At 39.5% G+C, this 1,098,753-nt stretch overlaps 30 protein-coding genes and 3 long non-coding RNA genes across 59 annotated transcripts; 14 read left to right on the top strand and 19 right to left on the bottom strand.

Annotated features, from left to right (window-relative positions):
* Positions 1-1,742: 1,742 nt before the first annotated feature.
* On the bottom strand, positions 1,743-47,923 carry LOC121938034 (guanine nucleotide-binding protein G(q) subunit alpha-like). 2 transcript variants are annotated; one of them, XM_042481331.2, is made up of 7 exons: positions 46,722-47,923; positions 19,654-19,838; positions 17,762-17,916; positions 15,655-15,783; positions 11,437-11,566; positions 7,488-7,641; positions 1,743-6,246 (listed from the first exon to the last, which is right to left on the bottom strand). In XM_042481331.2, the coding sequence occupies exons 1-7, from the start codon at positions 46,855-46,857 to the stop codon at positions 6,056-6,058; spliced, it is 1,080 nt and encodes a 359-aa protein (XP_042337265.1). In that variant the 5' UTR covers positions 46,858-47,923; the 3' UTR covers positions 1,743-6,055. The 2 variants fall into 2 exon arrangements, with proteins under 2 accessions (XP_042337265.1, XP_042337258.1); XM_042481324.2 differs by lacking the exon at positions 15,655-15,783 and adding an exon at positions 14,951-15,079.
* A 9,735-nt stretch (positions 47,924-57,658) lies between these two features.
* gna15.1 (guanine nucleotide binding protein (G protein), alpha 15 (Gq class), tandem duplicate 1) lies at positions 57,659-79,585 on the top strand. 2 transcript variants are annotated; one of them, XM_042481301.2, is made up of 8 exons: positions 57,659-57,917; positions 58,260-58,422; positions 64,636-64,820; positions 65,617-65,771; positions 68,339-68,467; positions 70,051-70,180; positions 70,777-70,930; positions 75,568-79,585. In XM_042481301.2, exons 2-8 carry the CDS (start codon positions 58,272-58,274, stop codon positions 75,771-75,773), a joined length of 1,110 nt encoding a protein of 369 aa, XP_042337235.1. In that variant the 5' UTR covers positions 57,659-57,917; positions 58,260-58,271; the 3' UTR covers positions 75,774-79,585. The 2 variants fall into 2 exon arrangements, with proteins under 2 accessions (XP_042337235.1, XP_042337228.1); XM_042481294.2 differs by having other exon boundaries at positions 58,249-58,422.
* A 736-nt stretch (positions 79,586-80,321) lies between these two features.
* Positions 80,322-126,653, bottom strand: LOC148189580 (uncharacterized). The gene is made up of 4 exons (XR_015776543.1): positions 126,360-126,653; positions 123,514-123,685; positions 113,116-113,241; positions 80,322-80,439 (listed from the first exon to the last, which is right to left on the bottom strand). It is a non-coding gene; the product is annotated as an uncharacterized LOC148189580 (long non-coding RNA).
* A 3,023-nt stretch (positions 126,654-129,676) lies between these two features.
* On the bottom strand, positions 129,677-150,021 carry LOC121937861 (C2 calcium-dependent domain-containing protein 4C). 2 transcript variants are annotated; one of them, XM_042481162.2, is made up of 7 exons: positions 149,902-150,021; positions 149,600-149,646; positions 149,097-149,136; positions 146,443-146,643; positions 143,144-143,234; positions 138,424-138,638; positions 129,677-137,550 (listed from the first exon to the last, which is right to left on the bottom strand). In XM_042481162.2, the coding sequence occupies exon 7, from the start codon at positions 137,491-137,493 to the stop codon at positions 136,249-136,251; it is 1,245 nt and encodes a 414-aa protein (XP_042337096.1). In that variant the 5' UTR covers positions 137,494-137,550; positions 138,424-138,638; positions 143,144-143,234; positions 146,443-146,643; positions 149,097-149,136; positions 149,600-149,646; positions 149,902-150,021; the 3' UTR covers positions 129,677-136,248. The 2 variants fall into 2 exon arrangements, with proteins under 2 accessions (XP_042337096.1, XP_087933918.1); XM_088077792.1 differs by lacking the exon at positions 149,902-150,021 and having other exon boundaries at positions 138,424-143,234; positions 149,600-149,860.
* Positions 150,022-150,036: 15 nt separating this feature from the next.
* Positions 150,037-173,562, bottom strand: cdc34a (cell division cycle 34 homolog (S. cerevisiae) a). Its single transcript, XM_042481276.2, has 5 exons — positions 173,082-173,562; positions 158,833-158,919; positions 158,048-158,145; positions 154,387-154,521; positions 150,037-153,876 (listed from the first exon to the last, which is right to left on the bottom strand). Exons 1-5 carry the CDS (start codon positions 173,262-173,264, stop codon positions 153,654-153,656), a joined length of 726 nt encoding a protein of 241 aa, XP_042337210.1. The 5' UTR covers positions 173,265-173,562; the 3' UTR covers positions 150,037-153,653.
* Positions 173,563-175,344: 1,782 nt separating this feature from the next.
* On the bottom strand, positions 175,345-211,352 carry ap3d1 (adaptor related protein complex 3 subunit delta 1). 5 transcript variants are annotated; one of them, XM_042481231.2, is made up of 35 exons: positions 211,019-211,352; positions 205,836-205,931; positions 204,427-204,507; positions 204,016-204,096; positions 203,789-203,896; positions 203,522-203,651; positions 202,716-202,855; positions 201,528-201,601; positions 201,356-201,405; positions 201,130-201,179; positions 200,684-200,732; positions 198,096-198,241; positions 196,930-197,078; positions 196,579-196,809; positions 195,276-195,507; positions 194,962-195,107; positions 193,392-193,533; positions 193,002-193,073; positions 192,046-192,121; positions 191,575-191,774; positions 190,442-190,515; positions 190,060-190,083; positions 188,449-188,617; positions 188,106-188,249; positions 187,619-187,672; positions 185,836-185,952; positions 185,412-185,567; positions 183,979-184,026; positions 183,305-183,325; positions 182,776-182,965; positions 182,473-182,561; positions 181,397-181,482; positions 180,821-180,942; positions 179,343-179,422; positions 175,345-179,222 (listed from the first exon to the last, which is right to left on the bottom strand). In XM_042481231.2, exons 1-35 carry the CDS (start codon positions 211,112-211,114, stop codon positions 179,127-179,129), a joined length of 3,819 nt encoding a protein of 1,272 aa, XP_042337165.1. In that variant the 5' UTR covers positions 211,115-211,352; the 3' UTR covers positions 175,345-179,126. The 5 variants fall into 5 exon arrangements, with proteins under 5 accessions (XP_042337165.1, XP_042337172.1, XP_042337185.1 ...); XM_042481238.2 differs by lacking the exon at positions 183,305-183,325; XM_042481251.2 differs by lacking the exon at positions 187,619-187,672.
* A 2,444-nt stretch (positions 211,353-213,796) lies between these two features.
* On the bottom strand, positions 213,797-223,791 carry hdgfl2 (HDGF like 2). Of its 2 annotated transcripts, none has more exons than XM_042484087.2 (16): positions 223,559-223,791; positions 223,003-223,079; positions 221,903-222,044; positions 220,821-221,015; positions 220,014-220,136; positions 219,864-219,932; positions 219,567-219,753; positions 219,336-219,420; positions 218,938-219,235; positions 217,917-218,050; positions 217,743-217,810; positions 217,509-217,579; positions 217,316-217,417; positions 216,328-216,484; positions 216,110-216,227; positions 213,797-214,958 (listed from the first exon to the last, which is right to left on the bottom strand). In XM_042484087.2, exons 1-16 carry the CDS (start codon positions 223,628-223,630, stop codon positions 214,859-214,861), a joined length of 1,998 nt encoding a protein of 665 aa, XP_042340021.2. In that variant the 5' UTR covers positions 223,631-223,791; the 3' UTR covers positions 213,797-214,858. The 2 variants fall into 2 exon arrangements, with proteins under 2 accessions (XP_042340021.2, XP_042340022.2); XM_042484088.2 differs by having other exon boundaries at positions 219,573-219,753; positions 223,559-223,790.
* A 1,925-nt stretch (positions 223,792-225,716) lies between these two features.
* fh (fumarate hydratase) lies at positions 225,717-227,864 on the top strand. Its single transcript, XM_042481208.2, has one exon. The coding sequence runs from the start codon at positions 225,786-225,788 to the stop codon at positions 227,283-227,285; it is 1,500 nt and encodes a 499-aa protein (XP_042337142.1). The 5' UTR covers positions 225,717-225,785; the 3' UTR covers positions 227,286-227,864.
* A 564-nt stretch (positions 227,865-228,428) lies between these two features.
* On the bottom strand, positions 228,429-232,235 carry fam32a (family with sequence similarity 32 member A). The gene is made up of 4 exons (XM_042481218.2): positions 232,082-232,235; positions 230,391-230,535; positions 228,870-228,923; positions 228,429-228,679 (listed from the first exon to the last, which is right to left on the bottom strand). The coding sequence occupies exons 1-4, from the start codon at positions 232,153-232,155 to the stop codon at positions 228,611-228,613; spliced, it is 342 nt and encodes a 113-aa protein (XP_042337152.1). The 5' UTR covers positions 232,156-232,235; the 3' UTR covers positions 228,429-228,610.
* A 972-nt stretch (positions 232,236-233,207) lies between these two features.
* Positions 233,208-245,546, bottom strand: safb (scaffold attachment factor B). Its single transcript, XM_042481197.2, has 21 exons — positions 245,269-245,546; positions 244,852-244,948; positions 243,301-243,365; positions 242,965-243,168; positions 242,807-242,866; positions 242,413-242,452; positions 241,168-241,621; positions 240,755-240,798; positions 240,561-240,667; positions 240,303-240,452; positions 239,225-239,313; positions 238,987-239,036; positions 238,804-238,883; positions 238,452-238,594; positions 238,068-238,182; positions 237,655-237,851; positions 237,032-237,209; positions 236,042-236,124; positions 235,885-235,943; positions 234,175-234,229; positions 233,208-234,052 (listed from the first exon to the last, which is right to left on the bottom strand). Exons 1-21 carry the CDS (start codon positions 245,419-245,421, stop codon positions 233,935-233,937), a joined length of 2,541 nt encoding a protein of 846 aa, XP_042337131.1. The 5' UTR covers positions 245,422-245,546; the 3' UTR covers positions 233,208-233,934.
* A 715-nt stretch (positions 245,547-246,261) lies between these two features.
* Positions 246,262-256,159, bottom strand: malt2 (MALT paracaspase 2). Of its 3 annotated transcripts, none has more exons than XM_088077791.1 (18): positions 256,102-256,159; positions 255,659-255,991; positions 255,425-255,580; positions 254,128-254,294; positions 253,167-253,297; positions 252,912-253,068; positions 251,910-252,097; positions 251,485-251,581; positions 251,199-251,249; positions 250,455-250,547; positions 250,135-250,338; positions 249,302-249,479; positions 249,146-249,220; positions 248,876-249,003; positions 248,152-248,301; positions 247,864-248,021; positions 247,610-247,747; positions 246,262-247,022 (listed from the first exon to the last, which is right to left on the bottom strand). In XM_088077791.1, the coding sequence occupies exons 3-18, from the start codon at positions 255,559-255,561 to the stop codon at positions 246,579-246,581; spliced, it is 2,496 nt and encodes an 831-aa protein (XP_087933917.1). In that variant the 5' UTR covers positions 255,562-255,580; positions 255,659-255,991; positions 256,102-256,159; the 3' UTR covers positions 246,262-246,578. The 3 variants fall into 3 exon arrangements, with proteins under 3 accessions (XP_087933917.1, XP_042340091.1, XP_042340093.1); XM_042484157.2 differs by lacking the exon at positions 256,102-256,159 and having other exon boundaries at positions 255,659-255,761; positions 255,957-256,095; XM_042484159.2 differs by lacking the exon at positions 256,102-256,159 and having other exon boundaries at positions 255,659-255,761; positions 255,853-256,092.
* Positions 256,160-257,336: 1,177 nt separating this feature from the next.
* Positions 257,337-261,608, bottom strand: mrpl54 (mitochondrial ribosomal protein L54). Its single transcript, XM_042483819.2, has 3 exons — positions 261,401-261,608; positions 259,927-260,083; positions 257,337-259,114 (listed from the first exon to the last, which is right to left on the bottom strand). The coding sequence occupies exons 1-3, from the start codon at positions 261,525-261,527 to the stop codon at positions 258,982-258,984; spliced, it is 417 nt and encodes a 138-aa protein (XP_042339753.2). The 5' UTR covers positions 261,528-261,608; the 3' UTR covers positions 257,337-258,981.
* A 12,955-nt stretch (positions 261,609-274,563) lies between these two features.
* On the top strand, positions 274,564-283,961 carry lpla (lipoprotein lipase a). The gene is made up of 10 exons (XM_042481139.2): positions 274,564-274,812; positions 275,706-275,911; positions 276,672-276,851; positions 277,489-277,600; positions 278,903-279,145; positions 280,177-280,419; positions 281,154-281,274; positions 281,463-281,645; positions 281,763-281,870; positions 282,605-283,961. The coding sequence occupies exons 1-10, from the start codon at positions 274,713-274,715 to the stop codon at positions 282,654-282,656; spliced, it is 1,548 nt and encodes a 515-aa protein (XP_042337073.2). The 5' UTR covers positions 274,564-274,712; the 3' UTR covers positions 282,657-283,961.
* LOC121937813 (disintegrin and metalloproteinase domain-containing protein 10) lies at positions 278,075-345,112 on the bottom strand. 5 transcript variants are annotated; one of them, XR_006105208.2, is made up of 19 exons: positions 344,903-345,112; positions 343,276-343,423; positions 342,942-343,060; positions 342,373-342,528; positions 333,210-333,295; positions 332,248-332,370; positions 324,999-325,091; positions 324,574-324,742; positions 316,777-316,940; positions 312,362-312,533; positions 312,058-312,202; positions 310,952-311,135; positions 307,952-308,051; positions 307,346-307,566; positions 303,544-303,705; positions 296,723-296,941; positions 287,252-287,342; positions 278,900-279,037; positions 278,075-278,179 (listed from the first exon to the last, which is right to left on the bottom strand). XR_006105208.2 is itself a non-coding variant. In XM_042481124.2 (15 exons), exons 1-15 carry the CDS (start codon positions 344,961-344,963, stop codon positions 303,601-303,603), a joined length of 2,046 nt encoding a protein of 681 aa, XP_042337058.2. In that variant the 5' UTR covers positions 344,964-345,112; the 3' UTR covers positions 300,392-303,600. The 5 variants fall into 5 exon arrangements, 1 of the variants encoding a protein (XP_042337058.2); XR_015776635.1 differs by lacking the exon at positions 296,723-296,941; XR_015776637.1 differs by lacking the exon at positions 342,373-342,528.
* On the top strand, positions 293,927-301,454 carry lpl2a (lipoprotein lipase 2 a). The gene is made up of 10 exons (XM_042481148.2): positions 293,927-294,169; positions 295,047-295,243; positions 295,578-295,757; positions 296,531-296,642; positions 296,739-296,972; positions 297,526-297,768; positions 298,079-298,199; positions 298,445-298,663; positions 299,317-299,424; positions 299,510-301,454. Exons 1-10 carry the CDS (start codon positions 294,070-294,072, stop codon positions 299,529-299,531), a joined length of 1,536 nt encoding a protein of 511 aa, XP_042337082.2. The 5' UTR covers positions 293,927-294,069; the 3' UTR covers positions 299,532-301,454.
* Positions 345,025-364,027, top strand: LOC148189579 (uncharacterized). Its single transcript, XR_015776638.1, has 4 exons — positions 345,025-345,156; positions 358,554-358,640; positions 358,746-358,859; positions 363,960-364,027. It is a non-coding gene; the product is annotated as an uncharacterized LOC148189579 (long non-coding RNA).
* A 2,532-nt stretch (positions 364,028-366,559) lies between these two features.
* Positions 366,560-400,274, top strand: tpm4a (tropomyosin 4a). 4 transcript variants are annotated; one of them, XM_088077788.1, is made up of 9 exons: positions 366,560-366,889; positions 369,221-369,346; positions 391,241-391,374; positions 391,778-391,895; positions 392,012-392,082; positions 392,182-392,257; positions 394,569-394,631; positions 395,720-395,789; positions 398,510-400,274. In XM_088077788.1, the coding sequence occupies exons 1-9, from the start codon at positions 366,776-366,778 to the stop codon at positions 398,590-398,592; spliced, it is 855 nt and encodes a 284-aa protein (XP_087933914.1). In that variant the 5' UTR covers positions 366,560-366,775; the 3' UTR covers positions 398,593-400,274. The 4 variants fall into 4 exon arrangements, with proteins under 4 accessions (XP_087933914.1, XP_087933913.1, XP_087933916.1 ...); XM_088077787.1 differs by lacking the exon at positions 398,510-400,274 and adding an exon at positions 397,020-397,246 and having other exon boundaries at positions 366,561-366,889; XM_088077790.1 differs by lacking the exons at positions 366,560-366,889; positions 369,221-369,346 and adding an exon at positions 375,606-376,133.
* Positions 400,108-402,397, bottom strand: LOC121937793 (small ribosomal subunit protein eS27-like). The gene is made up of 4 exons (XM_042481115.2): positions 402,245-402,397; positions 401,690-401,795; positions 401,489-401,599; positions 400,108-401,351 (listed from the first exon to the last, which is right to left on the bottom strand). Exons 1-4 carry the CDS (start codon positions 402,248-402,250, stop codon positions 401,323-401,325), a joined length of 252 nt encoding a protein of 83 aa, XP_042337049.1. The 5' UTR covers positions 402,251-402,397; the 3' UTR covers positions 400,108-401,322.
* A 1,498-nt stretch (positions 402,398-403,895) lies between these two features.
* LOC121937783 (ras-related protein Rab-8A) lies at positions 403,896-414,321 on the top strand. The gene is made up of 8 exons (XM_042481106.2): positions 403,896-404,106; positions 404,607-404,667; positions 407,824-407,884; positions 408,319-408,396; positions 408,573-408,662; positions 409,917-409,982; positions 410,579-410,629; positions 411,296-414,321. Exons 1-8 carry the CDS (start codon positions 403,983-403,985, stop codon positions 411,383-411,385), a joined length of 621 nt encoding a protein of 206 aa, XP_042337040.1. The 5' UTR covers positions 403,896-403,982; the 3' UTR covers positions 411,386-414,321.
* On the top strand, positions 413,539-422,551 carry hsh2d (hematopoietic SH2 domain containing). Of its 2 annotated transcripts, none has more exons than XM_088077786.1 (8): positions 413,539-413,680; positions 415,546-415,666; positions 415,876-415,931; positions 416,411-416,572; positions 418,798-418,887; positions 418,982-419,147; positions 419,484-419,732; positions 421,519-422,551. In XM_088077786.1, exons 4-8 carry the CDS (start codon positions 416,445-416,447, stop codon positions 421,879-421,881), a joined length of 996 nt encoding a protein of 331 aa, XP_087933912.1. In that variant the 5' UTR covers positions 413,539-413,680; positions 415,546-415,666; positions 415,876-415,931; positions 416,411-416,444; the 3' UTR covers positions 421,882-422,551. The 2 variants fall into 2 exon arrangements, with proteins under 2 accessions (XP_087933912.1, XP_042337031.2); XM_042481097.2 differs by having other exon boundaries at positions 415,845-415,931.
* A 1,862-nt stretch (positions 422,552-424,413) lies between these two features.
* Positions 424,414-432,842, top strand: tax1bp3 (Tax1 (human T-cell leukemia virus type I) binding protein 3). The gene is made up of 4 exons (XM_042484024.2): positions 424,414-424,620; positions 426,802-426,921; positions 429,580-429,657; positions 429,829-432,842. Exons 1-4 carry the CDS (start codon positions 424,582-424,584, stop codon positions 429,976-429,978), a joined length of 387 nt encoding a protein of 128 aa, XP_042339958.1. The 5' UTR covers positions 424,414-424,581; the 3' UTR covers positions 429,979-432,842.
* A 146-nt stretch (positions 432,843-432,988) lies between these two features.
* Positions 432,989-452,330, top strand: slc1a6 (solute carrier family 1 member 6). 4 transcript variants are annotated; one of them, XM_042481079.2, is made up of 12 exons: positions 432,989-436,773; positions 436,895-436,977; positions 442,776-443,042; positions 443,150-443,287; positions 443,375-443,582; positions 444,619-444,661; positions 444,929-445,057; positions 445,275-445,459; positions 446,665-446,898; positions 447,355-447,549; positions 448,528-448,662; positions 450,518-452,330. In XM_042481079.2, exons 3-12 carry the CDS (start codon positions 442,820-442,822, stop codon positions 450,714-450,716), a joined length of 1,689 nt encoding a protein of 562 aa, XP_042337013.2. In that variant the 5' UTR covers positions 432,989-436,773; positions 436,895-436,977; positions 442,776-442,819; the 3' UTR covers positions 450,717-452,330. The 4 variants fall into 4 exon arrangements, with proteins under 4 accessions (XP_042337013.2, XP_087933911.1, XP_042337004.2 ...); XM_088077785.1 differs by lacking the exons at positions 432,989-436,773; positions 436,895-436,977 and adding an exon at positions 438,692-438,776; XM_042481070.2 differs by lacking the exons at positions 432,989-436,773; positions 436,895-436,977 and adding an exon at positions 440,759-440,963.
* Positions 452,331-454,309: 1,979 nt separating this feature from the next.
* Positions 454,310-459,337, bottom strand: ccl44 (chemokine (C-C motif) ligand 44). The gene is made up of 5 exons (XM_042483877.2): positions 459,155-459,337; positions 457,327-457,456; positions 456,487-456,634; positions 455,422-455,500; positions 454,310-455,302 (listed from the first exon to the last, which is right to left on the bottom strand). The coding sequence occupies exons 1-4, from the start codon at positions 459,216-459,218 to the stop codon at positions 455,462-455,464; spliced, it is 381 nt and encodes a 126-aa protein (XP_042339811.1). The 5' UTR covers positions 459,219-459,337; the 3' UTR covers positions 454,310-455,302; positions 455,422-455,461.
* A 9,692-nt stretch (positions 459,338-469,029) lies between these two features.
* On the top strand, positions 469,030-489,978 carry LOC121941382 (serine/threonine-protein kinase NIM1). Its single transcript, XM_042484171.2, has 5 exons — positions 469,030-469,448; positions 477,848-477,946; positions 481,013-481,318; positions 482,430-482,698; positions 485,645-489,978. The coding sequence occupies exons 2-5, from the start codon at positions 477,925-477,927 to the stop codon at positions 486,395-486,397; spliced, it is 1,350 nt and encodes a 449-aa protein (XP_042340105.1). The 5' UTR covers positions 469,030-469,448; positions 477,848-477,924; the 3' UTR covers positions 486,398-489,978.
* Positions 472,815-475,546, bottom strand: pole4 (polymerase (DNA-directed), epsilon 4, accessory subunit). Its single transcript, XM_042484015.2, has 4 exons — positions 475,166-475,546; positions 473,670-473,754; positions 473,331-473,372; positions 472,815-473,096 (listed from the first exon to the last, which is right to left on the bottom strand). Exons 1-4 carry the CDS (start codon positions 475,412-475,414, stop codon positions 473,083-473,085), a joined length of 390 nt encoding a protein of 129 aa, XP_042339949.2. The 5' UTR covers positions 475,415-475,546; the 3' UTR covers positions 472,815-473,082.
* Positions 489,979-494,048: 4,070 nt separating the features above from the next.
* Positions 494,049-496,904, bottom strand: ccl25b (chemokine (C-C motif) ligand 25b). Its single transcript, XM_088077784.1, has 5 exons — positions 496,771-496,904; positions 496,267-496,354; positions 494,944-495,061; positions 494,605-494,716; positions 494,049-494,517 (listed from the first exon to the last, which is right to left on the bottom strand). The coding sequence occupies exons 2-4, from the start codon at positions 496,328-496,330 to the stop codon at positions 494,605-494,607; spliced, it is 294 nt and encodes a 97-aa protein (XP_087933910.1). The 5' UTR covers positions 496,331-496,354; positions 496,771-496,904; the 3' UTR covers positions 494,049-494,517.
* Positions 496,905-499,589: 2,685 nt separating this feature from the next.
* On the bottom strand, positions 499,590-501,977 carry LOC121941425 (uncharacterized). Its single transcript, XR_006105743.2, has 5 exons — positions 501,843-501,977; positions 501,383-501,459; positions 500,651-500,756; positions 500,345-500,441; positions 499,590-500,251 (listed from the first exon to the last, which is right to left on the bottom strand). It is a non-coding gene; the product is annotated as an uncharacterized LOC121941425 (long non-coding RNA).
* A 4,144-nt stretch (positions 501,978-506,121) lies between these two features.
* On the top strand, positions 506,122-515,137 carry gclm (glutamate-cysteine ligase, modifier subunit). The gene is made up of 7 exons (XM_042514263.2): positions 506,122-506,472; positions 508,079-508,141; positions 509,961-510,045; positions 510,917-510,973; positions 511,077-511,279; positions 512,758-512,872; positions 513,898-515,137. Exons 1-7 carry the CDS (start codon positions 506,335-506,337, stop codon positions 514,065-514,067), a joined length of 831 nt encoding a protein of 276 aa, XP_042370197.1. The 5' UTR covers positions 506,122-506,334; the 3' UTR covers positions 514,068-515,137.
* Positions 515,138-515,616: 479 nt separating this feature from the next.
* On the top strand, positions 515,617-523,953 carry dnttip2 (deoxynucleotidyltransferase, terminal, interacting protein 2). The gene is made up of 7 exons (XM_042484062.2): positions 515,617-515,766; positions 517,496-519,612; positions 521,300-521,438; positions 521,666-521,761; positions 522,070-522,234; positions 523,175-523,284; positions 523,543-523,953. The coding sequence occupies exons 1-7, from the start codon at positions 515,692-515,694 to the stop codon at positions 523,634-523,636; spliced, it is 2,796 nt and encodes a 931-aa protein (XP_042339996.2). The 5' UTR covers positions 515,617-515,691; the 3' UTR covers positions 523,637-523,953.
* A 53,213-nt stretch (positions 523,954-577,166) lies between these two features.
* spata6 (spermatogenesis associated 6) lies at positions 577,167-594,934 on the bottom strand. Of its 2 annotated transcripts, XM_042483873.2 has the most exons (11): positions 594,765-594,934; positions 593,335-593,472; positions 592,796-592,844; positions 592,627-592,668; positions 592,363-592,487; positions 589,034-589,114; positions 585,231-585,674; positions 583,789-583,891; positions 583,068-583,108; positions 582,454-582,608; positions 577,389-579,343 (listed from the first exon to the last, which is right to left on the bottom strand). In XM_042483873.2, the coding sequence occupies exons 1-11, from the start codon at positions 594,846-594,848 to the stop codon at positions 579,226-579,228; spliced, it is 1,380 nt and encodes a 459-aa protein (XP_042339807.2). In that variant the 5' UTR covers positions 594,849-594,934; the 3' UTR covers positions 577,389-579,225. The 2 variants fall into 2 exon arrangements, with proteins under 2 accessions (XP_087933909.1, XP_042339807.2); XM_088077783.1 differs by lacking the exon at positions 585,231-585,674 and having other exon boundaries at positions 577,167-579,343.
* Positions 594,935-595,202: 268 nt separating this feature from the next.
* On the bottom strand, positions 595,203-1,092,537 carry agbl4 (AGBL carboxypeptidase 4). Of its 2 annotated transcripts, XM_088077779.1 has the most exons (16): positions 1,092,410-1,092,537; positions 1,092,058-1,092,128; positions 1,091,384-1,091,454; positions 1,002,372-1,002,485; positions 933,052-933,174; positions 907,211-907,335; positions 797,711-797,805; positions 751,238-751,454; positions 707,251-707,290; positions 632,429-632,518; positions 629,992-630,106; positions 626,911-627,022; positions 610,113-610,265; positions 605,883-606,045; positions 596,630-596,723; positions 595,203-596,468 (listed from the first exon to the last, which is right to left on the bottom strand). In XM_088077779.1, the coding sequence occupies exons 4-16, from the start codon at positions 1,002,472-1,002,474 to the stop codon at positions 596,363-596,365; spliced, it is 1,536 nt and encodes a 511-aa protein (XP_087933905.1). In that variant the 5' UTR covers positions 1,002,475-1,002,485; positions 1,091,384-1,091,454; positions 1,092,058-1,092,128; positions 1,092,410-1,092,537; the 3' UTR covers positions 595,203-596,362. The 2 variants fall into 2 exon arrangements, with proteins under 2 accessions (XP_087933905.1, XP_087933906.1); XM_088077780.1 differs by lacking the exons at positions 1,002,372-1,002,485; positions 1,091,384-1,091,454; positions 1,092,058-1,092,128; positions 1,092,410-1,092,537 and adding an exon at positions 934,882-934,930.
* Positions 668,791-686,950, bottom strand: bend5 (BEN domain containing 5). 3 transcript variants are annotated; one of them, XM_088077777.1, is made up of 7 exons: positions 685,269-686,948; positions 685,087-685,145; positions 683,805-683,935; positions 682,439-682,916; positions 680,941-681,089; positions 676,292-676,505; positions 668,791-676,047 (listed from the first exon to the last, which is right to left on the bottom strand). In XM_088077777.1, exons 3-7 carry the CDS (start codon positions 683,904-683,906, stop codon positions 675,851-675,853), a joined length of 1,140 nt encoding a protein of 379 aa, XP_087933903.1. In that variant the 5' UTR covers positions 683,907-683,935; positions 685,087-685,145; positions 685,269-686,948; the 3' UTR covers positions 668,791-675,850. The 3 variants fall into 3 exon arrangements, with proteins under 3 accessions (XP_087933903.1, XP_042336937.1, XP_087933904.1); XM_042481003.2 differs by having other exon boundaries at positions 685,087-686,950; XM_088077778.1 differs by lacking the exons at positions 685,087-685,145; positions 685,269-686,948 and adding an exon at positions 684,022-684,143.
* elavl4 (ELAV like neuron-specific RNA binding protein 4) lies at positions 941,472-1,038,252 on the top strand. Of its 2 annotated transcripts, XM_088077781.1 has the most exons (9): positions 941,472-942,123; positions 942,796-942,936; positions 977,293-977,379; positions 982,262-982,508; positions 1,001,106-1,001,209; positions 1,006,846-1,006,999; positions 1,023,137-1,023,362; positions 1,030,543-1,030,581; positions 1,033,607-1,038,252. In XM_088077781.1, exons 1-9 carry the CDS (start codon positions 942,076-942,078, stop codon positions 1,033,932-1,033,934), a joined length of 1,374 nt encoding a protein of 457 aa, XP_087933907.1. In that variant the 5' UTR covers positions 941,472-942,075; the 3' UTR covers positions 1,033,935-1,038,252. The 2 variants fall into 2 exon arrangements, with proteins under 2 accessions (XP_087933907.1, XP_087933908.1); XM_088077782.1 differs by lacking the exon at positions 1,030,543-1,030,581.
* Positions 1,092,538-1,098,753: the final 6,216 nt, after the last annotated feature.

Genomic DNA, 1,098,753 nt, shown 5'->3' with positions numbered 1-1,098,753 from the left:
TTAATTAATTAGAGTTAAGGTTTAAATTAATAAGGAAGCGGTTGATTAAAATTCAGTGGCTTGTGGAGAAGAGGTGGGATTAAATAAATTTGTACTTCTCACTCAAATGTGTTAACCAAGTCATCATGTGTTTGGCCATTTCTTTTGCTTTATGTTTTTATTGTCTGTAACTTTATTTGTGTGTCTGCTTGTTTGTATAATCATTTCGCTATCTTCTTTTATATGTTTGAAATAAATAAAAAATCAAAATTACAAATCATTTACTGTTACAATGCTTATAATATGTTAGTATGCCAGCATATATATTATATATTTGTGACCTTGGAATTATTATTACCAGTACTAATATTATTTACATGCATATTTATCATTACAGTACTTTGAAAACATCTCAGAACTGATGAAAAAATCATACTGATATAATTTCTTTTACCAAATATATAATGGACTAATATTAAACATATGGTGTTAACAACAGTAAATATTTATCCTTATTTATTTCACACACACACACAAAAATCATCTTAATATCACTACTTTTACCATAAAAGGCCAATTCAACTGTTTGGTAAGACATGGTTTTAAACAGTAAAACAAATATTTGTAAGTAGGATTTTTTTTTACTGTTTAAAACCATGTTGCTATATGTATTTGACAGTTAGTTGTTATCTCAAAAAGGCAAGATCTGAGGTTTATTAGAAGTAAACAGACATGCCTCCTCAAAGTACATTTAAACCCACTGAACTAATGGAGACCGGTTCCTGAAGTGAGGTTTTCACCTGCTGTGTGATTAATTATAGTCCCGTGCAACTTCTATTTATGTGGAATATACAGTATATAGATAGAAGTCCCTTGCATGTCTGCACTGAAATTAATAGAAATCCCTACAGTTTTATTGCTTATTTCAAGGTATGTTCTACAATTTTTTGAAGAAACAGTAGTCCCATGTGCCTAAAGACAAAAAAATGGCTGCGTTTTAGAAACTACAGGAAGAACAGTCAAATATTCGGTATCAGCTAATTCATATTAGGTTCAAGATCAAAGATATGCACTTAGGTATGCAGTGTAAAAAAAAATCTCATACAGAAAATATTTACAAAGCACAATTTTAGCATTTTCTTACTGTTTTCCGTGTGTGTGTGTGTGTGTGTGTGTTTTTAATATTAAGGGATGACCTGTAAAATTATGGCAGTTATTCAATATTCTGGCAGTTATTCAATAAGTATACACACCTTCTAGTAATTTTTAAAAAACATGAGGAGGCAATAAGCATCTGGAGAATAAATTACCTCAAATTAGCAAGAATTAGAAAAAAGTAAATGAAAAGTACCTGAATTAAAGAAAGTCAAGAACAAACATGAAAATTACCAAAAAAAAATTAAAATAAAAAAAGGACAGCTGAAAGACAAACAAGAAAATGACTTTGAAAAGGTGCTTAGAATTAATTATAATTTGTAATATAATTTTAAACATAATTTTAACTATCATTTTTCCCTAGTTTTTTGTAAATTAAATCGAATTTCTCTTAATTGGCAGGACATCTCTTGCTAAGTTGCTCACTGCCTTTTTCCCCCACGTTTTAAATAAAACCAAGTTACTCAGGTACCAAAGGTTTAAGCACTCGTAAAAGGTTTTCTGAACGCAGCACAAGAAAAGTGACGTCAATCCAGGTTTCGAAGCATGAAACACAATACATGAGAAAAAATGTCCACTTCTAAAGGAAACGTACGAGGATGCAATAAGAGAGTATAGGAACATATTTTATTCCAATTTAAAACATTTAAAGGAGAAGGCTATGAAAATCATTTTCATGTTTGAATGAGGTTCAGGCAACAGTGGTTGAAATGAAACATACAAAAGAGAAATATGGCTAAAATACTGTAAATCAATAACCATTAGGACCCTTTTCATGAGGGCGTTGCATGAATACAGTATCTCACCCACCCACTCCCTCCCCAACCTGACAAACACATGCAATTAAAATGACATTTATCTTAAAAACAGCAGTTCATCATTAATCTTAAATATAGAATAAAATTGTCCTTTTTTTTTAGTTAATTAATCACATACGTAAGTGTTTATTTGTTTTAAAAACTGGACCATGAAATTCACAGGCCCTCTGATTTTTCACAACATTGGCACTTGTTAAGAGTCTGGCTTTACAAAGAAAGGGGATTGGCACACTCATTGTACATAATTTACATTTGGTATACTTAAAAAAAAAAAGAAGAAGAAAAAAAAATCAAACAAAAATACATTACTTTCAATTTGTACACCACTACACAAAGTTTATTTTTAACTGTTTTAAAAAAGTCTGTCATCTTAAGTGGTCCTAAATACACGTGTTAAGGTGTGTCAACCTTACAAAAGAAACAAAAGATGCAAAGATAGCTTTTAATATCACTGCATGTCCATCCCTCTAATCAGAATGGATCTCAAGCATAATAAGCAATAGCCGTCAAAAGTGTACACATACATACACACACGCATACGCGCACACTTCAGAGTACCAACGAGCGTGCTTGAACGAACATCTAAGTTGCATGAACGCAGGCCCATTGCAGTGGTGCAGTTTCAGTGCCTTCGACCCAGGGAAAGAATACACAGTCCAATCAAGTACGGGAGAAGAGAGCGGAGAATGGCGGACATGTAAACACACAGCAGTCACCTACTCAAGATCATAACCACCAAAATATTATAATGACCGTTTCAGTACCTTCACTTGGCAAGTCTTTCAATAAATACATTAATACTGAGGCTTAACACACAAGCTTCATTTAGGAAAAAGACACCATAATGGAAAATTGATCTAAAAACTACAGAGCTCTGGGTCGGGTTACGACAAATTGTGAATTTTTCCATATCTTTTCTGTGGCTGACTGATTTTGTTTGGCACATTGCTTTGTACTGGATTGTCGTACAAACCTCCACAATGCAGAATAAAGCAGATACAGTACAAATCAACGCAAAGAGTTTTTAACACATGACCCAGCCCTGCTCCTGGCTCTTATCACTGGTAGTGTAACCATGTGACCTTTTCTGTGCTGGTCCTGCGGCTGTGAGGGGCTAACCACACAAGAAAATCAATACAACAAACAAAATGTCACACTGCGCTGACTTGCGTCACCAACAACATGAACTTCTGTAAGAGATTGAGTTTAAAAAGCATCACCTAATATACACGGGAAAAAACTGGTCAAGAAAAGGCCTTTAAATGTTGGCTGAAGCACCAAAGATTGACTCACTACCAATACGTGCTGGAAACACAATTTATCGGCCGAAATAACTTTCAAAAACCGAGGTTTGCAACACCTCCAATATTGTTTCAACTCATAGAAAATGATGGCACTTAGCATAAATATATCCCTTCTTCTTTAAGAGTTTCAGGATGCACGAAGGCTAAATGGAGATGATGGCTTTATCAACACAAAACTGGGTGCATGTGACTATATTCAAGGTCAAGTAATAGCAGCAGATTATGCTGCTTTTCTGTATTTTTTTTTAATTCAAGCTGGAAATCTTAAGTTAAGATGCACAAAAGGAGTTTGGCAAGATCTGTTATATAATTTTTTTTCTTTTTGATGTTTTATCTGACCTTTTTAACTCTTTCAACGTGCGCAAAAAGGTCAAAATGTCCTGAACATTCCCTTTATTCTGACACCACCACAGCCAAAGCCAACATGGAAACACTACCAATGACAAGATAAGCCGAAAATGCATAACCACATGGTGGAAAAATATTACAAAGCTAAGAAGATCATCACATAACTGATAAGAATGTAAGGATAGTTAGATTAGAGACCGAAAATGTGCTATTGCACCTTGGGAAACTCCACTTCTTTTGACGTTAGCCATTCTCCTCCTCTAAAAGGCAAAAAGATGGTGAACAAAGAGCCAAACAGCCACCAGACTTCCCTCGGGAATATCGTGTAGGCATCTGTGGACTGCTGCATTCCTCCCTCACTGAACCTGCGGCCATCACCCTCAACGGGATGTCAACACACTCTTGATTCATAGCCCCCCCACCCCAACACTCGTTAATTAATTGCACCTTTTGCTCTATGCCATCCATAGAGTCCTTTCATTTCTACCAAAGCTGCTAGTAGTAGCCCTTGTGATGAAAAAGTTATGAAAACTTACCTGAATTACATTGTGAAGACAAAAATAGCCATCTATCAACGCTCAGCTTAATGGAATATTTAAACAACTATCAGGCAAGAGACACGATATGGGATTGGTACCAATAGCCAACACATATCCTTAAAAATTACAAAAAAAAATGCAAGCATCCTTTAACAGTAAATATTCAACCACTAAGTTTTTTGTCTGTTTTCATTTTCCTATTTGCATAAAGCACAACCCTGACATGGAAACAGTGTTTTTTTTTTCCATTGTCAAGCATTTCAAAACAGAACTGCAACAACTAAATATATGAAGTATCATTAGAAAGATAGAACACTTGTCCATAAAATAGTTTTGATATTTTACAGCAGTATAAAATCTCCTCCTGTCTCCTCGGTTGGAAAAACGTAGAGCTGAAACTACGGAGGAAGTCTCATTTACTGTATCAACAACACGCAGATCTGATTGATAAATTAGACATACAAAAAAGAACTATTTACTCTTTTGCTATCCGTTACAGTTTATCAAACGTTGGCCGAATAATATGGCAAAGTAAAGTGGATTACGGAGAGAAGCCATATGGATGATCAAGACCAACTTGTGACTTATTAAGCGAACTGGCAGCGCAAAAACGTTATTTCATCTACGACTGACTATTGCACTGTACTAATCTGGTATCATCATCTGTGCACAGGACGATTATTCTCACCATCGAGGGGAACAAAGAAATCACAGTACTAATACACGTGTGATTCAGACAACAGTCGACATAAAAATGCCACACAAAGTGAGTAGTTATGTCATCAACATCTGAATGATCCACTTAATTAATTAAGCACTTAATTTTGGCAATTTCCAAAGTTGTTTTGCTAGTATCTGAACCACTTAAGGGATGAACAGGATCCTGGCAATGTAATTACATTTACAGAAACAAAAGTAGGTGGAATTAATTTGGCCATGTGACACAAAATGACAGGGGAGTTGGTATACAGTATGTAAATACTGGTAGTCTTGTCTTTTAATTTTGTTTTAATAATGTATGCTAACACTTTAAAATGAGGGGCAGTGTAAAAGGAAACATTCCTTTGAGTAGTCATCTTCAATTTAATTTTAATCGGAGAACAATAGCAGTAATAATATAACCAAGAAGTTAACATAGCTGCGAATATTTAGTCTGCAGAGAGTCACCTCTGTGTAGCCCTCACTGTGTGTGAGCAGCATGAAAACTTTATTTACATTCAACAGAGCTTCTGTGCTCTGATTTGGGGCAGGGTTAACAAAATAAAATACAAAATTCAAGACTCAAGTGGGACCAAGTACCTCACTGCACCCCAGCACTGCCTGATACTATATTCCTATCATCATAATTAGTTACCCTTTGCAGAGGAGCGGAGTCCAGCTTGGCCTTGTGTCCTGTTGTAGTGTGTAGCATGCATGGGTTAAATAAGAAGAAGGGGAGAGAGCCCTTTGTCCATAAAAGCTTACCCAGAGAAGGCCCTCTACCCACCTCGAACACACAAACACTGGTGATAATGTAGTGTAAAGAAAGAAAAAAAGTGAGCCGCACCAAGAGCCAAGAGGAACCCCGGAGCGGACTAAAAAACCCCAAGAGAGGGGGACAAATGGAGGGAGTGTTATATTTGTGTTTGTACAAGAGGAGCAATTATTAGAGCCACAAAACAGATAACCTTTTTTTTTTTTTTTTCAAATGGGCAAACCAACAACCAAAGGGCTAAGTGTAGAGTGGAGACAGAATGTGGATAGTGTTGGTCTGGTAAAGTATGAAGTTTGACTCTTTAAAGCAGCAGTGTGTTTCATGCAGATGTGTGTGTTTCTAAAAGTGGACTCTGCATTGTGTGTGTGTGTGTGTGTGTGTGTGTGTGGGGGGGCTGCAGGTCTCTCTCCCTCTCCCTCTGTGTTTCCGTTTCTCTTTTCACACCAGGTTGTATTCTTTGAGGTTGAGCTGCAGGATGGTGTCTTTGACGGCGGCAAAGACGAAGCGGATGTTCTCCGTGTCGGTGGCACATGTGAAATGGGAGTAGATGATCTTGTCACTGTCTGGGTTCAAGTCCACAAACATCTTCAAGATGAACTCACGGCCCGCTTGGGCGTCCCGCTGGGGACCTGGGAGACAAACAGATTATTTTTTAGGTTGTACTCAGCATCAAAGTGGTATATTTTTAAAGGAAATGTTGCAATATTTTAACCTGGACCCTATTTTCCCGTGTTTTTTTTTTTTTTTTTGTCTAAGTGACTAATGGAGGCATCATTTTTTAAAAATGATCCAGTATTGATAGAGACTGTAGAAAAAGCAGTGGTGAAACAGGCTGGAATGTAACCACCTAGGGCAGGCATGTCAAACTGGTCCACAGGGGGGCCGGTGTGGCTGCAGGTTTTGTTTCCAACCAAGTAGCAGCACACCAGACTTGACTCATTTAATCAACTGATCTCCGTCTTCAGACAGTTGATTGGTCAAACTGTGTGCTCTTGGTTGGTTGGCACAAAAACCTGCAGCCACACCGGCCCCCCTGTGGACCAGTTTGTCAGACACTCCTAATGACAATCTGAGCCGGTCTGTGGCATAAACAAGCATTTTTAGTGGACGGAAATTGACGGTCCACAATTGCCCACAGGAATTACACTGCAGCAGACTCTTAATACTGGACCAATATTGTTCAAAAATGACATTCTAAAATTGTTGGATCCATTAGTTACTTAGGGTCCAGGTTGAAAAATACTTAAGTTTCCCTTTAACTTTTATTGTTCTCTTTTACCATTTTATCAGTTTTTCATTTCAGCATTCCTCAGTGTGGGTTAAAATATAAGCATCCTTTACAGTTAAATAGAAAACAACTGATAAGGAGGACAAAAAAATCCCTTCTGAATGAAACGTTTCCATTCTGTGATTTTTGTCAGTTTGCATTGTAGTACAGCCTTATAACCAGGTGGTGTCACTACAGAATCAAAAATATAAGTGAAAGGTTTCTGTGTGGATGAAGTTATAGATCAAAGGTGAAAGAAAATCTGTTAGGATACTAATGAGCTAGTTTGATGTTTATAACAGTAAACAGCCTTTAAAAACTGTTAATTACTGGCTAAAAGTAGACTGAAAATAACTAAACGATGACAGTATTACTGACAGAGCTTGATCTATGGCTCAACTTCTCACCTGCATGTTTAATTCATTAAATGAATCCTGGAATTGGATTCACTGCTGAGGCTCAGCTAACAGCATTGTCTTACACTTCACAACCTTTCGGATGGAAAGACTTTATAAAATGCGTGTTGTAGTTGAGATGTCACTGAAAGTAAAAGGTCAGACAGATTAAAAAACAAAAAAACAAAAAAAAAAAAAAACAACCTACCGTCAAACTCTGGGAAGTAGTCGACCAGGTGAGAATACATGATCTTCTCCTCCAGCAGGTCCTTCTTGTTGAGGAAGAGGATGACGGAGGAGTTTTGGAACCAAGGATATGTGATGATGGTCCTGAACAGAGCTTTACTCTCCTCCATACGATTCTAACAAGAGGAAGTGAAAGAGTAGGGAAACGGAAATAAGGTTAGGTATGTATTCAGAAAACAAAACTTTTTAGTTGTTTTGTGCTTGATTCTTACTCTACACAGTAAATGCAATAAATAAACTGATTTTATTCCAGGCTCTAACTTAATGGTTTCCCAGTGTCCCAAGAAAAAAATGATCACGGATGATAAATATAAAGATATATTTTAGGACTTCACTGATGTTAGGTTTACCTTGTTTAAAAAAAAAAATACAACTGAGGTTAAACCATAACATTAATCCAAAACTGTCAATGTAGAATTGAGAGAGTACACAGTTCATGAGTGTGTGTACACTGTCTCTCTCTCTCTCTCTCACACACACACACACACACACACACACACACACACACACACCCACACACACACACACACACACACACACACACACACACACACACACAGAGCAAGAATATGAACTGCAACACTGACATCTGAAAGCAGTGTACCTGTCGCATCTGTCAGGTAGTTACAATGGCCTTCTGCAGGAGTCAGATTTTACACTTTCTAGGGTCACGGGTGACCCAACCGGCCAAACAAAATACGGAAAAGACAAAGTTATAGACGGGGACAAACTACAACCACGCTGTCTGTTGGTCTCTTATTCTCTCATCTGAGCATGCCGGAAAGGTGGTCTTCTCACCTGTGCACACGTGTCCACACACCCAGTGCTCACCCAGACAGAAAGATTTTTATTATTATTATAACTGTGCATTGATTCCAAATATCGGTTATCAGCCTCATTAACTACTAATAATCGGTATTGGGCCTGAAAAACTATTATCGGTCAACCCATACTTTTTTTGACACAAAACATTAGCTTGCTGGCATCACTTGGACTGCAGCATTTACAGTGAAGACAGTGTATTGTAGCAACAGATGAGAAATAGTCAAGGAACACTTAAGATAGTCAAAACAACCCCCAAAAAATGGCACGAGACTTTCTCTTTTAATTGATCCAGGCACGTTCCAAACATAAGATTGTGTGTATCTAGCAAATCTAGAAAGTGGAGCTGGAGACGTTCTCATAAACATGTCAAACATGTCTCCTCTTCTTCTTTCTTATCTCAGCTCTTGCCAGCATCACTCTCTCAGTTTAGACTTATCAAGTCATAAGGCGATCCCGAACAGACTTGACCTGACGAAATCAAAGACATTTGAAAACAATCTTGTCAGGCTCCGACTGGTCTGAAGGGTCAAAGTCTCGGCCTCGAGCCTGTCAACACGACCGGATAATCTCTTGAGTCTGTGATGCCTAACCGCTGCCCGGCCTTGTCTTAGCCTTCAACCGCTAAGAAACAGAGCTCATAACAGCATCAAAATGTTCCAGTGGGGCCTAACCACCTGCGACTATGTGTCACATTACCAGAAAATAAAATGAAACCTGCAGAAATGAAAACATATTTCTGCCCTAGTGTGTACAATAAGGCCCTGCACCTGAGCAGGCCCGGTGAAGATAAAGTACAACGTGTGTGTGTGTGTGTGTGTGTGTGTGTGTGTGTGTGTGTGTGTGTGTGTGTGTGTGTGTGTGTGCGTGTGTGCATTAACAAACTGTTGCCAGGGTGGACAAACATCAGCATTATTTACCACGAAGCTGTAGCGACGTACAGCAGATACAGTGAGTCAAGCTGGCAGCTGTGTCTGGATTATGAAACCCAGCTGTCATATGACCAGGTCAGAGAAAGGGTCTGTTGTCAGGAGCGGAGCAGAGGGCATACAGGGGCTGATCACATTAACTTTATTAGTGATAATTCTATCTGAACAGTCAGAGCTGATGACAGGGACAAAGTAAATTAACATGGAGTAAAGACAAAAGACCTCTTGTCTCTTTGTTACGAGAGACTCATCAACAGGCATGACTGTGCGTACCGTGTCTGTGTGTGTACATGCTGGGGTACACTCAGTTACATAAACCCCTCTGACACATCTATGTCCTCCAATTCAGAGGCATTTTCTATACGAATGTGACAAATGGCAGTTAAATAGAATACATAAATCAGAAAACTGCATTTTTACAACTTGCTGCTTAACTGACAAAAACAGGTACGGTTGCTTTAAACTTGACCTCACTGGTTTTTGACCGCATATGAGAAACGCGAAAAGGTGCCAAATTATGACCTTAGAAAGTTGATAAGGTGAATGTGTTAGCAAACAGTTGCTAAATTACACATCAAGCAGACAGAGATCAACATACGCACGTATATGAAGTTGTATTTCTGGCAACCTGAACAATGTAAGTCTAACATTCACTCTACTTTTAACTCTGTTTTGGTCACCACCAACTCCTGAGAGAAACATCTGGGGCTGTATTCACAAACATTAAAATATAATCCTGTGCACCTTTTCCACCAATATGGAACGGGTTCCGTTTCAGTTCCTGCATCTGATTTTGAAGCATTCAGAGAATTTTGGCCAAAAATACATCGGTCTGGAACCCGAAAACTAGTATCCTAGCTAAAACAAAAAAACAGCTGATTTTCTGAACCTGAAGTGCGAGTCGTGACAACATCAGTGAGTGTGTCATATTGTTCAGGGTGGAAAAGAGGACGGAGGAGGCAACAATAGAGACACTAAGTGAGGAATCATCAAAAAAAGAACATGCAGTGGGACCATTAATAGTTGGTTTGTTCCTTTTTTGATAAAAATATAAAATGAAATAGCTGCAATGACAGAAAAAAGGTTTGGAGGTAACCAATGCGAAACACTATCTTGCTAGTACTGTTTACTTAAGTTTTGCACAATGCCGCACGTTAAAAAAATTGGTGGAAACGTTGGAAAAAAACAGAGCTAATTTGGTGCAGAATTGGTATCAGAGAGCTCCTAACCTAGCCTAAAACATTTCAAGAAAGGAGTCCGAGGTTTAGGGTGATTTAGGAACATTTTCAGAGCAACTCTGAGCAAAGCGGGGACAGAAATTTCCCCCTTGTGGTTGACCCGGCTGATGGGTATGACATAATCTTTTAACAGATGTGATTGGTTGCCTTTTTATGAGTCTGCAAGTTGTGGACACCCAGTGGAAATGAAATGAACTGTGCCACAACATGAGACTGTGAAACTGTTGACATTATTTGTGTGATCACTGCTGATGGAAAGTTGTGACGACCCCAATTCATCACTGCTGCACTGTCACATTTTCGTGGTGCAAAATATCTGTGATCTCATCTCTAATGAGATAAACCAAAAACATAACCCCTGCACGGTCTAATCTGTAGCGTATCATTAACTCGTCTTTTTGCCATTTTCCCCTCTGATTAATAAACTCCTAAGCTGCTTACAAGTCCTCCTCCCTACTCAGTTTTTCACCTTAGGAGCTTAAAGGCAGAGATGCTTTGTGAATAACTTTGTTCTCGATGAGGATCTTTTTTTAACTGTACAGAGAAATTCTTGGAAAAAGTCATCGTTCTAATAGTTTTATTAGAATTTAATCCCTAGGAGCAACACTTTGTACTAGAAAGCGTGTGAATACGGCCCCTGGATCGTTCATCAGCTCGCTAACTTTGTCTGTTTGCTGAGCAGGTAGCTTTAGTGTTCAGTTCAACTGAGCTTTTGTACAGAAAACAGCTGCCCGTTGATGCTGGAAATTACGTTGAATGTTTGCACTTTAAGTTTAAATCTCCAGTTCCAGCTGTAGGAGATTCAACAGGCTGTTTAGAAAGCTGATTTTAAAGTGAAAAACCTGCAAGTGTCTTGTGATGAGTGATTGTGTGTGCACTCAACTATTAAGAAATCCGAATGATTTCTGTGACGCAGTCTTACCTCGTTGTCTGACTCCACCAGGACCTGGTCGTACTCACTGAGCGCCACCAGGAACATGATGGAGGTGACGTTCTCAAAGCAGTGGATCCACTTCCTCCTCTCTGACCTCTGACCACCCACGTCCACCATCCTGGTCGGAGCACGATGGGATGAGATGGAGGGCCGCCAAACAGCAAGCACAAGCAATCACATGAATAAGAGGAAATGACAATTAGCTCTAACTCTATCACCCAGAGTCTTTAGATCTTCACTGTAGCATATTAGGGTGAGCATGCATTTTAAATATTATCTGAAATAATTTTATGTTTTTTGTTAATCCCTGAAGCCAGGAGCCAAAGGACCTGTGTCACTTCAAAGACAAGAATAGGATTTTCAAGTGGAAAATGTATCAGCGCAAAGAGGCATTCATCTTGTAAACTGTCTCCTAGATTTTTCTTTTTCATTTACACTAAGCTTTGTATCTCGTGGTGGTCAATCAATACCTGCCACGGCCAGCGTGGTTTGACTATTGTTACTACTTTAACATAACATCTAATGAGTCCAGCGCAGTTCAAGCCAAACACCCCTTTAGCACTGAGAATATAAACAAAAGAAACGTGAACAGAGAATCTGCAGCGTGAATCACGGAGAGGACAGAGCTTCTTTACAGTGGACCAAAATAACTACAAGGAAGTGTATGTGTGCGAACAAACAATGCCATCCTCCTCTCCTTTCTCTGCAAAGCAGATGCAGTAGAGTCCATACAGGGGATGGAAAGTAGTACAAAATATTTGCTTGTTTAGAAGTGCCTAAAAAGGTGCTAAATGTGAAGAGGAGCAACAGATAAAGGTTGGAGGAGTACAAGAGTTGACAGAAGAGATGAGGAAATAAAGTGGTGCTGGAATGAGTCGTAAAACTCGGAAATGACTTAGCATTTTGGCATTCCCGGTTCCCCAATCTCAAAGTCTACAGGCTTTTTTGAATGTCTTTTTGGTTAGATGCCTGAAATAAGGTCTGTGGTAAACAAAAGCTTAAGATACTTTCATGTTTTGTTCTACGACATAAAATACCCCAATCATGAAATCTGAAGCTTTTACAAGTCTTTAAAATAGTGGTTGCTAACAACCAGCTAAATGAAACTACAGTGCGTCATCAAAGATGGCTTTACAGCCTTGTTGTGGTGGTGAACAAAAGTCAGGGAGTACTTGGTTTATTATCTAACATTAGCTCTTTATTTCCAGCAATTGCATTTAAAAATTGTGATGTCTATTTGTGAAGATTATCTTGCTGAACAAAACTTGTAAGTATCAAAAACATTTGTTTGCCAAAGAGCTTATTTTCTGCCATAATCCAAAATGTTTTACGAGGGAACCAGGGCGATGCAAACTTCTGCACTGGCCTACGAAAAACGACATCCCTGCAGCACTCTATTAAAGAATTGGGAAATGAAGACAGAAATATTGAAGAATGCAAGGGTGGGAAACATGGATCGACTCTTGGTTAATATGGTTATAATGTACACATTTTTGTTTGGATGAGTTTTTGTCAAATTGGTAAAACAACCAAGCAAAAGTAAATAATTCTAATTAAATTAGACTGAAGAGCTAAGGTTGTTAGATAAGAAGCTTCTAGCAAAAATCCAAACTGTAATGAATGAATTGAACTGACTGTGCTCATGAGTTAAGTCATCTGAGGTCTCTATTCCAGAGATTTTAGCCAATATTATTCAAAAGCTAAACAGTGAAACTTTGATCACACATCACAAAGGTGAATCCAGTCAGTGATTCTGCCAGAAGGAAGGAGGGCATTGATAAATGGAGTCCTCCAGAAGAAACAGCCTAAAATAAAACTCCTTCACATCAGACGACCTCCTTTTTTCCCCTAGCAAGGATGAGTGACCTACTTAGTACGATAAGCTCTCCTATGTTGGATAAGCCAAGTGAAATGACATTTTCTGTGACTTCAAAAGCCAATTAAAAGAGAAGGAAGCAAGCCTAATGGAGATGTGTGTCTATGAAAGGCTTCCTTGTTGCAGCTACGGCCCTGATAATGGCAAGCAGAGGCAGTTTAATGCTACATGTGCTTGTAACCATACAAGAGTTTGAGGCCGAGGAACTTCTCATCCTGCATCAAGTACGCTTCATGTTTAATTACAGGAATATGACGGCTCGTTCTCATAAATCACTAAACTAAGAAAGCTCAATAATTGTGCTCTTCTTCCAATAAAACCTGACACCTCACATTCATTCCCACTTCATATTCGTATTTTCGGTCTCTTAACACAAAATTGATGTCATTGAGAGCATGTAGTGATTCACCATCAGCAGCGCAGCCAAGCAGAGTAGAGCCTATCGGCAAGCTGCAGCAGGGCTGCTGGGAACCTCTTCAGCACAACCTCATTGCAAGCAGAGTTATTTCTAGCCTTGCCAAGCGTAGGAGGGGGCTGACATGATGGCTTCCTATCGATTCGCACTCTTCTGTAATCGCTCTTGTTCCCTGGGTCCAACTCTATCTCCTCATCTTCTCTCTCTCTCTTTGCAAGAGGAGGAGGAAGGGAAGCTGCTCTACGTATTGGTGGCGGGTCCTAAGACTGTCTCTATGCCAAGTCCTGGAGGCTGTGTGTCTCGACTACACAGAAAAACTGTGAAGGACTATTATGTAAAAATACTGCCTTTGAGAAGTTTCTGAAATGAAAGGCTTGTACGGCTTGGGCACTGTCATAAAGCATCAATATTTAATTACTGACTTAACTTCATTTTACAATTACTCATTTATCCAGGCCGGTTTTATTGTGCCAAACTACGAACTACAGTCAAGTGACAATAGAGATACATGTAGGGGCTAAGGTTACATCTAACGATTTATTTTCATGACAAATTATTCTGTCTATATAGCTGCATAGAAATTATCAGAAAATGGTGAAACATGTGAGTAACAATTTCTCCGAGATAATGTCATTAAGTTTCTTGTTTTGTCTTACTAACATGCAGATATTCAGTGTGGCACCCCAGTACCACTCCAAACGGGACCTCTAACTGCCACTTTTTTTACATTAAAAGCTTTCAACTGGCAAATCATGTTGTGTCTTTTATTGTATTGCAGCCCCCCAAAAATGCATCCATTTGTCACCAAGTTAGCGCTAACTGGGGTCAATCATTAAAAAATGTGTTTGTTGAAGTAAGTACATATGCTGTTACCATGGTAACTATTGGTATCCCCAAATCAACCAGGACTGAAATCTTGAGGAATACAACTTAAAATGATGAACCAGTTAACAAAATAGTTAAATAACTGCGACTGACTGGTCGTTTCAGCTCTAGTAGCATTTGCATTTACACTGCACATTGAACGTACTGCTATAACAGAATGAGTTGGGGATACAATCAGACAAAAATGGGGACATAAAACATTGCTGAAGGTGACATATAAACATGCTGATTCAGACTTAAGATGGCCTTCTGGATTTTAAAATGAAACATAACACTAGTAGGGTACAGACTGGGGTTAGTCAAAGTAGTATAGTTCTTCTTTCTACCTGAAAATGATGCTTTGCAAGTCGAAAGGGTATTCTATGATCCCAGTGGTTGGGATTCGAACCCTAAGCACGTCCTGTTGGGTTGGTAGATAGGACGGTTCAGCAATACGATCCAGATCACTTAGATAGCTAGAGACAGGAAGGACAAAGACAGAGAGAGGGAGGAAAGAGAAAGTGAAGCATAACAGCAGATACAGCACACCCCCGCCAAAAGCAAGTGGAACAGTCCAGATGTAACCACAGAAAACCATTCCCAAGAGTTATGAGGGGATTAGGTGACGTTTTGTACCTCTACCCCCAAATTCTCTCTTAGAAATTGAGCTTCATCCTTGATGGCAGCTCCCAAAGACAAAACATTCCTCATTTTTATGCTCAGCTTCTCCTCACAATGCATACTGTGAGAGTCTGGGGAAGAGGGAACTTTTAACTCGACTCCAAAAAAATGATTTAGCACTCAAGAGGCCAACTTTGACTGCCTGGGTGAAAATAAAAATGACTGTTTTCTAAAGAGTCTTGACAGGAGGGGGGGCTGTTCTTGAGGCCAGTCTTTGAGAGTGTACCATCAGGGATGTGTTAAAGTGCTGAGCCCTGCTGTGCAGCGCAGGGTAGATGGAGACAGCGGCATCGACGGTTTCCAACTGGCTGACAAACTGTCGAGCAGCTAGCCAACCAGTGACATCATCGGCAGCACTTGACACCAGTACCTGAAGATAATATTCTCCAGGTCAAATGGGTACTCAATGATGCCGGTGGTAGGCACTCGAACCCGCAGCACGTCCTGCTGTGTGGGCACGTACCCCGCTGCTGCTATTCGTTCTAAATCGTTAAGGTAACTGTGGAAGGGGAGGGAACATATGACAAAGAAAAAAACGAGGGCAAAACCACCAGTTTCAACAGTGCAAGACCACATGCAGATGTGTAACTCAACACAGAACACAGCTTTCTGCTAAAAAACACATACAATTAAAAAACAACTTTCAAACAAATATACATAATCTCTGTGAACAGATGTCTGCATATTAGGGCTGGGTGATATGGCTCAAAAATAATACTGCAATATTTTTTAGGCTACATCGCAATACGCAATATATATTTTGATATTGTGAAATCTCCTCAAAATACAAGATTAGGAAATGTACTACAGTGAAAATGAAGTGGCTAATGTCATAATAAACTTAAAGTGTTATTATAATAAAGTTAAATAAAGTACTGTCAGTAAAGTTACCTAAAGAGTGGTTATAATAAAGTTAAATAAAATACTGTTCTAATGAAGTCAAATAACATACTGCAGTAATTTAAAAAAATCAAAGCAGAACCAATGGTGCTTTTATTTTGAAGCACCCGACTCGTACTCAGACCGGAAGTGTTGATGTTTTTGATGTGAACGTGAAGCTTCAAGTCAAGAGTTAGCAGTGAGCAGAAAGTTACTGTTGCCGCAATGTCTAAACATAAAGACTACACTGAGCATAAAATGAACATCTCTCTCATTTGCATATTAATAATATTTGCAAGTCGCACTGGTGCTCCATGGTTGCAAAATGCAACTAAGTAGTCGCCTACTGGAGCCTTAAAGATACAAAAACACACATCTCACCCTCTCATACTTCCGTTTAACTCATAAATTTTTTACCACAGTGCCGTTAAACGTGATGACTTCTTCACACAAGCCTTTCCAGCTCTGACACCATCTCTCAGGAGAAAGTGGTCTGGGTGGGCTTAGGAGTGTTTGTGATATATCATGTTTGGGAGGCTTTTTTTGTGTGTTTCTGTAAGATGCAGAGAGCCATAAGAGAGAGTGAGAGAGCCATAATGTCAAAGAGTCTCATGTTGGTGGCTTAAAAAAATTCTGTGACAATTTATACTCAATGTTTGCAATGTAGTGAATGCACATATCTCACATGAAACAAGTCACGATACAGTGAGTATATTCGATATATCGCCCACCCCTACTACATATGAATGCAGAATCTGAAGGTAACAGGACAGGGTTTTGATATTGGAAGCATTCGGGTTTCCGTGTGTATGCTGAGTGGGACTGACCAATCACATTACAGTGGGCATTGGGTGCATGCAGGTAAGCACTCCATGTAGGGAGCAAAAGAGGCAGGACGCACTAGCTGAAATGCAATCTTGGAACCCATCTGATGACAATTTAGCTTTTTATGAGGTTTTTTTTTTTATTTATCTTTATTAATGTGAACATATCTGTTTAAAGAGGTCAGCCGATATGACTAGCACATAAAGGAGGAAGTGTGTTTTGACAGTGTAGCCAGCTATTATCCATATCACGGATAATAGCTGGCTTCACTGGAGCCCTAAAAACACTGGCCGTTCCCCCGCAGCTTTATCGACATTAGAACAAGCTGATGGGTTCTGAGATTGAGCGAGCAGTTGTTCATACGCTAATTAATCTTTAAATATATGCATATAAGCTTGAATTTATTTCCAAATCCTCAACTTTTTAAGGAGCCATATTATAGACTGATGCAGAAATACGCTTCAAAATCATTGGCAGTTGCCAACATTTCCTCCTTTCCCCGACTCTCCATCTGTCTAAACTCTTTCCCCTTCCACCAGTCTAGAGCATGTTAACACAAGTACATAACTGCTGAAAATGGTCTATTAACATCTTTTAAATGTGTCTGGCATTTCGTCCCTAGTGTCGACACTATGGGAACGGTTATTTAGCTGTTTCATTACATCACATTAGATATCTTGAAGGTCACAGTTACAAAGTGATAGTGCTTCTCCACATCTACACATAAAGCAAATTATCAGTCATTTCAGCAGATTAATAGATTGCAGACGTACTATTTGGTTGAGTCGGAGAGCTGGTACTCTCTCCTGCGATCATAGGCCTCCTGGATGCCAGGGTCAGCCCACAGCATCTTTATTGCACTGATGTACGGCTGCTCAAATGACGAAACCTTCTCCACGTCCACCTCGCGCACAACCTGGGCATTATTCTGTGGGAACAAGAAGCACAGCAGAAAAGCACAATTTTAAAGACATACCAATTTAGTAACTGAGGCTGTTATGCAAAATCAATTGAGAGAAATTCACAAGTGTTAGCCTCCAAATGTTTAAGTGGGTGGCATCAGGTGCTTTCTTGGTAAATTACGACTAAAAAGTCTGGGGGGATATGATGTCTTTCTAAACTGGCACTTTTACTACCTCTACAGTGCTATATTTCTGGAGGTATACATGTCTTACCTGGCTGGTGGATGGATTATCTTTGAAAAGGAGAAATGGAGAAAATTGGAGCAAAAACAAAAGAGTTGCATTTAAATTTTTGTTCAGTATACATATATAACCCCATTTGTAAAAATATATAGTATGTTAACTGTGTTCAGTCACAGTTTATTTATTTATGATTAATTTAATGTGGTTTGCATGAGATTTAAGCACTGGTTACAAGCCTTGCTGACAACAGTGGGCAGATGTTTCAGAGGAGATTGAATGAGAATTCACATTTTGATAGAAAGTGGACTCTGATGCTTGAACGAAGTAATATGTCCATTAAGTAGACACTGAACTTCTGTCTGCTTGTCAAGTACAAATCAACCATAAATGCACACTGAGTTTGTTTTTTTTCTTTTCAGATACATTTGCAAAAAACAAAACAAAAAAGAGATGTTGCGCACAGAGACCTTGCACGCTGAGTTTGATGCGTTTTACTGTTATATTCATTGCGAAAATTCACAACACGAGACACATCTCCCTTGCTGTCTTGTGTGTGACCCGTTCCTCTGTCTTGTTGCAGATGTGTCCTGCTGCCACATTTTATTCAGTTAATTGGTCAAACAACTCTCTAAAAGCTTTTGACGGATGCGAAAAACACAGAAAGTCATACCCGTTCCGAAAACTTTGATGACGGATGAAAGTTTCAGATTGTATTTGTTTTTAGACATGCAACAATTTCGGACAAAAAAATCGTGCAAAGGCCTTAAGAATTTGTTTTGTCACTGGAAGCAATTTGTCCCTTTGCTAGCATTAAATGGAGGCGAATGGGAGGAGAATATTCGCCGGTGTTAATTTTGTACGTGTGATCATGCCCTTTAAGTATTTTGTCGACATTAGCTTAGTTAAGGTGAGATCCTTAAATCATAAGTAAATAAATTAAAGGGATAATGTTATAAAAGTTTAAAAAAGTGATCAAATCACTGCAGCAACACTATAGCCTGTATTATCTACAATGCAACTGGACAACTGACAGTTACGTCAGAAGTTTCAGTGAGTTGTGCTCGTAGCCTCAAGAAGAGATGAAGGAACAGACTGCAGATATCTAATAACTTCTCTTTAACTCCACACTGTGTGGGTGTGTTTTTTTAAGATTTTCATTGACAGTAACCAAACAAGGCTCCAACTCTCATATCAGGTTCTAAATCAAACATATCTAAAATGGGATAAAATCCAAAATGAGCCCTGCCCACCAAACCAGCAAGAAAGAGAAAAAAAGACATTTATAAACCTCAAATGTTAAAAACGTTCTGAACCACTGCAGAAAATAATGTTGACTTGTAGGATCCAATTATTCATAGTAAGAAACTTATTGAGAAAATAAGCTTTCAGGGTCTTTAACCATTACAATGAGTTAGTAATTTCAATAGCTGGTCAGCGATATATGTGCCTTTCAAACAAGTTTCACAAAATATTTGCATGTGGAAAAAAGATTAGATAGATAACACCCTAACAGTACGCACCTTGTTCTGCTCGTACTTGTACGGGATCTTGAGTGTCTCAGTTGCACGGATCATGGCCTGCATTGAGGTGAAGATGTTCTGGTAGACCAGTTTGGTGAAGCCCTTCTTATCCTCATCTGTGTAGCCTGACCCATGGATTATTCTCATCTGCTTGATAAAGGTGCTCTTGCCGCTCTCTCCAGTACCTGAGAGGAAGACAAAAGACACAGGAGGTTAGCCAAAAGCTGGAAAAAGGTCATAAATAGGGATGCAAAAATTGTGAAATTCTGAGCATGCCAATACATATGTTTCAAATAATAATTTGGCTGAAAGCTGATACTGATTTTTTTTTTTTTTGTAACTGTTGCTTATTTAGTTTTTATTGTTATTTATTCCCCCTGACAGGAAAACAAATAAATCTTAATTATAAACCAGTTTTTAAGTCCTTAATGATTTCCTCTCTGATATGCACTTTAATATTGCTGTGAAAACACCAACAAATTCCTATTTCAAACAACTACATTTATTTAAGTTTTTTCTCCAAAAACTGCATTTTATGAGATTACATTTGAACACAACATGAGTTTGTTATAATTTATCATTATTACTAAATAAACCTTAAACGCATCATAATGTCAATGCAACCTCCGTCAGCTGTTACTGGCTGCTAACAGCCAACGCTATCTGGCTCTCTTCGTGCTGATTTTAACACTTTTTTCCCCCGATGTAGCACAATCAGGGGAACAATACTGTGTGTCCCCTGACAACACGATGGGGAGTTTACTGCGTTCTTTTGTCCTGAAAAATTTCCTGGGAATATCTCTTTTTTTTTCCCAACACATTTTCTATTGTCAAGTTTTGGAACTGCTTTTTAGCCTGCACAAAATAGATGTGACACAACAGAAAAACATCGTCCACAGCCATCGACGAATGCCATCTTATTTACCGATAGGCCAGGGGTATTGAACCAAGCCATTGCTGGCTGATACTGATGTGCGGCCGAAAAATGGATGCATCCCTAATCATAATGCAGAGAGGAACTTGCTGACAGTGTGAGAAGGTGAGACAGTCTTCTCCCCACACTGGTCATGACCCAGAAAAGACAGTTATAGAGTAATCCTCTAGTGCTGACAACTGGAGACCGATGAAAAACTAAGACGTAGTGATAATTATGGTGTGCAGATAAATTTGGAACATTAAAGAGAGTGTGATGTGAGACCTCCTCACTGAAGTTTAGCAGTAGTGGATTCAAACATTAAAAAAAAAGGGCAACATCACAAAACCCAAAGACAAGCTCTAATCCATCCACCCTCATCAAACAAATCAATTAAAAATACAACAGACGACATCACAGTAGCAGTAGCTCTTCAACATTAATTCAGTCAGCAAATGTATTTCTGAAAGCAAACAGTCAGTAAACTGTTCTCAGCAAAGCATAATTCTAAATTGGTCAAATTGTAGCCTTTTCATATAAAGCCATATTTCTGTGGTACTAAACTCCGTGCGACACGCTCACCCTGTCTGTCCACCTCAATCCTGCTGCTGATACACAAGGCAGTGAAGGAATCCACACCATCATGCCCCCAGGCAGCGGGCCAGACCTCAGTGCCAACTCAGTCTCTGTGTTTTACCAGTACAGGAGGCTCAGCTGAACCTGCCATTCTTCCATATCGTGCCAGCTCCTGGTCCCCTTATTGTTAAATTATGTCTTCGTTCTATTAAAAACAGTAAAATTTTATCAGTATCTTAAAAAAAAAAAAAAATCTTGGTCATCTTGGTTTTAGTGTCCCAAAATGTGCACTCTAACAATGAAATGTAATCATTGTTTTGGCCAGGGTTAGCACAGAGGCCCGACTGACTGTCTGGGTTAGTGGAGCAGCCCAGAGTAACCGCATGAGGGCTGCACGGCTCACCTCAGCTCAACAAAGAGCCGGGTAAACTGAGTTCACTTCTCCAGTTTTGTGTCACAGTGACCATGCATGTGCACAAGTGCATAAACAACCTGAAAGATCAAGTCATAGAGAAGGAAACTTGCTTGCACATGCAGATAAAGAAAATCCACAGATCCCTCTCACGACCTTTAGCTTCCCACAAGAGCTTCCAGGTTCTGTATCTGTAAGGACAATTTCAGGGACAGAGGGGACGCCAGAGTCAGGATGAAACCATCAGGGACTGAACACTGTGGTCACCAACCAAAGAGAAACATTTAAAAGACAAGGCAGGTAGCGGTCTCACCCAAAATCAACCTCTTTTTTTCACTATGCAGCTCTCCCTCTAGAGCAATCCTTCTCTCTTCCACCCCCATTCCACCACCTATTTTCTTCCTCTACATCCCTGCTCGAGCTCTCCACCACTCATCTCTCCATCTCACTTCTCCCAACATTCACGTCTGAGTCACTGCAGCTTCAGCAACACCTATTCTCTGTCGTTTCTACCTTTCACTCTCGTCTTCATTTCACTCATCTCAACCGGAGCTGCTACTGAAAACTATTACCTATCATGTGAAGTAATAAACAGATTACTTTTTCTACAAACCAAAAAATTACAGTTTGAATTATTTGTTAAAGCATTTAAAGTGCCCAACAAACGTTAAAACAGTGATGTCCCTTATATTGCTGACAGTGTGTTGTTTGAAAAGTTAGAAATTCCAAACACATTTGATTTAAATCAAGAATGCACAATATTGGATTTTTTGCTGATATCCCACATGCTGATATATAACAACTTATTTGGCCGATATACGGACATTTTTCCCCAAAACTAATTTTAGTGATCATCAGGCCTTTTCTGTAGTGAAATTTACATCATATTGTGTATACTCTTATCATGATGGCGTGAAATGCAATGCTTTTCAGTGGCAGAAGTATTCATTCATTGTGCAAAATATGGTAATACTTCAGCTTAAGGTTGATGTTTTGTACATGTTCAATTTGTCAGTGTTAATGTCAATTGTGCTATCGGCAGAAATCAGCATGTTGGCCGATTCCGATATTTCATTTTAAAGACAATATCTGCCAATACTAAAAGGTGCCAATATTATCGTGCAATCTTAATTTCAGTTAGTAATGTCTGCTATGTTGATTGACATTTTAAAGTTGCATTTAATCTCAATTACCACACAGACGGTACATGCAAACTAAAATATCAACATATCCATACATGTAGACGCAGCATAAACAGAACTACATGCAAGTCTTTTTTGCTGTATATTAAGCCTTTAAGAGCATCACCCAAACAGTATGCCCTGCACAGGAGCACAGGATCGACAGCACGGATCTCTGTATCTTTTATCCCTGAAGTGAACTGAAGCTTCTTGCTGGCAGGTGAAATAACACTAACAGCCTTCATCAATGCTGGAGGCTCTGTGAGGCTATAAATAGATCTTTGTCTTTGTTCAGTGTGTTAACATGCTAACATTTGAGAATTAATAATAAACAGACAGTGCAGCTAAAGCTCATGAGAAGGTCATTCATTTTAGTATTTAGTCGTAAACCAAAGTATTGGACAAATTCAAATTTCAGTAAGTCACTCAAAGTCACATGTCAACCTCATGGTTGGGCTCGAGGAAAAGTTAGTAGGATTCATGGTCTGGGGTCGGCACATTCTCACTCCTAACTCTTCAAATACCAAAGCTTGTTCAGTGGCCGTATACGTCAAACTGTGACGCTTTAAATCCCCATACAGCGTCAGTTTTGGATGCTCAGGAACAGACTATTACATGCATATTGTCTTTTCAAAATAAACTTTTGTCATCCCGGACTTTAAATATAAACTGAAACCAACGTAGGTTTTCTTTGTTTTAAGGTTTAGGCAACAAAAGTACTTGGTAAGATTTAGACAGAGGATCATAGTTTGGCTTAAAATAAGTTACTAATAAAATAAGTGTTTTTAATTAACAGAGGATAACTTGACCTATTACACATGCATCACGTTACATAAGTCACCTAACAATAACCCTACGTAGTTAAAATAAGTCAGTGTTGACTTTTGGTTTCACAAGGGACAGCGGTCTCCAAATGAAAGTCCTGTGTTTGTTTAACCCATGACCACCACGCCCTGAGTGGATTTTCTCGCTCTTTATACTATGTCAGTTGCTTGGAGTATAGAATGATGACGTCGCTCGCTGCGTCTCGTACACAGCCTTAAGGGAACCTTAGTGCGCTGTTATCAGAGAACAAAGGCTGAAGGACCAAGTGTCAGTATTTGAGGAATTGGGACTGAATATACACTGCTGGGGGCCATCAGTATCTGAACAAAATGTTCGCACACATTTCCATTGACAAAATTTCAAAACTTTTCCACGACTTTTCAAGGACCCTGGGAAAAATTCAATTTTGGAAAAGCATCCACATCACTGTGTCTGCTGTAGTTGCTGGACAGTTACAGTACTTTTTTATGCACACACACTGAGGAGTCTCACCATCCATTTACAAATGTAATGTGCACGTTTTCCATTTGTATCAAGCAGCAGATAAGTTGCTCTTGTTAATTTGTCTTACTTGACACAGCATGTCTTTTCATACTACTATTATGCATTGCAATGCCAATGCTGAAATGATAAATTGAAGCATATTAGAGATACATTATGTCAACAGCTTACTTGCAGAAAATAAATGCGCTGTTATGTTAAATTACATGGACGGTTATCCCCAGGTGATTATTGTAACAATTACTTTCATTGCATACACAACAACTTTCATGATTTTTCAAAACCTCTTACTGATTACTACTAATTCGATGACTTTTCCAGGCCTGGAAAATGAGTGTTAAATTCCATGACTTTCCCAGGTTTTCCATGACCGTGGGAACCCTGATAGTAATCCACCTGTTTTTCAGTCTAAACCAAAGTAGTGGGCTAAAATGGTGGCGCGTCCAAGATAACCATCCACAGAGCCAAACACAGATGGGACACTGTGTGTACTGAAGGGGACACATGGTGGACTACAGCCTCCACTGTGTCCAACAGATCAGATTAGGGCTGTGCAATGTCGTCTAACATTTCATATTATGCTATATCGTTCATTTTCGTTTACATCATCTGATATCACTTTGCTTTCCTCTGTGAAGCCAAGGGGGCGTCTACACCAAACCCGACATGAGCCGGGTCCTTCAAAATAAAAGCACCATGGATTCCACTTTGATTTATTTAATTACAACAATACTTTAACTTTACTATAACTGTACTTCATTTAATCTAATACTTCATTTTATTTAACATTATAACAGTATTTCAATCTACTCAATTATAACAGTAGTTTATGTAACTTTACTTTATGGCAGTAGCTACCTTATTTGTAACTGTAGTTCATTGAATAATTTTGTATTTTAGAAGTTTAAAGTAGTTTAGAGGCCATTTTAAAATAACTGGGTATATATTGTGCATCGTGATACAGCCTAAAAACATCCTGATATTATTTTAAAGCCACGCTGCCCTGCCATAGAGTGAATCAATATTGAAAGCAAAGTTTCAGTGGCAATACCAAATTAAGAGAAAAAGGAAACACTAGAATACAAACAAACAAAAACACAAGTGACTGATAGTGTTTACAGCCACATTGTTAGGACAGAACTGTAGTGGCTGATTAGATAAAGGAATGTGCTCTGTGTGATAAAGTACAGCTGGTATTCCCAAGGCAAAGTAGCTGAAATGTCTTCCAAGGATGACGAGAGTCAAGTTTGACTGTCGCTGACAGAAGAGCTCAGTTGAGTGTACAGTGAAGGAGTGCCCTGAGCAGCGCCTGCCCTCCAACCAGACAGGATCTTTCACTGTGGAAAGCAGGTCAGGCAACATTGGAGTTTCCCCTTCAGACAGAGTATGTCTTTGAGAGAGGGACATAAATAGCAATTGTCAAGACACAGCACTGGAGAGTTCACTTTCTCATTGACTAAAGATCACAAAAGAAAGGAGGGCTGTTAGCGGGATGTGAGGGAGTAAGAAAAGAAAAATACAGAGGGTACAATTTCTCTGCTTTCATAATCATCAAGCAAAGAAACAGAATTAACATCAAAAAGATTCATCAGCTCTGTTGCTTAATAATGTGCGGATGTGTATTCATGCGTATTTTAATTTTACAAACACGCACAACCAGAGGAGAGGGGCATGTCTTGCAGGCATGATCAGCTTAATTCAACAGATCCCATTGTTCTCCTGCCTAACTGGAAAACCCAGCAGAAGCATTTCTCACGGACAAGCTACTGTACATTCGCTGGAGCTACTCCTGAGGGGTAAAGCTAGTTCCCATGGCAACTCCAGCACTGGACTCATAAATACATGGCAGAAAACACCAGCTGATAGGCCCAGCTGATAGGCTTCAGTACGTCTCCACAGAGCCCAGTCAAACATGCAACTTCAGCGTGCATTTCTTAATCCCACAACATCCTCAGCCAGGACTCTACTCTCAGCCTATGGGAATTAAAAGTTATGAAAGCATATAATACACATTAAGATCTGAATCTCACAAGCATAGTATTCTCCTCTGAATATTGGGTACTTGAACTGTTTGTGTTCCCCCTTTATGCACCCATGGCTAAAACAAGACTGTTGCTGCTGAGGATTTTTTCTTTAATGAGACTTGGGGGGGGGTTAAAAGACGAAGAGGAGAGGAGTCCATCGTGTCTCTTCAGAAACTAATGTTATGGTTTTTTGTGCTACGCTTCATTTTCAGGTCAGTTCACACACCTGTGATTAAAGCATAAACAAGAAACTTTGTGCTCTCCTGATAATGTAAGCACGATAATTATAACAACAAGCACGGAGAAGATGTCAACAATGAAACAACACCCGTCACAGATAAGGGATTTTCATTCTCCGAACGGAAAACAGTCCTGAGAATCTGATGTGAATATCATACAAGCCTTCTGTGGCAGCGCCTGACTTTGAAGCCAATTTCACATAGTCACCAAATGTGGAATTACAACTTCTGGGTCCGTCACGTGATGACGAGGACTCACATTTGGAAACTACTGCTGCGTTCACACTGAATCAAGGAAACAACAGACAGAAAAGCTGGAAATAATTTTAGTGGATGAGAGCAGGATGGAAACATTAGGTGAGGCCTGCAGAGAATTCTGTCAATGTTTACAGTGAACGGCATTGCCGTTAAAAGCTGAACTACTTTTTACTTAAGTGGGATGAGCTCCTTTTTGGTCTTTTCCTTTTAAGATCTACAAATATTAAAACTAAATATTTATTTGGAATACTGGCTGCTACTAAAAGAAATTCAGCCAGATGCCACATCCATAGAGAATTGGAATAATACGATTTATATATTTATATCTTTGTAATGGAAAGAATGACCTTTTCTGTGAGGCTTCAGGAAACTAAATTTAAGGAAAGAAGTGGGAAATATGTTTCCCTGAAACTCCCACCCAACTCCCAAACCCCATCCCTGCTTTTTTGTTTAAATATGTTTATTTAATTCTTTATTTTTATTTATGTATCTCAAATGCAAGACAGCTCATATATATTTTTTTTTTTGTAACAAAATAGCAACTGAAGCCAAATAAAGAAAAATGTCCACCATGAGGCATTTATAACTGGATGTTATATAGCTCCCTCACACAAGAAGAAAAACAGGCAATCTGGAAAATTACTTGAAAAATTACATAAAATAATAAACATAAAACATTTTATTTATTGAATTCCAGTCTTTGTGAACAATACGGCATCACAATTGCAACATACTGTCATGCATGTTTCTTTTTATCGTCCTGCCATCCTGTCGGGCTCCCTGTCTGTTTTTTCCGAGACGTCCAGAAAGTGTTTGTCTGCCGAATACCTTCCATGTGATCGCAGCATAATTCCTCCACAGTAAAACACAGTTAACACATCATTTTGAGTCAACCTTTGGACAACATTGTACATCATGTTATCGCCAGTGGTCATGTAAGTCAAGTTTTTTTTTTTTTAATCGTTAATATACGCAGTTGATACATTATGGTCCCATGTACCATAGACCCTGAGCAATTACAAAGTCTCCAACACAGCAAAGCCGCGGGGAACAGGATGAGGAGAAGCTAAACAATCACACGTCCGTGACCGTTAACCGAAGGAGAACCGTGTCACTCTGCCCGCATCATGCACTGACCAGGGTATTAGTCATTCTGCTAAATAACCATTAACTAACAAAGAACAGGAAAAAAAGAGTTGAAACAGATCCTTTTTATCAGGTCGTGCCAGCTGGAGGCCACGGCAGACATTTCATCTGTGGTTTACATGAAGAGTAATAATCTGAAGCAGAGTTTGGCGTCCACGCTGAAAGGGGCAGAACAAAGGAGAGACACAAACGGGAGAGGAAGGAGGTGCAAAGTGTGACAAAGTGAAGGAAAATGGAGCACTAAGTAAATGATTCCTTAAAACTTCGCCAAGCACATCAAACAGGAAGCTATGTCCACTTGAAGCTCAGTGTTGGGAAAGGTTTGCTGAAGGCCTGTCGGACTGTACAGGAACTGAATGACTGAGCGACTGTCTAGTGGCTCTTTTGTCGTGTAGGAACTTCTCCAGGAACTTTTTTTTTTTTTTTTTGGAAAAATAACCTGGAGGAGCAGAGAACTGAGATGAGTTCCTGGGTTGCAGCCATTTGTTTACACAGCACATCATCCGATAGCAAGCAAGCACTAACTGCATCATTATCAGTAACAACATACAGTTACTTCAGTACTGTACTTCATATTTCTAATCCAAAATATTTTAAGGGAACATGATGTACTTATTCAACTGCATGTCCATGTCAGCTATGGTTACGAGCTAGTAGCTACGTCACAGATTGAGATTTTGCACACTAAACCTTAATTTATATGTACTGTCATAGATTAATCTGTCAAACCCCCTGAAGTATTTTAAATTAGCTCCAACCTGACCAGCTGCAACATTTAAGTTCAGCTGTAGTGAAACTGTAAAATAATCAGAAATAACACTGACAGGGAATATTCTGCTTTATAATCCATTTAGCTGTTAATTCTTCTGTACTTAGGCTTCCCAATTTCTCTCACACACTTTCATTTGTTTGTAGCGGCCCACCACGATTAAAACGACTGTACTGGGCTGTTCATTCGTACCACTATTGGGATACATATACCAATTGGTTACACTGGGCACTGACGGAGCAATGAAAGTGAAACCGAATGCTTCATTGTGGCAGGTCTAAAAGTTTGCTTTCTGCTTTTTCTTGCAGCTGCTCCTCTCATCTGTCGATCTGAATCAACAGTTAAATTATCCACGTCTCAACCATCACTAACTGCTGCTGAGGAAACATAAAATCATGAAGAGCTCTGCCTGTGGTGTGTTCACAAACCAGCAAAACGTCTGAACTTAGAGACGAGGCAAAGAGTGATTTAAAAGGGACAGAGACACACGCACACGTGAAGTTTGCTGTTTTACTTCTAATGAAGTATAATTACATTGTGGAATTGCTACCTTGAATTAAGTAAACTATCTGAATACTTCTCCATGTCCATTTCCAATCCTAATATTAATAATGATATTAGGATCAGGCACGGATATTTCCTTAATGTAGTTAAACGACATTTACTAGGCAGGCTTCACTCCTGTTTTTTAAGGGGAGAAATAATAGGGGAGAGTCAGTGAGCCAAGGGAAACTGAAACATGCAAATGGGTGCCAAATCAAACAAAGCATCTAAGTAAGGTGTTAGACCACTAACAACGTAAACCACAAACAGCTTCAGCGCTCTTTCATGTAGCTTCTAAAAAGTCTCTGATATTAGTACTATCAAGGATGTGTAATTCAACGCAATAAAGTACACTGTTACAACAGAAATATACAGCGGGAAAAACATTTGTTTTGTGTTTGTGGTGCTTTCAAAAATCCTTTCCACATCTGCTAATCTCCCTGATCTAACATTACACTTGCCCAAAAGTGAGTCACAGAGCACAACACAAATGACCTAAAACAGACAGTCATTGCTACTCTATTGTCTGTATAATTTGCCTAATCTTTGCTGTTCTTGAGATGTAGTGGAAACATCAATATACTTAAGGAACTTTAGTACCACTTAGCTCCTGAAACTTTCAGCAAAGGGCTGACTGATTGATTGCAGGGTCTGAAACTGACACCGGCCATGCGCCAAACGAGGGTAGATTTTCCATTTGGTCAGTAAATCTCAGAGAGCTATCCACCATCGCCACCCTTGTAGGTAAATAGTCATGAAATAAAAAACTAGGCTGAGAGTCCTTATTGTGTTCTGGTGTCATTTACGGGTGTGCTGCTCTGTTGCTCCTCTGCTATCAGTGTCAGACTCTCTCTCTCTCACACACACACACACACACACACACACACAAACACACACAAACAGATGTGTTTTTACGCACAACTCAAGTGCTTAGAGTTTTGCGGCACTCAGACATCAGATATTCTGCTACATTACTACATGACAGTAATAATAATGATGATAATAATAATGTTGTTGTTGTTGTTGTTGTAAAATACAAATATGGAGGCACTATAGTTTGGACCACAAAAAAATATTTATTCATGGCCTCCTACATTGTCAAAAAAAGTGCAATGCAGCTGCATTACGTCCGTTTTTACTTTTCATAAGAAAAGCCCAAGACATATACACCACATCAGCTCTTACCGAAGGGGACTTATTCACATGCTGAGGCTGTGGTGATAAGTTCAATATATTAAAATAATTTTGCATCAAATTGGCCTCTTCTTTAAGTTTGTATTCAGCATAATACCTAGTTAACTCAGAGGAATATACTGAAATAAATGTACCTGTGACACAAAATGCCAATTTATAAAAATATATATATTTGGCTGTGGTCCCAGATACCAGTCCCATTGGCCAGTGAGTCAAAAAGTTTATTTCAGACACTGACCGCTTCAGCATCTGCAGACTAAAAACACTATATGCACAACTTTACCGTCTGTAATTAGACTGAGTGGCATTGTCCTAATAATACTTGGATTTCCATATTGGCAAGACGCTGCAGTGTGAAGCTGCCAGTGTGTGTGTGTGTGAGAAAGATAAAAAATTGTTTCATATTCATTTCCCATGTCACTGTTCCTGTCACGAGATGGAACTCGTCCACCCGCACCAATCCTCCTCCCACTGGTTATATGTATAGCTACAGAGACAAGACCACAGGGGACACATAAAAGAAAAGGAAATTAGAAATAGGTGGATAGAAGGAACAAGACAGTGGAGATTAACAGTGTACTGTATTTTATACCACTTCCACTAAAGCAGTGCAAGTACAAAAAGCATTTTGTTGTATATTAAAAAAAGTCATTCTTTTATAAAAATGGATGGACATGATAAAAGCAACATCTATTACTTTAAAATAAAACAACCTTGAAATTACGGCTACAACTGACAAATATTTTCATTATAAATTATCTGCCAATTATTTCATTTTTCTTTTGAGTAATGGATTATTTGGTCTATAAAAAGTCAGAAAAAAGTGACACATCGAGGAGTGGTTTTAAAGTGCATTATTTTGGCCAAACAACAATCCAAAACAAAAAGACATTTAGTTTACCACTACTGAAATAACAAAAACTACCAAACATTTACATTTAAGAAGTTGAAATTACTGATTTTTGGAAAAGTTTCACTTTAAGAAAATTTACAAATTTGTAATGTTTTGTTGATCGTCTATTGGTTTCACCGAGCACTCGCTTCAGCTCTCCGTGGGTTAAAATCTATGCACATTTTTGCAATTTGTTAACAGGAGGACATATATAAACACTATACATTGGTAATTTGTTGTTGAGTTGCTTTAGATAGCATTGTATTACCAAGAGTTCCTAGGTTACATTACACTGTAAAGCACTCCTATAATTTTGTCCCAGCTGTGCATGCCTCACATGCCACAGCTCATGCACAGATCTTGTATTGTCTGTCAGGCTTCTCATTTTCTGTCCAGTTCTGCAGCTGAAATATGGGTTGACCAGCAGCTGCATGGGTCGCTGCATTGGTTGGTTGGTTGGTTGGTTGACCACAAAAATTTCGCCAACCTTTGACAGACAGTTTTTGCCCTTGGAGGCTGTAATTTGGCGAGGAGGTCAAGTAAGTGTGTGAAGGTGTGTGTTGTTGTTAATGCCAACTGGCTAAAAGAGGGCTGGGCAATATGAGTGGCCTATCGCAAAAAGACGCCAAACTTCCAAACGTATTCACACACCCAAGATTTTGTGGACAGATTGCTCATGAGACAAAGGACTGCTGTTTCACTGTTCATGACTGATAAAAAGGGGCAATACATATACATGGTCATAGCTATTGCAAATTTTCCCATGTTTGTTTATTTACAGGAGCAAAAAAAAAAACATCTGAACAAATGCTGGTAGGAGTCTGAATAAATTTAAATTTCTCCTACAAGTGTAAAATAACCTGCCTGTGGAACATATCTTTGGCCCGTTAATCAGCTTCAGAAAACTTGAATTGGCCTTTAATTAAAAACATATCCTTCTCTTTGCTCAAAATGAAGCAGATGGACTTGTAGGCACCGACAAGACACCTGCCAACTAACCGTGCATGTCCCTTTGGCATTTACAGCTACATCTTCATCTACTCACTTCAAAGATGGTCTGAATGACGGGGGTGGGAGGGATGGGGACCAGAGCCTTTCCTGTGCTGCATGTGAATGTTTGAAATGTGTCTACATGGAGCCAGTGAACTATAAGAGCACATGTAGATCTATGCTGAAAGAAAAATGAGACAGAGACAGAGAGAGAGAGAGAGGGGGGCAGAGAGCTCAGGATCTCTATTCCAGTTTTGAGAAAATTCCTGGCATACTTTTCCTTCTAAAGGACTTAAATGTCAATTTAATCATTTTGCCTATTTTGGTTCTCATTTAATCAAAATACTAGTTGTACTGGAGGAGCAGTATTTCCCACTGGACAGACATTTAGCAGTTTGCAATTCCTCAACTAATTGTGAGCCGTCCTCAGCTTCACTTCCTTCTTCCTAGTCCAAGACTGAGTTGGGAACTTGCCCACGGCTGATGTGTTGCTGTGTAAACATACAAAGGGACTTTGAAGCTTTTTGTCTTTTTAGGTATCCAGAGCCATTTGATTTTCGTACGCACACACGGACAGGCACTCAACTGATAAAACAAGACCTACAACTTCTAGATATGATTTTCATATCTGATTAAGACCGCGTCATGAGTACTCAGTCACTACACTGAAAAAAAGCCACAGTTTAATTGAACAATTCAGTCTTTTTCTAAACTTTACAAAAACATCTGTCTTAAAGTCCCAACCCTCTGCTATAGACCATAGACATGAAACAAGACAAAAGGCGTTATGAGACGTTTTTAACGGGACTATACGTGTCTGCAACACCGAGCCAGACAGGCGGCGACATGAGGAGCACTGGGCAGTCTTTCACAGGCCTGACTGCCACATAACTGCCGAAACTCTGGGTGTGTCAACATCAGTTTGCTCAACCAACAGAGCCGCCAGACAAACAGTGCAGAACTACGAACACCTACCTGTCCTGCCTTCGTACCACACTGTGAAACTCAATCTTTCATCTACCAGGCGCAGAAGCTCAGGACTGCGCACATATGAAAAAACATACTTGGATGGCTGCTGCAGTGCAGGTATACTTACACAAGTCCTTCTTATTCATTGAGGAACAATAACATGATAATTAAAGATTATTTTAAATTCTACAAAAACTAAAAAATAAAATAAAAACCTGCCATGTCTTTTCCTTTAGGTTGGAGGTAATTTCCTTCTATGCTGATCTGCAGCATTTTTCATTGCATGGTACACCCGTTAATATAAATAAAGTGGACAAAAAAATGAAAAATGCAATTCAACAGCAACAATAACTACAACCCCCCAAATGATCATAATGTTCTAAAACAGCTTAAAACTTAAGACTGCACTGGTTTTATCTGCCTAAAACACTGGCCACAGAGTGCACTTTGCTCTTATGGGAACACAAACATTTAAGATAAACTATGCATAACATTACAGAATATTTATTATGAATATGTGTATGTTTTACACTGAACAGGCGAGGCCGAGACGGTTTACCATCACATTTTGAGACTCAATCATACCTGATAGTACAGCAAATGCTTTGAAAAAGGCTGAAAACTAGACAAACTACGCTCGTTTAACATTACCCAGTGTATAGAAAACCAATATCACACTGGGACAAACTCAATACATTTCCACAAAGGAGATGTGAAATCGACTCTATCGACCAACGTATTCTTGCCCATGTTAGTTATTTCATTTTTTAAAAATTCCCCCACTGTGTGTGTTCATGTGCTGTCCCCTTAAAAACATACTACCGTGTGTGTAGTCACGTGACTCCTTCCCGTCCAGTCCGCAACATTGAAGACCTCAAACATTTAGCCCACTGAGCAGCTTATATCAAAGAAAAGTGCAGTGTCAGTGTCTGCCGTTTGGACACGTTTTGGCTTCAGTGAAGACGACATCGAACAAAAACAAGTCAAGTATAAACACAGCGAAAAAACAGGGACCACAGTTAAAACCACCAATATGTTTCACCATGTGGAGCACGATCACGTTACCAAATATGAGCAGTGCATGGCTCAAAAAAAGAGAGAGACTAACAAGCGCCCAGCAACAAGTGCCTCCTCATAGCAGCTGTCCATTACACAAGCATTTACAAATGCTACACAATATAAAAACGATTCAAGATAACGCTTTTTTTTAAGGGAACTTGTTTTTCATATCAGTTCTAAAATGTGACCTTTTTCATAAGACGTTTTCATTCCAAGCGTTGTGCTTTGATTTCAATTGTTCGAAATATTCAATAAATAACAATGGTTTGTGATTTTAAAATAATTGAAGGAAACACACAAAGATAGCACATGCACTCTTTCATTAGAAAAAAAAAAAGGCCAGCTTCAAAAGTTGAGCATATTTACAGTAGAAACTCTGTCAGTGAACTATAAGGGCAAAAAACACAAAATAATCATTCATTAATCATAATCAAGGTAACATGTTCAATTAATCTTGATTTGAGGTAATCACAATTCCTTCCACTGTGGGCTCGAGCTACATCATTAACATAAGATGCTGTCTTATGCTCTCGTAGTATAATCTATGTGTTGTAATTAATCCTCTTTTATAGGTAATTTACTCATTGATTTAGTCATGTTTCAATCAAAAATACAAAGTATTCTCTCTTTCCAGCTTCTCAAATGTGAGGATTTACTTATTTTTATTTTTTTTTATCTATGACAGTAAATTTAATATGTTTAGGTTTTCGACTGCTGGTTATACAAAACAAGCAAACTCAGGACATCATAGTGAGCTTGAGAAATTGCTTTGTATAACTTTAACATTTCGTAGCTTGGTTTTTATGCTTATTCTGTCTGACAAAACTGTCAAAAAACCCAAAGTATTAAAATTAAGTATGACAATGAAAAGCAGTAAAGCCTAAAAGAAAATGACCTACTAGCCTTCACAAATATCAATTAACCAAATAACCAAATAACCATTTCAGCAATACTCTGAAAGACAACTTGAATCACCAAATGCCTTCAGCAATCAATACAACGTTGGATCACCAGTGGCTGGCAATGCTTCTTGTTGACAGGAAAAAGAGCAACAGAAGTCATTTTGGGTCAAGACATAAATAGGCTGGATGTCCTGGCTGTAATTTATTAAGCAGCGTAATGAAAACGTATTAAGTATCCCACTGACAGCTGTGATGTACAGCCAGGTTGCGAGAGTTTGATCTGTTTAGACACAATTTACTGCCAAGTGGAACAGAACTGAAAGTGCATGTGATTCTCGTGGTGGATAGAAAACTATTTCAATACAAACTAATATGAATTTGGCTAAACCATCTGGCAGTTAGTTGGCACAGTCACACCAGAGTGCCAGGTCAGGCTGTGTGAGTCTGGCAATTTGAGATTTCTGGGAAATAAGCTCACGTGGGTGATGATTAGCATTATCATCCTTGGCTGAGAGTCAGTCAGTGCTGTTAAGACTTACAGCTGTGGGAGTAAGGATACGGGAAGGCATCAGCCAACTCTGCCTTCAGCAGTGCTGTTGTGCCTATGAGGATAGCTGAGGTGCCACAGGGCAGCCCTATGATGGCTCACGATGCCACTGTACACACACACACACACGTGTCTGTTGGGTCATTTTATACTCTCAGTGTGTGGGTTGTTAATCTGTACTGTCTGCAATTTTGTTATTTCTACAAAACTCTGCCATGCTGGCCGTTACCTTGGCAGCAGCTAACAGGGCTCCAAATAAATATGGCTAACACGGGGCTTATCTGCTTGGCTTACTGAAAGACTTACTAAGAGAAACCATAATAGGCGTAGGTAGGCTCCACGCATGAGACATCCTTGGGTGTTGCCAAAAAACAAACACTCATTAACCCAGATACTACCGACCTGTTTGAGCGGTGTGCACATTGACAGATGAAGTGTGTGCTCAGTGTGTGTGTGTGTGTGTGCGTGTGCATATGTGTGTATACAGCATCCTGACTCCCATTTCAATTATGAGTTCAGGTAAATATCCTGTGCTGCCCGGCGGCCTTAGCTCGTTCAGGTGTACAGAATGCGCTCCTGATGTCGTGGATTTGAATCCAGCTCAGCTGATAGATGCCCTCTTTTTTTTAACATTTCATAGGGAGCATTCACGACCAAAAGCGTTTAATGCCCAAATAGGCAGAATCCATGTAACCGGTGAGTAATAAAACTACATCAAGGATCCAGCTACTTTAGCTCAGACCTTGGATGTTTTCTGTTATTTTGCTGGTATGTGACAGGGGTCATTCATAAGCCCTTTTTACAGAGACACGACGCCACGACGTCCCTTCTTTACACTGCCTTTGGATCTTTACACAGAACCAAACCATGGCGGTATCATGCCGCCCCTGCATCTGACTTTACATAGCATGCTGGAATTCAAGAAAGACACTGTGGCATCTGGCTCTAGTGTGACATTTAACACACACACCAGGCAGCGCTTTCTTAACTGTAACTTTCTTAACAAAGACATAACATGGTAATAACAAACGGTACCGCCCCTGTTATACGGCAGCTGATCTCGTCCTCTGCTCAGAGGTTGAGGAGGTGCTAGACTTCACTGTTTACCCAGTTTGCAGACATTTCAATAGCATTTCTTCTTCCTCGAGTTAGATGCTAGCTGCTGCTAGCTGCTTTTTAAATCTCCCGGCGGAGGGTCGCACACACAACATGTCGTAAAAATGTCACACCTGTTCTGTCTGTGGTCCTGATGTTGATGTTACTGCTGGCTGAAAGATGAGACAACTCAGCTCCATCATTCAGCAATTATATCTTTTATACACAAAAGCAAGGCAGAATAATGGCGTGATATTTCGGCCTTGAACAGACAGTTTGAAAGGGGCTATGGAGATGAACTCCCAGATAATTGTCACCTGACCAGCTCTATGAACCTTTGTAGCGTCTTTCAGCTCATTTTGGGGGTTTTGTGGCTGCGACTTCACTGTTTCATTTCAGTCTTAGCACTGTCATAGTGTCACTTTCAGCTGAGGCAGGAAACTGTTTTGAGCACAAAAAGCTCTAAAAACCCAGTGCACGTTACCTTCACAGCACCAAACAGCAGACATACGCGCCAGCAACTAGCTGGTGAACATAGTCGAGCATCAGGCAGCTAAAGAGAAACACAACTCCAAATGAATGATAATGTTTCTCTGTATCTACTAGATGTGTAAACAGGCAACAATTTGTAACCATTATTTTGCATCAAAATATACTTGTATCTGTGGTAACTTCAACATCTACAATAATACTGAATTCAACTTCACTGAGCGGTTATTTAAAACTTAAGGATATTTCCTATTTTATGGTCGAGCTGTATGTAGAAACATTATGGATAGGATTTGTTTAACTATTTTTTTAGCAACTGCCTAAAGGCCCAGACACACTAAATCGACATCAAAGAACTAATGGCGGCAAAAACCAACTGTTGCATCACCTCACTTCGCCTGTGTCTGTGTGTGAAAAATTGCACAAGAACAGACTGCAAAGACGACAGCCAACGGCACGTATGCTCTTCACCTGCATTAGAGGAATTACCCCTCCATACCAGCAAACGGCGGTCGTCTGTATTGGCCATTAAAAAAGGGAAACTGGAAGTGTGTGATGACATTGGTTAGCCAGTTAGGACATTAATGACCCAACCTGATGTAGAAAGATAATAAGGTGCACCAGTGCACAATAACACAAACCACCAGGAAACGTTTCTGCCAAAAGGCTCAACGGCTAAAGAAAAATAACCTTGTATAACATGTTTCTTTCGAAACACACTCCCTCTTGACTTTAGCCGTTTGTTTACTTTCCCCATATCTGTTTCTCTTCTGGTGATCTGAGCTGATCTGCCAATCAGACGGGCTCTGCTGTGTCCGATGTCGATTCAACATGCTGAATCGCCTTGGGAAAAGCTGACAACCGTGCGGGACACACCACAAAGACTGGGGAGACAGACGCCCACCAACGGCCAAACACTGACAGACGGCTGACTGAGAGGCTGACCCAACTCGGTGTATCAGGGCCCAAGACAAAAGTTAATCAGCAACAAAGTTAAAAATTAGGCTCTCAGCTTCTCATTTCCTATTTTAAAACTATACAAACTATCCCATTTGACTAGAATGGGTCAAATGGACAGGTTGACATTGTTAATCTTGTGTATTACTTTATAGGTGCAACATATATTTCCTGTGTATCTTTTGAATTATTTTTTTTTGTTTGTTTTTAATTCTATTTCTATATTGTGTTTAACAAATTGTAATTTTACTTGACAGTTATGTATGTATTTTTATCATTTTATTTATTTGCTGTTATGAGTAGGGAGGGGAATACATGGGGGATATTTCTGCTTGAAAAGACACAAAATTTGTACTCCTGTACTTTACTATTGTGAATTTTTGAAAAAAAAAAAAAAGGTTTAAAAAAATTAGGCTATGTGGAAAGTGTTTATATTAACTCATGCATGAAATATTAGTTCTCATTCATTGAGATTTTCTTTTTTAAAGAGGGTGACGGTCCAAGTGTGCATGCTCACAGAGTCATACACCCCCAACCAGCTTTTACTGAGCTGATATCTGTTGATATTTATATGGTGCCTCTTTCACAAAATGTACAAAAATATAGGCTAAAAAAAAACTTGGGATCAAGTTGAAACCCATAGCATAACATACTGAAACCATGGCAACCATTACACTTACTATTCACATCCCCCAAAGCATCATGGGAACTGTAGTTCGAATGTATCCCAAATACAAGACAAAGAATAATGATAAGAGTGATAATAGTAACATTTTTGTGTTGCACTGCCTTTTTCTGACATTAGTATGGCTGGTCTTAATTTCGGGCGATTCACCTTTGCTATGATAACTTGAACTTGATAACTTGCTGAAAACCCTACACTTGCCTGGTGACCCAACAGCGTTTCCTAAAAGCTCTAGACACTGTTATCAAGAGGTGATATTTGGCTGTTATGGCTATAAAACAACGAGGTGCAGCAATTTATTTGTCAGAGACAAAGGTCCTGTTTATTTGTTTATTTGTCAGGTCCTCAACATACACGCTGACTTCACAATTTTAGACTAAGGAAAAGGACGGAAACACAAGAGATGACACTATATATTATTAAGCTTGTAAAATCTATTACTCAATATATTTTTATTAACAATATAGTGTTATTTTCTGTTATTCAATACCACATTTGAAGCAAGTTAAATTCCCAAGATGCCTGATCTGTAAAGGGTGTTACAGTACAAACACATATGCAAAGAAGAGGAAAATAAACATAGCATTTGTGCAGTACTAAAATTAGTACATGTTTTACAGGTTTCTCATCCATATGAATGACTTAACCTTCAGTCAACAGTGGATCCACACTGGAAAAGTTAAAGTCTCTGTAACTAGTTATTGTTTGCTTCCTGCCACGATGCACAACATAACTTCTTTTCCTCGCAATATTTTTATGGAGTTCTTTAATATTATGACATATTTTTCAATGTTTTAAGAAAGAACTTCAGTCTTTCTAACAATAAATCACATTGGGACATTGAGTTTCTTGTTATTATAGAATAACTTGGTATGAAATAACCCTAAGAAAAATATATCACAAGAACATGAAAATATACTGTCATAACAAGAAAAGAGATTTTTTTTCATAGAAAGCGCTTATTACTGATTACTGTCAGTCTCCTGCCGTTGCAAAGGAACCTAACTTATTATCACATCCTCTGTACACTTAAGTGTGCATCTGCCAATTTCAGTTAGGGAAGCTACTAATTTGAAATTCAACATCAGCAGTTCGACACGGCTGCACTAACAAACACTGTCATTCCCACATTTTGGGGGAAAAAAGGCCTTATTTACTGAAGACAGCTCACAAACTGGCGTTGTTACTGCAGCTCGCTGGGCTCCGTCTGTACACATTTAATTACTTGTGACTTTCATTAGCTGCAGAGCAGGCAGCAGAGCACTCCTCTGAACTGGGCTCTTCCTCATCCTAAATGTCTACCATGCGTGAGCTAACCACACCACTGAAGAAAACCAGCCTGTTCCCGAAAAAAGCTGGAATAATTTCCTTTAAGCGTCACACAAAACCAGCAATCTACCTTATAAGTCACAGATAAGTATTTCATACTGCATCGGACCAAACTATAGCCATTTAATAAAAAAGTTTAAAACTCCATAACAACGTAATCACCACAGGTAAGTCAGAGAAATATAGAGGCTGAATATTTCCAGCTGAAAAAATGAAATATTAGTAGGCAAAATCACCAAAGCTTTCATTGTTAACGCGTGAACGAACAGCTGCTGGGGATCACTGTTTGCACGGTCCTGTTTAAATATATCTAAAATAAGAGCCATAAAAACTAGAGCATTCATTCCTTTTGCAACAGAAAGGTAAAGCCTCTATCTTTCCTGTCATTAAGTCATGATCTTATGCTACATTATCTTACGCGCTGTGCAGACATGATATTTTGCCAGAATTATGCCGCTATTTCTCCATGGTTGTCGCGCAAAACCGTTGTGTTGTGTTGTGTTGTGTTCACATCACATCACATCACATCACATCATATAATAATACTATACTATACTAGATAGATAGATAGATAGATAGATTGATATTGATCTAAAATAAAAAAACATAATAGCTAGCAGCAGAATGCAAAGGGTTCTGTTTTCCACGTCATCACGTTGTACGCTCGTACTGATGCCCTTGTGCTATTTTATGTGTCATGCAACACCATACGTAAATGCACGGTGGCACCAGAGAGAGCAAATGATTTCATAATGTACCTAGTTTAAATAACTTATGGAACGATAACAAATATTTCATGATTCTGTAATTATAAATCTTTTAGATCAATGTTTTATTTTATAAAATCTGATGAAAATTAGATTATTGAAATGGCACGGGTGGGCCATTTCTGTTGCAGAGCAAATAGAACACAACAGCAAAAGAAACCCTGCGAAATCTTAAATAAAAAGGTGGACAGGGGCATGGTTTTCCCCGTTTTGATTTCAAAGATCCGAACTGAATTTCTTTTTTTTGCTGTTGTTTTTTGGTCTTTTGGGGCAGGGGGGGATTATGTGAAATTCATCATGCTGCCGTCTTGGCCAAGACTCCCTTGAAAAAGAGATTTTGAATCTCAGAGGGAATATTCCTGGTTAAATAAAATAAATAAAGTATATAGGGTAAAAGTTGATTATTTCTGTCCCAAATCAGCAACAAAAATATGAAATCCATCAGTGACTTGAAGAAGTCACAAGCCACTGTAGAGAAAAGACTCAAGATGTGACATGCAGCCAAAAACACAATAAAAAGCTACACTATGCGTGAAGGTCTATAAAAGGATCAAAAAGGTCCATAATAGGTTCCAAATGAAGCGAGACAACCAGAGTGCACTACAACTCACTCTGTGGTGCTTAGATCCTTTTTACACAGGCCCAAATACTGTGACAGCAGACTCCCACCACAAGCTGAAACAAAAATGCAATTTGTACTTGAGCATTTTTGTCGAATAAAAATTGCGGTTGCGAGGACGGAAGAGGGATGTCTTCCAAATCAATCTCTTTCAATGAGTCACCATCTCATCTGTGAGCAGGAAAAGAAGGACAATAACAATATGTTTCTCCGCCAACAACACTTTTATATTTCTAATCAATGTTTGGCAATATGTTGGCCAACTGAGTCAACAGATGCCTTTTGCGAGGTGCCAACCATGAACTGTTTCAGCCATTTTACGAGTGGAGAAGCGGTGCTTAATGTCGCATTGCATTCAGTCACACTGAGAGGTCTTATTTCATCAAAATATCGACATATTCTTGTAGTTTGATATCTTTTATTTTGCATAAATCCGGATTATTGCGGACGATGACAGACTGAGGTCTTGTTGACAAAGGAACTGGTGCTTAGCAATATTCATAAGCCACTCTGACTATTTCACCAGCCAAATATAGTTAGAAGTATCTAAAGTCCAACCAATAAATCTCTAACATTTTTTTTTAATTTCTCAAATATCAATCATGGTATTGGCCTCAAAAATCCAGAATCTGTCATGCTGTAGTAGTATCTAACAATCCTTTAATCAAAGGCCCCATTTACACTTTATATGCAATTTAATGCACTTTAGTTTAAGCTTAGGCGCACACATCGCCTGAAGGGCTTCCTTTCAGAAAAGGATTTTTTAGGTAAGATTAGGAAAAAGGTTTCGAATGGGTTAAAAGGGGTCGATTTCTAATAGAAAGAGCTTCTGGCAGAAAACCATCTTGGCAGACTTCTGCCATGTGCACTTCATGACTGTCAAAGCTTTTGCTCTGAGTGCACTTTCATCAGTTTTCCACAGTGAAGAGGCATGGTAGTTAGACCCACCCTATTGGGTACATTTTTGTTTTTGGACATGAGTTTGTCCACTTAAATGGTAATATATTTTAGCATTATTTAATTGTACATATTTTCCAATATAACATAATGATTGGCCAATTTGAGAATTTATCAGCAGTCAGGTAGAAAGAATTTGAAAATCTGTAGACAAGTCTAGTCCAGCAGTACAATGAGCACAAATCTAAGTGTATCTTCATAAAATGATCATTTAAAAAAAATGAAGATCAATTAAAAAGTAAATTAGCCAAAAAGGCGAAAGTACAAAAAATACAAATAAAAATCCTGTAGGTTTAATCTTAGGGTTAAGACAAAGAGTAAGTAAATCAACACTTTTTTAAGTTACGGTTTTGCTGGTTTATCCAAAAAGTGACGAGAGGACCCAATGCAGGCCAATGAGAATGCACATTAGACACACAACACTGTGTGATGCAGGAGGTAAGGCACCGCCGCCAGGCAAGACCCCGCATTTTTAGGGAAGTCTCCCTCATGGGCTCGCACTCATGACACTTATTCTACGGATCAATGCTCTCTCACATACAGATCATGCTGCGCTGATCAGTAATCAGATAAACACTACAGCATACGTTCAGTGTGACCACATGTTTGGAAAGTGATGGAGCCGCTTTAATGGAAGAGCAGAGATGGAAGAGAAGAACGTCGGCTTATTTCTGTGTATGTTTCATTTTTCATTTTCAGTTTCATTTTCAATTTTACGCCTTTTCAACATCTGGCTAGATTGCTCAAATCAACATCTGAACTAAATAATCGGATGAAGACTCAATAAGTTTGTGTGTGCAAGGAAGCTCCGTTTCATTGTGTGTATTAATAGGACGCAGGACTTTGTGTGTCTGCTGAAAAGCTACCATGAGAAGTTGTCAAAAACATCCACAATTTTGACTCCATCTGCCTCCACGAAACAAATCTGTAAACTGGTTGTTTTTGGGTCTGCTAAGCTCAAACAGGGTTAAAGGACAGTTATGGAGATGTTGTCCTGGCCCACGAGTTGTTCCACTGACATCCATTATATAATGTTTCTGTGCATCAAGGGTTTCTCAATTGCTCTTTCTGATGAGCTATTATGGTCATATTCTAAGCTTAATAGTACCCACTGCTGTATTTGCTTGTAAAAGTTTGAACATCTGCTTGCAGAGCTATAACAATTTTTTTTTTTTTTTTAGCAATCAGCATGTGCAGCTCCCTCCATGACAATGATAATATGTCTCATACATGTGAAATGTTTGAGAACAGAGTCAAGAACGGTTATCTCTTATAAGCTAGGATTCCTTTCGGCGTTGGAAGTAGTTTTTGCAAATGTGAGCGAGCATAGTGAAAACCAGAAAGTGTGAATTCAGTCACTTGTGACAACAAAGCACAGACTTCACTAAAGTTTACTTAAAGCACAATTCTGAATCCTTTCTAGTTCTAGTGATGCTGTTTGTAGTAACTACTAAACCTGGACTTAATGGTAATGTGCAACAAACAAAATAGCAGATTTTGCCATCGGTATAATACAACGCAAAAATGCACAATGGCTCTGCTACCGTTCGTTTAACAAGAGAAATTGTCTGTGGATGGCACGGCCTATTCTCCACAGAACAGTTATTTCCCAGAGTGGGCCACCTCAGCAAAGGCCTTTTTCTAGACCAGACACCAAGAGAACACTGTCTCCCTTGAAGCAGACTTAATTAAAACCAACTCTTTTTCTTTATTTAAGCCACGTTTTACAGGCAGATAAAACTAAAGGGATGTGGAAGACGACTACAGGAACAAAGGGAACTGCTGACAGCTGGTTGTGAGAAGCTTTACTCAACCAAACTCATGCTTGATAATCTATCTCAGATCTCAGAATAAGTCCTGACTACTAACAAACATGTGAAACTTTAAACTTCACAGTATAAACAAGTAGATACATGACTTTAAACAAGCAACTTCAAATGTTACAACCCATTTGCTAATGCAGTAGTGTGTTTTAAAACTTGTAGCAAAGGTACACAGTACCCAAAATGAAGCCTGAATAACCATCGCATAACTACGCTGCGAGGCCGACGTGAAGTCAGATACCTTTAACAAGCCTCGTGTAAGTAAAGAGCCTTCAGGAAGTGAAGACAATGTTCTGCCTCTGTTGTCTTGTGAGTGGTCTTAAGCGTGTCTTGTGTAAACGCTTGTCATCAATCTGACAGTCAATCAAACGGCTTTTTTTTTTGAGCCTTGAAGGTAAAAGAGAAACAAGAGGACTATGACACAAGCTGTGATTAGATTATTAGCTGAGGAGTTTTTTTCCTGTCCACCTCTCCATTAAATGATAGTTTGGAAGGAGGTGGTATATGTACTGGTAGAAATTTCATTCAAAGAAAATTGTATATATAGTATATGAGTACAAGGCGTCTACAGGTTTCAGATACTTAAATTCAATGTTTTTAAAACCTTTTAAAATATTTGAAACCATATTTAAGACTGATTTTTGGACAAATCATCTTTCTCTTATTCAGGCCTTGCAGGTAAGTATAAAGGTAGGCAAGTAATCCATAAACAATGTAGTTACCTGCAGAGGGAGGTTTTATGTAGGAATAATGTTATTAGAGTGAGTGAGGTAAATCTACATTTTGCCAATAGATAAGTGCAAGTAAAGTAAAAAATAAAGCATTATGTTTAATGGTGGGTTTAAAGATTTGTAACAGAAATGTGGACTTTCATGCAGAGAAGCTTGACTTGTGTTTAATAAAAAAAGAAATTAAAGAGGCAAATAAATAAAACTAATATAGTGTTTGTAGCAAATAACACCTCACAAATTCAATTTTAATGGTCCCAGGTGATGCTCATTTTCAGGTTAATACTTGCATTTGGGCTTTCTATTAGAACATGTTATATGCTTTAATGTAAAAAAAACAAACATGATTTTTCTCATATTGTCTGCCTGAATATACCTGTATTCACCCTCTGTCTGAACCACTCCATTTTAGTGCCTTTCTCTTTAAGTCCCCCTCCAAAGGACCTTTATTTGGTTGGGAAAAGTTATGTTTAATGCACCACAGAAAGTGTGAAATGAAAACAAAAATTAATTACAAAATAATTACCAGAATTTGGTTTATATACACATTGTTGCTGACTGGGCACACATCTGGCACCAGATCAAACAGGAGAAAACAAACCTTGAAACTAGTTGCACATCGTTTTGAGGAAATATGTAATTCAACCTGGAAACCGTAACACAACGGTGTATGCCGTTTTGAGGTTGAATGTGTGTACCTGGTCTTCTGCATCTGTGCTCTCGGTGTCTTTGCACCGCCACTGAAGCTGAGAAATGACTGTTATGGCACCACATCAACAGTTTCTACTATTTACATAGAGTACATGTGACATCACAACTTCCATAAAGCCCCAACAGCTTGTTTAATGGCACAGTTTTTGAATACAGACTGTGTGCCTTTCTCTGTGGATTAACGTTTAACCCTTTGATGCCTGGATTGACATCGCTTTTCTTGTGGTGTGTTCAGATGCCCTCACAAGTATTTAAAGCTTTCAGATCTTAGCAAAGTGGTTTGCTCTCTTTTGAAAAGATGGGAAAAACAGGCAGTTAGCAACTTGGCAAGAACTGCTTTGCAAATTTCAAGATCATAATTGTATATTAAACATTGTTTGGCAGAAGTATTAATATTTTTAAGCACTTTCTTTTCAAGTCATTTTGTTTGCTTGATTAACTTTTTTGTATTGTTTCCCTCCTAATATTTAGATAATTTTCTTATACTTTTTTTGGCTAATTTTTGTTCATTTCTTCTAAGTCGCTTATTGCCTTTTTTCCATGTTTTTGAAAGAATTTAAATTTTCTCAGGTTTCAAGGGGTTAAATACTTTCCTAGTATTTGAATAGCACATATATATATATATATATGCTTTAAGGCCTAATATTTATTAAATTGAATTTGAGACTTTTTAAGGACCTGCAGACATCCTGAAATAAGCTCCCTGGGTCACTGTCTGCTCTCAGCTCTTCCTCTAGTCGCTCCCGTTACACTGGAAACACCGTCTGAACAATATCCTAAATTTGATTTGCCTATCACATCACAAACAAATCCTGTGGTGACCAGGGGTTATGTGGCTGGTGCAATTGTGGGTGCATTGGTAGGCATGCAAAACCTTTACAAAGCAATCAAATCAAAAGCCTTGGCAGGTTTGTGTGCGTATCAGAGGCAGAGATGAAGTGTCCAGCAGAAAGATCATGCAGACTTACCCAGCAGAAGCAGTTTCAGCTCCCGTCTTGCATCCCTCTTGTCTCGCCGGAGCTGTTTCTCGATCTCAGCGTTGATCCGTTTGGACTCCTTCGCCTCTTCACTCAGGCAACAAGCCATCATGGAGTCTAAAGTCATCACCGCATGAGCTGAAAAGCCCGTCTGACAGGGGGCACCGGGCTACACCTCACACAAAGTATCAAATAAATGAGCAACAGGCCGTTTGCAATAAGTTATATCCAGATAATGGAGCTGGGGAGGCTTTCTGCTCGGTGCACACTCTGGCCTTTCCTTGTTGATGGTAAAACTGCTGTCAAGTGTCAAATATTTGACAGCTTAGGCAAAGTCTTGTGTAAATCCTCAGGCTACAGGGATTGACCGCTGATCACAGAAAATTTGCAATGCAACATGTCCGCAAACATCTCAGATGGCAAGCGAAGGTGTAAAAAAAACATTTTATTTGATGCAGCTCCCAGAAAGAGCTGGAATTAGTTTGGGTGACGTTAACTAGCCTGTGAGCTAAATGCTGCTAACCAAGCTAACAAGTTAATGGATTTCCACCAATCCGCGTTGCTAGTTAGCCTGATAATACTCGTAAAAAAAAAAAACGTTTTTAATTGCTATTTACTAACTTCGGTCCCAGAGACAGAGGGACACCACTGGCTGCCACATTTGTCCAATCCCTCTGCCGGCCGAGTACAAGGCTAGCCGCCCCGAAACCAACACTGTACGCCCGCGCAGTGACAATGAGCGCCCGTCAAACTGTCCATCTACTGAACAAACACAAAGGCTAGCCCGCTGTGTCAACAACTCGACAAACGATAGCACTTGTAGCAATCCGACTTTTAAAAAAAAATATCGCTTTCCAAATTGGAGCAGCTATCCTCTTGCAGTCCGAGGCACCCAGTGACCAGCGTAGCGAAATGGGCAGGCTAACTGTTAGCTAGCTCGATTAGCTCAGCTAGACATCCCTGGAAATGCAGCCAACTGGCTAAAAACCAGAAACCTCGGCCTGACAGAGGACCTTCATTGTCTTCAGCTAGTGTTCACCAAAACACCTCACCAGCACCAAATCCTCAAAATGCCAAAACGTCTATCTGACAGTCAAATGGACCCCTGTAGTCCGTGCATTTTAACGCTCCTGGTGTTTTTTCCTGGTGGTGATGGCTCTTCGTCACCCACTCCTCAGCCCCGGTGTGGCGCTGCTGCTGACGTCGCTTGGGATATAATTGATCGACAGGAGGCAGAGTGAATGAAATCAGAGCTTGTGGGCGTTTAAGGCGGGTCTTTGCCGGATGGTTAAGTTCCCAAGTTTGCTTGAGAGGGAGTCTTCCTCTCGGAGGCGTGTCAGAGAAGGCAACTGACATTTGGCTGCACGGGCAACGCCCATCTCCTGTCAGCGACCTGCACAGCCACACTGAGCTCATCCCTGTTTGACTCTGTTAATCTTTACTGCTGAATCCAAGAGTTTCACAAGTTCACTTCTAAAAGCATTCAAACATCTGTCTGCGGACACACTCAATAACTGCAATATTTGGTGCAATATTTAGACGACAGCAATCCTCTGTGCAAGTATTCAAATGCACAATATATATTCCTCCAACTCTTGGATGTAGTTTATATTTAAGATGTGACAAATTATTGTATATATTCTTACTGTATTCTTACATATGTATATCTCTAATGTACATTGTAGCATTGCACACGTTTACATTTTTTTTATGTTTTGAAATTACTAGTTTTATACATTGTGTTGTAGCACAAGTCAGTTTTATGTTGAAAACACTTTTTATATTTTTACACACTTTACACACTCAGCACATTATCCAGATTTTAATTTAAATATCAACATATTAGTGCTAATTGTCAATTATTGTATTTCTTTACATTTTTGTTTACACACTCAGAGATTTATACTTTTTTAATATTTAAATGTTGTGCTAATTGGTTACTATTACTGTGTTAATATTTGTACATAGCCTACTTGTGTTTGTACATATTTCCACTTGCTATACTTTTCTATGCTGGCATCAGAGAGACTGTAACAAACCACAGTATCCCCCTGGAAATCAAGAAAGTATTTCTGATTTCTGATTACCAAGATCCAGGACTCCCACTGACACAGGCAGGCCTTTGGTACTGGTGGATGAAGTACCTGCAAGCCATACTTGAGTAAAAGTACAAACAGCTCACCAGAAAATAACTTTGGTAGAAGTTAAAGTCAAAAGTATCTGATATTTATTGCACTTAAGCATCAAAAGTAATCTTACGATGTTCAATGTACTCAAGTTTTGAAGGTAAAAGTACAAGTACATGCTGGTAGCAATGAAGAAAACAGTCAGACTTTTCAGAATGAGGTTTATTTCTGTTTGGCATTTACACCACTTTAAAAAGGAGCCAACATTACACGAAAAAACAAACTCTTTCCCTCCCATTCCTTCATCTGTCTTACTGTCCTTTCCTCCCTTTTTCCCCTTTTTGTAGTAAGTAACTAAGATGCTCAGGGTAAATTTAGTGGAGTAAAAGTGCACATTCTATTTAAAAAAAGTAGTGAAGTAAAGGTGAAAGCACAGATGTTCCCAAAAAAATACTTTAGTACTGTACAGAGTATTACTACTTTACACCACCAGCTCTTGGCATATTTCAGTGGTCTTTTATTTTTTAGCAGTTCATTATTTGATCTCTTTGTGGGCCAAAGAGATCGAATTAACCAGTTTTTGCAACAAAAAAAAAAGAAAAAGAAAATATAATAAAAAGAATCTCTAAAAAACCCTTTAACAGAAAAATGGTAGAAACTTCAGGAAGAGCAGCTGAGGAGGGATCCCTCTTCAGGACTTACAGACATATAATAAATGGCATGTGTACAGAATAGAGCGACATAATTAAATTAAAGTAATCCAGCACCTAAATTCATATCAATTAGTTAAAATTGGAGAGTCATATGTTGTAAAGCCCTCTGAGGCAAATTTGATTTGTGATATTGAGCTAGAGTATTGATTTGAATTTTTCTGTGAAAAAAACACATTTACTTTTACATTTTTAAGTCTAATTTTAGGCTACTGTACATTTTTACTTAAGTAGGACTTTTGATACAGTAATAGTTTTACATTTTTGTATTAATACTTTTAATTCATTAAAATATCTGAGTATTTCTTCCACCACTTTCTGCACAACAGAGCTTGGTGCTGCTTTTCATGCCCAAATGGTACCAAAATGATCAAGAAACATGTCAAAATGTCAAAAAGTGACAATATACTCGTTCCTCAATATCTCTGGCTTTGGCCAAAAAAAACACTTTGTCAACAAGCAAAACAGGTAATATCACACACACTGTCAATATTTGAAGTGGCTCTTCCCGTTAGGTTTCCAGTAAACCAAAACAGAAAACTTATTTACTTTGTAGTGTGACACATAAGATCAAGTCAAATAAAAGGGTTTATCAGCTCTAGATCAACAGAACAATTTGTTCTCATACAGATTTTCATGATCCTGAGTCATTTAACACTTATAATAACTGCAGCTTTAATCAGCTGAATGTCTATATACAGTATTTTTCTTGTTTCTGATAGTACATCTATATACTTTAAATTTCTCAAATAATTCATGTTAAGTTTTTAAATTTTTTGCAGTTACAGCGGTGGAAAAAGTATTAAGGACCTTTGTGGTTATACCACACTATAAAAATCACTGTTAGTAAATTAGGTCCTAGATTCAACTTTTTACTTCATTAAAAGGAAAGTTATGTACAAAAACGATAGGCTATATATATATGTGTGTGTGTGTGTGTGTATGTACGTATATTTCCCTCTGGAATGTAGAGTAGTAGAAGTACAACAGCAGAATGTAAACAGTAAAGTCTGTCAGTATTTACATTGGGCTACTTGAGTAAATGTCGTTACTTTCCACAACTCATTTACATACGTGGCTGCAGAGCATCCTGTTGTGGTGGTGGTTCAGAGTTAGTGAGTAGTAATTTTGTCAACATACAGTTGAGGAGGGAGTATTCAAATTCTTCACTTCATTAACAATGCCACAATGCAAAAATACTGTTACCAGTACTACAATATTAAGACTATTGTGTATTTTAAATATCAAAAGTAAAACTTGTTATGCAAAATTGTCCCTATCAGAGCATTGTATAATTATATAATTTATAATATCATCAGAACCCGGCGCTCAAGCAAATTAAGCAGCTGTTTAGGTCCCCTGTGGCCAGCAGGGGCCTCCAGAAACAGTTGACATATCTTAAGCAGAGTCAGGTGGTACTACGCTCACTATACAAGTTGCGTAGGCTCTGCAAAAATACGCACTTATCAAAATAGGTGTGTTTAAAGCTTCAACGGTAAACTGTTCTTTTCGAGTTTGATGCCCATAAAACTCAGTATAAATGCAATTTATGTGAGCTTAAATTAATATTTACAATACACACGTTGGTCCATTGCTATGTTAAGTGGCCACACATGACAAAAAGGGCATCCTGCAAACCAAATCAGCTCAGGCCTTCTAAAAATCTAGGTCTGGCCCTGAATATCATTCATCATATATCAAATTACTAGTATAAGCCAATCCAATTGGCAGTTCAGTGCCATCCCTGGAATTTAATGCTTCTGACCTCCCAGCAGGGCAGAAATTTTAGGTTTCTTACTAAGTTGTTCTTATTATTGTGTTTATATGGAAAGCTGGGATGAAAATCAAGATGCAGTTAAAAAATTGTGTCTCACACTCGTACTATACTCAACCCTGTGGGGCCTCTGAAGGGTCGCAGTGGGATTTTTGATTTCCTGAACTACTTTTGAATTCCCTTCCCTCCCTCCTAATACAAATTTTATTGCAAGGAAATGCAAAAAGGGTTTAAAGTGGCAACTTAGAAATTGTAAAGCTTGAGAACCTAAAAATTGCACTTAGGTACAGCGTTTGAGTAAATGTTGTTAGTTACTTTCCTCCCCTGAAAAGTGAAGTTATTAACTTTGAAATGTTTTTGTTTGTTTGTTTTAAATGGATGCAGACATAAAAATTCTTGTAAGCAGTTTCACTCTTCATTGTGGAATTCACAAAAGCACGAATGACAAATTCCTCTTCTACGTCACTTAACGACTTATCAACCATCCTGTTATTGACAGGATGGTTGATAAGTCTTCTTTGATGGTGATTATGACAAAACATTTCTTTCCAGCTGTAACCACTGAATCACAAGTGCATCACTCTAAATATAACGTGAATGAGCTGGCAGAACACTGTTGAGCCAAGTGACATCTTGTGGACATAAGATGTAGTCGCAACAGTGGGGTTCAATTAAACAGAATTTAAGGATCTGGTAAAAATGTTAAAATATCCTTACATAAAAAGAAATACTCTGTCTGACCTCTATCAGAGCCTCTTTCTTTGTTTTTTCAGGAAATAAACAAAAATCAAATCAACAACCCCTAAACATATATTTTCTTTTTAAAACAGATATTAAGTTGAAAATGTTTGCTGATTTAAAGATTAAACTCTCTGAAGCTCAAATCCCAAATCTCATGATGTAGATTAAAAGCATGAAGCACATCACATATCAAAAAACTCGTCCTTGGGACGTCGGAACAATCAGGAGACTCCTCAGTGATGACTCATGATATTACGGCCTGACCTGCTCAGATGTCAGCAGGCTGTAACTCATGACACCATCGTACAGGAATTCACTCTGATGTCTGTCATATCATTCAACCAACAAACACTGTTTATATATTTCAGGTACAGTTTTCACATATTATTCTTATTTATCATAAGTTTCTTTTGTTTTGTTTCTTTAACCCGTTTTTTTCTCCTTTTTAATTATTTGTTCATGTGTCTGCACGCTTGTCCAGGTATAGTTCTCTAAGATTAAGACAATATTAATATTATGTAAAAGCCTTTGTAATGTAGTGTAAAATACGATGCACTGTATATATTGCATATGTATGTCTATAAATTATTAAAAGAAAAACTTGTAGGGCAGTGGTTCCCAACCTACCACGGGGTCTCAAGATAAAAAATGGACAGCAAAGATGAAAAATATTGTTCTGCTAAACAAATTTTTAATTATTGTTATTGCTTTTTGGTATAACTGCTCACAATTCATATACAGACTACAGTATTACCTAATGAGGTCATGAACCAAAAAGGTTGTGAACTATTCTGATTTATTAACAACTGAAGGAGCCGACAGAGGACGGAGCCATATATATCTATGAACAGAGCGGGTCCTAGTCTACGGCGTTCACCATTTTGTCACACCATCGTTCTACAGTAGCCCAGAGCGGACAAACCAAATACTGGGCCCTTTTACACTCCCTGTTAAAGGCGGGAATATCACACTGTTATGTCATCTCATCGCTTTGTGTGTAAGGTACATCATAGAGTGGAGAAACAGAGTTGTGTGTGACATTGCACAGCTATTAGCCCTAACACGTATGTTAAATGTCACACTAGAGGCAGATGCTGTTGTGTTACATGTCAATCCCGTCACGCCTCTTTTGCTTCTGCGATGCCAGCATGCTCTCTACAATCACACACTGGGCAGTATGATGCTGCCAGTGTTTGTTTGTGTGTAAAAATGAAAAGGCGGCATAAAGAAGGCACAATATCACAAGGGATGCTGGCTCTAGATAGGGTTATTTGCATTTTCGTGTCAGCCACCATAGTCCTTCTACACGCTTGGTACATGAAGGAAGTTTCAATTGGTTGCAATCTGGCAATTCACCACTAGATGCCACTAAATCCTACATATTAGACCTGTAAAGAGCTTTTGCTCCGGGTAAAAAGTGTAGGTAGTGTATGAGGTGAAATCTCATAAGCAAGTTAAATGTTTGATTTTCTTCGTGCATTCCTCAAACCAATAATGCCTTGTTTTAAGGTTTATGTTGCTGAACATCAGTTTGAGTGCAGGAGTGAACATGAGAGGAGACAAACTGTGTCGCTCCATCGTCTCCAGTGTGTCACAGTGTCAGATTAATCATTGATCATTGTCTGTTTCCCACAGCAGCAGAGACAGAGGACAAAGTCTCCTTACGCTTCCTGTTTGCCTCTCTGCTACTGTGGCTCCTGTAAGAAGTCAAGATGATACAGCACCGGCAGAACTGACCTAATTATACAATGTGATCAGATTCACCTCTGCTGTCAGGGGAGCATGACAGATCTCAAACTTCCCGTAACTTCAAGGATGAGGCATGTACTTTCCTCTTACTGTCAGTCCACGCCCACTCACTACGCAAGATTCCCCACCGCCCTTTCTATCTTTCTCCGTTTTCTTTCTTATTGTTATTCCCTCTCTCCCCCACCCTCCCTGAATTTCTTGCTTTCTTAACATCAATTTAATCCTGTCAAATTGTCTTTTAATACAGCTTTAACACCAGAGCAGGGGGAGTATGAAATCCTAAAGAAATTTGAGTTAAACAAAAAAAATGTTTAAGCAAAAATACACATGATACTATATATATATAACAATGTAATAACACATTTTCTATCATGAAAAAAACGTCAAAAACAGTTTTTACATGTAGCATTTATAGTATTTTCATAAAACTCTGAACACAGCAACACAAACATACTTTCATTCAGTGGTTCCCAACTAGTCCAGGAACAGACTTCTCCTTAAACATTAGTTCAAGTTCTACACATACGAAATGAAAACATATTCAATGTTTATATTTCACAAGAACACACACACAACACAATGCAAGGTTAAACAGAAAATGGTACTTCAGAGAGGAAAAAAAGCCCTGTGTTGACTATTGACTGTACTACAAAACAAAGTTGTCGGGTGGTTTTTTTTTGTTTGTTTTTTAACTTGGCACATTCATGAGTCACTTGTGGTCCTCTAGAATGGACCTGCACACCACTTTTACATCGCGGCCCACCAGTTTGGAACCACTTTTATAATTCATATGAATAGCCTATTATACATATTTTTCATATAAACTGACTTTCTAAGAACCAAGTGCACTGATTTAACTTATTTCTTCAGCAAAAACACCCACCAGGGATACATTATGTGCTACTCTTAAACTATACGTTGTATGTCTCACACACACACACACACACACACACACACATACATACACACACTTCAAAGGGCCAGCCTGGTTTACAGTCACAACACCTCTGTAGCCTATAACAAAAGTTCATCATGCAATATACATTACGCTTTATACACCTATAATATAACACTACACAGACCCCTCGGTCCACACACACACACCCCTCTTGGTCTCTCACCTTGTTGCCATGACAACGCGGAGCTCAGGTGATCTCAATATCTGAGACCATGAAAGTCTGGAACAACCGGTTCTGCAGGCTAAGACAAAAGATTGACACCCAAATAAGCCTAGCAGCCGAGGAGGAGCGACAGAATACCTGTTGTGCACTTCATCTCTGCTCTGAAAACACTCTCAGGGTGATTCATAACCTGCTGCGCGGTGAAAAATCACTCTGATATTCTTGTATGACTCCTAAAGAGAATTTCGATATGTTTGATCACGCAGGAATGAGCTTATAGAGGCTTTCCTGTATTAACCTGTATAGACTTCTACTATTCTTTTACGATTTATGGTGTTTAAAGTTGAATATTTTGAATTCAGATCATCTTGTAAATTTTCCAAATGTAGGCCTACTAAGCACACACAACAAATACAATATTAAGCTAGTAAAACGTTATGAGGTGAAATCTGGAAACGTATAGTTGAACATTTCAGCATATTATAATTAATAATAATTTGGTAAATCTTGTGTGTGTCCGTGATTTTGCTCGAGCTCAGCTGAAATATGAAGCAGGGAGCCTCTGCAGCCGAAACCTTATCACTCATTCATGCAGCTGTCAAATCAAACTCAATGAAAGAACAACAACTTCCTTTGATAGCTTTTCAAAATAATACTGTTTATGACCCGGCACAGCACTTCCGCTGAGACTTACAGAGAACACCATTGAGTAAAATATCAAATAGTCATACAGAGATGATCTGTATTTATATATATATATATATATATATATATATATATATATATATATATATATATATATATATATATATATATATATATATATATATATAAAAGCTCAAAGTTTGTTTTATTTATTTATTTTTAATTATGCTTGCATGCACATGCAAGACATGCACATACAGGCCATAATAAATTGCATGCGAAAACAAACATCAAATGCAACAAAAAATAAATAACATGAACAATTGGTATTTTCAGTCTAAATGATTAGCCTTTTTGCCCCTTTTTGAGATAAACTCTCTTACAATAACTTAAAAAAACAGACTCCAATAGCATCCTAAAAGGTTTCCAATGATTTTTCCGAGACACGTGAATTGATTCTGAAGTCAGAAATATTTCCATGTCCCCAGAACAAAGTAAATGTCTTGCTAAGACTATAACAGTTACCTTTTTAAAAGGAAATACAACTGCAAATGTTTAGTACGTGTAATGGCTTAATGGCTGGATTTGTGTTTTCTGGAATATGTTTTCTTCCTTTTTTTTGTCATTCGTTTGTTTAATGGGGTGTGCAGTTTTTTGTTTTGTCAGTTTACTTGCTTTCTTTTAGTGAGCTTTTTGTGTGAACATGCTGGTTTTGTTTACCTTTTTGTAAAAACAAGAGTATCGCAATAACCTGTCAGACTCTGAAGTTTTTATCTCAGTGTCAAAAATCAAAGACAGCATGAACTGGGAACTTACATCCTCAGCTATATAGTCAGACATCAGCTATTGTATCAAGTTTGCTGTCAACGCATGCAACGGTTTCGGCTGCACCAACAACATTGTGTGCATCTGTTCACATAATGCAGGCGTCATGCAGACGTTATGCAAGACTCGTGACCAGATTATTTACTTTGGGACAATATACCAGAGGAGTGGTCAGTATCAACAATGAATCACATACTGGGGCAGAAATCTACAGCTGCACTATCCTTCACTATGGATACAACTCATTCAGCATGTTTTGTCACAGTTCACTGTGTTTTGCTTACATATAACATGCTTTGTTAAAAGTAAGTCAGTCATTCAAAACATCAGTTATGTAAACATCACAAGAGTGTACTCAAGGTGCATAAAATAGCTGTATGAGTTATCTCATGTATTATACTAATTGATAATTCTGGACAATGCATTAATGTGTAAGCAGAATTTTAATGTTGTAGCCTATTGAGGTGGGGCTTCCTATGATCATAGCCTACATTTTGCTTGTAAAATTTTAGTCTAGTAATCTGTTGTACTGACATAAAAAGCACATTATTTACCTCTGATATCAAAGTGTAAAGTTAATAAAAAGTTTAAAGTAGATTGAAACCACAATACATGGGTAAAGTACAGGTATCATCAAGTTATATTTGAGTACAGTACTTTGTAAATGGAATTAATTGGTTAACCACCATTCATATGTGATGCTTTTTTTTAAATTTTTTTACAGTATTCAAAATCCAGCAGTTTAGTCCTTTTTATCATCTTTAAGTTTCTTTAAGGCTTGACTGTCAGTTTTGGGAAAGACTACTTTCAAAATGTGGTAGGTTACAGATTAGAAGGTCCCCTGTTAAAAGTTAGGGCTAATAAGTGTTGGGTAGTAATTAAATAAAAAATAAATAAATGCAATTGTAATCAGTTAAAGTCCATGATAATAAAAAAGAGACACAATTATCTATGGTACTAGCAGCTACATCACTCAGCTATGACATTAAAAATTTTACAAATGCTAACAACTAAAAATTTTCTTCAGCCAACATTTTGTTAAAAGTCTTAGTATCTTTTGTTAAATTTATTTCGGTTGGTAGCGTGTTCCACATTTTTTGGAAAAAAGTTGACTGCCCCAATATCAAACAACATGCTCTTATTTTATAGGCACGACTCTTAAACTTCCGGCGCTACTGCGGTTTTTTGCCGCTCTCTTGCCGCAGCGGCGCCCAGAGCGCATTCCTGCTGCAGAGCGTCTTCAAGCGGACCACAGAGGCGGCACATTCCTCTGTAGGCGCGGTGGACTTTCCCGAGCTACAGGTTGTTTCGCGTGGGCTGAAAATAAGTTGTTTTACCTCCGTGTCAGTGGGGTAATGACGCTGCTCGTGCGCTTCAGCGACAGTCGCGGTTAGCTGAAGTGGGCGGTGGGACAGACACGGTGGGACATGGACCGCGAGGAGCAACCAGAGTGTGTACCTGCTCGTTTTCAGAGAGTGTGACGGACTGATTTGGAGGTGAGGAGCTTTATTGTTTTGTTTGTAACTCCTAAACTTCTATTGGAGAAAGATAAGTTTATTTAAAAAATGAATCAAGGTGGTTTTAAGAGCTGCTGTTACACTGTAACCTAAAGGTGTGAAACACCATTTAAAGTTAAACTCTGACCTGTTTACATAGGCATTGATTACATTTTTCAACCACTGTGTCAGAGATTTCCGGGGGTGTGTGTTAGACACAGTCCTGACAGGTTTAGTGAGTTTGAGTAAAAATCGAGGAGCATCAAATGGACACCGGAGCTTATTATTCAGTGCTTACGGCTCATTACACACAGCTGATTATTTATTACAGTTTAATTTCAGTGTTTTTGTGCCATGGCGGGCTGCTGGCACTGGTGCCACCGCACGTGTGTGTGCTGTCTGTCCGAGGAGGAGAAGAAGACCATCGCAGTGGACAAAGAGATCCAGAGGATCCTCAAGCAGCAGAAGAAGAAGGAGAGAAGGGAAATTAAAATCCTCCTGCTGGGTCAGTGACTGCACACAGAGCACCTTTGTTCATGCTTTACACTAATAATGGTAGCATGAGGCCCGAAAATATGTATTTAGGCTAAATGTATTCAAACGTTGAAACCTGGTCAAATTGGCTTTACTTTTGAAAAAAAAAACAAAAAAAACATGGGAATAAGGCAATGAGAAACTTGGGAACAAATGACAAGAAATTAGTTAGAAGTACAAAAAAACCCTGATAATTAGCCTGAAACTACGGAAAAGTAAAAAAAAAAAAATTTTTTTTCACAATTTATAATAATTCTGTGAAATAATTTTAAATATATAACTATCGTAGATGTTAATATAGTTCTCAGAATATTTTTTCCCTAGATTTTTTAAAAGTATTTTTAAAAAAAAAGTTTTTTTAAAAGTATTTTTAAAAAATCTACGAATTTCTAAATGTCTTGCCATTTGTGGGACACTTATTACCAAGTTGCTCATTGCAGTTTTTCCCCATGTTTCTGAAAGAAATAAAAAGTAATTTGCTCAGAGTTCAAAGGTTTACATTGTGAAAGGCGTCTGAATGCAGCACAAAAAAAGTGATGTCGCTCCAGGTTTCAAAGGGTTAAACAAATCAAATAAACCAAAAAATCCAAGAGGAAACTATAAAGAAACGCCCTTTTATGCACATTAAAATCTGCTTGGCCTGTTTGGTAACCCGCAGCCAAGTGAGAAAACTATGTCAGGCATGTGTCACCATGTGAGTATGTAAAGTATGGTCCAGGTTGAGGATTGGCTGTACCTGAAAAAACCACAGAAACCTACGAGCCGACTCCACAGCTGGTCGGATGACTTTTCTAACTGACCTGATTGTCAGCAGCGGATTAGCAGCTTTTGTTTTGATGCTTAAATGGAGGCAGATAAAGCCAGCTGACAGAGTGTTAAAAGTGGATTAAAAGGGATATTAGAGTTGAGCGATATAGAGAAAATACCTCAATATCAACATTACAGGGTTGATTATTTGTGCTTTCACTTATAAAATGACATTTTTAATCAGTAATCATCAATAATGTGAATATAGGGAGAAGTGGGTAGAGGCAAATAATAGAATAGTCTGGTATGTTCAGAAAAATACTTCATTTTACTGTAATGCAGCTTTTAAAACCAAGAAAAGACACATTATATTATGCAATCCAAAAATCTAAGCCATGTCTCTTATCACGATATCAATATAAAATCAATATATTGCTCAACCCAGAGCTGAAACCATAAGTTGACAAATCAAGAAAGTTTATCTGCATTTAGATCGATTAACTGTTTAACAAAAAAGACCAAATATTTCCTCTTTCCATCATCTCAGTCTCGCCGCTTTAAGACTGTCAGTCCGATTCTGAACAAAAAGCAATTTGAAGATTTCAGACAATAATTGAATTAAATGTCAATAAATAAATAAATCAAGAAACTTGGCAAAATTGGCAGATTAACTGATGAGGAAAATAAATGATACTTGCAGCCCAGCTGAAACTTTTCTGCTAAATACGGACCTACAATTTTCTCGTTTTATTTTGAAGTCATTAACACAGATGCAATCTTCACTATAAATGCTTTCAGAGCAATACAGACAAAATGTTTATCCTAATCATCCCTGCAGTTTCTCAGTATTGATATTAAACAAAAGTATTCAAAATCACGTCAAAAAGTTGGATTCATTATTTTTTTGTGTCTTACGATGGAACAAAATAAATTTTAAAAAAAGAGAAAAGTAGCACATTTCTACATTTTTAAAGCTGAAACCAGTTAATTTTTATTCATTTATTTTTTTAATTTATAATTGACTCTAAAGATTAATCAATTATCAGATGTTTTGATTTATTTTCTTTCGATTGACTATTAATTTATCCTTTTTTTTTTGACAATAACAACATCTTGATATGACAGGTGTACAGGTGGTTTCCTACAGTTTTTTATTGTTTTATTGTGAAGGTGGGCAACCTCACTTAAAACAAAGATCACCGTAGCGTAAACCACATCGTAAAAATTAATACAGTCTTGACATAAAACATCGAGAGGCAGTATTTCACATGGTAAATACATCTTGTTTAGTGAAATATCAGATCAAACACCTCCGCTAAATTACCTGGGGGAAATACGACGAAACAGTAAACAATAATTCTGTATTATTGCCCAGCCTTATTTCTTGTAACACTGCGGAGTTAGACAGTGAACAAATGTTTGTGTACAGGAACACGACTGTCAATAAAACCACGTTGACAGCGTTTTCTTTCAGCACGGTTTTGTTTGAGGATTATTCCTCGAAAGCGGTGTTGAGAAATAACAGGAAGTGTTTGGTGGAATCATAAAAGTTTAGGTTTCCTCTTAAAGGCAGCTGATTTAATCACACACGTCCAAAGAGCACCAGACGGCGCTCGAAACAGGAACTAAATCACGACTTAAAGTCAACCTCTCCATACGTGAGTGTGTGTGTGTGTGTGTGTGCGTAGACAAACTCTCAACTTGTTTTTCTTTTTATCTCCGAGGCTGAAAACAAACGGCGAAGAGAAAACATGCATCTATTAGAGAAACGTCCGGTTTACTGGTTTTCCTCTCGGGGTTAACTTTTCACCCCTCCACTGCAGAGCCAGCTGAGAAAAGATGCTGTCGTGACTCACAGTATAGTTTGTTGAAATTCAGCTTCTAATAATTTTGATTTTGCCGTGCGTGAGCAAAATGGTGATGAATGGAATTAATGGTTTATTGTTGTTTTAGATATATTTTTCAAAACATTAGTCCAGCATTTCTGAGAACCTAGCTATTCACTCAAAGTGGACACAGACAAGTTTTATTTTCTTTAAAATATAATTACAAAGTAATTATTGGTTGCACAATGCAACAGCAATGGAATAATGACACCATCTGCTTTTAGACTTTCACTATGCACTGCTGTCTGCCACCCGGTGCAATCAGGAAAATAAAGGCTTGATTTATGGCACCAAAGAAGCGTATTAACCATTGTGTAACCAAAACAGAAGGATAGGGCTTTTGTTTTCTCTGGCAGCGATGGGTAGCTATCCCTAGCTACCAAAGGGAATTAATTGAAGTTATTTGCAGTTTGGTGCAAGTAGGAGACAGAGGAACAACCTAAATTTGGATAGACAACAGACTCTTGTGAAAACGGAAACCAATCCGGTTGTGTTTGCCTCAGTGGCACCAATAATAAAACGTGGAAATGTTAAGGGCTGAAAAGCTGTCTGTTTCCAAGGCATGTTATTGCTACTAATTAATTAACGCTTGTGCTTTCCTGTTACGACATCTCAAAATGTCAATTCATGCAAATATTATCACCTCATACAGTTGTAATGGCGGGCATGTTTAAAAAAAACAAAAACACAACTGCTTACATCCAGCAGAAACAGAGCAGCAATAAAGCCCTAAAAAAAAACCTGCCTGTCAGTGCATGAGCGTCGCCGAACCTGTTGTTTGTTTTTTCTGTGCCCATGTTAACACTTTAGAGCAGCTACACTCCCTGTGTGAGAAGTGTTTGTCAGTTGCGTCTCAGCTGCCTGTCAGCCGCGGCACATCTAAAGAAATGGTGGCTCGCTGTTTTTTTCCGTGTGCGGTTGTCAGCAGAAATATACAGTAAAAACAGCCTTTTGATAATCATGTTGACTCTATACCACCTTCAACTTCAGATTAAAAGTCTCTCTCTGTCACAGAGATGATGAAATACAAAGATGTCTGCGTTACTCAAACTTTCCTGCTCCCATTTCAAAATAAAAGTCCTCTGACAACATTTCTGTCAGCAGCATCCCATCAGTTGCTGACACAAGGCATTTTATTTGACATATTTGCAGAGCCGTGTTAGTGACAAAGCAGGAGCTTGCACGACTTAAATGAGTGGAATTCGTGCTTATAAATGTGGAAACACTTAGCAGCTGACAGCCCTGCAGAAGCATCACAGCCGCAGCGCTTCCAGTGTGAACACCACGAGCGTGCAACATGCTGCAGTTCGGCAAGGCTGCCATCACATACTGCTCATGCAGCCGGTGTGTTTCTGGTGTAACACTCACCTAGAGTCGTGATTTTGGTGACCACGTTAAATTCACTCTTCTTTTAGCTCTGCTTTGGTCTCCACCGACTCCACAGAGAAATATCTGGCTCTTTAGCTGCTACATGCTTCACCAGGTTCTCCAGCTGGTTGCAAAGCTTGTGTGCTGTTTGGTGCTGAGCAGGTAGTTTACAGTGTGAGCTTTTATGAAAGAACCAACACATTAAAGTTGTAGACTTTAAAACCAAAACAATGAGCTGAAAGACGCTAAAATACTCAGCAGAGCTGAGGGGTAATTCTTCTGGGGATCATTGCTGTGTGTGGCACATATCAATATTTCAGACCAATTATCCTCATAAACAGTGGAACTAAACTGAGGTAAAGTGTTTAGAGCTCCTCTAACATTTCCTCATTCCAGACATATTTCCACCTGATGCTTCTGTGGAGAAACTTCTGACAGGTATCAGCGTCTTTAGTGAACATTTTGAAATCACTTTTGTCTATCTGTTTTGTAAATCACACGTACAGTTCAGTCTCAGGACAAACATTCATATCTACAGGAACTTTAGAGTTCTCAGTTCACGTTTTTTATGTTTGATTATTGCAGTTTCATATGAGATGTATCTTGAAAAGCCATTTCTAACCTCTCCTGCACAATGTTCAAACTTTTTAAATTCTTACTGTCTTGTCTATATACATATATGTGCAAATAAATACACAGAACTAAATTGAACCTGAGCTACATGTCTTCCAACTGTGGGAGGAGGCTAGAACAGCTGGCACCAGATACAAAAAACTCTGTAGATTCACCACTGAAACAGTGTGTACACACAAAGACCAAAATATGAATGCACATTCTTTTTTGTCAAATTTATAAAGCTGCACATACGCCTGATTCTGTTTTTATAAGTCTCAGTTGTTTTGATACTGGATGCACAAGCCTAATTTCCTCACCCACAGTTAGCCATAAATGGATGTAGAAACATCCTTAAACATCTGTTTGCAAATCAATACGTTTGCGCCCCAAACTCGAACCCGTCATTGAGAAATACGGCAAAGAAAGTACAATTTCAACTACTGTGTCATCACCAGAGCAGCTGTCATCACGCACGGCTGTGGCTAACGTCCAAACCGCTGATTCATCACATTTCTGCAAATATCATCCCAGTTATATCTTAATGATCATTATTATTATTAAACATCAGAAGGATGATCAATGATTCATTCATAGCCCTTGTGTAGAAACTGACTTTACAAAGTGCGTCACAAGAATAAAATTTAACAATCATTAACAGAGAAATTAATGGAAATAAATAGTGCTGAAATTAAGCTCTTATAAATAATTTTAAACAAAATTCATAAATATGCCTTTGATTGACATTTTAGAGAACACTATGTAGTCTGTAAAAAAAACACTAATATTGAAATTGAAAAAAAAACAACCCTTAAAACTATTTTATTTGTCTTTCAACTTATTTTGTATGTCCTTCATTATATCACCTGCAGCTGTCTCAGCTAAAACTGTGTGTACGTCTGATCTGAAGTCTACATGACACGCAAACATCCTCACTGCATATTTCTTACTTTATAAATATCGGTTCATGTATAGCAAGAGCTGTGGAAAATTATTCAATATGAAAGTATTTGAATGTCATCATGTATAATAATAGCAACGCGTGAATGTATGATTCATCCATTTTCATAGTTTAGGTATTTGCTTCAGTGTCTAAATTTAAACGTGAGGAATGAAGAGTGTCGAAAGGTTAAGATACTGTGAGATCAGAACCTTGCAGATGTTTCGACTCTGATGTTGGACACATCTGTATGATGTGAGGAATACTCTTTATAAGGCTGAATCATTGCTCTGTTATTACAACTTTTTTAGTCTCTGTTCATGCACATGCTGTACCAAGAGCTTCTCCGGTCCGATTTATGTTGTCATTAAACTTATATACTCAAATAAGATTAACCGTGGCTCATTAAGTTTATATTATTCATCAAAATGAAGACTGACCAAGAATACAAGTTTTTTCCACATAGGAAAAGGCGTACACATGGTTACTGAGTGTACGCATCATTCATACACTCATAAAGACAAAGGTGGAGCTCCTTGATGTGAGGATGATAACCACTCAGCTGCCCTGTTGATACAATTGTATTTTACATAATAAGTAGTTATTATGATGTTTCCGTTTGTTGACTCAGGCACTGGCGAGAGCGGAAAAACCACATTCATCCGACAGATGAGGATCATCCACGGACGAGGCTTCTCAGAGGAAGAGAGGAGGACCTTCGCCAAATGCATCTACCAGAACATCTTTACAGCCATGAAGGCCATGACGGGAGCCATGACCACACTCAAAATCCCCTACTTCAAGCCAGAGAACGAGGTAGGCACAAAACACGGAGCAAAACACACTGAGACTCACACAGACGTCATCACAGGTGTGCGGGCATCAGGGCATTTGCACTCACCGGAGCCACGAAATGATGCCCACATTTAACAAGAAGCATTGAACACAGAAACGTACACTCGGCATGTTGTAGTCTATAAACAGAAGCTGGCAGCATCACCATAAACACAAGGAACGCCTGCAACAGTCAGATAAGTTTGTTAAACCTTTGAAACCTAAACAAACTGGATTGATTTCTTTCAAAAACATGGAAGGGATACAATGAGCAACCTGAAAAGAAACGGCCAAAAAGTAAAAAGTTACAAGAAAAATACCTGAAAATAAGCAAACAAAATAAATAATAAAGAAAGAAGATTATGACCTTAAGCATGTGCTAAAAAATAAAATAAAATTAAAAAATAACAATATTTTTCTGTAATATAATTTTAAATATACGGTTAAAGGGGGTAACAAATTTAGTCTGAACCCTTTTCCCTGTTTTTTGATTAATGTCTAATCATTTCCCCACGGGTAATTTAAGCCATTTTCTTGTCACCTTTCACATTTTTTTTTTTTTTTGCAATTTGCAAGACACTTCTCTCTAAATTGCTCATTCCCATGTTTTCGAAAGAAATCAAACCAATTTTCTCAGGTCTGAGGTTTGATATGCTCTTAAAATGCATCCAATCGTAGCACAATAAAACTGATGTCGATCCAGGTTCTAAAGGGTTAAACTTCAGAAACATGGTACAGTACAAAAATCTGATACACCAAGTCTCTCGCTGTCCTCCAGATCTATGCAAAGTGGCTGCAGGACATAAACACGGTTCAGATCTCCCAGATGGATAAAGGCTACGTGGACGCAATCCGCCGCCTGTGGGCAGATTCAGGCCTCCGGGTCTGTTACAGCCGCCGCTGCGAGTACCAGCTCCTGGACTCCACAGAATAGTGAGTATCTGTGTCACTGTGGAAGTCAAAACTCTCTGACTGTACCACACCCTGAGTCATGGCTGGTAATCACAGAGTATCACCTGAACAAACACTGTCACAACAACCTGCCGAAAGTGATATCACATTACAGAAATCTGCGATAGACGGTGCTCAAGACACGAGCAAATATGAATCGAATAAACTTTTATTGTTCGCTTAATTAACTGTTTAGAATAGCTGTAAAGTGGAGTGATACATGCGTTGTTAAAAAGTCCCTGTGCTGCTGTACTGTATACCAGCGCTCACGAAATGCCTCTCGACCAGTTAAAATTGCTTGGTTGAAACTAACTGTTGTATAAACAGCAATATTCACACAAACCATCATCCTGATATCAAACAGGCATGAACCAGATAATCAGAGCATAATACTGAGGCCTACACTTCCAGAAGTTAAAGCTACAGTTGGTAGATTTAATGAAAATAACTTTTTGTCATAGTTGCTGAAGCTGTTGCGATATTCTGAAAGAAGCACAAAGACAGAGAGTCTGAATAAAAGTCATGTCCCTCCTCCTCTTCTTTTAATTTTGATTTTTTTATTGATTCCTTCAGACAGATGAAGCAGCAACATCATGATAGCAATAATAATAATAATAATCATCATCATCATGATTTTTTTAAAAAAGGAGGAATTGATGAATAAAATTAAGAAGAAGCACGTTGAGTGTTTAGTCTGGAAGGAAACTATTTTATATTTTCTCCCCAATCTCACCCCACCCAGCCAGTCGAACAAGGTGCACTGCAGACGATTTTGTATTCAATAGGTTTATCTTGGTTTAGGTTTCCTTGATCTGTGTTAGAAAGGGTTCCCACATTTCTGTGCAAGTGTCCAGATTCCCATTTATTTTGTAAGATCAACCGTTCATAAGAGGCAGTTTCTGATAAGGTTGACCTCTTCTTACTTCTCAAAGCATTCGGTAGAATCAGACTGCGGCGTACCAGAAACAACCAATCAGAGCAAAGGAGTCTCTAACACAGATGTCGAGCATGTGAATGACGGCTTGTGATCTGCGGTCGCACTGTAAAACTAGACAGAGCTGATCAGATATGGATCAGCTGTGCTGCCGATTTCAAAACGTGTTCAGAAACATATTTGAACTGTAAAATGAGAAAGTTCGTGACCCATGTTAGTCGACTAAAGTACCAAGCACTATCCACTGGCTGGGCCAACTTTCTCATTTTATAGCTAAACAGTAACTAAAATGTGTTTCTGAAAACATTTGAGGCAAGAAAGAGGCAACACAGTAACAGAATCCTGATTCATATTTGATCAGTGTTTCCTAGTTTGACAATTCAAGATCGGTGATTGACATGATTGACAGGTGCTCTACAGACTCCTTGGCTCTGATTGGATGTTTTCTTTTACGCGAGGTAATGACATTAGAAACATTACAAGGCGATCGAGGAGGCAGAGGAGTATGATTGTCACATTTAGCGCTGCATGGATGTAATAACAGTTTCAGTGATTATGAAGATGATTGTAGGCTTATTTAGTAATTATATATTTTTTATAAAAGTTACACACTGTAGCTTTAAATACTATATCTGTAAGCAAGGACACCACTGCTATAATAACGTCAAAAGAGAATGTGTGGTGACTTATTGTTTTATTGTTTGGATATGCCAAATCTGACCTTTGTACCAGAACTGACAAGCACTCACAGCAAAAGAAATGGCCATTTAAATGTGTTTTTTTTTAAGCTTGCTCTCTAGATTTCTTTTTAAATTAAAAAATATTTTTTGTTTTGATCTTAAGACGTTTCATGACAGTATCTTAAAAGAAGGGACACTTTTATTAGTAATATGACCATGTTTTGTTTTTAGCCCTACATGAATGTTTGTCATCACAGCACTCAGATGACGTTTTACACTTGTATTTTTTTACTGAGACCACTGGAGGGGGCTAGTTCTTCACAGACTGCTCTGTAATCAGCTATTTTTCAGCCACGTTGAAACCACCAGTTGATCAAAGAGTATTTGAAGAAGCGCTTTCAACTGTCTTGAGGGATTGGCTACACTGATCATCTTTTAAACTGATAAGAAAAACCTGAATAAGTGGCTGAATATCACAGAGTTACTCTGAGACCGCGTCTCTTTTAATCAACACGAAAAGACTTAACATACGGTAGGGGTGAGCCTTATACTCTAAAGTGTCACAGAACAAAAGGCTCAGCCTGCCTGTGTTTTCTCTCTTTTCTATTGCTGTCCTGTCCCGTGTTTACCCAGCAGCTCAATCATCACAGTGTGTGCATGATAAGAGACAGGCAGTAGCTAATGACAGCTTGTATCAACACCGGCCATAAAGCCCTCGGCTGCACACAGGCTGATATGGACTCAGTCCACTCCCTTCTTGTTTTTTTTAATCACCGTTTTTTTTATCATCACATATCTTGTGTCACTTTGGTTTGTTTAACGCGGTCGAGGCTCGATGTGCTGTAAACACACACAATATGTTTTACTAAACGTCCCCTGTTGTGTCAAACAGACTCTGTAACAACACTGTAAAACTGTCCTCTTCTCTCCTCCAGCTACATGAGCAACTTAGACCGAATCGCCGCCCCAGACTACATCCCCACAGAACAGGACGTGCTGCGGGTTCGATTCCCCACCACGGGCATCCACGACTACGCCTTCACCATCAAGAACATCACACTAAGGTGACTGGTTTTCAGATTACTAACCTGTCAGAGGGTTTAAATCTAATACCGGCACTATTCACGGCACTGTGAAAAAAATACTACAGACTCTCACAGAGGCTTCGTCTGCTCGCGTCTGTTTGACTCACATTTCTGACTGAATCGGCACAAAGCTCCTGCTGGGAAGTGAGGTGTAGCACTCTGGGTTTATTTATAACGCGTTGGTATTGTTTTTTTCTGAAACTAGAGGGGATCTGACAACAGCTCAGCAGACAAAGATCAAAGTTTACTTTTGAGAAACATTATGTTCCCCAATGAAATGACACCTGCTCTTAAATCAGGAGGTATGACTCAGAACTATAATAATCCAAACTAAAGAAAACGTTTGTCTTGGCTCTGTACTCCAGCACACTGGATCTGACAAATGAATGGTTTTATTACTGTGTCATGCATGCCATGAACACATATTCATACAAGCCAGATCCAGCACTCATTTTAAAAACAATACTACAAAACAAGTCCAAAAATAAAGAAAACAAATCGGAATAATTGTCAGCGGATACATTTTTCGACCACAAAAGGCTGAATAAATCCCTAATAAAAACATTTCTCATATAATACTGAAGGAATCAAGAGTAAATACTATAAATAGTCCATACTGACTTCTTTTCGAGGTGTTTGAGACAAAATTATCTAACTTAAACTCAAAATTAAAGAGCCACTCCAATTTTTGATTATTATTATACTATTATCTTTAAAATTTGAGACCTGGATCAACATACTTTTTTTTCAGATGCCTTTCATAAGCACTTCCAAAACATGAAGAAAAAGCCAATAAGCAAGAAATTGGTTAAAGGTGACAAGAAAATGAGCTGAAAAAATTGTTAGGAGCCATCACAGGAAAAATGTCCAGAAAACCATATTTATGATTATACATCATAAACTATGTTGCAAGATATATGTATGTAATATATGTATATTATTATATGTACCTCGCACTTTCTTCAGGTAATTTCTTTGTTCATTGTTGTTTTTTACTTCTCATTTCTTGATCATTTTTATGCAATTTTCCTGTAACCTTTTTTTGTTAATTTTTGGGTCATTCATAGGGTGCTCCCTGCCTTCTGCCTACCTTTTTGAAAGAAATCAAGCCTATTTGCTCAGGTCTCAAAGGGTCAAGGTAAACTGACCTTTTATAAACACCATCTAGGGTGAAGACTTTTAGAAACTCCATTTTCAGTGTTCACGTCGTCAGGGAATACTGAGTGACTGGCTTGTAACGTCAGAGTGTGCGCTGTTATCTCCTTTTTGAAGCATCACGCGTGAAGTATCATTGAGCGCAATGGAGGACGTGACCAAAATGGTGCTGGTTCTAACCCTAACAAGACTTTTTCTTCAGGCAATAGCTTTTTTTCCAGGCTTCGGTTAAGATTATGTCACCGCACGTTGGTTTGGCTTACATTTGACAGCGCTTCAATTGTGTTTTCATGTTGTCATTTGGACTGAGATTTTTTAAATAATAATGCTTTCAAATTGTTCCCCAAACTGTTTTTTTTTCTTGCCCTTTTTAACTCCTGCATCCTCCCCGCTCTGCTCCCTGACAGGATTGTGGACGTGGGCGGTCAGAAGTCAGAGCGTCGGAAGTGGATTCACTGTTTTGAAAACGTCACCTCCCTCATCTTCCTGGCCTCCCTGAGCGAGTACGACCAGGTCCTGGAGGAGCGAGAGACGATCGTAAGAGCACTGAGAAATCTGTCTGTGTGTCCCTCACTCGTTTGCAACTGTGGAGGGTGGACGAGAAAGTTGAAACAACCTCGTATATCTCAACTCAACTTTATAAGCACATCTCACGACACTTCAAAACCAGATGACATCCTAACCTTTTCTCACTGCGTTCATTTCATCCTTTCACCAGCAGGTTTCACTCTTGCACAAGTAAACCTCCTCCCTCTCCTCCCTCTCCTCCCTCTCCATCTCCCCCCTCTCTCCTCAGCCTCTCCAGCCCTCTGCCGCCTTCTGTCCATTCCTCCCTCCCATGCTGTCACTAAGCCGTTTATCTCTCTCTGCCACTTTTTGCTCTGCCAACACATTCATTAACCTCCACAGTGGGCCCTGTGCTCCTCCAGACCCCCCTAACCCCCCTCCCTTTTAAAGGACTGCTGTCCTCTCTGCTTCATCCTCATCCATCCAAGTCCATCTAGCCATCCCCGAGAACTCGTGTTTTTTCTGTCTCAACCCAAAACCATCTCTCAAAAGCGTATTAGTTTAATCCTTTTATCTCCAACACCCCTGGCGGCAGCCTCCAGCATGATATCTGTTTCTGTCTTCAGAACCGCATGGACGAGAGTCTGGCTCTGTTCTACACCACCATCCATTCTCCCTGGTTCTTCAACACTTCCATCATCCTCTTCCTCAACAAGACTGACATCCTGGCTGACAAAATCCAGACCTCTGACCTGCAGAAATACTTCCCAAGCTTCACAGGTAAGCTGTGGATGCATGTGAGTGCGTTTGTTTTCATTTTGAGGTTACTAAAAGCCACCACTTTCCAGACTACAATATGTCAACCATGATGTTGACATTTTGATTTCTTCATGAAAAGTCTCAGCGACAACTTGTTTGATTGCCGTGAAATTTAGTTCAAACATTTAAGATGAATCCGGATGACTTAACTATAACAGCGATCCCTCTAACAGGGTTCGTACAGATAACGGCAAGTCAAGTTCCACGATTTTCAAGAAGTTTTGCAAGCACTAATTATTATTTTCAAAGAGGAAATCATTTCTCCACAACCATCTGTTGAAAAACATCCTGTGGCTGACAGCCCGTTGGTGCACCAGTCTCTTACCGATCATATGGCATTTGACAATAATTGCAAGCACGACTCTTCTTGGCTTCCTAGTTTAAATCACTTATCTAACTCATTTCAGAAAAGAAATTATACCAACAACAACCAACAACACAAGACACACTTTTGTTTTCCACAGTTACTTTGGTTGTTCCACCATCTTTACGCTCTAAATGCAGACAGTGTTATTATTCTGTAGCCTTTATATTGTGCACAAGTTATTGATAAAAACTTGTATGATTCCACTTTAAGGCTTCTTGTAGCTCCAAAAACAGGTAAACTTTCAGTCTCAGCCTCAGCTGCACTGTATGTTTGGTGCCCTTTATCAGGCGTTTGCATGTAATGTTGTCACAACACTGGAATTTAAAATATTAATATTTGATACTACTTGGGAAAAAATGACAGCATAATATTAAAAATTGTTATTAAAAGGTAAATATAACAAAGACTAAAATGTGATGACTGATTTTTCTTATTAGCAGAGGACATTTAAAAAGTATTTTACCACTTTATGCAGCAGAAAGATGCATATAGCCTACTTAAAATTGGAGCTGCATGAACAGAGCAAACAGAAAAAAAGGGCTGTGGCATTTGCTTCTGCTCCAAAATTATAAAACCTACAATTACCAGAATGCATTGCACTGCCCTGGACCAATAAATGCTCCTGCTGGTGGGTGATGCAATGCAAACTCATCTGTTTGGCACAATGGCAGATGGCTGGGAACAAACGTTGTATGACAGTTAAACAGAAAGATTAAATATGTTTCTGAAAACATTTGAGGCAAAAACAGAATCTTTGTTAATATTTGACCTTCACTGCTTAGTTTTACAGTTTGAGAGAGAAAAAAGGTCAAGTCTGTTTCATTTAGGGGGGAGCAGGGATATCTGGGCACTGGTTAGATGGCGGGAAGTTTCAAAGAAGCAACATTAACATTATAACTATTGTTCTATATTTTACAGGCTGAACTATGAATCTATTAATCAAAAAAAAAGAACTAGAGACAAATCGCAAAACGAGATTTTTGTATACATGCAAGGGTTTTAGGCAGTTTTGGGTTAAATATTGGTAGGCACACTGACAACAACTCAGATTTCACATTTTAAAACCAAATTCAACACTTACGCAAAACTCAAAGTTGAGGTTCAAACATTCAAACAAGAAAGGACGTGATGATGAGGGAGCAGAGCCTAGATAGTGACAGGATTCATTGTCTGCAGGTTCCTCATCACGTTGAGGACAGAGTCATGTCCAGGAGGGTCACAATGTTTTTTCCACCTCCAGCCCGTGTTGCTTTGGGCACGCAGCTATTTCATCACATCCCGCAGCACCCACTGATGTGTCATTTCAAAAAAATAATTTGCAGAGTGATTTTAGCCCCAGTGCGTCCCTGACTCTGGACCCTCCATCAGTGTCCGGGTGTCAGCAAAGCCAGCAATCATTCAAGATTTTTTAGTTTCCATTATTTCCTCCTCTCTGCACACACACATACATAAACACATTTTCAAATGAGTCACTTCCAGGTACTTGGTGTGCTTAATGATGTGGCTGCAGCCTTTAGCTCTGCTGGTGTGAAAGGCTGCAGACCGCTGCCCTCAGAGTCCCCACCTCTCCCCACCACCTCCACCTCCACCCTCTCTCCCTCTGTTACCCATGGCAACCACAGACTGAGCTTCCCGCAAGCCATGCACCCCCAACAAACCCCTGCTTGTGCGTGTATGAGGTGTGTGAGCAATGTGGGAATCAGTGTGTGTGTGTGTGTGTGTGTGCGCGTGTGCAGTACGCCAACTGTGTTTTACCATCAGCGTTAGCACAGTAAAATAATGACTCATACTGGGTCAAGCCCCTTGATGTCAGTTTAACCTTAACGGCAACTCGCAGCAGTTCCTACCTCTGACTGCTGTGTGCCGTCGTGTTACTGTGTGGCCCTTCATACGACATGTGAAGGCTACCGTTGTCACGCAGCCCTGCGGTCCGCCACCATGTTGACACAGTGAGAAGCGTGGTGAGCTGCACTAGTGCGGAAATGATCATGCAATTAAATGATTAGTCTGTTGACACAAATCTAATGGATTTATCTTCCCAAGCATAAATTCCAGTCAGTAGATCTATGTGCAGAAACTGAAATAATGAGTACAAAGTTGTATGTATATTATCTATTATATGCAAGTTATCATACATACTCAATTTTTTCACATTTTATTGGGATTTTTGACATGGAAATAGGTTAGAAGTATACAGCTCTTAATTTAAAAAACAACAATGCAATCAGATCACTGCTCAGCATCGTCCAATATGCAAGTTTGGGTATCATTTCTAAAAAATTGTGGAAAATGGCTGTAAAAATTTCGAACAGCCCAGGATGATTATTTGATGCTTTATTTGACACATAGTGCCAGAAAAAATTAAAATACTGGAACCAAAACATGTTTGGCATTTTCATGGAAAAAAAAAAAAACTAAAACACTTATTTAATTATGTTTTTTACCAATTTGTTTGTTTTCATTTTGAGTAAAATATCTATCTAAAATATCTTAGGGACTGTTATTATTATCATTATTATTGTTGTCATTATTATTATTATTATAACTTTTAATAATCACTTTATTCATATAGCACGATAGTCGAACCTAACAGCCACTTGGAAGACGTCACTAAAAACGTTTGATGGGAAATTTGCAATATTTTTGGACATTAGTAGTAGTTTTAGTTAGTTTATATATTAATTGAAAGAATGGACCTAAATAATAATGTAGAATAGTGATGAATAAGTTGCAGTAATAATAAATGGGGCCCCTCTGTTCCTTCTCCTGTCGTCGCTGAGTAATGGTGTTGTGATGTTTCAAAGTTTTTATTAAACAGGCTGTTTTTCAGTGTGTTGCTTTCTCGACATCCTGATGACATGACAGAGGTAGTAATCTGGTAATAACCAGGTTGTATTTTCTGCAATAATAAACAAGAAAATCCACTAAAATGACCATCAGCTTTAACAATCGATTCCTGCGGTGATGAAAACTCCCTGTAATCATCTTTTCACTCAGTTTGCACTTGTGAGCTGTAACTACTGTTTATCCAACAAAATTACACCAGCCGGGAAATTATAAAGCACAACTTTTTCTCAGGTGACAAAGTTGTTGAGAGTGAAGAGGGGCTAAGTTTCCTTATTACAGCCTTATTTGTGATTTTGGTTATAATACTGCCGCATTAAAACTAAATGTAGTATTACTGAATTTACAGATGCACACAAATCCTGCGTGTTGACTATAATTTACTCTAATCAGCAACTGCATATATACTCTAATTTTGGTGGGAAAAGGGCATAAAATAACATTTCTTGATGTCTCATCATCGTCTTCTTCCTCTCCAGTTTTTCAAATTACTGAACCCATACTAAGGCTGCAACTAACCATTATTTTATTACTGATTAATCAACTGATTATTGTCTCGATTAATTGTCTGGGTCATAAAATATAAGAAAATTTTGAAATAATGTTAGTCTCCTACAAGATGACTTCTTTGTGGTTTTCCTACAGCTTAATGCAAATTAGATTAAAGATTAATTAATTAATTAATTAATTTAAGGCTTTTTAATAAAAAAAAAAAATATATTTTGACCAAAACCCAAAATTGAAAAGAAAAAACAATTATGAGCCGGTATAAATTGCATAGGGTGAATTTTGCCTGAATATTTATCACACCATAAAACTTGATTTTTGTTGATGTCAATGCAAGCAGCATTCAGTAAATTATCATTTTAAGATTTTACAGTACAAAGCCAGAAAAAATAAAATAAAATCCTACCTCCTATGTCCATGCATTTTAAGACATCTCCAAAGATTTATTTTGAAAATTTTAATACTAATTAAGGCCTCATTTTTAGATAAATTAATTCATTGCCTTTAAAGACTCTTTAAGGATACATGGGAATCCTGTCTTTGAATCACTTGTTTTGACTTTGACAATTTTTAAAGATTATCACATAGGACAAGGAAAACACTTGGAGGATTTGTTATTTTTGCTTAAAAAAATGCTGATTAACTTTTTGTTGATTGCCTAATCAATCAATTTTATTGATATATTCTACACTTTCAAACTTCTTTTAAGACTTTCGAATGGGAGCATCTGTAACTAAAGGCAATTTCCCCTCGGGGATCAATAAAGTATTTCTGATTCTGATTCTGATTCTAATCGATTCTTTCAGCTTTGGTCCCAATCCCATTTAATATCTTGCCTTTTCGTTGCCCCCTTTCATCCCTCACCTCCTTCTCTCCACAGGTAAGAGGCAGGACCCCGAGGATGCTAAGAACTACATCCGCAAGATGTACGAGCAGCAGGCCGTCAACCGGGACAACAGGGACGAGTGGAAGACTCTCTACCCACATTTCACCTGCGCCACAGACACCAACAACATCCGCAGGGTGTTCAGCGACATCAAGGACACAGTGCTGCTCAAGTCTCTCAGGGACTACGGAGTCATCTGAACTTTACACAGCGGTGAAAAACAGTGACTCTTTACACTGTCTGCACTATGTACCACTGAAGGCCAAAATGTTGCTTCTTTTATATATTTTTTTCTAAAGCCTGAGACAGTCAGACCTTTGCCCATCATTCATGCTTCTGCCAACACCTCCGCCTCTTCCTCCCTCATCGGGTTTTAATGCAGAAGCTAGGTGGAGAACAAAGGGACAAGTTTTCTCTCACCTTCACCACCATCACTACTCCACACTCTCCTCCTCCTCCTTTCAAGTAGAAAACATGAAGACGCTCAGGGAGATTGGGAGACGCAACAAGACTTGAGTGACTTTAGTAATCACCCTCAGGTCTCTCAGCCAGTAGCTTTTTCCACCCATTTTGAGTGTTTGGGTCACGCAGTGACTGAATTGAACCATAATTGTAGCAGGAGCACAGATACTATGAAGTGCTGCGCTGCTATTAAAGGAGTAATGACTTTTTTACAAGTGGAGATTGGGCCACGCTTGGGTTCACCACCCTGTCACTCGCATTTTAATCGCTGTGTTTGAATCCACCAGGTAAATTCAGGCTCAAACACAAACTGTTTCTATTTTGCAACGTAAATGAAAACATGTGAGTTACTGCTCCTTTTGTTATCAGACATCTTAATTCAAGGGATTTTCTCTCAGTGATTAACGTCAGAGTCTTCGATTGTTTCACAAACACTGTGCTCCTGTCAGAGAGCCAAAATACCAATTGATTACAGTTATCTCACACTGGCAATATTCCTATCTGCTCGTCTACTCCAATTATTATGCAACTGTGTAACCAAGGTCTTTCGAGTCTTTCTCACGGTGCCCTAACAGCAGTTTATGATAACATTGTTACATTCACCTCCAGTTAATTGCTCTCTATGAGTTAAATAGTTTATTATGCAACTCCCTGTTACATGTGGATGAAATACAGACGGCAAATTTACAAAGAACGGATCGCACCCGCTGAGAGCACTTTGACTTGTGCATAACTTGCAAACACTTTCTGCCTCATCTCGATGTCCGATTCACAAAAGATTTTTGATGTAATGATATCACAGCCCAAACACGCCCATAAAGTTTTACAGATGAGTGCCTTTTGTGCATCTGATTGCAAATTATCTATTTGGCGAAGTATAAATTTTGCCGTCGAAGCCAATAACACAGTGTGCAGAACAGCAGAGAGAAAAGGAAAACTATTTTTTTCAGACAGTGAGCTATAGATCCTGATGAGATTTAAAATTCCATATTTAATATTCTCTGAAGAAGCCAAAAATTTCACTGTAACTGCATGTGGCTATCAGTGCTGATATGTTTGAACTGAACTGTTTTTGTAAAGAGGTTCATTTGCATATAGAGGGGCCAATTTTGCGCCAAACGTAGTCATGTTAACTCATTTAAAATGTCCAAGTAGCACAGAAATGCTATTTGCTTTGCAGCACAGGTAGAGGTGCAATACTCCTTTAAAGGTACTTTCTGAATTATATACTTTTACATTTTTTGTTACATATTTTTGCAGATTTTGGCAGCAGCACAATCTTTTTGTGAATTATAAAATATAGAAAGAGAAGATACACTTATGAGGGTATTGTGATAGTTATTAAAGCAGAATTAGTCATTATTTTATTTTAACTTGACTACTTATATAAGACAGGTGTTGCTTGTCATTACAAAGCCACGAAGAATGAACAGTTAACTCTACAGGTCCTGCTGAAATTTCTGTTCACTCATAGCAGCCAACGGCAGAAAAAAAATACTACCACTGCACGCTACCTGCCCAGCAAAAAATGAACAGACAGACATAATTAGCACCTAGCTGGTGAATATAATGAAGCATTCAGCAGCTAAAAAGACAGATATTACCGCCAGTTGGTGGAGAATAAAAGCAGAGCTAAAAGGAGTGAATGTTGGACTTTCATTCACCAGGCCGACAGAATAACAACTAAATGAATGCTAATGTTACTCTGTAACTGCTAGATGTGTAAATGGGTGACAGTTTGCTGACAAGTTTGCCTTATAAAATTAAAAAGTGTCTTGAGCTTGTTTCTGCTGCCCCAAAGTGCCTAAAAAAGCAGTGAAATCTGGAGTGCAGGACTTTTACATAAATAAATGTCCGTTACATTCAAGTCCTTCCCAGAGGAGTTGATACTATGCTGACTAACTCTATCGCCTCCAGGGAAAGCTCTCTGTATTTTGCAGCATGCCAGAGTAGTGGTGTCTGTGGCGTCTTTCACATGCTGGTGCACCGGAAGTGATGCGTTTAGTGTCAACCAGCCAGAGCTAAAGGGGTTAGGAAGGCACAAATATGGCAGAAGCTATGGCAGAAAATCTTTGGAGGCATCCAAGGAAAGTTTCTGGAGTATATGCTCCAGATAAAAGAGAAGGGAAAACAAGCTCACCTGCATACAGTATTTGTGAAATTACTCTTACTGCCAAAGCAACACCGTCTCGTCCTGTCTTGTCAAATACTGCCACTTTGTGTACCTCCACGTCTAAATATGATGTGCGAGGTAACCTCCTGCATCTGTTTTAGACGTTTTGGAACGATGTCTCAGTTCATGCTTCTTACATGCATTGCATCTTTTCAAAGTGCAATTTTGTTTTCATAGGAAATGTGCAGTTTCTGCTCAATACATGCGTGCAGTGTTTTTCAAAATTCACTTACAAGTTACAACTTCGGTAAAACACTTTATTTTTCAGCGTTTTGTTTCCCTGGGTTTTGGGAACAAATGCACATGGTTATGTTTAGAAAAAAATATCAAGTAAACAGCGGACCTGCCTGCCCTATGGGGAATTTCTAGCTCTTTACATCACCGAAGTTGCTGTTAAAAACTGCTGCCTCAGGGTGCTTCTCATACCGTCACGAAGGGTGCCTTTTTCACATGGGTGTCTGACACCAACATGACTCACAAAGCAGCGGTATTTGACGACTTAGGAGTGAGAACGGGCTGGCCAAAGCAGGGAGATAAAAGTTCCACACTCAAGCTTGAAGTGTTTGAATGTCTGTTTTTCACTGTGTCAAAAACAGAGTTAGTCATGGTCTCTGAAATGTGCCTGTTCTGCACCGCTCAGCACAATCAATACACTACATTTAAATCAATACAGTGAATATGAGCATAAATCGCAGCTGGAGGCTGACAAGTCTGAAAAGGTCACAAGTGAAGGAACTGAAAGGTGTTTGAGGAAACAGCTCGATTCACACGGCGAGTTCAAATCAACGATGGTGGGGAAAAAATCCAGCTGGGTAAAGGATAAAGAATATTAATATGAGGTGGAAGCATGAACTCTCCGTTTGTCCTATTTATATCAGTGTGTGGAGAGGGGAATTTTATAATATTAATCACAGACATGAGTGCGACCCCCCTGTGAGCCTCATTGAGTGTTGAGTGGAAAATGACATTGAAATTCATTAAATTAACGGGCCGTGATGGAGGCTGACATGAGTGTGTCTGTTATGTGGTTTTGGCTGCTCTTTTGTTGATTGTATATAAAATGTTTTGATCTCTACACTGCTACAGATGTGGTAGCTATATTGTTGAAACTTTTTGACGCCTTCAAACAAACGTGTAATTTACTGAACATTGACCGATTACTACTTTTGATTAAGTTTTAACTGCTGTATTTTTTAAAACTGTTTACCAACAACACATAAAACTGTGATTGTGTAGTGAACTACTTCTCCGTACTGGGACACCTCCTCTCATACGGTGACAGTGGATTATTTTGTGTAGTCTCCGGTGGAGGATGTGGGCAAATGTTGTTTTTTTTTTGTTTTTTTAGTTAATATTAAAAACAAACTTTCAAACACACACCCCTCTGTTTGCTTTTGTCTGTCTCCCCTCGCACTTATGGACAGAGAGTGTGTGTGATGTGTCACCAAGACAAACTCGGGCTCGAAGCCGGTAATCATACGCATGCTACGACTCGCAGTTTGCAAATAAAACACAGCAGAATTTGCCTAGGATTGACACTTTGGATATTTCCACACTGTACTGTACACACTGTACTGCTGTGAGGATTCCTCTGTAAACATCGAAAACTTTCACCATATTCAGTCTAAAAATGGACATTTGACAGTTGAGGGCAGTTCAGGCTTTACGCCGTCAGATGACCGTTGTGTAAACTGCTAGATTCCTTCATCCTGCTGGCAGCAAAGTAGTTCCTCGTTAGTGTCGAGTGACAAATTGCTTTTCTAGAGCGGGAAACCATTTGGGGTTTTTGTTTTTAGCGGGAATCCACCGACCACAAAAGTACACGCCACATGACACATGTTTACATAACAAATATTACACAGACAGAGAGTGACGCATGCCTCATACTGTAATACACACGCACATAAACACACACGCACACTGTGGCTTGTAGCGGCTGTCAGAGCACCACAGGAGTGTGAAAGTGTGATCCTGTGGCCCTGGTGTCTGTCAGTCTCAACCAGATGACTTGACATTCTCAAGTGTCTGTGTGTGTGTGTGTGTGTGTGTGTGTGTGTGTGTGTGTGTGTGTGTGTGTGTGTGCGTGTGCGTGCGTGCGTGTGTGTGTGTGTACCTCTTGAGACAGTAACAGGGCGCCGGCAGTCCTTCTGCCTCAGTCTCACAGCTCTGTCTGCAGGGAAGCTGCCTTGTTACTCCTGAAGACCTGAAGACCTTTTTTCCTGCTCTGGCATCTAAAAATAAAGTCAGAGGAGATGCTGAAAACACTGTCAAGATAAAAAAAAAAAAAAGCAGTTCAGGTGAATACCCATCCTGCAGAGGACACTAATGCTGCGTGCATAGAAAACAGGTTGCCACAATGTCATTATAGCTTATATATGGACAATTTCTGTACTTAGAAGTGAAGCAAGTTGCTGGAAACCAGTAAAATTACTCATGAAGCTCCGCCCACCTTCAGCCAATATCCCTGCCGTCAATTAACCATGGATAAACAAAACACGATAACAAGTAGGAGGGGACACTGAAAATACTGCCGTTATTCAAATGAATATCCATCTTCTGGAGGACACTAATGCTGCAATCACACAATGTGGCAGGATAAGGAAAAAAAGGAAAAGTTATTCTGATTAGTATTAATGTATGACTCTAAGATGGTTACCTCCATTGCTGGCTTTGTCGGCTATGTCAGTTTATATTTTTTTCCTGTGTAATATTTAACACAAACGTTCGCACACCAGATAAACGTGCTTATTTGGGTTATTGGGTTCGCTGCATGACATTTGCTTTTCGTTAAACTAACTGAGTTCTGATATGTTTTGATAGTTGTTCAGTAGAAAGCAATAGTTCCTACATGAATCTGCTCACAACAAGGCCTGTGGATAATCATGCGTAAAGGGGTCGTGATTTCTGGAAAGAAACGCCGCTGTTTTTTTTTAAATGCATTTTTCTGGTGCTTTAAGCACCACAAGCCAAGTGTCATCTAGTTCCATGACACCGGCGAGAAGGCAGACATCTCTACGGGCTTTATCTCCAACACCTGGCAACTCACAATAAAACAATCTAGACTGATAAACAGCACCACAGGTCAGAGGAAAAATATGATTTTTTTTATTTGGGGGTGACTTACTTATCAGCTGCAGAGGATTATGAAAAGATAACGTGTGTGATGTTTTTGTCTTAAGTATCAAAGCATAAAAACTGATGCAGTCAGCCATCTCGATCAGCTGTCACAGAGTCGCACACTGAAACTCTAAACGCAGGTCAAACTGATCATCTAAGTATTGATCATATATGTTCACCTTATTAACCCTTTAAAACCTGAAACTAAGTCTGACTTCTTTTAAAAGCATGGGCAGAAAACAGTAAGAAACACAACAAGACATGGCCCAAAACTTGGCAGAGAATTTGTTAAGAAAAAAAAGTAACAAGAAAGTAAGAAAAATAAAAATTAAATTTATGGTTGAAACAATTACAAGTGTAGTTTTCTGGACATTTTTCCCTTGAATTTTTTTTAATTGTTCCTCTTTTAAAAAAAAAAAAAAAAAAATTAAGTCATTTTCTTGTCACATTTTACTCATTTCTTACAATTTGAGAGAACTCCAAATTGCTTACTACATTTTTCCTTATGTTTTCAAAAGAAATCAAACCAATTTACTTGGGTTTTAAATATCTTGTGTAAGGCAGCTTAACACTGCACAAAAGAAAATTTAATGTCAATTCAGGTCTCAAGGGGTTCAAATCCAGGGAAAGAAAACATTTGTTTTGTTTCCACATGGAGGAAGCCTTAATAACTGACTTAAATCCTCTGCAGGAGCTCTCACAGAATGGGCTCCGCTTTGGGGCGGACTCAATTTTGCATGGCTGACATTTGAATCATTGTTCCTCCAGGACCATGTTTGCCAGTCTCCTAAATATTGGCTGTGCTGGAGAGGATCAGTGGATTTGACAACAGGTGGGAACCTGGGCCTCGGTGGCCTTTCCTGATAATTAGGGATTGGTTTATGTAAATCTCAAACGCCATCCCCACAAACTCCCTTAGAAGACACTGCTGCTGCTGCTGTTCCCCATCAACCCCGCTCATCTCGGCTGAAGCCAAGCTTTCATTTCCTCACCTCTCATGGGTGCGAATCAATGGGGGAAAAGTCCAGCAGCTTGTGTGATCTGTGCAGAAGCAGAGCTGAGATGTATTGCGCAGGTTAGCCAGTGGGCTTTTTAAAACCTATTTTGCTGCCTGGTTTGTTGCTATGGACTGTCTGTTGCTGATAAGAGCCGGTCAAAGCTTTTCCATTTCCACCAATGTTCCTCAAAGCAGATACACGCCCACCGTGCACTTATCAAACACACGCTGCACATATACAGATGCACACACAGATTCTGCAATCACACACACCGCAATCACAACAATAACCCGTCAAGATTAGAGTCTAAAATAGCTGCAATAATGTAAACACCAGCAGAACACAAAGACTCCCAATACAAAGCACCTGTGGCAAAGTGCGGCTGTTCATGTTCAGAAAGATGCAGATTTAACTGCGCTGTGATTGCCAAAGCTGCGGTTTGTGATGTTGAACTGGATTGCATCACTGTATATTGTAAGATGTTGCTGTTATTGTGCGCCCACCCTGTACCTTTTCACTGTGGAAAGGGAGATGCGTTTTTCAGCGGGTCTTTTCAAAGCCATCGCAGCATATGGGCACAAAGAAAAAAAGGTGCTTATCAGCAGAAGAAATGAATCAATTTGCCAGCATGAATCACCACTCGCTTTCCCAAAACAGCTCCAGCATTTGCGGCAGCAGCTGGCCCTTTGTACCCTCACTGTGTGCTGTTTCACACACATTGCTCAACTCAGAGGGGGCAGCAGTCTGAGTGCTGAGCATCAATAAATGATAAAATAATCAATAAATCCTTCAAGATCTTGACCTGGTTTGACAAGAAGCTCAGTGTCTGTCATTACTGAAAACCGTTAGGTAGAATTTCTTTTATCAAGTAATGAAATCTAAAGTAATGTTGCTGTTTTCCTCTTTTTACGCTCTGTAACCATTACGCTTATTGGTTTATTGTTTGTTGTTGGAGACACAGCTAATAATTCAGCTGCAGAACATGGTGATGAGAAACATGATGGCATTGATGATGAAAATGGACAAACAGCTAACAAATAACAAGATGAAAAAGAGGGGGAAAAAACATGTCCTCAGCAGCACCTGGTTCGGACTGCACCTTGTGCATAAATGAGTTTTTGAGGAATTGCTGTAGGGCTTTGGTTTAATAATGTAGAGGAGGGAGCAACACAAAATGTTCCCAATTAAAATGAAGATGAATTGGAGCAGCGGGTTCCCTGTTGCGGCTCTACTTCTGAATGTGTCTCTAAATCTCTGCCATACAGGCAGGTCATTAAGCACTAAAGACTGCTCTGGTCCCGCGGCGGCGGCGGCGCAGCCAGAACACATCACATCCCTCTCGCTGTGTACTGTACACCAGAGCCACGAAGCTGTGCCGGGCGGAGGAGGAGGAGGAGGAGGAGGAGGAGGAGGAGGAGGAGGAGGGAGCTCAGAGAGTTTGATGTGGTGGAGTTACTTAATATTCATAATTCAAGTGTCTTATGCTGCACTGTGAAACTTGTATCAAACTGCCTTCATTTCTTTTTGATTTTTATTTTCACCAAAGGAGAAGATTTTTTTTAACTTGGACGAGGAATAATCTATGAAATTAAAGTTGAAAATCCCAAATACTGAATTTCTGAGGTTGGTAAATTTCTTGGAAAAAACTGTAATTGGACATAAATTAGAATAAAAATAAAGAAAAGTGTTTAGCTAGAACGGGAGAACAGGGTTGGTCACCACACTTTTTACTCTCATTTGAACCCCCCAAAAACTGTATCCCTAATAGATTCCCCTTCAATGTGTAATGGAAGCCTTAAATGTCAAGTATGAATAGAGTGACCTTACTCTCTTTAAGCTTATTTCATTCAAAATATATGGACTGTCAAATATGTCTTGTGCACTTGTGACAATCATCCCCATCATGAGTTTGGTAGTCAGTCACACACGATGGGGTTGGTTGTCCCTATGTTCTTTTAATGGGGGACGGGGAAATGGAAGCAATCCTAAAAAGGAATTTAAAAAATTCAATTTGATTGAAATTTTTCATTGACATGCAGCAGCCTAACCAGTATGGAAGACTGAAACTGAAAAAATCAGAAATAAATGAATTAATCAAAGCTGCAAGCAGCAATGAACGGGCCCTCGCACCTTAGCACGCGTCGGGGCTACTTTCTGGACTCGGCGTCCAGTATCAAATTACGTAGTCCTGTTTTGTTTGATTTTTTAAACAATGATTATCTTACAAAACAAAATCATTTACAATTCAGTAAATTCTATTTACACATCTTTCTAATATCGCAAAATTAAAGAAAGATTTAAAATAGACAATATAAACCTCTATTAGGATTACATTTAATTAGGTGCTTCATAGAAGTAAAAAGAAATACTGTAAATAACCGATATAATTTGAAAGTGTTTTGAGCCATACAAAATGTCCCAAATTAACTGAAAACAGAAAGTCTGATGCAGAAAGGCAAATTTAGCAGAAAACAGAGTTTTAATGGATATTTAAAGGAGGTTATTTAGGTAATGAGCTGAATTTAAAGACAGAGTCTGATCCAGGGCTTCTTGACTTTTAAGTCCAGAACTGTGGACGACTATTTCACTTCATTTAAGGCCCGGAAAGTCTGATGTGATAATCGGAGATTGAAGTGATTTGATCAATAAACCATCAGTTGTTCCTAACAGCTCAAACATGTCCGCTGTATTAACATATAACAGGCAACTGAGTTTTGTTCTGCAGCTGTGGTGTCTTTGTGCATCACACAAGCCTTTTGTGTCTCTTTCTGTCTCTTTTTTGTGTTTCTTTCTTTTCTTCTTGTCTTTGTCACTCTGCGTGGTGCCACTCTGATCACTTCATCTAATGGAGCACAAAGCTAAAGGAAGACAAAGACTGCCGATCATCTTGTCTTATCTCCTTTGGGGCTCAATGTTACAGCATAACACACACACACACACACACACACACACACACACACACACACACAGAGTTATTCACAGAAATGTATCTTAAGTCTTCTTCACCTCACTCTTCCCACGCAAATACTTAACGGCAAAGTTTACAAAAAAGTTATTTTTCCAGTCGGCCAGACACTCAGTGAGCTATACGCTGTTTACCCCATTATCGTCCCTGACCGCTGACACCAAATCAAATGGAAAAGAACACACACATATATTTGTAGCCGGGGGAGAGGCTGCCGAGATATGAGATCCAGATCAGGTCAGCAGCTTGGCCCTTCTAAATTGAGAATTGTCTTGGTGCGGCCCACCCCCCCGAGGGAATACGTCGGCTGGTCTGGTCTGGTTTAGAGCAGCAGTTCAGTCTGTAAAATACCTTAAAAAATCCTAGTTGTAGTACTCTGCAGGGAGCAACCCAGTTTGTCTGGAGTGATGGTGGGGGAGCGAGTGTGTCGATGTGTAAAAAAGGGAGTGTTTACAAGTGTGTGTTTAATAAAAAGGCAGCCTGGAAAACCACAGCGTGGTCAAAAGATAATTTGCAGAAATCCCTCTGTTTGCTTGCTGATGAAAGGATCCATCTATCAGTGTAAACACAGACCTGGATACAGTGCTGGAGGCAGTACCCCGAAAGTTCTTCATTGGTGCTTCAAGTCAAATAACATTGAACTGCCCATTATAAAATTTCCTGTATAATCGGCATTGCTTCCGCACAGTGCGGCCCCTCGAGCAGCCAACTTCTGGTTAAGTGTCTGCTGACTTGAAAGGGATAAAAGACTTTTGTAATTCTATTGGACTGACCAGATCAAATTCTGAGAATGAAATAAGCAATTTGCGTTAAGTTATGATGCTCCAAAAATGTACCCACTGATTTCCATACGTCCGGGCAAAAGTCTGTTTGGGCCACGTCACATCACGTGATGGAGTACAAAAATTGGCTTCAAAGCCCAGTGCACTTCCTTGGGGTTTAGCAAGAGAAAACACACAGTGTGTCATGTTAAAGATAATGTTTCATGTGGCGTTGCTATGACGATCAGCTAAGAAATTTGCAAAGGAAAATTAAACTGAGAAATGTATCTGGTACCAAAAGTGAGTCAAGTCAAGCCGAACCACACAGCAGAAATGAGGCATGATAGCATCCGGACTTGGCTTCCTCGATGCACAGCAATACTACCAAGTGAAGGTACAAGGCAAAAACGCTTTTTTGCTGTTGTTGCTTTTTTTAAAAAAATATCTATTGAACTTTTTTCTACTTAAACAATGCCACCTATCATCATCAAATCAAATGACTCATGTACACACACACACACACACACATACATATATACACACACACGTATGTATATACTTCACATCGTGATTTGTCTGTCTGTAGTCTCTTCACTTTGCAGCATATGTCTCAGTCGTGTTGTTGTTGTGTCACTAAAACACCAAAAATGAGTTAGTTAGTTAATGATATTTTATTTTATTTTAAAGTTCCTGTAAGCAGCAGCCTAAGCTACCGTAGGTAGCCATAAATGCTAACAACTGCCGCTGACAGTGGGCTATGTTAGTATAACAAATACTTTTGCCTTTGCTCTTGCGTTTTTGATCCATTTCTTCTTAATGTGAAGGACTCCTAAGATCGACAGGCCTGCTGTGCTTTGTCACTGTTGCCAAGCTTTGATTAGACGATGCTGTTCTGGAGGAGGAGTTTAGCAAATGGTCAGTTGATAGTAAGAAGTTATCACATTGTTTGTAAAATCTTCCTGCAGCCAGCTCAGATTTCAGCTCCTGATGGAAACTTAGATCACAACTTTAAATGATCAGATGTAGCAGGATCAAGGACAAATGTAATTTCGTTTTCTTTAAACTTTATTTAAAAAATGACTAATAAATCTACCTTCTACCTTCTTCTACCTTAAAACTGCGTCTGCAGATTAGTTATCATTCCATACTGTCATGATGTGAAACCGGCCGACGTGCTTTGAAACATGATCAGAGTGTGAGTGGTGAAATAGACAAAAATTGAATTAACAAAAAGAAGCAATAACGCAGGTGACGTTGGAGATAATAGTTAGGGAACTAAAACATGGCAGTGGACGGGATTAATAGCACCAGAATAAAAAAACGTGTCTGCATGTGTTCTCCCATAATTTGCCTGCATGACGTGCGTGTGCGACTGACTGGCAAAGCTGCTGAGGGGAGGTAAACCTCTCCACGTGTGAGTGCTGCACAGGCTCCTGAAATGTGATAGAAGTAATTATGGCACTCAGCGGTGCATGTAGAAAACGCAGATAACGCTGGCTCTCTGAGAGAACTCTTCAGCGGTGGCTCTGCTCGTCTGTCCTGCACAATTACAGGCTGAGGAGGAAGCCTGACACTTCTTCAGTGAACCACTTTAATGTACTTGTGGCTCCTCAGACGCTGTAACTCGGTATTCAGATTTCATTTACATAAAAAGAACAGATAACGCATTTCAAGCGCAAATGAAGTCTTGTGCAGCCAGTTACACATTTTACTGTCACTGTATTGTTTAACTTTAACCATTTTCATAACCTGATTACTTCTAAAATCTTAATTAATCTGTAATTATCTAGATTTTGCACACACAAAGACAGTTTGCATCGTCTTCTATGATACGTTGGCATCATATTTGATTGTAGTAATTAGTACTATTAAGTGATTGTCATTGGGCTGATGTTGTTTTCCAGTAATTGGCTTAAATACTCAAAAGCACCACTTGAATTTGATTTTTTTTTATGCAAGAGTTTGGTTCAGTGGTCGCAAAAATTCCTATTTCTTTTAACCCCTTGAAACCTGAGCAAATAGGTGAGATTTCTTTCAAAACATGGGAAGAAGGCGATGAGCAATGACAGAAGAAATGGCCCAAAAATTAGCAAGAAAAGAAATTAGTTAAAAGTACAACTAATTACCTGAAAAAAAAACATTTAAAAGTCAAAAAGAAATGAAAAGAAAGAAAAAAAAAACACAAAAATCACTGGCAAAATGCTTAAAATTATAATAACTTTGTAACATAATTTTAAATATGTAATTCTGATAATTATAAATAGAGGTTTTCCTTGGCTTTTTCTTTTTTCCCCTCAACATTTCTCCCCAAGTCTTTTTTTTAAAATAATTTTCTAAATCAACTAATTTGTGAAACATCTATTACCAAGCAATGTCCCATATTTTTGAGAGGAATCACACCACTCAAGGTTCAGAGGTTTAAATAGGCATCTGAAAGCAGCACAAGAAAAGTGTCAGTCCACATTTCAGAGAGTCAAGACTGCAGTCGATACCTTATATGCACCACCTATTATATTGTATTCTTCATGCAGTATAATAAGTAGGTAACGCTGCGTAACTTGCACAGAATGAAACGAGGCAAAGTACAAACCCAACAAATAAGTCAGTACATCAGTTACTCATCCACTATGTGTTATTTCTGCGAGCCAGACTACCAGCGTGTGACTACTTATTTGTCCTTGCAGCTGCAGGGAGTTTGCTGTAGTTCTGTGTTTCTTTCCAGAGGGGAGAGATGTGAATTCGAGACAGATGGTGTGTATGCGGAGGCTGATGTTTCCACCAGCATATTCTACCACCTGGGAGCCAGAAAGAGCCCGAGTGCCACAAACTTTTTGTCCCTAGGTAACAATTTCCCTAAGTATCACATTATTGCACTGTGCCAAGGCACAGTTATGCAGCAGAGACTGAAGAAGATGATTCAAGTTGCCAAAATGTTACAACTTTTTAATGAGAATCAGCTGTTTAACATCGTCTTCTACTTTTGACTTTGTCTTTTTCTCTCCTTCTCTTTTTAAATGCAAGTAAATTTGTAATTAAAATCTTATAGATGTTGCTGAACTACTGTTTCGTTCTTCATTGCTACTTTTACTGAGGATGTGGGAAATTCTCCATTAATTAAATTAATTAAATTAATAAAATACCTCAAACACAAGCGGCATCCTCCTGGGCTGAAAACTGAAGCAACATGGAAGTGCCAAAAGCTGTAGTTCCTCTAACGGCCACTTGAGGCTGACTCCAAAAGCATGTCAGTCCCCAGAAATGCCCACATTAAAAGTGCTTTACAGAAGCATAAACATGTTAAAAGCCAGATAAGAAAAACTATTTGTTCTCTATATTTAATTTCAACAATCATGACAATTGTACGGGGGATGAATTTCTTTTTAACTGTTGTTAAGGCTTAAAGTTACGAATATAATTAAGGGCGTGGACACTTTGAGTGGCAGTTAGATGCCATCTGTTAGTAAGTCACTATAACAACCCAAAATTGACAAAATATAGGCGTAATCGTAGCCGTCGCTATTTCAGTGTGTATTCAGTTTATGAAGGTTAACTGTAACATTTCAGTGGCCTAAAAAAGGCTTGTACAGTGCTTGATTGTACTTAAAGACCCTCTCAGGAATAGGATATCCATTTTTTTAAAAAAAAGTAGCCTGCAGTTTGTGTTAAGGTTTTGAGCTGATTTTTCTTTAGTAAAAATTAGCTTGAGCATTGTCATGGTTAACCTTTAAATGCACCATGCTAGTCAAACTAGCAGCTAGCATTAGGGTTATCTTCGCCCTCTTATCCAAATATGGTCACTTTTGGTTTACAGACTGCATAAAATAATGAATTTAGCTACCATGATCTCACCTATTGGTTTGTGGACTCCTGTTATGAAGCCTCAAGACTGAAGTCGCCATCTTGTTTTCTTGTTTTGGAGCCAGAAGTGACCATAATTTGGACGAGAGGTTGGAGCTGTGGAGGAGCGCGGGGGGAACTTCCTCACAGACTGTAGTCACTCGAGCAGTCACACCCTAAATTAAGTATAAGTATAACTTAAGTACCCTAAGTATAACTTAGGTGTATAAATGTCATAAATGTTGGAATTAGCTATAGAGACAAAAACTTTTTTGCACCTGGCTGTAAACATGTTTATTTCTGCTTTAAAGTTGGGCATTTTAACATGGGGGTCTGTATGGGGATTGACTCTGTTTTAGAGTCAACCTCAAGTATTTTTGGCACTTCCACTTTGATTTCACTTTTCAACCACGCAGGTTCTTACTTGTTCTGTCTCTAAACAACCTAGATGGCGACGGCAAAAACGCCAATCTTGAGGCTTCGAAACAGGAGTCACTAAACCAATGGGTGGCTTCATTGTGATTACGTCGATTATTTTACACAGTCCTCGCTCCAACAGCAACAACAAACGTGATAACAACCAGTCCCATAAACTGAATAGATAAAACCTTATTTTAGAGTTTATAATAAAAAAAAAAAAACAATTAAAAACCTCTTTATCTGGTGGCATGTTGCTTTATTTTTGTTTTTTTAACAAGTAAATATCTGGAATGGGCTGACAAACAGTGCAGGTGGAGAGTATGAAAATAAATGACGGTTTTGTTTTATGGTGTTTTGGCACATACAGTATGAAGATGTGTTTGTCATTATGACTTTAAGGTAAATAACAATCTAGAACCAGAAAGCATAAGTCCTATAAATCAGATCTCTGTAGGAATATGGCGGTACAGGAGTGCAGAAATGACATCATCATCAATGTGTCTTTCCGGCCCAGAGGGCGGGCTCCTAATCTTAGCTGCATGACAGCCTTCAGGATAATAACTTGCACCCACACACGGCCTTTGTTCTTGTCCTTTGTCTGGGTCCACAGCAGGGGGAGGAAGTGGGAAAGGCGAATAATGGAGCTCTGGACTGGTGTCCTGCCGGAGCAGGAGTACAGCACGCTAAATGATGCGTCATTATAGCAATTCCATAATGGCGATCTAATTGGGCTCAGGCGATGCCGCAGCGGCATTTCACGTCAATCATTTCTTTTTCTGGCACTGTCTCTTTCTCAGGCTGCTCTTCCTGCCCTGCCTCCACTTGTTTTGTTACCAGTGTTTCTGCACCTGCTCATATCCCACAGTTTTATTCTTCCATCTTTCACCTTCTCCTCCTCCTCCTCCTCCTCCACATTCTCAGTCTTTCTGCTCTCGTGAATGACGAAGCGACGTCACAGACAGATACAGGAAAGAACAACGAATGTGTTTCTCAGTGCAGGAGACTCAGGAGAACCACTGTGCGTGTGATGACTGAAGAATCTGTAGTATGTCGGCGAACGGTGAGCAGGAGGCTGAATATGTGCACCATGTGTCAAAGGCTAAGAATCAGCGCTGAGTTACTCAAAAGCCTCTCAGCACAGAGGCTGAGATTTCCTGCTGTATGTCAAACTACATGAAGTGTTTATGATCAACTCAAGTCAATCCTCAGAAATTCAATTCAATTTAAACATCTTTATTATTATTCTGAGGAAGACAAGAAAAACACTGAAAGCTATATTTCCAAAATAATTTGTCATTCAACCATAAGGGTTAGTTACCGTTCACCTTTGAACCAATATTGACAGATTCATTAACAATGAAAATAATCTTTGGTTGCAGACCTAAATGAAAGCATATTTGTTGAGCCAACAGAGTGGCTGTAATCAGCTCTGGCGGCCGTGTTGCAGGCAAAAAGTGGCACACTTTCTCACCCGGATGCACTCTCAGATACCAAAATTTGGCATCAGTTGATTTCATGAGAACGAGTACTCCATAGCTCGGTCAGGACCCGCGTTCTGCACCCAGCCCTGTAAACCATCCCTACTGGTAAACAGCCACATCTTTCCAACTTCACTCAGTTTGAAAATCAGACTTTCTTTAACACATTTGTTTCTACTCCGACAACACAATCAAATATCTTTCTCAGACTTTGCACAGTTCCTCCAGAGCAACTAAAGACATTATACACCTGTTTTCACAGACTGGGAAGGCTTCCTCCAGGTAACTAAAGTGAACTTTATGAGAAAATTCTGTACCGTGCCCCAATTAACCCAACCTGCATGGCAGGGGGAACAAAAAAGACTCCAGCCAGCAGATTCTGGTCCACTGTGCCAACAAAAACAAAGAAGCCATAAAAAGGGATGACTTACACAAATATATACCCTTTAATTAATGCATACAAATTCACTATCAGCCTTAATCATGTTTTAACTCAAACAAGGTCCTGTTGTGCTGTCTAAACAGAAAACTGTTGATTTGTTGGTGGTACGTAGTTGCATGGTCACTAGGACTCCATGCCTCTCCACCACCTTTACATCGGTAACCATAGTGACCCTCATGGTGTCATAAATGACGTTTTGTATTTGTTTATGATTCAATGTTCTCTCGCTCATGATGTCAAATCAGTTACACGAGAAAATAAACTACCAAGAGATAAAACAGGTTACGTTCATTAAAGTGTCCCTGCTTAAAATGAAGGTGTCAGAGGTCTAAGATAAAGTAAAGCAATAAAGTAAAGAAAATCTATTTTTTACCAGTTTCATAAGTCCTTAGTCCTTTTGTGTCTCTGAGAGCATCTTAAAAACTAAACGCAGATGTTCACTGTAATTTCGGCAGACGTAGTGGCTTTGCTCCAACATGTTCCTGCGTCCCACAGAACGCAGAGCAATTAAACTGGATTTTCTGTTGGTGCAGTTTTCTTTAAGTATTAATCAGCCTTTTCTTTGTCTGCTCAGCCATAGTGGTTATCAGCGTTTGGGTTAATTAACCTCCTCGTTCTTATATTTAGTTTCAAAAAGTCTTTAGCTGCTTTAAAAATTGTAAAACATATTTCAGTGTATGCCGGTAGAGTATTCCCAAGAGACAGGAGAAATCTGCTGATATAAAACAAAAAAAAACTCCAAGATGAGATAAAAAAAGGTGCAATATGTCTGTATATTACATTATAAGGTGTTCAGTCATTCAACAATGAGGTAAAATAAATTCACTTTGTGACTGACGGGCTCACTGCAGTCTTTTGTCATTAATGGCTTCATTTCTCACAGGCAGTACTGACACATGCTGAGATGTGATGTGACAGGGATGTCATGTTGGTTTGCAGAGCTCAGGCTGACTGAGTGTCACAGTCACATGTACGAGCAATTACAGCTGCAAGTGTCAGCAAACAGAGGAGCAATTCAGGCATGACGAAAACAAACATCTTAAAGTTTCAGCCTTTTTTAAAAAAGAAATCGACAAAATTATGAAGTAAGATGTCCCATCATTCATACATTTGTTAGAAGTTATACCTAAAGACAGATACAGTATAGATCAGAGGTATATACTGAGGATACTTTTGTTGATGGCCAAGAAAATTATAACGGTGAACTGGAAGGATGCAAAACCACCAACTAAAACCCAGTGAACAGATGCAGAGGCTCAAAAGGGTTAACACAATGAAACAAATGACGGCAAGACTGCAACTGAAAACACTTTTATACAAAGGTGGACTCGAGTTACATAATATCTGTAAGTTTAATCAAGTAGAGTGAGTTGTTGTAATATATTGTATTATAATGAAATATTATTCAAAATACCAGTATTGTGTTTTCTCTTCTGCTTTAAATCTGTTCTGTAATTATCTGATTTAACTTATCTAATTGTTCACTTAAGTATATTGTTTATTATTATATTATGTTTTATTTTTTTTAATATATCATTTTTAGTGATGTTATGTAATGGAGTAATAATACTTGGTTAAAGTACCTGAGTACCTGTATTTTGCTTGAGTTTTTCTATTTCTGTAAACTTTCTCTTTTCTAAATAAAATGTAAGCTTTCACTTAACTACATTTCCCTTTGGCAATTTAGTTACTAGTCTATAGGGAAAGAACTGCGGAAGGGAGGAGGAGAGGAAGGGAGGAGGGGACGGATGGACGAATGAAGGAATGAGAGGGGAAAAAGAATACTTGATTTTGTTCTTTAAATCCTTTAAGTTGCACAAAATGCCTTTTTTTCAAACGTGATGTTTTAAGGTATGTGACGTAAAAATAAACTTCCTTCTCTCTAAAATTCTTACTTCTTGCTTTTTTATTTACAGCATTTAGCTTTGCTTTCAATACTTAAGTACATTTAATAAAATAAAATTACTTTTGATACTTAAGTAAAGACAATATCAGACACTAAGAGTTTTACTCAAGTAATATTCTAATAGATAACTTTAACTTTTACCAAAGACAATTTTCGATTAAGAAATCTGCACTATTAATCAAGACTTGAGAAATCCTATGTCGGGAAACATATTTTTTGGAAAAATAAAGAAAAGAAAGAAACACTAAATAGAAAGTATAAGCATCAGGCCCTCTGACTGAAACCTTCACCTTTGCTTGTTGTCAATGCTTTGCTGCATTTGTAACCACATCAGCGTACATCCAACTCTTAACATGCACAAAGTATTTTGTTCTTTGTCCTTATTCTAAAAAAGGCAATATTCCAATTAATGTGTTTATATGAATAGCAAAAATGAATATTCCTGTTTAGATGAAGCCCTGCATACTCCTATCAACATGCGCTAACATGTCTTTGATCACATCAAAGTCCGATCGTATTTCACTTAACTACATCAACACAACTTCACAACGGGCGGATCCAGGCCTGGAGTCAACAGGTCAGAGGTTTTCAGAGGTCACTACGGACGAGGAGAAGCTAATTATGAAGGCGGAAAACAACAAAATTATTTATGACACCACACATCCTTTTTATAAGGACAACCATAGAAAGGAAATGGCCTGGAACACAATATCGGGAGTTATGGGAGTGGATGGTGAGTTATTATCAATTAGCTTCTGTACGGATATAATGTGCGTGATTCTGTAATTACCGCTGGATGTCCTTGGTCTCACCGCTCCAGCTGATCTGGCAGTGCTGCGCCGTGCCACACTCAAACCGCAACCAGTGGGAATGAGCGAGCACGGAGCAAAACCGCAGCTGAACCATTACGCACATGCAAGCTGTGGAAATCCAGGGTAACCAATTCCACTCATAGAGTAGGGCAGGTTTTCCTTTGACTGTTACAGGACTCACAAATGTGCGTCCTGCAAACTGTTGCTGAGTTGGTTTGTGGACAACATATCCATGACAACACACAGAGCTGACCTTAAACAGACAAGACTGCAGTAAAAACCCCAACTGACATGTTAAAAGAATGTCCTAAAAACCAAATATCAGCATATCCTACTTGACTTAACTCGAAATTGCTACATTCGGAAAAAAAATGCCTAATTCGGATAATCCAAATGGAATATGCTGTTTATATGACCTGTGTGAAGTTCTGAATACTGTCATATTCAGAACCTGTAAACGAAGTTGTTAGAGTGTACTGCAGTATACCTGTATATCACGGGAAAAAGCTGAAAAGTTAGACCACCACCATCAGCAAAAAGATAATAAGGAGGTGTAAAATTTCACAGACATTTCACTCATTCATTGTCACATAACTTTTTTTAGGTATACTGTGCAGGAATCGTCAGTTACTGTTTGTAAACACAAAAGGAAGAAAACTGTCTACAGTTTTATTAACATTCAAACTTCTGATTGACTGATTATACAGAAGCTTAGCGTGAAGTTCTTATGTAGGCGAATTCAAGAGAACCAGTAAGGTCGTATCATTTTTTTGCTCCCCATAATAAAAACGATTAGAAATTCATGATCCCTTCTCTGCGGGGGAAACTGAAAACATTTGATTCACTGATTCGATGTCTCTCTGCTCGGCGGCATGGTGCACGGCGTCTGCTGAGGGTGTAATTATAGAGATAGATGAATATACTGTAAGGGTATAATTACCTCTAGTGAAGATTCACTGCAACAGAGCCCAACAAAAGTGTGTGTATGTGGCTGAATTAAGGGGTTGTGACAGTGCGTCTGTAACCTGCGTGCATCAGAGTAGGTACAGCGCTCGGTGGGCTATTTACATATCGCACACTGATGGCTGTTTGATTACACAAGGTGGATGAGCCTGACCTTTATTTTTGTATGAGAGGTGTTATGAGGCCACTGCCATATTGTGAATGGCTGTGACACATGAATACCGATAGATTCAAAAATGTACATTTGCAGAAAAAAAAGAATTACTGCCTCCGTGTACCAGTCAAGTTGCATTTACAGTTTACATCCATGTCTGTGAAAACATAGATGCTCCACGCACACGTTCCTCCCTGCAGCACAGAAGATCTATACAATCAGCATAGTTTTAGGGTGGACATCCAAGATTAGTGTCACCAATGAAGTACCTGACCAAATGTCTTCCCTTCGGTTCCTGAGATATGATATTGACTAATGCTGTTGTTGCAGAACATTATGATGTCAAAACTGTCAACCCTACAATATCGGAATATCGACATCGAGGTTTTCAGTCAAAAATATTGTGATATTTGATTTTCTCCGTATCACCCAGACCTAACTGGGTAATTAAGTTATTTAGTGACAGCTAGTTTATGAAACTGAAAATATATAAACATCGCAATACTTTTACCAGTGGGCCATAGGTTCAATCACAGTTGTCATTCCTGGTTTGGCGATAGATAGCGACTAAACAGACAAATATTTCTTAAAGACTGCTACTTTTAGCAACGAAAACCAGTTAAGCAACTTAACTTCGTCACTGCAGAATAAAAGCAGAAAAGTGACAACTGCAGTTGCAACGGTGTGAGACTTTTAAGGTATGATAACCGTATCAGAAACCATCACAGTTTCCCACTATCACAGTACATGTTATTACATAATTACTAATATATCAATATTTTGGTTGAGCAAATGCTTTATTCTAATTGACACTTGGAACCACTTTGTTGATGGAAACACATGTAAAGTCTGACTGGCAACTGAGAAGAAAAGGAAATGCACACATGCTGGTTAGATTTTACCACAGTATGCATTGAAACTGGTATAGTTACTATGTTCTTCTATACACACCAGCTAAAACCAGCAAGAGCAGCATTAAGATGATAAAGATAGACACAGACGGAGAGAGAGGAGGAAACACTGAGACCTCAGATGAGTGAGGAGCAGAGGGGGTTGGGGTGGGTATTAAAATGCACTCTCGACCTTTCAAAGCAAGACATTATGGAGCACTTACCCGTACCAAACAACACTGTAATAACATTTTCCAGGCGGCTCTGGGTGACCTGCAGGGCCATGTTGTGTATTTGTGCATCTGTGTGTGAACTTGAGCATAAGGTGTAACCAGCATTCATGTATTAGAGAAACAGCATTTGCAAGCAATACGTAAAAAAAAATTTAAAGGGTTATTTTTTAAATGATCATTATCTTGAAAACAGCATGTTGTATTTATATAAACATAACATGCACTTACACATGTACCTGAAATGTAGCTGCACATTAAGGCACACATACTGCATCGCTCATCTAAATATCATGCTCATAAAACAACTGTCTCTACTTTCACACCATCTTCTAACGCCTCCTCTGCGCTGTTGGCCCAAACTAACAATGGCACATTTTAATTAAGGACGGAGGGTAACCCGAGTACACGGCTGATAAACTGTGACACAATGGATCCTCTTTATATTACAACTGTTGAATAATGAGCTTCGGGTCGTGCTTTCGCTGCCACTGAATAACCCGTGTTTGGGAAAAGGTTCGGCTGTCATCTCGCCTGCAGTGCTGAATCCCTCTGCAGCAAAGAGAGAAATCCCACAATAAAGCACTGGGTAAATTCACCCCTGTGTATAGAGGCAGGAGACACTACAGGGTGAAATGTAATCCTAAAAATCCACAAGCGACCACAGAGGAACCTCTTCGTCTCACAGGCTCCAGATATCACTCTCCCTCTAACTTTGCCAGAGGCGGAGGACTCGCTGTGTACCTGCAGCAGAGCATCAGATAGGCTCCTCTGTTTCCTGTCCTGCTCTCTGTCAGAGTAATAACAAACCTCTGTGGGCCAATTACAGCAGCTTTCATGGCTGTGATTGGATCAGTGAGCTTTGATGTGACAAGAAAAAGCACATGCCAATGTCAATATTGTATTACTGTGATACTGCAGCAGATTTATATGATTAGTGTATTGTAAACTCTTATTATTTGTTAGAAACCGTTTTGTTGGATCCCAAAATGTTCATCGCTTGTTCTTTTTTTAAAAACAATTACCTCTCTGTCCTCGGGGGCGCTAAGATTTAAGGAGTCTTTCTCTGTTGATGATAATGTGGAGTTTGCAATTTAAGCAGTACAGCTGATTTCATCACTTGATGAGCTTCACTGTCTTCAAAACACTAAAATCGCTGCAGCTGTCGGGTTTGGAAAAGTTGTGGATCAGTGAAATCAGCAGAGAGAAATTCCCTAACGCAAAGAGGCTTTCGCTTTTTATCTCCACAGTGGCTGACTTAGTTTATACGAGTCATCAATCTCTCACATGAGCGTCATTAAAGCAGCTTCTCACCCACTGACCGGCATCTAAATCAAAATGAAATGTTTATTTTTTCTCATTAAGGCAAGGTGGAAGCTGTTTTATCATTGTTTTAAATGACTATTAATTTTCAATCATTCATATTGAGCATTTATTTTAAAAGGCCTGTACAGCTGCTGTACTCTAATTAAGGATCATTCAGTAGTTGTAAGTTGGCTGAAAAGTAATAACTCTGTAGATCCCAAAAATGTTGTGTGCTCCTGGCAAGTTACTCAGTCAGTGCTAACTGGTTAGAGCAAGTTACACCAAAATATAACATTTCTGTAACGAATAGACAAACTATGACAGTTTGTTATTGGTAAAAACACTTATTGTCTTCAAGCAGAATAAAATGTGTTTTTGTTTTTTGCACTGTACTATTCCCCTATCTGAGTGCAGTGACTTTTCATCACTGTATGTGACCAAGAAATAGTCTGGCATATAAAACCCCTTAAAAAAGACTTATAATTAGGAAGAAATAGAATGTGCTTGTACAGCCTGTCATTGGCTGTCTGTTTCAGACGGTAAAACTCTTCCTTCCTGTTAGCAGTTTTCACATCCATATTTCTATGTGAAATTAGCAAATTTTCCATATAACCAACTTCCTTCCTGACACAGTTTTGTAAGAACACTATCTATCCTTAGCACCGCCCTAGATTATTGTGATTGATTTAAAGAAATACGAACAACCCAAAGCTTTTATGCCCCCTTACCGAGGAATTATGATGGGTTCAGCCAAGCCTTTCTTCTGCGCTGGCACAGTGTGAGATCAGTCTGGGTAATGTGAGACTAAAGTGGACTAAATAAAAAAGTTATGACTAGGGGTCGACCAATATTGTTTTTTCAGAGTGGATAACAATTATTAGTAGTTATTGAGACGGATAACTAATATTTGGAACTGATGCATTTACAATAAAAATGAAAATCTTTCTGTCAACTGTTAGAATTTGAATGTGACAAACTCCAACACAAAACTTTGTTTAAATGCCCGTGGCAAATGTTCAATCAAAACTGAATCATTCAACATCATATACAAGTTCCCAGCATTTTTTTTCTAAAAAGTCAAGTGCAAATTCAAATGAGAAATTCTTGAAAAAAAATAGCTCCCTGAGGTTTTACAAAGTAAAAGTTCCTCCCATGCTGACACTTCCTTTGCACTATTAAATTGGTTTATTTTACTGGGGATCATTAAAATAAAACACAGAAACAGAAAACTGTCAAAATGCCAAATATCGGCTCAATAATCAGCCGATTGGTTAATTAGTGAGCTTTGGAGGTGCTGGTAGGATGATATCATTGGCGACAGCCAGTGCTAAGCTAACCTGCTGTTGGCTATAGCTTCATATTTACCTCAAATATATTAATCTTCTCATCTGACCATTGACAGAGAAGCTAATGAGCGTATTTCTCAAAACGAAGATTGCTCTGAGCTTTAGTTCTCAATTTCATACAAGCATGCCAACATTTTTATAAGTGAATCTTTCTGGTAACACAAAGCCAGTATCACCACAGTCAACACCAATACATGTTATTAAAACAAGCTAATGCATTCATTTGATGGTTTACAGTATGAAGTGAATGTATCATTATTGGACCACTTCTTAACACACTTTTATTACCACCAAATGATTTGCCAAACACTGTTTTTACAATTCTCAGTTAAGTATTTAATCACATGTATGCTAAAACAATTTTATCAAAAGTGGCAAATTGAAAATATGAAGCATCTCAACTTGTTACATGTTGAATATTTTGCACCCAAACTATTTGCGAAACACTTTCACGGTTCAGTTTTTAATGGTGAGTATCTAATCCTGAATGGTTCATGTTCGGTCATTATTCTCTTTTGGGTAATCTCACTGAAAACTGACACTTTCCTGGTCTAATCCTCACAGTCTGCTGCTGCGGCTCCAAACCAGAATGACATTCGGCTTTTAGAGATAACGAGGTTTCCCTTCTTCTCTCCTTCATCATCGGAGGTGTAATTAGACAGGTAATGGAGAGGGTAGCAGCTCTGGGCCCATCGTTTTTAATCAAAAGAGTCATAAGAATGCAAATACTGACCCTTTGTTGACTCAGATGCCTAAAAGACTGATATCATTTTAACTTTTAAAGCAGGGGAGAGACACCAGAGCCCGGCACAGTGAATTCAGATGATGATACACACTTCTTAATTCACAGGAGGAGGAGGAATGTTATGAGTCGCCCCGCATGAATAAAATGGGTAATAAAACTGGCAATGAGGGAGTGATGAAGCTTTTGGCCTCCCTCCCGCCCACCTACTTCAAAGCCAGTCCGCCCACTCCTCTTCCCACTCATGAAATGGCACAGACTGTCTGACTTTCTTCATCTAGTCCGGTGTCTCTCTATCTTGCTCTTTCATTTTCCATCATCCCATCTCTCTTTCTACCTCTCCGCCCCTCTCTCCCCCCACCTGTGTCTGTCAGTCTCAGTCTTTCTCCCTCTTATCAGTCAGGCAGTGAAGCATGGGGAAACTGTCTGCAGCAAGACAACAGCAGGGGAGCATGGGGCCGTGAAATGCATGGAGCTGAGACTTAAGTGACTACAGAGTGACTGCATTAAGGGCTTTAGACTGTAATAAAAGTTTGACTTAAGGTGTAAGGATGGATGTTAAAAGCTGAGCGTGAGCTCAGAGTGCTACAGGAGAAACAGCAAAGCTCCTTGTTTCCATATTGAGGTTTAAACTCAATTTCAAACGCTGAAGATAGAAGATAAAGAAGCCACTGTGAATTCATAAAGTCATGCTCAGTTGGAGGAAATCACGTCACCTTGAGTGCAATACTGTATAAAATCTGGAGCTAATGGACAGAGCACTTTGCATGATTAAACAACAGTGTGTTCATGTGCAGGAGGACATTTAAAAGACATTAATTAAACCTTTACAATCAGTGCAAATGAACAATCAACACAGTTCATAAAGTGCGGCAATTCCAAGGACACACTAAATACACACAGCCGAGAGACGTCGCTACACTGTAAAAACTGACCTCATAAAACAGCCAGATGAAAATGTCAACAATATATGAATATGAACATGAATATTTCACATTTTCACATCATAACTATCATCAAATGTCTCTAGAGTGGCAGTTATCAATCCTACCTGTCTGTTAATCGGCAGTGTTTATTTAACAAGTTAATACAATTTTGTGTCTGAAAAGTGTTGTTTCTCTTTAAGTCCCAAATTGAAGCTGAGAAAGGTCGATCTGCAACTAGACAGAAACACTTGCAGCCTAACCGCACCAACTCTATTTAAACAGCCACGAAAATATGGTGCCAAGTCACCAGAAGCACATAAAATAAAGAGGCATGCTAAAAAATATTTTTGTCATTGATATCTTACAGTAAGCTTGCTGTTCTGTTTTGCTTTTGTTACACCAACTAACTAAAAAATGTTGTCACTGATGTTAGAGTTTTTACTGTTCTTATCTTCATTAAAAATATTTTTAATCTTGTAATTTAATTTTTTTTATATTTTTCTCCCCGTGGTATCGAAAATGGCGTCGAGTATTGAGTATTTTTCTGCGCATCAGTACAGCTAAGAAGAAGAAGAACTGTATTTTTGGCTTGTGGGTTAACTACCACTTTAAATCAGTTCTCTTTAATATTCCTGGTTTTTGGATTTATTCAGCAGCTATGGTGCAATGTTTTACTCCCACTGGCAACAAAGAAGTCTTCTGACTTTGCTCCAGCTGTGGTTTGGATCTCTGACTGATTAATTTCCATAGTAACAGCGGCTGATGCTCATGGATATTGTAGATATTGGCCATCAGTAACATATCATACTGATAAATATCAAGGGGACTCCTGTGTTTCTGGGTCGATAAACATCGGGGATTTGATTTGAAGAAATCTTATTTTACCTATAAATCAACGAATCATAGAAAGGGCAGTGTATTGTCCTAAATTCATTTCACAAACTGAGAGTGTAACGGTTTGATGATGCCATCCAGGATAATTAGAAACCACAACATTAATGCAGCCACTTATAATGAGAGCACAGCTGTTTTAACACAAGCAGCAGGTCGCCACACACTCTTTTGTCCATCTGCGGGTTCTTTCTTTCTATTAGTTCATTATTTTTAGTTTGATTCTCATATTTTATTTAACAGGTGCAGCTCTGCTAAATTATACTGTCATTATGTTAAGCTATAATCTAAACAGTGTTACCACGGCAACCGTCAACAGTGAGCAAATGAGAGTGTGATGTAATTTCAACACAATACAGATACCCTACAGCCGTGACACAGTGAGGGGATAGGGGGTATCTGTGTGTGTGTGTGTGTGTGTGTGTGTGTGTGTGTGTGTGCGTGCATGTGTGTGTGTGTGTGTGTGTGTGTGTGTGTGTGTGTGTGTGTGTGTGCGCGCGCGTGTGTGCGTGCGTGCAGACAAGAGGTGAAATTAAAGAGGGGATTTGAAGAAGAGATGGAGCAAAAAGGGGGGGTATGAGGCTGAGAAAACACAGAGATAATGTTCCCTGTGGGGGAGAGAGGAGGGGTGAGGAGGACAAGTGAGAGAGACGAGTATTAGATTCTAATGAAAAATCTGCCTGCAGGTATTCATCATATCTGCGGGCAGATCATTTCACAAGCGACAGAGGAACACTGATGTATTCAGGGCGATTGTTTTTGACACAGAAGCTAACTGTTGCTGTTTGAAAGCACATTAATGTTTCCCTGCCTGAGGAGAAATTCCAGTATGTTTCAGTGTGGGTCTTTGGCCATTGCGACTATTGGTCATGCTAACTTTGCACTCGACCCCTAAGTTGTAGAGATGACACACTTGGAAAATCTAGACATGTGCTCCCATCTGTGTGAGAGCTGTGGTCAACCACAGACAAAATCGATCTAATTAAATTCTACCTAATTTTCAACTAACAGCCCAATCGCCAGAAAAAAAGGTTGGCATTTTATATTTACAACTACAAATACCCTCAAGGGCCATATTCAGACATTGCGTTCACGAAAACAAGACGTTTGCAAAGTCGCAGTAACCTTGACCTTTAAAAACTGACAAGGTCACAGTGACCTTCACCTTTGACCTCTGCTCACTAAATTCTAATCAGTTTATGTGTCTGGTTTTTTTTTTTTGAGAAATTGTGTTCACAAGAACAGACAAAAGCAAGGTCACTTCGCCCTTTACCTTTAACCTATGACCACCAAAATCTAATTAGCTTAGCTTAGCTTAAGTCCAAATGTCAATTTTAAAGGAATTCCGTCGCGGTCTGAAAATATTGTGTTCACTAGAATGTACCAGACGGACAGACAACCCAAAAACATAATGCCTCCAGCCTTGGTCTACTGCAGACACTGAGGCGTAAAAATGTTAATTTCCAACCCTGGATACAAATTCTGCCCCCAGCATCATTTTAGTAACGTCTGGGCTTCTGCCCGAGCAGCAAAATATGACGAGTAGGGACGAGACCATGTTGTCCATGTGGTCAAAAACACTGATTTCAGTACATATGAAGCAATCAAAGTCTTTTTGGGGACACTTTTATCTGTTACCTCTGTTGAAGTGAAAAACTAATATTGGTTCAGTAGCATGCATACAGCTCACTTGGTCAGCAATCCAAAGTAGAAAAAGGTGCTTAGCTGTCATTATTTTGATAACTGAACAAAACTACTTCTCTCATCCCCGAAATGGTTTTGTTGGGGTCGGGTCACGTGGGTTGAACACCTCTTGACGGTAGAGTTGGGTCCTATTGTTAAAGGTAGTGGCAGCAATTCCTCACTTTCCTTCTATATCACAGAGATCATGCTGGTTCATTCAGAGTTAATGTCTACACGGACTGTCATCAAAGCCAGTGATAAGAAAGCACAGGCTGGATTTCACCCCCTGGTCACAGCAACTGATTCAACCACAAAAGCTGAGACACCCTGAAAGAAAGATCCAGACAAAGAACATTTTCCTGTCTTAACTCCGGGGAAGAAGCCACAAGGTCAAATTGGAGGGATTTCTAAAAACCAAACAGTCCACAACGTTTGTCATGACAAGTTGACAAACCATTCACTGTAAGTTCAGGCTTTTCTGTGCACTACGATCCATTGTTTGAATCGAAAACCTGCTTGCAGGTGGTTAGAACTGTCTCTCCAGCAGCATTTATGTATGTAAAATTAATAGGACACCAGTGTTGGGGTCGTTTCTCAAAAGGTGTTACACATTACTCATTATTAGTTATATTTTTTAAAAGTTATATCATTACGCTGCTTGTTACTCCCTGCTAACGATAATCTGTTACACTACTCATTATATTAGTTGCAAAAATGGTTACTGCAACCTTTTTTCCTGAAAATTCAGACTTTTCATGTGCCTCTCTGTGTGAATTTCAGGGTAATATATGAAAAATGCACTAAGACTAAATGGCTTGTGAATGTTTTATTTACGTGACAATCTTCTGTTGCCTGTGACCAGCACTTTTGCATGGATCTGTCTTAAAGACGGAGAGTCAAACCTGGAGATACACTGCAAAATCTGACAAGTTGATCTTACTTAAAAAAATCTTGGAAAGATAACTATTCATCTTGATTTATGTTTACTAGATATCTATTTATTGAATTTTCTCAACATTTAGCTGTATTTATTAAATTTTGTCAAGTTGTTGCAACTTAAAAATGACAATTCAAAATACCTTGTTCTTGTGTTAACCAGGTTAGTCTGACTTAACTTGATCATCACAAAGAGGATTTTGCCAATGATTAAATTGGGGGATCTGCAAGTTCTGTTTTGTTAACATGTTTAAGAAAATACAAATATGAGTTTGCCACCAGCAGGATATACTGTAGATATATAGCACAGTAAACATGCTTTTTTCAAGTTGCTAAAGGTTAGAAAGATTGACTAAATTAAATTTGACATTTTTAACTTGCAACAACTTCACAAAATTAGGAAAATATGACTAAATTTTGAGCAAACTTAACAATTAGATATAAAGTTAGCATAAATTAAGACCAACAGTTATAATTACTCAAATTTTTCAAGGCAATCTTGTTAGTAGTGGTAGGCAACATTTCATTCACCACATATCCAGCCACAACCATCTTTAGCTCTCTCAGTTAAAGCCTGTAGCTTCACACTGTTGCACTGTCTGTTGTAGTTGTTGTTTCAGGAGGTTTGAGGTCATGTTTCTTGCAGTGTGAAGAACCTTAGTACGACTATCTGCAGCAACAGTGTTATTGTCGTCTTTCCTCACGACAAAACCAAAATAATGAAAATATTTCCAGCGGCTGAAGGTAGGCATTTCCATTTTCCTAATTAGCTTTGTGCTTTTTGATGTGCATGCACAGCGCAATGATTACTATGAATCCACTGCTGTGATTAATTGTTGTATTTTAAATCAGTGGTGGGGTGATCAAAAGTAATGTTGTAACGAGATATTTGGTTTTGGGGTAAGTAGATTAATATCACTGAATATAAGTAATTTGTTAAACTACTCTTTACTGGAAAATTATTATTACTGTAAAATATTACTAGTAACACGTTACTGCCCGACGACACAGATGTCAGTTGTGTTGGAACGCAGTGAAAGATGAGACTGATCAATTAAAATTTTATTCTTGAGGAGGCAATTTTCATTCGAAAAAGTCATGACTTTATGTTTTAAACTGAGTCTGTTCGTAAAATCACAGATGATGTAAAGCACCGCCTTAAAAGACAGACAAAGGTGATGTAAGACCTAAAAAAAAGTATATAAATAGTGAACAATACTGCAATTTTGTGAGGAAAAAAATCAGTGAGAGGGATATTGTGAAGAGGTGAAGAGAGTGATCTCAAATGGATTCAGGTTGATGCAGCTGTTACTCTGAAGTAAAACCTCAGTCTTCTTGGCCAGACGCTTTGCGGATATTTTATGTTCTGCATGTAAGCTCACACAGGTCTATTATTTGTCCTTTGTGCTGAGAGTTCTTGCTTTGGCTCTCAAGCTGCAGTTAATACGTCAAACATGCCATGGAGGTCACAAATATATTGAGCAAGACCTTTATACTTCAGAGGACCGCACAGTGCCTCTCACAGACAATAAACAAAGCCTGAAGTATGTTGTGTGTCCTGCATTTATTCTGTCTATTTATAACTGAGAGCAAGATGTTTTTCTCTCTGAAAAAAAAAAACAGCCCTTTTCCACAAAGTAACAGCTAAGAAAGTTGTGAAAGGATGTCGCAGACACATGGGGATTGGTTTGAGGTCTATATATTCAAAAGTGAGCAAGCTTTTAAAATCAGACATATGAGAAGTAGCTTCATGTCAATATATTTAAAATTAGAAAGCTATTGAAATCACAACCTCGAAATGCGTGTATTTATGGCATTAGATAACTGGTAATGGTGCTAAGAGATTCACAAATGCTTTTTAACAGCTGTGAAACTTATAAAAGGATGGCACAGACACATATTGGCTTATTTTAATTCCAAACAAACTGGTATGCTTTGATGGGATAATTCAACTTCTAGAACATATTCTTCAGGTAATCCTTCGATGGGCATGAAATCAGCTTTATTTAGTTATATAATTTGGTGATTATTGAATTTACACTTAGTAATCTGTCAAACAACTTTGGCTCTGCAGTGCATATTTTTGGTTTGACGAATAATTCCCACAGATCCCTGAGATATTTCAACTTTATCTGCACGATGCATTTTTCTTGTGTCCAGGTCAGAGTTGTGCACCAACAGTCACCTACAGCGTTACGGGATTTCTAAATCTTTTGACGCACTGATTTGTTTTTATTAATTCACCCATACTTGTCTTAACACTTAAATACTGCAGGTGGAATTTATGGAAATCATATAGATCTGATGAAAGTATCCGAAATGTCAAGCAACTGAAAACCAGACATAACATTATTAAAAAAGACATTATCACTCCTTCCCACAAAGATCAATAGTAAATTAAGAAAGGCACAAACTGTCTAGATATAATAGCACAGGTAGGTAATATTTTAAGCACTTCCTCAGTTTGACATTTTACAGAACATAACAGAGAACAGTGGGTGAATAAAATGATTTTAAAAAAATCAATTAGACTTCATGGAAATGTAAGACAGCAGTATGAAATGCACGCTTGTTGATCCAGCAGGGTTCCATCTCAAACGCCGGGACACAATTTGGTAATATACTCCTCATGTGATTTTCAAGACTTCAATTAGCTTTGCAAGAGTGCCACAAAGTGTGCTCTTTTAAGAGTTGTTATTGCACACAGTGAAAAACACATTTGAAGATCTGCCTCCAAAAAGAGAAATTTAATATAAAATAAAAAATAAATGGAGTGCAGCTCATTAAAGGCGTTACTCAGCTACAGTCTTTTTGGTTTATCTTTATCGATGTTGCTTGTAATTGTGAAAAGTACTGCACATTATCATATGGTACATTATGCATCACCTAAAAAGGTGAATTCTAAAAAGCTGCTGCTGCTGCAAAGTGAAGCTCAAATGTGAGTGCTAAATCAGAGGAAAAGTGACAGACTTATTAAGCCGGGTTGCAAAGGAAATCTATACTCCCTCGTCTGTCTGCTTTTTAGGAACACATGGCCCCTCAGCTCAGCAGAGAAAAAGCAATCCAAATCTGTATCTAATCCCCTCATCGCTCCCTTAAATCTGCAGCCAGAGACCATGCGACCAGATAAGACTAGAGGAAAGAGAGGGAGGAGAAGCAGAGCAAAGAAAAGAAGAAAAAGGAGAAGGTGGACAAATATCAGACAAATAGCAGACAAACCAGAGATGCAACAGATTGAGATAAAACATCACAATGGAAAAATTGGAGTTTAAAAAATATCAAACTGTACATGTAGGTCTTAAAGGATTAGTTTGACGTTTTAGGAAATATGCCTATGAGGGAGCATTTCATGAGTACAGTTAGCTTAGGGCTACGCGTAAGACGAAATATATCGAATATATCATTCCATATTATGCTATATTGTTTATATGGTTTACATCATCTAATAATGATTTGAGTCCGTCCTTGTGGCCGAGGCGGCGTCTACACAATGCACAGCACCCAAACAAACAAACATGGAGGAGCTGGAAAGCGATACTGAACGTAGAGATTCAGCACAAGACACTGACACGGACTGGTCTACTCAAAATGAGGAGGACCTCGGACCCAAAAGAGGGGCTACTTCTGTCGTTTTGACCAGATTTGGATATGAAAAGTCAGACACAGAAGTAGGGCTGGGTGCATGTACTCGATGCATCGTGGCTTGTTCCACGTGTGATGTATAAAATGACTTTATAAACTGTCGGTCTCCTGGGTTTGCCCTGCGTTTGTTTTACCCGTCCACCACTTAAACCTGCATCCTTCCTGCTCTGTTCCCGTCAGTGTATTGGTCACATGATCATAGCCTTCCTGATCTCGTGGGTTATATATAAAATACTGGCTTATCATTATTATGTGGGTTGTGTACAAATTGTGGTGAAATAATTTTGGTAGGTATGAGTACAAACAGTGCATGGGAACAGCCCGTTTGGCTTAATATCAAACTGGTTTGACATTTTTTTACAACAGCCCAGCCTGGGGCTCGCTACTGGCTGTAGTTTAGTTCCCTCAATCTAACCAGCGCCTTAATATCCCTGACGGATTACTCAAATTAATGCAAAACATGTCAGGCAGAGTTTTGGCTCTTTGGCTTTTGTTTAAACTAGAGTTGGTGCGTCTGGATTTTCTTATGGCCCGCCACCAATTCTGCCACCGCAGACACAAAAGGTACAAAGGCAGATCAAGAGAAGGGCTCGCCTGTCTCATTCACAAAGTCAGACCAAAATCCAATGAAACGCTATAAAGAGGCCGTGCTGATCAAATATATATCAAGATTATGTCACTGCACTCACCTAAAATATTATTATAAGTGAGTTTGTGCACAGGAGGTGGGCACCGTACTGCTTCCCGGATAGCAAAAACTGGCAGAAAAATGGAGCTCAAACTTTAAAACTAAGCAGTGCTGATCAAATATAAACCAAGATTCTGTAACTGAGTTGCATATTTCTCCCCTAAAATGTTTTAGAAGCATGTTTTAGCTTACCATTTCACTGTAATACGAGATAGTTTCTTGTACTGGCCGCCATTGTATCACACGTACGTCACCAAACAGCAGGAAGGTTTCTTAGTCTGGTGCTGTGAAGTGCTTTCTAGTAGTTAAAGGTTTTCTAACATCTGAGCAAAAATGTCCTTTTTCTCCTTTCTCTGGTCATGTAGCACCAATTTCAAAAGTATTTGCATCTTTCCATTGCATATGTCCCACTTTTATTACAAGACCATCTCTCCAGCAGTGTGTATTTCGTATTTCGGAATGAGGTTTTGCATATTAAGCAGCACAAAATAATAATTTCATAGTGAAATATAATCAAAACCAACTGTTGGGTTCTTTGGGCTCATAGAGACTGAATATCATTTTGTCCAGCATCGTCTGAAAAAACATGAGCACAGAATGTGCAGTCATTTGTCTCTGCATGTTTTCAGGATTTTTGTAGACACCAACAAGCTGTGCCCACCTAAAATAGTGAAATATCACACCATGTCCTTCACATGGAGTTAAAAGAGCAATCGGGTCTCACAAAAAGTCCACATCTTTCCCCGGCTCCCCTTCTGCTGGTTAATTTCATGCTGCCTGGTGAGATGGGGGCTCAGGACAGACTTAACTGTAACAGAAAATCAAACCATCTCAGAATAGACGCCTGGAATAAACACGCAAACCTGAAATAAGAGCAATAATTAATTTATGTATTAGCCTGCTGGACAAGGGGGCAGGGAAACACCGAGGACAAACTGCTCGTCTATAACAAAAACTAATTGATTAATTGATTAGTTGACTGGCAAAAAACTACTTTTATAATTTAATTATAGTTTTAGGGTTTTATTAAGCAATAAGACAAATATTTGCTGGTTTCATGCTTTTTAAATGTGGGAATTTGATGCTTTTCTTTGTCAAACATGATTATGACTGACATGAGGATTGTTGGCTGGATAAACCATAGCATTTGAAGACGTCACCAGGGCACGTTAGACTTTTTTCTGGCATTTTATTGACAAAACAATGAAACCAGAAAATAATGGGTGGGTTTACTGACGATTAAAAAGAATCAGCCCTATAATCAAAACACATGAGCCGGTATTTTCAGGCTATTCAAAAAAAGAAAAATTAGACACAGCGAGCTGAGACCATCACTATCAACACCATCACACTCAATCCCCAAATGCAGCTGGAGGTCTGATTCTCATCCGTGCCTCTCACAGCTCTGTGACCAATCAATACATTTAAGCCCCTCTGCCCTCGGCCCGGTGCAAGCGAATGAATACACTCAGAAGCAAAGAGGCTGCTCGCTTTCCTCCTGCAAGTCATGAAATTGGCTCGGCTGCAAGTAGACAGGGCGGAGTCATCTGTATGTACGTTTGTCTGAGTGTCAGGACCCAGCACATTTTCTCATCAATAACTCAAAGCAGCAAAATGACACAAGTTGAAAAATTGTACATTAAGTTGATGGAAAACTTTTACTGAATGTTTTCTTTCTCTCTGTAGTCGGAAATAAAAGCAAAACAAACATGGAGAATGAGTGTCCTATGCTCTGTAACTTTGAACACAAAGATGGATGAATAACGTGCAGTCCATCCTAATCTCTGTTCACTCACTGATAATTATCAGCAATAAAGTCTCCACCTTTGTCGCATTCAAGGAAAAAACTTCACTTCCTGTGAAGTTACCATGACATGCACACTTTCCGAACACCCACACTACAGCAGTGATGTAATTGACTCCCACTGACTGAAACCACAATGAATGTGAGGGAGATTTTTTTTTCCATCTCCTTGACAGGTACCCATTGTGCAACTTGAAAGGAGCTCATGCTTACAGGCGTCCCTTCACAACCCTATAAGTGACGTCACAGACATTACACATACTTTTTCCTAAGTGGGAACTGCAACATGAGCTCTTCAGTACCTATTGTGCCACTTTGTGAAAACATCTGAGCCCGCAGCTGTTGTGTGCTAAATGTTGATGCTAAAAGCCAGTGTTAATCACCAAAAGCCCATTAGCAACAGGTAAGGGTCTCGCCTTGGCCGGGTTCTCAAGCCATGGCAACAAGCAGTTAGTGAGTTAGCCAACTAGAATATGTCCTCCCACATTACAGTCCAAATCCTCTTTACACACTGCAGGGAACACAATCTGCTGGTTGCAAGTATGTAACTAACAAACTAGTGAACTTACGAGTGCCTGTAATTTACCAGAGTGCTGACAAATTAATAAATGTGAATGGACTGCACTTGAACAGCAGTTTTTCTAGTCATTTCTGACCATTTAATCCCACATTCTCCCATCCACACACACATTCATACACTGACAGCCAAGGCTACTGTACATGGTGCCACCTGCTTCTCAGTTTTTCAGACCATTGACCCGCACTCACACACTGACGGAGCAGCCATCAGGGGTTCAGTATCTTGCCCGTGGATACTTCGACATGATGACTGGAGAAGCCGGGGATCAAACCACCAACCTTCCAATTAGAGAATGACCAGCTTTACCTCTGAGCCGTAAGCCCCCGTCTGCCAATCTGTGCAATAACTCTTTAACATTTATGACAAAAAGGATGTCGAATCACAGCCACAGACAGTAGTGACAAAAATTAAATATCCACTTCAGTATAGCAACCAATGCCGAGCAGATGTTAAAAGTTATGTTTCAGGTCGAGTGATGCCGACGTCCTGTCCTACCGACCTTTAGATTACTTTTTCCCTCCCATTTGTAGCATTTAAAAGTCTGATGGATGCCGTCTCTTACATTTATTCCGACATGTCTGTTGTGGTCACTTTTCGTCTTGTTCTAAAGTGGTCGTACTTCGTGGTACATTATGATATATATTTTTTTATTGCTTAAAAAAACAATTTCTTAAAGAGAAAAAAATAGACCTTTTACACATTTAAAAGTTATCTACTATAAATTTGTGACTGACAGAGTAGGTAAAGACGGGGGAAAAGCAAATTACAATATAAAAACAGACAAATAGACAAACTGAATGCTTCATTTTTTTCTACTGTGAAAAAATAGAGGTCCACACACCAGGGAGCTCCCCTTAAAGGATTTTATCCTACGAAAAATAAGTGATGTTTCAAGCTAAAAAAAAACCGCTCTTCCTCAGACTCAAGACTCATTTTTTTCTACTAAAACAAAAATGACGAAAAAAGAATAACAGATCAACAATCAGAAACGTTTGTATTTTCCAATATATTCCATCTGTTTGGTAATTTTATGTAAGTGTAAAAAAAGATAATACTCCTCATGTACCTCTTGCTGAAAGCGGCTAACGGTGCCAACAGTGTGAACAGTGCTAATAACCTGGGGGGCGATTAACTAGCTAGTGGGATACACACACAGGGACTCGTGCTAACATGCGCACGTAGCTGGACCAGCTACTACAACAAAGAACAGAGAAGCTCTGGTTACACACAGAGAGGTAACGTGACTTCCCTCTCAGGACGCCATGACTCCCCTAAATGTTTTCATAACACATGGCAGTTTGTTGCTATGTAAATGCTCTGAATGTCACATGTAGAGCCTTTAACATGGAAGAAGCTGCCATCTGTCAATAGGTCTGTGTGTGTTTGCTTACCTTGATAACGACAGTATATGACTGTATGCAGCCAGGAGGGAAAGATACATAAGAGCCAGGAAATGGCACCCGAGTGTGTCAACTGGTTTGTTATGTTCACCCTTCACCATCCGTCTCCACGTCACCCTGTGCGAGAAAAACAAATGAATACTGTTATCATCACCAAACACTGTATTCCTGTCCTCCTAAGTGCTTATCACAGTGGCTGCACGGACTTTTTTTAGAGGCAAAAACAATGTTTTCTAGGCACTGATGTTTGTACTCATGTGCATGTGTCTGTTCACATGAATATGTCATACGTCATACCTATCCATTGTCGATGATGGAGGTACAGCAGATTTTCTGAAGCATCTATTCACTAATGCTCCTTCAATTAGAGTCTTTGTTGTGGTAATCACACCTCTGGCGTCTGGGCCTCGAATTATCATCACTGGCCCTCATTTAGTTACAACGCCTAATTTTCTTTTTTGCCTCTTCAGCCCAGCAGCGCAAGCACACATCAACACCGAGGTGTAAGGTGCTGTTTTTTTTTAACATCAAAATCAAATGGTATAACTTGATACAGACAATGATTGCGCACTGAAGTTTCTTTCTCTCTCTCTTCAATGTATTCTCATAAAATGGTTTATAATATATCTTATACATTAATACAATGATATTGCATATACACAAATTACTTGGACATGATTACATGTGATGTATACAAATTGTGATGCTTTACTTTTTGTAGGTATACATACGAGCAATGCATGAGAGCAGCCTGGCTAGCTGTGGCTAGTTTTGTGCTGGAAAATGGCAAATATTTCTTATTATATATTATATTTTCTTTGGTAGAAAGTGTTGTTTCCTGCACCCGCACTTCAGCAATAAAAACTGACGCCGAGTAAAAGCATTGCTGCTGTCTGGCATGACAGGGAAGACGAATCAGATGCTGATGAGACAGGCACATTGTGTTTGTCTTTTTTAATAAACAAAGTTCTCTTTTGACTGTTCACTTTGAATCTACTTAATCAAACTACGGCATTCATCTATTAAATAAAGTGTGGGTCTGTCTACATACAGTCCAGTACAATTTGTATTCAGAAGTACATCTGATCTCAAACATTAGAATAAACCCACAGAAGTATAATCACTGTGTATTTTAGTTGCACAAAGTAAAGAGCAATGTGACTAATCCGGTGAGTAAATCCCGAACATTTGAACATTTAATTCCTATCACATTTCTAAAGTGACATGATATATGACTTTGTCATTGGGATGTGTAAGGGATGGTGTATGGCGTGTTACCAAGGCTAGACACCTGTCAAGCTGGAGACCACTTGTCGAGACCATCAAACAACAGGTTGTTGTTGTTTTACTGAGACATTGCAGGACCGGTATTGTGCCCCCAAAACTGAGTGTTTTAAGCCAAAACATTATCTTTGCCAAGCGAAGGAGTTCAAATACCTCTGGGACTTGTGTATGAGCGAGGGTATAATGGGGCGTGAGATAGACAGGCAATTTGGCGCCAAGAGGAACATTGCCAGTATTGATTCTGAGTGCCCCAGAGACGACGTTTCCCTGTAGGACGGCGTGGAAGGTAGCACTGCCCTCGTCAAAAAGCCAACGGTATTTTTCCATTGGAGTTTTAATTATTGCAGAAAATAAGCTCTGTGGCAAACATATTATATGTACACGTTTTGTTCAGCAGGATTAACTTCACAAATAAAAAATTAGGATTTTTGAAGCCCAAATGCAATCCCCTACAAGTAAAACGCTAACATTAGACTGCAATTGAACTACACCACATTTGCATTTATTGACATCACCACGTGTTCGGCACAGTCTGTGATGATGTTCTGTAGTTTCATTTAGCCTCTTGTTAGCCGTATTTTAAGCACCCTGCCAAAAACACATTTAAAAAACCCACTGACTTCAAGACAAGGAAACTAGAGGTCCTTAACTGCTACCTCATTTTCGGGTGTTAGGACTTATTACTGGGGTACTCGACAGGGTCGATATAGCCCTGCACTCTGCCAGTTGTTGACATGATGACATAAAATCGGTTAATACAAATCAATATTACAATGTTTGATTTCTTCAAGCATCTTTACCATGACTTAACATCTGTAACATCAACATGTCATACAAACATGCAGAGAAACCTTTCACTTGTGTGAAACATTCATCATATTTATATTGTTCAATTCAAAACCAATTGCATGCAGGATTTCTACAAAGGCACTTCATTTTTTAAAAATTTCAAAATTCAACACATTTAGAAAACATCACTCCATTTTTCCACATTTTTTTTTGAAGGACTTTTGAAGGAAAGTTTCTGTGTATCTTCACGCAGTTTGCAAAAAAAAAACAAAAAACAGTTTCTACGTTGTCAGGAACATAAAACTGTCCCAATAAGCACCCTCCAGAGTTTCCATGAAAACCTTCTCAGCAGGAGCTTTGGTGTCAATTTAAAAACCCTCTTTCAACTCGCTCATTAAAAGAGGTGACAGGCAGAATTAGGAGCCCCAATCTGACATTTCCTGCCACACAACACAATTAATTAACGAGTAAGGCAATAACTGGAAAAACAAATATAAGACAGTTAATCACTTTCTTATTTATAAATCCAACGGTTCACTTCATTCTCTTGTCTCAAACCTCGTTTGTCTACAGAAGGTACAGGAAGTGAGAATCTCTGAGTTTGAGGATTCAACTTCACTCTGACTTCAAACACCCACTCGCCTGTCACTAAGGACCTCAGTGCGACTTACACTGAATCAGAGGATGTAAGCTGATGTTCCAGCAAATCTACCTGGTGGGGGCAGATCACAAAGATCATTAAACGTTAACAGTAATAGTGATGTATAATTTATCAGGGGAAGATGACACAACAGACGTTTGTATGTTCGCTCTGAAACTGATAATCACGTACTCTGTGCAATTCAGAGCTTTTAAAGTCTTAAAGTGTTGAAAAAAGTAACTTTGTGAAGCCCTGGTATTAATAAAAAGATCAGCAGGACTGTGAAGTAAATCAGCGATGTCATGAGTCATACATGAAACTGTGAAAGAAAATTTACAAAATGAGTAACTTAACAGCAGGAATGAAACTATTTCACCTAAATGAGGTGGATATCAATGAGACATTTTCAAGGTTTTAACAGCCTCTCTGTTTCCTTTTTTGAACAATCTGGTTGACAAGGACATAAAGGCATTATTAAAGGATCAGAAATTGTTTTAATCAGATGAGTCAAGACCAGGTTATGGTGAGATGACACGTAATTTTAATGAGAAACTGCACTGAAATGTTGTATTTCTATCCAAATTACAAACATCGTTTAAAGAACCAATTAAAATCCACCTTGAAGGCCACATTAGTTTTACCGCAATAATGCATCCAGACCGTAGAAAACTTTTTGTTCATTCAGTATTAGTAGTAGTAGCAGTATTAGTATTAGTTAAACATTCGATAACTTAATAGCAGCTGAAAATCTTATTTTTGCAGTCCTCCAATGGTTTATAACACCTTGCTGCAGTAATGTGCAGAAATGTCCATACTCAAGGTACGTCAGTAGTACACCATGGCAACGCTGTTAATGGGGATTAAACTGAATTTAAACTGTCGAACAGACCGTGCAGTGAAACACAGGTTGATTTTTATTCAGCTTAATCTCATCAAGGCTTATTGCTGGTTTACAAACTAAATCACTATTTCAATCTTTTGATTTTGATTATTTTGGCCTAATATCAGTTAGCACAAAATGTAAATTATTTTCTTAACCGGGGTTCCTACAGCTTAAGGTAAGTGTAATTTTACAGACGTTTTTATTGCCACTCAGAAGTAATTCTAAGATCATTTTTACCGTAACCAAAACTGAAAAAGAAAATTTAACCTTAATAAGTAAATATAATTTTGCCCAGATACTTATGTAACACAAAACATTACTCTTTGGTGCAAGAGGCATTGACCTATTATTTTTTTATAGTTCCCAATTGTTTTAAAAATGCAAAGTCAGAAATTAAAGATTCATAAAATCCTACTTTCCATGTATTAGTATTTTTTGGACTTCTGAAAGACTGATCCAAGAAATTAAATACCGATTAAGGCCTTATTATTACATTGATGAATTCAATGCCTTTTAAAACTTTTCAAGGAACTGCAGGAATAAGCGATGAGGATGCAGATGCCATGCAGTTTATATTTTATCTCAAATTTAAAAATGACACATAGTAGTTTTTTTTTAAAGAGCAGTTACTGCTATTTGGACTCAAAGTGCTGAAAATTTCAGCCCAATAAAAAAATGCTTTGCAATTATCGGCCATGTCAAGACAGCTCTCGCACAGATGCATGAAAAAAATTAATGTGGTTTTTTTTTTCATATATTTTCAGGATTTCTCAAAATTTTAAGCTTGTTACGGCTTCATTATTCCTAAAATCGTGTCAACAGCTCTTAATTCTGAAAAGCATAAATAACTGATGACACTTTGTGTTGAAGTCAGTGCAGCACTGGTGAGTCAACAACAAATAAACACTCTTTCTTCAGAATTAGCTGTGAGTGCTCAGAGATGCTAATGTTGCCATTGGCGTCATCTGTTTTCACAAGAAAGATGAAGAAAGCAGATGTGGGCAGACGTGAAGCAGCCAGGTGAGGCTCTTCCCCCTTCATGTCCCGAGGACCTGGTTACATTCACAAAGCGACCTTGTGTAATATACTCATTCTCTCCATCCCTCCCTCGCTCTATATGACACCTGCTCATTTGAAAGCTAATTCTCTTTGATTTCATGGAGCAGTGTGTTGATAAAGGGTCGGGACAACGCACAGTCCGTCCTCTTTCCCTGCATCTCTAATTAAGATCCTGGTGCTGCAGCACTGATGTTAATTCACAGGTGTCTGCTGCCTGCCAGTCACCATGGCAACCCCAAGGTATGCTGTCTAATCCATAACACACACATTTTTTTTTTCCCCACCTCTTATCAGGACTGATTAATCTAGACAATAAACAATGCTCGTTGTGGCATGAGAGGCCTGGCGCTGATTTTTGTTGAACAGGAAATTGAGGCTGAATCTGATTAAAGTCGGATCTTTAAGTGCATTCTGGATTTTAAACAAGCTAAAGTTTTGCTCATGAAAGAGCACTAAAGCCCCTTAGCTGCCCTACTTCCCTGGATGTTTACTCAGGCCATGCAGTGTGGATGTGCAGCTGTATGTTACTAAAAATATACTGTTTTTCTCAGATTGATGAGCTCACTATCATGGAAATTCAGGGTTGAATCATCTCAGCACACTATCCTTCTCTTTCATCACCCAGTAGTCTTTATTAATCTCTGTAATTGCTGCTTTCTCTGTAGTTCCAGCGTTACAAAAATCTATAGTACAGCCCTGAATCATGTTACATCTCACTTATCAAATAGCCAAACATCTTCAGCTGCACAGTTGAAAACTGATACTCTCGTTTTTGAAGTTGGCAGATATTCATGAGGAGAACAGATAGTGTGAGCTGTGTGAGATGGAAGAGGTGGAAAGTGAATCCCAATTTCTTTTGAACTGTACACACTTTAATGATTCAAGAGTGTCTGTTTTCCATGAAACCTCAGGACATACACCTGAAATATGGAGGTGTACGATAATCCAAAAACTGACTGGTTCCAACCTGCGGCTTTTTGCTGTATGTCATCTCTGCCTTTCACTCTATATGCTGTCATGTATAATAAATGGGAAAGCCCCCAAAATAAACTTGAACAAAATAAAAAAGTAACAGTAATTAAACAAATTCAATCAGATTAGGTGGCGATTAATTTAATTGTTGACAACTAATCAAATAAACATTGCAGCTTTGCTGTGCAGTATTATACATCACATGCTCTGTCGTTTATAAATGACAATTTATGAATATGGTTGAAAGCATTAAGATCTAAAACCGTGACAAAAAAGATTCTTTATTTTGAGACTTTATGCATTTTTGTTTAAAAAATGTAAATGCTTCATGTTTAATACATGACTTTGATAAATTTAAATAAAGGATTAATTCATGCATTTTGTAACGTGTATTTCTTACACTGACAACGTCTAAGACCATTGTCTCCAGCTGACTCTGTCAGACTTTTTTTTTTTTTAATTACCCCCCTTTATGTTAATTGCACAGTTTGGTCTGTACAGCAGCTTTTGTCTTTAAATCGAATGCTCACAAAGAGCCTCTTTCATCTCAGCTCGAGGTCGAGACCCAAAATGTCAATCACAAAGCCATGTTATATTGCTTTTTCCTGCGAAGCTGTGACAAGGACAGAGGTTTAAAGAGGGACATGAAGATGAAACTGTGTCATGTGCGCTGTTGATAAGGACATCATGTCAGGATGTTGTCACTCTGTTGGAAGAGCTGAATAATTTGCTGCTTTAAGAGAGAACAAACAGTACAGTACCTCCCTCAATATCCTCCTAATACGAGAGATTGGGGAGGAAAATAGCCCTCGCCTCGTCTACAGGGTGTTGATGACTAGTTAATGAAACTGCTTTCATTTCCTTTCAACCAGTTTATTGTTTTTTCATTGGAAAGGGAAGTCAATGCAATTCTATTTCCATAATAAAAATCAATAGAGATGGGCTTTTTCCTGTCCTTTATTTGACAGTGACAAATCAGGGAAGACAAATGCATACAATATTTTTCATCCCTGCACCTCCTCCATCACTGCTGCGATGTAATGGGGAATAAAAAGGTGGGAAAACCACAATGAATATTGATTGTTCTGTTTCAATAAAGATGAATCTTAATATATCAGTCAATAACGTCCTTATATGACACAACATCCAACATGAATAATGACGCCAATAATCTTTCCCCATGAGCTTTATAGTCATTTTAGCAGTAACTCCACGTGAGAAGATGCCAACACTTTTGAATGGTAAATATCTGAATTTAACCGTTTATTCTATCCATTCTAAAGCTGCAATTGATTAATAAATTCATTAATGAACACAAAATTAATTGGCGACTAAAGTTTTTTTTTTATAGAAATTCATTGGTCCCAGTTTCTCAACCGTGAAAATGTTCTGGTTTCCATACTCTTATTGACAAATCACAAACCTCAAAATATTAGTTATTGAATTGCTTTAAAGCTACATTATAAATTGGTGGTATTCTGAATACAGTTACTTACTTACTACTTTGCTGTGTCCTGACTGAATGCAGTGAACAACACAGCGCTGTAGTGATGCACGGCCGACCCCCTGACCTGCAGGCTTGGTGATCTTAGATAGGATAAGATTAACTTTATTTATCCCCAAAGGGGAAACTCATTTGCCACTTGGGCTGGGCAATTTATCGAAAAGTAATCAGAACCGACTAAAAAGCAATACTTTGTTCCAGATGCATTAAATGCACCTAATTTGCACTAAACCTCGACTGCTCTGCTCAGCCGCACTTTATCACAGCGTTCCAGCGGTTTGATGCTTTTAACCAACACACGCATCTTTTTTATTCGGTTGTTTGCTGAAACTGTTGTGATTAATGTTCCGCGGCCTCCTCTGTGTCGCGTTTCTGCCTGTTACTGTTAATAAAATGAATTTATAACTTCAGAAAATCAGTATTGAAACGATTGGCAGCCGTGTGTTTGCGAAAACAAATGACAGCGGTGCGTGCTCAACGAACGTGACCCGTCACCCTTATGTCAACATGGGCTTTCACCAAACGTGATTGGCTGTAAGGAGATCATGTGAGAAGTGATGCGTAAACAAGGATGTAGGAGACACAAAATGAGTTCAAATAAGACGTGTGAACTAAACTAAGTGCTTGCTGTGAGTGCTTTTTGTTTCCCGGCCAATTTTCTTTTAGAAAAATACAAAATAATTTGTCATCAACCCCCAATAAAATTCAGAAACTGTCAATTGTTCTACAAATTTCCCTGCTCAGTTTGTAGGAAACATCAACGAGACCTGCTTCATCAACATCGCCGGGTCCTGCATTCACACATTAGACTGTAATTTATTTCTTTGTTTTTTTCCAGTATTTTGTTCATATTGCAAAGAATGTTTGCTATTAAAGTGACAGCTCAACAGGCTGTGGAGAAAATTTGAATCTTTCAGTTATCAGTGAGGAGGAGATTTGAATAGATCAAACAATAAGCCTATTTTTGGCTTATTCTGGCAAAAGTACAAGGCCAGAAATAGCAAAAAACTAACACAAAATTCCAAATGTCCGACTTCCTGTTGGGTTTGGGAGGTGGGTCCAAGAGGCTTTTTTGTGCGTATTGGCATGACACATTAGTGTACCAAGTTTCAGAATTCTAGGTAACTACATAGCTGTTGGGGCTACACATTAGGGGGTGCTCTGGAGCTAATTTGCCACACCCAATTCCGAAACCACCAAAATACGAAATTTTTCGCCAGCCCGGACGTGCGTACCAAGAATCATGAGTTTCTGAGCATGTTTAGACCTCCAAAAATGCGATTTATTGGAGAGAAAAATAATAATAATTCCTTGCATTCCAAGAGAGTCCTTGCACCGTTCAGGCCTCGGGCTCCTTTGTCTTATCTACATTAAGAATAAGGTGGGCTTCCTCACACCATACGTCAAAACTGTCCACTTCTTTTATTTAAGCTGAATGGTCATTAATAAAAGAAAATATTGCGGGTTTTGGGTGGGGCAGGTTATAAAATGACAAAGCAGCGTTCTGATTAAGTCGTTAAAATTTACAGAAACATTTCGCAATAATCCAGTTTATTCTTTCTCTTCCCTTCTCCTTTCTGTCTCTCTCACACAACAAGCAGCTGTCGCAGCTGTTAAGGTCCGACATACTTCTCCTGTCCAGTAAAAATATTTCCCTCTGTAAACATGTGGATCTAACGCTGTGTTCTCACAGCGACCAAGAGTCTCTCAGTCCACACTGACTCCATTAAAGAAGTTAGCATCAACTTTACAGATCAAATGATTCACTGATCAATTTATCAAGAAAATAGTTGATAGAAATTTACAATGAAAATAATTCCAGCCCTAATTCAGCCAGATAAAAGACATAATAACATGCCTAAACGAACATATCAAATGACACAGAAACATCCGTCGATGTGTTCGTGTCACCTGTAAAGGCTCATTACACAGACTCCCTGCGTGCTTCAGCCCACTCCAAACGCTCAGAAAATGTCTTTTCTGCAACACTGACCACCTGATGTTCCGGATGCCCCCCTCCAGTTTACCCTTTTTTCCCTTCAAATGTCCCCTAGGTTGCTATGGTAACACCTACACATGGGTTTGACAGCCCTATTGACTCCAGTTTTCAGCTCTCAAATTCTTTAAAGCTGAAGTGTGTCCTACGAATGCCACAGTTGAGCCGCGTTGCTGGTGGCTGCAGGGACGGACATTTCAGTGGTTAGAGCCGCTGGCAGCCTACATTGACAGGGTCATTCGAGGTCGGGCCAACAAAGGAGCATTAATGGTGCTGAATGGCAGGCGATAAATACAGCACAAATGGGATACTCTCCTACATGTAATACGCGACTCTCATTAATCCATGTTTATCTAATATATATTTGTTTAACTGCAGAGTTCCTGTTACGTCTGACTGAAGAGTGAATACCAACTGACCCCTCACTATAGAGTAATCCAATAATGAGTCCTAAAAGCCGAAAAAAAAGTTTCATTTCATCTCCTCCCTCATCTCAAGGTTTTTTTTTAACGTGTCTTTGGTTAGCTTTAGAGACTTTCACATTTGGCTCTATGACATAAATTACGTCAGTAAATACGCGACTCTGACCTCTGAAGCTTTTATGTGTCTTAAAAAAGATGGTTGCTAACAAGTGGCTAAATGAGACTACTGATCATCATCCCGCAGAGCCGCGGTGAACACATCTTTACAGCCTTGTTGTGGTGGAGACATTAAATCATGCAAATGTGGTTTAGTTCATTTATAGCCTGTTAGCGTTTTATTTCTGGAAATTGCATTTAGGACTCAAAAAAACTAAAATTGGTGTTCATTTGCTATCTTGCTGAACAAAACATGTAAGTATCATTTGTGCGTCTGGGCCTGATACATAAGTGTACCACGTTTCGTAATTGTAGGTCAAACTGGCCATTGGGGCTACAAGTTAGGAGGCACTGTGGAGTCAATCTGCCATGCCCGTTTCCGAAACCACAGAAATAGGACATTTTTTTCGCCGGACGTGTGGCCGGTGCTCGGGCACTAAAAAAAATAATTCCTTGGATTTCGATAAAGCCTCGCGACCGCCTGCGGTCGGTGCTTGGGACTTAAAAATAAAAACAATTGCAATAATCAGAGTCATGATCGTAGTATTAATACTAAGAATTTATGGCGCACTTTTTAAGAGGCACATTAGGGCTTTAAGAAAGCAGCATATTAAGCTTTTAAAAGCAAACATAAATAAAACAATAATGAGAAAAGAAAACCTTTCTCTGCATAAAAGCCAGTACCGTTAGGATGTGCTTTTAGTCGTCCATCATCTGAACATTGTCGTTTCATCACAGCAGACTCTCGTCAATAACACCAGCCATCGCATCATCACAGAGCCGAAGAGAAGTAGTCGTCTTCTCCTAAGTCCTTATGAAGTCTCCCTCGCATCTTTCTTTGACCTTGTGATGTTTTCTGTGGAAGTGAAGGAAAAGTGGTTAGGAAAGTGGATAATTCGAACTTTTCAACCACAGCCTAATACTTTCTACCACTCTAGATGCAATTAGTCAAAATTCCCGCAGTGCAACAAGTCTTCCACCACTGCATTGGTTTTAGGTGTTTTTAGTGTACAGTGCCTCTGACAGTTGGCTAAAACACACTCACACACCATTGATTAAAGACCAAACTAGATTTCATCTTTTGTTTGAGGATTAACTCTGAAAGGGAAAACACGGCGTGATACAATTATACAAGATCGCAATTAAGCAATACTCAACCCATCTACACACACACACACACACACACACACACACACACACACACACACACACACACACACACACTTGTTTCATTCCTTCACTCAGCAAATGCTCTGCTCTGCGGTTGCCATAGTAATCTCAAAGCCAATAACAGCCCTAAACCTTTCCTCCCTCAAGTCAAGAAAGCCAACGATGGAAATTGCCCCAATCAAATTTGCCCTACAGAGTAGAGGTTTTCATTGCTGCCGCCACATCACACCCCGAACCTGCACCCATTCTCCCAGACGTCGAGCCTCCATTGTGTTTCCCCCCCATCCTCCACCCTACTCAGGAGGAGACAGCATTATAAATCAATTTACAAGCTGGGAGAGACATCCGGCAGAGGATAGAAATGAACAATGGCAGATGAAGGATATTGGAAAACATTTTCTTGCCGCCACAGAAAGCGGGTGTAGGCAGTGGCATCGTCTCGTGTGCAGCTGGCACGGGAAACCTAATAGTGTTTTTGTGTGTGTGATGAATTGGGTACTAGGAATGAGGGGAGAGGAAGAAGATGTGCACGGGTCTGTTCCTTGTGTGGTATCCTGAATAATAAATAGAACAGTTCAGTCATGGCTGGAAAAGTTGTTTGAGGTAACTCAGTTCTTCAGTGGGGTGGTGGTTGTGGAGGAGACAAAGAGTCACCTCATTTGACCACTAGAAACTCAAAAAAGCTTAATGTATTCATCAGTAGGTGTAGGGTTTCCAGCACCTGTCTGTCTCTCAGGATGAGACCTGTGGCCATGAGGACGTGCTGCCAACTTTCAAACTGCTGAGTTTTACTAAAGAGAGCTGTTTAAACGATGATAGACTCACATTTAAAGCAGTAATTATTCATTTTTAAGCCAGCGGCTCGGCTCCAGGGATGTCAGACAGCCACTGACTTCTGCACGGGCCCAAAAGCAGGAACCAAACCTGGGAAAAAGCCACACCTGAGACCCTAAACCACCCTGAGATTAAGTCGATATGTTTGTCATCTCTTTTTTAAAATACAAAGATATATGATTGCTTTAAAGAGGCTTTCTCACATGTAAACAAGAATTAACATCTTGCATGCCTTGCTTCAATTTAAGCCTGTTACATGCATTGTGACTTTTTAAAATACATTTCTGTTTTCACAGAAAATGTACAATTTCTGCTCTATAAACGCATACAGTCATTTTCAAAATAAACTCTGATAAAAACACCTAATATGTACATTGTGCAACTAAAGCATTTGGTTATGTTTAGAAAATAACATCATGGTTTGGCTCAACATTCAACATAAGAGAGGGTGAACCATGGATTAAAACAGAATAAACATTATCTTCTATATACATTACTGTGCGAAAGTCTTTGGCCAACACAGATTTGCTGTTTTAGTAAAGCTGTAGTCAAAAAAAACCAGAACAAAAAGGCTTCATATACTCAAGTCAATATATAGTATGAAATGTGAAATTGTACAACCATAACAAAGTGTAGCTCAAACAATCAATACTGACCTTTGGACATGTTTTGAATGCAACCAGATATAAATACACCAGAAGATTGTAAATTTCATACTATCTGCCCAAGAGAGTTCAAGACATGCTTGGTGCAAAGGGAGGTCACATTGAATACTTGCAACTTTAGCCTGTTGAAGTTGTTTTAATCTTAAACATTTGTGTTTATAATACTGTATACATATTTAGTGTCTGCCCTGGTTGTATTTTAGTAAAAAGGGCTACTGAGAAATAATGTATAATCATAATAATCTTAGTAAGATAACAAAGTTCATGGTGGCCTAAGACTTTTGCACATTGCTGTGTGTAAGAAAATGATAAAAAATAAACATCCTGGTGTCTGATGCTGAAATCACTGATTAAGCGTCAGTATTTGACGAGTTGGGAATGAGAAAGAATTGGCCAACAAGTCAAGTTGCAGTTTAGATCCAAGTCTGTTCACTCTTTGTAGTGACTTTGAATGAATTAAATATACGTTTTTAAGTGCATGCTATTTTTGGAAGAAAAAAGGTTATCACTACTTTAGTAATAGATAAAACTGCTGAAACTCTTCACTTACAGACTATTTTATCAGAAGAGTTTGTGGTGGACTACCAGAGGAACAGGACTGAACACAAAGTGACAGTGAAGAAGTTTTCAAATAAAAATGTTGCTGCAAAGACGCTAAAAACAACAATAAACAGTCGGCAAAGTTACAAGATTGACAACCAAGATTAGTGTCACCAATTCTGATAACACCAAAAAAACGCTTTTAATTACCAGTCATGTGTATTTGCTGAACATTATGATGCCACAGCGAAGTTGGACAGAAAATGTCATTACCAGCATTAATGTTACACTGTGGCTTTTTAAAATAGTAAATTATCTTACCGGTTAGTTGATCAACTTCGCCAGAAAAACGGAGCACACCTGACAACCGTCATAGTTATGATCCAGAGGACGAAGACCGGCAGTTTTTATCTCTTCTCACAACAAGGTTAAAATGTTTCCACGCCGCTGTGTCCTCCCCGAATCACCGGGAGCAAAAAAAAAAAGAAGAAAAATACCTCCTTTTTAGACACTTTGTTTCTGTATTTCGCTAGCTGTGCGACGGATTAGCTGCTAGCTTGATCTGGCCGCAATGTATTTGTTCCCGCTTCCCAGCGGGCATTGCGTAGTGCAACACGTGACTCTCACCGTCGCAGATGATTGGCTGAGAGGTTTGCGTGCATTAAATTGTTTTCTGAACGTTTAGACAGGAATATCGTGAATTAAAACTATTAATTTATTGAATTATGGAGCCAGATCATGGCCAAAAGGTCTGTTGATATGTAAAAAAAAAAAAAAAAGTGATCTTTCAAGTTTTGATCTTGAATTTTTTTTTTTCAAAATAAAAATAAGTGTAGGAAAAGGTTCATTTCGATTCAAATGTAATTTTGATTTAATTCTTATATTCTTTTGAATACCATATTTATATTTAATTTTCATCTATATATAATGTCATATTTAAGGCCCTTTTTTTACTTTTTTAAGTTGCAGGTTTTATGTTTTCAATTATTTTGTTTGTTTTTTACTTTGAAATCTTCTTTTCATTTTCAGATCGTATTTTTCGGTTTCCCTCTCTTCAGCTTTGAAAAGCTCCACCATGTTCATTAGCTATTAGTTGACTTCACCTGTCATGTGGGGCTCGGCAGTAGTGTTCAGCGGGTTTGTCAAAGCTTTTATTCTGAAACAATGCTGAATGAAAGCATGGAGAGTGAAATTAAATGTGAAACAATGTGAGCTGACAGACATAAAAATGTTGATGGCAGTATGGGAAACTGCAGCTTTGGGTGATACTTTTCTGGTCATGAGGACAAGCAGCCACTTTCACATTATATACTGAGGCTATTGGTAATGTAAGAAGGGCGATTACTTTCTTAAAAAGGCCAAATGAGCATGCAGAGGCACAGAAAATGTGACAGTGGCAGCAGTTATTATGGGTGTTTCCCTGGTGTGTAACAGCTCCTGCCTCCTGTCTCCTCCTGCCTCCCACGCACTTCCTCTCCAAATAGGCAGCTCCAAGACAGACTCCTCCCTGAGGCTAATGGTGATGGTGCAGTACTTTTACCCAGCTAATTACAGACAGCATGGCGGAGATGAGATGTTTAATATCTCTGTTTGTGTTCGCTGTTAATGCTAAGAAGAGGGGCCACAGTTGAAAACTCTGTTGGATATGGGATTTTAAGTGGAAGATGTCATTAACAAGATTTGGGGTTAGTCTAAGGGAGTTAGAGTGTCACATTACTGTGGTGAATCAAGTAATTAGGAAGACGGAGAGAGCAGAGGCAGAGCAGAGCTGAGGTGATGCTGTCCCGACTGAAAGTGTTACAGATTTAGTCAAAGTCAGAGGAGAGCTTGAGGGGTGCGGGAATGTTTTCATCCTCTCAGTCATTAGCAAAGACATCCTCCTTATTCATAATGTGCTAATAAATGTCTGTATATCTGCCTCAGTTAAAATACTGAGATGCCAACCTGCACTTTATATTTTAACACTGGTAGCCTATTTTTATTTAGATTTTCCGTGATGTAAAATAGCGTTTTGCAATCATAAAACACATCACATAACAAATAAGTACGATCTTGACACAGTACAAAAGAGAGAGAATGAAAAAAGTAAAATAGATACAAATAAAAGAAAATTATTAAAAAAGTAAGACTGCTCCTCATATGTTAATCTACTGTAAAACATCAGGTAGAAGCCTAGTGCCAAATAAATGCCCTGTCCCTTTTAGGAGCCCCGGTGTGGCGACACACTTTGACAATTAAAAATGATCTGCATTATGTATTCAGCATGATTTTACAGAATTATTATAATTTCTAAGGATTTTTTTCAGGTCATTTCTTGCTTTGTATGTGTGTATTTTTAAATTTTCTCTTTTTTGTCCTTTTTTTTGAGGAGGGCGGTGGTGTTGGCAAATTTTCAAGTAATTTTCTGGTACATGGGTCATTTCCTCTTTTGTTGCTCAGTCCCTTCTTCCCATGTTTTTGGGGGGAAAAAATAAGCCAATTTGCAAGGGTTTCAACTGGTTTAATCAATAATTTGATTGTATTTCCCATGTTTGAGTACCAGCTTTATGTGTAAAAAAAATAAAAGCCCATCCCATATAGACGCCTGTCCCTGTTGAGGTCAATGATTTAAGCAAAAAATAGCCAGAGCTATTAATTGAAGTTTTACGTTATACAAAATTGAGTACATTAATAACAATAATTGCTCAAGTATTTAAAAGATGTTGACTTTGACTTTATCTTTGATATCAGTATAGAAACCTAACTGGAATAAGCTTCAACAGAATAAGCTGAGAAAGGTGATGAGTAACATTATAGGCGAGCAGCAGTCAGACAGTTTAAATAAAGGAGTCTGGCAAAACGAAAACAAAAAAGAGTTTACTTTAAAGTGGTGGTATTAAATCTTTGAAATTAATTTAAGCATTTCAGTATGTGCAATAAAATCAGTTAATTTTCCTTCTCTGTTATTACCAGCAGGACATCCTGTTTGTTTATGTCTAATTATTTCCTTTATACGTGGTTTAATTTGTTTAGTCACTGATATCATTTATTGTTTTAAGGGGTATTGGATTTTAGTAATAGTGCTTTTATCTTGTTTATGGCTGCAGCGTAGCCTCACAGCAATACATAATATGGACATGTCCTTTTAACAGAGCGTTATGTGGAGGTGGGCCCAAAAAGGGATAAAATTACGTGCTGGTAACACAAAAACAGTGTCAGTGCAAAGTCTATAACGAATGGTCACAGTTTGGTTGGGATAAGGAAAAAAGAAACATTCAGGTTTAGAGATCAAGAAAAATATTTGGTTAAGATTAGGAAAAGATCATAGTTTTGATTAAAATTACTACTTCACCCACTAATCACTGTGTCTTTGGCAGAAAAGTATGAAACTCGGCATGACTCACTTGGCATGATTGTGGTGAGGAAACTTATTACGTGGAAGTCAGACTGCACGCTGACATTTGACATGTGGACAAAAGTGCTAATTAATGTATTGTACTTCAGAAGGTTAAAGTTCTCTACCAAGAATAAGACTAAAAGTGTTAATATTGCAATATTAACACTTTGTAATTCTACTCACTTAATACAGATATCGTCACCTCATCTAAAAATAAGTGCAGTGATGAACCGTAAATCAATAACGACATATGCAGAGATGCTGTGGAACTTTTCCTTTAATGTAAGTATTTCACACCCATAAACACAATTAGTAAACAGCTGTTAGTGTTTGTAGCATCACAGTAAAAACTACTTGCACAGGCCGGACACACAACAAGAACAGCAACAGAGCGTGAAATCCAGCTTCCATTGTTATCTAAGTCTGTGCAGAAATGAAGAGATTTCAGTGTCAAGTAGCGGATGGGCACTTTTCAGTTTTCAGAGAGATCCTGTCAAGACAGGGAGACTTGAGGGACACTTATATAGCATATATACAGTTCATTGAACATTCATTCAGCTGTGACTGTCACTTAAATACAACATCCAGCTGATCCCCACTCTCAGTCTCTCACACACACTAACACTTCACTCAATTCTCATTTTAAATGTTATCAGTCCTCTGCCTCTTATTTAATTAAACAGCTATCGAGTGCAGGGATACAGGGACTGACTTCCACCTGCCGGCTGGGTAATGGGAAAGTAAATCTGGTAAATCCTCTGTGGATCAAACAAAGGTCAACATTTAAAATACCGCACTATCAGCCTGACTCCGGGGATGTGATGTCTGTTTGTTGGTACAACACAACAATGTATAAAAACGAATTGCCATAACATTTGGTATACATATTCATGGTCCTCAGAGGGTAAATTCTGACATTGCATTAACGCCGTCAACAGGTGAAAAATCCCACTTGTCTAAAATTTCTGTTTTCAGAACACCTTTAAAAGGGTAGTTTGTATTTTTGTTGCTAAGATTAAGTCACTATGCTATCACAAATGAAACTCTGTAAAACTGTAACTTGTCATTCTATCACTGAAAGTTGCACAGTGGCGCATAAAGCAAAAAAAAGTTCATCTTCCTGTGTACAGAATTACCCAGTTTCTCCACATTCATGGTAGAGCAGCTGCATCAGAGACTTTCGCCGGCAGAGCTGTTAACGTAAATGGGGATAAATTATTTAATTGTGTTTCTCTTTTAGACTTTTGAAATGTTATCAGACCAAAGAGATAAAATCCAGATAGTAAACTACTCATTTTGCTGGGGTTAGAAAATTGGCTTGATTTATGTCAAAAAACACAGTAAGAAGTTAAAAGTTACACTTCTAAATTTCAATTACCTGAAATTTAGCAACAAAAAAGGTAAAAAAAAAGAACATAATTTTTCTCTCTCTATTAAGATACTCATTTTCTTTTTAGCAATTTTTTCAAAAGAAAATAAACCAATAAGCTGAGGTTTAAACTTTGAAAGTCATATGAACGCAGCACAGGATAACTGACTGTTTATCAGGATGTTTTGTTTTTTTTAAGATAGTTCAACAAATCACAGGGGAAAAATATGGGACTGTTTCATTTTATAAGTGGGAATACTGGGGCTCTTAACATTGTCCAGTATATTTATGTTAGAGATGTGCACTGAGCCTCTAGCTCAGCTCAAAATCTATCGCAAGAGCAATAAAATGTACACAAACCAGTTCATCACAAATCTCCTGCTCATGACAGCAAAAAGTGATGCAACTCTGTGCTGCTATGGAGTCAAATGTGAAACTTAATGCCTAATTTTTTTCTCCAGTTTCTATCTTTACTGAAACCAGTTAAAAGCAGGAAATGAAATATGACTCTAAGTCAAAAATGGGCTTATATATGTATATATGCAGATTTTTTTTGAGTTTGCGGCAAAGAAAGAAAGTCAAAGAAAAACTTAAGATATAAGCCTTTAGATATATTTACTGGTCCAACCATTTGCAGAATGTGAATTTGTGACAAGGCCTGGCCAGATGTAGTCATATGACTGTTTATTGTTTTTTTCTCCCTGTATTTCCATTCAATGATAAGCCACATGAAAACAGTCAAAGCAATTATTAATATATCAACAACAGGACTCTGTTGGACAGTTTGCAGAACACATCACCCAAATTTCAGGTCTTACATCTGGTGATATCGTTAGAAACATTCGCGTCGGCAGCAAATCCTCATCTAGAATCAGAGCACAAGGACTGCACAATATGAATCCACTGAATTTCATCACGGGTACTACTGAAGTATGTTAGTCATGCTAGAAGGAACCTCAGGAAGGGTTCAGTAACGACGGTGTAGGAAGTCTGAGTAGAAAATACAATAACTGTACGAGCAGGCACTGTATGTTTACAACAGATCACTGACTTTCACACCATAACAGAGCCAACCAGCAGCGTCACTGTGAGTAACGTATATAGAGCTTATATCAAGAACAGTGCAACAAGTGAGCTACAAACACCAGGCGAGAGTAATCCTCTCAGAATTAAACCCAAGCTTTGGGGCAGTGTGTCAGACACCGCAGTCATTTGCATCACTCTGATGTCTCTTTTCTGTCTGTAGTCGTCCGCTCAAAGAGGCGAGAGCTGCTGTTTTAATGTCGAAACACACACACACACACACACACACACACACACACACACGCTGCAAAATCTGACAAGCTCATCTTACTCAAATAATCTGAGAAACCAAAGCAAATATAACTATTCTCACATTACGTGTACTTTCCATATATACGTTTTACTTAAAATTTTGTTATATTTCCTTTAGGTAAATTAACTTGTTCTTTTTTATGCGATGGCAACTTAATCAAAGCCAATAACTCTGGCTTGGCTGAACAGTTGCATTTACTCTTTAGTATTCAGGAAACTGATTGCTTATGATAACTAACGTAAGGGCAACAAAGAATGATCAGTTTGCAGAATTATTTTCATTTCAGCCAAACGCTATTCTGAGCATCTTAAGACAAGACTAGTGTTTGTGGACGCAAACGAAATAATAATTATTATTTTGGTTATATATCAAAGCAAATCCACTTTTAAGCCTTTAAAAAAAATCTTTAAAAAAACAAACAAATAACTAAATATTCAGACCGAATCTTTCTCTTTGACTTTACTTAAGATTTCAACAGGACTCCACGTAAAGCCGTTTTATCACAAACATCAATACCCAAAAAAAGTTTCAGCCAGGCTACGAAATGGATGAAACAATCCATCAAACTTGCATATTATGCACATGAACTGAAACTGTAAAAACAATAAAAATAGTGCTATTAATCAGTATTCTGCTGGTTGCAAACAATCAATCACACGTGTATATTCTTAAACATGTTAACAAAACAGAACTTGCAACACTTACAGACATCCAAACTCCTCCACATGCAAAATCCTTTTTGTCGTGACACAAAATACATAAAACTGTTCAGTGAAGTCCAGCTAAATTGCTTTACATAGAAACTTAAGTTGCTATCAATTAGAAAGAAAAACTTAATTCACTTGACACTTTTAAGTTGCAACAACTTCACAAAATTAAGTAATACAACTAAATTTAAGTAAACTTAAAGATTGGATACAGAATAAACATAAATCAAAACTAAAAGTTATATTTACATACCTTTATCAAGGCAGTTGGTTTTCTAGATTTTTTAAAAAGTAAGATCAGCATGTGAGATTACAGTGTATTATTGTTTTTCTTGTTGCTTTGTTTTCTTTCTTTCTGTCTTTCTTTTTTTTTGCCTCCTTCCCCACAGGGCTTCATAGAAACAGACATAATTAAAATGCCTCTCATCAGCACTTCTCACTCGCTGCTGGTGCATAATTGGCATTTCGCTGACAAATGTAGAAACTATCTATACAGTACAAACCCAACACGTTTCAAACCATTTAAAAGCATTTTACAAAATACTACATGTACATAGAAAAACAACAACTTTGGACAAAATGTCATGCTAATCAAAACACACACTCTCTCTCTCTCACACACACACTCACAAACAGTACATCGTAAGGCTTTGGGGTTTCATAAAACTTTGAGCACATCATGCAAACACCAGTGACATATTGGTGCCATGCAACTGGTTCTCTGCACTGTGACTCGAGTGCTCTGTTCTTCTCATATGAGACATTTAATACATTTGCATGCACACAATCACGGTATTTGTCCACTGCCAATAATACTAGGCAGCAGCCTGGTTGCATAAACTGACGACTGTTGAATTCTGTTTACATGACGGACGTGTTTCATTTACACTGTAAAAAAGTGGGACTTTTCATCACCTTTTTTTCTCGTCCCACTGCTAAGAAAATTAACCAAAAAGAAGGGAAAGCTGTAAAATCCTGCCCTTCAGGTGCTACTTTAAGACAGAAATAGAGAAATATCTGATGTTTGACTAAAGCTGAAAGGCTGTGACTATAAACTCCTAAACTCAGCCTCTCAGTTGCTCTTGCTGTTGAGAATCTGTGCAGAATAACTGTGACGGCGTCGCCAACCAGTCTGAATGCAGAGTGAAGATGTGGCGAGAGCTTGTTGCCTGGTTGCACAAGATTTAATCAAGGTGCCCACACTGGAGCATGTGTGACGTGCACACAGGTCGTTCATAAAGCTCATGAGATTTCAACCAAACAGAAATTAAGTATCTATAAATAAAGGAAGGGATTTTCTCATATATCCTGCAAACACTTTTATCTTCTCCACATTCATTGATTCAGCGAGTTCGATTTCATGCAGTTAAAGATAGAACTGGTGGCTACTGAAGACATTAAAAACCACGTACCTCACATTGCATGAATTTCTGTCTATAATTTCATTTTAAAGTTTGTTTTTTTTAAAGTGCAGGAAGAATATTTCGACCTGTTTCCAATGAGAGTCGTAGTAGTACTCTATATCATGCAACAACTTGAGCCACAATGCACTTTAAACCCGCGGCTGCCATTTTTTAATTGATATTTCACTTCATGTTCTCATTATTATTACCATTTACGGTCAGAGTTATTTGTCACTGTTTTATTTTGTCATTATTTGTGGTTTTTACCTTGTTTTTATCTTGACTTTATGTTGTAACTTTCATTTCATGTTTTATTATGTTTGGGCGTAGCTGTCAGCCTGAGAGGAACCAAACATTTATTTGTCATTGTACATCTACGATGACAAAGTGTTAAAATGTTTCAAAAATTGATTTGCATAAGAAACAGGTTGAAATATTCTTCATCTGTTAAAAGAAAAATAGACTTTAAAGGGGCCCCGTGGAGTTTTTGACCACCAGTAGTGCTGTGGAGTAATTATTGTGTGAGGTTTGTTTTGTGCACACGATGCCGCAGTTTACATCCTGTGTAAATTTCTGTGTGTTTCTTACTGAACTATGCTACATCGCCTCTACAATCTCTGGTGTAACTGCTCAGTTTCGTCTGTATCTAACAGCACAAATACGGACAAAATGGACACAGAGTACGGACAGAGGACTGCGTACGTCTGCGTATGTTAAGTTGAGTTTAAATGAGCCCTAAGGCCCTGTCTACTATTATACAGATATCTTTGAAAATGTATATTTTTCTTTATGTTTTGACCTCTCATCCAAACACGAACAGAGTTTTGGGAGGAGGTGAAACGTCAAATGTCATGTGGACAGAAAGGGGAAAAAAATCTGATTTAAAATATCTGTATACATGTAGACAAAGCCTGAATGTTTGTTAGTTTACAAGCAGGGTTTGGGTGTCTACGTTGGTTAGGTTGTCTCTTTTTGTTGTTGTGTTCTCCTTCTTTTTTTCTATCATGTTTTTTTTTAAATAAATCCTAAAAGAGAATGGTGTCTGTATTAGTTTCGTAAATGCACTTATTATCTTCATATTGCATTTGTATATTTACCAATAATTTCTATTTGTATATATTTGCTAATGCATTGTGCAAATGTATTTCAATAAAATGCTTTAAATAGAAAACTCCATGGGGAACCTTTAACTTTAATGTTACTTTAATTTAAAAAAAAATTACAAAACTTTTTTGTGGCACACAAATCTTACCGGAGTTCTACTTTCTTAGTATACAGAAATACACTGACATTATCAGATCATATGACTTTCCTTTTTTTAATTCTATTTTTATCATGTGCATGTAAATGTGACTATTGTCGCTGCTCTGTTTGTCCCTCACTCTCCCCCATAGGAGGTGGGGCCATGGCAACTGGGATGAAAGGGTCATTTGCACCTCAGGATGTAGTGCTGCTTCAAAGCTCCAATTCACAAAAGCATCTTTGTGCTGAACGCACACTGCAGCTGATGCAGAATCACATCCTGTGCTGCTGTGGATTCAGATCATATTACAATAATAAAACCATGCCGCACATGACCAAGGACACCGAGACGGTCTGGTGCACAGGTGTCGTCCAACCTTTGAACCAGAAATGGCTCAGGAAGTTGGCAGGGAGATACGTGCTGAAAAAAACCCTTTCATCTGTCAAATCATCTGTTGCTGTCAAGACTGGCCGGGTCTAATGAGCATTCATTATTTGGATGAAGGAACTGGGCAAACTTTGACCATCATAAATCCTTCATCAATCAACAGGTTCATTTTCTGAGCTCGGCAGTGTTTTCAGATCTTAGAAGAAAGCTCCTCTTTCCCTCTGGGAGTATATTTCAATTACTGGAAACCCTTCCTTATTCTCGCCCTTCATCATAATGTTCACTGTTTTCATCTAGTGGATGAAAAAGGGCAGTTGAATAGAAACCAGTGCAAACATCTAATTTAAGTGTCCTTGTTTTTGCCTCTTTGATCTCCAGGTCCCACGACTTTAAACTCCCGAGAGCAGCTTTGTCAGAGGCACCTCTCGCTCTCCCAGCAGGTTGTCCCTCTTGAGGCTCGTGCCTTTGTTCACCACCTTGAACTTCACCGACAGGTTCTTCACCTGCACCGAGCTTATCGAGTCAAAGAAGAAGTCCTCGTTGAAGACCGGGTTGCGGCTGTTCTTGATGATGTTGCTCCTTTGCTTCTGCAGCTTGCCCGGGTTCAGGTAGACGGACACGCAGCAGTTGATGCTCTTGATGTCAAAGTGCTTGTCGTAAAGACTCTCCGCTGCCAGGACGCGGATGAGCAGGCGGGACGTGCTGGAGTCGTAGTTGGCGCTGATCCTCACCGACCCACCTTTGTGCAGGTTGATGGTGTGCTCCCGAGTGAGCCCGTGGTCTGACGCACCAGCGCCGTGGCAGGAGGGGACGTGAAGCCGTCGCTGAATGTTGGGGCTGGGTTCGGCTGAGCTGCACTCGTCTGTGGAGAGGGAGCTGTGGCGAGCAAACGTCCGCTTGGCTTTGACGACTTTGGCCTGCGTCTCGTGGGTGAAGATCTTGAGCAGGGAGGCGGAGCGGGAGAGCAGTGGAGAGCTAAAGGGAGAGGATTCGGCCGAGGAGCAGGTGTCACTCTCCCCTCCACTGAAGTACCGATACGGATTTATGTGAGAAGTGTTGCAGTCAGCTGGGTTCAGGTGGTTCCCCCCTTCACTGCTTCTCCCCTGGATCTTTCTCTGGGTGTTCGGGGAGGTGATGGGACTGGTGAGCTCGCAGTGGAACAGGGACTCTTTACGGCGAGTGTGTGGGCTCTCCTTTAGAGTCGCAAAACCATAAGGTGTTTGAGTCTTGGGCACATAAGGCAGGGACATTGCCGTCTGCGACTGGGGGTCTGCATTGGTGTCTCCGACATCATCAGCACTCTCTATCTGTATGATGTGACGGTTCGCTGCTCTCAGCAAATTCTTAGTGTCTCCTGCGAGCTTGGCCACCAGGCGCGGACTTCTTGGGCTGCTGATCTTCTTCCCACTGCCGATTGTTTGCTCTGAAGTCGAGGGTTGCAGTCCTTCTTTGGGCTTTACGTTAGGAATCTCAGGTTCTGGGGGTCCAGTGACTAGCTTCGGAGGAATGAAGAAGTCTGGGATCTTGTCGGGGGTGAGGACGTTGCTGTAGGCGACACCTTTCTTGTCTCCGTTTTCTCCCTGACGCAGCACGCCGGTCTCCACCGACCCGCGGATCTTATCCAGAACCCACATGGTCCCACCAGGCAGTGGGATGTGTGGGCTGTGTGGAGTCAAGGTAGTCAGGTGTGTCTGAAATTAATAACACACAGAGGGGGAGATGCAAATGATCAGAGGATGGTAACTCCTGAGGGAGCAGAGAGATAAAAATAAAACCAAGGTGTTGCTCTGATGATGCAGACTATGATGAAACTTGAAGTACTTAAAGGATGGAGACAGAATAAACAGAAAATATTGCAGTTTGCTCAATCCAAGTTTAATTTAGGGAGCCACACATGGTGCGGAGTAAAAGCTCTGGCAACGATACTATAGCTTGAAAGAAGGCTTTGTTTGAAGAACTGCTTGTTTTAGGAAAGGGGACCTAACAGAAAACATGTCTCAACAGGCAGCAATGTGAAGTCTTTGAACAGACAAATGTTACAAAATCAATCAAAATTCAACTATATTACAACATTTGCATGGTTTTACACAGATTTACAGGTAGTTTAAATAGAATAAGTCTAGGAATAAACAAGTTGCAATCTTTATTTAATCATTTATCAGCATTGTATTAAAATAAAATGTGTGCTCCCCCTTTGTTTGCATGCATTTTAAATTACAAAAAAAAAAAAAAAAATCAAATTTACTTCTGGCTTCCCCTTGTGCTAAAAAAATATAAAAACTACAAGGAACGTCATAAAAAATATTTTTTAGACGATTTTGCCAAATTAAAATATATTAATATTCCTAAAATGATCTTTCTGCTTCTGCATATCAAATGAATGAATTAGTTTTAAGCAAAAAAAAAAAAGTTGAAATATAAAAGTTACTAACGAAAATTCCTTGCAACAGGTGCAAGGCTTCCTCCAACTGCGCACCACTCCGTTTTCCAAACAAAAAAAAAAACATCATAAAGGGTTTAACACACTGCTCCTGTCTGCAGAAATGTATAAATAACATACTCACAGCACTACAGAAAGACACACGCTCGTCTTTGTCCCCTCACTCCGGCAGTAACAGGTGTTTTCTCCCCGGGTAAGCCTGTGCGCTCCGCGGCGCTGCTCTGCGCCCTCACACGGTCTCAGCTCCGGAGCGCCTGCAGTGCGCTTTATAGACGGCTCCGGGCTGCAGCTGACCAATAAGATCAACCTGTGCGTTTCCGTGTTTCCCAGCAGAACCAACTGGAAAACACACTGGTTACATATCAGAGGTAGAGGAAGCTGACAGGTGGCTGTAATGTTTTTAACCTGCAGCGACTGCTCCAAATCATGATGTTTTAGGGACTGTTCTGTATTTATAAGAGGGGAGGGGAGGATGCAAAACGGGGGAGGCAATTTTTTTAAGGCACTGGGGAGGGAGTTTTTTTGTTTAGGAGTGGACATACAACTTTAAATGGTCTTTTGGATTTATTTTAAACGCGCGCAAGTTGGTTTAAACCTTTGAAACCAGGAGTGACAACACTTTTCTTGTGCTGCTTTCAGATGCCCTTCACAAGTATTTAAAGCACTGGACTGTGATAACATTGGTGAGGTTTTTTTTTAGGAAAAAGGCAAGAAAAGTAGCAGATTTAGAAAATTATTGTTTTTTAATGTCTTGGGGAAAAACGAAAAAAAGCTAGGAAAAAACCATATTTATAATTACCACTATATATTTGAAATTATATTACAGTATTCTTATACGTACTAAAGCACTCATTCTTAGTCATGTTTAACTTTTAAGACTTTCTTTTTTTTTTTTTTACTTTTTTCTTTTTATTGATTTTCAGGCAATTTTCTTGACATAAACTGTGAAATATGGTTACTCATGGTGGAAGGAGGGTCGTGCATTTCTCCCAGTCACTTAGGGAAGCTCGGGGCAAAGTATTTGTGGCTCTGGAGATATTCATGATATTAAAAAGAAAAAAAGAAAGAAAAAACACAGTCCCAACCCAGTGCCCCCCGACTTACAGAAATGTTTGCTTTGCATGTACTCAGTCTCATAATTTGGGTATAAAATCTCACAGTTACTCTGCTTTACTCATCTGGTTGTCCCCAGGGTTAAAAACAGTTAATTGATTTCACTCTGTTGCGTCAATCGTTGGGCCTAACGTCACTCTTTCTCTGAAATCAAGCTTTCGACCGAGAAAAAAGACGTGACACTTTGTTCCTGCGGCTCAAGCCTCATCAGAAAAGAGGCAAATTTGTTTTTTCCCCACTTGCACCGACAGCACAGAGCTTTTGTGTGTCAGTTAATAAATCATCAAATAAAATAAGATTGTTTGACCTGGAAAAGCGCACGCAGCTGAGCAGACAATACTGCACGGTGGAGCACATGCACCTGTGTGCTTAAATTCGATTTGCAGCTTCTCCTGTTTTTTTTTTTTCTTTTTTCTGTCTTCGGGTTTCAACCGACTGATCAGTTTCCCTGGAAACTTTGCTATGGCAACAAATACATTTTCCTGTCTAAAATAAGGAGGGCCCCACTGACTTCATTGATCTGCAGGACAAAAAAGCACTTTATTTGTCCAGATTGCTTGGATTTTTGAGTCAACTGCCATGTAACCCTGTGGACTGAGAGGGACACAGCGGCTGCTTTATCAGAGATCAGTTGCTCGGAGCCAATAGCTGCGCTGCATTGACTTGACAATAAGGGATTTAAAAATGTCCTGATTTCAGCTGTGAGAGTCAATAGCTGGTGACAGCGAGGACAGAAGCTTTACAAACAGCTGATAAAAACAGTTAATGTGAAAAGCCCTGGGAAAGGCGTCAGCGCTGCCTGTCTCTGCTTCACTGAGATGGAGAACTAGATGAATTTATCTTACTTATGTTCTCTATTGTCTCCTAAAACTATCTGGAGTTGCAACTTTTGGTCACATGGACTGTTTTTTAATGTTCTTTCTCGAGCCTGCACTGTCTATGGTGAAAGTGCTTTTAGAGTTTTTGCACCGTCATCTAGGTGTCTGCTGCAGAGTCACCTTAGACTAGACTCTATTATCAGTCTGGGAGGTTTTCAAAACAGCATTAAGGATCTTTTGAACACTGAATGCACATGTTCGGTCTCTAAACGCTGCTAATTGGCTGTTTGTTTTACGTTTGCTGCTTGTTGCTTGTGTGTGACTTTTTTATTGCTCTTTGTTACTTTTGCTGTTGTGTTTTTAGTCTGTTTGTTCTTAAATGAGAAGTTCCTCATGCTGCTGTCTCGGACAAGACTGCATTGGAAAATGAGATTCTGAATCTCAATGGGACTATTCCTGGTTAAATTAAGATTAAATGAAAATAGAGTAAAATTTCAGCCTTTTTCAAAGCCCAGCTGATGTAGAGAACTTTTACTTCCGATGAATCTTTATTTGGACCAATAAAAGAATAACTCTGTGAGTTTCAGTTAACCTTATCAGTATTATCTGATCAGTATCATGGTATAATGATATACCAGGTAATTTAGAAATACCAATGGTATGTTTTTCAACACCGTTCTAAATACAGGTGCTCCTTTTTCTATTATACTTATTGGTGTGGTGCACAGCACGCACCACTAAAGCTCAGTCTCCAGTCTCTACTGGTGGAGCAGTCAACTGAGCTGAAAGACACCTCGTGGTGTAAGGAGAAGTGAAAGGACTGTAAACAGCTGGCGGCTAGAAACGGCAGAGAGAGACCGTGGGGAAAAACGGCATGTTTTTTTTTTTTTTTTACATCTAACTTGGTTAATTAAGGATTTATTTCAACCAAACCGTAGGTGGGGATTGTTAGAACAGCGGACTTACTAACTAGATTCCTAGCAAGAGTACCCAAGACCATTTGGATGTTTTTTTTTTGTTTGTTTCTGTTGAGTTTTAATGAAGTGTGTTTTATGATTAATTAAGGAGGTAATTAAGCCTCATCACTCTTGCCAGAAAGAGAGATAGTTGAATTCAAAAGGTGCACAGTTGTATTTCACTGGTTAATAAGGAAAATAAGTGTGAGTTTTAATTTTCTTAGCAGTTTGTGGATTTTTATTGTGTATTTATTTGTCTGAAAAGCTGAATGTAAGTTGCACCGCACACTTAAACCTTCATATTCGTATAAATTTCAGGAAGGTATGATGTATCCCAAGATAACAAAATAATTAACTTGTGATCAGGTGAACGGTCTTTGTCATTGTATATATTTTATGTTTTTGTATTTATATTTGTATTATTTGCACCTTAGCTGTTGTTATATTTGCACCTTCCAATCATCTAGTTGTTATATTTGCTATGTACTGTTTTTGATATTTGCCATAAGTTTGCTTGTCAGCTGTTATTTTAATCCTTGTAGCCTATATTGCACTCTTGTATCTACACTCCTCCAAGCATTGCATTGCATCTGCTGCACAGCAATTTTCCACAGCAGACTCTTGGAATTTGTCTACATAATTTAGTCTGGCCCAAGAGGTGGACAAACCAGCTGGTGCACATTTCTATCTGTGGAGACACATCGCTAACATGTGTGTAAAAGTCAGCTGATCTGCTTAATCAGGACTCTGTGTGTGTGTGTGTGTGTGTGTGTGTGTGTGTGTGTGTGTGTGTGTGTGTGTGTTTTGACCAAACAACCACAAAACTGTTATCATGGGACTTTTGATTGGAATATTGCTAAAATCCTGATTGATGCAAAGAAACATGCAGTAGTGGAAGAATACCTGGATCTTTTATAATTAAAAGTAATGATAAAAATAGTACTCTTTATGTAGAATTTGGCCCATTTCAGAATAACATAATCACACTGGATTAGAATTACTGATGCATGATGTGTTGATAATGTTGCAGCTGGTGACACTGGAGCTTATTTCTATTATTTCAGATTTTGCTAGGTGGCTTAATTTATATTAATACATCAGAATTTATTGGTTAATCTTATTTTTATATTAAAATTCAGAATCTATAAAGTATCTATTAACCAGTGTTGGGGATTAACAAGTTACAGTAATTAAAACACAAAAGAATGTAACTGTAATCAGTTAAAGTTACTGAGAAAAAAAAATGTAATTAATTTACAGCTACTAATCAAAATGTTAGTGACAAATTTGAGCAGAACCTTTATGCACTTGTGTTTTTAGGTCTTTTAAGTTTTATTGCCTCATTTAAAACATTTGTTTCAGTAATCAAAAAGTATTTGATAAAATAAAGTAATTAAAACTGTAACATAACTCATTACATTTTTAACAGGATAACCAGTAATCTCTAACCTATTTTATATTAATACACCACAATTTACTAGTTGATTTTATTTTGTATTAATAATAAGAATTTGTAAAGTAACTAAATGAATGTAGTGGAGTAAAAGTACCTTATTTCCCTTCAAGATGGAGTGGAGTAGAAGTAAAAAGTAGCATAAAATCGAAATAGTCAAGTACAAGTAAAGCACTGAAGTAAATGAACTTAATTACATTTTACTACTGGAAATATGTGATCTATTTTTTCGAGTGGGGCCTCACTCACTTCACACAGGTGAGAAAAGCAAACATATGAATGTTGTTTTTAGAGACTTAAGGTGGTGGCAGCAAAGTCAACTGAAAGATCAGCCTCCACCCAAACACGCTCTCAGAAACACACTGCAAACGTAACAGTAAGTAGGTTTGCATGACATTTGTCTCGACATTCAAAAACAATCCAACAGACGTGCACACACATTCAACATTTACCAGCCCACATGCAAACATGTCTGTTTATCTGTGCGTATGTGCAAATACTCACATGTAGAAATCCGGCTCCGGAGAGAAGATAAACCTGTGACATCACATTCCTCGCCAGGTGATGAAAGTGAACCCAGATAATGCAGTTCAACCTACAGCGACCAGGACACACATCAGGACACTTTCAGTATGGCATGAGAACCATGTCAGCTATTCCAGCTCTGAGTGGAGATAATTACACGCCTCGCCTTCTGAGGTCTTCTCAGGGGTCATTGTCTGATGTAATCAACCTGTGAAATGAACCATTTACCATATAGATTGCAGAAACAGATTCGAGCCCTCACCCACTGCTGTCTGTCAGCTAAAGCCAGCCAACGCTCACTCAACATCCTTAAGACACTCAATCCATCACGACGCTCCCCTGAAACATATTTTAAAAGGTTTCAGTGCTAAAAAAAAATCAGAATCAGCAGCAGTTTTGCAATTTTTACTTCCCTAAGACTCACTGATGACAAGATTAGTTTACTTAATGATGCAACTGATTTTCTTTGAGTACAGTTGTTCAGGAGAAAATGCGCATCCAAGTTTCCAAAGAATCAAAGTCACATCTTCAAATTGTTTGTTTTGCGTAACCACAACCTAAAACAGAGAAAACACTGTATGAGGTCTGTATGAAATAACTTTTTGATGATGATTTATGTAGATGTTTAATAATGCACCATATATTTTCTGCATTAGAGCTTTAAAAAGTCTAGTGTTTTCCCCATGTCTACAAAAACTACTTGTAAATAATAAATTAAAAATAGGAACAAGTGCTTGAAAAAGGTCTTTATGGATTATCAAACTGGCGTGATAATGGTAGGCATAAATGTCCACTAATTAGGGAGACGAAGAGATTTGAGAGCAAAATCCGCCGATTGTTATTGTTTACAAAGTGCTGCCAACTCATGTGTTATATGTTACACTAGAGGCCAAAACTGTTGTGTTTAACATCATGCCTGTCACACCTCTTTTGGTTCCATGATGCTGGCATGCTATTTAAAATCACACACTGGAGCGGCACGATACCATTGTTGTTTGGATCTGTGTAAGAGTGCAAAGGCGGCGTAAAAAAGGGATTTAGTAGCGACTCTACAGCACGATCTCTGTCTTTGAAGGACTAATGCTTCAAAACTACAGCTCACTATAGAACCCAAGGTGTTTTTACAGGATAAATATCCTTTATTTAATTTTTTAAAAATTAAAAACCACTTTATAAATACAACATAAATGAAAAAATAAGTAAGTTTATTAAAATGGAAAGAATATCTGCTGAGGATTAAATGAATGTCATCGTACTCCATGCTCACACTGTTAACAGCTCCCTTTACGAAATAATGAGATCGGTACACAAGCGTCTGTGAATCTTCAGCATCTGAGACGAGCAGAGCCAGGGAAAAGGTTAATGTGTCTGTTCTGCTCTCATTAAGAGGCCGAACCTTGCATCTCTGTCAGCCTGAAAATGTGAGGAGCGCTGAGCCTATAACAAACCCGAAACTACCCAAGTGCAGTTCCTCAGTGAACAATACAGAAGTGTTTCAGAGTGGCTCAACTCGCTCGTTCTCTCGGTGGATAGACGAATGTAACTACTGCTGGAAGAAAAGTAATCGCATCTTTGACTTAAGTAAAGGCAGCAATACCAGTGTTAGTTAAACTGTGCTACCGGTGGCGTAAAGTGGTACATTTACTCAAGTATTGTACTTGAATGAATACTTCACCCCCCCCCAAACAACCATTTGTGTATAAATTACTCTCCCCGTGTGGAATAAAACTTTGTTTTTTTTTTATATCTCCCCGGTGGAAGAAAAATCCAAAAACAGAAAAACTTCTTGATAAATTGTAGTCATAAGGGTCCACATTAAACAACAGCAAAACTGTATCAAATCATACCGTTTACAAACTCTCACACAGCAAATAAATTATAATTCAAGTGTCACTTAAAAACCGCAGTGTTTAAGATTTTAGGGGATTTAATGGCATCTCCGATGAGGAGTGCAGATTGCAACCAACTTAAATGTTTCCTGGTTAGAATGAAAAATAAGGGAAACTTTATTGTCTACAAATGTGAAAATCTGCCTTTTAGTTTCCCCATAATACACATAAATGACATGCCCTAAGAACATAAAAAAACATCTTTAAAAAGACAGCAACACATTCCATGTAAAAAGTATAAAAATAGGTCTGTGATACACATTCAAATAAATATAATTTACAATGAATAATTATTCATGTTGTGCAAAAACCTGCAGCAAAGTCTCATGATCACAGGTACGAGTCCACGTACAATTTTCACCTCGACAGCACACGGGGAAAAGATTTCTTGTAGATATTTCTATTCACTGCCGCAAGTCTGTAACGCCTCCCTGAGGGTAAGAGTTCGAATTCACTGTGTGGTGGACGAGAACGGTCGCCAATCAGTCTTTTAACCTCACTTCTAGTGAGTTCTTTGTATATGCAACCTCGATGCCTAAATTTCTTCAGTGTTTAGGTTTTTACTTGGCACTAAATTATCTCTTCCTCTCCAAAACAGACCAGATGACTTAAACGCATATAAACACTGAATAAAGGAGTTTCTTTTTCTTTTTCTTTTTTTTAATTCCTCCTAGTTTTTCATGTTTTTCCACACTTTTGGAGTACCTGGATTTCCTTCCTGTCTATCCTGTTGGTTCCCGTTTAACATGAGCACTCAACAAGTTTTTGACCTTCATTGGATTATAGTCTACAGCGCAACCAGTGATCTCGCTCCTTTTCTTCACATCAAAATATATTTTAAGAACCAAAGTACACAGTACTTATTATTGAGAATGGCCCATTTCATAATGATGTACATTATTGGATTATAATTATTGAAACATTCATTAGTGCATCACTCTCATGTTGCAGCTGATTAAGGTGCAATTTAACTAATTCTAGGCCTCCTGCTGGGTGTCTTCTGAAATTCCCTCATTGTCTTCCTGGAAGGACAGGAAGTGCGTGTTGCGACCGGTACGTAGAAACAAGACCGCCAGACTGAGCTCTGCGGGAGGTCTGCTGCACCTCCAGGTTTTGCCCAGTCGTTCCATTTTACAGTGTGTGTGTGTGTGTGTGTGTGTGTGTGACTCTTAACACAAATGATCACTCATTATGGTCGACACGTCATAGGGTCCATTTTTACCCCACTCTCTCTCATTGTTGCCATCCATCTTTCTTCTTCCTGCCAACCCGCTTCCACACAACTTCTGTTGCCTTGGAGACATCTCATATCCTGACATATGGATCAACCCCCGACTCTCCTCCTCCTCTCCTCCATCACTCTCCTCCTCTCATCTCACATTTCCTCACCTCTCCGGTCTGTTGCAGTTCACACAGTTCCCTCGTTGCTCGGGACGTCCAGCTCCCCGCAGGTCACCGAGGGCTCTGAGTCGGCTGAAGCCCAGAGGTCTGCTGCCAAACCGCCAGCTGGAGCAGGTGGGACGAGGTCACAGACAGAGCGAGAGAGAGGGCCTCGGGTTGTAACATCTGGCTCTGATCCACGTTTACACCCTGCAGTTTAAACAGAGTGTTAGCCTTTTCACTGTGCAAAGTATGAAAGAAACCACAGAGAGAGAACCTGCAAATGCCAGGATCATTTCAGCGGCTTCCTCATTCTGGTCCACCGAACTGGCATTTAGATTGGACACATGCAGGGCAAAATGTCAAACCTGCCGCCACAGGAAACAAATTTAATGGAGTTGTTGTATCTGTGAGCGGAGAGAAGGATGGGAAGACTTGGGAGCTCAGGGCAGAGGGAGTAAAATGTAACATCTGACAAGCTGATCTGATTTAAAAGAATCTTTGAAACCTGTTGTCTTGAAAAAGTAAATAGAACTATTAATCTTAATTTATCTTTGCATTTAATTGCCAAGTTTACTCAAAATTTAGCTGTATTTACTAAGTTTTGTTGCAACTTAAATATGAAAACTCAAATTACCTTGTTCTTTTGAAGTGTTAGCAACTTCAGTAGTTTAGTTCAGTTCAGAGCTTTTATTGCCCCTCAAGGGGAATTTGATCTGCAGTTTGGGGTACCTAAGAATTTAAAAATACAATAAACATGCACACAGAACATCATGGCAGCACACAACCAAAATTGATTAAAAGAAATCCCGATCAGCAATAAAATTTAAAGAAAAAGTATCAATGAAGGTCGTCTACGAGTGTCAGCAAAAGAAGTAAGCTCAGTCAACCACTAAAAAAAATAAATTAAAATATAGAAATGTCAATAAAAGTGGTGATCACAGTGATTTCCAATACACATCAATACCAAGTTAGTCTGACTGAACTCGATCATGACAGAGGATTTTGCCAATAAAAAAGTTAGGCGATCTGTAAGATCTGTTTTGTTAACATGTTTAAGAAAATACAAATATGACTGACTAGCAGAATACAAATATAAAGCGGGTTAAACTCAGTTCACAGAAGTTGCTAAAACTTAGAAAGATCACTTTTAATTAAGCTTGTCATTTTTAAGTAGCAACAACTTCAAAAATTTAAGTTAATATGACTAACTTTTAAGTAGAAGTAAACATAAATTAAAACTAATAGCTATATTTACTCACATTTTTCAAGACCATCAATTTCCTTGATTTTTTAAAAAAAAGTAAAATCAACTTGTCAGGTTTTACAGTGTGGTAAGATTACACACACAGTTTTCCTGAAACACCAGCGTACACCTATACTTCCTTTAGGGCAGATTGATGTTTTTAATTTTCCAGATTAGGCATAGGTGGGGTCACATTTACCAGAAAGAAAGTGGAGATAATAAACCCTATAACTCGCGTGTAGGAGCAGCATATAAGGGTGCAGCAGGTGAGTTATACCAGCGGTCTGTCCACAGAGTCACAGTGGGTGATTGGAAAAGTGGAAATAACCTGCGGATAGTTTGGCACTTTGATGAGAGGGTGAAATATATGGCCCATATTACCTTCCCTCTGTGTCTGCGTATTAAAGGAAATGTCAGCGCCCCCTACTGGAGAACAAAGGCAGGGAAACAATTTGGGCTTCAGCTTGTGGTGGAGATTACAGAATCAGAGATTTGAGCTGAGAAAACAAGACAAATACACATCTAGTGGAATGATGTTAATATGAGAGGAGATAAAACTGCACGCATGTCAAAGATAATTTGACTCTTGAAAACTGGATCGACATCAGTTTTCTTGTGCAGCCCTCAGACGCCTTTCACAAGCATTTAAACTGAAATGTGATTGTTAATATGAAACATGAGAAAATTGATTTGATTTCTTCTTAAAAATAAACAAAAAAAAAGAGCACTATGCAACCTGGCATGAAATGTCCAGAAAATTGCAACAATGACAATGACAAGAAAATGACCTGAAATTATCTAAAAAAAAATAATAATAAAAAAAAAGAGAGAGAGAGCGAGAGAGAGAATCATTAGAAAATGATCAATTAACTGTAGGGAAATATCAAGAAAACAATATTTAAAAATTATTATAATTATGCATTTAAAATTAGATGAGGTTACAGAAATGTATGTATTCATTGTTTGTATTTATATATTTTTTTTGTTTGTTTTATTTTTGCACTTTTCAGGTAATTTCCAGGTTGTTTTTCTAATTTACATCTATTTTCAGATCATTTTCTTGTAACTTTTTGCCAGTTTCTTGGTCATTTCTTGTTTAGTTGCTTTCTTTCCATATTGCTTTTTGAAAGAAATCAAGCCAATCTGCTCGGTTACACCTTGTATCTTTGCTGTCACACACGTTTACGATCAGCTCAAATGTAAAAAGAAACAAGCTGTTGCTGCCCCCCACAGGCAGGAAGCAGTCACAAGAGGAACATAGTATACAAACAGAGATGTAATTCACACAAATTAAGGATTAGAGCAGAGGAAAAATATACACAAGACCAAGTCACATCAACTCATTTGTCTCCACTAAGAAAAAGTTATTGCCCTCTTGTGTTTTTGTTATTCAGACAAGAACAAACAAACGTCTCACCTCAGTTTTCCTGCAGGATCACATTCATTCCTAAAAGCATCTGAGAGAAAAGACACATGGACAGGAACCTTTATTACTTTCTTGAAAATAGCTGCATTGCCCAATAAGTTGGATCTATCAAAAACAACTTTATCTGCTAGTGAAACAAAACAGTCCTCTCCGTCTCCAGTAAAGCTGAACAGACAGGAAACACGAAACACAAGAAGGCTTCAACCTTTAGTTCAACAGATATTTTAAAAGTTTGTTTGATTTAAGTCTATTTTATGTGTGACTTGTTTATGATAGATTTCTGGTGTTAAACATTCACTTAAAAGCATGTTTAAATGACGTCTATGGCTCAGTAGGTCTTTTAATAATGGATAAATGCTGCTAGGTTATTGTGCATCTCAAACTTCAATCAAAAGTTTTCTTTCATGCAGAGAAAAGAAAATTAGGAGCGATGATTTGCATTCGTCTCTGGCAAAGCAGCACTACATTAACTAGTGAAGCAGCCATGGACTTACAGAATATGCAGAAATGTCTTCCCATGTCTTCCAGGACTTTGCACTTTCTAGAGCAAAGAAGAAAACAGAAGACAAGGAAAAAGAAACCATGTTAACCACTTTAAAAGTAGTTTCCCAATTCCCTCTTGTATTGGATAAAACCACGGAAAGCATCAGGAAATCCTTTAAAAGTCTCCACCACCCTCTGAGTTCAGCAGGGTGACTACTGTGTACAGCTCTCATCATGTACTTTCCTCACACTGTAGTTAAGGTTTTTGAAGAACCATTACATGAAAGTGGAGAGCGAAGAACACGAGTCTTACCGCTCAGAGCTCGCCCAGAGTTTCATTCACTCACGCCATTTCAGTGTCTATAAGAGAACACAGAAAAGAGACAATCAGACCTTTAAAACTCATTTACCCAAAACCTTCAAAAAAAAAAAATTAAATCAGACAATATCTAATAAAGATCTTTATTTCAGATTTTAAATAGATTTACAAACCATAAGAAAAAAGAAAATATAAACAAGAAAAAAAAAACAAAACAAAAAAAAAAAAACATCAAGTGATCGTCAAATATCCACATGTGCATATCAAGGTAGAGATTGTAAACAGTCCTTTGAAGCCAAAAAGTGAGACTCCCCGGGGTCAGGTTCACAAAGCTGGAAAATGTTTGTTTGTTGGTTGTTTTGTTTTTGTTTTCCTGAGGTTCTTGTAGTTTTCTGTAATTAACTGCTGGGTTTTTTTTCCCTCAATAATGCTGCCAACAATAAGAGCTCAGGGAACTGGAGGACGAGTGGGGAGGAAAAGACAATAAAAGTAACAGTGGTTTGACAATAAATGAGATCCCATTCACCTCAAAACATCAAAACAGAGGGGGAGGATCATTCATAGGCTGTGGGATGGACGTCAGGCAATAATTAAGTGTTGGTAACTCATGTCCGAGCACTCAGGGCCTGATACAAGGCTAGAATATTCACTGTGTGGTGTGTCAATTTGGTTCTGCATCATTTTTCTGCCGTCAATAAGTTGGTAGATTTAGTCCTTCCTCTGATCAATCCTGGGTTTTCAACAATCAGGTCAAAATTCATTTAACACATATTTAAATAGAAAACATTGCAGCTCACACCACATTTTGGAAATAAAAGATTACATCAAAACAGTAAAAGAAGCCCCCCTCCCAAACAAAATAAATGGACAACCCTCAGCCCATTCACAATGCAACAGTTTTTAGATAAAATCGAGCAGAGGACCTTTGCCCCCTGGACACAACCCCGACCCTTATAGCAGACCTAAAACCACAAACACATCATAACAGCATGCTAGTGAAGAACCACATTCTCCTGTTCATGCTCAAAGATCAACCCCGTCCCGTCCCATTTCTGCTTCTTCTCCGCACTTCTCAGCACATCTTAGAAACGATCAGTGAATATTCACACACACAGAGGAAACATGGTTACAGTGAGGATTTCACATGACGCTGAAGTTAGGCTCCCATTCAGCAGTTAAGGGAAGATTTAAGGGGGATTCATTTGCCTAAAGAGCAATTCTCTGCTTTATTTACCTCCTGCTGAGGTGACAGCATATTAGAGTTTTCAGTAAAGCCTCAACGTTGTCTGAAACCCACTTTCAGATTTGTGAAACCTTTGAACTTGTGAAAATGCATAAAAGGAACATTTCACTGCATTTCTCACATGTAGACCACATTGAACCAGGTCTCTCTTGAAAACCACTTGTACTTAATCTGGACAAGATTATCCAAGACAGACTAAAGATGATCTCAACTACAGTTTTAGATTTGTGAAACCTATATTCTATGTGTGAAAATGGGAAAAAAAGGCACATCACTGCATTCATCACGTTGACCACATTAAACCAGGTCTCTCCCAAAAACCACTATACCTAGACAAGTCAAATATGGACTAGATTATCCAAAAAAGGTTAAAGATTATTTATTGGATTTGTGATACTTATATTCTATTTGCAATAATGCAGAAATGGACAAAATCACAAAAACGCTGTAAAATATCCTTTTTTTTTTTTTGCATTTTGACAAATAGAATAAAGGTTTCACAAATTTGAATTCATGTTGTAAATAATCTTTGGCCTCTCTTAGAAAACCTAGTCCAGATTTGACCCAGGTTTTTGATCTGGACCTGGTCTTATGTGGTCTACATGTAAAAAATGTAGTGATATCTCCGTTTTTGCATCTACACAAGTGCAATAAAGGTTTCATAAGATCTAAAAGTGGGTTTTAGACAGCGTTAAGGGTTTACTTGAAATGCCTAACATGCTTTCACCACAGTCAGAGGTGCAAAAAGCCAAGGATCAGTCTTTCAGAGTTGCAAATTACCTTCCCCTTAAGTCTACGGTTAATTGCTGAATGAGAGAGTAACTTCAGCGTCCAGGATTTCATCGTAAATACTGCTGGATGGCGGTTAACGTGTCTTGAGTGTGCAGCTCCCGGCAGTTAGGAGAAACTGCAGGGGCCTCTGACAGTGTAGACTGAAAACAACCCCCTCTGCGTGTTCATCAGGCCATTTTCATTCTTCTGAATCACTCGCACTGCTACACGATCTCCTCTGAGGTAACAGGGTTCATTGATTCAGGTGAGTCAAGATGGCTGCGGCCCAGTCGAGCATTTCAGAGGGGAGGGGGGGGAGAAAAAAAATGTACACCAAAAAGCCACCACTAGGGGGCGAGCTCGGATGAAGGTTAGTGTACAATCTTCTGCTCTGGAGACTTGTGCTACTCTGGAGTTAGAATAACAAGGAACGCAGAGACGAATCATGTCCATCTCTGAGCAAAAGTCCGTCCAAAGCCCTCACATGTTGTGAGCTGGAGTTCAGGTCAGACTGTTGAAAGGCTCAGCTTCACTGCCACGTTTAAAGCACTGCATATTAAGAAGGTTCAAGCACTGACTGCATAGGGTATTTTTAATACAGTACATTGGATTTCATGAGCAGCAGCAGGCTCAGCTAGCTGTTTCTTAATGCATCCAGGCCACTAGTAGCACGTGCTTGTTTGATGAAGGCTGCGTGGCAGTCGGACGTTTGTGGGATTCTGATCTACATTCCAGTCTTCGGTTCAGCTGTCGAACACCTTTCTCACTGCTATAAATAAGTTTGTTCCATCAGGAGGGCGCTGTTTGCACCCACCTGAGACCTTGTGAGCTTCAATATCTCCCTCTGCCACCTCTGTGTGTCAGGCTGCTTCGACGCGCTGTGTACACGGTCTGTCCCACAAGTCATTTCGGTCTGTGATAACAGAGAGTGAGGGAAGGCACAAGGGAGTGTGAACAGCTTCTTTTTTTCTTTTCTTTTCTTTTTTTTTTTTTTTAAACTTCCCTATTTGGAGCAGCACAAGCCCTGGGGGCTCAAAAAGGTCAGAGGTGAAGCATGGCCGCCAGCTAAACCAGAGGTCACACACATGGCTCAGAGACGGAAGTCACTCGGCTTTTCAAAACACGCAGACCGTGCGCCAATTTTCTTAAATTTGCTTCCCTTGCAAATGCTCCGTGCTTGTGTGATCTGATCTGACCTGTGACGTTACATTTCTCCCTGCTGCTGATGTCGAGAAAAGGCGTGACCGCTGCTCCGCCAAATTTTCTGCAAGAAACTTGGCCACCAGACGGGCTTTGTTGCGCTCAAAGCCGAAGGAAGGAACAGGTCTCTGAGCTAAAACTGTGTAAATTTAGTTATCAGTGCAGACAAGCAGAAGCAGATGAGGAAGTGCTATTACTGTAAGTTGTGCTGCTGTGTGTGTGTGTATTGTGTGTAACCTCTACTCAGACAACAAAATGGAAAAAATAAAAATAAACATGTAAGAAACAAACAAAAACAACTCTGTAGCTTTCTTTTCTTCGATGCATCAGGTTTTAGTGTGCATACTGTGACTGCACATGTGACAGAAGGTGTGCTAAGTGAGGATGACGAGGGGTCGATTCAGGACGAAGAGGGGCGGGGAATTAAAGTTCAGTCAATGACGAGAGAAGAAGGTGTGTGTGTTTGTGTGTGTGTGTGTGTGTGTGTGTGTGTGTGTGTGTGTGGAGGGTGGGGGCAAGTGGAGTGACGAGGTCAGGAGTCCTCGGTGCCCGAGTCGTCGTCATCGTAGCAACAGTCCTCGTTGTCGTCCTCGTCGTCATCCTCCAGTTCCTCGTCGTCATAGTAGTCATCGTATAAGAGGTTGGAGCCGTCGTCTGTGGGCGGGACTTGGGTGCGGACACAATACTCGTCCAACGTGACGGGAACCTTGACGCCGTCCCGCTCTGCGTCTGCTTTGGTAGCCAACACCTGTTTCCTGTGAGGCAGAGAGACAGAAGAAAAAAAATTAAATAAAAAACTTAATTTACAAAGTGTTTTTTTTTTAAACAAAGTTACAAAGTGCTTTACAAAGTTGATCACAGATTTAGGACAATTCCAGATTTAAGCAAAATAAATCGGGAAATTCCAAGAAAAACAAAGACAGCGACTCCAACAATAACATAAATACCATCAATAAAGCAGATCAGCAAATAGTACCCAAAACATTGTATTGACGTATATAAAAAATCAGACAATTGGAATAAAACAAGAATAAAAAGGAAACTGATGACATATCAACATGATAACAATAGTGCTAATAAAATCAGACATGTTTAAAATGAACAGTGTGCTACAATTAACGATCCTTTTTTGAACGGATACGTTTTAAGAAGTGATTTAAAAGATGTCAGTGATTCTGCAGCGCTGGTACTCTGTGTACCTGCTACACTGACAAGCTCCCATTTAAAGTGTGAAGAGTACCGTGTTTTTTTTTTTCTCTGGGTACCTGATGATCTCGATGTACTCTCTGTCCTTGCCCTTGCTGTCCCTCCACTTGCGGTACATGACGGATGCGTCCACGTTGGCCGGGGAGAAAGTGTTGGGCTCGTTCAGCAAAGAGATCACGCTGAGCAGGATGGTCCTGAGAGAGACGTCAGAGAGCGGAGAGAGATTAAAATACAGGAAAGTAATACAGGTGGAGGACAGGGGAAGCAAAGGAGCACAGGGTGGGGACGGGAAGATGGAGGTAAGATGAGACAACAGACATTGAGAATGCAGGACAAAGACGTGTAGAAAGAAAGAAAGAAAGAAAGAAAGAAAAAGAAAGGAAGGACACATGGACGAAGAGAGACAGAGAGACAGAGAGGGGGACACGTTAAGGTTAGGGTCTGCTAAAACCCCAGCAGGGTCTGACATTACCGGTACGGTACGTATGTAACAGTTTACGTCAGGCACCACCAGACACCATTTGAAACAATGGACCGACATCACTTTTAATGTGCTTTTAAAATTAGGGAAAAATGTCCAGAAAACAATATTTATAATTATCATAATTGTTTTGCATTATTATTATTTAAGCATTTTTTTCCAGGTCATTTCATTGTTTTCTCTTTTGTTTGCCAAATTCTAGGTACTTTTCTTTTACTTTTAACACTGTTTTTTTAAAATTAAATTAATTAATTAATTAATTTATTGAGACCATATGTTTTGTTTATTTTCAAAACAACTTGCAGGTATAAATCAAGCAATGAGCGCCGTCAATAACAAAGGAAATACATGTTTTACATTCCCTTGACAAATTGAATAACAAAAGAGAGAAAGAAGGAAAATAAATAAATAAATAAATAAATAACATACACCTGCTCCCCCAACCCTAACCCACCCTTCCCCATGGGTCTGTCTCCAACTTCCATTTCACATATACAGTGTTTCTTACATGTTCACCATAAAAGAAATAAATTGATAGGTTTAACAAAGAAGTATGAATACAAATTCATATCATATTTCTAGCTAAGTTGCGTGCCTCCTCCTTTGCCTCGAGCATAACGTGTCCTGCACCATTCATCCTGGCAACAGAGCGCTCCAGAGATAAAACCTCAGTTAAAGAATAAATCCACTGTTGAACGGGAGGATTGTGGGGATTATTTATTTATTTTTTTTTTTACTAATTTTTGGTTCATTTCATCCTTAGTTGCTCACTACATTCTTACTATGTTTTTGAAAGAAACCTAGCAAATTTGCTCAGGTTTCAAAGGGTTAAAGAGTTACATTATTTTATCCCTGCTGTTTATTTGTATTCTGTTTTAAATATTTATATTCTTCTTTTATTCTATACACATTTATTTATATATATTTTTTTTATTTGGTTTGTTTGCTCTTCGTGTTTAAAAAAAAAGTGGAGATTTTGAGACAAGTGGACAATGAAATGCATCATAATTTTTGTTGAAATACACATGCGGAAGGCTAAATGCATTATGGGATGTGCTTTTAGCCCACAGGAACGGCGGCAGGCGGACTAAAAAGTCTGATGAAAAGCAGCTGTAATACTGTGCTGTGAATGTACCTGCGGTCCTTGGTTTGGACGTACATGCAAACACCTATTTAAAATTAAGCACATGCCTCCTGACCTTTTCTGTCTAAATAATACATAAATGACATTTCTAAAGGATAAAAACATAGAAAACAGCAACTGTGGTGTTTTGTATATTTTTGTGTATTCACATTTCATATCAATATATCAAATATTTCATATTTTCTGGGGCCTGTAAAACTCTAATATACTTGCCTCGAGTCCAGTGGGAGGAAAATGTTATGTTGGACACTACCCAGTACATCCATTTATCTCTGCTGTCATCTGTTAAATTTAGCTCCGAGAGCCGCTCATTAAAGATACTGACAGACAATGGTATCATAAATCTTTTATACTTCACTGTGACTCAGGTGAATTCACTTGTTTTACTTGTGATCTACCATCAGCTCTCCTTTTTCTCTGAGACACAATGTGAGACTGATTTTGTTGTTGTGAGTGTCTGCTCAGGGGCGACAGAGGGCCTATTACTGTGGACACAGTTATATCCAGCTATGAGTCATTGTGTTTGTACATAATGCATAAAAGAAAAAGCTGCAGAGGTTGAATAAACAAACCTATGTCAAGTAAATATATGAGATAAAGGGATATGAATTATACATCATGCTTGTTTCCTGCACTTTCACTGCAGCAGGTTGGTTAGCTGAGAGAAGATCTCAAACTTCATATTATGTCCATGAACAGGCCAGCCAATACTTACAGATTATTAGCCAATAATCACTCAAACACCGCTGCTTTTACATACAACATAACCTGAGATACACAACAAATGGGAAGGGCTCAGGAAAATCAATACAGCTTAATATCACGATATTTTGCATGGCAATATTGTATCAATACCCAAGTATCGATTTTTCAATAATATGAATTGTTGATCTTGCCAACTTTTGGTTGACAAGAATAATCAAATCAAGTGCTTTTTCAGTCCACTATTTTGCTGTGATGAAAAAGATGAGGTGACGTGAGATGAAGAGACCGAAAACTTGCAGTTGAAAAAAGGTAATGAATCACAAAATATCATAATACATGTCCTTGCAATACTTGCTTTGCAAATACAGCATTAATTATCACAGTAACATTGTATGATGGCATGGCACTGCCTCTGAAGCTTCCACGATTCCACGTTTAGTGCCAGCCAAATTTGTTAATGTCAGTGTGCCTACCTGCTCCGCCTTTGTTTGTGGGTGCAGTTGCTGGAATTTGTCTTTTTTATATGAAATTGAATAATGCAGTGTCATTTAATTCCTGTTTGTTGATCTTATATATTGTTTCTATAGTATTTTTGTATCGTCTGCTTTATATGCAGTAAGCTATGGACTTTTTTCTGTGTTCCTAACAAAGTCATTATCATCATAATTATTATTATGTGATGAAACATGTATTGAGTACTGAGTATCGAGCATCATGATAATATTGCATCGTGGGGCCTCGTGATTCTCACACCTACAAATGGGGGGGGGGGACAACAAAAAAAACCTTGAAAATTAAGTGTGTATCTGGCATCAAATCTGTCTTTTTAAACAGTCATGTTATTTTAAAACGACAATACCCCCACAAGAATGAACTACAGACAGTTTCAAGTCTTTGCAGGTTGACTGTCATACCACAACAAGATGATTCCAGGCAAACCAGGGCTGCCTGCAAGGCAGGAAAAACACATCAATCTCAGTGCTGCTAGGTAGAAAAGAAATCTGTCGAAAAGCTTAGCAGGCAGTCACTCAGTAATGCTTACTTCCAGCAGTTTGTATTTGCAAAAAATGGGCAACAAGCTGCATAAACACTTGCATGGTATGTTAAGCCTTTACCCTGTTTTGGCTGGTGCACCATGAGGCAAAGGGGCTAGTGAGGACAGCAGGAGGAGGGTAGTACTGTAACATCACGTAAAGGTGCAAAGATACTACTTCTTTTGCACCGTGGACAGTGCCAAAAGATAAAGAGATAGATGACTGGATTTGGGGAGAGGCCGTTTAAAAGAAGGTTCAAATAATTATGTTTAAGGAGACAGAAAACAGATCGTTTTGTGTACATTGTTCTTTAAGAAACAACTGAGCGCAGAGTTGAGAACATGACGTTCGCGTACCTGACGTTCTGTGTAGGGTTCCACCTCTCTGAAGGCAACTCTCCGCTCTGAGGGTCGTCCACTGGTGGGTGCAGGATAGAGATGCATACATCCCCGTTCTAGGGACACAAGAGCCGACATGTTGAGATGACTTTAGTTATTACTAATCAGATACAGTCAAGATTTAAATACTAAGGTTGAACACTCTCCTACAGTTTGTCTTTAAAACGTGGAGCGACACTAGTTTTCTCATGCTGCATTCAGATGCCATTCGCAAATATTTAAAGCTTTGAAAGCCGAGGTAATTGGTTTGACTTCTTTTAAAAAAAAATACATGGAAAAAGGCAATGAGCTACTGGGTAAAAATGGCCCAGAAAATGCAAGAAATTAACAGATCTAGTAAATTATTTTTCAAAAAGCTGGGGAAAATTTCAAGAGAAATATATTTATGCTGGTCATAATTACATATTTAAAATATTAAATATAGAGAATTATTATGATTTTTAGCTGTTTATTGAAGGCTGATTGTTTTAATTTGTTTTAATTTATTTATTTAGCTAATTTTGAGGTATTTTTCTTGTACTTTTTATAAATTTCTTGCTAACTTCTGGGTAATTTCTTACCTTCTTTCCATCTTATTGAAAGAAATCAGGCCAATTTGCCCAGGTTAGAAAATTTTTCCAAGATCTATTGTTAACTTATACTCATGTACACCCCACATATATGACACTAGCTAACTAGTGTATTGTTAAAGGCTATGATGAGCCTCTGTATGTTTTGTGTAAGGATTTAGTAGATAGAGTTACCTCATAAATGTTGGGGTGCCACATTTTGGTGAGGAAGCGGAAGGCAGGTGGAGAGTACGGGTAGTCGACGGGGAACTTGATCCGAGCCTGAGGGCGAGAGAAGACACATATTAGCAACGTGAGAGGCAGGCAGTTTACCAACACTTTGCCCTTTGCCAACAGACAAGTCATGACGACTTCCTTCCAAATTACTGCTTGTTTTTCAAGAACAATTTCCAGCGCTTAGGTCAAAAGAGCCCAACTGTCTCAAATGTACTCGAAAAGTAAAAGGGCGATCCCTTTAACTATAGTTAGGCTGCTTTTGGCGCACAAGGGGTGTCGTTTGCTTAAAGAAAACCTACAGTGTGTATTTAATCCACACATACTCCTGCAAAAACACACTCTGCTTGTGGATGCAGTCTCCCAGGGATAACTAAATCCAGAATGCAAGTCTGTACAATGCCGCAGAAGCTACACACACACACTCACACTCACTCACACACACACACACACACACACACACAAGGACAGCTGCTGGGAGAGAGAGGGTGCTTCATTCTAAACGTTTTTCTTCACAAAGACCTCTGTTAGCAGCACTGGTGTCAACAAGCAGCTGCTGAATGAAGAGCTCCACAATCGTGCTGATCAGCGTCAATAGTGATTGAAAGAAACCTATAAATAGGAGCTGTAGAGTCATGGCAAACCCTACTGAGGTGGCTGAGCATGGAGGAGCTAATGACAGTGTAATGTAATATGGTGTGGAGGAAGGGAGGGAGGTTTGCAGTGCATTCAGCTGCCGAGTGTGTGGAGCTTAGAGACACACCGATGGGTGGGGGGGTTCTGGTATAAAGACATCGTGGGGGTTTGTCCTCTCCAGCTGTCACTGCTGCAACCCAAGACAATCCACTACTCACACCCGAGTTCTGCTATTATATGTCCTCACACTAAAACCACACCCACTATATAAATGCTACTGTGTAGAGATCCCCTCCTCCCGTTCCATAAGGCGAGCCATGGGTGGGAAGGAGGGGGAGACACTCCGACTACACTGATTACACACACGCACGTCACTCACAGCATGAAACCTTCTGCTGACCCCCCCCCCATCCCAACCCACCTCTGTCATATACATACACACACTTGCTCACATTTGCTGATTCGGCATGGTCAGCTGGTCCTCGCCACAGTGAACCGTCACGCGGGTGGAGGGGGATCGGCTGCATGGGAGAAGGGAGGTGGTGGAGTGGTAGCAGAGAGGAAAGGGGGGGGGGATTTCATTTGGAATAAAAGGGGTTGTGCTTGTGCTTAACATTAAGGTCTTATCCCTCCTTGCGTGCAGTGCAGCATTTAAACCCGAGTGGACGTAGCATCAACATATATCAGCGCTTAGACCTGTTAACGGCCACAGAATCTGCTTTTTAGGGTCTGTTGTCTTTAAAGAAAGGTTGGGCGATATGGCTCTATAATGTAATAATATGTCTGGGTATTTTTACGACAGCAATATTCTTGGAAATATGAAAAAATACAGAAAAATACTTTAGGATTCATTTAAGAAACATACAAACAACAAAATGTGTGTTTAAGTTTTATATGTCAGCATAAACATAACAGTTTGCCTTCAGATTTTCAATAAAAACACAACAAAAAATATCATTAAGTTCTTTAGTTTGTAAAAAAAAAAAACTGTAACCCAGTGTTCAGATTCAATATGAAATATAAATAATACAATAAAATACAATTGCACATCTAAACAGTTGTCAAATACAAAAATTTAACTTTCGAAACCTGGAGTTTTCCCTAGCCTTTTAAAAATAATTTTGTAAATCTAATTTCTTGCAATCTATGGAACATTTCTTACCAAGTTGCTCATTGCCTTCATCCCATTTTTTGAAAGAAATCGCTTATTTGCTCAGGTTTCAAAGGGTAAATTTGGGGAGAGAGAGAGATGCTATGCTGCTGCCAGAAGAGCCGCTGACTGAATTTGATCTGAGCGGTGAGTCGCTAAAAGAGACGGAAAAGTCTGAAGCTGTTCATAAAACATTCGGGACGCTCAGGCCTGGCGATACCAATACTGAATTCCCTTTTTCCCACGGTGGAGGCGGTAACAATATCGCTTTCAGCCGTGCTTTTTATTGCCTCGTGTAACATATGCCATCCTTATGTCAACAAGTTGAAATATTTCTATCATCACAATATGAATTTTTCTCATCATATTACAAATTACACCTATATTATCATGAACGATATGATATGGCACGCCACTAATTTAAAGTTTGTCAATATGTCCCGATTTTCCATACAAGGGCAGCATTTTTTTTGTACGTTGGGTCTTAAGTGACCCCAATTTGCAGAAAAAAAACTGCTCCCAAAATATAAAAACCAGAGCAGAGAGGAAACACTGATACAGTCCTGAGAGAATGCCGCCTGTAGGAAAAAAAAAAAAAAAAAATCCCTGGGTCTGACTGACCCTGCCAAAAAGCTGGCGGCCCTTCACAGTGCAGAGTTCAAGCCAACATTGTACACTTTACAGGCTGGAAGCAGTGCAACACATAGCAGCCAACCAGGAGGAGGGAAGAGGAAGAAGAGGGAACAACAGCGAGAGCGGAGTTTGTCTTCCAAAACAACATCAGCATCAAGATTTTATCTGTTTCCTGGCTGAGAACTGGGTGAAGATATGGTGTATGTTTGGGAAACCTCAATGCCTCCACATCACGTCCAAAGTGCGGTCATTCAGCATTACTTTTAGAAAACATTTGGTCCTGTTCAAAGCGGGATGGAAACGGTGTAAAAGAAAACTAGGGAGCGTTCCACTGAACGGAAAGCTGTGCCAACACTCCCAGCAGGCAAAGTGGTTCATCTTTGTTTTCCAGGTTTGATTTTCCAACAAAACATTGCGTGAATGAAAAGCTCTTCAGCAGTTTGACTTGTGGGAGCCCCAGACGTCTTTAGTTTTCTGGCATTGTTATACAGTTTTTTTTTTAAATCTCCCAAACACTCCACCAAAATCTAATTCCTTTGGCAAAGAACTGCCTATACAACCTGTTTTATTTTTCAACTTTTTTATATCTTGGAATCAAAATGAAAAAATAAAGAGTCCATTATTTTGGTCAGGCAAACCAGAGAAACCGAACTCTGTGGTGTTACCAGACAAACGGTACCAACTACACAGAATTTCTTTCATTTCATGAGATTAGGGTTGTGCCATAATATATTGTCCACAATAACTCAGGTTTAATTATTAATATAAGAAAAATTGTGATAATGGCAATATTTTAACTTGTTGACACAATGATCAGCGCTAACATGGTACAGCAATAAGAGTGGAGGAGAAATAGCAGCGAGGACAGGCCCAGGAGGAGAAAACAACTCAATCATTTATATATATGTTGTTTTTCTATTTGGCAACTATTTAGTTGCATACTTTCTGATCATTTTGATTTTGTTGTAATATTTATATTTTATACGGAATCTAAATCTCACTTTAAGTTACTGTTTTTGTTTACAAACTAAAAAACAGAGATCTTTTTTTCAGTTTTGACTTAATATTTGAAGGCAAACTAAATTTATGTTGAGACCCAAGTATTAACTCTTTCCGTTAAATAGCTTCATTCGTCACAATCCTGCAAGTCTGAACGCAAGGCACAAGTAAAGCAGGAAGGTGGGGTCATGCATTCAGGATAAGCATGAGCATTGATCCTTTTGAGAAGGTGAGAGCATGATTTCACAACGCAGCTTACCAGGAGGCCTTAAAGGGATAGTTTGGGTTTTTTTTCAGTGAGGTTGTATAAGACACTTATGTAAAGTCAGTATAACAGGCAATACATACAGACAAAATTTAGAGCTCCATAACAGTAACATGACAAAGTCAGGAGGCCAGTGAAGGAGAGTAAAATATATGTGAACATGTGGTTTGACCAGCACAAAAATAAATCTAAAACCATTGGAATTTCAGAGCACTTGCTCCTCAAGGTCTGTCTGGGAAATGGGTGTTATAGGCTGTACTGCAGACCCTAAAACTACCACTATCGTAGTGTTAAGGCTAAAGCAGTCTCATTTGTACCGTCCATATATTATGTAATAGTGATACTGTTAAAATAATCATGTCAGAGCTTATCATATTTTCAGTGAAAAATTATGCTGACATTCTTTGGCTTGTCAGTGTTTAAAATAAATGTTTCAGATAAATTAGATCCGGGTAGCAGTGGTGGTGTTCAGCCTGCAGTAAGTCCCACAGAGCCAGGACACTGCCAGCTGTGAGAGAGAGCGCATCGACGCAGGCCATTACTAAATATAATGTTTTCTAACATTTACTAGAAATGTTTAAGTAGGGGTGGGCGATATGGCTTTAAAATAATATCACAATATTTTTAGGCTATATCGGGATACATGATATATATCTTAGTATTTTGAAATCGTCTTTAAACTTCTCAAGTACAAAATCATTTAATGAACTACAGTTATAATAAAGTGAAATAAAGTAGCAATTGCCATAAAATAGTTACATGACCACTGTAACAGTAACGTTTGATAAAATAGTGTTATAATGTTAAATAAACTATAGAGCTCTGCAAAAGCCTTGCTTTTTGTGTGTGTGTCTGTGGGACGCAGAGAGCCATACGAGAGAGATGGGAAAATGAAATGCAGATGCAAGTATCATGTTGGTCGCCAACAAAAAACAATGAGACAATTTACACTCGATGTTTGCCATAAAGTAATTTTATCGTATACGAAACAAGCCGCAATGCATTGAGTATATTTGATTTATCGCACACTACTATTTTCAAGTGAATAAGGTATATGGGTGCAAATACTATGCCAGTCAAAATATGGTCATATCAATTCTCCCCCACCTCCGCCAGTAATATCGCTGTACCGCCAGTCTACGCTGTCTCTAACTTGCGGGCTGAGACCTGACGTAAGATTTGATGGCAGCCTCTGGTCATGGCCACATTGATAAATGCCAAGCTTTACATTGAAATTAGAGTACACCATGTTTTGTCGTATGTTCGTTTAATAAACGAGTCCCACTATGTCTCCAATACTGGGAAGGACTTTGTGCTTCGGAAACAGCAGCTCAAAGAAGATCTCTGCCCATCACAAAATGCTAACCTCAGTACACTTGCTGCAACATGCTACAGCTGACTTGCATGTCATGCCTCATAATTGGATTGAGCACAGAATTAACAGCATCCACGGTCAAAAGGTGAGTGACCCTGAACAGCTCATTTGAAGTGCAGCCAATTTCCTGCCAAGCACGCAAAAACGGGCTCTGAAAGGCTCGTTACAGGTAATGCAAGATCAATGTCGTCTTTCTGAGAAAACCTTGGATTGTGAGCCGTCTTGAAGAGAGAACAGTGACGAGAGTGAACGCACCCACCCTGTGGAAAATGATGAAGTAAACCAGGTCAATTCAAAGACCCTGAACAGAACAAATCATTCTGTTCTCCCTGAGCACTTCTTTACCTTCTCTACAGACCTTATCCTCACACACACACACACACACACACACACACACACACACACACACACACACACACACACACACACGCACTGAATGACGAGGTCCTTGTGTCGAGCAAATTCCATACTCTAACACACATGTAGAGGTCCCAGAGATTATCATTTTCGTACCCAGCAGGCCCCAGCCTCATTAGTTTAAAGAAGTATTTCACCGAAATAAAGAAGTACCTCACATAAAACTAGGCCGTCTCTACAGGAGAGAAAAATACTTTCCAAACTGGTGCAACGTGACCAGAGAAAACAGAGAAAAAGGGTGCTTTTGCTCAAGAGGTAGACAACCTACAACTACCAGAATGCTACGCTCACGCTAGCGGGTGACGTAATGTGGACTTCCAACAATGGCAGCTGGCCGGATCTCATATTACAGTTAAACAGTGAGCTAAATATGTTTCTGAAAATATTTGAGGAATACGCAACTCAGTAACATACTCTTGGTTTATAGTTGATCAGTGCTGCTTAGTTTTACTGTTTGATCTCCGTTTCTTCAGCCTCGGATTTCACTGTTCTGGAAGCAGTGTGGTGCCCACTTCCTGTTCACAAACTCTCGCCATTACAGCATTAAAATATGTTTCTGAAAACATTTTAGTAGAGAAATACACAGTGCATGTAAATAACCTTCATTTATATTCAATCAGTACTACCTAGTTTTACTGTTTGATTGGATTTTGGTCCAAATTGAGAGAGAGAGAGAGGTGCGAGTGTGCCTCTTGATCAGATGTATACTCTTTGAGATGGTGGCTGGCAACAGGCAAAACGAAAATGCGGAAGTACAGTCTATGGTTCGAGCAACAGCCCCAAGAGCCTGCGAAACTCACAGAGCGGTGAGGAGGGATATCTACAGGGTTCCTACAGCTTATGGCAAGTTAGTAAAATACTTTTTAATAGTTTTTTTAATGCCACTTGGAAATTAAATTCAAAACCAATTTTATAATTTCCAAAACTGAAGAACAAAAGAAACTTGAACCCTAACTCTAACATTTATGGTGTTGATGTATGCATACTCGCGTGAGACCAGTGAGAGCCCACGATTATCTGCACGCCAGTGTTTACATGCTACCTGGAAGCCTCAGCCACAAACAGTAGTTTTAAATCTGTCAGAGGTACTTGTTGTTTGCTGCTAACTCCACATGTCTCTCTCTGTGTGTGGGGCAGGCTTTTAGGTAGCATGTAAACACTAGTGTGCAGATACTGTGAGCGTGCATACGTGAATACGGCTCCCACACTAGGAGCCTCAGGCACAGACTACAGGAAGGCTAAAAACATGACCACCAGTGACATTTTTCAAAACAACTTGACATGTCGGGGCTTCAGGACACTTGGGTTACTTCTGAAGAGCAGACATTTTGTGGTTTTGTTATGTATTTTTGTGAAATCCTGGTCACCATTTGTTTTAATTGTTTGGGGGATGTGTGCACCTTTTCTCCATGAAACTCTGGTTCTGTTATGTGGACTATAAAACTAAAACTACTAAAACCAAACTTTCCATCGGCACGAGGGTGAGTGGATAATGACGGAATTTTACGATCCCTTTAAGGTCTTATTTATAGATGAATGAATGAATTTAATGCCTTTGTCAAGGATCCACGGGAAACTTTTATCTAGGCGCTGCTTCGATGAAGGAAAGTCTACCACAGTTCATGTACACACACTACCGTCATTGTTTTGATACAAAGCCGGCAACGTATCCCTCATACCCAGGAGGACAACGTTGAGCAGAGGGACAAGGATCAACAAACTGATTCTTCAAACAGCCAGCAGAGCCATGTTTCACCAGTGGCCCATACAGGAAGCGAAAAAGAACACATGGTTTCAAGGGACGGTTATAACTGTCTACCGGGGCCTCACGCTCACCTCTATTCACAGCAGGCTCTCCTTTCAAAAGGGGCACCACTGCAAGGAAGGGCTCTGCCTGCTCTTGATCTGGCAGTTTCTGTATTCCCTCTTCTTTCCTCTGCTCTGCTCTTGTTTCTCTGTGACACAGCCAGAAGGGAAACATGACTCTGGCAGGTCGGCCGTGCTCGGCCCAGCCAAGCCCTCTGCAGCCGGGTTCTAGTCATCTTGCCTGTGCCTCTCCACTGCTAACTGCGAGGCTAACATGGAGCCGGTAGCATGCAGCCGAGGAGAAAGGAAGAAAGACACAGAGTCAGCTGCTCAACACAACCGAGTGTCTGACACTAAAAAAGACAGACAGGCCTGGGCCAAAACTAAAGGGCAACACCCCTCTTTTTCATGTTTGCTGCGAAGAAGCAGTCTGTCTGTGGTTAGTGAGCCACCCGAGAACGCCACATGACTGAGATATGAAAAATGCACTGTCTCGCAGTATATTTCGAATTGAAGAGACCCCATTTACGTCATAATTACATGCAACAAAAATGACAATTAAGGCTGCCAGGTGCTGACACAGCAGCACTTCAAACACGGTCACCCATCCAGTTTCACAGATCCTCCTCCGCAGCTCCCTCACCACGCACGCACACACACACACACACACACACACACACTCAGAGCATAGTCTCTGTTGTTCATCAGCGTGACTGTAACCTTACAGTTGTGGCTATAAAGCACAGTGCCTTTTTTGCAAAAGCGCGCAGGAAGAAGTCAAATGTGCCAAATGAGAACTGGCAGACTCTGCTGTCACAGGAAAAGCAATGCCGTAGTAACCAAGGGGAGTTTATGGACCTGCACACGTCTTTATGGCCGTCCTTGTTGTTTTATTAACCCAATAAGCCGATCAACATGGAGAGCACAGAAGCACAGTAATGTGGCAGGTTTTGTGTTTTATATTCATCCAGGAGGTTCACACCACACTGGAGCTGACAGAACAACTATATATATTTATAAAACTAAATAAAAACCCTACAGAGGTTGCTTTTCTTTATTTTTTTCCAAATAATAAGTATGGGTTCAGAGAACCTTAGAGTTCAGCAATAACCAAAAGATGAGTTTTTGCATTGTACAGATATGGAACTAATACTTGACAAAACAAATCAAAACTTTGGATGTGATCTAATTTAGGCCATGTACTGTTTGAGCCTTTTTGGGGCCATAAACAGCAAAGGCCCCTTTAAAAGTACAGTAATAAATTTTGCGTAGTTGAGGAGGAAGTTTATTTGAACAGAGATCTAAATAACTGTGTAGTAGGTCACAGTAATCAGAAAAGTACTTCGATTCGCTATATTTTCACATATTCTTGTTATTTTAAGGCGGATGTATTGCAAGTATCAGACAATAGTGCAAGCACTCACAAAGAGCGAAACTGCAGTTCCTGATTGGGGATCCGAATAGGGTTGCAATGGTATAAGATTGCGATAACAGTCTCAGAAAATATTGCAATTTCATGGTATTACATAATTAATAATATTATCAGTCAGAATGACCCCTAAATAGATAAAAACAGACGATAAGTTTAGAACAGGATGGACAAATGTTTTATCGCTATAAAAAAAGACCTGAAACATTTTTTTAAATGGAAGTACATGTCAAAAGTCTCCTTTCTGAAAATAACTAAAACGAAGGTGAGATTTTTTTTTTCAATATTGTAGATAAGCAAATACGCACGGTATGATAATCGTCAGTTTTCATGTCACAGTATACTTTAAAACTGGTATATCACTGAAACCCTAGACCCAAATCAGATGTTTTGAGAAGTAAAAAAAATCTAAAAAAAAAAGCCCAAACTGTAATGTGCTTGCTTGGCAATTTTTTTTTTTTCTCCAAATGACACATTGAATCTGGCACATATGCTGGTGTGTTTTTCGGGGGAATGACGTTGATATGAGGGTGGCTGTCTCACTTCTTGATTTTGTAAGACTTCCCCGGGGTCAAGAAAGTAAGAGAAGACAGAGATGTTAAAAAGCAAAAGCAAAAAGAGCTGACAGAGACGAACAGTCACATCCCAGAGATCTACATGAAGACACGCTTAGATTACTAAAACAATTTTTATGTTTTGCTCATAATTATGAGACACACTCAAAAAAAAGTTTAAGTGGTCTTACAAACTCAAAAAAATGAAACAAAAATGGGGTTAAGGGTTAAGCCTCAGATTAACAATGCATTTCACTGAACTGAGTAAGCAGTTAAAACCTCATGGTCACATTATCATCTGGGTGTTTTAACTGAATATGTACAACAACAACACACACAATGAGTCACTGTCCAAACACTCCTTAAAGTCTGTACTTTGAGTCAAAGCAACCCAGTTAATCTTCTTCATACATGTCCAAGGACCACTGCTGGCTATGGGACTGACTGGCCGTCTGCCAGTAATCATCAGACACTCAAAGCCTGGAGGGATACTTCACATGACAAAGCAGAATTCGCACACACAAAGGACCTTAAAAGGACCAGTGTGTAAGATGTCAAATATATTATAATAAGTATGTTTTCTTTGGTGTATAATAAATAAGAATTGTTTTATTCTCCTTACCTCAGAATGTGCAATTTAGATCTAAATAGGAAGCGAGGCCCAAGTTTATAGAGATCGACATGTTGAAATGCAATGTTCCTACAGTAGCCCAGAGCAGTCAAACCAAACACAGGCTCCAGATACGGCCATTCGCTTCTCTGCGTCGGCCCCTGTAGTAAGAATCCCGAAATTCAGTGAGCAGCACCGGAGTTACACGATTTGTAATGTAAAAAGTGCTTTTTTTAGCGCTTGTAGCGTTTAACATCACTGGATCAGTTTGTTTTTGAGCGAAGATACCTTTGTGGGTAATTCGGCTTTTGGTGAAAATATCCTGAACGTTTGGATCTTAAGTTATCAGAGAGAAAAGGCGACTTCACATTAGCATGTGTTAGACTCGCAGCCCGCAGCGACATACCATAACTATGGGATTTCTTCGTTGGATTTTGGATCATTGCAGGAAATAAGCTCTGTGGTAAACAAGTGTTTATGATACTTACAGATTTTGTTTAGCGAGATTATCTTCACTAATGAGCACCACTCTCAGGATTTTTGAATTTTGAAATAAAAAACTACTGCTAGGCTAAACTGGACTGCACTGCGGTCGTGTTGCCACCACAGTTAGGCTAAAAGGCTGTGTTCAGCGCAGTTTTTGTGTGAAAATGTTCTGTAGTCTCATTTAGTCACTTCTTAGCAACTGCCTTTTTTAGGACACAGAAAAGCATCAAAGTCCACCAGTGAGGTATTTACTGACAAACTGAACAAAATGTGAAAGTCTCTGCAGATAGTGTTTTCCACAACCTTATTTCAGACTTCTAGGCAAAAACACATAAAAAAAACAACAACATTTGACTTTGAGACAAGAGAACCGGAGACGCTGAAATGCTAACAGATTTCCAGGTTTTACAACTCATTAAAAGAGGTTCTCTGTGTCCCAGAACCAATTAATGGATGTCAGTATCAGCGTGTACTGTGAGACCAACAGGTCAAGTTATTATGCTGGGGGACTGTGTTTACTTGTGTTTTGGATCCAGGAAAGTTATATAACGCTGCTTGAACGACATTTTAATATGTCTCAGTCTTGTGTGTGCCTGCAGTGATAATGCATTTGTCATGGTGTGACTATTTGAGAAACACCCATGTGAAATAAATACCTGACTCAGCCAGGTTTCGAATGACGTCATCACCTGCCCTGTTTCCAAAGAATAGGCAGCTGCAGCATGATGGTTTGTTTGGGTAACCTGGATCAGAACAGGGTGGTGTATTTTTTTCTCTTTTTTTTGTTTGAATATGGCAAACTGGTTGGATGGAAACCCAGCAGAGAACAATGAGTCACAACCATGCGGTGGATTTCACAGCCAGGCTGTGCATTCCTGGCCCGACAAAGGAATCCTGTACACAGCACCCACACGGACACACTGAGCACAGTCTACAGAAGCTTGGCCGGGGCCCTCTGGTTGTATTCGCAGGCTTGAAAAAGACCTGAGGCAAAATTAACAAGCTTCTCAAGAACTGGACGAACAAAGCACTTTACGGCGGAAGTGATGGTTTAAAATGAGAGAGCGGTTATAATATGCTGTATAATATGAACACAGTGGGAGCATTTACCAATACATTACAGTTTAGCTAGAAATATGACTAATGCGAGTTTTAGCATTATGCACTAAAGCGCTTGTAACGAGACCATGTACAACTGGAATATGTTGTTGTTTTTGTTTGCTACTCGGACAAATTCTTTCAAGGCCCTGACCTACATTGTTTTTGTCTTTTTCTCAGACAGACAGGACCATTATGCCACCTTAATAAAAGCTCGTTATTTTTTTTGTTTGATGTCCAATAGAACAACTATGTAGGGCAAGTTGAAGCAGCAACAGGGCTTTACTTGACTTTGCCAGACAAATTAATAAATCAAAGTGCTTTATAGGATAAATAACAACATTATCATAAGGTTTGAGTGAGCCACAATCCCCCTCTGTGTTTTGTAATATCTTAAGTTGTTTTTTTTACACATTTATATTGGTTTGAGACCAGTCAACTGTGGAGTCTGTTATGGCAACAAATGCAAAGCTATTCAGGTATATATATATATATACAATGTAGTTGTGTGGCTTCGAGATGGGCTTGAGCGAGATGAAAATTGGGTACTGTAGCTGCAACAGAACTATACAAAAGCCAGTAGATAACAGGTCGAGGGGTCACAGCCACAGTGGCATGAAAATGAATGTAAAGCCCACCATCCTGCTACTCTAAAAAGATCTTACAATTAAGCATTAAGTGCTTTTTTCACCCAAGAAAATTCAGCAGTTAATAAGTTAGTGGAGGCTTTGTAAAGTGCCAGCCCTCCATGTCAATAAGAGAAATACCCATAAACAGGAAAACATATCTGTGAAACCAACACATCTTTGCTCTCAAGGGAGGAAGTGGCTAGAAAACAAAATATTGGCTTATGAGTTACCACACACAAGCCACATGTATGTATTAGGGGTGGGGGAATAATGGATACAGCATAGTATAGCAATACTTTTGTGAAGCAATATCCTATTGTTACAAAGGCGCCAAGTAATGCTATTTTTTTATTATATCAATTTTTAATATTACAAATACACATGAAACTTTTGCTAGCTAATTATAATGTAATATACAGTAGTGGATGAAGTACCTGAAAGCCTTACTTTGGTAGAAGACAATTACTTTGGTAGAAGTTAAAAGTCCTAAAGTATCTGATAATTACCATACTTATACTGTAAGCATAAAAAGTCATTTTATGATATTAAATGTACTGAGGTATTAAAGTAAATTCTTTTAACAAAAAAGTACACAGATAAAGTTTATTTCTTTTTAAACATACACCACTTTTAAAATGGAGTGTACATTACTCTTGCAGAAAAATACGGTCTGTTTTTCACAACTTGAAGAAAAGGATTTCCTTTCTTATTTTGTGGTAAGTCACTTAAAGGCTTAGGGGAAATGAGGTGGAGTAAAAGTATACTGTTTATTTAGGAAACGTAGTGGAGTTAAAGTGAAGGGTGACAGAAACATAAAAAACTAAAATAAAGTACAGATACTCCCAAAAAATACTCAAACATTGTGACAAAGTAATTATACTTTGTTATATTACACCACCTATAACATAATTATATAATTGATTGCTTTATCAGTGCCACTCAGGTTTTAAGTTTAAGACCAAATTTCTAATGACCAAAATTGAAGGGCAATTTTATTTTGCAAAAAAGTTTATTTTAACAGAAATGTGACTTTTTTTCGTCCAGTGAAAACTTAAGATTATCTACATCAAATGTTTAAAAAAAAAAAAGGTAACCCTTTTTAGAGTGAAACATGTGGAAGACAAAAACACATTCTCATTAAAGGTATGTATTTGGTTTACCAAAAGAAGTGGGAAATATCTGCCGTTTCTGGACGGTTTTCTTGGTGACTTTGTGGTTTTCACTCTGCATGTGAGATTCCACTGCTTGAATTCCCATCATGACAAGTTTCCGAAGAGGAATTTATTACATTTTTTTATCAAAAAAAGTAGATGTAACAAAATATTTTGAAATTTTGCTATGCAACGTCAGATTTATTTATTTATTTATTTTTTATAAAATCCTACTTTCCATGTCTGAGCATTTTAACTTTTGACATTCTAATTTAAGTCAATTTTATACCAGTTAAGGACAAATTTTATGATATACGAATTCAACGCCTTGGAAACCTAATTATTGTCCAGCATGTCCCAGCACGTTTAAAATTACAATGACATTGTATCGTGATTTATGTATCGTGATAATATCGTATCGTGAAGCCTCGTATGAAGCAAGGTTGCCATACATTATGGATTTTGCTCATTAACACATGCAAACAAAAAAGCCCATGGCTGCTGATTAGTGCTGATAGGGAAATGATTGAATTAGTTAGATATAGAGCTTGGCTACACCGTAACATTAAAGCTTGTGGCGGTTATGCTAACAACCTTTTGTTTAACGTGAACACAAAAGTAACTCTGTCAAACACGATCATGTGCTGACTGTCACAACAGGGGACCTCAGTGAACCTCTATTTTAAAGAAAAATAACCCACAGAAAAAAGAAAAGCTTTTGAGGCTGGCATTAAATTGAAATAACACTGGTTGAGTGACTTAAAGTTGAACAAAGATGTTTTGTCACGTTAAACAGGGAACACAATTAGCCAAGTTAGCTTTGTTAACTGTTACCTGCTGCTGTTGAGGACGGTTAATTTGAGGCTAAGGTTGACAGTTGGGCTCTCCTCTGTGGGTAAATTACTTAAATGTGGGCTTTATCTAGCAGCTAAAGAACAATAGATCGACTGCTAGCTAACATTAGCTACTCACCTTAAAATATCCACCCTCGTAGTGAGTATTTGGGGGTCCGAATATCGCTACTTCCCAGTTGTACATGTCCGACTCGTCCACCAAAGTTATCTTGAAGCCTTCGACTGGCTCATCTTGGAGACTTTTCATCTCCAGCATTAGTGCTTTTTGGGAACTGGCTACATGATGTCCATGCTGAGCCATATTCCACAACGATTTGTATAAATATATCGGCGACCCACCACAGCTGTGACGGCGGAGAAGGACAAAGCTAGCTCGGTTCAAACAATAGCTACCAGCGGGAGGACGGAGCTCCGAGCACAGGAACGCGTTTGTGTTGGTTTCCGTTAGTGTGGCTCCAAAACAGGATCTACAAATCGCGACGGGGCTTTATTTGGTCAGAGCTGGTGCGGCTTCCTCTGTTGTTGTGAACAATCCCGGGGAGCCCCAGTTATTAACGACCATCTAACCCTGCTGCTGTCAACGCTCACACGGCGTCCAATCTGCATCCGGCTAAACGTTTCAAAATAAAGCCACTATTTTTTTTTTTCGAACATCCGTTTTTGTTTCATATTTTATATCTTGCAACTTCAAATTTGTGATTATTGTAATTATTGTTATTAACGTTGTATATACCACAGTAGAATGACTAACTCCGACTTTGACTCAAGAGTTACCTCTAACTAAATGCAGTCACTTAGGGACTGTTCTCTATTTATCAGAGGAGGGGGTGGCTGGTGCGTGACTTGTTTTTCTTTTGTTGACACTCCCTGGAGCTAGTTTTAGTTTAGTTTAGTAAGTTGCAGTAAAATGTAAAACAGTAAAACTTCAGTTAATAGCCCGGGCTATTAATTGCTTTATCTGCTTATATTTAGGACATACATCTGTGTTGGAAGGGCTTTTAATTCCTGTCACACAAAACTGTTGCTCAGCAAAGATGGGAAATACAAATTGCTCAATTAAACCTCTTTTTTGCATCTTGTTTACTAAGCCAGTATTACTGTCTTCTTTGGCGCTCATGGTTTCAGTATGACTGACTTGTAGAGAATCTTATCAAGCTAACCGTGTGTGTGTTATCAAGCTAAGCATGTCCATATTGACTAAAGTTTAACCTTCTATATTTGTATGTGCGATCTAAGCAGCTAACTAATGTTAGCTCTAACGAGTACCAAAAAAAAACTTGAGAAAAAGGAATAGCACCGTAAATGGGCCTCTAATTGCAAATGCAACTAAAGAAAGCATTGATTAAAAAAATATATTAGACAAAGCTACACATTTTCTTTTGAATTTTTGACAGCTCAGCTGACATTTTTACACATTTTATATATTTTCATCTCTGCAATAGTGACTTGAAGGTACAATATTTGTTTGCAACAGTGTCTTAACTGTACAATTGGCACAATTAATTCAACTATAGAAATACAGTTATTTAAAGGTGCAACATTCTTCTCTTGAATGTAATATTTAACATGTTGCACATACTGTATATTATTTTTATTCTTACCCCTACTTATGTATATCTTGTGCGTTATAGTGTTATACAAATGTAATTTTTCCCCCAAATGTATGTAATTAAATGGTTTTATACATTGTAATGTCGCATAAGGCACATATTTTCCATTTTCTCACACTTTACACACTCAGCATATCATACATATTTTAGATTTTTAAATACTTACATACTGATGTAAATATTGTAGCATATTGCACTTATGTTATTTTTCCATAGCTCTTTCTAGTCTACTACCACTTCTACTACTAGTACTACTACTACTACTACTACTCCAAGTCGGGCTTTTATTTTGAAAGTGAAAATGGGAAACTTATCCCGGTTAGCGTGACAGTGATGCTAACGAAAGCTAGCACATCTCCTGTTTCGGGTGTGTTACTAACACACATAAAAAACGGTCGTCTGAGCGACATTTGCGTTTAAAGAATCGAATTCAGCATGAAATGATAAAAAATAAAACGCACGGCTTTGTTGGTTGAACTTTACTAAACTCAGCTGCTAGCTGTCAGTCAATTAAACGGTCTCGATTACTTCTGTTGTCACGCAAAGCTTTCTGGGAATTGAAGTTTAAAGCAATACATGTAGTTGATCACACATGGAGTGTTTATGTGCCAACAACAGTCTCTGTGAAAAATATATAAAATATAAAAAAACCTCATACCTCCTCCACACACATTATTCTATTACCCATCTGTTCTCTTCTCATAAACAGAATATATTTTGCACATGTAGGTGTTTATGGCTTCACTGAAACACAAAAAAATGACTACAAAAGCTTCTTACAGCCTTTATTTTTAATTCGGGTGGACTTTCTTTAAAGGGAATGTAGATAATTTATGTTGTCCCCTTTAAAACATTTACATTGTACAGCTTGATAATGGAATATGGAGAAATAAAAAGACAGGACCTTCCAAAGTCAAAGTCATATGAGAGTATATTTCAATGTCACAAGCCAAACTTGGTAAAATAACTCACTACAACTGAACCAATAGAGATTTAAGACAGAGTGGGTTGCCTCTCAGTACACTGCTTCACGTGACCTGTTTTACTTAATATTCGGAGCCCCATGCCCTCGGTGTCATGACACCAAATATAACCCCCATCCTTCCCCCTGTGTATAATAATTTAAAACATTCAACGATAGCATTTTTTAAAATTGTCTGAACTGAGAATAGATAAAAACACAATACCATCAAAAATAGAGAATGGTCAAGTAAGTAAACTTCATTAAAAAAACTATAAAGAAAAAAGGACAAAATGGAATGACAAGTTTTTCTTTGTGTAAGCATGTCAATGGAAGAGAAATAAAAAGGAAATAAAAAGTGTACATTCCTAATCATGCAATATACAAATTTTAATCAAATATGCACAGAAGGATGATCGGAATCAGGACAATGTATGATTAGGGGAGGTTTTTTTTCTGTTACATCAGTCATTTTCAGGAACAGGGAATACATATACTTATTTTCTATTGACATTCCTGAAATACAGCTGATCACTTCTGTATTCAGACTCTACCACTGGACAGAAGAGCTCGTGGAATGGCTGACCGGATGGTTCGGTCACAGACATCATTATCATAGTTGTTATCTACAAAAGCAGACATGTGAGGAGGGCCTTACCAGTAAATATGATCAGAGACGCAACCAAGTCAGTTTTTATCTTGCTACTACAAGGTTGAGTCGTGCTGGATCGGGTAGTGACGTCAGACATGAATGACAAAAACTAAAACATCAAGTACCTCTGAGAGAGTTCAAAGAGGCGGCCGTTACAAAAAAAATGGCCATCCATGTTCATAACAATGCACAAAAAAGTGGCAAGGCAGTTTCTGAAGGGAGAAGAAACACTGAGGGTGTATGCAGCTACTGTGATGCAACGTCAAGGTGGCACGGGCGTAAATGTTTCACATGAAAACAGACAAAACTGCACCCTGCTGTTGACAGAGTGGAAGCCATGTTGCCTAATACTGATTGAAAGAGAACTGGAAACCACTGAGCGACAAGCAGCCTCTGCTTACAGAGAGAACTTGCAACCTGAAGGATTTAAAGTAAAGACAGGTTGATAGTGTAACTGTGTCGTCCCTTAGAAAAAGGAGGCAGGACTGTCAGCTCTCTTTACACCAGATTATTGTGTCAATATAAAATGAGACAACACGCTCACTTAAACTTTTTTTTAAGACTGGGTGCTGAAACCTCAAAGTAGAAATTAATGATGTTAAGATCAAGACAGTGCCCCAATTGTTATATTTATTATTGCGAAATGGACGTTTTAGGCCAGACGCCTTTCCTAAGCGTGTAAATTGGCAGCGTAACATTGCCAATGTCCATGTGGTAATAATTAAAATTATAATCAGAGTGCTGTCCCGATCTTTGCTTTACTAGATTATTGTGTCACTAACTTGACACCATAGCGACACAAATAAGGGCCCTCAGCATCATGGCTGTTTCATGGAAATAACAGTATCCTTCTAAGTATTACAGTTATAAAACACCTTCTTTACAAACTGTGAGTTGAAGAAGAGGCCGATGAAAGTGGCACTGCCTGACAGTGACTGTCCTGTGGTGATATCTCACATTACGCTGCACACTTGTTCTCTGGAGTTTCATTTTAACATTTTAAAACACTGCCTTCAAATTAATCTTTTTTTTAAAGGAGTGATGTGTTAGAAGTTCTTGGGGAGTCAGAGAGCCTGTTTAGACCTGGTATTTACACGTGATTCGTCGATCAGAACAAAAGTGGACTGCCGAGACACATCGTCGTTCACGCCTGTGTCTATCATGCATCTCCAGCTGACCACTTGTGTTCAGATTTTTTTACTGACCCACACACAGGTATGACACCCACACTTCTGTGAGTACAGCTGCAGATAACGCCATGCTCAGAATTTGACACACCTCCCTCCATGGGGCAAAACACTTTGTCAAACTCAACATAAAATAGATAAGTTATAGAGCATTAAAACCACCACATCCTGGACTCATGATGTTGTCCTTAGCCACTTTTCCACTGCCTGTGCAAGGCGGGAATGCTGGAAATTTAAAAGTAGCTATCAGCAGTTAGTGGCTTACTCAAAGGAGAAGAGGAGCGGCTATAAATGTCTGCAAATTGCAAAAACAATGAGATTTGGGAGAGAATGAGATCAGCCGCCATACAATAAATATGGTAAATGATTGTTATTACCTTGTTATGCCATTGTTATTGTTTAGAAAGCGCTGTCGACACATGTTTTATGTCACACTTGAAGCTGATGCTGCTGTGGTACATGTCATGCCTCTTTTGATTACGGGATGCCATCATGCAGTCGATAATCACACACTGGAGCTGCATGATTCTACCATTATTTGGTTCTGTGTAAAAATGCAAAGGTGGCATGAAAAAGGGATTTTGTAGCAGCCTTAAAGCGCAATTTCTGTAGCGGGAAGTGGTTTGAGTAATTGCATCACAATGTGTCCTCACAGTCTTTTACACTTGTATTTGGTGGTGTCCGCTTGTGATCTGATCGCCCAAAACGCATGTTGATACCAGGTTTAAACCGGGTCAAACTGTAGCTAAGCACAGTTGATGAGGGAGCAGATATTTGGGGAAGGAGGTGGGGCTCCACAAGACTCATGAAGCGCTGGAGTAGGTCAGTGTGCACAGCTGAGGCACAGAGCAAAACCACTGATCTACTGTACAAATCACCCGTAGTGCCACACAAGGATTGTGTTGAATTAACAAGAGGAGATTTGCTCTGAGCCAAAAGGCAAGTAGGGCAACAGAAGTTTAAACTCCATGCCTTATATGTAGCTGTGGTTCCATCTCTGCACTATTCGAGCTGCAGGTGCTCAGTGCCTGGCGTTCTCCAGTCACCAAGTCAGTGATGGGTGAGCAGGTTAGAGTCCCCAGTTTTTCCAGCTAGAACCAGTCTGAGAAAGAGTCAGTCACATGGTTTTTCCCAGGCCTAAAAAGCCGAGCAGCACGCACACTGATGTTTAGTGGGCAGAAAGAAGAGGGCGAGACGAAGGCGCAGACAGGTTTCAGACAAAAATAAGAAAAAAGAAGACAAAACAAACAAAAAGCAAACCAAAGACAAAACCTTCCAAACAGTAAAATCACAATTCAACCATCAACAGTAAAAGTCCAGTTGTCAACGTTACATTACATGACTGTCACAGACTGAATTGCCAACAGAGTGAAGGGAGATACACAGAAAAAGAGCAGAGGACGCAGGGCATCCAGAAACAGGAGCTCAGTACAGAGTCAGAGTGGCTGTTGGGAGTTTGAAATCCAGGGAGGTAAAGATGAAAAGTGCGTTGCAGAGAAGACGGCGAACGTACACAGTGAGTCTGTAAAACAACATCAAGTGTTGGGGAGTGACCACAGAGCTCAGAGTGCAGAGCGACAATCACCGAAGAAGAAGGTAAGAGGATAGAAATGTTGCGAATCTGAGGACTAATAAATAGGGCGATACTGGAAGTGCCAGCCGCAGTGTTTTATAACATGATTATGTTGTGTTTCAGCGAGGGAGGGGGGTGGCATGGAGAGGTCGGGGGGCACCCTGGGGCTGTCGGACACAATCAGCACTGAGAGAAGGTCTGCTTGATCTCATCCAGCACATTCCCAAGCAGCGTCGGCTCGTCACATTTAGCATCGATGGACACTGTCTGACCAGACTGAGAGGAAGAAGAGAGAAAATCAAGGTCATGATCCAAAAGCCCACTTAAAAACATATTTATTTGTTATGAAAATTTTAATTGCAGAGGATAAAGGAGGAGTTTCATTTGTTCACTCACAGTTTTGACCAGCAGACAGACGTGGTGACCCTGGATAGACCTGCTGTACATGGAGGCACAGGAGTCGATCCTCTCCACAACTAAACCAACAAGACAAAAAGAGCAAGTGTCAGAAACACTCAGAACAACTGAAATCATATGATCTGATTACTCTGATCATAATCTGTGAGTAACGTTCACCATCAGAAAAACATGCTAAACCACAGAATGAGAGTAGAACAGACATTCACAATGATATGAACATAGCAGGATGCAGGGTTCCCACACATTTTCATGGATGACATTTCAAAACTTTTTCAGTCACTGTTTTTCTTGCCCCGTATTTTTCAAACAATTTGGATCTAAAATCTATGAGAACATAATTTCAACGAAGTGGCATACATGAGGGGAAAGAAGGAATGTGGTGAGAAAATGAAGAAACATATGTGATGGTAAACAAAAGGTCACATCCACTCATTAGAGCTGCGTCCTATCAACAGCCACAGAAAATAAATTTGCCCTTATGTAACATTACTTGGAAGGTTATCCAGATGATTACTGTAACAATTTCATGACACAAAAAAAAAAATTACAAGAATTTTCAGGCCTGGAAAACAGAATTATGAAATTCCATGACTTTTCCAGGTTTTTCCATGACCCTGAGAAACCTGTGGATCATCACAGCGGTGGCTGCTGTTTATTGTTTATTTTGACTAAACAAGAGCTGGTGAAGTTGGTGTACTGCTCATGTTTATCACTTTGTGCCCTTCTCTAAATTTAGACATTTTTGTGGGTCTGTGAATGCAGCAGAGGCGAAACCCATCATGACTTTTTTCTATCCCTCAGAGCTGATCAGGTAAGACTGATGGAAGAGAGGAGCGGCTGCTGCAGAGTGAGTAAAAATAAACTTTCAGACTCAGATCAGTAAATGGTTATTTCTCAATTTCACTGCGCCTGTAGTTCTGCTGCTCTGTCTGTGACAACAGTATGCTCTGCGCTCTGACAGTGAACGGTCATGCTCCAAAAATACAAAATCTATTTGTGGCAGCACCTGTTTTTATTGTGGCAGTCCGCCACAAAAAACAAATGTGTGGAGAAACTCTTGCGATTTACATTAAGTTAAAAAGACAATTATGTTAACAGTCTTAGTTTGGTGAAAGAAATGAGAAATGTTGTACAGCTGTATTTTTATCTTTAGTAAGGAAATTAAAGAATAGGCCAATACAGAGTTCTCAAACTTGTGAATGTGACACACTTTACAGCACCACTGCCTTCTGTTGTTAACAACTAACAACAATCACCATTTTCTTTTGTACTGATCAAACGAGCACAACAAACAGTTTAATGTGTGTTTTATTCTCATTCTGTTTTTTTATATACTTTCCTATGATTCTCACACAGTCCTGAAAAGAGCTGTAGTGCTGAATTCTCTACGTAAAACTGTTGATTCTTTTTTTTTTTTAAAACCAATATAAAATGGCCTTGATGTGTATTTGTACCAGAGAAATGGTGGTGGAAGCAGATCCTGGCCAGTAGATGGTGGAAGGGCATGTTGACTCCCTCCAGTCTGACAGAGCTGCACTTCAGGTCGCCCGACTCAAGCAGCTTTGCAAATGCATCACTGGCCAAACAAAACAAAAGGAACTCAGTTTTTAGTTTCTCTCGACGAAAACATGACAAAGAGCTAAGACAACTCGGAAACTAACAATCAAACATAAATTACATTTACTGCAGATATTCATTATCCCCAGATGATGATATGGTAAGGTTTTTTGGTGACTCACTGACTTTTCCTCTCGTGTCACCGTCAGTCATACATTTCCAATTTTACACAGAAAATATAAGAATCTACTCTGCAGGCTGACATAAAATTTACTCCATTTCCTTTGAAACATAAAACCGACTCTGTTAGGAACATTTTACTTTGAATTTGCAGAGAACATTTTTGGGTAAAGGTGCAAAAATGCTAAATTTTAATGATCGGTCTGAAGAGCTCCTAAAGAATGCAAGAAATGGTCAGTATGTAGTTTTTCACCATTATAATGTGGGTTGTACTGTCATGTGAATACACCAACCTGTAACATGGAGTAGTGATTAGGTAGGAGGTGCAGGTAAAGTGCAGTTTGAAGTCCAGTTTTTCATGAGTGGAGGAGTCCTCATTCTGCAGACACACAACAACAAATACAGAAAATCAATAACAAAGTAACGTGGCCCTTGAACGATTCTCTGTGGGCCTTCAGACCTGCAAAGAGATTTGGGTGAAGGGTTGATTTCCAAAGTGAAACCTGGAGCTGGTGAGTATTCCTTGGCTTGTTTAAGTAAACAGCCTCTGAACTGCTATGCCACCCTGCTGCCCCCCGAATGTTTTTGACATGAGTAGAATTAACAAAATGGGAACATAACTTTAAAGGCCCTTTTCCACTGGAGAAAAACCCACCAGCACCCAACAACATCTGGCTTTTGTATTTTAAGAGAAATGTTACAATCAGCGTTTATTTCCAGGACAAATTACTCTGCAGCAGTGAGGAGTATACACTGGCTTTTCACTCCTTTTCCGGAGCAATGCAATGACACGCCCTTACACAATACCAGGCGTCTCCGTCCAAGAAATACACGAACATTAAAATGAGTCTGCAACGAGTTTAAAAGAGTGACTGAATAAGTCAGAGATATAATTAAGAACTGACCCCAGTAACATTTTCATTGGCCTCCATGCTGCTTTCTACTGTTTACCAGCCTGTTTTCCACTACATTTATGACATCAAATATGACACAAAAAACAAACAAAAAAAACCAGAAAGGCAGACTTATCTAGGGCTATCAACTATTTTTAGCTGTTTTTTTCCACATTTAATAAATCTGCATATATACAAAGATTTGGGTGGATAAAGGGTATAACAAATCCAAGCAAACTCTGTAATATCTACCGTTTTTCAGTCTATGTTACACATGTTGCAGATGACAGCGGCACAATAAAAATATTATTGACAAAGTGTAGAATATGAGAGCATTTAAAAAAATAACATTAACTACACTTTAGGGAAGCTATGGTTGGTTTCTAATATGGTATCAAAACATATTATGTTTCTTTTAGGGTTTTTTTTGTCATTTGCATTTTGACTTGAGTATATGTGTGTGTGTTCCTCCTCACCTTTACTATGAAGGTGAGGGTTCCCTTCAGTTTCTGTGGCATTACGATGCTCTGCACGGTGAAGACGAACCGCGCCTCATTGGACACCCCTGAGGCACAAGAGAAAAGTTCACAGCCAAGTAATCAGACTTTATAAAACTTACAAAAGTGAGGCTTAAAATAGTCTGAGGTACACACTACTTCAAAACATTACAGTAAACCCAATGACTCAATGGCCCAATGCACATAACAGAGAAATCTGTATGTTGTTTATCTGTATTGTTCAGGTAATTTGACTCTTGTATTTTGCAGATTATCACTAACCAGGTGGAAGTTGAAAGGGGACGGTGAGGCCATCATGTGGACCCGACCCCTCTGGTCTCTGCAGCTTGGAGTTCAGGGAATCCAGGACGTTGAACTCCATGGATTTGAGGAAACTGTCACACTTGTTTTCAAATATAACAGACACCACCACCTGACTGCCATCCTGCAGGTTTCCTTGGATGTCGTTCACCTTTGTGGGAGGAAAAAGAGAGTAATTTTATTAAATAAATGCATTTGCCCTGGGAATGACTAACTCAGGCTGACTAATCCTCCCTCCTTGTATTTCACCGAGGGAAGATTGTTTAGAGAAGACAAACAGTACACACAGCAAATTTGATTCATAAACCTGTCACCAAAGCACACATCACTGTTTCCAGGAAACCAGTCGAAGCACAAGGAGAAAACCACAAGGACAGAATCATTCTCAGAAACGGAGTCTGCCTCTGAGGCCGATCCATGAAGAGCAACAAGGACAGAGTAAAGCACATCTAGAAAAGAGTTTTGTCATTGACAGAATGTTAACTAGTACCTGATCGGCATCCTCCATCATCTTTAAAGAGAGGGAGAGAGAAGGAGAGGATCTGCATGCATTGTTTTTTTACTGCCACTCTTGTCTCTGATAACTTTCACAATAATAAAAAGCCTAAACATGAACATTAAGATGATCGTTTCCACATTTGTCCACACAGAGGAACAGTGTTAAGGTTAGAATTTGCCCAGTGTTGAGGGAAAATTCAGGATTTTCCATGACCTAGATCTCAATAACGCCTTACTTATTTTTTATTTTGACACAATTACACAGCACAACAACGGGGTCGCTTAGGGGCAAACATCACATGTGGTCCGATGATCAAACACATTTTTTCCTTTTCACTGAGCAGACAGAAGTGTGTTCTGTAATCTGGCAAGCAAGCCCGTGTCTTTTCATCCTCCCTCTGCCATATTAAGTGAGTAAAAGAATGTAAACATGATTAAATCAGGTAGATAAACAACACAATCTGATGATGTTCGACCCATTCATGTGATGCTCTGTCGGAGGATTCTGGATATGGCTTTAGTTATAATAAATTAAATTAGTGAATTAAATTATGGCCAAAATGAGGCAAAATATTGGACAAAACAAGTAAGGATTAATGAGCAAATAAATAATTTTTTGAGCGTTGGTAAAAGTCACTTCTTCAGCACAATCCTGCCATCACTCACCATCTTGATGTAGGAGTTCTCAGCCAGCAGGCAGTAATTGGACATGGGCTGAAAGGAGAGAAGAGCTCAGGTCAGGGCAGGCATTCTCTGTCACTCTGTATGCTAACTAGGCAACAGGAGCTGGTTCGACCTGGTCGATGCATAACAAGCAAGGCAGAGTGTGTGTGTGTGTGTGTGTGTGTGTGTGTGTGTGTGTGTGTGTGTGTGTGTGTGTGTGTGTAGTGGTCAGGGGGTCTACCCAGTGGAGCTAAGAGGCAAAGATCAGAATGATGATAAATTTTACAAGCTAAATGCACCATCACATTATTTGTAGCTTTGAAGCCACTGACTTTTTACTTGTTTTTTTTTCTCTAAATGCATAAAACAAGAGTCCGTTCCATTTTTCTGGGAAGTCAGACTTTCTGAGTTTCCACACAGCAATTTCGACAGTAACGCCACCTAAAGTCAGGTTTCCAACTCAAAAAGTTGTCTGTTACAATCGGCATTTTTTCAACGACAAATTACTATATAGTGTATATTGGCTCCAGCTGTGATGGTTTTGATCACAGTGACGGAAAAACTACACCGTATTTTTCACTCATTTTCCAGCGCAATGCGATGACACGCCCTTACACAATACCAGGCGTTTCCATCCAAACACACAAACGCCTTTAAAATGAATCTGCACCGGGTTTAAAAGAGAGACTGAATAAGTCAGAGATATAATTAAGACGAAACCCCAGAAACATTTTCACTGGCCTCCATGCTGCTTTCTACTGTTTACTAGCCTATTTGCTGCCCTCATTTCTGACACCAAATATGACACAACAGTAAAAAAACAAAACAAACCAAAAAAACCCATAAAGGCATACTTATCTGGGCCATTTGGTCATGAATGATAGTACATTTTACTGCCCAAGTGCACCATCAAATTATTTGTAGCTTTGAAGTCATTGACTTGTGACTTTTTTTTCTCTCTACATAAAATAAGATTTTTTTTGGATAGTCAGAATTTCTGACCTCACCAACCCTGATCTCATAATCCAATGTGGCTGTACGCACATCAACAGTAGTAAAAGTTCTAGTAATATACAGTTTATTACCACTTCTGTCATTTTTGTGTCTCGCTAAAACAGTCATACACACAGTCGTGTCAAACTTTGATCTGTTGTCATGCTGTCATGGTGATTATGGGTGCAAAAATACAGTGTAATGCATTCTTATCGACTGGTATTGCTAACCACGTCTAACCTGGGCTGAACTAGAATTGCTAGCAACATCTTGTTTTTCCGGCATGTTCTACTGAAATCATCTCAGGTGTGACGTTATTCCCACCTTTGGCTTCTGAGGTAAATAGAAGCAGCATAAAACCTGCTATTCTCAGTGTGCTGAATGATTTCATTCACACTTCTGGTTGAGGTTAGGCTGTGAAATGCTGATTAAAAAACACTGACCGGCAGAGGCTCTTCCTCCTCCACAGTGCCATTTTGCACTGACTCCTCTTCACCTCCTTCACTGTGGTGATGATGATGATGATGCTTCTTCTTCTTTTTCTTCTCTTTCTCTTCCTTCTCCTTTTTCTGCTTCTTCTTCTTGTGTTTGGAGGACTTCTAATAATTGAAATCCAACAAGGAAGGGGCAGACAATTTATTAGATATTCTCGAGGTTGAAAACTGAATTTGTAAAGAATCATGGCTCCTGGTGGAGATATTCCTCCAGAGACTCTGTAAGAACTAGCAGGTCCCTGGTACATCATTTACACAAACGTGTGAGAATAAGAGCTGCTAATGTGCTGCATCCCGTCAGGTCACTGTGAACTCGAATCTCCGTGGCCAAACTTTCTACTTCACAATTATCGCTTCATCGGTGGTGACTCACCGTCTCCTCCATCTCGGTGTCTTTGGGCTCATCGGGCTCGGAGTCTGGCGCTGTGCCAGAGGCCGCCTCAGGCACGGGGGCTGCTTCTGCTTCTGCTGCTGCTACTGTTGCTACTTCCTGTGCAGACACACACCACCAGAAAAAAAAAACACATGAAGGTATTAGCAGTGAGCAACCGTAGCATGTGACACATACAGTAGTGATTGCCACTTCTGTGTTGATAGAGGTAAGTGAAGTTAGTGAGTTTACTCATTCATTAAAGTCATTCACGATCGGCTGCGACCTACGAGCTCTTTGATACCGGAAACATAAACCTGATTTGCTAAAACCAAGTGCATTACATGCAGCACTGCTAACCAGTCAAAAAGTTAAACCACAAAATTGCCTGCCTGTGAAACCAACAAGTTTGTTGTGTCTGTGGATATTTGTAAATGTGCAGTGGCTTTGTTTTGGGCTGTTGGATCGACTGCATTAACCAGTAACACGAGCTGCTGCTAACTGATTTGATTTACAGGATACTAGTGAGAGCCTGCATGTATTCTATAGGAAGCTCCTTATGGTTCAAATCTGTGATGCTAGCGTGACAGCCAATACAAAAACATGTCTTCCACATGGACATGTCAAGGCATGTCTTTTAAATGTAGTTTTCTAGGTCAAAGGTGCTTTTACTGTAGGGGTTCACAGCTCACATGATTAAAAACAGAATTCCTAAAAGCAAAGTTAAAATGCAAGCTGTGTTTCAGGAGAAGTGTGATATTTTGAGGAACACAGTTATTCCCTTTATTGCTGAAAGTTAAACAAGAAGATTGATGCCATGCTCTTATCTGTCCATTTAATATGGAGGTGGAGCTTTAAGTCTTGGCTTAACATAAAGACTGAAAATGGGGGAAATAGCAAGTCTGACTCTATCAGAAGGAAACAAATCCTTGATCTCAAGCAGTCAAGTAATTTTTCAAATGCTTTTCATTAAAAAACAAAGTTTAAAAGTGAAAAGGGTTGCTACATTTATCTGTGCATTACCGCAACCAACTGCAGGACTGGTAAATACACTGCCTGTGCGCATGCATGTGCATTAAAACAAAATAGGGACTAACTCACAACAACAAAGCTCCACCGCACTACTAGTAACCCAAAATTCCACATGGTAACTTTAACTCTGCCCTACTTCCAGGAATCTTTTTGGAATCTTTGTAAATTATATTTTCTGTCTCTCTGTGTACAACTTTGACATTCAAAAGGTCAAACAGAAACAAGGACGAGCACGGCCCCACATGTGATCATGGAGGAAGCAGTCAGAGGACACATGTGGCAATGCGGTGGCGACAGGAACACAAGAAACTGACTCCAGGCCACATTCCAGGGAGCCTCAGACAACCTCCGCTCACTTGTCACCACCACCAACACAACAATAACGACATCTACTTAAGACCGACACGACACCCAGCGAACAAAACAAAAGCTGAGGAAGGGAACCATGGGCATTGTGAGAAACATTCGCACATACTGTGAACACAGGCATACATACACACATGCTGGAAAAAAAATAGGAAGGCTGGAGAATGAGAGAGGAAAGTGTTATGTGACCTGTGAAAGAGAGGAAGTCGTGTCAAAAAGGTGAGGTGAGGTGAAGAAAATATAAACTGTAAAGCAACAGAGAGAGAACATATGGCAACCCCCCCGCCCAAAAAAAGAACATATGAGGTAGATCAATAAAACATGGAGTTATGAAAGATAGATAAGAAAGAGAGATATATTGAGAAGGGGAGAGGGGGGACGACTCAACCTGGGTGTTAGAGGGCACTGGAGCGTTTGAGAGCCAGAAATCCAGATCCGAAACCTAGAAGAGGCAGGGAGGGAGAGGAGTGCGAGGAGGTGAGAGGGGTGAGGGCCAAACAGGTTCAGTATCTTTCTACTATTCATGGAAATGGATACAGAGATTACGCTGTTCTATTTCATGAATAAATCAAGTATTTGGCAACAGACTGCGCTGTCGGCTATGAGGAAACGGATACTTGATCACTAAAGCTGATTGAAAGACAGGCTGGGAGGAAGCAATGGTAGTGTTGAGTCAATGAAAATGATCAGATATCTGTATGCATGTACCCTTTAAGCAGAAATTGTAGACTACATATATCATAATACATTTTTAATCATAAATGATATATCAGATTATCTAATTTAATGAGAAGTCTGGGTCAGATCAGATTTGACATATAATCTCTGTTGCTAGGTAGGAAACATCCTCGCTCCGCCCTTTTGTGAGGACATACCTCAGCACTGGTGGAGGTGGGCGGTGCAGCCACCTCGCTAGCTTCTTCTGATTGGACCACAGGCTCGTCTGCCTGACCCCCGAGAAGATCCTCCCCCTTGTCTTCATGTTTGTGTTTCTTCTTCTTCTTCTCTTCTTTGCTCTTCTACAAAAACAGGAGAACCAATTCAGCTCTGTGTCAGTTGAAAACAACAACCTCTGACTCATCTCGTCATAATGGTTGACAGCTCCTTGTTGTTTTTCCCCCTCGCTCAAACCGCTCCATAAATCTGATTTACTGGTTTTAACAAGCAGTTTTTAGACAGAATACGGCGAGTGTGGTTTCCAAAACATTTTACCCTCACCTTCCTATCCCGGTCTTTATCCTTCTTCTTCTCTCTCTTTTCTTTGCTGCTCTTCTTCTTGGGCTCCTGTGAAGCGGCACTCTCTGCGTCTCCATCTTCAGCTGGGCTTTTGAGAGCCTCCGCTGCGCGGTGTGACCGGACGGGCAGCTTCTCACTGTCAGCCAGTGGCCTGGACAAACAAAGATGCACAAATACACACATTGACTTTGTTTAGATGAGGGCTTATGAGATGATCATGGTCCACCTGGAATTGTTGCCATCATCCGAAAAAACATCTTTACTTTCTTTTACTTAGATACTTTTTGTTTTGTAATGAGTATTTATCTGTTGGAAAAGGTGAACAAGGACTGAAGGGTGCAGCAATCTACCGTACTCAGGCACATTTTCTGCACTGTGCAGCAGCCAGGTCTCATTCAAAGCGTTGCATGAAGCCATTCCTCTGGCAGAGCTAGAAGCACTTGAACTTCCCAGACAGCTAAAAGCTACACCAATAAATTCCTCCATATTGAACTGATAAGAGCCGTCAAGCTTATTTTCCCCAAGCCTGACCCTTTAAAGCAATAACCAAATGCACTGCAGCCCCCTGCTGGTTATTCTCTATAAAAAACACACCACTTTTTGGCATAATGCTTGTGTGTGTGTGTTTACACTGTTTTTATTTTCAGTTAAGCTTTTCTTAGTTATAATATGCATAACATAATATGCATTTATTATTTGGGCTTTAACTTCTTAAAAACTGCCTTGTTTTGTTATTTTTATTTTACTGAGGGAAATATTCATTGAAAGAAGAAGCCATGACAGAAATGTATGTTCTGCAGACAGATGTTTCCTACAGATGTTTCCAATACATTCTTAAGAATCTCTACTCATCTTCATTTCTTAGTCTTAAACATGAGTTTGACCTCATTACATAAAAGTATCTGTAAATGATCTACCATAAATCACAGCATTTGTCTAAGGGCACATGTGCTTGTTATTTCCACCAAGGGCAGGCAAGGAGAATCCACTTAAAAAACAGCTGGTTAGAATTTGGAGGCCGAGCTCTAGGAAGATCCGGGAAATGTGAGCAAAAGAACTATAGTACCTAACTCCTGGGATGAGTTTCCTAAAAGCATATTGATGCTAATGGAAAAACAAGTGCCAAAATGCTTTTAGGAGCTTATTCCAGGAGGACAGGTAGGGAAGGATTATGTCCTGAGAACATCAGCAGCAGCCAGTTTTAAGTTATTTTTTTTCTATGAAACAATGTGACAGTAATCAAAGATATATTCTCTTTGGAAGACAAAACAACTGTACAACAGTTTCTTTAGAAATAGGGTAATATGCTGCTGATATTGTCAAGCTTATAAAAGATTTAGAAAAAAAGAAGCAGGGTAAAGAGAAAATGGATATGGAGTATACATTAGGTTAAAGGCTGCAATCAATAGATATTGGAAATACTGGGAAAGAAGAGCTAAATGAGGGAGCAAATACTGCGCACTCCGAATGAGGAAAGAAAGGACAGCTATGTTAGAGAGGGGAGCAAGACAGCTACTTGGAGAGAGAGAAAGAGACAGAGAGGCAATCCATGAACAGTCAGAGCCGCAGTCCTTTAGCTGGGGTGCTACTCACCTTCGCCCAGCCATCTCCACCAAGCTGCCCACACAAAGAGGCAGTGATGGGTGTGTGGAGGCATAGAAAAGAGGAAGCAGAAAGCAGACCGCCATGAGAAGAAGTGAGAGGAGGGAAAGGGCCAAGTCACATCAGCTGTGACTCTAAGGCCGGGACGGTCAGGAAATAATCAGGCTGAGAAAACATCCAAATTTAGAAAAAGTCATACAAGATCGAGCTCTAAATTTGGACTGAGAATCACAGTTTTAACGATTGGTTGAGGCTCAGTCAGATATGTAAATGATGGGTTTCAGCAACTCAGACAGTGTGTGCTTATGTCAAGAGTAACATTCAGACGAGGGTCAGATCATGTGTAGAATACATATACATAGCGTAGACTCACTTGTCAAGGTCGATGTCCAGGGCTTTATGAGGGTCATTGGGATCTTTGTCGTCATCATCACTGGGTAAGGCATTCTGAAATCAATGAAACAGAATTATAACTCTCGAAATGAATCTACATCCACAACACACAGACTGTGTGATCTGCTGAGATATTGACTTTCAGAGTCAGAGAACCAAAAAAAGGAGTGATTATAGTATTTAATTCCGATATGTGTCCACACTCAGACTTATGAATAACTGTGCTTTGGGTAATAATAAGGTCAAAGTGATGTGTAATAGGTCTGCACAAGTATGATGACAACATACCAGGTGACACGTACATTAATTTAAGCACTGTAATACAGTTATCTTTTCATTAGTTCTTGACTTAAAACTTAACTTGGATTTATTTCATCATTGGAGCAATATGCATTTAAGATAATCACCGGCACACAGGGTACAAAATTAACACCATCCATTGGCCAAATATGCAAGGGGCTTATGGTTTGCTTCACTTAACAGTCAAAATTACACTGGTAATTTGTTTTGCTGGTAAAATTTGGACATCAACTAGCCATTTAGCCAGTGACAGAGAGTTTAATTTTGCACCCTGCCTGCAAATGTATTTTTGTATCTGTTTGGGACGAGGAAAACAACAGAAAGCATTTCCAGAGTGTAACAGCAGTCACAGACTGTGACGACAATCTGTAGTGTTGGTTTCGGCTGTTTTCTCTCTTGTGCGTGGCTGCTCGTAAACGGAAAAAATAAAATGGCCGAATAATAATGTAAAGTGATCCACCGCGTCACTTAAGCTAGCACTATAAACAGAGACACGTTCCACGTGTTGATATTCCCAGATTATCATGCCTGTCTTGATAAAGTGCTCCGGGCAGCCTTTTTTTCCAGCTCGATCTCCGGAGCAAACAATGCTTTGACCAGGTGCAGCTTACTGTATTACGACACACATTTTTGCAAATCAATGTATTTCTGCAATCTATAACATCAATGACGTTGATGAGTTGCCCATGCCCTAGTAAATTTTAGTCTCATGTATAAGGCAAAATACCAATGCAATCAATGTGTTTTATTACTATGAGTCAGGGTGCCTGTCAGTTCTAAATACTTTATGATTATGATGTTTCTGGAGCGTACCTCTGGCATCTCCTCGGTAACAATGTCGACCATGTGTGCAGGCGTGATGTCCTCCTCGCTCTCTGGGCCTGAATCGTGTTTCTTCCCTCGTCCGCTGCGCTTTTCTTTCCTCTTCTTCTTTTCCTTCTTCTTCTTCTCTGCTCTCTCTTTCTGCCGACGTTCCTCCTCCAGTTTCACATACTGGTCAGACATAGGCAGACCTTTGGGACAAAAGAAACATTTATTATGCCTCAGATTTTAATAATCAGACAATTATTAATAGAAAATCCAGTAGAGAAGGTAAATACAGAAGAGAAGCGAGTTTATTTGCATTTTTTAAAAAATGCCTGAACCATGACAGTATCTTCATGATATTGCAGCATGATGTTGGAGACGATGGCAGAAAAGTCAGCCATTTTTATTTGTATCATTTTGAAAGTTGCAATTGTGAAATGAGTGTTTTGTTATGGATTTTAAAACAGTGTGTGTTACCTGGGACTTTGAGAGGCACACTGAGGTCAATTTGCACGACTGGGATGTGCTCCACTCCAGGGGCCTCCTGGTACACCTGCGCAGGGGAAACATTCGTTTAAAACACACTTGTTAGTTTATATATTTCAAACACAAGACACACTACATGTACCGTAAAACTTTAGTTATAAGCCTAGTCTCAATTTAACGCCCGCTCCCTTTTACTGGCCGGGTGTGGCGACACAAACAAGGTTGTTGGCTACGCACTGGAGGTAAAGTTAGTTAGCTGCTTAGATAACACATACAATATGTATATATGTTTAAACTTTTGTCAATATGAACATGCTACACGCATGGTTAGCATGGCAGGTAGTTTTATCAGCATAGTAAATAAGAGAGATGCAAAAAAAGTGATTAGTAGATGTAGAAGACCATCTTTATAAAAGCTAGGGAAAATTGTCCAGTCAACTATATTCATAATTTCATATTTAAAATTATTTTACAGAATGATTATAATTCTTAAGATCTTTTTTTCCAGGTATTTCTCACTTTGTATTTTTTTGTTTTACTTTGTTTGTTTGTTATTTGGGTTTTTGTTTAGGTTGTTTGGTTCAGGTAGTTTTCTTCTGGGTCATTTCTTCTTCTGTTGCTCATTACATTCTTCCCATGTTAATGAAAAACATAAATAAACAAAACCAATTTGCCCAGGTCTCAAAAGGTTAAATAAATAATTTGATTGTATTTCCCCTTTTTGCTGAACAACAGTTTTGTGTGAAAGGAAATAAAAGCCCATCCCATACAGCAGCCTGTCCAAAATATTAGCCTGTTGAGTTCAATCATTTAAGCAAATCACAGCCTGGGCTATTAATTGAAGTTCTGTGGTATATAATATGCTGCAGTTATTACAGAGCAGATGCAACAGAGACACATAAAGCCAGTCTAGAAAACAGACTCTTGTGATGAGTGGGAAAGCACACCTTTTGAGAGGATGGCGAGGCCTTGATGTAGAATGGGTTGTTGGCTTGCTCCTGCTTTCTGGCTTCTCTCCTCTGGGAGACAGAAAAAAAATAGTCACATGAATTAATCAATGAAGGCACAGCCTACCTCAGTTTAGCATGAGAGGGGAACCTCATGGGAAGGCAGATTCACAGTAAAACTTAGACAAAGTCAATATTGTTTTGAAGATGTGGAAAAACACCTGAAAAACACCTTCATATCCAATTCTTGCATTATATATGAATGTTTTGACTATTTCCAGTTACAAGGGGGAAATATAGATAAATATGTACATACATGAATGTGAATCTATACTATTCACGGAAGAATTTTGCTTGTTCATTTCAACAATGGTTCATCGACCAGCTCACCCTTGCCAGCTCCTTCTCGTCCACCTCTGTGTGACGGGGGCGGGAGTGTTTGGGCTCCTCCTTGGCAAAAATAGCCTTGGGCTGCTCATCCTCAGACTCGCTCTCAGACGGAGGCTCGTTGATCCAGGCATCCAAGTCAAGACTGCACAAACAGACTCAGTTACACTTCACTGGTCTCACAGAGACATGCAAGTTTCCGCTTATCTCGGTGGTTGACCACAACAGTATAAACATTTTTTTCTTTGATTTTATATACTCTACTTTTATGCTTTTTTATGCTTATTTTATTAATAATGTCAGTGGGTTATATTTTATTTTCCATTTTATGTTATGCACTCTGTGCACTAAATTTTCATCCTTATTTTATCTTAGTCTTACTAGTATTATCAACTGGATTTTACCCATTTGAAGATGCATTCTATTTATTCTGTTCTGATTTTATTTTATTTTTACATGCAGGTTTTTTATGTCTTTTTGTCTTTGATGTATTTCTGATGTGAAGCACTTGGTGCATTTAATTTCTTTCTTGTAAAGCACATTGGGCTGCATTTCTTGTGTGGAAGGTGCTTTACAAATAAAGTTTATAACTATTATTATTATGGATTTCACTAAACAAGATTAGAGATGCAGTCATGTCAAACTATGTAATACTATGGTTTTAAAGAGGACCTATTATGACTATTTTCAGGTTTATACTTTTATTTTGTGTTTGTACTAGAACATGTTTACATGCTTTAATTTTCAAAAAACACTTATTTTCTTCACACTGTCTGTGCTGGAACACCTGTATTCACCCTTTGTCTGGGACGCTCACTTTAGCTCCTGTCTCTTTAAACCCCTCTCCCCAAAAAGCCCTGTCTGCTTTGATTAGTCAGTGTTTCTGGGTTTTTTAAATCTGCGCTTTTGGCGTCTATGACACGCCTTTGCAGCTGGGGGAATGACTTTGACAGAGTATAGTGGCAATTTCTACCACGAAAAAAATTACCAATTAAAGCCTCTAAACACAACTGGACATGTTCTAGTAGGTAAATGATCTGGAATCTGGGAGAAATTTGTATCGGCAGCCAAGAGGCAGGTGGTGAGACAGGTAAAAATACAAATAAATGATCCAGGAAGTCTCAAATTACTGCAGACAACCACAGAAAAATACCAAGGCACTCCCTCTTCAGGTAAAATAATCTCATACATTTATACTTCTAGAATAGGAAATAAAAAAATCAACGCAATCGCATTTAGGTCATAATCATTGCTCATGAACTATCTGCACTAATCTGACACTTCCTTATCTTGTTTTTTTTACTTGTAGTAATGTACCTGGAGCAGATGACGTCAGCTTGTAGCCAAGGCAGGAAAAACACTTGGACACAGAGTTTTCAGAACGGTCTAAAGCGTTAAGGTTTTGCTCACAGGGATTACGTCTACATTTAAGATTATCTCTTTATTTGAAGTTTTAGGCACATTTAGTATAAATCCAACACTGTACCATTATATATATATTTATGGCAGAAGATATGAAAAAGCATTACAGGCTTTGATCTGAGTCTGTTCATGATATGCTGAGCCAACTCACCCTTCGGGAACAGGCACTTTCTTCTGTGCCTTGGGGGCTACAGGGTTGAGTTCTCCAGCGAACAGAGCGATGACTTCCTCTGCGACTTCGACCTCCTTCTGTTGCAGTTTCTGGATGTACTTGACCAGCTGCAGGATGCAAGACGCCTGAGGACAGGACAGAAGGTGAGACACACAGAGAAGATTAGCAGAGTCATTTATCTGATTTGTAAACGGTGTGTTACTTTATGACGTATATGATGCCAAAGTTTGAAGGGTAAAAAGTAAGAATTTTTGTTATGGTTTGGGCAAAAGAAATCCAGCTCTGACTCTTACCCTCTCCTGCACCTCCAGGTTGGCGCTCTGGACGAACAGCGGCAGCCTGTCAATCATCAGCTGACTGGTTTCCTGCGCTGCTGTGCTGTCTGTGTTCCCCTCCTGGCTCTTCAGCACGGTGGCAAACAGCTTGGCTGCATTCTGCACATACACTGCCTGGATGTGGCCCGGTAGGGTGGCCACCTTAGGCCGCAGCATGGCCTCTAGTGTCTGCATCGGGTTCTCCAGGTGTCTAAGGAGAGGAGGTGGATTTAGAGCAGGGATGTGCGTGATTAGTCAGGTATTTTATTAAACACTGCTACACTGCTGAGCTAAATGAGATAGGTGCTTAGGCTTGTCATTTGTTTGGCAAAAAGGAGCTCCAGAGAATCCTGGATGCGTGCGTGTGTGTGCGTGTGTGCGTGCGTGCGTGCGTGCGTGTTTGTTTGCCTAAAATTTCAGCAACATTTAAAATACAATTTGATTATAATACATTGTATTGTATGTGAATTCATTTCAAATGGCTCTTGAGATATGCACAATATTTTTCAGTGCATTGTTTAACCTTTTGAATAAATTACGCTCAATTATGGGTGTTTCTAACCATTTTCTTTCGTTTAGACCAGTCAACAAGTAAAAATTAAAACTTCCATTAAATGCAAGGGAAATGAGCTGTTAGAAATATCTTTAATTTAGAGAAGAGCCTCAATGAAAACTGCACTGAATCTCAATACTGATGCAATTTGCAGCATAGCACTGATGAAATATTTCATGATTATTTCATGAAAAAAAAAAAAGGTTTCAAACAAAACAGCAAAAAGGTTTGAAAATGCCTCTATCAACCAAAATAACCTAAACATCAGAAGTTTCCAAACATGTAACTACAAATGGGAATCCTATCACTTACATGCAATTTGAAATTGAAGTTGTTTGTTACTTTTGACAAGTAAAAAAAAATAACGCAAATGTCAATGAGTCTAATTTAGAGGCACATTTCAGCACTGCAGTGTGGGCAAAGAGCTGTCACTCAGGTATGGCTGGGCTTGCTTGTATTTGGATGATAAAAGAGGACGGAAACACAGAGGTGAGAGGAACAGTATCTGAACTAAGCTGTCAGTAATCTCTCTGTGGATTCATTGTCACAGGCAGCTGGGTAATGGGACACCTTATTATCGTCATAATACAGTCGTGAAATTTTCATGCAGGGTAATCATGGTCAGTCAAAAAAGGCTGTTGACAAAAAAAATTTAGTCACAGTTCTCGTTAAACTAACACTAATATCCGCTTATACCGGTGTGCATCCCAATGAGATGAATCAACGTACTCTGAGAATTCTCCGCAGATCCAGGCTGCTGCATATAACACTTCACAGATGCCCTTTCGCTGCACGTTGCCTGTCAAAAGGTGGGCGTTGTCCAGCAGAGTGGCCATCTGGGCAACAGCAAAGACCCGGATGGCTTTGACCCGGATAGCCACGTCCAGCATCTGAGAGGCAATGAGGTGGCCGTGCCGTGTGCCCTCTAACCGGGTCAGCTCCACCAGGATACTGATGTACCTGTCAAGCAGATATCGGGAGGTGCAAAATCATGCCATAGAGTCAAGTGAAGTAACATCAAACAAGAGTTAACAGAATAAGGAGCAAAATATAAGACAATGCTGGTGTGGTGTGACTGACCATTCGAAGTTGGTGATGTACTGGTAGTTGCTCTGACTGCAGATGTCGATGATCTTGGTGAGGAGTTCATCCCTGTAGGTGGTTCCTTCTGCTTTGTCCACATGCAGCATCAGCTTCTTAACAATCTCCATCAAGTTCTTTTTGGATACCTAAAAGAGAAGCGATCACATTTACACATATGTATGCAAACGTTTAAAACATTATGTATTCAACTGATGCAGGGAGAGACAGAACATCCTCAAAAAAGCTTTAAAAGTAAGAGAACGCAACCGAATATTTTGAACAGTGAATACATCACACAATTTTTACATGATATGACATCACTTAATAGCACACAACCACTGGGTAGGCTTGCCACTGTAGTCGGTGTTACCTTGTCTGTACACAGTATTTAGACATTCACCAATGATATTACTTGCACATAACCCCCCAGTTGTTTTGCATTTGTTATTTGTTTTTTAAAATATAAATAAAACCGATTTAGTTTACTTTCGCTTTTCAGTGCCCACATTCATTGCAAAAAAAACCCTCTACTTTGTAAAATACTAAGCATGTTATCAAAGCTGAGTTGGACAACTATAAACTGAAAGTATCTGCTCCGTACAGCGACAGAGTGGCAGCACAGAGCTCTGCTAGAAGCCAGGAACTTATGCACAAATAAACATTAATGCCCACGCTATCAGGGTGACTACCACACAAACATGAGGATGACAGAGGAAGAAGCAATCATCCTCAGGTAGAGAGCACATCCCGTGAGAGAAGAGGGAGATGACAAAGAAAGAGAGCTGCTGCCAAGCCCAAAAGAAAAAGAACTTTAGCAAGATTATTAAAAGCACGCGTTGCCACAGTCACACCAATTGTTACTGTTCTGTTTTGTTTGAAAGACATGAAGATCTAACATTAAAAATCAAAAGTGCGCTAAATAAAATGAGAGTCATCTGTCCATATATTTTCATGCAAAATATCTAGTGTAATTGGTAACACCTGTTTCATAAATTTAGATTTGCAGGCGGAAGGTAAGCGAACATACAAGCAAATTTTACACCAAAATGAGCTCTGTTGACTACATCCCATTTTGGCTATTGTAATGATTCCTTCAAGTTCTTAATAAACATTTAATCACAAAAAAATAACTGAATTAACTGAAAAAATTGATTTATTCATACCATGCCATAGAGCAGGTCCAGAGCTCTCAGGCGGATGGACTCGTCCTTGTCATCCAGACACTGGAGTATGAGGTCCTTATGAGACTGCACAGACTTGGGGTGGGTCTTCAGGATCTTTGACATGGCCAGCAGGCCCAGGTACTTCACTACAAAAGCAAACATGGCCTTAGCGCATTTTTTAAAACAAACATATGTGGACCCTTAGCTTTCTGCACCCAAGCAAGTAAAAGAATATTTACTTTTATCAGCTGACATTATTCTCCACATTAACATCAAAGTACGTTCTTATAATATTTTCCAACTCAAGTTCTAGCATTTATAAATTGGATTATTCTTACATGATTGCGACTGCAGTTACACAACAAATACAAAACCTGTTTGTGGAAAAACTACTTTTTTTTGGAGATTCATGATTTCTAGAAAACTCTTTGAAAACTGGATTACTTGTTCAAAAATGACAATTTATACTATATTTAATACTACTAACTACCTACTGTATTACCCTATAGCTTGTGATTCTTTGAGATCTAGCTTGCTGCATTCGGAAAATATTTATTTGTGAAAATAATATGAAAAAATGACTGTTGCTTTATCTTCCATCGCACAATCTATAGAACGCAAATGGAAATGACACAAATTAATAAAAAAGGAAAGGAACACAAAACATACAGAACAATGGAAAAGACACACAAACATAAACACACGGTACAACACACACATACTGGACACAGTAGTTTTGATTTATCCTTGTCGTTTTTCCTGCTCACCAAATTGATTTTTTTTTAAAAGATTCAGAAATCTGCTGAGTCACCGCTTTCTGTTGATCAACAAATTTGGCAGAGACAAATGCCTCTCAGGTTCTCGGATCAATAAGTGTGTGTGGTTGGTATTGACCTTGGGGGTGAGGTGAGGCTGGTCACTGCAGTGAATACATTGCAGAAATGACCAGGGACGTGGCCTCAGTGCAGCTGTAGGAGACACTCAAAGTACCTCTGAGATGGAAAAGTGACAGCAGCAGTTCAGTAAAGTGCAACTTTCTCTCAGCGAGAAAGGCACATTTGAGTGATGAAATGTGAGATGGACAAATAAAACATTTCGAAGATCGTTTAGTAAACTGCTGCCTTCAGTCCATCCATTTCCAGGTTTCTGTCTGTTCATTAAAAATGCTCCTGGCACAGCTACATATCACCACTACTCTACTGCAGCTGGTGTTTGCATCAAACATCTCAAACAGTGAATTCAGCACTTACACATCCTCACCTTTTCGGACTGCAATGCATCTAATGCATTAAGAATGATATTGTGGGTTTGTCACCTGATTTTCCATTTAGACAATTAAACTTAGCTTGCATAAAATGTTTTTCAACAATGTTGGCCTTCCAATATGGCCTCTTTCATTAAGAATACTTCACCCACAAAATGACCACTTTTACAGCAATTACTCACTATGTTATGTAGAATTTGTGAAGAAAAAATCGTTTTTCTTGCATGCCTCACAGTAAACAAAGAATCTTTAAAATTAAGATTTTTAAAGAATTGAAGTAAATGGGAACCACGTTTAACAACTGATAAACTATATGAAAATACTGGTTGACAAACTCACACACATGCTTTTTTGCTGAGACGTGAGGATACAAAAAAACGTCGGGAGCCCTGAGTGTGCCTGAACACACGTGTGTGTGTATGAGCTCCGCTTGAGCAGAGTTTAAACACACACATGCACAGGCACACCACTTGTCTGTGCATTAGACGATTTGTACCGACATGTTTTAAACTGTAATATTTTACCAAAAATGCATGTGTTGGGGGAATACTGAGCGTAAGACTGAATAAATGAAACTTTTACTGAAAATTTTACTGAAGGACTTGGTGTGTAAACTGAATGTTTTGATATAGTTTGGCTGTTGTCAAACGTTATCCCAGTTTATTTCAATTTGTAAAGAATATTCACTTATTTGGATTCTTCGTTCACCATGAAAGAATACAGGAAAAAACAGTTTTCTTCACAAAGTCAAGGTAATACACAGTGAGTAGTACATATACAAATGGTCATTTTGCAGGTAGAGTATTTATTTTACAGCCTTACAGCTGTTACTTTATCCTCCTAACAACAGGTACTGTGAAAGGATAAAGAAAAACCTAAAACCACAACAAAGTTCTAAGTCTACTCCACACACAAAACTAAGTATGGGTGTCCAGATAACTCGAATGGCTGGATAACATATTCTCAGCTCCAACGTGAAGCGTGCAAGAGATTGTATTTATAGAGCCACGCCTGATGTTTGAGTATAGCAAACTGGCAACTTTTAACCCTTTCAAATTGAAGCAACAAACCAGGAAAAACTCCACTGAGAGTTGTTCATTTTATGGGTCAAACACTGGATTTGTGTGTGAAACTGGCAGTGACTTCAGTGAAATGATATTCTAAGTAGGGCCCCTAATTGAGTAAGGGACTATAATAATGTTCGAGTTATCCAGAGTCAGGGGGTCTACGTTGTTGTTGTCTAAGAGGGCTGACTGTTCCACATAGTCAGAAACACGCAGACAATGAGAAAATGACACACTGCAGGCATTGACAGAGGGCTCACAGTTCTGGTCCGAGTCTTCTATCAGGATGCGCAGTTTCTGCACACAGAGCTGAAAAAGAGAAAGAGAGAGAGAGAGCAAGAGAAAAGGAGCCATTAACATCACTGTAAACCTTTCCACACCAGTTTTAGTCTTGTTATGTGGACACACTTCAACAAAAAAAAATAAATGAGACAAACAAAAGTGGGAGAAAAGGGGCTTATATTTGAGGTTAAAATGATTTTTTTCATGCGTTACTGAGACTCACAACAACTGAAAGCAAAAAAAGAAACAGCTTCATGAGTCCTACTGGCCTGTTTTATAGCTACTGTGTCTTTATTTTAAATATGTTTGAGAGACTTATGAACTGAAAGAAGCATGCATTGTGGTTCAACTGGGGTGGAAAGGGTTATGAACAATATTTAACCAAATGAAAGTGCAGATGGAGGAGTGGACCTCAGAGGCTTACCTGGATACTAGCACTGTGGTTCGGCATCCCAGAGGACAAAGAAATCAACACTGCAATGTGGGACAAAAAAGAATTTAGATCCGAATGTTGACTTAACATTTTGTGAGAAGAAAAAAAGACTTCAAGCTGTGATTGTAACTTCTACAAAAAGGAACTGAAATAGATTGAAACACATATTGAACTGAATTGTGTCACTATAATGCACACATTGAAACGCAGTACTGACCTGCAATCACAGTGTTGACACATTCATACAGCAGAGACATGGCAGAGGTACTGTGAGGGACGAGGAGAGGGAAAGAAACAGAGAGAAGTAGTGCGGATTATTATTGATATGCTCATAAGATCCAACAGCTTTAAAGATCTGAGGTTTTTTTCATTGAGGGGTTTCATCTCACCTGTGGATTAAGTTTGTCAGAGGTTCGATCAGCTTCTTCCCCAACCGTGGCTCCAGAGGCGTGAGCGCACCAAACTGTAAAACAGCAAACAGATTGCCATGACGCACAGAAAATTCATATTAGAATTTACACTTTCGACTATTAATGTTCTTATCTGGGTTTTTTAAATGTAAATGCCCACTCAGCCCTGGGCAGTGACAAACCGTAGGTTAGGATGCTGATAATATCAATAACCACTGAAGGGCCTGATTCGGATCTTTGAAGTGGGGTTGTACGACGTACTTACACATTGTCAATTTATTACCTACAGTAACAGGCATTGCTCTCTTCAAAGAAACCAGGCTCCTTTGATAAAAAAGGCAATTTTACCTCTCAGAGTGTGGGAGTTGCAACTCTACCGTTGCCTTGGTTGGTTAGGTTGTTTTTATTACTGTGTGACTTTCGGATCCGAACTAACGTGGCGTCCACAGCAGTATATTGCTTAGCCTGTGTTGCACTTATAAGGAATATAGCGGATTTTCAAAGTCAATAATACATAATTTTTTATGTTGCAATGTCATCATGCAGCAACCTATGGGCTTGGGAAAATAGTATTTTGCCAACTCTATATAAATGGTGTGACCAAAATTTGAATAGTCGTATTTGAATACACAAGGAACACTAGTGGGAAGCAGCAGAATGATATTAAAAAAAAAAAAAAATAAAAAATAAAAGTGGACCAGCCCTTTAACTTAACTCTCTTTTCAGAAACACAGATGGATAAATAAAGGCCTCATATTGTAAAAAGGTGCCATGAATTACTGGTAATGAACCGGTAACAACTGTAAGAGATGTGAACTTGTTTTACTTTAAAAAGGTGAGCAGTGACTCTGTTAAAAAAAACCAAAAAAAAAAACCCAATTTGCTATGCAACGCAACCTATCATGTGACCTCAATGTATTTTGGTCAACTGAGGAGAATGCTGGTGTGGGTAGAAGTATCAGTTCCTCTTTTATGATAGATGTATCCCTGTATGATTGGTGCAATACTGCAAGAGTCATATAAAACGGTTGCTTTGTGGCACACAGTATGTAGCAAGTTGCTGTTCATACATAGGAATAAAAGCATGGCAGCAATATAAGACCAAATGTAATATTTCCACACCAAATCCAGAAACTCTTATGAGTTACCTGTATCCTGTTGACTCACCAGCTTGATGATCTTAATGAGAACCCAGTTATTAGTAGAGGAGGTCATGAGTTTGAAGAAGAGGGGGGCCAAAGACAGGTAGTTCTTGGGATTTCTCCGAGCCAGCTCACAGATAACATTTACTGCGGCAGACTGGACACCTAAAGATGACCAAAAAATAAAAAGTAATTAGAATAGAAGTTCAAACACATAATTTATTCAACTGAAATAAAACTTAAAAAACTGCAATGTATGTGTTTATTTAAGGTTAGGGTAATAAGTGTGCCTAAAATACAATTATGAGAATATAGCAATAAAACCCAGGCAAAGGAAAAAAGTTTAAATCTGTCGAATCTCCGCTGTACGGACAAAATTGACAAAATATTTTCATAAGATGCATTCTTTTCATTAAGATGCATAACCATTTTTTATGCCTTCATAAGTGGTGAACATTTTAAGAAAAAGCAGAGAAGGAGGGGTTTTTTTAATGTCCTTTTGACAACAGTTGAAAGTAATGTTAACAACAAACCACTCACAGAATTTCAGCCTAGTAAATATTGTCTCACAGATGTGAAATGAGAAAATGTGACACCACAGACACAGTTCTGGTCAAAAGCCATTTAAGGGAATAAACGTCCTGTGAGATGTTTTTGTCCGTGCAGCAGAAATAGTCCTGCGAGTTGTTGAATATTCCCAGACAGCCTTGGCAGTATCACAAATGAGCCTCCCTTAATCTCATATTCTTACTTGCTGAATATTTCATAGGGTTCAGGTGACAAAGCACAAGCTTCCTACGTAACGGCTGAGTGCAGCATCCTTCCTGATACCTGGGTCTGGGTCCTCCAGTTTCTCCTTGAGCCTGGGGAAAGCAGGTCGCAGGGACTCTGGGTACTTTAGAAACACCTTGTACATGATCAGCACCGCTTTCTTTCTGATGTAAGGTTTAGTGTGGGACATCTAGGGTGGGGGAAAAAGTAGAGAAAGTACAGATGATTGTGATCAAACTGGAAAAAAAGGTTCGGGAGCCAGAAAAAAAAACCTAAAGAGCACAAGGCCTGGTTGGTAAACCTCTTGACATACTCTCCATGACTCACCAGTGTCATGATGTCATTGGCCAGGTCTCGAGCCAGGTCAGGGGTCACAAAACAAGAGAGACCAGTGAGGGCAACACCTGTGTCATACTGGTTGGGGCTGCTGAGATCCTGAGAGAGAAAAAGAAGAAAAAAAATATAGAAAGATAGTCTACAAAACAGAAAAGGTTGTCTAAGAAATAATTGACAGTGAGATGTCCACAGAGCGTGCAGAGGAGAATAACACTGACCTTTCGGATCTGATTGGTTGTCAGCATGATGACATCGGTGCTCTCGTGAAAGCACTGCGAGGCCGCAAGGTAGCCAATCCTCTGTAGGAAGAGAGAAAACATTCTGTGCTGCATTTCAACTGTGCTTTCACACTGTATATTTCAGTACGATGCTATTATTACAAACACTCATCAAGCTGCGGCAGTTCCATGGAGATTTACCTGCACAGTACACAATGTGACTATTCCTTGTGCTATTTTTGGCTGAGTATCTATGTGGAGAAATTAACTTAAACTCAACAACAAAGGACAGTTTCTGAGACACGCGTATCTAAAACCTACACTTGGGCGTACACAACAGTCATAAGTTGAATCCACAAAAAGTGACCAGGAGCTGTATTTCCAGGGCGAGTGATAATATTCCAGTCGTACCTTGTACGTGAACTTGGAGGAGCTCATGACTTCAACGATGTTGAAAGCGGCCCAGCTGACATCATAGCCCAGCATCTGAAGCTGTATCACGGAAAAGAAAAGGGAGAGTGATGTGGGTGACTGAAAGGAGCAGAGGAGCTCTAAGCTGTCTCTGTGTTGTGCAGAGAGGCTAAATGATTTGAGCTGAAAGCTCTCAAAAGTGGGCACAGATGCCAATTGCAACAAGATATCTAAGACTAAAATGTGGGCCTTTGCTATAAATAGAAAGAGTGCTTTCATTTAAACAGAAATTGTGCACCGTTCTTAATAAGTGTTGGCTGCCAGCTATTAGGCTGCGTTGAGACTAAGTTTCAACTACAAAAAAAACATTTGTACATGCAGTCTAGTACCAGTTTTATGATAATGTTTTAAGTGGTTTCACACTGTTCACTTCTGTTAGCTACTGATGAAGCCTTGAGCTGAAACAATGGGCTCTGACCAGCATGATGCTGATTGAATAGAAAAGATAATATACAAAGAACAAAGTCAGTGTGCAGCTCCTTTTTACAGTTATCACAACCAGACCGAATTTTCCATTGCGTGCATGTAAATGCAACATGTCAGCCTTGCAGTGTATGAAACTGTTTGAGCATATTAGAGAGCACCAAATTTCATTTATTTCTCACCTGCTTTAGAGTCATATCACAAACCACATACTTATAAACAGGGTTCCCAAAGCTTAAGGCATAATACATCCAAGACTTTTTTAATGCCATTCTGAATGAAATTTAAGACTAATTTTACAATAACTGAAATTACAAAACAAACAAATTTTGCCCAAATGTTTATAGTAATTTAAAACATGTTTTTTTGTTGGTTCCACTACCCTGATCTGCCAAAAGTTAATGCAAGTATTTGGTTAACTATTAAAAAAAAGAATAAATAAATATATGTTGCCAATTATTTTGAAATGTAACAATGCAACGTAAGAAAAAAAGGATTCACAGACTGCATTTTTTTAAGATTCTGAAAGATTGACTTAAGGTATTTTAATACTAATTAACGCCTTATCTTTAACGCCGTAACGCTAAGGGTCCACAGGGACTCTGTGTAAATTGCTTATTAATCTAATCTTACCTGTTCTGTTTGGTGTATATTCTTCTTTGTTCATCTTGGGTGTTAAATATGGAATTGATTGCTCTGACGGTGCTATCTATAAGAATTAAGAGACTCTGGCATTGTTTTAGTGAGTTATACCTCTTATCACACACTCTGTGTATCAGTCCAAAGAAGCACAGGTGGGCTTACACTGAGAGCCCAGCAATAATGTGTGGCATCTATTATTATGTGAATCAGTGCGTATGTACCGAAGAGAGCGGAAAGATATAGAGAGAGCCAGTGATTCTGAGGAGGGTGTTGAGAGATCTTACGTAGGTGAGCTTGCACACAGCATTGGCTTTGACAGCGATGTTGTCCTGCTTGAGCTCCTGTTTGATCTCATCGATGCATGTGGAGATGTACTTGGCCTGAGGGCAGACAAAGGAGAGGACAAACAACAGACACCAGATCAGATTAGGTGGAGTGATATCCGGATTGGGAGGCTGCTACCAAGCACCAGGAAAAAGCTGAAAAAACCCTGGTCTGTGTGTTGCTGCTATCCAAGTCACCAGCCAGCAGATGTGGGGATGAGTAATTGTTTTGCAGGTTTCAAGTCAAATCTCGTCAGACAAGTCGTACACTTTATCCTTGACTTTATAAAGTTGGAACAATCATGACTCACAGGTGTTAATGTCAATGTTTTGATTTTTTTCTTTGATTGTCAGAGTATGCTTCACAACCTGTCATTTTGAGGTCCTGTTCCAAGTTTTGGTTGAGATATGGCATGTGGTTTGGCTTGTAGGCCTAGAACATTTCCTTTCCTAATAACCAATACTGTAACACATTAAATGGTGCAACTTGTCTGTGAGATTCTCTGTTAGCATAGCCCGAAAGATGGATCATGCTAAAATAAGTATTTCACAGATATAAAGAAGGCCCTCACATAATACTAAGCTGTCTCTGCAGTAAAAAGAAAGAAATACTTTTAAAATTGGTGCTACGCGACCAGATAAAACAGAAAAAAGGGTCCTTTTGTTCGAGAGGTAGAAAACCTACAACTACCAGAATGCTGTGCGCCTGATGATAAACGGTTAACTAAAAACATGTTTCTGAAAACGCTTGAGGCGAGAAATAGACAACTCAGTAACAGAAACTTGGTTTATATTTGTGTTTATATCAGTGTTACTTTGTTTTAGCATTTGATCTACATTTTTTCAGCCTCTGTTTTCACTGTGCAGGAAACAGTGTGGCGCACACTTTCTATTCATTAACTCTCACCATTACAGCACAACAGGGCATTAAAATATGTTTTTTAAACACATTTTAAGCAAGAAAAAGGCAGTGCAGTAACATAATCTTGGTTTACATCTGATCAGCACTGCCTAGGTTTATCGTGTGTTATAATTTTGGTCTGAGTTTGAGAGACAGAGAGAGAGGCTGGTAAGTCTTTCGATCAGCTGTATTTGTGATGACAGCTGGCAATACGAAAATTTGATAGTACAGCCTGTATTTTGAGCAACAGTCCCAAGAGCAAACGAAAGTTTCCCCAGGGTATGTGGAGGAATATCTAGGCACAGGTTAGATGGAGGAAAGTCTACCACAGGTCATCTACACATACTACTTACACTGTTTTGATACAAAGCTGGTAGAAAATTGACAAAGTAACCATTTAAAGCACACTACACAAGAGCTCAGATCTGAGAAAACACTGCTAACAGTTATAGTAATGCGCTTACAGAGCAAAAAACAATAAACACGAGCAAAAGACTCATTTCTATAATTTCAATTACATGGCTGCTAAACACAGGTTATTTTATGCAAGTCCTCAGGTAACAGGTGACTCAACAGCTCGCCCATCCTCTAAAGCATTTTAACAAATGACCGCTTGCAGAAGCCTCACGCCTGAATAAATGAATGAATAAATAGCTGTTCTTATAACCCCTGTTGTAATACAGTAGATTTCCAAAAATAGAGAGTGGAAGGCACTTTTCATTCAACAGAGGAGGGCAAGCTTGGTTAGATAGAGCAATCAGTCAACCATTGTTGGGAGAAGCAACCTTGCAAAACAAACACATAGCTCTGTAGAGTGTGAGTGCGTGCTGGTCATGTGTGTGCAGTCATGAGACAGCACAGTGACAGGAGGAGGTAGAGGGGAAGGGGGGAGACTGAGCTCTGCTGCTGCTGCTGCTGCTGCTCCTGGAGAAACTAGCAGGGCTGGAGGGCGGGCAGGGAGAGATTCAAACCAAGATCACCAGACACACACACAGTGCTTCTGCATCACACTCGTCTTAAATGACCAATACAGAGCCCATTGAAATAACTGAGATATTTGTCAGAGGTCCAACAAAGACAACCTTTCAGCCAACAACGCTGACTGAGCTGGAGGTAAACTGGAAGGCCTAGACTTTCCGAGCAAAAAAATGAGTAGCTGAAGCTAACAAGTACATACTAAAATTACAGATAGGCCTAAAATATTACTGGTAATCTCACAGAAGTACACTCTAGGACATCCTCACAATACTTTATCTACAATATGCCTGCTGTTCCAAAGGCGTGGGAGGGAGAGTGAATGAATGAACAGTGCAGAGACTCCGCACACACGTGAAAAGCAAACTGTGGGCTGGCCAGGAAAAAGTCAACACACACTCAGGCGTGCACACACACACTCACAGTTTATTAATATTTCAGCAAACTGTCCACTGTTGACTGGGCAACCACCACCTTATCTGGGCTACCCAGGTTGGGTTACAGCTGGTGAACATCTCAGCAGCAAATTCACTGAATCAAGAGATCAAGCATTGACGGGCTCAAACAACATAGCTAATCTAAATGCCTGATTTTTTAGAAAAAAAATGTGGCACGAATGTAAGTTGAGGGAGGGTAGTTATATGCACATCACGTAGGTGCAAGGCTATCAAAAAACAGCTCATATGAGGAAAAAAGTGACACCTGCACACTTACTCCATGCCACATAAGTTTAATTAAGACAATGTTGCGATTCTACTTTGATCTTCATCAGTTAGAAATGTTTGAAAAGATGAAACCACACCTATATTTATACATAACGCACAACAATAGGTAGGTGGCAGGTGTGGTTGACCATATGAACCACTCAGGGTGGTAAAACAATGGACAATCAACAATTCTATAAATTGCATAATAAATGCATAGAAGAAATACATCGGGAAAGAAAAACAGTGATGTCGAGGCCATATTATAAGACATCAAACATATCTCAATAGATTAAAACATCATATAAAGATTCTTTATATCAAAATACATTAAACTGTATCATCAGTCTACATCACCTGTGTTCAAAATTGGATTAAATTAAGAGTAATCTCCAAAAAGACACCTAAAAATATCATATTCTAATGAAGGATAAATGGTCATATTCCAATAAAGGAATACAGTCAAATAAGAGAAGACACACACCGGTTATATTAACAAACCAACACATTTTCAGTTATTCGTGTGTGTCAGAGACTAGAAAAACACACACACTAAGAGTCCTCACAATAAAACCACTGTTATTAATTTTAAAGAAGATGTTTGATCTCATACTCTTGATTTAAACCTCTGGGTGTAAGAGTTTGGAGAGTGAAAATATAGAAACTCTCTCTCTCTCTCTGAAATAAGAGTATAACAGAGATCCAAGTAGGATCAAAACGTTGTATTCATTAAACGTGTGTAGTTTGGAGTAAGTGTGCAGGCATTACTGAATTCCTCAGGACACAAATGAAACATAATTCCAGGCCAAATGTGCACATAGCTGATAGGATTTGATGATTTCGCCCATTTGTACATTGTAGGGGTTGACTTATATGTTTTTTTGGGGCCGATACCAATACTTCTTATTAGTACTTAATGTGACCGATAACCAATATTTGGAACTGATATGCATTTACAATCAAAATGAAAATATTTTGGTCGAAATTTAGAATTTGAAATATAACAAAATCCAACACAAAACTTTGTTTAAATGCCTTTAGCAAACGTTTTATCAAAACTGAAATTTTCATTCATCATTAAAACAAAACGCTGGTACATATATCTGCACCTATATATATATATACTACATATATTTGCGATAATCTGTCCACCCATAATCGAAACGCTGTCCTGATTGAACTTGTGTGGCAGAGTACTCTTTGTCCTCTCAGATTATAAATACTGTTTTGGTAAAATCATCATCATTAAAAGACGAGACAGAGTGTATTGGAGCGTACATCGATACATAACGCGCAGAATTGCACTGTTGGAAGATATTCCTTCTTCGTTTTGTTTCTTCTTTTTCTTTTCTTTTTGTGTGGCATGAAGTAAGTGTGCAGGCCTCACTTTTTTTTCTCGAGACACAAATGTAGAACATTATTCCTTGCAAAATGTGTACATAGCTGGTTAGATCTGATGGTTTAGCCTCTGCTTGTAAATTGGATTTAAATTGAGATGGTAAGCAAATCTGCCACGTTGAGAAAGTAAAGACTACCAGAAGCTGCCCTCAGGTTAGACACGCTAGCTCTAAATTTCACACCTGTCCTACAGCTTGAGACAGGTGAGCTCTGTGCAACAATCCAGTGATCCTGCCTCGCACCCACCACCTCCATCCACCTGACATAGAATTTTTTACAGCAAGGTTAAACACAGCAAACACAGAGCTTGTAAGAAGAGCAGGCTGGTGTGAGAAATGGAAACGTGGCTGTCCCAAACAGTGCCCTCTAACGGCCCATCCCACCACCCACCCCGCTGCTCCCACTCAGGTTGTGATGATCCTGTCATCACCCACAAAGCTGTGACAGGGATGACATCACCTTCAATCACTGATGGGATGTTTAAAAACGAGTTTATGCAAAATGCAATTTTATGTCAACATCCACAACGGTTATACGTGCATTTGTAAGCTCAGAGCGAACCAAATAGGCAAGTTAGGCCTATAAACAGTCTGACATTTGCTAATGTAATCAATCAGAGCATCACATCATCCATTCAACAGTGGGGTGACTCTGGTGTCCTAAACTCAATTAAGCAGACTGAAGACTTCTTGATACGTATCCTCAAATTATAATTCACTAAAAGCCAATTGGTTGATTAACTAATATTAGCAATAAGTTACTAAATGGTATGATCTCGGTTATACTAACTTCACCCGGTGAATTGTGATTATCTATCGAGCTGCTTCCTCTGTTTGTCAGTTAGCTACGTTTGCTAGCTGTCAGTTACAACTCTTCATTAAATATCCCCCCAAAAAAATATGACACTTACGTTACATGAAAGTTAGCACCAACACGAAAGTCCTAGCTTGTTATTTAGCAAACGTTAAGTTAGCATTAGCCGCTAAAAACCGACTGTTTTGACTGACTGTTAGCTAGCGGTTGAAATGACTGAGCGCTAATTTAACTAGCGTTAGCAGTTAGCTAGCTGCTCAACGATAACGGTAACGGCAGAGAGCTAAAAACATAAATGAAATGTGACGGTGAAAATGTCCCCGGTGAGAGCGGTTGCTCGTTGGTGGTTTTACCTCATCTTCCTTGTGATTCCTAATGCCACGTACTAAATCCTGAAGATTTTTATCGAACATCCGATCGATGCTCCCTTTGACAATCTTCAGAGCCATGTCTGCCTTTGACTTGTACCGCTGTCGTCCTGCGGGGGCCAAGCGCCTTCCAGAGGTCTAGTGGGTGCCGACCGACCCTCTAGACTGTCTCTCATCCACCCGGGTACCGTGCGTGCAGGGTCCGCTGCTGTTTACCGAGCCCGGGCAGATGAAGCTGAGGCCGGACGGGGCGTCCTGTGCTGTGCAGAGACGCTGGCAACGGATCAGTGTAGGAAATGGCTGACAAAATGGCGTCTTATGTCAGCTGACTTGAGTATTAAGCGAGACTCTCATATGGGAATCAGCGGAATTAAAGGTCCAGTCCACCCGTTTAACATCACAGTTTCATGACACAGTAAAGCAGGGGTCTGCAACCTTTGCTATCAAAAGAGCCATTTCTGGCCCAAAACAAACAAAAAAAATCTGTCTGGAGCCGCAGGTAACACAACACATATAATATATAATATAATAGACTTTATTACAGACTCAATGGTCCAGATAAGAGCAAGACAATATATACAAAAGATATAAAAGACACATAGAAGTACCATACACAACATATTCACAATGCTATAAGATCACTTATAAAAAAAAAACAAGTAAAAAGTCAAACTAGCCTATCAATATTATTAATGGGTCTATATGAGCATTCATTAATGTTTTACCACTATTTATTATTTTTTGTTACATTAACTTTGCAGTGTTGGTGGTAAAAATTAAAAGATCCATTCATGCACTATTATTATTATTACTATTATTATTATCTATATGCATTATTAACTTCTCTGTTTTCCTCTGAGACTTCTCCAATCTTGGATTTGGAATCCATAGCTAGTCAAGCTTTTTTGATTCAGGAGCATCCACCGCTTTTGAAATTTGGCAAAATTAAGCAGAAAAGGCACCAATGCCACAGAAATATGATGCATATTTTAGTTAATGAAATGCTAATACATTTTCATATTCTGTGTACAGGCTACATATTTTTGCAATTGAAAAATTGAATGAAAATCTTTAAAAAAAATAATTGTCATTCAGTTCCATATAATTTTTAGTCAGAGACACAGGAGCCACTGGAGAGAGCCTAGAGCCACATGCGGCAGGGGTAGGCACCCTGCAGTAAAGTAAAAATAATATCTTATTAGATAAATAAAAGACACTGTCGCTTTGTTTCTGTTATAATTACTCATAATATTGGCAACTTTTGTGACTGAGCCCAATGAAATGTTAACCACTTTAGGGACTGTTGTTAATTTATCAGAGGATGGGGGTGGCTGGGATGTGATTTTTTTTTTTTTAATCCACCCCAAAGAATTTTTTTTATTATTATTTGAGCCTCCCTGAGTGGGTTTGTTCCATTTTCGCACTGGCGTATGCCTGCCTTGTGCCGAATAGGCAGAGTCTGGACACCATTTCACAGGTACTGTAGCTGGCAGATTCACCAGACCTGCCTGCTAAAATTGTGCTTTGAAAGCGCTGTATACATCACCATGACCAAATGTCCTGTACAAACGTAAACAAGTCAATAAATATTGATAAAACAGTGAACTATTTAAACTGTTTTGTCAGCTGACAGTTTCGTGACAGATTTCACTACATCTAAACTGCTTCCCTGACCTTTGCCCTTATACGTTGAGCGGTACATTGGCACACTGAAATGGAGTGCACCCAGTGACGTGGGGAGAAATGCATGACCCTCCTTCCACCTGAATTTAATTGTTAGATTTTAAAAACGTACCTTTTGCTGTTTGAAATGTTGAAAAGAAGAGTTGAAAAGAAAACTTGGTTTTGTACTCCTTGCATATGCTGGTTAGTTGGGGCAAACTTTATTTTTGGCAAGTTTTAGATGAGACGTGAGGAGTAAAGTGATTTTAATGAAATATCATTAAATATTTTAAGCTTGGATTTGGTTGTTTTTTTCGGGCCCGAAGCATTTGTTCCACATTATGTTCAAGCTCCATCAGAAATTTTAAATCCAGCGATAATTTCCATGGTTCAAAATGTTTCCATGATATTTTACCCCGTTTCCATGACTTTGTGTAAGTTAAACATTTCAGCCGTCATCTAGCTTCATGTCAACCATGTGCCGTTTCAGCTGTTATGAAGCAAAGCACAAGATTTTCAATTGGTAAATGAAAAACAACATTAAACACGTTTTGGGATTTTTATGAACATGTTTTGAAAAATATTTCAAACAATATATATTCAAAACTTTTCTAAAACAATCTGTTGATTCCAAACCATTTCCAGGCCTGGAGAACTATTTTTCCTAATTACATAACTTCTCTGGGAATTTCATGACCGTGGAAACCCTAAATTTCTGTTTTTACAGTTTCTGGCCATGACAAATGATGTAATTTGGGCAATTAAAAAAAATCAGTAGTAAAATAAATACAAAATACACAAGTTGTGCCAAATAAAAAAAAAAGTCCCTCCCAAGTGCTTGAAAAATATTTGACATGCCTCCCCCTTGCTGCACCACCCCCTCCACTCTCATCAATAACAAACAGTCCCTAACAAGCCTACAGTAAGTGCAGTTAGTGGGCTATCTTGCATACAGGAAAATTGACTATCAATTTAGCGCCACAAACCTCAAAACAACCTACTATATACTGATACAGTTGTTGGTAAAACAATGTTTTATACAAACACACAGATAGTATTAAAAGCAACATTTACACTACTAGAAATGAGATAGAAACAAAACCATGCTGAGATTTTTATTCAAGTCTCAACTAAGTGATAGAAATGCTTTACCAATTTACATAGCACTAAAAACACCTGTTGTATGCATGTGACAGGAAAATGTCAAAATAGGCTGCAGCTACATGAGATCTCAATAGCTTTTAAGGGCAGTTTTCTGTCTGTACAGTTAATCCATTTATTACGCAAGTTACTGAAAGCGGACACTACAGGGGAGACGAGAGTGCAAGGTGTTTAACTCCACAGCAGTTATTATTTTAGACAAAACTGTAAATGCAAATATTTGCAAACAAGGCTATAAAAAAGTAGGTGGACCTCAGTTGTAAAACAGTTTTAAGTGACTCAATTAATGGCTTTACATTTCAGACTGGATTAACTGGATCAAGACCAGATAATAATAAAAAAATACTTAACATAAAAGACTCACAAATATTACTTTACCACTCCCACAATGTCATACACACAGACAAGAGGCCTTCGTGATGTTTTGTAGGCTTTATAAAAAGCCAACAGATGTACGGGCTGCACAAAATCTTCCAAGCGAAAAAAAAAGAAGAAAAAACAATGGCATGGCTCCTTTTTCCCACGAGAATCAATGAAGTTTCATTTCGTACTACCCCCGCCTAAATTCCGGTAAGAAGTGCTAAGAATGTGATCGTTAATTATACATACGGTATGAAAAGAAGAGTTCATGTGGTAGAAAGAACAAAGTAGCCAGTAGAAGGAGTACACGGTGAAGATCCAGGACGGGCCAAAAGTTGTATAAAAGAAAAAGTACATTTCAGAAATAAAAAGGAGTTTGCACAGCGCCACAAACTATCACACTAATAAGCTTTCCTTTTTGCTGTGATAAATAATGGACCGAACGCTTTGAGCGACAGGGCCTTCTGGTTTGATATCATTATGGTACAAAATGTCCAAAACATTAACGTTGATGTAACAGATACGGTAGGAAATGCTGGGTGTGTGTTTGCGGTGTTGTTGAGTCAGGAGCACTGTATGACGTCAAACAAAGAGGCCACTGTCTTTAGCACTTGGTCCACTGCAGTGGTGGTTTGAGGTCTTTCAGCTTTCCACAGCGGGAGGTTCCGTCTCTGCAGAGATGGAGTTGTCTCCGTCTTCATACGTGTGAAGCTGTCGTTCAGCAGGACTGTCCGGGCTCCGTCTAAAAAGACAGTACATCACTCTCAAACACTGCTGTGATTCAGCCATGAGTGCTTGTATGTAAACTATTTAACAGTCTCACTAAGAAATGCCTTTACGAAAAAATATACAATATAGAATGCGTTATCAAAATGCATCAATTTACTTGAAAAAAATATAAAGTATAATGCGTTGTAAAAAAAACAAAAAAAAAGTGCAAAAAAATCTGCATAAAATATATGGTAAAAAAAACAATTGTCAGCGCTATGTAATGAAAATGAAATAAAAGTAACTTCATAAAATAAACAGATAAACAAACAATATGTATAAAAATAAACAAATAAAAATAAAACAAATATTCAAAAATCTAGTAACAAAATTAAAAATGTATGGTAGCAAAAACCAAATAATGTAACATGATGAAAATAGAATTGAATAGAATTAATTGAAATACTTAAATGCATTGTATAAAAACATTTGTATTAAATGAATGAATGAATGAATGAATCCACAGACCTTGTGAGCAGTTTCATGTAGGAACTATTTTCTTCTACCAAACTACAACGGCAAACCGAATCACCACGCAGAAGGAAGCGTGAGTCTGCTCGCTAACCAAGCACCATAGAGCTCGCCGGCGTCACGGCTCAGCCGAACAGAATACCACTTATGTGAACATCTCACACTGTTACGAACACGAGCCTCTCGTCCATGAGTACATTCATGCTTCCTTTGGTGCTGTGATATGGTTTGTGGGTGTAGTTCGGCAGAAAGAAAATAGTTCCCTTCCTAAAACTGCTCACAACAACGTCTGTGGATTATCTTGAGTAACCAGGTCATGATTTCAGGAAAGAGACACTGCTGTTGAGTTTTTCAAATGTATTTTTTTGAGTTTGAAAGTGGAATAATACGTATTTTGGGGTGTACTGTCCCTTAAAACAGAGGATGCTTACATAGGGTACTTTGAGGTTAATAAATGGGTCTTAGAGCTACACAAAGTGCGGAGTGAAGATGTAAAATGGTTCTGCTTAAACATGAATACAGTATTTTTCCAAGGAAATTCCTGACTTTTTCACTGTCCATGAGCCAACATCTGCTTTCATATCCTGTTGGTCGCCCATGAGAATATCAAGTAGAGCAAAGATGCTGCAAAGACACTTCACATGCTATAATCACCTGTTTGGACTTGAAGCAGTGTTGTCATTATTCTCCTCGTGGGCAGGCGATTTTGGATTTTCTTCTACCTCCATATCATCTTTTTTCTCTTCTGATTCCCCATTTACTGGAGTGGAGTCTAGAAAATTCAAGTCCAGGTTACACCGAGAAAAATTCAAATACAACACACTGTAGGTGACATTTAACAAAGATTAGATTCCAGGGTTTGAAGTTTTTACCTGTGTTTTGTGTTTCCTTCTCTTCATCCTCTGGCTCCTTGTCCTGTGTTTGAGGTTTAGCTGCCACTTCCATCTTTCCAACAAAGCGAAGTTTTAACTTGTTGTAGACCTCACTTGCTTTTTCCATGACTGCATTGCTGGCTTTATACCGCCGGATCTACATTTTCCAGAACAAAATAAAAACACATGAAAGAAGTTGCAAATAGCGTTGATAATTTAGATGCACATTTGAGTGAACAAATAAAGTTTATAAACACATCTACACATGTAAAATGATTTTTTTAAAATTGAGTTATTAAAAACCACAGTAGACATGGCAAACTATAGTTCCCCAATATTTCTGCTCACATTTTATCATCTCAAACGCAGCATTAAACAGTGTATTAGTGTATTATTCATCGATCATTAATACTCTGGAAAGCAGCTGGTAACACTGTGAGACCTCACTTTTTCAAGTTTAATGTCCCTAAAATAACGCTGTTTTATATTCAGAATAGAGCGGTACACTTGACATCAAAAAGTACATAATAGATTAAACTGGGACACCGTGTCATATATGCTTTTTTCTATTATGTTAACTGTGGGGACCAAATTATCAGCAGAGGACTTTTCCTCTCCTAAACAAATGGACCAGGTGATTAAACCGATAAAAACGCAGTCAAATAATATAGTTTCACATTTAAAAAATGTGTTTTTCTACACTGCTCATTGTGGAGAGGCTGCTAACTAGAAGTACTTGTCTGCTCTGTACTGCTGTACAAACATGGCACAATCCACAGACGAGGACCCGCTCCCTAAGTGGATATAAAAGGATCATCTAAGGTAACAAAAACACAATGTATATTATCTTCAGTTGATTATATACTGTAGAAAACCTACTAATTTTATCATATTCTATTTCTGCCAATATATCCACCAATGTACTTAACACTGGACTTGCACGCAAGACAGATTTACAAACAGTTTTACTAAAGACAAGAAAATGCACCTTTTTTAGTGTGGCGATAACTTCAGCGTTCTTGTGGAGGATCTGGCTGGTGACAGGCACGGCTGCAAGTTCATCCAGGGCTTGTAGACACCGGTTTATGTCCTGAGAACACACAAAAATCAGTTTCTGAGTCCACATAAAAACACAGACAGATGGGAAACCGTATTTAGCCAAAATCATAGATGCAACTTACAGGGTTGTCCACTTTGAGTGCAAACTTTATGTCAGTGTGGAGTTTCTGTAGCTTTTCTTCTGGCGATGGCTCTGCATATCGACACACGGTGCAACAGTCAATATTCTGTACTGAACTTCCACTTACCCTCTCACAAAAACAATAAACATTGCACAGTTACAGTCAATAAAAATATGTTTCCAGCAGACGATGATTGCAGTGAACAAGCTGAGTGCGACTGTATGAGACACTGACCCTTTTTCTTTTCCACTTTCCTCTCTGGCGGCCTCTCTGGTTTGCGTTTAGGTTTTTCGGGCTTAGGCCTGACAGATAGAGAGAGGGAACTCTGTGATCTGTGTACATTATATTTTAATGAGGTTCGTCTAATGAGGTTTGCATACGGTAGTCTGTTCCCCATTGTGCACTCACCTCATTCTGGACTTCTCCTCTGGCCGTCTGGCTTTCTTCTCTTTTACCTCTTTCTCCTTTCTTTCTTTTCTCTCCTTCTCTTTCTTTATTCTTGCCTTCTTCTGGTTGTCGGGCTTCTTGGATGACTTCTTGACCTGTTGATGGAAAAACCAAAAGAAGTTGAATGTGTCAGCGTCAACTGCCGTCAAATTACTTTGAATAAAGCAAAATGTAACCCCCCGGTTACACCAAGAGCGTGTTCAATGGCGTTATGTTTGCGGCACTGTTTTTCTCCGTCTCACATGGCTCGGGAGCGTCCTGCCAGCTGATACGGTAAAACTTGCTGAGATTGTGCTCATTTGTCATTTTCCCCTGATTTCGTGGTCATTTTTGCTGGATTTTTGTGATTCCACCATGGCTGAATAGGCTACATATATACTTGTGTTCCATTTCTGTCTGTTTAAATTCTGTTTGTTTATGTTTTTACCCACTGTGTTGTGCTGCAGCCTACAGTCCCGCCAACAGCGAAGTGGATCAAAGAATTTTGGCCGAGTTTCAGTCAACAGACGTGCTCATCTTGATAATTATACAGATCAGTATAAAAAAAAAAAATCTAGTTATGCATTGAATAACTGAAGATTTGCGGCTGTGTTTTAGTTAAAACATATCCATCTTAATAATTATACAGATAAGATAGATACGTAGGAGATCTGAACTTTTTTTTGTTCAAAATACAGTGGTGCAAGGCGTTTTATTTTGAAGATTAACCGGATGCAATGCTGCTTAACTTCCTGCCTGGTACGATCTGCTCTGTGCAGCTTGACATGGCTGCTGTCCGTCTCCGGCAAAAAAAAAATACTTGGTGCGTTATTTTATGCTCCAAAGAGCGACGAGCCGCATCTGGGACGCTGCTGAGACATTCCCAGGTCCGCTGTCTAGAATATCCGTGACTCCGTAGGCTGTGCCATGGCCGTAACTCGCCGTTGACAGACCTGGTGGGACTTAAGGGTATCACATAATTTTTTTTAGTAAGCAACTGTACCTCAGTTGGTGCCGGAGAATCAGAGTCAGAGGGCGCAGGGATCGGCGGTGGAGGGGGTTTCTTGGACTTCTTCAGCGGGTGATCATCTACACCTTCATCTGAGCTGCTGCTGCTGTCACTGTCGCTCCCTTTTTTACCCTTGTCTTTGTCTTTTTTCTTTTGCTCCTCTTCCTCCTTCTCTCTCTCACGTAGCCTGCGGAGCTCCTCCGCCTCCTCCTTTTTCCGGCGCTCCTCCAGCTCTCGTCTGCGTTCCTCATCTCGTTTCTTCCATTCACTGATGCGGTCGGTATCACTGTCACTGCGAAAACAAAGATCGATCATTATGCTGCCTCTTACAGCGAGCTGGTATGTACCTCAGTGGTGCACGAACGGGGGGAAAAATCTGTAGACAGCCTGACCTGTCACTGTCGGAGGAGGATGAGGGTGCTCGTTTTGCCGGGGCAGGTTTGGGTTTCCGTGCACGAGGCTTTGGTGCTGGCTTTTCTGTGGGTTTGGAAACAATAAGCAGATAAAAGCAATAAGCAAAAAAAAAAGTCATGAAATTCTCAATTTTATAACCAAACAACACTGATCTCTACAATTTTGGGTAGAGCTGAAATTGATAAATTCGATCTGAAAGGAGATTGAACCTGAACCTTTCTTGCGTGGCTGTGGGCCCTTCCTAGGAGGTGGATCTGAGTCCGAGTCAGACTTCGAGCCAGAGTGGGATTCAGAGCCAGACAGAGCTGGTCGAGGCTTCTCGTCCTCTGAGTCGCTGTCCGCTGCTTTTTTCTCTGACCCTGATCCCGAGTCTGAGTCCGAGCCAGACGAAGCCTTCTGCAACATCACAGAGTAAAGAGGATAATTGAGTTGGAGACAAAGGAAGGAGTTACAGACGACCATGACAGAAGCAATACTCAAAATGTGCAAGGGAGCTGATGGTTCACCTTTTTCTTCCCTCTGCCTCCTGCTTTCTTTCCGCCTCGTCCACCAATTTTCTTCTCTGGAGTAAAATCCTGTTGAAAGTAACATTTATAGACTGTGAAGTCAGATACGACAATCAGAGCATGTTGTGCATATCTGTGTTATGTAATCACCTGGTCACTGTTCTTGCCACCGTCGGACTCTGAAGGTGTGGGGTCTGATTCAGAGGGGGATCCACTCTCCTCTTCATCTCTGTCACTGGATGAGCCGCGAGCCTTTTTTGGAGGGGGAGGCCGCTAAAATGGAAAACACAAGCATTCAAGTGGAAGAAATGAACTTCATAAGCAGCTCTCACAATCACTTGTTTCAGCCAAACAATGTGACCTGTCAAACTCGCACTCAAAAAGGAAAAAAGTGCTCATTGTGTTGATAACCCCTGATATAAACAAGGAAGCTACCACTTATTTCAGTAATTGGATTTTACTTTTTTTTATTCCTGCTGTCTAATTTTATTTTATGTATTTTTAATTCTGTATATTTTTTTTTTTTTTTTTTTTTTTTTTTTAGATATTTTATTGTCTTATTTTTGTAATTTCCTGTCTTGCAAAACGTTATGTATAGTTGTTTGTGTTTAAACTGCGTCTGCGTTTTATATTCATTTGCTATGTGAAGCTCTTTGGACTGCATGCTTGTATGAAAGGTGCTACATAAATAAAGTTGAGTTAAACAGTTGTCTATTTTTTCTTCCTCCTGTTTATATTTTTACAAAAGCGAACTCTCAGTAAATATCTAACCATTGTTAACTGATATCTGTGGTGCCGCAGACGACACTTGGTCGTCTAAGTGCAGCATTTTTGGGCTCATAATGTGACCAAGAATGCCATTTTCTGTTCAGCTCAACACACAGTTATAGTGTCCAATTACTCAAAGGCTATTTAGCTGAAATATGTTATTTAATTAAAAAATTAAACATCAATTACCTTAACAGGTGGCGGTGGCTTTCGCTTCACTCCTCCTCCTCCTCCTCCCCTTCCTTGGTCTTCACTCCCTGAATCGGAGTCAACCTCACTTCCTGAGTCTGCTTTCTGAGGCACGGGGGCATCTTCCTCATCGTCATCCTCATCATCACTTCCTCCTCCGGCGTTGTTGCCCTCGCTGTCAGACGAGCTGGCTGGCTGCAGACGAACCATGATAAGAGGATTAACACAAATTTCGTGACAGTTTATTACGTTTCGTCGACAGTTTGCCTCAGAAAGTGAAATGACACATGGGGACAGAGTTTCCGAAACAGAAGTGAACCACAGAAGCTGCAGTAAACATCACACCGTAAAGCACTAATGTGCAGGATTTAATGGCAACTAGTGGTGAGGTTCACAATTAGTTCTTGACTTTTTGTTTGACTTTTCCAAACCTTTCTCTGTTTCTATTTTATCATTTCTGCCTTTGCTTGTCTGTTAGGGCACTTTGTAAACATTCGTTTTTTTAAGGTGCTATATAAATAAAGTTATTATTATTATGAATTATAAGGAAAAATCTTTTGATTTGACATCCTCAAAGGAAAACACCACCTAAATTAAGGATTCCAATATATCATTTCCATGGCCAAGGAAATCCCAATCAATATTTGTGAAGATAAGCTACTCTCTCTGAAAGCCAGAAACCAGAGACGCAGGTGATATCAAAGGGTACAAAGTCTGGAGCTGCTCCATAGACAATGAAAGGGAGCCTGATTTAATGGATCCACGGTTTTCTTTTTTATACCCAAACGAGCTTTATTCTGTCGTGCCGTTCTCAGTTCTGAAACAGAAAATGGTCCCGTATATTCAGAACATCGTCGAAAACATCTTTCCCAATTCACTGTCAATGAAACAGCTCCAGAAATTATACTCAATGATATCACAATGTTGATTTTTTGTTGATCTTTGATTAGAGAGAGTTGTTCATATCTATTTAGACTCTTTTAGACCATAAGAACAACATGAATGAATTTTGAAAATACACAAGGTAATGTTGAACTGTGGATACTTCAGAATTAAGGATTTCTGACATCAGGCTGACTTACTACAGGCGGGGCGCTGTAGGAGGCATGTGGATTGTTCTGGATCTCCCATAAACCTTCGTTGAATCCCTTCCTTTTGTTGGGCTTTCCATAGCGTTCACTGTATTTTTCATAGGCAAAAAGGTCCTTTGCTGCAAGGAATGCTCTGTGAAACAGCGAGATAAAAGAAAATGTGAACAGTTGAACTGCTTAACAATGTTATAATTACACAACAGTCTCCCATTAGTATGCTTTACACTGACTTGAGAGGAGCAGACTGTGCCACCTAGTGATGGATTAATATACTGCAGGTGCCATCTTGTCAAACAGATGGCGTCTAGTGCCAGATCAGACATATCAACACATCCCTCAAAAACATACTGCACACTCCGACTGATGCAAGTCAATAGTTGACAGTGAACCTTTGGAAAAGAATAAAGTGTATGAGAGCAGACTGACAAGCAGCTGCGTAAGATAAAAGTGGTGATTTGTTTCACACCATTGCTCTCAAAGAGGATGTCATGCAAACCAACAAATGAGTCAAGGGCCTAAATTTGTAATTGTGCACAGACAATTCAACCATGAATGACAAAAAAGCAACTTTGAAACCTTGAGCGACATCACTTTTCTTCACTAAAACCCTGAGCAAATAGGTGCTTTTATTTCCAAAAACAGAATAAAGCAATACAGCTTAGCAATAAATGTGCCACAAATAGAAAAAAATGTTATAGATTTATAAATTTATTTTTAAAAAGGTTGAAAAAATGTCTAGGGAAAAAAAGTAATATAACTAGGGGGAAACTACATGTATAGCAAATTATCATAATTATGTTACAGATTTTTTTAAACACTTGTTTGCAGGTCATTTCATTTTTTAAGTTATTTATTAATCATTTATTTTTATTGGTTCTGTTATTAATTTCCTGCTGATTTTTGGGTCACTTCCTCTGTTAATCATTACCTTCTTCCCATGTTTTTAAAAAAACAAAGCTGAGTGCTAAATTTTCTTTTTGTCACATGCAGAAAAAAAATCAAATACATTTGCAGTAATTTAGGTTTAAACCAGATCATGCATACATGAAAGTTATTTCAATAAATACTGATAACTACAGCACTGTACTCACGTTTCATGTGTCCCAAAGAAGAAAATTGGGATTTTGTTAGGAGGTGGTTTCACTGCCCCATCAGCAACATCTTCAATCTGTGAACAAGCAAGACTTTCATGAAAAAAAAAAAAAAAGCAGCAAGGGAGTCAAAGACGCTGGTAGCATGTATTTACGCGGGTTATATCTGGAAAACAAAACAATACAGACTTTTTATTTGATTAAAATTGTGGATACGTAGTGTTTTATTATAAGAAGAGGTCTCGCTATCTAAGAAAAAAACGGCAGTAATCTCAAACGTCATTTCCAAAATATCGTTAGCTTCGCTGCTGTACGTTTCCACGCAGATTAATGATAGGCCAACAGCATCTCATGCAAATTATGCAGCTTGCACACTGCCCGTGGGCCTGAAACTCAGCCTGTCAGCGCAACAAAATATAAGTTATGTACGTGTGTGATTAGTATCCATGTCAGACAGTGTCGTGGATACACAGAGAACCTTCTCCAGCGTCCCATGCAGAGCAGCTCATCCCCTCCGCCCCTCCGGCTGCTGCCGCTGCTAACGTTACTTGCTTACCCTGGCTGGCCAGTGGGGGTACCCCTTCATTTTAGCGAAGACCAGGTCTCCGGGCTGGAAGTTGTGTGGCATTGTCCCGCTCCTCGGTGCAGCCTGGGTTCAAAAACTATTCGGCTGCGTAGCCTTTCTGTGTCTCTTTTGCTTTTTTTTTCCAGGTCGACGCGAAACCTGGAAACGATGGGGTTAGCTAGCAAGCTAACAGTACACTAACGTTACCGCGAGAAGAGACGGCGGAGGAAGATAGCAACAACGCACTGACGACTTCCGGTGAAATAACGCACGTAGTCTTCAAAATAAAGGACTGTCCTCGATATAAAAACATTGTTAGGAAATAAAATACTTTTTAACCATTGAATGAAAATGCAGTGGATTGTTTTTTGATAATATAAACCAGTCTCTGAAGTCATAACATTGAATCTAACTAATATCTAATTGGGATATACGATATTACTCCAAAAGTACAAACTGGCATTGCATGTTTTCAGTATAAAAAAAATAAAAAGAAAAAAAGCTCAATACCTACAGAAAACCGCTGACTATACAGAAAAGACTGAGGATGGGAGGAAAGTAGCCTACAGCACAGAATGGGAATGTTTTTTTAATTTTATTGGTCATTTTTTGTTGAAACATGAACATCAAGTATTGATTTGTTTTTAAATACATACATTATTAATATTGCAAATCGCCTTCTATAATAATAATGATGATAATAATAATAAAAAGAAGAAGAATTTAAAAGATGTGCTTCCAGTGAGGTAGACAGTACAGCCTGTCTGTCCATCCATCCATCTATCCATCCATCCATCAATCCATCCATCCATCCATCCATCAATCCATCTTAAGTGCCTTTCAGTCCACTATAAATATTTTGTTGCAATAAAAATGATTGAAATGAGAAACTTATTAGATAGTCTTATTAGATAAAACTGATGCTGACAAAGTTTTTCTTTGGGTACATAATAGAGAAGAGGTAGAAAAGAGGTAATAAATAATTATATATAGCCATATATTTTGTTGCGATACTCAGCATATCGAAACACCTTTAAAATCGCAATGATATTGTATTGCAGGTTAGGTATCATGACAATTGCATATGCTGGGTCCTAGATTCTACTGTACAAGGAATTTGTTTTGATATTTTGGTACCTAGACAAGAAGAGCTGGGCAGTAATGTAAAACATATATTCTAGGGTATGTGCAACAGTTTACAGTATTAAGGATTAAAAAAAAAAGTACAGCAATAGTAGTCCCAAAGATGTGCGTCCATGTAAAGTATAGGCTTTAGAAAAATGTGAATACCGTAGAAACACTTTCAGGTGTTGATGATTTTCCAAACAACTTTGCTGCTATTGTTATTATATATTGGTTAATACAATATTATATAAAGATATAAAGAATACCAAAGAAAACATACAAAAAAAGGACAGGACATTGGCTGTTTCTATGCCAATATCACAAAATCCATACGTGTACCACATCTCACATAGATATTAGCACCTACAAAAACACAGTTTACACAGTGCAGTCCCAACTGAAGTCAGCCAATAATGCTGAAAAAAAAAGGCCAGGCGAGAGTTAAAGCAGAATAAAACAGGAGATTAGAGGTGGAAGCATGTTAGAAAACTATAGTAAAAAAATAAAGGCAGTAGACACAGAACATTAATAAAAATGCTAATAATAAGCAGGTTAGAGACATAATGAAAAGATAAGTTAAAAGATAAATGTGAGGATAAAATTAAAAGATAAACAAAAGTCACTGATGTCCTCCTTTAGCCAGCTGAATAAATTGAATATTTACATTCAATTTATTCAACTGCCTAAAGGAGATCAGTGACTTCTTTTAAATGATTTCTGAAAACCCTTTTTATAGACTTGCTTCTACATAATGTTGTTTTTTAACTTCTCTTAATTTTATCTGTGCAACTTTACATATTTTAATTACTTAAAAAAACATTTTAAATTAATAAAATTATGTAAAATTGCTTACTTTTATACGACAAAGTTAACTGTTATGACGGAAATACAATCGCGCAATGTTGTGAGACGCTTGATTGATCCGGATGAAGCAGCCGGATCATTTGCGCTCGATACGACAATCACAGCGGAAGTCCCTCCTGTCTCGCGTCTCTATTGGCTGTCTCTCCATCAGTTTCCTCTTCACCCAATGACAGATCACACTGTGGACGGCTGCGTTGACCTCCCCCGGATTCACCTCTAATGTGGAGCCATGTTTCGGTCTTTGAGACGCGTCCAGCAGTTTAACTGCAACCTCCTGACTTTGCAAAGAGTCAGCGTCAACTCCAAACTCCTCTTCTGCACCTCCAGGATGGCCGCCTCACAGTTCAGGATCGAGCGGGACACGTTTGGTGAGCTCAAGGTCCCAGCGGACAAGTACTACGGCGCCCAGACTGTCAGATCCACTATGAACTTCAAGATAGGGGGACCAAGTGAGAGAATGCCGATCCAAGTGATCAAGGCCTTCGGGATCCTGAAGAGAGCGGCCGCTGAGGTAAACAAGGAGTTCGGCCTGGACCCAAAGATAGCAGATGCGATCATCCAGGCTGCAGATGAGGTTTCAGCTGGTAAACTGGACGATCATTTCCCTCTGGTGGTGTGGCAGACTGGATCAGGGACTCAGAGCAACATGAACGTCAATGAGGTGATCAGCAACAGAGCTATTGAGATCCTAGGAGGCAAACTGGGCTCCAAGGACCCTGTGCACCCAAATGATCATGTCAACAAGAGTCAGAGCTCCAATGACACCTTCCCCACCGCCATGCACATTGCTGCAGCCACAGAGGTCCACCACGTCCTGCTGCCCGGCCTGCAGACGCTGCACGACGCCCTGGCTGCCAAGGCTGCAGAGTTCAAAGACATCATCAAGATTGGACGCACTCACACCCAGGATGCTGTGCCACTCTCGCTCGGACAGGAGTTCAGCGGGTATGTTCAGCAGGTGAAGTACAGCATTGAGAGAGTGAAGGCGGCCATGCCCAGGGTGTACGAGCTGGCAGCAGGCGGCACCGCAGTCGGGACTGGACTCAACACCCGCATTGGCTTTGCCGAGAAAGTAGCGTCCACTGTTGCTTCTCTCACAGGCCTTCCATTTGTCACCGCTCCCAACAAGTTCGAAGCTCTGGCGGCCCATGATGCTCTGGTGGAGCTGAGTGGAGCTCTGAATACAGTCGCTGTCAGCATGATGAAGATCGCCAATGACATTCGCTTCCTGGGGTCAGGACCCCGATCAGGCCTTGGGGAGCTCATCTTACCAGAGAACGAACCAGGAAGCAGCATCATGCCCGGCAAGGTGAACCCAACTCAGTGTGAGGCCATGACCATGGTGGCAGCCCAGGTCATGGGAAACCACGTCGCAGTCACCATCGGAGGAAGCAACGGACACTTTGAGCTCAACGTCTTCAAACCCATGATGGTCAAGAACGTGCTGAACTCGGCTCGGCTGCTCGGCGACGCATCGGTCTCCTTCACCAATAACTGCGTGGTGGGCATCGAGGCCAACACGGAGAGGATCAACAAGCTCATGAACGAGTCTCTCATGTTGGTCACAGCGCTCAATCCTCACATCGGCTACGACAAAGCCGCCACCATCGCCAAGACGGCTCACAAGAAGGGCTCCACGCTGAAGGCCGTGGCCGTGGAGCTGGGCTACCTCACCGAGGAGCAGTTTGACCAGTGGGTGAAGCCGAGTGAAATGCTGGGGCCAAAGTGAACTCTGACAACACAACAAGCACAACAAAACGAAGAAAATACATTTTCTTATGAAAAAACTGTCTCTGGTTAAATCAAAGAGATTGAACTGTGCAAACAAAACACTCTGAATCCCGAGCATCTCTTGTCTCATAATGCACATTTTGAGAATCCCTCGCTTTTGTTTGATGCATCTGCTTCTGTTTTTTCATACAGGCGGCGTCAAACAAACACTGTAATGCTCTTGTCATTGGTAACAGCGAATCCACCAGCTGGATTGACAATTACATATTTTAAGATCAAGATCTGTCACACGGTGTTTATACTTTAAGTTGCAATGTGTTCATAATGGTTCAACCAGTTGGTCCACATCACAAGTATGTTTTACTGTCAGCACATTTTTTTTGTGGGAGTAAAATGTGCACTTGTTGGTTTTAGTATTTAAAGTCTTAAATACTTTTTGATTGTGAGTTGGTACCTTCAGATGTTCACACTGCCATCTCAAATGATTCAACATGAACCTCGTATGCTCTGGTTTACAGTATGTGTGCCATTTGTGCAGCTCCTGATCAATTAAATATATATTCACTCAAATCAAGTATGTTCTGGTTTCTGGCATTTTATTTATTATTTATTTATTATTATCTATATAACTATTTTAATTACATCATTAAAGTTACGTAACTTATTACATGTGATTACTTTTTTAACAAATGTTTTGAACTGGACAATAAAGCCAAAAAACCCATCAGCAAGAGGCATTCCTGCACAGCAAAAAGATGCAAAGCAACAATGTTATACAATTTTTCAACAAAAAGAATTTATCTAAATATAAACCCTTTATTGACATTGGTTACTAACTGTATTTAAATTACAATTGTATTTATCAGTAACAGCATCTCATTACTATTAAATTTATTGTGTAATTTAATCAGAAATACTTCATTTATCTCCGTGGGAAACTGGTTACAGTCAATCTGATGAAAAGCATAGAGATTTATATTAGTAGAAATAAGCACAAGTATAACGTATGTAAAAATATAAAAATTTGCAACATGCTACAAAATTTACACTAGTATTTTTTACAAATATAAACTTGTATAATGTGTTGAGTTTAAGTGTAATTGCATGTCACTATAACAGAAAAAGACTTGCAGAAGATAACTTGTTAACTCAAATCTTTTATTGTATACACCAGAAATTCAAACATAATAATGACTGAATGCCAACTAAAGAAATGTCACTCAAAATACGTAAAATTAAGCAAGCAAAAACGTAATGTGCAAGACTTTTGTACAAGTGATGAAAAATAAAAAAACAACAACAAAATGACCATTCGCTCCTCTTCTATTTGGTCCAGCTGACCTTTGGGATATCATAATGTTCTGTCAGGGTGTCAAGGTGACGATTGAAATCCTGCAAATTAACAAAACAATAAACGATAGTTCAATTTAGCAGCCATTTCTCTGTCTGTAAATCTGAAATCATTTCATCTGCAGTGTATATTTTACAGACATGAATGCATGTATCATTTTTTTAAATAACGTAGATATACACAGTATACTGATCACCCAAAATTATGTCTGCTGCGTGTGATATGTCTTACCTCGACTCTGTGTTTGTGTGTCTTTGATGCTTTGTTCAAGATCCTCTCCATTTGCTTTAGGGAAAGAGAGACAAAGAGAAATTAACTAAATAAGAAACCAAAAATATATATACATTCTCATCATAATGTCATAAATTTAGGAACACCAAACAGCCTCAGAAATCCCTACCAGTATAACACTAAACAATGACTACATTTAAACCAACAGCAGCACTGCAAAACAGCTGAGGTTTTTGACAGTGTCACCTGTTGGCAATAAATCACATGCTAAAACTGCATTACTGCTACGAAAAACACTGCAACTGCCCGGAAAATGTTCTGAAAGCGTAATGGATATGCGTTATATTCAACCATTATCCTATATTTTGAGCAGTAGCTGTAATAGTGTTTCGCCATGTTTCTGCTCTACCATATACAATGTCGCAACATTCACTGTTTCAAATACTGAACTTTGTCCTTTAAGTAGAAAAGATAAACATTGTCATGGCGTGAGGACTAATAAACTGAGTTTGTCAAACATCAATAACCGTACCTGAAGCGAAAAAGCAGTTTTTTTTAACTGTTTCAGGTTGGGATTACTCTGCTGTGCTAGGATCTCTTTCAACATTATTTCCATTATAATCAGCGCTTTGGTTGAACAGCAAAGTTCAAAACAGCTAATAAGTTAATAATCTACAACTCACATATGGATAATTTGGGGGTTTCTGTTCCACTGCAGCATTGCTTGATATGAAGCCAAGTGTCCAAAATCTTCATTTGCCAAACTGCATGCCTGCAAAGTTTTATATCCAAAAGATCTAGTGTCTTTTTTTTTTTTTAGGAGTTGACAGATTATCGGCCTGGCCTATTATTTGGAGCCAATATTTGACATTTTGCAAGTTATCTGTGTCTGCATTTTATTTAAATGATCGCCAATAAAATTAATTAATTAATTAAAAAGGGCAAAGAAAGTGTCAGCATAGGAGGACCTTTAATGTGCAAAACCCCATGGAGCTATTTTTATTTATTAATTTCTTTTTTTTAGAGTTCACTTTATTTTAAAAAAAAATATGATGTTCAATGTTTCAGATTTGATCAAACATTTGCTTAAGGCATTTTAACAAAGTTTTGTGTTGGAGTTTGTTATATTCCAAATTGTTAATACTGACAGAAAGATTTTCATTCTTATTGTAAATTCATATCGGTTCCAAATATCAGTTATCGGTCTCATTAACTACTAATTAACGGTATCTGTATAAGCCCTAAAAAAAAAACCCTGACAAAAACCCCACTGTGTGCATTGAACAATTTGAGAAAAATAGTGTACTTAATACTGGATTGTGTTGAAGTATGGACCCTAAAACTGATGTGGCATTGAAGCTAGCAGTGCTGAAGACGTACGGCTTTTTGGTTTATTGTAAGCTTATTATAAGTTCCCTTCTGTAAAGTTCAACTTCTATAGCCTATAACATTTATGAGCTATGTCTCTGCCTGAAACCAATCACTGCAGCTTTGTAATGCTTAAGAAATATAATAACTTACCCTCTTCTCTTGCATCTTGTCAAAGGCAAGTTGTGCCGGTGTTCTTTTGTCAACATATGCTTTCTTGGTGTTCACCTCCTCATCATTCTGACTGGTCGCGACCTGCTCCAGACGATGCTTACTCTCTTTATCCTTCTTCTTCTTCCTGAGAAAAATAAAGATAGTAAACGTTAGCTGATCAGTGGCTTGTCAACCACTCCCATTAACAGACAAGGACAGAGAAAGATGATCACACTTTTGCAGACACATGATCAAAAGTAGGCGTCTAAACAGTGGTCTGGATAGACTCTAAATTGCCAAAGTGAAGGATATCTACTTAACGTGCGTCTTGTGTTCAAGGCTTTGGAAACTATTCCTTGCCCTAATGAATACTGCTGCTAGTATCTACACTCATATATGTATGTTGTCAAGGCATCTTTACTATGTACTGTCATTCTTTTAACAAATATTACGCCAAACACAGAATTATAATTCTATCACATTTCGAAAGAATTCAAAGCAGACTTGACTTTGATTTTCATACAAATTACTCTTTTGTAATTCTCTTTTTATTGGTTTATTTAAACCTACGAAAACAAAATACAAAACCAAATGAATGTAAGACCTTTTAATCATGTGAAAAGGAGAAATAAACCAATAAACAGATAATGAATTAAAAAAATTAAACAATTTAAAAAATAAATTAAATGAACACGTAAATAGGTGGGAAAAAAGAAAAGGGTAGATGAGTTATTAAAAAATTATAGGATAAAATAAGGGTAGAAAATAAGTAGAGAGAGGCGAACAAAAAACACATTCTGTAGACAGGGGTATTGGATCGAAACATACATACAAAGACAATAGGCGACTAGTTACTGGTGCTGTCACGATACCAAAATATGATAATTAGTTACACTACAAAGTGTATCTGATACTTTTTCACAAAAAGTCAGGTCTGATACTTTTATACACCATCAATTTAGTCAAATTTTCAATGAAGGTCTCCTTCTGGTTTCTCATTCTCTCTATTACATAAATACTGTATATCACATTAATCCATAGTCAACACTGGATATTTCTTTTTTTAATGCTATTTCTTGGGTAAAGATTTCTTACAGGCCATAAATACTATTCTTAACAGGTGTTTATCCATTCACTTTCATACAATTAATTCCAAGAAAATAAGACCCAGCTATATATTTAACTTTTACAGCATGTCCACGATATAAAAATACAAGTTCCTGAAATGTTTGGAGATGCTGTTTTGACCGAGTTTAGATATGATGACATCGTATTTACACCATAGACTGCATATGAATTTATATACAGTATAAAGACACATATACTGTATATAAATATGTATACACTCTATATTGTTTTAACTTAGCTAACCCCAAATTAACTTTACTTGCTAGGCTACTGTTTAATGTCACAACTTTGACTCTTCATATTGTCTCGACAGATAAAGAACCCCGATAAGACCAGAAGGTTACCACTCCACAATGCTATTTTGACAATAAATTTGCCAAAAAAAATATAACTCACATAATCTCAGTAAACGTAGCTGTTGTTTTATTAGCAAACATGCTAACATTAGCAGCCACGCCAGATTACCAGGCGCTTTCACCAGCTACGACTGTCTTCTGAAATAGCCCCATCGATTAAAACACGTCTTCTCTTACAAAACTGTTAAAAGATGGCAACAGACTTACTTTTTTCCAGCTGAAATGCTCCCAACACCTTTTATTTTCAGGGCACTCTTCTGAACGGTGGCGTACTCAGACATTTTCGGGAAGCTCTCTGTCGTCTTCTTCTGCTTTGTTATTGAAGTAGCTGACACACAGACGGCGGTGCTGCCACCTGTCGGCCTGAGCGTCTACAGCACCAGCAAAGTTATCCTGGCAGTGCTAAAAAAAACATGGGTGTAAAACCATGGATCTATTATAAAAAAAAAAAAACTCCACAAACTTCACGTTTGATCCATACAAAAGTGTATAGCTGCCACTCTAGAATAAAAAATCAGTTTCGCATTATAACGTGAAAAGTTTCTCTGTGACTGGGAGAGACTTCTAAACTGGAGTAAATCGTGGTGTAGAGTCAATATTATCATTAAAATACCATTTTCACTGTCTATTTCTGCTGACGTAAAGTATAAATTATCACGTTAAAACGAGAAACTTTTCATGTTATAAGGTGAAACTGATTTGTATTTTTATTCTAGAGTGGCAGCAATACGCCTCTGTAGATCCAGGTGAAAAACAGTTTAATTATGTGATCTAATGCTATTTCAGAATACTTTTTTTTTTTTTTTTTTACTTATGAATGACCCATTTTCAAGATTTGATTAAATCCCTGAAATCTGACGAGTACTTCTGAACAAGATGGCCCAGGAACGAGTAAAATGCCACACTGAGCTGGCAAATCTGGCAACTCACCTACTCAAATGAGCCAGTGGTAAAAAGAATTAAAAACATTTTTTTTTTGTGGAAATGACTGAAATCGTGAAGAAATGAGGCATCTGAAGGGAGAATGTCATACCACTGTCAATATGCACAAATGTTTGCTGCTTTACTTCTATGTCAATCTGTGTCCTTATTTCGAATCATTTACTTAAAGATTAAAAATGACATCTAAGTTCAGTCTTTTTTGTTATTTGATTAGCACTAATTAAAGCATTTGTATAAGGGGAAGTAGATTTCTGACCCACTTTTTCAACTAGTAAGTAAGAGAGAAAAAAAAAGAACATTGTTGAACCCTTTAAGGAAAAGACAATCATAACACTTATGCAGAAAAAAAACACACTTAAGTTACATAAAGTGTCAGCTGCAACATCACACATTATATTTTGTTTTTATAACAGACTTTAATTAATAGATTGTGAACACATACACGCTCCTGGGGCATTTATTACCATTAACCAACAATCGCACAAATCAAATACTATTTACAATACAACTGAAAATTAAAAAGAAATCTGACAAGCATGTATAACCAGAATGTGACATATAGGCTAAAAAACCCTTTTCTTCAGCAGCAAATGTTGTATCTTGTAACATCTTTTTGACAAAGGTCAAAAAGGAGCCTCAAGCTATGAAAAAATGAACTCTGACAGAGGCAGAAAACTTCCACAACGCTTCTGACATAAACTGGGATACAGAGAAGACTGAGGTGAGGTCCGTGGACCCAGGTGTCTATAAAACATCTGAATTTACAACACAGAGCTCCGACGTGACTCTTCAACACAGCTGCCAACCTGCATATAAAACACATCGTTGGCAAGCAGACGGTACTGTTTTACAAACAAGGTAGGTTGGACTGAATGATAACTACGAGGCAGGAGATCACAATGTCTCTCACACACACAAACACACACACACACACACACACACACACAGAAAAACAGGGAGAGGTGACCAGAAAAATAAAGGTCTCCATCAAAAATGGATTGGAATTGTGTCCAAAAAAGGTTTCCTGACTTTAAAAAAACGTACAAAACAAGATGGCCACATCCTTCACGACGTGACCTCCTGAAACAGTCCCGCTGCTGTCTTCACGCAGACAGACTTCAGTAGCGTCGGCCAAAAGCTCCACCCTGCAGCCCGCTGCCCTGCATCAGCTGGTTCTGTCTGTTGAGAGCTCCAGACAGAGACTGAGACGTTCCCGTGTTCATGTAGCTTCCGCGGCTGGTGAAGGAAAACAAACGCACAGTGACTGTTACAAACTGCACAGACTGCTTACGTGATCTTAAATTGGTCTTAAAAAGGGATAATATCAAAAATGAGGAATGAACCCAGGTTATATTCACCTTGCCATTCCTCCACGTGCCATGTGGCTCTGGCCTGGGATGGCACCGTCTCTACCTGAGGGGGGAAGAAAAACACCATCAGACATGTAGACCGGAGTAGTTACACGCCTGCTTTTACATTAAGAACACAATAAAAGCTGCGTTTACACTGCCTGTTCAAGGCGGGAATATCACGCTGTTATGCTTCCCCGCTGTTCAGTATACAATGTCCGATCACGGAAAGTGGAGGGACAGAGTGGGCGTTGAGGTGAGGGTGTGACGTTTAGATTACACATTATGTTGGTGACCACAGATTTAAACAGCAGCAATTAGCTGCTAATTCAAAGTAGAAGAAGAACAGCGGTCTTAAAGGACTGCAAATTAAGAAAACGATGAGTTTCGGGAGTTTCTTACCCTCCGAGGAAATGAAATCAGCTGTCATATAACAGAGAAGGTAAATGAATGTGATTGCCATGTTATGCAATTGTTTGTTTTTCATGAATGTTTTTTATATATTTAACTGGATATCTCACTGTTCATTTCTATGTAATTGAAACGTTAACACATTCATTACATATACATTCCCTATTTTCAAAATAAAGGTTGTATGACAATATTTCATAATAAAAAAAAAAACATTAAATTGCAAAACAATCACAATGTAGAGGAAATAAATAAACAATTAAATATATTTTAAAAATAAAAATAAATAATTAAATAAATAAATAAAAACCTTCACAGTCTGTTAAGCTGTTTTTTCTTGTTTAGAAAGTTATATGTGACATATAACATATGTTATATGTACATATCAAATACTATTATATGTTATATGTCACACTAGACCGCTTTTGATTGCTGGTTGCCACGCTGCAGTGCATAATCACAAACTGGGGAGGAGTAATGCTGCCGTTGTTTGGTTCTGTGTAAAAATGCAAAGAGGCATAGAAAAGGGACTTTGTTGCAGCCCTATAACGTGATTGATTTGTAAAAGCGGCTAGTCTATAAATGTTGTGGAAGCCAAATTTTAAGTGTCTTACACCTGCTTTCTTTGTAAGAGCCAGCAGGTGGAAAATCTACTTGTTGTAACGAGATGATTGTATAAAAGTCAAAGAAAATGCTCTACTGCTCACTAAGTTATTACCTCAGTTTTTAAGTTTTCCTAACAAGTTTGTCGCTTTTTTCAAATCTAAAATTATGCTCTCATTTTGACTAAAATAGATGATAAGGTCGTAGATACTTCAGTGTTGTGGCTCCCTTGCAATTGACAAATATGTCATAAATATGACAAATATGTGGATCGCTGGCACATTTAAACAGCTGTGAACTTGTTTTTGGTTGTTGTCCATGTTTTGTTTTGTTTTTAATCACAGAACTTTGACTCTCAGTCACATCCAGCCTTCACTCGTTCACAGCTCCACCCTCTCATCCAAATACGGCCTCACCTGTCTCCAAAAAACAACAAAGGGATTACCAAAATGGTAAATTTGATTTTTCAGAGTTGTGATCCAGAAACTAATGGATGAAGTCACAGTGGCTACATACACTTCTTTTATACAGTCTGTGGATACAAACCATAGTTTCAGGACATGTCAGACCATTTCCCTTCAGGCTGCTGATATATCTGTGCCATCTGCCGCTTCAGTCCTCAGAAGGCAAAACTTCAGTATCCAAAAAGCAGTCGGTATAATTAGCAGTAAAATCATCGCACATATAAACAACAAGTATACGTACTTTGCCATGTTCTGTCTCCATCCATCTTCCGACTAGAGTCCCAGTCTCGACCTCCATCCCTAAAGACAAACAAAAATTATTTTCACATTACATTGGACATTATTTAAGTTTTGCAGTGGCTTGAGTCAAAGCCAATGCCGATTACAATGGTGCTCACCTCGGGTTGATGCGTTTATCATAGCCTCCGCTCCAGGAGTCTCGGCTGTCTCTGCCATGTCTGTCTGACCTGTCTGAGAAGTGCTGAAAGAAGAGACACGATGTAGTCAGATTTCATTCATTGTGTGTTTCCGCACGTTAACATTTCCACATCGTTGCAATGGTGAGCTTGTATCGTTTTCATGTGCACTGGTATTTGAGTCCGTCACACTTGACGCCAGCAACCCTCTCTATTGTTTCCTTCCTAAAAACATGTTTTATCAGTAAACTAGATATATAGCCACATGGTTGTATGTAGGGTTGGAGACTTATTTGTCCACCTGCCACTGTAGCTGGTGGATACCAAAATCTAGCAGCCACTTAGTAGATTACCATTGGGTTTTTTTTTGGCTGGTGAGCGACAAAAATATAGCAGCCATTCACATATTTTACCAGCATTTATCTGGTGGCATTTTCCAACCTGGATGTGCCTCCGCACACCAGTCAAGGTTCACTTACAGCCCCCAAGGTTCCCGAGTCACAGTCAAAAACATGTTTTATCACCGTGACCTTGACTTTTCACCTTCAACCACAAGATTCTATTCGGTTCATTTTTAAGTCCAAGTGGACGTTTTGATATTGTGTTCACAAAAATGGGACAGGTGCAGGGACACAGTGACCTTGATCAATTCATCCTTGAGTCCACTTGAACGATTGTGCGGAATTTGAGAAAATTCCCTGAAGATGTTTTTGAGTTATTGTGCGCACAAAAATTAGGTCAGTGTGACCTTTAACGTTTGACCACTAAAATTTAATCAGGTCATTGTTGAGTCCAAGTGAATGTGTGTGCGAAGTCTGAACAAATCCCCTCGAGGCGTTTTTTTGAGATATCGCATTCAACAAGAACGGGCCACTTCCGTACAGACGGACAACACGGAAAACATAATGCGTCCGGACTCGGCTATCGCCAAGGCGTAAAAACGCATCTAAAATTTAGTGAGTCGCCTCTTACCGAACCATCTCTGTCTGCACCGATGCTGCGAGTGTTGTCCCGCCTGTCCATCATCATGTCGTCTTGGTAACGGCCCCGGTCTCTGTGGTCAAAGTCCTGATAACGTTCTTGTCGACCGAAGTCTGAGCGGCTGTAACGGTCATCCAAAGCCACGCGCTTGTCAGGCCAGTCGTCTTTCCTGAAAGAGCAGCAAAATGAGAAGTTCATCAGCTGAGCTGCTCTGTAGTGAATCTGATATATTCACAAATACTGAAGCTCTCACACTGAGCACTGTTATATCTTGCAGTTTTATAACTGCATTTGGCAGCCTTTCATTCAACACTCACAGAAGTAAGGAGCACGACTTTGTGACCGTCGATAATTTATGTTCCCTTTGTCATCATCCACTTCTTACCATACTATATTTTACTTTTTAAAATTTTTCTCATTTATGTAACACAGCAGCTCCAAGCCTGACAAAAAACACAGGCTGCTTCTTTTGTTAAAGCGTGTAAAAAATTAAATGACTTTTCCAACTTTTACTTAATCCATGACTTTTCTAGACCTGGAAAGCGTGTTTGGGAAATTCCATGACCTTTCCAAGTTTTTCATGACCACTGGACTTAATTTCCGTCATTATTTACCTGCCATCCATGTCATAAGGCCTCTTAATGGGGCGTCGGTCCTGTTCGTATCTCAGCTGCTCCTGCTGCCGTCGCAGCTCTTCACGCTCTCTGAGGATCCTTTCCTGCTCGCGCCGCCTCTCGTATTCTATGCGTAGCCTTTCCCGCTCCAAGAACTGCCGCTCCATCCGGTCTGCATCAAGTCGCTGCTTCTCAGCCTGGGAGTCAACACATTCATGGGTGAGTCATTAACACGAAATTTGTTGGAAAGTTAGGCCAATAATGACATAATTGACATTTGGGAGAAAAATTATAAACAGAAATTTCTATTAACGTTGCAGCAGAGAAAATGTGATGCAGAAACACTGACAGCAATGCAGTGAGAGAGAGAAAAAAAGGAAATCCCCTGTTTGAAATAAGTAATCTCACAGTACCTCCAGCCAGTTTCTCTTCCTGATCAAGTGTTTTCTCTCCTCTCTCTCTCGAAACAGACGGATCCGCTCGCGCTCGCGGTCCGGGCGGTTGTCACGGTCGCCGCGGTCCCGGTCACTGAAAGAAGACGGCAAAGATCAATCTCTCAGCACCACATGTGTTGTTCTGGAAGAGTTCATACAGGTTTTCTAGTGTCCTGTGTAAAATCATACTGTACAAAGGTCTTATGTTCAGCCTTCACCAAAACAAACAGCAACGGTGCTGTAAAGATATTTCCTGTGGATCTTCACAAGTTAATTTAACTACAAAAAATGTATCTTTAGCAATACTTGTGTTTTATTGAGCCCTGTGTCAGGTATTTGCTCACAGCTCCGTGTGATCCTTACGTGACTCTGCGCCTCTCCACCTCTCTGATCTCCCTCTCTCGTTGTCTCTGTCGCTCCCTCTCTCTCTGCTCCTTGATTTGGTCAAACGACAGGATGTCTTTCTTCTCCTTACTGCTTGACTTGCGGTCTCGGCTCTTTGAGCTCTGGAGAAAGGAGAAAAGGGGGAAAAACGTTAGAGAAAAGTTTCAGGAGGTCAAAATAAAATCCGTCCTGCAGATTTAAATGAGGAGTGCTGTTTGTGAGGGTAAAAATGTATCCAGTCTCCATGTTAAAAGTGACCTTCTGTGTGGATCTAAAAGACCAGGCTTTCTTTTAGTGCTGCATCTCAAGAGGAAGAACTTTTTTCACTTACTCGCTCCTTGCTTTTAGTTTTGACGCTGATGACAGGCTCTCCTTTTGACTTGTCCATAACGACAGTCCTCTCATTTCGCCCTGTCAAACGCACACAACTGATGTTGTTAAGATTATGTTTAAGTTATTCAGAGAGCTGATCAACGTGACACGCAGAAGCTAGAAATCGTTTAACATTTCTCACCTTTGCCATCTTTTCCGTCTCCCTCAGGCTTCTCCTCCTTTCCTTCAGATCTGCAGAAAACATGAACAGTATGAGCTCTAATCAACACACACTTTGATCAGCAGTTTAATGAATTGTTTACTTTTCTTCCATGTAGTTGATAACTGCGTGAGGAAGCTCTCACTGTGGTGGCTATAGGTTACCAGAATTTTTAGTAAGACATTTACTCAAACACGCAGCGGCTTATAAGCGGTCTTACTTGGAGTCAGAGGAGTGTCTCCTCTCACTGCCAGACTTCTTGGTGTCAGTCTTGTCTGCTGGCTTCTTCCCCGCAGGCTCGTTTTTAGCCTAAAATGTTTTAACAGGAACGTGTTTACTCACAAAAGTGGAAGGAACAGAGTAGATTTCACACTAATCATGTCATACAAAAACATAGACCAATATCACCTCTTGTTAATTTTTAACTGAAGTTACTTTTGTGCCAAAAGACACTGTCATCCTTTACAAAACATCAAATGAAATGTGTTGCCAGGCCAAATATTTTCCACTCACACTTCCTCTTAGTTCAGGCTCTACAATAGACCTGAAGCAGGAAATTGACAAATACCTACACGTTCAGTAAAACTTTGCCAGGCGACTTGAGGAGCCACACTAAAGCTTACAACAGCTTTGTTAGGCTCTCTTTTCTTTTATCTGCTGTTAATCTTAATCAAGTGAGTGAATGCTTACAGCAGCACAAAGACTTTCATAGAGATTATGAACAGACTCACACTCATCCAGCTGCCTAATGACTTTATTGTCTGTATGAGTTTCAAACATAGCTGTCAATAAACAAAATTACACCATCGCCAGGTGAATCTGATCAACCTACCAGCCACAGTGGCGGGTTAACAAAAGGGGCATTTAACATTTGTGAGATGTCAAATATTTGACCAGGCTGCAGCTGCGCCACGCTCGGGCTGCACCACTGTCACTCAAGCCGATCGCCGCCACTCCAAAAAATGCTTGTGCCACAGTGGGTTTCAGATGCCTAATTCTGCGAATACACACTCACGTTTGCATACACAGTCACACATACACACAAACTAACACTCATAATTTGTCTCGATCTTTTTGCCGTTTATTGCTGACTTTATTGTATATTGTTTGCATCAAAGTATTGTGATTTATTGTATTACTTGTAATTTATTGTATTACCTTCGCTGAGATATTTCTTACCTCTCTGGCACCTGTTTCTGTGCGTTCTTTTTGACCCGTTTTCTGATACTGTTTTTAATGGTGCGAATAAATAAATGAAAAATGAAATCGGATATGTAATGAATGACTCCAACACTCACCCGCTCCACAGAGATCATCCTGCCATGCAGCTCAGTCCTGTGAAGGTGGCTGATACACTTGGTGGCTTCCTCTGTGGAAGACATGGTGACAAAACCGTAGCAGCGAGCCCCGGGGCTCTTGGCGTTGGTCACCACCTTAGCTCCGACGACCTGCAGATTAGTAACGACCAGTTAATGAGAGAAATGTAGATCAGATATAAGAGATCTGTTCATTCTTGGCAGGTTGTCTACGGTGAGGGATAGTTTGCAATAACTAACCTTGCCATATTTGCTGAAGAGAGTCTTCAGATCTGTCGCTCTGGTGGTGGAAGAGAGACCACTGACCCACAGATTCCTGCTACTGCTTGCGGCAGCACTTCCAGCGGCTACACACAAATACACAATAAAATTAATCAGCATGCACCTGCTGAATTTGAACAACCAAAAAAAAAAAAAAAAAAAAAACCTCTCACCTTTTTCATCTTTTGACTCAGTCTTGCCATCTTTCTCCTCAGAGCTAGAGACAAAGAAAAAAAAAAAGCAATAAACATACAGCAGTGAGGATACCTGGTCACTCTGCTCAAACAGATGTATATGCCCAAGTGTTTTATGGGATAAACATAACTGACAGTGACCAGCCCATCATGTACCATGGTGCAGTGATTTAACAGTGGAAAAATGGGAACATTACCCTACGGCAATCCCAATACATTACTCGTCAATGGGTAATAAAGTGAGATAGGTGAGTGTAAAGAATGACAAATGAAAACAGACAAATGCACGAAACATTTTTACCTCCAAAAGAGCATCCAAATTTTGCTAGCACAAAGGAGCCAATGCAACAGAGATAGCCATTTTGGTTTCTAGTAGACAGAAAGCAACAAACCTCTTTTTCTGAGCATCGCCCTCTACAGAAGAGGACTCTTTCACTGTGGAGGCTGAGTCCGCAGCAGCTTTCTCTTCTGTCTTCTCATCCTCCTCACCCTTCTTAGACCCCATTTCTGAATCAACAGTTTCACCCACAGCGCCCTGTTCGCTTACACTAACAGCCTGCGAGCTTTCGTTTTCAGCGTCAAATGTCTCTTCTGGGGCTTTCTGTGCGTCCCCAACCTCTTTGGTGTCGGCGTCCCCGACCTCTTTGGCGTCAGTCTCCACAACATCCCGCATGTCGCTCTCCACATCTCCAGAGGCGGCCTTGTTGGACTTGGCACCGGTGTCGGACACATTGTCTTCCCCTCCGGCGGTGGCGGCTTGCTCTTCTTCAGGGCTCGTCTCGTGGCTCTGGTGCTGATCTTCGTTAAGTGGCTCAGATAAACAAGACCCGGCTACTTTGTCATTTTCTACGGATTTAACAGGAATAGAATGGCACAGAGTTTAATCACTTCTGAAACACAGCAATGGTTAACGAGGAACTGGCAAGGCCTGGATTAGGAACGTCATGACCACTGGCCTGTGCTCTTAGAACTATGTATTAAAACGATGAAGTAGACCCTAACGAGAGACTGGAAGAGAACCCAAAGGCTGAGGGACAACCAGGCAACTAGTGTGGCTAACACTCTGGCTCATTTTTGCAAGCTGAACCACTTCACTGTGTTCACCTGATCCAAAGCAGACAAAAGAGTTCAGTGCTGAAGAGAGCCACAAGATCAGCAGTGCAGCAGCAGATTCTCGCTGCAGTCCATCTTCTTTCAGCCTTTGACTTTCCCAGTGTCCATTTGGTGATGACCAGAACTTCAGTTCAAGTCCAGCAGTTTCAAATCCATCTGATTTCTGAGTCAAGTGTCCTCAAAAAGTCGTAATAGTCGACAAATCTTGGTAGATCTTCTTTGTCTCGTTCTTCGTGTGGCAACCTAGAAACACTGCAATCACCTACAACACCTCTCTGACCATGACATTTAATTGCTGTCCATGTGCATCAAATTGTTAACCACCGCTATTTCACTACTGCAAGAACATAACTGACAACAATGACATTATGAAGTATGGTTAATCAAATTTCAACACATAGCCAGCAATTCTCTTTGGGCTTCCAGTCTCTCTTCCTGGTTGAAACTAAACAAAGTGTTTGCATTCCACGCTAAACACTGTTAAAAGATGCCTCCACCTTTTTATAAACCATCTTTTACAGTACCTGTTACTTCGTTCACGTCGTCCGCCTCCGGATCCCGAGTCTGAAAGAAAAGAACGGCATCTTAATGAATGTGACTTTGACATTTAAATTACTGCAACTTCACAGCCTTCACATACAGATGTGGACCAATTTGTTGGTACACTTACAGCTCATTGAAACAATTCTTCATTCCTTATAATTGTTTCATGTTTACCTGTGTTCCTTTGGTATTTTGTAAGTAAATGTTGTTTGTTGTTTGTTTTCATTAAATATGGAATCAACAATATTGGATGTCAATTACTTTTGTCAGTGTAAAGTTATTTCAGAGAAAATTGTGGGTTCTTCTGTTTTCATGGAAGGGTACCAACAAATTTGTCCACGTCTGTACATGAAAAATGATTGCGAGTGGACGTACCGTATTGATTGACGAGCATGTCATAAATTCCTCCCGTTCTTCCATCTGGGATTCATCCATCTGTTGAAATAGATACAAATACAGTTTCATTAAAACTCTCCTGTTAGACATGATAAAGGATATAAACCAGTAGACACACTTCTAGTCTAGTTTCTCACCTCTGGACCGAGTGCTTCATCTTCTGTCTCGAGGGTCTTGTTGTTGTGTTCGTCATTTAACAACGCGTCTTCATCAGAGGGAAAATTTGCGGCATCCTCCTCCTCATCGTCGTCGTCCTCAGCTGGTATCCCGTTGTCATTCTCTGTCTCATCCAAAACGTTCATGTCGAGGATGTCCATTTCCTGCATGTTCTCGTGATAACCCTGATGAAAAAGAAAGGAGGGAATTAAGCAAAATTGCAACAGCAATATCCAGAACTTCCCAGTTGTTAAGGAGGCCGTCCATTTCTGCACAAGCATCACGTCTGCTTAAAGGTTCAAGCTCAGCAAACTCACATGGCCATCACGGGAATCCTCCTCCATAGTGCCGTCTTCTGGTTCATCATTTTCTTGCTTTGTATCTACAGAAAATATGCATTTAGTTAAGATCAAGTGTTCATTTGGGTGTCTCATGCTGTGTCCACACTACGAGCGACACAACAACAGGTTACTTATTATTTTCAATGGAAGCTGAAGACATGAAGCTACAAACTGATGACACTTGTTGCTGCAAACGGGCGCGACGGGCTACAAGTTGAGTTGTCCACTGTTTTTCCAGCGTTCCAAAGACACAGGAAAGTCATATGTTCATCATATGTTTTTGTTTCTACAAGGTTCCCACAGACGGGGTCAAATTCAAGAAATTTCAAGTACTTTTTTCAAACACTCATTCTTATTTTTTAAGGATGAAATTATTTTCTCCACAGCCACATTATTTTCTCCACAATTTAAGTGATGAATCAGAGCCATAGAAGGAGTTAATGCTCAGTAGTTTTTACTTACAAGGAATTTGCTTTGGTTTTCGGTGCATACAGTAACATTTACCATAAACATACTAAGAGGAATAAAAACTGGATAAAATTCTGCACCACAATAACTCAGATATAGAACAGATATGTAGAATAAGAAATACAAAGATACTTTTAAAAAGTACTATTGCATATAAAAAATATGTACGACACTGTTTCAGAAAAAAACTGTTCAGTTTTGTGCAGGATGTGCAAAAACATTATACTGAGGATATTAACTATGTGCAAAGATAATAGTGCATTTATACTGTTTGTTCATGCTTTCTGTCTAAATTGACGCATTATGCAGGGTTCCCACACATTTTCATGGACAAAAGTTTCAAACTTTTCCATGACTTTCAAGGATACATAATAAAGAACTTTTTTCCCGATGTTTTTCAAACACATCAGACACAAACTCAAGATTCACACAGGATTTCAGCTAATTGACATATAGGAAAAGAGAGGAAGAAAACGGCAAACCATTACGATGGTAAACAAAGTGCACATTAGAGCTATTTATTGTTAAGCTGACAGCTATAGAAAATGAATAGGCCGTTATGGGACATTATTTTGAAGGTTACAGAACATTATTGTAGAAATAATTGTAAACATCAAAATTCCATGAGTTTTCCAAAACTTTAAATGATTTTGACCAAATTCACGACTTTTTCAGGTCTGGAAAATACAGTGCTGAAAGACGGGAACCCTGATTATGTGACTTTTTATGACGAATATGTTACACCTGTCTGCAACCACATTTCCCCTGTGCAGGATAATTAATTTTAACTGTTGTTTTGCTAAGCATCTTCATTAGGGATATATTTTCAGTGTTTTTTGGAGAGGATTAAACTTTATTTTGATTGTGAAGGTTGGGTGGAGAACAGCTGTCAGTGACACAATAAAATATGACAACAACTTAGCACATAAATACAGCCAGAGGACTGTAAGTTTCGTTTCGATTTAACAGAAATCGATAAAACAAAGTGTGTGTCAGACTGTACGGACATTTACAATGTCGCTTAAATAATGTACATTTAGTTTATTATGCAAACTTTACCTTTAGATGAGCGTTTAGGTGTAGCATTAGGTTTCTTTGGGGTTGACTCCGGTGCGAGAATAATCTCATCAGGATTTCCTCCCTCTTCCTCGATTGCCTTTATGGAGATACGAATACTTTAACAGATAGTACAAATCTGAAGTACTTTCAAGCGTAAACCAAACATGATAAATCTAACTTTTAAATATATAAAAAGCCATGTAAATTAAAGCAGTTAGCTGTGGCGCAAACATTAGCTCGAGGGTTAGCGCTAGCTAGCACACACTCCGGGGCCTCGTAAGCTAACGTAGCTTCACGTTTAGCGTTTGTTTCATTGTTTTGGTAAAGTTCACTCGTGAGGACACATCAAACAGACGTCTGCAGTGCTTGTGCTAATAAAATTCAGTGCCTGAGTCAATAGGTGAGAGGTTATGAGACCTTTTTGAGTCGCTCGGACAGCACGCTCTTGACGCCCGTGGTGTCCAGGTTTCGTTTCTTCAGCTCGGCCTTCAGGTCGATAACTCTCAGCTCGGACAGTTTGCGGACCTCTGCACCCTCCGGGACCTCCACGTGTGCTGATGGGTCAGCCATCGTGCTGAAAATCTCTCCTCAGATTGAATTAATCCCGTTTTGCACTTTATCCACTATTGCTGCACTGCGAATAGACGCAGCCGGTCTGCAAGTCTGCAAAATGGAGACCGTGCAGAGCCAGTTGACGTTAATACGCATGCGCAGTACAGTCACAGTGCGGTCTGTGTTTAGGGACTGTTCTTTATTTATTAGAGAAGTAGGGTTGCAGGGGTGAACCTTTGTTGGTCTGTTTTTTACCCTTCCCAAAGTATAAATGACTCCATGCATGATCCCTCCTCCACCAAAAATTTAGATTTTAAAATCTTTGGATGAGATGGGAGAAGATGCCCTGGTTAACAACAAAGTCAAATTATTGTAAAATTTTAAACTATATTTGGATATGATTAAAGCATATGCAGGGTGATGATACGTAAACCAACAAATTGTTGGGAGAAATGCATTGGTAGAGTAGCTAATTTTGTTGTTACAGCAGAAAAATGAAAATCTGATCTGCCCTGATTGTGGGGCAGTTTGACTAACTATGTACGAAATAATCTAATTAAGTAGTTGATAAAAACTGTGTTTTTTCACTTCTGTTGTGCATGCTGGTATGTTAGTGCAACACTTTTGGCAAAATTTAATGTTTGACATATAGAATAGAATAATTTCTTTAAAATATCACTATCTTAAGCTTTGTTTTGTTTTTTTGTTTTGTTTTGGGTTTTTTTTTTTGACATAAGAATTTGTCCTACATAATGTTTTCAAGAACTGGATTTTTGAAGATCCAACAATAGTAACTGTTATTACAGTTTTTTCTTCAAACACTGGCAGTAAAATACATACAGATGAAAATTTACAAGCTTCATCTTGAAACGATATGTTTTATTTCCGCTTTCTTAGAATCAGAACACATACTGAACTCAATGTGCATTATCTTTACTTTTTCAGTGCTTTAACATGTATCAATTTTTTTTATAGAAATCTTTATATAACATTACAAAATCTTAATGCATAGATAAAACAAAGATAACAGCTAAACTGGCCACATACAGTGATCTGAGTTTTGGGTCGATTTTCCTGAAAATTCACAAGCTTTTTCTTATCTTTTCATCTTTTGTGTTCATTTTGTACAGCTGATGCTGATGAGTTTGTTGGTTTAATCATTGGTTTCATGATGATTAGTGAGAATGAAAGTTGTACATGTCACTAAATTTGTAGGTTGTCTCATTTACTTGGCTGTGGGGCAAGCTTTTGCAGGCAACAAGAGGTTTAGGTGCATCATATAATTCAGGACTGTCAATCTCCTCTGGAATATTGGCACTCCTGGATGAATTCGGAGAGTCAATGACGGAGGATGCTCTGGCAGTTTGGGCGCGATACGTCAGTGTATCTAAGGCTGAACCAGCGGAGGCAAAAGCCTCAGTAAAGGAAGAGCACTCAGGCACGTCGAGGGAGTCGAAGCTGAAGGAGGAGGATGCGGAGCAGGCGCGAGGTGGTCGTGGCTCGTGCAGGTTGAGTTTGGAGACCAACGGTTTACCAACTGTCACTGGTTTCCTTTCCTGTACTTCCTCATCCATGTTAGAATAAGTGTAATGAAGGCAGACGGTGAATGTGAGCTCCCTCTATAAAGAAATTGAAGAGCAAAATGTGTTTTTTAGCTTTAGAGAAAAAAAATACAAAAAGGTTTTTCTGCTCTGAGTTCTGCCATAAAACACAATGAAATATCACTCAAAATAGGACAGTAAAGTAATTAAACATACTTAAATTGGACTGAATTAGACTTATCAAAATGTATTCCCATTTTTGACATAAATGTGCTTTTTTTAATGGTGATTTTTTTTTTAAAAAAAAGAAAATTATCTAGTAATAATTTGACTTTTTATATCTTTCCTTTTTACTCTTTTATTGTAAATTTCTATCCTTTATTATGTTTTAATTTATCGATTTTAGCTTGTCGGTTTTATTGATCTTTTAATTCATTCTTTTATTCTGTTTCAATTGTGTTTAATATTATTATTATTAATAATATTATTTCTGTGTTTACTGCTAATATTCTTTGAACTGTATTTACTCTTACTGGTAATGGCTGTTATTGTTACTTTTGTTTTGTAATTCTTCTTCTCTTGTTAAATTCTACTTTGAATTTGGTCTGGCCTTAGTTCGAAATTACTGTTTGGCTCTTAAAAACTTTCAATTTCAAGTGTCTGACCTTGAGTCTCTGCAGGCATCGGATGCGTGTGTACAGACTCGGGACCTCCGGGGAAGGAAGATTTTCCTTGATCAATAACAAACTGCCGGCCTCAAGCAGAGTCTCCTGGTTACTCTTCTTCAGATCGATGTCCACATCCTGTCAAATTAACACAAAATGCAGAGTAAGAGTGTGCAGTGCTATCACAGGCCAGGACAAATGCCTCTCTGTGTCTTCAAAATCTAAAATCTTCGTGTTGATATCAACTAACAAACCTCAGAGAAGTCAGTAAGCTGAGCACAGCAGGAAACTATTTCTTTGGGTTTCTCGACTATCCGAGTGTAGATGACCATGACGTTGGAGAACTCCGCAGCAAACCCGAGCTGAACCTTCACCCCGCAGTCAAAATGCAGCCAGTGGCTCTTTGGCAGAACTATGAAGAAAGACGTTTGAATTTAAGTACACTTTACTCTTAAAGAGAAAAATGTTTTCTGACAACTTTACCAAAGCAATCTACAAAAATAGTTATAACTCTTTTAATATGTGTGTGAAAAGAGGAGTACCGTGAGCAACAGCCCACTGCAGGTTTCGAGCTGAATGGGATGCAGAACATTCAGATGTCTGAATCTGGTCGGTGAGGGAACGTCGTTCAGACAGATTACTGCGGAGCTCCAGAGCCTGCCTTCCTCGCGTGATCTCGCAGCGGCCCATGTCTGGGAAGCAGATAGTAAATAGATGTTAATATACAAGCTGCATTAAACTATGTGTGTTCCTTCACCAGTTAATGCTGTAACATGACATGAGAAGAATGTGGCAACATGCTTAAAATGTTCAACCCAGAGCAACATTTTTTAGGTATAGTTCACTTACAGATTTGTCCCCAGTATACATATTTCTTCACAGAAACTGTACAACTAGTTGTGTGTTCAACCATTTCACAACTAGATATGCTGCTATGTGGTTGTATGCCTCCGCGCACCAGTGAAATTGCACTTACAGTTTACTGGTAAAACATGGATACTTCACACAAAGAGGATCTTTGAGTCATGGCCAAAAACGTGTTATGAGGCCGCTGTGACCAATATAAAAAACTAAAAAAAAAAGCCATAAAAGAGCTGCATGCCATTTTTAGGTTGCATGATGCAAAGTAATCTGACCCAATGACTTTAGATACACAGGATCATCTCAAACATGAAAACGTCAGGTGTAAGCATATTTTCCATGCAACACAGATAGATTATTTCCCGCTTAAAGATCTCATACTTCACATATGTGCGCTCCACACACCTTCAGCCACTCTGTCCAGCATGACTGTCACCTTCTCATCTTCACAAACTCGCCGTTTCAGGAAGCTTATGAAGATGCCGTTCGACACATCTTCCCTCTTCACTTCATATGCTTCAGCGTCGACGCATCTGAACACAACAAGTTACTCGAGTTTTAGCCTTAAGTGGGGAGACTCATTCAAATGTGTGTTTATTCTATCATTTCAAACACTGGATGAGGTGAATTATCACACCAACATAGTTTGTAAATGAAGAGAGTCAACAAACTTACGTGGCATATCCAAACACTATGTTTGCTGTCACCTTGAGCAGTCCTGGTTGTACTATGACATCATCGTATAAGTTTCTAAAAAAAAAAAAAAAAAAAACATAGGAGAGTAAATATATATAGCAGATGATGATTTTTCATTTAAAAAAATGTTCATACCTTTTGCGGCACATGTCCAGCAGAAATACATTAAGTCCAGTCTCTTTCTCCTGCATCCTGGTGAGTATATTCTGCACACACAAACAGTGCTCTGAGGTATAGGAGGCCGGTGCATCGATGGGAACCATGAAACTATTGCCGTAATTCTCATAACCATGACCAGCAAAGTATAGCAAGCCTGTGGAGAGAAAGACAGAGAACTACTGTCACATTTAATGAACTGTGTCATAAGCTTAATGATCCCACAATGTAAAAAGTCAGATTTCCATTACTTTTTAAATATAAAGCAGATATAGGTGCTATATAAAAACTATGAAAGTGTCAAAACGCTCAAGTGCACATAGTCTATAGTCAAAAACTGTGCCATAAACGAGCGCTCAGGACTTCTGTAAAGTTGTGATTTAACAATGACACTATAGACTGTATCAAACTTGAAACATAAAAACTCAAAAATTGGTTTATAAAGACAGAAAGTGTTGTTACAGCCATTCCTCCCGCTTTCAACAGAGGGTGAGTGCAGGTATATTCAGGGAGACAAAAGGAGAAAAATACTGTGTTTTTGAACATTAAAGCATGTACAAAATATTCTAGTAGAAACCTCAAATACAAGTATGAACCTGAAAATGAACATAATATGGGACCTTAAAGTCGGCACAGATGCTTGAGCAGATTCTTAGTCTTGTAATTTTAATGCTGGTAAAAAAAAAATCTTGTTTTAAATATGCATTTAGTCAGTTGTATATTACATTTTATTATGTTACAGTCTTTAACAGTACAGACACATATTTAAAACTAGCTTTGAACATGTTGAACATATTAGACTAGAGACCAACCATAGACTCCCTTGTCGAGCAGCAGGAGGAACTCTGTGACAGCGCTGTGCATCTCCTGCCAGTTGAGGTCGAGCAGGGAAACCACCTTGAAGTCCATTTGTCTGAGCAGGTTGGTCAACTCGTGGACATCAGCGATGGGAGCACTCAGCTGAGTGTGGTAGACGTAGTTCATGTTGCCAATTAGGAGAGCAACTTTGTCTGTGGCTGTGGAGGGGAAAGATCATCATGTCAGAACCAGTAACATAAATAAAAGGTGTAACGTACATATTTACAGGGCAGATTTTTATTCGCTGTACTCTATTTGTTTGCATAAAACTCACCATAGAATTGCCTGGCTGATGGAGGTGGATTGGCTATCTGTTGTAGGGGATTTATTCCTGGGCTGTAGCTTGACCTTTGGACTTCCTGTGAGTCTGTCAATACCAACATGGAAAAATATAAATACATTTTATAAAATCTTTTGCTTTTTAATGTCTATTTTTTCTCAATTTAATTTAATTTAATGTAACTGTCCTTCAGCATTGTGCGACATTCTACTATAAGTCATCAATATAACTATTATATTGTTGCACCAAGTGTTCTGTGGTATAAACATCCTTCTTATTATGTGATTTATTATTTGTACTGTGGGCTTGTGGGGATGATGTGGAGGTGAAGTGGTAAATGCCATGTATGCATGTTATGATCGTGTCCACTGAAATGTATTGATCGTATGTTTTGTGTTGGACCCCCTCGAAAAACGACATTGTTAATCTCAAGGGGCTGTCTGCTAAAAAACTTTTATGTTAATAATGATCATTTCTGCACCACTTGGTAACCACAAATACTGAATGCATTGCTTTCCTTTGATCGGTCCACAACTCATCTCAAAGAGTAACAGTTTGAAGATTTCAATGTACGTGTGCACGCAAGCACATTAGTTCCTTTGACACACAAAGTAAGCCTTGCACTGATAACAAAAAACAGGAAGCTAGCTGTCCTGATGCATACAAGGACAAGGGAACTAAAATCAGACTCTAGTTCCTTTGTTCTCTCCATATATTCAATCAGAATATAAATAATACCTAGGCCACGATCAACTTCTACCCAGGAGGAGTCAGTGATGGAACTGGGGCCTGCATGAAAGTGCAAAACAGGAAGTTATTCACTGCACAGGACTGTGTCCTAGTGTAACACTGAGCCTATACATGTCTTATGTGAGATTAAATGCTGGTCTATATATGTTTACAACTTCCTCAAAAGTAAAAAATATTCATTCATTTATCAGTCGTCTTTTTACAACTTCCTCGATAGTTCCCATTATTTATCTGACATTCTGAACATAGACAAAGAAATGCGGCCGGGTCTCACCAATCGTGACTGTTGCTGTGTCACTCCACGCCTCGTGATACAAGTTAAATATTTTGCATTTGTACTGTCCTCTGTGTGCTGTGGTCACACATGGAATCTACGGGGAATACAGGAGGAAACATCAGCTACACATGGCATACTGAGATGGTGATCAAATGTGACAATTGGTTATCAATTGTATTTTGATTAAAAACAGTCCACAGACGCATTGGTTTGAACAAACAAATTTACTTTCGTATGCTGATGAACAAATAGTTACATATTAACAAACTTTTATTTAGTTTACGATACCCTATAATTTATGATGAAAGCACAATGTTTTGTATTTTTTGTCTTGGTTGTGAAGCTTTTCCCCTCAGACAAAACCCCCCATAATATTTTCTAATACCATTGCAGTTCACAGCAGACTCTGAAAATACACTTACCTTGAGTGAACGTGTCTTTTGTTGTGTCATTGGCTCTGTGTTGTGGTACCACTCATACTGTGCAGGAGGGTTGGCCTCTGCATTGCACTCCAGGAACAGAGTGTCGCCCTCAGACACAGCCTGAGACTGAGGCTGCTGGATGATTTGTAGCCCGCTCACGGACCCTGGAAACAGACTGCTACTGCAACCTGAGGTGACAAGATTTACCAGGACATAAATAACATGCCATTATATGAAAAAAGTTGCACTAAGAGTTTACATCCATGTCTGTGAAAACATGGATGCCTCAGACACAGAAAATCTATACAAACAACACAGTTTCAAGGTGCTTCTTGGGTTATGGCCAAAAACATGTTTCATGAGGTCAGCGTGACATTGACCTTTGACCTTCGACCCCCAGATTCTAATCAGTTCATTCTTGAGTCCAAGTGGACTCATTTTGCGTTCGCGGAAATGAGACAGATGCAAGGTCACAGTAACCTTGACCTTTGACCACAAAGATCTAATCAGTTCATCCTTGAGTCTACTTGAATGTTTGTGCCAAATTTGAGGAAATTCCCTCAAGGTGTTCTTGAGATATCGCGCTCACAAGAATATGATGAATGCAAGGTCACTGTGACTTTGACGTTTGACCTATGACCACCAAAATCTAGTCAGATCATTGTTGAGTCCGAGTGAATGTATGTTCAAAATTTCAAGAAATTCCCTCAAGGCGTTCCGACAACTCGAAAGCTTAATGCCCCGGCGCCAGCGATGGCCAAGGCCGGATAATGAAAAGGTCACTGCAGATAAATAAACCACCACATAGGTCTGGTGGGTCGTATGTGAGAGGATTTTCTTCATATCAGTTTATTCATTGTTCTTTTTAAGGAAATGAGATATCACGTTCACAAGAATGTGCCGGAGGGACATACGGATGGGCGTGCCTCCAGCCTTGGCTATCACGCGGAGGGCATAAAAAAAATCAGAGAAGCAAAGAGATCAGCAGGAGGAGAGAGGAACCTGTACTGGGACCGGCAGACTGCACAAAGCGAACTTGAGCCCACTCGGAGAAGACACAGTTTTCTCCATGGTGGACCCTGCAGATGTAGTGACCCTGGTGGGCTGGGACTAAAGGACACAGAACCAGCTCTGGTGTACTCCCTGTCTCGTCCAAAATCTAAATCAAGGAAATAATCAACCAATGACTAATTTATTACTGACATTTGTGTGTGTGTGTGTAAACATCTGTAATCGTGTAATCAAGGTTTGACTGACCTCCTCTTTGCCTCTGAACCACTGGTAGCTGAGTCCGGGGGGGCCAGTGGCTCTGCAGGTCAACACCACCTGACTCCCCACGGTGGCCTGCTGGGTCTGTGGCTGCACTGTGATCTGGATCAGCTCTGCCACTACCACACACACACACACACACACACACACACACACACACACACACACACACACACACACACACACACACACACACACAGCATAAACAATCATGCACAGACACGAAGAAACAGAACACAGGTATTTTTTTTTTTTTAGATGTGGAGCATCAAGCACTAACTTGTAAAAGTTGATTACATTTTACGGTAGGTGCTCCAGGGGACGGGGGTCAGAGGACGCTAAGGAAATCATTGACTTAGTTCTATTTTATATGTTTTTATTTTCTTTTAGTTTTAGCACATTTATTGTTTTAGTGTTTTGGTCTTGTTTTAACTGCTATTTCCTCCATCTGTTAAATTATTATTTAAAATTCTTCTTTACAAACTGAAATGAGCAATGACATAACAATATGATATAAACATACTTGAAATAAAGTCTTGCTATCAAGCATGCGTCAAAATGTACACACTGAGAAGGATCTATTCACACATTTAGCATTAGAACATTGTACAGAGGTGTACTGAAGCAATGGAGCACTTGCAGGTAGACCCCTAAAGTGAAGTGAGAAATGCTCAACATGTGACCATGAACACCTTCAGACACACAAACATACACTCTGTATTTAATGTGATATTGCAACTGGGTGTTAAAGAAAAAAACTTGGCATTACAGCCTGATTCAAAGCAACAAATCTACAGACAAATGCCGATATCTGCACCATTAAGCAGAATAGCCTCGATCCAACAGACCCAAGTTGATTTCAGGGCTTTAGATTTTTACTGTTGAAGAGTAATTTCCCTTTTTCTATACATTTGCATATGTGTGGCGCCCCCTGTCACTTCTTCCTTACCTGTGGTGGTGAGATACTGCACAGCTTCCTGGTGGCCCATCTTCCTCAGGCAGTGGAGCAGGAAGTCCAGGGAGCAGGAACGATCAGCGAGCCGAGCGAGGAGGGTGCGTCCAGGGCTGCCTGTAGCGCTCAGCACCTGGAGTGAGCAGCTGGTCAGCTCGCTCTCGCTGCAGAGAGGGAATTCAGTCACCAGTGTTTAGTCAGTCTGTCAGTGTGGTAGTGACAGTTCATGGAGCCCAGTGCAGGGGAGGGCCCAGAAAACTTGCAGGAGTGTGCAGTATGATGGAGGAACAAACATGTTTTTCAAGAGTGTGGGTTTCACTCTAACATTGGGGATTATTTAAATGAAATGAGGGCTTTGGGGGATGTCCCCAGAAAATTTTGAGCATCAAACACTTAATTTCCTGTAATCAGGTGATTAATTTATAGTATGAATGTCTTGAATTTCTTTTCAAAATAAAAGTTCTTTTCTATTTTTATGTTTTTATTGGGGTGACAAATAGTGTTGTGGTGCTCGAGATTGGTCGTGGTCTCAAGACCACTTTTGGGAGGGTCTCAGTCTCGTCTTGTAATCGAATGCATTTTGGCTCTTGCATTGGTCTCGGACGCAGCAGACTTTTTAATTTTTAATCACGACCGGTCGAGACAACAACCAATTTATTTAAGATAATTACTGTGATTGGATGTAAAATGTATTTCTTCAAATCCAGCCAAGTTTTTTTTGACTGTGTATTATTTAATACAGGTTTTTAGGTTATTTATTACTATTAACTCATAAGGTCTATTTTAGCTAATATTATTTATTCTGTACGCTGCTGGACCTGGGAAACAAATTTAGTTTCTTCATGTTTTCAACATGTTCTGAATGACAATAAACTGAACTGAACTGATCTGAAGTGAACTGACCAGTCTCAGTAAAAATGTGTCCGAGACCAAGACAAGACCAAAAAATGTTCGATTCTGAGACAGGGCGGAAACCATCTAAAAGTGATCCTGAGACTGGTCTCCAAGACCTATCTCAAGTACTAAAACACTAGGCCTTATACCCTAAAATCCTAGTAACGCCCCTGCACACATGGGGCTGCTGCCACTGGCCCCTGGCCTCCTGACATTTTGCAAAAGTGGCCCCCAGGCAAAGTAAGTCGAGTAGCCAACACCAAAGAAAGTCTTTGTACTACAGAAGGAAATAAATGTTCAGAAGAGTTATTGTTGTGATGACAAAGATGTGGAAGTAATGTGAATAACTTGTAGAGCTGTTTTTTTTTTGTGTGTGTGTGTGATACCTTCAGTGTCTCACCTGCAGCGGAACCTCGGCTGCTCGGACACCGCACCGGCCAGCTGCCTCCATCCGCAGCTGGAGTTGTCCATCATCGCTGACAGCCTGTTCAGGACTTGTTCACTCAGAGTGGCGATGCTCATTTTCCACTCCTCCATCGGTGGAAAACACAGATACCTACCGGGCAAACAGCGACTTTAAAGTGAAACTGTATGCTCCGATATTTGCCCTCAAAAGACAGCGACGACAACTTACGACAGAGCTCTGATTGCTGAATGAATCTCCCACTTGCTCGCCCACACGGTTTGTGCGCCACAAAAGTGCAGTTTGTAAACACAGGCTCGGTGTTTAATGAACACTGGTGGCGCGGAGGAAAGGAGGTGTTAGTCTTGTTTGGGAAATTTGTAAGAAATAACAGCGAAGCTATAAAATAAAAGCTGTATTCATACCAAATTAAACACCACCACGTCGATTAATAGCTGCGCTGCCACTTGCCGCTTCCGCCATGAACATGCAAACTGTAACTTTGGTCAAAGTCGTGAAGAAAACTTACCGATTTAAACGAGTACAGACCGGTTTAAAATCCAGCTGAAGAGAGAAAGAGAAACGAAAGCCTTCTTTTAAAAAACAAAACAAAACAAAAAACATAAAAAGAGCAGTGTGAGGCAGGTTTCACCCCATCGGTTTTCCAATCTTACATGATTTTTTTGTTCCCCAGATGATTTGCTTCTGATTTCGGTTCCTCATTTCTGCCATCCCCGGACATTTGCATGAAGCGTTGTCATAGCAACATCATTTATTGACGCTACTGACGATACTATTATCCTAAATTTACGACGTGTTAACCCAGAAGTGTTTCTTATTAAAAGCTTAGGCTTTAACTGACTAAGTCTGTCATAAAGTAAATTATTTATCATATATTCCAGATTCATGTTATGCTGATTAAAGGTCCTTTATTATGCTCATTATTAGGTTCTTGTAGTTTGGGTTTCTATTATAACACAGACCTAACGAAAAACAGACTGCTTTAATTGGGGGGTAATGAGAGATTTTGGTGGGCAATATGAGTTATTCTTTAGGTACATATGCTGAACTGTGTCATGGTCTAATTCAAAGCTTTTTGATAAACAAACTCCTAATAAAGGAACCAACTAAATCATAGAAATGTCAAAAAATCAGAGAAAAGTCCCCAAATCCTGGAAACTCCTTAAATGCTAGAAATATCCTAAAACCGTAGAGACATGTATGGGCAAGTTGAGTGTCCTTGCTTTAGTGACAATAACTGCTCAAAGTGAGCATTTTTTGAGTAGCTAATATTATTATTATTTTTAAAAACTTGTTAATTTGACTCTACATTTGGGAGACAAATGAAGGCTTTCTTTTTTTGTTCCATCTACATTTTTTTTTTCTTTTCCAAAATGCAAAAGTCCATCAATATAGTAAATTGTTTGAACTGGCAACAGAAATTCACTTCTGGACTTAAAAATTGTGTGTGTGCTATCCCAAAACTAAATATTGTCTGCAAGGTATTTTTGGTTTTGAATTCATAGTTCCTAGTAAGCTTTTTCTGTTGAACAGTTGTAAGGTGTATAACTGGGTTGTTAAGGTTGGGTTTTTCAAATTATTCATGTTATTTTATGTGCTATTTAATGAAAAAGCTGCATCTACAGCAATTCCCCTGTTTGCCGGACAAGGCGGAGATGACATTTGTTTTATGTTAGCAGTACATGAAACAGAGAGACAAACAAAAACTGCAGTTAAATTGGAAAAAAAGAAAACTGTGGTCCTATTTAGGCATTTCTAGAGGTTTGCAGCATATTCAACAAGATTTTCATTCGATAGGTTCTACGAGGAAGTCAGTGCATTCAGTGGGTTGTTCTGTGAATGTATTGTGACAACATGCAGCAATGCACTGAGATTAGACAGAAAGAAATCACTTTGTATACTTATATATTTTTAAAAGCAAGTACTCCAGTATTTTCAAGTGATATTTCAACTCAGAAACTTCCACTTGTATTGGATTACTTGTATTAAGGAATAGAGTTGTGTACCTTATCCACCACTGTTTACTAGTAAATAAAACCCACATTTTCTCATGCTGTCTGCCTGAATATACCTATCTTCTGTCAGAAACATCCAGTTTTGGTATATTTCTTTTTAAACTCCCCTTCCTGAAAAAGCCAATCTGCTCTGACCGGTCAGCGTTTCAGTCATCCACATCAGTGCCATGGATGTATTAAGAGACCTGGAATGGATCAAATCCTTTTTGTAAAAAAAAGCCAATAAGTTCACGGGGGATGAAATGCTAAAGAAAATTGTATCCACTGATTTACAGAAGTCTCTGTCAGTGTGTAAGTCAATCAGAATTAAGCATTTTTGGGCATCACGTGACGAACCCCAGAAACTGCAGAGCCACTGTTTGGCCATTACGAGCTTCAAAGCCTGGCGTACTTCCTGGAGGCCTGATTGGCGATGTTGTTGTCACTCCTTCAACAAGACTGCAGCGGAGGGAATGACTGTAGAGACACGGATTACCTTCATGGACTGTTTCACTGAAATGCACTGGTAAGCAACAGCTTGAGTCTGTTTACTTTCTGTCAGCTAACGTCACTCACATTCGATATAAAACATTCAAACTGGAATTTTAAAAGGGCCCATTTACAATGTTTATGTTTCAAGTTGGAAACTATACAGTATACTTATGACATCACAACTTTACAAAAATCTCCTTTAAAGGTAGTTTCTACATAAACACTTTGTGAATTTCTCTGTAGACAGTATTTATACTATACTATACCTGCTTTTTACTAAACAAATACATGGAAGTGTGACTTTTAACATGATGGGACCTTTATTAAAGAACAACTGAAAAGGCAGAATTTTAAGTTTGTTTATGAACTCCTATTTGCAATATATATATATATATATATATATATATATATATATATATATATATATATATATATATATATATATATATATATATAGTGTGAGTGATTTATGGAAATCTAAGGAGGCCATTTCTCTTCAGACATAGATGAAAAAAAACAACATAAAAATTAGTTAGTTACAAATTAATTCAATGCGATGCAATATCCCTGAACCAAAACTGTATAAAACAAACTTTCTGAAACTGACAAATCAATCTCAGGTCCATTTAGCAGCTGCAGAGGATTTTTCGATCAGATCACATGATTTTTAGAAAATGTCCAAAATTTACGACAGCGTATTCAAATACCACCTGCTGAAGAAGACTGTGCCAAACGATGGAAAACACACTGCTACACGGATTTACTGGCGAAGCTTTTTTATCAGCTACTTTTTCTGGTCGTGTGATCGAATGCATTACATTGTGAGTGTTGGTTCCTTGTTTACCCTGATTTTAACAAAGCCAACAAGAAATTTTAGTCGTATTGTCACCAGAGGGCCGCTGACTAAGCTGCTGGAAGTGGCAGCGAGTTGGTTTTATAATATTTCATTCAAGAAGCTGAGCTCTGGCTCTGAATATATTCTGTCAGGTGATTCAGTCTGAAGCGTACCACTTCACAGAAGAAGCCCTCTGTTAGTCCAGTGAGCGCCTAAAACTTCCGTCCTTTTTGTAGTCTATTGGAACGCCAAATGTTCTCCTTCCTCAGACGCCTCCAGTATTTCCAGTCGTCCTGCTCCATCTCCTGCAGCTTTTTGGGCGCACCCAGGTTCACCTGGAACAACCTGAGTGAATGAAAGAGAGGGGCGTCCGATCAGTGAAGACACGTCAGGATCAGCTGTTTGGCTAAGTATGTTTGGGCACACTGGGAATTGAAGTTTCTTTTTATAACCCGGGGCGCCAGAGCATAAGTTACATAAGTTAACTTAAAGTAAGGATCCACATTTGAGTAAAAGACCTGCTGACTACAGAAAAACACATTCACTTGTATGGCAAGTCCATTTAAAATTTAATCAGTAGAGCTGACAATAAGTGATTTAGTTTTTACTGGCAGAAATGACATTTTGGTGTGTCAAAATGTCAATTTTACCAGTTAAATTGTTGATTTAAAATGATTGTAAAATAACTGTGATGTTACAAATACATTTTCACGTGCAGAAATTACATGTTGTCTTGTCAAAACTGATTAACAGATACTTTACATTAATTTTAGATACCAGCATCCTTTTTTACAAGTAAGAATAAATTCTTAGTAAAATGATAATAATAATACATTTTTTTTGTAATGCACTTTACATTTGGAACAAATCTCAAAGTTCTGGGGGATAAAGGCATTAGCATACAAAACAGATTAAAACAACCAAAATAAAAGCATATTTAAAAATCATAAAACATAAGAAGGAAAAAAAGAACTGTGACGAGTGGAAATGAAATTTCCCATTTCAGATATCATATGACTTGTGCAGTTTTAACCTGCTTTTCTCAACAGATATCAACATAAATGCGACAAAATACATAAAGAGTTTATTCTAAATTATTGTGAGAGAAAGCAATAGATTTAAAAAAATGGCAGAAAAAAAGAAAGATGTGCCCTCACCACTCTGGGTATTGCTCAGGAGGCTTCAGCTGCGGGTCTTCTCCTTCCTTAAAGATATTAACCCCCACTGCATACGAGGTGAGTCTGACGGGGTCTTTACACACCTCTGGACCTTTCAGCTCCTCTTTCACCATGGTTTTACCTTTCCCTTTGGCCACTGAGAATAAGCCACAGACATTTTTCCTTATAATAATGATTTAATGGCATATACAGAGACACACTGTGAAAGAATAATACGAAAACAGTTATCCACCTTTTATTATCCACCGTCGGTCACATGCAAAAAAGAAAACTAAGTGTGTTTCAGCTCAACTCTACACATATGTCTCATAACCTCAGCTAATGTACAACTTGAGCATTTTAATAAACTCATTAGAGATTTTTTTCTCTCTTATTTTTCTTAGCAGTTTTGAAACAGAACATATTCGGTGTTCAATACATTCAGTTTGCATGTAAAGTGGCAAATGACCAGAATTTACAAATGAAAATAATAAGACAAGTAAGCGCAGATCATTACTTCAGTAATAGCAATCACACACCAGACACACAAAAGAGAAATAAAATAGACTCACACAGGGGTTAAAAGTAAAGTAAAGTTGTCAGATTTGCATAAAGTACTCGTTTTGATTAGTTTTTTTTTCATTACATATTGTTTTAAGATATGCATCTAGATCTGACTTTTTAAAAGTGGTATAAGAGGACAATTAAAAACAAACGGAATATAAATTTTAACTAAAATAATGAGCAAATTAATTATATACTGTTGGTTTTCAAAAAAATTCTGATTTTTAAAAAAAATATATAATTAACAAATCAGGTTCTTTGAGAGAAATGTTCTTGCCAAAATGTCTCATGACATCTGACTGAAAATCAATCCAGAAGATAGTCACGTGTACACATTTAGAAAATAGATGTTCTGCTTCGGAATGGTAACAACTAATCGATTGATTACGATCGATTCAGAATTTAATCGAACATGTGCTGCAATATGTCGCTGTATGCTTTGATTGAGGAAAAATGCAATTGGTATTCTTTAAAATAAGCAAAGTTTTTTGTTTTTTTCCCCCACATAACTTTTAATCGATCGTTAATTTTGCTTGTAATCAATCGAGGAACGTGCTCACAATTTGCAGCCCTGGTTTTAATGTCTGCGAGGAGGCGCAACTGGCATTAATAGCATGAACATATCTATAAATAATAGAACTTGAAGTATAATATCTGTGTATAATTTTTAAAAAAAACTTCTTATGTTGGCATCACATATTTGTAAGGAAGAGTAAATAGTCTTTCATGTCTCACCATCATGAGTCCTGTCTGTCCATTTATATTTAACAGGTGCTACTGCTCTCGGAATAAGTGAATTTGCAAATACTGATTTTTTATTATTTTTTTTATTTTTATTTTTCTAAAAAAAGGAGACTTCATCCACAGTGATGCTGTAACTGACTGGCTGGTAAATGTCGTATTTACTCACCGGGTTTCTTCGCGTATCCGCACGACTGTATGCTGTTTAAGACGTTTGTCCTGCACAGCGACGTTGTCACGTTGGATGTGATGCATTTAGTAAACGTGACTATCCTAAATAAACTGTACCCTGACATTTTTTTTACTGTAGGTTACAGCAACACACAACCCACCATGCTACAGTTTGACATTCATAGTTACTTCAACTTCCGTTTTCTGCTTTGTGTTTGACTCTGTGGAAAATCATCCACTGCCCCTCTGTGGACGGGAAGACACACTGCAAGAAGACTGATGTAAAAATCACAGGGTAGAGTTACCTCAATGAATAAAAAAATATTTTTCATCTTTTTGCTTTTTCACCCTGACTCGTAATTTGATAGGCCTTCCCTTTCTTTTTTTAATTTTTAATTTTTTTTTTTGGAAAAAGTTCACAAATCATGCAAATCCAGATGACAAAAAGACTAGGTGCTGGACAAGAGATAACACAAGAAAAGAAAAAAAAACTTTTATATGTCATTTAATTTAATTATTCAATAATGACAAACAGATTTTTGTTTATTTATAGCTAATGAGCCTTTTTGGCTTTAGAAGTTGTTAATATTATAGATAAACTTGTCAGTAAGAAAAGCAAAGGTGGAAATAGTGAAACTATTGATGACTGAATTCCATTTTGATGCTTTAACTTCAGTGGAGTGACGAATTTAGTTCATCAAAACCAGTTACATTGAATTGGATTTGCCACAGTGTTAGCCACATTGAGCAGGCCCGAGATCCCAGTGGACAATAATCACAACTCCAATAATGAGAGCCATGGCATGGGATGAGTTACTGTTTATAGCAAGTGTGGCCAAATATTTTTGATTGTGGGTAATTATACAGAAAAATATAAGGAGTCCTCAACAACAATAGTAAATGCTGAGTTTTCAACCAATTACATGGGTGGAAAATCAAAGTTTCTACACCAGAAAAGCCCAAATGCCACAGAAAATATATTTATTTTAAATCCAAATTACTATGCAACACTACCAAACAATTTAACGATAGACATTACTGTTGTGCCCACATTTCTTAAAGTATTTTGTCTTTTTATGCCCACTGCCACATTTACTGATGTAAATGTTTTTATCGTCTACAATAAATCATTTTACATAAAATAGTGAGATCCACTGTTCAGATTTCAAAGTGCGATGGCAGTGCTTGATAATAGTTGTTAATCAAGATGACAGTAAAATTGTGTTTAAACACAGCTATGCAATGTACATGCATTGCAAACTATTGAAAAAATTCTCAACCCATATGTCAATTTACTATTAAAATTTTGACCATTTCAAACTGGCAGTTTGCTGCAGTTGACCTGGGGGCTATAATTTTGCAGTCCCTGGTCTATAGTATGTATCAGACTAATGGAGTCGAAGATGAGGAGTATTGTTGCTGACTGATTATGGTGTCCATCCACATAACACTGTGATTCTGTAACCTTTAACAGCACCACATACAGTGAACACGGGCACTCAGATGGCTGTTCTGACACCCTGAAACTTTTCCAAATGTCATAGGGAGAGTTACTCAACAAGTCCGATGAGGATGGATGTATTTCACATATCTTCTAGACCTCCAGCCTAGACTGAAGAAATGAGGTGAAAAGCGAGTGGCTGAAACAGCAAACCCAGTGGGTGGCCTGGGAGAAGTGGAGTTCAGCAATGTCATCTCTTGTCAGTCACCTCAGTAAGTGTTGCAGGGAACATTCTCGCTCTCATATGTGTTTAAATGTTTTATTGCAACAGGATTTGATTTGGACTGTGATGATCTTGACTCGACCTCTGTACTTCATACTCAGAAGTCATAAGTGCATCACATATCAGTGTGGGCTGAGACATGATCTCCAAATATAGCATCTTCTTCACTCTAACTTCCCTGGCTCTTATCTGTTAATGGCTCCAAGTTCCTTTTCTACAGATGGAGTTCCTCTCTACTAACAGATACTTTCCACCTTCAGCACACTGCGTCCCACTCATCATGAAGCACAAGTGATGACTTGTAGTGTACGTATATAACTGGGAAAGTACTCTGTGGTAATTGACTCTTCTGGTGTAGAAACTTTAATTTTCCACCTGGTTGAAAACTGAGCATTTACTATTGTTTGGTCTGTGACTCCTTATATTTTTCTTTATAATTAATTAATGTTTGGCCACACCTGCTATAAACAGTCACTCATCCCAAGCCGTAGCTACTCCTGTCAGTATTGGAGTTATGAATATTGTCCACTGGGATCTCGGGCTCATGCATTTAATTTAAGCCTCACATTAAACAGTTAAAATTGGTAGATAGCTGAATGATATTGCTGCATATTTCTTGCATATTTTGTAGATTTTGCAGTTGGATTTGACAGCTTGGACAAACTTTTAACTGATAAAATGTTATGTATCTTGTGGTGAAACAGGTGTTATGTGAAATCTGCAGGTCTGCAGCTACAGTTACTAGCAACAGAGGCATTTAGCACGGTTAATATAAGGGATGAACAAATCAGCTTTTTTCTTTCTTAAAATCAAAATTGCTGTATGGCTTACTACAATTTTCAATATATGTTAATGGAAAAATTTGTGTGCAAATACCGATCCCCACAAAAACCAGACCATAATTCTTTTCTTAAATATGCTTTTCAATTTCAGTGAGAATAGTAATGTAAAAAAACAAGAGATAATTTCCTTTAATCAAATGTATGCATTTACCTTTACCTTGCTCTTTCAAGGAGAAATAGACGAACAACCAAAGGTGATTCCTAATTTTAATATCAGTTCTTAGAAAACTTTGAATGCAAGCTGTTCCCATTTTCCTCTGTCATTCTCTTTTTGTCCACCAGAGGGTATTATGCAACTATAAACTGAAGCCAGAACTGATTACTTCACTATATCTTAGGCATTTAGTAGATGTTCTTTTGCATATTAATTATCAGTGAATGCAACTATAAAATCAACTAAAATGCATTTACATAAGAACAACAGTGAAGACTGAGGGTTGCACACACTGCATGCATTCATTAGTTACACCAACAACTCTTCCATCCATAACAGCAGTGCTATAAAAGTGAGAAATGTAGGCAGAAGATAAGGGCAGAGAGGACATGACTTGTGGGTGATCAGAACATAAACCAGTGGCCCCTTCTCCTCTTGCCCTGACTGACCCTCCCCAGCACTGCAAATAGTCTGCCAGATGTACAAACCAACAGCTTAAATCAACATAACCACAACCACTGAGGAACACACTGAGTGAGAGACGGTTGCAGACATGTTACCTGGACACAAACACACTTTTGGTCATTTCCAAACTCTTACAATAAGGTCAGTATTAAAGGAATGTGTAGCATTGATCTTTGGTGTCACCCCCGTGCTGTGAAACATCATTTATCCAGATTCCTGGACTCTGGAATGTGTGTTTATTTTTTATGTTGTCTGTCCCGAAGAGTTGAAGTCTCCTCCATGTTTCTGTTGTGTCTCTGTCCTATCTGTTCCTTTTTCTCTGTATCTACATCACTATCTATTACACAGAATCACAAACCCATTGCATGCAGATATGTAGCAGAGATGTTTTTTCAAGAGAGGTAATCATAGAGTTTATTTATATGTGATTAATGTAGTGTATGATATGTGGAGGGTCTGGAAGGTAATGTGATGATGACAGCAGGTGTTGGAGCCTCACCTACATCCTGCATGTGAGAAACAAACATAATGGAGTTCACATCATATCACACAGCAGGTTTTCAGTCAGACCTTCTGTGTGTCCGCCTCTCAATCAGTGCATATGAATGTGAGACGCTGAGGCGACGTAGTAATGTTTGAGTTGCATGTTTGCATTTGCAGGCTTGTTCATGTGCCTGAGCTCCTTTTCTGTGTTAGTCTGCAAGGCACCAGACCTGAGACCGCCTCAGGTGGATCCACCAGGAGCTTCCTCGGACAGCTGAGGGAAAACAAAGCTGAGACAACATTCTTCTTATGTTTCAACAGAACTGAAGCTCAGAACAACAGTAAGACCTGCAGGGTTCCTGCAGAGCATCAGTGCTGTGGGCCAGAAAAAAAATGCAGAAAAAGAGGCAGATTAAAATATAAATAGTGGATCAAGATGTTGGATCTACGCTCTTTTGTTTCAGCCTGCCAGATTTCTGCCAACAAATGTGTTTTGAGAATATTTTTGTTGAATTGATGCCCATAAAATCACGAAGTTCTTACATGATTTGAAAACAATACAACCAAGTACAGAAAAATAGCTTATTTTTTTAGGCTTTATGCAACTACTTTCTTATATGCATGGAGGCCTTTGCATGAATGCATGAATGCATTTTGACATGTCACAGTTTAAACAGTAGAGGCGCAACTATTAGAATTAATGATGGCTGATTTTGTTGTATCCTGCATGGCTGACTGTCACTCTCACCAAAGCACTTGATTAGAAATGAGTCATTGTTAATGTTATTAATAAAAACCTGTACTTTTCCCACTAGACCTTTACATGGGCTGATATGAGATATTTTTATTAAAACAAAACATTGACACAATAAAGACATTTTATATTTAAATGAGATATTTCATAATTTTTTAGCCTGTTTGTGATCAGACAATTAAGCAAAACCGCAAACAGATATTTGATAACAAGCAACGATAGGACAACACGGATGGACGCCAGCGGAAATTCTTCATCTGGTGGAGGTGTGCTGCCAGAATGATGATCCCGAGCTTCTCACAGTCATTCGTGCAGAGCACTCATGCCAGGCTGCTTGGGCAGTGGCACGAGAGGAATGATGTAAAGTCAGTTTCATGCCTGCCAAAGACATTGCGCTAAGACAGCAGCCAGACTGATGAAACGAGAGTGAAGACCAAATTTGAGCCAAGACGGGTTGTCACAGTCCAAGACCTGGAGCTGAAGAGTCAGACATATAGCTTATGTCATTCGGGACTGCAAGAGGGACGCTAAACATTCAGAGAAAAGTCTGTCACCAAATGTTCTGTGGTTTCTGAGTAATTTCCTAGTTATAATGGGCCTAAAAATAATCTTCAGTGGTCCTCTCAGCCTTTAATTTGGGCTATTCCTTTAACATATGGTCGCACAAGGAACCATACATATGACTTAATTAAAGACTTAGTAAATCAATTTACCCATAATATCCCATGTAACATCACATTCACACTTTACTCACTGCCCCAGCATGTTCTCAGTCAAGATAAGGTTGCAAAAGTATTCAAACAATTTAAAAAGGAAAGTCAGCACAAATTGCAACCCCAAGACACTGGCATCATCTGGAGCAGCTGAAATCCCAAAATGATGAAATGACTTTTTTTTGGACATCAGTGAGTTGAGAAAGTCTGGTCTGACTAGACTGGTGCTGACTGCTGCACGCACAGCGACCCCAGTTGTCTCCCTTTACAGCAGCATCACCACCAGCTGCCTCCATGCATGAAACATAGGACTCATTCAGGCTTCTGGTCTGCTGCATTCCACTCATAACATACGAGTAAACCCACCAACACACATGTGCAACAGCCCTTATGTAATGTACAGGCATGAAATTGTGACGTAGAAGCTTGACTGAGCAGACAGAGTTACTGGATGTGCATGTCAGCCTGCACCATCTGGATATATGTGTGCTTGTGTGCGTATCACTGTCAGGACTTTGTGCACAGTTGCATGAATCTATTACAACAAGAAAGTGTGCTGAAGAACAGTGGAAGCTCTGTATGACCTGATTTACAGAGGACACCCTGCAACAGATGTACAGCCTCAAAACCATATGTTCCTCTGTGTGTGTGTTTATGTACAGTACATGTATAAACGCATACACACTGTATGTGAATTTACAGGCACATGTCTTATCTGACCAGCAGACAAAAATGTCCTCGTGCTCTGTAGCAGTGCCATGTTCGGGTTTGGTAGCTGCACATGGACTTAGGTTTCATATAGCTCTAAATATATATTGTTTTATAGATGTCAAACATGATATATGGTAATACATATCTTCCTACTGCTCACATTAGGTCACCCATGCTGGCAAACTCTCCTCAGTGAGATCACCTCACTGAGTTTTAAACTTTACAAAATAAAGCACGCTCAGTCGATTTTCCCAGAAGCACTCCCAGTTTAGCATTGAACTCCTAAAACATTGTCAGACTCATGATTTGATCAAAATCGATGCAGCAGAACCAAGAACATTCTTAGTTTTTTCTCCATATATTGTTCTTCCTTGTCAAAACCTGGCGCTTACATGCCTAATCTAACTGGGAGGCAAAAATATCTTGTTCCTTAGTGGAGTTTGGCTTCTGTACATGGACTTAAGTTTCATATATATCTATATATAGTTTTATATATATGTCAAACATGATATAGGAGGAGGTTGATACTCCTGGCTTTCTACCGATCTCACGAGCATTATCTTTATGAGGGAAAAACGTCTCACAGCGAGACCACAGAGATGATATTATCTGCTTTTTTGCTTGCAAAACTATTTAAGATTCACGCACGTCCAGAAAAACTAAAGTTTGGACATTTCTCTACATGTTGCATTCTCAAATACTGTAAACATAATCTTCAAAATTCCACATTTTGACAGATCTTCCCAGGAAGAGTATTGTTGATTCTTCTTTTCCTGTGAAGCTCTGTGTTTGTTATCTTGCTGGCTCACTTACTGGAAAGTGAGGACCGAAAGCTTCCTAAAAGGGGCACAAACACACTTTACAGTGTACAGTGGCTACAAATAAGAGACACGCTTAGTGTATGTTAGATATAAACATCTAAACGTCTCACACGCAATACATGAATCAATTAGTTTCCTCGTTAAACTGCTGGTGCGAGTGTGTAACACAACCTCTTCATGTCACCCTTGAATAGAGAAATAAAATACAGCCCTCCTCACACACTTGCGACTTTCTGTGGCTCTTTTATGACCTTACTGCGTCTTTAGTAGGAGGCTCGTAAAAGACTCCCTCCGAGGGCCTTTCTTTCTGTCTGTCCTGCCCGACAACTCTGTTTCTTCGTCTAATGGATTCTGAATGGGTAATTAAAGTTTAAATTCACTCTGCTGTCAGATAACAGAGCTTTCTCTTTAGCTTTCATGCTGCAAATGTAAAATAAAATTTACGACTGGTAAAACCACGATTCATGAGGTTTTTTTTTTTTTTTTAAAAAACTTGACATTATTTTCTCTCCAGCTGGCTTCAAGGTTTGAGCAGAGAATCCCTGAAGGTCTTTTTTCGGTCCTGTTGTGTCTTGTCAGTGGTGGCCATGAAAGACAGTGGAAACATTCAGATAAAGGGGAACACAATGTGATCATGAAAAACAGTGAGAGGATGGCCTTGTTCAGGGATACAGTTTCAGCAACAGAGAAAAATATGGCATTGTAACCCAAAATCAAAACTCAGGTAGGTTATAAAAGAGCAATGTGATGGATTTAGAGGCATTTAGCAGTGAGAATTGCAGATTGCCCCCAGCTGAAACTTCTCCAATGTGACAAGTGTGAGCTCCTGCATAAAAATCCTTTGGTGGTAGTTACTCAGGAGATTTTTATCACAAGCTTAATAATCCCTAAAGGTCTCTTCCTCTCGAAAACAAATGGACCAGGTGACTTCAACCGGTAGAAACACTGAACACAGCAGTTTCACGTTACAAATGTGTTTGTCTTCCGATACTGTTTGGCTGCTTGTCACAGAAGTGCTGCGAACTACAGTGACTGCTGTGAAAATGCAAATGGCCATATCTTAAGTGAGTGTTTGGTTTGTCTGTTCTGGGTTACCGTAGAAACATGGCGGTGCAACATGGCGGACTCCACGAATGAGGACTCGTTCCTTCTGGAGACATAAATGGTTTATTATAGGGTAACAAAAAGCACAATGATTCTTATTTTCTGGTGATTATACACAGAAGCAACTACTTACTATATTATAATCCATTTCTGCCAATATATCGCTTCATTCCACACACTGGACCTTTAAAAGTCATCAGAAAACACTCAGCAAACATGAAAATCAGCAGCCACATCACCTTCCTGCAGGCTGTGGATCTTTAGTTTGGAAGTCACATACTGTACACACATGGTATTACCTCTCCGAAACACAGGAGGCCGCACGCCAAGGTGCATATTTATGCTGCGTCGTCCTCTGAAACTTTATCCCTGTTTTTCCAAAATCAGCTTTCTCAGACTGAGTCAGCAGGATGCACATTGAGGACTCCACCGTTCAAAGTGCACGGCTGCAAACACACATTTATGAGGTTTATGTCTCACTTTCAGAGATTTCATGTAAGCCAAACTGACTGAGTGTTGTGATTTAGTATTTAAATTACAGTGACTAGATCCGTGACTAGCCTGTGTTTGCCACAATAAAAAAATTGGAGGCGAGAGACAGATGGAAATAGAAACAGATAAGAAAACAGATGGAATGTCAACACCACCACAAACATTCGCCAGATTATACGAATTAGTCTGTGCATCTCAATGCTGCTCTGCACTTTTTGCATGCTACAACCGACGTAATCTCCCATGAGTGCAAACAGAGGAATGTGAAACAAATGTGCAGCCTTTAAGGTTTCACAAGAAAAAAAGCAGTAACAGGAAAGTGAAGGAATTCCTCCCCAGCAGGAAATCTATGTTCTCTCTGCAGTGATCTTTTAATTTCCTCAGCAGGTTTCAGGCTCAAAGCCAGACTAATTGCATCTCAAAGGGACTGAATGACATTAATCTGGGACATATCAGACCAGTATATGGGCCAGAACACCTCCGGCAGTCTGTCTGCTCCACGGTCTACCTGTTGTTACCATCAGCTGTCTGCCTGTCTTAAATCAGCTGCTGCTCACATTCCTCTCCCTTCTTTATCTCTCTACATCTCTCTCCCTTTCCCCCCCCCGATAATCACACCAAGTTTTAAAACTCTTTAAGCCATTTAAGATGCCGCTGCCAGGGTGTGTCTCATACAGGATGTGCCCTGTCGTTCATCACTGTGAGTCAGCCCCGGGGGTCAAATACAGTAACTACTGTGACTGTGCAGATGGAGAATCACAGGCTGGGGGATGGGAGGTGCTCCTTTCTCTAATCACTGGGTTGGGCCTGTTGAGCTGGCCATAAGCATCACCTTCCTCACAATCACTGACATGCACACAAACTTACATAGGCATACATATACTTTAACATGTAAGACAGAAGAAATTACAGAGTATATATAGAGAAAAAAAATATAGAGCAGCAGTTAATTACTGAGGACGTTGAGGTTCAATCGTGCAGAAAATGGTCATAAAGAAAAGTGAATCAGTGTCTTCATTTTTTTGGGGGGGGGGTTACCCAAACTACCAAAACACACACTGTTTAATTGCCTTGAGATTTTAATGACTTTCTCTAACTTTTTGAGAATTGCTCATAAACATGATGATGTTTGAGAATTCTGCTACAGAAAATGTCACAGTTCTTCTGTTTGATGTCTCAGAGACTCCAGCTGTAAAACATCAAACCAGCCAAGTTACAGTTACAGTTCACATATGTCTTTTACATAGACTTATAGCCATGGCAACAGACAATGCTTCAAATACTGATGATTCGGTAAAGGAGCTACATATTCTAAAATGTGGATGCATTTACACACATCTTCAACCCAGCAGCACAAAGGATCTAAACAATCAGCAAAGTTTCAAGATCAACGCCCAACACTACTGTCAACAATTCATTATCTGACCAAATGACTCCCCTTCTGTTCCTGAGAAATGGCATGAAATTTTGGCCTAAAATGTGCTTTTTCAGGACATTATGATGTCATAGTGAAGTTGACCTTTGTCCTTTTGGACATAAAATGTCATCACTTCATCATGTTATTCTGTCACACATTTGAGTGAAATTTCGTCATAATTAGCACATGAATTTCTGAGTTATGGCCAAAAACGTGTTTAATGAGGTCAAAGTGACCTTTGATCACCAAAATCTAATCGGTCCATAGTGGATGAGTCCAAGTGGACATTTGTGCCAAATCTGGAAATGATCCCTCTGCAAGTTTAACCACAGAAACCTTGCAACAACTTTTACTTCCTCTAGTTTGTCAAGTCTGATCACAACAGCTTACAGTGACCTTTGACCACCAAATTTAATCAGCTCATCTTTGAGTCCAAGTGGACGTTTGTGCCAAATCTGAAAATATACCCTGCAGGTTTATCTGTGGAAACATTGTTCTAGATTAGTTTAAGTTTAATTACCACAGGTGACAGTGACCTTGATGTTTGGAACAACAACGAAATCAGTTCAACCTTGAGTCCAAGTGGACGTTTGTGCCAAATTTAAAGAAATTCCTTCAAGGTGTTCTTAAAAATGGGATGGACAGCCAACCTGAAAACATTATGCCTCTGGCCACACCTGTCACTGGAGGCATAAAAACAAAGCCTTCCTAAGTCTTTGACTGGTGTCGACTTGACTTTTCTTATTTTATCACCTTCATTAAAAGTAAAAGATTGAGATTCAGATCCATTTGTGGGAAAGAGAACAATAGTGCTTAGTATGTTTCTACACGTTGTGTTTTAAAGAGGTTAGAAGAAAAGAAAAAAAAATATTTGAGGGAACAAATAATTGGTGGATTATGCAATCTTATGCATGTAGGAAAATAAGACAAAAACTCCCCTCTGGCTTCTTCCACATGGTCAAAGCTATACCATATGTGTGCACAGTAAATTTCCTGGTGGTAAATGTTTCTCAGACAATAAAAAGGTAACTTTAGTGTGTCTGTGGAGATTTTTTTTCTCTCATGGCAACACAGAACATATTAAACACAACAGCCCACACTTTGGGTCGTGCTCTGCATGTGATATCTTAATCAAATTTTTTTCACTTTCTCTCAGCAGGTTTTGGAGGAATCATATATCTGGAAATTAAATGACACAGTAGGGGGGATCACACAGGAATGATTCTCTGAAAAACTAATGTATGTCACGTTTAATAACAATGAAACTTCAATGTGTAATGTGGACTCAGTGTGCTGACATCAGAGGACACAATGTACAATAGTACGAGGATGGAGAAATATCTAGGCTAGAGGTCGATCTGTTTTTGTTGTCCTCAGTTTTGAGAGAAAACACAAGTGTAAAAGATTCTCACGCAGGTGTTTTGGCATGAAACCCATCATAAAACCCAGACACATGGGCTCAGACACTTTTCTCTCATGCCTGTTCTGAAACCCACATGTGTTTGTGATTTATCTGGAGTTTCTGAGTTTCCTCGGTGCCCCAAAGTCCTGCAAAGGGGGTTTGTTTAACTGCCACCATAAAGAATGTGCAGAGCATCCTCACATCTTGTTTTCATTTCACATGACATGATAGAGACAGGAATGAGCTTTTTAAAAATGTATTTCTTTTAAAATTTTCAAGTTTCATTTTTGTATGCAGTCCCAGGGCACAGGATGAGACACAGAGGTTTCATTTTGTGACCCAGTTGAGCCCCTAGTGGGAGATGGGGCTTTTAAAAACACCCGCGCTGTTCAGAAGATCAGGTTAAGATGCAGTGGTGGATCCTCCAAGACGACAGAGGCGCCGGTCCAGAGGGGCCACCACGATTACCCCGCCCAAACTTTCGAGTGTTTTAAAACTGATCCGACATAAGTGAGTGTATGTAGAGAGTGTTAAAGTAATAGGAAAGAAGCCACTCGGGACACTGAGAAAAAAAAGAAAAAGAAGAAGATGAAATGTACACATTTGCACACATAACAACAACATAATCTGGTTTTCTCATTAGCTCTTCTCCTCTTGCTGGTTTATACGATAAATGTAAAAGACAAGTGCTAATACTACCACTACTACTACTTCTAATACTACTACTAATAGTAATAATAATAATAATAATAATAATAATAATAATAGTAATAATAATAATATTATTATTTTGGGAGAGGGGTGCCAGGAAAAGCTTGCCCAGGGTGCTGAATGTGGTTGGCACTGTCAGGCCACACAATGACACCAGGTAACTAATTGATCATAAGATTTAAATCTTTATAAAATTAAACAGTTGACATAATAAACATCAGTGAATTGTGAGTAATTCATTAATTTCATTCATTCATCGAGAAGGACATCTGGAGCTGAAGAGGTTTCGTATATATTTGGATGAGAAAATGTCCAAGTATATATTTTTTTAGATTACTGTGTTTTTATCTTATTGGTTGTGTATCTTGGATGTACCCAGGACTCCTGGAGAGCAGTAGCTTACTGACAATGAGTAAATTATCCTGGTGAAATCAAATTATTTGACACTGAATTGCAAGTAAAAAAAAACATAAATTTACTTTACATAGTATTATTGTACTCGACTCTGTAATCGCTGCACATAAGTTTAACTTCGAGGTACTCTCCTTCCATTTAGTGTGTACATCACAGTTCAGAGGGAAATATTTCACTTTTAATTACATTTTTTTGACAGCTATTGTTACTTATTACTTTATAAGTTAGTTTACATAGAAAACATACGATGAGCTTGTAAAATGTTATTTTTTAGATCGAAGAACAAAATCATAACCTCAACAAACAAAGTAGTAAAACTAAGTAGTAGTAGAAGTAGTAGAAGTAGTGAACTAAGTAGTAAAATTCGATTGAGGCTATACATCAATACATCAGTAGTACAATGTAATGATATAACACGTAATAATTCACAAACTGGGATTTTTCCTGCATTAAGTACTTTGGATGGGCTGCTTTAGGTATATTTTACCGATAATACTTCTATACTTTTACTTGAGTAACATTGTCAGTGCAGGACTTTTAGTTTAATGTGTGCAGAAAAGAAAACAAACAAAAAAGTTAAATATTTACACACATAAAGTATTTCTTTTTAAAACAGCTTAACATGAGTCATTAAAATGCAAGATTTATTTCTACAATAAAAAAATTTTAAAAATAAAAAAAGTTTGAAGCAACTTTCCTGTAGCTTTTTGAAAAAAACCTAAGTAGCTAATTGATGGCTGATAATTGACATTAAAGACACCGTTTTAATGAAAGTTACTGTGCGAGTCCTGCGCGCTGCAGCCGGACAGCTCTGCTGTGAGGAGGGTTGTGAATGACCTTCCTCCAGTGATTCAGAGCTGATGGGACAAAGTTTAACTCCGCCCTCCAACATCCAGCCAATCATGTTCAAATATTCAAATGAGCCACCCATAAAGATGACTTGGAGCGGCAACTGTGACAGACCATAAGCAACTTTACTCTCAAACTGCCACTCCATTACACTTTGTGTTTTAAAACTTCTATAAGAGCTTGGATTAACAACCATCATCCAGATTTTTTTTTTTATTCAGGATATTTAAGAGAGAAAAAAACTTCTCAATAATATGGGAAAAGAAAATATCTGCTTTTTGTCTGTTTGGATAATTTTGGGAAAAATCTTTGCAACTTTTTCTTCTGAACCCGAACTCACCACCACTGTGTTTGGTAAGAGACACTATCAGTGCGTTTGTGTTTTTTATTTATTTTTGTGATTCATGTGCAGCTCTGTGATGAAATAATCAAATTCAGGTTAATTAATGCATCCGTGTTGACCGAGAGTAACCCCGTGAATCGCAGTTCAGGTCTGCAGGTCTGCATCCGATTTCATACCATTCAGGTCCATGTGTGCATGAAGAAAAGCAGGCCTTTTGTCTGCAGAAAGAGCAGAGGAAAAAAACATCAGATATGAAAACCGGAGAGTTTTAAAATGTAATTTAATTGCATTCATTTTAAGGTTAAAATACAAAAAAATGCAAGTATTTATTGTTTAATTAGAATAACTTTAACCTCCTAATGACCTTTTCCCACCAAAAACCATTTAGCCTTTTTTTTTTTCTAAAAGACATTTTAAATAAAAAAACTGGACTCAGAGGAATGATCTAATGAGTTAATACGTTTTTATCCAGTTTAGATCAACATAACTGAACTAAATCTCTTGAGGAATTTATGGCTCTGAACAATATTTTGGGGTTTTATTCCTTTTTTGCTGGTAGAAATGCAGTGGAGACAAAAGGGGGCGACACTGCCATACCTTATGCCTCTCCCAGTTGTCTCACTTTGCTTTAATAGTGGTCACTTACTGTGATAGAGAAAAGCAGCAAGGTTTGGAAATATGCATTAAAAATGTGTTTATTTTGTCTTCTCTAAGTCAATATGTGATAAAAATTACTGCCTGATTTCTTGTATGGATGCAAAGAACTGGAAGGTGTTATAATAATGTTATTAATGCACTTTTCCTCTGCCCTTCCTGATTTTTGCATGCAATCCTTTAAATTTCTGCCATACTCCGATATATTCTAATAATTCACTGTATTCTGTTTGTGTGTTTGTTGTGGCAGTAAACAGCACAGTCACCGCTACTCCCCTGCCGACCACCACTGAATGGATCACAGACTACACGGACATTGTGACCAAGTTCTCCCTGCGCTCTGCAGAATCTGCAGAAGATGACCTCTGCTACCTTGTGCCCGGAGAGCCTGAAAGCATCGAGGAGTGTGAATACAGACCAGAATCACAGACGTTCATTGTGATTCATGGCTGGACGGTACGTCAAACTGAATGTAAAATTGAATTGGTGTGCTCTAAAACTGTAAAAAAACATAAAAAGATCACAAGTATTGAAGCAGGTCTATCCAATGGATGCCTCATTTCTTGTGTAATGTGTATGTAGGTAATGTACACAGTTTGTTTCAGAAGACCTCCAACGTCCCTTTGACTCTAAACAAGTTTATATCCTGGTCATAATATAAAGTTTGAGTCTCACCAAAACTGATTACAAATGTTCAGGGTTCTTACGATCATTGAAAACCTGGAAAAGTCATGGAATTTAACAATCATGTTTTCCAGGCCTGGAAATGTCATATAATTAGTTATAATCATTGAACGTTTTGGAAAAGTCATGGACAATTTATTATGCAATTTATTATGCATCTTATGTGCATTGAAATGGACACAGTGATCTTTTGAGGATAACCTTCCATGTTACGTAACATAACAGCCTATTTTATGTAGCTGTCAAAGTGACATCGCCATAATGTCCATGAAAATGTGCGGAAACCTCCGCAGTCCAAACCGATGAGCATCCGTACGGCACAGTGAGACACATTTCAGAGCAGACAGAGTGAGAGCAGTGAGTTTACTCTGCACACAGTCTATGCATCTCCTCCTATAATGTGATTTAGATTCAGTCATGCAACAAGATTCAAACCTGATGACACCTTGGCTTCCCTCCAACTGCGGGACACAGAATGAATACATCACGCCACCCTGCAGCTGACCTCAGACATGTGTGTGTGTTACTATAGGTGACGGGGATGTTCGAGAGCTGGGTGCCCAAGTTGGTGTCCGCCCTCTACGACCGCGTGCCCAGTGCCAACGTGATTGTGGTGGACTGGCTGACCCGCGCCAACCAGCACTACCCGACCTCTGCAGCCTACACCAAGCTAGTGGGCCGCGATGTGGCCAAGTTTGTTTCATGGATTCAAGTGAGTTTTTCTTTTATTGAAAAGCATCCAAGCTGACTGTCAGCTGGCTAACAGCTGGATCATATTCTCTACATCCTCTTTGTTAAAAAGTGGATTTGGCTGACTGAAATTTTGATCACCATTTTTTTTCATTATACGTTAATCTGCCAAAAAAAGAAATTAGAGCAGCCAACAATCGATGACAAATTTGTATCTGATGATGTAATGTTTTTGAACCCAGCGGTGCTCCTGCGGATATGTTACCCTACTGGTTATGATTTTAAACGCCTTATAAAAGCTTTTTATAGCTGCGTCTGTGGCTCACGGCAGCCTCTCTTTACAAGGCTCAGTATTTAGTGGAGCGCAGCCTTTGTTTTAACAACTTCAAGGCAAAAAGGGGTTTTGGCATAAACACTTTGAACTGTTTGTCCTTTGTATACATCACTTCCAAGTTTAAAGCAAAGTTTTGGCAAAAATTACACAAATGAATCCCTACTTGGATTATGTCCCAAACTCTATTTGAACAGAGTGCTGCAGCACTCTGCCAGATTCAGCTTACTATTAAACCCTCCAGCTTGTCTGCCGCATTCACTTTAAACTGTTTTAAGGCATGTCGACATGTTCCTTTGGCACATCTCATCCATCACCTCCCTTTCAGAGAGAGCTGCAGTTGCCCTGGGAGAGGATTCATCTGCTCGGCTACAGTCTGGGAGCACATGTGGCTGGGATTGCTGGAGACCTCACTGACCATAAAATCAGCAGGATCACAGGTGAGAACACAACCAATGGATCATCATCTACTTACATTACATACAGATAAACAGCAAAGATGTATTTAATACCAAATAAATGTATGAGCATGTGTATTGTGTTTAAGCTAGAAGCATTTCGATATACACTATTAATGTTTAAATTTAGTCTCTGAGCCAATGAATTCATGCGTGCAAACACGCCATACCATACTGTAATGTAATATATGCGCCCTGCTCGTAAAAACAACACAGCACCCCAGTGAAATAAAATCTGCCGGCCATTACATTCCTGAACTGTATTGTATGTGTGCATGAAGCCAGTTGGTGCCTGTTAGCGGCGACCAATACACAGTGTCAGAAGTTTATCGAGGTTTGAAATCTCGCTCTGTTTGCTTTAAAGCCAAAACGAATCCACAATCACAGCTTCACATTGTTCTGAGCTGCAGTGGATCTGCCAGAGCTGCACATGGAGAAGAGAGATGATTTACTCACATTTTGGAAAAGAGACATTCCTCTCTGCTTTTGTGTGTCTTTATCCAGAGGTGTGGACTCGAGTCACGTGACCTGGACTTGAGCTAGACCTGAGTCTAGCCTGACCTGACAAAAGAAAAAAAAAAGATACTTAACTTGGACTTCACTTGGTCTTGAGCATTTTAAATTGAAAATACTTTTTACCTTTTCTCAAGCCCAAAGATTAAAAAGGAAACAAATAAAAAATTATGCCATGAATCAATGAATTTCCTGAACCAACTAACATGAACACTACTTATTACGAGCATTTTAGCACGTTATTTCTCAGATCAACTTTATTTGAACCAGTCTGACAGCATGCAATCACATTGCAAAAAAAAGATACCAAAGATCATTATTTTGTGTACAAAAACGTGCAGGGTGAAAATTAACAGATAGAAACACAGCAATTACTATGTTCGATATTTGAAGTTGCACAGAGAATGGTGAGCTGAGGCTAATATTAACATATTTAGCGACGTGATGCTTGGCTAAAGATAGCTTCATAGCTAAGTAACTTTTTAACAAACTTCCTTTCACAAATTTTAAAAAGCTATCATGATTTTTGTAAATTTATTGTACGATTATTCTGTTCTTAAAATGGCATTACATGTGCTGAAGAGTGCATTGTGACTTGATTACAACTCGAAATTTAAAGTTTATGACTCTGGACTTGAGCGCATGGACCTGAGACTTACTTGCGACTTGTAAGACAATGACTCGGTCCCACATCTATTATCCACCCAGTTACTCTATACCAGCACAAACAAATTCTTCCAATTCATCTAAAATCAACTTTCACTCTACCAGGTCTGGATCCTGCTGGTCCGACCTTCGAGCACGCCGACAACCAGAACACTCTGTCCCGAGATGACGCCCAGTTTGTGGACGTCCTGCACACCAACACCAGGGGATCCCCAGGCCGCAGCATTGGCATCCAAAGACCTGTGGGCCACATCGACATTTACCCCAACGGAGGCACTTTCCAGCCAGGCTGCGACATCCAGAACACCTTGCTGGGGATCGCACAGGCAGGCATCAAGGGCTTCCATGGTATGTACTCCAAATACTGCTCGCTGTTTGTTCCTTACAACATTGAGATGATGCTTTGGGTTGTGTTTCAGTGTATATACTGTAAACTAAACTTCAACTGCATGACCTGGTGGTATGTTGGCATATACCTGCCTTATTATTAGACTCCAGTGCTCAGTTATGGACTCCAAGTGTCTTTCATAGACAGTTTATGCCCTTGGATTTATTTCTCGTGTTTTGAAACTGGCAATAGTTTTGTGTAAGTGATTATAGCTCAAATTTAGGGAGAACCTGTTGCTCCGTTTGCTTAGACCTGATGTTACCGATCTTCTTTTTGCAACAACAGTCTTGTAAACCATCAATATAGCCTTATGTAACTTTACACGGTGTAAACAGAGACTTTGACTCTATAAAAGCTTTAATTAAAATACGTTTGCCTCCAGTCATAACGCCTACAGATTCATAGTATATCCGCCAGCTGCTGTAAGTGTTTTAACCCTTTGAAACCTCAGCACATTAGCCTGATTTCTTTCAAAAACATGGAGAGAAGGTAATGAGCAACTTAACAAGAAATGAACCATAATCATACCATTATCAAAAAATTAGCAAAAATAAAAAGAAAATTACCTGGAGCAAAAAGAAAAGAAAAGAAAAACAAACAAAAAAGATAAGGAAAAAAAAGTGACATCATTTTAAATAAGAAATTTTCTGGTCATTTTTCTGTCACCCTTTGCTATTTTCTTGCAGTTTGCAGGGAATTTCTTGCCAAGTTGCTAATGCCCATTTTTTTCCGTTTTTGAAATGAATCAGCCAATTTACTCGGTTTTAAAAGATTTTTATGGTTGTGAAAGTTGTCTGAATGCAGCCCAAGAAAACTGATGTCTGTCCAGGTTTAAAGGGGTTAACTAAATAAGGCAGAACTAAGTGCGAAAAGCCACCTGGGTCCAAACTGACATGTAAAAAAAAGCCACATACAAAAGGAACACAGCTTTTCTGTTTGCATGATGTCATTTGAGAGATGTTTTAAAGCTTCTGTTCTCTGTGTGTTGCAGATATGGGCCAGATCGTCAAATGCTCCCACGAGCGCTCCATCCACCTGTTCATCGACTCGCTGCTGAACACCCAGCAGCAGAGCATGGCCTACCGCTGCAGCACTAGGGAAGCCTTCAACAAGGGGCTGTGCCTCAGCTGCAGGAAGAACCGCTGCAACAAGATTGGCTACAACATCAACAAAGTGCGCTCGCCACGCAGCGCCACGATGTACCTCAAGACTCGGGAAATTATGCCTTACAAAGGTAAGGGAAAAAAAATCACATAGGGAGGCGTTTGTAGGTTTAGTGTTTGCTTCTGTACAAGAAAATAGAAGAATTACTTTGTGCTATTGTGGAAAAGTCTGGCTGAGTTTATGTACTTTACTAAGGATTAGTGAGAGTTGAGTTAATTGACGCACATACCGCAACTGAAGTAATCCTCAGAGTGTGAGCTGCTGTTCTTGAATAGTGTGGATGTGGCGACTCGGAGCTCTCACACACACACACACACACACACACACACACACACACACACACACACACACACTCACACACTCACTCACACACACACATACAGTGCTGCAGGCAGACGTGTACAACAAGTAGCAAGCATTCAGGAGTTCACATGAAGAAGAGGTCAGGGGTATTTTAGTGGCGTTGGGTATGCAAAGGTAACGCGACACTGGACGTGACACACTCTCGATGGAAAAGTTCGTTCAAGAATTGTAATTTGGAAACCGTATGTTTTTTTTTGTTTGCAAAGGCAAGCATGTTTAGTAATTGTAAAGTTCTGATTATTTACAGTACGAGGGTGTGTGGATGTAAACAGGATTTAGCACAAATCTGTGTTTGAATGCAGCACTGACAGTCACATGAAGACAGAGAAGTGTTACGTCAGAGTATTAAACTAACTTTAAGTAGTGGTAAGAGCCTGTTACTTAGAACATGTCAACCTCGAGAGCGTAAGTCTAAAACATGAACTTTTTCTCCTGTTATAGTTTTCCACTATCAAGGGAAGATACATTTCTTCAGTAAGGACCCACTGAGCTTCACCCAGCAGCCGATGAAGATTTCTTTGTATGGAACCCACGGAGAGAAGGAGGACATTCCCTTCGTCCTGTACGTACACCAAACAGAACAACTTTTTAGCATCCGCAACAGTGTTTTCAATTATTCTGACCCTAAATAAACACCATAAATTCCCTCGTGCTGCATATGTCACACACACATACCAGGGATACCGCTATGTAAGACAGTTCAAGCTAAGCTGCCGACCTTTGTACTTTACTCTTCCTTTCACCCCGCAGGCCGGACCTGAACGGTAACAGTACTCAGTCCTTCCTCGTCACCACCGACGTCGACATCGGAGACCTGATGATTGTGAAGCTGCGTTGGGAGAAGGACGCGATCATCAGCTGGTCAGACTGGTGGGGCAGCAGCAAATTCCACATCCGCAAACTGCGCATCAAGTCTGGAGAGAAACAATCCAAGTAAGTTATTGGTCACCATCACAAATATATTATGGTTTAAAATAAACAACAATTGGTTCAGTGGCACATAAATTTACTCTATTTTATTAATTTTAAGTTTTCTCTGTGTGACTTCAGGGTGATCTTCAGCGCAAAGGAAGGAGAGTTTGCCTACCTCGTCAGAGGAGGAGAACCGGGAGTCTTTGTCAAGTCAAAAGAAGACAACAGGAGCCGTAAAGAAAAATTGTAAGTTGAGGAGAAGCTACTTTTGTGGAGCCTTAGATTTATTGCCAGTTATTAAATGAACAGTTCAGTTTGTCTCAAGTGGGGCTGCATGGATTTTTATCCAAAGACAGAATATTAGATACAGATGTCTGCACGTCCCCAGTTTGGAGAAGCAGACTGGAGTCAGACACAGAAGCTAAGTAATGTACTGCTGTGGAGGGGTCAGCAACCAAAGAAAGTCCCACCTAAAACAATCAATATAAGTTTGAGTTTGTACTTTACTGAGAGTATTTTCACCACTTTACCTTCTTGTCAGACAGTGATTTCCAATTGAAAAATGAAGTTGTTGCAATCAAGGCAGCCGTAGACCAGCAGCTTTTGTGGTCAGGGAGCTAAAATTACGTTTTTTGCCACAGAGTGTGACTTTGAAGAGAGCATGGATGGCGAACTGAAGCCGTTACCAGCTTTTCCGTCATAAAGGGCCGTCTGACAGAAAGATAAAGCAGTGAAAATACTGTTGACATAGGGTACACTTAAACTGATTTTTTTTTAGGTGTGACTTTTTTAGGTGGCGTAAATACATTTTCTTGCTGCTGACTGATACCTACTGTATGTAATACACTGTCTTTGGATGAGTAACCCTTACAATCCCAATTCCAAAAATCTGAACTATCCCTTTAATTAATGTTTTTAAAAATCAGTTTTTTTCAGAGGCATAAGCTCTCCTGTTCACTGTTGTCTTTTCTTCTTTCCAGGATGCACAAGCTGAAAACTCAGGGCAGTCTTTTCGGGCAGAACGACGCTTGAGGTTGCACTTGAACACATGCAGAGCATTAATGTCTCCACACGTAGCCAAAGACGGACAGCACACAGCAACACTGGGAAAGCCTTTGCAAGTAACTGGACATATACTGAACTTTCTTTTTCCTTATTTTCCTCCCTTTGTGTATCATGACTTCAGCTCCCAGTTCAACCAACACAACCTCATCTATTGTGCTGGAAACCAGTCTGCACACTCAAGCTCTCTCCTGTCTCTACGCATGTTCTGCTGCTGAAAAATGTTACAAGTTTCTTTGTAATGATGTGCTCACTTTCAGTGGCTCTTACTGCATATCTTTGTAATCATTTGTTTATGCTTTTGTAGCCCACATGTACTGTTTATATTGATTTTGATGTATTTTCAACCCCTAAAGTGGTGTGTTTTCTTTGCCTTTGTGAACTTGGGTCATTGTATAAATGATTTAGAGTGATAGGCATATTTTAGGCACATCTTTTTGTTATTTTATTTTTATTTCCTAAACGTGCAAAATGATCATTTTGTCCCTAATGTTTGTCTCGACCGAACCACTAATTTCCAACAATTGACAGGGACCAAAGAAGTATTTACTATCTACTGAACGGAGAATCACAGCAGTCTTTGTAAATACTTTTTAAAATCAGTATTATATATATATTTTTATTGAATATGAGTGATGTGTTAATATCTGATCCCTTGAAGCCTTACTTGTTCTTTGATGGTGTTTTGGTTATTGTGTCACTGGTCACTTTAAACGGCTTTCAGTCCCCTTCAGCCATTTAGACGTTAAGGTCACTGAGATTAGGGTCCAACAGGGATATACACTTTTAAGTTTGGGTAATTTTTTTTCATGAAACTAAATCCAGTGATGGTGAGATGCTCCTTAATGACATCATGAATGGATCAACAGTGTCTCACCTGCAACAGTTTACCTCAGTGATGAATTCTGCCTACGAACATGCCCTTATTCTGAAAGGTCAAAGGTTATAAAATTGCTGAAAATAAAAATGCATGCCTCTGTAATTTGTGATGGACTGGCCTACATAATAGCCATAATACATCTCAGAAACACTTCTTATTGTATTTATTGAATGTACATTTATATATTTGTATATTAAGCTGTGATATATTTTGGCAGGCTTCTATTGTTGACTGTATTTTTATAAATGAAGCGTTTTGTGATTTTTATGCACCTGGCTTTGGAAAGATCGATCAAATTGGTCTCCATGCCGGCTGTTCGGAGCATTTATGAACTGAAATGCAGTGCACTGTATAAATAAAGAGCCCAGGATGGTTTAATAAAGAGATAAACCACATATTCCTGACTGCTCATGTTGCTTTCAGATAATTAGTAACCCTTTGATACCTGAGCAAATTGGCATGATTTATTTCACAAACATGGGAAGAGGGCGATTCGATAAGACATGGCCCCAAAATTAGCAAGAATTAGTGAAAATTTGCAAGAAAATTACCAATTAACACGCAATAGAAAAGTAACAAACAAACAAAACAAAATGACCTCAAGAAAGTAATGAATACATATCTTTTTTTCTTTTTTCTGTAACTTAACTGTAATTATATAATTTGGTGAATTGTAATTATAGTTTTCTGCCCCTCCCCCTTCTTTGATAATATCTAATAATCCCCCCAGCTAATTTTCATATCATTTCTTTATCACCTTTTACTATTTTTCTTTTTGTGGTTTGCAGGACATTTAATGCCAAGTTGCTCGTTATGTGTTTTTTTTCTGTGTTTTTGAAAGAAATTGAAACAATTTTTTCAAGTTTCAAAGGTTTAAATACGAGTGAAAAGCATCTAAATGCAGCACAAGAACTGATGTCCACTCAGCTGTTAAAGGGTTAAATCAACTAAAGGCTGTGGACCTGTATTGGAGATAAAGTCTTCACTCACCATTTTGTGAATGGGAAACGCAGCTTGGAACATGTGTAAGCTTGGCCAAGAACTTCCACATCAATCAGATGCAAAACATCTGCCAGGTAGCAACTTGTCAATTTCAAAAGCAGGTGAAAATATTTAAATATCACTGATGACAGATGATCCCTCTGAGGGATCCACATGAGCACCTGGAGGCTGACAGCTCTTTGATTGATTAAGTAGTTAAGCTACCAAAGGGAAATATGAAAACTGGAAAATCTCAATGTGAAAAATCATTTTAAAAGAGCTTAGTATCAGACTATACTACTTGCTATACAAACTTTGGTAATCTAAATTTTTATTGTATTTTTATTGATGCAAAAATCCACTTTGCTTCAATCAGTGTCAGTGCAAACTGTTATGTCAACTAATCACTAAACACACACAGACTGTACATGTTTTATGATGATTCTGATTTGTATTGAGTTTAATTTATTTGCACCAGGCGTGATTCCAGCTCCTGTAAAGAGAGCTCACATCACAAATAACAAAAACCCACACTGAGCAACTTGAGTTAAAGGCACCCGGTGGAGTTTTTTTTTATTGTGACACATTTTGAGTTGCACCCAATGTTTCTCACCAGAACACAATGTTCAGAGTGTATCCTTGTGGTTTGAGAAACATGTTCAGTGCTTTTATTTTCCAAAGCCCATAGCTAAAGATTTTCAGTTCATGACATCTAAATTTGTAAACTGATACAGAAAAGGCACAAATTGGTGCATAAAAAGTACAATGCAGGACATTGTGTTTGATGCTGATATTTTTCTGGTGGAGGGCCATCAAACATAAACTGCAAAAATAATAAATGGAGTTTTAATTTCAGACATCACCATCTTGGTTTTTTGAAACCAAAAGTGATCATATTTGAGCAAGAGGGTGGGGCAGTGGAGGAGCGAGGATGGGTCTGACTGAGAGGTCAAGGATCAGCAGAAAGCCTGTCACTAAAAGCAGCCCCACCCTCACTTATACGTAACTTCATTAATAAAACGCAAATGGTTGAGTTATAAAAAAAAATCACCCACTGTACAGTTGTCATGAAGGGGGAAATTAGCTATGGAGACTAAAACCGCTTTTTGCACCAGGCTGTAAACATGTTTATTTATGCTGTAAAATCTGGCATTTTAACATGGAGGTTTATGGGGATTGATTCCCTTTTGGAGCCAGCCTCAAGTGGCCATTTGAGGAACTGTAGTTTTTGGCGCTTCTTCGTTGGCTTCATTTTTTAGCCCCAGAGGTTGACGCTTGCCCTCAAAACCCCCCTTTTTAAATTTTTTTCGAAACCTGTGCTCTAACCAAAGCCTGTTCTCTAAATGCATCACTCACTTTTCATGCTCACATTTGTTTACAGTGTTTTCTGCATTTTAATATAATGGTTTTATGGCCGACAATATCAGTGTAAAATATATTGCATCTTTTGGATTGACTGATATCTTAAGTGGTACACATATGTCTAGTCCTTAAGGGGTTAATCTGGTGACAGTTTATGAGATTAGTTAACCCATTTTAAACTAATCCCTGAAAATGACCAGTTCCCATCAAATAGCCTGTTTTGAGACAATGCTATCGATGCTAATGTGGTAACAATAACAGGAGCACAAACTGTGCCTGATTCTCAAGTCCAAACTGCACAACCCACAAATGTCTATTAAACGTCCTTTAATATGAATACATTGTGGCTCTGTTTATACTGCAGATGGCGAACCTTAGGTCACATGGACCATCTCAACCACATGGATGTAACTTGGACTCTTCTGATATTTTGTTAACAAGACAACCTTTTGTCTGATGTCAACATCAGAACAAGCTTTTCAGCTTTGTTTTAATCAATAAAAGTGTTTACACAGGCTGCACAACGGCTCACATTTCACTTTAAGCAAGTATCTGCGACTCAATGTATATATCTACAACACTGGTTGATCAGCACTTTGTACATTTTATACTCTGCCTAAATGCATACTACATATTGAAGGACTGCCTATAACTACTAGACACTGTGTACTATGCTCTATATTGACAAAAAAAGGGAAGTAGCTCATTAGACATCGCTCCGCAGTGCCACAAGTGATGAAAAGCCCCTTAGTGTGTCTTTAAATAGGATGTTATTGATACTGTGGAGCTGAACTATCTCTTGCTCTTGTCATTCAACTGTGCAAGCTGTGCTTGTCAAATTTGAAAGACTTTATCCATCAGCCAACATCTGAAGCCACTTAAAGTCCAAACCCCAACCTGTTTTAATAATATAGGATTATGACTGGTTGTTACCACTAAGCCAGCTTTGCTAAAATGAAAAACATATTATGAAACACAACCAATGCACAGTATGAGTAAGAGAAAAAAAAATGTATTTTCTATTTCTTGAGTTTGTGGATTAGTTCTGCTGAAAGAGATCCCCACTCGACTGTGTGTTGCACAACATTTGGGATCTGAACAAAATTAAAGAGGTGGAGAACTGTATGATAAGTAACTAATATTGCTTTTATTTTTGTCTGAGATCATTCTGGCTGACACTTCATCTGCTCCTCAGCTCATGGCTTTTTACAGCTGATCATACAATGGTGATGTAGTCTTGTGGTGCAGAGCAGGAGTGCAGGAGACTACAGGAACTCAAATGGTGTCCAACCAAGCAAACTACATGACTAAACTGAAAAACAGGACTTTAATACAAACTCACCTGATAAGGGGATGAAGTGCAGGTGGAGAAAAAGTGCATGGAGGCTCAGGTGAGGGGAATGAGCTGATGAGGCAGGAGAACAGGCAGAGAGCTGTTTGGGAAAAAATGAGGAGCAGAGAGGACTAATGAGACTGATGCAGGACAGGTGTGTAGAGTCAGCATAGGAACACAGGAGGGGAAAACACAGTAAACTGCAACCCCAATCCCAGAAAATGCAATCCTCTTAATAATAAACTGACAGAGTGATAAAAAGGACAGACTATTATGGCAACTTATATGAGTGTATAACAGATACTCAGTCCAGTCTTCCCAAAAAGTCTGAGGGCTCCAGGACACATCAGACTGTGCCTGATGCAGCATCACACCCTATGATCACCACTGATCGATACAATTATGATTTCTGGCACCAAATAAATTCAATTAAAAAATAAAAAACATGCAGAGAAAGGCAAAATACTTGGGTGTACATGGGTTTTTTACACATGGGGAAAATAGACTAGAGACCCCTTTCCTATTGCCAGTAGACCAAAGCCGCGTACACAGCTCTGCAGTAGACGAGAATGCCTTTGTGTAATGATAATAATAAAAATAATAGTAATTACAAAAGCAGTAAAACTTTTTGTTAAATTTTACCCTGCAGCAGCTGACATCCTTTGTAACACTATAAGATAGTTACATTTCGATAATAATAACACCAAGTAAAAATGAATGCAGTTATCAGCATCATACTGCCCCGAAAACAACTGTGTAAAATGCAATTTTAGCAAAATGTCTACTGCTTCCGCACTACTACAGATACACTGTGGAAACATTCCCTCATGACTTTGTGTTGTTAGTGGATGGGTGTTGTTGAGGCCACAAGGATGACTTTTTAAACCTGATCTGAAGCCTGCACTAACACGCAGCCTGACTCTGAGCTGACCCAGTGTGTTTGTTTTTGACCAGCAAAATACATCACAGAGACACACGAGACTCGTATTTGTACATGCGATAATGTGCCATTCTTAGAAATCAGTTAAGGAAATAAGTCTTGGAAAAGCACATTAAAGATATTTTGTTGTTTCCAATCTTTGTGGAGGAGTTACAGCTTGTCCACTCTCCCTCTCTGCTGGCACCAACAAATCTCTGCTGTAGAGGTCTGAGTGTCCAATTTGCTCTGCTCTTCATCACCTCCTTGACGCCACTTCTGACTCTTTCCCCGTGGGACAACGGTATCAGTGGGAATAAAAATGCTGTTACTATTTTTCGAGGAAAATGTCGTCATGCTCATAGAAGAGAAACAACTCATGAAGCCAGCTGCTCCGGGCAAAGTCTTGTGTGTTTTTGTGTGTGTGTGTTACACTGTGCAGACTGCACTTCTTGCACGGAATTGAACATCCAATATTTTGCAGTTTTCACAATTTTGTTCTCAGATGAACAAAGGCTTGTCACTCAGAGTTTTTTGCTGATAGCTGCAGGTTAGTTAGTTAAGTAAGAAGAATGTTGCATGCGGTCCACTAGAGCCTGACTGAACCAAACACCAGCTCTTTCTCCTCCTATAAAAAACGGCTTCAGGTGCTGCAAACCTGCTTGACTGGATGAAAGTGGAAGGATGTTTAGTAAAGAAAGTCAGTCGTAAAAAAGTCGTCGAACTCATCTGCTATCAATCTGACAACAATTCACTTCTGGGGGAAATGTCCAATATTTTGGGGGTCTGGTGTTGTCAGTGGATATCATGGATATCTGGGCCAAGACTTCCTTGTTTACGAATCTCTATAAACAGATATCTGCATACATTTTAAAAAGATGATAAGATAAACTGTTGTCAGACAACAGGCAGTGGAGATTGAATTTGGGACAATGCTTTCTACCTCTCTTATTCTCCACACCAACTGTTTACCTGCATGTTATTAGTTAATATTACTAGGACTACAAACCAAATGGAAACCAGAATGTTTCTGTTACCAAAAATGCATTCATATACAGATATCTGTTTGTAAAGATTACCAAAGGCGGAGAAAGATGTCATAAACATGCAAGGCTCAGTCCAAACCTTGGGGGTGCTGGGACATGTTTTCAAGCCATTTGAGATAATACCGTATCAAAAAATCTGTCCATCATTTGGTTAAAAAAAAGTATCATCCTGTATTTACACCACATCCTATTATATATTCAACAGTTCTCCAACTATCTGAATTTTTATCCTTCAGTTTTTTTTTTTTTTGCAATTTATGTTGGAAATGTCCTCAATATCATCAAAATAAGTCCTTTGCTAAATTCTTATGTTCTAAATACTGACATCTAAACCTATGAATGCCAGCAAAAATGCCACTCAACTGAGTCAATTGCAAGTGCCCTCTTAGTCACAGGTTGTACATAAACCAAAAAAATAAAATGATGTCTTTACAGTAGAGAGTGTGTTTACTCGGCTCGCAGCTTACAAAAAAAGATAAAACTTATTTTTTTAAAGTATTTTTTCGGTCAGACTAGTCAGCGTCATATATTTTTTTCAGTATGACCATGGTGATTCTTCCTCAGGCCGAGATTTGGGAGGTTTATCAATGATGACGCTGTCGCTATGTTAGCACTGAGCTAAGCCTGATATTTTTTTGCTCATGCACTTCACAAAGTTGAAAGGTCAAGTGTGGTGGTTGCATTGCCTGAGCGTGCCCTCCCAGCAGTCAGGATTAAAGTTAAGTTGACAGGGGCCAGGTCAAGCAGGGTTCAATACAGTGGAAGAGCAATGGAAAAATACAAACAACAACAACAACAACAACAACAACAACAACAACAACAACAACAACACTCCTTAAATGCAAAAAAATGGCAAAAAAAGAACTAATTTAACTACTTGAATCACTTTACAAATATGAACTACCAGCAAGTTACTGAAAAATGAAATTAAACTACGAGTTGACATGAGTTCACCACTGCCCAAACCCTAACCCTGACTTTGCGTCTAAAGAGCTTTAATTCAAAACAGAAGATGATAAATTTGGGAGTAATAGCAGTTTCCAATTATGTGTGTTTTCTGAATCAAGCTGTCCTTTTTATGCTGCCGTCACTCTGGAATTGTCACCCATTTAACTGATTATTGGTTTCAGTGCCTGTGATCTTTATTGTGCAATTGACCTTCACAGCCACAAGCTTGTAACTTTTCAACCACTGCCTCATCGGCAATCAGCCCAGTTTGTCTTGGCAACTCGAGCTGCAGTTTTGGGCAACAAATCAGCCGCTGAAGCCAGCTACTCGTGCCCGAACTTTAACACATAATCCTCAGCTGGCATGTAACAACATTTTTTACCCCGTTAGTGAGTGAAACGCTTTATGCAATAGGTCAGAGGTCGGACTTTTGAAGTAATGGAAACTTTAGCTTAATGATGAATTGTAATACACATCGTTCAAATGCTGCTAATGCTTCATATCAAGAATGTTGGTCACATGCCAGGAGTCTGGGCACTGAAGCCTGACTTTTACACCAATAATAATGTAATACTTTGCTAAAATCTAGTAAGTTATTCCATTTGCAAATATTAGACATTATTGAAATATTCAGCATTCAAATTGTTGGTAACAAGTACGTACATTCTTCCATATTTATAAAAAAGTTCAACGCAGTGTTTTAAATCACATCAGTTTTCTTTAGATGGGTTCAGATGCAGCCTTTCACAAGTAATTGAACCTGCGATACATGAGAAAATTGGTTTGATTTAAAAAAAAAAAAAAATAGTAAAAGAAAAAGATCAAATAATTAGGGGAAAATATGAAAAAAAAGTATTTATAATTATCATAATTATAAATTTAAAATTAGGTTACAGAAAAAAAGTTTTTAATTATTATTGTTATTTACATTTACATTTTTATTTTTTTTTTAAATTTTCCTGTTTTTTTGTGCCTTTTTGTTGTTTTTTTAAGGTGATTTTCTGCCTGATTTCTTGCAAATTGTTGGGTTATTTCGTAGTTGCACAATGCCTTCTGTCCATACTTTTGAAAGAAATTGAGCCAATTTTCTCAGGTTAAAAACCGCCAAAAATGGAGAGATGCCTGTGAGCTCGCTGAAGCACTCAACTTGAGCTGCACTGATTCATGCACATGTCATATGTCACTCTCCACATGCCATCTACAAAACACACCCTCCCATGTGGTGGTCTATTTAGGCTGCAAACATTTCCCATCTTGACCGCAGCCTTGTCAGTGCTGCTATTACTGCCTGCTCTTTCAGCCCCACGTCCATCACAGCGAGCATCCACCTCAGGATCCTGCAGGAAGATATTTAATCATCACTTCCAAATATCTCATGTAAACATATCTGCAGGGAGTGATGAGGCCAGAGTCAAAACTCTCTCTCTGCAAAACCCTTTGTTTCTGCCATTGAAATAACGATTTCAAATGTAAGTTGTTTGACTGAATTTGGTTTGGTTTCAATATCAAAACTTTCCTGGATCATTAACCAAGCAAGTAAAATAACTGATAAAACCCAAACTTTACTGTTAGTATAGCAGCTGAAATGAAAGCCACCCATATTACAAAAGATCCCACTCACCCTCTGCATAAGACTTTTGTGGTACTACCATCGGGCCGCCGCTATAAAGTCCCCTTGGCCAAGAAAAACACACAAAAAAACTTTTTAATTCCCTCTCCCATAAACATCTTAAATAAAAGGTAATGATACACATCTACATAAACAATATGCCACTATGCCACTTTGCATATAGCAGTTATACTTTGTACTCTGTCTAAATTATTTGTATTATTGGTTCTGTTTTTAGGAACACACGCTGTATGTTTATTGTTTGTTTTGCACTGCATGTTCAGCCACATCTGAGACGATTTTCTGTCACAACAGACCACAAAGTTTTCTGAATATGAATCCTTTTTTTCATACTATATGTGAGTCAAGTTATAGAAGTGCGATGCTTAATCACCAATAACGCAAATGAATGACCATATTTTTACAAAACAACAGAACGTGCTAGAACCCTTGAGCTTTTAGCACAGTAAAATTATACTATGTGTGTATCCTCGGCATTCTCTCTCCTATATCTGCTCTCTGGTGCCATGACAACAGCAGATCAGTGAAAAGGGGCCCCAAAATGCCCTTAAGAGGCCCCTTATGTCCCGCCAAGCTGCTTGTGTCTAGAATGTCAGGGGGAGCCGGCCGTGTAGGTAACCGGTGATGTATATTCTAAGTTTGTCCGCCTCAGTGAACAACAGAAGCTCCTCTGCTGAAAAACAGTCATGACCTGCTGCTCCAGCCTGCGTCACACAAACTGACTGTAAATACTGACAACAGAACAAAACACAGATCTCAAAGTTCATCGGAGATTTCAGACTAAATATACGGAACTTTATCTCATACAAATAACTAATATTGTTGTGTAAAGTCTGGTACAGTGATTAAATAAGGAAGAAAACAGATAAGCGTTTTACCTTAGAGACATTTTAACATGAACCAAACAATACATGGAGCGCCAGTGTGGAAGTACTTTGGTCTTATTTTAATCAAATGTATTTTTAATTGATTATTACTTAAGTGTTACAGTAATCTTTCATATATTAGGATTTAAAATACATTTGTTCTGTTTGATTTCCTAATCAATTGACTTAGTAAATTCAAAACTGGTTGAAACATCCTCCTTTCGGGCACATAAGAACAAATTTGCTGTTGCAATTTGAAAGGAAATTTCAATCTCCAAATTTATTTAACTTAAAGGCTGCAGTCAGTTTGTGCTGACTGTCATTCTTGTCTTGTTCATTAATTTTGTTTAACTTATCATATCCAATACAACCGCAAAATGTCATTTGTTTTAACCACAAATCCAGGGGATGTACAAAGCATAAGGGCTTGGGAAAATTGAAATTGCTGAAATAAATAAATTATAATGTAATTTAATAATAAAATGTATTAGATTAAATCAAAATGATTACTTACCAAAAGAGCCCAATTTGCATGTCTCTGAGCACAAAGATTTGTCACTTTTTGTGGATAAAAATGGCACAAAATGTTAGGTTTTGGTTAAGAAATCCAATTTGCATTTTTATTATATTTTACTGTCATGTTCACTAAAAACCCTAATCCTAACCCAGAGACCAGAGGGCCCTAACAAACTGCTTATATTGCATAATGAGTTGGGTTGACTCATCTTTTTAAAACCTTATTATACCTTTCCAGTGTTTTACCATTTCAAATATCTTTTTCATTTTCTGTGTTTCAAATATAAACGTTTTTCATTGTTTTCAATGACTCGTTTCTTGCATCTCTTTTGCTGTATTTTCCATCTTTTGTGAAATTTGCTCAACAAATAACGTTGTTAAATTATAATAAAAAAATAAAGATAATAACTACATATATTCTAATAATAATAATAATAATAATAATAATTATTTATTTATTTATTTATTTTTCCTTTTCTCAGCTGGTGAAATTATCATTCAGTCAATGACTGATTAATGACAGGCAAACAGGAGAGCATTAATTTGCTGTATTTTACTCCTCCTGTCAGGACGGTTATGAAGCTAAAAACACCAATAATAGTGTGTTTTTTTGTATAAGAAGCTGTCCTGCCAACCACTGTTGTAAACTCTTGTCATAAAGCAGTGTAATGATTTACCCTACACATAATTTTCCATTCCCCGCCCGGAGGTCAGCAGCCAATAGCTTGTCAGCGTTGCTATTTAAGACGCGGACAGTTCAAGGTGGTTCAGATATCAGCGCTCTGCGCGCAACAGGACGCACTGAGGAGGAATACACACGCTCTTCCGCTGCCAGATCACAGTGATTGAAATTAATTATTGGAGACTTTTTTTTCTCTCTCTGAAAGGACACATCTGTCAAAGAAATGAGAGCGTGGCGGGTTCGGTTTCTGTATTTTCTGGTGTTGAATGCAGCTGTGCAGTATGTGACGTCTCTGGAGGAAGAGCTCGCTGATTCTATTTTTGGTGAGTTTAAACATTTACTCTGACACACAGACACACACACAGACACACACACAGACATCGACACACGCCTGTGTAAAACTGGAGCATTTAGCGGTGCAGATAGTGGCGGTGGAAAGTCATGTATTAAATAAATGTGTCTCATTTACGCGCACTGTACTTGTGTGTGAGGAGTGTGTGACTTGTGTGTTTGAACTCTGGGAATATCATTAACGGTTTAACTAGATACGATGTATCACGTGTGTATGACTAAACTTGTGGTTTTTGGCGAATGCCCAACTTCTAATCACTACTATTGGCTGTGAGAAACAATATGGAAACTCTTTTTAACTTTCAGAGAGCACCGGAGTAACTAAACATTTAGACTTCTGAATGAAGAACTGAGTTATCTTTTGCAGTTATGATACTTTATGTTTACAATATGCCCATAAACTGTGTCTTCATTTTCATAATGTAAAGTCTTAAGTGTTTGTGTGGGTCCTGCATCCAGATCCCCACCCCCCACCCTGAAAACCAACACAGCCCCAGTTGAGTTGAGTCAGCTGACTGTGTCAGGGCCACTGAAACTCGGGCAGATTATAGTCGGTGAGGTGGCAGGAACAAAGCTGGGAAAAGCTCTCTGTGGTTTCTATGGAGCTCAGTCTGACCAAGTGAACCCCTGTAACCCCTGATCTTGTCTAAGGTGGAAGCTCATTTACTGAGGGGCCCCCCTAAGGGGCCAAGGCTTATTGGAGCCAGTCACTCAGTTAGCTAGTCAGGCGTCTCCGACCTCCCAGCCAGAACATTAGATCAGGTTTACTCACAAAAACACCAGCCTGACAGAGGCCTTTTTCCAAGCTTCTGACGCATCTGTTCATCTGTCGACCATCCTCTCTTTCAGGTAACTTCCTCGACCCTCTGAAAGACCTGTTCAACCACAAGGATGACAGCAATCAAACTGTCGCCAAATTCTCCCTCCGCAAACCATCTCATCCCGATGATGACCTGTGCTACATCGTTCCCGGTGACCCTGACTCCCTGACAGCCTGCACCTTCAACAGCACCTCCAAAACCTTCCTAGTGATCCACGGGTGGACGGTGAGTGAGAAGCTTCAGCCTGTTGTGACCTGCCCCTCTTGAAAACGCCCACGGGCCTTGTTCACTTGAATTTCTTTTGGTTTAGAAAAAAAAACAAAAAAAAACACCTGTGACTCATAGTGTGTCATTACTTCACCAAATTCCAGTGTCATTTAGTCTCGTCAAATTCACAACTTTCTCGACAAGCAGCGACATGTTGTAGTTGATAAGAACATGCCGTGAAGATGAACTGGACTGGAGGTGGCTGTGGTTCTGAATTTCCTTAAATTAATATCAGTTTTATTTGTACTAATGACCTTGTTGACCTTAAACATCTTGACCGTCTTTTCCACAGCTGAGTGGGTTGTTTGAAAGCTGGGTGGCGAAGCTGGTGTCAGCGCTGTACAACAGAGAGCAGACGGCCAACGTCATCGTGGTGGACTGGCTCACCTCGGCACAGAACCACTATGTGGTCGCAGCTCAGAACACCAAAGCAGTGGGACACGAGATTGCTCGCTTCATTGACTGGATCGAGGTCAGTGGGATCCAAAATTTACAGATTTTACCCGATATGTTTACAGTCATCTCTTTTAAACTTGTACACAGTTGTCATTGCATTTGAATGATCTCTGACACAAGAACACTGGGCCCAAAACACATCTGGCATGGATCACGAGGACACTATTATCTGTATTTGTATTCAGAAAGGGCAGAGTTTAAGTCAGATGTGGGTGGAGTTTTCAGTAGAAACAGGTGAGATCTAACATGGACGTTGTTATTTTAAGCCCAAAATTGTTACTAAAGTTGCTTGTTAGAAAATAATTTACAGGACAGCCTCAGAGTTGAGCTTCATATCATTTTGGATTGCTAGAAAACGAGACTGACCACAGATTGTCCACAGCTACCAAAATGAGGATTTTTCTTCATCACCAGTTGACACAATTTACTGGAATGACACTTATACTAAAAAGTACCGAATACTCATCGGAGTATTCAGCTCAACCCTAATAAAATAATTAGTAATGACTTTTTATAGCTTAGAACTGTAAAAACTCAGTTCATTAGTTTTTCAACTCACTAAAGAATAAACAAACCTGTATTTTAAAATGCCGGTATTACAACAAAGCCTAACACTTACAGATAATTTACCATGAGTAACTTCATCCTGTCTTAATATGCCTCATGGTAAAATAGTACTGTTCTGATGAAGTCAGTAGTCACTTTGTGACAGGATGTCTTTCTTAAACGCTGAAAAAAACATAGTCTCACTGATTCCCTAAACCATATGTTCATGACTATAATTTAAAGGAAACCACCAACATGCCTCTGGAGAACATCCATCTGATCGGCTACAGCCTCGGAGCTCATGTGGCGGGATTCGCTGGTAGCCATGCAACCAATAAAGTCGGAAGAATTACTGGTAAAAAAAACGTTACGCTTGATAACACATGTTGCAGTTGGTAAAATATCAGTTAGTTGTAAATTGATTGGTTATTTTACCTTTTCCTGTCTACAGGTCTGGACCCAGCTGGTCCTGACTTCGAGGGGGAGCATGCTCACAGGCGTCTGTCCCCTGATGATGCTCACTTCGTGGACGTCCTCCACACTTTCACGCGAGGCTCCCTGGGGCTCAGCATCGGGATCCAGCAGCCTGTCGGCCATGTGGACATTTATCCCAACGGAGGCAGCTTCCAGCCGGGCTGCAACCTCAGGGGGGCCCTGGAGAAGATTGCTAACTTAGGGTTATTTGGTGAGAACGACTTATAATTTAACTGTAAACTTCAATGTGACTTAAAACTAAAGTTTTTTTCTGATGCATATTTCTCCCTCAAAGATTTCTGAAATACTTTGCAAATGAGAACTAAACTGTTAATGGCCGAAACAACAGATATGCCTGTTTCGAAACAGGCAGACATCCTCAAAGTTAGTATTATATTATTATATTACTACCCATTAGGCAATGAGGTATCTTTTGTAATGAAATTAAAATGCACATTTTTGTGATTATTACTACAAACACACAGTACATAGTCCAGCAACTCCAATAACCCTGGAGCTACCTCCTGCTTGTCTCAGCACTGAACACTGTTAGTTGCACAATGAAACCATTCAGGCCTCTCTGAAAATGAACAGAAGGGCTCCAAACACGCCTGAGGAAAGGTCAGACACAATACCAGTCTTTTTCAGCAGAGGAGGTTGGTCGGTAAAGTAAATCAGTCTAAAGTGTGGCCGGTAAAGGAATGTAAAAGTTTAAAAAAAGACATAATCATGTCATTAAACATGGTCCCCTCTTTCCTCCTCAGCTATCACCGATGCAGTGAAGTGTGAACACGAGCGCTCGATCCACCTTTTCATCGACTCTCTGCTGAACGAGCGAGAAGCGGCCAAGGCCTATAGATGTGGCAGCAACGACATGTTTGACCGCGGCATGTGTCTCAATTGCCGCAAAAGCCGCTGCAACGCGGTGGGCTACGACATCAGCAAGGTCCGCAAGGCGCGCAACGTTCAGATGTACACCAAGACACGAGCCACCATGCCTTTCAGAGGTCAGTGGACTTTATCAGTATTTGTCTACATTGTTGAAGCGGATTGTTCAGTTTGTGCCAAAGTTGCGAAAATTTCTGTCTGAGTCAGATGAACTAATAATATTGCAAAAGCAAAGTCTAATGTCTGAGAAATATTGTTCTGATTAAAAAGGGATTTATAGACTGTCTGAGCTCAACAGTTTCCGGTGGCTTTCGGGGCAAAAGTCTGATCACCCGCAGCTTAGTCTTGCAAAACTAAAACTAAATTGGCTTCCCTCACATCAGCCTGCGTGCATGTTTAAAATCTTCCAAATGCTCTCTTGCTCTGCAGTTTACCACTATCAGCTGAAGATCCACTTCTCCAGTAAGGTGAATCGCTCAGAGATGGAGCCGTCACTCACCGTCTCACTGTACGGAACAAAGGGAGAGACTGAAAACCTTGAGCTTAAACTGTGAGTGATTTAAAAACCTCAGTTCAAAGAATCACAGCTCTGTGACTTGCATGTGGGAAGTTATGAGTTGTTTTGTCACACAGTAGTCAGAGGAAACAGTGTGGAGTAATCGCAGACTTGGCAGCATCCGTGGGGTTACATCATCGTGACTTATGGTGCAGAGTTTATGAGGCTAAGCTTATCAAAATATATTCCCTCTGGCTTCGTGTACAATACTAACACCTCTTTCTATTTTCATCTGGCAGGAAGGAGAAAATAGCGACAAATAAGACACATTCATTTCTGCTGGTGACGGAGAAAGATATCGGGGATCTGTTGATGGTGAAGTTCAAATGGGAGGAGACAAACGGGTGGTCAGCATCCAACATGCTGAAGATGGTTTCCTCGTGGTGGTCAGGTGACTCAGACAGTGCCGACATGGAAGTTCACAAAATTCGCATCAGAGCTGGAGAGACCCAACAAAAGTAAGATGTGCTATATTATGAAAAAGACCCCCAAAAAACCCACACGATTTCGGCATTATTTATAGCTGTGGTAGTAGAAGTAGTGGTAATAGAGTGGTGTCCTAAAAGTCCTAAAACGCGGAAGTCCGTTAGCCTTTTAGCACTTGCGTTTCCTTTGTCTTAAAGTCTATCGGTTTTTTGAATGGGTTTTTGGTAAAATGCCTTAAATAAGGTCTGTGGTTAACACAGGCCGAAGATATTTAGACGTTTTGTTCTGCAACATAAAATATGTTCGCTTTAACACAATTTTTGAACTTTTAAGGTTTTACTCGTCTTAAAAAAGGCGGTTGCTAACAAGTGGCTACATGGGACTACAGTGTTTGTCGGTGACGTCAGACGTCATCACACCGGTCACAGACACTCATTAAAACCACTTGTCCACTGTTATAGCTTTACAGAGTTGCACTCGAACTTGTAGATTTATCTGTTTATAGTATTTTTTGACGAGGGAACCAGTGCGACGCTAACTTTCTGGTTGGCCTTCAAAAAAACGTCATCACTTCACCACACTATAGTACAAAGCTCCAACATTGTAAGCCTTATCTTGCCAATGATGAAGCTGTGTCAGAAGCGCTCACACAGATCTGTTGTGTTTTCTGAATTTTTTTTCTCAGGATGGTGTTCTGTATAAAAGATCGTGAAGCTCTGAAATTAGCACAAGAGGTCATATTTGTTAGATGTAAGGATGCGTGGAGGACAAACTCAAAACGAACTCCAAAAAGGTAAGTTAACCATCTGGATTTTTTACAGCCATCATCGACATTACTGTGAACGCTTTTAAGTAAAAACACTTTTCTCCGTCTGCAGAGTAACTCTGAAAAACCACTGACATCGACGTCACTGTTGAACGCCCTTCAGTCCATTTCAGCACTTAAAAGTAAATAATTTATAACTTATTTTATTCTTCATGCGATACAAAACTCTCACCGCCTTGTATATATCCATAGAAGTTTATTTAAAACAATATTTGTGTGAATGTTGTAAAGTATTTTGTAAATATCTGTTTTTATGACACGTAACTGTAACTCTGTTGCACAAAAAGTCAATCTTTGGTGCGTGTTTTGTATCCAAAGAGACAGACGCTCGTCACTTCAGAGCCTCACAAACTGAGAGGTGTGACTGACTGGATTTGCCTTTACAGTTCTTGAGGTGCTGATGTCCCATTGTGTAAAATACCTCAAGTTAAGTTTTGTGGTTATATATTAGTGCTCAATGTGAAGAATAAGACCTCTGTGTCCATGGAGGTTTAAATAAGCAACCTAATCGCCAGAAAAAATGTTAGAATTGTATGTTTCTGCAAACTACAGATTTGTTAGTTTTGAATCTTGTTATGTTTCAGATACACTCTACAATTCAACAGTGCTGTGGTTAATGTGTTGTACAATTTGGGCGCAAAAACCACTTAGTTATGGTTAGGAAAAGATTATGTTTTGGCTTAAAATACCCAGTGTTGGTTGCATAATCTTGGCTAGAAAAGCAGCAATGTCCCTTTAAAAAGAATAGTTTTTTTGTACCTCTGTCCCCGCCTGAAACTCAGCTGTGTCTCAGTAAAAAAAAAAAGTGCCTTTCAGTGTCGCAATCCCCACTGGAAAAGCAGTGATAACTCAGTTAATACAAATCTTTTCTGCTTCAGTTGTAGTTGATAAGCAGTGATATCTTGGTGCAAAACAACTGTCTTTCATAGCGCTATCCCTACTGGAAAAACAACTGGTTGCTACAAAATACCCAAGTTTGGTGCCTAAAAAGCAGCTTAAAAAACAAAAACACACTAAATCACAAATGATTTTATAGTTTGTTGATTTCGAACAGTGGCCTGCAGCTTGGCAGGTCTCGTCCCCTCCACTCCCCCGATGACAAAGTCAGATCATATATGAGAAGTGCTGATACATGTAAATGTAATGTATTCATGGTTTGCAGAAACATACAATGCTAATATTTTCTTCTGGGCTGCCAAAAGAGGAGAAAAAATAACTTCTAAAACGAGTTTCTTAAGGTATTTTATGCAATTGGGTCTGGTGTATTTACCTTTATGTATTATCTGACTAACAGAGCATTCACCACTGTGGCTCACAGGGCTTTACGTGGCTGTGAGACCTGTAGCAATGTGCCTTACTGTAGCCAGAAGTAAGCTGTCTTACAAACTTGTCTTAACTTAGCTGTTTTTCACCTCAGTGTGCTTTATTGTTGTTATTCTATGAACTCTGTGACTTTTACCGAGACATCTGAACATGCAAACATTGTTTAAAACACTTTTTTACTGCTACACTTCTGCAAGATGTTACTTTGAAGCTGTTACCTCAAAGAAGCACCTGTCATAATGTCTACCATAGTTTTATTAAAGTACAGTCAATATCAATGTTGTCCTTTTGTTTTACAGTCTCTTTGACTGCACTTTCTTCTGTGCATATGACTTTTTAAATCTTAACTAAAGCTCTTTTACTCATCACACCCCTGGCTCTTTAGAGATCGGTACCGTAATCATTGTGACTTCATTTCCACCGACTTTAAAAATGTGGAGATATTTTAAATTTGCACTGAAAACAGGAGAAGAGATTGCTAAACCAAGTTACTTGTACAGTTATGTAAATACCAGGTGATAGATTTTGCAGTATGGGACACTGTTAGTTGTTTTTACCTTTTGATGAATTTAATCTGTAAAACATGCATTTCTATAATCTTTTGTACATATTTGTAAATACTCATTGTACTGTGTAAATTCTTTAATAAACCAAAATTACTATCTGAAAGGTCATCCTGAGCCTGACTTTTATTTTCTAACTTTGTTTTTTTATGCTAAACTTACTCAATCATGAAAATGTTCTTTTGTTATCGCTTGGGTTTACCAGCTCAAGGTTTTTTTTTTTTTTTTTAATCATTTTCTTATTTATTATCAGGACAAAAACCAGTGTGTGATCCAAACATTTTTAACAGTTTAAACAGATTTTGATACAAAAGCGCAAGGCATTGTTAAATTATACAAAATAAGCTGTGTGATTTCTTCACGTCCTTGTAGTTGTGACGCCATTGTGTTTGGCTCGGTGTGTCAAGGTGACCCAGGAGATAGACCCGATCAAGATACTTCAGAAAAAAGTGAAGAGAGCTTTTGATAAGTTATGACAATCATTGGTGGAGGAAGTGTTCAGATCATTTACTTGAATAAAAGAACAACAATCTAACAGTACTCAAGTTAAAATTCTGCCATTAAAATATTACCTAAGTATGCACACAGGTACCAGTTAAACATATATATAAAATTAGTTTTAACTACTTAAGACATCACTAAGTTTTCTGTTTTTACTGACCCTTTGTGGTATTTCCTAGCAGTGTTTGAGCTACAAACCCCACGTTTTTCATCAACCCGTCCCTGCTTTTCCAGTGACTTTTGTGCCACCAGATTTTACGCCTAAACACAATCTTTTCCTAAACATAACCAAGTGGTTTTAGTGTCTAAACCAAACTACACATTCACAACAGTGCTGTTGACAAATGTAACATATCTAAAACATTTGTTCGGGCAGTTGGGTTGTCTAACAGCATGGAGTGTTAATTTTCAGAGAAAAAGGACTTCGGAGCAATGGGCGAGTGTTTTTGGGATATTGGGCTGTCAGATAAAATGGGTTATCCAATGGGATACTGTTAGGACTAACAAGGCTTCAGAATTGTGTGAGTTGGAACATAAAAGCATTTAAGTTGTACACTAGTACTTCTTGAGATGACAAACATGTTCACGGTCGCTTTATTAGCGGTGTAAACTTTAAAATTTAAGTGACAGTATTTCGGCCAAATGACCTGTCAAGACGTCCATCAGTTTCCGCTTGTTTTTTTCACTCTCACTCCGATGATATTAAAGTTGGTGAAGTCTCACTGTGATTGAAAGCTGTGTAGTCATTAATAAAAGTATTGCACACACAAAATGACCATTTGCAAATCGGTTAGTCAAACTGTGTTACCTCGAACTCGTGCAGCATAATCCAAGCCTTGTTTATTCAGTCATATGCTCAGTACTCCCCAAACACATGCATATTCACTCAAATTCTTCCACAAGTGAAACTTATCTATACTCTCTTCAAAGCAAGACTCCAAAATGAAGTACTGAGTATATGACTGGATAAATGAGACTTGGATTAAACTGCATGAGTTGTCAGAGAGTTTGTAAATGTATATTTTAATATAATTTTTTTGTCGTTTAACCCAATCAATCAATAAATCAAAATGCTCGCCATTTTCATTGGATGAATTCAAGAAAAGCAGTTTTCTCCACAAATTCCAGGTAACGCAGCATGAGTAATTGATTTATAAATGTGCATTTTGTGGGTGGAGAATTGCTTTAAGGCTGAAATTAGCGCTCAAGTTCAAACATAAAAGTCAGGATGCTGCAGGGCAAAACAAGAGAGTCTCTCAAGTCTTTGCAGGGGCAGGTGTCTTTAAATTACTGTTGCGTTAATGCTATGTGGACCTAAAGGGGCTGACTCATCGGCAGATTATGAGACAGGGGGCCCCTTGGCCCAGACATGCAGAAGGTCCAACCACCTTTCCTACATATGTTAAAAACACACTTACTTTATGAATGTTTTTTTGCTTTTTTTGTTGTTGTTTGGTGTGTCTTTGTAGACATTACACATCTCTCTATAGTTTTGTCTCTTGTTATGGTAATTTTGTGTCTTTTGAGGTTGTCTTGCTCATTATGGTAGTTGTTGTGCAATTCTCTTTGTGTGTCTTTGCAATTGTTTTGCATTTCTCTGCTGTCATTTTGTAATGGAAACCCGCCTAGTGTCTCCAACACGTCCATATCACACACAGTTTAGCACTGCATTTTAAAATCCAAAATGAATGAATCCTACTGAATTCTGCGTCGTCATGATGCACTCTCAGAGGTGACAAGGATCAAAATTCAGAGGTCACTCAAACTCATCGGTTTCCAGCTTGCGGCCGCAGAGGCAGATGGTGCAGCCCATCACTGCAGACAGAGTCAGGATTGCAAGCAAGATGGCCCACCAGTAAACCTGCAGAGGATGAATAAATACAGAGTATGAGAATTTTGATAACTGTTGACTGGATTTTTTATTTGAAAAAAAAAAAAAGCTTCAGCTTCCGTGATTATATGCAGAAAAGCTAAAGGAGTGTAATACAACGAACCTATCCAACTGGCTTGGCACTGTATCCAAACAGAATAAAAAAATACAACACTTGACATTTCAATAATCACTTCATTTGAAAAAGTTTTCAGTGAGGAATGCTATACAGAGAATAAACAGTAGCTGTCTGAGACAAAAAAGAGGAGAAACAGCACAAGTGATAAATACTGAGTTAAATTAAAATAGGACTGCAACAACAAAGAAATTCAAAATGTCAAGACTTGAGAGTAATTTGCTGGAAAATCTGTTGTGACTTCATGTGTTTCTGAGCTGTTCTCCCTTTTCTCTCTCCTGTGGCTCTGCCCAGGTGTGCTGCGTTGCCTGACGAGGTGCACCAGGTGAGCAGAGAGGACTCTGGTGTGGGGACTGATGTCTTTCTGGCTCTCAGCCTGGGGTTTTATTGTCTTGTTTGCATGTTTTATGTGAAAAATCATGGATTTGATTGTTTTTAACATTTTTTATGTGGTTATTTTGGGTCAGTGGTGGTGTGTTGTTCGCCCCATAAGGCCGTCAAAGTGTGGTAACACAAATATTTCTATGAAGTCAAAATGTCAACCCACATACAGTGTGAACTATTTATTATTCAGGAAACTGTTAGTATTAGGTAATTTATATATTTGGTGTCACATTCTTGGTTGAACTTGGTTTGAACTTTGTTGTTTGTATCGACAGTGATAGTTACATTATAGAATGAGTCAGCATACTTTGCTGTAGGTGTGGTAAAACAACACAATTGTGTTAGGGATCATTTCTGTCTCCACTGAAACTGATGGTTGATTTTTGAGGGGCTCTTTAAACCAAATGGTGAATTCCTGATTCTCCACGCTGTCCTGGGGAACGAAACCTCAAAGAAAGCTACAAATGAAACATCGAAGACAGCTGAACGTCGTGGCAAAAGGTTTAACAAACACACTGAGCTGAGGACGTGACCCTAGGCAAACATCTGCTGTAGCAAACACGATGTCTGCAGGCTGCAGCTGTAGAATACAGTAAATGACAAATTTCCAACCGCATATTTGATGCTGAAACATTGTGTCTGACCCGATGCTCTCAAAACCACTGATCAAGTCAGTTGAGTCTATGACTCAACATTATGTCCAAATCTATAGTTTAATACATGAACATCTTATTGATTAAGATTTTTGTGCACGATTAGACATAATATTTCTTTTGAAAAGTTAAAGTTATAATAGAAACTCATTAACATCTGGGAATAGGTTGTTTAAAAGGGGCAGCTGAAACACTGATTAGATGTACACTGTGGAGCTTTCACTGTAAACAAATGTGTTTACATTCACGCTGTGTATGCTTAAGGCTTTCCAAAAATGTTGGATGCACACTGTTTCCTTTTAGATACATTATCACCAGCAGCTGTTTCAGCTTGATATAGCAAAAATGTACAGCATAAGATATTTTGTAATGCACATGTAAACGTGATCCCACAGTGCCACTAGTAGTCAAAAACTCAGCAGGGTGCCTTTAAAGTGGAATCATGCAACATCTGCTAAACAACGACCTCTGGGACCATGTGATAATTACTATATAATGGTAAATGCCACAAAATATAGTTTAGTATCCTAGCTCAAGTACAGAAGATTCACAGTTTAAGCAGACTGTTACACAACCATATCTATAGCGTTTTATTAGGCCCATTTCACACAGCACTGAGTGTGTTGTTTTTTTATGTCGGTGCCCATGTTATCAAGCTAGAGCATTTACACAGCCCGCCCGAGCAGCGCTTGTCAGGCGCGCCTCAGCTGTAGCACATCTAAAGAAATGGTTGTTAAACGATTTTTTACACACGTCGCACACATTTGTCAGCAGATACAGACAGTACTAATAGCTGCGGGCAGTGACGCAGCAGTGACGTTGCAACAACGCTGCATGTGTGAACACCACCCGCATGAAACACGCTGCAGCTCGGCGAGGCTGACGTCCCATGCTCCTGATGCGCACTGTGTGAAATGGGTCTCAGTCTCAAAACCAGGCGCCTGCATGAGATACACAGAACAGTATACACACGCACAATAGCATCCTTGTGAAGGAGCATTTCAATTTAACATACACAAATGATGACCCTTGACCTTTCCTATGCACTTGCAACTTTGCAACATTCGCTCGCTTGTCAGGTTGAAGTGGGGATGGAGGAGGCAGTGGCTGATGTACCGCTGCAGAGCAGTTGCAAGCACATTGAGAGCATAGACTGTACATTAAGGCAGACAACCACCCCTGCTCATTGCATGTGGATGTGCCCGCTGCCTTCCGGCTGTTTCTTGGGAGGATATGGATACTGCTCTGTATGCTGGCATCACATGCATGCACCTGGTTTTTATGTGCACAGGTTTTGAGTATAATTAAACGGCATAAATATCTAAAGTTTACTAACATCAGCTACCATGAGCTACTAATCATATAAGGCCAAGTTAAGACTGAAGCAGTGCATCACACTGAGTAATGGTGCGTTTCATTGCTTACAAATTCAGCTTTTCATTCATTAAGATGTGCTCACAGAGAGAGTAGGCATTTTTTTTGGTCTCTACAAACTTCTGAAGGTAATATGTGGCTCTGTCTTCCAAGCTAGACACTAACTTTGTCGGTCTGTTGCTCCGTGCTGAACATATGGTGTCCAGAGGCTGAAAACATTGCTGTGAGAGCGGTAACAATGAACCAAAACATTGGATGCGGACCGCTAAACAATGAGCTGTGGAGCATTATGAAGCAGTGTGGAGGTGCAGATTTAGGTGACAGTTCTCAGTTCATCACTATGAACAATTTGATCCATTGTTGTTAGGAATGTTGGGCTTATTTTGGCATTAGCTGTTCTTCACCTTTACAGATTTGTGCAAAATGTAAGCACTATTTTTGAAATGTCGATAAATCACAGTTGCGAGATGACTGAGTTTTCATTGAGTGATGTTATGCGACTTCTCCTCTCATGATAATATTCCAGGAGGCATGGCAATGGATGTTCAAATCATTAGTAGGTTATTTCTATTGCAGCCACCACACTAGTGGTAATTATTTCCAGTTAAAGGCTACGTAGGCGTGTTATGCAAGTAATAATGTAAAGGGAAGCCCCTTGTCTTGGGGAACGGCCACATGAGGGATTTCTGGGAGGTGATATAGTCACAGAGGGAGTTGTGGATTCAAAAGTTCAGGATGATACGCTCAACTGTTGAAGAGTTATGTGATGCAATAACACCTCTTGTAGTGCCTGCTGCATCATGCGTGAGCGAGTCAGTTCCTACCTATAAAAGTGAAAGAAATGTTTCTATTGCAGTTTTCGAATGGCCTGAATTACCACCTCAACCGAGTGGAAATATTTTTTTGCAATAAATGGGAGTTTATTCCAAATTGACATCTTTCCATTAGGAGTATTTTATATTCCCAATTTCAATTTGCGCAATTAGACAGTTCATGGAAACCTGCCAACTGACATCCTCCATCTTTTTCATATACTGTGTCTTATGTATGTGTGATCATTGAACAAATGACAGGAAGCCCTCACCTTCATCCACTCTGCTATGTCATCGTAGTCATCCAAATTAAGAAAGGAGTTTTTCAGTCTTGCTATGGGGCCGTCGGCATCCAGCAGACGACACACTTGGAATTTGTCGCAGTAACCTCGGTTCCCTGAACACGGAGCCCCGCCGACCAGCGGCAACACCTTCTTCTGGAAGAAATGGGACAGCACGGAGGAGGTGGTGCTGGCACACGTCTCAGGCTTATCTGCCATTGACACATAGAAAAACACATTAGATATACTCTAATACATATCATATATCTGCTTAAAGTCACTATATGTTTAATTTGAACACTTTAGCAGTATCATTTTTCTACAAACAAAAAGAAAAGGAATTTGAGAAATGAAACGACTTAAAAACATAGAAACCAAAAAAACAAAGCATCGGGGAGAAGCCTGCCAAACGTGATTAAGAAAACACCTCATGTCTCACTTTGTGTACAGACCGTTGTATCAGATGGTGTCTAATGGAAAACAATCATCTAAGTACAAAGTGCCTACATGATTGTACAAATTGACACAGGGTGACATGTTTGGACAAAAAGCATAAACACATTCCTCAGTGGTGAGGACACATCGGCCTGTAGTTACCCGGCTGCTGGCAGCACATGTGGCATTTCTCCTTCATTGAGTCTCCCGGACAGTCGCACTGCTGCAGGCTGTGCTTCATACACACGGACTCGACACAGGCCTGCAGAGAGTTAGTATCATTAAGAAGAAGATTTTGCTCATTTTGACATCCCAAATTCTGGATAAACCTGAGTTACGCTTAAGCCCCCCAAAATATTGAAAAAAATAAATAAATAAAAGCTAATGAAGGTAAAAGTATAAAGTATGTTGTGTCTAGTTCCAGGCATTCATTCCTTTCCACTTCTGGATGACATAAAATCAATAGTTATGCAACACAGGATGCCTATTAACACACACAATATAATAAAGACACATTTCAGTACAGATTTTATGCTCTCTCTGGTGGATTACACAACTTACTGTATCTTATATCCCCTCACAGCTGACTCACAGGACATAATGTGCTATAGTGTAACATTAAGGGCATAATCTGGAACATTCTGTATGAACCATGTACTCAAACTCTTAGATCAGCTGCATCAGTTCTGATGCCACAAAATATCCATAAGCAACCACACTTTGCTCATCATCCATACTGTTAAACTGTTTTTGTATATATTGGATTGCACCTTATTTGCACTTTACTCTCAGCTGGCCACCAGTGTTGTTAGATGTTGACATTTGGTTGAATTTAGGTTGTGACATCCGGTGATCAGACAGATGACACTGATATTTTGGTGAATTCAAGTTGTGTTGTTAAATTACCAAAATTCACCATCTTTCAAATGTCTAATGCTGGAGTCATCTTGACATAGAAAAATAACATTTGGTTGTGCGGAGAAGACGACCCATCGTCTGCAAAATGTTAAAGTACAGACAACTTTAAAGCCTACTGTCCTTAGATATTTAAAATATTGTTTAAAATATCTGATTTTCAATCCACCTTTACTTTAACTTCTGTCCAGCAGTAGAGTCCAACATCTTTGATGTCATATTAATGTTTGGTGCCAGCTAAAACTGATAGCTAGTTTCCTATTTAGAATATTTTATACGTGTTTGTTATATATTTGCTTTCTTTTTTGCTTTTGTTATTTTAGTCCTTGCATATTTCACTCTTTGTATCTGCACCATCCCAACTTGATTACCCTCAAGTTTAATCTCTCATCTGTTATGCGACCTGTCACTTATCTACTAAAGCCTCACTGTTCAACTACTGCAGAAAGTCTTTTTTTCCATCCAGTTGCTTTCTGTTTGCTTCGTAAATTGCTTGTAATTCTGCCTTTATGAATTGTTTTTGCGTCATCACTTTTTTTTTATTTGCTCCTCAGGTGTCAGGTTGCTGAGGATGGGTGTGGTTAGTTGTTGTCCAAGGGCAGGATCAAAGTTATATGTTTACTTTTTTGTTTATTTCCTATTTCTGACTTGTGATTAGTATTTGGTTTAAGAGTTTGTTGGTCACAGTGGGACGCTGTCTGAAGGGGTGATTTATCTGTCTGTGCTCTCTCTCTGCAGGCAGGTGATCGTTAGGCAAACAGGTAACACCTGATGGTGTTTAAGGTCTTGTGCAGCTGGTAGCTCGGTCTGTGGCTGACTCTCTACTTTGCTTTGGTTATGTTGCTTTAGTTATGTGTTTTTGCTTTTATACACCTCTACAACACTGGCATACATTTTCTATTCATGCATCACATACACTACTGACACAACTGACTTCCACACTCCACACTGTAAATACTGAGTCAATCTTTAATTTGTCAAATGTATTTTGTATTGAATTAATCTATTTTGTTTGACTGTGCCATGATGTGTCTAAAGGATGCATGGAGGTTTTTAGGCTGTGACATTTACAACGTTTGAAATGGACATATCTATTTTTGTATGTAAAAGGAGTATAAATGAGCCCTAAGACATTAATTAGAAAAAAGGTCTCACAAATATAAGACTTCCTTTTGCTTACGACCCTATATCCATGTTTGCTAATTTTGCATTTTACTAACATATTGCACAATACATTTGGCAACAGATAAAGGAGATATCTTGTTTATAGAGCTGAAGTTACACAAAATGAATTAAAAGATTAATAGATTAATAGATTTATTTACTTAGAACAGGTTAATCTGTGGCCAACACTTTGTAATGTGAGTTTTTTGCTCCATGTGTAAGGTTTTTCCACATTTAAGGCTGACATAAATTTGGAGTTTGAAGTGTTGTGAAAACTGAACCAAACTTTAGTCTGAACTCGATTTATTTGTACAGGGTGCATCACTTTTCCTGTTTTCTGTTAACTTGATTCTTAGAAAGATTTGAGCCTTCAGCCGAAAGTGAGTCAACTGAAAAAATTTATGATTAAATTGAACGCTCTAATGAAAACCCCACCTTCATTTTTGGAGCAGGTTTTCTTGGATTATAACATTACCACATCCCTCTTTTCCACTTGTTATGTTCCTGAGATCATCAGAGGTTAACAAAGTTAGCACCTCTGGAGAGTCATAAATCTTGAAAAACACACAGCTGGAATAAATTCCTCGCCTCTCCTGCTGAGAGGACAGTGTATCATCACAGGACGTTTCATGACGATGGGAATCTGTTCAAGGCTTTTAGTTAGTCTGAAATTATTGCCTCCTAGTAACATGGATCTTTTCTTAGTAATCCTGTGTTGTAATAGTACATTTGTTTACAAATAAAGAGGAACGTGGGCACATTTAGCGGACATCTGATTGAATCCAGAAGGTTTTCCACGTCATGTTGCTGATATAAAAACAGGAAGCACTTCACGTGACACTGAATCTGTTTCACAATATCATGATAAATGATATTCTGTGAATAGACTACTCCTTTAACTTTAAGATTGTATTTATGCAAAAGTTTCTCAGTATTCAAAAAAATTAAATTTTAACTAAACCTTTAAACTCAACATAGATAATATTTTTTCCTCTGGGCCAGTTTTGCCATCGCGGAACACTTTTGGTTTTTTGGGTAAGCTAGTTGAGTAACATGGTGATGTGGTGGATGTGGCTGCCTCACCCCGTTCAGACAGACACGCGTGCCCTGACTGCAGACAGTAAGGTTTTCCTTGGCGCTTGGCTGTGGGCAGAACGGGGAGAGGCCCGAACACACGGCCTCTTTCTGACAGTCTGTCTCCTCATCACAGCTCTGACCCACAGGCTTAAACCCACAGTCCTGAGCGCAGCACAGGCCCTGACTCGGACTGAATGAAAACATCATACACAAATAGTCGACATATAAACAACCAACACGTTCTCATCCCAAGTCGTCACATGGAGCCACTTTGCAGTTGACTTCTGCATCTACGTATTACTCTAGGTATCCTTCTGTGTCTGCTGTTTATGTTCTGGGATTCTACTACTTTGATGTCAACACAAACACATGGTGGGATTATGTGGCACATGGTTATGTTAAGGCAACAGCACATGGCAACCAATGCTGGGACGTCAACAAACACATGCTGGCACATGGTTAAGATTAGGTGTTGGAAGGACTCTCACATGAAAGTCCAGGATTTGTTGTACCCATCCACTGCCTCTCCTACCTGCCCCATAGGCCCCCTCATACTCCTTATATTATATCGTTACTGGTGGCATTTCGACCTGACACCATTCTGCGGCGTATCCATACGGACACTACAGGTTTCGTTTGGCCACATTCTTCAGTGACCAAACCCGTCTTCATGTCATGCTGCAGCAGCAAGTCCCGTTTGGCTGTCCACTGGCCTATAGTAACAAAGCAACTGGTGTGGTCCAGTCGTTTTTTCGGTTGACGCCATCCAGCAATGTGTCATGCAGGTGCAAAAGGTTGCTTTTGGCATTGGGGCCTTACACCGAAAGCACTACAACAGCGGCACTATTTGACGAGATCGTAATGAGAACAGACTGCAACAACACAAAGACACATTAAGAAAATAGAACATCAACATAATAGTTTAGATAAATGCAGTGAGCTGCTTTAATCAAAAGTGATGAAAATGGGAAATTAATTTTAACCTCAAAAGCCTAGAAAACTAAAACATTGCTAATATACTATAAATGTTACATGCAACATATTATCCTAAAACATAAAGTGTGTAAATTTCGGTTTTGAAGGTTTCATGCTCACTCTGATGTTCTGTGTACCTGCAGACTTTACCAGGCTTGAGGCGACACTGGAGTCCTGCAGCCTGTTTGGCGCTGAAGCAGCAGAGATCTGAGTCGTTTTGACCGACATCGCACTCCTCACCATCCTCGACAATCAGATTTCCACAGATGGGCTGATCACTGACTGACCATAAAAAACAGACATGCAGATAAACACGCACCAGTAAACACACACACACACAATGTAGAATTATTTACTGTGACAAATGCACAGTGTAAATATTTGGCCAGCGGCTCTGCACGCAGCACGCAGCATGCAGCTGTTTGATCTGATCTCCCTCACCCACAAAGCAGTCATCCTTCTTCAGCTTCAGGATCCTGCTGATGTGTTCGATACTGCAGGGCGAGAACTTGTCGTTGTTTTCACGCAAGTCACCTGTAGCTTCAGGGTACATCAGATACCTGCCTTTACCACCCCTGGAGCCGAGGTTTCCACAGTTCGAGCCATCATCGTGCTGGAACAAGCGGAAATAACTTCTAAATTATTTGTTTTTCCAGATATAATGTATCAACACACTGGGAACATGGAATTAGTTGTTATTTGGACATTTCCTTTGAAAAGCACCGTGGAGAGGAACAGCATGATGATCTAACAAAGCTGAAGCCATTTGTTTCCAACCTTGTCACAGCTAATCATCGCAGGCAGTAAAAGTGTTTTTTGTGAAGCCCATGTGCAATTATTTTAGGCCCTTTCTGAATGTGCAAAAAGACATTTTTTCTGTGTCTTTAGAGTTATCTTTGTTATATTTTTAAATAAAGAACATGTCCTTTTTGCAGTCAAAAGATTTCCCTGGAATCTGATGGCCATGAAACAGCAGAGGAATGTCGCGTTCCACATGTGGGACACAGAGAGCAAAACAGAGCACTTTGGTCAGATATTTGTCAAACATTTTCTGGAACTCTTGTTTTCCGGATGTCAGACTCACTGGTGAATTAAGAGACCATGAGACAGGCATAAATTGATGTAAACACATATGGAGGAAACATGTTTTTGATGTGGGTATTTCTGCATCTGTCTTTGATTAATTTAATAAATGTAATTTTAATGTATTCACTTTATCTGTCAGTATCTGCAGCTCTGGGGTTAACAGTGTCACAGCACATGTTGGTGCTGTTACACAAATAGTACATTTATTTTTGTTTTAATTGTTTTTTGTTGGCATTATATGGTTTCACAAAGGATTTTACATTTACTGCTGCAGTAATTAACAATAACAAGAGCAGTGGAAAGCAATAACAAAAGCCAAGTGTGGGTATAGATCAGTACTGTCCTGCGCCAGTTTGCAGATTTCCTGCCTTTCCTGTTTACTTCTTTGACACCTGTAGTGGTTTTACAGATGCTGTTACCTAAGGCATAACCTAGATACAGTTTTAAGATAAACAACCCATCAAGAAAATGCACAAATGTTGGATCTGCAAAGCATCTCAATCTCAATGCAAAACAAGTTAAAAGACGTCTAATAATCTTGTGGCAACTATTTTGATAAATGATTAACTGTTTCACGTTTCTTTTAAGCCAGACATTATCAGGTTCTAGTTACAACAATGTAAGAACTTTCGTCTTTTGTTTGTCCTTTACAATTTAAAACTGAATATTGGTCGAACATTTAAAAGTGGGAAATCAATCTAAGTCTTCTCTATTTTCTTACATTTTATAGCCAAAACTTTTTACGATTATTTCAGCTAACTATTATTTAATTTAATCCAAAAATGATTTTTGTATTGATAAATTAAAAAAAAAACATTGGTCACTGCCCTAATTTAATCAGAGTCAGAAATATAAAATACTGTAGTGTTTTTAGGGATACATTAGGACATTTTACAGCAGTTTCAGTATTTGAGTATAGAGGAATTAATTAATTAAGAAATTAAGAACAATATATAAACCCAGGAGCAAGAGCACAAAAGAAGAAATAATGCATTTCCTATTTACAACCACAGCTTAGTCAACTCAACAAGTGGACAGACACAGTTACCATCTATTTTGATATATAATTTATCGTTAAAGTAAATTTTCATGCAAAAAGGTAAAAACTGATTGTCTGCCACTCACATATGGAGATTTCCTGCTTGTATCATAATAAACTGAACATTTTCGAGTTTTGGACCAACAAAAGACATTTGAAGACACCACTTTGAACTTAAAGAAACATTTCTCACTATTTTCTGACATTTTATAGACCAAACGATTAATCCAGAAAATAACCAGCAGATTTGAACTATTTGATAATGATAATAATCATCTGTTGCAGCATTTACTATATAATTGATCTTTCTCTTGAGCAGCAAATTGATTTATAGCACATATTTCTAAAAGCCAGTGTATGCATGTTTACTTTCAAGGGAAGTAGGCCAAAGGTCAAACCAGCTCTTTACCCAAAATTGTCTCTGCATCACAGCCCACACCTCTCTATCCTCCACCGTGCCTTGCTACAAATCTCAGGTGGGCCTGTGCTCAGATCTAACTCATGTGCTTCATCCAGCTTGTCTGATCTGGAAACAATAAGACATGGCTGTCACTGGAGCCTGGACACTGCGCTCTTCCGATAGTTTAACTCATAAAAAGCATGCAGGGTCTGAGACAGCAGAACTAATCAGCTCAGGAGCGCCTCAGAGGACTCTTTGGTCTGTGGAAGTGTGAATAACAGAGGGCAGGGTGAAAAAAGACGGAGGAGCACTGTCGGCATTTTGGGCAGTGGGGGAAAGGTTGCAGGTGTTAGTGGCCCTCACACATGGAGAGAGGAGCATATATGTGTGTGTTTATATAAGCTGTGTGTTTATATGGAGTAGGATGTAAATGAAAATAAAAAGAGATTATCTGTAGAGAGAGAAATCCTGCTGTTCTCTTATTTCAGATTATCCAGTGAGGCTGAGCCAACAGTCTGTGAATCAAACCAGTCAATACAGGCCAAGGTCTCTAATGCCCACATAAGTGAATCATTCACTCGCAATTTGTTCCGGTGCGATGCAAACAGCCATGTATGCCCTGTGAGAATATCTGAGGTAAGTCCAAATTTTGAATCACAGGGAATGGTCATGTTTAATTATCATTCAGTACACAACCCACGTGGTATTATGTTAGTGTCCGGTTCACTGGGGCACCAAAAAGGGTTTCAAGATAAAACTGGTTAAGTTGAACAAACATCCAAAATACTCAACAAAAGCACAGTGGAGAATGATTGGTCCATTTACACAAACAGGAGACATTCTGACATGTTATGGGAGGAAATCACAGGTGTAACTAATAACGTTAACGATGGCTACATTCAGTAACCCTGTTGATTTAGCGAGCTTTCACAGGATTCTGCAACCGGAGCACTTTGCAATGCACCCGTAGGTAATATCATGAATCAAACTTGTAAATATCCTGCTATTGAAAGTTAAATGTCTGCTAAAACATCCACACCAGAACAACAGTTTGGCTTTTTAACAATTACTATACTAAAGAATATTATTTTAAAGGAAAAATCCACCCTAAATCAGACTTCATGTTTTGCAATTTCTGTGATTTTGGACAGCAACTGTCAACATTTGTCACCCTAAACTAACAATACACCCTAATATGTGCTTGAATGTATGACTTTGCCATGTTTTTGTTGAAGTTGGTGACTTTTATTATGTAGGCGGCAGAATTTTAGTTTGAAATATTATATGAAAATTATATGAATGCAGGGTACAAATACTATCCTCAAAGATATACTATGCAATATTTCCCTCAAAAACAAATATAGACTCATACAAAAGTATTCTGGCTGGGAATTTCTTCATATCATCTGCAACAACGTTGTGCGACTGTAATTGTTTTCACCTTGTGATTCTGTGTGTAATCATGGCAAAATGTGGTCCAGGTGATACCAATTTTAGTAGGAACCACCACAGAAGCGGTTTGCCAGGTGTTGATAAGACTGTACATCTGTATACTAGGATAAGATAGAAGATTACAAGTTTTTTTCAGATACCAGTGCTAAATGTATACTTTTATAATGGTGCCGGTGCCTAAATGGTGATGGAATTAATACTTCAAAAAACATCAGCTGACGCCGTTATATAATGGCTTTTGTTTTTCCAAAGATGAATTTGTAGTTGAAATTGAACAATATATTACTTTTTAACAGTGTAATGTATACTTAAATATATAAATATAAAACACTAATAACCAATTCATGAAGGCCTTACTCCTTCATACAATAAATAAAATCTAACCCAATATCAACAATATAACACTAAATGACAGATAAATACTAATAAAAGCAAAATAATTTTGAGATTGGATCAATAACAGATTTTGTCAATGTGATAATGTCACAGTTGAGAAAGATGTAGTCCTGAAACTTTACAGGTGTGCAGAAGAGATCAAATGAAGGTTGAGTTTGAAGACTGGCGCGGTCCGAGCAGCATGTACCGAAGTTGTGGTAAAGGAAGTAGGAAGGGAGCTATTGGCTCCCCCACTTTATGCACCTGGCAGACATTTGCTTTAAATTGCAGATTTATCACAGCTGGAGTGATTCCAATGATTTTTAGTTTATCATCTTATTTTGCGATGTTCAGGGTGTTCCTGGGCACATTGCTGAGGACAGACTGTAAGCCACATGCACCCCAAAGAGAGCTACTACAGGAGGAAAACACAAGTATATAGCCCCCCCCTTTACATTTTTAGTACATATTTAGTATTTCGTAAACTCTGTGATGGTGACTGACCGGAGATCCCAGGCTGTGACCGAGCTCATGAGCGAAGGTCAGTTGGACTTGTGGAGCAGGTATGTAATGTCCGTAGTTCTGAATTGTGACCAGGCCGGTGTTCTTGGTGATGGTCCCGCCCTTTTGAAGGTTGATCTGCTTTGAACATATTCCTCCTGCGTTACCTGAAGTGCACACAGATGAGAGGATAAACATGGAGTTGAATCTCCACTCTGGTCATGTAGCATAAATGATTGTCTTCTGTTGTTTCTTTACTTCTTTACTATTCACAATATGTGGTTTAAGTATTTTACTTAGTTAAGAATAGGCATTGTGCTGCAAGAAGATGGAAGATTAAGGTTTTGATAAATTTGAGAGCTCATGAACTATTATTCCAACTCTGTTAATACTTCAGATTTCACAGAACTAATGAAAGCATACCTTCTTGTCACTTTGCTCTACAGTATACTTACATAAGTGACCTTGCGCTACTGGAAATACCTTAAACCAACAATGCTTTGCTACTGAAGCGTTATCGATCTCAGAGGCCCCAGGTCAGGGAGGTGCAGACAGACAGACCGACAGACCTGCTTAGCTCCTCTAGTTTTACATCAAAGCCTGCAGAGCCATTTGGCCCCCAATAATCTCCACCTGCCTTTGGGTTTACGTAATGTCCCTGAAAGCCATTCCCACAATCACAAACAGCTGGACACATTCACATGGATGGATGGCTTGGTTGTGACATCAGCTTTCAGCTGGCCAGCCAGAGGACTGGTTTTACAGAAACCAGCCTGATTGGTCAAGCTGAGCACCTATGATAAGGTTTCTCTGAGAGACTGCTCATGGATTTGAGTAAAGTGGTCAGACTTGGCCTCAGAAAGTTTGGCGAGACCACTCCTTAAATTCATAATATCTCAGACTTAATACTTCACTACCCAAATGATAATTTGTATAATAATTACTCAGCCCAGTTTTATGATGATATTTGTGAAGAATCTTTGTTTTTCTCTTTTGCCTCAATAGTGAATGAAGAATCAAAAAACTGAGAAGTCGTCTTGAAGAATTAAAGTCATAGGGGGCCACATTCAACAACAGCAAAACTATCTCTTTGCAAACTCTCACACAATTTGTGCGGTATAATCCAAATCTCATTTATCCACTCACATGCTCAAGGCCGACTCCGTTGACAAAAACATTCATTTTACCTCGCTTAAAAATAAGAGTTGCTTATCTTCTGCTGCTTTGAACAGTTAGTTTATTTGTGTTACTGTGAGACTTTTGTGTTTTAGAGGGTTAGTTTGGGTTCATCAAAGGTGAATAACAACACAAACAAACTCAATGATCAAAGCAGCTGTAGACCAGCTGCTCCTGTGTTCAGTGAGGTAAAATGATTAGTTTCACTTTTAGTTCCCTGTTAGACAGGGCTGTCTGTTTGGGAATTACTGAGCATACGACTGGTTAAATGAGTCTTAGATGATGCTGTACGTGTTGTGTGATCATTTGTTAACAGATGTTTCAATATAGTTTTGCATTTATTAACGTGGTTGCTGATTACTTAAATTCATCAAGAATTTTCTCAGTTTTGGGATTCTTTGCTCGACATGGAGACACGCGAGACAAACAAAAAGTTATTTTCACAAATTAAACAAGAAGTAGATGAAGTTTCCTTTAAACAGAGTAGATACCTCTCATTGTACAACTATATTCCAAAAATCGACAAAATACTGAACCTTGGAAGATGCTAAGCAACTGTACCTCTAAGCCCAATAACAAACTATATCTAACAGTATCCACAACAAACTCTATTCATGCTCTTCCTCATCCATCTTCATTTTCTCAGCACCTATTGCCATCAACAAGTCTTTCAATCAGCTGCCGTGGGAGTAACCTCCATGTGTTCATCCTCTCTCTTCATTGGCTCCTTACATTTGTGCCTATACCCATGTGCGCTTTGGGTTGGAGGTCTCAGCAATTCCCATGCAGTCACGTGAATTTTATGTAACACCTCTTACACAATATTGCCTATACCATTTTGAGGGGCAAGGCTCGTGAGCTGTATGTCTGTTTAAGATATTCAATGCCTGTTTCAGAGAAATGTGAGTTCACAGTGTGTCATTGAGGACTGTGGGAGCCCGTTGTGGGCATCCGGATCTCCACTAGCATGTTATTCTTACACAGTGGGTGTAAAGTGACGTACAGGAACAGTGAGGGACGATTGGAGGTTGAAAAACAAAAACAAAAGTGCCCCTTTATCTGTGCAGGTGTAGAAACAATGAGGGTACTGTAGGGGTGAGGGGCAAAGGCAAGGCTGTTACACTACCATCATATGTCAGGTGAAGGAAACTGCTAGTTACAATACAGTAACCTGAGACTATTTTATCCCTTTGTGTTTGATATCACATGATGGCTTTTGCCAGAAAAGAGAAGCTTTGGAGGAAAATCTGTGGGAAAATGTGAAGAAATGTCATTATTATTTATGCTCTGCAAAAAGAGGGCGGTTTCATATCCAAAACTTGTCAGAAAAGACCCCCTTGGCCGTGTTAATCAAGTATTCTGGATGCATTTCTCCCACATTCTCAGCTTTTGACCTAAAATGGCCTCCCCTTGTGGGCTATTCAAGGAGCTGGGTTTCCTAGAAAGAGCTTCCTTTAGAAGACTGAGCTGTGGTTTCTGGCAGCGTGAGCAGAGAGGGGCTGCAAATTTGTCCCCTCCTCCAACCTCTCCCGTCTTTGCCACAGAAAGGAGTCGCAGTGAAAGACTCCTATTATTAGTTCACTTTACAAACACAGTCCCGAGAAACAAGCAAGCCTCCAGAAAACTTACACATAATGCAAACACTCAGCACCAGGAGGAAACATACACACTGTGACACCTTCTTCAAGAGATATTTGGTCATAAAGTATCAATGAACATCACAGTCAAACACAGACTCTCACACACACACACACACACTTTCACACGGTTAAATACGAGCAATCACAATAGTAAATGGGCAGTCTTTCCTTGGATAAACAAGCAGGGGGATTCCATGTTTCCCAAAAACACCTTTAAGAAGAAAAACAGACACAGCAGGTGATATGACCGCCAAAAACATCGACTGAAGTTCTCAGAAAAGGGGATGTACCCTGGATGTCTACCAAAAGTACAGTAAAATAATGTGACTGCCTCTGGTAACTTCCTGTCACTGCTCTATTTGTCTCCAGAGTTCATTGACCTGCACGTTGCAAATCTGAATAGGATTTATTCACAGTGTTGTGAGAACAATTTGACCTTTTTGTTGCTTGAAGACAAAAGACTGGAATGCATTACAGATTTTATTCAACCTGGGACTTATTTTGGGTGTTTTTACTAATGCTGATAACAGTTGTGATAAAATTTTCTGCACTCTCCACAAGAAACTAGGTTGATCGGACAGTACACATTGAATCAGAACAATGGGGAAAAATCACAGGCACTGACCAAGAAACAGTCACCAGCTTGTACATCAAAACTCATCCTCCAAAAATAAGAAACAAATGTACAGTATAGTGCACAAATTTGATTTACTAATTTCAATCAACTGTTTTAATTTGACTTAATTGTTTAATCTGTCACAATCAAATGTGTTTTACTCTCATTATGTTATTGCGTCTGAAACAGATGACAAATAATCCTCAAAATTTAAAAGACAAGTGGTAACTTTTATGAAAATAACTTTGTGTCATATTTGCTGAGACTGTCACTATTTTCCAAAAGAAATACATGAGACAGATAGTCCATGAAGAAAAAAAATCACTCTCCTCTTCCTACTGCTTCTCATAGCATTTGCTAGAAGGGCTCACCAAAAACAACCAATAAGAGTCTCTAACGCAGCAAAATCATGTCAATCACTGCTCATGAACTGCAGTCACACTGTCAAACTAGACAGTGCTGATCAAATATGAATCAAGATTCTGTTACTGCATTGCTTATTTCTTGCCTCGGATGTTTTCAGAAACATTTTTTTTATTGTACTGTTTAGCTGTAAATGAGAAGTTTGGCACAGCTGCTGGGCGGTGCTTGTTACACTGTCAAACTGTATCCATCATGGCAGCCAGGCCACTAATTTACTTATTTTACAGCTAAACAGTACACTAAAATATGTTTCTCAAAACATTTTAAGGTGAGAAACAGGTAATGCAGCTACATTTACAGTTGTGTTAGAGACTCCTCAGCTCTGATTGGTTGTTTTTGTCCACCTGCAGTAAGACCATTAGATAAATGAGTAGAATGCGTTTCTCAGATCAGCAAATATCAAATTCATTAAAGTGACAGTAGCTTTAATGTATTGGATTGTAAGCGTAGAGAGACTTCATATTTTTAGGTTTCAGCTGCCTGTAATTTACAATGAAAGTAGTATTATCGCTCAGAGGAAGAGACTTTCATCGATCCAAACATCCATTATTTGTTTATGTAACTTTGTGCACTCAGTCAAAGACAAAGAAGTATTGTCCGATGGGCACAACTGTGGAGGTTTAAAGGTTAATTAAAAACCAACAATTCCAGGATATATATTTATGGTAACTTTGTTATTTTAGTCTTTATGAATGGGTGCTCCCAAAAGGATAATCATACTACCACACGGCTGCCAGCAAACTAAAAAAGAAACACTGAAAATACCCAACATATTGTGTGGAAAATTACTATTTGTTCCTCAATTAGTTTCAGGAGAAGCTGGAATGTTACCGGTGAGAAAGCTCAAGTGGCACGAGATGTTTCAGCCCCAACCCCCGACCCCCACTGACGTATGAACACACAACTTGGAGAGGTTGGAGGAGGAGGTCCAAGTGATTGATGGCAGTTGTGTGCACATATGTGTGTTGAAGGGTGCACATACTGCTGTAGCTGTAGTGGCGTTGGTGTCTTTGAGTTTATGGTCGCGTGGTTAATGGGCCTTCTATTTCCCAAGACCAGTAATAAAGTGGTGGAAGTGGGTGGCGACGCTGAGGTTGTATCTGTTTCTGGAGGTCAAACATTATCCACGTTTAATACTCTGCTCATTCCTTAGGGCAGTCACATGATACTGAAATGTCACCGCCATTATCCACAATGTGTGTGTGTGTGTGTGTTTGTGTATGTGTGCCTCACGTGAGATGTCACCATGGTGATCAAGCCGTGGAATGCAGTCAGCAATGCTCGCTAAGACGTCTGGGAGTGGTTTGTGTGTCCTGTGTGTGTGTGTTTGTGTGTGTCAAAGGTTCATTGCTCCCTAATCACATGTCATTGTGGTGGTCTGCTCTCACACCCCTCCGTTTAGCCAATCAAAAGCTGCGTCTGAGTGAATGTCATAGAGACAAGCAGGAAGAACCTCGCACCAAAACAATTCACGACATACGTGTCCAACTTCCTCCACCAAAACAATAACACCACACTCACGCACACGCACACACACACTCAGAGTCACCAGACCTGAGAGGCTGATTGTTGTTATTTTGTAGTGAATGTGTGTATGTAGGTCATCGAATAAAATGTCCTAAAAATGAAATGTAAGTCGATGAAAAGCTTGTGAAGTTAGGATTGAATGTTTCAAATCTTAAGGATCCAAAAAGCGATACTACAACTAATTCGGTAAAACATTTTAACTAGTAAATACCACGATCACACTTTCCCCATTATGCATTATCAAAGTAAATATACACTGATTTGCATAAATATCCAGAACAAAACATGAAATAAAGTCAGGTTCAAACACCAGAGGGTAAGGCACTTTCTTATGCAAATTGCTGGGGATTGTTAGTTGAGGAATTCACTCACGTTTTGCATTTGGACTCTTTCAAAACAATGCTTATATAAAAGGCCTGAAACGGGACCTGAATAATTCCTGCACTCTATGTGCCACAACAAAATTGATTTCGAAAAACTGAAGGAGACTTGCATGTTTTTTGCTGCACTTCCTGCAATGCCACTTTTTACACGTTGAGTTTTACTTTTCTACAAGTTTTTTTGTTATATCAATGTCAGTGCAGCTGAATTCAGGCTGATTCTAGACAATCCATAGGCCTTTTTCACAGCAAACAATTTGACCTGTTATTGTAGAAAATGCACAGGCGTTACCAATGATATTAACGATGGCTCTGTTGTAATTTCTCCAATGGGAGAGTGACAGTGAGACAAGCAAGATACTGAGATCAAAGCAGCTTAATGGATTTCAGCCATCCTTAATATTATCATACATACCTGTGATGATCCTACTATGACATGTCGAAATGTCTTCGGTGAAAAAAAGCCTTTTACCCCTGATTCACCTCAATTTCGGGTTACATATTTCACGCTGATCTGGAAACTTTGAGTGTGTGTAGGAGTGGTAAATGTGACCTCTGGCGAGTGTGTGTCAAATGAAAGCCAGTGAGCGCTGGGAGCCAGAGAAGGCGCAGCGCTCTGACAGGTCAACAGAGATTCATGCAGAGATTCACACGGTGAGGCAGAGCAGCAAAACATTATTTCACTTTCCAGGTCTCATACTTTTCAACACGGGCAGACTCATATTTGTTTTACGTTTCGCTTCAGCATGTGCTTGCAAACTCTCAAATTGGTTTCGTCCGTCCAAAGGCTACAATTAGATCATAGATCTGTTCAATGTATTCCATTAAATAACAATTAAGCCTTTCTAGTTGTGCTTTTGGGAGTTTAAAAGACTTTCATTAAAGATACAGTCAATTACTTTGACAAGACTTTGGTTCATGTTAAGTTTTAGGTGAAGGCTTTAGGCAATTTAACCCACTTACACACATTTGTTTATGGGGATACGGTTTCAACACCCTTAAAGCTCTTTAGTAGATTTAAGTTTGTTGAAATGATCTAATGTCTGACCATAACATATTTACTGTGTTTCACAAGGTATATGATGTTAACACTACAATGTAATTTATGGATAAATTGCTCCACATCAAATGAAAATATTTGAGATTACTTACTTACTATACACAGGCCTACAGTGTGTGTAGGCTACTGAAGTTTTTTTTTTAAATAATTTATACATAAACAGACACAAGATATTGTGACAAAGAACATAAAAATGTAAAATTAAAGCTTTACTACGTAAATTAAAAAAATCATTCCAGTTGCCAGAAATAAATGTCGGCATATTACGTTTCTGCAAACCACGGATAAGTTAGATATGTACATTTCATATGTATCAATGTTTCTAAAGCAGTCTAAGCAGATTTTTTTTCTATTTGAGCTGACTTTGTCATTGGGATGTGGAGGGGATCGCGGATGGAAGAGTAATTTTTGAGACCAACAAATAATAACAATAATTGTTTTATGGTAACTTTTCACTGCATTTTCACTAGTGTTGCACCAAACCTGGGTGTTTTTCACGGACCCGTCCCTGCTTTCCAGTGGCTTTTGTACCACCAAATGCAGGTGTTTAAGCCAAAACATCACATATATGTCAAAGTAGTGTTTGTGCCTAAACCTAAACCACACCTTCACCATAGTATTGTTGAGAAACGTATAGTTTTATTGTATCAGCTTTTTCTTCGGCCTAATCCACACAGGTATTTATATAAAAAAAAAACACACTCAAAGCTCTATCCCAATGAAAATGTAAAAACGCAGTTTTTTAGTTTTACAAAAGGTCAGTTTTCTGTGACCTAAAAAGCAGTTTGCATGTGGACGTGAGGGCAAAAGAGAAGTAGCTATGTTTTTATATATACCTGTGTGAATGTAGACTAGGCTTTTATCAGCATCGGCCTACAAGCAAAATAATAAGTAGTATTTTTTATCAGTGCAGCACCTGAATGTATGTGTGGTTCTTGTGTGAGTGCATGTATTTGTGTCACAGTGAGTGTGACTCACCAGGCTTGCCCTCAAAGGCGAGTCCCAGCGTCCCGCTGTAGTCTCTGTCAGTGAGCACATAGGCCAGACAGAAGTCGTTCCAGTTACTCTCAGCATACAGCCTCAGCAGTTTCTCAGGCCCGATGTAAAGAGGGTTCAGGGGATTGTTTTTTTCATCCTCTGTCATCACCTGGAGAGAGACAAGCAGACACACTGATCATTCTGAGGCTGTGAGTCTGTCCGCATTTGATTGTCACTGTTGGAAGAAGATATAGCTAAAGGCACCATCTAAGACTGTTGCATAAACCCAATTATCTCAAAGTCAGAACATGTTTGTGAAATCAAATTAAATATTTGAAGGCCAGCATTAATGGACCTGCATCGAAAGTGCCTTACTTTCACATTTTGGACAATCATGTCATTGTTTGAGTGCAGGAGCATCTTACCTGGAGGGATTTTACTTTAAAGTTGATCAGCTTGATTCCATCGAAGTCCACTTTGTCGTAGATGTCATTCACAGCTCGCATGTAGGAGTGAATCTGAGAATAACACACATTCATGTTATAAAACACCCAGTAACATCTACACACACACACACACACACACACACACACACACACACACACACACACACAGGAATGGGCTTACAGTTCAATCTGACATTTTTTGGACTAGACAAGGCTTTGGAACTTTGGTCAAAAAATACAAATCCAGTATGGAGAAGGTCACATATTTTAGGGGACATAGACATAAGAAAAACCCTTTTTGAGTGGAGGGGGACTTTAAGCATTTTTTCCTTTTAACATTATACTTGACTCGCCCTGAACTGCCCTATCTGCGCGATACATTAAACAGATTCACACATCTTCAACCGAGTTTTGATCGTGATTCATAACTGTGCCATATGAGCTAATTAGTCAAGTGGGTTTATGCAAAGTGTTTCCAGTGTGGGTGGCACAGCCGGTCACACACTCAGACAGGCACGTGCAAACCAGTCACATGTGAAGGTCTAAGTCTATACAGCAGGGTGCGAGCTTACAGTAGAGCCCGCTGCTGAGAATTTCCATAAAGATAAATATTGACACCTTGGACACCAGAGACACAGAAACCAGGTCAGCAGTGATTGACAATGGCATTTTGTCTATTGACACTCAAAGATCACATCACGGCATCACTTACAGTACATTTTCTCACCGAGCGCAACAAAGTTCTGGCACTGGACCAGGGTCAATAACATGTGTGTGTGTTTAAAGTGGAAAGAATCTGAGGAGGTGCAGAGGAGGTGATGAGAGGACGGACAGCAGGAGGAAGGCCAGAGAGAATAATAGCATGGCCACAATAAACAGCAAAGGACACTCAATAACTGACCTTGCTTTGATCACAAAGAGATTTAATTAAGAAAGCACAAATGTGAAAGTTGTTCCAAACTGAATCTGGATCAGATGCCGAGAAGACAAATCTAGCATAATGAGACCAGATTAAACATCTGAAATGTTATAATTTCGTATCAAATATGGAATGCAATAATAAAGACTGTTTATTGGTTTTAATTTAGGGAAAGTTACAAAGTGTTTATGTTTAAGATAAGTCCCTCGATTCCCACATCAGTGCATGTCTAAACTCAGTATCAGGAAGGCATCTTATGACCTCTGACCCTGTAGATGAGCTGTTTGTCCAGACAGAGAGACTTCAACAGACACTTAAATCATTGTTATCTGTCTTTTTGCACTGAGGCAATGCAGGCGTGCCAGCAGAAAAGCAGCTAAAAACTCAGTATGTGACTCAAATCTGAGTTCAGTGTAGGTCAGCCAACACTAAAACCAAGATCGGTATTAAACTGGAAATTAAAAATGCATTCTTCTTCATCAACTTTGCAAGGGTGAATTCAGATTTGTTTTCCATCTTCTAAAAGTCAGACAAATGATTTCCACCCACCCACCAGTGAGGCTCTGAGGCTGCTGCGGAAATTTTGCTGCACTAATAAGGTCAAAGGTCAAGAGAGCAGGACAAAGGGTTAAAAATGTTGGACATTTTAAATGTAATAAGCTACCTCAGAGTTCACAGAGTGCATTTAAGATCCAGTGTGTGGGATTAAGAAGGATGTAATGACAGAAATTGTTCTTTTGTGTATAATCACCTGAAAATGTAAATCATCATGTTTTTGCTAGTTTAAAAAAAAAAGTGTTTATATCTACTATGGAGCTGGTCCTTGTCAATGAAGTCCACCATGTATCGCTGCCATGGTTTTTCAGAGGCCGAAAATGGATACTTGCTCTACATAACGTAATTCTAACAAGTTCTCATTCCAAGTCATCACATATTGTCGCTTTGCAGTTCACTTCTGCGTCTACATGTTATGCTCAACGTATCGTATCCTTCTTTGTCTGCTATTAACGTTTGCTGCTACTGTGATGTCAACACAAGCACATAGTGGGATCCTACTGCTCGTGGTTATGTTTAAGCAACAAAAGCACATGGCAACCAATGCCAGGACGTAAACAAAAAGCACATGCTGGCATGAATGGCTGGGATTAAGCAAAATACACCCATTGTGAGATGTCGGAAAAAAACATCACATTCAGACGGGAAGCAAACACTGTTATTGTTTGATCCATCCACCGCCCCTCCCACCCATCTATAGGGACCTTTGTACTCCTTGTATTATGTTGTTACTGTTGTCACCCCCAAATGTGCAGAATAGTGTCAGAAAAACACAGATTTTTAAAATAAAATTGCTTTGTTCAGGGTTTTTACCGGTTTTAATCACTTTATCCATTTATTTCAGAGGAAAAGTCCTCTGCAGATAATTCGGCTCCTGGTAAAAACCTCCTGAACAATGAACACAGAATCAAATCTAATTTCAGCTGGTTGCAAACAGCAATCCTCACTAGTAGATGCAACAAATTCCAACAAGTCTCAAAAATTGAACGTTTAAATGTAAGAGGGAGAACATGAAATTTTCAAATCAGGTTGTATTATTGCTAATTAGTACTTTCTATGGAGAACATCTACCATGCATGCTTCTGCAGCTTGTCCTCAGGTGGCACTTATCGGGTTGTGGCTTAATACTGAAGGTGCTGAAGAACAGGAGGTGACCGGTCCTGCTTGTTCAATCATGTGGACTGGCGGCTCTGTGCCAGGCCTTTTACACCTGGCACAGACTGCACAGAGCCTTATTAGGCCAAGTGTCTGTAATCCATAAGCCACTGTGTTCTCAGAGGGCGACAAGGTACTTAACTTCCTGCTTACTGTGCAACAGCCTCGTGTGTGTGCATCTGTGTGGGCGATGGCATGTGGTGCTTTCATCAGCCTCAGAGCGGCAACAGCTTGACCCTTCATTTAGTGTTGTAAAATATGTCAATGGTAATAATGCACTTCTGCAAAACAAACTGTGATCCTCTCATGTCCTTTGAGACAGTAGATATACTGGTCATTAGATGGAAACTGGGCAAAAAAAAATAAACGTTTTGATAACACTTTCTATGAGGACCATACCCATAATGAATTATGATGGCATTCATGGTGAATTATAATGCATTTATAATGCTTTATGAATACACTCATAAACACACATAATGCTTACTGATGTCATAAACCATTATATTTTTGACTTACAATGATTTATAAGTGGAAAGGGTCTTGTGGATGCTCTTCACTTGTTAAAAACTTGAGGCTGAATGCTGGGGCTTATAATGTATTATAAATATCTTTACTCACTAGGGGTGTGAATCTTTCAGTATCTCACGATTCGATTCAGTTCGGTTCTGATTCTTGGGGTCATGATTAAATTCAGAATCAATTCAAAACGATCAAAATATAGGAGGTGTAACTACTCCAGTCTGTTTTGCCAGTGGCATATTATGTTATGAAAGCAATGTGTGTATGAAATTATGGAGGTTTTATCATGTACAAGCTTTTTGTTGTAGAAAACCTTTCTCCCAAGTATTGGGAATCAGAAAGTGAAAAAATTAACATTGTAATTATTATAGTTAAAAAAAAATGGACATACTTTTCCAAAAAAAGTCCCATCGTTTTGTTTGCAGTTGTTTGTGTGTCCCATTATCTGTGCCATTCTGCAAAGCAGCTCCTATCTGTGATGCTGCAGAGAGCCACATCACACTCCTGACACTTCAGAGACTGCCTGCAATGAACACAGAGTTTACATCCATGAGGCCCTCCTGCTTGTTAGACTGTCTCCTGATACCCTTGTCTCATAATTATTATTATTATTATTATTATTATTATTATTATTATTATTATTATAGGGGCTACCACACTTCATTCTAATGCATGAGGCGCTACCAATAACAGAGCGACAGACACAGGATTACACCAATCACAGTGCAGTTTGCTTCAGATGACGTGTGGCAATGAAAGCGGATACAAAGCGTCGGTCGGTCTTCCGATTGGTGGACAAGACCAAAACAAATCTCTGACCTCTCTCCAAAGGAACTATGGGAAACCAATATGGCGTTTAGCATCGATGCTAATGTACTCTTTTCATCGAAATATTGATAAAATATGGACGGAAGACACCCGATATCGGATCTATCATTATGGATTTATTGAACAAGGTCCCGTAAAAACACCCGAATTCCAGGGCTGAATAGAGAGGCTTCTTAAAGAGCTACGATGAATCGCTTTGAACGGCACAGTCAGCAGCTTCCACTGGCGAAAAACGTAAGGCGACCCGACAATCGGTCTCAAAATTAGTAAGACTTTTCTAAATAATACAAATTAGAGGGTTACGAATCGACGTTTATGATTTTGAATCCATCCTGAGTCGTTAAAAACGAGAATGGAGATTCTAGAGAATACTCACTTATTCACATATTAACAATTAACTGTAGTAAGGACTCATAGTGTGATATAACAGTCCATGCTGTATCAAAAGTTATCGTTGTATGCGTTAAGTAAAGTGAGGTACATATTGATGCATTAATAAGAATTTATACTTCATCATAATGTTTCATTGTATGTGTTAAGTAAAGTGTAATCATTTTCATGCATAAGAAAATATGCTGCGTCATACGTGATTAATGCGTACCATACACTTGACCTCTTTGAAAATGCATCTAAAAGACAGTTGGAGAGTTTTTAGCCACCGAATTAGATTTCACAAAGACTGGGAATCTTGTGTCAGAGGTGGACAGAAACTGTTGCAGCCCAAAGTGAATATGCTATATGCTGTAGCTATCTAGCTACCTAAACACTGTCCCCTTACCAAACAGGCTATCTGCAAGCTAAGTTAGCTAAACTGGACATGCAGGCTAAATTAGCCAGACACTGGGACGTTTGCTATTAGCCTACAAGCTAACCGTATAATTTAGCCGAAGATTGCTTTGTAAAAAAAATACATGACTACTTGATATATGAATTTTGAAGCTAGCAATATTAAATTGAACCATACGGTTATCTTGCAGGCTAATGGTAAGGTAGCTAAAGTTGTAAGTTGTAAGTTAGCTTGCTACATTTAAACATTAAAACTTGACATTTAAACTTACATTTTAGAGTTGCATCTCTGTCCACGTCTTTCTCCTCCAGTGCTTAGTATTACAAACGGGATGCCATGTCAAAGAGGCACTCTTTATTACCGCTTAAATCCACTTTGTCCCCTTTCCACAAAAAAACCGAGGCCGTTTTTTTCCCGGGCATGTTCCGTCTGCTCCCGCCCTACTGTGCTGTGATTGGCTGGTAGTCTGTAATACTGTGCTGTGATTGGCTACCACTCGTTGCCTCCAATTTTACTTTTCAGTCAGTTGAACAGTTCATATTTGCATATTTAGCTACGTTTGTCTTTGACCGTGGGAAAGGAGGACAATGTCGAGCTAAGAAGGACATAAGATTTCTTCTTTGACATGGCTTCACATTTTGTACCGTGTTAGAGTGGAGAAGAAAAAGTGGACAGCGACTGCTGCAGCCCCTGAAATCCCTGGTAAGTATGCTGTATGCTGTAAACTAGCCAGCAAACCACTGTCGGGTCTACCTGTGAGCTAACATTAGCTGCTGGATTATTTGCTAATAGCCTGCAAGCTAACTGTATGTTTGAACTTAAAATTGCTAGCTTCAGAAATTATATCATGTATCCATGTAAATGAGTGGAGCTAGAAATCTTCAGCTTAGATGTATGTTTAGCTTGTAGGCTATGAAACATTATGACGCATAAATTTGTATAAATGTGTCAATATGCACCTCACTTTACTTAACGCATACAATGATAACTTATGATACAGCGTAGACTGTTATATCATAGTATGAGTACTTACTACAGTAACTTGTTGATGTGTGAATAAGTGAGTATAGCTATTTATAATGCATTATAAGCCCCAGCATTCAACCTATAGTTTACAAGTCAAGAGCATCCATAAGATCCTTTCCACTTATAAATCATTATAAGTCAAATCTATAATGGTTTATGATGATTGATATAGTGCACCGCTAAGCATTATGTGTGTTTATGAGTGTATTCATACAGCATTAAAAATGCATTATAATTCACCATTAATGCCGCCATAATGCATTATAGATGTAGTCTTCATAGAAAGCATTACCAAAGTTTCAGTCGTGATCAAAATGCCAGCCTAATAGGGGATTAATAGAAATACTGACATATTTAACAAGGACATTCATTAACAAACTGTAACTGAGATCACAATCTGCTCATGTAACTGTAGGTCAGTTAAATAAAAACAAAAAATCTGCATTAAACATTTTTAAATTCAGTATTTGGGATCCTTTTCTTGGTTGGTATTTTGAAACAAGATAAAATAAGAAAGATCTCTGATCTTGTGCCAAATGACGCAACCTGCGTATAGTTTGATTTATCAAGATAGGACTCGCGTGACCTTTGATTGCAGCGCCGTGCACCCAAAATCCAGGATGCAGTACTCATTGATAGATTTGTAAACAAAGCATGCTCATCTCAGCCAACAGCAGAGGAAATTCTGTTGTGATGTAATGTTCCTGTTGGATGTTCCATCACACAGAAATGCCCCGGCGTACACTGTGTTCTCCGAGACATCAGGCAGCTCAGGTATCAGCAGCATCTGAGTGCCTCACTCTGAACATGGTGACATGCTGGCTTGAGAAAAATAGGACAAAAAATCTGAACTTTAAACCTCACTGACCTCTATTTTTAGCTAAAAGCGGAATAAGTATTGTCAGTGTTTTTGTGTTCGTGTCTTAACCCTTTTGACAGCAGGTTTGAAAAACGTGTTATCTCAGTGTGTATCAAATATAAAACATAATGTATTTGCCACGGAAAAAGATTAACCCTCTGAAAGCTGGACTGACATAGCTTTTCTTTTGCTGCTTTCAGTTGCCTTTCACAAGCATTTAAACTTCTGAAACCTGAGCAATTGGTTCGATTTCTTTCAAAAAAGTAAAAGGCATTAAACATCTTCTTAAGAAATGTTACACAAATTGCAAGAAATTAGTTGTTTTAGAAAATAACTTTTTTAAAAAGCTAAGAAAAAATTGTCAAGGAGTCTTGTTTGCTGTGTTAGTTATTTATTTTCTTTCTTTCTTTTAGAAATTTTCAGGTAATTTTATTGTACTTTTTACTGATTTCTTGCAAATTTTTGTGTCAATTATTCTTTTGTTGCTCATTTCCTTTCGATGATTTTGAAATAATCAAGCCAGTTTACTCAGGTTTCAAAGAGTTAAAGATAGGGGTAAGGGTTTAACCTCAGTCACCTGCGCTATGACAGCCGCAACTGATTTGAACTTCTTGTAGTAGTAGTGGTCAGCGTGAATGTGGAGCAGGCAGCTGGTCTTTGACTCATCCACTGTTCTCTTCCCTCGGCTCACTGGCGCCTTCTGTGGGTGAAATTTGCAGAAACATGATAATAAATATTTTTAAAGGGGAAATAATCTGGGAGGCAGATTTGAAACCTGTTTACAAATCACCTGCATGTACTTGAACCTCTCCTCATATTTAGTTGATATTTTTCATTATTTTGAAGGTGTGAGTTCACGAAGCCCTCAAAACATCAGGACATGATGTAAGAATAACTGGAATGCCACAAGTCCAAGTTGGAGATGGGACGCCAATGGTCCATTGGGAACAACATCTGTTTAGACCATTTCATGGCCGAACAGTGGAAATGATCTCCACCGGCAGGTATGTTGATAAAAATGGATCCATACCAATGTCTCGACATCCATTGTTGAGATTGAACAGTGGGACCACAACCCAGTTGGTGAAAAGTTAACAAATAGAGCACCCAAGGGAGAGATTAGTTTAATAGATTTGGCAGATGTTTATTCCATCATACCTGATTCTATAATCTCAGTCAAGGTCATCCAGTTGGTTTTACTTTGCAGGAGTCAATTTATTCTGTAAATATGTTTAAGCCTTCAAGGAAGCAGCTCAGCTTTCTGTGTTTTCTGTATCTTACACCTCTGTTACTGTCATAGCATCCTGATCCCTGTTATTTGCTCCTGATGACTCAACGGGCAAAATAAAAAGTGACCAAAATGAAAAAGGTCACTTATATTTACAGATGAATCAGACACATTGCCTTAGAGAAATGTTTCTGGTACAGGAGTTAATTGGCTATAAATGGTTTTGCAGAGGAGGAAATGTTGAGGGTGAGGACAGAAAAAGAAAGCAAGGCAGAGGGTGCTTAAGTGTTTTTGTGCCTGGACTGTCCTACCTCATCAGGGCTGAGGCTTTGGGCGCGGAGGTTAAGATGTTGTGCAGCACAGAATCCATCAGAGCCAGTTCTCTTGGATGGTAAAACTAAAGAGAAACAAACAGAGACCGTTTGATACATACAAAATAAAAGCATAGATTCTTTGATGTACATATTAGAACAACACGTTGTCATCGTAACTCATCAAATATCAAAGCTTGGTCACTGGACTTTCACATCTACATATGACACGCTAGTTATTCTCCTGCATCTGTTGTTGACCTTGTGAAATGCCTTGTTAATTTACACCTGTTACATGCATTGTTTTTTTTCAAAACACTTTCACTTTCACAGAATATCTACTGTTTCTTCTTGTTACATGCATACGTTGGCAAAACATCTCATATCTACATTCACAATAAAACTTAAAATATAAGCCTAGTCCTAATTAGACGCCAAGTCTCATCGTTCTCATCGTAACTCATCAAATATCAAAGCATTTTTACAAATAAACACCTGTCCCAATTAGAGGCCTTTTATATTTTATTATTAATTTTATATTAATTCTTTGGATGTATAAAACCGGGTTGTTGGCTACTTGCTGGAGCTAAGTTAGCTGCATAGATTGCACTTACAAATATAAATGTTCAAATTTTTGCCAGTATGGACATAATACACAGTTAGCTTGGTAAGATTCTCCACTATTCAATTATTTAGTTCATTTTACTGAAACCATGAACCAAGACAGTATTACCGGCATGGTAAACAAGAGAGATGCAAAAAGGAGGTTTAAATAAACAATGTTGATTGTATTTCCCATCTTTGCTGAGTAACTGTTTTGTGCGAAAGGAATTAAAAGCATGTCCCATATAGACGTGTGTTCCAAATGTAAGCCTGTTGAGTTCAGTGAGTAGATGTGTGCATATGTCGGTAGGTGAAAATTATAGGGTGACTAGCCCAAAAAAGGGTCTAAGAGGCCTTATGTGGCAGCTTTTATAACAACTGGGAGCACTGGGCCCTGGCATAGACTGCATAAAAATAATGTACTTAGCCATCGTGAAACCGCCCACTGGTTTGTTAACTCCTGTTTTGAAACCTCGAGTATGACATTTTGAGTCAAATCGTGGCAGAAGTGACCATACTTAGACTAGAGTGTGGAGCTGTGGTGGAGCAAGAAATTGATCTGTGGATCTGTTTATTTCTGCTGTAAAGTTGGGCAATTTAACATGTGGGTCTTTGGGGACTGACACGTGTTTTGAGCCAGCCTCAAGTGGCCATTAGAAGAACTAAATTTTTTTAGTCTCACACTCTCCTTTAGTCAAACACCCATAGATTCAGGGAGATACCCACAGCAAAGAAAACACTGTCCCCAATAATTTTGGACATATCCTATAAATGAGTGAACACATCAATGACTCACTTTAATGTGGGCGTACCGTGTCCCAAATAAAACAGTGCTTACCAATCATAATAAATAACTGAACAGAGATCAAACACGGTGTTCCATTGAACCCACTCCTATTTTTGTTGGAGCAAACAGGACATTGTGAAAGATTGGCTCACGAATAAACGTGATGTGGACCAGGGCCACAGTCTGATCTCTGAACAAAAATGATTTGTTTGTGCTGAAACCATTACTCAAGATCTGCCGTTGTGTGTGTGTTAAACCAGGAGCAATGATCAGGCGAGGCAGTGCTGATTTAAATATCACAGACATGATCATGTCAAATCAATGAAGAGAATTTAATCAAGAGCATTCGTGCTTTGTTTCCATGTCTTTCCCGACATGTCAAGGTCTTACATGCAGAGTAAGTCAAGTTGGTCTTGTGACTTCTCTTGTTTACTCAACAGGTCCATAAGGTCACAATTATTGCTTTATAACCCCAGTCAGAGAAAAGATGAAAGACTTGTTTCCTGGAGCCTAAATTTACTACTTTCCGGATTTAAGACACAAAAGTCCATGTTATTTATTCCTACTTTCCCAAACTGGAAACAACAAACCAGTTTTTTTTAATTGACAAAGTGAATGTGTACAAACATCAATACTACATTGAAGTATTTTTCTTATTTTTTACAACAAATGAATATGATATACACTAAAAAACTTAGTATTTTAGGCTTCCATATGCTGGTGGGCCATCATGATAAGACTATGCATAATATGATGTGAGATCCACAACAGAAGGTACTTAACGATCACTAAAACTAGGTGGGGAAAAAAAGTGGATATACTGATAGAGGTATCAGTCAGCGGCCAAATGACTTGTTATATATCAGCATATCAGACATCAGCAAAAACAAAACAAAATAAAACAAAACAGATAACAATATTGTGCATTCCCACTTTTAAACATTTTCTTATACAGAACAATTTAAAACAATAAGTGCATATATACTATTTTGAAATTGGCTCCTTAGTGACCAGCACAGCAAGCAACATTAACAGAAGCAACCTCAGACTCAAACACTTTATAAATAGAGGACCTGCATTTAGAAATCAGCGCTGTGGTCGGGAATGGGAGCTGTGGGGGCAGCCTGTGTGGAAAACACTGTGATAGCTGCTGGTTTGATTTCACTAAAACAACATCATCGTCTGAGATTTGCAACAGCTCTGGGACGGCTGCCTTGTTCAGATTGGTGCAATAATCAAAGGATTGCAGTCAAGGGAGGCTTTACATTTGCAGAAACTGGCGCGTCTTGTCACACTGGCAAAGACACAGAATTCCACAAAAATGCACAGAGCCAAAAGGACATTTTTGCAACAGAGTGTATTAGGTTTATGGTCAGGGACTATGGGGGGGTGCACATGAATATGTATGAAAGGATGTGATGTAAAGTGCACTGCTGCAAAATATTTCAGAATAATGTAAAAATAATGTAAACAATAAGTCCCAGTGGGATGCAGCAGAACTCCTGTGGTTATGCTCTAATGTTAATGGAAAGAAAACAAACTTTTCCAGCTACATCTGTGTGGACAAAAATGGGCTTACAGTAGAGTCACATGACATAATAATCACTCTCACATGTCGTTTGCAGTAATGTGAGAGTGACAGAATCAGGCAATGTTTGCCCATTAACTAGTGACCCATAACAACTTCAAGGGGTAATGCAAAGTGTGTCCATAGGCATGTATGCGTGTGCATGTATGAGCGTGTGAAACACTCATTCAGCAGTGTAACATCCCCCTGGATCAGATTTGGGCCTAGAGTAAGGGAGAGGCAACACATGATTGGATCACACCATCCTACGAAAGTGCTGCAGCCAATCACAAAGCAGTAATTCTTTCTATACATGGTGGAGTGGGGGTGGGTTGTGGGGGTGGAGGCCTAAATGCCGGGCGTCGACCCACTGACGGAATTATTTCCAGACCTCATTTCATGTTCTCACTCTCCCTCTCTCCTAGTTTGTTTCTGTGTCTGTTCCTTCTCCAGTACACTGCAGGAGATACATGTTTCTGGCCTGTGTTGCCAAAGGTATTTCTTTTTTTTATTTTATTAATTTGTCAATTAAAAAGTGACCTATCATGCTTCATAACAGTTACAAACAATCAGAGCAAGACCTGATGGGAAAGCTGATTTCCCAAGTGAGAAATCAGTGTCATATTTCAGTTCAGACTCACATTCCCAGCAGCTGTTGGAAACCAGTCCAGTTAAGAGAGGGATAAAAAACTTAAACCAGAGCCTTTTTAACCTCGTTCCAGCTTTTAGTATTAGTGATCAAGGTCTGCAGCTGCATCATAGGTACCCAACAGAAAAGTCTGTCTGATTTTTGTTGTAAACAGTTGTTACAGAAAGCAAAATCTATTTCGACTGACAGCACCTACACCGCTTAGCGTTTCAGACCTTAAATACCTACTCGCCAAAACCAACAGATACAATCACTACTAATACTGTCAGCCATTTCACTGCTGACCTCCAACAGAAACTGGTGAATTAATTTGACCAATACCACCATGCTTGCTAAACATTGCTTTTTTAAGTCATTTTTTACTCTATGTTTTTACTTTTTTATGTGTTGTACTTAATTGTCTAGTGTGTGTTAGCTTGTACCTTTTTTATTTTTTTTACTGTTGTCACCGCTGTACAATCAATTGTCCCTCTGGGGACAACTGAAGGTTTACTTGACTGAGCAACTGGAGTTTGAGCAACTTATGGACAAAAAAAATCAAAATATCACTTCACCTTCAGCCTTTGACTCTTGCTTTTGTGCATACTGTTGCATGATGATAAGCAGTGTTGGGCTGTAACCAGTTACATGCAACTGTGTTACATAATTAAATAACAAAAAGTATTCTGTTATAGTTACTGAGAAAATATGCAATTAATTACAGTTACTAATCACAATGTTGCTGATTACAAAAAGTTACAACCAAAAGTATTCTTTTCTGTAGAAAGCTTGTATGTAGAACTCAAGATTCATTCTGTTGCTTTGCATTTTTTCGCCGTGCAGGAATGCTCTCTTTTGACACATTTATGGGCAATGCGGGCCCAAATCACTGGGACAGATTTGAGTAGGGTGGAGAGTACACACACCCAAAAAACTTTTACAAGTGCTGGATCAAAAGAAATCTAACTAAGGCAAGAATCAGACAGGGGATCTGCACACTGTATTAAAAGCTTTGTAACATTTAGATGTACAAATATAACAGATCTTCATCAGACGTCACATCACCGTGACAAAGCAGAATAAGCAATTGATAGTCACAAAACGTTTGTCACTCAGGTGATGATTGATGATTGATTGAGAGTCAGTCTCTTAGGTTGGATCATTTGGAACAGAGTTTTATGAAAAGTGTTTTCTCTGGATTATTTGTGATACATTTGACTGGTGTGTTGTTTTTTTCATTTATATGCCTGTATAATATTGATTTTGATGTTTCTGGTTCCTTTTCATAGAGGAATTGGAAACATTGTGGGAGTATTAGAAAAATGTGAGTGCAAAACCATCCAAGGTGGGATAGCTTACAGCTGTCTCTACATCTGCACAGGATCCATTTATCTGGCAGTGTGCACTAAAATTTTGAGTGTTGTTTTGAGTGGTTGTCTTGTTTAAACGTTTGCACCACCTCTTGTCTGCCAGTGTGCATTGCTCTAATTAAGTCTGTCATGCCTGCAACCAGGCGACCTCACAAAGGCAGGTGGCCATGTCATTGGATGAGAATGCCTTTCGGTGCTGGAAATTCAACAATATTTTTCTTCTGAAATCAGCAAAGTGCTGTAACATTAATGGACAGCTTATAACTGTTTACCAGGGGTGAAAATATTGAAATGCTTGATTTGAAACCTTAGGAAACATCTGAAAGTAAGTTTATGGTCACATAAGAAAAGTAATCAAAGTAAATGTAATAAGTTACATTACCTTCATGAAGACATTAAAATAGATACACTACTTATTCAATTTTGAACAGGGAAATTAGTGATCTTTAATCCAACACATTTCAAAAGTAATGTGGTGGTTCAGGAGCTTAGTTTCTTGGCAGGAACAACACTGGCTAAAAAAAGGACATTGACTTTTGAAATGCTCCCTTTTGCCCCAGGATATGTCTAAACTGCGGAGGCACCTTTTTGCACTTATGTTCTTCCCCTAGTGCCTCATGAACAACTCATGGGTCATGCCCTCACGTCCTCTCACGTGCCACACTGGTTGGCTCAAGTGCAAAATGACCCTAAACCTAAATATAACACTAAACTCTGAGTGTCATAGAAGTCTTCCTAACTTCCCATGGGGGAGTCTGTGCATGCCACTTCTCAGGACGCATGTCCACTGCTCCGATTAATCCTCTGATCTATTAAACCACAAGGCTCAAGTGTTCTTGCAAATAACAAGATTCACACGCTTGGTGGAAGATTTTCTGCTTAGTCCAGATTTTATGCCTCATGTAGTCCAGATATCCCATATCAACTGCATCCTCCCTATTTACGCAAGTAATGACGCCTCTGTGAAGTGAAAGGCTGCTTTCCACTTGGTTTGATACTGTACGGCTGTCAGGGAACAATCACCCTTTTAGCAACTATAAAAGCTGTTTCTTTGGTGCAATTGCAAAAAAACTGATAACCTTAAACCGTTGCTGCAACACTGAAAGTTGCGCCGATGACCCAAATCTTTCTTAGATTTTCCAAACTTGTATAATGTAATTAGCTAATGAATCCCATGAAGAAATATATGTTTTAAGAATTATTTACACAATTATTAAACTTAAGACTGGACAGATTTTTACATGCTGAATCTCAAAGTTCTGGTCAAGGTTTCCAAGCAGCATACTATAACAAATGCTGAAGGGAAATACAAAGTAGTCACTTTGCAGATAACTTCACTGAAACTACTTCCTGATTGTAAAATCAAACAACAATTAATAGCCCTGGAGTTAAACATTAAGAGATTCCCAGTGATATTTTAAGTGTATGTTTCTCTTGATTAATCTCAAGGAAGTATGAGAATAATAAAACCAGGGTGTAACAATAAACAATACACCAGGGTGTGACTACACACACAGACAGACAGATACATGCTTCTTTTTCTCTCTCCTAACTTTGTAAGCTGACTGCGGATGTTCAGTCTTTTAGTTCAATAAACCAGATTTTGCCACAATATTCTTGAGTCAATTGTATAGTTGCTGTCAATTTTAAAAATTGTTCTCTCTGCTGTTGTCAGTTGTCAATTTAGTGCAAAATCAATGCATAATATAATAATATATATAATATGTATCATAGCAATGTTTCTAACATAACATACTTAGTGTTACATGTATATAAGCTGACTTCTTTTATTGGGAGGTAGAGGGAATGTGTATGTCATAGTACCCATAGTACTATGTGGTGCAGACCACTGTTCAAGTCCAACAAACAACAAATATGCAAGAGACATCACAAAACTTCCAGTGCCGATTGTTGCACCAAAACTGGGTATTTTAAGCCAAAAAAAATAATCTTTTCCTGACCATCACCACATGGTTGTCACGATCTGTTGTGTCTTGATTATTTCTGACTTTGGAGAAAACTGGACTAAGTGTCTGTTTCAGACTCATTCAAGTTGTCTTCAGTAGTTAGTTTGTCTTTCTTTTCACTTGGTTATTTATTATTAAGATGATTGTTTTTTCTTTGATTTTGGGATTCAGTTTCTTGTGTTCACCCCCTCCTGTGCTGACTCTACACACCTGCCCTGCATCAGCCTCGTTAGTCCTTCCCTGCTCCTCAGTTTTTCTCAAACAGCTCTCTGCCTGTTCTTCTGCCTCATCACCTCATTCTCCTCACCTGAGCCTCTCTGCCCTTTACCTCCACCTGCACTTCATCCCCTCGTCAGACTAGTTTGTACTGAAGTCCTTGATATGATCCTGTGATGTTCAGTTGGTGTTTTCTTGAACTAAAAAGTGACCATTTGTGTCCCTGTTGCCTGCAGTCTTCTGAACACTTGCTCTGCTTTTAATGACTGGTTTTTGTCCTAACCACAGCATTTTCAAAATGTAAAGTTTTAACATATGCACTATATAATAATATACAAATATTCAATATTTGTGGCTGGCAGAACTGTACAATGCCAACATTTATTCTGGCGACTGAGCTGCACCTCCAGGTCTCATCACATCCAACACTCAGGGTTCCCTCCATCATCATAAGCACCTCTTCACATCATATCCAGATCTTCTGCCACTTCATCTCTTTACCACCACCACCAGTGTCTAGGCTCCATCCAGAGACAGTCCTGTACTAACCATGGAATGATGTTCTCCATACCATTCATTTTTACTGTTTATCATTTAATATTTAAAATTTGCTATTAATTTTTTCAAAATATTGTTTTTTGAGCAGAACTAGCAGGTGGGGATTGTGATTAGGTATCCTGATGTCATCACACTTTATTTTGTTGTAAAATGGCCACCGCCCTTTGCGTCCCAGATTTGAGAGACCTCATGTCACCTCACATCCCAAGGGAGTGAAGTATCCTTATATAACCTTTGTTTCCCTCGTGCGGACGACAACTACAGGAAGTGTAAACACACACAGGAGTAGACACATTATGTCAGCCTCCGGTCGTCCCAATTTACCACTCGTTGGGAAGCATTGATTGTTTATTGAAATATCATGTGCCAAGTGTTTAACAGCTTCCTGCAGATATGCAGGCCTGTGAATGAAAGAACAGGATGTTGTCAGCTGCAACGTTATCTCATGTAACTGTTGCCGCATTCATGAAAGGGTCTGAAGACAGGCGGGAGGCATAGGAGGAAGGCAGACATGGAGTCTGTGTAAACTTAAGGACAAACATGGGGAGGCGGGGTTGGCATGATCTGTACGGTTTCCAGGAAACGTTTTCTTAGAAATAATCTTATTCTGATGCACGTGCACATGCAGACGAGGAAACGCATTCAGATAGAAATGCACATACACATTGAAACAAAACATTTTGACAGCTCTCAGTAATTACTGCCATATGGAAAAACCGTAAGCGGACACAAGCCAACGAAGAGTTTGTTTGCAGTGCCTTCAAACCCTGCAAGATACTCCGCATGATCCTCATTTCTTCTCTCCTTTCCCCTTAGATACTCATGTCCTTCTCCTCCTTTGTTCTCCTCATCTTTCACCTTCATACCTTCCTCCTTCCTTTCACCCCCGCCTCTCCTCCCCCTCTTTCAAAAGTCACACCATCTTCGGTTTATCTTTTCTCTGGCCTGTGTCCAGGAAGGGTGCCAACACCCCTACAGAACTGTAAATAGGTTCTGCTGTTATAACCCCACTCTTGCAACAACGAGGTAAGGATAGTTCATTGACTCCTGGTAACCCTAACTCAAGGGTTAGTTAGTTCATACTGGAGCTCAAGGCTACAGATACTGAATGAGAACAGTACAATGAGGTTAGAAACAGAAGGGAGTTGTATGTTATGTGAGACTACAGACCCAAGAGGGCCATAAATCAAACTTTTGGGGAGATCTACAGTAGAAAGGAATTTCTTGTTGTGCTCTTGCCATTACCACCGAATGGCCAAGAAAAGCAACTGAGGTTATGGGGTGTTGTTTTGACAATTCCAGCCTGCAGATGCTCAAGCTTTAGAGTTAAATTTGTCATCCTGGACACTGGGGCCAATTGAAATGACTATCGAGTAAATATAAGCTTGAAAATATGTGCAATTTTTGAATATGAATGCAATTTTTTGAAAACTTTTTCCTAAAAAAAAGGGGGGGAGGGTGTCTTACCCATGTCGTCCTCATTGTAGATTATAGAGTGGTGATCCGTTTGGTTGCTGGTGTATCTGTTTACTGGCTCTATATGGTAGGTCCCATTGTCTGTATGGATGGTTCCCTCAAACTGACCCTGTAACACTGAGCCATGGCAGACTGAACCATGTTCACCTGCAGGACCAGGTCAAGAGAGATAACATTGCCTTGGTTAAAGTGACAATGTGCAGTGATAACTGAGGTATAGAGACAGACAGACAGAATATATAGATATCATACTGACTTATAAACTGATGAGATACAAACTTTATAATAAGGGTTAGCATTTAGAAATACAAGAGGTGAGATATGTGGCAAGCCTGAGGCAGTTCAATACGTTTTACATTGGTCTTCAATCCTCAATAGTCAGGAATGTTTTCCCACAAACTGATTTGAATTTAAATCTGTTATCCAGATGTTTTAGTCACACCATAGAAATTATAAATGACTGTTGACATTGGGTGATTACACACTTTATGCTATTAATATAGACTTGAATCACAAGTAAACTGGAGCCCTATTGGTCCATGCATCCCAGTCATACCTACCATCCAGTGTCCCTGAATATATGTGGGAGAGATCAGCTGATGTGGAACCATTTACACTGACCAGCACGAAATTTTTAGAAAACACTGATGCATCATGTTTCAAACGCAGATGGAAAGTCCTGCACGAAACAGAGAAACAAACAGCTCATAGATGTGGTCAAGACTTTGTAGTGTAATGGAAGGTAGTCAGAATAATCAACTGCAGGCAACTATGACCAATTAATTGTTGACATGTATTATGGGTTGAGAAACAGGAGAATACTGTCTAGCCAGACTTTGTGTGTTTAAGAGGGCTTTTGAAGCAATTGCCAGAATTATAAAAATGTTAAGTTACCTGTTGAAAGCAGTGAGGTCCAGATGAAGTGTGTATTCCTGAGGCTGTGAGGCTCTCCTGGCTCTCAGGTGCTTCCTATGGAGATCCTCTCTGTCATATGACAAGCTCTCATAACGCTTTATGTATGGACTAATGTCACTTACAGCACCTAGTAAAAAAGGAATAAATTCAAGTCAATTCACATTCTCATACCTCACTGGGAAACCAGACAAGTATGGACACTTTCACCGAAAGTTTATCATCTTTAGTGAACCAATTGCTGCAGCACCTGACATCAAAAAATCAGCCTCTATGCAGATGACAAATTGTTGTACTTACAAGATTTATACATGTCAGTGCAAGAAATCATCTTAATCAACACTCTTACTCCAATTTTACATTGAACAATAAGCTAAATCCGAAATATTCCTCTTTGAAAATGATTGGAATTTTTGCCACAAATTAGGTCGGGTTTTAGTCATTGGTTTACTAAAACAACTTGTTTGGGAAAGGTTAAGGGCAAAAAAATTTTTTTAAAAAAAGCTGTTAAGCTATTTTAAGCTCATTCATTTATGTTATTACTTATTTCTTTTCATTTTTCTCAACAAGATGTAGTAAGGTTAAAATTAGAAACAACACGTCCAGAAAATACCATGATGCTGTGGTTTTTACATCTATTTGACAAGGTTTTTTTTTAATGTTTGCCAATACTATATACTATTGGCACTGAATGTTGTTTATCAGAAAATAATATAAAGGATATTTTAAAAGTCATTAAGGGTTTAATTGATTATTATGTGTGTTAATAGAAAAAATATAAACACAAACAGTACAGAAAACATACTAATTGTAACCTACATCATAGTCATAAATTACTTTAAACGATAATTCATGTGATTTTGCCTTACTCCTTTTAGTTCCTCTTGTTTACCACTCCATACATGTTAATGTTTTTGCAAATTTATAACACACCCTTGATTTTGATGTTGCAAATGAAAAAGCTTTATCATATGGCAATACGTTTTTGTTTATTTGTTTTTTGTTCATCTGTCTATCTTGAGCCACATCATGAAATCTGACGAGCATGTTCATGTTTCCGATGACCAAACCAAGACACCAAAAAAGTGTGATTTTATCCCCTTGCCACCGTCAGACTAATTTGGACTGCCCTTATACTGTGTGATTGGTCATTGGACCGAGTGCTGGCTGTGAAAGTGCTGACTAAGCAGGAAAAACCTTGGAAGAGGCTTGCGTTGTCCTGTACAAGGTGTTATTACTTACTTTCTGTCGCCCCTCCTAAGTGAATCCCATGTACCTAAACCCTTAATAAACGGGTGTTCCCCATTAATCACATCTAAGTGTCTACATCACTGGCAGTGTTCGCATGAAGGATCCTGTCTGCAACATTCCTGAGAGGACAGGTCAAGACATGTCTGAGCCCAGAAGCGGCCAGTCTGTCACAGCAGCCGAAACTGCATACTTATACAAACACATGCACACCCGCACCGACTTACACTTACTTAGTTAGACACACACACACACACACACACACACAAACACACATACACATGGCTATTCAGGGGGTAGAGTTAAGAAATACCTTTCATTCAGGTACACACATACACACACACACTCATCTGCACACTACCTGTAATCCGCCAAAGGCTGTCGACCAACAACAGCAGCAGCCAGTAGTGTTGAACTCCCATGGTCTCCTCATTGGTGTATTTTTGTTTACATTCCCTTTTAGTGTTTTTTCTTTCTCCTCCTTCGCTCCCCCTAGACTTTCTTTATCATCCCATTTGACTTTACTTCTCTCCTCACCAGCTTCGTTCCTGTGGTCTTCCCACCCTGGAATGTGACTATTTGCGAAGGTGAAGCCAGAGGAGATACAAGCTGACAGTAAGAGGCATATTCAGACTTGTTTGGTAGCAAGTTATGAGTGATCTGCTCAGGTAAAGAAGGGCTTTGAAATACAGTTGCATAGGGACTATTCTTCGAAAAAGTAGAAATGTTGTGGTAAAGATGGAAAGTGATATGAACACTTGCAATTACTGTGAATTTAAGTTCCTTTAAATAGAGGAATAATCTGAAGTTAAACCCCTAGAAGTTGCTCAGCAGCCAGCAGTACAATACAGTAACTGTGTCAAGCAACAAAGCAAAGAGGATATTTGTAAAAACAACCTGCTTGTTCATGGATAAAAAAGTGGCTGACTTATACAGCAATGCTAGTAAACACCTAGAAAGCTGTGCACACTTGTGCTTTGAGAATGCTAATGTCAGCATGCCAGTATGACCATGCTTACATGCTTATGTTAAGCAGGAATAATGTTAATCCCGGTAACCACCATATTTAATGTGTTAACATGCAAACATTTGCTAATTATCACTAATTACAAAGTACAGATGAGACCGATGGCAATGTCATTAGTTTTGCAGGTATTGGACAAATATGTTTTGACCTGATTATTTTGCTAGATGAAATGTGAAGGGCACCAAATTTAACATAATTATTGGGACACATTTTATGGTATCAATCAAACACACATAAATAAAACCACGTCATTGGGAATCACTGAGGTTGTTGTTGGATTTATGCTCTGAGGACCTGCGAATGTCTGTAGCAAAGCGAATTTCATGGTTAGTTGAGATATTTTAGTCTGGACCAAAGTGGTAGACAATCCGACTTATTACGAGACAATTACCTATATGATTTGCTTTTGTATAGGGCCTAATCTTCTAACGACTCAAAGCATTTTCACAGTGCATGCCACATTCACCTACTGGCACACACTGTCACGGCTGAGGTTACCTATGCATTCAGCCACCTGCAGCAACAGCACAGTATGATTCAGTATTTTGCCCAAGGACTGAAATAGCAGGGAAAAGAGCCACCTACCTTCCAGTTAGTGAACAACCTGCTATATCTCTTGAGCTCCAGTCGCACACTGCGGATCTAAAAAGAGCTCACATCACTTCATCATTGATAATGAATGCCAAATTTTGAACTTTGATTAATTTTCTCTATATCCTGACAAAGGAAGAGGCCTCCCACAGGTCTTATTTTTACACTCTTGTGTGGTAGAGAAAGTCCCGAAATGGTTCCAAATATGAGAAGGAAGCAATCATTTATATGACTCACACAATGTCAAAAGTATGTCGTGGGCTCATTCTGAACAAAGTGCAATGGTTTTAGGTAATTTTTGGGAACAATAAGCTCTGGAAAGGAAATGGGTCACCATTTGACCTGGAAAGATGACAAACTAAAACTAAGGTTTTGCAACTTTTTGTAGAAGTCACCTCTATGTATGTACTTCTGCATTGGTGGAAAGCACCAGGTTTGCAGAACAGGAAAGTAAAGAGAAAATCTTACATAATTTATTTTTTATCTGTATCTGTGTTTCCATTGCACTGTTAAGTAACCTCTAGTGTGTTGCATAAGAAATGTACACATTTCCAGATTTTGGTGCTATAGTGGTTCACTGGCCTCCAAACATACAGTATTTTTGGATACAGCCGAGATACTGCAGAGGGAGACTTTAAAGTGTACCAGCAGTATAACCACACCAAATTGTTGCTCCACAGGAGCCCAATTACTCACTGAACCACACCAAATCACTGCAGCTTCCCTTGTAAAATGATCAAAATCACGTATAACTTAGGCAGTTCACGGATGAGAAAGCCTTGAAAACATTTATCCTGCTGTTAGTGCCGATATAGAAGGGTTTGCAGAGATCTTTCTAGAGTAAAAATCAACATATATCAAATGTTTGCAGGCACCAAACCCGCACTTGTAAATGTTTCCTAAAATCTGTAAAGGCTTGTTTCATCCAAGAAGAAGCCAGTGGGGGATGATAGTTTATGACAATGTGCAGCAAGTAAATCATGTTTGAGACCAGATACTCATAAACCACACTGACTATATGCACACAGATTGAATTAAATAACTCAATAAGTTATGTTTTATTTCTCAGGGTCACTTGATCTTTAGCATAAAAGCTTTATGACTCTGATCTGATTAGGAGGTTTGATTCTGATCTTGATGCATGTGACCTGACTGTCATAAAGACGATGACATAACGTCCTCGCCCGCCTATTACAGTGCTAGTCATGTCTGTGCTGGGTCACATCCAACCACAGATGTCACACTTCTGACACCGCAGACAGGCTCTTGGACGCTACGACAGACAACATACTACACCAGTGACTTTACTCCCTTAGGTCAGTGTTTAACGGTCTGGTTTAGAGCCTAACCTCCCCCTGTCCTTTAATCATTTACCCTTCGCCTTCCCCCACAAACTCCTGCTTCACACCAATTGGCTAAGAAGGGATCACCCGTAGAAGAGTTGTGACATCAACGATTCAGACACACCCACGAGTACAGGCTTGCACAAAAATGCAGACACTCACACATTTCTGTATGGAGGTTGACTACTTGCAACTTAACACCATCATGTATCTCTCGTGTTGTTCTAGTCTAGTGAGTCCCTATTTAAAAAATATTTTAATGATTTTTGATATTTTAAGAGGTTTTGCATGTGCATCTCAAAAATACGTGACAATAAAATAAAAATGCAACAAAAAGTTGCAATTGTGCATTGAACACCTGTAAAACTTTTACTCCTTCTGAAGAGCCCTCGTTAAACTTTTATTTGTTGCTGTCATTACCTCTATTTTAGAGTGTGGAAAGGTAACTCTAGGACGTTGACTTTAGATGGAAAGGTAATTGATACACTTGTGAAATGTGGTCATGCTCATAGTTGTTCTGCTTGAGCACATTTCAAAGAGCTACAATAACAGATTCTTCACGCTGAGGAAGCATTCAGAAGTGAAACCTATACTTTTTTCCCAAGTGTTTCCCAAATGCTTGGATCTCGTACAACAATGGCAAACTCTTACATGTAGTAAAATGAAAAAGAAATCATTTTCAGACTGTAACAGATCCTGGCAGTTCTGGGAAAGCGTCCACATATAGATTCTCTACTCTCTACATTTGAGATTCATGTGCGTTACTATTATGCAGGATGTGAAGTTTTCATGAGGTTTCCTCTCTGCTTGACTGAAATATCTTCATGGGGGTTTCTGGTTGCCTTTGAGGCTAATTCAAACCAACACTACACATGACATCCAATCCCACCCCACAAATGTCTCGGTATTTAGTGCCTGACAAAGGATCATGGGATAATTAGTGCGACTGCAGGCCCTTAGCAGGTTTCTTTGCTTCTCCAAGGGTTCATAGGCTATGGGAATTATCAAATCACATCGTTCTGCTGACACAGCCAATGGGTAACCCCTTCACGGAGCTGACCCATTTCACAAAGGGCCACGGCTTTCCCTTTCTTCATGCCCGGGCACCGCACAATATCCAGTCTGTGTCGCACTACATAATGAGTGCATTGTATTCAATGCATTGACATAGATCTGAGTTAAGCAGATAAGCTCGCTGCCATCTATGTCTGTCTTGTTGTTGATGCATCTATCTGATGCCTTCGCTCGGACTCTGACAGCTGAGACTAACCGTATGTTTGACCACCATGGTAATCAAATACATATTATTGTGAATTGACCACTTTTACACTCATACTGTTTTTCCATAACTGCTTTTGGCCGAGCTGAGTCAAACTGTGCTGTACAATTTGCATTTCTATTATCAGTTTAGACTCACTGTGCCACGCCAAGTGGGTCCAAAAGCACAAACATCAGCCCTCAAACAGGTAGCGGTGATGTCTCACCAACTGCAGCCCACCTCTAAAGTCCCCCCGTCTTCCCCTTGAATCAAGCTGTGTGTTGTGATTCTTCACTCACCTCTGTCAGTGCGGGAGACTAGAGACAAAGATGTTATTTAAAGTCTCTGTGTGAGATACTCCTAGTACTTTCGAAGCTTCTAAATGAATCTCTGTGGTTTGGAGTTTAATTTCTGTGCTGTGTCCCTATTTCTATTTTACATGTCTGCTTTATTTCCATGTTCACTTTCCGGGTTAGAGTTACCATAACTTTTATTGTTATTACCATTGAAGAAGACAATTCCCAAAACGTTAAAATATCTTCATATTGCAGCTTCAGAAATAAAATGGAAAAAGAGATTTAAACAAATTTTTTTGAGAAAAATTATCATAGTTATCATAGTCATATGTTAAAAAAATTCTCAAAAAAGTCAGATTTGGAAGTCATTTGAAGGTTATTTGTAACAGTAAACTTCACAGAGGTGAAACCTCTCAGTTCAGAAGAAGACAGGAAGCCCACACAAGCACTGAGCTTTACTGCAGCAGTCAGTCCACTTGCAATGCAATGCCTCCCTCTAGAGAGAGCCTCTAAAATGAACCATTGAGACCAAAGAGCTACATGGACTAGTCACTCATATGCAGTTTTGTGACCCGTTTTATTGCTGTTTTTAGTGTGCATCTTAAAAATGACTTCCATTTTAATAGCTTAATATTTGACACACATTTAATTTGCTACTGCCACTACACCCACTTATGTTTCATGTTACTTTTCCAAATAGTAGATAAGTGGGTGCAGTCAGGATGAATTGGGAAACAGTGGCAAGCAGTGACTAAATGGACAGTGCCCTCTGATTGGTACGAGTGCAGACATGTGCCAAAAGTAATGTTTGTTTATTGATATTTCGTAAAGCATTTTAAATTCTGCATACAGCACTATCTCAAAGTTCTCAATATCTCACTTGACTGAGAGGACAAACAGTAGATTTTGAAGGTGAAGCTTACACCCCCATCTATATAAGTTTTACTCTGTGCCATCCTGGGCACAAGGTCATGACGTCAACAGCTACCCAAAACAAATCAGACGTTGATTTTTGGACAGAAGATAAGAGAAAAACTGCAAGACTATCAGCAGAGATAGGAACAGACTCTGCCCAATAAACTAACATCAGGATAAACTGTATTTGGTATGACTCTGCTGTTTGTAAAACATATCGATTCACCTTGACACATGCAAAAGTACAGTGCAGCCTGTGTCATGTTGAAAGATTTGACTTTATGTTAAAAGCTGAAAGAAAAGAAACAATAGTAAACACAGCTAGTTCTAATTCCGCACATAATACACACATTTACCACATTGAATTTTTGCATTACAAAAGAGTAAGTGTATAAGATACAGTCTCACAGCCACTTGATCAGTTATGCTTTAAAAAAATAGTGTAGTGGTGGTAGTAACAATATCGACATATATTTTTACTACTTTGTTTTATTTGACTAGTAGAAAAAAAACAGTTTGCCATTATGCAATGATTATCTTTCTAGTTGATCGAGCACAAAAGCTCAGTGTCAATGATACTTTGAGCGACAGACTGACGCAAAAGGGAGCTTCCTTTCTGATGAAACTGGGACTATAGTATCGACTTTTAAATGGACTGGAAGCAACACTTGACTGTACTGATTTTTACTGGAGTGGTTTCATTTTTTTCTACACTTAATACTATCTAACCAAGATTAAAGATGCCATAATCACATAAAACATGTCACATATTGGCTTTTACCCCCCTGTTCCCCCTTTGATTGAAGCAGTTGTTTTCTTTACATGTGAGTATGAACATGAGTATAGACAGAGCGTGAGGTGAAAAAGACAAATATCTCCACTGACACGTGTTCAATCTCTCACACACAGAAATAAAAATAAAACAAAATTGTATTTGATTAAAATACACCTGTAATCTTACATATGTCACTCATTTGAGAATATAATCAGAACTTTAGTTGACCACAAGAACTCAAGTATTAGTGTACTATTTGTTTGTTGAAAAAAAACATTTTGTCCTCAATGAGGAATTTCTAATAAGTAACAACATGCGCTTCAAGTGTGTCTCACCCACTGATTACTGATCAGCAACAGCTGTCGGTGATCTGGTGTATAACAAGCCTTTATTCCTCAGCAGACAGTTTGAAACTGGACTAGCTGAATTGAAATTAGTGAGTATTATATTCTTGTTTACACCTATACCTGTTCAGCACGAACAGTTTTAAAAATATGTTATCAGTTTCTAATTGAAACTGGGGCAAAAGTTTAATGAATAAAGTTTTATGTCATCCAATGCATGGAGACTTCAAACTTTGTGGGGACCTTGTACCTCATTTCCATATTTCTAAACTGACTCATTTTGAGTTTAATGCATCTGTTTATGAAGTCTGTTTTCGTACGTGGATTTCACTTGCAAGAAAAAGATGCTTAAAACAAACAAGCAAGTCTAGTTTCCTGTTTCACCTCTTGACAATTGTGATACTCTTTAAGCCCACAAGAGAGAGCTGCTCACACACTTTGAGTGATTACATTTTGTGAACAAGCAGTGAGGAACAGAAGGGGTAAAAAGAAAGAGGCAACTTACAATGGAAACCAGTAATATTTTCCAGCAGGGAGAATGGGTGTGACACGGCAAAAGTAAAAAAAAAAAGCTGACTCAAAATAAAACTTCAACACTGATTTTAAAACAGTTAAGGATGAAAGGGAAAACAGGGAATACATTATAACAGCTACTATAACATAATATAAATCTATATAAAAGGCCTTTGTGCGTGTGTGCGTGTTTGTGCGTGTGTGTGTGCGTGTGCGTGTGTGTGTGTGCGTGTGCGTGCATGAACTCCTTTGTTTATACTTCTGATGACAAATGACCCCCTTCCATTAGTCCCTAAATGAAGCCATATGTCTAACAGCATGTGGGCGAGGCTAAAAGACACAGACCGTGTGTTAGAGCCAAACACACACACAAACACACACTATGGTCAGCAGCGCCACCCAACATATTATTCATATGCGTGTGTAATAGTTTTTCATTCATTTGTTCATTTAAAATAATGGCATTTAGCCAAAGTTTAAGACTATTTAAAGTGCTACCAGCTCTAGAAAGTGCAAAGACGTAACAATATTTCTGTGGCTTCGGTATGTGTCACACAGGTACTAAAAAAGTGAAAATTGAACACATGTGTGTGCTAATTAGTTGAGGATGAAACTGTTAGAAATGTGTGTGTGATTTTACAGAAAGCTGAAGCAAGGGAGGGACTTTTGTGTCCTGACGTGGGTGGAAAGTTCAGTCGCACATTGGGAAACCAGGAGAGCATTTTTAGGCCAGGCTGGTGTCCAGGTTGCACATCTGGGGGAGTTCCTTTCAAATTCAGACTTTAATGTGAGCAGCCAGAGGAGGGAGCACGGGAGGGGGGTGAGAAGAGAAAGTTTTGGGGAGCTTAAAGTGGAGGCAGGGAGCAGTGTTTTGGATGAGGTGCTGCTGGGGTCAGAGAGAGTGAAGTTCAGCCAAGAGGGAGTTACAGTAAGACTACAGTTTGGATAAGGAGCTTGACTCAAAATGTGAATGTTCAACAGCTGTTTGATTTGATCCATTTCATGTGAGATTTAACAGCAGCGTTCAGCAGATGCTTCTCACACAGTCCTCATGTGCTCCCCTCACCTCCTCGTGTCCCTTTCTGTTTCATTTCTAATCCAGGAAGGGTGTTAATCACTCATACTGTGACCTTTGACCTCTGATGACTATGTTGGCAGCAGGAGTACCTCACATAGCTGTGCTATACTGGCAGCTATCAGCAGCCTATCAGCAGAATGGCTGCATGATAACGTCATGCGTTCTTCCTGAATGGGCTCTTAAGTCTGGCACCGAGATAACCTCGCTGCTTTGTTAAACTGTTAACAGCTTTGCCCTTGTATTCTTACCTTTTACAAAGACACAAGGTCTATTTGAATACTGTGTGCATTAACAAGAAAGTATATTCTCGAATGCATATCTGTAGCTTACAGAGTTTGAAGCATGTATTTGCTTTAAAAGCTGCACTAATCAATGTTTCTATATGAACAATGGGTCCAATGTGCGTAGTGTGCAAGATGTTGATTGCAGTGAAAAACCAATGGAGAATTATTACATAACTCTGCAGTTCCCCTCAGCTCCACAGAGCTTTATAGCCTGTTTAAGCTAATTGTTTTGGTTTTACTGCCCACAGCTTTACTGTTTGTTTTCCAGCCACAGCGGGCAGCAACTGGTTTCAGTGAAAAGCTCAGATAAACCCACTGTGTGCACACTGCTCAGTACCAAACAGCAGATAAAGTTAGCAAATAAAACTAGTGACAAGCTGGTGTCGAATGGCGAGTATTAAACATATTTTTTCTGGAGACCAAAACAGAGCTAGAAATGCAATGAATATTGGTCTTGACACGCAACAAAAATAAATAGACAGGCATAAGTAACTTTACAAGACCATATTATGTCAAATATGCAGGATATTTAGCAGCAACATGAAGGTGTTTGTGTCTGAGAATAAGTGTTGTGCTCTTCTGCTGATCACATACAAGTGGCAACCTCAGAGGCTAGGAAATGAAGGCAAAGCTTAGGTCCCCAAAACTGCAATTCCTAAAATGTCCACTTGAGGCTGGCTCCAAAACAGAGTCAATTCCCATAGACTCTCATGCGCTATACCCAACTTTACAGCAGAAATACACATTTTTACAGCCTGCTACAGATAAATTGTGTTAGTCTCTTAAACTAATTTCAACATTCATGACAACTTTACAGGTGGTAAATTTTGATATGGCTCATCCGATTACATTTTATTAAGGCTTCAAGTTTAACGTCATGCATATTTGAGGGTGTGGCCCATGAGTGACAGGCTGTCTGCTGATAGCATAGCATCTTCTTGAAACCACTTTGACCTTATGTTGGCAGCAGGATAATAAGCTCACCTCCCAGACCTGTATTTCCAGGGCTGACACAGACCCTCAGTTGTACTATAAATGGAACCACGAATGCATCCATGTGAGTGCAGCCCTTCATGTCTGAGCCTTAACATTCATCACAAATCATATTAACTTATAGTAACTGCATCATTTCTTAGTGGCGAGCAACATGAATTTATGATACAGTCTGTCTTATATTAACTAATGTGGTATCATCATTGCTCATGCAAAACTTTAACATGTTTTTTTTACACTTAAAGATGTTGATTTAAAAAAAATAAATTAATGCAGCTTTAAACAACCAAAGTGAACAGAAATTATAACTGCACAGAGGCACACAAGCTTTGCAAATATTTGTGTTTGGATTTAAATGAGATCTATTGTAATATAAAATACACTTTTATTTATGATTTCAATAGTCTTTCTTTCCCACTTCATCACACCAGGTGCAAAGTGAGATAAGTTTTGATTCCTCTCTCTCCTCAGCCACCAGAAAAGGTTCACTGTATATGTCTCCCTGTCTGCTTCCCCTCTTCCTGTCAGTTCCTCTCTCATGAATGAGTGTGATGAGGTGATAAACACTCTGAATAACTGGTGCAGGACAGGCTCTCGTTACAGCCATTCAACCACAGGGATCTTTATTTACACATCCGCTGTGAGCAATGTCAAAGAGGCAAATGTTAGGCCAGATAATGGAGGGCAAGATGAGGCAGTACCAAAGCATGGACACACACACAAACACGCACAGTGTTTGGTGATGGTGTAGGCAATAAAAGGAACTGAGAGTTGAGTTAACATGTTGTCATGGCCTCATTGGGGCAGCGCCCGGAGCAAGAGTCACACAATACAAAGTCTTCCAGAGGTTGGCAAGCACGCACACACAATCTTGTACCTCCCACTTTGTGAGGACCCTCGATGACATAATGCATTCCCAAGTCCCTTATCCCTTAACCATCACAACTTAAGGCCTTACCCGACCCTAATTGTAACCTGAACCTTAAAATCAAGTCTTAACCTGCAAACAGGACTTTGAAGAAGTGAGGACTGGACAAAATTTTCTCACTTTCCAAAACTGTCCTCAGGGGGGTAAACTGTGCTTCAGTCCCCACTATATAACAAATAAAGGTACACACACACAAACATACACACACTCACATTTTGTATGCCTTATTTTAATCCACAAATATATGAGATTCAAACATTTGCAGAGGTCACAAGCTTTTAGGCAATCTTGCTCTTCTTTGGGTCAACCTGCAAACTGTAACTCACTGTTTCCACAGTTTCTCTAAAATACTATACAGTCAGCCCTCCGTTAAAACAAGAAACTGGTCAGATGGGGTGTGTTGCTTCAGGCACTGGTGAAACATGGAATTTGATCTAGGAGGTCCATTTTGAGCGACAGATTCATAAATCTGAAAGCTTTACAGACGCCAAAAGGCTGCATATTTGTTTGTTGAACTTAGGATTTTGAAACTCTAGAAAATGATTACAGTCAAAATTAGGAGTGGGGGAAAAAATCAATAGACCATAGTGCCACAGTACTTTGTGAGGCAATTTTGTATCGATACACAGATTTTTACAAATAAAAATTCAACTTTTGGTAGCCTTATAGAAGAATAAAATCAACTGCTTACCAGTTGACTAGATATATTTTTACTGCAATTAAAATAATAGAGGAGAGAAACTTTATCACCACGTCATTTGAAGCCAGAATCTGTGCAGTAGTGATCTCTGCAGTCAATGTCCCCCAATACACCGGTCCAACCCAATGGAAAGCAGCATCATTGATCATGAACACACTGACTCGCTCACACAGCTTTCAGTCATTAAATAACTATTTAAAACTAAAATTATGAGAAAAACAGACTCTAAAACAAATGGCAGTGTCATGACAACTGCCTAAATGACAGAAACCATCTTTGGGAAACATTTTATTGAGTGTGCACTTTTAGTTTAGTTTAGTGTGGCCCATGCCAAAGTGGGTGGAGTCTGACCTATACTGCAGCAAGTCACCAGGGGGCGATCCAGATTTTTTTGGCTTCCCTCTTTTGGAGCTGTCAAGTCATCCATCTTTATGTACAGTCTATGTTTCCACCCCTAGTGAATATTTTATTATATATTTTAAACAGCCTGTGGTGTTAATGTTACAAAGTAATCCACCAGGAATCAAGTACTTGATTGGCCAATGCAGTGTCTTTCCAAATCAGATCACATCATCCCATCCTGAGGGGGCGTGAATGTCTGAAGAGAGGTCAGAGAATCACCACAATCAGAGGGCTTCATCCTCTGGGAACCATGAATGTCTGTAATAAATTTCATGGAAATCTATCAAATAGTTGTTGAGATATTTCAGTCTGGACCACAGACTGACATTACAAACCCTACAGCTATGCTGCTAAAACTTATTCTTGGCCTTCATAAATAAAACAACAAGCAACAAGAGTGTTACAGATGTCACAACATAGGTTGTGAGAGACATTTAACCATCCTGGCAATGCACATGGATGTTGTAAATAATAGCATGTATTGGTCTTTGACAGCAATGGCAGCTAAATCATGCTGTATGCACATACGCAAAGCTAATACTTTTGCTTATTACTATGAACCAACAGAGATTAATAACCTAAAGTTGTGTAACTCTCTTGACAACACACTAATTTCCCATAATGACTTAGTGCATAGATGCATCTTGTGTTTACACTTGCTTTAAATTGCAGATAATTTTCCCATGTGGAAGAAATGCATGGGGTCTGTTTCCCACACTCCTCTCCACTTCATATGACTCAGACAGACGTCTGAATGTCTCTCATCTCTTTTCATCAGGTCAGCGGCTTTGCCATAAAGATACAGTCACAACCAGAACTAATGTGTGCCTTCAGTCATAAAGCTATGATAGTAAAATGTTATGAAAATGTGAGTTATGGCTAACCACATCACATGAAAATGTCTGCACTCTAAATGCTTAACTCACTTACAAAAAGAGGAAAATACAGGGAAATTCTCCTCCTTCCAAGTTTTTATCTGCGATTAAAAGTATTTTGTTCTGTGAAACTTTTCATAAAGTCTTTCCTCACTCACAGGCTTCCACCCTGCTTTCCTCTGCTCTTTCTGTAGCTTTAAATGTGACTATATCTTAGCCCTATTCCCTAGTGAGAAGAGTTTTGGGTAGTTTTTTACCTTAAAAGGCCATGTGGAGTGGAGCTCTGGTTTCCTGTGGGAGGGCTTTTCTCTGTCTGACTCTGAAGCTGGAGGCCGGGCCCATCCTCATCCTCTCTCACCCTCATGGCTTCAGTCACTCCCACTTACACACACACACACACACACACACACACACACACATGCTCGCCTTCCTTTTTACACTCCCAGCCAAGTGGTGAAATCCAGCTACAGCCAGATGTGCGTGTATGAGTGTGTGTTCATGTGTGTGATCCATGCTGACCTCCTTACTTAACAGGAGGTGAACACACGGTCACACAGGAAAATAAGGTAATGAAAGAGGCGTAAAGAGGGAAGTAAGAAAGAAAGGAAAAGGGTGGCGGGAATTAAAGTGTAGGGAGGAGACAGGAAGAAAATGAGAGGCACTACGAATGTGTGGAGCGGTGATAATGAACACAACTTTATGGGACTGTAGATCATTTGAGGCTGAAGCTGCTGCACGCCTCAGCTCCCTGCATCCTCTCCCTCAACAGGCGGTTTGTCAGTTAGTCTGTCAGTTGGTCAGATAGTAAGTAAGAGGGTATTGTCCTTATAAGGTCAGTGCTGAAGACCAGGCTGCACTGGTGATCTGTAGGCCAGAGCTGCAGCTGCTGGTTTGTCACCACCCTGTCAGCATGAAGTCATAACTATCACAAACTGTACCCAGTCTGACTTTCTCTATTTCCTTTTGACTGTGCTTTCGTAGGTGTTCTTGTTCTGTTATTGTGTCTCTGTTTCTGTCTCAATTTAAAGGGACAGTTCAACCCCAAAAATAAAAAGACACGTTTTTCCTCTTAACTGTTGTGCTGTTTATATCAATCTAGATTGTTTTGGTGTGAACTGGATTGGTGGAGATATTGGCTTGTAGTCAAGTCTTCCCTCGAATATCAACGTGATCTCATCCATATTTGTTAAATTGATAAATAGGTAAGGGGAAAAATATGTATTTTTTATTTGGGGGTGAACTGCCCCTATATTGACATACATTTATACTACTTTGTTTTATTTGACTATTAGGAAAAAACTGTCCCTTTAATGCAATGCAAATAATCTTAGGGCTGTACCATTGGTGATCTGGATACCAAGTTGATTTACAGACTAAGTAGACAGTATATAATGTTAGCTATGTTCTGAATGTTTGTTTTCAATACAGTAGATGTAGAGGCCCTGGTGTATACTGCATATATGTGTACCAGGGCTTCCTGGAAAACAGTTTTGACACTGAGCGAATGGTGAAAATATAGGAGAATACAGCCGATGATAGTGGTTTCAAGCATTTTCAAAAAGTAATCACCAGATTAAAGTGTTTTTTAAGCAACACATTACGTATACAAATTCTAAACTAATTTCGTTATCTGTCTCTGTGTCATCTTTTTTTCTGTCTGTCTCCGCCTTCATCTGTTCTTCCACTGCAGATATGTGATGTGTCATCCATGAATGAGTCTGGAATGTTCTCATCTGTTTTACGCAGACGAAGGTGTTGCATAATCAGAAATTCACAGGTATGGGGATTATAGTGTATTGTGTAAAAACACATTTTTGATCTAGATTATTTGGAAAATGTTACAAGACGATACATTTCACAAATATGATTGTCCAAAACTTAGATTTCAGGCTTATGAAAACATCAGACCTACACCGCATTTCTCATGCACAAAGTGAAGTGAGACTTGCAGCTTGCAGTAAAATACGTCAACCTCCCTGATCTCCGCACCTCACATGTGAGTATTGAGATTCCTGTGTATGCTCCGGTATTCAGTTCTCACCATCTAAACCTGAACTGCTGGTTTTTGTTTCCAGGTGGCATGACAATAACTCTTCATCAGCATGTTGACTTATTGTGCACCCATTACAGACTTAGTTAGCTGTGCAAGTATTTTATAGAAGTGGTGGAAATAATTGGGAGCATTAAAAACCTGACGGACTTGTCCTTTTGACTGAGGATAATTAAATGCAAATTGTGCGCAACAACACATTCAAAAGGGCATCTGGTTTTTTGCACAGATGAAGATTTCTTGATGATGATGATGACGTTAAGAAGAAGATGAAATTGTGAAACTGTCCAATGCGCACCCTCTGACATCTTTCTATGTTTTTGCATGTTTGTCATCTCTTCCTCATCAGTACTACCAGCAATGATGAGCTGCAGTCTTACTTCTGAATGGTTGGTTATGATCCAAACATCTGTGAAATGCCTGATGAGGAGGTGTGTGTATGTGTGTGTATGTGTGTGTGTGTGTGAGTAAGTAGGAGAGTGAGCAGGTGTGTCATGACATCATTGCAGGCAGCGCAGAAATTCATTGTGATATAGGAAACATGCCTCTGCTTGTACAGAATAATTGCTAAAGCGGAGATGCATCTCACTGTCTGAGTGTGTGTGTGAGTGTGTGCATCACCAGAGTCCAGGTGGTGTCTTGTCTATGTTAGTCATGATGTATGTTTCCACCCCAAGGCTTTGCAGTAGGAGTTAACCCTTTGGAACTTGGATTGACATCAGTTTTGTTCAAAAGCATTTAAACCTGACCTAAGAATATTAGTTTGATTTCTTTTGAAAAAGGCGATGAGTGACTTGACAAAAAAATTCAAAGCAATTTCTAAAAAAAAATAGTAAAAGGTGACAAGAAATTGGCTTGAAAATGATCTCTGAGGAGATAATTCGATAATTTGTAAATAGTGAAAATGTACAGAAAACTATATTCAGGATTCCTATAACTGTATTTAAAATTGTGCATCTTGAGTCATTTATTTTCTTAACTTTTTTTCTTATTTTCTGGTAATTTTCTTGTAATATTTTACTAATTACTGCTAATTTTTGGGCCATTTCCTGCTGAGTTGCTCATTGCCTTCTTGCCATATGTTTTTTTTTTGAAGAAACCAAGGCAATTTGCTCATGTTTCAAAGGGTTAACAAAGAGGACCTTGTGATCTACTGCAGAAACTGGAGCCTCATTTGTGTTGAGATGCCTTTCTGTTTAGTTTTCAGGACACCAGTACAGAGTCCTCCTGCTCATCGTCTCCAACATGCCCTGCTCTCCGTCATAAATTCAAAACATAGATTTCAATTGGCTGCTCAAATTGCATTTGCAAAATATCTTTATGTTTAGTCTGGGCCCCTCCGCAGCATTTCTGTGGCTGAGCAGCAGTAAGAGGAAACATAGCTGGAACATTGGGAGAGGATATTGAAAACACTAAATTATACTCTTGAATTACTGGCTGAGAGGCTGCGTGGAACATGGCAACATTCATAAAGTGTGTGCAGGAGACGTACAGCAGAAGCCTCACAAATCACTGCTGTTAGTGCTGCTCACATTTAGGACAGAGGAGACGCTTTCAGGGGCAGATATAACTGATGTAATAGAATCATGGAAAATAGTAGGATATATATATATATATATATATATAATATTACTAAAAAAACACCATCGTACATTAAGGCTGTAAAATAGCTACATTTTCGTCATTTTACTTCACTTAACTTGTAATTCTAATATTCCTTTACACCCAGGCGCTCTTTTAGTTTGTGTTTTTAGCCACACTGCTTGCATGGCTTTAGGGATGGCAATGTCAGTCAACGAGCATTCATTTTTCATACTAATGCCTACGAAAAGTAATGCACTATAATTTGTATATAACCCACATAATCATGAGTCAGGAGACTGAGGTCACTGCATTACAGACTGACCTCCTTAATTTGAAATAGCAAAGAAGGGAGTAGAGCGATGTTGTGTAAAGCCGGGAGCGGTCGGAGTGGATGGACGAGTCCAACAAACCCAAAACTTTGACATAGGAAACAGGATATGTGTCTCTTGTGAAATTGAAAGTCAACATTGGATTATTTAAAGTAACATACATATGTAATGTCACTTTGTCAGTCTTTTCTTAAATATAGAGTAACCGGTGGGGACCCTAATTCATACTGTTTTGTGAGCAAATGTTGCAGTTTGTATGTAGATCAGTCGATCATTTTGGTCCGGACTGAAATCTTTCAATATTTACTGGATTTATTGTCATAACATTTTGCACAGGCATTCATAATCCTCAGAGGAGAAATCCTTGAGCCTGTTTATATTTGTTGTTAACATGTGTTTTGTGTAATCCAATAATAAGTGGACAGTTCTAAATACAAGTGTAAACAACCTCGGAGACACACTGTAATCCAATCCCTCAAATCACATTCAAAGCTGTGTCTAATAAGTCCTGGGCCACATTTAATGAACACTTACTCAGCTGCCGTCCTTGCTTATCTGGCGCCCCACTGGATAAGCAAACTTTGGTGGTGCAGATGCACAGACGCAGAGCTGAAGGATTGTCTCTGAAGCCACTCTACCTCCAGCTAACAGTCAGTTCAACGTCTGCTCGATTAGTACGAGCTACCACAGCAGCAGCAGCTGTTAAATGATCCCAGAAAACTCACACAGATTCATTCATTTATTCATTTTAAATAGTTAAAGGCTGTAACTATGTACAGCACTTCAAACATCCAAACAAACAACAGCACAGTTCTTTGTTAATGGAAATGATTGTCTGTTTAATAGAGCAGTGAGATCCAATCACAAGTGGTCACATGAGACAGATTGACATATTGACATATTCTAATACCAGGTGAGAACAAACAGCTTTTCAGTTGTGATCAGATCACCCAAGACACATGTTAACATGAGGTATACACAGGATCACTGATGTTGATCACCCAACTTTAGCCCAATCATTAGGTTGTTCCTTTGGTTCTGAGTGCAATTTCAAGATAAATATTGAATGAATTGCCTTGAAATTTACTGACATAAAGCTCCCTCATCCAAACCAAATCATACAAAAAATAAATCTCATTATTTGTCCTGCAAGCTGTCGCAATGTAAAGAAAAATGTAACAATCCATGCCGCCATTTAGTTTATTCATCTGAGCTTTAGAGTACATAGCATGAAGCAAAACCACACAACAGTTAAACCTAGTCTGGGTTAATCCCTCCAAAATTGTAAACAACTCTTTGTTTTGAGTGTGGATCACGCCACCTTGAAGCCGTTGCTTCTGTTTGCATTATGAACCACACCGAAGTCACAACAGCTTCCAACAGTCAAGCAACAACAATACAGAGCCTCTGCTTATCACTTAGCATTGTTGTTTAAGCTGCAGTCACCTTGAAATGCTGCCAGACACTTAGCAACAGTTGACTGCTGTTGTTCTGTACAGATCACGTGACCGGACAAGTTTAGCTAAATGGATGATTATGGGATATTTTTCTCCTCACCCATTAGTTTGTCTCTGGCCGTGTCTCCTGCTCCACAGGAGGAGGGACGGTTTGGTTGTGGATTGGTTTTGCACTCCTCCACATAGACACCACAAACAGCTGAAACTCCCATCAGCGGCTGAAAGCAGAGCAGTGTTTCAGCAGGGTTTTTCCTCACACTATGCAACACATTTACTCCTAATAAAACCCTGTTGAGAAACCTATTTAGGATATTGGCCATTTGCTTTATCCTGACTTTTATTTCTGAATGATTTGAAGGTAAAGAGAGCAGGAGCTTTGAATCCAAACCTGATGTTTTATGAAGGATCGGACAGGGAGGTGGAGTGGTCAGAAGGTCTGCATTCCACCGGTCATAACAGATCTGTGCAAATTATGCCATGTTATGTAATACACTCTTTACATTGGTAGCAATAACGCCTGCAGTTCTTCAAAACATCTGTCTCAGAATGCCAGAAATATGGATTTATAGTAGGTGTTAATAGTAATAAACACTGTCATTTTGATAATAGTCAATACTGACTGCAGTTATAGTTCCAGTGGTTATATAACAGTCAGGGGCTGCAGCTGAATTTGGCCTGTATATAAACAAATGTAAAAGAAAAAAGTCCTAAGAGAAAAAAATGTATAAGTGGTTGTCCTGCGTGAGCAGAGCGACAAATAAGAGACAACTGGTCAGATGTAATGTTAGAAAGTATCTTTGACACACCCCTGCTGTTGCACACATCAGTAGGATTTGGTAGCTGGAAAGCTGCGGTGCATTGTCACATTTCTTTAAGTTCCTTACACAGACTGATGGTTTACCAGCTATCTGAGCAATTTCCTTTATTTGTTATCTTGGTTATTCTGGTGAAGTGCAGCTGCCAAGATACTAAACGCCAACACACAGTGGCTCAAAGATTAAATGTGTGGAAGCCGGTCGCACCTCCTGATTCTATGTTAAAACTTAGCCGACAACATGTGAAATATATTTAAACTACATATCTCGACATTAAAAAAGGTTGCACCACACAATCTAGTTTTAATACTGAAATGAATTGTGACATGCTAAAAGTTAACACACAGTGACTGCCAGGTGTAACTTTTAACTAAACCCACTGACAATGTGAATGTTAGATGCTAATTCGTAATCTGTTTAACCCTTTGAAACCTGGATCAACATCGGTTTTCTTGTGATGAATTCAAATGCATTTCACAAGCTTTTTACCCCTTTGAAACCTGAACAAAAATGGTTTGGCTTCATTTGAAAAAATGGGGGAAAAAGGTAGTGACCAAATTGATAAGAAATTAGAAAACGATGATGATGAGAATGAGGATCATTAGAAAATGTATCCAAAATTAGACAAAAGTGTCCAGATAAAGATTATTTATAATTCTAATATCATTTTATTTAAAATTATGACAAAGAAAGCACTCTTTATAGTTTTATTTATCTTTTTTTTTTGTTGTTTTTCTCTCTTTTTTGCTTATCTATAGGTCATTTTCTTGTAAGTTCTTTACTAATTGTTATGCTAATTATTGGGCATACTACTCCCTTTCTGGAGCCAGTACTTAGTTTGTCTGTTCTGGGCTACTGTAGAAACATGGTGGCGCAAGATGGCGGACTCTGTGGACAACAACCTGCTCACCAGATACAAATGGCTCATTATAAGGTAAGAATAACACTTCACACACACACTTAACACAGTTCCTTTTGTTTTCAGACAAATTACAGAAAACTGTTTCTGTGGTAGTTCAGTAGGCCCCTTCAGCACCACATTTTTCCATGAGGACACACACGGACAGAAGTGAAAACAATACCAGCCTCACTTTCCTGCCTGGTAAATATAGTCTAAATATCTCACCTGATATTGCATTTAAATGTTTAATAATGATGTCAACTGGGAAGATTTTAAATCACTATTTTCACTAAAAATACACAAAACCTAACCTCAAATACAAAACCTTATACTAATTAAAATTGCTAAGCTAACACTAAATATAGCATGAGCAAAGTTAGCATAATCATCCAATATGAGTGCTTTTAATTACAAAAGATTCATTTTCCTTCATGTAGTTAGATATTTTTGAAATACCTATGGTTGTTAGCCCAAAATAAAGTTATACTTACAAATTATGTTACAGTTCATTACAGTGGCTCACTGTTCACAGAACTGATATACTTGGATGGGATGAAGTTTACTAGCAGCTGATTTACATAAATCTTTACTAGTTAACACATTTTTAAAAAAGTTTTAATAATTTAGTCAATCAAGGGTTTGCAACTATTTTGTATTCCAAACAAAGTTAGAGCTACACATCACTAACTTTGTTTGGAATACAAAATAGTTCAGCTCAGCCCTCATTGTCTTTGTCTTTGTGTGTACATTCATATCCATGGATCTCCTCCTTTAAGGGCCGTCCATCTGTCCACATATCTGTCTCTTTGTGTGCAACTGTGGACACTGGTCTCCATTGTTCACATAAACTCTGATTCTCAGGCTGCTTTCATCCCTCACTCACCAAACTCAAATATCAGGTGCACAGAGCTCAGGGCTCAAATTTCAGATGGTTTTTCATAACTTCTCACAATTTCTGACACATTTTCGTTTCTGCTGCCTCTAATGATCACATAAAAAAAAAAAAAAACAACATACAGGAGCCACCAGAGTCACCTACATCACATAATTATAAAACCAAAACAGCTCATTGGATAGATTTTGTGTCTCTTCGGGTCATTTTGTGGCCCCTTTGTGGTTGTTTTGCATCACTTTATGACAACTTTATATTTCTCTCTTTTGTCTCTTTGGTTGCTCTGCATCGTGTTATGATTATTTTGTTTCTCTTTGTTGTTGTTTGTCTCTGGTTGATTTGCCTGCTTTTGTGGTTGTTTTGCATCTCTTTGTAATTAATTTGTGTCTTTGTAATTAATTTGTTGGCATCATTTTGAGTCTTTTGTTTGGTTTTTTTGCATCACGTTATGATTATTTTATGTCTCTTTGTTGTTGTTGCTGTTGTTGTTGTTGTTGTTTGTGTGTCTCTGTGGTTGATTTCCCTGCTTTTGTGGTTGTTTTACATCTCTGTGAATACTTCTGTGTCTTTGGGGTCATTTTGTGTTTTTTTGTGTTTTTTGGGTCTCTGATCATTTTGGATCTTTGTGGTTGTTTTGCATCATGTTCTGATTATTTTGTCTCTTTATTGTTATTGTTGTGTGTCTCTGGGGTCATTTTGTGTCTCTTTGTGGTAATTGTGTCTGTTTTTTGTGTCTTTGCAGTTCCTTTGCATCTTTTTGTTTTCTTTTTGAGTCTCTTCCTGGTCAGTAAGTGTTTATTTGAGTAAAATTTTGTAGGTGAAGGCCACGGCGGCCCCTAACATTTTGGCCCTGTGCCTGGTAGGCCCGTTTAGTAATCCACTCATGGCTTGTACCATCATACCACCTCACAGAGAAGTACAACTGAGTAAAACAAACTAATTCCTGAGAAAATATTACTCACTTAATTTAATCCCTAATCATCGCTGTTTGCATCTGTTGTCCATGCCAACTAGTTTTCTGCTTTTCTTTCAGACCACATTATGGTCTCTGTTTGGTTAGTTAAAGTCTCCTTTAATCCTAGTGAATTTAGGCAGAACCACGCCTTTGGCTTTAATGCTCAAATATTATGAAAGTGTGATTACAGCATGGGAACTTTCTCCATCAATCTTTATCTCTCAAACTCTCCCTCCCTCTGCTTTGAATTTTACTCCCTCTCATCCTCTTATATACACATTCTGAGTGGACAGAGTGGAGGACCTGAGTGTGAGATGTTGTGTGTGCCAGCGGGACTCTTTATCCATTGACAGGAGGTTAAATGTGGAAACAGGACCTGCAGTCCTCTCCTCTCTCCCTGAAAACATAACAAACCAAATAAGGAGATCAGCCACGTTTGAAGGGTGAGTGAGTGGAGTGGAGAAGCCAGACCGAGCCTTAGAAAGACCTTGGGCGGGTGGTTTGATAGGGTGGAGTGTGTGTCTGAGAGAGTGATAGTCACGGAGTCGGGGATGGAGGGGAAGCAGAGTGGTGAGTGAAGGAGCAATGGATGGAGAGGATGGAGAGAAAGGATGAAAAGAGGGAGGGAGGGGTGAAAACATGGGGGAGGAGGTGGTGATCAGAGACTGGAGGCAGGTTCTGTTACTGTTTAAATAACTACCCATATAGGGATCAACTCTGCATCTCTGTTCACAGCTCTCTCTGTCTCCTTCCTACTCTCTCCTTCTTTCTGTCTCTCTCTCTTTTCCTGTTTCTCTGCAGCTTTGTTGGACTTCAGCTCTCTACGGTACCGTACGAAAGACCGAATCTCCTACATCTCAACACAGAAGGAGACTTTTTGAAGCTGCATTTTCACATCTCAGAGAAGGAGATCCAACCAAGCAGGCACCATGGAGGCCATCAAGAAGAAGATGCAGATGCTGAAACTTGACAAGGAGAACGCCATCGACCGGGCAGAGCAGGCAGAGACGGACAAGAAGGCAGCTGAGGACAAATGCAAGCAGGTGGGAATGAAAGAGGAGAGCAGAGAGGGATGGATGGGTCAGTGGTGATGACAGAGACAGTGTCAGAGATGCTGTTATTGATAACTTAAAAAGCAATCAAATAGTATCATTTTAAGGATCAAGGATTCTTTATTGTCATTCCAGCCATGCAATACATGAGAAGAACAAAATTTAGTACACAAGTCTCTGTGATCTTTAAATAACAGAATAGTCAAAAACACTTGGTGAGCAAATTAGTCATTAAATAAATAAATAAATAAATAGATAAAGTGAGCAGTGCAGTATGTAGACAGTACAATCCTAAAATCTAAAGAACAGAGAAACATTTATCAAAGTGCCCTGAGGAAAATATTAAATATAATTAAAATATTAAAATCACAATAAAAGTCTATTAATGTAGCAGCACTTCAGGATCAAAAAGGCAGTTCAGAAAGGCAATGTGGTCCAGTTAATCTATCTTACAGCATCCGGGAAGAAGCCAAAATAAGGAAGAGCAAAGGAATAAATTGGTGCTCATTAATGGTTAATGAGCTGCGAAAACGTATTTGTAAAAAAAAAAGGAAAAAAGGTCCTCCAGAGTCTGCATAATGCATGCATAAGGTTTTCCTTTAAGGCATTTTGCTTTATCTAGTTCTTAAGTTAATCATCATACCAGACATACCTTTAAGGAAACTGTCTGTAAATGCTTCCCATTTATCCATATTACATTCCTCACAGCTAATTTACTGTTCTCCTTTGCCATAATAGAGCTAAAAATAAATATAAATACCGCTCAGAGACTGGATTGTAAATTCAACAAATGTTCGTGACAGTATGTGAAACACAAACACCTCCTTAAAAGGCCAGGCAATGCTCTTAGGATAAGCTCTCGAAACTTTGTGTTAGAGCATGGTGTACTTCAGTTCCAGCTAAAATTCATCACCTAATAGCAAGAACAAATCCAGGCGTCCTTAAATATAAACACCAACCTCTCCAGCATGATTGATTTCAGAGTCCTCAAACCACCTGAACAACGCAAACAACAAATACTGAAAGTAATCACTATCTGAGTGTAGTAACAATAGGTCGGTGTTAATGCTGTTTACAGTGAGGCTCAAAGAAAGCTTATCAACCCCCCTTAAAATGGTTTGGACCACTTCAGGTGATGAGACCACCCAGGATCAGGATTTGATCTCTGGGGAGGAAAAGTGGTTACATCCCTCCCTCCAGGACCAGTTTGAGGAGAGCCAACGGAGTGTCTGTCTGTCATGAAGCTTGACAGGTGTATCCAAAACAGGACACATCACACACACTCATAAGAAGCATGCAAATGGATACATGTGGACACACAAATGGGAGATTAAACATGCGTCCATGGTCCCAGGCGTCTGTGTGTTCTCACTGATAACAGCTGTATTTTTAGACACGAGGAGAGCATGACAGTGTGGAATTCAGTGGGATTCTCAGAAGTACTTCATGGGCTCAGGAGGGAGCACTGATTAGGGGGAACAATTAACCCTGTGAGAGCTTACTGTCTTTGTGTGTGTGCGTGTGTGTGAGAGAGAAAGAGAGAGAGAGGATTGGGCTCTGCATACCAGGGTTCATGTCTTGAGAGACTGATAGTCAACCATTACCATTTAAATGTTCCCAAACATCATAAAGGCGATAAGACTGCTTTTTTATCTCCAGTAACGACGTCCCGTCACACTGAATCATTATTGATGCCCAGTTCAAACAAACCTAAAATAATGGATTGATTTTATCACTGAGCTCATATCAGCAGGGTTTTTTAAACTGCTGAATGTTTTGAGAGAAAAACTGATCCAGGGGTTACTACCGTCATTTAACCTTTGTTAGAGTGAGATCTGTTTAAGTAAAAGGGAATAAAATAGAACAAAAAAAGACCCAAAATGAACAGAACAGAACAGAATAGACCATGTCATTGCTATTCTATTGCTATGGCAACAGCTTTGGTCCCTGTTTACTTGTTGTCAGCTACTGATTTAACAAACATTCTAACAGGAAATACACTTGGCCCCATTATGAATGTTTATGTTGTCATGTTTGTGAACAGATCAGAATGCAATAAAATGGAATCAAACAGAACGGAAGTAGAATGGAACGGAACAGGACAGAATACAATAAACCAAAATAGAAGAGGATAGAACAGAACAAAATGGAATGAAAATGAATGGAATGAAATTGAACAAAACAAAACAAAGTAGAAAAGAATAGAATGGAACAGAATAGACTGAAATGACATGGAATACAATGGAATGAAATTGAACAAAACAAAAACAAAACGTTGAATAGCATAGAGCAGAACTGGACTAACAGTGTTTCCTGTTGCAGCTGGAGGAGGAACTGATGGACCTCCAGAAGAAGATGAAGCAGACAGAGGATGAACTGGACAAATTCTCCGAAGGCCTGAAAGAAGCCCAGGAGAAACTGGAGCTGTCTGAGAAGACGGCTGCAGACGTGAGTGAATGTTCACACACTCATACTGTGCAGACACACACACACACACACACACACACACACACACACACACAAGCAGGAGGGTATGGGTCAGCTGAGTTTCACTTCACTTGACTAGAAATGTGAAATAAAAGTGCCATTCCTGTACAGTAATAATGATAAAGTGGTACTTCCAATGGAATCAAGAGTTTGAATATTGACAAGAGTCCTGTGTCCATGTCCTTAATTACTTGCTTTTTCCGACTTTGACACACGTTACCATGGCACTACTGAAAACCAGAGCTCATTATTCCACAGCTGGATGGTTCCAAGCCAGCGCCAGCTGTGGGTTTACTTTGATCCACAATGATGGTTTGGAGCACTTCAGAGACGGTTACATTCCTGTGCAGCCACTCCTGAAAGATGAGTGCACGGATAAACTGTAGCCCCCTCACCCAAACACACGTGCACACACACACACACGCAAACATATCTTCACTTAGGTCCCTCAAAACCAGCAAACCAGAGCAGTAAGAGTTACCAGACGAACCACACTGCTGGGGTCATAAACCTTATTTATTTATCAAAATGTATAGTGTGACAGCTCTGACAGCTTGTGTACGTGTAAACTTTGCTATAATGACAACAGCATGACAGAAGTATGAAAGTAATGCTTTGCTTTTATTGTTATTTGTCATGTGATTAACACACAGCCAGACTTTCCATGTCATATACTGTAGCTGTTGATATCGAGTGTTGGACACTTTAATGCTAGTTTATTTGTACGATTGAGGTGCTTAAATTTCAAAAGGAAATGCTATACTTATTTACTCCTCTACATCTATCCAAAAGTAGTTAAAATTACCGTGTAAATCAAGATTCTTTCATACAAAACATGTATCATATTCTATGAGCCGTAATCGGCTCATAAAAAATGATATCTTATTAAAGATTAAATAACCCAACAGCAAAAAATGTAGTTAAATTTGGCTTCAGCTCCTGTAGCTATAAAAGTAAAATGCTCCTCATACATTAATGTATCATTAATAATAATAATTCAATAATACAACAATAGGGGATGTTTCCATTCCTAACTAGTATATTTACTTTGGCTGCTAAATAACTTAAGTTACAATCTTGGTTTTGTTTTTCATTTTTTTTTTGGCATTATCTTTGGCAGTAAGTAGCAATTGCAGGTGTGTTTTTGGATCTCACTTCCCAGAGATCCAAACAGTGTCGCCTGTGTGACATAATCTTTCTTTTCTTTGTTTTTTTTTGGCTGTAGTAACCATTTATTTGCAATGCTAGCAGGGACCCAGAAAAATAAAACTGCATGCCGCTTTATACACAAGTCAGTTGAAGAGCAAGTCTGTTGTGTTAACTCTATCTATCCTCTCTGGCGGACCCTGCACTGCCGGGTGATGGAGATCACTATCTCAGCGCCGCCTGAGATTTTTCCTGAGATTGTCACCACAGACATCCAGTTCATAATACTGCAGACGTTAAGGGCTTTCACCAGTGGCTTAATTTCCATTATATTACCTCACTCGGCAATAGATTATGACTTAACTGACATTTGTTTAAATAAAAGAGATTATTTCTTAAAGTAAACTATTTTTGTACTCCACCAAATTAGCATTACACTTCTAAAGCACTACCAGACTCCTTACTTAGTTTTTAAAAAACGATCAAAATAGATGCAGCAGCTTTTATTCCACACGTTCTTCTTCCTTGTCAAAACCTGGTGCCTTCATTGAGCTGCTAGCTTCAAGCAGAGATGAGAAGCAGACCACAGTGGTCTGCTAAACTCTCTTCTTTCTAACTCCACTCTGAGTTTTTTTTTAATCTTACAAACATGTAGTTTTCTGCCCCAACCAACGCTGACTCAAGTGACACTGACGGCCATTTATCAGATCTCACACACCCCCCTGTGGAGTCTCAAAGGCTTTATACAGCTGTTTTTACATATAGTACTCACTGCGTGCCTGTAAACAGACTTCATGTGTAAATATTTCCTCTTTAAGTTATCTTTTTAATGCTGAAGTTTTAATGGTATTTTTTCCCGCTGTAGTAGTGCTGCATTTAATTCAGTAAAAAATCTGAAGTCTCCTTCCACTACTGAAGAATCCTACATGAGTCTTATATGGCTTCATCCTGTAACGGGATAACTGTGTGCTCTACATCAGAGCTGGACTAACTCTCCAATTTGTGAGAATGTTTTTGTATACACAAATAATTAATTTCAGTAAATGTAGCAGAACATTGGTAATGTCCGTTGTCCTTCAGCTAATCAGCAGCAATCTGGGAAGAAAGATCATATTTTAGATTATTGGCAACACCGCAAACCACAGGGCTGTATATCTGTCAGTGGTGGTTCCTCTGGCATTTTAGTGCATGTGTGCACAGGCCTATGGGATTACTTGTGTGTGTGTGTGTATGTGTGTGAAAGAAAGAGAAAGAGAGACATGGCAGCAGAAACATAAACAACGTTGTTTATAAGGTCACTGACTATGTTTAAATGCACAAAAAACTCCGGATATTGGCCTTATTCTGATGAAGACAATATTTCTACTAAGCTGTTTACATGGCCAATAAAAAGGGATATTACACTAATAGTTCCATTTAAACACAGCTGTGCATATCCCGATTTACAAACCCTAGTGTGTCGTTTGTCACATCAAAATATGGGAAAGTTGACAAAACGAACATTTTTCAAGCAGCGGCTGACTTGTTCGACAGTGTGAACACAGCCTCCCTCTTTTATTCCTATAACCTTACTTCTTTAAAAGGTTGGTGTTGCGATATTTGTGCATATCCAAAAACCTGTTGATATCCAAGTCCTTTCATTTTGTTTAAAAGTAGGTATTTTTCTCTTTCAGACCAGAATTGTTGCCTTTTCTTTTGGGCATGCTTCTCTGCCCCAGCCTCGCAAACTGTTGGCAGTTGGTTTGTGTACAATGTATCCACCACAATGCACAGAGTTGACTGTAAACAGGCAAGAGGCCGTGTTGCAAACTGCAGTAAAAACCCTAATTGCAACACATATTCCAATAATGCTATATACATGTCAAAAGAATGCTCCTAAAATGCCAATAATACCATCAGACCCCACATTCTCATTAATCAGAAAAATCTACATTCTAAAAAAAAAAAAAGGGCCTGACTCTTAAAACCCAAGTGGAATATGCTGTTTAAATGACCTGCATCGAATTCAGAATATTGTCATACTCCAACTAATAGTGAAATATTAGTGTGTATGTAAATGTGCCCAATTATGTCCAAAATACAGATCAAATACTTAACCTACCAGTTAAGCAGCGAAATGCCACTTCACCAACAGTAGCTTAAGGATCCAGCCATTCCAGTAACATTACTAAGCAAGCCTTGCAGGCCGGGAGAAGAATGATGAAAACAAAAACTCTCCCAGCTGCCACCAAGATGTGGTATTGTTTGAGCCTTGTGGAGGATATCCCAGGGAAATGCAGTGCTGTACTACACACAAAGAGAAAGGAAATGTCTGACATACAGACACAGAGACGGAGGCTGAGACACGCTGGATTATCCTCACGCTGTGATTAAATAAACTCTGAGAAGCCTCACATGCAAAGTGGGTCAAGTGGGCCCCTGGAAAAAAGTAGTAGTTGAAGCTGTGGGTTGACCAGGTTCAGCTTCCACTCTGAAGTTGAGGTAAAAATAGACGTTTAGTATAACTTATTTACAGTGAAGTCCCACACACTCCCAACATGTCCTGCTAGTAGAGCTCCTCTATTCCACTTCCATGAATCGCCCTCCACATGTCACTTATTAGAGGCAGCAGTCGAGTCATTACACATCTCAGTTCACACAGACAGCACGACCAGATTGAAAAACCTGGAGGGGGCTGGGAAAGCAGAACAGTGAGCCAAAGACCCCAACAAGCAAGCAGTTGTGATTCATAAAAAAATGTTCCAGCAACATCGACTAGTGGTGCTGGTATTTAGGTCATCGCAGCTCTCTGTCAGCTAACCAGACAAAGAGTCTGTCTTTTGGGTTTTGGATCAGACTAAGTGATGCAAAAGGCTAAAGACGGGCACACTGCCGTTTTAATACAGGTATTGATACCAGCATTCCCAGCAGCAACAGTTACAGTTTTAGGGGAAAGCTGGAGCGTGGGGGCGGCCGGGCAGAGAAAGCAGAGAGCAGGCAGGGGGGCTCTGGTATGTCAGGAATGCAGCTAAGGCAAACAGAAAGCCCCACACTCCTGTGTCTAATGAAATCAATGCTCCCAGCTTTTCCGGTGCAAGGGGCAAATCAGACAGAGAGGCTCAATCAACAGATGAGACTGATTTACTTCTTCACAGTGAAACAGCAACACTGAATTTGAGCTGAACCTGAACTGAGCGGAGATCTGCTGGCCCTCTTGTTCGTCCAGCCGGCCTGTTTGCTCACGAGGCCGACTGTGTGAAAAGGAAACTGAGAGAGTAAACACAGGCAGGGCCGGCACAGAAACATGAAGGACGCAGCATAAATCTGATTTACACCCACACAATAAACTATGAGCAGGCAGGTGGTGGATGATGTTGTTTGCTCAATCCTTCAAGACAAACAGTCTCAGTTCCTCAAAAATAGAAACATGTATTTGATTATGTATGATTGTTAATCTTGACTTGACAGATTTCCTAAAATACCTTTTTGTGAGAATAACTTCTTTATACAAGATTTGACATCATCCCCACCCCCAGTTATTTTGCTGCATAAAAGCTTCAATGTCTTAAACTTCGATTTACAGAAAAATCAATCACCATACAAGCCACTAGCATATCATGCTTAACACAGTGACCTAAAACCAGTACCACTGAAATGTGCTTTCTTAAAACCTGTAAAACAGTGGTTCCCAACTGGTCCAGCCACGGGGTCCAGATTTCTGCTTAGTCACTGGTTAAAGGTCCACACGTATGGTAAATGATCACATATTCGATTATATTTTACAAAATAATAAAATAAAACATATTGCAAGAATAAAGTGTAATGACTTAAAACTTAGTGAATATATAGCACTGCAACCAAAAAGTGTATAATTATTGTTTGAAGATCATGCAGTGACAAGTATGCTGCAAAGGCACAGCATATATATAGGCCAAATAATATCATCAGAGTAATATAATAGTTACTGTACTGGAAAAATAAACTCTTACTCTACAGCAGGAAACAGTACTTCAAAATAAAACTGCTGTTCTGGAAATACACATTACCTTAAAATTAAGTATGTTTTTTTTTTTTTACAAACTTGACATATTCCCAAGTCACTACAGACTGGACCCGCGACCCACATTTTGACCTCGACCCACCAGTTGGGAACCACTGCTTTTAAATACCAATAACAAAAATTAGTGTAATTATGTTTTACATCACAGACAAACTGTTTTGTCCAGAAACACAAGTATTAAATCAAAATGCAAAAAATTAAAGGGTAAAAGCCATCCAGGGTGCAATACAAAACAAGAATTAGGCAAAATTTGCAAATTTACACATGCTGTACTCCATTATTATTTATTATTATTATTTTAAAGCTAAGTTTACTTCTCATTCGCTGTTTTTCTTGTTAATAAAACTAGTAAATGTTCTAATTTGATAGTAGTAGTAGCTATCAGGGGACGCTTGCCTGGTGCACCGAATGTGCTATGTCCGGCACAGCTTAAAACTTAGGTTGGTAGGTGGTCCGCTGTGACTAAATTAATGTAACTGTAAGAAGAAACTTTTATTATGACAATGTCAAAGAAATTTTATTTAATGGTCATGGATGAAATGCTGTCCAATTCTTAAGGTCAGTCTTGGAGTCCCAATGAAATGTTGGAAGTTGTTTCAACATTCAAATACCACATTGTATAGTGTGTTGTTTTTAAACAGGAGGGAAACTTCACACTTTCTAGTCAAAGCCTGTGAAGGGAAACTTTACTGTCACATCGAGTTTATGTGTGACATCTAAACTATGTCCACTGCGCCTTTACAGAAATCTGAAAGTAATTCATCGTGGCTTTTCCTTTTTCTTTAGAAAGTCTCGCAGCAGTGATCACATCAGTCACAGGGATCAGATTTTACACACACACACACACACACCCACAAACACACACACACACAACCACACACCCACACACACACACACACACACACACACACACACACACACACACACACACACACACACACACACACACAAGCCCCGCCCTCTGTGACCTCATCATCCCGATCATCTCTCTCCTCCTCCGGCACAGTCTGGCGCTCTCCGCTCTCCTCGCCGCGCAGCTTTTCTCATCCTCCTCATCCTCCAAACTCTTAAGTGTCCGGACCAAAAACTGCAACATTCCCGGGGACAACTTTGTACCCGGCTCATGAACGTCTCATTCCTACTGACCAGAAGAAGCATTTGGAGAACACCTGGACACCGTTACTTCCTGGTTATATAACTTTTTCTTGCACTTGAGCGACTCTTTTACATTCCAAAGACTTTGGACCTATTTTCCTTCGTTTTTTTCAAAAAATACGCGATCAAAGTCGTTTTTCTTCTTGTTAAATCACTCTAAACTGACCAAAATAAGCAGGAGGCAGTAGCCTACTTTTTTTTGCACAACCCAAAAATAGAATTAACTGCGATTTTTTCTCCACGTGTAGTCTTAAATTAAGTAACAAAACAGTCACAATGGCAGGCACGACCTGTGTGGATGCTGTGAAGAGGAAGATTCAGTGTTTGCAGCAGCAGGCTGACGACGCAGAGGACCGGGCTCAGGTCCTACAGAGAGAGCTGGACTGTGAACGGGAGCAACGAGAGAAAGTGAGATAATGAAATCCGCTACTTTCTTCACGTTTTTTCTGTCTCTTCTAACGCCTCCTCTCTGCTATCACCTGTCAGACTCATTTAATGATGTTAATTTGTTCACATTCACCTCTTGGGCTTTAAAAAGTCAAGTTAGTTCGTGTATTTGATTCATTCGCGGGCGTGATTGTGCCACAATGCAAGGCGTTGGTCTGCAGTGAAAAAAGTTTGGATTCCTGCAGGTCTGTGCGCATGCTCAGTTTTGTCTGATTTACAGGCCGCTGTAGAACTACTGTGAATAATGTTGACCACGTAGACAGCATTCAACCCAGTGTGCAGAGTTTAACATTTATTTATTTGCACAAAAACAAAACAACAACGGAAATACAACAAAAAATCAATTCAAGGTTGTGCAGTTAAGGTTATAGGGGGCTTATAAGAAATCTCCCCTCAATAAAGATAGGGTTGGGTATCTTTTTTTTCTCTCTCTCTCTCCATACCGGTGCTAAAACGATACATTTCAAACGATACTGTTAATGACAATAAAGAATGGCTTTTTTTAAAAAAAAAAAAAAAGTATTGCAAAGGCAAACTTAAACATGAAGGTTTAACAGTATACTGAACAGTTTAAAGTATACTTAAATATATGAATGTGGATTAATTTAAAGTATTATTAAATAATGCCCCCATAAATAAATTAGTAAAGGAAAAAAAATGTCAAAAAATTAAAAAAAAAATTCAAAATCGTCAAAACATTTTTAAAGGAAAAAAAAGCCAAAAATTCTATACAAAATGAATAACTAAATGAATAAAATATTTCTAAAGAAATCATGCCTTCCAAACCCACAGGCCCGCTCACTCTTTGTCTCGCCACTCACACAATTTGGCACTTAAATGAGTCACCAAAATCGACATCATGATATGGGTCGGGGATTTTTTGGTTGATACCGGTTGTATAGAATTTAGGTACTCCCCACACACACACACACACACGCCCCTCCCTCCATATTGACAAGAGCATACCAGAGCCCAATACATAAAAAAAATGGGAGGTGTAACCCTTTGCATGTTTGTGTTATGGTTTTGTACATCACAGTTGGGTTGAAAGAATTCTATAAAGGTCTCGGGTAGCATTTATGCATTAAAATAAGTGTTTAATATTTATGTTAAAAACTGATAAAAGATTTAACTGATTTAAAAGAGAGGCTGAGTTTTCTGCCCTGCTGCTAATTGTGGCAATTCTACAAAACATTTTTTTGGAGAATACAAAGCCTACAAATGAACATTAAGAATAAACATTTCTGATGAACCAATTAGTTTCGTAAATCTGTTTGACCGACCAGACTACTTCATATTAATATAAATCATGTTACTTAATGATATTATAATTATAATGACTTATTAATTAGGCCTGAGCAGCTTTTAGAGCTGCCAACATTTAGATTAAGGGGATAATGTTTTGACTCTCCAGGGAAATTTATTCCTCACAGTCTTAATGGCGTGCCCAGTGGCACTTCAGTAGGGTGGATGTGTGCCAGCAGCAGCTGCCTGGTTGGATGCCCAGCCACCATACCTCCCTGTCTCCACTGATGATAGGAAAATAAAGGACATATACTTAAAAGCATGCCTACTCTGTTATTAGGGATTCAAAAGAGTAGTCTGGAAAATGTTCCATTTTCAACTAGAGCTGAAACTACTACTCATGTAATTGATTTGTCGATCAACAGAAAATGAATCACAGTGTGTCTGCAAGTCTTACTTTGTCTTATATTCAAATTTTAAATAATAGCCCTTAAAAGTCATGAAATAGTATTAAATTTTCATTTGTGAGGTCATATTAGCCACAAACATTTTATCTTATTTAATGTATCCATATGTTAATTTCTTTTTGTCAAAATGAGTCGAGCTCTGCTGCATGAAACTCTTTATTACTGATTCTACAAATCTCTAAACCCAATACTTAACTTCATACTCACACTAACTAATTAATGTAGATTAACCTAACTCACTATTACTAAGTACCATTTAAAGTTACCTGCAATGCTTTCATTAAGTCTTAAATTTTGTTAAAATGATCTTGAAAAGAATCGGCAACAATTTTGATGATCAATGTCATGTACGTTTGTAAAGCTAAATCGACAAAAATCCAGTGGTTGCAGCTTGTGAATATCATATTGCTTATTGCATTCCTTTATTATATATTTAATCATTTTTATTTTATTTTTATTTTTTTACTGTTGGTCAGACAAAACGAGCTTTGAAAATGTCCCTTTGGGATCTGGGAACTTGTGGGCATTTTTGCCATTAGCTGAACAAACATAATCAGTTGATTAATCGATAATGACTATAATTGTTAGCTGGATTCAAGGATTTAAGGTTATTTATTGTCAAATGAACAACAATTACAAGAGATGGCGTTGCCACTGAAAAACTTGGGTCACAGACTATCTCCAACAATGCAATTAAGTATAAAAAAAAATATAAAATACCACAAGTAGAAACAAAAACAGAAACTAAATATGAGGATATAAAGTAATGCAGGTTGCAGCAAGGGCTGGACAATGTTGTGTTATGAGACTGCATATTGTTGAAGATTTTAAATGCAGTAATGTCGAAAGTGTTGTCCTTTCCTGGTTTTAAAAGCTGCATTACAGTAAAGTGATGTAATTTTATGAACTTACCAGAATTTTCTAGCTGTTCTATTGTTTGACTACCCATTTAGTCATTATATCCACAATACTGATTATTATTTATCAAAAATCTCATTGTGTGAAAAATTTGTGAAAGCACCAATCATAAACCCTACAGTATCGTAGCAATATCAGTATCAAGCTATTTGGTAAAACGAAATATAGTGATAATTAGTTTTCTCCATATCACCCTGCTTTCAACACTTTCATGTGTTTACATTTTGACTTACAATATCAGCCACAGTTGCACGACTTGGCTGTAATTTGCACATCTAAGTTCCACAAGTGTGTGGTTTTTAACACCACACATATGAGTATTTACCCACGTCTGTCACCTGCCTGTCTCTTGACTCTGCCCACATCCGAGTTTTGTAGCTTCAGAAAAAGTAGAGATTTTATTGGAGAGAAAAAAATGCTTAGCAGCACAGTTCGGCAACAGTCTTGACTTGTTTCACGTGCTGCTTTATGGCATTCGGTGCCATATCCTTTGCATAGGAGCTGGTTAATGACAGGACAAGAAGAGAGATTGAAGGAGAGTGGGAGGGGAAGGTGTGGCTGTAAAGATATGGGAGCTGAGATGATGAAAGGAGCTGGTGTGCTATAGGACTTACCCCTTTGTTACAGACTAGCTATTAGGTAACAGTGCAGTTTGACAAGTGGGTCAGCTCATGGGTCATCATTTTGATTTGAACTTCTATATTCACTTCAGTTATGTCAGTAATCATTATTTTAAAAATAATTACAGTCTTAAAGTTAAGGTTGAGGTCATAGTTGTGCACTTGTTGGAACATATAAAGTACATTTAGTTCAGCATTAAGCTTTCCGTTGTCGTGTAATTGTCTTTTAATGTTTATTTTGCTCAGAGAAATCTTCATGTCCAACCTTAATTCATATACTAAACCAAAAGCATTATAGTAAATAGACAGTGTACATTAATATTTTATCTTTTGGGATAGTTAGACACACACCTCCTATTCATTTCTGAAGTGAAATGAGGATACTTGTAATGATTTCCCACCACATTTAAGAGTTCAGTAACTGCTTAAGATCCAAAAGTAGTTACTCATGCACATAGTTTGTGGTCGAATGTTATTTTCATAATTGATTTTTCTTTCTTAAAATAACAGATCCACCATTTGGAGACCATGAAACATCTTAAAGCTTTAAGGAAAACATGCGCTTTCAGAACTTGGCTGACGGTTGAAATTTGCATTTTAGAGATATTACAGTAACTGAAACACTTAACTCTAATCCCCCCTGTCATTTAGTGCTAGTAAATTCAACTTTATTGTAGACAGGTCCATATCAGTATAAAAATAAAATAAATAAAATGAAAATAAGATAAATATGAGGACAACAACACAAAGATACCATCGCAGTTCATGAGTCTACAGTGATTTTGTGCCCATCTTAAAAAAACAAAAAAACCATAGAGGATATTGTTTTTAACACATTACATTCTTGTTGTTAGAAGCAGATGTTATGACATTTTAAAGTATTTTCCACGATTAGTAACAACTTCTCCAATAACTTGCAGCTGCTTGACGTTATAAATGCTTCAGAAGAGGAGTTCAAGATGCTGACAAACAGATCAAAAAACACAAAAGGACCCCACGTCAGCTTTTGGGCTGGAACTAAAGACCGTTTTCACTGTTGTTTAACCTTTTTATTATTTTCTGTAAAATGCCAGAAAAAGGTGAAAAATGTCAATTAGTTTTCCCAAAGCCCAAGATGGAATCTTCAAGTGTCTTGCTTTGTCCAAACCCCAAATATATTCAGTTTACTGTCACAGAGGAGTAGAGAAACAAGAAAGTATTTACATTTTACAAGCTGGAGTCAGAGAATTTTGACTTTTTTCTCAAACTGATTAATCTAATAATTGTTGTGGCTCCAATCATCTTACAACATTATAGTGTCTGTAAACAACTTACTAAAAGTCTTAATACTACTTTTAAATGCTCAAAAAGGCTTTGAAGTTGTCCTGTATACATTTTGGTTTAAATTCTTCCATTTCGCCAATGTGTGAGAGCAGTCTCAGCTGTCACACAGCTCGCTCCATGTGCAAAGTCAAACAGAGCGGCACACTTGTGTGGCAGGGTTGGTGTGGTCCCATATGTGAATAATTAGGGCAACCTGGAGTTATTCCATGGCACAAAAACTCTTTTCATTGGAGCACGGGGAGATCAAAACAGGAACCTTGCAGAGCATGTTAATGTAATGAATCATTGTTTGAAAATGTGGAGGCATCAGACAAAAAAACACTTGACCACATATCTAACTGAAAAAGCTAAGTAATTGCTTTGTGTTATTTCTTGTGTGGTTTTGACGCCTCTGGAGACGTTACTTAACAGCTCAATAACGCTTTAAGGCTCTGTCAGTTTACAGAGACTTGACACAGTCTCACAGAAAGGCTCATTTGACTCGCTTAGATGTGTTTTATTTACGGCTGTTATTCTCAATGAGCTGTTCATTCTTCATAGTGGTAACAGCAGTTACTTGTTTGGAGGTTCAGAGTTGAGAGTCAGACCAAAGATGATGATTTGTATTTCACTTATGCCCCTAAAAGCAACGCAGATGAACCAGACTGGTTGATTTTTATAATCTGAAAGCAGATGTCTCATTTCTGCAATTGTGATAGACATATATTTTATATTTGTGTGACTAAATAATGTGTTAAAACGACACAAATCAAATTATTAAAAGCTTAAAAATATCTATTTCCCTTTTTGAAGTTGAAGTTTTTTTAAGCTGTGTTGGACGCAGTCATGTTACCATCAGACAACATCTGGTTGTCATGGTGATAATTGGTGTTTCACCACATAGATTGCAGAAATGCAGTTTGTAGCATACTGATCTATATCTAAAACCAGATAAAAAAAGGAAGTGGGACTCAAAACTTCCACTGAGCTGAGGTATAAGTGTTGGGAAGCAGGTTTCCTTCCAACACTCCTTCCCCACCAGCCCTGGTTGCCCCTCCCAGGATGTCGTCTGCGGACTCTGGTCCAGCACTTCCTGTGCTTCTACTCCCAACACTTCCTGTCCCTGAGCTCTAGCCCTGATCAACAGGAAGATTGGTGTGTGTGGTGGACTGAGAGTTTCTACAAGACTTAACAATGATGATCAACTCAAGACAAAGTTTAAACACATCTTGAATGTCCACATTAGCTCTTGTCAGTTCACTTGAAGTTAGTTTTCCTGTGACAATGGAGACCAACTGTTGATGTCAAACTATCTGCAGTGAATCTATGGCCTTTTTCACAAAGAGATCATGCTATGTCTTTTACAAAGCCCCTTCTTCTTACCTCCTTTACATTTTTACACAGAAACAAATGATAGTGGTATCATCCCTCTCTAGTGTGTGATAATAGACAGCTTGCCGGCGTCACAGAATCAAAAGAGTTGTGACAGGCATGACAACAGCATCGGCTTTTAGTTTTACATAAAACACATACGACAGCAGAGCCTTTAGAAAAAAGGGCATAACATGCCAATAACAATCATTTACCGTCTTAATAATATGGTGGCTGATCTTTTCCTTTGCTCAGAGGATAAGATGCTCTGGGATCTCGTTGTTTACCCAGTTTGCGGACTTCTTTGGCTGCTATTATTTTTCTTTGAGTTAGCTGCTAACAGCTGTTTTTTAAATCTCCTGCGATGGGTCACGTGTATAACACATAGTCAAAATGTCACACCCGTCCTGCCCATGATCCCGTCCTGCTGGCTGTTTGTACAGACACTGTTTCAGCACTCTTATTCCCCCCCGCCCAGCCTAAAGGTGAGACAACTCTGTTCTGCAATGTTTTGTTTTTGTATCTTTTGTACCATTCTGTGTCCCCTCCCTAAAATCAGACGTTTTTCTGTGAATGCAGCGCAGCTGATAGTTTTTATTCTTTTTTTCCTCAGCAGCAGTTTTTAAAAGTTGAAGGGTGGAGAATTGATCAGTCAATCCCATCAACTGGATAACAGGAGCAGAGCTGAGGAAATGCAAACTTTTAGAATCAGCGCCATCAATGTTTAAGTTTCACTTTCACTGCTTCTGGCGTTATGCTGCTCTCACTGTGCCCAGAGTACACTCTACGTTCCCAAGAGTGTGGTGCAATAAATAACTGAACAGTATATTTCATTTTAATAGCGCTCCTAATGTCGCTCCAGCTCCAAAAATAGAAAATCAATACGTGGCGGCAGATGTTTTAATCGTGGCAGGCTGCCACAAATAAATGAATGCGTGTGAGAAACCCTGATCTGCCTGTATACACGGAAGTACTTCATCTTCTGTAGCATAATAACATTGACATTGGATTTGTCAGACACAACTGAAGTTGTTTTTGACATACACGACAACTGTGCTCATTTTACACCACTTACGTCTCATATTGAAAGCTAATTGCAGGAAGTAATGTAGACATACTTCCTTCAGCTCATCAGTTTGTCTAAATGAACTAGAAGTTTCATCTGTCTGCTGCTCAGTGTGGTCAGTGGGCTTAACGGTTTCTCTCCGGAGGCCTCTCACAGACTCCTGCAGATTCTGTGGAAAGATTTACTTCCTGGTTTCACTGTTTTCTTTGGACATTGTCCCTGGGAATAGCTCAACTTTCCAAATATAACTGCCACATGTTGATATGTTTTGGCAGTTGTCGGCATTCTGGAGAAAACTCCCATGTTAGTGGCTTGTGGCTGAGCTGATTATGCAGGCCAAGGTTGCGGTTGGTGCTAGCAAAGCTAAATTTGCTATAATGCCATTAAGTAGCATTTAGAGAGTGGAAATGATGTCCGTCTTTTACTTTATTTATGCAAGCAAGGCTGAGTGAGATACTTAGAAACTTTTCAGTGCTGCTTTTGTCAAAGCAGGATCTGATCATCTGTTTGCATATCAGTGTGTATACTGCAGAGTGGAGGTGCTTAACTCTTTGAAACCTGGAGCGACATCGCTTTTCTTATGCTTCTTTCAGATGCCTTTCATAAATGTGTAAATCTTTGAACCCAGAGCAAATTGGTGCAATTTCCTTTAAAAACATGGAGAAATAAAGGCAGTGAACAACTTGGTAATTAATGTTCTACTAATTGCAAGAAATTTCTAGATTTAGAAAATTAGAAAAATGTCCATAACTTTTTTTTCATTTTTTTTTTTAAACTAATTTTCAGGTAATTTTCTTGTACGAATTTGTAATTCTCCCCCCATTTTTTTTTTTTTTTGAAGAATTTAATCCAGGTGTTAAAGGATTAATTTAGTCTGAAAAGACTGTATAAGAAGTTTTAATGTTCAGATAAACTACTACTAGAAATTCTAGTAGTTAAATCAACTGCCCTTTATTTGTTCAGAGGTCACACAATTGAAGACCTATGTTTTTTTCCCAAAAATGTCATTAATGTTTATGAAAATTCCAACCAAACCAAGTAGGATAGGTGTCCTGAACTTGTTTTTTTAGAAATAAGTTGCGATCAATCTCTTGTCAGGATTAGACACGTCAATATTATGCCTCAGAGCCTAAACAAAAGAACTGTAAGAACGTCTGACAAATTACTTTCTGCACAGAGCGATCTCATTGTGATGCTTGTCTGGAAGTTTAATGACCTTCTTTTACATATCGCACTTCATGACAGACTGGCTTATACATTGTATGCGGCTCTCTTTGCATGCCAGATCATTATGAGAAAAGATTACCCGCTCAGACACACATTCACACTGAGAGTAGTGAGCAGTGTCAGGAATAACTTCCCCTGAACCCCAACAGCATTATGCAGCTCATTAGCCCACTGCCCTGGAATCAGCCAATAATTAGATTCCTCTTTCACTTGTCCTTGATCCTCCTGTCTCTAATGCATGTAATACACTCAGGTATTTCTTAAGTCGCTCCCAGTAGAACTGTGCCGTATCTTTGTGGTGGACTGTTTACTAAGTAGACGCCAATGACAAAGATGTAAAGTGAAAGGCACTAGAGTCTTGAATTCCAGTGCAGGTTGTGTTGATGCAGCTCAAAGGAATAGTGTAATGAGAATTGGGCAATTCTTACCTCTAGTCTTGTAATTAGATGAGAAGATTGACACCACTTAATAAAGAATGTGAAGTGATGTCAGGCAGTGTTAATTGTTTCCTATGGGGGCACCAGCTTGTGAGAATAGCATTGTGTACCTGTAGGGCTGCACAATTAATTGAATTGTGATAAAAACTGCAATATAGCCAAGTGCAATAGCCAAATTGAAGGAGCTGCAATTTATTGATGAAGGTAAACAGTGTGCATTGTGGTGCTACTGAGATGCGTTGGCCCACAAATAATATTTCAGACGTAAGGGAACATGCTGCTTGTTTGGTATGGACCTCAGCAAAAATCACACACATCATTTTCATTTTTTTTTCTTTCAGTGAAAATGAAATGCTAAAATTACCATTCCCACTAAAATCCCAACTCATATCACAATCACAATTTTTGTCAAAATAACCATTATTATTTTTATTTATTTATTTATTTATTCATTGTCGTGCAGCCCTAGTTACTTGTACCTGCTACTGTGGTCATGCATCAGTATTTTGACAAACTTATCATGATAAACGACAAATATCCATATGACATGGCAGCCCGAGGTTGGATTATTGGATCTGATGTAATACCTTCACGCACATACCAACACATTGAACACTACATGTGCTTTTGGACTGAGTGCATATACTGTTGGTATAAGAGATAACAGAGCACCTATCTGACAAGACTGCACCCTTATCGCACACACTGTGTTGTACTTCTGTGTCCTCTATATGAAAATACAGCCAGCAGCTAGTTAGCTTAGCATTAAGACTGGAAACATACAGTCATGTAGGCTCTGTCCAGAAATAACTAAATCTGTGAGCCTCTGACAGAGCAAGACTAGCTGTTTCCCCTTGTTTCCAGTCTTTGTGCTAAGCTAACCACATGCTGGCTGTTGCTTTGTATTTACGGTACAATCACAAGATTGTCATCAAGCTTCTCATCTAACTCTTGGTGAGAAAGCAAATAAGTGAATCTCTGCCAAAAAATTAGACAGCTTGTTTAAGAATATTACAGCTGCCGTGACTCAGTGTCCTTTAATGCACTAACTGGTTTAGAGAAGCTGTTAAGTAGCCAGCTGACATACTCACCTCTTGGAAAGCACTGTGGTGTTACATATTAAGCCAGCTTGATAACAGAGCAGCTACTTGTCGTCCAGTATCTTTTACATCTGTGTGTGTGTGTGTGTGTGTGTGTGTGTGTGTGTGTGTGTGTGTGTGTGTGTGTGTGTGCATGCTCGATGCCACAATCTTGCTGATACTCCACCACAAATATGCTCCATAGTTTGTTTTACCATATAAGGCGGTGTGCGTCCTTGGCAGCCAGAGAATGCAAAGTGGTTGCTACAGGAAGGGGCACGGCCAGATAATGAGAGAATACCAGCTCTGAAAGAAAGAACAATCAAGAGGGGGGAAATGAAAGGATGTCGGGCAGCTGACTTCCTGTCAATTTTTTTTTCAAGATCCTCTTTTGAAAAGTGATGTTAGAATCTATTTTTAGAGTAAATCACTCTTGTTTTACTCAGTTGTTCTAACCTTCACCTTAACATTGTAGTCAGGTTTGTTATTTTTTTGCAAAAGTATTGATTGCTGAAAGAGCTTGTGTTTCTGTATTTCGGCTGCAGACTCGACTCTATTTTCATCATTACCTTCAGGACGTTCATGAAAAGCTCTTCTTTGGTCATGCCTGAGTGAATTAGAGGCCTGAGAGTATGTCCTGCATGCACACAAGCTTTTTTACTTGCCACAAGGCTGTCTCTGTGTACAAGGGGATTCCCCCTGGTGATTGTGAAAATCTGATAACACGCTAAGTTGCACACATTTGATTGTGAGCATAGATATACTACGACCATAGTATTAGCCTTTGGTTTGGTAGCAGTTTGGCCTTTGGCCTGTTTTTTTGTTCATGTGTTACTTGATAACAAACATTTCACTCGGCGGGAAATTTTTCTGGTTACTAGCTGCCTTTTAACCCCTTGTAACCTGAGCAGCAGTTTGATTTCCACCAAAAACATGAAATGTGGCAATTAGTAAATTAAGAAGATTTGACCCCAAAATGATCAAGAAATTACAAAATAGGTTATAAGAGAAAATAAATTGATAAAAAAAAATAGAAGAGAAGTAAAAGAACATAAACAGAAAGTGACTGGATAAAAGTGCTAAAATAAAATAAAATATACTAAATATAAACAATAAATAAATGATTATAAATCTATTTTTTTAAATATTTTCCCTTGTTATTTGATAGTTTAATGATGATTCTATCCCTCTCTCTTTTGCTTTTTTTAACAACCTTTCAGGCCATTTTCTTGTCATCTTTTACATTTTTTTTTTGTAATTTGTGGAACATTTCTTGCCTAGTTGCCTTTTTGCATGTTTTGGAAGTTATTCAACCAATTTTCTCAAGTTTCAGAGCTTTAAATGCCCGTAAAGGCATCTGAAGGCAGCACATAAGACTGATGTAGATCCAGTTTTCAAAGGGCTCTTGACTGTTTATGCGAGGCAGAAATGACAGAATACGAGTGTGCGTTTGCATGTTTGCAGAGTGTTCGTTTCTCTGCAGCTGCATTACAATGTCTGATGCACCAGTGTAGCCGACCTAAACCTTATGAATAGTATGTTTGTTTGTGTGCAGATGATATTCTTCACAGCACATTGCTTCACTCAGGACTAAGGAAGTAACAATATCTGTTATTTCAGGCTCTGGTTTAATTCTGTTCAACATTTCTCAGCAGCCAGATGTAGTGTCGACAGACGCAGGCCTGTGTGAAGGACATGGCTGATGAGATTTCAAGATGTTCAGTGGATTTATGACTTTTCATTCATTCGTTGTCGCGTTTGGTTTCCCCTCTATCAAGTGCTGGCTGTTTTAACGCATGTCAACGCTCGCCTGACAGACATTTCCTGCCTCATATCAGCGGCCTCCCCTGGCAGCTCTGGGTGCAGTAGGGCAGGACCGGTGAGAGGACAGACAGAAAGAGAGAGAAAAAGAGACGTGGAAAGACTGACTGACTAGTCAGCAGTCTATGACATGCAGACGAGGGGGAGAAAATCTTAAAAATTAAAAAAAATAGGGGCCTGTGCCAGGTGCCAGCAAGCAGGAAACCATGCTTTCATTTCCTGAAATATTGAGTCTATGACTGAATGGAAGAATAAAATGGATATTTATTCTCACCACAAGCTGACTTAACTCTTTTCCATTGAGCTCGCTCTTCCTCTCTCTGCACTTTCCTCCTCACTCAGTACGTTTACATGTTACGGTGAGAGCTTGATCAGGTTGTTTAATTGGACTACAGTCCTTGTCCCAGTATACAAGCACTGAGGGAGAATCGATTTATTGTCGGAACTATTTCACGAACACAATGTTTATTCAAAAAAACTTTGGGGTTGAAAACCGCCACGTCATGTACATATAATCAACCTGCACTGAGCAAACTCTGCCTTAACTGATATGTTTTAAGCCACTTTAAAAAATTGGCATCATTTTAACTATATGCTATTTTCACCGCTTTACCTTGTTGTAAGACAGCCTTTACTGATAATATATTAATATATTAAAAACACCAGACTCCACTGAGAAAATCTCCACCGAATGGTGGAGTTGCTGGTCTATCGCTGCCTCAGTCAGCTTTTGTGTTGGTAAAGAAGATCAAATATTTAGATATAGCATACAATGAAAAAGATATTTATTTATTAGATAGTTAAAATATTTTTTGCTGCTGCCCCGTTTACAGTAGTACATCGCTTAGCTTCTGTGCCAGTGCTGTAGGACTGTTTCATTAACCAGAGGAGGGGGTGGCGGGGATGTGACTTTTTCTATTTGAAATGAATATAAAATAGTTCCTATTAAAGATGCGCGTCCCTCACCAAAGCCAAAAATAAAAAACACAAGTCCTTCCTCAGTGCTTAATTTAGAAAAAAGTGCCTGAGCCGTTTTGCAGCATCCCTTCCCACCTCATAAATATCAAACAGTCCCTATTCCTAACCACTAAGGGAGGCGGACGCAGCGACTAGGAGCATGCGCAGAAGGCCTTGTCCAGTTAAAGTCTGATACAGGTGTCTACATGATGGAGGAAATGGACTTCAAATCACATTATCTGGATGTATTAGTCCGAGAAATTTGATTTAGTATGATTTCAGTCAGACTACCATGTTAACATGTATTTGAAAAGTCTTGTTTTAGTCAGACTAACACAATTATTCGACTTTTTCTAACATAATGTAAACATACTGAGTGCCAGTCTTTTCTATGTTGTCACTCAATGATTATTTGTCTCTAAATGCCTATTGGGATGACTCACCTACCTGTGAGCTGAACTGCAGACACTTTGACTGTTGATCTGACTGGCGACCTGACTTCTGGACTGAATGACTAAGCTAATGAGTCACTGACCTACTAACTGCTGCCCTGCAGCCGAGCACAGAATAACGTCTGTTTGTCTAAGAAACCCCCGGCTGCTTCGATTTAGTAACAGGGAGTAAACTTGTGTGAGGGTTTGAATGAATAATTCAGCCTTGTAACGGTTCAAAAGTGCAGTTATGTGGCGCTGTTTGAGCTGCCTGCTTGTAAACTTTTAACAGTGGACTCTCTTTATGGTAACCTTTGAATGAAAGCTGAGTTGGGCTGGTTCCTAGTTTGAAAGCAGCTCCCCAGGAGGCTGTGGTTGGATAAACTCCCTGTCCAACAAAGAGGAAATGCCTGTATAGTTGTCTGTTTGCTTTCTTTTTCCTCTCGGTGCTTATGTTTACTGAAGGCAGATGAGAAGGAGCCCTTTTGTCCACGCTGCTTGGCCCGGTTCTTTGGTCACACTCACCGGAAATTTAGTTTTTGTTTCATTCAAATTTAAAGTCCTGCGATCTTCAGATATTAAGAAGGATTACACTTTCCAAGCAGACTCAGCAGTTAGCAGTTGTGTTTATTGGAGGCAGGCACCGCTCCTACACAAGGTCCTCCGGGGACCTCCAGCTGTCTCTATTACACTTATTATTCGCCAGTGAGACAGCTATTGATTTGTTAAACATGAGCGTCCCCAGAGGGCATGATTTAGAGATTACAGTATCTCACTTAAAGATGGAATTGAATGTATTTTACTTCTCTTGGAGTCAGACTTCTTATTATGGATTAAGTCTTTGTGTCACAGTATGAGCGTGCAGAACCACATCCGTTTTTGTGTAATTACTGACTTTTATTTTTAACTGGAAAAATCTTTTGAAGTCTGCAAAAAAGTGGAAGAATCAAAATTTTATGAGACAGCAATAGGTAATGGTTATTTTTTCCATTCGTTTTCAAAGAGTTTTTATGCTGTTTTATTTATTTTTTTTCTGGAAAAAAAACCCTTAAGATTACAGAAATTATTTCTAGCTGGCAGAAGCAACACCCAGGCAGCAGGCCAAGACTAATTTTTTTGCTCGTTTGCAAATACTGTTTGATTTTTATCTGAGAATAGGTAGGCCTAAGGCTGAAGGAAATTCTTTGTGATTACCAGTTGCCCCAACCAGTGTAGGGTAGCATAATATTTTTTTATTTATGAAATATTGTTATGATGTACACAATTCTATTGATGGGAATTTGATTTTAATATAATATATGAGCAGAAATAGCCTTCTTTTCAATAGCATATCATAAATCCTCATGCCTTCATGATGTCTATCAATTGTTTTTAAGCTTGATAAACACAGATAAACTTGACTGGAACTTCTCCTGTTTGTTTGGGACATTGACATCTTTCAGGACAAGTGAACCAGAAACCCAGCGCATAACAAATACACAGTACAGAGTGATGAGGCAAAATGTCTCCGTATAAACACGACATCATGGTTATATTCAGTTGATTGCATCTAAACATATTTATCAGTGGGTATTTTCAAAATAAGAGTTCTTACAGGTATTTTTGCACAAACCACCACTCCCTCTCCCCCAACATGACTGCCTTGATCGACTGGCAGCAGCTTTATAAAGAGGATGCACAGTCTCTACGCAGTAGTAAAATAGGTGTAAAAATTGAAAAACACCACAGTTATTGCTTTACTCATAACAAGCTTAAAAATATACAATAACAACAGTATTTTTGCATATTTCTTTTGCATATATACAGAGAAGCTTGAGGTAAAGTTTAGGTGAAAAATCTCAATCATAAAAAAAGCCGTAACTTATTATTTATATTGTTATTATTATTTATTTTTATTTTATTCCATTTTCAGCATGGTCATTATAAGCTGTAACAACATTAGAAATGAAAAAGCATAAAGTATTTAACTTACTTTCGCTGTCTAATAGCATTAATTCACTTGTTTTAGAGTGTACTGCCTCTCTCTCTGTTTTATGGTGGGGAAAGGGGAGACAAGCTTGGATGATTTAAAGTTGAATGAGTGAATAACTAGATTTCTCTCTTCTCCCTTCTTCTTTCTCCTCTCAGGCGGAGGGTGATGTAGCAGCTCTGAACCGTAGGATCCAGCTGGTGGAGGAGGAGTTGGACCGAGCTCAGGAGAGGCTGGCCACGGCACTGCAGAAACTGGAAGAGGCTGAGAAGGCCGCAGATGAGAGCGAGAGGTCAGTTTAAGTCATTTTAAACAAGATTCACTCAGATTACTTTGATGTGCATTCACGCCTGCAATTGCCCGTGTGTGTGAGAACGTGCTTTCACTGCACTGCAGTGCATTTTTTGAATTTGCATCAGAGTCTTGTGTCCATATGGATCCCACAAGGTCAGACCATCCAGTGCAACAGCTTGATCCGGGATGTTAGGGGTTAACCATATCTCTGTGAAGATGTGCGTAGAGCAGTCTCTGATCTCCTGTTGCTGAGTGAGCCTTAATCGCATCTCATCCTCTCCACTTTCCTGCGACCAGACTTTAGCCAAAGGAACAGCTCATGGTCCAAGTGGGGCTCTCCTCCCTCTCTTTGTTATCATTACAACATAATTTAAAGAATTATTTGTATCCTGTCCAATCAGAGGAATGAAGGTGATTGAAAACCGAGCGATGAAGGATGAGGAGAAGATGGAGCTGCAGGAGATACAGCTGAAGGAGGCTAAACACATCGCTGAGGAGGCTGACCGTAAATATGAGGAGGTGAGATTTTGACTCCACTTTTCAGGTTTTTTCTTTCGCCCTTCGTCTGACTCACTTTTGTCTTTTGGATTATATAGTTGTTCAAGTCCAGAAACTTTTTATCTTTTTTGTCCCAGGTGGCCCGTAAGCTGGTGATCCTGGAGGGAGAACTGGAGAGAACTGAGGAGAGGGCTGAACTCTCAGAAGTGTGAGACCACTTAACGCATAAACATGAGTAAAAATACACACATGCCCTCACCCGGTGCTCTTCCATTAAAACCAAACATGCATCGATCTCTCTCCACAGTAAAGCAAGCGACCTGGAGGAGGAGTTGAAAAATGTGACCAACAACCTGAAGTCCTTAGAAGCCCAGTCTGAGAAGGTGAGAGTGTCAAGTTGCATGTGAGTGATATGCATGGTGATAACTGGACCCAAGTGTAAAGAGCCATCAGAAGAGCTGGTTGGGCTTTATTTCCTTTTGTAGCTACCCAATAGCAACATGAAAACACCATAAGGCCACTAATCTAAACTTTAAGAATACATTTATTGGGGTGTCGGATGGCTCAGTGGATAGGGCAGATGCCCCACATATGAAGGCAGTGTCCTTGCAGCAGCAGCCGTGGGTTCATTTCCGGCTTGTGGCCCTTTGCTGCATGGCATCCCCTCTCTCTCCCACTTTCACGCTAGCAATCTCCTGTCCTATCTAAAAAAAAAGGAAAGAAATGCCCAAAAAAAATCTTTAAAAAAAAAAAAGAATACATTTATTATTGAGTAGTATATATATTATATGGAGTACTCACATAAGTAACTGCCATAACTGCCAAAATTAGATAGTGGAGGTCTGTAGACACAGCTGTTTCAGTCTTGCATCTCTTTGTCTTTCTCCCTTTATCTTTGTCTCCCTTTTCCTAACTGGATGCAATGCAAATGCAAGAACCAACAAAAAAAAGCAAAATCAAAATACCCAACATGATTTGCCAGTCATTCAACAATAGGCAACATTTGACCAATCACGAGAATTATCTCACAGACGAGTGAGACGTATGATTGTTTCAGCGTTAAATCTGGAATACCCTGACACATTTATAAGTAACACTCCCTGAGGTACCAGGTCAGTGGTGTTTTTCCATTCAGAAAAAAAAAAATGCAGCAGACTGCAGCAAACTATTTTTTTTACCAACAAAGTGTTTGTAAAAACCTCTTGTTTACCCAGCTGGGATGCATTCACTGACTGTGACAGCATCTTGATGAAGGTATCTGTTCAAAATGCTTTATGCAAGGTTCTCACGGCCATGGAAAAACAAAAAAAGTCATGGGTATTTCACAATCACATTTTCCAGGCCTGGAAAAGTCATGGACTTCGTGAAAATAATTTAAAGTTTTGGAAAAGTCATGGAATTTTGTGATGTTTAATGAATTTGTTACAGTAATTTTACATGGATAACCCTATTTAATGCAACATAACATCAAATTTATTTTCTTTAGCTGTGCACGTAATGTTGCTTACTTAATGTTGTTTACCATCATGTATGTTTCTATATTTTCTTGCTGCGTTCCCTGCCTCCATCTTTATGTAAGCCAGCCAGCTGAAATTATGCTTAATTAGGATTTGAATCTAATATATTTGAAAAAACGCAGGGCATTAGCACAAGCATTTAATTGTCATGATGATAGGTCCTTTAAAAGTCATAGAAAAGTTTTGAGATTTTCTCCATGAATGTGTGGAAACCCTGTAGATGGTAAAACTTAATTTACTAAAGCGAATATAGTTACGAAGCTGTCTGATGGAGTTTCTCTAATTCTCTTTCACAAATAAACAACCTAAATGTAAACAACAGTATATACTGAGCCAGAGATCTGACAGCCAGCACATCTCCACTTCACGTATCCTGTCATTTGGGCTTTTCTCCTGGCTCAGTGGACAGTAATTTGAGTGCATAGGAACAGATACCACATCACCAAAGTATTGTTTCATACTGCCACCATCATAATTATGTATCATTTAACCCCGCATACAACGCAGTCATTTATTTTCGCCTCAGGTTGTTTAGATAAAAACCTCAATTTATCAAGAGTGCAAGACCTGAATCTTTGTGATGTAGCTGCTTGAATATATGTTGGTGAAATAACTTATCCACCACACAACAAATTAACCACTGAGGCTGTTTTGTGTGGATTAGCATGAGGGGGTTTTTGGTGTATGTGAACCAACAGCAACCTGCAGCACATTCTTCCTCTTTGCTACATGAAATTCCTCTCCAGGCACAGACAGGCAGCATGACAGCATGCCAGGCTAACCACATGACCGCTCTCTTTTAGCGACACATGCCACGGCTTTGTTCTCTCAGGCCAGCCATGGATGGCATCACAGCATAACTTGTTCCCAGGCCACGCCAACACTCTGCCACCTTCGTGCCACTATCTCCCTCTTTACATGTCACTCCTCAGAGGGAGTGGTGCCAAAGCTGTGGGAGCATCTATACAACCTTGGCTGATAGAGAGAGTGTGTGTGTGTGTGTGTGTGTGTGTGTGTGTGTGTGTGTGTGTGTGTGTGTGTGTGTGTGTGTGTGTGTGTGTGTGTGTGTGTGTGTGTGTGTGTGTGTTCACTCTGTGGGCATCTGTAGGTGAAAGCATGTGTTTGTATTTCTGCCACTGATGAGGTGATGTTTTTTTCTGTCTGTGTTTGTCAACAGTACTCAGAAAAAGAGGACAAGTACGAGGAGGAGATCAAAGTCCTCACTGACAAACTGAAGGAGGTGAGATCCTAATTCTAGTGATCCCAAAGCAAAAGGGAAGATTTTATTTAAAAACAAAACAACAAAAAAAACAAATTACATATATAAGCATATGCTGTATGTTTTTAGAGCAAATCAAATCAGCAGTGTCATTTTTGTTGCATTTTTAAAAAGCTGCGAGACAGGCATCACAATTGTGCAGTGATCAAATTAGGCCAATGACCTTTGCTGCATGTTGTCCCGCATACTCTCTACCTACATTTCCCATCTTCCTCTACTGTGCACATCATTTCAAAAGTTAAGACAAGTTTTGATTTCACACTTCAGACACTTTTTGTTACTTAATTGATGATTTAAATCTGTAATAGCTAACTTTAAAAACAACAACTTTTTGTCAAATGTAATGAAACTATCACAGTATCCTGACAGTAGTACATGAGACAGATAATCTGTCATTCTGTCATTCTTCCTCCTCCCTCTAATGCTCGTAAAGGCATTTACAAGAATCCACTGTGAATGAAAACAACCAGTCAGAGCTGAAGAGTCTGTCAGTCATGGCAATCACTGTTAGTAAACTGCAGTCAATCTGTCAAACGAGGCAATGCTAATCAAATATGACTCAAGATTGCATTGCCTATTTATTGCCTCAGATGTTTTCAGAAACATATTTTAGTGTACTGTTTAGAAATGATAAAGTTTATGACCCAACTGCCATGTTGGAAACAGACAAGACAAAACTCAGCACTGCCCACCGGCAGGAGCAGATTTCTCTTTTTCTTGCTGATACCTTTAGCATGAAGAGGAGGAGCAAAATGATTTTCTCACAGATGATCTGTATCATGTATTACTGTCTCATATAGTGACAATTAAAGCAAATATACCAAAAAGTTACCAATTTTCAGCTTTTAGTATATTTACATCTATCTGTATATCTGCATGCATTGAAAACCTTAATGTAAAACATGTAATTTCTATTATTTCTTTTATAATTTTGGAGGGAGCAGGAAGGCTCTTGAGAATCTGTAATATTCCAGTCCTGTATGTTGAATTTACGGTGTTCTAGGTTGTTTTCTTCACTTTGTAATAAACTGTCTGTTTGTTTCCGTCAGGCTGAAACCCGTGCAGAGTTTGCAGAGAGAACAGTGGCCAAACTGGAAAAGTCCATCGATGACCTGGAAGGTATGAGATCAGCACCACTCATATGTCACATTGTAGCACCACTTTGTTTCCACCAAACTGTACAAAAAACATAAAAACGAAGGCTTTTCATAAGTATCTTTAAATCTACAACCAGTTATCCAGGCCTAAGGGTGAATTCAACTCCACTAAAATAGGACACTATTTTTAAAAATAGAGCTTCTGATCAACTTTTTATTATGCAGTTACAAGATATGCATATATAATGACAGCAAGGATATGTGTGACACATAGCATTGCAGTAAAAAAAAACAAAACAAAACAAAATAAATTGAATTACGACCCCTGCACCCACCCCAGGAGATCTCTATATTATTAAATAAGACAATATGTGTGGCAATAGTTTAAGAAAAGAAAGCTATTAGCATGTTGCAAGTGTTCTACTTCACAACAGTTTGTGCAGCATAATATATATCATAAAATCACAGAAAGTCTTATATTTTACTACGAGCACTAAAATAGTTCTACCTTTAGCACTATGCATCCTAGCTACTGAAAGTTCCATATTGACGACATCGATATAACATTTAATCAATGGGACTTTGAGAGTATGTGGAGGACTCCAACATAAAGCAAGCTTTTTTTTTTTTCTTGCTGCAGTAAGACTAGCTAGTAATGATCGAAACATGTTTGTAAATATACCATAAGCAAATTTCTGTTGGTCATCTCTCAGACGAACCCATCGTAACGAACATGTGCACAACTACATTCAGTTAGACAAAGACCCCAGAGGGAGTGTCCTATTTCAGCAACACTGGAAATATTTTCTGTGGAAAAGAGAGGGCTCCCTGCCAAATGTATGGAAACCCCTAAGCTAATGAAAGACCCTTGTTTCTGAAGGACAGTTAGTCCGTGTCAGCCACACCACAAAGAGGACACAATGTACTCAGATGTTTTTAGGTCATCATCATTTAGCTGTCGAACCACAGGCAGTTGAGTTTATAGAGTTATTGGAGCAGTTTTATGAGCAGAGCAGGCTTAAATGCTCAAAGCTCACCCAGCTAAAGAGCCGCAAGCGTAATTAGATATGCATCGTTCTTTTCTTCCAAGCATTTCTGCATCTTTAAAAAGCCTGACCTATTTTTTTCTTTTGTCTTCTCCTTCCTCCCTCTGCTTTTGCCTCAATCTGCCTCTCATTCTTATCGTTCTTGTGGCTTTTGGTTTTGTGTCGCTGCTGTCCCTGACACCTTCCTGTCGACCTCTGACCTTCAGATGAATTGTATGCTCAGAAGCTGAAGTACAAGGCCATTAGTGAGGAGCTGGACCATGCCCTCAATGACATGACATCTCTGTAGATGCTTTGACATCTCTCTGTCTCTCTGCCTCTCACTTCTCTTTCTGTCTTTTGCTCAGCTCATCTTCTCTCTCCCTGTATGTGCCTTATTCCATCTTACCATGCAGGAAATAACTAATTAAAAATCATTTTCTTTCCTACTTTACAGCTTTTGTCTTTCTGTTCTTGATTATTCTTGAAGTTTTATGTCTTATTTGATGCATAAACACCGCTATCTAGTTTAAATTCTCACGTACTTGCGATAATTTGCTATGAAGTAACCAACAGTTTATGAACATCGAACATCTAATTATCCACAAGTTTATGTGACAAAAGGTGAGATTTACTCTGGTTTTTGTGTGAATTTATGCAGTTTGCAATCCCCTTTGACCCTTGAAAACACTCTATTGGTTGTAACAAATTTTTTGATGGTTTATGATATGATACATTTACATCTGTCCATGAATATTTAGGGTTTTATGGGCAATAACTAAATATATAAATACATAAATAATGATATAATTGAAATGCTTTAGTAAATTAATAAACATATAATTAATTGATTACATGCTTGAATAAAAATGAAAAAATAAATAACATTTCAGTTAATTCTTAATAAATGTATAATTCTATAAAAAGAGCATGTGTAAATGTACATATAAATTAATACATTCACAAACTTACTTACTTTGTAAATGTATTTATAAACGATAAGCATTACTTTACATTATTATTTATTCAGTCATTTAATCATTTTTATAATTCTGTATTTATTAAGAATTTATAATTTTGTAATTAAATCCTTAATTGTTAGATTTTAATCATTACAATTTAATTATTAATCAGCATTAAACATATATAAATGATGCATATATATTGTGTATTATTTTGTATATATTTACACATGCATTTTATTATAATCATAAAATTATAAAGCATTAACTTATATAATTATTTATTATTTATTTAAGCATTCTATTATATAATGTATTTATTATTTTATTTACGACTTTATAGACTTTAATTATATAAATATTTACCTATTTTTATATTTATTTATAACCCTTAAAACCTTCAACACATAAAGTATATACTGATATTCTAAAAGGTATTATCTAATACAACAAATGTAGCGGACAAGTCCCCTAAAAAGCCCGCACTGTAATCTACTAACAGTTTTCTGGCAGAGGATGAGTCAGCATTTTGTGCATGTAAGGGCACAGTGTTGTGGTTGAGGTTTTATTTGCATGTGGCACAACATTAACCAAAATAGTTATGCAAAACATCTGTTCAGTAAAACGGTGCTCATGCTGTTTAACAAGGGATGCTGTTTGACAAACCTACAAAGGAGAAAAAGTTGGCATGACATGAGCGGTTTTATTTGCTGATGATCAAGGCCTCACCATGTCACTTTTCCTCTTCTTTCCAGAGAGATTAGCGTCCGCCAAAGAGGAGAATCAGGGCATGCATCAAGTCCTGGACCAGACCCTGCAGGAACTGAACAGCTTATAAACACACAGAGATGAAGCTGGAGAGGATGAGATCGTCATGTAACATTCCTTTAATGTTCGACTCCATTCCACATTTCGAGCTGTAAAATCTTCCCTGTGTGAAGGGGGATTAACTTAATGCTTGTCCCTTGATGTTTTTTTCTAAGGCACAACTTTCTTTCTTTTTTTTTAAAGATGGGAAGTCATCTTGACCCCTCTTTTTATCTCCAGCTGTGATTGCAGAAATTCTCCCCAGAAATGATCTTTGACCACTTATATCTTAGAAAGAACTGGCAACTAACACACCCAAAGAAACCTCAGATTAGGTCCCTGAACCACTTAAACTGGCTCAATTCTGCATTTTAATGTTCACATACTCCGCGCTCTGTCTGTTTATTTTAACCCTTTAACACCTGGATCAACGTCAGTTTTCTTGTGCTGCATTCGGATGCCTTTTACAAGCATTTAAACATCTGAAACCTGAGAACATTGGTTAGATTTCTTTCAAAAACATGGAGAAAACATGATGGAAAATTTGGCAAGAAATATCCAAGAAACTGAGAAGAAATTAGTAAAAGGTGACAAGGAAATTATCTGAAAATTAGCTGGGGAGATTATTAGATACGATCAAAAAATTAGGGAAAATGTTCGGAAAACTATGTTTATAATACTCTTAATATCTAAATATAAATATATTTAGAGTTATTCTATAGACTAAAAAAACTTCTTGATTTTTTTTCTTTTTTTAGCTTAATTTCAGGTAATTTTCTTGTAACTCTTTACCAAATTATTGCTTTTTTTGGGCCATTTCTTGTTAAGTTGTAGAGAAATCAAGCCAATATGCCCAAGTTTCAAAGGGTTAATACATGTGCTACAGATGTGTTGGGTTTTGCTCAGCCTGCATTAGTGCGGCTCTGAAGTGCCACCCAGTGGTGATATGAAGTTTAGTCAACAGTCTTGTTTTTCTGATCATGCTGTACTATGCGTGTTTGAACAGCATGGTGAACTTATGGAAAGGTTTCATTGATAAACAGGTTAAGGCAAATACTGCTCCAGGCTCCCTTACATTTGATTAAAAAGTAACGCCTCTTTTGCCAATCCTCGACTACCCCGGGGCCTACGATGCACGAGTATTTATGTGCATTTTTTGTCTCCTCTATTTTCAGTGTGGGAATCTGCAGAACCTGAGAGCTGTGCATGTACAGTATCAAGCAGTGACGTGCATTTGTAAGCTGCACTACCTTTCCCTAAGCTCGCCTGCCTGTAGACACATAAAGCATCATTGCCAACAATATGCCATAATGTAGCCAATATTAACTAAATTTACAATATGTTGAATTACATGGACGAGCTAAACACCAAACCACTGGAAGCTCAATTCAAGTTTTATCATCCATGGATACTTATTGTATATAGCAGAATAATGTTAGGTATATGAGAAATTGTATTGCTTTGATTTTTTTGTTTTGTTTCATTTACACCACTTCTTTTTGCCAGGGGAACTCTCAAGACCAAAGAACACACATAACACAGACAATAAATTCTTAAAATGTTTTTATTTTTGTTTGTGATGGTCATCATGGTTTCATCTCATGCCAGGGCCATGAAAAGAGCCTCACACGCAATTGAGACCATTTTGAAATATTTTTCATTCACCTATCCCCCTCTATGTCAACCTAATAAATGTTTTACAGAAACCATGAACCATTGGACCGTTTTTGTGCATTTTAAAGATTTCAGTACATGTTTTACTTATTCAAAAGAAGTAGCCAAAACTACTCTATATGTAGTGCTTCAAAATATCGATCTGATATAGATACAATATCAATATCATATATCAATATCAAGATATATGGATATATAGGGCTGGGCAATATATCGACATTATATTAGTATGTGATATGAGACTTGATATTGTCTCAGATTTTGAATGTCATAGTAATGTGGGTTTTTTTTTTTCTTGGTTTTAAAGGTTGAATTTCAGTAAAGCTATTTAATGTCTGAACTTTCCAGACTGTTCTATTATTTTTTCTTTATAGCCACATTACTGATGATTATTTACAGGATCCCTGCGGCTTAGATCGAGTTAGAGTTAAGACTTTTTAAGATTTTATTGCCTCTGAACGTAAAATTGAAGACCAATTTTACAATAGCCAAAACTTCAGGGACAATTTTGCCTAAATGTTGACTTTGTTTTTGGTCAAGTCAAATAGATTATCGACTTCAAATGCTGAAAAAAATTCACTCTGTCTAGGGTGAAACATGAAAAACAATGAGCATTATATGATAAAAGTATCAGTTTGGTTTGCCTTGAAAAAAGGTCATTCTTCATTTAATTGGATGTGGTAAATGTATTTGAGTGTTTTTGGTTCCTCTATCCTGATCTGCCTGATGTCAAATTTAAAAAAAATAATTAACAGATGTTACCAATAATTTTGAAATTTCACAATGCAATGTCTGAAAAAAGAGATCCATAAATCCTAGCATTTTTTAGACTTTTGAAAGAAACTTGATCTATCAAAAACTTCTGTAAAAGCAAAAGTAATCAATCACTCAGTATTGTCGCGATATTGATGTCGAGGTATCTGGTCAGAAATATAGTGATGTTAGATTTTCTTCTCATTGCCCTGCCCTCAGATAGATACATTTCCCTACTAAGGATTACACATCATGGAGTGTGAGGCTCGGATTCAGTTTTCACATGGTCCATTCTTCAATTGGGCTGCTTTGTGGATGTTTTGCACATTTCTGCTCAGGAGTATTTCCTTCTGAAAGCACAACCTAGACAGGAAAAAAAAATCCAACATGTCAATATTTCACCACAGCCCAAATAGAAACAATGATAGAATTGAAGCCGACATCAGGAAAAAACAAACCAAAGCAACATCTGAAAAAAAAAAAAATACGTATATATTTACCTGCTGTTAGTCTGCATTTCCCCCCTCCTGGTTGGCAAAGGATTAATGAGCAGCCTGAACAGGGTACAACTGTCTGGGAATGACTGAAGATGGTGGTTATCCTGTAACAGCCTGATGAGTACAGAGATCAGGCAAAATAATCATTTAATGCACATAATCAATCCAAATTAAAAATAACAGTATTCATGTTGCAGTCCTTACCTGTGCATTTGACATCCATGAAGAAGGAGTTGGGACTCTGCACCAGCCTCTTCTTCTTGTGTCTGCTCTTCTCTCTGGCAAAGCTGGGGTACAACAGATCCTTGTCCTGCAACCGACATCAGAGGAATTTCATATTTTTTCATTTTAAAGAGCTAAATTCGTATTTTGTGTCATGTGTTTCCTTGTCTTATTTATTTTATTTTATTTATTTACTTTTACACTTTGGGTGTTTATTACACCGTAATGCCCTCTACAGTCTAATGAATGAACTGCCGTTTAGAGCTATGACACAAACATGTCCAGGCAAGCCCAGGCATCATCCTGAGGCTGCACCTGTGTGCTACATACACACCATGAAGATTTTTAAAACATAATTAGGCACATTTTCTCCATGAGTCCCATGTATCAGCTTGTTAAAAAATCTTTCTAGTTCTGTTTCCAAATAATACTGTTTTGTTGTCATCATCTATTAATAACAACCTGTCTATGCAGCTTTCTTTCAATCACAGTTCTATAAGTTCTTCTGTTTATAACGAGGAATTAAAACATACTTACAGCCATTTTTGCTCAAATCTCTCAGGTTTATCGTCCGAATAAGATGTAGAAAGTGTTATCTCAAGTGCGTGTCTCTCAACAGAAGTGGTTTGTTGTTGTGATGAACTATTGAGAACCAGAAAAAAACCCGAGCAGGCGGGGCCTCTCTCTTTAAGGGAGGCGCCACAGATGACAGTGGATGAACTGGTCCATGTGGAGCACATGACTCTGATCATAACTTTTGTAAACAGTACACATTAAGAGTCAAATATAACTATAAATAGATAACTAGCTACATGTTCTGATTGTTCTAACTACAGCTATTTTTCCTGAACAGACTTTTAAACTGTATTTAGGCTCTGAACAGGGGCGTAGCACCAAATACTGGGCCTTATGCATAAGCAGTCTCTGTGCCCCCCCCCTGCACATCCTCTATTAACCCATGTCTCTTTGCACTTATTGTTATTTTGCAGTCACTTTACTTTCTTTTTGGAACCCCAATTGCCATTTCTTGGGGAAAGATATGAAAGTGTACATCGGTGCTACAGCAGCAAAAGCAGTTGTTCAATGACTAAAACCATTTTGTGCCTTTTCAGGGTAAGGGGGGCCTTGGAGAGTGTCTATTTTTTAATTATTTTATTTTAAAGGACAAAGTTCAGTCTTTCAACCAATTTATGCCGAATTATGCCTAATTTATGCCAATTTGTTATAGCACTAATTATTTAGATTTTCTTTTTTTTAAAAAATCAATTAAAACCAAACCTTTCATGTAAGGGTTTTCAAGGTGAGAAAAACATTGGACATTTGTGTAAAAAAAAAGGAAAAATGTAAAAAGAACTAAATATATATTTACAGTAATTATATATTTACTTATATGTCACAGAAATATATTTATATGTTGTTTTAGAACTTTCCTCAGGTCATTTACTGGTTTGTTTTTGTTTTTAACTTTTCTTTTTTAATGCTATTTTTCAAGAAATATTCTTGTAATTTTTATTAATTTCTTGCTAATTTGTTTTTTGTCTGTAGAGTTGCTACTTAGCATTTAATTATTAAATTATATTTTTGTTCATTTGCTCAAGCATGTAATTATATATTTATGTATTTATTTATTCATTAATTTTAAAATTGAGTCATAAAATGATGTATGTATTTATATATTTATTCACAACCCTTTAAAACTCTCTATGGAGAACAGTTTTTTTTCCCCTTAAAACTTTATTCCTAATCAAAAACTGGCTTTTTCATTCATGAACAGGTATAACAAGTAAAATTACAGACTAAATGACATTTAATTAAATAAACAACAACACAAACACACAAATATCAAAAGAAATAATAAAAAAAGAGAGAAAATAAACACAGTTAGAGATCTAGTCAGGAATTAAGATATGAATCAAACTATTTATGTGCAAGGCCTGTTTAGTCAAATATATTTCAGTGTTTTGTTTTTTTTTAAATTTAACAACTCATTCATAAAGACAGGAAAAATTGGTCTGATTTTCATAAATCGACACCTGTGAATAAATTGTTTGGCCAAAATAAATACAGTGTTATACATATTTTCCCAATTAACAGATATGTAACCGGGTGACCAAGGACATCAAAACGAGCAAACCCAGCGGGATACAGCGGACTTCCGGAGCCACGAGGACAGAGCAGAGTGACAGTTGATTTGACCCAAAGAGAAGCTCGCGAGCGGTGACGTCTCTGTCTCCACAACGGGCGGGATATCCGTAGTAGTAAGCTAGCTAATAACATGGCGAAGACTTACGATTACTTGTTTAAACTACTTTTAATCGGCGATTCGGGCGTCGGAAAGACCTGCGTGTTATTCAGATTTTCAGAAGATGCCTTCAACTCAACGTTTATCTCAACTATAGGTGGGTAAAAGTCGTATTTTCTGCGTTGTCTTTGCCGAAAAGTGGCACAGGAGCAGCCCATCCCGTCATGCTAATTTGTTGCTAACTTTTCTGGCTAGCATTCAACATGTAGTGGCTACTCAGGAAGCAGCCCAGCCGGCTTGTTTTAGGGGCTTTTCCAGAAACGACAATAATATTTGAAGGTGTCATTATAGGTAGAAAGTCCCTGTATATATGTACTGTAAGTGTGGGTACTCCACACAGTGTGTATCAGTAGATATTTATTAACTATGGCAAGCTGAACTAACAAGCTACAAAGCTGTCAGTGAGCTAGTTGGCAGTGTCATTTTCCATATGACCAGCTGCCTGTACTTCGTACTCTCTTAGCCAACGTTACACAAAATATCAATAAACTCTTCGACCACTCTGTTCTTCTAAAATCCATTTCAAAATCAGACAATTTCAGCGCGAGATTACAAGTGTGCCTAAATTGGATTTGTTTCTCTTTTGTTTTTCTTCAGGTATTGATTTCAAGATCAGAACAATAGAATTAGACGGAAAGAAGATCAAGCTACAGATATGGTAAGATATGTTACATAAAATGCTTTCACTGCACAGCTAATGTGGCAGAAGAAAGATTTATGATTGATTATTATTAAACTCAGTTGCCAGTTTATTAGGTACATCTAACTAAAATGAACACAGCTCGTATACAATAGCTCTGCAATATAATTGAAGTTATTGCATATTGGTTGTTAGTTTTAGCATTTTGTCTGATAAACTGAGTTTACATGACTATAACTGTTAATCTTATGTAGAGGTCAACTGATATTGGCTGATTATTATTAATTAATGAGACTGTTAACTGATGTTTGGAACCGATATGCATTTACATTAAAAATATTTCGTCCAAAATTTGGAATTTGGAATATAAGAAAATAAAAAAACGTTTTTAAAATCCATTTAGGAAATGTTTAATTAAAAGTGAAACTATCAGCATCATATACAGCAAGTTCTCAGCAACTTTTTTTATATATAAGTTAAGTGAAAATTTAAATTAAAAATGAATAAATAAAAATAATTCCCTGATGTTTTACAGAGAAAAGGTTTCTCCAATGCTGACTTTCTCTGCACTTTTTGATTAATTATTTTTACTGGTGATCATTAAAATGAAACTCAGATACATATAATCAGCAAAATGCCAAATACTTGCCTCAACAATTGGACAGGCCGATAATCTGTTGACCCCCACTCTTATGGAAGCTTAACTTAAAATAAAGTGGCTTGTTTTTAAAAGAAGCTATGGTACTGTGATATTCCCATACCATGTTACACATAGAGATCATTGTTTTTTTGTTTAATTTATACTTTGCATTAAGGTTATGTGTTGTAGCTGTTCTTTAGACAGTAAGTTTGTAATTTTGAATTTATATCAACTGACCATTATTCCCTCTATATCAGAAACATTTTGCTCCTAAGAGTAACCTGTTCTGGAAAATAAATGACAAGTCGTTCAAATAAAATACTGATTATATGCAAGTTTAACATTACATAGCTTGCACTGCACATTCATTTTGTTTATTATTTTGAAAAACTACCAAAGATCACTCCAATACCATATGAATCTGTGCAGAAATTCATATATAGCAGTTACATTCCTGCCTCTTGTCCAAAAACTGTAAACTTTGTTTATTTAATTTAAATATGTATAATGTTTTCTTGGGATTACTATTACTCTTTACGTTGAAAGAATCTCCAGATCATATACTTATGTACTCATACCCACTCATAGTAAATATATACAACATTTGACTATGACTTTGGATGATACCCTGTTCTATTATCTCCAATATTATAATCTCTAATATTATAATCACGCATCATTAAACAAGACAAACATCAGGTTTCTTTATAAATTTGTGCCACTTTTGTGTCCTCTAACACTATAAACATTACAATTCTCCTTGTTTTTGATATAGAAAAATATCAGCTCATGGTTAATTTTAAAAGTATGGATAACTCTTTCCACTGACTACTGATGAAACAACTTTGTACCAATATATCCTGAGCAAATACTGCTATATCAGGGGAATATTTGGGGGATTTTGCTTATTCTTACCAAAGCTTAGATGATAAGATCTGCTTTCTGTTCTCTCTATACAGAAGTAGCTTGTGATATGTTATCTCTTTCACAAATACTGGAACCATGGAGAAAACACCAATCTTAGGGCTGCCAAACATGTCTTCCATCACTCTAAAGCTGGCATATCTACACTCTGTATATGTGTCTTTAAAGGGATACTTCGCTAATTTTTCAACCAGCTTTGTGTCATAGCAATGTGGGTTTATGTGTAAATGAACTGTGGTAAACTTCACTTCATAGTTTTGCTGGCTCTTGGGGTTGTTGCTTGAACTACAGGCTGTACTTCTGCATTTTCATATTGCCCCCCACCCATGGCACCACCACGGACATAAGGAGTATAGAAATGGATCAGTAGACAGACCTGCCCCTCTCTCTTTCTCACAATTAAAACCAAACTCCGATCAAACGGTAAAATTAGGTAGTGATGATCAAATATAAACCAAGCTTCTGTTACTGTGTTGCCTATTTCGTGTATAAAATGTCTTCAGAAACATATTTTAGTGCACTGTTTAGCTGTAATAGTGAGAGTTTGTGTAAAGGGAAGTGGGTACCATAATGCTTCCTGCACAGTGAAAATGGAGTCTGAAAAAGTGAGATTAAACGGTAAAACTAAGCAGCACTGATCAAATATAAACCACGATTCTGTCACTGGCGTTTTGTTCTTGCGTATTGACGCCGATGGGCACAAGTCGTAGTCTGCGATCCAATAGGAGATGTCATAGCACAGTCTGCATACAATAAACTTGATTTCGCACCCAAGTTTATTAGATCCACGTCCCACAGTGTAGCTTGCACTAAACTTTTAAGATTGCAGAAAGTCTGAGTCTGCAGGAGGCTTTAAATGTTTTCAGAAGCATGTTTCAGCTTACTGCTTAACTCTAATACCGGAGTTCGATTTTATTTTATCCTATTGTGTATTGTGTAGTTATTGTGCTTTTTACCTTGCTGTGCAGCACTTTGGAAACCTTGTGTTTGTTAAAATAGTGCTATATAAATAAAGTGGATTGGATTGGAGTGTTTGTTACCAGCCTTGTGCCATTTTGTCAAATGGACAAGTTTGCATTACGTCACTTATCTGCAGGAGCGTTTATTGTTTCTGTGCAGTGCTGTGCATTCTGGTAGTTGTAGGTTTTCTGCCTCTTGAGCAAAAGCAAATGCCACAGCCCTTTTGCTGTTTTCTTTGGTCATCATTTGGTCATCTATCAATGGCATAGATAGTAGTTTTATGAAAAGACAATTTTTCCAGCAGTGAAATACTTCTTTGATACTTGTAGAAGGAAACAAAGGTTTGAAGAGCTGCTAGCATTTGAGCTGTGTCATGACCAACAACAGCTGTACCTTGTGGTTGCATGAGACATCGCACAAGTCCTGTCCTTAGTGTCCTCAAAGTTGCTGGTTTGGCAATTTTCAACAATAGTCAGCCGACTCTTGTATGTAATTGTGGCTAGTTTGCAGTATAGTAACACAAACCAGAAGAGTATGACAGTTAGAGGGTTATTTTCAACCGAGGTTCACTGTTTCCTTTTGCTTCCAGGGTTGTTGTTTGATTCACAGATAAAAATTTAGCTAAGTTAAAAAATCTGTTTTCTATGTAGGGACACAGCAGGACAAGAGAGGTTCAGGACCATCACGACAGCCTACTACAGAGGAGCAATGGTAAGTTGTTTGTTGCATCTTAACAACTCATACTAATCCCGCTGAATGGTTGAAGTGGTGGTTGTCTCAGGTGTGAGCTCTGCAGCACCAGCCTTAACCAGAACCACTCCCTGCATTGTTGTTATTGTTGTTACATTTGAACAGTGAGTTGTTATGGTATGTTTGGTGGCCTCTCCTTTAGTTCAAGTTTGACTGGATGCCTTTGTTTGGATTTTTACTTCAGGAACCCAATCAACCCTTGTTGCCTTTATTCAAGTGTCATGCTTTTATTTGAGACTAAAAAATCATGTGATCCATCACTATAAGGGGATAAATGGAGTCTTGACACTTAATTTTTAAGTCTATCTCTACGGACCAATAATAATTTCTATGAAGGTCTCATTGTTGTCTTCCCTGCCGATTGTTTTAAATCTTTTTCTCCATAAACTTTCCAGGGCATCATGTTAGTGTATGACATTACCAACGAGAAGTCCTTCGACAACATCAAGAACTGGATACGGAATATAGAAGAGGTAACTGTTTAACATTAGCGAGAGTTATTATGTGTGTGTTTGTATGGACAAAAAGGGATATCTGTGTATCGTCTGTTTTGTGTGCATGTGTGAGTGTGTTTTATTTTGGCATTGATGGTAACAGCAATCTGTCATCGCATTCCTGTTTGTTCACCATGCAAATTTATCCTCCACAGCATGCCTCAGCAGATGTGGAAAGGATGGTCCTCGGGAACAAATGTGACGTCAATGACAAGCGACAGGTGTCCAAAGAAAGAGGAGAGAAGGTGGGATGGTGAAGTATTCAAATGAATGCACTGTGACCTTGATCAAAAAAGTACGACTGAACTAAGCGGTGGGCGATACATCCAATATACTCAATGTATCACGGCTTGTACCACGTGCAATGTTTAAAATGACTATATTGTGCACATCGAGTTTAAATTGTCACAGGGTTTTTATAAGCCACCAGTGTTTCGGCTCATTTCGCTCTACACTATGTCTTTCTGGCTCTCAGAGACACACACACACACACACACGCACACACACAGAGCAGGGCTTTTGCAGAGCTCCAGACTGTTACCATTTAGTCACAATTTGCGACCATGGAGCACTACTGCGATTTGCAAATAGTATATATTAACTGGAGAGCTGTTAGTCTGTTTCCAGCTTACAGCGAACTTAATGAGTGGTAGCGTCGGTAGAGTGAGCAGGTGAGTTGTGTGTTTGTATCTGCAGAGCTCTGCTTGCGACTATTTAGTCACATTTTGCCACCATGGAGTACCAGTGTAACTTGAAAATATTGTATTTTATTCTTTTATTATTTGACAGTAGATACTTTATTTAACTTAATTGTAACTACATATTATTGAGTATTTTTTTTATTTTAGTGGTTATCATTAGTTAACATTAAAAGACATTTAGAAATATCGCGATAATGTTTTAAAGCCATTTTAAAAGCCCAACTTGAGCCTCCCTCTCTTGAGCTGTGTTTCCATCAAACTATTTTGGTATAGAACCCTGTGAACCTGTGCATAACTTGTACGTACATTTAACTAATCCCTAGATTGGTTTTGTGTTTCCACAACAGACAGCACTCTTAACTTAAGGTTGTTATCAGATGGTAATTGCTGCGTCACTGCTCGATCCAGCCGCTATATTTCCTCTTGACTGATGACACAGAGAAACGTCTGTACCTCACTGATCTTCCACAGAACAGGCTGATCTGTTTAGAGTCTCTGTCGCAATCAATTTGATAAAAATAGTGGGTTTGTTGTTTGTGTACCGAGTCCTTGCCAAACAAAAATGACGACCCTTTCAGCCAATAAATGGACTGCAATGTTTTTAGTATCAGATCTGTGTGTGACAAAAAAACAGGATGAAAGTGAACGATTCTTTTGCTACAGTGCACAACTTCTGACAATGGAAATGCAAAATTAACTTGTCAAATGTGTAACGAACTGGACTGGAAACGAGGCTTTGGGATACATACTGTGTTTATATCTTGGCTACTTATTCTGTGTATTTCCTCCTGCTGTCAGCTGGCACTGGAGTATGGTATCAAGTTCATGGAGACCAGTGCAAAGGCAAACATCAACGTTGAGAACGTGAGTTCAGATTTTTTTCTATGTTTATTCATCCACAGCTCAAAGTATTTTTGCCAAAAGTTTGGCTTTAGGTCATTGTTATCTGTATGTTTAGCTACAGTCACAGAGTTTGAGTAATTCACTGAACAGAAAGGATGAGATGAAATTTTTATCAATTTACGAGAATATCATTTATAAAGTGCATAGAGGTTGTTCACCATGAGACTAAAGATAAAGTAGGAATCATAATAAAAATCCATTATTTGTGATGGTTATTGTTTATTAAAGGATTCCCATCAGCTGAACTGTAATTAGATTATGTGCCAGTCCATATATGACACAAAGGACAGCACTCACACTAAATAATTCAGTTGCAGGCATAATTAGATTTAAACCACATAATCTGTTCACTGCAAATCTGCAGACTGTCTGCAAATAATGTAAATTTTTTGCTTCCTCTATGCAGTTAGACAGGATTAAGCTAGTTTTGTTGCTTTATTTGAAACCCACAGTCTTATTTGTCCAAAACCGTTAGTCCCGACCAGAGTAATACCATTAATGTGCTTTATTTGACTTAATTTCAGTGATATTTGTTTAATCTTTCTTTTCGTTTGCAGGCCTTCTTAACCCTCGCCAGAGACATCAAAGCAAAAATGGACAAGAAGCTGGTAAGAATTGTAAAGGAGCAGAAACTTGATTTTTTATAAAGTACTGTTACAGTGTGAATTATCTGTAGCGATTAATACTGTAAATATGAATTAAACTTAAATCAATGGCTTTTTCAGGCCACTAGATACATGTTGCTGCAATAAATATTATTGAAGTGAGATAAACAGACTAAAAACTTCAGAGAAAAACAGATGTTGACAATTTTTTCCTTAATTTGCAGTTGAGAGAAGGTAATACATCGCAATATATCACAATATATTTTATCGCAATAGCAAGCATATTGCAAAATATTTAAAAATTGCATTACTGTATCGTGACCTAAATATTGTGATAATATCGAATCAGGTGGCGTCTGGTGATTCCCACCCCTGATAGAAATGTCATCAACACAGTTTTCCACAGTGAACTCTCTGGACAATTATCTGCTCTATTCACACATCTTTTAAATCGGACATTAGAGAGACGTTGCATTATGGAGCCGTCTAAGATAAAGTCTGTTCAGTGTCAGATCCACCTGATACAGACATTTGTGTTTTCACACGCAGCTAATGTCTAAATATTTTCAGGTTTGTGGTGCATGTATGGAAGAGCCTGTGTTTTGTCTTGACCTGGTGTTTCTGCTGTTCTCATTTTTGAACGTGTGTTCTCATCTGTGTGTATTTTAGGAGGGCAACAACCCGCAGGGCAGCAGTCAAGGAGTAAAGATTACAGAACAACCCAAGAAGAGCAGTTTCTTCCGCTGCACGCTCCTGTGAGGAGACGGGAGCGTCGGCATCCACCATCGCCTTAACTGTGTCCCCCACTGGACAGAACTGGACAGAGCACACTCTGATCTTCTCTTTTACTTTTCTTCATGTGTCTTCCTCCCGCTCGTTCTCTCTGTTATCGCTCTCTTTGTTCCCTTGACAACTGTGAATCTAACTCCTGTGGCCTCTTGGATGCTAAATCTGACTTCTTTTTATGGTTGCTCATCAGATTGACAGTTACAACTTCCTTAGATTTTATTGACTTTAAAAAATGATCAAACCTTTACTTCTCACAGAAATGTCTCGTTCCTAGATGGTTTCTTTCACCTGTTTTTCGTTTCACTTGGTGAATTCTTATTTATTTGATCCTTAAAACTAAAATTAGCCCAAATTATAATACCAGAACAGACTTGTTTCTCCGGTGGGCTTCCTAATTTTGAATTTGCTCCATCTGTCGAATAACACGACGTATTTATCCAAACTGATGAGAGTACAATCTGAACTAATATACCACATTTGTGTACTGATTGGGTGGCCTAGACTTTTATATATCAACATTAGGTAAACGCGACATGTAAATATATATCATTGATTATGGTTCATTGTATGAAACAGTAGTGCCACGCATTTTACTCATATCAACATTGAGTGCTCCAGGGATGACGTTTTTCTGTTTTCCGACATGGAAGTTAGCGTCTCCCTGGTTCCTTCGTCAGAAAGCCTTTGAGATTTTGCCATTGGATTTTGGATTGTTGCAGAAAATAAGCTCTGTGGCAAACAAACATTTATGATACCACAAATGAACACCACTTTAGGAGTTTTTTTATCAGCAGTATTGTCCAGAGAGGTCTCTTCTTCTCCAAAATAAATGGACGCAGTGATTTAAATAAGTAAAAACATAGAATAAGAAAGTTTCATGTTTAAAAGAAAAAAAAAGTATTTTTCCAACAATGCTCTTTGCAGACAGGCTGCTGACTACAGCGGCTGAGGCAACACACACATGGCCTTATCTAAAGCCAGTGTTTCATTTGTCCATTCCAGGCTACTGTAGAAACCTGGCGGTGCAACATGGCGTACTCTATGGAAGAGGTCTCGTCCCCTATGGAGATATTGATGGCTCATTTTAAAGTAACAAAAACGCAATTCTTATTTTAAGGTGATAATACACTAAAGAGAACATATTTATTATATTATGTTCCATCTCTGCCAAGATAAATTCCACACACACCGCAGAAGTCTTTTCAGCTTGTCTTAACCACAGACCTTATTTCAGGCATTTAACCGAAATACCCATCAACTTTGAGATGAGGAAACTGGGAGTCCCTAATGCCAACAAATTTCCAGTTTTAAGGAATCATTCCTGGGGCACTCTGTTGAGGTTTACATGTCCTCTGACCACCTTTTCCACTTATGTCTTTATCTTAATTTCTTAGGCTGAAACATTCCTCTTGTGAACACTTTAATGTGCAATGTAGTGTGTATTTGGGGCCCAGATTTAAGTATTCACGTTTGCAGTCAGACTGGGTTCTTGACAAAGTATGCTTGATTTAAGGGCACACAGATTCCTCTGTAGTTGCTTGCCTCATAGTTTTTGCTGTTGCGATTTCTGTGGCTCAGATTAGATGTGATTGGTGTGAGGTTCATTTGATGCACTTCGTCTGGTGGATTAGCAATACCTGACTCTTGACACCTGGAGGCAATACAGTTACACCACCGTGGCACCGAAGGAACCGCAGTGATGATGAAATCATTGTTTTATGATCCGTACTTCTTCCTGTTGTCAGTTCCGATGGGGGAACATGTACACAACTGTTTTCTGGGCCTTGGATAGGGGCTGTGTAGCAGTATTTATGGAGTGAAACAAGACATAGCACCAAAATGACAAAGTGCCCTTTTATGTTCTTATTGATTATTATGCACTTTTTCCTTTGTTCTTTCTGTAAAAAAAAGTTCTTAACATTTGTTGACTGTGTTTGTTGCAAGTCTTAACTAAAAGCAAAGAATATACATGCACAAGTTTTCCATGTACCCCATCTGGGCTTCCTAAAAACATCTGAGCACTGAAACCTTGTCTTTGACAAAAAAAAAAAAAAATACAGAAGGCCTTTGGTTTAGAGATGTTTTTCCTCTATAGTAACATTCCTATTTCACTTTTTTTTTTTGCTTTTTATGCATCTCTGTTGATGCTTTTGGGAACCCCAGATGCACCCAACCTTACCCAGCTCTCTTGTTTCCTCTTCTCTCCAGATATCCCTCGTCTTGTTTTTGGCTCAGTATCATGGCCATCTGAACTATGCATTCTGGGTGCGTAGAAAACCTCAAAAAGCTTTGCACATTTGACTTGACAAGCTTTATTTGAGATTAGAAATGTGCAAAGGATCCTTGCTGTTTTATTTTCTGCTGTCACTCCAAATTCTGTTGTGTTTGAGCTGTTGGGGCGTAACAATAGGAAATTGATAATGAAAATCACATCTGACATTGTTCAGTGAGAGCAAATCATTTCTAGAGGTGCTAAGGAGTCATTGAATTAAATATGTAACTTTAACCTGTGGATTTAAATCATTGTCGTTAACATGGTTGGACTTATGGCACAATTTTGTCTCTCACCGATTAAATTCGTGGCTTGGTAAAATGCAGATTTTGGACTTGGGTTTGGCCTAAATTTCACCTGTAAAATGAGCTCCGTAGTTCTTTTGATTGGAGTCGTTTGTAATCCTCGCCAACTATAAATTTGCCAGGTGTTTGTTAACATATCTTTAGCATTCCCACTTGAATTCGGATTCCATCGCTGATTATTGATGCATTTCACAGGGAATAAATAAAATAATTCAGCAGTTGTAAATAAAATCTACAATGATTGTACTGAAGGTTCATAAATCTTATTGATCTACACATTTTGTAGATATGTGTTTTGATGATTTATTAAAAATGAGATTCTTAAAAAATGTTTAGTCAACTTATTTTTTTTTTTATTCGTGTAAATTCATTTAGAAGATTAAATATATGAAACAATTTGGGGAAGGTTACTTTGCATGCTTGGTTTAGGTTGAATATTTAAATCTGAGTTGAAGTTAAAGCAAAATTGAATTAAAATTTCCATCTTAAACCCAGTTTATACACAAAAAAATCTATTTAGTAAACTTTCTGCTGAATTATAAACATTACCAACCATAATATATGGAAGACCTGTGACTTTTAGGAAATAAGCAACTGAGCACATAAAATGTTGAAAACAAACAAAACCATGAAGTTGATTTTAAAATAATTTAATTTTAACAATAACCAATAACCAGCCACAGCACCCTGCCAACATGCCCTCTATCCACAACTCACCTACAGTTTGAAAACTGTTTTCATGTGATGGAGAAGGGCTCCCTGACATTTGCACTGGAGTGCATCACTTCCTCTTTGCAAACTGATGCGTAGGGGTATTTAGGCAGCTGACCTTTTCTTCCTTTTCTTTCAATCAGCACGTGGGAGGAAAACTACCTAGACTGGTTCTTTTACTTGATTGGCTCTCCAGCTTTAGGCTAACGGGAATTTTCATTGAATCGGTTAATTTAACAGGTAATATGTAACAACAGCACAGACCGTGAACTTTTTTGTTAAAATAGTTCCTGTCTGTGAGAGCTTCCTCTCTGATTAGAAAAGCAGATGGGAGATTTTGCACATGCATACATTTGCCCAACATTATTATTATTATTTTTCTTCTTCTTCTTCTCTTTATTATCATTGTTAATGTTATTGCTGTTGTTGTTGCTATTGTTATATTTATTCTTGTTATTATGAATTTATCAGCTGAGCAGCAGCTTTCTTATTGACTTAAAGAACCCACAAATATTAAATAGATCAATGTACTTAATTGATCTCAAGTTGAAAATTATTTTGTTAGCATAAGGCACTGAACAGCACAGTAAAAACACAGTGATACAGTATATCATACTAGAAGACAGTACAGAGGCTGAGATAGCCCATGCATGTGTACTTTCCCCACTCTGGCTCTGAAGTTAAGTTTGACAGCTCGTAAACATTAAATTACAAGATACAAGGTAGATTTATTGTCATTAAACGTGGTTTAAGAAGAAACGAAATTGAAGTTGATCCTAAATCCTGCTACGTCTTAGGTGATGTTACTGAATTCTAACCTCTCGTGTGGTCTCCCACCTCAGTAACCGATACCTGAGGAAATGTAACATTATGCAACGGTGGAAAAGGTCTGAAACCTGTCGTGTCATCTGAGCTGCCTCCTCTCTGGCAGACTAACCCATTTCACACACCTGTGACTTTAGGGTACGTTTATATATGTAGGTTACATGCCTATAGTTTTTATATACACTGTTACACAAAGAGATGACTGTTTACCTTCTGTCTAACCTTTCAACCCACAGGATACATGCAATGTATTTTTCTCATTTGGCTACGTTATGTTGTATTCTTCTGAGTTGTGATGTTAAACTCCTGCTCACAGAGAGCTGAGTGTTGCCTCCGCCCCCTGACAGGTGTAGTCAGCTGAGCGAGATCTGCTGTGTCATTTTTCACAGAGCTGCCAGACAAGGTGAGTAACTTTCACTATGTTGAGTTTAGAAATCTCTTTGTTCTGTTGTTGTCATTAATGATCTGAATGTTAAAACTACACATTAAGATTAACTGGTATTACAAGTAAAACTGATGCAAATAGGGATTGAAGTACAATATCCTGTCTCAGCTACAGTTTGTGTTGTAAATTATCTTTAAAAAGATGGTTCAAACACAAATCCTTGGATATGTGGGTTCTCTTTATGTAAAAATTAAGCTGTAAAACAATGTTCACACTTCATAACATGTTTTTTTTTGAAGTGACATTATGTGTTATTGAAAGACGTAAAGGGGAAAAAGATCAAATCACTGGCTCTTGAATGCAAAATCTGCTTGTTATCGATGGCATATCAGATCATTTACTTAAAGCTTATCTATCTGTTGTTTGTATTGTATATCATGTGTTTGGACACAATGAGCTGTAGATGACACATTTGTCCTCTGTGAATTTTCCAACAGACCCAACAGTGGATTAAATGAACTGTTTCCTAGGATGATGGAGTGGAGTCAGCCGTCACAAGCACAGCGCAATGCTTTCATCTGGTTCACAGAGTCGCAGCTGCGGGTTGTGATCAGGAACGGTGTCGTCCCAGAATGGTTTCATGGGATCATTTCCAGGAAGTAAGTTTGCACAGTCTGTCATTGTCCGCCATCTGTAGCAGTGGATGGTAGACAGGGAGGAATGTGGAGAGCCATGTTTTAAAAATCTTACATGATAAAGGTATCAGTGTTGTGTTTCAGCATGCTGTGATCGTTTCTAGTGAACTGATTGACTGTAAAAGCTGAGCGGTTAGGATGCAACGTGTTTTTTTTCTGCTGTGTTGTAGAAATGTAATGTAATGCATTATATAGCTCATTTAGTGTTTTACAAAAACAAAAGTAAGACATAAAATAAAGCTATAATGTAAGAGCAGAGGGGGGAAAAAAAGATGTTGAATCTCCAAAACGTCAGGTTTTTAGGAAGTAATCAAAACTTTTCAGGAAGTTTCTGAACCCAGATCAGGGCCAATGTAGTTAGGGGAACAGTGGTTTACTGATTACCCAAAGCCCTATTTAGAGGGGGGCCCGCAAAAAACCTGGAGTTAAAATTTTGGTTTTCTTTGCTATTTTCTTTTATTCCCTAAGTAACTAGTGCAATAGCTAAATTAAAAGTGGCAGAATTAATCATTTGTCAGACTGAACTCATAAGAAAAAAAATAGGGAAAACTGTCTGAGGCCCCTCACAAAATGGTTTAGTCCGGCCCTGCACTACGAATTGTCTTTGAATGCAGCGACTGTAGAGCTGATTGAGTGACTGCTCATATGGTGCTGGAGCAGGAACAACCATGATGGAAGGCACGCACATCCTTAAAACCTTTACAGGTACTGGATCAAAAAATTAAACCAATGCAAGAATCACACAGGGCATCTATATAATATATTCATTTTTAATAGTGCAACGTTTTGATCTAACAAAGATCTTCTACAGGCATTTTCAGATCTTCAAATCTTTGAAAATGCCTGTCAAAGATCTCTGTTAAATCAAAACGTTGCACTTTTAAAAAACACTGAGCTTTTCATTGAGCGTACCAACGTACACTGTCAGGTATTTCCCTAAAAACAGATTCCGAAAAAGATGAGACAGAACAGAAGGAAAAAAGCAAACTGACTTTGTAAATAAATAAATAAAAAAATAAAATCAGAGCCCAGAAATTGGTGCTACGCCCCTGACCACAATACAAGCCGTGCTGGGAGCTTATCCTACTTTTCCTCCATTTTTTCAGCAAAACAAACAAGCATAAGTGGATCCCTGTGTCTTTTACCTACAGGTTTACATAATTAAATAAGAGCACAAAACATAAGTTGTGCACTTATTAAGCACGTTAGTCACAGATCTGTCAGCAAAGAGGCTTCTTGAGTGCTGACTTAACCCCTTTAATAATTAAACAGATTTGTACTTAGAATATATTTTTTGCTTCCTCCACACCCAGTGTACACGTTCATAACTCTGTATAATGGATCATCTAGTATGTGGATTACTGTAAGGCATGGTGTACTGCGTCAGTTTACTTAACTGACATGATTATAATGCACAGTATTTATTAGACTGTTCTTTTTAAAAGTTAAGTTCATGTACGGTGAGAACATTATGTTATGTGTTGAAAGCTAAAAATCTTACACATTTCCAGGGTGACTGATTCAAGCTCCAGTTCACATGCAGTGCTACCTGATCCCATCATTCACAGATTAAAGTGCACGTGCAAAGTCCTTGCCTGTGCTATTTTTTATTGCGATTATTATTTTTTATTATTTAGTTGCAAGAATTACACACTACCTTTTTTAAATCACTATTCAAAAAATATTTTCATTGACCTGCTTTAATATGATTCCATCTTTTTATTTCTTTTTTCACTTATTTTATCTTTTTTATTTCTGTTTTATCTATTTCATTTCCCTTCTATTTGTGTTTTGATTGCTTTTATTGTTTCTGTTGTTGGTTTTGTTTTGGTCTTTTAGGTTGTATTATTTTATATTGACATTTTGCATCCTGCAGCTAACATTATTTGGCCTCTGGTTTTAATTTTATCCTATCTCTACCATAATTTCTTCTTACTTGTATTCAGTAGGGTTGTTCGGCTTTCCCTTGTTGTATTGCCGTCTATATATCCTATTTCTGCTTTGCTTTGTTTGTCAAAGCATTTTGTAAACTCTGTTTTTGTAAAGTTGCTATATAAATAAAGTTATTATTATTATATAATGACAGCAAAGATGTGTGACACGTAGCATTACAGTAAAACATTAAAAACTAAACAAAACAAAATGAATGTCAATGGCCTCCCTTCCCCACTTGCTAATGATTTGTGCAGGATTGCAGAGGATCTGCTGATGTCCAAGCCTCCGGGCTACTTCCTCATCAGAGTCAGTGAGAGCCGGATCGGCTACACTCTCTCGTACCGGTGAGCTTCATTTCACAGTTTACACTCGGTTTAGCTGTTGAAACACCTGCTCAGTTCACTCTTCTTGGCATATTATTTCCTCTCTGTCCCTCAGTGCTGGGGACCGCTGCAGACATTTCATGATCGATGTGTTGGAGGACAGCCAGTACATCATAGTAGGAGAGGACAGGCCTCACCGGTCTCTGCAGGACCTGGTGGACTTCCACCGTAGGACTCCCATCATGCCTTTCAATGAGGTGCTGACAGTCGCTTGTGGACAGGTGAAGAGATGTTTTATTATCCTACCTGCATATAAGTGACTTGACTGAATCGTTTTTCCATACATTATAGATTTGTGTAGTTTTTTTTTTGCAGTTGTTTTGCTCACTATGTAAAAGAAACAATTTTACTGTGTAAATTCCAAAAAAGCATCAGGACAACATATTTGCTTTAAGGCATTCACAGTGTGTTCATTCACAGTTATACCGGAGTCATCTTTACGACACAAAACTACAATATTTGCTTATTTGCGTGTCACCGGTGCACCATGCAAAAAGCAAACAATCACAATTTGTTCTGTTTCTCTCACTGTCTCTCTGTGTTTGATCTCTCTGAAGACCTCGAATGACAAGACGGACTATGCAGAGCTGCTGTTTCCCCAAAGACATCAGAATCCAAACACAAGATGGCTGCTAAACAACCCCCTGCATCCCAGCGTAGGTCAGCCAGCCTCACCAGAAGATATCCCACCTGCCCTTCCTTATCGACCAAATAACTTCAGGAACCCTGCAGACCTGTCTCTGAACAGACTTTACCCGAATTTGGAAGAGGAGTTTCCTAACGTCACCTCCCCTCTCTCAGCCACGGTAATGGTGATCTTGTTCGATTGTTGCTACATTTACATCATTCTCAAGATATTTTGTATGATTTTGTCTTCTTGTTCCAAACAAGATGCTGCTGATGTGGTTCAGTATGAACACGATTTTCTCCCAAACTTTTAACAGTTATGTTTATTGCCCATGAGAGATTTTTGTGGGGTTTTTGTTGCTTTTTTTTAGCACCGTAAAATCTGACAAGTTGATCTGAATTAAAAAAACCTTGGGAACCAATTACCTTGAAGAAGGAAAGTAAATATAACTATACATTTTAATTCTTTATATCTAATTGTTAGATTTACTCAAGATTTAGCTGCATTTACTTAATTTTGTGAAGTTGTTGCAACTTTAAAATGATTGCCTTGTTCTTTTTAAATGTTAGCAACTTCAGTAAACCAAGTTAGTCTGACTTAAACTGATTATCATAAAGAGAATTCTTCTTCAATGATAAGGTTAGGAGATCTGTGAGTTTCGTCTTTTTTTTTTTTTTTAAAAAAGAAAGAAAATACAAATATGATTAACTAGTTTTCAACCAGAAGAATACAGATATATAACGCAGTAAACTTGGATTACCGAAGTTGTGAAAATTTGTAAAAGATTGATTTAATTAAACTTGTCATTTTTAAATTGCAGAAACTTCACAAAATTAAGTAAATAAAACCAAATTTTAAGTAAACTTAACAATTAGATACAAAGTTAACATGATTAAGACTAATGGTTAAATTTACTTACATTTTTCAAGGCAAGCCGCTTGTCAGGTGACACAGTGTACTGATTTGGAGTGGGCTCTGAAGTAAAATGTATTTTGATAACATTTCCGCACAATTTACAATCAAGCAAACTTTAAATCAAAATCCAATGTCAGTTGTGGAGGTTGTTTCCATATTCAGCCACTGTCATCTGATCAAAACACATCCAGACAGTCCAGTTTTTGACTGTTGTGTGTCCGTTGCTTATTAAGTTATGATTAAATATACTTAAGGTTTGAAATCAAGTTTTTGTAGCCTTGATGTTCCCAGCTGGCACCAGACATCAGTTTAACTTTAGAAAAAGATGTTGGACTCTTATGTCGGACTGACGTTAAATTTTTAAAATTCAAAAGTCAGTTTGACAATTTTTTAAACATTTAACAGCATTGCAATTTCATGCTGTGAGGACGTTAACGTGACTTTTTGCAGAGGTTGGGTTTTGTTCTCCATAACTTCTGACTAAATGTTGTTATTCTGTGTCGAGATTATATTGGCATGAGACATCTGGAAGATGTTGGACTTTGGTTATTTGAAACAAACAAAATATCAACATCACCCATCTTTTCTACGCCAGATTAACGTTGGCAGTAGATGTTGACCTCAACAATAAAAAAAAAAAAGTCTGCACACTGTAGTTCCCCTATGTTTAATTTATTTACATATCCACAGGTGACGTTTCATTCTGGTGCCTGAAGAAGAGAGGGAGCTAAAAACGATTCTTGTGGATGTGTCAATAAGTTACACTTAAGAAAGCTACGGTGTGCTGACTTTTTTCTTGCTGTTGACTGCTATTCTTCTTGTTTGACACCTGTCTTACAGGGGTTTTTGGATGTGCGTGACGATTATGCTTTTTATCCAGTAGATGTTGTCCTGACATTGAACTGACATAAAACTTTGGTCTCCTGATGTCACAACCTAAATTCAACCAAATATCAACATCTAACAACATTGGTCACCAGCTGAGTTCAAATGTATTTCTTGTATTTTCTAACAAATTCCTGCTGTATGTTTCATGTTTTGATCTTCAGCCTGTGCCCAAAAAGAGATATACAGACTTCAACCTTCCACCAAACCAGCCTCCCGAGGTCCCGGCTCGGAGCTGTGTCCCTCCACTGAAGCAGAACCAGGCCTGTATCAGAACTGTCTCTGCACCTGAGAGCGCACCCACCACCACTGCACACCCAAAGCCGTCAGTCGTCTCCAACCTGAAGAACCTCAAGAAGAAATTCCAAAAGAAGGCCAGCACGATGCAGGAGGCGACTGAGAATGATTACGAGGAGATCGCAGGGGATCAGACCTTCAGCGCTCCACCATTTTTCTACAATGTGACTGATGGAGCATTACCTCAGGAGTACCTCCCACCTCCACCCTTTGCTCCAGGCCACTACTGACACACTACTACTTCCTCAGAAATATAACGCACAGATGGATCCAACCTCAAGTTTGTGCAGGACAAAGGCGACATACAAACAAAAAAAGGAGCAATAGTTCGCACATTGAATATCGAAACCTTAAAAAAGTTTAAAAAAGCGTCATTTCAGCTTTCAAGTAAATGCTGTTTTCACTGCCATTTTTCAATTTTTATTTTTTTTTTCATTTATTTCCTTGTTTATTCAACAGAAACTAAACAATTACATAAGTAGTAATGCAACAAATGCACTCCTAAACACATCTCTCTGAAGCTAATTACTAGCCCAATTCCCGGCTTTAAATTCCAATTCAATGTTTTATATCCCTTTCTGTTGATGCATTGTATAAAAAGTATGAAAAAGCAGCAGGAGGAAGCTGGTAGAGCGTATGTAAATCAGAAATGACATGGTTTGCATGAGCTGCTTTGAATGCAGGTTTGATACAGATCTGTTATCAGCAACATGACGATGAAGCTGGAAGAAAATGGAGCCGCTGCTCAAACTTGTTTCACATTTTTCCGCCAATGTCAAACCCTTTTTATTATTAACATCTGTTTTATTTCAAATCTATGTATACAACTAGATAATATATCTGTGTAAAGCATCTGATTTTCTGGCACAACTGAGCCAATAAATGACCTCTAAAAAAATATGTTATATTTGTATTGGTTTCTGGACTCTTATGGCTGTTCTACAAGCTTTTGTTTCATGGCACATTATTAATAACACTCTATCGTCTGTCTGCAGTTTTAAACATGAAACATATGTGATTTGAATCATGACAAATCAGGCACACACCAGTTTATTCAGCCAGTGAAAATTTACATGATATGCACTTCCTCTGGCCCCCTCTCCTCTTCTTCTGTCACTTCTCACTCTGATTTCTGCATGTTATGGCGTCTCTGTTGTCCCGATCACTCAGTTATGAGGTGCGTGCTGTGGTGGTGTAATCACCTGTGTTTTAATTTATTTAGAAACCTGTATGACATAGCAGTCCCTCTCTATCGCTGTGTTTTCTATCTCATTTTACACTTATATTCTCAAAAAATGTTAATGCATGTTATGACTTGCAAGTTGATCAGTTCCTTATCATTTTGTAGTTTTATCTATCTATATATGTATATCTATATATATATATATGTATGTATGGTAGTCAAAACAGTTCAGAAATCTCATACTGATCTAATAGAAAACACTTGTCTCATTATAGACTACCATCTAGTGGCAGTAAACCACATCAGATGCTCATAGTGATGCTTTCAGATCCTTTTTGAAATACCACAATGCAAAAGTATGCAATTTCAAGTCTGCTTTTAAATATGCACTATAAAGCAAATGCAGCAATCATATAATTTAATCATATGTTTTGTTTACATGCAAAGATACTATGTTAAAAATGGAAGTGGAGCTAGAGCTCGATTGTTTGCATCTGAAATGTTGCAGAGTAAAAATAGAAAGTGGTCTAAAGAGGACTTACTGTAAGTGAAGTAGGCGGCAAGCACCTCAGATTGCTTTCGTTTATAACAATTTCTGTTCACAAAGTTTAAAAAATGCTGGAAAAATCTTAAGATTTGTTTCTCTGATGTTGTGTTGTGAAATCTCGAAATTATTAGTAAAAATGTATTTTAAAATAATTAATGCAATGCCTCTCAGTTTACCATCACACAGATGAGAATAGAGGAACCAACAACACAGATACATTTACCACATCCAATCAAATGAGAAATGAAAAAAGGTTTTTTTGTAAAATCTGGAAAACCAGACGGATACTTGTATGATAATACATATTTTCCATGTGTTCCACTCTTAAAGGTTTAAATTTTATTTTCAGCCATTTAAGTAGGTCATCCAACTTTTTAACTCGTCCAGAAAAAGTTGCCATACCTACCACCGAGGTCACCGAGGTCAGGACCTCTGTGTTTTCTATAGGTATCTGGTTGTATTTTCTAAATGGCAGCTATCTAAATAATTATTTAATTAACTAAACGGGTTCACCAAATTATTATGCTTGCCTCTGCACACTCCATCTAATAATCTAGACTAATGCAGGTGGTGTAGATGTGCAGGAAATTTATTTTAAATTACATTTTTTGACTAAAGGAGCACCCCCAAAGCCTCCCACCAGTAATGTCTTGTATGATTGATGCTACTGCCCACTGACATGGTTTTAAAGCTATTGTTATCCAATCATCGCTCCCCAAATGTCTCCGAATGCAGATACTGGGGTTTTTTTTTAGGGGAGCATGCCCCCGAACTATAGCACGCTTGGTTTTTGGACCTCAGTGTTTCTAAAATCCTGCATACGGCCCTGTGCATGCTCACAAAGAGGGTCACTATTGGCCTTTTAAGGAAAACAGACTCGGGACACGGGGGGGCACAAACAACCCCTTGGAGAGTTTGATTGATTGCGCATGCCTTCTCAGAGACATTAGGGGCGACGGCCAACTGTTAAACACCGCCCTCCCCTGCTGCCCCGTGCTACAAAACGCGCTGGCCTGATAGGCTGGGGGGTGAAGGGACGTAATCTGGGAAGCAGTTGGTTTCCAGCCAGGGATCAGCCTGCTGTAACTCACGTATTAAACTGGGAAGTTGCCCCACTGCCGAAACCCTTTCTTTCCGTGACCTCAACAGCAACCGTTGCGAGTTTCTACGTTTTTTCAGGCTAAACATCGGAGCGACACCATGTCCTTTAACCCTGGACAGCCGCTGGCTGTTGTTGTGGTAAGTTTGAAAGTAGGGCTGTGTCCATTCAACCAGTCTCCATTGTTCGGCGTTTAGTCCGACGTTAACGGAAAACCGCGTAAGTACAAAACTCAAAAGCAGCAAATGTTTGGCGGTCTAAATGCGCTTGCTAACAGCAAATGTCGAAATTAACTGTTATATTACTTTGTTTAGCTAGCTGAGGTGCTACTCAACAAAGCTAGCCGTCCCTTGCATCTCCGTGGTCGTGCTACCCGCCCCTAAAGTTGGAGTGCGCCCGTGCTCTTACATTTACGGTAAACGCATTGATAGACAGAGAGGGTTAACCTGTCCGTTTTGACCACTTTCCATAAAAAAAAAACTATTGCTGTACGTAAGTCTTACCTATTGATTGGCTTTACAATCTTAAAGCTAGCGCAACACATAAAATTTATCACATTGTGTCGGATTTGTCACGTCAGCTCACGACTCCCACAGATGGGCGTCAGCGGCTGAGTGATTCAGTCTTCCTGTCTGACTTCACGAAAACTTGGTTGAGTGTAATGCAAACTTACATAATATAAAGTACAGTTTATCCAGCGCCTACAATTGATACACGAATTCTTACACTTTAAAATACATCTTTCTGATTATTGAGACAAAAGTGGTAGATAAGACTGCGGCGGGGATTTAGCCAGGTCACAGTTGCACAGGTGTCATGTAAGGGGCGGGGTGCAGGTAAGGAAGCAGGCACTAACTTCCTCCTTGTATGTGTATTAGTGTGGCAATACATCCATGTGTGGCACCCACCACCAATAAGGCACCATTAATTTTGTTCATCATGGGTGTTTCAACTTTATTGCCTTGTTGTCAGGTAAAGAAATTGAAGCAACACTGAAACTGACCAGTCTATAATTTTTTAAATTTCAGTGATGTCTCTAGCCAAAGAGACTTTACTGTCAAGATGATAATCAGCATAGCCTGCACTGATGGGCAGACTGATTCTTGTTACAGTGTCGTCTCCTTTGAGCTGATACATGTACATATACCGAACCTTTCAAGTTTTTATACTTTTTTTGCAAAACATAGCATCAGTTTACAGAAATATAGACAAAATATTAATTGTAATACATTGATTCAGCGCCCAACTACCTTAGTTCCTGATTGTATTTTATATGCTTTTCTTAATAAATATGCTGTTCAAATGCTCTCAGCATTTTCATAGTGTCCCCGATGTTTCCACAGTACAGCTGAAGGAACCCTGGTTTGCTGACATGTAAGCAAATACTGATATATGTGCAATAAGGTAACATTAGCCAGTGTACTGAACTGCCCATTCTGTTGGTCTGATATAAATTTCCACCTATAAATAATTACTAGGAACATTGTCCCGTCTCGGGGAACATATGGGTCTATTTGTTTACAGGTATTGTCCTCTTTAGAGATTGACATTTTTTGGATTGGAGAATAATCCCATAGTGCTCTATAAATAAATTGTGCTATTATTATTATCAGGCAGGCTTATAAACCTGTTTTTACTGGAAAGAGAAATGTGATGTTGCGCATTGAAGTCCTGACTGACTCAGTAAAGTTCCAGACAGTCCTCAGACTTCATTGTATCGGCCTCAGCCATACCACTGAATGTGAATGTCTGGTTATTCATCAACGCACACACAGGCCGTCTTTGTGTTGAGGAGTGCTACTGTCAGACTCATCCATCCATCTGGTTAGAGAGCCTGCAGCTGCTTGTCAGTTTCAAGGGCAGGGCTGCACTAATAAAGTCTCTGTTCCAGTGTGGACTTCAATCACCAGGAAACCGCCTCCGAAACCCTCCATTTGTCATGCATTGAAATCTGTCTGTGGTGGATAAATCACTGCTCACTTTGTTTAATTTCCTCAATATTCCTCTTTTTATTTTGCATCTGCAAGGTATTTTTCAAAACAGATTAACACAGTTAAGCTCATGTTGCAGTTATGGGTTATAACAGTTATAGGAAGACCTAAACTGAAACATTTCCCTGAAAAACATGTATTTTTTATGCTTTTGAGACAAAGAAAAGTCAGTTTAGGAGTGATGGTTTGATGCCAGTATCCATTGTCTTCTGGTCAGTGACTTGCCAGTATATAAGAGGAGTTAAAAACAAATATTAAGTGCATTTTGTGTGTTGGGAAATGCTCTATGGAGATGGATCTAATTTTCTTTCTTTTTTTTTTGTCCAACAGCAACGAGTTGAGATTCGTAAATTGCGGCAGGGAGATAATCTAATCCTGGGCTTCAGCATCGGAGGAGGGATTGACCAAGACCCTGGACAGAACCCCTTCTCTGAGGACAAGACTGACAAAGTAAGGACCAGGACACATACTGCGTCTATAATCACCTAGAAAATATAAAGTTTGCTACTCTTGTGCTTACTCTGTGAAAACTTTCAAGGGTGCTGAGGCAGGTTGGATTTGAGGACCATAACCAGCACCACACCATAGCCGTCTTACCAGAAATCCAGAGTTCGGAGCTTTGTTTTCTAAGTGTTTATTAGACCTAAAATGTCATCCATGGAACATATTTAAAGCTCAGAGCTTAAAAACAGGGGCTTGGGAACACTTGCGTGCCGCGACGGTAGTGCTCTTGCTTTTAAGCGTGCCTTCTGCACGCCTACGTGGATCTGAGGATGCAAAAACGCAGCTTGTGTACAGACCCTAAGTCTATATGTGTATCTATACTGCACATGTTTGTGCCCATCAGCACTTTGAGGACTTTACCAACAACAAAATTGCTGTTTCTGTATTTATGGAAACATCGTTAATATATGACAAGTTTGTGCTTAATTATGCAATATGAAATAGTGAAAAGTTAAACTTATGTTTATCCCATTAAGTCAAATATATTTAAGTATATCTCCCAAACAAAACTCTTTAATTCTCAATGAGTTTGTATTTGTTACCCACAGTTAAGGGTCCAGAAATACAACAGTGGGAACCCATAAAAACTAAAAAAAAACTGATAACTAGTGAAATGCTGCCAAGTAATGATGTTTAAAGGACTGGGTCATGTTACTTCTCAGACTTCTCACATATTCAAGGTCTTTTTTGGGAACAAAAATCTACCAATAGATTCACAATGTGATATAACTCGCTGCCTGTCTTGTCTTATGTTTCTTGTCATATCCCTGTCCTGCTGAAGCAGTAAAGCAGCACTTCAGGATAAATAAGACATGCCTGAACATATTATGTGGAGCCTCAGGTGGGAACAAACCAGGCTCACCTAACTGATGTCATAGAAAGGAAGACTGCAGGTTTACACAAAGTTGTGTCGCACCCGCTGACTGCGCATACATTGTGAGCTGCCAGACACAGACTCCATGTTAGAGAGGAATTACAACTTTTTTTTTTTACATTTCAGACTTTCCTGTAGATATTATTGACATGTTTTTCAGCATTATTGAAACAGCTGTTCAGGTGATCTTATGTAATACCACTTAAATTTTTTAGTGTGTAGGTCTTAAAAGGATATATTTGCAGTAATGGAATGTAGTGTAATAAGTATATATTTTTTAGTGTATTGTCACTTGCAAATAAGCATCGTGTTTTCATTACCTTGTGCAGAATTAGTGACTTCTTTTAAATCACTTCTTAAAACCCATTTTTATACACTTGCTTCTCCGTGATGTCGTCCTTTAATTTGTCTTTTAATGTTAAATATTTTCTTTTAATTTTAGCTTCTAATTGATCTTTTTACTTATCTTTTAATTCTGCATTGATCCTGCTTATTATTATCACTATTATCAATGTTCTGTGTCCACTGCCTTTATTTTGTTACTGTATTTTTTTAACATGTTTCCGCCTCGAATATCCTGTTTAATTCTGCCTTAACTCTTGACTGGCCTTCGTTCGGCATTATTTACTAACTTCTGTTGTTTTATTAATTTTGGAGGTTTACTGTCTCGACTTTGCTTTGTTTCTCAAAGCTCTTTGTAAACTGTGTTTTTAAAGGTGCTATATAAATGAAGTTATTATTATTATTACCTTAGAATAACCCGTTTATATCTACAAAGGGAGCGGGCCGTCGTCTATGGAGATTGCAGTGTTCACCACCATGTTTCTACAGTTGCCCAGAAAGTCAGCAAACTTCCATCTTGTGTACATGCATCCTCCTTTATTTATCATCCCCTTTCTAAATTCAGATGTTTTTGCGGGTCCATGAATTTAGTGCAGACAAAACTTATCATGACTTGTTTTCCCTAAGCAGCATTTTTTTCTGGGCAGAGCTGATCAGGTCAATGGATGAGAGGGGAAGCAGAGTGCAGAGTGAGTGAAAGCAAACTTTTAGACCCCAGCACAATGAACATTTAAGTTTCAGTGTCACTGCACCTGGTGTTCTGCTGTTCTGGGCTCCGAGAGTGTGGTGCAATGAATAACCACCCGCTCAATAGCGCTATAATAACCATATATATATATATACAGTATATAACCTGTTATTGTTGGTTTATGCACTGGATATTAGAAGCCACTTGAATTACTACATCATGAATACTAATCAGTATTAGAGTCTTGTATTCTGTGGCATTGTATAAACTGTCAACCTATCATCTTCTTCGGCTGAATTTAAACATGTTTTGTCACATTTTGTCACCATCATAATTTGCTGTTTCTATAAGTCAGAGGTTACAGAAAAAGGACATTAAAATGTACATAATTAAATAAAAAAAACAATTTGTTACTTCACAAGTAATATTGGGGTTTTCTTAGACACACATGCTGATGATTTTGGCAATGAACTCACTCCTGTTTGTGCTACCAAATGAATAAAATAGAATTAATAAATAGTAGTCTTAGGGTCACAATAAAACCAGGCAGACTATGTAATATTATGTGCGATTTATTTTTGTTGAATGTTTCAGATTCTTAAGGTGTCTTTTTCTGTTTGTTTGAGGTTTTCAGATTGTCTGTATTGCTCTCACAGCTATGATAATATAAAATAATAAATGTGATTTTTGTTTTCCAAAGGGCATCTACGTGACCAGGATAACACCTGGAGGACCAGCAGAAAAGGCAGGCTTGAGAATGGGAGACAAAATAATGCAGGTGTGTAGTGAAACTGATCTTTGGTGAAGATCCACAAGATGGCACCGTGTGCCCGCTGCAGAGTCTGTCCGCCGCCGTGCATCTGCAGAAGTGCTCACCCTGTTCATCAGTTTGAATCAGAGAAAACAGCCACAGCTTTTCTGAAACAAAACATACGTCTCCTCTTCTCAGGTGAACGGCTGGGACATGACCATGGTGACCCACGACCAGGCCCGCAAAAAACTAACAAAGAAGAGTGAGGACGTCGTGCGGCTACTGGTAACCAGGAAATCGTTGGAGGAAGCTGTCAAACAATCTATGGGCGGTTACCCCCGACAGTAACGAGGTGACTCTGCTTTAAACCACAGACTGATGCAATAGCCAAGGACCCAACACTCTCACATAGTGAGACCCTACAAATTCAGATGATGGTGTCACCGTGGCCTTTATAACTACGTCAATGCAAAAATATCACACGTAGGTGACATATCCAGAGTCTGAGTCCGCAGCCCAGTCTGGACAGTCTTCGGACAATGAGAGGGTGCTCTTTCTCTCCACACACACTTCAGCTCATCTCAAAGTGATCTGCTTTACTCTCTATATGTCTGTGTAGCACATGCTTCCCAAATATGGAGCAATTCTAAACTTTCAGACTTTCCTACAATTCTAAAATACTTTTAATCCATACCTTTTCTTAAATGAAAGGTTCAGTGAGTGGGATTTAGGTTGGATATATTGGCAGACATGGGATATAATATAATGTTTTCATTAGTTTAGATCACCTGTAAATAATAATCTTTTGTTACACTATAATGAGCGGTTTGTATCTATGCAGGGAGTGGGTCCTCGTCCACGGAGTTCACCATGTCGCACCACCATGTTTCTACCCAGAAATAACAAACCAAACACTGGCTCTAGATAGGGACATTTTGTGTTTTTGCATCAGCCACTGAAGTTAGCAGCCCCTCCGCAACAAGAGCGTCAAACAAACACTGATTTTTTTTTTTTACCTGAATCTGCTTTGTTCAGTGTTCTTATCACCAGGTTAGTTTGTTTTGGAGAGGAGACTGGTTTCAGCTGGTGCAATCTGCAGTCTCCACCACTAGATGCCACTAAATCCTACACACTGTCCCTTTACACTAAGAATTCACTGTCAGAATTTTTTTTAAGTAATGAGTCCATAGATCCGCTTCAGCATCCAGTTATTGCTGACCTTTTCTCATGAGAGGAAGTGTTTCAAAACATGCCGGATCACATGATCCTGACAACAGAGAGCTGAAATTAGTTTTTTAAAAACGTTTCACAAAACAGTACTTCCTGTCTCCGCACTATACGTCAGTTTCAAATTCACGATAGCACAGCATTTCTTATTCATTCTCACTTTGGAGATATTTGCCAAATGTCCTCATTCCATAATTTTACAAGTTATTTGGGAGCAATCATAAATGTTGATCCTTTTTCCTACAGCTGACCAAAGTTGGTCTTGATGGTTTGAATACATCAAGAATGTTCAATAGTGTTTATTTTGTCATTAATGAGCATTTCATCTCATTTAAATTAATAATAATTAATAAATGCTGTCATTCCTGTCGAGAAACAGCATCAAAAAGCCAAAGTAAAAGCCAAGGCGCTGTGACGTGATCAAAATATGAACAGCAGTGTTTGTAGTTATTTTCTTTTTTTAAAAAAATAATCCTTTTTTTATAATGGTACAGTACAAAATCTGTGCAACAAAACACACACGTGTATGCACAAAGATTTCCTGCATGCTACTGTATGTCTTTTCGCTTATCATTATTTGTGTTTTATTTATCTTTCTTTTTGGTTATGTCTGTGTCTCACGTGTGGGAAAATAACATCCTCTCTCTTTCTGCGTCTGCTAAAATATCAACAGTTCAAAATGCACATTAAGTTACTTATGTCTCATACAAAAACATTCCACAAGCTGGACCTTCTTTTGGATAACGCCTGTTATATCATTTCAGGTATGTTCTCTATCAAATCAGATTTTATTGCATTCAGCTAAGGAAAGTTGTTAATTTGCTGCTTTGATACAAACAACTCTCTAGTTTCACACTGGAATCAGCTACATTCAGAGAACGGTCTCAAAATGTTTTCGAGTTTTTTAATGTCAAAGACCAAAAGTCAAAACTGTAAATCTGAACCAAGCAGGAGTGAATGTTGTTTGATGTGCACAGCAGCCTTAAAAGAATGCTCAATACCACTAAGTGTAATGATACCTATTTGTTTCTGTTTTCTGCAACATAACAATGATTTACTGCCTCTGATACACTGCATACTGCATTAATATTGTAGATGACTGATTTAGTACTAATCATTAACAATATTTTGGCTTTGATTTGCTTGAGGACTAAAAATAAGAAAATTACAATACTATCTCATATCCTTGGGTGATCTTATTGACTGTTTTTTTTTGCTAGTAGTTTATATAATAATAATATATTTTGTATTTCTTTAATAAAACCATATGATTTGTATAACATTAATAATCGTATCTAATAATCAAATGTGTAACATGAAAGTTTTCATTCCAAAATTAAATATCCCAAAAGCTGGTATAACGCATTAGGAAGTCAACATTATGTTTCTGACAATAAAATAGCGTTAAAGGTAGAGCATGCGTAAAAGTTGTCAAAATATGAAATTATTGGAGTCAGTTAAACACTTCTACAATACAACATTTTGAATTGAAACTTTTCAATACTGAACAAGTGTTTCACAACCTTTTGGGCTTGTGAGCCCGCATCGACATAAATAATGAACAGTTTAATCTATTTTTTGTCCTCAAATCTTTACATTTAAAGGACTTTTAGAGGCCTAACAAAGTGAAAGTATCGAGTATTTTTCATGAAATGAACAATTTTTTTTAGAAAACCCAGGAAAGAAACAGTTGTGGTTTTTTGTGTTGGGTTTTTTTATGTGTTTTTTGTTTATATTCCTTTCATAATCTTGGGACCCTTTATAGGTTCCCCACTCTCATGTTTGGAACCACTGTTTTACAGGATTTTCACACCGTAGTACATCTAGAGAATAGTGTGATGTCAGACAAATCACTTGCAGTACTTCCTGTATGAATTATGAGAGATTTTGTACATGTACACTACCAGCAGAGCACAAACTTTGCATTTGATTGTATACAGTTTACTGTATGAATGTTCTCAGATATAAAAAGACTGAAAATGAAATATGCCTCTCTACCTTCTATTGATAAAGCACCAGCATAATACCATCTGAAATAACATGTTATTTTTTCACCCACTCCCTCTCCACGCTGAAAAGTCTTCTTTTAATCTAACGGGCTCTTCAAATAGCTTCATGTCATAAAGTAATCAGCTGACATTTCAAAGCAAAGAATCTATTCTCTGACCTTTCAGTGTTTACCGAGGCTCTTCGATACAGAGAGCTTTTCTACTTTCATCTCTTAAATATGTGAGCCTGGAACCAATCACTCGCCTTTGAACCGAGGACTCGGGGAGACAAACGGTCTGCAGCACAATTAGAAAAACGATTCACAGAAAGCAAGTCACTATTAAAAAAGCTTGTGAGAAAGTTTGTTGCACTCGTTCATTTTCATGTAGGCTTTTAGAAACACACATTGCTCCATTTTCCAGGGTTCCCAAGATCATGAAATTCACAGAAAAGTTATGAAATTAGAAAATCTGTTGTCCTGGAGATGGTATAAAAATCCCCCAAACTGTCCAGCGTTACGCAAAATGCATTCCTACAGTACTATTTTAAAATCTTAAGTGCTGGGCTGCGTGACTGTTAAAACGTCCCTAGTGTCATGTAATACACACACATCTGTTCATGTCCGGATCACGAAATAATGGCCAGTGTGTTGGGTCATAGAGCCCCTTGAATGGGGAAAGATTAAAGCAACATCGAAGTAATCAACATTCATTTATTAAGGTCGCAAAACAATTATTACACATATCTGTAGAAGAAAAACAAGACATAAATGCAAGATTGTCAAAATTAAATCTAAACACATAAAATTATATTGACAGCTACGAGACTTTAATTTTTCCTTACGTTTTGCGAGGTACACGGTCTGGTCCATAAGCATGTGCAGCTAGTTGGTGGCAAGAATGTCTAACAAGCAGGTAAAGTTAGAAAGCGCTCGCAGTTTGCTTATCCGTGAATGCCTGGAAAGTTTGATGAAGTATTAATGTATCGCTATAGGCCTACCCATTCTGAAGTACTGAAATAAAGTCGTGGTAATGGGGTAACTTTAAGAACAAGCCAACTAATTTGTGTCATCATCTTTGATTGAGGCAATTGCAGTTTGTAAATTTTACTGATAATGTTAGTTATCAGCTTTGTGATTGCAGACAGTAAATAATGTAATGTGTTACCAGAAAGTTCTCTGTTTTCTGAGGGCCAGTCGAAGCTGCGCTGAATTTGCTGTGCAATGTTTTTTAAGTCTTAAAATAACACCTGGTCTGTGTCACATCATGGGAGAGGGTCGATTTAGGGCAACGCTGAGCTAATATCCCCCTTTGAGAAATAATTGATGAGCTAACCGTGTGTGTGTGTGTGTGTGTATGTGTGTGTGTGTGTGTGTTTCTATTACTTGTGTTGCAGGGACTGAGGGAAGCATGCTCCATTCCACTTGCCTGAGCATCATAATACTATGATACCATGTTATGAGACAATAAAGCGGCTGCACGAACAGCCAGCAAGCACCAATACCGCAACATGAACACGTTGCATGTTGCTAGGTAACTAATGGGCAGCTATAAGTGGGCGCTATGACCAACTTCATTACAGGAGGTACTGTGTGCTATAATTTAATCTGGATTTACAAATTATGGTTACTCTTTGTAATTGTGTTGCCATGGTGCTCAAAGGGACTTAATTGATTTGTTTGACCTGAATCGGTGTAAACACATTTCAATGTATTAATTTACAGATTTATCAAACCGTTTGTAAATGCACAATTACAGAAATCACATCAAATTAAACAATACAGTTAATATGTCGCACCAGAAGAATGCAATTTCCATGCACTAAAAGATAACACGGAGATAAACGTTCCTCCCTGCAGGCGGGTGAATAATTACACTATCTAACCGTGGATCATACATGATCCTTGCCTCCCACGTTATGGCAGCATAATTGTGTTGCCATGGCGATGCAATCTGCTCATATCATTTTGGTCCTGCACCAGATTGTAACCAGAGGGAAGTCCACCGCCTCAGATTCATCTGCATGTTAGGCGCAATAAACGGCTCCCTGAATGTCTGCAGTGAATGTACAGGCACGCAGAGGTTTGCCTTTGTGTTATCAAATAGCAGATATATAACATACACAACTTTTAATTTCCAAACATACAAAATATGTTTGGTTAAATTTGGAATACAACATTTGAAATATGTCCATGTAGCTATACAAAAACATCCTTTTGCTACTAAAGTCTTCACAAAATGTAGGAATCAACAACTTCAGAGAAGTTGAACTGTTGCATCACAAGGTCCATTTAGTGACATCTCTGAAGCTTTGATTGTATCGAGCAATCTTGGAGTTTTATTATTTTCCATTCGCTAGAATAAACGTTGGGAGTGTATGTTTCTGCAAACCACAGATTTGTCTGTTTCATAAGTAGCGAATATGTTGAAACTTTACAGTCCTTTATGTTTCATTTTTTTAAATTTTATGTTATGACAGAGCTGTGGTAAAAAAAAATATGGTTAGGTTTAGGCACAAAAACACTTACTGAGGGTTAGGAAAATATGTTTCGCCTTAAAGTACTCACTTTTTTAAAACAACAACAAAACACAACAAAGACAGCTGAACATGCCCTGAAATGTGTAACAAGACCCAATTTAGTCTCTGCAAACACAGCTGGAAATGTCCGAAACTCCTGTTAAAGAAAACAACTGCATTTGTCACTGAAAAAAAATGGCTGGACACGTCCCAAACTGTTGTGTGAAAGACCCAAGTTAATCGCTACAAATGAAGCTGAACATGCCCTGATCTCAGCTGCTTTTGTGGCTACAAACACAACTGGACACGTCCCGAGTACTTGTTAAAAAAGCACTTGTTTTTTTGCTGCAAAAGTGGCAGGACATGTCCCGAACTCTAGTTCAAAATACCGGCTTTTGTCTCTACAAAAACGGAAGGACTTTTCCTAAACTCTTGTCTAAAAAGAATACCTGCTTTTGTTGCTCAAAAAAAAAAAAAGCCCAGAATCCTTGTTAACAAACATCGACTTTTGTTACCATGAAAATTACTGGACCTGTCCCAAAAACTTAAAACACCTACTTTTGTCACCATACAAATGGTTGGAAATATCAAATTCTTAAAGTGCAGAACTTTTTTTAAAGAATCCCTAAAACCCCAATAGGACATTGCTTTAGAATTTATTTGATAACATTAAACTATAGTGTTGAAATTTAGCCTATTGTAATTTTTATGCTTTTTTTTTGTCTTTGTGCAAACCCACAAGCCACCTGTAACCTGCACTTGCAGTATCATCCCCAGTTTGTGCTAATAAAAAAAAATGGTGCAGCTCATGCATATCAATACAACTTCTGTGAACATGATGAGTGGGTGTTGGAGTTGGAAAGCTGCAGCTGGGTGCCAAAGGGTTACAAATACACCATCTCCCCAGAGTTGTACAGAGCTAAGAGTACTGCTGAGTGTTTATGCGTTACTGCAGGCTCCTCCAGGACCCAAAATCAGCCTTTAATAGGCAGCATGGCTGCTGGTGTCTGTGTGTGGCCTCATCATGTAAAGCCACATAATGACGCTATCATCAAGTGGCTAATTCTTCCAACATGTATCTAATTGTGAATTAAGACAGCAGCTAATCGGGAGTATTTCACACAGGCGTCGTGGCTGTGGACGGGCAGCAGGTGGTTTTTCTTTCTCTCTCTCGTGAAGGCTCCTTAACCTCTCCTCCTCCCACGCGGACCTCCCGGGCGCTCCTCTCCGCCGGAGGCTTCACGGACGAGCGCACAAGCCGCTTGATAGTAAAAACGGGAGATACAGTAACAGTGAAAGTGATGAGAGGATATTCAGTGTGTGGGCAACAGCAGTTCATTACCGGCTGCGAGAGAGAGACACAGAGAGTAATCCACACGCCGGTGTGAGGAGCGTCTTGGACAGACAGAGGTGTGTGTGAGATTTGTAATTAGTCGCATATTAAGTGACACTTTGCAGATAACTCTGACACAGTTTGCGTGGAAGTTGTGTGGAAGATTGTAAAGTTTGAATATCTGTTTTTTTTTTGCAGCGTCTTCGGGGAGGACAAACAGCAGAAGACGGACGGGTTTGTCTTCTTATGAGGGTTTGACACATCCGAAGGCTGCAAACAGGGTATCTGACTTTATCTTTTCTCTCCTTGTTAAAACTTTTATGTAACGTTAGATGATGCAATTAATCATGCATTGTGAGAAAAGCTGTTTATTTAGTGTTTTTGGTGCATCTATCTATCAATCTAAATATCTGACAATCATTTTTATGCTTACTGGATTTTTGATAGAGCAAACAGCTCAACTGACTACAAATTAAAGGGATATTCCAACAATTTACTATTACACTTTCATGAAGTTTGGGGACTTGCACAATGAAGATTTAAAAATGAATGGTCAAAATCAATACAGTAGCAACTGAGATATCTTGATATTTAAACCTGTGCACACATGCCGTCACTGAACTGAGAAGCTTGCAAGTGGGTATTGCATTGATGAAATTTACATTCAATTTAAATGCTTAGGTCTGAATAGATCCGTACGTTTACATGCACGGTAAAGGCGAGTTACAGTTATAGCTGGATTGTGCCATTTAACTGAACTACTGTCCTTGAGAATGGATTTATTTATTTATTATTTATTAAGTATGTCCAACTCAGCTACGGTAGGTGGCGGCTTGGCCCCTTTCAGCTACTTGCTATCGGATCTTCTTCTGGTTGACCTATTACGCGATCAAACAAGTTAGCAAACTGCGATCGGGTTGCATTTTGAACAGTGGCAACACGTATAGCGCTTTCCATGTTGATACCTTTGTCTTGATTTGTTTTCTTACCTTCTTCTTTATTTATGTTGGCCGAATTTCTTCTAGGAGTTTATACAGTTTGATTTCCGGGTCAAAGCCGAGCTCTGGGACTATGGCCCATGCAGTTCCAGTTCAGGTCTGGTTGAGGCGTATACATGAAAGAATAAATCAGATCCCCGACCGCATTATCTAGGTGTGTTAGTCCGACTTCGAGAAAGTATGGTTTCAGTTCGACTAACATATTTACATATATTTTAAATGTACAGTTTTAGTTGGACTAACACAATAATATGACTTTTTCTAACATCATGTCAAGGTACTGACTGGCACTTGACTAAGCTGGTCTTTTCCTAACATGTTACCGTCATTTTTGATTGTCATTTGTCTCATCGAAGTCTCAGCTTGTTAAATTTTAACCATACAAACGGTCGTTTGACCATGACAGTTTGCTTTTTGTCTGTTTAATGCACTTTTACTGCTTGTCAGCACAAAACTATGCTACATGGAGCTGCTTGATTGATGTATATTGATATTTTTGTATTTGTTTTATTTAAAAAAGGAGGCACATATTATTTAAGGCATAACCTATCGTGTTTCTTAGACCGAACAATTCTGATTACTCCCGAAAGGAACCGCCCACTGATGAGCTCCCAGTGATTTTCACTGTAAAATTGTTGTCACTTAAAAAAGCCTGGATTTTCGTTAGGATGTTTGGTTGGGTACGTCATGTTGTGCAAAATGTTGTTTGGTGTATTATCATATGAACATGATTCTGTGCAAAGTGTTGAGAGAAGTAGATCTGTAGTGTAAAGGAAGTTTGCTGAGACTGATCAGAAGAATGGAAACTAGATGGATGGATTTGACTTTGATGGACTTGTAGTGGACCGCAAAAGGTTGTGTTTGTGTGTGTGTGTATGAGAGTGTGTGTGTGTGTGTGTGTGTGTGCGTGTGGAGTTGTGAGAAGGTCAGGCTGTATGAGAGGCCTTTTCATGTCTGTGTGCTTATGAGAACAGAGCAGCGAGACACCCTGTCACTGTGTCGCTCAGCTTGGGACACTCTCACACGCCGTCCTGGCTCTCTGTCCACTTTGACTTTGATTGGACTGTTTGACACCATGAGTGGTGAGTAATCAACAAGCAGCTCATTGAATCATTGAAGTCTGCAAAGCTTAGAAGATTTTTCCAGCTCTGCATTTTGTGCGATTCAGTGTAGAAATTTGCCAGGACAGAAAAATTTCATTTATATTGAGGAGTTTTTCAGATTGTAGCACCTTCATGGCCGCGTATACAGTGCTCTGTGTCTGATTTTGAATTCTTGTTTTATTAAATAAGACCTGTGAAATAAATCACCTGATAAGTCATAGCTTTTGAGTGTAGCTTTACTGTGATGCAGGTACAGAAAAAAATGGGTTAGACCGTAATACAGAATTAGAAATGAGTAACAGCTTGAGATGAGATCCCTGTGTGCCAGTATGTTTTAACATGGCAGTCTGAAGTGACTTTCTGTTGAGGTGTGAAATTTGCTCTGCCTTACAAGCTGCGTGCCCTTCTAACAAACTGACACTGAGTTCAAAATGTTGCTGCAAAAATGTTGTGAGATATGTATGACTATCTAAGGATTAATGATGCTTTCCATTATTATTATAGTCCACTATTTCCTTGTTGTTAATGCTTAAATGTTTATCACTGCTCTGTCTTGGTTTATTGGTGGATATTTGGGTTGTCAGACAGAAGAGTGCTGAGCAGTTTGAGCAGGAGCTGGTGGCTTTAGAGTGGAAGTTGCTGCTTTGGCATGGGGCTTGCGACACAGCTGCTCAGAAGAAACTCAGAGAAAAATGTAATAAAACAGTGTAATACATTGGACACACGGTTAAAACTGAACCTGTTTACTCAGGCTGTGGGTATCATAAGAATCTAGCATTTCAAATAGAAAATTCTGGTTGTGTTTCTTTTCATTTCTCAAACAATCAATGTTTAAAATTGGCATGTAGCTCTTAGTGTTGGCCGGGTGGCAGTTTATCAGTTATCAGCCCGTGTTACGTTTATTTTGTGAACTTTGACTTAGGCATGAACATTTTTTTTTCATGCCTCCAATGTGAATGAAGAATCCAAAATCACTTACCCTTTTAAACACCAAAGACACACAATAACAGACTAACTGAGGCAGGGGTAGCCCAGCAGCTCCAATGTTCAACAATGTTAAACGATGTTTTTGTCAGTGGAGTCTTCTTTGAAGAGAACATAGATCAAAGTCCACTTTTTGTTCGGTTTCCTGTTGGAGACGACTGTCCGATTGGGAAGTACTGAACATATAACTGGATAAATGACATTTGGATTATACTGCATGAGTCATGTGAGAGTTTGCAAAGAGATGTTTTGGTATTTTACCCCTCTGACTTAAATTTTTGGATTCTTCGTTCACTGCGGAGGCATATGAGAAAAAAGTTTTAATCACAAATTGAACGTATAACAATGTGAGTTATTGAACTACAAATGATTATTTAGGGGCTGAAGTATTCCTTTAACCCCTGCCATTGAGGCAATGACAAAAACAAATTTAATATTATATTTATGTATTAACAAATCTGTATATTGATGAATAATATAAAATCTGCATGTAGTTGCTGGCATGATTAACATTATACTGCTGATGGGTATTTTTCAATTAAAAATGGTTGGAAATAGAAATTCTTGGCGATGCAGAGTATGTAGATAAAGACTACTTTAAAGTAATAATGACTTAAATTAAAAGTGTATAAGCACAATGGCGTTTTGTCTTTATGCAGATGTTTTTCAGTTTTACTCCTTCACCTAAAGCTTCATTGTTCCTTCATTGTCTCATTTATGTCATAAGTAGAGCATGATATTACATTTTGTTATTATAGGTGGTCGTTCATTTCATTGCTAAAGAAGGTAATAGAGAAGTTTATAATAACCAAGCTGCCATGCTCTCATCCATTCAGCACACAGAAATAATGAGAAAGTATCATCAAACTTGTTGTGAAACACAGTGACTGCAATTCACATTTTGTCAGATGTTTCCTCTTGTGCTTCAGTTACACACACACACACACACACACACACACTTATTGTTGACAGTTGAGTGTGAGCAGTGCTGTGTGAGATCTGATTATTCTGCATCTGACAGCGAGCTAAATATTGGGCTTGGATTATCTAGGGTCATCTCATAACCCGCTCAACAATGGGTCTATACACCGTGTATGGGATTTATTGATAAACCACAAAACAATGGACAAAAGAAAATCAATTGACAGAAGCAGAATAAATGAAGTCTTTGGAGATCATATGGTGAGTGATTGTCCTCCAGGGAAGAATATAAATATACATGTGCTGCTGCTCAGAGTGATTGTATTTTAAAGGACATGCCGATGAAGAGGCTGGCCGCACACTATATTGTTCTTCAAGCGCAGGTCTGTTTGCAGAGGGTTATTCAGAGGAAACGTAGATAAACAACCTAGATAGATAAGGAGAAGTGAGAGCAACAGCCACGTGCTACACACAGACCGCTTTGTGTTACTCAGCAGAAGGAAACACGGTAAGATTACAGAACCTCTGTGCTGTTTCAGATCTTATCTATTTATTAAAACAGTATAACTGGAAAGATTTTGCTGAAATTCATGTTCTTGCTATAGTACAAAAAAGGCAGTTAATACAGCTTTAGTCACGTAATTATTAGGAAACCAGAACTACACGTGTATCTTGCCACACATTCAAGGTCATGCAGTGTAATTTAAAGTTGATCATAATCTCTATTTACGTTTGCTCTGCCAGGAAGAGATGACCAGTCTGTAGATATATTCTGCTTTTATATGCATCTATAAGTTTTTATTGTGCTTTCTCTTGTTTATTAATAATCTTAATAACTCAGACAAAATCGCTCAGTATAGTACAATCTGATGTCATGAACAAGTGCTTTTTTTCAAGTACTTTATTTATATGTTTTTATTACAGCAGAGAGTAGAATGAATAGAAATGGGATGTTGTTACAGATCATTTTCCCTCCATTTCTGGGAGTTGTGTTAGTCATTTCTGAGTGATGACTCAATCTGTAACGGACTACTATCGGTCCAGATTATTTCCGATTGGAACTGCAGCTAATTTTTTTCAATATTGATTACTCTGCTGATTATTTCAATTCATTGTTTAATCGTTCTGTATTTAAAAAGACCTAAAACTGTGGAAAAATACAGCTGAAAATTCACCAAAGACAAATGTTTTGTTTTCTCATTGCTTGCTTGTCCAGTAAAAAGTCCAAAAATCAAAGATATTTAGAATACAATGATATAAAACAGAAAAAACAAGATACATTGTGTTGTTTACATGGTTTCTGTGTTTCCACTGTTATTTTATTTATTTATCTATTTATTCAACTGTGTGTGTTTTTGCTGTTTTTCTATGTATTTTTTAAATTTTTTTTACAGCACTTTGGTCAACTATTAGTGTTTTTAAAGGTGATTAATGAATACATTTGGATTGAATTGGATGGATTAGATATTGCCACATTTGTAAATTTATATGAGGACTCATTTACTTTCTGGGCACTAAGAAGAGAAAGTCAGTATCTGGAGATTCACCAAAAAAAAGCCCCTTATTTCCTAGCCAGTATTGACTGTATCAGTCTCCACATATTAAATGCTCTCCGCGGTTACATGAGCCTCATTTTAGCTCTAACTATTGTAATCTGTGTGACAGGTACGTCCAAGAAAAGAGCAATCTAAAGACAAACAGAGACACTGTCCCACTTACTGCTGACATATTTATTGAGTGGAAAAAATGAAGTTTCGGTCGAGCAGATTATTTAATTATTCCTCTAATTACTGTGTCACAGCTTGGTTTGGTTTATTATTTTCAGTCTTAATCAACTGCTTTGATCGTTTAAACACACCAGCAAACACGTTTGATGGGAAACTCCCTCCTGTTTACTCTCAGTAATTTTCCATCATCTGTTTTTGGTTTGACAGCGGATGCTTTCTGCCTGTTGGACAATATCAATGTGTGTGGACATTCTTTAGGCCTGTTCTCTCCTGCCAAAAGTTGCACATGAGAGAAACGTAATATGTGACTGATTATCTCTCCCTACGTTGTCCTCTCTCTGCATAGTTTCCCACGAGACCTGCCTCCTGGACCAGGTGCTGGAGCTGATTATGAACGAGAAGCCCCCCAACAGTGCTAGTCTTTTCCTGAACGAGGACGCAGACAAACCCCCACTTCCAGAGAGAGGAGACCTGAGGAGACGCCTACGCAGGACCATGGAGAAGAGAGCCAGCAGCATGAGGGAGAGGATGAGCTCCATCAGTCGGGACAGCGTCAAAGGTTTCCTCAAGAGGAACCTGTTCGTTCTGTTCACCGTCGCCGCTGTGATTCTGGGTGAGTAAAGACAGAGCAGACGTTAAACAGTTTTCTCTGCGGTCAGATAACCTTATTTGACTTTGTCTACATTTGTGCTTTTGCGTGTATGTGCAAAAAATATTCAGGTGTAATCCTGGGCTTTGCTCTACGTCCCCGCAACCTGTCCCTGAGGGAGATCAAGTACTTTGCCTTCCCAGGGGAGCTGCTAATGAGAATGCTGCAGATGCTGGTGCTGCCTCTCATCGTCTCCAGTCTGGTCACAGGTTGGCATTTAACGAGCACAAACACATTGATAATAAAATCTTCATTTGCTCGTGATAACATTCTCTAATGAATTTCCACTGTTTCAGGTATTTCCTCCTTGGACAGCAGGGCGTCAGGTAAAATGGGTGTGCGCGCAGTGGTGTACTACATGGTGACCACCCTGATTGCCGTGGCCATCGGCATCGTCACTGTGATGATCATCCGGCCAGGGAGGGGCAGCAGGGACAGTCCTGTGGCCAACAGCGGGAACATCGAGCCAGTTCAGGCTGCTGATGCTTTCCTGGATCTCATCAGGTGACAGCTGAGAAATTTTACTCAATTTACTTGTGAACACACAGATGTTGTTACTGTATCAGCTGTTTGGAGCCACAGTTTGACATATTTCACATCTAAGGAGTAGTGTGTAGGATTTAGGGAGATCTGCTAGCTCAGTGATTCCCAGCTGGTCCAGCCATGTGGTCCAGATTTCTCCTTAGTCATCAGTTTAGGGTCTAGATGCTTTAATATATTCTGCATCATACCTGCGTTTGGCCATGTAGTCAAGCTAGTTTGCTATGTTAAGTAGCTGTTAATTATTCTCTCACCTACAGCAGAAAATGGTACTTTAGATTAAAAGGTCTGTGCTGGAAATTCGTTGTACTCCAAAATAAATTGTTTAATCAATCTTCTTATCTAACTCAGCAAAAAAAAGTTTTAAGTGCATTTCCAAAAATGTCAAAGTACCCCCTCAAAACTTATTACTTTTGAGGACAGAAAAAGAATAGTTGGAACAGCGGGTGTGTAAATGCAAACACTCATTCATCCAAAATTATCACATGATTATTGCGCAGACTGTATGGAAGAAGTGGGGCCTCCGGGTCTGACGGGTGAAACCGGTGCAGAAGAGCCTTAAACCTGCATTTTTTCTTAATGGCCAGCAGGGGGCGACTCAGATTCTATAGAAGTCAATGAAAAAATTGCCCAACTTCTCACTTGATTTTTTAACCTCAGTAAAAAAATTTCCTTATGGGTTTATGGATTTATGGCTAGTTTCAAGTCCTCTCCAGTACAACATAATGGTCATTTTTTAAAAAATTATGGTCCCATGTAAAGTAAAATAGACAATAGAGCATGGTCTGCGTTAGGGTGTGGCTGCTTTGTGATTGACAAAATAACAAACTTGAGGCTTAAAAGTGCAGTCCACAAACCAAGTGGTGATGTTTTGATAACTACATTCATTTCTTATATAAAGTCTATGGGTTTTTGATTAGCGTATTTACACCATTTACAGCCTTTTCCAACTTTTCTTGAAACATGAGCACAAATTCATAATTTCTCCTTTTTATCACAGGAACATGTTTCCTCCCAATCTGGTAGAGGCTTGTTTCAAGCAGGTGAGGTTGTCTTTTCCCATCAGTTATATAATATGAATAGAATTTCATTTAATATATTTTATTTTAATTTGTAGAAACAGTAAACACAACCATTTCATGTAATACAACTCCCATCATCAATCTCACCCAACCCCAAAGAGAATACATCAAAGACAAAAAACCCACCTTATTTTATTGTGAAATTTATTGCCTCATATTTCACTGTTGGAAACCTAAAAACAAATATAATCCATGTGTTTTTATTATTTTCCATGCTCTATCTTGCAGTATAAAACGGTATACAAGAAGACTGTGCACACAAGGAACGTGACAGTGACCCTGAATCTCACTGACTCGCTCAACGTGACCGACTCTAACCTGAGCGTGAACCTCAGCAGGGTTCTGCACACCATACAGGTGGGTGACATCTCCTCTGGGGATAACAAGATGTAAGTGGAAAGAAAAATAATTAAAGACCCATTCTTATCCTCTCACTAGCGCTCCATTAATCCTGTAAGGGTGTGTCTTTTCCTTTTACTAAGTCTTTTGTATTTCACTACGTCTTATGTTTTGTGGGAAGCACTTCAGCAGGAATACACATAAAATTTCCTTACATGTACTTTCTACTCCACAGGAGACAGTGGAGGAGACTGTGCCTGTGTCCGGCTCCTCTAACGGTGTGAACGCTCTGGGTCTGGTGGTTTTCTCCATGTGCTTCGGTCTGGTCATCGGCAACATGAAGCAGCAGGGCCAGGCCCTCAGGGACTTCTTTGACTGCCTGAATGAAGCCATTATGAGGCTCGTGTCTATCATCATCTGGTCAGTAAATATGTTTCACTGGCAGTTTCAATTCCTTGTTTTTAAGACACAGCGTCATTCTCTGATTAAATGTGCTATAATAATAAAGGCCGACTTGACATGACGTGATTATCTTCTTAAAACACAGCTGACCCACTGTTTTATCATTCAGTATTAACTTAGACTGTGCAGCCAGATGTTTCAAACCAACAGACTAGAGATCCTAAAGTTCCCAAAGATAGGCTATCAAATTGAAGTGGAGAAGTAAAATATTAAATTTGATTGAAAGCCATAAACACATGTGGTTTAAACATATGGATAGATACATAGGTTCAACGGAGAGTTTGGACAAGCTGATACAGAACGTACTCTTGATGATACTGTTGGACAGACTGAAAATAAACTGATTAGCTTTCAACTTAAAGCTATTAAGGGAAAAGTAAAACAAGAAAACTGGTTGTTTGGGGGCTTAGATGAATACTTCACCCCCTAAATTACCACTTGTTTATTAATCTCTGCCCTTGTTTTACATTAAATTTGTGAAGAAAATTGTGTTTTTCCCATGTGCCTCCACATTAAATGAAAGATCCACACACAGAGAAAACTCTTGATGAACTGAAATCATAGGGGACCACATTTAACAACAGAAAACTCTTACACAATTTGTGCTGTATAATCCGAGTCTCGTTTATTTACTCATCTGCTCAGTGCTTCCCAAGCGGACAGACGCACGGCCTTTCCAACGGGGAACTGAAAGTGAAACTCAATTTATGGTCTCTTCAGAGCAAGACTTCGCTGACAAAAACAGCAGTTTTCCTCGCTGAACATGGTCTACCTCTGCTTCGTTAATTTGGTGAATCTGAACTAACACTTTAAACCAACAAAGTGACGTAACAACACAAACTAACAATCAAGGCAGGAGCAGACCAGCAGTAGACCAGCAGCTCCAGCGTTCAGCATGTTAAAATTAATGCTTTTGTAGATGGAGTCTGGCTTTGAAGAGTCCAGTCAGAGAGAGCCGTCTGTTCGGGAAGTACCAAGCAAATAACTGATTAAATGAGGCTTGGATTATACTGCACAAATTGTGTGAGTTTGTAAACTGAGATTTTGATATAGTTTTGCTGTTGTAAAACATTGAGTCCAGGACTTCAATTTGTCAAGAATTTTCTCCTCTTTTTGATCCTCATCTCTCTATTGTCCCAATGCACAAACATCTCACCTCTCAGGTATGCTCCAGTCGGCATCCTGTTCCTCATAGCAGGGAAGATCGTGGAGATGAAGAACCTTGCAGAGGTGGGCGGCCAGCTGGGGATGTACACCGTGACGGTTATTGTGGGTCTCCTCATCCACGGCCTCTTTATTCTGCCACTACTATACTTCTTGGTGACCAGGAGGAATCCCTTCACCTTCATCGGTGGACTGCTGCAGGCGCTCATCACTGCTTTGGGAACCTCATCTAGGTAAATCTTATCCTCTGTCCTTCTGAAACAAAAACTCAACTTACTACCTTTAGTTTAAGTGGGACCTTAATCTTAGTAACATTGTCACAATACGATACGATACATTACGATACGATACGATACGATGCGATGCGATGCGATACAATATGATGCGATACGATACGTCACGTCAAGTCACGTCACGACGCATTACCATTACCGACCTACGACCGCGACACGACATTACCTATTACCATACCTATTACCTACGACACAACAGGTTATGTTACGTTATGATACGATACAATATCATATGATGCCATACGATACAATATAATACGATATGTTGCAGTGCAATACTATATATGATAGGATAGGATAGGACATTTATAATGAATACTGTGTAATGTATTGTTTTTTGTGTCTGACATGTTCCAAATCTTGATTTTTAAATGTCTCTCTCTCTGCTCCTTGCAGCTCTGCCACCCTGCCCATCACTTTCCGCTGTCTGGAGGAGAACAACCGTGTGGATAAACGGGTGACTCGTTTTGTCCTCCCAGTGGGTGCCACCATCAACATGGATGGCACTGCACTCTATGAGGCTGTGGCAGCCATCTTTATTGCCCAAGTCAATGACATGGACCTGAACTTTGGTCAGATTCTCACCATCAGGTAACCCCACTAGTTTTGTTGGTTTTTGGTTTACGCCACAGACACAAATACTGTAGATGCTAGAGGAAAAAGTTGCATTTGAGTCCACTGCAAAGACCACATTCGGCATCCAACAAACATGAATTTTCTGTGCCTGCAAAAGAGGAAATAAACCTCCACACCAACAGCTGGCAGTAGTCTGTATTCAGCGTTAAAAAAGGGAACCCAGAAGCACGACAGGACTATTTGTGTACTCAGCTGAGCTGGCAATTTGAGTGATTTCATTCATGGATGGGCTCTGCCAGCTCCAACGCTGATTCAACAATCAGTGTTGGAGCTTAAAGGGCCAGCTGGTGTTAATGGTGCAGAACATACTGCAAAGATTAGGTCAACAGACGCTCGGCCCGACATTTACCAATAGCTGGTGTGTCAGGGCCATTAAAGACGTGCAATGCTAAATTAGTGGAATACTTTCTTCTTTCTTGCCTTCTAGTGGTTTTCTCTCCATCCTTTTATTGATCTTCATCTTGTTATTGATCTGTTACTATTGATCTACTCTGTTTTGTTCATCTAAAATATACTGTAGTTTATTGTTTTGAAAGGGGATATACATAGAAGTAGTGACTAATGGTAAGACAGACCCTGGCTGCACAACCCAAAACAACTGATGTAAAAACTATATAAGTCTTAGCAGCACCTTTCTCAGTTGTCAGCCTGTTCATTAACAGAGCATGTGTTCTAATGTGTGAATTTTACAGAGTTTCTGCAGTATTGTACTAAAATTGTCTTCATAGTAAAATCCTCTTTGACAACATGTGCACAACTCTGTACAGTTTGTAGATGAAATAGCTGTGTGATCAGCTCATAGATAATTTTTATAATTCCTCGTGCTTTTATCACTCTACTTCTCCCATCAGGAGTGCACATGTGCTGTTTGTTTGTTTCCCTTTTTTATTAAATGTCTTCACTCCCTCTCCATCCCTCCCACCGCCCACTCAGTATCACAGCAACTGCTGCCAGCATCGGAGCAGCAGGCATCCCTCAGGCTGGCCTGGTTACCATGGTGATCGTATTGACATCGGTGGGACTGCCCACAGAGGACATTACACTGATCATCGCTGTGGATTGGTTCTTGTGAGTTCCCACTAAATGTCAGCTTGATGGGGATTGGTCTGTGTGCTGTTCTGTGGGTCTGCCGGCCTAAATGTCATTGTAAAGCTTCAGAGAGCCCAGAGGTCCCACCACTACAAAGGTTATTGATGCATAATGCAGAGTGACAGATTATAAAGCACATTGTTTAGAGGCACATTTATACATTTTGTGCTGTGATTGATATTATAGCAGACACACAATCATGTTTTCCTTGTTTGTAGGTTTCTACCATAAACTGTATATAAAGATGGACAATGCTTCTCCACTTACTTTAGGCCCCAAGGAACAGCGCTGGGCCTTGAAGCCAGTTTTTGCAGTGGCCAAACAGTGGTACTGCAATGTCCTGAGTCCGTAATTTGATGCCACTGGGTTTATAAAGACTTTTCCCCATAGACTTACATTGGGAAAGTATGACTGAGGATTAGGCCCATGTTACACATAAAAAACCTTAGATTTCAAGAATAAAGCTCATAATATTATGAGGCAAAAACTCATAAATTTACGAGATTGAACTCATAATTTTATGAGAAATAAAGCCAAAGATTAAGACCTTAGAGTTGGGTAATATGGTAAGATCTCCCATCCATAGTTTCCATTTCTTATGTTTTCAACATTTTATCTCGTAATTGTGATCATTAATCCATTACTTCTGATCATTTATTTATAATTTGTCACTTTTTACACCATTACCAGACTCTCCAGTCTTAGTCTGTGACTTAATTTCATATAAAATTGCAAGTTTAATCTTATAATATTATGAGTTTAATCTTATAATATTGCAGTTTTTTTTTCTCGTAAATTTAAGAGTGTAATCTCGTATTATACAACTTTTGTCTCATAAATGTATGAGTTTTTGCCCATGATATTACTTTTTTCTTGAAGTTGCAACTTTATTCTCATAATATTATTAATTTATTTCTTGAAATCTAAGTTTTTTTTGCTCTTGTTGCTTTTTTTTCATAAAAATGGCCCTAGTCCTCAAAAGCAAAATGACTCACTCTAACCCCACGATTTGATCCATTTGGTCCTATAACATTTTGAAAGTCCAGAGGAACCGCACCATGAAATCACTCTATCCTTTTTCAAGTCAGCGGAGTGCTAAACCAGAAGTTGGTTGCTCGGCGACCGTAAGTCTCCAGTGCACATGCTCTATGGACCCCACAATGCTGATGATCTGGGTACTTTCAAACTGTAGAAACCGAGTATTTTTGGCGTCATGTGCCAGTGAGCAACTTTCATAGATATCAATGTTGTATCCAGTTCTCTAAAAACATCCATGACTTATCCCCACTGTACAAAAATGAAGCCAAAATATCCGGATACGGCCGCTGCCATCTTGTGCTGTTGACTTAATTTGAGGGCAGAGTCTGCACAATCACAATCTCTGTGGTGTTGGACTTGCTGCCCATACACCAGTCCAACTAATCACGAACAGCGCCGTTGATTGTGAGCACACGAATTGTCACAAATTTGTCATTTATGACATAAAATGCCCCTTTTAAAGCATCAAATAACTAATTTAAACCAAACTTATCAGAAAAAATCACTTGAACAAACATCAGGGTGATAAGAACCTCCTAAAATGACAGAGATAATCTTTGGGGAAGAAAAATTCAAATGTATTTGATGTGTAGTCTGAGTTTAAAGTTTGGCCATGTCCCATTCACTAACAAAGAGAGGGCGGGGTTTGTGACCGGTACTGCAGCCAGCCACCAGGGGGCGATGGAGATGTTTTGGCTTCATTTTTGGGGAGCTGTCACTTTGTACATTTTTATATACATTCCATGGTCTCTACTGTACATCTGTTTTTTTCTGATTGTCTTTCTTGTCTCCCCAGGGACCGCTTGCGTACCACCACCAACGTGCTAGGTGACTCGCTTGGGGCTGGCATCGTGGAGCACCTTTCCCGCGGAGAGCTGCAGAGTCAGGATGCTGAGGTGTGCAACTCTGTAATTGAGGAGAACGAGAAGCCCTACCAGCTTATCTGTCAGGAAAACGACTCACACAACCATCGCAACAGCGAGACCATAATGTGAAGTCACCCTTAAGGGCTTCATGTACCTAAAGCATATTAGCTAGAAAGTTGGCTTGCAATGGTGCAGGGACAGTCTTAGAAACCAGTAGCTCATGGTCAACTCAGCCAGTGCTTGCGGTTTGAAGATCATTTCTTACAGTTACTCAAAATTGCATTTTTCTTTCAATACAAAAAATTCTCTGGGAAACAAGGAGCCCGGCCCAGTGGCTGCTTCATGACAAAAATAAGTACACATGCTGTTAAGAAACAGATACACATCCGATACCTACAGTCGGGTTTTTTTTGCGTACGGTGCCAGTTATTTGGGGGCATTTTGCTGCTGAAGCTCAATATGTCAAAGACATTTTAACATCACTTTTAAAAAGTTTTCAGCTTCATCATGTTTTCAAATATTTGTATCATTTATGATCCATACAATCAGAGCAGCATTAACTCCTTACCAGCATCAGTGTTAGAATACAAAGTATTATTTAAGAGAAACATCACTATTCATGAATAACAAGCAAACCAGTTGATTTTCCACTCATGTGAATATGTAAATCTGCATAAGTTGGCTATTGCTGTTGCATGACATAACACTTAATACACATTATTTCTTTTGGAAAAACTTATTTTTTTGTCCTTCTTATTACAACTACCTCTAATAGGACTTAGATACGGGGCTACTACAGTGCTACACACAAAAATAATCAATGGAGCATATCAGCAAGATGTAAATACACCAGTCTTAAAATTGTTTTGAATATTTTTTACGTTATTTAAGTTTGCTTGCACAGTTTGACTGTGCAGTTTTAAATGTACTTGACTGTTGAACACTGGAGGATGACGTGAGGGAGAATTTTTGCTACTGATTATTCTGAAGTGGATATATTTTAAGTGACTTGGTAGAATGTTTTTCACTCAGTGCTTTCTTAACATATAATAATATTATATTTGTTTGTATTTCCTATATTTTGTGGTGCTATTGCTTTTTAAATTATGGGTAAAGGACTGTACTACTCACAGGAATACCTGCAGTTATACTGTTTCTTTTTTTTTACTGCAAAAAATAATTAAGTTTTCCTAGTAGAAGGAAATATTAAACAGGAAAATGATCAATTTTTTTTTATCTTTAATTTGTTCTTTTTAAGATTACTTATTCATTACTTATTCATAAGTATAAACAACTATTGTTTAAAGTTTAAAGACTTTTTGTTGTTGGTTTTAATAATATGCTTATTAGACCTGCCTGTCTGTGTTTTCTGCTTTATGAGTCACACTATCAACATTCAATTTACCTACTGGCCTATTTTGACTGGAATAACATACTGCAAGTTCATGATTGATTTATTTTTATTGTTTTGTGAAAAGGTGCTGTGAAGAAAGTTAGTAAATGCCTTGAGGAATTGAATGTACAGTAGCTTTATGCTTTTTGGTGTTGATAGTTTTAGAGGAAAGTGTTGTGTATAATTATGGAAGTTTGAAGTTATGTACCATTTATAGTTCCTCTGACTTTGTGTCACTTTTATGCTATGAGTTTAGTTTTGAGGCTTGATGTTATTTCAGTAAAAAGCTAGACATTGTTGATGGACAGATTATGGAAAAAATGTGACAAATAAATGGCTCAGGAATTGAACTGTGATTTTCATTATTGTGTTTGTGGCTACCCCTGGTGGAGGATATCCTCCTTCCCAGAAGCTGTTGAACACATGGTTAAAATTTAATATGAGAAAAAAATTACAGTTGGGTGACTTCTATGTTAACACAATTGCATTTAATGATTGTAGTTTACACTAAAAACAAAACTTAACTTTTAGTGTTTCACTTTAAATGTCAACATTTTCTGTTGTCATTTTAATGTCTTACATCACCAATGTTTTATTTTGTAATGGATCCAGGTGCCACTCCAAGGAATGGTTATGAAATGATCTTTTTGTTTTCTTCATTTGCATAAATAATAGGCTACTCAATGTATTTAAGAAACAAGAAATAAAACCCCCTTCACTCATCTTGAAATATAAATCATATGACATCTTAGTTACTTACAAAATTGGTAAAACAAGAGTCTTCAGTCAGGCTAGCAGCACTGTGAGGCTACACAGTGGTACTTTGAGCTAAATGCTAAAGTCAGCATGCTAAAATGCTCACAGTGACAATAAAGAATACATACAGAAAAATGTGCAATGTCAAACATGCTCATCATCATAGTTAGCGTGCTAAAATTAGCTAAGAACTAAACAAAAGTACAGCTGAAGCTGATGGGAATGTCACTGTGACTGTTTGGTATTTAGGCATAAACCAAAATATTGGACAAATTCAAAATGTACCTGCTGCGCTGTAAGCAATGTCTGACTCAGCTGGATGTATAAAGAGAACTGGATACAGTGCTAGAGGTGGGGCCTTCTTCCTTCCTTCATCCAATGTAATGAGAAAAACCAACCCGTTCTCATTCTGAAATACTGCCTTTTTCACAGTGATACTGGTGTAAGATCCCGACGCAAAAAGTCACCTTTTGCAGATGTATGATACACCACCAGATGGCCAGACGGCACCTGTGAGGTGAGGTAGAAATGCTGTAACGACGTGATATAAAGAGCACTAAAAAAAACCTGGAGTTTCATGCAGTAGTCAAGTGTTCACTTCCCATCTGAATGTGATGGTTTCCTAAATATATCCATCTGTGCCTTTGTTGCCTAATCCTAAACATGCTATTTTTGTCCAAACATACCATTGTCCCACCTTGTACTTTTTTTGACGTCCCAGCTTCAGTAGCAGCATCCCAGAACCAGAGGCTAACATGTCGATGTGGAAGTCTACTGACAAAGTTGCAATATATATATATAACTTGGGATGAGAACATGTTGGAATTTCTCACCTGACACATATGCCCAAAAAGTTTTAAGGATCCCAGGTTCAGGGTGCAGTAAGTCATACACTTCTCTAATACAAGAGTGATGCTTGAAGCCAAAAAAGTTTGACTTGACTATAAATTAACTTGAATATAAATTAATTATAATTATTAATTCTTTATTAATAGGCTCAATGGCAGCTTATAACAGACCCAGAAGTTGTAACAACAAGGTTTGGCCACTATTTCAATTTGGCTTCAAAGCCTGACATGTATCTAGTTCTACATTCGTGGTGGACTCCTGCTTACTTTGCCTCTCCGTCCCTCTCTTCCGGTACATCTCCACTTTCCCAAACTCTTACAGTTTTATTCTTCACCTGTCCACCAGATGCCTCCACACTCTCCTTTTACTCCTTATACTGCCACTCCCACCTGCACTGCAATCACCTCACCCCCCTCACCTGGGCCTCCCTGCCCATCTCCCCACCTGCAGCTTGTTTCATCATCAATCCTGCAGCACTGTCCTTTGTCAGTTGTCATTGTTGGAATTTCCTTATTGCCATTTTCCTTTGCTTTTGAGCCACCTGTACCTGCACCCCCTTGCCTGTAAGTGTACTTTTATCTTCATCTGGTCATTAACAGTCCCTTTCTGCCTTGACTATCTGCATTTGGGTCCTTCTCTTTACCTGCTTGACAGCGTGGCTAAATAAAGTTGTGCAGACACACAAGATACCAAAAAAAAGAAAAAGACAGTGAGGCATCTCTCATTATTGTTTCAGATTAATTTATAAAATAGCTCACTTGAGATACTGTGTTTTTACCATACAGTGCATTCTTCTACAATACAATACTTGTGTGCTTCACACACAGTTGAGCCCTCTAAGTTTTAACAGCCTTGCCATGTGGTGAGTTGAGACATGAATACTTTGGCATAGTTTAGTGACAGACTATTGGTGGAAAAGACAAATGTAAACTGTGAAGATATTTCAATCTCTGGTAGATGCCTGAGGGCCTCATTGTAAAAGATTCATGCTGAGTTTACAAACAGTCAATATACAGAGTGGACGGAATATCAGGAACATTATCTCTTTATGTGACACAGGAAGTTGTATCCAGGTGAAATCTTCTCTGTGATCCCACTTTGACTTCACCTGTCTAACAGTCAAATACTTCAGGTCAAAGCCTGAAGGAGGGTTTTTAATACAACTGGAACCTGGATCAAACCAAACAAAGTGCAAATCAGTATCAGTGAGATGTTCCCCAATATTCTGCACACCGTGATGAAACCCCGTCCTCTTAACTGTGTGCAGTGTTATAAACACATTACTGAAGGTATACAAGTCACAAAAGCATAGAGTATCCTGCTGATATACAGTATTCTATAAATATCACTGCTCGTTCGTCATTTGCTTAATTACACCTTTTCCACTGACTTCACATCAGCCACGGGTAGCAATGTTACAGAAGGAGACACTTCCAGGCAGACTCTGGCAAATAACAGTATGAGCCATTGAAAAAAAAAAATCAGTTCAACTTATCTTACAAGTAAATACTCCTCTGCTGTGACTGTTCCAGCCATGTGTTTGAGAATATTTCAAGCACAGTTCATGTTTAAATATCTAAAGCCATTTAAATATGTATTGCTGCCCAGGTCTGGTCCCAGGGAGACAGATAGTGTGGATAGAGAGAGACACAAGACGACTGGAGAGTCAGCAAGCTGCGCCGAGTAAAGATGACGAGCTGCTGAAAGTTTACTTGGCCTGTGGGAGAAGAATGCAAAAATATGAGATCAGACATTTGTGAGGTACGTTCATGCATTATATATCGCACGCTGAACTTGCATGGGTTTCAACATAGTCAAATGGCATAAAAAATGTACTTATGACTATGAGTTTTCGTCCATATTTGACGGCGCTCCATCACTCCACGTTGAGAACCGCCCAGTTATCTTTCTTGTCCTGATGATCACAAGAAGAGGAAATGTCGATGGTAATGTAGAAAGAACATGAAAAATCCTATCTCAAATCAACCATCGCATTGTCTGCTTTTGGCTGAATCAATTGGATTTAATCGCATTCTATTGGAGGCACCAAAATAAAACAAACATAAGGGAAAAGTGATCCAAAGATCTAATGCTAACACTCGGTCTGTCGTAGGGAAACCACCTCTGGTCCATCTAGTTCAGCAGTCAGTAAAATATATCCCTTTCTCACCAACAACAGCATGTCCACGCTGGTTTTTCAAAAGTGCATAAACCCACTAATTATAGGTGATACACTGCATTCCCATTGCCAGTGAACACACCACTGCAGCAGACGAGTCTGCCTCTCGGTCAGCTTTTGTGTGTTGGGGGGAGGGTGTTTTGTTGATGTGTCCATTCTACGTCATGGACAGGCCATTGATCAGGTAAACAGCAGACAGCAGCATGAACAGAGGTCATTAAAAACTTTCTTCTTTTTTTACGTCTCTTACTTATTCAGTGTCTCTTTTAAACTCAGTGCAGATTTACTGAATAATGTTTTAGAGCAGCTTAGGAGGAGACACATGGTAATTAGTGTTGTTGCATCATTTTAACTCACCAGTTAAGGACCTGAAATGAGCTCCTTAAATGAGCGTGTTCACCAAGGTGTGTTCCCATCAATGCTGATTGGAGCCCGAGGCAACAAAAAACGGTGTTTACTGCAGTCATTTGACCCGGGTGTGAATGCCGATTGTACGCATTCCCATTGCATTAAAACGCCAGATGTTAGTGGGTGCAAGCATTTCTGTTTTTGTGCAGTGGTAATGAGGCCATAGACTAATAATGGATGTATGATGATCTATAATAATAATAGTACATTTTTGAATGTGCTAGGTTTGACAACAATTACATTCAATATAAACTGTACTACATATTGTACTGCTGGAGGTTGTGATTGTTACGTAGCCAAAAAGCAGTTTGTACCTCTGACATGACAGGCAGGTTGTCATGAGGAAGGAGCCACATGGTTCGGTGGGCCTTGGCTCTCTGTCTCTGCAGGAGCTTTCTCAACAACCGCTTCACCTTCCGGTCTCTGGGGTCTGCACACTTCACCGCCTTCTTTGTGTAAAGACTATAAAAAGAACACAGTACTTGTTACAAAATACAGCACTGGAGTACAAGGTGCTGCACAAACCCCAAATTTTAATATTCTGGAAGCACAAGAGCGGAAGAAACAATGATTCAGCAATGATGTCAAGGACTTGCAATGATGTCTGTCAGGTGAAGCCTGTGAGAGCCCAAAAGAATCACAAAGAAGAGACGCTGACTGGATAGATAGATTTTTTTTCAAACTGTGATCAAACACGAGGAAAGTTTAAGAGGTTGGGAACCACTGAAATAGAGAGGACCAAAAGAAACTATTGTATCCACTGTACAAGAATTCTATGTTTTTGTTAACTGGACCGCATGAAAAAGCAAGCTCCTCATTCCCTAGCTACATCAGATTTCTCTGACCCGCTGGAAACAATAGGTATCACAACGCAGAATGGTTTACTTAACTAAACCCTGCTGTTCTGACTGAATGGCTGCGGCGGGGCTCAGCTGGCTCGGAAGGTATTTTCAGATGGCTTGTTATTCCCACATATTTCCTTTCTTACTTCCCTGGCAAATACAGCTCTGAGCCCTGCCATAACAACATGACCTGGAAAGATGACAATGCCTCTCAGCCCCGGCTCTGCCCTCTTCTAACGAGAGGCATATTTTCCATGCCTGCAGATTGCTGTGTGCTCTTTAGCTCCAGGAGTGGATAGTTGAAATACTTGCATGATGGCTTGTATACTGCAGTCGGGCCCCTCCGTCTGCACCTCAAACCGCAACACATCTTTGGTACGCACCTTGCCCTGGGAGTACAACATGCAGCACTGGACATCCCTTTGCATCTGCACGCCTTTACCTAAAACAGACAAAGACATGTTGGTTTTGCTGTCTTCTGTTTCACACCTTTTCATTTTAGCTTTACCGGGTCATTCTTAGAGTGAAAACAGTGAGGACAAGGCACTGAAACAACACTATTATAGTGATGCAAAACTTCAAACAGTATGTGCTGCATATAATAACAAATAACATTAGCATTAGATACAAAAAGTGGTGAAATGTAACTAAGCACATTTTACTCAAGCACTGTACTTAACTACAGATTTGAGGTACCTGTACTTTAGTTGAGTATTTTCTTTTAATGTCATCTAATACTTTTACCCAGCTACATTTCAAAGAGAAATGTACTTTTTACTTCCCTGCATTGATCTGATAGTTTTAGTTACTTTGTCTTTATTTTTACATACACACACACAAAAAAATACTTTTTTGTAATAAATTAAACTTAACAGTTTATCTAAGTTCAGCTGCAATGATCAGTTGATTAATTGTCTTTTGGGGTGGTTTATTCATGTTTTAAAATTTTTGAGGGATTTTTTATTTGTCTTTTTAAATCCTTTTAAATAATCAAGAGTTTTTAGGTTTAGGTTTTAGGTTTTATGATTTCAAGGGGCTTGGGGGGTTCTTTTTTTTTTATATATAAATTTGCGTTCTTGTTTTATTCTAATTATTTTGAGTTTTGGGGTATTTTTTAAAAATGTTTTAACAATTTTGTTTTCTTTTTTTTTTTTAACAGGTTTTGGCGTGTTTTGTTTGTTGTTGTTTTTTAAATGATTTTTCCGCCTTGGGTACTTTTACTTTTAATACCTATATTTTCCTATTCATACTTACTTGTATAAAAGTATAATTTTCATTGCAGGACTTTTACTTATTATAGAGTATTTTCACTGTGTGGTATTACTACTTTTACTTAAGTAAAGAATCTGAATACTTCATCCACCACTGGATACAGAGGCATTTTAAAATCACATTTTCTGCACAGAATCGTGATTTTTAAACACTGTGAAGTCAATGTTGTGATGTAAGCGAACACCTTTTCAGCCAAATGTTTGCTGTTCTGCAGAATGTGCACATGCCCTCTTGTTCCATATACACACACTCACTTATGGACACACGCATGCACACACAAGAATGTCAGAGGCATTACAATGGCATCCCATTGTGCTGCAAACACATACTACCATGGCAGTGAAATGAGAGACCGAGAAAGTGAGAGAAAGAGAGGAGGAGTGTGTGTTTGCATGGAGGGTGTGCCATGGATGCCTCCTCATCCAGAGCAAATGTGTAAACAAATTAAAGTGCGATGGAAGCAGCAGGAGCAATAAGAGCTGTAAAATAGGACAGTGACGCTTTGCTATGCCACAGATGATTTTGTATCCGTCCTCGGGAACATGACAGCACTTCTAATGCTTTCACAACACACGAGGCGACACCATCACGCAGACTGAGCCATGAGACAGTTGCTTTCTTTCTGTGTTGAGTGTTGTGTGATGCTTGTCCTCCTGCCCCTCTGTTTACATCCATGCCTTCCTCCCTGCTGCTGCTGCTATCCCTCTTTCCCTCTCCTTTTCTGTCTTCGCCATCGCTCTCTTTGCTACACTGTCCACCTGCAGGGTGCACGCAACACACTCTCACACATACACACACACACTCACACACACACACACACACACACACACACACACACACACACATAGTTAGTATGGCTGTGTCCTACCTTCCACAGATGCCAGGAGAATAACAGTCAGAGAGATAACAGTCAACATCTGCAACATGAACATGATGAGGCTGGCAGAGAGGAGGAGAGGAGAGGAGGATAATCTACTCTGTCACCTCTCCCTCTATGGCTGCCTCTCTTATATTACTCCCTCCCTCTCTTTATACCTCCCTGCCCATCTCTCACTCACTCACTTCCACCACCTCTCTTTTTCTGTCTTACCGTCTTCCCCTCCCACCCTCTGTTTATCCATTTTCAGTCATTCTCACGCTCAGCTAAACTCCCTCCCTCATCCTCTTTTTTTTTCTTTCACACTCATCTCACCTCTCACTCATTTCTCCTCTCTGTGCTTCCTCACTCAGGATGGCAAGCCTCATTTGTCTCATTTCAGGCTTTACATTCCTCCTTCATCCTGCCTCTTTTCTCTCATTTTCTCCTCCAGGACTGAAACAGATTTAATGAAATCAACAAGGATTCACCCCGTGGCTTTCAGATTACAAGATCAGTCCTGATTTACCATTTAAAGATAGGATTGCAATCATTCATTTTCAAATAACATCCAATTAACCCTGGTTTGCAGCTGTATAATGTAGTTGTGGAAACTCTCAGACCGAACAGTAGCCGTTTCTGCCATGTGCATCTGGATCGGTGTTGCAGCAGAGTTATGTTCTCTCTGTGGGATTCCAGACAAAATGCCAAACACACCTAACTGTGATAAACTGAATTTATTAGCCTGACTTAACCCTGGAAGACAACATGCACAGATGAATCATGTTTTAAAAATGCCTGTTGTAGATAGCCTTTCTTAGATCTACAGTGTAAGTTATTCTTTTACTGAGAACTCTACTTCTCATCGGGCTTTTGTTGCTGCTGACCATGAAACGACCTCTCTCAAACTCTTAAGAGAAGCCTACTCAGCGTGCATCATAAAAGCTTGGCTTTCTCTCTATTTCATACCTTGTATTTTCTGGGTTGTACACTTAATTGGGCTTGTTATTTTCATTATTGTCTCCTCTGTCTCTTTTATCTACGAAATAAAAATGCTATACTGTATGAAAACCTTGCTTGCCGAGTAATGTTCCCTCTTTCTTTGCTCATTTTGGAAGTGTTGTTTGACAAGGTGCAGTCCTTGGCCCCTTGTTGTGTTTAGTTTTTATACTCCCACCATTTAAGGTTATTTCTAAAATTATGTTTTCTTTCTACGCTGATGACACACCGCCGTATGTTCAGTTATAAACTTAAGATGACTACGTTTACATGCACAAAATATTCCGGTTTTTGCCCTTATTCCAAAAAAGACAACATTCCTACCGAGCTCTTACATACCTAATAAAAAAAAAATGCAGCGATGCATACTCTGATAAATGTGCTGGCACTTGTTTACCACATCCAAATATGGCAATGTGAAACAGCTGGAGCTGCTTGTGCCACTTTGGTTCTTTGCATCAAAATAGGATTTTTTCAGTTTTTTAGCTGTGGTGAACTTGTGAGATTGAATATTGTAAACATAGCCCCCCTCTTGCATTTCTTTAACCACTGTCTTGACAATGTTATTGTTGTGATGATTCTACATATCCAAAAACCTGTTGAAATCCCAAGTCTTTCTTAATGTTTAAAAGTAGGTGTGTTTCTCATTCCTAGCAGAAATGTGGACTTTTCTTTTGGCCGTTGGTTTGTGTACATCATATCCATGACAACATACAGAGCTCACTGTGAAATGGGCAAGATACCGTGTGTCGCAAACTAGAAATACCAACTGACACAAATATTCCGAATGCGCCGTACACATGTCCAGAAAATGCTCCTGACACCCAAATAATTACAGTATAACCATATGCCTAAGTTGGAAAATGCTACATTCAGAAAAAGTCCTAATTTCAGAAACTTAATATGCTGTTTAAATGTCCTGTATCAAATTCAGAATATTATTATATTGCTCTTATGTATCTTACATTCTTTTGTCTGGCCTTTCTAATCATGACTCTAATTTACAGAACAAACTTTGAAGTCTGGCAGCCAATATAAAACCAAGGTCCAGACATCATTTGATTCCAACCTTTGTTTTTTTTTTTACTTTTATTTCTTTTTTATGGCTTGGCTCATACCATTGCACCAATGTCACCAAGTAAATGTAATATATTTGGCCAATAGTGATTCAGATGTTTGAAAAATATGTCCTTAATATGTCTTTGCAGCCTCTCCCTGTCTGACTATAAATCATAATAAAATTGTTACTTGGTTTCCATAACCGAACACCACAAGAATAAGCTGGAGGCTCTATCTGACAGTCCAGCATGTACATCCATTACAGAGAACCTTCAACAGAAAACAGCATCGGGACCTAATTATACTGAGAGAAACCAGAGAAATTGATGTAGGCCTGCATCTGTTTCAAGATATTCCTTTGAACTGACCTTGTGGTAGAGAAAAATGACAAATAGAGATGCCAAAGTCAGACGATGCCGCCAACAACAACAGTGTATAAAACGTTATTGATCAAAGGCCTGATTGGGTATGACAGAAACACAGATGTTGCTACAACTCATTAGTGATACATTAAATTGACAAAGTGTTTGAGATGTTTGCTAATTACTAACTTTAGCTGAGCTGTAATTCTTGTTAATAAGGACAGGATAATTCAGATAATGTCAATCTTTTACATGAAGAGGTTTTGAGAGACAGCAGAATATCATTTAAGCTTTAGAAATGCCAACAGCAATGTTGGGAAATAATGTAATGGTTACTTACAGTATTGACCTATAGACCTCATTAGTTTACAATACTTTTTCACTATAGCTTTAAATTGTTGAGTAAGGCGGCGATATATTTGCTGTTTACTACGCGTACACATGATGACTGCCACACATCCCCTGATCAGTTCGGCACATCGGCTGTCCGCATCCTAAAAAATTAACATGACACTGACCTGAGATGCAGTATCCATATAAACAGCAGGGGCAGTGTAGAACCGTAGCAGACATGAGAAAGTACTGAATATGTGTACTTCTCTTTTAGGCACGCATCTTTATCTCTATCGAAGCCTTGGAGACTGTTAGATATTTGGGTTGTCTACAACGTATCCATGACAACACAGAGATCTGACTGTAAACAACTGAGAGGCCGTGTGTTGCAAACTGCGGTAAACACCCCATCTGAGACGTATATTCTATATGTGCTGTATACATGTCTAAAGAATGCTAATGAAACCAGAATCATACTGTCATATCACACTTATCTTAGTCAGAAAAAATGCTAAATTCAGAAAAAGGCCTAATTTGGAATATAAAAAGGAAATATGCAATGTGTTTGACCTGTTTCAGACTTAGAATATTGTTATTCTCTGATTAATAGTAGAATATTAGTGTGCATGTGATCGTAGCCACTGACTATGTTCAGAATGAATATATTTTGACATGATAAATAACATGTTCGGGCCATTAATTCGAGTAAACATGGTTGCATGTAAACAGGAATATTAGTAGAATATTCTTCTTTTTTTTAGCCATTAAAACAGCTTTAGTAGGTGTATAGTCTTTTTCTGAAAAAGGGCAGAACCTGGAATATTTTGTGCATGTAAATGTAGGCACCAACTACATATGCAGTCATTTGAGATCAGTCCTCTCATTCACCTCACCTGAGCCCATCTCCCCACCTGCATTTCATCCCCTCATCAGCCAGTCTCTATATTTACTGGCCCAGATCCATTCTTCTCCTTCCAGTTTGTTTGGTGTGCTTCACCAAGCTTTCCAGTATTGTTTTGCCTGTTTAAACCTTATTTTCCTGGTTGTTACACTTTGAGTTCCCCTGCCTGCTCCATTTCAGTTTCGTAGCTGCACTTATTCTGATCTAAAGAGGCTCCAGAAACTCCCTTTGAGTTATCGCTGTTGGATTGACACCAAAGTCTGACATTTATTGTAGATGGTTTAGATAACTGAAAAGTCTTTGCCTATTTTTTATATTGAAGATATGCTAAGCAACTTCAGACGTGGAGCCATGTTATTTATGTTGGCTGATCTGCAAGGAGAACCAAGATGCATCCTCAAACAAAAATAACACAGGAATGCAAGATACATCACTGATATTTAAAAAACTGTCTCACTGAAACTCCTGGGGTGGTTCCATGAAATGACAAATTACGAGGGGAAAGCTGCTCCTAAGCATGAAAATACATAAATTAAGGTTACAAATTAAAACAATACATCAAACTTCATCAGCCAAAATGCCTTGGACATACTGTACTCTGGAAAAAAACAAATGTAGTCAAATGTTAAGTACATTGGCAGGGCGATACTGGAACTGTGAGTCACGGCTCATGCAAGGACATATTGCTTTAGACACTAATGTGGGACATGTAATGGACACATTTTGTAAGGGTAGATCAATATGGGCTTGCCTGAGTTCCTGTGGTTAAATAGATTTTAACATTGGACAAATTATCCTTTGGCTCCTGAAACACTTGGTGGAAGAACTGAGAAATATCCAGACAATAAGGCAACAATATGTCGCTTATGGGCTTACATACCCAAACCCTGGATGTGAAAGTATGCAGCCTGTGTACTGAGGGGTGAGACTTGGGTAAAAAATCTGTGTATCAGTGTGTGTGTGTGTGTGTGTGTGTGTGTGTGTGCGCGCGCGCGTGTGTGCATGTTGGAGGTGGGGTTAACTGCTCAAGAAATTGACCCAAGAAATCAGGTTGGAATGTCAGCTGCAAAAACATACCTTTCACATGACTACAGGTCTGCATATAAGCCAGATACATTTTCTGCATATCTTTGCAGCAATTAAAATATCTCCTGTCAAGGTGTGCAGACTCTCAAACATGTGGGCAATCAGAAATAAAAGCAATAGCGGTGAAAAGTGAAGCTGATGGGGTAATGTCTTCCTCTTTGGGGGGGGGGCTGAGATACATGGAGGGATAATATGGCCTCCTGCAGATGTTGGAGGGCTCTGTTCACTACGCAGAATATGCAGCCTGAGAGATCTTACCATACCTGAATGGGATTTCCGAAGGATAAAATGCGGGGGGCAATACTTGAACTGATCCTCGAAACGAGGCAAACAGGGAGGTGTATGAGACAGACAACAAGCTGAGTGGAATGCAGAATGATGAACAGCACATTCTTTCATTGTTTTCTGCACAGCAGACATTAAGCTTATCTGGTAATCATTTATATGATGTCCTCAGACAAATGTGTGCTCCCAATTAAGCAACAGTTCCAGTGCATAACTCCCTTATTTTACCTTTATTCAACCAGGAGTAGTCCCACTGTGATTCCAAATCTCTTTTTCCAGGGAGCCCTGGCCAAGACAGCAGCATGAAGAATTTCTCATAAAAGAACAAACAGGCTAAAAACACAACAGCAAAAGTTAAAACAAACAGCATGAAAGTTCACACACAAGCAAAAGCAAAACAAATTAAAAACAGTCAATGTGTAACAAACAATAAATTGCAGTGTTCAGTAACCAGACATGTGCATTCAATGTTCAAAAGGTCCTTAATCCTGTTTTTAACATCTCCCAGGCTTATAATAGAGTCTAGTTTAAGGTGACTTTGAGTTCCATTATCCATACTACCACACTATATAGTATGCCAGAAAAAGATTTAGTATGTCCCAATGCATGCTATGTCAAATGCAGTATGCCAAAAATACTAGGATGTTCTACTAAGTGAAATGAGCGCACAAACTATCTGCAGTTTGTCTCTCAAATTGGCCAAGCCATTCTAAAGCATAACATTAGAAACCTTCGCAAGCCAAATCCATATTTTTCATGTACATTTAAAAAAAAATCCAGCATCAGTCAAAATAAATTGCACACAGAAACCTTGCAGACTGAATCCAATGTGTTTTATTGGTCTTTTTTATTGCAAAAATCCACAATATTAGGCAAAGCAGAAAGACACACAGACAGACAACACACCTCTCTGGCTGTCGCCACTCTCTTCCCGTGTCTTTCATTTGGCACCATGGCTAAAGGGCTGAGCTGTCCTCCCTTTCTGTCTCCACACTGTTGATCTGACTGTGTGCGGTCTTCATCCTCGATTAAATCCTCTTCTCCATCAGCATCTAACCAGTGTGCCCTTTTCCACCCGCTTGTTTCAGATTTGTCTCACAGGTTACATCAAATTTTCTTTAGTGCTTCTTGGTCAAACAACTATCTAATTATCTAAACCAGTTCTGAAAACTTTAATGATGGACGAAAGTTTCTGAGTCAGTGTGCAAGCATGACTTGGCGTGCAAAGAGCTTAAGCCATAATAAAGTTTAAATGATTGAGTTATATAAAAATTCACCCACAGTACAGTTGTCATTAATGGGAAAATTAGCTTAGCGATCAAACTGTTTTTTTGTACCAGGCAGTAAACATGTTTATTTTTTCTGTAAAGTTGGATATTTTAAATTTGGGGTCTTTGAGCACTGACTTGCTTCTGGAGCCAGCCTTAAGTGGCCATTTCTGAAGCTGCAGTTTCCAGCACTGCTGTGTTAATTTTTCCAGACAGTAATAAGTCTATTTACATTTTAATTAATAAAAAGGTCTCAACAATTATTGGATGGGTGGCCATGAGTACAGAAACCCATGGTGTGTCCAGTCAATGTGTTTTAGTGACTTTTCCTGTTGCGCCACCATGTTCACATTTGTAGTTGTAAGTGAAATGTTTTAACAGCTATTGGCTGGATTATCAATAAACTGAGAGAGCCAGGCAAACTGTTTCCTGTCTTCAGTCTTTATGTTGAGCTTAACTAACAACTCTTTGGTTTTAGCTTCATATTTAGCATGAGAGTGCTATTGATTTTCTCATGTAATTCTCAGCAAGAGAGTAAATAAGCATATTTTCCAAAGTGTGAAACTATTCCTTTAAGATCGAGGCTCTTAAAGGATTATTAAAAAGCAGAATGTTCAATCCAGTCGCCAAAACAAAATTTTGGCATTGTGGGTTTCTGTAAACCATGGATGTGTTACATTTGTTTGTTTCGTACATATCATGTCATTTCAAGTGATGTAGTTCAGATTATGTGTACATGAGCTGAGTTTCTCATCAGTGGGGGGAGGGGATGCTGGATGTGTGAAACCTCGGTGAGACGGCTGCCAAGCAGCAGACAGCAGCAGACCTGCTGTGCGAAACCAACAAAGAAACAAAAAATCTGGGTCTTTTCAATTAGACACAGGGACATTTCATGTTTGTAGCCACCAAACTGGGTAGTTGAAACCAAAACATGATGTTTTCCTACAATATCCATGTGGTTTATATCAATATCCATATGGAATATCCATATTCCTGATTGCTTTCAAGAGCATTAGGAGAAGAAAATTTGGAACGTAACCCAACCAAAAACAAGGAGATAGCCTGGAAAAAATGTGCTAACATGGTATATTTTTAAAACATATACACATACAAATACCTATGTTTAAATACATTATTATGATTAGTAAGAATATGGTTTTCTGAAACTTTTTGTTCCTAGTTTCTTTATTAATTTTCTCTCTCTTTTATTTTTTATGCCATTTTTTCTTGTAATGTTTTACTAATTTCTTGGATTTTTTGGTCAAGTTTTTCATTGCCTCATTTCCATGTTTTTAAAATAAAGGAAACCAAATTGCTCATGTTTCAAGGATTAAAATACTTGTGAAAGGCGTCCGAATGCAACACAGGACACCTGAGGTCGATCAGTGTTGTAAAGTATTGTCACAAGTGTTGTCTTACATTGAAAACTGAAACATTGAGAAATGTCAAGTTTCAAATATCCACTACATATGAAACATACAAGTGTAACACAACAGTGGATTTCAGGAACATTCAATGCCAGCAAATAATTTTTTTCCCGATCTGTACCTGTGATCTAATTAGAAATTTCACCTTAATTAGTTTTGCTATCTGAAAAAAAATTAAACAAACAAAGCCACTGGATTTAAGTTTTTCTCTCAGCACGCCATTTTCCCATCAAACTAAAGAAGGAGCATCAAGCCGGCCGGTCCCAGATCCTGTTCATGTCCTGGTCTGGGCAGGGGGAGCCTCTACATTTTCTTTTCACATGAGATTTCCTTAATGGAATGTCTTTATTGACTGTGGAAATAAAACGATGTCCAATCCTTCGACATGTGATTATATTTTATTAGAAAAGAGCACTCGGTGTTCCCCTGTGCCAGTCAGGCATTCCTCTGCAGGGAGTTGACTGGTGCTCTTCTGGAACCAAACATCTGTGCTTCTCACAGCTCTGTTTCATTACTCTCCGAAACACTAAACCCAGAAAATCAGCTTAAACACACTAAGGCATTTATTTTTAAAATCCCTGCTGCAAAAACTCAAGGGGTCTTGACTGTGCCTAGAGTGTGAAACTGAACACTTTGGATGTGTTTAACAAATGCTGCCAGGAAGAACAACACACATCTCAGGTCTGTAGAGAGTCAGATACATTCCTAATGCAAACTCAAAGCTCCGTGTGATTTTCTCAGTGTCATACAACAGTCACTGTGTTGAGCAAGACATTTCAGCACTGGCTTGTATTGCAATTTAATGTACTGCAGCGGAGGCAAAATTGATTATTAAAGACTTGAGTACATTTTTCCTTGAAGCAGAATACGTCACCGGCTGAAAGAGATGAAAAAGCTAGCATTATTTTTTGCCTGACAACTAAGATGTACATTTGAAATAATATACCTTTTTTTATATTTATCTGACTATATAAGCCTCAAAACATTTGACCTTAGCAGTTGTAAAAGCGCAAGTAAATCAGACTAAGTTCATCACTGAATTGCAAAACAACATTTTTTATAGGTCTGAATGGCACTGACGGCCCCATGATTATCACTGATCCTCACAGTCGACGGTCCCACGCCATCCACAAAGATTCTGGCCTCTACAAAGACCTGCTGCACAAGCTGCACATGGCTGAGGTTGGTGATTGCATTAGTGACAGTGACATTTATGGCATTCAAGGAGATCCCAAATACAAAGACGTGGATGGTCGGCTGTAGAGAAGGTCGAATGTGGACAGTAACAGCTCTGGGTGTACCAATGGGAGTGCAGTCAAGGAAGAGAGCATGAATCAGGAGGCTGGCAAGAAGCCTGGTCTGTTTCTGCAGATACTTGCTGCGTGCTTTGGCTCTTTTGCTCACAGAGGGAACGATGTCAGGTAGTCAGCGATAGTTTTCTCCTGAGGAATTTATGTTAGTGCTGTTTGTTGTATTTTCATGAGCTGTTTTTATCAATAGCAATGCAATCGATTGACTGGTGGCTCTCCAGCTTCTGTATGAGAGCGGCTCTGTGGTGTCCAATGAGTGAGTATCTGCGCTGGACTCTGGGTATGGAGCCAAAGAGTGTCAGTAGTAGTTTATTGTGAACCCGATTCTACAAGTTTCATACTACAATACAAAAACTGAAATCTTTTTCTAGCAATAAAGCAGCTACCCCTGCTAATGTAGTACATTAAAAATATCCACTAGGTGGTAATGTTGCTGCAGCAGCCACCACAGTTAATGATTAGTTTTACTTCAAATACTTCAGATCCACCACCAGTGGAAAAAGGAGCTCTAAATAATCACTGCAGTACATCAACCATCTGCAGCAGGCTTCTTTTAAGTTTATGTTCTTAACCAAGGTGATTTCTGTGTACTAATACTCACATAGGCCTTTAAACTTTAGGCTGCTCGAAACAAATTAAGTTGAAAGCAGGGTTTAAGATAATTTAATACATTTGCTCTCGCTCCTTTAAGTCGTTTTGTGTACTTGTACTTCTTTGTAGTTGTGGAAATATGTAATTTTACTTAAAGTCGGTCTACTATTTCTCATGTAGGCCTATCTTTGTCTACGTTTAAATGTATCATTTATATAGGCCGCACCACCAGGGGGTGGCAGTCGCATCCGGTCTAATACATCCATGTAGCGAATATTTCAAATGCAACGACTAAATCAAATAAGGTTTGCTAACGTGTAAGTTATGGTTAGCGTTACTGTGCCTGGACATAGCTCTAAGAAAGGTTGCGTCTACCTTAATTATTGACCCATTCACTGTTCAACGTGCCGTGTACGCTCGTGACCAACAACACATCTGTGACGCTGCGTGACGCAGCCGCAGGTGCTAGCTTAACATGCTAAAGTCCCCGTGCGTCCGTCAGAGCTTTGACTCGAGGGATTTTACATTCAACGGACTGTCAGCTCAACATTTTGGAAAACTTTGTGGGGCGCAGCGGCACAAAAAGGACGAGTGGACTGTTATATTCACGTTAGGCTTTAAAATGAACGAGCAGAGAAGTTTGACAAAGCGCAGACTAAACGGGGGACTTCGCGTGGAGATACAGGTGAGTGCAACAACTCAAAATGATTTTAACAACAACTACAGGCAACGTTGAGTAGCCTACAGTCTCTCCTTTTGCTCCTCTTTGCTGTAACGTGTTTGTGTTGCTGCAGTTAAAGTTTAAACAGCTCCGTGTTGTCTGTCTTGTGATGGTTAGGATATATTTTGATGCTACAAAATGTGTGGGGTTGGCTTATTTAGCCTAATTCACGTAGCTCAATGCTAGGCTACTGTTTGCAACAACCACTAGTGTCCACAGAGTTTTTATTTGTTGGTGGTATTTTTTGTCTTTTTCTGATTTATTTCCTGTTGGAAAAAATGGAGTCATGTTGCTTTTGTTGTTCTACTAATGTGTACATGGACATTTAATGGGGCTAAGATGCCCACTGTTTTCCCTAGATTTTTTTAAGGTCTGGTGGTAGGCCTACACACCATAAAAAAAAAAACAAAAAAACAAAAACCAAAAACAAAAAGTCAGTCTGACTGATTGTTAACAGACAGAAGAGCCACAGTAATTATTGTGTCATTTTTGGCATGTGTGACATCAACACAATCACACTGTACATCATTTAATCGGCCATGTCGCATCCCATTAACCAGTCATAAATATGGCATATCTTTTTATTAGCCTATTCATAATAAATAATTACAATGAGTAACTGTCATGTGGCATAAGCCATTTGGTACCAGCAGGCATAATGTAGGAATGATAGATGTCGAGATATATTTTCTCACTATGATCTATCGGAAATGATGGTATGTACTGATTACAGCTAATGTAGTTTTACTGTAAATTAAAACATTGTCTGGAGTCTGCAAATAATGTTACATTAGCCTGGGGAGTAAATTAATATACAACTGCTGATCAAATAGCAAATGCCACTGCTGCAGGAGTGGTCAGGTGGTGACTGATCACTCCTACTACAGTGGTATATGCAGTCTTGTATGTGACTGACCAGTCCTAACCAAGTTCCTCTATAAAATAATGAAGACTGTATGAAAAATGTTGAAAGCTCTGGGATTTAGTAGTTGTTAACATGAATGAAATTACCGACTGTAAGTTACCCCTCAAGGCTGATGAAACATTATTTGCAGACTCCAGTCAGTGTTTTAATTTACAGTAAAACTATTTTGGGTAATCACATACACATTGTCATTTCAGATGGATAGATCATAGTGGGAAAATATCCCGACTGGTATCATTCCCAAATTATGCTGGGGTGGTTTATGCCATATGCAATGATTGCATCCTGATACTTGTTCAAAGTATGGTGAATGAGAAATAATATGCCTTACTAATGCCTGGTTAATGTGGTGTGACTATCATTAAACATGCCAAAAGTGTCACAGTTGTCATTATTATTTGGCCATAACTCTCTGTTATCAATTAGTCAGACTGGCAAAATCATAGGGCTGTGCATTGAATAATCAAAAAGAAATAGTTGTTATAGTCATTTGATTTTGCCATAAAATAGTTTGTCTAACAGTAAAAACTAACCTTAATGTATTTACAAACTTATTTCCCACTTTGTACATATTGTAGTCACAATTCTTTAACAACCAAATTTAAAGGATCAGTATCAAATATTTTGTTATTATGTTAATGTTAAAAAACAAACATCATATGGTATATCGTCATCTGAAATTTTTACTCTTTTATAATATATATATATATATGACAGAGTAAAAAATTCTGTAACCAGGGATGTAAACTCCCTCAGGGCCCCTCCAACTTTCAGCAATGCAAAATAACCCAGGCAACCTTACAATGTCATCTTCTTTTAAAAAGACTGACATGATTAATGTCTATGTACTTTTGTCCCAATTCATATGTGAAACAGCCTATTTAAATCTGTAAAAATAGGTAACAGTGACAAATTAGCATTGAGATGACCAAGATGAAAAAAAAAAACATCATAGTGATGCCCTGAAATAACAGAATAAACAAACAAGAAAAGCAGAATTTACCACCAATTTTCCCACAAAAAAAATCAGTTTACCTCAGCAAATCCAGTTAAGATTAAACCCTGTGATTCCATGTACGCCTTTTACAAGCTATTTAACCCTTTGGACCTTGAGCAAACTTGCTTGATTTCTTTTTAAAAAACATAACAGAAAAGGCAATGACCAACTTGGCAAGAAATAAACCTCAAATTACATATATTTAAATGTGTTAGAAAAAAGGAAAAAAAAATATATATATATATTTTTAGCTTTTTTTCTGGGGTCATTTTTTTTTTTTTTTTTAACTTCACTTCACTTCACTCTTTCTTTCTTTCTGGATTTTCTTGTAACCTTACTTATTACTTGCTAATTTTGGGGCCATGTCTTTTTAAGTTGCTTATTGCCTTCTCCCCATGTTTTTTAAAGAATTCAAACAAATTTGCTCAGGTTTCAAAGAGTTAAACATGTCAACAAGGGCAGTACCCTGGACAGCTCCTGCATCCCTGGAGGTCCAGGATCAGCACCTTGGACAGAGGTGTTGACACACTTAGGTGTAAAATGTTAACAATGATCCACCTGAGCTTTTTAGGAAGACAGGAGGAAGATAAACAACGTTATAATGTATAAATACGTGGTTTCCCAACTGAGTGAATGTGAGCATTGCTTGTATCTCTCTAGTAATATCTCGCCTGCATTTTTTTCGTATTTGCAAGCTGTTTGATTGAGTGGAAGCATAATATATTTCAGAATAAATTAAATATGAGGCAGTTACTGTCAAAGTTTGGAGCTACACTTTCATCCATCTTTGATGATGGTTAATGTGACATTAAACAGGAGAAGCTACCCCTCAGCCCGATGAGCTCTATAATGCCGTTTTTACTGAGCAAGACAGCCACACTTTATATGCCTCTCATATCTTTTGATAATCTGATCAAAAGTTTATTTGGCGCCCACTCCCATAAAACTCCAGATTATTTTTTCTGAGGGTGTGTGTGAGCTGCTGCATTTAATTCAACAAAATTGGCAAAAGAAAAAGACAGGGAGCTTCAGAGGAAAGTAGTAAAAAAAAGCAAGCTATGCCATCCCCAGCACATCATAATTTCACAATTACCCTCCCCAAACTGATGCACTGTTTTTAAAAAACTGATATGGCAACAAGATTCCCAGACTGAATCATCAACCCAGTTCAGCCTGGGACTTAATACTAATTGTTACATTGGGTTTAAAAGTGTGCAGCAGATAGTCTTCCTCTTCTTTTTTGTTTTATGTAATAATACATTTAAATTTGATCTGTCTATGTTTTTTGTCAGTGTGGAAAATCTGCAACCCTTAAGAACTGGTACTTCACAGATGGAATAATAATGTTTATATTGCAAATCCTGATGTGACAAACTGATGAAGATGGACTCATTCTGACAGAAACAAGTTGTTTAAAACTTACATTTATTCAATTGTACAGTAGTATTTCACAAATATTTACAAAAAATGTACACATTCCCACTGAATTCCTCAAAGTTAAGTATGAAAAATCTTAATGGCACATTGTAGAAAAGCATTTATAAATATCCAATTTGAGAGTTTGACTTAAAAAAGTATAGTAGAAGGATGTTCAAAACAAACAAATTGTGTCCCTGTAATACAATATTTCTTGGATGGTTGTGGATATTCAATGTTCTCGTCTTCTGAAGCAGCGTTTAATCGAGTGTGCCTGCAGGGAAAAGTAAAGACAAATCAGAACAAAGAATACTGATATAAAAAAATAATAAAGAAATGTGGTCAATGAAGTCTATGTAACATTTGCACATGTGTGCATAAGCGTGCTGTATGTTATATAGTTGATATTCTTATTTTACATGTGGGAAGTTTATTCAAGTTGAAACTGGTGAATTTAACTGAATTCAGGCATAAAAAATGCAAACTTTTAAGTCCTGGCAAGACTTACCTTCAAGAAATGCAAATTCATCTATGGCCTCTATTGCGTTGTCTGTGGAGATAAAAAAAAGAGAAGAGAAATGAAAGATTAAAAACAGATCAAAACAAAGCTGTGCTATAAAATATAGGTTTGTCAACATCCAACTTAACATTAAAACAATCTCCTCTCTCTACAATCAGCACAATATCAACTCAAGTGAGAAATCATTTATATTTTAACACTCTAATCTAAACTGTCACAACCTGGTCTGAGTCCATCAGCTGAAGTACAATAACACCAAAAACATTTTTTAGCCCACGGACTGTGTGTATTTGCAAACTGCACTCAGAATTTCTTAAAAGCACTTACCCAGGTCTTTTCTTTGCAAAGTTTTCCGCTTCCCCTGCTGGGCGTACACCAGGGAATCTTTGGCAATCATCTCAACAAACAACTCCTGGAAGAGAGAAATGCATTTATGTATTGTCATTTCTAACTAATAGAAATAACTGATGTAATTGTACGCTGTATATATTGTCATTAAAAGACATTTTGCTATCTATCTCAACATGGACCTGAACCCAAATGAACCCAAAGGAGATGGAACCTGATTTTATAAAGGATATTTGACATTCCTGACTTGATTTCTTTTTTTGTCAGTTATAGGAAAAACTTATTTGCCTGTTGTACCTTGTTATATTCGTTCTGCCTATTTAGTTAGAAATCTAAAGACTTAAAAAAATGTAAATTCCTACACACTGCTTGCATTGAGCAGAGGAGGTTCCTTCTTACAAGAAATAGGGAGGAGGCAATGAGTAACATAACATAAGAAAAAGAAAATGGCATAAAGTATCAGAAAAGTACTTAAAAATTAACAATAACAAAAAAGAGAAAAGAAACAAAAAAGTTAAAAAAAAAATAAACAAAGCAATGATGTGGAAAAAGTGCTTAAAAATTATAATTCTCTCTCAGAATTTTATTTAAAAAAGTGTAAATGTGTAATTGTGATAATTATAAATATAGTTTTTCCCTAGCTTTTTTTTCCCCAAAGACATTTTTTTAAGGTTTAGACAAGGTTTTTAATTGTTATTATTATTATTTTATTTTTATTTTATTTTATTTTTTTTTTAAATAATTTCATAAGTCTTCCAATTTCTTGCAATATATGGAACTTTTCTTGCCAAGTTGCTGATTGCCTTTCTCCCATTTGTGAAAAAATTGCACCAATTTGTTTAGGGTTCAAAAGTTTAAATACTTCTGAAAGATGTCTAAACGCAATACAAGAGATAAAGAGATCCTGGTTTTTGAAAGCTAAAATATGGTAAAAAAAAAAAAAAAGTTTAAAAAAAATAATTAAGATAAAAAGAGATAGAGAAAAAGAATTATCTTTATTATATACTTATAATATTTTTACAGAATTATTATTTAATTAATCAGCATAATTTTGATTTTCAAGCACCTTTTTTTCCAGGTCATTTCCTTGTCTGTTTTTTTCTTTCTTTGTTACAATTTGGTTTGTTGTTAGGTTAAGTTATTTATTTATTGGCTAATTTCAAGGTATATTTCTTGTACCAGTTTTTTTTTTTTTTTGTAACATTTGGGGTCATTTTTTCCTAAATTGCTAATTGCCTCCTTCCCATGCTCTTGAAAGAAATCAAGCCAATTTGCTCAAGTTTCAAAGGGTTTCAGGTTTTTTTTGCAAACTCTACCGATCCCATCGTTACATATTACAGATATTTTTTATACTGCTAAGTCAGACTGAAAATATACTAACTGGCTAGCTTGATATCAGATCTAAGTAGTATCACACTGTGAGTACTCGGGAGTAATTCTGTGTTATTTTTTTTTGTTTGTTTGTTTTTAATTACCGTGGCTTTAGCGATGATGAACACAGACTCCTGGCTGGCGAGTGACACGTCTGGGTCGGTCTTCATGAGCGCCTTAATGCGGGCCAGCGGCAGTTTGGACAGGCGGCTGTGGCTCGCGGCGGCCGCGGGGCCTGTCTGCTGCTGGCTGCCCTCCTCCTCCGCCTCGGCCCCGCGGCTCTCCTCCTCACTCCCACACCGGTCAGGGTCGTGCTCTGCCGGGGTGACGGGTGTAGCCACTGTTGCTGCCATTCTCTGTTTTCTTACACGGTCGTATTACTTCAAAAAACACACAAATCACCACCGTTTTCTAGCAACATGTCACAGATGACAACAACATCACTAACAGCGCGCCTGCATGTGCTTCCGGTCCTTCGGGGAGAAGCCCGCGCTGATTCGTCAGCCAGGTACTCTAAAGTCCCGCCTTTTCCTCTCCCGCCAACTAATCGTGGTCTGTGATTGGCCAGAATGTGAGCCAACGTATGGCTATTGGATAAAAGCGAACGTCAATCAAAACAAGTTCCCTGACGATTATATAGTGAAGAAATGTCACAAAGGTATTGCTGATTTGGGTGGCGTGAATGAATCTGATATTTTAATTTATTTTGAAAAGAAGACAGTGGATTAGGAATGTTATCGTCTTACTTTAACCGGTAATAAATTTAAGTGGATAAAATCTAAATTTACTCACTTTCTGAAACCTTTCTTTCCACTTGGGGGCAGTCGAAACAAACTGTAAACACAACCGTGTCATGTTTTACCTTCATAAAGTTTAGTTAATATGGTAAACAATTAACATTTTTTTGCATATCTTGCAGACTTTGAGCAGAACAAGCATTCTTTAGGAATCATGTTTCTGGTTCCCCAAAGGATGTAAGTTCAATATTAACTCGACTTCTAGCCCTGTTTTGGTGTTCAGCAACTCCCGTGGAAATGCCAAAGCTAATTCTCTAAATTCTCTGTATATTCACCATCTTGATCACATCTACATTACACTGTTATGTTAAGTCTTTAGCTCTTTAACTCCCTTACAAACCTGAGCAAATTAGTGTTTTTTATTTTTTATTTTTTGTTAGTCAACTTGAAACTTGACAAGAAATTACTCAAAATTAGCATGAAATATTATTGGAAAAGACATCAATAAAAAGGGAAAATGGCCTGACAATTAGCACAAATACAATAATAAAAAAACAAGAATAAAATTGAAAGGGATTACTTGAAAAAAGTGCTAATATACAAATGTGTACATATTTCCGTGACATCATTTTAAACATGTAAATATTATTATATTTTCTGAAAATGTCCCCTATTTTTAAAATATACTGCCAATAATTTCATCTCTCCTTTTAAAAAACAAACGACCAAACAGATTTAATCCCTTATTACTTCTTGCAGTTTGCAGGGCACCTTATGGCAAGTTGCTCATCACCTTTTCTTTTTTTTAAGAAATCTTTTTTTTCCCCCCAAGTTTCAGAGGTCTTAATGCTTGTAAAATGCATCAGAACGCAGCACAAGAAAACTGACGACGGTTCAGGTGTTAAAGGGTTAATTGTCCACCTTAAGCAGATGAAAGTGTCTGAGCTTCTTACATCCCTAAGACTTAACAGAATCATCTCAGGATACCTAAAAAAAATCATCACAATGTGTAAGGCCATGTTTTTTTGTTGTTGTTTTTTTAACACAAGCGTCATTTACTTGTTATAAAAAGACAGGAATTCAAGAATATTCATGAAATACATACTACATATATATTATAAGAGCTGAACTTAAGTTGAATACAAAAAAGTGAGGTGAGTCTGAAAATACTGCTTAGTCATTCCCAAAATGATCACAGCACCCTGAGACCCCCTGAGGGTTAGATTAGCTAAACAAAGAAGCAGCAAGGACCCAAAGTATTGAGATTAATTAATGAAATAACCTCTTTACCTTAGGTTTTCTTTTTTCCCTCCTTTAAACTAATTATCTTCTAACTTGTTGAAATACAGGGAGCTCCCTTATTTACCCTTATATTTAGTGCTTATATGTGTAATGTTTAAATAAATTAATTCATAGTTGATATTTGTTATATGATTGTGGCTTCACTTCATGCTAAACATTTAAGACAGATTTAATAATAGGCTAGTAATAATAATTATAATAATAATTTTTAGACTTTCACATCTTTTAAATACAATTTTAAAAATAAAACTTCATTAACAAAGAAACAGGTCAAATATAGATAGGAAGGGGGGGTCGGCACAGGTGAATAACAGAAAATTGAAAGAGAGATTAACTGAATGTGCATGGAGAAGCTGTTTATTATTACTGTGGGGAAGTAGCTGCATGGAGATGGTTTAGGCAAAAAAAGTGTTTGAGTCAATATTTGTGGTAGTAGTAGTAATACAAACAAATGGACAGTCAGTGAAAATAAAATAAATGTGATTAATGAGTACATCTGGATATGTTTCTGTGCCTGTGAGAGTGTGTCTCCACTTGTATGTTTCACAAAAAGGTTTACACTTAATGTACTATAGGTGTACATTTATCTTATAGCGTACATCTATTAATTCCCACCAGTTATTCAGTATGGACATTACTTTGAGTGGTGATGAGTTTATTCTCTAGAAGTGTTTATACAGCATTTCCATTGTTTTCGTGTGTGTCAGATAACCCAATGAGCAGTCCACTAATACACTGTGTTAATAGGATTGTGAGGAGCGATTTAGTCCTCGGAGGCTCCATTCACATATTCAGTCGCAGCCAGGTGAGCCTGAGGGACAGACATGAAGGACCCGCAGCTCCCAGGTAAATGCATCTGCTTTGTATACTTTTCTAATATTTCTGTCTCAATGGATTTGTGGAAATGTTTTCAGAAAGTATTGTTTAAAAATGCCAATATCACTTTCTAGTAAGGCACTCTTCATAAAGAGTTTATAATCTGAAATTCATGGCTTCGTTAATGGCAAATAAATTAACTTATGCTTTATTAATCAGTTATTGGCCATTAAATACAAGAACTTTGACGTTACCAAATCATGAATGAATGAATCGTATTGGTCCTTCAGCATCACAAATGTTTTTGTTTATAAATTCAACAGTAATGTGGATAACAGCTGTTTTTCTTGGCATTCATTTGGACTTTCACATATGAAATTGATTTTGTTAACAGTGGCTCAGCTCCACTAAATGTTCCAGTAAACTGTGACGGTGAGTTAGCATGCACAGTCCCGTCACCCTGAAACTCGCCCACCTCGATGAAATGCAGTTGTTTATAACGCCATCAGTGACACCTGTGCTTTTTCTACAAGAGCAAGTCTAAATGTCTGCTGTATAAAAGGTCTATTGTAAACCCTTGAGGTAAAGATGGCAGCTTATTAGAAAGTGAAATCTGATATTATCATAAAGTTATGGTTTACCAAGATACTGCACTTTTAGCAAAAAGGAAGGATAAACATCAGCCAAAAGTATTCTTCATAACCTGGCAACCCAAAAATACTTCCCATGAATGGCTTTTAATCAATCTGTAAGGCACTAGTGAAATATTTATCAACTGTCACTACTGCCAGTACATTTTTACCACCTTACAATGAGTATTTTATATTTATAGCTCATTTAAACTGCAGAATGGCTGTGTAGCTACAGACATATTTAGCCTAAAATTGTTTCAAATTTGCCAAATCAGTTTTATCTACATAATTTGCTGAATGTAAATGTAAAGTGTTTCCTGATTAAAAAAAAGAAAAGAAACAGTAACATTTACACAATAGAGCATATTAACACAGTACAAGAAAGTGCAGCAATAGCAAAAGTATAGCAAAAAAGTTTAGTTTGAAATTATTTCATAGTCTAATTCTATCCATTTCAAACTGACGAGACCCACTAATACGGTTTCTAAAAGAAGCTGTAATCCCAGTCACTTTAAGCCTACCAGGGGCTAAATTTAGCACGCAGTGACCAGGAGGCGGAGCAGTTTCACTACACTATAGATTTACAGGATCTTAATATCAGTTATCATTGTCAGTAACCTTTGTCTACTTCATTAAGCTCAGTAACCCATTTTCCCACACGTGCTGTCATCTGAATAGGTTGTATTTGCCTCATGAGATGCCCACATGACCTTTCAGCCATGACAGATGAACAAGTTAGTCTGACCCTGCTGGTCACTGCTCATTGTGTAATGTTGAAACCTTAATCAGTAGTTTCCTGTGAAAACAAAAGACACAGGATATAAATAAAAAGTCAAGCTACTGTCCTGATGGGAAAACATGAACATTTTGGCCAGTTGATAAAAGAAACATGTTGAGACTTGAGAAGTATGTGCAGAGAATAAGAACGTATTCCCAGAACATTAAAAAAAACAGGAAAGCTCAACACATCCTGCTTTTGTTCATAATTAAAAATGAAAGCAAACATGTTAAAACTGATGATATCAGCATCTGTCTTCAGGGCTGATAAAGTGCCAGTCCCAACAACACAACCACAAATATGTGTGAAGTCTTTGTCAAATAAAATGCTAATGACCGCTCACCGTAAATCCTGAGAATAGATTTAATGTCAGTTCATCCGTACACTGTATGCCATAAAAAAACAAAAAAATAAAATGAAATTAGTATATTTGCAAAGATTTTAAAATCAACATTATCAGTTATTATTATCATCCATCTTATAATAGACACCAACAACTTATAAATGAAGCACAGCTAGGGATAAAACCAGGTTAGGACTGTTGCGAAAGAGGCCAGACGTTTTACAACATGCCGGCTAAAGTAAATTTACATGGAGGTCAATCTAATTACAGATGCTCTCTACATAGAACAGCCACACATTGACCTCAGTAAGACTTCTTGGTCCGGTACAAAAATAACCTGGCTTTTTCTTCCAATGAAAGTAGTGTTAGCAGTACCGATTACTGAATAGAAAGTATATTTATCCTGATATTACTGCTGTTTATCAGTGTCCCAGTAACCAGTGGGGGGCTGGGCCCCCAATACAATTACTGCCTCATTTTTCAAGACAGCATTTTTCAAGGAAGTGGCATCTTGTGAAAATAGACAACGCATCCATTGGTACCAACCATGGGGCTTAATAATGCTCTAAAGCTAGGCTAAATTTTGGTATATTAACAACTGGCGTGTCTATTTTCAAAGGGGTCCCTTGAACTGTAAAAGGGTTCTGTGGGTACCCAAGAGTCTCCTCTAAACTTGAGAAGGCTTGTTCCCAGTAAGTGTTTTATTCCTTTCCAATGTAAATAATAACTATAATAATAAAACATTTTAATTGTAGAGTTTCATAGCTCTCAAATACACTTTACATACTTTATATAAGTCATGAAAGGTCATAAAATAGAGTGCACCAAAATACACACAATGTTATTCACACATTTAAAGCAGTTCTGAAAAGTTATTCTGATGTTTTATGTAATCTTTCAAATGAAAGCTGTATATTTGTCTTTTTAAAGAAAAGGACAGCCAGCTTATTTGAAGAATGAATCAGCTAGCTCATGTAAAGATGCATAACACATTAAAATAAGATTGTTGTTGAAGTGAAAATGTTAACTGTACTGGTATAAGTCTGTACACATCAGCAATTACTAACACTAACAGGCTGACATAGTTTTTAACTAGCCTCTATACTTCAACAGCATAAGCCAATTGCTTTGTGTTACCCCAAATTTTTCAGTGGCCCCATCTGGACCCCCCTACGAACAATTTCTAGGGGCGCCACTGTTGTTTAATACTGTTATGTGAAACTGGATCTATATACTCCTTTCACACAGTGTTGCCGACTCATTTTTACAGGACTCTGCAAAGAAACCACGGCTTTGAAATTCTCTTTTTTGGTTCTTAAAAGTTTCTTAAATTTCTTTCCAAGCCATCAAAGCACGCTTGTGGCCAAAGCAGAAAGGGAGCAAAAAATCCAAAGATGAGGCTCCAGTGTTGGAAAAGACAGCCCCAAAGACCCCAGCCCCCGCTGCTGTATCCGCCATCCCACAACTGACCGAAGAAGAGAGAATGAAGCAGACACCGTTTGAGAGGGTCGTCTACGACATGGCCCACAACGAAAGGGTGGTCAACGAACTGATGCTCGGTCGAAGAGTTGGCTTCTATGAGCTGCGTGGAGAGGTCGGGCAGGGGAATTTCTCCACGGTCAGGTTGGGCATCCACGCCTTAACAAAAGGTCAGGAATCATCAGTTATTTATGTAGCCGTATCCTCATTTATTCATTGTTTCTCTTTTAGCTCTTAGCAAACATTTTTTATCAGTCCTCACACTGCCTTTGCAAACTGTACATTGTTTGAAAGCACAAAGCTACAGAGACCTGTGACTCAAGCTAATTTTATTACAGAAATTCATGCCAAACACAACAGTAAAAACTAAGAATTTACGCTGTTATATCCAATAGGTCAAGTCTTTCATCAATTTCAATCATGTTTTTTTTAATCCATATTTTTATTTGTGACATTGGTTTACATTTTTTTCCCACACTACAAAAAAGAGCCTAAACACCAAATTATATAATAGGCCTTCACTGCACACTGACAAAAAAAAAACAAACAGAAAAACAAAACAAATGACAGCTCTACTTTCAGGCCTCAGACTGATCTCTTGATTTTCAGGGGCAGCCCTAAAATGGTAGAAAAAACAAATAATGGGCAACAAAAAACCTTTTTTTCCAGTTTATGCCTCATTAAATATTTCTCAGTATCACCAAGACCTGGAACCAGAAAGGTGTATTTTGGGTTTGTGTGTTGAGCTTATGGATACCAAGGGGGCTGATGGTTAATTGATGTTTTGGTCTAAAGATAATGAATCTTTAATCCAACTGGAAGCACATTGCCTGCTGTCCTGGGGCAGCCACAGTTTAGCCTTTTCTGTTATGTACACAGTTTGACATATGAATAATATTAAGGGTTTGTGAGTAATGCCCATGTCAGTAAACTGGCCCCCTCCTGAATAAGCCTTTCTGATCACATCAGATTTTCCCCGACCCCTGCAGTGCATTTTTTTTTTTTTTTTGCTGAACTGCCTTGTGAGTTACAGTCGAACAGTCAGGGGGTTCTTGGTTCGTAGCCACATTTTTGCCATACCTTAAAATAATATTGCCACAATCTTCCAATTAAAGAGAAGCCAAAAACACATTCCCTGTCCTCTTCTTCTCGTGTGCATGTAACAATCTCATGTGTTGAAATCTCTTAAGTACGTATGTCCTCATTTTGACCTGCCACCGTGTTAGACCCTCTCTAAACCCTTCACTGACATGTAATCCCCCCCCTCCTCTTCTGTCTCAGAGAGAGTCGCTGTCAAAATCATGGACAAGCTGCGGCTGGACAAGAGGAGCCACCCGATGATGTCCTCAGAGATCAGCTGCATGGAGAAGCTGTGCCATCCCAACATTGTGCGACTGTACGAGGTGATGGAGACCAGCAGGAAGCTGTACCTGGTGATGGAGTACGGCAGCAGCGGAGACTTGTTCTCCCGAGTCACCGGCAGAGGCAAACTCAACGACCTGGAATCCAAGCTGGTCTTTGCACAAATTGTCTCTGCTGTTAAACACATGGTGAGCTCCAGTGTCGGCCTTAATCATCATCGACTGCACAGTTGTACTCAGTCTGTTCCTCATATCATGGAAATGTGACGCATTCATGGTTCACATGATTTACTTGATCAAATTGAGTTAGAGCTGCATCAATTTACTAAGCAACTTAAGAAGAAAAGTCTTAGAAATTAGTGAGAAATTAGTAAAACAGGAAAGAAAGCTAACCTAAAAAATTGCAACAACAAAAATAAAACAAAACAAAACAACAGCATAAAGGGAAAATAAAAAAATCAAGACAATGACCTAAAAAAAACTGCTTAAAATAGTAATAATAATATTAATAACAACAACAACAATAATTATAATAATAATTCTGTAGAAATAATTTAAAATATACAATTACTATATTAAGTTCTTTGGACATTTTTCTTTGGAAAAATATTTTTCAAAATCTACTAATTTCTTGCAATTTGCGAGACGTTTCCTGCCAAGCTGCCTTGTCCCACATGCCTTTGAAAGAAATTAAAGCAATTAGTTCAGGGTCCAGAGGTTTAAATACTTGGGAAAGGTGTCTGAGAACAGCACAAGAAAAGTGATGTTGATCCAGGTTTCAAATGTTAACTGTTTAAAGGCTCAGTCTATCAATGTTTTAACTTTATTAATTATACGTTTATTTACATGCATAGATTTATAGGTGTTTTTTTTGGGGGGGGGGGTTGCCTTTACTTTTATAGTGGCCAGTAGAGAGGTGACAGGAAGTGAAGGGGATAAGACAAGTAACAAATGGTTCTCAGTCAGCCTTAAATCAGGAATGTTTTAATTACAATAGACCCTGAAGCTACCATAGCGCCATATTACTCAGGACTTTTATTCAGAATAACAAAATTAATCTTGTTTTGTCTTTGATAGTAAGATTACTTCAGATTACTTCTGCAAACAAACATTTTACAACATCGCACAACCATTTAAGACTTGTTGTCAGAGAGCATCTGTAATGAGAGTTGTTGTCTATAGTTGGAGAAAGAACACAGATCAACCTAAGTAAAAATACCAGAACAAAAATGTTAAAATAAAATCAGAAAATCTTAAGTAAAAGTACAGAAGTATTTTCAGTAAATTATGTTTGAATTGTCAAAAGTTAAATGTATTAGTGCTGCCCCCCCCCCCCCCCCTTCTCTTTCTCTGCAACTTTATTTATCTATACAGCACCTTTCATGCAAAATTGCAAAACAAGGTGCTTAACAATACAATAAATATACAACAATATAATAAAAGTACAAAAATACAGCAAAACAATAAAAAAATATATAAAATCAAGGACAATACAGTAATACAATGGATAAAAAGGCTATATAAGGAAAATATAAAATAGGAAATAGGAGGGTGTAGATGCAAAAAAATGAACAATACTTGTCAAAAGAATTAAAATTTAACATTAAGAGAATTCCCTTTTTGAAAGACTGTGATGCCCTCAGCTCTTCCGGCAGACTATTACACTAAATACCGGCTGCCTGTATAATTTTGTCCTCACCCAGGAACACCTAAAAGGCTAGTGTCAGAGGACCTGAGTGATCCGGGGGAGCATACGCTAAGACCATGTCTGACAAGTCTTCAGGCACTAATCCTTTAAGAGAAAAGACACCAATAATTGGATTTTAAAATCTATTCTAAAACCGCCGATCTCAGGGTCAGACCCCTCCAAAGAGTCTCAAGATGAATGTAACTGGCCGTGAGATTATAATGGGACCAGAAAGGAAAAAAATTACAGTTATTTTGTTCTTGACTTTTTTATTTTACTAGTGTAACGTTTAACAACATATTGTACTTAATAAGTTTACAAAATGTTTTTCATGTCAAATCTTAACTGGAAAGTAAGTAGTAACTACAAATTTAAGATAAAAAGAGCCGAAATTATTAATTAATTAGTTGTTAATTATTCAATTAACCCCCAACTTATTTGATAATCGATTAATCAGTTAGAGTAATTTTTAAGACAGAAAAAAATGTCTGATTCCAGCTTCATAAATGTGAATGTTTTCTTTCCTCTATGACAGTAAAGTGAATATCTACTTGTTGTATCCAAACAAGACATTTGAGAATCATCTAGGGCTTTGGGAAACACTGATCAATGTTTTTTCAGGAATTAGTTGTTCTTGAGCAACTAATTGATTAATCAGTAAAATAATTGACAGATAATCAACAATGAAAATAAACTTTGGGTGTAGCTTGAAAGATGAATGTAGTGGAGTTAAAAAGTAAGGTGACCTCAGAAATTTAGTGAGGTAAAAAGCATAAAAAAAAAGAAGAAATTGCCATTATTAGTGCCTCAAATATGTACTCGGAGACATGACTTGAGTACATGTACTCAGTTATATCCCCCCACTGTACTTTATTTATCAGAGGAGGGAATGGCTGGGGTATGACTTCCTTTTTTTTTTTTAAATTGGCCCTGCCAAAAGCTACAAATATTTTTCCTTGAGCCTCCCTGAGTGACTGGGGGAAAACATAAATAACCATTTTAAGTGAGACTTGTAGAATAAAGTGATTTTGATGATGGAACAATGTTTTCAGATACTGTGGGAATCTGAAAATCTTTCAATAATTTCTGTTTTTACAGTTCAATTTTGGTGATTTTTAAAGAAAACATTTCAAACCCAGAAGTTAGGGTTCAAGGGGTATTTAAAATACATTCAAAATACAGCCATTTAAAGTTGTACTTTGCTACCCTGCTCCATGATACATAACAAACAGTCCCTAATGATAACAAAAATTGATAGAATGCTATTTGTACAGTGCTTTAAAATATGTTAAACTGGAGCAATGACAAGTAATAACAATGAAAATATAAAAGTGCTTATTGTTGTTCTATATTTTCAGTGATTGTCAGTAGTTTCTTTGCTCAAAAGTGCATGTAAAATGTTAAAACAGAACCCGTTCTGAGATTTCCTATTCCTTGTGATATTTCAGCATGACAACAACATCGTCCACAGAGACCTTAAGGCGGAGAACATTTTCTACACCACCAGCTACTGCATCAAGGTCGGAGATTTCGGCTTCAGCACAGAGACGGGCCCTAATGACCTCCTCACCAACTTCTGCGGCTCACCCCCATACGCTGCTCCTGAACTGTTCAAGGACAAAGGTTACATTGGACGCTATTCAGACACCTGGGCTTTAGGTATTCTGTTGTACTTCATGGTGACGGCCACCATGCCCTTCTTCGGGGACAACATGGGGAGGCTGAAGCGCTGCATCCTCCAGGGGGCGTACAGTATCCCTGCTTATGTGCCCGATGCGTGCCAGCTGGTCATTAAGGGCATGCTGCGGCCTGTGCCTGTCGACCGCTCGTCTCTCACACAGATTACTAACAGTACTTGGCTGAAGGGGATTGAGTACCCCGGTCCATATGTCATGTTAACGCAGTCCCCAGCCCACTTTGCCCAGGACAACCAGGCTCTGTGTGTGGAGGAGCAGGAGGTGAAGAGCTTGCTGTCAGATCTGGGTATTGTGACAGTCCATTTCCAAAATAATCCCTGCGTGGACTGTAGGAGCCCGTTGACGGGGACCTACCGGATCCTTCTCCATCGGGTGCAGAAGAGGAGGTCAGTGGAGGCTGTGGGTTACTCAGCGCTTCACCCTGATGAGTACGGGAGTCAGAAGCCGTGGTCTGTGACACCAGTGGACAAACACACTCCCACAGCTGTCTGTGTTTTACTGTGAGGAGGAGTATTTGGACTGGACTTGCTTTAGCTGTGGCACTTTATCACAAACACACGTCCATGCGCTTACTGACACTCCCTCAATCACTTCAGGCTCCTTTCATCTGCGAGGCGTTTTGTTACATGCTGAGAAATACTCAAGTTCTGTTGAGCAATACTGCGGAAATGTAGAAATGTCAAAAGGAGTCTGAGGTTGGAGTTGGAGGGCTCTTCTGACCCACGGTGTAAGTCAATTATGGCTTAGGGGCTAGGGCACATCTCAAGTAATTAGCTATGGCTTTGTGTTCTAATTATTCACCAACAAAAGCTTACTGACGCACAACATTCATCAATCACTGTATGACTATCAGCATCTTCCAATCCCTTTCAGTCAGGTATAAATCTACCCAACTAATCCAGAGCTACAGGTAATCCTAATAAGATAAACACTGAGGACAAGCTTGGGTAACTGAAATGAAACTTGAGACTTTTTAAAAATTTCCTGGGAAAAACACCATTAGGCACAGAACAAAATTAGGATCACATGAGGCCAGAACAACAGAAAAACTGTAAAACCAGTTTACAGTCGTCTTGAGGCTCATTTAAGCTCCCTTTACATACGAAAATATGTGTGTCCGTTTCAAAGGTTGTGAGAGTCATAGCCCTCACACTTCCATGTGTCCTTTCTGATGGTAGGACACAGCCAACAAATGAGGCGACAGCGAAGGAGGTCATGATAATGTACAATTTAATGGAGGCAGCGTTGTAGGTCCGTGAGGCCATTAAATACATCGCAACATGTGGTTAGAGAAGTCTTTTCAATATGTTACCATTTTTTGAATATCTTCGTTGTCTCTTACGATCGTATCTCACTTGAAACATGCTTTACTGCCGCCACGATCTCCGTCGTTACTGCTCTGTCACATCTGTATCTGTGCAGAAAACGTGCACAAATACGGACAAAATGACCGCAGAGTACGGACGGAGGATTCCGTCCATGTCTGTCTCAAAAGTTGAGCATTAAAGAGCGCTTAATTGTGTTGTTGCTACACATTCTCACTCCTAACTTGACAAATACTGACACTTGGTCAGTGGCCCTATATGTCACACTACGATGCTCTAAGTATTAGGGACAGCACGTCAGTTTACGGTAATTACATGCATTGTGTCTTTTCAAAATCCAAAACCTCCATTTTTACAGGAAATGTACAGTTTCTGCTCATTAAATGCCTGCATGTCTTTTCAAAATAAAGTTAGATTGAGAGTGAAAATCAATTTTTGGTTTTTGGTTTACCTCTTTAGGTCTAGGCTATAAAAATATGTGGTTAGTTTTAGAAAAAAAAACCATTATTGTTTGGCTTAAAATGGGTCAGTCTCTCCAGGATTTCAAGGGCTGTTTTGGGGATTGTTGCAGCCTGAAATGCCTGATTTCACATCAGCTTTTTTAAAAAAGGCGGATGCGTGTTGCTGTGTTTAAAGGCATTTTTCTTGCAATTAAATTTTTGATGCTGTCGTGGTATGGAGCGTATTATTATGTGAATTCAGTGTTTCTTAAAGAAATAGATGATCATCTTTTGCTGTCGTTCGAGGGCTCAAGGACAGTCTCTGTGAGCTGCTCTCTTCCTGCTGTCTCGGCTCAGTTGGCAGGAGCCAAGACGCATCTAGATCGCATCATTGTAGTTATTTAAATTAACTGATTGACTTTTGGTCACTTTTGGTAAGGGTGAAACCAGGTTTTTGTGTTTGAAGAAAAAGGATGCCTAAAATGCCTTCATTTACTTAAGTTATTTGTTAAAAAAATGTAAATATGCACATTTTGTGAAGTCACAAAAGATCTGAAGAGATTGTTTTTGCACAATTGAAATCCCCTCTTGCAGATATCCATGTCAACTATTGTGCAAATATTTGGTTATGTTTTAAGGCAATACTAAATGAATATTGCGTGGATACTGGCCTGAACTTCATGCTATTCTGTATTAATTATTATAACAACAAGTAAGGCCAAATTTATTAATCAGAATAAAACAATTTCCAAGCAATGATTTTAAACCGTTTCCTCTCAAAACACTTCATCCTTCCTCCGAAAAGGACAATATTATTGTTTCTTTCTGCTGCGTGCATGAATCCAGCCAAGATTTCCACCGTTTACAGAGATTTTCATCAGGATCTCAAATGATTTCTTGCTTCCTTATAAGCCCCGAAGTTTAAAAAAGCTTTCTCCCTTGAGCCAGTTTTCAGGAACTTATTTTGGAGCCATCTCAAGCACTTTCAGGAAAGGATCTGACGATGTAACATGAAGCATTTGTTGGTTCTACAGAGTTGTGAAATCTTAACACGGGACTGCTTTGGAAGCGATACTTTATTTTATTCCAATCTATGAAGTCAAACTCTCAAAACATTCCTTCACTTCTTCTTCACCCCTTGTTTTTGAGTTCTCCGCAAGGGTACAACAGCCTCTGTGAGTCAGGTAACACTGCTGATTACCGTCACCTCAAAATTTAACGCCAAATCTGCACACACCTGCTGTATCTCTGATCAGTGATTTGCACCATGATAAGCATCATATAGAGCAATACAGTGTTGAGCCCACAGCCTTTTCACACAGGAATGTGTGCTCACTGTGTGGGCAGGAGCAGACAGGGATAAATTATCAAGGCCCCTGTGAGTGCCAAGAAGGAGTCTCGCTGTTTATTTAGGAAATCTGTTCTTGCTCAACATCACCGGTGAGAAAATCATTGTCATCATTTATTATTTTGACTGTGGGATCAACTTTAAACTGATAAAGGAGCAAAGAAGACTGTTCTTTGTGACAGCGAAATGAAAATCAAACAACCAGCAGTATCCTTCTGCGGCTCCTATTTCAGATTTCAAACGGATGAATGAACTGAACTGATCTGTCGAGGGAAAGCAGGTTGTTTAACCAGAGTAAATCATTTACTTTGAGGCGATCAACAGTGGGCGAGCATGACATGCCAATCAGGTTCATTAAACATAGGAGGTTGCCTTTAGCTAAATATTTACAGTCTAAAACCAAATCTTAAAAAGACACCACTTATTTTGACATCACAAAGAAGTTTTTATTTATGAGGGAAGAATTGTTTTTTAATCTATTTAACATATAATATTTATTGTCTATTAACAAGTCATATAAATGCCGCAAAAGATAATAAAATCTGTTTCATCATAAAACATGTTTATTTTAATCCAGTCATAAATCTGCCTGATTGAAATTAAAAAGTGATAAGAGAAATTGTAACCATATTTTTTTAACAACTTTTCTTCCACATTCACACAAACTATGTTCTTTACCTTTCATTACCCTCTGGGATTAACATACCGAACCAAGACATTAACCCCAAAAACAAGTCAGCATTTGTTTGCAATTGCATTTGGCAGTGAAAGAGCAGCCTTGAGCTCTGGATGATTGACAAATCTGTCCAGTTCATAAAAACACAGTTTGGATGGTTGCGAAAGAGTAACCACTTTGCCTTTTATGGACAATATCCTTTGCAACTGCATGAGAGTACAATATGACCGGGAGACTGTTTTAAAGAAAAATGCAAATAAAAAAAGTGATGTCTTACAAAAAGATGACATTATATAGATCATGTGTTTTTGTCATTGTATCCACATCTGTATGATCGCTTATACTTCCCTGCTGAACTTCTTGAACCCGAGCAGAAGTGAATAAATGCTGCTGCTTTTACCCTAAACCATTAGGTGAAGAACTGAACCACCAACCTTTTTTAACATTTATTGGTGCATGGCGTTAGTAATCAGCAACTGGTGATGTTTAAAGCCATTTTATACTGTTTGTGTAATGTTCCAGAGAGGCAAGAAATGGTGTGTGAATGTCTTTAAATGGGGCAAAATTAGAGCGAGATCCAACATGTCTCTTATGCAGCAGCAAATGCAGGTCATGTCTTATTTCAAAGGACAGTTATAAAAACTTCCATCAACTGTGCCAGAGAGGTGGGGACGAAAGAAACAGCTTCAGGGATTTAGTCATCGTCAGTCAGCATTTACTACGTCATACATTTTTGTATCAATAGACTGATCCAAAAGAGTGTCATCTGTCACACTCTGTTAAGTGCTTTGTTAATGTGTCCTGGTGTGAAAAACAGGGACAGCTTTCAACAGCTGCACTTTTTATGATTTCTTTCACAGTCTCTCATGAGAAACCTGTACTTGATTACTTAAAAGAAAGGCTTTATCTGAAGCTGCTGATTCATTTGCATGAATGTAGCGGAGCTAATTTTTTCTGCAGAATATCAGCCTGCTTGACAAAATTACTTAAGAAATTAGTCACATGCTGAGAATATTCCAACAAAAGACACTCCCACATCAAATATAATCAAGTTTCTAAATTATCTGTATTGCACATTGCACAATCAACTCTATGAACATCTTTTTTTTGGGGTTTTAAAAACGAAAACATATGTATGAAATTTGAATATGGTCTGAACAATATTTGAGTGTTCACAATTTCTAAATCTTCATTTCAGTAACAGATTGCGATCTTATATTTTGGGGCCCCTCTGACAAGCAGCTAAATGAGACTGCAGGATATTATCACATTAAATTGTGCCGAACACAGCTTTACAGCCTCGTAGTGAGGGTGAAGTGCCCCTGGCATAGCTTTTTTTAGCCTAGCAATAGCTTTTTACTTCTGGTGATTGCATTTAGGCTTTAAAAACCCTGAAAGTGGTGTTTATATGTGAAGATTCTGGCTGAACAAAACATGGATCATAAACGCTTGTGCGCCACAGAGCTTATTTTCTGCAATGATCCAAAATCAATGAAAAAAACCCACAGGCTTTTTGACGAGGGAACAAGGACAACTTCAACAGGGCTTACAGAAAAACTCAATCTAAACTTTAACTTTATAAATTTGTTCATAAGTTTATACAAAAAACAGTTTGGGTCTCAGCCAAAATACCATTGTCAAGGCTCCAAAATGGCAGTCCATAAACCAGTGACATCATGATAGCTACGTCCATTATTTATACAGTCTTTGGTCCTAAGTTCATTCTGTATAACACCGGAGAAGTAGACTCAAAAAAAGCCAGGATGCATACTTAAGAAGTGCCCGACTTTGAAAGCGTTGCTGATGTTCCCCATTGCCCCACAGTGCAATGGAGGAAATGGAGGAGCTGCTCACAGCTGGAGGACATTAAAAGTAATTGCAGATGGGTGGTGGTAAAACAACTCTGGAAAGACCTCAGAAAACAAGCTAAAAGTATTGCATCTTTGGAAAAAATGTTGTTGTCTGTTTAACTGGCAGAATCTTCAAAGCTAACAGATGTGTTTGTTAGCCCATGTCTTATATGATTTCCTGCTCCCACAAAAAGGTAATTTACGTCAATGTGGTTAGATACTCACTGTAAAAACAATTAACGTGTGACAAGGGGACATAATGCATGATGTATGGAATTAGGACGCAGTGTGGACAAGGTCTGAGTTTTATGCTTTTTTGATTAATAGTGTATAGTTGAGAAATAAGCAGGAATGGTAGAGTGATAAGTGAATGACATGCAACAAAGGCCTCCTGCTGGATTTGTCCCAGGGACATTGCGGTTTAGATGATACTTGCCTTTGCCCCTAGGCCACCATGATTTTCCCAACTTCTCACTCAAGTGAGTGAGATCTTTGATGAGGGCTGAATAAACTCCCCAGTTTCACTGTGTCAGCTACTTATCCGTAATGTGATTTATTTCTCAATATCAGTATGTTCCGGCCTTATTACATAATATGTGTGGTCTTTGCCAAGGAGTGCCATGTGAAAATCTGGCTCTAACATCTTCATCTTTTTAGTTTGGTGCTCACATGATGCATTTTCCTAAAAAAACACCCGTTTTGAATGTTATCAGCTTATTGTTGGCTATTATCACTTGAAATTAATACCATTACTATGCTCCAGACAGGGCAAACTGCACCCATTAGTAGGCCAGAGAATGCTTATCCATCCAACACAAACATGTCTGGTTTCCCTCTAAATGTGTTTATGTATATATATGTCATATAACTTGTTATAAGTGCTATTTTTAGTGATTTTCCCATATTGCCCAGTAAGAAAAAGCCAAATACCCTAGCCTATATAGCTAACGTTAGTCCTGTCATGCAGTGTGACCATCACTGATGCATATTTCTGTGTGTACTGACAAGCCAAACAGTGTAACATTAGGTCCAGAGGTGGAGGGAGCTTTCAGATCCCAAATATTAGAAACTTGAATGCAGTAATACATTTTCACATTTTCATTTTTGTTTTATGGAAATTTTAACTAATAAGCTTTACACTAACCACATTGACTTTTGGTTTCACATGGGACACAAACAACAGTCACCTGGGTGAAAATCCTGTGTTGGTTTGACCCATCCATTCACCCTGACCTCTGGCCTACATGGACTTTATCGCTCTTCTTTCTTTGCTCTAATCATAATTCCTATGACCATTAGAGCAATAAATGTAAATATTTGAGGTAGAGTAGGGCCAAACTGTTCGACCTACAATCAATGCTCACTGACGTTATTTTGAATTACACTTTGTTCTTTTATCATCCATTTATTCAGTCTGTTTGTTTGTACATTGTCTGCTGTCACATCAGACCCTGCTGCTCTCACTGTCTGCCCTCATCAGTAGATTAACTCCACCTGCTGATCATCACTCACCTGTTCCTCATTCCTCCTTTAGCTCCCAAGTATATATACTGGTCCCCTTTCCCTTTCACTAGCTCTCTGCTAGGTTGTCTTCGTGCCTTGAGCCTTAGCTTTCCAACATTTCTCATTTGCATTGTGACCTTTTTGATCTAGATTTTGACCCTGCCTGCATTTTAAACATTCTCAGCCCGACCCCTTGTTAAAGTGCTGATTAGCTGGATCATTTTGCATCCTTGTACTTTTTTTGTGTCAGTAAAGACTCTTTGCTTTGTTCACCTGCCCTCTGAGTCATGCACTTGGGTTTTTCATCTGTGAAGTTTAAGAGCTCCTGACTGAAAATAGCCATTTAATAAGCTGATAACAGTCCTATTACATTAACACAAACTATAGCCTGAAGAAAACCTGCAGCCAGTTAGACCACCAGTATATTTCTTGGCGTAAACAATATAAAGCTGCCATCTATAGCGTGCTGTGTGCACTGTCTGTACTAGGAACTTTGTGGCAACAGGCGCCTGATAATGACTTCATTAATCAAGCAAAACGTGAGTTAATTTACCTGATTTAATTTCACCTGAATATTGTTTAAAGAGGGACTCGAAAATTGCAAATTTATCCTTTAATCTGGCCTCATTGCACAGAATAGCAGAGAATCTTAACAGACTTGGCAGATTTAAATTTCAAGTCAATCCTTTGCCACCAGCATTATTCTCAAGGCCATAAAAAACAGCTTTGCAGACCAACCATCCCGAGAGCCAAGTTTTTAAGTGTTGATGGACGGCTCATATTTTCAATTAGTGGCTCAAATTGATGCCAAATGGAGACTGAGTGAGAGATGATCAGACTAAAGCTGCGCCTGCTTTCATGGACATCCAGTAAAAATGTCATTAGGGAGGAATGGTGCAAATTACCCCAAAGTCAACAATGGTATCAACAAATCAGGACAGAACTGAAGTAAAACACAATAATGGAGTTTCCTTAATAAGTGTAAACCATAATTTAAAAAAAACCCAACAAAATCTGGGTAGCATAACTTCTTTATTTGATACAGGATGACACAAGTTATAATGCTGATATAAAAATATGAAAATCTGTTGTATAAAAAAAACTCCAAGCTTATCCCCAAAGTATTCTGTACAAATACACCACACACACTTATACACATGCGCACAAACACATTCTGCAAATACATTTCAAAGCTGCCAAACAGTGGCTCATTCCTAGCAGGCGCTACATTTCACAGAGAAGTGAAAAGAATCAAAGCGGTGGCTCATATTCATCAATTTTGCTATACTGGCTATTACATTGAGGATGTGGTTCTTGTTATAGTGAACCGTGCACATTCACATTCTCTGTCAGCAACAGGAAATACCAAATTTACTGAAACATGATCCATATGGTTAAAAGTGATATATAATGTCTGACAGGGAGGTGAAACATCTGCTGCCCTCTCTTTCAATCTTCTCTTCTTTTTCTCCTTTTAGTGGTCTGCAGAGACAAAAGTTATGATCAAGATTAATGCAGTAACTCAGTTTCTCTGTCTTGAATTTAAGTATGTATCTCTGTGTGTTTTACCTAAATCTTCCTGTTGTTCAGAATATCAATCTGTGCCTGGACCCAAATGTCATTTGGATTGGCGCAGACAGTCCGCTGTCTTTCATGTGAAGGTCGCTTCTTCATCAGAAACCTGCACATTTTATGATTATTGTTTAATAATATCAAGCTCACTGCACAACTTTTGCTTCAAAGACACCAGTGTAAACACCTAAAAGTGCTGCTATAAGCTTGGATCAATAAGCAGGTTGTTTCTTTTTCCATTCGTTTCTGCCAATTTATTATTTTAGAAAGTTTCAACAATGCAAGAAAGCAAAAGGTTTGCTGAGGGCAATGAAGGACATAACATTTTTCACTCACACAACGGCTCTGATGTTGCAATCACCATCTGTTTCCTGCATCCTGTAACTTTCAATTCTTTTCCTCACGTTTGCTTTCATTCCCGTAACATAGCCGATGCAGCAGTCACCATATGAGCCTGAAGAAACAGAAGGATTCAGTTACAGAGGATTAGAGCAAGATAAACTGCCTCACTTAAAAATGTCACTCACTGAGGCAATCACTCAATTTGTTCACTCTTGGGGTCAAACAGAAAAAACTAAAGCTAATTTGGCAAGAGCCTGACTCTTTATTAGGCTTTTTATGAGTATTTCTGTGCTTACTGGCAGAACATATGTCAAAATGACCACTCTTTAGTCTTGATGTTATGGAATATTTGTAATTTGTGGACTTTTGACTCAATATTAACAGGAAAAAAAAACCACAATCATGAGTCTCACAAATTGCTATGTCAATCAATTATCATGAACATATTTTGTATCAACAGACAACAACAAAAAGCAAAGATCTCAGGATTGAATTTAACTGTTAAAATGCATTAATTATAAAATATCCAAAAACTTTGGTGACTTTATTTTGTCAAAATCCACTGGGGTGGGGAATGCACTGAATGGACCCATTTTTGCGATCCTAATATTTATAAACTCTTGGCTACAGTCCTGTTCATATGGTAATGAGATACTTACTACCTGACTTTTAATTTGGGTTACAGAATTTGTAATTTGTCAGTTTGGGAAATAGGACCCCAAACGGTAACACACCCTTATTGTGTTTGTTGACATACACATGCAGTGATTTCCCAAATAGCTCAATATTTCTTCCTAATCTTACTCTTTTTGTAAAAGTAATAATTCAGTTTTTCATACTTTGCCCTCTCCCTCAACTTGTAATGTATAATCAACTGAAAACCATCTATTTTATTCATTAAATTGATGCCTGTTGTTTTCTAGTTTTTCAAACCCATGACAAGATTACAGCATGAAAGCAGTCTGTAGAAGAAAGCCGAGACGGATTACACTTTGGTATGAAGTCTTTCACTAATAATTCTGCTCACTGAAACAGAGGATTTAGCTACAATATAAAGGAATGTGGATTGTGAAATACAGCTGCAGTCATCATTTAACCAAGTTTGGTTAAAGCAAGACTCCATATATTCTTCACAGTGATTAACAAAAGAACTCAGTTCCACTTAAACTAGTTCCCTTTTTTGTAGTTTGCAACTTACATAAAATGCTAAAAGAGTTAATAACTATTATTAAAAAATGCTCAGTTAAATCTGTGTGCAGTGTAACCACACATTGCTATTACAGTATGATGGTTCTGGTTTGCATCTGTTGTACTTACCTTGAGCAAGACTCAGGTACATGCAGGTGAGGAGCAGAAGAAAGAAAAGAGCCTGGAACTTCATGGCTGCTGCTTGTTGTCTGGATTTCTGCACAGACACAAACAGATTAAACCACAGAGCAGAGCAAAAGAGAAAATGAGAAGCAGAGTCTGCCACCTCCCCCTACCTTGTACATTTTCTCTGCTTATGTAATGTTGTCTATCACAAACCCCCTCCATCTGAACTTTTGTGAAAATGGAAAAGGCTGTATCTTTGACCCTTGATTAAATGTTTTTTTAAATCCTTGTCTGGTTTCCAGCTGTGTGCAGCTGTTTCATCTCAGTGGCACTGAGTGTAGTGGGGGCTGCACTGCAGAAACCAAGTGAGTTTGTGACAAATTATGGCTGGGTTCCCTCTCTACAGTTATCTTTTAACAAACTAAATACCTAAAGCAATAAACAACATATTTACAAAAGCACCAAGAATATGATGGGATTAATTCATAAGCATGCACAGCAACGTACCTGCTCACAGTCAGTATTTCACCAAACCTCCTGAGATGGAAAACCTTTTGTCCAGTGCAGCAGCTCGCAGTGACTCTATTCTCTTATAGTGCACACATGAAATCTGCCCTCCCTCCTTTACCACACCTCCTCTGACATGCCAACAACACTCCACGTTTTACAACTGCTCAGTAAAAGTGAAATTTGATCATTGAATCCCATAAGGCCACCTCCCTGCACACACACACACACACACACACACACACACACACACACACACACACATTTGAACAAGTACAAGGACAAAAATATATTTGTCTTTTCTGACAACTATTTTGAAATTGATCCGGTATTGAGAAAGAGGACTGCAGCCAGCAGTGGGAAAATGGGGGCACGTGTGCACCATAAATGTACGTCTGCTAAAAGTGCTTGTGTTTGCTCAGTTATTATTCTAAGTGTCTGGCAGTTTATTGGAAAGGACACCTATGGTGATAGACTTTTATGCTAAAGAGTGAAATCCTTTTTGTCTAACAAGAAACAGCCCTGAAATTCCTATTGCTAATTCCACTGGATCCCATTTGAATAAAAAGTGATTTTTAGCGTGTTTACATGTTTAAAGCAGGAATATTTTCACATCTAACTGGGTGCATTTGTGACAAAGCTAAAACATATTTTGTCTCAATCATTCCAGTATTTTCAGGACATATAATGTCATTTTGGGTTGGAAATGTGTATAAGGACTGGTAACTGTTAAGGTTATGCAGCCACAGATATAAAGGGAGGACCACGGATAGGGGATGCAGATCTTTGTCTGTGTGGGTTGAATGCGCTTTGATCCGTTGGAGATGCCTCGGGCCTCCAGTAGGGCGATCTTGCTCCTCTCCCTCAAACTAGTGAAGATGCTTTTGTTGACATCATGGTATGCTGGAATGTAAATAACAGACGCAGATGGTTACCTACTTGTAAATACGTAAACCATGAAGTCCAGTGACAAAGCAGCAACATCTTTCACGAGCTGAGGTGAAAACATGTTGACTACTCCCCCGTTTAAGGTAATTATGGACTGTAAAGCGCTGTAATTCTGTGAACATATGTTTCTAATAATGTGTTATCCTTTATTGATGTTCATTATCAGAGAAAAGAATGCATTTTGAGAGTGCATGTTGGTTCAAAGTTTCTGGATAATGCTATCTGTTTAAGCTTGCTGCCAGAGACCTCATGGTCCCACTGTCTGGTCCAACTGTTTACCTTGCTTGATTTAAGCAAGGCACATTCATGTGTGTATTTAAGTGTTTATTTAATCACTAGTGGTCTGTTAATTTGTAGAGTGAGCTAAAAAGTTAAAAATACATTTCATAAGCAAGAATCCATGTTGTAGTAGGATTTTAAACTGTCAGAAAATTGTTTAAAAAGATAATTAAAATAGTTTAGATAAAGTTTGAAAGATGCCTTTGTTATGATAACTGTGGTCTTGAAATTGAATTTGTTGGTGCAAAATGGATAAAATGTATGGATTTAGTTTGCATTGTTTAAAATGAAACTCAGTACACACTAGCTAAGGCCAGAGCAGTGTCGGAGTTTCCCTTAAACTCTCTCACAAAAATATTCCTAGTGTTTAAGGGCACAACATATTTAGGGCTTATTTAAGCCAAACCAGAGTTTGTGATTGTTGGAACAGTGGAAAGACCTTTTTTTAGTTAAATTTCGTGTGTCACCTTTGAAGAAAGTGTTTTTAGGATGATAAAGTAACTGTTTTGGGGGCTGTTTCTGGTAGGAACAAAAATAATCTTACGCTTTAACTCAAAGGTCTATCTCTGTAGGTCTATCTCCCCTTTCCATAATCTCATCAGGCGCTTAATAATCTGCTAATAATGTCTGCTGCAAAAACGGGCACTTTTACTGGATGTAAACTGATGTTGTAGCCTGTTGCTGCTGCCGTCTGCAGCAGTCTCACTCAGTACTGGACCATTTTCGAAATTTGTTGTTCCCATTTGTCACTTGGACACACATAGTACTGTGCAAGTCTTTTTGGGCATTCCAAGTTGTTGAAGCCCTCTTCTGTGAGTGTGCCTTTATCTGTCAAATATGAAAACAAGTAGTCTATACCTATAACTTAGATTTGAGATGGTATTCAGGAGTGGTTGGTATTCAATGACCTTGGTCATAACGACTTCTTCCAGGCTAGAGTCAAAGATGCAAGCATCCCCTTTAACAAGCTCCCCTTTGGACTCTTCACTGACCACTACAACATCTGGTGTAATGGTAGACTGATGTGAAAGAGTACCTGAGTTCATGTTGCAGAGATAGAACGTGAGAGGTTTGACACTGATTTTTTTTTTTTTAATTCTCACTGCGGGTGGAAAATGGTTTAAGTCCTTTGCTATGAGGTTCATTGTTCGGTTATGATACGCTTTGTACATTCCTGTATAAGCATGACTGCAATTCAAGATGTGTCATATTGTCTTAGTAAGGTTTATAAAGTCTGTCCAGATGTTTGGCTTCAGTGTTTCTTTACAGTGATGTTTCTATCCCCTGTTCCTGATAGCATGACAACATTTCCTGAGATTTGGCTTTAAACTGCTTGTCCTAGTCATATATCTCTGCACTTTTTAAAGCTGTCCATAAGGCCCGCTTTCTCTGACACACTTGAGATGGACACTCCTTGCATGTATGGTGTTCCAGTCTGATCGTTTTCTACATATATCTGTATGCAAACACTAGTGCCAGATATCTGGACGGAAAGACTTAACTACAAAAACATGCTCTGAAGCAAACAAAAGATAGATTCCAACAAGTGTAACCATTGTAAACCCTGCACAAATGAAATACAGACCAAGACATTTACAGATTTTACATGCTAAAAGGAGCTCATTTATTATTTCATTAACCATCAAACCTCATATGTGATATATAGACTAGAACTTCCCACTGACTAGAATAAACTTTTAAATGCATTTTAACAATTAATAAAGACTGATTTTAAAAAGACTGATGCCATAGTTAACAGTGGAAGCACATTTCAGGGGCTCACCTCACAGCTAATATGAGCAAGAGGAAAGTTTAAATGCAAAACCTTTTTTAATGTAAATACCTTATAGGCTTGCAAAAATGAATTTTTCCCTAAATCTGGAAATGTTGGACTGGATGACTCTGAATTTTAACAGACATTTTCAACATTTTTGACTTTCAAGTCAACCCTCTACGACCAATGTTATCATTGAGACAATGAAAATCAGCTTTAAAGTGTTATTGGATGGCTCACGTTGTCAATTAGTCGCTCAAGTTGATGCCAAATGGAGACTGAAACACTGAGGATTTGGTTCGTGCTATAGTGAACCTTGTACAGTTACATTCTGTCAGCAATAAAAATGTGGAAAATCAGAATGAGAAAACCATAGATAGATTGTAAACATATATGAAGAATATGGATTCAGAACGTTGAGCATGTTCAGGTGCCGTCAAACAGATCTGAGTCAGATGACTTCTTCTCCACCACGGAGACCTGGAAAGAGGGCAGACTTCCTAAATACACAAGAGACAAAGCTTTCTCTAAGGTATGAGTATACATCATTGTAAAAGAGTGTGTGTGTTTTACCTAGCTCTCATTTCTCATATCCAGAGTACCAATCCGTTCCTGGACCCATCTGTCGTCTGGATTGGCACACAGCAACTTCTTTTTCTTTGTCTGAAATCTGCACATATCAGTAAAATGGTTTCATAATATCAAGCTTTCTGTTTTATATGAAATTAAAGAAACAAATGAGCACATTTAAAAGTCCAATAATCAGGTTGTTTCTATCTCCGTTAGTTTTTACCAGTTTATTATAAAAGAAGGTTTCAACAAGGAAAACAAAAAGGCTCATCAGGAGCCAACAGTGAAGGTCATAACATTTTCACTCACATAACGGCTCTCATGTTGCAAAGCCCAATCTCCTGGATCCTGTAACTTTCAATGTTTCTGATTGGAATCACAGTCCTTGAGTATACGAGGCAGCATTCAAGAAAGACTGGAGAATGGAAAGAAGTTACTGAGGATTAGAGAGACAAAAACTGCCTCACTTAAAAATGTCACGCAGATGAGGAAATCATCCAATTTGCCTACTCTATTTAGGGGCCAAATCAAAAAAATAATAGCTCAGTTTTAACGTTGTGAACAGGGTTGGAAATTAGCACCAGCCAACAGCCAAATGCTGGTAAAATATGCAAGTGGCTGCTAGATTTGCTTTACTTATCATCCAAATAATAATGGCAGTCTATTGAGTGGTGTGTAGATTTTGGAATCTACTAGAAGCAGTGGCTGGTGGACAAAAATGTTCATTTACAACCGTGATTTTGAAGTGGTAACTATTTTTTGTACCTTTTTTATATATATAGACATACAAACAAACATATGTATACAGTATATGTTTGTTTGTATGTCTAAAAAAACAGGTTTTTTTTATCTTGTTTTGAGCTTTTCTATTTAATAAAAGAACACTTATTTTTTACTTGTCTCTGCTATCCCTTTGTGTTGAATTAGTTAAAGAACTGTCTGAAATGGTCTCAACACCCCCCCCCCAATCACAGATTGGCACATTTTATTATAACAGTATGTTGGTTCTGGTGTGATTTGAATCTGATCAGTTCCATTTACCTTGGGCAAGACTCGGGTCCATGCACGTGAGGAGCAGGAGAAAGAAAAGAGCTTGGGACTTCATGGCTGCTGTTGCTCTTGGTGTGTGGATCACTGGAATGCCACAAACATTAAATCAGACCAGAGAAAAAAACAGAAAATTGAACGCAAAATCAGCTACGTTCCTCTGCCATGTAAATTTGGCTGTTTATATCATGTTTTCCATCACAGACCTCTTCATCTGCACTACTGTGAAAGAAAAATGGCTAGGTTTTTAAATACTGATGAACTATTTTTTTTAAATGCTTGTCTGGTTCCCAGCTGTGCAGCTGTTTTATCTCATTTGTATCGCGTGCTGTTTTACAGAAACTAAGTGAGTTTGTGATAAGTCATAGCTGCAACCCATAACAACATGCTTACAAAATCATCAAGAACAAATTCCGCAAATGGAATTGATTCATAAGCATGCAGAGAAACGTACCTGCTCACTTTCAGATTTTCACAAGATGTCCTGGGAGGTAAATCTTTTGTGCAGTAGCTCCTAGTGACTGTGTTTTCTTATAAAATCTGCCTTCCCTCCTTTACCCCACCTCCTCTGACATGTCAACAGCACTCAAAATTTAACAGTGCAATTTGATCATTAAATCACACAAGGCCAACTCCTTCAATCTGGATCTTTTTTACAATGTTTTTCCACAGTTTTTAATATTTGTCCAGTACTGAGATCGCTGCAACAAGCAGCAACAAAACACGCTACAGTGTAGCCACTAAATTTACATCCACTCAAGTGCTTGTTTTTGCTGCTCACATGTTGGGAATATGATTTTGGAGTTGGTTTTAGAGCCTAGAATGTCCCAATCCCCAAATCTCTTCCACTGGTAGAACAAAAAGACTTTTGCAGGAGAGGATGGCAAGACATAAATATGCCATTCACACAGGGAATGTAGACTACTCAATATCTGGACTACCCTAACAGTGACCCCTTCCACCCTTTGGAATGGACCACATCCCATCTTCCATGTAAAAGGTGACAAATGAAACTTCACAGACAGGAAGCCTTTGGGATTAACAAATTACAGACTACTAAACACCTAAAGGATCTAGATTGTACAGCTTTTTTGTAAATGTTATGCAAATGTTAATTTGATTTTGTGTTTTGTAACCATTGTTACTGTTTGTATTCAGAAAAAAATGGCAGTATGCACAACTTCAGAATTTGACAGCATCAAAAAGGTGCATGGTAAAAGCAAATATTGTAAAAAAGAGAAATACCAGCTGTAACGCGTCTCATGAGTGACGGTGGTATTTTTCTTTTCTTTTTCACTGTTTGTATTCACTATATTTATTACAGCTTTGATTAATATTTTGGGCCAAATGACTCAATCTACTGAAGTATTTTAGATACTTACACCCTCTCCATTAGTGACTGTTTTCCTCCATCAGTTAAACCGTTGTAGCGCTGTAAGTGGAATAAACTTTCTTTTAAATACATTTTTACACTCAATGAAGACTGATTTTATCTGCCATCAGCAGAGTCAGTATGAAGAAGAGGAATAATAATAGAAAGCAAAACCTGTTTCAGTGTAAATATGGACACCTAATAAGCCTGCAAAATTGTGAATTTATCCTTTAATCCATCCTTTTTAGACTGGATTTCTGAGAACCTTGACAGACTTTGAACATTTTTGAACTTTCAAGTCAGTCCTTTACCACAAACATTATCATCACAACAATGAAAACCAGCTTTCAAGAGTTGGTTGATGGCTCATGTTGTCAATTAGTGGCTCAAGTTGATGCCGAGAGAGAGAGAGATTATCACACTAAAGCTGTGCCTGCTTTCATGGATATCCAGTGAAAATGTCATCAGGGAAGAATGGTGCAATTTTCTCATCAAAATCAACAATGGTATTCCCAAAGCAGGCCAGGACTGAAGTAAAACACATTGGTGTAGTTTCCTTAATAACTGCAAACAATTATACAAAACATTCTGTTTTTTTACTTCTTTATTTTATATCACAAAAAGTAGCATACAATTAAGTGCTGTTATAATGGTATGGGAATCTGTCATGTCTATCACACACATTTACGCAAACGAACAAACTCCGCTAATACATTTCAATACTACAAAACACATGGCTCATTACTCACAAGCGCTTAATATCACAAAAAAATGAATCAAATCAAAGCAGTAGCTAATATAAAGGAATTTTGCTATACTGGCTATTACATTGAGGGTGTGTTTTTTATTATGTTCATGTCCAAAAGTCTCTATCAGCCTCTGGACCCAACTGTCATTTGGAGTGGCACAGACAATCCACTGTCTTATATGTGAATTTATGATAAATTATGGATTCCCTTTCTGCAGTTATCTGTTTTAAATTAAATACTTGGAGCACATAACAACACGTTTAAAAATCAGGATTACGAAACATGCAACTGCTTACATTCAGTATTTCATCAGATTTTTGGAGTGAAAACCTTTTGTCCCTTGCTGCAGCTCATCTGTGAAATCTGTCTTCCCTTCTTTACCCCATCTCCTCTGACATGTCAACAACTGTCCAACGACCGCTCAGAGGAAGCAAAATTTAATCACTGAATCTGATAAGGCCACCCCCTGCACAAACCTGATATGCCAAAACAACCTAAGGATATTGTAACCCAAAAAGTTGGGAGCAGTCATGGCCTCCAGCTTGTCTTTAAAAATGTACTGTATGTGGCCCTCCATACAATTTTGGTTAAATAAAAAAGTAGTGAATTTTGTATTTTTTCTGTTCACCTCGAGGTGGCAGAACACACAGAATCACACAGTTCATTGACATTCTCCAAGCAGGACCTATGCAGGAACTAATGAGTTTTCATAAACAGATGGTAAACAAGCAAATAACCTGATACCTAACTTTAGGCATTTCCTACTTGGTAGAAAACATGGCCTAAGCAAAAAGGTGTAGACTGCCTTAAGGAGCGCTGGAAAATTGAGTGTTTTCAATGAGAGATGCCACATTTGCAGTTGTCTGATATGTGATTTATTTTTAAATAACCCATATGATAAGAATAGTAGCTGGCCCCAAGGTAATTTCATATTATCTAATGTGGCCTGCATTCCAAAAAATTTGGACACCCCTGCTTTAATATTTCCATTTTAAAAATCTATTCTTGTTTGTTATCCTCCATGAAAAGGTCAGAGGTCAGGGTTGTTATGCTGTAGCACCTCTGAACTTGGTAGACATGTCAGTGCCTTCCACTGAATACTTCCTCACGGAAAGGTAGATCTAATCTGTCGGCACTAAATCTGTCCACATGTATGGTGCCCTCTCAAAGCTGCTTTATTGTGTGTATAAGTATAGTTTACATCTAATGACCTGGGCAGTGTATTATTGGTTATCCCTATCAGTTCCCTCCACAGCTGCAACTATTTTCCAAGCCTCCCCTGCTTCAAATCTTATTTCTAAAGAATGCTTAATCAGCCATGATATGTACTTCACGGTCCATTTTCTGTCTTATATTGTCCCTCTACAGTTGTCCCAACACAGTCTGTGTCTATGGGAAATTCTAGGGCACTCATTTTCTTGCACCACTGTAACCAAAGTCAAACTTGCTCATTTGTTTATGGTGGTGCTGCTAAATCTGTTTCCTGTACAATAAATATTATTAAAGACAGGAAAAGACAGGTAGAGTGTAGAGGGGTTTCTATATGCATGATAAATGTTCCTGTTGTTTTCAAGCTTCATAAGGCAACATGTTCATTAAAAATAATTAACAACATATGTGGGTGATTGTGTGTAACTGTGTGCAAATGTTTGTACAAGTATATTTTTGTTTAAGTGGTTAAAGTGGCACTGGCAGCGTGGGTGGTGGTGGTGCTGGTTCTGGGAGCATCTGGACTTCTCAACTTTATCCAAACATGGGAATTCATATAAAAATACTTTTGACCACTTTGTAGAGAAACCCCATTAAATACTAAAAAAGCCACCTAATAAAATGTTCTTTAAAATAAACTCAAAATCCTGCATTGTAAAAAGCTTACTTGACTGATGACTTGTCTTCATGCTTTCTAAACATGTTGCATAGTCTGGCATGTCTCAGTAGAAGCACCGTCAATGATTTTGTTTTCGGTGTTATGGTGCATTTGCTGCTGCATTTTTGGACCCTTGTCAACATTCAAGGCCCCTACATTTTCTATCAGGGCTGTGGCCAAACTTTCAGAAATACTGAAGTAATGAAAACAAGTCACTCTGATATAACAGCACCCTAAACCTTTCAAATATTTTCATTAAATTTTTCTTTCCATCATTAACATGTGAATGCACGGTGAAATCCTAAATACTTCACCTTTAAAGGCGATAAAGTTTGAATTGAATTGAAAAGCTGAGGGCCATTTACAGTTGGTGTGAAGACCACAACTATCTCCCTGGCCAGACTTTGGACATGCCTGTTTAATGTAATGAAAAAACAACTATGTCATTATACATGAAGGCAATATATTCAACTTCTGCCTTTTTAGCCCCCTAAATCCTACACACTGGTCCTAAAAGCACAGTAGTTAAGTAGTTGTTTTTTTCATTCTGCTTGAGAAAACCAGACACATATCGATCCTGTGGAAAAATAATTAGACTACACCACCATCTAGCGCTAAGAAATGGAACCGAACCAAAACAAGAATCCATTCCAATAATCCAGTTCCGTGTTATGAATGTAGCCCGTTACTTAACACGTCCTGACCAGGTTTTACCAGTCAGTCTCCAACACCTCCGTGTGGGCGTAACGGACCGGCTTTCCACCATACCAGCCACTAAGCATCCACCAAACCAGCAGGTCAGTCACCACCGAGTGCAAGTCATCCTGACTACATCATTTTATAACAGTAGAGTGGGCTGTACTATTTTCCGCCAGCCTGCAGTTACAGTGGCACGGAGCGTCTGAGTGAACGCGCACTTCACTGGTTAGAAACCTGTTAGCTCAGCACCGACAACCACATGGATACTCAAAACACCAACATGACCACTGAGGCGAAGGTGTTGTTGAACCACGCTAAGACTCTCAGGCTGCACACCGGGAATTTAGTCAACCGAAGTCGGCTGAAAAAGAAATGTCCGGGCTCTCCCAGCGAGGAGGTGAGATAACATAAACCTGTCTAATGTGTAACAGCGGCGGTTGGTTAGCTAGTTGTGTTGCGCTGTGACAGTTTAGCTTATTAGCTTAGCCTTTAAGTTGACGCCAGGTCATCTGGCTAAATATTTAACTAGCTAACGATACTAGTGTGGGTTAACTGATTATATAGCATTTGTAGCGTCACATGAGCACTCCGTAAAGGGAGATAAAGATTTTAAAAAGAAGGAGTACAAAATTGTCCCTGTCGAGGTCCATGGTTACAGGACTATGCTAACTTTGAGTGAGTTAATGTTAGCTTAAAAGTTTGAGTCTTGTGTGTCTTGTTTACGTTATGAAGGTATGTAACATAATTAACTGTATTATTCAGCCCCAGGTGGATTTCTCACAGATACTAAGTGGTGATGGATGATTATTTTAGACTCCATACAAAACATACAGTAAGCCTGAAAAGATGAAGCCGGTGACATACATCACCTGCAGCCAGGTGGGGTGTCGCAACGGTATTGTTGTACCTAAATATTACTTTTCACCTTAAGTAATAGGCCGATATTTTCTTTAGTATAATATAGTTTTTGTCTGCATGATAAGATAGTACCAAATGCCAGTCCCAGTGTAGTTAATTTCAGATTATGTTGGTCATTTTCCAATTTATGCAACTCAAGCATACAACAGATAATAAATAAATAAAAATTCATTAATTATTATAAATTATTAATTATAAATTTAAGCAACTTTTGCAGACCGAAAAGGTGTAGGCTGAAACCTAAGTTTATTGCACTTACCTGTTTTAGTTTTTACAGTTTTGGTAATTTTTTTTTTTTTTTTTAAAGAAAGAAACAGTCACACAAACATTCATATTCATATAAATATATACTGCACCACTAGTTTATTGCCATACCTTAATCTGTTGATCTTTTCTTCTGTTATTGTTGTGATGAAGGGCAAATAAATACAGCATGATTACAAAACAATGACAGCATTTCTTTTCTTGGCTAGTAGCAGAGAACAGCAGAATGACTGTAGTAAATATTAACAATATGTCAAACTTAACACTAATGAACTCTGCAGTTGTGAGATTGTCTTACTCCAGCAGCGATGAGGTCTGTTAGCCACATGTTGAGTTTCTATGATGTCTGTTTAGGCCAGCCTTACTCCCAGTCTGTCTCTGTCTTTGCTTGGCCTCACATCTCCAGGTTTTTGTTTCCCTTCAACCTTCAACACTCACACGAACATCTATTACTCTTTAATACAAATCTTACACTGCAGATGCAGCTGGCCTCCTCATCACATGCTTTTCCTTTACAAAAAATGCCAGATTTTAAATTCAGCAATAAAAAGCAATTAAATAGCAATTAAACTCTACTTTTTCTTCTTCTCTTTTCCCAAACTTTGAAGTGGTGTGGGACATTATGGCATTTGTCCAACCGATTTCATTGTTTATGACACACTAGGGCCCATGAGTTGGCAGAGCAGTGTTTTGCAGCTGTCCAGATGTGGTGCTGACGATAAAAAGCTGTTCAGCTTTAGCTTAGTTAAAGGGATCCTTCCTGAAAATATGCATGTTTCATGGATGTTGATTCAACTTTGTTTTTCTGTTTAATATTTCAGCTTCAAGACTGCATTCAAGCCACACTCAGTGACTGGTTTTCAGCAACAAAACCGCCATCCAAGGTAGGGAGACATTTACAGTTTTCATAATGTTTTAATATAGGGCTCTTCTCTACCAGTTTTGCATGTTTTTATTGACACAAAGACATGAACCACAGTATTGTTGGTCATTTATGGTCAGACCAGCAGTATGTGAATGAGTTGTACTAAAACTTACACTGTCAACCATTCCAGTGCTTGGGAAAATAAAATAACTATAGTGATGGACATCAAAGGATGGCTGTAGGCATACTGAAAAGAAGCTGTCATGATGGATCTTCATGCAGTGGTGGCTGCCAAAGGCGCCATTCCAATTGTGCGTCTGTCTGTCAGGAATGGGTGGAGGCACAAACACTTTGCTCTGGGAGGTTTTGTTCACTAACTGTGATAGGATTTCTAGAAAAAAGTGTACATTGGATGAGCTGTTTTCATCAAACTAATATGTTCTGAAAGAAAGGACTGTAGTTTAAAAAGGCTGCAGGATCAGATGTAGTGAAGCACCATTCCTGCTGAACACACCCCTGCTCTGGCTGTTTTGCTGGGCTCAGCTAATCTGCTTCATCTTGTTACCACGCCCACTGGACTCAAATGGGGATGGGGGAGGTTTGAGAGCTGAACTTGGGACACTCCAATAGTTGCAATTACAAAGCTTAATACAATGGAAAAAATTGGCAGGTTGACTTTATTTTAGAAAAAAAATCAAGGAAACCCATTGTAACCCATAAATATAACCGTTAATTCTAACTGATGTTTACTTTATATCTAAGTGTTAAGTTTATTTGCAATTTAGTTGTATTTTCTTAATTTTCTAGAGTTGTTGCATGTTTAAATATGGCAGGTTTAATTAAATCAGTCTTTCTAAGTTTTAGCAACTTCAGTAAACCAAGTTTGCTGTGCTTTATATCTGCATTCTGTCAGTTGCAAACTAGTTAGTCATATTTGTATTTTCCTAAATGTTGAGAAACCAGAACTCGAAGATCTCATAACTTTGTTACTGGCAAAATCCTCTTCTAGGTGATCTAGTTTAAAGCCAGACTCACTGGATTTACTTAAGTTGCTAAAACTTAAAAAGAACAAAGTAATTCCACTTGCCATTTTTAAGTTGCAACAACTTAACAAAATTAAGGAAATAAGGATAAATTTTAAGTAGACTGAACAACTGAATATAAATTAAAGTAATTTGTAGTTGTATTTACTTTTCTTTTTCAAGGCAATCAGTTTTCAAGATTTTTTTAAAGTAAGATCAACTTGTCAAAGTACAAAGTACATTTTACTTTGAATAAGAAAATCTGTTCATGTGGTCCTGCCTCCCGGTCTTGAATGGTGCGGGTGTGTCACATGTCAGATGTCACAACTTGTCAGATTTAACAGAATGTTTGTTTTAATCGTGGAGTCGTTCTCTTTACGCTGTCTGGTGCGTTCTGGCAGAAAAACCAGTTTTGTAATGCTGTGTCCATGTTGTAAACTTGGACATTTTCCAAAGTTTATGCCCCATTAAGCTACTCCACTTTCAACAATGAAAGTAAATGAAATTTTCCACATAGATCTCAGAAGTGCAGAATCACTTTTACATAAAATTCTTGACTGCAATCTTACATGGTTGGATCAAGTAACATGCTAGTAACACATTAGGCACATACTTTATTTTACTAGTTATTTGTGCTTATGTGAACCACTCTGAATTGCCTGTGTCTGAAATATGTTCTATGAATAAACTTGCCTTGCAAGTCAGATGCTAAATTTCTTTCAAGCATTTCATTGTTCTCCATTTCATGTCTAAAAAGGGACTTTTGTCACAACATGTTATAAATTCTCTAAATAAAGTGGTTTTCTTGTCATGTAGGACCTCCCGGACACACTGGACTGCTCCATTCCTCAGGCAACAGACGCAATTACACCTGAGGAGAGGGAGGAACTCAGAGTTTCAGGTCAGTACTGATAAAACGTCAGCGTCTCAGAGGAATGTGTCTGGTGACCAGATTCATGTCAGCACAGGAGTTTCTAGGTTATGCAACAATTGTAAAACTTATATTCCAGTTCCACCTGGTTTCTCCTAGATAACATTTCTGCTCTTAAAGGTATACTATGCAGGATTTCTCCCAAAAACAGTGTACTGATTCATACAGAAGTAATCCCTTTATTTATCACGTATGACCCACTGGAAATTTGTGGCAGTGTATTTTCTGCAGAGACACTGTCCTCTGCCTGTACTGTCTTGTTAGTTTTCCAGTTTTGCCTTAAAATTTGCATTTAAGCAAAGTTCCAGTTCTGTAGGTATGAGATCACCACACAACATTTCAAAGTACATTTTACTTTGAATAAGAAAATCAGTTCATGTGGTCCTCCCTCCCAGTGTGGGTGTGGGTGTGTCACATGTTTGCCTGTGCAACAAAAGCATAGTGTCAGTTTCTAAGTTGTAGGGATTTCCTAATGTCTCCTTGAGTCTTTGCAGGGACTCATTCGACAGCTCCTTGCCCTAAATGAGTCGTAAGTTAACTCAAACTGTTGGTCTGGCAATAAAATCTGTCGTAATTTAGTTCTGCAGCCCAGAGTCATAAGTTTAACTGGACAATTAGGTCCATTAGCTGACCCCGAGGGTCATCTAAGGAATCTCCAAAGGAAGTTGTAGTTTTGGGAAGACATTTGAATATCTTCTTGTCAAGAGATGTCCTAATCATTCTCTACACAAGTAATAAGAAGTTGTTAATTACTAATAAGTAGTACCACTGATTTACCAAACGCTACATACAGCTGCAGTGTGTGTGGGACAGCGTGTTTATTGTTGCCTTGTTTTCACAGTCAAGCTGTTCCTGTGTGAGTCGTCTCAGTCCTCCATCAGAGACGCAGTGGAGATGGGTGAGCTTTAAATCTCTTCAGCTAAATCTTCATGTGCTTTTAAAGTGATAAGTGATATGAAACTGATCTCTCCTCGTGATACTACCTTGTCTGTCATCACTAGTGTGCCAGACGCTGGCAGTGTCCCAGCTTGACTCTGTCATCATAGCACCACCCTGGCCTCTGGAGGGTGAAAGCCAAAGTTTGGCTCACCTTCAGCCCGCCTGGGAGGAGCTGGAGGCTCTGGTCAGAAGCCAGCGGATTGCCGCCATTGGCACCTCCGACCTGGACAAAGATCTGCTCGAACAGCTCTACAACTGGGCTCAGGTGAGTGGGAATCTTAATTCGTGTCATGTTTATGCCGGTCAGACATTATGTGTTTAATTGTGGACATTGTTTTAAGTCATACTACATATTTTATGCAACCCTTCTGCATGGCCAGAACCTGAGACTTATATATTCCCTCTGTAGGGTTCATTTGACCACCCATGACCTGTTGCTTGTGCTGAACACAAAAACAGTCTATTTAAACAAGACAACTCCACCCACCAGGATGTTGACCAAACCAGAGAATTGCAGCATTATTTTGTGCAATATTACTATGAATGCCCCATGGGGAGGATGGAGACAATCTGATCTGTCTGTTCTACTGTAAAGTTCATCTTTATATCACAGCTGTGTCAGGCATAACACTGTTTTAGCTACAACATGAATAATGCCTTTCCAGGAGTATATTGTGATGGACTCATGAAGTCTTCTGAAGCTTTTGGGCTTTTTTTTTTGCTGAAAATTCGATTTGAAGCTTGAGGGCTGCAAACATAGCAACATCTGGTGGCTCGTAAGACTCATAGCAGCCATTTAAGACAGGAGCTGAAACACCACACCTCAGTGACTGAAATAGTTTTAGTCTCACAAGTGCAGTAAGCTCAACAAATCTGCATCTAATTATTAAATCTGTGATACTTTTGCTCAGAAGTGCTGCATGTAAATGTAGATTGTGTAGCTTAACATGGACAGGGTTTTATTCAACAGTAAAATAATGAATTCATTGTTCCAAAAGTCTAGATGTAAATTATTTTTTGCTGACAGGAAATATAAATGTTACTTACTGGTGTATTTAGGCTCTCACTTACTTAAAATAAATACATATACAATAATAAACATTCAATATGAGTTGCAATGTGATGTGATTGGAGAATGATATTGTTTACATTAGCTTATTACTTTTATTATGTTACTACTTGGTATGAAGTGGAAAGGTGCCAATATTTGTGTCTCATGTGCACATCACTTTATTTCTCATCACTGTCATTTTATCCCACTAAGGTGTCGGTTACAACGTTTAGCTGCAGAACTGCAAAAACTGCCGACAAAGAGAATGAAGCACTTTCCAAAGCACAGTGACCGATGAAGCTTCAGACACAATCAGACATCTGTTACTGTGTCATTTGACACAAGCTCCGACACAATGTAATGAAACGGTGCTCTTTACAGGAGTCAGGTGATCTCGAGTGATATTCAGACAAGGTCACTGCAGTTTTTAACTGACTTTCTGCCAAGCCAGAAATCAAGAAGGTTGTCCTAGAGCCCGTTCATTGATTGTTAAGGTAATGAGTCAAGAGCTGTGACCCCATTAAACTGAACGTCAAACAACAACCCATCTGGTAGACATTCAGCCCAATTCTGGAATTATTGGAGGGCCAATTTGCAGATTCTGAACCTGCAAGCGGGAAAGTGCTCTTCTATCATGAGCTGTTTGACCAAATAAAGCCGGTCACTGACCACGTAGTGCTCTCTCGTACCAGGTGAAGCCCAGCAGTAACCAGGTCAACCTGGCCTCCTGCTGTGTGATGCCTCCTGACCTCACAGCCTTCGCTAAGGAGTTTGACATCCAGCTGCTCACACACAACGATCCCAAAGGTGAATTTAATATGTTTATTTATTTTTGTCTGTCGTCAGATGTGTTTATAGTGAAGTTTGTAAATGCAACACAGTTGCAGCCCGAATCAAGTGTTCTCAGTGATTTGACAGTGAAGATAAAGCCTTGGGACGCCAAGTGGCTTGGCTGGTGGAGTGGGCGCCCCATGTCCAGACGCTGCATCCTCGCCGCAGCAGCCGCTGGTTTGATTCCAGCCTTGGCTCTTTGCTGCATGCCGACCCCTCTCTCTCCCCCTTTCACACTTACACGGTCCTATCAAATGATAAGGGCAAAAAGCAAAATAAATTATCGTAAAAAAAAATCTTATCTTATATTTTTGAATTGTAAACAAATGCAATGAAAAGACTAAAACTAACAATGATTTGATCCTCTGTGTAGAAAAATGTTATTCCTCTGTATCATCCATTGATGCCCCACAAATAATTAAAAAACACATCAATTTTATTGTGCTGGGGCCATGTTTCATCACTATCATTAAACTGGGCACTGTAGATTATTTTTATGTTTTACACACACTTTTCTGCTGTCAGAAACACTCACTTACAACACCAAATGTGAATTAATGCACACCGGAGCAAAGCCCCCAACAAATACACTATTTACTACTGTTTGTTAAAACTACACGTTATGGAAAATTACTTGGCTTTTTAAAAAAAATATAAAACTACATCTATGTGATGTTTTCAAAGATGTCTTAAATAGAACCAACTGAACTTGGGCCTCAGATCCACATAAAGGAAAAAAGTATGAAGACAGACTAATACAATGTGGATTTTGGTCTTTTTATGGATACTAAAAAAAATTTAAGAAAATGCCAGCCTTGCTCTTCAAGCTTTTTCTTTATAATCAATTAACACACTTAATGTTATTAATGCTAGTTTCAACTGCAGTATCACTAAATGTTACAGTTCTTTGCACAGTGTGAGCCACACAGTTCACTTGTGCTGTGAATTTTTTGCAAAAGTTTTAAAAAGCTGCTGCCTTGTCCTCGTATTTCCATCCACAGAGCTGATGTCAGCAGCCACATTCCAGGAGGCGGTGCAGGAGGGAACGCAGGACCTGAACATCGCTGACTGGAGGCTGGAGTGGGTCCTGCGCTACTCCATAATCGTCAAGAGCAGGGGCATTATCAAGGCCAAGGGCTACCTCGTCAACGCGAGGAAGGTGACCCCCTAGCAGCCCCCACTAGTGATGAAGACACATGGATGAAGCCATTTTCCTCCTTTTTCATTCTCACACACACAAAACATGCAAAGAAACAGCTCCGGATAATGGATGCTGCCAGTCACCATGAGTCTTGACATCATTGTTTTATCTTACAGATAAAATTCTTGATCATGTATGATTTCTTCAGTTAAACTTCTGCAGGTATTCATGACCCTCGTCTCAGTGAGATCTAAAAGTGTCAGTTTTGAAAGAAAAGACTGTGAAAGAGAACATTTCGCAGATGACCATCACCTTGACACAACAGCCAGTTATCAACACAGTCGAGGCTGCTCTAATGATGGAAACTGTCGGTTGCTAAACTTTGATCCAAGGTGAAGCTTCCTTAACCTTGTTCTGACTTGAAGTGCCTCTCATCTTTTTCTCCTCCTGTCCCCATACCTGCTTTGTCTCCACTGTGTTGGTGTGAATCAAGCTTTAAATATATCAGTGTGAATTAAAAGATTAAGAGTAGGGAAGGAAAAAAGGAAAAAGGTAGAGATTTATTGTTTTTTTTTTATTATTACAGAATGATTCCAAACATTTTGACAGGGTAAGTGGGGAAAAAATACACCATTTGCATTCCTCAGCTGAGAACAATAATTCAAATCAAACAACATATGAGATGGTTTTATGATGCTGATTGACTCTATATGGTAAAGCAGACAACCGTGTGAATATATGCTGTAAAACTTTATTCTATTTTGCATTTTTTTTTCTAACCGTGCGCTGTTTTTGACGATGCGTTGAAATTCTCACCCACTCTGCCCGTGAGATTGAGAGTACAGCAATATTTTGAGATTGACGTGCATAGCCAGCTCATGTGCTCTATATGCATCGTTGTTACAGCACTGGAAACTCCATGCCGAGGAGATGTTAAAATGTGTTGACTCTGTGGAAGACGTTTTTATTTAAGAATCATGGTTGTTTTCTCAGACAGGATCCATCTCACGAAGACAAATTATCTGTTGTGCTGTTAACATATTTAATGTTGTCATATATCTGTATATCATGAATTGGCTTTATTAAAATTATGAAACAGATGTTTGTACCATCAACATTGGTGTGAAAGTATTTACGAGATGGGATGAATTAGGCTAATGTTGCTGTTTTTACACACGTATGTTTATTTGATTTTCACCTAACATAAAAAAACAGGCAATTCACATGGACATAAAAGGTACACACAAAAAGACACTTAAACAGAACACAAAAGGGCACTTCGGATATAACTGTTAGACATGTTCTGCTGTTTTACTTTACTACTAAAATCACACATTTGGTGAGAAAAAAGGATGAACTGATACTTAATGACAACAACTGTGCTCAAAAGTACATGATAATAATCAATAATAATAATCAATATTAATAATAATAATAATAATTAGCAAAACCATGGCTAATTCTGAAAAATCTGAATTTGTCTCCTGACAAAATCAGAAGTCCACTACAATGTCCTTTTACGTTTTACTCACATTTATTTCACCATCATGGCGCACATGATCGTCCGCTCGACTGCTCGGCCTGTAGGATATCCCCGCTCATCGATTAATCGAGTCTAGCCTTCACACCGGAAGTGAAGCAGCTAGCATCCGAGATGGTGGCTACCAGGAGAGGAGTGCGCGTGTACTCCCCAACTAAAACAACCCCGGAGCAGTCCTCTGATGTCCAGGTTTGCATGAAACATTTATGTTATTTAAACCTGTAAAAGTTCAGAGATCATATAAATATTTAGCACGAGGTGAATGAAACCCGTCGCGTGCCGGCGAGCTGATGTGTGTCGGTGTTGAGTTGCTCCACGTGGACACCATCTTTCCTCTCAGAGTTTGTAAACGTTTTGAAAACTTGTGATACGATATTTAATAACAAACCAAGTAGAGGATACTGAATACACCACACGGGCTTTCAGTCCCCCGCCCCGGACCCCTGTTCAGTATCACTGCAGATTCTCCAGGATGCAACAGACAAATTATTAACAGGAAGAGAGCCTGAGCTTATTATTCGTTTGTTTTTGTCTCACTTCGGCCGACAGAGTGTTTTAAAAACGGATTTGGAGATCTTACTCTTTTCTGTAAAGGCGCTTTATGACCGTGACTCAGATCAGGATTTAGGGTGTGATATACAGTTGCTTTATTGACAACATATGCTGTGGAAATCAGACCCAACAATCGATTATTAACAAGAAATATTTGTGAAAGTTGAGCCAATACAGTTTATTTCACTTTGCCATAGAGCTCCATGTAAGTGCATTAAGTAAAAAACAAAATATCAGTGAGTAACACTTTTGCAGTAGGAGACTTATCAGAGCATCAAATGTGTATCAATCCGCTGGTGAAAGACCCAATAACTTTGGACCAATACGGTTTGTTCAGGGCCGATACCGATTATTTTAGACAATGTGATAGATGACAGATGTTATGAACCAATATGCATTTATGATAAAAAAGAAAGCCTTTATGTCAGTATTTATAATTTGGAATATAACACTCCAACACAAAACTTTGTTAAAATGCTTTTGGCAAATATTAAAACAAAACAGAAAACTTCAACATCAAATACAGCAAGTATCCAGCAACTTTTTCATGAAGACAAGATAAAACTTAAATAAAAAAAAATAAAAATAAAAATAGCTACCTGAGGTTTTTACAAAGTTTCCTCAATGCTGAAACTTTATTTGCACCTTTTAATTAATAGATTTTATCAACAATCATTAAAATGAAAGGCTGACTCAAATAATAAATGCAACTTGCCAAATATCAGCCCCAGTAATCAACCTGCCCAATAATCTATTGACCCCTACCAATAACCTCCAATAATCCCCAATGAAGACCCCAGTAAATACTTTAATACTTTAGTGTGTTTGAGTAACATCTGATTACATAAATATTATGCCCTGCTTTTTAGAGATTGGTTTTGCCCCTTAAAAAAGAAGCTATTTATTTTTTTCATTTTAAAAATACATATCAATGCCCTGATGTTGTTGGACAGAGTCCAACGTACATGTCATCACACAATATGCGGAAAAAAGAAAATGGTAAATGGAGAAAAGCAGCAATAGTATCTTGCATAATAAAATCATCATTGTGGAAGACAAAGTTGATGGATCACTCGCAGAGACATTTACTGTGTAGCACTATAAAAATGAAAATAGGAACTAATTATACAGTCCATGTTGCCGACTCGACAAAATTGGCACACTTAAACACATCAAAATTTAACACCTTTAACAACTCTCTTTAGTCATAATAGTTTGGTGATGGCAAGAGGAAGAATACTAGCTCTCAGCTGTGTGATGAAAGGTGTATTTAAAACCAGTGTAAAATGTCATTACCCTTATTATTTGGTGTCAAGCTCTCTGTAAAACCAAGTGTACTGATAACTGTCTTATCTCTGCCTCACAGGCTTCTCCCTCCACTGGTCGAAGAACCAGGAGCACAGCTAAACAAGCGGAGACCCCTTCCCAGCATGCCTTGGTGGAGGCCAGCAGGCATCTTGAAAAAAGCAAAGGAGGAGCTCCGGCATCTCCACCTTCCTCCCAGCTGAAAAGATGCACCAGAGCCTCCAGACTCCACAGTCCAGAGCATCCATGCACACCTGTGGGCTCCACTCATGAGGGGGACTTGTCTGATGTGGAGTCCTGCTGCTCCGCGGTGTCCGGCATCGAACCACTGAAGACACGCACCAGGGGAAAGAGGAGACAGCCCCGCACAGTGAGTCAGGAAGATGAGGAGGTATCTGAGGTGGAATCATGCTCCTCTGCGGTATCTGCATCGAAAGTTAGTCAAAGTAGCCGTCGGAGCACAAGAAGAAAGACGATTCCTAAAAGCCTTAAACCGACTCAGGTTGAGACGGGGGATGTCAAAGTCGAGTTGGCGCTGGAGAGCGAGTCCTGCGGCTCTGTGGTGTCTGAATCCCAGAGGGTCACCAGAAGTCAGAGAAAAACTGCTCTCAGCAGATCATCAGCCAGACAGCAAACTGAGGACTCAGAGCTCTCAGACGCCGGCAGCTGTGTATCCAGTGTCTCAGGAGCTGAGGTTGCAAAGTCCACCTCCCGCAGAGCTACGAGATCCAGAAGACAAAGAGGTCCCATCCCCATCCACCTAGACGAAGCCTCAGAAAGCTCTCAGTCTCCTGCCCCTAGAGCTCGCAGGGGCCGGGCAGCTAGAGGGAAAGACGGAGATACTGTAGATGTGAGTGAGCCCCCGTCTTGTGACTCTGAAGGGTTTGAGTCGGGACCCACGTACAGTAAGATAAGTCGTTGGCGTGGAAAGAACCAATTGGCAGCTCCCAAAGGTGCAGACTCGGACTCTGACTTGACTGACGTGCATTCCCCAATGGGCAGCCCCTGCTCCACACGAAGCAGAGGAACACCCTGCAGCAGCCGCACCGGCTCGGGGAACAGCAGTCGAGGCACTCGCGCCACCAGGCAGTCAGTCAAGGATTGTAGTATTATTCTTGAAAAACCCAGCGAGCAAACTGAGGAGGACACGTCTTTAAATGAGTCCAGGTTAGAAAATACAGTGATAGCTGAGGACGCAGAGTGCACACTGTTGGAGGAAGATGAGAACAAAACATCCGAAGATAAAGAAGGTGTGAATAGTATTGATGAAACACCAGATGAGGCAGATACAATGAGTGTGTCAAAAGGAGTAAATGTAATTTCAGAGGAGGACTCTTCCCTGGTATCAGGCGGTCTTGTTAGTGCAGGTGAAGCTGTTGTTACACCTGCAGTGACTGTCTCACACCAGCAGGAGGAGCCGTGTGCTGAAAATAAGGTCGGGTCCACCTCAGAGATGGAGATGATGCAGGAAACGGCCCCACCATCAGAGCCTTCAAAGCCGTGCCAATCAGTTATAGTAACAGAATGTGACAGTGCTGCTGAAATCACAGAGGAGACTGAAGAGAAGGTTGAAGTTACGGAAGTAGCTGCTTCAAACACCCACTCATCGCAGGGAGATGAGGCTGCTGCTGTGGAAACAGGCCCCAGTGAGGAGGAGAAAATGGAAGTCAGCACATTGGATGGAGACGCTCAGCAGGTGGTTGAGTCCAGCGAGGTCCAAGTTGAGTCCATTCAGGTGATGTCCAGTCAGCAGCAGAACATCACGGTGGATTCTGCTCCTGAACAGGAACCTAATGACGTCGTTGTCCACAGTAAAAAGATAATCAGTCTGCTGGAGAGCAGCGAGGATGAGGATGAAGATCTTGAAGAGGAGGAGAGGGAAGTTTCTGAAGAGGATGAAGAGGAGGATTTGGAGTACCATGCGGACGACAGACCAGGACCCTCCCAGAAGTGTGAAGCAGCGGCTGCATCAGTTGACGGACTGTTTATGATTGACACACGTCCCGGACAGGAGGCCGATGAACAGTACTACAAGGAAAGGCCAACAGAGGAGGAAGACGCCTCAAAAGAGCAAGGAGTTGAGCAGGAGGAGCAAGATGAGGAGTTTGTAGATGAGGAGGGGGATGATGATGAGGATGAAGATGCAGAAATCCTCTTCCTGAGCAGAGATCCTAAGTCGTAAGTATATGACGGGTGCCACCCTCAGATGGGCTCATTCACTTACTGTAGAATACACACATGTACACACTCTGTTTTAAACAAAGCAAATTAAAAGAATAGTTGCACATTTTGGGAAGTACACTTACTGGCTTTCTTGCTTGAGTTAGATGAGAAAATTTATACTAATTTTGTGTTTGCATGCTAAATTTGAAGCCACAGGCAGGAGTGGATCAGTATAAATGCCAAGACACACCAAACTGACATCTGAGAACTAACAGGGACAAAAGCCCCCCTGCTGTGTCGCCTCATGTCGCTGCTCTCGGCCAAAAAGCTGCACGTAAACACACCACACCGATGGGCAACCATGATGTGCACCTGTGTAAGAGGAAACAAGCCTCCACAGCAGCAGATGCTGCTCATCTGTACTCATCATTCAAAACCGGAAACCAGAAGATGTTAATTAGCCATTTAAAACATTAACAATACAATCTAATTTTGAAAGAACAAAGCATATTTACTGCGCGGCAGTGAACAACAACACAAACCATCAGGAAACATTTCTGCTAAAGAGCTCAATGGCAGAAAAAAAAACACAAGCTTACCTTTTATAACACGTGTTTTGGTCTCACTATCTCTGGACTTTAGGCCTTTGTTTACATTATTTCACCCTTGTTTGGCTGTCCAGCTCAGCGCGCGAGAAGACATACAGAGTTATTTCTCTGACGGGACTCTACAGCCACTGCTGCTGATTTAACATGCTGAATCGACAAAAAACACCCGACGAGGGCCAGTGGTGAGGACATTCTGTGGCGACGAGAGTTGCGGATGCTCAGCGTCAGCCCAACGTGGGTTGACACCCAACCGTTGGCTTGGTGTGCCACAACCTTAAAGGCTGGAGACAAGTGGAAACAGATAAACTGGCTTAGTCCAAATGATCACCTACTAGCACCTCTACAGTGGCCCCCGGGATGTCCACTGGTTGCTTTACCAAGTCCGTTAGATGGTATCTTACATAGAACCATCTGAGAATCCCTCATTAGGAACTCTAAAAGCCAAGTATTTACTTTAAAATAACATACGCTAAGCGAACAGTCTTCTTGCTCCAGCTTTATTTAAGGACAGATAGAGAGAGGACTGGTATTGGACTTCTCCTCTAACTCTTTGTAGGAAAAGCAATAAGCCTATTTTCCAAAATGTTGAACTATTCCTTTAAAGGATCAAACCCATTGTCTGTCACAACACTTTATGTTCCTGTCTGTGGCACTTAGCTCATATATTCCTACTGATGAAAGAAATCTTGATGAACAAATTACAAATATGTAGCTTTATTAGAGTGGACTTGTCCACTAGTAGATGGAAGGAAGTGGCCTGTGTCACAAAAATAAGTTTATAAAAAAGCTGGTTCTACTACAACAAGGTTGATACCCAAGGAAGAGGCTGTTGTATGTATCTTTTTATAACAAATCCCACAAAAAGACCAAAATCATCTCTTAATACTCTACTTTTTAAAAAATATTTCCTTGAGATTTGTTTACAATAGAAAATATATATATATAATATGACCAGACTTGAAGAACAGAGCACATACAGACAGTGCAGACACACTCATTATTATTATATATTATCATTATAACTGTGTGCAGAGGTGAGAAATGAGACACGACTGCTCTTCCTGAACACTTTCCTCTGTGCCAATTTGTTTCAGGAAAGAGTTGTCCAGCCGTATTGACCCTGGCATCAGAGTGAAGGAGCTCGGGGGTTTATACATCAATTTTGATGGCAGCAAATCAAAACCCGTCTCCAGTTCGCTGCAAAAACTAAAGGAAAAGAAGATCCAAGATGAGGTAAATAAGTGATTGATTTTTTTTTCCCTTTTGAAGGTGATCTGTGATGCTGAATGAATAATGAACTTTATAGTTATGCAAGGACGAGTAAATCCAATAACACCTGAGATGGTGTTATTCATGGTCTCCCTTTAGTTCTTAGTGACTTTGGCCTTTTATCTTGGAGAAGTGGGGCGTTGATAAAGTTTGGTGTCTTGCAGTGTTTCAGTTTTTGTTGTTTTCCACAGTTGATGAAGAAGAGTGTGATGGGACCAGACTTTGAAAAAAAGGATGCAGTGCCGCCGTACAGTGAATCCAAACAAGCCTTAAAGCTGAAGCACAGAGTAAGTTTTACAAAGTTATGCTTTGGTTTATAGATTCTCAGAGTTACTGTCTGCTTCTGTTTTATTACTTGGATCATGTGTCAGTTGTAGAGTTAGTTATGATGACACATGATGCCCAAAATACAAACTCATTAACATGTAGTCATTAATACAGTGCAGCTGCAGTTTTTATTTCTAATCTGTGCTTCAAAGGCATTGCTTATGTTACATTATATTATATTATATTATTTTGCTTATGTTACATTATATTATATTATATTATTTTGCTTATATTACATTGCTGATAAATTTTCCTGGGTTTTTCCCAGATGGAGAGGGAGAAATCAACAGGAGATGGTTGGTTTAATATGAAAGCCCCCGAGCTCACTCAGGAGCTAAAAGGAGACCTCAAAGTCCTGAAGATGAGAGGCTCCATGGATCCCAAGAGGTTCTACAAGAAGAATGACAGAGATGGCTTTCCCAAATATTTCCAGGTCAGTGAAAACCACACGTCACCTGCTCCTCAAGCAAGTCATGTTCATGCTTTTTTTTTTTTTTTTTTTTAAAGAAACACAGCCATGTTTCTCGAGGGTGAAGTTAACACAATACTTTGGATTTTAGCTTGTTTGACTTGTGAGAGCGCAGGTGGTCCCTCATCCTCCTCTTCCTCATGTTCAGCACTGCTGCTGCTCGTGACCTCGCTATCCTCTTCCTCAGTGCCAGGGAGGCCGTTAAATGCTTTTATCATGTTGCTGGCACTGTCAGTCACAACCCGTATCACACGCCACTGCATGTTCCAATTTTTCCGTGCGCTTTCGTACTTTTGGATCCCAGATTGAATCTTTACCGACTGAAAAGATGAACCACATTCATTTTCTTGTACAATATCATTGTCATCTGTTGCTTTTAAAGGAGTAGCACACCGGTATGTATGACTTCTCAGCTTCATTTTTAAAGTACTTTCTGGGTCAGACATGCTTCAGATGCATGGTGTGAGCGGTACTGGTGTAGATGGCCAGATTAACCCCCACCGCCAAACTATACCAAGGTATAGTCTGGCATAGCCTAAAGTGTAACCCGGGGTATAAAATAACCGAGGCAAGCATGGTGAGAAGACATCTCTCTCTGTGTTTTTATAACTTATTGTCACTCACACTATGTTAATGCATACAAATGTCCTTCAGATGGGAAAGATTGAGTTTTTTGCTGTCATTTCTAAAGTATTCAAGCAAAGTGTAATATGTCGCCCAAAATGCTGAAAAAAATCGGTATGTTTTTGCCAAATGTTGGGGAAAAAAGTCATGGTATAGTGTGTTCAAAATCATGAAAAATAGTCCTGGAATGTTGAAAAAAAATAATAAAATGTCATCGTATGTCATTTCAGTTAAATGCTGTATCATGTAACTGTGTACCTTGTGTTTGTATGTGATACAGGTTGGTACAGTGGTTGATAGTGCAGTCGACTTCTATCATTCCCGCATCCCTAAGAAGGAGAGGAAGCGAACCATGGTGGAGGAGCTGTTAGCAGATGCTGAATTCAGACAGTAAGTTAAACTCAAACGTTTGATTGGATGTGGCTTTATTACGTCACAGTGATTGAATTATGCAAAGACTAATGGTTTGACCAAGTTCTGACAGGTGATTTCTTAGTCATATATAGCCAACATATAAACAACAGCATATTTCAAAACCATAGCCTCACAGTATTTATATATGATTATCAAAATACCGTATGTAACCATGATGAACTTGAAATTTATCATCCAGTACAAGATGCATATGTAATTTCCTTGTCTTACCAGGAACAACAAAAAAAGGTACCAGCACATTGTCATGGAGAAAGCATCACAAGGAGCTGGCAAAAGGAACAAGAAGAATAAATTCTGTAAAAAGTAACTCTGAAGGACTCTGAGTGACTTTTCATAGATGCTGACATCATGATTTTCCAGGGGTGGGTTGCTGTTGAATCATCAAAAATTATCTGCTTGTACAGTTACCAGAGAAATTGTCTACATGCTTATATTGAAAGTAACACTTAAACCAAATAGAAAAAACTTCCTGTAACTAATCATTGTCTTTTGAAATATACATTCATAAAATGAACATTACATTAATTTCTTTTGACTGGCACCAATGTTTGGAAAGCTTCTCCTTAATTTAACTTGTAACATCCTGAAAATGGCTCATAAAATATATTGTGTGATGAAATACCACCATCACCCTGTCATTTATTGACTTTTTGGACTTTTATTTTGAAATTCTACTGAACTCAGAACTTCTTCTAAGAAGAATAGGTGCAGTTGTAGTTAATTTTTTGGGGTTGATGTCATTACTCAAAAACCGCTTGAGCTATTTGGATACAATTTTTATGTAGGTAACTTGTATCTGTGCTCTACGTCTTGACAGCCATCACTTTTTTTACAAGCAACATTAGAGTCACAATAGTGATTGAAACACAGGAAGTGACATGTTACAATCCCCCCCACTTGCGTGTCCAGCAGCTGTTTTTTGGACGTCACATTTTGACATTTTTCAGCATACTAAACTGTTGCATTTTCGTGTTTTTTCGACATACTATATTATGGTGTTTTTGGCTGTTTATTTTGTGTGTTTTGGCACACTATTTTATGTGGTTTTCACACAAACAATTGGAACAGACATCAGCCCGTTCATGCAACTTTCTATATTATGGCGTGTTTCGGCACGCTATTTTAGGTGGTTTTCAAGTGTTTTTAGCTGTTTTTGGGACGGGTCAAATTTTGAAATTTTTGCCTTACTATAGCCTTGCTTTTTGGGTCAATTTTTCGACATGCGATTTTATGGTGTTTTTGGCGGTTTGTGCAACTTTTAATGCTATGGCGTGTTTCGGCACGTTATTTTAAGTGGTTTTCAAGTGTTTTCAGCTGTTTTTGGGACGGGTCAAATTTTGACATTTTTGCCTTACTATAGCCTTGCTTTTTGGGTCAATTTTTCGACATGCGATTTTATGGTGTTTTTGGCCGTTTGTGCAACTTTTAATGCTATGGCGTGTTACGGCACGCTATTTTAAGTGGTTTTCAAGTGTTTTTAGCTGTTTTTGGGACGTGTCAAATTTTGAAATTTTTGCCTTACTATAGCCTTGCTTTTTGGGTCAATTTTTCGACATGCGATTTTATGGTGTTTTTGGCGGTTTGTGCAACTTTTAATGCTATGGTGTGTTTCGGCACGTTATTTTAAGTGGTTTTCAAGTGTTTTCAGCTGTTTTTGGGACGGGTCAAATTTTGACATTTTTGCCTTACTATAGCCTTGCTTTTTGGGTCAATTTTTCGACATGCGATTTTATGGTGTTTTTGGCCGTTTGTGCAACTTTTAATGCTATGGCGTGTTACGGCACGCTATTTTAAGTGGTTTTCAAGTGTTTTTAGCTGTTTTTGGGACGTGTCAAATTTTGAAATTTTTGCCTTACTATAGCCTTGCTTTTTGGGTCAATTTTTCGACATGCGATTTTATGGTGTTTTTGGCCGTTTGTGCAACTTTTAATGCTATGGCGTGTTTCGGCACGCTATTTTAGGTGGTTTTCAAGTGTTTTTAGCTGTTTTTGGGACGTGTCAAATTTTGACATTTTTGCCTTACTATAGCCTTGCTTTTTGGGTCAGTTTTTCGACATGCGATTTTATGGTATTTTTGGCCGTTTGTGCAACTTTTAATGCTATGGCGTGTTTCGGCACGCTATTTTAGGTGGTTTTCAAGTGTTTTTAGCTGTTTTTGGGACGGGTCAAATTTTGACATTTTTGCCTTACTATAGCCTTGCTTTTTGGGTCAATTTTTCGACATGCGATTTTATGGTGTTTTTGGCCGTTTGTGCAACTTTTAATGCTATGGCGTGTTACGGCACACTATTTTAGGTGGTTTTCAAGTGTTTTTAGCTGTTTTTGGGACGTGTCAAATTTTGACATTTTTGCCTTACTATAGCCTTGCTTTTTGGGTCAATTTTTCGACATGCGATTTTATGGTGTTTTTGGCCGTGTTTGCAACTTTTAATGCTATGGCGTGTTTCGGCACGCTATTTTAGGTGGTTTTCAAGTGTTTTTAGCTGTTTTTGGGACGGGTCAAATTTTGACATTTTTGCCTTACTATAGCCTTGCTTTTTGGGTCAGTTTTTCGACATGCGATTTTATGGTATTTTTGGCCGTTTGTGCAACTTTTAATGCTATGGCGTGTTTCGGCACGCTATTTTAGGTGGTTTTCAAGTGTTTTCAGCTGTTTTTGGGACGTGTCAAATTTTGACATTTTTGCCTTACTATAGCCTTGCTTTTTGGGTCAATTTTTCGACATGCGATTTTATGGTGTTTTTGGCCGTTTGTGCAACTTTTAATGCTATGGCGTGTTTCGGCACGCTATTTTAGGTGGTTTTCAAGTGTTTTAGCTGTTTTTTGGGACGTGTCAAATTTTGACATTTTGCCTTACTATAGCCTTGCTTTTTGGGTCAATTTTTCGACATGCGATTTTATGGTTTTATTGGCCGTTTGTGCAACTTTTTATGCTATGGCGTGTTTCGGCACGCTATTTTAAGTGGTTTTCATGTGTTTTCAGCAGTTTTTGGGACGTGTCAAATTTTGACATTTTGCCTTACTATAGCCTTGCTTTTTGGGTCAATTTTTCGACATGCGATTTTATGGTGTTTTTGGCCGTTTGTGCAACTTTTAATGCTATGGCGTGTTACGGCACGCTATTTTAAGTGGTTTTCAAGTGTTTTCAGCAGTTTTTGGGACGTGTCAAATTTTGACATTTTGCCTTACTATAGCCTTGCTTTTTGGGTCAATTTTTCGACATGCGATTTTATGGTTTTATTGGCCGTTTTTGCAACTTTTAATGCTATGGCGTGTTTCGGCACGCTATTTTAAGTGGTTTTCAAGTGTTTTCAGCAGTTTTTGGGACGTGTCAAATTTTGACATTTTGCCTTACTATAGCCTTGCTTTTTGGGTCAATTTTTCGACATGCGATTTTATGGTGTTTTTGGCCGTTTGTGCAACTTTTAATGCTATGGCGTGTTACGGCACACTATTTTAAGTGGTTTTCAAGTGTTTTTAGCTGTTTTTGGGACGTGTCAAATTTTGAAATTTTTGCCTTACTATAGCCTTGCTTTTTGGGTCAATTTTTCGACATGCGATTTTATGGTGTTTTTGGCCGTGTTTGCAACTTTTAATGCTATGGCGTGTTTCGGCACGCTATTTTAGGTGGTTTTCAAGTGTTTTTAGCTGTTTTTGGGACGTGTCAAATTTTGACATTTTTGCCTTACTATAGCCTTGCTTTTTGGGTCAATTTTTCGACATGCGATTTTATGGTGTTTTTGGCCTTTTTTGCAACTTTTAATGCTATGGCGTGTTACCGCACACTATTTTAAGTGGTTTTCAAGTGTTTTTAACTGTTTTTGGGACGTGTCAAATTTTGACATTTTTGCCTTACTATAGCCTTGCTTTTTGGGTCAATTTTTCGACATGCGATTTTATGGTGTTTTGGCCGTTTGTGCAACTTTTAATGCTATGGCGTGTTTCGGCACGCTATTTTAAGTGGTTTTCAAGTGTTTTCAGCTGTTTTTGGGACGTGTCAAATTTTGACATTTTTGCCTTACTATAGCCTTGCTTTTTGGGTCAATTTTTCGACATGCGATTTTATGGTGTTTTTGGCCGTGTTTGCAACTTTTAATGCTATGGCGTGTTTCGGCACGCTATTTTAGGTGGTTTTCAAGTGTTTTTAGCTGTTTTTGGGACGTGTCAAATTTTGACATTTTTGCCTTACTATAGCCTTGCTTTTTGGGTCAGTTTTTCGACATGCGATTTTATGGTTTTATTGGCCGTTTTTACAACTTTTTAATGCTATGGCGTGTTTCGGCACGCTATTTTAAGTGGTTTTCAAGTGTTTTCAGCAGTTTTTGGGACGTGTCAAATTTTGACATTTTGCCTTACTATAGCCTTGCTTTTTGGGTCAATTTTTCGACATGCGATTTTATGGTGTTTTTGGCCGTTTGTGCAACTTTTAATGCTATGGCGTGTTACGGCACACTATTTTAAGTGGTTTTCAAGTGTTTTTAGCTGTTTTTGGGACGTGTCAAATTTTGACATTTTTGCCTTACTATAGCCTTGCTTTTTGGGTCAATTTTTCGACATGCGATTTTATGGTTTTATTGGCCGTTTTTGCAACTTTTAATGCTATGGCGTGTTTCGGCACGCTATTTTAAGTGGTTTTCAAGTGTTTTCAGCTGTTTTTGGGACGTGTCAAATTTTGACATTTTGCCTTACTATAGCCTTGCTTTTTGGGTCAATTTTTCGACATGCGATTTTATGGTGTTTTTGGCCGTTTGTGCAACTTTTAATGCTATGGCGTGTTACGGCACGCTATTTTAGGTGGTTTTCAAGTGTTTTTAGCTGTTTTTGGGACGTGTCAAATTTTGAAATTTTTGCCTTACTATAGCCTTGCTTTTTGGGTCAATTTTTCGACATGCGATTTTATGGTGTTTTTGGCCGTTTGTGCAACTTTTAATGCTATGGCGTGTTTCGGCACGCTATTTTAGGTGGTTTTCAAGTGTTTTTAGCTGTTTTTGGGACGTGTCAAATTTTGACATTTTGCCTTACTATAGCCTTGCTTTTTGGGTCAATTTTTCGACATGCGATTTTATGGTGTTTTTGGCCGTTTGTGCAACTTTTAATGCTATGGCGTGTTTCGGCACGCTATTTTAGGTGGTTTTCAAGTGTTTTCAGCTGTTTTTGGGACGTGTCAAATTTTGACATTTTGCCTTACTATAGCCTTGCTTTTTGGGTCAATTTTTCGACATGCGATTTTATGGTATTTTTGGCCGTTTGTGCAACTTTTAATGCTATGGCGTGTTTCGGCACGCTATTTTAAGTGGTTTTCAAGTGTTTTAGCTGTTCTTGGGACGTGTCAAATTTTGACATTTTTGCCTTACTATAGCCTTGCTTTTTGGGTCAATTTTTCGACATGCGATTTTATGGTGTTTTGGCCGTTTGTGCAACTTTTAATGCTATGGCGTGTTTCGGCACGCTATTTTAGGTGGTTTTCAAGTGTTTTTAGCTGTTTTTGGGACGTGTCAAATTTTGACATTTTTGCCTTACTATAGCCTTGCTTTTTGGGTCAATTTTTCGACATGCGATTTTATGGTGTTTTTGGCTGTTTGTGCAACTTTTAATGCTATGGCGTGTTTGACACGCTATTTTAGGTGGTTTTCAAGTGTTTTCAGCTGTTTTTGGGACGTGTCAAATTTTGACATTTTTGCCTTACTATAGCCTTGCTTTTTGGGTCAATTTTTCGACATGCGATTTTATGGTGTTTTTGGCCGTTTGTGCAACTTTTAATGCTATGGCGTGTTTCGGCACGCTATTTTAGGTGGTTTTCAAGTGTTTTTAGCTGTTTTTGGGACGTGTCAAATTTTGACATTTTGCCTTACTATAGCCTTGCTTTTTGGGTCAATTTTTCGACATGCGATTTTATGGTGTTTTTGGCCGTGTTTGCAACTTTTAATGCTATGGCGTGTTTCGGCACGCTATTTTAGGTGGTTTTCCAGTGTTTTAGCTGTTTTTGGGACGGTCAAATTTTGACATTTTGCCTTACTATAGCCTTGCTTTTTGGGTCAATTTTTCGACATGCGATTTTATGGTGTTTTTGGCCGTTTGTGCAACTTTTAATGCTATGGCGTGTTTTAATGCACGCTATTTTAGGTGGTTTTCAAGTGTTTTTAGCTGTTTTTGGGACGTGTCAAATTTTGAAATTTTGCCTTACTATAGCCTTGCTTTTTGGGTCAATTTTTTAGACATGCGATTTTATGGTGTTTTTGGCCGTTTGTGCAACTTTTAATGCTATGGCGTGTTTCGGCACGCTATTTTAGGTGGTTTTCAAGTGTTTTTAGCTGTTTTTGGGACGTGTCAAATTTTGACATTTTGCCTTACTATAGCCTTGCTTTTTGGGTCAATTTTTCGACATGCGATTTTATGGTGTTTTTGGCCGTTTGTGCAACTTTTAATGCTATGGCGTGTTACGGCACGCTATTTTAAGTGGTTTTCAAGTGTTTTTAGCTGTTTTTGGGACGTGTCAAATTTTGAAATTTTTGCCTTACTATAGCCTTGCTTTTTGGGTCAATTTTTCGACATGCGATTTTATGGTGTTTTTGGCCGTGTTTGCAACTTTTAATGCTATGGCGTGTTTCGGCACGCTATTTTAGGTGGTTTTCAAGTGTTTTTAGCTGTTTTTGGGACGTGTCAAATTTTGACATTTTTGCCTTACTATAGCCTTGCTTTTTGGGTCAATTTTTCGACATGCGATTTTATGGTGTTTTGGCCGTTTGTGCAACTTTTTATGCTTTTGCGGGTTTCGCACGCTATTTTAGGTGGTTTTCAAGTGTTTTTAGCTGTTTTTGGGACGTGTCAAATTTTGACATTTTTGCCTTACTATAGCCTTGCTTTTTGGGTCAATTTTTCGACATGCGATTTTATGGTTTTATTGGCCGTTTTTACAACTTTTTATGCTATGGCGTGTTTCGGCACGCTATTTTAAGTGGTTTTCAAGTATTTTCAGCAGTTTTTCGGACGTGTCAAATTTTGACATTTTTGCCTAACTATAGCCTTGCTTTTTGGGTCAATTTTTCGACATGCGATTTTATGGTGTTTTTGGCCGTTTGTGCAACTTTTAATGCTATGGCGTGTTACGGCACACTATTTTAAGTGGTTTTCAAGTGTTTTTAGCTGTTTTTGGGACGTGTCAAATTTTGAAATTTTTGCCTTACTATAGCCTTGCTTTTTGGGTCAATTTTTCGACATGCGATTTTATGGTTTTATTGGCCGTTTTTGCAACTTTTAATGCTATGGCGTGTTTCGGCACGCTATTTTAAGTGGTTTTCAAGTGTTTTCAGCAGTTTTTGGGACGTGTCAAATTTTGACATTTTGCCTTACTATAGCCTTGCTTTTTGGGTCAATTTTTCGACATGCGATTTTATGGTGTTTTTGGCCGTTTGTGCAACTTTTAATGCTATGGCGTGTTACGGCACACTATTTTAAGTGGTTTTCAAGTGTTTTTAGCTGTTTTTGGGACGTGTCAAATTTTGAAATTTTTGCCTTACTATAGCCTTGCTTTTTGGGTCAATTTTTCGACATGCGATTTTATGGTGTTTTTGGCCGTGTTTGCAACTTTTAATGCTATGGCGTGTTTCGGCACGCTATTTTAGGTGGTTTTCAAGTGTTTTTAGCTGTTTTTGGGACGTGTCAAATTTTGACATTTTTGCCTTACTATAGCCTTGCTTTTTGGGTCAGTTTTTCGACATGCGATTTTATGGTATTTTTGGCCGTTTGTGCAACTTTTAATGCTATGGCGTGTTTCGGCACGCTATTTTAGGTGGTTTTAAAGTGTTTTCAGCTGTTTTTGGGACGTGTCAAATTTTGACATTTTTGCCTTACTATAGCCTTGCTTTTTGGGTCAATTTTTCGACATGCGATTTTATGGTGTTTTTGGCCGTTTGTGCAACTTTTAATGCTATGGCGTGTTTCGGCACGCTATTTTAAGTGGTTTTCAAGTGTTTTCAGCTGTTTTTGGGACGTGTCAAATTTTGACATTTTTGCCTTACTATAGCCTTGCTTTTTGGGTCAATTTTTCGACATGCGATTTTATGGTGTTTTGGCCGTTTGTGCAACTTTTAATGCTATGGCGTGTTTCGGCACGCTATTTTAGGTGGTTTTCAAGTGTTTTAGCTGTTTTTGGGACGTGTCAAATTTTGACATTTTTGCCTTACTATAGCCTTGCTTTTTGGGTCAATTTTTCGACATGCGATTTTATGGTTTTATTGGCCGTTTTTACAACTTTTTATGCTATGGCGTGTTTCGGCACGCTATTTTAAGTGGTTTTCAAGTATTTTCAGCAGTTTTTCGGACGTGTCAAATTTTGACATTTTTGCCTAACTATAGCCTTGCTTTTTGGGTCAATTTTTTCGACATGCGATTTTATGGTGTTTTTGGCCGTTTGTGCAACTTTTAATGCTATGGCGTGTTACGGCACACTATTTTAAGTGGTTTTCAAGTGTTTTTAGCTGTTTTTGGGACGTGTCAAATTTTGAAATTTTTGCCTTACTATAGCCTTGCTTTTTGGGTCAATTTTTCGACATGCGATTTTATGGTTTTATTGGCCGTTTTTGCAACTTTTAATGCTATGGCGTGTTTCGGCACGCTATTTTAAGTGGTTTTCAAGTGTTTTCAGCAGTTTTTGGGACGTGTCAAATTTTGACATTTTGCCTTACTATAGCCTTGCTTTTTTGGGTCATTTTTCGACATGCGATTTTATGGTGTTTTTGGCCGTTTGTGCAACTTTTAATGCTATGGCGTGTTACGGCACACTATTTTAAGTGGTTTTCAAGTGTTTTTAGCTGTTTTTGGGACGTGTCAAATTTTGAAATTTTTGCCTTACTATAGCCTTGCTTTTTGGGTCAATTTTTCGACATGCGATTTTATGGTGTTTTTGGCCGTGTTTGCAACTTTTAATGCTATGGCGTGTTTCGGCACGCTATTTTAGGTGGTTTTCAAGTGTTTTTAGCTGTTTTTGGGACGTGTCAAATTTTGACATTTTGCCTTTACTATAGCCTTGCTTTTTGGGTCAGTTTTTTCGACATGCGATTTTATGGTATTTTTGGCCGTTTGTGCAACTTTTAATGCTATGGCGTGTTTCGGCACGCTATTTTAGGTGGTTTTAAAGTGTTTTCAGCTGTTTTTGGGACGTGTCAAATTTTGACATTTTTGCCTTACTATAGCCTTGCTTTTTGGGTCAATTTTTCGACATGCGATTTTATGGTGTTTTTGGCCGTTTGTGCAACTTTTAATGCTATGGCGTGTTTCGGCACGCTATTTTAGGTGGTTTTCAAGTGTTTTTAGCTGTTTTTGGGACGTGTCAAATTTTGACATTTTTGCCTTACTATAGCCTTGCTTTTTGGGTCAATTTTTCGACATGCGATTTTATGGTGTTTTTGGCCGTGTTTGCAACTTTTAATGCTATGGCGTGTTTCGGCACGCTATTTTAGGTGGTTTTCAAGTGTTTTTAGCTGTTTTTGGGACGGTCAAATTTTGACATTTTTGCCTTACTATAGCCTTGCTTTTTGGGTCAGTTTTTCGACATGCGATTTTATGGTATTTTTGGCCGTTTGTGCAACTTTTAATGCTATGGCGTGTTTCGGCACGCTATTTTAGGTGGTTTTAAAGTGTTTTCAGCTGTTTTTGGGACGTGTCAAATTTTGACATTTTGCCTTACTATAGCCTTGCTTTTTGGGTCAATTTTTCGACATGCGATTTTATGGTGTTTTTGGCGTGTTTGCAACTTTTAATTCTATGGCGTGTTTCGGCACGCTATTTTAAGTGGTTTTCAAGTGTTTTCAGCTGTTTTTGGGACGTGTCAAATTTTGAAATTTTTGCCTTACTATAGCCTTGCTTTTTGGGTCAATTTTTCGACATGCGATTTTATGGTGTTTTTGGCCGTTTGTGCAACTTTTAATGCTATGGCGTGTTACGGCACACTATTTTAAGTGGTTTTCAAGTGTTTTTAGCTGTTTTTGGGACGTGTCAAATTTTGACATTTTTGCCTTACTATAGCCTTGCTTTTTGGGTCAGTTTTTCGACATGCGATTTTATGGTATTTTTGGCCGTTTGTGCAACTTTTAATGCTATGGCGTGTTTCGGCACGCTATTTTAGGTGGTTTTAAAGTGTTTTCAGCTGTTTTTGGGACGTGTCAAATTTTGACATTTTGCCTTTACTATAGCCTTTGCTTTTTGGGTCAATTTTTCGACATGCGATTTTATGGTGTTTTTTGGCCGTTTGTGCAACTTTTAATGCTATGGCGTGTTTCGCACGCTTATTTTAAGTGGTTTTCAAGTGTTTTTAGCTGTTTTTGGGACGTGTCAAATTTTGACATTTTGCCTTACTATAGCCTTGCTTTTGGGTCAATTTTTCGACATGCGATTTTATGGTGTTTTTGGCCGTTTGTGCAACTTTTAATGCTATGGCGTGTTTCGCACGCTTATTTTAGGTGGTTTTCAAGTGTTTTAGCTGTTTTTGGGACGTGTCAAATTTTGACATTTTTGCCTTACTATAGCCTTGCTTTTTGGGTCAATTTTTCGACATGCGATTTTATGGTTTTATTGGCCGTTTTTACAACTTTTTATGCTATGGCGTGTTTCGGCACGCTATTTTAAGTGGTTTTCAAGTATTTTCAGCAGTTTTTCGGACGTGTCAAATTTTGACATTTTTGCCTAACTATAGCCTTGCTTTTTGGGTCAATTTTTCGACATGCGATTTTATGGTGTTTTTGGCCGTTTGTGCAACTTTTAATGCTATGGCGTGTTACGGCACACTATTTTAAGTGGTTTTCAAGTGTTTTAGCTGTTTTTGGGACGTGTCAAATTTTGAAATTTTTGCCTTACTATAGCCTTTGCTTTTTGGGTCAATTTTTTCGACATGCGATTTTATGGTTTTATTGGCCGTTTTGCAACTTTTAATGCTATGGCGTGTTTCGCACGCTTATTTTAAGTGGTTTTCAAGTGTTTTCAGCAGTTTTTGGGACGTGTCAAATTTTGACATTTTGCCTTACTATAGCCTTGCTTTTTGGGTCAATTTTTCGACATGCGATTTTATGGTGTTTTTGGCCGTTTGTGCAACTTTTAATGCTATGGCGTGTTACGGCACACTATTTTAAGTGGTTTTCAAGTGTTTTTAGCTGTTTTTGGGACGTGTCAAATTTTGAAATTTTTGCCTTACTATAGCCTTGCTTTTTGGGTCAATTTTTCGACATGCGATTTTATGGTGTTTTTGGCCGTGTTTGCAACTTTTAATGCTATGGCGTGTTTCGGCACGCTATTTTAGGTGGTTTTCAAGTGTTTTTAGCTGTTTTTGGGACGTGTCAAATTTTGACATTTTTGCCTTACTATATCCTTTGCTTTTTGGGTCAGTTTTTCGACATGCGATTTTATGGTATTTTTGGCCGTTTGTGCAACTTTTTAATGCTATGGCGTGTTTCGCACGCTTATTTTAGGTGGTTTTAAAGTGTTTTCAGCTGTTTTTGGGACGGTCAAATTTTGACATTTTTGCCTTACTATAGCCTTGCTTTTTGGGTCAATTTTTCGACATGCGATTTTATGGTGTTTTTGGCCGTTTGTGCAACTTTTAATGCTATGGCGTGTTTCGGCACGCTATTTTAGGTGGTTTTCAAGTGTTTTTAGCTGTTTTTGGGACGTGTCAAATTTTGACATTTTTGCCTTACTATAGCCTTGCTTTTTGGGTCAATTTTTCGACATGCGATTTTATGGTGTTTTTGGCCGTGTTTGCAACTTTTAATGCTATGGCGTGTTTCGGCACGCTATTTTAGGTGGTTTTCAAGTGTTTTAGCTGTTTTTGGGACGGTCAAATTTTGACATTTTGCCTTACTATAGCCTTGCTTTTTGGGTCAGTTTTTCGACATGCGATTTTATGGTATTTTTGGCCGTTTGTGCAACTTTTAATGCTATGGCGTGTTTCGGCACGCTATTTTAGGTGGTTTTAAAGTGTTTTCAGCTGTTTTTGGGACGTGTCAAATTTTGACATTTTTGCCTTACTATAGCCTTGCTTTTTGGGTCAATTTTTCGACATGCGATTTTATGGTGTTTTTGGCCGTGTTTGCAACTTTTAATGCTATGGCGTGTTTCGGCACGCTATTTTAGGTGGTTTTCAAGTGTTTTCAGCTGTTTTTGGGACGTGTCAAATTTTGAAATTTTTGCCTTACTATAGCCTTGCTTTTTGGGTCAATTTTTCGACATGCGATTTTATGGTGTTTTTGGCCGTTTGTGCAACTTTTAATGCTATGGCGTGTTACGGCACACTATTTTAAGTGGTTTTCAAGTGTTTTTAGCTGTTTTTGGGACGTGTAAAATATTGACATTTTTGCCTTACTATAGCCTTGCTTTTTGGGTCAATTTTTCGACATGCGATTTTATGGTGTTTTTGGCCGCTTGTGCAACTTTTTAATGCTATGGCGTGTTTCGCACGCTATTTTAGGTGGTTTTCAAGTGTTTTTAGCTGTTTTTGGGACATGTCAAATTTTGACATTTTTGCCTTACTATAGCCTTGCTTTTTGGGTCAATTTTTCGACATGCGATTTTATGGTGTTTTTGGCCGTTTGTGCAACTTTTAATGCTATGGCGTGTTACGGCACGCTATTTTAAGTGGTTTTCAAGTGTTTTTAGCTGTTTTTGGGACGTGTCAAATTTTGAAATTTTTGCCTTACTATAGCCTTGCTTTTTGGGTCAATTTTTCGACATGCGATTTTATGGTGTTTTTGGCCGTGTTTGCAACTTTTAATGCTATGGCGTGTTTCGGCACGCTATTTTAGGTGGTTTTCAAGTGTTTTTAGCTGTTTTTGGGACGTGTCAAATTTTGACATTTTTGCCTTACTATAGCCTTGCTTTTTGGGTCAATTTTTCGACATGCGATTTTATGGTGTTTTTGGCCGTTTGTGCAACTTTTAATGCTATGGCGTGTTACGGCACACTATTTTAAGTGGTTTTCAAGTGTTTTCAGCTGTTTTTGGGACGTGTCAAATTTTGAAATTTTTGCCTTACTATAGCCTTGCTTTTTGGGTCAATTTTTCGACATGCGATTTTATGGTTTTATTGGCTGTTTTTGCAACTTTTTATGCTATGGCGTGTTTCGGCACGCTATTTTAAGTGGTTTTCAAGTGTTTTCAGCTGTTTTTGGGACGTGTCAAATTTTGACATTTTGACTTACTATAGCCTTGCTTTTTGGGTCAATTTTTCGACATGCGATTTTATGGTGTTTTTGGCCGTTTGTGCAACTTTTAATGCTATGGCGTGTTACAGCACACTATTTTAAGTGGTTTTCAAGTGTTTTTAGCTGTTTTTGGGACGTGTCAAATTTTGACATTTTTGCCTTACTATAGCCTTGCTTTTTGGGTCAATTTTTCGACATGCCGATTTTATGGTGTTTTTGCTGTGTTTTGCAACTTTTAATGCTATGGCGTGTTCGGCACGCTATTTTAGGTGGTTTTCAAGTGTTTTCAGCTGTTTTTGGGACGTGTCAAATTTTGACATTTTTGCCTTACTATAGCCTTGCTTTTTGGGTCAATTTTTCAACATGCGATTTTATGGTGTTTTTGGCCGTTTGTGCAACTTTTAATGCTATGGCGTGTTTCGGCACGCTATTTTAAGTGGTTTTCAAGTGTTTTCAGCTGTTTTTGGGACGTGTCAAATTTTGACATTTTGCCTTACTATAGCCTTGCTTTTTGGGTCAATTTTTCGACATGCGATTTTATGGTGTTTTTGGCCGTTTGTGCAACTTTTAATGCTATGGCGTGTTACGGCACACTATTTTAAGTGGTTTTCAAGTGTTTTTAGCTGTTTTTGGGACGTGTCAAATTTTGACATTTTTGCCTTACTATAGCCTTGCTTTTTGGGTCAATTTTTCGACATGCGATTTTATGGTGTTTTTGGCCTTTTTTCAACTTTTAATGCTATGGCGTGTTACGGCACACTATTTTAAGTGGTTTTCAAGTGTTTTAGCTGTTTTTGGGACGTGTCAAATTTTGCCATTTTTGCCTTTACTATTGCCTTGCTTTTTGGGTCAATTTTTCGACATGCAATTTTATGGTGTTTTTGGCCGTTTGTGCAACTTTTAATGCTATGGCGTGTTTCGGCACGCTATTTTAGGTGGTTTTCAAGTGTTTTTAGCTGTTTTTGGGACGGTCAAATTTTGACATTTTGCCTTACTATAGCCTTGCTTTTTTGGGTCAATTTTTCGACATGCGATTTTATGGTTTTATTGGCCGTTTTTGCAACTTTTTATGCTATGGCGTGTTTCGGCACGCTATTTTAAGTGGTTTTCAAGTGTTTTTAGCTGTTTTTGGGACGTGTCAAATTTTGCCATTTTTGCCTTACTATAGCCTTGCTTTTTGGGTCAGTTTTTCGACATGCGATTTTATGGTGTTTTTGGCCGTTTGTGCAACTTTTAATGCTATGGCGTGTTACGGCACGCTATTTTAAGTGGTTTTCAAGTGTTTTAGCTGTTTTTGGACGGTCAAATTTTGACATTTTTGCCTTTACTATAGCCTTGCTTTTGGGTCAATTTTTCGACATGCGATTTTATGGTGTTTTTGGCCGTTGTGCAACTTTTAATGCTATGGCGTGTTACGCACACTATTTTAAGTGGTTTTCAAGTGTTTTTAGCTGTTTTTGGGACGTGTCAAATTTTGACATTTTTGCCTTTACTATAGCCTTGCTTTTTGGGTCAATTTTTCGACATGCGATTTTATGGTGTTTTTGGCCGTTTGTGCAACTTTTAATGCTATGGCGTGTTTCGCACGCTTATTTTAGGTGGTTTTCAAGTGTTTTTAGCTGTTTTTGGGACGTGTCAAATTTTGACATTTTGCCTTACTATAGCCTTGCTTTGTGGGTCAATTTTTCGACATGCGATTTTATGGTGTTTTTTGGCCGTTTGTGCAACTTTTTAATGCTATGGCGTGTTACAGCACACTATTTTAAGTGGTTTTCAAGTGTTTTTAGCTGTTTTTGGGACGTGTCAAATTTTGAAATTTTTGCCTTACTATAGCCTTGCTTTTTGGGTCAATTTTTCGACATGCGATTTTATGGTGTTTTTGGCCGTTTGTGCAACTTTTAATGCTATGGCGTGTTTCGCACGCTATTTTAGGTGGTTTTCAAGTGTTTTTAGCTGTTTTTGGGACGTGTCAAATTTTGACATTTTTGCCTTTACTATAGCCTTGCTTTTTGGGTCAATTTTTCGACATGCGATTTTATGGTGTTTTTGGCCGTTTGTGCAACTTTTAATGCTATGGCGTGTTTCGCACGCTATTTTAGGTGGTTTTCAAGTGTTTTTAGCTGTTTTTGGGACGTGTCAAATTTTGACATTTTTGCCTTTACTATAGCCTTGCTTTTTGGGTCAATTTTTCGACATGCGATTTTATGGTGTTTTTGGCCGTTTTTGCAACTTTTAATGCTATGGCGTGTTTCGGCACGCTATTTTAGGTGGTTTTCAAGTGTTTTTAGCTGTTTTTGGGACGTGTCAAATTTTGACATTTTGCCTTACTATAGCCTTGCTTTTTGGGTCAATTTTTCGACATGCGATTTTATGGTGTTTTTGGCCGCTTTTGCAACTTTTTAATGCTATGGCGTGTTTCGCACGCTATTTTAGGTGGTTTTCAAGTGTTTTAGCTGTTTTTGGGACGGTCAAATTTTGACATTTTGCCTTACTATAGCCTTGCTTTTTGGGTCAATTTTTCGACATGCGATTTTATGGTGTTTTTGGCCGCTTGTGCAACTTTTAATGCTATGGCGTGTTTCGCACGCTATTTTAAGTGGTTTTCAAGTGTTTTTAGCTGTTTTTGGGACGGTCAAATTTTGACATTTTGCCTTACTATAGCCTTTGCTTTTTGGGTCAATTTTTCGACATGCGATTTTATGGTGTTTTTGGCCGCTTTTGCAACTTTTTAATGCTATGGCGTGTTTCGCACGCTATTTTAAGTGGTTTTCAAGTGTTTTAGCTGTTTTTGGGACGTGTCAAATTTTGATATTTTGCCTTACTATAGCCTTGCTTTTTGGGTCAATTTTTCGACATGCGATTTTATGGTGTTTTTGCCGTTTTTGCAACTTTTTATGCTATGGCGTGTTTCCGCGCGCTATTTTTAGTGGTTTTCAAGTGTTTTAGCTGTTTTTGGGACGTGTCAAATTTTGACATTTTGCCTTACTATAGCCTTGCTTTTTGGGTCAATTTTTCGACATGCGATTTTATGGTGTTTTTGGCCGTTTTTGCAACTTTTAATGCTATGGCGTGTTTCGGCACGCTATTTTAAGTGGTTTTCAAGTGTTTTTAGCTGTTTTTGGGACGTGTCAAATTTTGACATTTTTGCCTTACTATAGCCTTGCTTTTTGGGTCAATTTTTCGACATGCGATTTTATGGTGTTTTTGGCCTTTTTTGCAACTTTTTAATGCTATGGCGTGTTTCGCACGCTATTTTAAGTGGTTTTCAAGTGTTTTAGCTGTTTTTGGGACGGTCAAATTTTGACATTTTGCCTTACTATAGCCTTGCTTTTTGGGTCAATTTTTCGACATGCGATTTTATGGTGTTTTTGGCCGTTTTTGCAACTTTTTATGCTATGGCGTGTTTCGGCACGCTATTTTAGGTGGTTTTCAAGTGTTTTTAGCTGTTTTTGGGACGTGTCAAATTTTGACATTTTTGCCTTACTATAGCCTTGCTTTTTGGGTCAATTTTTCGACATGCGATTTTATGGTTTTTTTTTGCCGTTTGTGCAACTTTTAATTCTATGGCGTGTTTCGCACGCTATTTTAGTTGGTTTTCAGGTGTTTTGAGCTGTTTTTGGTACGTTCCAAATTTTGACATTTTGCCTTACTATAGCCTTGCTTTTTGGGTCAATTTTTCGACATGCGATTTTAAGGTGTTTTTGGCCGTGTGTGCAACTTTTAATGCTATGGCGTGTTTCGGCACGCTATTTTAGGTGGTTTTCAAGTGTTTTTAGCTGTTTTTGGGACGTGTCAAATTTTGACATTTTGCCTTACTATAGCCTTTGCTTTTTGGGTCAATTTTTCGACATGCGATTTTATGGTGTTTTTGGCCGTTTGTGCAACTTTTAATGCTATGGCGTGTTACGGCACACTATTTTAAGTGGTTTTCAAGTGTTTTAGCTGTTTTTGGGACGTGTCAAATTTTGACATTTTTGCCTTACTATAGCCTTGCTTTTTGGGTCAATTTTTCGACATGCGATTTTATGGTGTTTTTGGCCGTGTTTGCAACTTTTAATGCTATGGCGTGTTTCGGCACGCTATTTTAGGTGGTTTTCAAGTGTTTTTAGCTGTTTTTGGGACGGGTCAAATTTTGACATTTTGCCTTTCTTTAGCCTTTCTTTTTGGGTGAATTTTTCGACATGCGATTTTATGGTGTTTTGGCCGTTTTGCAACTTTTTAATGCTATGGCGTGTTTGGCACGCTATTTTAAGTGGTTTTCAAGTGTTTTAGCTGTTTTTGGGACGTGTCAAATTTTGACATTTTGCCTTACTATAGCCTTGCTTTTTGGGTCAATTTTTCGACATGCGATTTTATGGTGTTTTTGGCCGCTTTGTGCAACTTTTAATGCTATGGCGTGTTACGGCACACTATTTTAAGTGGTTTTCAAGTGTTTTAGCTGTTTTTGGGACGTGTCAAATTTTGACATTTTTGCCTTACTATCGCCTTGCTTTTTGGGTCATTTTTTCGACATGCGATTTTATGGTGTTTTTGGCCGGTTTTTGCAACTTTTAATGCTATGGCGTGTTTCGGCACGCTATTTTAGGTGGTTTTCAAGTGTTTTTAGCTGTTTTTGGGACGTGTCAAATTTTGACATTTTGCCTTACTATAGCCTTGCTTTTTGGGTCAATTTTTCGACATGCGATTTTAAGGTGTTTTTGGCCGTTTGTGCAACTTTTAATGCTATGGCGTGTTTCGGCACGCTATTTTAAGTGGTTTTCAAGTGTTTTTAGCTGTTTTTGGGACGTGTCAAATTTTGACATTTTTGCCTTACTATAGCCTTGCTTTTTGGGTCAATTTTTCGACACGCGATTTTATGGTGTTTTTGGCCGTTTGTGCAACTTTTTATGCTATGGCGTGTTCTGACACACTATTTTAAGTGGTTTTCAAGTGTTTTAGCTGTTTTTGGGACGTGTCAAATTTTGACATTTTTGCCTTACTATAGCCTTGCTTTTTGGGTCAATTTTTCGACATGCGATTTTATGGTGTTTTTGGCCGTTTTTGCAACTTTTAATGCTATGGCGTGTTTCGCACGCTATTTTAGGTGGTTTTCAAGTGTTTTTAGCTGTTTTTGGGACGTGTCAAATTTTGACATTTTGCCTTACTATAGCCTTTGCTTTTTGGTTCAATTTTTCGACATGCGATTTTAAGGTGTTTTTGGCCGTTTGTGCAACTTTTAATGCTATGGCGTGTTACAGCACACTATTTTAAGTGGTTTTCAAGTGTTTTTAGCTGTTTTTGGGACGTGTCAAATTTTGACATTTTTGCCTTACTATAGCCTTGCTTTTTGGGTCAATTTTTCGACATGCGATTTTATGGTGTTTTTGGCCGTTTGTGCAACTTTTAATGCTATGGCGTGTTACGCACACTATTTTAAGTGGTTTTCAAGTGTTTTAGCTGTTTTTGGGACGTGTCAAATTTTGACATTTTGCCTTTCTATAGCCTTTGCTTTTTGGGCAATTTTTCGACATGCGATTTTATGGTGTTTTGGCCGTGTTTGCAACTTTTAATGCTATGGCGTGTTTCGCACGCTTATTTTAGGTGGTTTTCAAGTGTTTTAGCTGTTTTTTGGGACGTGTCAAATTTTGACATTTTGCCTTACTATAGCCTTGCTTTTTGGGTCAATTTTTTCGACATGCGATTTTATGGTGTTTTTGGCCGTTTGTGCAACTTTTAATGCTATGGCGTGTTTACAGCACGCTATTTTAAGTGGTTTTCAAGTGTTTTTAGCTGTTTTTGGGACGTGTCAAATTTTGACATTTTGCCTTACTATAGCCTTGCTTTTTGGGTCAATTTTTCGACATGCGATTTTATGGTGTTTTTGGCCGTTTGTGCAACTTTTAATGCTATGGCGTGTTTCGGCACGCTATTTTAGGTGGTTTTCAAGTGTTTTTAGCTGTTTTTGGGACGTGTCAAATTTTGCCATTTTTGCCTTACTATAGCCTTGCTTTTTGGGTCAATTTTTCGACATGCGATTTTATGGTGTTTTTGGCCGTTTGTGCAACTTTTAATGCTATGGCGTGTTTCGGCACGCTATTTTAGGTGGTTTTCAAGTGTTTTTAGCTGTTTTTGGGACGTGTCAAATTTTGACATTTTGCCTTACTATAGCCTTGCTTTTTGGGTCAATTTTTCGACATGCGATTTTATGGTTTTATTGGCCGTTTTTACAACTTTTTATGCTATGGCGTGTTTCGGCACGCTATTTTAAGTGGTTTTCAAGTGTTTTAGCTGTTTTTGGGACGTGTCAAATTTTGACATTTTGCCTTACTATAGCCTTTGCTTTTTGGGTCAATTTTTCGACATGCGATTTTATGGTGTTTTTGGCCGTTTGTGCAACTTTTAATGCTATGGCGTGTTACGGCACGCTATTTTAAGTGGTTTTCAAGTGTTTTTAGCTGTTTTTGGGACGTGTCAAATTTTGACATTTTTGCCTTACTATAGCCTTGCTTTTTGGGTCAATTTTTCGACATGCGATTTTATGGTGTTTTTGGCCTTTTTTGCAACTTTTAATGCTATGGCGTGTTACGGCACACTATTTTAAGTGGTTTTCAAGTGTTTTTAGCTGTTTTTGGGACGTGTCAAATTTTGCCATTTTTGCCTTACTATAGCCTTGCTTTTTGGGTCAATTTTTCGACATGCGATTTTATGGTGTTTTTGGCCGTTTGTGCAACTTTTAATGCTATGGCGTGTTTCGGCACGCTATTTTAGGTGGTTTTCAAGTGTTTTTAGCTGTTTTTGGGACGGGTCAAATTTTGACATTTTGCCTTACTATAGCCTTGCTTTTTGGGTCAATTTTTCGACATGCGATTTTATGGTTTTATTGGCCGCTTTTGCAACTTTTTAATGCTATGGCGTGTTTCGCACGCTATTTTAAGTGGTTTTCAAGTGTTTTTAGCTGTTGTTGGGACGTGTCAAATTTTGACATTTTGCCTTACTATAGCCTTGCTTTTTGGGTCAATTTTTCGACATGCGATTTTAAGGTGTTTTTGGTCGTTTGTGCAACTTTTAATGCTATGGCGTGTTACGGCACGCTATTTTAAGTGGTTTTCAAGTGTTTTAGCTGTTTTTTGGACGTGTCAAATTTTGACATTTTTGCCTTACTATAGCCTTGCTTTTTGGGTCAATTTTTCGACATGCGATTTTATGGTGTTTTTGGCCGTTTGTGCAACTTTTAATGCTATGGCGTGTTTACGGCACACTATTTTAAGTGGTTTTCAAGTGTTTTTAGCTGTTTTTGGGACGTGTCAAATTTTGACATTTTTGCCTTACTATAGCCTTGCTTTTTGGGTCAATTTTTCGACATGCGATTTTATGGTGTTTTTGGCCGTGTTTGCAACTTTTAATGCTATGGCGTGTTTCGGCACGCTATTTTAGGTGGTTTTCAAGTGTTTTTAGCTGTTTTTTGGGACGTGTCAAATTTTGACATTTTGCCTTACTATAGCCTTGCTTTTTGGGTCAATTTTTCGACATGCGATTTTATGGTGTTTTTTGGCCGTTTTGCAACTTTTAATGCGATGGCGTTTTACGGCACACTTTTTTAGGTGGTTTTCAAGTGTTTTTAGCTGTTTTTGGGACGTGTCAAATTTTGACATTTTTGCCTTACTATAGCCTTGCTTTTGGGTCAATTTTTCGACATGCGATTTTATGGTGTTTTTGGCCGTTTGTGCAACTTTTAATGCTATGGCGTGTTACAGCACACTATTTTAAGTGGTTTTCAAGTGTTTTAGCTGTTTTTGGGACGTGTCAAATTTTGACATTTTTGCCTTACTATAGCCTTGCTTTTTGGGTCAATTTTTTCGACATGCGATTTTATGGTTTTTTGGCCGTTTGTGCAACTTTTAATGCTATGGCGTGTTTCGGCACGCTATTTTAGGTGGTTTTCAAGTGTTTTTAGCTGTTTTTGGGACGTGTCAAATTTTGACATTTTTGCCTTACTATAGCCTTGCTTTTTGGGTCAATTTTTCGACATGCGATTTTATGGTGTTTTTGGCCGTTTGTGCAACTTTTTAATGCTATGGCGTGTTTCGCACGCTTATTTTAAGTGGTTTTCAAGTGTTTTAGCTGTTTTTGGGACGTGTCAAATTTTGACATTTTTGCCTTTACTATAGCCTTTGCTTTTTGGGTCAATTTTTCGACATGCGATTTTATGGTGTTTTTGGCCTTTTTTTCAACTTTTTAATGCTATGGCGTGTTTACGGCACACTATTTTAAGTGGTTTTCAAGTGTTTTAGCTGTTTTTGGGACGGTCAAATTTTGACATTTTGCCTTACTATAGCCTTTGCTTTTTGGGTCAATTTTTCGACATGCGATTTTATGGTGTTTTTGGCCGTTTGTGCAACTTTTAATGCTATGGCGTGTTTCGGCACGCTATTTTAGGTGGTTTTCAAGTGTTTTTAGCTGTTTTTGGGACGTGTCAAATTTTGACATTTTGCCTTACTATAGCCTTGCTTTTTGGGTCAATTTTTCGACATGCGATTTTATGGTTTTATTGGCGCTTTTGCAACTTTTTATGCTATGGCGTGTTTCGCACGCTTATTTTAAGTGGTTTTCAAGTGTTTTCAGCTGTTTTTTGGGACGTGTCAAATTTTGACATTTTGCCTTACTATAGCCTTGCTTTTTTGGGTCAATTTTTCGACATGCGATTTTATGGTGTTTTTGGCCGTTTGTGCAACTTTTAATGCTATGGCGTGTTACGGCACACTATTTTAAGTGGTTTTCAAGTGTTTTAGCTGTTTTTGGGACGTGTCAAATTTTGACATTTTGCCTTACTATAGCCTTGCTTTTTTGGGTCAATTTTTCGACATGCGATTTTATGGTGTTTTTGGCCGCTTTTTCAACTTTTAATGCTATGGCGTGTTACGGCACACTATTTTAAGTGGTTTTCAAGTGTTTTTAGCTGTTTTTGGGACGTGTCAAATTTTGCCATTTTTGCCTTACTATAGCCTTGCTTTTTGGGTCAATTTTTCGACATGCGATTTTATGGTGTTTTTGGCCGTTTGTGCAACTTTTAATGCTATGGCGTGTTTCGGCACGCTATTTTAGGTGGTTTTCAAGTGTTTTTAGCTGTTTTTGGGACGGGTCAAATTTTGACATTTTGCCTTACTATAGCCTTGCTTTTTGGGTCAATTTTTCGACATGCGATTTTATGGTTTTATTGGCCGTTTTTGCAACTTTTTATGCTATGGCGTGTTTCGCACGCTTATTTTAAGTGGTTTTCAAGTGTTTTAGCTGTTTTTGGGACGTGTCAAATTTTGACATTTTGCCTTACTATAGCCTTGCTTTTTGGGTCAATTTTTCGACATGCGATTTTATGGTGTTTTTGGCGTTTGTGCAACTTTTAATGCTATGGCGTGTTACGGCACGCTTATTTTAAGTGGTTTTCAAGTGTTTTAGCTGTTTTTGGGACGTGTCAAATTTTGACATTTTGCCTTACTATAGCCTTTGCTTTTTGGGTCAATTTTTCGACATGCGATTTTATGGTGTTTTTGGCCGTTTGTGCAACTTTTAATGCTATGGCGTGTTACGCACACTATTTTAAGTGGTTTTCAAGTGTTTTTAGCTGTTTTTGGGACGTGTCAATTTTTGACATTTTGCCTTACTATAGCCTTGCTTTTTGGGTCAATTTTTCGACATGCGATTTTATGGTGTTTTTGGCCGCTTTGCAACTTTTTAATGCTATGGCGTGTTTCGGCACGCTATTTTAGGTGGTTTTCAAGTGTTTTTAGCTGTTTTTGGGACGTGTCAAATTTTGACATTTTGCCTTACTATAGCCTTGCTTTTTGGGTCAATTTTTTGACATGCGATTTTATGGTGTTTTTGGCCGTTTTGCAACTTTTAATGCTATGGCGTGTTTACGGCACGCTATTTTAAGTGGTTTTCAAGTGTTTTAGCTGTTTTTGGGACGTGTCAAATTTTGACATTTTTGCCTTACTATAGCCTTGCTTTTTGGGTCAATTTTTCGACATGCGATTTTATGGTGTTTTTGGCCGTTTGTGCAACTTTTAATGCTATGGCGTGTTACGGCACGCTATTTTAAGTGGTTTTCAAGTGTTTTTAGCTGTTTTTGGGACGTGTCAAATTTTGAAATTTTGCCTTTACTATAGCCTTTGCTTTTTGGGTCAATTTTTCGACATGCGATTTTATGGTGTTTTTGGCCGTGTTTGCAACTTTTAATGCTATGGCGTGTTTCGCACGCTATTTTAGGTGGTTTTCAAGTGTTTTAGCTGTTTTTGGGACGTGTCAAATTTTGACATTTTGCCTTCCTATAGCCTTGCTTTTTGGGTCAATTTTTCGACATGCGATTTTATGGTGTTTTTGGCCGTTTTGCAACTTTTAATGCTATGGCGTGTTTACAACGCTATTTTAAGTGGTTTTCAAGTGTTTTAGCTGTTTTTGGGACGTGTCAAATTTTGAAATTTTGCCTTACTATAGCCTTGCTTTTTGGGTCAATTTTTTGACATGCGATTTTATGGTGTTTTGGCCGTTTTTGCAACTTTTTATGCTATGGCGTGTTTCGGCACGCTATTTTAAGTGGTTTTCAAGTGTTTTCAGCTGTTTTTGGGACGTGTCAAATTTTGACATTTTGCCTTACTATAGCCTTGCTTTTTGGGTCAATTTTTCGACATGCGATTTTATGGTGTTTTTGGCCTTTTTTGCAACTTTTAATGCTATGGCGTGTTACGGCACACTATTTTAAGTGGTTTTCAAGTGTTTTTAGCTGTTTTTGGGACGTGTCAAATTTTGACATTTTTGCCTTACTATAGCCTTGCTTTTTGGGTCAATTTTTCGACATGCGATTTTATGGTGTTTTTGGCCGCTTGTGCAACTTTTAATGCTATGGCGTGTTTCGCACGCTATTTTAGGTGGTTTTCAAGTGTTTTTAGTTGTTTTGGGACGTGTCAAATTTTGACATTTTGCCTTACTATAGCCTTGCTTTTTGGGTCAATTTTTCGACATGCGATTTTATGGTTTTTTTGGCCGTTTTTGCAACTTTTTCTGCTATGGCGTGTTTCGCACGCTTATTTTAAGTGGTTTTCAAGTGTTTTAGCTGTTTTTGGGACGTGTCAAATTTTGACATTTTGCCTTACTATAGCCTTGCTTTTTGGGTCAATTTTTCGACATGCGATTTTATGGTGTTTTTGGCCGTTTGTGCAACTTTTAATGCTATGGCGTGTTACGGCACACTATTTTAAGTGGTTTTCAAGTGTTTTTAGCTGTTTTTGGGACGTGTCAAATTTTGACATTTTTGCCTTACTATAGCCTTGCTTTTTGGGTCAATTTTTCGACATGCGATTTTATGGTGTTTTTGGCCTTTTTTGCAACTTTTAATGCTATGGCGTGTTACGGCACACTATTTTAAGTGGTTTTCAAGTGTTTTTAGCTGTTTTTGGGACGTGTCAAATTTTGACATTTTTGCCTTACTATAGCCTTGCTTTTTGGGTCAATTTTTCGACATGCGATTTTATGGTGTTTTCGGCCGTGTTTGCAACTTTTAATGCTATGGCGTGTTTCGCACGCTTATTTTAGGTGGTTTTCAAGTGTTTTCGGCTGTTTTTGGGACGTGTCAAATTTTGACATTTTGCCTTACTATAGCCTTGCTTTTTGGGTCAATTTTTCGACATGCGATTTTATGGTGTTTTTGGCCGTTTGTGCAACTTTTTAATGCTATGGCGTGTTACAGCACACTATTTTAAGTGGTTTTCAAGTGTTTTAGCTGTTTTTGGGACGTGTCAAATTTTGAAATTTTGCCTTACTATAGCCTTGCTTTTTGGGTCAATTTTTCGACATGCGATTTTATGGTGTTTTTGGCCGTTTGTGCAACTTTTTAATGCTATGGCGTGTTTCGCACGCTATTTTAGGTGGTTTTCAAGTGTTTTTAGCTGTTTTTGGGACGTGTCAAATTTTGACATTTTTGCGTTCTTTAGACCTTGCTTTTTGGTTCAATTTTCGACATGCGATTTTATGGTGTTTTTGGCCTTTTTTGTGCAACTTTTAATGCTATGGCGTGTTACGCACACTATTTTAAGTGGTTTTCAAGTGTTTTTAGCTGTTTTTGGGACGGGTCAAATTTTGCCATTTTTGCCTTACTATAGCCTTGCTTTTTGGGTCAATTTTTCGACATGCGATTTTATGGTGTTTTTGGCCGTTTGTGCAACTTTTAATGCTATGGCGTGTTACGGCACACTATTTTAAGTGGTTTTCAAGTGTTTTTAGCTGTTTTTTGGGACGTGTCAAATTTTGACATTTTGCCTTTACTATAGCCTTGCTTTTTGGGTCAATTTTTTCGACATGCGATTTTATGGTGTTTTTGGCCGTGTTTGCAACTTTTAATGCTATGGCGTGTTTCGCACGCTATTTTAGGTGGTTTTCAAGTGTTTTTAGCTGTTTTTGGGACGTGTCAAATTTTGACATTTTGCCTTACTATAGCCTTGCTTTTTGGGTCAATTTTTCGACATGCGATTTTAAGGTGTTTTGGCCGTTTGTGCAACTTTTAATGCTATGGCGTGTTACAGCACACTATTTTAAGTGGTTTTCAAGTGTTTTTAGCTGTTTTTGGGACGTGTCAAATTTTGACATTTTTGCCTTACTATAGCCTTGCTTTTTGGGTCAATTTTTCGACATGCGATTTTATGGTGTTTTTGGCCGTTTGTGCAACTTTTAATGCTATGGCGTGTTACGGCACACTATTTTAAGTGGTTTTCAAGTGTTTTTAGCTGTTTTTGGGACGTGTCAAATTTTGACATTTTTGCCTTACTATAGCCTTGCTTTTTGGGTCAATTTTTCGACATGCGATTTTATGGTGTTTTTGGCCGTGTTTGCAACTTTTAATGCTATGGCGTGTTTCGCACGCTATTTTAGGTGGTTTTCAAGTGTTTTAGCTGTTTTTGGGACGTGTCAAATTTTGACATTTTGCCTTACTATAGCCTTGCTTTTTTGGGTCAATTTTTCGACATGCGATTTTATGGTGTTTTTGGCCGTTTGTGCAACTTTTAATGCTATGGCGTGTTTGCACACTATTTTAAGTGGTTTTCAAGTGTTTTTAGCTGTTTTGGGACGTGTCAAATTTTGACATTTTTGCCTTACTATAGCCTTGCTTTTTTGGGTCAATTTTTTCGACATGCGATTTTATGGTGTTTTTGGCCGTTTGTGCAACTTTTTAATGCTATGGCGTGTTTGACACGCTATTTTAGGTGGTTTTCAAGTGTTTCAGCAGTTTTTGGGACGTGTCAAATTTTGACATTTTGCCTTACTATAGCCTTGCTTTTTGGGTCAATTTTTCGACATGCGATTTTATGGTTTTTTTTTGCCGTTTGTGCAACTTTTAATGCTATATGGCGTGTTTCGCACTATTTTAGGTGGTTTTCAAGTGTTTTAGCTGTTTTTGGGACGTGTCAAATTTTGACATTTTGCCTTACTATAGCCTTGCTTTTTTGGGTCAATTTTTCGACATGCGATTTTATGGTGTTTTTGGCCTTTTTGCAACTTTTAATGCTATGGCGTGTTCTGACACACTATTTTAAGTGGTTTTCAAGTGTTTTAGCTGTTTTTGGGACGGGTCAAATTTTGACATTTTTGCCTTACTATAGCCTTGCTTTTTGGGTCAATTTTTCGACATGCGATTTTATGGTGTTTTTGGCCGTTTGTGCAACTTTTAATGCTATGGCGTGTTTCGGCACGCTATTTTAGGTGGTTTTCAAGTGTTTTAGCTGTTTTTGGGACGTGTCAAATTTTGACATTTTGCCTTACTATAGCCTTGCTTTTTGGGTCAATTTTTTCGACATGCGATTTTATGGTTTTATTGGCCGTTTTGCAACTTTTAATGCTATGGCGTGTTTCGGCACGCTATTTTAAGTGGTTTTCAAGTGTTTTCAGCTGTTTTTGGGACGTGTCAAATTTTGACATTTTGCCTTACTATAGCCTTGCTTTTTGGGTCAATTTTTCGACATGCGATTTTATGGTGTTTTTGGCCGTTTTGTGCAACTTTTAATGCTATGGCGTGTTACGCACGCTATTTTAAGTGGTTTTCAAGTGTTTTTAGCTGTTTTTGGGACGTGTCAAATTTTGACATTTTTGCCTTTACTATAGCCTTTGCTTTTGGGTCAATTTTTCGACATGCGATTTTATGGTGTTTTTGGCCTTTTTTTGCAACTTTTAATGCTATGGCGTGTTACGGCACACTATTTTAAGTGGTTTTCAAGTGTTTTTAGCTGTTTTTGGGACGTGTCAAATTTTGCCATTTTTGCCTTACTATAGCCTTGCTTTTTGGGTCAATTTTTCGACATGCAATTTTATGGTGTTTTTGGCCGTTTGTGCAACTTTTTAATGCTATGGCGTGTTTCGCACGCTTATTTTAAGTGGTTTTCAAGTGTTTTTAGCTGTTTTTGGGACGTGTCAAATTTTGACATTTTGCCTTACTATAGCCTTGCTTTTTTGGGTCAATTTTTCGACATGCGATTTTATGGTTTTATTGGCCGTGTTTGCAACTTTTAATGCTATGGCGTGTTTCGCACGCTATTTTAAGTGGTTTTCAAGTGTTTTAGCTGTTTTTTGGGACGTGTCAAATTTTGCCATTTTGCCTTACTATAGCCTTGCTTTTTGGGTCAATTTTTCGACATGCGATTTTATGGTGTTTTTGGCCGTTTGTGCAACTTTTAATGCTATGGCGTGTTACGGCACGCTATTTTAAGTGGTTTTCAAGTGTTTTTAGCTGTTTTTTGGGACGTGTCAAATTTTGACATTTTGCCTTACTATAGCCTTGCTTTTGGGTCAATTTTTCGACATGCGATTTTATGGTGTTTTTGGCCGTTTGTGCAACTTTTAATGCTATGGCGTGTTCTGGCACGCTATTTTAAGTGGTTTTCAAGTGTTTTTAGCTGTTTTTGGGACGTGTCAAATTTTGACATTTTTGCCTTACTATAGCCTTGCTTTTTGGGTCAATTTTTCGACATGCGATTTTATGGTGTTTTTGGCCGTGTTTGCAACTTTAATGCTATGGCGTGTTTCGCACGCTTATTTTAGGTGGTTTTCAAGTGTTTTTAGCTGTTTTTGGGACGTGTCAAATTTTGACATTTTGCCTTACTATAGCCTTGCTTTTTGGGTCAATTTTTCGACATGCGATTTTAAGGTGTTTTTGGCCGTTTGTGCAACTTTTAATGCTATGGCGTGTTACAGCACACTATTTTAAGTGGTTTTCAAGTGTTTTTTGCTGTTCTTGGGACGTGTCTAATTTTGAAATTTTGCCTTACTATAGCCTTGCTTTTTGGGTCAATTTTTCGACATGCGATTTTATGGTGTTTTTGGCCGTTTGTGCAACTTTTAATGCTATGGCGTGTTTCGGCACGCTATTTTAGGTGGTTTTCAAGTGTTTTTAGCTGTTTTTGGGACGTGTCAAATTTTGCCATTTTTGCCTTACTATAGCCTTGCTTTTTGGGTCAATTTTTCGACATGCGATTTTATGGTGTTTTTGGCCGTTTGTGCAACTTTTAATGCTATGGCGTGTTTCGGCACGCTATTTTAGGTGGTTTTCAAGTGTTTTTAGCTGTTTTTGGGACGTGTCAAATTTTGAAATTTTTGCCTTACTATAGCCTTGCTTTTTGGGTCAATTTTTCGACATGCGATTTTATGGTGTTTTTGGCCTTTTTTGCAACTTTTAATGCTATGGCGTGTTACGGCACACTATTTTAAGTGGTTTTCAAGTGTTTTTAGCTGTTTTTGGGACGGGTCAAATTTTGACATTTTTGCCTTACTATAGCCTTGCTTTTTGGGTCAATTTTTCGACATGCGATTTTATGGTGTTTTTGGCCGTTTGTGCAACTTTTAATGCTATGGCGTGTTTCGCACGCTTATTTTAGGTGGTTTTCAAGTGTTTTTAGCTGTTTTTGGGACGTGTCAAATTTTGACATTTTGCCTTACTATAGCCTTGCTTTTTGGGTCAATTTTTCGACATGCGATTTTATGGTTTTATTGGCCGTTTTTGCAACTTTTTATGCTATGGCGTGTTTCGGCACGCTATTTTAAGTGGTTTTCAAGTGTTTTCAGCTGTTTTTGGGACGTGTCAAATTTTGACATTTTGCCTTACTATAGCCTTGCTTTTTGGGTCAATTTTTCGACATGCGATTTTATGGTTTTTTTTTGCCGTTTGTGCAACTTTTAATGCTATGGCGTGTTACGGCACACTATTTTAAGTGGTTTTCAAGTGTTTTTAGCTGTTTTTGGGACGTGTCAAATTTTGACATTTTTGCCTTACTATAGCCTTGCTTTTTGGGTCAATTTTTCGACATGCGATTTTATGGTGTTTTTGGCCTTTTTTTCAACTTTTAATGCTATGGCGTGTTACGGCACACTATTTTAAGTGGTTTTCAAGTGTTTTTAGCTGTTTTTGGGACGTGTCAAATTTTGCCATTTTTGCCTTAGTATAGCCTAGCTTTTTGGGTCAATTTTTCGACATGCAATTTTATGGTGTTTTTGGCCGTTTGTGCAACTTTTAATGCTATGGCGTGTTTCGGCACGCTATTTTAGGTGGTTTTCAAGTGTTTTTAGCTGTTTTTGGGACGGGTCAAATTTTGACATTTTGCCTTACTATAGCCTTGCTTTTTGGGTCAATTTTTCGACATGCGATTTTATGGTTTTATTGGCCGTTTTTGCAACTTTTTATGCTATGGCGTGTTTCGGCACGCTATTTTAAGTGGTTTTCAAGTGTTTTTAGCTGTTTTTGGGACGTGTCAAATTTTGCCATTTTTGCCTTACTATAGCCTTGCTTTTTGGGTCAGTTTTTCGACATGCGATTTTATGGTGTTTTTGGCCGTTTGTGCAACTTTTAATGCTATGGCGTGTTACGGCACGCTATTTTAAGTGGTTTTCAAGTGTTTTTAGCTGTTTTTGGGACGTGTCAAATTTTGACATTTTTGCCTTACTATAGCCTTGCTTTTTGGGTCAATTTTTCGACATGCGATTTTATGGTGTTTTTGGCCGTTTGTGCAACTTTTAATGCTATGGCGTGTTACGGCACACTATTTTAAGTGGTTTTCAAGTGTTTTTAGCTGTTTTTGGGACGTGTCAAATTTTGCCATTTTTGCCTTACTATAGCCTTGCTTTTTGGGTCAATTTTTCGACATGCGATTTTATGGTGTTTTTGGCCGTGTTTGCAACTTTTAATGCTATGGCGTGTTTCGGCACGCTATTTTAGGTGGTTTTCAAGTGTTTTTAGCTGTTTTTGGGACGTGTCAAATTTTGACATTTTGCCTTACTATAGCCTTGCTTTTTGGGTCAATTTTTCGACATGCGATTTTATGGTTTTATTGGCCGTTTTTGCAACTTTTTATGCTATGGCGTGTTTCGGCACGCTATTTTAAGTGGTTTTCAAGTGTTTTCAGCTGTTTTTGGGACGTGTCAAATTTTGACATTTTGCCTTACTATAGCCTTGCTTTTTGGGTCAATTTTTCGACATGCGATTTTATGGTGTTTTTGGCCGTTTGTGCAACTTTTAATGCTATGGCGTGTTACGGCACACTATTTTAAGTGGTTTTCAAGTGTTTTTAGCTGTTTTGGGTCGTGTCAAATTTTGACATTTTTGCCTTACTATAGCCTTGCTTTTTGGGTCAATTTTTCGACATGCGATTTTATGGTGTTTTTGGCCTTTTTTGCAACTTTTAATGCTATGGCGTGTTTTGGCACGCTATTTTAGGTGGTTTTCAAGTGTTTTTAGCTGTTTTTGGGACGTGTCAAATTTTGACATTTTGCCTTACTATAGCCTTGCTTTTTGGGTCAATTTTTCGACATGCGATTTTATGGTGTTTTTGGCCGTTTTTGCAACTTTTAATGCTATGGCGTGTTTCGGCACGCTATTTTAAGTGGTTTTCAAGTGTTTTTAGCTGTTTTTGGGACGTGTCAAATTTTGAAATTTTTGCCTTACTATAGCCTTGCTTTTTGGGTCAATTTTTCGACATGCGATTTTATGGTGTTTTTGGCCTTTTTTGCAACTTTTAATGCTATGGCGTGTTACGGCACACTATTTTAAGTGGTTTTCAAGTGTTTTTAGCTGTTTTTGGGACGGTTCAAATTTTGCCATTTTTGCCTTACTATAGCCTTGCTTTTTGGGTCAATTTTTCGACATGCGATTTTATGGTGTTTTTGGCCGTTTGTGCAACTTTTAATGCTATGGCGTGTTCTGACACACTATTTTAAGTTGTTTTCAAGTGTTTTTAGCTGTTTTTGGGACGTGTCAAATTTTGACATTTTTGCCTTACTATAGCCTTGCTTTTTGGGTCAATTTTTCGACATGCGATTTTATGGTGTTTTTGGCCGTGTTTGCAACTTTTAATGCTATGGCGTGTTTCGGCACGCTATTTTAGGTGGTTTTCAAGTGTTTTTAGCTGTTTTTGGGACGTGTCAAATTTTGACATTTTGCCTTACTATAGCCTTGCTTTTTGGGTCAATTTTTCGACATGCGATTTTAAGGTGTTTTTGGCCGTTTGTGCAACTTTTAATGCTATGGCGTGTTACAGCACACTATTTTAAGTGGTTTTCAAGTGTTTTTAGCTGTTTTTGGGACGTGTCAAATTTTGAAATTTTTGCCTTACTATAGCCTTGCTTTTTGGGTCAATTTTTCGACATGCGATTTTATGGTGTTTTTGGCCGTTTGTGCAACTTTTAATGCTATGGCGTGTTTGACGCGCTATTTTAGGTGGTTTTCAAGTGTTTTTAGCTGTTTTTGGGACGTGTCAAATTTTGACATTTTTGCCTTACTATAGCCTTGCTTTTTGGGTCAATTTTTCGACATGCGATTTTATGGTGTTGTTGGCCTTTTTTGCAACTTTTAATGCTATGGCGTGTTACGGCACACTATTTTAAGTGGTTTTCAAGTGTTTTTAGCTGTTTTTGGGACGGGTCAAATTTTGACATTTTTGCCTTACTATAGCCTTGCTTTTTGGGTCAATTTTTCGACATGCGATTTTATGGTGTTTTTGGCCGTTTGTGCAACTTTTAATGCTATGGCGTGTTTCGGCACGCTATTTTAGGTGGTTTTCAAGTGTTTTTAGCTGTTTTTGGGACGTGTCAAATTTTGACATTTTGCCTTACTATAGCCTTGCTTTTTGGGTCAATTTTTCGACATGCGATTTTATGGTTTTATTGGCCGTTTTTGCAACTTTTTATGCTATGGCGTGTTTCGGCACGCTATTTTAAGTGGTTTTCAAGTGTTTTCAGCTGTTTTTGGGACGTGTCAAATTTTGACATTTTGCCTTACTATAGCCTTGCTTTTTGGGTCAATTTTTCGACATGCGATTTTATGGTGTTTTTGGCCGTTTGTGCAACTTTTAATGCTATGGCGTGTTACGGCACACTATTTTAAGTGGTTTTCAAGTGTTTTTAGCTGTTTTTGGGACGTGTCAAATTTTGACATTTTGCCTTACTATAGCCTTGCTTTTTGGGTCAATTTTTCGACATGCGATTTTATGGTGTTTTTGGCCTTTTTGCAACTTTTAATGCTATGGCGTGTTACGGCACACTATTTTAAGTGGTTTTCAAGTGTTTTTAGCTGTTTTTGGGACGGGTCAAATTTTGACATTTTGCCTTTACTATAGCCTTGCTTTTTTGGGTCAATTTTTCGACATGCGATTTTATGGTGTTTTTGGCCGTGTTTGCAACTTTTAATGCTATGGCGTGTTTCGGCACGCTATTTTAGGTGGTTTTCAAGTGTTTTTAGCTGTTTTTGGGACGTGTCAAATTTTGACATTTTGCCTTACTATAGCCTTGCTTTTTGGGTCAATTTTTCGACATGCGATTTTAAGGTGTTTTTGGCCGTTTGTGCAACTTTTAATGCTATGGCGTGTTACAGCACACTATTTTAAGTGGTTTTCAAGTGTTTTTAGCTGTTTTTGGGACGTGTCAAATTTTGAAATTTTTGCCTTACTATAGCCTTGCTTTTTGGGTCAATTTTTCGACATGCGATTTTATGGTGTTTTTGGCCGTTTGTGCAACTTTTAATGCTATGGCGTGTTTCGGCACGCTATTTTAGGTGGTTTTCAAGTGTTTTTAGCTGTTTTTGGGACGTGTCAAATTTTGACATTTTGCCTTACTATAGCCTTGCTTTTTGGGTCAATTTTTCGACATGCGATTTTATGGTGTTTTGGCCTTTTTGCAACTTTTAATGCTATGGCGTGTTACGGCACACTATTTTAAGTGGTTTTCAAGTGTTTTAGCTGTTTTTTGGGACGGGTCAAATTTTGACATTTTTGCCTTACTATAGCCTTGCTTTTTGGGTCAATTTTTCGACATGCGATTTTATGGTGTTTTGGCCGTTTGTGCAACTTTTAATGCTATGGCGTGTTTCGGCACGCTATTTTAGGTGGTTTTCAAGTGTTTTTAGCTGTTTTTGGGACGTGTCAAATTTTGACATTTTGCCTTACTATAGCCTTGCTTTTTGGGTCAATTTTTCGACATGCGATTTTATGGTTTTATTGGCCGTTTTTGCAACTTTTTATGCTATGGCGTGTTTCGGCACGCTATTTTAAGTGGTTTTCAAGTGTTTTCAGCTGTTTTTGGGACGTGTCAAATTTTGACATTTTGCCTTACTATAGCCTTGCTTTTTGGGTCAATTTTTCGACATGCGATTTTATGGTGTTTTTGGCCGTTTGTGCAACTTTTAATGCTATGGCGTGTTACGGCACACTATTTTAAGTGGTTTTCAAGTGTTTTCAGCTGTTTTTGGGACGTGTCAAATTTTGACATTTTGCCTTACTATAGCCTTGCTTTTTGGGTCAATTTTTTCGACATGCGATTTTATGGTGTTTTTGGCCTTTTTGCAACTTTTAATGCTATGGCGTGTTTTGGCACGCTATTTTAGATGGTTTTCAAGTGTTTTTAGCTGTTTTTGGGACGGGTCAAATTTTGACATTTTGCCTTACTATAGCCTTGCTTTTTGGGTCAATTTTTCGACATGCGATTTTATGGTGTTTTTGGCCGTTTTTGCAACTTTTAATGCTATGGCGTGTTTCGGCACGCTATTTTAAGTGGTTTTCAAGTGTTTTTAGCTGTTTTTGGGACGTGTCAAATTTTGAAATTTTCTTCCTTACTATAGCCTTGCTTTTTGGGTCAATTTTTCGACATGCGATTTTATGGTGTTTTTGGCCTTTTTTGCAACTTTTAATGCTATGGCGTGTTACGGCACACTATTTTAAGTGGTTTTCAAGTGTTTTTAGCTGTTTTTGGGACGGGTCAAATTTTGCCATTTTTGCCTTACTATAGCCTTGCTTTTTGGGTCAATTTTTCGACATGCGATTTTATGGTGTTTTGGCCGTTTGTGCAACTTTTAATGCTATGGCGTGTTTCGGCACGCTATTTTAGGTGGTTTTCAAGTGTTTTTAGCTGTTTTTGGGACGTGTCAAATTTTGACATTTTTGCCTTACTATAGCCTTGCTTTTTGGGTCAATTTTTCGAAATGCGATTTTATGGTGTTTTGGCCGTTTGTGCAACTTTTAATGCTATGGCGTGTTACGGCACACTATTTTAAGTGGTTTTCAAGTGTTTTTAGCTGTTTTTGGGACGTGTCAAATTTTGACATTTTTGCCTTACTATAGCCTTGCTTTCTCGGTCAATTTTTCGACATGCGATTTTATGGTGTTTTTGGCCGTTTGTGCAACTTTTAATGCTATGGCGTGTTACGGCACGCTATTTTAGGTGGTTTTCAAGTGTTTTTAGCTGTTTTTGGGACGGGTCAAATTTTGACATTTTGCCTTACTATAGCCTTGCTTTTTGGGTCAATTTTTCGACATGCGATTTTATGGTTTTATTGGCCGTTTTTGCAACTTTTAATGCTATGGCGTGTTTCGGCACGCTATTTTAAGTGGTTTTCAAGTGTTTTCAGCTGTTTTTGGGACGTGTCAAATTTTGACATTTTGCCTTACTATAGCCTTGCTTTTTGGGTCAATTTTTCGACATGCGATTTTATGGTGTTTTTGGCCGTTTGTGCAACTTTTAATGCTATGGCGTGTTACGGCACACTATTTTAAGTGGTTTTCAAGTGTTTTTAGCTGTTTTTGGGACGTGTCAAATTTTGACATTTTTGCCTTACTATAGCCTTGCTTTTTGGGTCAATTTTTCGACATGCGATTTTATGGTGTTTTTGGCCTTTTTTGCAACTTTTAATGCTATGGCGTGTTTTGGCACGCTATTTTAGGTGGTTTTCAAGTGTTTTTAGCTGTTTTTGGGACGGGTCAAATTTTGACATTTTGCCTTCCTATAGCCTTGCTTTTTGGGTCAATTTTTCGACATGCGATTTTATGGTGTTTTTGGCCGTTTTTGCAACTTTTAATGCTATGGCGTGTTTCGGCACGCTATTTTAAGTGGTTTTCAAGTGTTTTTAGCTGTTTTTGGGACGTGTCAAATTTTGACATTTTTGCCTTACTATAGCCTTGCTTTTTGGGTCAATTTTTCGACATGCAATTTTATGGTGTTTTTGGCCGTTTTTGCAACTTTTAATGCTATGGCGTGTTACGGCACACTATTTTAAGTGGTTTTCAAGTGTTTTTAGCTGTTTTTGGGACGTGTCAAATTTTGCCATTTTTGCCTTACTATAGCCTTGCTTTTTGGGTCAATTTTTCGACATGCGATTTTATGGTGTTTTTGGCCGTTTGTGCAACTTTTAATGCTATGGCGTGTTTCGGCACGCTATTTTAGGTGGTTTTCAAGTGTTTTTAGCTGTTTTTGGGACGTGTCAAATTTTGACATTTTTGCCTTACTATAGCCTTGCTTTTTGGGTCAATTTTTCGACATGCGATTTTATGGTGTTTTGGCCGTTTGTGCAACTTTAATGCTATGGCGTGTTTCGGCACGCTATTTTAGGTGGTTTTCAAGTGTTTTTAGCTGTTTTTGGGACGTGTCAAATTTTGACATTTTGCCTTACTATAGCCTTGCTTTTTGGGTCAATTTTTCGACATGCGATTTTAAGGTGTTTTTGGCCGTTTGTGCAACTTTTAATGCTATGGCGTGTTACAGCACACTATTTTAAGTGGTTTTCAAGTGTTTTTAGCTGTTTTTGGGACGTGTTAAATTTTGAAATTTTTGCCTTACTATAGCCTTGCTTTTTGGGTCAATTTTTCGACATGCGATTTTATGGTGTTTTTGGCCTTTTTTGCAACTTTTAATGCTATGGCGTGTTACGGCACACTATTTTAAGTGGTTTTCAAGTGTTTTTAGCTGTTTTTGGGACGGGTCAAATTTTGCCATTTTTGCCTTACTATAGCCTTGCTTTTTGGGTCAATTTTTCGACATGCGATTTTATGGTGTTTTTGGCCGTTTGTGCAACTTTTAATGCTATGGCGTGTTTCGGCACGCTATTTTAGGTGGTTTTCAAGTGTTTTTAGCTGTTTTTGGGACGTGTCAAATTTTGACATTTTGCCTTACTATAGCCTTTGCTTTTTGGGTCAATTTTTCGACATGCGATTTTATGGTTTTATTGGCCGTTTTTGCAACTTTTTATGCTATGGCGTGTTTCGGCACGCTATTTTAAGTGGTTTTCAAGTGTTTTTAGCTGTTTTTGGGACGTGTCAAATTTTGACATTTTTGCCTTACTATAGCCTTGCTTTTTGGGTCAATTTTTCGACATGCGATTTTATGGTGTTTTTGGCCGTTTGTGCAACTTTTAATGCTATGGCGTGTTACGGCACACTATTTTAAGTGGTTTTCAAGTGTTTTTAGCTGTTTTTGGGACGTGTCAAATTTTGACATTTTGCCTTACTATAGCCTTGCTTTTTGGGTCAATTTTTCGACATGCGATTTTATGGTGTTTTTGGCCGTTTGTGCAACTTTTAATGCTATGGCGTGTTACGGCACACTATTTTAAGTGGTTTTCAAGTGTTTTTAGCTGTTTTTGGGACGGGTCAAATTTTGACATTTTTGCCTTACTATAGCCTTGCTTTTTGGGTCAATTTTTCGACATGCGATTTTATGGTGTTTTTGGCCGTGTTTGCAACTTTTAATGCTATGGCGTGTTTCGGCACGCTATTTTAGGTGGTTTTCAAGTGTTTTTAGCTGTTTTTGGGACGTGTCAAATTTTGACATTTTGCCTTACTATAGCCTTGCTTTTTGGGTCAATTTTTCGACATGCGATTTTATGGTGTTTTTGGCCGTTTGTGCAACTTTTAATGCTATGGCGTGTTACGGCACACTATTTTAAGTGGTTTTCAAGTGTTTTTAGCTGTTTTTGGGACGTGTCAAATTTTGACATTTTTGCCTTACTATAGCCTTGCTTTTTGGGTCAATTTTTCAACATGCGATTTTATGGTGTTTTTGGCCGTTTTTGCAACTTTTAATGCTATGGCGTGTTTCGCACGCTATTTTAGGTGGTTTTCAAGTGTTTTAGCTGTTTTTGGGACGTGTCAAATTTTGACATTTTGCCTTACTATAGCCTTGCTTTTTGGGTCAATTTTTCGACATGCGATTTTATGGTTTTATTGGCCGTTTTTGCAACTTTTTATGCTATGGCGTGTTTCGGCACGCTATTTTAAGTGGTTTTCAAGTGTTTTTAGCTGTTTTTGGGACGTGTCAAATTTTGACATTTTTGCCTTACTATAGCCTTGCTTTTTGGGTCAATTTTTCGACATGCGATTTTATGGTGTTTTTGGCCGTTTGTGCAACTTTTAATGCTATGGCGTGTTACGGCACACTATTTTAAGTGGTTTTCAAGTGTTTTTAGCTGTTTTTGGGACGTGTCAAATTTTGACATTTTTGCCTTACTATAGCCTTGCTTTTTGGGTCAATTTTTCGACATGCGATTTTATGGTGTTTTTGGCCTTTTTTGCAACTTTTAATGCTATGGCGTGTTTTGGCACGCTATTTTAGGTGGTTTTCAAGTGTTTTTAGCTGTTTTTGGGACGGGTCAAATTTGGAAATTTTTGCCTTACTATAGCCTTGCTTTTTGGGTCAATTTTTCGACATGCGATTTTATGGTGTTTTTGGCCTTTTTTGCAACTTTTCATGCTATGGCGTGTTACAGCACACTATTTTAAGTGGTTTTCAAGTGTTTTTAGCTGTTTTTGGGACGGGTCAAATTTTGCCATTTTTGCCTTACTATAGCCTTGCTTTTTGGGTCAATTTTTTCACATGCGATTTTATGGTGTTTTGGCCGTTTGTGCAACTTTTAATGCTATGGCGTGTTTCGCACGCTTATTTTAGGTGGTTTTCAAGTGTTTTAGCTATTTTTGGGACGTGTCAAATTTTGACATTTTGCCTTACTATAGCCTTGCTTTTTGGGTCAATTTTTCGACATGCGATTTTATGGTTTTATTGGCCGTTTTTGCAACTTTTTATGCTATGGCGTGTTTCGGCACGCTATTTTAAGTGGTTTTCAAGTGTTTTTAGCTGTTTTTGGGACGTGTCAAATTTTGACATTTTGCCTTTACTATAGCCTTGCTTTTTGGGTCAATTTTTCGACATGCGATTTTATGGTGTTTTTGGCCGTTTGTGCAACTTTTTAATGCTATGGCGTGTTACGGCACACTATTTTAAGTGGTTTTCAAGTGTTTTAGCTGTTTTTGGGACGTGTCAAATTTTGACATTTTTGCCTTACTATAGCCTTGCTTTTTGGGTCAATTTTTCGACATGCGATTTTATGGTGTTTTTGGCCGTTTGTGCAACTTTTAATGCTATGGCGTGTTACGGCACACTATTTTAAGTGGTTTTCAAGTGTTTTAGCTGTTTTTGGGACGTGTCAAATTTTGACATTTTGCCTTACTATAGCCTTGCTTTTTGGGTCAATTTTTCGACATGCGATTTTATGGTGTTTTTGGCCGTTTGTGCAACTTTTAATGCTATGGCGTGTTACGGCACACTATTTTAAGTGGTTTTCAAGTGTTTTTAGCTGTTTTTGGGAGTGGTCAATTTTTGACATTTTGCCTTACTATAGCCTTGCTTTTTGGGTCAATTTTTCGACATGCGATTTTATGGTGTTTTTGGCCGTGTTTGCAACTTTTAATGCTATGGCGTGTTTCGGCACGCTATTTTAGGTGGTTTTCAAGTGTTTTTAGCTGTTTTTGGGACGTGTCAAATTTTGACATTTTGCCTTACTATAGCCTTGCTTTTTGGGTCAATTTTTCGACATGCGATTTTATGGTGTTTTTGGCCGTTTGTGCAACTTTTTATGCTATGGCGTGTTTCGGCACGCTATTTTAGGTGGTTTTCAAGTGTTTTTAGCTGTTTTTGGGACGTGTCAAATTTTGACATTTTTGCCTTACTATAGCCTTGCTTTTTGGGTCAATTTTTCGACATGCGATTTTATGGTGTTTTTGGCCTTTTGCAACTTTTAATGCTATGGCGTGTTCTGACACACTATTTTAAGTGGTTTTCAAGTGTTTTTAGCTGTTTTTGGGACGGGTCAAATTTTGCCATTTTTGCCTTACTATAGCCTTGCTTTTATGGTCAATTTTTCAACATGCGATTTTATGGTGTTTTTGGCCGTTTGTGCAACTTTTTAATGCTATGGCGTGTTTCGCACGCTATTTTAGGTGGTTTTCAAGTGTTTTTAGCTGTTTTTGGGATGTGCCAAATTTTGACATTTTGCCTTACTATAGCCTTGCTTTTTGGGTCAATTTTTCGACATGCGATTTTATGGTTTTATTGGCCGTTTTTGCAACTTTTTACGCTATGGCGTGTTTCGGCACGCTATTTTAAGTGGTTTTCAAGTGTTTTTAGCTGTTTTTGGGACGTGTCAAATTTTGACATTTTTGCCTAACTATAGCCTTGCTTTTTGGGTCAATTTTTCGACATGCGATTTTATGGTGTTTTTGGCCGTTTGTGCAACTTTTAATGCTATGGCGTGTTACGGCACACTATTTTAAGTGGTTTTCAAGTGTTTTAGCTGTTTTTGGGACGTGTCAAATTTTGACATTTTGCCTTACTATAGCCTTGCTTTTTGGGTCAATTTTTTCGACATGCGATTTTATGGTGTTTTTGGCCTTTTGTGCAACTTTTAATGCTATGGCGTGTTTTGGCACGCTATTTTAGGTGGTTTTCAAGTGTTTTTAGCTGTTTTTGGGACGTGTCAAATTTTGACATTTTTCCTTACTATTGCCTTGCTTTTTGGGTCCATTTTTTGACATGCGATTTTATGGTGTTTTTGGCCGTTTGTGCAACTTTTAATGCTATGGCGTGTTTCGGCACGCTATTTTAGGTGGTTTTCAAGTGTTTTTAGCTGTTTTTGGGACGTGTCAAATTTTGACATTTTGCCTTACTATAGCCTTGCTTTTTGGGTCAATTTTTCGACATGCGATTTTATGGTTTTATTGGCCGTTTTTGCAACTTTTTATGCTATGGCGTGTTTCGGCACGCTATTTTAAGTGGTTTTCAAGTGTTTTTAGCTGTTTTTGGGACGTGTCAAATTTTGACATTTTTGCCTTACTATAGCCTTGCTTTTGGGTCAATTTTTCGACATGCGATTTTATGGTGTTTTTGGCCGTTTGTGCAACTTTTAATGCTATGGCGTGTTACGGCACACTATTTTAAGTGGTTTTCAAGTGTTTTTAGCTGTTTTTGGGACGTGTCAAATTTTGACATTTTTGCCTTACTATAGCCTTGCTTTTGGGTCAATTTTTTCGACATGCGATTTTATGGTGTTTTTGGCCTTTTTGCAACTTTTAATGCTATGGCGTGTTTTGGCACGCTATTTTAGGTGGTTTTCAAGTGTTTTTAGCTGTTTTTGGGACGGGTCAAATTTGGAAATTTTTGCCTTACTATAGCCTTGCTTTTTGGGTCAATTTTTCGACATGCGATTTTATGGTGTTTTTGGCCTTTTTTGCAACTTTTAATGCTATGGCGTGTTACAGCACACTATTTTAAGTGGTTTTCAAGTGTTTTTAGCTGTTTTTGGGACGGGTCAAATTTTGCCATTTTTGCCTTACTATAGCCTTGCTTTTTGGGTCAATTTTTCGACATGCGATTTTATGGTGTTTTTGGCCGTTTGTGCAACTTTTAATGCTATGGCGTGTTTCGGCACGCTATTTTAGGTGGTTTTCAAGTGTTTTTAGCTGTTTTTGGGACGTGTCAAATTTTGACATTTTGCCTTACTATAGCCTTGCTTTTTGGGTCAATTTTTCGACATGCGATTTTATGGTTTTATTGGCCGTTTTTGCAACTTTTTATGCTATGGCGTGTTTCGGCACGCTATTTTAAGTGGTTTTCAAGTGTTTTTAGCTGTTTTTGGGACGTGTCAAATTTTGACATTTTTGCCTTACTATAGCCTTGCTTTTTGGGTCAATTTTTCGACATGCGATTTTATGGTGTTTTTGGCCGTTTGTGCAACTTTTAATGCTATGGCGTGTTACGGCACACTATTTTAAGTGGTTTTCAAGTGTTTTTAGCTGTTTTTGGGACGTGTCAAATTTTGACATTTTTGCCTTACTATAGCCTTGCTTTTTGGGTCAATTTTTCGACATGCGATTTTATGGTGTTTTTGGCCGTTTGTGCAACTTTTAATGCTATGGCGTGTTACGGCACACTATTTTAAGTGGTTTTCAAGTGTTTTTAGCTGTTTTTGGGACGTGTCAAATTTTGACATTTTGCCTTACTATAGCCTTGCTTTTTGGGTCAATTTTTCGACATGCGATTTTATGGTGTTTTTGGCCGTTTGTGCAACTTTTAATGCTATGGCGTGTTACGGCACACTATTTTAAGTGGTTTTCAAGTGTTTTTAGCTGTTTTTGGGACGGGTCAAATTTTGACATTTTTGCCTTACTATAGCCTTGCTTTTTGGGTCAATTTTTCGACATGCGATTTTATGGTGTTTTTGGCCGTGTTTGCAACTTTTAATGCTATGGCGTGTTTCGGCACGCTATTTTAGGTGGTTTTCAAGTGTTTTTAGCTGTTTTTGGGACGTGTCAAATTTTGACATTTTGCCTTACTATAGCCTTGCTTTTTGGGTCAATTTTTCGACATGCGATTTTATGGTGTTTTTGGCCGTTTGTGCAACTTTTAATGCTATGGCGTGTTTCGGCACGCTATTTTAGGTGGTTTTCAAGTGTTTTTAGCTGTTTTTGGGACGTGTCAAATTTTGACATTTTTGCCTTACTATAGCCTTGCTTTTTGGGTCAATTTTTCGACATGCGATTTTATGGTGTTTTTGGCCTTTTTTGCAACTTTTAATGCTATGGCGTGTTACGGCACACTATTTTAAGTGGTTTTCAAGTGTTTTTAGCTGTTTTTGGGACGGGTCAAATTTTGCCATTTTTGCCTTACTATAGCCTTGCTTTTTGGGTCAATTTTTCAACATGCGATTTTATGGTGTTTTTGGCCGTTTGTGCAACTTTTAATGCTATGGCGTGTTTCGGCACGCTATTTTAGGTGGTTTTCAAGTGTTTTTAGCTGTTTTTGGGACGTGTCAAATTTTGACATTTTGCCTTACTATAGCCTTGCTTTTTGGGTCAATTTTTCGACATGCGATTTTATGGTTTTATTGGCCGTTTTTGCAACTTTTTACGCTTATGGCGTGTTTCGCACGCTTATTTTAAGTGGTTTTCAAGTGTTTTTAGCTGTTTTTGGGACGTGTCAAATTTTGACATTTTTGCCTTTACTATAGCCTTGCTTTTTGGGTCAATTTTTCGACATGCGATTTTATGGTGTTTTTGGCCGTTTGTGCAACTTTTAATGCTATGGCGTGTTACGGCACACTATTTTAAGTGGTTTTCAAGTGTTTTTAGCTGTTTTTGGGACGTGTCAAATTTTGACATTTTTGCCTTACTATAGCCTTGCTTTTTGGGTCAATTTTTCGACATGCGATTTTATGGTGTTTTTGGCCTTTTTTGCAACTTTTAATGCTATGGCGTGTTTTGGCACGCTATTTTAGGTGGTTTTCAAGTGTTTTTAGCTGTTTTTGGGACGGGTCAAATTTGGAAATTTTTGCCTTACTATAGCCTTGCTTTTTGGGTCAATTTTTCGACATGCGATTTTATGGTGTTTTTGGCCTTTTTTGCAACTTTTAATGCTATGGCGTGTTACAGCACACTATTTTAAGTGGTTTTCAAGTGTTTTTAGCTGTTTTTGGGACGGGTCAAATTTTGCCATTTTTGCCTTACTATAGCCTTGCTTTTTGGGTCAATTTTTCGACATGCGATTTTATGGTGTTTTTGGCCGTTTGTGCAACTTTTAATGCTATGGCGTGTTTCGGCACGCTATTTTAGGTGGTTTTCAAGTGTTTTTAGCTGTTTTTGGGACGTGTCAAATTTTGACATTTTGCCTTACTATAGCCTTGCTTTTTGGGTCAATTTTTCGACATGCGATTTTATGGTTTTATTGGCCGTTTTTGCAACTTTTAATGCTATGGCGTGTTACGGCACACTATTTTAAGTGGTTTTCAAGTGTTTTTAGCTGTTTTTGGGACGTGTCAAATTTTGACATTTTTGCCTTACTATAGCCTTGCTTTTTGGGTCAATTTTTCGACATGCGATTTTATGGTGTTTTTGGCCGTTTGTGCAACTTTTAATGCTATGGCGTGTTACGGCACACTATTTTAAGTGGTTTTCAAGTTTTTTTAGCTGTTTTTGGGACGTGTCAAATTTTGACATTTTTGCCTTACTATAGCCTTGCTTTTTGGGTCAATTTTTCGACATGCGATTTTATGGTGTTTTTGGCCTTTTTTGCAACTTTTAATGCTATGGCGTGTTTTGGCACGGTATTTTAGGTGGTTTTCAAGTGTTTTTAGCTGTTTTTGGGACGGGTCAAATTTTGACATTTTTGCCTTACTATAGCCTTGCTTTTTGGGTCTATTTTTCGACATGCGATTTTATGGTTTTATTGGCCGTTTTTGCAACTTTTTATGCTATGGCGTGTTTCGGCACGCTATTTTAGGTGGGTTTCAAGTGTTTTTAGCTGTTTTTGGGACGGGTCAAATTTTGACATTTTGCCTTACTATAGCCTTGCTTTTTGGGTCTATTTTTCGACATGCGATTTTATGGTGTTTTTGGCCGTTTGTGCAACTTTTTAATGCTATGGCGTGTTACGGCACACTATTTTAACTGGTTTTCAAGTGTTTTTAGCTGTTTTTGGGACGTGTCAAATTTTGACATTTTGCCTTACTATAGCCTTGCTTTTTGGGTCAATTTTTCGACATGCGATTTTATGGTGTTTTTGGCCGTGTTTGCAACTTTTAATGCTATGGCGTGTTTCGGCACGCTATTTTAGGTGGTTTTCAAGTGTTTTTAGCTGTTTTTGGGACGGGTCAAATTTTGACATTTTTGCCTTACTATAGCCTTGCTTTTTGGGTCAATTTTTCGACATGCGATTTTATGGTGTTTTTGGCCGTTTGTGCAACTTTTAATGCTATGGCGTGTTTCGGCACGCCATTTTAGGTGGTTTTCATGTGTTTTCAGCTGTTTTTGGGATGGGTCAAATTTTGACATTTTTGCCTTACTATAGCCTTGCTTTTTGGGTCAATTTTTCGACATGCGATTTTATGGTGTTTTTGGCCGTTTGTGCAACTTTTAATGCTATGGCGTGTTTCGGCACGCTATTTTAGGTGGTTTTCAAGTGTTTTTAGCTGTTTTTGGGACGTGTCAAATTTTGACATTTTGCCTTACTATAGCCTTGCTTTTTGGGTCAATTTTTCGACATGCGATTTTATGGTTTTATTGGCCGTTTTTGCAACTTTTTATGCTATGGCGTGTTTCGGCACACTATTTTAAGTGGTTTTCAAGTGTTTTCAGCTGTTTTTGGGACGTGTCAAATTTTGACATTTTTCCTTACTATAGCCTTGCTTTTTGGGTCAATTTTTCGACATGCGATTTTATGGTGTTTTTGGCCGTGTTTGCAACTTTTAATGCTATGGCGTGTTTCGGCATGCTATTTTAGGTGGTTTTCAAGTGTTTTCAGCTGTTTTTGGGACGGGTCAAATTTTGACATTTTTGCCTTACTATAGCCTTGCTTTTTGGGTCAATTTTTCGACATGCAATTTTATGGTGTTTTTGGCCGTTTGTGCAACTTTTAATGCTATGGCGTGTTTCGGCACGCTATTTTAGGTGGTTTTCAAGTGTTTTTAGCTGTTTTTGGGACGTGTCAAATTTTGAAATTTTTGCCTTACTATAGCCTTGCTTTTTGGGTCAATTTTTCGACATGCGATTTTATGGTTTTATTGGCCGTTTTTGCAACTTTTTATGCTATGGCGTGTTTCGGCACGCTATTTTAGGTGGTTTTCAAGTGTTTTTAGCTGTTTTTGGGACGGGTCAAATTTTGACATTTTTGCCTTACTATAGCCTTGCTTTTTGGGTCAATTTTTTGACATGCGATTTTATGGTTTTATTGGCCGTTTTTGCAACTTTTTATGCTATGGCGTGTTTCGGCACGCTATTTTAAGTGGTTTTCAAGTGTTTTTAGCTGTTTTTGGGACGTGTCAAATTTTGACATTTTGCCTTACTATAGCCTTGCTTTTGGGTCAATTTTTCGACATGCGATTTTATGGTGTTTTGGCCGTTTGTGCAACTTTTAATGCTATGGCGTGTTACGGCACACTATTTTAAGTGTGTTTCAAGTGTTTTTAGCTGTTTTTGGGACGTGTCAAATTTTGACATTTTTGCCTTACTATAGCCTTGCTTTTTGGGTCAATTTTTCGACATGCGATTTTATGGTGTTTTTGGCCGTTTGTGCAACTTTTAATGCTATGGTGTGTTACGGCACACTATTTTAAGTGGTTTTCAAGTGTTTTTACCTGTTTTTGGGACGTGTCAAATTTTGCCATTTTTGCCTTACTATAGCCTTGCTTTTTGGGTCAATTTTTCGACACGCGATTTTATGGTTTTATTGGCCGTTTTTGCAACTTTTTATGCTATGGCGTGTTTCGGCACGCTATTTTAAGTGGTTTTCAAGTGTTTTCAGCGGTTTTTGGGACGGGTCAAATTTTGAAATTTTTGCCTTACTATAGCCTTGCTTTTTGGGTCAGTTTTTCGACATGCGATTTTATGGTGTTTTTGGCTGTTTGTGCAACTTTTTCTGCTATGGCGTGTTTCGGCACGCTATTTTAGGTGGTTTTCAAGTGTTTTTAGCTGTTTTTGGGACGGGTCAAATTTTGACATTTTTGCCTTACTATAGCCTTGCTTTTTGGGTCAATTTTTCGACATGCGATTTTATGGTGTTTTTGGCCGTTTGTGCAACTTTTTCTGCTATGGCGTGTTTCGGCACGCTATTTTAAGTGTTTTTCAAGTGTTTTCAGCTGTTTTTGGGACGTGTCAAATTTGGACATTTTTGCCTTACTATAGCCTTGCTTTTTGGGTCAATTTTTCGACATGCGATTTTATGGTGTTTTTGGCTGTTTTTGCAATTTTCTATATTTAGGTAAAAATGACAAAATTTGACCTGTCCCAAAAACAGCTGACAACTGTTGAAAACCACTTAAAATACTGTGCCAATACATGCCATAGGATAGAAAGTTGCAAAAAAAGCCAAAAACACCACAATATAGCATGTTGAAAAAAATGACCCAAAATACCAGGCTACTGTTAGGCAAAAATGTCGAATTTTGACCCGTTCAAAAAACAGCTGAAAACTGTTGAAAAACACCCAAAGCACTGTGCCAAGATATGCCATAGAATAAAAAGTTGCAAAAACGGCAGAAAAACACAATAATATAACATCTCAGAAAAACGATCTAAAATTCAAGGCTATAGTAAGGAAATCATTCCAAATTTTGACCTGTCCTAAAAACAGCTGAAAACTGTTGAGAACCACATAAAGTAGCCTACCAAGACACGCCATCGCACATAAGGTTGCAAAAACGGCCAAAAACACCACAATATAGCATGTTAAAAAAAATGACCCAAAATGCAAGGCTACTGTAAGGAAAACATGTCAAAATTTGACCCGTACAAAAAACACCTGAAAACAGTTGAGAACCACCTAAAATAGCGTGCCAATACATGCCATAGGATAGAAAGTTGCAAAAACAGCCAAAAACACCATGATATGACATGTCGAAAAAATGACCCAAAATGCAAAGCTATAGTAAGGCAAAAATGTCAAAATTTGACCCGTCCAAAAAACAGCTGAAAACTGTTGAAAACCACCTAAAATAGCGTACCAAGTCATGCCATCGCACATATTGTTGCAAAAACAGCCAAAAACACCATGATATAACATTTCAAAAAGATTTCGAAAAATTTGACCTGTCCCAAAAACAACTGAAAACCACTTAAAACAGCATGCCAGGACACGCCATTGCACATTAAGTTGCAAACACGGCCAAAAACACCATAATATAGCATGTCGAAAAAATGACCCAAAATACAAGGCTATAGTAAGGCAAAATGTCAAAATTTGACCCGTCCCAAAAACTGCTGAAAACAGTTGAAAACCACCTAAAATAGCGTGCCAATACATGCCATAGGATAGAAAGTTGCAAAAACAGCCAAAAACACCATGATATGACATGTCGAAAAAATGACCCAAAATGCAAAGCTATAGTAAGGCAAAAATGTCAAAATTTGACCCGTCCCAAAAACAGCTGAAAACAGTTGAAAACCACCTAAAATAGTGTACCAAGTCATGCCGTCGCACATATTGTTGCAAAAACAGCCAAAAACACCATGATATAACATTTCGAAAAGATTTCGAAAAATTTGACCTGTCCCAAAAACAACTGAAAACCACTTAAAACAGCATGCCAGGACACGCCATAGCACATTAAGTTGCAAACACGGCCAAAAACACCATAATATAGCATGTCGAAAAAATGACCCAAAATACAAGGCTATAGTAAGGCAAAAATGTCAAAATTTGACACGTCCCAAAAACAGCTGAAAATTGTTGAAAACCACCTAAAACAATGTGCCAAGACATGCCATAGGATAGAAAGTTGCAAAAATGGCCAAAAACACCACAATATAGCATGTAAAATAAAATGACCCAAATTGCAAGGCTATAGTAAGGCAAAAATGTCAAAATTTGACCCGTCCCAAAAACAGCTGAAAACAGTTGAAAACCACCTAAAACAATGTGCCAAGACACGTCATAACATAGAAAGTTGCAAAAATGGCCCATCCATACATACATTTTCTTCTGCTTATCCGGGGTCGGGTTGCGGGGACAGCAGCCTAAGCAGGGAAGCCCAGACTTCCCTCTCCCCGGCCACTTTGTCCAGCTCTTCCCGGTGGATCCCGAGGCGTTCCCAGGCCAGCTGTGAGACATGGTCTCTCCAGTGTGTCCTGGGTCTTCCCCGGGGCCTCCTACCGGTGGGATGTGCCCTGAACACCTCACCAGGGAGGCATCCTGGAGGCATCCTAATTAGATGCCCGAGCCACCTCATCTGGCTCTTCTCATCGCGGAGGAGCAGTGGCTCTACTCTGAGCTCCTCCCAGATGACTGAGCTTCTCACCCCATCTCTAAGGGAGAGCCCAGCCACCTTACGGAGGAAGCTCATTTCGGCCGCTTGTACCCGCGATCTTGTTCTTTCGGTCACTACCCAAAGCTCGTGACCATAGGTGATGGTAGGAACGAAGATCAACTGGTAAATTGAGAGCTTTGCCTTTCGGCTCAGCTCCTTCTTCACCAAGACAGATCAGTGCAGCCTCTGCATTACTGCAGACGCTGCACTGATCCACCTGTCGATCTCCCGCTCCATCCTTCCCTCACTCGTGAACAAGACCCCGAGGTACTTAAACTCCTCCACTTGGGGCAGGATCTCGTCCCCGATCTGGAGGGGGCACTCCAGCCTTTTCCGGCCGAGAACCATGGCCTCAGATTTGGAGGTGCTGATTCTCATCCCAGCCGCTTCACACTTGGCTGCGAACCGATCCAGTGAGAGCTGGAGGTCACGGCCTGATGAAGCCAACAGGACCACATCATCTGCAACGAGCAGAGACCCAATCCTGAGGTCACCAAACCAGACCCCCTCAACACCCTGGCTGCGCCTAGAAATTCTGTCCATAAAAGTTATGAACAGAATCGGTGACAAAGGGCAGCCCTGGCGGAGTCCAACCCTCACCGGAAACGAGTTTGACTTACTGCCGGCAATGCGGACCAAGCTCTGGCACCGGTCATACAAGGAACGGACAGCCCATATCAGGGGGTCCGAAACCCCATTTTCCCGGAGAACCCCCCACAGGACTCCCTGAGGGACATGGTCGAATGCCTTCTCCAAGTCCGCAAAACACATGTGGACTGGTTTGGCAAATTCCCATGCACCCTCAAGTACCCTGCCGAGGGTCCAGAACTGGTCCACAGTTCCACGACCGGGGCGAAAACCGCATTGCTCCTCCTGAATCCAGGGTTCGACTATCCGGGGGACCCTCCTCTCTAGTACCCCCGAATAGACCTTACCAGGGAGGCTGAGGATTGTGATACCCTATAGTTGGAACACATCCTCCGGTCCCCCTTCTTAAAAAGAGGGACCACCACCCCAGTCTGCCAGTCCAAGGGCACTGCCCCCGATGTCCACGCAATGTTGCAGAGTCGTGTCAACCACGACAGCCCCACAACATCCAGGGCCTTGAGGAACTCCGGGCGGACCTCGTCCACCCCCGGGGCCCTGCCACCGAGGAGCTTTTTGACCACCTCGGCAACCTCAGCCCCAGAGATGGAGCCCACCCCTGAGTCCCCAGGCCCTGCCTCCTCACTGGAAGGCGTGTCGGTGGGATTGAGGAGGTCTTCGAAGTATTCCTTCCACCGATCCACAACGTCCCGAGTTGAGGTCAGCAGCGCCCTGTCCCCACCATACACAGTGTTGACAGAGCTCTGCTTCCCCCTCTTGAGACGCCGGATGGTGGTCCAGAACCTCTTCGAAGCCGTCCGGAAGTCGTTCACCGTGGCCTCACCGAACTCCTCCCACGCCCGGGTTTTCGCCTCAGTTGGTTCCGCTTGGCCTGTCGGTACCTGTCTGCTGCCTTCGGAGTCCCACAGGCCAAGAAGGCCCGATAGGACTCCTTCAGCTTGAGGGCACCCCTTACCGCCGATGTCCACCAGCGGGTTCGGGTGTTGCCACCCTGACAGGCACCGACCACATTATGGCCACAGAACCGGTCGGCCGCCTTAGCAATGGAGGCACGGAACATGGCCCACTCGGACTCAATGTCCCCTGCCTCCCCCGGGACATAGTCGAAGCTCTCCCGGAGGTGGGAGTTGAAGCTCCTTCTGACAGGAGACTCTGCCAGACGTTCCGAGCAGACCCTCACAATGCGTTTGGGTCTGCCAGGTCTGACCAGCGTCCTCCCCGACCACCGGAGCCAACTCACCACCAGGTGGTGATCGGTTGACAGCTCCGCCCCTCTCTTCACCCGAGTGTCCAAGACATACGGCCGCAAGTCCGACGATACGACTACAAAGTCGATCATTGAACTGCGGCCTAGGGTGTCCTGATGCCAAGTGCGCATATGGACACCCTTATGCTTGAACATGGTGTTCGTTATGGACAATCTGGCAAGCGCAGAAGTCCAATAACAAAACACCACTCGGGTTCAGATCAGGGGGGCCATTCCTCCTGATCACGCCCCTCCAGGTCTCACTGTCGTTGCCAACATGAGCGTTGAAGTCCCCCAGCGGAACAAGGGAGTCTCTGAACTGCTGTTTGGACCATAGGCACAAACAATAGTCAGGATCCGTCCCCCAACCCGAAGGCAGAGAGAGGCTACCCTCTCATTCACCGGGGTAAACTCCAACGTACAGGCACCGAGCCAGGGGGCAATAAGTATTGCCACCCCTGCCCGGCGCCTCTCACCAGTGGCAACTACAGAGTGGAAGAGAGTCCATCCCCTCTTGAAAAGACTGGTTCTGGAGCCCATGCTGTGTGTCGAGGTGAGGCCAACTATATCTAGTCGAAACTTCTCAACCTCGCGCACCAGCTCAGACTCCTTCCCCACCAGAGAGGTGACATTCCACGTCCCCAGAGCTAGCTTCTGCAGCCGAGGATCGGACCGCCAAGGTCCCCGCCTTCGGCTGCCGCCCAACTCACACGGCACCCGACCACTATAGCCCCTCCTACGGGTGGTGAGCCCATGGCCAGGAGGTCCCACGTTGCCTCTTCGGGCTGTGCCCGGCCAGGCCCCATGGGTAAAGGCCCGGCCACCAGGCGCTCGCCATCGAGCCCCACCCCAAGGCCTGGCTCCGGGGGGGTGGCGGGAGGGGGGGTGGTGACCCTTGTCCGGACCATTCGTCTTGTTCATCATAAGGGTGCGGTGAGCTACACTTTGTCTGGTCCCTCCCCTAGGACCTGTTTGCCATGGGTGACCCTACCAGGGGCATAAAGCCCCCGACAACTGAGCTCCTAGGATAACTGGGACACGCAGACCCCTCCACCATGATAAGGTGGTAGCTCAGGGAGGGGGCAAAAATGGCCTAAAACATCATAATATAGGATGTTGACAAAAAAAAAACCAAAACGCAAGGCTATAGTAAGGCAAAAATGTCAAAATTTGACCAGTCCAAAAAACAGCTCAAAACTGTTGAAAAACACCTAAACAGCATGCCAAGACATGCCATTGCACATAAAGTTGTAAAAACGGCCCAAAACACCATAATATAACATGTCGAAAAAAATGACCCAAAATGCAAGGCTATAGTAAGGCAAAAATGTCAAAATTTGACCCGTCCCAAAAACAGCTGAAAACAGTTGAAAACCACTTAAAACAGTGTGCCAAGACACACAATAGCACATAAAGTTGCAAAAACGGCCAAAAACACCGTAATATAGCATGTTGAAAAAATGACCCAAAATATAAGGCTACGGTAATGCAAAACTGTCAAAATCTGACCCGTCCCCAAAACAGCTGAAAACAGTTGAAAACCACCTAAAACAACCTGCCAAGACACACCATAACATTAAAAGTTGCAAAAATGGCCTAAAACACCATAATATAACATGTTGAAAAAAATGAACCAAAATGCAAGGCTATAGTAAGGCAAAAATGTCAAAATTTGACCTGTCCCAAAAACAGCTCAAAACAGTTGAAAACCACGTAAAAGAACATGCCAATACATGCCATAGAATAGAAAGTTGCATAAACGGCCCAAAACACCATAATATAGCATGTTGATAAAATGACCCAAAATGCAAGGCTATAGTAAGGCAGGACGTCAGGTTTGGCTCAGCGGGTAAATCAGGCGGAAAGTGTGCCTGAGGTTGCTGGTTCAAGTCACATCTGGGACACATGGCTTTTTAAGGCAGCTGTCCAAAGCAAAGGGGTTGACAGACAGGAAGGACAGTCAAGAGACAGGAAAGTAAGTCAAGTTACAGGCAGTTGGGTTGATAGACAGGAAGTTAAGCTGAGAGAAAGGAAGTTGAGTTGAGAGACAGGAAGTTAGGAGGAGGTAGAGGATGGGAGTATAAGAGATGTTAAAAAGAATAAGAACAGGGTAGTAGAAGGGTCAGAAAGTAGAAAGTAAGGGACTGGAACAGGAAAGAGTAGTAAGGTAGGAAAATCAGGAACATAGCACGATGCAGCCTAGCCTGAGTCTGGAAAGATGAAAGAAGGGGATGATACATTCCTTAGGTCTATAATGACAAGGAGCAGTCCTAAAATGAAGAAAGTCCGAACCATCATCAATGATGTACATTGCAATAAACACACTGCAATTGTCTCCTTGTCTCCTGAATTTATATTTATTTATATACTGTATGCTAAATTTCCCCTGCCGAGAACATTTTCAACAGATGTCACTGCCGATACTGAATTTTCTGTTTGAAAATATGACCATACGACCTTAACGTCTGACTTTACAGACAGATATACCAGCCAATATTTCATTTTATTTATGCCATAAAATGTCATTTGGCTGTAGATTCACACATTTTAGACACTGATCATGATATTGCAGAACAAATTAAGGCACGTTAAATTGAGAAATGTATCCTTTTGGCCAATAAATAGGGCGAAGTTGTCCCGAAACCAGTAAGTAAAATCAAAGTAATTAAAAAACTGTGATGTAATAACATACTTTATCCATTAGAGAGTACTGACATGTTTTAATATTCAAGTGTATGGTATTTTGTTTTTTTGGTGACACAATTGTCTCCCTGTCTTGGATAAGAATAGTTTTGGCCAATTCTGTCATTATCCAATAAACTTCAGTCATGGATTTTGTACTGCTGCATAACCCCTTTGCTTGTGAAGCTTGAACTGCCATCCTAGAAGACGCCAACTGGCCAACTTTTCCCCTGAGCCACTCAGTTATTCATGCCATTCTGGATGTTCCCTTTAGCTTTCACATTTGGACAAAAACCTTTAAAAGTCACCTGTCCCAAATAAGGCTCGATCCCAAAACCTCAGAGACAACAACCAGCCATTTAAACCACTGAGCCAAACCTCCTGACACTGTTTTCATTGTTCTCTTTCACACTTTTGTTTGGACAACAAACTAAAGACTTAAAATTCACCTGTTTTGATAAAATTCCCCTGTACTGGTTGATGTTTGCACTAATGATCTCATAGTCTGCAGACAAGCCCTCTAACCAACTGACCTAAACCTTCAGATATTCCAACTGTGTTTTAAATGGCACTTTAGACTCTTCTCCAGGGAGCGGCCTGTAAAACCTACCTGCCCTGGATGAGGTTCAAACTCAACACAATAGTTTTTTTTGTTTAATTAATTAATTTACATGAAATTTTTAGGGTTTGGTCTACAAATGATGTACATTAAGATGACGTGGAATTTATGTGCCCTCCAGTGCCAGTGGGTGCTGGAAGTACTACATAATTTAAAATAGCTCACTGCAGGGTCCATACTTTTTGCATGCATTATCCGAATTTCACAGAAATATACAGCCGTTGTAGCTGGAGTTCACCAGTACCCAACATACATGGGGATGTGAGGGCCCTTTCATCGCTGCTTGCAGCCTTAATTTTATTATGTTTTGTCCATCATGTATATCTGGAAAATAAAACCACTGTATGTGATGTATGATTTTCAGTAACCCTATACTTTCACAGATCCATCTTCAAAATCAAGATAAACGTTATTGTCCCCATGGGGAAATTTGCATGCTACAGACACCAATACACATCCAACAGACACAACTGAGAAACAAAAAAAAAATACTGTTGTAAGTGCAAGATGAAGTCTTTACTTAAAGTAACTGTTACAAGTAATAGTCCTGTATTTACAATACTGCTTAAATAATAGTATAAAAGTATTAATTACAAGATGTCCTTTTTTGTCCTTGTTTAAAAAAAAAAGATTTTCATGAGAAACTTCTATAAACTTCTACACTATAATGATATAATATATATCATGTCATAGTATAGTATGTCCTCCAGAATCATAAAAAAAACCGTCCTAGTAAGGTATGTTGTCCAAAATCATGAAAAAACCTCATAGTAGTGTGTCGTCCAAATTCATGAAAAAAACATCATAGTATAGTATGTCTTCCAAAATCAAGATAAAAATGTCATAGTCATTTATATAAGGTCATATCTGAATGATGTTTTCAAATGATTTTGGAGGACTTAATGTTCTAACAGCAAATGTTTGAAAATCTATCACAATATTAACATTTAAAGAAAAGCCCCAATTTGTATCATTGAAAATGAAATACTGTCATATTTAAAATGAAACGGATTTTTTTCTTCTGTAGAAGAAGTGTTGGCACAGTTAATAAAGAAGGTGAAGCAACTGAAGGTTGTACAGTTTGCACTATAATTTACTGGATTCCTAGTTAGTATGAGTCCCAAAGAGAAATACAAAGGGTATTTTGTTCTACTTTCATTTAATTCCTACGGAGCCCTTAAAGGGTCATGGCAAGAATTCTGGATAGCACTGCTCAGCGCCTTTAAAAAAGAGAGAGGTATGACCACAAACTTTCTATAAATGTATGTATGTAAATATGTATATATATTTGGTAACACTTTCTGTGAAGTCCATGTCTAGATTTCATTATAACGCATTTTACACTTGTATATATGTATATATGTATAGTCTCTTAGTTTTTAGTTTTTTAAGGGTATTCCTTTATATTCTTTTAATATTGTTTGCTCTTTATTCTCTTTGTTCTTACTGTATGGCACTGCTACACCCCAATTTCTCAGTTTTGAGATTAATAAAGTATATCTATCTATCTATCTATCTATCTATCTATCTATGAACACACTTGCCTCTATAGTGCTGTATAATCATAGTTATAAGTACTTGTGGTTATTTATAATGCTTTATACAAATAATCATAAGTGAAAGTATTGTGAGGGAGTGCAAAAATAATCCTAAAAAAATTTTCGCCATGACCCTTGGGGGATCTGTACGATCCTGCTCACACATTTAGGTAAACTGTACCTACTGCATAGAAGAGAGCTCGAGACTATCATCATTCACTGTATTACTTTACTTTAAAGAAATGCAACATCCATTTAATTTCATCATCTGGGCATCTTAAAAGTAAACGAACAAGAAAAAAAACAGGCCAGCGGATGAGTGGGAGGAAAGCACTGCTGCTATGCTTTTGAATGTAACACCTACAAATTCCCTTTTTGAAGAGAGATGACAAGAAACACAGCACAGCTGCTGCTTATAAAGGGTTGAAATTTAAATGTACATTCGAGGGGGCAAATTAAGATACATGTTAGCAGGATGTTTCCACTCAGCAAATGATAAATTGTGGGGTTAAGAAAAGGGTGTGTGCATGTGCATCCACTTCTATAGACTTAAAAAATTAATTATTAGAGTGGTGACTTAAAAGTAAATAGTCACTTGTTTGGTCACCTTGTGGGCAAATGAGTCAGTTAAAGGTCAAGAGTCACTTGGTGGTGGTTCCAGGTGGTTTTGTGTGTCTGAAGAATCCTCTGGACACGGCTGTGGATCTGCTCGCAGTAGGAGGGATGGGGCTGACTGGTCTGGAGCCTGAAGACAATAAATACAAAGAAATTACACATTAATAAACCATATTTCAATAAGCTGACTGACTTAAAAATCATACAGTTGTATACAATAAAAATATCAACAGCCATAGTACAGCATGCTATAAAACAGTCACATTATAGTAAGCTATGCAAAAATCATATTATGGAATTGCATATTTTAGAGTATTTTTAGTAAGATATTATATATAGCATGTCATGAAAACTATATATTGGTGTATATATATAAAAATATATATATAATATTATAAAGTCATAGTATATCATCCAAATTCATGATGAAAAGCCTTAGTGTATAGTATGTATTGTAAAATCATTAAGAAAGATATAGTATGTTGTACATAATAATGAAGAAAGTCATAGGAAAGAATGTTGTCCAAAATCTTGGAAAAAAGTCAAAGTATAGTCCCAGTAAAGTAAGTCGCCAAAAATCATCCAAATACTATTATATGAAGTATTATATGTTATATAGTATGTTGTCCAAAATCATTAGAGATCAGTGTACAGTATGTAGTCCAATGTCATGAAAAAAATATTAGGCCATCAAAAATCATGAATAAAAACGTATGTCATTGGAAATCATACAAAAGCTATATTTAAGCATGCTGTCCAGAATCATGGAAAAAGTTATAGTATGTCTTCCAAAATGATGGAAAAAAGCTATTCTGGTGTATATAATCTAAAATCATTAGAAAAGGTCATCTGTCATTCAAAATCATGAAAAAAGAACATCGTAGTATGTCTTCCAAAATCATGAAAAAACTCAACGCATAGTATATTGTTTAAAATCATAAATAAAAGTCAGGAGGATAGATTTTATGATTTGTTGTCCAAATCACGAAAAAGACTAAAATTATGAAAAAAAATCAGAGTAGGAAATGTCATTGGACACCATAAAACAAAGTCATAGTATAGTATGTCATCCACAATAATGAAAAAAAGTCATAGTACAGTATGTTGTACAAAATCATGTAAAAGAAAGTAATTTATCCCATTCAAAATAATGAAGCGTTCGTCTATAGTATGTCATCCATGTCATGAAAAAAGTCATAGTATGAAAAACTTGTAGTTTAGTATGTCATAAAAAGTCACACTATAGTCTATAGTGCCTATAGTCACACTATTGTACAAAATCATGAAATCATGAAAAAACTGCTGTTCAGAAACTGCAAAAGGTAGTGATAGTATGGTAAGTTGCCAAAGATCAATTTCAGTGATATAAAACACAGAAAAGCAGCAAAATCCACACATTTGAGAAGCTGCATCCAGGGAACGTCAGGCATTTTTCCTTGAAAAAATGACTTCAACAATTCACTGATAATCAAAATCACTTTACATCATGCCTGTGTTTTTTCAAGTTGTTCTCACAGATACAGATATTCATTTTGTCCACTAGTCTGTGCTGTAACACAACACAAGATATGAGAGTTGATTCAAAATGAAACTACATTGACTCAACACTGTTTTCAATAACATACTGTTTTCTCCATCTAAACATTAATTTTCCATCTATATTCAACCTTTCGTGCAAAAAACAAAAATGTGATTCAACAACTGACAGAACCAATGGTGCATTTGAACTGGAGACATAAATGTGCTTCATCAATACAATATAAATGTGTCTGCAAGTTGGCCAAAGGCAGTTATGAAATCCTGCACTGACAGACAGACGGAAGTGAACAGTAATAAATTTCAGTATTGCTTCTCATCCCCATCTATTTGTTGGGAGCGGGGCGGTGATGACTGTCTGACTGACTGGTGTCTCGGCCTGGCTCGCAGAGAGGGAATGGAAGCTTTTCATCTGTAATCAGATAAACTCGCTACCTGCTTCAAAAAGTCATCAAGGACAAATCATCCAGAGACATGAATAGACTGAGACTTCGGGGCTTAGGGAGCAAACGTTGCCACTGGCATCTGTCATTTTCTTTATAGATCAAAGATTCTTGGTAAGACGTGCCCCTCTCCCTGTCGGAGGGAATCTACAAAGGCCTGCTCTAATCTCCCACCCTGCAACTCCTGTCGCGTTTTCAATTGAGAGAAAAGTATCATTCATTTCCTACAATTTACTTTGCAGTTTAAGATTGTCTATTGATTTTAATGTTTACTTATGGACTGAGGAGAAGGGAAGGGGAAAGGAGAGCAGAAACAAACAAACAAACAAAGCGGAACATCGGTCGCGTTGGTGTGTTCAACTCACAGCTGCCGTGATCGATGACAAGGTCTCTCTGAATGTATTAAAGCGTGCATCGGGTCAAATGCATCAGACTCAAGCTGAAACACAAATCAATACCATTTTCCTCTTTTGTTTTCCCTTCTCTCTGCCTCCCCTCTTAGTAATGAACAAACATGACAAGACATCAGCTCCTGTAATTTAAGAGGTGGAGGGGAATTCATCCTGCCTGTCGAGTGTGATCAAAATTAAAGATTGGATGTGTATGAGCTTGTGAACATGCGCATGCACACACACACACACACACACACACACACACACACACACACACACACACACACACACACACACACACACACACACACACACACACACACACACACACACACACACACACACACAGCAGCAGCAGCAGCAGCAGCAGCAGCAGCAGCAGCAGCAGCAGCAGCAGCGTATGACCAACATCTCATGGGATTGCCATGTATTTGTCATATACTGTAATTGGAAACTCATACAGGTGCCTCTTTTTAAGATCTTTTGAGCAAACACCAATGATTTACACAGATGGATTGGGATAAATTCAGGGCAAACACCACAAATAAAGAGGATTATGCTTTCTCCTGCTTTGGTGTGAGTGTGAGCAAATCGGCTGGGTGTGTGGCCAGAACGGTCCTTGCTAACTGGTGTGAGAGCCAAGTCAATCACCATTTTTAGGTTCTCCTAAGAAAACAAAGAAGCTAAGATCACATTTTATGGCTGTAACATTGATCCTCATGCTATGCAATTTTTTTTTTTTTTTTTCAATTAAAGTGGTTTTAATTTTAACATGATTTACAAGCATCTAAAAGGTTAAAAAAAACACTTTTTTCAGGTATTTTCAAGGTCAGGCTGAGGGGAAAGGTTGTATTATCTACAGAGCTTACCTTTCTCTCAGGGAATAGCTGAGATTCAGAGGACTTCTGGAGTTGGACAGGGCGGACGGAGCAAAGGCAGCATCCCTCACAGGGCTTTTAGTCTGAGCTTCAAGTCTGGACTGTGTCTCTGGAGACGACTGGATGCTAACAGAACCTGATTTCACCTGGAAGAGATCGCAGGGCAACAGGGTTTAATTGAATTAACGGTTTTAACCAGTGAATATACTTAATCATTTGTAAGATGTTTTGCCTTTAAGCTTTGAAGATTTAAAAAAATGTTTTTATTAGGTCACGTTAGAAAATTGTCTATGATGTGAAAAATGTTTTTGGCATCATCACAATCAATATAAATTACAAGACATTAGTAAAAATAACAATAAAAGCATTAGGAGAGCTTTAAGTTAAAACATATGCAAACTCTTAGAATAAGAATGAGTAAGAAGTGTATCAAATCAAGTCAGTAGAATATTATAGCTTTATAGAGACATTAACAGAGAATTTTTCTATTATTTTACATTTCTTCACAATATTAAGGAAATCTAAAACAAAATGTGACATAGCACAATTAGTTAACATTATAAACACTTTGAAATCCCTTACAAAATGTAAAAAATTAGCCTTACTCTGGCTGTTCTTGGTCTGTAACTCCCCAGGAGAGAAGAATCTACAACGACAAAGACAAGATAAAAGTTTTATGAAAACAGAAAGCTCAGCTTTAAACTGCATTACAAACTACAGTAACTATTACACCTCATTCCAGGGTTTGAACCAGGGACCCTATTACTGTGAGGCAACAGTGCTAACCACAACACCACCATGACACCCTCCCAGTCAACAGAGCCATGCTATTTGTATATACCAAGCCGAAATAGCTCTGAGATTTGAGGCCAATTTTACATTGTGGTCAAACATGTAACTGCAACTTTCCGGTCCATCATGTAATGTCATGGGGCCCGAAAAGACTTTTTCCCACAGACTCACATTGTAAAAGAGACATTTATAAATCTGTGGATACTTTTGTTTAGCTTCACAACTCCTGCTAGATGACTCATTTCACTATCAGAATTTGATTCATTAGGTCAAATAATATTTCAAAAGCTCACAAAGCTGCACCATTTAATTGTTTCCATCCTCATTCAAGTTAGCCGAAAGCTGAACCAGAAGCTAGCCGCTCTGTCACAGTAAGTCTCAAGTCAGACTCAAGTCCCACAAGGCGGAAGATCTGGGTAATTTTATACCACGAAACTTGAGCTTTTTTGGCGTCATGCACCACTGAGCAACTTTTACAAGAATGGTGTAACAGTATATGTATGTTAGTTTTTGCAATCGAGCATGAAGACCTGCCTGTGTGATGAGCTCTGAAGCTGACGCGGTGTTGGTGAATGCTACCAATCTGCGAGGAGGAGGAAGGAGTTCCCATCACAGAGGCACTACTGCAACGAGAGACCTGGGATAAAACATAAAAAAAATCTGCTGTCAAACAGTATAATAAACTTAACACCACTGTTGTTTGAACTATTCTGTCTACATAGTAAAACACAGCAAGGTTGTTTAGGTACTCAGGCGCTTATTCAGGAGTACTTTGTTCTTCACTTTTAAAAAGCATCCGGATACAGGTACATTAATCAATCACACAATCTAACTACTTCAAATAAGAAATGCTGCAACAAAAGCAGAAAAAGGTTTGGTCTGCTGTATTGCGTAAATGAAATCAACAACATAATACATTCATCACATTCACTCATTTTTTTCATTTCTTCAGTTTGCGCAGAATAAAGGAAAAGCTGTCAAACAACACTTTCACCGTTAAGCCATTTGTCTGTCATCTCAACCCCAAATTATTTCACCAAGAACATCACAGTAAGCAATAAAGCAGACAAAGACAACATTTTGCAGAATAATCACCTATCTCAAAGAGCATGGGTGGGGAATGTGCTTCCCTCTACACAAACAAACAGGGAATTGAGGCTCTGATAATGCATTCACCATGGGGCTAAGCTACTTCATTAGGTATCTATTTGTTAATTGCAGCTTGACTCTCAATTACTGGGGTTAATTGTCGACAGAAGATTCCCCCAGGAAATCCGGAGCGGGAAAACACGCTCCTCGCTTTAATAAAACGCCCATTGTATTCTAGTAAATTCCATTCATGTGTGTGACAAAAACAAACAACTCTCTACCTAATCATTTCTTTTAATAACAGCATGCTAGTGTGGATTTTGATATTCATACCTCAGGATTGGATTTGATGTAAATGAAGAAGCAGAAACACAGAGGGGAGCAGAAGAAGGGAGGAGCACAGAACTAGAGGCTGTGTTGTTCTTGTCCATCAACTTTAGATTCCCTGCGGCTGTGTGATCAGAAAATCACTCCCTTTTATATGCAAATCTCTCATAGCAGTGATATGGCCATAATTAAAGTGTTAACAAATAACCGTGTACCAGCCTGAATCCAGGATGTGTGCTATTAAAGCGCACTCAAGCCCCTCAGTGAGGATAATAGGCCATATTACATGCGCACACATTTTCGTGACGTCAAATTCCATTAACGGCTCAGGTAAAAAGATTAACACTGCTCTCTTATTATGCCCTCCACTTAATCTGCCCACTAGATTATGTTAAATTTTGGGAAGCTCCCGCTGAGGTTTGAACTACATCAATTCAGGATCCCATTAATTTTAACCCCTGTCCACTGAACACATGTATTATTAGCATTAAACAAACCATTGCATCACTTTTTTTTGTCAATTGCCTGCAGTTGGGAAGAATATATCTAATGTTACCAACCAAGAAGGGCGGCTGGCTCTCAGTCTCCTTCCTGAAGTAGTGTGGCCCCAGCTGGAGATGTCTGAGCCTCTGCCTGGCATCCTCTGAAAGCTGGCACATCTTGCGGTGGGTATAAGGGGACAAGGCGCGTGTCTTTGAGGAAACTGTAGGCTGCTGGTAGCCAGACTCTACAGGAACTCTAGGAGAGGTGTTTATTCTTTCTTTCTTGTTTTTCTGGGGACTTTGGCCAGATTGGGATGAGGACAGGGAGTGTCTGGATGTTGAGGATGATGCAGAGTTTGTAATTCCAGCATTTCCAACATTCATCTTTTCCTTCCCACCTTTCTTAGAGACACAGTTTGCATCATCTATTTTGGAAAAATGCCTCCTGGATAGTGAAGACTTTTTTGATGAACTCTGTCTGGATGGGGTTAAAGATGTCCTCACTGGAGAAAGACAGCAAGTCTGTGGGTGCAGGGACAGAAATCAATGGAAAGAAAGAGAAAGAAATAAGTTGATATGTTTTAACTTGTCAAACTACCCTTACAGCTCTCCATGTTGAGGTGACACATAACATCTGTCTCTGCAGTTCAGATCTCGATGCAGACCAAAGTGTTGTTCCTTTACACAAGCATCAGCCATTTCAGCCATTAAGGCAGCTGCTCTCACTCTCGACACAGACTTGTTCTCCCTGGACAGAACCATTAAACCATTAGCTAAATCATTCAGCTTAAGTATTACAACAACAACAGCTCTCGCAGTCGGCACTGCCATGGAGACAACCTCTGCAGAATTACTTCAATAACTCTAATGGCCACTAACATCATTCTCCGATGCAATATCCCACTTCCTGCGGGTAATGCCAACCGGGGATAAATAAGTTAAGATAAAATGTTAATTGCATTTGATGGCCATCTTCAGTCTAATATGATAAAGAGGCATTACCTGGCTGTAAAACAAAGATAATCTAAATGCTAATTAGGGAAATCACACAACATTAAACTATTTTTAAGAGAAAATAAATGATGAATAAATCCTCATCGAGGCTGCCATTTGAGATTGGTCTGATTTAATAAAATCACGCAAAGTATGCTCTCCCACCCCCACATCTACCACCATCTCTGCCTTGTTTTAGCTCCTCTATCTTTCCACTACTGGAGGGCAGTGCTTTGAGCTAAATGCTAACTTCTGCATGCTAAAGACATCCATCACTCTAACATGCTCATAATAGCAATGCTAACATGCTAATGCTAAGCTGGTGTAATCTTGACAAGGATCAGCACCAAACACAAAGTACAACTGAGGCTGATGGGAAGGTTGTTAGTTCTGCAGGTAATTGGTCATTATATCATACAAAAACATTTTTGAATATGGTGCTGGATGACAGAGAGAAATGGACTGTCTGTACCAAATTGCATGGCAATCAATCTAAAGTTAACCAGTCAAACTCAAGGACTTTCAAGTACTTTTTCGAGCACTCATTTTTATTTTCAAATATGAAATTATTTTCTCCACAAATACGTGTTGTAAAATATCCTGGAGCTGACTATTTAATAGTTTCAACAAGCCTGTTGACACACCAATCTCTTACTGCTCATATGGCATTAGAAAACAACTGCAAGAATGACTCTTCTTGGCTACCTTGTTTAAAACACATATGTAATACTTTTCATGAAATAAATTATAATTCGATTAGGGTTATGTTAGGGGTGTTATTATATTCAAGTATTTTTTACAGACCATGTTAAAAGATGTCGATATTTCAAGGTATTCCAGTACTTAAATATCTGAGTGTCAGATTCCAGTACTTCAAGCACCTCAAGCACCTTGTACGATCCCTGGATAGAGGAAAAGTCAACTCATCAAAGTCAATAAGATGCATCGCCTGAGCACAATGAATGTTGGTACAAAATATTATACCAATCCATCCAGTAGATGTTGACCTATTTTTTACGGAAAATGTTAAAAATACAGACCTGCTGGTGGCACAAAACTAAAAGTCAGGGGATCACCAGAGTCATTAGGGTGAATGCTCTGGAAACTCTGGATATCTTTACAAAATTTCACAGCAATCCATCTGACAATTGTTGAGATATTTCAGTCTGGACCAAAGTGGTGGGCTGACAGGCTGACAGACAAACCAAACAAAATTGCCACCCCTAACTGCTACCACGGCTAAAAATGACTTTTGGATTAAAAACTGTATTTACCTGAGAATGATAACAATGAACAAAAGATAAGAGCACCTCAAAGAGTAAGACATTGCTAACACAGTGTATGTTCATCACTACTGTTTCAGACGTTTTGTAGAAGTTGCTACTCTCACTCTAAATCTCTATTAAAGTAGGACAAGGTTTGTCAGCTGGGCGGGCAGGCAGTCACAGAAATGCCTATGCTGAGGAGCCATTAGGAGAGAGAAAATGGAGAAATTCTACTGTCTGACAGCCACAGCGGTGCTCTGATCCAGACATCTCCCTGAGGGGCCAAGAGAACACTCTGACAATCTGCTTCGCTGTCAATGACATCCCATTTAAACAAATAGCTTAGCTTAGGTTACTGCACCTGGGAAATGCATGGTAGTGTTTTTGGCAAAACATGCCAACCGCTGCCTGATGGATCATATGTTACAAAAAGGACTGTTTGCGAAAGATTTTCACTCTTGCTATTTTTTTTTTTTTTAAGTAACACTCTTTTTTAGTCTAGAATTGGAGCATTATACTACCTGAGACTACCTTTGTATGTACAACACCTCACACACAAGTAAGTCACACAAGACCATGGAGGAGTAGATTAAATTGAAGTCCGTCTTTAACAAAGGATTATTATTATCAATTGATCTGACAGTTCTTTTTTTGACTAAACATAGACAACGAAAAGAAGCCAATCATGACAATTTAGAGCTGGGACCAGAGAATGTTTGTCATTTTTGTTTAAACAATTAAAAACATTTTTATTTTGCAAAACAGTTGATTTTATTTTTAGTCAAGTGTTTGAGCTCTTTACTGAAAAATGCAACATGGAATGTGATCATGTTGTATAACAAAACATGAGAATGCCCATACAGGGGAAAGAAGAGGCGGTGAGAAAAGAAAATTCAAAAATTTTAAGAAATGAAACATGATTTTATACAGCTGAGCACAGTTACCCTTTAAAATCCACAAGGGCACAGTGGCAGACGCAGGTGACCCACCTATCGGATAATTTATGTAAAAAAACATAACTGGCTGACTGGTTCTGTGACAAAAATCCTGTAAACTCCCAGCTAGTTGGAGATGTTAGAGAAGCCTTGCTATCAGCATCACAGATCTGCCTCCCCGTAATTACATTCACAAGGAGAGAACAGATACCCTTGAAACACTGCCAGTATGGATAGATAGTTGCAGTAGCCATGGCAACAATAGAAGGTGGGTATGTATGGTGAAAACAGAAAAATCTGATGGTAAGCGATACCACTCATTAGAGCCCTCTAGAGATGAATCTGTTATAGCTTTGGTCAACACTTACACAGTTGTGATCAAATACTGGATGTTTTGAGCTGCCACACAGTCTGATAAACACTCTCTTTATTTGACTTATGAGTGGCATTTGGATGGATTTTTACTGCCTAAATTTTGACTAAGCTGGTATGAAAAACCACGCACTGACCGCAAAATGTATGTGTAAAGAACAAGTGTTTTATGAATCAACAACAGACATAAAGCAGACAAACCAAAAGCAGATAAAGGTAAAATAAATCTGAAAAGCTGGCCACGGTGTTTTTGTATGTCTCTGTGTATTCGGGTGTCTGTACTGATCTATGAGATGTAATAAAAGCACATACTTACTGATGAGGCAGGCCAGCTGTCTCTCCCATCACTTTCTTCTATGACTGATGTTGTGGCGAACTCCACTTTGGGGGAGATTCCCTAGAGGGAGCAGGACAATAGGAACAAACACAACACCTTTAACAGGGAGATGAAGCCAAACGGACAGATAATAGCACTGCTTGGAACACCAATTTACAATCACAAATCTTCAATCTGCTTCTGGCTTGAGAAAAACAAATTGCAGAAAAGAGAAAGGCTCCAGTGATGTTTAAATAATATGGCATTTGGAGAGAGACATCTAAATTGCTATGTAGGCCTCAAACACAAACACATAAAAGCAGCGGTGAGGGGAATGGTGTTTAAAGACATTTAAATATGCCAGTTAGTGCCTCGGAGGAAAGGGGAGGATAGAAAAGCAACCCGCAGCCACAGAGAGATGAAGGAGTGAAAGGAGGAGGAGGTAGGAAGAGAGAGATGATATATGAAGAGGAGGACGGAAAAGCAAAAATGACAAGATGGAGAAGGACTGAAAAGAGAGGAAGTTCTATGTTTGGTTTTTTCTGTCTGTTTAGCAAAGGCAGTCAACATTTCTACATGGAAAACATTTCTGAAGACATTATTTCATTTTGTATAAGACAGAGCCGTGTCTTTGAATCCTGGAATCTTGGTAGTGAACCTTCCTGCCATGTGCACAGACAGCCATTAGGAGAGGACTCACTTTAAGAAAACAAAAATCTTCTGTCTATAAATGACACGTGTAACATTGGTGCCAGTCAAGCCAGATCACATAGTGAGCACACTGTGGGGTCGCTTTGACACATGAATGTTTAAATGCATTAACTGACATCCCTACTTTAACCAATTCACAGGGTTCCCACACAGTTTCATGGACAAAATTTTTAAACTTTTCAATGACTTTTCAAGAATCCATAAGAAAAATGCTTTTTTTCACTTGCCCCACTTGCATGGCCTTTTTCCAACATATCGGACTCAAACTTTATTTAATCATAATTAGCACAGCATGAGGAAACGTATGTGATGGTAAACAAAATGTTGTACAAACTGACACATATTACAGCTACATTATGTTGTCAGCTACAGAAAATGAATTTGCTGTAATGTTAGATTACATAGGAGGTTATTCACAAAAGATTACTGTAAGAATTTTCATTACACTAAAAAAAAATTCCAAAACTTTTTAAAAACTTAAATGACTTTTACTGATTCTATGACTTTTCCAAGCCTGGAAAATGTAACTGTGAAATTCAATGACTTTTACAGGTTTTCAGTGACTGTGGGAACCCTGAATTTCACAGTGAGCAGAAGTGGAGGTACCTTTGCAAGCTAGAAATACAAGTGATACACATGCGCCCATTTTCAGCCTTTAGATAGCTGTTTGACCAAGAAGCAGTGAAGGAAATGTGGCGTAACCTGCAGGACACATACATCCATCCAGCCCTGATTTTGTTTTCAAACACTTTCCATGCATCTTTATTGTCCGCACTTATTAATGTGGTACTCTTTTCTCCTTAGTATGCAATTTCACTGACATAACTCATCTTATCTGGCACCCCCAGATTCAAATTCATAATAGGAATTGTATGATTCCATCAGCAGCAACATCACCACCAGCATGTCCAGATCCCCAGCAGAGGAAGAAATATCCTGGACCATGTGTATACAAATATTCCTGACAGCTACAAAGCCCTCCCATGCCCTTACTTAAGCCTGTCAGATCATATTTCTCTGCTCCCTCTGCCGACATATTATCAGCTGATAAAAAGGGTCAAACCAACTGTTAAAACTGTGGACAGATGAAGCCACAGCAGCTCTACAGGACTGTTTTGAGGGCACAGATTAGCAAATGTTTAAAGATGCTGCCACTCAAGATAACAGGATCAATCTTGAGGAATATGCATCTTCTGTGACATCATATATCAGCAAATGTGATGATGACGTGGTGATTACAAACACGGTGAGATCAATCCCAAACCAGAAAGCCTGGATGAGTGGGGAGGTGATGGCTCTTCTCAGAGGATGCATTATCGCAAGAGCACAACTGAGAGCTGGCATCAAGGAGGCTAAGGGGAGATATCAGCAGAGACTGGAGAGAGACCTCAACAGCAACAGCACTAGAGATATGTGGTTGGCGATTCAAAATGTCACAGGCTACAAAAGCAGGAGCACCCCCATCATATGTGAGGCCACTCTGCCGGACAAGCTGAACACATTTTACACTCGCTTTGACCTCCTCAATAAGGACTCAGCTGTGAAGTCTACTCCGCATCCAGAGGACTGGCCACTCTCAGTGACCGGAGCAGATGTGAGAAAACTCCTGCTGAGAGTGAATATAAACAAGTCTGCAGGCCCAGACAACATTCCTGGATGTGTACTAAAAACTTGTGCTGATCAGCTACGTAATGTTATAACTGACATTCTTAACATCTCACTCTCACAAGACATTGTACCCTCCTGCCTCAAGAAAGCCATCATCATCATGCCTGTACCTAAAAGATCTGCTGTGTCTAGTCTTAATGACTACTGCCCAGTGGCTCTTACCAACATCCTGATGAAGTGCTTTGAGAAACTGGTTCTCCAGCACATCAAAGACAACATTCCTGCCAGCCTGGACCCTCACCAGTATGCTTTCAGAACTAACAGATACTGGATACTGGATTTCCTCACATGCAGACCCCAGAGAGTTTAGACTGGCAGTCACATTGCCTGTACATTGGTGCTCAACACCTTAGCCCCCCAGGGCTGTGTGCTCAGACCCCTCCTGTTCACACTGTACACCCATGACTGCACTCCCAGACATAAGGAGAACTCTAATGTAAAGTATGCGGACGACACCACCATCATTGGCCATATTACAAACAACGATGAGAGTTCATACCTGAAGGAAATCAACAATCGTGCAGAGTGGTGCACAGAGAACAACCTACTGCTCAACGTCAGTCAAAGTAAAAATAAATACTGTGCGATTCAGAACACACCCGTCTTTCAACCCAGAAACCAAACCAAAACAGTGAAAACCATTTTCAGATTGAACGTGCCCAAGGTGCCAGGTAAATCAATATCTCTAATTGGCCTCCTTCCTTCTCTAAGCAAACATGTGATCAATCATGTGATCTCTAGAGAGCTGCTCTTAAAAGTAACTTTTACACTTCTCTGCAGGTTGATAAATGTGTCTTGTTGCTCACACTCAGCAAGTAATTTTTTTACTCTTATGTTGACTCTTTAGAGCGTTCTTTAATACAATTCTTAGAAGTTTGATGAATAAAGGCGCAGGTGTTGGAAGGAGGGTTGAAAAAATATATAAAAAGAATAGACGGAAAGTAGCTCACAGGAAAGGAGGAGGATCTCTTCATCAGTATCTCTCTCTCTGCAGCTCCTTCCCTGGAGCTCAGTCTGAGACCATGGTACAGGAAATCTCTGCTGCTCGCCTCAAACGTGGCAAGGACCTCGCCCTCTAAAAATCATACACCGACAGACAGTAAACAGGAACACACACATACACATAATCCAAGTTAGAGATCCTGTTTTTGCAGAGTAATGACTAGATACAGTTGGGACCTAAAATGCCCATATGGCATCATCAGAAAGCATACCTGGAGGCACCAACTGAATCAGCTCAAAAGATGTTGTGTCAGCTAAGAGGAAGGAAAGCACAAATAGACTGTGAGCTAATGATCAGTATCACAGCTAATATCCTATAAGCTTGCATAGCAGAGGATTCAGGGCTAGAAATGAGGAGGCAAATCCCAAACGGCCGTTTACCTTCCAGGAGGTCAGCTACATCAGCAGGGTCAACAACACCGGGGAAAGTCTAGTAAAAAAGAGTACAGACAAAGCAAATCAATACTTATAACAAGATGAGGCAGACAGCCCGGTATCTAACTCTGCCTTTCTCCCCCGGGGAAAGATGGCCTCTTTTATCGAGAGTTAGAGCAGTCATGTTGAAATTGAAAGGTTGCTGGTATGAATCCGCAGAGTTAAAAAAAAATAAGCCAGTAAAAGCCTGCAGAGTATGCAAGAAAAGAAGTAAAAAAAGAAGTACTAGGAAGGAGATTTCTTTACCCTTTGTCCTTTGTAGATAAAAGTACAATCAATAGATGTTAATAGGAGCCGACATAAGATCTGGTACATGACATGAAGATGTGATATGCATCTCTTTTTGATATCTGAAAAATTTGCACTACTCCTCTCACCATCTCTCTGGCTATATCTGACAAAAACAGCCACATACATATGGTAATTCTACATCTTGTGCCTCAGTAATGGAGACAGCTCTTGTTTCAGTAAGTTATTATTCTCACCTTGACAAATACCATTTTGTGTTGGAAGAGTAAAGGGAACACAGGTGGCAAACATGGAGTCTTCCTGTACTGGCCCATGATACACACACTGAGGTAGACGTGGTTGTTTCTGGTTAGGAGCACTCCTGGACATGTGACCTGCACATTAACAGTGTAATGAGGGGACAAAAGTGACAGGACAGGCATTCTGTTGTTTTTGTACATGTCCTTCATTGGCAGATTTTTTTTTGTCTCATAACACAGTTATATCAGCTATATGAACAACAGGTGTGCAGTTCTCTGAGGAAATATCCATATCACTAGGACCTTTGTACTAAAATAAAAGATTTTTTTTAGCTTGCAAAACTAGTTAAAGGTCTCCAGTGTGTAGGATTTAGGGAGATCCAGCAGCTGAGGACTGCAACCAGCTGAAACTTCTCCCGCATGTAGGAGCTATGAGCTATGGCAGCCGACAAGAAAACACAAAAACACTAGTGACTTTATCTAGAGTCAGTTTTTGGTTTGGGCTAAAACATGGCAGACTCCATGGAGGAGGACCTGCTCTAAATTAGAGACAGCTATACACTCTTTGTAAAATAAATCAGTCTCATACTCTGTTTTGAAATGATTATAAATTACATCATCTATATCAAGCAAAATAAATTCAAACTCAAATGTAGATATAAATGGCTAATTCTAAGGTAACAATAATACAATTCTTGCCTTTAAATCCCCCTAAATGCTACACACCGGACCTTTAAGCTGAATAACTTCTGAGTGGAAATGAGACCAAATCAGCTTTCAAATGAGATCATGCACATTAAAGGGAGCATAACATTTTTAAAAAAATCAGTGATCTCTATGTGGTTGTAATTTAAATTTGCTTTAAAGACAATTTAACCTTTTGGTTCAAGATTACTAGCACATGCTCAAGGGGATTTCTATTAGTTTATGACTGAAGTAAGAAAGCAAAAAAGAGTTAGCAAAGAAAATATCTCAATTGGATATGTCTTAAACAATTTAAAAGAAACAAGTTAAATATGTTAATTTTGTCCGCGTGATTAAAAGCAACATGATAGACAGGCAAACATTTAACTTTAGCCTTAAAGGTGATTTAATTTTAAATGTCTGTTATCTCAAACACGAAAAGAAAGTGAAGTTACTGCATACTCCGTCGTATTCGTGATGTAAAGTGAGATTTGGGGAAAAGCACTGACGGTGAGCTGATACACGTTAACTTAGTCATATCTTTACCTTTTACACACATTTACGCTAACCTTACAAGTTGTGTTACAGCCGTTAGTTTACGTTAGCTACGTTAGCTAGTTGACGGAGGGTTAAGGAAAGGGAAGAGGATGTGAGTTCGCTAGCTAGCTTAACGTTAACTAAGCTAACGTTACAGCAACAAGTCTGAAATTTGGAGCGAAGAAGCAGTGTTATGACACACTTACTGTCTGAATGTCCAAGTATACGGTACATTTCAGAGACTTTAGGAGCACTTTAGAGGAGGAAAGCTTAGTCTTCTCTGAGGCCATTCATCCAACTTTCAAACAGCGTTGTCATGGCTGCAGAATAGAATTAGTCACAGGGCGTTTGGTTTGAACAGTCACGTGACCAAGCAGTGACAAATCAAAACCTCTCTCTGCACGCCGGCGCAACACACATACGCGCGCGCGCGCGCATGCACGCATACACACTCACGCACACACGCTCACGCACAGACACGCATGCGCGCACACGCTCACATGCACACACACACGCACGCACGCACACAGATTTCTGCACATTCAGAGTGCATCACAATCACTGTTAAATCTACCGCTACCGTTCAAACATTACATATCATCCACAAAGCAGTGTTAAGATACCCTGGAATCAACAGATATATATTCAAACAGTACATTTCAAGGGGCAGCATGTCGGGTTTAGTGAAATCTTGCACAGATTGCAAACAGCTGAAACTTCACAAGCTTGAACTTTCAGCTGGGATTTCTTTAATGATCATCGTTCAGGAGGTTTTTACCAGGTGATGAATTATATGCAAAAGTCTCCTTTTCTCCAAAACAAATGGATACATTGATTAAAACCAGTTAAAACACTTTTTTCCTTCTCTTTACAAATTATTGTTTTTCCTACTCTGTTAAGCTGGTCGCACACAGACTTCTACTTTAGCACCTGTTAATGCATGCTAAACCATTTTTAACTGATAACCAGACGTTCAGAAGATTTTTTTTCGGGAGCTGAATTATCTGCAGAGGTCTCTTCCTTCACCAGACAAACCAACACAATAATTTAAACCAGTAAAAACACAGAATAAAGCAGATTCATGTTAAAAACCAGTGTTTTTCTAATGCTGTTTAGCTCATTGTGTAGGGACTGCTAACTACAGCGCCCCATAAATGGCCCTATTGAGAGCCAGTGTTTCGTCTGTCTATTCTAGGCTACTGAGTGCAATGTGGTGGACTCAGTGGACAAAGACCTGCAGCCTATGTAGAAATAAACATCTCATTCTAAGACAGAGATCCAAATGTTCCTTATATAGCCTCCTCTGTCTCATTTTTATGAAGACAATCATTAGTGTTATCAATATTGAGATAATAGAGCAACAGGTGATTAAGTGATTCAGTGTTTAATGACTAATTACAATACCAACAGAGATAATTACACCATAAAATTACACCATATAGTCATAAAATAAGTCGGTTAACAGCAGGGAAGCATGCATTTATTTACAACATTCAATTAACAACAAAAGGGAGCTGCTGAATGAAGGCCTCAGATGGACTTAAGATGGGGAACCAGTCTGTCTTCCTTTGCCATTCAGTCGTCCACATTTTATACTTGCTAAATAACCCAAGAGGAAACTTGTTCTGATTTTAGTCCTGCAAGTACCAGTCATCCCACTGTTACAAATCTGTGAAAATGAGTCTTTATAGCCAGGGAGATGTGGAGCTTCTAAAGGCAATGAAGTGTGAAGGATCCTCCTGCTACGGTGCTCTGCATTTTATACATGCTCAGTCTGTGTCCGTCTGTCCGTCTGTCTGTTTGTCTAGTGCCTGACACCCTGGCTCTTCGCCGTCTCTCTGTCTGCCGCATCCCTGCCGACACCGTTGCCCTTTCTGTTACTTTCGCCTGTCTGGGACATCACCTCAGAGCTGGAGACAAAAATATATCAATATAAGTGAATGAGATGGAAGGGTATACCTCAGGAAACAGTGAAATAAAAATACACTAATTGGGCTGAATATAAGCAAAATGTCAAATTTGATAATTGATTTAATTTCATGTTGATTTATTCATAATCACACTGCTTTACCTTTGAATGTAAGTTGGCCTATTATCCTTGATAAGGTTGTTAAGTTTGTAGTAATCCAGGAAGGTTCGAGCCACATTCCTGCCCAGTTTCGTGTCTGAGGACAAGGAGTTAAAGCTGATCGTCTTTGGAAGAACATTGCTTAAAACATTTCTCAGAACAGTGGTTCCCAAACTGCATGAAGGAGCCATTGCATTGCAGAGTGAAACAGTGTTGCACAGAAAATTATCTCTTGACTGCGGTTTATCATTTGAGCATGTTTTAGCTTATTGTTTTGCTTTTATGGGTCATGACTTTAGTGTTTGGTCTACTCTCACCCCTTTAACTTCCTCCTGTTCAACACCAAAGCAGGTAGATAAGGTTAGAGATTAGCTGTGGAGTATTCGGCAGCTGTAGAGCCAAATATTTCTCTAAGGAGTCAGAGAGTGAATATTGGACTTATTGAATCAGACAAAAACATGATTCAAAATAAATGCTGATGTTGCTCTGTGTTTTCCGTATATGTAAAAGGACTAAATCACCATGTTTGTTTGCAATAACTTCCAGGTAGAAAACCCTCATGCAGCCATGCCACATACATTAATAAACCAGATTTTACCGCCATGCAGTGTATGCCTCTGCACACCAGTCATGTTGCACCTTTGACCTTTTGCATATAATATGTCAGCACGTCGTCATTATATCCTGTAAAACATTTGTGTAAAATGTTAGCGTATGAATTCTTGAGTTATGGCCAAAAACATGTCTTGTGAGGTCAAAGTAAAATTTGATGTTTGGCCACCAAATCACCAAATTCCATTCAGTTCATCAGTTTGCGTCAAATTGGAGGAAATTCCCTCAAGGCCTTCTTAAGATATTGCATTCATGAGAATGGGATGAAAACATAATGCCTTCGATCAAAAATGTTGCAGGTGCCAAGGCATAAAAACAATAGTTCTCTGATGCTAGCCAAAATGACAGACAAAGTTTATTCAGAGCCCACAGCCATAGATAAAGCTTAGAAAATAACGAGAAGTTTCCAACAATTAAAAAGAGGGCGAAAGATTAATTATGATTTCAGACATTTACCATTTTAATATCTGTTATGTATATTTTGCATGACAGATGTAAGCCACTTAATCTCCACTTCTACTTTGGATATGTTTAACATAAAGTTAAAGCCTTAAATTCATCCTTTCTGTCCTCACCAACACAGCCAGTGCACGACAGTGAATAACTACCAGATAGCTACTGGAGAAATGAGCAGCGTAAATACTCAAGGCGCTAACACATTGCGTTGAATGAACTGAGGCTAAATCAACTGCATTTCTTTCACCTCAGCTAAATACACAAGGCTGGGATGAATCACACAAAAACAATTACTTATACACTGAGGCCTTATTTAAATTCAGGGGTGAGCGCACACATCATCCCTCGGCCCAATCGTCCCTCACCGCATTAGGGACAATATCAATAACGTCTACTGCTTTTATAAAACAGCTGAGCGCCTATGAGTGCTGTTGCTAAGCCTGTGATCATTAGGCTAGCAGAGCAAGTAATGATGACAATCAGGTTCAGATAATGAAGAAGTAGAGAACCGCAGAATGCCAACAATGTTCCCAATCAACGAGAGCGAGGATAAAGTAAATACAGATAAATAAGAACAATGTTGCTAACGTAAGTAACTTGCATCAAGTCACTGAGGCTGAAAAACACCATCAATATCATCCATCCAGCCTTTTAGACACATGTCCATCATCCTTATTCCATTATTGTCCATCTATAAAGAATGTACATTCATACTGCTCATATAGATCCCAACACAAACAAAGACATAATGAATTTTTTTCCCCTCGATTTTGAGGCATTGATGTTTAGCTACCTCCATTCTTTACCAGGTTGGAGCATGATGGAGCAACACAGAGACATAATCTGTCACTTTCCCCTGTCATTACCTTCTTGATACTCAGATACGGCCTGTCATCCGCTGGACTATTTATCTGTCACAAACCTGTGATTGAAACAACTGGCATACAGAAAAAGATTTTTTTTTTAAAGGATGGAGATTCAGTCATTTTTATTTCTTTTTTCCAATTTCTTGTAATGATCAAAAAATAGCCCAAGCTTCATCAATCCTGGTTGCAATACAGGTGAAAATCTATTGTTCAAAGCCTGTTAACTTGTACACCATCCATCCTTGGTTTGAACGGGCTGTCTGGGCGTATTCTTCAGCCTTTGTAGTTTTTCATACTTCAAGCAACACACACACAAACACAAGGGCGTGTAAGTAAGGCCTGTAAATATGTGAACAAACCCCTCGGCAGCGAGTCTGTCACCTTGGCCTTTCAGGGCGTGTTTTTGCGTATGTTCAGGAGTCTGCAAAGGACTTCATTCTTCACCCGGCAGGCTGATGGCAATGCTCTCCACACGACTCCAGAGTCTATATTTACATCCCATCTGGCTGTTTGTCTGTGAGACCTGCATCAGGCCAGACTTGTTGTGAGTGTGTGTGCACGGACGGACAGCACAGTCTGTCTCATTACAGCTAGCTGATGATACTGATTAGGTTGAGATAAAACTACAGATGAACAAACTAAGGTTACGTCCTTCTGAATCTTGCTTTTATGCTAATTTTAATGCATAATAGTTATAAACAGGACTAAGAGTCTGCAGCCATGCTAGCAGGACAGCTGTGCTTTCAGCTTAATGGTAATTGCCTGCTTTCTCAGGACGACCATGCTAATATGCTGATGTTTAGCAGGAAAGGATGTTTACTGCACGTTTTTAAGCATCTTAGTTTAGCAAGTTACCATGTTTGCTAATTATCACAGAAAGTAGAGCTGAGGCCGATTTAAATCAAACTGACATAAAATTAACTTGGACAAAATGACCTCAAAGAAACATAAAATCACTACAAAGACACACAACAAGACACAACAACAAAATGACTACAAAAAGACACAAAATTACTTCAGACTGACATATTAACTCAGTCAGACACACAAGTACCTCAAACAGACACACAAAAACCATAAGGAAACTACAAAGACACATGAAATGACCTAAAGGAACACAAAATGACATCAAAGAAACACAAAAGTAGAAAAAAGAGACAAATCACAACCAGAAAAGACACAAAACGACCTCGAACAGGCACAAGATTGCCTCAGATCATGCAACACAACCACAAGGATACACAAAGTGACTAAAAACACACACGAAATAACCAAAAAAAGACACAAAATTACCTTATATTGACACAAATGACCTCAAAGAAACACAAAATTATTATAAAGAGACACATAACTACCACAGGGAAGCACTAGATGAATACAAATGCACACACACACACACACACACACACACACACACACACACACACACACACACACAAAGATGCAAAATTGCCTCAAAAAGACACAATAATGATGAAAAGAGATACAAAATAACCTCAAAGAGACAAACAAGACATACAAATGGATTACTAAGACACATAAAATGACTCAAAATTGCATGAAACTGACACAAAACAACCAGAAAAACAACCACAAGGAGACACGATGCTACCATAAAGAGGCATACAATGAATATGAAGAGACACGAAACAACTAAAGATTACCACAAAATCACAAAACAACCTCAAAGACACACAAAATCGCTTCAAGAAGACACAAAACCACAAACAGATTCATAACAACTACAAAGATATGCAAAAGCAAGTCTATGTGCTTTGCTCCTTAGCAGAGGTGGTAGAGCCTTTGCATATCTATGCCCAGGAGCCTATATTCTCATAATCCACCAATCCACTGTATCAAACATAAAGAGATCACTAAGGTTATTATAGTTTATCCTGAGGGGGCATGAATGTGTTTAACAAATGTCATGGCAAATCTAGTCAAGTATACTGAAATGTCACAATATAGGTGGAAACTTTGACCTACTGGTGACACTAGAGGAAAAGTCAAGGGATCATTTAAGTCATTAGGATTAATCCTCTGAGAACCATGAATGTCTGTACAAAATTTCATTGCAATCTGTTAAACGACTGTTGAAATATTTCAGTCTGGACCAAAGAAGAGCTCCAACTAACTGATGGACCGACAGACAGCGGAGATATTCCCATCTCTAGAGCCCCTGCCACGGTCAAAATAACACAAACGTAAACGATGTAAACACACTCACATATACCTGTATGCTGTCTACATTAACAAACTCCTTGATGTCTACTTTCTGACCTCAGGAAAGTTTTTGGTGTTTTCCTCCTTTCCCTTTCATCAGCAGAGCTCGGTGCCAGTCCTGAGCTCTTTGGCCAGGCACGCTCAGCGACAAAAATATCTCCCGGACCCCACCGAGCGCAGATGGCCTCTCAGCTTGGCTTGTCACGACTCACCGTCTATTACAGGAGGTTTTGTGATGGACGGTCAGCTTCTGAAGGAGAACTTCATCCACGTGGTGAATGCTCAGAGACGGAGGGGATGCCCTGACTGCTGTCTGGACCGTTGCCGGGGGAAACCATAGGGTCTGGAACGAGGCTTTTGCTGCAGCAGGAAGTGATGTGCGCAAGAGCCAGGAAACAGTTGGTGGGCTGCAGCTTGGATTACAGAGGTGGGTGGTTTTTGAATTTGTTTTCGTCCACATCTGAATTGACAAATGCTGATAATAGAGCTAGTACTCTATCATCATCTTAACTAGATCTGAAAGCATTATCATTATGGTTTTGTAATCATGCTGATCCAAAAAGGTCAAAAAGTGTGCGTGCTTCAAACAACCTGTCAGCATCTTGCCTTCCTGTCACAGAGGTGTATTCTGTAACATCCCGATACACATAACGTTCTTGTCTAATCAATAGCAGGTCACTGTCATGGCTCAAGGGCATGGCAGCTTAGGCGCTGATGAGATACGTGAGGCAAAGGGGACGGGGACGACACAACTTGTTTACTGCAGCTGTTTACTGTCATCACGCCATTTAGCGGCTTTCACCGTCTTGTCCCTTGCGCCTGGTCCTGGCAGACAGACAGACAAGGTGACGATCAGACAACAAGGCCCCCAGTGGTAAAATGGACAAGACACGCGGAGAATGCTGTCCAGATTGGATGGGAGTTAACAAGGAGACAAGCAAGGGGACATTGGAGCCATCAATACGGCCACTGACAGGTCCTGTCACTGCACTGACACGTAGAGAACTAATTATCAATGCTAATTAAGCGGCTAGTCAACAAAAGCAATACAGAAAAGGGACATTTTTGTCCCCAATAGCAATTCAGCAGACTGAAAGACCTCACGTCCCATGGCCCAAAGGGACAAACACGGGTTGATTTAAATCCCTGACAAGAGGAACTGTCACTGCCAAGGAGACAAGCTCTGAAACTTGAGTAGTGAAATGAAATAAGTGTAAGAATTGCTTCTGTTTTCTTTCAGTGTGCATCAACAGGAATACAAGCCTCGTCTGATCTATGCTGCTCTGAGTAATGAGGGTGAACTCTCACTAACTGTCCCTGTCATGGTGCTCACACTCATGCACAACCCACACAGCAGCGCTGTGTTTTGACAGAATTAGCAAAAATTCTGTCAATACAGAATACAGAAATTACTCTATTGGTACCACTTTAAGGGTACTGGTATCATCATTTTTTTTTAAATGTTACCCAGCCCTACCGTTTACAACAGATGTTTATGTGTTTGATCAGCAGAGTTAAAGTGAGCAAGTACGCTCAAGCTCAGGACGAGCAACTGAGGGGTGGGGCTAATTTCGAAGTTCACAGAGCCGCGCATACTAAATGAGGCAAAGGTGTAAAGTTACTTCTAAACCATTTTAAGGCATTAAGGTATTTTTTTCATGGAAAAATCTTCTAAATGTGTAATAATGATGAACACAGATTAGTTTTTAGGGGTTTAATTAATGAGGAACTCTAACTGGGGAGTTCATCTACTTTCAGTACACTTCAGCTGACACTTCCAGCTTAATGACACTTCAATTCATACCAGCGCTTAAAACGTCTCTCAGCACTTTCATTTTAACTGCCACTTCAACTACTTTCAGTATTGTAACTCCAAAATGCTTCAACTGTAAATTTTCAGCTGTGAGCACACTTCAATTTTCTTTCTAACTTTTTCAGACTCTCTAAGAACATCAACTTTATCGACATACACAACAACTACCACAACACATCTGCAAGGTGTGCAGGCGTGCATCTTTCTGAGTGCTCATGTGAGGACACCTGCTCAACCGAGCATAGCAACAATATTTGTGCAATCAACGGTGTGCTTAAACGTGTGTGTCTGTGCGTGCGCTCGTTTCCACGTGTGAGCACCTATCCATTTGTGCATGTCTGTGTGATATGATGTGTATGATGTGTGGTAGTGAAGCATATTTGCCTCCAAGCTATATCATTTGCATACTTCTCACAGCCTGCCCATTGGGTGTCAGGTTCACTGATGCATGCTGTGTTCCACTGGCAGCTCTGGTATTCATGGAGTCCCACTGTTATGGTGAGGTGCACGTCTGGGTGTTGCTGCTTGGCAGACAGACATCACACACATATAGAAAATGAGGGATACAAGGGTGTGTATCTTCAAGTTAGCCAACACCCCACAATCCTGTGGGATAACCCAACACTGACGCTCCTGACAATAGACGTGGAATACATGAGTGAGCATCTTGGATAAGAAGACCCGAAGCCTCTGCATGTCTTTCTTTACTTAAGGAAAACAGCAAATTTGCATGAATCAAACAACGAAAGAAGAAAATTGCACTTTTCTTCCTCTCAGAAGTGTGAAAATCTTGAAAATCTGCACGTCTGAATGACAGAAAAAAACCAACCGCTCAACTCAGCGCAGGAGAAACAAGAGCAAAATCTTTCAGGGAAGCATTACAGCCTGAATGGCTTTTTAAAGTTTTTGAATAATTCTTCAAAGTCACAGAGAAAACTGTCTCTCCACAACACACAAAAAGCACCCACACACACCTACAAGGTAAGTAGGCCCCAAAAGCTCACATAAATGCACGTACTGAACACACACAATGGAAAGCGTCAAGCTGAGTTTTGAACGAGGTCCCAGATTTTCTCAACCTTGATCCATTCCACTTTCCAGTTTAAACTTCAGAGGTCCATCACAAAGCGCAGGTGGACTATGAAAATAGAGAAACTGGGACAAAAATAACGGGCCAAAATGTTTAATTAAAGTTCCCAGACTTGGGGCTGAAATGAAATACAGCATAAAAAAGAGACATATACATTTAGGAGGATGCACACACACAGACACACACAGGTGTTAATGATTAGAGGACAAAGAGAAGACAGACACACAATGGAGGCTGTCCCTGCTGTTTCAGAGAAGAGGATTCTCAGCTTGACTAAATGATATAATGAGCTGTTATGTTCTGGGTGACGAGATGAGAGGAAAGGACAGAATGGAGGAGAAGGGAGGACATGAAAGGAGAGATCAGAAAACAAATGCAGACACACTCGGCATTACACCTTTTCCTGAGCACCTTCAAACTGTGACAAAAGTCTCAGCTGTGCGAAAGGTTAAGATTTCAATTTTGCTGGCTACAAGTCACAGCGGTGGAGAAGCAGAGTCAGGAAAGACTAAAGGGTAAGGGCGGCATGTTTTCAAGGTGGTAAGAGTTAGGGGCTAGGTTATTACTCATTTGTCATGTATTAGTTTAAAGGACTGTGTGTGTGTGCCTGTGTGTGTGCGTGTGCATCAGGTGAGAAAGGTGGAGGTGGGGGGCGTCGAGATGCTAAAGGTCTCTGTTGATGATTTGCACGCTCCATCGAGCTGACTGCTGGGGCGTATAAAGCGACATGGTCGGTTCCTTCAACCTGCCTGACCCCAATCTCCACTCTACACCAGGTCCCCATGCTGCCTGCCCACCCTGCGGAGCCCCTCCTCCTTGTACACCTCCCCTTCTCATAGCCAAACACACATGCACACACCTGGAAAACAAAAAAGATCAAACAAGCCCTCCCACAAGGGCTGAGTTTTCTCCCAATTTGACCTTCAGATGAAATGTCCCCTCTGGCTCCCCGTTTCTTATCCTGCTCTGAACCCAGTGCCACAGACTCAAATGAAAACACAATGGGATTTGTTTATCGCAACAGCCAGACACCTGTCTCCTCCTCGACGTAAGGCTAACTATTTGTTTTTGGCTGTGGTGGCACCCCATGTATTTTTCCATTGGTGCATCAGAACAGTATTGCAAAGACTTTAAAACATTACTGCAAAATATTAATGTGATTAAAGGCTACAGAAAACACACACCACACTCTTATTTGCACAATGTATCATTTCTTCCACAAATTTCCATTTATCAATATGTAGCATTCACCAAAATGTCACAAACTTTTTAAGTCAGATAGTCAGACTGTGCCAGCTCTCAGCACTAGAGGGCACTAGGGGTACATCTATATCCACCCTGCCTTCCACCTGCAGAGTATGTGTAGGGGAGCACATACTTTTCATATGTAGGGTCCTTATCGCTCTCTCTAAATCTCTCTTTCTCTCTCTTCTCACTCACTCTATCGGTAAGATCACACCACCATCGCCCAGCTCTCAGGAGCTCTTCAGCCCCGAGAAGGTCAGCTGAAGGAAAACTTCCTCCCATCTGGCTCCATTAAGGCACCTGTGACCTTCGGTTCCCGTGACAAATGCACGTGTGCACTCCTGCGTGTGTGATTGTAGTCGACAAGAATCATGCTTGTTCCATTGTGCCATTGTTTATTGCAATCAAAGCCTCGACTGCGTACACACACACACACGACACTACATATGCCAACACAAGCCTCTTTCTCCTCTCTCCTTTGTAAATGAAATCAATAGACGCAGCTATCACATCCTTATTCTGTCACTGCACATCTGTCGCAACAAGAGGCAACAAAAGAGCAACATGGCTTTCTAGTGAGCACACATGACCTCACACACACACACACACACACACACACACACACACACACACACACACACACACACACACACACACACACACACACACACACACACACACAACCATTTACACTCAGACATGCACCCACACTCGCTACCAGGGACACAAATATTAAAATAATGACTTGAATGATTACAAGATCAATTGGCTTGATTTCAGTGGGAGATTGTCACTGCAGCAACATTGTGTGTGTGTGTGTGTGTGTGTGTGTGTGTGTGTGTGTGTGTGAAGAGAGGAGATATTAAAGGAGACACAATGACTGCTGTTCTCTACACTCTGATGCACTTTCACACAGATGCATGTACACTCACACATCACATATAAGGATACACGTCTCCTCAGTGTACGGTACAGGGGCGGTGCTGCCGGCCGTCATGTAGCTGTAGAAGGACACCTCCAGAGTGTAGCAGTAGGACGTGTCATCAAGAAGACCACCGAGGAACCGTCTACCAGTACCAGCCTTCACCACGTCCCGGTTAAAGGACGTATTGGACTAGAGGAACAAAAACAACATATCAGACATGGTATTGTTGAGAGATGACACTTAAGTGGGAAGATGTGGATTCAAGTCTGTGACAGCAAGCATCTTCCCTGTAAAAGCATCTCTAAGTGAAACTCTGGTATCTGGAGAATTTCCCTTTGGAGATCATTCGCCACAGCTATGACATACAACCTGAAATACTTCTCAGGATTCTGAGTACCTCTATGAAAATTGTTATGAGCAACAAATGGTTGTTCAGAGGCATTGCTAGCTGGCCAGTGTTTCACAGATGAAACTTTCCAAAATAAAATGTTTTCTGAAGCCCTTGAAAACCGGAATTACAGATTATTTTCTACACAAAAAAAACAACAACCAAAAAAACTCACATTTGCCACAGTTTACATAGGACTGTACAAAAATCTGCAGAGTTGTACACTATGGTACAAATGGGTCTGATACTGCCAACTTCTGTACAATCACAATGCAACTATTGTGTTGGACAAATCTGTTAAGACCTGTGGGTGTAAAATAAAGCAAGTTTGTTTATATTTTTTTGGCATATCAACAATCAATTACTGAATATTTAAATATGGTAAACTGAAAAATATTAAGTTGGGAGAAGACATTAATATTATTAAATCAAGTTAGAAGAGTTTGTACTGACTTCTCTGAAATGGGATTCGGTAAAGGCATAATTTCAATATCACATTATCACGGTAGTTTTGTTTAAAGGGATAGTTCACCCCAAAATCAAAAATACATATTGATCCTCTTAGCTGCAGTGCTGTTTATCAAACTAGATTGTTATGAAGTGAGTTGCAGCTCAAAAAAAGAAAAAAAAAGAAAAGTTGAAAAATTCAACGTCATTGTCTCTTTCTAGAAATCATGATAGGTTACTTAAAGTAATCCACAGACCTCATTACATTACATTACATTCAAGAGAAGGTAGACATCTCTACAGCCGATCTACACTGATAAATAGCACGAGAGGTCAAAGGAAAAATATGTAATGTTATCGGAGGTGGAGCAAATGGAGCAATGTTTAACATTGTGAGTTCAGTTGCGCATGTCTCATGTAAGTTAGTTGTACTACCAGTAGTGCATGATATACTGCAGGGTCTTGAATCATTTAGAGAACCAGCCTTTGACAAACTAGATTAAAACAAACCTCTTTTTGCATTTACAATAATAAATCCATCCATTCTGCAGAGTATTTGACTCGCATATTTTGACTATATTTACTTGTTTAATAATAAAAAAAAGACAAAACAGCTATAACGCATTAACATGCAGTGATTTTTCCCCGCAATAAGCTGCATTGGTAAGCCTCTCGAGGATCCAGGACAGACGATGAAGGGTACACTAGCTTATTTGAACAGATTGACTTCATACAATGTCATTACAAAGCTGTAAATGGCTACAGCAGAAAAAAAAGCCAAGTCTATTTTGGGTTTCAGCGTGTCAGCTATACAACACGAATATGATGCTGTCTTGGGAAGAGTGTGGAAAAAGTTTCCATTTACTGTCACTCCACTCTGCTGCAGTGAGAGTTGCCTTGCTGAAATGCAAACTTGGCGGCCACCAGTGGGAGTTTGCCATGATTGTGTTGTGCTGCTGCTGCTGCTGCACTGAGCTTTAGGTAGTGCTGAATGGGCAGAGGGACAAAAGCGCAGAGAGGGAGATGACCCCTGGGCCAGCTGTCACACAAGCAATACAGGGGAAAGAGAAATTCTCCTGAAAAAGCGTTTTACTCGTCCTTCGTAACTGCATACTGTATAGACGCTGACAATCAGTGACATTTCCATACATGTGTGGGTGAACATCCACCTCTTTGGCTTGTCTCTGTATCCACGTTGGCATCGAGTGTCAATGGGCGATAAAGGTTATTCTTTATGATGTGTGTAAGTGGCTTTGCTATGAAATGTCACTGTCACTAAGAAAACGAAGGTCAGTGAAAGTGACACCAGGCTGAGAGGAAACGTTTGGTGGATAATGCACCTGTATAAAAAGGTGTTATTAGGTTATGCATGTGTGGTTGAGTGGAGGAACATCGAAGTCAGTGAATGGATGCTTTCTCCCACATGCTATTCTTTTCTTTGCTTCTCTCCTTTATTCATTTTCTATACTCTCATTTCCTCCTTGGTTCCCCTCCACGCTGTTCTCAATCTACACAGTCCTGTCCAAATAAAACCAGTTTCAGCCACCTAAGAGGTTGCTATAGCAGAACACCTGTACTCCTCATACAGAATATACTGGCCTACTTTTAGTACAGTACAGTCTTGTGCTTCATCACGACCAATGCAGTTTGCTATTTCTGTTCTGCACACACAAACATTATAAATGTATATTTAGATTAATAGTTACATGTCTGGAAAACTGTTCTGTACATCTTTTGCATTGCTCTGTTTGATTTTAATTTTAACCATTGTTTGTAAATTTTCTTTTGCGTTGTATTTTTGCTTTTTAAAATGTTATCTGTGTGTTTTATTGTGATTTTATGTGTGAAACTCTTTATAACATTGGTTGAGGTAAGTGCTATATAAATAACCTTTTTTATTATGATTATTATTATTATAAACTAAATAAATAAACTTTACTATATAGGATCTCTTCACACCTGCAACAACAAGTGAATTAAATGGCTGTCCTGGCTACCATTTTTAGGCTCCGGAGCTTCTGTAGTAATCAACAGCGAATATTGGAAGTTTCAGTCGGAGTGGCGGTGGGTGCAGGTGTTGCACATAAACGCTCATGTTAATAGGATCCGAATCTGAAACAACGCCAGGCAAAGCTATGAAACAGAAGCGCAGAAACAGCATACTAACTTGAAAAAATTAAGATTTAAGATTTATATTCCACAAGATTCTATGTTTCTTTCAACATAAGTAAAATCAGTAGGAAGACCATCACTTCTTGGTGAACAGTCAGTTCATCATCTACCCCAGGACCTGAGGAAGTGTGCATGGCTTTGAAGCCAATTTTTGTAGAGTGGACAAAGCTCTACAATGAAATAAGAATTTATCCACATTAAATTGTAATGTTTATATTGTGGCAGGCCACAATAAATAAATACTGCATGGGAAACACTGAATTTATATCTAATCATCAATAAAATAAAATAAATGAAAATATCAGAATTCCAAAAATGACAACTGTAAACCTCTCAAACTAACAAATATCTGAATAATTGAATATTTGGGTCAAGCCCTATGAATTTCACATTATATATGTTTTCATAAGTTTTTGTTAGTATTCCTCTCTTACTTGTTATATTGGGTATACAGTATAATGATAATTCGCAGCTTACTTCATACCCCATTTTAAGGCAGATGGTGTAGATTCTCATACATAATTTCCATTCATATTTTTGCTCCTCAAGGACTTCTGCCACCACTGCTGCTGTTGGCTTTGGCACACCAAAGTTTTGCATACACACCTAATACTGAAATTTTGCTGTATTTTTCTACATAATTCATACATTTTTAAATCTATTCTGGAGTCGAAGTCATTGGCTGTGTGCTTTAATTCAGTAATTCTGTGTACTGTTACAAGTTAATTGAACTCAGGGTTTATAAAGTTTCAGCCTCTCTTCTTTCATCCTCCCTCTCGCCTCCTCTCTTTGGTGGTCAAGGTGAGAATCTCTGTGCACAGCTGGAGCTCACTGCTTCCTTCTGCACACATATCCCCTTAAATAATTTAACACCTCCTGTGCCTGTGTGTTTACACCTACCAATTAATACACACATGCCAGTCTATGTGTACTTTCTCCTCAAATAAAAACAACTAAGCAGTTGTTTTTTTCTTCTTTTTTAAATCAACACCTTGTCTTAAATCCATGCAGTTACATACATTTATGCCTGGGAGTTGCCCGGTGCAACTAAGGTCTTCAACTGTGTGGCACCAAGAGTGCAACAGTTGGCAATTAAATGCCTCGCTGAACACCACCTTACCAGCAGTTGCTGAGATAGGACTATTTCATGTTCTCTTTCCGAGCTAGCCTCGGGATTGAAGCTGGGTGAAACTCTAGTCCTGAGCCCGCCTCTCTGGTGTGTTCGCATGTGTCTGTTTGTGTGACTTACAAAGGAGAAGTCTGGTGCATTTTGGCACAACAGTCTGGGAAAGACAGCCTGTCTCTGGACGCGCTCCTCGTCCTCGAACACATTGCCGTACATGAAGCCATTCAGCATGGTGGAGTGGGCATGGACATCAATGTAGAACTCCAAACTAACTCTCTGATGGAGGAAAAGAGGGAACAGAGAGAACAGAGGGACAGAGAAACAGAGAGACGCACAGACAGAAGATAAAAAAAAAAAAACAGCAGGTTAGTGGGAAAGATAGGATATTTTTCTGACAACAGCAACTGTCCTAACCAGAATTTTTCTGCTGGGATTAAAGGAAGGCCTTTCTTTGCTTTAGGGAGAGTGTTCTGGGGAGAGACTGTCACCCACGGGACGACTACAAACCCTCCAGACACTGTGGACTGACAATATGTTTACTACCTGAAAGAAGCCAACCACCCACACATAACTTCAATCAGACTGTCCTTCTGAAGGGCACATCTACAGAACATGGACATGGACGGTGGGCAGAGATGAATATGGTGTAAAGACACACACATACACACACCCACACACCCACACACACACACACACACACACACACACACACACTCTCATGTGGATGTCACAGATTCAAAACACACTCACATACTTATTCATCAGGTTAATTCTGGCTTCGTATTGAGTGTGTAATGTCTTTTCTCTCCTGCATACACTGTGTAAAATGGATTTGATAAGATCTGTTTCTCCTGCTCAACTCTGTTATCACTTGATACACACACACACACACACACAGACACGCACACACACAGAGAGACCTTTATCTTCTGATGAATAAGGTGCTTGCATTGACTTATTCTCCAACTTCTAACTATAACCCCTCACTAAGACACGTCTAACTGCAGGACTATCACAGGGACAGTTCACCCTAAAATTAGAAATACATATTTTCCCTCTTACCTGGAGTGCTTTTTAACAATCTAGATTGTTTTGGGGTGAGCTGCAGAGTGTTGGAGATATCGGCCATAGAGATGTCTGCCTTCTCTCAACCACATGGCACTCAGCCTGTGGTGCTCAAAGATAATCCACAGACCTTGTTATGAGCAGTTTCGCATAGGACCTAATTTCCCTCTACTAACCACACCTGCCAATTGTATCACCGTGCAGAAGGAAGTGTGCATCTACTGCTAGCTCACTGAGCCCCACGGAGCTAGCTAACATTACAGCTCAACTGAGGAGGACACCATTGCAATGTGCGCTGTCACTTGCACGAGCCTCTTATAGATGCTCGCTTCTTCCTGTGCTGTGATATGGTTGGTGGGTGTTATTTGGCAGACAGGAAATAGTTCCTATATAAAACTGCTCGCAACAAGGTCTGTGGATTATCTTGAGTAACCAGGTCGTGATTTCTAAAAAGAGACATTGCTGCTGAGTTTTCCAAATGTGTATTTTGGTAATTTCGTTTCGAGTGCCATCTAGTTCCATTACACTCAAGAGAAGGCAGACATCTCTACTGCCAATTTCTCCAACAATCTGCAACTCACACCAAAACAATCTTGATTGAGAAAAGGCATTACAGCTAATAGGTAAATATGTATTTTTGATTTTGGAGTGAATTGTCACTTTAAGGTATTTAATGTTTATAAAGGTCTGCAGTTTGAGAGATTTGGTCTTGTTTGAGTGTGCTGTGAATGGAAACTGTAGTTACTAAATACAACACACAAAAGACAGAGTAGAGCTGCTCACAGTGTGACAGCACCAGAAACATTAATTAACATTTACACAAATCGCAGCCTAGCTTTGAATGCAGAAAAGAACAAGTAAATGGTATTCTCCAACTCCACCAGTGACTCCAACTATCCTGCCATTAAAACTTTAAATGGCACCCATATTGCTCTTGCTGAGTCATACAAACACTTAGGAATTTGGCTTGACAGTAGACTGTCATCCAAGATTCATATTCAACATTAGACTGAAACATTAAAAATCCAACTAGGCTTCCTGTACAGAAGTAAAGGATGTCTGTCTCCTTCCAACCGTAAAACTACAGTGCAGTCAATCTTCATGTCTGTCCTTGACTATGTAGATATTCTGTATTGTCATGCTGCCCCATCAACGCTTAAACCCTGTGTATAATAGTGCATTTATTAAAAATGACAAATTTTGTACTCATCATTTTTCCCTGCATGGTTGGTTGGACTTCCTGACAGTCAAGAAGAACTAGCCCTCTCATGTTATTAATTTCTAAAACTCTACTGCTGAAGCTTCCAACAACCTCACATCTCTTGTCATGTCATTTAAATCTAGCTGCAGTACAGTTTGCAGTAACCTTAAAAATCCCATACGCACCGATGTTAGCAGAACTGGTTTCAGGTACGAACTGAAACTTCCCCTTAATCTTGAGTCTTATATTCCTCTTGGAGATCTTAACGTTTCATTATCTGATGTTTCTGATTCTTTGTAATAGTTTTTTAGTATATTTTGTAGTTGTGTCATTTCTGTTTTGCTGAGTATGTTCTTGTAAATGTATCTTATTCTCAGCTCTCTCTTGAAAAATGGATCTCAATCTCAATTAGACTGCGTAATTAAATAAAGATTAAATAAAATAAAAATTACTTTAAAAAGTCTTAGATCTTTGTTTAAATGTTTTAGTATTTTATGGAGTTGCAGTCTGATGTCCATTTTATTGTTGTCCACCTATCAGGGCTGGGTTTCCAGGGGAAACAGGCTGAGCAAAGCACTCCAGACGTCCCTTTACCCAGCAATGCTTTCCAGCTCCTCCTGTGGGACCCTGAGGTGTTCCCATGCCAGATTAGATATAAAATCCCCCCAGTGTGTTCTGGGTCTGCCATGGGGCCTCCTACCAGTTGGACATGGGCTACGTAGGTCAATTCACATTTTGTGTCGGCCACTGTACGCCTAGTTAAAAGCCCTTCTGTGACCAGCTGTATCGGAGAAACACACAATATAGAACTTGAAACTTTCAGTGTTTTTACGGCTTTTAATCACCTGGTCTGTTTGTTTTGGAGAATAATAGACCTCTGCGCATAATTCAGCTCCTGGTATAAACCTTCTAACTAATAAACACTGAAAGAATTCTAACTGGAAACTTTCAGCTTGTTGCAATCTGCAATCCTCACCACTAGATGCCAGTATATTCCCCTTAATCTTACACACTGTCTACTGCTTTCCATTATATTTAACATACTTAACATATGAATAAACTATTGCCCATCACATTCATTTACTGAAGAAATATGTAAAAGTGTGTATTTTAGTTCAAAAATGCACTATTTCCATGTTGCATATGATTTTTAAGAATATACTGCAAGAAAATGCCATATTTAGCTGCACAATTTCAGATTCAAGTTTTTATCTTGCTTGCATTTGAATGGAGCAGCAGAGGACACAAATGATTTTGAATGATCTATTGTTTTGCTGTTTATGCTACCACACAGTCCAGCCTTAAACTCCCTAAACCTTCAGCCTAAACCAGCCAGGATCTGAAGACCAGCAAAGATGACCTCACATGGCAAAAAATCCCTCCTCACTTCAGTGGTCTTAAACTGGTTCTGACAAGCGCACACACACACACACACACACACATACACACGCACACACGTACACACGCACACACAAACACACACACACACACACACACCTTCTGACCCTTAACTCAGCAGCAGCACCCACCAACATCCCTCCTCTCTCTATCTTATCACTCCATTCTTCTGGTTTTATCCTTCCCTCTTCTTCTTCTTCTTCCCCCTCTTTATCTCCCTCCCTCCCTCCCTCCCTCCCTCTCGCTCTGTTCATTACACATTCAGCACCACACCTTGTTCCCTGTGGGTCGTAAAGAGGAGGAGAGGAAGGGAAGAATGAGAGGATGGAAGAGGAGAGGGAGAGATCGTGGGAGACGTAGGGGAGAGGGGTGGGAAAGAGAGGAAACAACAAAGACGGACAAAAGACAAAGAGAGAAAACGATGCATATGGGTTTGTGACAGTGTGTGTGTGTGTGTGAGAGAGAGAGAGAGAGAAAGAAAGAAAGGTAGGGAAAAGCACACAGAAAAACATATAGAGATGGGGATGCAAAGAGAGAGAAAGAGAGGAAATAAGTACATAAGAGCGAGAAAAAGAGAGAAAGACAGAGAGATACAGAGAGACATAGAGATGTGTGTAGGGAGGTGTAGAGAGATTGACAGGAGGGAGAAAGAGAAAGAGAGAGAGAGACAGGGAAGCGGTGCTTGGGCGGCCCGGGCGACGCAGTGTGCCTGTGTTTGAAATTCCGCTCACAGCCAAAGCAATTTCCTGGCGGTGGCTGTGCTGTCAGCTGCTTGGCTGGCTGGCGGTGAAATATGGTGGCTGGGAGTCGGCCGCTAGCAGCCCCCGACAACCTGATGGATGGAGCCCCAGAGGAGAGGAACAGCAGCAGGAGAAGGTGGAGGAGGAGGCGGAGGGGGGTGGAAGAGGACAGTGCGAGGGAGGAGGGAAGGAGAAACAACAGAAAAACAAAACACAAAAAAAGAGCAAGAGGAGGAGAAAAAAAAAGCTAAATGCAGCCAACTGAGCAGTAGACAGAAGGAGAAATACATATAGAGACATAAAGGGAGAGTTAGATAGGGGGTGAAAAGAAAAAGGGTAGATGGAGGAGGAGGAACAGCGAGGAGGGAGGGGGTAGTGAGGGAGGTAGATCCAGCTCCATTAGGCAGAGAAAGGAGGGTGGAAGGAGTTCCAACCAACCAGCCGAGGTCTAGACGTGGGAAACCAGCCTAATAATCACCTGGGTCTCTCCCCTCTGGAGGACACGGAGGCTGGGAGGAGGGAGAGGGATAAAGGAGGAGGAGATAGAGGTGGATGGATTGGAGGGTGGACAAGCAGGTGATCAAAAGTGGCAGATTGCTTATAGCAGAGAGTTTAACTGGCTGTTAGAGCCCCAGACACACCAAACTGACATCACCGGTGACGAAAGCCCCCTGCTGTGTCACCTCACGTGCCATGTCTCAGCCAAAAATTTGCACATGAAAACACCAAACCGACGGCCAATCAGCAGGTACGTTCTGCGCCTGCATGAAAGGAAACATCCCTTCATACCAGCAGATGGTGGTCGTCTGTAAATGTCATTCAAAAAGGAAAACCGGAAGGCCGTCAATCGAGAACCCCAGAAATGGGTCCTAAAACCCCGAGATCCACATTTCAACACTTTTGATTCCCTCATCTCAAAGTCAATGGTTTTTTTTTTAAAAGGGTTTTTATTTATAAGCCTTAAATAAAGTCTGTGGTTGACACAAGCTGAAAAGACTTTCACATTTTGTTCTACAACATAAATACATCAGTAAATACTTCACTCAGAAATTGTATAACTGTAAAGTCTGATTGTCAAGCCACAACCTCACACTGTGTCACATGAGTCCTCATGCTGTATATGTAAAATAGACAATATAATGATCTGCTGGCCCTTGTGGACAGTTCTGGTGATTGACACTTGTCAAGAAAGATTTGTGTGGAAGATTTGGGGCTGTGGGAGGGCAAGAGTTTGTTTGCTACTGGAGTACAGTTCACATATGTAGAGACAGACGTCCCATAAAGAGTTTATAAGACCACTTCTGTAAAACTGTGTCAAAGTTTGATTCCCTTTCTCTTTCTCTCACTCACACACACACAGACACAGACACACACACACACACACACACACACACACACACACACAGTCACAGGATAAATGGACCTGCACTTGTATAGCGCTTTTCTAGTCATTTGAACACACAAAGTGCTTTCTCACTACGAATCGCATTCACTGATTCACACATTCATACACTGGTGGCTGAGACATACAAGGTGCCATGCAAACACACACAAGTTAGCATGTAACAGCACCAAAACTAGCTTGGTATCCGCTACAATGTACAAGTTATTGAGAAAAAAGGCAAGAACTTTGGGGAATCAACTTGTGGCTCTGTGAGAGAGCCTGATAACGACTGTCCAAAATTTCTGACATGAAATTAATCTGAAAGTCTGACAGCTGGTCATGCCATGATCTGTCCTCGCTCCCCCATGTGCACTTCACAGTAAATGATGCTCAACAAAACTGAAATTTGGTCTGATGGTAAAATGAGTCGCATGATGCAAAACCTCAGGCACAACTTTAAATTGTACAGTGTTTGCCCAGCTTTAGTTAAACTAAGGTGCCTATCATAACCCACGAAAACCACAGGTGCACTGAGGAGCAAACTCAGGTCCAGTCACATGATACAAAAATCTTTATGCAGTGAAAAGAAAGAAGATCATCTGGAAGAAACCCTCACAAATGCAGAGAGAACATACACAGAAAGAAGGTGAAGGACCTTCAGCCTCAAGTTTGTTGTGGGCGAAGACACAAACTAAGTTCAGTTCAGTTTAGTCTGTCTCTGTCCTGATTCTAACCCAGAAGGTTTCTCCTTCACAGCTTCATGTGAAGGACAGCAGAGGAGCAGCAGCAACAGTACTGTCAGCCATGGAGCCCCCACAATGTCATGTCCAGGCTTACTACAATACTCAGTTAATGCCCTGCCAATCAAACTGAGACGGTTCTGAAGGCCCCACCACTGTGATTGATGCTTCAATTAACAACCCGCTCTGACCTCCAGAATTGTTCATTTGAAATTGTAATTAAGCAATTAGGGGCAATTAAGAAACAGAGACTGCTGAATGAAAGTCAGAAGACAATTTGAGAGAGTGAGAGAGAGAAACAGAGGGGGAGAGCAAGCTGTCCAAATTAAACCTCTCAGAGAGAAACAAAAGCCCCATCTCGCTGCAGAAACTCCAGGGAACTCTCAACTTGTGGTGAACTTGCAGCGGCCGCAAACAGTTTAGTGTAAAACCTAGAAGGTCAAACGAATGAATTTTGTCAGACAAGTACTTATCTCCTGCATATTAATTAGAGCGGGGTGCGGTGAGGGCCGTAAATGCCGGGCTTATCTTTACACGGGAAGGAAAAGGAGCTGATTGAAGCAGGATTACAAGCTCCTGAATAAAGCTCCTGGCAACAGCAGCATACCTTTTGAGGAGAAGGGAAACTGCTGCTTGTTCAAGAGAAGAAAGTTGAACTTACTTGCCATGTAATGCACATTATCCAATATTAAAATATTCCTGTAATGCCTGTGGGAGGAGTGACACAGATTTCTCCACGTGTAAGATCTAACTGGGAATTAATGCTGCTGTAGAAAGCAGGTGGGTGATTGGAGGGATGCCCATTGACCACATCCCTTTTGTTACTGTTGCTGCTCTTGTCAAACTTTACGTTTTCGCAGAGCACATATGAAGTTTACAATCACATTAACAGATGAATCACTTAAAATTCACGGTAATGTCTGCAACAATAGGTCCTTGATTTCTCATTTCTAGGGGGTGACTGCTGATTTTTTTGGTGCCACCAGCATTTATTATCAGTCATAGCTAGCTCGCTATAATCCTAGCTTTATAGGGCTTTACCATCTGCACTTTTGGCTGCACAGAGTAAAACCATGCTGCATTCATTTATGTTTCCATTACTAGCTGTGCTAAGTTGTGCCTGAGATGATCCATCTTCGGAGTCGCGTCATGGTGTGCCCGACTGCCTCTAAGCTTGCTTTAGTCCAGACTTTGAAATACGCCCACTCAAGTCAAGAGTCTGGTACATAATGAAGGGTTCTCTGAGAAAATGTTGCAACATGTGGCCACCCATATACAAGAGCTGGACTTCCCTGATATTAATCCTGTACTTTTGGGACATTAAATTGTTATGTGACAGGCAGTTTTCCAACCGACCGTTGGTCTGTTTAAATATTTTTATTATATTTACATATTTTATTTTATGACAATTTTTTGATTTTTGTTTTAGTCTGAATACTTATTTGATTTGTACCATTTGTCTTGTCTTAGTCCTGTCCCGGTTTTGTGTTGTTCCTATTTTACTTACTACTTACTCTGTTGTTTCGTCTCTATTGATCTGACCAAATATTGCTGTTTTTTTCTGTCTGTTCTATTTGAAAAATTTCAATAAACATTGTGAAAAAAAAGAAGAAATGTACCCACTTCACTGAGTTGACTGATTCATTTGGCATCAGAACATAAAGCAGCAGGGTTTCTCGGATGACAAGGAAAAAAAACAATGAGCAATGCAGGGGGACTATGATTATCCAATCAGCACCGAGGACAGGACTAACGCTGTTGTCACACTGTTGTCTTTTGTTAAGCAATGAGGAGTAATAACAAAAATGGCTGCAATACAGACAAAATAGACACTGCTGTCAAGGGTGTTTAATATCAATATGTCTTCTCAATATCAACCAACATTGTAGTTTGGTTTAATTTCACTCCGCTCCACTTTTAAAAATCAGCATGTTGGCACGGCTACCCAACAGTGTGGACTTAATCTGATTCAGGAGAATACATTGGTTTCTAGTGGGTGGTTCGGGAAAATCGAATCCCTCCTCCTCTCAGAAATGAGTTAGAGTTGACACAATGCCATTAGGGTAACAAGTTAACAACTTTGCCTAATATCTTATATTCTTGGATTTAGAGATTGTTGGTAAAAGAAAACACCATCTCAACTCCTAATATACTGTGTACTGCTCAGTACACACCATTTCAACAAGTGGAGAAATTCAGCTATTAAACTATTATTGGAAAATTGCTGTTATGGAGAGTAATTTAGCAATCACTCAGTTCCAAACTCAAGTCAACTAGTTAGTCTGGTTAATGTATTATGGGGTATGTGCAATATTTTGCCTTAATTTTTGTGTCCAAGCCATTCGATACCATGCTGTCCACTGCATATTGTTTGCACTGTGGTTAATGTATTGTTAATGTATTGTTATTAATTGAATTCCATGCAGCAGTGAGTAGCATTTCTTTGCCCAAGACAAATATCCTTATCTCATCTCATCTCATCTCATCTCTGGACAGTAAAAGTAAGAGTGGAAACCTCTCATTTACCTATGCAATGACTTATGAAGTGCCCTTGAGCAAGGCACTTGCCTATTCCAGTGAGGCCAACCAGGTGTAAATTTGTGTGCTGCTGCAAACATCAAACATTCATACTGAGTCAAACTTTCCCACACAAAAAGGATGGAAAGAAAAACTGTCATATCACTTGTACACTGTAAAACTCTCCCCAACATTTCATTAGTCAGAGAAGCCAATTCAGGTCACGGGGGCACGTGGTCAGTGACCCTCTAATGATGTCGCAGTGACAGAACATGGCAGATGGCATGACCTGCTTCATGGACACAAAACTCTCCCTCCGTCTGTCTCCGTCTCTCTTATTGTCTCCCCCTCCCTCTCCCACTCAACCGGTACTGCACTCTCAAATTGATGGCGGTATTTGTCTGTTTATGAACACAGAGGTGACTTGTAATCAGCCTGAACGGGCGCAGGCAGCCCTCTGCTTCAGGCCTGTTAGTGCCACATAAGCTGCCACATCTGTTGGGAGGGCCTGCCAGGAGAGCAGGTGAAGGAGACGAGAAAAGGAGGCTGATAGATACAGACAAGAAGAGGCGGTGAGAAAAGGCAGCAGAGAGGAGAAAGAGGGAAGGTGCTGAAAAAAAAATTCGTACTATTACGTAAAAAATTAAGATAAGGTAAAAGCCTGTGAACTAAATTGATAAAAAGGCATAAAAATTGCCGGAGTGTGGGAGCTTCATCTGTATCTTCCTGTGAAAAGCAGACAATTCAGCATCCAACGGTGAAAGAATAAAAAGAGGGATGATGGAGGGATTGAAACGACGCAGGGATGATGGGGTAAAATTGGCTGTAAATCTCAGAAATGGATCAGAAATGGTTGGCTGACACCAGAGGACAACGCGCATGGGGAGAGAGGAGTGGAGAGAGAGAATAAGACACAAAAAACACACACCGAGACAGATCTCCTGCTCTACACATACAGTAAAATACAGACCTGACCGCTGAACAAAGACACAGGAAAGAGTGAGGCTGTAGGAGTCACAGGAGGAGGGCATTAGGGAGGATTTCAAGGTGCAAGATTCATCTAGGTGCTGTGACAGGACCTAATGCATTTGTTTCAGATAGAAAATTAATTTTCTAATATTAAAAAGGTCAAAAAGAAGCCAGGGCAACAATGACCTCTTTGTCATACTTAACAAATTATCCGAAATGGCAGTGTCAAATTGGTGGGGATACGTCGGCCGGTGATGAATGCTTCTGGTAATCAGCCAATCAAAAAGAATTCTTCTCCTGCTTTTGATAAATGAGCTGGAAAAGCAACGCTTTAGGAAGGAGATGGGTCCATTTGTTTCTTTGGTCTCTTTTCCTTTTTTTGTCTTCCTCTCCATTTCTCTCTTTTCAAAACAAACAACAGGGTGGCTTGGGAACAGATTATAGCTCCTTGCATCACTGACTCTTTCAGCCATTTTCCCTGCTGACCAATGTTCGGCTGCAGATGGTAAATGATGGAATTTTATGAAACAGCTTGAGCAGGCTTGCCTTCAGATGGATGGAGAGGAAGTTTACAGCCAGCTTTTGAGCATAGCTGCCATTCACACAAAAGCTGTACTTGATCACACCTCTATTTTACATTTCACATTGTTTTTATTTTGTGACGAATATGTGCAAGATCAGTTTAAAGCTGCTTTAAGCCATTTTGGGCCACCAAGAGCCAAAAAACAAACACCAAGCCAACTTTGATTTACTATCAGCTGAACATCTGCTCTTATGGCTCACATGGTAGGAAATCATCGCCCTATTACACGACCAGTAAACACAGTACAACATAAGCATCCCAGTGGAGTACTCTTTTTTGTAACCTGATGAATGTAAGCCTAATTTTCCCTCCACCAACTGGCCCATTAAGTCATAAACCACCCTGGTCTCTTAGGTTGCCTAAAGAATGAGGCTGGTATATCTAAATATATTTCTATTTTTACTATAAACAACATTTCCCCTGACAAGACTAAAAGCAAATGTGAATTAATCCTATCAGAAAGTATAGTGTGTGTGTAGCTGCCTAATATAGCTGGTGTCTCTGTGCTGTAGAACTCCACTGTTGTCTAAAAACTGTTAAAACATAAAATAGCCATAGTTAAATTATGTGACTTATATTGTTAACTCGCTTTCCAAAGTAACTGACCTTGGTGTTATTTTGTGGCAACAGGTAAATAAGCTTTTGAGAGGAAGAGTCTTTGGGATTCAAACACATAGGCCCACAGAGGAGTCGAACATGATATTAAAAAATAAAAAATAAAATAAAATAAATATATATATATATATATATATATATATATATATATATATATATATATATATATATATATATACATATATATACATTCGCTTCTGCATATGCATCAATCTTATCTGATCAGCTCTGATTGGATCAACTGATCAATTATCCACCCTGTGACTCAAACTCCACAAACTGCTGCTGAATTAACAGAGGGGATAGAGAGTGATACAACAGGACACACACTTAAAAAAAACTAAAAACTAAAACTGAACTTAAAAAAAGGGATTTTTGTTTCCTATTTTTCAATGTCTGATTGCAATTTTCCAAGAGACAAAGTAGAAATGTTGCCTTTGTGCGAAGAATGCAGCAGGCAGAACAATGGCTGAAAGTAAATACATAAAAACAGAAAATTTCAGGCCACACACTACAGGTCCTGACCAACAACATGCAGAGGCTTTCCTGAAAACTTCTAGCACGGACTTTAAATGTAGCAAAGAGAAACTGTATCTGGGATTTAGTATCTCAGTCTGTTAGTGTGCTTTGTGCTTCAGTTACTGCTAATTCTCTAAAGATGCTAACAATTTCACTGTAAATGTGTGTGGCTATTAGCACTGGTCTTTGTTAATTTAACTATTTTTGACATGAGACTCCTTTGCATAAATAGGGACCAATTTTGCGCCAAATGTATCCATTTAATTTTATTTTAAATACATGCTAGCACAGGAGCACCGAGACACTATTTGCTTTACAGCGTAGTTAGGAGTACATTTCACTCTTTGTGGGGCTTGTGAATAATATGGTTTGCTTTTGACCTATCTGTGCAAGTTTAGTGGCCAAAAAAGCCACGCGATGCTTTTGAGAATTCACATTGTGCTCCTCTTCCACTCCACAAAACACCTATAAGCTAACTGCATGCAGTGAGGATTGACGAATGTAAAGCCTCGGAGCCAAACTGTAACTGTACATACTCTGCATACATATATTAATGTAATCATTCAAGTGAGCTGGCTGATGGGACTTTCAGTTATTGATTTTAAAACATTGTTTCTTCAAGACAGAGTTTGCATAAACACACAGTGAGTGCAAATGTTCTGAGCAGTGTTGAATTTATATACAAATATTTGTCAAATAAAAGTTTCCGGCCATCAATACCAATGCAGCTTAGATTGCTCCTGCAACAAGCTTTGATTTAAATGGCACTTGTCTGCGAACTCGCAGCCAGTTATTGAAGTTATTGCCTGAACAGAACAAGGAAGCTATTTTCCCAGCAGAAAGAGAGTGCTGCTGAATTCACAATGATGGAGAATCGCTTTGGAGTGACGAGGGTGTCTGTCACAAGAATGGTTGATGGGGTTTCAAACTGAATGGGCTCCTTTGTGCAACGGAGGGCAATGTGACTTTGAATTATGATGCCTTACACACAGAACTGTGGGTATCTAAAGTAGTAAAGAAGTCGTGATTGACAAAAAGTCAGGGTCAGATTTATGTACGGAAAGGCACGAAGAGAAAATCTGTACTGCATCTTGAATTAAGTTAGTCTTTACAATCTGCATTAGTTTGAATAAAGTTAGGTACATACCTAAAGATTACCAGAATTTATAAATTCTAAACAGCCTGCAAATGATGACTCATTGACGCCAGCATACACAGTGTTTTCAGGCTTTACACTTAGAAAAAAGCAAATACTGAAATAGTAAATAGAGTGGACAGCACGCCGAAGAGGGGTGGGAACTGATGTAGTTTCAATGATACCAATATTATCGATTCAGATTACTATTCCAATGATTTATTGATTTTTTTGTACTGATTCTTTATGGAAAAAAATAGTCCTTTATAGGTTCTCAGCATCAGTGTAACTGCTTTATGATATCTGAGTCTGAACACAGTGTAAATGAAATGAGAGCATATTCTACAGCCTTAAATTCATTTAGGTTTTTGTGGAGAAAGAAAAAAATCTGCTAAGTCCTAGTTCCTAGTGTTTCCACCATTACTTGAAATGATCATTTTGCAGACATTACAAGCATCACTGTTGTCATCTTCCTTCGTGACATGAAGTCACTCTTTGAACTGTTTCCTTAACTTTATTTCCAGTGGTGTAGATGCATGAGTTTCATTGTTTTGCATTGCACAACCAACATCAATAAAAGGAATTGATGAGCTCGGAGGCATATGATTCTGATGGATCAGACAATTTGGAGCTGGTTCTCAACTGGAACCGGTTCTCAATTCCCATCCTGAGCGCTAAATGAGTATTATTAGACTGATAATACAAAGCAATCACCCAAATCATGCAAGACCATGAATTCTCATGTGAGATGGTACCTAGAGACACACAACTACCAAAAACACAATTTAACATCCTGTTTTGCTGTAACAAGGATATCTACTGCAAAAGAGGCCAAGTACAATTTCAGTATGTTATATATTCTAATGCAAAGGTCATGGTTGAGAGTTTACTCACGAGGATATATTTTACTAGTTTCTGGTTTTCGAAAATACATTTTTAGTGTTATAATACTGAAATTATTAGCATTAGAACATGACAGTCTCATGCCTGCCATCACACTTAACTTAAAAAATGAAGCTGCAACACCAAAAGACAACCCCAACCTTGGTGGTATTTTTTAAATATTGTGCTTGGGTTAATTCCCTCAGTGCAAGAGGAAGATTATTTCATTATGTTGTGAATGGAGAAAAATTTAAACAAGTCTGCCTTTAACTATTTAACTGTGCTTCCCAAGAACAATCCATTACAATTTACTGTAGCCTAGAGACACCATTAACATTGACTGTATTTGTCCTTTTATAACATCAACATGAAGATCTGTATTCACACAAACACACAGATTTACAGCAAGCAACAACAATGAAAAGACAAATAAGGCTGCTGTTGGCTACAGCTAGCTTGTGGCCCCAAGCCACCTGTTGGCTTTTTCTCAAAACCGGCATCTTTTTCAATTGTTTCCAGTGAGGAGAGACTGAATGCAGTTGCATGTGGCCGCCAAGACAAAGAGAGCCGCGCCCAGTGTCTTTTTCCAAATCTCTTATTAATCTTTGAACTTTCCTGAAAGGCATTAATGATTTCACTGCCGCTCTTTTAGCTCAGGTACTGTCACAACAAAGACAGAAAAGCCCATTTTTGGGAGCAGATTGGCTGGTGGAAACTGGATTTTGCTGCAAAGTGTTGTGCTCTTACCACTGCACAGTTGTAAGTTTGATAACTGTGTCATCAGCCATCTGTTAAAGTAGCGTTACATTAGCTACCTAACGCCATAAGCAGTGTGTTATTGAAAAAAAAAATCACAGGGAACGCTTTTTTAGGAAGCGCTGCATCTCCTTTTCTGGTGAAGAAAAACGCAATAAGGACACATGCCCTAAGAAGCTGAATATCTGGGAGGTGTTCTCCACACTTAAAAGAGGATGCCTGATCACAAAGTATCGGCTTATGTCTTTCTTTCACAGGTGATCAGTTTAAGGTTACAGTAATATATCTATGTTTGATTCAGAACCACCCACCCCTTACTTGCAAACTGTAGATTTTAGGTACAATTGTAAAGTTAAATCACTTGAAAACTGATAATAAACCCCCAGTCCAGCTTCCTCTCAGTCTCCTCACTTTCAAACAAATGACCACACAGAGTTTGCAGCTAGTAAAAGGGCCACATATGCTAGTTTAGCCCAACTGTTCTGCTCTACGTAGCTGCTGCTGATCTCCTGTTAATGGAGTCCTCCAGCGGAGCCCTCCAACCCTGGTAGCCTCATTAGACTCTATGCCCGCTGTGTGAGATGAGCATGAATGGAGGGCAGCAGCACAGGGCCTCCTGGCTGCAGAGTTGGCATTGAAACTGGCATCTGGGAGCCCCAGACATGAGTAGTGTGTCTGATGGGATTAACTGGCTGTGGCGAGAGAGAGACAGAAGAGGAGAGGTTGCCCAAGCCTCCAAATTAACTCTGCAAGACTAAAGGCAATCATCAGGGAGAAGGGGGGGCTACAGGAGGACAAGTGCTGGTGGGATGGTTATCAACAGTGAAGGAGAGGGAATGGGAGACATCTGACCAGCAGGAGTGGACTTTGAAAACATAAGGCCCAATATTGTGTTGTCTGGAGGCTGCATTTACCCAGCTAGAGAATTCAAAGTCAGTGTGGTGGCAGGCCATTAAGTTCCTTTTATTAGGCTATATCTGCCATGAATTTAATGTGTATGGAACTGAATTTATGCCAATGTAAAGACAACGACTCTACATCAACTGTCGCTGACTTGTTTTTTGCATGTAGCCTCACAAACAAGTATTTCACTGCTGGAAGGACTGCCTGTTAATAAAACTAGGATGTCTATGCAGTCGAAAGTAGCAAATACTTTTGAAAGTGGTGCTACATGACCAGAGAAAACAGAGGAAAAGGGTGCTTTTGCTCAAGTAGAAACCTACAAGTAACAGAATGCGCCAGACCAATAAATACTCCTGCTGGTAATGCAAACTATGTGATAAAATGGTGGCTGGCCAGCAAGAAACAATCTCATATTACAGTTAAATGCTTTGATACAAAGCTGGTTGAAAACTGGTGAAGTACCCTTTAATATGACGCAATGTCTGCATGTGAACTCTAGTCACTTTTTAAATTGAAATAATTTTTAAATATCAAATAATATTCCACAAGAAAGAGCAAAGGTTGATGAAAAGTCTGCAAAATAAATTTAATTTGGTGTTCTTTTATTTTTAGTTCTTACACCTGCAATCATCTCGTGACCTCTTAGCTTCATCCCCTGACCCTTGAGAGGGGCTCTACCCTCAGGTTGGTAACCTCTCCTCTATATAAAGGTGTGACCGTTGCAATTTATCTATAAAACTATGCGCCTTAGAGAAAAAACACCTATGCCGACAGGGGAAACTTTTGAGAGCACCTGTTCCTCTGTGCATTGCCGTATTCTCACTGTGCTACGAGAGAGTGTTAGTATGTGTACGTGTCTGTTTGCACAGGATGTGTGTGTTTGCCCATGTGAGCATGTGTGAATGACAGGCATGAGTGGATCACCCTGCCATGACAGAGTCTATCGATCAGTGTGTCAGCGCCGGGGGAAAAGGTTAATCTGCCCGATGCCAGCCCCGCGCCTCACCCCATCTCTGGCCTGCCCTGCATCCCGCTCCAGCCCGCTCCCTCTCTTATCAGGATTAGAGGAGTGTACAAAAGGGCAGAGTATTCCCAGGACACACACTGACCTTCAGTAATCCCACCAACCTGCCGCTCTGCTTATAATTAACATCAGGAACAAAGAGAAAAATCCCCGGCCTGCCTGTGTAGCGCTCCTCTGACTGAAAGAATAAAACTGGGGAAGGAAAAAGTTACAGTAGAGTTAGAAACTGACAGCACAGAGACTTGCTGCAGTAATATGTTTTGAATGGCCAGGAGAGCCGAGCTGACATTCTGGAGGTGCTGACTAGCCTATCCCTGCTCCCCAGTGCACACAATCCTAAACACAGATTGGAGGAACATGCTGAACCAAGCAGGGAGTCAGAAAACTGTTCTCGGGACCAGCAGACATTACTGTGGTGAGGGAATGTTGAGCACAGTATGGAGGGCGTGTGTGTGTGTGTGCATGTGTGTGTGTGTGCTTGCTCACTCACTGGGTCTTGGTTCATCTGCACTATGAGTTGTTTGACAGCGTGCAGTGTGGGGTGGGCCCATGGAGAGGGATCCTGCCAGTGGCGATTCAGGTCGAAACCCATCAGAGAACACCTGTACGCACACACAAACATATACACACACACACACACACACACACACACACACAGACACACACACACATGCACACACAGATTTTTAATGGGAAACTATAACCCAGGAGGCCAAATGCTCTATCACACAGTGTTGAAGGTGCAGCATACGATGTTCAGACCATTGATATAAAAGCAAACTGTTGTTCATGTCCACACCGGCCAGCTAATCGCTGCCACTCTGCACTTGCATTTGTATAACTCTTTTTCAGTTTTTTGAACACTAAAAGCACTTTTACACTACAAACCACATTCACACACACATTCATACAATGGTGATCAAGGCTACCATACAAGGTGCCACCTGCTCATCTGTTAAATATTCACGCAAACTCACACAATAATGGCACAATTTGGGTGGTGGAAACTATTGGGGGTTCAGTATCTTGGCCAAGGATACTTCAACATGTGTTCTGAAGGAGCCACAGATCAAACTGCTGTTTTCCCAATTAGTGGACGATGTGCTCTACCTCCTGAGCCACAGCTGCTCCTCGGTGTGCGCTGGAGAGTGGGGCTCATTGCCATATGACCACACTGTTGGTGGTTTCAGTATAGTTGCTGTTGTTAGCAGTGTTAGCACTTTTAGCATGTTGTCCGGATGGCCTCATTGTGGAAATGTAATGCCCAACCTCCGGCCCATGATTCAGGTCTGCACCAAAATTTAATGTGATCTTCCTTGGCCAATACTTCACCCTTTCAACAATTTTCATGAAATTTGGGCCCGTGGTTTTTTGCAACCCTGCTGATAAACACTTGCAAATTGAGCCAAATACCTTCTTGACGGAGGTAATGATTAAAGATACTCTGCAGAGTTTTCGACCACTCGCAGTTCTGCGGAGTGATGTTTCAAGGAGTGGGTTTTATGTTTATCTTGTACACGCATACAGTCCTGCCAAACATCACTGTGTCCAAAATCACAGCCTCAGTATAGACACTCAGAAGTTTAATCCGGAGCTCAAGTCAGGATCTTAGACTTATGTATCATAATCATTTTGATTTATCACTGAAACTGACAGGGGAAGGGCCACCCGAAGGTAAGTTTTTCATATATTAAATCTGACATAATTGCATTCTTTTAGTGTTAGTAGACAGCTAAGTTACAAGAAGAAAATGTTGGCATTGTAGGTTTCTGCAAACCATGACTATGTTGCATTTGCATTTGCAGGTGTCAGTATCATATCATTGTTTCTAAAGTGACAAAGCATATGAGCTTGCTTTATCATCACACAGTCGAGGGGAGGGTGGATTGCGGTGGCACCCAAGTAAGATGCCCATCGAGCTGCAGGCCATTGTTTCTGACCAACAAACTACAAAACTGGTTGTGATTTAGTAAGTCATTGCTGTGTTTCCTGCAGCTTTTTAGTCAACAAACAGTGGGTGTTTTGTTAGCGGGATTGTGCCCCCAAAACTAGGTATTTTAAGCCAAAACTTGACCTGTTTCTAACCATGATCAATTAGCTCTTGTGCTTAAACATGACCAAACGTTAACACAGCATTGTTAAAAGATAAGGTTTCAGCATATCTGCTACATAATATTTAACATCCAAATGTAGCATATCCGTGGTTTGCAGAAATGTAAAATTTCACTTTTGTTCTGGCGGTTGGTTTGTAGTAGAAAGTAGTGTACATGACATGGACTTTTTTGTTCCATTGTGAGAATTTGTGGGGGCACTATGCAGCACATAAATTTCACACTCAGATTTCTTACACTCATAAAATGGTGGATGTTAAATTTAGTGCACTATATAGTAAATGGAGAGTGATTGTGGAAACAGCCAACGCAGGTTTCAGCTAGTGCAAGTGCTTTACAGGGAAGGAAATGCATTCAACACTTTCATTAGGCTTAAAAACACAATACATTTCCAAAAAGAAATTAGGAATTTTAGCACAACTTGTTTACAAAAACACTCCACACAATACCTTAAAGCAGATATATAAAAATAGATGGATGGATATAATGGAAAGGTGTAAAAAGGTACTATATAGTAGATGAGGATTGCTACACTCAAGTGTTATTACTTGTGTTAACCAGCAATAGCCATAATGGGATATTTGCATGTAAAGATTCACTCTGTGCTGCTCTATTTGTTGTCATGTGTATCTTTGACATTTACTGGAGCCCTTGGTAATGATACAGGAGTTACTGATACTCTCTAGAGCAACTGAGCAGAGCAGTGAGCCATGAACAAAATTCTCATCCCAGGTTAACTGACATTGATTCTTTGCTCTGCATGTATCCATTACAGTCCGCTCTGAACTGTATCCTGCAGGGACGGCTGTGTGGTATCAGTGTGTGTTAGTGTGTGTGAGAGAGATGCATGTGTATAAATGAGCATGTGTGGTAAGTGAGGTGAGGACCATCACTATTCACATTCTGTCAATGCGCTGCTCATCATGACTCAATGTGAAAGCAAGCTAATGAAAACAGCCTTTAAGCAGGCACCAATCACAGTCGATGATATTATAGAGATTGTCACTGTTGGGGAGCGACTGACATTCCCTTAACATATTTTTGGAGGCAGTGATGAGGCACCGCCACTAGATGGCACTCACAAACACACCGAGAGCTCACTGCTGATGCTTATCTCAGTGTGCATTAGTATTCCTGGGGCTGAGCCTATTAAGTAAAAGGCAATTATGAAGAAGGGAAAGAGAAGAGAGGAAAATAGAGAAGAGGAGGATGCCCACAGAGCTGCAGCAATAGTGTTAAAGACAGAGAGGAGGAGAGGATGGACACAGAGAACAGCCCTACGGCCAAATACTATCTTCTAACAAATGCACTGCTGTGAGCTATATGAATTCATTAAGCTCCCTAAAGGAGGAGTTAAGAGGATATAATCCCACGTAGCAGGATATAAAACCGTGTAATGTGTGAATTCTATGCAATGTAGCGATGCATTCAAATTAAGAGTTAAAAAAATGTTTGTGTACCTGTAGTTGCCCAGGTAGACTCCGTCAGGATTCAGCATTGGGACGATCTTGAAGATCACATGATCTCTCAGGACCTGAGCCACAGGGTGCTGGCTCACCAGGAAGTCGATGACACCTATCAAACACACATACATAAATCAGCACAGATGCACACACGCACAGAGGGAAATAGACTTGAAAAGAAAACCGAAGACGGGCTGGCAGTTAATTGAGTTTTGAGAAACAAAAGGAGAAGGAAGGACAGCGAGGGGGCATCGTCAGAATCGGAGGAGGAATAGGAGACGTCAAGCCTAAATCGATACAAATGGAATGGAGCTGACGGCGGTGGAAAAACAGACAGCACACAGCGGGCTAGAAGCCAACTCATCTGATTCATGATGATGCACACACACACACACACAATGATACTGTAGGTAGATCAGATAGACAAGTAGATAGATAGATAGATAGATAGATGACAAAGACATTCTTCTGTACCTCTCTACTTCTATCACCTCTCTATCCCTTCATCACGAGCACCATCTCTACACCTCGTTAACGTTAATGGACCTTCCTCAGTCTGTCTTACTGAGTCAAAGTAGTGGACAGGGACCACCACTAAAAGTAAGGCCTTGCCCTCCGTCCCTTTATCGCCCCAGCCCTCACCTCTTCAGACCGGCTCCCTATAAACAAGAAAGTGGGACCCAGAAGATGCGAACCTGCCCACTCACCTCAGTCTGAGCAGGAGGAAGGGAGCAAGGAGTCATTAAATCCTGCTAAAACTATTGTACTGCACAAGGAGACGATTTCCCAAAAGGCTCTCAGTTTTCAACCTGTTTTATTAGTTTTGAGACGATGCAACCCTTTGATGTGCTCAGATTGTGTTTCCTGTGATTTTATAAAGAAACTCTTGTACCTATTCCTGTAACATTCAGACATCACAGGAGCAAAGAAGAGTTTAGGACTCTAATGACATTTATGTTAAATTTAAATTTAAATTTGTTTTATGCCTGATGTTCAGTGTACGAAACATGGGGAGTTCTCAGCCCTTTGAAAACATCACCTGTGGCTCTGGAGGGAGCTTTCTAAAGAAAATGATGCTGCTGTTGTCAGCAGGGGTCTTATCCCTCCGGGTTTGGACACCTAAAATGTATAACATTTTTGAAGCTCAACCCATACTATGGACTTAAAATTGGAATATCTCGACTTCTGCTGAATTGTTATGACAATTCTTTTTAATGTGTCGCAAATCCTTCAAATGTAGGACTGTAATGGAGTAACCTACCTCTGTAATCTGGAGGGAAAGGCCTCAGTATTCAGGCTGCCCTCACCAAAAAAACAACCATATCGACTGTGCAAGCAGCTTATTACAATCCACACTTCCGTTTATTCTGAGGAGGTACCCTCTAGCAGCCGAAGTAATTATTACGGGAGCGGAACAGAAAGTTAGGTGAGATAGTACAGAAAGCAACAAAGTACTTGTAAATTTGAATAAATATGAAAGAAATACCTAAATGGTGGGCGGGAAGTGTAATGGGTGGGTCAAACACGCACAGGTCTTTCACACAGGAGACCAGTGTTTGTGTCCTGCGGCCAAAGCTGACTTCTTTAAATAATAGTGTAAAAAAGTTGTAATATGTTAGTATGTCTATCATACTGGGCCAGTTGCATGTGTAAAGTTACTTTTTTCTTTAAATGCTACCACCTTCTTTTCTTACCTAAACCTAAACACAAACAAGTTTGATAGCATAACAAAACCTGCTTTACAACGCTAAGTCTGTGTTTAAAACTGCAACCGTTAGGACAATCATTTATTTAATTTTGGAGCCAGTTATATATGTCATTTTGGCAGTTGAAATTGACCTATTCTGTCATTTACGTATGAGAGCATCGAATCTGCTGTAATGTGCGGGGTTTGTTGGATATTCGGGTAAATTATATAGAAAAGCAGTTGGCCTTTTTTTATATTGCCCTTTATACAGTGATTCAAGAAAGATGTCATACAATAAAAGTAATAAGATATTGATTAGAGATTATTTCTGTGAAAGACTTTGCAAGACAGGCATTTTTGCATTATTTTTGATAACACATGGACATTGAAAAAAATGTGTTGTGCAGCTTTATGTTTTAGGTTTCTGGTGTTCATGTGTAAAACATGTTTAACTACCTTTTTTTCTTTAGGAACATGTACAGTATATCACATCTTTATGTCATCTTTACGTCTTCATTTTTATGTCAGTATATATATCAGAAGCAAACAACAGCTAGTAACTGTTGCTAAATACAGAACATACATCATTATTATACAGTGACTATTAATAATGTCAATAAAATGTATAAACACCACATATATTGAACTCCATGGGACATGTTGATGTGCAGGACCAAATACATACAGACCAGTGGTGCTGCATCTGAATCAATGAAACAGGGCGCTGACCTAACATTAAAACTTTACCTTGACAAATAAAGGAGGCAGGAGACTCTCCAGGGTGAACACGAGCTGTAAGAAATACCAGCTTCTTCTCCCTCTCTGGACTCAGGTGGTCTGTGGGGGGAAAAGAGGGGAGTGAGAGAGGGGGAGGGAGGTGTAAAGAAAGGTAAAGACAAAGGGAAAAAGAAATGTTAATGCAGAAAAATTCCACTTGATGTGTAGAAAGCAACTCTAAAACTCCTGTTTTAGATAAGACTAATAACTGATCATCTTAAATTGGTATTTGAGTTAAAGACACATGTAGCCAATCACAGTGCAGTATGAGAGGCTGGGTCAACACACACACTCTGACCTGGCCGTCCACTTTCAGACAGACACACATGAATCAAACATCAAACCAACACAGGCCACAGAATATTCAAAGGGCCAAGGTGAATTATAGATCTACAGATCGGGATAAGGCAGCAACAGGTGTGACCTGATGGAGGTCTTCTTTGATTTAAGTCTTCATGTCTGTCTGAGGACTTCTCTCTGGCTAGACACTTCTCTCCTCCATCACTCTTACTCTGTTGGACAGATGAGTTGTATCTTGGGAGACTTTTCTTGGGCATTTCCATGATCATTTTTTGCATAAACAAAGGTTCATGAACCTTTCAACATACTTGTCAAACTGAAAAATGTTTAAATGGAGAGATTTTTTTAAGCAAAGTGAGAGGTTTTGGATTTTGCCTTTAGAACGTAGACCTTTGTCATTCTGCCTTCTGGAGATATTAACGACTGCACGATGTGAGCATGGGCAGATTATGAGACAATGTGCCTGGGCACAGACATGCAAATTAAGGCCCCACCACTGCTCCAGAGGAGCAAGACACAGACTTTGAGGTGGTGTTGCCTCTTTTTCTTGTTGTTTTGTCTTGTCTTGGTAGTTATCATTCATATTTTTTGCGTATTTGAGTTTCTATGGTAATTTTCTGAGTGGTAATTTTGTGTGTACTTGGGGCAGTTTTGCATCTATTTGGAGTTGTTTTGTTTATCTTTGAAGTAATTTGTAGCACCTCACCTCAAAAGACAGATTCAAATCATCAGTCATAGACCCCAAGATTCCTTCACGCTGAGCAGTCAAAACTTTTTTTTTTTTTTAGGTTAGTTATTTTGTGTCTCTATGGTTGTTTTGTGTATTTTTGTCATAATCTGGATCTCTTTAAGTGTCTTTGTGGTTGTTTGGCCTGTTTTTGTAATTTTTTTGTGTCTCTTTGCATCTCTTTTTGGTTTTTCTGTGTCTCTTTTGGTCATTTTGAGTCTGTTCCTGGTGGCCATTAAGTAACCCATCCATGACTGTGAGATGCATAAGGATTAATTCCAGAGATGGTCAATGGTGAAAATACCAGTTCTCTATTCCAAAAGTCAACCTTCAATTGTAGGAGGTTATATCACTGTCTACATTTTGAAGATCACTTTTGCACATTTTCCTCATATACTGTACAGTAGATGGACCAAATAACCATCAGTCTCCATTCTGCGTTCCCAGCCCAGTTAAGAATCACGGAGGTCAAAGTTTTGCTGTTTTCTTGGCCGGTGTTTCTCCTCTAATCTCTTGTTGCTAATGGGTGAAAGTGATTGCGTGCCTCATCGCTATACACAAACTTAATATCTTATCGATTCTTCCACCCGCTTGTGCTGAGCAAAGAAAATGCTAATTAGCAACAGGCTATGCACCTTTCCTTCTCCTTAATTCCAATTTAGCCTCAGAGCAATGTGTGTGTGTGTGTGTGTGTGTGTGTGTGTGTGTACATGGTGTGTCTGTTTGAGCGGTTAGGGGTCGTAAACAAAAAAAAAAAGCGTTGTTCCATTTAAGTACTCTCCCTCTGATTTTATTTCGCTTTTCTCTCCCTCTGCCCTTCACAGAGACAAATGGCTTTGCCATTCAGGAGTCTCCGTGGAGCGGGGCGGGCCGTTTGTTGTAAATGTGAGTGCTTGCGGTTTGGCCAGCCGCTGGGTGCTCGGAGGCTGTGAAATTCCATCACTTAGAAATTCTACTTTGGCCTCGACCCCAGGCCACCACACAGGCTGCTGATACAAGAACACACACACACACACACACACACACATTGTACAGTAGAAAGCTGCAATCAGGAAAGAAAAAAAAAAGCGTAGACAGACACGCAGCCATTCTCCCTACAGTAAAACCAAGAAGCCAGAAAGTTGTGAGCCAAACCAGAGGCAGCTGCCAAGGTCCCGACTGTCGGGGAATTCAACCGTCGTGGCCATGCTACATTTAGTCTCAGTGCTAGTGTGCCCTTGCTGCTTCATCAAAACAATCTCTTACAGCAGGCTCCTGGAGCTTACAATGGATCCACTGTTTATCCCACATCACTCTGTGTCTGTGTGTGTGTGTCTGTGTCTGTGTGTGTGTCTGTGTGTGTGTGTGTGTGTCTATGTCTCCTCAGGGCTCCCACAAACGCTCCCCAAGTAGTTGTTGTGTTTATGTGTCTGTATCTCTGCATTCCTCTGTATCTGGCTGTGCCCAGCCAAGCATTGTAGCACAAAATTAAGTCCCACTATTCCATAGTCACCTCAACACCCAGAGGGAACCTGCAGGAACTAAGTACCACAACTCGGCTGTATGTAAAGGAAAATCACTTTTTTCTTTTTTTTTTTTGGCTCAGGTGTGGGCAGCATAGAACATGAAGGTTAGGGTCAAGTTGTGGTTGAGCACAGCGCTGCAGCAGCATCTCTTGACCTCAGGGTGTCAGTAGAGATCAGCAGGCGGGGCGCCGTCATGAGAGGGAGAATAAAGAGAGAGAGCGATAGACAGAAGTAGAAGAGAAAGAGAAGGCGAGGGATTTGAGTGAAAGCTTTCGAAGGGAACACAAATGATCCTTGCTGGAACTCTTTTTCTGTCTTTGCAAACAGTTTTTTAGGAATGGTAGTGGGAGGGAAGAACAACTAGAGCAGAGTTTCAGCAGTAAATGCCTCCCATGCTGAGCTGAATGTCAAACCAACATCACTGCTATTTCACCTATATGAAATCCAATTTATCATTTTTCCTCTTTAACTGTGTTATGATGATTGGGTTTGCATTATCTGTGTACATTAGCACTGCAGCTAATGATTATTTTAATTATTGATTATATTTTTGATTAGTGGATTCATTATTTAGTGAATGAAATGATGGCAAAAAGTCAAATATGCACAGCACAATTTCCAAGAGCCAACTGTGATGTCTTAAAATTGGCTGTTTTGTTCAACTTACAGTCATTAAACCACAGATATTTAATTTACGTGTACATTTACGTTTATATTTAATTTAAGAAACTGAAAACACTTTTGCTTGATAAATGACTTAAACACTGAACTAATTAATAGTTGTTGAATCATTCTCTGTACATTTAAGTAAATTGGACTGTGTTGGGTGTTTTTAGTTTGTGGAATGGAAGTAAAAGAAGTATATCATGTTTTTCTGTACTCTGGACATTCAAAACCACTGAATATTTTTTGAATGTACCTTAAAGTTTATGGTGCACTAAGCACTAAAATTAGAGGATGAGGATGGCCAGGAATGTTGGTGATACAGTTTGCATCTTCACTTCCAGCATGTGTGTCTGGAAAGGAGGTTACAAGTATCTTCTGCTCTATGATTTTGATCGAAAAATAAATGCAAACACATTTGGTTTAAAGAAACATTGCGCAGGAGTAACCGTCATCTAGAAATGAGGATTGCAGTTTGCGGCCAGCGAAAACCGACCCCATGTGCCAAAAGTGAATTTTTGGTTAGGATACCTTTAATGTTCATTGTTCAGGAGATTTTTAACAGGAGCCGAATTACAGCCATGTGATTAAGACCGGTAAAAATACTGAACGCAAGTAAGTGTTCCTCTAACACCGTTTGGCTTTTTTCGCAGATGCCCAGCACCTGCTAATATGTGCTCACCTTTTTTCTGACCTGGACATTCAGTAGGTTTTTAAGAGCCAAATTATATATATATATATATATATATATATATATGAAAGAATCTGGCAGAGAAGGAGAAAGACAGTGAAAGAAAGTGAGAGAGGGCTACAGTAAGAGGGGTGGGGGCCAAGCAGAGGAGGGTAGATGTGACAATGAGTGAGTGAAAGCAGGAGAGGCAAAATTTATGCCCACACTTCCAAATCAAAGTGCTCCCTCAGCATATTTCTCACCTGCCAAAGTCACGCGCTGCACTGTACGGCACATTACTGCTCATTCTCTCGCAGCTTGCCGAGAGGAAAAAAAAAAAAAAAATTAAAGGATGTCAAACTACGATCAGCTCTGATAAATATGTAAATTACTGGAGAAAAGAAAAGTGCCTGTGAAAAACAACATGAATCTAATGGATTCTGAAGGTCAGTCCTGATTTTGCTGGTCAGCTCTTTCTGTGACAGCAGTCCTGGGAACTTTGGGTTCAATCTCATAAGTTGTGACGTGATGTAATTAACTGAGATCTTCTTCATCATTCTTCTTCGGCAGGTACAAAGGAAGCCCTGTCAAGACCTTCTTGAAGCATCATGGCATATATTTAAATACATTTAAAAGTAAATTTGATTCAAGGAGTTAGAGGCAGATTTTGCTTACTTTTTTAATATCGTCGGTGTCCAAACTTTGTGACATTGAAGGCTGAGGGACAATTCTAACACTGTACGACTGAAGTTATCTTATTGGATACTAAATAGCATCTTAGGTTTAATATTAAACCGGATGAAATATGAAATATTTAAACTCTTCGGCACACTATGAGGAGGGGATATGGGCTCTAGTGCAACACGCTGCAACCACAGTACACAGTGATACAATAAAAAAAACAATGTCATGCTGGCCACAGCTTTATAACACATTATACCACAAGTCTCAAACCAAGGCCTCTCTATATCTCGGCCTCCCCCCTCTCTCTGCTCTGTGGGTTTTACACTGTAATAAATTAGCCTCACTTTGGTGAGATGGCAACAAGACACGCTTGGCGCCCTGCTCAGTGCGTCATATCGAGGATGGGCGCGAGCTGTAAATTGTCACTGGCGTTGAATTTATACAGAGCCTTGGGACGAGATGCAGCACCGTGTACTGCCCAGCTGAGTGAGCCCCAACAAGCATCAAAGCTCTGCACCTCTTCACACCCCGCTCGCCCCACCCGCTGACACCACCCTCTGCCACCTCAAGGACAAACAGCGAGAGAGAGGGAGAGAAAGCAAGAAGAAAAAGACTGAGAGGGATGGGGGATATGCGCTGAAGTGCGGAGGGCTCTAAAGTGATAAGAGTTTTATGATGCTGTTTTCTTCCCCAGGAATTGACCAGGTGTGTGCATGTGTGTGTAGGTGCCGGAGAGCCTGTGGCGTGTCGCAGATTTATTCAGCTCATCTTATTGTGGGGAGGCAGGGGCACTGCCAAGGCCTCCTCACACATTCATAAAGCATCCCCTGTCACTTCACACACCACACATTACACAGCTAAACTCCGGGTGAGGTGAGGAGGGAGGAGAGAGATGCAAAAAAAAAAAAAAATCGTGATAACATGTGGCCACGGTGTTTTCACTGAACTGACAAAGAAAGAGAGCTACAGAGGGTGTTTACACAGACAGGGTGATGGACAGAGACACAGGGGATGATTGATACAAAGACAGAGGACAGCGAGGGGGAGACAAACAGTGAGACAGAGGTGAGGAGAGAACAAAGACGAGCAGAGGATCAGGGGAACAACACATGAAACTTTACTGAGCTTCTTTAAAAACTCACGTCCGCTTTTTTTAAATTTTTTAAATTTAATCTCTTTTCCTCTATGGTTCTTGAACCATTTCATTCAACTGTTAAAACTATTTGATCTTATCCTATCTCTGTTCAGCTGTACCTTCTGTAAATTTAATTTCCCAAAATGGAGGCAAAACTGCTGTTTTAAAGCCCTCAAAATTTTGGAGTAAAAACCTGATCGGGTAATACTGAATTCTGTTTTTTTGTTGGCCTGAAAGGAATAAAAAAGTGTTTCGTATAAAATAACTCGAATCTGCCAATTAAGTATCCATTATTTCTAAGTTATTGTTTATCTTTCACAATTGTAAAATTTCCCTTCAGGAAATGCTGATACTAAGACCCTGTCTGGACATAAACAGATATTTTGGAAATATCGATATATAATATAGATATACATTTTGGCCTCTCTCCCATACGCAAAGAGTTTTATATAACTCAAAAAGCTAATTTTTAAAACACCTTGTTAAGTGCAGATTTTTTAAAACTCCAGTTGTGGACTTGTAACACAGAGCATTAACACATGCCCACGTTGCTTTGTGTAATAAACATGTTAGAAACAAAACACTAATGTGGATTACAAAGTAAACAAACATTTTATTAGTGCTGCTTCGTCTAATGACAACTTTACACTTAAACTTAGTATTGTTCCACCACTTCAAGGATAAATGGAGACATCTGCCGCATCTAATGTTTTTGCTCCCCCTCAGCTTCTGCGGTTTAAAGTCTCTTAGAAACGACAGTTTTGGATCAGACCTGGTTGAACCAGCAGATGGTGGGGTAATTTGGGACAATGGGACAAATTTCAATGAGGAGTATAAGGAAAACTTAAGCATCAGAGCATCGCGCTTATCTTTGAGTGAACTCCTTCATCATTATATCAAAGTGGAATCAACAGCGATGAAATCTTCAGCAGGTGATTTGAAAAAGGACGTTAGTGCAGGTGAGTGTTTGGACTCCTTTTTGTGTTGACTGTGACATTTTGTGGACAGATTTCAATTTTAAAAAATGTCTGTATACGTGTTGACAAGACCCAAAACTCCATTTAATTACCATAATTATTATTTATGTCATAATTTGATGTTTGTTTACGCTTGTTAGGCTATGTGATTAATTTCCATGAATACAGATTTCTTTTACACTCTGAACTATGTTTTTGTTTTAACACTACACAGGCGACGTGCTTTGTTGCCTGGACACATTTAGCTCTGGCAATTTTTTCCTAGATGAGACGTGAAGCAGAAGAAGTTTTACTCTCTGCTTAAAGATTTTAGAATTTAAAACTTACATGTCATCAACTGTTTTGAAGTTTTATTTTTGGGCGAAGTGGACTCATTCCCTCCCATTTGAGTGCAGCCAGCGAGTTATGTTTATTTATCTGTTTTAAGTTTAGTTGTGCATATTAATGGCCCGGTTTATATGTAGTGCGAATGATTATTCGGTGCATTGCCATGTATTTAAAACAGTTCAACAGGGGATTTGATAATGGCGATGCTGACTGAAATACAACTGAGACCAAGACAAAGAACCATGGTGTCATGCATTTCTTTCAGATAATGATGCTCCAGAAAGAAAAAAAAGTAGCTGTGTGCAGCAGCATAGTATACTTGTATGTCGTTTGTGTTTTTTCATTCATCATGAATTATTGTCTTGTGCAGCCTGCTGTAACAAAATGTACATTTATGTACTATAATCGCAGTGACGCCAATATAGAAAAAGTAATTTTGAATTGGATATATGGACAGAAGAGAAAAACGGGTAAGATAAGAAGCAGCAAGGATAGAGAGATATACTGGGTGACGCCACTCTGAGGTATCTGTTGGGTCAAGTCACCTCTTCCTCTGAAGCATCTCTCTGTACCTCCGTCCCATCTTCTACTCATCTCTACATCTCTGTACCCGCCTCCCTCCTTCACTTTCTCTCCGTCTCCTTGGCCATCGTAACCATCTAGGATGTGTGTGTAGCTGAGGAGAGCAATCAAAAGCAGAAATGCAGTGGTCAGAGTGTGTGTGTGTGTGTGTGTGTGTGTGTGTGTGTGTGTGTGTGTGTGTGTGTGTGAAAGAGAGAGACAGAGCAGGTCTAGGGAGGGGATTACAATGGCCGTGTCGAGACACTCAGATTGGCATCACATCCAGACAGAAAGGGGAGGGACAGAGAGAAGGAGCAAAAAGAAAATTGGGAGAGCCATAAAGGGGATGAAGGATGGGGAGAGAGAAATAAAGAGAAAAAGAGAGAGACAGAGAGAAGGGCGGGAGCAGAGGAAACCCTTGAGATGACAGCATGTAAATACGCCAACGGCGGGCCTCTAAAGTGGAGATGAAGAGGCGGCAGGATAAAAAGCTCTGAGCGCTGTGTGATTATGGATCAATTTGCCGCAATCAAGCCCCCTTATGGCTGGTCCCTGTGAAATGGAGAGATTTCTGCTCCTCAAGGGCAGCCGTGATGACAGTGGAGGTCAAAGACGATGGGAGTGGCAGAGTGACAGAGGGAGACACGCTGACAGAGGGAGAGGAGCATCGGACGGACAGAAAGAAGGAGAGACAATCTGTTCTAAAAAGGTGTCAGCCAGCCATCAGCATTCGAGCCTGAACTGAGGGGCTTTCTAATTATGTTCATGATGATGAGGTGGAGGTTAGATGTGGACCTTTGGCCGCTGTTGACCAGGGAGCAAACTGCTACCACTGTGAGCTCTGGTCCTCTGAGGGTCAAAAATGAGTAGCCAAGTGGAAGCACCATGACAATAATGATCTAAATGACGATCATTTCACACAACATCAAAAACACCAACGTGATATTGAATTAGAAGCTGCAGCTGTGACCACACCCAACAGCGATGTCATAATGTAACGACAACGTACATATCTACATCGCTACAGCAAGGTGAGTCATTAAACCACTGGAGGGCAGCAAAAACAAGACTTTCAGTGGCGATTAAGCAGCTCCTTAACATCTAAGCACAACCCAGCAGGCTGAACTGCCCGAGGCATAGAAAAACAATCAAATGCTGTATGTTTATCAATATGCTTCTGAGGGTGAACCATATTAAGACATAAATGTTTAATTACCACCACGGAGCTTTGCTGTCATTCACTGGATCAGAGCTTGTAACAAAACAAGGTTGAAGGAACCATTATGTACGTCAGTGTGTCAGTCTGTCAACATGACCTTGTCAGACGAAGTCAGTGGAGGGTTTCCATAGAAATAAAGGCTTCCCACACATTTTACCAATTATTTTTTCGAAACTTTTCAATAATATTTTACTCGATTTCAATGACTTTATTTAAATAACTTAAAAATAGGTAGCTTTATATAGAGAAACAGCCATACACTATTAAACATGCACTTCCAAGGCATTTGCAGATAAGCAAACTGCTAGCATTTGCTAACTTTACTCTCTTGTTTTTCGACATTTTCGACTAGCTGCATATTGCTGCTGTCGTGTGCTAACCTCCTATCTCCAAAACTGCTATTATTGGAAAAAATGCTGCGTTTTAAAAAGGATCCAATGAAGATAGGTTTAGTCAAGAGCTTTTTTAAAATACATTTCATTGGTTAAGAAATGGTAAAATCCACTGATAGACATAGAGGGGGACTGATAGAATTACTTTCTGAAAAAAAAATTAAAATAGTGAAATGTCCAGATAAAAGATTTTCGCCTGACATCGACGATATGCAGATAGAGCAGACCGTAACATATGGATACTTTACAAAACGTCAAAGCCGCGTCTCTTTCTAGGGAAAAAGAAAAACTAAAAGATTGTAAATGGCAATGTAATTTCACATGTGTTTGTATTATAATTTGTATTATAATGATGTCTGTATGTATTAATTTCTTCTGTTTTTTTCTACTGTTTTTGACCCTGCGTGAACCTAAGCTTTCATGTAACCTCAATAAATTTGGCTTGATTGCCCCCTTCAGGCATCCTCCATTAAAGTGGTTCACTTACCCAACATAATGTCTGTATATTTTCTATATGCAATAACAATACCTGGTGATTCAATTAAACATTGATATTTTCAGTTAAATGGAAATGCCATCAAATTCAATCCAATATTTATATTTATATTTGATTAAATCAATAAAGTTAGTTTTATGAATATATCTTAAACAATAACCAAAATGATGTATATTCAAAAGTCAATTCTTAAACATTTCCAGACCTTGAAAAACATTTTTCTTATGTCATAATTTTCCCAGGAATGTCATGACCATATAAACCCTGGAAATAGATATAAAGGTAAACTATACAGAATTAGGGATTATGATTTATGAACGGGCTAACCAGCAAAAGTGAGAGGAAAAGACAACTGCAGGTTCAATCTCATTTGGAGATTTGGCTCTTTATATTTGCGTTTTTACTGGCACGGTGTGTCTTGGATGCCTGCTGATAACATTCTGGCACCTGGCTGCGACCTTTTTATGAAGCCCCAACCTGACCTGAGCACAGGGGGAACACACCTATAAATGTCCTGAGCACAAAAAAATAAGAAGAAAATGAGAAAATACAGGCAGAGCGCAGAGTCTGCAGAAAAAATACACAGCCACACACTTTTAGTGGGTCATAACTAATGATTTAGAAGCAATGCCTCTGTGTCAGTCTATAATGCCTGTATATATATTTAGGAAGCAAATTTCATTTTTTTAAATAATTACTTTAAATGCTGAAGTCTAAAACACGTAGTTACAGACCAGAAAAGGTTGGAAAAAATTCAGCCTTATGACCACTGTGTCCATACTGTGTCTATTGTGCGAATGTGAACCTTTATTCTTTGTCAGGGCCAACAACAACTTCAAGCTTTTCTTCATGCCTTTCAGAAGCAAGCCCGTATCTCTTACAGTCACACACTGTTTTATGGAGCCCTGTAAGTGTAGAGAACGAGTGTGATAGACAGTTGGCACAGAGGGCGAGACAGAGATTCACTGAGAGAGAGACAAAGAGGGAGCTCTGTCAAGTATCAAAAGCAATAGGCCCTTTTAGCGATATGATACGGACGTCTGGCGCAAAGTCAGAGGCGGGGACTGCTTAGGGTTTCAAGGCATTGGTCACAGGCGTTTCTGAAACCCTGACTTCTCCTCTCTTGCCTTCAGAAAATGATGACAGGAGGAGAGGAGCATAAAAAGGAGGGATGGCTGGTCTGTGCGCGGCATGATACAGAATCAGAGGCAGCCAGTAATAGCCTTTTTTGAAGAATGCGCCACTGAACTTTAAGGGCCGTCTTGCTTGAAAGGACAAGTTACAAATAGGAAGAAAGGAGAGGGAGAAATGATTTCCCAGGGATATACCCCCTACTGCGCTGCCCTATCGCCGCACCACAGTGTAGGAGTGTGTTTGTGCGTGTGAGTGTGTGTACTGTTCATATGTTGTGTATTTGGAAAATGCAACATACCAGAGGGAAAAACGGCTGAACGTGCACAAGCACACATACAGGACACCTGCACTGGAGCACTACATGGACAAAGAGGACACAGTTTGTTCTTAAATGTCACTCGGAGCAGTGTTGCTTTTCAGAGAGAAGCTGTAACTAAAGCCCATCTGACAAGCAGAGCAGTCAGACAGTCAGACGTACAGACATACTGATGTGTAGTTCTTTATTACTCCAACTCTTCCTACCTATCAATAATTCCTGAGCCACAACAATACAGCCAGGCTGAGGTAAACAACCATAGTGCATCCCAGCTTTAATAACCACCGTCACACCTCCCAGCTATGTCTTTCAGTCAATTTTTCTTCTTCTATTCTGTCCGATTCTACCTATTTTCTTGTCTCTCATCTTTTTTTCTCCTCACATCTCTACAGCAACTTAAAGTTACTGCAGCACCTCCGTTCACCAGCCTTAACACATATATATTTGTGCACAGTGTGTGTGTGTGTGTGTGTGTGTGTGTGTGTGTGTGTGTGTGGTCATGTGTGCATTTGGAGCATCAGCTCGGCTCGACTGCAGCGACAATGTCATTCAGCAGTTTAGTAACAGGCCATTACCTTGTTAATACCAGCCTAATGGGCAGTCTGCTATTTTAAAACCACAGTCGTGTTTGTGCCATTAACAACCACTTAGTGCTCCGCTCAAATCAACAGGCCACTGGGACACACCGAAAACAATAACAGAACAACAAAGACGACGTGATAATATGCCCGTGTCTTCATTAATGCCAGAAACATAAAGAGTTTAAGTTACTTTACACATGAGACCAATTCCAGAAATGAAACAAAAGCAAAAATGTAGTAGACTGAGAAAAATAATTATTTTTTAATTCTCAATTTCTACCGTTTTGATTTGATTTTTTTTATGTAACAAAAAGTGCAAATATACCCCATGTCAGCCAAGATAAGACATTTTTTCTTCTGCTTACAGCTTATGATCTTTGTAGCTGTTTTATTGTTTCTAAAAACAAAATTTACAAATACACAAACACATATGAGATGAAATATAACAGTGTGTGTTGCTGTCTGTTGTGTTTCTTAACTCTGTCATCCTCTTTTTGTTTGCTTTGGTTTATCTTTGAACAGAAATATATTTCCCCTTATTCAAGTGCCATAACTATTTCCCCGCCCAGTACTTATGTGCAACATCTCGGCTGGTTGCTTAGCAACCTCACTTTGATGACACCAGGAAGTCACTGTGCTGGACTTTTGTTTCCTGAACATAATAACAGCATGTAACTCCCTGTAAAAACACATATCAGATGTTTGAAATTTGACATTTTTGTTTGAATATGGATTAAAGGAACATTTCACTGAAAAAATGATCATGCAATCTCAGATCTGTAAAGAAAACTTGCCTCTACAGTCAACAAAGACTTAAAAAACTGCTAAAATTCCTGATGAATTAAAGTAAAGGGGGTCTGGATTTATCAGCAGCAGAACTATATCAAAATCTGTGTTTACAAATCCTCACAAATCTCGCGCAGGATAATCCAAGTCTCATTTAACCAGTTGTATACTCAGTACCTCTTAAGCACATGCATTTTCGCTAAAATCTTACTATTTAAAACACTTCCACACAAACACTTACGCACAGAAGAATAGCGTGGTTGAGCAGGTGTGGGCGTTTGAACTGAATTGAAAGCACGAGCAGAGTATAAACCCACAGCCTGCCAAGGCTAACCTCATGTGCTGAAGTGTTTTAATAGTGAGGTTTTGTGTGTGTTTTCTGTGGTGGAAGAAAGTTCCCTCACTTAAGTGAAAGCACTAATACCACACTGTGAAAATATTTTTTCAAGTCAACACTCCACTGAAAATGTTACTTACGCAAAAGTAAGTATAATCAGGAAAATGTACTTAAAATATTAAAAACTCAAAGTAATCAAAGTAGAAAAATCATAAAAGTAAAATAAAAAACAAACAAACAAACAAACAAAAAAATACACCCAAAAACTTCCAAATAAAAGAATTTAGAAATTGTTTTTCAAAATGAATTAGTGTTCTTTCAAAATGGCAAATTAATTAATCAACTAATCATTTCAGTTGTACTTTTACAAATTGTTTGGTAATTTCAATACACAAAACATGATATTTTATATACTCTTGAGTTTTTAATGCAAAAATTTTGTTTTTTTTTAAGTAACTAAAGCTGTCAGATAAATGTAATAGGGTAAAAAGTACAATATTTCCCTCTGAAATGCAGTGGAGTAGATATATAAAGTGGCATGAAAAGAGATACTCAAATTAAGTACAAGTACCTCAAATTTGAACTTAAGTAAAAACTTAAGTAAATTTACTTAGTAACATTCCACCACTGGTTTTAGTGAATATGCATTTGAGCATACAACTGAACAAATGAGTCTTGGATTACACTGCAGAGGTTGTGTGAGAGTTTGTAACAGATGTTTTGATATCATTTTGCTGTTTTGAAAAACAGCCTTTTCTTTTACTCCAATTCATCAAGTCAATTCACAGCTTTTTTAAATTCTTCATTCGCCATGGAGGCATGTAAGAAAAACAAAGGCTTCTTCACAAATTCAATGTTGCACACCATGAGTAATTGTTAAACAAAGGATCATTTTAACCAAACAAGATACAACGTGTTCAGCTACAAACTTTAGAGGTGTTGATGTGTGTATTTTTCAACTTTTGACAGGGCTGTTTCCCTCTGTTTCCAGTCCTTATGCTAACCGTCTGGCTCTGGGCACACAGACAAGAAAATGGTATCAAACTTGTCATCTAACTCTCTGGAAGAAAGCGAATGAGAGTATTTCCCGAAATGTTGAAGTATTCCTTGAGAACATTTAAAGCCCCCCTCGTCCCACAAACACAAAATTGAAGTGAATGGGGTTCTGTTGCTTCTGTTCGCAGTTCAGTCTTTATCGCCTCCCGTCGTGTGTCCCATCTTAAGAGCTACACTGTTCTCCTTAGTTGGCCAGACAGCTCTAACGTCAGAAAAAGACTGTGAGACATGAGGACAGAGCCACTGTCTCCAATAGCGTGCTGTCCAGGGGAAGAGTCTATTGTGACACCCACAGGTACTGAAGGCTCAGTGGTGCTGCCGTTTCACTGAAGAAAATATGTGTGGTTGGAAAGTAAACTCAGTGTTAGTGACTGATGTAAAACTGTGCAGATGGTTTCTCTTAGCTATAGTCCCATATAATCTAGAAAACACTTCAACTGTTGTGGCTGTTTAAAAACTGAACATAAAAAGCAAAAAGAGATGTGGCAGATATTTAACGATTAAACAAAATGCATTAAATTATATCAATAAAATGATATATGTATGATAATCTTGTCCCATTTATTGAAACAAACATGACAAACTATAGCCTGCAGGTCTTTCTAATTCCATTTTAGCATCTCAAAGAGAATCTGCAGCTTCTCTCTGAAGTCTGAGCGGAAGCGCCGGGCAAGAACTCCTGCAACGGAGGCACAGTCCAATTCAGCGCATCAATCGTTCACACAGACTTTGAACTCGATTGTGGGTATGTTCAGCTCTTTAGTGATTTCCAAAGCTTTCAGTTGAATATCGGCTCTGGTAATAGGCATTTCTTCATTCCGTTTTGCAGTCAGATAGTCACACTCTCTCCTGTCAAGCCTTTGAAATCAGCCTGCTTTGGGATGCTGGAAAGATTTAAGACTTTGATTTGAGTCTTTAGACTCGTTGCATTTTTAAGACTGTCATTTAGGACTTGCAGTCTTGACAGTTGTTAGATGACTCTGAATCATTGATCACAGTGATCTTAAACTGGCTCCGTAATTCCTTCAAATCATGATTAACTTAAACTACAAGTTGAGTACAGCGACTCCGTCTTTCCCTGCTCAGATTACAGCTCGCTACAGTTAAAAGAAAACTTTGGAAGCAAATCTTATACAGACATTAACATGCTGTCATACAAAGACGTTCACTGCATTCCAAAGATGACATAAACATTTCCTTTTATCAGGTTTAAGCAATTAAAAACGACTTAAGATAGAGACATATATTTTGTTTGTTAAACCAATTACAGTTTGGCTTCGGGCGTCATGGCAACAGTCAGACTAATATTAGATTCTTGAAGCCAGTTCAGGGTTTCCAACACACAGATTTATTTGTGGCGGCCCGCCACAAATAAAAAATCTGCTTTGTGGTGGACAAACTGTGGAATGACTGTTTCCACTGTAGATTCTTGACATCTATTGTCTGCCATTTACACAAATGTGTAAATGATTATACGTTTATGTTTTGTTCAGCAAGATAATCTTCACAAATGAATGCCGCTTATCAGATTTTTGAGGACTACATTCAATTCCCAGAGGTAAAAAGCTAACGTGAGGCTATAGCCGAACTACACCACGGGCGCATGACTTAAAGTTACCTCAACATTAAGGCAGTGTTTGACACAATGACGTGCTGTAGTGTCATTTAGCCACGTGTTAGCAACTGTCTTTTTTAAGACACATTAAAGCTTCAGAGTTCACAAGTTGGGTTTCACTAACGTACTTTATGTCGTGGAACAAAACATGAAAGTCTCTTCAGCTTGTGTTAACCGCAGACCTTATTTCAGGCTTCTAACCAAAAACATGTTCAAAAAACCCATTCACTTTGAGACGAGGGAACCGGAGGTGTTGAAATGTTAAAGAATTTCCAGTCCAGTTTTAGTACTCATTCCTGGGGTTCTCTATCGGGATTAATTTGCCTCCGGAGGAGAGGAGTGTCGACAGACTTCTCAATGTGTATCGATCATTACTCCTACCATTACAGATAGGGCTGAAAAAATCATTCCTTCTTCAAACTGGAAGTAGCCTCCACCATTACGATGAGACTCCAAGCAATACGACACAATTTACCACGGAATAATGAAACATAAAATAAAAATAAAAATTATTTTCTGATCTCAAACTGAAGATAATTGATATTTATGGCACGTTTTACATTCTAGCACGAGTTCATACTGCAAAACAACTTTCATTCCACTCACAGTGTAAATCAACAGTTTTAGTTTTGTTTCTGTGATTAAAAAAAGGTAAAAAAAAAAATTCTAGGAGTTATCCATCTCCCTAATCTCTCTGTAAGTTAACTTGAAAGGATTTAAACGCAGCGTAACACCTGCTGTTAATACAGCTCCCTGATAAAGCTGACATCAAATGTCTCAGATAACATCACAGCTTATCTCTGGAAATTAAATGACTTCTGGAATATCGAAAAAAAAAAAAAAAAGAAAAAAAAAGATTTTTTTGAATTGTTGTATAACTGCTAAAAGAAAAAAAAAAGGTGTAGGGAAGCTGGAGAGGGGGAGAAGACAGCCGGTGAATTTAAATGAAACCAGAAAATCTGCATCATTCAATTATACAAATAGCTCGAATGAATGTTAACATCAATACTTTAGGGTATAGCTGTATTACTGTATTCATAGCATAAACAATGAAAATAAACTCCTACATTTGAAATTAATTGGGCATTGAAATGGTAATTGAGCTCATGACTCCTGTTTGTCTCGTTCTCCTGCCACTCCTGATTGGCTCGCCTGATGCAACAACTGCATGCTGGTTGGTTTAGGATTAATGTGGTTGCCATGACAACATGCTGTCCGTAGAGCTGTGTTGGAATGGATGCGTATGTGTGTATCCGTATATGTGCTCTCACGCGCATGTGTGTGTGTGTGTGTGTATACTTTGTTTGAAGTGGCAGGCCTTTTCAACAGCTTTGATCAGGGAAATGTTTGTAGTGGGGGCAAACCTGGAGAACAAACAGGACTTCAGAGAGATTAGCGATCTGTGGAACACACACACACACACACACACACACACACACACACACACACACACACACACACACACACACACGAACACGTACGCTGTCTGGAAGTCAGCTTTCTGAATAAAATCAGCCACACGTAGACCGACAGCTCCTCAGCTGAAAATTACGCTCTTTCAATCTTTCTCATGTGATGAAGCAAAGACGAAGAGGAGGAGGAGGAGGAGGAGGAGGAGGAGGAGGAGGAGGATGTGACATAAGAAGTAGCCGTATCTGCTGGCTGACATTCCTCTGTTCTTTCACTCTCCGTCACAACCTCCAGGCTGATGTTTTTGAAGAATCAGACCAAGAACAAGTGATCTAGAGTACAATCTGTGTGTGTATGCCAACCCTGCAGGGCCTGCATAAATCCATCAGTGCTGAGGAGAGGCCAGGTGAGTTCTTAAGCAGCTAAGGTGTGACACATGGCCCCCACGCTCCTCCATCATGCTATACCGAGCAGCAACATGTGTGTCTGTACGTCAGCGGACTGTATGTGTGTGTACGTGCAAGAGGGAGAGTCAAATGTACCAGCCAGGAGCTGTGATTCAGACAAATACACTGCACCTCCCGGGCTGCTCCCGACCCCAACTCAGACGGACAGCACTGTAGCTATTCTCAGAGCCACAGGAACATCACTCAGTCCCCAAGGTAGGAGGATAAGTCATCCACTAAGGTCCCAGGAGGTGTTATGTCTCTCCCTGCAAGTAGTTCAGAGTTTGAAGAATGGAGGTACAAGGCCGAAACAAATGGCAATGTGCCCCTCATCTCAGTTCCAGCAATCAGACAGAGTGGTAAGTCATGTTCCCAACTCCCAAACTATCACAGGACATCAGAATGATAAAATGTGTCAACATTGTGAAGAAATCCATAACATAATCTCTCTCTGATCGGCCTGTCTTAAGCTCCACATGTCAGAAAGAGATGGATAATATGTAATATTTCACTTACAGTACAAACTTAGTGGCTCAGGACACACTTTGTTTAATTTAGGGAAAACTTGTACAACATTTATTAGAGTATCAAAATTGTGCCCCAACAGATGACAGCACAATATCTTTTAAGGTGGTAATACTAAAAACTATTTATAGGTCCAGTGTGCAGGATTTAGGGGGATATATTGGCAGAGACGGTATATGATATTCATGTCTATGTTTTCATTAGTTCATAAACACCTGAAAACTAGAATTGTTGTGTTTTAAATACCATAGAATAAGCTGTTTACGTTTGGGGTGGGAATCACTAGAGATCTGGCAATACGATATTATCAAAATAAATAGGTCACTAAACAATATTATTGCAATTTTAAATGTGTTGGGATATACTGAGTATTGTGATAACTAGGTATAACGATGCATTGCACGCAGTTAAAAATCGATAAAAAAATATCTATACATTTAAATCGCTGACATGAAAAATGAACCGTGATATATACTTTTTTTGAACAGCAGAGGCCGTGATCTACTTTTGACTGTGCTGGCTCAACGTGCCACGTCACTATGTGTTTAAAGTCCTACGTCATGTCCGAGACTTGAGACAGCCAGTGCCATATGGCACTGCAGACAGCTAGCCAATGGCAATAAGACGAAGCAAAGGCTACGCGACAGGCAATATTGAAATAGAGGATGCACCCTCCAGTTTCAAATCAGAAGTGTGGCGGCATTTGACCTTCCTTAAGTCTGAAAATTGTAAAGGCAAGAAAATAACAGAAAAGACAAAAAGAGTCTGGAAATATTGCAACAGGGTGCTGAACTACATAAATAGTACAACTAACATGATGCAACATGAGAGCTGGCATCATAGTGAGGATCTTTGGTCAGCCCCGCCTACGCACGTTCCCCCTTAACAACTACAAGACCAAACCACACTGACAAGCGCGCATTTGCAAGCCTGCTCGCCAAAACGAATGCAAGAGCCAAAGAAAGTGCCAAACTTATCACCCACTAGAAGGAAATGGCCAACTTAGTTCTTTAAACTCTCTTCTTTCCCCTCCAGTAAAAGCATACCTTTCCACACCAGCCACCTCAGTCCCAAGTGAAAGGTTGTTTTATTAACAGCAGGGGACATTGTGAATGTCCAGAAAAGCATTCATTGCATCATTTGAATTTTGCATTTATACCCTACCTCAGAAATAAAAAGGGATTATTTAATATGATATAGAAAAAAAGAGAAAAATACAGTATTTTTGTATATTTTTTGTTGGAAATAGTAATTGAATATTTTTCAGTCATATTTTTTCTGTTATCTTATTTATTTATTTGTGAGAAAATCATAACGTGAACCAAGTGAACCGTGAATTGTATCGAATCGTGAGTTGAGTGAATCATTACATTCCAAGTGAAAACAAATACTGTGATAAATTGCAATATATATCCTTTCATCAACTGCAAATTATGTCCCCAAAGGAAAACTTTGTTAACATCTGTATTTTCTAAGGCTAAGTTTTCAGTCTGTTTATCTCACTTCAGTTGCAAAATGCATCTAATGGACTGAAAAAACAATTCTTTATATTATTATCGTAGGCTACCAAAGGTTTCATTTATATTTGTGATATTAATAATTAATATAATTTAAAAAGAAAAAATCAATGCTTAGCATCCCTGTAAAGATACAATAGCACTGAACAAAAGTATTGTGATCATATTCTGTGCAGATGTTTTCCCCCAACCCTAGTTTACATCTACATACGGGTCTGCCAAGTTGTTTCTGCAGTAGCGCAGAACAGACAAATCAAAGCCTGGCTCTATATAGGGCCATTCGCATTGGCCACCATAGCTGTCCTACACGTTTCAGTTTCAGAAGTTTCAGTATTGTGGTGACAAAATCTGTCCACAGTCAGAAACACATATAAACACCTGGCAAAAATTTTCAAAACTGCTTCTGTGGTAGTTACCATTAAAATAGGTGTTTCCAAGAGCACATTCTGCCATGATGACACACACACACACACACACACACACACACACACACACACACACACACACACAGACACACACACAGGTGAAAACAATAACAACCCTGTTTTCATGTCTGGTAATAATTTAAGGAATAGCCAAATAAATTTAACAAGATGAGGTTTAAAAAACATTGTAGCAGCTCTGTGAGGCCGAACATCAGCACAGATGTGCTTTGAGCTTAATACTAATGTTAGCATGATATCAATATCACAAGGCTAACATGCTGATTCCAGTGCTTGCATGCATTTGCTTTTTTATCACTCAACACAAAGTAGAAGCTAGATAGACACAGACAGACAGACAGACAGACAGACAGACAGACATATAGATAGATAGATAGATAGATAGATAGATAGATAGATAGACAGACAGATAGATAGATAGATAGAAGGTTAAAGGATGCCCATCTTTATCAGTTCATCCTGGGGGAGACATGAATGTGTTTGGAACATTTCTTGGAAACCCATTTAATGGCTGTTGAGATATTTCAGTTTGGGTCCCTAGAGCCAAGTCGCTAGCATGGTTAAATATAACTTAAAACTGAAGTGCAGCAGCAGATACCCCTCATGGCCAGTTGACATTAAATCACTTTGCACTAAAAATAATGAAAAGTTACTCTGAGTCCATACACAGTGATGTTTGGCTACACTTAACCTGAAAAAGAGGTTTGTTCAGTTTAAAACATAGAATAAACAAAAACTAAAAAGTTTCAAAATATAATGAAACCAGATGTGCCAGATGTAATGTAATCTATTTTTTTTAATCTGAGGGTCCTTTCCCTGTTATGGAAGGAGACTGGGGGAAGTCGAGACACAGGGAAATGAGGTGGCCTAATCACACCCTGAGAAGTAGACCCAGAGGGAGCAGATTAGAAAATGGTGATGCAATATTAATTGGTGACGGTGCGTGCCAGGGAGTGCAGGGTTGTCCGGGGTTTGTCTCCCTAAGGGAAGGCTGTCAGGAGCTGAGAGAGACAGGCGGGATGAGTCCCTGACCTTGTCTGTCAGCTGGTGGAGGAGAGGAGGGCTGGGAAAGGAGACCCCCAGTCCCAGTGACACTCAGATCAACACTCTGCCAGTCTACGGCGAGCCTGCTGGGACACATGCCAACAAGCAGGCAGAGTGACACAGTGAGAGAGACAGACAGAATGAATGTGATCTCCATGGTCATACATAAAAATAATAATATCAAAAATTAGGTGGGTGTTGTAGATAGAAGTTATGTAATTTTACTAATGTAATATTTTGTACAATTTACCCACAACAACTGACAGTTGAGCAGGGAAGTGTAAATATGATGGAATAAATTAAAACTAGAAAAGACAATCTTTACCGGCACTTTCCCAGTAATAAAGGGGATCTTGACCATTACGCAAAATAGAGAAAATCGAAAATATCGTCAATTTTCAAGACTTTAGATATACTTTATACGGAGGTTCTTGGTTTTGCAAAAGCAGAAGATGTGGCACACAGCACATTCAGTTTGGTTTTTAACTGAATTTTGCAAAATAATATTCAAAACAAGTGACCACAAGTCAAAGACAGAAAATAAAAAATAAATATTATAAATAGTCAATCCAATAAAAAAAATACTAACATGCTTGAGGAGGCTTAATTGATACTGAGGCTATGCAGGTTTGTGAGGTGGCTACAGCACCCACTAGCCCTGGTGTTACACTGTACCTGCATTCTGCATATTACAATCAAGCATTAAAAACATTGTCACCTATTTTATGTTACTTTGCACTAAATAAAAAGACAGCAATAAAGAAATTCTATGAAAGTGAGTTTTAAGAGGTGATTCTAAGGACATGGAGTCACACGGATGTCCACACAACTGTAGCGTGTTAAGGCCCTGACACACCAAGCTATGTCGGGCCGTCAGTGTGCGTCTGTCGCTCAGGTCATTTTGGTGTGTCCTGCATGGTGTGCCCTCATTGTCCCTTGCTGGATTTTTTTTCAGTCGATTCATTAGCATCTTTAGCATGCTATCATGGAGAGAGAAAAAAAAAAATTGGGGGTTTGAATGGCAAAGGCCGAGACCTGTGCTGTCGTCAGTTAAGCCTTGGCTCATGCAGGATTAGGGGGATTTGTGTAAAATCAGGAAGAAGTAATATAGAACATTGTCTACAGTTGATCGGACTGCTTTTGGTGCCAGATTGAATACACCCACACATCTTTCAGAGATTGGGACGCTGTCAAGCTGCCAGTATGCTTCACCAGACGCAAGACTTGAACTTTGAGTGTTGGGTCTCTTTTTCGTGCTTTACACAAACATTCCAGTTATTTTCATGTTTACAAATGAGTGTAAAATGCCTTTCTGGAGACTGTGTCTGAAAACATGTGCCGTTACGCCTTGTATTTGAACAATATCGCATCTCCCCCCTCTCTCTATGTTTCTCAACATGGTGGACAACATGTTGTTAACACAAAGTCTTTTCTAGTATAACTGCACCCTTAGAGCTGGCCGGGGTAACCTGTGAAGGTGGGTGAATGGCATCCGAGTCCCAGATAAGAGCTCTGCTTGCTTGCTTGTTACAAAACAGTGGATGAACTTGCCTTTCTTCTTGAAATTGGGCTGGGCAATATATATAGATACAATATGAAAACTGTAAAGGAGACTAGATATTGTCTTAGATTTGAAAACGCTGCATGACAGTAAAGTTATATAATTTTTTGAACTTACAAGACTGTTCTAATATTGCTTTTATCACTTACTAAGTCATCATATCCACATTACTGATGATTATTTACAAAAAAATTGTCATTTTATATTTTTTGTGCACTAATAGTCAGCTCTACATTATTGTTGCAATACCGATATCAAGGCAATTGGTCAAAAAAATCATGAAACACAGTTATCTTCTCATCGTCCAGCCCTTGCTTGAAACCTAACTGGGTCATTAGCAGCTGCAGATGGTTTTGGAGAAGACAGTAGAGTTATAAAAAACATACCAGACACAGCGATTCATAATGATTTTGTATGTCGCCTTTTTCATGGTGTGAAAACTGCAAATAGTGGTGGTGGAGGGAGTGAACAAGGCAACACGAGCATATGGACACGAGCCACGTGTCATCTGGGGACACGCAAACACTGGACACATGTCAGCTTCAATTAACCCTCTCCCATCTGTCTGACTATCTTTTTTTCTCACTTTCCCTTCCGCTACTAGCAGCTCAACTAGGTCAAGTAAATCCCTACATACAGGATGCAACATAAAAATACACATACACCTGCAAAAAGACAAGAAACTTTATTTTTTCTCCCTTGTGTCACACCAAACGCAAAGCCCAATTTCTTCTCTTTCTCTATTCGCTTAAGCCATGCCCTGTCAAAACAGATCTACTGTATTAAATTATCAATGCTATGGACTTCAATAATTCAGGCTACCCAGCAGTGTGTTATGCTGACAGTGTCATGGAGTTCCCTGACATACTGTTGAGTGTCCCTCCAGAGAGCTTGTCTAAGTTTCGGCTCTGCAGTCAGCGGCAAACTCGCCACTGCTGCCAAAAGGTTAACAACAGCCAATGAATGCAGAGCAGGGGAACTTATGGTATTTGCAGCAACACATTATCTTCTTAGTGCACCTCATATGTGCAGCCCGGCAACATTATACCATTAGACAGTCAGGTAAGATAAACATAAAGACAAGTAAGAGACAGACAAATGGAAGGGAAGTTAAACACACTTATTTTCCCTGTCTTACAACCCTGTTTTGTCTTTTTAACTCTAATTAAATTCCCTACCAGGTTACGCTAGCATCAGTGGCACACTTCCTCCCATGCTGAAGCAGGGGGTTGTTGATGTGTGTGCCAGAGACAGAGTGAAACGTCACGCCGTAACGCTATTTCCTTGAGTCTGACAAATGAGGCCCTGGCTGCGCTCTGGTGTTGGCAGTTACCTATGAAAGAATGCATCAATCCAATTGGCTCTTCCGTCCCGCCTGTCACACAGCTGCACATTTTCCTTCCACTTGTGGCATGCACAAGCACACACACGCGTACGTACAAAAAAAACCCAAACGTATAAACAGGAATTATATGTCACAGCCACGCCACCTCTCAGAGCTCCTATCCTCCGTTCCTCACCTCTCACGTCTTTTCTCATCCACCCACATCACCTCGTGTCGGATCCCTTCCCTCTGCCTGTCCTCCCCTCTTCCTTCCCCTCTTCACCCCCCCATCTGAGATCAACACCTAGCTGTGTGCAGGTGCAAGGCTGCTGGCAAACTGTCAGCTTGAGTCTCCTTTACTTAAACACACACACACGCAGACACACACACACACACACACACACACACACACACAAACACACACTCACAGCTTGGCTCCAACACGGGCGCTTCCCACTCTGTGAATTGGTCTCCACACAGCGAGCTAGATCACACTCTCACTGTCAACACATAAAGGAAGACTAACAGCGAGTGTGCTAAAGGTTGGAAAACACTGACTGGGGACACAGAAGGAAAATAACACAGCAGAAAAAAAAGTGAAAATGGACAAAGGATCTCATCTAAAAAAGGCTTTATCGTATAATAGTTCAAAATTTGCATTTTAAAATCTAATTTAATAATTTATTATAGGCTATTACATGAGATTCACAAATTACACCTCACATTTTCAGATGTAGGTTTAAGAGAGACACTTGTAATTATTTGTCAGCTACCCCTTGTGTTTTTTAAGTTTTAGGATTCATTGAGACTGAAATTCCAAGACTGGAAATGATCGATGGTATGCTTTAAGAAAACTAAACCATAACTTTACCTTGAATTAATTAATCTTTTTTTCTGGGTGTGTCTTTTTTAATAATATTCACATCATGTCAGCCGGCTCCAGGCGCCTACAGACTGCTCACAATGTGGTGCAGAACAAGAGAGCACACAGACACACAATGAGAATGACCCTTTTCCTGCAGATTGTGAGAATAGACTACACAGATAAGATTTATTGAGATTAATATCAACTTTACTGATTGAAAATTAAACTACCAAGATTAAAGATTTGCTGATATGGTGTTAATGTACTGACTGGAAAGGTAATTAGGTGTAATAAATGGTTATGTCTGTAGTGTCGACACATGCAAACCCATTCATGAACACACATACATGCACTGTGTGGTGACCTCTGGAGCTGTGAACATAGAGTTGGTGTCGGTCTGCATGGCCCAGGGTCATCTGACAGCTCTAAACAAGACTCTCATTAACACCAGGCCATTAAAGGCGCCTGCTGGCAGGCTGTGTGTGTGTGTGTGTGTGTGTGTGTGTGTGTGTGTGTGTGTGTGTGTCTTAGTTGTGTACTTGGGGTTCAGGTTGACAGTGAGAGGGTTGGACAAGTGTGAGGTTGCTCTTCAGATATGAATCCCATCAAATATCAGAACAGCACTCAAACACAGTGACGTAGAGAGTAAGTGGTGGTTGTTTAACCCTTGGAAACCTGAGCAAAATGGCATGACTTCTTTCAAAGTAATGAGAAGAAGGCCGTGAGCAAGAAAGAAGAAATAACCCAGAAATTAGCATTAGTAAAAAGTAAAAGAAACCTACAAGAAAATTACCTGAAAATAAAAAAAAGATGACAAAAAGACAGAAATGACCTGAAAGAAATGCTTTAAAAATCATAATAATTCATATTAAATGTATTTTTTTTTTTAATTTTTTAAATTTTCTAATTTCTTGCAATTTGTGGAATATTTCATACCAAGTTGCCCATTGCCTTCTTTCCTATGTTTTTGAAAGAAATAGCAGATTTCATAGGTTTACATACTTGTGAACGCCGTATGGAACTTGAGCAAGAAATAACGAAAAAGTTACAAGCAAATGACCTCAAAAATCAGCAAAAAAGAAAAAAGGGCTAAAAAAAAAAAAGAATTAGTAAATGACCTGAAATAAGTGCTAGAAGTAGCGTTTTCTATGTTTCTCCTCCCATAAAATGTTTGAAAGAAATTAAACCAATTTGCTCAGGTTTTAAAGGCTTAAATGCTTGTGAAAGGCATCTGAATACAGCACAACAAAACTGATGTCAATCCAGGTCTCTAAGGGTTAATCTGTGGTCCACTGTACTGCAGCACAGAGCAAGATTGTCTGTTTGTAGTGGATCTCAGTACTTTACTGTATCTTACTACAGATAAACAGTTAATCTAAATCTCACTGCAGATACAAATAAATTCAGAGCACAGAGTAGATAAAACTTCTTAGTATTTTTTTTTTCATCCCACTGATGAAAAAAGCTTCTTTGCCATCAAGGTGCTGCAGTCCTTTTAAAGTGTGCACTTACTGCGGAGGTGAAGTGGGACTCACCAAGTATGAAGATTTTGTTGAAGCACAAGATGTGCAGAGAGTGAATTTAAATGTCCACTTTTGCTTGAGAAAATGGTTATAAAGTGGAAGCTGTGTTTATTTGAGAAGAAGCAGCACTTCAACAGCTGCCTTGACGAACCAAGATTCACAGTTATGTTTGTGAGGAAACAAGAGACTAATGCAACAAAACTTAGTTTTTCTGTTTTCTGTTTCTGTCCGTATTTTTTACTTTGATTAAGCACTGTAATGTGTTATTTTAAAATTAAATGTTGTAGTTTATTATCGCATCCTTTTCCCATTAACGATAATGAAATACTTTTGCAGAAAGTAACATTTTTGGGTTCAGCTTTCATTTAGTTCTGGTTTAATGGCCTATTTCTTTTCGACCCTCTCTCACTTTTATTCATCACCTTTATTTGCAGACTTGTATGTTTTATGTTAGTGTTGAGTTTTGATTTTGCTTTGCTTGTCCTGACTAAACAGGGTGCCCATAAAAAATCCCCAGTGTGTGAGAGTGAACAGCCCTCACTGGACAACACATTCTCATGCCTAACTCCCCAAATATGGCAGCTTGGTCAGTGGACACAGAAACAGAAAATGTACAGTTTCTGCTCATTACATGCATACAGTGTCTTTTCAAAGTAAACTTCACAGAATTTGAAGAGTTTTTGGTGCCGAAACTACTAGGTTTAAGCAGCATTGTAACACAAACACATGAGGCCCTGCCGCAGCTAATCCTGACTGGGCTCCTTTCCTGCAGCACAGAGCAGACAAATTTTAACATCTGTCATGGTGGAGATACTTATGATTTCAAACATACAACAAAATTTAACAGACCAGTTTAGAAAACTGGACACAGATTATTAAGTTAACTGAAAATGGTAAATTTCAAACTATTGGAGTCCAAACTATGAAGTTTCACCACTGCTGTCAAGCTGTCAGGGGCACACGGTAGTCTCTCTCATGTGATGCTTATATCACTTTTTCACCAAAATGAATGCATGTATGGGTTTTTCAAACATGGGTAAACCCGCTAAAAATAGGCTGTAGACTTCTTACCCATTACCTGTTGGACAGAGCTGTGTATACAGCTCTGCAGCCGACAGGTATGCCTCTTTGTGTGTGTGTGTGTATGTGTGTGAGTGTGTCACGATCGTTGTCATAGACAGGCAAGAGAACAGGCAAACAGCAGCAAACAGCATGGTCTTTGAAAACTTTATGGTGATTAATTCTCTCTATATCTCTTACTTATTCTGTCTCTCTTTAGAACTTGGCAGAGACTAATTCAGGTCAGTGTTTGAGTGCTGCTTAGGAGGAGATGGACAGTAATTAAAGGTAGCATGTCATTGCATCCTACTGGTTAAGGAGCTGAAATTAGCATGTTCACCTGAATGGCAGGCAAGAATAAACAAACTCTTGACAAGTTCTGATGCATTCACAGACCAGCAAACATGTCCAAAGAGAGTGGACAATAATTTATTAAAAAAAAAAAAAAAAAAGGACACACACAAAAGATGAAAAATGGAAGTTGGCTAGAATATGAGGATGCAAGAAAAAAACAACAAAAAAAAAGAAAGAAAAAACATAACTAATCTTGGAAAATATTACTGGATGTTTTTTATTAATTAAAATCCATTGTCCAAAATGCTGCTTTTCTTGCTATTTCTTATGAAAAATATTGTGTTATTGTGACCTCCAAAATTGAGAGCTATGCTTGTTATTAGAGCACGAAGCTCTTCTGAAAGAGGTGGAAAACATTGTATTACACTTTATGAGTGCTCAATCTGCACATTACATTTATTGACAAATCTTTCTTAAAAAATAACATTTACATTTAAAATCTCCTAGATTTTAAATAGACTGCAAATCGACAGTTAATCTATGTGTTTTTATGCTTTTTACTTTCAATTTCTGGCATACAACAAACTGAGAGGGAGGACAGAGAGTTTGCAAAACTGTAATGGTTACCTAATGGGGATACTGACATGCATGTATTGCCATATATGTGTGTGTGTATTTGTTTAAGTGTGTGTGTTACAGGGTGCATATGCCAGCGCTGCCAGGCTTTGCGAGAAATGGTATAATTTATCACACCTAATTAATTATTCTCCAACACCAAGAAGACTTATCCTTGTCGCTCAATCGGCTCCCAACTCTGCCTCCCTCTGTCAGTCGACAGGAGGAAAGACCCAGATAAACTCCCAGAGCCTGAAACACCACCGCCTTTTTTTTTTTTTGAAGTCTGGCTCTTCTCAGGCTGATTCGCCATGCCTGTTTAGCCAGCTTCACATTAGCATTTAAATAAAGAGTCTAGCTAAATGACCACTGGTAGAACATAAAAAGAGAAATTAAATTGTTTTTCTGTCTCACGGCTGTTTATTCTTTTCTCTCTCTAGCTCAAGCTCCTCATCATTTATAATATGTTTAATCTGGGGGAGTGGTTGATAAAAAAAAAAAGTGCCAAAGAATCCAAATGCAAAATGTACTATTCATCTTTGATTACAAGGTAAATTTAATCTCTTTAATGGATAACAATGACTCACAAAGCTAAGCAGACTTGAAACAAATGCAGGTATGTTAATTTCTTGAGGAGAATTGATTATGATAAAACCAAAAACAACAAACAAGAAAACAGTGTGAACAACCACTGGGCAGAAAGTTTGTTTCAAAACAGCCGCATGATTAGAAGGGATAATGTCAAACTATAAAGCTGACAAATAAAAAAGGCCTCTGGGGCCTAAAATGTATGTAGAAGTTATCTTGAGCTGCAGCAGCCGTGATCTACATGCAGCGTTTCAGGCACAAGATGTGTGCAGATAGCAATAAGAAAACGTGAGAAGAAGCGTAAAATATAAAACAGATAATAGTTAAAACGGGACATGTTTCTGTCACGTGAAAGACCAAAAACTCATTTTGTGTTTTGAACTCTGCTCTATATGCTGGATGTAAATGATGAGCTGCTGCTTCACACTGAATATTAAACTTAAATGTGATTATCACCTCCTATCATCTTGATATGGTTGCAAATGTTACATGTTATTCATGTCTCCAGATTGTATTTTGAAGCATATGAGATTTACCATTGCTGTTTTCTTTTGAGAGTAAAAAACATGATAAAACTGACATACTAGCTCACAACAGTGTCAGACTTTGAAACAGATGACTTGGATACAGAGTGCTGCAGGAATGAGTTCTTAAATCTGGAAATGAGTTAGCATTTTCACGCTTCCAGTTCCCTCATTTTTAAGTTAATGTAGTTTTTTAGTCTGTCATGCAACTCATGCAACTGTGGTGTTGTTTGCTTATAGCATTACGTTAGCTTTTTATTTCTGGTGATTGCATTTATGTTTGAAAAATCTCAAAGTTGGTGGTTATTTGTCGGGATTATCTTGTTAAAAAAAAACAAAAACTTTTGAATCACAAACTTTTGTTTGCCACAGATCTTATTTTCTGCACTTATCCAAAATACAATAGAAAAATCCCGATTGGTCTTTTGTGGAGGGAACCAGAGAAGCACTAACTTCCAGGTTTGCCTACAAAAAACATCATCCCTGCAGCACTCTTCATAAATTAAAATTGGGGGATGAATGTGTAGCGATGTGTTTGTTTTCTCTAGTTCTGCATCTTATTACGTATCTATAGATGTTGACATGAATATAGTTTGATCTGCGTGTGTGAAAACATGCTGCCGACATCTCACTCACATCATTAAAGAGGTGAGCAGATTGTATCGGACACAGATTGATTGCCCTTGAAATCCAACAAAATTGCTTAGCTTGTAACAAGCTTTATTTACTACATTAAATTATCATTAAAATGCTATTAGCGCAATTAGTCGATTTCCATTTTAAACAACACATCTATGGCGAGAGAGAGAAGCGCTGAAGGAGAGAGACGGAGAGAAGGGAAAAGGGTGTGGAGGACAGTAGAAAGGACAGAAGTTAAGTTACAAGAGGAGGAGAGTGAGAAGCAAGGCCAGAGTGGGAAGGAGAAAAGAAGAGAGGATGTGTGAGGAGAGGGGAGGTGAGTCAGGAAGGAGAGAGCAGTGGGAGATGAATATTAAGCAGCTGTAGTGATTAGGGTGGTGGTGCAGAGTGGCACTGTGACAGTGACATTGGCTGCCATTGGCAGCCCCTGCCATGGTGATTCACTGGAACCTGCTTCATTTGGGCCATAATTAGCTTAAATGTTCAGAGAATGAAAAATTCATCATCACTTTGAATCTTGTTAATTGGGAGAGCCGTCTGCATTAATAGAGGCCATTTGGAAGCTCTGTGCTTATGAATGCGTGTGTGCGTGCGCATACACAGGTACGTATGTGTGCATGCGCATGTGTGTTTAGGGTGAGAGAGCTCAGTTTTGCATCCACTTACCGGAGGGGCTGATGGATTCCAAACTTTACCAGTTTTTATCATTGAACAAGCCAAATAAGCTTCTTATAAATGATAAGGACATCTGAATAACGCTGGCAGCGGGGAGAAATTTAACAGCTACAGTCGAGACTTACCAGCATATCTTATCATTCACACAGTTAACTGACAATGCAGGGACATGCAGCTGGATGGAACTGGGTGGATAAAAAGTGAGCTAAGTAAGGAGCATGGGCAGAGGAGCCAATGTGAGTTTGATTGGTAGCTCGTCCATGTGCATTACCGACTTTGAAGAGCAAAGGCAGAGTTAATCAGTATCAGCACATTGTATGTTAACCCCGCAGTCACTTTTCAGATGAGCACAGAGATAGGAATATAGGAAGAGATAATGTATGTATTCGGCATCATTACTGGCAACAGAGATAATGTAATGAACACGCTTCTTGTGTATTTTGCATACAGATGTGAGTGCCATGCTGGAAATTAATGTTGTGGAGATTATGGGAAACAAAAGAAAAATCTCTGAGAAATTAGACAATAAAGTCTTCTACATACAATCATACCAACAGATTCAATTAGAACAGTATGAGCTCGACTGTTTTGTTACTTTCTAATTATTTGTAGTTATGAGAAAGCTTTCTGTGCTTTCATGGGATGAATATTGCAGTATGAGCAAATGTGTGCGTGGATCAAAAGTACAAAACGTCAGTGTGTTGTATCAATTTGTTATAGACAAAGTAGGCAAAATCTCCTCCAACAATGACCCAGAGGCACACCACGAGGAGAGGCAAGCCATGCAAATGTTCCGTCCCTCCACAAAACATTGTGAAAAAGGGGCCCCAGAGGGCCACTCAATGCATGCATTTTCTAGTAATGACTATAAACCTCTTTAAACTCCATAAAGTCACTATACAGTGCAACGTTACCAACACAAAAACTGTCAAAGTGGGGCCCCTAAAGAGAGAGAGGGAGAGAAAAGAGCATGTGTGAGCTGGCGACACGACAGTGAGGCTGCGGTGGCCAGAGCAAAGGGAATCAAGTGATACGCAGAAGTGTGATGTGTTTACAGGTTATTTGTAAGTGAATAAATGCTACATCTCCTCAAGACCCAAGCCAAGTTGAAATCAGCCTCCCATTGTAACAAAGAGGCAAACTCTGCAGCTGCAAAATGAAGCCAAGATGAAAATATCAAAATCTATTTGAGTCTATCCCCCATAGACCCCCATGTTAAAATGTACAGCAGAAATAAACATGTTTACAGCCTGGTACAAAAAACAGTTTTGGTCTCTATGTCTGATTGCCCCCTTCTGGACAGCTGCACAAGGGGTTGATTTTATAACTCAACAGTTTACATTTTTGAAGGCTGAAAGTTACACATAATTAAGAATGTGTTTGCTGTGAGTGACAGGCTGTCTGCTGATAGTGTTCTCGGCTCCTCAGTCAGACCCACCCCTCGCTCCTCCACAGCAAGCCTCTCGCCAAGATGTGGTCACTTCGGACTCTAAAAATACAAGATGGCAACGGCTGAAATGCCAGACTTGAGGCTTCAAAATGGGAGTCAACAAACCAAATGCTGATGTCACGGTAGCTACGTCCATTACTTTTACAGTCTTTGGTTGAAACCTGACCAGGCTCACTTAAGACTGGCTTTTAAGGTGGACCAGTTATTCTCCTTGTAGTGACAATCTCAGCCTCTCTTGAACAGATGATGGAGAGAAGTCTGGCTGAGTCTGCTGAGGTAGGAAGACAATTATTGATCCCTTCTAAAAATATATTTAGTATTATAACTTTTGGAGTCATTCCTGAAAAAATGAATGTGGGATGATAACCAGTTCTGTGAGCTCATCGCCGTGTCATGAGTATCTCTATATAGCTGGGAAGCATTCATGCACTGACAGAAGTTGCTAGACAGAGAATCACATACAGTTTTTTGACCGCAACGCCAGGCCGTGTCAACCAAGGTGTAAGCTCATTGTAGTCGTGAAATATTGTTCTTTTGAGAAGTTTATTGACACAGATTGGTGGATTCTTGCAAGTTCGTACAGAAGACAAAAATGTGAGCAATAAATTGCATCAAAAACAAGAAGAAGTGGTACTCTTTGTTTTCACCTGATGATCAGCCGTCTGATACGGCCAGGGAATGCTATAATATTTATTTAGTGTGAGACTATTGTTGGTTAGGTTTTATTTATTATGTGAATAATGTAAAAAAATATTGTAAAAAAATTAATTCTTTAATTTCTTGACCATCATTTTGTGTACTTTGTTAATGGACTTTTTGTCAGGGACCTACAAGAGTGAAAGGTCACCACTACAATGAACCATTCATGCTTTTGCATTTAATGCTGAATATGTTATGCACGTTATACACACTGCATGTTACACTCATGTGCACTCTGATAAACCACACCCACACATGAGAAGTGTGTTTCTTGTGTCTGTCAGGGCAGGAGGGGTTAACAGTTGCTGCTGCAAACACTAAGTAAATTAAGACTAATGTCTGTTTATTTCCCCGCAGTGGGGCCGGAGCCTGACCACCGTGACGATGTGCGGCAGCAAGAGAGACTGAAAAGCCTGCAATCAAGGACTGAGTGTTGAGTTTAGACTTTTAGTTGGTGGCCAGTGTGCCGTTTAGTTTAGTTCAGCCTCAGTGACTGTGTTATATGGGGTGTGTTTCATATTCAGTAATAAAACATGCAACTGTGTCCTTCCTCTAAACCCTCTGTGTGTGTGTGTGTGTGTGTGTGTGTGTGTGTGTTTATATATATATATATATATATATTCCTGGAAGCATCAAACCTTGTTACGTGGTGGTAACATATGCACCCGGTGCACCCTCTCTGAACTTCCCCTTGCAGGAGGCAACAAAAGCTGTTATATTTTCACATTCAAAACAGTAACAATGTCATAAAGCAAACACATTACTGCCACCTATTATGCGGCGCTGCTGTGTGCACCGTGTCTGCATGAAAAGCAAAAGGTGGACAAGATGAATCAGACGGTCTTCCGAGAAGCTCAATAAAAGCACTGAAATGACCATATTCATTAGGTGGTGTGTGTGACATAAATACGATATGTCTCCCTCTATACTGCAGTGTGTGAGGAGGACACAGTGTTTATGCGACAGACAGCCGAGGCTGCAGAGCTCAGCCCAGTCTGGACCAGCTCAGCCCAGCCCAGCTCGACCCAGCCGGCACTAATCCATCATCACCACCACTGAATCATCGCGCTGCCAATAAAGCCAGGCGGCAATACATTACAGGCATGTGGCAGGCTTTAGCGATAATGACATTGAGAAGTCCCCTTGGGCTCTAGGAAAAGCCTGGGCGCATGACACACTTGCTTACAGAGGCAATAATATATGGAAATGCATCAGTGTGCCAGACAGGGGAGAGGAATGGGGAGATGAAGGAGTGAGTCGAGTCTATTCATAAGGAAAAGAGGGAGGAAACGGCCTTCGCAGTGACCGCTTCCGATCGGTTTCCAATGTGGACTCATGCAAATCCAGCATTCAAGGATGGGGCTCATTTTAGATTCAATCCTCTCTAAACAAGCCATCTTACAAGCAATCTCATGTGTCAACACCCCACTTTCTGTCTTATCTTGCTCTCACACAGCCGAGTTGATATTGCAATATGGCTTGGACATGCGACATGTTAGATACAGCGCCGCCAATCATCAGCATGCCGTGTGGCACAGGGGCAGGCCAGGGGACTGAATGTACAAACACAGCACAGTGAACTGTCGGTCTCTTGCTTTCCTGTTTTCTTAGGGCTGACGTTGAGAACAATCTGCCTGTTAGTCCCTCACCTTCACTGCCGATGCACCCAAAAAACACACCTAATGTGAAAATATCGGGGATGTGAAGGAGGAGGGGGTTGATCTTTATGGTGATAGAAGTTAACTACAGAGCAGGATGGAAAACCGGTGTCAGGCGTGGCGTGAATAGACACTAAGAGCTCACACAGCTACACCAATCTGTGCACGGAGAAATGAGCTGTCAGAGAAATAACGCTGCAGCTCGTCTGCCTAGAAATCTGTCTGTCTTCACAGTGTCACACTCCTGGGTGAGATGTTTAAAAAGTAAATTGTTACCATTGTATGGCAAACTCAAACTCTAATTTTAATCTTTGCATTTAAATGAAAAGTTTACCGGGTAACTGTGTGCTGAGAAATTTGCATTAGCCTAGGGTTCATTAAGGTTTTCTGAAACCCATTCAGCACACGCAGCCATCAATTTGAAATAAAAACTCTTTTGACATTAGTTAAGTGGTATTCCAGTGTAAAAAAAAAAAAGCACTTTGAAGGTGTGAGGTAAGTTTTGTGCTCCAAGCAATTGACCAGATTTAACCCCGATTTGGTGATTTTAAAATACACAGATTGAGAGGAAAATACCATCTGTGAAAATGAAGTTACAACTCAAATTTCAGGAAATTTGTCTTAGCCGAGAACAATAGGGCACGGCCACAAGGATTTGTAAACAAAGCAGCAGAAGATTTGATTGACAGTGTTTCTGTCTGCTTCAGTTTGTTCTGAAAGTGCTTTGATGCAGGCAGTGCAAAAGCAAAAGTTTGACATTTTGGGAAACATTCCTATTAGCTTTCCGGCAGAGTTAGATGAGAAGATTGAAACCTCTCTCAAATTTGTTCAGCTCTGTCTGAACAGACAAATCACATTTGTTTATTAGTAAAAAGCCTTCATAATTGCAAGGGCTGGGTACTGTTTGAAAACTTACAATACCAGAATAATACCAGTTAAGGCTGTCAGCATTAACACATTAACCATGATGCAATTAAGGTCTGTACATAACGAGTTAATTTGAGTTTTAAAGCGACAGTGATGACAGTGGTATCATATGAAACTAGAGGACCTGAGGAATCCAGTGGTACCATCTCATGCTAGCTTCTCAGGATGGGGAATGAATAACAGCCCAGGGTTAGGCTGAATTTTGGTGATGGAAAAATGGCAATCGCCATTTCACAGGAGTCCCTTGACCACCATTAGTCTCCCCTTTACAGACATGCCAGCTCTTTTCAGTCCCATGCCGTTTTTTTCCCGTCATTTGATTCCTAATGAAGATGATCTGGTAAGAATTGCTTTATCTAGTCAATGTGGACATTTCAACTGCGTTGAAATGCAAAATAATGAAATTGAAAAAATACAATTAAAAAATTAGATTAATCATGATTAAAAAATGTATCATTTGACAGCCCTAATACCATTACAGTACTTCCATCAATGCCCATAATGTGAATAGGGTGGCACACAATTTGAGAAGAGGGCAATAAGCAACCTCAGCGACCCTCTAACCTGGAAAAAGTGCTTAAAAATAATGATAATTTGTTGAATAATTTTTATAATTTTGAATGTAGTTTTGAGAAATGTTTCCCTAGCCCCCCCCACACCATACTATACAGGGAAGATCCACCTCTTTTTCTGGAGGTTTACATTATACTCTCTAATCAGCCAAAAAGCCATTTGAACATACAGGAGAGTATACCCAGCTCTTCCACACTGACCATCACATATTTATTCACCTAGCTACCTAGCAGTTTGCCCAAAAAGGTCAGTTTCTCTGAACTTTTCTGAGACACAACAACACAGCACAAATACTGTAAGGCGGAGGCAGCGGTATCATCAGCTCTACTTACATTCAGCATTTGTCACATTGATAAGTGACTAAAAACGAGGAAACAGAAAGGTTCGGCGTGGTTTTAACCTGAGCTTTCAGTTTACATCACGACTTATTTTGTGGTGTGTTTCTTGGAGAAACGAACATGAGACAGGAAAGACAAAAAAGGCAACAACAGGTTTGTGCTGATAGAATAAAAGTCTGGATTTATTTCTGTTTATCTATACATTAAACAGGTGTTCCTGAATGCAGCAAGAGAAAACACAGAACAGGATGCTAAGCGTCAAAGAGTTGCTCGCATAGCAGAGGTGTGGCCGGTTTAGCAAAGACATGTACACTCTCTATCGCATATACTTATAACATTTTCTGTAAATGTAGGGAGGCCTCCGGGAGGCTGAAGTAGGGTGAGGGAGTGTTTACTGCAATAGTCTTCTTTTCACATTATCATACCAACTGGAAATACTCCATACAGTAAGAACCCTGTCTTTCCCTAAAGATCATTGCAATGCAGTTACAACTACAGACAGGTATATACCCAAGCAGCCCTGTATAGCTCAGTTTAATTCAGTTCCATGAGTATGAAAATGTAGCAATAGTTCAGTACGGATTTGTCATGTCGCCATTGTCCCCTTTACTCAATCTCAAGGCTGTGCAGACACATTCAAAGGTTTGAACACTCTCCAGTTTATCTCTCTCCCTGTTTGGCCCTCCACCCTACAGTGATGTGGTACCAGGTGATTACAACTCAGCACCTGCATAGGAATTCGATTCGACACAAAACTCTCTGGGACAAATCCCTGGACCAGAGCAAAGCTTAAAATTGAACCATTAAGAAACAGTCCAACAAATGGCTTAAGTGCTTCCATGAAACCAACTGCTGTGTATTTCATACACTGCTCACAGTAGAGAGGAGTTCCCCAGCACTTTACATGTTCACAGACATGGTCAGATTAAAAAAAAAAAAACAACAACAAATATTTACATACTGACATTTAGAGCAAACCACTTTAAACACACTTTGGCGCAGAAAAAATTCCATTGGTGTCACTGCAAAGGGTAAAATATAAGATAAAGCGCTTTTTGTATAGTTAGTCCACACACTATATAGTGCTGTACATATTACTTTAGCTCACAGTAAGCCAATCATGGATGATGAAATGCACTAAATTCCAATTTTGAAAACTGGAAACTACACTTGAAGTGTTTAAATATCAGTAATGGATGATAATACAAATGGGGAATCACAGATCGAAGAGGTACCTTGATAAAATCAATAATTCCAAAACTGACAGGCTAAATCATCCCAAAACAGCCATCGTGAATGTATCATGAAACTCTGCAATCTCCATTATAGCTGCAACTAATAATTTTCATTACTGACTAATCCGCCAGTTATTTTTGCAATTAATCGATTAATCATTCAGTCTACAAAATGTCCAAAGTCATGTTGTTTTCAGTTTACTTATTTTACCAAATCAATAGTTCAAAACTCAAAGACTCTCCATTTACTGATATAAATGACAAAGAAAAGCAGCAAATTCATACATTTAAGAAGCTGGAACCAGCAATGGTTGGAAAATGTTGGCCTGAAAAACGAATGACACGATTAATCAATTCTCAAAATAGCTGGCGATTCATTTTCTTTCAATCACCTAATCAACTAATCATTGCAGCTCTGATCTCTGTAATGTTTTTCACATTTTCAAACAGATGGGGCTCTAGTTCATACATTCCCAGAATCACTTCAATCGGATAGTGTTTTTCCACCATAAACACAACTACCAATGGAATCTCACCTCTGTAAAAACAAACTTTACATTGACTCAGACAGAACATGGCTTTGCTGAGGACCTCTCCTACTGCGACATACGCTGCCCAGTCCAACTGAGATTTCCTTTTATGAATATCTGGCATGCAACCAGTAAACAGTGGTATCCTTTAAATGTATCGGTCATCTGAGCGTGATTGAATAATTATGTCCTACGTATAGTGAAACCTGATCTAACCAGTAAAAATGCATATTTCTGAAAATACACTGCAACAATGTAATATCGGTAGACAACAGGTGCTAGAAGCAGATGCATCCATTGAAAGTCAGCAAGTTCTGAGGTACTTCTGAAACTCACAGCTGAGGATATAATCACTATCTACAATATTTGGATGGATAGCATATAGTTGATACAGTAATAGCAGGGTTACCGTTTTTCGCGAAATATTTTGGCTTAGAATTTGATTAGCTGAGGGGATAGTGGCGGTTGACACACCTGAATAAAACATAGCTGTATGAGGTTAAAAACATAGAAAAACAGCACCATTTGAGGTCCGATAGACAGATCAGTTTTTGAACTGTTTGCTGGTAGCACCGTCAACCAGTAAAAATCTCAGAATGCAATACAGAGACACAACCACTGATCAACTGCACGACATAGCAAAGAGCGAAGATATATATTCAGAGACGACCCCTCACGCAGACACCCCTTTACAGCAGCATCTTTAAGCAGGTAATAAAACTGATTTCTCCTAAGAATGATATTGTGTACTGAGGTGTTTTACAAGTTTTATATGCTGTACATGTTGAGAGTAACCAGGTATACCTTTCCTATAGATTTTTTTTAATATACACACATAGTTTACAGTCACTGACAAACAAACACCAGAGTAACAATGAGGTAGGACGGTGAAGTTAGATGAAGTAGAACCGGTTTGTGGATTGTATACAAAGTTACTGATACCTTAAGAAAAATATAGGCCTAACAATGTGTTCCTCCCATTTTTTTTTCTTATTTGAAGTAAGTTTGACATTGTATCTGAGGCTCAAATGTGTTTTGTGTACACTTAGTTGTGAAAACTGCAAGATGAAGCCATTTATCTTGTTCCACAAGTTAGAGCCGATCTCTTTTTCCCAATCAAACTGTCAAAAAAGCAACTTAAAGCTCCCTCACTTCTGAAGCTTTGACAGGTGTTCACAACATAAGCCAAAACACCAAGCAATGAGGACAGGATTTGCTATTATCTCGATACATGTGAATTTTTAAATCCAGTCCGTATAAATGGCAGGAGGGTAAGGAACTAGAGGTGGCACAGGAAAAGGATCACAGAGCCAGCGAGGTTACATTTCCTCCCTATCGCTACTTGAGAGTGTGACAGTGAGAGTACTGGAAGGTCTGGTATTGTGTTGCAAACTAGCCTATGCCATCCATTGATGGCTCTGCCAGGTTATGTACTGGTGTATGTTACTAATACGCTGCTAAAACCCAAACTGCTCCTTTGCAAGTGACTTAGTACATTTGCTAGAGATTGGCCTTGCCATCACAGATTAAACCAAATCTGGGTTAAAAACATACAGTACTTCCATACAGCTTTCATCCATGAAAGATGGTTTTAGTTAAAGGATTAGGCTTAATCGCGCTCCAGGAAAACCAGCCTTTGAAAAAATAAGTTCCAGATGATGTAATAGCTCTAGTAATGCTCTATCTTAAAGCATTATTTTAACCACACCCCCTTTTGGCATCAAACAACAAAGAAACAAACACAAACACAACACACGACAATGTGTCAGAATTTCAGCATGGTTGCTTTGCACAGCAGAAATCTTTTCTTTCTTTTAAAACCGCATGTATCTTTAATACATGCAAGCGCACGTAAACCTCACATGTTGCTTTGTACAGGGAACAAAACTGAAAAGGGTTATTTTTCTTTTTTTTTTTTAGGAACAAGAAAAAAAAGTCACCCTTTTGGTGTCTTACGATTCACTAGGCTCTATTAACTTGGCAGGGGCCTTCTTTTGTGCAAACCCCGCTGATTCCTCAGTCAGCAAACCCCCCTTCTTTAGCTTGATCTCAGCATTCAATACTTTGGTAAAAAATACAATTATTTCTATACAAGTCATATCTATGCATAACCAGCATCTTCACACATTAAGTTAAAGCACATATTCCAGTCAGCTTGCACATTTTATAGTAAATATTTTTAGACTGATGAATCATGTTTTGGGCTTTAAAGCCAAGAGGAGTTTTTGGCTTTTGCTTGTTATTTTGCCAAGTAAGCTGTTTATTGTTCAGGAGGCCATGATAGAGTGGAAAAATCCAGTTTCAACAGAGTGAAACTTGTGGAAATCTGGTTTTCTAAACATCCCGAATGATCATTTCAGAATTAGATTCTTAGAAGTAGTAGTAGTAGTAGTATTACCACCAAATAATAGTTGGAAGTATTAAATCTATCTAGCTTGTTTTGAAACATTGGCATGTCAGGGGAATCTGACAATTGTATCCCGTAACGCATTCTTGCCACAAAAAAACAAAACAAAAAAACCCAATAAAACCAAAATATTCTAAGGTGCTTCATGATAATACAATGATTGTTAGGCTTTATCTATATAGACATTTTAAAAAAAGGACAAATATCACAAATACATTTCTTTAAGATTGAAGAAATTGCCCAGAAGTTTAAAGTGCATTCAATGTAAATGTTTGTGTTGATCTAGCTACTGCATCTCAATCGAGTACAATGGTTTAACAATACGGATTCTCATCTTACTGTGGCAGATTAGAAGGTAGATCCTAAGTGAGGCTTATTAAATATCAAATGTCGTGAATGTAGCTTAATATATGGGCTCTGTTACGGGAAGCCTTGTCTCTCTTGTTCCACAGAGATCACTTTGGCTAAGAAAGGGAGTTTTTTTTTTTCATTTGTTTGCAGATTTCAACAATCTACATCTGGATACAACATCAAGCTTAAAGCCAACAATTTATATGAAAAAAATAAACCAAAAATATAAGTGTAAAAAGAAACACAAATAATTGTCAGGTAACGTGGAATTACAACATCAATTAAACCAGAACCTTTAAAACTGTAACATGTAACATGACTTAAAACTGAAATATTCATGTTTGGTGGAAAAAAAATAAAAAGATATGTTTATGTACACTAAAATATCTCCAAAGGTAGCTTAACAAAAGGCTGATCTGAACTTTTGAAATAACAAAAAAAAAAAAAAAAAAAAAAGGACAGACAAAATGATAGACAGAAATAAATCAACCGACAAACGAGAATCTAGAGTATGAAGAGGAGAGAGGCTTGATGGGCAGCTCTGCAGCAGATTCACAGTTAGCCACAGCTAGGTCACAGTTGAGATTTCAATCTGCAGCATTTAGTTCCAGCCTGCAGACAGCCACACAAACCATTTTGGATCAAAACAATAAAACAACTGGAGAGGAAAAAAAAAAAACATTTAAAAAAACATACAAGAAAAAAAGGACATTTTCAAAGTTCTGATGGCATAGCTCAGAAGAAATTGTCACTGGAGCGACCTTACTTTGTTCCCCAGTGGCGTGGCTTAAAAAAAGAGGGGGTTATTATGGGATTCAGCAGGCCCAGACGACTTCAAACAACACAGTAGTGTTTCAGACAGCTTTACCCACAACTGACACTGCTTCCACATGAAGATGACCTGAACCGTGCAGAGCTGTGCCCTGTTTTTTCCCCACATTGTCCCGTGCAGCGCAGCATCTTTTAACTACAAGAGGAGGGGTAAAGTAGCCCGGCTCAGCTCAACTTAATGGTGCAAATCACACAAAAAATAGTACCGAACCACCTCTCACATTCTCACAGCAAAGTGCAGGCGAAGCTTCAACCGCTTCAGCTTACTATACATTTACAATCACAGCTTACTAGAAAACCCAGGGACATACCGGCCCCTGGTGATTGCCAAATCCATTTAAGGCCTTTCTAGGCATCAACATGCCTGTACCACTACAACTCATAAACAGTCAAATTGTCTTAAAGTGACATGTTTGATTAAGAGTAACACGGGAACATCCCATCCAAGACTTTCTCACTGATGGCTCACAACTAAAAAGGTCAACATAAAAAACAAAACAAAGATAGCACTCTATAGAATCTATATTAAGAGTCAAACTTCCCATTTATTCTCCGTAAGCCATCTTTTTAATAAAGCAGTCCCTCCAGGATTTCATGATTTTGCTGTCGCAAATTTAGCTAATTCCTGTGAATTGTGCGTGACCTTGATATTTGATTAATCACCACAACTTTACCGCAAGTTTAACTATTTAAAACGAATAAATCTGATTTTATCGTATGGCAGCGTATTGATCCGCTCAGCAGCTCCTTGCCCCGCTCTCTATCTCTATTTATCATGAGACTACTGCTGCCCCTGGGACTGTAACACACACAGTGACAGGGGGAACTATCAGCATCACATGGCTGAAATTACCAAATACTTACGGGTTTAATAACTTGAGTCGAGCCATTTCGGTGTTGCTTTCTAAAGCTTCCTGACTGGCACTGATGTATATAACAAAGAAAACTATGGACCAGCAATTTCAAAAAAATATTATTTGTTTTATTTTATGCCAATATTGGCTCAGAAAATGCATCAAATCCATTCTATGTATCATCATAATGTTTTTTTTTTGAAAAGCTGCCATGAAATCAGGCATTTCAGGCTGCAACAATCACAAAACAGCCCATGAAATCCTAGAGGAACTGATAAAGCAGATGTGTTGTGATTTACTTACAGTTAAGGGGGTGCGCACACTAATGACTAACCTCTATGCGCAACAGAATCTCTGTTGCAAAATGCAATATGGCTGTTACCAATTAAGACTTGTGCATTTGAGACCCTGATGTCCCATTTTATGCAGTAAGTACCAACAGCAAACACTCCCAGCAGTTACCAAAATATCCAACTGTTCACACGTCTAAGATCTAACGCAAAGCTAGTATCATAACCTTTATAGCATCAGAAGACTTTATCTCGGGAAATAACCTTGTACTTTTTAAAAGTTTTAGGACTGAAAACTATGTTCTGACACAGAACAATAAATCAATTTAACAATTACATCTAATCTCTCAGTCTCTCTCTCGACACAAATGCACACACAACAATAAATCATGTCTCTGTACCAATCCCACTGTAAAGCTTATAAAAACACTCATAACAGCTCATATCAAACTAGTTTACACAAGTTCAACTTCTCACTGGTGGGTAAAGCTGTCTGTCAGCCAATGGGAAAACTGGGCACTGAGGGAGGTGATGGTTAGGGAGCTGGGAAAAGGGTCTATTTGTTTAAACGCAATAACCAATCCGATGTGTCAAAGAAAAACAACTGCCCCTGAAATTGTGACAAACATCCCCAACCACCCATATCAAGTCCCCTCAATATCCTGCGGACCACGAGGGGGAGGGGCAGAAGGCGCTGGCGTGACAACAGTTGATCACTACATGCCATCATAGGTGAAGTTCTCCATCTTGACTGTCTGTCTGATGAGCAGCTTGGACTCCCGCCGCTCCTCGTTCTTGATGGACTTGTTGATGTCCATAATCTTTTCACAAATGTATTTGTTCACTTTGGACAATCTCTGCGTAATCTCCGCACTGTCGGCTGTCTCTTGAGACACTCTGTCGTAGAGACACTCTGGGGAAGGAGCGAGTGTGAGCAGTCAGACTACATCAAATTAAAAAACGCTAATCTTATCTTTGTCTGGTATCTAATGAATATAATTAAAAGATTGAAAGGCATGAGTTATGAAAACAAAAAAAAAAACATTTTTCTGTACCTGATGTTCTTCCAGCTCATCTCAGCTTACAAAAAACCTCCAGAAGGATTCATCTCTTTAAGAGTCTTGATGTTATAGGTTTAAACCTGGAGTTTATCTTACCTCTGACGATTTTCAGTTTGCTGGGAGACAGTGGAGGTTTGGGCAGGGCATCCTTCTTCTTTTTGGTGGCCACTCCGGTGACACTACGGTTCTTGAGGGTCTCTGTGCCCCAGATCATTACAGCCAGGTTCTTTGTGAACTTGGAGTCTCCCTGGGTCCGCTGCAGCTGGTGCCACTTCTCCTCCTCCACCCAGATCCCTCCACCGAGGTGTACCTTCAGAGAGGACAAGTGTAAAACCAGAGAGCTGTGAACATCACATTTCAACATGTGCAGTCTGCTGAAGGTAAAAATATCTTGTAAGTGTTGTCATGTGCACAGTGCCAGACAAACTGAAAACTAATGCATCGTGACTTTTATCAGTTCAGTTTAAAAACAAAAGAACGAGTGCTTTAATGCTTGTAACAGTGCCCCCTCACACATTTTCATGGACCAATTTCAAAACTTTTCCATGACTTTTCAAGAACCCATAAGAAAACTTCGCTAACCATTCACAACGTGTAACAAGAACAGAGAACAGGGTTTCCCCACAGTCATTTATGTGGCAGACCACCACAATCAAAACATCTGCCACAACAAATAGTTGGTGCTATGAGTGACAACTGAACTCCCTCCGCTGCTCATGTCAATTGCTCGATCTCAAAAAAATCTATACAATTTACAAGAATTAGAGGGGTATAGGTACGGAAACTTTAGGATTCATGACCCAATGTGCTAAATCTCACTGTCACAGCATGATTTTTCTTGCAGTATTATTAAAAAATATCAGATTCAAACTCTATTTAAACAGAATTCTGACTGGCTGGCATGGACTGAAAGACAGAAAATGTGGAAAAAATAAAGAAAAGTCACACACTGGTGCATGTTAGAGCTAAATTACATCAACAGCTAAAGACAATAAATATGCAATTATGTTACGTTATGTGGATGGTTATCCACAGCAGATTACTGTAACAATTTCATAACACACAACAAAATTCCATGATTATTTTCTTTAGGATTTTACTAATTCGGTGCCTTTTCCAGGCCTGAAAAACAAGACTGTGGAATTTTATGACTTTTCAAGGTTCACAGTGGCTGTGGGAACCCTGTTTAAAGCACACAATGCTCTGCCCTGCATAGGACATTGTCATCTACTCCACACTTGCTTGCTCATGCAAGATTCCCACAGAGAACTGCAAAATGGAGATCTGTCTGCCTCATCCACAGAAAATAAATACTTCAAATATAATTACTGTTACCCATCTGTTTCATAACCTTCGAAAGTTATTAACAAAAAAAACTACAATAAAACAAAAAACAAAAAATAATCAAACAAAGCTTGAGACACTGAGAAATTAAAGTGGACAAAAACATGGATCCCCAATGGTTCATGTTGTTCAACAGATGCTGGAGCATTATACTTCAGAGCAGTAGTTACACTTTTATTGTTTACAGATCCAATTTGGAGCAGGGAGGCTACTTCATTAAATCCTATTGATGTTTAAACAAAATTTAGACAACAAGAGCGAGCGCAAGAAGCAACTAGGCATGAGAGAGAAAAGAACTGAACTGAGACTTAACTCAGTTTGTTAGCCTTATTGGGATAACTCAAGAATACCTTTTATTCTGCGATGATGATACTGGCCATCCAGTTGCCTGAGACATTTGTGTGACAGTTGCTGTGGGATCTGAATCCAGTTTTATCAATCTACAATGCTCCACGCGGGTGTAAAACCCTTTAAATCTAAATGGACAAGGCAGATCATAGCTCGTCATGGCAGAGCACATCTAAACCAGCACCCGCTTAGACCAAATTACAAATCCCAAGAAGCACCACTTTCACCAACTAGGATACATAAATAAGCTCAGGCCACTGGCTGCTTGTAGCCTGGATTACCTCCAATATGAACTTAGCCTGTAGCTTTCTACACACTTCCCCTGCATGTTGCATAAGCCTGCACCAAACATTCCAAGCCGATTGCCAGCCAAGCCAGACTGCCCTGGTCTTCTAGGTGAGCTAATGCAGCAAGGGGCATATGTGACTTTCCCTTCTCTACTCTCTTATCACTGTAAAGTCTTTAGGCTAGCATCCAAAAGGCTTTTCCCTGTGCAGCTAATGTGCTTTAGGCCCCCGGCCAGCAGACAAGCTTTTTACTGCCCTTAAGTTAGACAAGATTGTTTTCATCCTCCCTCCCCATTGCTCTCGTTTATCTCACTCCCTCCATCTCTCCTCCTTCTTTTGCACCTTTTATCCCCACCCTCTCACTCTCTCACCAGGGCTAACCTGTCAGTCACTTTAAATTCCTCTCGTGCAAATAATTAATATGGGGTCCCCGATGTAGGAGAGTTCTAATTTGCAAGTGTTCTTCACGCTTGAAGTGGCTGCAGGCCCCAGAGCTTGTAGTACCAATTCCCCCCCTGTCATCAGAGACAGGACGCTGGTTGAGTTACAGCGGTGGGGGGAGTAAAGAACCCTAACAGGCTAATAAACACTGATGATGCTGGCTGGGCTTGCAGGAACAATAATAATCGTCTCAACCTTGTTTACCTGCTAGGGTAGGGCAGCCAGGGGGAAAGGACTGATCAACTATGACGGCATGTTCCCAGGTCCACGGGTGTTAAGAGGAAATACAGCATTTCCTACAAAATTGGGAGACTTCCCACAGTCACCCCCAGGCAGAGAGCCAGGGATACTGGAGAGGGAACCAAAGGATTCAGGGCTCTCAAAGAATGAGAGGGGTTTTTGGGGATACTCTTTCAGTAAAGGTTGAAAGTCCCTTTCTGACCGTATAAATTACAGGTGCATTCACATATATCAGAAAATGGAAAGTAAGTCCCATTTTCTTTTATTCTGCACAAACTATGATGACTTAAAGGGAGTTAATATTCCATGAAATTGCTTGTCTAAACACTGCTATTTCCTGGTGCTCTGATGACCAAAAGCTAGAATGGTTGTTTAATTTTGATGTGTTTAAGTTTGCTAATTTTGTCGCAGAAGCCTGGAAGAGAAGGCAAGAAAGTTTGTTTAATTAGTACTTATTTTGACTTTTCTCCCAGTGCTTCACAGTGACGGTCTCTGTGAAGGATTCATGAACACTGTCCTACTTGAAAATGATTTGATTTTGTACAATGTTTTAGTTACTTTAGTTGCTTTGCTTTGCTCAATCTTCTTTACATTAATATGTATGCTGGACTTTGGTCCTGACTAGCTTTGATATTTATGGTATCTTGTAAACCCATGTGGGCGGGGCATAATTGAATGCATGAAACAATAATAAAATATTAATTAATTCATATATTGAAGATGTGGACCAATAAAGGATGTTTCTCAACTGATCATATTTAAAATACAGGCCTCTCTTACTGCTGATTGGTACATGACTAAACATTACTAACAAGCTTTTGACAGCATCAGAAAACGTGATTATTTTGTTGTGTGTTTTACTATGTTGAATGTTTGTCAATAATTTGCTGAGTGCTGGCATCTTTCAGTCTTGAATTTTAGTGTTGGGGTAACCCTTTTGTTTACATTTGGACGAGTGATGTTGCCTTCAAGAATAAATGTCAAAATACAGAAAAAAAAAAAAAAGATGCCATCCCGACAGAGAACGTGACAAAGACCACATGGAAGGTCAAAATCAAATAAACAGGAATGTGAACAGACAAGACAGTTGTAATGGTGGTATTCATCACAGTCAGAGTGAATCAGGTACAGTTAAAGGTGAACATCACCTAAATTAAGAATTCCAGTAAGTTATTTCCAAAGCCAAGGGACGTTTAATCAATATTTATAAAAATGAGCTACTCCATTAAAGCTAGAAACCAGAGATGTAAGTCTCAAACTCTTAATGTCATCAAGAATAAAGTCTGGAGCTACTCCGCAGACAATGAATAGGAGGCTAAGATTGTCTTAAAATATGCAAACGAGTTAGCATTTTAGCATCTCCTGTCTTCTTGAAGTCAATGGGTTTTTGGTTAAATGCCTAAAATAAAGTTTGTGATTAATACCAACTTAAGACACTTTCACGTTTTGTTCTAGGATACAAAATACGTCAGTAAATATCCCACTTGTGAATTTTGAAGCTTTTATCCTTCTTGAAAAAGGTGGTTGCTAACAAGTGGCCAATAAAGAGGACAGAATGTCGTCATGCTGAACACAATTGCACAGCCTCGTTGTGGTGAAGATGTTAAGTCATGGGACTATAGTGTAGTTTGTTTATAGCCTATCATGAACTTTTTATTTCAGGCAATTGCATTTGGACTTCAAAAGTCATTAAAGTGGTTCATTTGTGAAGATTAACTTGATAAAAAAATGTGTACGAATCATAGAGATTTCTTTACCACAGAGCTCATTTTCTGCCATTAGCTAAAATCAAATGGAAAAATCCCATAGGCTTTTGGACAAGGGAACCATGCAAACTTCCAGATCAGCCTACAGATAAACGTCATCACTGGAGCCTTATATTGCAGTGTTCTCAGTTCTCAAACAGAAAATGTACCCATATACTCAGGACTGCACTCTAATTTGGGGATTTGGTAGAGAGTTGTTCTTTATAACTAATATTTTTAGACCGTCTTAGACCATAGGAATAAAATATAAAGATTTTGAAAATGGGTGATTTTCTCCTTTAACTAAATAAAAAGTGTCTCTCAGTCCGGTGAGACTTACCTTCCCATCGTTACAGGTGTAAACTGTTCTGGGTGAGGGTGAGTAGCTGGAACTGGTGTTGGCTTCTTCTCTGCATGTCTCCTGGGGCTCAACAATGGGCTCAACCACTTCAGCCTTGATTGTCTGAGTGCCATTGTCATGCATAGGCTCTGGAGATATAAAGAAAATACTTAAAATTATGAAGATATGTGCAACAAATCTGTCAGCACCTGAAGTTGAAGTTATGTCATCAAAGGCCGTTTATCAGCAGCTAGTCAACTTCACAGAATAGAGGATGACATTAAAACAGAGTTCGATATTTGACGACATGCTGGTTACGAACAACCAGTTGAACTTTAATCCTTACAGTATCTAGTAATATGTTGCAATGAGTTTTCTGCTCTTTACCACTGGAACAGTTCCCACCTGCTTGTCTGCTTCCCGCCTTGGGCCAAGGCTTCCTTGTGCCTCGAGACAGGCGGTTATTTTAGCCCAGTAACTAAGCTGGCTTGGTGGCCGGCCATGCTAAGCTCCAATGTAGCTGATGAGTTTTAATATCGGTCAGTGCACTCCATCCCCTGCCCGACAGCACCCTAGGGTGCTCTAATCTTTAGCCTGTCCATTAGATGGTCCCGCCAGTAGCCAGTAGCCAGGCGCCTCTGTCCCAATCTACAGGCAAACTGAGGTTAAAAACACCAGCATCTGGCAAAGCCTGAGTGTGTTCACTGCTGCACGCTGCAATGACACCACTTTTAATCACATTCACAGTGCCTTTTATTCAACTTCCTCCATCTGATGTATTACTTTAGGAATGAATCTATTAAAATCCTACTGCTGGATTATAATCCCATTGTTACATTAGCGTGTCTATAAATCATAACACTTAACTGATGGTGGTTTTTTTTTGTTTTATACCTCCACTTTCCCACCAACTGCTTATATTCCACCCCCAGCTGTGGATCTGCCTTTAAATTTCCTTCCCCAAAGATTTCTACTTTTATTCTTATATCCTGAGTCTTCTTGGAAAGTTTGAAAACTGGCAGAGGAAACATTGCTGTTCTGGGAATACTGATATAAAGTATGTGAAACTGGGCTATACTATATAAACTTGACATAACTTACAGGTTTATTCATATGCATTAGTAGACCTATTTCACACTTCAACAGGGGAGGGTTTTTCATTTCATTTGAAGGAATGCCAATGCATGTTATTTAGCCTGACTGAACCAAAAAAACCTCTTCTATTTAGGATGGTCACTCTCATAATAAGTCCACTCTCTACACTGAGAAGGGCATATTCTGGCTGTACAGATGTGACTTTATAAGACTGACTTTCTAAGAATAAAATCTCTGATCTGCTTTTTTACTACTATAAAAGGTTTTAATTCTCAATGCCAACCAATTTGATCGTTGTGGGCATTTTTTTTAAATGACTGAAGGTTAAAGGTTACTAATAAACTTTGTGGCATACACAGCAGTAGTTTGTGTGTTGGTGTGCATGCTCCTCCTGGTCTCTCACCGCTGCCCAGTCTCATGAGAAGTACGTCTTGCAGCCTCCTGTTGAAGTCCCTCAGTTCTTTGACTTCTGTCAGCAAGCTGCCATATTCCTTCAGCTTCTTGGCCTGCTGCACCAGCTGCCTGCGGGTTCTCTCCAGCTCCTGCTGCAGCCTCCTCATCTCCTCTTCCTGTTGCCTGTAGCTATGAACCAACTCCTCATACAGAACTCGAGGAACCACCGCTGCAGCTAACCCAGACACACAATCCGTGTCCACCTCTAAATGTTGTTGTTGCTGCTGGTGATGATGTTGCTGATGCTCTGCCTCCATATCGTCATCTTCGTCGTCCGCATCCTCTCCCTCCTCGGCCAGCCGGTCCTCATCCAGATCCTCTTCGCCCTCCATGCAGGAGCTGGCTGCATTTCTCTCCAGGCGAGCCACTACTGCTGCCAGGCTCTTGGAGGAGTTGGAAAGGGGGCGTCCATGGTCTTGAGACAGAGCCTGAAGAAAATAACAACTGTCAATTCATGGAACAAATAGGGTATTGACAATAAACTAGAATTGTATTAACTTGCAAGTTGAGCATATGAACATGATAAAAATGAGTCAGGTGTTTGAAGATAAAATATTTTACAGAATTTCACAAATCTTTGCTGCACCGGTGACAACATGAACTTACTGTGACAAACTTAGAAGGCTTAACAGGTAGAAAAGTTACACAGCAATCTAAAAGTAACATGGCAGACTGCAAACAGTTTGTTTTGACTGTACGGATCTCAACAGGAACTGGGAGAAGAGGAGTCACTGAGTTCTTTGATGAGCCGCTCAGAGGATTTGTCTGTGAAAGGGCAGCTGTCCAGAGTGCTGAATTTGTGTTAATCCAGCATATGGTAAAAATAGCGTGGGGGATTTTGGGTGTCGGCCAAGTTTATGGAATTGTGACATTGTATCATCAATAGGTATTTTTAAACATAAGACTATTGCTGTGCAACCTCAACATGACTCATGTAGTCACACTGCATCCACACTTACAGTGTCTTTTTTTCAATGAGCAAAATTATTTAACGTCCTCACTGATATGACACAAGATTGTTAATGAGTATTTTATGTTGGATACTTTGTTCGTTCATTTTGTTATAATACATCATTGAAAGTAAACTTTACACTCCTCAAACATGGCTGATTTTAATTAATCATAGCATAATAATATTTTTTTTCAGTTGTGCTATCAATAAGCATAATTTCCACATGATCAAGGGGCAGCGTGATAATGTGTCATGATGCTGGCGTCACTGAAAATATTTCAGTTTGTGAGGACTAGTCAATTACCCAATGCTGCCCATTTAATAAGATAATAACACAACTACTGCTAAATCTAGGTGATCCTACCTTTTTATGCCTGAGTGGCATTCTCTCCTCTCCAAAACTGTTCTCAATAGAGTTTCCTGAATTCTTGATGGACATCTTGGGAATTTTCATCTTCTTTTGCATTATACTGTCTTCAAATTCCTCTACTGTATCTGTAAAGTGCAGAAACAGAAGCAGGAGGAGATTCATAAAGTTTCCAAAAAAAGTTAGATGAATTTTCATAAGACGTGAAAAGTACCTGCTGAATAATTTCATCCATTTGTCCAGCTCGAGCAGAGGGCGTTTTGTCTTTCCATTCTGCTAGATCAAACTAATTTTTAGCACTCTTAGCCGAGAATTAAGAGCTTTACGGTCGGCTGCGATACAAATCGTCCCGTCTATACGGCGCTTTAACATTAACATGAAGGTGTTAGTTTGATCGGACCGGTCTCGCAGCCCAGACAGCTCAGATTCGGGGATTAGTGATGTAGCTAGTTAAAGCTCGAGCATTGAAAATGACCGTGAGCAAACATTACAGACACTGGAGCTAACGTAAAACAAAATATTTCACTGCAGACTTCAGCTTATTGAAATGATGCACTGTCATGATAAAGCCATGACGTTGGCATGTTGACAGACAGGCTGCTATACATTGTCTCCATAATATCAGACACACGGCGGTGACTGCAGCACCGCATCCCCTCTGTGGCACAAACCGACAGATAAGCAGGCTAACAAGCTAACCGCAACCCACCAAAGCTCTCGGGCTACCGTCTCGACTAGATTTACAAACCCCTTAAAACTGATAATGGTTCAACCACGGGCTGCCACATGTGTTTATCATGTAGCGACAGCCCTGCGTCTGCACGCAGCTAACTAGCGCGTCAGCGCTAACATGCTAACGCGGAACGAATACACATCAAGCTAGCAGGCGTTAGCTACATGTTGTAAACAACCGTTGTGACTGGCTAACGTTGCATGCCACGTATTTAGCGAAACAAGCAGCACTCCTCTATCGAAACAAGAGCGCTAACTCTTGGAAAACGACAGCCAGAGTGTAAAAATCCGCAAAGCATTGACGACAAGGTATGACTACCTACCAAACTTATCTTAGCATATCTAACTAGCTTATCTAGCTAGCCACAGTCGAGGACGTTGTTGTGGCTATCAGTGTCAGATTCCAGCTGATCACGTCCTGACAGATCGGACAAAAGGACCTGCTTTGACACCTTGACACGTTTCGCGCACATCAACGTTACTTGGTCGGACAGAGAAAAACAGCATCAAAAAGAGAAAAGCTGATGTGTTAAAGAGGGCAACTTACCTGCAAGGGCAAGGATCTGTGCTTCGCACGGCTGGCCTGCGCTGCCATTCTCTTCAGTTCTGTGAACCAGATACACCTTCTGATTATCAAAATCTGTTTTGTGCAGAGGTCTGAAATCTTCGACATTTGAAACGGGTAACGCGTAGCACATATCGTCTTCAAAGAATCTAACAAAAGCATACATTATTTACTTCTCTTTGGTCCTGCACTTTGGATATGGTTGACAGTTTTTCCTCACAAAGTATTAAAAAAAATATACACATAGGGGGGGCTGGGGATGGTGTCTGCGCTCGGCTACTCTTGCCTGGTCCACATCACCAGGGTAGATCATCAAGGCATAAGTAATAGACATGGCATTAACTTTGCAGTTTGAGATGCTCAGATAGGGAAGTATTGAAAAATAAACTGTTTTGATTTATTTGCGTCATAAACATTTCAAACACTTTCCCCTTCCACCTATAGTTTTTATGATATTAAAAAGGTTTTTACAGTGCTGTGCAAAAGTCTTAGGCCACCATAGATTTGTTGTTTTAGCAAAGTTGTACTGAGGATATATATTTATTTCTCAGTGTCTTTATTAGGATACATACAAAGAATACAGAGAATATGTAGGCCTACAATGCATTAAACAGCAAACATTCAGAGCGAAATGGCTTCTGCAGACTCAAGAAAACACATGTGACACATTGAATCATAAACATCCGAAACAAAAGAGAGCACCAACAGTCAATATTGAGCTTTGGACATGTCCGGATATAAATACACCAGAAGATTCGTATTGAAAGTCTCATTCTGTCTGCCCAAGAGAGGAAAGGGAAGTCACACTGAATACTTGGAACCTCAGCCTGTGGTTTTACTCTGAAATATTTACATGTCTAATACTGTATACATTTTTCCTGTATGCTCTGATTGTATTTAATGAAGAAACTACTGAGAAAAAGTATGTATAACCTTGCTAAAATAACAAAGTTTAAGATGGCCTAAGACTTTGTAATTTTTCTCTTTGTTTTGTTTTTTTTAATTATTATTATTTTGGACAGTTTATTTCTGAAGGTTTTTATCTTTATAAAGAGATAGAGATGTCATTTAGTAGTCCAATACGCACAACTGTGAACATGCCAGCCAAAGTAACTAAACAACAGATCAAATAACCCCATCCCACCCTCGCCTCCAGACATAAAAGAAAACAAATAAATAAGTAAATAAAACAGAAAAGCCAACAAAAAGGAGATGCAAAGTATAGTAGAAACTGTTGCACTTGTTGCAGCAGTACTCAAGTCTAGACATAATTATAGTGTTATGTCATTTGCAGGTCTTAACATGCAAGATGAATGGCTGTCAGTAGATCCTCTAAGAGTGGATCTAACTATCTATAGTTGCAAAAACTGCATTACATCTCTGGGTGGGCAGTGTCTCATCCCTCCACTTCAAAACAATTAACTGTCTTGCAAGTACAGATGCAAAACCAAAAGTATTTAAATCAGATTTTGGAAGGTTAGATTCTTTAGCCACCACCCTCAGTAAAGCTGTCAGCAGAGACTTTTGAACACATCTCCTCAGTATTTGCAAAGTCGAGAGCAGGCCCAAAAAATGTGGTTAAGAGACCCGATTTGACGTTTGCACCTGGCACACAGGGGATTCACATTAGAATAGATACTGGCTAATTTCTCTTTAGTTTAGTGAAGTTGATTCCTCTCCAACTTCTGGCGTCCTGGGTCATTACCCTTATCAATTTAGACACCCATTACTTCTGACTCTGTCATCTGAGGGAATTGTTTCGGGGAACTGCAGTGAGAAAAGCCACCAAGATGATTACCTGCCTGGTCAGATTTCATTGGTCTCAGCGTGCTTTCATGTGTTTCCTGGTGCAGCCAAACTTCTCATCTGCTCCTTGCATCACAACAGAGAGACTTAAGGCCAGCTGACAGAAATGAACTCTTTGTTATTGTAAGACAGCTAGGTGGTTATAAACACAGGATGGATTTCTCTCAGTTGTTACTCTAATGGAGAGCACCACAGTCGATAAATGACACTAACAATTTCGTTCTGCTTCGGCTGCTGTAATTGAAAAGTAACTGATGCAGAACTATATGGAGCCTTTTTTTTCCTTCTCTGATATTTCGTTTCATAGTTTCAGGCATTTAGTTAGTTATGATTAGTCCTGATTCAAATGCCACCCTTCCAATGATGTTTGTTCACTGTGCTGTATGACCGGTTTCAGAGTCTGTTAGATGTATACAAGAGAATTTAAAAACAAACAAACAAAGCGATCACTCTCAGAACAAAATGCCAGACATTTTTATGTCAGTCACTGGAGCAGTATTTTAGGTTGTTTTTAATACAAGTGAGTGGTTACATCTGCCAGCTGCTGTGAAGAGGCACTAAATGTAAAAATAAAAAAAAAGAAGTAAAATTCATATACATTTACAGAAGCAACTCTTTTTTAATGAAAGGCATTATTAGTTATCAGTTTTTTTGTTGTTGTTGTAATTTTGTTTACATCTAATGCATTGCCAGAGTCCCACAAACTAAAACAGGAATGAGAGTGATGGATAAGAGATTTGAGCAGCTTCTCAACAAGTTGAACAGAGGATTACTGCTAATCTGAGCTACTGTTCAATGGCTCCCCTGTCCTCAAGGCTGGGCTTGTCAACATAAGGCTGCTCATTTTCTGGAGCTTTCTGTCTTTTGAAGTAGCCAGTGATTAAAGGGGAACACCACTCCATGCAAAGGTCTTACATGAGATGTCATTCCTGCCTGCAGCTGGGAGAAGTTCAGTCTTAATTTAAACAAATTTCTCCAGGAGTTAGCATTCATGTAGGTTCACCAAGAATGGAAGTCTACCCTTAAAATACAATAACAATAATAATAATAAAAACATTATTATTTTTATAGTTGAGCTAATAATAATTGACCTCCTCAATATTTTTTTAATTTTATTTTTCAGATATTTTTTGATGCGACCATGTAATTTCCAATAAAATCCCTCTGGATATAGTAATTTCTCTGCATACTTTCACAACAACTCCAAATGATGTAGCACATTTCTTGTAAACTCACCACAGTATTGAATTACTACCTGTTTTGTCCTCATATAATTCCAAATAACACAATTTACAAAACTAACTATAATCCTGTTGCATTGCAAATTCCTATTCATGCCAAATGTAACTTGTACAGTTGCTCTGCTTAAAAATACTTGTTATTTCTGAGCCATTCTTAATAAAGTACTGTACATCCCGTCAGCCTCTGTGAGAACTATTTTCATGCACCAAAAGTCTCACAACTTAACCCATGTACTCCCTTTTCCTTGCTGTAATTATTTCATGCTGTGTTGCTCCGCCACACTCCTGAGCTCTCCTGTTTGGCTTCAACCAGATCACAGTGCTTGAATGAACACACTGTTTTTGCGCCTATTTTGTGCAATATATAGGAAGTGTACGAATTTATATATGATGTGAAAGACTGATTGGACGCTTTGGCATCTATGCCAGTAGTAGCATACAAAAAGCTATTGTATTTTCTTGTGTAGATATACAATAAAAATAATCAGTAATGCTCTGTACAGTATATCCATTCATTAAGAGAATAAAGTATGTCATTGGTTTAGTAAAGATATTTAGATGCCCATGGTCCAGTCACAGATAGATAGATAGATAGGTAGATAGATAGATAGATAGATAGATATTGGTTTCTTAAAGGAATTTGTGTGCCATGCAGCAATTCTCAAATAAATCAACAAACAACTATACTAACATCTGCAACAACAACAGCACTAAAAACAAACATCAACATTATTATAGACCTATTCACCCCATATCAGCATGCAGTTGCTCTACATTAAAAGGTGTTGCATCCTCACATACAGAGCTTCAGTTATTTTTGGTCACAGTTTGTTAAACAGTGCAACACTGAGAGGCACAAATGATCTGCGAGTGTTGTTGGTGCGGAGGGAGGGCACCCTATACTGCCTGATGGTAACAGCTTGTATACACTAAATATGGAATGTGAAACCTCTCCAATATTTGCTCATTATTCAGGACTTTCGGATCATTGTCATGGGTTTTTTAAAAATTATTCATCAATTGTAAATACTAGACAATTAAAAAGAAAGTTAAAATGCTCTCCACAAAGGAGCGATAGAAGAATATACACATCTGTCCAGATGCTTTAAAGGAATACTTAACCTAAAAAAAAAGGGCAATTTGTAAATCAAGAAGTCATGCCATAATAACTTGAATTTACAATGTGTGTTTCTGGCATGCCTCCGTGGAAAAATTGGAACATATTGGTTTCTTGATCAATTGGAGACCATGTTTAATAACAGCATAACTATATCAAAACATTACTTTACAAACTCTAACACAACTTGTGCAGTATAAACCAAGTCTCATTTATCCAGTTGCATGCTCAGTACTTTTCAAGCATGCATAAAAAAAAAATCTTAATTTTGGAGTCTGGTTTTGAAGATATCAATGAAGTTTCACTTTTATTTTGAGTTTTAAATAGTAAGGTTTTAGTAAAAATGCATGTGTTTGAGAGGGACTGAGCATACGACTGGATAAATGAGACTTGGATTGCACTACAAAACTGTGAGAGTTTATAAACAGATGTTTTGATACAGTCTTGCTGTTAAACGTGGTCCCCAATCAATCAATATGTTTGTTATGGTGGTTTGCAGAAATAGAACAAACTTTTCTTCATGAATCCAAGGTAACACGGCATGACTAATTGATATACAAATGCTCATTTTTATGAGTGAAGTCTTCCTTTAACTTTTGCAAAAATAGACCCTCTTAAAACTGTAATCAATGTGCTTGAATGACATCCCTCTGACCGTCGCATTACAGTGGGTCCCAGGCCTTTTTCACATGAGTCATTTAACATGTAACAGGAACACACTCTGTCTTTGTCTCTCTTTCTCTCACACATACACACACATTCACACACTTATATTGAGGACTATATGGATGTAATTAGAGAGGGGCTGGTGCACTTTCAGTTAAGTACAAAATGACCTTTCCAAATCCGAAAGAGTATTAAATTACAACAATTTAAATATCAGTTAAATGCTGTGCCCATTGTCGTGTGTTGACTACACACCAATGAGAATTAGAAGCAAAACTACTATTCTTAAAAAAAAGTTACTCAAGCACACAAAATCCACCCTGACTTGTTGTAAACTGCTGGCACACTAATGAGCTAAAGATGCAGTGATTGATTCAAGTTGAAGCAATAACTCCAGATAATATTTTAGCGATGTTTTATCTATGGGGGCAGTTGATCGGGTAGAGTCAGGACAGAAGCCAGACATCATGTCCTGCCTATTAGCTCCACACTGCCAGGCTCATCTATCTTTATTGGTCATCCATTAGCCTGTATTAAAGGGAGACACGGGATAATAGCAGTAATGATGCTGATGATGGAATTAGACTGCGGGTACACACGTCATCATTGCAGTGTTGCGCCCGGAATCATAAAGAGTTCCCACTGACAAACGGACAGATGGACGGACAGATAAAATAAACCGCCCCTTTGGGCTTTTGATCAGTGTGTGTGTGTGTGTGTGTGTAAATATGTGTGACAGACAAATATGGCGGGAGAAGGAGAACAAGCTGAGGTGTTGCAATTTAGGTGAAAAATGTCTGCGGCGCACCGAGGTGTGTGCATTAACTTAACGGCACGTAGACAGTCAATCTAAAGGCAGCACCTGTGCCAATCTGCAGGACGGACAGATGCTGGTACAGGTGTGTGTGTGATGATGGTTGGCAGGGCTGAGCGCCAGCCTGAGCAGCGGCATACAGACAACAGACCCAGCAAAATGATGATGCCAGGCATTAGATAGCCAGGACGGAGGGATCATTAAGGCAACTTTCTGGAAAGATGCTCTAAGATCAGGCAAAAGCACCGCAGCAAAATGAAGATATGGGTGTCTGGTTCCAAGATGACGGATTCAGAGAAGCGTAAACGTCTTTTATGGGCGAAGCGCCACTACGATCAATCACGACTGTTTACAGTCCGGGGTAAAAAGCGTTTTCCTATTTTGGTCGGAGGCACGTCACCAGTCTTTCTCTTATTATGCCTCTTAATTAGCTCCGCATGAATTACTAATCAACCATGAAGAAGGCATTCACCAATTTAAAAAGTGATAGCCCATGAAATGAACAGCACAGTCTCATAAAAGCACATCAGTTACTAATGCTGCGGGGCCTGAAAACAGACCTTTGACTGAAAGAGAGGCACAGAAAGAAAGACGGACGTGGAGCACACACACAAACCTTAATGTGAATAAATCCTTCATTAAGTATTTAGAGTGGTTTCAGTGCAGCCCCGGGCATCACGCTGGGTATACTCAGTGATCCACCCAGGAGACATTGATCTTCTTCATAAGGAACATAATGACCACCAGGGAAATACTGATCATATTTCAGCACCAGTCAATTCAGTTCATTAGGGCCGCTCTACCTCCAACTGCGTCCCTGTATTGATCCTGCCACTGTCACCAGACTGTTATTCTCCGCTAACTAGATAGGGAACTCACAAAACTGTAATTTATACAGTCGAACAACAGACTAAAGAGAACAAACAAGCAAAAGAACTAATATGGCCCCATCTGTGTAGGAGCAGCATGGACTGTCTGTCTCCGTGCCCTTTCTGCGTCGGCATCAAATGTCACACGCGACACAAGAAATCCTAAAAGTATCAAGGCTGTCCCCGGGTTTCAGAGAGATTTTTTTTTCATGCCTCTAATACCTTTTCCACCGTCTACTCTCCTCTAATCTCCACTTATCTGGCAGCCAGGTGAGCTGCCGCACATGGCTGGTGGGCAGGCTTTGGTCTGCGGGAATACAGCTCATCTTAATGGTATTTCTCCCCCCTTTTTTTCCTCCCTTTGCTTCTCTCACTCTTTCCTCCAGGGTGGCTGTCAGACAGAGACGGAGGCAGCCATAGAACTTCTCATTGCTGCTGTAGCTGACAGCAGGGAGCCGCTGGGATTGGACGAGCGACCACAGACGCTCGTCATGCAGAGGGGCAGCCAGGCTCACAGGTGCGCAGCATCTGACGGATAATAGCAGATAAAAACCAAGGCCAACCGGCAGCTCGCTCCTCGCTAGGGGCTGAGGGAACCCGTGGTGGTGGTGGGTCAGATAGGGAGGGAGCATGTTGAGGGGCAAAGTGCTCTGACAACTAGCAGCCTTTACTTAACCACCGACTGGCCAGACATGGACCCCCACCCACGCAAACACACACACTAGTCAAGGACAAGCAAGGTCACAGATCTCAAAACCCTCTGCAGAATCATTCCTGCAGCTTACTGTACACTCAGAGGAGGTTAAGATTGATTCGGAGCTTAATACAGAGTGTTGGTGCAGCTGCTGCGTCTGGAAAAAAAAAAGCACATCAAAACCCAGCAGTCGTCTTATTCGTTTTTCTTTTGCCATTACGCGCTGCTCTTTTATTACTCTTGTTTTAATTTCTGTTGAAAGAGCTGCGAGTCTCCAAAGTACAATAAAATCTGTTTATGCCACAGTGCTTTTTTCCCCTTGTACCCTCATTCTATTTCATGTTTTTATTCATGTCTAAATCTGCTTTTCATCTTAGCGAGCGAAAACTCCAAGTGAACAAAATGCAAACACATTTTCATCTGTTTAAGCTAAAATAACGCTGACCTGGACCTATTTAAATCTGCAGTAAATCTGCGGCATCTCCTCCGCCATCCAGATGCAAAGTGGCAGCTGATGTGACAACGGGGAGACACTGTCTGTCTCTCTGTCACTGCTGAGACACATTTAGTTGTGTGGAGGAGAAAAAGAGTCAAGATGAATCTGGCAATCAGGTGCTGCACTGCCTGAGACACATGGCCTGACAACAGTCTGCACCTCTCTGAGCTGACACCACTTAGAGACAGGTACAAGAAGTGGGAATCACCAGAGGCCCCACAATACAATATTACCCTGATACTTTAATCATGGTACTGTGATTTCAAATGTTTTGTGATATACTGATTATTGTGATAAATTGTGATTCCTTAACTTCTTTCAACTGTAAATTACTGTATGTCCCCAAAGGAAAAAATGTCCATATCTGTGTTATCTATTAAGACAAAGCTTTATAAATAAAGTTCATCACTTCAGTTTTTTTTTTTGGTTTTTTTTGCAGCAAAATGTTTCTAATGGACTGAAAAACAAATGACTTTATCATTCTACTAGGCTACCGAAAGCTTAATTTGTATTTGTGATATCAATCATTTATATAAATCAAAATTGGTAAACTTTAAAACAGCACTGCCACACAAATGACTATGCTGTATTGACTTTTCTCCCACCTCTTAACAGGTACAGAAGATTTTAAAGTGCAATTTTTACTGTCCCATAAATTGACTGTCTGCATCGCCTGACAACAACAACATTGTTAATCAATACCTCTGCATCTAGAATCATTAGGGTTGTAACGATTCACAAAATCCGGTTTGGTTCAATAGCACAAAGTGGTAACAGTACATGGACTGCACTTCTATAGCGCTTTTCAAGTCTTCTGACCACTCGCTGTTACACCACATGTCCCATTCGTGCACTTCTTGCGCGGCAGCAAAAGAGGAGCGCCCAGCAGGCGCACTGTTCCTTAAGGAAAATTGTTTTGCTGGAGACGCTTCTCTGGCGACGCGTCTCAGCGTGATCAGCTCCTAATGTACGCTCCATTTTTAAAGTGGTGTAAGCAGAAAAAAACTTTCCTCAGTCCTCAGAATTCTGTCCACTTGCTCTTTTACTATTAGTATACTTGTACTTTTACTTTCAATACTTAAATACAATTAAGATTATAAAATCACTTTTTACACGAGTAAACATCAGATACTTAAAGACATACAGTAGTAGGTGATTTTCTGGTAAGATATATGTACTTTTACCCAAGTATGGTTTCCAGGTACTTCATCCACCACTGATTAATACAAATACATGTTACACGGGCTGATGACTGCACTCTGTTTTGGACAAATATTTCTCAGTCTAATAATCTACTATAAAAATGTCCACTGCTGGAAACATTAGCACTTCACCTTTCAGTTAGAGAACTGGCTTGTTGACCATGATTGGCCTTTGAGAATCTCTCATTCTGTGGTCTCCAATAGAGGTCAGTGCAAAGTCAAAGACACACACACACACACACACACACACACACACACACACACACACACACACACACACAGAGGACAGTGGGGTGGCTGAATTTCCTGAATCTAAAGGAGTTGGGTTCAAACAGCTGCTGTGTTCAAGTTTCTCTGAGAAAAACTGAGGCCGATCTGCCAGCAAAAGCAGGGCAATTAAAAGTAGAATTTCCCTATGGAAATCAATAATGTATAACATTTTTATTTATACATACACCACTATACATACACACCCATTGGGCCATACATGCTCCACACGTACATCTGACAGATAGACTGAGGCACACTGAGAAAAGGCCGATAATGACCTTGACCACGGCAGCGAGTACCTCCTGGCAAATGCTCCTCAAAGAATATCTTCGCATGAACAATTTAGCAGTGACAGGTTATCATATTAACTATTCATATTAGCGATAAAGCTTAACTAATAGTCACAGGTATCCATACTGTCATAGCAGATTGCCCCTGAATGCTCCGATATTTAGTGTCCTATGACGCTGAAATCAAAGACGATGCAGTAAGTTGTGAATAACAGTGATATAGTGGTTGTTTGGAGAGACAGTGTCCTGGCTCTATACACACACACACACACACACACACACACACACACACACACACACACACACACACACACACACACACACACACACACACACACACACAGAGTCCAAAAACCCAATCCACCAGCCATAACACAGAGACAGAGTGGCATCAACCTCTATTATCTAGTCCCTATGCTGCTAACACAAAAGGCTCCCTGGAACAAAAATCCAATCAGTCCTCTCTAGGAGGATTTGCTCCACAGCAGTGCTCAGCAACACTGGTGGCTCTGCTGGTGACAAAGAAATAATCTCAGAGCCCACAGCCTGTTCACAGCCTGTTTACTGCCTTCGTCACATTGCCCTTTTAGAAAGAGGACAGACAGACTCTACGCTTCTCTGTTGTCATTTACTGTCCTCTGAGTTTAGCGCTCACTCTCTCTCTCTCTCCGTCTCTGCATGCAAAAACATGAAACACATGGCTGACTGTGTGTACAGTGCGTGAAATTGCCGTATTTGCGACACAGGGAGTATTTACTCTAAGCATTAGTAATATAGGCTTGACAAAAAAAAGCCCTCAGGCATATAGGCTAGAGAGAGGTTTTATGTAATTGTTTAATGACAAATAATTTTCAAAATAATTTCAATACTGTGCATCCTTTTACTTGTGCTTCCTATCTCTCGCAGTCGTCCAGTCTTTGTCTGGTAAATTATCACACTCGTTCTCCATTCATTAGCATGCTGCTGCTTGTTTAGCTACGCTGCTGAGAAGCCTTCAACAAAATCAACTGGAAAATACTCAATATGAAGCGGCCAGCGCACCCCTCTCCCTCCCTCCCACCTTCCCTCCCATCCTCCCATCCTTCATCCCCTTTTTTGTTTGTTTTATGTGTTTGTTTTTTTTAACCACATCAAAATGGAAGCACAGTCCCACATAATGAAGAGGGGGGAGATAAAATATGCAAATTCACAGAGAAAGGATATAATTAGGGCAATAATAGGAAGAGTTGTTTTCACAGCTGCTCATTTACACAAAAGCCTGATAGTAATTTTTTTATATATAAATAATGTTCTCTCTCTCTCTCTCTCTCTCTCTATCCCCCCTCCTTTCCTCAAGGTGCAAAGTCTTATGCTCCACTAAAAACAAATCTCGGCAGCTCTTCAGCCCGAAAGCCAGTCAACCACACAGTGATCGAGCCACCCAGAGATTTCTATCAGCTCAGGTATGTACCACAGGCCTGGGAACTGAGCAGGAGGCTGCACACATGTTGTTTTAGACATTTCCACCAACTCCGGCTGGATGGAAACATTGTCACAAAAAACATTGGCTGTTCGGGTGGGAAAAATGTGAGAAAGTAGCTCATACTACAGAAACTACCAGGCACTTTGATTTTGTGTTGATATTACCCAGCCCCTGTGGACAAAAGTGGTAGTTTTTCCCAGAAAAAAGACTGAATTTAACCATGTGATGTGAAGACCTTTTCCCCGGCTAATACTTGCATTTGTTTTGGTAGTGAGGGAAGGAAAGACACATCTTACTTTTAATAATTATTTTCTTGCTACACATGGGCTTCTGTAGATGCAAATGTCAGGTCAGTTAACTTTAATCCTTTGAAACCAAGATCAACATCAGATTTCTGAGTTAGGTTTGGACGCCTTGCACAAGCATTTTAAAACTTTGAAACCCAAGCAAATTTGGTTTGATTTCTTAAAAAAAGCAACAAGCATCTTGTCAACAGGTCCTGCAAACTGCATGAAAAAGGAAAAGCTGACAAGAAAATTGACAAAAATGTATTATTTTGACAAAAAATATAAAATAATTATTAAATGATAATTATTTAATTCTAATCATATATTCAAACTTAAAAACATTTACATTTAAGCACTTTTTAAAGCAATTTTCTTGTTTGTTTGTTGTTGCTGTTTACTCAACCATTTTTTTGCAAATTCCTTGATAATTTCTTCTGCTCATTGCGTTCCTCCCATGTTTTTGAAAGCGATAACTATACTTTGCTCAGGTTTCAAGGGGTTAAACAAACTACTGTAGCTCCCCTACTTCATGTTAGTCATCATGCTTTGCATTGCTTACTTTGCTCCAAAAATGCAACTAACGTTACCTACAATCTAACTAATGTACTTCAAAGCGCTAGTTATTTTTATGTTAGCCACCAACCTAAATGCATACATTGGCGTAAAAAGTGTCTTTCAGTGTATTTCATAAATGAAACAGACATATTACATATCTGTCTCAGAAGAAAAAGGGCAATTTCAGGATTCTTAGAGTCAACGTTTGGGGGAAAACTACTTCCATTACTGTTTAAAGCAGCAGATGGTTTTTTTTTTGTAACATCAACACAACAATGACCTGCTGGATAAGCGGCTGTGCGACTGATGAGCTTAATAAGCCCACGCTTGACCAGTTTAAAGTAGCCTAATTTAGTCAAACTTGTAGGCCACCTTTAATGATATTTATCTCAAATCTTGCCTTATATCATGATATCCTTATTTCAGAGAGGGATTCAAAATAATCAAATGCCATGTTGGCCTCAATATTTTATAGCAATAACAAAAACAAAGCTCCCTCAAGTTTTTGCAGCAAAAATACCTCTGAATACACAACACCATTTCCCCAAACGAGGATGGTGGCAATCTTTCAATGAATGTTGACTTTGGTGATCAGTTTTGAATCCTTTCAAATCATTCTCTGTGTAATCTCTTAAATGACATCAAAAATTAAATTCAGAGTAAAAAAAAAAAAAACCTTCTTTCCTTAAACTGACTGATGTAATACTCAACTTTGCCGGAGAAAATGTAAAAGATGCTGTACATCATTTCGTCTGATTTTGCGATGAATTAGACATTAAAAATGAGTATATAGAAATAGCCAGTTGTCATATCCAGTGATGGTCTGGTTTGCTTAGAGGTCATAGAGGGATCAGAATTAAATTGAGCCTGTTTCACAACCAGTTAAAAACTCCTTGTAGCTTCTTTAAAGTATTAAGGAGAGCACAGGAGCTCCAGTTTCTGCTTGTTGTACATAGTCATGATGCTGCTACTGGCTATTTTATTTCTCAACAATTAAAGGCGGCCTGATGCAGTGTAACCAATTGGAGGAGAAAATGGAGTTGAAACACTTTTCTCTATTTCAAAAGGAGTCATAAAGGTCATGATTAACATTTCAGAGAAATTCAGTGAGCGTGGCTAACAATGCTAAAGACTGGTGTACACTGAACTGCAACTACTTTGTTGGCTAGATCTTTGTTGCTCAACTCTAAGATGTGCAGTTATAGAAAGATGGAAGTAAATGATGATGAAATGAGAGCTTAATGAATAAATGGAGTTTTCGGCGTAACTCAAAGAGGGGATCGGTCCAGCAGATAAGAATCAGCTGATGAAAGTCTGTACAGTTGAACAAGAAAGATACTGGTACGCATGAGGGGTTAACTTTCATTTATCTGCAAGAATAAAGAAAGAAAGATTAATGTTGTGACACCAATGTGTTTTCTTCAAAGTCAAATACTAATGCTACCACCATATAGAGTTTAAATATTCTCCCTGTTTCAGGAGTTAGAGGCGCGAGGGAAACTCTTAGGACACCAATATGACAGAGCTCCATGAGTGCAATTTGCAAAAGGACCAAGAAAAATACATCATATTCAAAACAACAGCACCACCACCACAACAAAGACATAAATACATGATATATCACTATATTGTTTGGATGGCGGCCCAGAGACTTTCATCTGAAGAAATGGAGGCTATTAAATGGCTGAGAGAAGGCCAGACTGGTGCATTGTGTAAATTAGAGAAAACTCTGTCGACCCCACGTTCACACTGCAGACAATTTTCTTCGAAGTAATACCCCTTTTCTGACACGTGTTATGCAAATAGAAAGGCACTGTTAATGCTGGTACTTTCTGGGCAAGAAAGAAAGGCTCATGGGAGTCTTAAACATAACTTCTCCTTGCAAATGAAGAATTTTATTTTTCCGTTTTACCAACTAATCTCTTTTATTTATTTCAGTTTATGAGGAATGTGTTGTTTTAGCTGACCTTAATAACTTAAATGGATGACAACTTGCTTATGGCTGAGCTTTCTGTAAAATGTGGCTATTTTTATAGTTGGCGAACACATTTGCTGCATAGTGAGGGATTCACAAGCACACGGAAGATTCCTTCAAAATTATTAGAATAATAAAAAATGTTACTGCCGACTAGAATTGGGCATCGGCTACTGTGGGATTAACTAATGGGCCTATCAGGCACAGACCCAGGGGCACAAAGTGTCATGAAGCCCTCCTGGCCTTCACCTGCAACATGTTACCAATATATACCAAAAAGAGGCTCATAATGACCACAAAGAAACATAAAACAGTTACAAAAAAGATACAAATTGACGACAAGGACACAAAATAGCAGCAAAGAGACAAATTAAAAAGAACTACAAGACAGCTACAAAAAAGGCCAAAACAACCAGAAAGACAAATGGCTGAAAAGTGATGCAAAGCAACTACAAAGAGACACAAAAAGACTACAGAGTCATGCATACAGCTGCAACAGACACAAAGATTCAGAACAACTATGCAAAGGCCAAAATAACTACAAAGAAACCAACAAAACAACTACAGAGGGTTTAAAAAAACTACTACAAAATGAACACAATGAGATTTAAACAACTACAAATAGACTCACAATGACCACAGACATGCAAAACAGCTGTTAAGAGACACAAAATAACTATAAAAATTGACAAAAGTACCACAAAGAATCACAAACAATTCCAAAGAGATGCAAATTGACTACAAAATCATGCAAACAGCTGCAAAGAAACAAAGAGATTCACAACAACTACAAAAAGGGCCCAAACAACCATTAAAAATCAACAAATCACCTATGAGACAAAAATGTAGTACAAATAATCTCAAAAAGATACAAAATGAACACAGAGACTCAAAATGACCACAAAGTCAGGCAAACAGCTGCAAGGAGACAAAGATACTCACAACAACTACAAGAAGGGCCAAAACAACCACAAAACACTCCCACGCACACAAAATGACCAGAAAGAGACACAAAACGACTGCAAAGACACTCAAACAGCTGCAAAGAGACAGAGACTTACAACAACTACAGAATTGGCCAAAAAGACTATGAAGAGACACAAAGCAACTACAAAGAGATACAAAATGAGCAGAGACTCAAAATTAGAGATGTCTTACGCCTACAAAGCAGAGATGTAAAACAACTGCCAAAAAACTACAAACTACTCTGCATATCTTTGCCCAGGTCACCACTGTTTCATAATGTGCCCATGCTGTTTTGTGAAAAGTAAACACGCTTGCGACCGAAAAGAAATTCACTATACCATCCGCCACCAAAAACTAGCTTGTATTTTTCTAGTTTTGTTGGCACACATGAAAGAATTTTGGAAAGCCATTTAATTAAGTCTGTTAAATTGTATCTATGCTTGAATTGTGCATTCAATCTCTCTGAATATCCCACTTGTTGTCATAAAAGATATAGCCATTTTACATATTTTCATATTCACTGAAATTTAAATGTAGCACCCTGAGCTGCTGTTCGTCCTGCTTTGATGTCTGATTTTTATTTAACATGTGCCCTGAAAAGGTTGTTTCCATGGAAATGATAAGGCTGAAATAATTACAGTTGTGACCATCAGCTCCATATTTAATAATCTTGTACGTATACTCATGCCACTCACATGCTGAATTTACATACTTCAATTTCCAGACCATAACTGTGTAGAATGAAAGATTCTGACCCCGCGTTTGAATGTGAGCAGCTGGCCGTGCAAAGTGTGACCTCTGACCCCACAGATATGTACAGTGAGTTTTGTCTGGAGAAAGCAAAGCAGAGAACACAAAGACTATCTGCAGAAAGAGATGCTTTAATAAAGAGCATTTCTATTCTGTTCTGACAGAAACAGCAGGGAAATGGAGATACAAAGAGAGAAGTGATAGAGTGAAAAAGAAGAAAGTGAGAGGAGAGATCTGAGAACTGCCTATTATCTCAACGTTGCTTCATTGCTTTAGACGCACACACACACACACACACTCACACGCTCGCTGCACGCATCTGTGCACAAACCTAAAAGTGTGTGCACAAGTACACAAACACACACTTACTCACACACACGACCATCCTCTCAAATCTGCCCAGATCTCATGAATATGATTGACCTTTTTTCCACTGTAATGCTGAGAGCGCATAAAGGGGAAGGCAGAAACTAAACAGAGGCAAGCAGAGTTAATTTAGAACAACACATTATTGGGTGCTGACTGCAGATATGGAAAAGGACAATCTAATCGATAAACCAAAAGAATGACAATGGCCTCTCGAATCAATGTCTGCACCCCATTTTCTCACTGTGAAAAGACAAAGCCTTCCATGCAGGTGTTTTTGTTGTTTTGTTTTGTGCTGCCTGCACCTGTGTGTGTGGTACCTGCCCTGTGTGCACGTGTGTTTGTGTGTGTGCGTGTGTGTACCTGGCTGCTGCTGTGGTGGAACAGTTGCCAGGACTAATCATTATTTAGTTGTGGCGGGGCTGGAAAGGTCAGCAGTCTGAAATGTCAGGCTGTGTTCAACAGGAGCCAGATGCAGCCGTGCGCTGCTCAAGTGTCCAATTAAAGAGGGCCGAGTGAGGTTTGAGTGGGTCTGTGTGCGGGAGTGAGTGAGCATGTGTGTGTGAAATGAGAACGAGACAGTTAAAGAGACACCGCATGTGTTTTGTCCTCCACTGTGTGGTTATATCAGGGCTATATGTAGAGTATATATGCTCTCAATTACATGTGTGCGAACACACATGTAAGTGTGCGGAGCTAATGAACACCATTAGAGACAGAGGCCAACGGAGCAGCAGGGGCAGAATCCTTATCAAACCTCTCTCTCTCTCACACACACACACACACACACACACAAACACAGCACGTTATGAAGCCACTTGAGCCTATTAGTTTGTTCACACCCTGTGATTCCTCCTGCTGTCCACACTGCGGAGACGACATGAAGGGAGGTGAAAGGATAAAGGAAGGAGGGAATACACAAACACAAAGAGGGCAGAGACAAAGGCGACGTGATAATATAAGATTACTAACAAATAACAGTAGATAACGATAGGGGCTAAGTCAAACGAGCAGAGGAAGAGGTGCCAGAGAGGCACGGGAGAGGGTGACAAGGAGAAAGGGAGCGAAGGAGCGGAAACTCCTTTAATCTGCGGGGAGAAGGATAGGGTGTCCTGCCTGTGTTTCCCTATCGGAGTCATTCATCTGAAAGCTTCACCTGCTCTTCATACAGCCATCATAATAACCTTCACTGTGTTCAGCATGCGTGTGTGTGTGTGTGTGTGTGTCTGCTCTCCCACTGTGAATAGTAATAAGCAGCAGGGCAGGATAAAATATGTCTGCCAAGTTAAGAATATAATAGACTTCCCTTCAAGGCCACACGTAACAACAGCCTGAATAATGACCTGCAATAATTTACACAGCACACTGAGCTCTACGCTGGTCAGAGGAAGAAACCTTTCACTGAGAAGTAATTGAAAGCTATTTCAGTCTATCTGGGGCCCCTCTGAGTGTAGACTAAGTCCTGAAGGAGGGGACTGGGATATACTGTAAGCTCATTCAAAGAGGAGATGCAAAAATGTTACATTTTAAGATGTATTATGATTAATGTCACGGTGACTGTAACAGTTTCATTTTTACAGAGCTTTTTATTATCACGAGTAAAACTTTCTAGCAAAAGAAGGACTTTACTTAGTATTTATTAGGTTGTTTTGCCATTTAAGAGACCGTGGAGTGCTAAAGTTTGTTGGCTAACCAACAAAGAAGAGAGGGCAAAATAAAATAACCTTGGTGACTACAGCGAGGTTGTTAAGCATTCAGGTCCCTTTACTTTTTCCTTTTCTTGTTGCATAAAGTTTCATTTACTTTTGATTGTTTTTGCATTCAATTTAGACATTATAATGAGACCATACAGAGACCTCGAAGGCAACAGGGGCTTAAATGGAAGAGAAGGACTTCCTGTGACTTTTCACTTTGTGCAACACAACAAAAGAAAAGCAAGCGCAGTGTTGGAACAGAAAGAGTCTGGGTTTACATGATGATGTACCCTGCAGTCTCTAAATAATCCTGAAAATCATTCACAAACATTTTAATGTACAATTTATGTAGTTTTATGTCATCAAGGGTCCACCAATCAAGACAATGACAACAGACGGAGCAATGCTGTCGCTGCAATCGCTTTCTTCTGGAATCTTTCAGAGTTTTTTTACCGGGAGTCAAATTATCTGCAGAGCTCCCTTCCTCACCGAAACAAACAGATCAGGCAATTAAAACCAGAAAAATACTGAACAAAGCAGTTTCACAATAAAAGTCAGTGTTTCTCAAATACTGCTGGCTTGGCAAGGGCTGGATTCGGAGTGCTTTGCTTGAAATAGAGATCCAGACATCCGGTGACTAAAATCCTTTATCCGGTTAAAACAAAAAGACAGAGATCTACAAAGTGTATCATAAAAATGTGGCTTAAAATTGGATAAAAAGTCAATTTATGACAGCTTCTGGCAGACAACCACAACCCTTGCACAGGACATGTGTCACTAACTGACAGGTGATGGTGACCAAACGACACAGTTCAATTAAATTTACAGATTTCATGTAAGTACACAACTCGACAAAATATATCTTACTGGTGTAATGATTTTAATGTCAGTCAGTCATTTTCTGTAACCGCTTGTCCTCGTAAGGGTCGCGGGGGGGCTGGAGCCAATCCCAGCTGTCATCGGGCGGAAGGCGGGGTACACCCTGGACAGTTCGCCAGACCATCGCAGGGCCGACACATATAGACGAACGACCATACACACTCACAATCACACACCTAAGGGCAATTTAGAGTCATCAATTAACCTGAGCTGCATGTCTTTGGACCGTGGGAGGAAGCCGGAGACCCCGGAGAGAACCCACGCGGACACGGGGAGAACATGCAAACTCCACACAGAAGGGCCCCCGCCCGGACCGAACCCCGTTCCAACCGGGATTCGAACCAGAGACCCTCTTGCTGTGAGGCAACAGTGCTAACCACAAAGCCACCGTGCCGCCCATGATTTTAATGTGAAAACTATTATATTAAATTATTTAAACTGTATGTTATAAAACAGAACATGATTCCAACACTCACCTTTACCTTCTTTCTCACCTCTAATATATTCAGATTGATTTTTGGTGGAAAGTTTTTTAGTAATTTACCAATGTTTTTCAAGCAACTTCCAGTTAGAGCAATGGCAGTCCAGCGAGTGGTGCATTCAACCAAACAGGTATGGAGTGGGGTTTTTTTTTGAGAATGGCTAGACAAGAGTAAATCACATTTGACAGCCCAACTGGAGTTTACCAACCTTAAAGTATTAGAGAAAATATACCCTCTGCTCTAATGAGACAAACACAAGTAAACCATATTCAAATGCCGAAAACATGAAACAGAACTGCTCTGCAGCTCAAATGCACTCTGAAATCCCATGTCTATGGACAGGACTCAATTGCAGAAATTGGAGGACATGAATTTGTGACCGTTTTTTTTTTTTTTTTACAAATCCGTCAGGAACACACCCCGCAAACACTTTATGGGGTCAGTTTGGTAATCAATTGCTGTATTTATGCAAGTTTTGTTAATCTGGTACTCTTTGTATTTCTGACTTGGCAATACAAGGTGTTGCTATAAAGTCTTTCTCACATCGTCTCCCTTATTCCCAGCGCTTTCTCTCTCTGGTTGCCCTCTGTCAAACTCTGAAGTCCAGAGGTGAGTTGTGCCTCTGCCCAGGGCCTGAGGAACAGCTGCAACATAAACCTGCTAAATTAACCCGGTCTCCACGAGCCTCACATAAGCATTATTCTAATCAAAGCATATTAGATCATCCAGATACTTTAGACATATGGGTCTCTGTATCCTCCTCGCCGTCCCCATCTGTTTCTCCTCCCCCGTTTTTCGTATTTCTCCTTGCCTTCCATCTCAGCAGATCCCTCGCTCTTGCAGCTGCTTCTACAGTCACAGACTGGCATAGACTCGGAAAAGTGCAACTACTTTGTGACACATTTCTGCAACCAGTCAAACTCGGAGCACCATATGCGTGTCTGACTAACTGCATGTTACGAGTTTGAGGTGCATGTTGGATGTAGTTCAAACTACTTCCAGATTGTGCACACATTACACCTCTCACACGCAGATTGAAAATGAAATGAGATCCTCTAACAAACTAAATATGCTCATACAGAAAAAAATATTTAATTCAAGTTCTTTACTGAAATGCTAATATGTGCAACGAAATGTGAAATGCTTCTTTTAACATTTTCTGTAGTGCATAGGTGTTTCAACAATATGTCCTGCAGGAGGGATCACATTTTCTATGTGACAGCATTTTGAAAGTGCACACAATTTATATATATATATATATATATATATATATATATATATATATATATATGTATGTATATTGCATACCAGGTGCTTTCAGTGTTTTCGTAACATTTGTAACAGATGTGAAAACGTCTTGTGAACACATAGCAAAAAAAATTGTGTTGACATGTTCAGTTAAGAGTCTACATTATATCCAATTAAGCAACTCTCATGCACATACAAACAAACAAACAAACACACACTCCAACAGAGTGGTGCACACTTATAGAGACATACACGCACTTTTACACAGTCCCGCAATTATTCAGCCACACACAGACTGCGATCAGATGTCGCACAATGGCTGTCGCGTAATAAGGGTACAGTGAGAAACCTAATAAAACTAATAATCCAACTAGATCAAAACAAACACATTTACTGGTTTGGATGTCTCAATTAACATGGTTTAATAACCAGCCTCATTAGAACAAATGTAATCCATCCCAGAAGAAACTTGATAGCTTTATCAGAAGTGTTATGACAGTCGACTTAAGATCGTGATCTGACTAATCTCGTAACAATTCCAAAATGAGAGCAAAGTCTCCAATATGCTCAAGGAAACAACACGCTCAAACACATGGAGGGATGTACGTACATGGACTGTGAAAAACAGAGTAAAAATCAATGGCAAAGTTCACCATTTTTCATTCTGTGGGTTTCTGTGTTCATGTACAGACTGAACTGGTAGATGTCATGCGTCGGTGATTTATGGCAAAAAGAGCCATTTATCTCCAGAGCATGTGTGTTGGCCAGCAGGCCACCGGAAAGCTCCGGTTTCAGCATGTGAGCTCAGGTATTTGCTTCAAAACTTCATGGTCATCAGACAAAGACAATACATTCTCACTCCCAACTGTTTAAAACACTTGGTCACTTGGTGAGTGACCTGCCTCATCAAAACATGAGGCTCTAGGTAAACCTCCTGAGTCCGTCTACGCTAGCTGTTACGTCATGTCTTGTGCACTGTGTCACCACAAAAAAACAAACTTGGTACGCTGGTTAAAAAATAGAAACTGGGCATCCAGTGGCTCACTTGATAGAGTGGGCGTCCCATGGGTTCAACTCCGGCCTAGGCCCTTTGCAGCATGTCACCCCCCCCACTCTCTCCCTTTTTCGGGCTTAGTCTGTCTATCAATTAAAGGCCAAGAGCCTGAAAAAATAATCTTTAAAAAATAAATAAAAACAAAAAATAATGTTTAGGTTTACTTCCTTAGGTTTAGGAAACAAAAAAGAACGTGTTTAGTTTTGGAAAAAAAGTCATCATGGTTTTTCTTAAAATTCATTAAATTAATCCATAAAAACCAACACACGGTCTATGCCTTTGTAAGGTCGACCCGCCTCGCCTGACAGCCATGCAGGACAGTGAGGGGACAGTGTGCCTTGACACTAATGTAACATCAGGTGACATACATCCTTAGCAAAGTACGCAAGCACACTGTGTTGTTATTAAAATAACTGGATTGACGTTTGGCTTCCCACAGGGAATGAATAGCGGACTCCCGGGTGAAAGTCTGGAGTTTGATTGACCCGTCCACCTCTGCAATGTGGACAGTCTTGTTCTTTATACTATGGTTTTGCATTACCCTATCATAAAAGCGTCAAGGCAATCCTTCCATGACATTTCATACATCACATCATGAGACAACACCCCTTAACAGAGCTCAAGTCACTGACCAGCAGCCATCAAATCAGCAAAGCTTCCGCTTCAGGGTTTTTCTTCACAGCACAAGCACCATGTCATCTGCGCCTGTCCCTCTGCCCAGCTGTGCAGCTGTGTGTTTGAGTAGGAAAGCAGCTTCCAGAAAACAGCTTGTAACACTTTTGGCGGAAATACATTAGGTGCCTTGCTGGCATGTTTCTGTCAATCTATATCATGCCACATGAAAAACAGGGAAAGTACACTGATGCTGAGCTTCCTATGGGAGCATCACAGAACATTTTGCTATCAGTGGTGCTGAAATAGAGAGGTGAACTGAGAGAGAAAGTGAAAATGTCAGGGACTTACCAGGGTTGGTGATGGTTAACAGGTCTAGACGCCGTTGTTGCTGGAATAAAAGGAGAAGAGAGCGTTAGGTCAGTGTCATAAAATGATCACCTGTCCTTCATTCATTTTAAACATTTGCATTCATTTTTATACAACATTTGATTCAGTAGCATTATTTTACAGGTTTAGATTGTATAACAGACATAGCGTCCTATTTGTTTTTTTTTACAAAATAGTCTGATAGCCTTCCTTAACAAAATTGCACTTGTGTCAAGGTAAGTCTTGGTATAGTTTAACATCCAATCTGAAGAATCTAGGAGCTTGTACAACATTTTTTTTCAAAATGCTTTCTCTAAGACTGTGTGCGCGTGTGTGTGTGTGTGTGTGTGTGTGTGTGTGTGTGTGTGAGTGTGACCTCATGGGTTTTGATGGAGTGTGTTTGAAAGAGTGTGCAATTTTACACTTGATGTCTCCAGCAGCTGAGGAGGAGTCTAGAGGAGGTGCTAGCTGGCTACCCCTCTATTTGACCTGCTGCCTCCCAAAACACACATACACACACACACACTTACAGGACACACACACTTGACTGTTGAGCACTACAGTAATCAACACCTCAGCTCTCCTCATCTACCAGTCCCTCAGGAAAGAAGATCTTCATATCCTTGGAAAGGATGAGGGGCCCATGTGTGCATGTGTGTGTGTGTGAGAGAGACCCAGAGTGGGTAGGTCACAGTCAAAGCCAGCTTTTAGGACCAGACTTCATTAATATTCAAGCACCACACTAACCAGTTGCTGAGAGGGATAAGCAAAGAGACTCTTAGCACAGTCGCAGTCCGTCTCTCCTCACATACAGTGTTGCCTGGAGTGGGACTCTCTGATAGGCTACTAAACACTTATTTCAGTATTTAGCAGATGCTCTTACTCAGAAAGACTTATAATATACCATATGAGTGGAAAAGGGTCCACTGGGTGCAATGATGGAATAATTTCAAATACAAATTCAGTAGCACTGTAAAGTAGAACAACATTAAGACTGATGGTGCTCTGACAGTTGTTCTAACATCCAAAAAAAATAACCTAAGAGTTAAAGTAAAACACCATTGCAGCAGGGCCAATCAAATTTAATTTTCAATTACGATTCAGGCGTCATGAAAAAAAGATCATCGACATAAAACAATTACTGATTTGCAATGATGCTGTCTTGTCGTGTAAAACCAACGCACCCCTTTCCTTTACAGCCGGGCACTGTGTTGCCAACTTGGCCACGTTCTTGGTAAATCTTAGTGACTAGCATCAAATGAAGTGTTTTATTCAGACCATCAGGGGAGAAGTGAGAAATATATTCAAATATATCATATTTAATTCATTCCCATGCATGCCTCTCAGAGTAATCGTAGGCTCTTCTGCTAACAGCTGGGATATTTATAATATTTATGTATCTTATTTACATTTATTTTTTAATTTGTTTTTCACTTGAGTTATAGTCAAAGTTCATTTAAAGTTCAAGAAAATGCACTGTAATTTTAAGTTCAATGAATGCATAATATTCACACATCAAATGAATAAAAGTGTTAAATAATAGCGATCTCAAACTCGACCAAAATAGTTATCATCATTATCATTATTTTTTGCATTATCCTTCTTGCAGTCCTTCTTTATAGGCTATGTTAGGGTGTGGTGTTCTGCACTGAATTTGAGTTGCTCTTCCATGTAATTTGGGGGATTCAAAAGAAGTTGCCTGAGTCGAAGTAGTCAAGGTTGAGATATCCTGAAATTTAGCCCCCAGTATGGGTGACCCTGACATGCAAAATCGGTGCAGTGCACCTTTAGAGTCTTTTATATTATAGAGAAAATAATAATAATACGCAATTTAAAAGCAAAAGAAGTCATTTATTGACATGCACTTGCTATGACTATTTTTATGTTTTTTCAAATTTGACTATTTTTTAATGTATCAAAATGTTTCACTGAGTGGAACATGGATTGTAAAATAGCTGCCTGAGCAATGAAGACGTGATGCATTTTTTTAAAATAAATTATTCCGTGTTGATGGGAAAGATGTGGCAGTGATAAAATGCAGAAAAGGTGGCAGGCTTTTTGCAGAGCTTCAGTGAAGAACTACTGAACATGGCATATAATGCTTGTGTTGTGACAGAGGGAAGATCATTTCAGCATAGAGGAAATAAGAAAAAATAAGAAATAAGATGCTTCGTTAGAATTTGGGTGTTAGATACATTGCTTATTTTGCCTTGAATTAGCCTGTATAAGAGTGCAGTATTGGCTGCAGGATGCCTGTAAAGAAATGCCTCAAGTGCATTGTGTGTAATGGAGGAGGTATAGATGCTGAGGAGGGTGACCATGTAAGCAGTAGAGGTCACTGTGACAACATGAGACACAAAGCAACAAGAGAGCAAGCTGAGATCATACAGTCCACCGCTACACATACACTCACTCACACACAGATTTACACGCGCATGGCCTCCACCCCCAACCTCCATCTCTTTCTCTTACACACACACTCTGCTACTGCCACCTGTGGAGGCCGCTGACTCTCTACAATCAGTCGGATATGGAGCCGCAGCAGGAATCAATAACATGAGAGAAACATTTGCACCTCTAGTTCTCCTCACTGCTGCCTTAGAGAGGAAAAAGCTTTGATTGGAACAACTACTTTCAGCGTCTGTAACACCCTTAACGACACCAGAAAATACTAAATCACATATGTTTGTTTAGAGTACAAATATAACATCTGCGTTCAGATTTCTTTAGCAAATCTTACTCTGTCTGCACCGCAGTAACTTACCTAACCTTAACCCTTTGAAACCTGGATCAACATCACTCTTCATGTGCTGCATTAAGGTGCCTTTCACAAGTATTTAAACCTCTGGCAAAATAATTTGGTAAGAAAAAAATCAAATAAATATCTTGCAAATGGCCACCAATGAGTTGATTTAGATCATTATTTTTAAAAGTTAAAAAAGAATGTTTTCAAGAGAACTATATTTATAATTATCCTAATTTTATATTTATAATTATTTTACAAAATTGTGATAATTTTTCAAACTGATTTTTTAGGTAACTTTCTTTTTATAATTATTTTTCTTTTTATTTACTTATTGACAGATTTTTTTTTTGTTTGTTTGTTTGTTTTCAGTTTTTTTTTTTTTTTTTTTTTTACTAATTTCTTGCGAATCTTTGGTTCATTTTATCTTAAATTGCTCATTGCCCTCTAACCATGTTTTTGAAAGAAATCAAGTCAATTTGCCCAGGTTTAAAAGGGCAAAAAAGAATCCCCAGTTAGTACACATTTTTTGTAACTTTTTCACCTCTTGTCTCAGATTGTGTTTCTATTTCCAGCATGTTTTGTCTCTTGTCTGTGGAGGGGGGTGGGGTGGGGGGATAGCAATATATGTGCAATATTGTGGCATCTGACATAGGATATATGAACTGACTTGTGCAGAGTGTGTGTGCATTTCTTAGTGTTGTGTGTGATTTTATTAGGTATAGAGCATTTGTGCAATAATCTTGTATCGCACTTTAGTGTAATTATAATCCATTAAATTTAGGGCATTGTGCAATACTCTTGGGGTGTACAGACCGGTGGGGATACTGTGGGTTAATTGTAATCTGATTGTATGTGTGTGTTCTCTTGACCTGATGTGTGGATCTGCGGAGGATAGTGTGTGTTAACTGTAGTTTGACTGTGTATTTGTATGGCTATGTGGCCTGGGTCTCTCGGTTGACAAATTTCTGCTACAGGAGACAATAAAGGCTAACCTTATCTTATCTTACTAACCACTAACTCTGCTAACTAACCAGGGTTAGTATACTAACCCTCACGCTTAAGCCCAAACCTTACCCCCAAATAGCACATTATAAAAAAATGCAAATCTGCCCTTTTCAAACTTTCTGGACATGGCAAAGGTTGATAAAATTATCACTTGGATTGTGTAGCACCCTCTACTGGCTCTCCAGTTTTCTGCAAGTGAAACTGAAGTAGATCGACTACTAAAGCATCATTTAAAAATTATTTCTAATTTTGGATTACAGTATGAATATGAATGACTGTAGACAGACGCACAGGTACAGTACATGTGCACCCAACAAACCAAGGAACTTTAAAACCTGACAGCATTTATTTTCATCTATTTCCAAAATCCTCACGTCATTTTTGCACACACACAATCTGTAACCAGCAGACGAAAAGTGTGAGCGGCGTTCAGCCTGCCAGCACTCATACACAGATAATGAATCTATGGTTGGGAATTACAACCCTCTACTACTGCTCTCTCTTCCTGCTGCTTTTGTTAGTCCTTAACATGGATAAGGTGCTTAGTGTTCCTTGGGAGGGAGAGAGAGGCAGAAACACACACAAAGAGAGAGTTGGGGGGGGGTCTTATACTGAGAGAATTACAATAGCAAAAGTATTTCAGGGCAGAAAATAGGATTGAATTAATCTTTATCAAACACGGCCAAGAGCTGAGGGATCACACCCTGGTGAAGCCAGCCCGGCCTCAGAGTGGCCCTCTTACCACCATAATGACAAAACACCCACTGTAACAAATTAAACCAACAACAATGTATTTGTTACTGGCAAAAAGACTAATTTACTATACCAGGTTGATGGGTTTACTTCTACGTAAGGAAATAAAATGATTGTCAGGATATTTTGGCAGGGGCATGCCTAGGGAGCGTGTGCTCACCGCGGCGCTCATACTTCATGCCACCCCAGCATAAGTCTGCACCCCACTTGGGCCACCCCAGAAAAAAAATGAAATTTTAGTATTTTAATGCCCCATTTTTTTCATATCTGAAAATATAGCAGATTCTAATTGGACTGACCCGATGCAGAGGGCCACACTTGTACAGATCTCCAATAAGGTCAAATTATTATTTGCAAAAAAAGAAGAAAAAAACTGTCTGGCTCAGGTACACAGATGTTTACCGCAGGTGAATCTAGACTGGACCTGCCAGTTGAAGTGTTATTAGGTCAGAAAACAAGGAAGCAGTTGGGAGCCAGAGGTGACGGCCACTCCAGCTGTCACCGTCGTCTAGCCAGCCAGCGTGGACTCTGGGGCTCTGCAGCCAGCAGAACAATAAACAATACTGATACTGACCAAAAGACTGGAGCCCTGAATTGACTTAAAATAGCTACAACGTAATATGAGAACATAATTTAGTTTTATTTTTCCAGCCATGTAACCCGACTAAGAGGCCTGCATTGGTGCTTCTATTCTTGGATGTTTTATGAGCGCAGATCCAGATAAAGTTCGATCTTTTTTTCCACAAGTGGAAAGATGCAATTTTGCAAAGACTTCAAACCAATGTGAAATTGATATTCTGACTAAAAGACAAACTGCCCAGTTTCTCTATAAATGTCTTTATCAGATTCTCTTGTTATTAGTTTCTATTAGTCTGTCTTGACTAAAAAAACATTTTCTTATTTAATAAATGGTCTTCTAATATGAGTGTGACAACCCCCACCCCCCTAAAGAAATCTATAATGTTCTAATCAGTATAAATATGGTCATTAACAGAACCAATCAGCAGACTGCGCCGCCATCCTAATCTGGGTGGGAAGGGGAGAAAAGGAGGGGGGGGGGGGTCAAATGGAGTGACAGCAGCGGAAAAGCCATTAATGTACTAAACCCCTACTTTATGACTAAATTAAATATTCATGCACAATCTACCCAAAACCCATTTGCCAACATTTCCTCCAGAATTTACTTTTCATATTTGCTGATTGTTATCACAGAGAAAAGAGAGAGAGAGAGGAAGGAGGAGAAGAGAGGAGGAGGAGCCGCCGAGCAGGGAAGGGGAGAGTAACTAAAATCCCAGCCATCATTTTGTAGCTCATTTCAAATTAATTTAAAGCCAATATGGCTAAATTACACAGCTACCAACCAACTTCTTGAACAGGTTTCAGTTTTTTTAAGAAAGAATTTGATTAGCTGGGAAATATTATATTGTGTGCCTGTTTATTTCTAGAGAAAGCAAATAAAATAATATTATCATTATAAATGTGCAATCATTATTATTATCTGTAGTAGTAGAACTACTAGTGGTATCAAGTTGTTCTGCGACCATTAACACCATGATGTGGCGTATAAATGTACTCCCATCAAATAACCAAAAAAATATTTTTTGTTCATTAGGTGGAACTGGAAATATGCAGAAAATACATTTGAATACACCTTTTCAGTTGATATGGCAAACTTGTTAAAATTCTGTTTAGGCAGCTAGCAAATACAAAACATTTAACACAAAACCATTCATTTGGTGCCATGTTTCAGCCACCAGCAAATGTCAGTCTAATTTTTTATCTCTGTTTAACTCTCAACTGCTGAGTAGCACTGGGTTTTGTTTGACAATTAGGATACCAGTACTAATTGACCCTTTGCTTAGCCCCGCCCCTTTGCACTTAACACTCCCTGAAGAAATATGATCTAATTTTGGGGAAATGAAAAAGTGATTTTACAGAGAAGCACACAGAAGGGTCTATAATATGTGTTTGAAGAATACACGCTGTCCGCCTCACTTAACAGCAAATACAGGTTAAAAAGATAAAGTGAGATGCTAAAGCCGAATATACAACCACAGTGGAAAAGTGCTTTCAGCAGTCTGTAAAAAGATAACTCCAAATGCTTGTTGAATCTATTTGTACAGTCAGTTGCACAACAGCTCTTCCCCATTTTAGATGCGTTTTTTGTGTTTTCATGGCATTCAATCTAATGCTGCCACTCGTCTTTCTGCCACTGACTGGGCGTAACTGCAGTGACTTCAGCATGACTTCAGCGTGCTCATGTCACGTTTATACCCTCTATCTGCTGTGGGTTCTTCACCACGAGCCCCGCCTTTCACAAACAAGTTGTCATGTGATCCTTTGTTAATATAAAAATAATGATAACTGCTAATTTGAGGGCTGAACGTTGCTTAATATGAGTATGTTGAGCTACTGGCCTTTTGTCTAAATGCAACATTGACATTACAGCGTACTAAGTGCATTAATTATTGCTGTGTGCTCTGATCCTGGTTTAAAACTCCCCTCTCTTGATGAGGTCATGTACAGGAAACAAGCACCTGCATCTAGTCCCACTGCTGTCTCCCATGAACCATAAACACATACACACACACACAGAAACATCCCCCTATCATATATCCAGGGTCAGGGCAAGGGTCGATGGATGATTGGGCTGTATGTGAGAGAATCGCTGTCAACAGTCTGACTCATCTTCCATCTTCCTCTGGTCGTCTCATCTCATCTTGGTTGTCTACCTCATCTGGCACCTAATCTGAGTCACTACTTTCACTATTGTGTATGCTCACACAGCTAAACCCCCACAAACACACACACACACGCCCGCGCGCACACACACACACACACACACACATACACACGCAGGCACACACACAATGCCTCGACTGATCTGTAGCACCGTCTGTGTGTCTAACTGTGTCTTAGTCATCGTCCCTTGGTAACAAAGAGGGGAGGTGAGGTAAGAATGAGCTAATGGGATGAGCTTTTTAGGTTACGTTTGGGTGGGGCTGTCTGGCCGATGAAGTACATCATGATGGCAGGGAAATACAGGTGTATAGCATGTAAAATGACAAAATGTAATAGTTGAAGATCGACAAATTCTCACATGAATACAATAATTCTTTTAATTTAAATATAAAAGTGTTTACATCAAAATTTAGACCGTTAGATATATCACAATTTGTTGGACTCAATGAAAATTATAAATGAAGAATTTGCCAGAAGAATCAATTAGAAAAAAAAATCATCATTGGCTCGTTTCCCTGGAAAAACGGCTTCTTGCCGGTCAAAATGTGATCGTGTCTTCACTTGCATGACAGTGTCAGGTAATGTGTGGTGTGGCGCTGAGAGGAGGAGAGAGAGAGGATGGGAGCAGAGGGGATGGAGAGCAGGGCGTTGTTGCGTGACCAGGAGCCCTTGGTTAAAAATACAACAAACCAAATAAAAGATTTATTCCTTCTGAGAGCGGAGAGCAGCTTCCTCTTGAGCGGAGGGAGAGGACAACCACGGCCACCTGCACAGAGCGCACAGTCCTCCCTGCTGCTGCTGTTATTGCACTCCCTCTAACACTGCAGTAATCTGATAATGTGCACAACAGCAGGCATGTGCAGATAACACATGTAGCTGATGCTGACACATGAATATGCACGATTGCAAACACACACAAGCAGTATGCATATGATCACATGCCACTGCCTTTTCTTAAAGCAGTTAAAAAACATGATTCAATTCCGCCTTGATTCCATTAAATATTCATGAGGACCAATTAAAAGAGCAGCTAAGCTGGCTGGGAGGACCCTTCTCTCCATCTTTCTGTCGTAGGCAGTCTGTCAGGTCGCCTGCTTTTTGAACAAGAACCCATGGGTTTAAGCTCAAACGAACACTACTCAATACTCAAACTAACACTTTGTCGGCAAGGCCTTTTGCAGCAGATGCAGTGATGTCAGTCAGATGATAACCAAATGTCCCCTTAGCGCATAATATGAGGCCAAGGGTGTGGCCTCAATTATGTGGGTTAACAATGTTTGACTGACAGCGTGCAAGTTTGACAGGTGTATTACTGCCTGTGACAGCCAACTATACAATACATCTCTTCACCTTTATTTAGACAAGCTCTGTTAATGATATAGATGTGGGCTGGTTATGCAATAAGGGACACCTCCTGTCTCACTACCATGAAATGATGTAAGACAAGCCCAGGCTCTGACCACTTTTAAGTCAAAGACAAAAAATTGCCTTTTCACCCTGCCTACTCCATCATGACTGCATCCTTATTTTGAAACTCGATTTTAAATCATTTTAAATGATCTTTTTAACTTTGCACCTGTTGTCTGCCTTTGTGCTATTTTAATGGTGATTAAAATCCTATTTACTCTTATATTGTAACTCTATATCCTTTATTATGTTTTATATGTCATTGCTCTGTAAAGCACTTTGAATTGCCTTGTTGTATGAAATGTGCTCTACAAATAAAGCCTTGCTTTGCCTCTTGTGCAAAAGTAACCACTGACTGGTAAGTCTTCTGTGGAAATGCATGTAGAGGACACTGATGGCTTTACAAACTAAAACACTGTTATTACACGTAACATTCTGTTAAATTTTTACAATCAGGGTGTGGTATGTTACAACAAGCCCTATGTTACCCCAGATCTGAAGATCCTGCTGTCGACCGAGAGCTTTTATGTCAGGAGGAAGATCCAGCTGATCAAGGCATAATACAAAAGAGAAGGGAGTACGACAGGAAGAGGCTGCAGCAATGTGAGGGAGGTTTTGTTTTGGTTCCAGAGGCATCACTATGAGTACAATCAGCCCAGCTGGTAAGTCAAAGATGGCCTTTGCTTTTGTCTGTGGGTCAATGGACATTTTACCAGAAGCCTATAAATCTTAAGGCCCACAATGCAGAGCCTGGGTGGCCTCTGTAGACCATGTGGCCACAGTGTAGTTGCCTGTCAGATACCAGAAAAGGGCCAGTGTCTGTAACCGCCGGAAATGCATTGCACTGCAGTTCAAGGTCGTTGGGTTGCTGGAGCCGATCCCAGCTGACATTCGGCGAGAGGCGGGGTACACCCTGGACAGGTCGCCAGACTATCACAGGGCTGACATATGGAGAGAAACGATCATTCTTGCTCACCTACGGGTAATTTAGAGTTGCCAATTAACCTAACCTGCATGTTTTTGGACTGTGGGAGGAACCCAGAGAAAACCCACGCTAACACTTGGAGAATATGCAAGAAAATGCCTTCCACCCAGGAGGGCCCCAGCCAGCTGTCCAATCAAACCCGGAACCCTCTTGCTGTGAGGCAACAGTGCTTACCACTGCACCACTGCACCATCATTTACATCATGTCTGGATCTTATAGAGCAAGAGGAGTCCTGTAGCAAACTAGTCCCAATATGGATAGCAATAACCTATTTAGTAACTCAAGGCTTCAACAGTTAGTCATCTCAGCAGCAATTATTGGGAACGTTTGCAGATTTGACCGAGAATTGCTGCAAACTGAATATACCGCAACTGTCTAACTGTTTATGTAGTGCAGCGTTTAGGGGTAGGTGATATAGCCAAAATCTTCGATCAATGTATGTTCTATTTTTATCATGAAAACGGAATACATCATGATATCATGATTTTTCTGCAAAAACAACTGCCTCACACGAGACAATGAAAACGTTCAAATTAAAGACTCAAAACAGTAGCCTAAAACTATAGTCCTTTAAAAATGGGAGTTTTATTTTGTTTCAATTCTGTTTAAAATGTTACCCTTACCCTGCATGACAGAAGGACTTGCGAGCCTCTCAAGATCACGTGATAATCCAGCTCCGGCTGCAGTGGTAGAAATGCTATTCCAAAACTCCTCAGTGGACTCATTTCTGATGCCGCACAATATATGCCATCATTTCACCCAACCCTTTTAGAGTTCTAGATTCATCATCCGCCTTGCACATTGTCATGTCATTAAATGCTGAACTATGTGTGTGTAAACCTATGCATAACAGGGGCCCACACACACATGCACGCACAAGCGGGTAACCTAAGAGCCCCTGCTGAGCCAAGAGTTTCCTCTGTGACCTGTCAGAGAATCGATGACAGCGTCTTGACACTGGGGACCAATCAATGACTTGAGGACAGTGATAGCATACTTGATAGCTCAACACACAATTGCATTTATACACACACACAGAGAAAGACTCTGTCCTATCATCATTTCCCCATTGGGCTGTGATTGACCCCTGCCTGATGGAGTGCAGGTGTAGTGACCTGGTATTTACCAGCGAAGGCTGAATCAATGCTCTCCTGGTAGGAGACACACAGACAGGACAACCCCACACACTACTGAGCAGAGATTGAGGCCTGGCTGATCCAACATTACAGGGAAAAAGCATCACTCATTTTAAACACATCGTACTCAATATGTCTGTTTAAAAGCGAGGCTTCATTTTTTTTTTTTTTTTGAGTTAGTTATATCAATCTGTAGCTTTGCAGTAGTGTTCATTATGTATTCAAGTTCTTGTTTAAGTATGTATGTAGCATCAAAATATATTTTTCCAAGCCCTTCGACAAACGTTTTTCCACGCGACCTGACATAGATTTCTGTACAATGACACTGCAATATATAAACCACCTAGCTTGCCTTATGTAGCTCTTTGTGACTGAGTCAAGTCTTTGAGAATTGTTATTGATCTTACGATTCCAGTTTGGAGAATCGGAGCTGAGAACCAGCACAGAAGCTTAGCAATCTACTACTGTGTTTGCAATCTGTTCCACAAGTCACACAATAACACAAACAAACCAGACAATCAAGGCAGTGGTACATCAGCAACTCCCTGTGTACTGCAAGGTAAAATGACTGTTTCTGTCAAAACAGTCTGGTGGCTTTGAAGAGGGGTGATATAAGAGCGTCAGCTCCCCGTTGGAAAGGGCTGCTGGACAGCAAGATAAAGTGCTAAAAATAATTAAAATATAGCGTATGCTTAAACTCATATTGATTTTTTCAGGTTGACCTTTTTGTAAGGTTGCTACAGTACATTTTGCTGCTGCCCCCATCTACAGTCATCTACATCTACATTCTTTGACCGTAAAACAGTAATTTTACCTCAAAGAACACAGAAGTTGGTGGTCTATCACTATCTCGATCGTTTGGCTCGGTTGTGTTACTGTTTGACTTTTGGAACTGAACTAATATGGCATCCACAGGAGTACAGTACATTACATAAGATTAGATTACATTACATTAGCCTCTGTGCCCTAGTAGTTGTTTAAATGAAATTATGTCTAAACATCAATCATGTCATGACTTTGTTGCTGAATGAATACTTCTCTACTACTGGTTTTGAATCACAGTAAAACAGTGTTATTTTTAAAACGTACTAGTTTGGGTTACTTTTTGAATACTTCAAGATGTCTTGCTGCGCTTATTTGTCTGGGTCTCATATTCTCACACATGAGAGTGTCCTGGCTGTGCATCTCTTCTGCCATTGTTGTGCAGCAGGTTAAATGCACACACTTTTTAGAAAAAATCTGTTAATGAGAAAGGCATGCTTCATATAAAATTTACACGTTGTAACTGTAGATGAGCGTCATTCTCTGTCCATAGTGAATCTGTTAAATGTTACATCATGTAAACAAACCAAGCAGGCTATCTATCAGCTGTGCACTCGTCTGAAGACGGAACCACTTATAGATGGGGAAGTACTTGCTTTCAGATTTTTTAAACAGAAAACACACATTTTATATTGTGATATTTACCAGAAATAGCATTCGATGTAGCCAGCAGCAGGTACGTTGTTATTACTGTGAGTCATTTACCAGAAACTTTCCGCTTTCTTGTGATCTCACTCCAGCCAGCAACAACCTTATTGAGCTTTTTGTAATCACAAGAGGAGAGGTTGTGTAGATAACTCCCCATTTTAACGTCATGAATCAGCCGTTCCTGTTGCATCAAGTTAGGACATGATGTTAGAGCGAATAAAACAAAACAATTTAAGTAATCCCTTCAAGTAATCTGTTTTTAAGGACAGTAACTGTGCTCAGAATACCACCAATTTAAAATGTAATTGTAACGTATTCCATCACTCCCCAAAACTGCACTGAAAAAAAAAAATAGAACCATGTTGACCTTCATCAAGTTTAAGAGAGCAACCACTCCATTATATTACAGCATGTGATCTCCTCTGTCTTGGGTTAAAACTTTTTATCTTTAGAAAACACTCCAATGTCAGCAGTATAGTAAATCCACCTTGGTTTTATAGTCTTATATTACCATCGTTTTCTGTTAGGGGTCTTCCATCAACTGTAAGAAATGAAAAATGGAACTGAGATTCTTCCATATAGGACTCCTTTCAGAGATATCAACAAACCTTTAAAGTTTCGCGACTAAAATAGAAACTTGGGCTCCTGCACAACAGTGAACTTGAATATTGACTCGCTGATCACCCTGTCTTCAGACCAACCCTACTGGAGTATCAATAGACAAGATGTAAGGTTGAAAAGTTCACCCATCTCTCCTCAGGGCCTAATTGGAGCTGAAGGTCAGGAGACGTGTATGTTCCTATTGGTTTATTGCCTTTATGGATCCAACAAGAGTGGTGGATGTGTATGTGTGTAAGCCGTGGAGCAACTCTCCTCGCATGTGCCTTGCCGCCTCTTTCAATTTCAAAACCTGCTATTTTTATTTTTTTATGATATCCCCCAAAACAAATTCAAATGTCTGTTATCTTCAAGTAACCAGACAGTGAGAGACATTAGAAAAGAAATGAAACAAAATGTTGTGTGACTAAAGCGTTTTCTCCAGCACAACTTTTCCATTTAGCCGAGTTCAATCAGGTATCGGAATGGAGTGCTGAATAGTTCTTTAAAGCTGAATCAGGCTGGACTGCTGTGTTACTGGTAATTAAGCGGGACAATAATTAGCTGCTAGTGGAGGCGAGGAACGGAGAGGGGGAGAGTTTGAGGGAGATGCAGTGAAACACAAATGCAGCAAACAAAAACACACACACACATGCAATGAAACTGCAAGATGTGAGAGTTTTGTGTGTGTTTGCGTCTCTTCCCCATGTCAAAACAGCCAACACCCTCTCCAGATGTTGACGTGAGGACCAGATGGATGCACTGTTTGGTGTCTGATAGCTTCTAATCACAGCTTATAGGATGAGAGTGGGAAAACAGGGGAGATGATAAGCAGGGGGGACATACTGGGATATGAAATGACAAAATGAAAAGAAGACGGAGCAGGACGATGTTCAAAGGACACTCAGCTGCTCAGAAGCAGCACCGAGTATGTCATTTAAGGAGTGAGAGAAAGTTATGCTGTGCAGTCTCTCTCTTTCTCTCTCTCTGTCAGCAAAGGGTCAGCTTGCTGCCAATGTCTTGTGACTTGGAACCTAAAAATCAATTTAACATCGGAGCTAAACAAAGCCACATTGACCATCACAGGTACCTGGCTTATGGCCAGTTCCATTAGCTGCGTGAGTGTGTGTGTTCGAGCTGGTCAAGAGGTTGAGTAGTGCTGTTGTGGAGCATGTCTGGTCTACTTCTGTATAACCTGTCTGTGTCAGAATACGGCAAGACAGGAAAAGGAGCCAGAATGAGATCTAATACGTGGCATTTCCTTTCTGCTGATTGCTGGGAATCTCGAGGCCTGTGTGTTTCCCAAGACGGCCATACAAACCAAGGTATCAGTTTAATCTGGAGAAGAAAAGCAGGCGGGCAGACAGTAGACAGCACATGGAGGAGAAGATACACACAAAATACAAACAGCACATTTGAAAGTTGAAAATGTAATAGCACTTGTTCTTAAAATAAATTGTTGGATGCAGTAGGATCCCACCACAATTACTAAGATTGTTACTTCATGTAAAGTAAGAAACACACTGGCTAATCACTAGGTCTGTAATGGTTAGTGTATTTGTACCGAACTGTCACAGCCCAGGGGTCAGTGGACGCAACAGCATGCAGAATGCACTGTAATCAGACTGATGCACGTAATGTGGAACCATCTGCGCACCAGTCAGGCTGCACTTACAGTTAACATCCATCTCTGTGAAAACATGGATGATTCATGCACACCTCCCTCCGGCAGCACAGAAGATCTAAACAATCAGCACAGTTTCCAAGTGGGCACCCATGGTTAGTGTCACCAATTCAGTGTATGATTAAATGTCTCCCCTTCTGCTCCTATGGTATAATGTTACATAATGGCAAACACGTAAAAGTCTTTCTGCAGGACATCATGATGTCACAGTGGGGCTGACCTTTGACCTTTTGGGGTATAAAATGTCAGCACTTCATCATTACATCCTATGAGGTTGGAGTATGAATTCTCAAGTGTTGGCAATTTTGAGGTCAGAGCGACCTTGAACACCATATTGGAATCAGTTCATCGTTGAGTCCAAGTGAAAGTTTGTGCCAAATTCTGGAGAAATTCACTCAAGGTGTTCTTAAAATATCGTATTCACCAAGAATGAAACAGCCAAGGTCACACTGACCTTGACCTTCGACCTAAGGCCACCAAAATCCAATCACTTCGTTCCTGAGCCCAAGTAGATGTTTGTGACGGATGAATGAGCACAATGCCTCTGGCCGCAGCTATCGCTGGGGCAGAGGCGTTACTGGACGTGCATTTGTATCGTGCTTTCCTCGTCATTTTTGACCACTCAAAGCGCTTTCACACTACGAGCCACATTCACACATTCACACACACATTTATACACTGCTGGCCGAGCCTAAGGTACAAGGTGCCACCTGCTACTCAGTTTTTAACCATTCACAAGAACTCACACACTGATGGAACAGCCATCAGGAGCAATTTGAAGTTCAGTATCTGATCATACCTGCCGACACTGGGCTGTGAAAAAGAGGGAGATTTTCTGGGGTATTGAATGGAAAGGCCAACTTGAAACATCCCCGCCCCCATATAACCCTACACCACAAATTAATCCAATAAATACAAGGATGTAAACTACTAAATTACTTTTAATGAGCCTTAAATCCATAGCTCACAGTAAAATGTACTAAAATTTACATTACAAAAAATATCAAGGACAAACATTATGAGTGTCAGTCAGTGACTGCGTGTGTTGAGGAGCCATCGTTGCCAGGAACACCTTCAACAGAAGGAATACCAAGGATGAAATGATACAGGACTGCAGTCTGCAGTTTACAGTCCAGTTGGAGGCAAGTGAGATAGGATGGGAGGCAATTATGTTTATATTTAATATGCGTCACTTGTCATGTGTCACACGAGTGACACATGACACGTCAGGCGGGGTTTGGGTTTGGTTGCCGGGTACCACGACACAAATTCTACAGTCTGGACATATCACAAGTACTGAAAAACACCAATTTGAGTCATATCGCTATGAAATCATGAGATTAGCGGGCAAAATTACCAATTGGAAGCAGGGCAGGAGAAAGGGTTAAAAATGGGGAGACTCCTGCATATATCAGGAGATTTGGCAGGTATGGTGTCTTACCCAAGGAGACTTCAACATGTTGACTGAAGGAGTCGGGGAGTCAAACTGCCAACCATGCGATTAGAGGAAAGAAATGTAATTGTGAGGCTGAAGGGCTGGTCCATTTCACCCCTTCCAAGGACAAAGAAGAGGAGTTAGCCATGAGCCTTTGTGATCTTAAGCCAAATCTCATCTACCTTGTGCACTATGTTGATGTGCTTGTTTAAGCAATTCTGATCAATGCATTTCCAGTGAAGACTTAAATACGCATGTACTGTATATGTTTATGAGGTGTTTGTCTACAGTGTCAGAATCCTTTTTGTTAATGGGTATTGGTGCCTCCCTGTGGATAGGAGTGTGCCAACACAACCTCGCCCCAGCCTCTCCCCACCACTATCTTGGCAGGCCTCGTCTCCCCTCCCTTGCAGTTGCAGATCCTACACTGCCCTAGCACCTCATTCAAGGTCTCCCCTCCTCACCGGAGTCTCTTTTTCTCTCCTGAGATAAAACAAACAAGAAAACAGTCATTTGACGCATCTGTAATCACCTTAGCTATATCCGCTGGAACTGAGGGCTTTTAATTTGCCGTGCTTTTAATTTGTTTTCACAGCAGTTTCGAGCAAATTGAATTTGTTAATTAAAGCAGCAAAATGAAATGCTGAGCATTATTGACGAGATGCTAATTGGGTTAGTGTGGAAATTGGAAGTGGGGGTGAAGTAGGGTGGGTGGGGGCTAACAAGAGGGTTGAGGGTGGGGAGAGCAGGGCATTTTGGGGTATCAATAGTCAGGACAAATCACATTACAGAACAGCGCAAGAAAGGCTACATGCCAAGTGGCCCCATGGTGGCTGCATTGTGGTCTGTGTGCATCTGTGTGCACTCACAGTACATATCCCCAGGCCTTTTTTGGCAGTCATACCCAAATAAAGATAAACGGCTGTACTTTCTCATGATTACTTTCCAGCACAAACACAACAATATGTATCCACACATGCATGAACACACACAGGCACAAACAGGCAGACACACACATGCACCAGCATCTGTCTTATTTCATTAACAACTCTTAGAAAAATACAGTCAAATGTGAAATGTTTTATATACAGTACTTTATGTTAAATGTTGGATCCTATCGGAGATGCTCAAAGCTTTTATCACAGTTGAAAAATAAAACATAGTTCCAACAGGCTACAGGGCAGACTGTGATGGGGCGTGTTTTTTTTATTTATTATTTTTTTATTATTAATGAAAGGAAGTCCCTTAGGTTCTGCTTTAAATGATTTTTGATGTCATTGCAATTTAGCAAAAAGATAATAATAATAATAACTTTATTTTTATATATAACCTTTAAAAACAGTGTTTGACAAACAAGGCAAAGCAGAACCAAGAAGGTTTTTTTGCACAGGCAATATAAGCATAAATACCAAACAATAATGCCGAACAAGGCCAGACAAAATTAAAAGTCAAACTAAACAAGAGATCTGAGGCAGAAACATATTAGAGGGAAGACGGATGATAATGAGAAATAGATAAATCAATCAATCAAACAAGACCTATGTGGGAATCATAGGTGGTAATAGACGGTTTTAATGACTTTATTAATGACTCTATTTTTCTTATTCTGGCCACAAATTCAAACTCGTACAGAAGCATACAGAAAAACCTGTGTGGCACTATCTCCAAAAGGGACCAGAGCAGCAAAAATATAAAGCTGAAATACAAATATACTACACTACAAAGATATTCTAAATAGAAAATGTTTCAAACAGGCTTTTGAGCGCAGATGATTTTCTCTTCTGAGCTGAATCTTCATACATTTCAAGATACATTAAAATCCTGGCCATGATGTTATAACCTTGTGCCAAGATGTCACAGAGTAGAAGAAAATGTGATCATCTAACAAAAAAGTTAGAGGAATAATGTGCTTTTATTAAAACAAGCTTTTATCTTAACAATGTGGGTAGTATGTGTAAATGAACAGCTTTAAACTTCTATCCAACTTACTTAGTGCCCTAATCTTCCTGATCAAATTTTTGCAGATTTTCGCTGGGCCTAAGGCTATGGCTGGACTACAGTTTGCGCTTCTGAATGTTCAGATTCCCACCACCATGGACATAAAGAAAACAGAAGCAGATGGAGAGAGAGCTGCTTCATTGCTTCAAACTCAGATCAAGCTCTGATCAAACAGTAAAACTAAACAGTGCTGATCAAATAAAAAACCCAAAATATGCTGCTAAACTTAATATTTCTTGCCTCAAATGTTTTCAGAAACATATTTTAGTGCACTTTTTGGGTGTAATACAAGAATTTGTGAAACAGAAAGCAGGTACCATTCCTGTATCTTAAAAATGGAGGCTGAAGATCAAAGGTAAATCTCAGCAGTCCTTAAAATACGAACCGAGATTCTGTTACTGTGTTACCTAAAATGTTTTCAGAAACATATTTTAGTGCACTGTTTAACTGTAATTCTAGATTGTTTGTTACCAGTCTGCCTTTATACTGTTGTCTGTGTCTAAAAAGACAAGCTTGCTTTTTGTCACCCACCAGCGGTAGCGTTTATTGGTCTGGTGTGGAGCAGTTCATTCTGTAGGTTTTCTACCGCTTGAGTCAAACGACAGTCCTTTTTTCTGTCTCTGCAGGTCATATAGCACCACGTTCAAAAATATTTGTGCCTTCTTACTGCATAGACAACCCAGTTTTATAAAAAGACCACTTCTGCAGTAGTGGGGCCGCACCTCAGAATGTAACCCAAGCCGCTGCTAAGGTCTTAACTACGAGGCGTGTGTGCTGCAGCAAACAATCTGTTTCTATTTGTATTTAGTAAATAACACAATGCATGTTTTTTCACCTGTTTTAACAGTATGTGCTCAGTCTGCAGGCAGGTAAGTGCTGGTATGAGTCTTCATGACCGATAATGCCTTTCTTTTCTGAAGTATGCCTGGTTCATTTCTAAATGCAGCCATTCTCTTCATAGTTTTGAGGCATATCTACTGTTTGGTTATGTGGTTAGTCTGCCCTGCTTGGCAATACAGTTTGTTATTTTTTCTTTGTGGAGTGCTTGTTTGGCTGTGCCACTAATAGAAATACTGAAAAAGCACTCCATACCCCATCTGGTCTTTGCACTTAAGAACGCCTCAAGCATTGCGACACCATTGCAAATATAAAAAAAAAAAAAAGCTTTAGAAAAGCTTTAAAAAGAAGGAGAATTGAATAGAATGGATATGACATTATGGTCTTTTTGTATAAAGATACTTGCTGAGGACTGTTGGGAATGTGCAGCCTTGAAGAAGTTCTGTGAAGTGGAGCGGATAGAGAGAATTTAAAAGTCCTCTCTTTCGGTTTTAATGACTCTGTTAAGTACTTTATTTACGCTGTTAAGAATTTCTTTGTTTGCAAAAGTGGTGCTAAATTAATTAATATCATTAGATGCTTCAACCACACTCCCTTAAGGGGTTTGTGTGTGCATACATTCCCAATGGCCCATACATACAGTATGCAGCAAATCGCCGTGGCATAAGCGAAAGAAACTATAAACCTCCCCAACCCCCGCCTAACAGTCTAGTATTAAACATCACTCCTTAACCAGCTCATTGACCCCTCAGAGCTCTGCTGAGCTGTTCAGTACTAAGATCGCTCTGTCTCCCTCCGGGCACGTTGGCCCAATGCACTACTAATGAGAAGAATTCACTCATTTGGCTTGAGATTCACACGGGTGAAGGACAGAGGTGTCGGGTTGGAAAGAAGAAAGGGAAAGAGGGAGGGAGAGATGGAAGAAATAAAAAAGTAATATAAAGAAAGAGATGGAGGGGGTATGGGAGAGAAGTATTGTTTGGAAACAAAGTATGCGAGCTGGGAAAAAGAAGGGAGAAAGAGAGGAGAGGGAGAGGACAGGGAGAGGTAAGGGAGAGGAGCAGCGAGCTGGGTAAGACACTGAGCAGTGGTTGAATTAGGGAGGTGATTATAGCGCTAATTACAGGCTGAGCCGCTTCATTGATAAGGTCCCAGCCTACACCTGACAACGCTTACTGCCCCATTCTCTGTAACATCGGAAATACTCAGATGCACACGCATACAAAAAGGCTGGTTTGGGAATAGGGAGAATATCACAGCATGCATAAAAGGTATCGTAGTAACAGGCCTCTACACCTTCCTGTTCCTACTATTCTACTTTAATCCCCTGTTATTAATGCGAGTCACATATTTTACATCCAAAACTATGAAAGTGACGATCTCCAGTGCAGGTGGCTGCTCCAGCTGATGGTGGCTGCTCTAGACAATTGTAATTTCAGCAGTTGCACTGCTGCACATTTCAAGAATAAAACATAAATACATGTGTTGTTGATAAAATGTATCCTGATTATTTACTTAGAGGCACAAATATCAAGGAAAAATAACCAAATCAACAAAAGTATAAAATCCGACAGGCAAATCTTCCACCTCTGAAATGCACTGGGTGTGGTAAGACACCGTGCGGCGGACAAAAAAAAAAACGGGTCACAGGCAGACCGCGGAGGGCTGCACCTGGTTGACCTGTCACTCCCAGCTTCCTTACAGTCAAGATGGCAGTGAAGAAAATGAAACTATAGACTATTTCATCTCGTAATGGGCCTCACTAACAAATCAGGTATGGAATTAATCTGCAGACTCTCCAGTTTAAAATAAAATCAACATTTTATATGAATGTCAGTTTTTGAGCCATCGTGAGGCCAAAATGTGGCCTGTAACACATCAAGTAACGCTTGTTTTTAGCTGAGATGATTTCTGGTAAACTGGCCCTTATCGGCCGTTTCAGAGGAATGAAGAGTCAGCAGAAAGTGACAGTATACAACAGCTAATTACACAGGTTTTTCCAGCAATTATGAATCACAACAACCACAAGGTCATTGGACATACAGTCATAAATGTGCACCCAAAATATCAGGTTGACCGGTCAATTAGTTTGCAAGATTAGCTGAGGACAGACGGGTACACACACTCAAGCACACACGCGACCAAATGCATGATCCCCTCCAGGCTCACCCATGGCGGAGATAAAACAAAAACTCATATGCAATGCTATAAGCTCCCTAGTGCCTCAGATTTCCTGTTTAAATCCTGCAGTAATTTGTCATTAAACAGTATTTTCAATTGCATAAGGATAGTACTGTATATGAATTCTGTTCATGAGGTGTAAATGAAATCTGGAGATAGCTAAGACAGAAAACACAAGCCAGATGGTTTTTTTCCACATCTTGCATAACCGACTGTGCTGTCTGATACTCCACTTGTATGTTTTGGGAGTGCCTTTAACGCAGTAACAAGTATTTCTGCGGTTGTGTTTGTGCTGATATTTGATTCTTACCCAATTGATTTAAATCAACCGCAGCTCGGCCTATCCTAAGGTCATGAATCTGTCCTTGACCACCCTGACAAACAGATTGAAGGCACTGTATAGCATTTCTACAAGGTCTCCAATTCTACAAATTCTACCACATAATACCCCCATTTGGAGAGGGCGAATTTGAATGCTATTCGTGGTCCCTATTACCAAATGTCCTCATCTAAGAGAGTGCACTCAGCAATACGAATCAACCTGAAAGGGATTGAATTGTTGGGCGCCACTGTATTTTATGCTGCCAGTAAATATATCTATCTTGTTCATAACAATTTGCGGCTCTGTGTTTTGTAATCATAAAAAGGATAAGTTTGGGGGAGATATGAGAGCCGTTCTTTTGAGAGTGCTGATTACAGCAGGCACCATCTGTGTGGAGCACACAGCTGCCTGCCTCATCAGAATACCTAATATTCCAATGGAGGGGCTCTAAGTACCTGGCAAACCCAAGTAGATAGATAACAAAGAGCCTATTAAATAACGGACAAAGTGGCCTGTGAAGGTAGGGGTGGGGGATGTGGGAGTGTGTGGTGGGAATTAGTCTTTTAGCTCCACACACACTCCGAGATGAGATAGCCCCGAGTTCTAATTAAAATTCTCATTCCCATCTCAGGTGGTAATTTTGATCTGAGGAAGAGTGGAAAGTTTGATGTCTTGCAGACAGCCTGCTCCTCTCTCTATCTGTCTCTGTATTTCTTTTTCCTCAGTCTTGATCAAAATCAATGTTATCTGCTCAACCTGGTAACTCTTCCTCGCCCTTGCTGGCCCTCAAAGTCGTGTTGAAGCCATCTAATTTACAATAAATACCTCTGCTACAGAGCAATATAGATTAAAAATCTTGTGAAATGTGAAAGCATGCTGTATGTTGATACACACACACACATGCACACGCAGTATACTTTTCCATAATGTCCTGTGCCTTCTCAGCCAGATAAGACATGTCCTCCAAGCTCACTTGTCCTTTTCTCCTCTGGGTATCTGAGAGAGATCATGACAGCAGAACTACTGCTGGTCATAGCAAGAATGGTATAAATCAGGGTGTCCAAACTTTTTTGAATAGAGGCCAGAATATATGATGTGAAAATACTTGGGGGGCAGCTGCTTCTTGCGTCATACAGGTAATTAAAACATAAAAACACCACAAATAAATTAGACAAATGCAACAGTCTCAACTTTTAGTGAAAATACAATCAACTTTACACCTCTCCCGAAAGCAATCGTCTTTACTGTCCACTTTACATTTCTCTGAGGTAGCCATGTCTGGTTCACTGCAGAAAATGTCTGCTCTTAAGTAACTGTTCAGTTTGCTGGTTTACCATCTGTTTATGAAAACTCCTTCTTGATACACGCCAACAAGCTGCATTATAGTTCTGCCATTCTGAGGTGAAGGGCAAAATGTAGAGTGACCTTGCTTATATAATCAATAGGGTAGGGTTGAGATTTTTATTTTTAAAAAGGTAGCGACTAGGTGCAGACCATAAATTGCAGGCATCCAAGAGGGAGCAATGAAAATCGCATACACAGTGCCCAAAAAAACCCCAGCATATAGCGAGGTGAAATGCCAAGTGGGCAAAGTGCATTTTGGAACTAAAGGGAATCTGGGGTTGGCTTTCACTTCACTTCTGCTGGCAAGCACGTTAACAAACAATAACTGAAAAAGCCTGCATATTATACCTTCTGCAAATTCTGATATGTGCCATTAAAGACAACTTGATTAAATTTGGTGCTGGACAATAACAAAATTTTAAAATATCTCTGATAGACATATGAGGGGTACGTAAACTGAAAATATTATTTCTAGAGATCCAAACAGGAAACATGTGCACAAACACAGCTTGGGGTTTTTTTTTTTAGCTAAAAGTGACCATGTTTGGGTGAGAGGGTGGAGCTGTAGAGCGAGGGCAGCTCTGACTCACTGGAGACATCTCGCAGACAGCCTGTCACTTAAAGGGCCCTGCCTTTAAATATGCATTACTTTGGGCTGTAAGAAAATGTAAATGAGCGAGTTATATAAAAATTCACCCCAGGTATATGGTCATATAAGGAACTGCAGTTTTTGGCACTTTCAGATCTGCTTCATTTTTCAGCCCTGGAAGTTGCTGCTTGATCAGGATAAGATGGTGAAAGAGCAAATCATCACATTTGTGCTGCCAATTTGTTATGAATACATGTTGTTTTCAGACCCTGTTGCATTGCAGTTGCAAAGCTACATTACAGAGAGTGGTGAAAACTAGGGCTGCAACAATTAATTATCAATCGATGAATTAGAAAGTCGATAGAAAATGAATTCAATCCAGTCTGACTACGAAGACAGACGGAGGCTGGAAGTAGGAAGGCCATAATTACATGCATGCTCCCAAATTGCAGCTTTTTTTGTCAGTCATGTTTACTGTAGTGCGTTCAATTTTTCTCTCCATCTAATATTCACTCTCCAAGCACTCGCTCTCTCTCTTGCTTTTCCCCTTTTCTCTGTCCTTTTTTCCAGCTCATTACTCCTAAACAATTATATTTTGGTAGAAAGCCTCTCAGTCGCAGCCTGCTGCTGGCTAAAATGAAAACAGTCAGTGCGGAGGCAAGACGATGGATCACAATGTCAACGCCAAAGTTATCATCACCTTGCTTGATTTATATTTCTTCGGTGCTTTTTTTCTGTGCACTCTGCAAAAAAACACACACACACACCTACACATAGACACACACACGAACACAAAGAAAGTTTTCTCAGATGAGCAGGCTGCCTGGGGTGGTGTTAGGGGGCTAACTGAATGGCCGTCATTCTGATAGAGCTCCTTCACTCAGGCTGTAAAATTAAACAGCCAATTTCACCTGGTAATTGGATAGTGAAATATTCCTGGTCAAACTCCCTGCCGTGAGACAGTAGCATAATGCAGTGAACAGAGTGAAAACATAGGGCATATCATCACATTTAACTGTCACAATGGTGTGAAACTGCCAACTTTCTGTGGCACCACATTAAGTCTGTATCTTGGCGATTGACTTCCAAGCCATCTCAGCTGTGAGGAGCAAAACCAGCAGAGCTACAGTTTGTTTAAATTATGATTTAAACTGAGGATAGTGTTGGTATTCACAGAAGCACGTGTTAAATGATACACATCTCAGGGTCAGACATTAAGAATTCTTTCAGTTAGGCTCTTCCAGGCAGAAGCAGAAGCTTTAATTGCCATAAACACGCTCTAATTAACAGGCTGGAGTTTCTGTGATGTTTTTCACCCTGCCCACACATTACTGCAAAAATAGCATTTACAGTACGCCGTAGTATTTGTTAATTACCAGCGCTTGAGAGAGGGAGTAAGGGGGCTATCCACCAGTGGATGTCGATACCTCAGGGGTTAAGCTTCCTCTTTCTCACCATACTGTGTTTGCTAATATGAGCTGCGGAGACGCCATACTTGAGCGGTATGAGATCTGCGTTGCTCCTTTGCAAGGATCAAACACTCAAATGAGCCGTGATGATGTGCCTGGTGATACGCACTGCCGTCTTCAAGCCTCGGCCACGGAGGGTTTCCCCTCATCCACCCACTCCTCCCTCTGCTTACTTTCTTCACCCTTAACCTCAGGCTCAACTGTTTGAACTTCACTTCAGAGGACCTCTCTTAATGCATATTTTCAGTGGACCATAGACTGCTGGTTAATTTATCATTTTTATCATTAAGATCTTTTTTAATCATATTTTTCATGCTAAACCAACCTAAACCTTAATCACAGGTGTGCATGGTGGTGAATGTAACTAAATACATTCTCTCTACTTACGTACTAAGTTGAGGTACTTAGTTGAGTATTTGAATTTGATGCAACTTTCTCCTACTGCACTTTAAAGGCAAATATTGTACTTATTACTCCACTACATTTATTTGAACACTTTAGTTACTTCACAAATTCATATTTTTGCCCACAAAACATATGAAAATATGCAAGTGACGCAGTTAGATTATTCAATTAAGAGACTGACAAAAAATAAACTGGGATTTTTGAAATGATCTTTAAGTCATTTTTCATGTAAAACCCATCTTCCAGATGTGAGATCTTGCTGCTTTCCTTTTGATTATTTAAACTGTTGTTGTATTTATCAAACTGATGGGTTTCTTTTGGGGTTTTTTTTTCAGCATTGAGTACTCTTAATTCAAATACTTAATGACAGGACTACAGGGACTTTTTACAGTGTGGCAGGGTCGGACTAGGAACAAAGATCGGCGCTGGTATTTTTTATGTGGACCGGCCCACCGCCAAACAGCATTTACACAACTCATAGCCTACAGCACAGTAGATAAAGTTAAATTCACCGTATCTCATCAACCCAAGTTTTACAGGACAGGATCCACATACACTAAATTAATGCCAACACAGCATATCAACCAAGACATATTCACCTGCAAGCCAACAGCACAGTAAGCAGACAAAAATCACCTGTAAGCCTATCTCACCTGTCTCATCAACACAGGGTTAACAACGCAGGACCCAGGTACATTCAATTAACGCCAACACAACAGACATATATTCACCTGCATCTCAACAGGATTTACAGTACAGGAACATTCAAAGTTAACACCACAATTACCAAGAGATAATGTATTGTGAAATGAACCCCGAAGAGGACGATACAGAGAGGTCCTGCATCACCTCGAGGTTCCACATTGATGTGAGAATGATTTATAGCTCCGAGAGCCCTTTAAGAATGAATGAATTAATTATAGTGCAATAATAGCTCTGTGGAAACGTCTATGATCAGAACTGTATCCATGGCAACGGCCTGTTGTTCATAGCAACGGTCTGCTATTCGGAAATAACAGCTCGTAGAATTGATTTAAAAACAGAATTTACAGCGCAGATACACTTATAAGGAGATACGTAAAGGCCAGCATTGCTAATGGCAGTACTGCCGCTAACTGGCTAGCTCTGTTAACTGTCACTACATGAGCTAGCTAAGCACCGGCGGTCTCACCTGTTGAGAAGCTGTCATGTCGCTCGTCGTCCTCCTCCTGTAACGTTACTCAGCCTGCTCCTGCATATTCTGTCCACTCTCTCCTTGTCTTTGTCTGAAGTTAGCTTAGCCAGCTCCGTTAGCACTGTCACAACATGCATCACCTGCTGAGAAGTGCAGGCCTCCGCTCGACCCTGTACCCGTTGTCATTACGGTGCTAACTAACTTTTTCGACACTAACGTTTTTAGAAAATAAGTCTGAAATTTTAAAACGTCCTGCAGCATCACCCTCAAGGTTTGTTTTCTTCTTTTTTCCTTTGAACCTACTCTGCTCCATCTTTTTGTTTTTTGGGCTCCCGTTCCCATTTAAGTAGTGTTTTTATTCCAATTTCACCATTTATTTACTTCCTGCTTGACCTCTGACTTTACATGGTGGACTGATCCACTTGAAGCTGCGGGGGGAGGTAACAACAGTCGATACCACTGCACCTGCCTTACATAGGTAGACTATCTACATTTTTGGGGCCCTGTAACCCCCTGATCAGTTGGGGTGTCCCGGTATCAAGTAAGAAGCTGCTGGCAGATCTTAATTTCAGTTTTTTTTCTCCTAACAATTTTTATGAGGGAGTAATACAATCTTTATTAAATCTATACGTATATGACAGTTTTTGGCATGTCAGAGATCATGCCACAAATATCTGTCACCACACTGAAAACACTTACATTTACTACAGTCTGTAATAAATGTTTTAATACTGAAAAACTTTTACTACAGTGGAAATGTGGATTTTTGATTAAACTCGGGCCCAAAACTGCTGCTATGGTTTGGGCTCAGATCTGGTTTGGATAGGAACTATGCAGGATGAGATTAGGTCGGGCCTGTTTTTTTGGGCCCAATAATCAGCTCCACACTGAAGTCGCTCTTGCATTAACTAAATGAATTTACTAATTAATTCATGCTTCATTGGCTGCTGACAGCTGACTAGTTACACCCAATCACAACCATATCGGTTGCTCAGTGTGGCCATTACAACCTTACACTTTAACTACTCTGCTGATACAGTCATGCTGATGCCATTTGCTGTCACAACTCCCTTCATCATCCCCACCACTTCTGTTTGTCCTTAAGTTTTGGTATTTAGTAATTTAACTAGTTCATGCTTGTTAAGGGAGAATTAATGCTCTTGGCAAAAATAATTGTTCCATACTGTATAATCACTGATTTAAAACTCATTTTCTTAATTTAACAACTGAATTATTATGTTGCAGTAATAAAAACTGACTGTGCAATAAAATAACAGAGCCAGCATGAAGGTTATATTTTACAAGCAAAGTTAGACACAAGAATGTGGTTTTCTGTAAATGAGAAAAAGACATTTCTTTGGGTATCTCAGACTGGAACATGCATGCGGTAACCACTGAGCACTGTGAAGAAAAAAAAAACAGCCAATAACAATTCAGGCTGTTTAACTTGTACATCAGCAGTCTAGTCAGCCAGCCAGCCAAGCAGTCAGTGTCAGGGATGAGACAAGGCCATAATCCAATTCTGGTTTTTACACGGCGTCATGCCTTTACCTTTGACAGCGTGATTGATGTGTATGTAAATGTGTTTTGAGGAGGGCTGTGAGCAGCTAGTTAAAGCAGACATTTAGGGCTGCCCTGTCAAAGACGAATGAGTGGAAGGAGAGAGAGAAGAAGAAGAGGGAGGAAGGAGAAAGAATCCAAAATAAAGACAACTATTGATCCATGAATGAAGATGGACACTGGAGGAGCCCTTGACAAGGCGTTATGTACCTCTCGAGCGTCACTCTGAATTTATAGGGAGGCGGTTTGACAGCTCGACAATGGCGTACTACAGGGAGTCTCTATCAGACACACACCAAGCAGGAAAAGGTTACTGCCTTTTCAAGTGCCCTCTGTATTGTCCTCTCTCACCCCTGCTCCTTTGTCTCTCTTCGCCATTCCTTAAGTCAATAGAGAAAAAAGCACTGAACACTGAGGTCAGATGGCAGGTTTCTCTCAACACACCACCAGTGTGTGTGTGTGTTGTGTGTATTAGTCTTCTTGTACATGTGTGCCTTCTCTTTGCCACTCTCGCATGTCCCCATGAGACTGTCATGTGGGCACGAGAGTTTAACAACTTCAGGGGAAGAATAGGTGACAGGAGCCTAAAATCTAACCGCCCGTTTCCACAGCAACCAAGGAAAGAGGAGGGAAAAGGGAGGGAGGGAGGAAGGAGGTAAGAGGTCTCGGCTCACTCACTCATGCACACATCCAGAGCTGTTTGAAGCCATCAGTCACTCGAGTCAAGTCTTTTCCTTGGAACTTAGCATGCAGGCACTAACCCGTGTAACTGGCACCGGTAATCTGTCTGGATATTGTTGATTTATTATCCTAAGCATTGGGGTGAATGCACTCATTTTCTGTCCTTCATGATGGACAATTGGGGCTGAAGTAAACTTCAAATGATCAGACAGAGAGAACTGATTATTTCTTTGAGTCTGACAAAAGTATGATTGTTTTCACTGTTAACTTTTAAATCCGTAAGAAATGGAGAACTTAAGACACTGATTTAATTAGATCACATTAGATGGACCAGATTTGATTTGATGAAACTGAAATTGGGCCATTCAAGCAGCAGGTTGTAACGGGATACAGAAGAAAGAGATATTACAACCAAAAGAAGATTGTATGAATAATATTTGAATAAAAGCTGCAAGTCGGACTGCAAGCACGAATTAAGGCTCTTTTATACTCTGTTTGTGTACAAAAATAGTCTCGTCCATTTTAAATGTTGTCACTGCCCTCATACTTCCATGCATCCTTTATGATGGCATCAATACAACCACTAGTTGGCACTAGAGGGTGGAGTCAAAAGTTTGACGCAACAACAGACAAGGCGACAGTAGAGGAGGTAGTAATAATGTAACTTTTAATTAAGGCAGCATTGTAGCATTGCTGTGAGGCCATTAAATACATTGCAAAAAGTAAATATTTTACTTATTTACCCTATTTGTTCAGTTAAGCCATTTTTTAAATGTCTTTGTTGTCTCTTGCGGTTGTCTCCTTTAAAAAAACGCAGGACTGTCCCATTATCTGCGGTGACACTGTTCAATTTTGTTCATATATTTCAGAAAATTGACACAAATATGGACGTAATGGATGCAGAGCACAGACAGAGAGCTCGATCTGTGTCTGTATCCAGCGTTGAGCATAAATGAGCTCAGAAATTGTTTCCTGCATGGGGTACGTGACGCTGGAAATGACCCTAGAAGGACTAGAGGCACTAGAGAACACACACTAATTAAATATCATGTTGTATATCATGTGTGAACCGCAATATATACATTTCAGGAAAACTGGACGTTGTTTGTCACATAAGGCTTATTTCCTATTGTCAGCAGGTGGCGTCATTATTTTTGACTCAGTATGGCCCTGCAGATGTCTAAGGCTGGAATCTTTATCAAATATGTGAAATTTTGACTATGTAGAATAGAAATATAAATTGCTTGTTGTTTCATGGCAAAACATGGAAATTGGACGCCTCAACACAACCACACCATTTGACAAAAACTTTTATCTCAAAAGTCTTTAGATGTGACAGGCATAATTTGAACTCTTCGTTGAATATTTTTAGGGGACGTTACTGAGCCATTTCTTCACACTGGAAAACATGACCAGTAAACTATCAAGATTTTAACCAGTTTTGATGTGTGTGCAAAGGTTTGTGAGTTTTAGCCCTTTAAAACTGCAGTTCATTTGAATGATTACTAATAATTCCTTGAATTAAAACAGGGTCCTCTTAATGGTATCAGTGGGATTTAGTTCATTCTTTATGACATGATTAGCATTTCAGCTTTATTTATTATTACTAATACTTGTATTTCTGTGTTGGAATGAGTTTTTGTCTCTCGTGTTTTCTTTCATGAGCATGGCTGCATATCTGCGTGTCTGACTGCCACTCGGCTGACACAACAAGCTCAAAGTATATGTATAAGTGTTGCTAACTCATTAAAGCACACAGAGAGAAATTTTTCATTAGAGAGATGTGTCTTTTCAAATTCTGTCTTCCACAAAAGAATTGAAGAGGCAAACTTGAAAAGAGAAGGCACACGTATATGACATGTCTCAAAAGTATGAGGCAAACAAATGGAAAATGAAGACATTTTTCTTTGAGACTGCTGTTGATTTTCTTTCTACCCTCGCTATCAATAGGAACTCCTGCATGGAAATGGAGAAATGGATTGATGGGAAACAGAATACTCATTTCCTGCAAAGTGTTTCCACAGCCATCAGATGGCATCAAACAATGAGACAAAAAAAGATCGAGAGAAAGAAAGAGGAAGTGTACAAGAGGGAGAAGTCGTGAGAGAGAAAGTGGAGCAGAAAAAGAGACCCCCACAAACCTCCTCCATGTCCCCTTGTGCCCTATGGACCCTGCACTCTGCTCTGATGTGACTCTGATGAAAAGCAGGCCGCAATCCCTTTCAATTTGGCCAGTGTGCCCCAGTCCTGTTAAAGGCAATCGACTGGCTGAACAGAGGCACTATATCACAATATGCAGGTGCAGACGAGCCCGGCAGAGGAGAGAGGAGAGACATGGCGCCTTAGGAGAGAGAAAGGGACTCTGGCATCCATCTCTCTCACACTTAGGCTGATGCTCAACCATGGGGGAGACACACACACACACACACACACACACACACAAAGGCTAGAGCCGGGCAGCAGTGGGAGAGCAAGAAAACGAGATGTGAGAGAGAATAGAAAGTGGAGGAAAAATGGGACCCGTCACTTCCTTCATTTTTTTCCCTCTCACTTCAGGTTTAAAAAAAAGGGCAAAATAAAAGAAAAAAGAAAATGTATTTCGTGCAACTGGGGAGTGAACAGGTGGAGAAAGAAACCTGTCTGGAATGAGAGCAAGGTGTTTGTTTGTGGTGGGTAAATGCCTGTGTAGGCGTGGGAGGCCAGTGGCTTGGCTAGAGCTGTTTGTTATCGGGGGTCTCCAGGCCCCCCAGGCGTGCCGAGCTGCTGGCTCGAGTCAGAGGGGCTGAGCCCGGGGTGGGGTGAAGAGTCAGGGCCCTTGCCCAAGGATGGGTGAGAGGCCAATAGACTGGAGAGAGCAGCAAAGGCCTGAAGAGGGTTGGAAATAACACATGAAAGGTCTGATTTATCCCACAAATATTCAGTTTATCGACATTCCCTGCACTGTAAAACCTGAGACGTCGATTTTAAAAAAATCTAGGAAACCAATTGCCTTGAAAATGTTAACTTTATATCTAATTGTTAAGTTTACTTAAAATTCAGTTATGTTTACTTCATTGTAAGTTAAAGTTACTGCAATTTAAAAATGACAAGTTCAGTTAAATCTTTCTAAGTTTTAGCAACTTAAGTAAACCAAATATACTGAGCTACACATCCGCATTCTGCTGGTTGCAAATTCTGCTGGTTCTCTTAAATTTAATAACAAAAACAGAACTCGCAGGTCTCCTACTGTCATCATTGTAAACATCTTCTTTGTGATGATCAAGTTGTCAGACTAACTTGCTCACATGAGGTGATTTCACTTGTTATTTTTAAGTTGCAACGACTTCACAAAACAAAGTAAATACTGGTAAAACAAGTAAACTTAAAACTTAGATACAGAGTTAAAATGAATTAAGATTTATAGTTATATTTTCTTTCTTTTTGTTTCTGAGATTATTTTAAGTAAGATCAACTTGTCAGATTTTACAGTGTGCCATCTCCTGTCTGGAGTGTAATTAAGCAACTCGTCCTCAAGTGCTCCAGCCTAGAGATGTTGATGGTATACTGTGACCACATATAGCTCTTTACTCTTCAGGCACCATAGAGGTAATCAGTGAGTGCTGTATATTGAAACTGAGGATTCCTGATACACACTTGGCATGTAAGTGCATAAAGCATTCGTACCCTCTCAACCTCTTGAGGGGGGCGCTGAGGAAATGGAAGCTGAGAGCTCATAGCACAGGCTCAGGTCAAGGATTTGATGTCATGTGACGTCTGATCTGCTTCATACAGAATTCCTATCACATGCAATTGTTGAGTGGTAAGGCCCATAACTCTAGGCAAGGATAAAATAGCACCATGTCTGCAATCATACCGTTTAACCATGAGCTGTCAGTCAACCTTGGCTTTCGGCGCCAGCTTATCACTAAACATATTGGCTTGGATCAATCCTCTGTATCTGGGATTCTAAAGTAATCTAACCCTGCAGAAATACCAAAACATATACATGCAACATACAAATTAGCTTGCAGCCACACGGTATTGCGTGCACAGACTGTTGTATTCTGCAGCACCAATGCACACACTTCAAGAGCAACTTGAAGGTTGAAATTTTTACTGAATTTAAACTTTAGGTTTAATGGGACTTTGAATAGGTAATACACAATTTCAGATATTTTAAAAGTTATTGTAGCAGAAATTCAAAGGAAAAGTTTTTTAGAACAATGTACAGAGTGCAGTGAGGTGTGCAGTATAGCTATGAGTAAGTTTGTCAAAAACTGTCAGTCAGTTTTTTTGCATATCAAAAATGACTGTGTTTGTGCAGGTTGCACAAGTTGTCCTGACAGGTAGCAGCGCTCAGGAACTCTCTCTGTCATGTCAGACTGGTTGGGCGTGGTTTCCACTCCATTTCAAGTCAACACACAAAATGGCACATCCAACTTACACCGACTTCAATTGACCACTCTGTGCAGCACCTAAATACCACATGTACCAATAAAATGCATCCTCATACCAACATGTTCTTATTCCAAGTCACCACATATCGCCGCTTTGTCACTGGACTTTCACATCTACATATTACACGCTAGGTATCCTTCCATGCTGCTATTAATGCTGGGATGTAAACAAAAGCACATGGTTAGGATTAGGCAACAAAAGCATGACATTAGGTTTAGAAAAAAACACCACGGTTTGGCTCTACATTCATACAGTAAGTGAACAACGGCACACAGGTTAAAGTCCAGGGTTTACTGAACCCATCCACCACCTGTAAGTAAATACCTCACTCACAAACGTCAAAGCTTTTATGTTTCTTAAAAAAGGCGGTTGCTGGCTAAATGATACTATAGAATGCCACCATGCCAAGCATGGCATTAGAGCCTTGTTGTGGTGGCAACGTTAAGTCATGCGACTGTGGTGTAGTTCATTTACAACCTAACGTTAGCTCTTTACTTCTATTGATTGCATTTAGGCTCCTAAAAGTGGCCGTGTTCATTTGTGAACATTATCTTGTTGAACAAAACCTTTAAGGATCATAAACATTTGTTTGCCGCAGAGCTTGTTTTCTGCATTAACCGAAAAACGATGAGGAGACCAGTGCGTCAGCCTGCAGGAAAACATCATTCACGGGTCGCTCTATGTCACCTACATACTTGCTACTAGCACAAGAATCTGGAAGTCAGGCACCATTTGTCAAAGTCAATTTGTTCAGTTAGCATTTGCAAACTTACTGCTTAATGGGTTAATGCACTTGCACAGCTTGACAAGCTGTTGCACGCCGCCATAACTCAGTTGCCATACTCCACGTACATGCTTGCATAGGTTATCATCGTTTCAAAATTGAAAAAGGGTCAATGGGAAAATTCTAGTTGAGGGACACAAATCGCATCCACACGTGTACATGTGTGTGCACTCAAACACACACATACAAGGAGAAACACACCTGAAGTGAACAGGCCAAACTTTATTCCTCACAAGTAACTTTTGACAAGTTCTCCTCCACATCCCGGAGTTGTATTCAGACGTGCTAGAAGGGAGTGCTGGAGAGCAGTCATGTAGAAAGAGAATGCTGTTACTGGAGTTATTAACAGGCTCCTGTGTTTCCCTCCTCTCAGCTGAGCTATTCAGAGCATAGCGTCCTCATCTGCCACAAACACATGCCGACAGACAGACGCAGCAGACGGACACACCGTGCAGCCCTTCTACGCGCTGCGCAGTAATATGTTTTTTGCCCATTTACAACAAATTAAGTTTCCCTCAAAGTGAATTTCAAGCTTGGCTGCCTTTGGAGGGCGAGCAACTCTCTTTTCATTAATTTTCATTCTTCCCCCCCCAAACAAATGATCTACTGTACAGCCCGCTCTGCGTTACTCTGCTCTCCTTGTCTTTTTTCTTTCTCTTGTTTTCTCCCCTCTTTGCCTTCTTTTTTTCCTGCATGCCGGGCAATGGAAAGCAATTACACTGTCAGAAAGGTGTATTCTGATTTATTAAAAGCCGTGAATGCTATCTCTTTTGTTCCCTCTTTGAGTGCCCCTGGGGAACCAAGTCCTGACACCCAAATGAGACGGAGTGAGTGCTCTCTGCTCAGTGCTCCATCCTGAGCGTCATCTAGGAAGTCGGCAGAGTAAATATCCATCGGCAAAGGAGGGCAGATAGTCGGCTGTAACGCAGCTGGGAGGATGGGAGTAGATTTGCCTCGCAAGGTGGGAGACACGTAAAGACAAAGAGAAGCAGAAAAAGAGATATGTCTGCTGACTGCTGCACAGACTCAGTTTGAAATGACATCCTTCTTACTCTTTAATTTCATAAACCAGGTCCTCAACTATGCACCATACGCAGAACTCTGCTTCACAGCACTGTGGGCCCACAGCTATTTCAGAGAACTTTTCATTAGCTTAATTCCTATTCATCGAAACACAGGAGAGGCGAGAGAAGGTGAGAAACAGAGGGGGAGAGAAAAGAGACAGAGAGACAGAGCACTAAGCCATTAAGGTGTGAATAAGTTCCAATTTCCAAAATAAATATTATCTCTGTCTGAGTAACCCAAAATCTGTGTGCTTTTGTGCCAACATTATAATAAGGATCAACAAGGGGTCAGTGCTGCGTGAACGTCATACCATCAAATTCAGGGAGCTTCATCTGTGATACTTTTGTCTATTTATCTCCAATATTTTGTCGACACACAGTCGACCTGCACGTTGTAAAAACTGTAAAGTTAAACACTGCGCCGGCACAGACACACATGAGCCGCACTCCTACCCTTTCACAGCATTAACAACCATGCCTAATGCACTCCCCGCCACCTCCTAATCCCCGCCACCTCTCCCTCATTACTGCGTTCTTGATCGCCAGAGAGATGGGAGAGATGCAGGGGTGGGGATGCGTAATAAAGCATCTAGTATCCTGGGGGAACCATTGGTTGGAGATAAGAGGCCATACAGCGCTATAACGTAAGGACATAGATCATAAACCTGCTTATCTTCTGCTCCCGCTGGACCAGCCTTCTTAGTCAACTGTCTCGGGCCAAAGGACATCCACGCCTCAACCTTTTTCTCAGATTTCTGTGCTAGACTACAGATACTGCGTCTGATAGAATAAGGGTCACTCGCTAATGAAGCGAAACACAAAGCGGCGTAAAAACAAGAACTGTTGCCGAGAAACCTGCAATGATACAATGATGACCTTTTCAATCTTTGAGGAATTTCCACGGAGTTCTGACGCTGAGGTGCTGCAGGCAGTGATTAACATATTATTAGACGATAAAGACTCTTTCATCCACATACCTGTTAGCTGCTGCCAAGGAAAATATAAAACTTTCTCTGGGCCAACAGAGAACAATTTATGACAAGAGCAAAAACAAAATGGCAAAGAGGTAATGCAAGGACCCATAAAGTTAACACCGAGCAGGAGACAAACACAAAGAAAAACTTCATCAGAAGTTGAGGGTAAGAAATATAGAGTGAAAATTAAATTTCCACCCGCTGATATAGCTGTATTCCTTAAGTTGCCTTGTCTTTTTCTTTAGCATTTTTCCCTTTTAAAATAGTTTTTTCCCCCCTGTTTGATGTTTAGGCCACAGCTAATGCATTCATGAACAGTCTGCCACTGAAGGAAAAAAAAAAAAAACTCTGTTATCTTGAGCTGTTTACCTCTCCGCTTGGGGAAAAGCAGTTTACTTACTTGAGTGGTGCCAGCTTGCTTGACTGGTGAAGTGCTCGTGTCTGTCTTGAATATATGCTAACAAAGCTACAAAACTATCTATGTTTGGAGGAATATATAGCTAACATTTCTAATCATCTGCCTAGCCCCATCTGTCTCATTTCTATGTGGTGAAAAATATTGACACTGCAGAGAATATGTTTTTTTTTTTTTTTTTGCTTCCCTATAAACTGTGTTATTGAAGCCGATCGTGTCTTGTCGGTACACAGGAGCTAGTTTGGACCTCTCTGTAAAAGACAAAGAGGATGTTCACATCTCTCGTGTAGTTTCACTTTGCAGTTTCACCTCATCCACATGATAAAGTGCTGATTGGCTATTCAGGTGTTGGCCTTTAAAGGAGGCAGTCAGTAGTTGGAGGGCTCTCTTCATTACAAACCAATCACACAGCCATTCACAGAATAGCTCCGGTGTCAAGAACTCAGCTCTCAGAGTCCGCTTTCACAAAAAAGTTGGCATTAATTAGTTGCTGTAATTAAAACTGGCACTTAGTCACAATGCGTGCTGTTACATTACTTGATGACAATGTATGATGGGGGAAAAAAACTTGCTATATGAATGGTGTCAATCACTCAGTTCCACGCAGGGTGACAAGATGTTGCTGTTCCTAATGTGTTAGATGGCTCAATAATTATCTGATATACTGTATATTCATATTATTCCTTTAAGTTAGGTTACATCATGAATCTACAGGGTGGTGATGCAAAGTCAAAACTGACGAAATACTAAATGTGATGCTGAAATGCCCACGTCACTCATTCAGAGTGCAAAATGCACAAACATTTCTCTAGTCCAGGTGCTGAGTGAAAACTGTTATTGTGGTTACTGTCTTTCAAAGGACTTGTCACAATGCAGAGCGCTCTCTTTAAAGGGGCAGTTCAAACCGGAAGCAAAGATACACATTTTTCCTCTTACCAGTTGTGTTTATCATCAGTCTAGATAGTTTTGGTGTGAGTTGTCGAGTGTTGGAAATACTGGCCATAGAGATGTCTGAATTCTTTCCAATATAATGGAAATAGTTGACATTAAGCTTGTGGTTCTCAAAGCACCAATAAAAATACATTTGATAAACTCAACAGCAATGTTTCTTTACAGAAATCATGACCTGGTTACTCAAGATATTCCACAGACTTCGTTGTGACCGGTTTCATGTAGGAACTATTTTCTTTCAAATGAACTGAACCTGCTAACCACATCACAGCACGTAAGGAAATGTGCACCTTAGTTCTATACTGCTAGATTACCTGAGCCAGTTAACTTTCAGGCTATTAAATGAAAGATGTGACGGTTCTTGACCCCTTCTGAGTTATGTGGTATGATACATGCACAATGCCACTGGAGCTCTGATGATGTTACAGCAACACTAGCAATAAAGAGACTGTTTATGCTTTGGGTGCACTCTTTTTCACTTTCTTGGTGCGCTCGGGCTGACAGAATGTTTTGGGTGCGCTTGAATGGATGGCAGCTGAAATGCAAGTTTCAGATTTTTCATTCAGTAAAATGTTGTAATTGAAATGTGTGTTTGTTTAATTATATACAATAAACATAAAGATAAACAAAAAAAAATGCCTCTGTGCGCCAGCTACTGAGCTGTGCAGACCACATTTTTGCATATGTGATGTGCCCCAATGATATTATGCAATTTGATACTTTCTTATTTGATACCGTTGGCAGGTGTAGTTCTGTAGAGAGAAAATAGTTCCTCAGGGAAAATTGCTCACAACAAGGTCTGTGGATTATCTTGAATAACCGGGTCATGATTTCTAGAAAGAGACATGGCTCGCTGACAGTGTTTTTAATTTCTTTATTTATTTATTTGGTGTTTTGAACACCACAATCCGAGTGCCATTTAGCTCTATCATAGAAAAGGCAGACATCTCTATGGCCAATATTCCCAATCCTCAGCAACTCACACAGAAACAATTGATTGATAAATAGCACAACAAGTAAGAGATAAAATATGTGCTTTTTTGGGGTGAACTGCCCCTTTAAAACTTATTACAATAGAAAGTAAAAGTAAATTTATTTGTAAAAGTACAAATAACAAGCACAAAGCACCTCCTTACCTAATTTTACCTCTGTACCTGTCAAAGGACACAGACATTATGTCGTAGTCTTTCTAATGTAATAAAGGGAGACTTTTAAAGTCTTGCAAGTTAGAAGGCAGAAATCATAACAATCTGTCATTAAAACAAGGTTAGAAATGCACCTTGCATGTGGAGTGTTTCCTATGTTTTCTGTACCTCCATCAGTTTGCCTAGCCCGGCTCCTCCAGTGTGGCTGCTGACCTTCTCCTCTCTCTACGGCTGGAGTGGCTATTGATTGGATCTTGGCACACAGTGTACAAACATAGAGATAAGGAGAGAGAGAGGCAGCCAGGCAGATATAGCTGCAGTGCCCACTCCACTCCCCTCCTTTTGCTCAAAAAAAAAAAAAAAAAAGTGTTCTTCGAGACTCCACTCCCACAGAGCAGACACCCAGACATGGTACCTGAACACTGATAGCAGACAGGATTAGGTCTAAAATTCAATCACAACAGTCTAAGTAATGTTAAGTCACTGCAGCTGACAGTGACCGCTGCCTCTCTTCAACACAGTACAAGTGATCTATCATAATCTTGCTTTGATTTGGGAGATTTCAAAAGAACTGAGTGGATGTGACATCTCTGCGCTGTGATTCTGAGATCAATAGTTTTACTTGATGTGAGTATGTGAACAGAGTACAATAGCGTGGAAGGATTCAGGCCTCCTAAGTTGCATGCAGGCTAAGTCTCAGACAACCTTAAGGCCGGTCTGTGGCCTGTCCACTCTGCCACCCTGAGGCCTCCCATTTACACTTTCTCTCCATCTGGTCTACAGGCAGAGGCTGTGCTGTGTCAGAGGTGACTAATAGTGTCATAGCCCTGCCCTCCACAGCAGGGCCTGCAGAAAGAAAACTCAAACTGCTGCCTCCGCAACTCCTGGGCAGACGCTGTCTACTGGTGAGAAAAAAGAACAACGCTTTGTCAACAGGCAATGTGGGAAAATAAGGTGCTTTCAATTCTAGATGGCTGGGGGGACACTCGAGGACCATACAGAAATAAGGAAATAGTTTGAAAGACGGAAGCAAGTAGGAATCTTTTCAGAGAGGCTTGTTAGTATTATAGCAGGTCAAACGCGTGTTGTCTCTTTCTCTGTGTCTTTGTGGACATGGACACCTCAGGGGGAAAAAGAGAGAGTGGTTTACTCAGATACTGTCACCATGGTCTACAAAAGGAAATGTTCAGACAGACAGGGACCAGAGGAACAGACGAAGGGCCATGAACCCAGCAGAGCAGGAACAGGAGGAATCCAAACCCCTCTCCTCTGGGGAATAAGAGAAACTCTCCTGCTATTTGTCTTTGTGGGTGATGTGAGAGGGAGTGAGAGTGTGTGTGTGTGTGTGTGTGTGTGTATACACAATTGTGTGTGTCTATATATGTTGTCAGGAAATGTGTGTTTTTTAAGCCTCCTCCTGACAGCAATTTTAGCAATCATTTAACATTAATGCAATAATAAAGTTGGGTACTCACTCCCTCTTGACTTGAGCTGTTTGTTTACATTCCTCACTTCTGATTCTCTTCTCAGGTACTAAGCTGAACTGCCAATCAGAGTGACTTCACTATCTGATGGGCTCCGCCAGCTTTGACGTTGTTTCAACATGCAGAATCATCCGAAAAACAAGCTAACAAGGGCTGACATGTGTCAACAGTGCGGGACAAACCACAAAAACTAGGGCGACAGACGCTCAGTGACGGCCCAACATTGACCGTCGGCTTGGTGTGTCAGGGCCCTCAGAGGTGCTGGTAGGTGGATTTTGTAATCAGGGACTAGTTTCCTCTGTTTCCAGCCTGGCTGGCTGTAGTCTTACATCCAACACACAGATACGATAGTGGTATCTTCTTTTTTAATTTACTGAGCTATTTAGGATATTTCCCCTCCTACTAAGTATATAACTGATAACTGTTCCTTTAAGAAGTAACTGTTAGTGCCTGAGGCCTCCGGCTATGTGCAGGTTGATGAGGCCACAGTAATTCAGAGATACAGTGTGGGGCCAGACCATGAAGTGCTTCAAAGGTAATGAGTTCAGCCTAAAAATCTGCAATAAGCTGGTAGCTGATGTAAAGACATTAAGAGCAGAGTAATATTTTTGCTTTTCTTATTTTTCTTTTGTTAGTAGTCTAGCTGTTGCATTCAGTTTGGAGTCTGTGAATTATTTTCTGATTTGTGCCAGTTAGGAGACCAACACTGTAATCTAAGCTTGAGGAAATGAAAGCACGTTCGATAGACTCGGTGTCTCTGAAGCTCAGAAATGAACAGATTTTGTCAGTGTTCCTTCGATGACAAAAACAAGATTGGACGACCTTGCTAATATGCATTTCAAAATTAAGGTTGAAATCAAACAACACACCCTGGATTTTGACAGAAAGCTGGAGAGGGTTTTCAGGCTTTAGTGGAAGAACAGCTGTGTATCTCACCATCAGGATATTTCACCTAATCTACTAACAACCAATCAGCATTCTTGTTTCTTTTTGTCTTCGTGTGTTGTGGATGTTAGATGGTCAGCAGTCAGTTCAAACCCACACTGTACCATGAAAGTTGCTTTCCTGAACAGGTGAAGTTGTCTCTTATTGTGAAGTCTAAATTGACAAGGGGGAAATGAGCTAAGGTGAAGAATTTCAGAATTGAGAAGCAGATCTGAAAATTATAATCACATCCTCTTGGCTTGCCCTTTTCATTCATCCCAGAACTGTTACATCTCTTTTCCTGTTTCTGCTCCTCTATCTGCCTCTCTCAATTAACTTCTTACAACGCAACTCAGCTGACGTGAATTCAATGTAATTTTCACTCTGCTCTGGTGAATCTTAGTTCGACCAGATAATAAAAAAAACCCTGCCTTATAAATCAGTAAACACTTCCTCATGTATAATTATGAAGCGAAACACAGGTAAAAATTAAGAAGAGTCGACTTTTTTTTTTTTTTTACAGTATCTGAGTCTACAGTGCAGGCGGGATAGCAGAGATTTTGTTCAGAGGAATACATTACAGAAAACAAATTAGTCAGCAAGATAGAAGAATGCCAGTGAAAATGGCCCTGGCTCTTATTTCCATCCTTATGAGATAACTGTACCCATTAGAAGGTTAAAGCTATTGTGGCGTCCCTGCAAAGACTCTGCCTTGGAAACGGCAGCAATCCGTCTTTAAACTTTGATGCAGCCAGAAAGCTCTCCTCATCCCTTCTCATCCCTTCCCCTCTGACCTGCGAGTCTGTGTGTGTGTGTGTGTGTGTGTGTGTGTGTGTGTGTGTGTGTGGAGTCATACGTGTGCATAAGATCGAGAAGGGGGAGAGGGTAACAGCAGCAGAGGGAGCAGACAGAGAAAGAGATATGAGAGGGTGGGGCTGGGCAGCCTGTCTGCCACCCAGGCCCAGAGAACATAAAGAGAAAAATACGGCCATAAAAACCTCTCTATGACTATGAATACTAATACTGACTCTGTGAGCCAAACCAACCGGGTCTGTCCTCTCTCTGTTCCCTCTGTCTCACTCAGAGAAATGATGTGGCTTAAAAAGAAACCAAAAATAGTGCACTGTACAGGCAGAAATGTAAAGCTGTGTATTTACACTATATGACACACAACACGGTATTGGCAGGGATGGAGAAGGAAGGCTGGTCAGGATGGTGAGTACGAGTGTAAGAGGATATCGATTATCACAATATTATGTTTTGTGATCTGCATCAATTCTCAAAATCACCTTTGAGAGTATACTTTTACAATTTTGGATTCTATCTTCAGCCATTTGACTTTCCCTCTGAAATGTAACAACATATTGCAAGTGTGTTACAGGGATTGTGATGTATACAAATTATAATCCCAGTGCTCCTAATGCAAAAAAAGTAAACTTTTAATCTCTGTGCTGTGAGATGATGCTGTGTTGTATTGACATTTTTCCTACAAAAGTACCTGTGAAACGAATCATATTGCCAGATATTTGTCAATACACAGCCCTAATGGTAAGCCAGTTTATACTTTACTTTGCTGTGATGTTTTTCATGTTGATTTTTCATTATTTTGGCTGCCTAGTGACAACAGATTACATAGCCGTGGCAATTAACAACAGTGTGCTTACAACATGGTAAGCAGACTGATAGCACTGACAGTATGAATAAATATATATTTGCTATATATATATATATATATATATATATACATAGGTACAGTTACAGTGAAATACTAGATAATGCTAATATTAATACTAATTGTCTGTTACTTTCATTAGATCCTTAGATCATTAGATTAGCCAATCTCATATATTTACCACACTCTCAGCAATAGCCATTAAAGGCATTTACATTCAGTAATACCTCTCCGTATGGTAGTTTTCATGGTTAGTGGTGGAGTCCACCGTTCGTCATTCATTAGTCAAATTCCCTTCATAAGTCCAAGACGCTCACAAGACATGATGTGTGAACGTACTTTTGCGCTACTGTTTGTAATTGCATCTACTTAATAAAGGCCTCCCTGCTAATGTAAACATTTCCCCTGCTGCCGTGTCACAGTAAAGGGGTTCAATCTGAGAACCACTGGATGGATATTATTTGAAGTCGCCAGAAAAGATGCCAAGTATTTGTGATAGATGCTTTGTGCTTAGTCTTTATGCTTGTGGTATTTTTGCCATTTTAAGTCAGGGGGGCTGGTTTTGTTTTTGTTAGGCAGTACTGAAAGAAGAGGGAACAGCGAGCTGACGGATAAAAAGCTAAAGTTGAAAGGCTCACACTGTGGTTTGAGAAAACCAGCGCTGTAAATAATGCTAAACAAGTCTTAACTGTGCCATGCTACTCACGCCGAGAATGCATCACGTGGTCAGAACACGGTTGCTCAAAGCATTATGGGAAGAATAATGACTGTCCTCCATGTAAAAACAACGATGCATGAATCATCTCATTACACAAAACTAAGATCTTAAGGATTAAGCCTTTTAAAACACTAACATAAAAAAAAGACCAGGAGCATCATGCATCCATTCTTTTTTTCAATACTGAATAGCTCTGAAGCTGCTCCAAAATTAGAATCTAAAATACTAATTTCATAGTGTTTTTGTTGCTGCAGGCCACCAGATCTTTCATTTATAGAGATATGTTTGTTGTTTGTTTTTAACCACATCATCAGCCTTGTCATGCTACACTTTCTAAATTTTCTGTATTTTATGGTCAGGTGCTCTTTACAAATACCTGTACTTTCATGGTGCCCCCCTTGCAGCAAGCTTTTCTCTGACAAATGTTGGAGGACAGAAGAAAAAGTCGTAATCTCTCAAGCATTTCTAATGAGTTTTTCTCCTACAATTATTTGATAAGAGCAGACAAGACTGGAGGCAGCGTGTATGATACACTGGCTCCTACTGCCGAGGTGAGAGCTCTGCTGATTACACATGGAGCCATTTACACACTCACACAAACATGCGCACACACACACACACGCACACACCCAGGGGCTTACAGTCCATCATCTCAGAGTGCAACAATCCTAATAATAACATGAGAGGCTGAAGTTATGACCGGCAGGCACACCTAAGTTACCAATCTGGGTTCTCCTTATTCTGAACACACACACACACTACAACTCACAACCTTTCCACCCCTTATCTTCACCGCCATTCGACTTCTTTGCTCCAGCCATAACTACTACCACCGAACACTCTCTGCTCCACCTTCTCACAGCACCTCCTCCCAACTCACCACACTGAGTCCCAGTTGCTCCCTCTGCAGGTAGGGCAGGTTCCTGCGCTCCAGGCTGGCCAGGTAGTGCTGCAGTCTGGAGTAGGTGTAGGGGTAGCAGTAGGCAAACTGGTAAACGTCATCCTCTCGGTCAAAACAGAAGGCAAAGGACATGACATAGTTGCGCCGGTGGTCAGGACAGCGGTAGTAGTACACATTTTTGGCAGGAAGTCTCTGCCTGCAAGTGCAAAAGACAAACACATTACAGAGAAATTAGGGAGGTTATTCAAAGGACAGGTCTTTTAATTCAAGGACATGAGGTCTCGAAGGGCTATAGCTGCATCAGGTGTGAAGATACGAGCAACAATGAGAGCACAGCACTTTTGCAAGTGAAGGAAAAAAGTGCAGAAAGTGTAAAGATAGACAAGGAAACCAACTCATGAGTTACACAAAGAGAGAGTTGAGAAATCATAATGCAGAAGTTGCATCAACTTGTCAGTTTGTCGTCTTCCAGAGATGTTGAGTTCACCTGGCAAAGAAGTACAAGAGCTGAGGGAGAAGTGAGGAAGTGAGGAGATATCACCTGATAATCACGCTGCTGGGGAAGCCAGAGAGGTTCTGAGCTTATGAGGGGTGCATGTTAAAACAAACATGAAATATTTTCTTGTTTTAGTATGCGTACACAGTAATTCTCTGATAAATTATCCAAAAAAATCTCAAAATTAAGTGTATTGAAAAAGGGGCTGATTTAAAACAACCAACAATTAATCATTCATTAATTACCACTTGGTGATTCATCACTTGACATATAAACAACACAATCGCCATTTATTATTTAATGCAAACCCAGGAAGAACAAACCTAACAAATGTAAGACATAGATTGAAAATGAAAATAAATGAACAGCAAAACAATCAAATTGAAAGACAAAGAACAATAAATTGTCAACTAACTTAAATAGTAGTTGACAAAGATGATACAGCATGAAAGCTCAAAGACCACAAACACAAACCAACAATCAACGCTAATGCCAATTAGCTTATCCATACACTGACATCTGTAATAGAAGAGTTTGCTTCTGGGGGCAACTGGAGAATTTGGCATCAGAGTTTGTGAGTTTGAAATTAGCTATAGAGACAAAAAACATTTTTTTTGCCAGCCATAAACAGGTTCATTTCTGGCGTAAAATAGGGGCATTTTGACATGGGGGTCTATGGGGATTTAATCTGTTTGGAGAAACATACTGTCATAGAATGGGTCGTATAATATCCTACCAAAATGCATGCACGACAGTTTGTATGATATCATACAAATTAGCGCCCCACAAATGGCATTACCTCCTTAACTTAGTTACGTAGTTAATGGAGGTTAGGTTCAGGCAATAAAAACTTCTATAGTTAGGTTTGGGAAAAGAGACATGGTTGAGTTTCTTTGGGTTTTTGCAAGTAAAATTACTGCGGTTAGGTTTAGGTAAAGAAACGGTGAGGACATACCCGTAAAGTGACTCAAAGTTCTGAACATGCTTCTGGGTTTTTGAGACCCATCCGCTACCCCAACCTGCCTCTATTTCCGTAAGTGCATTGGTCACATGATCAGCCTTTAAAAATACATGGGATATGCACAAATTTGTGTGCATTACATATTTCTATTAAAATGTACACACAGTTTATAAGAATAGCCTGTTTGGAGCCATCCTCAAAAGACCATAAGAAAAACTACAGCTTTTGGCACTTCCACATGGGCTTCATTTTTCAGCCACGGATGTTGCTGCTTGGTTTTCAGCTTTGCTTTTTTAAATTGCTGCACTTTCAAAAGGCAACAATTCTCACGTGAACGCAAGGCATTTTAATTATGACATCTATGACACTATTGCATTATGTGTGGTGTTTTTCATGTGTAATTAAGAATTGCAGTCTGAGTAAAAAGCAGAAAATGTGCTTCCTTTTTAACTTGAGTTTTTGTGTGTGTGTGTGTGTGTGTGTGTGTGTGTGTGTGTGTGTGTGTGTGTGTGAGCCAATTAGAACTACTACTCCAAGTGAGAATGGTTGAGCATCTAATCGGTGCATGTTTCTTGTTGTATTGAGTGTTGTATGGTGTGCGTAATGTGCTGTGTGTGGTGTCTCCTTTGTTGTGTGCTGTGCTTGTGGACTTTGCTGAATCGCGTGTTGCATGTTGCATGCTGGGCCCACAGCGAAATAAAGCTGACTGATCCATGCACCTCATGGGCGATCGATGGGGTGTGGGACAGTACTGCTGCAGTCCACAGAACTTCTCCGCTTACTCGACATGTTTTCTTTTCACACTCTCCGCCCGTCTATCTTTGTTTTCCTCTCTTCCCCTCGTTTAGCCCTCACTGCTGCGACATGGTCGGAGGGATGTTGTAAGCATGCAAGTGACTACATCTGCCTTCTCCGCCTCTTCCTCCATCTTTCTCCAAATCTCTCTCGTCTTGTCCTGTCACTCACTGACTCCGCCTTGACAGTTTACGTGAAGAAGACCAAGCATGGGGAACAACAGCGCTGCTGCCACAGGAGCTCTGGCAGACGCTCTGAGAGAGGAGGATAAAAGGAGGAAGAAGATGAGGACGTTGAGTGACTGCTGGGTTTGGGGTGTTGGGAGCAGGGAGAAAGGTGGAATAAGGAGATAAGGAGAAGATGAGAGAGCAGGGCGATGGCAGATCTGGGCCTGATACCGAGATATGCGGGAATTGGTGGCGGCTAGCAGCGTAGCGGCTATGTGACGGCGGGGCTGGCTAGTGAGCTAGCGACTCTGGCAACAGATCAGATGAAGATGCTATCAGGGCTGTGATAGGAACAGGACCTGATAATCAACAAACAGGACAGACTGCTCTGCGCTAACTCTGACAGAGTGAACTTCTCTTTCTCTGACTCACCTCTGGAGAGGGAGGACAGGAAGGAGACACAGACGAGTTTTATGTGTTTGCTCAGACACCTAATACATCAGGTTTGGCAACCAAAGTGCATAGAAATGCATAGTGAACACACTTGCATGCATTTTCAAACACTTGAAGATGTCCCTGCAGGTAGCTAGTAAAACAAAAAGCTAAATCACTCGCCCTCTCTCAGACAGAGGGGGAGAAAGGCAGGGCTGATTATTCCTTCAGAGGAGGAGAGAGGAGAATGTATCTGCATGTGGCTATCTCAGCAGAATACTAATGCAGCCAGTGGCTAGCTATACCACACCCAGCCTTCCCACTGGAGCCAGATTACCAGCCTCGTCTTACAGCCTATAAAGCTTGACAAAGAAAAAGAACAAAAAATGTTTAATCTTGGGGAAAAATTGTAAGCAAACTTTAAAACATGAATATTATTCATATAAGACCACACAGATTTGAAGTAGAGTGAACACAATTGACTGGCAAGGACAAAATAAACCTCCAAATGACACACTCATGTACACACAGCCACACACTGGTGCATTACTGTGGTGCCAGCCCTCTGAGGTGCAGGTTAATTAAAATAAGATGACACCTCACCTCTTTACATATTTCCCTGTTTGGCTCTACCCATCCGTGCAATCCCACTTCTCTGCGTTTCTCCTTTTCTTTCTCTCTATTGGGCAGAGCGTGACCTTGCCGGAGACGGGAAAAGTCCTGGCTATTGATTTTAATTACTGCTGCTTGTCTCGTCACAGCATTATAGTTATAGGCCAGAGAAAATAGCTCTGTGACTTCTCATGGAAAGAGACTTCCTGGAAGGCCCAAACTACAGGCTGCTTTAGGTACCGCAGCCGTGCGCACAAATGTGAAAAATGCACCAAATCTTCAGCACATGCACATTAAATGCACACAGTCCCTTTGGTTTTTATCTAAGCGGTGGCTGCTCCTGCTTGGCAGCTGGCAATTTGTTTTATCTAAATGGTACCTCCCTGTGCCTCTCCCCTACCCATCTCTTGACGTGGTACAGTGCCGTCGCTCCCAAACAGAATTATCACTGCGTGGGATGAGGGGGGGAAAAAAATGGAGAAGCTTTTCCCCTAGATGATAACACACTCACACATGGTTTTACAATTCAGTGATTACGGAGACACAGAAACACACACACAAACAGGAATATGCAAAGAGTCGCACACTGGAAAAAAAAAAAAAAGAGGCAGCAAACTCAAACCGTGTGCGAGCCACATCAAGGTCATTCCTTTGACAGCGAGCTGTGGGACAAGTTAACTGCCAGAGCGTCTCATCACAGCCTCACAGAATAAAGAGAAGGACGCAGAGAAAGGAGAAAAAGAGGGACTGAAACACTAGACAAAGGCAGAGAATGGCTGACAAATAGAGAAAGAGACAAGTAAAGAGACAAAGTCAGAGAGAAAGGGATGGGGAAAAAAGGAATGAAAGGGGAGAGGGTTTCATAGAGCTAGCAGGCAGCCTTTAGCGAGGTGTCACTTTGCTTTTCTACTTCTGAACCATTGGTAGCTACAAACTCTCGCTCTGATTTTGATGGCACCGGCGTCTCTCTGAAGTTTAGAGATGAAGGCTTATAAATTGGTAGCTTTCATTCGGGCGACATCTTGTCTATATTTTCAAATCAATCAAGCGTAGAGGACACGCCAATCACTGCTGCTCGGAGCACTCTCGCAGACAAAGGCGAAAACATACAGGACAAAATTCGCCAGGCCTGGACGCACACGCACACTCCTCTACTGCCGTTTATTTTCTCTCTCATTGTTGTCTCTTTCGCCTTGTCAAACGTTCATCCTGTCAACTGTTAGGAAGGTTAAATGTCTTCCAACGTGCCCATACAGCTGTCAAGCTCCGCAAATCCCCACCAGCTCATTTAAGGCAAATAGTTAGTCCGTTTGGCAAACATTTCACATTGAATGACATATTTCTTTACTCCCTCCGTGTTACTACACCAATAATTGAAGAGGCAATATTTCTTGGCACTCACTAAAATGACACCAGATGTTTGATAGGCTCATTGTTTTTAAAACACGGCCCCCGTGTTCTTGTTTTGCATACCAAGTCAAGCAGAAAACAGCCTCCGAATCATCTGAGGAGCGTCAAACGTGTGGCTATGTATATTCATGTGCGAGGAAGTGTGCTTGTGTGTGTAAACATGACGGCATATATATTCTTGAGGCATCCATCTATCTTTTTTTTGGGGGGGGGATGCAAATCAAGTTGCAACAAAGCTTTCTGGAAACACGGTTACTAGGCAACCTGTGCTTTCTTTGTAATTTGGTTGGCCTGCTGTATATTGTACGTGATGGTAAAGTATATTTATTAGATTGAAGCTTTGCAAGAATGTGTTTTTATTGAGACTAACTTACACAACTTGTGAAGAAAGAGCAGGAAGAAGTCAAGAGTGGCAGTACTGAGGAGTGACTTAGGATCAATATATCAATATAAGCAAACGGTGAACCTAAAATTACTGCCTCACATTTGTATGCCTCAGCAAACGTCTCAAGTTGCATTTACATTTTTCCTCCATTTCTGTGAAAACACGGATGCTTTACGAATCTTATCCTTTGCAGCACAGAAGGTCTATTCAGACTGCACAGTTTCAAGATGGACACCCAAGATTAGTGTCACCAAATCTGACCAAACATCTCCCCTTCTGTTCCTGACTTATAATGTTGAGTAATGACCAAAAAACGTCTTTTGCAGAACCTTATGATGTCACAGTAAAGTTGACTTTTGACCTTTTGGATATAAAATGCCAGAACTTCATCATTATATCATTTTAGACGTTTGAGTGAAATTTTGCCATAACTATGCATTAATTCCAGAGTTCGGGCCAAGAAGATGCTTTGTGCGGTCACAGTGACCTTGACCTTTGACCACCAAATTCTAATCAGTTCATTCTTGATTCCATGTAGAAGTTTGTGCCAAATTTTAGGAAGTTCCCCAAAGACCTTGAGATATCGTGTTTACAAAAAGAGATGAACACAAGGTCGCAGTGACCTTTGACCACCAAATTCCAATCACTTCATCCTTCACTCAGAATGGATGTTTGTGCCAATATCACATTCACAAGAATGAGACAGATGCAAGGCCATGGTGACCTTGACCTTTGACCACCAAAATTGAATCAGTTCAGTGTTGAGTCCGAGTCTCAATTATGCCAAATTTGAAAAAAATCCTAAGGCATTCTTGAGATATCATATTCATGCAAATGAGACAAAAGAGGTCATAATTACATTGACTTAAGACTTATGACCACCAAAGTCTAATGATTTCACTGCCGGTTCAAGGTGGACATTTGTGCCAAAGCTGAAGAACTTCCCTCAAGGCTATCTTGAGATATCATGTCCACGAGCACAGGATGGACAAACAACCTAGAAACATAATGCTTCTGACCATGGCTGTTGCCAAGCGCAAAAGCCTATTGAATGTTAAAGTAACTTTCTGCAGCAGTGTGTGTAAGCATAAAGTTCGACAAGATGCACATTACAGCCAGGGCTGACGATGTAAAATATTACATTTTAATGCTACTTGTGTGTTCTTCTGGCCTAGCAGCAGCGAGGGTTTGCAGGAAGCAATAACACTTGTGAATTACGGACTTTCCTATAACAAGAAAGCTGAGAGTCGAACACCTGTGGAGACACCAGGCCGTTAGCAGCCTCCTCAGGTCAGAAACAACACTCTGATGAGGCTGAAACACGACTCTTTCACCTGATGGCCACATCAAAACACCCAGGAGGTGTTCTCTCATCAGATGGCCTCTTACTCCACTTCCTGTTAGAGGCATTGTAAAAAGCTGTTGCATCCCAGCTCCCTGTGTTTGCTCTGATATACCCTTAGATATATTGATTACTGGTTAATTCAATTAGTTAATGTGTTTTCCCCCCCTGTAATCCCAGTTTTTAAACCAAAATGACATTCAAAGTGAGTTACCCGGTCAATATCAGATCACACCCACAGCGCTTCACCAAAATTCAGATTATGCAGTCGATATAAAAATGTGAAGTTATTTCCATAAAATTCTGAAAGCAGTCATAAATCTAAGAGTTTCATCTAAATAAAATGCATCTGCTGTTTATAGGAGTAACCCACTTTGCTCTGCTGATATGTTTAATGCAGAGGGAGTGGCTGTGCAGGAGTATTTGTTCATCTGTCCTTGTGTGTAAAAATTCTTCTCTTCCAGTTATTCATCTCTGTTTCATGTCGCCCTCTCCCCTTATCTACTTCTCAGTCTAACTTACTGTCTAGCCTTCCTCTTATGATCATTTGTCAGGTACAGCAAAAATGCTCCTGGGTCAGTGTACATGTTTAAACCATCCAAAAGTTGTCAGAAACAAAACAAAATCATAATAAACATCGTCTGTACCACATTACTAACAACATTACTAACAATTCAGTTAATGGTGTTATTTATCATGCTAAACGTTTATTCATGTACACTGGAAAATCTAATTATAAAACCCATTTGGATTTTCTTTTCTTTCTTTTTATCTAAACATTATATATTTTTTTTAATGGGGTTATGCTGATATATAGAGATGAGACACCTCTTCTGCTCGGGGTCAAACTGACCTGTAGACCTGAAATCCAGCCAATAGAGTCATTTTCTGTGTTGCATTGGGTATGATCAGCTCAAACACTGACTTGGTGCCTTTGATCGCCATGCAGGTGGGCCCTGGTGCTGGTTTTATTATGTTTTCTGTAGTTTCTTCCCTTTTTTAAAGTATGAATGTCTTGTTTGGAGGAATAAGAATATAAAAACATGATATGTGCCGTACAAACTCTGTAAAAACTTGGTGCAGATGTATTGGTAATTCGTGAAGGTGTATCATTGCATCTCGCCAGTTATGGAAGTGAAATTAGCGTTTTCACGCAGGTGTTGTGTTTCCATCAATGGTGTCGACGCATTCTCATTGCATTAAAAAGCCAGATGTTAACGAGTGTAAGACCGAAAATATAGTTGCTGTTTCACCTCGTGTTCACATATGCGTCCAGCTTCGTGGTGGGTGTTTTTGTATATATATTTGCCTTTATGCAGCGCGTGTTGCTGGAGGACTTCTTGAGGGCAAACAAGAGAACCCAGGCCGTATGCAACTACCGGATATGTGGCATGTAAACAGCAGACATGGGGACACTCGAGGAGGTTGCCATCATGTTAATGCTGAGATCACGGCAGAAAAAGGCGACGGCGGCGTAAACTTCGGTGGTTTGTGCGTCCTCTAAATCAAGCCTGTCGGGACATTGGGGAGCAGATGTCTCTCATGCTGCTAATGCGAGAGATTGATCATTATTTGTTATCCCCGCTGTTGTGTTAATGCTGTCACGTCGGCTCTGCCTCTACACTGCCCCTGCTGTTTACATACAAACTGCATCTCACGTCCGTGTCGGGTTAATTTTTGAGGATACGCTCAGCTGACACGCCGCACTGACACAAGGGACACGTGGCATCCATCATGCGTACGTGTGTAGGTAACAGTCAATTTATCTTCAGCCTTCGCGGGTTTTTTGTTCAGTGGGATTGAGGCTCTCTTAGTGAGTTCACATCTATACCAACACACACACACATTCTCTTTGTCTCTCTCTCTCTCTCTCGCTTACACAGAAACACACACACACACAATTTACAAATCCATACTTGTATATAAATTTGTATATATTAGTAGTTAGTTTATATTGTGTGTTTTGTTGTTTTTGGAATCATACTTGCGGTCTGCTAAATACTGTACAAGAGCTAATGAATAGCCAAATATTGTGTGGAGAGCTCCAAAATCCTTTATCCTTTAATATTGATATGGTAATTTTGGTTGTAGTTATTAATTTAATTATTACTCAGAGTTCCACGTTGATAATTAAGTGTATTTTATGAGACTAATTTCATTGATCAGCTATAATTTTTCCGTTTTCGGGAATGGTGTCCCACAAGGTGATTAATGTAAATTAAGTCACATTATTTAACATCATTAATAATCATTTTTTATTATTACTAATTATTTGTGCATACTTTTAATAATCGGTGACCATTTACGAGGTCCAAACTTTTTCTAACCCTTTGACTGTGATTTCATTTTGTGAACTCTCTGGCATTAGGGGGAAAAAAAGTAACTTAGTCTTAGGACTCTGACTCGATACTCTCACTATTGTTTGTCGTGTTGTTGATCTAGACACAAAAGAGTAGAAACCACATTCTTATCATGTAAGTGTCTGCAATGTAAATATGACCGTGTGCTCCAGCCATCGCCTCTTTCTAAAACTCCTACTCTGTTTCACTCTAAATCTGCAACGCTGCACAGCACTCATAAATCCACATGGGACACTTTTAGCACCCCTGAGGTGCCACACACGCAGATGAAAACACTAGAGGATTTACAGTAGCTGCTCTGACTCACGTACCCTCAAATACAGGCAATGAGGAAAATATATAAAGAATATACAGTTTCATTTCATCCTTTCTGTCCTTATTTGAATTTTCTCAGCACTATGTCTCCAGTGCAGTTTTTAATTTGTCATCTTAAGACTTCTGCCTGATCATTTCCTGAGTATCTGATTTAAGAAGCTCCTTGGGGTGTTTTAATCACAACTGCACAATATTTTTCAATAATATGACATTTCCTGAATGTATGGAGACAAATAAATTGAACTCAAAATGAAATCTCAAGGTTGTTTTCAGTGTTTTTCTGATAAAGGCAAATGCAAAACTTCAAGAGTGTGACAGTGCCTGGATGGACCAGTAGAGGGCCACATGTAAAAGTTGAGAGAAAAAGAGATATGCATTTTTTAAAGTCAACACTAAAGTACATAACAACTAGTGTCAGCTGTGTCCTCTTTCCAAAACTACACAAACAGAAATTTAACTCCTGAGGGGTTAACCTCCTGCTGACTATTGCAGCTTGGTTAGGGAAAAAGAAGTTAACCGTTTGAAACCTGAGCAAATAGGCTTTATTTCCTAAAAAAAAAAAAAAATAAGAAAAAAAAATAAAGAATTGGCGATGAGCAAATTAAAAAAGAAATCATCCAGAACTTACAGAGAAATTAGACGAAGTTCAAAGAAAATTAGCTGAAATGAACAACAAAACAAAAAAAAATTAAAAAAGACAGAAAAGTAAAAGAACTAAAACAGGAAAATACCTGAAAAAGTCCAAGATTAAAATTATAATAATAAAAAAAAATACAATTTTCTCATAAACTAATTTGAAATAAAAATTCTATAAATTCTAAATAGATTTGTATTAATATTTTTCCCTAGTTATTTGAGATTTTCTAATTATTCTCTCTCTCACTCCCTTTGTGGGACGTTTAATGCCAAGTTGATGATTGCCTTTTTTGGCATCTTTTTTAAAGAAATGAAAACAATTTGCTCACGTTTCAAAGGTTTAAATGCTCTTAAAAGGCATCTGGGCACAGCATGAGAAAACTGATGTTGATCCACACACACTGATAGCGCACACATTTACCAAATAATTAAAGGCTACACTGTATCTATGACTTCATAACTGATCACTGCACAACCTGTTTCAAAAGAGAGACCAAAACCCTTACAAAAGCACTGTGATGGACTGCAAGTTCTTCCAAATCAATCAACCCTCAACTACAGTAAAAAAGTAAAACCTGCCCCACATATATCCCAGAGGGGTCTCAGCTAGATTGAGCATGCTGGGCCTGCTAGTCGCTAGCTCCCCTGCGTCTTGTGGGGCAGCAGGGCAATTAGCAGAAAGCAGATGATCACGGTGGCCTCGCCACTGTGGCGCCACTGGTCCCCTATGGGGCAACAGGGCAGGTGCACATTCGTCTGGAATAATGGGGGGTACAGAGGAAATACACACACGCTGCCATAATAAAGAATCAGACACACACACACACACTCATGTAATAAAATGATGATGTCAGCCTTAAGCCCCTCGTGAGTGCTGGTGGTGTGTAAGCTGGTGGGAGTGGAAGGAGAGCAGTGTGTGAGTGTGTGTGTGTGTGTGTGTGTGTACTTTAGTTTGAGAGAGGAGAGGGAAGGAACGGTCCATCTATAATTGTGTGATGCAGCATTTCCCAGAGTGCAACATTATACTCCCATCACATTATCTGTGTGTGTGTGTGTGTGTGTGTGTGTGTGTGTGTGTTTGTGTGTGTCTACAAGTGCGTACTGAATAGACAGACTGGCGCCAGACTAAGTCATAATAATAATGTTCCAAGAGACCAGACACATGCACGGACAAGGGCAAAAGATAAACACACACACACACACACACACACACACATACTGGTATCAAGGTATATGATGTGTATATGTTGGCACAGAAGGGTGGTGATCATCTAATCATACAGTGGAGTCCATTAGTGATGTTTTCTATACCATAGTACAGGAAAAGACCAGGGCTCACCAAGCCCGCTACCTCTTCTTTCTTCTTTCATATTTTTCTTCATTTCTATCTTCCTTTTTTATTTTATTTTTCTCACTTTTTTCTGTCTTTTTTCTGTTTTTCAATTTCTTTCTGTCACATTTTCTTTCTATCTTTATTTTTCTTTTCTTCTTATTTCTTTCATTTTCAGTCTTTCACATTTTTCTTATGTTTTTTCTTTCATTTTTCTTTCTTTCTTCAACTTTTTTATGCTTCTTTTTTTATTTTATCTTATTTTATTTCGTGAAGGTTTTTTTCTATTATTCTAATTTTCTGCTTTTCTTTCATTTTATTTCTTTCACTGCTTTCTCTCTCTTTATCTTATTAATTCTTTTGCTTTTTCTAATGTATTATTATCTACCGAATGATCAAACTCAAAGTGTATCTCACTTTCAGTTTTTGTTTCAATCCGAAACATATCAGAAGCTACAACCACCACTGTGGCTGTCGTACTGTGGCTGAACTGTTTAAATTAAACAAGTAGATGATTTGTTTAAGCAAATGAAGTCATCACTGCGGAGATGACTGAAAAAAGTGACAGAATGACAGAAAACACTCTGATCTCACTGTGTTTGACTTGCACACTGAGTCAAACTACTAACAGTGAAACAAGTGATCTGAGATCAAGCATCAGCATCACCGCTCCTGTATCTCCTGTGTGTGTGTGTGTGTGTGTGTGTGTGTGTGTGTGTATTGCACAGGGTCACACTGTGTGATGAGATCATTCTCTCTGGAAATTTACTTGCTGGAAGGCGATGCAACACACATGATACATTCTGAAATCATTTTTTATTAAATTCCACAAAGAGATGAGCTCACCTCCTGTAGTCCGTTACACTGATCAGAGTGACTTGCCGTTGTGGAAAAATAACCAACAGGCTTGAACAATGCAAAGACGAGCACAATAAATAATAAATTACCCTCAAGTCACAACCACTGTTGCTGATTTTGCAATAACGGTTCATTTCCCAAACTTTGGCTTGTTAAAAATGCAATAATTTCAAATATCAAAGGGATCCAGTCGTGTTATTATGATAGTGTATTTTATACTGAAACTAATTTTAATATTGTCACTGTATAAGCACTGCTCTCAGTTTTTTTTACTATTTATATTGTTCTTTTTGCTTGATTATCTTGTACACACCTTGCTGCTGTAACAATGCAACTTTCCCATTGTGGGACTAATAAAGAATTATCTTATCTTATCTTGTGTTTCTCTTTTCCCTGGAAAACTTTCACAGTGAGGAGTTTGTTAGTCAATTAAAAGGAAGAAGTAGGAGATTTTCTTTTGATAATATTATTTTTGACATTATATTTTGTAGTTATGGCTAATGCTGGGGCAGGATGAGCTATGAAAAAAAGAAATGACCTGACAAGAGACCAAAAAAGAGCTAAAAGGGACTGTAATGGTACAAGGAGTAAAAAAAGTAAACCATCGACAGTTATTCAACAGATGGAGAGAATTTGGGAATACAAACAGGATACAAAACTGAAGACAGTTGAAGACACTGAAAGATGTGGTTTTACATTCAGAGGTAGAAAACCTACAACCTTCAGAGTGCACTACCACACCTGACCAGTAAATGCCCACTTGTGGGTGAAGTAATTCAAGCAGGGCGAAATAGACACAGGAAACTATTCGGTGGATGGCTGGTAATAGACGATCTTGAGTTACAGTCAAATGGTAATAACAAAATCTTGATTAATATTTGACAGGTACTGCTTAGTTTTACCGTTTCAGTTTTTACAGCCTCTGTTTCTACAATACAGCAGACACCACGGTGCCCACTTTCTGTTCACTAACTCTTGTATTACAGCCAAACAGTGCACTAAAATATGTTTCTGAAGACATTCAAGGTGAGAAATAGGCAACACGGTAACACAATCTTGGTTTATATTTGATCGGCACAGTCTAGTTTTACGATTTGATCTGAGTTTGGTCCAAGTTTGAAAGAGAGAGAGGAGGGGAGGGTCTCTCTTGATCCACCTCTGTACTCTTTGTGTCTATTTTGGCGGGCAATACAAAAATGCAGAAGTACAATCTGTTGTTCGAGCAAAAGCTCTGGAGCGAAAAAAAAAATCTGTTATATGCAATGTTGAGAGTTATAGTTCTTGAACCACATGTATGGGGATATACTTAGGTCTTATTGTACTGCATTCACTGTATTTCATAAGCAAACTACCGAATGTTCACCGGAGATATTCAATCCAACGCAAGATGACCTCTGCTGTTTAAAGAGCTCTGATCAATTATGTTCAACGTTTAATTTAAGGATTATTTACTCTTAGAATATTGTTTTTTACAAAATGTGAGATGTCAAACGTCAGTTAATGTTTTAACTGCTGTAAACAACCAACATGTTTTACTTCGTAAGTGAGCGGTCATCAAAATTACAGCATCACTGATACATTTCTGTTATATGTCCTGACACACGAGGTAACTCTGAGGTCACAGTAATGACTTCATACCACAGATGCTTATTGCGTGATCAGCAAACAAACCCCATGTTGCGTCTGTCCCAACATCAGGAGATTGCACTCATCTAATATCTCTTTACTTCTCTCCCTCTCCCTCCCTCCCTCTTCCATCATGCCTCTGTGTCCCTCTCTCCCTCTCCATCCTCCCCGAGGGCCCTGCTGGCCTTGGCACAAAGATGCCAGCCTGTCTGCCCGCATTTCCCTTGGCACGGCCGTAGCAGCTGGGGGCCTGGCCGCCCTGTCTACCTCCATACTCCCCGCTATATCACACATATACACACACACACAAACACACACTCCATGTTCACAGCTTGCAGCCAGACTGGTGTCACCATGTGTGTGCCAGGGGTAGCTGCACCCACAGGAGGGGAGGGCTGGAGGGAAGGAGGGAGGAGAAGGAACAGGGTGGGGTGTGTGGATGGGCGCTTGGGCTCTCAGACAGCCAGATGCTGCCAATTAACTTCTCCGGCCGCCACGGGGCTGTAGGGGGAGAGTCTGGCACCTGTACCATCCAACTCCCCCCCCGACACACACACACACACATAGACACACACTGTACACACATACACTTTCTTGTGGCTTGTGTGGGAGATGACGGCAACATGTCGCCTCGGAGTTTAGGAGACAAACATACACCTGGATTACTGTAACTGCTAAACTCTGCTGACCTTTGCCAAAATTCTCCTCTCTTCTCAGCATCAGTGTCAACAAGTGTGCAGTGGCATGGGTCTATGTACAGTATGTATTGACACACATGTCCACAAACACAGAGACAGCTGTGCAGGAGTGACTGTGACCTCCGCCATGTGAATATGACCCTTGGATAAAAGCCTTTCTCCTCACTATATATATATGTGTGTGTGTGTGTGTGTGTGTGTTTGTCCGTGCGTGCGTGCTGTCAGGCTGTGTTGGTGATTATACTAGACAGAAGGAATTACAGGCTATTACAGAAAAGAGCCTGTGGCTGCAGCAGCCAGAGCTGCACTGCCCTTAAAGGCTTACAGCTCTCAAAAAGCCAGCCTATTATTCCCACCACAGCGCACAGCGGCCCGCTGAACGTCAAAGATGTAAATATAGAAAAACAAGTAAGAATCTACATTATGATGTACAGTAGTACTTGTATTTTATGGTTACATTTAAAACAAAGCACTACCCATTTAAAGGAGAAAAAACAGGAAAGTTAAGTGTGCCATGGAGACTGCCATTCTAGCTTAACAAATTATTATTTATTTTGTAAACCCCATAAACATAAAAATGAACACCTTGACAAAGCTGAGGATATTCTGTATTCACACAAACTCACACAAAACGATCAAAACCAGCAACATATAGATCACGCCAACATATATTACCAGCAGATATAGCTCATTCCTCTGCGCCAAATAGCTCCATCGTTGTCCAAAAAGTAATAAAAATCCATTAATGAGCCACTGGATGACATGATCCTTCATTATCATGAACATGGGGACTGTAGTTTATTTTGAATTAATCCCATATACATCATTTTGTTGCCTTAAATACTCGCTGGAGCACAAAAATTTGACTAATCTGCAACTGAAAATAGTCGCCAACAAATGCACTATTTACTCTATTTACGCTGTTTTAAGATGTATTGACTGACTGCAAACCCATCTGCACCATAGGAGAGGAGGTGAATTGGTCTAACAAGCACAGGACTTTGACCCAGGACACCAATGTTCATGTCTGTCGCATCAGCTGTTTTCACTCATTAGGGACATGAGTCTTAAGTCCCATGACTTAAGCCCAGTTCAGAGCAGAGATTTAAGATGAGTTGAAAAGTGCAATTTCACGCAATGCGCTGGGCTAAAACATGCTAAAACCCTGCCAGATCACACCAGATGAGATGGTGTATCATCTCTGTAGCAACTCCTCTCTGTACTTTTGTTCTCATTTCCAGCTTTTCAAGCGTATTTTGTAGATAATATAATACAAATGAGGATAATGATAGTGAAAAACATGCTACAGTTGCATTTTGACGATGAAACAGTGAAAACAAAAACAGAATAGCCTGAGCACTGTGATTGAAACACGAGCCCGCATACAGCGAGCAGCAGCAGGAACCAACCATCAACACTGACACACCGTGAGGACGGGGACCGGCGAACCCATCCACAGCCCTGGGGTTGTAAATGAAATGGGCTCTGTGGGGATGGGGGACTGTTGTCAGAGAATGCCATAGCAAGTGAATACGCCATCTGCCAACAGGTTCTCCCTCCGAACTCGTCACATGGCGACACTCAGTCAGTGACCTTCCGCATCAACCTGTGACATTTTAAGTATCGTTGTGCATCAGCTGTTTATGCTCTGGGATGCCGTTACAGTCATGTCAACAAATGCACGTGTCGTGAGATGAAGCAGTACAGTCCCTCTGTTCACCAAACAGCACGGACTGTAGTTGGGATTAGTCCTCAAAGTCACGGATGGTTAGGTTTAGGCAAAGAGGCACATGGTTAGGTGTATTAAAAAGACACACCACACATTCACACGGAAAGCAAACTCCAGACTCCCGCGCAAAAGTCTGTTGTTTGTGGGACCCATCCACCTCCCCACCTGCCTGCCCTATTAGTGTGGTTACCTGCAGCATTATTTCACGACATTGTCAAGTGATGCCGCCCGCATCATTGCATGTGGACACACCCGCTGTCATCCAGCTGTCCACTAGCACATGATAACAACACCACTGGTTTGTGTAGTTTGTTATAGATGGTATCTAAACAGATACTCTCCTCTGTCGCAGCAACATCAGTTAAAGTCAATGTGAGCCACAAAACTTGTGCTTGTCTGCTTTGATTTGAATGAAGGCGTGACGAGTACTTCGGGCCATTATATCTGAACAGAGTGTGTCACAGATAGTTCTGCGATGTCCTATCATAACAGTCAATCTTAACAGAGCAGGATATGGTGATCATTGAGTGACGGACATGTCAGCCTAATTCATGTGACTCCAGTCTCTGCAAAGTCAGAGAATCATTTTTCTCCAAAAGTTTATTCTAAAAAAAAATCTATATCTGGCACGGCTAAACAAATAAAAACAACTCTTGAGACACAAAAGTGAGAAAGAAAGAGTTTGACTGCTCTTGGGAGGAGGATGGATGTGTAGCATAGCTCGAGATATGTCAATTTTTTTGTCAATATGAGGTTCACAATCTGACAGAAGATAAATATTCTGTTCATAAAAGTGATTCTGCAAACTTATGAAAGTAGTCATGCAAACTGTGTATTTGTGCTCTTCACAAAGGCAATCATTGGTTTAGTTAGGCATATGTTAATTTTGTTACCAATCAACAAATAATACTAATCATTAAAAAAAAAAGGTCTCATTATTCACAGTAAACTCACTCTCACACACACCCACAGACACGCACATATTGGCCGCTGTCCATCAGAAGATCCTGTTCCCTCGCTGTTCTGAGTGACAGATGACTTGTCACAGAGCTAAACGGGAGAATATTTTACTGCAGATTGAAAGAGGAGGAAAATGAGAGATGGGGAATAGAGAAAAAAAGGAGAGAAATTGCTCCATTACACCAGAGAGGTAAATCATTCGATGTGCTGGAGATCACAAAATGGCACTTACATTTGCACACATGTTCACGCGGGCACATGTATGAACATGATTCACCCTGTCCCTATCTGTGCTGCTGCACTTGCTCTCTCTCTCTGTTTCACACATTAAGTCCACACACAGACACACACACACACACACACATATAGAGATCATCAGATTCCAGGCATGAGAAAAGCTGAGAGGCTGGATCAATGTTGGGCTCTGGTGATTAGCCTTAATTGAGGAAAAAGAGCTATGGGAACAAAGAAACATTATGACCTTTTCCCTATCTGCACACACCGCGCGCTAATAAGACACGTTCACATAATATCATACTGACCAGAATCGTCTAACTACATCAAAAGCACCTTCTCATAGGAACAGTATGCAAATGGATGGCACACAGAGAAAAACAAACCCCGCGGATAATTGACTATCCTTGCCATGTTTTTGTGCGTGAATGTCAATTTTCACTCTCCTGTCGAGAGCATGCTGATTATTCTATCAGACAAAAAGATTGGCAGTGTTTCACATCCTGGTGCTGTGGAATGGCCTGTCTCACTTTCTGTCTCTCAGGCTCTCTTGTTTCTCTCTCTTCCTACATCCTCTCCGTCTCTCCCTCTCTCTCTTTGTGCGTGTCGGTTTCTGACTGAGTCAAATACCACTTGTCAGGAGAGCGCTGTTTGGACTGACATGAGATAAGAACAGACCAACTAGACAGTTAGGCTATATGTTATTCCTCACTGCCGCTGGACTAGAGAATAAGACTGTGATGTAGAAGCAGTGCCCGGCCCAGTGGCCATAATGATACTGAAGCTGTATTGTGGAATGACAAAACTACTACAGACACCAAACAGGTGGATACCTATATTCATGTCAGGTTTTATATATAGTTATATACAACATGTAACTGAAGGCTAATACTATTATCATTCATGCAATGCCCCAGCAAACACTGAGAATCTGAATGACCATTTAAAGTCCAATAAAGATATCCTGTTATAGTTCAAAAATAGTTCCAAAATGAAAGTTTTGCCAATGTTGACAAATGAAATTTTTTCAGACTTTTTCAAGATTTATAGACCTATTGACTCTACAGTTGTAGAAATGATAGACTCTAACAAGGTAAAAAAATAAATCAGTTAATAAAAGACACATAGAACATGACACGTTCCACTTCTGTTGTGTGAAAGGGAGACAAAGTATGATTCTCCAGACACTGTCCGGAGTTCGAACGAGAAAACGACTATAGGTAATTGTAGCAATGTTCCCTTTTCATAGAGATTTAATGTGCCATTTTATAGCTTTTATAAGAACTGCGAAGCTGGAAGTTGTTCTGCCGTAACAGGTGCAGTGAAAGTAAGAGAGAAATGCCAATCAAGCACACACCCACATAGTACTGAGAAGAGCTCTTATTTGTGTTCACATAATGGCGTAGCAGCTGGAACTGGCCTCCCTTCAAAAGACACTGCACCTTTTTTTGGCAGCTTGGATTCATTTGAAAGCTTGATCATTGTAATTCCAAAGGTTGATGGTTTTTCTCATCCTTATCAGCATAACAGCTAAAGAAACCAGGGTCTTTGCAAACAGTCATGCAGAGAAATCTCAACTCCTCTGGGAAAACATTTAAGTGTATTGATGAAATAACGGCAGCAAATAAACATGATTATAACGAACACTGAAGCTGTTTAACTATGCAGACTTTATAAAAACACAAAAGGACAAGGGTAGCAGTATTTCTGTGCTTAAGACAATCACTAAACAAAACTACTGAACTGAATAAATGTGTAAACCTCTCGTAGCCACCACTGACATAAATAAACTAATTACCTAAATGGGAATAGAGTACTCTCCCAAAAGCTAGATGACTCTTAAAACCTCTAAGACATTTCAGCCTGGTGTACGTGCACCCAGTACTCTTAGTTTTCCTCCGAAATATGCACTTATGCATGCGGTTGTGTATTGGGCTCTGAAAACTGACGAAACGTTTCTGAGCACACAAAGGTACAGCGGCAGAACTGAGTCAGTGTAGACACTGACTGAGGACTTCAGCCGTGGTGCCGTGCTGCTGACATGCTACTTTCGATAGGCGGCCGACCCAGACCAAGAGTTATGCAGTGATCTGCACTCACTACAATATATGAGTGTGGAGTAACAGAGGAGGTGAAAAAGAGAAGACAGGGAAAAGTATAGTTGCTGGGTGCCGTCCTTTCATTTCCTCTCAAGGGCAAAAGAGCAAATATCCTTCAGAACAACAACTAAAAACTCTTTTTTGTGTCTTCTCTTTAAAAGATCAAAAAGACCGTAACATATTTTTGTTTGGCCAAGGGGAGAATATTAGAGAGGGGAAAAAAAAGATCAAGCAAGAGGTAGGTTGAGATTTTCTTGATGGGTCTGAAGTCAGTTGAAGTTAGTTAAGTAGGCAGCTATGTCATAAATCAGTTTTTTAATACTTTATATTGCAGTGTTAAGGCCTTTGCACTCGCAAACTCAGTCCGATGTGTTTTATTGCTGTATACATAATGAAAATTTGCAATATGAGAAATGACTCCATATTAGCAGGCGGCAGTAGTCTGTTTTCACCATTAAAAAATGGAACCAGAAGGCAGACAGAGTAAAATCAAGACACTATTTAGCCAGTTAGCATGCTAACAACATGGACCAACATTGTGAGTCAGGGATCTTAGCACACAAAAGCAAAATATTGTGGGCAGTTACTGACCTCAGGAGCTGCTCTTCCAAAGGAGGAGTAGGTGTAATGGCTTTCTTCATGAGTATAAAAACACAGCATCAAAACCTTTTCTTCAACATACATAGAAATCTCCCACACTTTGGTGTCTCTGAACCATTAAAACACGAAACCAGCTAGATTTTAACCACAACATCAGTTCAAGACTCATTTCAGTACAGAACCTATTGAAGGTGGTAACTTATTCAAAAATCGCACAAGGGCAGAGGCTGAATTGATACTCTTTGAAGATGAGATTCCCCAGAAATTGGTTCTTGCTTTAATCAAATGGGTGCCTCTGAGAAACAGAAAGGGTTAATGTGAATACAGTCCCTCACGCACACAATTTCTCTATCTCGCTCTCACACACACACACACACACAGAGTTAAAACTTGCGTTTGTTACGTTTTTTCCCCCAGTGTCATTATGCTCATTCACTTACAAACTGAAGCACACACTCACTCACACACACACGCACGCACACACACAAACACACGCAGACACACACACACACACACACACACACACACACACAAAGCGATTATCACCAAAGGTACGTATGCCTGCTTGTAGCTGCTCCCACAGGGAAACTAGCTGTACTGCTTCTCCACTCTCATTTTTCATTGTCTGCTTATGATGCCCCATGTGTGCACACTGACTTTCATTTAACCCCTCACAACACACAAACACACAGACACACACACACACACACACACTCATGTATGATGCCGACACCCTCTTTCTGTCTCCATCTTTTTCTCTCTCACACTTATACACACAAACTGCTTCTCCCTGCACCTCTGTTTCATTGCAAAAAGAAAGCTGTACTGTATATAGGCGTGTCCCCCACATGCTGCAGACACACAGGCAACTGTGGGAGACAACTGGGACTTTCTGCAACCGCTGCACTTTCCCCAGTCCAACATGCATGGCTCCAAGACATGAGACAAAAATTATTACAACAGCAAGTGTTGGGGTCATATCAGACAGGCTGGTGTATATAAACAGTACATTAAATGGTCACGTTGGAGCATTTAATTCATTAATTCTCTTAAGAGACGTTTTCCCTTGCTTGGAGAAAGTGCAGGGTCATCTGCAGCAGAGCACCCATGAGGCTGGTGGGGATTCATGGTCTTGCTCAAGGACAAAACAGGAAAGTGAACACCTGACACCAGAAAGGGCTGGAGGTCTCCTGGACCACACTGCAAATGCTGCAAAAACACCCATGTATATCTCGGAAGACTGGGTGTGAGAATGTTAGTGCCGCTGAAAATACATAAAGTCTGAAATATCCGTTTTTATATCTGCGCACAGTAGTTGGATGTTTGCTTCCATTCTTCAGCTTTGTCGTCCTTATTTTAGCTTTATGTTAATTCAGCCCATTCCCTTTCCAAATTCGTAAAATAGCATTGCTGGGTCAGTGTTTTCAGCAGAAGTGCACAACGTAAAAAGGCACCTTTTGGTTGTGCATGGAACGCAACTGGATGGCGTCAGCTTTGCATTTGGTGACATCATGGTAGTGGCATCCCCAAATTTAAGTATCAGATACAGAAGGATACCTAACTCGAATATGTAGACACTGAAGTCCACGGACAAAGCAGCAACATGTGACGAGTTGGGATGAGACTGATTTAAATAAAACCGCTGTCATATTCCTTCTATGAATACATATACTTGGGCAATAAAGCTTATTCTGATTTACTTTGAGACATACCGGCTATTAATGGTCCCACCCCTGTTCTCTAAAGTGGGTCATGTTTCTGCCCTAACACTAGTAACTCAGTGATGCTTTTAACTTTGTTCTTGGACAGCCCCGGTCCAAGTTCACTTCACTGCTCTTCTGTTGCTTATTGCTTTGAATGTTGTTGTTGTTAAGGATTTTCTGTGCCAAACTATTTACAAGTGAATTGTTTAAAATCGGTAAATCCAAAGAGACATGGTACCATTAGTGGGATTAATATGAAACCTTTGACAAGCCGGACCTGACATTCATATATCTTCAAAACAAAAACAAACAAAAAAAGATGCCCAGAGAATAAACTGTTTCCAACAGCGGGTTAGTATTGTCTAAACATTTTGGCTCTAGGGATGATAATGCTGGTTGGTTGGTTGGTTGGTTGGTCCACCTCTTTGGTGGAGACAAAAATGTCTCAACTAATGTGGATTGCATGACATTTGGTGCACACATTCATGTCCCCTTCAGGATGATTTCAAATAGCTATCATGATCCCTTAAAGAAGCATTTCACTGTTGGAAAGATGGTCTTTGCATAAAACTGAGGAGTCTATGCAGTAGAAAGGCACAAATAATTTTGAAATTAGTGTTAAATGACCAGAGAAAACACAGAAAAAGTATGGTGGCATTGGCTTTTGCACATTGCACAGAAAACCTACAGCTACCTGAATGCACTTGGCTGTACTAATTAACAGTCCCGCTGGTGGGTGACGTAGTGCAAGCTAGGAGGTTTTGATACAGGAAACAATATAGAGGCCTGCTAGAGACAAAGATTCTCCAATTACAGTTGAACAGTTAGCTAAAGCATGTTTCTGAGCACATTTTAGGTGACAAATAGGCAACGCAGTAACAGAATCTTGATTAATATTTGATCAGCACTGCTTACTTTTACCGTTTGATCGTAAACATTACTGTGCTCTCCTCCTGTTCACATATTCTTATTGTACAGCCAAACTGTGCACTAAAATACGTTTCTGAAAACATTTTAGGCGAAAAATAGGCAATAAAGTTATAGTTTTGGTTTATATTTGTTCAGAGCTGCCTAGTTTCACATCATCTGTGTTGGGTCTGAGTTTAAGAGAAAAAGAGAGAGGAGCAGGTCTCTCTCTTGATCCGCTTCTATGCTTTTTGTGTCCGTGGTGGCAGGCATATGAAAACACGGGAGTACGATCTGCAGCTTGAGCAACAGCTCAAGAACCAGTGAAAATCTGGAACTGAGCTAAGAGATGAGCTGGGAGATCTGGGCACTGCTATCATTGTTATGATACCACGCTGGCTGAAGTCTCAAACTATTCATCTCGCACCATCATGTCCATATTTTGGTTTATGACAAAACAGGCTATTTGCTAAAGTAATAACATTGTCATCCACCTCAACTTTGTGTTTTGCGCTAATTATCAAATACTTCCGTGCTAAAATGCTAAAAAAAAAAGGTGATGAACATAGTGAACATTATATCTGCTAGCAACAGCATGCTAGCGTAGTTACTGTGAACATGCTGACATTAGCTGTGTCTACATGCAGCCTCACTACATGAGCCACTGGCATAGTAGTACACTCTTAGACTTTAAATATGGAGCACTAAAAACTGTTTTTCAGTGACGATAAAATAGCACTAGACATTGGTAATGTTGTTTTCTGGCAATGATTCCTACACTTTTACAGCACATACCGCATGTACACAGCCACTTTTTTATAGGAAGGCATTGTAACAGTTTTTAATTTTGCAAGCAACTCTCAACACTTAAGACTGAATTAAGAGATACAAACATCCCATATAATGTGTTGTGGCAGCCCTTCTTCTGCACAAACGCTGTGGAAAAAGATCTCTCTGACACTACTGGGCATTCACAGCTACACTCAGTAATATGCTGTTAACTTAAAAACATGTTTTACCAAAATGTGTTCACTGAAAAGCCCTCCACGGACGAAAGAAACTATTACGCGACTAATTACAGGGTTACTGACAGACTAATGATATACTAGTTATTAATAATTGTTACCTAATGTTGAAAAGTTACACGGTGCAATGAAATCTGCAAAACGTCTATTTTTAACACACCTTTCTTACTATATTGTGTGTATGTGTCTTTTGCAAATGCAAGTTTTCATGTAGTTTTGTGAATATTTGAAGCCCCAGGTCCCTCTCCAATAATTAATCAAGTAAAAACTAAAAATAAAATCCTACATCTGAGTTAAAGTTTAGTGTTTTGTCCCTGCAGCAAAGTTTGAACTTATACGACACCTGCTCTGCTGCCCTTTTCCTGTCATCATGATGCGAAGGTGTTAACATGTACTTGTGTGTTTGTAATGTGTGTGTGTGTGTGTGTGTGTGTGTGTGTGTGTGTGTGTATTGATTGATGCCTTCCAGGGCAGTTGCGTGATTGAAACACCTCCTCACCATAAAACTGTCGTGCGTGTGATGGAGTCGCAGGGTCATTTTATGCATCACACCTGTCCCCCTTCCTCCCCACGCTGACACCCAATCAAATAGGAAAATGGGCATATATGTTTTCCTGGCCTTGAGAGCGCTTGTGCAGAGGGTTGGATTTGTGTGTGTGTGTGTGTGTGTGTGTTTGTGTGGTTGTGGTTGTCTGCGGGGAGGGTTGCGTGTTTATGTGTGAGTAGGAGAGAGAAAGAAAGACAGACGGAGAAACCGCAACAGAGAGAAAGAACAAAAGAGAGACGCCTAACAGTATAGTATAATATTTAGCTGGTAAATATGGACGACTTACGGGAACTCTCCCTCCTGGTCTTACAAGCTACTTTAGATTACACAACCCCCCGTTAGACACACACACTCACTTACTCACTCATTCACACACAAACAAACACACAGTGGTGGAAAGTAACTAAGTGCATTTTCTTAAGTATTGCACTTAAGAGCAGATCTGAGGTTCTTTACTTGAGTATCTCTGTTTCATGCTACTTTACACTGCTTTCAGTTTCAGTTTTTCAGTTTGGGGTGTTTGTTTCTGTGTCTGTCTCTCAATAGGACTGTGGAAACGCTACACTACAATTTTTAAGTGGATAGGAATCACATGGTGGATTCACAAATTATTTTTCAATTGGCAATATACAACATTCACAGCCTGGGACAGGTTTGCCTGCACATGGCTCTGACCATGGACGTCACCATCAAACATGCAGATGGCTGAGCTGAAATGGTGGTGGCTAGCACAGAAACATGTCTAGGGAGCGGCCACACCTGAAATCTGATTGGCCGCCCAAGGCGCCACTCCAATTTGATTGGCTATCTGCCCAGTCAGTTCAAACTGTTTGACCAGTAAACTGAATTGTTGTTTATAGGTGCAATTCAGTCTTAAACCTGAGAGGCAGTAATGTGCAAGAGTGGTGTCTAGCCGGACTAATTTTACATACAAGTAAACTGATAGAACTGTTCAAAAGTTTGTTCACACTGGCTTATTTATTTGAATTTTGTTGGCGCTTGATACTTGCTATTGTACTAATTACTTTTGGAGGAAGTATTTCTTTATTAAAGTGTGGAGGCTTCATTTTACATTTGTGTGGTGTCACTCTGTTGCGTTGTGATTGGTAGGTCTATTTATCTTTTAAACTAAACTAAACTATAAACAGGAATGCAAGACACTGAAATATTAGTAATTAAAGTAGGTAAAAGTAGTGGGGACAAAAATGGTAAATTATTAGAATCGGTTTTCCATCCTCTTCACTGTGACTGGACATTTGATATTATGATATACTGTATGTCACTTGTGATATTCCACTGTGCTACTGACTAACTGAAAAAACAGCAGACCTGCGCTGAGAAAAATTTGGTAAACCAGCCCCAGTTCTAAAAATATTCCAGAAAGGCCCCTAAAATAATGACCCTGGCTGGCTGCCGTAGCGTCTAAGGCTGGCAAGACAAACGACATCCATTCCCGCTCGGTGCCTTTAATCAGCTTGTGATAATTAACGCCACACTCCATTGGCCAAACAAATATCTTTGTCAAGGTGCTCGTTGCTGTACAAGTTCTTCTCCTGTTCTCATAGACAAGATAACAAGCAGCCTTTAATTGCCTTATTTTGTGTAGAAGTACTATTATAGACTTTTTACCCGGTGCTGTTGGCGGCTCTAGTCACCCTCTGTTTCCCTTTCTTCTTCCTCTTTCTTTCCCTCCTTCCCAACAAGTACATAAAATATTTCATCATGTTGGGCTGGTGGGCAGTGGTAGTGGCATCAGACTTTAATAAAGTGAACGACCTTGTGGGATTGCAGAGGGGATAGATTAAGTTTGCCTTCCCTACTGGCAGAAGCAGCAACCTCTGTGGGGTTTCTTATCTGGAGCTTTACTTAATTACCTGCTTTAATTCTAACATTCTCTAAAATGACCCCTCACCACGATGAGACAAGCTGTTTTAATTAAACAAATGAATACGTCGCTTATCGGGCGGGATCAGAGCTCTCGTTTGTCACGGTAACAGTTAAGGATGCCGCTGATGATCGCGTTATCTGGGACTTGGCCCAGGTTTCACCACACACAGAGGAAGGAGCAGCTGATGCTATCTGGTTACTGTATGTGCTACTGTAGATATATAGGAGATAACAAACGGGCCCATTAGATATAGTAGACATGTCTACTTAGTCACATTATATTCTGATGAGCTTCGTAATGGTGGTAAAAATGTTCATAGCCCAAGGCGGGGATGTCTGAGAGAAGAAAACCTGAGGAAAAAGGACAACAAACCACAAAGAGAACCAAAAATAGTCTACCAGCTATTCCCAAAGTCACTGACACTGGCCGGCTTGTTTATGGTAGTTATATAACAATATTTTAGAGTGTGCAGAGGGTTCCTGTGCAGCGCTGCCTGACCAAATTTAATGGGAGAAGTGTCAGAGAAGCCATTACACCAGCAGGGGCACGCACAGCCCTATTACATATGGCTGCTGGCTGCTAATGTGTATTAGCAGGAGACAGAGGAAGCAAGGTGAAGATAAGTGATTTTGCAGTAACTGGCTAAGTAGGACAAAGGAGGGAGGGAGTGTGTTAGGGTGGGTGAGACAGAGAAAGGAGATCAGGGATGGACACAACTAATACCAGAGTGAAACAAGTTTGGGGGTTACATATTTGCTGCGTAGTGGTGCAAAGAAGTGCATGCTTTAAGGGACAGTTCAACCCATAATCAAAAAAAATATTTTCTTTCTTATCTGTAGTGCTATTTGTGAATCTAGATAGTTTTGGAGTTGTTGCGTGTTAGAGATATTGTCTGTAAAGGTGTCTGCCTTCTCTTGAATATTGTGGAACTACAAGGCACTTGGCTTAAAAAAAAAAGAAAAAAAACATCTGACAGACTCAACAGCAATTTCTCTTTAAAAAAAAACATGACCTGGTAACTCAAGGGGAAGCATTATCATCATCATTGATCAGTAACAATCTTGAAAATAGATATCAGTATTCGCAAATAAACAATGAAAATTCTGACTTGCTGAATAATACGTGGGGTTCCACAAGGTTCAATGCTGGGTCCAAATTTGTTTATGTTGTACATTAATGACATCTGCAAAGTCTCAAAAATGATGAAGTTTGTTTTTTTTTTTTTGCAGATGATAATTTATTTTGTTCATGTTAAGATTTTGAACAGCTTCTAGAGACAGTCGAAACAAAATTGAAAATTTGAAAATGATTGATTAGTATTAATTATAGGTTGTCATCAAATTTAAATGAAACTACATTCATTATATTTGGATAACAAAAAATAAATGATCCAGTGCAAACAATGATAAATAATGTTGAAATAGAAACAGTCCATAAAATATATTTTGGGGTTTTTTAATAGACCACAAACTACGCTGGAAATCATATATAAATCACGTAAAGACAAAAATGCACAAGTCTTTTGGACCCCCACACCATTGGTGCAAGTTGAGCTAGCAGGAGATGCAAACTTACAGTGAAATGTCCCTTTAAAGCTTAGTGCTGAGTTAAATGACCATACTGTGAAACCTTGAGGTCACAGGTAGTGTCGGTGCTGTACTGTGCCCATCGACAGTTATCTGTAATGTCACGGTGCTCTTGAGAAGGGCATTAACTCATACTGTATTTACTTGTTAAACACAGGAGTTGAAAAAAAAATGAATCCAAATCTTTAAAATCAAAACCAGACTGCTAGAGCATCTCAAAACACCGACCACTAAAACAAGGTGACAGCCAGTATTTTCTGTTGGTTAATAATTTAGTGAGGATTGAAGGCTGCTCTTGGCAAGAAAGTGTGAATTTGCTGTGTTTGTGTCTGTCAGCAGCAAAATTCCAAACACTGTATTTTTTGACTAGAAGGGGGCACCTTGCCCAGCCGAGGAATCCCAAATGCACTGGAAAATATAGAGCGGTGTGCCTCACTGCCAAACACATTAGCTCTCGTTCTTTATTTAAGCCTTTGTCAAACTATCTGCGGTACTTCACTCACACAACCACTCTTTTCAAGGGCTCACTGGCCAAGTTTTGCCACTCGACACCAGTGGTGTAAGAGTGTGCTGGTATTAAAGGAGTGAGGAGGCTCCTCAGCTTGGTCTTTGACAGCCCCCTTGAACTCTGTGGGCCTGGTGATAAAGTGGCTTGATGAGTGGGCAATCTCTGTCTGCCAGCTGCTGGTCTGGCCAGGGGAGCTGGGAACGTGCCAGACTAAGTGAAGACCCACTCCATACAAACAAACACAGACACATCGTGAAATGTGAATGTATGCTGGCTTGCACAGATATAGTTTTTTTGGAGACGCAAAACCACATATTTTTGCCCCATACCTGCAAACATGCACATACTCATACACTAGGTTTAACCATTTGAAGCCTAACCAAATTGGCTTGATTTTGTTTTGAAATATTTAAAAAAAAAGGCAATGAGCAATTACCCACAAATGACCAAGAAATCATAAAAAAGTTAGAAGAAAGTTACCAGAAAATCTGCAGAAAAAATTTAAAAAACAACAAAAAAACATAGAAGGAAATGAATTGAAAATTGCTTAAAAATAACAATAATAGTTATGGTAATTAGTAAATGTAAATATTTAAATATATTTACATGTAAAAGATAAAATTATGATAATAATAGATAATAACAGTTTTCTGGAAAGATTTCCATAGCTTTTTAAAAATAATAATAACGATACAAATGATTACGATTACTACTACTACTACTACTACTACTACTATCAATAATAATAATGATGACATTTCTACTAATTTCTTGCAATTTGCAGAACACGTCTTGCCTAATTGCTCACTGATCTCTCCACATTTTCAAAAGAAATCAAATCAGTTTCCTCACAAAGGTTGAAAAACTTGTGAAGAGCATCTGAATGCGGCACAAGAAAGTGATGTAGATCCAGATTTTAAAGGGTTAAACACCATCACAAAAGCTTGTAAGCAGTGTATAGAAGCTTATAGATGTAACCACTGTTGTGGCAAACAAAGCTAATATATTCAAGGAGCTGATCAAACGTAAACCAGTACAGCCTCCAGTCCATTATGAGCGCACAGGAAAACCTGATGTGACATCACATGTCCTTAAGGAGAGACAGAGACGGGAACCTTTAATGTTAATTCCCCGAAGAGTAGCCACTGAGTGTGTGTGTGAGATCATGTGCCTTTCAATATTTAAATCCCAGGCCCGCATCAAAAAATCATAACAAATTCAAACCCTGACCTGCCCACTCAATGCATCAAAAACATTTCTATTTATATATTCATTCATTTTTACAGCCGGCTGAACAGAATGCATCACTGGCTCCCTATGCCGTGACTCTATAGACTCTCAATCTCTGTATCTCTTTCTCTACTACGAGCCTACTAGTGTGCTTCCAACACACACATGCCGCGCACAAGCTGCCCAGAGACTGCTGCTTCTTCGTTCAAGTCACATTTAGTTTAGTTTTAGTTTCCACTCAGAAAAAGCCAAGCTTTCAACAGAACTGTCAACACTCATCAAAAGAAATTGAACTACTGAAAATAATATACAATTTTGAGTTGTGTCAGTCAGTCTGTATAGAACGCCTCTCTTGCATGAATATTGCAAAGATTTAAATTTTTGAACTTTGCTAATGGAATGGCTCACGGGACGCCGACATATGTGGATGAGTCCCCACTCTGAGAGAAAAATTATAAAAACCAAGGCTGCACGACATATCATTTCTGCATCGACATTGTGATGTGAGCATGTGCAGTAGCTGACTGCAGGAGGAGCCGCTAATTAACACATCATGCTATGACTTTTTTTCTGCCGTACGGAAAAGAAAAAGCTCAGTTCTTATTTTCCATGTCGTTAGTGGCCAAGCCTTCCTGTTTAAGAAAGGTCATTTTTCAGGCTTTATCATTATTATTTTTTATTTCCTGCGCAGACACACTCCCCACAAAATCATCTGTGGCTTTGAGTATAACATCTCAACAACTGTTAGCTGGAATTTGAGAATTTGGTTAAGATATTCATGTAGTCAATAGCTTTGGTGATATCTGAACTGTCTATTGAGCACCATCATTCAATCTGACCAAATTTCAGGAAAACTCATGACATTTCACTCAGCCTCACTTGTACTTTGGGTTTAGTGCTTTTGAAAGTGCTATTGAACATAAAACATCAACACCTTAGCACTGGCATAGTGAGCATGTTACTATTCTAATGTGCGCATCTATCTCAAAGCATTGCATAAATGACCTCTATGAAGGAGGTGATGTTTTCAGTTTGGTTTGTTTGTTTGTCAGCAGGATATAAAAAACCTACCGGCCCGATTTTCATTAAACTTGGTGGAAGGGTGTAGCAGGGGCCAAGAAGAACCCTATAAATTTTGGAGTGAATCCAAATCTCCGGCTGGGAACATAAATCATTTTTCACTTTTGTTAAGATTGCGAGACAGGGCATTTGGTCTATAATTTTAATTGTGAGGCTCCAAGGACAGAGGATGACATAGGTTATAAAACCCACTGAGGCTGTGATTTGTCATATTGGCTTATAGAGATAAAACTGAACCAAACTGAATTGAAATTGCACTTTTGTTATAGTATATGTTATATTATATCTTATATTTTATTATCATCTCGTTTGATTCACTCCGCTCTTTGATGACTGATGACCAGGAGGTGAGATTTAGGGCTGGGGCATCCCGTCGATGTAACCAATTCAGTAAATACGTCGATTCACGTAACGTGCGTCGACGCATCAGCTGCAGCACATCTACAGAAATGGTGGCTCGCCGTTTTTTTATGCGTGACGCTCAAGTTTGTTGACTCTATACCACTTTATACTGCAGTTTAAAGTCTCTCTCTGTAACAGAGATGAGGAAATACAAAAAGGTTTGTTTTACCTCTACTTCCTTGCTTCCCTTTCAAAACAAAAGCTATCTGACTGTGTCTCTGTGGACAGAATGCCATCAGCTGCTGATACAATGCATTTTATTTTGAAACATTTACAGGATGGGGTTGTCAGCTGTGCAGGAGCTTGTACAACTTCATAAATGAGTGGAATATGTGCTTATAAATATGAAAATACAGCACTCATATCAGCAGGCAGCGATATGCCTTCAGTTAAGGCTGGACTATTTTAATGCAGAAAGAATGGACTAGTTATAATTATTTCTGTTAGAAAAAAGTTATAATGTTATTCAAATTGCACTAATTTTACTGTAAGATGTTTTGTTGGACTGCTAGATTTGAGGTTTGTTACTGTAACAAAGAATAACTGTTTTGTTACTCCTCCTAACAGTGACTTGAATTTTACATTGTTTTATCTATTTTGCTTTTTCATTGCTAAATGTTGGTTGCACTACATTCCTTTTACTTGAGTGGAGCAAGCTCTTGCATTAACTTTATTCTGACTGTAAAACACAGATTACCAGTTAAGACTGGGCTATTTTTTGTTGGGGAATAATGCCCTGCAGTGTATGATAAGTGTTAAATTGTTATTTCCGGAAAATTTGTTGCTATATTAATCAAGTAATAAAAAAAATTATAGTTAGATCAATAAAAAAAAATAATCGATAGATTAATCGATAAAAAAATAATCGTTAGGTGCAGCCCTAGTGAGATTTATTTAACTGCAACAACATGGACTTTTCGACCCATGCATATTCAGATGTCATCAACTTGTGGATATTAACCAGATTAGGGGGTTTGTGTTTTGACACTCATGGCTTTCAAACTGAGCAACGGAGCTTTCTGGCTGATTGCGCCGTCATGTCAGCTGATAATTCAGGAAGTAGGAATCGCATGAGTAGATTGGACGGCATTGTTCACTAAATGACAAGATCTGTCTTCCTCCCCGCCTCCTTAATTATCTTCCTCAGTTATAATTACACGTGTGAAGGTCCAGAGGACAATCACTGTTGTGTTGTACTGTCTGCTAGCTGAAGTTAGATGAGATAGGCAGGAAACACTGTAGAGACTGACACCGGCTGTTAATGAAGGTTACTGTCTGCTGTTTGAAAATCACAAGCATCAATTATGAGAATGATGCGAAATTTGCATAAATTAGTCTGTGTCATTACGTTTGATTAGCAGTAATACTGTATACAGCTGCTGCTGCGAGCTGATCCATACTGTAAAATGACACAACTTAGCGGTAAAATGTGAGTTAAAGTAAATGTTGCAAAGTCGTCCTTTAGATGACAGTAATTGTTCCTCAAAATCCACAATATTACCACCCATAAACAGCTGACAGTTAGGACACACTGGAGGCTTTCATTAAGAATAGTGATGACTGAGAACAGTGAGTGACCTGGGGGTCCTTAAGCAGCCTTGTAATTCTCTCTTAATGAAGCCGATGAATAAATGATTTGAGGCGCTGCGCATGAGGAGTCTGATCCCCCGTCAGCATGTCTCCGCGGGGTTAGCAGGAACCTCAGGGGACTCCTCCTCCTCCCCCCACCTCCTCCTCTATCCTTTAACCTCCACTTTTTTGCAGCCATCCCCTCTCCTCCATTCGTCTTTCTCACCTTCCACCCTTCTCCCCCTCCCTCCCTCCTCCTCCCACTGTCTGTGATCCTAATCTCCTCTAAAACATCTTTTCCTGGACTGCGGGAGTTGGCAGATAGCGAAGGCCACCGTCAGACTCTGACTGACTCATCCCGTCATAAACAACTGGTGGGTGTCGGCATGCTGGCGGCCCTCCAGTTTCAGACACGCTCATTTTGACAGGTCATTTTTTTATGACGCTGATTGTTATTTTCCCTGTTATTGTTTTTCTTCCCTGTGACTTCAGATGGGGGGTAAAAGTGCAACTCTCTGAGATCAGGCAATCTTACTCTCTGGGACAGAAAACAAAGATGACAGTAATAAAAAGGAGAACCAATTGCTTTTTCATTTCATTTCCAGTGGGAAATCAGGCTGAGGGAGGAATAAAGGAGCTATAATAATAAAGTTTAAGGAAAAGGGCCTATGGCTTTCCATTCCCTAAGCAAAGCACAAGCAGGAGCCACTGTGGACAGGACAGTTGCTCAGGGTCATATGCATTATTGGAGGGAAGGCAGGAGGATGTGAAGCAAACGGTGGGAGCAGTGATGAAAAAACACAAAGACTTCAGTTCAGGATATATAGCGGTGATACCCAACATATGGCTCTTGGGCCAAATCTGTCCCATGATAGAGTCCGGGGGGGCCTATTGACCATTTTCTAATATACAATGAAAATTAAATGAGTCGCGGTGGAATTTTTGTTGCACTCTAAATGTTATTAAGGTGTAAAATAAGGTTGCATGATAATATCGTCATTTCACTGATAACAGTATTACTCTGGGTTTTTTTTATATATCATTTTAGTATTTTAATTATATTTAATATTAAATTCTATATTTTATATTACTTAAGGTACTTGATTAATTTTTCTCAGTTTTTAAGGATTTAACTGTTTACATACTGCACTGCTCACATTATCTATTTATTTATTTATTGACATACTTAATAACACAGTTTTTTATTATAATGTTTTTATTTAATGATCACTGAGACCTGAACACCTAACTTTGTTCTTTTCGTGTACTGCATGGCTGGGATCCTTAATCCTTCATTGGCATATCGGATATTGGCAAAAATCCAATATCATGCAGCCAGAGTGTCAAAGTGCATTTAAAAAATAGTCAAAATAGAACTTGTATATATATACGTATATATATATATATATATATATATATATATATATATATTTTTTTTTTTTTTTTATTTATTTTTTAAGTGCTAGGGTAGGATCTCGGGCCTGGGCTCCTCAAATCCTAGAAACGACTGTGAATATACCAGACCGGTGTGGTGCTACTGTGACTTGATTTGACTCATTTATCATTCATTTTATCTGATAAATCTTACAAAGTTTATTAATTGGCCCCTGGCCTCCTGTCATTTTGCCCCTGAGCAAAGCAAGTTCAGTATCCTTGGCGTACAGGAATGCCAAAAAACGCAGCATGCACAAATGTGACAATGTGTTCTCGGCACATTAATCCATTTCCTCAGTCACTTTTTTTTTTGAAAGAAACTGAACGCCTTTCTTCATTTTCATGCAGATGACAAAAAAAAAAAAAAAAAAGATGAAATGTGACAGGCGAGAAAATATCCTGCTGGGATTCCCTTGTAGGCCAGACACAAAACTCACATAAGCTACAGTATTATGGTCTGAAACTGCTCTCAAAATCTGATGCCAGTAGTTAACATAATTCTACTTAACCAGACTGTTTTTTAACAGTGCATCATTCTATGCTGTGGCATCGTTATATTGCTCATTACAGTGGCACATAGTGCAGCTATCTCCGCATGACCATCCAAGTTAATGGGCCACAATAAAGACACCACTGTCTTCATTTTATGGCTCAGTTTTCTAATGGCCTACTTGGCTTTCTTGCCTGTTCTCTCAAAGGAGCCATCTAGATCTCTTTAAGACCTCTGATATTCTCAGCACACTCTTTCCTCCTGGCCCATGTCTCCCTCCATCCATTCTTCCACTCTTCCTCATTCCCAACCCCCCCCCGACTCCCTCCATCCAGACAGCTACAGGCAGCCCGCGCTAGCCTAGGGCCTTTTCCTGTGCCTTTAGTTTCATTAGCGGGCCCCAGATGCTTAGCTGCTTACAAAATTATGAAGGGCCAAAGCCAACCGCCTCCAGATGGGACCCATCTATATTCAGATGAGCTGTTTCCTCACATTCAGAGCAATCCCACCCTGATGTCCTACAGTGTCGTCAACAAACATGCTGACAAACACAAACACGGGCGAGTACAAACAGATGTACACATTCACAGAGGAAGCCATGTGCACATGTCATGCACACACCCAGGGCCACACAGGCGAAAACACACACACACACATACACCGCCTGGCTGGGTGGCATCGCTCTCTCTATAGGAAAACAATAGCTCAGCCGGTGCACTGCTGTTTGTGCTGTCAGCTTAAGCTTTTATCCTGTGTTGTGTTGTGGACAGTGATGCGGCGGGATTTTTTTTTAAGTAGCCATTTTAGGAATGAACTGAGAGACAGAAGATTCAACTGTGGGCTCTCTCAGACAATTTGAATCATGGGGAAACAACTGAAAGCATCACCTCAGAAGGTAACTCTGACAAGACAAAGACTATAGCTGGTTAGATGTTAAAATATAAGATGTTTACAATAGGACTGTCAGCGTTAACACGTTAATTGTGATGCAATTAAGCCAGGCAACATTCCTGTCTTTAAGGGGCTGTACTGGGCTGAGTTTTAAAGCTACAGCGAAAACATGGGAGGACCTGAGGAATCCTTTGGTACTTTTCAGGAAGAAGTAAAAAATGCTCCAATGTTAGGCTAAATTTTGGTATGGTAAAATGGCATGGTCATTTTACACGGGTCCCTTGATCTCTGACCTCAAGATATCTGTATGAAAATGGGTTCTGTGGGTCCCGATGGTTCTCCCCTTTACAGACATACCCACTCAATGCCAGTCCCATGCAGTTTTTTGCTGTCATTTGATTTCTAATATAGATCACTAGTTATAGTTCAATACAGATTCTGAATTGAAAACATGAAATAAAAAAATGTGATTAATCGTAATCAACTATTGAAATTCTGTGATAAATCAAGATTTTTTTTATAATAAATTGTTTGACAGCCCTATCTTATAACGTGATGAGCCAACTGGTGGCTCCTTGTAATTTTTACTATCTAACTTTTGCCAATTACGTCCTTAGATATTTGCTTTTCACTCAGAGGTGATTTCTCTAATAATAAATAATTGGATGGTAGTCAGCAAGACATTAAAATATTGGAAAAACAATAATCAAATAATATACTTTGAGCGAGCTTTGCTGCAATAAGTGCCAATGCAAAATTGTTAGTCCCTGATCAGTGTTGTCGTGGAGCCAATGTGCAGGTACACTCACCTTTTTTTATGGCTGATTACAGTATACTTGTCTATCGGCTAAAACACAACTGGATTACAAAGCAGAGTATATATGTATGTGTGGCCCATGTGGGTAGTAAATGGACCTTATACGGGATTGTCGAGGGATTCCACAATGACCACATACCAGTTGGCCACATGGGTGGGTTTACCCAAGTAGGCCCCACATGGGTTATTATAGGCCTTCTTGGGTACTAAGTGGGTATTGCCCCAAAATGAGCATCTTATCTGGGAGCCCATTAGGGTCAACCCACCTGTGTGAGACATTGGTATGTGGCCATTATGGAACCTGTGGACAATCCAAATAAGGCCCATTTTTCAGCCCGGTTACTACCCATACGGTCCCCACATACACACGTTGGCTGTGCACTTCCACCTTGGTAACCTTCCTATCTACCTGGTAATACACCTACCTCACCAACTACCACTACGCCACTGTCCCTAATGTTATGGTATATATGATGTGGACAGTTCACTAGGCTGGCAAGTAAAGCATTATTCCATCCTTGTCATATTTCATACTTCATCTTTCTCTTTCTTCTCTGCATCTTTTTCTCTTGTAACTTTAACTCGGCTGCAGTAATTAAATCACAGGCACGAGTTTTGAGACAGTCCAATCCCCTGAACTTCACACTCCATTTCACCGCTCACATCTCTGACACCCAGAAGCATTCGAGCAGCACAGAGAACCATTTCAATACAATCATACAAGCAACACATCCATGAAAGTGTTCTGACACAGGAAAAAAAAAGATTTAGATGTGTGGACAAAGTAACAGAGGGAGATGCTCAAATGACAGACACAGGACTGTTGAGAGCTAATGGAGGTTGTGTGTTTGCACTAGTGCTGATGTGTATCTACACAGAGAGTTTTTGTGTCAGCGAGTGCAGAATGAGAAGAGAGGAGAATACAAGTAGGAGACGGGAAGGATTTGTTCAAGGATCTATTTTCAGAGAGTTTGTGGGGCCGATAGTGCTGAAGCATCAGAGGAGCTGGAACCTGCACCTCACGACTGTTGACTTAGCTGACCATCTGAATTCATTACAGCGTCTGACACACACACACACACACACACACACACACACACACACACACACACACACACACACACACACACACACACACACACACTCACACAGAGGCTGTTGGGCAGAATGCAGATATCAACCAGTCCTACAGAGTGTCCTAATATGTCCCGTAAACACCTGACAGCATGGCTTTGTGGAATCGCTGAGATACCCATAATCCTTTAGTTGGAGTCAGGGGGTCAACTCGCCATCGTGCTGAGCACACCCAATAAGATTCAAACAGGCTATAGCCAAGCATCACCACCCAAAACCCCCCTCACAGTATTCTGCACAGCCTGCAGGCTTGGCTTCTATATATGCAATGTAAATCCAGCACGGGGCAGGAGCCTGCGTGCATAAAACACTATATAGGACGAGCCGCTGAAGAATTTGCCTCGTGTCACACTGGGCTTACGATGACAAAACATTTTGCAATGTTCACGAGATCAGGCTGCCTGAACAAAGAGGGGTGAAGGTGAGGTCCTCCGCCGACAATACTAAAAGCAGCCGCTGACTTACAGTACAGTAATCAGGGGACTGCTGGCTGCAGAAAAACTGCAACGCCTCACCTAGTTCATTATAAGATGACACAACCAATTTGTACCTCTGCCTGCTGCAATCTACCAAATCTCCCCTGACAAAAGCATTTAGATTAGAGCGCTTTCAGGGAGGGCTGCACTGACATGCGTACCCAGCCTGTAAAAGGGGAAATGAAGTGCCTTTTTAATTCTCCTCCAGGCAAACATAAAACTGTCCAGGTAAGTCATTTGTGGGTTGAATGGAGAGCCAGGAGCAAGTTTGCCTCTTTTTTGCAATACCCCTCGCTCTTCCTCCTTTTTTTTCCCACCCCTGTTCTCTTCAGGGAACTCTGCACAAACACGTGCTATTGTGCAGCACCCACACACACATCCTTATCCTCATCTAGGAGATTATTAATCTATTTGTTACATTTTGTCCTATTATTTCCCCCACATAATCCTCTTTCACTTCCTTTGGCAGCATGCAAATGAGTTTCTGTGAACAAGGAAGCCGCACGTGTCGTTGATTGCTCTGATTGGAGCGTCTCATTCTCTCTTCCTCCCTGTCTTCCTCTGCCGTTTGTCCTACCCAGAAGAATAAAGACTTCCAGATGGAATAGAAAAGTGGAAATGGAGGGAGGTGCCATTTCATGTAATAAAACAGAGCTTTGTGATCACTTTTCTTCTCTCAAGTCTTTAAAGACAACTGGAGTGAGGTGGAAAGGGAAGTAATTGCCCCGGAACATGAACACCGCTCCACATTTCAGCTAGAGTTACCACATCACTTTCACAGCTACCATACATCAGGTATTCTCTCTCTCTCTTTTTTTTTTTTTGCTCTTCCAAATATTCACTCAGATTCATACATCACTCCATTTCCTCTCTGCGGTCGAACTGGTGACAGATAATTAGGTGTGTGCGTGTCTCTTACTTTCTCCTGCTCTTGGTTTTTATTAAAAGATTTTGTCCGTCTCCCTTATCGCGCAGACAATGTTGACGGAAAGAGAACATCATATATAACATTTTTTTAATCTAAGAATCTTATATGAAACCCATAGCCTGTCTGTCGAATGATTGCTACGGTTCCCACTCCAGAATGGGGTTGAGAGCAAGGAAACAGCACCGAAACATAGTCTCTGTTTTAAATTAAACACAGCCACGCAGAGATAGAGGCCGCAGGCGCAGTATAGGTGTAATGAAAGTTATGTTACAGTAAAACATCGCAGCAGCGATGTGGGAGAGAGAAACATGGATGTGAGGAGACAGTAAAGCTACTCTGGTCTCTTGAGGAAGACAGTGAATGAGTGAAGCCACGGCTGACAATATATTTCTTTCCCTTAGCCTCAAGTCTAACAAGTCCGACCACAGGGAGATGAGCAAGGAGGGAAATAGGTGAGACACTCTAAATATCAACGTGAATTGGTTGCAATATAAGTCAACAGCTACACAGGGAATTTAGTCATTTCAATATGGCGTGTTTTAATACTAAACAAGCAACTCAGACGTTGTATCATACCACTGAGACTCTTGTAGCAAATAATTTCTGTTATTACCTTCTGAAGACATTATATAGTTGTGATTTGTCTCGGTGAATCAGATCTGTGGGCACGTAGGATTACTCCTATTTACATTTCCTGGGTGTACACTGATGTGTGGCAGTATGCGTGCGTGTGTGTGTGTGTGTGTGTGTGTGTGTGTGTGTGTGTTTGTGTGTGTGTTTCAGGTCAGGGGATACGGTTGTGGTTGTAAAAGCCAGGATGGGGGCAGCAAGTGATCTCTAACAGCAAACCGGGGGTCGCTTGATGTTTTTATGAAGCGAGTCTGTTTGGAAATGAATCGTTAGTCTCGGTTTTATTGCTCAAATTACCCGAGCCGGTCCTTGTCCTGTTTGCCCTTAATTAACAAGCGTTCAATTCCCCTATTAATTAGCACAAGCTATTAGCTATTTTACATCACTCTTCATTTGTCGACAATTAAAAGGTCTATTATTAAAAGGCATGCCACATGGTTAATTGGGCAAGTGGCTCAGCAGCGGGAAGACGAGAGGGAAGAGGACAGCGCGGACCTGCTGAACGGAGGGGGGAGTCAAAGAGGTCGGCCGTAGTTCCCGCACAACCCTTGCAGTCTGTCTGTCTTGAGTTTGCTGCCTGACACTCAGTCCTCAAGGGAGAGGCCGTCTCCCTCTCTACTGTCACACATGCTGCATCCGGACTCAGGCGGCCCCGCTCAGCAGCACGAGGTTAGAGGATGGGAGTTGTGTGTGGGGCGGAAAAGAGTTTTTTTTTGTTGTTGTTTTCTTTCTAAAGGCTGATTAGTGCAATTTCCTTCATACTGCAGGAACTATGTGAGGAAAAATATCAGTAGGTCTAATGCATCTATGCCAACAGCATCTTCTCAGTGTTTTTGCCTTCTGTTGTGTTGAAATGTTTCATCATAGTCACCCTATGATTTAAATTAGGGAGCTCAACGGTTAACCATGAATTGATTAACTGCAGAGAATATTTCTGAGCAGTTACACATGCTGGTCGAAAGGTTTATTTTGCTACTCTTAAGTTTAGTGCACTGAGCACCACTCTGTCTGGTGGGAGCTAGCGAGCAGCGCTGCTCCTTCAGTATGAACAACGCCATCAGGACCCATAGACTGTATATAAAGATGGACAACATGACAGCTCCCCCAAAGTGCAGCTTTTCAATCTCAATTGCCCCCTGGTGTCTGACTGCAGTATAAGTCATAAATCCCGCCCCTCCATGTTAGTGAATGGGACATATATCAAAAACTCAAAAGTACAAAATCTTCCCAAAGATGGTTTCTGTCACTGAAGGTAGCTCTCATCACCCTGATGTTTGTTCAGTGTTTGTTTGTATGATATGTTCAATTTTAATGAGTTATTCAATTATTAAAAAGGGGGATTTTCTGCTATGATTGACAGCTGTGACAGCCAATCTGTGCACTCGCATTTAATGATGTAATTGGTTGGTGACAGGTATTTTGGCAGGAAGTCCCCCACCATGGATATCGCTACTGCGCAGAATCCGTCTCTCAATGACATCACCATCGCAAGATGACAACGCCTGTATCCCGGAAATTTTAACCTCACTTAAGCATAGCGGTGGTAAGTTGGGGGGGGGGGTTACACATCTATAGATACAGTCTATGGATAACACTGAATAGAAGAACAAAATAGAAAGTATAATAGGGCACAATACAGAGAGGGAATTTAAGCCAGCAGCACCAAAACAAAGCCTAATATAAAAACTGAGAAAATAAGTTATGAGGTAAGAGGACAAACAGGCAGGAAGTGAGTTTTCAGGCAGAAACACTCAAAAGACAGACAGAGGTGAGCAAGGAGAGACACACACAGAGCAGCCAAGGTATCCTTTCTCTTTCCCTCACCCTGCCTCACCTCTCCTCACCCCTCGCCCTCTGCCAGGGCTTAACAAGTGGCAGGGGATGCAGGCAGGCCAGAGCTGTGCTGATTGACAGAACAATTACTGCTAACACGCACCACGATGGAGAGGCAGACATCTCCAAATAGAATTTCACTATGGTGTTGCATCACACGCGTACAGGAAGGATTTTGGTAGACAAGCAAAAGTGCTCTGACTGTCTGTCTGTCTGTCTGTCTGTGTCTGTCTGTCAGTCTGACCGTCTGTCTGTCTCTCTGTCTGTGTCTGTCTGACTGACTGACTGACTCGGAGCTGAGCACAACTGCTCGAAAAGCACTCCTCTGTGTTTTTTGTTGCCTCCTATTACAAAAAGGAGGAAAAAGCATTTACCCTTGATCAAGGTTGGCTGGTTCTAACTTTAGAAGCAATGTTTGGCAACCCATTTCCTCCAACTCTGACTGTTCATCTGTTAGCTCAGTTAGAGGTGTTGCTATTTTTATCCACACACCTACTGACTGACGAAGAAGTGGAAAGTTAATTAAAAGTGACACCGCACATCAGAACATTTCCAATATATTACACATCACAGATCTAATGGGCTAGAAATTATGTAGGGACGTGTATTTTAGCTCGTCAGGTTAAAGCAACAAGAATGTTTGAATCACATGTAAATTTTGCTTACACATAAAGCAAAAATGTCAATGACTATGTTGCTGGGAAGTAATTTAATTGATTATGGTTTCTATAGATCTTTTTTTGTTGTCATGAAACAACAAATGAATCAATCAGTTGATCAACAGAAACTTAATGCGATAATATGTTAATATCAACCCGGTCTCGCTCCAAACTTATCAGATACTTGTGCGTGGTCAGTGGCCCTCAGCGTCAGACACTGATGCACCTTTTGCGGCGGTATGAGGCCCACTGGGTCGTAGCATTTTCGACACTCCGGGCAACTACCACGGCATTAAGAGCGAGGACGTTCGAATAGCTTAGGAGAAGGGGTAAGTGGATCGGTCAGTCAAACTCAGGACTTTTACCTGGGAGACCGCTGCTGGTGTCAGTCGAGTTGTTTTAGTAACAATACAGTGTGCTAGTAGCCTATGTGCAGCATACTACACTAGTGAGCATGTCACGAGATGTACGTCATGTTACGTATGTTACATTACATTAGTAACAAGCATGCTTGTTTTAAGTAAAACCATGTTTTTTTAACCCTAACAAAGCACTTTTGTTGCCTAAACCTAAGAAAGTAAACCTAAAAACAAAGTGTTTTACTAACATGTTAAGTTTCTTTAAAGAGACAGTGTGCATTTGACAAGCAGAAAATGTACATGTCCTGTGAAAACAAGAGTTTATTTTGAAAAGACAATGCATGTAACGAGTGTAAAGTGACATGTCACTTCTGTGTATCCAAAACAGACACAGGAGGGGTACCTAAAGCGTCTTAGTTAGACGTGAAGGGCCACTGACAAAGTTGGTTGGGAGTGAGTTGCAAATAATCGATGAGTCATTTGAGTCATTTGCAAAATCATCGAACAGTCTCTAGTTCCAGGTCCATAAATTTGCTGCTCGTTTGTAGTTCACATATTTGAAAACTAAACGTCTTTGCGTTTTGGACTGTTAGTCTGACAAAGCAAGACATTTGAAGATTATACATTGGGCTCTATGAATTTGTGATGGATGTTCTGTTCACTATCTTCCACTACACTTCACGAGCTGAAGAATCAAGTTATTCATATAATAATATTCAAATGAATTGAAAATGAAAATAATTGTTGGTTGTCACCCAAATGTGTAGAATTGGAAAATATCCTCTGCTGTCAGATTTGCCCTCTCCTCCTCCTCCTCCTCCGCTCCGCACGGGACTCTGTAAGAAGCATCTGCTGGTTGATGCGCTCAGTCTCATGTAGCTGTCCTGGCCATTACCACCCCCTCCCGCCCACCCCCACCCCAGGCATTCAGGCCTCCAACAGCTGCATTACACCACGCTCTCTGACTTTCTAATTAGCTTATCTCGGAAAATAAGGATACCGGGCAATTCTTTGCTCTAGCAGTCTAACAACTAGCAGGCCGCAGGGAGCGTGCTTGGCACCTAGTGTCACCAAGGGGGCTGTTGTTTTCGACAGAGTAGGATAAGAAAATATGGTTTACTCTCTGTCCTCCGTCTCATGAACACTCTCACTGCTTTTCTCAATTTTGTGGCTTTTTTTTTTTTTCACTTGAGCTTTAAGTCAATTACCAATCGCGACAGCCAATTTAATTTTAAAGATTCAATATTTTCGGAATTCACGGTGAGTAATGAATCTTGCAACTAATGTTTGCGAGATGAAACAGGCCTGATTTCATTCAGCAGCTTCTCAACTGCATAGATTTAGCTACATGAGGGTGTTATGTTTAAATCCGGAAAAATAAATTATTGTTTTTTTTTTTTTGCTATCTCTTTAATGACATTCTCAGTACACACAATAACACACACACACACACACACACTCGCACTCACAAACAATAGAATATGAAGCTTCAGATACTGTACAGTGCGTAGCACAGGATATCATTAATTCTGGTATTTGATGAACTTTTTTTCCCATGCGCTTACAGGATAAAATCCATTGTTAATCTGTCACGTATTTCAAAAGCTATATCGTCCTTTTTAATTAGTTTATCATTTATTCATTATTTATCAGACATGTAACCTGTAGCTGTGTTTAAATGCCAGCTGATACGGTAAATCCATGCCTCTGTCTGCTCTGATGTCTCCTGGCTGGAGGAGTCATGGAGTGAGGGATGGAAAGAAAAAAAGGGATGGAGGAAAGGATAGAGGACAGATCCTTCCACCTGTAGCAGTGAACGTCCTGCAGGACTGTAATCTGCCGGTTGTCTCTCACTGAGACGCCCAGCTTAGCCGAGGCCAGCCAAGCCCTACACCCTCCGGCACCAAACGATGCTGGGGCCCCAGGACACAAGGCACCTGCACGGGGAGATAAAGGCTTCAACTCCTGGGCTAATACTGACGATTCTTTTGATAAATACAGACGTGGGGTGGCAGGTGGTGGTGGGGGAGCAATCTTTTCCCGCTCATTCTCTCCCTCTCGCTCTCTCCTCCCTGTCTACCTGTCTCAGTAATCTCTCTTTCTTGTACTTTGTGTTTTTTCTCCTCCACCCTCTCTCTGTCTGTTTGTCTGCAACTCTCCCTCTCTCTCCCTTTTTTTCTATCTCTCCCTCTCTCTGTACCTTCTTTATCCTGTCCTGTGTGAGTTTGGATCAGACAGGCGAAGCTCTCCACGCTCTGCCTTTTTATTTATTCCATATCTGTAACTGTCAAAAAGAAGATTGCTACTTTAGGAGCTGTCTGTGCTTTGTTGTGCTCGCAGAAAGTCAAATAGAGGAGGCTGTGTTAAAAGCATCTTGACCACTTTGTGGGGACACAAACAATGTCAGCTGTGGTCTTTGGGAGCCCCAGACAGTTGAAAATGGCTCTACAAGTGCATGACACATGATGCCTTTTAGATGGCACAGTGCTGAGAGGAGCGTTTAAAACAGTATTAGCCTGGGGAGGTAATTGGAGTCGGGCCTCAGCAACGTTACCTCCTGCTGTGACTGTCAGTTAAATACCTATTTATGAGGGCTTATTGAAACATAAACATGGTCAGGGTTGCATGATTAGCAGTATTAAGAAAAGCTTTGGGACCTAAATGACCCAACAAGGCTGCAGCTCAGATTAACACCTCAGACATTCAAGATTATGTCAAATGAGGAGTCAAGAGCATTCAGAAAGTGGGACAATAATTACCTGGCACAAAAAGTCATTTAAATTATCATTATGAAACCATCACATGTAAAGAAACAGGGATATAATATTGTTTTGTGGTGTTGTACACGTTGCACACACGAATCGCTCCAGGGTAAACGTATTTTAAAAATAAGAGGATTGCTTTTCTGGTTTCAACAGCCAACACATCAGGCCCAAATCAATAAAAATCAAAGCATATAAAATCACAGCATTGTATAAAAATCACAGAATCATATACAATACTTACACAATATAATGAAATATAATAAAACCAACACAGACAGGTAACCTAGCAATGATAGTGTACACTACTGCTAAAATTTGGGGGTGCTGAAGTTACATTTACCCACCTGAAAGAATAAATGAGAAAAGAAAATACTCGCAGTCCTTCAGTTGCTTTTCTGGATTTAACGGTAAACTGAGAAATGTAACCAGAACCCTGTTTATTAAGGCCAACTTGCAGGCGATCTCTAACCTTTCATGCTTAAAACAGATAAAACTGAAATTGAATGGGGGGCGTCTGTTAATATCAAAAATACAAACATGCATATAAAACAACATAAAAGCAAGGGGGTAAGTAGAAAATATGTATATAAAATAACACACATAAGAAAGTGGGCAATAGGCTATAAATATCCTCTGTGCCATACACGCAGTAACTTAACTGACACTGCAACTACTACATTCACCTGGGAAATACCTATTTTAAATCAAGCACTTGCCAGCTTCACTGTAAATATATGGTTGGCAGAATGAGACAATAGCAGTGACTGGCACCGTGAAAAGCACAGCAGAGAAACTCCGAGTGCAAAGTTGCAAAGACACCACACAGAGTCAAAACAGAGGGAGCGAGGCAGCCGAGCTGAGCTGCATCATGTTGCACTGTGCTGTATCGTCGACAGCAGTTCATCTTTCCTGTCTATGGTGTCGTGCCCATTGTCTATTCCCATTAGCCTGTGACCGGCGTGCTACGGTATGGTCGGTGCGGGTGCTAGGCTAGCAGACGCAGACGGCTCAGGGTGGCAGATGCCTGGCTTTTCCGCGGATGCCCTCCATCAACTGATGACAGATGTCAGGGCTCCTCTTGGACGGCAACACTTCATCACGCTACCCTGTTCTCCCTCCTCGCCCCACTGGATTCACCAGCCTGCTTGGCAGACGCTGTGCCCAACCCCACTGCACCAGCCCCATTCCCTCCTGCCACACCTATTCATTCACACACACACACACACACTCATACACACATCTCTGCACCCATCAGTCAAGCGTTATTACATCAGACAGCCGTCATACTGGCAACCAATGGATCACATGCTAATGCGCCCAGACGCATCCACTCTGAAATCTAAAGTATCAGTCTTTAGGGTGTGTGTGTGTGTGTGTGTGTGTGTTAGGAAATAGGAGTATCTAGTGTTGAAGAGGAGTGCAGAAAAGTTTTTCAAAGTTGCAGAAAAACTTTAAATACTCTCTTTTATTTACAGATAAAAGGATATACAGAGTTCCTATTTGAAATAATGCAAAGAGAAATAGTGCTAATGTTATTGCACACTTACCATTTTGGCCTGCTGGTAGACTTGACCACAGGAGACATGCCATCTCTGTACAGGCTCTTGGTCTTTGAGAAGTTGACCACATTGAAGATGACTCTCTGAAAAACAGTGAAAAACACTGAAGTTACATTAAAGCCACAAAAAGTGAAAACCCAGACCGCTATCAGTGTTACGGAGTGATATTTTTTTATGAGTGTGTTTGTGCATTGGTTCAGTTTTGGTTAGAGATATGCAAAGAAACGCACCAACAAAGCCAGGGGAGAAAGAAGGCTGTGAGGAAGCAAACATGGACATAAATGGACTGTCCTTGTATAGCGCTTTTCTAGTCTTCCAACCACTAAAAGCGCTTTTTCACACCACATGTTCCATTCACCCATTCGTATAAACATTCACACACTGGTGGCTGAGGCTACTGTGGAAGGGGACACCTGTTATTCAGTAACCATTCATACGCACTCACACTCCGATGGCGCAGCATCGGGAGCTATTTGGAGTTCAGTATCTTGCCCGATGATACTCCGACATGTTGACTGGAGGAGCCAGGGATCAAACCGCCAACCTTGCTGTTGGACAATGACACATTCTACCTCTGAGCCACAATGCCGCAAACAATGCAAGTGTTTACATTTTTCTAAAATTCTTCTAAGCTTGGGTTTTAATGAGGAAGAAAATGCATAAAAAAGGCTGTCGGGTCTCAAGGATATGCTGAAAGACTGAAGGTGAGTAAAATGAAATGTAATCCCTAAACAGATATCAGCATATTTTTACAATATCTGTGTGCAATGGGACAAGATTTAGGTATCGGAAGTGTTCTGCCAAATAAACGGAAAGGCAGAACATTGGACAATATGCAATCTCTGAACCAATAAACTATCATCGGATGATTATTTAGCTTCATACAAGCTTTTTTCTAAATATATTTAAATTTAATGCAGATGTCTTTTTTATAAAGGTTAGTCAAAATGACTGGCACACAAGAGAGGAAGTCTTTGACAAGAAATCCACTTGCTAAACCAAATCTCCCAAAATACTGGTTGCTCTCTCCACAGGCTTATTGTTGTCAGACCGACAGCCATTGGGTTCCAAGACTGCACTGATTATTTATTATTTTTATTAGTTAAGCCTCATTTCTACCGCACTGTACAGCTCGGCTCCACTCGACATCCTTGCAGCTGCTCTTTTTTGCTTTTCCATTAATAAAAGTTATGTGGACCAGGTAGCTGGTACTTTTTCGGAATCACCTCGATTGAGGTTTCAGGTATCACTGATTTTAAAAATGGCAGCATATAAAACCACATTGTGTTCAACTTACAAAATGTAGACATTCCTCTTTTTTATTACCTACATTGACAGGATACTATCTGCAGAAATGAAATTGAATTGAGGAAAGCTGCTGGTACTAAAGGTGAGTCAAGTCGAGTAGAGCCGAACCATGCAGTGGAAATGAGGCAATAGAATCCAGCAAAATTTGAACTTTTGAAGCAATAAAAAAGGAAATCTTAGAATTATTCTGCCAAAGTGGCATAATACAGAAAGCTTTATGCAGTACATATATATATATATATGAATTGTATATATGAATATATGAATACGAATTTAAAAAACATTATTTGACTCAGATTTTACAACCACATCGAAGAGTGGCTATAAAATACAAACCCCATACTGCAGAAAAAGCTCAGAGAGGTAAAAGTTGCCACTAGTACCATAGATAACACCACCAACACACAAAATCACCACACATTAACATTACAGTGAGGAGATAAGGCAGCTTTAATGTCCCACAGATGATCCCATGTTGCAGTAACAAAGTTCGCGATAAAAGGCAGCAGCTCCAAGGAGTGCCAGCCTCTAATCTGGGAGGACATTACGGTTCTCCCCAGAGGGACGCTGCCTGGCCCAAAACATTAAGCTTTGCCTGGAGCGCAGAGGACAGCCATGGTGTCTGGCTTTCCACCTCCCCTGGACCAAGGACTTTCTTTCTTAGCTAAAATGTTGTGGAACAGCCGTTCCTTCCTCCCACCTCCAGCATGCATGATTAGGATCAGGAGGAGTGGGGAAATGTGGAGAGAGAAATGAATAAATATACTTTTTTTAAAAAGTCAAATGAATGGCAATGGTAATACTGCGGTGAGGTAAATGAATCCTATTGATGGGGCATATCAAATTACCAACTAAGTCCAGGTGGTGGAAGTTAACTGGGTGCTACTGAAATCCTATTACAGACTCCCCACCCTCCACTCCCTCCTTTTCTTTCTCCTTTCCCTCCCCCTCATCCATTTCTCCCTTTTTCTCCTGCCTAGCATCAGAGGAATGGGGATTGCGGATTGTGGCAAGCTGATTCAGACTTAGGTAAAATGACATCTAACTGATGTTGAGACTGGCAGCAGGCTCCTGTAGCAGGGAGATAAGACCATTGCTGCTGGCATTTCAATTACACTTTACTGCCCCGCACATCTGTTGCGAGAGCTACTTTTCAGCCTTTTCCCCTCAGGCAAATACAGCCTTACTCTGACTCCACTGGCTTTCTTTGACTGCACAGCCTCCTTCCTCATTCTTTATCCACAACAAATTCAGATTGTCTTCCTCCTTTGCTTCACTCTACCCACTGTTTGTAATCTATTTGTTCGGCCTGTTTAACTCAGAGGGAGCTACGGCTGGACAGATGACAGAGACACGGGCCCGGCAAAGAAAAAAAGAAAGCTGAATCGCCGGCAGACTGATACACAATACAAGGGTGGGAGACAGTAAAGCAGAGGAAAAGGTGCTGGAGCTAGTAGAGACAGCAGGGACAGACAAAAAGAGACAGAAGATAATTACACAACTGTGGGTGGGAGACGGAAAGTTACTGAGAGGTAAAGAAAATAAACTGGGCTCCACTGGCTCAGTGGACAGATGTGGAGGACACAGACAGCTGGGCTGGTAGGTGGGGAGGCAGGCACATGGCAAGTAGAAGCCTCAGTCTCCCTCTGTGGTTCTCTGATTTCATTGAAGCTAAACAGATTAAAAGAGAATCTTTTTCGTCCTGTGACTCAACAGCGGATCACAAAGTCAGACTTTAACCTACAAGACAAGGGGAACTTTGAAAAGCTTGGAAGCAAAGCAGGAAAACCCTGGACAATTCACTAAAAAGCACAGACAAAGATATGTGTACTTCTTTCAAGGTACAAGACTGTTGTGTTCCTTTTAAGTGGTACCTACAATCTAGTGTGGTAACAGGTTCATTAGATTCCCCTGTTTCCTGCAGGAGCTTCTACACGTTTCTGAACAGTCATATGGAAAACCTAAACCCAAAATCCATGCACATGCCATTTTTGTCAAGTGGTAGTCTATATTTCGTTGCAATACATCTTCTCTGTATTTTCTGGACTCAAGACGAACTCAACTGTACAATGGTGGTTGTAAACACACAGCTGAAATGTTACTGTTTACAGTATCAAGAGGACCAGTGCAATATTGGTATTCGTTTTTGCATGAAATTGTACATGCATTTCCATCTGCGAAGACCACCTCTTATCACAAATACAAGCACAAAGATCCATTTTTGTGGATTTGGTTGACAAAATCACCAAACCTCTTTCATGTATGTGTTTTTACTTTAATTTGTATATTCAGTCCAGATTAAATACACTTTACAACATGGTTTGTTCTGAGTAGTTTGGCAAAATATACCATAATGTCATCCACAGATGTTTAGAAAATGTATAAGGTCCTCTACTTTCAGTACATTAAATACCAGTAGCCATTATGTAGCAACAGGACTGATGTGAGCATCTGCAGTCCCTAATTTAAAGAACGAAAAGCACGCAGATGGTCTGCTGTGCATACCACGAGCTCTCAGGTTCAAGGGCATCAGTTTTTTTTTTTTCCAACATCTGGGGGGAAACATATTAAGTGTGGAGGGTATTGGGGTCTTAACCTAAGAAATTTTAAGCAGCAAAAACTTGATTTCCTGCTTTCTGGTTAATTTTTATGCACAAATTCATCATTTTATAGTTAAATTGTCACGGTAGCTTCCACCATGCATAGTTTCTTTATCTTCTTTCTGTTAATTTGCAGATTGCAACTACTGGTTTTGAGGTTGTATCCTGTCACCACCTACTTATCCGGAGGCACTGTTGCATCTATAAGTCATGTTGTAAGAGTTTATCAAAATCTGCTACTGTGATGATTTTATCGAGGGGGACAAATGCATGTGTTCTATATAATGAGGAGGACATATCCCCTGTGCCCCCCAAAATCTACACCTATGCTCAGTTTACACAATCGGGTAAGCACACCATAGGAAGTGATGAAACAAAGTAAAAAGAACAATGCTATTGTTGTTCTGCTTGCGTATCTCAATTGCAGCATACAAACACTGTGAACCACTGAAAACATGAGTCAGCTTTGTAGTATATACAAGAAAACCTGGCCAATAAACTCACTTTGATTTTCTCTCTTAAGCGCCAACACACACACACACACACACACACACACACACACACACACACACACACGCATGCACATGCACACTCACACACACATATATATACATACAGAATTTTATAGAATTAAAATCAATCTAACCGCTTTGGGGCCAATTCTCCAGATCGTTAAAAGTTGTGCACAACCAGGACCAATTTAGAACATGTGTGTGTATTTGTGTGTGTGCATGTGTCTGTACATGTGTGCTGCCCTGGAAGATTTAATTAGGCTGGGAGCAGTTAGAGGAGATTAACATCCATGCTGTCTGAGCTGTCATGTCGACAGAGCGTGTCAAAGCCCTCCGCCGTCCCCATCACTGCTGAATTACAGACTGGAACAGGTGTCTCTGCGGTGTCACAACACACACACACACACACACACGGATGACAACAGGCGTCCTTAAATATTGCATTCAAACTATTACATTTCTGAAAATGGGATGAAAACAGTTGAACCTCGTATGGCTGACAGAATCTTACAACATGCGAAACTCAAGTGAACCTTAATGGTGCAATAAGTAAGAGTTTGACTCTCACAGCAGCAAATAACTATAATGTATCTGCTGGGCCTTAATGAGGTACTTCATCAAAACCAATGACTCAAAAAATACTTCCTCGCAAAACCCCACAAAAAACTCACATCCACCAATAAAACTTGCTGTTCTCCTTTTGAATCATAATAAACAGAGCTGCATGTGTGCTTTAAGTGTGAGCTGTTCATGTTTTAGGTAACTGTCTAAATGACTCATTTCTAACCTCTTTGCTAACCTTTAAACAGACTAGCCATCCAGCCACAGGGCCTGGCACTAAAATAGCCTTGCTGGTGCCGCTTCAGGATAGGATTGCATTCAGGACCAAACGCTGTCTTTTGATCTCCATCGATCCAGCCTGTGGCCAGATAGCATTGCTTCCTGGAAGAGGCCCGGATAAATTATTAAAGAAACCATTCTAAATGTGTAGTCCAAGGCTTCGACAGAGGGAATGAGCACTTTGTCCTTTTGATAGTGACGGCTGAGCAGACTTTATTATGAATGATCTGAGAAATAATAATGTGTAAAGAATGTGAAAGCTCTTACTGGGATGATTCAATTCTAAAACCACACTAATTAAATACTTGTAGGTTTGTTGACTGGAGTTATTGATGGAATATATTCAAGTGGAGCCTAAGAGTTTCACTTTATTTTAGATTTAAAAGGTAAAATGTGCAAGATATCGAAAGAATTCATATTTAATACATTCGGCTTTATTCACAGAATGTGAAATGCAACAGCTTGATGTGGAAACAAGCTAGCTCCCGCCCATCCTGAGGGTCATTTCTTTATAGCATGTGGCCAGGTGTTACCCATTGCCCCTTAAACAACCTTTAAATTAGCTTTGTATTATAACAATGTGGGTAGTATGTTTAAATGAACAATAAACTTTCCTCCATCATCCTGTGCTGCCCTGCTCATCTCATAGCACAAATCCGCTAAATGACCTGTTTTGCATCATACATCGCTGATTAAATATAGACTGAAATTCTCTTTCTGTACTGCCTATTCCTTGCTGAAAATACTACTGTTGTACTATTTGGCTGTAACGCACAAATTTGCAAACAAGAAGTGTGTGCCAAAAGGTTTCCTGTACCGTAAAAATGGAAGCTGAAAAAACTGAGATCAAACTGTTAAACTAAGCAACGCTGTTCAAACATGAACCACGATTCTGTTTCAGCATCGCTTGTTTCATGCACTGTTTCCTGAAGAATAACAGATAAGCTTGCATTACGTCACCCACCAGGGGAAGCATTTATTGGTCTGGTGCAGTGCAGTGCATTCTGGTAGTTGTAGGTTTCTACCTCTTGATCAAAAGCTAATGCCACAGTCTTTTTCCCTGTTTTCTCTGGTCATGAGCCAAATTCAAAAGTGCCTTTAGTGCAAAGACAATGTAGTTTTGTGAAATCTTTCCAGTAGTAAAATACCTATTTGAAGATAAGCATAATTAACAGATGTATGGCTTTTAAATTGTTAACAACTGCTGAAATGATGTTATGTCAGTATGTGTTGTTGAAGTTTTGGTAATGTAAAGACGGTGTTGGGAGGGTTACTTTTTAAATGAATTAAGAAACAGATTTCTAGTTACCCTGGTAAAATGTAATAGGTATTGTAACTATTTTAAGGAATTGATCCAAATAATGTAACTTACTACAACCGATTACTTTTTGATAAATGTTTTAAACTGGGCCATATGATTAGAAAATGTCCAAAATGATGCAAAGCAGCAGAATGCATGTTTTATTCTTTTTATAAACTTTTACAGAAAAGAACGGATGTGGATGTTACTGTTTTGTAATCACTAAAATTGTGATCAGTGACTGTAATTTAATAGAATATTTTTCTCTTTGCTGTAACCAAATTAAAAGGAACTTAAAAGTAATTTAATTTCATGTTACTAGTTACTTCTCAGCACTGTGCACAGAAACCATAATCGAAACATATATATATATACACACACACACACACACACACACACACACATATATAAATCTACTAAAATATTTTTATGAAAGTGCAGATCATGATGTAAATGTCCAACAAAAACTGCTCCAGAGACTCTTTCTCGTCCTGGACTCCGGGCTCAGACCACAGCAAAAATGATATTTAAAAAAAATCAGTTAATCATAAAAATCTTTATTATACCCACATTACTGCACTTGAAATGTTGCCCGGGCTGGTCTGAAACAATAATGTAGCTCAGACAAATCAGTCCCCTCAGGTATCAGGTGAAGTTTCCTGTCCCCGTCACCAAACTGGTTCACTGAGTCATCCTGACCACACAGTGATTTCCTCACAGCATAACACAAGCGAACAGAGCAGATCTGTGAGCCCTGTCCATAGCCATCAGAGACAGGCAGCCTGATAGCTGCTGGCACCTCTGCCTGTTCCTCTCTTGTTGTCTTTGATCAGTCTGATCACTGACGCACAGCGTGCCAACTACCCACAATACTGGGGACTACCTGACACCACCAGGAGCACAATGCACATACACACACACACACACACACCCAACATGTGCAGAAATACACAAATAAATATTGTACAGTACACACAATTACTGATATGAGGACTAAAACACACAATTAATGAAGGCAGGATGGTTAAACAAAGCGTCAATTTGACACACATTACAGTGATTAATGACTCAGTTTTCACAACAGAGTTTCGAAGTGAAAATCATAAGAACTGCTGTTGCACTTAAAAATAAAATGTTAATGATTAGATGATACTGTTAAACAATGCTGGGTCTCATAATGTAGGCATATGAAAAACTGCGGGAGGCAGATTTGTAATTTACATGCTGCTCATGTTTTGGCGTTTTGTGTGTTTTGTGTGACATTTTTATATAGTTTTAAAGCGTCTTCTTAAACTACACTTTTAGATTCTGGTTATTTTTCCTTCACGTTTGGATGAGGTCTAAGATTTTAACCCTGGCAGGTTTGGATCTTTAGTCTGTCTGGCCTACTGGACTCTCTGGACCGCTGCTAGCTTAGCAGGTTTGTTTTTAGCCTGGTGGCTAGGCTAGTTGGTCGCCTCTAAAGAAACTTTTCCGCTTTTAAGCTCCCACAACTAATAGGGACAAACTGCTAGTTTGATGGCTGAGTGTCGATCCGAGCGTCGGTCATGTCACTTTACCGTTTCAAGGCTGAAGAAAAGCATCGCTGGTCTGGAAGCTGATCTTAGGGAGAAGGACAAGCTCCACTGTCGCCACAGTACAGGCAAAACACATCGCAGTTTTGGGCTCTTCTGGATGCAGCAACCGGCATGTGACCAGCCTAAGACCCTCGGACACTGATCCGACCTCTCCCGTGTAACAGATCTATCATTAACACCGGAGCTCGAGGCTGTTTCAGCGCTGCTCGCGGGAGCTGAGCCCCGAGCAACGGCAAGTTCGATCCGGCGTCAACCGCAGCACTAGACTGTGACTCAAACTCTTCCTGATTATGTTTTTAGCTCACTAAAATTAGCACTATTAAATATCAGGTGATTTCCATATTCACTCTGATAATCCCAAAGATGGCAGTACTAAAGAACTCCTCTTTAAAATGACCATCGCTACTGATACCAACAGGATTAAAACGGAGGTTATTAAAAAGTATTATATTAATAAAAACACCTGCACATTTTCAACCAGGCTTTTACACCTACACAAGCTCTGCCTTCACCCTCTGTCAACAACCTTGTTAACAGTTTCCGTGGTAATATTACAAATGTTATCAATTGCTCCGATGAAGACTAAAGTCGTCTCTGGTAGGAAAAAATCTCCTTGGAGAAATGACACAATAGCTAAAGCTCCAAAAACAGGGTGTAGAAAAGCCGAATGCAGGTGGCGAAAAACCAAAACTCCAGGTCCACTATGACATCTTTAAAGAGAGACTTCGAATTTACAACCTGGAGCTAAAGGGGGCAAGGCAGTCCTTTTTCTCAGAGATCTAACACCAAGAAAGTAGAGCACATTACACCTGTCCTTCAATCACCGCACTGGCTTCCTATATGTCAAAGGATCGATTTTAAAACACTGCTACCTGTATATAAAGCGCTACATGGTCTCGGACCTAAATACATTTCAGATTTACTTATTCGATATGATGCATCTAGACCCCTCAGGTCATCTGGGACAGATTTGCTCTGTGTTCCCAGGATCAAAACCAAGCACAGCGACGCAGCTTTTAGTTTCTCTGCTCTTCATCTGTGGGACAAACTCCCTGAATACCTGAGGTCTGCTGAAACTGTTAACTCATTTAAATCAGGGCTTAAAAAATTATTGTTCACATTGACTTTCGCCCCTCTCTCTCTCTTTGCGCTTTCATTCTTTTTAAGTATTTGAATGTAATTTTGATCTTTTCTTATTTTATTATTGTATTTCAGGATTTTCTGTGCACCTGTAAAGCACTTTGAATTGCCTTGTGTCTGAAGGGAGCTATATAAATAAATTTGCCTTGCCTTGCCTAGAGCACATGGGTTAATGTGAAATCATAAAGTGGTAAAGTGATGACTAATTATGTAGTGTTGCTCCTCACCTGGGCAATGTTGTTTAAATAATGAGACACATTTGCGCACACATGTCAAACTAACGTATGTCTAATAATTATCACATGAACTCCGGCTGCAGCAATTTCAGCTATAACCATAATCTGGTATTCTACCAGTTATTTCTAACTATTAATCACAAAATTGGATATGAATACGTTTTAAGTATTTTAAAGAATACATATCAAGTCAGAGAAGATGAAATAAAAGTAATGAGACTCATAAAGATTTTTTTCTTTCAAATTCAACAACATATTTTAATGTTTCTGTGGCAAACTGTGCCAGATAATATTGTTGTATGTCAAAGCTGTTCAACTTAACTGGCATAACGTTATGCAAGTTACATGAACAGTATGACACTATGGTCCACTGCCAGATATCACTTCCTGGCAGGTGCCATTTAAAACTGACATGTCACTGGCAGATACGGATCCACATAGGCAGCTGTCACTTAGTTAATACGTACGTGGTATATAAGCTAGCCATACAGTAGCTACACACTAGTTGGAAAATGGTTCATCACAACTTTGTTGGCAACATCACTAAAAATAGACCCAACGGGGCAACAAATGTGGCGGTCAGAGTAACAGAGAGGTTGTAAACAAACACAAAATATCCAGCAAATAGTACATTACAAACAAACTGTCTACTGCAAATATCCTTAACAGTTTATGAACCGACTTCCTGATTCTACTTGCAGTGCATGCTCATGGTTTCCTGAGCAATTTAATTTCAACATTATGCGTAAACTTACATTTGGTGTCACCTCTTAATAAAGTGTTTTTGACAATTTGCCAAATGTTGTGATGTAGCTGTGTAGTAGCTTCATTCATTCCTTCACCAGCCAGTTGAAAACTTCTCTGTTTCTTTTTACATATTCTTATATTTTTATATTCTGTTTAGTTGGATATTTTGTTTTTGTTATGTGTCATGTAGTTAACATCTAAAATTAGGCACATGTGAGTGGATGAAGAATTAGAGCTACAGCTCCTGGTTAGTGGCACATTAAATACAGCTTTCAGCACCAAACAAACAAAGTGACATAAAAAGAAGAGAGACAAAAGTAAACACTGGGTGTTTTTTTTTTTTTTTTTTTACTGTTGCTTTTATACAGGTAAGTAACATCTAACATTGGCTATGTAGTATCAAAGTTATATAAACTGTAGCTTCAGATTAGCATGGCCCACGGACTGCAAGAGCAACACAAGTGCACTTTACATGTGCTGCAAGTGAGCTGTTTGGAACCAAAGTGTTGCAAATAATGTATTATTACTAAAGTGGCTAGTATGATTTACATAAAATGCTAGTGGTTGTTTATTTTAGAACTCACTGGAAAGCATGAAGCCTTTTTGGCGGTGGGTTTGGGGTGACTCCCCAGGGTGGCATTATGGTGAAGGCCCACTCAGGCAGGGCAGCTCAGCTGTGGCTAAGCTCCTGTAAAGCCTGGTGACAGTGAGGAAGGTCACGAGCCAGCAATAGGTGGGCATAACAGTATGACAGGGGACCACTGAGGGACAGCCTGAGGCCCTGTGGGACAGGACGGAGGTCACAGTCCTGAAAGTGTAAGGTGGACGTGTGTGTGTGTGTGTGTGTGTGTGTGTGTGTGTGTGTGTGTGTGTGTGTGTGTGTGTGTGTGTGTGCATGTCAGGGAGATCAGGGTACAGGCATGACTCCTTTGGGAGCACATGCATGACCTTGAGTTAAGTCTGCTATACATAACCTGACAGACTGCTCACAAAGTCGCATACTGGCAATGTCATCCGGTACAACTTAATGTCAACAATGTCACTTACACAAGTACCCCACGGACACACACACACACACACACACACACACACACACACACACACACACACACACACACACAACACTCACTTCACCATTCCAGCTCTCTTTTACCTTCCCACCACCTCTTTTTTTCCTTCAGTGTGATGTTGCTGCTGACAGTTTGGGTCCCCAATGACCAATGTCAACTCAAGGTGCTGACACAAGGAAGAGGAGGATGGGACCCTTTAAACACATTACAGGTACACAAAAACACAGAGATAGACACTATACCCTGCCCCCCCCCTCCCTCTACTACTTGCCCAAGTCACACACACCTGAAGGTAAAGTGACAAAACAACACAGTAATATTCCTACAGTAGTTTTGGTTTGTTTGTACTTAGTCTGAGATGCCCCGTGGAAAAGTGAGCTAATATGTGGGGGAAGTTGCGAGATACCTAGCTATTGATCCTGGGGGCCACGAGTCCCAGCAGCAGCCTTTTAAATGTCAGCTTTTAATTTCCTTCTCCCTTCGTCACTGAAAAAGATTTATTCAAAGCAGTGCTGTTCCAAGAGATATCAGATAGCACGGTGACAGTCTTTTAAAGAGCTTTTGTTTGGTTTAGGCATTCATGGCTTTTTGTATCAGACTCTTTTATTCAACCAGAGGAGGAGGAAGTTTCTGTATTGGGCACTGAGTTGAAAGGCAATCTCTCCCTTCCATTGTAAGGCGATGTACAACTGGAACTTCTTTAATTAGGGCTTCTCTTGCACTGAGTGACAGCAATGGCCAATACCCTCCAGACACTGATGGAGGTCACACACACACAAACACACTCGCATGTGCACAGACACACAGACACACAAATAAACACCAGAATTGTAAAACATTAACCTTTTGTACAATGGAAGAATATTTTACACCTCACACAATAAAGCAGCTGTGAAAGCACAGAGATAAACATGACCTCACCTCTATGGAAGTCTTTTATCGCCAACATTTAATTACCGAGCCACACATGGCACATGCTACAGAAACATGGCTGTGCTGTAATAAGATCACACATTCATGTAGTGATTTGATAATGACTGTCTGAAGTGTTTGTCCTTATTATGAGTCCCATATGTGTAAAATGTGTCATGGTCAGCTAGCCACATACTGTCACATGGACAGTATAGGGATTCTCATATGTTGACCATTATATAAATGGACAGGTCCCTTGCAATAAGACCCTATGTTGTTTCAACATGCATTTCCCCTTTTATTACCACTCTGCCCACAACTACCTTCACAGACATTAACACATAAAGACAAAGAATGTAATTTATCCCATATGTCCAAAATAACACAATATGTGCTCTTCCCTTATTCACTCCTTTATTGTGTCAAAAATTATAATAAAACAGAATATCAGGGAGGTCCTGATCAAGACAAATATGTCTCTGCTGAAACTGCATTTAATCCAGTACTTCAATTCATTTAAATGTTCTGACATACTGAGATAAAAAAAAAAGGGGCATCTTAAATGGGGCTGATGAGATTAATTAACATCACTGATTGTGGAACTACATTGATTTGCAAAATGTGCGTTGGCGTGTCACAATTTAGTAACACCCCGGCCAAACTGCCTGCATGAGCAGCGAAATACGCTACGTTGCTAAACTAATGCGGCTCGCACACTTGCTTATTGTTCATACAGATGGCGTTGCTACCACGGCGCCGCTGCAGAGCTGCCTGCTTCTGTAATTACTGTATTTCTACAACTGAAAGCCGGTACTTACTCATTTATGGAGCTGTGCAAGCCACTGCACTGTCAACAACACTACGGCTGTGCAGCCTGGGCAAGACGCACCCAGTCAAATCATGGATTTTTTAAGAGAACAAGCTGCGGCTAAAAAAATCTCACTCACAACTTGCAAATGACTTCTTACTTAAGTACACCTGTTCTGCACTGGCACCTGAAGCGAAAGCATCCCGCAGCGCACGGCAGCAGACGGCACTGTCCTGTTAACTTCAAAGGGGCATAATAAACTGTATTAGAATCATCAACAAGTTGAATGTGTTTTTGTTTCTAGTAGTCCTGTAAACTTTCGGCACCGCTGCCAATGTTACACCATGTGTTATCTAACGTTATTTATCAGCAGTTTTTTTTTTTTACTTTAACAGCCATGCATTAGTGAGAAAACAGCTTAAACTATCTGGACTTTCACCTGTGAGACCAGTCAAGTTAGTTTATTAACATCATAGCGTGCTAGTATTTGTAGCATACTACGCTTTAGCAAGTATGTCATGTGACATTACGTTACGTAAAAAAAAGTACTTATGTATTTTAAGCCAAAGCATAGTGGGGTTTTTCCAACCAGACCAATTACTTTTGTTACATAAACCTAAGAAATTAAACCTAAAAACAATGTTTTTTTTAACCTACATTTTAGGTTTATTTTTATATGACTGAATTCATGTACAAGCGTAAAATGACACGCTGTCTCTGAGTGTGTCATTGCGTGGTGACATGACTGTAAAAATCGTTAAATCATGGTTTACTTGCTTTGAGTTGATGCTGTATTGCAAGTGCAGATTTTGTTAGAGAAACAAATGTAATGTGTTGCCGATGAACCTTTTGCTTTCTTCAACGTGTTGATTAAAAACACAATCCAGGAGGCATCATGTTTCTTCCCAAATCTATTTGCTGTTGCTAATTAGAAGGAGATGAAAGTAATTTCTAGGAAACGGGGTTGTACAAACATATTTTCAATATTCATATAAAGAACAGAGGATGCAGAAACTGACATGAAAATAAGTACGATTACGGCCTGAGATTTCAAGGTGATTCACAAGAATGTGAATCGATTTATATACAGATGAAGCGCAAAAAGAAGAAAGAAGCAATATACTATTTCTAACATGTATAGCTGAAAAACGAGACCTGTTAAGATCACGAGCCACATGTTCTCGCTACTATGCTGCGACAAAGAGCTAGTTCCAGCCAGTCCACCTCCACTCCCTCAGCAGCACTGTCGCTGCCACAGGCACTCAGTGAGGGATGAACAGAGCGGCTGTAAGAGCCAACTGCTGCACTTCTCACCTTCTCTTTCCCCCTCGCCTTCTGCTTTAAACATGGAAGAGTTAATTTGCTCATTCTGCAGGCAGCATCTCTTTCTATTTATCTTTCTTCTTGTGTTTTCCCCCTCTCTCTCCCTCTCACTCAGGCAGGGCTGTGCTGTCAGGCCCTTCCAGAGCGGTGGGGTTGTCAGGAGTGATGGATGACTATCAACCTTCTGCTGTCTTCCACTACGCTCCTGGGAGATTTACAGGCTCGCTGACTACCAGGCATGAAAACCAATCTCTCTTTCTCATTCTTTCCTCCCTTCCTCCATCCATGCCTGCCTCGCTTCTTCCACCTCACTCCCTCTATTTCAACATCTCCTCCGTTACCAAAAAAAAAAGCTCTCATAATGGAGAGATGTGTGCAAAACAACATTGAAATTCGTGTGCGGACAGAGGGAAGCTATTGCTCCTCTTGAGGGTTATTGTGGATGTGTCAGAGTGGAATAGCGTCCTCGGAGTGATACGCCTGGTCTTTGACAGGCCTATCTGGCCCATCTTCATCTTCTCCACTGCTTCAAGCTCCTTACAGACTTGCAACACATGAGCATCCATCCATGTTCCTCCTTGCTGGTGGTAATTATAGCATCGAAGAAAGGTGCTGGGCTAATTGCTGTCTCAAAATAGTAATTGCTTTATTATTGCGGCCATTTTTGGTAATGATCGTTCAAAGGCATTATGTTAATGCAATTAAACGGTTTCATTATTATTCTTGCTCGCACTAATTGAAGGTATTTTCCAAAGCCGGGCCACTAAATGAAGTCGTATTGAAAAGCTCCTCTATGCAACAATTAGCAGACAACATGAGAAGTCACAGACAGGAAGAGTAATAATTCTGTCACCTGCTTACAAGGCGCTGTGTTGTCAACATTATCTTTGCCCCAAAAAAAAGCAAAACCAATATCGTGTTCACGTGTCATGTAAGATATCACAAATATCATGACAACAGAGCAGAGAATAAACATCTAGCTCAGTGATATTCCCTTGACCAAAGACCCAAATCAACTAAGACATCACATCCACGAATGATCAAATATTGTGTCTCCAAATCTCATAAACATTCCTATAACCACCACCTTTCAAAAACTGTCTGGGGAGGAAACCCATATTTGCATTCATTTGCAAATTTGGGATGGGAACCATGCTGGCTAGTGGAATAAATATGAGCTTTAATATGCACACAGTGCTGACACTACTCTTCAAAAAGAAGGTAATAGACATAAATGACATGTAAATGTTATTTAGATTGCCATCTAACAGCATGCAAAGCAGCACTGTGTCTCGCCTTATCAAATATTTGAATTAGAAGATGTGGCCCCACCTCGATCTTAGGCTGCGTATAGTAATGAGTGTGTGTCTCTCTCTGTCTGTCTGTCCGTGTATGTACTACAAACATGCATGCATGCATGTATGTGATCTCCACTCCATAATGATCTCCGGTTCAATCTGTCAGCGGTGCATATGCGGTGTAACAGGTAAATACGTGTGCAATGCTTTCATTGACATTCGGTGAGCTCATTAAAATCAGATCACATCTCAGGAGGACAGCTTGAGGAGAATTCTTGTTCTCGTCTCTGTGCTTAGACAACATAGCGTGATGCTTAACTTTTGCTTATATGGGCCTTGTTAGCTTTGTACCTATCAGGTGTATACTCTGAGTGACAAGGCTGGATTGGCATCAGGTACAGAAAAGGCAGAGTACAGAGCTTCAGGTGAAATACAGCCACTGGCTCGAGATGCCAGTCTGATTTAAAGCTTGCCTGCCTGACAACATTATGCATACTTGTGTATTTTGGATTTACTTCTATTGTAAAGCTTGATAGAACATGAAAAACACCACTATATGAATAAATAGAAAGAAAGGACAAGTTGTAAAAGAGGGAGGATAGCTTGGCTGATGTGTGCGCTCAGACACAGTTCTGAGTGTGCAGGGTTATAATAGGTCAAAGACTAGATTTTGCTACCAGCGCTGTTTCACGCCTTCACTTCTGTTATATCAGGCATCAGAGTAAATATGTTATTTTTGTTTTCTTGCACAATCTGCATTAATTAGAAAAAGCACCCCCCTTGGTCAGGCGCCACACTACTGCCAGGAGCCACAGGGCGAAAAATGAGTCATTTTGAAATGAATAATGGATTTGTGTCTGCAGGGAGAGAGAAGATTCACACAAGTGCGTGTGTGCCTGTGTGTGTGTGTGTGTGCATCTGTATCGACTGGTGTGACTGTGCGAACTAAAAATACGTCCTAGCTGGTCATTTCACTCAGCCGAAAAGCCCCATACTCCTCCAGATGCGCTCTCTCTCGCTCTTCCTCCATCATTTCACAACCAGACGTGAATATGCAGATGTGATGTGCAGAGAGAGAGAGAAAGGGGTGGAGCCATAAAATCATAAATAAACAGGAGCTTTGGGGGTTTTCCTGCCACAGTAACTGCTGCCATTTGACCTCGGGCGGTCCATGGAGGGCAGGGATGATAGATCTGCCCTTCTCCGTCCTACAGCTGTTCACACATCAACAGCAGAAGTTCCAATTAAAACGTTGAAGTGGCGGCATCTTTATCGCTACTGACACTCTAGAGGCCCATGTGTCACTTCAGGCCTGGATGAGCTGATGAAGGAGACTTGGTGAGGAGAGAGGAGGTAGGGAGGTTAATGAGAGTCCAGTACTACTGGCAGCCCATATTCTCAGTCTCATCTCTGCGCCGCCACGGGCCCTCACTCTGACACACTCTGATATAACACATTCAGACTAATTTGAAGGCTTGCTGAAAACAGCGAACAAAACAGGGGGTCAAAAGGGGATGGAGTGTGTTTGTGTATGTGTGTGTTTGTGTCGGTTTCCACAGCAGCTACATGACTGGGTGAGGATGGAGGTTGAAGGACGCTGAGGCTCATTTCTGACAGCTGCGCTGTGTCAGCAGGAAGTGATGTCACAGGTCAGTGTTGGGAATGTGGAGGTGGGTCTATGAGGGCGCTAACCCTTCAGCCCTGCTGGATAAGCACAGAGTGCTGAGAAACTAAATTCAGTATAAACGCAGTGAATGGCAGATGCCCCAATAGAATATCAATCACTTCTGCACATCACAATGCCCTTTCTTTCTCAGAAGGCAGACATGAGTAAAATGTCGGCACACGGGCAAAGTCGCCAGTGTTACATCCAAACATCCCTGGATGGTAACCTCCTCACAAACTCACACATTCATGTTCAGCAGACTGCAGATTGTCCAAAACTGGGAGCTGTCATTATCAGGCCTAGTCCACACATACATGGGTATTAGTGAAAACTTGGTTTTTATCTCATTCAGTCTCAAAAAAACAACAAAAACAAAACAAAAAAACACAACGGAGTAACTGTATAAACATGGAAGACTACATTTGCATGTTTTATGTGTGAAAATGTAAAAAAAAAGTCCTGTTAGCAAGGTCAGAGCCAGCATTTTGGCCACGTTCACCTTTGACAGAGTTATAAAAAAAGGTTTGTTTTGGAGGAGCCCAGTAGCTCACCTGGTAGAGCGAGCACCCCATGTACAAAGGCTATGTTCTTGCCGCAGCAGCCGCGGGCTTGGCTCCGACCAGGGGCCTTTACTGCATGTCATCCTGTCTCTCTCCCCCTTTCACGCTTAATAATCTGACCTATCTAATAGAGGCAAAAAGCCAAAACAATAATCTTAAAAAAAGTTTGCGTGTAGACAAAATCACAGAAAAAGCAACATTAGTCTTTGTGCTAAAATAATTTTACCATACAGTCATAGGAATGGAATCTATCTTCTCATCTATTAGCAAGAAAGTTAACAGGCATAATTCCTAAAATGCTGAATTTTTCCTTCAGACATTAAACTTTTTCGAGCGCTTGTAAATCAAACACTTAAATTCTAAACTCAACACTCTACAATATTCAGTAGAAAATATATGATTCCGCTTGACTCAAAATGTAAAATGGAAAACCTCAAACACACACACACACACACACACACACACACACACACACACACACACACACACACACAGAAAACATAAATGAAAAAAGAATCACTGCAGGTGGTGACATCAACAAGTCTACATCTGCAGGCTTAGAGTGCTGCTGCTGCGACTTCTGTTGCCTATAGGTGTCTCAGGTTGGACTGGATGTAGGACATGCATCGCATGACTGAAACTGCTAGTGCTGCAACTTTGCAACTGGATTACAACGGCTGCGCCTGCTTTTCAGGCACTTCATGCCAATGAAGCTGTGTGTCCTTGCTCCTGTTTGTATTACGAGATCATTCATACCGAGACATTTTTACAACTTGTTGTGAGTGCAAGAGCACAAATCAAAAGACTGACGTGACCATCATTATGACAGGAGAACACAGAGGACGTTGAATTTCGGATGATCCTAACAGATCCATAAATCATAGAGAAGGGAATCAGTGTGTATCAAGGCATTTTTTTTTTTGCTGTTGGGTCGACACAACAAGCCTCTTTTGTGCTCTCCATATTAAACTCAGGCACTTTTGGAAAAGACATAATACGGGGAATGTAATTCTGGCCTTCTTCAGCCACCAGCTGCATGATTGCCCACTGGCCGATGACTAAAACTCTAGAAATAGTCTTCCATGTCTTTGCATGTGTGTACCTTTCTGTTGGCTCTTTGTGATTGAGAGGCTGTAAAAAAGCAATCTTCTCTACCTCAAGCTCATCAACATGCGCGAGTGCATACGCATGCACACACAACACACAAACTTACATGCTTCCGTCCAACAGAGACCGTTAAAACGTGGCATAGCATTTTATTTTAGCTGCTGTCTGTCTGGAAACAGCCCCTGGTCTCTCTCTTTGTTTGCAAACGATAAAAAAGGATCAAAATGGACAACACTGCTGCATCTGCTGCTTCACTACACCACAGACAGGCACAAGGAGAAGATAAAGAAAGGAGAAGTAACAGGATGATGGCTCAGAGTCACTGGATGAACAATGACTTGAGCCTCCTAATGGTTCAGGGGTGCAGCACTGTGGCTATTTCTACAAGGAAATGCATCATCTCTCTAGGACATGGAGAGGGGGAAAAAGAAAGACAAAGACAAAAAAATGTGTCCACTATCTATTGAATGCATGATGGATTTAATGCGCGGAGTAACCTTTGGAACATCACGCATAACAAAAAGTGATAGTTTTCCTTCAGTTGACTGATTACAGTCTGATAAGCATGGAAAACACCACACCCATCATCGATTGGCAGCAAAACAGATCAATAAAGCACCACCAGCGCACATGCCAGACAGACTAACACAGATGCAAATAATAAAGCAGGCAGCATACTTTAAAACCAACAAATTCATTAAAAATTAGGTGGAGCCTCATTAACAGGGGAAGCTTCAAGAAGTTAATTGACAGAATTCAGGATCACTCTAATAACTTTGCATTTGCTGAGAAATTTTTAGAACTGGATAAAATATGTAATGCAGGAACTCACTTAAAAAGCTGCCCCAAATCAATTGTTAAAACGTGCGCTTAAAAGATGAAGAATGATCTAACAAAGTTTGTTTGATGTGTCATCTTGGCCATTTTGCTTTATGGAACTGATCAGTTTAATCAGCTTGGTTTCGTAAAAAAATGTTTGTTTTTAAAAAAAAAAAAAAAGAGCGACTCTGTTGCCGGCTGCACTGAAACATCAACATAAACTTTTCCTTGAGTTGATTTGACAAATGCTCTGCTCTGTCACTGGCCTTTGTTTCTGGTTTCTAATTTGAAAATAAAACATGTCAGCTGTCCTAGAAAAGGCAGATCTATTCTACATTATCCATCAAAATTGAGTTCTGAGTAATCCAAAACAGGAAATAGGCCATTCAGTTGCAAAGCCAGGACTGTCAGGCCTTCATTAAAATAGTTTGCTTGATGGTGTGACATCCAGCTGCTCTACTCACTCGATTTTCCGTGGATGTTTTCCAAAGTTACATCTTGTGACAACTCAGCTCATGCACTCCATTTGTGAGGTTTTAATAGATAATTAGTAACATCAGGACAAAGTTATTAATCATTGCCAAATTGTGAGTTTCATAATAACAAACATAGCCACGTATGTCAACACTCGCCTATCTAACGATGAACGAAGAATCCAAAAAGGCAAGCACTCTTAATGAATTGAAGTCATAAGGCCCAGCATTTAAAATCCATTTACAAATGCTCACACAACTTTTGCAGTCCAATTTAAGCCTCATTTATCCAGCTGTACGCACAGTACTTCCCAAACACATACATTTTCACTGAAACTATAATATTTAAAACACTTCAGCTAAACTGCACATGAGCGCTATTTGTGTGTATGTGATGCTATTTATGCAAAAGTGTTTTAAATGTTACTGTTTTAGCAAAAAAGAATGCATGTGTTTGGGAAGTGCTGAGCGTACAACAAGATAAAAACTTAATTTGGGGTGAGTAATTGATATTCAAATGATTATTTGGGGAGTGAAGTATTCCTTTAACCGAGCAGTCTAATCACTGCTGCATTAGAACTCGGACAAAAACAGAAAAATCCTTTAATGGTGTTCTGACATTATGTCTGTCGGTCACATAAATCCCCAAAACTGACTCATAGTAGGTGGCTCAAGTGAATGGATGGCATTGAGTTGTTGAAAGAAAGTTGTCCAAAGTAGCAGGGCGGCAGAGTTCAGGATCTGTCAATTGAATGACCTTGATTGGGCTTTGCCAGCAAAGACATCAATACATATACACCAACTTAGAACTTGGTACTTCAAAATACTGAAGTCAGACAGAACATTTGGTATAGTACTGTATCTGCTGGGGTCAGGGGCAAGCAGAAGTATTTCAGGTGAGGCCACGAGGCTATATGGGACACTCAGTCAAGCTCTAAATCCCCGGGAATTGGTGTAAGTCACCCAGCCCACCTCTAAAGCTTTGGTAGGAATGGGATTCGGAGGGCCGAGGCCACGGGCTTCACCCCTGAGCCCCAGGAAGAAAAGGTGGTCTGAAAAGAGCGGCAGCGAAATGGACCTCGGCTTGATTAAATGGTCACTGAGTCGGAAAGCAGCTCTGATGTGATCTGTGACCTCGCACTGCCCTGAAAAAAAAAATCTTTTTTAAAGAAATGATTAAATGAAAGCACCTTCAAAAGGAGCCTGAAGGGACCGCGGTGAAGCGGATGGACTGGTGGGAGGCTGCAAGGTCCCCACTTAGCACAAACACTGAAGGAGGGGGAGACGGGTTTGCGAGAGGGGTGGGAGTCGGCTAAGACCTAATAACCACCTGCTCCGCACTAAGAGAAAGAGAGAAGAAGAGACAGAGCGTGAGAGAGAGACACACAGAGAGTGAATGATCCAGTGCCAGCGGGGCAGTGAGGCTGTGTGCCGGGTCTGTTAGCTGCTAGCCCGGAGCAGGAGAGCATACCTGAGAACCAGAATGTGGTGGGCTCAGGCAACTTTGATTCCTTACACACTTTTCTCTCCATCCTCTCAAAACATTTTGAGGGGAAGTTCAGAGGACTTCTCAGGGGAAGCAACATATCTGAAATTGAATTAAAGAGAAGGGACCTTTGAGAGCTGCTGGGAAATCCTCAGAGGAAAAACAGGGAGGTCTTCGAAGAGGCAAACTCAGTTGGCTTGTGCAGAGCTAGATTGAAAGGCAGCAGCAAGCTTTGCCAATGACTGCGGTAGCTCCTTAAATTTGAATTGAAGCAAGGGAGAAACATAGGCTACAGTGTAATGCACTGTTTTGTATTTACAGAAGTGCACAGAGACCACTGGATTTTCCAAATACTTGGCCTCAGGTAGCTTTTTGATCATTATTGTAGGTTTTGTTTTCACATAGAGCCTGTTTAGACCTGATATTAGAATGTGTTTCAGTGATATGAACGAAAGTGTGATGCGATACGATGAGATGCCATGCGATGCAGTACGATACGATACGATACGATACGATAGGCTTTATTGCTTTATTATTGGGGAAATTTGTCTTGGATTTGGACACATTGCCGTTCATGCCCGTGCCTTTTATGCATCTCCAGTGGAGCACTTGCGTTCAGATTTTTGCTACTGCCCCGTGCACAATTATTACATCCACACCTGTTCTGTAGCATTCTTGCCACTGACATTAGCAGTTGTGTCAGTACAGCTCGAGATATAGCTGTCAGCAGAAATCAACATGTCTCCTACCATAGAGTAAAACGAGGGATTGTCACGCAACAGTTAATCCAACTCGATAAAAAATGTGTCAGTTACAGGGTATTAGTGCACTGTCACCAAATAAACCACCATGTCCTGCACCGAAAGCGTAGTCCTTGTCGGAAAGACATCAGGAAAGTGTATGTGTTTACAATACAAAAAATATGTGGTCATATACATCCCAGACCTCCTCACAAAGTGGTTTGAGTTATTGGATCAGAAATGCACTTTGGTGGCCATTTATACCTGTATTTAGGGCTATTCAGGTGTGATCAGGTCACACTGGACTCATGTTGATCCCAGGTCAGGGTGATAAAGTCATCCTTTCAAATTGCATGTGTCTCCAAAGCACACAGCGTCAAATCCATAAAATGCTCTATTTTTGAACACGCTTAGGGCATTTTCCATTATTAAACAGAGATAATAAAGAATGTGAGAAGGCTTTACAGTGCAATGATGCACATTCGACTGAAATGGAAAGCACTCATTATGCGGCAGCACCGTTTTACTTATTTGACTAAACTTGGAACAATGCAGGCTTTTTCTCCACATGCATTTTGTGCACGCATTGGCAGTTCAAGGTCATTGTTTGTTGAAAACTCCACAAGACTGCAGTTTATCCCACACCAACTTCTTGAAATGGACCATAGATCGCTTCACTGGGCCCCCTCAAGTCTGACAGCAGCTTGCTTATTTCTGCAAATGTACAAAATTCTTACTAAAAAAAACCTCAGTTCAGAGAAAAATCTCTCAATACAGCTAAAACGTGAGAACGCCCTTCAACTGAAGTTCAGCCATAATACGCTATGCATTTATAATCTGAAGTTTAAGGATTAGCTAGAGATTTACTGTAGAGCTTTAACTGTTTTAAACCACAATGTCCTCAAAATAAATTAAAGCACAACTCATTCTTCAATCTGTATAACTCTGAAATAAAGGAGAAACTACTATGGGGAGTAATTTCTAAAATCTTTTTCCAGGTAAAAAAATCAATCAATAAATAAAATAAACCTTTGTATTTTTTTTTTTTTTTTGCACATCTAAATAGGAGTTTTAGGGTTTTTTTAAAAGATGTTTTTGTTTGTTTTCGATGTTGTCTGTTTTGCCTTTATTAGATAGGACAAAGAGATAGACAGGGACTAGGGAAGAGAGGGACTTTAATCCGGGCCTCTGTGAAGGGCTCAGCCATACGTGAGGCGCACACTTTACCAGCCAAACAATGGACACCCCAAACTGCTGTAGTCGGGTTTTCCTTTGCATAAACGAAAGCTTGAAATAAATCATTTTTTCACAATTTCAATTATCTGTCACAGTTTTATACAGAGGTGGACAGTGATCAAAATCGAACATGAGCTATTTTGCATCTACACTTTAAACATTGTGTCACCCAGATGCCTCAATGAGGAAATGGATGTTCTACCCTTGTTGTGGACTCCCTAAATCCTCTACTTGTCAGATAAGTAAGTAAATAAATACAGTAGCCCAGAACTGACAAACCAAACACTGGCTCTAATAAGTTCCATTCGCGTTTTCATGTTAGCTACTGAAGTTTTCCTACACTCTTGGTTGATGGGAGACACTAGACCAGGGTTCCCCAATAGGCGGCCCGCGGGCCACATCCAACCCACGAGAGCCAATCATCTGGCCCGCACCGCTGCACCGACCAACTGGCATTAATGCAGTATGCACACAACTCACCTTTCGGCGAGGTTTGCGCCCACACACACGCACACACACAAACAAACACACATGCTCAGGCTCGCGTACAAAGCTACCGCTGCTCTGTTATTTTGACCTCACCGCACACCGTACACTTTCATTACACAGAGAGCGGGTATTCAACAATAACAAACTGCACGTGTCATGCGCATCTGTCATTCAGCAGCAAGCAGCCTGCCAAAAGTAAGTCCCAGGTACTGAGATATGACAAAAATAACAATATGGCCTGTAGTAAAAAGCGAAAAGTGGACCAAGAAAATCGCCAGTTCAAAGCTGAATGGACTGATAACTTTTGCTTCATTTTGCCTGATCATGTAAATGCCAAGCCGACGTGCCTCATATGCATGCAGACTGTGGCTGTCTGCAAAGCAGAAAATATGAAACGGCACTTTAACACGATGCATTCTGCAAGTTTTACCTCCAACTACCCGGCCAATTCAGACCACCGCAAACAAAAAATTGCAAACGTGATGGCCTCATACAAGCACTCCGTTTCAACCATGGTAAAATCAGCCTCTGCACAGGAGAACGCCACAGCTGCATCCCTGCAAGTGACATGGAATTTAGCTAAAGCTAAAAAAACATTTGTTGATGCCGAGTTAATCAAAAAGTGTGCAATAGACATGGTTGGAGAGGTTTTAAATAATGATGAAAAAAACATGATGATAAAATGATGATAAAAACTGTTACATCCACATTGTATTAATATTGTAATTAAATAACAACAATAATAATGATGGCGGCAGCAACACGATTTATCTGTATAAATGAAATTTTCTTAGCAAAGTGGGAAAAAAAACTCACATACTTTGGCCCTTGGGGAAAATTAATTGGGGAACCCTGCACTAGACCTTTAATAGTTTATATATATATATATGATATATGTGAACACCATATTCTATATGTGTGTATAGTTTTACATGAACCTGGCTGTAATGGGTGTAATATACATGTCGTGTAAATCTAAGATGGCTCCATGAAGTGTCAACTTCGGTCTAGTGAGCAGCAGTGGACATTAGAGCCCTTCAGTGTTCGAGCTGTTTGTTTATTTCAAGATCTGCTCACTTTAGGCCAAACACCTGCCCTCTTTGGTTTAGATATGCACAACTCCTACTTATGACAACCAATTATGGCATAAACATTTTATTAGATTTTCATTTTTTTGTGTGACTAGACCTGCTCCCTCCCTTTACCTTGGTTTGTCACCAACAGAGAGGGAAGGCTTTCTCATTACTACAGCAGCATTCATTTAATAATCTCACAGCAGTAAAAATCTCATTCGGCAAATGTTGTTATGGAGCTTAATACAGTTTATATTTATATTTTAGCAGAGAAGAATGAGGAATTCAGTGGAAGAGGAATACAGAGACAGACCATAAAAATACAATTATACGATCCAAATGTGTTTGTTGTTCACACATGCCGCACAAACCCTCTTTTCAGCTCAGACATGCAGCAGTTACTAAATCACAAACTGTGTTCACATTCAACAATACATACAGAGATTAGGAGTGGGTGATAAATCGAAAATACTCAATGTATCCTGGCTTGTTCAAAGTGCAATGTATAAAATAACTTTATCAGGAACATTAAGTAGAAATTGTGTCGTCATGACACTCGCTTCGGCGTTTCGTTTTTTCGCTCTGTCCTACAGCTCTCTGCCTCCCTCAGACACACACACAAAATGCAGAGCTTTTGCAGAACTCCAGACTGTGACTATTTTGTTGCATTTTGCAACCATGGAACACCACTATTACTCGCAAGTACTATTATTCTATGAAGTAGAGAGCTGTTAGTTAGCCTCCCCATTGTTAAGAATATGTTTGAAATCTTAAGCAAATTTAATAGGCATACTAATATCTTTGGTATCTTGTGTTTAGTCACTTTTCTAGTGTAACTACACTTTGTATGTAAAACATACAGTTAAAATTAGTATGTAGCACTGAATTGTTTATTTCTGTTTTTTACTACTTACCGCTCGCTCTTTCTCTCTCTCTCTCTCACACACACACACACACACACACACACACACACACAATATCAACTTGATTGTTTCCTCCCATGGAGCGTACATGTGACAGGAATGGCCAGCGATAACACTTGTTTAAAGCCAAGTAAATTGTCCTGTTGCATTGTTCTGCAGAGACCGACATTTTTACAGAACTACAGCATCCCAATCAGAGCTCGTGTAATCAAACCGACATTTTTACAGCAATCAGACAGAGCAGAGGAGGGGGCTGCTGGGAAGTCAGAGAGCAGAGAAACTGCTGCCTCTGAACCACAGATACTCAAATCATGTCTCCATAAAGCCTTGATTAAAACAAATTTGGGGTGTCAAACAGCCGTGCCACGACAAACCATAGCACTTTGAGTGCAGTAAAAGGAAAAAAAAAAACAAAAAAAACAAGCCGAGATGTCAGGGCGTTTTGTCTGTGAAGGATTATCCTGAGGAATTCTCGGCTCCCACGATAATCCATCCTTATCACTTGTCACGTTCAAAGAGGTAGAAATTGGAATGGACTCTGGGACAGCGTTGGGTAAATGGAGAGCTTTATGACCAAGGAGAGGCGTGCAGGAGACAAAGTGAAACAAAGTGAGCTTCAAGTGTCTCTCTCCCTGGCTGAGTGAGCTGTCTTCGCAGAGCTTGTACCTCTGAGGATATTTGTGCTGCTTTGTTGCAAATTAGGCTTCCTCTTTTGAGCTTTTATTCACTGCAAAATATCAAAGTAATCACTAGAGCAATGGTGATTATTCCATGTTGAAAAATGTGAGACAAACAACAACGTTTGTTTACAATTTATTCTATTTGTCTGTCTGGGGCCTGGTGTACACTGGAGGATGGAGCGTCTGTTTCGTCTGTGTTAGAGGAGTTTTCAAGATCGTCTCCTCTGCAAGGTTAGAAGAAGAACCCCCTGCCGAGGACTGCAGCGTTCACATTCAATTACTCTCCAGAGCCCCTGACCTCTGGAATGTCTCCATCATAATCAAAAATGTTTGGTTTTTTTTGTTTGAATCCTCAAACAAGCCAAATTATCATTCTGGGAAACATTAAGACAGAAATTACAGCTCTGTCTTTATGCTAGTTTCCAATTCTCTATCAATCATGAAAAGGAAAATCTATTTTATTTTATTTTTTTTGCAAACACTGACATGAGAAAGTTGATACCACCCTAATGTTCGTGTGTCAAGATATGGAGCTAAAGCCTTAGGGTGACTAGCCTAGCTTAGCATAAAAAACAGAAGCAGTCTTACCCAAAAGTTTAAAAATATGGCTACCAACCCTTGTAATGCTCACTAGTTGACACATTGGGTCTGTTTTTTTGTTTAACAGTACACAAACAGAAATGTAACAACAAGTATTTGTGGATTAACAGGGAGTTATGTGCTATTAAACTTTATGCTAAGCTAAGCTAATGAAAGCCTAACTCTAGCTTCATAGTCAAGTAGTGTCAATCTACTCATCTACCTCTTGGAAAGAAGGCAAATAAGTCGATTTTCCAACATGTTTAACTATTTCTTTAAAAATGATTACACTTGCCAATCAGTAACCTATGAAAACAGGTATGCTAAAGGCAGGGCCGGCTCTCGGCATAGGCGATATAGGCGGTCACCTAGGGTGCCATCTGCTGGAGGGGCGCCGCCACGCCGCCAGTCCCCTTTGGCCTCGAGGGAAAATAATAATAAAATAATAATTTTCTATATCCACTGGTGCCCTCACTTAGTGTTTCCTGTCTAGAAAAAAAATATATATATGAGAATATATATATATATATTAACATTACAAATAAATAAACAGTGACATGTTCCTAAATTATGTGTGAGCACGTGATGTGTCGTTATTGGGTGCGGAGGTGCAGGTTAGGGTGCCTAGGGCACCAAATTGGGTAGAGCCGGCCCTGGCTAAAGACGTCTCCACTCAGGAGGCATTTCGCCATCTTTGTCAGTCATCTCTGTGTCACGCACACTTTAACTTGTTGTCTTCAATTTTATGCATGTAACTACAGTAATTGTGAGTTGGGCTCACAACGCTACCAAAAAACAGATTACCTACACTCAATTTACCTGAATGTATCCTGTGTAGACCCTGATGGAAGACTGAAGCTGCTGCTGCGCTAACTATGGCTGTACCGAAGGTTTTTTTTAACATTTAAAGCTCCTGCTAGGGTTTTTAAATATATCTTCAAAATTCTGTTATTTAATGACATCTCACCCTAAAAAAATATTCTTGAACAAAATCCTCAATTTGAAAAAGTGATTTGTCTGAATAAATGAGTTTTAATATTTAAATGAACTTTCTTTAATGAATAAAAGTAATTTATGGTGCTATTATATTCCTTTTAGACCGCCCTGTTAATAAATGTGCATGCCTCGCTTTGTGTGTGGCAATCGTGACAGTAAACAGTTTTTTTACAGTAATAAAAATGTTGCTTTTGAAAGACTAAATGTCAAAAAACTGGATTGAAGCAGAATATTTCTGAAAATAAAAGCATTTGGGGAATTTTGGAAATGATAACACCTGTCTCTTTTTTTTCAATACATTTTGACTTTTGTACCTTTGCGATGCTCAGGAGTTACTGGAAATGTTTGGATCACACGAGACAGAAAACAGTCAGAATCTACGTCTACAAAAAGGAAACAACTTACAATATGAGTATAGCCATGCAGGAATACCGTCTTTAAACAGAAATAATAGGAAAAAAAAATACCTAGGCAGCATTTAAATGTAGATTTAGAATTCAAATGTCAATGTTATCCAGTGCAGCCCTAACACGAGGAGCCTTCTCTTTGCAGCTTGTGTAGACACTGTGTAATACAAAGATATGGAGAACCAGATGTACTGTCTTACACCTAAAATCCATCCAGCCGGATCCTTACGGAGGAGCTAGACAGCATGAAGTGGGAAAAGAGGGATACGATGTTTCCTCAGTGGAGAGAAGGGAGTGAAAAAGAGGAAAAGTACGGGTGCGAGGAAAGAGGGAAGGTGACTTTCATGGAACAGCAGAGGGCTGACACAAGCAGTCCTAGGCTTAGCAAGGCCACAGAAGTCTCATGCTAACAGCATCCACGTACAACTCCTTTAGCAGCACTTTCTGTCTGTCTCCCCGCCTGTTGGTCTGTCTGGAGCCTGTTCTGGGCCAGCTAGCAGCCAGATATCATTATCTCCTTGACTCAGGGCAGAGTAATCTGCCTGCCTGCTCCTGCTTTATTGAGTTGGATAAATATAATATGTGACTCACAGCCATTATCTACTACAGAACAGCCCTATTTATCCAGCAGGCAGAGGCCTTGGCGCATTCGAACTGGCCTCTCTCTCTTTGATGGAACTACACTCAAGTGATGGAAGCCTTTGAACGGCCATTCATGGGATTTGAACCAGTGGAGAAATTAACAACATGAATTAAATCTTTCATGTCGACAAACTGTGAGGCTAAAAATTTAAAACAGAGTTGTTAATGCTGTTTAAAAAGTGATGATAGTTCAGATAGAATACTGGGGGCAAGTATAGTACTTTATATACTGTACAAAGAGGCACTTAAACTGCACGTTAGAGACACACAGAAAAGGCGACAGCATTAGTCATTTCAGCAGATGCCCTTTAATGGCATATGATGATGCTTCAGTGACAAACTGCTCTAGGGGCCGTGGGAATTAGTTTTGTATGTTGTGAAAAATATAAAATGTAGGACTTTGACACTGAGGACCGCTGTCCACTTCAGGTTTCCTATGATAACAGTCAATGCTGGGGTTTTTTGGGGGGTTCTTTGTTTCTTACCTTAAACAAAGACAACAGGATCACCTCCGGTTTCCTCAGAGCCCAACCACTACCAACAACACAGGACACGCAGCATTTTGTTATCTACAGTTAGTTCAGTTATTTCTCATCTGCCAAAGAACTTACACTGATACTCTTTGGTATCTGAGGATAGCTTCCGCTGGCTTATAGGGAAAACAAAAGTCCTATCCTCATCCTGTTTGGGTTGTGCAATGGTTGACACACTTCCTTTATGCTGTAAATTGAGCTTTCATTTTGCCAGGAGATCGTACCGAGTGGCAGACAGAATTTCAGAGTTAAAGTACTTACAGAAACCAATCTAAATGTCAGTTGTTTACTTAGTTAAAGCAGAATTTTGACAATAACAAACTTATTATGCTGAACATAACAATGATATTTCTATTATACCAACCAAGTTGCCTTTGGATCTTAACTTAGCCAAACCTTTGCAATAGCTGTGTAAGGTCAGAAAACTTGAATTGGCAATATTTGACATTGAGAGCAAATGATACCGTATAAAGAGTAATAAAATCCATGTATAGAGCGGGAGGGAGAGATGAATGGGTCAAACAAAACAAGGATTTCATCCAGGAGAAAACTGTTTGTCTCCCAGGTAAAACCAAAAGTCAATGTTGCTTTAACATGTTACGCAATTTACGTAAATGTCTTTATGCCAAAACATGGTCACTTTTTTTTGTTTTGTTGCCTGAACAAACCGTGACAGCTTTACAACATTAACCATGTGTTACAATGTGACTCAGCTGTGCACCACATACGTGTGACGAAGGGGGCCTGTGCATTGCTTTGAGATGCAGAGGGGCGTGACAAAGCATCGGTATTTGATGCCTGGGATTGAAAACAGGTTGCAAATAATGTTCTGTTTAGTAGGATCATTTGATACAATTTCATTGATCACATATTGTATATTACATTAGACCTTTCTTTAAAAAGCCTGATACAAATGCATTTCTCATTTACTGCATATGAAGTCGACTGTTTTTGCGAGCACATCTCTGCTAAAGACAGTAGTTTGCCTCCTGTCATAACACTCAACGCTGAGCAGCCAGAGGACACAGGAAAGGGGAGAGAGAGAGAGAGACAGAGAGAGAGGGAGAGGCAGAGAGAGAGGTGAGGGAAAGGCTACCCTCTCTTGTCTCAGTCTCTCTGAGGGGTTGACAGGTAGAGAAATAGATCACTGGTCCATGACAGCTCAGTATGACCCCGCGCTATCATGCAGTATGCTGTCTGTGGAATGAGCTCCCTGATGCAAGTCATAGCGAGCCCATTCACGGCCCAGCTACTTAACTGCAAATCCTCTGTTCTCTCCTGATAGATTCACATACGTTTTACCCCTGACGTCCATGCACCGTCCTTGACTGCTGTTAATGTTAATGAGAGGATATTACATGAAGAGTTATTTCAGCGGCTTAATCACAGGACGAGCGCAGCTTTCGTGCAAAAGATGTTTGTCGGCCGTGTGAAGGACCTGCCCGCCTTCTGCCCAATTTATGTTGGGATAGGCTCCAGTCCAGCAACCCCCCGTGTCCATGAACTGGAATAAGCAGGTCAAGACAACGAATGAAGAGAATGGATAATTGTTTTAGATGAAGATTGAGGGTTCGAGGAGGAGACTGGAGGCCTGAGTTTGGCAGTATGCTGGTCTCAGCAGCCATGTAACTGCCAAATCAGTAAAACAGGGATTAACCACAGGCCACAAACTCTCTCTTCTCCTCTCCTGTCTCCACTGTCCTTTCTTCTCATCTCGTATATTCTCTCCAATTTTATGTCCTTGTCTTCTGCATTTGTCCTCTGGTGTCTCCTCTCATTGTTTCTCCTCTGTAATGCTCTTCACTCTGTCCTCCACTGTCCCCCATCTCCTCTTATCTATCCTCTCCTCTCACAAAGTGACCTACAGTAGCCACCAGCTGAGACGAGCTACTGTACGACTCAATAAAAACAATGACATTGAATTTATTTAACCCTTTGAAACTTGAGCAAATTACGTTTGGTGTCTCTCAAAAACATGGGGAGAAAGCAGTGAGCAACTTAACAAGACATGGCTCAAAAGCAAGAAATTTGTGAAAAAAAAAAACTTACAAGAAAAGTACCATTAAAAGGGCTGAAAATTTAAATTTAAATACAGTTTTCTGGATTTCTGGATACTCTTATAATCCCTTTATAAAAACAAATTTCAGGCAATTTTCCATTTCTTGCCAAGTTGATCAGTGCCTTTTTTCCTAATGTTTTCGAAAAAAATCAAACCAATTTGCTCATGTTTCAAAGGGTTAAATAGCTTGTGAAATGTGTCCGAACGCAGCAAAAGAAAACTGATGTTGATCCGTGTTTAAAAGGGTTAAGAAGACATTTTGTTTTGTTTTGTTTTTTAGAGAGTGTCCTGTTTAGTAAATTCTACATTCTAAAGGATTCATCTTTTTTTTTTTTTTTTAAATAAAATACATTCGGCTCAGCATACACATTGAAGATGCCTCCTATGGCGTCTTGCAGCCACAAAATAAACTTCACTAAGACAAAAGCTAACTGACTAGTAGTATTGTCCGCTGTCCTGAATTTGCAATTCTTAAGTTTCACCAAGCCGCCGGAGGTAGAAGTCAAATGAAAGAGAGAAAGAGGAGGAGAATGAGGAAAAAAGACAGTGTCTCCTTTTTAAGTGTCCCCGCTGCCAATGCAATGCATTACAGGGATACAAAGCAAGCCATTACTGCTTAGCATTTGTTGAATCTTCGAGTGCCCAAATAGTGACAGGTCTATTTCTCTACCGTTAGTGAGAGAGGCAGGCAGAGCAGAGGACACCTAATTACCCAGTATTGTGAGGCACAATAAAACTCTTGATAAGCCTGGCGACAGAGCAAGCTGTGTGTGTGTGTGCACGCGTGCCTGTGTGTGTGTGTGTGCACATTCATAATCATGTGTGCACTTGAATGTTAGCTATGCCTGAATGCGTGTGTGGGCTCACATGTCTGTTGTTTCACTGTGTGTGTACTGCAGTGCCGCTGTCTCAGCGTGTCCGGTGATGGAGGGGCCTGTCTGCGTGTCTCAGAGCCCTGTATCTTCGGAGCTGCAGAGCCAACAGACAGCGGCAAGACTCGACTTGATGACTAATGTGTTCACTGAAGAAAAATTAATGATTTTTCCGGCCGGGGTTAATGGATATGTTAACACACAGAAATGATTTGTTTAAGAGGAAATGACCGCAATCTATATTTGGTCACTTCTGTAGCGCTGTCCCAGAATCCAATACCAAATGAAAAGACACACAGACATATGCACACACACACACAGAGGGGTCATCTTCACACACTTCATTCACACACAGTCATTTTGTATCACCCTGAAAATGGGCGCAGTTTCATTGGCAGCAATTTTATTCATTTATGCATTTAATTTCACCTAATCCCACAGATAACCTTCTTTTGGGCTCAAACAAAACCATAAATACACCACATCATTTGAGTGTATACACATATCCATACACACACACAAATACACATACACACATACACACAAAAGTCATTTGGAGAAGACTGTGTGAAATAAAAGGACTTGGTAGTAATCAGAGTGGCGGCTGAGGGAGGAGGAGTGACAAGGGACGGATTGGGGAGGACACCAAGAACGGAGCAGAAGATGGTCCAATAAATTCTGCCTCTGGTGAAGTTAGCCATAAAACACGTAGTCGTTTTATGTATTTGAGGGCATAGCTGTCTGTCTGAAAATAATGCAGAATTAATTAGTGGAGCGGTGGAGAAAAAAAAAGAACCTCACGACAGTCAGCCAAGCGGGCTCATAAATCAAACAGGCTGGGGGAAAAACACAAAGCTAATGTCTGACAGTATGGTTACTGTATCCTCCTGAAGAAGAAGCCAAGCTGCAATTATCAGCACTGAGCCCGGATGAGTCAATGCAGAGTCATATCTATGGGAGTCACAAAAAAATAAGGTAAAGACATACATTTTTACCGTATATTTGATAGTTTGGCCTATACTGTAAAATTTCATCAGCTAAAAGATGAGCTCTCTGCTCACACTGTACTTATGCTCCAAGCATAAGAGGACAGATTCAAACAGCAGCAGCTTTCAAGTTGCCACAGGGGGAGCTATTGATGTTTCAGTATTATTCTACACTACTGTAATGTGTGATGTGTGTCTGGGAGTAAGTGCGTGGGTGTGTGTGTGTGTGTGTGTGTTTTGGTCTTCAGCCAGGGATGTTATCCAGAGGTTATTTAGCAAAAACTGTAATGTGCACTTTGTTTTTTGCTGCTTAACAGGAGCAGGCCACCCAGTCTAACTATATCAAATGAAAGATCTCCAAATCATTCACACAGTAAATGAGACAATGCACTCAAACTTGCTGGATTTTTATCATCCAAATGATAGATTGTTCAGTTGAACAGAAGTGATCAGTTACTAAGTAAGATGCAAAATATAGTCAGTGAAATAAGCATTAGGAGAGGCTCTGTATTCTGTATTTCAGTTGAATTTCGCAGAGTTAACTTCCTGTACACATTTCAGGTGGCTTCTAGAGGTATTTCAATCATGTCCAGTTCAACTCAGCTAATCTGAACCACTTATGTGGACATGAAAATCCTTACATATACATTATAATCCTCCATAATTGCGTCCCAAAAAAGCTTGCAGACCTGATTACAGTAGAGTAAGTACAAAAGATCAAACCTGAGCCAGCAAGTAGCTGTCAAAAATAAAATGGAGATTTCCTGGAGACAGTTCAAAGAATTAAAGTTCTGGATGAAGCTGTGCAAGGATGAAGTCTGAAGTCAGACATTTGGAAGGTCCATGTGGGTCAGTGGGTGCTCAGACTGAAATATTGAGTGGGGAAATAAGGGGGATAAAAGGGCAAAACATCATATTTTCACTGTATATTACATACTATAGTAACCTTTGAAATGGTCTTCACAGTAATAAACAGCAGGCCTACTGCAATACGTGTGTGGCAATTAACAGGGGTGTAACAATCCATCTGTCTTCATCAATATATCGATTCAGGAATCAATGACCCAAGATCATCGATGTAAAGTGAAAATATTGATCAATATCATAATCTTCCGATAAGACTTTATTTAAAAAACTGTGTCTCCGTCACACAGCGCCAGAGAAAAAAATGATGAGGGTAACGCTAATTAATGGTAATAAATCAACGGCGTGGAAATATTTTCCACCTCTGAGAAAATACGGCTCAACAGAGAAAGCACATGCCGTATGTTATTGATGCTATTATGAGATAAAATATTCAGGAAACAAGAGTTAGGTGGTGGCTTAAACCTATGACAAGTGATAAAAAGTAAAATTTATTTGTGTAATTTGTACAGCTATGAGTAGAGGAAATTCTGCTAGCGCTACATAAAAGTGCTTAAACTTATAATCAGTGACCAGCAAAAAACAACTGTTTTGTCTATGTACCTTGAGAGCTATTACTGCGCTGAACTTTCTACCTTTGTGGAATGATCTTGTTGTTAATCTTTGATTTATGGCTGTTGGGAGACATTTGTCTTCAGGTCTTTCAGCAGGATAATCCTGAAGTTTAGGGAAAAAGATCAGGCTTTGGAATAAAGTGGAATCATTTCTTCTAGAAAGGGCTTTCCGACAGAGAGGCTAACTTACGAGCCGTTGATGTGTGTTAGCAAAGTCAATGAAAAGTAAACCTGACTGTACTTAACCAGTTAAAGTCATTTACGCTTACTGATGTGTTGCTATTTGATTGATACGATATTTCAGCAAATATCGTATCAATATCCAAAGAATCACTATATTATTGACAAAACTAGTAATTTACATCCCTAGTTTTTGAGAGACTTGGCTCCTGACACTTAAGACGTCTCATTCTACACAGAAAAAGATTACGACTGAGAATGGTAAAAGAATCAGAGGTATCTTCTGACTGTTAAGGAAATACAATGCACATAACTGAGGCCGTGGACACTTCTAAACAAAGACTCACAGTGCTTGCAGCCAGACTAATGAGACAGACCACAGAAGCAGAGGCCAAAAGGATAAATGCCATGTGCTCCAAAGAACCATCCAAGGTGCACTCCCTCCTGTACTATGACAGGAAGAGCCAAAAATGTGCAGTACTGGGAAAGCAAAAGAGAGGCAGAGGCATCACACCACTGCTCAACGGCTAAAAGCGCTGAGGGCAGAACACGACAATTTCCCACAGCAGGATTCAGGCACTGTCAAAGCAGCAGATCCACCAAAAGTGGGTCACAAACACGAGGAGCCGGACTTCACCATACTCTGATGGGATCCACATCTACTGGTTTGAAAGACGTCTCCACATAATAGCAATACAGATGAAACCAGCTGACATATGACAGGACAATTCCTGTAGAAGGATTTCTAAAGAGAACTACCCTTTACACTACTCACAACTACCCTTTTCTTGCCCTAAAGGAAAAGGGCATCTTCTGGCAAACAGCCTGGAGGTTTTTAGAAAGAAAAATCTTCTCAAGGGACACAATCCTATGAAAAATTGGGTCCAAAATATATAAAAACAATGTTTACAGGTCTGTTCAGTGGTCCTTGACATGTAAAGCCACTCATCAAAACAATAATAGTGATGCAATAATCTCCAAACTCCAGACCTTGTGTGTTTTAGTCGATTCCAATATACTTCTATGTTATATAAGAAGAGTGTGCATACAGAGGGTTCACACGTTCATACACCACTTTGAAACAAATAAGGCTGAACATCAGCTTTTTGCACCTCCGTTTTCTTGCGAGGGTTGTCTCGTCCTCTGTCTTTGACTCCATCAAAATCTTCCTCCGTTCACACCCCTACACTGACTTATTGCCTGCTGTAATAAAGGTGCTAGCTACTGATGTTGACTGACAGACGGCTAACACAACCAGCTCTGTGCATGTGTGTGTGCGTGTGTGTGTGTGTGTGTGTGTGTGTGTGTGTGTGTGTGTGTGTGATACCTAAGGGCACAAACAACAACCTAAGGTGCAGGTTGTGCTAGCCAGACATCTGTTGTTAGTGGTGGAAGGTAAGTGAGTTTGACAGTGCTGAGATTGAACAGGAGGCATTCTGCCAGCCAGGTGAAGACAGAAGCTTCACCCCCACCAAAGACACAAACAAACACACATACAGTATACTGACGCACACACACACTCAATCCTATATAATCACCATGCACTTATACAGTAGTGAGTAGCCAGGGCACATTTAAGACAAGGCATGCCCCCATGTGGCAGGAGCCCTGAGCTGGAAAGCTAAGCTCTGTCTGTCACTCTATCCACTTTCATTTTCATCAGCGCAGACACACAGTGCTGTGTGATTGTCTGTCCAGCGGGAGACAGGACAAAATGTGTCTGCATATTTGTAGTCTCTCACTCAAACTACTGTACCTTCTGTCTTTATTCAGCTCTCTAGTTTTTCATGTCAGTTTAGGCTAATAAAATAAAGGGATTAAATGAAGAAATCATAGTGTATCTTTATTAAAAGTGCCGTCACACTTCCAAACATGATTTAATGTCAGTGAAACTGTTTTAGAAACATGTGTGAATAGAATTCAACAAGCACTTTATTCCAGCAGTGAAGTTTAAAATACCATTTGTATACCAATTACTAATCCTGTGTAACTGAAACTGTGCCTCATTCAGAGCTTACTATTCAAAACTGAATGGAAAGTGAAACTTAACTAGTTTCTCTTGAAAGCAGACTCCACTGACAAAAACGGTCATTTTACCTCGCTGAACATGGGAGTTACTAGTCTACACACTGACCCAGTTAGTCAGGTTGTTTGTGTTATTTGTAAGTTTGTTGAATCCAAACAACCCTTTAAAACACAAAAACACACATAATCTAGCTGGTTGGGTCAGTGGTAGACCAGCAACTCCTGTGTTCAGTGAGGTAAAATTATGGGGTCTTTTGTCAATGGAGTCTGGCTTTGAAGAGAGTTTTATATAGTAATGTTTTAGCAAAAATGCACATGTTTGGGAAGTACTGAACATACAAGTGGATAAATGAGACTTGGTTTATACTGCACAGGTTTTGTGAGACTTTGTAAACAAACGTTTTCATTAGGGATGCACGATCATGCTGGCATGTAATCGGTATCGGCAGATATTGGCTTAAAAGTGAAATATCAGAATTGGCCAAGATGCTGATTTCTGCTGATTTCACAGCCGTTGATGTTTTGTACCAACAGGTACAAAACATCAACTCCAAGTTGCAGTATTTATTTATTTTGCACAGTGATTAAATATTACATGCATTGAAAAGCATTGTATTTTATGTCTCCATCTGCTGGTGGGCCATCACGATAACAGTATGCACAATATGATGAGAGACTACTACTGATGGACACTAAAATTAGGGGGAAAAATGTGTTGATGTAGGGAATCAGTTATCAGATGAGTTAATGTTATATATAATGGCATATCAGACATTGGCCAAAAATCTAATATTGTGCATCCCTAGTTTTGATATAGTTTTACACCATGACCCCTTTTACTTTAGTTCATCGAAAATGTTCTCCATTTTTGGATTCTTCCTTCACTGTGAAGGTATGCACGGTATGTAAAAGTAAAGGTATTCCTTTAATATCACTTATACAAAACACATATCTAATCTAAAGTTTTGTCCTGAATCACTAAACTAATAACTAACTAATGTAAATGCTACATTAGAGGATTCAAGGTCTCCAAGGATGCATGGAAACCCCCTGTGTGTGGTTTGTGTGTGTGCCCCCTCTGGCCTATACTTCATGCAGGTCTGCTGAGACCATCCTCCATAATTCACTGGCCTGTAACATCAGTCACAGCATGACACACCATAGGTAGGCTCCTCACACATACAGCAGCAGCAAGACTGATTCTTACATAAGAAAAGTAATTGACTAATTATTGCACCCTCTCTGTTTAAATATGAAGATCACAAAGAAAATGTGGGACAAATGCATGTCTTCAGTACCAGGAAAATGTTGCTGTTATCACCCTTATTTGTCACTGTTGTAGAAACCTGTTGTGTTGCTTCCACATATTACAAAGTCTCTGATAAAAAGAAAAATCTTAAAAAAGTTTAACTTGCTCTCTCTGCAGCTTATCATCTCAAATGACGAATCAGTCTGATAGTAAATCAGTTTTTATACAGTAGAGGACAATGAGAGGCTGTTGGCTGTCTAGCAGAAAGTCAGTTGTGTTGAGTAGTCGGTGATGTGTTCCCTGTGTGGTGGCCACCGCTGCTATCTGCTGTGTGCCCGCAGCTACAGTGTGTTCCCTGTTTTATCACTCTCATCTAAATGAACCACACTCACAGCTGGAGAAAGGTGACCCGACTGCTAATCAACCAGCAGAGCCACCGTGCACCGTGTGTGTGTGTGTGTGTGTGTGTGTGCGAGTGTGTGTTCCTGTGTGTGTATTTGTACTGCGGGACAGTTATCCACTCAGGCAGATGCTCATATATTGTGCTGTATGCAGGTCCTTACAATCTGTCTCTGAACTGATCTCAAAAATCCACTCTAAAGGAAAGGAAAATTCCACCGCTCACTTTTCTGCCAGTCCTCTGCTCCTTTTTTTCCCTGCCTCTCTCCAGCTGAGTATTAAATTCAGCAACTGAGAAGGTGACCTGCGTGCTCTGCCATAAAGAGCAGGGGAGCGGAGGAGAGGGAGGAGGAGGGGGAAGAGGAGGGAAGGGGAGCTGAGCAGAGGCTGCTGGATCAGCAGAATCTGAGCGTTTAGAGACACACAGATGTGTGTGTGTGTGTGTGTGTGTGTGTGTGTGTGTGTGTGTGTGTGTGCACCCGCTTTCTCGGTCTCTCTTACACACACACCCACACCCACCCACACACACACACACACCACACCCTCCTCCTCAGCGGTGAGGCGTCTGGGGAGCCCAAGGGCGAGCGCTTGGCTGTCACCCTCCCCCACCTCCTCCTCCCTCCTCCCATCCCTCCCTCCTCCCCTCATGTGAGCCGCACCCCAGAGCCACCACACAGCAAGACACAGACCTGCTGCCACCTATCACTGCCACACTATAACACACACACACAGATGTACACGCGCAGACGGACACACAAACACACACTCTCAAACACACACGCTAACACACCAACTCCACATTTCACACAAAGCACTTTGATTCTAACACATAAATGTGCAAAAGCCCTCAGTCTCTCTCTCTCTCTCTCTGCCTCCACTCTGTCAAATCTCTGCCTTCACACTAAACAGCTCCGTGGGGATTGGCAGGCAGGCGGGCAGAAAGGAAATAAATATGTTTCCTGACGACAGCACAGTTTTCTGACAGTATTCTGGCACTGGGCTGGGCTGCTGTGCTCAGACAGAGGCAGAGGGGAGCGTGAGCTGTAAGTGGATGTTTGTTCTAACAATCTTCTGCTCAGGCTGCTCACCAACTACCCGAGCCGGGACTTTAATGTCTGTGAATCTACTATGAGGCCTTTTTTTTACCTCCAGAGAAGAGTCCTCTGGCTCACTGATGAACTGTTTCATTACCATTACAAACACCTCCCGGCAGCACAGACAACTATGGAAGCAATGCATACATTAAGATTTAGATCTTTCAAATATTGCTTACAGAGAATTTATCACAAACCATGAGGCCAGTAGTAAAATGCAAATGAATGAAAAGTATCTACCAGTTTGTTTTTACATGAATACATTTCATGCATATTAACGGTAGGTAATCTACAGGTTAGCTATGACCCAGAGTCGTTGGTATTTCCAAACAGAAACATTAAATCAAGGCTAGTTCTTATCCTAGATGTATCGAGCATGCAGAAAATGTAAGTTAATCATCTAAGATGGGGTCACCCTGCTGTCTTGGGGTTTAGACTAATGTGTCTTCACGTGCAGATGGTGCATACAGTCCCCACATATAGTCTGCAGTCATGGAAGGAGGGGGCCCTCTTTTACATGGGCCCATGACAACATTTTCATCGTCCACATTCATCATGGCTACGCATACAATGTGGAAATAATAATTCGAGGTTAGGGTAGTTGTGAAATAGAGGCTTGGAACAGCAGGGCTGCAACTAAGTATTTTTCTTATTGGTGATTAATACTGCTATTATTTTCTCGATTAATCGATAAGTTGTTTGGTCAATAAAATGTCAGAAAATGGTGAAAAATGTCTATCAGTGTTCTCTAAAGCCAAATATGACGTCTTCAAGTGTTTTATTTTGTTCACAACCCAAAGATATTCAGTTTGCCGTCAGAGAGGAGTAAAAAGGTGAGAAAACGTTCACATTAGATTTGCTGGATTCGGAAAATTTTCATTTTTTTCTTTTAAAATATATGAATTGTTAAATTAGTTAGTGATTAATTTAATAGCTGTTAACTAAACAATTAATCAACTCATCGTTGCAGCTGTGGTCCAGTCTGCAGATGCAGAATCCATTGTGATTGAATAACTAATCTAGTAAACCAACAAAAACAATAGCTACCTAAGACATGAAGAGTGGTGATGTTGCATCTTTCCAGTAAGTTTTAGTATCTAACTAACAATGCACAAAGAAAAAGCCTTGCCTGCATTGAAATAACCTTTCCCAAAATCTTTGATAAAGCAACTATATGCTCGAAGAACAAGAACTCAAAATATTTGCCTGTGCCATATAAATCTGCCTCTGTAATGAATGGTAACTGGTAACGGACCTGCACTGTTATGACACTTCTCTAGTCGTTTGATCACTCAAAGCGCTTTCACACTACGAGTCACATTCACCCATTCATACGTATATCCATATAATGATGGCCGCGGCTACTGCACAAGGTGCCACCTGCTACTCCGTTCAGAAACACTCACATACACACACACAGATCAAACAGCCATCAGGAGCAATTTGAGGTTCTGAGTTTTTTTCCAAGGATACTTCCAAATTTTGATTGGAGGAGCTGGGGATCAAACCTTCAACCCTCTGATTAGTGGACGACCAGCTCTTCCTCATGAGCCACAGCCGTCCGAATGTAACAAAGTAGAGACTGTTAAAATGTTTCTTCCATATTATACCGTTTGTGTTCTCATGAATAACTGCAACACACAGCTACAACAGAAGACAGCAAGTCATTTTCAAGTATTAAAAAGAATATTCCACCGAATCAGAATTGCATTTCTGTACCATTGTCAGACTTATGATGGAGAGTTCAATTAATTTTTTTTTGTTGGAATGGTTTGGGCAAAAAGTATTTCATTCATTAATAATATTTGCAGCAGTAGTAATAATAAAAATTAACAAAAGGACAGTCAGTAAAAAGAAGAAAAATTGATAAAAGTGTTGTGTTTGCGTGTACATGTAAACGTACATGAATGTTTTTTGGGTTTGTTGTGGCATTAATTCACTGGCAATTCAAGAAACTTGGGAGTTTTCAATAATTTTCATTGAACTGTTCAAATTGTTTTTGGTTTTTCTTTGTCGAGCTGGATGTAGTTCCACTGTGACGACTGTGAGATGTTGAGTTGGTTTTTGTTTTTCTAGTTTGGTAGAATAGTTTTCTTGGCGATAGTTAGGGCAACCAGTATGGGTGTTGACAATTTAATTAACTGCTTTCTTGACAAAACCTGGAGCCTACATTACCAATAATGCAACTACCACTGACAATTCAGTTAGAGATTCAGGTGTCCTAATAGTGGGCTACAGAGGTCTGGTGAGCTCACTTTTTTTCACTTTTATTTTCCTTTTTCAAACTTGTAGTCTTCAAGTGACATTTGAGGCATCATTTGAGTCTCAATGGTACAAACAAATTGATACAGGCCCTAAGCTGACCAGTCAGTGATCACTGTAAGGCAGTCATTTTGATAAAGGTCTATTACTACATAATGTGATGCAGAATGTGAATGTAGACACATTTATGCCAACCCAGAGCATTACACTCCATTACATCAACATGTGAGTGCCAGTGCAAAAAAAAGACAATCTCTGTTCTTTACTTCATCTTTGCATTACAGTCTGGTCTTGTTTTTGCAAGATAGTGGAGGTGAGCAGTTTGACTGAGTCTGCTAATTTCTCCAACCACAACTCACTGAGACTTTGATTGGCTGAAAGATGGAGAAACAGAGACATGGAAAGGACACCGGAGATGGCAGATGGGTCAAGGAACATTCGGGAAAAGGCGGCCATATCAAGGGTGGTGTGCGTGTGTCTGTATGTGTGGGTGGGTGTCATAGAGGAAGGAAGCCCAAACAGCCGGTGCAGTTTGCCCATCTAATCAGATCACTGAGAGAGGAGAGAGAAGGGAGGGGGGGAGAGAGAGAAAGTGATGGAGACAAAGAGAGAGAGAGGGAGAGAGAGAGAGCCCTCTGAGGAACAGATGTAATTTCAGAGCACCAAAAAAACAGCTTAAAATGCTCCTGATCACATTAGCTCGCCATCACAAAATAGGATTTCTGCACTGCCACAGTGAATGCCCATTACAAATTACTTAGGCACTGCAGACCTGTAACTCAATAGGCAGGGAAGGGCGGGGAGGGCGAGCAGGGCAAACAGAGGGGCAGAGATGGGGGATCGATACTTATCAGTAATAATTATATCCTTCCTCCCACTTCTCCATCCCCCCTACACTCCTCACCCTCCACCCTTAGTAAAGCACATATCTTACATTAATCATCAGGAGATTTCTCTGTTCGATAAGATAATTAACATTATAGGGGGTGCAGGAAGTCCTGATGATGTGAGGCAGTGGTCCAGCACCAAGGCTGCCAGCGATGTCCCAGGGTAAAAAGTGCTGAAGGCAGCACACACAGGTATAAAGTAGGCTGGATGAGTTACAGTAGCAGCCTACTGAATTAAAAGGCCAGATTGAGGAAAAGGGGGAAAAAACACTGAAAAATGGGAAAAATAAAACAAAAAAATGCTTCCTCCTTTGTTGTATGCTATCTATCAAAGGCAAATAAAAGCCCTGAGAAATTCATCATAGCAGTCTATTTGGACCGTAGAAATCAACATTATGTAAAGCGGCTGGGAGCGCAGCGGGTAGACGGATGGAATGGAAAACAAATAAATCAACAGGGAGGAAAACAACACTGTTTGTCCTTTATCTGTACCTTTGTACCCTCTACCCTGTTCTTGATATTTTTATTGTTACTGTAGTTGTTTGTGACTAGCTTCAGGTTGTGAGTTCACTCAATCAGCCAGTTGTGCTTGGGACAACAGAAACAATTAGATTTCGAGATATTAAAAGAGTCTTGTAAGCTGAGATCAAGAAACAGCTGCCTCAGGACTGAGGCATGAGGAGAGCACAAAGTGTACTGAAAGGCTACAGATGACATCCTTCACAACACGTACAGTGTTTTCAAACATGCTTTAAACGTGATGCCACAAGCCACACAATATTTGGTGGTATTTTAGAAAGTACTTATCACTTAGTATGAATAATACTTAAAGGACAACAGATGTCAAGTGGGAACCTTTTTTTCTAAGGTGGCTGTTCAAGTGGAATTAAACTTAAACTAATCATGAAAGGTCACTGCAATTAAGACAACAACTGGATTAATATGATGTATAATTTAAGATAATTTGGGGCTTTTGTGGAGTTTCACCCAAAGAATCCCTAACACTACATACCCGTCAGTCCAGATGTTGATTCTGCAAGATGACACCGCTCACTACTTCAAAATTTTAACTTATAGTAAAACTGTAGACAATACATGGTTACAATGTAACACTTTTTTAAATTATCCGTGTGGTTGGTGAAAAAAAGAGTCCAAATTGCTTCTTTAGGAATTATGTCACTTTTTACTTTTAAATGCATAAAAATGCCTCTGACACTACTCGTACTACATTACACATTAAAGGAGTATTTCACTGCTGTAAAGATGGTCTTTTTTTAAACTGGGCTGTCTATACAGTAAAGAGATACAAATACTTTTGAAATTGGTGCTACATGACCAGAGAAAACAGAGAAAATGGGTTTAGGCATTTACTTTTGCACAAAAAACAACAACCCTACAACTACCAGAACGTACTGCACCACACCGTACCAGTTAATAATCCCATCGATGGGTGATTTAATGCAAACTTGGTCATTTTGATACAAGAAACAATATGGCAGCCGGCTGGTAATAAACAATCTTAATTTCAGTTAGACAGTAAGCTTTAATTGATGGAAAATGGTAAGTTTTTGTTCACAAATTCTACTATTACAGCCAAAAATGCACTGAATAATAATAATAATAATAATATTGTTATTCATGTGGTCTGTAGCTAATTTTATTCACTGTATTTTAATTATAATTGTGTTTTAGCAACATATGTCAAATGTCTCATCAAAGACGCCCACTGAATTGAACTGAATTGAATTGAATTGACTCAAATTGAATGAATGGTGGTGAGCATACAAATATTTGCAAGTAGGTTATAAGCTTAAGTTTGATCCAGCAAAAATCTGGCCACTGGTAAGATGAAGAAAAGTTAAAATATATATACATACGACCCACACTGTTAAGATATAAAGCTAAATGAAAATAGTTGAAGTTTAAACTTAAGAGGATACTTAACTCTAACATGTTTGCAAAGATTGAATTTTTACATCACATATAAGAGGTATAAAACAATGTTTCTTTTGACTTTCTCTTTCTGTCCCATATTTAAGACTACAGGGAGAAATTATGAACACTAAATTACATAAACTCTCATGTGTGCAAGCCAGAGAGAGATTATGTGAGTGCATGTCTGTGTGTACTGCTTGTATTTGCTCGTTCATTAGTTAGACAGGCTAAAGAGGCACCTTTATAGCCTGAGCTGACAAAACATTGAAGGAATATTCATCACAAGTCGAACAAACAGCCCAAGATCCATCCATTTGTCAATAAGAGAGATAAATGGTGGGAGGGGGGGATTGGCATGGAAGGAGCGGATGGGGAAGGATATGGAAAAGAGAAAGAGCTGCTGCATTACAGCCTGACAGAAGCTTTTTTTTCTGCTGTTGCACAAGCACCATACACACACACACACACACACACACACGAATCCCTTTGCCCACACAACCACAAAAAGTGTGCATCTCTGCAACATTAACACTGGACTTATTTGAGGTTAATTAGGAGAAGTGGTTTGGAACTAACTTCCTGGTGTTAAGCACTCTGGAGCACCGAGTGTCTGCTGAATGGCCCCGAGGTTGGAATTTAAATCTTACTGAAGCCAAAACTGCCCCTCAGAGTTTTTCAGAATTGCTTTTAATGACATGCGCATACACGGCTAAGGACGTGATACTGGGAGGTCACCGGTTCAAGCGCTGCGACTGGCTTGGAAAGGCTGGCTCTGAGAGGGAATGAAAAAACACTGTTCTCTCCTCTAACAACTGCTGTCAAGGTGCCTTTGAGCAAGGCTTTGTCTGAGCTGTCTGAATGTGTGAAGGGATAATCTCAATATAAGGAGAGGAGAGAGGAAAGGAGAGGCGGACGGGGTGGAGAACATAATTTGGGGAACGGAAGGTAAAGTGGATTTAGAGTACAAGGAAAGACACAAGAAGGAGTGAGTCCGTATTTTGGGAAGAGGAGGAGCTCTCACAGGTCCCTTAAGCTGCATTTCCATCAACATTTTTTGGTATTGGAACCAAAAGTATCAATTACGAAGCGGTACCTAGATTCGAGATCTGTTAAGTGTTTCCATTGCACATGTGGGAGAGGTTGTTGTCACTCATTGCTCCATCCCGCAGCACTTGCTGTACTTCCTTCTTCAGCGCTGATACAGAGTGAAGTCTGCACCCCGTATATCCTCCACAGAATAGAGTGATGAAGTAATGAGTCCTAAAATGCGGAAGTCCGTTAGCACTTCCAGTTCCCTTCTCGTCTATGGGTTTTTTAAATGGGTTTTTGGTAAAATGCCTCAAATAAGGTCGGTGGTTAACACAGGCTGAAGATATTTAGACATTTTGTTCTGCAACATAAAATATGTCCGCTTAAACCTGATTTTTTGAACTTAACTTGTCTTAAAAAAAGGCGGTTGCTAACAAGTGGCTACATGGGACTGCAGTGTTTGTGGGTGACGTCACACGTCATCACACCGGACAAAGAAACTCATTAACCCACTTGTCCACTGTTACAGCTTTACAGAGTCACACTTGAACTTGTAGACTTCTCTTTATAATATTTATCGATCGTGTTTTAATGTGTTTTTACAGCGTTTGTAGTTGTGACGTTTAAGTCATGTGAATAAGAGGTTGTTCGTGTATAGCCTAACAATAGTTTTTTGCTTCTGCTGATTTTATTTAAGTAGTGTTCATCTGTGAAGATTATCATGCTGAACAAAACATGTAAGTATCATAAACTCGTGCTCATCACAGAGCTTATTTTTGGCGATAATCGAAAATCCCATTCAAAAATCCCATAAGGTTTTTGACGGGGGAACCAGTGCGAAGCTAACTGCCTGGTTGGCCTACAAAAATACGTCATCCCTTCACCACTCTATTGGGCCAAAGGCCTGAGTGAGAGTCTCTCCCAGTGGGATATCTAAAAATAGCGGGTTTGTGCGTTTACTCCTTGTCAGGCAAGAGCGGGAGTTTACTGTGCCCAAGTGCGCTGAACGACGCTCCAACAGTCCGACAGGTTTTTTTCTCCAAATTGAGATTAGAATATTTGCAGTTCACATAATCTGGTCACAATTAATATACTTTTTAAAAGTTTGAAGATTCACTCATTACTAAAAGTGTATGTCATCCAAGAGAGACAATAAAAACAGATGAAGTAGTCAAAAGTTGTCATATTGAAATTTAAGGTTTGTTGTATGATTTCACATCATCAGCTCATGCACTGAGTAACATTACAAGTAAATGTTCCACCTTAATAGTTGACAGCAGTCAGGCCAGCGCATTATTTTTTTCAGTCTACAGCTGCTGCTAGAGGCTCCAAATATCCTGTCATTTTATAGTTATAGTTCACTGATGTATGAAAAACTTGTCACAGTATGAAAACCAGCCACAACTCAGCCCTGAGTACAGATTATTGATTCTCTACTGACTAATCAATGGACTGCAGCGTTTCTATCCCCACTTTTGAGCACCAAATCTGTGTGCTAGATACTCCAAGCACAGGGGAGATGAACAACAGGAATGGTTCAACAGGTACTAAAAGTATCACTCACAACTTTTCACAGTGGAAACGCAAAAAAAATGAAACTGAACTGACCCGAACTGACCTGCTGGTAGAAAAACCCAGTTAAGTAGTTTTACCCTCTTCATAACAACCCCCGAATGACCAAGTGGTCAAATAAGCAGCCAGGCACTTCATAGGGCACAGCCAGGCCAGGAAGGCTACTGTTTTGACTGACAGCACACAGACAGAGTCCACCATTGATCTTCAAGTCAGATGTGGAACTTGGTCTCTCAAGGCTAAATGGTCGCGACAGGGAAGCCATCCATTATATATGATCGCTCCCTGTGGAGGATTAGCCCTCACATCGTTCTGCAGATAAAAGAGAACATAGGCTGGAAGCAATTCTAATTGTTCTGTTTGATATAGACAAAGACAGACAATGGAGAGAGGAAGTGTGCCGATAAAGCAACACTTATGACATTTAGAGGTCATGACCTGCGGTTGGTGAGAACAATAAATATTGACAAGGTAATGATGAATGAGCCCTTCAAACACACTGCCTACTCCACATATACTTGGGAATTTACACACCACATACACAAACACAGACACTCTCACAAGAGAAGGTGTTTCCAATAGGTTCATTAGTCAGTGTGGTGTGTGGTAATAGCGTGGGACAGGTGATGGAGCAGGGTGTGATGATGCATCAACAACATCAGCCCTGGGTGGCGTCACCTGCAGAGGTAGCAGATGGCACACATGACTGGAGAGGAGCCATACACACACTCACACAAACACACCCTCACACACACACATTCAAGCAGGCCAATATGCACAAATTTCATGCAGAAAATTGGTATTTTTAGTGAATATGCTGTGATCATAAACATAAATTAAAACACACACAAATACGCACAGTGTATTTGATGTATTATATAACCACCACAAACTATAAAAAGTTAACTTTCTTCCAGAATCTACACTGAAATCGTTCTGTTTGCACTTTCAGGAGATGCCTTTGTCCTTGTGAAAGACGTAGGTGGTAATGGTCACCACCTTCCCCACCACACACACCGCAGCACCTCTTAGGATCTTCCTCGTAGTGTCCTGTGCTGCCACGTAGTGCTCTTTCTTGCACTCAATTCTGGCTCCCACAAAGAATCTCATATGGTCGGAGTTAAAGTTTAAATAGGCTCCCATATCATTTCATACACACCATTAATGTCACCATAAAATTGCTCTTACATAAGTTATCAATAGTCTCGTTCAAATGCACCACCATGCCTAGAGAGAGACACGATAGCAGAATCCAATATGGTTTATGTTTTGCACAAAGAATGAAGCGTAATTGCTGAAAATCTCAATCAATTCTCCCCAGCCTGCCTCTCTTTCACTCCTGCCGGCTAAACGCTGTCTTCAGCCATTCTTCCTCAGAACTAGTAATTTCATGTAATCACCGAAGTGATCAGAAGAATGTATGCTGGCGTTCAGTCAAATATCAGCTATCTCAATCACGGCAGCCTTGTCGCCTTTGGGAGAGCAGGAAAGGTGTGCCTGGAGGCTGGACGTGACATTTGGTTGGCTGAAATTTCCATAATCACTCGGATGGGGAGCCAATCACGACAATTGCTTTAACAATACGACTGATTAATGCTGTGGGAAAGTTCCTGAGAGCTACTGTACTTTGTGGCTGTTTTAAGCATAAAGCACAAGCACACACACACAGACACACACACACACATACACACACACACACACACACACACACTTCTCCTTATGAACTCCTACCGTGGTGGTTCAAGCTGATCATGTGTTGTCTTGTCCCATCTCAGACATATTTATGGATTTATTAAGTAGAGAAAAAAATCAATATTTGTCCAAAGGCCAAATGTACATTTACGCAAACAAAAAGACATTTAAAAACATTTCAGCAAAAAAAACACTACCCTGGTGCCCTGAGAATTGAGCCTTCAACCCTATTAACAAAATACATATTGTTTTTTGTTGGGGTTTTTTTTGCAAACCACTGAAACATTACATTTGTATGTTTTTGTCTTGCAGATACTTTGTAACTTCACATTTCTTTACAATTTAAAAAGGCTGTGATTAGCATGTGGTTAGATTTACGTGCAAAAAAACACTTCGTTATGGTTGGGAAAGGACTCTGATTTGTTTAAAAAAACCCAGTTTTGATGGCTCAGTTCTCAATGGAAACACAGAAATGACTCGCTAAAAAAGTGTGTGGTACTATCCCGGCTACAAACACAGCAATGTGTCAGAAAAAAACACTTTCAGTAGCACTATCTCCGGAAGAAACAAAGCAATGGATCGTTAGAAGAGCCCACACACGTTTGGTGGATAAAAAGCTGCTGGAAAGGCAGAGATTACTTGCTAAAAACTATCGGTTTTGTTGTTTTTTGGCTTCGAAAAGTGGTCTGCAGTGGCCTGCAGGTTGGCAGGAGTCTCACCCCCGTGACACAACATCCACAAGTGGCAACCTCCGAGGCTGAGAAATGAAGCAAACGTGTGCAGTGCCAAAAAACTGCAGTTCATCGAATGGCCACTGTAGGCTGGCTCCAAAACAGAAACAATCCCACATGAAAAATGTCAAACTTTACAGCAGAAATAAACATGTTTACAGCCTGGTACTAAAACCAGTTTTGGTCTACATAGCTATTTTCAACATTCAAGACAACTGCGGTGAGTGATTTTTTTTTTTTAACTCACCAGGTTACATTTTATTAAGGCCTAAAGTTACACATATTTAAGGGTGGGGCTGCTTCAGTGACAGGCTGTCTATGAGGTTTTGCCACAATCTATATGTCAGATCCACTCCTCACTCTTTCAAAGCTCCAATCCGTTGTTCAAATATGGTCACTTTGCTTTAATAAACCAAGATGGCAATGTCCAAAATGCCAAATTCAAGGCTTCAAAAAAGCAGTCGACGAACCAATGAATGACACCACGGTTGCTACATCCGTTATTCTGTACAGTCTTTGGCCATCCATCATCCCCTCAAACTACCTATGAAAAATTCAGCTCATATACTTCATCACTTTACAAACATCGATATTATACGTATGAAACATAAAAAATGCAACATGTCTGTGATTTAAAGAAACGTGGACTGTTTGTTTTCAGGCAAAACAGCAAAAAAAAAGATCAAAATAAATATCTAAAAGATTGTGAGCTTAAATAGTAATTGATACAGAGTAAAAAAAAAAACAAAACGTTTGTGTACTGAAAATATACCAAACAGAAACAAAGAATGAAAGCAAAGTGGGATCATTTTTGCCCAACCTATGACGGGTAATGAGAAAGCATGACCTTTGAACCACGGTCATAATGATATAACGACCTTCACATCAGAAATGTATACTGCAGCAACTGGAGCCTAACCAACCGCAGCGCAGGAGAGAGCGAGAGAGGCAGTCAGCACTCGTGCAGAGCAGACCGCTTCATTTCTCCAGCACCTTCCCTTTGTTGTAAATAAAACATTATTTCAGATGTTCAATTAAGATAAGTACCCTTAATTTAAGACCTCAGTCAATGTGCTGCCATCATTATTCAGCCTGCAGAGCGCCCGGGCCTCGGCTCCAGCTCAGGCCTAGCACACAATCATTCAGGGGCCTCGGCAAGCGGTGGAAATCGCAGTCAATTTCTGGAGCACTCATTTGCTTAACAAGTGGGGGGGATTGCAGGAGAGGAGAGGAGAGGAGAGGAGAGGAGAGGAGAGGAGAGGAGAAGAGAGGAGAGGAGGTGTCTGTATATTTATACAGATATGTCCAAAGTTACTTTCTAGACTGGAAACTACCCCTGTGAGCACAATTGCCAAAATCCAACTCTGTAAACAACTTCCAGGGCAGATATATCAAGTCCTTGACAGTGTAAAAAGCTTCTGAGCTCTCATCTGATTGTGAGAGGACTTTGTTTGTACTTCGTTACAGCGCTGATACAAGATTAGATAAACAATGTGCTATCTGTACCCTGCATCTGTTTGACTCTGCAAAGTGCACTTTCCAATTCCACTGATGACCTTCACAGAGGGCTGCTCGGCAGACACCAGAACTCAGGAGGAAGGACAAAACCTATAGAAGACATGTATTTATAAACACACAGTTGCATACATTCTTCTGCCAGACATTATCACCTAATGTCAAAAAGACCTCAGACCCCACATTGAAAATTCTATACATAAAAACATCAGCGCAATAGGAAATTCACCTCTTCAAGCAAAAGGGGCGGGGATGAATAAAAAAGGTTAAATGGGAAGAATTATTCAACAGGGTTCTGCAGTAAACAGAAAATATATAATTAATGACAGACAGCAAAACAAAATAAGCATGGCCAGGCCACCAGAACAAAAAGGGATACAGGAGTATACAGAATCTCCCTGCTCTGTGTTTTATCCAATAAATGTAGGAATAAGAGTGCCTGTTTCTCATTGAAATGCAGTATCCGTCAGTTTAATACCTCCCTGAAGGGTAACAGTGAGCTCTTGTACCTCCGGAGGCTGAACAAAAGTGAATGCTCTGAGGGGCTGTAGTGGATCTGAGAGCCATGGTCACCGGAACCAAAGTATCCTAAATATAGCTCCGCGCTGCTTCACTCTGCATGGCTCTGCTCCATCATATTAGCCTACCATCACAGATATAAAAGCTGGCGGTCTCCTATTCTCCCGCCACCAAACTGACACACGGATAGACGACCTTGAGTGGCGAAAAACTGCAGCAAAAAAAAAAAGGGTTGGCCTTTATTTTGGTTCGACTCTGATCAACCGTGCAGCTGTAAGATGTCTTGTTTTTAAGTTGTTTCTTAATAAATAAACCATTTCAGCTTCCCCCATCCAGACGAATTAAAAAGCAGATAATATCTACGGTAACTTGCGCATGAGAATATACTGTAGCACTGCAGAAGAGAAACTTGCAAGACCTCGCACATCTATTCCTAGCCAGAGCTTCTCACCTCCTTTACTCTAGCTAGTGTTAATTAGCAACCTCATTAGCAAGAAGTCACGTGAACGCACTTTGTGCATTTATCTTCCACTAGTTCTCATTTTGTTGAGGAGGAAGATGAACAGAGAGGTGGTTAGGAGGGAAATAAATGAAAACAATCTCCTGAATATTTAATCTCACAAAGAAAAGATGCTTGTGGAATCCATGCAGCACTAATCTTTTTTATTTAAACGGGATGAAATTCGGATGGGACCTGTGCAAGTTGTCTCAACCACATAAGATAGCAAATACTGGCTCTGTTTCCATTTGTTTTATGAGGGAAATCCTTCAAGTTCTTGAAACAAAACAAGAAGAGAGGGTATTAGTGTGAGTGAAAAATGTGAAAGAGCCACAAAAAACACTTACTTACGGTGAGAAAAGGATCACATTTCGGCTTAAAACACCCCCTTTTGGTGGCACAATTCCCAAAATGCAGTGATGCTGCAGTAAAAAACAACCCCTTTTTGTAGCACTATCCCCGGTGAAAACACAGTAATGTCTCTGAAAAAGCAAACGCTGTTGGTGGCACTTGAAATCTTGACCAAGAAGTGAAGTGAATATGTACTGAATTGTGTTCTCATAGTTTCAAACATTACTTACTGGGGTATGAGGAAACACATACAAAACCAACATGTATCCAGTTTTCACGCTACAGACAAAAGCTAGAAGCATCATAAATCAATCAGATTACTATAAACCAACCACATTGTAAATCTGATATGTTGATCTTACCTAAAATAATCTTGGAAACCGATTGCCTTGAAAAAGGAAAGTAAATACATCTATCAATCATAATTTATATTTGCTTTATATCTAATTGTTACATTTACTCAAAATGTAGCTATATTTACCTAATCGTGTGAAGTTGTTGCAACTTAAAAATGACAAATAAAATTACCCTGTTCTTTCTAAGTGTTAGCAACTTCAGTAAACCAAGTTAGTCAGACTTAACTTGATCATTACAACAAGGATATTGCCAGTGATGAGGTTGAGAGATCTGTGAGTTCTGTTTCCTCAACATGTTTAAGAAAATACAAATATTGTAACCAGAATACAGATATATAGCACAGTAAACTAGTTTTACTGAAGTTGCTAAAACTTGATAAAAACTGATTTAATTAAACTTGTCATTTTTAAATTGCAACAACTTAAATAAAATAAGTAAATATAACTAAATTTTAAGTGAGCTTAACATTAGATATACAGTAAACAAAAATTAAGATTAATGTTATATTTACTTCCATTTTTTAAGGCAATTGGGTTCCTTGATTTTTTACAGTAAAATCAACTTGACAGATTTTACAGTGCATACTTTTTAATTTATATGCTTTAAAACTGTGTGTCATAGTTGATTTCAAAACCGCACAAATAATGTACAACATAAAAATGTTTTGCTTGCTACCTGTATTCAGAGGTGGCTGAAATCAGAAAATGCAAGTATGAACTTGTTTTGTTTAAAAAAAAAACAAAAAAAAACAGCAGACTAACATGAGGAGCAGATATGCATCCATCAAAAGGGTTAACTTGTGGAATGGCTGTGATCCACATTAAAACTGCTGTAGTTTATTCTGCAAATTTAAACCTTTTAAAGTTAGATGGAACCTGTGCAAGTTATCTCAACCAATCAGCTATCAAAGACTGGCTCTGTTTACATGGTTTTATGAAGGGAATCCTTCAAGTTCTTGAAACAAAACAACACGAGAGGATGTAAGTGTGAGAGAAAGATGTGAAAGAGGAAGAGACAAACATGAGAGAGAAAGATGCACACACACACACACACACACAGGCGGAGGGCACTGACAGTGATAGAAACTGCCCTGGCCTCTCCCCTGGTCTCCTGAGTGGCAGGGTCTGTGCCAGCCTGTCAGCCTGTCTGTCATCACCATTGCTTAGTATTCTCCTTAAGACCATCTGCCTGCTCATTATACACAGGCTCTTGTTCTGGACTGACATGTTTTCTTTACATCGATATTTTCATTGCAGCCCAAACGTCCCCTTTCCCCCCTCCAAGAACGGCAGGGCAGTAAGCCTGCCCGTGAGGCATACTTTAAGATGGAATAATATTTCATAAGAAACTTTATTTATCTTGCGTGATGCCGTGATGTGATATGGACAAAGAAAACAAATGACCACAGTGTGTTTTATCACCAAGACAGAAAAAAAAAGGCCTGATACAGTAACAGCTCTACCTGCTAGCCGGGGCCATTCTTCTCATATCTCAATTGCTTTCACAACCAACTTTAATTTCCTCTAAAAGACGACATTATCAGAAGCCAAGGTTAAAGGAACGAGCCAATTTAATAACGATCTGAGCCGTGCTATCTTACCGGCTGGAGGATAAAGCAGCCAGCCAAAACAAGATCAAGAAAAAGTGCTATTAGTACTGCAGTGTCATTGTGTCTTTGGTGAGGTATGGGAACTAAGAGAGATGCACGGCCAATAGAAAACACCACATCTAACAACAAGCCATTACTGTGGAAGACATTAAATTACAATTGGGGAAAAAAACCTCAAATGGTTTTCTATTTTTGGTGCAGGGGAAAGAAAGCCTGCACTGAATAACAGCAAAATGATAAAAGAATGCTATTCTGTCAGGATTGTCCAACAGAATTTTAGCATTTACACAAAAGGTCACCAATACAAGACGGATGTATTATTTTAAAGGCGCCTATATCTACCTGAATTGCCCAACCCTATTATACAAAAAGCTCTCAATAAAGTGGCCTGAGCAGAAATTCTTCTCCTGTAATTGGGTGCGAACATTGTTTTCTGTAATAATATGCTGTTGGGTGGTAGTATTCCCACAGAGCATGTGCTTTCATGTATCCTATTCCATGTTATCTGTCAACTTTTCAAAGAGAGGAGGGCTGTCAGTGGTGCGAAAGACCCCCGTGCTCACTGTGTCACTCTCATTATAAGCCTAAAAAACAGGACAGATATTCAATTTAGATAAGTCCCAAGACCATGCTCGCCTCGCCTACATGAGACAATGCTCTATTTCCCTCGACCATGCTCCACAGAACATGGATGCCGCATTGTCCCTCACTCCGACAGCGCTAAGCAGAAGAAATTTCCAATTATGGATCGAAAGGACAGTGAGGAGAGAAGCGATAGAGAGGGAGTAAGAATGAGAGCGAGAAAGAAAGACCACGGAGGTACCATTACAAGGAGTCTCTCCTTTTGTTGGGTCGCCATGTAGTTTTTATATTTATCTAAACTCTGACAGGAAAGTTGATTTCCTTAGAGCGTTGGGCTACTCGCAGCAGTAAAAGGAGAAAGTGTGGGAGAAAGATGGAGAGACAGGAGAGTCACACAGACAGCACGGGAGACAAAACGAAAGGTATCACTGTCAAAAATAGACAGGAATGCTTTCTCCGTACCTCCTGCGGAGAAGCAAAAATAATTAGGCACGAGGAGAAACCCTGACTGCTTGTGTACAAAACAAGAGATGGACCAGCTACTGGCATCTGAGCTAATAAAGAAACAATCATCCTTGATTACGTTTCATGTGCTGAAACCTTCTTATCTCATGACAACATTAAGACGACAATAGAATTTGAAATTAATTCAAAAGAAGATAAACTGTCAAGTGATATTTGTCATCTTTCAGACTAATTTAAAACTGCTATTTTAACAGCTACTTTCTATGTTTATATTCTGTTTTGGATCTGGTATAAAAAGTAGTAATTTGATGTATGACATAGGCTTATAGCCCTCGATAAACTATCTAAATATTGCCTGAAAAAAGCTACTCTAACATCTTGCTGGTTTAGAAGACATTTTTGCAAAACCATAGATCATCTATCTGAATTTGTCTCCCTTGATAACAGCCTGTTCTCCAATGTGCAAACATACACACACACACACAAAAACATATCCTTCCCCCCCAAAAAAAGCTGTTCGGCTCGCAATAATGAAAAGGGAGTCAACTGCCTTCAGGTGCGGCTGTGCTGATGCGTGTTGGCAGGCGCTGCCTTCGCCGGTGTAGAAAAACACAGAGAAATCTGCTCTGCTGTCCTGCCTCTCTCAACCATGGAGGACAGCAGAGGCTGACTGACAGGATTTGGAGCAGTGTCTGGGATCCACAGCCAAGACCCAGACCACAGCAGCCTGTGTTGCTCTTAGAGAGAGAGGTGGCTCTTCACACTCCACCAGGCCTAGATGAGCCACTGGATCTGTCAGCACCAGATGCACTGTTTGTGTAAATGTGCATGTGTATGTTCAAAGTGCTATTTTTGGTCTATACTACTTCTACCATTGCAAAACTGATTAAATTTTCCCTGTGCTTATTTGATGTAGATTTAGGCTACGCAACACGCTCTAATCCCAGCAGATAAATAGAGGGGCCATGTGGACAGGTGTTAGGAGCAGATCATATTACTCACTGACTCTTTGGGGTGCCTCAGAGCACTGGAAAAGCCATGAATATTTCCTCAAGCTAATGGAGATGCCAGCATTAATATTCACTGAGTGTGCCATGATTTACAATGGGAAAGACCATCGCAATATTCATCAGGGGGTGCTCACCGGTCCCCTGGCAGGCTTGGGCCTGCATTTCGGTACCACGGACAGTTCAAAGGGCAAACTGAGGCCAAGACTGGACATGAATATGAAAACCGCTTAATCTACTGTACAGAGTCAGCATGCATTATGTGTTTTTCCCACCTGCTGTTATAAACCTAATGAATAGACTCTTGCTATAGGCTCATGTTGCCCACTGACACAGGAGGGAGTTTCGAATATAGTGCACCAAAACGATGTGGAGATTTAAGAAGGCTCATGGGGGACCCTTCATCAATATTCATGAAGGATTCCCGGGCTTCCCTACTATATGGCAAAGCCAGTATTAATATTCATAAGGTTAGGATTGCGATCTGTCGTGGGTGTGAAGAGAAAAACAGGGAAGCCCTTGTTATTGAGCAATGACTGTGAGGGAGACACTGATGTTTCAGGACCATGGACAGCTCAGTGTGGTTCAGTGTGTTAATGCAGGTCTTAAGGAAAAACAAATGTAAGAGTGGAAATACACTGGATAACATAAATGCTTAAGAATGTAGCAAAAACTTTTATACAGCACTCGTGGGCTGATCAGGGTTGAACTTTCTACCATTTCTCTTCCTGTTTAAATCAAAAGGTCAGAGGCAAAACTAACACATCAAAATACATGCCCAATACATTTTGTCTAACAGTGTGCTCTGTCATTTTATATTAAGGTGCAACTTCAAGAGCTGAAAAATGTATCAATGCCCAAGTGCCAAAAACTGCAGTTCTTCTACTGGCCACTTGAGGACAGCTCAAAAAGTGAGTCAATCCCCATAGCTCATGTTAAAAAGCCCAACTTTACAGCTGAAATGTCTACAGCCTTGTACAAAAATACAAAAACAGAACTCACATTTAAATGATTTTAAGACTTAAAGTTATATATAATTAAAAGCATGGCTACTTTAAGTGGTAAATTTGTGCCATCCCTTGACAAGTCACTACTGCAGCCACAACGTTGGTTAGGTAACATGACATGGCTTAACCCTCTGGCTCCAAAAATCCGAAACAGTGACGGGCAACATGACAAACCTAAGGCTTTAAAATGTCAGTCCATCATTTTATTATTTTATGTCCTGGTTCTTTAATAGCGGGTCCAGGACCCGGGTCCTCAGAAATAAATAAATACGCATTAACATGAATCCCACATATCGTTTGCCTCTTGCACAAATGTATCTTTGTGAAAGTTTCCTTCCTTACCTACCTGAAAAGCAAATACAGGTCAGGAATGCAGCCTGAGGCTGACTTGGCCTTCTGCCTGACAATCTCGATCCACCTGGCTCGATATTCAATGCAGTTTTATACTATATATGCACTGGGGGTCTCTCTTACAGCCAAGGGGTCCTTGGCATGAAAAACATTGAGGACCCTTGGCCTATGTTTAAAAAACTTCCTCATAATAAGATCTGCTACAATTTCTTATCTTAATTTAATTTCTAAGCTAGTTCACTTAATTCTAAAGCTGCCTAAAGCCGTAAAAAAAAAAGCTGAGTGTGCATTAATGGAACCTCATTCAGTGCTTTTCTGTGCAAAAGACACTCCAACTAACATTACATCTAATGACTAAATCATTTTGGGTAGTTTTGAACTGGAGCTGTGGCTTGTACTGTAATAAACTTCAAACAAATAAAGGGAAATTCTTTCCAGCACTTGTGATAACTACTGCTATTTATGGCGGTGTTAGCACACAGAGACGTGTTGCTTTGGAGAGACACTTCTGAACTCATTTCAATACAGAGACAGCTCCTAGCACTCAGACAGGGAAGGGCAACGCTCCCACTGAAGTGTGAGAAAAAAAAGTTAAGGAAAATTAGGAAATCTAGTTGCATAACACTTAACTTGTTTTCCTTGGTTTCTTTTTATATTACAACTGAATATTTTTGCTAATTAAATAAAAGTTCAATGTCATGATACTGACCTGCAAGAGAGCATTTGTGCATGTGCAACCCCAACTCACAACTCTGCACCAATGCTATTTGCACATGCAAGCTGCCAAATCAACCTTAGACAGCATAAATTACTGGTTGCAGCCACGCCCCCCACTGGTTTGTGGACTCCTGTTTTGAAGCATTTTTGCCAGCACCATCTTGGATTTTTCACCTGAGGTGACCATATTTGGACAAGAGGGTGGAGCTAACCCTAACACCAGCAGCTAGCTTCCAGCTGCTAGCATGACACTGCCATGCAAGTGGAGACAAGATCACATTATCACTGGTGAGAAGCCATTTCCCACAGAAAGGAATCAAAGGGGATCTTTGTTTTTATACTTTGAGTTGTTATTGAGTCTTCAGGTAAAATGTCCATGCATCATTGTCCTCAAGTCCAACAAATTGTGGTATTTACAGCTATTGGTAAATGTGACAATGCTTATCATAATGCGAAGATCTTGCTAGTAAAATGCTCTCAAACCATTAAAACAAAATGTTCTTAATAAAAAAAATGTAATATCTGACTCCATAAAGAGTCTTATTGTACAACCAAATGTTGAATAAGACTTTTTTAGGCAACCAAAACATTACAATTAACTTTCATGAACTAAAAACACATGGAAATAGTGGAGGCTGCTGCTTAACTCTGTGAGTTACGCCATGGTTACGTATATAATGTTGCTATGGTAGCAATTTGTATATGGAGAGCACACGCCTGTCACTCAAAGTGGCCACATCCTTAATTATGCCTAACTTCATGCATTAATGAAATTTAAATGGGCGAGTTATACAAAAATTCAACTGCTATACGGGCGAAACCAACAGGCAAATTAGCAATAGAGACCAAAAGTGTTTTTTGTACAACGCTGTAAAGTTGGGCACCTTAACATGGGGGTCTATTGGGACTGACTCACTCTTGGAGCCAGCCTCAAATGGCCATTTGAGGAACTGCAGTTTTCGGCACCTCTGTGTTGGTTTCATTCTGTTTGTCGCAAACCAGAGAAAAGTGTGTGGGACGACTGCAAAAAGCTTTATTAATGTTTACTGACAAACAAACTATGACAAACTATATTCAAGATGTTCCTCTACCTAAATACAATACATGGGTTTGCAGAAAATAAAAAACATACCAGATCTAGCATGAATGTGGAAAAAGCAGACAGTTAAACTCAATAAATATGTGGTCAGAGTAATCAGCAAAGAATAGAGAGAGGAGCAATGCTGATTGTTGAATTTGTGCTGCCCAGAAGATTATGTGAAATACTTTTCTTTTCATATAATGAGTCAAGCTTGACACTAAATAGAAAATGCCCTGTGAGGTTTATTTGTTACTTCTTTTTCCCAAATTGAGCTCAAACTGACACTGTCATTACATACAGTTGATTGCCAAAGTAAAACCTGTTTGAAAAATACATCATGATAAGTGGTACACGGCTAAAATTTAAGCTCACACTTAACGGAAAATAAAGTGAATCCCAAAACACCATACAAAGGAAAATAAAGCAGAACTAAAATGAGTTTCACACTGATGCAATAATGATCACAGCAGGCCCCACACCAACAAATATGTAAACATCAAGAGACAGACTGTTTCCCTCTGAATGGATGCAGCTGTTTTAAAAGCTGTACAATAAACGCAGTTAAAGTGCAACAGCGGCAACAGCAGCAGCAACACAGGCTCAGCAGAGGGCAGATGTCCCAGCACATTGCAGAACACAGATAGCTTTATCAGGACATTAACAGAGCAGCATACAGCACGCAAGCCAACAATATCAAGTCAGCTAACAAGTGGGCCAACTGGCCAACAAGCCAGCCAGAAAAGCAGAGACACAAACTGTAGAGGGAGCCAATCAAGCATGACGTCTGGAGCAGCCTTCTTCTGTAAACACTGTGTGACCGTACAACTTGACCAGGGCCAACCATCAGTCAAGTATCACAAAAATGAAAAGCAGGTATGTTGCAGTTAAAAACTATTGATTGATCTAACTGAGGGAAAAACTTAAGCACAGCTGACTGCCTTGTGTTGGTTCAGGAAACTGGTGCTCTGGCTTCTTCCTGTCCTGCTAACACACCCACACACACGCTGTACATGCCAGCCACGCCAACGTTCCACCCCCTCACATACACACATTCATATGTAAACACCCAGAGACAGACTGTTCCCCTCTGAGTGAGTGCAGCAGAGCGCAAGCTGCTTAATAACTGGCAATGATGGGCTGCTCGGTCCCAGTCGGAGACCAACCTGAAGCGCTCTGCCCAGGATGTCAACTCTACTCACATCAATTACCACTGACTGCTAGCCTGCCTGCGCCACAGCACTGACTGACAACTAGATAGCACTCTCACTACTGTCGGCTATGGTGACTTTGGATTTAGGTTTGCGGTCATCACAATGTCAAACACCTGCTCCCACAAGTGTCAAGTAGCCACTCAGCTTCAGAGGCGACTCTCCAGAGCCTGTTTTACTGTGGGTAAGGTGTAAGAGGGAAAAACGCTCTGAGGTTGCAGAGGGAGGTTGAATTTAGACAGGTGGTGGTTTTACCAAGAAAGAAGTATGAGGAGAGTTGACGGGAAGAGAGGAGAGTCAATTATCAATCCAGTGGGTTGCTAAATAAGGCATGAGAGTTACCAACTGTGCTGGTGACAAGTCAGTTACATATCTAGCATGTTGTTAAGCTTGGCATCAGCAAACAGCAAAAGTATTTCTACTTTAATTTTTCTACACAAACAACTTTTCACCCCCTAGAATTTAAAGAGTGGTATTATCGTTGGCGCCGCTGTTGCAAAGACAACTGGTTTGCCTTCTGTTTTCCTCCAAGCCTGGCAACTACCAACAACACAAAACACACTGCATTATATTCTCCAGACTGACTCCAGTAATTCCACTGCCCACCATATCCGCTATGGGGATAGTTAATGCAAAAACCTTAGAATGATACTACATGGTAACTGGGGATAACCACTGATTGCTACCCAAGGATAAATGAAGAAGACTCAACACAGCATTTGAGGCAGGGCTCTGTTCATTTCTATGAAAATTTCTCAAATGTACATGAAGTTAAAAACGCTTGATTTCTGCCGTATGGTATTACTGAGATATTACATATCACGAGGCACACAGAGCAAGTGAAGCAGAAAATTCTGCAGGCCATTCAGCTGACTTCCAGTTTAGCGTTCTGCTAACTTTAATAGGGATAAAATTACAAATCTGACATTATAGAGCTAACTGGATCAAATGCTAAAAGAAAAACACAGACAGGTACAAGTGTGAGGTCAACAGCAAGGGCAGCCGTTTTGACTGACAGGTGAACAGTTGCGCCTCATTTGTATGTGATCTTTTTTTTTTTTCTTATGATGCGAAAGGCAGCTGGTCCCCAAGTATTTTCACATTATCTAATCTGGCCCCCCTTTCAAAAAAGCTGGACATCCCTGGTGAAACTAGTTATTTTTCAGGGGTTATGACACTAAAAAAAGTATCCACTGATTTACAGATGTTACTTTCATGATGTAAGTCTATTAGAAAAAGCCCTCTTGGGCCTTATGACATTACTTGATGGGCCTGGACCGTGTAAGTCAACATCTAACCATTTCGCAAAATTGGCCTCAAAAACCTGCACTGTTCCTGCTAGACAAGACAAAATTGCTCTCCTGTTTCTGTATTGGTTGTGCAATGGTTGCCATACTTTCTTGGTGTTGTAAACTGAGTCTTCCCGTTGCCCGTAGATAATACCTAGTGGCAGACAGAACAGACATTGAAAGTGAAGCTTATGGGGAAGCAATCTAAAAGTGGACAGTGTCAATATTCCAAAGCCATTATACTGTGCAATTAACATTTATTTCAAAACAACACGTTTAAGCAAAAAACATAAAAACTTCTGATTTTTTTCTGTCAGCTAATACTTAGCCCCTCAAAAGTAAAAGCCAAAACATGAAGGTAAATATGCCAGCAAATCAATTTATCCCATAAATGCAAATCAGCACTTATATTTTCAGTCACGTTTCAGCATAAGTGCATTGCAGTGCATGCACCAAAAGGCTTCTCAAAGACCCTAAACAAATATGAGCTCTGCCAGCTACATGTAATTATTCTAAAGTAATACCCAAGCAATAACTGCACATAGGTGGATAAATTGGAGCTGGAGCCAAGAGCAAATCTTGGCAGCCAATCCATGAGGCACCATGACTAATGTATCGCCCACAAGAAGATCTGTCAGACTGCAATAAACACCGTCACCACACCCCATCCCAGCTACCCCTCACTTCTCATTCCTTTGTGCTACCTTCTGATTGGATAGTGCATTGATCTTCCTCAAGAGGCCAAGGCTCCATTGTCTTGTATCTTTGACTTTTCTTCAGTAAACCACTTTTATTCCCCAAACCACTCCTTGTTTTCTAAATGGTCTAACCGTAAGAGTTTGATGTTTATGTGAGCCTTGGGAATGCTTTAACCGACAGTTGCCTCACATTGTCTATAAAGAAAATTGTGACTTTTACTTTTATTATCAATGCAATCCAAAATAAGTCCTCCTACTTCTGTAACCCAGACTGGATTCCTCTGATTTGTGGCTGTGAAATACCCTATCTTGTCAGTGAAATTAACATCAGTTCAACCAGCTAGAGTGGACAGCTGTCAACTTTCTAATTTAGGGAGTGTCAGATATCATTAACGTTAACATCGTCAGACCTGACTTACTGTTAGGTTGTCGTTATTTCCATGAGTTGAAAATGATGTAACTGTCTGAAATAAATATTATTTAACAGTTATTCAACCCTTTAGAATTTGGATTGACATCGGTTTTAATGTGCTGCGTTCACACACCTTTCAGAAGCATTTAAACCTATGGAACCTGAGAAAATTGTTTTGATTTCATTTGAAAACAACAAGAAATGTCCAGAGGTAAATAGTCATGGGTGAAAATGACTTGAACATTAGCTGTGGGGAAATTTTTGGATGTTTTAAAAAACTATATTTATAATTATATAATAATACATATTTTGTATTTATTTTTTGCACTTTCTAACAGTAATTTTCTTGACTTGTTTTGTTTGTCTTTTTTCTCATTTTCAGGTTATCTTCTTGTAGCTTTATACTAATTTCTGAACATTTTTTGGCTATTTCTCATTAAGTTGCTCAGTACCTTCTTCCCATGTTTTTGAAAGATATTCTACCAATTCACTCAGGTTTCAAAGGGTTAATAATGTTAAAGGATAGTTTTAGTATTATTTTATCTTTATATCATTATCTAAAAAAGTCCCCTTAAGAGATAAACAAACGACACTGAATCCATCAGACTATATCAAGTATGTGTGCAGCCACAAACTAATATATCTTGTACACCTTCAGCCAAAGAACTCCACTATTAAAAATACATATAAGAGCCATACAGATGCACTGGGAGATTCCTTTATTGCACTAAACATTGCCAGTGCAGTTTATTCTGGAATAACGCTGCAACTACATTTTTTGATCTCTGTAGGGTTGATCTAGCTGGTTTGACGAGCTGAGAGAAATACAGTTTTATGTTTGCTATATGGTACTATATGTTATTACACCTGTTCAATGTAATGTTGAGGTCTGGATAAAGGCACTTCTTCTTTTGTAAGCTTATGAAAGGGATTCCTGTGGGTTTGTAAATAATGATTAGAAACCCCAGGCCTTGGTCTGCATGTTCTGCTGCTATTGTTCTTGCAGCCCCTCAATAAGACAGTTAAGCTCAGTAGGGATTTCCACAAGGTCCATGTTGATCACATCTGGCCCTGCTCTGGCACGGGCCCTTTATGATAGAGAGCAGGAGGGTCTCCCATCTCTCCAGACACTAATATACAAGACCTGCTCCTTTTGAAATTGACTGTGACCTCTGCCACACTTGCAATGGACTAGTGCTCTCCACTGTATGGGATTTTTGATCTCTCTCCGCCGTTCTCTCTGCTCTCTTATCAGCTTTTTCTGCAGGGATATTAAAGTGTGCACATTGACACTGGCGCACTCATGAACACTTACTGCTTACACAGAATCACATGCACTCACACACACACACACACTCACATTGATGCCAACAGACATACTTGACTAACGCATCAACATTTTCCTCAGACGCAAAGTTGTAAAAAATGAGACAACCATCTTTGAAGTGTGTCAGAATTTAACAACTTCCTTACTTTAATTCTGTTTGTTTTCCTCATCAGAAAAAATATTTTAATCTGCTTCAGAGCTCCACTGTCATAAAGTGAAACAACTATACTGTTCTGTGCTCTCAGACTGCAAAGCCACATATGGCAGTTTGGGTTGCTTGGCAAGGAAAACATAATAAAATCGCACTTTGAATCATAAACTGAAGTTCACTCACACATGAATACACACATTCAGATTGTGATTAATTATAGTGCACACACAAATGCCCAAATGTGACAGCTCACATTTGAGCATATGGATTCATGCAGTGCATACTCATTGGTGTCATATTCTACTCCAGCCGTTGGTGTTTTTTTGTGCACTCTCCTAAATGCCAGACATTGTGTGTGTTTGTTTTAGCTTGTGTCAATATCTTTGTTGCTAAAGGTGTGGTTGTGCACAAGTGTGTTTGCGAGTGTGTGTGGTAAAGGGGTAATAAATCATTATCTGAATGTGGACGTGGCTGGGTATGAAACCTCTCGCTCCTGTTGCCACCTCAGGCAACTGCTGCCCTATACCAGCCAACAACCGTCACATTTCACATGCGCTCTAATCAACAGGGGAAAGTGCAAATGGATTAATATAGTTAGACCGCTAATGCCACAGATTACAGTGCACAGCAGCCTAATATGAAATGTATGTGTTGCTCCGGGAACATGATTGGAAAAGCTGTTGATAGATAGAATGTTCTGTTAAAAAGTAGGCAATGCTATCAGGGTTTACATGCTGACATTGGCCTAAAATATGACTACACGCCAGACATGGGCAAGGAGGTAAGTCTTTCTTTGACTGGGCGTACACCATGTACAAATGTCAAACAGCCGTTACTTTCTAATTCAAACTCTATGGCCGTCAAAGTTGTCCTTGGTTTATGATTACAGCTGCTTTCGTTCCTGCCCTGTGCGTTTGAGTGCCTTTTCTCTAGAAATGCAACAAGCAAACAAAAAAAAGAGCACTCCACTGTGTACCTGTTCTGCCTCTAGGAGACATGCAGATGCTTTGTGTAAAGAGCTGAGCAGATTAGCACTTCATTACCGTGGTAGATTGTTTAACGAAGACACTCAGGGAACAGAGAGGCAGCTGGATTATGACCAAGCCATGTTTTCCATTTAGACAGGATTATTACTTCAGACTGCACACCCCGCATTGGGAATATGACTTAAAACTGAGGAAAGCACCAATCAGCCAATCATCTTATGTTACCCTAACTCCCCTGTCTGATGAGGCCTGAACTGACAGAAAGCTTTGGCATCTGCCAACAATGCAAAAGTTAAACAACTCCTCTGTACTTTGAATTTCAGGAGAGTTAGACAATGAGTTGAGCGGTATGAGTGTTTGGTGGGCCATCAAACAGCTTTGCCTAATGTCACTGTGTTTGTTGGAGAGGACCTGGCTAGCAAGAAAAGTGGCTTTGCAAATTCACCTTGGCACATGGATTGTAGTGAGCTCAGATGTGCATTGTAATTTCATTCAAAAGACAAGGACATCTCAGAGGAATGACTGACTTTAAAAACAGACTGATTTGAAAAGAAGACTTTCTATATTGACTTTTTTGTCACTGTCTTGAAAGTTTCTCTGACCACTGGAAACCTTCAACTAACAATACAAACAATATATGCTATTAATAACATTATGTGTTGACTCAAGTCCCTTGACTTGGACTCGAGGCAATTTGATGACTTTAAACTCAACTAGACAAAATTCAAATAAGACTTGGAACTTGACTTGGACTTCAACACTAAAGACTCATGACTTCAGTTAGACTGGAGCCTTTTGACTTTATAATAGTTGATACTTTCCCCTCAAAGAATAAATTCTTTTGCATTCATTTCCTCATTCACTAAATGTTAATGCACTTATTTCCCAGCACGTTGGCACTTAGTTTTCTATATCCACTCAGTTTGAATCATTCTGACAGCCGTCATTCAAGTTGGAGGAGAGAACCACGAAAAACTAACATTACATGATAGAGCAACAGTTACCAACAAAGTTACCAAATATAATTTTGCTCACGTATAAAAAACTACATAGTCATCAACAAAGAAAAAAATGTCTTTCAGTGAAAACGCTGGTTGGGCATTACAAATGAAGACCCAACAGCTTCCACTTTGTTTGCCATTTCAAGTTGCACAAAAATGGTAGGTCAAGGCTAATATTAAATTGTTAGTTGGCTATGTCTTAACTAAAGTTAGCTAAACAGCTAAGGAACTTAATTAATAAATTCAAATCTTAAAAAGCATTCATGGATTCTGTAAACTGAATAAAGGCATTACATTTGCTGAAGAGCACATTATAACTTGTTGCATTGCAAAACAATGACTTGGTCCAACATCTGCTATCTTTATATTCAGAAAGCCTTAATATATTTGTTTGTTTGTTTGTTCCCAAAGCTGGATTGAGAGTAGTAAAATGCCTATTTAAAGATAAACCACAACTCCACATACATTTTCCCTGCTTACATGTATTTTGGTCCTTGTTCAATGCATGCACATGCTACTTCTATTTACAGTAGATGCAGAGTTTAGTGACAGTCTGTAAATTCTGCTGTCACATTTTCTATGCCCTGTTGAAGGTTGGATGAGCGCCACTCTCTGAAAAGAACCTGCGAGCAAAAATACAACATGCGTCTCTGTATGCACCATAAAGTGGCATTATTGTATTCTGAGCAAAGGGAGGAAATGACAATAGAGATGAGGTCCAAAGGCAGTGACAGGAAATTAGTTCTGTTTGTCCTCCGTGGCACTAGGTACTTCATCAAACCTGTGTATGTGAGAGATATACTGTATATGTTACAGGGCCTCAGAGCCCTCAGGAAGCGTGCGCATAACTATGAGGAGACAACCTGACATGACAGCAAAAGGCACGTAATTATCCTCTTCCTCACCAGGGCCCCGTCACAGACACAAAAGATCAGACACATCCAGACAGATGTATACACATGTGAACAGAGGCTTGCATATGAATGTCCAAATAAATATGCATAAATTCATGTCTTCTTAACAATACAGGCGCTCTATTCAGAAACTCAGTTACACTGTTGAAACTATATTTCTTAACATTGTAACCTTTTCTTTTTCAATGATTTTCTCAATACAGTAACAAATCTGTGTTTTATGAAACACCCAACACCTGCCCACCCTGATGTTTTTCAGACGAAAAAAACCCAACATATTTCTCACTATATTTTGTGTGAGTGTATGTGCCAGTGTGCGATACAGTATGTTTTTACTGTCCTTTCCATTCTACTTTCATCCTCTGCGTCTCAGGGGACGGAAAAGGGAGAGGGAGACTGCCGTGTTTAAAGTGGGCCGTCAGTCAGTCTCCCTGGAGTTTCCCATCCTGTAGGAATCTCATTATCAACAACCGCTGGCACATCAGAGACAAGGGATGCAAGTGTGTTGTGTGTGTGCGTGCATGCACACAAAAGAGCGTGCGTATAGTGTGTTGATGTGTATTACACAGAAAGCGACAAAAAGAAGGCATGAGAGGAAGAGTGTGTGCACACAAGAGGCCATCATTTTGTAGATTCTCAAATACTAATATGTCTGCAAGGAGCCATTTTACTCATAATGAACGCCGCTCTGTCTTAAAGCTCCCACTAGAGCATATAGCTTCATATGTAGCCAGCCCACAGAACTGCTATGTTCTCTCCTGATTTAACCCAAAATAATGACTGCAGAGCACACACACTGCATTGTAAAACTGGTTATAAAATGTGCTCCTCATCAAACTCATGGTGAACCATCAGTCCATAATAAAATCAAGTTTTTAAATTGTTTGCCCTTTGGTCACATATCTCATTAATGATCATCTTCTCCTGATCAAAGTTTTATGAAACTCTGGGATATGCATATTTTCAAATTAAAACTGACCAGGCCATCTTAATTACATCTCAAGCCAGTGCAAGATACAATAACTGCATTATTCATAACGGTAGCGATGTTTACTGTTATTCGAAGTCAAACTGGATCATTCTGTGGAAAGACTCGGTCATCAATGACGCATTATATGCTGCTGAATGCTGAGAGTTGTATAAATAGACAATTCAACTTCAACACACCTAATCACTATAGTCCTCTCCACTTAGTGTATGACACAGAAACATTAAAAATTTAAAGGGCCAATAAAGAAACTATGACAACAAGTTTACTCCATTGAATAAAGAGACTATTAATTTTATTGTAACCATATAATAAATACAAAGGGAACATGTTTACCATGCCGCATAAGAAATGATCTTTCCCTAATTATAATTTTTCTCCCGCCGTAAACCATATTTCATATCACATTTTCCTCCCAAATCTTAAGTTAAAGGGCCCATTCCTTGTGAGGAAACACCAGAAACATGAGCATCTGACTACAGTAGGACTGAAGAACTAAACAATTTAGATTTTTACCTTCTGTCTGCTTGAAGGAAAACTTCAGCCCCCAAGTGATCATTTATGTACCAATTATTCACCCTGTGTGACACTGAATTTTTGAAAAAAAAAACCCAAAAAAAAAAAACATTTTTTCTCATATGCCTCTGTGGCAAACAAAGAATCTGAAAACTGAGAAAATTCTTGTTGAACTGAAGTCATAGGGGCCAGCGTTTGACAACAGCAAAACTGTATCAAAGCATCCATTACCAAACTCCTCAGCACGGAAACCCAAGTCTTATATATCCAGTTGTATACTCAGCACTTCCTACATAGATAGCCCTTTCCGATTGGAAACTGAACTGAAAGTAAAAGTTTTCAATGCTCACTTCAAAATGCTTGTCTTCTGCTGCCTCGACTGGTAGTTTGTGTTATTGTGTAACGTTGGTGAATCTGAACTAACCCTCTAAAATCCCAAAGTCACACATTAACACAAACAAACTAAGTGATCGAGGCAGTGGTCGACCAGCATCTCACGTGTTCAGTGAGGTAAAATTAGTGTTTTTATCACTGGTGACTGGCTTAAAGGGGAACACAGATTAGCTTCACTTTCAGTTCAGTTTCCCCTCAGAAAGGGCTCTCTGTTTAATGCTGAGCATGCGACTTGTTTTATGTGACTTGGATTGTCCTGCACCACTTGTTTGAGAGTTTGTTAACAGACGTTTTGATATTGTTTTGCTGCTGTTAAACATGGCCCCATTTGACTTCAATTCATCAAGAATTTTTTTTGTGATTATTGAGACTTACAAGAAAACAAAGCTTTATGTAACACAGGGTGAGATATTGATATACAGAAGATCATCTGGGGGCTGAAGTATTCTGAAGTACACCATATGAGATATGTTGAGTAGGCAGACTCTTCAGTCTTTTTGATTGCCTCATTTATTTGTCTTGAGCTGATTAAAATCAGCTTGCCTTTTGTTTCCTTGGTAAGTTAACAGTCATGATGTTATCTGAAGTGTCTTGATACATAAAAACAAACAGACTCTATAGATTCTGCTTCTATTATGTTCTTATATCAGGACACCTCATCCTGCGTTACCACTTATTTCACAAGAAAATTGTCTTTGTATAAATAAAAAGTGCATTTAATAGTGACTGTTCTCGGTACATCAGCTTACCACATGATAAGTGCACAGGCTCACCCAATCAGTCAGTAAGCAGTGACTAATACTTCTTCTTTTTATGTTGTTACTCCTGTTTTTCTTGATCTCATTATTAGACACTGACTGCCTTTCTAATAGTCAGCTTGATGTGAGCTCCTTCCACAGACAGCTAGCATTGCCACCCACTGGAAAGCGAGGCAACTGGTTAGTTCACCCCATGCTGCAGCAGCATCCCATGTAATGTTTCCTCTCTACCATAAAGGGATTATTGGACTTCTAGTCAATAGTAAGCAGATTAGACTGAGCTACGTGTGTTAGCAGACACCACACGAATAGACCGGCAGCTCTAATCCCACTAAATACACACTCTCCCTGCCACATGACAAAAATATAGAAGGAAGATGAAGGAAGAAGTTTTGATTTACAATCCACACTGCCAACACATTCAGCTAAAAATCAAAAAATATACATTTTATTCATGCTTATTGATAAGATGAACATGTATCTTGTGCAGAAAAGTCTTTATTTCTGCTCACATTTATGCAATCATAAATTAAAGTGTGTGGAAGCAAAGGTTTATATCTTCCTCTGTTTATGTATTGCATCTGAACATAATTCTACCACAATCACATTGGTTTAACTAATTCACAACAGTGCAGAATAAATGGCTGCACATTTAGGGAACATTATTCTGTGCCAGCCTGGTTTATTACTGCCTTTTTCTAAGCCTTGCAAATCCGTACAGTCAGTGGATTTAAGTCTAGGAACATTTTGTCTGAGGTGTCATTGTGTTTTTAAATTGTGCTGCTTCGCTTATATTACAAGCAACACTGGTAATTTCTCAGCAAATTACCCTTGATGGTTTCTTCATTGTGTGAAGCGCAAAAATGTAATGTGCTCGAAAAAAATATCACAACAGCAATGATTTTGGCTGTGGGCTGGGTAAAAAAAATGGATGCTGCTGTAATTGGTTAAATTTATTAAAATGACCCACACGCCAACACAATTAAGCGTGCTAACTGACTGCTACCTGCAATTTACGTGCGTACACATGTAGCCACAGAAAAGCCAACCACCGGAGGAAGTGATTCTAAGATGTTAATTAAAAGGTTAAAAGTATCTGACTTTTAATATTTAAGGTAATGGTTAAAAAAAATTCAGCTAAACTCTGGTGTTTAGATTGAAATGACCTTTTGGGGCCAATTTAGGGCTAGAAGAAGTAGCTACCAGTTCAGAATAAGTTATTGAAAACACCTTATTGCCTCCCAATCCAACAATCCCCCATTCGCACTTTCAAGCCCTTATTGCGATTCGTGATATTAGTCTGAAAGGTAAAGACAGCAGGCGTTTGCTTCCCCTGTTTCAAATACCCATTAGGCTGCTATCATGCCTGCAGCAGGCATGTGAGCATATGATATATAAATACATCTTCTCCTCTGAGGTGCAGGTCTGCACAGATGGGGGAGCGTTTTGACGGAAGTCGGCTTATCAGGCCTGCCTTATCTGCCTCAGACAGTTTGTAAAGAGCAAAGAAGCAAAAGAGAGAGAGAGTGAGAGAGGCAGAGAGGAACAGAGAGAGGGGAAAAGAGAGTGAGGAATAGCCACAGGTCAAAAAGCCACAGGACTGTTGGTTGTGTCAGATTCACAGCCCTGCAAGGGTCATCTTGTCACCAAGCACACAGCTGGGGGACTCACCTTGATCAGGAGAACTAAAGTTGACTTAAAATCCCTGCTATCTCTTTCACCTGACCTCAAACTCTACTTGTTTTGGCTACTTTTTGTGTATTTTAATTATTTTTATTCTAATCAAGCCGTAGATTTCATACAAAAATAACACCAGACATGCCTCAAAGTCATCTACAGTTCCCGTGATCATTGCATCTTCTCTCAGGCAAAACATTACTGCTCTTGTAGGTTTTTGACCGTCATCTTTAACTGTTCATCTTAAACTGAAGGGTCCATAAGCTCGTTACTCTATTAGACAGTAATGGAAATGCATAATCCGTCTAACTTTATGGTGAAAAGTCAAAATTATAAAAAACAAATGACCCTGATAGTAAGAAAGGACTTCTAAAATTGCTGACTGCAGCTATTATATCGCAGCCATATTTGGTTCGTTAAGCTGGGAAGGTGAGAGCTTGAGTTCAGGACTGGCACGCTGATCTCAATGAGCAACGTTGCCAAAGGTCACTCTCATAAAGCCGCTGTGGGAGCTCATCCAGTGCAAGTGAAAGCAAAATGTCTTGCCACTGTTATTAAGTATAAACATGAAGCCCCAAGAAACTTGCAAAACAAGTCTTTATAGGTGAAAAGTAGCACTACCAAGCTACGACAGCAGAGACAGAAATATATGAATCCTGATGGTCAACTCCGTGACAGGAACGCAGGTTCTCTTTTGTTTTTTTCTAAATCACTTATGTTAATCTGATATCTTGTAGAGCTGCACCACATGAGGATAATATGCAATATGATATAACATTAAATACAATGTTACAAACATATTTAAGTTAACTCAATTCTTGTGGATATATATTTTCATACTTACTCTACATGGGTCTTGAAGAGCAGCAGTGTTTATTCAAGGACAGGCTGAAACCTACACTGTACAACTTGACAACTTTACTGTTAATTTTTTCCTCAACTCCGAACACCAACAGCTGTCTGTTCTGGGCGCAGCCTCCGTCACTCTCATTCTCACTCGATCACACGCTCGGTACACACTGAGCTATTCCCCAAAGGAGCTACACTTCTCTAATAAGACAAGTCATCATTCTCAATACAGTGATATGTTTTCCCCAAGATGCAATGCATGTTCTTTTGCCTTTCAATGTATATGTTGTTATAGGATTGACTGTCATTTTATCTATGAGGTAAGGCTGCCTCCTGATAGATGAAGATTTAAAATCATCCGCGGGTTAACCCTCAGTCAACTGAGTTTATTTAGTCAAGCAGTCTGGGGTTTTTTTGTTTGTTTGCTTGTTTTATTTTGGGTTTCTGAGTCAGTCCATGAGCAGTGTACTTCTGGAGAGGTTTTGGTCCCCAGATGTAGCTGCAGAGTGAGCGCTCCTCATTTTTATAGTGAGCTCCATTACAGGCAGCTGCAAACCTAGACGTGGGGTGAGTCTGACGGAGACAGCTGCCTGGAGGAAGAGAGGCTTTGCTCAGTCAGGTTTCAAGATAATGTTATCTTCTGTCTGCTGCTTGAACGTGGTAAATTTACAGCTCATGATAAAGTCTCTGCCTTTTTTTGATATCTAGTGTTGGCAAATATTATTGTCGCACATTTATGATTCGTCGTTAGTGCAGTTAGCACACATTAGACCGAGGCATAACTTGGTCATGGATGGATGTCCTGCCCAATGCGTTCAAACTCTCAAACTCATACGCCAAAAATTCCTATCAGACAGCAAAGTGTGATTCATCTGACATAGCTCTGAGTCAGGTACACAGACAGACAAAGGGAAGTCTCAGAGAACTGAGCAACAGTAGTAACGTTGCTCACTCGCTCACTTTTTCTATCCCTGGCACAATAGGACCGATTGTATTTATTGGCTTGATGTAACATCTTACTTGCCCCAGGCCATCAGGTAATCCTCATTGTTAGGACCCTGTGTGCCGCGTTTCAGACAAAATAGCACCTACAGACAGAATGCAATGATATAATATATATCATTAAGCATTTATAAATATATCATGCGATTATATACCTTTTATTAGAATATATTGTTATTTTCAAATAAGAATATTGCAGTCTTTCACCATGTGTTGATCACACAAGCATCACGATGATGATAAAATTATATATATGTATTTATGTGTGTGTGTGTGTATATATGTATGTATGTATATATAAAGATAGATAGATAGACAGACAGATAGATGAGCAGGCACATCTGCTGCTATGTATTCAAAGTAAGATGCTCGATGCTAGGAAGTACTATGACCGTGGATATCCATCATTACATCAGTGTAGAAGGGCACAGAGTGCTGAGTGAGGGGTCTAGGTTTGACATCAACCAGCCTAAACTAATCACCATCACCTGTGACTCGAGACAAGGTTAGGGACTCAGTTCGGCAGGTAACTAGTCACCTAAGGGCTGATTTATTTTCCAGAGGGCTGATTTATTTTGTGCTTATATCTGTAAAGAACCTTCCATCTGGCAGAGCACAAAACCATCAACACTGTAATTAAAATGCAATTACCACCTCTCTCCTCTTCCAGTTACACAGTAATCCCTGAGAAGTCTTTCCATCTGTGCCATACATACACACTCTCAAACACATCCGCACACAAAAGCACACATACAGAACCCCTACACGCACACTTAAATACACACACACACTCCGACACGTTTCTTTTTCCTCGATTCCGGGTGCACTTCCAGCTCACCACCCCTGTCAGCACTCCACGACAACACAACACTGTCTTACAGCCTCCAAATCTGCTCTTCAACTCAGCTTACAGTGCAAAGCCTATCTGTTTCTGCACAAATCACCTTCTCATCCTTTGCTCAGTCTCCTCCTTCTCACCATGGTTCCTTCAATCCTACATATCTTATTCAAAACCCCCGTTGTGCCAAAAAAAAAAAAAAAAAAGCAGGGGTCTGTCACTCCTGTCCTGTCTGGAGTTAGAGGCTTTAACTCATAACATAATAAATATGTTGGGGTACTGAATGCTTACTTTATGCTAACCAAATTTTGTTCATAATCAGTATAATGTAAATCAGTCACAAATGTTTGTTCACATTCTTAATCTTATTTTGTTTACCTGTTGTTGTTTTTTTAAATCTGATACTGCAAAAAATACAAAACAGCAAAAAAACATGTGAATACTCATCAAAGTCAGGTATCAAAGATATTTTGTTGGGATCTGTACAAAAACTCAAGTTTCGCACCAAAAAAATTCAAATGTCCTTGTGAAGCACTTTTGAAGCATGAATTTACATTCAGTACTCTGTCATAATCTAATATGAGATGATGGGCCGATCAAACATTGTGCACTCAAAACTTTTGGGAACTTTCTTCTCACTGCAACAAAACCAAACTTGAAAAAAATGAACAGAAAAAGACTAAAAATCTAAGAGAAAAAAAAGGCATGTTTCCTGTATGTGTGTCAGTGTGTGCATGGGTGTGTGCACATATGCATGTGTGTGTTGGGGGATGGGTATTGAGTTGTCCCTCTAGATATAAAACCTTAATTACTTTTGACTTAAACTGTAATTAAAATATATCACAGCTGCAGCCTTACCTGTGTCTGTGTGTGCGTTTCATATGTCTGTGCACGTGTTGGTGCATGTGTCTGTTGTGTGTGTGCCACCTCTGTTGGGACCTCAGAGAGTGCCACAGATAAATCACCTCCACATGCAGCTCACCAGCACAGGGGAAACAGGGAAGGGGGGGTGGAAGAGAGATTAGAGAGGGGTGCAGGGGGAAAGAGAGATGTGGTAGAAAGAATAAAACAGAGAAACATGGAGGGACAGACAGATAAAAGAACTTGCATTTCCACCCATGCCCCAGTAAGAGGAAAGCCAGTATAGCTTGCAAAAATAAACTATAAAAATGTTTGCTCTGCTCACCAAACCTCACTGAGGTCAAATCAAATCCTTTGAACTAAGGATGTCAAAGGTTACCCATCAATCGGATGAACACCGAGAATGTTTTGAGTGGTTACACGTCAGCCTATGTTAATTTTGCGACTCTTAAGTTTACTGTACTCTGTAGTAACCAACAGTAACCAACTTGGTAAAGTTAGCTCACAAGCAGGGCTGCACAGTGATTATTACCACCAATGACACAATACCTACACAACAGCATTATTGAGGAGGCATTGTCCCTTCCCTACGATCCCCCCCAGATAACCCTTGTGAGTAAGCTAAGTGACATGCAGCAAAGGGCCGAGGCTGGAATCGACCCGCGGTTGCTGCAGCAAGGACACAGCCTCTGTATACGGGGCGTCCACTCTATCCACTGAGCCATCAGGCGCCCCAGTTTTGGCGGGTACTCTAACACCGGGGAAATTGCTACTGATGTCACCAATGCAAGATGGTAGCAGCTGTATCCTTAATATCTTGGCTTCACTAAAGCATAACTAGGGTTAGTGGGGATGTGTCATCCATCTTTTATAGTCTATGGTGGGGACCAAAGGCTGGGCAGTGAGCATGTCTCCACATGTTAATGTGGCTGGCCAGCTCTCTGTCAGCAAAGCCAACAGAAAATACAATTTAAGTCAAAACATTCACAACAAAAAATATTAAAGTTTCACCACCAAATGCAGTGCTATGCTCACTGAGGCAATTGACTAAAATGAAAGGCTGTTTTTATTGCACATCTGTTATTTCTTAAAAATGAACCAGTTAATTACTGGTTAATCTCAGTTTATCAAACGCAAAATGAACTGAAATTGGCATCCCCACTATAAATGCTGTAAAACTTGATCCAGGAACTTTACTGCACCAAACAGTTTGACCATTTCTGTGTTGTTTCCTGAACAGGAGCAGCAGTATGAGTCAGACGATGGATACACCATGCAGTCATGACCCAAACTCTTTTTGCTATAGCCTGTGTATGTGAAGGCATGAAGAGAGGCGAGGGAGGAGGAGGTGGGATGACAAATAGTGGGCAGCTGAAGCCATTGGGGTTAAACACAATTGTTGTTGCAGAAAGAGGACATTATTGGAAATGGCTTTGCCACCGTGGGCGCCCCTGTTGAATAGCTTTTTCCCCTTCTCCCAGGCTAGCAATGATATCCCTCTGCTCCCCGTCCGCACACATGCATACACAAATACACACACAGACGGACACACTTAAGTGGAGAGGGATCTGCAATAACCCGTGGGAATTAAGTAGGTGTCAACACAGACATAGCTCAGTGGATCAGGGTGCAGCAGGTGATGTAGCTAAAGGGTGAGGTGCTGGTGACAATGGCAATGCAGCACAATGAGTATGCATAACGGCTGATCATCTCCAAGAAGTCTGTTAAAAGACACCCTGGTAATCACCCTTCAGCGTGCCCCTGCCCACCTTATCAGTGCATCCTCAATAACAAAACAGGAACAGCTATTTGTTTCCGGAGTCCATTCTACACCTGGCTCCAGGGACATGCCCCCCCCCCTGTTGCTGGTGAATGAGATAGCCTTTCACGGGGCTGTATAACCTTTATGAGCTTCCCTAACAGACAACACAATGTGCACAATCAAATCTGACTCACTCAAATAAAAGACACTCTCTATTGAAAGAATGTTCCAGATGTGTTTGCGGCAAACAGAGTGTCATGAATTCCATGAATGAAACAATATAATGAAACATTTTGCACTCGTGTGACACCTGCTTTGATTTAACACAACACACTGAGCTTTTATCCGAGTGAACTGCGCAGGGAGGAGGGAAAAAAGAGCTTTGATTTTGGGAGGGGGCAGATGTATTGATTTTCTTGACATTGGGCTCTCCTTGGCATTGGAGGTGCTCTTTCCTCTCAGCTCTGATTACCTATGTGCAGTGCAAGCTGGGCTTTTTAATCTTATCTGTAAAGATAAAATAATGGTAAGAAACCATCTGCTCCTATAATGGGAGAGCACCTCTAGCTAGCTATCAAGTTCTTATCAGGGTCCATGGAGAGTGCTGCGGAACGTATTGGAATGTCAAGCGGTCAATAGAACAACACAATACGCAAGCTATTTTCCCTTAAACAAAGACAGCTGAATGGTGGGCTTTTTTCCCCACTAGATCTGTATCCCTAACAGGTTAATATCGGCTAATGGAGCCTTTCAAAAAAGAAAAATACTAAGAGAAGGACAGAGAATTAACAATACAAGAATATAAAAAAAAAGAATAAGGGATTAAAAGGGATTCAAAAAAAAAAAAAAAAACCTGTACGGGAGTTCAGAGATAAATGGCTTATGATTTTGGCGTTATCAGCCAGTTAAACAATGACTTTTTCAGTCAGCATCTCAACACACAACTCCACCCCGAGCTCCAGCTTCTCTGCCCTCATCCATCAGAGCGTGCCGCTGCTGCGATGGTTGCTGCAGTTGCAGCATTAACCATCTCTCTTCAGGCTACTACCTCCATCAGGGTGGAGCTATCACCCATGGGCTGCACCCATGAGGATGCGAATCTCTATACACTCCACTGTGAAACCATTTGTCAACACAGCTGAGGGTGTGGAAGGGCTGTTTGTCAAATGCAGTGATATAGTGTGTAGTGCTCATCAGAGAGCTGTCTGAGCACGCTTTATTATTCAAAACTTTGTCACATGGAGGTGAACTGCATTAGAGAGTAGGGCTGTACGATTCTTGCTAAATGTGAATCACAATTTTTCTCCTAAAGAACTGAGTTCACAATTCTTTCACAAAATCCTAACTAGCTAAAAAAAAATTATTGCACTCGGTAGGCTTTGCATGTGGTCTACATCGTTATGACTTGTGGTGTGTCTGTGTTGCTCTGCAGTTACACCTCCAAAACACTTCACTGCTGTGGTGATTCTACAAAGTTTGACTGATTCACAACATTCCCTAAACACATATTAAATATGGCTTGATGGCAACAGATTCAAACAGAACTACAGAAATCATATTCATTATAACTCACAAAATTCAAAGACAAAACACTTATCTTTTGCTGGGCACACTTCCCCACAAAATCAACATGCTAATGTTTCTTAGCACAAGCCTATGGCACTTTCCACTGTCTAATTTAGCCTAATGGCTAGCGACGATGTCCTCTAATCTTATGAAGCCAGGAACTACAGCAACATCTCACAAAGGTGACGTTACAAATTCAGCTCAAATACCACTCACAAGGTTCACCGACAAATTTATTGTCTTAAAATAGACACTTTTCCTCATCAAATACAACGTGCTAATGCACAAGCCAATGGCATTTTACATTGTATACATTATCCACAATTCTCCACAATAAAAGTCCCATGTTATTTTTCCAGTTCATAGCTTTTACTGTGAAGCACCCAAAAAGTGGAATTACACCATCCAGGTCCGTCACATGATGCCATGGGGCCCAGAAAGATTTTTTCCCATAGACTTACATTGGGAAAGAGACGTTGGTAAATCAATGGATACATTTTTGTGACCCCGCCTCCACAACATTATCCAGGTCCTTTAATACATCCATGGACTTAAAACAAATGCAAAAGTAACGAGCGAATCATCATCAATTTAAAATGCGATCGCATAAAAGTGTGAATCGAGATTCATGATTTTTTTTTTCTCGATAATCATGCAGCCTTATAAGAGAGTAGGCTTATGTTTATTTTTGTCTTCATAATGGTGGCAGGTAACTGTAGCATATATGTGCAGGTTTAGGTGTGGCATGTGGGTTTATATGTATTTCATGCAAATAGATGGATAAAACTAAGCTGCAGCGACTTTCTTCAGAGCTATGTTCCCAGCAGGGCTCTTGCCCGCTAGTCTAAATCAAGACAGAGCTGTTGTCAACCATGTGGAGGGGACAGGGAGCGTGTTAGCTCCACCAGATTGAATTAAGCCGAATCCCCCAAAGATCCACATTCAGGCAGGATTCAGGTCAACGTTGAGATGACAAGCAGTGCTGTATTGATTTCTCCCAGTTCCCAATCATATTACTCTTCTTCTGCCGGCTAATTCAATTCCCTTACAGACAGTTCACAATTCAGTTCATAATTACGGTGATACCAAATTACAATGTATCTTGCCAAAGAAATTGGATTAGGGGGCTTCAAACTGCGCCGTTTGATTACATCAAATACCTATTGTTGGGTGGGACGTGACAAAATCGGGAGTGTCTGCTCACAGAGGCACAATGTGTCTAACCATCCCAGCTGGGGTAGTAATGTAACTACAACTGTTCTCACAAATTAGATTGATGTCATGAATAAATTAAGTGCCGCTCTCGCAGAGGGACAGTTTTTGCATTAAGACTCCTGCGCAAGTTTTCCAGACTCCATAACTTAATGAAACTTTAATTTTCCTTTCTACATGCTTCTTGTTTTATCCTCAGGAGGCAGTATCATGTGTCATGTTGGTCCATTTCTAGCTTTCACCTGAAAGTCATGGTAAAGGGCAGATGGCTCTGTACTGACAAGGAGCTCAGCCTGCAGCATTGATTTGTTTACTAATAGCTGATGGAAACCCTAGAGTGCCTCTCCTCTTTACCACCAGCCATGGGGAGATGAATAATTAATGGCTTTTTAGCTCTTTTTTTTTTTTAGCTATAAAAGGATTACTGAAAGTCTATTCAGTAATGTAATACAAACACTTTTTAAAAGCCTTTTCATGCCTGCTAGAGTGCTAGATCTGGAAATCCTCTTCTTCTCCTCTCTAAGGCCCGGTAGAAAGCTGTGCAGACTTTGACGTTGTGGTTGTGATACGGTGGTACGCAAGGAAGCTGTTAATGGCATTTGCATGTTTATATACTGTAACTGTAAATATGGCAAATAAGTCACTGATATGGAAGCCCATTTCCGCCCGGAAGATGAAAAAAGATCCTAAAATGAACCAGTATCTGAAACAATTATTTAGTATTTCAAAGTAATAAGAAACTTTTGCAAAATGATGACTTAGTATCTTATAATATTGACTTTGTATATCAAAATACTGAGTTAGTATCACAAAATAATGAGAAAGTCAATATTGTTAGAAGGTTTCTCATTACTTTGAGAAACCAACTCATTACTATAAAAAAAAAGTCCTGATTATTTTGAGATGATTTTTCACTATTTTGTGGAAATCAACTCAATTTGAGAAAGTTTTTAATTAAGTTAAGAAACTCCTTTTTTATATAAAAATTCATTGTTTAAAGGTGCTATCTCATTATTTTGAGAAAGTCTCATTATTTTGGAAAAGTTTTTCATTATTTTGGGAAACTAACTCATTCTTTTCAGATAGTAACTCATTATTTCTGACAAAGTTTCTCATTATATTTTTTTCTTTCATCTCACTATGGAAATGAGAGTCCATTCTCTAAAATCTGGCCTTTTCCGAGGACGTTTTACATTAGTAAAATTATAATATACAACTACGATATGCAGGATGTCAGCTGAGCAAAGGGCACAGCGTTTTTGCAAACAAATAAAATTGGTATTGAGTCTCTCAGCATCATTTGGAGTTCAATAATCGCAACTGCACTTAATAACGTCTGCCAAACATCACTTTGCTTACACACACTAAAAGACAGACAACGGATGATAGCTAATTTAATCTTCAGATAAACCCAAAAAGCAGAGACAAAGATCTTGCACAGAAAACAGAACACTTTAATCTTTCTTCCCCCAAGGCTGGGGGGAAGAGAGACAGACAGGGAGATAGAGAGATGGAGGGAGAGACAGACTGATAGAGACATTGATATAATTGAATGTGACTTATTCTCAGCACCCACCCAGCCCTATGTCCATCTGTAGGCAGCCCTGGACCCACCACAAGCACCCACTACAACAGCCAAACTCTCTCTCCCCTCCTCTCTCTCTCTCTCTCTCTCTCACACACACACACACACACACACACACACACACACAAAGAGAACATCTGGAGTGTGCACCAGTGGACCTAGCCTAGTGCCAACCTGCCTAATAGCCTATGGAGTCAATTATAAGAGGGGAGAAATGTTCTGGCTTAATCGCTAATGGTGCCATCTGGATAATGGCAGATTTCAGAGAGGAACTTTTGCTTCTTTCTCTTACCTGGTCATCTGGGGATGTCTCATCTGATCACTGGCCTGTTTTTGGAGCAATGGAGTAGAACCAAAGAGACTAAACAGTTTTTCATATTTTAATGAAGTTTCTTTTTTTCAGGGCCCAACTACCTCGCTGGTGACGTGACGTGGGGCTATGTTGTGTGTGTTTAATAAGACAGCATTTAATCTCTATTTCTATATAAAAACAGCTCCTGTTGGTGAGCAGAGAAACAGTGCGTGGATTAAGTGTGTCATTTTATTTAATGGATTTTTAACAAATATTATCTTGTTGTTTGTTTTTGTGTCTGTTGTGTAATTAACTGTCTGACCCAACATTTCGTTACAGCTTTTCAACGAAAGAAACAAAAAAAGTACCGGCGGCTGTTCTTCAAAAAAAAAAAAAAAAAGGTTGATCGAAAGAACAACAGTGTTGTTTTTCTTTCTTCTTTTTGTTAAAATTGTGAACTTCCCTACAACTGTCTGTGTTGTGGCATTTTAACGCAACACAAAACTCTATTGCCCAGAGCACATTGCAGCAGTATCAATTTCCCCTCTGCAGCAGGTGATATTTTAACAAATGTGCTCCAGCAACAGCCAGTAGAGCTGAGGGCCAGAGAGGTGCAGGGTTATTTATCGAGACCTGGGGGGAATGATGGCAGGGGCAATGGGCAGCCAGGTAGGAAGGCAGACTAGAGATGAGACGACGCAGAGATTGTCCTAAAAACACAGGGGACTGGAGGGAGTCCAGGGGCAGAGGGGAGAAGGAAGAGAGTGGGATGGTTGGGGAGCAGATAGATTGAAAAACACATTTACTTAGCGTCTGGCATAGCACCGCTCACAAATCCAGCTTGGCATGAAGGACAATTTGGAACCAAAACAGGCGGGCCTCTAAATGAAGGACATTGAAGGGAATAAAATAGAGAATGAAAAAGAATTAACTGGCTGTGGAGGTGTAACTAGAGTTTAGGTAAAAGAATATTAATATTTCTTTTTGACATTTATAATAAATACAACACCCTGCTTCTGCAGCCTCGCATCTTCATGGTTGGAAAAACAATACTTTAGGTACATAAAAACAAAGGCTCTACAATAAATCCTCGGTTGAGTTTTCCACCTTGCATTTATAAAACAGGATATAAAGGTGGAAAAAATTAAACCTTATATATAAAACTGAAAACCTGTCAGTTGGAGTTGGGTCGATATCTGGTTTTGCCAATCTGGTCTGCTAGCTAAAACCAGTTTCACTTCATGCAAACCAGCTGAACCAACATTTGTCATTATGACACATGCTGGCAAATTAAAAGGAGGTACCCTACATCAGCAACCTGTGTTTTGACGGTGTCACAGCGCTAAATTCAACTTGTATTACAGTAGTGATAAACAATATGACGATGTGAATGACATAATCCTCTGTTAATATGTTTATAAAGACACTAACGGAGCCACGGCTGTCTGACAGGATATGTGTCAAGAAACATGAAGGAGATGAAATTTCAGCAGAAATGGAAGAGAAACGGACAAAGCATGTTGTGTTTGTTTTCTGAAAAGTTCTTCTTTTTTTGGCTGATGAAACATGGCCACTCATGAAAGCTTAAACTGCCCTGATATGGCAACGTTTTGGATTTGAAGCCAATAAAAGAGGTGCTCTTCTTGGCCACAAGCGACACGGTTCAACCGAGCTGAACTTTCATTCCTGTCGCTTGATTTGAAAGCGCTGCAAATTATCTACACAATACCTTCTTATTTTACTACAAAAACCTGAATAAGGTGCACAGTTGGCTGGAGCTGAAAGTTTCTTACTCGTTAAAACTGTCCAGTCTTGTATTTGGCTTATTATCAAAGTTTACACCGACCCAACACTACTATAAGTAATATAATATATAATAATAAAGTTTATTTATATAGCACTTATCAAAACCAACGCGCACAGGAAAAATATTTAAAACACAACACAAAAGATAATATAAGAACAACACAGAAAAAATGTTAGAAAAACGAAAAATACAACACAGAAGAAAAATTAAAACTCTAAAAATAAAATCAAAACAGTGCAGTGCAAGACTTAAGTGCAACTTCAGGAGTAAAGTACCATATAGTATTAATAGAATAATCAAGTATATATAATCAAGTGTATATGTGCCAACCAAGTAGTTATCCCCACAGCTGAAAAATGAAGCCATAACCAAAGTGCCAAAAACTGCAGGTTATCAAATAGCCAGTCGAGGCCGGCTCCTAAACAGAGTCAGAGGAAACAGCAGAAATAAACATGTTTACAGCCTGCAGTTTAGCTAATTTCCCTGTTCAAGACAACTTTGAAGGGGATGAGTTTTTATATAACTTACCAGCTTTTATTTTATTAAGGCTGAAAATATGGTCACTTCTGGCTCAAAATAAAAATTTAAAAAAAAAGATGGCAATGGCTATAATACTGAACTCAAGGCTCCAAAACGGGAGTTCATAACCCATGGGTGACATCATGGAAGCTACATCGATTATTTTTACAATCTATGATGTAAACCAGACAGAACATGAGGATGAAATTCACTTAGAAATGCGTTTAACTACGGGTTTGTTGCTCCCAAAAGCCAAAGAGTTTGATGCTTCTCTCACATTTAAAAGCACATCACCATGATTAAGGAACATCAAGTGCTTAATGGCACATTGTCGAGACTCCTTAACACCGGAGTTGTTTTTTCTTCTAAAACAACCATAAATGTGAAGGGGACTCTCATGGAAATTGGAAACCTAATGTGGCCAGATGGAGGCAGCACACAAGCTTATACATATGTTGTGATGACTGTGGTGATTTAGTGCAGGAAATGACTGAACAGGCGTGTTCACAAGAAGGGGAGCTTAAATGTATCACTCTGGCTTTTTTTTTTAATGGCTCACACACACACACATACACACACACACACTACAAACAAGAAGTTAAAAGTGCAACATAATTAGGCTTCTGCTGCAGCACAAAGTGACAGAAGAATCTGAAAACTCAACAACTCGACTGCAACATGTTCTGCACCCAACACAAAACACATGCCACCATCTTAATTTAAAGCCTGACAGCTGCTGGAGAGCTGTGACTGCGAGGTGAAACAAATGTGCATTTGATTTGTTATTATTTGTTATGGAAGGGGTTAAAGAAATAAGCGTGGGGGCTAACGGCACTCTGACAAATGGAGAACAGGGTATATGAACCATGAAATGAACACTCTGGCAATTGGAAGGCAGGAGGCTTTCAGCACCATGGTCAGCAACAAAGTGCCTGCAACAGCTCACTGCTTGAGCGATGGCATTCACAAGGCTAAAGAGAGCTGGGGAGAACAACAGAGGACGACAGAGAAGGCAGAGGATTGTGGGAAAGAAAGAAAAAAAACAAAAAAACAAAAGCAGGTGAAAATTTTCGGTTTCACAGTTTTTTTAGTTGGCCAAGTTTGAAAAGCAACGGGGAGGAATACACTGTGAGCAAGATCAATAACTTTATTAGAACAAGGACACACGGTGACCGGATTATTTATTTCAAGCTTGAATAGAATAGAGTAGAATAGAAAGATTTTGTTGAAAATAAGGTCAATCCAAGGTATGTATTTTTTTTTTCTCCCAGACTCTGTAAAAGTAGCTGTCCTCGCAGCTGTCAGCCTGTCTGTCTCCAGGTAAGGTGTGCGGGACTTTATCAGGGTAGAGCAGAAGGCAGAGCTCAGATAAAGTTAGAAGGAGAAAATAACCTCCACCACCTGGCTCCCCCACTGCTTGTGAATGTGGCTTTTTCTCATTAATTGTTGTTGTGGTGCGGTATACAGCCATTAAACAGTAAATAAGTCATTAACTATGCTGGCTGCCAGGGTGCCCCGGGCCAGGACCTGTATTTGTTGCAGAGAAATGGAAGTGGTGGGCCCTGAAGGCACAGAGGCCGAGGTTAATGCAGTTGGGTTGATGACGGACAGCCGGGGCTCTACTGCAACAGCAACTCATGCACACACACACACACACAAACAGTATTACTATATATCTACAGCAGATAAGGAAAAATAAGACTTCCACACATTAATTTGAATGCATACATGTCTATATCATTAAAAATAGATAATAATGTAATTTGCGAGCGCACAGGTTAGAAGTTACCCTGAGTGGTTAATGACCGTATAACTATGTACAAATAGCAAAGCATCGCAAAAGTGTACTAAATCACACTTTCCAACAAGCAAAAAACAAATACCGCAACACTGTTGCACAGTATGTCTCCACAAACCAGTCAAGTCAAAGTTACAGTCTACATCCATGTCTTTCCAAACTCATATATGGCCACGACACTTGACAATGCTTCAGAAATGAACACTGTTGCAAAGAACAAATTCTAAAACCTGAATGCCTCGCACACATCTCCAACCCAGCAGCACAGAAAATCTGTTTTATCATCACAGTTTCAAGATCAATTTTTCCAAGATTAGTGTCACCAATTCAGAGTCCGACCAGAAGTCTCTCACTCTCTTCCTGAGTTCTGATGTTAAATCATGGCCACAAAAGTGTTTTTGCAGAACATTATGATGTCACTGTGACGTTGACCTTTGACCTTTTGGCTATTAAATGTCATCATTTTATTCTATTAGACATTTGTGTGAATTTTAGTCGCAATTAGGGCAGAAATTCTTGAGTTAAGACCTAAAACTTAACCTTCAAACACCAAAGTCTGATCAGTTGATCCTTGAATCCTGGTGAACATTTGTGCCAAATTTAAGAAAATTCCCTTTAAGGCCTTCCTAAGATATTGCACTTCTGATAATGAGATGGACACAAGGTCATCATGACCTTTGACTGCCAAATTCTAATCAGTTAATTGGTGAGTCCAAGTGGACCTTTGAGCCAAATTTAAAAAGAGAAAAAAAAAGTCCTTTAACGTGTTAGCTATATCATGTTCATGAGAATGGAACAGACATATGCATGCATGTACGCACGTACAGACAGATGTATGTATGGAAAAACCCCAAAACATAATACCTCCAGCCACAGATATCGCCAGCACACAGGCATAAAAATAAAGTCAATATTTAATCTTGATCATTCAACAACTGCAACCAAAGTAGGCGAGGACAAACCAGTGTTTTGGACCAGAAATCTGAGCTGCATGGAAAAAAACAACTAAAGACAAAATGTAACCAAACAGGTTCCTACAGGCTCAAAGGTCTAACAAAACAAAAAATACTATTCTTTTATCAGTGGTAACAAACTGTCCTTCATGGTGGATTACAGTGATCACAGATCACTGTTATTTTCCCGTGTCCACTTTTAAAAATGAAATTGTCCTTGTGACATTAAGTCTCACTCTAACATGCTTTTTCTTGTGGGAGCAAATTAGAAAACTGTATCATTTCAAGGTCATTAGACCTTAATTAACTGTCAGTCTTCAACTATCAAAATTTCAAAAGTGGAAAGTTATCTTGCTACCACATAAAGTTTATTACACTTGGACAACTCAATCTATCAATATTTTTCAAGTGAAGTTGTAATGACTTCTAATCGCACAATGACCTTCCTGCTTTGTCAGAGAAACACAGTTTCTAGAGAATGTAAATTAGCATTGTTATGGGCAAATATCAAAAGATTGAAAGAAAGGATGATGAAATGAAGTGTAAGTGCTGCTATAATTCAATTTCTGTAAGATCTGATTTCACATTTTCCTTACAGAGCATTTTACATCGAGGCCAACGAGCCCAACACACACAGAAAATACAAGCCAGTGCAAAAAAATGCAGAGCGCACAAAACCCAACAGAAACACTGAGGTATAGTGCAACAGAACTATTGCTATGGATATCAGCAGCTAAACAAACCTGATTTAATTTGGGGAGTAAACCGCAAGCCAGACCAGTGAGGGAGTTATTTAAATTAACTGAGAAGCATTTCTGTGCAGCTCTAACTGAGTAAAGGGTGATTTGGGCTCATGATGTTTGGTTATTGTAAAAAAGAATCTGGAAAATGTATTAGATTTTCTTTTGACTCAACATTGTAGTTGAACCACTTATTATTACTTAGCTCACACAAAAGGACTCTGAATTATCATTATGTTTATGAAGAAGGAAACACTTAAAAGTTGTATGTGTGGTGACATTAAATCCAGTTTAAGGTTGCAACACTATGATATTTTTATGGTACGTCTCAGAAAAAAAATCACTTTCAAGGTCTCACAGTATCACACAATTATAATTATTATTATCAGTTATAATGACCCTTTAAAGGTAATGGAAAGAGGAGTTTTAAATAGAAGTATGCTTAAAAAAAGGAGGAAAGGACATGTGCACACGTGGGTGAAATTCTACGTGGACTGTGCCGTAGACAAGCAAATGTGCCCAATATGATAATCCAGATCAACATCAGTGAAAACCAGTGAAAATCTCCTGTAAAATTTGGTAAAAAATTCATTAAAAGAGTGAGCCTTGAGGGTGATCCAGTTGCCTACAAAGTTGTTTTGGCCCACACCCTTTCACAAGTCTTTAAATTCAAACAAATGTCAAACAAACAGTGCCAGACAACAGTGAGTAAAACTAAATTTGTAGGCAGGCTTTCCAAAGCTAGTGATCAACTATCTCTGCTGTTGCTGATAAAAATGAGGAGTCAAAATAAATATCTTGTGCGTGTGGGCTGGGGGAAAAAAAAAAAATCTTTAAAATCCACATGTTCTGGCTGAAAAAATATGGTGTCAAATCTAAAAGACAAAAAAAAAAGGCTTGACGCCAAAATGAAAACATCCCATCCTATCACTCAGTATCAGTGAGCGATGGGGGCTGGTGTTATTCTAATAGGACTGTAATTAAAGCCTCCATCTCATCTCACTCTCATACTTGTACACACTCTGTCTCCCTCAAAAAAAACACACACGCAAACACACACACACATGCAGGGAAGCACAAAAATGCTTTGTTCCTCCCACCCACCTCTAGTCCATCAAGGGGTGTGTGTGTATGTGAAGGGGGGGGTTATAAAATCATTCTTAATTACACATTTGTCACATGAAAAGCATTCTGCCTACTTTGTATGAGCTCTAGCAGTCTGATTAATTCAGCAATGCTCACATTCCAACTGCTCATTATACACAAAACTTCCACTCCTCTCTGTCTTTTTTATCTGTGTCTTCCCCATTTCATTTTCTTTCCTCATTCCTTTGGTCCTTGACATTTCAGGCTTTTCATTTGAGTGTACTGATGTATGCTTGCCAGATCCAGTAGCCACAGAGGCAAGCTTTACCGTGGGGATTCAGGGTTTGACAGCACACATAGGCTGTCAGTGTTCTAGGTTGGCTAGCGATGATAGGACAATTGAAGTGGAGGGGAACACGGTGTTTCTTGCTATTTATGTAGGACTCTCCTGCTATCATCTATACAGGCATCCGTCCCCGTTGTATCACAAAGAATAATCAAATTCATCATATAAAACTACCTGTACACATCGGGTTTACCCTCAGACAATATGTTTGCTATTCACTGTAGTCCATTAGTGCCTGAGACAGTTAGGCAATAACGACGAAATGGCTGACATTATAACATTAAATAAATGCTTTGTTTATCTTATATTAATTTCGGGGCCTTTTAAGCAGCTTATGCAATTTAATGTTCAGTCTATGCTGTCCTGCAAAGGCAAAAGCCTTTCATTCATCAAAGAGTAGAACTGAGAAAAATGACTTGAATGTTGTTTTATAGTCCAGCTAAATGAATTGTAGGCATAATACAAATGTGGCTTTTTGTTAATGAAATTACTTATTTACATAATAATCTTAAACTCAAACTTGACTTTTGACCCTTATTCAGAAGTTAAGGTACTTTACCCTTGTATTGCCTCCAAAATAATAAGGGGTCATACCAGGTTAAAAGGCATGAAAAGGGATAGTTTGTATTTTTTGAGTGGGGCTGTATGAGGTACTTATCCACAGTCAGTGTTTAAAATACAGAAATGGCATTTGTCACAGTCCCAGTTTGGAGAAGCAGACGGGACCACATAAGCTCATTGCTATTTTTTCGACACCATGGCCCCTTCTGCTGAAGCACGACTTTTCTGCGAGAGGCACTTATCAACATCAGGGAAAGTTGTGTAGGGTTTAGACTGAATGCAGCAAACCGCAAGAGGATCACCACAAACGGCATACACTGAGCGGTCAGTCAGATCAGAGGGGAGAAACAAAACCAAAAGCGCCGGACAAAGAGAGGGAGGAGAGCCGGTATCAGGGCGAGGCTGACCCGACTTTAGACCAAGAGCTGTTCCTCGACCAAGCCTTGTTCTGGCTAATGTCCGGTCGCAGGACAGTGAAGTGGACAGAATGCAATTGAGGCTCACTCAACAGCAGGAAACCAGAGACTGCTCTATGCACATCTTCACAGAGACATGGTTAACCCCTGACAGCAACCGGCTGGACTCTTCATACTTAGCTGCTGTTTGTAATCAACTGATCCTTCAACTCCAAAGATGTACCAGGATCAAGGACAAATGTAATTTTGTTGATGACTAATGACTAATAAATCTACCTTCTACCTCTCACCTTCTGCATTATTATTTCCCTAACCAGAAATTAAAGTTGCAAGACAATTCTTGGACTGCAATGCCACTAAAAGGCAAATCATGCCATAGGTTAAGTAGGTTCTGTTCCTGATAATTCGCTAGGTTAGACTAACAACAACATGTTTTCTCTTTATTCAGTCTGCATTACATATGGCATTTGTGCGTGGAATGCTTCAGTGTCAGACATAGAATAATGAAGAAAAATATTGTAACTTAAGCTCAGGAAAACAGTAAATTCATGTGCAGATAAACAAAGCATTCTAAGCGTAAAGATATAAAACCAGAGAACCTTAGTGACATTGATAAATTAAAGGATTTTGCACTGGCTTTCCTAGAATTTTAGTTAAGGCAAGGACAACCTACTTTTTTTTTTTTAAAGCCAAAAATTAATGAATGAAGATCTTTTGCCTTTACACGGCAGTATATCTCACAAAGTGTCAGTAAGCTAAAGAAAACATTAAAGGCTAAAGCTAAAAAGAGCATAATTTGAAAATCTGAAAAACTATGTAAACAGAGCATATACTGTTTGTGAAAATATGTCTTTGTCCCACACAAGTGGAAAGACCATCCTTTGAACCATATGTACTTCATTTCAACAAGAGATACACCACAAGACCATATTGTCCACAAGCACTGCGGTGTAAAGAAAAAACAACAAAAAAAAAAAGCCCTAGTCTCACTTTTGTTGTGAAACAGTGTTCATCTGTTTGAGCTATTTCCATCTCTGATTCCTTTGTGAGCTTACAGGAAAGCACAGGTCCGCTGCATCCCTTGAGATGCTAAATCTCTGCATCACAAAGACAAACAACATCTGTTTACTCTCAAAAACTCTCTAGCAGAGCTGCTGCCATGGTGGAGATATCACACATGCAGGCTGAACAAAGCAGTAAGGTGTCTCTATCACACTGTGATCCCCAATCTGAATCGTGTTTTAGAGAGAATCCCTATAAAGTTTACTTTGCTTAAATTGTGTGGGCATCTTTGACAGGGATAGTCCTCTCTAAGAGTAGAGGCAAGCAAAGCATTTACAGGATCAAATTTAACATAAAGAGCCCTGTTTCATACCAGTACACATCAACCATGAGCAAAAAGGGCCTACCTTATCTTTTGCTGGGCAGAGGTTGATTTTGTTGCACCTGCTTCTGTTTGGTAATATTTTGGCCCACCATGAAATTGCTTTATCTAAAAAGTGCAAAGAGCACTATAGAAAGGAACAAATCAGCTGTGGCACTTCAGTTTTGTTGTCAAAAATAACTGATCCCCAGCCTACTCTGACCACGTTTTATAGCTGCCCCAGGTATTTTTTTTTGTTTTCTTAGGGCCACGACACACCAAACCAACATCAAAGCACTAGTGTCTAAGAAGGCCAACTGTTGAGTTGCCTCATGTCGCCTGTGTCATAGCCAAACAGCTGCACTTGAGCACATTGCAAAGAATACAACCTGTTGGCCTACTCATGTTCTGCATGTTTTGTGCCTGCGTGAGAGGAAATAACTCTCCATATCATCAGGCGGCAGCAGTCTGTGTTCAACATTCAAAAAGGGAAACCTGAAAACTCACAGAAAAGATTTAAAAAAATGTTTAACCAGCCAAGTTTGAATAATTAAAAAAAAAAGCCTAGTTTGTAATATAAGGTTTCAAAATAGTGAAAAAATTAGCAGTATTCTCCACTGTGAGGCACTTGTTAGAGCTAAGCCAGAAGCACCGTAACATACTAAGAACACCCAGAGCCGAGATCAAGCCACTCTGCAGCTACAGACTCCTTGGCAGCTAAAGCAGTTGCACAGTAACATACACACCATCCGAACCAACGAATGCCGCTCTGCAGCATCAGGCTCTCGTTAGCAACTAACAAAGAACACACTACGTTAACAACGCTAACAACGTTAGCACACAGCATACATCCACAGCAGTGAGCAGTATCTGCTGGCGGGCCAGGTAGCCAATCCAGCCAGAGAGACCGAAAAGTACATTAGTGACAGCTATTTAGCTTGTGTTTATTTTATTGTGTCATTTAACAGAGATGTTTGTTAACATATTTATTTGAAAAGCCAAAGCCAAAAGAGCTTGTGGAATGAAGCAAACTCATCGCTTGCAGCAAACGAAACAGCGCTAATGCAATGTGCTCTAACGTTGGTAGTAACGTAGTATTTGTATGTTGTATTACATCTGGTTTGTTCCTGCCTTTGGAATATTACACACACATTTACATGGATATCAAAACTTTAACTCATACCATAAATGCAATGCTAATTTGATTGTTATTTGATAAAATCTCTTTTAAATCTGGTTGCTCATACTAAGTTTTTGGTTTACCATATTCGTACAGTGATTTAAAATGCAGAAGCAATGTGCTGCTGCACATTGTATGCTGGAGCAAGCCTTGCTGGTTAATTGCAGTTGAATAAATAAAATGCATTTGTACTGACAAAAATAATAATTCTGAGGATAAACAGTGTCAAAGTAAATGGGATTCTAAACTCATCTCTAATAGTGGAAATCACTCACTATGCAGGATATTGATGCTAGTGTGTGTGTGTGTGTGTGTGTGCCACTCATAGCAGCTTACCACCACTGAGACATGAAACATTTATAGCAGATGTGACCAAGGCATCAGAGAACAGGAAGTTAGATCCCCCAGGGGCTCTGACTGACACAAACACACACACACGCTCACACACAAACACTTGAGCCAACCAGCCTGAATAATCGCTGTTTTGTTTTATTGACATTCAGCTTCTGGATATATACCCGCAGGCAACAAAAACGGACCGAACACACACACATTTGAGACCACAGTCTTGATTTATGGTGGTGCACCGTGCTGACACCACCTACCCCAGGTGCTGCATGAGATAGAGCTCTGCGTGAGATGCAACACATCACACATATATACACACACAGGCTCACACACACATACTGTACTCTAGCTCCAAGGCCAGCACATTATATCATGCTATATGAGTGTATTAGTGACAGAGCATGTACGCACTTGCCACTACAGTAGCTATAAATGTCTCAGCTCACAGCATGCTCTTTGGGTCAGCTTGCCACCAGCAGCTAGCCCCCCACACAGTGTCACTGACAGCGCATAGAGTAAATTAGCCCAACTGGCTTGACCTAACCACATGAGGTGTGAGCCCAGTCTGAAAAAGTGTCCCTCCAAAAAAACACAACATCAAATCAGCACTGAAACAACCCTCATCAGCCAACACCTCGCCACTCCCTGCTTCTTGGCTTCTGGCCTCACACACTCAAAAACAATACACACAACAACAACATCACCAGAGAAAAACACAATTTTATACAATTATCATGATACATTTATAATGTATTTGTCACAAAAAGGGTGAAATTTTTGTTTACTTTTTTAAAAACTTTTTGTCATGCTTGCTGAAACTGTCACTACAGCACTAAATGAGACGGATCATCTGTGAAAAAAAAAGTATTATTCCTTAACCTACTTTATGCCATTGTAGCGCTTCTAATGGCCTTACAGCATGTGAATGAGAACAACCAATCATAGCCGAGGAGTCTTCTATGGAGCTGTCAGTCATGTAAATCTCTCTGTGAACTGCAGTCAAACTAGGCAGCACTGATCAAAAATGAATCATGATTCATCTATTTGCCATCGCCTAGTTCTCACCTCAGATGTTTTCATTAACATATTTTGGTGTACTGTAGGCTTTACACAGATCATATCGGCTATATCGGATCGGCCGATATTTGGCATTTTTTGAAATGATCGGGATCGGGCGTCATGTCATAAATCACCGATCCGATCAATGACGTCATGGTCATGTTGAAATTTTTTAAATCTGTCTCATTTACTCCAAACTAGTTTCACAGCATCGACATGTTTATTTGTTTGTATCCGAGAGCTAATGATTCATGATTAAAAAAACTTCATTTTCGTCTTCGTGCCTCTTCCTGTTTTGAGTACTGTCGCTATGTGACGGACAATAAAGTTTCTTTGAATCTTCACGACAGCAACGTCGGAGGTGTGGAAGTTTTTCAAAGTGAGAGAAACAGACATAGCACAAGCTATCTGCAATATATGCAACGCTACAGTACCTCGCGGGGGAACATCGGCAAAAACTTTCAACACGACAAATTTAATCAGGCACTTGGAAAAGATACATCCGGAGGAGCATGTCGAGTTCAAGAAACGCAGCGCGGAGAAAGAAAAAGAAAAGCAAACTCCGAAACAGATGCTAAAGCAAACAACTTTGGACAGTGCTGCTCGTCCGTATAGTCGGGGCAGTGAGAAGGCAAGGGGTGGCACAAGGAGGCTGATGGAGTTTATTGTGCTGTCTGACCTGCCGTTTAATATTGTGGAGAACCCTGCATTTCAACGGCTGCTAACTTACTTTGATCCACGCTACCGCCTCCCAGGGCACACGTATTGCGGTGAGACAGGTCTGAGTGAGCTACACCGGGATGTCCATTCACGTGTAGAGAGCCTTCTGATGGAGGGCAATCCTTCTTTCAGTTTCACTACAGACATTTGGTCCTCAGACGTCAGCCCAATGTCACTACTGAGTTTAACGGCCCAGTGGATTGACTCAAACTTTAAACTCCGAGCTGCGGTCCTACACGCACAGGAATTCCGCGAGTCACATTCTGCTGCAGCGTTGGTGACAAAATACGAGAACATGCTCCAGACGTGGCAGATTCCCAGAGAGAGAGTCCACGTCGTACTGCTAAGTTGTGCTAATTATTTTTGTCTTGGGTTATATTTTTGATTGTCCAGACTGAACTTAACTGAACCTGTCAGTCCTTTAATGCCCTCCAGAGGTCATTGATGTTTAACCCTTGTATCTCAGTCAGACTGGGGCATGGCAAGATTGATACTCAGGAAACAGCACATAAGTATATAAGTACATAAACAAGTAATTTAAACATTGCTCCTCACGTGATCGGATCGGTGATCGGTTATCGGTTTATTTAAACTCACTGATCGGTGATCGGCGATCGGCCCAAAAATCGTGATCGTGTAAAGCCTAGTGTACTGTTTAGCTGTAAAATTAAAAAGTTTGTTCAGCTACTGGGAGGTGCTCAGTTCATGACCGCAGCTACAGCTAAACAGTACACTAAAATTTGAGGTTACAAAATAGGCAATGCAGTAACAGAATCTTGATTCATATTTGATCAGCTCTGCCTAGTTTGACCGCTGGACCACAGTGCACAGAGTGATTGACATGACTGACGGCTGCATGAGAGACTCCTTGGCTCTGATTGGTTGTTTTTGGTGCCCCATAGTAGATTCTAGCAAATGCCATTACAAGCAGTATGATGAGAAGGAGTGACATGTTTTTTTTCAAAATCTGTTTCCTGTACCTCTTTCAGAATATAGAGACAGTTTCAGCAAATAGAACAAAATTATATTTTAATAAAAGCTTTCACCTGTAGCTTTAAGAAAGAACCCACTATATATTATTTAACCGTAGAGCTTCACTTTTTGCCGTCCTGGATTTAAAGCTAGTTTTGCATTTTAGCGTTCAAATTCACTGCATGTGTCTAGTACTGAACAAAGAAATTACTACAACAAAAATCTAATTACCTCAGCAGATATGTTATTCCAGCAACTAAAAGAGCAACTCAATATATCTTATCATAGTTCCTGAGCTCACAAATGGCCCTCTATGATGCAACACTAACCCTCCTGGAGCTATCTCCAGGTGGCGGCAGGTTCAGACACGTACATTATTAACTCAGGATGGAGCTAGATTTCTGCTTCTGCTTTGGCTCCACCAATCCTGCTCTTCTGCTACCATCTGACAACATCAGCCTGGAGGTGGGTTTTTGACTCTGAGGTGTAAGATGGAGCAGGGGCCTCTAGTTCTGTCTTAATTACCCAATATATGCACATTTCTGCATGCTGCTCTGCAGCTTCTGTTAAGCCTGTCAAGCAGTTCCAGCCCGTGCTCACATAACTAGGGTTACATCTAGCCCCAATAGTGTACTTGGATAACCCCTGCTCATACCTCTCCATTATGACTTTGAAACACAAGCACAATTCATTTCTGACAAGGATGTATTCATCCCCAGTAGTGTATAACATTATACAGTATAGTTGTACATACTAATCTAGTCTGTCTGTTGATTTGATTACATGAACACTAATTAGAGCCAGCAGCATTGAAATCTAATCAGTTACACGGTTTGGCCAAGCTCTAGATGGGGAATGAATTTCTTCAAGAGGATGGCAGAGCGGTCAGTTGTTGTTATTGCTGACTAAAGACAGGAATATTTGAAGGAGCCGTGTTGTGAGGTAAAGATAGAAGCTCAGATATAAGCTTTTAGATGAAGTTAAACGTGGTTTCCGTAGCGGTCAGTTGCTGTTACTGCTGACTAAAGACAGCAACGGGGCATCTGAAAGAGTCATGTTGTGAGGTGTAGAAAAAGGCCAAGATAGAAGCGTAGTCAAACGCTGTTTTTGAGTTCAACTCCAGCTAACATCCCTAGAGTATATCAGGTCTTATTAAAATTGTATCAGCAACAGAAAGAAATGTTAGCAGAGCAGTGTGAGGACAAAATGAAAGCTGAAGCTCTGATCTTTTCATTGATGTGTCTCAGTCACCATATAGTATGTTGGAGTGGATCTTACAGCCTAAATGGTAAGAACTCTGATTCAGAAAAATGCTGCCAGCTTTCCAGCTAATGGGAAGGGTAGATAGTGTTTTCTGTTTATTAAAGAAGTGTATCAATCACGTGCTATGTCAAAGATAGCTCATAAAACACACTGTGATGACTTCGAAGCAAAGTTAGCCATTTATCAATAGCAATAAATCAGAATTTCACTCGTTTAATGGCTGTTTTGTTCTCAGTGCTATGGTGTATTAGTACAATAATAATATTCGCTACCACTCCTCTTATCTAATCTCACTCTATATTTGTTTTCTCATTGTAAACTTTGACACTCCTCTTTAAACATTGCTTCTACTTTGCAACTTAGCAAGCAGTAAGTTATTGCTCTCAGCAATCACACAGACTTCTGAAAATGATGTTGTGTGGTAAAAATACTGAACTTTAGCAAATGTATAATATTGTATTAAAGATAGACAGATAGATAGTGAATGAAAAAAGAAAGACAATGCACTACAACATTGCAGGCACTCTCATCAGATGGTGCATATTAGAATAGTAGCTCGTCAGCAGCCTCCCAAAACAATAAAACAGCAGTCGACAGACAGCTTAGCCCATCAGCACACTGTTAAATTACAGCCATCAGCACCCCCCTCCCCCCCTCTGGATCTAAACTCTCATCTCTAGCACCAGGAGAACAATCTGCAGAGTAATTAGCCTCCACCAACAGACAGTTACAGAGAGAAGGAGGACGTTTGGCTTGATTAAATTATTAAACCACACAAACAAAAAACAAAAGCAGCATCAAAGAGGCACTGCGGCTCTCCTTCAAAGCTCCTCGCTGTTCCCTAAATACAGAATACAGAGAACGTGTTCTCCCAAGCCACTAGTTGGCATAATTAGCTAAATGTGTGCATTTGTGCATGAGTGTGTGTTTGTGTGTGTGTTTGCTGTGATTGGACCCATTCCTCCAACTGCTATCTAAAATAACCAAGTGGTTAACGACAACATGATGCCAGGGAGGCCCACCCCACCCCCCACCCCCCACGCCAACGTACACACACATCACACGCGTCTACACACATACACATTAAACAATACTCTAATTACAACATTTATAACTCCCCCTTGCCTCCTGCGTCTCTCCAACCCCCAACCCACAAATCTGTGAATCTGGAATTGAATTTAGCCCAAGTTGAGGGCTGCGCTGGCATGAAAAGACTATTTGATTAGAACGGCAGTTGTTTCATTTGTGGTGCAGCAGATTGCAGAGCCTCTCTATCCGGTGTGCAATCTGTATTCATTACTCGGTGTAAAAGGATGATCCATGTCCTGACACCGGGCTCATCATTTCATGCAGATGCACAGCAGCTCCATGAGGCCCTTACCAAGCCGCCACACCAAGCCTCCCACTGAAACCTCAGCTAAAATCTTCTTTTTTCCCCTTGCTCACCAATGTCTCCATCTTTCCTGGTTTCTTTTTCTCTTTCCTCAATGCTAGCCTCTCATCCTTGTTTCTTTGAAGAAGTTTCGGCCTCTGATGAGTAAAGCTGCGGCATATGTAAGATTGGTTGGCAGCCCGCTTTCAGTGGCCATAGTAGTTATTACAGGAGCAAAGAAGGAAGTGACGTGGTGGAGCATAAAAAGCAACAAAGTCTGTGTAATTTACAAATATCAAAGAAGCCCGTATACGGTGGGTGTGGGGGTTGGGTGGTCATGTCCTAAAGTCCACAGTGACTTGTTTTAATAAGAATGTAGCTTAGTCTTGTAGTATTTGTAGCATGCTATACTGGTGATGTATATGATGTGTTGTATATGACCCATGACATACATCCCGCTGCAATAGTGCCAAACCATGTTTTTCCTGAAGCTAACATTGTAGCTGTGGAGCAAAATTGTGATTGTTTCATGACGTCAAGGACACGCTTGAAACTGCGACCATTTGAACAGTAATGTATTTTTTTTCTGGGAGGGCTGGTCATTGAAGTCATTTTGGGAAGTTATTGGAGATCAACCTATTTTGTCATTAAGGTGTGAGAAAGCCTTGAATACTGACACAAAAACATTCAAACAAGTTTAGATAAAAAAAAAAAAATACAGCATTTTTAATATTATCATTAATCAACATAAATCAGCAATATTAAATGAACAAATTAAAAACGACTGAGAAAAATATGAACATTTTTGAATATTCCATTTAGCTGTACCAGTATTACAGGTAAAATAAATGTTTTTAAAAAAATCCTTTTACTGACAAAACCCACTTTTTAAAAGCCATCTCAAAAGAACAGTTCACAGCACCTCTCATTTCTTTCTCTTTCCTCGTTTTTTCTGCCCACATTCACTGCCCTAAACCCTTTCTTTTTATTCCATGCTGTGACTTGCAATGCAGCTCTCTCTCTATTGAAGGACCGCAAAGGCCTGCTGGCCCGCTGCCACCACCAGCGTCCAAGTCAAAACTATCAAAAGCCACACAGCATTTTAAACAGCATTTTGGTCATACATTTAACTGTGAATGAATTACTCAGCACTAGGGCTGGGCCGTATATCTATATAATATAGATATTGTGATATGAGAGTATCTATTGTCTAATAGAGTTGTTCTATTATTCACTTGTACCCACTTAGTCATTATATCCACATTATTGATTATTTATCAAAAATGTCATTGTGTAAATATTTTGTGAAAGCATCAATTGGCAACCCGACTATATCACCCCAATATCGATATTGTGATAATTGATTTTCTCCAGCCCTAGTTTGCACTTTTCTAATCCCCGCCGTTTGCCCTGTCTGTTGTGCACCTGCAGCCACAAAAACACCAAAACTTCGCCAGCACTCTCTCACACACTTGACTGCTCTTTGCACTCTGCGCCTTGATTCGCGAAATTAGCGGCTAGAGTCTCCTTTGGCAGCATCTCACTCCGCCATACTGTTGGGCTCCGAATGGATGGCCCGCTGATGACTGTCCTGATGGGCACACACACTCTCTCTCTCTCACACACACACATATCAACCTGTCTACAGACGTTCCTATGTCAGCCAAACGTGTCACAAACTACAAGAGCAGAGGTCCCAAACTCTCAGATGCTGACTCTACTTTTGCATTTTGTTTTAAGAAAAAGCACTGTAAGAGATTGTGACAGATTTAGAGGAAAACAGTAGTATTATAGCCATTTATATTGTATTTTTAACCCTACAAGTCCCTGGAAACTATAAGAGTCTCTGCTGTTTGAATAAAGTGAATCCAAATGCATAATAAAAAAGTGTGTCTGCTTTATTTCAAAACATGCCCTTAAGCTCTGTGCCTTCTTTTTTAAGTGAATCAAGCTAAAAATAAGGCAATGAATTTTGATAAGGAACCTTGCGTCAGCAGAGATAACCCAGGGAAAACTCATTTTGCTATCAGGGAGACAATTTGAAAATTCATTCAATGCTGTTGTCATATCCTTTTGTCCATGTCATTATGAAGTGATCTGGGGAGCATCAGCTTTGACAATAAGGAAGGATGCCTTAGTTCGCCTTAACAGAACAAGGTCACTTACGATACCCCACGCTCCCTGACACAACTGTCTGATGTCTTGTATGTCTTTCAGAAGCACACAAGTCTTTCCACAACTTCCTTCCCGGGTTTGAAACTAGGATCCTAAACTTTCTGGGTCTGTGTGGTGTGTTTGTGAAGTGAAATAATCCCTTTGGCAGAGTCACACAGAAGCCAATGTCTCTCCTTTGGAGACTGTAGAGAGGGGAAGCTTAAAAAATGAACTTCCAAAGAGAAGAAGACCACAAGCACAGGATACATGCCTATCTACCTTGTGCCATATGCTGCAGAGGCACAAGGGGAAGAAAAAGCTATGCAAAGGACAAAAAAATGACATGGCCTGTTGAAAAGCATGTAAGAGGGTTTGTGTGTGTGAGTTTGACTTTTCTTTCTTTTCATGTGTATGTTGTTGACAGTATGTATAGACCTGATGAAAGTGCAGGAGTCTAATCTAGGCTTGGGATGTATCAACTTTTTCATACCTTCATACCTTCCTGCAATTTGACCGCGGTATACGGTATATGACACTCTGCGGCGCTAACACCCTCCACCCACCAGCACTGCCAACCGGTGAGTTTGCTACATCCTGCAGGCTTTCTTGTTGTTTTTAGTCTATTCAGTAATTACAAGATGTCAACAAAAGGCATATTCTTACCATTATTACCCTCGTTAAACAAAGAAACACAACCATCCACCTTCTGAATTCATGTTTATCTTATTAACCAACACTAAGACTTGTGCATTGCAGAATCTGTTTTTTCTTTTTTCTACAGAAACAGTCTTATCATTTTTTTTCCAAATGACACACTCAGGTTTTCAGCACAAACAGACATTGAAAATGGTCTTTTGATAATTATATAGCATCTATACCACCCTTTACTACAGTTTAAATGTCTTTATCTGTCACAAACATGAGGAAATAATAATATATCTGTTTTACTCAACCTTTCCTGTTTCTGTTTCAAAATAGAAGTCCTCTGACAGCATTTCTGTGGGAAAACTGCCTTCAGTTGTTGATGCAAGCCATTTTACTTTGAAAGATTTGCAGGGCTGTGTTGTTAACCTGGCAATGTGAACACACACTGCTCACACATGCAGTGTGGCCCAGCGTAACCTCCAGGGTGCATGGTGCCGATGCATGCAAAACATATTCAGTACAGCCTGTGCGGTATGAAGTTATTAAATATTTGAGGGTCTGTATTTTTGACTATTTGACTATTTTGTATTTTAAATCACACTGTCAAGATTTCGAAATACCCTGGTATACCATCATGCCATGATACCGCCCATTCCTAGTCTAATCCTAAAGCTATATATCCAGCACCCCTCCCATGGGCAGACTCAATGTGAAGAACCCGCCACCAACCAGCTGTCTGCAGTGCAAGCTCATGGCCACGCTACGCCAGCAATGATTAGCCCACGTTCATCCAATGGCGCTCGCAAGAGACCCGCCTGTCCTCCTCTCCCTCTGTCACTGCTGAAGGACATCAAAGCACAGACATGAAGGGGCACAGAGGAAAGGAGGGATGAGAAAGAGGTGGAATAGACAAAGAGGACTGGAGTGTCCCTACACACTTCTGCAAACCGGAGAGGACCAGGAGGAGCGGGGGTTAAGTTCAATGTGTTGATCCACAGACGTGGCCGAGACAGGCCCTCTGCACTGGAACATTGTCCAGAGCCGATGAAGCAGTGAGCTCAGATAAGAACCTCTATTATGCAGCCTGGCACTGATGTTACACACCATAACCAGCAGCTGACTTCCCAGAAGTGCAGCCAACGTGCTCTATTTAGGAAGGGAGGGAAATGTATTGCTTACTCGAACAAGTCATTTCTCGTAAATACACCACTCCTCCTCCTCCTTCTATAGCCTCTCTTCCTGCTTCTGTCTCTTCTGTATGGAAAAAAAAAAATCAATGTGCATCACATCCATTACCCTGCTCTTGCACTGCTCTCTCCCTATCGCTCTGTCTCTCACTCACTCTCCTTTACTTTATTCTTGATTCTCTGCTTTAGCAAAAGACATCAGCATATTAATGATGTATCTTTCAAACTGATAAGTAAATTACACATTTAGAAAATGACACATTGTAGAGGATGTTTGAAGGCCTTTTAAACCCAATTAGGCATCATGACGTGATATCAGATAGAATTTTGTAGTCATTTATAGAACTGGTTCTACCCATTAACACAACAGGAAAACCAGTGGCTGCATGAAAGTAGGACTGGTTGAGTAGCGTCACCAAGATGTGATCTTTAATGGTTCTGTGATCATTTTAACATCCTATTTAATGTTTGACTTTATGTGCCATCCAACTTATCGGCTTCCGACAAATTGCATAACATCACTGATGATGAATTTAAATAGGTGAGCATTGTCTGAAAGAGTAAAGTGATGATGGCTCTTTGGGGATCCTAGGTAACACATGGCCTATTCTGCTTCAGTTCGTCCCTTTTTTTCCTGATTATGGAGAGTAACCGCCCTGCACTGTGCTTTCCCTGGACAAGTGAGGCTTACAAATCACCCCTGCAGCAGTTGGAAGAGCTGGAGGAGTTGAAGGCGTTCGGCGCAAGGTTTTACTGCCTGTCTTCTATGAATGGCTCCCTGAAGGCTCCTATGATAATAGCTCACAGCCGTGCCCTTCACGGAGGCTGACATCAAGCACAGCCCTACAGCAGAATGGAATGGCATATCAACTTACCCAATGGGGTGTCATATCAACTCATCCACTGGTTTCTGGTCATAACATAGGCAGAAGTCAAAATGAAATGGCTGAAACTTATGTGTCAAAATCCACTCAGTTTGGACACTGGGCACAAAACTTTTTTAAGTGTCTTTACTTGTTATTTTATTCAAAGTAAAAAGCATTTTCAGGGTTCTGGCCTACTAAGTCCAAATTACATTGTTATGAATAATGAAGTCTACAATGGCTAAACTTCAACATGATTGGACAATGCAGGTTTGTTTACATCAACTAAGACAGGCACAGCAGACATATTTATGTTTCCGAAAAGAAAGATAAGCAGCTACAAGAGTGAAAAAAAGAACCCACAAATATGATTGAAGCTTATTGTTAAATATGACACCATATATCCAACCACTGTAAACAAACAACTCATTTTCATTTCTGCAGTTTTATACCGCCTCTCTGTTTCTTCCTCCTCTTTACCTGTTTCACCCTGCTTCATGAGATTTCTATACTGCTGAATGAAGTGCAAATTACTGATGAAAAGCAAGTCAACAATGCCAACAAAGATACCTTTCATGTATTCAGACATAAGCCTGAATACATTCAATCCAGCCAATCCAAACAATCGTGCCAAAGAAGCTTTAGATAGATTAGCCATAGAACTGGAAGACACAACAGAAAACACTATATTTGTTTGATAGTGCTGAAATGACTTGTCCATTAATGAATTTGTCAATGACAGTTGTGACCCTTGTGACAACTGCAGTCATTTTTTCACAAGTAACAAGACTAGACTTACAGTGATTGTGGCTCTGTGAGCCTATACTTAAGCACAGTGGTGTAAATTAGGGCTATTCGACGATTTGTTTTCCATATAAAATCTTCAACTTTTGAACAGGCTTAGCGGGACCTTCGACATGTCATTCACAGAACATAATAAACAAGTTAACTTTTTCTCCTAAGATACCAAACAAAAGCCAGAGACTGTATTGTATTACGTTGCTGTGAGCTGTGAATTCACTACTGTTTCACACAAGTGAGAAGACAATGTTTTCTCCCTTCCCTCCTCCTCCGTGCTGCTGCCAGCATGTCTGCATCTCCCTGTACCAAAGAGTAGTGCAAAAGTCAATAGCACTCACTCCGCAACAAAATCTGTGGACCAGATTGTGAAGTACACTGCACAGCACACCGGCTGTTCAAAAAGAAAAAAAACTTGAAGCTATCACAGTTGATTAATATTTCCATTTTTAATGGGCCAGCCCTAAGCTAAATGCTAATGTCAGCATACGAACATGTATATTACAGTATGTTCACCATTTTAGTTTAGCATGTTAGCAGGCCAACATTTGCTTATTGCAAGTAAACATGAAGTTGCCTATAGCTGAGGCTGATGTCAGTATTGTAGTGAAGAACACCTGAACCAAGACCAAGTCATGACCAAAGCCAGAATGTACCAAGACCAAGAAAAGATGAGGACTTTGAGGGGTTGAGACAAAGTCAAGACAAGATTTGTCTGAGTTCAACACTGCATGACAATAAAATCTAGAAAATGCAAATCACAGACACACTTCAAATTGATTTGAAAGATCCACATTAAAAAACCTACAGAAAACAAATGGAGGTTCCTCTTCATTCACTTCTTTTTATTGCCATAGTGTATATATGTGTGATTGTGTAAGTCAACAAAAGTCAGACTATCCTATCAACTCACTGTTGGCTGTAAATTCACCAGTTCTTCAGCTTACATAGCAATCTCTCTCTCTGTGCCACTGCCTGCATGTCCGCAGCTCACTATGCAGCAGCAGCTCATAACTATGCAGCAAAATCTGGGGACCAGAACGTCCCCAGAAGTACACTGCACGGGGGAAAAAATGACCCCTCGACTTGAAACAATCTCAGTCGGCTGAGAGTCTCCGACTGATGATTTGAGTGTCAGACTTTAAGGGGGCAGCCTGAGTAAGTTGCGTATAAAATATATATATATATATCATCAGTTAAACTAAGTTAGGATCAAGGACAAATTTTAATTTCATTTTTTAAACTATGTTTTAAAAATGAATAATAAATCTACCTTGTACCTTGTACCCTGTAAAACAGACCTTTTTTCTTTAATAAACCTACCATACACAGCTCAGATATGGTAGATGGGTGCACTTTCATGCCAAAACAGAGACCAAAATTGCACTGTGCCAGCAGATCTCTGTCTCCCTGTGGCCCTGTAGAGACTCAGAGCAATTACTCTGCACAAGTATTTTTTGCAAGACATTCTCCCAAAGAAAATATGCCAAACCAAGCAAAACCTCAAATAGTGTCACATCATGGCCCTGGTCATTGCAACCAACGTCACCAGAATTGGTCTGAGCTTTTTGAAGTAAGTGAGTGGGTCGAAAAACACAAAAAAGAAAGGACATACAAAAAAGAGACATTCATCCATCCAGCCATCCATCATAACCGGTGCTACGGTGAAGCCAATTTCCACAAAGCTGCTAAGCTGATTGAGGCAGACCAAATCTGTTTCACCAGCTTACATTCCTTCAAAATGGCCATCTCACTTCCAATATCACGGGCTTTTACTGTTCCCCATTCCCCTGGCTCAGGCTGAGAGTTAGCAAGGCTTAGCTGGATGAAACACTCCAACAGCCCAGTTCTCCCCTGGAACCCACTGATATCTCTATAGCACAGCCTCTCCCCACATAGCTACACTTAGTTGGTTTATTTACTCATGTTATTAATCTTCATGTGTTTAATTTTTGTTTTAATTTTTGTTTCAAATCCTGACAATATTACAACTATTAGGATGTAAACCAAAGATTTATGTGAATTCTAGGCACACAGACAGAACCTAATCACAGCGTCTGTATACACACACACACATACACACACAAACACACACAAACACACACCTTGGCAAAATGCACAGGCAGCACTTAACCACAACACCTTCTACTGGAGTAGATTAAATTCACACAAGGCCTCTTTGAAGAAGGAAATTGGACAGATAAGAAACAGATTTCTATGAAAGAAGTCTGTGAGGGGGCCTATAGAGAGAGAGCGTGGAAGTGTGCAATGGAAATGTTTGTTCACCTGTAAGCTGGCTCCTGCATGTGCCACTGTACATAGTGTGATCATATACATGATACTTATCAATCTTTTGTCGTTTACTGTGTCGTATTACCCTTCCCAGCTCGCTTTCTCTCTGTCTCCCTCTCACACATTCTCTGTCATTTTGCCACAACAGCAAATATCCTGTTGGCCCTGGCTGCAGACCGCTGGTGCTGGTCTATCTGGCCCTGGGATCGATCCGGCTCCAAGCCGAGGCCTCCCATTCATCTCAGAGCCATAAAATGTGATTAGTGCTGACTACAGCACTGCAGGGAGATGGGCTGATAGGCCTGATAGCCTCAGATAGGCTGGGTTGGACACTCCACAGGAGGACAGCAGCAACAGCATGCTGTGGATTCATCCTTGCCTTTTTCTTTTATCTATATCACTTTCTATTTGCTTTTTTCTCACTCTCATCTTCGTCAATCTTTGCCTTCCCCCTCTTTCTATCTCCCTCTGTCTTTATGTTAAGCTGTCTTCTCACTGTCTCTGTCTAAACTTTATCTTTTTTTTTTTGTTTGCTTGACATCTAAGCCTGACAAGCGTGTATCCGCACAAATTACACAGCAGCAGTCAAACCTAAATGCCAATATTGTAAGTTTTACCTTCTTCTTATCCTGCAAAGTTACATTCAAAGAACGAGCCTCCATCCCGCTGCAGCCACACTCACTGTCCTCACATACAGTGTATCTCTGTGGCATGTGACCACCTCTGTCAGCCAATCACGCAGCTCAGAGATTGCTAGTGGCAGAATCAAGCTCGAAGGCTGTGACAAGAAGCGAGGCAGGAAATAGATGACTGCCTCAATTCTGAAGAGAAACAACTTTGTTGGTGTTATGGATACAAATGTCTTATGTGCTGAGATGCGTTAGGGGACATTCTGGGAGGCATCATGACAGTTTGTACGTACATGACTCTAGACCACTGACATCATGAACTGTATCATACCAAAAACGAACATTTCTTCATATTATCTGCTCACCAAAGCATTCTAGACATCCAGTAGCTCCAAAAACCAAACGCACACTGCTCCTGAACAATAATGCTCCAGTGGAAACACACAATCTGGTGTCATCTTAAAAACAAGGATCTTTAAATTGCCTATATTACCATTACTCATTTCGGAGGTGATCAATCTTGTGCACAAGACATAAGAAATAAGCATGAATTTAATTCTAAATAGCTAAATTCATAATGTCATGGCGCGTCAAAAGGACCACCTTTAATATCATGCAGCTTAAAGCCCCTTAGTAACTTTTTATCAGTTAATATTGAGCTTGTACCTAATAATGTCATCATATTTAAAATGACTACATATTGTCTTTATATGCAGTATGTTACCCTTGAGCCTGTCACACATTTATTTTAATGACTTATATTATATATGGACATAACCCTGATAATTTTGCTGACCACAAAATTTAGTTTTTTTCTTTGAGAATATCACCAACATTTTAGCAAACTTACAAAAAACAACAGAATTTTTCCCAACCATTACGAGACTTCAGTACAACAATTCTCCCATTGTTTTTCTTTCCCTGCCTACTTGCACAAGTCTGAAGAAAAATGTAACTTCAAAGAAAACACAGCGTAGCTTACTGGTAGCCTGTAGCGGCACTTTTGGAGTTACAGAGACAAATTCCTAACAATTGTTAGCTTGCTAAACCCTGGCAACAAGCCAAAAAGTCCTTCATTTGTAGTTCTACCCTCCAACAACTTCATCCTGCGGCACACTGGTCGGAATTTTTAAGTTTGTCTATTAGTAAAGAGGCATCACTTGGTTTTGTTTTTAATAGCCAGATTAAATTTGGGCGACTCTAATAAAGGCACTCTTTAAAGGTTCTACTTTCATAATTATGTTATTATAGTTTGATTGTATCAGTGATATTAAATGGACTCAAAGTGACATTCTTATCATTTATCACAGTTGTTTCTGGGACAATATATCATCTCACAAAATTACTTATCCTGACAGGCCTAGTTATACCTTTAACACCATACATCTCAGTCAATCTTTGCACTTGGTAGTTATCGTTTGATTGCACCAATTTAGAACCCTTAAAAATGGAAGTCTGTGTGTGTTATGGAAGATAAAACTGGGAGAGAAGCTCTTATTTCTGATTAATGTTGGTAACAGTACACAAGACCACAGCACTGACCTGTGTCTCACGGACGTTCTCCACTGTGAAGTTGAACCAGACTCTGAAGCGGGGGTTGCAGGTGTCAGGCCGGATGAAGAGGTCAAACTCAAACTCACTGATGTAGTCAACACGGCCAAGGTTCCCTGCAGAGACAGTGAAACAGCTTACATTAGCATTAAGTAGAGCAGAGCAGTCCACAAGACAGAAACAAAGTTCACAATCAATGGACACAAAACATTTCAACAGACAGCCACGCAATCACAGGAAAACACGACACGCCTTCATTTCAAATTGTGGATCTGCTTTCAAAGACAAATGTGTTAAATCAATAAGTCACAGATGACGAAGGTCTACTAATAGGGCTTCACTGTCACTGTGGTCTCCTGCCTGGTTTATAACTGTATGTACAGTATCTGTACATTTTAATGCACTGGTAAGCCTTTTAAAGCAAGCCAATGCCCACAGAGAGCAAAAAGTATGAGGAGCAGAAAGACCAACAGACAAGGTTGTTCCAGTCATCCATATCTGACACACAATATACTATCCACAGCAAAAAGATCCAGATGATCAGTGAAAGTATAATTAATCCGATGGGAACTATTTCCCCGCTTCCAATTCTCATAGCTGTCTATAAGATGACGGGGTAGTAGATGATTACATGACAAGCATTCTAAATATAGGCCTTGTCTGTTTCTTCTGATTCATATGTGGACACGTATGTAGTGGAGACTCTTGTGGCGCATGCACAAATTAATGATTGAAAGCAAAAAAAAAAAGGGGGAAAAGTGAGAGGAGAGCGTGTTAGCTGTCTTGTTGGAGCTGCACTGAAAAATGACAAATTGACAGCTTATTTTCACTGAATGCCACGCTTAACCCAATACATGAGACCTGTCAACTCCAAGCAGCTGTTCAAGAGTTAAGTTCTCTGGCAAGCTGGGCAAACTGCAAGGCTCAACGTCCCACACAACTCTACATCAGGGTACTGTTGACCACCTGGTGGCAAGTAGAACCATAGCAGCAGCACGCACACACAGACGCAGCTGATTATAGACAGATGGGCTAACTACCACACTGTCAAAGTAGATCCCTCTCCTTCTGCCATCGGACAGAGCTAATCCACTAGTCAGCTTGCGACACACACACACATACTTTGCTCTGCTCCACTGAAGCTACCCATCATTCGTTCATATAGGGCTGCAGAAAAGTACAAGGCGCTCTGAAATATATACAAGCACAATACTTTAGTTTAAAACTTTATATTTAAAGTGGTATTTTCAACTTTGACAACACAGCACGCAACAGTAATGCACAATCAGTGAGAAAGATATTGCATGAGGTTATCGTGTAACAATGAGCTGCTGACTGATCCATATTTACATTTGAAGCCCATCTACCCACAGCTTCCGCAGCTACCACTAATGTTGAGTGGCGTCTCATTCCAGCACACTGGTGCCTAGGAAAAAAAAAATCTCTTTTTGCAGACAGCTCCTCTAACTATTAAGGGAGTGGCTGAGCTATGCTGAAGTAAGTAACTATTATTCTTCATCTTCTTTTTCATGCGCTTTGCTAATTCCACATTCAAGAAGCGTACAGTATTGGAAAGTCAAGCTATGCAGACAATAAAAGGGGCAAAGAAGGGAGACAAGAAGTCTTTATGTTTATGAGTGACCTTTATCGTACAGAAATTACGTGTGCTGAGGAATACTTAAGCATGTCTGCCTTCCTGTCTGTATTATGTTCTTTTGTGTCAGAAAATACAGGTGAGAATAAGCTCTCTTGTTAATTTTGAACATGACATTATGAATATAATTTGACATTAAAAGTGTAAAATCAAATGCAAGATCTACCTGTTCAGTCAGCCATCTCTTATGTGTCTACATGGTCATTTCAGCGAGCACCTCACGATGTAGCAAAATATACATGTGAAAAAACGTGTACTTTCTCAATTAGCACATACAGTATTTAAGCACGGAAAACATATGCAAATTTAGTATATGTGATAACTCTAAACTCTTTTCATATCATTTTTACCTTGCCAGAGAATTCACATTCACAAGATAAAATTAAAGTATATTAAGCTCCATTATTTAGTGTTTAAAGAAAAAGTATGACTTCCAAAAAATACATGTTCTTATGTATTTACTGATTTATGTAAGATTTTGATGGATTTTAAAGGGACAGTTCACCTTTATCAGCCTGGGTTGTTTTTGTGTGAGTTGCAGAGTGTTGGAGATATCAGTCATAGAGATGTCTGCCTTCTCTCGAATATAATGGAAGTAGTTGGTACATGGCTTGCAGTGCTCAAAGCTCCAAAATGTCAACTTGAAAAACTCAAGAACCATGTCTCTTTCAAAAAATCATTACCGGGTTACTTAAAATAATCCACACACCATGTTGTGAGCAGTTTTGTGTAGGAACTATTTTCTTTCTATCGAACTACGACTGCAGACAGAAGCACGCGTCTAGTTAAGGACAAGATGCTCATTCTCATGACTGCACAAGATGTAAACATTAATGTGGTTCTCCTCTGCTGAGCTGTAACATTACATAGCTCAGCAACTCTAGGTGAGCAAGCAGTGGATGCACGCTTCGGTCTGCTTACAACAAGGTGTACCGATTATCTTGGGTCATGATTTCTGAAAACAGACAGCGCTGCTAAGTTTTTCAAAAGTTTTTTTTTTTTTTTTTTTTTTTGGTGCACTGAGCACCTCAACTTGAGTGCCATCTAGTTCTATTTTACTGAAGAGGTGGCAGACATATCTACAGCTGATATCTCCAACACTCGGCAACTCACACCAAACCAATCTCTCTTGATAAACAGCACTACAGGTAAGAGGAAAAATATGTATTTTTTGATTTGGGGGTGAATTGTTCCTTTAACTCATCATGATGATATAATTTCAATGAGAAAGACGACTGATTCCATGACTGAGTCACTGTCCAACTCTAGTTTGTCTTGCACGGTGGCTGGCTAGCTAAAAAGTGGCAGGCAGGCAGGGACTAGCATTTTGGCTGGTTGGCAATGCAATCTCAAGCCATTGAAAGCACATAAAGCCAAGAGCAGGCGGAGGGTTGAACCAGACCCAGCTGCAGCTAGCAAGCACAGACAAAGAGAGGAGATGGAAAGCAGAGCAGCACCTGTTCCACACAGATGTGTCATCAAATCGATCATCTCTCATACCAACATCACAGCTATTCACAGAGCTGACACTGCCAAATACTGCCTATTAGACCATGTTGATAATGGCCTCCAAAGGTCACGCCTCCTATCAGTCTTAAAAACACTATTCAATGATGAAACACAACCACTCTCTGAGGGCACTTTCATTATTTATATATCAGAATCAGAATCAGAATCAGAATGCTCTTTATTGTCATTATACAGTGTGTAACGAGATTGGAGAGCTTCTCCATTCCTTCAGTGCAAAGTACAAAAGCTTTTTACAGAATTAAGTACGAAATAGGTAGAAAAATAGCAATAGGAATATGAATAAAAAAGATAGAAATAAAAATAAATATATATATATAGGAGTCTTGCTTTTTGTTTTTATTTTCACCTTTAAAGTGGGTTGATGCATTGAAACCATTATCAGAAATCAACACGCTGACTTGTGAATCTTGGCTGTGAAAATCATCCTCACATCATTATAGAACTTCACCACACAGTCAACTGTAAATAAACTGAAAATGATGCTAATCAATTTTTCTCTCTGATTGGTATGGCTGCACTGCAGTCACACTATGAGTGAAACTGCTGTATGTCGTTAAGACAGAAGAAGGTTTGACAGGTTGTTGCAAACGTTGTCAGAGACGATACAGAGACAAAAACTGTGATGATAATTTAGTTTGTTTTCAATGCGTTTTCACAAATCAGCGGTTTCGCCATCATTACTTATGATGGAAAGATTTCACAAAACATCACAGTAATTACCGAAGGAAAGCGGAGACAAATATGCTGCTAGCTGGGTGCACAGCACAATCAAGTACTATTCATATAATTAAGAACGAATTGGGTGTAAATGAGGCCAATATACCGTGTTTGTCTTTGTCACCTCATGGGAATTTATCCACAACAGAAGTCTTTGAGGAAAGTGTAACAAAAGAGAACTACAGGCTCCTCATGAGGCCCTCTGGCTGCCTGTGGTTGCACTCACTCACACCAGTATTCAGTACTAATGTATACAACCATCAGCAAATAAAATGCTCCTACAATTTCTTTAAAGATGGACAAAAAAAATACGTTTTGATTTCATTTTGATATGAGTTTCTTTGGTGATTGATCTCAAACTTGGGGAAACAATAAAAATAGTTAATTTAACACATATTGACAAGGAAGAGAGTCATAATGACCACAAAGAGATGCAAAAGAACAAAAAGAGACACAAGAGAACACCTATGAATAGAAACTACATGACCAAATAATAAAAATAAATAAATAAATGCAAGACACATGAAATGACTTAAAAGAGAAACAACAACTTGACCTTAGAAGAGACACGAAATAACAACGCACGCAAAACTACAAACTACAAAGAGGCACCAAATGACTACAAAGAAACTTAAAATGACCTAAAAAAGACGCAAAGGAAGAGACACAAAATGGCCCAAAAAGACAAAAATATACCTCAAAGAGACACAAATTAACCATTAAAAAGACACATAAAGACAACAAAGAAATGCAAAGGAACTATAAAGAGTTACAGGATGACCACAAAGCAGGACAAAACAACCACAAAGAGGTGCACACAAACACCAAAGACACAGAGGACTATGATGAAAACAACCATAAAAGACACAAATATACCTCAACAAGACTCCAAAGACACAAAAAACAACTAAAAAGACAAACAAAACAACCAAAAAAGACAAAATTACCTTAAAGAGACACAGGGCACCATCAAACAGACACAAAACAAATGCAAAGAAACACCAAAACAACCACAAGGATACACTAAATTACCACAGACAGAGGAACAAAACCACAAAAAGATGCTGACAGAGATGCAAAACAACAAAAAGAGGCAAAACCAGAACAAAGTCTGAATGTCTTGCTCTGATGTAATAGGGGTGGGCGGGCCTTTTGCATGTCTGTGCCCAGGGACCCAATGTCTCATAATCCGCCCATGCATGGAAAGGACAGGATTTAAAGCAAGCCTCTGATGGTACACAAACCTCTCCCTGTAAAGTCTGTAAATTATTAAAAAATAGTAGTCTGAGTTCCAATACAACAGCCTATGCACTTGGAACTGATGAAAACCTCAAATAAACTACTGCATACAGCAATGGTACCACTAATACTGGTCAAACACCTGCAGAGAAGCCAAAAGTTAGAGACTAAACTCATATCAGTGTGCTCCTGTTCATGAATACAGTAGAACGGGTAGCAATAGACAGCAGCCATGGGCGGCTGGGTTATTGAGCCTGATGCTGGAAGGCCTGACGTGAGAGATGGCTACAGCCTCAACGTTAGAATTGCATGTTCAGCCCGCGGAGCAGCGGGGATATGACACGCCATTGATCCCCGTTTTAATTTTATGGTGGCTACCTCCCGATTCAAACGCTTTGGTAGGCTGGGAGCCTGACCCTTTTAATCAATCCCATATCATTTAGTATTTAACTAACATAAACGGCCTGCTGATTTTTCTGAAAAGCCTTCTGAAAGCATTAAAGATAAACTAGATAAAGCAGAGATAAGTTGTGTTGAGTCTGTATGATGTTGAAAAGCGATGCACAGCACACCAGATTTGTCAAGAGTTATTCTCAGTTCTTCATAGACCAGACAGACTGTATTAGTGGAAGAGAAGCTAATGAACTACAGACTGAAGACTGAAGATGAGAAAGACGAAAAAAGACACAATTTCTAGTCCTTGAGATCTCTTGCATAATTCCTCTTGAGTATCATCGCTCTCCATATTCTTCTTCAGTGGTGTCTTGGCAGGTTATGTTGAATATCAATCTTTGTCCTTGAGGGAAAACTAGTGCAGCGTTTAGACATTAACAAATTGGTTTTCAACGAACAGCTTAGCCCTGCTGGTGCAGCCCAACAAAACACAATTGCTGGTTCTGAACAAGATTTTACACATGACAGCCTCTCCTTGAGGAAAACCCTGAACAAAACCCTCTGTGTCTCTCTCTATCTTTGTCTGTCTGTCTCGGATTTCTTCCTCTCCTTCTGTCTCATTTTCTCTCTCACACACATGAAAACAAATGAGAAAAAATAGCAATGGGCGGCGCATTTCTCAAGAAAAGTGGGAATCACTATAACATTATATGTTTGTGCTGAAAACAAAAGTGTCTGTAAAACGGGCATGAAACCTGCATCATTACACAGGGCCATAGGCAAGTAAACAGGGTGCAAACACGAGGTGGCCAAGTGGACAGTCAGTCATTCACACATGGGCTCACAGACTCTGTGTGTGTGTTTGTATGTGTGTGTGTGTGTGTGTGTGTGTGTGTGTGTGTGTGTGTGTGTGTGTATGAGAGAGAAAGAGAGAGCTGGAGAGGGAGCAGAAGAACCTGGCTAATGTAATCCCATTATGGAGGTACAAGAGGGAGCAGTCACAGTGCTCAGCCCACACAATGGGCCGGCCTGCAGCCTGTAGCTATGCGCTGGATGGATGGTTTCTGCCATGCAGATGGATCATCGTACAGCAGCAGCAGCAGCAGCAGCAGGCCTGCCTGCCTCGGGCCTGAGGTGGAACTCACTCACACAACCAGCCATTAGAATGGTAATAGGCAGTTGTTTCAAAATGAAATAGACTGTGTGGTTATAGCGCTGCCTACTTAGCAGACGTGCCGGCTGTCATATCCTAAATCTTAACTATTATATTTGATCTCATAAATTCTCCATGTGTTGTACGTTGACGGTGTTACTTTTAAAAATCTCGGTCACTGATTGCCTTTAAAAATGTAAGTAAATATGTTTATTAGTCTTAAATTGTGTTTACTTTATATCTAATGGTAAAGTTTACTGAAAATTTTGTTGTGTTTTCTCAATTGTGTGAAGTTGTTGCAACTTAAAAATGACAAGTTTAATTAAATCAATCCTTTTGAGTTTTAGCAACTTCAGTAAATAAGTTTACTGTGCAATATTCTGAATTCTGCTGGTTGCAAACTACTCAATCATATTTGTATTTTCTCCAAACGTCATTATTGGCAAAATCCTCTCTGTGATGATCAAGTTAAGTCAGACTAACTGGTTTACTAAAAAAAGAAAAAAAAAACGTAAGTACAGCTAAATTTTAAGTAAACTTAACAATTAGATATAAAATAAACATAAATTGAAATTCAAATTTAGATTTACTTCCCTTTTCAAGGCAATCAGTTTCCAAGATTATTCTGATTAAGATGAATTGTCAGATTTTGCACTGCGTAACTCGGAAAAATACATACTTGGTATGAGAATCCATTTTCTTTCAGCAAAATTAACAACCTTATTGTTGATGCACAATCCACAAGTACACACACACAGGCTAGATAATACATTCAATTTCTTTTGACTGGCATAGGCATGGCAACAACTGTGTTTAAACACCAGAAAAGAGATTAAAAGAGTGCTGTACTGCTGAGGGAGAGCAGCCAGGCACCTTTTTAAACTTATTTTTTGCTGTGTTCCATTTCATTATTGGAAAACACATCAGTTTTCCCCCCGGCTGCTCTGCGGTGTGAGGAGGATTCCTGGACACAGAAGAGGGGGACTGATAAAGATAGAATTGATTCCAGCCAGCAGCCGCCGCAGCCATAGTGAAGGGGTCTCAGTTTAGACCTGCAGCTAAACGTCTGGTTTTTCTCTGCCTCTCTCTCGCCGTCTCCCTCTCTCTCTCCCCTCATCTAAAGGCAAGTTGTCACAGAGGCAACATCAATCTCCTGCCTCATGACTTCTTAAAGCCTTGCCTTCTCCCCTGATGCCTTATCACTTCATCTGCAGGCAAGATTAAAGAGGTCACCTCCAAGTTTCCACAATCTAACTACCTAACAGGTATACTAAACTGCAGTCTATCTTTTAAACAGTTTAAAAGGTGGGTTCAGGGTTGGGTTTTTTTTTTTTTTAGACAATCTTAAAGGAATAGTTAGACTTTTTGAAAATATGCTTATTGCAGAGAGTTAGATGAGAAGATTTTATACCATTCTCATGTCTATTTGGTATATAAAGCTACAGCCAGCACCCTGGATAGCTTTACATGGCATAAAGATTAAACAATGGGAAACAGCTAGCCTGGCTCCATCAAAATTAACTCAATCCGCTTAAATACGCTCACGAGTTAACAATTTCTTTCTCATTTCTTTTAAGTGTAAAAATGACAAGTTGTAGTTTTCTGGGGACTTACGTGCCAGGCTATTTCTTGGCAGTTTCTTGATGGAGTCTCCACTTGTTGCCTGGCAAACTCAACAGGACCTTTAATACAATACTCACATATGCAACTTGAAAGAGCTATGGGTTGTTGTAGTTATTTCTCCCGTCCAATACAAAAGAAACCTCCATGGTGCAATTACATTGCAAAAATGGGGGACATTGAAAAGTTCAGCTGAAGTTAATATGAGTCTTGAGCCAAAATGAGTAGGTCAGACGTCGGAGTGAGGAGATACTTTGGCAAAGCTACAAGCTCAGTTATGCCTTAAGTGAATGACATGATCCCAAACGAGGCTGAGCTAATGTTAATTTAAGGTCAATATGAAACAGACGTGGGGATGGATGCTGTTCGGTGACTGATTTTTGGAAAATCAGAGCCAACAAAGACAAGGAATAAACTAAGATTATCACCCAAAGTATCCTAATTTAATTAAGTATGCTTAGTACAAACATTTATCCCCACCAGCAATTAGACCTATCCCCTGGAACAAGCAGTGAGGCTCTCAAGGCCAAAACGCACTGAAAGCAATAATTTACGTGCCTCATTTGCCACGTGTCCATTGATGCTCTTATGGCGCACCACATAAGACTTAAAATTACAACATCAAAGAACCAGCAGCATTCATTTTCTAAACATTTCTTTTTGAGTAGCACATAAGGCAGAAGGCCAATGCAACAGTTGGTTGGCAATAAAGCCATGGGGCGTTTAGCCATTTCATCTTATATTTTTGTCTTCCAGGTGGGTTAAAGTCACATAAAGCACAGCTAATGCTAACTCAATACTCTTATGTTACAAGTTAAGTTTTAAGACCAGGAGCTGCCAGTAGTCATGTCACAACAGATGACACAGGCAGGGTCTGTTACGCTGACATAACTGTCGAGGTCCTAACCTTTATTTTTCTTATTTTAGTATTAGACATGTGACAACACAAGGGTTTAGATGTACAGTACAGTCGTATAGCTATAGGTCATGGGAGTTGTTTTGTTTAGCATTGCAGAATTACAACTGCAAAATTATTCCTAAAGCTGAATGTGCTATCCTCAGTTGCCCAAAAATGTTGTGTGCTCTGGCTGCACGATTGCATCTCTGTATTTTCATCAAAACTTCATTTGACTTGGGGTTGGCATTATGTGGTCTCACTCGAATATCCAAATCGATGGATGAGAGAAGATATTTGCAAATTTTTGTAAGTGAATGACTGAGTGACGATTCAACTGTCCACGCATCCCGACCTCAGCAAGACGGCTCCTTCTGAATACTGGCAGCGCCACACTACTGCCGCCTCTCAACAGCGTGTAGCAGTGATCCAAAGCAGGAGTGGGACAGCACCTCACATTCCCACCAACACACCTTATTCACCGTAAAACACACACCTCCTCTCCTTCTCTCACCAGAGTCCTCTGCTTTGTCAGAATGGCATACAGAAAACAGCCAAATTGTGCTGTCCAGGATTCAGACAGTTTGTCTGCGAGTCACAGAATATTACAGTTCCCGATATCCCTTGGAAAATGATGCAGCAAAGAGGTCATCCAGTTTATTTTCCAAAACCTGCACAATGGACAAGTAGAATGCTAGTTCAGCTGTTGCCTATCTTCTCCATCTTTCCTCGATGTTTACTGATGTTTACATCTAAAAACTTCACCTGGCTAGCTGGCAGAAGTCAACAAATGGAGAGTTTACAGACTAGTGAGTTGGTTTCCTCACTTGATGAGTGACTTGCAGCCACACATCACCAAAAAACAACCAAAAGCAAATCCCTCAAGACTTACAAAATAAACATAAGAGCATAAAATTTGCAGAATTTTAGCACAAAGTTAACAAAAAAAGGTTACTGGAAACATCCACACCTATGTCATATTATGTCATATAACCAGCCATAAACCATATCAGTGCTGTCTTACTGATTTTTTTAATCATTTAAATGTTTGCCTCTCACTTTACCAAGAACATTTCTGTTTAAAACTATGTGCCCTGACTGGAATATTCTGCTGTCCGCAACATTGTCTGAATATAAAGACGCATTTCCATTTAAATTTAATATCTAAAACAATCTTGTCTGGTGTGTTATATTGCCACACACACACACATATGCACACAATAAGTGATTGTGTATTAGTAAACATTATGTGAAAATTGTTGTGAAAATAATCTTAATATACAACAAAACCAGGATAAGAGCAAACAATAAGAGGGGACAATAAGAGGGGAAAAACATATTGTTATGAGTCCATCTATGCTCCAGTGAGCTCCTCCTTTCAATATAGATGAAGAAAGCTGGGCCCGGGGACAGCAGTGAGATATGCAGGCAGCCCACACATATCTGATGATGTACAGGCCTGCCTGCACATTCTAAAGAGAACACATTTTCGAGCTAGCCTTTTATAATTGTATTTTTTTCCGTCCAAAAGGCCCTAGAGCTAGACTGGTATGCTCCATCTGAAGCGGTTGGTGTAGTAATGGGTCATAGTGATGCATTCATACTGGGACTGGCTTAATTGTATTATCAATCTCATCCAGACAGTGCTTTAGCCCCACAGCTCTGGACATGCTACTGTCAGACACTCTGCATTAGTATTGAGGAGTCAACCATGAGGAATTGCAATCTTCACTTTCATCTGTTTCTTAAGCCTAAAACGGCGCTGGTTGGCTGTTTTTAATCAGAATTTGGGAAGCGTCATCCCTCAGTTTTCATCCTCCCTCCATCACTTTCTTTCTGACTACACATCTGTCCGTCACTCTCTCTCTTTATCTTTCGCTTTTGGTGTGTCGTGCGTGTTGGTGGCCACAAGTCTGTTCCAATTTCATGCTATCTCTTAACAAGTTAATTATGTTGAGCCCTACAAAGACTGAGGACAGACAGAGGAGGTGGCGGCACTGGCAGAGGGACAACTGCCCAGGTCGTCTCTTTGTTGTTCTATCTTGTTTTGTGTCTTCAGCTCCCAGCACTCATCGCTTTTCTCTTCTCCTCTTCTCTATATTCTCTTGGTGTAACTCCCTCCTTCCTTTTCCTCTCTTCCCTCAGTAGTAATCTTTCCAGCGGCTCCAGTGGTGGAGGAGAGTTAGGAGATAAAAGCGTAGGGAGCTGAGGAGTCCTTGGCAAGCCTAAGGCAAGGAGAAGGTCAACAGGCCTGCTAAGAAGGGCTGTTATCATCTTGGTAACATGTTATCGGAGAGCCTGCAGTAGTGTTTATTTACAGTTATTGCTCCCTCTGGGTGCACACTTCAACGCCTGGGGCTGATTGCTCTGTAATGAGTTCGGGAACACAGGGAGCCGATGCAAGAAAAGAAGAGAAACAAGGGAGGCAAGAAATCACTGGCCAATAACCAATAGGTCAGCGGGAAAAAAAAATTAAGGAAGAACATAAAACTCCGGTCATCGAAAATGCAGGAGAACCAGACAAAAAGCAAGTCTAGTCCTCTTCACAGCATCTATATCCTGCCACTCAAGAGCAAACAAATCACCCCAAAGTGGACAGCAGTTTCTCAAATGAGGTACAGCCCAGTTAATCCAGAACAGCAGTAAATGGCTCTTGACCTGGAGTCGGCTGTATTTGTTCTAAAGAAGGGCCACTGCCCGGACTTAAAACAATTGATCTTCATCTCTAATGTCCAGGATCCCTCTTGTAATTTATTTAACCAGCGGTGCCTTTTCTTTACTTATTTGCTCGACCAGTGTAGTGTTGTGTACATTAACCAGATTGGCCCATATATAACAGGCTGAAAGGTGAAGTGGCAAGAGTGGATCCAGGAGTTGTGTGAATCAGGAGAGAGGGTGTCTGTAAATCCCAGGGTGGGTTTTTCAACAGTTAGGAGCAACGCAGAGGAAATCTCTCATTGTGGAACAGCTTTTCAATCTGGGGAATTACACTAAGTGCTGCTACTGTCAATGCAATGCCAGCTTTTCAAAAAGAAAGAAAAAATGAAAAGGCAGGAAAAGGCTGTACTGAATGCCATTCAAAAGCCTTGGCAGAAGATCAAGGAGTTTTTCAGCAGCCATTTTTTCCAGGCGCTGCACCCAACCATCGTGCAATTAAGAGAAATTAAGATACTGAGCAATAAATATATATACGACAAAGTCACAAAGTACAAATGGAACATTTTTCTGGAATATACCATAAAAGTAAATCCATCCTATGACAAGCTAATCCCTTTTCATACCATCGGATATGGGAGATTAAGAGACATAATTTGGTAATTCAATTTAGACATAATTCATCAGAGAAGAAGAGCGCAGGGAGATTTTTGGGATGAAGTTTCTCCATCACAGCAGGAGATTCCAGATGATGCCAGATTCATGAAGCAGAGTTGATAACTGGGATGACTTAATTTAGAAAGAAAGGACTGCAAACATCTTTGTATCTTAACATCTCTGCATTACGTTGTGGATAAAGTCAGAATAGGAAAAGGACTGAAGAAGTGAAGCACTGGGAGACAATCTCAGTCAAACTAGTTGAATAAAGTTATTAATTGTTATAAATGCTATGCTGGATCACAGACTATTAAGCAAATGTTCATTTTGACATTTTAGTGATTCTCCAATTTTTTTCTCTGAAAGATGCATTTGACTTTGTGGATATAAATGTTGTCTGTTACAATAGTATGTCCCACTTTGTCTTCTGTGCTACTTACATTCAGACAGCATGTCCTTCTTTTATAATGCTTCACTGCACTGTGCAAAGGCTGCTTAACAAATCCAAACTTAATCAACACCTCAACGTTAGTTCATATCACTAATTGCATCCAACAATACAACTACAAACACACACACACGACAATTGGACAACAGAACTTAAGGCTCAGTTATTTAAAGTTTCTTCAAGGTGCACTAATCAATATTTTTACCTGAACAATGGATAGATTTACTGCAACATGAATGGGGATGCTAACAGACCCTCAGCTCGAATATTTAAGCATCTTTACAACTCATTGTTTTTTTTTTCTGGGGTGCAACTTCACTACTTTGATTTACTCTCACAGCTCTGGTCAGCATTGTTTTCAGACACAAAGGCAATCAAATTAAACAAGCACTAATAAATACACTGTGCTATCGGCTCAGCATCACACAACAAACAGACAAAGTAAGCGGCTAGCTGGTGAAAACGTAACAGCATTGAGCTTCCTAAGAACCGATATTTTCCAGCGGACTTGGTGAAGACCCAAACAGAGCTAAAAGAGAATGAATACTGAACTCAGATTCATCAGGTGACCAAAACCACCACAAGTTAATGCTAATGTTGCTGCGTGTCTGCAGGATGTGTAAATAAGTAGCTGCTTGCAAAAAAATTTCCCCTTACAACTTTGGAGGCTTATAATATGTCAATATTGTGCTTTAACAGGTTATTGCTAGTGGCCACAAAAAAATCTATGAATACAGATTTATGAATGTGTTTTTTATTATTGGCAACGTAGTATGTATTTGAGCATCATTGTTATTGTCATGGTAGAATTTTAAATTAGCATTTTCCCTGGGAAAATATAACGTTTTATCCTATCTTTTTTCTCATCTTGATGCTCTGTGGGAATTGTAGTTAAGTTAGGACCTTGTATCTCAAACTATTTTTCAGGAAACATTTTTAAATGCAGTCATTAGTACTTCAAGTAGAATTTATTGCCTCTGTGAGTTCATCTTCACTGTAATATAATGTTGTTCAAAGTCTGATAAGTCCAGTACATTCTCCTTTTGATATATGCATCAAGTCAATTACAAATGTGTGCCAATTAAACCTCTTTCATTTATTTTTTATTCAAAGCCATTACAAGTGAATGACACAGCCTTTAACATAAAAATATAGTAAACAGTGGCTTTGAAAAATAAGGCTAAATGTCTGTAAACCTCTCAAAACTAGAATAGATACTATTTTAGTCTGTCTAAAAACTAGAGCACATTTCAAGATGTTCACTATTAAGAGCTGTTTGAAATGTCCACGGGAGAAAAAAAACAACTGATAACAGCATTTGCCCCTGAGGAATGAATTTCAATACTGTTTACTTTGAGCAGTAGACCTACAAGATAGCTGCCTGGATTCAGACCAAAATGTATTCTATCAAAATTCTGCTCCTATCAGTATTTCACCCTTCACTGTATAAGCATATTCTGTACATGAATTTGTGTTATCAAACAAACCCTGGCACATCAATGAAGCTCATCTCACTGAGAGGTTTTCTAAATAAATCAGCAGAATAAACACAGGCATCTTGAAAAACATGAACTGGTAAAGCATTACAAATCCTCGCCATTTTTCCAAACCGCACCGTCTTGACTGGGATGAAAAATGAGACGTCTGCTCTGAAACTGTGTTTATGGCGTCAGGAATGGCTTGGAAATGAATTACTGGATGAATCACTGGAGCCTTGTGTGCGAGCACCACTTGTGCAATGCAGAAGTGCGGTTGCAGTAATTTTCACTTACGACACACTTGTATCACGACGCTAGAGGCAGGCCCTGAGCCAAAGAATGGTGATGTTCCAAGGTACATTTAGAACACAAAATAGCCCAAAGCTAGAATTTAAAAACAACAACAAAGTTGAACCTGTTTGTGTCACACCACATCCTTCAGTACAGATGATGAAGTAACAACAATGCCAATTTTTATGTTACAAATTGGCTATTTCTTATAATATCCAGCGTCTGAATATTCCTCCCCTCAACCTTTCCAAATCTCACAGCCACACCGTGTATACAGTTGATAATCAAATCCTTTCATTACTCAAAATTTCCCAAACAGCTTGCTGCTGCTAGCATTTGGTGACATTTTGAGAAGATGAGGTGCTGGCAGGGTCTCCCATGTATAGCTCGTATCAGAACCATCAACAATTAACTTACAAAACACCGAGGTTGTTTGTCCTACTTCCTGGCAGAGGAGGTATCCGACCACCGCAACTGAGCCAATGTGTTCACTCAGTGATTAGACGTGACCATATGCAACAGGCCCGAGTGTCAGACGGGATTATCGCTGTTTCATTTGCTCTGCATTTCATGCAGTCCCACTGATATCGCTTCTCACCTCCCATGGCAAAACACTCAGTCAAGCCCCAATGAAGCTAAGTGATGAAGGCAGATATCTGTTGTGTGTAGTTATTGTGATTCTCGGATGGACCACCTTTGGAGTGTTTGCTCTGCTCAGACATGCAAATTAAGATAGAGAAGAAATAAACAATCTGTTGAGAAAGAAGTGCTGTCTTCAAAAGAAAATGTTGGCATATTTTCCACATTTCATGTGAAACATATCAATGTTTCTAAAGTGACTTAATATTAAGGCTGTACCAGACTCAGAGTTATGTTAGTTAAATCAGATTTGGCCGTTTGATACGAATTAGACGATTCATTTCTATTCCATATAAAGTTTTAAAAACCGAACAGGTCCACTGGGATGTTCAGTGTGACAGCGGCATTCATGTAAACAGGGTAACGACGCTAACAGCAGATCGGATATGCACAACATGTTTTGCCGACACTAGATATTAAACAAAAGCCAGAGAGTGTGTCGCACTAAGTTGCTGTGAGCTTTAAATTTATCACTTCCAAGCAGAAGAAAGAAGACAACGTTATCTCAGAGCCCAAGGTGCAGAGTTTCTTCCTCCTCTGTGCTGCTGCATCATGCACACAGCGGCTTTTCACAAAGAGTGGCATGATAGTCAAGAGCATTCACTCCGCAGCAAAAATCTGGGGACCAACACGTCCCTAGAAGCACACTGCACAGCAAAAAAAACTGCTCGACTTAAAGAAATCTTAGTCGACTGAGTGGTCTTCCACTGATGATTTGAATCTCCAGCTTTCACTGGGCAGCCCTACTTAATATATAGGCTGAGTTTTGTCATGGGAAGGTGGAAGTGCTAGTGGATGGCGCGTCACCCAGCGAGATGCCTGCCAAGCTGCAGACCACTGTTTGAAAACAACATCACTGTTTTCGTTGACCTTGTGTTTCCACTGATGTTTGTGGCATCAAATCTGCGTTTTTCAAAAACCCATCCCTGCTTCCCCAGCTATTTTTGTGCCACCAAACGTGGATGTTTCAAGCCAAAAAGTGATTTTTTCTGAACAATGACCAAGTGATTTTTGTGCCAAAAACAAACTACATGAACATTTTGCCTGGTGACTAAGTTGGAAAGAATTTAAGTTCTGATCTGACAAAAAGGATCAAAGCAACTGAGAAAAACCGTAAATTAATATACCTGCAATAACTAACATTTTGCCCCCTAGGGATGCAGCAAAAATAAACTGTGAACACAACATTGACACAATCTATTGAGTTAATATGCAAACTTGTTTACAAGTATTTGCTTTTTTTGACATTCAACAGATAAGGTGTAACACAGCATCTACAGAGTCTAGCTCGATGGTAGGTCCAATATTCATTTTCTTCTAGCTCTGTTTTGCTCTCCACCAACTGCTTTACACAACTCATATTTGGTTAAAGAGCCAAATATTTCCCTCATCTAGTCACTAAACTTATTTTCTCTGTTGTTTTATGATAAGCAGGTAGCATAGGGGGAGGTTCTGGACTAGAGTGATGTGAGTGAAACAAAACAGTAAGGTTTCAGGGTTGGAAAATCAAAACAATGAGGGGCACTACAGAGCCAAGGGATTATTCTATATAGATTTATGACTACAAACATTCCCTTTCACATACAAGTAGTCATGTGATCCGTTGCTGATATAAAAAAAATAGTCACTTTAAAAATACCACATGCAAGGTTTTGCACTTAGCATTGCCCCTATTGGGAAGCTTCCCTCAGGGTCAAACCAATACAACACAACCCAACTGACATGGCATCATATGGCACAACAAAAACACATAAAACTGAAAAAATGTGCCTGAAGAAAGCCACAGATAGGACATGACGATAATAAAAAAACACAATAATAAAGAGTAATCTCTTATGGATACAAATGGCCAATAAATAGCATAAATCAAAAGCAATGGTCTTGCCAACAGTCCCTAGACAACTCAAATTTATCTCCATACTACACTCCTGACTTATAAGAAAGAGAGAGGAGAGAAAACTGCTAAAAGGGAAACTGGAGAGGCCATTTAGTGATTTGAGCAGTGAAGCTTCTCCGCTGCCAAGGACATGTAAGAGAGACAGAGAGACTGGGAGTGCCTCTCAATACATCAGATGTCAGGAGTGCTCCCTCCCACTCAGACGAATGGATCTTGTTTTGGAAAGCCCATAAGAGTTACAGCAATCTAGGGTGGTGAGCTATACAAAAAAATACAGTTAAAGCAAAAAAAGAGAACTATCTAAAAGGCCACATGACTGCACAATGCACAATAGTGGATAATATCTTCACATGTGGAGAAACGAGCGGCACAAAATTTCTAAATGATGGTCAGGTTGAAGACAAGCAAAAATTACATTAATTAAAAAATATGCATTTCCCTCTCTTGCCAGCCTTTCTTTGTGGGTTGTTTCATGAGAGACTGAGGCGAGGCAGAGAGCTGTACACTGCGGCAAGCGCAGGCCTCTCCAAAGCCACTCGTTCTGAGCATCTAGCTTGATTGTAAAAACGTTTTCCTCTTCTTTAATCAATGGAAACTCAACTATCCTGATTCATGGGGCACTCTGGAGTATATAAATATCTTCTGACAAGCTTGACTGCGTTCTCCCCCGACCAGCTACAGACCGCCCCCCAACCCCCATGCCCCAGCGTTCATATTATTCTTTTCCTCTATACTTCCTTTTTTCTTTTCCCCTTCCCAACCATCTCCCGCTTCTTCTGTGTTTCTATCTCTCTGTCCTCGCTCTGTAAATGTTGCTTTAGCTAAGACTCTAATCAGTCATTCTTTAGAGGGACTGTGCAACTGCAACATGACCATTTCTGGGAGAAGATAAGGCCAGACAGATTAAATACACTGTTTCATTGTTGTAAGAAAAAAGGAGAAAATTAAAAGGGGGGGGGGGGACAAGAAGGGAAAAACAACAAAACCTTCATCATCAGTGAACAGTGGAAATATTTTCTTCAACATTTATCCTCATTACTTATCTCCTGGCAGCCTTTTCTTTCTCACATTTTTTCTTTATCTCAACGATAGAGAAAATATTTCTTCATCAATTATCGTTACTGAGGGGTGATTTAAAATCTGCACAGCAAATCCATGAAGTGCGTGCGCAATTCTGTAAGGCCTGTAATGTCAGAGGTGGAGACCTTAATTTAGAGAAGGAGGTGTAAAAAAGCACTTACACAGGCATCGCCCTAGTTTAGACTTCTCTCTGATGATCATCAGGCCAGTGGTGAGCATTCGCCTCTCAAACTCAGTAGTTCATATTTTGTCATAATATTGTACTGCATGATTAAAAATGGTGACACTGATAATACAGTAAAGTTGTGAAATATCACCTCTTATTAATCTAAATACACTGAATTTAATATTGTGTGAATAAGTTATTACTGAAAACAGTGAAATAGGTAGACAAATGCTGTACACCATACATTATTTCAACTGATGGGAGACATTTAATCAAGTGTGATAGAAGATCGCCTTCAGCAGCAGCTACGTACGATGCAACGGTTATAGATTTTGATCGTATGAAAAACCAGTTATCGCGGTGTCACGATTATTACAAGTAAATATAAAACATAAATAAATTAGGCTTCACTCCTTCACAAACTCCTTCTGCATGAGGTTTCAGCTTCTCAGCTATTAATTCACTCACCAAAAAACTTGTCCTCCCAACACTGTCTCTGTCAGTCTGTGGTCTTGTGAACGATGTTTGTTAAACACCCCAACTCCGATGCAGAGCGTTCACTTTATCAAAACGCACGTCCTTCCAACTCGTCCGGTTTAGCATGTTTCGAGCTGCAATGACGCTGAAGATGGGACGTTTTCGTCACTCCCAGCCCCACGCCACAAACTAAGCAAAGTGGCTTGCATTTTACTTCGACAAAGAAATAACCGAATCCCGAAAAACGCGGCATTCTTCCTCCACATTCATTTTCTAGACATTCGCCATGACGCAAATCACATGACGCGCGATATAACGTAACCTCACGTGTTGTGTTCACTGACCCTGAACCTGACTCGGACATGCATAGCCATCAGCGTTATCTCAGAAAAGAAATTGCTGTCGACAATTTTTTCCCCAGAGTTTATATTTGTTTTTACAATGCGTGGCAGGACGGCTCAAATGGTCTCGTGGGCTGGGGGCCGGGGGTTCCCCACCCCAGCTCTAAAGTCACAGTTTTTCTAAGCTTATTTAAAGGACGATTTTACCCTCCACATGACAGTTAATTTATCAGTTACTTGCCCTGTGTTATATTTAATTCTTGCATACCTCTGGTGGTGGTGGTGGTGGTGAACAAAGAATCCAAAAACTGAGAAAATTCTGGAGAAATTGAAGCCAAAAGCAACCAAACCCCTAAATAAGTACTGACCATACAACCGGATGAATGATATTTGATTATATTGCTCGAGCTGTGTGAGAGCTTTAAAGTAGATGTTTTGATATAGTTTTGCTTTTGTTAAATGCAGTCCCCTATGACTTCAGTTCATCAAGAGTTTTCCAAGTTTTTGGATTCTTTGTTCAATGTGGCAGCATGCGGAATAAAAAATAATAAATGTTTTCTTCAAGAATTCAAGGTAAAACTGGGAAAGTCATCGTTGTGATCATTGAGGAGTGAAGTTTTCTTTTAATTCCTGATTTTCCCAATTTTAAAAAGCTGTCACAAGATACACAAGTCAGGTAGGCAATTCAGACAACAAAAATACATAAGTCTTGAAAGGCCTACCCGGTATTTTGGAGCAACGAGTTACATTTTATGACGTTACATAATTAAGTAGCAAAATAAATGTAATTATAATCAGTAACAGTTAATGACAAAACAATAAGTAGTCAATTTACAGTTACTGATAAAAGTGTTGCTGATCACAAAGGGGTTACCTCCAAATATATTAATTTCTGTAAAAAACGGATGTGTACGCAATAAAAATCATTCTGTAGCTTTTTGTCTTTTCATCACACAGAAATGCCTTCTTTTAGCATATTTCCACACAATGGAGGTCAAAAAAACCATTGGGACTAATTTGAGTGCAATACCATCAAATCGTTGCAAGAAGCTGTCTCTCCGTCCAAACAGGCAACATTTATTTGCCAAATTCTGAGCCTTGTTTTTGATTAGTTTGTTTGTTTGAATTTGCACTGCCTTTCATCTGCCAATCAAAATGAATGTGCATTGCTCTCAGCAACCTGAGTCTGCCATGCCTGTGACCAGTCAACAATGCCAAGGTGGGCGGATATGTCATCGAACAAAAACTCCTTTCAGTGCTGGTAATTCAACAAAGTTTTCCTTCTAAAATCAGAAAAGGGTTCTAACACTACTCTATAGTATTGCGTACTATTGTGAGGTTTAAATCTGTTTCAGATTTATGTTTTTAGGACTTTTCAGCATTATTGCCCAGTTTAAAACATTTGTTATATAAGTAATCAAAAGTAAGCAACTGTAAAAAGTTACATTACTTTGATAAATTAATCAAAATAGTTTCATTTCTTATTACATTTTTAAGAGGATAACAACTAGTAATATATAACCTATGTTACATTACAAAAGTAACCTTCCCAACACTGGTACTCTATGATAATAATATCAGTGTGTGCATTTCTGTTCTCCAGTCTGCCATAGCTTGGATTGCATTGACTAAATTGATTGTAAACCCAGATGAGTCTATGAGTTGTGCTTATCAATGGATCCCATTAAACACTTGTCACCCTTAGGGAATTTCCTTGACCATGCAAGTCATTGTCAGCAGACAGCAGGACTGTCTAATCAATGAGTGCTTAATTACATCTGGTGCAGGGTCCAGAGGTGCAGTAAAACAATATGCCTGCACTGCCAGTGTCATCTTTTGTAGAGACAGATGGTACTTTAGTCAGCGACATTGCGAGGATGCACCCACAAAAGAATTTGGGACTTAGCTGAAAAATGTCAACAGTTGGAGTGTGTGACGAAACAAATGTGACAAGACAAGATAAGAATGTCATTTGGATTTCACTCTAAAAAACAATTAGGCTTCTCTTATCACTTTCAGAAATCTCTGCCTCTTGACACAATACACAACAATGGGCCAAGACTTAATGTTTACAGATTAACAAAATCTTCTATTCTCTACCATGATTTTGCATTGTCCTAAGTAGCATAAAAAGATGATCTCAACAAGTAAAACTCTATTTGCATATGGGGTTTAATGAAAATTTGCATATTGCTCTTTACACAGTGAACTAAAGCAGTAAGTAAGGTTGGCATTGACTTAAGAATATAGTCATAATGTTGAAGTTCTGCTGTACCAAACACTACCTAGATGGGGTCATCATCACACTATATGTTATCTTTAAGCAGAACCAGGAAAAAGCTTTTAATGGTTTGGAATAACTCTATGTCAGAGGACCTGTTGGCTGAGACACCTACTGTATGTAAATCTGTGGGCCATCACTGACTTGATCAGCATAGGGCTGACAACAAAGTGAATTAAGCCTCATCTAAATGTAAATGAGGTTTTATACCTTTGGCAAACAGCTTACATAACCAGTGTCTATTTTAATAAACCAATTAGATTTTATTCTGGGCTATACTAATGCAACAAAATAAAACCTGTGTTTCATGGAAATGTACATGACACGGAGATAGCAAGGGACGGAAAAAAGCAGGCACAAAACCTCACTGAGTTATGGGTCTGCATAGATTTCAAATCAAAATGTCTGCTTGAGATATCGTGTTTTGGCCATTCAATCTGGTCTGAGAGGAGTAAAATAGACATAGACTGTCATGAAAGAGCATTTCAATAGCTTTGAGAAATATACATGCCTGCCCAACATGCAATACAAGAGGCAGGAGCTTACACACTAGTTTCCAATTTCCTTCCTGTCATTGCAACCACAGATACCAGACTGAATGTATGAAAAACAGCAGCACATTTTATAAGCCTTAAAGACACTTCAGGTATGCATACACTCTTATCAAATGTGAATATGGGTATTAAATCTACTATAATAACAACATGAAGTACTCCTGGTTAGGTGAACCTAGAAATCTCAAGCTGTTTAAAATTCAAATCAATGTTCAGAAATTATATAAATATGTAGATCACCTAATACAAACACCTCCACTGACTAAAAACACATTCATTCTACCAACATTGGACCATTACTGTATATAACAAAGAGCTGTAGGTAACATTCAGGGCATATTTCAGAGTCTGAGAACAGAGAACAGTGCTAACATAAGCAACAGTGCTGACAAAACTAATGGTGTTAACCTGAGGATGAACTGGAGGGTGGGCACTACAGCTCTGCGACAACTCAGTCCCATTATTAATGATAACTACTGTACTGTATTAGCACAGTGCAGAGTGGCAGCAATGAGCGAGCCAGTTGGACATAGTCAGTGGGACTCGTGCACTGACAGGCAAACAAAGCCGCACAGCTACCACAACAAGAAACAGAGAAGCTCGGATTACAACATACACTCAGGAAGGAAGCATGACTTCATTCAGGATGCAGTTACTCCACTATATCTTTACATAGAAAATAGTGGCTTGTTGTTATATTAATGTTCTGAATGTGGCAAAGAGCTCATTTAAAGTTTCACCTCATTAAAAAGATAATTAAAATGCAACAGAAAATGTTTATTGCAACAACAAAGAGCAGGTACGATGGCAATATTTCCACAGTTTCACCAATGTCAAACCAAGTCAAGTTTGTTTCAGTTATACGACATAACAAAAGGACTCAAATTCAACTTCCTGTTTATATGATTACATATTCTATCAATAAATTAGTGGGGTGTTTGTTTTTGTTTTTTTTATTTTAGCAGTGGTTTCAAAACATTCTCATAAATCACATAAAAATATGTTTTGCCCAACACCCATAAAGCAAGTGGGGTTGTTAAGATTCACACGCATTTTCTAGTAAGAATTTCAGCTTTTTATTTCATAAATAGTTAAACATATTGCATACCCTGAACAAACTATTTTACATTTTTCTTTGAGGATAAAACTCATTTTGTATCATACTATAATAAAAACACATGGCAACAGCATCACTTTAAGTAACTTAACTTCAATGAGCAGGTTTGCAATAATTAGAAATCAGATGATGATAACTGCTCAGTATAAGCTATCTAGGCATACTCATAGAGTATATTGTGAAAGGACTACCACAAACTGACTCACTTTAAAGGAAGGTGGACAAAATCAGAAATGCTTAAATGAAATAGCACCATGGCATGAATTTGACATTAGCTGGCAAACATCAATTCATCCCCCATTCTAACTTTAGTAATGCATTTAGTGCAAAGAGATTAATATCAATTCCATAAATCATTCAGGAGATACATCCGGAGCCAGAGACACTGGTATGTTAGCTGATCTCAGTGTGGGAGCTAAGCGCCCATTAATCAATGTCTGAGCTCCTCTGGCCATGTCATCTGGGGAAAATGGCAAATTTATAAAAAGGGCAATCATCACACTGATATCTCACCACAACCCTCCTAATGTAACATATTAAGATTTTTACGCTGTGGTACTATACATGCAGTCACCTTCAGTTGCCTTTTGTCTATGGTAGAAACAACGCCTTCCTTATTTATCTACACGCCCAAACAACATTTGTTTTCCTCTTGTGAATTAGTTATTAGCTGGCCTAGGATGTGACAAAAAAAATTAAGAAAATGTATTCATATTCTCCAGCTCTTTGAAAATCAAGTGTATCAAATCAACTTTGGAGAACAACTTTTGACAGTGACACCAAGGCCAGATATCAGAAAGTAAACAGGGTGAAGTTAAAGCTCATCTCAGTCTGCAGAAACCAAAATGGGCTTGTCTGAGGAAATATGAAATCCGAGTGCCATCTGAACCTAATCTCCACACAGAGAGTCTGTCCCAGAGAGACCGACAGATTCACTGATTTACTCCGCCTACTGCGTGCATGTGTGTGTGTGCCTGTGCGTGGGTCTCACCAACTGACCTTTGTCAGTGGTGAGAAAGCACTTTCTTTTCATTGTAGTGCCAAAAGTGGCAAACAAAGGCCATAAAAGTAGGACACTGGAGCATATTAACTTTATCCTACAGTATGGCTACAACAAAAGAGGTGGACAAGGTAACCCTTCCTTTCAAGTGTACAGCCATAGTGCAATTAGAACAAATGTAGAGAGCTCCTATAAGAAAATAGATTAAACACCTGCTCTCAGGTCCCTGCACTGTCTTCTAGTAATTCATAATAAAGATTTTAAGAGCGTAGCACTTCTCTATAAATCGTTATATGAACTTGTCCCTGATTATACTGTTGCCAAGATATGCTTCAGCCTTGACAGAGCTCACAGATACACAGACTCATAAACCTGTTTCAACCTGAAATTGTTGTTTTCTTTAAACATAAAGCACTTTTAATTTCTTGTACTGAAGGTAAAACAGACTGCAAATAAAGCTATTATTAGTAGCAGTAATAGTAGTGGTACTAGTCATGGTAGTTGTATTAGTCAGGGCTTGTATCTTGATTCAAAAATGTAAATGGAGATGGCTGTTGAAGTCTGAAAGCATGTCAAAGATGTGAAGACTAGTATGAGAAAGCTCTACTTCAACTGATTCCTTGTTTATTCCCATACAAATTAAATATGCTACTAGACTGGGGATTTGGAACATACAGCCTGATAAAGTTAGATAAAAAAGATGGTGCTAATCCACACAAATATCTAAAATTCAAAGAAGAACCCTAAAGTCAGCTCTAGTTTAAATGGGCAGCCAATGCATTGCAAAGGTTAGAACTTGTATACTGCGATCAAATTTATTTGAGCTACATGTAATAAGAGTTCTAGCTGCAATATGTTGAACAAGCTGGAGGTGTTGGGTGGAAACTTTAGGAGTAGGTGGCATAAAAATATCCAGATTTGATGAAATAAAGTAAATTCTGTATCAGCTACTGATAAGATGGGATGGATTGTGAGTGCAGTTTTTGAAATATGAAATGCAAAACACATAAAACAGATGCTGAAAAAAATTACATTAAGGATAATGAGTGAAAATAAGTATGTGTCTACCCTTTTATCTGCCTTTTTTGCCTTGGAAGGAACATCTTTTTTATTAATTTGCAGTTACGTCAAATGCATTACATGTCATGTATGTCACAATAAATGCTATACATTACAAACTGATTACAATGTTGCTGGACATCAAAAGATTTCCTACAATAGCTCAGTGCTTTCCAGAACATGTTGGCTAATATTGTCATTTTCCATGGTTTCCTTAAACAGACATAAGAATGTTTAATGATAAGCTAATGGATTTGTTAATATGTTGATTTTTTTTGGTGATTGACAATCTGGCCCATACAAAATTTTGTACTGGAGTAAAGTACTGTAATTATTTGCAGCCACCACTGACCATAGCTGTGACTCAATACCAAATTAGGATGTCACTAACATGAAAAGAAGAACATTTAGTTAGAACACAAACATTTAGTGAATTAACACTTTAACTTTCAACTCATTTCCCTGACATGCTGTTTTTCAAGTTCACTCACCACTCTCAAAGCAAGCATCAAAAACCAGATGTCCTTTCCGTGGAGATCCTGTGTAACCTGGTGGGCTCACTGTCAGTTTGTTCACATTCCCCACCAAGGCATCCTCTCCTCCAGCCTCACTGCCTGAAATACAAGTGCATTTTGCAGAATTAAGATCAGTCTAATTTTATACAGACTCTTGTGTAAAATGTGCTTTTTAACTTAAAATTTAAGGGATGTAATCCCTTCACTTGTAGACAAATAAATGAGTTTCAAATACAGAATAACACTCCTAGATTGTTGATATTAAAGTAAAAAGATACTCCATACGATGCCATACGCACTTAAGCCAAATTATTGGTAAAAACAACAAGATAAAAAAGATACAAATTGTTTTAAAGCTAAATGTTGCTCCTGAGTAGTAGTGATGTATGTGTGAAATCTTTATAATTGTGTTTTATGTTGACTTTTAAACTGTAAATAAAACAGTTAATCTCCAGTGCAAAATTATGAAATACAAAAAAATATGAATTTTTAAAGTTATCTTTATTTTTGTGCAGCACAAAATGACAAGGTAAACAATACTGCTTAAATGTGTGGCTGTTTGCTGTTATCTTATTATCAAAATAATGACAGGCATACTTTTATATTTTGTTACAGTACTGTACTGCATTTTGGAAAACAGGGCAATATATTTTAGCACGGTTGAAAATTACCTCTCTTTTTTCTAATGCATTGTGACTTATCTTGATTTGGCAACGTGAAAATGATCATACTGTCACTCTGACAGGTCTGTGTTATGGTTTAATATTCCTAATTATGTTTCCATCTTTATGCATTGGGATTTCTTATTTGTGCAATTTGATGTTAATTTTCGATTAAAATAAACAACTAATTTACTTTAAAACAAAATTAGTTTGTAAGATTGCCTTATGTGGTCACTTTGTGATGTAATTCTGTGACACTGGTAGAAACAGTAAAGTGGCAGTAACAAAAAAAAAATTTAAAATGACTCAAACAATATGCTTTACTCTAAGAGTATCCTGCATACACCTCAATCACACTTACCTGTTAATATGCACATTTAAAATCCAAAAACTAGACAAGTTTTTGCAAAACAAAGGTAAAAAAACACAATAGTTTGGATTATAGTGAACACTGGAAACATTGTTGGGTGATCCTAAAATGTCTTGCTCTAATGTTACTGATTTAAAAACATTTTCTGCAGCAACAGACATGATCACAAACTATGATTTTCTACAATGTTGGTCCTTGTATTTATAGACATATTCATTCATTTTTTGGTTCAAATCTGTGTTATTTAGCTATTTACAGCGGTGCTTAACAGTTGTGGGCATTTTTTCACGAAATATGGCTTTAATTTGGGAGGGTAACGGACAAGAACCAGTTGTACCGACAGTTAGCTCATTAGCTGAGCAGCAGTTCAGTGGAGGAGCTATCCCTGACTAATGTAGGTAACATAGCTAGCTAGCATTTAGTCATAGCAAATACACCTGCACAGAGCTCGCCGAAGTAAGGAGGTTAGTATTAACGTGCCTGCAGCTTTCTAAACTATTTTCGTGAGGTGCATTACCGGCACATAGTTAGTTATATTGTTTTCCAACGTCTGTAGCAGCAACGTTAGCTCATAACAAGCTGGTGACATGACTCTTGTTTACATCCTTGTACCTGCTAGCTAAAGGTTAGCACGCTTCACGTTAGCGTCAACATAAAGACGCGGAGCGAGCCCGAAACATGCAGTTAATGTATGTCAGACAACTGGGCTTCGTTCGCGTCCTTCTGCTTGCATAGCAATGAAGAAGAAGCCGGGTAAGGCTTGTATTTACACACCAGTCTCGACGTCTCTAACAGTGCCCTCCTCCATCTTCCTTTCCATTCTGCTACACAGAGCAGCCGACGCTCCATGTGTGTTACCACGGTAACGGAGCAGGAGGAAGAGGGAGAGGCGCTGCTGTCATTTTCATCTGTGCACCGCTGCAGAAATACGAGATAGACAGTGCAAAAAGGTAAGCTTAGCCAAATGAAATTATATTTAGTAAGAAAACAGAAGATTAACAGACGCTGATATTGATTTGAGATTTATTGGTTTCTGTACTTAGAACTAAGCACAGCAAACAAATTCGCAAAAACATGCATCTCAGAAATGCTGATCGAAGTCTCTTTACTTATGCCTATTGGGGGAGACTGGGGACAGTTGCAACACCTTTTGCATTTCTCTCAGTTACTCAGAGGGTCTAAACCAACCAAATTTTTAAAATTTAGGCTACATCTGTCTGCTAATCAGGGGCGTAGAACTAAATTCTAGGCCAAATGCACAGACAGTCGCAGCGGCCCTCCCACACTCCCTCTCTTGAGCCATGTCTCAATATAATAAAATAAAAGTAATTTTACTGTCTTTCCTTCTTAGAGAAAGATGTGGACATTTGTGCTCTTGTACCATAAGCAGTCACTACTGGGCTCTAGCTGCATTTCTTGCAGGGGTGGACTGAAGGGACTGAACCATTTTGCACCTTTAAGGGATGAAAGGGGCCTCAGGGAGCTTCCACCTTCAAATGATTAATTGAGCCAATTTAAAATTAGTTATAGCAATAATTACTTCAAAACAGAGAAATTGCAAATAAAACCAAAAATTTAATTCCAGGGTTTTTCAAGGGCCCCCCTCTCATGGGGGTTCTGGGTAATCAATCCCAATTTCCCCCTCCACTGCAATGCCCCTTCTGCTAATTACCCATAGCATTTAAAGGTGATTACATGTGATGTATTGTTCACAATATTTGTTTGAATGAAAGAAGTCAAATGATGCCACTGACCCCAACCCTGGGGGCAGTTGCAACATGTTAAAAAAAACATTAAATTTAACCACACTATTTATTTATTTATTTATACATACATACAATAATATTATAGTATCATTTATTATTTTGGTATTAATTATCAGGTAACAGTTATGGTTTTGTTTGTGGGGAACCCCTCTGTTAGTAAAAAATAATACTTTCTTCCTGACAAGGGAGAGGGTTTAACTGAGCATGTGCAGTCTGAATGTCTCCAGCATGTTTCTGATTGGAAGAATAAGAGCTGTTGTAACCATTCCCAGTCTCCCCTGGTTATTCCTAGTCTTATGCTGTCAGTGTGGTTTAGGAAGACTTGTGTCTTCAAGATGATCTCTGATTTTTTGTCTGTCAGAAAACTAAGTGTCACAAATATTCCCATATTATTATAACTAAAATAGCAGTTATGATAATATTGTTGTTATGATGAAAGAAAATCTCCATATGTCTTTGTGCAACCTGGTTTCAACATTCACATTCTGCAGGCAAAACTAAACTATAAGACTCCCATTACATTGCCTCGACACTGTAATCAGTATATTGTACACACCTCACTTTTATTACAACCGTACCTGCATTTTAATGGTATTTTCAGCGAAGAAAGCCAATCACTGCAGGCAGCAGCCAGAGATTCTGAATTATCCTGCAGATTGATTAAAGCTGGAGGTTTTCTAGACAATTGGAGCATAGATGTCATCAAGGCCAATCAAGCCTGGCCCTATTCCTTTCCCATTACAAAGGCTGCACCTGATTAAGTACATCAAATGAGCAGTCGCACAGCTCCTGGAGCAAGAGGCATACAGGCTGCTGCTAATTTTCAGGTTATAAGCTGTGTGTAACAGGACCAAATGAATAAGACCAGGGAGAGGGCAATGATTTTTCTCTCTGTGTGTGATCTGTGTTTGATGGCAAGCATCAACAGGCCGCTGAGTAGATAGGTCGGACTGATTATTTCTCAGATGACAGGAAGAGAATACAGAGCTGCTGTGTAATATTTCGTTAAAATTGAAAATTGAATAGCTGTCCTCCATGCTATGTCATTCCTTTAACACTATGCCAATTAAAGAGCTCTATGGTGGTACAATCATTCATTTTCAAGAGGGAGATTGAAATTGAATTATGGAGCATGAGAAGAATGAATTAGATACGCTACATGTTTCCCTTGTTTCTCAGCTCTTATCAAATAGAAAGACTGCATAGGAGTAGTTGAATTTACTGCAAGATCCTGGTTTGTCTCTGCCAGCGTTGGAGCACTTGAGATACAGTTTGTACACGATCTTACAGCCAAAATTCACATGTGGTTGTTAGCATGTGAAAGAAACAATTTAAGTATGAAAATCATATGCAATATTAATTTGTAAGGGAAAATACACAACATGACAAGATCTGTCAGATAGGGTCATTTTTAATGTCTCCTGTCCTAAGCTGTGTGGACAAATTGAAGGGACACCAATCTACGAGCCCATCGACTATTGGTATGACAGCGATTTAGCCTCTGGTGGCAAGGGCCAATATTCCAGAGGTTCCAATGTAGCCAGTGGATATGTGGTTTAAAAGATATCCTCTTCCATGCGAACGCTATTAAATATAGGCTGGGACATGGTGTCATATTGCATCATAACACTGGGGTATGATACATGCGCAGTAAAATCTGATCTGCACTTGCCGAAAAACTCAGCTCGCACATCATGATAAAACATGGGAACAATTGATTTGTTTTAATGAGTAGTCTGCAATTGGCCTCTGTTGGAAAATAAATATATGGGTGAGAATTACAGTTCCGCAACTATTGAAAATATCTTTGAAAAGAGACCATAAACAAATGCTCTCTATTTGAATAGCACCAAAGCAGACAGCATCCCTTTATTTCTGGCACTATCTGCTGTAACCCTCCAACATCGCATCTCCAGTTATACAGCACATGTGTCAAATCCCACAGCTCCTATGGGGTCAAAGACCATGTCCCAGCCTTCATAAAATGTTCTTATTCTGTGCATTGGTCATTGTTTACTATCCAGTTAGCGACATGCGATGCTAGAATGAAGTTGACTCCGCACTAATCTCTATAAACAGATATCTGCATATGAATGCAGATCAATTTTAAAGCAATACTTTGCAAATTTTCTTTCACTGTTGAGTTGTATTTCCAGGTCTTCAAATACAGATGCTTTGGGTTGGTCATAGGGAACACACCATTAACCCAAAATGTTGGTATTTGACAACTTGAGAATTAGACTCTGAAAAAAATGTTGCTTTAAAAATCTAATAAAAAACCAAATCATTTTCAAGTTCTGTCAGGACAAGCGAAACCAAGGAAGCTAAAAATGGTGCAGCCGAAAAGCAGCTGAGTGGACTCCGTCTCATTATTTCTAGCGCCGTCTGCTGTAATCGTACAACATCGCAGCTCCAATTACATGCTATACCCCATTGGGTTGAGGACCGTATCCGCAAAACGGTGGCATCTGACAACCCTGGAATGAGAATCAGCCGACGACTAAAGTTGCATGATGTAGCTAATAAAAAGCTAAATCATTATCACACAATAGCCGATGGGTTCCAAGATTGCGTTTCAGCCAGTGCTTTGGGCCTATTTTGCTCTCAAATTGGTCTGTTCACCTGCATTTCACCAAATCCTGCTCAAATACTACTGGTCAAAATGATTCAGATTACAAACAGAAACCAAAAGACTGCAAAACCAAAAACTTATTCTCTTGCCTACAGATTCTGCATTCATACAGAGAAAGATGTTGAGAGAGATTAAAGGGACCCCGAAATTAAGGTAACATTTTCCAAAAAAAAACAAAACAAAAACATGTATTTATATCTACTCATTACAATTAATTAAATGTAATGCATGCCTTGCAATGCACTAAATGATGTCCCATGTAGGAACTAGGGGCAAAATGTCAGACTTAAACTTCTAAAAAAACTCAAGAGTATTTGGTGCTTTGATTAAGTTAGAATGTGTAGGAGTGCATTAAGCTGCAAAGTCTTTTTTCTTGATGGCTTTCCTTTTCTTTTAAAGCTCCATGTTCTGTATTGGTGTGTCCTCCTTTAAAACATGTCTGAAGAAGGAGAAATAATAGTAACACTTTCAACAATAACCCCTCTACTCTGTGCATAAGTTACACTCTGCATGCATATAGTATGTTTTTGTCATGATGTCGACAAGTGCAACAATGATTTAATGAACACATCCATCACTGAGAAAACAGGATAACATAAAAGAGAAGTACAGTCCACATCATGGTCTCTCGATTTTTAATTATCTCTCAGGAGAGTGTATTTTTACATGCTTATCAAAACATTTTTGACCTCTAATGATTTCTGAACATATGAATGTGCTTCACATGTAGACATCCCTGTCATGGTTTAACACAGAATGTACAGTATGATTAAGAAATTGTGGCTATTTTAAGCGTGGGTGGCGAGGACTCACCAAACCGTCACAATCCTGTGCAGAACATGTCAGAAACCCCTTGGGGAAACAGTAGCTTTGGCACAGCAAAGGTATTTTTAAGCCTTGCTTTTCATTCTTTCAGAGAGATAGCTTTTCTTCTAAACTGTGAAATGATCAAATAAGTCAGCGCTTGTAGCTCAGTAAAAAAAAAAAAAAAAATCTTGTTTATGTTTCCAGCCTGAAGCTCGATTTGTGAGTGTGAGTGTGTGTGTGTGTGTGTGTGTGTGTGTGTGTGTGTGTGTGTGTGTGTGTGTGTGTGTGTGTGTGTGTGCGCGCGTGTGTGTGTGTGCATGCCTGCGTGTGCAAATCTATGGGGAGCAAATCTATGTTTTTGTATTTGTATTCCAGCAAGTACAGGGAAACCCTTTTTGCCTTGGCCAGCTAAGGACTTCCACACATAAAGTCCATCATCAATGAAGGAGGAAGTCATGCAAAAATCAAAACACAGGGCACAAGTGGCAGAGAGTCAGAGACGGGCTGTTGTGAGAGGCAGGGTGGGGGCGTTTAAGGAGGGGGGTGAAGAGACCAGCCGGCGGTACACAGAGAATCACTATGGTGACAGCAATCAGGGGGCTCAGGGGAGTGCGGCTTGGTCAGAGAGGAAAGCTTGAGAGGCAGCTGACTGAGGAATCAGCCCTCACTCTGGATGATTCAACTGACAGCTCCCCCCCCAGGGCTCTGCCGGACCAGCCGTCCCCAGAGACCGCGGGCTTTACAGAACAGGGATGTGGCTAGCAGCCCTTTTTCTGAGGGAAAGGAAAAACTGGAATGGGAGCCAAGACAGCAAAACAGTGCCAGTGATGTCGCTGATGATACTTTCACATATCATGCTCCTGATGTAAAAAGAAAAAAAAAGTGCTAATTTAAAACACGTAAACAGTATTATATGCCACATCCTCGATAAGTGCGAGTCTCTCTCCATATTTTCTCTCTTCCTGTTTTATATAAACACCCGTTCAAACTAACACTTTGCTAACACTTCCTCTGCTTTGTACCGCGCCGTTACCCCCTCTCTCTCTCAGCCAGCCATTAATCGTCACCCTCTCTTCTCTCTTTATCCGTCACTTCCTCCATCCCTTCCTCCCTCCCTCCCTGCTATGCTGGACAGTGTCCACCTAAACAGATGGTTCAGTGTCAATAGGCTGCTATTAACTGGCCGCTCTCCCCGCTCTGATCCAAGACGGCAAAAAAGCACATTCAAAGCACTGGGAATAAATCCTTTGCTACGCTGATGCAGCCACGAGTAAGACACCACTAAGATTATTGAAGATGATGGCGATCCCAATCACTCTGTCGGCATCATTTTCTTAAAATATTTTGTTATTTTCTCCTAAAACATTTCCACTTACACACACTATATCCAGATACAGAACACGGTGAGTCATAATCTGAAATCTCCCAGGTGTTATCGACTGAAACCACAAATGCAGTGAATCATATCCTTGGCACAAGTCTCCCTAATCTTTTTTTTCTGTGCCTTGTTTACTTGTTCTGTAGTTGGGATCTCCTGCCATGCCTGTGACTAGATGCTTCGTCATCTCTGTGCCACACCCTGCCGAGGAAAAGGACAACCACCTGACCTTGATGCTCACATCAGCCCAGCCCTCACTCTTTCCCCTCCGCTGCCTGTTACCGAGAGGTGCCATTCATCTCCACTCTCTTTCTTGATAGTGTACAGGTTTTTATTACATTCCATTACTTTGCATGTAGCTGTCACAAAAACACGTGCTTATTTTTTTCCACCCCAAAAGTCTTTGATAGTCCACACTTGAATCCACAACCTGTTTTTCTAAGAGCCATAATAAGATAACAGGACCGAGCAATATTAGTCCGCACACACCTCTAACCAATCCACTTATCCCTGGCTGTAAGTTTGCTGTGGTCAGGGAGTGAGAGCTGCTCTAAGTGCAAATCACCATCTACACCTGCACACACGGACGGAGGAGAGGAGAGGAAAATCTCAAAGATAGGAGTGGCACGGAGAGGAAGGGATGTGGCGGCGATGGTGTCGCTGTTGCTAGAACAGTCTTCCCACCTTGTGGTAGCACAGCGAACTGTAGCTGCATCAATGCGTGAGCAATAGGAGGAGAGAGAGAGAGAGAGAGTGATGCAGAGAGAGATGGAGTGAGAGAGGGAGGGAGAGCGAAGGAGCGAGCCAGAGGGAGTGATACAGAGAGAGAGAGAGAGCGAGCAAAAGGGAGGGGAGTTTAAACTAAGTGCTATGTTTTGGGACAGGCTAATCTGCTAGCGAGCAGTGTGAGGATCGGAGCGTATTGTGTGAGCCAGTGTGCGGGGGACAGATAAGGGAGCCAGCCAGCCCGCCAGCCCGACCCACCGACCCACCGACTGCCTGACTGCCTGTTTTAATGTGCTGACTCTGGGGAGATTTTAAAAAAAAAAGAGAAAAGAAAAAGAAGCAGCATATTGACTCCTTAGACGTGTGCGGAGACCCTGGGCACAAACGCCACCACTACAGCCAAAGCCAGCAGAGGTGCATCAACAGACAAGGGGGGAGAAAGAAAAAGATAGAGCGCTGAAAAATCACAAAATCTGAAAATTTAAGAGGATTTTTTTTTATCCCCCTTCTTTTTTTTCCAATTGATTTCATTTTTTCTTTCCTTTTTTTTGTGTTCCCGGGGACTGAATCCCAGCCGTAGAGAAGAAAACAGCGGAGCAAAGAACTGAAGAGAATCTGAAAATAAAAAAGGACTGAACGAAAAAAAGAAAGCACCGAACATGTTCGAAATAAGCCGAACACTCAACGCTGCTTTGTTGAGCAATGAGGTATTTGGATTTGCTTCTTTCTCCACACTTCACCTGTGTATGTCTGCTGCCAACCATTCTGTTACGTGTGTTATTGTATGTCCGTGCGTGTGCGTGTCTGTACACTTCTGTTTGCTCATAGCCATAAAACAGAGGGGATGATTGATAACAGCAGCTGTTTATTATATTTTCTCGGTATGGAGAAAAAGGGACCGCTACGCTTCTCACGCTCTTCCTGGCTTGTAATAATAAATGGAGAGCTAGTGCTTAGACTTTATATTCCCCTATTGTAACAACACCAAGGTAGCTATGAAACCCATCCAGCATAGGCTTGCTTGTGAAATTGCCCACCTGGGGCTAAAATTGTATCTGTGCCTTCATGTGCACGTACAGTATGTCTGTAGGTACAAGCGTGTATGCCTGTACGTGTGTGTGTTCACACATGCATTTGTGTGAGAGCAAAGTGTTCTGTAATCCCCCTCTACCTCCTCTTTCTTCATGTCCCCCCTCCCCACCACCCTCCCCACTCCCTCTTCTGTCCTTTACCATTCTCACCGTCCTTCCTACCTGCTGTTATCTGTTCTCCTTCCCTTCTCTCACACCGCTTCCCCTCTCTCTTTTTCCCTCTCTCTCTCTCTCTCCTCCCCTTTCCTCCTGTGTCTGTGTATGAGTGTGTGTGTGTTCTGTGAGCAGCATCTCAAGATGATGGCGAGGTACGGGCAGCTCTCGGGACTAGCAGCCAGTGGCGTGGGCTCCGTCCCCGAGACGCACTCGCCGCTATTTCCCAGGGATCTCCTGTCATCGCCAGCCCAGATGGGCTACAGGTCACCCCTGGTAAGAGGATAGACAGACCGATATATCTCCATCTCTTTAATGAACACAGGCGAGCATAATAGGAAAAGAAACAGCGAAAAAAGAAGTTAGTGTGTGTGATTCTGTGTGTGTGTGTGTGTGTGTGTATGTGTGTGTGAGGAAAAGAGCAAAAGGGCAGAAAGGGAGCAAATCAATTGTGGGATTCTGCCTGTATCCCCAATGGATAGTATTAGTAAATATTTACATTGTTATGTTTGTTCAATTACGGACGCCTACTCTGTCTTTAGCCTCTGCCAGTCAGACTGTTATCGAGGGAATTTGAGGTGTTTGTGTGTATGCACGCATGTGTGAGCGTGTGGTTAATATATTTTTTTGTTTGTTGGATTTTGTGAATTCTGTTTGCGTGTGCAGTATTTGCATTCAGTGTTTGCATTTGATGCTGAATTATCTCACATAGTAAATTCACGAATAGGCTCCAGCAGCACACCTACAATTCTACCATTTTGAACTTTAACGTCTTTGAAAAGGAAAGTTTTTTTTTTTAATGACCTTAGAAGATGCAGAGTTGCGTAAGATGACAGATTTCAAATGACATTTGATCACAACTATCCGTCCAGTTCATTTCCAATTAAACATCTGACAAGTCACATTAGCAGAGGAAGCAGGCACGCTGTAGATAGATGGGATATTTTGCATTGGAGACAACATTACTCTGCCATTTACATAGAAAAGATGACTTCAAGGGGATGGGAATGAGAGAGAAAAAGGGGCATGAGAAAACCCTGAGCGTTTAGGCAAAAGCGTTGTAAGAAAATCCCTGACTCGCCGCATTAAAGCGACATGAAGCTGTGGGTGTCTAATCCGCTGTGGGCTCTTCATTGGTTCGGCTCCCCTTCAAACTGGCTCAGATCCACACCCCAGAGCCTCCCGGAAGCCTTCATAACCCACTGTCATGCTGCTGACTGTACCCAGGGGTTTCCGTCAACTGTATGCAAATGCACGGCGAGGATAAGCGGTGAAATACGTTCCGTGAGGAGTTAGGCTTCAAAAATGTTTTTTCAGTTTTTTGTTTTTTTTTGCTTTGAATCCTCACACGAGTTCAAAGACGTCTGTCCAGTGTTTTGTTGTCATTATACGGCACACAAAATGACTGTTTTCCACTGCCCGTTCAGACTCACAACAGTGTAATCTACTGTTTGCATAAAACTGCTGGACCATGAATTATTTGTTGGAACCAGTGGAACTAATCAGCTGAATTTATTATATAAATATGATTGACGTGCTAACATATTTTGATCTTATCAGCACCGTATTAGATGGAATAACAGAATTTGAGGTGATTGCTTAACAAGGCAATTCCAGGGTGAAACACAATGACCAGTTGAGTCGTTGAAAATTACATAAAATTTTATCACAAATGAGTATAAATAGAAAAAAAAAACAATACAGGAAAAATGAATTCATGATGAACTATGAGGTGATAGTTACATTTGTGGAAAAAAGGTTTATTTTGTGATTTTGCGCATTTGTCATCAGTGTGTTGCTGGTGATGAGGCATGTTTTGTGTGTGTGTGTGTGGTGTGTAGTGTGTAGGCGTGAGTCTGGGTGTGTGTGTGTAAGCACATATGCTTGTGTATGAGTCTCAAAACGTGTGTATGTGTGCGCGCGCATGATTACCCTGGTTAAAAAAGACCATCGTTATAGTGATTAATGGTGCCTTCATTAAGCACAGCAAGATCATTTGCATACATTAGATAAATGTGCTGGAAGATTCTGGTGGCTTTGGTGTGTAAAGCCTCAAAAGCAGCATCGCATTTTTTACCACGGTGATACCAAACGGAAATACAATTCGATAACGACAGCGCAACATTGCTCTGTTTATTCAAAATGGAGTAAATATACTGTTTTAAAAAACATAATTTCATTGTGTTTTATAATATTACCATTAAAATTAATGCACTATAGTGTATTTCCATTTAATGTGCTACTGCATTAAATGAGTGCCTTTATTAATGAATAAATAGCTAAATGGTTTCGTCCTCCAACACACTACAACGCCTGCAGCAAAGTTTACCATTACTTCCCCTGGTCACACTGTGTTTAGGTTGTTTAGAGCATTTAGTGTGTGCGTGTTCTCAGTTGTGCATCTTTCAAGCTGCAGGACAGTGCATTAAAAGAGCATTCAAAGAACCCAGGCACACGGGCGGAGGGATTCGGTATGCAATTAATGAAATTTATATATCTTTCTGTTCAAAATCCGCAGTATCAGTTTACAGTTTTAGGACGCAGATGACCTCAGCCATGTCACCCTCCACAAAGCAGATAGCACTATAAGAACATGTGAGCAAAAACTGAACTGCAAATTATTCCATATTTCAGTCACTGAGATCTAATTTTCAAAAGCCCACATCTAAATACCTGCAGTGCGCCGTGCTTCAGAGCTGAATGCTGTTAATTTGTAGAAAGCTCCACTGATTACCCACTGCAGGCAGCTGCCGTTCTCTATGTGACACTAGGTTTTGTTTGACAACTCCAATCTTTTCTGTTTGAACATTTAGTTTTTTTTAAAAAAGGAAGGTTGCATTTCAAACCTGCTTGAAGAGCTTCATCATCACAACAACAAACAGGCAAAGGGGAGGAAGGAGATGAGATGGAGTGCATGGCACAGGAGCTGGCAAATGTGTGCAGCTACGGTATATTAGCAGCCAGGAGATAGTTAGAGGTCATCTCTATTTCATAACAATGATTAGCTCCTTCCATCTGTCGCTCGCTGCACTTCCCCTTTCCTTGATTGCTGTGTTCTCTATATCCAGGAAATTAGTTCATTTATGCTCCACAACCTCGCCGTCAGTGAGGCACAAACAGGTGCAGCAGACTGAACGATGCCACAGAGGGAAAAAAAGACGCTCAAAGAGAAACAGAGAGATGGAGAGATGTGCAAGAATACAGCATCGACAATGACAACAGTGCCAAGAACAATGGTGGTTCATCAGCGCAGGATTGGCAACAACAAATGTGTTTATATTTTAACATGAATCAGTATCTGGCCAAAAACGAACCTCTTGGGATTTAAAAGTACAAAAGAGAAAAGGCCAAATTATGTCTTTTATATCTTTTCCCCTTCAACTGCAGTCACAGTAGCACATGATATGAAGGCTTGATGTACTGCAGTGTTCTGTAAAGCTTTTTAGCTATAGGGTAGTTGAATAAAAGCCATGCTATTCAGCCATATCATCCCTATAGCATAAATCAGACAGCAGGTTGTGACTGCACCGTGTCATAGAATTTACATGCGACATCATTCGAACACAGACTGCGCAGCTTTGTGCGTGTGTGTACACCATGTCATGTTTGCACTTGATATGAGCACATGTGGTGTGTCAGTTACGGGGAACACAGAGAGGCTGAGAGACGCTGCGAGGGGGGGCCAAGAGGGTTCCGATTTGTTGGAAGAGCTGCTAGGGTTTGTGAATGTGTGTGTGTGTGTGTGTGTGTGTGTGTGTGTGTGTTCATGTGCTGGCCACCAGTACTGCAGGGAGGGCCTAGAGATCAGCAGCTGAGCCTGTGTCCCGCTGGGAGCCATCACTGCAGAATGGAGCAGGTGTCTGCAGGCTCATGCACAGACAGACACACACACACACACACACACACACACACACACACACACACACACACACACACACACACACACACACACACACACACACGCATACACACTGTAAAACTAGCTCTCTTTCTCCTTACTGTCTGTACCTCCCTATGAGTTTTTTTTTATGTTGTGCACACCCTACCCGATATATCCACCCAATTTAGCCCGTCCACAGGGTGCCTAATAATGTGTATTTTATAACCATGTTTTTCATCATTACCTATTTTTCATACCCATCGACTCTGCAGATAAGATGATTAAAAGGCTGGAGATGCGGATGTGATCCACAAACAATAGTCTAACAACAAATAGTGTGCTGCAGCAAACACGAGTGCCCACGCCCAACCAAAGGTCACCTTTCTGTGTTCAGGTACTTTGACCTGGAAGTAATAACCTGTAATTTCACTGACATAATGGTAGTGGCAGGGCCCAGTGCTTCTGAGTAGTGTCTTGACATTCATGACAAAACAGCAGTAACACACCGATCATGTCACTTCAGCAAACAGAAGCTGAGTGATTTTTATGAGGTGGGTAAAGAGCACAACCCGTGATGCAAAAGTAAACAAAAGGGGTCGCTGCCACAAAAAAAATCAAAGCGGAAGATTTTAACATGTTATTTCCACAGTGATTGACAGGTGTTTAAATACATGGATTAGCATAATTTCATCTAAGCTATTCAAGTTTTGTGATCGCTTTAAATACAGCAAAAAAATAGGATAGATGATAGATGTTTTAAATAATAATCTGTTAAGCAATAAACAAAATTTAGATTTCTTTTAAGTCGCATTCTCCACTGATAAATGAAATAAATCATAATAATATTTATGGGGCCTTGAGGTAATAAAAGAATGGAAAAACAGGAAACAAATTCAATCCACAGCCATAATGCAAAAGCTTGAAGGCACACATAATTATCATATCACAGTTTATATAATAGTGGAGTATATGTATATCCATAGGGGGCCTGAAATCTACTGGGGATTTACCTCAAATCTACAATTGTACAGTTCAATAGGTTAAATAAACAAAATAATATCACTTCCTGTTACTCATTTTTCGTCTTCAATTCCAAAAAATCCCAGAGCTGCTCTTTTGCTTGGTAGAGGGAAAAAGCATTTAATTTCAGAGACAAATTTGTTGCCTCTCGTGGACAATGTTTTCACATCCAGTTGCAGTTATTTCATTCGGCTTAAAAGGATAAATAGAGAGAGAAAGAGAGGGAGAGAGAATAATGAAACAGACGAGGCTGGAGAGAAAGCAGTATTGTGTTTTTCAAATTTGGTGCGCTCTTTCCATTTTGTTATTTGCCAACAAACATTACCAATTATTGTGCAAAAATGGGGGGAAAAATGCCTCAGCTGCTGTTTGACAGTGAAGTCAAATTTGGAGGTCTTCGGCTAAATCTAATGTCAATTTATGTCGACATGACGCAGCCAGAGGTTTGTATTGGATCGTTTGGATTTACTGAATTAATTATAAGACAGACTGTGATATCAAAATGTACTGAAGACATGTCAGCCTTATAAACTTTGACAAAAGAGGTATTAGCTGGTGCAAGCCCTTTGCTGACCTGTCCGCATCTGCGATAATCTCACTCAGATGGCTGCAGCTCACTCATGTCCTTCACAAGGGACACATATTCATATAGCCAATGAATCTCCAGACAAAAACGATGTAAAATCGCCTATTTTCATATGATATCAATAGATTATTCCCTCTACAGACCCAAATTTGAGATATTATATGGAACAGATCCCCATTTTGTAGGTGGGGACTCATTTTAAGAGCAGCAACGTGAGGAAATGTGCCTTATTGTTGACAGCTCAGCGCCTGTTGATGCTGAGCTGACAAATGCTGCCGATACTTGAGTGATTGTCCGCGTCTGGGATCCTGGCATGTTGATGAACGACGCAATTTTTTTGTCCTCTCAGAATTGATAGTTTCAAAGCCGATGCGTTTTTATTGATTCGCTAATTGCCGGGGATGAGGCAAAGTATCTGCTGTCACCATGAATAAATGATGTATGGCTTACTTGTGCATTAGTGTCGAGGAAAAGTGACCATTCCAGTTGCGGTAGTTAACCACTGGCTCCACTGGGATAGTAGAGGCCTGTGCGTACTCTGCAGGAAATAAAGTCATTTTAAAAAAGGGATTTTCAAGTGATTAGCTGCTCACGAAGGGCAAGCTAAATCAAGATACTGGGAATTCATGAAAATACTACAATTATTTCTGTCCACGGGGAGGCTAACAATAAGTGGTCCCTCTACACGACCCAGAGAGATGCAACAACAGCATCATCATTATCTGCTGACCCTTTACTCCCTTTAATAATAAATGCATTCTGACAGCAGCAGTCAGGTTTAAACAGTTCACCATGGAGTCTGCCGTGAGCCGTATACAATCATGACTGTAAAGTGAGCTCATCATCAGAAATACATACATATTTCTAACACTTAAAGGTCCTATATTGTTATGTCAGATCTCATGTCTTTTTTTCTTATAAAGCAGGTATACTAGGTGCTAAATAAATACTGTGAAAGTATCAAAATGCTCATTCTACAGAGAAATGCACAGTCCCTAATCAGTAACTGTGTCTTTAAATGAGCCGCATAGACTTCTGTGGAGTTGTGATGTCACAAATACATTATATACAGGTAGAAACTGCTTCAGTGCTGTTACAGTCATTCCCTGGCTGCAATGATGGTGCATAGACACCAAAAGCGAAGATATGGAAGATCCGGAAACACTGACCAATCAGGGTAGAGTGGGCTTTTAAGGCTTAAAGAGTCAGGTGCTAAAACAGGGCGTTTCAGACGGAAGGTGACTACAGATATGCTAAGGCAGACAGTATGAGAAAAATAATGTGTTTTTTGCACATTAAAACATGTAAAATTCTCGTAGAAACCCACAGTAGAAGTATGATCCTGGAAAGGAGCATTAAGAGTAATATTTTCTTTACCTCGGTTTGTATTATTACATTGCTCCGGCTTGGCTTAATTTAATGTAAAGTTAAAAATAGTGCATTTACTCAGAAAAAATATTTATACCATCTGTGCAAATGTGTTGTTTATTTTAGAAAATCATTTCTATATTTAATTAATTTCTTTCTCTGCAATCGGCTAACTGTTTCAACAACACATCATAACTGAAACATGTCTCTAAGCATGTAGGCATTTAAAATGAAGCCCGGTGGAGGTTTTCTTGTTGTACGTTGCCCACTTGCTTTTCTTCAAGCATGACAAAGGGCAGTTAAGCATAAAGTGACATTTAGAAAGCTGGATTTGTGCAGCATGGGCATGTTTTTGGTCCACAGTCCCGTAGGCCATCCCTGTGAAGGACTCCGGATACGTTTTCCGAAAGGTTATTCCTTATCAGAAGCCATAGAGCGGCCGTTTATAGAAATCTGATCGTGCAGGGTTTTTGATGAGGTTTTAAACGTCATTGCAGATGGCAGGTGGTGTTCCCATGATTCTCATTTTTCCACCTGAGGTCTGAGAAGAGGATTCTGTAAAAGGAGTCATTTCTGCCGGGAGATACATGACTGCAGAAAATAAATAATGGAGATAAAAAGGTCTGAAAGTGTGCAGCAGTCTAAAGAATCTCAAATGGGAAGGGCTGCGTGCTTTGTGTTAGTGTCACTGTAGAGCGTGTGCGTGTGTGTGTGTCTGTGTGTATAAGTGGGGGGGTTGTGATTAAAGCCTCCACCAGATGGACCACAGCAGTCGCCCTGTGAGCATGGATGTACCCCGACCGGGATCAAACGCAAAGCGGGCTGCCGTCCCCACAGCCCCAAAGCCCACCACTATACCCCGTGATCCACTGACCCAACACACAGCAACACAGCTTCATTTCAAACATACAGAGTTATCCGGTTTAAACTGGAAGACCAACCGAAAACAAAACTATCTCAATCATCATACCCATCATTTAGACTCAAGAAACCCCAAATATAACAATTAGATGGCATTACATTTGCTCCACATCAATGACAATAAACAGCAAGACTAAACTTCATGATCACTGTGTGAGCTGCTGGCCTGCTGAAGTTGAATGTCACCCCAAGCTGCGGACCACTCTGTTGTCCAAATGGACACTAATCCACCAGAGTCCTGTTGAGAATACACACTAAGTGCCAGAACACATGCCAGATTCAACAGCCAATGCATAGCTAAGCCTCTCTGGGCACCTCCACAAACCTACGCTCATTTGTGTTGGGCTACAGCCTCAAAGACCCACCATGATCCCTTCCATAAAGAATGAAAAAAAAATCTTTATTTTAATGTGTGAACTTAGGGAGTTGTCGAAGCGTTATTTTGAATTAAAGCTACAAAAGACTAGCGTGTTCCTGCAGACTTTACATAGCGACTGAACAAGCGTTCACTCCCTATTCCACAGATAGAGACAGAGCATTCAGCCTGAGCTTTCAAACAGCCCCCTGTCACATCTCTGCAGTCTGCAAAGCTCCAGCCATACCAAACAGCTTTGAGTTAAAGTGGAAGAAAGTGGCTGTGACAAATGCAGCACAGCCTTGTTCCGGGATCAGCATGAAGAATTCATTTCTGATCTGAGGAGTTTCTACCAGGGAGAGAGACACAGGCAGGGGTTAAGCTGACTATGTATCATGCCCACTGACACGGCGGGAAGAGGATGGAGGAGGAAAGCTTCAACTAGATTAGTTTAATTTTACCAAAATACTTGTACTTAATGTACAGTGTATTTAAGTTACATGCGTCATTTAGAGGATCTACTTTCCCTCTCAAGTGCCTTTATGGATTCGCACATTCTTAGCTGCCAGGGCCAAGTTGGATTTAGTTGTTAATTTTTAACTGCAAAATGTCAACTTCCTGTTCAATCAACATCTCAACTCCAAACAGTACTGATTTCAACACATTTCAACGTAGACTGACGCACAGACTGTATCAATGCCTCGCAGATAGCCCATCACTCAAGCACCCTTCCCTTTAATATGCGTAACTTTAAGTCTTGATAAAATGTTAACGGGTGAGTTCCAAGAAAATTCTCTCCCTCTGCAGTTTTCATGAATGTTAAAAGTAGCTGTAGAGACCAAAACCATTTTTTTGTACCAGGCTCTAAACGTGTTTATTTCTGCTGTAAAATTGGGCATATTAACACGGGTGTCATGGAGATTTACTCTGTTTTGGAGCCTGCCTCGTGTGGCCATCCCAGGAACTGCAGTTTTTGGTACTTCTCCATTAGCTTCATTTTTTTTGCCTCGGAAGCTTTCATTTGGTTTTCATTCCCTTTTAGTTTGTTGAAAGGATGTCTCAAGATGTATGAATTGATATCCAGGGCTTTAAAATAATGAGTAAATTATCTAAATTTAGGATTTGGGGCTTCAAATACTTAACATTTTAACCTCAACTACAAAAACATACAGACAGAGATTTTACTACAAATCCAAAAACTTATTTTCAGGGTCATGATATGATTTGAACAGAAAATGTGAGCGAGATGCTTGATGTCTCTGTTTGTAACAGCCAGCTGGATCATTTTATCATTGTAGGCGATGGTTTGCGCTCTCTAAATGCCTTCAAGGTCTCTATGTTGGCAAGTATTTGCCTTGGTGAATTGGGATTTTCTTACAGTGCACACAGACTGTTATTCTCATCTGCACCCATTTAGCATTTCACTGACTGGCTGTGAACTTGACCGTCCTCCCAAGATAATTTAGCGTCATTTGCTCTCTGTGGTTTAAATAAGGTGGCATTGTGGTGATTCTGCTCCTCCTGCTTAAAGACATCAGTCTCCTCTTTGGAGGATCTTTTGAGGCAGAGCTACTCCGAGCTGCCCTCCTCTTTTGCTAAATTGTCAGAGCACCACAGCACAGAGCGCCCTGCTTTTGAAAGAGATGATTTGATTGAACGTACAACAGCAATGCAGGTGTGCTGTGCGCCTCTGACCATGAAATTACCAAAAAAATCAGTATCCACACTGTGTGTGCCATTGATTCATGAAAATGAAGCCCCTGGTTTTAACACTGAAAGCAAACAATAAAAGTCAACTGAATCCGAACCACCCATTGTTGTGCGGATGCAGCCGGATCGTGTTAATAGCTGTCTAGTGTCTGGGATTCGGTGATGCTGAGTTTGTCGCCGGGCAGGGAGATGGGCAAGTTGAAGGCTGGGATTCTCATTTGTTGATTGTTACCGGCAGAGGGTGGACACCTGCCAGGAAAGAGGCGATCATCAGTCTGAGTAGCACAGCAAGATGCTACTACTGCCAGAACTTCAATACAGCAACTAAATCTATCCTTCAAGGGCAAATCAAAAAGAGCCTAAGTAAGCTGCAGCATACTGAGGAGTGTGTTCTGGGCTATTAAATGTATTAGACTGTTTTACTGCACACACTGCTGTGATATTTTGAATTAAAATCAACCAGGCCTGTTAAGAATTGTTTTCCAAAGCTCTGTTGAAACACTGTTTTCATCAATTATAGCGTTGTTGTCGTGCAGTGTCTCAGGGATAATTCAGTTTCAGATTTTGTTTTCTGTCTCGCGTCCTCGGCTGCATTAATTTCTTCTGAACCTTATTCGCAATTTCGAAGATCAGGTTTGCTGCAAAACACAAGTTTTTCCTTCTCTTGTTAATAATCAAGGTATTTTCTTCCAGCACTTTGAGGTAACACCTCTGCTGGCATCTTCACTTCTCCTCCTTTAAATAGAAGTCTTATTATGCAGAGTGAAACATAAGACAGGTGTTGAAACACTACGTCTGACAGTTAACAAGACTCAAAGCAAGAGCACCCACAATTATCACCGTCTGCACGCTGCATATTCAAACCTGCTATACTGTGTATTCTTTGCCTGCTCTTTCACACTTGTTATCAGAATAATACATGTCGGCTGCTAGCAGAGTATACTCTGTGTGTGTGTGTGTGTGTGTGTGTGTGTGTGTGTGTGTGTGTGTGTGTGTGTGTGTGTGTGTGTACAGTATTGTGCCACATTTGATCCTGGAGAGTCAACAAAAACAAACATTTTTCAGGGCGTGGCAGCGATATCGCATCACAAATTTGTGCAAGAGGATCAGAATGAGTAAGGAAGAGTAACACCAATCTGCATTAATCCATTAAGGTCCGTGACTAGGGGGGGTTTAGGGTGGAGAATGGAGGGCAGGAGGAGTTCACGACAATTAGTCAGCTCTCTGCTTTCCGAATTAGCAGGCTGGAAGCGCACTACTTCAGTCCAGCCCTTAAAGCTCCGCTTCTACAGCAGTCACGCTGTCAGACTGTGACGCATAAACTGAAATGTGCGTTTTTCTCTGTGCAGTGGTGGGTATGTATGCTTGTAAGCCTGGATACAGTTGCGCATGAGTGTGTGTGTGTGTGTGTGTGTGTTTATGGATGCAAGCCAGAGCCAATCAGTAAGATGGGGTTTCTCATTGCTGACAAGTACGGCTGGCCCTCCTCTCCTGGGTTACAGCCACAAAAGCTTTTTAACTTTCAAAACTTTACAAGAGGAAAGAAATATAATTTGCCTCCTCAAAAACTATTTAGCATCAGTCATCATCTTAAAGGCCAAATAATGCATCCAATCAACACTGTGCACTTTTTTTGTGCAAAGTCTGACAAAAAAAACATCATTAAGAAAGTAGTCTTTTTTTAAGTCATTACCCTTAATTACTTCTTTGACATTTTTACATTTACTGTATCGCATTTTATTCACGGTCAGACATAAACTCTAAGTACGGAAAGATAATAAGCGATGCTGCAGTATCTCTAACATCCAGACTGTAAAGCATCTCAGCATGGATGCCCTTGATAGACTATCTCAACCACTCCCTCCATCTGTCCATACACATTATTATAATGCACAGTGTGTACTCTTAACTAGGACATGGCAGCAACACAGTTCAATCTTTGGTATGAGTTTGTATATCATAACTACACACACACACTCCGCAAAACAAAACACTCCAAAGAGCAGATTGTGTTTATAGCTAATTTACTGAGTAGGGGCAGTCACTTTCATTGCTTTATAAAATCATGGTCCTGTAGAGCAATTTAGTGAAACGACAAGCCGAGCAAGTCAACTGTGAGAGACTATTTTCACTTTCAAATCGCATTCTCATTTAGAGAAAAGGTTATTTGGATCATATTACAGAGGGAGAAAACAACCTCAAAACGCTGTCCTTTATGAAATAGGGAAATGATCACCCTCTATTTTCCCCACACATTTTACCGCCTCTAAACATCAGCAGTTAAAAGTTGAGTGCATACAAAGACAGCGATGTGATTTGTGATGCAGTCATTGTCGTGGATCTGACTTCCCATTCTTTACAGAAGGGAATTAAGAAAGCAACAATAAAAAAAAAACATGGTTGGGAGGAGAATATTAGAGGCAGCGAGGTGGAGGAAGCTTTTTTCCGGGTCCAACCCAAAGCCTTTATTAAATTCAAAAGGTCAGAGCAGGAGGATAAAAGACGGACAGGAAACTGTGGGTTTGTTGTCTGTACTATTCAGCTGCAAATTTCGCTCCTTTCTGCTCTTTGGCAGAGAAGATACAGAGGCACGTTAACAAAGGAATATAGACAAAGATGCACTTCTATTTTGATCTATTTTCTTTGTATTTCATTCAACATTACTCTTCCTCTGTTGTGTCATATACAGTATGGTCGGTACAAATCTCCAGACTGCGAGTGCCAGCATATTCTATTCTGTATGAAACAATAGCGAGCTTGTTCAGCCCATCTTCCCCTGTGTGTGTGTGTGTGTGTGTGTGTGTGTGTGTGTGTGTGTGTGTGTGTGTGTGTGCGTGTGTGTGTACCTCAGTACAGCTCAGGCTTAATTGAAGGCGTAGTGAGGATTCTCATTAGTATGTCAGGCACATGGTTCTGCTAGGCTAGCTAACTCACTGTAGCTAACCAGACAGGTGGAGAGGTCAGGGGTGAAGTGGAGAGACTGGGGAGCTTTAGTTCACTGCTCCTTTTTTTTCTGCCAGTACCGGCCTTATCATTCCTAACACTTCTTCCTGGTTTCCCCTCTCTTTCCTAATGTTATTCTTCCAGAGTGCTCATTTGGGAGTTAATTTGTGTAGCTACAATGTTCGAGTGTGTGGTTAACATTCACAATTCATATTTGTATCAATACACATACTGTAAATGTAAGTATAGAGTGCACGTGTGGAACATGCTTTATATCAGCGGTTCCCAACTGGTCAAGCCACGGGGTCCAAATTTCTTCTTAGTCATTAGTTCGAGGTCGACACATTAAATTGCCACATATTCAATTTTATTTTTAAAAAACAGTAAACACTTGGGCTTAGAACACAATGACAAATTAACGTATTGCAAGTATAAAAGTGCAACTACTTAAAACTTAGTAAATAAAGGGTTAGGGTACTGCAACCAAAAACGTGCATATTATTGCTTCAAAACCTGTGACAAAAAGGCTGAACATGTTAGGCCAAATAATACCAAGAACAGAACAACTAAATAGTTGTACTAAAAAAAAACAAAAAACTTTCTCACTCTACAGCAGGAAACGGCACTTCAAAATAAAAACTCTGTGCCAGAAATCCACTCTGCTTCAGAGTATGTTATTTTACAAACTTAACATGTTTGCAAGTCACTTGCGGTCCACTCAGAATGAACCTGCGACCCACTTTTGGACTGCGCTCCACCAGTTGGGAACCACTGCTGTATATCATACGCTGTTCAAGCTGTTGGTTTACATAGGATTATGTGCGCACAACAGAACATCATTAAGTTTCAGTATTTAGACCAAGTCAATTCATACTGGACCTGTTTTGCAATACATGGTTTGTTAGAGACCTGAATATTAGTTTGCTACAACAATGGGACAAAAAGCACCATAACTGTTTTACAAAGTGCAACTTGCCAGTAGGGTGATAGCTAATGATTATTTTCATTATCGATTAATCTGTTTTTTATATCATTATTTGATGAATTATTCCATCTATAATTGTCTTTAAAAAGTGAAAACTGCTAAACACAATTCCCCATCTTCAAACTGTTTTTGTCTGACCAACAATTCAAAACAAGAGAGCAAATCCTGGCATGTGAAGAACTGAAAAGATAAATATCTCAAACAAATCTACTGGCTTTCACACATTTATAAATACTGTGTAAAACCTCTTATGCTGCATTTACACGGATGGTGGACAGCACAGCAGACATCATTTTAGTGGACGAGAGCAGGACAGTAAAATTAGGTGAGGGCGGCAGATAATACCAGCAACAGTAATGGTAGACGACTTTGCCATTCAAAGTTTAAATAGCTTAACTTTCGGTCATCCTGTCAATTTACAACCGATGTTACGCAGCTCACAAAAATACAAGTGATCTGGATAATTACTGGACATTACTTAAATACATAAAGAATGTTGTCTCTGGCTGCTAATATTACGTCAGATCCACGTTTTTTGATGAATATGAGCTTTTGCCATCACACAGGAGATTTAGAGTCCCACAGCCTCTAAAGACTGAACAGAAATCAGAGTATGGCTTCTAAGTTGCCTCATACCCGAGTCAAACACTGTATGTAATAGATATACCGTATTTTGCACTGCACCCACTTTTCATAATGTGTGTTTCGTTTTACCGTCCTGTCATTCCACTAGACCGTTTGTTTTTCCTGTGATATTCATAGGGTGTCGTCTATCGTCTGCATGATTCCACGTGAACGCAGCATCAGCGACAAAAATATCAAAAAAATATAAATTAATTGATGTGTATCTTTCTGGCTCTGTCTTATTCTTCTTCTGCAAGAAAATTAAACTCATTTTTGTCATGTAATAGCTTTGTTATATTTGCCTTTTAATAAGAATAATAATAATTTTATGCCCTCATAGTATAGTATAGTATAGTATAGTATAGTATAGTACAGTAAGGTACAGTACAGGACAGTATAGTATGGTACTGAATAATAGTATTGAATGTCGACAGAACTTACAGTATCGTGACTACACTTCTTGCCAATGGAAAAACTAAATAAAGTGTGATCCGAGACAGCTCTTGAGGTGGTTGTGGCAGAGAAATCTCTTTCAGCATAATGGACGCCCATTAGCTCCTGTCAGGCCTCACACAGATGAATGCTAATTGAAACAAACCACTATGTGAATATGAGTTGACCTGCTGACTGCCTCTTGTTGCCGTGTTGAACACAAAAAGAACAGTATGATAATATGATGGTATGATGTTTTGATCTCTTCTCTGGCAGCGTGAAGAAATTGCCAGTGTAGGAGCCATTGGTTACAAAGTCAGTTACATGAGGCTACATGTTTATTTCTATAGCATAAGGTGCTTGGATATGTTGGAGCATTTGTGAAACAGTGTATATATTTTGCACATGAATAGGCTTGTGTGAGCTTATCGAGGATGGTGTGGGCCAACATATGTTTTGGTATGTGCATTCTGAGCATATGCATGTGTGTGGGTAAATGTATGTAGGTGTGAAGGTACAGCCAAGTGCTCCAGCCTGCCAGGTAACTGTGTTAAAGGAAGCAAGAGCTCCCTCTTCTTGTCTGCCTGAGATAGAGGCCAGCGGGACAAAATCAACCTGTGGAGGTTTGCCGCAGGGCATAGAGAATTTGCTTTTCATAGAACTAAATATATATATTATCTAGCCTATAAAAGTCAGTGTAATTGGGAGTAATATAGAACATGCCCTAATTTTACATTAGCATATGAATAAAAGAACAATAGACATAATGTTGTGCACCATGCTACAGATGGTGCATACCACAGTTAAAATTCTACAAAAGGCAACTGCTTTAAAAAGAGCATTTTTGGATTGTGTAACCCAGAGAAGCACTGTCCCTTTGAAACCTGGATCGACATCCCTTTTCTGGTGCTGCTTTCAGTCTCCTTTCAAAAGTATTTAAACCCTTGAAACCTAAGCAAATTGGTGCAGTTTCTCTAAAAAGCATGGGGAAAGACTATGAGCAACATGGCAAGAAATGTTCCACAAATTTGCAAGACATTAGTAGATTAAAAAAAAAATAAAGGTAAGGAAAAAATGCAGAGGAAGAAAGAAAAAAGTGAGGCAAAGGGTATATTTATAATGATCTTAACATTAAATACATATTTTAAATTAGGTTACAAAATTATTACAAGGTCATTGTCTTGTTGTTGGTTGTTTTTTTTTGTGTGTTTTTTTTTGTTTTTTTTTTTACTTTTGATGTTCCTGTTTTTGAAACTTATTTTCAAGTAGGCTAATTTTCTTACACTTTTCCCTTCATTCTGCAAATGTTTGGGTCATTTCCTCTTTTCTTGCTCATTGCCTTCTTCCAATATATTTTTTTTTTAAAGAACTCAAGCAGGTTGCTCAGGTTTCAAAGGGTTAAGGAAAAGAAAAGAGTAGAACTGCTGCTCCTGTTTTGCTACACAGGGAGAGCAAACACTGCAGCAACAATGCAGATAACCTGTTCTCTATACGAGCTTAGTGACAAAAGAAGGGACGTAAATGAAGGCGGTTACACACTACAAGCGCACGTGCGCGAGTTAAAGCGTACACTGACTGTATGAATAATTATCACCGGTCCGGTGAGGGATAATTATGTGCAGTCACGAACATAGAGTCACCTTAGCTGCTTTCTACCTCTCCGCATACACCCCACATCGAGGACCACACGAGCTTGCCTCTTTCAGTAGCATCCACGAGCGCAGCGCACCGCCCCGTCGGCACCTCCCCAGCCAATGGGAGACCGCGCGCGAGGTGACTGGACATTCCACAAATGGCTTTTGAGGGGGGGGGGTAAAGGTAGAGGGGTGTTTTCTGTGAATCTCGTCTTTTGAGTGGACTCTCTTCTCTCGCCGCTTTGTTTTATCTTAGTTTTTTTTAACTGAGTGACAGTGTTGTTGTTTTTCTTCTTACACGGGACAGGGCTGAGGCTCTTCCACACCCACGGGCTCGCGCTGTTTAGTTTTTGGCTCCGCTAGACTCACTACGTCGGTTCATTCATCCTCTCCGGCACGCTGCCGCTACTCCATCCGATTCTCCTCGCTGACTTCCCCGGCGTTTACAGATTTGCTCTCCGAGAGTGCCGTTACTTTAACACCGACAGCACTCACACAAGAATGGTCATGGTGAGTACATATCGTAGGACACAAATTTTATACAGGACCTGTTTGTTGCATTGTCTATATTCTGCACCCATTCTGGCTTTTATGTACACATATTGCGTACCGCAGCAGACAGGCAAGTGACACCGTACTGATTTGTTTTGCCTCTAGCATACATATTGATTTACTACAAATACATAATTTAAAAAGAGTTCACTAAATCACATTTGTAGGCTACACCTGTATGGGCAGGTGTGTGCTGACTGCAAGCGTTTGCGTCACACCACATTTAACCCCCAATACAAATTATGAGTCATAGAAGACTGTTTTTAATTTTGTAGATTTTTTTTTTTAATTTAGAGAGAAAATTAGAAAAAATAGATTCCCAAAAGACCACAGTTATTATTTTGTAAGATAAAAGCTCTAAGTCCTGTGTGTATGTCTAAAAATCGTGTTTGTGTGTGTAAGTGGAAGCGACAGGGAGCAAGTGAGAATGAGATACACAGTCATGTAAATGTACAGGGGATTTTAACATGCACCCAGTAATAGCTAATTTATATACACAGTGCTGCGCAGGCATCCTATTACCATAGTGCCTGAGGCTGCAATCACTCTCCCAGAGCTCTGCTCCGCGCTGCTCTGCCCGGCTCACTCAAGCACAGACCTCAGCAGCGATTGATTGCTTTGCTGGGATTCAGAAAGCCTTTTCTCTGCCAAACCAGGCTGAGGCTGGCGTGTGCCGACGAGGGCTCCGAGCCAGCCAGAGAGCGAAGGTGTTAACACCGAGGGAGGGGGAGGTGAAGCCGAGGGCTGACGGGCAAGCCAAGAAGCCAATCACAGGCTGTGGAGGAGAGGTGGGGAGGGGGAGAGTGGGCGGGCTCTGACCTTCCAGCTGAGCAGGCGACTGGGCGGGTGGCTGTGGGAGGGAGGGAGGAGGGAGGGAGGGCTTGCTGCAGCCCAGCACTCTCATCCAGCCTCACCATTCTCCTCTCAACATCAGTGGAAGAAGGGATGCTCTCTCCGTACGCCTCTAGTATGCTGCTCCCTGCTCGCCGCTAAGACTCAGAATCAGCAACAGAGGCATAGTGAGAGAAATCAGGAGACAGTGTCAGAGAAGTAGGGGATTTTCTTGGCTGAGGCGTTGCTGTAGCTGTTGTGTGAGGAGAGAGAGAGCGTGAGACAACGGCCGGCGTCTCCCAAATGGAGTGGAATGGGTTTAAGATGGTAAGGAAGAAGCCTGCCACTATACTCCACTGTGCATTGTTAACCATCGTTTCATTTCGGGCAGCCTACAGTGGCTAGAGCAGGTTGTAGATCACCCACAGTCTTTCAGCAGAGGCAATGCAGTGACTATTAAACTATTTGTTGTGCTGAATGTTAAGTTCCTACATACAGGGGATACAGCAGGGGGTGGGCAGGATGAGAAACGGAGGGAGACAGATGGAGAGACGGAGCCAGATATCATGGTAATCAGTGAGGTGTGGAGGCAGGAGTAGAGGTAAGGAAGGATGGGGAGAGGAATGGAGGGAGGGAAGGGTTAAATTGGGGAACAGCACCCATTTTATGTTGAAGCCAGGGCTGTAGGTGTCCCCCCCTTTTCCTGCCTTTGCACCACTCTGAAATATTTACCTGCGTATAGTGCTGCAGCAGAGCTGGAATGCACGTTGTTGATGCTGAATGTACTATGATAGTAGAAAAGTGGACTTGTGGGGGATTTTATATTCATGTATGCAAAGTAGTCTTTGTTAATTATACGAGTAGACGTGTTATCCGTCATGCTGCTCGTGTACACAGCACGAGTTTGTGTTGTCCATAAGTTGTGCCAGAGCTGGAGAAAGGCAGAGTAGGTGTGTTGGAGTTGCATGCACGCCTGAATTACAATAGATTGTAATGCTGTGCATGCTCTAACCCATTGCTCACGAGTGTGTGTGAACATGACTGTGTATTCTCAATTATGTGTTTGGCTGTGTGAGTGGGTGTCGACATGAGACCAATCATAATAACCTATAAGTAATCTGCTTTGCTCAGCTTCCCTGAGACACACTTTAACTTTGCATCCATTTATGCATTCATCCATCACGTGCAAGCGACAGACTGAGAGGTTGACAAACAAAACTAGCCGCCATATTTTTTCCTTCTGTCGTTTTTACCTGTCATATGTGACAGTTTTATTCCGCTGCCGATACTGCGTCACCACCGTAAAAGTAAATACCATTATTGAGCATTCTCGCTGCATCCATCTGTTTTCAAAACCTTACCAGCCACAAAGTGGACTGCTCACTTTTGTATTTGCACGAAGAACAGTGGACATTATTCATTTGTTGGCAGTAAATGTTTGAGTGTTTGCTTGCTGGCTTCTTTCCATGGGATGCAATCAAAATGCTAATTGAAGACAAGTCCCCTGTTTGGTGACTAGGCTAGAGACGCTAGCTGGCATGCCGTCTCCCTGGACACTCAAGGCTAGCAGCGTAGTGTACGTGCATGGATTGAGGGGCCTAGCAGGAGCACATGACGGACAATGTGAGAAGATGGGTGTGAACGCAGAGATATAGTGTATATTGTTTAAACTGTGTACACAGATTGGTCTCGTATTTTCATGTCCGGAGGGCGGAGGAAAGGAGAATGAAAAGGAGCAGTGATAAAGGGATTGAAAAAGTCGAATGTTCATCAGTATTGGAGGCATTAGATATGAGATTGCACCATGATACCTCCTGATGGGAACCAGTGGGGGACCTGGGCTAGAGACAGGCCATTGCGCACACATGCACATGGACACGCACACATGCACGCACACACACACACACACACACACACACACACACACACACACACACACACACACACACAAACATACAATGGCTGTATCACCCTCAGGCAGAACACCATGAGCTCCAAGGTTACACATCAATGCTAATAGGGTGGGGTGTGTGCGGAATTTATTAGCTACAGTGCACGGACCGAGTGTGTGCTCAGTGATTTAAAATGTAACTGAAGATCAGAGAAACGTAAGATAAGGATAGGTGCTCGGATATGTAGTCCAATCAAAATGATCCACAGACATCAAGTGAAAATTAATGGAGTGAAAAAAAGAACGTAAGAGAAATCAGACTTTGTAAATCAAATTATGCGATAGCTTGTGATGTGTTTTGTATGTCTGTGTAATTGGTTTTGTGTGCTTGTGTGTGTGTGTGTGTGCACGTCAGAGTGGCGACTGACATGTGTCCAGATTCCGAGTGACGTTTTAACTAGAGCCTGATTAAATACCAAGCAAACAGATAGAGTGAAAGAGGGAAGAGGAGAAGTGGTTCAAACATAGGAACAATTGTCTCTTAATCTGCTCTCCTGTGGTCCTATGCTCAAACATCAGCTCTCTAGGATTTACTGTAGGCTGGTGTGTCATCATTTATGTAGACAAACAGACCTTTAACTGTTTTGCATAGTGCTAGTAGAAATATAAATTATTAGTGTTAGAATGAAATAGGAATTTAAACTGAACTAGAAGTAATTGGACAAATATTTGTTTCTATCCTCTTTTCCTCTTGTTTACTTTCATCTTAAAACATTTATCTGCTGTGAAATAAATTCTTTATATCATCCCTTGACCATTTGACTCCTCTTGTGATAAACTCAGAGCTAACAATCTGAGGCAGACCACCCAGACCAATGCTCTGCTGAGATCTTCATCGCAGAATAACACAATCTGAGCATCCTGGTTTTACCTCCTTTAAGCTGTTCTCCTGGGCCCAGTGTGCTTATTTACTTGTAGCAATAGTTTTAAAATGGTGCATGGGTAATTTGATAGTTTGTGATAGGTTTACTGAGCAGCAGAAAAACATCCATTTGGGTTGAGGTGAATAATGCATGTTGTGGGTTTGACTTGCTGTTTGTGGCTGGTGATGCATCGTTGGTCTGCATGGAGTGTAAGAATGTCTCAAGTTGACTTTCATAAAATTGACTTTGTAGAAGGACAAGAGGTAAACAACAGCAAAGTAGACAGCCTTTAGCGTTCCTATGGTACGTTTAATGTGAGTATAGTCATGTTGTGCTGCTGTTAATGTTGTTTGATCAGTTTTTCACACTCAGATGTTGAACTGCAGTTTATCACACCCACAGTAATTAACTGCAGAATGCTGAGATGTCAAATGGTCACATAAGCTATGTTTACAAGCACAAAATAATATATTTTTTGCTCTCATTCAGAAAAAGACAAAATTTCTTTTAGGCTTGGGAGGTATCTATTTTTTCATATCTTCATGACATTTCACCTGGGTTTACAATCTGACAGTATTTGTGTAAAAAAACAACAAAGTGTCTTTCAGTTTCTTGAAAGGCACTCTATAGATAAAATGTATTATTATTATTATTATTATTATTATTATTATTATTATTATTATTATTATTAGAAGTAGTAGTAGTAGTATTAACAACAATGAACAAACAAAAATACGACTAAAAGCTGAGCTGCTCTTGATAAAAGTCATTTTAGCATGTATTACATTTTCTTGCCTGCAATGTCAAGTTAAGCGTTAGGTTAAAACTAAAACGCAGGTTTGTGTTGATGTGAAAATATGTTAGCTCTACATTCCAACTCCCCGTTGTCTTTCTCTGTTGTTGTTAGCCGACTTTTTACTAGTCCTGTAATGTTATCCCCACCACTTGCAGTTGCCATGTTTATTAGCTCAGCTGCCTTTTCCACGAGTAAAGACTGACCTCTGGTGGTGTGTGCAGTGCACTACATCACCTCAATACAGCATCTCCATGTCAGTTTATAGAAAGAGTCACATCTCTATTTTTGACAATATTGAAAATCATTATTTTTGGATTTCTAAACTCCCTAAACTGTAATACTTAAATACCGCTGACACTTAGTTCTCACAAAACTATTTACATGGTTAATAAAAATGAATATTCCACTAATATTCCAGTTTACATGTCATGGTTCATACTATTACTAACATGCCCAAATATTTTTAATCATATCAAAATATGGAAAAAGTGGAAGAGCTGGAACTGCTTGTACCATTTTGCTTCTTTGCATCAAAAAAGGATTTTTAAATATTTTAAATCAGTGGCAGACTTGTGCGACCGTGTGAACCCAGCCTCCCCTCGTCATGGCTTCACCTAATTGAAAAGGTCAGCCTTGCAGTATTTAGCCATATCCAGAAACCTGCTGATATCCAGCTCTTTCAAAATATTTAAAAATATGTGTGGTTTTTTTCTACCACCCAGAAATGTGAGATTTTCTTTTGGGCATGCACCTCAATATGTATCCATGACATGCACATAGCTGATTGTAAACAGGCAAGAGGCAGTGTGTTGCAATCTCTGGTAAAAAACCCAAATTTAGATGCATATTCTAAATGCACCGTATACATGTCCAAAAAATGCAATTAAAACCTGAATAATACTGGCATATGCCAGAAACGGCTACATTCGGAATAAGGCCTAAATGGGAATATCCATCTCAATATGCTGTTTACATGACCCGTTTCATATTCAGAATATTGTAATATTTGGAATAATAAGGGAATATTTGTGTGCATTTAAATCTAGTCACCATTTGTTTGTCTTCATACTATAGTTCATGTATTTAGTTTTAAAATAATATATATCAGTACACATACAGTAATTTTTTAGTGTGTGTGTGTGTGTGTGTGTGTGTCTGATGTGTATCATACTATACATGTCCCCTTTCTAGCTTTAGGTTAATGGCGAGCCTGAGTCAGGGGCATACAAAAGGATCACTTGCAGCTGAGAATAACAGAAATCCATCAGTCAGCCATAATTTCATGTTTCATGCATTAACTTTGACCCCACTTAGTAATGGGTGGGGCATTGTAGACAGAGGTTATAGTGATGTTGGTCAGAAATATAAGTTGAAGACATATAGTTGGATAAAATTTGTTTGGCAGGGACATCTAAGAAACACCTGCAAGACTGTAGAAGCCTTTTTATCTTTATTTTTTCTTGTTTAAGTGGAAACTCACAACAGTGTGATACTCAACTTGTCCACATATCCACAAGAATTAAAATTTCCCTTGCGTTGCCAGGTCCTCCGTTGACATGCAGTTATGTACACAATAATACAGTATTTTAACTAGTTTGTAAATTTATGCTATAATAAAACACCTTCAAAAGTAAGTGAGTAAAACTCAACTTTAAGAAAAATGATTTAATTATTCCTGTTCAGAAAAATATACTGTATGACACTAGTAGTAGACAAACTCAATTTATAATTAAAGATATGTGGTTGACTGGTGGTTAAAAATAAAGCTGCAATTACTAAGTTAAGATTTGATTTGTATGTGACATGACACTACTAAGATACTGCACATATTTTTGCCCTTACACTTGACTAAGAGGTTTTGCCAGTGCTTTGGCATATTCTGTGCGGGTGCATTATGCAGTCTTATCAGAATTTTGGTGGTACAGTGTCTGTATAAATATCGTAAAAATATTTTATTGTCTTTAAATGTCTTTTCCACTTTCCTTTAAACAAAAGCTGGATGGAAGCAGTTAATGAGCCAAAAGCCTGTTTGAATAAGAAGCTGCTGTAACAATCTCTGTCCCAATTAGCACGCTTTGGTTTTTAAATATTCCTTTTGTGTGAAGCCTAAACACACATGAAGACTCACAAAACGGTCACGTTGAAAATTTAATAGGCTTCCACAGTGATTTCCTTCATTTATTTAAAATGTTTTTTTTTCCGTCTCCTTTTAAAAAAAAAACGCTAGAAATCTGAGAGGCATGGCAAGGCATTCTGCTGTGAGGGGAGCAGCATTCACAAATACTAGACCTAATTCCTTTGGCAGCAGCTCAAACTGCTACAGACAGACACATAATCAGCTGGGGAGTGTTAGCGCCTCAGCCCACTAGCAAACACAGGACCGAGCCCTTGTTGTGCATCGCTGCTTTTCAGAATAAATATCCCGATGGAAAATACAGTGGGAGGAAAGAGGTATTCATGTGTATATAGCTCTTTGTTCAGTCAAAGATACAGAAGGAGAGAGGAACACTGGCTTTCTTAGCTACTTTACTGCTCATTCTTTCTCGATCCCCTCTCTCCCTCGTCTTCTCTCTCTCCTTTCCTTCCTCTCATCCTCCACTGTACCGTGTGTGTTTTGGTATTCATACAGATGTTTGGATTTGAGTGGCAGTTTCTCCTGAGACTGTGCACAAGCGGCTGACTCGTCTCATCTGCATTTTGCATCCCAGGAAAAAAGAGAACAGAAAGCAGCGGAAAGCATCAGCAGGCAGACCGGCTGTGTGTGTGAGAGAGACTCTGTGTGTGCGTGTGTGTGTGTGTGTGTGCGCGCACGATGTTGCCTGTTGTTTGGCTTTGGCAGCTTAACTGGCCCCAGTGCTGTTGCCGTGTGATGTTTAAAGGACGTTTCAAGGTCACGCTTTCGACAGTCCTTGCCGCCTCTGACATATTAAACATTTATGTATTTCTGTAGCCAGATGAATTATAGATTGAACATGCAACTGAACATGCTACAAAATGGCACCATTGTGGTTGGTAATAGACACATTAGGGCCTACAAACACAGCATCCCACATGACAGCTCAAGCCTGCCTTATCTCATCGATAGCAACACTAACACAGGGACAAAAAAAAAAGGCCTGATTGTGCTCTTTGCGGTACACCAAGAAAATGGAAAATCTCACAGCCAGAGGATGGAGGAGGTCCATCTGCAAAGATCAGGCCCACTGTAAATAAAGATCATAATGCTGGAGCTGAAAGACTTCTATGAAAAGGAAAAGCTATCTCCTCCTGAATTATTGAGAAAATACAGGCAAGAGGATAGATAAAACTTGACCATTTTCTTTTGTCAGTCAGAGGTTTGGTTTGCCTTTTTGACATAGCACACAAGAGAAAAAAGATAGCCAACCAGCTACACCCACTGGCAGTTATCAGGCCCCAGTTTGAGATAGTAATTCTGATAATGGGAGTTGTGTGTCCCAACAGGAATATGGATTCTCACAGTCAATGCATATTCCCTTCCAATTGACAGGAATGCCGCGCTTCCTGCACACTGAAGGAAGCGGGGGGAATGTTATATACGATGTTTATCAAGACTGATAAACATCAGCAGCAGGCACGAGCAGCACCTGTCAAGCTGATATTAGGAGGTAGAGAGAGAAAAAGTCGGAAAAGAAAGACGGAGAGAGAGAAAATGAGAGATGGATGTGTGCTGTCTCTCAGCTGCACGGCTCTCTGGCACATGCTGTCAGACTAAAACGGCGTTGCAGAATTTTCTATGGCAATCAGCCACTGCCTTCTATATGTTGCCTCCCTGGCACATGCTACACTATATGTGCGAAGATAGTCTCCTGTGGGCATTTTCAATTACTCCGCACTGTACGGCAGTAGGGGGGATTAATCTGCTCGTTTGAATGCACAGCGCACTTAATGGTGTAGCTGGTGTGCCGGCGGGCCTCGTCTGTTAGCTGCGCCCATATACATTTAGGCTTTTGTGTCTCACTCTCCTCCCTTCCTGCTGCAGTGGAAGCCATCTCTAAATTGCACCACTCTCACATCAAGTTACACCGAGATTAGATTTTCACAGAAGATGGGCTTGCTATAAATTCTCAAGTCAAACTCCAAATTGATTGTGTAATGACTAGTACAAAGCAACTTTATAGCATTTGGGAAGTGACTGAAATGCTTAAGCATCTGCAGTAACAGCATACTCAAGAGCACAAAGAAATCTGTGTTACAGGGTGATTAATGTAGCTGAATATTCAAATGACAACCAGGCTCATACCAAGTACTAAAAGCGAAAGTAGGAATGAAATAATTTGATATGTCATCATGTCACTCAGCAAGAGAAAGAAGGTTGCCAGATGATAGATACACCCATTTTAGCTTTTCTGTCTATCAGCGATGTGGTAACCTCCTCTCTACATCTACATGTAGTTTCGAGTTATTCATTGCCTCCATCAAACTGTTTACTCATTAAGACAGATGACGGACGGCTGTCCTTTCCCCTCGCAGCTATTTGATTATATGAGCTCCGGTTCGGCTCTGAATCAATAACCAGATTAGCGAGGCACACGCGTATACACACACACACACACACATGCGCTGACATACACTCAGCCACACCCTCGCACACTACCCAAGGCTGTGGAATGAATTCTCGAGTACAACGGTCGGTTTGTGTCTGTGTGATTTAGCTCTATGCCTTTGCTGCAAGGCAGACACACACACACACACACACACGAACACACACTAGCAGGCTGTGTCTGAGATGCAGCTGATGGGGGAAACAGTGATTAGATTAGGAAGAGCTCTGCCTGTGCTTTGCAGCCGGGCCAGTGTTCTCCTCTCTCCCTTGTTCTCGGCGTAAGTGCTGTACTGTAGGTTTTGTTCTTATCATATACCTCCAGGCTGTTTATAGCTTTTAAATACCTGTTCAACAAAGCCAATATTACCACTTCCAGCCTCAAACCAGTTTTAATTAGAACTCCTACTGTGAATTATACAGAAAATTGAGTTCAGTCAGAGGAGTTTACAAGTTTCAGTTGCTCAGGGAGAATATTCTTAGAAGAAGTTGCTTTAGCCAGTTATCTTGTTTTCCAAGGCCTTTTTTTAATACATACAACAAGCGTGACTGTAGGCTTGAGCAAGCGAGGAATGTATTTTCTAGTTGGCTGCAATAGCATGACACTGCTGAATTGCTTCTTTCTGACCTGATACACGCAGGTGGGCACAGTAACAGTGCATAGCCGGGAAGTCAAGTCTGAATCTGTTTGCATGTTTGTATAGCCTATGTTTGTTTATGTGCGCAGTGGTGTATTTTAGTGCATTCGGCTAAAGATAGGAGACAGCTTCGCTATAATGGCTGGTTGCCCGCACAGGTGCGTGGCAGCATTCACCTGCCAGCTACTTGTGGAGGTGGTGTCCTCGCTCATGACACATGGTGCTGACTCAGATGGATCAGCCTGCTTGCTCTCCCAGCCTCCCTGTCTGTTTCTGCGTCCTCTATCCTCCGTCCCGGCCCAGCTAAAAGGAACTTCAGTTCAGCACGGAAACGAGCACTGCATGGAAACACTAGCTATTTCCCTGAAATGCAATCCAGAGTAGTGCATATGAGTGTCCTCGCAGTACTGTAGACTCTGTTGCAGTGTCACTCATATTCACTCAGAGAATATTCACAGGAAGGTTAAACCTTAACTTGACTTTTGTGTAATGAGAAAGGAGGGCGGAGAGAGGAAAATGACACGCCCTACTGGCAGTGGTGGAATATAACTCAATAAGCAAGTGTTGTACCTAAGTATAATTTTGAAGTATAATTTTACTGGAGTATTTCCATTTTATGCAACTTTCGAATTTTACTCCAATACAAAATACAGAGGCAAATATAGTGCTTTTTACTTCACTGCATTCATTATAAATCTTAAGCTGCTTTGCTAATTTAAATTATTGATACAATGTATAAATAATGTGCTAATTTATAAAATACTATTTTAGGTTAAGCAACTCAGCAATATATAGAGTAAATGAAATTAGCCCTACCTTTACCAGCTGCAACATTTTAAGTCATGACCACATTTATGCATTAATAATTATAACACTAAAATTAAATGATTTGTTTCAACTCCAAAAAGTTAGTCTCTGGTCTACTTTAAAAATGGAAGTTGACTAAATTTGAGAAGACAAACTGAGGTAATTTTGTAATGATTCAATTTGTCTTCTAAAAATTCAGTCAACTTAAAATTTAAGGCAGTCCGAAGCTAATGTTTTAGAGTTAAAACAATTAGTTTATTAACAGTGAATTCAATAATATAATGTAAATGATTTGAAATGGGCCATTCTACATGATGAGTATTTGTTACTTTTTGGTATTTTAACTATATTTTGATGCTATTAGTTTTGTTCTTTTACTTTAAGGAATGATTTGCCAACTAACCAAGTCTGTGTCACTAGTTAGGGTCTGCGCAGATGAACAGTCATTTTGCATTATTGATGTTGCAAAATGCAATGGATTTTGGCTCACAGATAGGCAGGTGGGCCCCAGAGAAGGTGGCACAGCCTTTACACTGTTCATCTGCACACATTCCCAACAATGCGGTGACATAGACCTGGATGAAAATTGGCAAAGTAAAATCACTTAATAACTAAACAAATAAAATTGGTAAAGTATTCCTTTAAGTCAGATTTTTTTGCAAAATATTTCTACACTGTACTTTTACTCAAGTACAGGATCTGAATACTTCTTCCACCACTGCCTGTTAGGACAGATTGCGATTCTTTCATGTCATGTTAAATGACATGTGATGTCGGCCCACCGGCAGGGTTCTTCTCTCCTGCTTTGTTTTTGCCCTTTTTCTCTTATTCACAATGTGTCTTTTCTGTGCACCATTCACAGAAACAAGGTTAATACTTAGCAAATAGGCCCTACATGTTGAATAGATATCATCTCCACTAAAACCTTTAACCACATTAATGACATTTAATTAAGGATAGAATCCCGTGTAGGGGATGAGCAATGATTTAGCCTCTTTAATCCACCAAAATGTCCTAGCTGAGGGCTTCAGCAGTGATCACTCCCATCCGTCACACCCGGGGATTACAGCAGGACAGACAGCGATGCACAGCAGAGACATCTTGCTGATTTGACGGAGCTGGGAGCAGAGATGCTGGCTGCGGCAGCTAGAAGTGGAACAAAGGCTGGCACACTGTTGATGGGGATTTGATTCTGTTCAAGGGAAGATTGCTGTTGGGATGATGGCGCCGTGTTGACTTGCAGCTGAGGATTGGATGGAGAAATAGGGGTCAGGGGCATCAAGCGAGGGACTGTTCCTGGCACAGGAGTGAAACTAGGGGAGCTGTGATGAGGACCTGCGAGGCCAGGCTCGGGCTGAGGCTGAGGGACAGGGACTTGGGCTGACAGGCAAGGCCAGGCCGTCAATTCCAAGGCCTGGTCCCCGGTGCTCCAGGCTTCGGCCAAACAGCTAGGCAGGTGTCCAGCTGATCTCACACCCCCACAAGGGAGGAACTGCAGAGCACCAGTCACTGGAGCTGCACAAATTGAAGTGTCATCTCCAGAGTCAAGATGCTCACCAATTTTCTGCATGCGTTGGTGCAGAGTTGGGATTCAGCCAGTGGACAAATGGCTCCAGTTCCGCCTACAGTTTGGGCAAAGGAGACTGTGTTTTGTGTGTGTGTGTGTGTGTGTGTGTGTGTGTGTGTGTGTGTATTTCGTCTGCGAGAATGTGACTGTACGAAGCACTGCAGGTCCTCACTCATTGTCCTTGAAGTACAGTCTGTCTTTTGACTGCCCACAATGCAGCACGAAATTGTTTTTCAGAGAAGTTTTTCGATAAAGATAATTAAGCTGAGTAAATGTGAATAGAGTAGGAAAGGTGACATCAATTCGGTTATGAACACCTTTGTTGTGCCAGACTCTTTCGCCTTTAGAAACAAGTGAAACTGACCAACACATCCTGATATTTAACATTTTCCAGCATCCTATTATCTGTGAAATACAGATCTTTAGGTTATTATATAGATCCTGTCTGACACACCCCTCAGCAATTGGCCGTATCCTGTCATCTCCTGACCTCTGACCTTAAGCGAACATGTGCCGATTACCCAGGGGCTGTGAGGGAGTGTGTGGGAAAGCTGCATCGATCTCACAGGAAAGACTGCAACATCACAAAAGAGAAAGAAGAGAGGGGTAGAGGGGTGGGGGGGGAGTCAAGCCAAAGTTAAATGAAAAATTGCTTACGTACATGTCTCGCGCAGTCTGAAACATTTATTATTCCAAGTCACACAGAGAGAAAAGAGGTGGAGGAGAATAGAAGAAGAGAAGAATCCATTTGGTAAAGTAGATGCAGATCGATAAGACTGGAGGCAGGCAGGCCAGAGTGCAACAGAGGAGGGGTGTGTGTCGCTGAGTATCTGTGATGTGTCTGCGTGTGTGTGTGTGTGTGTGTGCTTGTGTGCATCAGGCATCCCAGATTACTTTTCCCTGATTGATCCGGCCCAGCATCCGTCTGACCTGTAGGACATTTCGGAGCTCGGAAGATGCTGGTGGAGGTGGAAAGATGGCGAGAGAGAGAGAGAGAGAGAGAGAGAGAGAGAGAGAGAGAGAGAGAGACGGCTAGGAAGAAAGGGAGAGGAGAGAGAAAAATAAAAATCAATAGTGCAGAGAGCATTACAGGGAGCTTGACTGGCCGAGAAGCTGAGATAGTAAAGTCGTATTAATCTCTTTGTGTTTCAGTCAGTTTGATAGGAACTCCAATTCAGTATCGCCAACTCTGATTCAGTATCACTTTCGGGGACAGAGAGTTTCAGTTTGAGTTAAGCAGGATCGAATGTGGCTGCTTTACGGTAGCAAAAAAAAATCGCTAATATATTTGGGATTATTCTTACAATAAATTAAGAAAAAAGTGATGTTCTCTGTCATTCTGTCATTTGAACAAGTCAAATACTGTACAAAAAATAAAGCTAAGTTGCATAAGGCATAAGGAAATCACTAATAATATATCTGAGGCAAGATGGTGAGACGAAGTCTAACAAGTCAGATGGTTGCATGCTGGCTCCATTTTGTAGCTGCCAGGCAGTGTGTCTATCAGTGGAGAGATCCTGCAGCATACTGTCTACTCCGCAGTCTCTACAGCCTCCATCTATCCTGGCCAAGTCAGGGTAAATTGATTGTCTAAGCTCTGTAAGAGAAGGGGGAGGGAAGCTTGCGCCAGGCCAGCAATATAAAGTGGTGGTTTTATGGGGTAGAAGCAGCAGAGGAGTGACGAAGGTGAAAAGGACAGGGAGAGGAAAAACTCCTTGGTCGTTTAAATTTTAGCTTGCGCTGTAAGAACTGTGGATAAGGAGAGATCATCTTTGAGCATAGTACAAAAGAAAGACCTCTAAAAGAAAGCTGCCTTTTTGACCGTTAGAGGAAAACAAATGTTTACTCCCCTTTCCTCTCTGTAGGCGGGTAAGGCTTGTCCTATTTGACTGCAGCACCCAGACACCATTGGCCGGGAGCCCAAGGAGACAGGAAGCACTTTTGTGGCATCAAATATTAATGGCATTATAGAGTGTATTGATTATATAATAAGTTTTCCCAGCATCTGAGCACCGACTGAAATGTATTCCCTGAATAATTGAAAATGTATCCATGAGCGGTTTTTCATCTCAATGGTTGGTGAATGTAATTGCATCTCACCCTTATTCCAGTGTTATTTGAGATTTTATCAGGAGACGCACGTGTGTGTTCATGTGATAAACGCGAGGACAGTGAGAATATGAAGAAAAATGAAATTGTGTGTGTGTGTGTGTGTGTGTGTGTGTCACGCCTGAGACTGTGTTTGTTTTATTGAATGGTTGAGCATTGAATATTGAGAAGTGAACTGCAGAGACTTAAACGCACTTCTGAGAAATGTAATATTCCTCTCTTTTGCCCCGACATTATGCTCTCTTGCACTATACGTTGGCTGTTGAAATGGAGACTCATATACATCTGCTTGCTGCTTCTTACATTTTTATCACTACATTTGTACATGCTACGATTACACTGCACTGTCTGCTTGCTGCGGCACGTCATTCCCTTCCACCGCGACATAAAATGACGGCTTTGCAGAATGGGTGAAAAAAAATGCTCTTGATGTTTCACCTCTGCCTAACATTTTTCTTTTTTCAGGGTAGCTATTCAACTTTACATTTAACAGCAGGCTATACAGTATGTTGTCTAATATACTGTATGTGGTGACTGCAAACTGTACCTAGTGTGGGTACCTTTGCCCCCTGGTGCTGTCCACTCTTGGCTCTTTGAAAATGGTTATGAATAAAACTCACAGGCCTTGGCACAACTGCATGAGGTTGACCAGCTAAATGCTTGAAAATGTTAATTTATTTTAGAATTTGAATTTAAACTAGGGCTGTCAGCGTAACACGGTTTTTTTTGGTCTTTAAGAGGCTGTACCAGGCTGAGTTTAAAGCTACAGGGATAATACTGGTATCTGAAACTAGAAGACACAAGATATACAGCGATACCAACCACATCATGCATAAATAATACTCCAAAGTTAGGCTAAATTATAGGGATGGAGAAACAGCATGGCCATTTCACAGCGGGCCCTTAACCTCTGACCTCAAGAAATCTGAATAAAAATGGGTTGTCTATGTACTCATGAGTGTCCCCTTCACAGAAATGCTCACTTTATGCTAGTCCCATGCAGTCTTTTGCTGTCATTTGATTCCTAATCTAGACTATCTGGTAAGAAGTGTTTCACCTTGTCAATATGGACTTCATAACTGTTTTGCAATGCAAAATAATGGAACTGTAAACAAGCTATTAAAAATGTGTTTAATTGCAATTAACCACTGAAATTCTGCGATTAATAATTAACAATTAAAAAAAAAAAAAGTTTGACAGCCCTAATTTAAACCTAAAACCAAATTTGTCCGAGTATTTTTGCACAACCATTATTCAACACTTTTGGCCCTCACCAGACTAAAACAAATGTGGCTCAGCTTGCTATTTCTATATGATCTCCAAAATATCCCAATATTCACCATAACCTGTCAGCTAGTAAAAATAATATTCCCTGTCCTCTTTTCTACCCTGACCTCCCTGCCCCTCTGTATCTTCTTTTTCCCTTTCAAGCTGACAGTTCACTCTCATTTAGACCTCCATTATGCATTCCTGCTCAAGTTTACAAGACACATTGACAACAGAACATGTACAGACTCTCTCTATGCTCCCCCCACCTCTGTCTCTCTCTTTCTTTGAAGTATTGGAAGTGTCTTCCCCATTACTCAGCCCTTGCCTTTTCTCCCCCCCACTCCCATCTGATCCCTCACTCCCTCTCTTCATCTCTCTGAAGGAGTAAATGAAGGCAGAGGTCATCCCTCCTCTCCTCCTCCTCTCCTGCTAAATTGGCTGCTTGTAGCATCCGTAGATAGCTGCAGGCATTTAAGCCCCCTGCTCTGGAGAGCTAGTGAACAGACTTCCTGCTCATTTGTGGCATTTCTGTCTCTTCAACCACAGGCTTGTTTACCCACAGAGAGCAAGAGGGAAACCCTCATTATAAACTCTGCCAAGGTCATTGCAGTCACCATACCAATCTGCAAGATTCAACATACATATGCAATTTTATTCAAACCATTATGAAGGTGGTTAAATTATTAAAAGTAAAGACAGAAGAAATAATATCAATATCCCTGTTTCTATCTTAGTAATTCCATTTTCAGCATTAAGAAATATTTTAAGGTTGTTCCAATATCAATACCAGTAGCGTAACGACCTCACATACTGCCTAAAATGCTGGTTATACACTGATCCGATACCATGCAATTTATTAGTAAACTTTAGTGTAGCTTCATACCTCAATGAAACAGCAGTTTTCCCACAAATCAATTCCTCTTCGCTACTCTAAAATAATAGCCTACACAGCTAATTGCCCTGTGCAGGCACTGGCAACTGCTGTTGTAGAGCTGTGAAGGAGAAATTTCCAGTGGAGCTGTCTTATGTTAGCTGTTAGCAAAATATCAGAAATTTGGCAATATTTTACACTGGGTAAAATAAAGCTCTATGGCATAAATTCTCTGTATATATTTCTTTATGTTTCACAAAGGTTTTAACCTGAGCCATGTCATACAATATTGACTACGTCAAGATGCACAAAATTTTCCAGTTATTGCCCTTATTCTGAAAAAGTCAATATTCTGACTAAGCTGTTTACATGGCCAATGAAACTGAATATTCCACTAATATTCTTGTTAATATGCAGCCCTACATACTCTTTTTGACATGACCTAACATGTCATTTATCATATCAAAATATGGAAAAGTGGAACAGCTGGAGGTGTTTTTCATTTTGCTTCTTTGCATCAAAATAGGATTTTCTTCCTGGTTGGTGCTGTGATCTTTGCGTATATCCATCTTTCATAGTAGTGTCTAAACATTTAAATGTAGGTGTGTTTCTTCTACAAACCAGAATTGCAGCCTTGTAAACTGTTGGCTAGTTGGTTTGTGAACAAAGTTTTTAAGACAATTTTAAGAGCTGACCTAAAACAAATAGAGGCCTTGTGCCACAGTTAATATCAGCATATCTGTATGTCTTATTTGGAATATGCTTCATCCTAAAAAGGGCCTTATTTATTTATTGTGTTTTTGACATGACTTAGAATATAGTAAAATTTGGTATAATAGTGGAAAATTAGTGTGCATGTAAACATAGTCAGTGATGGCAATAATTTCACATCTATACAGGGTTAGTAGTATACGGCTATTCTTTTTTTTTTCTTTTTTATGCAAGGTATCTGATTGGTACTTGCTATATGCCAACATGCAAATCCCTGTATTGGAATCAGCATCAGGAGGGAAAAACGGTATTGGAACATCTCTAAAAAATTTCAACAATTTGAATCATACAGTTTTTCAAATCTTAACCATCACCCCAATTTATACTTCCCCCAAAACCAAACCACTCATCCCAATCAGTCCATACCAACCAAACACAAAAATCCTGAGCCACCCGTCTTTGTTTTAGTTTGACTGGTAGAAGGACTATAAAGTTGTCGCTGTATTTTAAAGTGAGCCACCATTTTCTCCATCACCCCAACTCCCGCCCCCACTCCCCAAATCCCACTGCAACCCTAACCTTGTAAAGTGAGTGTATGATGTTGACGGTGGGCTGTGCGTCCCTCCCTCCCTGTGCTCCGCTCCATAGGGGTCGACAGAGACACAGTGGCGTCAGGCAGAGCTCCCACAGCTCCAGGGCTGGGCAGAGAAGGGATTGCTGACACAGCCAAAGATGGTAAGGAGACTACTGCTGCCAAATGGATGGTCCAGCCATTTTACACACCCATGAAGTAATATGATCTGATATTGTACTGTGTTCACATAAAAACGCTCTGGTTGGTGATGCTGCTGACTGAGACAGTTGGAGCAGAGATTGATGGAGGGAGGACCGGGGGGTTGCGAGGGTAGAGGAAGTTGTGCAGAGATGAGAGAAGAAGCAATATTCAGCTGCTGACGTGTTCACTCATTGTATATGTTTGAGGAAGCCAATACATAATGTTGCACATTTATTTTTCAATGTATATGTACATATTTTTGTTTTAGTATTTATACGACATCCGTTACAAATTAAATGTGTTTTTTAGCTTTCATTAACACGTGCAAAGCTTCACCTGTGGGCTTTTTTTTTAATGGCCCTCCACTTCCTTGCAGACACTTAGAGACTTTTTGGCCTCCCTTCTACTGTGCTAAGCACTTTAGCACTCATCAAAAATCCTAAATTAATCAGTCCCTCCCATGCACTTTGCTTTAAAGTAACTGCAGCTTCAGCACTGTTTGATTCAAACCAGTTAACATTCTTAAAGGTCCAGTGTGTAAGATTTAGGTGGATTTAGTGGCATCTAGCGGTGAGTATTGAAGATTTAACCAGCTGAAACTTCTCCTGGTTAAATTTCCTTCAGTGTTCATTCTTGAGGAGGTTTTTACCGGTAGCTGAATTATTTACAGAGGTCACTACCTCTTCAAAACAAATGGACCTGGTGATTTTAACCAGTAAAACACTGAATAAAGCAGTTTCACGTTGAACAGTCTGTGTTTTTAAGACACTTCTTGCTGTGGAGGGGCTGCCAACTATAGTGGCTGACAAAAAACATGAATGTTTGGTTTGTCTGTTCCGGGCTACTGTAGAAAAACAAAGCTCATTCTAAGGTAACGAAAACAACAATTCTTATTTTCAGGTGATTATAAACAAAAACATACCTATATTCCATTTTTGCCTTTACAAACTCTAAATCCTACACACTGGACCTTTAAGATGCCAGCTTTAAGAATGACGATCAAGTGTCTTTCAACTTTCAGCAAGCGCTTCTTCTAAATTCTATTAAATAAAATCTTTGCACATTTGTATCATACATTTCCAACCACCAAAAAACCATCTACATGTGTTATTAGAAGCCCAGTGCTGGCTCTGCGTCCTACATAGCCAGCATTACAACATGTGAGAATAAGAAGCTGCATCTCGAGGCTGGGATCTTGAGAGGGCTGTGTGTTGTACCAAGTCAGCAGGACGCACAGTGAGTTCTGTCCGCAGCACTAGGCTCCTCAGTGGGAGAGCAGGGGCAGCCAGAGTGTTCACAACCAACATGAAGTGGACTGCTGAGCAGCACAAATGCTGGTGGGCAGGGACAAGGAGAGGAATATAATTGGCCACTGGGACTCGGCAGGTCCCTGTTAATTAGAGGCAGCCATTTTGGTGGAAAAACTCCTCAGAAAACGTCCCATGGAGTTGAAAGTCTCTCTGACAGAATGGAGCCCAGCAGGGAATGTAAACAGATTTAATAAGGCCCTCTCCAATCAACTCTGTTATGGCTAGATACTATTCTCTCCTTCGTCTCTGCTCTCTTTCTCTCTCTCTCTCTCTCTCTCTCTCCCCCTCTGTCTTCCTCGGTCTGTCTCTGTATCTCTGTTGTGGTAGAGTGGTGAGTGAGTAGGAAAGGATACTGTCAAAAGAACAATTTGCATGCAGCTCTCATCTTGAGAGCTTTTAGACATCTCCCTGTCTGTTTGTTTTCTGCTGTGGGCTTGGGCCATTGTTCTCCCTCTCTGTATGCAAGTGTGCGCGTGAGTATGTGCTCTTCCCCTCACTGCATATGCCACAGTGTGTGAATGCATGGAAGTGTGCGCGTGCATGTGAGCGTGTGTATGTGTGTCTAAAATGAGAGGATGGAAGCAGATTAAAGACTGACATTTTGTTGCTGCTGCTCCTAAACACTTAGATGGAGGAAAAGAAGAGCACGAGATAATAAGGAAATACAGCCTTTTTTTAAAGGTCTTCCTGAAGCCAGAGAAGCGATGGATGCTTCAAGCCCCCGTATGCCATCCCATGAGATTGGTATGGGTATTTAGAGATAGAGATAGTCCCTGTTTTAAGAACTGTGCTTGGATAAAGACCAATGGCTTTCTTAGCTTTTCTGATCTCTTTAAAATGAACTGCACACAGTTTGACTTCTCCTGGTCATGTGATCTGATGGCTGTGAAATAATTATTTGACTATATATTATACTGATGTTGGTGTGAATATATTGGTGGTATTTTTTGGTAACTAAAGAGTAATTTGTTTTCCCGCTGTTCATTTATCATCATTCCTGCTTACTACACGCAGGTAGATAGATAAAAGTAAAGTGATTAAAGCTGAGAAGCACACGCATTGTAAACGTCTAAAACAGTTTTGAAAACTATTTCTGGACAAACTGGGAAATTTTTAAATTCGGCTTTGAGCTGTATTATTAGAACACAGGTCCAGTCTTTTGATAATCCAGAAATAGAGCGAAATAGGACTCGTGTGCCGTTTCTCCTCTGCTAAAACCAGCCCTGCTTCCAAGTGCAGCCTGTCTGCGTGTGCTTAGGAATGGTTAAAAATAGACCGAGAGCTGAATGGTTGAACAGGGGAAAGGGAGAGATCTGAGTGATGACTTTAAAAATTTGATTGAATCAGATTAAAGAATATTTGCATCTTGATTTGGGTTTCAGCATGTTAGGTCATCGCAGTGCTTTTTGGAGCAGTATAATGGGAACTTGTGAGTTTGTGCTAAAATGGACAAGCTTTTTCGACAAATGTGCAAACATATAATACAGGGACTGCAGGACACTCAAAAAATAAAACAATTAGGAAACATTCTGTCCACAGTCAGCTTCTGGACAAGCAAAATTTAAGACGGAATGATGATGAACAGTGTGTCCATCTTCTTTTCCTGTTTTATCTTCCCACCATTTAGTGATTAGATTCAGTCGTCTCCACTCTTTCCATTTGTGAAAACACTGACACTCCCCTCAAACACACATACTCACACATATATGCAACAAAAGCCATTAATTTGATCAAACAAATGTTTTTTATGCAAATGGATGAATAATTTCTCTTTACACATTGCTTTTGTTGGAGAGTAATGTTCACTCAGAATAAGTATTTCTATTAAATATGTATCAGAGTGCTCTGTCGGAAATGCAAAGTGCAACCTCCCTCCTCCGACTTTTGACTCTCCCTCCTTCTCACCCTTTTTTTTTTTTTTGCTGTTTTCTCACACTTAACACCAAGCTTGCTGTTCCTTTTCGAACACTTTGATCCTAAGATGCTCTGCAAAACCAGATAAGAAAAAGGCGAACTTTCCTCTGTCACAGCAGCAGCATCAGCAGTCAAATAGCTTGCTGAAGGGCTGCCCCTGTTGTTGCCCCCTCCCACAAACCTCAGCAGCTATCAGAGAATCATTTAGAGAAGCCTCTTACTGTCTTCATGAATATAGCTGTTTTTCCTCTCTGTGTCTAGTGTTTGTTGTTTTTCTCAGTGTTTAAAGATGTGGCATGTTCTGTGTACAGTGCGTTCACTATATGTTTACTTTGTGATTCCATATTAAGGTTTAGCAGTGTTTTGACAAATGTTGAAGATGCATCGTGACGTGATTTATTTTTCACCAAGCATTAACACTGTTGTCACTAAACCTACTTTTCAGCCATTTCAGCATGATGTATAAATATTTACTCTTCCTTACAGTACCAAAACAGTTATTAATGATATACAAAATCAAGTTACTTCATCAAATAGATGCAAAATCCTATAAATTAAATAAAGCAGTCTTGCCTTTTGATTTACAACATTGACCACAATAACTCAAATATGGCAGAATCTCTGATGGTTGACAAATTTTTGTCACCTTATGTTTAGGGATGCACCACTTGCTTGGATTGCACTGATGTTTACAATTTGGATGATAGCCAGTGCTGATACAGATTTTCTGTTTGTTTAGTTCTTAACCTTAATGATAAAAAGAAAAATAAATCCTCCTACATTACTCCATACTAAGATATGCTTTTCTTTACAAAGATCGGCATCTCTGCCTTGTTGCAGCTCAGTCTATTCCTCTCCTCATCCAAGATATGAGACGCAGAGTTTAACAGCTGCTCACTGAAAGCAAATGTAAAAACAAATAACACACGTGCATGGCACCCACTACCCTCTTAAGTCATGCCATAGTCAGGCCTGGCCAGTAGCTTGTCCGAGTCCAACAGCAAATAACTGACACATTTACCCTGTGCAAAATTGATGCGGCTGATAAAAATTAGCCAGTGCCATTGGTGAACGTTATCTTTTTTGCCAATAGGCCAATGGCAGTCAACAAGGCCGTTATTGGCCAATACCAATGCTCAGTAGATAAGTCGGTGTGTTTGTTTACCCATACTATATATTGGTATGTTTCCCATACAATGTAAAAATTAAGCAATTATTTCTAAAATATAAGAAACATCGTGAATGTTTTATTCTGCAGCTATAATATTTAAATCCCTGTAAGGTAGAATGGCAATTACAAAACAGTGATATACTGTAGGTACAGAGCTGGTTGAAAACCTTCCAAATGTCTTGAAATACACCTTTAAAAGCCCTTTTCACCCAGACTGCGGATTTGACTTAATGCAACAAAAGTCATGCTTTTTCAAAAATTAATTTTGAAAATGACCACTTTGTCAGAGTGTCTCAAAGTATGCCTTGCTACATATTCAGTGTTCCAAATAGCTAAAGACAGTACAGAAGCCTTTGTTAATGAACGCCATCCCTCTCCTTTTTCCTCCCTGCATTTTCGCTCTATGGTTCCTCTCCCTCTTTCCTCCTCCTCTCTGCCCTGCTCCAGATCATTAGTAACATGGAGGCTCCAGTGACAAATGGCCCCAGCGGCGGAGGCACCACAGCCAACGGTCCGACCACCAACAGCCGCGGCTGCCCCTCACCCATGCAGACTGGCCCAACAAACGACGACAGCAAGACCAACCTCATTGTCAACTACCTGCCCCAGAACATGACCCAGGAGGAGTTCCGCAGCCTGTTCGGTAGCATCGGCGAGATTGAGTCCTGCAAGCTGGTTCGCGACAAGATCACAGGTACAGACTGGAAACTTTTCATGTTGCATTGGGGTATTTCTGCTTGTGTGTCCCAAAATATCAACTTTTCATGAACTAAGAAATCTGCTTAGCCCTCACATCATTTGAGGTGTATCCAATAGGTTTTGAAAAGATAGACTTTGTAGGATTTCTCAGCCCATACAGGAGCATGTATTTCCCTGAAGTAAAAATGTGAAAATCACACTAAAGTGAAGTCAAAAGGCTTTCAGTGACAATTTGATGCACTCACGAGCAGAAGTTGGGAGAAATGAATGTAGTACACCGTCTGAAGATTTGGTAGTCCCAACAGGCAATTCCTCCAAAGGAAAGAGGAAAGGGATAAGCACAAGGTGAGCCACTATCCTGAGCTCCTCGAGAGCTGGAAGGGATTTAGATGCTTGCTTTCTATTCTGACTGTTTTAACTGGCCCAATCCTGGCAGTTTAAGAATGGACTCCCTATTCACTAGATCAGCCCGCTTTTAAAGTATAATACTCAACAGACCACATATTTTAAAGTTATTGGTAATCTATGTTTTTTCTCAAGAGCATTTTTTTTTAACAAATTCATGTTCATGAAAATTGTTAAGTCCACAGCAAATATGCCAGTTCAGCACAACACATCCATAGTATAGGAACACAAAATTCATTCTTGGCTCAATCATCCATCACCCCAATAAGCACCATCAATAAGTAGGATTCGAAAGGGTGCTTAGTCCCTGGAGTTATGCAGGAAGCTTTATATTTAGAAAAGCTGGAAAGGAAACATGAGTAAATAAAGAAGAGAAGGGGGTTTAGGAATTGATAAGCTTATACAGATTGTATTATTGACATAGATTCAAAGACAGAAAGATGAAAAATAGCGAGTGAAAATACATTATTAGTTTGAAGCTTCTGAAAGGAACTTCAAGTGATGTTCCTACACTTTTTAGGATTTTTTAGCCCCTATTACATTACCTATTTAAGACGGAAATTGTATGCGAGTATTCTGCCTCAACGCTCTTTGTAAAAGGACCAATTGCAGAATAGGGGGTTGTCTGGCCTTCAAGCTGACAGTGGTGGTAGTAATAACACACAATTGACATCTGTGTAAACAGGATATCCGTCACGAGGGGACCATGGACGGGACAGGTGTGACATTTTAAAGACGTATTACGTGTGCGACCCACCGCAGGAAATTTGAAAAACAGCTAGCAGCACATAGCTGCTAAATCAGAGAAAAAAAATAGCCATCAAAAAGTATCCGCAATTGGGGAGACAGTGAGGTCCAGGAGCTTCGTTCCTCCAAGTGGAGGGCAAGATCACCCACAATATAACAGAGATGTTAAATGATTATTACTGGCACATTATGCCTTTATTATTGTTTAGAAAGCGCGTCCGATTTTTATGTTACATGCCACAATAGAGGTAGACGCTGTTGTATTTCACAACACACCCGACACGCCTCTTTTGCTTCAGGGATGCTGGCATGCTTTCTAAAATCACACACTGGAGCAGCATGTTGCTGCTTCTGTGTAAAAATGCAAAGTCAGCATAAAGAAGGGTCTTTGTAGCAGCCCTAAAGCGCAATCTCTGTGTAAAAAGGGCTTAGCGGTAATCTATATATTACTTCATTTTGTGTTTGTGTTCACCTTTCACAAACTTTTTTGTCATGTTTGCCTTTATAGTTAAATAACGGTAGACTGGTAAGAACAAGGAAATAGAGGCAGGCGTGATGAAGCAGACAGCTTATGTGACTGCTGCTGAAAGATTAACGGTAGGTGTAGATACAACAGCACGCTGTGTGTTGAATGTAGACACACGTTAGGAATTAAACATGCAATGAATAGCACATGTGTGTGCACAAGCCCTGCAGTCCGACATCATTCCAAACAATTCGAGTGTTTCAGAGGAGTCATTGCTTGTATTGTCTCCTACAAGGAGAAATCCATCTCTGCCCTCTGTGTGTGTGTGTATGTGTGTGCGCGTGCATGCGTGTATGTGTTCAAGCGCTGTGAGTCAGCAATGCAGCAAAGTGCCACATGTTCTCCAGAGGTGTTTAAATTAAGCAGCACTTCGCGGTGCTAATCATGGCTGTAATCTGGGCGTAGTGGCTGTGTGGGTGGCCATACAGCAGATGGATCGGGGGGGTTGGGGTGGTGCGGCTCTGTGATAATGCTCCATAATGGCTTTCATTTTAGATCCTACTTACTGACACTCTTCTCCTGATAATCTCATTAAAGAGCACCAGGCTGGCAGGCAGTGTAGATCACCGAGCCATTCTCAGATAGCAGGCAAGGAGAGGAGAGTAAACACACACATGCACGGATATATAAGCAAGCATAATCACCGAATTAGATTTCTTGTAACAGATTAAGAGCAACCAAAAGGCCAATAGCGATGACAATTTAGACTGTAAACCAAAAATGGCCACTAGCCCAGCCGTTCCTGCCTCCGTCTGTTCTCTGAAGCATATTCTGCAGCACTACAGCTCCTCTCTAGGACCATCTTTCGCTTCCTCTGTAATGGGCCACAAAATGGAGCCTGAGAGTCAGAAACACCAGGATAATGGAGGACGGTGTGTACAAAAATAACACCGGGATACCACATGCTATCATCATCACCATCACCATGTTCTCTCTCCTCCCGATTTTCCCCTTAAGTATGATTTGCCAAGCAGCAGCGAGGAACCAAGCAGATATTTGGAGGGAGTTTAAAAAACAGAATTGCTGTAAACCTGCTCGGGCCCTAAATGCGGAATCTGAGAGAGGTAGAAGTGTTTGTTCGCTCACTTCTAAACCATTTAGGGTACTTCTCTGCTCTGCACTACAAGGTCTCTCTGATGACTTAGCATCAACGCAAAAAGTTATAAATAAATCCTGCCCTCCCTCCGTCTCCCCCTGTGGCGTATGCCTGTTTTGCTCTCCCATGGGTGCAATTTCCTCGTGCAAACTTTTAGGCTAACAAAGCACAGATCCCCTCTTCTAGCGGAGAATGCCAAGAGGCTTTATACTCTCTAACATTCATCCAAATCATTAACAGAGTAAGCCAGGTTTATAAGCAGGAGGGGTAAAGAGAAGGATGGTGGGAAGAGTAGAGAGAACACCAGTTTTTGAGGCTGATATGTACAACTGTACCGTTTTCCCGTCTGTCATAAATATCTTGGAATTCATGTAAGAAAGATCAACTAGACATTTGTATCTGAGTGAGTCAAGAGTAAGAAAGGAAAGGACATTTTTCTGCATGAAGCTTCAGAATGTCTTGAGGATAGTTGGAGTGCTCTGTAGCTACACATTATTCGTATTGATGGGAATATTAAGGTTGTCATATTGTATTATGCAGTGTGAAGAGTATGAAGAGTAGAAAACAAAGTTTGAGAATTTAAATACATTCACTGACTGGAAATCCTTTTTTTTTAAATTTTGATAATAATTTCAATATTTTATCATGTAAAAATTGAAGTATTTCGACCAACAAAATTATTATTCAGTCTTTTAGTGTACATGCAAGAGTGGTTACATTTAGCTTTGTACATTGGTTGGAGCTGTACTTGAAGTGCAAACTAATACAATGCTACCGAACCAAAGACACTATTAACATGCCAACAAAGTATAAAGATGTGTTACTGCCATACAGCATCTCGGCCTTCTTAGATACTAACATTAAAGACATCACCCAAATAATCTAAATTTGTCAGCTGTTTCCTTACTTTAAAAAATAGAAAATAAAATAAACAAACAAATAAAACAAAAAAACATCTAATGCCCCTTTTTCCACCAACATGGAACCGGTTCTGTTCCAGTTTTTTACATTTAATTTTGACCTGTTCAGAGCATTTCAACCAAAACTCAATTAGTTCAAAACCAAAAATGTTTGTTCTCAGCCGGAACCAAAAACAGCAGCTTTTCTGCGACATGAAGTGTGAACCTTGACGACATCAGTGAGTATGTCATATTCTAAAGATTAGAAAGAGACGGTGGAGAAGTCAAGTGAGAAATCGAGTGTGCAGTGGTCTCATAAAAAGTTGGCTCTTTTTTTGGGGGGGGCAGAACAAAACAGTTGTTCTACCCAAAAAACAGGCTGCAGTTCACAGGTGATCAATGTAATTCACGATTTTGCTTCTACTGTTGTGCATTGTACAACACCCTCTGTTGATGACACATCCTTTATTACAACGGTTCAGTGCAAAACTGGTAGAAATGTGGGCTGGTTTGCTAGAAAGCACTAAGGTGCCAAGAATCCTTAATGGAACTGGTTTAATAACCAAAGCTCATTTGGTGGAAAAGGAGTATAAAAGAAAAAATAAATCAACAGTCCACATTGTAGATCCTGTGGCCTAATAACAAATACCAAACTTAATGGAAACATATGCCGCCTGAAAAGATCCTGTAGAATACGAGTTTGTTTTTGCCAGGAGACAAATTTCAAAGTAAAAAAACAGCATTTAGTTTGATTTTTGCGTGGTCTTTACCCACCTACAGCAACCCACAGCTTTCCCATGGGCGTGCGCGACACATAAACATGTGAGACTTTAAATGAGGACGCAAACCAATGCAACAATGGGAGGCAATGCAGGGAGAAGAGATAAAATTACCATCAAGGTTAAGATGTTTCCACTTTAGGGATTTAGACTTTTAGTCCTGAACATGGGAAATATATTGTAATATTCACAATTACAGGTAATCGTGAAGTTGTATAGCACCCCAAATCCTCCCCGTAATTCAAACCATGGCTTTACTATTTTATATTCAGACAAATGCACTCAATCATTCATCAGTATTTGCTTGCTTGAACATCACAAATATCAGTGTTTGCAGCTTAACTGACCTGTGAGTGTTTGCAGATGAGGTGTGAGCATATGAGCCTCTCAGAGGTAGGAGAGACAGACAGGTCCTTAGCTTCCTGTGGACTTGCTCCTGTCAGCTCCAATGACGCCAGCATGGCGTGAGGCTCGAGTGGGTACGGGCAGGCGTAGACACTCTAGCTCCGTCTGTCACCCTGGCTGACTTCAGCTGGTCGAAAAAGCCACCTCTGGGTGTCTTCCTTGCTCCACACACGCCTGCATGCCCGCTCGCGCAGCTACCGCTGCCTGGTGCTCTCATAACACGGCAGGGACATGCAGGTTAATCTTTTATTTAAGGCTAGCTTACACGCACCTAGCTGCAGCCCACACACACTTCTACATCAGCCCCAGGCCTCCACCTGTGAATGTCCTGTCTGCCTCTTAAAGAGACGATACCTTAAATGCTTCGCTGTTTGAATTAAGTGTGTATACTGTAGTAGCTTTTACATTTGTCCTTCTGCATTTCAGAGAGACAGCTACATGTACAAATGCTTTATGTCAAGGACGTGACGGCTCTGAGATGCTGTGCACTATACATGGTTCCACTTATAGCTCTCTCTTTTCATCCTGTCTTCCTTTAAAAGAAAGCAAGATGTCTATTTAAGCTGCAAATTGCCAGTCTGAAACCTCATCCTGAGCAACAGCGAAGGCATCCACACCTCACTGAGACGTTAGAAAAAACAGGCATACCCTTATTGCGAGCTGAGAAAAATTGATGTGGACTTTGCAATATACTGAATCAGCACTCACATGCCTATTCACACACAGAAATAGATTGACTGATCCTTGTCAGGAAGTCATTTTTCGGGATAATTTTTCTGCATCAGCTGCATTTCTGCTGGAGAAATGAATGCATTTGTTTTCATAATGACACGGAGAAAAAGGAAATGGCTTTTCATGCTGGAACAAGAATTGATTGCATTGGGGAAATTGTGTGTGTGTGTGTGTGTGTGTGTGTGTGTGTGTGTGTGTGTGTGTGTGTGTGTGTGTGTGTGTGTGTGTGTGTGTGAGGGGGGTGTTTGGACAAGCTTTTTTTGGGATTGTCATGTTGTGCCAATAATTACAGTAGCCAAAAGCTCAGTAGTCTTACTTTGTATAGATAGATAGGATGTTTTACTGGTCTAGTAAACAGTTCTGGCCGCCTGTGTCACCTTTTTGCTCATGTAGACCCGGCTTTTTCTAGAAATAGAATGGATAGAGAGGACATGGAACTGTTTTCCATGGTTATTTGACTATTACAAAAGAAGATTAAGATTGTTGTTAATTGTTATGATGACAATGCTCGTTAGTGGGGCTGCAAAGTGTCTCACACTCACTCGTTTGAGAACTTTGTTTGAGCCTATTTTTACACCTACTTTCCGCATTTAACAGAAAAATGCAACGGTACACCAACTTGAATGGTAATAAAAAAATTCAATCATGCAGTTCTGCTAGACTTTATGAAAATTTATTGCACCAAATGAATCAAATCCCAATAATGAAACAAGTCATTTCACGGGGCTTGTGATGCTAAAAAAATGTATCCACTGATTTACAGGCATCTCTTTCCCAAAGTAAGTCTATAAGAAAAAGTCTTTTTGGTATCACATGATGGACCTTGATGGTGAAGTTCCACAACTGACCACTATGTAAAATTGGTCTAAGGTCATGTGCCGTTCCTGGTTTCTGCTTTTGCTTATTGCTGGCTTTTGCTTATTGCTGGCTTAAAGCCACAAACTCACCTTTTCATAATGGAAACAGCCGCTTTTTAGTTCACACTGATGAAATAATCCTCTTATCTACATCAAAATCTGTAAAGACGTAGTCCCAGTGCACACTGACTGAAGCCTTTGGTGCACACTACTCTAGTCACCTTCCATGTGTTGGTTTTCTACATGGAATCTGGGGAGCTGATAGTGACAATGTAGCAAGCCAAGCAGATGTTGGTAATGAAAAATAGATGGACTGTGATGTCAGATGTGGAGTAGTTCAAGCCGGAGCACCTCTGACAGACAGCAGCTTCAGTACCATGCGATTGCCTGCTGTGAACTCAGTTCTTACATAAGGACAGGTATACCTTATTCATATACTGTAGGAGCAAAAAAAAAAAACCCTCTCAGGTTTGCTGGATTTGGCTTCCTTCGCACGCACAGGCCCGTGGTTCAGGCAGCACACTTCCATTAGTCTCATTGTCGTTCCATTTTTGTTATGGAACATCAAGTGCACCCACAAGTATTGCAAACATAAAATATGCATCTAACCCTGATCTGCGAGGACAGGCGGGTGGAGCTTAGCTCCTGCACAAGGTCTGTCAGTCTAACGTGGAGCAGATCAAATATTCACCATATAAACCTCAGTTTACCCACAACTCTTTGTTGCTACTGAAATATACATTGACGACACGCTCAGGAGCAAAGTGGATTCTCTTTGTACTTCAGAATGCAAGTCGAGCCGTTTTCGCATCATTGCTGGAGTGATGGGAACTAAACTTGCCATCACTCCTCAGTTGTCTTATGATGAGTCCCATTTACACCTTTCAAAACACCGAAACAACACAAATGTTGTTCTGTGTGGTGACAAACATACTTTTTAAAAAATCCTTACTGAAATCATGCCGAGGGTGATCTGGTGCAGTGTTTATATCTCACATACAGGCTGCATTTATCTGAACTGGGAATGGGCTGAAGGCTGGAGATAGCGTGAACAAAGCTGACAGGGAAAGAGATGAAAAAAGGATTTGACATCTCCAAAGCCAGGTATTAAGAGAGCTGCCAGGCTCAGAAGTGCAGACACAAGCAGGCAGACACACATTAAAGTTTCAAAGTCCCAGGTCCCGAGAATGTCCTGTCCCTCCCCTCTTAGCACCCCCCCTCAATCTCCTCCTCCTCCCTTCTGCTTAGGACCCAGAATTGGACGCTCTGAGAGCTTGCATGGCTGCACTGCTCCTCCTGTGACCCTCACTTCAGACTGCCTCTGTCCTCTCTCATTCCACTCTGAGTGCCCTTTACATGAACACAGGCTGTCCCACGTGTCAGCCTCACATCCAGAGGCTGGATGTGCCTCAGGGCTGGTTCCTCACTCTCTGACCCTCTACCCTGAGTGCACTGTACCTGTGCAAGATGGTCCCTTTGTCCCCAGCATGTGTGCTGCAGGGCTGGGGATGGACGGCTCAGGGCTTATGGGCCCACTCATCCTGCGCTCTCACAGGGAGTCCAAGCAGGTGCAGCAGAGTAGGCACCCGCAATCCTGACGTAACAGGGTTATCCAAGACTTAAAGGGGCTTCTCTGTCTGTCAGCTTGCTTTCTATTTCTCAGCTGTAAAGCCAGCCAAGCAGCCCACACACTGCAGGCTGCAGTCCGCTGGCCCTAAGGCTCAGGGAGCCACCACGAGGGGGTGGTTTACGTGTGTGTGTTTGTCCCTGAGCTTCTACGTGGGCAAGTGTGTGTCTATGTGTGTGTGTTGGTGGAAGCAGGGCCTTGGGAACTGAGAGTGGGAGCCTCCTGACTGCAACTGTGGCTGCTACCTTGGCAACCCAGGAGGGAAAGATGTGTTGAATGAGTGAGTGGGAGAGGGATCTACAGTAGATGCATGTGTGCGGGGGACGTGGCTCTGTTTATGAATTTAGTTATTTGAGCAGGCTCGATACATGCCACATGATATGCTCCAACTGTACTGCTAGTATTTGAGGCACGGTGCTCTTTTGTTCTCCTCGTGTTGATCTTTTTTGCAAACTCACTCAACTCCCTCTGCTTATTTCTTAAGGAGTTGACCCGCTTTAAGGTAAGTGAAGTGTATTTTGACATGAAGCTGGTGACAGGGCACCTTTTCAAATGTTGGGGAGCGCTGGCCCATCAAAAATAGCACTACCTCAAGTTGCTTCAGCAGCAAGGGGCAAAATGTCAGACGATGAGACAGGATGGGAGCAGTGAGTGTGACACATTTATTTTGACAAATTGAAATGGGTTTTTTTCTCCCCTTCGCCTCATCCTAAAATGTCGCTAAATTCAAGACTGACTGAACGGATTTGCCTGTTTCTGGGGAGAAGTGGCCACTCCTCTCAAGGTGTGTTAGCATCACCGGCTCGTAGCGCTGATGATCCCTGAAAGCTGCAGCTCCCCCTCACCCCTTTGATGCTTCTGTTCTCTCGTGACGTTCTGAACGACAGACAGACTCCACAGCTGACAAAGTGTGGAACTGTGGGAACAACTAGCAGTGTTTTATAGATAGCCTTTAAAGATAATATTTTTCATCAGATTTTTTCAAATGAATGCAAAGCTGTGTCCATTTGTTGGGCAGTGTGTACTACACAAAGATCTACACGAAAAAATGTTGCCTCTTTAGCAGCTCTCTGGCGTGGGTTGAGGTGCTATACACCAAGAACTTTTGAAGTTGCTGTATGGTTCTTTACAGGTTTTCTGTTTGTCCCAGTTTAGTAAACTAAGCTGTAGAACCAACAGAGACATTTTGTAGTTCTTGTATAGACAGATGCACAATGTTAATTTACCATTACGTCTTGGTAGGAAACCCGCTTGTTATCTACATAAAAACATTGCTAAACAGACACTGCCTCAATTGCTTAGTTTTTAGCCACCTAAAAAAAGTCAGATGTCAAAAATAAGTATTAATTTAAGTGTACAATATATTTTGAAGATTTTTTACCACTTTATCTAGCCAGACAGCCCTTTTCCGACAGCTAATTTCTGCCATTATATCAAAGCCACTTGACTACATTGACAAAAATAAAAAGTAGTTTTATTTAGCAGAATACTGAATTTATTGGTCTACCATTGCCTTGATTGGTTACTCTGTAAGGTAGAGTAGTGCAAATATTCAGATGTCCACAGGAGTACATTACTTAACTTCCAAGCCAGTGTTTGGTTTATCAAAAATGATATGAAAGCAACACAGTATATAAATAGGCTGGAGCCTACAAACAGTGTATTTCCAGAGGATAACATATCAAAACTGTGGCATTCAACCTATTCTGCCCCATATGCACAGAAATATTCCAGGTTTGAAAAGGCAACGTATTATGTTTCTCCGTAAGCATTAAGTACTGGATTCTGGACCAGGTCAGTCAATATTTGAGAGACATGGTTAATAATGATTCATATTTTAAGTAAAAGTTACTTAGCATAGCAGCATATTGACTTATTTATAGTACTATCTGTTATCATTCAATCAAAAATTTAAAAACAATCAGCATTATTTAACAAAGGTGCTGCATACCACCTTTAAAATGTGGGTGCCATATAGCATAATAAAAGGTTCACCTACGATTACGAGCCAAAGAATTGCTTTTAGGTTGTGTTTAGCAGCATTTTTGTTCAGTTTAAAATACATAAACTGCACAGAAACAGGAGATAAAGAAGTGAATAATATGACATTAAATTTGAACATGTTGGCAGTTGTTTCACCCCTACAGAACATCTCAGCCCCAAAGTAAAACATTATAATATCTGTTTTGACAACATACTGTCAGCAGATCAAATTAGCTCTCTGATTAATAGCTACACACTTTCAGAGAATAGTATCAAGAACAATAGATTGCAAGAAGGTACACAGTGAAATAGACGGTTCTTGCAGCTATGTTTCATTCGGTAGCTACCACTCTAGATCAAAGAGTATATAGTGCGTTGTGTGAGCCTCGCCTGATGATAGCAGGAGATGAAGATGCTTTCATGTCTGCAGTGCAGGGCTCTTAGTCACATAATACAACAAAAAGGCACAAAATAATGACAGGCAATATGCAACTGGAGTCTCTTACTATGTGCGCCTTACAGCACATGATTGTGTACCTCACTGTGCGCCTCAGTGCCGTGCATGAATATGTTAAACTTGATTATATGCCTTTAAATTCAGTATAGCTATGCATACATCTTTTTGCTTTTGTTTGTGCTTATTTGTACACCTACATGTCATTTTGCATAGGTATGTTAAGTGAATTTTCGCTTCTCTGACGTGCGTGCGTGCATGCACAGAAGGGAGAAAGGCAAGGTGAAATTACATAGTGGGGCCTTCAGGCAGGCCACCCGCTTGAAGTACACTCATTTTCTCATCTCACACATTGAGCAACCTGCTGCTCCTCAGGAAACAAATAATGGCTTAGTCATAACACCTCGCCAACTCACCAAAGAGCTACTCACCAGAAATAGCAGTGATTTTATCACTGAAAAACATGCCCACCTCCCTTTACAATTTATGTGAGATTGTACAAAAGCTCTGCCAAAAGAGTGGAGGTGGGTCCAAATTGGCCCCCAACTCCTCACTCCCCCACCACATGTGGTTAGTCTCTTAGAGAAACCGGATGTTGCACTGTGTTATAAAGCGCAGTGGTACCTATTCAATCTGTAATGACAGCTTCAGGTGTACAAGTGCACACACGTTCAGTATTATATCATTAACAAACCAAAGATTCTTACATTTATATACTTCTAATGAATCCCGTTTGGGGACAGTGTTTATTACAAGACCTCTCCCATTATTACATTTACATAATTTTATTAAGAAGCCCCCTTTCATCGCTGCAGAGCATTTTCTTAAGTCGTTACAACTGTTGTAGAATCTGCATAACTGGCACTGTAAGCAGCTGACGAATCAAAGGCAAATGAATATCTAACCTCATTAAAAGGCCATTATGAAGAGCAATGCATCATTTGGGTTCTCAGTTTTAATTGACAATTAAAATATATAAGTTAATGTATCCATTAAGCTAATTGATCAGCACAAGGCTGATTTTTCTGTTAGCTACAACCCCATTAGAGGCTATTTATCATGCATTTTTTAATAGGTTCTCTATCTAGCTTCAGATGCAGTACTTTTAAGTTATTTTTCTGTCATTTTAAAATACCAGCAGAAAGTCTACCAATCAGAGATTTTGGACTTTTCTCAAACTGTCTTCTTAAAGGAACTACAGTGACCATTTAACAAGCAACTATGCCAGTGAGTCTGCAAGGTATCCCAGTTTTGACTCGAATCATGCCAGTCCAATCAGATTTGCCTGTTCAATACGAATATTTCGCTATTCGTTCCTTTTTTTTCCTGTTCAAAGTTTGAGAGTTTGAAAGTGGGACATTAAGTGTGACAGTAACATTCACGTAATATAGTAAACAAAAAGCTACACTAACAGGATCGACAATGTGCAACAACATTTTTTGCCGACACAAGATATCAAACAAAAGTCAGACACTGTATATATGCTGTGAGCTGTAAAGTTGCCACTTCTAAGCAGAAGGCAGAAGATAACTTTATTTCGGGGTCTTAAGGGGCACAGCCTGTCCTCTGCCTTGTCACTGCCTCCATGTGTGTAGATCCCAGTTTTAAAGAACAGCTCACTCTGCAGCAAAACCTGGGGACCAAAATGTGCCCAGAAGCACACAGCACACTGACTGGCAAAATCAAACAACAATTGCTCGACTTGAGGCAATCCTAATCACCTAACGGGTGATTCAGATCTCTGACTTTCAGGGGCCAGACCTAATATATTCTCATATATTACATATTCATACACACACTAACACTGCGTAACACGGTCAAAAACTTATGATGATCTACACCCACACTGACTTCACGTTGTCTTCCAAGTAGGTTTGCAGCGATATACTGGTTTTACTCTATACTGTGATATGAAATTTATCATACCGTGTAAATTTGCTTATCTACAATATTAAAAAAAAATGCAACTGGACGGAGAATCTCAATTTTTCCATCTTACACAAACCTCCATTTGAAAAATGAGTTTAAGTCTTTGATTGAAAAATTTGTTCAACCAAAACTAACCCTTCTGTCTTTAGTCCTTTGAAGGGTCATTCTGACTAGTAATAATAATTCTATAATACCATGAAAATATCGTGAAAATCTCAGACGTTACGAACCAACTTCCAAGCAGAATGCTGGACCAGTCTCCTTTTGCCCTGTGCACTAAACAGCCTTACAGCACCATACCCATCATAAGTAACTTTTCTGCCTGTACACACACACGAAAGAGAAAAACTTTCGCATACTCCACTACTATACCTTAATCAAAATATACAGAAACTGTAAAAATAAATATTATCAGAACCCTTATAATATCTTATACCAACATAGGCATTTTTATCAAATATAAATAGGTGCTCAAGTGCTCTTGGACGACAAATTATTCCTGTGACGAATTTACGTGGGACACATATATTAGGAAATGTTTCTGATTCGTCCAACAGCATTTCCATAACCATAACATGTTATGCATTGCACAGCAGCAGTATAACAACTTTAGATAGATGACACTGAAAACTACTTTTACAGGAAGACTTGATCTTGAAGAAAATTTAAATGTGTGGCTAGAAACAACTTTAGCAATATCACGTTTTGCTTCATTTTTATAAAGTACTTTGTCTGGTGTTCTAATAATGCAATGCAGCCTGAGCTGGCCTTATCCTTGTATCCCAATAAGACACCGTGCTAGGTTAAATGATGCTGAGCCATTTTAAACTGCTTCTAAACTGTGCTTAACCGCGGTGTACTGAGCCGGAACAGAGCAGGGCACTGTGATGGTGTGATCCAAATGCAGGCAGCATGCAGGGCTGACCCTGCTGGGGAGTACTGAGGTGGACAGGGCAGGTGTTGTGACAGGCTGAAGCCAAGCTCACTGCCTGCTGCCTCTGCATGCATACTATAACTTACAGACGGAGAAACGCTTACAGTGGTAACTGTCTATACGATTCCTCGTTCAAACATATGATAAAGGATGGAAACTGACTGCAATCTTCATCTTTACAATGTTCACTAAACGGTTTAGGAAGTACAATACCCTCCTAAGCACATGATGCATTCACTGGTTGGCTTCCAGCCACTCCACTCCTCACTATCCTGTTGCGAGGATATACTTTTACTGCTTGTGTTTGTTGGTATGTGCCTCTGCGATTGAGTGATTACATGTTTACTCGCGCATGTGCGCACATGTATGTGCATTCGTGGGGTGCATTGGCATCTCTCTCCCATCAGTGCAGATTCCAGGCAGTCTGCCGGTGGCTCCCTGCTGTTAGCTGCTCCGTAAGCAGCCTGGAAATGGTTGGTGGAATCCCCTCCTTGAGCTTCCCTGATGCTGTAGGCAGATGTCTCCCTCTGTCTCCCCTCATCTCCCCGCTCACCTGGGGACTGATGCCAGCCAGCGAGCCTCACTCCCACCCTTCTTCCCTCCAGCCTGGAGGCCCTCAGCTTTGCCAAAGAGGGAGTGAAGAAGAGAGTGGGGGCGGGCAGATATGCCAGAACCAGCCTAAGCTCTCCATGCATACAGCATACACACAAACACATCATTTACACATAGCAGCTGCTGAATACCACATTCATCAGGCCTGAAATCAAAGTAAATACGTTATTACGTTTGTTGCTAGACTGTAATCCAATGCTGACTCACATGTGTGCATACGAACTTGTGCACACGTCCACACACACACAAATATAAACACACAACCTACACTGAGGCTGCTCCACTGTCGCACAGCGTCTATGGCTGCCAGTTTGGCCCCATTTGGCTGCCTGGACTACTCTGTGAGTGCTAAGTGTCTCGGTACCATTAAGCACCAGCCAGCCCATCTCGATTGCCCTGCATGAGGGCTCTTCTCCAGCACACTTCATTGTCAGCTAACCCTCTGGTGGCTGCGCTTATCGAACCTCACATTTTTTGCTTAAGATGAGTCAAAGGGGTGAGGAAGGTGATAGGAAAGTAGAAGGCAAGGGTGGGTGACATGGCGGATGCCGACAAGGAGCGTTACAAGCAGCAGGCTCTCAGCTGTTGCACCTATCTGGAATTTCAACTGTCCGTGTAAAATGTATTTATGCACCTATGAATACAGTAACAGTTTGACATTTTTATGATTTCTCATATTTATTTGGGGGAAAACATTTCATTCATCTGCAAACTGTACACTACTGGGTAATTTAGAGTACACCTTATGGCCCATCTCGGTTAACTGGAAAGACATGAATTTTTCACTTCAACTCATTAAATTAATTATGTTTGTCACATGTTCTATTTCACTTCATTATTTGTGGTCTCTTTTGTGTGTACACCATTTAATGAAGAAGAAAAGCCAAAAAGGATGATTTTGTGAGTTATATTTAAACTGCCAGACTTAACACCTGATGTCAGCCGAGAGTCAGAGAGGAGGAGGAGAGGGAGGAGAGGAGGGTTAGTTAAAAATAGCAGTAGTCTCTCCAGGATGGCAGGTTTTTAATTAACAATAGAGAGCGTCTGATAATCCACAGTTAATCCAGAGGAGAAGAGGGAGGAGAGGAGAGAAGAAGAGAAAATCATCAGCTGTTTGATGTTAGGACTACAAGTCCCTCCTGGCCCTTCCACTGCTCGCTGCTGAGCTGTTCTGTGCTGTGATATCCATAGCCCAAATGTATTTATTTTGTGAAACAGCCATGCTCCATATTTTGTGATTCACTTTGTCTCTGACTAACCGCTGTCTGTTCCCATTAGCGTGAATATGTGCATGCCGCTCCTCTTAAACTGACTGGGATTCTCTTTGTGCTTGTGTGTGGCGTTAGTGGATAGGGGCTGTTTGTTGAAAACTAGCCGACTGAAGGCCCTGATGGCTGGAGGCGTCCGCTTAAAGTCCTACGCCTGTTGAAAGGCTTGATCTGTCGGGGAAACACTGGGAGATGTCAGGCCTGCTTCGCACTCAAAGGGAGTCTGCTATCTAAGACACTTTGAGCTTAGAGGGAAATGGGGGTGGTATTTTTTTTCTCTCTCTTTTTGTACAGCTGCAAAGACAGTAACAAATATGTTGTTTGTACATTGTCACAGCCCAGGCTGAGTTAGCTACACAAAGAGGGAGGTCACACAGGATTTAAAGAAATTTAAACAATGATTTATTATCACAACAAATACATTGTGAATTAATCTATAAGTTTAGGCTGTTTGTGGTTCTGAATGTTTGTGTGGTATTGTGAAGGCAGAGCAAACACAAAAATGAAACCGAAAAAGGGTGAATGGTGATGGTGAGAGACAGAATAACGATCCAGCCTAAATAACTTCAGCCTGGCATGCCAAAGTACAAGACATCAAGTTGATGGTTCTGCCCATCAGGGGGGTCAGAGGTTGTCTTCACGTACCATCAGTGTGTTCAAATACCCATACTACCATACTATTTAGTATGCATGAAAAAAATATAGTACATAGTATGTATGTACGATATCCTTTATATAACCGGGGCTGCATTCAGCCCCCGGCAAAACGTAGCAAAACATTTATTTAAACTGAAAGGGTTGAACACCCGGTTGTGTTACACAGGCACACTGCCTTTTAATATGAATTCGGCTTAATAAAAAGAGGCTTTATTAGCATGGGAAACCTACATTTACATTGTTAAAGCAAGTATGAACTAAAAACAATAACTGCATAAACAAGGAGTAAAGATCTCCCAGACTGTGATTTAAATACACATCGCTGCTGATTGGGTACACCTCCGACACACCCACCTATTGAGTGAAACCACGCCTCAAAACCAAACTGTTTCACAACGTTTTGAGGAAACATGGCATTAAACCTGAAAGCTATAGCAAAATGGTGCACGTTTTGAGCATGAATGTGCCCCAGGTAACAGTCTCTTCAAGATTAAAAATCCTTTTTTCAAGAGCGATCTGATCAAGAGGGCAATGCAAACATTGTTACAACAATTAACACAAGTAGACAAGTCCAAGTGCCACACACCACAAATTAGCAACACAACACCCAACTAAAATGCAATACAAAAAAAACTGTAATACATAAACATGTACAATTTTCTAAAATTATGCCAGCAAAAAGTTGAGGAGCTGTCACACTGACAAAGTGTGCTTTTGTCTCAGTTTTTCAAAACTGACTTAAATCCTCTCACAGTAAGCTGTTCTTTAGGTCGTACTGTAAATTAGCATATTTAAAAGATTTCTTGCCTAGTTCGAACTTTAAGGACCAGTATCTGTTGAATATTGTGAGACTGCAGGCCATATTGTTTGTGATTTTTATTTACACATGTATGTCTTAGGGTTGCAATGGTATTAGGTTTTCACGGTATGACAGTGTCTTAGAAAATATTACGTTTTTCCGCAGTATCACAGTTTTACAGAAATGTTACTATTATCAGTAAGTATGGCCCTTAAAGTACTGAAAACAGAAGGGTTAGTTTAGGTCGAACAAATGTTTTATCAATATTATTAAGACTTGAATTCATATTATTAATGGAAGAATGGGTAAAGAGTCCTCCCTTTTGAAAATACCTAAAAAAAAAGGTGAGATTCTCTGTCCAGTTCCATTTTTTTCAATACCGTAGATAAGCAAATGTACACGATATGATAATCGTCAACTTTCATATCATGACATACCTTAAAACCGGTATATCGCTGCAACCCTAGTACGTATACCAGCCAAACATACAGAACTCAGGATACAGGATGTCAAATGCAGTATGCCCAAAGTATCAGGATGTTTTCCTGCATCCGAACGCAGTTTTAAGTATACAAGCCAGCTTCACTTTTCTGGCTATTCTTACCCACAATCCTTTACTCAGATGAAGATACATTACATCGACTGAGGCACAAACAGACGACAGCTCATTGACAGCTGACAGAAGCAACAATAACTATAATCAATCAATCACAAACAATCCACTATTTATGCAGTTATAACTTATTACATAAAACTACACATACTGCAGAGCTGTCACAGCTGACATGAGTCTCCGGCGAGCTTGGTGCATGGTGTTGTGTTGTGTCCCCAAGGTAATGTTAAGTGACAACATTAAGATTCCAAAAGCATTTGTCTTTTTACTCTAAATTTTTAAACAAATATATGTGCAAGAGAGTCAAAGTGAAAAGCACAATGTCCAATAATGATAAAGAAGTATGTCCCAACTGTATTATTATTTGCCAGAGCTGAGTCAAGTTTCAAGGAGAGTTTTGAGTCTAAATGATGGCATTTTGAATGCACTGAGACATCTATCTTGAGCAACTTAAAATAAATGCGTTAGCAAAGTAAATTCCCTAAAGCTCAGAGATCACCAATATAACAAGCAACCAATAATGAGAAGTATCAGAGTCTAGAGACACTCAACAAGATTATTATTATGACATGAAATATCTGGTAGAGATGTTTTCTTTTTATTTGCTTGGATTATTTCTTCAATGATCATTTGCTATATATTTCTTTTTTAGCATTATTCAAATTAAGTGGTAAAACGGGTCTCTTAAAGGTTACTGTACACAGAGCTGGAAAAGGGACTGTCTCATTCATCACATGTTGTAAAGTACAAATCTGCAGGGCTGTGGCAACAGGGCAGGCTTCACGACACATGCTTGACAAAAGTCACACAGATATTCTTGACGCTGCAGGCAAGAGTCACTGTGATCTTGTCAGTTGTGATGAAGAGATGTTGTAAAGGAATTTATTTTAGAGGAAAAGATGTATGATATCCGAGAGGGTGACTATGGATGGGAGCAAGGGCGGGGTATCATTTTCTAGGAGGGACAACCAGGGATCAAACTCTGGTCAACGAATCACGCCGCCATATTACTGAGTAGTCTACATGTAGACTATAAACGCTTTCAAAACAAAATTCAATATTGCAAATCATGACTCAGTGTGAAATATGCACAAAGTGTTTATCCCTCTCTTCTAGTGAGGGGTGTCTCTGTCATCCCTCAAATCTTTAAGATTGGATGATGAGTAGAAATTAAGATGTTCCCTTGTTGTCAGTGAGCAAATTGAAGAACAAACAAATTGTATGGAGAAACATTTTAAAAGCTTTTCTTTCTATCTTTCTGGCATTTCAGGACAGAGTCTGGGCTACGGCTTTGTCAACTACATCGATCCAAAGGACGCAGAGAAAGCCATCAACACGTTAAATGGACTCAGACTTCAGACCAAAACTATCAAGGTAACTGACACCATGTACAGACAAACAAGCCTAATTACAACACAGTATTAAGTATTTTCCGACAACTAAATATTATAAAAGCATATGAAAAGCTTGACAATAACTGATCACATCATATTATTTTGTAAAGTTGTGGATGTCACGCTAAACTTAACTTCCAAAGCTGATTTTTAGGTAGTAGCTGATATGCTAATTACTTCCTAAATGTCAAAATGTAAAGGTGAAATTATACATATATATCTCTGAGTGAAAGGGAAGAAACATGTCGATCATCGCATGCTATCCAACATAATTGAAAGCTCTGTTATTGAATTTGAACAGCATGACTAATGTGCAGGTTTTTGGTAGTCATAAGGTAAATCTGATACATCAGTGCCAACACTGCAGTCCCTCCTCCAAACATGTTTTGAAGACTAAAATTTAAACCCAACAAACAGTTGTTTCCGCCACATTTTAACATCAACATGTCAGTCTTCCCGCTGATCTTGTTTTCTCCTCTACTGTCGTCCCTTCTGTGCCTGCCGATATGTTGTTGCTTTAAGCTGGGCAGTAATCTGTTGCTCTGTAGTAATCCCTGGATTCTCAGTTTCTGTCATCTGATCTAATCTAATCTAATCTAATAGGATAGGATTATCCCGTAGCTGTGAATAGGAAATCCCTGTGAGAATCCCTCTATTCCCGGGACAATGTACTCTGCCTGGCCTGGCCGTGATTCAAAACAACATCCCGGCTCTTGTCTAACTTATACCACAGAAAAAGGAGCCAGACAGAGAGTAATATGTGGTTTATGAGGGATGAGTGTAACGCTTGTTTTCTGCATGTGTTGTGTTGTGTTGTAGTGAATATGTGTGTACATTTTGTTTTGTTTGGGGTGGGATCTGTGGTGGTTTGATATGTTTATGGTGGGTGGATGAGTGTGTGTGTGTGTGTGTCCATATGCAAGATTTGGTCATTGCAACATAGTCATTGAGCAACAACTGCAGATCTCTATGGCCCTAAAGACTGGGTGCACTTGCTTGTGTGTGTGAGAGCGAACGCATCAGCATTACAAAAGCACTGCTCTTAATAATATGAGCAAAACAATACAAAGCAAGTCAGAAAACATCATGTTTTTTATGAGAACTTAAATGAGGCAGTTATCCATAGTCAGTGTATTACTTACAGTAGACGGCGTTCAGCACACCCCCAGACTGGAGAAGCAGGCAGGAGTACCACCACGGAGGTTTAGCCATGTTCTGCTGTGGATGAGGGCAGCAGGAAAACATATTTTAGCCACCTAAAAAACAAAAACAAAGAAACAATATTAATTAGGTGTTTGCATATTTAGAATATTTTCACAACTTTTCCATCAGACAAGCCTTTCCAACGGGCAGCTGAAACTCTATGCTTCTTCAAGCCACCAGACTCCATTGACACAAACAGTAATTTTACATTGCAGAACACAGGAGTTGCTGATCTATTGCTGCCTTAATTGGATTGGATAGTTATTTTGGGTTATTGAGTGACTTTGGTGTTTAAAGGGTTAGTTTGGATTCACTAAAGTCATGCAGTAACCCCAAAAACTATCCAATCGAGGCAGTGGTAGACCAGTAACTCGTGTTCTACAAGATAAAATGATTTTTTGTGTCAATGGAGTCTGGTGAATCTGAGCTATGTAAACACCAAAGTCACACAGCAACACAAACTAATTAGCTAACCGATCAAGGCAGCAGTAGACTAGCACCTCATGTATTCTGAAAGCAAAATTACTGTTTTTGTTAATGGAGTCTGGCTCTGGGGCGTGCCAGCTGCCGTCTACTGTAGTAGGTAATACACTGACTATAGATCAGTACTCATATAACCCCAGTTCAAAAAATCCAAAATATCCCTTTAAGTGTAGGTAGTCGTTTTCAAAACAAAGACCGGAAAAAGATGAAGGTCATTTACGTAGCGTTAAAATTCATCAGGTCTTTACTGAGTCAAGCAGTCTAAGTTCACAGATTTTCACTCTCACACTCTCATGACACAAGAGGTTGCCTCAAGTTGTTCCTGAGATAAAGGCGGTCTCCATAATGACAGAAGACAACTCTGCATCTGGCGCTATCGCTCTTTCACACTTCATTTCCTCCCTCCCACTACCCTCGCTCGTTGCTTTCTGTCTCCACAACAGACTGAAACACCCTAAAGGTAACAAGGTAAATTAAAAGGCAGCACGGTAATTCTAAAATTAAGTTTGGCGCTCTTTCATGTCACACCCTTCCCACTCTCTGCCACTACACTTGTAAGGAAACGCTTGGCCCAGAGATTCACATGCTCTTGGGCGATGTGTGTCTCTGTAATGTCTTTGAGTTGGTTTCGCTGCTGCGGTTTCCTCCACCATGACACCTCAGATTTTGTCAGCAATGGCTGAGATGCTGCTTTCCTTCCGAGGTGTGAGGGGAAGCAGCATGCCAAAGGTGAGAAGAGCTCACAGTGACATGCATGCACATTATCTCGCACACTTTTTCAAACTTTCCTGCACGCGCACTCACACACGCACACACGTGCGCACATGCACACACACACACACACACACACACACACACACACACACACACACACTCCTGTTGTTCACACACGCACCACACCACGCTCGTTCACAATACCGCTCACAGCTTGAGGAGGTGTTGATGGATTAGACATCTGGAGTTGGCTGACAAGGAGAGAAAATGAGGGAGAGCTGCACAGAGAAGAAAAGAGGAGCAAAAAGCAGCAGAATCTGGAAGAGAGAGAAAGGTTTAGTGAGGCAGCGTGCAGGAAGGAAGCAGCAGGAAAAAGATCCAGGCGGCGAAGGAGAGAGATGCAGAGAGGAAGAGGAAGACAGAGGAGCTGAGCAGAGAGGCCAAAGAGAGGAGATGTGTGAAAGAGAAGTGAGACATGGGGAAAGCCAGCTGTTCCCAATCCCATTCTCCTACCGTTAGAGTTCAGCAGGATTTCCATGCTGTTGCTCAAGGATATGACTGCATATCCGCCATATTTGCCTGACTTTAACCTTATTTGATGGCTTATGTCTCCACATGTCAGAGGTAATGAAAGTACTGTGAGGAAAAGCTGCTCCAGTCAGCAGTAGTAGTAACGGGATTTACGCAACTTTCGCTTGAGCAAAATCGGGTCTGCACATGAGGATGTTGGGGACAACGTATGACAAGTGAAAGTTCACTGGTAGAGCTGCTTGGAGCCACACAGTACTGTATAACCAGTTACTCAGTCCTTACCGATTGTATGATTAAAGATGAATAATGTATGTGAATAGCTGAAAAAGAGCATTTAGAGATGTATGCATGATTTTAGACACGTGCATGAGGATAAGTGTTTTTGTACGTGTGTGGAAATGAGGAGGACGAGCAGCGTGTGACAATGACAAACTGTGTGGGTGGGTGAGTGGTAACATGAGGTAGTCTTTTTGCTCTCTATGTGAGATTGCTGTCCAGGAGAGTGTTGCAAGGGCAAGACTTTAATGGATTTTATGTGCATTTGTGTTTTTGTGAGTATGGTGTAGTTGTGTACGTTTTTGCATGCAAGATAAGTAGGTGTTTAAAATGATGATGTGATTTTTGCTGAGGTCTGTACCAAATAAGCATGATATCTTATGTATTGAATATGATTTTTCGGCCAGGGCCTCTCTGTACTACCACAATGCTTCAATTATAATGTTATGTTGTGGCACATTTGACCTTTATCAAAAAATGGCAGCTCTTGCATTTGGATATTGCACTCTGCCATATTGCAGTTTCAAAACTATATAGATTTATCATGTAGCCCTAAAGATGCACCCTAAATCAGAAAGGACTCCTAGTATAGTGGAAACCGGTTACAGTTACTGCTTTTATGGATCAAAAAGGACAGAATCATTTCAACACAAATGCTATTTAAATAATTTGCTTAAAGAAATCAAACATTCATACTTACAGTATTTGTTTGGGTGTTATTATACATGACAGCCCATAGAAACAACATTCAAAGCTACAGCAATAACACAGCAGCAACCTCCGAGGCTGAGAACTGAAGCCAGTGCAGAATTGCCAAAAACTGCAGTTCCTCAAATGGCCACTTGAGATTGGCCAAAAAACATTCCCCATAGACCCCCATGTTAATATGCCAAAACATGAAACAGAAGTCAACAGAAAAAAAACAGTTTGGGTCTCTAAAGTTAATTTCAACATTCATGTCAACAGTAGGGGGAGTGATTTTTTTATTTAAAAAAAAACCCCTCATCTAATTACATTTTATTTAGGCCCAAAGTTACGCATCTTTAAATCAAGCCCTTGCTTTTTTTTGCACAGCTCCAACCTTTCACCCAAATATGGTCAGTTCGGGCCCAAAAAAATAAGATGGGAAATTCCAAACTCAAGGCTTCAAAATGACATTTCAAAAACCAATGGGTGACATAATTGCAGCTACATGACTTAATACAGTCTGTAGAGGTAACTTATCTGCTTCCAGCTGGCTACCTGAGGCTGGTGCTGCATGCACACTGAAATTATGATGAAAAAAAAAAGAAAGTCATTTTTTCTCAATAGGAAATGTAGTCTCATTGCAACAAACTATCATAAACAAGCCAATGAAATGCAGCAGTAAAACATGGCGTTCCTTAACTCAAAAAACATGACAGATATGGAAAACAAATGCACACAAAGAAAGCACCTGTTGTTGAAGCCATCCTCATTAAGTGGATTGATAATACGCAGCCACCTAATGACTGTTTGAAACAGCTGTATGTACTGTATTTTGAAATATTGAAAACAATTTGGTAAAAAGCAAAACGTATTGATTTATATTCATGTAACAGACACATAAATGTCAATTAGATCATAATCTGCGTGACTAAGAAAAAGAAAAAAAAACATCCATTTTGATCATTATCCAAATTGAACTGGATGGATGTGATTACTATTAGTGGCTTCCACTGCACTAAACTTTAAATGCAGGGCAGATGCTCTGCAGTGGAGATTATGTTAAGGGTTTTACTCATACTGTTCACCACCTTAATAAAACTAAACTGTTAAATCCACTCTAAGATTTTTATCAAATGCCATTTATTCTTGCAAATCCTACAAAGGCTTTTGGTTACTTACTATTAATGTGTTAATTAAAAAGCTTACTGAAAAAAAAAAAGATATCTACAAACACAACATTAATTCTTACTTTTTTATTCATTCACATAACACAGTATAGTGAAATCAATGGGGTGAATGAAGAGACTTTTTGGTCAGACTCCTAATACTATTAATCCTGTTCCCCTGGGTACCTGAGCTGTCCTTTCAAGTAAAACACCTGTGGTTTCTACTCAAGGGAACAAAGTTTCCTCTGCCACCCCCGGCAAATGACTCAAGTGTTATCTCTCCAGTGTTCTAAGCAGCTAAATCTTTTCCTGACAACGATAATCCCCACGGCAAGGTGTGCTAAGAAAGCACAGTCACATTTTACTCCCTGTGGATCCAATGACCCGTACCCCTGCCCATCCAAAACACACACATACAAACACACACAAAAATCCTTGTTCCTCTCATGCTTTAATCTTGTTTCGATTTAAACCCCCTAGGATGTTAATGAGTAATAAAGTACCCGAATCCTAATTTATTTATACAAGCCCTGAGACTCTGTTTCTTCTCCCACAGGTGTCATATGCACGACCCAGCTCAGCCTCCATCCGTGACGCCAACCTGTATGTGAGCGGCCTGCCCAAGACTATGACTCAGAAGGAGCTGGAGCAGCTCTTCTCCCAGTACGGACGCATCATCACCTCCCGCATCCTCGTCGACCAGGTCACAGGTATCCATGGGGCAGCGCCTCCTTTCTCTTGACACTTTCTCACAGACACCTATGATCAGCCAGACACTAAGCTTGCACAAGCACATACTGTGTGTATACAGTGTGCCATTTTTGAGAACACTAGCACCGTCATATCCATAATATTAGGGCCAATTTGTGCCTCTTACATTATTACTATCAGTACATTTCTGACTGCTTTCCAGACACAAAGATAAAACCACTTGTTGCAGTTCTGAAAGTGTTTCCAGAATCCTTAAACACTCTTATGCACATCTAAATGAATAAATATCCTGTGTATTGCACAATACATTCTTTTTTACCTGTTGCTCAAGTAGCAAAATATTTTCTGCAGCCAAACAAAGATGGCAGCTGGAAGTGACATATTTCTCTGTGCATGTCTCTGCTGAAAGTGTAAAATAGCAAACTCCAGTGTAACAGTAAGTATTCAGGTCATTGTAGCTCCATGTGTCTGTCCACAAAGTGCTAGAGTAGGGATAAAAAAAAATCAATACAGCATAGTATTGTAGCAATATCTTATCAATAAACTGATGCCAAGTGTGGATTTTTTATACTATAAATTATTAATATTACAAATGTAAATTAATATTGTGATAGCCTACTAGAATAACAAAATCAATTGCTTTTCCACTTGACACAATTTGCTACAAGAAAAGTGATTAAAGTGAGACGAATAGACTGAAAACTTATCTTATTAGATAAAACAGATGTTGACAAAGTTTTCCTTTGAGGATATAATCTGTTTCGTGATAGTGTCGCATCACCCAACCAAACCTTGCTTCTTTCTCCTTTGCATAAAAGTAATGTAAGTAAGTGAGCATGAAAAGCATATAGTATGACAAAAAAATGACGTACTAATTCAGTGAAGGAAGGAAGTACTTAAATGGATATTGGAGAATAGCAAACGGACAGGATATCAAACATCTATGTATAGGAAAGGAATCACGGTCTACTAAAATAAGATTGATATGCAACATCTTAGGAAAAAGTTTGCACTAATATTTTAATAAATATATTTCAGCCACATTGCCCAGCCCTGTTGTCCAACAAGCATTGCCTAGTGACCTCAACAGGCAAATTTTCTGACCGAGGTCCCAGCTGTGGACGCCGTCGTAAAAACAGTGATTACATGAGAGACACAAGCTGCGTAAATATACATGCTCAATTACATATTCCACCACTCCAAAACATAGGATTGAATCACATCAGTCCATTGTATTGCAGAAGAAACCCTCCAGCGTGTCTCTTAGATCCATTTCAGGGGTTGTGTGTGTGCCTACAGGCTGCACCCTGCTCCAGTGTTATGTGCAATGTGTACTGATGAAGCAGAAAGGGAGCAGCATGCTGTAAGCCACACTCATTTGCCTAAGCAGAATAAATCACTGCTGGCGGTGAAGTGCACGCCTGTCTATACACACTGAGCAGAGGAGGAGAGGGAGCGAGAGGAGAGGGGGAAGCAGAGGAGAGGAAAACAAAGGAGAGGAGAAAAGGAGACAGGGTGGAGTGCAGGAGAAAATGGAAAGAAAAGCGAGTAGCATAGGGCGTAGATGAGCAGAGACGTAGGAAGGAGAGGAAATGAGAAGTGGGAGGAAGCGAAGGGAGAGCTAGGGAGCGGAAGGGAAAGGTGGGGGGGAGACGGGGCTATTTCTACCCTCATCAACACACATGTAGATGAAGTCGGCACATCTCCTGCGGATCTGTCTTTACTAACAGACCTGTCATACCACCATGCTACTTAGACCCAGGGGACTCCTAACAAACCAACACAGTCACGCAACACACAGCAAGGACACAAGAAACATATGTGTTCACAGCCACATGCACATCTCTGATTTTTAGCTTCCCAGCTCAGGACACACGGCATGAATAAAAAAAATGTGAACACAGGTGGCGCTGGTCACAGGAAGGCAAGGCTATGATGCATTGGTGGGGTTCACAAGAGACTGAATAATTCATTGTGTTCATTCTTGACTGGCACAAGGTCAGTTTTAAAGTGGAGCGCTCTCACGAGCATGTCCAGATAAAGTGCTGCAGCCAATTCACTTCAACAAATGGAAATAATATAAGCATCCAGATCCAAAGGAAAATTAGACCAGTTTAGACCATTTTATGCCACAGATATATTGTAATAGCATAATAATGCAAGTGTAGCCTTTCAAACCTTTAATTCTTACGAATTGTTAAATAAAAAACATTTAAAATATATTTTAAAAAGTAATGAACAACTTAATATTAACCAAAAATAGATTTATAAAACTATAGTGCCTTTACAGGACTAGCCCAGAAATATTCACATGTTGGCACGTTATGCAAAATTTGACCAACAAAACCAAAACCAAGTGATGCGTTATGACTAACAGACATGCTTAGAGATGCACCAGGAATACTGCAGGTACCTCCGTAATCTGATGGGTCTGCTGCCATCAGCTCGCGGCGTTGAAAGGTTTACTAGTGGATTTACAGAGTGGACAATAAAGTTGTTAAAGGTTAAAACTACAAATGACAGTCTTTTTGGCCCGTTACCAGGGGTTAGCAAGCTAACGACTACCAGGATTGAGCCTTTTCACCTCAAAAGTAAAGCTGCAGGCTGCTGCTTGTCTTTTGAACTGTTGTTTAATTTTTCTTCTAACTTATGCAGGTACGTGTTGGTGGAGAGATGTAAATTTGAGCATTGCTATACCCAAGTCTTTTAATGGATGGGGAAAACTGCGCTTTTTATTGCCCGTATATCAGTGGTTCCCCCCCAGTCAGGAGGTCCAGATTTCTATTAGTTCAAGGCCCAAACACAATAAATTACAAAATAATCAACTTAATTTCACAAAATACATTGGCTTAGAACACTAATGAACATATTTCCAGATTAAACATAAATGGCACTTCGAAATAAAAGCTCTGTGTCAGAAATTCCCAATACTGTGTTTTTCAAACTCTACATATTCGCATGTCACTTGCTGTGTGTTCAGAATGGACCCGGGACCCACCAGTTGGGAACCACTGCTGTACACAATGCCAAACATCAAGTTGGCATCAACAACAAGTCAATAGTGTAATTATCGTGACAGGCCTTCCACAGTTACTCTATTTTTAAACATTTTCCAAGGGTGTATTAACAGTATACTGCCCATTTTTAAGCAACTATTAAAAATTACAACATGTCTTCTAATTACACTAAATTAATCTAAACACTAAGCCTAGCTGATGTCATCTTACGGGGCCAGTAAAATGTGCTGTTGACCCGTCTTTGGTGCCAGGTGATTCCACCTTTAAGAGCAATGACAATACTTTCACAGAGCTGGTGATGTCAACTGACACAAGGACAATGGAAAAGCGTTAGGCTAAGTGATGATTTTGAACCAAAGCTATCAATACTAGACGCACAGTTTCGGTGTATTTATCACTGGTCAATACACTGTTTTATACATAGAGCAGGAGGTGTTAATCACTGTTAGCCTGCTAACACCCTCGACTACATTAATTGCTGTCCTCACTACCACCCGACCTACTGTACCTGCTTTAAAGCAGAAAAATACACAAGGATTCACACAAATATGCACACACACACACACACACACACACACACACACACACACACACACACACACACAATGATAATAATAAGAGATGTTCTGCAAGGTGTTCCCAGAGGGTTAAGGATCAGCAGGAGAAATGTTAATGATCAATTAGATGTAAGAGTTGCTGGTGATTAAAAACATGGAGGACTTTAGAAGGGCCCTGAGAGTAGCATGCCGACATCATTGACTCATCTTTTTCTTCTCGCATTTACTGTACAGGCACACAAGACATACACACCCACACACATACACCCTCTCTGCCATTAGGAGAGAAATGGGCTGCAAATTAAAACTCTCCTGTGACTGCCAAAAATATAAGCACAGAACAAGGAAGGAGAGAGGCAGAGAAAGAGGGAGACACAGACAGATTTGTGTCAGACCGGTTTGTGGTCCAAAAAGTGGTCCAGGTAGTCGGCCTAAGGATATCTTAATGTCTATATTGTGCTGGTGACACTGCTTAGAAAAGTTCCTTGAGAGGAAGACAATTGGCTCGTTCGAGATTAACTACGCCTTGAGGGGAAAGTGGACGAGATTAGGCGACAGCAGCAGGGGGTGGAGACAAAAAACAAGCAGCTGGTTTTCAGCAGACTTCAAACAACATACAGGAAGTTAAAGACATATTAACATCCAGAGAACTATCCATACGTAGTTTGGACCACGCCATAACCTTTGTGATTATTGCCGTCAACCACACAAGATGTTTGCAGGTTAAATATTCATTACACAACATGAGACAAATAGCCTATAATCTAATGTTAAGTATTACATTTACACAAAAATACTTGGTGTATATGATCAGAGCCAATCAGCTCTTTGATCAGGCGACAGCAGAGGTTGGATTGAGTCGTTGTTTTAGAAGTCTTTAGTAGGTCTTAAGTTTTTGCACTTAGATCTTATGTCAGGTGCCAAAATCAAGACAGGCAAGTTCCAAGTCAAGTCCCAAATCCTAAACCTACATTTTAGTCCTATAATGCACTCTTTATCAAACATAATGCTATTTTAACAACAGCTGGTAATATTTATTTATTTATTCAATTTATTATAAATTATTTATTTCTTAAAAGAAGTTTGTTGAAAGTTGGTGCGTCTTCATATGTGATTTTTGACCTGCTCTTTTGCACACTGCAATTAGCGCTCAGTAATGTAAAATCAGTTCTTTTTGTTTCTCTCCTCCAACACGGCTGGATGCTGTCAGGTATCACGTATTTAAGTCAAAAGAGTCCGAGTTGAGAAGCAAGTCTCTTTTGATTTTATAAGGTAAAGTCTAAAGTCATCAAATGTGACTCAAGCCCACACGCATCATGCCCTGGGTCTTGCAGTCGGTGGAGAGCAACAGCAAATAAAAGTCATAAAACTGAGGTTGCTTCAATTTCTTGAGGTTACTGCCGATTGGAGCACGACACCAGAGCAAGTCGGGATCAAGTCGGACACAAATCTAACCAGCATGCATTGTGCAGTGATAGCAGCTGATTGATTCTGCGCAGGCCTGACTCATCTCAACTGAGTCTAATGTTATTAGTTTTACAGTTTCATTTGTTACAGTTAATTTTTTATGACTTTTAAAAGCTTAAATGTTCTTGAATTTAATGGCATACTGCGTGTTGTTAAAATGACATCATTATCATGTGGTGCCTTGAAGTCATATCACAGGTCATCAGTGACTCACCAGTGACTTCCCTTATTTATTGAATTAGAGATCTAATCAGCAGCCGAAATCCAATTCACTCAGTGATTCACTGTTTCTACTGAACTAGGGACTGATTTGAGACACACCCTCACATTGTCCACAGAAATAGAGCAGGCCTCAGAGACGAGCAACGTAAAGAGAGAAATACATTGAAAGAGCAATGCCACATACTCTGAAGTTGTTGAAGTAACGGATGTTCTCCAGTGACCATCAGCAGATGGGCTGATGATCCCTCGCTCCTGCTCTGCTAAATTGGGAACATGAAGTCTGTTCTCTAAATGACCTCCTCATCAACAGGATGCACCCTGTAGTCACTCTTCTGTTCATAAAGGCAAAAAAAGAACTTTAAAAACATCACTGTTAGCATCATTCACAGTCAGCGGCAGCAGAGACAAAATCCACTAAAACTGCCAAATTGCCCCAGAGACTCAGAGAGCGAACACAGCATTGACTTGACAAGGATATCTCGCCGTGTCTTCCTCTATCCCTCGCCCTCCTCTCTCCCTTCCTCTGCCTATCGATTCCTTCTGAATGGATAAGCATATTTTGTCTCTTTATCTGTGCAAATAGTGCTGGCCCGATTCCCTCTCTTTGCTTTCTTTCTAACCTTCAGGGACAGCAGCTAGGCCGTGATCTTGAGCTCCGACTGCTGGTTTAGGCTAGCCTCCATTTGAAACAGATATTATATCAGAGACAGTTCTGGATCGATACTTGGCTATTCCTAGTTCTTCATCCCCAGACCTGTATGCGAGCAGAGGTCAATGCTTACCTGATCAATGCCTGCAAATACAATCGATCCACATACTAGGCTTCTACAAACGCTTTTGTCTCTGATGTGAAACTAAATTGCTGCTCAGTGTGTGTAAGGATTGGCTGTGAAAAGGCTGATGCCGAGTTCCCTTCATGTGGGATGGAAGGTAGCAATGGGAAAGATTCCCATGGCAACAAGTCGCAAACGTTCATGGCATCATGCAACTCAAGATGGTGATTGCCAGTGTTACTAATAACAAGTGTGTTTTGCACATTGAATGAATAATTATCTGGCATTGAGCAGTTGTGTGATAGGCAACTTGTTCCTGATCAAAATAGCATTAAATTAAGGTTCAGTTACCTTGAAATTTTGCTGGCATGAAGCATCCATCTCTGAAAGCTTTTCGGATACTTTCGTATCATTTATTGCCAAGTTTTATTCTGGATATCGGAGCTTTCAGAAAAAAAAGGTCAAGACTCGACAAGAAACATAACATTACACAGAAGTTTATTGCACAAACATACAGCATTAAAAAATATGCAGCCAGAAGTACATGATGTGCCTTTTAAAGTTCATGTTTATGGAGGTATTGAAAGTGCGCTCGTGTCGTGTTTGGTGTGCGTAACGTGTTAATTTGGATTCCGTGATCAACACAGGAACAGTTACTGACACTGTTGGAGGCTATAAAAAATGTTATTATGTTTACATGAAATAATAATGGCACTGCTGACAAAGCTTTCAAATTACTTTCTTTGTGACTCACCCCTGTAAAATTTAACCAAAGCTGTTTTAGTTTAGTGCAACTGAGAGATCACTTTTGCCAGATAACTCTCAAATAAAGCTAGAAAGCACACACAGCTGTTGTAACTTATAATTTGATAATTTTAGATGAGGAGCGAAAGAGACGCAAACAGATGAAGTCAGAACTGTCTTCAGAAAGTTGTACATTTGTTATAATATTCTGCAGCAGCCTGATGCTGGATGCATATAGTATAGGATACACAGTATGTGTTACTGTGCATAATGAGACTGCACTTTTGACTGGATCTTTTCACGTTAGAAGTTGCAGATTGGACTCACATATTTGTCCTACTTTTATACTGTTTTCCACCAAACTTAGCCTGCATGTGCAGTTTTTTAAACACAGAAAAATCTGCTAAAAATAGGCAATAGGCTCCTTTTCCTTTTTCTAGTAGACAAGTATACCATTTTTTTTTTCTGGTGAGTCATGTTCAGCGTCACAAATACGTGGGAAAAATAGCCGCATGAAGGCCAGTGAAAGTGTTACTGTGGTTTTTATCTTGTTTTTCCTTTTATAACAATTACTAATAAAGTCTCTCATTCAAACTTAGAGTTAACTAATTTTGAATAATGTTTGACTGCTGCTTGGATGATGACAGACAGAATTTGTGGCTGAAATGACAAAGGGTTGCCAAGGTTACCACAGGAGACAATGAGAAAAAATTAGTGTGTCCACAGAGGTGTCATGTTTCCATTACTGCTGACTGGAGCAGGAGCTGATAAAAACATGTGACTACTGCAGAGTCATTTTTTGGGAATCAATGCAGATTGTAACCATTCAAAATAAAGACAAAAGCCAGATGTTTGTAGGTTTTAGGGTCCAGACACACCAGATAGACATCAAAGAACAAGCGTGGACGAAGCTGACTAATGCGTCGCCTCACATTGCCTGTGTCTAGCCAAAAAATTGCACATGAACACATCACAATGACTATAACCAATGGCCAACCAGCACATATGTTCTGCGCCTGCATGAGAGGAATAATTCTTTACTTACTCTGTAATAGGCATTTAAAATGAGAAACTGGAAGACCTTCCCAATGCTAGTGAGCACATTAACAACACAATCCAATGTTGAAAGAACAAAGCATATTTGCTGTGTGTCAGTGAACAACAATACAAATCATCAGGTAACATTTCTGCTAAAAAGCTCAATGACCAAAGATAATAGCAATAGCATAGCAGTATGTTTGTTTCTGAACTGTCAGTCATTTCATTCAGAGACAGGCTCTGCCATGTCGATTCAACATGCTAAATCGGCAGGAAAAAGCCGTGAAAGACAGACTCAACGATGGCCCACCACTGACCGGCCACTGGCTTGGTGTGTCAGGGCCTTTGGTGGTTTTTTTGTCCAGTGGAAAAGGGGCTGTAGGGATTTTATCATCTGAAGGTAAAGCTTTAATACTGTCTAACGTGGATTGTGAATAGTGGTAAAAGTTATTCAATAATCTGCAATTCAGAGTGATTTACTGGCATTCTCTCTATGTATTCACATTGAACTTTATAATTACTATCAGTTGGATGTGTTAAATCAGATTTGTTTATTTTATTTAGTATTATTCTGTAGCATTTAGTTTGCTCCTACTGGTGAAATCAGCTAATTTATCAACTAGAAAATCATGTTTGTGTGGGTTTAACATTGAAAACAGATGAAGCTCTCTACTCTCAGTGCGCCATCAAAGCCAATTTTCACTAAAATACCAACTTCTCTCTGCGCTGTTGCCTCATCTGCATGGAGCTCCCGTCTCTTTTTGCCTCTCCTTCCACCTTTGTGCCATGCCTGCTGTGCTGGGTACAAAAATACCAAAACAACATGCATTTCGAGGTCAGGGAAATGCCACTTCGCAGTGCTGCCTGTGCTCGTCTTTCCAGTGAAATAAAAACAAAGCGCTACAAGTCTTCTCACAAACCTGCATGGCTCTACAGTTTGGTTTCTTCTTGTTCTCAAGACCGTTCATGTTTGCGCTTTTTTTTTTTTCTTGAACAAATTACCCTTCCTCTGTACATTTGGTATGTTCTCTCCTCTCTTGACTTGAATAATGGATGTTCCCCTTCAGACTGACACCGCACTGAATCCCTGTTCTCTGCCTGTCCAGCAGTCAAGAACAGAACGGTCAAGGTAATACGAGCAGAGTGGTGCACCCTCTAGGTGGGATGACTGCAGCCTTGACTCGTACTATCGTCTCTCTGCCTTTAGTTTTTTTTCCCTCCCTTAATCTTTAGAGTGCAAACTGCCTCTGCTGACACACATGCACACGCAACCACATACAGATATGCACATCGATACATGCAGCACACACACATTAGACAGATGGTTGAAGCTCTGCTCTGACAGAGGCTAAAGCACAGGGCACCTCCACTCTTCAAAGTCTTTTCGTCTCTCCTCTCGCTGCTTTTCCAAACGCCATCTGTACCCAGGCACACTAATGTTACTTAATACAAGGACACTGCATTTTTTTTCTCCTCATAATTAGAAGATAGCGGGAATAGTGTTTCTTTCTGCCTCTGCCATATAAGTTCTTTGGAAAGGCAAGTATTATCATTTGATACAGTTGCCACAATAAAGCTTCTCAAGTAAGAGATAAAAGTATGGGAGATGGAGGTGGCGGAAAACATTTTAAGATTTTGCTTCTGTATGCGTGCATCTATCTTGGTGTATGGGGATACAATGCACAAGATGCACAAAACTGCGTGTGCTCGAGAACGTGAGAAATAAAGCGTGTGTCTTTCATTACCCAGCAGCCAGGTTTCTCAGCGTTCTCCTCTCTTCTGGTCTCTCAGAGGAGCAGTCATTTCTCTCTGTCAGTCAGTCAGTGTTTGGGGAAATGATAGCGGGTTTTAGAGAAAGAGCAGCTTTGTTTGGGCAGGAGCAAGCAAGAATAGCACTGTTTCCTTTCATCATCATCCTTTTACTGTCACCTCCTAACATTCTCCTCTCTCACCTTCTCTCCTTTTGTCCTTTCCTTCCTTACTCCTCGTTCTCACTCTTTCTCCTTTTCATTCTCGCCTTGCACCCGTCCCCACCCCCAGCGCTCGCTCCCCCCCACCTCTCTCTCCCTCTGTTTCCCCCTCCCCAGATTGAAGTAGCGTGTTATTAGTAAGGCAGCCAATGTGCCTGTCGGTGTGTGTTAGGGAGAGATAAGCACAGGTAGAGAGAGTTACATAAGCCGCTGTTGATTACTGTGGAGGAAAGGGAGAGCAGAAAAAGAGAGTGAGAAGAAGAGAGGGAGAGAGGGAGAAAGACAGATTGCTGTACCTTAGTAAGTACATTGTGCTCTAATGTTGCCTGTATGGCTGGCTGGCAGTTGATAAGTGGCCCAGGCTTCTGGGGCTGGTTGAAAGGACAGTCATTAGGTTGGACTCCCTAGACTGGCAGCTTGCTTCGTAGATTGCAAGTTTGTTTTTGTTATAATGTTTAACTGGAGAAAAATAAACTCTCTTCAAGGTTTACTACATTAATGTGGCATGACAGAGTGCTGAGAAAAAAAGCAGTTGAATACACTTCAAGCATGTGGATTCTTGAGGCAGATTTTTCATTTAAAACTAGTTCATTAATTTCATCTGCAAGTATTTTTCCCCCCAAGATAAACATCAGGATAATGTTTAAGGAATTGTTAATGTTGATAATATCCTTGATTATCCTTGATTTTGGATAAATGATACAAAGAAAGCCAAAGCCTGATAGAGCTTGTTCCTCTTTGCCAAAGACCTCCATTGTTGCCCAAGAATTAAAAACCCAACAAGCCACACCCTCATACTGGTTGACATGTTCATTCATTACTGTCAACAAGGGCATTGTAGTTTATTTCGAGTCAATCCCACATACACTGTCCTGCTGCTCTAACTGCTCCTAAACTTAGTTAACATGCATTTACCTGCAATTGAAAATAATCACTGATAAATGCACTATTAACTACTGCACTACTATGCACTATGAACTTTAGCACTTGTTTGGATGCCACTGTTCATTCAACATATCAACAAATCACTGCCCAGCCTCCCACATGTTAACATGACTTTTAGATATATATATATTTTTTTACAATTTACTTCACTGTAGAGCTGTGTGCCCTGTTTGCTTTGCTCAGCATCTCCTTGCAAATGTTGAACTTACGGGCTTACTTATGGGCTTACTGACTAAATCAGGCAGTGCCAACCTTTAACCATAAGCAAACTAATGCTGGAAAACCAACAAAGACAATAGTGAAGACAATTTACAATCCTGCTTTGCCTTCTTGTCAGTTTATATTGGCGATGTCACAACCTCCTAACACATTAACTATAGTTATGGAGTATTTGACACACTATGTAACACTTAGGGAACCTCATGATGCAAAGAGGCATTCAGCATTAGCGGCAATGTGAAGAATTATCTTGCAAAAGAATCACTATTTTTATATCATGTTCTTACAGCTTGGTAAAGTCAAGCAAGGTGAGCAAAGAAAAAATCAAGGAAGAAAACAGTGGATGGTCAATCAACAGCATCAGCAGAAAAATCAATGCTGATTGATATTGGTTGCTTGTCACAAACGTATTACACCCACAGCTATGTTACTGTAGTTCACATTTCACTCCACCATTGGATATTATTTCCTCACTTTGAGCCATTTCTCCTCTCCAGTGATACTGACCTTGAACTCTGACTGAGGACAGACCACAGCCAAAGAGCATCAGGTCTATTCCACTTACTCTTATTACAAATTTGACTAGTTATGAGTGATTTGTATTATATCCTCTGACTGCTTTAGTCCACACTGGACACACACTGCGTAGACACAAAGAGGAGACGAGGCACACATACATATCAACACATAGGTATAAATTATGGGTGATGGAGTCAACTGCCACCTCACCTCTCACCTCCTTACAATGCTATTGTACAAATTCAAGGACAAGAGTAGCTGGCACACACTTAAACAAAAGCACACACACAGGAATGTTCAATCTCTCACATATACACACACGCACACACACTCTTGAATTGGTCACGGAGGACTGCAAATGATCACGGACATCTCTCTTGCTCTTTTCACACTTCACTCTCAATAGCACCTCTTCAAGTTATCACTTAAGTATGTGCGTGTGCGTATGTATGCATGTGTGCGTTTGTGCCGTGTCTTCATCAGTATGCCGAGCATTTGTCCACAGGCCCTCCAGCCAGAACCAGCTTAGGAGCAGCTCAATGCCAAACAAGTGTGAGGATTAAAGGACAAATACAGTCCTCTCCTCTCCTCCTCTTGTCTCAGTGGAGGAAGTGAATGAGCAATGCTCTCCTCCTCCTTAACTACCGCTGAGGTGCCCTTGAGCAAGCCTCTTGGAGTTGCTAAGTGCCTTACAGCAGTAGAGTGTTGTGAAATTGGGCAGATTCCAAATATCAAGGTGAAACTTGGTGTTGGATAAGTTTTAAAGGAGCAGTGCGTAAGATTTAGAAGGAATTAGTTGCATCAAATGATGAGGATTGCAGATTCCAACAAGCTGAAACTTAGTATGGTTTGAATTCCTTCAGTGTTCATTGAGGGTTGTTTTTTTTTTACCAGGGACTGAATTATACATTCAAGTCTCTTCCTCTCCAAGACAAATGGATAAAGGTATTAAAAAACACTGAATAAAGCAGTTTCACTTTACAAATCAGTGTTTTTCAGATTATGTTCAGCATGTGGGGGACAGGCCGCGAGCCCAACACCTGCTACTATGTGCCTAACTTTTCCTCTGATAACGTAAGATCTAGACATTTTGTGGGGGGGTTAACAACAAGAGTTGAATTTTCTGCAGGTTTTGTCTTCTCTAAAACAAATGGATCCGGTGAATCAAACCGATAAAACCCAGTGTTTGGTTTGTCCGTTTTGGACTACCGTAGAAACATTGAAGTGCAAAATGGCAATCTTCGTGGACGAGGACTCGCTCCTCATGTAGACATAAACAGCTCATTCTAGGGTAACGAAAACACAACAATTATTATTTTAAGGTTATTATGCACTAAAGAAAACACTTAAATTACATTCCAATTCTGCCAATATATTCCCCTATGAGTCTTTCATGCCTCCTAGCTACACCACATAAATGTCATTTACCAATCACCCTTACTGACTATAGCTCAAAAACAGCTCTCCCCAAAGACCCGGCAGTGACCTCCAGTTTACCTCACATACTGCACATGCATGACAATTACAGTAATAAATGAAGAAAACCACAGGAACAGCACTGGTTACTGTTTGCACTGTGTAGATCCCATTAGGATTGTTATTTTTCTGCTTCTGACAAGCTAATTAAAATGTACAGGTACAGAGCAGGCACATGAGGAAGTAAGGAAGGGAAAATTGTGAATGCTTGTCAGGCGAGAGGGAGCCAGTAAAACAAAAACAAAAAAAAAAAGTGAATAAAACAGAATAATTTACACTGAATAGGAGTTAATGAGATCATCCAGCAGGAGGAAGGGAGATGATGCGGTGTGTGGTCAGCTAAGATTGTTTCTTTGTGTTACAAAGTCAGAACCTTGTTGATTACACACCTAAATGGCAACTAAACGGTCATTGTTTTCGTTATATGTCCATTTTCGTCTCTAGTGCAGCCAGAAGTTTGTTTACTGCTGCTGGAGGACACTGATCAACACAGTTTTCAGTGTATGAGGTCCTTTTGTGATGTTGACAGCGAAGAAAAAAAGCTTCCAGTATTTGAAAGAGGCGAGAAAATTGCAGAGAGAGTGCAAATGAGCTACTTATTTGTTCTAATTTTTTTAAAAAAAAGTTGTTTGTGCTGTAAATTGAATTTCTGAATCTTGCCAGATTTGTGTATTATCTTATACCCAATTTGAAAGTTGTTTAAGTAATGCAAATAATGTCAGTCAATTCACAAATTTTATCTTCTTCATTATTGTATTTTTAAGAGGAAAACAAGAAGCAAAAAAAAGCAATAAGATTAAACTTCCCTTAATTGTATGTCCAGTACTAGAGTTATAAGGGGATATAAGACATGTTTCTTTGATAATTGGCTTTCAAAGAGTGGCTTTTTATTTCACAGTCTGGCTGGAAAGTAAATAACCTTGTGCTGCCTGTGTCCTGGAGAGAAAAAGCGAACAAAAGGGGGAGTGAGATGGTCAAGGTGCTTCTCCGAATAAGAATTCAGGGGAGCGAGCGCCACGAGACAATCCTGCAGGAAGTATAAAAAGAGATGGGGAGAGGGATGGCATGTACAAAAATGTGGAATAACAATAAGGAGGGTTTTTATGTGTGAGAAAGAGACTGCACACAATGATGCTCAAACACAAAATTCCCCTCTTTCTCTCTGCCTCTCTTTTATTCAGTCTCAGTCACACAGACATGCCTGTGTGCACACACAGTATTATGTAAATAGTCTCTTCGGCAGAGTGCTGCTGTCACTGAGCGAGCATCCTCTGGGCCATCGAGGCAGCCTCATTAAAACAAGGCACAGCATCCATTAATAGATACCCATGCGCACATACACACATACATACATATACACTCTGGGAAATTAAAATCACACCACTCGATTTTTGGAGCGTGGCATCAAACTATTTATTACTGTATTAGCTGTAATGGATGTATTTGTTTTCAGATAACTCAGTGACAGTTTCGAATCAAAACAAAAAATCTGAAATATTTATTTTCACTACATATGAAAATAAAAATTAATATTAAAATCCCATGGATAACGCTTTTGGTCTCACATAGCCTCTATTTGCAAGGAAAACATCTCTGTAATATCTTCTCGTTGACCTGTACTGCTAGATTAGATTTTTTGGGACTGCTGCCAGAGATGCGCCAGGATATCCGTTGGTCTTGTGCTGCAGTTGTAACCTGTGGTTGACCTGGCCTGGACGGTTGGCAGCAGCTCCACCGACATACTGCTCGTGTAGACGTTTAACAGTCGTTTGGTTTATACCAAATGTTTTGGTTACCGCTCAGCTGTCCAGCCTGGAGCTCGCCAATTGCCCTATCACTCTATGCTTGTTTTAGTCATGGCGTCTTTAAGAACTGTAATCTTTATCTATTAGTTATTATTTATCTTATTTTTATTTAGAGATGTTTTGATATATATATATTTTTTATTCCTGATACCGATTTAGATACCTGAACTTGAATATTGGCTGATACTAAGAACTGATCTGATGCATCGCGTTAAACTTTTCTTTTTTAAAAATTTGTATACTGTACAGCCATTAAATGTTTTTTTTGTAACTGTACAGCCATATTTATATATATATATAGTGTGTGTGTGTGTGTGTGTGTGTGTGTGTGTGTGTGTGTGTGTGTGTGTGTGTGTGTGTGTGTGTTAAAATTGGAAATATTAGTTCTACCCTTCAAAATTTAAGCCTTGCATAGGGTACACATCACCATTTTTCGCTAAAAACTTTTTAAGTTTTAAAGTATTAGCAGGTTTTGGGTGATGTTAAGTGTGACAACAGCATTTATGTCATATAATAAACAAGCTTACGGTGCTAATTATGGATCGCAAATGTGCAACAACAGTTTTTGTCGACACTATATATAAAAAAAACCCAGAGACTGTATTGTATTAGCTTGCTGTAAGCTCTAAATTTACCACTTCTTATTTGAGTCTTCAACCTTCAAGGGGCAGCCCCAAATCACTCGACTGTATCATGGAAAATAATGATTTTTTTTGTTGCATATTGAGTGCAATGCATATAATATGCCCTATTTTTTAAAATTAACTACATAATTATTTAGAATAGAATTTACAGTGGTGCTTCTTTAATTTCCGTATCCGTATTAAGTATACATACTGTCAGTAATGCACACAAAGCATTCACAGACACCAATAAATACCTCCCATTCTCTAAATGCTCCTCTCTGGTGGCAGTCAAAAAATATCTCCAAGGAAACGGCTCAAATGTCACTGAGAACAATACCTAAAGAGTGTGTGAATGGCTGACTGTGACTGGAGCTCGCATGAAGGAAGAATGGACCGTGTGGCGTTAAACAGACTCAGGGCCAATGCCACAGTACAGCTCCATATGCTCAGTCTACGGCTGGTGTGTCTGTGCGCATGTGTTGCTGTTACACTATTCATGCCTGTCGTCTCTCTTTCTGCAACCCACTGTAAATCCTTGTGTGAAAGGTAGCCTTTTGAGTTTAGTTTCAGTAGGGGGTGGGGTGGATGGGCTTGGTGAAGTTTGCAAAAGACTGCTTGGAAAAATTATTTTTTGTTTGACTAGAAAAACACAAAACCTTGCCAAACGCACACTACAAATGTATGGACAGTTGACGTTCTGCCTAAACCCTGTAAAGTAAAAGGGGCCTCTGTTTGTTTGTGATCTGCTGGCCCCGCAGGTGGCTCCCGAGGTGTGGGCTTCATCCGCTTTGATAAGAGGATAGAGGCTGAGGAGGCCATCAAGGGCCTGAATGGACAGAAGCCATCAGGTGCCGCCGAGCCCATCACGGTCAAGTTCGCCAACAACCCCAGCCAGAAGACCAGCCAAGCCCTTCTGTCACAACTCTACCAGTCCCCCAATCGCCGATACCCGGGGCCCCTCCACCACCAGGCTCAGAGGTTCAGGTGAGTGCTGGGGCGGGGCATTGAGAGATCATGGAGGAGGAGTTGGAGCAGGAAAGAGGCAGGATAGGGGGGGAAAGGGTTCAGGTAGATGTAATAGGTATAAGGTTTTAAAGTTCTGTAGTAAATGCAGAGTTTTCCAACCTTGGGAGCTGGCCCAGTCTGATATTCACTTGGTGACCCCATCCAAATTCCTACATAAAATGAGTCCACTCTTCAGTAAGACAACCAATATGAAGAGCTTAGAATTTGTTGTAGAGGCAAAGTGGGAGGATGCCTGATTCTACGCAAGCTTTTATTTAAAAATGAAAAAAAAAAACTTGGGATGCAAGTTGCAATGTTCAAGTTGCAATTATTTGCAATGGCATTGCTAGGGCAGGTGAAAATTGCAAAAATTGTGATGATTGTGGGTGCATGACATTGGATTTTTCACCAATAGTGTTTCCCACAGACTGACCGTCTATGTGTGATGGTGGGGGGGGTGGCTGACGATCGCCAGTGATCAGCTGAAGGAGCAGACCCATGAGCCGCTCGACTCATGCTTTTCTGCCCAGTTAGCAGAAGCTAACACAGCACAAAACCACCACTGAGCCATTAAACGGTCCCAGCAGTCTTGCACCAACACTGAAACAACTGTCGTTCATAATCATTCTGTACCGTTAGCCATGTGACGCTAACATTTAGCCCTGTCTCTGTGAGTGTGTGTAACTCTGTCGCAGGCACCGAGCTCACACCCCTGAGATGAGAGGGGCAAATAGAGGCTGAGTGAATCAATATGCTAAGTGCAGCTCTACAATGAAATGAGAGTTTACTGGTTTTAAATAATCAAATTTGAGATAATGTTTCGGTGATTGGACAAAATTGCAAGGTCACGCAGAATGCGCGGGGATTGGTTGAATTTGCATTAATTCTTGCAATCACAACATTGTAACATCCTGGAGGGAGTGATAAGGTGCCTCCTAAGTGAATTTTGGTAAGAAATGTTCACTGAGCTTACAATTATGGGTGTAGCTAGACAGCATAGCAGAGCTAAAGATTACACTAGACGGGTTTCCATTACAGATTTACGCAAAATGTGAGTAATACTTTCTCCTTCAGGCTTCTCCTCTCGCAATAATATTCCAAGAAGCATGGTGATGGATGCTAAAAACATAGCAGGGTTATTTGTGTTGCAGCCACTGCACTAGCCATCATTATTTTCTATTAAAGGCGACGTAGGCGTGTTATGCAAGAGATAATGGAACGGCAAGCCCCTAAGTAAGATGGATTTCTGGGAGGTGATCATAATTTCACAGAGAAATTTTGGATTCAAAACTTCCAGATGATCTGCTCAACTGTTGAAGAGTTATGCGATGCAGTAAAACCTCTTGTAGCGCCTGCTGCATCATGCCTATGAGCCAGTTCTTACCAACAAGCACATAGTCATAGCATCATGTGACCTATAAGTGCGAAAAAGTGTTTCCACTGCGAATTATGGCTTTTTGAATTGCCTAAAATACCGCCTCATGTTTACGCAAAAACCTTTTTGCAATAAATGTGTTTAGACTTCTTTTCTCTAAATTGACGTGTTTCCAGTAGACGTATTCTATATTTGTGATTTCAATTTGCGCAATTTGATGGTTAATGGAAACCCGACTAGTGTTATGAAAATTCTGCAGCATGAATGAATTCGCTTTCAGATTTTTGGTAAAATTTTGGAACAATTATAATCATTCAGTCACCATGTTGCCTTGAGTTGTCCACAACTGCACAAGTGCACTTATAGCACTGTTACATTAAATGGGAGCCTTTTAATGGGCATTCACAGTGGAAAATGTACTTCTCAGAGCCAGCAGATCCTCCTACTTTCCAGCTCTATTCTAGAGACAAGATGATGTAACAAAATGAAAGTGCTGTTAGCATAAGATGTAGAGTAAAAATGGGGTCACTCGGGCCATCTGCCCAAAAGGTTGGGAATCTCCAAGTTCCAGTGTTCAAGTTAAGAATGATGGAAAGCAAGTGATATGTATTTATCAGGAACTTCACCAATGGTGTATACATAACATCACGAACTGAACTGAACTGAACTAAACAAGTCATCTAATGTGGAATGATTGATGGTGTGATTTGAAAAACGTCTGCACTACCAGTGTGTTTTGTATCATAAAATAACAAACAGGATTTCTATTTCACATGTGGATATTTTATGTCATCAGTCTCACACTCGATAGCAATTTTTCCTGGTTGATGTAACAATAAATGAGTTTAATCAAGGAAACACGTCTGTTCTAAACAACAGGCCTGATTTGGAAAACATTTGCACCAAATGCAATTTACAGTGTTCGAACAGGGGATGTTAACACCCACGCATTGAGAGCATGAGTCATAGCAACGTCTATGTATCAGCAGTGATGCAACTTCAACTCCTGTGAACATTTATCTCAGAAAATACGTCCCCCTTTTGAACAACAGGTGTGAGCTGTGCACCTGGTGCAGGTGTCAATGAATCAGGCCCTGTGAGCGCTCTGTGTGGGTCCACCCAGATCAGAGAGGAACTGTTCATAAGAGACTGTGGGGTTCTGTCGTTCACAACTACGTATTTCCCCTCATTTCATCATGCTGCCATCATGTCAACACTTCCCAGAATATTCCCTGAGAGGCCTGGGCATAAACATATATTTGTATAAATGATATTGTAAACATTTATCAAACAAAAGAGTTACTGTCCTTGTGACTTTAAAGCTTGCATGACATGGTCACAGTTATGAACCATAATGTTTTAGAGCCTTTATGTAGCTTGACTCACTTCAAATGCAATATTAGCATACATTTGCCAGACTTACAAAACAACATCTACTGTATTACATTTTGCGTAAGAGCCCGCATTAAAAGTTATGTAAGAGAGGCTAAATCCAATGAACAAAGGGCAAATTAAAACAAATGACAAAATTCATTTAAGTATTTGGGTTTTAACCTTTTTTCTGCTTAATTAAATTGAGACACCTCAAGCTGTTGTAATTTAAAAAAAAAAGAAAAGAAAAGAAAGAAAAGTTTTTTGCCCAGGTCTATAATCTCTACAACAAGCTATCACTTAACATCATATACAGTATGTGGCTGACATACTGTATATATATTGCATCCTAACTGGTCATTTCCTGTCACTCACTAATGATGCAAACAAGCCTTTAAAAAAAAAAAAAAAAAAATTACGTATGACACCCACATACAGCTTTCTTCTCAAGGCCATGCTACCTTTAACCTCACCAACAAAACACTAACAGGTGATGGTATGATATTACGCTCTATCATCCGATCCAACAAGAAGGCTTCAGAATCTGAGAGAGAATATGTGCTTATACAATTTCCTCTCTCTTTCAATAACACTAAGCCGGTCGTGCTGTTTACTCTCTATCAAAGTCAGAGCTTGGAAGGTATTTTTCTTCTGGAGCGGCTTCCCTGGTGTGACACCTGAGCGATGTAGCGTGGCTGTGTGTCTGTGATACGCCAAGCCAATTTACAGGCTCCACAGGAGAGCTGTCGCTTCTCATCACAACTCACAACCACAGGACACTTCCTCACTGTGTCTCTGTGCTCCTGCTCTCTGCTCCCGAGCCCCTCCACTAAAACCTCAACACTTCAGAAGTTGGAAATGTGCTCGATGTGCGCAGTTTCCCTTTTTTTTTTTAACTGAATCTTTTAAGGACAGTGCAGAAGGACTCTTTTCTCTTCCTAATATAACACAGCGCTTTTGTTTGTTCTGTTTATCTCTTGAAAAGACATAATTAAATCAAAAGTAAGATATATATATTAGTATGATTCAATGGTTTAAAGAAAATAAACAAATTAAAAAATAGTAAAGCAAAAATGATCTCCTCATGTATGCCTACAACAAAATGAAATGTAAATTAGTGTTTAAATTAACATCCATGAGATTGTAACATGATACTGCTTGTTTTACATACCTAACAAGTTTGTGCTGCTTATAGGTACCACCCATGTTCAAAAAATAGACCTATAATTATATCTATCCTGTGAGACTAAGTCACATGGGTCTGCTGTAACACAAGTTAATGTATAATGTGCTGGTACAGTCTCTTTCCAAGACAGCAAGCGCATAACTGACTCAAGCACAATACACTGAGCCCTAGATCCCGGCTTGTTTCCGATCCTCTGTCGTTAACTAATGGTACTAATTAGCGAATTAGCCTTATTATATCCAGGGCAGGAGCCAATTTTAATTGAACAGATTTTTGTTTCAAAAAAGAGAAGACAAAAACACCCATTCCTCCATTAACATGCATAGAGAGAAGGCACAAAAGCCCTATTGTTTATATCAAGCTTGGAGAGGCAGTGTGAAAAGCTGGCAGAGTGTTTGTGTGGTGAGCGTGCATCAGTGTGCATTCGTACATGTGCAAGAGAGAGCGAAGGAGAGAGAGAGAGATAGCAGCAGGTTGTTTTGTTGTGGCCCAACGGCCCGGCGGCCAGCAGATGTCTTCGTGCTCCCGGGCCTGGAGCGCCTCTCCTCTGAGCATCCTCTCCAATTGACTCATTTACCCACAAAGCAGCCTGCTTGTTCCCTTCCCACGTAATGGGCTAATTACTGCTTTAATGATTCCGTATATCCTTTTCTCCACTTTTTTTTCCCCCTTTGTTTCAGGGCTGCTTTTGTACTTTTTGGTAATGTTAAAGTGGAAATAGACATGTTTTTTTCTTTAACTTATTACTATGGAGTAAATGTTGATTGCACAATGTAGTGGCTATAGAATAATGAACTATCATCTTTTAGACTGGTTTCAAATTCCTCTGCCACCGGATATGATATGATCTCCACTAAAATTAAGGCTCGATTTATGGCACAAAGGGAATGCATCAACCATTGCACAAACAAAACAGGATGAGTATTGTGCTTTTATTTTTTTTCTTTAGCTATTTGTAGCTACCCCAGTTACCAAAAAGTATTAGTCAGTTCTTAATAAATTCCTACCCCAAGTAGGGGAAACAGCAGTTGGTGTAACAGCTGAAATAACTGTGTGAGCTCTACCCGGGAAAAGCAAAAAATGCCCCCTTGCTAAGCTCTGAGGAAAAACAGAAAGCGATCCATGTCTTTGCAACAGCAGCACCAACAACACCAATACTTGGAATTGCTAGTGGGGATGGTTGAAAAGTTCTCCATCTCCATATTTAAAGGTGCAGACACATCAAAACCAACATTAAAAAAAACTAGTAGCGACAAAGCTGTATGCATGTATGTTTTGCGCCTGTGTAAGAAGACATAATTCTCAATAGCAGCAGTGGTTGGTCATTGGTGTGTCAGGGCCCTCAGAAATAATTTAAATTCAGACACTTTAAATTCAGATTATATACAGGCCCACAATATAGTCGAAAGATGGATTTTAAATGTAAAAGGCTTACATTATTAACTCTGCTAACTTCATCTGGGGATTGCAATATTTATCACAATTTGACTTAATTAAGCAACTTAAACATTTAAATGTTACAAACAATTAACGATCAGTGTGAGCACCTTGTCAGCCAATATAAAAATTATATTTTGAAGCACAGGTGATTACTGTTCTTTTCCATCCTGATTTTCAGTACTCAGAGTTCTGCAGGATTTCTAATTTATAAGGTACTTAACTACAATTACCCAGCAACCCGGTGTTTAATTGTCCCCGATTAGAAGACTACTGATCTGTTATCTCTAACATGCAATGTAAATTCAATTTAAAATGATCAATGTAAATAGTATTGTGATTATTATTATGCAGGTTATTTAATAAAAGCCTTCAAAACCTAATTGCTTTCTTAATTGCAATCAAATAACAATGAAGTTGTGCATATATCAAGTGAGATAATAATAATGTAGCTTTTAAGTGGTGTAATTGTAGTTACCTGGATTATATCGCTGTAAAAATCATAAAGTTTTCATTAGATTTTAAACCAGTGTAGCGGTTGCTTTGCAAGAAAGCAAATACTTGTTGACTGAAAGAGACAAGGAGAATCAACCCTGCTAGTTGAGTCAAAGTCAGAGAGTTTGTAGTGTTTTCAAGAGGAACGAGGCGTCACTGGCCAGCTGTTGCTCAATAAGCCGTGGCCCCTGTCCATTAGGCCAGAGGAGTTAATAAGACATGAGACAGGCCAGACCCAAGTGAGGAATGAAGGTCATTGAGTCACCAAGCAGACTGCATCCATCCAAGAGGGCCAACATTTTATACAGCCCACAGGTTTCTGAAGTCCAGCTCACACACACATGCCCACAGCCCACTGGGTTTTTAAACTGCACAAACACACTGAAACCCAAACTAAACCCTGGCTGACTGCAATGTCTGTCGCTCACGGGCCTGAAATTATTATGAATTATGAAACCAGAACATTTCCCAAAAACTAACCTCTTTAGACAGTTGACACCCCGTGACTAACACTCAGCCATTCCACCTGACCTGTTAGCACTTAACAGGTTGACCCCGACCACAAAGATGGACATTCACAATTTCATGGCTAGTTTATTGTTCACTTGTGTTGTTGTTGTTGGTCCACCTCATAGAAAACATACTAATCATCATCACCTCTCTCGCTCACCATCATTCAAATGCCAAACCATTACACTGACAGAACTCTGGATCATTTCCTGTCATCTTAGGTGTTCTCTCAATTGAGTTAACACAAATTAAAGCAAGATTTATTTAACAACCTTCATCTTCCAATAAAACCATCAATGTGGCAGCATAAACTGTATGGGTACACACATGCAATTTTAAAATAATGATTTGCCATTGCGTAGCATTATGTAGTATAGCTGTGTGCCATGCAGTGCTCATGCCCTGCTGCCATTAGTGCTCTGTATGTGACTGTAATACTGAACTGTGACCAGTCCACTGCTGTAGTCTTGTAACAATTAAACAGCAACACCTACAGTAATGTGCCTGTAAGACTCTGCTCTGGCATTAGCTAGCGCAGGGCTGCACTGAAATGGCGTAGCGGCCAACAGAGCAAGTGCCGACCATACTGATGGTATTGTAGCTTCATTAACCGATGATAGCATTTTCTGGTGGGGCTCCTCAGTGTAATGGGCCAACTATAGATGGGTTTGTTTGTTCTTGAGTGAGGAGGACCATGCAGTTCCTACAGGGACTTAACATTAGTTCCATTGAGTGAGTCGACCATCTGCCCACCATTAACCCCAGAACCCTCCTTCTCTTTACAGGCTGGACAATTTGCTTAATATGGCCTATGGCGTAAAGAGGTAATTAAAAACTTCACCCAATGCCAGATGTCCATGTTGACTTAATGATTTTTCAATATCTTTTTTTCAGTTCTTTCTTTTTTTTTTTTAGTTTATGTTTCCTTGTATTTTTGCAGTCACTTTGCGTTTGACAATTCGTTCAAGGTCAATTACATTTTTGGTTCTTTGATTTGTTTTCTTTTCCCACGTAAGCTTGAGTTGGTTTTAAAACCGTATCAACCTCTCGAGTTGTAAAAAAAAAATAATACTCAGAAATCAGTCTTTGTTTTCAGTGGTGATGAATTTGCTTTGTTTTGATTATGACAAGTGCTGGTGTTGTTTGGATTGTTTTGGGTTGTTTCTGTGTACTGAATGGATTTTGTTCTCTGGTGTAAAACTCCTAATTTCTAGGTGTGTTTTTTTTTCTACGGATTCAGGTTCTCCTGCCTTGTCACTCTGCAGCTGTAGCTTGCGAACAATTTGAATTTGTCACTTTAATTATATCGGCATTTCCTTACAACATCATTAGAATAAAGCCTTTATACATCCACTATCAACTATGTACACAATCCTTTTATGTGATAAATGTACATCTGTGCAGCTGAAGCCATAAAAAAAATTATATATTGCCCTAATTTTTTGGCAGCCCTTGCTGAGATGAGGTAGCATTCAGTGAGGACACGGGATGAGGCTGGAAGAACCTGGATCCCTGCTGGAAACAGGAAATGCTGTTTCACTGCAGACAGCTCCAGCTTTGCTCGGCACTGCTCTGCTCGAATTCCTTCCTTTTCGCCTCCATGTTTCATTTTGCTTTCTCGCTACCATGGGTCTTACATAACCCAGAGCAGCAGCCACTGTGGTGATAGATGTTTCATGTGCTGACAGTGGCATCTTGCATGTTGCAAGCACAGGGGACACCATCTGAAGTCAGCTTAGCAACTCAAACAGAGACCAAGTTTTACTGTAGCTCGCACGAAATGTTCCCCCGAAAAGCTGTAATTTTGCCAAAAGCAGGGATTCAGAATCTAGTTACAGAATAATGCATTGGTAGTGATGCAGTGTGGCATTCCCAGATATAAGCTGTAGTGCCTCCCATTCCCAATAATCACTGTGGCCTCACTGAGTCTTTACATAATTTCTTATCTAAATGTGAAAATAGTGTCGAGTTCAGCTGCCCTGATTGCAAAGCACGCCATCAAGTCAGAAGTGCTTTCCAGTGATCTGAGGTTATTATTTGAAAGGAAAGAGAAGAAAGGTGTTAAGAGCTGGAGATGGTCGGCTTTAGGAAGGACAGAATAGATATCTGGTCAGCTACGCTGTTGCTATGCAACCCCTGGTCTCGTCTGTAACATTGGTTAGTGTTTGGTCCCGCTCTGTTGGGTACACTCGCATGCACATTTGCACACACATGTACATACAGGCACACTCATCTCCACATCCTCGCTGTGGCAGTGTTAGCCAGCCTCCGAGCCGTCACACTCTCACAAACCTCCTCACATACTCCTGCTTTTGCATATAAATCACCAAGTTTTTTTTCGAGCCCAGCAGGAGAGGCCTGAACGCAGTCGAGCATGTCAGACAAGGCCTCGACGTGATGAAGCCAGTTAAGATTCCACCTGCTTGATGCCGGAGAAAATATTAACGAGACATTGAGGCCATGTAGAGATGTGTGAGACAAAGGATTTGGAGCTTTTTGTAAAACAGAAAGCTGCTGCAGCAACCCTGTGGTGAATATGTAAATTCCCTTGTATCTCACTCATAAAGATTTATGATATTAAAATGTATTTCAAGTCTACTTAATCATAAAGAAAGACATATACTAATATCATTAGCATTATAAGCCATTTAATGAGCGCAGAGAGTCGTTACTGTCAATAAGCTAACCACCCTAAAGAGCTTGTATTAGCGTCCACAGAAACCACAATGGCCAGGAGCAAACTCTGCATGACCAAAGTCATGCAGTGAAGGTCGTAGTGATTGCCGGCCATATATAGTCACTGGAGAGAGAGTGGTGGGGGCCCCGAACTGCAAGCAGCGCTATCGATCAGTGCCACGAGTTTGGAATAGAACAGAACAGAACACCCTGCAGACTGCAGGAGGAGTGGGAGGAATACACTTTGTACCTTAATGCCACTGGGCTGTAAAGTGCTTCCATTTTCCATTTAGTTTGCTCCCTCTTCCCTCCCTCCTTTTCCTTAAGAAAGCAGCCTTCTCTGAGACAGCTGCAGCAAAGCGGAAATCTCAATTAAAGCACAACCAATAATGCCTATAGTCGTTTCTTGGAGAGAGGTGGCATAAGAAATGAACCTTTTTATCTCATTTACCTTTTATTTAAAAGTGGGGAATTTTTTTTCCTCTTTTCCCTTTCCTTTGAGCGGAAAGGCAATTAAGTGAAGTCAACTGAGGATTCAAATCTCTTGCATCACAAGAAAAAGGAGAAGATTATGAGGCGAATGAGAACAGATTTAGCAGGCTGGTGCGTGATCTTTGATGGATTTCTAGCAACGGTTTAATTCAACAACTTCCTGCAATTTAGCTCCTAAAGGAGCCACTCAAGGACACAAAGCGAGAACCTTCGTCTGCGTCTCCTTCAGCAGAGATACAGCTCAGTACGCAGCGCTGTCGTCATTCCTGACAGGAGGCCTCTCAGAACTGAGGAGCTCATTTAGTCGTCGCTATGCAGACACACATAAAAACTAACATACATGCACCCATGTTGAACATCCATGCATACAGGTCCTATTTTGTCTGACAGCTTGGAGATCAGCTTTTGTAGTTTGATCAGTAAATTCTAACAGACACAGTTTTAAAGTAAGTTACCGTAGATGGTAGCATATCATGCAGGGGAGCGTCATGGCAAGCTTTTAGATTTAGAGGGATTCTGTTTGGCTCTCAAAAAACAAGATGGAGACAGGTTTTTCACCGGTTTATGGCCATTTCATATACAGTAGATGCAGACACTGAGTTCCACTTTATGCCTTAACCTGTTCAATTAAAACTTCCTCTTCTCTCTCTCCCCCTCTCTTTGCTCTCCCTCTCCTCTCAGGTTCTCCCCCATCACCATCGACAGCATGACCAGCCTGGTCGGCATGAACATCCCCGGGCACACGGGCACCGGTTGGTGCATCTTTGTGTACAACCTGTCCCCAGATTCGGATGAAAGCGTGCTCTGGCAGCTGTTTGGGCCCTTCGGTGCGGTCAACAATGTCAAGGTGATCCGTGACTTCAACACCAACAAGTGCAAAGGCTTCGGCTTCGTCACCATGACGAATTACGACGAGGCGGCCATGGCCATCGCCAGTCTCAACGGCTACAGGTTGGGCGACCGCGTCTTGCAAGTCTCCTTCAAGACTAACAAGACACACAAGTCCTGAACTTTGACAGGTAGAAGCAGTTGCCCCGCGACTTTGTCTGCTCCCAAATTGCCCCCAACCCCCCTCCCCCACCTCCACCTGTCCCTTAGCCCCTTCAGTCACTACCACTACCACCCTACTACAGCCATCCAACACAGCAAACTCCAACCGGAACACAAAGCAACCGACAAACCATCAAACAAATTGAACTAGAAATGGCTTATATTATAACTTTGGACCTATAAGCCAATGTTGCCTAAGTATTACAAAAATGAAATGATGAAAATGTTAATGAGTTTTTTGGAAGCTCCTGTGATAATGCAGGCTTCTCTCTGTTGTATATTCTTTCTGTTCGTTGTGGTTGTTAAAATGATTTTTCTCTTCTGTGTAAACAGTAGCAAATCCCTGTATTCCCTTATTTCAGAGAAGAGAATGTCCTTTTTAGATTGAAACCTTTTCTCTGTCTTGATTCAGGATTTGTTTTTCTTTTGTAAATCCGGATCCACTGTCGTTAGTATTATATATACCTCCCTGTCGGTGAAAGGGAGGGGGCTCTTTTTTAAATTGGTGAACCATTCATTCATTTTTAGTGTGTATCAAAAACTTCCCCTTATCGATTATAGGTGGGATTCCACAATCCCAATAACAAATGTAGACAAAAAAAAAAAGAATTTCTAACATTGTTTTTGTTTTGTATCGCAAACAAAACATAATGTCTTTCCTCACAGGGGTTCAGGGAGATGGGGCGAGGGAGGGGATGGGTTAGCTTTCCTGATGACACGTTCAGTAATTTAAGAAAAAAAAAAATAACACTGTTGCCAAAGAGAAGATCTCTTTGCTTGAAAAAAATGCGTTTAGAAAAAGATAAAAATAAAGAGAAAGAAGATCTATTTTTATAAATGATAATTAAAATAATAATTATTGAAGAATTTTTACAAGAATCTGGATTTGAAAAAAGAGAAAAATATTTTGACTGGCTAACTAGGGGGGGCCGGGGCGGGAGGGAGGGGGCACCACCTTGTCTTGTCGTTCTGCCGTGGTACTTTATAGGATCAAAGGTTGTTTGTTTTTTGGGGAATCCAAGTTGGCAGTGATTTTGTAGAAGGAAGGGATGCAAACTGAGGCAGGTGATTTTGGTAATTTTTCACATATGTACTAGTGCGTAATTATTCAACAGCGATACCCAAAAGGGAAGGGAGAGGGGTCTTTCCAAGGCCTAACCATCCTTATAGTCCAGAGCCCAAAGCAAGAAGACCCTTTGTCCACTTGTTTTCCTGTTTTTGTCATCAGTCAATATGGGATATCAGTAAATAGATATATACACATCTATCCATTTAGAGAGCATACTATACATTATCTATATCATTTTTCTTCGCTCTGCGTTTGTGAACTTACATTTGAAAAGAACTTCCTTTTAGCGATCAACAGTAGGTGCTATACTACATTATTCACATATCTTAAATATCCAAGTTTGTTGTTCTATGTGTTGTTTAAAGAAAAAAAAATACTTCGATGTTGGCATTGAATTGAGCTGCTGTTCTTTGTTTAATATTTGTTTATTGTTGGCCCCAAAATCTGGTGAGACTATTTCTTTGCTGAACAACCAGATAAACGAAATTTTGGGCCTTGTAAGAATCACTGAACAAATCTTTTATTTTGTATTTTTTTGTTTGGCTTGCTGACTTTTAGGTTACTTGCTGAGCGTGAAACGTTTGTCAAAACTAAATGATGATTAGCTAGTTCCGTTAGTCTAGATATTTGTTTCCTTAAAAAGGATCTATGACAACTGTGTCTTTATTTGCTGTGTACAAATAGATGATATATATATACATATATAGTCTACATTTGTTTTACAATATCTACTGTACTATATGAGTTGTCACTGTTCTTTTGTTTGAGCTTGTCTTTTTCATATGACAACTTATTATGAAGTGGTGGTTCAGTTACTTAGAAAAACTTGTGAGGAAACTGTTCAATTGTTGTCATGTTGCTTGTGGAGAAAAAAAAAAGATTTGGATTAACTTTTCAGTTAGCTACCGCGGCAAAAGAAACCGAACAAAAGCTTAGAATATAACTGTAATTTGTTTATCAGTTTATTTACTTATCTATTTTTTAAACTATTTATTTTTCTATTTATTTGTATTTATTATATATTTATTAATTGATTAATTTATCTGTGTATTTATGTATTTATTTGTTTCATTGTCTGTGTATTTGCGTGATTCTGGTACAGGGAGGGGGCGTTTCTGAGCAAAAGGGAACAAAGCGACTAGTGGAGAGGCTCTTCCAGTAGTCCACTGCACTGAGAGAACTTTTAGTACGTTTGTGCTTTGTACCAATATATCAAAATTACAATATAAAAAAAATCTAAAAGTCAAGAAAACTGAAAAAAATGTCTGGAGGGTTGGGGGACGCTCTTCCCTTATTACTAGAAACAGTTACTCGCTATGCATAACCTAGTTAATAGTTAAATTTGCTATTGCTTTTTTCTTGTCTTGTTAAAATGAAATCTTTAGATCTTTTTCAATAAAGTTTAGTCTTAATAGAATGTTATAAACAGTCGTTCTGGTTCAATATAACCTGTGATAAGTTTGTGTAGTTCTAAAAAGCCACTCCGTCCACACCCTCCCTCCACTTACTACCGCTTTGTGATGAAACCTTATGCAAAAATGTGGGTCTGAAAGCATAGTTTTCAGTTTTCAGTGAGACATTTTATATAACATTCAGCTCTTGGAGGCTTGGGCAGACACATTTTAAAAAGGAGCAAATGCCCATTGTTGTTTGAGGGTCATTCATTGCACTGGACTAAATCGGTCAAAATCACTTAAGAGTCAAAACTTATTTTTAAAAAGTTTCATCATGTTTTCAAATGACATACCAACAAATCTTTAAAAATGAGAAATTGTTACCATTGCACACCAACTGTTATTTACAGCAGTTGTTGCTATACTTAAGAAGTACTCTGGAGGCATGAAAAGGGATTGTACCGATTCTATATTTTATATACTCTAATATGATATATATTATATATTTTGAAAGGTGAAAGGTAAGGGAATGGTTCCAGAAGTATAAATATACGGAATTGGATTTCTTTTGTTTGTTGTTAAGACTTGAAAACATGAAGGAGGTGTGTGGAGAGCATTTCAAACACTCAGACGCATGCTCGCATTAACTACATCCTTCTCTCTCACACCTCAGTCATCTGACAGGCCGGGTCATCCTATATCGTCATTACTATCCAGTCATCATCTGCGCCATCCAATCACATAGTTTTCTAACGGCAACAAACCAACCAACCCACCCACCAACCAACCAGACCCCTTCATGCTCCCCGCTGCCGTCGGGAGCTTGAATTATGCAACGACCCCAGTAGAATGTTGTTCTGATGTGTGAACTAATTTCCTACACTGTATGACTTTTGAACTCTTACGATGCGTGCCTGTGTTCCGCCTAGACCCTGTGTGCACATGTGTGTGTATGTGTGTGTGTGCGCGTGTGTGCATGTTTGTATGCATGTTCCTTTCTGTAGCTGTGTGCGTGTTGTGTCCTCATATGTTTGTTAGCGTGGAGTACATCCAATTGTGCGTATGTACAGTATATACATATGTTAAGTGTTTATGGACTATGTGTGTGTGTGTGATAGTGCATTTGGGTCTGTTTAGCGCACATGTATACAAATGTATGTGTGTGTCTCCCTGAGTGCATGTGCGCGTGTGTGTGACAGAGATAGCACGTGCGGTTGCTCTGGATGCGTGTGTGTGTGCGTGAAAGTGTGTGCATGTCAGGGTGTTTGAAACATGGGGCTGCGTCACCTCGCTCTATGCCCAACCCCTATGGCTCACACCATCCCCTGTAGCGCCTTATAGTGGCAGCCTGCCAGTAGGAACAACGCAGCCAGTAGTGGAGGAGGGAAGGTGAACAGAGGAACTAGGCTCTTCTTGTCAGTTTTCATTTTCCTCCTGAGACGTGTTTGTTTACTATCTGAAAAATCTATAAACGAAATCTTTAAAGACAAAAAAGACGAAAAAATGTTCACAGGGCCCCATGACCGCGGCTCTCTCTACTCTCTCCTGCTTATGTTATTACTTAACAATTATCAATGATGATTATTATGATTATTATTGCTATTATTCTTAGTATTCTTATTCTTATTATTAATCCAATTACTGCGATGAATGACTTCATGTTATCCTTGCTAGTTTAGGTCATTTCTGAAACTGGAAACAAAATAAAAATCTTGCTGTAAATGTTTGTTTTTTCTTTTTCATAAAACTGTTGTGTTTGAATTATTTGTACTTTTGAATGTTGGGACAATAAAATGAGGTGTTAAGAGCTTGGATGTTTCTTGTCGTGATGATTGAAGCATTTAGATGTTTCACACTACATACTTTAAGGGGAAACTCTCTGATGTTCTCTTCATTTTTTGCTTCTTTATCTACCTCTCTTTTGTCACCTGATGGGGTTGTATAATTTAGTGGCATCTAGCAGTGAGGTTTCAGAGGTGAAACTTATCACATGTGCCAAGTGTGTAAAAGAACTATTGCGCTGTCACAAAAAACCCCTCAAATAACGGAAATGGTCCTATCTAGAGCCAGTATTTGATTTATCCCTTAATTGTAGAAAGGCATGATGGCCTCGGAGCTGATCCACTCCATAAGTTTATATAAACGGCTAATCTTAAGGATACAAAACCACAACATTTATTTTCAGGTGATTATAAATCAACATAAACACAGATATGAGTATTACATACCATTTCTGCCAACAGATGCTCGCCCACAGATATTTCATAGAGTGCTTGTAACATTTCAACGGCTTATTAGTTTAGATTTTCCTGCGTATTTGGAGAATATATAGGAATGTTCATGAGTTGTCACATACTCTATAAACATCTACAAACAAAGTGAAACAACTGAATTGTTAAATCTCAGTTGTCGAAATGTTAAAAATACTATAAATTACCTGTAGTCAGACTATCATAATGAAGTGTGACCACCCTCTCTGGCAGAAAGTCTCATTTCATGGTCTGAGAAAGGCACTCTTAATCTAATAGTAGGTGTGGCAGGCCCCTAAAACCCATATCTATGATGCTTATGACCACTGATAACAGCCATTTAATGGCCTGATAACAGCCATATCAGCTGAGGTTTACACAACAACTCATCTCATTTATGTACTTAATGGAAATGCACCTGATATTTTATATATCCAGTGTATACTGTAGATTTTAATCAATTACATATATTACATACAGTTATATTCAAAATAATTTATTAAGGGGAAAAAAAGCTCACATTTGATAGTTCCAGTTCCGCAAATGAGAGTATCAGCTGCTTTTTTTGTATTTTATTTTTGGACAAAGCAAGCAGATTGGATAGTTATCTTTGGCTCAGAGCAGTTGTGAAGGGTGTTTTTCATACTTTTCTAACATTTCATAAAATTAAGCAAAGAATTTATCCCAAAAATTACCAACAGATGAATCCACAAGAACCTCATTTGATTAATAATAGTTGCAGTCGTCGTATATTCTTCTCACTCAACACAAGGCACACAAGAGTTCAAATTAGTAATACGGCACAATAGCATTAACTGCAACAGTAAATCACAGATTTAATCTGCGTTCGCTGTGACCTTTCAGCTTCTGAGGGACAGTCACGACTATGAGGCAGTAACACTGCAGACATAAAACGCAGTGCTGATCTCAGTCAGCCCTCAAAGGTGCTGCTTTAGGACAGGAGCGAGGAATCAGTGAGATAACACTGCCCCCTGGATCTTCACCAGAGTATCCGAGACCTTTGTGGCAAAATGCTGCCTCTCACTGAGTGGGAATATCTGTGGTCAATATGTGCTTTTCATCTCATCTCTGATCTCTCAGCCTCACAATGCAGAACTTCAGCAGTCAGCCTAGAAAGCACCTGAAGCAAAGGGACTGAGAAAAAGGCCTTAGAGGACAGAGAAATACCACCACACGCAGCTCATCACCGCTCCAGACCACATCTGTTCATCAATAACAACGTTCTCAATGTACTCACTAATGTCCAGTGATGTGAGCCCGGCTTCACGCCTTTATAATCCAAATTGTGCCGGAGAGCATTACAGCAGTTGCAGAGGAGAAGATGGTTGTTAAACTGCGACATGTTCAGCCACTCTTGTCTTTCCTCTCCCGTTGTTAGCAATTTAATGATCCTCCACTCTCATCAAGGAGAAAGTAGATGGGGAGGACATGATTCAGTGTGTGCTTTCAAGTCCCCTTTGAACCAACTCCTTAGGGGTGTAATGGCAATAGCTAGTTCAATAAACAACTGTTGATTTCAACTTTAATGCGGTGAAAAAGAAGTCTGTTTTACTCTGCTGTGACTCAGACATGGGTAAAAGAAAATGCAGCATGAGAAAAAAAAATCACTAAAAAAAAATCTCACGAAAACAAGATGTTTAAATTCCAAAGGAAGCAAAAGTGCTCTCGTTACGGAGAGTTGTTGGGTTTAATATGGCTCACTTCTCACCATATTCTGTCACCAGGTGCAACCATATGATGCTGCCTCTCAGTTTCTATATAAACCACTTTTCATCTGCCTGGGTGAGAGCTGATCACACTCGCTCCATGGTGTGAATGTCAGCATCCTGCCGTGCTGTGATGTAGACGGCGGTTCTGCCAAATGACAAGCATGAGCCTCGCAGTCGGAAGCATATTATTTCATAAGGAGCTACTTGTCTTTGACAAATCTTCCGCAGTCAAATCTGTGCAGTGGGGGAGCTGTTGTTGCCCTCTAGCTCTCCTTGGTACACACTCTGACATTAATGGGATACCTCTCTTCACCCCTTTGTCCACTTTAGAGATTTCACACTGCCTAATCAAAAGACTCTCAGCTTCACTTCATGTTATTTATTAACCGAGCGGCTCTCAGACGAGTGCGCAGTCCACTTCATTTTCTGTTTTGGCATTAACATGCTGATCAGACTGATTGGACTGTCTGTTTGATTATGAAGTTTGTTTTAATGTGTTATATCTTCTTACTGCAGCCCAAGACTTTTAGAAATTGAGATTACAGCAGCCTCCTCTCCTAAAGCTTTTATTTTTACTCCCTCTTTGTAAGTGATAGTGTTATGATGCTCCACATAATGAAGCCTAGTTCTGGCACTGTATAAAATCACAATGTATTATGTGTATGTGCTAAGTGAACAGCATTTTGCTCATGAAATTGTTTAGCAGAGGTGATAACCAGATACTGATGCATCTTAGTTATAATCAGTTTAGTAATATATACCTTAAAAGTAACCAATCAAATTAAAAATATAGCATTTGGCGACTGTTTGTTGTAGACTTGTTCCGATACAGTATAGGAAATGCTTCCAATATTGCCTAAAATGCTGGATCCAGTATGTGGGAGAATGCAAGTCTACACACTGAATCAATTCAATTTACTTTTTAATAAACTTGAAAGTAGTGTAAGGCTAACTGAAAGCCAAAGCATACATATTTTACCCTGGTAAATCCCACCGATAAAAAGGCAGTATGGACAGTATGCAAACCTTTGGCTGTGAGGTGTGGCACTATTGTCACCAATTTCTTATAAATCTTATCAAGAATTTGAAAACACATCACAGATACATTTTTATGTTTTAAAAAGGGTTGCAAAACCACATTGATAGCAATCATTTCACATCTATACAGGGTTAGTATCATATAGCTGTTACATTTTATTTCAATGTAAGGGTGTCGGATCATTCATTGTATCGACTGAAGCACAAGTTCAGGTTTTGGAGTCGTTATCGGGAAGGAAAAATGGTATCGGAACATTTCTAGTTAGTTGATGATGACAAAGCATGTCACACTCTATAGTTTGACTAATGAATACAATCTGATGACTTACCAAAGAAAATATAAAGCAATGAAATCCAGCAATCATCGATTCCTGTCTAGCAGCACAAGAACAGAGCTAGCACACAAGAACAACAACTTCACAACTACAACTTCACCACTCGTTTGGTGGTTACTGCAAACCCACACCTCAGTTAGTCTGCTACTAGTCGCTACTTGGTTTATAAGGAACTTCATATGCAATTTTGCCCGCTACAACCACACATCCAACAGTCACAATTTATGCACATAAAAATGGCCACCACTCTGACCATTTTGCTATATTTGAATGAGAATGTCCGTTCTAATCTCATGCTATTTCTATGGTTTCTATTCTCCCCACTCCCAGAATTTATGTTTTAAGTTATAGAGGTGTATTTTTTATGATGTTACTGGAGGTTGTCTATTTTAGGAAAGGCTCAGTTCCTCTATAAAACACTGCAGGGAACCCTGGTGACTGTGAGACAGTTGGATCACAACATTATCTTAAAAAAGGTGGGGTGAAATCTCTGTTTTTAGCTTATAGAGGCTACCTTTATCCAAATTAAAAATACAAAACTCTTCAGTTATTGAATGTTGTTGGGTAAGGTGTTATTTACATTTGGTCTTGGTTCTCTTGCATTTTAGTTGTTTTTGATCAAATGAAAATCTTTCAGTTTTCTTTCATGACATTATATTTAAACTGCTGGCTGTCAAAACACTGTTTTTTGTTTGTTTGACACAGTTTTGATAAACTGATGATTACAAGTTGATATGTCACAAAGTATTCTTGATTTTTAGGTAAAATTGTATTTGTAGCTACTGTTAAATACAACTGAGTTCTCACAGCCGACACTGAAGGTCTTTTCAGCTCTTCCTTAACTCACTCCCTCCCCGACCTTCTCCTCTGCAGCCTGCAGTCTTGTTACAAATTAAACTAACCAGTGAAAGTACAGAAAAAAAAACTGATTCATTAGCTAATGAAAACAGAAAATATATTGGCTACTATTCTGATAAACATTTAGGTCATTTTTTTCTCTCTCTTTTTTGAATATTTTTTATTTTTACACTGTATTTTATTTCTTTGAATTGGGTAGGTTAATAGTTTCAAATTTGGCGGGGTGTTTTTTTTTGTTTTTTTTTTTTAGATTTTTCTGAATTTAATACTGTTCCTTGTAATAATTTTTTCTGATTAGACTTACTTTTACTCACATTTTAATGCAGGTCTTTTACTTTTAACAGCGTATTTTCACGATGTGGTATTAGTGCTTTTCCTTAAGTAAAGAAAGTGAATACTTCCTCCAAAATACTTCATGAACTCTTTGGTCTGCTACTCCTAATATCATCATCAATAACTGACCAGTTAGGATGGAAACACTCAACTAAAAAATAACAACCCATTTAACAAAACAAAACAGAGAAAAGGATGACAGCAACCAAGAGAGCACTTCCACCACACAAACCCAGCCTCCTTTGCATCCTCAGATTCTCCCTCATTATAAGACACTACTCAGGATTTCCTTTTTCAACACATTTGTTGTCCATTTAAGTTGTTTCTACTCTGGAGGTGACTTGAAGAGAGGAAGCTAAACAGATGCACCAGCAGATTTTTTATGTTTCAGTTGTAACAGGCTTTTTCACCATGAGTTATGTGAACAGTGATGCAACTGTCACCTCTGCTGCTTCCTTGGAGAGCAAGCGACACTCACGAGGGCCTAATAAAACACTGGATCCCATTCAGGAAGTTTCAGTCCCCGAGGGCTCTGCTTGCAATCTGCTCCCCTGTGAAGTCTCTTAATTTCAATGCAATATCTCCAGCACCATGGGATCACACTGTTCTAGCTTAGGGGCAGCACTTTCCTGTACACACAATCTGTCGCCATGTTGTGACGTACGACACAGCATCACAACAACGCACGACTCACCAGTGTGATGCTATATTGAGATGCTTAGCCTGGACTGACCAGAGTGGAAAGAATTTACTGAAGCAAACCAATATGAGAGAAGAGTCAGGACTCAGAGCTTCCAATCAATGCCTGAAGAGGTATTCACATGTTAATTTTTCCTCTGTGCAGGCTTCTGCTGCACACAGCTGAAAAGAGCACTCATTCCAGGCCACGCTCTTGACTCGAGCACCGTAGAGGAGCTGCAGCAGGGGGCTTGCCAAACTTAAAGGCGGGTAATAGTGTCTGTTTCAGTGCAGAGAAAGCACCCATTCTGTGCTCTATCGTGTTGTAAAGCATCATAACCAGGTGAGGTAAAGTTCAAGATTTATTAAAAAGTATATAGTGATCCTCCCCGACTAAATTCACTCTGACATGTTGTGATGTTTAACATAAGAGATTTGTGAAAAGTGGCTAAAAGTGCCCATTCTGACCCAAATAAACCCATTTCTTTATGTGTGAATATCCACAATGTTAGTTTAGTTATTGTCATGTAGGTGATTCACTTAGCAGTTATTGCTTTTTTGCATTTTAGCCTGAAACTAAGGCCATACCATGTAAACCTTTGTTCTTAATTGGTTTTGACTAATGAGTACATTAGCATCATTATGCTGTCAGTGCATTGTACCTGTTTGTCTTGAACTCTTGCAATGTGTATTAACATTTGGAGAAAGTTTACGTGTTTATATAATTTATTTGGATGTATCCGTGCTGCAACTATGGAAACTATTTGTGATTTCATGACACTGAATTAAAGATACTTTATCCTCAGGCTGTGTCACACTGTTAAATAAAGAGGACCTTTTATTCTCATTTCCATGGTTCACTCTTGTATTGCGGGTTTCTAGTAATGCACATTAACATGCTTTAATGTATCAAAAAAAACACACAAAACACTTAATTTTCCTTGTACTGTCTGTGCTGGAACGCTGGTATTTATTTTCTGTCTGAAATGCTGTGTTTTAGTGTTTATCTCTTTAAGCCTCTTTCCCAAAAAAGCCCAGTCTGCTTTGACTGGTCAGTGTTTCCGGGTCTCCCACATCTTGGTATGTTAGCACCAGACTTTCAGGCCAATTTGACCTAGTGGCTAAAACATGAAATTACAACTTCTGCATCTGTCATGTGATGCCTATGCCAAAAAAAACACTTTTTCCCTCTGACAAACATTGTGAACAAGATTTCTGCAAATCAGTGAATCCTTTTTTTGGAGGATTTCAACTACAAAATTATATTTAAAAAGTCTAGCTGCACAATTAATTCATTTCATCTCCATTCAAGGTAGCAGAGAGTGAAACCAAAGGTTAGCCGCCCAGCCTGGATAATTTTACACCCAGGAAGTTAAACTTTTTTGGCTTTCTTACACCAATAAGCAAAATTTTAAGAGGAATGAATGGAGACCTGGCTCCAATGTTGTATGCAGTTTTATATACATCCCTGGTCTTCTCACCATCATTGCAGCCAGACAATGACTATACAATGACAGTATAGCCGCACTTTCTACTTTGAAAAAAATCACCAATTAAAGCTTTTAAGCACAACCAACATGTTCCATCACAAATCTGATCCAAAAGTAACAACAACCAAGATGAAATGTTAGCCTACATTTTACAGGGTAGATAATGTAAACACTTGCAGTAGTGTGCCTGAAGCAGATGACCATGTAAAGAAATCCGACATGTCAGCTTTCTCGAAAAAAACGTTGAAAATAAGAGTGCTCAGAAAGGTCTGAAGCCTCACTTTTTTGCTCACTGGGATTAATTTTCAACATTATGAAAAGCATAATAGTCACACTTAAATGTAGCTTTATGAATCAGCCTTATACTGATTATTGCATTGTTTACAGTGACTGAGCACTCAATAGATAAGTAGGATAGAGAGCGTAAGAAGGCAGCTAAAGGAGAGCTTCTTTCTAAAGACGTTAGCAACCAACCAGCTGCACCTTTGTGACTGAAATATACATAAACACAAGTGTTTTGGTCTACATACCCTCTTGTAAAGATGGAAGTCAGCCTGGCATAAGTTTATAGATATAATGTGATCTGCATTTGAGATATGTTAATCATCCAGGTTTAAGAGATCAATCACAGTATGTGTGCACAGAATGATTGTTGCAGCCAGAGTGAGCTGTGTCTGACAGATGAAAAAAGACAAAGTTATAAATATGCATTATAATCATTATAATTTTAAAGATCAAGTTGCAGAATGTGTGCCCCATTGAAGATTTGAGTACCAACGCAACAAACATACTGATAATTTTTCCACCAGCCCTGCTTGCCCTCCTCATTTGCATGCGCAAAATGGCAACGTCAAATTAACTAAGCTGTTTTGTACATTATGCTGCAGAGACAAACAGGACAGCACCGCATCCGCCGATGACTGGACCAGCAGATGGTGTGTGAATAATGTACGTTGTCTCGTGGGAACATCTAAGTCTGTCTTATTTTGGTTTGATGCACTAACCCTTCTCCCTCACACAAAGTGACCCTTGCAATGTGAAATATGAAACCGTATTTGATCCAAGGATGTTAGATCAGATCTATATGATAGCACCATTTCTTTGGTAATTGGTACAGAGTGAACATGCTCCGCCCTGTATACGTTTTCCCTAAACACTACTCAATTTAGCTTAATTTGCATGCAGGTCCCAGTTTTACTCCTGTCTTAGATTTTCACAAAACCCCCGTTTTTACTTTTTATTTCAATTATTCATTGTTTTTGTTGTTTTCTGTACATGATAACACCTGGTAGAGAAATTCTCTTTTTACTCTGTTCCAAGGAGGAGTCAGGAAACAGACTCACAGTTGCAGAGCAGCACTTCTGCTGCCAGGAGCTGGTGGGGATTCAATGTCTTTCTCAAGGGCACTTCATCAGGGTAGATTCTTGTCATCATGGGGGCATTCTCCAATCACAGCGTGGTTTCCCAATAAAGCAAACTGCCAGGACAGATACTGGAAGTCATAATGACATCCTCAACTCTTTCCTGCTCACGTTTCCTCTCTGTTTTTTTTACCAGTAACAAGACACTACCAGCTCAATACAGACCATAGCTGCACTGGATAGACTCATGTTTTGCTGCTGGTTTTGGCTGTGAATGTGATGAGTGCCATGTCGGCATTCCCAGCATGCCTTCAGCTGCGACAATGACGAGCAGCTTTCACAGCTCAGATGTCTGTGAGTGTTGTGGGAAAAAAATGACAACAGATTCCAGATCAGTAATGATGATTGCAGTTGCTGGCAGTGTGCAAATACAAAGGTATTGTTTGTGGGGAGTTGTTGGTAGTTCTGGCAAATGCAAGTGTTGTTTTTGGGTAACGATGATGCTGTGATAATGGCGGTGATGGCAGTGGCTACAAAGATTAGATGATGACATATTGGCCGCTTTTCTGAGGCAAGAGCAGCCATATTGTCTTGAGTGGGAACGGTGATTGGCAAGCAGGCTAGAGTCACATTTTGTGGCAGGCGTACTGACTGTAAAGCTGACAGAAGAGCACAACTGCAACAATCCTCATAGTGCAAAGAAAAAATAACTCCATCGTCTCAATGTCAGCTTGGATTTTTTTTCAGTGACTGAGTTGAGGAGGAACTCTGTACTTTCTCCCTCTACACCCTCTGTCTTTGTGCTTGAATGAGCACGATGCATGATGAACTCAATCATTAAGGAAGAGATTTACTCAGCAGTCATAACTGGTTCGCATGTTTACCAGTGGTGAAGGAAGTACTCAGATCCTTTGCTTGAGTAAAAGTACTAATACCACACTGTGAAATTAATCTTTTACAGGTATAAGTCCTGCATTTAAAATGTTACTTAAGTAAAAGTAAGCAAGTATAATAAGGAACATGTACCTAAAGTATTAAAAGTATCAATGCAGGAAAAAATATTTCTTTAATAAAGACAAAGAAAACACCACCACCACAAACTTAAAATAAATAGATAAAAATTTAATTTTAAAATTTAAAATAATAATAATATTAGTAACAATAATTTTTTTAAGATTATATTTTTGGGCTTTTATTGCCTTTAATGGATAGGACAGTGTGAGTGTGAAAGGGGTAGAGAGTGAGGGGGAGACACGCAGCAAAGGGCCGAGGCTGGACTTGAACCTGCAGCTGCTGCAGTGAGGACACAGCCTCTGCACATGGGGCACTGCTCTATCCACTGAGCCACCAGGTACCCCATATCAATACATTTTTTAAAAAATACCCCAAAACTCAAAATCATTATAAAGGAAGAAAATTGTTGCAGCTGTACTTGTATACACTGTTATTTATAACAAAATATGATATTTTCTAAACTCATATGTTTTTCATACAAAAATCTTGATTTGTAAAGTAACCAAAGCTGTCAGATAAATGCAGTGATGTAAAAAGTACAATCTCTGTCTCTGAAATGTAATGGAGTAGAAGTATCAAGTGGCATGCAAAGAAAATACTACTTCAAATTCATACTTAAGTAAAGTAAATGTACTTAGTTATATTCCAACACTGATGTTTATCTGAAATGAGATGATGCTGTAGGGCTGTTTTGTTCTTAAATGGTTCTAATTTATCAGTTAAAGCAGTTTACTGTATAACATCCCTAGTTGAGTCATGGCCTCATAAAAGCTTTAATGTTTAAAACATCTACCAAAACACATTGTAGTTTTATATGTTAAAAAATTTAGTGGAATGTAAGTACATTATGCCATTAATGCACTTAAGTGCAATTATAAGGCAACTGTTTTTTACTTTAATAATTCAAATCGACACAACTTCACACTGCTACTGAATACACTAGTGGTTCCCAAACCTTTCAGGGCCATGTAGTTTTTTTCAGAGGCCAGCGCATTTTTTAATGCTTTGCAATAGGAGCAATGTGTATTCACACCATGTTACAAATCCCGGCAGTGCCACAATGCCTGGATTTTGTGCTAAGCACTGCCAGTGGGCGTTTGTTTTTGGGGTTTTTTCTGAGTTAAAAAATGCTCAACTTTTGTGTAAAAAGCACTGCGCTTGTCACTGTCATTTCAGCCGTTCAAATCAAATGGGAAGAGGGATGAATACCGCAAAGACAAACTGTCACATCTGACGTTACAGGTGTTGAACAACAGCAATGGAGGAATGCAGGAGAAATATGTCAATATCCTGTTTATAGCCTATAATATTACCCTCTCATGACCCCACACAGGCATGCGGGTCCATCCTCTCTCCCTCCATGCTTCAGCCTTCTCCTCATCCAAAGAACAGGTGCCTTGTGTCAACCTGTTTATTTCGGGGGATATTCTGTATCATAGCAACCAGATGCACCAAAGAATCTCAGCTGAAAAACGCTACGCTTTCAAAACGCTCTCAAACGCTTCCAGCTGGGCACTTCCTGAGGAGTGCCTGGCGTCTTCAGTTGGAGAAAAAACATTTTGGTGGACACGGGGACTTATGAATGTGACCCTTTTCAAAAGAGCAATATCTAGTTTGGGGACGGGGGTTGGTCTATGAGTTGTTGACAGTTACACCGAAGAGTAGCCCCCTTACACTGCTTGTTCAAGTCAGGAATGTTGCACCATTATTCTGCCTCGCTGTTCTGTATAAAATGTACAGTCGCAGAATGGGAGACAGAGCTGTCTCACCTTTAAAAGGGACGGTAAAAGGGACAGCTGGAAGGACGGGACAGGTGTGATGTTTTGACGATGTGCTATGTGTGCGACCCACCACCAAAAATATTTAAGTAGTAGTTAGCAGCAATTACCAGCTAACTCAAAGCAACCAAAACTGTCTGCATAATAGGGAGAGAATGAAGTCCAGGAGCTCCTTACCCTCCGAGCAGAGGACAAGATCAAACGTCAAGCAACAGGGACAGTAAATGATTGTTATTGCCATGTTATGCCATTGGTATTGTTTAGAAAGGTCTGCCTGAAGTGTATGTTATGTATCACACTAGAGGCTGCTGCTGTTGTGTTTCACATCACCACCGTCACACTTTTGATTCCAGAAGGCAAGCATGCTGTCTAAAATCACACACCAGGGCAGCGTGATACCTGCCTAGTTTGGTTTTATGCAAAGCCAGTGTGATAAAGGGTCTCTGTTGCAGAACTATGATGGGATCTTTGTGTTACAAGGGCTAGTGATTTCTCCCTTTAACCTCTTATGTCAAATGCAATAAAATAAACTGAAACAAATGTCTCCAGGCCCAATGAAGTAAAATTATCAGTATCAACAATGTTTTCTTCTTTCCTCTCCCATTAGTCATCTCACAATTAATCAGATTTATTTGGTGACCCTGTAATTGGTTCCAATCCCTACCCCTGAATTAAACTACCTAACTATACATAAAATAACTGAACCAGCTCCGATTTAACCAGCTACAATTGTAAAATGCTGCTTAAACACTGATGCACCAGTATTAACAATCTTGATAATGTTGAAAATATTTCTTTTTCTGTTGAATAAGCATATTTTGCTAATAATACTTTTGTAATTTCACTTAAGATTTTAAAAGCAGGACTTTTACTTGTAATAGATTGTTTTTATGGAGTTGTACTGGTACAATGTATTTTATTTGTTTTCCCTGCAATATTTACTTAAAGCATATTAACTTAATATGCTTAATATTAAGATTAGGAAAAGATTGTCTTGATTAAGCATAGAAAAAGGTTAATCAATGCTGGCTTAGAACAACAAAGTTGTAAAAAAAAATTTCAATGTGTACCTCCCCAAAAAGAATTAACCTTAGCCAGACTGTTTTAGTGGCCTACACCCAACCACATGCAGGACATGAACCCTCAACTCCAGTGTCTATGTCCTGCATTTTACATGTTTAACGTCCCCCTGTGCATCTCCTTCACAATTTCTGTGAGGGTACAAGAGCACCTCCTATTTACAAAAAACTGCCAGCTGACTGAGTTAGCAATTACATTTCCATCCTTTTAAATAAAGCATGTTCTCAAAGGGTATGGGATTCTACCATGGCTGTGCCTTGGTAGTGTGCCTCACTGAGTACGCTTACATGCACTAAACAGTCCAATTTTTGGCTCTGCATGCAGCAGCCGTGAATATGGAAAAGTGGAACTGTTGGAGTCACTTTTGCATTTTTGCATCAAAACAGGATTTTTTTTCACAATTTCCTACCAGTGGCAGACTTGTTGCACCATGTGAGCTCCGTCTCCTCTTTCTTTTTTTCAACCACCTTATTTAAAAGGTCGGCATTATGATATTCGCACATGTCCAAAAACCTATTAATACCCAAGTCTTTAATAATATTTAAAAGTGGGCGTGTGGCTTTTCCTGCATGCATTTCTACCCCAACCTTGCAAACTGTTGACAAGTTGGTTTGTCTACAACAAATCCATGACAGCACACAGACATACTTGCCAACCTTGAGACCTCAAAATAAGGGAGGATTCTCAACAACATGCAGAATAAATATAACAAGATACAAACATATAGGATATAGATAGGATATAGATCTAGGATATAGATAGATAGATAGATAGATAGATAGATAGATAGATAGATAGATAGATAGATAGATAGATAGATAGATAGATAGATAGATAGATAGATAGATAGATAGATAGATAGATAGATAGATAGATAGATAGATAGATAGATAGATAGATAGATAGATAGAAAAAACGTGACATCTGGATGACACCAGGTAAGGAACAATGGGAAATGAAAAATGGGAGTCTCCCAAAAAAAAAAATCGGTAGGGAGTAAGTATGGGAGTAGGTCACTGTAGGGGAAAAATATCTGTCAGATTAGACCACAACCTGTATAAATGTCGGTAAATGTGGAGTGGGTCATTCTGTCAGGTACAAATACCTTTCAGAATGGACTACTACCTTTATTAATGTAGTTAAATGTGGAGTAGGTCATTCTGTCGCGTGGAGCAGCCGAGAGCCCTCCATAAATAGAGGTCTGTCACAAAATGTTGTAAAATATCCAAATGAGAAGCATTTAACTAATTAGTTATATACATACCCACTAACGCTACTGAAATCTGAATAATAAGAGCATATCCCAAAAGTCTTAACACAAATATGCTTAACTCAGAAAAAGGCCTAATTCTGATTATATGCTATTTATATGACTCACATCAAATGTAGAATATTGTCATATTCAGGAAAATATTAGTGTGCTTGTAATCATAGCCACTGATTCTTTGTGACTTTCTGTTCTTGACTGAGCCACTGCCCCTTAAAATGTTTGTGCTGGTCTCACAGCTCCAGATTATAGGTGCATATGCATTGCCCCTCATGAATACACATGCCTGTGGTTGCCCTGTTGCTGGCTGACTGTTTCACCAGCTCTGCCTGGATGTTTGATTTCTGGCATTGGTCATGTTGTGCACTTCTATGGCAAGCACAGTGGTGTTATTTATTGCTACGACGCTGATGGCTGTGATGATGGTGGCGGTGACAGTGAGAGCAGTATTGGCTAGCAGAAGCAGCAGGCACCAGATCCCCTCCTGTTTGTTCAGAGAGACACACAGCAAAGCTTTACTGTGTTCAACCCAAGGCTGCAAACCCCCAGTAAAACCAAAACACTGGCAATGGTTAGAGCACATATTGTTTTCATGCCATTTTCCAAATTCATGCCCGTCTGCCTGAGTGTTTGTCTGTGCATCTGTCTTGCTGTCAGGCTGGGTGTCTATTTATTTGCCTTACTGTTTGAGTGTCATTATTTCGTGCTTATGCATTTAAAGGCTTTTGTAAATATACAATGTTCCTGATTGGCTTCTCTGTTATCACCATATGCATATAGATAAAGACCTCACACTCTCTTTGTATGTGTTTTCAAATGCATACTGTATGTCAGTGCATGTGCATGCCTTCCTCATTGTGTGTGTGTGTGTGTGTGTGTGTGTGTGTGTGTGTGTGTGTGTGTGTGTGTGTGTGTGCGCGCGCGCGCGTGCAATGCTGTGCGAGCCCACATATGTGTGAGTGGGTGATTTCGGCTCTGCAAGCCCAGCACCCAACCATCTGTCACAAAGGGGCCACCGTGTTCTGAAGCCAATCATCTCCTTCCAACAGCTTCTAGGATCCTCGCTCTGCTTTCCAACAATGGTCCGGCACGCCAAACACACATTCACACACAAACAATGACAACGTCTGCCACATGCTCCTATCAGCAGGCACACACACTCACACACACAAACTTAACAATCACACAGACGCTTGCCTTGAAAACTGTTAAGGCCCTTTCCCTCATTGGAGAAAATCTGGCTTTCATCGCAGTTCCAAGTAGTGGCTTGTTTGGTAGTTCATAGGCGCTGTGATTGGTTGCCACTGTTAGCTCAATAGCTTTACAGTAGAGCTAAAATAGATGAGTATTTCATGTTAATCATTCCATGTAATTATCCATTTTAAGTCAGTACTTTTAGGTTCAGGAATGGTTTGATATGTTGGGAAATACACTTATTGCCGAGTGTTAGATGACAAGACTGATGCCACTCTCATGTCTGAGTTTTAAGTGTGAAGCCACAGACAGCAGCCAGTTTAGCTTAGCTTAGCATAAAACCTGGATACAGAGCCAACCTGACTATGTCCAGAAGTGACCGAATCTGCCTGCCAACACATCCTCACTACTCATAACTCACTAATCAAATGTTATATTTCATTTGTTTAATCCATACAAACCCAAAAAGTGTAAAAACAAGTTTCATTTGTACATAGCCGGGCTAGCCTTTTCCCCATTGCTAGTCTTTTTTTCATGGCTAATCTAACCAACTGCAGCCTCATGTAACCCGCCAAAAGTATTTTCTATAGTTAACCTGTTAACGGTTAATCATAATCTATTGTTATCCCTGGTATGAATTGTGCAAATGTTGCCTATTCGTGGTTTGCAGAAATGTACAGTGCCAGCATTTCCTTCTGGCAAATGGGCCTCAAAGGAATGCACAAGCAGAGTTCAAATGTGCACGCTACATGTATGTGGAAATGTTTTTAAAAGTATGGTTTTAACACATGCATGTGTTTGGGAACTACTGACAGGATAAATGAGACTTGGATTGTACTGCATGAGTTGTGCAAGAGTTCGTTTGTGGGTTCTTCTTTCACAGGAAGCAAGATAGAAAAATAGTTTCCATGAATTCAAGGTAACATAGGGCGACTAACTGATACTGGTCATTTTGAGGGAAAAGTATTACCTTCAATTGAAAGATAAACCAAAAAATTATTACCAGAACTGTGTGTTGTAAACATCCATTACAGCTTACATTCCGACTCACTGGTTAAACTTTGACTCATCTTACTTGTCCTAGTTCTGCACACTCATAATTTTCCTGCGCCAAGAGGGGTTATTAGTAACAATATGGGGGCGGTGAAACTACACACACAACTTGTATCAGTGCCTGACAGCTCGTGCTTGTTGCCCTTTTAGTGATGCCACCTCGTTCTGAGATCTTAGCAATTACTTTGATGAGTAGAACAGATGGTTATTTTGATAATTAATCATAGTTTTCCTTTAAATATTAGTAACACCCCCCCAATACTCAAAAATCTTTACACTCTTAGTATCAACCAAAACAATATTGCTATATTTTTATTTTGAATTATTTGTGTTCAAGCTTAGCAGTGTGTTTCTCCATTCTAGTTGTGAGCTCAACTTCAGTTTCTTTTGAATTTATAACCCATGAGGATCAAAAACTATTCACTTTATTTTATTTTTTTCTCACGGTTCACTTGACAAGAACATCCAAAGTTCAAGTGTGAACTGACAGGATCTTCAATATATACAATATGTCAAAACACAGAGCCACAGGACAGAACAAGAGCAGCTTGTGATACGGATAGAGTTGACCAAAAATGGCAGCAGCTGTCAAAAACTGCTGGAGGAAAGGAAGCAAAACCACCTACAACCTTCAAAGCAATAAAATGTCGACAATACTTCTTGTGTATACATATAGTACATGCACAGTAAAAAAAATCAAGTGCCTTCAGATCCAACATAGATTTTACATTTTCTCAACACCTTTTCTGTCCAGCTATTTTTATTGCCGTGCATGCAATGTTGGCCGTGTTTACAATTCACTTCAAAGACAGAAGTGTGCGGGTGGTACATTATTTTGTCAACATCCTGGCTGATATCTCATTGGGGAAAATTATGTGTTGGCGTGTTTGGAATAATTTGTGAAAGGTTTCTCAAGTGTTATCGTCACTTGGGAAAGGATTGGCACTGTCATGAATTAATTTCTTAGCATGGCATTATTTGTCTTGGACAGTAGAATAATTTGTCTCAGTTTTTCAGAGGCTTTCACCACTGAATGTCTCAGCACAACTCTTCATCGCTTTTCCACAGATGCTCACTGGACCTGCACTTTTACAGTTATTTTTATTTTAATCACTCAGATTTGTTTCAAGGGTCACAATAAGACTTTCACAGATCTCAAGCATTTCAGAATATAAGTAATTTTAGTCAGCCCGTTCTTAACCCTTTGACCTCGTTAAAAAAAAAACGTGAAGAAGGCAATAGGGAACTCAAGAGAAAATTACACCAAAATTAGTGAAATGCTACAAAAAATACTTGAAAATAAGCACAACAGGAGAAAAAAACACATAACCACAGAAATTACCTGGAAAAAGTGCTTCAAAATGATGGTGATTCTGTTAAATAATTTTAAACTTGCAATTACGATAATTAGAAATATAGTTTTCTCGAAATTATTCCTTAACTTAAAAAAAACAACTAAATCTACAAAATCTGTGAATCTGTGGGAGATTTCTTGTTAAATTGGTCATTACCTTGCCATGTTTTTAAATACACTTTGCTCAGTGTTCATAGGTTTAAATAACTGTGAAAGGTAACTGAACAAGAAAAGCACAAAAAAATTCTATAAATTCAGACGATGTGAGTTGTCTGCATATGGCTTTCAATGAGGCTGAGCTTAGTCGGCAGCTGGAAGTTAACGGTGCTAACTTCATGCTAAACAACAGCAACAGTCCTGACAACATTAACAGATTTAACCAGCAGGGAACGGATGTCACTGTCATAACCATAAAGCAATGAGCTAGCCAGTGGAGTCCAAATATGCCCTAACATATATGTGTGGACTGTTTACTACAACAAACCCAAGAGAAGCTCTTAATACAACACACAGATGAAGCCTGACTTCATTCTCTGCTCAGGACGCCACTTTATCTTGACATAGCAAATAGTGATTTGCCACTATAATGCTCTGAATGTCACATACAGAACATTGAAAAATCGTTATGGTCATTTGGTTTGCAGCATAGACTGTATAATAATGATGGACAACATGACAGCTGCAGTATATGTCATAACCCCCCTCCACGTTAGGGAATAGCACATGAGCCAAACTCAGAAACCATCTTTGGGACAAATGTATTTGTTTTGATGAGTTTTGTCATTTTATATAGTTCTTATCACCCTGATCTTTGTTCAAGTGTTTTTCTGATAAGTTTAGTTTGAGTTAGTTATCTGATGCTATTAAAGAGGTCCGTGATGTCATGATTGACAGCTTTGTGTGCCAATCGGTGGGTAGCGATCAATGGTACCATTTGCGATTTGTTGGATGGGTGCACAGGCAAGAAGTCAATACTGCGGAGATCAGTACTGCGCAGACTCTGGCTCCAAATTACATCACTAGCACCAGATGGCAGAGGCTGGATTCTGGATTTGGAAGAATGTCCTCTATCTTTATATACTGTCATTGATTTGCAGACTCAAAGTTGTTCAGACTTGTATGGTGTCGGATTTAGACCTCAGGTGCTGCAATGCTGAGCATCGCCAACCTTCTATTGCATGTAACTTTCAATTTTTTCTTTCCTCACTTCTTATACTTCATCATTCTCCCCTCAAGTAAACACAACAACCTGCTGAATAATTTATCCTTCTCCCCAGCACTAAGTCGTTTAGAAAACGTGGCCTGACAGAGAGATGTGTATATTACACGGTGTGTCTCTGAGGTCCTGAATACCATAATTTTATTTCAAAACAACAGACCTGTCCATGCTGTCAAAACATCCGCTCATCATCTTCATCCAGGTGGTAAAGAAACATAAAGCTGAATATGTCCAGAACTGATATACATTTTTAAAAAGAAGACAACCTCTAATCTTTCAATAGTTACTTGGTCCAAGGATGTTATTCTTTCATATAAATGAAAAGAATAATTCAAAAACAAAAAGAGTTGACTATGTCCATAGCTAATCAAAATCAGAGGATTCTTAAACCCATGCTCTAGCCAGACTCGATTCACAATTGTGGATTTAGACTTTAGACTCGCCAAATTTTTTTTAAAAACTCGACTAGAGTTGGAAATTAACACCAGTGACTTGAGGCTTCACTTGGACTTGAGCCTTTTGATTTGAAAATACTTGATGCCTTACCCCAAGTACAAAAGTTATAAATTGTGCTTTTTAAAAAGCTTGCCACAAATCAATCCATGTACCTTTATTCCTTCAGTCGACTGACACTAACACTATTTATTCCAAACTTGCAAAATACCACCACTTTGACAGTGCTTTCAGCATAAGACCACAATACCAAAAACAACCCTTTGCAGCATCCTGGAACGTAAAGAGCAGATGCAGAAGGATACCTAGAGCCTAATTTGTAGACGGGGAGTCCACTGCAAAGAGGCAATATGTGACAACTTGGGATGAATGAAAATGCAAGGAAAATTTAATTCACATACAAAACCTTGGCAGTTGTCAAAGTGTAGTGCTTGGGACTTAACTTGACTCAGTCTTGACTTTAGACTTGACTAGGGATTTGAGTGGAGAGACTTGACTTACTCGGGACTTGCAAAACAACGACTCCGTCCCACCTCTGGTCTATATAGCTCCGAGTGAAACCCAACAGAGGACTAGGCAGAGTACCCACAATGACGTGACTTGTACAAGACATAATCTCCTTGTATAAAGTGATAACTGGCAACATATGCCATAAAAGCACAATGTTTAAGAATCTTCTAGCCTCATTTGATCACATCCAATGGGAACAGAACCACAATGGAGAAAACTAATAATGTGACAGCACAAAGTTCACCACAGTGAATCACTTTGCCCTATAGATTTAGGACAAAGGTGGACAAAAATTCCAGCTCCTGCGGTATTTCCTTTGAGCAGAAATAAGCAGTCCTCTACTATGCGCATATTTCTTTTAAAGGAGAACTGCCTGTCCACTCTCTACTCCCCTTGGTGTTTGTTCCAAGGAGAGCAGGCCCTTCACTTCTGTCACTGTTTCTATTTAAAGGACACTGAGTAGTCCAGGATGGGATACTGAATAGGAAAGACATGACAGGGCGACCCAGGTAACTCTCACAGATCATAAATTTGATCCTCACAGTAGGGTAGCTGGTTTGTCCTTTCATAGTGTCCTTAAAGGTCCAGTGTGTAGGTTATATTGACAGTAATGGAATATAATATAAGTATGGTTTATTTAGTGTACAATCACCTAACAATAAGAATCATTCTTTCAGTGTTTTTACCGCTTTAAATTACCAGGTTGGTTCGTAAAAACCTCCTGAAAATCTGAGGCCGTATTTAGAAACATTTTGAGAATACTCTAAAGGAGCAAAGAACTTTTATCTTAGTGAGGAGGCATGGTTGACCCTGTTGCTATGTGTGATGCATACTTTAACTGATGTGATTGGTTGGAAACTAATGTGGGTTTATGTAACTGGTGAGGGTGTGCAATTGTGTGTGTGTGTGTGTGTGTGAGTGTTTGAAAGATTGGTAGGATAATGTGTTTGTGATTTGAGAGCAGATAAGGTGACAATATTCCTTGTATGTGCGATGCAACCTGATTTTATAATCTGTCAAAATGTAATCAGAGCCCAATTTTTTCTGCCTGCTTTGAGAACTACTGTTGTATGGTAAGAGCTTTTACCTTGATTTCAGTTTTATAGATCTGAAAAAATAAACTGGTAAAATGTTATCATAAGTGAAGGGAAAGATGACTTAATATATGGGAAAAATAAATGCCCTTTATAAAGTTCAGTGTCCGAGTGAAGTGGTACTACAACACAGACTGTGGCCCTCTGCGCAGTGAGGAAAAACTTCCATGGTCATCCTTCACTCTGTTCTCAACAAGCAGAAAATTGGGGTAGGGTGCATTTTCTTCGCATGGTTTAGGCCCACCGCTCTGCTTAAAGGACAAAGAAGATGTGACTAAATACAAAACCAATTGGAGTGGTCACAGTGCTCCAATCTGCAGGGCATGAATGCTCTCTCAATAGTTTGATGAGCATCAACATCCCAAGAGATTTAAAGGTCCAGACACTTTATAATCTGCAGCAGCACACTGAAGCCAATCGAGTGAACTCTGGTGGAAGTTCACTTTACCCAAATAACAAAAAGAGCTCTTGTGATATCTTGCAAAGCAAGTAGTTTTGATTTTATGTGCTGAGGTTTTGAGATTCATCTCTGAGATTTCTGCTGCCAATGGAGTTTGTTATTGCCACTTAAAATACTAGAAGAATGAAAAAAGTTAATGTAAGAAAAAGACACTTTGTCCCCTGTACCCATTAGATTTTAACTGAATAGTTTTTGCACTTCATTTAGTGTTACTGACAGATAGGTAAGATCAAAAACTCTTGGAGTCCTTGGATCTGTTGTCATTCATAGAATACAAATGTAAAAAGATTAACTTTTTTACATAAAAGCCTTTCTGTAGCAATAACTTGTTATGTATTTTGTTTAGTAAAAGTTTTCTCTGTTTAGTTTTCTCAAAGCTGTTTTTCATTGGTGGTGGTTGGATTTTTGGCATATTCATAAATTACATATGCTCTGCATTTTTTGTGCTGATTTTACTTTCTGCAAGAAAATAATCTTTAAATGAACTCATATACATGTTTCATAGTAGGGAAGTAGAAGTAGTTAAAAATGTATGCATCACTGTGATCCTAGCAGGCATGTTTTGAACATAAACACTGTAAATGGGTCTACGAGCATTTCTTGTTTCAATGTTTACTGATGCCTTAGCTAACAGGACGTAAACAGGGACGAAAGATGTTGCTGTTGCAACAGTGGCAATGAAACAGTCAATCTTCAGTGGTGGGTAGCATCGCATTACAAGTAAAGCAGAAGAACAAAAGTAAGATTTTTTAAAGGAACTTCCCTTTTTTATAAAACTGCACTTCTACTCCTTACTCAAGTATATTTTTGAGCCAGTAGTTTACCTTTCACTTCACTGTATCAAAGGTGTAAACCGAAAATATAGTGATGTGCTTTAAATGTGAGGATCGAGTGTTAGGAGGTGCGCAAGGAGCACCTCTACGGCAGAAGCCAAGCCAACAGCTGCCCAGAGGCAAAAGCAACTATCACTGGCTGAGCTGGCAACACAGTTATGAAGTGCTTGCTGTACCTCCCGAAAATCCCTGTTTTAGACCCTCTGCAAACACTCTGAAGTAAGTTGCACATACTGTAGGTGAAAATGTAGTTTCATAACTCAAGTTAATTACTAGCATGTTCATTTTTCATTTGTGAGCGGTAGAGAGGAAAAGATGGACGTTCTTCGTATTTCGGTTGTATGGGCTCTTCTTATTTGTATGCATGATTTCCGATACATTCATTTATTTGTCGCAGCCTGCCACTATTTAAAACATCTGCTGCCATTAATAGATTTTCTATTTTTGGAACTGGAACATTCATTAGGTGCGCTATTGAAATATTCTTTATATAACTTTTTTTTTATGCGTTGTAGAAGTGCAGAGTGTACTCTGGGCACAGACAGAGCAGCAGGATGTCACGCACAGTGAAAGTGAAACTTAATCAAGTTTCACTTTCACTGTCATTCATTGCTCATGATCTAAAGTTTGCGATCACTCACTTCTGCAGCAACTGCTCCTTCTCATACATCGATCTGATCAGCTCTGACCACATCAACAGGTCAATCATCCACCCCAGAACTGACACTCCTCAAACTGCTGCTGAGGGAAGAAAGAACTCTTAAAGAGTGAACTGTGTTAACGGACCCGCCAAAACATCCAAATTTAGAGAGGGGTCCCAGAATGATAACAAAGGGACACCCAAGATCAAAAAAATGGGAATTTCGCAGCTGCCCCCCACCATCAGCTACAGCCGTGGATTATAATTCTATGGACAGCACTGGTTTGATTAGCCTACCTGCTCTACTATTCAGTTTTATCAATCTGTTTTTCCCCTCATTTTACATTGACCTACATAGAGTAACTCATATTTGAGTAACTTATTAACCAGGTACTTTTTTACTTTTACTTGAGTAGGTTTCTAAAATGTTAGCCTAATCTTCACCTTACTAAAGTCTTTTTTAAGGCAGAAGGTGCACTTTAATTTGAGTATAGATAATTTTAATGTTCTACCCACCACTGCTTATGTTCAAAAAAATCATCATCGTGCATTTGTTTATGAGTGATTTGGACATGTGTGAGTAAAACTGACCACAGATGTATTATGGTTTCCCCCGACTGGCAGATTTGACAGTTAGTGGTTATTACTTTTCACTGGGAGAGGTTTAGCTTGTCCACTCCTTTTACAGCAGGTCAATTAGAATCCAACCGAGTAGTGCACTTCACTAATGGAGCACACTAAAATCTTTGACCCTCCTGATTGCACTGTGTGTCCACTAACAGTATAATGGGCTAAGAGTGCTGAACTACTCATCGACTGTAAGTGCCGGCCATTAAAAGTTAGAGGGACCATATCTAAGTCAATATGATCTATGAGAGACTTAATAGCCACTCAAAATTTAGATTCATTCACAGCACGGCTCTTGGGTAGATGTAGAGGTAATTGATTTTTACAAATTGTAGTGCAGCAAAAAATGTGCAGGATTTGCTGTAGGTATCCTTTGATATTTTAATCTATCAAATTTGACTTGTTTATCGGGTTTTCTCAAAAGCTATAAGCATCTTACAACATCAGCAAAACATAAAAATACGTACTGTAGATGTATCCAAACAGTATGCATTTGGTTTATGTAAAAAAAAAAAAAAATAAATAAAACACTTGAAAATAGCAGCCTTGTCTGTTGTTAATGCATATCTACTCAGCAACAAAGTTCCTCCTCCCTCACAGATGAAATGGACGCGCTGCCATTTTCAGGAGTCAGCTCTTCTGTCCGCTCACAGCATGGTCAAATTCCTTAAACACATTCGCAAAGACAAGGCTTCCTCAGCAATCCGCCCGGATGGCAGACCAGCTCAGCTCCTGCCCTGCGAGTTGTGCTGCTATATTGAACCTGTATCTGATTCACTGACCTTCTCGCTGCCTCATGCCTTGCTAATGTAATCTAGTGCTGCTGCTGCTGCTGGCTCATGCCTCTCTGCCGGCAGCCCTCTCTCTCTCTCTCATTTTCTCTCTCTCTCTCTCTTTCTGCTTTTCTTCTCAGGCATGTAAGCAGTCAGGCAAACACACAAACGTGGTCTCAGATTGTGTATCTGCTTGTTTTAGTTTGTTGCTTTAACCCCACCCCACCGGTGCCATTTGTCCTTACATGTTTTTTTTTTTTTTATGCCCGTGCCGATATGATACCTGACTTTTGGTACAAATGTCAGTGTGCCTTACTTTGAGTGCACCTTTTATTATTTAAAAGGTCCAGTGTGGGAGATGGGGATTTAGTGGCATCTAGTGGTGAGGACTGCATATTGCAACCAGCTGAAACTTCTCCTGGTTAGAATTCCTTCAGTGTTCATTGGTCAAGAGGTTTTTATCAGGAGCCGAATTTCAGAGGTCTCATCCTATCCAGAACAAACAAATCAGGGTTCAGATGCATAAACAATGTGCATACATGTGCATGCATGTGCATATGCCTTTTCCCAAACATTAGCTGGTTTATAAAGGATGAATGTGCAGTGAGAATATTCGCGTCTTGCACTTTCTTCTGAGCAGGCATACACACGCTTTTAGCTGAGATATGCGGAAATATAAGTTGAGAGACGGTAAAAGATGTTTTAAGGTTGTTTACGCAGTTCGCTGAGTTAAAGTTAATCTTAAATTATTTCTGAGTGATGCATTTTTGGCATTATTTGATTATTATTTACACTCATCTCCCTGTTAGTGATTGTTAAATTTTATCAAGTAGAGCATTTTGTAAAGTGAGTTTCCACATAAGAATTATGAATGAACCACTGATTATCCCCCTGACATTTAATAATAATGATGATCGAGATTTCATTGTGATAAGAATTTGCAGAAATGTGATAAAATTAATAGCACGGACCCTACAAATATCCACAGCTGTGTGTAATGACGGCTGCTGTGGCACTGTTAGAGAGCTAAAATTATACTTTCTTTACTCACTGACAGGTTTGAGATAAATGGCAGACGAGCACGTGTCAATAATTGTAAATCTGTGAAAATGTGGCCGCAGGTGATTAAAACTGGTAAAAAACAAAAAAAGCAGTTTAATGTTACAAATCAGTGTTTCTCAAATGCAATAGCACCTCATGTGCTCATCTTTTTTTCTCTGATAAGGTATAACCAGTTAAAAACACTACATAACCTGTTTCACTTTTCTTTTCTTTTTTTTATCTGTGTTTTTCCGATTCAAATGGCCCTATCTAGTGCCAGTGTTTGGTTTTACTGCCCTGGGCTACTGCAGAAACATGGTGCAACATGGAGAACACTCCCTAGATATAAAGGGCTCATTTTAAAGTTGTGAAAACAAGTTACTATTTTTCAGGTAATTATACACTAAATAAAACATATTTATTACATTATGTTCCATTTCTGCCAATATATCCCCATAAATCCTACACATTGGACCTTTAACAAAGAGCCATACAGGTTATTTTAGTTTGCATATAAGCACACTAACCTGTTGTTTGTGTTCTACCTGCTTAGTTTCTGTTCTTCCCTTTTTCTGCGTTTCTTAATGATAAACAAAAGATTTACAAAAAGGTCTTCAGTGTTTGAGCAAATCCTGTTTGAAATAAGACATCCCATCTGCTTTATATTTAAGTGGGTGACCAGCTGGTTTGTGGTTGTGAAGCTGAATCTCTCACTTCCCTCCTCCTCTCTATCTCTCTCTTTCTCTCGTTCCTGATTTATTGCGCTATCCGGGGAATATGTATAAACATTTTTGCCTCAAGCTATCCAGCAGTCCAATCTATAAAATCAGGCAAAGGTACATATTCCGTCCCAAAAGCAGCGATCCCAGCCATGGAGGCCAGAGATCATTTGCTGCTGTCCAGCCACAAAGCACCGAGCCCAGCCTCTCAGCAGCTCTGGCTGGCTTCCCTGGAGAGCCAAGCTGGATGTGGACATTGCAGGAATGAGGGAAGAGAGTGAGAGGAGTCAAAATAACAGGAAACAAGGATAAGAGATGTGGCTTTAGGTGCAAAAAGTGGAAGAAAATTAGGTTTTTTAGGGGGGAAAGGAAATTTCGGTTTAGCCAAATATGGCCATATACACTCTCAAGCATCTACATAGTCGAAAAAGTACACGCAAGGACACACATGCATTTGCAAACACAAACACAAAGCACTGATTAGAAGTATGCAGCCATACCCTCCTACAGAATATATAGGCGCACACACGGACGCACACACACCTAAGCAGGTGGAATTTTGCATGCATGGCTGCGCTTCCCTTAGCTGTGGCCACGGTTGCTAGGCTACGGGTGATTCCAGTCTTTGGAGGGGACCTGACATTAGGGATAGCAAATTGACCACAGGAGGCTTTAATCTGCCGTGAAACAGCAGCTGGAGCTCACACACACACACACACACACACACACACACACACACACACACACACACACACACACACACACACACACACACACACACACACACACACACACACACACACACACACACACACACACACACACACACACACACGTGCCAGAAGAGCTGTAATTCAACATTTACTCCCGTGATAAACACGCATAAATACATGTTACATATGACCCTCTCCTTATGGCTGTCCATCTCCTCCTCTCTCTTGGCCCCCTTTCACACAGATGCACACGCTTTTAGTTAGCATCCTCTTTGGGCCAGCAGGCTGACCGTCATGGGACACGCTATTTTCGAGGCCCAAATAGAGAAGAGTCTCTTGGGACAACAGAGTTTACCTTTGCTGCTGTGTGTACATATGTGTGAAGGTAAATATGAATCAGATGTGTACCTGCAAGCACGTGTAATATTTGGACCAAACAATTCAGTAAAACCTTGTTATGTTTTTAAGCTGTTTTTATCAGTCTTAAATCAAGAGCCTCTTGTTTTATTTTAATTTATTTGCTGGTTTCACAGCCTCACACTGAAAGACAGAAACAGTCTAAACAGCCTCATTAAAATCTACTCAAAGATCACAGGAGTGACATAAAAAAAAAAGAACGTGATCACTTTTTGCAATTAACAAATCCTTCACAAAGCGACAAGTATTTCAGCTTCTTCTGGACACGTTCTTGCAGGTGAATTTTCTCTGTTGCTGTCAGGGCGTCATTACATTTTATCTGTTGTAAGACCAACAGCCATTCCAAATTTTTTGTTCCTTCTGCGAAAAAATACATATAGTTGCCTGGTTGAAAGCTTTACTTTTTTTTTATCATAAAATGATGCTGGCTTTTGTTTTTTGTTTTGTTTTTGTTTTTTTAATCAGCAACCAATAAATTGATATAAGTAATACCCTGTCCAATAACTACTAAAACACATCAATGAGGCAAGTTGTTGCAATGGATTACATGTTCCTTCATTTAGATGAACGCAGTCAATGCTGTTTATTTTAATTAAATCCCAAATACATGTTGTGCTGCTGTAAATACTCACGAGAGAGCAATGGTTCCCAATTGGTCTAACCACGGGGTCTTGATTTCTCTTTAATCATTAGTTCAAGGTCCACACATTAGATAAATTACCACATATTTAATTTTTCTCAAAATGTTAACACCACGTTGGCTGAGAACACAAAGAAATAAATCTAACATAAAAATTAATAGATGCACTTTAAAATAAAAGCTATGTACCATGAATTTACATACACTACATAAACACTTTGCCACTTTGCACAAAGTAGTATATTGGGATGTTTATTATATCTAAATTATTGTATTAGGTATTTATTCTGTTTTGGGGGGTTTTCCTGTATGTTTATTGTTAGAGTTCATTTTGCACTGTATGTTGAGCCATGTCCAAGACGATTTTCTTTCACGACAGACAGTAACTCAAAAACTCCTGTTGGACTGATGTTTGCTAATAACTACAGAGCCCAGCTTTTTCAGAAAATGACTCAACCCCATTTTAGAAGTAACAGTATGACCTGTTTCTAGTGATGCATGTCTTCAGTAGGAACAAATTTGGGGCTTAGAGCTACGGACAGGATGGGGGAGTTGCAAAGTTTAAGTATTAGACAACAGACTAACATATTGTTGGTTTTGGTCTTCTCATGGGATTTGTTGATAATTATAATACAAAGTAAAGAAGCCTCATCCATTCAGTGCACAGCAGATCAGTGTTTCGGAGCTGTCCAGAGCATTTTGACAGGGTGAATCTCCTCACTCATCTCAAAGTCCATCTAATTGAAATGGATGAAATGTTGTAATACTTGCAGGGCTCCATCCCACCACTGCTGCAGACACACTTTGATAATCTCTTTAATATATTCTTGCTCAAACTCTTAAATTTGTTGCAATTACGATGTATTTGACCATTTTCTCTATGCCAGCATTATCTAGAAGTCTCTTAAATGAACCTCTAATGCTATCTGATTTAATTGCCAGTGCAGATGATTCTGCTTTATGAGCAATAACCCATTCACCCCAGGGGTATATCAATCCTAATGCATCTATTAAAGTCTGCCTATGACATTATTATGATTAGTCACTTTGTTGTTCCTGGGCTGGAACAGTACAAAATCTGAATATGAATAAAGAAATAGTGACATGATTATCTACTGTCACCACACATTAATCACTGCTAATCTCCATTACTGTGATATTAAATGTATTCATGTGTCCTTTTTGGACGTTCTCACCTTGTTTTTGAGAAACAGATGGTATCAAGCACTGTTAAATAATTATTCCTGGGAGGACGCGGCTGTTGTTTCTTTGATGCAGGAGCCTAATACACATGAACTGATGTCATTTGGCTTTGCTGTAACAAAATAATTCAATGTGCTGGCTGTGGCCCACTGCTGAAGACTCCATCCAGTGTTGAGGATAAGTGTGGCAACATTAAGTTTTATTTTTGCATTTTAGTAACAGAAAGTACAACCATTTTATATCCACAAACCGGACAACCACTGCATGGTCTAAACATCCAAAAATCCTATATTGCCCTTTCACCTGCAAGAGAATAGCTGGACTAACAACCCCACCAAGTGGTCAGGTGTGTCATGTCCATATCAGACATCTGCTCAGGCCTCATTTAGTCTCTAAATAAATTGGAAACAATTCATATTTATTAGTGATTAACACTCTGGATGAATGCAGGCAACTGGAAGTAGAATGGAGCAGTCTATAACAAGCACTGATGAATGGCTGACTAGAAGAAAGTTTTGATACAATAGCTGGGATTAAGCTAAAATTATGTTCATATTCGTATAATTTTATATCAGGATTTTTCAACATACTCTTACTTTAAGGCGCAAAATGGTTTAGTCCGCCCCTGCATGTGTATTCATCTCTAAATGCAGCTAAAGCTGAGTGAGTGACTGCATATGCTGCTGGGGCATCAACATACCCGGTCATGTTTTTCCCCAAAAACAGGATATCAAGGTACCAAAAAAGACAATAAAGAAAAAGGGAAAGGGACAGAGAGCAAACTTACTCTGTAAAAACAAATTCCAAAGGTGCATGACAGAGACACAGATCAATAGAGGAAGGATGGGCAGCCCACAGTAACTGCTTATGTGTAGGGCCCAAAATTTGGTGCCACACTCCTGACCACACTGCTTGAACGGTAAAATGTGGTACATGCAAACCATAAAAACTTATCGAATTAATCTGAAAGATAGTGTGGTGAGGATAAACATAAACAGCAGATGTTTATCTATAAGAGGGGATAACTTGTGGAATCGCTGTGATAACAAATTAAAAGTGTGTAGTTCACTCTGAAAAAATTGTAGGCTTATATATATATATATAACATATGGTGGTAAACTAATCTAAACTAGGTTATGATTATTATTTTGTATGAAATGTTTCAGAGTCTTGTTAATATCTCTCTTCTTTGTCCTTCTGTTGTTTTTTTTTCAAAACTAAAAAGGGTAGGTATAATTGTCTTCAATGACCAAAATAAACTACCATTACCATTGCATTCTTACAAAAAAAAACCCAAAATGAATGAAGATTCATCTTCATTTACCTCTTTAATTGTCATACTATACATACAGTATGTGTGTATGTGTTAGTGTACCATGAGAAATGTCTTGATAAAATATTTAAAAAGCATTGCAGAGGGGATTTTTATGTGTGTGATTTTTCCTGTTTTCTGTCAGAGAATTCAAACAAACACTAACCGAACTGAAATCAACAGAACCATCTATATTCAACGCTCCTTTTGAACCAGCAATTTCATGATATTCCTGCAGTTGTGTTCTTGACCGGTCTTGGAATAAAGTCCTCTTTGTCCAAACAGAGACAAGACAGAGTAAAAATGGGGTCGCGTCTGAGACAAGACCTTCACAAAGTGGTCTTTAGACCTGTCTCTAATACTACAACACTGCTGCACTATGGTCGATTTGCAAACTAGAACTTACAACTTTACACCTGACAGACATCTTCCAAAGTTTGTGAACTAGCCCAAAGGTATTAAAACTACAATATGTATGACAGTGACACCACATTTCCAGTCCTTAGGGAGAGGAAGAACATTTTCACCAATATCACATTCCCATTTTAATCTCTCACATCTTCTCCTACAAAGAGTAATAGAGTTTGAAGCGTTCTCATGAATTATTCATCCAGATGGTTATTCTGTTCACTTATATTTTGTCATTTACTTTGGATGCTCATCTTACAAGAAACCTGCACTCCCTGCAGACTGAAGCTCTGCCGCACTCTCTCTGGAAGCATACAGGTGATTTACCAGCACAAAATTGAAGGATCTGTTCATGCCATCATGAAGGCAAAAGTATAAAATTATTGGCCTGCATCATAGAACATTAATGGCAGGTGGGGCTTTAAACATGTGCCATTTAAGAGGTTAACACCAGAGGTTAATCTCTGGGTTTACAGTCACACAAACAATACATGAAATTATTATTTGGTCTATAGCAAAATCAGGAATACCTCAAAAACCCAAAATGAAATCTGTGAAGCCATGCAGCTCCCATCTTGTGAATTCAACACCTGATTTGGCTGACATTAACCTCATCAGCTGTACATTGAGCCGTTAACGCCAAACCAGAGGCCTCGTCAAGACTCCCCCAAGCACCTTAACACATAACTGTTTATGAGCTGACACACAGGTGCTCTTAAAATGTAGTATTGCACTTCCATAAAGTTGGGGGACTCACAGGACGCATTAAAAGCTGAAAGGTTAAAATTGATGCAGCAAAGGCCGAGATGACCTAACTTTTTATTCCTCGTATGGGTCAAGCTGCCAAAACTCTGGATTCCTCATTTTCCATAATGCAAACAGTGTCAGAAAGGTTACTTAGCTTATCCTGGTAAAAATGTAATGAGTACCGTGACTATTGTAATTACTTTGTCAATGTTATGTAACTTTTTACATATGATTACTTTTCTAACAAATGTTTTGATAAAAAGATGAATGTACATATAAACTGTTACCAAAAATAATTTATTCGCATATAACCCCTTTGTAATCACCAACATTTTGATTAGTAACTGTAATTTAATTCCATAATTGTTTGCTGGAGATCTGATTACAATTACTTATCTTTTTATATAAATATTTTTTTAACTAGTTACACGTAATTGTTTACTCACCAACACTAAATGCAGCCAACTGCAACTTTTCATTAGATGCTTCCGTCTGGTACTCCACAACTCTAGTCTGTAATGCAGTTTTTCCATATTTTGACAGATGACCACATGCCTAGATTTAGATAGTTATGCTTCCATGCTTCTGTCTGATTCAATACTATGACCATGATTGTACATAGATATGCAGTACATAGAGATAAAATGCTATGGTTGATACCTTCATACCACAAATTAACTGTGTATGATATATGTGGAATAAAAGTTTACTTCATAGAGTAGACTTATTGTGGGTATTAGTTAAGTACGATGGTTTCCTCGACACAGATTTAGGCCTACATTAACTGCCTCTGTCTGCTCCCATTGTACACACAGAGGTAAGATATTTTTCATCAAATGACGCATTAGTCACACACCGTGGCCAATGTAAGGACTAATGTGAAATGCTGCAGAGAGTCATGATGACAGATACAAGTTCTTATCTATCACGGCCCACCACTGCTTCAGCACCTTGAACAGCGTCGCTACTCCACTCAGCATCTCAACACACGTAACAGACTGTCAAAGAGCAATCATACCAACCACTGAGCACCAGAATACAACAAGATGCGACGGTGTAATCTGCAGTTTATGAAAGAAGTATCACAGAGGAGATGAATGCATGAGAGAAATTATGCTCATAATAAGCGTCACAAGCTGTGCAAACAGGCCAAACAGAAAACACTATGAACCAACAACAATCACTGCACAGGGATGAAGTAATGGCATCCAGGTTTACCCTAATAGAAGCTTTTTCATTGACTTTTTGTGTTCAAGCTGATCTTTCAAGTCCTTAAATCCAGTCTGCTTCATCAGGTGGGAAATCCTTGGTCATAACATCCCTCTACACTGTATTGTCATGACAACAATATGAAGGAAAAACTATTGATGGTATATAAACACACTCTTCTCTTGCCACAATAAGATTAAGGTGAAAACAGTGCACCAAAGTAACAACCAGAAAAAGGATGCTTTTGCGTCAAAACTTCGTCCCGCACACTCCCCTCCCTTTTCTGAAACACTGCACAGCCATGATAAAAAGTTGCTTTCCTGACTTTCTCAAATGGTTCCTCGTGGTTTGGTTTCTTTTCCTTGCAGATTCCCTCAAAATTCGAGATCATCAGAAGACCTTTTTGGTGCTGGCGCAACACCACCTTTTATTTTTTAATGAATTTTTAAGCAGGTGTGAGTATTTGGCATTGTGTTATTGGATAGTAATAGTGCCATTAAGTGTTTGTTTTGGGGTTTTTTAAGGGCTTTTTTTTTTAATGAATACTGACTTTGGTCATTTTTGCATGTGAAAACACGACACAAGTTAAGACCATTAGGGTGTTCTATGGATGTTGTACAAAGCTGTAGTCTCTTTTCCGTACAGGTAATGTTATGCTAATTTTGTCCTTTACATTTACAGTCTGTGCAGAAACCAGGAGAGCAAAATGTTCTTGATGCACATGGAACCACACGATCTCAGGCAGCTAAATCTTAGGTTATAATACTGTATATAGAGATACCACTGATAACTTGAAGCAGACTGTTCACTGCACATGACCAGAATGTCATACCCATCAAGCGATTATGTACTGATTAGTACCGTTACAGTAGATCTCTCTGTAATCTAAGAGAAATCCCCATCTGCAGGCTGCTGTGGACAGGAGACACTGCAGGTTATTGACCTCGCCTCCCCGTGAGTTCAGTCCACATCCCCTGGCACGTTCTCTTCTACTGGTTTCTCCATCTGAATGAGATCAGCATCTTCATGACCTTATTACAGGCGGAGAAGAGGAACAGTTTGTGTTTGTTTTGTGACCATATGGCCCCATTAGTAGGGTAACGACCCCACAGTCCCTCCAGGACACACACACACACACACACACACACACGTGCACATTTCTGAATTTCTGTGTTTGTGTGTATGTGCGTGTGTGTATAATGACCTTGGAGACCCTCCAGGACACTTAACACTGCCCCCAGTGGCCACTTACACAGATGAAGCTTCTCCATGCGCCATTTGGCCTGTGACCACTGCTTGGGATTGTGAAGCTCTCAACACACACAACCACACACTTCTGCACAAAGCTTCCTGCTGGTCATTTTATCCATGCACACATACAAAGTATACTTGCAGAAACACACACAGAGTTGTAAAGTCTAATAAAAGGCAAACAGGCAGGGGTCAAAGCAAAATAGATTTTTCCCGCATGCTTAAAAAACCTGCGGGGCTCGGTCAGCAGAAAACAGTAACCGTCAGCTGTGAAGATGTTAGCGCTTGTCAGACGAGTTATTCTGAGCTGTAAACACAGAAGCAGAGGTCAACCTGCCGCTAACACCTCATGCTGTTGCTACGGATGAGTCAAGCTTTGGAAACTTTGTTTGCCCATATCAGTTCAGCTCAATTGAAAGTAGTCTCACGTTCTCTATTTAGTGTCGTCTGTGACCGTCTGATACCATATGTACTTTTGTTTGTCCAGATATGTTTGTTTTACTTATTTGTCCTTTAGTTTTGACTGGCTATAGTTTTGTTTTCTTCTCTCTGCTGTACTTGAGTCCCTCTTGCAGAAAAAGATCTTGATAATAACATTTGTATCTCATGACTGTGTGTACGTGGTGTATTCACTCGAGTTTCGGTCTCTAAAACCTACTGAACTAAAAATACAGAAATCACATTATTTAAATCAGCATCTCTGTAATGTTACAACCTGTGCTGCAGAAAGGATATCGTTTAATCCTGTGGAGTGCAATTGCTGGTTCCCTTTCAGAGGAGTTTTAAGTCAGCTGTAGACTAATGTGAATCATCCAGCTCTGTTGTCCTGCCGCCAATCATCTGTTCAACTACTGTAGCGTCTGTCACAGTTGGTTTTCTCTTAGAGTGTTTCTTATATGGCCTTTTTGAAAAGCTGAAAAAAGGAGCATAAAGGCTCACTCTTGACCTTGGAAGCAGTGGTTTGACAAAAAAAAATCTTGACCTAAGGTCCACTCACTAGCTTTTTACAGAGCCATATTTCTTTTCTTATCTATTTCCAGCTCCAGAAAATGCTAAAACATGGATATTGATATTTTTCTCACCTCTATAAGCTAAATGGATGGATATCTGTTATCTATTACTACATTAAATGTGAGCATCTCAACATTCCTGCAATCATATAATGCCTATTTTTTCAACATATTACATAAATGGAAGCCATTATTGTGCTGCAGACGGGCCAGTCTATGCTACAGCACTACTGACAGTAAAGTATTCATGAGCCTTCTAGGACTTTGGTTGTATTGAGTTTAATGGAATTCACCTGCACACCATTAAACTAAGTTCTGTTGTCAGGATTTTCCACAAGAATGATATCAAAATGAATTCTGACGGCTGAAAGTTCACCTGGGAAAACACTGGGAAAGGGACGTCCACTGAAGACTGATCACCTCACTGCAAAAAGTTAATGTTCGGGCTGTCTTAAATTTAGTAAACTATGCTGAATACAGTTAGTATGTAGTATGGAATTAGGAAATATATCCTCATACAATGGTTTTTATGGTATCTTAAAGCCTGCATGAACAAGAGACTCCCAACATCAAAGCCAACTAACTTCTGGTTTAGCCAACTGTTTACTTGTACGGGGACAAAATGATTTCATTGTGCGGCTTCTTTAACAGACCAAATGGATCAAATTCTGAGAAAAATTCAGTTCATTTCACAGAGATTCTGATACTCAGAAAATGTATCGACTGATTTACTGACAACTCTTTCACAATTTAAGTTTATGGGGAAAAAAAAGGCTTTGTAAGGCCAATGGCACCACATGACGGATTCAGGAGTTGTAATTCAATGGTTTGGCCATGATGTCAAATTCAAAGTAGATGCTGTTCCTGGGGGCTCACCTGCACTCCTGTCATAGATGGCAGACAGTCTGCAGCTCATAATTCATGTAATCACAGCCTCATGGCTCACGATTATATAGGTATTATACAAATTACAGTGCTTCACTTTTCTTGGGTATAAGTGCAAATAATGAAAGAACAGCCTGAATTGGTTACTGGTTATGCAGGCACACATTAGTATTAGGGGTAAGTATGGTATGGGACTACAATACCCAGTTCCTGTCCCTAAAAAAATCCAGCACCACACACTGACTGGTACATTTTTATGTTTCTAGCAGCAGTAAAAATGGCTTGTTTGCAATACTAGGGGACAGCCACCATAAAGAGGCAAAAAAAGCAACCCCAACTGAAACATAAGATGTAAAAAAAAAAAAAAAAAATTACACTGTCCTTACTGTTTATTTGACAAGCATTTCACAGGAACACATTGCAGGAACAACACAGCAATATCCAATTATCACCAAGCATGCAACAAAATTAAATTAACAATGAATATGTGAGTTATCACTTTGATGAAGAAATGTACAAAAAGAAGTTTCGACAGACTAACAGACAGACGGATATCCTGTGATTCTGTGACAGCTGTTGTTGGTTTTGTCTTTATATCTCAGGGGCACAAACTAATACTTCACAGAGCAGTTCACATGTTTGCTTATGGCTATTTCATTAATTCTATTTTGTAGATTTTTCATTCAATAAAATTCAACATTAAATGTGAATTCTCTCCTTAAGTGCTTTGGAGGTAAATAGTTGACCAGCTGGTCTGCGTTTTTTGATGTTCATTTCCTCTTTCATACCAGTCTCTCTCTCTCTCTCTCTCGCTCCCACTCTTTCTCTCACTCTTTCTCCATCAAACCCTTCTGGGTACCAATTAGGGCTCAAAGCTGCTGCAGTGTGTGTGCGCATAGGTGTGTGTTTCTGCGTGCGTCTCACTGCGTGTGTGATAACGCCAGCTCAGACAACAAGCTATAGGCTACCTGTCAACAGGCACTTCAATGCTCACCATCTGCTCGCACTGGAAAATGGTCTTCATTTACCCACCAATCACAAACCAACACTACCATACAGGAGAGAGGAGGAGGGGGAGACGCCTGGTGCTGATTACCAGTGATGCTCAGCGCAGGCGAGAAGAATCTTCTGTAAGACCATACACTCTGTGTGTGTGCGTGTGTGTGTGTGTGTGTGTGTGTGTGTCTGTCCTTGTCTGTCCTTGTCTGTCTCTGTTTGTCCATCTCTCCGTTTGTCTATCCGTCTGTCTATACGTCATTGTCTGTCTATCCATCTCTGTCAGTATATCTGTATCTGTCTGTCCGTCTGTCTGTCCATCTGCATCTGTGTCTGTCCGTCCATCTGTGTCTGCGTCTGTCTGTGTGGAAGTGGAGGAGGCAGCATTTGAATACGTGAATGTTTTGTACTTGTTCCCTCCATATTGTTGTCTGAGTGCTGTATCAGCGTGTTCTGCTAAGGGACTGTTTGTTAATTATGAGGGCGGCAGGTGGTGCGAGAAACAGGGAAGGCATGTCAAATAATGTTTTAAGAATATGGGAGGGATTTACATAATTTGATTTGGCTTAGAGGAGGGACCTACATCTTCAAATGACTTTTTTTAAATACCATCTGAATTCCAAAACCTGCCACTGAGTTTAAAAGCCATGTTTTCTTTAAAAAAATCCCAAATTCAGCCTATTTATTAAAGCTAGAAACCATGAAAACTGAAATCATGGGCAGATTTTCAAATTTACAACAGACCTTGAACACATTATGCATGATGTGAGCTTCCGTCAGGAAACATAAGCAAATCTAGCCTCAAAATAGTAAGATTTCATAGAAATCCCATTTAAAATTTCATCAAAAAGAAAATAATTTTCACTAAAAACATCCTGTAAAAACAATAATTGCATGGCATTAGCAAGACGCTTTTTTCCAACTCTTTCAAGTCCGTTTCTGCAAACATTTTTCAGTTCTGTTTTCAACCTTTAACTTTCAAACACCAAGGCTCCATTTTTAAAATCTTACTAACTTAGCATGGCTGTTGTTGTGGTATCAATATGGCCAGACACTGCTGCCACTGATGTGCATAGTTTATTTGGGAAAGCGATCATTATGCACATGTTGCTGATGGCAGCTGCATGCGTGTCTGTGTGCCGTGTTGTCTTATTAAATTTTGTTGGCTTTGTGTGGTAGGACCAGAAGGGGTGGCTGCCATGCACTCATATTCTGTTAAAGTGCACACACAGCTTGCATTTCTTGGAAGGAGGATTTGCATGTTGCTTAAGAAAGCAGCTGTTTATTTTTAACTCCCAGTCCTGTGCTGTTAGCTCATTCTATGGCTCAAATCACGACATTTGCTGTGATTACAAAAAAAGATAGAATACGGTGCTTTTAATGGTGGAGTTAGGGTCCTACATTTCTCCCCATCCATTCAGGGAGGATCAAGAAAAATATTTGTAGCTTTGGGGAGGGTCAGGATAAAAAAAAAGAAAAAGAAGTCAAATCCCAGTTACTCACGTCCTCTGATAAATGAAGAACTGTCCCTAAAAATGCTACATAGTCTCTTGTATGTAGGCCCTACCTTCTGATGTCCCTCAATAATTAGTTTATTTATTGGAAACAGTGCACATCAATCAACACTGCCATTCTGAAAATGTCTTTGTAAATGTCCGAAGGTTAACTCAACACCTAATCTGCGCCTGTAGTCTCAAATATCCCTGTTGTAATCAATAATCAATAGTCTTTTAAGGCAATGATTTTAAGTCAGTGTGAGGTTTTTTAATTAGAAAATGGTCGAGTTGACACGAACCTGCGAGACAGTCAAAGACATTCTGCCTGGAGTATTATTAAAGTAAGGTCATAAATGCATACATTTTGCCTTTTTGCCTAATGACTCTCAAACATCCCACTGAATGTGCCTTTTCAGCTCAATTAGAATAACGCAAAAGACAATAGTTTTCCACTTGAGTTACCATATTGGAAAAAAGTTTGCCCTCTCTCCCCTCATTGTGCCCTTCTCCCTGACACGCACTCTTTCCACCTCCCTTGCTCTCTTTCTGTATAATGTCATGCAGACATACATTGCCGCCAGCCTTCAGGCCATGGGGATTGAATACAGCCTATATTTATCGAGGGGGGCGATCTGTTCAAACATATGCTCCCCTTAACAAAGTCATCAATGTCAAACCCTGCTCTCTAGGGCTCCACTAATGCTACATTTAGCTTTGCATGCACAACATTAAAAAGGCAGCTGGACAGAAAGTCTTGGAGTTGGAGTGAAAGCTAATAAGCTGTTCTGTTGACCTTCCTGGGTCCCAATAATTACTTCAATTATCGGTGAAGTAGACTTTGGAGAACGTGTGTTTGTGTTGATGTGGTGAACTGGGACAGAACATAGCCCAAAGACTGAAACAACTATTAGCCTGGACAAAATATTATTACCCCAGTGTGCACTAAATGGTTTCAATTTAATGTTGATACGCTGAGAGTATACATGTGCATAAAAAACTCAAGTGTGGGTTTAATTTTTCATACCTTGGTACAGTGTGTTGGCTAATAAAACGTGTGCTGTCAGATGTATGTGGGTCCAGTGTAAAACGCATTCAGAGCAGAAAAAAATCAGTTTAAGGTAACATGGTGAAGGAGGACAAGGAGAGATTTAGAGATGTGTTAGTAGTCCAACATATCCTGATACACTGGCCCATATGCAGTTGGCCTGTACACACACATGCAGCACTGGCACTTCAACATTTTACTCTTTGGTGTCCCATGACTTTGTCTTGCACACTAGCACTTCTCACAAGCTGGTAGTACTCTGTCTGCCCTCTCCAGATCAGGTTTGCTTGGCAATTCATAATGCGCCTAAATAGAATAGTCCAGGAATAAATCCCAAAGCCCAGAAATGAGTTCACATTTCACTTCTCCCAGTTCCCCTGTCTCCAAGTAAGTGGGGTTTTTGCTCAGATTCCTGAAATAAGGTCTGCGGTTAACACAAGCTTAAGAGAATTTCACATTTTGTTCTATGACATAAAATATGTAATTAAATACCCCACTCTTGAACTTTGAAGCTTTTATGTAAAAAGGCAGTTGTTAACAAGATGCAAAATGAGAGTACAGAATGTCATTAGCCAAACCATGGCCAACCAGTGATGGAAAAACTACACAACTCTATTATTTAAGCTAAAGTATAGGTACTCCTGGTCAAATATTACTCTGACACAAGTGAAAGTGCTGCGTCAAATTATTTCTTGAATTAAAGTACTGGGGCACTTTCTTTAAAAACATAAAGTTAAAAGTATTTGTTACTATTGTAACAATACATTGCTAATACATACTAATGACTCTAAAACAACCCACTGAATGTAGATGAAAGTAAACAAGTCTTTATTTTATAGGCTTAGTTTAATTCAACTTCTGTTTTTGCTCATCATTTCTTTTATTTAGTCTAAAGAGATATAAACTTGAAAACATTAACAACAACAGGACTGAACAACCATAATCTCTTATTTGGACCAACACATGTCGACTGCCCTGTCAACAGTACATTCATTACTCCAACTTCTATTTCACAGCATTGCCACGATGCCTCTCCTCTCTACCTGTCTCTACTGATCACTACTATCACTACGAAACCACACGCAGAATTGAGAGATCACAGTTTTAGGACTTTTGTGTTTTAGAAAAGAACAAAAAAAAATCATCTACTGACTTCACAGAAAATGTAACAAGTAAGGAGAGCCTTTGCAGAACTGTAGTGGAGTCAAAGGTAAAATATTTATTTTTCAAATATTGTGGAGTCAAAGTAAAACATTTTCAAAAACAATAATGCGAAAGTAAAATACTAATACTCAAAAACTGTATATATGTACAGTACTTGAGTAAATGTACTTGGTTACTGTCCACCTCTGCACCAAACACAGCTTTACGGCCTCATTGTGAAGGCGACATTAAGTTGTGAGACTGTTATGTAGTTCCTTTGTAGCCAAAGTTAGGTGCAAACAACTACATTGGATGCTATAATCAACATCTATTTTCTAATGAAGTAAAAAAATACAAATGACTTATAGTATATAGACTATACAGAGCCCAAGAATGAGCTGGGGAGGAAGAAAAACTTTGACTGCTCTGGGAGGAGAAGAGCCTTGAGATGAAGGTCCTGCTCAAGGCAGAGGAGTTGGAAAAACTCTTAATCCTCTTGGAAAACTCTCTTAAGTCCCAAAAGGTAACTGTGGAAATTTCCCCAGATGTCTCAGCTGAAGGGTAGATTGCTGAAAAGAGCAGGATCAAGGCTGTCCTGAGTCACACTGAAGAGCAGATGAGCGAAAAGACCTTCTACAGAACTACGAGGAGGGGCCTTCTCTCTTAAGGGCCATGACTGACCCATAGGGGCCCGTTTCTGGACTTCTAGCACCTCTAGCAGGCCAAACCAAGAGGGAAGAGAAAGGTGGGAATCTCTGCTGAGCCAGCGCTGGATAACCCATCAAATAAGCTACTGCCATGCAAAGGAGAAAAGTGAGGTAAAGGACAAGAAAACAGACAGTTGGGTCCAGGTTTAGATGTGAGTTGCCATAATTGTAACATTTTTCACTTTTCTCTGCTGTACTCAGAGATTGTTTTTCTTACATATGTAATATTTTCAGGCAAATTAACTATATGTGTCTGCAATCAAAAACCACTTTGAGCTTTTCGATAGAGAAAAGAAGTCATGAGGAATTAAACCAAAAATGAACACTGTCCGATGTTACAACTGACTGAAGCATGTGTGAGTCTCAAGTGTAACAGCATGAGTTACAGTTGGAACGCAGCTAAAAAAAAAACAAAAAAAAAAAAAAAACAAAGCATTAAAGAAAAAGTTTTTTTGGCTAAATAATTCAAATCCAGGCAGTTAAAAACGTAACACAAGTTACATGACATGAAATTAAGCTCCACAACATACAAACACAAATTTAAGGGATGTCCTGATGAAGGTTTTTTGTCCCTGATCCAAGTCATTTGATATTGAGTTTCTTCCAATACCAAGTACCGATTCAATACTGGTATTACAATACAGCTGCACAATGCGCACCTCAAGCTATTAAAATCAATCTAGTGTATATGCTTTACAGTTTAACAGCTCTACAATGCAATACAATAAAAATATATCTACATCCAAATAGTTCCTTAGGCTTTCTTATTGTATGTTTACAAAATAACGAAGAAAGCAAACTAAAAATATTTTCATATGGCTCCACCTAGTGCAGCATTTGGTTGTTTTTTTTTTAAATACAGAAACTAAATTTTTTAAGAAATTGCTTTCAACTCCACTTAGTGCAGCATTTGTTTTTACAACAGAATAACAAAGTAAACAAAGCAAATATCTTAAACTCAACTTAGTGCAGAATTGTAATAAAGTGCAGATCATTATAAATGAGGAATGTAATCACAATTCCACTTTGAAGGAGTGTTTTAGTATATAATATACTTTAACAAGTTGGTCACAATTCTGCCTATTACAGCATTATATTAAAACGACTTTACTAAAAATGAACAACAATAATTTCAATTCCACTGGTGTAGCAGCTTAAGTTAAACATGAAAAAAAATCTGTTTCTACTAATTGGAGTAGCAGCATTACACAAAAATCTGAATATCTGCCACATATTGTGCTCTCTGTTTACAACACCTGTGTAACGGTGGACATAACGGTGGACATAAACGACATAAAAGGATCGGGCAGGGTGTATGCTAAAAAAAAAAAAAGATCCCAATCAATTAAAAAATGCATCGATCAGGCTCAATACCAATCCTTTCAATCCGATTGGAACATCTCTACAAGTTTATATTCGAAAAATATCCCTGGGTCTTAATTTTTACATTGTATGTGCTAAACTGGCTTTCTAGCTGCTATTTTTCCTGCAAAGTGGGTGAATACTGTTTTTTATTTCTCAGAGATGTTTACTACTGTACTAGCCACATATAAGCATGACGATGTTATAATGACCTTAACGTAGCAAGAGAAAACGTGCGTGTTAGAACTGCAATGTGCTACACTTGAAGGAATTGATGATATAGATATAAAAAATAAGCAGATTTTTTAACAGACATTTTAGAAAGCCATATTTCAGAGGTGCAGACAAATCAGAGGCAGATATAGACAGATAAACAAATGGAGACAGACAAGCAAACTAATTAAAAAGGTAAACAGACACAGTTTTCTTAATGAAACACCTGCAAGGGCCTTCTTTTTTCAGATGTTTTTATTGGATAACACCAGGAGGCCACACATGCTGAGCAGAATCACCACGGCCCTGACAAGGAGCGGCGAGCATGATGCTCCATCTCTAATCCACCACCCAGAATGATCAAATTCTTCCAAATCTTTTCCCAAGTCATCTCAACCGCACAGAATTATCTTTAGCATGAGTGGCACTGCAGGATTCCCAGGACCACAGTTGTTATTTTTAAGTTCTGCACCAGTGACTTTAAAGTGCATCAGCTGTAGGTATGATTGTAAATAGGCATAGCCATTTTGACGTTATGAAGTCGGGTTTATTCTGTCCAGTTCTGATAACACATGGCATTTTCCTATCATAAATGACAGGTGAAGCCGATGGAGTAAGTCTTTACTTTGGAGCACAGTTTTTATTGGCATGCATCTCTTTCCTGCTAATAGCACTCTCACTCACTCTCGTCTCTTTTAGTTCAAGCACTTAAGTGAAACTATTTACATATTCCCATAGGAGGACTCCTCTGTTAAAGAGCTGATGCTTTCATTCTGTCTATCCGTCTCTCCTTTTCCGTCCATTGCCCCATTTTCCTCACTTTAACACAGCTACCCTCAATATCATATGAAAGAAAGTATGAAGTCAAAGCTCCTGTGCACTTTGCAGCGAGTTCCTGTTGCAAATTCAGCTGTGGAGACGGCACAGGCAGAGGATGTCTCGTTCACAACAACCAGCCAAGAAAAGCAGATTTGAAGGTTTTTAGCAAAAAAAACTTTACTTTACATCCTTTTTCATCTTTTTCCAGGCCATACAGAGCATATGTAAACATAACACTCAAACTTATCTATCATCACTTTATGCCTAGATTCATTCCAAGGACTCTTGCTCCGGTCTCTCACTCTTTTCCCCGAGCTTTAGTTCTGCTGTCCAGGCAAGATCACGCTGAGCAGGGGCCACTTTCTGCCTCACGTGCCCCATGGCAGCGCCTTGCATTATGTGCGCATCTCTCTATGGATAATATGCTCAAAAATGCCCCCTGCCTGCCCTTGTTATTGGAAACCCTCTCATGATGAATAATGACAGACATCAGGGTGCCAAATGTCCCGTGCAGGACACCGTAGGCATTTCTCTGCTAACAGGAGGGGAACAACATCTGTTTGGCTGCTGAATGCAACGCTGATTCATCAGTCTCATAAACACACCTCGTCTTAAAGTCACAGTCAGCTGTTTCAGAAATACACTGAGGGGTGAGTTTCATACAATGTCAATCAGACGGCATAAACACTGGCACTAATGGCTAATCTAATCCGAAATAATCATAAATAACAGCCAGGGTATGATGGTAAATGACAGGGGAAACAGATCTTGTTGCCCTAATGCTGCTCGATTGATGACTGTACCTTTAATCATGACTTGGCTCTGAAGCAGGGCGCCGGTCTACGACTACTCTGAAGGACACTCAGCCTGATGCAAATTCCCCCATGAGGGCAGACATTTCATTTTAATGCCTCAACACTCGTCAAACTTAGAACTTGCTCAAAGTTTGCAGTGATGCTGAGAGTAGAGGTGGAGAGGGTTCATGTGACCCATAATAGAGGAATTGAAGGGACATAGAGGAGCTGGTGCTTTTCTCACTGCAAGTCTCTTTTTGTCATCTTGAAGAGGCCTCGAGGATTAATATCAGCCTCTTTAGTCTGTGACCTCCGTTACCCCCCTTCATTTTGTTTACCCCGCCGTCTGACAGGTCGGGTCATATCACATGTGTTGGAGCGGGGCTAAGTCGAGTGTACAGTCTGCATGTTAACACACTCCGTGCACTGACACCTCCTCAGCGGAAGTCGTTTTCACAAGCCTCATTTTGAATGAAGGCGTTTAATGCAAGTCAAAAGTGCGAGAGGATTTCATTTCGTATTCCTGAATAAATCTGGAGGGGAAGGATTGTGGAGGGAGGAACTGACATATGAATGGAGAGAAGAAAATGTATGCCTCAGGGAAGTAGACTGTGGAGAGAGAAAGAGCAGAGAGAGAGAGAGACGAGGAGTACGGGAGGCACAAATAAGCATACGTCATTTGGAGTAGCCTTTCCTGTTTCAAAGGAACAAGCTCTTCTATCCGACAGGTAATGATAGTTCCCTCACACCAAAAACACCCGCACTTTCCACTTCTTCTCTATGTCTAACAAGGGTTCACTACAAAGGAAACCTGCAAAGCTTTTGTGTGAAGTCAAACAACAAATAGCTACTAAATAAGGGAAGGAGAGGGAACTTTCAAGTTATCTGACCAACAAAGTCTGCAGGCAGAGAACCAACTGTTCTCAAAATATAAAGTAATGACAAACACAACCCACAATCAACTTTACCGTCTCCTAAAAAATGATGCTCACATGCCTTCAATCTGCAACCAAAAATACATTTGAAAGGAAACATGATGCCGCCAAGGTTACGTTTCCTATCAACATGATGAGTAAACATAGTTAACCCTCATCCAACAAACATATTTAACATACAGACTACTGACTGAAGAATATATTACTGTAAGAAACAACCATCATTGCAAAATGTTACCTTATTTACACAAAAAAAATGTGAATGACCCACAACCAGCATGAACTCAATGAATGGTTGCATCTGTTACAACAGCAGAGGCGGACTCCGGTACATTGTTACTTTTTAAAAGCACTAATTAAGATAGAGAACAATGACATGAAGTCATTAGGAGCAAATATGAAAAACCGGAATGACAGAATGAAGCACCTGAATATCAGAAGTCACAAAATGTTGATACTAAAACATATAAGTAAAAGGTGAGTGATAATGTTTTTCATGTGTTTTTTTGCCAAATAGCTGCTCATAGAAAATAAAGCATTATGAACTGTTTTAAGTTATGGGCCCTCAAATCACTAAGGCAAATGAAAGATCTTGTTTTTTTATGCAACATATATATTTAGATACAGTAACTAATATGTGCTATGTGGACAAAATCCACATCTGATAACATATTTCCACCTATATTTGCGTACAGTAAGGCAAGAGGCTTGAAGAATATACATAACATGACTCGACTCAAGTCACATGACTCGAGTTAGACTCGAGTTGCAAATTTGATTACTTGAGAACTGCTTTACTAGTATTGATAGAAGATTCAAATTGTCTTGGTATTTGTGTTTTGAGATTGCCTTAGACTTGAGACAGAAGACTCAAAAGAACTTGCCTTTGCTATATTAAATATTTGCATTTTTTTCGATATCGAGAAGTTACATTTGTTTTTGAAACATGATTGGGTGATTTCTAGCACAATGCAAGTAAACCTGTCATCCTACTAGGACAAGGCAGACCAGCAGAGGTCAGCACACAAGGCAACTATCAGGGGGCTCATCCAAAAATGTTAAACTCTGGATTTAACACTTAGGTTGTTGAGGACAGCTGCAAGAAGACAACAGTGAAATGCAAGATCTGAAGTAAAAAAAAATCAGTGTCACAACCGCAACAACATCCAACTATGTTCATCACTTCGAAACCCACAAAAAAGATGCGTGAATTTGTCTTTTCTACATAATTTATTAGCTTTTTGCTTGGTCAAATGTTAGCTTTCTAGATCATGTTTAACCAGATCATCAGAATTTGATTTTTGACCTGCTAGACCTCGAGTTGTCTTGTCTGACTTATAGCAGGGACTGTAATTGCTTGATTCTCACCACACCAACGTGGGACTTGAAGGTTAAAACTTGCATGTGTCTGGGACAAAAGGTGTTAATCTAATCTGTTAATCTAATATGCAATATCCATGAAATGTTACATTAACTGGGAGTCGCTTAAAAGAAAATAAGAAGCTGTGGAATTTGTCTGGCAACAATTAAGCCTGTACTTTCAGTGCCCATCTGGACCCAACTTTATCTTAATCATTGGGCTACAGTGGACTGTTAGTAACTGGTTCTTTTGCTTCAACCATAGAGGCTCAACCAATGAGTACATTTCAGCCTTGAAGGGCAGCTCTACATCAGAGAAATGTTCCTATGAAAGGCTACTGCTGCTTCTCTTGCTCATTTAATTCCAGCAAACACTGACGATGGATAGATGTGGGGAAGATAGTCGGCACCAAATTGGAAATTCTGTATAATCACATTGTCTTTTTTCCTGTCCTTCTGTTTGTGGCTCTCTCTTTCAATCAGAAAGTCACTGATGCTGTGTCTCTCTTCTCTCCGTCTCCCTCCATGTCAGTTTCCGTCTGCCCCCCCCCCCTCAGGCCAACATGCCCCTGTCCAGGGAACAGGCTGTTTATAAGCATCCCCACTAGAAACCCACTGATAAATGTCACTGTCTGCAGCGAAATTAAACATTTAGCGAGAGTCCTTGGAAAGGGCTCAGGGAGAACAGTAAACTAGCATATCCTCGGGTTCTCTGCTTTTTGTTTTCTTTTCATGTTTTTTAATTAAGACAGGGCTTAACAGAACATCAGCGTCCACCAGTGCTGGCTTGCATTTCCTCGTCCTCCTCCTGAGTTTTGCCGTGTTCAAGGAGAGAGCGAGGAGGAGACCGGCTGGAGAGGGACTGTGAGCCAACTGCTTCCTACTTTTGAACAAAACTCATTAACGATGCTGTGTTAGTTATTTCAGTTTCCTCCTTTTTCCATTCATCCCGGAAATGGCTTTTGTTGAGTATCTCTCACCCACGCCCTTTCATTTACCACATTTGCATCACAAAGAATAAAACACATTTTCATAGACGGCTCTTTTCCTGTTGTCTACAGATCTGAGTGTGAGACTAATGGTCTAGGAATGTTTCCTTGCTCTGAGCTGCGGATGCATCCCAGCACCCACAGCAGCCATTTAATGGCTCAGTCTGCGTCTGGCTTTTATGGCCACGAAACTTAAAGAGGCCCTTTTCCAGAATTACTGCACATTGAGGTGTGGCAGAGGCAGGATGAGAGCTCTCGGGCGTTTTAGGGGACAGGTGTTTTATGCTCTGTGTGTGGAGGTGCACGCGCATGACTACGCCAAATAGTGTGTGTGTGTGTGTGTGTACCTGTTTGTGTGCACCTTGCGTGGTCTGTTGAAGGCCTGACAGAGGTAATCACTCAGTGAGATGGAGGGACGAAGCAGCTTTAAACGGCGACTCTGTTTTAGGCTTCACTGCATAACCAAATAACGCTCTGTGTGTCGCAGAGGCTAATAAGGCGTATTCCCTTTCCGAGCAGCTCAAGGGGAAAATAGCCTTCCTGCTTTGAAAAAAAAAAAGCTACTTTTACGAGATACAGACTTTTCTCTTTTTTTTCTTCTAAGCTGACAAATAAATTGCATGCAATTTTAATGGTTTTTCTTCCTTTCCGTGCTGTCGGGAGTGGAAATGACACATTTCACTGCCCCTGCAATGTCTTCATATGGGTATTTATCAGCCCCAGTGACTCCTGGCTGTGTTAATAATCCCATAGCACTGGTGTAATGGATTCAGCCAAACCCCTGCTTTATCCCAGGTATCCTCCCTTTCTCCCGCTAAATCCACAGATTATTACTGAAAATACTTTTTCTCTCTTATACTTGTTCTGTCAAATTAGCTCTTTTAGCATCCCGGCCCTTTGGAGGAATTACAGGACTTATTTGGTTTTTGCTGAATGCAGGATAATCACCGGTTCACTGTGGGGTTTTAGAAACGAAGCTCATCTATCTCCCTTCTTTTCTTTCTCTGTCTATCTCACTGAGCTTTAAGTCTTCCATTTTTTACAGATGGATGCAATGACTATGGGCTATAAGAGATAGTTAAACTGTTGAGCTTCATATGGCTGGAAAGGGTGATTTTACTGTTTTGATCTATTCTGTTTAAATCATGTAGTGAGAGACTGAACTGCTGGCATTAGGGTTGGGGTGTTATATTGCAGTATGTTTTTGGTTTTGAACACAGAAGGATGGAGATTATGTCTGATCACTTGTTTTGCACGAGTACATTTTTTTCTCTGTGAAAGAATAAAAACTGGACTTCATCATAGACTGTATATAAAGAGGAAAAACATAATAGCTACCCAAAAGTTAAGCCGAAAATATCTTGATGGTGGCTGGCTGCAATATAAACCCCTCTCAATGTTAGTGGATGGGATGTGGGCTAGGCCCCAAGCAAAGAAACTAAGCCTTGGAGAAAAAAAAAAATCAGGAGCCACATGCAGTATTGCAGCAGAAAAAAATCCCCTGCAACCCAAAAAGCTCTTGCCCAGTGGGCCACCACTGCAAAAGAGATGTCTGTAAAATGTAAAACACCTCAAACTTAAAACAAGGTCAATAATGACCCTGTGTATTATGCATTTTTGGTCCATGGAGGTTTTATATTTGTAAAACCTTTCTGAAGCGCATTGGATTGGATTGACTAGGTACCATCTTGGCATCTGGAATCTAGGTATTATTTTAAATTTATGTATGCGCCAAAATTAAAAACGCAAAGAACACACCAAATTATTTTTCCCAAAGACACGCTCTGTCATTTAAGGAAGTTATCATACAGATGTTTGTTCAAGTGTTTATTTCTCTTAAAAGCTTGTTTGTTAATAGTTATTAGATGCTATGAAAAGGGAGTCTGACGTCACAAGTGACAGCTGTGAGTGCCAATCGAGTGCCTGTGATCAATGACGCTGCTCACGATTGGTTGGATGGGTGTATCGGCAGGAACTTGATACCACGACGTTTGCTACTCACTCTGGCTCCAAAATGGAGCCGCTGCATTCGGGATATTTTGGCTTCATTTTGGTACAGTGGGAGAAGGTAAAGATGAGTTGGTTAAAACTGACAAGCATAAAAATTTCTAAAACAGTTTTTTAAACAGTTATATAAGTTACCTATATACCTGGTCTTGTTTATTTATATTGTTCTATTTCGTTTTTTATTATTTACAAAAATGTTGTCTTAAGACAAAAAAATGTACACACCTTTGTTTATAGTGTTAATAGTGTTATTTCTATATACTTTTTCAATAGATTCTAGTTCTCTAGAAACTGTAAATGGTGCAATCTGGCTGTCTGTCTGCCGTTTGTCTGTCCATATATCTTTCCACTCACTTTCACATAAACTTGCTAGTTCCTTTTCAGCCCCTTTCTATCTTTCCTCCACTATCTATCCATCAATGCATTCATTTATCTCTCTATAGCAGTTTCTGATGACTAGCATCCAGCACAATGCCTTGTTCAGGCAGGCAAGGTCTATGGATGCGTGATGGAGTGCTCCGCTCAGCAACCTGGCAGGGACGTGAACAAATTGATTTTCTGACAGATTAAAAAAGATTAAACCAGCCATAAAAACAAGCAGGAAAGTGCTTAATGGACCATATGTGCACAATAAGCTTTCATATGTATTCTTTCCCAGCTTCTGCTCGGGCCATCCATCTTATTTACACTGACAGGTCACAGGCCACGCTAACGTGACTGTCATGACGGCTAGATCCTGTCCTTCATGTCATTCTGCAAAAGTTGTGCATATCCTCTAATAGCTACAGTGCACACAACTGCAGGTCAATGCATATTTCACCTCCTTTTCTCTGCGTTCTGTGAGTTCAGCACAACCAAGCTGCTTATGCCAGTTCATGCATAGACTAAGTTCTCTTGTTATTTACAGTATGCATGCCAGAGGTGTTGAGCACAAGTCACCACAATGTAATCTTTAAACTGAACTAACTTTCTCAGCCGCATTAACAGTGGAGCTCCCCTCACTGGTGACTGAGAGCACGGATGTCGGCTCAGTGTGATACACAGTAGGTTACTTCCTTGTTAAAAGCCTATTAAAAGACCCACAGAAACGTTCATAATGTGATTACTGTCACTAATAAGTGGTTGCTGAGCTATTCATCTTGTAAACAGTGCTTGCGTGGGCCTATTTTTACTGAGCTGAGCCAGAAACAGACTGAACATACGACCGAAATCAAGTCAGAATCAGAGCAGGGCCGCTTTAGTGGTGATGAGCTCACTTGTGGTGCTGAAGTGTATTTGAACTTAACATCTGAAATCAGCACAGTGGTTTGTAATTTATACCTTCATATCCTATTTTAGGAGACCTTTGGGCTGGACCTTATGGTTCATCAATAACATTTCACAAATGGTTTCATATCAGCATAATCTTAACTAATAAGCAACCAATGCTTACGAGGTTTGATTACAAAATGAGCATGCCTTTATAGTGAGACCTAGTAGTTTGATGCCACAAAAAATGTCCAAAGCAATGTGTTGAGCTTATAGTATAGAAGTACAAGGGTGTGTTGAAAATAAAGGATCTTAAGTAAGTCATTCTTATGAGAAACGTTCTCAAAATAATAAGTATCTTATTGACAAACTTTTTTAAAATAGTGATGTAGTATCTCAAAATACTGAGAAAAATGTTCAAAATAATACGTTATAAAAAATAATCTGTTATCTCAAAATAATGAGAAACTTTCTAGAAATAATGAGAAACTTTCTCAAAATAATGATAAACTTCCTCAAAATATTGAGCTGTAGTCTCAAATCTCAAAATAATGAGCTTTCAAAAATAATCAGTATCTTAAATAACTTTCTCAAAATAATGAGTTTGTATATCAAAAGGAAACTGTCTTTAAATAATGATTTTAAATAATAAGAAATAATATAAAGTCATTATTTTAGGAAAGTTTGTCATTATTTTGGAATAGTAAGTTTTTGAGACAAGAAAGCTTGCTTTTCATTTCAACAAACAGGAGCTTTTTATACGTCACACTGGCAGAAATGGGCTTCCATAGCTCACCAATCAATGCAGGATTCTTATAACAGGCTTGCTTGCAAGTTTATACACAGAAGCAGAAAACGTTTGACCTTTTTCTTCAGCACAAAAAAAGCAACAGATGCCATCCTCTTGGGATTAAATATAACTAATTTAATTAGCAGCCTCTTTAAAGCTCTCCATCATGCAAGTCACAATGTTATGGTAGCCACTTAATTAATCTAACAACTCAGCAACAAAGTCAGCAGTAAAGGCACTTAGGCTTACATTACGTTTACGTAAAATAATGTCCAGCCACAGCACACAATCCCATCAATACACCTGAATGTAAATTTGAACAAATTCAAAATATATTCATGCATCATGTGGGCCTATTGTCAAACTGATCACTAATGACTGCTTTTTCTTCCTTCATGCCGTGCACCAAAACAAATCCAGATCTAAATGTTGGCCAGTTGTTGTCACAACTAGCGTTAGTTCCTGCACTTTCTGTAAATTTCTTCACAATAAATGCCTTCCACAGTTTGCATAATTTTTGATGTGAGGCAGATGCTCAGTGTATCTGCAGAATCACACATGAATGCAAGAGTGAAGGGTTTTGTTTCAACACTGGGAGGAAACAACACATATCAAATGGGGGGGTTTGGAGGTCCACCACAAAAATATTTTGAGCATCAAATACTGAATTTCCTGCGCTTTGGCACCAACGCACTAGGCACTAATTTGTGCCTTTTCTGCACCAATTTATTGTTCAAACATCTTTAATTTTGTCAAAATAAAATTCCTTTGCTACTTCATGTTTTTGACAAATGCATGTTTGAAATATTAAGGGAGACAGATTCCCTCAGAAATCTACACTTATGCATGAATGGATTTCATTACAGCTTTGATAGCATTGAAAAAGGGAGAGGATCAAAATACTCCATAGCTTCTATCAAAATCTGTGTAAGAATGTGAAGATGCACAGAAACAGCTTTCGCTCTCATTTTCAGGCAAAATAGAGACGGTGTCAAAACAGTGAAAGAAGGGATTATTTAAGAATATTGTGAAATGCACTCTCTGACACACAAAAGCATGCATGTGACGTAAAAACACAGCATACTGCACCAAGTGCAACACAGATCAACTCAAATTCTTTTATGAAGTTCAGCAAAGTAGACAAACTCTTAGTCGGGTTCAGTTTCTGTCAGCAAAGATGAGCTAATGTTAATACTTGGCTCAGGCTCTGACTATGACCTGTGTCTGAGGATGTAATTAACCAGCAATTAGCCGGGCCCAGAGTCAAAATCCCTCATGATTGAGTTCACATTAAGTTTACACAAGTCAGAGGGATTCTGGAGTTCAGCCCGACTACGTTCACTTTCGGGGTCAGGAAAAAAATGAAAGATATCTTTTTCAAACAAATGTCTTTAAATTCCCCAGTTTCCTAGACGCTACTGGTCAAGTGCATTAAACTCAAAGACAGCACATGGATTATACCAAAGCTCTCCTCCTGAATGGAAATACAGGCTTCTTGTTCTGTGATCTTCTGAACCTCTGAGCTTATTTGGACTTAAGACAGAATGGACCCAAATATCAGCAGGAACCACAACTCGAAAGTGTTAAAACCTCACGATTTATGCACTATTATCTGCGGCTGTTTAATCACTGGCTTTGCTCTGAAAACACACTGGATAAACAGCTCTCTTGGCCATTTTCTGTAATTGGACCATCAAACATCAGCGCTGCAACAACACAGCAGAAACATGAAGCACAGTTTCTTTGACAAAGCAAGCTGAGCAGCACAATGTGAGACTGTTGGCTTTGAAGCCGAGGCTTATGAGTGCTTTGGGAGAAAATGTCTCCTCCAATGTTGTGTATCAAGTGTTTTTGCAGTGTGTTCACGAGGATAAACAAGATGAAGAACACAAGTTGGGGGCATTTTTTGACAAATTACTGTACTTTCTGAGCAAAAATCACAACCTCAAAATTATCCATCAGTACCCAGACAACAATCATTTCATGCTAACACTTCAGCGTGCAATATGTTAAGTGAACCTGTATCTCAAAAGTGCAAAAGCGTCTTATGATTATGAAACACTCACCCACTGTCGACTTGAAAGAGGAGTCGCATTTGGTCTCATATTGAATCATCACCACGCAGACAAGAGCTGAACTGAAAATAAAAAGTTTCATGAGGATATTTTCACTGCACCATTTAAAAATGTTTCTTCCATTGTTTGTCCACATGGTACCAGCTTTATGTAACATAAGAGTGTGTTCACGAAGGTGTTCATATTTTCTTATAAATATATTTTTTTCAAGACCATTTTTGTTGGCACATTGTTATTTCATTTTATTTTATGTTACTGTTTTGGCACCTTGTTTTTTTAAATCATACTTGGCACCTTGTTTTTTGTTTATCTAACATCTTAATATTTAAAATATTTTTATATTTGTAATTTTTTTTTACTGTTTTATTCTTTTGCTGCTTATACAGAACCTCATAGCTGCTGTAACATCGTTAATTTCACGACTATGGGACTGATAAAGGATTATCTTATCTTATCTTATCTTATTTTATAAACAAGATGATGAACACAAGTTTGGGGGCATTTTTCGACAAATTACAGTACTTTCTGAGCAAAAATCACAACCTCAAAGTTATCCATCAGTACCCAGGCATCAAACACTTCATGCTAACACTTCTGCATGCAATATGTTAAGTGAACCTGTATCTCAAAAGTGCAAAAACGTCTTTTGATTATGAAACACTCACCCACTGTCGACTTGAAAGAGGAGTCACATTTGGTCTTATATTGAATCATCACAACGCAGACAAGAGCTGAACTGAAAATAAAAAGTTTCATGAGGATATTTTCACTGCACCATTTTAAAATGTTTCTTCCATAATTTGTCCACATGGTACCAGCTTTATGCACCATAAGAGAACCAGAATGTTTGGTTAGGATTTTTTACTTTCTTGGAAACAAAAAAATGATAAGCACATGTAATCCAAAATTACTCTGGCTTGTAAAATAGGCTTTACAAGACTACATAACAATCCCCTGATCCCCTTAGAGTATGGTGAGAAAGTCACAGTTTACCAGTAAGTTAATAAACAGGCTTACAGTTTGTCAGTGGGACATCAGTCAGAGCAGGCAAACAAATCCAGAAGGGGTTTCTTCAGAGAGGTAAAAGTTTGGGAACAGACTGAGGGTAACCAGCAGTGAGGCAGCACAAAGTCTTACAGATGAACCAGGAAACTAGGGCTTTGAACACTGTGGCCTAATGACCAATTGAACAGCAGGTGACTGATCAGCTGATAACAGAGGAGGGAAAACACAGAGGCCAACTAGTGGAGAGGTGAGGCATGACAGGGACCAGAAGGTTCCATATTTGTGCAAAGATAGGAAGGAAAGAGGGAGATCTGATGGAGAGAGACAGAGGGCCTTTCCCAAACCACACCGTCGCCATTCTCACTCTGTCTCAGAGTCCGTCTTTAGTCTCCATCACAGCTGAATAAAGCTCCTCCATCAGGGTGATGGGTTGAAATGCAGCAGCAGCTTTTGGACATTAGAATTTTATAAAAAAGTACATAAAATAATAAATAAATAATACAAAAGTATGAATAAACTAAATCATGAATCCAGTTTGTTTTTTTTTTCATTTTTTCACTCGGATGTTTATAAGCTGCTGGGTTTTGAAAAACTTTCTGTAAATGTACAAAATAATATAAAACACTTTATAATAAAGTAAGACGATTGCAGTTTTTCCAAGACAAGGGGGTATATTTGATCTTTAATGCAATGTGGCATTTAAGATGTCAACGTCTGTACAACAGTAATAAATGTCTCTTAGTTTGAGCAGCGTATAGTCACACAGAACTTTATTTGTATGTAACGTCCTCGTGACAAACACAATATGGCGTTGCACATGATCATTCAGACAGCACTGGTGCAGCACGCTGTTGAAGGGTCTCCACCTCCACTCCCTGCTGGATGGTTTGGGACGGCGATTAATGTGGCGGACACTCTGAGTGCACGCAGAAATGGAAGGGAAAACGGTATGGAGAGGGTGTAGGGGATGATCCGGGGAAACGCCCAGAGCGTTTTCCTTCAATTGCTCTTCATTTATACAGTATATCACATCATAGTCTCTGCATACTTTGCAGATAAAATATAAACATCAGACACAAACATGAATACTCACACAAACACAGACAGGATCACTGGACACAGCTCTTAGCTTGTATAGTATAATAATATATAATAATATACAGTATAATAACAAAACTGAGACACTAGTCGTCTTGTAGTAGACTATTTAATCAACAGAGTATAAAAAACATAAATACAAAATTATCTCAAGCCTTGTGGATCAGAGGGAGTTGTTGTTATTAGTATTGGTATCTGAGGCAAAGAAACGCACATAGATTTATTGTCCTTAAACCTCCAAGATCTAATAAAGACTCTGGTTGCTGCATTTTGGACCAAATGAAGACTTTTTTGTAGCTTTTATGGGTTGACCAGCAAAAAGCACATGACAATAATCATCACTCGAGGTACAGAAATATATACAAGTATTTAGGTATTTGTAATTTTAAAATAGGACAGGTCCTTCTAATGTTGCATACATGAAATTAGGCAGATTTTGTAATGTTCTGTATACTGTAGGCTCTAAAACAACTGCCTTTATTGGACTGTCACTAGGGGGCAGATTTGGTCACGTGATGCCGTGTTGGCAGGGCCTCATGGCTTTTATTTGGAAAACATACATCACCAGGAGTGTGAGCACCACTGCTAACGCTCAGATTTTCTGTCTAAAACTAATGTACTGACACAATCTATTCGACGTTAGGTAAATTAACTTTTGTCTTTAATTGATGATTGAAGTTTGGTTTCCACTCGAGGGTGTAGGACAGGGATACTCAGCTTGCTTTGCTTGGGGCCCCCTTTTGCAAAATGACAGGAGGCCACGGCAAGTTAATAAATAAAAGTTAAAGATTAAAACAATTAGTCTGCACCTGTGTCAAACTGCTCTCGCAGACTAATAGTAAAATAGTAACTATTTGTTTCAGGGATAATCCTGTATCTAAACTGAAAAAGGTGCAGACAATGAATGCTCTAAAACACTACCAACTGTGTCTTTACTCCATCCAGCCTCCAGTAGAAAGATGCTCTGTTCGGTTAAAATGAGCCGTGGATCACATCCCATCTACAATAGGCTGCACAAAGACTGAGATAGGCATATATCCACCTATTCATATCCTACCACATCAGCTTAGAGCAGCACTGCTGACTAGACAGGAGGAGAGAAAGATTAGAAAACCTCAATCTAGTGTACATTAAGGCTACAGACTGGGCCTGCAGCCACAGGATGATCTCCCAGCCAGTCTTCCTCTTTGAAATTTTGGCTTTTCACAGTATTTTGCCTTTTCTTTCCCCCTCTCTCTCACCCTCCTTCTCCCTACCCATTTCTCCCACTCTCTGGGACCTTCTTCCTGACACAAGCCCCGGCAGCTGCAGTCGGTGGAGCAGCCCTGCTCGCTTCTCGATTCAGTCACATCTCCACAGATGCCTCCCTGGAACGCTGCAAACGGCTATTACATAAAAGCTGAGTGACTTACAGGCAAATCCTCTCTACCCCAAAACTGCCAGAGCATACTGCCAAACCAGAGAGAGAGAGAGAGAGAGAGAGAGAGAGAGAGAGAGAGAGAGACAGAGAGAGAGAGAGATGGTGGTGTATTTTTGGGCGATGAGAACTGCAGAATGTCAGCATTTAATCCCTCCCCAGCTCCCCATTTTTTTCCTTTTACTTCTTTCTTTTTCACTCTTCAGTCCTCAGCTCCCTCCCCACCCACAGCAACTCCCCCTTACACACACATACACACAAACACACACACATGCACACAAACACATTTCCTCATACAACATGAGCACACATCGAGGTCCAGTCTTTACACTTTACACAATGCTGGAGAAAGCAGCTTGTCCGAGGTGCTTCATCCCATCACTCCAAGTGAAGACGCAAACATGTCGGAAAAAGTGAGTGTGTGTGTGTGTGTGTGTGTGTGTGTGTGTGTGTGTGTGTGTGTGTGTGTGTGTGTGTGTGTGTGTGTGTGTGTGTGTGTGTGTAGTAGCGACTGGCCTGCTTTAAAATCTGGCTTCCCAACAGACACCAAATCTGTGTTTGTTGCTTCGGCTTCTGTGTTTCTCTGGATCTGCCTCCAATTCTCACCAGTTCTGGGCAAACAGCTAAAAGTGCCGCGTTTAAGTATGAAGTTGTGTTTGAGCGGCATTAGATGTGTGTGTGCGTGTGTGTGTGTGTGTGTGTGTGTGTGTGTGTGTGTGTGTGCTTCCTGTGGAGTTATACTGGAATAAGAACACACAAGTTTACTGGGATGAAACTATTACTGAAAACACACACACTTGCTTACACAGAGAAAATACATTGAGAACATGGCCACTAATGCATTCACACACACACTGTACACACACAAACACACACACACACACACACAATAACATATATATACAGTGTACACAAATGACACACATTTTTCTGCCACATGTACAAAAATGCTTGCAAGCATACATACACACACACACACACACACACACACACACACACACACACACACATCCCACAGCATCTCTGGCTGGGCTACAGTGTCATCACAGTGTGTGAGCGCCACACTCTGTCACTCTGCCTCGCTGGCAAACAGCCTATCAAAACGCAGCAGCCCACACTTCCTGGTGTGATGGAATTGAGCCTGTTTCTCTTTTTCTGTTTCCCCCACTTCCGAAAGATCCTGCAGTCGCTGTCAGGAATAGTTGTGTCAGGAATTTTTTCCGACAGAAGATGCTAATATTCCTAAACACCTCAGCTGCTATTGACTCAGATGGATTAAAAGTCATTAGAACATGTGGGCTTTTGTGCACTGAGCTCATTTCTGGCAGGCGCACATCAAAACAATGTAATAGGATTTCCTGACAGTGAAATGCAAATTTTAAATCTTTTCCCTTTGAAGTGTTAATTAGTATAGGTAAATAGAATCCATATCACCGACAGTACATGAAGCTATAACAGTTTTAAACATTCAGACGTGCTCTGTCATTTACTCTTGGCATGTGGTGAATAATATAGACCCTGAATCAGTCATCAGGTACAAAGAACTCCTGTGGGCGCAGGTTTGATTTCCGCAGCAGCTCGTGTATTCGTCAGCTGTTTGTCCCCTGCCCTAAATCTCCTTCAGCAGGTCATTTAACAGCCCAGCTACAGTAAGGCACTCTAGATAATAACATCAGCTACAGTGCCCAAAACGTAAAACACAATTTGTCTCTGATGATTTCATTAATTTCTCAGTGCAAGAGATTAAATTGAATTAAGTTTCCTGGACTCCAAAAACAGGTGCTGGTTTTACTGTAAGTGGTCCCTGAAGGTAACAATGCCATTACCGGCTGATTCTGTTGGGACAATATACTGTTTACCTTCATCCCAGCTTGGGCCCACAAGACCTAAAAAAAATTAAGGAAGGCTGATGTCTGTGTCCTTGACTCTTAAAATGTATCATTCCCGGGCGCTTTTGGCTTGGCTCTGTGCTCAATCAAAGACAATTAGCAGTGAAGTTGTGAAGCCACTGAGGGATCATTTTCTCGTCACTGCACCAGCGACTCCTACTGGATGGTCGGGGCTACATGTGCAGCGGGAACTGAGGGTCATATCTGATCTCAAGTCAAGCTTCACCTCCTCAGTAAAGCCATCACCATTTTAACCCACTAATGGACAGTGACAATGAGCAGAGAGCATTTTAACTTTTTGAGGAATACTTCTTCCTACAATTTCCGTGCATGCCAGCTGCGGTATAACTTAAGTTAAGGAAAAATTGTGGCAATGGCAAATACTCTGTGCTCACACTTAAAGGGATAGTTCACCCCAAAATCAAACATACTTACATTTCCTCTTACTTGTAATGCTATTTATCAGTCTAGGTTGTTTTGGTTTAAACAGCAATGTCTCTCTCCAGAAATCTTGACCCAGCCACTTCAATGATCTACTGACCTTGTTGTGAGCAGTTGTTCTGTGGGAACTATTTAACCCTTGTGTTGTCCGTGGGGTCAATATGACCAGTTTCGTACGTTTCCAAACACAAGTCTCCAGGGGGAAAATCCTGCGTTTTTGGACCCAACCAAGCACCCCATTTTGTTGACCTTTACTACTTATACTAAATACTTCTTTACTCCTGTCAACACATTGGTGACACAGTAGGAGCCTTCCTGATTACATGGGACATACACGTACTACTGGCTCATGATTACGTGGATTATAGATGAATTTTGGTGCATTGATTTTAATATATAATAATAGGTATACAAACAGTGCATGAGAACAGCCTGAAACATTAATGGTGTCTTCCTCTGCTGAACTATAATGTTAGATGGCTCAATAGTGATGGGTAAGCTAGCAATAGATGTAAGCTGTGATAAAGTTGGTGGGTGTAGTTAGTTAGAAAGAAATTAGTTCCTACATAAAACTGCTTACTGCTCTGGAAAGAGATAACGCTGTTGAGTTTTTAAAAAATAAATAACTTTTTTCTTTTCCTTTTTTTGCTTTGATCACCACATGCTGAGTGCCATTATACAGGAGAGAAGACAGACATCTCTGCAGCCAATATCTCAAACACTGTGTAACTCACACCAGAACAACCTAGGTGGATACATCACTACAGACTGCGCGATAACATCAGTCTTACAAGTTCACTCAATGTCATTGCATGAAATAGCTCTAATGGTCTCGGTCATGATCTGGGCCAGACTGGACAATAATTTTGAGGCATGTCAGATAGTGCGGTGCATGCCTGGTGAACCATGGCATTGTGATACAATTTTCTTTTTTAAATTAAGCAAATGCAAGCAGAGACATAATATCTATTCATCTAAAAAAGATTTACATTACACCTGATGACTTACACTTTTTAAATCTGACAATAGTGTTAAATGTCATGAAATGTAATGACAAGTGTGGTTTCTACTGAAGGTTTTATATAAATATATATATATATATATATATATATATATATATATATATATATATATATAAATATATATATATATATATTCACACACATACATAACTGAGAGGCAAGTAAAAAGAATGTTCCTTTCTTTTTGTCATTACATGTCATGTCATGTCAATTAAGATACATTATTAGCCAAAACACAGACATGACAGTAATGCTACATAACTTGTTTAACACAAAAAATATGTACACTGTGTTTAGAGGTCATGGAGAACTTAAAACTTACCTGAAATGTGTGCCTTGGGAATTCGTGCACTTCAGTTTCTTATGACTGAAATGAGAATTACAACAGACATTGATTGAAATGACTGTCGTACATTTTCACTTGCTAAAACATTTTTTTTTACCTGTTTTCACTGATGAAAATAAGAATTAACAGTATAGAGTAACATG

Source organism: Plectropomus leopardus, chromosome 5, assembly GCF_026936395.1.
Source record: "Plectropomus leopardus strain MGB_pleo_1.0 chromosome 5, ASM2693639v1, whole genome shotgun sequence".
NCBI lineage: Eukaryota > Metazoa > Chordata > Actinopteri > Perciformes > Serranidae > Plectropomus > Plectropomus leopardus.
The sequence above is the reverse complement of the archived record's forward strand: the minus strand, read 5'-3'. Positions and strand labels throughout refer to the sequence as shown.

Excerpts from the sequence above, each read along its gene's own strand:
- LOC121938034 (XM_042481331.2), bottom strand. The coding sequence starts at position 46,857 with ATGACTTTAGACTCCATGATGGCTTGTTGCCTGAGTGAAGAGGCGAAG. Across the intron at positions 19,839-46,721 it reads GCTGAAACTGCTTCTGCTGG|GTACTGGAGAGAGCGGCAAG; the intron begins GTAAGTCTGCAT and ends TCTTCCTCTCAG. Across the intron at positions 6,247-7,487 it reads CTACTTCCCAGAGTTTGACG|GTCCCCAGCGGGACGCCCAA; the intron begins GTAGGTTGTTTT and ends TTTGTCTCCCAG.
- gna15.1 (XM_042481301.2), top strand. The coding sequence starts at position 58,272 with ATGGCGGGCTGCTGGCACTGGTGCCACCGCACGTGTGTGTGCTGTCTG. Across the intron at positions 64,821-65,616 it reads ACTTCAAGCCAGAGAACGAG|ATCTATGCAAAGTGGCTGCA; the intron begins GTAGGCACAAAA and ends GCTGTCCTCCAG. Across the intron at positions 70,181-70,776 it reads TGGAGGAGCGAGAGACGATC|AACCGCATGGACGAGAGTCT; the intron begins GTAAGAGCACTG and ends TTCTGTCTTCAG.
- LOC121937861 (XM_042481162.2), bottom strand. The coding sequence starts at position 137,493 with ATGTGGGTTCTGGATAAGATCCGCGGGTCGGTGGAGACCGGCGTGCTG.
- cdc34a (XM_042481276.2), bottom strand. The coding sequence starts at position 173,264 with ATGGCTCAGCATGGACATCATGTAGCCAGTTCCCAAAAAGCACTAATG. Across the intron at positions 158,920-173,081 it reads ACGAGGGTGGATATTTTAAG|GCTCGGATCAAGTTCCCCGT; the intron begins GTGAGTAGCTAA and ends TCTCGCCCTCAG. Across the intron at positions 153,877-154,386 it reads GAGTACATCGAGATCATCAG|GAAACAGGTGTTGGCTACCA; the intron begins GTACCCAGAGAA and ends TCTGCCTCACAG.
- ap3d1 (XM_042481231.2), bottom strand. The coding sequence starts at position 211,114 with ATGGCTCTGAAGATTGTCAAAGGGAGCATCGATCGGATGTTCGATAAA. Across the intron at positions 184,027-185,411 it reads AGGAGGAAGAGCCTCTGCCG|CCCATGTCCAATTACTGCCT; the intron begins GTCAGTGTTTTT and ends CTCTCCTTTCAG. Across the intron at positions 181,483-182,472 it reads CCCTCACCTTCATAGTAAAG|AATGAGGACTCCTCCACTCA; the intron begins GTGAGGAGGAAC and ends GTGTGTCTGCAG.
- hdgfl2 (XM_042484087.2), bottom strand. The coding sequence starts at position 223,630 with ATGCCACACAACTTCCAGCCCGGAGACCTGGTCTTCGCTAAAATGAAG. Across the intron at positions 219,236-219,335 it reads TCCTCCTCCGACAGTGACAG|TGACAGTGATACCGACCGCA; the intron begins GTCAGGCTGTCT and ends TTGTTTTCGCAG. Across the intron at positions 218,051-218,937 it reads ATTCTCCGGCACCAACTGAG|GTCAAGAAGTCATCCAAGAA; the intron begins GTACAGTTGCTT and ends TTCCATCAACAG.
- fh (XM_042481208.2), top strand. The coding sequence starts at position 225,786 with ATGTTTCGGTCTTTGAGACGCGTCCAGCAGTTTAACTGCAACCTCCTG.
- fam32a (XM_042481218.2), bottom strand. The coding sequence starts at position 232,155 with ATGTCTGAGTACGCCACCGTTCAGAAGAGTGCCCTGAAAATAAAAGGT. Across the intron at positions 230,536-232,081 it reads AGCATTTCAGCTGGAAAAAA|GAAGAAGAAGAAGGATAAAG; the intron begins GTAAGTCTGTTG and ends TATTTTTCTCAG. Across the intron at positions 228,924-230,390 it reads ACAAGATGCAAGAGAAGAGG|CAAATGGAGAGGATCTTGAA; the intron begins GTAAGTTATTAT and ends CTTTCCCTAAAG.
- safb (XM_042481197.2), bottom strand. The coding sequence starts at position 245,421 with ATGGCTGACCCATCAGCACACGTGGAGGTCCCGGAGGGTGCAGAGGTC. Across the intron at positions 240,453-240,560 it reads TCTTCAGCAAATATGGCAAG|GTCGTCGGAGCTAAGGTGGT; the intron begins GTTAGTTATTGC and ends ACTAATCTGCAG. Across the intron at positions 237,210-237,654 it reads CCTTATGACATGGATGGCAG|GAAAGACGACTGGCCTGACA; the intron begins GTAAATAATGAC and ends CTGCTCTTTCAG.
- malt2 (XM_088077791.1), bottom strand. The coding sequence starts at position 255,561 with ATGGAGGAGTGGAAAATGAGCATCGCCACTCTGAGTGAACAAGTCCTG. Across the intron at positions 251,250-251,484 it reads CACAGCAACAGTCACGATTG|GCCCCAGTTCCATCACTGAC; the intron begins GTGAGACCCGGC and ends ACTTTCATGCAG. Across the intron at positions 250,548-251,198 it reads AGAAGTTGATCGTGGCCTAG|ACTCACAGGAAGTCCAAAGG; the intron begins GTATTATTTATA and ends TGGTATTGACAG.
- mrpl54 (XM_042483819.2), bottom strand. The coding sequence starts at position 261,527 with ATGTCAGGGTACAGTTTATTTAGGATAGTCACGTTTACTAAATGCATC. Across the intron at positions 260,084-261,400 it reads CGGATACGCGAAGAAACCCG|TGGCCAAAGGGAAAGGTAAA; the intron begins GTGAGTAAATAC and ends GCTTATTCTCAG. Across the intron at positions 259,115-259,926 it reads CCTGAGCAATACCCAGAGTG|GTTGTTCCAGGTGAACCTGG; the intron begins GTGAGGGCACAT and ends TCATTCACTCAG.
- lpla (XM_042481139.2), top strand. The coding sequence starts at position 274,713 with ATGGGAAAAGAAAATATCTGCTTTTTGTCTGTTTGGATAATTTTGGGA. Across the intron at positions 279,146-280,176 it reads AGGCATCAAGGGCTTCCATG|ATATGGGCCAGATCGTCAAA; the intron begins GTATGTACTCCA and ends TGTGTGTTGCAG. Across the intron at positions 281,275-281,462 it reads GAGGACATTCCCTTCGTCCT|GCCGGACCTGAACGGTAACA; the intron begins GTACGTACACCA and ends TTCACCCCGCAG.
- lpl2a (XM_042481148.2), top strand. The coding sequence starts at position 294,070 with ATGAGAGCGTGGCGGGTTCGGTTTCTGTATTTTCTGGTGTTGAATGCA. Across the intron at positions 298,664-299,316 it reads GCTGGAGAGACCCAACAAAA|GATGGTGTTCTGTATAAAAG; the intron begins GTAAGATGTGCT and ends TTTTTTTCTCAG. Across the intron at positions 299,425-299,509 it reads TCAAAACGAACTCCAAAAAG|AGTAACTCTGAAAAACCACT; the intron begins GTAAGTTAACCA and ends CTCCGTCTGCAG.
- LOC121937813 (XM_042481124.2), bottom strand. The coding sequence starts at position 344,963 with ATGGGAGTTCAACACTACTGGCTGCTGCTGTTGTTGGTCGACAGCCTT. Across the intron at positions 325,092-332,247 it reads TTGCGGCTGTCATAGCGCAG|ATTCACTCCTACATGCGAGC; the intron begins GTGACTGAGGTT and ends TGTTATTCTCAG. Across the intron at positions 303,706-307,345 it reads ACATAGCAGAGTGGATGAAG|GTTTACTGGTGGGCCATCTT; the intron begins GTGAGGGCTTCC and ends CATCCTCTGCAG.
- tpm4a (XM_088077788.1), top strand. The coding sequence starts at position 366,776 with ATGGAGGCCATCAAGAAGAAGATGCAGATGCTGAAACTTGACAAGGAG. Across the intron at positions 391,896-392,011 it reads CTGACCGTAAATATGAGGAG|GTGGCCCGTAAGCTGGTGAT; the intron begins GTGAGATTTTGA and ends TTTTTGTCCCAG. Across the intron at positions 392,083-392,181 it reads AGGGCTGAACTCTCAGAAGT|TAAAGCAAGCGACCTGGAGG; the intron begins GTGAGACCACTT and ends CTCTCTCCACAG.
- LOC121937793 (XM_042481115.2), bottom strand. Across the intron at positions 401,600-401,689 it reads CATGGATGTCAAATGCACAG|GCTGTTACAGGATAACCACC; the intron begins GTAAGGACTGCA and ends TGTACTCATCAG. Across the intron at positions 401,352-401,488 it reads GAAATGCAGACTAACAGCAG|GTTGTGCTTTCAGAAGGAAA; the intron begins GTAAATATATAC and ends TTTCCTGTCTAG.
- LOC121937783 (XM_042481106.2), top strand. The coding sequence starts at position 403,983 with ATGGCGAAGACTTACGATTACTTGTTTAAACTACTTTTAATCGGCGAT. Across the intron at positions 404,107-404,606 it reads AACGTTTATCTCAACTATAG|GTATTGATTTCAAGATCAGA; the intron begins GTGGGTAAAAGT and ends GTTTTTCTTCAG. Across the intron at positions 407,885-408,318 it reads CCTACTACAGAGGAGCAATG|GGCATCATGTTAGTGTATGA; the intron begins GTAAGTTGTTTG and ends TAAACTTTCCAG.
- hsh2d (XM_088077786.1), top strand. The coding sequence starts at position 416,445 with ATGATGGAGTGGAGTCAGCCGTCACAAGCACAGCGCAATGCTTTCATC. Across the intron at positions 416,573-418,797 it reads CATGGGATCATTTCCAGGAA|GATTGCAGAGGATCTGCTGA; the intron begins GTAAGTTTGCAC and ends TGATTTGTGCAG. Across the intron at positions 418,888-418,981 it reads GGCTACACTCTCTCGTACCG|TGCTGGGGACCGCTGCAGAC; the intron begins GTGAGCTTCATT and ends TCTGTCCCTCAG.
- tax1bp3 (XM_042484024.2), top strand. The coding sequence starts at position 424,582 with ATGTCCTTTAACCCTGGACAGCCGCTGGCTGTTGTTGTG. Across the intron at positions 424,621-426,801 it reads AGCCGCTGGCTGTTGTTGTG|CAACGAGTTGAGATTCGTAA; the intron begins GTAAGTTTGAAA and ends TTTGTCCAACAG. Across the intron at positions 426,922-429,579 it reads CTGAGGACAAGACTGACAAA|GGCATCTACGTGACCAGGAT; the intron begins GTAAGGACCAGG and ends TGTTTTCCAAAG.
- slc1a6 (XM_088077785.1), top strand. Across the intron at positions 443,043-443,149 it reads CGTCGCCGCTGTGATTCTGG|GTGTAATCCTGGGCTTTGCT; the intron begins GTGAGTAAAGAC and ends AAAAATATTCAG. Across the intron at positions 445,058-445,274 it reads GGGTTCTGCACACCATACAG|GAGACAGTGGAGGAGACTGT; the intron begins GTGGGTGACATC and ends TCTACTCCACAG.
- ccl44 (XM_042483877.2), bottom strand. The coding sequence starts at position 459,218 with ATGTTCATGTTGCAGATGTTGACTGTTATCTCTCTGACTGTTATTCTC. Across the intron at positions 457,457-459,154 it reads TCTCCTGGCATCTGTGGAAG|GTAAAGGCGTGCAGATGCAA; the intron begins GTAGGACACAGC and ends TGTCTGTTTTAG. Across the intron at positions 455,501-456,486 it reads ACCTGCCTGTCATGTCAGAG|GACAAGAAAGATAACTGGGC; the intron begins GTACAAACTGCT and ends TGTGATCATCAG.
- pole4 (XM_042484015.2), bottom strand. The coding sequence starts at position 475,414 with ATGGCAGCAACAGTGGCTACACCCGTCACCCCGGCAGAGCACGACCCT. Across the intron at positions 473,755-475,165 it reads TCATCATCGCTAAAGCCACG|GAGTTGTTTGTTGAGATGAT; the intron begins GTAATTAAAAAC and ends TCTCTCTTCCAG. Across the intron at positions 473,373-473,669 it reads TTTGCAAAGAAAAGACCTGG|ACAACGCAATAGAGGCCATA; the intron begins GTAAGTGCTTTT and ends TTATCTCCACAG.
- LOC121941382 (XM_042484171.2), top strand. The coding sequence starts at position 477,925 with ATGAAGGACCCGCAGCTCCCAG. Across the intron at positions 477,947-481,012 it reads GAAGGACCCGCAGCTCCCAG|CCATCAAAGCACGCTTGTGG; the intron begins GTAAATGCATCT and ends TTTCTTTCCAAG. Across the intron at positions 482,699-485,644 it reads TCTCTGCTGTTAAACACATG|CATGACAACAACATCGTCCA; the intron begins GTGAGCTCCAGT and ends GTGATATTTCAG.
- ccl25b (XM_088077784.1), bottom strand. The coding sequence starts at position 496,330 with ATGAAGTTCCAGGCTCTTTTCTTTCTTCTGCTCCTCACCTGCATGTAC. Across the intron at positions 495,062-496,266 it reads GTACCTGAGTCTTGCTCAAG|GCTCATATGGTGACTGCTGC; the intron begins GTAAGTACAACA and ends CTGTTTCTTCAG. Across the intron at positions 494,717-494,943 it reads TGCAACATCAGAGCCGTTGT|GTTTCTGATGAAGAAGCGAC; the intron begins GTGAGTGAAAAA and ends TAAAATGTGCAG.
- gclm (XM_042514263.2), top strand. The coding sequence starts at position 506,335 with ATGGATACTCAAAACACCAACATGACCACTGAGGCGAAGGTGTTGTTG. Across the intron at positions 508,142-509,960 it reads CAACAAAACCGCCATCCAAG|GACCTCCCGGACACACTGGA; the intron begins GTAGGGAGACAT and ends CTTGTCATGTAG. Across the intron at positions 512,873-513,897 it reads CACACACAACGATCCCAAAG|AGCTGATGTCAGCAGCCACA; the intron begins GTGAATTTAATA and ends TTCCATCCACAG.
- dnttip2 (XM_042484062.2), top strand. The coding sequence starts at position 515,692 with ATGGTGGCTACCAGGAGAGGAGTGCGCGTGTACTCCCCAACTAAAACA. Across the intron at positions 515,767-517,495 it reads AGCAGTCCTCTGATGTCCAG|GCTTCTCCCTCCACTGGTCG; the intron begins GTTTGCATGAAA and ends TCTGCCTCACAG. Across the intron at positions 521,762-522,069 it reads CCTTAAAGCTGAAGCACAGA|ATGGAGAGGGAGAAATCAAC; the intron begins GTAAGTTTTACA and ends GGTTTTTCCCAG.
- spata6 (XM_042483873.2), bottom strand. The coding sequence starts at position 594,848 with ATGGCCTCAGAGAAGACTAAGCTTTCCTCCTCTAAAGTGCTCCTAAAG. Across the intron at positions 592,845-593,334 it reads ACAAAATGGTATTTGTCAAG|ACTTTCCCCGGTGTTGTTGA; the intron begins GTGAGAATAATA and ends CTTTTTTACTAG. Across the intron at positions 589,115-592,362 it reads AGAGATCCTCCTCCTTTCCT|GGAATCTCCCCCAAAGTGGA; the intron begins GTGAGCTACTTT and ends TGCTCCCTCTAG.
- bend5 (XM_042481003.2), bottom strand. The coding sequence starts at position 685,270 with ATGTATGCTTTTGTTAGATTCTTTGAAGACGATATGTGCTACGCGTTA. Across the intron at positions 676,506-680,940 it reads ACACCTGTAACGATGGGAAG|GTACACCTCGGTGGAGGGAT; the intron begins GTAAGTCTCACC and ends TCCTCTCTGAAG. Across the intron at positions 676,048-676,291 it reads CAAACTGAAAATCGTCAGAG|AGTGTCTCTACGACAGAGTG; the intron begins GTAAGATAAACT and ends CTCCTTCCCCAG.
- elavl4 (XM_088077781.1), top strand. The coding sequence starts at position 942,076 with ATGTTCGAAATAAGCCGAACACTCAACGCTGCTTTGTTGAGCAATGAG. Across the intron at positions 942,124-942,795 it reads CTGCTTTGTTGAGCAATGAG|CATCTCAAGATGATGGCGAG; the intron begins GTATTTGGATTT and ends TTCTGTGAGCAG. Across the intron at positions 1,023,363-1,030,542 it reads CACCAGGCTCAGAGGTTCAG|GCTGGACAATTTGCTTAATA; the intron begins GTGAGTGCTGGG and ends TTCTCTTTACAG.
- agbl4 (XM_088077779.1), bottom strand. The coding sequence starts at position 1,002,474 with ATGTTTTCCTGCTGCCCTCATCCACAGCAGAACATGGCTAAACCTCCG. Across the intron at positions 707,291-751,237 it reads AGCAACTGGGACTCAGTGTG|CAACAACGGCGTCTAGACCT; the intron begins GTGAGTTGGGAG and ends CTTTTATTCCAG. Across the intron at positions 627,023-629,991 it reads GTCTACCTGGGCAACTACAG|GTGTTCTCTGATGGGTTTCG; the intron begins GTACACAAACAT and ends GTGTGCGTACAG.